The sequence below is a fragment of the Hyperoodon ampullatus genome (genome assembly GCF_949752795.1).
Source record: "Hyperoodon ampullatus genome assembly, chromosome: 8".
Classification (NCBI taxonomy): domain Eukaryota; kingdom Metazoa; phylum Chordata; class Mammalia; order Artiodactyla; family Ziphiidae; genus Hyperoodon; species Hyperoodon ampullatus.
In genome coordinates this window covers 54824778-55978210 of record NC_136921.1, presented here as the reverse complement: position 1 = coordinate 55978210, position 1153433 = coordinate 54824778, and the positions used below count along the sequence as shown (strand labels likewise).

The 1153433-nt window shown below is 38.3% G+C and overlaps 1 protein-coding gene and 2 pseudogenes across 3 annotated transcripts; 1 reads left to right on the top strand and 2 right to left on the bottom strand.

The window, feature by feature from the left end:
- Positions 1-273995: 273995 nt before the first annotated feature.
- On the bottom strand, positions 273996-274953 carry LOC307057506 (large ribosomal subunit protein uL4-like; annotated as a pseudogene). Its single transcript has one exon. The product of its transcript is annotated as a large ribosomal subunit protein uL4-like (transcript).
- Positions 274954-308192: 33239 nt separating this feature from the next.
- Positions 308193-1109503, bottom strand: THSD7B (thrombospondin type 1 domain containing 7B; the record flags this gene model as incomplete). The annotated part of the gene is made up of 27 exons (XM_079709630.1): positions 308193-308274; positions 316678-316765; positions 320056-320248; positions 322472-322554; positions 324963-325058; positions 325159-325332; positions 326456-326615; positions 332015-332160; positions 347488-347605; positions 349939-350054; positions 351457-351598; positions 409533-409683; positions 416962-417095; positions 523027-523202; positions 579323-579586; positions 592957-593151; positions 696505-696608; positions 701132-701261; positions 736514-736629; positions 746152-746386; positions 748231-748422; positions 827115-827312; positions 842258-842413; positions 885297-885466; positions 905717-905965; positions 938617-939427; positions 1109365-1109503. 27 exons carry the CDS (start codon positions 1109501-1109503, stop codon positions 308193-308195), a joined length of 4818 nt encoding a protein of 1605 aa, XP_079565756.1.
- On the top strand, positions 998988-1078900 carry LOC307056943 (ferritin light chain-like; annotated as a pseudogene). The gene is made up of 3 exons: positions 998988-999030; positions 1001102-1001212; positions 1078182-1078900. The product of its transcript is annotated as a ferritin light chain-like (transcript).
- Positions 1109504-1153433: the final 43930 nt, after the last annotated feature.

Sequence of the window (1153433 nt, the reverse complement as noted above, 5' to 3'; positions counted from 1 at the left end):
GCATTTGTCAAGACGTCTAGAACTGTACGCCCAAAATGAGGACATTTTACCATATGTAAATTTAAAAAAAAATAAACAAGCAAACGTTAGCAACTTTGACATTTTTAAAAAGTGTGTCAGTTTAGCTTTCTGTTACATAAGTCCATCAATAGACTTGACATCTTACTGGTACTTCTCCGCCTCCCTAATTACGATTTCAAAGGCACCCTCCCTCCCACCTCTCCTCAGTTTCCCCTCTTCCTCAGGGCTTGCTATGATTTCCTGATTTCTCTTCTTTTGCAAAAAAACCTTTGAGAACCAAGGCATCGAATTAATGATGATGAAAAGAATTCAGACCTGGGATAGAGCATCAGGGGAGAAAATGTGGTGAGGGAAAAGCTTCGCACAGAAAGTTGGTGGGGAGGCGAGGGGTTCCTTTTTCTGCAGGACCTCTGAAAGTGGGGGACTAGGGAAAGAATGACGAGAAGGATAGAATAATCCTACCTTTTTGTAAAGTGTGTTATAGTTTTTGATAATCTTAAACGAGCTCCTATAATATTGCATCTGTCTGCTCGTGTAGGTAGAGTTCATTGCCCTCCCATTTTACAGATGAGAAAACAGGGCTTGTATGTGAAAAAGCTTGTATGTGAGCTAGGAGTCCTGTGCTGAATGAAATGAAAACATACAACATGAGAGTTGTGAGTTTCAGTTTTATTTGGATACTATAGTCCCAGGAGACAATTTCTCAGGTACCTCTGAGGAACTGCTCTGAAGAGGTAGGGGGAGAGACCAAAATATATACGCGATTTTGGCGAAGGGGTATGTGCAATCAAGCAAACATCTTGGTAGAAGATCACTGCTAGTCACATATCTCAGTTAAATGAATTTAGTGCTTCTCTAAGTATGGGAAGATGCAAGAACCTAGGTTCATAAAAAATGTCTCCTGAAGTATTTCTAGCTGTCTAAGGGCTTGTTTTGCTTGTTTTCCCAGAGCACAGACTGCCTCATCCTGATCTTCACCCTGGATTCCTTTCAGGGTATATTGTAGGTCAGTGACTGTAGTGGCTAATGACTTGATTCATGTAGGACTGGATGGCGGACAACATTCTTTGTTTTACATCTGGTTCTAAGCACTGGCTTCAATCTAGAGCCCCATGTAGCCTCTGCCCAAATGCTATGAGTCCAGAGCCACTGACAGGGATGTCACCTCCAGTGAAATCCTTCTGGACAGTGGTCAAAGGGTGTGGGTGGGAATGAGTCCGCAGTCTCCACTTTGGGTACATCTTTTAGTGATGATGTTGCAGCCAATGCTGTGTTGATGGGTTTGCTGTTACTATTTTAATTTGGTCTAGAAAAGCCATAGAAATAGGTAGCTCAGGCTGGGGGACAGTGTTCTCTCAGTCAAAGGCCATCTGCACAACAGGCAGCATCAATTTGAAAATCCAAACCCAGAAAAGAGTGCCTGAGATCTCATCTCCCATGTGGTATAGGAGAGGGATTTGACCAATTGAAAGAGTGTGTCAGGCAGGTTTTCCCTCATGAGGCAGGAAGTAATTAACTAGAGATTAATATCTTTGTTTATGCTGTGCCTTGTTCCACAAACTATTTGAGAAGGCTAGCTAGGAAATCCCAGATCTAGTCCTGTTAAGCAAACAAAGTTCAAGGAAGATGGGCCCCAGCACTTCTTGAGAAATTTCCTCAAGAGGCTTTGGTTTGCCCAAATGTTGTGTGTTTTGCTGTCTGTAATGGATTCAGTATTTCTCAATATATTTCACAGTATAAATAGGAAACCGGTTGAGCAAATGCCTATCTGATTGTCTAATCTCTTTTTAAACAGAGGAAAAGAATTTGCCTTTGACTTAAAAACTTGGAAGAGAGTTGGTGGCTCTATTTCAAAGCTGATCTGGCCACATTAACTCACACCTGAAAGTCATTTCATCAGAGGGACAATCCCTGACCCCCCCACCCCCCTTTCCAATCCCCTTCCTGGCCTCCTCCAACCTGTTATTCTCCAATATAACTTAGATCTTTCCCTTCAAAGGAAAAGCTCGAAGATCCCTTAGATCTTCATTAGGCTGAAATACCAGAAGGGCCAGGAACTGTGTGTTTGAGCCATAGGTGGATCTCTGTGTATTCCTAGTGCCTCTCACAGTCCTTGGCACATGAGGTAGGTTAGATTAATAAACGGAGCACACTGCTTTGGAGTGCCTATAACTATGGGCCAGAAAAGCTGGGCTGCCTTCCCTTTATAAGCAGAGGAAGACTTTTCCTCCCTCCCTTTCATTCCTCCCTTTACATGGTGGGAAAAATGTGTCTCATGTCAGACGATTCTGGATACATGGGCAGCCCCCCAGGGGTGCATGCAACCGTGGGAGAATATAAGACCACTCTTCTACCTTCAAGGTCTCTTCTTGTGAAGGTTGGACAGGCTAGAAGGCAAAAATTAGGATGATTATTGCTGGGGTTTGCTCCATTTTGGTGTGAGAAACTCAGTTCCTTAAAATGTAAAATGTGCAAAAACTTGTGGAACGAGCACTGGACTTGCTGTATTGAAATCCTAAAAATAGAGCTGGAACTACTTTAGAAACCATCATGGCTGTTGGTTTTCAACCCTCACTGTGTGTTAGAATTGTTACCGAAAGCTTGGCCTCTCTGTACACAGGTGCCGAATCAAATCCTAGAGACAGAGTTTTGGGTGAAGTAGAAAAGGATAGCTTTATTGCTTTGCCAGGCAAACGGGGACACACTGGGCTTCTGCCTCGAGAAACTATGTGTCCCAACCCCAGAGGATTTGATGATGGGTTCATAACAGTGGTTCAGGGTAGGGTCTCTGACAAGATTAGGGTCTATGTAGGGCTTACACTCTCTTTATCTCATCTTGATGAGCTTCTCTGGTCCCTTTAATCTTGCCTCAGGTGGTCGTTGGCTGTTCTTCCCCTGATTAGCAACTGTTTGATAATCTGCCCTTTGGAACTCAGGGAAGGTCATGGAGGCTGGAGTCTTGCCTACAAGAAATGGTGGACAGAAGTGCTTCCGTGCCTGGGAGCCACACAGGGCCCCACTTGGTTTCAGAATCCCCAGTAGAGACAGAAATAAATGTATGGATGCCTGGGCCCCATGTTTAGGGATTCAGATTCATTTGGTCTCCTTGGTATTTTGTCATTTAATTTGTCCTCAAAGCCCTCCCCACCCCCCTCCCCTCCCACCAGGTGATTGGCTGTGCAGCCAGGTTTGAGAATGATGCCTGTGAACCAAAGATTTGAGATACTCTGGTCACCTGCTTTGGCTGCCCAGTAGCACCTGATCCCGGGCTCTGTGTTCGGGGAATTCCCCACCTCCTGAGTTGTGGTGGTGGCAGCACCTTTTCCCAGGTCCCCAGCCTCCCTTGCAGCTAGAAGGTCATGAGGGCCTGAGAGTGAAACTCTTTCAATCAGACACACCAGCCTTGGATTTTGGGAATGGGAATTGGAGATCCCAGGACTCTAAGGTCACAGCAGGTCTCTCTGCTGGCAGTGGCTGTGACATCAAGAATGAATTTCTTGTGCAACAGTGGAAGCAGGTCCATCCCAGCATCAGTTGCTGCATCAGCAGTATCCTTATCGCATCAATTCTGGCTTGTTTCTGGCAAGCAGCCCTCAGATCCACTTCTCTAGGCCTCCCTGTGAGAGAATCAAAACCCTTCAGAATATTCAAGTAAATAAATGCCTTTTCTGCCCAGATCAGCTAGACTCAGGTTCTGTTGCTTGTAAAGCGGGATCTTGAATACTGCAAATGCTTTTTTTTTTTTTTTTCCTGACTATATTTCTTGGAATCTTGTGGTTCTGTGTGTACCCCAGGAACAATGTGGAGAAGACAAAGTAAGCCAAGCCTGCATTTCTCTGGGTTCACTGTCCCCTTCAACCAGAGCAGTTCCATTTAATATTTTCTTATGAAAAAGGGTTTCTACTGCCAAGAAAAAAGTTTGGAACCCACATTTGGGTAGCAGGGAAGACGTTCTTTAGTCTCTACCAAATTCCATTAATTTTTCTGGACTTTCCCTGAATACCAAGACAGAGCTGTTCTTCCAGACTTGGGTGAAATATTCTAGTGGTGAAGTAAGCCAAAGTGGCCACCTGTTCCTTTTCCAACTTCAAAGTTTGTCCAGCTTATACTTTAACTGGCGGTCTGGAGACCCAGTGGAGATCATATTTCTTAGCCATGTCACCATGGAAAAATACCTTATTTCCACTAAAATTACATTCCCCTTTTGGTAAAATAGAACAACTAATACTCTTCTGTCAACTTCATATGAGACCTGTATGGCTCAAATGATATAATAACTTCAAATAATATAATAAGTAAAGATATCTTATGCACTTATAAACTATTCTATGCATGCAAGATGAAATTATTATTACCATTACTGTCAGCATGAAATCTTAAATCAGTTGGTGAGTTTATTTCCTGGATGTGAGTGAACTAAACTAGTTAACCCAAATGGAAGAAAAAGCTGGTTCATGTCACAGAAAGATGTATAGTGTTCTACTGTGGGTCTGTGGTTAAATTCTGAGGTGACACTGACATTTACAATATACGATCTTTATACTTAAAGGGCCTATAGGCTCTGAATGACTTATTTGCTTTTGGTATATTACTTGCAGAGAGAGCTAGCAGTAATACAAATGGTTGAAAGACAGTATCCCTTATATTTTCATTTATATAAATTTGTATATTTATAATTATATACAAATGTCAATCAAAGAACAAATTTTATTAAGCACCTTCAAAGTATAGCACAGTGTGATTCTATGTTTATATAAAGGCAAGGTTAGGAACGAAATTGGGTCATTTGTAGAGACATGGATGAATCTAGAGACTGTCACACAGAGTGAAGTAAGTCAGAAAGAGAAAACCAAATATCGTATATCAACGCATATATGTGGAACCTAGAAAATGGTACAGATGAACCGGTTTGCAGGGCAGAAACTGAGACACAGATGTAGAGAACAAATGTATAGATACCAGGGGGGGAAAGTGGCGGGGGTTGGTGGTGGTGTGATGAACTGGGCAATTGGGATTGGCATGTATACACCGATGTGTATAAAATGGATAACTAATAAGAAACTGCTGTATAAAAAAATAAATAAAATAAAATTCAAAAAAGAAATAAAGGCAAGGTTATATAAAGGCAAGGGTTGTTAGAACTCTGGTTATTAGTCTGAAGTGCTTGGATTCTGCTCAGTAGTTAAGAAGCCATTGGAAGTATGTGAGAAGATTCAGACGACAACAGCACCATTTTAGTAAGAATAAAGATTAATTGGATAATGATTAAGGCCTTAGAAGGGTGAAATATAATTCAGATTTCCTAACTTGAGAAATTGAGAGCATGGCATCGCCCCTAAAAAAGAAATATCTGGCTTGGTGTTTTAGATGAACCTTTAGAATGTGTAAAAGTCTTTAAATATGGCCAGAATGAAAAGAAGAACAATGAGTGCAGAGTATTCTTGGTTTGCATCCACCTTGAACAACCACTGCCACCTGGTGGCTTGTGACCCTGTTTCCACCGAAAGAAGAAATCTTGTTGATTCTTGATCCTGTGGACCTAAGCAGGGTTGGCGCAGAATAGAAAGAACACTGAGCTGGTATACCAGAGATCTAAGTTTTTGGAGCACTAGGATTAAGAGCCATGTCACCTTGTGCAACATTATAACATGTCTAGTCTGTAAAGGTTCTCCAGCCATAAATATCTATACTTTAATGATTTCTTATGAAACTCACAGGCAGAGCTGGAATCCAGCAAGGTTTCTGATAGCAGTAGATGTGAATTAAAACTGCAAATCCCATCACATATGTTCGAATTACTCCCTTCTGTTTCCTTTTGATTCAGTAAGCCTCAGATCTCTCTTAAATTACTGAGTAATAGAAGACATAAGAACCACAGTAGTTTAGGAAAGAAGTAACACGTGGACAAAGTCACAGTGAGAAAGACAGTGAAAATGAGCAGCCATTTCAAGGAATAAGTTAACAATTGAACTTTACTGAAGTAATATCATAGTATAGGTGCATAGCTGCTGATAATCTTGATTTCTGAGAGTGAATATTTACTCTCAGGGCCAACATTCCATCACCCGTAACTCCTTATCATTTTCCAAAAATAACCGGGCATTTTAAGATTTCTTGGCACCTTTCTTAATGCCTCCTGCTGCTTGGAAATTCCACCCTACTGTCTACACATTTCTTTCAGAAACTTCTTGTTCAAAGGCTTTCCTCATCCTGGAAAGCCTTCTAAAACCTTTCCCAAGCAGAGACAACACTTCTTCCCTCTGTGACATCACTGATTGCATTTTGTTTTCATCTTTTTTTTTTTTTTTTTTTTTTTTTTTTTTTTTTTGCGGTATGTGGGCCTCTCACTGTTGTGGCCTCTCCCATTGCGGAGCACAGGTTCCGGACGCACAGGCCCAGCGGCCATGGCTCACGGGCCCAGCCGCTCCGCGGCATGTGGGATCTTCCCAGACCGGGGCACGAACCCGTTTCCCCTGCATCGGCAGGCGGACTCTCAACCACTGCGCCACCAGGGAAGCCCTTGTTTTCATCTTAATATGTTCTTATCAACTCCTCATTATACTTCTATCAAAGCAATGTATATTAGATCAGTTTAAATGCATATCAGTGTCACCATACTTTGACCTTCTTCAGATCAGACACTTTGTCTTTCAGTTCTATATTCCACATACTCTTTTGGTTGACAGCTGCTAGAATAGATAACACCCCTCTCACATCCCAGGAGGATAATTCTGGGGAGAAATTTGATAAGCCTATGATAGACCTGGATACCACTTTCTATGAGGGTTAGGGAATGAAGACAGTTTATGTAAACACCTACATGCTTGCACCCAAGGACCTGAGCTTCTAAATACTTTTTTAAGGGCTCACTCAGGATGCATATAGGGAGATTTTGCCAGCAAGTAGATTTTATCATGGAGGTTTACCAAATTTTGGCTTTTTTTTTTTTTTTAAACCAAAGATCCTTTTACTGACAATATGTAGACATAGTTTCTGGGGCTCTTCCATTTCTCTAGAGAGGACCTCTCTGCCTTTGCCCAGGGGTATAGCTCCTGACTGCCAGTCAGTGCTCTGGAAGCAAGACAAGAGAGAATGTCCAGGAAACCTAAGGTTAAATATGCAGAACATGGAGGAAACAGAGATCATCAGAGAGAAGAAACAAGATTAAAAAGCAAAATAATGCTATCGTTAACAATCTCAGATAAGAGAAGCTAATATATCCATAAGGCTAAGGTGCTATAAAAAATGAAATTAAATATACAATGGCCAAGATAAATGCAATAGAAAGGTTAGAAGATAAAATTAAGGCTAACTCCTCAAAGATAGAGCAAAAAGGGAAAAAGAAGTAGAAGAAGGAGGCAGAAGAGGTAGAACCAGAGAAATGACATCATGAGAAAGATTTGATGGGAGGGGGCCATGAGCCAAGGAATGCAGGCAGCCTCCAGAAGCTGGAAAAGGCAAGAAGATGGACTCTCCCCTAGGTCCTCCAGAAAGCAAGGCAGCCTGGTCAACACCTTGATTTTAGCCCAGTGAGATGCATTTTGGACTTCTGGCCTCCAAAGCTAGGAGATAAAAAAATCCATGTTGGGGCTTCCCTGGTGGCGCAGTGGTTGAGAGTCCGCCTGCCGATGCAGGGGACCACGGGTTCGTGCCCCGATCCAGGAAGATCCCACATGCCGCGGAGCGGCTGGGCCCGTGAGCCATGGCTGCTGAGCCTGGGCATCCGGAGCCTGTGCTCCGCAATGGGAGAGGCCACAGCAGTGAGAGGCCTGCATACCGAAAAAAAAAAAAAAAATCCATGTTGTTTTAAACCCCTAAGTTTGTAGTAATTTGTTATAGCAGCAATAGAAAACTAAAAAAGACCATATTGCATTTGTTATTTATTCCTTTCCTTGGTTGCTTTACGACACTGACCCCAGTCCTGCTGTCCTTGTCCATAATCCTTGATACCCAGAAGTCCATCCTTCCCACAGGATATGGTCTCTGCTTTGCTAGAACACCCAGCAACCTGTACTCACTGCACTTGGACCAGTCCTAACTCCTCGTTGGCTTTGAAACCCAGTACTGCAGAGTGTCACTGAGTTAGCTCAGACTCTGGCTGTCCTCACTCACGCCCACCCTAAGCCCCTAATGAAAAGAGCATCGACAAGGATAACAAACCCCCTGGGATTCTTTGGCATCATCACATGGACAAAGAGGGTTCCATCCTGTGTCTTCTTTTCCCCTCTCAGGGCTCAAATGCACTTATATGACTGCTTTCAACACATGGATGAGTCTTAGTTGTCTTGACTGAACTCTCCATGCATGGTTTTTAAGCAAAAATGCCTTTAATTACCCAGCTCATCTCTGACTGAATCCTTCATGTCAGTCAGAAAAACTATCCTACTGGGATCTAGCTCTTGGCAATCCACAAATAATCATTAAGTTGAGTGTTTCTTTTAGAGTTGCAAAGGATTGCAAAGACTGCTGAAAACTGGGATCCTTAGCCAGAGATCTAAGGGGAAAAGAGTCAGTGAGCCTATCAAGAGCATAAATAATGACTGAGAGATCCCAAAGAGGACTGCTTAGTGAAAAGGGCCATTAGTAGTGGGGGAGCCACCAGGAATGGCAGGAGAGATCCCACAGAAGCAGAAATCTTCAAGAGAGGCCGAGCTCATTTGAGTTCGGAACCTAAGTCATACGCCAAGTGCCTGGCTTGATAACATTTTGCCCCAATTACCCTTTTCCTTCTGACCTCAGACTAAAATCTAATTATAGTCGGCACGAAAGAGGTCTGGTGGGAGTTGAGTACCCACAACCTCTCTCCCGTCTCTTTTATAGAGGGCTAAGAGGGGGCCTGCAAATGTGAACAGAACTAGCAGCCAGGATCTCGCATCAGGCTAGCAGAACCTCATTGTAAGAGACAACCAAAGTGTCAGGGATAGAGAACAGATTCTCCTGTCGTCTGTGATTCTCCAAGGTTGTTTTTATTAAAATGGAAATATCCAAGGCTTTATGCGGGGCTGACATGTCGATGAAAGAGCTGCCTCACCAGCAGCTGAGCTATAATTGTCTTCTCTTATTCCTGAACTCAGCACTTGGCTGTTCATTCATGAACAGCACACTCATGAGCATAGCATTTCCAAACCGTTGGTTGCTAAGCAGTTTCTCAGCAAACACCGTGTTGCCTGCATTAGTATCGCCGCTCCTTGACGTCATGGACTTCTAATTATAATTTTATTCCTTTTTCATTTCGCACATTAGTGTTGAACTTCTAGTGTAATAAGCCACTTTATGAGCTGTTGTGGAGGATATAGAGATAAATAAGACGGAATCAATGCCTCCAGGTACTGAAAGCTGGCAGCTGGGCTGACCCCCAGAAGAAACATAGAGCGGGTGGCCACCACCTTGGAGTTAGAATACAAAGCCCAGATTACATCCCTGTACCCTAAGCCTTCTATTTTTACTATCAACAATTTTTTCTTAATGATTTTAGTTGTAAAATAGATTTAAGAAAAGTTGGGGCGCTGTATATTTTAAATATGTGCACCTTATCGTCAATTATATCTCAATAAATCTGCAAAAAGTGAAAAGAAGAGAAACGTTTAGGCGCTGAGATTAGATTCTATTGGATGCTCATAATCACCTTACTGAGGAAAATGATATACTTTCCCATTATATGTAAGCTGCATTCCCCAAGTTTCTATGAAACTGGCACAGATGAGGTCAAATCATTGGCTGTAACCTAAGTTTTACTTGATTTTGCCAACATTCGTCAATGAAGGACTTCCAGGAACATGTGTGTTTTGAGTCAAACAAAGCATCGTTCATGCAAAATGAACTCAAGCCTGTCCACTCCTGGTCGGCTCACACCACTGGCCTAGCAAAGCCTACACTGCTTTGGGGATCCCTGCTCTGCAAAGATGAGGAAATTTGGGCTCTGAGTCAGTGAGTTGTGTGAGGGCACACGCTTGTAAAAGACAGACCCGGACGGACCGTACTTTGCGCTCGAACTCCAAGTGCAGTATCTTCTCTCTGCGTTAGAGCTGATCAATCTCTTGTCAAAAGGCGGAGCCCTCACATATGATCCCAGTCTTGTCTATTACTACAGACTTTCACAATCGCACAGATTAGTTTCCTTTGGCAGATAAACTGGAATTGCAGTAATTGCCAGGCTACGAATGTAGGTTGCGGCCGAGGAGTCACGTCCTGAAAGAGACCTCATGAAACTAAAGGGCAGGTGTCCCTGAGGACAGTGAACCACAGGGACTCCATGTGCAGACCTGAGGAAGCGTCAGTGCCAAGTCCAGGCCTCGCTCTTCGTCTAGGCTGAGCATAGTTTAGATGATACCATGTACCTAACATCTAGTACGATCTAGCAGCTAGACTGCACACTTTATCACTAAGCAGAAATCCCTATAAGCATTCACCTATTGCCCATTCTATGCCAAATGTATACACCATGGTTTGCTGACTTTCATCTATTTATACAATCTTCTCAAAAGTCCTGACGGTCCTTTGGGACAGAGAATGCCTCTCGCTTCTTGTACTCCCTTACTACCCTGCTAGCAATGCACGAGTAATAGATTTTGTTGTTTCAAATGCCAAAGGGAGTGGAAATTCAACCAGTGTTACCCAAATTAATCTTCCTTGAACGGGGCCAGTGCCCTTCCTTGGGATGCAAATCCCATGTACCCCTGCAAATCCTGTGAACAACTCTGCAGTCATTGATGTGGTCATTTCTGGCTTCCCTCCCCCTTTTTGAACATCAGTGGCTGCATTTGCTTTTTCTTTTATTTTTGCAAGATTAAGGAAGCCAAACCCTCAGCTTCTTGGAGAAAGTGCTCATCTAGTGCAGCTCACATATCTCTTCTTGAAAGGCCAGGTCCTCAGAAAGGTGAGCACTTGACTTTTCCTAAAGCAGTGAACATTTTGTCTCCCTTCCTTTAGACAAGCACTGAGTCATGTATTATTGCTGCTTGAGGCCCCAGCCTGTTCACTCTTAGCTCCTTCATCCTCTCTCACCTTCAGGCTTGAGCTCCAGACTATTCAGGGATTCTAACTGCATCACCCCTCTTCCTCTTGACATTTCTCTGAGCTTCAAGTACTCAGGGAAGATTCTGTTTCTCTGTGTTTACCAACTGCATTGGTGTGGACAGAAGGGTACATCCCACACACCATTTGCAGCAACTGTTTCTTAGGATCAGTCATTTTAAAGCAATACACCTCCTCAGTCTCTTAAATATGTCACGGCAGGAACTGCTGCGCCCTTTCCCCATCTTCTCCATCATGCATATGTCAGACATGCCTTAGGTCTGCTGGGCATCTGCTCTTCACCAGTGGACCCCTCTCCACCCCCAGGCCCTTGGTAAAGTCCTCTGAGGAGTGACTTATGGAAAACACAGAAGCCTACAGGGAATATAATCCAAAATGTTTTAGTTCCCAGCTTGGCAAAAAATAGGTAGGGAATTAACTGAAGGTTTGCCTACTGCAGGCTCTGTTCATAAGCATAATATTTATTTATTTATTTATTTATTTATATTCAAACAGAAAGTCACAAAAATTATAATCATCCTCATCAGTTCACTCAGTCCCACGTAATTAATTTTTTTTTCATCTTGATCTTTTGTTAGCACTTTTATGAATTCAGCAGTTTTCCATTAGAGTTCTGAAAATGCTTATTCATTCAGTTCAGCAGTAGTCAGTTACCAGAAACCTGTACTTCTCAGTCTTTTCCATGAATTCTTTGAAGATGAAACGCTTTTATAGGAACATTTTTGCAAAAGCATCAGAGTACACCCAGAACTGTCTGTAAATGACAAAAGAGTTAAAAATGACCATGGTTAAGGTTTGATGAAAGTTCATAATAATGCAATTGACAAGGAAATTTAGTTATTTCTGAGATATACATTTTAAAGTAATAACTAGAATTATGACTTATAACATTATATCAGAACATATAAGATTTTTAGAAATTTCATGTAATGTCTGAAACATTTATATTAACATATTTCCATACAAATAACCCAAAGAAAGTTTAGTATTAGTGTTTTTTGTTTGTTTGCTTTTTTATACAGCAGGTTCTTATTAGTCATCAATTTTTTACACATCACTGTATACATGTCAATACCAATCTCCCAATTCATCCCACCACCATCCCCACCCCACCGCCACTTCCCCCCCTTGGTGTCCATACGTTTGTTCTCTACATCTGCGTCTCTATTTCTGCCCTGCAAACCAGCTCATCTGTACCATTTTTCTAGGTTCCACATACATGCATTAATATACGATATTTGTTTTTCTCTTTCTGACTTACTTCACTCTGTATGACAGTCTCTAGACCCATCCACGTCTCAACAAAATAAGCATAATATTTAAAAGTTAAAAATAAATAACCCCTTCTGCTTCTCTGTTTTCTAAAGTGCTCTGGGTAGCTCAAAATGGTGATATTGTACGTTTCATTTCACCAGTCAGTTTTTGGAGAGAGAACTGTAGACTGGGCATTTTATATAATTCTCGTAATACTTTGATGAGTAAGGCATGGGCAAGACCATAGACTTATGGGGGGAGACAAACACCTAACGAAGTCATTAGAGCAGACTGTGGTTAGAACAATGGCAATGCTGTTTACTGGTAGGAATGCAGAGGAAGGTCACTTAATGTAACCTAATAGAGGGCAGAAAAGGAAGACTGAGAAATTCTCTGGAGGGAAGAGGCATCTACATGGAGAGTTAAAGACTGAAGAGTTAGAAAGGGAGGAGATTGGTAGAAAGGAGGGAAAAAAAGAATTCTTAATTCTGTTGTTCCCTAACTTGTGTGTATTATTAGCACACCCTGGGAAATCTATAGCTACTGCTTCTTCAGAATTCTTTACACCTGGTGAATTCCATGGCCCTCTGCCCCCATGTAATTTCTGTGCATTTGCTTAAATAAGACACTGTGATAGACTGGGTAGACATTTCCTGGCAATTAATAATCAGCTGGAGAAGTTTAAGTCTTGAAGCAAAGCTGTGAAAATATGCATGTATATTTGTATAAAAAGTAGTCAAATTATTACCTTTTCATGTCTTGATCAGCCAAAAGTTGAAAAGGCACATTGTTGTGGTCGACAAGCTGCATGTATGGTTGGTTCTTTTCCTAATCTCTAAAAGCCAAATAAACAGGAAGAGAGAAGCACACACTCTTTTGCATTAGGTGTTTGGAATCCAAGTTACCATGGAGAACTTTCCTAAAAGTAGCTGCTAATTAATACTGGGATTAATTACTTAGGTTTGTGGTACAGCCATCATAAAGTCAGTTGTAAATGTCTTTTTTTAATCAAGGTAGGTTTGACAGAGTTCTGCCTAGAGATGGTGGAGTGGGCAAAATGAATCTGGTGATTGGCTTATAAAATGTATAAAATGTTTCGGGTTGATAAATTCAAAGTGTAATACTTGAATTATGCACAGAAATGACATATAGTATGGGTTATTTCTGTTTCTATGAATTCATAGAAAATTGGGCAATTCAGTGCAACAGACATTTATTAAGCTCATACTATATACATGGCACAATGTGAGAATAAGATGATGCATGGACCATAACAGGGTACTCCAGGATATTCTACAAGCCAGTGCACTGAAACTGATGTTTTCCCTCTGTTTTTAAAGCAGCTTCTTTCTTGTTCTAATCTTTGTAAAACTAAAGGCAAAATCTGCACCTGTGCAAAGGAGATATGGCAGAGAGCTCTCAGGAAGGACTGAGCCACTTAATAAATTTGCAGCTTCTCTTCACCTTGTCACAATCTTGCTCTCCTTCCTCACAGTATCTGTGGCCTCTATCACATATTATGCTGCTTTTACTTTCTTTATACTCTTATCCCGTTCAGCTTTGTTTGTCAGCTCTTATACAACCTACACAAGTGGAATTCTCCTTGGACTCTTCTGTCTCAAACATGAATTGAAATACAGCAATTTTGGCAATGGCCCTTTGGACACATTTCAGTGCACTCATATCTCAATGAACTGAAGTCAAAGAGGCTGACTTGTTTTTACTGACAACCTAAGGACAAAAGCATTTCAGGGTGATGAAAAAGGCTTACTTTTTGAAAGTACAGTAAAGAGTATTGTATGAGGAAAAAAAATGGATGGCAATGAAATTTTACTGTTTTCAGGAAACAAAACATGAAAAATTTAGACTATTATACCCAGATTGCTGGGGGAAAAAATTGGGTCTTCATTTGTACCCTTTAAAGAATAGCAAAAAAAAATTAAAAATTTGAAAAAAATTAAAAAACAAACAAAAACAAAACAACAAAAAAAGAATAGCAAAAAATACTGAGTTTGATTTTCCTAGGAGAATTAACTGGAAGGGGAAGTGTGTTCTGAGGAATTTCTCACAAAGGAACGAATGGCACACCCAGCCCCCGCTGCCAGCTGGACCAGCCTGCTTCCTCGGCTGGGAGACCAGGATCATCACCTCATCTCTGTGGCACTAGGAGATCCCCTACATGCTCAGCCCAACCAATAGCTTATGCTGAGCGTGGTGCCCTGAAAGGGCCCCAGTGGCATTGGGGAAGGTCTTGGGCTTTGATACTGGGGAGATAAACATGTCTAAGCCAGGGCTTTGCAGTGTGCTTAAGGTTTACATGGGATTTCTTGGAAAGATAGTAGAAGGGATGACAGAGGTATCTGTGCTCTGCTGCTGCCTCTTTTTCTAGGGTCTTATGCTAGCTCTCTCCTACCGCTTCCCACCATGACAGAAAACATGGAGTGCACCCAGGGGCTTGCTTCTCTTTTCTTGTGTACACAGAGATACTGTACACGAATCTGGTGTCTCTGCATGTGCAATGTGAGGGCTTCAAGACTTCTCAGATTGAAAGTGGATGAAACACAACAAAGTCCTACTGTATAACACAGGGAACTATATTCAATATCCTATGCTAAACCATAATGGAAAAGAATATTAAAAAAAGAGTGTGTATATATGTATAACTGAATCACTTTGTACAGCAGAAATTAACACAACATTGTAAATCAACTATACTTCAATAAAAAAAGAAAAAAAAGGGAAGTGGACGAAGCTCTTCACTACAATTGCACATACATCCGCAGACTGACATCTTTTGTCATTCTCTAGATCTAAAACATAAGCTGTATGTGGTATTACACTCCCTTTTCCCTGCATGAACACCTTGCCCATGCAATTCCTGAGTCACATAGCTCTGTAGACAAAAGCAGGTGGAAAATTTGGGGAAAAGAACTTGAAAGTAACATGAGCTAGAGAACACTCTGGGAGAGCTAATAAAAAGTACACTTTTTCCTTTCTTCTCTTTTCTTTTTCACCATGTCTAGGAGTACCAAGGGCTGGAGTAGAGATTTCTTTTACCCTAGGCACACACTAGACAACATTTCTCAATCTCCCTTGCAGTTAGGTGACATATGACTGCACCTGGCCAGTGGGATGCAGGCAAAAGTGATGACTACTCTTAGCCCGTTACCCTCCTGTGCTCAGTCCTTTCTCTTCACTAGTTACTTTTGGATATTGACGCTCAGGGAGACCTTGGAAGCTCTGCACTGAAGATGTTGGATTCTCTTTCAGCCTGAATCTCTGAGAGACTGTGTACACCACTGTTATGGACTGAATTGTGGCCTCTCCCCTCAAAAAGATATTTTATATTTTGAAAGCTTAACTCTTAGTGTGACTTTATTTGGACGTAGGTCCTTTAAGGAGGTAATTAAGGTTAAATGAAGTCACATGGGTAGGGCTCTAATTCAGTAGGACTGGTCCTCATAAGAAGAGGGACACCAGAGCTCGTTCTTTCTCTTTTTGTGAACACACAGAGAAAAGGCCATGTGAGGACAGAGCCAGAAGGCGGCCATCTGCAAACCAAAGAGAGAGGTCACACCAGAAACCAACCCTGTGGACACGTTGATCTTGTACTTCCAGCCTCCAGAACTATGAGACAATGAATTTCTGTTGTTTAAGCCACTCAGTCTATGGTGTTTGGTTATGGTGGCCTGAGCTGATAAATCTAACATAGATCCCACTCCCATCCCCACCCCTGTTGCATATTGGATTTTACATGATGAAAAATAAACCTCTTTTTCTTTTGTTAATCCACTGAGATTTCAGGCTTTATCTCTGAAAACAGCTGGTGTTTTTTTTTTTTCTAATGCAAAGACCAAGCAGAGCTAATCAAGTTTGTGATATCCCTTTTCTCAAAATGTATAGGTTGGAATTTATGCAAACTTTACCTCAGTGCAAAAGGTTCCTTGGTGTCAACTCCACAGATTATTTTTTAAACAAAGAAAGAAAAGCTAACACCTCTTTATTTAGTTTTGCTTTGTTTACAGTGTACAACATGATGATTTAATATACATACACATTGTGAAACAATTACCACAGTCAAGTTAATTAACACATCTGTTATGTCACAGTTACCTTTTTTGTTGTTGTTTTGTTGGTGATGGGAGAGATCCCAAGAAACTTCCATCTTATGAATGAAAATGTGTACCATTTTGTCAACATCTCCCCATTTTCCCACCACCTGACAACCATCATTCTACTCTCTAGTTCTATGGGTTTGACTTTTTTAGATTCCACATATAAGTAAGATCATACAGTACTTGTTTTTCTATGTCTGGCTTATTTCACTTAGTATAATGCCCTCCAGGTTTATCCATTTTGTCACAAATGGCAGGATTTCCTTTGTTTTCAGGTTGAATAACTTTGTGTGTGTGTGTGTGTGTACATACATATACCACATTTTCTTTATCCATTTAGTTGTTGATAGAAACTCAAGTCGTTTCCATATCTTAGCTATTGTGAATAATGCTGCAATGAACATGGTAGGACAGATATTTCTTTGAGAAATTGATTTCACTTCCTTTGGATATACACCCAGAGGTGGGATTGGTAGATAATGTGGTAGTTCTATTTTTAATTTTGTGAGGAACATCTATACTATTTTCCACAATGACTATACCAATTACAGTCCCCCAACAGTGCACAAGGGTTCCCTTTTCTCCACACCCTTGCCAGTACTTGTGATCTCTTCCTTTTTTTTGTTAATAGCCATTCTAACAAGTGTGAGATGGTGATATTGTGGTTTTGACTTGTATTTCCCTGGTGAATAATGATGCTGAGTGCCTTTTGATATACTTGTTGGCTATTTGTAAGTCTTCTTTGGAAAAGGGTCTATTCAAGTCCTTTGCCTAATCTTTAATCGGGTTTTTTTTCTATTGAGTTGTATGAGTTTCTTATATACTTTTGGGTATTAACACCTTATCAAATACATGGTTTGCAGGTATTTTCTCCCATTCCATAGGTTGCCGTTTCACTGTGTTGATTGTTTCCTTTACTATATATAAGCTTTGATATAGCTTCTTTGCTATAGTCCAATGTAGTTCCACTTGTTTATTTTTGCTTTTATTGCCTGTGCTGTTGGTGTCATATCCAAAATCATCATTGCCAAGGTCAATGTCAAGGAGGTTTTCTCTATTTATTTTAATAGGAGTTTTACCATTCCAGTTCTTCATTTAAGTCTTTAATCCATTTTGAGCTTTTGTGTGTGTGTGTGTGTGTGTATAGTGTAAGATAAAGGTCCAGTTTCTTTTCCTTTTTTTTTGTATGTGGCTATCCAGTTGTCCCAATACCATTTGTTGAAGATATTACCCTGTCTGCATTGTGTATTCCTTGTGCCCTTGCCAAATATTAGTTGGCCATATATGTGAGGGTTTATTTCTGGGCTTTCTATTCTGTTCCATTGGTCTATGTGTCTGTTTTTATGCCAGTATTCATACTGTTTTCACTACTATAGTTTTGTAATATAATATGAAATCAGGAAGTCAGGAGACAAAGAAAGTCACTGCATAATGATAAAGGGGTCCGTTCATCAAGAGGATGTAAAAATAGTAAATATATATGCACTCGACATCAGAGCACCTAAATATAAAAAGCAAATATTAATAGAACTGTAGGGAGACACAGATAGCAGTAAAATAATAGTAAAGGGCTTTGGTACCACACTTTCAACAATGGGTAGATCATCCAGACAAAAAACCAATATGGAAATATTGGTATTGAATAACAATATATACCAAATAGCCCTAACAGACATATATAGAGATTCCATTCAATGGTAGCAAAATACACATTTTTCTCAAGTGCACATGGAACAGGACAGATCATCTGATAGGTCACAAAACAAGTCTTATCAAATCTAAGAAGATTGAAATCATATCAAGTATCTTTTACCACCATAATGGTATAAAAGTAGAAATCAATAGCAGGAAGAAAATTGGAAAATTTAAAAATATGTGGAAATTAAACAACACACTTCTGAACAACTGTTTTAAAGGCCTAATGTTAGCTTGACTTACTCTGAAGAGGCTTCCAGCACAGGCCTGGATTAGGGACAGATGTAAATGAAGAACCAAAAGGTGGAGCTAAGGTATTTAAAAAGTTCACACATGTTTGTAACATTCTTCAAAGGTTGTCTGTACAAGTTGGAGCCTCACCTCAACATTTATAAATAAAAAGCACGTTTTAAGTGTCACCAAAGAACTTTGTAATTAAAATGCTACCATTCTTTTTTTTTTTTTTTTTTTTGGCCATGCTACATGGACTGTGGGATCTTCGTTCCCCGACCAGGGATCGAACCTGCACCTGCTGCAGTGGAAGTACAGAGTCTTAACCACTGGACTTCCAGGGAAGTCCCAAAATGATACCATTCTTTTTTTTTTTTTAATTTTTAATTAATTAATTTATTTATTTTTGCTGTGTTGGGTCTTCGTTTCTGTGCGAGGGCTTTCTCTAGTTGTGGCAAGCAGGGGCTACTCTTCATCGCGGGATACCATTCTTAACTCATGTTTTGAGGGTAATGGAGGAAGGATCAGGGTAGAATATATAAATTTGAAAATAAATCTATTTTTCAACCACAGAAAAATAAAAGCTCAGTCTGACTAGTGTACACAGAAAATAAGCCATCTTCTAAGTATACCACAGACTGTAAAAGAGCTGAAGTATGGGGGAAGGGAGAGGAGCTATCTATAATAAACTCCATGCAACTTCACAAAACTTTTATGTTTATCCGAAGGGAGTATTAATTTTAAAAACCTGAGAAACAAGAGCTTAAGGTATTCTGTTAAGCTCTTCATTAATGCTAAAGGCATTAATGAGCTGTGTAGGCTTGGATGAGTCCTGTAACCCACCTGAGCTTCAGTTTGCTCATCTGTTAAGTGAAGATATTTTGAAATAATTATGTGTAAGATATGTGTATGTGTGTTTATGAGCAAGAACATATATTTGCAAATGTCAGGGTTTCTCAGTTGTGGTATAAATGTGATAAAACAAAGAAAATAAAATATTTTGTTTTCGTGACAACTAGCCCATCTCATCAGGTAATTCAGGTCTTAGGACAATTTTGTCTCCAGTTTCCAAAGCCTAGATCTTATGTCTCAAAAATAAGAGTACTTAACTAGAAACACTTTTTGTATTCACCTTGTAATTAAAAAAAAAAGAAAGAATCAGCTCATAAGATTAACTATAGTTGACAGCCATGTCCCTTGAAAGGCCACATTTTCTGAACATTAATTTTATCTCCTGGAGGAGTAAGACACAACCCATGTATCTAGTCCTCCCAACCTAAAGCTTCCACCACCACAGTGAAATCAAATCATACCTAAGAAGGGCAGTCATTCTAAAGTTATTACAATTCAATAGGAGCAAAGGGAAGACTTAATCAGAAAATTTGATTCCTGAGACATAATAAAGTGGGTTAATTTAGGAATGAGAAGTGACACTGTGAGGGACATTTAGCATCATCACCCTCGAGAAGCATGTCAGAAAAATCCAGAACATTATTCTCTGGGTGGTACAGATTTGGAAGGGGGCATCTACTTCAGCTCTCCTTTCCCTCCCTGGGACACTGATACTACCTAGCATATAACTCAATTCAAAACAGGAACAAAGTCTGGAATTTCATCTAACACTTCTAAAGGATTGAAAAGTCTGAATAAAAATGAAATATTGGTGGCAGTAGAGGAGGGTGATGGGGCATTTCTTGGGCAGGAAGTATTTATGTAGACATAAACCAAGCAGTCACACTTTCTCAACTCCTGTCTCGCCTCTGTCTTCACATGGCCTTCTCTCTTATGTCTGTGTGCCCTTCCCTTGCTTTTTAAGGACACCTGTCTTGGATTTAGGATTAAAATCCAGGTAACCTCGCCTCCAACGGAAGCTCACGCGTCCTCAGAAACGACCCTGGCCAGTGTCACCGCAGAGCAGAGGCGGTGTCATCAGGGCTAATGTGAAATCTCTTCCCGTGGCGCCAATCCCCTGGCTCGGCAGCACCAGCTCGGACAGACTTGAGGTCCCTGTGGCTTTGGTGACGCTGCTTAAGCATTCCCACCGTGTCCCAGCTCTGCTGTCAGCCTGTCGCCCACTGCAACCCCTCTCACCTGACCTCGGGGCTTGAGGAGGGGGCCAGTGGCCCGGAGGCCAGGGGCTTTTGCTCAGGAGAGAGGTCAGGCTTCTTGGGGGCTTTGAGCCCTACCAGGGTTCAGCTGACCTGGGACCAGGTGTCGGCCAGAGTTGCGCCTCATCCTGTGCCTCAGGAAGGGCTAGGGAACAATTTTGTTATTGTACTAACTTTACTCACTTAACTCACTTGAGAAAATAAGCAATTTTTATTTTCTGTTTAGAATGATGTATGTGTAGGAGAGTGAGCCGTCATGTTCCCAAAGTGCCTTGTTTTCTCTGATATGAATATATTTGTAAGGTCCAGGTCCAGTGGATTCTTGGGTGTGTTTGCCACATGAAGACTTTAGGGACTGGGCTTGTTGTGTAGCGGGGTTACAGTCTGAAAATGAGTCTCCTCCCCCTGAAGATGGAAGAGGAGCTTGAGGTGGAGCTCTGAGCAGTGGACTTAAGCCAAACCCCTGAAATGCCCTTTCCTCTTCACCCTACTCCTCTCAGGTCCTTAGAAGCACATCCAGTTTTTCAAAGCCCCGTGACTCCAAGCCTGGTCTCACTTGAGTCCCTGCCAGGCTCATGTATGTACCACATTAGCACCCCAGTGACCTGAAGATTCTATGTAATTGTTTTATGTATACATGCGAATACATAAATGCCAACATTTGAAATAGTTTGATAAAGTCTTTGTACACACACACACACACACACACACACACACACACACACACCCGGGCCGATTTCATCTCAAGATTCTTTTTTACTTCCTAATTACATCTACAAGGATTCTTTTTTTTTTTTTTACAACTTTATTGGAGTATAATTGCTTCACAGTGGTGTATTAGTTTCTGCTTTATAACAAAGTGAGTCAATTATACATATACATCTGTTCCCATATCTCCTCCCTCTTGCGTCTCCCTCCCTCCCACCCTCCCTATCCCACCCCTCCAGGCGGTCACAAAGCACCTAGCTGATCTCCCTGTGCTATGTGGCTGCTTCCCACTAGCTATCTACCTTACATTTGGTAGTGTATATATGTCCATGCCTCTAAATAAGGTCACATTCTGATGTTCAGGGTGCACATACATTTTGGGAGGACACTTTATTCTACTACACTGCCCTCCTTTTTATAATTTATATTTGATTAATGATAAGCAAGGTTTATTTAGTGACAAGAACATCTATGGTTAATTGCTGAGTTTCTGATTAGAAAAGAAAGTATGGTCCTCAGTAGCCAACAGAAAATGCGGGCCATAGAAATTCTACCTCATTCTCCATGTTAAAGAGAAAAAAAAATCAAGATATGGAGACATGAAATATGCTTTGTGGGTCTATGTTTTTCTGTAACTTCTATATATTTTAATCTTTTACTTTGAGCTTTCTTTTTTTTAATTTTAGCATAAATGAATGTTTTATTGCCTTTGATTTACCATTATTATTAATTTTTTTTTTTTTTTTTTACAAAAACTGTGTGTGTGTGTGTGTATAAGTCTTCTTCCTAAGGAGGAAAAATATTGACATTTAAAAATTAGGTTATAGGGCTTCCCTGGTGGCGCAGTGGTTGAGAGTCCGCCTGCCGATGCAGGGGATACGGGTTCATGCCCCGGTCCAGGAAGATCCCACATGCCGCGGAGCGGCTGGGCCCGTGAGCCATGGCCACTGAGCCTGCATGTCCGGAGTCTGTGCTCCACAACGGGAGAGGCCACAACAGTGAGAGGCCCGCGTACCGCCAAAAAAATAAAAAATAATAAAATAAAAAATAAAATAAAATAAAAATTAGGTCATAATTAGGGGCATAAATTAGGAATAAGGAATTTGGGATTAACAGATACACACTCCTATATATTAAATAGGTAAACAAGTACCTACTGTATAGCACAGAGAACTATATTCAATATCTTGTAATAACCTATAATGAAAAAGAATCTGAAAAAGAATAGATATATATGCATATGTATAACTGAATACTTTGCTGTACATCAGAGACATTGTAAACCAACTATATTTCAATTTAAAAAAAGGAATAAGAGAGAGAGAGAAAAATTAGGTCAACAGAACTGACTTTATTAAATGCCTATTGTGTGTCCAGGTACAAAGCTAAGGAATAAACAATGATGAGTAAAGGCTGTCCCTGCTCTCGGGGTGCTCATAGGCTACAAAGGAGCCTGCAACCTTGCAGCAAAACAAATAAACACAAACCTTCAGAGGTCTTCCATCTTCACCACCTGTGAAGGCTCTGGGAGGTGACTGGAATTTTGTAGGAGAAAATGCAAGATCATTGCTGCTGCATCTGTGGGTCACCATGACTTCCCAGCACCCTGAGAGACAAGGGTCCCCTCTCAAAGCAGACTCTGACCACAAAGAGCCTCTGTCCATCCTTCTCTGCTCTAAACTTTCCTCAAAATAAACTTGTCTCCTTTGTGAATTTGCACTTTTGGAAAGTCTCCCCAACTTGGGGGCATGTCTATTTGTAAGAAATAAGATTTTTATAATTTTGTGTATATTCTTTCCTTTTTGTTACCCTGTGATTAAACAAAGCTTCTGTCTTCCTTGGCCGTTCCAAGTCAGTGTTTAGCCTGCATGCAAATGCTTTGTTGTGTTAGATTCTTCCCACAAACCACACTGCTCATTTGTCCTGCATATCGGATCTTCTGTGATTCTTCACATCAATGGACAATGCAGAACTGAAAGCAGCTCTCTCTCTCAGCAGGACTTGGCTGGCCCAATTTTCCTTCTTGCTTTGCTGAGCTGAATCCCAGTGTGTCAAATCTCAGATGCATTTTTCTTTCCTGTCTATGCCTTTAATTGCAGTTTACTCCTGCTATGATTTTCCATTTAATTTCTTAAGCTTCTTAATTTCATAATGCATTTTTGTGCATCATTTGGGTAAGGAGATATCATGGAAAGGAAGTGAGAAGGGAATGAACTTTAGCACCCTGGATCAGGTGTGTTTGTTTACCCTTACACATTTGTTTTTGTGCCTTCCAAACACTGTATGTCTGGAAGCCCTGGACAACAGGCCAGGGCTTGGGCACTTATATTGCTGAATTATACTTCCATGAATCTGGTGCTGGAGCAAGTTTTATGGTAAAGAATTAAAAGTAATCACATAACTTAAAAAAAAACTGTTTACATTTATAGCTGAGGATCACTGAGGGTGCCTGTCATGACTCCTGTACCCGTTGCTGACCTTCCTCAAAGGACTAAGGTTTATTGAGACCAAGTTTCCAATGGACCCCTATTTTCCTCCACGCAAAACTACATATTTCCCCAAAAATAAGACTGAGAATTTTACTCTTTCATGAGTTAATTTTCAGTTTACTCTCAGAAATGTATAAGGAGGGGGGGGAATTATAACTGCAAAACTTACTCTTTGTACAGACTTACAAAGGTCCCAGATCTCCACAGACGATGAGAACTTGAGCATGTGTACAACCAAAATACAAAAGCCAAACTGGGTTCATCAACCATCTTGAGTGGTAGGTGGGATGATATTCTCCATTGTATTCCCTTTTGCCCTTTAACATATGAGCCATTTTGGCTGTAGGAGCCAAAAGCTCTGTCTGCCAGGTCCATCATATTTGTATAGTCAGAACAGGTAAATGACAATGAGGTATGTGCTCTAGGGTTTATGTATCTCTCAAAAGGAGAGAAATCGTTATTTTAGAATCCAGACTTTGAAGGTAGACAAAGTCTACCGGGATTAAAACTGGAGTTTCGGTTTTAATCCTGGCCACTCCTATCTGTGTGATCTTCAGCAAGTTCCTGAAAATATTGAAGCTTTGGATTCCTCAGCTATGATGTAGGAATAATAATTTCACCAGCAAGTACCAAATCCCTGCTGGGGGCAGTTGGCCTGCTAGAAAGAGTAACTGCTTAAAATTCATCAGTAAGAAAACAACACATGGGCCAAAGACCCTAACAGATACCTCACCAAAGAAGATAAACAGATAACATATAAACATATGAAAAGATGTTCTACCTCATATGTTATCAGGGAAATGCAAATTAAAACAATAAGAAGATATGACTACACACGTATTAGACACTGGAACCTTGACAACACCAAATGCTGGTGAGAAAGTGGAGTGACAGAACTCTCATTCATTGCCAGTGGGAATGAAAAATGGTACAGCGACTTTGGAAGACAGTTTGGCAGTTTCTTACGAAACTAAACATATTCTTACCCTATGATCCAGCAATTGCATCTCTTGGTATTAACTCAGTGGAGCTGAAAATGCGTGTCCACACAAAAACCTGCAAACGGACTTTTATAGCAGCTTATTCATAATTGCCCAAACTTGGAGGCAACCAAGATGTCCTTCAGTAGGTGAATGGATAAACAGACTATGGTATATCTCAACAAAGGAATGCTATTCAGTGCTGAAAAGAAATGAGCTGTCAAGCTGCGAAAAGACATGGAAGAAACTTCCATGCATGTTGGTAAGTGAAAGAAATCAATATGAATAGACTACACATGGTATGATTCTGAATCTATGGCCCTCTGGAAAAGGCAAACTATTTAGATAGTAGAAAGATCAGCTGTTTCCAGGGGTGAGGGTTGGTTAGAAGGATGAATAGGCAGGGCCCAGAGGATTTTAGGGCAGTGAAGATAGTCTGTATGATAATGCAATTGTAGATACCTGTTATTATATATTTGTCCAAACCCATAGAATGTACAACACCAAGAGTGAACCCTAATGTACACTGTGGACTTTGGGTGATGATGATGTGTCAATGCAGGTTCATCACCTGTAACAAATGTACTACTCTGGGGTGATGTTGATAATAGGGGGGGTGTCTATGCATGTGTGAGGACAGGGGGTATATGAGAAGTCTCTGTACCTCCCTCTTTATTTTGCTGTGAATATAAAACTGCTCTTTAAAAAAATCTTTTTTTTTTTTTAAAGAGTAATTGAAGGGAGTTCAAAGAAGAGGCCAGTTAGTGTGTGGACAGAGTTAAGGGAACCCACCAGGAGTAGTGAGGCACCCAGAGACTAACAGTGGTAAAAGCCATTACCACCCTAATGAAGGCAGGACAGTGGCAGCTCTTGGGAGAACACTGTAGAACATGTGAGTAGGAGAGACTGCCCAATAAAGAGCTGTTATAGTGTGGGATGTGGCCACCTGCAGATCACTGCCTGGCAGGGTGGGGTGAAATATACACCCTGAAGGCTCTTTCCTTTTGCTTTCCCATCACCTGGCAATATGCTCCGTTGGCAGCACTTAACAAAAAGCCAGAGGACAAAGGAGGACAGGGGATAGAGGTCAAAGAGATCAGGTTCCTGGACATAAATTTGGGTCAGAAAGGATGAAGAATGGATATGGAAGGGCAAATGGAGAACATTCAGCATCCCCCAACATTAGGTGCTTGTTGTTTGTCTAGAATGCCTTCTTTTTTTTCCTCCAAAAAACAGCTTTATTGAGATATAATACACATACCATGAAATTCACCCATTTAAAGTGTACAGTTCAGTAGTTTTTAGTATGTTCACAGAGTTATGCAACCACCACCACAGTCAATTTTAGAATATTTCATTCAACCCAAAAAGAAACCCTGTATTCGTTAGTATTCATTCACCATTTCCTCCCAACCCCACACCCCAACCACAGACAATTACTAGTCTGCTTTCTGTTTCTATAAGTTTGCCTATTCTGGACCTTTTCATATAAATGGAATCCTGTAATATGTGGCCCTTCGTGTCTGGCTTCTTTCACTTAGCAAAATGTTTTCAAGAGTTTCATCCATGCTATAGCCTGAGAGGCCCATGTACCGCAAAAAAAAAAAAAAATAGAATGCCTTCTTTTGAGTTACCAGTACTCCTCATTCAGTGAACCTCTGATGAGGCTGGAATAGCAACCCTCTACACCCCATGACCAAGACCAATCAGAGAATTGAACTCTGTTGAACTCCAGTAAATCAGTCAGACTCAATCTTGACATTTAATACAGAGTTTTTGGAAAAGGGAGTCTCTTTTTCGTTTGGATTATGAGCTTCAAGGGTGTAGACTTAGGCCAACCAATAATCAGCTTTCTGACTGTGTAGAAAGACCTAGCCTGATGGTGAAGACAGTGCAAAGAGAGCACAGCAGGGTCCAGTGATGGGGAGAAAGAGACAGATCCATGATGACTTTGTTGGAAGCCCTGTTTCTAATTATATCTCAAGACAGTTTCAGTTTTAAATATTCCAGCGATGTGGATCTTTCATTTCCTGTGCTGGAAGAGTTGAAAGGGCAAAACAAGGAACTGTGAAGCCTCCAGAGATTAGCATCATCGGGGAGTCTGTTTTGTGCCAGAATCGGGGCGCAAAGGAAGGCTTTCGTACTACCAGATTCCGAGAGCTAGGGGTGCCCAGCAGGACCTGGGACCGTAGAGAAGGAGCTGCCTGGAAAGTGCTGAGTCTGCCAGGTTCGAACTGGAACCATGGCAGAGATGGCACAAGAGCTGAAACCAAAGGGGAGATGTGACCCCTATGGAGCTACTGCCTTAAGCACAGAGTGATAGGAAATTTCCTGACTTTTCTTCTCCTTCCACCCTTTGACGCGAGTGCCCTCTCCTGCCCCCATTAACTGAACCTAACTGGTAACCATTTAATAAAGGGAGCCTGGGGCATCTGTGGAGGTAAGACTCTGCAATTCACAGCAGAGCAGGAGAGGGGGAGGGGGTGACTTTGAGAGCCAACAAACAAATGACCAGTGGTTGGGGTACATCAGTTCTCTGTTCCTCTTTCCTTTCAGGATGCGTTGTAAACTTCGATAAATCATGCACAACTTGTGTTTGTTCTCCAAGCCCAGGGTATGGTGATCAAGTTATTTGCGGCTTAGAGACTTCAGTGAGTTATTGTGTAAGACAAGCCTATTTGGTCTGATACTTAAGTTCCTTTAAAATATGGTCATAATTTATGGGCATGAAATAACATGACAGGAAAATGTGAAGGTAGATGATAATCCAGTCACATTAGGTGACTTGCTCTTCTTCATCACTGTGTACTTTCCCATCCTTGCTAAGGATAATCCCTCTGCCAGGCTCACCAACCTCTTCCCCATCTCTCTTTGATGAAAACTTAGCTTCACATCACAAGTTAAGTGCCATTCTTTGAAGGAAACTTCATTTTATCTTTCCCTTCTTAAACCTTTATATCACTCTCATGGTACTTAACAAAATGAATCGTGTATTTTAGATATTGAAATTTCTATCTTATTCTTTGATAATGGACTATGAGTTCCCCAAGGGCAAAGAGTGTTTTCCCCAAGTTTGTATCCTTCAGAGAAGGTTTGAATGACTCTTATACCTGCTAAGTGCTTGATAAATATATGTTGTAGTAGATGGACACCTGGAACACTTGTTGGATGGATCAGTATCCCTCCAGGTTGATACTGGAACCGTACCAGAAACCTAGGTTCCATTGTTTGCTATGTTACATTAGGGTGACCTGCAGAATAACACTGCTCAGCTTTCTTATCTGCACAGTGAGATCAGATGACATGAATTCAGAGGTCCCTCCTGGCCCTTCCGTAATCCCCTCATTTCAATCAGAAGGTAGATAATTAAATTTGTAAGCAGCAATTTTATAATTCTGTTCTAGAATTTTTACTTGAGGAAAGCTAACATTCCATGATCTTACTCCTTCTGGATTCTTTCTGAAGAGTTTCCATGGGGCTAAAATCTACCCACACTTTAAAAGTAAGTGGAAGTACCCCATGATCCTCACTCGACTTTCTCTTCTCTTACGCCTCTACCCTGGTGATTGCCCATTTTGCACCAAAAAAGCACCTCATTTTATAAACACTTTGTAAAGCATAACAAGAAATAAAGCAATAAAAGATTATAAAATGTTACATTCTATAAAGGGATACTACTCCTAATGCATCCACAAAGAACCAAGTTTATAAATGCTAGTATGTCAATTATGATGGTAAAATATGTATCTGTATAATACATGTGATAAGATGGATGGTATTGGAGTGGCTTTGGCATATTTATTAAAATGTATTTTTTATGGAATTGATAAAAACCCAAAATGTCCACTGTAAGCAGCCACATGAAAATGGATAAATACAAAAGCGAGTGTAAGAGTATTCGGCAGAGAATTTTGAGCCTGAACAATCAAGTTTCAGGCAAATCGTATGTGGTTCATAATTTTAGCCCTTTATTATGCAAAGCTGCCGATTCAATTTTACAGTGCAAAGAAATGTTTGGCATGATTATCAAGTTATATTTACTGTTCTGTGGTTCTACTGAAAGATGCACTATCTTGAAAGAGTCTGTTCAAATTACCTCTGAACACACTTTCAGATGCTCAGTGGCAAGCAGAAGTTGGCAGAGTAAAATGTATTAGTCTTAACTAGCATCAGCATGTGAGACTTTTAAAAAAACTGGTAAATGATGATTCAGTTGCAGAGCCAGACAAATTATTTCCAAATCAACAAATTCAGAGAAAAAGTTGCTGATCCTAGTTGAATTGCCGCATGTTGCGGCTTCCTGTTCCTTGTGTCTTGCTGGAAAAAATCTCTTGTAGAACTTTTCTCACCCATCAGAATAAAGTGTTTGTTATTTCGAATCCCTACCTGCTGAAAACTCAGGATCTCAGAGGACCTGTTGGAAAACCCAGACTCGAGAGGTTGGGAAGTTTGAGAAACTGGGCGAGGACTAAACTCTGTGCTCTATTCCCCTTCTGGATTCTCCTGTCCCTCTTCCTTGAAACAGTTGTCTATACTTGCTAAATTCAATTCCCCTTCTCCTTCTTCTCTCTCTGATCAATGTGTACTCTGTTCACGCTTTTGTTCCCATCTCTCCACCAAAACTGTTTTTAGTCAGTGTCATCAATGACCCCCACGCTCTGGATGCCAGTGTTCCAGTCTCAATCCTTATCTAACCTGATACAGCAACATGAAACACGATTGGTTATTCCCTACTCCTTGAAGCGTTTGCTTCACTTGTCTCCCAGGACTCTGCACTCCTAGTTTTCCTTCTCTCACTGGCTCCTCTTTTTCTAGACCCTTTGCTGGGTGTCTCCAACAAATTAAAGTATTTCCTAGCTCACTCCTTGAACCTCTTATCTGTCTATCTATACTCACTGCCTTCCTGAATTCATCTAGTCTTGTGTTACCACCCTGATGTATAACTTTCGTCTAGACCTCTCCCATGAGATATAGAATCAGTGATCCCGCTGACCACTTGCTACCTCTGCTTGAATGTTCAGGAGCCATCTTGAAGTCAACATGTCTAGAACCAGACTTCTCTTCACTGCACTCTCACCAAACCTGCTTCTGCACAGCCTACCCCAACTCAGTTCATGGTGACACCATTCTTCCGGTCAGGACTGGGACCAAGGTGAAGCAAGTGAGTTGCTTAGGCACGAAATTTAAGACAGAGTATTATGCAGGTGCCAACACCGCTTTTGCATGATCCTGAAAATGGGCCTCCTGAAATTTTATGTTCTCAATACCTCACTCGCCTCATCCTAGTCCCACCCTGCTTTCGCCTGCTCAAGCCAAAAAGCTCAGCATCATCCTTTATGCTCTGTTTCTCTGACATCCGTGTCCCATCTGTGAGGAAATCCTGTTGGCTCTACCATCAGAAAGAGAGAGTAATGCCCTAAGTCTACACTTCAAGGGAAAGGCTTGAGGAACAGACAGCGATGATCTCTGGGGGTGAATGTTAGACAGCTCTCAACTGTTGGAAGGAATAGCTGGCCCCAAGGTGTGCAATGGAACAGTGTGTCTGGTTTGCTGTGGCCTTGGACCTTGGCAGACGTAGGATTAGTGCCCCAGGTTTCCACACTAGAAGACTGTGTGCTGCCTCTAGGCCCTTTGGGGTCCTGAAAGGCTATAGATTTGCCATTCACACATGTGCAGTTCTCTCCCCTGTTCTGGCATCGGGGCGGTAGGCAGTCTCTCCCCTGCACAGCCTTTGGGCCAGAGCCTCCACCCTCCCTCCGCCTGGAGCCCTTTGAGGCAAGTGGGGGTGAAGGTGAGGTATCCACAAGTACTGGGGTTTGCATGATAGGTGGTATGAGCCAGATTCCTTACCCACGAGTTTGAAATGAGGGGCTCCAGCACCAAGGCAACCCAGGTCCATTCCAGGACTCCCCTGCGAGTCCTGAGATCCCTAGAAACTGAGCTTCCTCTGGGAAGAGTGGTCGTGGCTGCAGCTCCTCGGGACTGATTCCACCATTCTCTGAACTCCTGCCCCCACCATATTCAGTATATCCCATCCCATCCTCTTCCTGCCCCTCCGTCAGGACCTGCACTTACTCTGCCACACGCCCAAAGTCACACAGCACACACTGTGGGCTCCCCCTGTGCCTTTTGCCTTCCTGACAAACCCCACACTCTATCCAGCTGGACCAGACCCTGGCCACAGCCCATGAGCATCCCCACCCCCTCAAAATCTATTTCTGACCCACTTCCCTCCAGGCATTTGTAAGATTTGCTTCTCCTTACCCTTGAAATTAGGCATGGTTATGTGACTCATTCTAGGCAATGGATTACAGCTGGATATGATGTGTGCCATTTCTGGCCCACATTTGTCAGTTGAGATGTTCTAGAACCTTCTTCCCCTACTGCCACAATTGGAGATGCTCCAGATGGTAGAACTTCCATTAGCCTGAGCCCTAGAATAAGGATAATACAGAGCAAAGCCCCCAGACACACAATTTCCATATAGTATGATCTAGAAATAACCCTTGGTGCTTTAAAGCCACTGAGATTTGAGGATTTGTTACCATAGCATAGCATAACCTGTCCAGATTAGTATAACCAGGTTACCTCTTGCTTGAAGTCAATCTGATTAAGTAACAAATTATATAAAATAGAATCAATAATAAAAAAAAGCTTTCTAAACTTCTTGTGAAATATCCAAAGTTTGAGAAACAAGCTTTCAGTTCCTTAGAGGGAAACACACACATGCACACACACTCCTGATAGGCCTCAGAAGCTTCATTCTAGATGTAGCAAATAGTGTTTTTGCCTAGACAATTCCAATGATGTCTGTAGTTACACACCTACCTGTATGAGCCTCATCGTGCTTGTTCCTTCCTGGCAGCAGGATCAGTACCTATCTCTTCGCCAAGTATTGACCTTTGAGGATAAGCCAGAGTGAAGGGTAGTGTGTATAAAATGGGTGTATCCAAGCATTTGGTCTAATTTATGAAGAAATCATTACAGATGTCAAAAATAATGGAGTAAAATTTTTTTTATATATTTAAAGATTATGCTTCTCCTAAAGAGAGGAAATCAAAATTCTGAGATTATTTTTATAAAGGCAGAGAACTAATAGAAGCTAGATGCATTGTTTCTTTTTAAAAAATTTATTTTATTGAAGTATAGTAGATTTACATTGTGTTAATTTCTGCTATACAACAAAGTGATTCAGTTTTATATATATACATATTTATTATATATATATAATATATATATATATTTATTATATATTTATATACTTATTATATATATACATTCTTTTCCATATTCTTTTCCATTATGGTTTATTAGAGGATAGTGAATATAGTTCCCTGTGCTATATAGTAGCACCTTGTTGTTTATCCATCCTATATATACTAGTTTGCATCTGCTAACCCCAAACTCCCAATCCATCCCTCCCTTCCACCCCCTCCCACCTTGGCAACCACGTCTGTTCTCTATGTCTGTGAGTCCATTTCTGTTTTGTAGATAAGTTCATTTGTGTCATATTTTAGATTCCACATATAAGTGATATCATATGGTATTTGTCTTTCTCCTTCTGACTTACTTCACTTAATATGATAATCTCTGGGTCCATCCATGTTGCTGCAAATGGCATTACTTCCTTCTTTCTTATTCCATTGTTTCAGGGGCATTTTCTTCCCCTCAGCCAGCAGTGACATATTTAGGTACAAGTGAAAACCACTTTATTACAACTTTATTACTACTGTCTCTTTTAAGCAGGATAGACACTGAGGGCAGAACGACATCACCTGCCCTCCAGGTTGCAGCCTGTGTTTGATGCAGTCAGAACCCAGGGCCCATCTGTCCATGTGCCCCAATAACCTTCTCCCACACTCAAAAGGAATGACCTTCCAGACATATCATAAGCACTGTCTCCTCTGTAGAGCTGTCTTGATTTCTCCTAGCAAAATTAGTTGCTCAGTTTTCTTTATCCTGCTAATGATATTAGATACATAATTACAGCACTCATCAGGCTGTCTAATTCTTTATTTACATGTCTGTCTCCCTGACTAAACTGTGGTGTTTTCAAGGGCAAGAGCTCCATCTTAGTCATCTTCAAGACCTATAGTTGTCATTTGGTTGGTACACATTTGATAATGTAGGAAAAATTTGGGGGTTGAACAGGGGTGGAAGGAAAGAGGAATGAATAAGTGGAAAATAAGGAAAGCAGAAAAGAAGGAAGCAAATGATCAAGGCTGCAAGGAAGGAAGGAAGGAAGGGAAGGAGTTTGCACCTGTGTGCCTTTTACACATGTCTCCATGGACTGGTACAGGCTTAGGCACCAGAGCAACAGGAAGATGACTGAGCAGGTATCTCTGAGTCAGGACTAGCACAATCCTCAAACCCAACAATGTAGCCACAGAGCTGATTGATTCTGGGCTATCCTACTTCTTCCCACCATTTGCCCTGGTTTAACAAGTGAGACTATTGCCTGTTATTTCACTGACTTCACAGAGTCATAAAAGCTAAGGATTCATAAATTTTACAGTTACATGGAACAGCTTAGTTTGATAGGTTATTGAAGTTTTATATATAAAGAAACCCAGCCATCATTGAAGTCTTTGTGGACTTAAAGAATCAAAACTCTTAAGTTTAAAACAAATATTATTAAGGGAAAAAGTTGAAGTTTATGAGTTATTAAATTGAAGATTCCAAATTGTTCCTATACCTGAGAATATTAATTATGGTCTGAATATTCATGTCCTTGGATCTAACAATACCATTTCCAAAAATTTATCCTACAGAAACACTGAAACGTGCACAAAGTTATAGCAAAAAAATCATGCGTGGCAAAATTATTTTCAGTCATGCAAAATCTGAAACAGTGCAAATGGTTTTAATGGAGGATTAGATAACTGTATTTAATGGAGAGTATATAGTAGGTTAAAAAAAAGGATTATTTTGAATAACTAAAAAATAAAGATTCTAAGACACATATTCCTTGAAAAAAGTTTAGGACCACATGAATACTATCATTCCATCTTTGCAAAACGAAACAAAAAAATAAAAACAAAGGCCTTATATAGGACCACATGTATACTCTCATTCCATCTTTGCCAAACATACAAAAAAGAATAAAAACAAAAGCTTTATGCATATATACATATGCAAGCGCACACACACACATCAGGACACTTTCCACTTTTGTGAACTAAAGGGGGAACTGTTAATATTTATATCTGAACCTGATATAATGATACAGGAGTATCTAGAAGAGACAGGGTATATAACCACCTTAATTTAAGGAACTTTATTTTCTTGATTATACATTTTTGTAAGTTTATTTAAATAGTAAACACACACTAGTAATCCTGATAAAATTAATTTTTCCATATTTAAAAAGTATCTGTGAGAAGAACATTGAGTTAATCAACTTGGATCTCAAGTCCGGTACCTCCAGTTCACTCAGAACTACCTCCCTTTGTTTCCATGCCCATAGGTTGATCTGTCTTCTTCAGAATGCTCCACAGTATTTCAAGTTCATGTATCACCAGGACATTCTTTTCTCCTGTTCTCTTATTGTCAGAATACACTGTTAATTCTTCCTGATAGTCTGACCATTGCAAAGCTCCCAGCCTTGTCAATTTTATCTTTTATCATTCAAGTATCCAGAGCAGCAGACTTATGGTAGCGTATAGTCTTTATTTTTGTCCTTTGGATTTTTCTGAAGATAAAGTATCTATTTAAATGGATGATGAGTGATCACCCATTTTGCTGGTTCCTGTTGCTAGTGAAGCCAAAGGGCCTTTGCTGAATTCCCACATCAGCTTGGTTGATCAGTACTGTATTTGGTATAAGTTGCAAGCCACACTCACATCATGCAGATGGTGCTATTGATCACACAAAGACTGAAAAATAAACTGTAGTGATAGGGATCAATACAAACTATTCCTCTAGCAAAACACAACAACTCAAGGCATATGCACAATGAATACTGGATCAGAGGTATTATCTTCATATTCAAAGGCTAGCATATAATTATTAAGAACAGACATGTAAAGAACATGAACAACTTGATGATAGAATTGGTTCACATTTATTATTAGAAATCTTATTTGAAATCTGGAGAACAACTGAGTGTATAAAAACATGTCAGAGAGTAGGTGACAAAGAATATGAGAAAATTATAGAATTTTTTCCCCACTAAATTTAATAATGTTTTGTCCCAGATCCCTCACTTGCTTGGCTGAGTACTTTGGCTCTGCAAGGATATGGACTCAGGGAGATATTCTTTCTGCTATTATTTCAGTCTGTGATGCAGCTGGTCTGGGATTTGAGTGCTGTACTGGTCAGCGTGACTCCAGAAATGCTCATCAGAACACAGGCACATATTCTCTCTTTCAACAAATACCAGTTGAACATGAAATCAGACTTCTCCTGGTAGTGAGGGTACAATTCAGAATAAGTCAAAGATTATGAACTTTGCTTTTAAGTTTATAAAAAGGAAAAGCTTTTGTGTGTAAAAATTGCCATGCTGATTATCAAACACATGAGATAATGTCATTGTGAAACCTGATTCAAAATCATCAGCTTCCTCAGTGTTGTCCTGTGCCTCAGTTGGAACATGTTTAAAAGCTAATGAAGCAGAAGATGGCAGAATGAGAAACACCAGGAATCTGTCTCCCTACCTAGACAGCATTTGTGCTGGCAGAATCTGTCTGATGTAACTATTTTGGAACTCTGGAGTCTATTGAAGACAACTTCCAGGAGAATACCTGGATAGTCAATTGCAGTTAATTACAGTTATCAGCACTTAGGACAGTAGCACCTACCCATCCCCACCACAGCCACGTGGCAGGCAATGGTGCACAGTACCTTGTACACAGCTGGTTGGAGGCAAGGTAGACAAAGAGGAGCCTGTCTTCCAAATATCAAAGATCTGTACTCAGATCACTGATTGCTGCTTCTGATCCTGCAGTGTATACAAAGGGGTGAGCAGCCATTGATTTTGCACCTACTCCTTAGTTTCAAGCCCCTCCCTCTCTGTTGAAGTTACTTCCAAGGTATTTAAAGGGCTAATGCCATTTTATGCTTCCCTTCGTTTTTCCTCCACCCCCCTCACCCCCATTTTGGGAGCCAGACATTAAAGAAAAGGACATTCAAAAACAACTGCCCAGGGCTTCCCTGGTGGCGCAGTGGTTGAGAGTCCGCCTGCCGATGCAGGGGACACGGGTTCGTGCCCCGGTCTGGGAAGATCCCACATGCCGCGGAGCGGTTGGGCCCGTGAGCCATGGCCGTTGAGCCTGCGCGTCCGGAGCCTGTGCTCCGCAATGGGAGAGGCCACAACAGTGAGAGGCCCACGTACAGCAAAAAAAAAAAAAAAAAAAAAAAAAAAAACAACTGCCCATACTGGGAAAATTAGAAAGTGACCACACATGCCCAAGAAAAGGCTCAGAAAAGACTTTAAGTTCATACCTGATCCTCAGCACAGAGACTACCTAAATAATCAAAAAATAAAAACAATAAACAAAAACATAAAACAACAGACCCTGGAAGGGGGAGAATCTGATTTCCAGAGTTACCATGTTGTTAGAGTCAAATGGTCAGTTTTCAGCAAAAACATCACAAGGCATACAAAGAAACAGGAAAATATGTCCCTTTCAATGAAAAAATAAACAGAAACTGTTGCTGAGAAAGACCTTATGACAGATATACTAGACAAGGACTTTAAAATAACTGTCTTTAAAACACTCTAAGAACTAAAGGCAGATGTGGAGAAAGTAAAAACAAAAGAAACAAACAAAAAGCAAACAGACAAATGAAAAACAATGTGTGAGATAAATATGCATCCTCCCGGCAGAAAAGTATGAAAGTCATGTAGCAGTCATGGTTACAGTCATTAAACAAAGAAACACATTCTTTGCTTTATGGCCCATTCTGTACAGTTGATGTAACAACTCTGCCCAGTGGTAAGATACCTTGTAATATTACCAGTCGTGATACTGTTATTGTGGTTAAATGGAAAGTTATAAAGGGGGTAAAAAAAATAAAAGTATGAGTAAAATGGGAATATCAAAGAAGAGATAGAAAATCTAAAATAAAACAAAAAGAAATTCTGGAACTGAAAAGCACGCTGACTGAAATGAAAAATATACTAGAGAGATTCAAAGGTAGATTTGAGCAGGCAGAAGAAAGAATCAATGAATTTGAAGCTAGGACAATGAAAATTATTAAGTCTGAGGAACAGGAAAAAAAAGATTGAAGAAAGGTAAACAGAGCCTAATATATGCATTGTGGGAGTTCCAGAGGAGAGGAGAGAGAAAAAGGAAAACAGAGAATGTGTGAAGAAGTAATGCCTAAAAACTTCCCAAATTTGATGAAAACATGAATATAAACATACAGGAAGATCAATGAACTCTAAGTAAGATGAACTCAGAGAGACCCATATGGAGACACATTATAATCAAACTTTTGAAAGACCAAGACAAAGAGCAAATCTTGAAAGCAGGAAGAGAGAAGCAAATCATCACATGCATGGGATCCTCAATAAGATTATCAGCAGATTTCTCATCAGAAATTTTGGAGACCAGAAGGCAGTGAGCCAATATAAAAGGAAAAAACCCTGTCAACCAAGACAGGTTTTTTTAAACTGTCTATACCCAGCTAAACTGTCCTTCAAAAGCAAGGAAGAAATTAAGACACAGGTAAACAGAAGTTGAAGGAGTTCCTTACCACTTGACATGCCCTGCAAGAAATGCTCAAGGGAGCACTGCAAGGTGACATGAAAGGACACTAGACAGAAACTCAAAGCTGCATTGAGAAATAAAGATCTCAACAATAGTAAATATGTGGGTGATTATAAAAGCTTTATCATATAATTATATTATATATGTAATATAATAATATTATAAAAACACATTTTATAATAAAAATTTTATTATTGTAACATTGGTTTGTAACTGCACTGTTTGTTTTCTACATGATTTAAGAGATCTATACACTGAAAAAAAGTATTAGTCTGAAAGCTAGTATTATTGTAATTTTGCTTTGTAACTCTAATTTTGTTTCCTAATAATTTGAGACTAATGCATTTTAAAGAATTATTAGTTTATGTTTATGGACACACAATAAATAAAGATATAATTTGGGGGACATCAACACCTGAAAGGAGTGGAGACAGAGCTGTAAAGAAACAGAGTGTATGTTACTGAAATTAAACTGGTATAAATTCGCATTATAGTGTTATAAGTTTAAGTGCTAAATGTAATCTCCATGGTAATCCCAAGGAAAATACCTATAGAATACACATAAAAGAAAATGACAAAGGAACTTAAAAATATCACTATAAAAAATCAACTAAACATGAAAAAAGACAGTAATGCAGGAAATGAGGGCTTAAAAAGTAATAAGGTATATAGAAAACAAATAGCAAAATGACAAAAGTAAGTCCATCCTTATTAGTAAATACTTTAAATGTAAATGAATTAAACTTTCCAATCAAAAGATAGAGATTTGCAAAGTGGATAAAAACACATGATCCAACTATATGCTGTATACAAAAGACTCATTTTAGATCCAAAGACATAAACAGATTGAAAGTAAAAGGATAGAAAAAGATATTCCATGCAAACAGTAGCCAAAAGAGAGTGGGTGTGGCTATACTAATATCAGACAAAATAGACTTTAAGTCAAAAAAGATAATAAGAGACAAGTACATTACATATTATTAAAGGGTTCAATAGAGCAAGAGGGTATAACAATTATAAAAATATACACACTAATGACAGACCATCAAAATATATAATGTAAAAACTGACAGAATTGAAAGGAGAAATAGTTCTATAATAATACCCCATTCAAACTGATGGACACTTCACTACCACACTCACAATAATGGATAGGACAATCAAACAGAGGGTAAATAAGGAATTAGAGGATTTTAACAATAAATAAACCAACTACATCTAACAGACATATACAAGATACTCTATTCAACATAGCACACATTCTTCTCAGATACACATGGGACTTATTCCAGGATAGACTATATGTTAGGCCACAAGTTAAGTCTCAGTTGATTTTAAAAGATTGCTGTCATACAAAATATCTTCTCTAACCACAATGGAATGGAGTTATAAAATTTTTTTAAAGTTAAAAGAAAAGCTGGAATTTTCACAAAATTGTAGAAATTAAACAACACCCTCTTAACCAATGGATCAAAGCAGAAACCACAAGGAATACCATGAAATATAGATAATAAAAATGAATACACAACATACCAAAACTTAGAGGATGCAGCAAAAGCAGAGCTAAAGGAAAAATTTATAGCAGTAAATGCTTACATTAAAAAACAAGATCTCAAATCAACAACCTAAATTTACAACTTAAGGAGCTAGAAGAAGCATAAATGAAACCCAAACTTGCAGAATGAAGGAAATAATAAAGTTTAGAGCAGAGATAAATGAAATAGAGAACAATAAAATAGTAGTGAAAACCGATAAAACCTAAAGTTCATTCTTTAAAGCAATCAATAAAATTGACAAATATTTATCTAGATGGACTAAGAAAAAAAGAGAGAAGATTCAAATGACTAATATCAGAAATGAAAGTGGGGACATTACTCTCGATTCTACAGAAATAAAAAAGATTATAAGAGAGTACTATGAATAACTGTACACTAACAAATTGGATAACCTAGATGAAATGGACAAATTCCTAGAAACACAAAATCTACAAAGACTAAATCATGAAGAAACAGGCCATCATCAACAAATGTACAAACAATAATTGCTGGAGAGGGTGTGGAGAAAAGGGAACCCTCCTACACTGTTGGTGGGAATGTACATTGGTACAACCATTATGGAGAACAGTATGGAGGTTCATTAAAAAACTAAATATAGAACTACCCTATGATCCAGCAGTCTCACACCTGGGCATATATCCAGAGAAAACCTTAATTCGAAAAGATACATGCACCCCAATGTTCATCGCAGCACTATTTACAATAGTCAAGACATGGAAGCAACCTAAATGTCCATCAACAAAGGAGTGGAAGAAGAAGATGTGGTACATATACACAATGGAATATTACTCAGCCATAAAAAAGAATGAAATAATGCCAATTGTAGCAACATGGATGGACCTAGAGATTGTCATACTGAGTGAAGTAAGTCAAACAGAGAAAGACAAATATCATATGATATCACTTATATGTGGAATCTAAAAAAAATTGGTACAAATGAACTTATTTACAGAACAGAAATAGTCACAGATGTAGAAAACAAACTTATGGTTACCAGGGGAATGTGGGGGGAGAGATAAATTAGGAGATTGGGATTGAGATATACATACTGCTATATATAAAATAGATAACTAATAAGAACCTACTATATAGTACAGGGAACTCTGCTCAATACTCTGTAATGACCTATATGGGAAAAGAATCTAAAAAAAAGAGTAGATATATGTATATGTATAACTGATTCACTTTGCTGTACACCTGAAACTAACACAACATTGTAAATCAGCTACTCCAATAAAAATTATTTTAAAAAATACAAATAAAATAAAAAAATCTGTATAGACCTAAAACTAGTAAGGAAATTGAATCAGTAATCAAAAACCTCCCAATAAAGAAAAGCCCTGTACCCAATGACTTTGCTGGTAAAATCTACCAGTTAAAGAAGAACTAATACCAAGCCTTCTCAAACTTTTCCCAAAAATTAGGTTGGAGGAAACACTTCCTAACTCATCCTATGAGGCAAGTATTACCCTGATACCAAAGCCAAGACACTAGAAGAAAGGAAAACTATAGATCAATATGCTTTATGAACATTGATGCAAAAATCCTCAACAAAATACTAGCAAACCAAATTCAGCAGCATTTTAAAAGGATTATTACCTCATGACCAAGTCAGATGATCCCTGAATACAAGGGTGGTTCAACATATGGATATCAATCAATGTAATACACTACATTAACAGAATAAAGGAAAAACACCACATGATCATCTCAATTGATGCAGAAAAATCATTTAACAAAATTCAATACCCTTTCATGATAAAAACACGAATAAGCTAGGAATAGAAGAAAATTACCTCAATATAATAAAAGCCATATGTGGAAAACCCACAGTGAACATCATACTCTGGTGAAAGACTGAAAGAAAACTTTTCCTATAGGAAGAGGAACAAGGCTAGAATGATCTCTTCTTTTTGACACAGTACTGGAAGTTCTAGCCAGGCATGAAAAAGAAATAAAAGGCATCCAACTTGGAAAGTAAGAAGTAAAATTATCTCTGTTTACAGATGATATGATTGTATACATATGGGGCTGGCCAAAAAGTTCATTTGGGTTCTTTGTAAGATGTTACGGAAGACCCGAACGAACCTTTTGGCCAACCCAATAGAAAACCCTAAAAATCTCACCAAAAAACTATTAGAGCTAATAAATGAATTCAGTAAAGTAGCAGGATACAGTCAACACATAAAAATCAGTTGTATTTTTATATACTAACAATGAACAATCTGAAAAAGAAATTATAAACACAATTTCATTTATGATAGCATCAAAAAATAAAATACTTAGGAATCAGCATAAGGAAATGAAAGATTCATATAATAAAAACTATAAAACATTGTTGAATGAAATTAAAGAAGACATAAATAAATGGAAGCACATCCAATGTTCATCAACTAGCAGACTTAATATTGTTAAAATGTCAGTACTATCCAAAGCAACCTACAGAATCATTGTAAACCCTTTCAAAATCCAAATGACGGTTTTTTTGCAGAAATAGAAAAAATGATCCTAAAATTAATATGGAATATTAGTGGAGCTTGAATAGCCAAAACAGTTTTGAACAGAACAAAACAAAACTGGAAGACTCACACTTCCTGATTTCAACAATTAGTACAAAGCTACAGTAATCAAAAGAGTGTAGTACTGGCACAAAGGCAGACATGTAGACCGATGAGATAGAACAGAGAGCCAGCCCAGAAATAAACCCTCACATATATGGTCAAATAATTTGTGACAAGGGTGTGAAGACCTTGAGGTCCCCATTCAGTGAGGAAGGACAGTGTTTTCAACAAATAGTGCTGGAAAAGCTGAATATCCCCATGCAAAAGAATGAAGTTTGATCTTTACCTAACATTATATACAAAAATTAGGTCAAAATAGATTAAAAACAAAAATGTAAAATCTAAAACAATAAAATTCTTTGAAGAAAACATAGGAGAAAAGATTTATAACATTTGGTTTGGCAATTTCTTGGATATGACACCAAAGGCAAATAAGAAAAGAATATATAGACAAATTGGACTCCGTGAAAATTTAAAAATTTTGTGCATCAGAGTACGCTATTAACAGAGTAAAAATACAAACCCTAGAAAGGGAGAAAATATTTGCAAATCATATATCTGATAGGGGGTTAGTATCCAATACATAGAGAACTCCTAAAACTCAACAACAAAAACTGAACAACCCAATTCAAAAATGGGCGAAGGATTTGAATAGACATTTCTCCAAAGAAGATATCCACATGACCAATAAGCACATGACTCTCAAGAAAAGATGCTCAACATCACTAATCATTAGGGAAATGCAAATCAAAACTATAATGAGATACTACCACACACCTATTAGGATGGCTACTATCAAAAAATCAGATAACAACAAGCATTAGTAAGGATGTAGAGAAATAGGAACGCTTGTACATTATTGGTAGAAATGTAAAATTGTACAGCCATTGTGGAAAACAGTATGGCAGTTCCTCAAATAATTAAAAATAGAATTACCTTGTGATCCAGCTATTCTACTTCTAGATATATAACCCCCAAATTAAAAGCAAGGTCTCTAGGACATATCTGTACACCCATGTTCATAGCAGCCTTTTTCACAACAGGTAAAATGGAAAGTAAAATAAGGATTTGCTGATGAATGAATGAATAAGCAAAATGTTTACATATATAATGGAATATTATTCAGCCTTAAAAAGGAAGGAAATTCTTCAATATGCTATGCAGTGGATGAACATAAAGGACATTATGTTAAGTGAAATAATCTGTTCACAGAAAGGCACATATTGTATGATTCTACTTACAGTATTCAAAATCATGGAGACAGAAAGTAGAATGGTGGTTGCCAGGGGCAGAGTTTAAGTTTTATGAGATGGAAAAGTATGGAGATAATATGGTGGTGATGGTTGCACAACATTATGAATATGTCTAATAACACTGAACTATGTGCTTAAGAATGCTTAAGAAAGTAAATTTTATGTTATATATATTTACCACAATAATTTAAAAAAATAATGCACATTATGGGTTTTTTTACAACTTTATTGGAATATAATTGCTTCACAATTGTGTTAGTTTCTGCTTTATAACAAAGTGAATCAGTTATACATATACATCTGTTCCCATATCCCTTCCCTCTTGCATCTCCCTCCCTCCCACCCTCCCTATCCCACCCCTTTAGGTGGTCACAAAGCACCGAGCTGATCTCCCTGTGCTATGCGGCTGCTTCCCACTAGCGATCTACCTTACATTTGGTAGTGTATATATGTCCATGCCTCTCTCTCGCTTTGTCACATCTTACCCTTCCCCCTCCCCATATCCTCAAGTCCATTCTCAAGTAGGTCTGTGTCTTTATTCCTGTTTTACCCCTAGGTTCTTCATGACATTTTTTCCCTTAAATTCCATATATATGTGTTAGCATACAGTATTTGTCTTTCTCTTTCTGACTTACTTCACTCTGTATGACAGACTCTAGGTCTATCCACCTCATTACAAATAGCTCAGTTTCATTTCTTTTTATGGCTGAGTAATATTCCATTGTATATATGTGCCACATCTTCTTTATCCATTCATCTGATGATGGACACTTAGGTTGTTTCCATCTCCTGGCTATTGTAAATAGAGCTGCAATGAACATTTTGGTACATGGCTCCTTTTGAATTATGGTTTTCTCAGGGTATATGCCCAGTAGTGGGATTGCTGGGTCATATGGTAGTTCTATTTGTAGTTTTTTAAGGAACCTCTGTACTGTTCTCCATAGTGGCTGTATCAATTCACATTCCCACCAGCAGTGCAAGAGTGTTCCCTTTTCTCCACACCCTCTCCAGCATTTATTGTTTCTAGATTTTTTGGTGATGGCCATTCTGACTGGTGTAAGATGATATCTCATTGTACTTTTGATTTGCATTTCTCTAATGATTAATGATGTTGAGCATTCTTTCATGTGTTTGTTGGCAGTCTGTATATCTTCTTTGGAGAAATGTCTGTTTAGGTCTTCTGCCCATTTTTGCATTGGGTTGTTTGTTTTTTTGGTATTGAGCTGCATGAGCTGCTTATAAATTTTGGAGATTAATCCTTTGTCAGTTGCTTCATTTGCAAATATTTTCTCCCATTCTGAGGCTTGACTTTTGGTCTTGTTTTTGGTTTCCTTTGCTGTGCAAAAGATTTAAAGTTTAATTAGGTCCCATTTGTTTATTTTTTTTTTATTTCCATTTCTCTAGGAGGTGGGTCAAAAAGGATCTTGCTGTGATTTATGTCATAGAGTGTTCTGCCTATGTTTTCCTCTAGGACTTTGATAGTTTCTGGCCTTACATTTAGGTCTTTAATCCATTTTGAGCTTATTTTTGTGTATGGTGTTAGGGAGTGATCTAATCTCATTCTTTTACATGTCCCTGTCCAGTTTTCTCAGCCCCACATATTGAAGAGGCTGTCCTTTCTCCACTGTACATTCCTGCCTCCTTTATCAAAGATAAGGTGACCATATGTGCATGGGCTTATCTCTGGGCTTTCTATCCTGTTCCATTGATCTATCTTTCTGTTTTTGTTCCAGTACCATTCTGTCTTGATGACTGTAGCTTTGTAGTATAGTCTGAAGTCAGGGAGCCTGATTCCTCCAGCTCCGTTTTTCGTTCTCAAGATTTCTTTGGCTATTTGGAGTCTTTTGTGTTTCCATACCAATGGTGAAATTTTTTGTTCTAGTTCTGTGAAAAATGCCAGTGGTAGTTTGATAGGGATTGCATTGAATCTGTAGATTGCTTTGGGTAGTACAATCATTTTCACAATGTTGATTCTTCCTATCCAAGAACATGGTATGTCTCTCCATCTGTTTGTATCATCTTTAATTTCTTTCATCAGTGTCTTATAATTTCTGCATACAGGTCTTTTGTCTCCTTAGGTAGGTTTATTCCTAGATATTTTATTCTTTTTGTTGCAATGGTAAATGGGAGTGTTTTCTTGATTTCACTTTCAGATTTTTCATCATTAGTGTATAGGAATGCCAGAGATTTCTGTGCATTAATTTTGTATCCTGCTACTTTACCAAATTCATTGATTAGCTCTAGTAGTTTTCTGGTAGCATCTTTAGGATTCTCTATGTATAGTATCATGTATTCTGCAAACAGTGACAGCTTTACTTCTTCTTTTCCGACTTGGATACCTATTATTTCCTTTTCTTCTCTGATTGCTGTGGCTAAAACTTCCAAAACTAGGTTGAATAAGAGTGGTGAGAGTGGGCAACCTTGTCTTGTTCCTGATCTTAGTGGAAATGCTTTCAGTTTTTCACCATTGAGGCCAATGTTGGCTGTGGGTTTGTCATATATGGCCTTTATTATGTTGAGGAAAGTTCCCTCTGTGCCTACTTTCTGCAGGGTTTTTATCATAAATGGGTGTGGAATTTTGTCGAAAGCTCTTTCTGCATCTATTGAGATGATCATATGGTTTTTCTCTTTCAATTTGTTAATATGGTGTATCACGCTGATTGATTTGTGAATATTGAAGAATCCTTGCATTCCTGGAATAAACCCCACTTGATCATGGTGTATGATCCTTTTAATGTGCTATTGGATTCTGTTTGCTAGTATTTTGCTGAGTATTTTTGCATCTATGTTCATCAGTGATATTGGCCTGTAGTTTTCTTTCTTTGTGACATCCTTTTCTGGTTTTGGTATCAAGGTAATGGTGGCCTCGTAGCATGAGTTTGGGAGTGTTCCTCCCTCTGCTATATTTTGGAAGAGTTTGAGAAGGATAGGTGTTAGCTCTTCTCTAAATGTTTGATAGAATTCGCCTGTGAAGCCATCTGGTCCTGGGCTTTTTTTTGTTGTTGGAAGATTTTTAATCACAGTTTCAATTTCAGTGCTTGTGATTGGTCTCTCATATTTTCTGTTTCTTCCTGATTCAGTCTTGGCCGGTTGTGCATTTCTAAGAATTTATCCATTTCTTCCAGGTTGTCCATTTTATTGGCATAGAGTTGCTTGTAGTAATCTCTCATGATCTTTTGTATTTCTGCAGTGTCAGTTGTTACTTCTCCTTTTTCATTTCTAATTCTATTGATTTGAGTCTTCTCCCTTTTGTTCTTGATGAGTCTGGCTAATGGGTTATCAATTTTGTTTATCTTCTCAAAGAACCAGCTTTTAGTTTTATTGATCTTTGCTATCATTTCCTTCATTTCTTTTTCATTTATTTGTGACCTGATTTTATGATTTCTTTCCCTCTGCTAACTTTGGGGGGGTTTTGTTCTTCTTTCTCTAATTGCTTTAGGTGCAAGATCAGTTTGTTTATTCGAGATGTTTCCTGTTTCTTAAGGTGGGATTGTATTGCTATAAACTTCCCTCTTAGAACTGCTTTTGCTGCATCCCATAGGTTTTGGGTCGTCGTGTCTCCATTGTCATTTGTTTCTAGGTATTTTTTAAATTTCCTCTTTGATTTCTTCAGTGATCACTTCGTTATTAAATAGTGTATTGTTTAGCCTCCATGTGTTTGTATTTTTTACAGATCTTTTCCTGTAATTGATGTCTAGTCTCATAGCATTGTGGTCGGAAAAGATACTTGATACGATTTCAATTTTCTTAAATTTACCAAGGCTTGATTTGTGACCCGAGATATGATCTATCCTGGAGAATGTTCCATGAGCACTTGAGGAAAATGTGTATTCTGTTGTTTTTGGATGGAATGTCCTATAAATATCAATTAAGTCCATCTTGTTTAATGTATCATTTAAAGCTTGTGTTTCCTTATTTATTTTCATTTTGGATGATCTCTCCATTGGTGAAAGTGAGGTGTTAAAGTCCCCTACTATGACTGTGTTACTGTCGATTTCCCCTTTTATGGCTGTTAGTATTTGCCTTATGTATTGAGGTGCTCCTATGTTGGGTGCATAAATGTTTACAATTGTTATATCTTCTTCTTGGATCGATCCCTGGATCATTATGTAGTGTCCTTCTTTGTCTCTTGTAATAGTCTTTATTTTAAAGTCTATTTTGTCTGATATGAGAATTGCTACTCCAGCTTTCTTTTGGTTTCCATTTGCATGGAATATCTTTTTCCATCCCCTTACTTTCAGTCTGTATGTGTCTCTAGGACTGAAGTGGGTCTCTTGTAGACAGCATATATATGGGTCTTGTTTTTATATCCATTCAGCCAATCTGTGTCTTTTGGTGGGAGCATTTAGTCCATTTACATTTAAGGTAATTATCGATATGTATGTTCCTATTTCCATTTTCTTAATTGTTTTGCATTCGTTATTGTAGGTCTTTTCTTTCTGTTGTGTTTCTTGCCTAGAGAAGTTCCTTTAGCATTTGTTGTAAAGCTGGTTTGGTGGTGCTGAACTCTCTCAGCTTTTGCTTGTCTGTGAAGGTTTTAATTTCTCCATCAAATCTGAATGAGTTCCTTGCTGGGTAGAGTAATCTTGGTTGCAGGTTTTTCTCCTTCATCACTTTCAATATGTCCTGCCAGTCCCTGCTGGCTTGCAGAGTTTCTGCTGAGAGATCAGCTGTTAACCTTATGGGGATTCCCTTGTGTGTTATTTGTTGTTTTTCCCTTGCTGCTGTTAATATGTTTTCTTTTTATTTAATTTTTGACAGTTTGATTAATATGTGTCTTGGCATATTTCTCCTTGGATTTATTCTTTACGGGACTCTGTGCCTCCTGGACTTGATTAACTATTTCCTTTCCCATGTTAGGGAAGTTTTCATCTATAATCTCTTCAAATATTTTCTCAGTCCCTTTCTTTTTCTCTTCTTCTTGTGGAACCCCTATAATTCGAATGTTGGTGCATTTAATGTTGTCCCAGAGGTCTCTGAGACTGTCCTCAGTTCTTTTCATTCTTTTTTCTTTATTCTGCTCTGCAGTAGTTATTTCCACTATTTTATCTTCCACGTCACTATTCCATTCTTCTGCCTCAGTTATTCTGCTATTGATCCCATCTAGAGTATTTTTAATTTCATTTATTGTGTTGTTCATCATTGTTTGTTTCATCTTTAGTTCTTCTAGGTCCATGTTAAATGTTTCTTGCATGTTGTGTATTCTATTTCCAAGATTTTAGATCATCTTTAATATCATTATTGTGAATTCTTTTTCAGGTAGACTGCCTATTTCCTCTTCATTTATTAGGTCTGGTGGGTTTTTGTCTTGCTCCTTCACCTATTGTGTGTTTTTCTGTCTTCTCATTTTGCTTATCATACTGTGTTTGGGGTCTCCTTTTCACAGGCTGCAGGTTCGGAGTTCCCGTTGTTTTTCGTGTCTGTCCCCAGGCTAAGGTTGGTTCAGTGGTTTGTGTAGGTTTCCTGGTGGAGGGGACTAATGCCTGTGTTCTGGTGGATGAGGCTGGATCTTGTCTTTCTGTTGGGCAGGTCCACGTCTGGTGGTGTGTTTTGGGGTGACTGTGGACTTATTATGATTTTAGGCAGCCTCTCTGCTAATGGGTTGGGTTGTGTTCCTGTCTTGCTAGTTGTTTGGCATAGTGTGTCCAGCACTGTTGCTTGCTGGTCATTGAGTGAAGCTGGATGCTGGTGTTGAGATGGAGTTCTCTGGGAGATTTTCGCCATTTGATATTATGTGGAGCTGGGAGGTCTCTTGTGGACCTGTGTGCTGAAGTTGGCTCTCCCACCTCAGAGGCACAGCACTGACTCCTATCTGCAGCACCAAGAGCCTTTCATTCACACAGCTCAGAATAAAAGGGAGAAAAATAGAAAGAAAGAATTAGTAGAAGTAGAAAGAAAGAAAGAAAGAAAGAAAGGAGGGAGGAAGGAGGGAAGGAAGGAGGGAAGGAAGGAAAAAAGAAAGAAAGAAGATAAAGTAAAATAAAGTATGATAAAATATAATAAAGTTATTAAAATAAACAGTATTTATTTTTTTTAAAATGGACGGATAGAACCCTGGGACAAATGATGGAAGCAAAGCTATACAGACAAAATCTCACACAGAAGCATACACATACACACTCACAAAAAGAGGAAAAGGGGAAAAAATCATAAGTCTTGCTCTCAAAGTCCACCTCCTCAATTTGGGATGATTCGTTGTCTATTCATGTATTCCACAGATGCAGGGTACATCAAGTTGATTGTGGAGCTTTAATCCGCTGCTTCTGAGGCTGCTGGGAGAAATTTCCCTTTCTCTTCTTTGTTCTCACAGCTCCCGGGTCTCAGCTTTGGATTTGGCCCCGCCTCTGCGTGTAGGTCGCGGAGGGCATCTGTTCTTTGCTCAGACAGGACAGGGTTAAAGGAGCAGCTGCTTCGGGGACCCTGGCTCATTCAGGCTGGGGGGAGGGAGGGGCACGGAGTGCGGGGCGAGCCTGCGGCGGCAGAGGCTGGCATGACGTTGCACCAGCCCGAGGCGCGCCGTGCGCTCTCCCGGGGAAGCCGTCCCTGGATCCCGGGACCCCAGCAGTGGCGGGCTGCACAGGCTTCCCGGAAGGTAAGTGTGGATAGTGACCTGTGCTCGCACACAGGCCTCTTGGCGGTGGCAGCAGCAGCCCCAGCGTCCCACGCCCGTCTCTGGAGCTCCTTTAAGCCGCGCTCTTAATCCCCTCTCCTGACGCACCGGGAAACAAAGAGGGAAGAAAGTCTCTTGCCTCTTCGGCAGGTCCAGACTTTTTCCCGGACTCCCTGCAGGCTAGCCGTGGCACACTAACCCCCTGCAGGCTGTGTTCACGCCGCCAACCCCAGTCCTCTCCCTGCGCTCTGACCAAAGCACAAGCCTCAGCTCCCAGCCCTGCCCGCCCCAGCGGGTGAGCAGACAAGCCTCTTGGGCTGGTGAGTGCTGGTCGGCACCGATCCTCTGTGCGGGAATCTCTCTGCTTTGCCCTCCGCACCCCGGTGGCTGGGCTCTCCTCCGCGGCTCCGAAGCTTTCCCCCTCCGCCACCTGCAGTCTCCGCCCGCGAAGGGGCTTCCTAGTGTGTGGAAACCTTTCCTCCTTCACAGCTCCCTCCCACTGGTGCAGGTCCCGTCCCTATTCTTTTGGCTGTTTTTTCTTTTGCCCTACCCAGGTACGTGGGGAGTTTCTTGCCTTTTGGGAGGTCTGAGGTCTTGTGCCAGCATTCAGTAGGTGTTCTGTAGGAGTTGTTCCACGTGTAGATGTATTTCTGATGTATCTGTGGGGAGGAAGGTGATCTCCGTGTCTTAATCTTCCCCGGAAGTCCTTGCACATTATGTTTTAAAGAGGACAAATAGAATAATATGACACGTTTCTAGCAACTTCAGATATTCAAAGGAGTAAATATTTCATATATATCTCAGTTTGCTTTATTATTTTTGAAACATTTATTATTTTCACTTTGATGAAAATATCTCCAAAGTGCCTTAATAATTTATTCTTTTATCAGAGGAATTTGGATGTAATGAATGTGAGTTAATCCTCTATTTGTGACTAAGGATCATCACTGGCAATCATCAGTTTTGTGGGTGATGCTCGTGTTTTTTTTTTTTTTTTCTTGTTGTATTTTTTAAAATCTTTATTGGAGTATAATTGCTTTACAATGTTGTGTTAGTTTCTGCTGTATAACAAAGTGAATCACCTATATGTATACATATATCTCCATATCTCCTCCCTCTTGCGTCTCCCTCCCTCCCACCTTCCCTATCCCACCCCTCTAGGTGGTCACAAAGCACCGAGCTGATCTCCCTGTGCTAAGCGGCTGCTTCCCACTAGCTGTTTTACATTTGGTAGTGTATATATGTCAATGCTACTCTTCATCAGAACTTTTTTTTTTTTAGATTCCATATATATGTGTTAGCATACGGTATTTGTTTTTCTCTTTCTGACTTACTTCACTCTGTATGACAGACTCTGGGTCCATCCATCTCACTGCAAATAACTCAATTTCGTTTCTTTTTATGGCTAATGTTCCATTGTATATATGTGCCACATCTTCAGGTATAATGCCTGCCTACCCCTGAACTTAAGTATTGTCTCCTTCTTCACTCCCATTTTGTATTTCAATGTATCAAATTCTAAATGTTTTTGTTGCCAACTGAAAGATCAAAAGTTACCAAGATACGGGCTTCCCTGGTGGCACAGTGGTTGAGAGTCCACCTGCCGATGCAGGGGACATGGGTTCGTGCCCTGGTCCGGGAAGATCCCACATGCCGCGGAGCGGCTGGTCCCGTGAGCCATGGCCGCTGGGCCTCTGCGTCCGGAGCCTGTGCTCCGCAGCGGGAGAGGCCACAACAGTGAGAGGCCCGCATACCGCAAAAACAAACAAACAAACAAAGTTACCAAGATACGTATAAAGAGTAAATACAGTGATATGTTTTTGCCAGAGCATGGATGGATAAACTTGCTGTATAGAAGCAGCTTTCAACCTGGAACATACCTCAGAATCATCTGGAGGGCTTGTTAAAATACAGGTTGCTGCGCCCCACCCCAAATTTTCTGATGCAGTAGGTCCAGAGTGGGACCTGGGAATTTGCGTTTCCAATAATTTTCCAGCCGATTCTGCTGCTCTGGGAACCATACATCGAGAACTACTACTGCAGAGCAAAGCGGGTTGGGGACAGTTTGAAATATCAGTAAGAATTTGGGGTTTTAGGAAATAGTGGAAATGTCTAGAAGTCTAAAAGTAGAAAAAGGGGAATGAAACTTGAATCACAAAGGAGGAAAATAGAAATAAAAATAAAATTCAGGTGTTTGCATAAAATGGTAGATTAGAGTTACAGGTTGGTTCACAAAGAGATTTTAGGAAGATACATTAAATACTTCCATCATTATGAATGGATACTGCACCAGAGAGCCTTGATCTCCAAAAAACATCTTATGGTGCCTCTGTAATAGGCTGGCCTGGATGGACCATTGGTTTGACCACGTGCAGCATTCCTAAGGTCTCTCTATATTCTAATTCATTGAATGCTACTAAAGTACATTTGTCAACAGAATTTATTCTCAGATACTGCACAGCACTGAAAAGAAAATCACTTTGCGAATCCAGTGATTTCATGGGCCACTAGGCTCTGTGCATTCTCTATTACCCAGTTTATCTTTTGTTCATTTAATGCATACCAACAACACTGAATTCGTTTGTTGGACAATTAGGTAAGATATTAAACTAAAGATGTACATATAAATATGTCAAGTAATCATTTTAAGAATACATATGTAAGGAGTAGCTGGAGAAGGCACTTGGTGAAGACATTTCCTCCTGCTTTCTCTATCAGAGAAAGCCTCAACTTTGTGTAAGTAATACACCTTTTTCTAAAGTGTGCACAGTGAAATAACTTTCTATAATTAATGTTTAAAAATCACTTCCAAGGAAATTAGGTTTTGTAAACATCCTGGAAAATCAGGAAATTAAATTGGTGTCTGTTAGAACAAACATCGCAAATCAAATCCATTATTGCAAATGTTGGCTCAGGCCTGGTTTCTATTCTCTCTAAGACTCATCCTTCCTGACCTGTGGTTGCATAAAGCCCTCCTGCAGTTTTACCACTGCCTAGACTTCCAACACTAATCCTGAAATGTTGCTGGGGAGATTTACATGGCTGCATATCTGGAAGCTGTGTTTTGATCCTGTTTCCTTTGCCTCTGCTCTAAAGTCATAACTTAGTTTTGCTAAATGGATCTCAGTCTCATACTAAGTCTTATTTGCCTATTCTCTAGACGTTTAAGTTTGGTGACTAAGCTTCAGCTAAATCCCTGTTCCCAAGCTCTCTTTTGTTATCTGCTATCACCCATCTCAGGAAGGGGTAATGCAGTCCTAGATCCTGGACCTTTGGCTTGGACCCTTCTCTGTAATGACAGATGCCCCTCTTTCCGATTTGCTTGTACTTCCTGTGAGAATGAATTGTCTCATAAGCCACTCATCTGTTTGGATAGGCCAACATTTCATTTGTAACCCTTTGTTGATATTTACTTACCAGGCTTATTACCTGCTATCATGCTATTCTATTGGACATGCTGCTTTGGTCTCTGTTTACATCTGTTATGGGATCCATTCACCCAGATCCAATGTAGTGATTGAGTCTTTTTCCAAATCCTGGCCCTTCCTCACCTGAGCTATAAGACACTGAGTAAGTAGATTTACCTGGTTTGTTCATTTTGAAAACACTGAGTGCTTATTGGATGCCTGGAACAATATTGGCCACTGGGAGGTGGACCTGAGCAAGACCTAGTTTCCTTTTTGAAGAGCTCATTCTGGATGACGGAATAAATAAGCAAACAATTGAAATATGTTTTAACAGTAAGTTCTAAGAACCTTTCTCAACAAGGTATCATAGGTGAGACAGTTGTCCTTCCATAAACATTCATTCTACTAATATTTGCTAAAAACCTATGCTATGCCAGTATTTTGTTAACACATTGGGACTGGAGCCAGAGGTCCCTTCTGAGAATTGTGAGTCAAACCTAGACACTCACCCTGGCCTGGAGTGCCCAGACCTTTCACCTCCCAGAGACAAATACTATCCATCTTCTGGCCCTAAGAAGTCGATAGGAGCCCTTTATAACAGATAATCTGTGAACCTGACTCCTGCCCCCTCAATCTGCAGGTGATCTACCTTGAACCTGATGACTACAGGATGGGGAATTGTAAATTCAGTCACTCTGTTGACAAACCTACTTTCTTCCCTCAAACCTCCGAATCAAGTGCCACCTTGTTTCGTTTCACCCTTCTGGATTAGCTGGAGCTTGATATCTTGAAGGGATGAAAGTTTTCCGATCTGATTGCAGTGCTTGTTGGAACAGGTAGAAGGAGGCCCTGGTGATAAACCTACTGTAACTTTCAAAAGTCAGCGTTAACCTCTGAGTAGCAGGGGGCTGATGTTGTGTTTCCAATGGAAATGCCAGCCAGGATGTCACTACTACCTCCTAACTTCCTGAGGAAACAACTGAGAAATCCCTGGAACTCCCTGACTGCCCAAGGGCTTCTAAAATATTCCTTACTCCGAGTGGTTAAGAATGGCTGTGGCCTTTGGCTGATGGAATGATATTTGGGCCTGAGATGGATATATCAGGGATTTTAGGACATCCTAGGGAAAGGTGAGATTGCCCCGGTGCCTCTAACCCAAACTCTGGAACTGATATTCACTCTCCCATGCCCTTTTGCTCCTCTCCCCCAATTCTAAAGCAGCCCTAGCCCACTGCAGGATAATTATGAAACAAGCCTCGAAATAACTTCCCTACCTATCAATGTCCTGAAGTTTCCTGAGGATGCTGAAGAGAGGAGACAGGTGTTTGGTATAGAGAAGGTAGGAAGGCCAAGGTGAGGAGAGGGCTTAGGGGTGGTGTGATCAGTGTTGGGTACCCTGGAGACTTGCAGCAAATAGGACTAAAGCAATGAATGGCCCCAGACACAAAGGACAATCCAACGTAGTTACTTCAGCTGTGGAAATACAAGATCAGTTATTTAACTCCTTTCACATCAGTTTACTCATCTGTAAAACATATATCTTCTACCTCACAACATTCTTCACATAATCTAATCAGAAAAAGCATGTTAAACAACAGGTTCCTGGGACTTGCATGGAGTCCAGTGGTTAAGACTCCACACTTCCAATGCAGGGGGCGCAGTTCGATCCCTGGTCGGGGAACTAAGATCCCACACGCCACGGAGGCGTGGCCAAAAAATAAAACAAAACAAAACAGGATCCTACTGTATAGCGCAGGGAACTATATTCAGTATCCTGTGACAGATCATAATGGAAAAGAATATGAAAAAGAATATATATATGTATAACTGATTCACTTTGCTGTGCAGTAGAAATTAACACAACATTGTAAATCAACTTATTATACTTCAATAAAATTAAAAAAAAAAGCATGTTAAAGTGCTGGAAATATTAGAAGGGGTTATGTAAATATAATATACTATAGGGTAGATTATAAATTATAATTCTGTCATTTCTCTCTTTCCTATCTGCATAGTCCCTGAACTATGAACTTTTTTTTATGAACTTTCAGTTAATTATTTTTCCTCCCCCACTTATGCATGAGCATGCATGTCTTAAATTTAAGTTTTGAAGTTAGTAAGGTGTTTCAAAAATCTAGCCATGTCCTTTATTTGCTTACAATATTTTGTCTGGAAAAGTTATTCTTAAAAAAAAATCAAAGGTTCATAAAATTGTGATGTGATCAAAGCCAACTCTAAACAAATGCTCACAAGCTAACAGAACAAGTAGGTCATGCAATGTGGGTGACTTTCCCAGCGTACCATAATAGTTCCTTAAAGCTGTTATGAATTATTCCAGAAACCCATCTTAGAGACTTTTAAAAATGCAGATTATTGGCCTGAGAAACCATTTTGTCTCCAAAGGAACATTTGCAGGCTGTTCTGCAAATCTGTATTTGAGCTACTTTCACATTATGATCTTAGTGCATTCTTGACCAGATGGACTTGAACAGCTGCCACCCATGCCCGGTAAGTCCCTTTGTTTGCGAAAACAAAATAGCTCATTTGTTCGCAGTTCCTTCCCGAAAGCACACAAGGACAGTTTTCTACATTGGGAATTACTTCCATGAGAGCATCATTTTCCCTGAAAGACCATAGCTCCTTATGCTATTTAGAAGCAAACAAAAAATATGCACAAACACTTTTTTCAGGAGTCTCGTAATGTGCACCCAGAAGCGACAAGTTCCTTTTCAGATGAAGTTTTTTAAAGACGCAGACGTAGAGAATGGACTTGAGGACATGGGGAGGGGGAAGGGTAAGCTGAGACGACGTGAGAGAGTGGCATGGACATATATACACTACCAAATGTAAGATAGATAGCTAGTGGGAAGCAGCCGCATAGCACAGGGAGGTCATCTTGGTGCTTTGTGACCACCTAAAGGGGTGGGATAGGGAGGGTGGGAGGGAGGGAGATGCAAGAGGGAGGGGATATGGGAACAGATGTATATGTATAGCTGTTTCACTTTGTTATACAGCAGAAACTAACACACCATTGTAAAGCAATAAAGATGTTTTAAAAAAAGGAAATAAAATAAAAATGTTCCTTAGTTTGCCATTATGTTCAAGCTGACATGGAAGGTTATAAGTGAGAGAACCCCCTTGGAAATAATAATGCCTTCCATTTGTATAACAGTTTATACTTTTCAAAGTACTTTCAGACACATTATCTCATTTGATCCTCAAAGCAGCACAGAGAGGCAGGGAAAGTGGCTGTTTGTTACTTTGTTACTTTGTAGATAAATCTATTCACTCCACAAATACTATCTGAATATCTACTAACTCCATTGTATTGTAGTAAGTATTATAGAGGATAAAATAACATGTATTCCTAAAAGAGGAATCTATTTTGTAGATAGGACATAGAAACACAAAACTGAATAATATAAAAATGTACAATATGTTTCAAAAGATGACAAAAAGTAATATATGGTGAAAATATGAGAAGTATTTATGGTGAGCAAACTGTATTCTGGAGGATATGGGGAGACTTTTTAAAGCAGGTGGCCCCTAGAATTATATATGCCTGGAAGGAGGCTTAGAATTTGTGGAACCTCCAAGAATGTTTACTCTTTGGCATCACAATTATATACTCATATAACCTTCAAAAATGTAAAGATTTTGGCATCTAGATTCTCCTGATAGACCATGCTGGAACTGTTTCTATAGCACCCTGGGCAAAAGTGTTGGAACAGCTATAGTTTTTAGAAAAGTCTAGCTCAAATGAAGTTGCAGTCTCTATCTCTATAATTCCACCCCTTGCTGACTGAAGCAACATAACACAAATCTATTTTCTCTTCTGTGGAAAGCCTTGAATACATTTGTAGACTGCTATCGGATCTGTCTTTAGTCTTTTCTTCTTTCCATTAAATCTTTTAACTTCTTTAGGTACCACAATCATTATTATACTGCTGGACCCCTGTCTTATTTGTCCACATTATCTGTGACTTTTTCCACCTAAAATTGATATGCTATTATAGGTATGCAGAGTTAAATAAGATTCTTACTTCCTGGCTCTAAACACTAGAGGGTTAAGTGTTTAGATTCTGTAGTTACCTTTCCAATACCCTTTCAGTATGTAAGTTAATATTGTTAGCTACAATCATTTCTCACACATAAGGGTAACTATCATGTGAAGGGTACTTAATGAATATGCCTGGAATGAGTTATGAACATTTTCCTAAAGACCAAAGGCCACTTTCGTTGCATGGCTTTTCCCCTGCCCCTTTTTTCTTTTTCTTCTTGTTCTTAAGCCATTCATGATCTATGCATATCCACCTATACGATGCTTGCTTAAGGGATGTTTTAAAAGTACCAAAGTTCCAATATAATAATGGTCCTTAGTATTTTGTTTCTTATTGTTATTAACAGAAAATAAAAATTAATAGCTCATGTAAATTAATAAGCCAATACTGACCTCTGGTGTGTAGTGAAGAAATTGCTTACTGGATGAACAAGTGGACACTTGGGAAAAGCTTTATGTTTTAATGTTTCTTCATCTTTGTCCAAGCAAAGAAGTTTGTTGAGTTATAATTACAAATGTGGAAACTGGGGAATGTAAAACGAACTAACTGAATGGAGAGAATTTCTGTGTGTTAGCCCCCTGTGGTAGGTAAGTAAAAAGAGAAAGAGAGAATTACTAACACTAGAACAGCCCCATTAGATGATGTTTTTTCCTGATTCAGTCAGTTTTTAAGCAACTGTAAACACAGTGAATTGAGAAATGATCTACTCGCCCTCACTTGACTCCATATAAACTGGAATTTATTTTTAAGACCTGTCGTGAATTTGTCTAGGTTCATCCTCAGATGGTAGATGTGTATTCATTGCCTGCTGTGCCCCAAAATACGTCCCCACTTGTTTCAGACACAAGGTCCCAAAGTCATCCTTTTCTAGTCTTATTTGCTCTTGTTCATTCTGTAATTTTCCAAAGCTATACCATATACCTGGGGTACACCATGCAAGTTCAGGCTTCAATCGCCACCAGCAATTCTATTGCTGCCTTACTTTCTTCTGTAGGAATGCTCACAGGATCTTAGAAACTCACTTATTGGAGGAGTATAACTGGACTTGTAGCCAACGGACCAGATTCTAATTTAATACTGGCACTGCCACTGACTTGGTATGAGACCTTCTACAACTCAGTTCAACTCTTAGACTGCTAGACTTCTATTTCCTAATCTGTAACAGGGGGTGATTAGATAGGATCACTAACATCCCTTGTGGTGCTCTAATTCTATAGTTCTATAAATCTGGACTCAGGAAACCAGCTTATAACCTTGGGTTCTTCACTGCCTGCAGTGCTTCCTCACCCCTCTCTCCTCCCACCCTCTAGTTTGTTTAGATGTTTCTGCTGTATACTTCCTATGTTTACTAAACCATTGTACTGATTACACTATCTTGTAACTTGCTTTTTTTCTTTTTTTACTTATTTGTTTGGCCGTGCCGGGTCTTAGTTTCGGCATGCAGGATCTTCGTTGCTACGTGCGGGATCTTTAGTTGCAGCAAGCAGAATCTTTTAGTTGCGGTATGCGGGATCTTTTAGTTGCGGCATGCAGGCTCTTAGTTGCAGCATGTGGAATCTAGTTCCCTGACCAGGGATGGAACCTCAGCCCCCTGCATCGGGAGTGCAAAGTCTTAACCGCTGGACCAACAGGGAAGTCCCCACTATCTTGTAACTTCTGTCTTTTTTCCTTCATTGGCTTAACATATGGCAGGCTGTCACTACCTATTGAGTGAATGAAAAAATAATAAAGATATGATCTTCATCCTGCAAGTCTGTATCTGTCATGTATTCTCAGAAGCTTCTGGACCCTGGAAGCTGTGGAGTCAGATCAACCTTTTGTCCTGATTCTACAGACCAGATAATATGCAAGAATGTTGCCTCTTGAAAACTCTCAAAGGTGATAAACAGCTATAGTCCGCACCAGAGGAAAATGGGAGGACACCAGATCGTTATTGGGAGCTAATTCACAGTGCATAATAGAATGAGAAGTTTCAGTTCCTGGAGTCAGGGAGACTAGGAAGGAGTGGGTAAGAAAAAGCAATTAAGTCAAGGGGAAAGTGGAGTTAGTGAAATGGTTTGAAGTTGGAGATAATAATATGGGCTGAAGACCCAGTGAATGTTTCTTGCTCTTGGGCTCTTGGGGCGGCCGCAGGAAATTTTTAAAACTAGGGATGAAATTTGATTTGACTGAATTTGTTTGCCTGTTCAACTCCCAATTTCCAACTTTCAGTAAACTCTTTGAAGCTCACAAATGCCTTGCCTGGACAGCTTTTTGTGGAAAACAATGAGGGGGATGAGTAGTACATCTGGGCCTTTGTTTCTCAACCTTTAGAATCACTTAGGGAGCTTTGAAACTCTGGAGGCTGACGTCATACTCCGGAACAATTACAGCAGAATCTCTGGGGGTGGGGCCCAGCAATCAGCATTTCTTCAGAGATGCCTGGGTGAATCTAATGTGCAGTCAGTAATCAACCATGGGCCAAGGTGTATAGGAGAGAGCTGGAAAGCATTAGAACACAGCCTGCTTTGGAGTGAGTTGTTACACAAGAATAGATTATGGCGAGTTATTAATGTAAACTCATTCAAAAAACTACTCAGCAACCATGCATGCTCTGTTTTTTTTTTTTTTTTTTTTGCGGTATGTGGGCCTCTCACTGTTGTGGCCTCTCCCGTTGCGGAGCACAGGCTCCGGACACGCAGGCTCAATGGCCATGGCTCATGGGCCAAGCCGCTCCGCGGCATGTGGGATCCTCCCAGACCGGGGCACGAACCCGTGTCCCCTGCATCGGCAGGCGGACTCTCAACCACTGCGCCACCAGGGAAGCCCGCATGCTCTGTTTTTTAATCAACTCTATTTTCCATTATTTTCAATAACTATTTTAATTTTGTAAACCTCACTCCTACCAATTCTATTGTTACTTTCCATAAATGACGTATCTTCCACTTTTTAGAGATATTTGGTGCCTCAGATGAAAAATTCCTCCATTTTTTGCCACCAAAGCTGTAAGTCTGTATTTTTTTCTGTATTTTTCTTTTACTAGTGCCTTTCCACCAATGTTTAACAATCCAAAGTCATCCCTGTCTTTAAGGCAAAGATTCAGAAACACAGGGCTGTGTGTGTGTGTGTGTGTGTGTGTGTGTATGTGTGTGTGTGTTGAGGGAAGTAAAATAATCCTGCCAACAAAAGACCCCTCTGAACCGTTATAGAAGAGTGGACAGTTTATTACTAAGTAAGCATTATCAGATTTACATGAATGTAAGGTAGCAGAAAAAGTGACTAAAAAGTCTGGACAGATTTTCACATAATTTATTTAGCAAAGTAGAAGCAAGAATAACTTATTTAATTTCCTCAAAAGACAAAGGGCTACACCTGGTGATAGTCTCCTTGTGAAAGTCTCCTGAGTTAATTTTGGAGGTGTGTATTTATAGTTCCAAGATGAGAATGTCCCCAAACTTGCACTGTAAAATTTAGACATCTTATTGGGCATATTAAGATTTCAAGGAGCAGAGTGTGAAGAGATAGCCAACTCCTCCTCAGAGTTTCATCATTTTAGCCTTATAGTATGTGCTGGGAAGTATATACATTGATGTTTCCTACCTTTGTCCAGTGAGAGAGCCTAAGAGCAATGACACTCAAGTGGAACATCTAGCACTAGACCTCAGTGTCTAAACACTATTTTTCAATAAAAGGTGTCAGTGCTCATTTGAAAAATGATGATTCCTGGACTGGGTAGGGAAAATACAAGATGAGCCTGGAACATCTCGTGGTCCCAGAAAATAAGGGAGTGCTAAAAATAATTAAATAAAAAATAAAAGAAAAAGATAGGTACTTGTTGAAAGAACACAGTGGACACCCCAAAGGGGCTCCTAAAGGCCAAAGCTCAAGCAGTTTGAGCAACAGAATAAATAGTGATATTATTGGATTTTGTTCCATAGCATAGAATATTTGTGAGTCTATACCCATATAAATAATTGAATAAATAAATAAATGGAGGGGGGTAAGAGAGCTCTTGCTTAAGAAAAATTCTGAATAATAAATGTAGATAGAAAGGAGATGGATAATCCCCATTAGGCAGTCCCTACAATAATAGTCATTAGTGACAAGATCCACCAACGGATGCTCAAGTTAGCGGACAAAAGTTGGAGGTAGGGCTTCCCTGGTGGCGCAGTGGTTGAGAGTCCGCCTGCCGATGCAGGGGACACGGGTTCGTGCCCCGGTCCGGGAAGATCCCGCATGCCGCGGAGCGGCTGGGCCCGTGAGCCATGGCCGCTGAGCCTGCGCGTCCAGAGCCTGTGCTCCGCAGCGGGAGAGGCCACAACAGTGAGAGGCCCGCGTACCGCAAAAAAAAAAAAAAAAAAAAAGTTGGAGGTAAAAGGACATTTGCACTGTCTCGAAATATCTCAAGAGATTTATTAGCTACAGTGGGAAAGATAGTACCTTTAAACAGTCAGCAAATCTAGCAGACACAACCTTAACCAAGTGATCAGGGTAAATGACATCAATAATAAGCCATACCATCACCATCATAATCCCTGCTATGATGTACTGAGAACGGGACATCACTTTTGATTATTCTTGCGCGAAATGCATATCCTCAATCCAATCGTGAGGAAACATCAGACAAACCCAAACTGAGGGACCGCCTACAAAATAACTAATACTCTTCAAAGGTGGCAAGGTTCTAAAAGACAAAGAAAGATTCAGGAAATGTCATAGATTAGAGGAGACTAAGGAGACATGACAACTAAATGAAAGGTGGGATCCTGAATAGAATCCTGGAACATGGAAAGGATGTTAGTAGAGAAACAGATGAAATTTGAGTAAGGTCTGCAGCTTAGTTAACAGTATTTTACCAATGCTGGTTTCCTAGTTTGGATGATTGTACTATGGTTATGTAAGATAAAAACATTCAGGAAAGCTTGGTGTGGGGCATACAGAAACTCTGGGGTATATAGAAAATTCCACAACTTTTCTATAAGTCTAAACTTAGTTCAGAATTAAAGTTCAATTCCTCCTCCCCTCATGAAAAGCTCCAGGGGTAAAGATAGTATGGTATTGGACAATAGGAAAATAGCCAAAGGAACAGAACTAAGCAGAGATCAATGCATATATGGATATGTAATTTATAACCAAGTGGACACTGTAGAGCAGTGGAAAATGAAGGTATTTTATTTAAAAAATAGTTTTGGGCGAAATAACTTAATCGTATGTGGAGAAAAAAAGAAAATTGACTGGTATCTCACATCATATGCAACAATTAATTTGAGGTGAATTCTAGATCTAAATATGAAAGGGAAATAGTATTTTAGAATGTAATATATGAGAATGTCTTTGTGATTTTTATATAAATAAGATATCTAAAGCCAAGCAAACAAACAAAAACAACAAAGAAAACACTGACCACAAAGGCAAAGATATAATTTGGACTATATTAAAATTAAGAAGGAGGAGATATGGGGATATATGTATATGTATAGCTAATTCACTTTGTTATAAAGCAGAAACTAACACACCATTGTAAAGCAATTATACTCCAATAAAGATGTTAATAAAATGAAGAGCCTCTTTTAAAAAAATATATGATTAGGTACCTGAAAATTCAAGCTACATGTAGGAAGAAGATATATGCAATACATATAACTGTAAAAGTCTCATATCCAGAATATATAAAGAATTCCTACAGATCAATCAAACATTTTTGACAGTTGGGCGAAAGATTTTTAATAGGCACTGCACTGAAACAGGTACCAAGTGGTCAATAAACTCAGGACATGTGCTTGACCTAATGAGTAATCAGGAAATTGCAAATTAAAACCAAAATGAGCTTTTTCTCTTCCTCTTCCCCTTCCCCATGCCTTCTGTTTCCTTCTTTTTCTTTCCCTTCCCTTTTTTTCCCTTCCCTTCGTGCACAATTCAGTCCTAAAATCATTAGGTGGGCCAGAATAAGGAATGCATGGTATCCACATATGAAGGATATCTAGTGTGGGTTGAAGCTGGAGCTAGGTGAGGGCCTCAGTGCCTGTAGGTGACCCCATATGGGGTGTCAGAATCCAAACAGGGGAGGAGACCATCCAGATAGAAGTATTTTCTAGCATTTGTTTCTAAGTCCCAGGGGCTAGTGGGAGAAGAGCCCCATTCAGGGCAGTGGCACAGAGTGGAGCTTCAGAAAGAGAAACGGGAATAAAAAAGGTGTCCCTGTGGAAGAAGTTCAATGTGGGGTTTCAGGGTCCAAGCAGGGTGAGGGGGGCATCGGTATTGGAGGGCTGTACATAGTGCAGGCCACTGAAGCCAAGGAAAGGGAGAAGGAAGGGGTCCATGTAGAAGTGGAGGCAGGCCAGCGAGGGATGCCAGAGCCAAAGCAAGATGAAAAGGGTACTGCCACCACAGTGTGACATGCTGTGGAGTGTCAAAGCTGGAGCAGGATGGAACAGGCCCCCACATGAGTTTAGCTCAGGAAGGACGAGAGGAGTATTACAACACAACACTGCACGAGGTAGTGACTGACAGAGCAGATCAGAGCCTGGGTAGGACAGTCAAGCGGTGTTGGAGTCACAGTAGTGTAAGAAGGGTGAGTGTATACAGGGGCAGCTTAGTGTAGAATGCCAGGGCCTTGAATGGGGTCTGAGGGTTAGATAGTAGTGGGGTATTAATGACAATACAACCTATGCTGTTTGTTGTGGATATGTAGGAGAACTCTTTTTTTTTTTTGGTAAGAAGTATACCCCAAAGTATTTAGGGGCTATTGGGCTTCAGGTCAGCAACTTACTCTCAAATGGCTGAAGAAAAGATTTCTTTATATTTTACTTTCCACTTACTTTTGTCTAAGTTTGAAATTATTTCTGAATTAAAAAATTTGAAGAGCTACCACTGGATAATGAAAAAGAGAGAGACACACACACACAGAGACTATACCAAGTAATGACAAGAATGCAGAGAAATTGGAACATTAACACATTGTTGATAGGGTAAATTAGCACAACATTTGGAAACCTATGCTATATCTTCTAAAACTCGATATATGTGTACATTATGAACCAGTAAATTCATTCCTAAATATATACATAGGGAGGTATATACATTGCAAAGTTTCCCAAAGTTCGGATACTTGAAAGGAACCATCACATTCCACAGAACCTACTTATATAAGGTGTTCATTTAAATGCAGCGGATATAGTGTAGCAAGTGAAAGATAGTGCAGGCAAGCACTGAGGGTCTGAAAGACATCCCACAGGCAAGCTTTCCAGGGCCGTCTTTATTCACACACACAGACTGTACTCTATCACCAGCTTGAACCACCAAGATCTGAGCTAGGAATCCTGCTTTCTGGGGAACTCAAAGGAGAAACACTCAGCAAGCCGTTTATATGACCTTGTAATCAAGCTATGTTGTTAAACCAATTAGACCAGTTATAAACCATCAGTAAAACCAAAACCAAAACCAAATAAACAAAAATACCTGACCCTGCAGGTCACCAGAGGATGCTTATTGACTTTAAATTGCACATTATGAATCTCATTGCTGTTATCTTGGCTAAGAGTTGAAAATCCAGATATCCAGTTTCCTCCAGAGATAAAGACAGAGGTTTTCTGGTTCAGCTGTAAATCCGTTCATATTTTCACATAAAAATAAAGGATTAGAATATTTAAAGCATCATATTCATAATAACCCAAAATTGAAACCAATACAAATATCCACTAGAAAGAAAAACAATAAACTGTTGGTTTGCACATGAAATACTATAGAACAATGAGTAAATATGCATTACTGCTATGTAAAACAGCATAGATGGATATCAAAAATAATGTACTAAGTGAAGATATCTGAAAGAAAAAAATATATGTAGATAGATAGATAATTCCATTTATATAAAGTTCAGTACCCAGGCAAAATGAATCTTTTGTGTGAGAAATCAGGCTAATAGTTGCCTTTGGGAAAGAGAGGACTAATAATTGATAGTGAACATGAAACATGAAATAGCGTAAGAGTTGCCAGTTAGGTGTTATTTCCTGACTTGACAGATAGTTAAATGGCTGTGTTCACTTTGTAAAAATTATCAAGCTTAAAATTTGTCCTTATATGTACATATGTGATATTTCAATAAAAGTAATTTTTAAAATATTATATGTACACACACACATACATGTGCACACACATATACTCCAAAGCTATACCTGTTTTTAGGGTCATTTTACTTAGTACTGAGTTTGTAGTGACTCATTGTTTCTTTATTGTTATAGGATGTATTTCTTTATTATTCTACCTTTTAAAGTTTTCCTCTATTACTTCTTTGAGTGTTTCTTTTCATTTTCCGTGTTCTATCCCTTGGTGACTCCTTTAGGTGGGTATATAATTTATGGATTTAATTTCCATGTCATTTAACTGTTCTTTAATTTTTTTTATCTTTTTATATATTTTAAATTTTATTTTGGAATAATAGGTCACTGAGGTTGATCTTTTAGATTACTAATTCCATACAGAGGCATAGTATACTCATGCATAGAATACTAGGTAGCTGCTTTTTAAAAATTAAACAGGTGTTGCTCTTACAGTATATAGGTGCTATAGTATAGGAATATCCTTTTACACTTTTAAATGAAAAATAGTACAATTTATATAGTATGTTACTTTAATAAAAATGTCCGTGTGTATGTGATCTGTGTTTCTTGGCATATTGTTAGAAATGTATAGTATTAGTTGAGTGATTTGGTTGCATGTAACAGAAGAGGTACTAATTCTGGCTTAAGAAATTAAGTCTTTCAATTTTTCTATATAACAAGACTCCTGGAAATGGCACATTTTCTGCAGCATTTCAACAATGTTATCAAACACTTAGCTTTTCTTTGTCTTTCTGCTTTGCTATCCTTAGCACGTTTGCTTTTCATCCTATGTAATTTTTCATAGCTCTAAAATTGCTACCACAACTCCAATGATCATGTCCTTAAACAATAAACCAAATAAACATTTTAAAGGTTTTTTTTTTTTTTTTTACCATTTGCTTTTATTTTCATCAGAGGTCAAAATCCTACTCATAAGCTCCCTCCCACAGCTACTTCATAACACATCTGATTAGTTAGAACAGGGTCAAATGTTCATCTCTAAACCAATTGTAAAAAAAGGAGGAATTAAATCAACATTTATATTAGTCAGTCTTTGCTGCAATAATGCAGCTAAAGGAACACACTAATGTGTCAAGAAACATATATTTGTTGTTTCTTGCTCTTGAGTTTGTGGATTAGTTGCAGCAGTTCTACATCAGACCATGGGTGAGGTTCAGGTGTGGTTCACGAGTCCTTCATTCTGGACCCACATTGATGTACAGAGACTACCTGGGACATACGATTTTTATAATTCAGTGCAGGAGTGCAAGAGGAAAAGCAGAAACATATGATGCATCTTAAAAGTTCTGCTTAAAATAAGTACTCTCTCACTTCTACCTGCATTTCATTGGGTAAAGCAATCATATAACCAAGCTGAAGTCAATGAGACAAGGAAGTGTTCTTTTCCCTCATCAAAGCATGGCCAGTGTGGGGAGGGAACAACTAATCATAAACCAACAAGACAATCTACCACAGCAGTCATGGCTTAGACCAATCATGGTTCATCCCTTCAGATTGGGAGAGGAATCCAAGTTCTGTAAACTTGTTGCAACATGCACAAAATACAGTTATTATAAACTATGGGAATAAGGGATTGTAGTTATTGAGCAGACAATCAACATTATCTGACATAGTTCACATCAACATCATGATGGGTATGTCCTGGGTAGAGAAGAGAGTGGGATGGGCAGAGACCAGTGTGAGGCAAGAATGAAACAGTTCCACGTTGACTTCTCACTACTTATACAACCAGAAGTCTCTTTGAATTGGGAAAAGGCACCAAGATGGAAAAGCAACTCAAATATTCGTGAAAAGATCAGTGGTTTATTTATTGATTAAGCATTTTCATTCAACAATTTTGAAAGAGACTCTCTGTCTTCCAGAAGCCATTCTGCCTTATTTCAAAAGGGCTGAAATCTATATTTTGAGTCTTAATTTCACATTATATCCAACAACTCTCTGACACCTTGGGCGAGAAACTCCCAACTGGTCTTACCTTCAGGACAGCAATATTTTTACCATTTTCATTCTGGCCCAGCCACTGGTACAGGCTGTTCATTTATGTTACTGTCATGAGCAAGCGATGCAGGAAGAGAAACATTGCTGATCTGTGAAATTAGACAGTTCATTAAATCTGTCTTGGTATTTAAGCCACAGTAAGTACCATGTTTAATTAGGTTTATGAAACGACATCTTGTTCAGGTCAAGGATCAGTATAGTAGAGAAGCTATAATGGATGCAAAATTAAATGCCTAAGTTGAAGCTAAACTGTTACATGCACAAGTCAGTAATTTCAGAACTATGCCTCCCAAGTGAATCACAAACTGACCTCTTTGAGCATGCCGTAGGACATAGTTTGTGTAACATTATATGGCATTAATTTTAAAAGCCCAATCTGACTTCTTTCCAATTATATCCCCAAAAAACATAACTGGGAATGCTTTCTTTTTCTGCATTTCCTGACATTTCTTCCATAGTACTAAGTTAATGGATGGCTTTAAAGCTAAAATCATGGGAAATGCAAGAGCCTACCCAATTGTTAATATCTGAATCTTAGGATTTATCAACTGTAGCATATCTAAAGATACAAAACCCACCTTTTCTGGTTTTCTGGAACCTCTTAGATGTGGAAATAAAGACCTCATTGCATGTGGAAGTGCGCTATGAGGCACAATTTTCATAAAGGGAATTTAAATGACTGCTTTAATTTGTAGACCAGACTGTGTGTGCCTGAAGTCTAAGATTAATGAGACACTTTTTCAGAGAATTGTCTCTTCTAAATAAACAAGTCTTTTGTGCTGACCCAGGAATCTGAGTTGTAGCTGAAAGACTAATTATACCAATATTATAATGGGCACATCTACAACAGTAAAAGGAATAGTCTCTCCATCTTCAAAGTTAGATGCTCATTCGAATGAAATCCAGTTTATCTGGATTGTCTTTCATGTTTCCCTTTGCACCTATAAAGAAACTGAAAAACTTTTCCTTTTAAGAAGCATTTTGAAAATTCATTATTTTTACTTTTTTTCAATATATATAAAAACTCCTCTATAAATGAATTCCCAGACTAAATTTTTCTCTTAGTAATTTGATTTAAAAGAAAATTAGAACAAGTCATTATGAGCAGAATGCTTTCAATTAAGACATAATTAATTTAAATGTGCAAATGCAGAATACATTTTGATGTGCAATTAGATGACTGATTACACTGGAAATCTAATTTCATACTTAAATTGCCAGCCACACCCCCATCTTGAGCTATTGACCCACCACAGTTGACCACAAGGTTGGCTCTTACCCCCGGAGGAAGTGACCTCAGTGAATAGTGTTTTTGCAGTGATTCTATAATCATCTGTTAGTATCTGTCTTTAGACAGTACTTAGAGACAACACGCATGAAGGAGCTTCCTTCTTACCATTCTCCATATTTTTCAACAAGCATCTTGTTTTATTTTAAATAATTGATGTGTAACTCGGCAAATTGTGAAAGCCCTCTTTTATGCCATTGTACTTAGTAGCCCTTTTCTATTCAGGTACTCTTTAAAAGTAAGCTGATAATCAAAATGTTAAACATGTATGAAAAGTTACTGAGCTTTGAATTTTTTACTTCGAAATTATTTAGTATGGCATTGCAAATTGTTTGTTATAGATACAAATGTGTGGAAGCTATACTTTGGTGTTGGCACTTGTGGGTTTGGAATGTCCTCAAACTAATCAAGACAATGAATTTTAGTGCCATAAGAAGTAGAGGGGGTGATTTAGCAAGGTTTGGACCTGATATGTTTCAATGTTGCTCTAGAAATTGAAGAGATTCCCCAATCATATGAAAAACTATTTATAATTCCAGAAATTAGCCAAAGTCAATATTTGTCCTCTAAATCAGACATTGTTTTAAATTCCCTGAATAGTTGAAAAATTTGTAAAATGTTTTCAAGGATTCTAAAAAATCATAATTGGGAAAGGAGGAAAACGTTTATGAAAGTGAGGACATTTGTTGAATGTCTACTCTGTTCCAGGACGTGAGCTAGATATTCTCTTGTATCATGTCTGTACATGTCAGTTATTAATGTATCATCTCTCAGCTCCAAGCCCTTACTTTATATCTTTTCCTGAGATGCTGGGCCTGGAAATCTGCAACCTATCTTTCCCAGAGCCAACACACAGAGCATCGTGGGAATATCTCTTGGATCAAAGAAGTCTCCCTAGCCTGAATCATAGACATTAGCATTTCAGCTCACTGAGTTAGATGTTTTCCTCTTCAGATAACTTTTGAAAATGCAAATGTCCATCAAAGAGAACAGTAGTCCCCTTTTGGGTCACTGAAGCTTCAATATTAGCAGGTCGTCCCATAGTTTTCTTCAACAGTAGTGGATACTTTGTCACAAAGGCAGAGTGGGGATCCTGGGTAGATAGGACCAAAAAAACAGGTGTAAACAAAGGGAGATAGCATCAGAGCTTATTGATTTTGTAATTGTGTCTTGTTTTGGTCCTAGAGCTATTGACAGGTGACTCAGTTTCCCTTTTTTGTGTGGTTCTTGATCCAGCTGTGGTCTGACCTTTGGGAGCTGACTGTAAGAAGAAGAACATTGAGAAATAGGCAAAAATACCCGATAGTTAACAATCCTTAACTAGGAAATCCAAAACAGTGGTTCTCAACCTTAGCTATTCATTGGTACCACCTGGGAAATTTAAGAGTCACTGATACCTGGACACCATGCCCAGAGATTAAAAAAAAAAATCTCCCAATGATTCTGGCATCCTAGTCCAGGTGAAGATTCACTGCTCCAAAGAGCTGATTTATCATGTGCCCACAGGATTTATGATTTAGGAAGGCCTAGCACAAAGAAAAGATTAGAAAAATTCAGTATTCTCCTACTTTGACAATCAGCATCCAATTCAAAATCCATACTTTTCCTTACTTCCAACTCCCATTCCCCATTCCCCAGTAACTTATACCTCCTGCTGCTGCAAGGAGCTGGCAGTTAAGGGACTGTTCCACTGGATGGATAAAGACTATGGTAGTAATAGAAATGTGAGATATCAGAAAGCCCCACCTTTAGTGAAGAGGTGCAAAGAGAAGTAGATTTTGCTGGAGAACTCTGTGAATGATACAAGATTCCCTGTAAGTTATGCTTATAGTTGGTTTTCTGTGGAGAGATAAACTGAAATACGAATAAAGGATGGAAAGTTAAAGATGATTTTTTTTTTTTAGGACCTGTATGTAACCTTGCAAAGGCAACCAGGAGAGTCAGAGAGGTATGTGGAATCACATAGCCTGGATGAGACAAGGTAGGAAAACAAACTTGAGATAAGAAATAGGTATGTTATATACAACATAATGATTCAATATTTGTATATGTTGCAAAATGATCACCACAATCCGTCTGATTATCATCTCTCGCCATACAAAGTTAGAGAATTTTTTTCTTGGGATGAGAACTTTTAAGATCTATATGTTCGTAGTTTTAATAGCATTGTCAAGTGTTTCTTTTTGAAGACTCAGCTCCCTCTCTGAGCCTAAAGTTCTGACTGCATTCTTTGTGTCTTTTTCCCATTTTTTGCCTAGAATTGTGGGGTTCCCTTAATTTTTTTTTTTAGCTACGTTGGGTCTTCGTTGCTGCATGTGGGCTTTCTCTAGTTGCAGTGAGCGGGGGCTACTCTTCGTTGTGGTTCATGGGCTTCTCATCGCGGTGGCTTCTCTTGTTGCAGAGTACGGGCTCTAGACACGTGGGCTTCAGTAGTTGTGGTACACAGGCCCAGTAGTTGTGCCTCACTGGCTCTAGAGCACAGGCTCAGTAGTTGTGGCACACGGGCTTAGTTGCTCCCCGGTATGTGGGATCTTCCCAGACCAGGGCTTGAACCTGTGTCCCCTGCATTGGCAGGTGGATTCTTAACCACTGTGCCACCAGGGAAGTCCCTGTTCCCTTAATTTTAACTTTAGCTCAAGAAGAAGGATTGGAAGGGTCAACCTTACAGACATTTACTGAGATACTACCCCCGGGCAATACCCCAGGTAACTGGTTGTCAAATTTGAGTACGTGGTCAGAAACACCTGGAGGGCTTGTTTAAACAGACTTCTGGGCACCACCCCCAGAGTTTCTGATCCAGCAGGTCTGAGCTGGGGCTTGAGAATGTGCATTTCTAACAAATTCCCAGGTGGTGCTCCTGCTGCAAGGTGTATGAGGGTCACTCAAAGCCCCTAGTTGTTAATCAGCTTCAGCTGATTAGGACCCGTTGTAATGAAACATGACACTTGATTTTGTTATCTCTTAGGCAAGTGCCACTGCAAGTGAAAACAATTCATTTTATAGAAAAGAATACCTGGAGGGGTCATCCAGAGTCAGGTCTCAGAAGCAATGCTGGACAGGGATTGACAGAGTGTTGAGGAGGGTCATTTGGCCCCAGGATTATTTGTGACATACAAAGTACCCTGAAGTTGGAGATATCAAGACCCTTGGAGAATTGCTGAGCAGATTGGGTTGGCTTCAGTGAAGGGACCATATGGGTCTAAAAGAACAAAGATATTTATGTGTCTGTGCAGCATTAAAAGGTGTGACCATAAGGTAGCAAGTGTAATCCCTCCAAAATGACAGTTGTCACCCAAGTGAGTGGTGAGCTTCAATGTACTTACCTAGAAACATTAAATATTTAGAATTATGTTGAAAATAAATTTGAGACACCTAAGAAACCTGAACTTATTACTTTGTTACAGGTACATGTGGATGCACACAGAGTATTATTCAGGGAGTTTCCCCAACTCTATTCTATATAACTATATATACTTTTCCCATCTTAGCCTATATATGACTGTGCAAGTATTACTCTGTATGAGTTTGGCTGTTTTCAGATTGCACATTTAGCTTCAAAGTTTCACTTAAGAGATTTAAAGAATCTTTGACAGGATCTAAGGAAAATTCTGAGAAAAGAGCAACAAACCTATTATTAGTAAAAAACAATGGCAATGTCATGGGATACTTTGGAAAGGCAGCACTTATTTGAGTATATAAATTCTGGTGTGTTTCATAAATTCCTTAATAACATAATTCTGAGCATCTACATTTATGCCATTGTAAAATGTTTATAAGTGTTTAAGTATGAGAAGAAATTAGACCCAAAGCATGCATGGGTATCCAATATGGATGCACTGTGTAATCAAGGTCAGTATAATTTCCCACAGGCTGTTCTGCTGGGTTAGCCAATATACTGAAGGCAATTTACCATAGGGATTTCCTAATTTAGCCAAATTAATTTCTCGAGCAACTAAACAGCTTAAGATAGCAAATGCTTTTCTTTCAATTGAAAAGTCAAAGAGAAAATCTATTTCTAGAAGTAGGAAAAATGAAAGGCAAAGTAACCCTTTTTCTTCTAGTCGCGATGAAGCTAGTCATGTGATAAATTTTAGACTCAAAGTGGTCTTCACGCCCTGATGCTTCAGTGTGTGGGGAGGGTATCTGGAAAGGTGCTGTATATGAATGACCATTCTAGGCTCTATTTACCTTTTACTGTGTACATAAAGTCTCTGGTAGAAGAGCAGATGGAAATGGTAAGAATTTCTAAATAATTGAATGGAGCAGGATGCTGTTGGAGATACAGGTTTGTGTGCCTGAAAAGGATAAAGGAGAAGGGGAAAAATTGAGATAATTGCTAGAGAAAAATAGAGAAGGGAAGCCGTCCTGGTTAAGAAGGTCCCACCATCCCTATTTTTAACATGAAGTCCCCTAGAGAGTCTACATATGTATGTATGTATGTATACATTTATTAATTATTTTATTGCACATTTAAAATGATAAATAATTTTGGGTTTACTGGTAAACATTAAAAGATGGAGGACTTTTCCAGGTGTACATCTAGTTGTATCAGTACTATTTATTAAATAAGCCATCATTAACTCATGTAATTGAACTACCACATAGATCTTCTGATACTTCTCTTACGTATTGGATACCATTTCTGGATTCTCTGTTCTGTGCCACTGATCTGTTTGTCCTGTCTTATACAAATAACAATCATGAATTAATTATTCATAGTATTTTCTAATAACTGGTAAAATCATCATGGTCTTTTTCTTGGCTCTTCCTTGGTAATGGTTATCATCTTTAATGTAAACATTAAATTTAAAAGAGTTGTTGAGTTTCTGATTGGAGTTTCATTAAATTTATATATTAATTCAGGAGAATGAACAATGCCATGAACTTAAGCTTTCTTATCAAAAAGATTGTGTGCTCCTTTCAGACTTTGCCTGATATCTTTTAATACAGTTTTACAGTTTTCTTCATGTAGACCAGTGACTCTTGAACTCAATAGCACACTGGAATTCCTTACAAACTTTAAAAAATTTCAATGCTTGGGATTCACACCTAGAAACGATGATTTGTTTTGTCTGAGAACATCAGATATTGCTAGAGAAAAATAGAGAAGGGAAGCCGTCCTGGTTAAGAAGGTCCCACCATCCCTACTTTTAACATGAAGTCCCCTAGAAAGTCTACATATGTATGTATGTATGTATACATTTATTAATTATTTTATTGCACATTTAAAATGATAAATAATTTTGGGTTTACTGGTTAACATTAAAAGATGGAGGACTTTTCCAGGTGTACATCTAATCATGTGATAAATTTTATCAGATATATCAGATATTTTAAAGCTCCCCAAGGTAATTTTATGTAAAGCCAAGGTTGAGAATCATAAATATAGATCTTGTGCCATTAATGTCAAATTTATTCCTAAATATTTTGTATTTCTTGGAGCCTTTTCCAATAATATATCTTTAATAAACTTTAACTCTCTTCTTTTGGGTTTGGTCCACCCAAGTCTCCCGCTTAATTTGGTAATGGATACTTTGTTAGGAATTCATTAATCTACTCTAGGTTTTCAAATATATTCCTGTAGAGTTCCATATTCTCTTTTTGTAGTTTTTTGGTGTTGCACTTGAATCTCCTTATATACTTTTTCGTTATAGGTTTCCTTCTTTTCCTCTAGCAGTTTTATTTTATTGGGTGTATATTAAAATTGCTCTGCCTGATCTTCCTCTCTCTTGCTTTTTGCCCTACTTTTCTTTATCATCTCATAGGGACCCGTTTCTGATTATTGGAAAAATACAGATGATGCAAGAAAGGGACTTTGTCCCTGTAGGCCTGCTCTTGCCGGTTTCTTCCAAGGTACCTGGAGAAAGGCTCTTGGCTCTTTATACTCCAAATATTCTTTACTACAAATGCACAAAATCCTCCAATTACCACTTGGCTTCTATACTTTTGGGGGATCAGGAAATCTAGCACCTTGTAGGAGACCCATGTTGCCATTCTCCTAGATGTGCCCTCAGATCTTTGAAAGCCAAGCTCTTCCCTGGATAGGCCACTTTCTTGTCAGTCTTCGTACCTAGGCTCTGATGCTCCTCTCTTGCCCTTTGGTCCCTTGCCTACCCATGAGGGAGAAATCTCCACATCAGTGTTTTCTGTTGAAGCCTGACCAGAGGCTCAGGTGAGCCTGATCCCTTCCTGCTGGGGTGAAGAGAAATCTAGTTGTATGTAGGATGCCACATGCCCTTTAGTGGTAGGATAACATATCACTTACACTTCACATGATTTCACTGAATCTTTCAACTTGCCTGTCTTTGGCAAACATTCAACTTCACCCTCCCCTGAACTATGTTGTCCAAACTCATATCACAAAGATATTCTTCTCAAATTTATGGGTATCTCTAGTTGGCTTCTCACATTTATTTACCTAGTGTTGTGTAAGGTGAGAAATTTTAAAAACTCAGGCATGTGAGTACATATTAGGGAAACACAATGCTTAATGGGCATCTAAAATCTTCTGTATATTAACTATAAATACACTGCATAAAATTTGATCCTTAAAAAACTTTATTTTAGTGTGGATGACAAACCAATGTCCTATGTTAGGGGGGTGTTTTATAGTTATAAACATCAAAGGAGCATCATGAGGTTAATTGGGGAGCCTTATATAAACAGCCATTTACTGTACTGAACTTATTTTGGTAGTGAATGATTTATAATAGATGGTGGAACAGTTATTTGTAAATTACTGTGGTTGCATAAATGTCTGAGCTGGTATTGGATTTCTTGATGGAACTTGAACACCCTAGGTCAGCTACCAACAAAAAAACATGAAAAATGGGGATGGGGATGGAAATGTAATATTACTTTTCTTCTCCTAATATTTCTGCTTTGCCTTACAGACAAGTGGATTTTTGTTTCTCTTCCAATTCAGGAAGTGTGAAGAGAACTATTTTTGTCTCTTTTTATCTCCACACTGAATAGTTACCTATTTTGTGAGGCTGGTGTTTGTACACCTGAAAAATACTCTGTCATATTGTTTGTAGAAAAGGTAACTAGGCCAAAAATAAAATAACTTCTCCCAGGTTTTTAAATCTAGTTTCTTTCCTTTTGCTCTGTCTGGACTCAGACATAGCAGGTCATAGCAGAAGTTTAATAAACTTCTGGTCCCATATTGCAAGCCACTGGGGGGGAAGCTACAACATTTTGCAACTTTTCTCCCTGAGTTTTGATGGGTAAGTCATATCAGCTCTGCCTCCTAGGATCATCTCTCCTTATTCTTATGTCTCATTTTGATCAGAAGTGTTTCCAATTAAGCAGTAACAGAGAAGCCTATCCAGTGGGATAGCCAGTCTTGCTTGGCTCTCTCTTCCCTACCCTTCTTCCTCCATCCCTTTCCTGATTTCCTCTGAAATCACTTTCTTAATAAATCACTTCCACCTGAATCCTCATCTCAAGGTCATCTTGAGGAGAATCTGCCCTAAGAAACATTGTAACAAAGAGCTTTATAATAAAATAACAATAACCAGAATATGATCAGCGTTCTTCATGGAACAGAGTACTGTATACAGATTTCATCTTAAACCAACAGCCATGCAATACTCATTAGGGATCCCTCAGAAATATTTGGGTAAGATTAGAGAGGAAATGAGTGCTTCACACTGAATAGGTAACATGAGACCAGTCCAACAGGTGAAGGAAATTGGCAACCTATTTTATATCTAAATTTGTAATGCAACACCAGAAATCTGTTTTATATGTATATTTGGAACATAATGCCTGAAGGTGTCTCCTTTAGGGGTTTTTCACAGAACTTGAAATATAATTGTAGGTATTTATTGAATTTAAGATACAGTTTTGTTCATGAGAACTGAAGCAATGGAGCATGGGGAAGATAGATCTGGAAAAGGTCAAAGATGGCAGAAGGCTTCTGGAAGCTAGAAAACAAGTGTTAAAAGTGATTGCATTAGTAAGGAAAGAAATGGAGATAAAATTTGTTTATAATTTGCTATAATTTTCTTTATTTTCCATGTTTTCCACAATTACATGTATTAATTTTATAATCTAAAAAAGAAAATTAAATTTTGATTACTGCATAACTTTATAGTTATAAGATACCTAAAAATAAAATTCCCATTATTAAGGAATTGTTAGTAATTGTGAACATTCATAAAGGGAAGATTTTATAATCAATAAAAATGTTTATAAAGTGTTTTGAATGACATTGAAAAGTATTATGAAATAATATCAAATAACAAAGGCAGGATTCAAAATTTTATATACTATTTGATATCCTCTGTGTTAACATATATGAAAAATATACTAAAAAGAGTTATCCTGTACCATGAGTTAATTTTTACTAGAATATGAGTTATGCATTTTTCTTACCATTTACACTTTATAATTTTTCTGTATTGAATTTTTATAATCAGACAAGAGTAAACTTAGTAAAATTTGGAAGTGTGTGCTTAGATACTGCTAGGTCTGAAATGCTATCATCCTGAGTTAGAACTCCTTACTTAACAGGCCTAGGAATAATTAGTTCTATCTAAAACATTTGAAGTAATTTATGCTTTTAAATTGATCACATTCTTCTCTGTTACACTTCCCCATTTTCCTCTCAGCATCTATCTTCCTTTGAATGCCTGCCACTTCTTTGTCTCTGGAAAGCTTAAATTTATTTCTAGCAGTTTCCCTCACATTCACATGAAAAATACACATCTGCTTGTGTGAGTGTGTGTTTTCTTTTTTTTTGTGCATATCTCACTGAGAATATGCTAGCATTTTTCTGATGATTTATGGAAAAGTAAATATAGTTTTCCAGTGCTATTCACCCCATGTAAATGTCTAATGATCCCAAATGTGAGGGTGTGTATGACAATGATGCCTTGGTAAAAAGCCAGCTGCTCTTTTCATTTGAGCAATAGTTTGATATTATTCAACTCACTAAGTGAGCTTGTTTGTTTCAACAGCTGTTGACTTCATCTCCCTCTCAATGGATGAAAAGAAAAAGACAAAAGGAAAAGTTTCCCTCCATATTCTTTGCCTGACTACCTTTCAGCAGGGCTCTTTACTAGGTGGTAGACATCTTACTCATTATTAGAGTCAGGGACATTTGGAGCTAGAAAGAATCTAATAGATTATAACTGTCAAGCTTCCTCTTTGTGAAGTAATTCTACATGCATACATTGTGGTGTCATTAACCACTTTCCATCAGATAAGAAAATTGAGGCTCAAATCCTTTAAGTAGCTTGCCTATGGTCACAAATTTGTGGAGTGAGAATTTGAGTCACTCTCTTCTTTCTCACATAGATGGAACTGCAAGGTCTAATAAACTTATTAGACTTAGTGTCTAATAAAGGATTACAAGCCAATTTCATTACTGGTAATTGATCTATTCATATTTTCTATTTCTTCCTGATTCGTTGTTGGGAGATTGTATGTTTCTAGGAATTTATCCATTTTTTCTAGGTTGTCCATTTTATTGGAATATAATTGTTTGTAGTAATCACTTATGATCCTTTGTATTTCTTATGATCCTTTGTATTTCTGTGTTGTTTGTTGTAAGTTTTCCTCTTTCATTTCTGATTTTATTTATTTGGCCCTCTCTTTTTCCTTAAGGAGTCTGGCTAAAGGTGTATCAAATTTTTTCTTCTTTTTAAAGAACCAGCTCTTAGTTCCTTTGATTTGTTTTTCAGTCCCTATTTCATTTATTTCTGCTCTTTATTATCTTTATGATCTTTCTGCTCTTTATGATTGTTATTATCTCTTCACGTCTACCAACATTGGGTTGTGTTTGTTCTTCTTTTCTAGCTCCTTTAGCTGTAAAGTTAGATTGTTTATTTGAGATTTTTCTTGTTTCCTGAGGGAGGTTTGTATTGCTATAAATTTCCCCCTTAGAACTGTTTTTCTGTACCCCACAGACATTGGATCATTGTGTTTCCATTTCATTTGTCTCCAGGTACTTTTTTATTTCCTCTTAGATTTCTTCAGTGACCCATTGGTTATTTAGTAGCATATTGTTTAGCCTCCACATGTTTGTGGTTTTTGCAGATTTTTTTCCTTATAGTTGATTTCTAGTCTCATAGCATTGTAGTCGGAAAAGATGCTTGATGATTACAGTCTTCTTAAGTTTATTGAGATTTGTGGCATAGCATATGCTCTATCCTGAAGAATGTTCCATGTACATTTGAAAAGAATGTGTATTATGCTGCTTTTGGATGGAATGTCATAGATATATGTATTAAGTCCATTTGATATACTGTGCCATTTAAGGCCAGTGTTTCCTCATTGATTGTCTGCATGATCTGTCCATTGATATAAGAGGGATGTTAAAGTGCCCTACTATTATTGTGTTGCTGTCAATTTCTCCCCTTATGTTTGTTAATATTTGCTTTATATATTTAGGTACTCCTATGTTGGGTGCATATATATTTACAATTGTTATCTCTTCTAGTTGGATTAATTCCTTTATTATTATGAAATGTCCTTCTTTGTCTTTTGTAATAGTCTTTATTTTAAAGTCTATTTTGTCTGATATGAGAATTGCTACTCCAGCTTTCTTTTTATTTACATTTGCATGGAATACCTTTTTCCATCCCCTCACTTTCAGTCTGTGTGTGTCTTTAGATCTGAAGTGAGTCTCTTGTAGGCAGCATATTTATGGGTCTTGTTTCTGTATTCATTCAGACACACTGTGTCTTTTGATTGGAGCATTTAGTCCATTTACATTTAAAGTAATTATTGATAGGTATGTACTTATGGCCATTTTGTTAATTGTTTTGGGATTGTTTTTGCAGTTTTTTGTTTTTTACCTTTCTTTTGCTCTCTTCCCTTGTGATTTGATGATTATATTTAGTGTCATGTTTGTATTCCTTCCTCTTTCTTGTGTGTATCTGTAATAGATTTTTGGTGTCTTATTACCATAAAGTCATATAAAATGACATCTATAATCATATATATATATATATAGTTATTTTAAGTTGATGATCTCTTAAGTTTGAAAAAATTCTAACAACCCTGCATTTTTACTCCCCCCCACACACATTTAATGTTTTTGACATCATATTTTACATCTTTTATGTATCCCTCCACTACTTATTATGGATAGTAGTTGCCTTTACCAGTAGTTTGCCTTTACCAATGAGATTTTTTTCTTTGGATTTCTAGTTGTGGACTTTTCCACTTAAGAGAAGTTCCATTAACATTTCTTGTGAAGCCAGTTTAGTGATGCTGAACTCTTTTGGCTTTTGCTTGTCTGTAAAAATCTTTATCTTTCCTGCAAGTCTGAATAATACCCTTGTTGGATAGAGTTTTCTTGTTTTTTTTTTTTTCTTTCATCACTTTGAATATGTTGTGCCACCCCTTTCTGGACTGCAGGAAAGTCTGCTGAAAAGTCAGCTGATAGGCTCATGGGAGTTCCTTTGTACCTAACTAGTTGCTTTTCTCTTGTTGCTTTTAAGAGTCTCTCTTTATCTTTAATTTTTTCCATTTTAACTATAATATGTCTTGGGGTGGACCTCTTTGAGTTGATCCTGTTTGAGACTCTCTGTGCTTCCTATACCTGAATGTCTGTTTCCTTCCCAGCTTAGGGAAGTTTTCAGATATTATTTCTTCAAATCAGGTTAGTGAACTTTTCAGCTATTATTTCTTCAAATAAGTTCTTTGCTTTTTTCTCTCTTTTCTCTCTCTCTTGACCTTCTGGGACTCCTATAATGTGAGTGGTAGTATGTTTGATATTTTCCCAGGGGTCTATTAAACTATCCTCATTTTTTAATTCTTTTTTTTTTCTATTCAGCTTGGGTCATTTCCACTATTCTATCTTTTAGGTTGTTTATCTGTTCCTCTTTATTATCTAATCCATTGTTGATTCCTTCTAGTGTACTTTTTATTTCAGTTATTATATTCTTCATCTCTGTTTGGTTCTTCTTTATATTTTCTAACCCTTTGTTAAATTTCTCACTGTGTTCATCCATTCTTCTCCCATTTGTTGAGCATCCTTATGATTATTACCTTGAACTCTTTATTAGGTAGATTGCTTATCTCCACTTCACTTAGTTCTTCTGGGATTTTGTCTTATTCCTTTATTGGAACGTATTCCTTTGTCTCCTCATTTTGCCTAATTCTCTGTGTTTATTTCTATGTATTAGGTAGGTTGGTTATATTCCACAGTCTTGGAGAGATGGCCTTATATAGGAGTTGTCCTTGGGGCCCAGTCTTTCTGGCCTGGGGCTTGATGACAGGTGTCCAAGGTCTGCCTCTTTAATCTTTTGGATATGTAGGGAGAAAAAAAAGTTTTCCTCTACCCTCCTAAATTCAGTGTTTGGGGCCGTACAAACAAAACTGACAAGACACAGATTAGCAGGAGAAAAGAAGACAGAGTTTATTTACATGTGTAATGTGCACACCCACGAGAGAAGCTCAGTGATGAGTAACTTAAAGGGATGGTGAGAGCTTGGGGTTTATATACCTAGTTAGTAGATGATGGGGCAGGGAGAAAGGGCACTTATGGGAAAACAAATGAAAGATAAATGCATTTTCAGAAGAACAAAACAGAAAATTAGAAAGTTTGTGATAATGTTTGTCTATACAGGTCTACAGGTCAGAGTGATCTTTCTGTCTCCTTTGAGGCCATAAAATTCTGGTAGGTTTATTTGTGTTTTCCCTTCTTGGAGTAGATCTGCCCTGAAGAGGAATTTGTGGTATCCCTATTTCCCAGACGTGGCTGCTTTTTGTCAGGTAGTGGAAGCCCTTAGAAGACTGGTTGGTGTTTTTGTTTGGGGGTGGTTTTTTTGGCATCTGTTGACTCTCAGATATCTTCAACTTAAAATAATCTTTATACCAAAGTGACATGTTTGGGGTGGGGGGCATATTCGGAACCCTTTCTGGTGCTACTGTCTGTTCTTTGGGGAGGGCCCACTTCAGCGGGCACGCCCCCCCCCCACCCACCCATGGTGCCATTGGTTTGCAGGATCAGTGCATCCCCTGGCAGACTCTGAGTCACTTCATCCCGGCAGGCCCCCTTCTGGCACTGGGGTCCTTTAAGATGACTACAGTTCTGCCACCTCCCAAGAAATGAACTTTTCCCACCTGAAAATCTCACTTTTCTTATCTTTCTATATTCTAGAACTACAGAATTTAGTAGAATTTATGTTGTTTTCTCCTCCCTCCACAACGCAAGACACTTTGGCCAGCTTCTCACAGAGAGGTTTTCTGGAAAGAGTCAAGCAATGGTTGCTATCCTTTCAGACTCCAGGGGTTCCTCCCTTTAAAGTGGTCTTTGGGGGCAGCCTTCACGTTTCTTGAGGCGGTAGGGGAGGGGTTTGAGGGAAAGCCTCACCAATCTCTTCTCCCCAATTTTCTGGCCTCTCTTTACACATACTCTTGTCTAGAGGTGTGTGATGGGCTGAAGACTGCAGAGCCAGCTTGGGGACTGCCCAACAGAGAAGTCCCGTAGATGACCTGTCCTCTTCATCCAGCACCCATCGTTCTTACTGCTGAATCTCAGGAAAATATCCGAGGCCTTTGGGGAAAATGCAGTTAATATCCTGTTATACAATATATTTTTGATTTACTAATTTGTGCACAGAACTACTCCTCAACCCCAACACACACACACATACACACACACACACGTACAATCACACATGCATTACCCACACATTGAGAACAGAGATGGAATGTATTTCTTTGTATCCAAAGTGCCTAACTCAAACTTGACATGGCTTGATACTTAAACAGGTTTACGTGGGAGTTGTGTTTGTTTAGGAACAACACACCAGTCTCACATTTATTACAATTTAAACATTTATAAAAGTGCCATCTCAGTACCTTTGCATCTGTCAGAACAAGCTGGATTATGCTACAAGAGTAAATAAAACAAAAGTCTCAGTGACTTAGACATAAAAATTTTATTTCTCACTCATGCTACATATCCACTGCAGATTTGCAAGGGGGGTTTTCACATCGTAGTGGCTCAGGGCCCCAGGATGATGGGGGCTCCATCTCCTCATGTTTTCCTGATCAGAGATATAGGGGAAAGGGGAAAAAATGTGAATCACATACTAGTTTTTCAAGATTTTGCTCAGAAGACTCATGTTAATTTCCCTCTCATTTCGTGGACCAAAGCAAATTGCAAGGTGAAGATACATGTCAACGAGATGGAGGAGTCCAATTCTTTCCTAGAGAAGGGCAATGAGTATTTGTGAACAATAATTCAAGCTAGCATAAGTCATGTTTCACAAACTAGGATTAACCATTATTCATATTTACTATATTTGCCTTCAGTGCTTTTTCTTCTGTTTGTAACATGATGATGATATTTCATATCTATGGACTGCTATATTGCCTTCACTATTCTAAACATTTAAATATATAAATTAATACTCACAATAAACCTATGAGGTTAGTATTAATATCATCAGAGTTTTAAAATGAGGAAATAGTTTAGAGCAGTAAGGTCCCTTGCTCAGAACCACACAACTAAAAAAAGAAGGATTCAAACTCAACAAGTTTGGTGCAGAGACAATAACCTTAATCATATCTATCTACCTCTCTATATCTACCTGAAATGTACTAGATAATTACTACATTAATTCTATATAGTATATACCAGAACACACATATGTATTGATATACCTACATGTATGATATATGCCCCTTTTAAATTTAGAATATTATAAAATGTTGTAACCTTTTATAATGTTATAAACATTTTCTATATTTCTGTCTTCATTGGGATTCCATCTTGTCTGAGTATTATGAACTTGGTGCATGTGCTTACAGTCTTGTTCTGCATACTTCCATAGTAAAGTTATCCATAAAAAATAAAATATTGTTTTGTGCTTCATGAATGATAAATATTTTTGCCGCTTGTTTTTTTTACTCAAATATATACATATTTATGTGTATATATGTGTGTGTGTGTGTGTGTGTGTGTGTGTGTGTGTGTGTGTATTTATCAATACCTCCCCCATTTTCCCCTTTGGTAACCATAAGTTAGTTTTCAATGTCTGTGAGTCTATTTCTGTTTTGTAAATAAGTTCATTTATATCATTTTTTTTAGACTCCACATTTAAATGACATCATATATTTGTCTTTCTCTGTCACTTAGTATGATAATCTCTAGGTCCATCCATAATGCTGCAAATGGCATTATTTCATTTTTATGGCTGAGTAATATTCCATTATATACCTGTGTGTGTGTGTGTGTATCACATCTTTATCCATTCATCTGTCAGTGGACATTTAGGTTGCTTCCATGTCTTGGCTATTGTAAATAGTGCTTCAGTGAACATTGGGGTGCATGTATCTTTCTGAATTAGAGTTTTCGTCTTTTCTGGATACACACCCAGGAGTGGAATTGCAGGATCATAAGGTAATTCTGTTTTCTGTTTTTTAAGGAACCTCCATCCTGTTATCTATAGTGGCTGCACCAATTTACATTCCAACAGTGTGGGAGGGTTTCCTTTCCTCCACACCCTCTCCAGCATTTATTATTTGTAGACATTTTGATGATGGCCATTCTGACCAGTGTGAGGTGATACCTCATTGTAGTTTTGATCTGCATTTCTCTAATTAGCGATGTTGAGCATCTTTTCATATGCCTGTTGGCCATCTGTGTATCTTCTTTGGAAAAATGTCTATTTAGGTCTTCTGCCCATTTTTTGATTGGGTTGGTTGTTTTTTTAGTATTGAGTTATATGAGCTGTTTATATATTTTGGAAATTAAGCCCTGTCAGTTGTATCATTTGCAAATATTTTCTCCCATTCTGTCAGTTGCCTTTTTGTTTTATTTATGGTTTCCTTTGCTGTGCAAAAGCTTTTAAGTTTAATTAGGTTCCATTTATTTATTTTTGCTTTTGTTTCCATTACTCTAGGACACAGATAGAAAAAAATATTGCTGCAACTTATGTCAAAGACTATCCTACCTATGTTTTCCTCTAGGAGTTTTATAGTATCTGATCTTACATTTAAGTCTTTCATGCATTTTGAGTTTATTTTTGTATATGATATTAGAGAATGTTCTAATTTCTTTTTTTTTTTTACATGTAGCTGCCCAGTTTTCCCAGCACCACTGGTTGAAGAGACTGTCTTTTCTCCATTGTATATTATTGCCTCCTTTGTCATATAATAATTGACCATAAGTACATAGGTGTATTTCTGGGGTTTCTATCCTGTTACGTTGATCTATGTGTCTGTTTTTGGGAAGTACCATACTGTTTGATTACTGTAGCTTTGTAGTATAGTCTGAAGTCAGGAAGCATGATTCTTCCAGTGCTGTTCTTCTTTCTCAAGATTGCTTTGGCTATTTGGGGCCTTTTGTGTTTCCATACAAATTTTAAAATTATTTGTTCTAGTTTTGTGAAAAGTGCCATTGGTAATTTGATAGGGATTGCATTGAATCTGTAGATTGCCTTCGGTAATATGGTCATTTTAACAAGGTCCTGGAGCTACACCCACTGTGTGCAGCACATGGCGGTCAGGATATGGCAGCAGTCTTCACTCACAACATTATATCAATATTTTTGAGCTGTATCCTTCATTGATACATACAGACCTTATTCATTTCTTTCAAGTTCAGTTAATTCAGTATTTTCCAGTCACACTTCATAGTCACTTGATCCTATACGTGATTTCTCAAGAGTGAAAGGTTTGGGGTTTGGTTGTATTTTTGTTTGTTTGTTTATGTTGCTTTTTTGGGGAGTTTTTTTTTTACTTTAAGATTTCTTTTTTTAAAAAAAAATTAGGCTCAACAAATACCAAGGAAAATAGGTTCTGTGTCTTCTTTCAGTTTTGTCAGTGGGGTCATAAGGAGGGCTTAGCCTGAGAAAAAAGATCAAAAGCTCCACATACCACAACAAATCCAGCAATTTGGAAAATACTCCATATCATGACATGTCCAAACATGTCCCAATATATGACATCACAAAGACTAAAAACCTGTTTATTTGTCAGTTATCAGGTTATCTTCTGGATGGTATATATGATATAAATAGCTGATATCAATTCTATAGACAAGAATTTCAAGGGTTCAGAGCTATGGTTTTTATTTTTTTCAACAAAAGTTTAAATCAAAAATAGTCATGGATCTCTGATACAAAATATCCCTGTTAGAAAATACATGGTCAAATGACATTTCAAAGGCACAGGTAAAAATATGATTTTATACATCATAGAATAAAAGTTTGAGAGAAGGATGGTAAATATTTTAAGATTTATGTTTTCTTTTAACATTGGAGATAAAATTTTTCTCCCTTAAGCAGAAACATTTGGTTTCTTGAAACATGTTTCGATTTGACACCTTTACTTTTCCTGTTTTATGACCTAATTTTAATTTGCTCAACTATGTCACAAATGTTGGATAATATATTTTATAATTAAGTCAAAACCTGACAGATTTCTCATTCAGTTTCCAATGATTGGACAGGGGCTGTAGAATGCTGTAACTCACTCTTATAGGTAGATTAGTGATTATCCATCTTGCAACAGGTATTAATAAAATAATCAGTTTGATTATTACAAACTTATGCATTTCTTGGGAATATTTATTTTTTAGCTTAAAATGTTGGTAAAGGACCTCTTCTCTTGTTAAGAAGAAAAGTTATGGAAGGAAATTTCACCTTCAGTAATTTCTACCTCCTCAGGCCACTTTTATATTTGAATGCAGAAGGAGGTTCAGAAATTATACACACACACACACACACACACACACACACATACACACATACATTCTGGAGGTATTTCTTTTGCAAATGGTTATAAACTTATCTTTCTGTGATTAATTGAAAAAAGCATTGTATTCATGGACAAGATTTTAACAAGTTATAAATAGTATGTTATCAAATCTAAGATACTGTCAAATATACTACTCTTCCTTCTCTTCCTCCTATGCCTTCTTATTTCTTCTCCCAGAAAAGTAAGAGCAGATATATGAAAGCCTCTTCTTTTTCTCCAATGTGTGCAATATTGGCTGGTTTGAGTCATGCATCCTTTGCTATTTTAGGGAAATATTCTATTTATTAAAAAGGTTTATTTTTGTGTTATTTCATATCAAGAATGGATTTAAATTTAAACACTTTTTGTGGGGCCTCTGACTTACTGATATGATGAAAAATATGACAATATTGAATTATTCTTATAGTTCTAGAGTAAACTGCTTGATCCTTCATATTTCTTTTGGCATCATACTCAATTGCTAATAGTTATGTACAATTTTGGGGTTTGTTTTTCAGCGATGTTTTATTTTTTAATTTTCCTTTTTGTTAATCTGAGCTTCTCAGAAAGAATTTGTTAGCTTTTAATTTATTTTTTAATATATACACTGGAAATGTTTAAATAGCGTAGAATTTGTTCTCTAGTTTAAATCCCCTTGGTAAAGCATTCTGGGTCTTGTGCAAATCAGGGGAATAAAGTTTTAGATCTTTCTTCAAAGAACAGAGTCATTTAAAGTTATAGAATATTATTCTGAGTTTAATTTGGCTGTTCACAAGTTTTGATAAGAATAATTTTGTTACTGTTTTTATTTTCAAAGTAGTGTGCCATTGTAGTTTTTATTTCTTATTTGATATGACTTATTTGAGATTTTAAATTTTCCAGTAAGATACTTTGGGGAACTTACTCTCCATTTGTTATTATTTCTCAATTTATTGTAATGTGTCCAGAGGATATTGGCACTGAAATTTCATGAGTAGGTTTTTCTCTATAGCCTAAGTATGTTCAATTTGTGTAAAAGTGCCGTGGATATTAGAAAAGAATATCTGTACATTTTTTGTGAAGTTTCATATAAGATATGTATTATTGATTATATTGGGTTGGCCAAAAAGTTCGTTTGGTTTTAAGTAAAAATAAAAGACATTTTTCATTTTCACAAAGAACTTTATTGAACAATGTATTCACTAACCGAAGGAAATTTTTGGTCAGCCCAATATAATCACATATGCTATATCTGTATTTTCTTTTTGTTTAACTTGCAAATGACTGAAGGATGTGTGTTAATGACATTTCCTAGTTTGTCTTTTTGCTTTACATATTGCAATGCTATGTTATTATATGCATGTTTATAAACAATACGATAATCTATAAGAAACCTTTTTATCCTATTTATTTTGGCTTTAAGTCTTCTTTATCATACAGAAATACTGATGCTTATTCATTCTTTACTGATGCATGTTTGTAAGTATGACGCTCATCTCTTTCTCCTCACACCAGCCCATAAAATCAGAAAGCCGTATTACAGCTTTGTAACCAAATGTAAAACTAAACACTTGTATGGATGTGAGTGGGCTACTTTTTTTCACTACAAGCAAAGCTACAGTTATGATGAGAGGTTTGATTGTGAGTGTGGAGTCAAGTAAGGGGAATTAATTAGGTGACCAGATACCTAACTGATCATCTAATTATTCTAGTTAATAATAGTTAATAACTGGTCATTTAGTATTCTATTAAGAGAAGCAGTATATCCATCTTTATATTTAATGACTCTGAAAAAGGGAGAATCTTTAAAATTATAGGCTGAAGTTTCCTTTTCTTACCCCTTTGTATTTAATTTTCTCTTTTTATCATTTTAAAAGTTTGAGTCTTAAAAATAACGTACTATAAGTTTCTGACTCAATACAAAATAGATTCTCGTGGGGTAGACTGTAGACTCTTGCTCCCTGTGTCCTGAGGATTGACCACCTGAATTACAAGACTGGGTTCCAATTTCCACTGGCCATAAAATATAACAGACCTCAATGCATGTTCCAACTGGGGACATTCACATTCTTTTTCTTGAAATATTGACTTTTAAAATTTTACTTTAATAATTATTATTCTGTAATTATTCCAAAATAGGTGATAGCTACACAGAGTGTAAGTTTCTTACTCTGAATGTTACAGTATCTTCATGTTCATGGTTATGACATGGTTTCTGTCAGGTTGTTCTGGATATCTGTTCAAACACTTGGGTCCCAAGAAGTAAGAGAATGGAAACATTTGGATTATAGTATTATGATGTCAGATGACAAATCCATTTTTTAATTATCAGTAAAGAATGAGACTTGGTCAGAGGAAGCGTTGTGGCACTGTGCTGAAGTTGCCCTGTCCATGTCAGTTGTTACAAACCAAATTAGCTGGAGTACTGCTTTTCTACTACAAGACCATGGATGACAGTGGCTAGCCCCCAACTCCAGCTGATTATACACACCCTCATGTTCACAGAGAGCCCTGCACCCCACAGTAAAGGCAAGCTAGAAGTGAGTACTTTGGCTGACATTGTGTGTACCAGTTCTGAAATGCTCCTCTCAGAAGAACTGGAAAGATTAATGTTTACTTCTCATCTACTGCCTTTGCCCTAGCACTTAGCTTTGAATTTGGTGGCATTTGGTTCTGCTGGCCTCGACTTTGACTTTACCCATTGTGTCTTAACTGTTGGTCAGCCTTCCCTTGTTCTGTTCTCACCTGTACTATATCTTGCAAAGATTCCACAAAATTTCTGGCATGTGGCTGGCACCCTTCCTCTACTTCCAATGTGGTATAAATATTTCTCTATGGATTGGGGAGTTAGAAAGGTAGCAGGGAAAGCAGTTAAATGTGCAAGGCCAGTTTGCCATGTTATACTGAAATATGTCATTTAGTTAATTTAGACTGTTTAATTAACTGTATCAATATTTTAATGAATTTCTATGTAATAGTTGCAGGTGTATTGGCCTGAGATTAAGGGCAAATAGGCCTGTTAATAACTTACTACATGACCTTAGGCAAGCCACTTAATCAATCTGGGCTTTAGGTTTCTTACCTGAAATACAAAACAAAAAGGTTGATCTCTAAAATTCCTCTCACCTGTCTTATTTTTATGACTCTCATGTTTTTCACAGTGCATTTAACTAAAGCATTCCACCAGGACTATAATTCACTGCAGTTTGATTGTTATGAGGTAACCCTCACATGTATATAAAAGCCTATTCCTTCATAAAAAGGAGTGTCATTTTGTTTAAATTTTGAGCAGATCACAGTAATAACAACCTGTGTGCTCACACTTGGCTTATCTGTCACATAGTAATTGTTCATTTACAATACTTGATACTGTAGATATTTTAAGGACCATTTCTCCTGGATGTTCTTGATGAAACATGTTATGCTCCGTTACTCAGCGTTTAGAACTAATGACTGTTACTCTCAGCTTGTTGTCAGTCAGCTCCCACTTTTCTCTCCAGAACACTTATGATGGCAAAGGGCATATTCTGAGATCTTTTGAAAGATTTTAAGGTCCAGAAAGCTCATGCTCATGAAGTCCTTGGTCCCTATCAATTCTTCAAGAAAATATTTAGTCACGTGTCAGCTGATAGGAAGGCAAATGCCTATTGGGAACTCCATTTCAATAAGGAAATAGCAAGCAAAACTATTGCCTGTAAAAGGGATGTAGCACTTACGCTTTCCTAACAGTGTAGTTAAATTCATTGCTTTATGCCATGGTAAGTTATGCAGAAATGTCAGGTGCAGAAAATGTTCTTTTGAATTGGAATACAAGATGACAGAATCAATTATATTAACTAAATTGGCCAGATAATTTTTTCAAACATCTTAATTATCCATTATCCAAAGAGGTTTCTAAAAATTGTGGTTTGAAATACATTTGACTATTAGAAGGATCATAGATGTCACCTTGAACACCCTCCCAGCCAGTGCAATGAGTCCTTTTAATATTGCCGTCGCTGTGGTGGGGGCCATCTAACCTTTGTTGAACATGTCTCATTCCGAAGAAATTTCTATTATGAATATAGATATTTTTACATTTTTAATTGAAGTATAGTTGATTTACAATGTTGTGTTAATTTCTGTTATACAGAAAAGGGATTCATTTACACACATATATATATTCTTTTTAAAATATTTTTTCCATTATGGTTTATCATAGATATTTCTATTTTTGAACAAGTTTTTAAAAATTCAGGTTTACTAATTTTCTCTTAGCTCTACCAGTTGGTCCTAATTTTTTACCTACACCCTTAACCCCAACCTTTTCCTCCACCCCTATATCTGCATAGAGAAAGGAAAGATTTTCCTCTTTCATTCATACATGTAGTCATCTGACAAGTCAACTACTGTGTATATAAGGTGTGTGTTTGTGTATTTAGTGCCTACTACATATTAGGCACCATGCCAGATACTAGAATAAAACAATGATTAAGGTAAAAAGTGCAGCAGCCCTCAGAGAATTTACTGGCTAGGAGTAACATGGACAAATGAACTGTCCATTTCAATATATGGTCAGTAGTTCAAATCTTTGCATACAAGTTTTGGGAAATAACTTTGTATTGAATAAGCTTATCTGTGTTTGAACCTTCCCACTTTTCAAATTATTAATATTAACAATATATTATATTTGTACAGTGCTTAAGATATAATATTGCTTACACCTGTACTGTACTTAATAGAATAATAATTACTGTTTATAATAATTGAGAGTGCCGTTTCAATAGTAGTTTAATGTGTATTGTTACCCTGACTTCATTAAGTATGAGGAGACTGAGATTCATCCAAAGGACTTATTCAAAGTCATAGAATTAGTGAGTAGAAGAAAGAGATTCAGTATTCACTTCTCCAACTCTTAGACCTCTGCTGAATATCAGCTATGGAGAAAGAACCTTTGCTTTTGCATGGGGAAGGGGGATTCTCCACTTTTGAAACAATCCTATAAAGTGATAGTAAACAGTACAAATGGAAAGCAGCTCCAGCAGTGAAATGGACATTTAAAAAGGACTTCTTATACATGTGTATTTAAAATAGGAATCTTTATAAAAATGGTTTTAATTGATGCTCAAATAATAATGATATGGTGATTAGAAATACAGCACTGCAATTTTAGAACTGAATAATTTTAAATATGTTTATAAGAAACAAAGACACTTCTTTAAGCAGCCCTGGGAAAAAGTATTGAGGTTATCTCCATTTACTATTCCAGTGGACTTCAGGATTCACCCAGTCAATTAAACCTACTGTAAATAAGCTACAAAAATAGTTATAAATACCAAGGAGCATCACAGAACATTTGGACTTCACAACTCTCAGTATGTTATCTTGAGTAATCTTGAGAGTGATGTCTCGTAAATACACATTGTCCTGAAATGTTAAGGACAGAAGAGGCAGAGTAACTAGTTATCCCTGGGACATTTTTCGGACATTACCCCAAATTTAATGTAAAATATTAATTTTGCTCACTTCCCACCCCCGCCTATGATAAGCACCAATCTGTATCTATGAGTTTAGTAGGTTTCTTAATTTTTAGATCGTTAAAGTTTTAATCATTTAAGTTTAGATCATTAGTTCATTAGTTTAGATCATTAAGTTTTAATGATGATTTTGGTAGAAAAAATTTTGCCCTCCATCCCCATATTCTTGAATTTCTATTTAACATCTGTCTCATTAACAACAGCTCTATTATCATGTCAAGATGCTCTATTGGCTCTGGCAGCTCAATCATGCTTTTCATGCTCTTAGTTGGCCACAACATGTAGACTGACAACCTTGCTGAATAAATAGTTGAAGAATGATTTTTTTAGTAAAACTTAAGAGGACATATTATTTTTTTGATACTGGTAGTTCCAAAATACATTCATTTGGTACTTTGCTTAAACATGATTCACTTTAATACTAACAGAACAACTACTCCCATACAACCAAATTTCTCTAATCATAAAGTATAGACACCAATAAATCATTGTTAGTTGAGACCCCTGAATGGAAAATGCTGTAAAGGGGACTAGAAAATACATGTATCATGTATTTCAGATGTCTCTGCTTTGAGATTTAACTGCAGTCACAAAAGCAGTTATTTATTTCCTAATGGATAATGTTGATGGAACATATTACTTTGCTTGCATGCTGTAGCCAAGGCATTGAATATAATCATGTTATTATTCCTGAAAAGAAGTGAGGTTGGTATTCTAACCCCTCTTACTGTCTTCTCTAGGAGTAACTGCAGAACAATGGGTATATAACAATTTTTTATTGTTTGGGATATATCTGTAGGTAACACTTCATATATAGATATGTATATATAATATACCTACACCAAAAAAATCCACCAAATAAGATTTTAAACAAAAGGATCAGTAAGTCATGTGTTCTTCCTTAGCACACATTTGCAAGAGACACAGAAAATTTCAAAATATCTTGTGTTGAAAACAATGAAGCAATAGTTTCTTAGACCCATACCCTTCCCATGAGAAGGGAAAAGGTCATAGTAGACACCAGACCCCATTTGAGTTTTCCCTGAGAGTTTCTAAAGACATGCCAAAATTAACAGCTCTTGCTTCATATATATGCTGCCATTGAGGGTACTGTTGAGAAAAAAAATATGGAAGCAGAAAATAAGAATGTTCTATGGAAGCCCATCTATAGTCTATTTCTTTGTAAAAATTTTCTTTCATTGGTTACATCTCAAGTAGCTTGAATTAAGAAAAAATCAGAGCATGTGGAAAAGAGGGCCTCTGGAGTGTGGAGTTCCAGAGTTTGGAGAGACAGGACCTTCAAGATGGCGGAGGGGTAACAGGTGGAGATCACCTTCCTCCCCACAAATACATCAAAAATACAACTACACGTGGAACAACTTCTACAGAACACCTACTGAACGCTGGCAGAAGACCTCAGACTTCCCAAAAGGCAAGAAACTCCTCATATACCTGGCCGTGCGGCTGGCAAGGTCTTGGTACTCTGGCCGGCTGTCAGGCCTGTGCCTCTGAGGTAGGAGAGCCGAGTTCAGGACATTGGTCCACCAGAGACCTTCCGGCTCCATGTAATATCAAATGGCAAAAGCTCTCCCAGAGATCTCCATCTCAATGCTAAGACTCAGCTCCACACAATGACCAGCAAGCAACAGTGCTGGACACCCTATGACAAACAACTAGCAAGACAGGAACACAACCCCACCCATCAGCAGAGAGGCTGCCTAAAATCATAATAAGGTCACAGACACCCCAAATCACACCACCAGATGTGGTCCTGCCCACCAGAAAGACAGGATCCAGCGTCATCCACCAGAACACAGGCACCAGTCCCCTCCACCAGGAAGCCTACACAACCCACTGAACCAACCTGAGACACTGGGGGCAGACACCAAAAACAATGGGAACTACAAACCTGCGGCCTGCAAAAAGGAGACCCCAAGCACAATAAGTGAAGGAAAATGAGAAGACAGAGAAACACACAGCAGATGAGGAGCAAGGTGAAAACCCATCAGACCTAACAAATGAAGAGGAAATAGGCAGTCTACCTGAGAAAGAATTCAGAGTAATGATAGTAAAGATGATCCAAAATCTTGGAAATAGAATAGAGAAAATAGAAGAAATGTTTAACAAGGACCTAGAAGAACTGAAGAGCAAACAAACAATGATGAACAACACAATAAATGAAATTTAAAATTCTCTAGAAGGAATCAATAGCAGAATAACTGAGGCAGAAGAACAGATAAGTGACCTGGAAGATAAAATAGTGGAAATAACTACCGCAGAGCAGAAGAACGAAAAAAGAATGAAAAGAATTGAGGACAGTCTCAGACACTTCTGGGACAACATTAAACACACCAACATTTGAATTATGGGGGTCCCAGAAGAAAAACAGAAAAAGATAGGGACTGAGAAAATATTTGAAGAGATTATAGTTGAAAACTTCCCTAATATGGGAAAGGAAATACTTAATCAAGTCCAGGAAGCACAGAGAGTCCCATACAGGATAAATCCAAGGAGAAACATGCCAAGACACATATTAATCAAACTATCAGAAATTAAATACAAGAAAAAGTATCAAAAGCAGCAAGGGAAAAACAACAAATAACATACAAGGGAATCCCCATAAGGTTAACAGCTGATCTTTCAGCAGAAACTCTGCAAGCCAGAAGGGAGTGGCAGGACATATTTAAAGTGATGAAAGGGAAAAACCTACAGCCAAAATTACTGTACCCAGCAAGGATCTCATTCAATTCTGATGGAGTAATTAAAACCTTCACAGACAAGCAAAAGCTAAGAGAATTCAGCACCACCAAACCAGCTTAACAACAAGTGCTAAAGGATCTTCTCTAGGCAGTAAACACAAGAGAAGGAAAAGACCTACAATAACAAACCCAAAACAATTAAGAAAATGGTAATAAGAACATACATATTGATAATTAGCTTAAATATAAATGGATTAAATGCTCTCACCAAAAGACACAGACTGGCTGAATGGATACAAAAACAAGACCTGTATATATGCTGTTTACAAGAGACCCCCTTCAGACCTAGGGACACGTACAGACTGAAGGTGAGGAGGTGAGCGGTTGGAAAAAGATATTCCATGGAAATGGAAATCAAAAGAAAGCTAGAGTAGCAATTCTCGTATCAGACAACATAGATTTTAAAATAAAGACAATTATAAGAGACAAAGAAAGACACTACATAATGATCAAGGGATCAATCCAAGATGAAGATATAACAATTGTAAATATTTATGCACCCAACATAGGAGCACCTCAATACATAAGGCAAATGCTAACAGCCATAAAAGGGGAAATTGACAGCAACACAATCATAGTAGGGGACTTTAACACCCCACTTTCACTAATGAACAGATCATCCAAAATGAAAATAAATAAGTAAACATAAGCTTTAAATGATACATTAAACAAGATGGACTTAATTGATATTTATAGGACATTCCATCCAAAAACAACAGAATACACTTTCTTCTCAAGTGCTCATGGAACATTCTCCAGGATCATATCTTGGGTCAGAAATCAAGCCTTGGTAAATGTAAGAAAATTGAAATTGTATCAAGTATCTTTTCCAACCACAATGCTATGAGACTAGATAACAAATACAGGAGAAAATCTGTAAAAAATACAAAGACATGAAGGCTAAACAATGCACTACTAAATAACCAAGAGATCTCTGAAGAAATCCAAGAGGAAATCAAAAAAATACCTAGAAACAAATGACAATGAATACATGACGACCCAAAACCTATGGGATGCAGCAAAAGCAGTTCTAAGAGGGAAGTTTATAGCAATACAATCCTACCTCAAGAAACAAGAAGCATCTCCAATAAATATCCTAACCTTACACCTAAAGCAATTAGATAAAGAAGAAAAAAACCCCCCAAAGTTAGCAGAAGGAAAGAAATCATAAAGATCAGATCAGGAATAAATTAAAAAGAAATGAAGGAAGCAATAGCAAAGATCAGTAAAACTAAAAGCTGGTTCTTTGAGCAGATAAACAAAATTGATAAACCATTAGCCAGCCTCATCAAGAAGAAAAGGGAGAAGACTCAAATCAACAGAATTAGCAATGAAAAGGGAGAAGTAACAACTGACACTGCAGAAAGACAAACGATCATTAGAGACTACTACAAGCAAATATATGCCAATAAAATGGACAATCTGGAAGAAATGGACAAATTCTTTGAAAAGCACAACCTTCCAAGGATGAACAAGGAAGAAATAGAAAATATAAACAGACAAATCACAAGTAATGAAATGTGATTAAAACTGTGATTAAAAATCTTCCAACAAACAAAAGCCCAGGACCAGATGGCTTCACAGGCGAATTCTATCAAACATTTAGAGAAGAGCTAACCCCTATCCTTCTCAAACTCTTCCAAAATACAGCAGAGGGAGGAATACTCCCAAACTTATTCTACGAGGCCACCATCACCCTGATACCAAAATTAGAAATGGCAGTAAGGGACACCCTTGTCATGTTCCTGATCTCAGAGGAAAGCTTTCAGTCTTTCACCATTAAACATAATGCTGGCTGTGGTTTTTCATAGATGCCCTCTGTCAGATTGAAGTAGTCCCCTTTTATCTCTAGGTTGTTGAGTTTTTTACTAGGGGGTTAATATACATTGATTTTTCATAGCTCTGAATAAATTTTGCATATTTGGAACAAATCCCACTTGGACATGGTATACATCATTTTCTTTGTGTATTGCTGGATTCATTTGCTAGTATTTGTAGAGGATTTTTGTATCTACTTTCATAAAAGACATTAGTCTTCAGTGTTTATTTTCTTGTGATGTCTTTGGCTGGTCATGGCATCAGGGTAATACTGACCTCATAAAATAAATTATACTTTCCTCCTATTTTTGGAAATGTTTTAAAGTATTGTTGTTAATTCTTTAAATATTAGAATTCACAAGTGAAGTCATCTGGTCCTTTTCTTGTGGGAAGTTTTTGATTGGTAATTTAATTTCTTGTTTTAGGTCTATTCAGGTTTTCCATTTTTTTTTCTTGAGTCAGTTTCAGTAGTTTGCATCTTTCTAGGAATTTGTCCCTTTAATCTAGGTAATCTAATTTGTTTTCATACAAGTGTTCATAGTATTTCCTTATAATCTTTTTTTCTCTGTATGATTGGAAATAATGTTTCCTCTCTATTCCTGACTTTAGTAATTTGAACTTTCTTTTTTCCCCCTTTGTCAGTCTAATTAAGGTTTGTAAAACTTTGTTGATGTTTGTGAAGAACTAACATTTGGTTTTGTTGATTTTCTATATTGTTTTTAGTTCTCTATTTTTCTCACACACTAATATTTATTACATCCTTCTATTTGCTTTGAGTTCAATTTGCTCTTTGTTTTTACTTTTTTAAATAAAAATTTCTTTGAAACTTTCTACTTTTTTAATAAAGGTGTTTACTGATATAAATTTTCCTTTAGGTACTGCTTTCATCACATCTCATAAATTTGGTATATTGTGTCTTCATTCTCATTCATCTCAAAATATTTTCTAATTTTCCTTGTGATTTCTTCTTTGATGCATTGGTTATTTAGCAGTATGTTGTTAATTTCCACATATTTGTGAATTTCCCAAATTTCCTTCTTTTATCGAATTCTAATTTTATTTCACTTTGGTCTGAAAGCATACTTTGTATGATTTCAATCCTGTCAACAGTTTATTGACACTTGTTTTATCTTTAAACATATATTGTGAAGAATGGTTTATGTGCACTTGAGTAGAATGTATAACATGTATTGTTGGTGGAGTGTTCTATAGATGTCTGTTAGTTCTAGCTAGATAACAGTTTTGTTTAAATCTTCTATTTCCTTTTGATTTGATCTTCTGCCTGGTTGTTCTTTTTTCTTTCTTTCAGCATTCATCTAAGTGCTTTATTTGATGCTCACCAAAACTCTGTTGGGTAGACAGGACAGCACCAGCATTCAAAGCTAAGGTACCAGAACTCAGAAAGTAAGGTAGATGAGATCACATAAACGTTTAATAAATTGAGGAGTTTCCTTATAGCTACACTAAGTCTTTTTTTTTCCTATGCTTTTTTCAAATTCTTTTCCCACTTAAGTTATTACAGAATATTGAGCAGACTTCCTAGTGCTATACAGTAGGTCCTTGTTGCTTATCCGTTTTAAATATAGCAGTGTGTACATGTCAATCCCAAGCCCCCAGTCTGTCCTGGTTGTTCTATCCATTATGAAAAGTGGGACATTGAAGTCTCAAACTATTGTTGAACTATTTCTCCCTTCAAGTCGGACAATTTTGCTTCATAAATATTAGGGCTCATTTATTAGGTGCATATATATTTATAATTGTTATATCTTCTTAATGGATTTGCCCTTTTAGCATTATAAAATATCCTTCTTTGTGTCTAATAATAATTTTGACTTACACTGTATTTTGTCTGATATTAGTACAGCCCTCCAGATCTCTTTTGTTTACTCTTTATGTGGTATATCTTTTCCCATGCTTTTTCTTTCAAACTGCTTCTGTCTTTAAATCTAAAGTGTATCTCATGTAGGTAGCTTATAGTTGGATCATATTTTTTGTCCATTATATTAATATCTGTCTTTTAATTTAAGTATTTAATTTAAGTATTATATAATTAATAAGGTAAGGTTTACATTTGTTGGTTGGTTTTCTGTATCACTGATGTCTTTCTTTTTCTCTATTACTTCCTTCTTCTGTGTTAAATAGACATGATCTAGTGTACCATTATAATTCCCTTTTTATTTGTTTTGATATATATATGTGTGTGTGTGTGTGTACACACACACACACACACACACACATGTTTTAATTTTCTTAACAGTGACCCTGGGGATTATAATTGACATTTTAATGTCTAATCATCTATTTTGGGTTAGTATCCACTTAATTTCAATAGTATATAAAAATTTTGCTTCTATATTAGTTCCTTTCCCTCCCCATCTTTATGCCATTACTGTCATACAGTTTTTACATCTTTATATATTGTATGCCAATTAACACAGATTTATAATAAGCACTTTATGCAGTTGCCTTTTAAATAGGAGGAAAAAAGATTACAAATAAAAAATACATCTCTTTTCTCTTTTATACTTAACTTATGTAGTTAAGTTTACTGGTACTCTTTATTTTCAAAGAGGTTCAGTTACTGTCTAGTGCCCTTTGATGTCAGCCTGAAGAACTTCCTTTTGTATTTATTATATGCCAGGGTTTGCTAGTGATAAGTTCTCTAAGATTTTTCTTATCTGGGAAAGTCTTAATTTCTACTCCATTATGAGGTATAGTTTTACTCGATTTATAATTCTTGATTGACAGTCTTTTTCAGCACTTTGAATATGTTATCCCACTGTCTTCTATCTTCCATTAGTTTCTGATGAGAAATTAGATGCTTATGTTATTGAGGATCCCTCGTACAAGATGAGTTGCTTCTTTACTGCTGCTTTTTAACATTCTCTGTTGTTAGCTTTTGATAATTTGATTATGATGTGTCTAGATGTGGGTATCCTTAGGTTTATCCTATTTGGTGTTTGTTAAGCTTCTTAGATGTCTAAATTTATCTTTTTCATCAAATCTGGGACATGTTTGGATGTTAGCTCATCAAATATTCTGTCTACCTCTTTTTCTCTCCATTCCTTTCTGGAGTCCCACTATGCATATGTTGGTATGCTTGATTGTGTCCCAAGGTTTCTGAGGCTCTGTTCATTTGACTCCACTCATTTTTCATTCCTGTCTTCAGACTGAATCATCTCAATTGATCTATTTTCAATTTCATGCATTTTTTTTCTTCTGCCTGCTTAAATCTGCTGTTGAGTTCCTGTAGTGAATTTTCCATTTTATTTGTTATACTTTCCAACTCCAGAATTTCTATTTGGTTCTTTTTCATAATTTCTACATATTGCTATTCTCTATTTAGTGAGACATTATTTTCACTTTCTTTAATTCTTTTTTTTTTTTTTTTTTCTTTCTTTCTTCTTTCTTTTTTTTTTTTTCTTTAATTCTTTAGACATGGTTTCTTTTAGTTCTTTGAACATATTTAAACTGATTGATTTAAAATCTTTGTTAAATCCCATGTCTGGCTTCTTCAGAGATAGTTTTATTTCTTTTTTTTTTTTTTTTTCCCTGTGTATGGGTAATACTTTCTTGTTTCTTTGCATATCATAATTTTTTGTTGAAAACTGGACATGTCAAATAATATAATATGGCAACTCTGGAAATCAGATTCTCTCCTATCCCCCAGGCTTACTCTAGTTGCTTTTTGTTGTTATTTGTTTAGTGATTTTTTTTCTAAACTAATTTTGTAATGTATGCACTCTTTGTTTTGTATGGCCACTCAAGTCTCTGCTCAGTTAGCTTAGTGGTCAGCTAATGATTGGATAGAAATTTTCTTAAATGCCTGGAACCAGTATGTCTCCCTGTCTTTGTCAAGGGGTTCTGTGTGTGTGTTCAGGTATGCCTTCAACACCAAACCAGGTAGGTGACAACTCTACCTTAGCATTCACTTCCTGCTTTTACAGAGCCTCAAGTTCAGCCAGAAGTGAGAGGCTGGACACAGGCATGTCCTGTTACATTCCAAGGAAAATGTCATGTCTTTTCAAAGTCCCTAAGGACATCTTATTCCCCCACTTTTCCTTTGTAGCTTTTTGGTTAGCCTCTTGTTTGTACCTCTGTTATCTACCACCTCATGCAGTTTGAAATTAAGTAATTGTCTCTAAATATTTTCATCACCTGTGGGAGAAAGGCTGTTCATATTGTGTGAGCTCTGAGTCAGGTAAAATAAAGACAGCCTGTGTGTGGGGTCTTCCAGGGAACCACCAGATGAATAAAATAATGACAATTCTCTGAGAAAAGTAATTTCAAGGAGCTTTAACCCATTATGCCCTTTACAGTGGCTACCAGGCTGCTGTTTTTCACTGAGATTGCAGGCTGTTTTGAAAGCCATAGCAAATTTGGAGGGGTGGAATCGGAATAGAGCAGGTAAAAGAGTCACAAAACTAAATGTTTTTATTGATGTTCTGCCATTTCTTTGCATAGCTGCAAACCTTATTTAATTTTCAGAGTTCTGAAAACATTGATTTTGATAATCTTTGCCAGTTTTCTCATTGCTTTTATAGAAATGGGAAGTTTTGAAGGTCCTTACTCTGCTGTTTTTATTGCCACCACCCCTGAAAAAAATCTTCCGAATGTAATTGATAATGGTGTGTCTGTTATAATGAAAAGTATTTTATAATAATAAACTACATATGCTTTGCACAATGAAGGTTACATTTTTAGTATGAATTATGAGAAATGTTTTAATAATATATGTCCAACGATTTTGGATTTTTTTAAGCAAAATCCATCACAAAGGTAATGAATTTCTGAGGCAAGCAAGAGTGCATCAGCCTATCCTGGATTCAGCTGTAGGTAATCTCATGGCACAGACAATAGCAATCAACCAAACAGTTTATGTACCCCAAACAAAAAGAGGGTGCCCATTTTAAGCAAAGTCTCCAGAGCATGTCCAGGACAAACAAGAAGTAGGTTATAAAAATAGCAGAGGCTATGTTTGCCAATAGAAAACCATCCCTAGATGAAAAAGCTTCAGTCATACACTGAAGCTCTTAGACACATCTGTGAGCACAGCTGTGTCAGTTTGAAAAGTCACATTAAAATAAGAAGGCCAAACATCAACTATTACAGGAGGATTCTAATAGCCAAATATTCTGAGGGGCTGTTCTTGTGTTTGAGATTTCAGGTAACATTTTTGGAATTGTCTTTTATAGACTTATGAAATACACAAGGTTGCTCAAAAGGATAATCCTATATTGTAAGCATTTTTCAGTTTTCATATTTGAGAATGCCATTTGGAACTAAACTATGCATTCTACCACTGCAGTATTTAGCTATCTAGTCATTTTTCTAATTTGGATTTAATATGAGTGTGACCTAACAGTGATTAGTATGCTTTGTTGTTTGAAAAAGTTCCAAAATAATTCAGTTAGATCAATATTTAATAGAAGCTTCCCTGAAAATCAATCTAGTTTACCAGTGGAAAAATGTTGAATAAATCATTTTACTTTGTTTCAGTGTGAAATATATGTATAGGAATGTGTATACAATTATATGACTTATATGTAAAGTCTAAAAAATATTTATGTAATATCTTACAATCAAATATAATTATTACAATCATGGAAATGCTGCTGCTGGATGCCCAAATTATACAAAACTGATGAGTGGGAATCCTTCAGGGTATCTCCTATATCCTTTTAAGATGTCCAATTCATTTTTTTAAACACAACTTAAGATATCCAGACTCACCTTATATTTTCCCTGCCTCAAGCATGGAATTAGCCAGTAGCTCTGATTGTTTTTAGTGAAAAGTGATATATAGAAACCAAATAAGGGTGCCAGTTATACCCATTGCCACTAGCCTGAGATTGCTCCCTGAAATATTCAGTGAACTCAGCTAGAAGTATACTTATACACACATACATATTTAAATATCATAAGTTAGTTCTGATATTTTCAATTCAATTTTAATATGATGTTTGTGTTTATATTTTTATTCACTGAATAATACTATTTCTAACAGCATTAACAAATTTACTCATATACTTTATCCTTCCTACAACACAGGATTTTCAAATATTAAAAATGGTTTCAAAATTATAGTATCATTATTTCTGTTAGCAATAACAACACTAAATGAAATTTCAAATATCTTTGCACTTTTTTATAATTAGACAGTTTTTGGTCCTTTTAATTTGTTTAATTTGTTTTCACTATGTAAAAATTACATGATTCAGAAGCCAAAATTAATATAAAATGAGAGACTCCATATTCTCCCTTCAACCCCCATACTGTGAACTCCCCACTCTCACTTTTTTAAAATAAAATTTTAATATTAAAACAGTTTTAGATTTATGAAATAAAGCCCAAAGATAGTAGAGAGTTCCCATGTGTCCTAAACCTAATATCCCTTACTGTAACACCTTACATAAGTATGACACATTTATTTCAATTAATTATTTCAATTAACTACTAACTAAAGACCATAGTTTTTTCAGATGTTCTTTGATTTTTATCTAATTTTCTTTTTCCTGTCCCAGGATCCTGTCCAGGATCTACATTATATTTAGATATTATATATCGTTTGGCTCCTCTTGACTGAGAAAGTCCTTCAGACTTTGCTTGCTTTTGATGACCTTGACAGTTTTGAGGAATACTGTTCAGATGTATTATATAATGTGTCCTGCAATTTGGATTTGTCTCTAATCCATTTTGAGTTTATTTTTGTATATGGTGTGAGAAAATGTTCTAATTTCATTCCTTTACATGTAGATATCCAGTTTTCCCAATACCATTTATTGGAGAGACTGTCTTTTCCCCATTGTGTATGTTCTTGCCTCCTTTGTCATGGATTAGTTGACCATATAAGTGTGTGTTCATTTTGGGGCTTTTGTGTCAGTACCATACTTCTTTGATTACTGTAGCTTTGTAGTATAGTTTGAAATCAGGGAGCATGATACCTGAAGTTTTGTTCTTTATCAAGATTGTTTTGGGTATTTGGGGTCTTTTTAGTTTCCATACAAATTTTTAAATTATTTGTTCTAGTTCTGTGAAAAATGCCATTAATATTTTGTTAGGGGTTGTATCGAATCTGTAGATTGCTTTGGGTACTATTGTCATTTTAACAATATTAATTCTTCCAGTCCATGTTCCCAGAATATCTTTTGATCTGTTTGTGTCATCTTCATTTTCTTTCATTGGTGTCTTACAGTTTTCGGAGTGTAAGTTTTTACCTTCTTAGGTAGGTTTATTTTAAGTATTTTATTCTTGATGTGATTGTAAATGGGATTATTTTCTTAATTTCTCTTTTTGTTAGTTAATTGTTAGTCCATAGAAATGCAATAGATTTATGTATATTAATTTTGTATCCTGCAACTTTACTGAATTCATTGATGGGTTCTAGTAATTTTTTGGTGGTGTCTCTCAGATTTTCTTTGTAGAGAATCATGTCATCTGCAAACAGTGACAGTTTTACTTCTTCCTTTCCTATTTGGATTCCTTTTATTTCTTTTTCTTGTCTGATTACTGTGGCTTTGACTTCCAATACTATGTTGAATAAAAGTGGTGAGATTTTGCGTCCTTGTCATGTTCCTAATCTTAGAGGAAATGCTTTCAGCTTTTCATCATTGAGCATGATATTAGCAGTGGAATTATTATATATTGGCCTTTACTATGTTGAGGTATGTTTCCTTTATACACATTTTGTGGGGAGTTTTTATCATAAATGAATGTCGAATTCTGTCAAAACCTTTCTCTGCATCTATTGAGATGATCATATAATTTTTATTTAATTTGGTTATCACATTGATTGGTTTGCAGATATTGAACTGAACTTGCATCCTTGAGATAAATCCCATTTGATCTTGGTGTATTAACCTTTTCATGTATTGTTGAATTAGGTTTGCTAATATTTTGTTGAGGATTTTTGAATCTGTGTTCATCAGTGACATTGGTCTGTAATTTTACTTTTTTGTGATCTTTGTCTGATTTTGGACTTTTTGTTTTCTGGGAGATGTTTTTTCTTAACTAATGCAATTTCGTTACTGGCAATTGGTCTGTTCATATTTTTTATTTCTTCCTCACTCAGTCTTGGGAAATTGTACGTTTCTAGGAACTTGTTCATTTCTTGTCAGTTGCTCATTTTATTGGATTATCATTGTTCATAGTAATCTCTTACAATCTTTTGTATTTCTGTGGTGTCAGTTGTAACTTCTACTTTTTCTTTTATTGATTTGTGCCCTCACTCTTTTTTTCCTTGAGGAGTATGGCTACAGGTTTATCTGTTCTGTTTATCTTTTCCAAAAACTATCTTTTAGTTTCATTGATCTTTTCTAGTCTCTATTTTATTTATTTTTGCTCTGATTTTTATGATCTCTTTACTTCTACTAACATTAGGTTTTGTTTGTTCTGCTTTTTCTAGTTCCTGGTTGGTGAGTCTGGATCATGGGCCCTCTGGTGGGGTGGGGCCATGTGCCAGGGCTCCTAGGGGCTCAGTGGGTATTAATGCAGCAGCCTGCTGCTGGACAGGTGGGTCCAGTCCCAGCACTAATAAGCTTTGGAGGGTTCCAAAATAGCATTTACCAACACTAGTGTCCTCATGGCAGAATGAGCTCCCAAAAATGGCTCCTGCCAGTGTCTTATCCTCAGGGTGAGCTTCAGTTGCCTACTGCTTCTCTGAGAGGCTCTCCAAGATCAGCAGGTGGGTCTCACCCAGGTTCCTTTCAAATTACTGCTTCTGCTTTGGGTCTTAGAGTGTGTGAAATTTTGTGTGCACCCTTGAAGAAGAGAATCTATTTCCTACAGCTCTCTGGCTCTCTTGAAAGTAAGCCCCACTGGCCCTCAGAATCAAACGTTCTGAGGGCTTATCTTCCCAGTACATGACCTCCAGGTTGGGGAGCCCAATGTGGAGCTCAGATTCCTTGAGACTCGGGGAGAACCTGTGCAATTGTAACAGTCCTCCAATTTGTGGATTACTCACCTGTGGGTGTGAGTCTTGACGATCTTCTATCTCTGCCCCTCCTACCCATCTTGTCGTACTTTCTTCTTTATATCCTTAGTTGTAGAAGATCTTTTCTGCTAGTCTTCAAGTCTTCCTCATCAATAGTTGCTCTGCAAATAGTTGTAATTTTGGAGTACCCATGGGAGGAGGGTGAGCTCAGTGTCTTCCTATTCTGCCATTATGGTCACTCCTGTACATTACAGTATTTCTTTACATTGCACTTTGTGCACATTACAATACACTTACATGTTTATTTAGAGTCCTATAGGATGATATTTGGATTTACAATGGAATGGGTGCTTTTTTGATTAATCAGTAAAATGCATTACTGTTCAAATTTTTACTTTACTCATATTCAAAGGAAATTACATGTATATAGTATCTTCCTAACTAATATTTAGGATTCCTAAAGAGCAGTTATTGGTTTATTCTAGAGACATCATTTGAATTCAAATCTACCACTGTCTTTCTGTAAAAAACAAAGCAAAACAAAAAAGCCCAAACAACAACAACAACAACAAAAACCTTGCAAAATATAACCATGGCTTACATATTGTCTTCTTTACGATGAGGAATAATGGGACAGCTGAAAATTGTCTCAGCCTCATGACAAAGATGGGAGATTACTTTATGGTTTCTAATTATACTAGCTAGAACAAACATGTGAATTGTCCCTGTAATATTCTAACTTTTGCAGAGCCTATGCTTGCATCTTTTAAACACATTTCCATTGTTGTTGAGTAATTAAGTGCCCTTCATTTTGCATTTTTATTCCTGTGATATTTACATGACAATGGCAAAGTAAGATAGGACCAGAATAGCACAGTGATGTCCCAATATCAGTTCATTTTAAAAGAACAAGTACCTTATACTTAAAGTAGGCAATAGCACTGGTTATTAACCCCCTTTCAATCCTTTTCATCCTGTTCCTGTGTCATTTGCCCTTTGGATATGACTAAAGAGGGCATTGGCAGATGGTCAGAGGGCAGGAGGAGAAAAAGTTCTATATTCCTCAGATTGCCTGTCCCCAGTTAACAGTAGTTGTGCTGCTCCATCTACACCCAAGGCTCCTGTTGGGCAACCCCTCTGTTACAGCTGTAGCTCTCACAGGTTCTGGCAACCACTTACCCTCTTTGCTTCAGGCCTTGCAGCGGTAATGGCTTTATACTGTTGTATTCCTTTATGCTTCATGTTTTCTTGTTGGTTCCCTTAACCTGGCCTCCTGCTTTCTAAATAGTCCCCTCATTAAACTCTTTCAATAGCCATGCTCTCTACACCATTTGTTTCCTGTCCAGGTCCATGATTCATACAGTCATCTATTATGTACTGCATCCTACAAAAATGGTAAGGATGAGAATAAGTTATAGTTTTCCAACTGGCAAGTCTTTTTAAAATCATAAAAATGAGAATCAATTAATCTAGCCTCTCTTTCTAGTAGATTTGACACGTTCTTTTTTTTTTTTTTTTTTTTTGCGGTATGCAGGCCTCTCACTGTTGTGGCCTCTCCCATTGTGGAGCACAGGCTCCAGATGCACAGGCTCAGTGGCCATGGCTCACGGGCCTAGCCACTCCGCGGCATGTGGGATCTTCCCAGACCGGAGCACGAACCCGTGTCCCCTGCATCAGCAGGCAGACTCTCAACCACTGCGCCACCAGGGAAGCCCTGACACATTCTTTTGACAACTGGGTTGACTTTAGTTTTCTAATCCTCTTCTTCAGTCTAGGTCCCAAATACTTTGACTCCCCAAACCTGTTGGGACCTGATGTCTATTGAGGGAAACCAGGTGGTTTACCTGATTACTTGGATTTTTTTAGTATATTGGGATAATTTATTCACTTAAAAGAATCCTTTTGTGTAGGAAAAAGATTTTTGCTGTGGTTATTTAAAAATATTAGTCCTTCTTTCTAATGAAATGAATAGTACACGAATATATTATAATATGAAAGTGGTATTTCAAATATCAATATAAAGCATACAGAGTAACATAAAAAGCCCTCTTGGTTACCTCCCAATCTTCAGTCCCCAGACATAACTGCTCTTTGACAGTCAGTTAAGCCTCCTTTCAGTCTGTGTCTATGTACTGATGTGCATAACTTATTTTTGTCCTTAACATCAGTGGAATCATATTATATGTATAATTATGTGGCATATGCATTATATATATATGATATATCTTATATACGACATATGTATGTTGTATAAATGCATATCTTATATATTGCTATGTGCCATGTACATATTATCATATAAAAGGCATATCTCTACATCTCAATCTGTATAGTCTATCTATATATGGCTTTGGTCTCTTTCCAAGTCTGTACATATTATTAAAATTTGTAAATGCTGCATAATATTCCACAGAATTAATATATTTTCTCACTGTTGCAAACAATGTGTTAATGAACAGTTTTCTCATAACATGTTTAATTGCTCACTTTCTTTGTACACTTTAGATCTCTGAAAGTAGATTGACTCAAAAATTAAGTTCTGTAAAATTTTTGATAGATACTCTCAAATTGCCATACCCATTAGCAGCCACTCCCCATTCTCCCTCAGCTCTGGACAACCACTAATCTACTCTCTGTCTCTGTAGATTTGCCTATTCTGGATGTTTCATATGAATGGAATCATACACATAGCCTAATGTTTTTAAGGTTCATCGTATAGTGTGTGTCAGTATTTCATTCCTTTTTTTTTTTTTACCAAATAATATTTCATTATATAGATATACTATATTTTTATTTATTCATCATTTGGTAGAAATGTAGGTAGTTTCTGCTTTTTGACTATTATGAATAATGCTGCTATGGCCATCCATGTACAAGTTTTTGTGTAGACATATGTTTATACTTCTCTTGGTTATATAAGACTGGACATGCTGGGTCATATGGTAACTCTAACGTTTAACATTTTAAGGAACTTTGCTAAGAATATTCAACAATACATTTGGTTGTAATTCTGTTGGTGACATTTGCAATAGCATCACTGTGTCTATAAGATAAAGTTTTATGAAGATCATAAATATTTTGTCTGTATAATTAATCAAGAGGTATTATAATTTTGCTCAAAATTAGATTTGCTATTCCAAAAATACTCATAGAAACTATAAAGAGAACACTCAAAAAAATTCTGTTTTGAACCAATTCAATTTATTTTTTTGGAAAAACACCTATTTATTTATTTATTTTTTTAACATTTTTTTATTAGTTTCTGCTTTATAACACAGTGAATCAGTCATACATATACATCTGTTCCCACATCCCTTCCCTCATGCATCTCCCTCCCTCCCACCCTCCCGATCCCACCCCTCCAGGCGGTCACAAAGCACCGAGCTGATCTCTCTGTGCTCTGCGGCTGCTTCCCACTATCTATCTACCTTACGTTTGGTAGTGTATATATGTCCATGCCTCTCTTTCGCTTTGTCACAGCTTACCCTTCCCCCTCCCCATATCCTCAAGTCCATTCTCAAGTTGGTCTGTGTCTTTATTCCCGTTTTACCCCTAGGTTCTTCATGACATTTTTTTTTTAATTCCATATATATGTGTTAGCATACGGTATTTGTCTTTCTCTTTCTGACTTACTTCACTCTGTATGACAGACTCTAGGTCTGTCCACCTCATTACAAATACCTCACTTTCGTTTCTTTTTATGGCTGAGTAATATTCCATTGTATGTATGTGCCACATCTTCTTTATCCATTCATCCGATGATGGACACTTAGGTTGTTTCCATCTCCGGGCTATTGTGAATAGAGCTGCAATGAACATTTTGGTACATGTCTCTTTTTGAATTATGGTTTTCTCAGGGTGTATGCCTAGTAGTCGGATTGCTGGATCATATATGGTAGTTCTATTTTTAGTTTTTTAAGGAACCTCCATACTGTTCTCCATAGTGGCTGTACCAATTCACATTCCCACCAGCAGTGCAAGAGTGTTCCCTTTTCTCCACACCCTCTCCAGCATTTATTGTTTCTAGATTTCTTGATGATGGCCATTCTGACTGGTGTGAGATGATATCTCATTGTAGTTTTGATTTGCATTTCTCTAATGATTAATGATGTTGAGCATTCTTTCATGTGTTTGTTGGCAGTCTATATATCTTCTTTGGAGAAATGCCTATTTAAGTCTTCTGCCCATTTTTGGATTGGGTTGTTTGTTTTTTTGCTATTGAGCTGCATGAGCTGTTTATAAATTTTGGAGATTAATCCTTTGTCAGCTGCTTCGTTTGCAAATATTTTCTCCCATTCTGAGGGTTGGCTTTTCATCTTGTTTATGGTTTCCTTTGCTGTGGAAAAGCTTTGAAGTTTCATTAGGTCCCATTTGTTTATCTTTGTTTTTGTTTTCATTTTTCTAGGAGGTGGGTCCAAAAGGATCTTGCTGTGATTTATGTCATAGAGTGTTCTGCCTATGTTTTCCTCTAAGAGTTTGATAGTTTCTGGCCTTACATTTAGGTCTTTAATCCATTTTGAGCTTATTTTTGTGTATGGTGTTAGGGAATGATCTAATCTCATACTTTTACATGTCCTTGTCCAGTTTTCCCAGCACCACTTATTGAAGAGGCTGTCCTTTCTCCACTGTACATTCCTGCCTCCTTTATCAAAGATAAGTTGACCATATGTGCGTGGGTTTATCTCTGGGCTTTCTATCCTGTTCCATTCATCTATCTTTCTGTTTTTGTCCCAGTAGCACACTGTCTTGATTATGTAGCTTTGTAGTATAGTCTGAAGTCAGGGAGCCTGATTCCTCCGGCTCCGTTTTTCGTTCTCAAGATTGCTTTGGCTATTCGGGGCCTTTTGTTTTTCCAAACAAATTTTCAAATTTTTTGTTCTAGTTCTGTGAAAAATGCCAGTGGTAGTTTGATAGGGATTGCATTGAATCTGTAGATTGCTTTGGGTAGTAGACTCATTTTCACAATATTGATTCTTCTAATCCAGGAGCATGGTATATCTCTCCATCTATTTGTATCATCTTTAATTTCCTTCATCAGTGTCTTATAATTTTCTGCATACAGGTCTTTTGTCTCCTTAGGTAGGTTTATTCCTAGATATTTTATTCTTTTTGTTGCAATGGAAAATGGGAGTGTTTTCTTGATTTCATTTTCAGATTTTTCATCATTAGTGTACAGGAATGCCAGAGATTTCTGTGCATTAATTTTGTATCCTGCTACTTTACCAAATTCATTGATTAGCTCTAGCAGTTTTCTGGTAGCATCTTTAGGATTCTCTATGTATAGTATCATGTCATCTGCAAACAGTGACAGCTTTACTTCTTCTTTTCCAATTTGGATTCCTTTTATTTCCTTTTCTTCTCTGATTGCTGTGGCTAAAACTTCCAAAACTATGTTGAATAAGAGTGGTGAGAGTGGGCAGCCTTGTCTTGTTCCTGATCTTAGTGGAAATGGTTTCAGTTTTTCACCATTGAGGACAATGTTGGCTGTGGGTTTGTCATATATGGCCTTTATTATGTTGAGGAAAGTTCCCTCTATGCCTACTTTCTGCAGGGTTTTTATCATAAATGGGTGTTGAATTTTGTCGAAAGCTTTCTCTGCATCTATTGAGATGATCATATGGTTTTTCTCCTTCAGCTTGTTAATATGGTGTATCACATTGATTGATTTGCATATATTGAAGAATCCTTGCATTCCTGGGATAAACCCCACTTGATCATGGTGTATGATCGTTTTAATGTGCTGTTGGATTCTGTTTGCTAGTATTTTGTTGAGGATTTTTGCATCTATGTTCATCAGTGATATTGGCCTGTAGTTTTCTTTCTTTGTGACATCCTTGCCTGGTTTTGGTATCAAGGTGATGGTGGCCTCATAGAATGAGTTTGGGAGCGTTCCTTCCTCTGAAATTGTTTGGAAGAGTTTGAGAAGGATGGGTGTTAGCTCTTCTCTAAATGTTTGATAGAATTCGCCTGTGATGCCATCTGGTCCTGGGCTTTTGTTTGTTGGAAGATTTTTAATCACAGTTTCAATTTCAGTGCTTGTGATTGGTCTATTCATATTTTCTATTTCTTCCTGATTCAGTCTTGGCAGGTTGTGCATTTCTAAGAATTTGTCCATTTCTTCCAGGTTGTCCATTTTATTGGCATAGAGTTGCTTGTAGTAATCTCTCATGATCTTTTATATTTCTGCAGTGTGAGTTGTTACTTCTCCTTTTTCATATCTAATTCTATTGATTTGAGTCTTCTCCCTTCTTTTCTTGATGAGTCTGGCTAGTGGTTTGTCTATTTTGTTTATCTTCTCAGAGAACCAGCTTTTAGTTTTATTGATCTTTGCTATCGTTTCCTTCATTTCTTTTTCATTTATTTCTGATCTGATCTTTATGATTTCTTTCCTTCTGCTAGCTTTGGGGGTTTTTTGTTCTTCTTTCTCTAATTGCTTTAGGTGCAGGGTCAGGTTGTTTGCTCGAGATGTTTCCTGTTTCTTAAGGTGGGATTATATTGCTATAAACTTCCCTCTTAGAACTGCTTTTGCTGCGTCCCATAGGTTTTGGGTCGTCGTGTCTCCATTGTCATTTGTTTCTAGGGATTTTTTAATTTCCTCTTTGATTTCTTCAGTGATCACTCCGTTATTGAGTAGTGTATTGTTTAGCCTCCATGTGTTTGTATTTTTTACAGATCTTTTCCTGTAATTGATGTCTAGTCTCATAGCATTGTGGTCAGAAAAGATACTTGATACAATTTCAATTTTCTTACATTTACCAAGGCTTGATTTCTGACCCAAGATATGATCCTGGAGAATGTTCCATGAGCACTTGAGAAGAAAGTGTATTCTGTTGTTTTTGGATGGAATGTCCTATAAATATCAATTAAGTCCATCTTGTTTAATGTATCATTTAAAGCTTGTGTTTCCTTATTTATTTTCATTTTGGATGATCTGTCCATTGGTGAAAGTGGGGTGTTAAAGTCCCCTACTATGATTGTGTTACTGTCGATTTCCCCTTTTATGGCTGTTAGTATTTGCCTTATGTGTTGAGGTGCTCCTATTTTGGGTGCATAAATATTTACAATTGTTATACCTTCTTCTTGGATCGATCCCTTTATCATTATGTAGTGGCCTTCTTTGTCTCTTGTAGTAGTCTTTATTTTAAAGTCTATTTTGTCTGATATAAGAATTGCTACTCCAGCTTTCTTTTGATTTCCATTTGCATGGAGTATCTTTTTCCATCACCTTACTTTCAATCTGTATGTGTCTCTAGGTCTGAAGTGGGTCTCTTGTAGACAGCATATATATGTGTCTTGTTTTTGTATCCATTCAGCCACTCTGTGTCTTTTGGTGGGAGCATTTAGTCCATTTACATTTAAGGTAATTATTGATATGTATGTTCCTATTCCCATTTCCTTAATTGCTTTGGGTTCATTATTGTAGGTATATTCCTTGTGTTGTGTTTCTTGCCTAGAGAAGTTCCTTTAGCATTTGTTGTAAAGCTGGTTTTGTGGTGCTGAACTCTCTCAGCTTTTGCTTGTCTGTAAAGGTTTTAATTTCTCCATCAAATCTGAATGAGATCCTTGCTGTGTAGAGTAATCTTGGTTGCAGTTTTCTCTCCTTCATCACTTTAATTATGTCCTGCCACTCCCTTCTGGCTTGTAGAGTTTCTGCTGAGAGATCAGCTGTTAACCTGATGGGGATTGCCTTGTGTGTTATTTGTTTTTTTTCCCTTGCTGCTTTTAATATGATTTCTTTGTGTTTAATTTTTGACAGTTTGATTAATATGTGTCTTGGCGTATTTCTCCTTGGATTTATTCTGTATGGGACTCTCTGTGCCTCCTGGACTTGATTAACTATTTCCTTTCCCATATTAGGGAAGTTTTCAACTATAATCTCTTCAAATATTTTCTCAGTCCTTTTCTTTTTCTCTTCTTCTTCTGGAACCCCTATAATTCGAATGTTGGTGCGTTTAATGTTGTCCCAGAGGTCTCTGAGACTGTCCTCTGTTCCTTTCATTCTTTTTTCTTTATTTTGCTCTGCATCAGTTATTTCCACTATTTTATCTTCCACCTCACCTATCCATTCTTCTGCCTCAGTTATTCTGCTATTGATCCCATCTAGAGTATTTTTCATTTCATTTATTGTGTTTTTAATTGATGCTTGATTCATCTTTAGTTCTTCTAGGTCCTTGTTAACTGTTTCTTGCATTTTGTCTATTCTATTTCCAAGATTTTGGATCTTGCAAATAGAATCTTGGATCAGCTTTACTATCATTATTCTGAATTCTTTTTCAGGTAGACTGCCTATTACCTCTTCATTTGTTAGGTCTGGTAGGTTTTTATTTTGCTCCTTCACGTGCTGTGTGTTTTTCTGTCTTCTCATTTTGGTTATGTTACTGTGTTTGGGGTCTCCTTTTTCCAGGCTGCAGATTCGTAGTTCCCGTTGTTTTTGGTGTCTGTCCCCCGTGGCTAAGGTTGTTTCAGTAGGTTGTGTAGGCTTCCTGGTGTGGGGGACTAGAGCCTGTGTTCTGGTGGTTGAGGCTCGATCTTGTCTTTCTGGTGGACAGGTCCACGTCTGGTGGTGTGTTTTGGGGTGCCTGTGGCCTTATTATGTTTTTAGGCAGCCTCTCTGTTAATGGGTGGGGTTGTGTTCCTGCCTTGCTAGTTGCTTGGCATAGGGTGACCAGCACTGTAGTTTGCTGGTCGTTGGCTGAAGCTGGGTGCTGGTGTTGAGATGGAGATCTCTGGGAGATTTTCGCTGCTTGATATTATGTGGAGCTGGGAGGTCTCTTGTGGACCCGTGTCCTGAAGTTGGCTCTCCCACTTCAGAGGCACAGCACTGACTCCTGGCTGCAGCACCAAGAGCCTTTCATCTACCCAGCTCAGAATAAAAGGGAGAAAAAGTAGAAAGAAAGAATTAGTAGAAGAAAGAAAGAGAGAGAGAAAGAAAGGAAGAAGGAAAGAAAGGAAGGAAGGAAGAAAGAAAGAAAGGAGGGAGGGAGGAAGGATGGAAAGAAAGAAAGGAGGGAGGGAGGAATGAAAGAAAAAGGAAGAGTGAATGGAAGAAGGGACGGAGGGAGGAAGGAAAGAAAGAAAGAAAAAGAAAGACAGGAGGGAGGGAGGGAGGAAGGAAAGAAAAAGAAAGTGAAAGGAAGAGGGGTGGGAGGGAGGGAGGAAGGAAAGAAAGACAGGAGGGAGGGAGGGAGGTAGGGAGGAAGGAAAGAAAAAGAAAGAGTGAAAGGAAGAAGGGAGGGAGGGAGGGAGGAAGGAAAGAAAGAGAGAAAGAAGGAAAGGAGGGGCGGAGGGAGGGAGGGAGGAAGGGAAGGTAGGAAAAAAAGAAAGCGCAGGTAAAGTAAAATAGAATAAAGTATGAAATATAGTAGCTTTATTAAAATTAAAAAGTAATTATTGAAAAAGAAAGTACAGATAGAACCCTGGGATATATGGTGGAAGCAAAGCTATACAGAGAGAATCTTACACAGGAGAATACACATACACATTCACAAAAAGAGAGCAGGGGGAAAAATCAAAAATCTTGCTCTCCAAGTCCACCTCCTCAATTTGGGATACTTCGTTGTAAAAAGAGGAAAAGGGCGAGAAGTCTGAAATCTTGCTAAGTCCACCTCCTTAATTTGGGATAATTCGTTGTAAAAAGAGGAGAAGGGGGGAAAGTCTTAAATCTTGTCCTCAAAGTCCACTTCCTCAATTTGGGATGATTCGCTGTCCATTCATGCACTCCACAGACGCAGGGCACATCAAGTGGACCGTGGAGCTTTAATCCGCTGCCTCCGAGGCTGCACAGAGAGATTTCCCTGTCTCTTCTCTTCTCTCACAGCTCCCGGGTCTCAGCCTTGGACCTGGCCCCGCCTCTGCGCGTAGGTCGCCGGAGGGCGTCCGTTCTTCGCTCAGACAGGACGGGTTTAAAGGAGCTGCTGATGCGGGGGCTCTGGCTCACTCAGGCAGAGTGGGGGGAGGGAGGGGCGCGCAGTGTGGGGCGGGCCTGCGGCGGCAGAGGCCGGCGTGACGTTGCAGCAGCCCGAGGCGCTCCGTGCGCTTTCCCGGGAAAGCCGTCCCCGGGTTCCGGGACCCCGGCAGTGGCGGGGTGCACAGGCCCCCCGGAAGGCGGGGCGGACAGTGACCCGCGCTCGCACACAGGCCCCGCGGCGGCGGCAGCAGCAGCAGCAGCCCCAGCGTCCCACGCCCGTCTCCGGGGTCCGCGCCTTTAGCCGCGGCTCGCGCCCGTCTCCGGCGCTTCCCAAAGCAGCCCTCTTAATGCCCTCTCCTCGCGCACCAGGAAGCAAAAGGGAAGAAAAAGCCTCTTGCCTCTTCGGCAGCTCCAGACCCTTTCCCCGGACTCCCTCCGGGCTAGCCGTGGTGCCCTAACCCCTTCAGGCTCTCTTCCTGCCGCCAGCCCCAGTCCTCTCCCTGCGCTCCGACTGAAAGCCGATACCCGAGCCTCAGCTCCCAGCCCCGCCCGCCCCGGCGGCCGAGCAGACAACCCTCTCGGGCTGGTGTGTGCCTGAGGGCACCGATCCTCTGTGTCGGAATCTCTCCGCTTTGCCCTCCACAACCCTGTTGCTGTGCTCTCCTCCGCTACTCCGAAGCTTTCCCCCTCCGCCACCTGCAGTCTCTGCCCGCGATGGGGCTTGTAGTGTGTGGAAACCTTTCCTCCTTCACGGCTCCCTCCCACTGGTGCAGGTCCCGTCCCTATCCTTTTGTCTCTGTTTATTCTTTTTTCTTTTGCCCTATCCAGGTATGTGGGGAGTTTCTTGCCTTTTGGGGGGTCTGAGGTCTTCTGTCAATGTTCAGTAGGTGTTCTGTAGGAGTTGTTCCACGTGTAGATGAATTTCTGATGTATCTGTGGGGAGGAAGGTGATCTCCGCGTCTTACTCTTCCGCCATCTTCCCAGGGTCCCCCGAACCAATTCAATTTAGATTATGGTCTAGGTTGAATGATTATTAGAAATGTTTAGAGTTTGAATTCCAGAGCATTATAGATCTTAGAAGTCATTATTTCAGATTTTTAAATTTTACATTAGAGGAAAAGGTAATTATTGTTCACATATGACAGAATTGGGGATGAAACTTGGGTTTTACATTATTAAAACCCCATTTTTTATTGTGAGGGTCATATGATATTATGTTGTATATTTGTTTTTGTTTGTTTAGGGGTTGTTTGCTCAGAATTAATATCCGTCTCTCTCTAGACGGTTTGGAGTAGACAGAGATTTTTCAATAAAGCCTGACTTGTTTGGTGTTAGATAAAATGCTGTATGTACATAGTGGATGACTTCTTGACAATGATAAAGGTTAAAAATCATTATATATAATTTTATGTGGAAATTTTAGTTTATGTCTATGTAAAAAGGGTATGTTCAATATAATAGTTTCTATATGCTAATCACCATGATAAGTACTTTTAAATATTTAATTAATTTTTTAGCAAGTTATGCTACAAAGATATTATTGTGTTCATGTTTTAGGTAGAAACCAAATACTGAGAGTGGTAATTGATTTTTTAAAAGTCAAATGGTAAGCAGCTGTAATTTTAATCCCCTTCTCCTAATTCCGTATGTAGATTTTTATATCACAGCTACAAAGATTTGAAGATATAAAGGAAATTCACTTTCTGGATTAATTACCCATGACAGGTGACTCTCAGTGAACTGTGAATGCTTCAGGAGAATATTATTTAAACCTTATTATACTGCTACAGGTTGCCTAGGAAGAACTTTGGTGAGATGTGGTGTTTCTAAGAGATACCTGCTAGGATCATGGAATATATTTTAGGCCTTCTCAAAGGGTTCATAGGGGTAACTTTACTTTCATTGCAACCTTAGTTGAAGGATATGTAATTTGTGATAAAGAAAAATGCTTTAAATCAAAACTGTCTTGCATTGTTGTGTCACAGCTATAGTTATTCAATGATATTTTCTAAAAAGGTACTGACAATACTGACATTTTCATGTCAAAAGCTCTCAGGCCTGGAGGATTCATCCAAACATTTTTCTTTTTCTTTTTTTTTTTTTTTTGTGGTACGCAGGTCTCTCACTGTTGTGGCCTCTCCCGTTGCGGAGCACAGGCTCTGGACGCGCAGGCTCAGTGGCCACAGCTCACGGGCCCAGCCACTCCGCAGCATGTGGGATCTTCCCAGACGGAGGCACAAACCCGCGTCCCCTGCATTGGCAGGCGGACTCTCAACCACTGCGCCACCAGGGAAGCCCACATTTTTCTTTTTAACAAACAATATCAACAAAAGACACTAGAAGTGATGACTTCTAAGGTGTATAATGCTGCTTTTATAAATTCAATATATTCTGGACTCTCTGTAGGTAGTAATCAATATTATTTTTTCTTAATTATTATTTTATTTCCTAGTCTTGGAATTAACTACTTTCTCTGTTCACCCTTTTGACCTTCCTTCCTTTGTATTTTTTTTTTTGTATTCATATTGTCGACTTTTCTTGTATAGATTCTTGGGTTTCTATTCATATTTAAGAGCAAGGCAGTTGAAAATTTGATGGAGGCTTTGGTTTACACGAATGGGCATTGTTAATTGGCAGGAATAACTAAGGGAGAAGTAGATAAACTATCCCATTAGTTGGGGAAATTTTAAATGATTGAAGCCAGGTATCTTTGAGTCAGGGCACCAATCCGCACAGTAGTTGAACTACTTCATCAAACGGTATGTTTAGTTATTGCTGTGTATTCTTATCTTAGGAAGAAGAGAAGATAAGCACTATGCTCAAGCCACCATCTAGGAACAATTTATATAACACCTATTAACATTATTTTAGGAATTGATAGGCTCAAAGGATATAATTCTAAAACTTGGATTTGGCCTAAAATGAGCCCATACTGTTTTCTTGTTGTTAAACCAAAACTTATTTTCTTACTGGAAACCAGCTTGTTCTCTAGTTTTTATAATACTATTTCCATTAGTGGCCCTACTGTATCCCATATTCAAACACTTGAAGTTGTCCTTGGATCCTCATCTCTCTTCTAGAATTCAATTTAGTGATTTAACTTGCATCCGTTCCTCATCTCTATTTCTCCTGGAGCCACCCTTTGCCTGGACTTCTATAAAGTTCTTTTTTTTTTTTTTTTTTTCTTTGCGGTACGCAGGCCTCTCCCTGCTGTGGCCTCTCCCGTTGCGGAGCACAGGCTCCGGACGCGCAGGCTCAGCAGTCATGGCTCACGGGCCCAGCTGCTCCGCGGCATGTGGGATCTTCCCGGACCAGGGCACGAACCCGTGTCCCCTGCATCGGCAGGCGGACTCCCAACCACTGCGCCACCAGGGAAGCCCTATAAAGTTCTTTTAATAAATAAATTATACTTATCATGAATGTGTCCACACTTGAAGGAAGATAGTGTATATACTCTAGAGCCAGGTAGAACTGGGTTCAAATACTGGTTTTGTCACTCATTATCTGCATGAAATGAGGAACTTATCCTCTGTAAACTGCTATTTCCTCTTTTATGAAGTTGAGATAATCATAATTCCTACCATAAAAGGTTTTGGGCAAGATTAAACAAGATAACATAAAATACTTCATTCAGTGCCTGACACATAACCACTAAAAATGTTATGTATGGTTATTTTTAATATCTGTCAAAATTTAAATATTATATTTAATCCAACATTCTTTTTTTTTTTTTTTTTTTTTTGTGGTATGCGGGCCTCTCACTGTTGTGGCCTCTCCCGTTGCGGAGCACAGGCTCCGGCTGCGCAGGCTCAGCAGCCATGGCTCACGGGCCCAGCCGCTCCGCGGCATATGGGATCCTCCCAGACCGGGGCACGAACCCGTATCCCCTGCATCGGCAGGCGGACTCTCAACCACTGCGCCACCAGGGAGGCCCTAATCCAACATTCTTAACACATAAAAGAAGAACTATAGTTATTTCTTTCAAGTACTTTCTCTTTTCTATAGCAAACCCCTTCTAGATTCTTAATGACAAATCAATGACTTCTGGCATTTTGCTTTTTTAAACCACTTACAATCTATACCCTACTTGCAATCTAAAAATCACAGATGCCTATAATGACTTGTTGCATGTCCACCTCATACTGAAAATCTTGACTTTCTTCAAATTGCCTGGATAATAAAGCTAAGATGTCTTAGCTAATATTCAAGGTGCTTTCCTATCTGGTCTCTACCTACTTTTGATACCCTGTTATTTCTGTATAGGAATGAACCATTCATTCCAGCAAAATTCATTTGTTTATTGTATGCAAGTATACTGTTATATATTCCTATCTTTTTTTCTGATGAAATGATCTAAATTATTCCTTGAATTCACAATTCCAGATTCAGTTCCTACTTTAAGTCTGAAATTTTGGTCCTTAGTTTCTGCATCATAGTTTTTTCACATTTTTGACATGCTATGTAGTACTTATATTAATCTTTTTTATAAATATGAAAAATCTCTAAACATAAAGTCAGGCACCAGATATAGTTCACTATTATCAGTTAGTAGATGGTAAATAAGGAGAGGAAGGCTATTTGTAATAGAGTGTTTAAAAAGTATACCCCTTGGGCTCACCTGTTGGCGCAGTGCTTGAGAGTCCGCCTGCCGATGCAGGGGACACAGGTTCATGCCCCGGTCCGGGAAGATCCTACATGCTGTGGAGCGGCTGGGCCCGTGAGCCATGGCTGCTGACCCTGTGCGTCCGGAGCCTGTGCTCCGCAACGGGAGAGGCCAGAACAGTGAGAGGCCCGCGTACCGCAAAAAAAAAAAAAAAAAAAAAAAAAGTATACCCCTTAAATGCAGCCAATCCAGTTGGCAAAATCTAGAATGAAGAATAACCCAAAATGCAGAAACAGTGTTATGCATACAGATGTTCAGGATGAGTTTGTTTACAATTGCAAAAATTTCAAAATAACCTAAATGTCTAACTATAAGTAGGCCATTAAAAACATCCCAGTGCATTCATTTGGTGAAGAAATATTAATATATATTGTTAAAAATTAAGTAGCAATCTGTCTGAAAAACAGGGAAATATTTCTCATATTCTTTACCACTTATTGAATACTTACCCTATGTCAGAGTTGGGTTAAGAGGTTATACATCCATTAATTTCATTCCCCCTATATCACCTGATGAGGTTGGTATTACTACTCTTTTGCTATTTACCTATTTACAGCACTGTAGCCACTACATTTGCAAATACTCTGGAAAGCTTGCTGACAGTATTCATAATAATCACAGGACCTGTCTATCAAACAAAATATGGAAAAGTAGAGCTCTACCACCATTTTGCACTTTGATCATTTTCGGAGGGTCTTGTCTTCATGGGTTTAGGCTGTTATAGTCATAGATAGAAGTAAGGTTGAGCTTCCATATCATTGCCAAGATAGGTGGCCTGGAGTCATTATCTTGTTATGGGTTCTAGCTTCCTCTAAGGGTAGTCATCCATCTGCAGAACAGATGATCTTCATAATGTTTACAAACTAAAACATCATGGACATTGACCAATCAGAACAATGCCACAGCCAATGAGAAGGTATATCTGCACAAGTAAGCAGTAAGACTATACCTGTGCATACCGGGTGAATATCTGCCCTGTTGATAAGAAATTAGAGAGTTACTTATGCTATCCTGTGCCCTTTCAGTCACACTTCACCAGCAAACCCAAAACCATTAGACTCATAGGAATCAACTTGTGCTTCCACAGACGGCTGAGCAAAGTTTTAATGAGACGCTTCTCTAACACATTGAAAGCAGTTTCCTCATGAAATGGCAATAACCAAGATACGTAGGGTTTCCAAAAAGTTATACTGGGAAATCTGTACAGAGTTCTTAATGATGTGGCAAAGATAATTACAGACTTCTAATTAACTACTTAATTGCTATGAATTAGTAAATCTCCCAGGTTGGATCACTTTTACTCAGTTTTGTAGTTGAAAAAATACATTCTCTTCGACGTTCTTCTTCTTATTCTTTCAGTGTAATTAACTATTTCCTTGAACCACTGACCTTTCTAAGAGACACTTAATTATTGTTAATCCATAGCTCTTATTTTTAATCATCCAAAAAATTAATGGCTTTAACAGCAGTAAAGCACCTTAGCTTAGAACTGGGTCTATGTAAATTATAGAACATTGAGTCACATGACTTTGGGACTAATAAGCCTATTTCTTAAATAGATAAGAAGCTATCCCAAACATCAATTACCAGGAAAAGGAAAGCATTAGCTAATATTTTATGATACATTCTGGGCCTTATTATGTGTTAATGCATTTCTATTCATCATCACTTTTTCATTATAAGATAAAGAAGTGCATTGTAATGAGACAGTTGAGTTTCACCTTTCATTCAGGCCGATGAAGGGGAAACGTTAAGTATCTACTTCAAAACAATCCTTTTCACTTACTGTACTTATTCACAGAAGCTTGACACAAATACCTATTGACCCTTTCTGCTGATTGTAGAAATAAAGAATCATAGAGCAGAAATGAAATTTTAATTCAATGTGCTGATAGAGGAAACCAAGAAATTTTGTCATATTTAATATATACCATGTAATGTATCTTATCACATAACTGTCCTTCCTTCATCTTGTAGATGGGATAAAACATTCTATTGACTTCCACTTTCTCCCACTGGTTACTCTTATTAATTATTGTACCAATCTGCTCATCTATTCTTATATGATTTTATTTGTTTAAAAATTATTTTTATTATTAATTTTTTAAATTTTAAAGTAAATAATTTAAAATAATTAAGATATATTGATTTATTATTTTTATTATTTATTTATTTTATTTAATAATCCTGTTATCGCCTGGATTATCATTTGTCCAAAGGCAAAATGATAGTTCCTAACCCATTATGAATGCTCTCAATGAAAATCCATCCCATAAACAATCCAAATGAGATAGACCCCTCTCGGACTCACTTTAATATGATGTAGCAAGGAGGGTATAGAGGCGACCAAAGTTGAAGAGGGGTCAAAGATAAATTGTGTCTGGGAAGACCAATCAGTTAAATAAAAATTAGGAAAGTCAATTAAATATGTTTAAGACTGATTAGTTTGTCGGTTTATATATCTATATATATATCTATATATATATCTATATATAGATATATATATATAGATATATATTAGCTGCTATGTTCTTAGGCAACATAGAGGAAATCAAAGGGGTTAAAGATGTGAGGGAAGTATTAACATTCATCTTTACTCTCAGTGTGAACTTGGGAAAACCATTTGACTTCTTTAGACCTCAGTTTCATCAGTGATTAATTCTGCCCACCTAATAGTGTGGGTAATAAATAATGCATATATGTATGTATGTTTTTTTTTTTTTTTTTTTTTTTTTTTTGTGGTATGTGGGCCTCTCACTGTTGTGGCCTTTCCCGTTGCGGAGCACAGGCTCCGGACGCGCAGGCTCAGCGGCCATAGCTCACGGGCCCAGCCGCTCCGCGGCACGTGGGATCCTCCCAGACCGGGGCACGAACCCGCATCCCCTGCATCGGCAGGCGGACTCTCAACCTCTGCGCCACCAGGGAAGCCCTATATATAGATATATATATATAGATATATATTAGCTGCTATGTTCTTAGGCAACATAGAGGAAATCAAAGGGGTTAAAGATGTGAGGGAAGTATTAACATTCATCTTTACTCTCAGTGTGAACTTGGGAAAACCATTTGACTTCTTTAGACCTCAGTTTCATCAGTGATTAATTCTGCCCACCTAATAGTGTGGGTAATAAATAATGCATATATGTATGTATGTTTAGTAGAGTGCTCACCATCTATAAGGAACTAAATAGATATTATCGGCCAGTCTGATCTAAGTTCTGAATTGAACTAGCTGCTTCTTTCTAAAAGCTACACTCCACACAACTTCAGGGTTCAAAAAATTCCCAGTGAGGCAGAGAGGAACAAAATACGTTGGATTTTTGGGTGAACCCTTTCCATCATGCCTCTAACAGAGCTCACCAACTCCCAGGTCTGCTGCAATGTGGCCTTAGCTACTACCTACTGGACTGAGCTGGCAGTCTTGCCCCACTGAATTAGTGTGCTGCCTGGCATTTACATTGAGCTGAGGGTTGGAGACTTCTCAAATATAAAGCTCCGTGACTTTCTCTGAGGGAGAAAGGTGCTTGGCATAGTCACAGCAGTGCCATAGGATGTTCTTTCCAAGGTACAGCTGCCTACATACTCTGCAGTAGCCTCGTTACCCAAGCCATGACCACCTCCCCCTCAAGTCAGCCTCAGCCTCAGCCGTGTAAAGTCAAGATAGAGGTCTGGTTTGTCAAGCCGCATGCGATATCCTCATGCTGAAGTCCCTGGGATTTAACAAACGTTAAGCTTATGCAAACCTGAGAAATATGATCTTGTTGTAGGTTCTAGGTTTTCCAGTTGCCTTGTAGTCCTCCATCTCCTGAGGTTTAGAGATGCCATCAGGAGTAGAACTGTAGCCACATCCAAAATACAGAGACCCTTCTCAATGCTGCCACCTAAGTGAGAGGGTTGACAGAAAGTCAGGACTGGTCATGGCCAAATTCTCCCTTTTTGTTCCAGGAAGCTCTAATAGGCCTGGAGGGAAGTGTTCTGTTTTCTGATCCTCTTGGGGGAATCAAAAAGGCCATAGGGATAAAAGAAAATCTTAAAGTTTTGCTGTCCTTTTTTATATTTCTAATGTGCAAAATAACTTTTAACTCCATAAGTTTCTATATTCAAAAAATTCATACACTATAGGCATGAAAGAATTATATAAAATCCTAGAATAAAATATGCATTAAATACAGTGTACGCTACAAATTCAGAAATTTTTACAATAGTTGCAGAAATTAGCTTCTCGAATGAACATGTTCCTAAATAAGCTTATTATTGAAATAGCATTATAGAAAACACATAGACTTAGCCTATGTAAAAGCATAATTTTTTTCATAAGTTGAATACACTGTATATGGATGGCTTATAACCAATGAACTTTTCCATTCATTATTCAGAACTTCCACTTGAAAATAAATTTTAGTATCCTAAGACATTTTTTGTTTTTGTTTTTTAACATTTTAACTTCATTGCCCAAACTTTCTTATTAGGGTTAAAAGAGATTTTGGTATAATTTGATGGCATATATATGTCTATGGTAGCTATAAACATACATACATATATATGATGTTGCTGCCCTCAGTTAGCTTTAGGGAACAAGTCAGGATGACCATCTTTCTGTGTGTACCCTTATGCAATATATAAATAGTCACTGAAGTGTTGACATAGGTATGCATGTTCTAGAAAATGAAGACTAGGCAAGAATGAAGGAAACGTGTTTCTCTTCTATGACGTCTTCAAATGCACCCACGTAAAGGTGTCTGACTGGGCAAATGCTATATACCTACACATAAGGTACAACAGAAGCCTTCATTTACTCATTTCAGAAGAAGAACCTCACGGTACCACAAGTTTTGGTCTCCAGTTTCACATATGAAATCTCATCCCATCCACTGGAAGTTAACTCAGTGAGGATAGGCACTGTCCTTTCCTTGTTCCCCAAGCATCCAATGCAGTGGTTAGTTAGGTGTTTAGTTAACCTCCCTTTGAAGATTGAATGGAAAAATCCTCATTCTCAGAAATTGTTCCTTAGGACAATCTGAGATCATCACATAGTGCCATGTACTCTGCTAAGTGCTCTTTGGAGGTTCTTTTATTTAAGCCTTACAATGATACTATGAGGAAGATATAATGCCCATTTTAAGGATGAAGAAACTGAGCTTAGAAATGCTAAGTGAAACACTAAGTAATGTATTCAAGCTTTCACGTGTGGGGATGAATCTTAAACTTAAGTCGATCTGAATCTATGCTCTTATCTACTATTAAAGGCGACTTGGAAAAAGTGAAGGTAGAATTTTAGGGTGGATATGTCCTCATGCATGCCTGCAAGGCTCCTTGAAGTTTGTGAAAGTGGGGAGGGGGTGGGAGGGGAAAGAAAGGACTCTGGATGGTGATTGGCTCTCCCAATGCCACCATGACCCAGTATGAAACATTCCAGTCAAGATTTCTCTTCTCTTGGATGTTGGAGGGGAAGAATCCCCCCACTGCCACCCCCTGCCAATGCCAAAGATGTCCATACCTTAATTCCTGGAACCTGAGAATATATTACATTATATGGCAAAGGAGAATTAAGTAGCAGGTGGAATTAAGGTTGCTAATCAGTTGCCCTTGAAATGGGGATATTGGCTATTATCCTGGATTATTGTAGTGGGTCCAATGTAATCATAGAGTCCTTTAAGGTGGAAGAAGGAGACGAAGCAGTGAGAACCAGGGAGGTGGAAGTGTGAGTAGGTCTGGGACCCACGTTGCTGATTTTACAGACAGAAGAGACCCAATCCTGCAGGTAGTCTGTAGAGGCTGTAATAGGGTGGGGATCGGATTCTCTCTTGGAGCCTGCAGAAGGAATACAGACCTGCTGACATCTTGATTTTAGCCCATTGATACCCATTTCAGTTTGTTGACCTCCTGAACCATAAAATAATAAACATGTATGGTTTTGAGCTAGTAAGTTTGTGGTAGTTTGTTACAGCAGCAGCAGGAGACTAATGCTAATACTAAAAGATGTCTTAGGGGCCTTAGAATGTATATTTTATAGTGGGGTGATCAGAGCTGAACCTTCCTGTTCTACGTTTACACAGAGGCATTCATCATTGCATTACCTATGTTGAGGAGGAAGAAATTCTCCTCTACCCTTCTTGGTTCTTCTGGCTGGTCTAAGAATTAAATTGACGTGAGACAGATTAACAGGAGAAAATCAAACCAAAGTCTAATAACATGTATACATGGGAGAGACTCAGAAAAACTGAGTAACTCCCCGAAATGGCTGAAACCCTCACCTTAAATATCATCTTCAGCTAAAGACAAAAGAGGATGTTGGGAGTAGTGGTTTGGGACTTCAAATGGGGAAGAAGGTAACTCACATGGAGATGGAAAAGCAAATGTTTGGTAAATAAATGTTTGCTGGGTTGGGCAGAGACAAAGGGACAGAGAGGAATTTTAACAGACTTTGCTAGGTTTCTCCCTGCCTACTTACTTAGTTCGTACCATAATTATATATGGTGATAGCTCCCTTCCTGGAATAGGTCCTCTATCTATTGACAGGTTCATATAAGCAGTTAGGGGGAAGGTCAAAGTTTTCTTCCTGAGTCTTTTGGGCCTTGATTGTTTTCAGCTCGAAATAATCAGCGTGCCAAAGAGACACTTCGAGGTGGCAGGATTTTGTTCCCCTTCAGCTAAAGGTTGTCTGACTCCAGGGGCCAACTCACATCCATGTGTCCTGAGCACTATTAGTACCAGAATCAGCTCTGCCATTGGCTTAGCATAGAAGCTATTTTTGATGGACAGAAATTGTGTTTTCAGGTATGAAAAATGATTAAAAGCAAATCTGTTAGTCATTTTTGTCTGAACTCCTCCCTAAAATTGTTGTCAGATTAGTGTCAGAGGGTCACAATTTAGTTAATGAGACGTCAGGAGAGCATAGGTTTTTTGCTTGTGATTTTAACTATTGCACAACTGCAGTCGTAGTCTGAGTGTTGAAGGTGAGCCTAATTCTTTCTCTCTCTGTTACAGGTGGGGTACATTTATGTGAGACTGGTGTACAGAAAAAGTGTGCGTGTATGTGTAGAGGCAGGGGCAGGAATTTGATGTGGATTTTGATTGGGTCACAATTTCAAGAGCAAAATTTAAATACAAATGAATTACCAATACCAAAAAACGAAGATGCCAGAAATGGCCTATTCCGCCATTCATTATTTTCCCACTAGATGGCAGTGTAGTGTAAGCAAAAAGAAAACCAGGCTCCTTACCCTTGGCTTCTCTTGTTACTGGTAGCGATGCTTAATTGCTGTTTCAGGAGAAGAGGAAAATCAGCCAGGTCAAGACAATCAACATAGAAGTGTAGGGCTAATCTAGACTGATTCCAGGGCAGTGGAGTCCTAGAAAGAGCATGGACTTTGTGTGTCTCAGCACCTGTAATTCCTAGCTGTAGGATCCCGGCAGATTACTTAACATCTCATGGCCTCAGTTTCCACATTTGTACAATGGGTGTGAATATTAATATCTTCCTTGTAGGGCTATTATAAAGAGAAAATGAAGTAATATAGTTAAAAATCTTAGGACATAATAGGCAGTCAATTACTAATTGTTCTTTCTCTCCCCTGCTTAGGGGAAAAAATGCATTTAAATTTTGGATCTTAAGCTCATACAATCTCCAGGTATGGTTGTGAGAAGATGAAGGGTCTTGTAAAATAAGGAGAGAGGATTTATTCTTTACTCTGCTTCAGTTTGGCGAAAACTTTCCAAAAATCAATGCCATAACCTTTTCTTCATGCTCTCAAGTGCTGTAGCTCTATCTCATCTCTCCGTTACAGTTGAGGTTCATCTCCTGTGATAAGGTCTGTCAACTTTCCCTGAGGTCTACAAGGCTGGACTAACATTTCCTTCTTCCTGTGCCTGCAGCAGGTTGGCCTTTAATGTGTGGGGCTGCAAGAATGGTGTCCATATAAGCAGAATTGGATGGTGTAGTGAGTTGAATGGTGACTCCCAAAAGATACGTCTACCTGAAACCTGGGAATGTGACCTTAATTAGAAACAGGATCTTTGCAGATGTAATCAAGTTAAGGATCCTGAGATGGATCATCCTGGATTATCCAGGTGGGCCCTAAATCCAATGATAAGTGCCTTCAAAAAGGCAGAGGGAGATGTATGAGAGAGAGAGAGAGAAGAAGGCCGTGTGAGATTTTACCGAACTAATGTTGGTCCGCTCGGGTTTCAGGAAAGCATTTTTAAAGGCCAGGGGAGGAAGGGGAGTCGCGGCGTATGTGATCTGCTCGTGCGCAATTCTCTGATGGTTGATGATGAAGTAATAGGGTGGTGTCAGTCGTTAACATTATCAATTAACATTATCAATCCTGGGGGAGGGAGTTAACATTAGCATTCCTCAGGCTCTAGTAGGTCTGGGGGCTACTTGCTCATGGTCATCAAGTAGTTAATGTCTTCCATTTGGTGGGGGTTTTAGCATCTGTAAAACAACTCAGGAAACGTGCATCAGTTACTGTTATCTCTAATTCAGGGAGGAACTAAAGATTCTGTGACTGCCATATGGCTAATTTACTGCGTAAATTGTTGCCAGTTCTTCTGGCCCAACTGCCATTTTTGTCACTACATGTTCACAACCTTTTTTTTTTTTTTTACACATCTTTATTGGAGTATAATTGCTTTACAATGGTGTGTTAGTTTCTGCTTTATAACAAAGTGAATCAGTTATACATATGTTCCCATATCTCTTCACTCTTGCATCTCCCTCCCTCCCACCCTCCCTATCCCACCCCTCTAGGTGGTCACAAACCACTGAGCTGAACTCTCTGTGCTATGCAGCTGCTTCCCACTAGCTATCTATTTTACTTTTGGTAGTGTATATATATCCATGCCACTCCCTCACTTTGTCACAGCTTACCCTTCCCCCTCCCCATATTCTCAAGTCCATTCTCTAGTAGGTCAGTGTCTTTATTCCATTTTACCCCCAGGTTCTTCATGACATTTTTTTCCCTTAAATTCCATATATATGTGTTAGCATATGGTATTTGTTTTTCTCTTTCTGACTTACTTCACTCTGTATGACAGACTCTAGGTCCATCCACCTCACTAATAACTCAATTTCGTTTCTTTTTATGGCTGAGTAATATTCCGTTGTATATATGTGCCACATCTTCTTTATCCATTCATCTGTTGATGGACACTTAGGTTGCTTCCATGTCCTGGCTATTGTAAATAGAGCTGCAATGAACATTTTGGTACATGACTCTTTTTGAATTATGGTTTTCTCAGGGTATATGCCCAGTAGTGGGATTGCTGGGTCGTATGCTAATTCTATTTGTAGTTTTTTAAGGAACCTCCATACTGTTCTCCATAGTGGCTGTATCAATTTGCATTCCCACCAACAGTGCAAGAATGTTCCCTTTTCTCCACACCCTCTCTAGCATTTATTGTTTCTATATTTTTTGATGATGGCCATTCTGACTGGTGTGAGATGGTATCTCATTGTAGTTTTGATTTACATTTCTCTAATGATTAATGATGTTGAGCATTCTTTCATGTGTTTGTTGGTAATTTGTATATCTTCTTTGGAAAAATGTCTATTTAGGTCTTCTGCCCGTTTTTGGATTGGGTTTGTCTTTTTGTTATTGAGCTGCATGAGCTGCTTGTAAATTTTGGAAATTAATCCTTTGTCATTTGCTTCATTTGCAAATATTTTCTCCCATTCTGAGGGTTGCCTTTTGGTCTTGTTTATGGTTTCCTTTGCTTTGCAAAAGCTTTGCAGTTTCATTAGGTCCCATTTGTTTATTTTTCTTTTTATTTCCATTTCTCTAGGAGGTGGGTCAAAAAGGATCTTGCGGTGATTTATGTCATAGAGTGTTCTGCCTATGTTTTCCTCTAAGAGTTTGATAGTGTCTGGCTTTACATTTAGGTTTTTAATCCATTTTGAGTTTATTTTTGTGTATGGTGTTAGGGAGTGTTCCAATTTCATTCTTTTCCATGTAGCTGTCCAGTTTTCCCAGCACCACTTATTGAAGAGGCTGTCCTTTCTCCACTGTATATTCTTGCCTTCTTTATCAAAGATAAGGTGACCATACGTGCATGGGTTTATCTCTGGGCTTTCTATCCTGTTCCATTGATCTATCTTTCTGTTTTTGTGCCAGTACCATACTGTATTGATTACTGTAACTTTGTAGTATAGTCTGAAGTCAGGGAGCCTGATTCCTCCAGCTCCATTTTTCGTTCTCAAGATTGCTTTGGCTATTTGGGGTCTTTTGTGTTTCCATACAAATTGTGAAATTTTTTGTTCTAGTTCTGTAAAAATGCCAGTGGTAGTTTGATAGGGATTGCATTGAATCTGTAGATTGCTTTGGGTAGTAGAGTCATTTTCACAATGTTGATTCTTCCAATCCAGGAACATGGTATATCTCTCCATCTGTTTGTATCACTTTTAATTTCTTCCATCAATGTCTTATAATTTTCTGCATACAGATCTTTTGTCTCCTTAGGTAGGTTTATTCCTAGATATTTTATTCTTTTTGTTGCAGTGGTAAATGGGAGTGTTTTCTTAATTTCATTTTCAGATTTTTCGTCATTAGTGTATAGGAATGCCAGAGATTTCTGTGCATTAATTTTGTATCCTGCTACTTTACCAAATTCATTGATTAGCTATAACAGTTTTCTGGTAGCATCTTTAGGATTCTCTATGTATAGTATCATGTCATCTGCAAACAGTGACAGCTTTACTTCTTCTTTTCCAATTTGGATTCCTTTTATTTCCTTTTCTTCTCTGATTGCTGTGGCTAAAACTTCCAAAACTATGTTGAATAAGAGTGGTGAGAGTGGGCAGCCTTGTCTTGTTCCTGATCTTAGTGGAAATGTTTTAAGTTTTCCACCATTGAGGACGATGTTGGCTGTGGGTTTGTCATATATGGCCTGTATTATGTTGAGGAAAGTTCCCTCTGTGCCTACTTTCTGCAGGGTTTTTATCATAAATGGGTGTGGAATTTTGTCAAAAGCTCTTTCTGCATCTATTGAGATGACCATATGGTTTTTCTCCTTCAATTTGTCAATATGGTGTATCACGTTTATTGATTTGCATATATTGAAGAATCCTTGCATTCCTGGAATAAACCCCACTTGATCATGGTGTATGATCCTTTTAATGTGCTGTTGGATTCTGTTTTCTAGTATTTTGTTGAGGATTTTTGCATCTATGTTCATCAGTGATATTGGCATGTAGTTTTCTTTCTTTGTGACATCTTTGTCTGGTTTTGGTATCAGGGTGATGATGGCCTCGTAGACTGGGTTTGGGAGTGTTCTTCCATCTGCTATATTTGGAAGAGTTTGAGAAAGATAGGTGTTAGCTCTTCTCTAAATGTTTGACAGAATTCGCCTGTGAAGCCATCTGGTCCTGGGCTTTTTTTTGTTGGAAAATTTTTAATCACAGTTTCAATGCTTGTGATTTGTCTGTTCATATTTTCTATTTCTGTTGGTTCAGTCTTGGCAGCTTGTGCTCTTCTAAGAATTTGTGCATTTCTTCCAGGTTGTCCATTTTATTGGCATAGAGTTGCTTGTAGTAATCTCTCAGGATCCTTTGTATTTCTGCAGTGTCAGTTGTTACTTCTCCTTTTCATTTCTAATTCTATTGATTTGAGTCTTCTCCCTTTTTTTTTTTTTTTTGATGAGTCTGGCTAATGGTTTATCAATTTTGTTTATCTTCTCAAAGAACCAACTTTTAGTTTTATTGGTCTTTGCTATCGTTTCCTTCATTTCTTTTTCATTTATTTCTGATCTGAACTTTATGAGTTCTTTCCTTCTGCTAACTTTGGTGTTTTTTTGTTCTTCTTTCTCTAATTGCTTTAGATGCAAGGTTAGGTTGTTTATTTGAGATGTTTTCTGTTTCTTAAGGTAGGACTGTATTGCTATAAACTTCCCTCTTAGAACTGCTTTTGCTGCATCCCATAGGTTTTGGGTCATCGTGTTTTCATTGTCATTTGTTTCTAGGTATTTTTTGATTTTCTCTTTGATTTCTTCAGTGATCTCTTGGTTATTAAGTAGTGTATTGTTTAGCCTTCATGTGTTTTATTTTTTACAGAAATTTTCCAGTAATTGATATCTAGTCTCATAGCATTGTGGTCAGAAAAGATACTTGATACGATTTCCATTTTCTTAAATTTACCAAGGCTTGATTTGTGACCGAAGATATGATCTATCCTGGAGAATGTTCCATGAGCACTTGAGAAAAATATGTATTCTGTTGTTTTTGGATGGAATGTCCTATAAATTTCAATTAAGTCCATCTTGTTTAATGTATCATTTAAAGCTTGTGTCTCCTTTTCATTTTGGATGATCTGTCCATTGGTGAAAGTGGGGTGTTAAAGTCCCCTACTATGATTGTGTTACTGTTGTTTTCCCTTTTTATGGCTGTTAGTATTTGCCTTATGTATTGACGTGCTCCTATGTTGGGTGCGTAAATATTTACAATTGTTATATCTTCTTCTTGGATCAATCCCTTGATCATTATGTAGTGTTCTTCTTTGTCTCTTGTAATAGTTTTTATTTTAAAGTCTATTTTGTCTGATATGAGAATTCCTACTCCAGCTTTCTTTTGATTTCCATTTGCATTTGCATGGAATATCTTTTTCCATCCCCTCACTTTCAGTCTGTATGTGTCCCTAGGTCTGAAGTGGGTCTCTTGTAGACAGCCTATATATGGGTCTTGCTTTTGTATCCATTCAGCCAATCTGTGTCTTTTGGTTGGAGCATTTAATCTATTTACATTTAGGTAATTATCGATATGTATGTTCCTATTCCCATTTTCTTAATTGTTTTGGGTTTCTGATTGTAGGTCTTTTCCTTCTCTTGTGTTTCTTGCCTAGAGAAGTTCCTTTAGCATTTGTTGTAAAGCTGGTTTGGTGGTGCTGAACTCTCTCAGCTTTTGCTTGTCTGTAAACGTTTTAAATTCTCCATCAAATCTGAATGAGATCCTTGCTGGGTAGAGTAATCTTGGTTGCAGGTTTTTCTCCTTCATCACTTTAAATATGTCCTGCCAGTCCCTTCTGGCTTGCAATGTTTCTGCTGAAAGATCAGCTGTTAACCTTATGGGGATTCCCTTGTGTGTTATTTTTCCCTTGCTGTTTTTAATATGTTTTCTTTGTATTTAATTTTTGATAGTTTGATTAATATGTGTCTTGGCATGTTTGTCCTTGGATTTATCCTGTATGAGACTCTCTGTGCTTCCTGGACTTGATTAACTATTTCCTTTCCCATATTAGGGAAGTTTTCAACTATAATCTCTTCAAATATTTTCTCAGTCTCTTTCTTTTTCTCTTCTTCTTCTGAGACCCCTATAATTCGAATGTTGGTGCATTTAATGTTGTCCCAGAGGTCTCTGAGACTGTCCTCAGTTCTTTTCATTCTTTTTTCTTTATTCTGCTCTGCAGTAGTTATTTCCACTATTTTGTCTTCCAGGTCACTTATCCATTCTTCTGCCTCAGTTATTCTGCTATTGATCCCATCTAGAGTATTTTTAATTTCATTTATTGTGTTGTTCATCATTGCTTGTTTCCTCTTTAGTTCTTCTAGGTCCTTGTTAAATGTTTCTTGCATTTTGTCTATTCTATTTCCAAGATTTTGGATCATGTTTACTGTCATTACTCTGAATTCTTTTTCAGGTAGACCGCCTATTTCCTCTTCATTTGTTAGGTCTGGTGGGTTTTTATCTTGCTCCTTCATCTGCTGTGTGCTTTTCTGTCTTCTCATTTTGCTTATCTAACTGTGTTTGGGGTCTCCTTTTTGCAGGCTGCAAGTTCGTAGTTCCCATTGTTTTTGGTGCCTGTCCCCAGTGGCTAAAGTTGTTGGTTCAGTGGGTTGTGTAGTCTTCCTGTTGGACAGGCCTAGTGCCTGTGTTCTGGTGGATGAGGCTGGATATTGTCTTTCTGGTGGGCAGGTCCACATCTGGTGGTGTGCTTTGGGGTGTCTGTGGCCTTATTATGATTTCAGGCAGCCTTTCTGCTAATGGATGGGGCTGTGTTCCTGTCTTGGTAGTTGTTTGGCATAGGGTGTCCAGCACTGTTGCTTGCTGGTCATTGAGTGAAGCTGGGTGTTGGTGTTGAGATGGAGCTCTCTGGGAGATTTTCGCTGTTTGGTATTACATGGAGCTGGGAGATCTCTTGTGGACCAGTGTCCTGAAGTTGGCTCTCCCACCTCAGTGGCAGAGCATTGACTCCTGGCTGGAGCACCAAGAGCCTTTCATCCACATGGCTCAGAATACAAGGGAGAAAAAATAGAAAGAAAGAACAAGGATAAAATTAAGTTATTAAAATACAAAATAATTATTATGAAAAAAAATTTTTTAAGTAAGAAAAAAAAGGACAGACAGAATCCTAGGACAAATGGTGAAAGCAAAGCTATACAGACAAAATCTCACACAGAAGCAGACACATACACACTCACAAAAAGAGGAAAAGGGGAAAAAATAATCTATCTTGCTCCCAAAGTCCACCTCCTCAATTTGGGATGATTTGTTGTCTATTCAGGTACTTCACAGATGCAGGTACATCAAATTGATTGTGGATCTTTAATCCGCTGCTTCTGAGACTGTGGGAGAGATTTCCCTTTCTCTTCTTTGTTCACACAGCTCCCGGGGTTCACCTTTGGATTTGGCCCCGCCTCTGTATGTAGGTCGCCTGAGGGCATCTGTTCTTCTCACAGACAGGATGGGGTTATAGGAGCCGCTGATGTGGGGGCTCCGGCTCACTCAGGCCAGGGAGACGGAGGGGTACGGAGTGCGGGGCGAGCCTGCGGAGGCAGAGGCCGGCGTGACGTTACACCAGCCAGAAGCGCGCCATGCGTTCTCCCAGGGAAGTTGTCCCTGGATCATGGGACCCTGGCAGTGGCGGGCTGCACACACTCCCGGGAGGGTCGGTGTGGACAGTGACCTGTGCTTGCACACAGGCTTCTTGGTGGCGGCAGCAGCAGCCTTAGCCTCTCATGCCCAACTCCGGGGTCTGTGCTGATGGCCACGGCTCGCGCCCTTCTCTGGAGCTCCTTTAAGCAGCACTCTTAATCCCCTCTCCTTGCGCACCAGGAAACAAAGAGGGAAGAAAAAGTCTCGCCTCTTCGGCAGGTCCAGACTTTTCCCCGGACTCCCTTCTAGCCAGCCGTGGTGCACTAACCCCCTGCAGGCTGTGTTCACTCAGCCAACCCCAGTCCTCTCCCTGCGCTCCGACCGAAGCCCGAGCCTCAGCTCCCAGCCCCTCCCACCCCGGCGGCCAATCAGACAACCCTCTCGGGCTGGTGAGTGCCGGTCGCACAGATCCTCTGCGTGGGAATCTCTCCGCTTTGCCCTCCACACCCCTGTTGCTGCGCTCTCTTCCGCGGCTCCAAAGCTTCCCCCCTCCGCCACCCACAGTCTCCGCCCGCGAAGGGGCTTCCTAGTGTGTGGAAACCTTTCTTCCTTCACGGCTCCCTCCCACTGGTGCAGGTCCCGTCCCTATTCTTTGGTCTCTGTTTATTCTTTTTTCTTTTGCCCTACCCAGGGACGTGGGGAGTTTCTTGCCTTTTGGGAGGTCTGAGGTCTTCTGCCAGCGTTCAGTGGGTGTTCTACAGGAGCAGTTCCACGTGTAGATGTATTTCTGATGTATCTGTGGGGCGGAAGGTGATCTCTGCGTCTTACTCTTCTGCCATCTTCCTAGAGCTCCTCCTCACGTCCTTTCAGTCATTAATTCTTGAGCCAAACTTTTGTGACTCAAGGGAGGCCTGGGAAACTACAGCTTTTCGCCAAACAAGAGGCAGGCAGAGGACATGGAGGGAGGGATCTGTCCCAGGAAGGCCCCATAGGGTCCTTCTCAGTTACAAGATGGAGGCAGAGATTGGGGTGATGCAGCCACAAACCAAGGAACAGCTGGAGTCGCCAGAGGCTGGACAAGGCAGGAAAGGAACCTTCCCTAGACTCTTCAGAGGAAGCACGGCTCTGCTGACACCTTGATTTCAGACTTCTGGTCTCCACAACAGTGAGCAAATTAATTTCTGTCATTGGAAGCCACCAAGTTTGTGCTAATTCATTATGGCAACCCTAGGAAATGAACACAGATTTATAGCAAGAAAATTCCTGTCTACAAATACATTTCTGCTGTTGTTAAAAAAATCTATTAGCAAATTTATTCCTTTGGTTTAAATAGCAGCCTCTTTTAAAACAAAATTCATAAGGTCCCTTAGGAAAAGTAACATATTTCAGAGAATGAATTTTCACATTATGTCCTCCGTGAATGGAAAGCTTGGCTCTGCAGAAAAGCCGTGAGTACTTGGAAGGAAGTGATTCTAAAGAGGTGAAGGGAATTGGCTTTAAAAGACCTGCTTGGCTTGCAAAGCCACTTCTCTGGCATTTGGCCCAGTGATTCCTCATTATTTCAATGGTTCTGAATGAGAGAAGCCAGGATTTGGAAAAATCTCAAGCAATATTACCATGTAAGAAGATCCCACTCTGTACTAATTGCAGTGTGCCCTTTGCCGCAAGATAAGGCCTCTGTGAGGCCAGTGCAACATGCCCTCAGAATGGGCACCTGCCACTCCCAGACCATCATCCAGGTGCTCAGAATCTCAGAATTCATTGCCCAAATGGCCCCGAAGCCCTTTTCCAAGGCCCACACAGCCTTCTTCTCTAGGTCTGCTCTCCCTAGGGTGGATCACACCACAGTCCTAGGCCCAGGGTGGTGAAAATGAGAGGCCCTTCTCAACACAGAATGGAGCCAGAAGTGGAGAAGAGGCTTACTGGGGCCCAGGGCCTGTGTCTTTTTTTTTTTTTTTTTTTTTTTTTTTTGCGGTATGCGGGCCTCTCACTGTTGTGGCCTCTCCCGTTGCGGAGCACAGGCTCCGGACGCACAGGCCCAGTGGCCATGGCTCATGGGCCCAGCCACTCTGCGGCATGTGGGATCCTCCCGGACCGGGGCACGAACCCACGTCCCCTGCATCGGCAGGCGGACTCTCAACCACTGCGCCACCAGGGAAGCCCAAGGACCTGTCTCTTTTGGCATCACCACATTATCAAGGAACCTGATCATTCTAAACTCAAACGTAGCCTTCCTGGTTATTGTAAAGGTATGCTTGTCAAGGTAGAAGGACTGAGCATGTTTTATTAAACAGTTTGTTATCTTGGTCTATGAATTAAATATTTCAACACGTGGAATGTGGGCCTGCATTGATACTCTTTCCCGTGCCAGCAGAAGCCAGGGTTGGCCCTGACTCTGAGATGGGCAGGCTTTAAGAGCACTCTGGGAAGGCAGAGTAGGCAGCTAGCAGCAGTCCATAAAAGGCAGGGCATTCAAAACAGAATCATGGTGCTGGAAGTGCCACAAGGAAAAACAAAACAAAACAAAAAAGGAAAGGAATTGCTAGTAAAACCTAAGAATTGTACCAGGCATGCAAATAACTGCATGGTAGGAAGCAGATACAGTCTCCTCTGTCTCTCAGGTATTTGACTTTATAAAAGATTCTTAAAGGCTTTGAACTGTAGTTTCTTCAAATATAAAATTGAGATGATTAGACCTATGCCAGAAAGTATCTATGAGAATTCAGAAAAGAATAAACAAAAGCCATTGCTTTAATTGAGGACACATACTGAGTGCCATATAAATTGTAACTATCCTTATGATATTGATGATTTCTCTCATGATATCACTGGGGCTTGGTAGGATGAGACTTGGCATGCGACGCAGAGCTAGAATGGACACCCTGCTCCAAACATCATATATGAGGCAAACTCTGCTATCCACAATTGAGTTTTCTATGGACATCAACCTATGTATGGTGAAAGTCAGCTGCATAAGACAACATTGCAAAAGGGATTGCTTATCTGCTGTGCTCGCTGTAAGCCCCAGAGTCATAAGTGTGAGTCTTAAATGTGATTTTCAGTTTGGGTTAGCACAGATCAGATCTCTCTCTGACATAAGACAGGGAGAGTAATCATTGTTAATTTTTAATAATAGGGTACTTTATGAGAAAATAGATGGGCTCTTGAGAAATGAAAACTATATGTAGGTTATTAAGAAGTAACTTGAGAATAGTTACATATAGTAAACTAAAAATTATAAATGGCACACTCTTACATTTCATTCTCTCTTTAGTCATATCTGGTGAATCTTTGGTCAGCTGGGAATGCTGATGGGCATGGCTTCTGGCTTGGTTTAGCTCAGAGTTCCTTACTTCTCTGAGCAGAACTTAATTTCCTTTGTGGGTTGCATCCCTCTGGGTCCCAGGCTGCTAGGATGATGGCATCCTTGTATCACAATGTTTATTGTAATTTCCGAGATATTTCCCCTCTATAGCTACAACCAGTGAAAGATTTTAAGTAACAAAGCCTTCACCAGGTGTTTCTAAGGGGCACTCTTTCTCCACTAGAGTCTGCAAAAAGCCAGCCTGCCTGCTGTGGGTTATTCAATGGCCAGGAGTGAATGGCCTCTTTTTCTGCTTTCTTGGGTCAGTGTCCTCATTCTCTCTCGGCCTCATGTATTTGCTCTGTGTTCTGCCCAGTTGACTACATGTTGTTCTTAAAGCTGTGGCAGTGGGTAGGCTTTTAAGATCCATGAAACGTTGTTTTCTTTTGGTATGCAAGAGGAACTTTCCAATGAGATCATTACTAAATATTGATTCTCCACTCAGCAGAAACATAAATACCACTTTATTTCCTTTGTTAACACCATTAAATGTCCTCCCTGGCTATAGTCGTCCAAATTTTATGATGTTTATTATTTATTACCCAGTGGCCATTTAGCTGCTGAAGCACCCAGGATAGTGAAGAGTGAGAAAAAGAAGAGACTGGCCAATGTTCTATCACTAGGCATGAATACTGTAGCTTAGTGGTGATCGATGATTTCAATTCTAATTTTTAGGCACGATCCAGTAAGAACTTTCTTAGGAGCTTGTCAATAGCTTGATTAAAGATATTGTTAAATGTGGCAAGCTGGAAAAGGTAGCTAATACACAAAAAGTCAGAATCAGGAGACAAAAATATCTTGATGTTGGAATGATGAGGGGAAACCAAGAATGTCAAATGCAGGATGGATACGTGTAAATTCCTGCACTGAAGTTAGAAAACCTGCCATCCAGGTGCAGGATGGGGAGATGTGTCTTCACAGCTGGGCATTTACTAGAATTTCAGTCTCCCCGTCAGCATTAGAAGGTGGTGTGGTCTTTAAAGCACTATACACTCTGATCTTTACCTTCCCGTCAGCCTCATATCTAATGACCTTTTCTCCCAATCCCACTCCCTTCACACAGGTAATGGGGAGGTAGATTTTAGCTCAATATAAGGAAGAATTTTCTAAGAGCAGAGCTGTCCAAAAATAGAATGAACTTTCTCCAGAAGCAGCCAATCCCCCCGGCAGTAACAGGGGTTCCAGCTGAGGCTTAATAACCTTTTGTAAGGTAATTGGAAATGGGATTGAAACAGTGTAATTAAGAAAATAGACTTTGGAATAAAAAAGTTCAAAGGCTCTCTCTAAATAGATGAGTTATTTGGGGCAGAGTGGTGGTTTCTAGAGCTTGTTGGCCTCTTTTCAATACAGGTCTGCCACTTACTAGCTGTGTGACCTTGGCAGGTCATTAGAACTCTCCTGGTCTCAGTTATCTCATCTATAAAATGTAGACAAGAGTACCTCCTTTCCAAGGACTGTGCTCAGTGTTGTGTGAGGACTAAGAAGTCAACATAATGTAAAACTCTTGGAATATCATCTGGCATATAATAAGCACTTAAGAAATGTTAATAATGATTATTATTATTTAACTACTTAAACCTATGTTTTCTCATTGGTAAAAATAAAGATAATATTTATCTCATAGATTTCTTTTGAAAAAGAAGTGATGTATGATTAACATAATTCTTAACACACTGAACAGCTATGGTTATTAGTTTGATGAAATATTTTGCAGTATATAATATCTAACATTTCTTATAAACCTGAGATTCTGTGATTAAATAACTCACCAATGGCCAGATAACAGGAATTTTCCCGGCATACTCTGTGGAGGCAGATGCCTGTAACTTGCGTATAGAAACAAAACAGTCCATCATTCCATCCAATACATGAATGATGAAAGAGGAAGAGTGGGAGAGAGAGAGAATATGAATGAATGAGGGAGAGGAAGAAAGAAAGAAAATGAAAACTCGAAGATTATAATCCTTATTCCCAATATTCCATGAAACAATATATGGACAAATTGGTACCAAAAGAGAGATTTAAAAAACTGCACTGGTATCATAATCTTTCTGATATGCAAGGTATTTATTTTTCCTCATTATCATTGTATTTTTATTGGGTTTGCAAAATATGCATTTTTTAGGCTGAAGGATGGAAACTGATTTTAAAATTCCAACATAATTTTTCAATTATATTCTAAAAACTATGAATTCCTTCTCAGTTTAATCACTTATACTGAACTGTCAGTATCAAGACACATGTGAATTGTGCTTCTCTCTGAAAAAATATTTTTAGTATATAGTTTTTGTCATTGTGGATTTAAAGTTATTTCTATCTTTTAACTTAGCTCTTCTATTCTGGCATTAAAAAGTTAGAATAGAAACACCCATTTTCATGGGTTGCAAGCTCCTATGAATTACAATTGAGCTCTTCCTCCAGCTGCTTTCAGTTGACAAAGGGAGTGTAAGATCTCATCCCAGATTCTAGTTTAATATACTCCAGCTGGGGTGGAGCAAGGGGGAGGAAATAAGAAGTGTGTCTACAAAATAGTTAAGTAACAGCACAAGCAGTTGGCTGTTTACAAGGTCGGCACTGTCAGTACCTTGGGGTTCAGAGATATCGCTGGGCAGATGTGGGGAGGAGTTATCATTTTTAAGAGGTGCTTCTGCAGGGCAAGAGAAAATGCTGGCTCCTGACATCTGTGCTCTGTGTTAGTGGGCAAGATAACCTCCCAAAGCTTCTGCTGCTTCATCTACGGAATGTGCATAATGATGTCTCCCTCTTCTGTGGTGTAAGAACTAAAGATAATATACATATACAGTACACACACATACACACACACACACACACACACAGGAATACTACTCAGCCATAAAAAAAGAATGAAATAATGCCACTTGCAGCAACACGGATGGACCTAGAGATTATCATACTAAGTGAAGTAAGCCAGATAGAGAAAGACAAATCCATATGCTATCACTTATATGTGGAATCTAAAATATGACACAAATGAACTTATTTATGAAACAGAAACAGGCTCACAGACATACAGAACAAACTTACGGTTACCAAAGGGGGAAAGGGGGTGGTGGAGGGATAAGTTAGGAGAATGGGATTAGCAGATACAAATTACTATGTATAAAATAGGTAAACAACAAGGTCCTACTGTATAGCACAGGAAACTGTATTCAATATTTTGTAATAAACCATAATGGAAAAGAATATGAAAAAGAACATATATATAATTGTATATGTGATACACATATACATTTGAATCACTTTGCTGTACACCAGAAACTAACACAACATTGTAAATCAACTATACTTCAATTAAAAAAAAGGAACTAAAGACAATGTATGGATGATGCCTATCACATGAAAATAACCAATAACTATGAGTTTGGTATTTTTATCTTTGACATGCAGTGTGGCTAGGGTGCCAAAGGATAGGTAGAATTCAGACACATACCCAGAGGTTTGAGGGGAAAAGGAGTAAACAACAGGAGTAGAAGGTCCATGCTGACAGTCATGGGGTTGGGGAAATTTGGGACAAATATGCGCATCCCAGAAGAGAGGGCATTGAATCCCAAACTAGTTGTATTTAAAAAATATACATAATATAAGCAGGAGTGGATGTTTTTTTTTTTTAATCTTGAAGCTTATATAATTGGGTACCCTCATAAGAATTTTCATACAAAATTAGGTACGAAGTGAATGTGTATTTCAAGTGGGGATATAAATCACAACATATAACAAATTTTTAAAGGCTGACAGATTTCAAAAACATTACAAAATTTAGGAAAATTACACAATGTGATTGTGAACCAAAAAGGATATATAGCAGTAAATTGGACTGAAGTGTATTCTCTAACTAAAATTCCTGTTATACAGATCCAAAATTGTCCCACTACTCCATCACCTCCTGACAGAAGGGGATGTGTCAACAGGGGAAGCCAAAGCAGAAAGACATGGTGGTCTAAATGGATTTGGATTAAAATATCTTACTTTTGCTAATTTTACAATAGCATATGACCACATGAACATGGTGCTGGATTCCCTGCCAGGGAGTACCCTCGGCGTTACACCTCATTAACTTTGTGGCACATTCACCTCTGCCTAAGGAAAATGGGAAAACCACTGAAGTGAGTCATCAGGATTATCATTTAAGGAAGATGAATCTAGTGTTGTCATAGCTAGAAAATCAACTGAGTATGGAGAGAGCAACACTTAGAAGTCAAAAAGTGAGAGACATCAGGGAGAATATCAACACTTACTAGATGTCTGACAAGATACAGACGGTGACAGAGAAGGAGGTACCCAAAGTGACAGGAAGGTTGAGCTCCCATGACCGAGAGAATATACACTAGAGGGTTTAGCAAGGAAGCAGCTATTGCTTGTAAGAAAGTCTGTCCACTTCATATTGGCCATGGACCTCAGGAGGTAAGAACATCCAGTGGTTGAAGAAGAAGAAAAAAATGCCTTTTCTGGCCTGAATGACCACATCAAACATGGAAATAACATGACTAGTCATTCCAGTTCTTACTGTGGTTAGCAATCAGGAAAAGTATGCCATTCTCCTATGGCAGTACTATTTCCAGAGTCTAGGGCTACCCAGCGTAACCGAGACCAGGTTTTTAGAAGATCGCAAAGGAAAATACTTATAGCAAATAGAAGGTACAGTATTCTTGGCTACTGTGGGTATTCTTTGCCAGTCACTGAAAGAGAACTGTAGAAACTGGGATCCACCATGTGCAGAACTCCTTTTGCTCAGGTTAGAAGCCTTCTCCTTAAGTCTGTTCCTGAATCCCAATCCCAGCCATGATGGGGGTGGAAGCTGATAGACAGCAAGAGAAAAAGTGTTTGCCCCTAGTGCCTCTGCTGAGCTAGCCCGTGCAGGAGCCTGGGTACTAGCCCCACCTGGCTTCCAGGTGAGATGAGGAGTGAGCATCCAAATTAAGAGGGGGTAGCTGGCCAAATCCAGGTAAGATGACCACTCCAGCCATGGAAAGGAGAAGCAAGAAGGGGACCACATCCATGTGTTGTCTCTAGTGGGTGGCTGGACTCAATTTGCCATCTTCCTGGACAATGACTAACCTAGAGAATGATTCCAACTCCTTGGCAGCAAGTTTATTTTTTCATTTAATCCTCACATTCACTAACAGGCAAGCACTGTTATTCTACTTCACAGATGACCTAACAGGCTCCAAGGTCAGCTATTTTATCCAAGACTATGTAGCTACAAAGACAGCACCAAGCTAATCATAATTGTAAGTAGTTATGCTGTGTTAGCTCGGTTAATCATCACCACAGCCTTCTGAGGTGATGCTGTTATTACTAGCACCTTTCCACAGGTGAGGCAGCTGAGGCATAGTGATGTCAGGTAGCTTGTCTGAGGTCACCAGCTTATGAGAGGTGAGGCTGGGATTTGAATAAATGCTTTAGGTTCCAGAACATACGATATTCACCATGTGCTATTCTGCCTCTCCAAGATTTCAAACTGTGACTTCTGATTCCACAGCCATTCTTCTTCAGCTCATTCCATCACCCTGTCCTTCATTCACCTAAAGACAGAGAGGATAAATCTGTCCCAAGAATCAATAGGAGTGGTAGGAAGAGGAAGAAGCACTTGGAGGGAAGGTGATCCATCCATTTTTGGAAATGTAAAATGGAGATGGGTGAATGTCCCCAAGGAAAAGGGGCCTGTAGGGATTTGTCCTAGAAATGCAGATTTGAGAGTCAGCAGCAGGAGGTAGTAGTCAGAGCCTTGAGATAGAATCTGCTCATGTATAATTATGTAATTAAAATAATGATACCTTAGAGTCATTTAGTATTTGATAATTTTCAAAACACTTCTCTATATATCATTACATTTAATCACCTGCAATGTTTTAAAATGTGATTCGGAACCTGCTGCATATTACAAAAATGTTTGAATATGTTTCTATTCCAGAGATAAAAGAACAGAATGATACAGGAGGGTGAGGAAAGCAGCATGTGTGGAACTCATGCTGTGTGCCAGGAAATGGGCAAAGTGTTTATGCCATTATCTTACTTAATCCAACAACAGATTAATGAGAGCAAATCATGTCCTCACTTTGCAGACAAGGAAACAAAGGCTCAGAACATTTAGGTCACTTGCCCAACATCACACAACTAGCAAGTGCTGGGCCAGGCTCTTTCAGGACTGTCATCTAGCAGATGACACTGCCCAAATATATATTCCTGCTTTTGGTGCTTCATAGTGTTCATTTATGAAGTTCTCTTTGTTCTGGACACATATCATTCACACATTCATACAAAATAAATAGAATGAAGATTAGAAAATCTGTGTCAATACATCCCCCACCCATGACCACTAAAGTCCCTGCTTCAAGCCCAGTTCATCTGCTTGAAATTGTCTTCCACATGGACAGCCTTGTCTCTGGAATCAAGCAGTATCCCCATCGTTGCTATTTCTCATGTACCAAGACTTGCTGAATTAACACATTTTTATTTTCCTCTTCCTTTCCTCCCATATTCTTTACTGTCTGTTTCCCAGGATTTCTGTTGACCTTTAGAAGTCATCAGTTTTGACCCTGACACCTGCTGTGTCTCCTGTAAGCTCAGTCCCCAGTTGACCAAGCCAGATTGTTGACCACTGTTGCTAAGAGATTTAGGGGTCAGGAAGATCACTCAAACAACATAACATCATAGTAGATCCAGATAGAAAAAGACCATCATGCCAACTTTAATAAATGTGTTTGTTGGACCCAGTCTTCCCTGGGCCAAACCCTTTTCTGGGCAGTCTCTAGGCTACATGTTCAAAGCTACTTGTCAAGCACCTAGAGCAAGGAGTTCTGGGTAGGGGCAGTATGATAGTGGTTAAGACTAACAGCTTTGGGGTGAATCTTGTGTTCAGATCCTGCCCCCATTCTTTACCTACCTTGTAAGTTTGAATCATGTTTTTTAAGATATTTGAGACTCAGATTCCCCATTCATAAAATTGAGGAATAATATCTACCTCAGGGTTGTTACATGAATGAATGAATGTGAAACACTTGTTGCCTATGAAGCACTCCGTGAGGCTGCAACCGCTACTATTACTTTTATCACTGAGAGTTACAGGCATAAAATTTTTGAAAATTTATGGCCTGTTCGTAATGTTACTATAGCTGCCTAAGGAGCTAAGTGTGACGTAGACCAGTGGTCCCCAAACTTGGCTGCATATTAGAATCACCTGGGGAACTTTTCAAAATTCAGATGCCCATGTCACCCTGGTTTAATCAGAATGTCTGGATAAGGGAACTAGGCATCCACAGTTTTCAAACATGCACAGGTGATTCCAATGTGCAGTAAAGTTTGGGAACCACTGATGTAGACAGAGTTGCTTTCAGTTCTTCCAACACCAATTTCAAGGACCAGTGTCTCTCCATGCTCACCTCCACGGCCCAGCAAGAAAGGGCAGTGACCCCGGCTCCACTGCTCTGGTCTGCCTTCTTTCCCTCCGTACATGTCCTCCATCAATGGAACCATTGCTGAGCCTTCTTCAGTAAAATGGTGATGGCAGAAGAATGTGACATATTAAACAAAAAGCAGGTGGGGAGGTGTGGAGGCCACAAGTTCAGCAAAATCACAGATGAGGAATTTAGGGCTTTGGGGCTCCAAGATGATAAGCAGTTATTTAAATCCTAGTCTGTCCCTCTCTGGAGCCAGAGCCCTTTCAGTGCCCCCAGGATAATTTCAGTCCCACTTTTGCTCTTGCTAATGCGCTAAAATGGAAAAATGCAGAGGAACTAATGAATAGGGAAATTAAAGGCTTTAGAGAGGATATTTCTGTGGAGATTGTCAAAGAGAAAGCCAGACACTTGTTAGAAGTGTAGGGATAGCTTTTAATCTGTAGTAACTGTTGCAAAAGCAGAGTCCAGCATGAACTGAACCCAACTTCTGACTTGTGACTGGGTGTTTGAAGGGGAGGATGAAGGATTAGCAGGGGGTGAGGCGGGGCTCAGTAGAGTCAGTGGAAAATGACAACAAGCTAGAAGGGGCTGGTCCACATGAAACCCAACTGGGTTTGCTAACTGGAGCTTCTTGAAGTTGGATTCCTGCAGTCCCACAGAGCCCAGGAGGCAGGGGCCAAATCTTCAGGTGTTGGCTGGAACAAACAGTAAATTCTTTTAGCAGCCCCGAGTTTTCTTAGGCAGGCACTTTAATGGGAGCTAAGGTCACACTAGGGATGTGGCCTTGAGCTATTACAACCATGTTAGTGCTTGTTCATGTCTTTATAGGCCAAGGTTGAGGTCTCGTGGAGAAGACAGCTCAGAGGAGCCTAGCTGGCGTTTGGTCAAGGAGGGTCTTTGGCAAGACAGAGGATTGGTGAGTGTTGTTTCTTTCCTTTGGTGCCTTTCTGCCATTCTGCACAAGTAAGGTTCAACACGTATGTAGCATGAGCTATATAACCCAAGCAAAACAAGGAGCAAGGGCCTGACACCTAATGAAAGAGGTTTGATGTCGGGACCTCCTCTTGTTCAGCACTGACTCAGACCCCTTGTTCTTCTCCAGTGTCTTCTCTGCTGCTTCTTATCAAACATATGGTTCCACTTGGCTTCTCTGCTCTTTTGGGGAGAATATGCCAAAAGGAAAGTGGCAAATAGTCAAAGAAACCCTCACAGTAGTGATGGTCCTGGCCTTTGAGGTCTCAGCCCATTTGTCAAGATCCAGCAGCCCCAGGGCCACAGAAGCTGCATGTTGCCATGGCAACACAAGTACACTGACCTTTCCTGGACTCCTGGAAGTATTTTTTTAGGATTGGAAAGGAAAAAATGCAGAAAAAGAAGAATGCAAGCCAGGTTATTCCGTAAACTACCACTACATATCCAGATGGGAAAAGCTATCACTTACTTAACCATTTGTTTTAAACATGCTATAGTCTGGTCAGCGCAAGTGCCATTCTCCTGAAACTGTGGCATGATGGAGAAGGATGTACGTGCTTGTACCAGACTCTGTGGGTGGCATTGCAGCTCCGCCACTTACTAGTTGGCTGACTTTGGTGATTGCTTCTCTCTGCATCACCTTTCGATCTGTAAAATGGGGTAATAAGCTTGTGATTATTATACAATTAATATGTATAAAGTAGTTAAAACAGTTCCTGACATATAATAAGCACCTTTAAGTATTTGTCATTGTTACCCCAAGGTTTCCAATACCCTTCCACTTGTGTTTCTCCCTGGCAAGAATTTACACTGTGAATTATGGATTTTTCTTGAAATTTATTTCTGTGACTCAGACCCACTTCTGTCTTCTGGTTTCCTCTCCTTCTCCATGTTCTTACTCTTTCCTCCTTCCCACTATCCACCCAAATTCGACTATCTCAACATTTTGTTCATGGCCATCTTTCTCTTGATTGCTATATGTTCCCTTCAAACAATTTCAGTTTCTCCCTGTAGCTTCTCTCATGATAGGGTAGGCAGGGTTTCTCTCTGTCTGTGCCTTCAGATGGAGCTTGAGATCTGGCCTTTTGCTTGGAACTTGTGTATTTATTTATTTAGTGGTTGATTAGCTTTGGCATCAGAAAGACTTTGTTGTTGTTGTTTGGGCTTTGATAGATGAACGGTATAATTAACAAATCACTTAATTTCTCTAAGTCTTCATTTTTCTCCCAATAAAACAGGAGGTAATAATAATAGTTTCCAGTGCATAGAATAATTGTAAGCACTAAATGGATATTTTATAGCAATTGCTTGGCAGAGTGCCTGGTGTACAGAACATGTTCTAGGTATTCTGGTTGACTCCTCAAATCTCATGTGTCTAAAACCCAGATTATTGCCCACTTCTCACAAAACCAGCTCTTCTTCTAAATTTCTTAATACTCTTAATGATACTGTCATGTTCTTAGTCACCTGTTTTCATAAGTTGAGTCATCCTTGACTCTTCCCTGTTTTTCACTCCTCTGATGGGTCAGCAAATTCTGTTGACCTTCGCTATTCAGGTTCGTGCTAATATCTACACTCCCTCCCCCATTTTCATTGTCACTGTCCTATATCTTGTTTGGTGTAATTCAGTAGTCTCCTCAATTATCTCTTTGATTTCAGAGCCCCACTACCTATATTAGTATCAGCAATTGCTACTGGCAAAATCAGGACACGGAGTGTTAAAGGCCTGAACAGGATGAATGTGTGTGTGTGTGTGTGTGTGTGTGCACGCGCACACGCACGTGCGTGTGCATGCGCATGTGTGTGTTTACAGTTTTAACACTGAATGTTCTTTCTCTTTCCATTATGTCACAAACCCCACTACTTCCTTTACTCTTTTATTCTGTTTGGCGCTTGAAGATTTTTGGACTTGTAACATCTGTTAACCCACTTAATTCCAATCCTTTGATGATATAATAAGCAGAATTGCCCCAAAGTAACCCTGGCAGCTAGCTGGGACTTACGACCTCCATTGAAACTCAGCCTCCCATATGGTTTCCTCTTCCCACAGAGGATACCACAACACCTCATAGGTCCCAAGGGCTCCAAATCCTGGCTATCTGCCTTCCCCAGACGCCTCCCATAAATAGCTGGCACCACAAATTCAGACTCAATGTGACTAGGCAATCTGAGCATTTACCCACTGTGATGCTTAATTTTATGTGTCAGCTTGACTGGGCCATGAGGTACCCAGATTAAAATTATTTCTGGGTGTGTCTATGAGGGTGCTTCCGACTGAGAAGAACATTTGAATCAGTGGACTCAGTAAAGCAAATGGCCCTCCCCAGTATGGAGGCGTCACCCATTCTGTCAAGGGCCTGGAGAGAACAAAAAGGCAGAGAAAGTAGGAATCCATCCTTTTTGCTTCCTGCCTGATTGCTTGAGCTGGAGACATCAGTCTTCTCCTGCCCTTGGACCAGGATCACACCACTGATTTTCCTGGGTCTCCAGCTTGCAGATGGCAGATAATGGGACTTCTCAGCCTCCATAATCACGAGTCAATTCTTCATACTGAATCTTTATATATATCCTATGGATTCTGTTTCTCTGGAGAACCTGACTAATACATCCACTGATGAGCTAGTTTCCCATACTTATCCTGTAAGAAGTGAGAATAACAGGAAAGTAATCTGATGACTGGTGCATAGAAACTGGGCAAGTTCAGCAGTGCCTTGACCCCAATACAATTCTCTGAAGCATGAAAGGAGTACCAGGGACTCCCTGGCTTCTTTTCCCTTGCTTACCTTTGGCTTATTGAAGCTTCCCAGTGACTCCTGTTCCTTAATCCATACCACGTGAAGCTGTGAACTTGGTCCTGAACCCGGATGTATTAGAGGAGAGAATGCAGAGGTGACCTAGCTTGCCACAGCTACCTTTTAGTCTATCATGTAGAGTTCATTATAACCCTGTGACCAGCTTTTCTCTCCAGATGTTTCCACCATTAGTCCTTCTGGTTGACCTTCTATGTACACTGAGGGACTTACCCTTTTAAATCACCACCTTATGGCTCGCTGCCTCTACCCTTAGTAAGTTCCCACCCCACTCCTAACTCCTCCTACAGAAATCCTGCCCACGTTTCACCATCTGATTTAAAGGCTACCTTCTCTACGAAAGCTTCTCTTAGAGACTAGTTCAGGTAATCTGTCTTCCCTTATACATTCTTTTTCAGACCATCCTTGCGGGATATAACCCACACTGCCTTGGGTTGTAAATATTTGGACATACTTTTTTTTTTTTGCGGTACGCGGGCCTCTCACTGTTGTGGCCTCTCCCGTTGCGGAGCACAGGCTCCGGACGCGCAGGCTCAGTGGCCATGGCTCACGGGCCCAGCCACTCCGCGACATGTGGGATCTTCCCGGACCGGGGCACGAACCCGTGTCCCCTGTATCGACAGGCTCAACCACTGTGCCACCAGGGAAGCCCTGGACATACTTTTTAAAATCTCCTTATCCATCAGATATAGGACTGCTGGTGCTCCTCATTATACATCCCATAATCAGCACACACTGCTTTGCTTGAAGTATTCAGTAAATGTATGGTAAAACAGGACTTCTGTGTCATAGCATATATGAAGAAAAAGATGGGCCTTTGAAATGTTGGGGGCTTTCGAAACTAACACAGAGGTTTTCTTGAATTGTAAAGGCTGCACAAGCCACTGCTTTACTGAATGCAAACTACAACTACAGCCTTTCCCTGCTATTCTGACTCACTGGAGATATGTCTTCCAGGTCTGAATGCCTGATAAGTACTCTGAAATTAGTTTTTATTTGCTGTCTTTCTTAGCTGTACACAGTGAATAGCCCTGATATTTTTATTTGATTGTGTTTGGCCTTTAAATTACTCTCAAGCAACTTGGCTGGATGTGGGACCTCATTTCCTAACCAGCCTGCTTATCAATAAGCTAGCTGTTTTCTGTATATAGACCACCACACCTATTTTACTGTGTGACTGTCTTTTTTATTCAAATGTATTTCAAGTATGAGTGAATACTTGAGAGGAAATCTGCATGATAAAATACCTTTCATCTTATTTAAGTAAGGCTTTATCCAAAGGGTGTAAAACTTCTGGGTGTAATGTCAAAAGAATATAGGTGCTTGACATAAGCCCTACATCCTCTAAGTATTGGCTTTTTTCTCCCACAAGATGTTCAGGATCCTTTAAAATAAATTTTTTAAATTTGTGATCTTTGGACTGATTTATTGTGGCCTAAAATAGGGATGAGTGGAAAGCAAAGCTATCTATACTTATGTTCTGACCAACAGCTAGTTTTTGACCAAAACCAAGTGGACATAACTAAAAATTGCAGAGGAACAACTTCCACTCCCAATCAAGAGTAGCAAGATTGAATTTCTCTCTATATGGACTGAATGTATGTGTTTCACTAAAATTCATATGTTTAAGCCCTAACCCTCAATGTGATGGTATTAGGAGGTGGGACCTTTTTAAATGAGGTCATAAGAATAGAGACCCCCTGATGGGATTAATGTCTGTTGTAGGGCAGAGATATTGAATAATATTCTCCAAACTGAGAAGGAACTTTAAGACTGAAAAAACGAAGTAGGCAACTCTGTAAAATGCAATTCTGAAGTTTATTGTGGGTAACTCACATACAGGCAGGATCAGTTGGACTGCAATCTAGAAGCATTTACAGCTGTATTCTACACAACCAAAAGGGGTACAAGGGGATTTAAAAGGGCCAAAGCTAAAGACAGGATCTGACTACTAAGGGAGAATCATATTCACACCAGTGGGAACCAGGGGTTTTTCCTCCCCCAAGGTAGCCATCTGCATCAGCAAAAGGCATTCTTCCAGCTTTCATTTCAACTGAAGGCTCATTCCTTGTGAGTAGCTCAGTCATGCAGAAAGGGCAGGGGATAGGGCTGTGGGACCTAAGATGGAGCTGACAAAATGGAGTCAGTGAGGTTCAGCCACACAGTGTCCTTATAGAAAAAGGAAGAAGGACCAGAGCTTGCTTACTCTCTCTATCCCCACTATGTGAGAACAAAGCAAGGAGGCAGCTGTCTGCAAGCCAGGAAGAGAGTCCTCACCAAGAACTAAATACAGGGAATTCCCTGGCAGTCCAGTGGTTAGGACTTGGTGCTGTCACTGCTGGGGTTCCATCCCTGGTCAGGGAACTAAGATCCTGCAAGTCGTGTGGCACAGCCAAAAGAAAAACAAAAAAAACCAAAAAAACGAAACCTCTTGGCATCTTGATGTTAAACTATCCATCCTCCAGAGCTGTGAGAAATAAATGTCTCTTTTTGAAGCCATCCAATTTATGGTACAGAGCTAAGACACTCTCCTGTCTTAAACAACTAAAAAAGACAAAATATGTGAAGTGATACTTTTCAGATGTTGAACAATAGAGAGTGCAGACCACAAAAGACCCTGAATAGCCAAAGCGATCTTGAGAAAGAAAAATGGAGCTAGTGGAATCAGGTGCCCTGACTTCAGACTATACTACAAAGCTACAGTCATCAAATCAGTATGGCACTGGCACAAAAACAGACACATAGATCAATGGAACAGGATAGAAAGCCCAGAAATAAACTCATACACCTGTGGTCAATTAATCTGTGACAAAGAAGGCAAGAATATACAATGTAGAAAAGACAGTCTCTTAAATAAGTGGTGCTGAGAAAACTGGACAGCTACGTGTAAAAGAATGAAATTAGAACATTCTCTAAAACCATACACAAAAATAAACTCAAAATGGATTAAAGACCTAAATGTAAGACCAGACACTGTAAAACTTCTAGAGGAAAACATAGGAAGAACACTCTTTGACATAAATTGCAGCAGTAGCTTTTTGGATCTTTCTCCAAAGCAAAGGAAATAAAAGCAAAAATAAATGAATGGGGGACTTCCCTGGTGGTGCAGTGGTTAAGAATCTGCCTGTCAACACAGGGGACGTGGGTTCGATCCCACATGCCACAGAGCAACTAAGCCCATGCTCCACAACTATTGAGCCTGCACTCTAGAGCCCGCGAGCCACACTTAACTGACCCCACGTGCCCAGAACCCATGCTCCACAACAAGAGAAACCACCACAGTAAGAAGCCCACACACTGCAATGAAGAGTAGCCCACACTCGTCACAACTAGAGAAAGCCCACACGCAGCAACAAAGACCCAACGCAGCCATAAATAATTTATAAATAAATAAATAAATAAACTAATGGGACCTAATTAAACTTAAAGGCTTTTGCACTGCAAAGGAAACTAAACAAAATGTAAATACAACCTACAGAATGGGAGAAAATATTTGCAAACAATGGGACTGACAAGGGATTAAGCTCCAAAATATACAAGCAGCTCATACAGCTTAATAAAAAACAAACAACCCAATCAAAAAATGGGCAGAAGATCTAAATAGACATTTCTCCAAAGAATACATACAGATGGACAATAGGCACATGAAAAGATGCTCAACATTTCTAATTATTAGAGAAATGCAAATCAAAACTACAATGAGGTATCACCTCACACCAGTCAGAATGGCCATCATCAGAAAGTCTACAAATAATAAATTCTGAAAAGGATGTGGAGAAAAGGGAACTCTCCTCCACTGTTGGTGGGAATGTAAATTGGTACAGCCACTACGGAGAACAGTATGGAAGTTCCTTAAAAAGCTAAAAATAGAGCTACCACATGATTCTGCAATCTCACTCCTGGGCATATATCTGAAGAAGACCATAATTTGAAAAGATACATGCACCCCAGTGTTCATTGCAGCACTATTTACCATAGCCAAGACATGGAAGCAACCTAAATAAAGATAAAGTATAAAGATGTGTTACATATACACAATGGAATATTACTCAGCCACAAAAAGAATGAAATAATGCCATTTGCAGCAACATGGATGGACCTAGAGATTATCATACCAAGAGAGTGCAGAACAATGATCCTTCAGAGAAAAGGTACCAACAAATATGAGTCCTATGATTGTCCCAGCCCACAGACTGGAGAGAATTTTCAGGCAATGATGTAGGGAGGGGAACCAAAATGGAGCCTGGCAGTCTTTCTGAGTTGAGGCAAACACATTTGAATTTCAGGTAGTCCAAGACAACTAGAATTTATGGGGCAGAATACTAGAGACAAAATAGCTTCAGAGAGAGTTAGTTCTAAAGTTCTTCAGAGGCTTTTCCTTAGGTCTTTACCTAAGTACCGATTAGTACATGTGAAGGAACTAACAATACCAAGCAAAGAATTATAAAAAAGCAGCAGGAAGTATAATACTCAGAGCACATACAAGTCCAGAAATAGTTTGTTTCCAAGCAGCCAAAGTGGAAATATCTCCTAATATATGTGCCTCAAGAGGGGTCTTCAAAAGCCCCCAATTAAAGGCTATTTTATCCCCAACTAACACATTTAAAAGCAAGTCTCAAAAAGATAAAACAAGTGATTTGACTGCATCCCAGAACAAAGCTCCAAAATACTTAAAGAAATTGGAAAAAAAAATCAGACCCACCAACATAAAATTCACAATGTCTGGCATGCACTGATAATATCATGTATACCCTAACTCACTGGGGAAGGAAGAAACATACTGCTTTTTGACTGAATGAAGAAAATGGCACTTGAGCTATCCTTTGCTAATATTTGATTGGTGAAGAGGATATGGTTTAACCTCCTTTACTTTCTGTCTCATAGTTTGTGGGAACCAATGCACAGCATGTGTTGTTTTAGCCTTGATTTGACATTGAACAATGCTAATATTTGCATGTTTGTCACTATCTCTGAATAATCTACAGAGAGGAAAAGAATATATAATTGCTTGGATTTCAGTGAACAACAGGGAAACAGTATACCCACTATTTATGCCGCTGATAAAATGCATTTTAAAAACGTCTCCTTTATATAGAATTTCTGAGTTTGGAAATTGCAAATAAATAAGATCTATTTATTGTGTTATTCTCTTATTTTGAGAAACAACAAGATACAAACAAACTACAATGTTACAGCATTCAGTCTAAACCATTTAAAATCATTCAGCATGCTGTGAAGGAACTAGCAGATGATTTGAAGCCAGACACATCCAGAGTTGGTTCTACAACTTATTAGTCCTATGACATGGACAATTTATTTAAACTCCCTGAGCTCCAATATATACCTTTATAAATTGGAGATAGTGACACCTAACAGAGTTATTGTGCAGGTTAAATGAAGTTATGCAAATAAAGAATCTCTCTCACTCAGTTCTTGGCACTCAGTAGGTGATCAACAAATGTTAGTCCTCTTTCCTTCCCTTCTTATATCATCCTTGCCTAAATATCTTAGTATAATTAAACATTTTCATCTAGTAATGAACAGATTCATAGTTTTATTCAATATTCAGAAAAACTAATTTGGTAACTTCCTAAGCAAGAGAGCAGCCTGAGATATATGGACACAGCAATCAGAAAAGAAAAAGAAATTAAAAGGAATCAAAAACAGAAAGGAAGAAGTAAAAGTGTCATTGTTTGCAGATGACATGTTACTATACACAGACAATCCTAAAGATGCCACCAGAAAACTACTCGAGCTCATCAACAAATTTGGTAAAGTTGCAGGATACAAAATTAATATAGAGAAATCTGTTGCAATTCTATACACCAACAACAAACTATCAGAAAGAGAAATTCAGGAAACAATCCCATTTGCTATCACAGTAAGATACCTAGGAATAAATCTACCTAAGGAGGTAAAAGGCCTGTACTCAGAAAACTGTAAGACATGGATGAAAGAAATTGAAGACAACACAAACAGATGGAAAGATATACCATGTTCTTGGATTGGAAGAATTACCATTGTTAAAGTTTTTTCACAGAACTAGAACAAATAATTGTAAAATTTGTATGGAAACACAAAAGACACTGAATAGCCAAAACAATGTTGAGAAAGAAGAATGGAGCTGGAGTATCACACTCCCTGACTTCAGAATACACTACAAAGCTACAGTAATCAAAACAGTATGGTACTGGCACAAAAAGAGATACATAGATCAATGGAACAGAACAGAGAGCAGAAATAAACCCACACACCTATGGTCAATTAATCTATGACAAATGAGTCAAGAATATACAGTGGATAAAAGACAGTCTCTTCAATAAGTGGTGCTGGGAAAACTGGACAGCTACATGTAAAAGAATGAAAATAGAATATTCTCTAACACCATGTACAAAAATAGACTCAAAATGAATTAAAGATCTAAGTGTAAGACCACATACTATAAAAATCCTAGAGAAGAACATAGGTAGAACACTCTTTAACATAAATTGCAGCAGTATCTTTTTGGATCTATCTCCTAAAGCAAAGGAAATAAAAGCAAAAATGAATTAATGGGACCTAATTAAACTTAAAAGTTTTTGCACAGCAAAGAAAACCTTCAACAAACAAAAAGACAACCTACAGAATGGGAGAAAATATTTGTAAATGACTTGACCGATAAGGGATTAATATCCAACAAATATAAACAGTTCATACAACTCTACATCAAAAAAAATTTGATTTAAAAAAATGGGCAGGGGCTTCCCTGGTGGCGCAGTGGTTGAGAGTCCGCCTGCCGATGCAGGGGACACGGGTTCGTGCCCCGGTCTGGGAAGATCCCACATGCCGCGGAGCGGCTGGGTCCGTGCGCCATGGCCGCTGAGCCTGCGCGTCCGGAGGCTGTGCTCCGCAATGGGAGAGGCCACAGCAGTGAGAAGCCCGCGTACCGCAAATAAATAAATAAATAAATAAAAAAATGGGCAGAAGACTTGAATAGACATTTTTCCAAAATGGACATGCAGATGGCCAACAGGCACATGAAAGGATGCTCAACATCACTAATCATCAGGGAAATGCAAGTCAAAACCACAATGAGCTATCACTGCACACCTATCAGAATGGCCGTCATCAAAAAGAACACAAACAACATGTTGGCAAGGATGTGGAGAAAAGGGAACCCTCATATACTGTTGGTGGGAATGTAAATTGGTGCAGCCACTGTGGAAAACAGCATGGAGGCATCTCAAAAAACTACAAATTGAACTACTGTATGATCCAGAAATTCCACTCCTGGGTATATATCTGAAAAAAACAAAAACACTGATTCAAAAAGATACATACACCTCAATCTTCAGAGCAACATTATTTATAACTGCCAGTATATGGAAGCAACCTAAGTGTCCATCAACAGATGAATGGATAAAGAAGATGTGTGTGTACACACACACACACACACACAAACACACACACACACACACACACTGGAATACTATTCAGCCATAAAAAAGAAATTTTGCCATTTGCAACAACATGGATGGACTTGGATGGTATTATACCAACTAAAATAAGTCAGACAGAGAAAGACAAATACTGTCTGATATCACTTATATGTGGAATCTAAAAACATAAACCACTGAATATAACACAAAAGAAACAGACTCACAGATACAGAGAACAAACTAGTGGTTACCAGTGGGGAGAAGGAAGAGGGGAGGGACAATATAGAGGTATAGGATTAAGAGGTACAAGCTGTTTTGTATAAAATAACGTACAAGGATATATTGTACAACACAGGGAATACAGCCAATGTTTTATAATAGCTATACATGGAATATGACTTTTAAAATTGTGAATCACTATATTGTATACGTGTAACTTACATGATTTTGTACATGAGTTACACTTCTATTTAAAAAAGAAAAAAAAGAAAGAAGGGAAATTAAGGAGGAAAATTAATGAAGAAGGAGGAAGATAAGAAAATTTATTGGAACTAGAGGGAATCAGAAATGTTTAATTGAAGTATGAATGAAACAAGGTTGATACCTAGACACATCCTTGTGAAAGTTCCAAACACCAAAGATAAAGACAAGGTCTTAAATTTTCTTGAGAAAATATCTCAATAGCAAATAAATGGTAGTTAAATTGGTATCAAACCTTTCCTTAAAAGTATTAGATGCTGGAATAGTAATTCAAAATTACTTTAAAAAAACTTAGCCATGCATATCAAGCCCATATCAGTCAGAATAGGCTACATAATGGTGAGATAACAAATGATGCCACATGCTTAAGTTACAGGTTAAAGAGCTATGACTGTTCCACAATGTCTTCACCCCAGGATCCAGGTCTTTTTCTGGGTTATGGCTGTTCTGGGGAGAGGAAAAGCCAGCACAAAGAAGACTGACTAAAAGATGGAAGTGGCCTTATTCATCAAATATTACTACTTAAAAGTTGGAAGATTTCAGTGATGCTATAAAGAAAACATGATTTCTTTTAATCAAGAGAAGAGACATGGGACTTTTCCCTGGTGGTCCAGTGGTAAAGAATCCACCTTACAATGCAGGGGATGTGCGTTTGATCCCTGGTCAGGGAACGAACATCCCACATGCCACAGGGCAATTAAGCCCGCGTGCCACAACTACTGAGCACATGTGCCAAAACTAGTGAGCTCGCATGCCTCAACTGGAGAGCCCGCGTGCCGCAAACTACAGAGCCCACGCGCTCTGGAGCCTGCGTGCCAGAACTAGAGAAGAGAAAACCCGCCCGCCACAACTAGAGGGAAGCTCATGCACCACAAGAAAAGGTCCTGCATGCCTCAACAAAGATCGTGTGTACCGCAACTAAGACCTGACGCAGCCAAAAATAACATGAATAAAATAAAAGATAAATCTTAAAAAAAAGAGAAGAGGCATGATTGCAAACCATCAGACAAACAGAGATCTGTACAAGAAGGTCATGCTTGAAATATACAGCAAAGCAAAATGTGGCATGCTTTGAACAATTGATAGAAAATTGTAAAAGATAATTATTTCGATTAATGAGAGGCACATTCTCTTTTCATCAACATATTCTACATGACGTTGAATTATATTTCTTTCTGTGGGTTCAAGCACACTACTTGGTTCTAAAAGGAGTAGTATTTAGTCAAAATATTAATACTGTTTATTGGCATTCTGATTTTTAGAATCTCAAACTGTGAGATATCTGAATTTTGGTTTCATACTATAAAGTAAATTTCATAAGTCTTGAAACTCCAATAATGGTACAGGAGGAAAGAGGGTGTGGAGAGAGTAGAGTAGATTGGTGTATGAATTTTCTTCTCTTTTTTAGGTTTAAAGTTGATGGAACAAAAATACTGGCCCAGGTATTTTATTTATACTTTAAGGAAATGTGTAGAAGAACTAAAATAATCTCTCTCAAAACTTAGAATAAAGGGAAAGACTTGGTGGGTGGTGAACTGAATTTTTAGTCTTCAATAGCTGAATAAAAGATCACTATCCTAAGATGGTAAATCAAGCAATGGACTCATATCCATATTATTAAAATATGGTTAACCGCTAGAAATCTAAAAATGCAAATAGTTACAAGTGTGAGGTTAGCTGTGAGGTAAGTGAGAATAACAGTCATGTCATGGCTTTTTTCACTGCATTTTATACCATTATGTGTACGTATTGTTTTATAATGAAAATATTGATCAAATTCGACCAAATATGATAGAATTTAGACAATTTTAAAGTAGAAAGTGCCTGTAACCAATCATAATACTTACACGGCAAAGTTATATGAGGAGTAAATGGGTTACTGAATTCAGGAATGATTAGCACATAGTACCTACACATCCAAAAATTTATGTTGTATATCGTTTTTTCACAATTTATATGTGTCATCCTAGTTTTTCCATAGAACCTAGTTTTATTTATTTATTATAATCACTTTTTTTTTTTTTGTGGTACGCGTACCTCTCACTGTTGTGGCCTCTTCCGTTGCAGAGCACAGGCTCCGGACGCGCAGGCTCAGTGGCCATGGCTCACGGGCCCAGCTGCTCCGTGGCATGTGGGATCTTCCTGGACCGGGGCACGAACCCGTGTCCCCTGCATCGGCAGGCAGACTCTCAACCACTGTGCCACCAGCGAAGCCCTATTATAATCACATTTATCTCCTCACAGGCCCTAAAAGAAACCATACTGCTTTTGACTATCATGTCTTTGGTTCACTTTTCTGAAACGATTGACAAGTTGATGTCCCATTTAACTAGACTATTCTTCTTATCATTCAACCATGTGATAATTTTTTGGAGTACCCTTGAGGTGCCAGGCATCATTCTAGGGGCTGGTGATGGAGCCCATTTATATACAAAGGATATGCTGCCTTTGATGAGCTTACAGACCATCAAGGAGAAGGCAATTTCAGGACATTGTGGTAACTTCTAGGACAGAGGTAAAGGAATATATCTTAACAACACACAAAAGGGGTTTCCTGATCCAGCTAAGTGGAGCCTGAGAAGCATCCCAGAATAAATGATGTTTGAGTTGCTTTCGAACGGCTAGAAATTTGCGGTCAGTATAGGGTGAAGAGTTGGGTACAGCTTTCTAGGCAGAAGGAGGAGCAAGTGCAAATCATGGAGGCATCAAACCAAATGGGGTTTGGGGGTAACATTAAGTAGTCTGTAGCCTAATCCAGAAGTTTCATATGAGGGAATGGATGAGGATTAAGCCAGAGATGGCAATGGCTCAATCATGGCAGAGTTTATTCTGGAGCATTATTCTGGAGCCTCTGCTTCCTGGAATAATAACTGGATCTTACAGGCCAGAGTAATCACTCCCTACTCAAGCCTTTCTCTGCCACTTATTCAGGCTTTTATTCAGCTTGTCTTGCACTCATCAAAAATTTCATGCATTTCACTTTTCCTCTGCACGATTATATTCCAGGAGGCATAGACCATGCTTCATTTGTATCTTCTATTGATGTTAGTATTGTTCTTGGTATACAGTGGCCCTAACTATATAGTTGTTGCATTAAAATGTTTAGGAACATATTTATTAAATACAGTGTGATCGATCTGTGACAGTCTGCTTCTTAGGATGTCAGCTAAACAGATAAACACAGTGTCATTGTAGATGTTTTCATTTCTTCCACATGAATTTTGGCACATCTGATTTTAGAATATTTCTCTTTTTTGGGTTGCTGAGATTGAATGAGAAATACAAATGAGATGCTACACTATTTTCTCAATTTATTTCTACACTCAAGACTTTCCTTAAGTTTAAAATGGAAATGCTCTCATCAGAATATGTCTACATATTCAAGAATAACATCACCATAAAATGAATGTTAAAAATAGCTTTTTGTTCTCTTGTCAGTCCAGACTGCCATAGTATTGTGGCATTTTTAGCAAAGTCTAGATCCTCATTTTCAAATGAGAGCTTGATTTTGTCATCTAAATTCTGGGCAGTGTATCAGCCAGACACCTCATTAAAGCCCAGCTTTACTAAAATAGAGGAAATAGCAACTCCTAGCATTGCTTCTATAATGTGCACTATCTATAACAAGCCCAACAAATAAAACTTGAATGGCTGTAGAGTAAGGAAATAACTGATTAGTGAGATGCATTATAATGAACTATGAGAAGTTAGAATATACCACCTGAATAATATAAAGCCAGAATGTTTTGTATATAATCACAAGGGAACCCTAGGAAAATATCATACTATTTCCAAATAATGTAAAACATTATTATTATTATTATTATTATCCCTATGGGAGAGCAGATAATCAAAGCTATCCCTTTTACTTTTTTTTTTTTTTTTGCGGTACGCGGGCCTCTCACTGTTGTGGCCTCTCCCGTTGCGCAGCACAGGCTCCGGACGCGCAGGCTCAGCGACCATGGCTCACGGGCCCAGCTGCTCCGCGGCATGTGGGATCTTCCTGGACCGGGGCATGAACCCGTGTCCCCTTCATCGGCAGGCGGACTCTCAACCACTGCACCACCAGGGAAGCCCTCCCTTTTACTTTTGATTTAATTATCTCTTTTTATGCCATGGTAAATGACACTATTGGTTTTTTTTTAATTTAATTTTATTTTTTATACATAAATGAAACTATTGTTTATTTTATAATACAAAATAATCTTTCTCTACGACCGTATCTCTACTATCCAGACCATAGAAGAATATTCTAGTTAAATGGGACATCAACTTGTCAATCATTTCAGAAAAGGGAACAAAAGACATGATAGTCAAAAGCAGTATGGTTTCCTTTAGGGCCTGTGAGGAGATAAATGTGATTATAATAAAGAGATAAAACTAGGTTATATAACAAGTGCTTGGTAAATGTTGTTTGGTCCGAATTGAACTCCCAGATCCCCCATCTTCTTCTATGTATTTAAAAAAAGTTTTACTGAAGTATAGTTGATTTACAATGCTGTATTAATTGCTGCTGTACAGCAAAGTGATTCAGTTATACATATGTATTCTTTTTCATATTCCTTTCCATCATGGGTTATCACAGGATATTGAATATAGTTCCCTGTGCTATACAGTAGGACCTCGTTGTTTATGCATCCTATATATGATAGTTTGCATCTGCTAGTCCCAAACTCCCAATCCAACCCTCCCTCCACCACCTTTTTCTGAGATGAAAGACAAGAAAGCCAAGTCAGAATAAATCCTCTTTTAAATTTTTTAAAAGATTTACCTCCCTGCTTCCCACCTTAACCTTTTCAGAGCTGCTTTGGGTCCACATCTATTAACTTTTCTAAGTGCCACATCATCTTCATACAGTTTCCTAAGTGGAATTGTAGCCTATACCCACTACAAACCTCTTCCTTCTCAATTTTCTCTGAAGAAGTCCTCCAACTAGGCATTCACTGCAGTTATAAATTTGTGGTCACCAACCTTAATCAGACTGTCACTTCTACTGTGTTTCTGTACTCAACTCTGTCCCATTTTCTTTAATCTTCCAGCACTTACCTCTGTGGGACTCACAGCAGAAAATCTAGTCTTCTATTTCTTTGAGTAAACAAATGCTAACAGAAGCAAACTATTTCAACTTCTTATGAAAACCTCAAATCTCCCTGCCCCTAAACCCACCTGTTCTGCCTTGCCTTGTGTCAAAATGAAAGCAAAGTCCCTCCTCCAGTCTAAGGCCAGTCTTCCCTCTGGTACACTGATGCCTCCTCAGAACTGTCATTCATTTGATTATCTTCTTTCTTTTTGGTACCTTTAACCTCTCCTTCTCTACCAACTTGTACATACTATGTTTGCAATATGCTCCAGACTTCCTTGCTTAAAACAAACACACTTACCCAACTTTCACTCCTAGCTACTACGCTCTCTGTGCTCCCCTTCACAACCAAATCTTTTTTTTTTTTTTTTTTTGCAGTATGCAGGCCTCTCACTGTTGTGGCCTCTCCCGTTGTGGAGCACAGGCTCCAGACGTGCTGGCTCAGCAGCCATGGCTCATGGGCCCAGCCGCTCCGTGGCATGCGGGATCTTCCCAGACCGGGGCACGAACCCGTGTCTCCTGCATCGGCAGGCGGACTCTCAACCACTGTGCCACCAGGGAAGCCCCACAACCAAATCTTTTTGAAAGAGTTTTCTACACTGACTATTTTCAATTATTTAACCCTTGCTTATGCCTCAACCCATGGCAAACTAGCTTACCCTACCCTATGCAGAGACCACTTTACATCACCAGTAAGAGCCTTGTCACATTATTTAATCAAGCTCTTAGCTCCCTCTAGCTTTAACCCTCATAAACAACATCTTACCCTTTGACGCTGTGCAGAAAAGAGTTAACAAAACAGGTCTGACTGCTTATCCTTAGGAAGGCCTGTTTGCAAGGTTGGCCTTTGGGAAGCATCTGGGGAACTTGCATTTCAGGAGGGTTCCTACCACTCCCAGAACTAATACGAGTGGCTCCCTATACCTAAGCTGTCTGTGCAGACAACTGGATTTACGCTGAACACCTGCTTTCCTGCAGGGACCCTGGCATTTTGATATGCACCATGCAGAGGGTGCCTACCTGACCAGCCTCCAATAAAACCTCTGGCCGTGGAGTCTCTAATGAGCTACCCTGGTTGGCCGCATTTCACTAATGTGGTCACAACTTCTGGGGGAATTAGGCATGTCCTGTGTGACTGCTCGCAGGAGAGAACACTGGGAAGCTTGTGCCTAGTTTCCTTTGAATTTCATTCACGTGCCTTTTCCCTTTGCTGATTTTGTTTCGTGTCCTTTCATTGTAATAAGTCATGGTCATGAGTACAGCTATATGCTGAGTCCTGTGAGTCCTTCTAGAGAATTATTAAACCTGGGGATGGTCTTGGGTGCTCCAACACAGATACATACCCCTTTTAAAAACTCTCTCCACCTCTGGAAACACACTTTTCTGGTTTTATTCCTGCCTCTCTGTCTCTTTCTTAATTCACTTTTTAGATGCCCCTTTCTCTCCCAATCCATTAAATGTTACTATGCAGTGGGCTTTCTCTTTTGGAGATACTTCATTCACTACAGCACCATCAGTGACAGTTTTTAGGCCAATGATTCCCAAACTTGTATCTTCTCTCCAAGTCTCTCTTCTGAGTTCCAGTCTTTATATCTAACTGTCAAACATCTCCACTTTAGTGGCTCACAGATTTCTCAAATATGCCGATTCCAACACTGTACACTTGCTTTCCTCTTCCAAGTCTTTCCTCTCCTTGGCTTTCCCACCTTAGCAGTGGCATCACCTCCCATATCCAAACCATTTACAAGTTCTCATGTTTCTACCTCTAAGCATTTCTTGAGTTCATCTACTTTTCTCTTAACACGCTAGCATTAATTGCTCCAAGGCACAGTCATGCTCCTAGCATACTTGTGTCTTTCCATTTCTGTTCTTGATCTCTAATCTTGTTATGGGCTGAATTGTATCCCCAAAATTCATATGTTGGAGTCCCAACCCCCAACATGACTATATTTGGACATGAGGCCTTTAAGGAGATAATTAAAGTTAAATGAGGTCATAAGGCTGAGGTCCTAATCCAACAAGACTAGTGTTGTTATAAGAAGGGGAAGAGATACCAAATTTCTCCCTCTCTGCACATGCAGAAGGAAAGAAATGAGAGGACACAGCAAGAAGGTGGTATCTAGCTTGTAGATACAAGCTAGAAAGAGAAGCCTCACCAGAACCCAACCCTTCTGACACCTTGGTCTTGGACTTCCAGCCTCCAGAACTGTGAGAAAATAAATGTCTGTTGTTTAAGCCCCCCAGTCTGTGGTATCTTGTTATAGCAGCCTGAGCTGTCTGTTGGAAGTCAATTCCCCATACAGCAGTTAGAATAATCTTTACAAACCTAAAGCATAAAGGTAATATAGCAGGTCATGTAACTTTCTGTTTAAACTTTCAATAGCTTCTCATTGCTCTTCAAATGAAATCTAAAGCCTTAATGTTGCCTGAAAGTCATCTATGACCTGGTAAGCCTTCAACTTCACCTCCAGTCACTCTCCCTTCCTTTTACACTCCAACCACAGTGGCTGTCTTTCATTTCCTCATATTTCCCAACATATTTCTCTCCTCTGGCCTGTACATATATTGTTCCTTTACCTAGAATCTTCTTCATCCCACCCTTCATGTAGCTGCCTTCCTTCGTATCCTTCACTTATTAGCGTAAGTTATAATTCCTCAGAGAAATCTCCTACACCACCTTATCTAGGTGGGTTACCTGTTATTAATCACTACCACTATAAGAAGGTTTGTTTCTTCATTATACTGATAGCTGCGTTACATATTTGTTTCTTTACTTATTTATTGTCCATTTCTCAACCTTCTTTGTAAATTTCACAAAGACAGGAAGTGTGTCTCTTCTCTCATACAAAGCTGGTTCCTGCTACAGTGCCTGCCACATAATAGACACTTAATAGGTATTTGTTAAAAAAGTGTATATATATATATATATATATATATATATATATATATGCTTGTTTAAGCATATATAGGATAGATGAATGGGTGGAGAGCTATCTTAAATTTCAAACACAAAATCTAAATTCTTTAAAATAATTTATAAGACTCTCCACAACCTGGCTCCTAGTAACTAGTCAGTGAGTGGCTGAACAAGAAAGCCTTGGTGTATGAATTGGACTCTGCTGAGAGGACACTGATCTGATCCATGGATATATTCACTGATAGATATTTTTTGAATAATTGTTTATGCTAGTTACTATGCTAGCTCCATCTCTCCCCCGTCTCCCTTTACCCTACTCTTATGTGCAAGTCATAATGAACTCATTGTATTTCCACCAGGGTCAGTGCTCCCTTTCTCTTGCTTATCCTTCACACATACTATTCTTGCTGCCTAACACGCTTTCTACAGCCACTTTCACTTGGATCATCCTATTCATCCTTGTGGTTTTGGCTTTGATAAAAGAAAATTTCACATATTGAGATATAGGGAAGTCATTCTGGCTTATACATGAGTTAACTTGAATTTTATGCTACTAAAACAGCCTGTTTGTGGCCTATCACACATACATTGTACATCTGCTTTAATTATTATAGAAAAGCGCACACCAGAAGTAAAGAATGTCCATGTTAAAAATAAAGATGAGGGCCTCCCTGGTGACGCAGTGGTTGAGAGTCCGCCTGCCGATGCAGGGGACACGGGTTCGTGCCCCAGTCCGGGAGGATCCCACATGCCACGGAGCGGCTGGGCCCATGAGCCATGGCCACTGAGCCCGCATGTCCAGAGCCTGTGCTCCACAACGGGAGAGGCCACAACAGTGAGAGGCCCGCGTACCGCAAAAAAAAAAAAAAAGATGAAATGCCCCTCTTCTTGGGACACCAATGCTGGTCCTCCTTCAATGATAAGACTCCCTTTCCAGATGCCAAGGTTGTACTGACTTAGTGCATATGTGCTGATCTGTTTTTGTTTTTTTTTTTGAAATCTTCAAGGAATGTATCCCTGACTTGTTTGATATTCTTTGTTCTGAAAATATATAAAACTGTGCTGAAAACTCTGCTTCTCTGGAGCAGTTTCTAAGAGTTATCTGGAAAGCAGGTTTCCAGGCTAGTCCTCAGTTTGGCTCAACTAAAACTCTTTTCTATTCTTATTATTGATTATTAATTATTTTCATCAACAGCTTAAACATCAATTTTGAAAGGAAGGCTTGCTATGCTCCTAGATTAGTCAGGCCTCCTGCTGTAACTTTCCCCAGCCCCTTGAACTTTTCCATGCTGTAACTTTCCCCAGCCCCTTGACCTTTTCCATAACTCTCTTCTCACAGTGTCATTATTACTTGTCTTAACTGTCTGCCCTCCCCTTAGACCAACAGCTCTATGACATAATGGACTAGGACACACACTTGTGCCCTGCCAACCTCTAGGAGGTAGCACAGTGACTAGCAAAAACTGCCTGTGGGATTAGCTTGGTGTTCTCTAAGTTAGCAAAATTAGATTCCAACTCTAGGCTTTCTGGATCAACCATCCATCAACTGGTGGTTGTTAATATGAAGACCCTACTTACCAAATTAACTTCAGAACTAACAGGTTATAAAACTCTGCCGTTAAACAACGTGTCACAATGTTTTGTGACGGGGCAGGCTTTGTACCAAGGTACTTGACTCTCTACCCTTCATTCAGTCCTTCTTAAGTCAATGGTTCTGAAACCATGGGTAATGAGTCAAACCCATTTCACCCGCCTTTAATAATCAAGGTCGTTTTAATTGTTGCCACAAAAGATTTGCATGTCTTCTGACCACTCAGAGCCTAAACAATAAGACGTTGCCTGAGTTGTTTTCCAGGAACTTGGAGTCAGCTGTGTCTAGTTCAAGCTGAGCTCGTTAAGACTGGATAGGACCAGTGACCCTTTAACTGGGCATGGTTGGTGTCTGCTGGGTGACCTTTTGAATGTGCAGAGGCCTGTAGCTTAGTTACACCTGCGCAGAACGATGATTATCACACGTTTTTCCAATCACATTTCCCCATGCTCCCCACGCCTCAGACCACCCTGCTCCTTTATTCTTTATCCCATAAATACCCCAATCCCCTTGCCTTTGGGGAGGTAGATCTGAGGCTTGCTCTTTTGTCTCCTCACTTGGCTGCCTTGCAAATAAATCCTCTCTGCTGCCAACCTCAGTGTCTCAGCATTTTGGCTTGCTGTGCGTCAGGCAAAACGAACCTGGTTCGGTAACAGTTCTACTTCAGAGGCAGTGATCCTTCAGCAACCAAGAGATTTTGTGAATGCTTAAATGAGCACAAAATGGAATAATCCCCATTTTTCTCTGTTTTAATTTCTTGGCTCCTTAAATAGGATTTAAATAAGCCCAGTGCTTCCCAGTGAAAGCAGGCTTCTGCTGGCTCTGGATTTTCACATATGATTGCAGTGTTAAAGAAGACTGGTTGGTACCCTTGTCCAAAGACAGACATTTTACTAGCAAACCAAGCATTGCATTGGTTCACTGAGGCTGGTTGGTGGAGACCAACATGCAGGAGTATAAGATCAAGAGGTAGAGACCTTGGTTACTGGGAACGTGTGGACTAGTACAACCTGCAAAGACATCCACTGATTCACTGGATGCATTGGGTGAGTGGACCAAGCTGTGTGCCTTAGACTATTTCTTGACCTGTGACCTGTCCTCAAATCGTTGTTGCTGACACACGTCTCATGTTCCATACCAGCCTTATCTTCCTCTGCTCCGTTTCCTCTACCCACACGTCCTTCAGGCTCTCTTCTTTGACACAGAACCTTGATTACACTGTAGCAATACTGCTTTCTTCATCTCCTAGCTAATTCCACTCTTTTAGTCCCTGTTTTTTATTTTAAGTTTTGTACAATTTTAAAGGTTACTTTCCATTTACAGTTATTACAAAATATTGTCTATATTTGTACAGGATGTTTTGAGCCTCTCTCACACCCAATAGTTTGTACCTCCCACACCCCGACCCCTATATTGCCCCTCTCCCTGACACTGGTAACCACTAGTTCTCTATATCTGTGAGTCTGCTTATTTTAGGTTATATTCAACAGTTTGTTTTATTCTTTAGATTCCACATATAAGCAATATCATACAGTATTTATCTTACTCTGTCTGACTTATTTCACTTAGCTTAATGCCCTCCAAGTCCATCCATGTTGCTGCAAATGCAAACTTTAATTCCTTTTATGGCTGAGTAGTATTTCACTGTGTGTGTGTGTGTGTGGGTGTGTATGTATATATATATATGTATGTATATATATATCTCACATCTTTTTTTTAACATCTTTATTGGAGTATAATTGCTTGACAATGTTGTCTTAGTTTCTGCTGTATAACAAAGTGAGTCAGCTATATGCATACGTATATCCCCATATCCCCTCCCTCTTGCATCTCCCTCCTACCCTCCCTATCCCACCGCTCTAGGTGGTCACAAAGCACCGAGCTGATCTCCCTGTGCGATGCGGCTGCTTCCCACTAGCTAGCTATTTTGTTTGTTTGTTTTTTTTTTTTTTTTTTTTTTTTTTTTTTTGTGGTACGCGGGCCTCTCACTGTTGTGGCCTCTCCCGTTGCGGAGCACAGGCTCCGGATGCGCAGGCTCAGCGGCCATGGCTCACGGGCCCAGACGCTCCGTGGCATGTGGGATCTTCCCAGACCGGGGCACGAACCCGTGTCCCCTGCATCGGCAGGCAGACTCTCAACCACTGCGCCACCAGGGAAGCCCCAGCTAGCTATTTTACGTTTGGTAGTATCACATCTTCTTTATCCATTCCTCTGTTGATGGACACTTGGGTTGTTTTCACATCTTGGAAACTGTAAATAATGCTGCTATGAACATTAGGGTGCATGTATCTTTTCGAATTAGTGGTTTTGTTTTTTTCAGGTATATACCCAGGAGTGGAATTCCTGAGTCATATGGTAGTTCTAATTTTAGTTTTTTGAGAAACCTCCATACTGTTTTCCACAGTGGCTGCACCAACTTACATTCCCACCAACAGTGTAGGAAGGTTCCCTTTTCTCCAGATCCTCACTAACATTTGTTATGTGTGTTCTTTTTTTTTTAATTAATTAATTAATTTATTTTTGGCTGCATTGGGTCTTCGTTGCTACGCGCCAGCTTTCTCTTGTTGTGGAGAATGGGGGTTACTCTTCATTGCGGTGCACAGGCTTCTCATTGAGGTGGCTTCTTTTTCAGAGCACGGGCTCTAGGCATGCAGGCTTCAGTAGTTGTGGCATGCAGGCTCAGTAGTTGTGGTGCCCAGGCTTAGTTGCTCCGCAGCATGTGGTATCTTCCCAGACCAGGGCTCGACCCCGTGTCCCCTGCATTGGCAGGTAGATTCTTAACCACTGTGCCACCAGGGAAGCCCCATGTGTGTTCTTTTTGATGATAGCCATGCTGACAGGCATGAGGTGACATTTCATTGTGGTTTTGATTTGCATTTCCCTGATGATTAGCTATGTTGAGCATCTTTTCATGTGCCTGTTGACCATCTGCATTTCCTCTTTGGAAAAATGTCTTTTCAGTTTTTCTGCCCATTTTTTTTAATTGGGTTGTTTTTTTGATGCTGAGTTGTATGAGCTGTTTACATATGTTAGATATTAATGCCTTATCGGTCTTAACATTTGCAAATATTTTCTCCCATTCAGTAGGTTGTCTTTTCATTTTGTCGATGGTTTCCTTTGCTGTGCAAAAGCTTTTAAGTCTAAATAGGTCCCATTTGTTTATTTTTCCTTTTATTTCCTTTTGTACTCTGAGTAAAAGATGATTTATCATTTTACCTTATTATATTTTAATACATCAAATATTGCAAGGGAGAGCAACACAATCTGAAGCAGCTTAAACAAACTAATAAAACAGAAGGCATTTATTGGCTTAGGAAGCTAGAAAGGATACCAAGATTTGAGGAAGAGCTGGAAGAACCAAGGCCTCACCCCACAGAATAACCCTGGGATTCAAATCCCATTTCTGGTTTTTGTTTTTAACCTTCACTTTGAAAATATCCCTCTAAGTGGATGGAAGACACCTTACAACAGCTGCAGATTCATACCACCAGTTTATTAATTCCTGTGCAAGGATGGCTTCATTTTCTCAGCATCTGCATATGCAAAAAAAACCACAAAAAACAAAAGCTAAACGTCAAAAAACAAAAAAGGAATGTCTATCTCTTGGACCAAATACTTGTTCAGTTAGAAGGTATATAAAAATCAGCCAGACTTAGAACATGTGCCCATTCCTATATCCTAAGAAAAGTAGATTAAGGAAGTGTGGTTCTCTAGAAGGAGTGGGAGAGACCTACATTGGGCACATCTGCTGATGTGCTGTAAGAATCCTGTGATAGTAAAGAGCTCATGGACTGACTCAGCCAATAACTAGCTGAGTGGCTCACCTTCCCTGTGTCTCAGTGTTCTCTTTTTCCATCCCGCCCAGTAGATTTATTGCATTATGAGTGCAAGGACATAACAAACTATTTGAAAACTTTTTAGAATGCTGTACGTAATTAGGGGGTTGACATCTTCCAAATTTTGTGTGATAACTTTTAGCTTTTGATGGTTGTCATTTTTTTTTTCCTCTTTACCATGGCAAATCCTGGCTTAGATGAATTCTGGGGTCATTTCGCATCTGACCAATTTGAGTTTCAAAATAGGACAATTTCTGCTATGTTGTTGTAACAAAGTTGTATCATAGATGCATTAAGCCCCAAGTAGGCCTGGAGGATTGTCACTCTCTGCGTGTCCCAGGAGAGGGCTGCAGATGTGTTCACCTGCCCTGGCTAGATAGTCTGCTGCCCGGTGGCTGTCTTGTAAGTTACTCTATCTTAAATCTGAGAGGTGCCCTGCATCCTGGAGGCTAGAGCATATCCTCAAATCAGACTAGGGATAGCAGTCATTATTCCACAAAGCAAGTGCACTGAGACACCTACAGATACAAGATGACACAAACTGAAAGTTCAGGGTCACATCACTCAGGTGTCAAACCAGACAGCCAAGGAGGTTGAGAGAATATATTTCAGAACATGATCTTCCTGTTCCTGTTCCTCACTTGTTCTGACACAATGATATCTCGCTTTGAACTCAATCCATTTATCCACATCTCTATCTGAATTTCTTTGTTTTTTTTTTTTAAGGTTGCAAGCAGGAGGTGTAAACATGTTTCATTTGGCAACACAGCTCTTTCAAAGATACAGAGATATGAAGGGCAGCAAAGAACTTCAGTACTTCATCCAGATAATTTTTCAGGCTTCCAGCATTTCTAAGACCGGGAGGTAGGCAGGTCCTATGGCAAACTACAGAAATGTCTCAGAATTCTTCAGGGACCACACCATAGGCATATGTATTGCCTCATCTTTGCACCTATGATTTTATTTCCACAAGAGTGGAACTGATAGGCTCTTTGGCTACCATACAAAATAGCAACCCTACTGGGTAGAATTTTGCCCCAATATATTGTACAGGCTGCCTTTCCTTCAAGCGCTAATCCATGACCTAATGAGTTAAGACTAAGAGAAAAAGTTTGCGATTATACAATACATGAACCACAGTTATTCCTGCAACTTCTTTTCTGCAAAAGTAGCTGGGCTTATGGCAGGAACGTGAGGCTTCATTGTCTGGTGAACATCCTTTCCCTAATCTAGAAATTCAGACCTAATTTCCAAAGGGAATAGACCCAAGAATTTATGCATGAAATTCACTCCTTCTTTCACTCACAGAATGAACATCACTTAAACATTGCAGGTGCTGTTACACTCTGGAAATTGAAAGATAAATAAACCAATGTCCTTAGATCTGGAGGAGCTTACAATCAAGTGAAAGAGACAGATATGTAAATTGTCATTGTAATTTAATATCCTAAGTTCTGTGAAAGATATACAAATAGAATGTTGTGGAAACACAGAAAGATGAGTTGAAAACCCTGGAGTCACTTCTAGAGTGACTAGAATACTCCAGTTATCCATCTCCTAGAAGATTGCAAGAAGAGGAAGTGAAGGACTATTTGGAACTGTTGACTCCAAACTAAATCTTGAAATAAAGGTAATATTTTTTGCAGTTGAGTCCAACAATGATACATCCTGATATATAATGGCAAGGATGACTATCTATCAGCTATCTATCTATCCACCCATAAGCTGAGAAACCTGAGACAACGAAGGCTCTTTTCAAAATTGCCCAAGGACAGCAAGCATGTCTCAGGGTTTCTTCCACCAGATGCAGAATTGGAGACAAGTATTTGAAAATAAGCCACTTATTTGGGAGGTTCCAGGGAGCAGCAGTGGGACATGGAGGAACTAAGACAAGGACAGGAAGGAGGACAGTAATAGATACACATCAAGCCAATTACCATTATAGTCATCAGGGGCCCAATCCCTCTGAGAAGCTCTAAAAAATCACTTTAGAATATACCTTCGAGTTATCCCCCAAGGTAAAAAGTGTTTATTCTTCATCCTCCATCTTTCATTGTCTGAGGTTCAGTCTCAGAAGCATAAACAACTATACACTCTGGCCCGCCTCTATTTTGAGCCAAGAGAAAGCCCTTACAGAGGAGAGTCCCAGGTGTCTACACTGGGACACCTTAGACATGGACTTGAATGTGACGCCAAGGTGTTATAGGTGAAAACCAATAGCATCTTCTATGTTAACTGAGATTGTCCCAGGCAAACTGGGACATATGGTCTCCCTACTGCTGGCCTCATATATTAGGAATATGTTTGTCTTTCCCTCCTTGAGCTGAATATGAACCTGAAGAGTTCAAAACAATTAAATTTGGGAGAGATAAATAAAAACTTCCATTATTAGATTTCCACTAAGATCCTCTCCTGATATCTTGCTCATACAATCCACAACTATATAAAAACTCAGTGGCTTGCATTGCTGTGTTTCTTCATTCAATTACGTTTGCTCCATCTGTACTTGCTTGTGGAAATTCTCTAATTATCAAGCACACATTTAATTAAGCACCTTTTTAGTCACTTAGCATGAAGTTGTGGAAGTTGAAAAAGTGAGAGTCATATGAGGCGAATAGCAAAAAGCATAATAGACCCACCTGTTCAAATTGGTGGGATAAAATGAGTGTGTAGAGTATTAAATATTCTGAGGAGCAACTTCCACTTTATTGTTTTGCAAAATGGCTTTTGAATCATCATTAATGTTCTTAGTAATTAATGAACACCAGATGGAATATGCACGACAGGACCACATCCATCAGGAGGTGTTTTCTCAGAGTTAAATGAGGCAGATCTTGGAAAGTTTTCTCCTCCCTTAGTCTTGGGTCAAGAAAGGTCCTTAGATACATTTTTACATACTTTGGAGGAAACCTAAATGCATGCCTTGGCCTCTCTGATACCCAGATATGAGACACTGCACTTTCCTGCCACCCATCTACTTCTAATACAGAATTCTGCGATCTGACTCCAAATGTCTTTAAGTAATTTTCCTTCTTTCCCACTAGGTAGAAAGAACAGTTTTGAGAAACTGCAAATGGGTGAAAAGAGAAATAAAGCAAACCATATCATTCCATGTGGCTAGATCATGAAATTGAATGAGCCAGTTTTTACTCCATGACTTAGGAAAGCAGGTGTACATCCACAGCTAAAGCATATTAGTATTAGTACTTCCAAATAGCAATAGAAAAACAAGTTTTGAGGTTCTCTATGGTCCTGAAGGACAGGGTATCAGGGGCATCATCTAAGGAACTTCAACGTGCAGAGGACTGATTGAAGATGAGACATTGTGGGATTAGGTAGTAAATCAAGATGCAGTGACTATGCACCATAGTACAAGAATGAGAAGGTGATCTGTTCTTTAGACTTTTCTACAGTTTTTCTTTTACCTGAAACTTGGAGAAGTCTCAGAGAATGGAATGAACTCTTTAGTTCTAAAAATAAAAATTATTAGAAGAGTTTCTGAGGAATCTAGGTGGAAAAGAATCAGAGATGAAGCAAGGGAGGATGAGCTATAATGTAGGGAAGTTCTCCTAAGAAGTGAATAACACACAAATGTATATGGATAGCTTTGTTGATTATACTCCAGGTCCTGAGTGTGCTTCTTATCCAAACCAGTTAGAAAGTTGGAAATAGGTGTTATGTAAGTTGGAAATAGGGGTTAAAAATGAACAAATTTCTACCTTTCGAGAAGAATGATATATTGAGCTGTTTCTTTGTTTGACCTTACCATGCTCACTCTCAAATCTGGGCTCCTGGTCATGTAGTCCCCATAAACTGAATTACTGTTACCCATTATCTTTGCCCTTCCATCTATCTATATGATGGAACTACCTACCTTAAAGGCCCAACAAAAGTCTAACCCTCTCTAGGAAGATTTTCTTTATCCTACGAGTCCACCCTGATCTCTCCCTCTTCTGAAATATTTTGACACTCATGATCTGTTCCACCCAATTCATGGCTAAAATATAGTCTGTTCTATAATGCTTGCTATTACTTTATGTGAATAGCCTTATATCTCCAAGTAGACTGTAGGTTCCTTGAGTCATGACTGTGATTTATACTTCTTCTGTATACCCATAGCACTGAACGTAGAACAACATGGATTCATGGACTGTTTGAGCTGAAATAGATTTAAGTTAAAGTCCTGTATTTAAGGATAAGGCAACTGAGACCCATAGAAGGAAAAATACTTTTCCAATGTCTTTTAAAGAGTAAGAGTGTCAAAACTTGGGTATAAAATTCTGACCCAAGTCTAATGCTTTTTCTTTTATACCAGATAGCCTCCAACATCTGATATGTATTGGGACAAATTTAATTACTTTAAAGACCTGGAAATGCTTAGGGGCATTCTCCAAAATACAGGGATCAGAATCCACCACTTCTTTTGTGGGGGGAGCATTTTTCAAAGTTGGCAAACTGAAGAGTTTCCATTGAAAGAACATTTAATCCATTTTGGTTGGAGCAGAGAGCTTTGGCTTTTCTCACCACTGTCTCTGCTTTTTGGTTCTATCTAATAATCAGCAAGAAGGAGAGTTAATATCATTTAAAGTAAATCATCTGCATGACTATGAGAGTTTCTTTCTGTCTTCTCTAGCAGTTAGGAAGTCTGAATTTGGTGCCAAGTGACAAGTGGAAAAGGTCTAGCTCGAACTTAAGACTTCATCAGAACCCCGCCTGTCCCTTCCAGCTATAGGTCACTCAGCATTTTCCCAGCAGCATATGAACTTTCTTCCAAACAAAAAGGAACAAACATGCAGTAAGAGAAGGAAGGAAGAGGGCAGACAAAAAGCAAAAGTGACAGAAAACACCAGACAGGTCTCTCTCTTGCAGAGATTATACGACCTGACCCCCGTCCCAAACCTTAGCCACAGACAAGTATGTGGCAGCTGCCAGCCTGCAGACACAGGTGTGAGCTGCCAAAAAATGTACACTAGTTGGGTTTCTGAAAAGCTGAAAGCAAAGATTAGCCTGATGGAGTTTTATAGGGACAGTGCACATTGAGCATAAGGACACAAGCTGCTTGAAAGTAGCAACGATGGGGATTTACAGAGCGCTCTGTGAAACTAATGATCAGTATACATTTCCCTTGAATCCTGAGCAAAATAGCTGAGCCTTAATCTTAGGGGAAAATGTTGGCCAAATAATTAGTCCTAGGCTTGGAAACTTGAAGTGTTGCTAATCAACTTCTTGATTTTTAAATTTAGTTTGGACTAATATTTTTTTTTCTCTCTGCTTGGCTAGGAAGCTATCAGAGCTGCCTTAAAATCCTCTCTCACATTTCATTCTCTTTTCAAATGCGTTCACAAAGCTGTATTACTCAAATGTGCCAATTTATAAAAATTAATTCACACAGGAGAGAAAACACCAGGTATCTTTTATGTTCTGAATATTTCAGAAAAATAATTGAGGCTGTACTGGACAAATGAAGCAAGTTAGAAAACATTTTATGCTTATGCCTCTTTGAAAACCACTCCTTCACCATACCTATGATTTTCTTTCTATTGTACTGAACCACAGTGGTTCCTGGAACCAAAGATAATAAAGGCATGTCCTACATGGTGTTGATTAATTATAAAATAGTTAGTTACTGAACTATATTTGTGTATGGTGTACACAGTTTATCACTGACTTATAGTACAGTTTACTACAAGTTAAAGCTGATATTTTTTCCAAGTTTCAAATGCTATTATACGTTTATAGCCAAATGTGATGATACTGTCGCAGTTCAGGGCCAGGACTAGGGAGAAATTCAGGAGACACTCTCAGAGCTGACACTGTATTTACACGACTCTCTGAGTGAGCACCTTCTTAAATTTTGCACCCTAGGAGTTTCACTGGCCTCACCTTGGTTCCAGCCCTAGTTGCAAATTGTGTTCTTCACTCTTTGCTAATCAATGATCTGCCGTATTATCTTGAACTGAGTATTGCAGTGTTGTCTTCCCTGATAGTCTCTCTTCTTATCACCTCTTTGTGTTCTAGTAAAGAATTTAGGCCTATAAGTGTCTGCTTAAATGTGTACAAGGGCCTGCCGATGCAGGGGACACGGGTTCGTGCCCCGGTCCGGGAAGATCCCACGTGCCGCGGAGCGGCTGGGCCCATGAGCCATGGCCGCTGAGCCTGCGCGTCCAGAGCCTGTGCTCCGCAACGGGAGAAGCCACAGCAGTGAGAGGCCTGCGTACCGCAAAAAAAAAAAAAAAAAAAAAAAAAAAATGTGTACAAGGGATAGGCATAGATCAAAGGCCCAAAAGAGAATATCGCACTAGAAGCTAAAATGCCAACTTCATGGTGAGTGAAAGAAATGGAGGAAACCGTGGTAAAACTCCAGAAAGTAATTGGGATGGGGGAAGAGATTCGGAATTATTATTTTTTTGTAGACTTTTTTTTTAATCTTTGAGATGTGCTGTGCTTTATTAATTGTGTTACTGAAATCCCCTTGCACTTTATGTTTTCCTAGGTTGAATTTTGGAATTATAAGGAGCATTATAAATTTCTCCATCTGGGATTATTTACCAACAGTTATTTCAAGTGTAGCTAGAAGAAGCTGTGGGTGGGAACATGTTCAGACATCAGGGGATTTGAAGGGAACAGAAGAAAAATTGCCAGTTTATGGATCTGGCAACCATCTCCTCAGAGACTAACCTATAGAAGCTCAGCATAGCCATGATTCAGCTATCTCTGGAGCTCACCATTTTGTGAGCATTATTGACCTTGTTCCAGATATTTTGCTAGATATCCATCACAGATTATCTCTAATTTTCACAGCAACCTGTTTTACAGATGATATTACTAAGTATCAGAGTGATTGGAGTAATTGTTTGCACCCATAAAGCTAACAAGTGTCCGAACCTACATTTTAAGCCGAGTTCATCAAACTCCAAAGCCTTCAGTATAAACCACTGTTTGTGTTGCATGATTGTAAAATGTAAACAATCAAACACTACCATAATTAAAGAAGCCAGGATGATGTTATAATCCATTAGAATATATTGTGATTAGGCTTATGACTTGGGCAATATTTAAGCATCTCATCCTGAAACTGTTGCTGACACTTTGGCCTCTGTTCACTGGTGCTGAATAGAAATGCAGAGGCAGAGTTTTGGGTGAAGTAGAAAAGAATAGCTTTATTGCTTTGCCAGGCAAAGGGAGCCACAGTGGGCTAATGCCCTCAAAACTGTGTGTCCCACCCTGGAGGGGGTAATGAGGAGACTTAGAGTGTTCCAGGAGCAGGGCGTGATCAGCTCGTGAGCATTCTTCTGATTGGTTGGAGGTGAAGTAATTGGGAGTCAGCATCATCAACCCTCTGGTTCCAACCGGTCTGGGGTCTGCGTGCTTGTGGGCAGCACACATTAACTTCTCCCACCTGCTGGGGATTTCAGTAGCTGCAAAACAGCTCAAAGGATGTGGCTCAGAATATTATCTATAGCCCTTAAGGAGGAACTAAAGGTCCTTGGCTTTGTTTAATGGCTAAAGTATTATTATTTTGTCTTGCTTGACTGTTTTCCTTTCTTTCTGCATTTTCTCATTTCTCTGATGAAATTTATTCTTTGACTAAAGTTTTTCTACAGACAGAAGGCAGGCAGAGGACATGGGTGGGGATCTATTCTGGGAAGGCCTCCTAGGGTCCTGCTCGGTTACAAAACCAGATCACTAGACTCTCTTTATTGGATGTATTCTCACTGGGTTTCCCAGTAGAAACACTGAACTACACTGGAGCACAGACTCAAACAGAAACATGTTTTTCTCATCTCAGTACGCAGAATTAAAGATCATCTTGCTTCCTCAGTGCTTTCTGGGTTAGTATAACCTTGCAAATAATCAGCTTCCCTATAAACTTTTAGCAAAGCAAATATCTCAGCCAACTGGCAATCACAGCAATGTTGCATGGGTTCAAGAAGATTAAAGTTCCTCATATTTTAGCATTATGAGCCTTATTTATCAGTAGGAAAATTTTCATTTGCATTTGCTTTTCATGTATTTGAAGAGGAGATGCTATATCTAGCGTTTACAGAGAGTGAAAGAAATAACGCTCTCCTTTACAAAGAACACATATGCCTGACTCCATAGTTATTAAGATATATTTTTCTAAGTTGTTCCTTTCTGATTTGGAGGATACATTTGAATAACTCCATCTATTCTCATACATGTATCACTGTTTGTGTTAGAACAGGAAGTGTGTATGGGGGAGGGTGGGAATCTGTTAAACATCTTACATGTGACCTCCTGTTTAGCTCTTTACCTTGTTTTTCATTTCACAGTCACAAAATTTGATGATGCTCTATATTTTTCAGAACTTACAAGTGACAGAAATACAACTCAACATGGCTTAAGCAAAAAAAATGGTTTATAAAACAGGCTTATATAACCACAAATTCAGGGGCAGCCTGGCTGCAGTCACAGGTGAATCCAGGGGCTCATATAATATCATCCAAATGCACTAATACTCTCCAACTCTTAAGTCTAAACAGTGTCATCTTGGTTCAGTTGTCCAGCAATCTCAAATCATATTAGCAAAATGGCTGCCAGCAGCTGCTGGCTTTTATCTGTATCTCATCAGCCCCAAGAGAAACCAAATTCATCTTTCAGAGTTACTTCATTGTGTCCCAGGATTGAGTCCACCTGGACCTCTTTGGGTCACATGACCAGCTCTGAGCAAGAAACAGTGACAAGGAGACTTTAGTGCCTGATTAGCCAGACCTGTGTTCTATTGCCTGTTTAGTGCTGAGGCAAGAAACTCTCTACCAGAAACACATGGGCTTACTTTGAGGGTTGGGTAGTTTCCCAGGGAAAATCAGGAATTCTCAGAGAATAGGGGGATGGGCGAAGCATAGGGTTGCTGGATAAAATGACAGGATTCTCATTTAAATTTGAATTTCAGACAAACAACGAATGTTTTTAGTATAGGTATATCCCAAATGTTGCCTAAGTTTTAGTATAAATAAGTCCCATGCAATATTTGAGACATTCTTACACTAAGAAATTATTCATGTTTCCTTGAAATTCAAATTTAAATGGATGTCCTCTACTTTTAGTTGGTAAGTCTGGCAACCCTAAATAAGCAGAAACAGCAGAGGTCCACTACAGAGATCCTATTACTTACATTTTTCACATGAAAATATTTTAGCCCAGAGAAATTTCATAACAAGCCCCCAAATCATACACACATCACAGATCTTGACAAGATATTATCTCATGGCTACCTGGTTATAAAGCCCCTGTTTATTCTACTCCCAACCTTATTTATCCCAAACCCCTTAAAATAAGACATACCAGGCATTCCCTGGAACTAAGGAACTAATCTTGACATTGAGCTTAATAGTGCTTACCTGGGGTTCATTGAGATTAGCTCCTGACTCATCAACCCTAACTTCAGGAGGATCAGCAAACATTTGCAGCTTCACTTTTTTCTAAGAATTCAAATTAGCCAATGTTGTATAAAATGTGCCTTTTCCCACTGGGTCCCTTGAAGAGAAAGATAATCTGGGAAGAAGCACAGAGATTACACAGAAACTGACCTCCATCACACACAGCTTACTGATAAAGCCATAAAAAAGGGGTTTTTGTAGTGTTGGAGCCAGAGGGTTCCTCGTGACAAGAAGAGCTGACAACTTGGATTTTACAGAAGATCAGGAAGGTAAAAACCTAATAGAGGGCTTAAAAAGAAGAAAAATCTTGTGTCATTGGCTTTAAGTACATAAAGTAAACACCTAATTTTAGACTTAGTTTTATCACACCAGTGTTACCTGCTTTGCTGTCATTTCAGGAAGAAAAATGCAACTGGTTCCATTTCGTTTCCTGATACAGTAGATCCCTAGTTTTCTTTAACCACCTCACACAAATTGTATATTAAGGTTAAATGAACCTCTATTTTAACTACCGATCTTCTCACTGTGCTTACAAACGTCCCTCTGAAGACAAAGTACAAAGCATTGAGAATGTAGACAGGGAAAGAGCCAAGAGAATGCCTGCTTAAATGGATTTATTAGCTCATTCGGGTGAAGATTAGCCCCTGTCACTTACGGACACTCCGTCTAGATGAAACCAAAACAAGAGGTCACTTCAGACAAAATAGTAAGGAAGGTGTAGTAATGAAATCAGTAATTGGATTCGGTTAAGGAATAATAATTGGAGTCAGTTAATGAAGACTGAACAGGTCATCCTGTTCAGTCCATCCATGTTTCAAGAATTGAGATAGGCTGGTACCTGGAACCCTTTCCCAGAGTGCTTGCACTTGCACCTGGACAGATGTCTCCTCCAGCAACAGAATACAAAGAAACTAGAAGGGACTAAAAGTAACTACACAAATATTATAACTACAGGCATGGGCCAGGGGTGGGGGAGCAATTATGAGCAATAAGATACAAAAAGGGCACAAACTAACCGCCGCTTCTGAAGTCCTGGGAGCAAAAGCAGGGTACTCTGCACACATAGCACCCCCAAGGGGGTGGGCAGACCACCTAAGCCACTCTCCAGCCCGACCCACCAGCCCACCTACCCTCACCCCATTTAAGGACCAGGGTACCCGTTTCTTGTTTTTGCTCCCTCCTGCTGCCACACAAGCCCCAATAAAGCCTTGCCTGAATTCCTCCTGTCGTCTCCTATCAATTTCTATTGATTAAAGAGTCCAAGGACCCTAGTTGGTAACAGAACGATCCAGCACCACCACGTTGACATAATACTCAGGAAGAAAACAATCATAACCATGACAACAACACCACTTTCAGTGATGTAGGCTCTAAGTACTTGTATTAGCTTATTTAACATTTGTAACAATTACATGAGGTAGGTTTTATTTTCACATTTTACAGATTAGGAGCCTGGGGTTGCAGGATTTATAATGAAACTTGCTCAGTGGCAGAGCTGGGGTTTTAACACCACATCTCTTCAGTTTCAAAATCCATGCCGTTTACCACTGCACCATACTGCATCTCTAGGTTGCAAAATAAATATGAAAGCAAGGTCAGAAAAAGCTTAAAAAAATCTTTTAACAATGTTCGAAAGCATCTTTATTCGCACACTGGCTACTCATCAAAATAATGTAAGTAGATGACCTCTAAGATTCTCTTCAGGAAAATAATCAGGGAATCTGTCTTAACTGTGGGCCGCAGAGCTTTTACCTGTGCTCTGATGCTCAGGACTCTCATCTCAGGACCTGACCTAGCACTTCCTTCCCTGTTTGGCACCTGAAGGTCCCAGCAGAATTCCCCCACCTGGAATGGGCACTGCGGCTCTTATTATTTGGAGAATCTTGGGTGGCTTTTTGTGGCTAACACCCGAAGCAGAAGGGGATGAGACACCCTCATCAAACAGCACATCCTGGGTCCTGTATTCTCAGCCCTGCTGCTCCTCTCTGTACCCCCCTTTTTTTTTTGCGGTACGCGGGCCTCCCGCTGTTGTGGCCTCTCCTGTTGTGGAGCACAGGCTCCGGACGCGCAGGCTCAGCGGCCATGGCTTACGGGCCCAGCCGCTCCGTGGCATGTGGGACCCTCCCGGACCAGGGCACGAACCCATGTCCCCTGCATCGGCAGGCGGACTCTCAACCACTGCGCCACCAAGGAAGCCCCTGTACCCCATTTTATTTCCAGTCCAGGATGATCCACCAACTAGTTAATTTTAAAACTACTATTCTTCAGGATACAATTAAAGAATCATCCAGACATATATTTTGGAGGTAAAACTCATATAGGGTCTGGTATTCATTTTTCCTAATGCCCCCAAATTCCCAACCTGACCCCCCCACCATTTACTCAGCTGTTCAGACCACTGATCCTGATGGATTAGTCAGATAACTAATCACCTACGGCTGTGGGGTTGATAGGGTGCGTGTTAGGGTGAAAAATAAACCACAGCCATCTGGCTGAGGACTCACAACTTGTTTAACTCTCTGATCAGTTTTGTGCATGGTGTTACCTCTCAGATTAACTGTGCACTATTTAACAAGGACAATATGGAGTGACCTTAAAACCAGGAGAGTGAGTCCCCAATCCCAAGTGATGAGTACAGAAAATTATATAAGGAGAACTGTTATTTTTTTCATACCTCATGTCATACTTTCACATGTGGATGCCATTTCATGTTTATCCAAAGCCAACCTTAGCAAGGTTGAAGGAAAGAGCCTGTACTGGGAACTGAATCCAGAGACCCCTGTTATTATATTGGCTGCCACTAAAAAGGGGGGGATTTGGGGGAAAAACTTTTTAATCCCTTTAAGACTGATTACAGAATTGTAGAAGTTCTCTAGAACTTTGTCCAGATTGCTATGCTTTTATGATTCTATATAATCTAGTAAGAGGAATCTTTTTACCTAGAAACATCTGAGTACTTGACTCAGTTCAGGCTGCTGTAACAGAATGCTGTGTTGGGATTGGGTGAGACCGTGTCTCTGGTTTGCAGATGGCTGTGTTCTTGTTAGGACCTCATGGAGGCTGTGCAGAGCGGGTAGGTCTAGTGTCTCTTCTTTTTATGAAGGCATCACTCCCATCATAAAGGCCCCATTCTCATGGCCTCATCTAACCCTAATTATCCCCTAAAATCCTCATTTCCAGATACCTTCACACTGGCATCAGGGCTTCAACATATAAATTTTGGGGGGACACACATTTAGTCCATAACAATACTTTCTGTCGAAACATTATTATCATTATACTCATTAAAAAGTATTTAAGTGGGCTTCCCTGGTGGCACAGTGGTTGAGAGTCCGCCTGCCGATGCAGGGGACACGGGTTCGTGCCCCGGTCCGGGAGGATCCCACATGCTGCGGAGCGGCTGGGCCCGTGAGCCATGGCCGCTGAGCCTGCGCATCTGGAGCCTGTGCTCTGCAACGGGAGGCCACAACAGTGAGAGGCCCGTGTACCGCAAAAAAAAAAAAAAAAAAAGTATTTAAGTGTCTGCTAATGTTTCTGTGCCCACAAGAATTCCACAGACAGGGAACTTTCCTGGGTAATTCTTAAATAGTGCTTATTAAGCACTTGCTATGCTCCAAAAACTGTGCTAATACATGTTCTAATCTTTAAAATAACTCTTCAGGGTAAGCATTATTACTCCCTCTTTGCAGGTAAGAAGACTAAAGCTCAGTGAAGTTTGTAACTTACCTAAGGTTAAAAAAAGCTAGTTGGTAGATGCAGTAAGATTTAACTCTAAAGATCCAGATTCTGCTTCTCAGCATAGGTATGAACAGAAAATTAGTATCCTTTCTGTATTACTGTGTTGATGAAAGTAATAAACAATCTAAAATAGGAATAGAAAAGATGTTTATTTGAGCCAAACTGAGGACTATAGCCCAGAAACTAGCTTCCCAGATTACTCTGAGAAACTGATGCAAAGAAGCATGGTTTTCAGCACAGTTTTATGTCTTGTCAGAACAAAGAACAACATCAAACGAGTCAGGGATATATTCCTTCAAGGTTTCAAAAAAAACCAAAAACAAACAACAGGTCAGCATGTGCACAGCGAGTCAGTATAGTCTTGGCACCTGGGAAGGGAGTCTTATCATTGAAGGAGGAGCAGCATTGGCGTCCCAGGAAGGGAGGCATTTAATCTTTATTTTTAACACGATATTCTTTACTTCTGGTCCGTGTGTCCTTTAATAATTAAAGCAGATCTACAATGTTCGATAGACCACAAACAGGCTGTTTTCATTAGCATAAAATTCAAGTTAACTCATGTATAAGCCGGAATGATTTCCCCATACCTCAATATGTGAAAATTTCTTTTATCAACTGCTAAGTGGAGTAAACTGGACAGAAAATGCAAGTGATGAAGGAATATCATGTCATTCCTCTGATGAAGTATAGCAGAGTCATTAAGGGATTGATAGTTCTGTAGCCAGGGTTCAAATTCTGCTTCTGTGTTATTAGGTTTGTGATCTTGAGTGTTACCATGTGTTTCTGATGTTCTGACATCTGAGACCCCTGAAGAGGCTGCCTCTCCCAGGCTTAGCCTATTTTTAGAAATATTAAAGGACTCACCTGGAAGTTCACCTTTTCCCTGCAAACCGACCAATCCAGAGCCTGTATCCTCAACAGCCTCCATTATGGGACTCCTACACACCAGGCCACTCTCCGCCTGCCTTAATCACCCCTACCGGACAGCTAAGGGCAGCCCTTACACCCTAGAGCCAGCTGAAATTGTTCAAACTAGCCAACCAATCCTAAGCCTGTTTACCCTGCCTCGCCCATTCCTTGTCCCAGAAGGAGAATAAAGGCTCTGCCCACGTCTTCCTCCTGCTACTTCTGCCTCCCGACCAACCCTGGTGCTTCTCTGTGTGGCCTTCCGTGGCGTGGCGTCGCGTCATCAGTGTGGTGTATCTCCTCCTCTCGGCAACCGTAAGAAGCTCTTTTTTTAATTACAGTCGTTTCCTGATCTGTTGGCTTTTCCATACCTGAAAGTTAATGAAATCTATGTTTTGAAACACCTTGGGAAATTCATTTAGCCTCTTTGAGCCTCAATGTTTTTCTTTTTCTGTGAAATTGTTGCTCCCAGGTTTCTATATGAAAATGTGCATGAAAGGCTCAGTACAGAGCCAGGCTTGTGGGAAGAATTCAACTGGTAGTATTGATATTATTCTTAATCAGATTATTAGTATTGTTACATAGTACGCCTCTGGAAAGCAGGGGCCAAATCTGGTTCACCTCTGCATGCATCTCTAGTAGCTGACAGAGAGAAAACACTCAAAAAAAGTTTGTTGAATTTTAAGTTAAGGCGTTTATTCTTCTCAGAGGTCCCTGTGACTGAAATTAAAGACCTAATTAAGCAACCTGCCTTTACGAGCAGAGTGCTATGAATTAGCAGCACCTTTGCAGGATGGCTGAGCAAAACCATTCGTTCTTGGGTATATGTATTTTAATTTATTTTCTAGGTAAACCCATGAACATAGCTAAACACACAAAAACAATAAAGTGACAGGACAGTTCTTACACTTTTCTCAATCCTGCAGTATACACTATTAAGAGTTTGGAATTCGGGATCTATCCTTTGAGGAAAAGAATTTTTTAAAACGCAATAAATAATAAATGTTCTTCCCTCAGAGCATGGTGTCTGCCGGGGACGAATGATTGCCACCTTAAGTGGAAACAGCATGCATCCTTTATTAACAGGGCTCTTCTAAAATTGCTGCATCTTCCTTGTTTTATTCTGATTGTGAATTCCAGAGGCATAGCTTATCAGGGAGTCCTGGTAAGTGAAGCGGAGCCACTCTCAGGAAGGCTTTGGACTCAAATGACAATTAGCGAGGAATGAGATGGTCTGAATTTCTGTCCCATATGTGCAGGCTCTGATCTGCCTCCAACATGGATTTCTTTGCTGTGCTGTGTAAACGTTATCCAGTGCGCCGAGCAGGAAGTGTTAAGAGCAGATACTGTTGTGTCTGGGCAATCATTTCTTGGAACCTAAAATTCTCTATAATAATTTCAGAACTTATGGTGGCTATGGGGGAACAGGATATGAGAGAGAAAAAATGTGGTGCTGTGGGAAACTCCCAAATACCATCAGCGCTGATGCTGACTGACAAGGTGATTAAGCGGTAATAGCTCCAGAATGGCGCACGGATCCCCTTCTCTCCTTAATCTTGCCTCTCAGGTTGCCCTCTCTGTGGGCTGATGCGGATTGGTTTAAAAAGGAACATAGGGGGCTTCCCTGGTGGCGCAGTGGTTGAGAGTCTGCCTGCCGATGCAGGGGACACGGGTTCGTGCCCCGGTCCGGGAGGATCCCACATGCTGCGGAGCGGCTGGGCCTGTGAGCCATGGCCTCTGAGCCTGCGCGTTCGGAGCCTGTGCTCTAAAATGGGAGAGGCCACAACAGTTAGAGGCCCGCAAAAAAAAAAAAAAAAAAAAGGAACATAGGTTCTCTTTTGCCAGGTCATAGAGTCTCCCTTCTTTTCTTGCTGTTTGTCTTTTCACTTGTGTTGCAACATTTAGCCCTTATTTCAATATATATTAGGGCAATAGACAAGTTTGGACCCATATCAAGAACACATACCTTCTTGAGAATTTATGATTTTTTTAAGTACTTCTAAACACTGATTTTACATGACCGAAATTGCTTTCTTTTTCAACAATGGCTAACTATTAGGGTTGGCCTGAAAAAATAATCTATAAATAATATTAAAATCATTACTTACTGTGTGCTAGACACTGTGCCAAGTTTATTGCATTTATTACCTTTTATCATTACAAAAGTTCTCCAGGTTATACATACCCATGTTACAAACGAGGAAACTGAGACTCAGGTTCAGGTGGGCAGCAAAAGTCACTCAGGTATAAGTTGTGGCTTATAAACCCTACAACTTAGATATTTTTCTGTCTGCTCCATTTTGTGCTTCAAATCACTATCATTTTCAGTGAATTCCTAAAGTATGAAAAAAGCATTTATTTGGTTATTTAACATAGGCATTCACATTATTTGTGTCCTTGGGTAGATTAAGAAACAAGAGGGCTTCCCTGGTGGCGCAGTGGTTGAGAGTCCGCCTGCCGATGCAGGGGACACGGGTACGTGCCCCGGTCCGGGAAGATCCCACATGCCGCGGAGCGGTTGGGCCTGTGAGCCATGGCTACTGGGCCTGCGTGTCCGGAGCCTGTGCTCCGCCACGGGAGAGGCCACAACAGTGAGAGGCCCGTGTACCACAAAAAAAAAAAAAAAAAAAGAAAAAAAAAAAAGAAACAAGAAAAAAGGATAGATTTTCTGGTTGATTCAGATATGTCTAAGTCCATAACATTTCTGAGGAAAGCTGATCTTTTCAGTCTTGTCTAGACTCCAAATTGTGTGTCTAACTGGATGCTTTTTGATTTCCTGTGGAAACTTTCTCAATTGTGAGGAGTCCCAGGAACGCACCAGGTCCCCTCCTGATGTCACAGTCCCCAAAGCTGAGCTAGGATGGCAGACATTACAGGATTTCATGAAGACCTGAGATTAGGTTGGCCTTTTGATGAGGCATTTAATTTGGAGTTTAGCTTTAGCACTCTTTCACACAGCAATTACTGCTGAGTGGTGGGTAATGCCTGGGGCCTAGGCCTTTAATCACCGGATGTTTGTTCTGTCTTGCTAGAGTGATTTCTTCAGTTTAGCATAGAAAACAATACAAATTATCAAACAAAGCTGCTAGAATGCCAGCGAACAAGCACTAAGATATAAGCTATGTCTGAAAAGTTTAATAAAAGTCGCCCACAAAAGGCTCATCCTAGGGATAAACAGTGAAATACAGAGGAAGGAGAGGGCCGAGTTTCTCCCCTCCCCCTACCCAGGACCCAGGGAACCAAAGGGCAGCCAGCTTTCTGGTTTGTTCCCTCTGTTAGCACCCACGTGAACCGAAGGCCATTGTGGCTGTGGTTTTTATTTTCCCCCATCTCTTTTTCTTTCCTTTGTTTTTGCTCCTCAAGTGTTCAGGGCTTAAAGCAGAGGGGGCTTGCTTGTTTTTTTCCCCCAACCTTATCAAAAAGTGTTAATGCTGAGAAACTGGAAACCTCTCAGGACTCATGCCCCTCTGTGGCTTCAGCTGTTCAGTGGTGACAATCCAAAAAGGCTACATACTGTACAATTCCAACTATATCGCATTCTAGAAAAGGCAAAAATACGGAGACAGTAAAATGATCAGTGGTTGCCAGGGCATGAGGGAAGAGAAGAGTATATAGGTGGAGCACAGAGGATTTTTAGGGCAGTAAAACTATCTGTCTGATACTATAATGGTGGATATATGTCATTAAATACGTGTCAATTCTCATAGAATATACAACTCCAAGAGTAAACCCTATTGTAACTATGGATTTGAGGTGATAATGATGGGGCAATGAAAGTTCATCAGCTGTAACAAATGTGCCACTCTGGTGTGGAATGGTGATAGCAGGGGAGCTTCGTGTGTGCGGAGAGGGGGACAGGGCGGATGGGGCATATATGAGAACTCTCCCTCTAGTTTCCACTCCATTACGCTGTGAATCTAGAACTGCTCTAAAATATTAAAAATACACACAAAGATGAAGTGTTAACAAAAATGTGAGAAGTTTTTTAAATCAACAGTTGGATGTTATTTTCTAGATATCAAGATAGATGAATGATTTATAAATAGATGGATAAGATAAATAGATATAAGTACCTGTATAAAATTATAAAGTACATGCTATTTTAATAACAAGGTATTGACTATTCTGGGTCTTTTGCCTCTCCATATATACTTTAGAACCAGTTTGAGATAGCTATAAAATAACACGCTGTTAATTTGACTGGAGTTGCATTGAATCTATAGCTCAAGCTGGGAAGAACTGACATCTTGACAATATTAAGTCTTCCTCTTCATGAACATGGAATCTCTCTCTCTTTTTTAGTTCTTTGATTTTGTTCATTAGAATATTATAGTTTTCTTCATATAGATCTTGTATGTGTTTGGTTTAATTTATATCTAAGTATTTCATTTTGAGGGGAGGTACTAATGTAAATGGTACTGTGTTTTTAATTTCAAATTCAACTTGTTCATTGCTAGGAAAGCAGTTGACTTCTGTACTCAAGCTTTGTATCCTGCAACCTTGGTATAATCACTTATTAGTTCCAGAAGATTTTTGGTCAGTTCTTTCAGGTTTTCTGCCTAGATGATCATGATATCCATAAATAAAGACAACTTTTTCTTCCTTCCTAATCTGTATCTCTTTTATTTCCCTTTCTTGTCTTATTGTATTGACTATGACTTCCAGTATGATACTGAAAAGGAGTGGTGAATGGGGACATCCTTGTCTTCTTCCTGATCTTAGTGGGAAAACATCTAGTTTCTCACCACTAAGTATGATGTTAACTATAGGGTTTTTGAAGATGTTCTTTATCAAATTGAGGAAGCTCCTATCTATTCCAAGTTTGTTAAGAGTTTTTATTATGAATGAGTGGATTTTGTCAAAGGCTTTTTTCTGCATCTGTCGATATGATCATGTAATGTTATTGATTTCCATATATTATATATTTTTTGGAATTGATACATTTACAGTCAATTTCTCTCTGACTGATTTAATCTTCACCCCACCCCTCCCAAAGATTGACTTTGCTTCTGTTATGAGGTTAGGCTAGGGCAGATTAATCCAGTCAGGAACTGAGCTAATTTGAAATTGGGTTTCTGTCTTTGAAAACTTCCTATTTCCATTTTACCTTTATTTCTAGTGTGTGGCCCTCCTATTGTGTGGTCCTTTAAGTTTGGTTACAACTGGAAATCTGGAATACTTAACAAGGCTCTTTCTCCCTAGTGGTTCCTGAGCTCTAAGTTTTGTTGTTCATTCCTGTGAAATAGCCCAAATCCCTGCTCAGATTCTCAGTTTCTCTACCCTCTGCTCACATTCTCAAACTCTGTGCCACAACTTGGAACTAGCAAAGTTTAAAGTGAAAAAGTGGCACAAATATGGGCTTCACCTCTCTGGGATTCCCCTCACTCTATGCTTTTAGCCCTGGACTAACTTTTTGCTTTGTTTTTTTTTAATCTCCAGTAGTGAATTTAAAAATATTTAATAATATATTCATGTTTTTATTTACTGAAGGAGAATTGGTCTGAATTGTTTGTCCATCAGTGCCAGAAATGGGATTTTTGTTCTTTGTTTTTGAAAGATATTTTAGCTAGGCAAAATTTTTTTGACTGTCTTTTTTCTCAGAACTTTGAAGTCATTGCTGTTGTCTCTGACACTGAGTAATGCTGGGAGAAATCTCAATCTCACCTTGACAATGGATTTGAGTTTTCTGCTTAGGTACCTAGCCTAGGTATCTAAAAATAACTTTTCTGTTCCTGACCTTTTACAGATTGCCTAGTGTATGTCTTTGTAAAAAGCTTTTAGGATACATTTTTCTTAAAAATGAAATAGAAATTTTTTGATATACAAATTTTTGTCTTTAGAAATTAAAGTATTCTTGCATTATATTTTTCCTATTTCTTGTAGTATTCTCTACCAGTTAACATTGTGGTATACTGTTGTCTGTTGAATTTCTTTAACTTATTTTTACTATCTTTGTCTTTTTTATTTTCTGTGTTTATATTGTTTTACATCTATGTCAGTAATTTGAATAACAAATATTCTGTTACTTTCTAATTTATTTAAATGCATAATGTTTTTGGTTTTCTTTCTCGTAACAATGGTTTTTGTACTAGTTCCCTTTTTATGCATCATTTTGTTTTAATATGTTGTCTTTTGAGTTCTTTTTGCATTAAGATTTTATAATTTGAAACAATGAGAGACATTTACTTCTAATCTTTGAATTATATTTTCATCTATCATGGATTTGTTTTCTATTATTTGCTTACACAGTGCATTTGTTAAGGTAATGCTAGCTGCCATAACAAAGAAATAAAAAATATCTAAAATGTTTCATATGCAATATAAGTTTATCTCTTATATGGGCATTCCTGGGAGTAGACAGCTCTGACAGGTTTCCTCCCAAGAACCCAAACTCTTTCTCTGTTGTGGCTTTACCATTTTCAACACATAATTTTCAGAGTCAACATATTTGTCTGTATCAAGCTGGTAAAATGCAAACAACCATATTGTATCTAATGTGGAATTTTTGAATGGGCCAGTTCTTTCTTCCTTCTTCCTTTCACCCTCCCTTCTCTTTCTTTCTTCTTCTTTCATCCTTTCTTTTCCTTTTATTTTTTCTTTAGGCTAACCTAGTAGCCAAGGTTGCTTTATTTTCTATTTTGCTCCTTTTTGGGAGTCTGTATCTACACATTCTATTTCTTCTGATAAATTGTGGTTAACTTTTAGACATGCCCCATAGAAGTATATCTTTGCTTTATTATTTTATTTTTATTTTTCATCATGAGCTATAGTGAGAGCTGAATATGTCGTATTATTTCCATTTTTCTGCAGCCTGAGGAAATGGCGAAGAAATGGGTAAAACTTAGCTGAGGTGGTGTGTATTCTTAGTTGGAATAGCTTTAATCTGTTCTCTCTCCTGAGACTTTCATAATGGAAATAATGAAGTAGTAACATTTATTACTGTGGCTAGGGTGAACTGGTTACACCATTCTGATGGGAATAGACCAGAGAGATTGGTTTTCCAGAATTCATTGCACTTAATCTAGGTGGGGGAGGGAGGGATGCACTATTTCCTTGGCAACATACCTTTATATAGCCCTCAGGCCTTTCCATCTCTACAAGAAGGTTAGTTCCCTACTTCACTTTTTTCAGTTACCTATTATAGGGATTTACAGTCTTCTTTCCAGTATTCTTGCCATTATAATCCAGAATTTCCAAAGTGTTCTCAAGTATGCAAGTTGTTCAGTTCCTCTGGATCCTTAGAAGCTAGAGTAAATATCCATTACCGTACAGTCACACGAAGCAAAATAAACGTCACTTCATGTCCCCTGACTATAAACAGGGCAACAAATAATTCCTGATAGATAAGAAGCCACCTTACTGTAAAAATAAATGTTCTACCTACATCTCTAATAAAGGAAAAGTGATTCCTACATCTTATTCCCTCTAATTAGGCTTTTAAATTATTTCCTTTTGCCAAAGCCACACAGAAAACTTAGGGCTCCCCTAAAGAAAAGATTGCCTTGGATAAATTGGATCTAGCCTGGCATTAAGTGAGGGTTTCTACCTCAAAACTCCTTTTGGCCACACAAATAATATATTTAAGGGTAAGACAGTTATAGTCAATTTAGATTTATTAATGAAAAAAAAAAAGAAACAACTTTTATGTTCCCAAATAGAGAAACAATTATGTAAACAATTGTAGTTCTCAATCATGGAAGGATTGTGATGCCTAAAAATGCTTAAATAGTTGTAAATGACATAGCAAAAACTGTGATAAAATGTCATACCAAGTTGTCAGCTCTGCAAAGTCAGATACATTGTCTGCTCTTCACCATTTTATCCCTATGCCTATTACAGTGTCTGGCTGTATAAATGGACTGGAGGAGCAAATAAATGAAAGGTCAGATCTGACTATAGTTGACCCTTGAACACGTGGGGGTGGTGGCACTGACCCCCGCACAGTTAAAAATCTGCATATAACTTTAGAGTCAGCCCTCCATATCAAAGTTTCCACATCTGCAGATTCAACCACCCACAGACCCACAGATCATGTAGCACTACAGTACGTTTTTTTGTTTTGGATTTGCTTTTGTGTATTGTGTTAACTTTTTCTGTGTAACACATTTCCCTAGAACTTCGTGGTAAAATTTATTATCACACACTTTCTGTGGGTCAGGAACCTGGGCATAGGTTAGCATGTGCCTCTGACTCAAGGTCTCTTAAGGGGTTGCAGACACACTGTCAGCTGGGCTGGAGGTCTTATCTAAAGACTTCACTGGTGAAAGATTCATTTCCAAGCTCACTCATGTTCTTGGTAGGATTCAGTTCCTTCCCGGTTGTTGTTGAACTGAGGGCCTCAGTTCCTCACTGGCTATTGGCCAGAGATGCCTTTAATTCCTTGACACATGGGCTCCTCCATTGGGTACAGTACGTATTTATTGAAAAAATCCACATATAAGCAGATCCATGTAGTTCAAACCCATGTTCAAGGTCAACTGTACTTTCCTGCAAGAAAAGGCAGATCAGGTGATAGGTGCTCAATGTAATCAATTCCAAGACACCACTTCCAAATAGAGGTACATATCTAAAGGACACTACCTAAGATACTACACAAATTAACTTTTTTTTTCTCCAAATGGAATTTGAAGTTTTTGAGTCTTCTTAATGAATTCAGTCCATTTAAAAATCTCAAAAGAAATATACATCACATTGAAATTCTACCAAGTTCTAAGCAGCCACATTCTTTTTTTCTTAGCTCAGCTCCTAATTACTATAAAATTTTAACAAGTAGTTCACACATTCAACATTATGTGCTCTGCTCTTCAGATACCCCACATCCTTTAATCATCTCAGCACTGCCAGCTGTGTCAGCACAGAACCAGGGAGGAGTACCATAGCCAATGAGGAGTGGAGTGGCCCAGGGCTTCCTTCTTCAAGCCTAGAGTAGCAGACAGGATGCAAAGTAAAGCACAGTCACAAAGCTTGGGTGTGTTTTTCAAAGACCAACTGAATATTTTATGAAAGGGGAAAGTTTTCATTAAGCTGAAGAATCAGAGAAACCAAAAAAGTCTGAGACATTTCTCTTTTAGAAGAGTCAGGAATAGCAACTTTGAAATCAAAGAATGTTTAGCGTTTTTAATACATGGTCAGGTATTTTTAAAATACCGACTCTTCAAAGTTACCTGTAAGCGTACAAAGAAGGAGAACAGTATGACAGTTTTCATTTCTCAGCACTTCAAAGTTTATTCATCTGATCATCACAATTTTGTGAATTATTTGACTTATACTCAATGAGCTAATAATTTATAAAAGAGATATGTTATCCATTCATTCATTTATTTATTCATTCAGCAGATCAGTGTAGAGTTGCTTTCTAAGCACAGGAGAAAAATACACATCCAGACCATGTTGTGCACAGACAGACAAATGAACAGATAAGTAAGTGCAGTCAAATTCTGGCTGGCTATCAAGAAAAGACACATAGTTTGATCCCTACCTCATTCTGTGAAGTAAAGTAAATCCAAAATATTCGTGTGGCATTGCTTAAAATGCATACAGAAAGACTCAGCTTAAATGTTTATGCCTCACCTTTTGAATGGTGGGAACAGATAAAAATAGTTAAGCAGGAAACATGCTATTATATGTAAAGACTTCAGGTTCTTCCAGCTTTTCTAGGGGCCAGCCAGCAGAGGGAGAAGAGTGTGATTACCTTTGTTTGCATCCCAGCTCTGCTTCTTTCCAGCTGGGCGAACTTGGCTAAATTATTTAATTCCACATACCTCATCCTGAAATTTGAACAGTAATAGCACTTAGAGGGTTTGTGTGGGAATTACATCAAGTTAAGATACCTAAAGAACTTAGACTGTTTCCTGGCCCATAAAAAGTGGTATATAAGTAAAAGCTATTATTACTCGAGATAACGTCATTTCATAAATGAAACACACAGTCTGAGCACAATAATGTAAAAACTATATATATTCATATATATAAGTAAATGCACATATAAAACCATTTCTGAAGCATATAAATTCAACTGTTAACAATAATTAGCTTTTGAGTGAAGACTAGGAGTGTGAGGAATTTTTTTTTGACAATGAGAATCTTTCCAATTGTCCCAGCAACATGTATTGAAAAGACTTATTTCCCCCACTGAATGTTCACGGCACTCTTGCTGAAAATAAGTTGACCACAGACACATGGGTTTATTTCTGGATTCTTGCTTCTAATCCACTGATCTTTATGTCCTTATGTCAGTATCACACTGTCTTGATTACTCCAGCTTTGTAGTAAGTTTTGAAATGGGGAAGAGTGAGTCTTCCGATTTTGTTCTTTTTAAAGATTATTTTGGCTGCTCTGAATCACTTCCAATTCCATATGAATATTAAAATCAACTTGACAGTTTCTTCAAGAAATCATCTAAGATTCTAATAAGGATTACCTTGAATTTCTAGATCAATTTGAGGAATATTGTCGCCTTAATAATATTAAGTCTTCCAATCCATGAAATTGAGATGTTTTTTCCTTTTTATTTAGATCTTTAATTTCTATCAACATTATTTTGTATATATTGTGAGTATATATTGTGCACTTCTTTTGTTAAACTTATACCTGAGTATTCTTTGTAATGCTATTGTAAATGGAATTATTTTATTTGATTGTTCATTGCAAGTATATAAAAATCCAATGGCTTTTTTGTATATTGATCTTGTATCCTGCAATCTAGTCAAACTCACTTATTAGTTCTAATAGTTTTCAAGTGGATTCCTTAAGAATTTCTGTGTATATAGTCATGTCATCTACAAGTAGATACAACTTTACTTCTTCCTTTCCAATTTAGATGCCATTTATTTCATGCCTAATTTTCCTGGCTTGAACCTCCATCACAGTGGAGGCAAGAGTGGACATCCTTGTCTAGTTCCTGGTCTTAGGAGGAAGAAACCAGTCTTTCACCATTTCGTATGATGACAGCTATATATTTTTCATAGATGCAGTGGATCAGGTTGAAGTTCCCTTCTATTCCTACTTTTCTGAATGTTTCTTTAATCATGAAAGAGGGTTGGGTTTTGTCAAATTCTTCTTCTGTATTGATTGAGATGATCATGTGGGTTTTTTTGTTTGTTTATGCTTTTTTATTGATAATAGTGTGTTAATTTTCAAATGATAAATCAACCTTGCATTTCTGGGACAAATCCCACTTACTCATGGTGTATAATTCTTTTCATATGTTTCAATTTGGTTTGCTTGTATTTTGTTGAGGATTTTGATGTCCATATTCATGAGAAATTTATTTGTAATATTCTTTATCTGTTTTTGGAATCAGGGTAATATCAACCACATAAAACAAATTGAAGAGTGTTCCTTTCTATATTTTGGTATACTTCATGAAGAATTGGTATTAATTCTTTAAATGTTTGGTAAAATTCAGCCATGAAGCTATCTGTTCCTGGGCTTTAATTTGTTGATAATTTTTCAATTACTAATTGAATCTATTTAATTACTGTAGATTTACTTAGATTGTCTCTTTTTTCTTGCATCAGTTTTAGGAGTTTGTGGCTTTTTAGGAAATGTGTTCATTTCATCTTAATTATTTAAAAATAACTACAACTTTTCATAGTATTTAATTTTTTTGTGTTTCTGTAAGATCAGTCATAATATTCCCTCTTTCATTTCTAATACTAGTAATTTGAGTCTTCTGGGGTTTTTTCCTTAGTTAATTTAGCTAAACGTTTGTGAATTCTGTTGATCTTTTCAAAGAATCTGCTGTTGGTTTCATCATTTTTTTTTATATTTTGCTATTTTCTACTTCATTAACACCTACTCTAATCTTTAGTATTTACTTCTTTCAGCTTGGTTTAGATTTCTCTCTCTTTTTTTTTTTTGTTTTGATCAGTTGCTAAAGTGAAGGGTTATGCTATTAGGCTGAGATGTTTCTTATTTTTTAAAATAGAATTTCCCCTAAAGATTGCTTTAGCTGCATCCCATAAGTGTTGGTATGTTGTGTCTTCACTTTCATTAATCTCAAAGTATCTTCTAACCTCTTTGTATTCCTGCGACCCTCTGGTTGTTTAGGAGTGTGTTTTTAAATTTCCACATATTTTTGATTGATCCAGTTTCCTTTCTGTTATTTCTAAATTATGCATATTTTACCACAAAACCAATAGACAAGATGGGATGAAATACTGAAAATATCCTATTAACTAAAAGACAACAGTAGTCAAATAGTGACATGTTAGACTTACACCCAATCATAGCAATAATTACATTAAATATAAATCAACAAAACACTTCAATTAAAAAGCAGAGATTATCAGATTAGATAAAAAGCAAGATACAACTTTATGATGTTAGGTACTATAAATATAGATACTATAGGTATCATTGAATATAAAGACATTAAAAGTAAAGAACAAAAAATATATATTATGCAAATATCAAGCATAATACAGCCAGTATGACTGCACTAATATCAGACAAACTAAACTTCAAGACAAGGAATATAACCATGGAAAAATAAGGCAGTGTTGTAACTATAAAAGGGAAAATCCTTTATATAAACATGTATGCATTTAATAGAATTTCAAAATATGTAAAGCCAAAAAAATAAAAGTTAGAACTAAAAAGAAAATAAGCAAGTCCACAAATACCTTTGGATATTTTAACACTTCTTGCTAATTGATAGCAAAATCCAATAAATTATTAAGTGTACAGAAGATCTGAGTAACACTTGGATTTTTCTAAGGTTAGGTTTCCTGAGAAACAGACTCAGACAGATGTTAGTGCACAAAAATGTAATGAAGACTACTTTTGTAAACAACTTTAAAAAAGTGAAGCAGAATTGAACAGAGAACTAAACTGCTACAATATAAAATCAGGTATGGTCTTGGTGTAAGGATAGAGAAATATTACAGTCAGAAATGACCAATGCATATACAGTTCAATAGGTAGCTGATGATGCCAGGATAACTCAATGAGAAAAGGATGGTCTTGCTGTCAAATGTGACTTGAAAATCTGTTTATCCATATAGAAGAAAATGAGCATAGATAAATATAGCATATTTTTATATCTGACAAAGGACTTTAGCATATCAAAACTATTATGAATCAATTTTAAGAAAATAAATTTAAAATGATAAAAGTCTTGAACAGGCACTTTTCAAAACATAAGAATGGCTTATAGGCACATATTGTTCAACTTTATTAGTTGTCAGGAAAATGCACACTGAAATCATAATGAAAAATGGAATCAAAATCAAAAAGAAATTTAATACATTACTTTTTAATTCTTGAAAAAGAAAATGAAAGATGAAATCTCAAATCAGAAATTGAAGCTAAGACACCATGGATGAAGTTATGGTTTAAAAAAAATTGAATTTTTAAAAATATAGAATTAAAATTAAATGATTGTAGAAATTATGGTCATGGTATAGAACATAAATTTTTATGTTTGATCATGAAAATATCATGCACATATTAGGATCAGAAGTGGGAAGAGAACATTAAACACTTTAATTTCATCAGCTTTTATATAAATGACGTTCTAGCTATTGTAGGTAAATTTTTGCTACAGATGTCAACTAGATGCTTATAGATATACAAGTAAAATACTTTCTGGTCAAAATTTTCAAAATAATAATTTTTCTATACATATATGAAATAACTGTAAATGTGATGAGGTAGCCTAAGGATGCATTTATGTTGAAGTACCATGCTCAAAATCATCATCAGGCTCAGTGATGAAAGGTGTGCCTTAGAGTCTGCAGAGGTTTCTCATGTACCTACATACGAACAAGTTCTGTCAACGAGAGAGCGTTTGTAAGTCCAATTTGTTCGTTAAGTCCAACAAAATTAGCCTAGGTACCCAACTAACAAAATCAGCTATACAGTACTGTACTGTAATAGGTTCATAATACTTTTCACACAAATAATACATAAAAAACAAACAAAAAATAAAGAAAACATTTTAAATCTTACAGTACAGTACCTTGAAAAGTACAGTAGTACAGTACAACAGCTGGCATACAGGGGCTGGCATCGAGTGAACAGGCAAGAAGAGTTACTGACTGGAGGAGGGAGAGGAGATGGGAGATGGTAGAGCTGAAGGATCGTCAGCAATAGGAGATGGAGGGCAGGCTGGAATTTCACTCATGCCTGACGTTGACAGTAAAGCACGTTCACATCTTTGAAAGTGTGGAACTTGAAGGTTCGTATGTAGGGGACTTACTGTATACGAAAAATGAATATTTAAATAAAGTAGTGAAACAAAGGTAGGAAAAAAATCCCCAGAAAGCTGAGATACCAACAACAAGGTTACAGGAGTATGTCATGTGTTTGAAATAAGCTTGGAACTGGCAGAAACTAAAGAATTTCTGCTAAACTCAGCAACATAAGTGTATGTGAATATTCTAAGAGTTTTGCCATCATCAGTATAGCTCGGCTCCAAATTCCCAATCGCTATGTGCTTCTATTACAAGTTACATATTCCCTGAAGGAAAATGCTAATGGGCCCATCTTGGATCAGGATATTTGGCTGTGGACAAGAGGAGAGGGTGATATTAAGCAGACCTGGGCTAGTAGCACCCTCTCCAGTACTCTCAGAGAAGAGGAAATAGTTTTGAGCTAGGAAGACACACCAAGATATGCATACTACATCAGATGTCCAGTTTTCTTTTATTATTTTCCATCTTTTATTCCCAATTTAGAACATTTGTTATTTCTTTTGTTGAAATTACCTTCTTGCATGTATCTCAGAAAAAGCCAGACAGGATTTTTTTTTTTTTTTTTTGCGGTATGCGGGCCTCTCACTGCTGTGGCCTCTCCCATTGCGGAGCGCAGGCTCCAGACCTGCAGGCTCAGCGGCCATGGTTCACGGGCCCAGCTGCTCCACAGCATGTGGGATCCTCCCGGACCGGGGCACGAACCCGTGTCTCCTGCATCAGCAGGTGGACTCTCAACCACTGAGCCACCAGGGAAGCCCAGCCAGACAGGATTTATCTAGTTCCATGCAACTCATGTTTCTCCAGTTGTTCTAATGGTGATAACAGTTTTCTTAAAACATTTATTTGAAGAATCATCTAGATCAATTAAATAAAAAACTAAAAATGAGACTTTTCACATTGTTTCTCTATGAGTCTTATATCATTAAATTAAAAAGCAGTTCTAGGCTTACATTGAGTAAGCCCAGTTTAGCTCTCAAATAATTACTAGGTAGGTCATGTGAAATTAATTTTTTAAAAGTTACATTATGAGGCAATTAATTTTATTTCAGTTACCTAGATTTGTCCGAAGAAATTCTTGAACCTTAATTATTTGCCACATACTGTCAAATTCAACAATTCTATAACATTAAATCAAGAAAGTAAACAACTTTAAAGATATACATATTAGGAGTAAAAATATTAATTGCAATTTATCAGTTTCTCATTGTTAATATTTCATTGCTGGCTTCATGAGGAAATTAGATTTAATAATCCATATAGTTTTCTCATGCTACCATTTATAAAAATGGTACAGTAGAAGGATCATTGGCTTTAGGACTAGACAAACTGAATTCACATCTTAATTCTGCTCTTTTAGCAGACATATAATTGTCTTCAATTTCCTTAACCACGGTGATCTGATTTGAGTCATATATAATAGAAAAATGATGTATAACATGATTTGTTATGAAATAAATTGATAATGAAAACATTAAGGCAGCACCTCACACATAGTGGTTGTTTCATAAATGGTTACACTTATAAGTTTTTCTTATAAGATATTAGAAGGATTGAACAGAGAAATGCTGACACATGGCTGAACATAAAGGATAGTGAATGAATCCTTGCTTAAGAAGGGGGAGGGAAGAGAATGAGAATGAATAGAGAGAATTTTATGATTAATATCAGGAGACATCAACAAAGGTATGGAATAGACAATCTTAAAAACAGCAAATGGAAAACAAGAAGAAAAGCTAATAGTTTTCTATTTCCAGAAGCTGTATTCTTCTTCAAATATACAGAATCTGTGGTGCTTTAGAAATAACAAAATGCTCTTTGATGATTTTATCTACGTTCTGTGGTGATAAATAACCTTTCTTACTGCCCCTATGTCAGATAACTTAGACTAAGTATCAAATAACTCCCTAAATCTCAGTGACGTCAACAGAAGTTTCATTTTTGCTCAAGCTATATGTTCATTTGGGGTTAAATTTAACTCCTTTTCTTCATTCTGGGACACAGGATGAAGGAATGGCCCCCATTTGGGACATTTCCAATCTCATGGCAGAGGAAGAAGGGAACAGTGACAGAAGGACATGGTAGTTCCAAAAGCTTCTACTCATCAATAATACCCATCACTTCTGCTCACATTTATTGGGAAAAACAAGTTATGGATAAGACCGAAGTTAATAATTTGGGATATTTAGTCTTCCCACAGGAAAAGTAGAGAATATGTTGTGTAGTAATATGATAATCTAAAAGAGCCTCCATCCCTTTCTTCTCTTCCAAAAGATAAAACTTATGGATTAGATAAGTACTTAAATACTGCTATGGACGTAATTTGATACTTTGATTTTCGTTAGCAGTAGAATGCAGTATCCTTTCACTCTATGTCAGGTATATCCTAAACAAACAAGAATTCTCTCACATGTCTGGTGATGATCTCAAGATATATAAAGGGTTGAACACTGGCCTTTATCATGCTATCAAAATATTATCTTTAGCTGACATGAATTGTTATACTACCAAAATATTTGGAGAACTATTGAAACCCAATTCTAAGGAAAATTTCTGAAGTCTAAAACATGTAAGAGTTAGGAAAAAAAAAAACTTTAGAAAGAAATAGAGAAAACTAGCCTTGTTAGTTCAGCAAGTTCATCGCTGACATCTACTGGATAGAAAATTAAGCAAAAAATTGAGTCAGCTTAGGAGAACTGTTGTTCTGATTGGCATGTGTTGCATGAAAAAGAATTCTAGAATTGGCTATTAATTTTGGGGGGACCCATCCAATTACACTTGGAAGTCACTCTTTTATGGTATTATGATAGTAGCTATGGCCAAACGCCCCCCCCCATTTCACAGTAATAGTTTATCGAAAAATTTGACCAATCACTCTGTCAGTATACATTAAGCTTTCCTGTGTGCTATACATTGTGATATGCATGGGAGTGATCTCTAACAGCTTCCAGTATTAAGGTTACTCACTGTATTAGAAACTTGATTAGCTACCTATGTATAATGTTTCACCTTGCCTTATTGTCATGAATTCTGAAGGTTCTGAGATTTTACTCTTCTTGCAGACTAGCAAGTTAACCTGCCACAGTTTTATGGATGCTGGTAGATTACAGAGACTCCTGGTTCAGAAAAGGACTGTTTATTACTCATAGTAATAGTGATAGCTAGAGTAGTTCCCTTTTTTTTTTCTTTTTGCATTGTGAGTCCAAATCCCAATTCCTATGTGGTTATGTGAAAAGGAACAGAAAACACTTGTACATGTTTTACAGGAGAGAAACTGTGATTAGAACCCTAATATTTTGTAATAGAAACTAAGCATGCCTGTCCTTTGCTCCAGTGGGAAATGTTACTGTCATTATATTTGAGAGTAAGCATGTTTTCTCTTAGCTCTGGTGTGTGTGTGGTGGGGGGGACACTGTATTTTCAATGCTGTTCTCTCTACAAACATCTTTAAAAGGATCAGAATAAATGACTGTAAATTCCTCCTTTTATAAGACATGCAAAAATATGAGAGGTCCCTGGAGAATTCTTTCCCAACAGTATCTGCTGCTCATTGGTACTTGTCTTCTGGTGAATTTCCCCATGAGTACGCCACTGTTTTTCATGCTTATTGATCTGAACAATGTAGGCTGGGACCAAGTCCATTGACTTGCTTTATATGCCTTAGCTATTTACTGTAGTTACAGTTGATTTTACGTTTTTTTGTCTTTTAACCTTCATACTAGCTTTTTAAGTGGTCCATCTCCTGTGCTTACCATATATTTGCCTTTAGTAGTAAGATTTTTTTCTTTCATATATTTTCTTGTTTCTAGTTATGGCCGTTTTTTGCTTAAAGAAGCCCTTTTAATATTTCTTGTAAGGCTGGTTTAGTGGTGATGAACTTCTTTAGGGTTTGCTTGTCCTGGAATTCTCTCTCTCCAATTCTGAATGATAACCTGACCAGGCTGAGTATCCTAGATTGTAGCTTTTTTCCTTTCAGCACTTTAAATGTTATCATACTGAATGAAGGAGGTGGGAGAGCTGGGTGAAATAGGTCAAGAGGATTAGGAGGTACAAACTACCAGTTATAAAATTATAAAATAAGTCACAGAGATGTAATGTACAGCTCTGGGAAAATAGTCAATAATATTATAATAGCTTTGTATGGTGTGTAATATATAAAAATATCACTATGTTGTACATCTGAAATTATTTGTTGTAAGTCAACTATACTTCAATAAAATAAAAGAAAAAGAATGCATCACCAGGACTCCAACTAGCAGGAGGCAGCCAATCTGCAATATTGACCATTCCCCACGGCTGGCCTCAGCCAGCTGAATGAATTCCGTAAATCTTCAGGGTCTATTATAGAAATACAAGTGATTTTCTTAAAAATATGCATTGACCTTTCTACTTGGTCCAAAATCGTAATCCAGGTACAATAAAGGGCATCAGTGATTTCAAGTTTCATCTTGTCCCACAAAGAGGAAGTCTATGGCAATTCTATCCCATATCACAGTTCTGGCCATTGAGTTGTTGCTTACCTGAATGAATTTTAGAGCTGAGATGGTATTATTGATCATGTCAGCCAAGTTAAGGGCCAATTTCATACAATCTTTCCTAACTGTATATCTCCCATTATAAGAATAACTGCTCACAGGGTGTGTATAAATAATGAGCCATTTATCTCTCAAGAAATCTCCTGAGTAAGTAAGGGTGACCAAATTTGGGGGAGATTTCCACAGTCATCTGAAGGTTATATGGTCTACTGATAGTGTTTTCTTAAATACTTGAAGGTCTTCTGAGGTCAAGTCATCGTGCTTTCAGGAGGGAGTCAAGTTAAAGCCTGACTTACACACAAGAAGCAAATGGACATGGTACCCTTGGGAATAAAGTGATATTTACAGTTGTTGATGCCCCCAAAGTAAAACCTCCATTGGTCAGGGTCACAGGTTAATAGGGCATCCAACATGGTCATTTGTTTAGTCGATAGATCTTAGGATCCCCAGCTCAGTTAAATGAGGACTTGTCTCAGTTATATTTGGAGGAACTGCTTGAGGGAAACCTGTCCCGTTTGTCTGTGCTACCAGTTGGGAGGAATTAACCTCATGGGACTGAGAAAGGGCTTTAAGAATGGAGGTGGGAAAAAGATCCAGATGTGTTGACAGATGTACCAAATGGGAGATATAGGAGATGCTTTTTCCAATAGACTTCTCTGTGAGGTTAAGAAAGATGGTGATCAAATCATGGTCACAGATACCTGGTGGGGGATGGAGGATGGTACCTCAAGTGGTCAGTTCAAGTTAAAGCTCTTACAGCATTTTTGGAGGACAAAATCAGGAAATTTTCCTTTGTGAAAAGGCTCTAGAGGTAGTTCTTAAAAACAAAGATTGTTAACATTCCTCCCTTCTGGTGTCTGAGCCGTTTCTCGCTCTGCTCCCAGGATGTTGTTCTCTCTCCACTGCCGCAAAATCAGTGTGCCCCATTTCATTATCAGTAACTTCACTTTTTTTTTTTATGATCATCCCCTACTCATAGCTAGACTTCTCATTGAGAAAGGCCATGTATGAGAAAAAAGGGCAGTTTTACAAAATTACAGAAACCTATTATGTTCCCCAGTTTGACCTGGATGGGCCACTACAGGGGGACTCAGTGAGCAATGTAGTCAACCGTTACCCTGATAAAGGACAATGTCAGTCCAACAAGAGAACTCAAGTGGTTGAACCAGAATTAAGCTTATGTCCTTTATGCCCCCTTTTGGCTGGGCTGCCATCCAAAGAGTAAACCAACCAAGCTGGCCTGGGCTTTCCCTTAGGGGAAGGTAAAAAGCTTCATGCCCAGGAATGGTAAGGGAGGAATCCTGAATTTTTAAAATAGGTTTGTATAACCTTCTACCCCATTGATTTTGATCATTACCCAAGAAACAGCTGAAAGGAGATGATACTTTTCTGGGGATAGTTGCATTCAGTGTCCAAACTGCCTTACTCTAAGGTAGGTTGCAGCAGGAAGAAATGAGAAAGGTAGAAATAAAAGCTGACAAACAATTTCAGGGAATGATTTCTCAATACACAATATCAGATATATGTGGATGGAAGGAAACATTGAAATTTCATCAAATATCTTGATAATCAACTCATTAAGTGATTTTTTTGTGATAAAAAAACACTTATTAGACTGCAAATAACTTGGAAGGCCAAATACATGACAAGGATTGGTTTCAAAGGACACAACTGTGGCCAGATACAGCTGATCATACAGGAACATCATAACAAAAAGTGTAAAGAGTAGTGAAACACCACTGTTAGCCTTCAGAAGGAGTCAAAGCTTTGATCTAGTCAAGCTATATGAGTGGGTAAGAGCTTTGCCTTGTCCAGTGTGGTTTCCCGTGCTACAAGACAAATGGGTCAACTTTTGTCATGAGTAACAAATCTGGCAACTGGTGGTAACAGAAATGGTACATGGGACTTCCCTTGTGGCACAGTGGTTAAGAATCCACCTGCCAATGCAAGGGACACAGGTTCGAGCCCTGGTCCGGGGAGATCCCACATGCTGCGGAGCAACTAAGCCCATGTGCCACAACTACTGAGCCTGCACTCTAGAGCCTGTGAAGCACAACTACTGAGCCCACGTGCCACAACTACTGAAGCCCACGTGCCTGGAGACTGTGCTCCGCAACGAGAGAAGCCACTGCAATGAGAAGCCCACACACTGCAATGAAGAGTAGCCCCCGCTCGCCGCAACTAGAGAAAGCCCGTGCACAGCAACAAAGACACAACGCAGCCAAAAATAAATAAATTAATAAATAAATTTATATATTAAAAAAGTGGTACATAAAAAATGGAGTCCTTGAAATTGTGCCCAGCCTATGGTGGTGGCTGTGTTGCCCTATCTGGTATGATGCTGAATTCAGGCAGCAGTGATGGCAATCTGAATAGCACAAGCTCTAGCAGTCAGTCTTATCAAAGAATGGATCCTGACCGTGGTCATCTACATGAGTAACCAAGATGGCCCCATTAATAGCCATGATTTGTTTTCACAGTTCGTGGCCCCAAAGAGGGTTTACTTTAGTCTACCGGTATGTAATGTACCAAGTGGTAAACCAAACAGCTAGGCCATTGGCAAGAGCCCAATGGCCAGTAAAAAATAAAAAGGTTCACCAAGGCAAGTATTACCCGCCAAAGAGAGCGATCGCATCCATTTTGGTTCTTCATAGCTGGTGCTGAGGTTGAACAGCACCATTGGGTTTCAGCTTAGGTGTGCCATCACACCAAAGACACACAGCCCAGGCAGTGTATTGAGAGCACAACTGCACCAGTTGTGCTCTCAGTACACTGCCTGGGCTGTGTGTCTTTGGCGTGATGGTTGCTTCAGACAGTGGAGTTGCTGAAGCAACTTCAGACCAACGTTGCTTCAGACAGTGGAGTAAAGGATAAAGATTCCCCCAAAATGATAGTTGTCAGGTTAATGTAATGCCAAGTTGCTGCCCGGGACAGGCTTACCGATTCCATTTGGCAAGTGAGACTTGATGGGCCCTTTCACAACCTGTTAGCCATTGAGTCTAAACTGACCCATGCCAAGATGGGACTTTTGGGCTGGAGAGTCATTAAAGAGTCTAAACTGACCCATGCCAAAATGGGACTATCAGGCTGGAGAGTCATTAAAGCCACCATAGGGCCAACATCAGTATCAGCAAGAACCCAATAGCAAGCCAGTAGCTGCTTTTCCTTAAGAATGTTCCTGGTAGCCATGGGAAGAAGTGGCAAGTCCACAACCCAAAGGAATGCCTGCAGATGGAGACTGTCTCTCTTTGCAAGGGGATCCAATCGACAGAATCATCAGTTACAGAGATTTGTAGCTTAAAGGGTCATTAGAGAAATCCAAGCAAGATGAATATAATGAAAGCTATACCCAGGCACAAACATAGCCAACCTGCTGAAATCTAGGGATTAAAAAGAAATTCTTTAAAGAAGTAAGAGAAAAAGTGATACATTACATAAAGAATAATAACCGTAATAGCCAACTTCTTGTCAGAAAAAGGTCAGCAGAAAATGGAAGGGCATCTTTAAATTGCTGAAAGAAAAAAAAATTCTTTATCTAGAAAAACTGTCCTTCAAACCAGAGGGCAAAATAAAAACATTTTTAGATTTAAAAAAAAGTAGAGAATTCATCTCAAGCACATTGTGTTGTAAGAAATGCTAGAAAAAATCCTTCAGTCTAAAGGAAAATGATACCAGATGATAACTTGAATCTCCAGAAACAAAAATCATGGGAGATGGTAAATACAGATTACTATATGTATATATATCAATTTCTTCTCTTAATTAAAAACAACCATATATTTAAAACAAAAATTTAACACTGTATATGTTAATATATATGGATATGAATATATGATAGCACAAAAGGCAGGGTGTTAAATGAAAAAATTGTTACAAAGTTCTTATACTTTACACAAAATATATATTAATTTGAAGTAGATTGTGATAATGATTCACACTGTAACCCCTAGAGCAACAACTAAAAAAAGCAATGCAAGGAAGTATAGCAAAAAAGCCGAAAGATGACTCCAAATGGAATACTAAAAGTATATTTGTTTAACCTAAAACTGGAAAGGAAAGAAGGAACAGAGTGACAAACTGATAATCCAAATAGAAAAATATTAAATGGCAGATTTAACACATGCATATTAATATATAGGTGGGCATCAGCTCGGTGCTTTATGACCACCTAGAGGGGTGGGATAGGGAGGGCGGGAGGGACATGCAAGAGGGAGGAGATATGGGGATACATGTATACATATAGCTGATTCACTTTGTTATACAGCAGAAACTAAGACAACATTGTAAAGCAATTATACTCCAATAAAGATGTTAAAAAATAAATTTTTTTTTAAAATGTGAAAGAACTTAAAGCAGAAATCAGACTGGATAAAAAGCAAGATGCAACTATTCTCACAGAGATGCATTTTAAATATAGAGTAATTTGTACTTGATATTCTCATTGACAATAGTCACACTATCTTAGCTAAACTTAAGTCTACAGTTTGCAAATATATAGGTAAAAAGTGTAGAGATTGAGAGAGTCAGACTGGAATTTATTATTGTTATTATCACAAGAGAGCAGTCCTAAGTCCTACAGAGAAAAACATGAAAATCTGAAAGACAAAAGAAGAAAAAACTGGAATGGGGGACAAATTGGATACAAAATGGGATGAAAGTGTGAGAAATGACTTAGGACTTACTACAGAGGCATTTTGAAATTAACATTGAGCAGCGTTTTTTTGCCCAGTGATTTTAGTGGTTAGCATAAAGAGAGTAAATATAGTTTTGTGCATTTGATTTCTTCTCCCTTTCCCCCCCTTTTGACCTCAATTAGTGACATATGTTCCAGAATGGGGAGAAGCTACTGTCTAAAGCCTTAAATTGTAAGAAATGGCAGAATTCAAGCAATTCCTGACAGAAGAGAAATTAAGTTTCTACCAATTTTGTTCATAAAGGTGTTTTTTTTCCCTCCTATTCCTCAGTTAAATTTCCCCTTCTAGTACTGTCAAAATGCTCAGCTATCTTTTTCTCCTTACTAATTCTTACATATGATCTTACATGTAATGGAAAAGCTTATCTTCCCCAGGAAGTAAAACTCCAGGTACATAATTTAGTCATAGTACAAACAATCCATAGCATGTTCGCCATCTCAACTCAGTATAGAGACATGCACGTTATCACATTATGAGAATCCGAAGTGAATTCCACACATACAAACCTATTCAATTTCAGTATCTCTACCTTTTGAATAAATGATACCTAAAATCAAATCTGCTTTGGTTTTTCCATGAAGCAAAAATAGGATTCATCCTATAAATTCATCCTATAGGATGAATCTTATTTTTGATCCTATTATAGGATTCATCCTGTAATCATTCTAGGAACCCGCCTGGAGGGTTGAACTGATTGGAGAGAATGTTGTGTTCATTACCCTTTATATTTGTTATTTTTTGTCCAAGTCTCATGGAGATGTTTTCTGAACAGATTTTTTGATTTTTTTTTTAGTGTCAGTGGTGCCCCTATGTTCAGATTAGTTTTATAAGCTCACAGCAGGATAAAAAATAGCCTCATGGGGAGAATATCCCTGAAAAAGAGACATTAATAATCCAAATAAACCCACTGTCCTGAAGAGATAAGACATGAAGAAATGAGTAGAAGGCTGAATGTAGATTGAACAAGAGACATCAGGTACACAAAAGACTATTCTAGGAAGGAAACTACCTAGTATTCTCCATTTGAATACACACAGTGTTAGACACTGATGTAGTGATTTACTAGAGCAAGCATTGCAAGGCTGATAAAGTTCCTGTATCTTCCAAAAGCACATACCCTAAGTCTTAAAACATATTGCATTACAAAGTCCGTTGAGAGAGCACCATATAAAGTAATTCTACAGTTTTCTTCCCTTCCCAGTCCTGCTGAGATGTCATCAGCTAAAGCAAGGAGACTTTGCATTCAATGGTAAATAGAAAATATTTTGGAATGTAAATCTGTTTCCATAGTGTTAAAAAGTACAGTCTTGGATAAAATATATATTTTTGGAATAGTTATTGATTTTGTGTCTTGGGCTATATTATTCATTTGTGTGGAGTGTACAGGACAGAAGCCTTATTAGGACTGTGTTCTATACACACAACTGCTTACCTGTTCCATCCACTCAGGGCACCAGAGTTTTGACTCTAATTTTATAAGATGGTTTCCATTCAATCCCGTATCAAAACAGGGAGGGCTCTTTAATTTGGTAGTGTATGAGAGGACAAAAAAGGACAATAAGAACTACATAACATTTCATGTGCCTACATATAATGAACTCTAAAGTAATTCAATGGCTTTTGGTGTTTATTTGCTGTTCTAATTACCAGGGAGCTGATAATAATTTCTAACCATGTAATAGGGTCTAGTTCTGCTCTTCTCTGTGTTCTCTTTTTGGCTATGCTCAAAAAGAGAAGTCTGCTTCTTTCTTTAGGTTCTAATGCCTTATTTTGTTTTCACTTCTGCTCATGGGACAACCTTTAGCAGTTGATTTCCATAGAAGCTGTATTTTACTCCCGTGCGTTCTGCTCAGTGCTAGCTTCCAATTTTTCATATTATCAAAAATAGCTGTGGGCTCTTGCAAGCTCCTCCCCTCTCCCTGAGGCCTGTGGCTGTGCTCTCTGTCATCTGTGTCCTCTCTGTGAGGTCAGTATTATCCTGGGTGCTGTTGAGATGGGAGGGGCATTTCAAAACCTCTTCAGTGGAGAAAGTCATTTTCTGCCCAGAGACTATAGAAAAGGCACTGCACTCTAGTTTAAGCCAATGTAATATGATGTTTCAAAATTGTGAGACTCTCTCTTGGTTGATACTGGGAAGTCTCCAGTACCTTGGAGGTGGTTGAGAGCTATAGGTATTTCCCTTACAGACTCACTGTGAGGTAGTAGGTTACAGTGAAAACAGATTCTGTTATGCATATCAGGATTTGTTAGCAAGCGTGCACAAAAATAATCATGGAACATGTTCGGTAATATTGACGTGGTCCCAGGTCTCTGTCCATTTCACTGTTCCAACATCACCATATGTGATGACTAAAGGCAGATGTGACATCATTCTAGAGGCAGCACTGACTTAATGTTATAGTTGGGGCAGATGTCAAATTCTCTGATAGGTGATTATGATGGTTAATTTTGTATGTCAATTTGACTGGGCCATGGGGTGCCCAGATATTTGGTCAAACATTATTCTGAGTGTCTCTGTGAGGGTGTTTTTGGATGTGTTTAACACTTAAGTCAATAGACTGAGTAAAGCAGATTGCTCTCCCTAATGTGGGTGGGCCTCAGCCAATCAGTTGAAGGCCTGATGGAACAAAACAGCTGAAGTTCCCCCAAATAAGAGGGGAATTCCTTCTGCCTGAATGCCTCTGAGCTGAGACATGGGTTTTATCTTGACTTCTGACTCAGACTGAAACATCAGCTCTTCCTGGGTCTCAGACCTGCCTGCCTTCAAACTGGAGCTTTCACCATCAGCTCTCCTACGTCCAGCTTGCCTCCTGCAAATCTTGGATCTTGTCAATCTCTGTAATTGCTTTAGCCTGTTCCTTATAACAACATAATCTCCTATTGGTTCTGTCTCTCTGGAGAACGCTAATATAGTGATAAAATACAGGTCTCATTACAGAATTCTAAACCTAAGACAACATTCTGTAGGACTGGGTTTGCTGTCTCTTACTCTCTGTTCTTACAAAGGTGCTGGAGTGGGCCCTGCTGCCATGAGCAATAACTCTCCTCCACACTCATATTAAATGCCACTCAGTTCACTGATGAAAACACATTGTATCACCCAGTATGTTAACTTTGAAGGGCCCTGATGATAATTGGAGATAAAGACAGCTAAAGCCTCTGGACAGGAGAATACAGCATTATAGGCTGGTGTATTCCCAGTCAAGGTACTTTAAATGTTCACTCAGTGCCCCATAGTTATAGTAAAAATAACACACACACATATATTGTCTGTACTGAGGTATTTTAAAAGTACGTACAGACAGTATAACAAAACAGGTTTCTTATTGCCGGTACATGGGCAGCAGAACCCTTTCTACATAAGCTAGTAATTTCCTCTCAGCAGCATAACTTGAGCCCTTCCTGTTTAATTCTACATCCTGTATTATGGGGCTTTGTGAGAAATATGGCATTTCATATTTTGTACAAGACCAAATCTTCAGATTCAGTTCTCTTATCAACTTTTAAGAGCATTTAGAGACAGGTGTCTTAATGTGACACATTCTCACAGACTTGTATTCAGAATCTTAGCACACAGGTTTTTCTGAAGATAGGACATTTCATTGCCCAAGTATAAATGCATCTTGCAGCATTTCACGGAAGCAAATTGCATGGCTTCTGGGTTCTTTTGAATACGTGAATTCACAGACACAAAACAGGTATTCACTCCATATTATCCCAGCCTCTCAGTTGGATAGCTCTTTCTTTAAAATGATTCCAGTTCCTACACACTTTCCTTCATATTCATATTCATTTCCTTGGAATAAGAAAATAATATACACTTCCCTATCTTTTTACAATGTTTTAAAAAAGAATACCTTAGAACATGGGGCTGGTGCTCACTACCCCCCTGTGAAACCCTGGCATATATGTGGGATTATCCGGGGACTAAAACCTCTTCTCTTTCGATAATAACCTTTGTACTTTAACATAGCCATTGCTGGTCACCTTCCAGTGTTGACTCAGCTTAGCAATGCCACCAACACACTGATTATCGATAACCACTAGCTAACCCTGCTAACTGTGCTGGTTTTCAGCCTCAAATGCAGTGACCAATTTAAATTCCACATATATGAAAACTATGTGGAAATATCAAGCCAAAGGCGATATCAAATAAAATGTCTCTCCCATCAATTTGGTACTCAACACAAGAGAGCAATACATTGAGGGAACTTCTGCATCTAACCTGAGTGCTTCTGAGGAAACAGTTGGTTCCTTTCTCCTGGATCCTTCTCGAGTCTCATCAGGCCATCAGGAAAGCTTCAGCTCCATTTTGGGTTTTTCGGTGTAACAACAACATACCCCTTAATTGAGCTCACAGCTTATAATTGGGGTAAAATATAGGCTGTTTCACTTGGATACAATCTGAAATGGAGGCATCGGGCCTGGTCCCCAGGTTCAGCCAACTAATGTGCAAAAATAGTTTTCACGATTCCTTAATAACAGGCCAATTAGCTAAAAGCAATAGGCCAGTGAGTTATTTGGCTGAGTTACCCTGTTAATTGATTGAATTTAGCAGCCTGTTTAGTTAAAATAAGTAACCTGGAAATATCAAGTTAATTAAGCGGGGTCCCTTCTAGTATGTTAGAAACTACTAGCAATCTCTATGGCCTGATTGGATGGATTGTTATAGCACTTTCTAAATTCGATGAGGCAACCAGTGGGAGAGGAAACAGTGATTTCATGATTAATTTTGCTCTTGCATCCTCCTTCCCATCTCCAGAGTGATTTTGGAAGCTCCTGTGAAGTCCAGAGAAGCTGCTAGAGGCTGCGAATGTCAGATAGTTTTATTTTGGCAAGTTTTAGTTTTACTCCATGGACCTGAGTGCCTGGAGGGTATGGGAGGGTACAGGGCTGCAGCTTCAGACTGCCTTTGGGTCTCAGGTAGAAAAAGTATCTTGAAGCAAGATTTCAAGGGAAGAAAAAGAAGAGCATAGTGGAAGCTTATGTGGGTGAGAGGGAAGAAGTACAGTGAAGAAGGCAAAGAATGTAATGACTGGGGTATCACCCCAGTCACCCCAAAAAGTGACACAGCTGAATTGGTTGGGAGGAATTAGAGCACCTGCATGGGCTGGGGCAGTAGAGTGAAGTGCCTATTTAATAATCAGACCAGGGGCTTCCCTGGTGGCGCAGTGGTTGAGGGTCCACCTGCCGATGCAGGGGACACGGGTTTGTGCCCCGGTCTGGGAAGATCCCACATGCCGCGGAGCGGCTGGGCCCGTGAGCCATGGCCGCTGAGCCTGTGCGTCCGGAGCCTGTGCTCCGCAACGGGAGAGGCCACAACAGTGAGAGGCCCGCGTACCGGGAAAAAAAAAAATCAGATCAGTAGCTGCCTGTGCACTGCGATAAGGAAATGCAAATGTGACAGGGTTCAAGTAGGGGGGATAATATACCATGTCTTCAACTGACAAGTTCTAATTGTCCTGTAAGGCTGGGAAAGGCTCAGCCTTCTAAGGAATGCACTTCTAAAAATACCAGGCAGAAACCTCAGGCCTTTCAGGCTGCTTAGAAATCTGCGTGCCCTTTCAGTATCTCTCATTTAAGGGAGCACTCAGCCTTGCAGCGTTCGGCAGGTGGTAAAGCCACCGAAGGGGAGGAGCTGAACAAATGGGCGTACAGCAGGCTGAATTTCCAGGGCAGCATTTTGGAAGCCAGGGTTAAGACTGTTTTTGTTTTGTTTTGTTTTTCCTTAAAGCAGTATTGGTAACTGTTCAGAAGAAGAGTTCTGGAGTCATATGGATTCACATTCTAAGAGCTCTGCCACCTGCTCTGCAACCCTGAGTCGCTTATTTAATTTCTCTGCCTTGGTTTACTCAACCTGTAAAATGAGACTTATGTTGTTGGGAGGATAAAAGGGACGATGGGTATGGAGGGCTTCGAGGTACTTGGCACAAAAGGATTGATCAACCAATGTTCGCTGTGATTTCTCTTGGAGCCCACATCCTGTATGTGCCTCGGCTGAAAGAAAGCCTTTAGAATTCTATGCCTATCTATGAAACAGAAAGAGAATCATGGACACAGAGAACAGACTGGTGGTTGCCAAGGGGGAGAGGGTTGGGGGAGGGATGGAGGGGGAGGCTGGGGTTAGCAGATGGATGCTTTTCTATATAGAATGGATAAACAAGGTCCTACTGTATAGCACAGGGAACTATATTCAATATCCTATGATAAACCATCATGGAAAAAAAATAGAATTCCATGCTTTCTCTTGACAATGAGAATGTGCATGGTGGCGTGGTCCCTTTCTGTGTGCCTTTTTAAGGGAGGGATTTGGGTGGTGATTAAAGGAAGGAAGCTGACAAAGAGACCTCCAGGGAATGGGGTCTCCCTCAGAAGTCTGCTCAGAGGAGAGTGCCAGGCTCTCACACACAGACAGGATTGGGGGATTATTGCTGTTTTTGTTTTCTTTTCTTTCCACATTTAACTGAAGCAACAAAGCTTCTTCATGTCCATTCTCGGCATTTTCATCACATGCCTTTAGCTGGTCCCCGGTTTCACACTGGGATGGGTTGGTGGTACTAAGCTATTTCCAAAAATCTGTTGGAAAACAGCTTTTGAAAGAAAAAGGCCAAGCACCTTACCCAGCTAAACTACATCACATACTGTGAGGAACCAAAACCTTTTGCTCAGTTAATGAAATAACAGTCTTTCACCTACGGCTTACATCGCCTTGTCAGTTCAATTTACCTTCTTGCCCATTTTCCCTTCAGAATGCAAGGCTTTCGGAACTGAGCTTCATTTCTTTTTGTGGAGGCACTTTTTATATTCATTTAGTTACTGTGTGGCATTTTTCTGTCAGGAAGACCACATTTGCTGTCATGAAATGACCCTAACGTAATAAACCATGAATTATCTTTAAAACCTGGTAAAGGATTTTGAAGTTATAAACAAGTAATAAAATAATTTGCAGGCACTGTTATTTCCCCACCAGATTTCCCTAAAGAGGCTATTTTGTGGGCAAGATCGATTTATTATACAAATCATTGTAACGCTGGTTAATGGCTATTCCGATTTTCATTTACTTTACTTTCAAATTGAGAGAGAGATGCGGGTGGAAGGTGTGAGGGAAAGTTCCAGTATCAGGTTCACTGAAGAATTAGAGAAATAATTTTAAAGTGAGTAAGCACTTTTAAGGTCTCACATCATGTTTAATGTAAGCATAAGAAATGGGGGAAGTTGCTTTGAATCTGGTATGGAATAAAATTTTAAATGTTCTTGTATATGCATACACATTGACATTTTATGACAGCAAGTGGTATGTCATGCTGTGAAAATTGCTAGGATCAAAGATGTACCAAGAGGACTTATATTTTTCTTCTTTTTGCCAGTAATATGTGTTATCATTTTATAACAAAAGCTCTCTCCAAAGAACACTGACCAAGTGTGTGTGTAACACACACATGTGTGTGTGTGTAGCTAGTTCACTGACACTGTTAGTCATTGTGTTTGCCTGCTAAACTATCTCCTCTTTTTATTTTCCAAAATTTCAGTACCAGAGGCATTTGGGACGGTGAGAGAGAGAGAGAGAGAGAATCAAATATTAACTGATTTTTCATAGTTGTCTATTTTAAAATGCATAAAATGGAAAAATAGATTAAAGAAGAAATGAAATGGAGGTGAGCAAGAAAAGATAAGAGAAAAAAGGCAAAGGAGAAAGGTAGAACAAGAGGGAAAGTAATGGGATATTGAAGAAAAAGAACTGGAAATCAGGGAAAGGAAGTGAAAAAGAAAGAACGAGGAGACACAAGTCTCTCAATTATCCACAAGTAAGAGGCTCAGAAATAGTTCCTTGAGGGAAGAACATCTTTATTAAAGAATGGGAGAAAAAGACAAGAAGGAAATGACTACTGCCTGTCTCATGATTGAAGAGATAATGGGAAAAGGAAATCTTGCCAACCGTTTACTAAAAGGACAGAAAGCAGACCTGAAAACAGTTTTGAAAAATCATCATCTCTTATACTCCACCTCCTCAAGTACACATAATTTGCTCCCTTTTTATTTATTTTTCCCTGAGCCCTGTAACTATTAGGGGTTGAATTTGTTTGCCTGGCTTCCTGTCATCTAAACAAATTGGGGATTTATAGTCCACTCACACAAGAAGTCTGAAGCAAGGTACTTGCAGACATTGGTCCTGCTGCTAAAAGGTATCCACACCAGGTTTCTGTATCTCTCTTGGCTTTTCATGAATAGTTTTAAGATGACTATTGCAGCACCAGCTCTCATTCTAGCACCAGGCAGGAGGGAAGGTGATGGCAAAGGGTAAAAGGGTGTGAATCCATTGCGACTATGCCCTTTAAAGAAACTTTTAAGGAAGATCTGTTAATTACTTGTACTTAGATCTAGTTGGTCAGAATTGCTCACTTGGCCATCACTGTTTGAGAGAGGGACAAGCTAAAGCAGGGGTTTTGGTTGTCTGTTTAAGCTTAGCCCTTTGTTGCTGCCCTTAAAATTGGGATGCCAGTAAAGAAGGAAGGAATGAAAGCTAAATAGACAGCTCTTTTCAAGCTACATACATTAAATATACTGATGTTAAAATAATAGATGGGACTGGCCTTACCATTTTGTTGCTGATGATATAAAAGTATTGTATATTTCAGTGACTACTTATGTCTTAGAAAAAATGATTCATCCTAAAACAGAACTAAATGTTTACCAGTGGCTGCATTTTCTTTCCTTTTTAATATACTCCAGATAATTGCTGGGTAAAGTTGAAAAATTGACTTAAATAAATGTAAAGGAATGAACTATCTACATGAATGAAATCAATAGGAATAAAAAATATGAAAGTACTTGTGTCCATGACATGGATGTCCACAAATCTTTGGAAACACTTGGGAATCGTTTGTAAGCAAGATTCCTTATTTTAAAAATAATAACAAGCATGTTTGGCAGTTTCTAATGGAGTTTTATGATAAAATAAGTTAGGATTAGTTTGGCTGCATGAAATAAAAAAATAACAATGAGATAAAAACACGTAAAAGGAAGCTAATCCAGTCTCATCTGATGATTTCATGAATGACTCAGCCACCTCCTAGTTTTCTGCTCAAATATCTTCACTACAGGGCTTCTATTTTCAACTTTGCTTCATGGACAAAGATGACTTCTAGGGTTAAGTCATCTTTATCTTCAATACAGACAATACACAAGTAGAAGGAAGGACAGAGAGGCTGTGGAGCTGAGTCAACTCCCCCCTAAGTAACTTTTGTGGATGTCCCATACCGCACCCCTGTATATGTCTTACGGGCTTTAATGTAGTCTCATGCCCACACCTTGTGGAAAAGAAGGCTGGAAAAAGTAGTAGAAGGTTGATTATACTGTCACTCTAAATAAAAATTGAGTTGTGTTTTTATGGAAGAAGTAGAGAATGGATATTGGGTGACAGTTATCAGCATCTCTACTTCCAGCAGCTAGCAGGGTTCTTGACACCCTGTGTACCTCAGTAAATAGGGCAGTGGCCACCCAGCCCAATGCATGCTTAGAAATAGCAACTTCATGGCATACATAATGCAACAATTACAGCAAAGCCAAAAGGTTTTGGTTGCTAACTGTAACATGTGTACCTCTGCAGCCTCTGCCCTGCTTGTGCTCATGTTCAGGCTAGTCTTAGCTTTTAGATAGTCGAACCCCCAAATCCCAAATATCCAACCTTGAAAGCTTTGCTAAATAATAAAGATATCAAGGAAGCTTTGTGTGGGGAAAGAGATGTTGATCACTGCACATCATGCAGGAAATGTCCCTGGATGACACTTTAAACCACTTGGTCTTCCTTCATGGGTGTTTCCCTCTGGTAACATCTCCCCTCTCTTCCAATCCTTTCTTCAGAAGTTTCTCCTGCCTTCTGTTCAGGCCAAACTCTTACTCAAATTCCCAAAGCCTTCATATCTCATTTATGGTAACACCAACAGCCCGGAAGTCCTTCAAACAAGGACCAGTGTCCCTTATTTAATCTTATTACTTATTAAATAGTTAGCTAATAGATATGACAAGGTTCTGGATTCTTAGCAGAGTACAAATGTGTATAAAGCATGGTCACAGGGCTCCAGAAGTTTGAACTTTGGTATAATGTAGAATGTAAATTCCATGAGGACAAAGACTTGCTCTGCTTGGTTACCAGTCAGTGCTATGAGCATCAGTGAGAAAAATCGTGAACAAGGCTTTATTTCTAATGGGGCCCAACATACCTTTTCTGTAGCTAAGTATTCTCTCCTTGATGGCTTCTTTCAACGAACGTTATTCTGGAGTCATTTTTGCTCACGTTTTTCTGGTTGCTTTTGTAATTAACATTAGAGAAATTTGATTTATTTGTAACAGTAGAAGAAGGTGTGCTCCCCACAGGGCTAATAAACATAGCTATATTTATTACACTTTAATGTGTGCCAAGCACAGTGCTAGGTACCTTACAGACATAATTTCATTTCATCCTCTAAACAGTACATTGAGCTAAGTATTTTAAGCAGAGCATAACTAAAATACTTGAAGGAGACAGGGGTCTTGACTAAAATTTGGTAGTGTTTTCACCAATACAGAAAAAAACTATAAATTGTGTTTCATAATTTATACGGATGTTGTTTTCTACTTTTGACGGTTTTATTATAATCTCAATGATTAAGATATTTCCTACCCAGCAATCCCTGACCTGCATTTTGGAGGTTGAGAGCAAGGTACCTGTCTCTGTTCTCTGTACCTGGACCACATATACCTTACCTAAGATAATTAACATATCTGTGAAGCATAGGTGAAGAAGCTGAAGCCTAGAGACATTAAATAACTTGCCCAAGGTTATGTAACTAGTAGCAGGACAGGGGTTTAAAGCAAGAAGTGATCAACCAGCAAGTTCATTCTCTTAATCATTATGCTATTCAGTTTTTTAGGTTCTTAATATTAGGGGGAGGCTTTCCCATAAACAAAGAATTAAACTTCTGGGGGTCAAACCTTGAATGACCAGATTACTCATTAAAAAGAGTATTCTGGTAAATGTTTAATGACTGGCTGTCAAAGAAAGAAAATGAGCCCCGATTTTTAGCATTTGCCAATTCTGTGCCATAAATACCCCTCTCCTGGCTGATTTCAAGCAACCAAGGTGACAACATCCAAAGATGAGCTGGGAAAAGATGTACACAAGAGGCTCTTGTTAGCCAGTGTGAGCCCACATGTCACTGATCTATGATCATTAGTAACAATATCTGTGCTCTGCATTAACAATTAATTAGATCATTGACCAATCTGTGAACTAACAAAGGTAGTATGTTGTGTGGCAAAGGCTTAAACGGTTTAGCCAAGTCAGTCAGAATTGAATCCTGGCCACACTACCAAATAGCTACGTGCCCATGTGATTGTGGGCAATTTACTCAACCTCTTGGAGCTTCAATTGCTTTATCTCTTACATGGAGGTAACACCACCTACCTCAGGAGATTTGGTGAGTTTTTAATGTAATAACATATGGAAATTGCCTGATACTGGGTGAGTGTCAAGTATATTTAGTTGCCTATATACTAACACTTATTTCTCTTCACTTATTTCATTGACAAGCACTAATTGATTACTAAAAATAAAAGAATAATATTTACTGGCTTTATGAAATATTTTTGTTTTCTTAATCATATGAAATCTTATTTTACCTTTTATTTTCCAACTTTTCAAAGAGATGCTAATGTAAGAAGTATTTTACTTTCCTCTAATGCTACTATTAAACAACAAACAAAACAACACACAAAACTAGCACAGGTTAAATAGTGACTATTACCTTGGGCTCAGTAGGGAGTAGTGGGGTTTGCTCCATCTAAATAAAGCAGCAAATACTCAGATCCTGCCAATTATTCAATACTATGAGACAGGGGCTTCCCTGGTGGCACAGTCGTTGAGAATCCGCCTGCCAATGAAGGGGACACAGGTTCAAGCCCTGGTCCAGGAAGATCCCACATGCCGCAGAGCAACTAAGCCTGTGTGCCACAACTACTGAGCCTGCACTCTAGAGCCCACGAGCCACAACTACTGAGCCCTCATGCTGCAGCTGCTGAAGCCCACACGCCTAGAGTCCGTGCTCCACAACAAGAGAAGCCACTGCAATGAGAAGCCCGTGCACCGCAATGAAGAGTAGCCCCCCGCTCACGGCAGCTAGAGAAAGCCCACGCACAGCAACAAAGACCCAACACAGCCAAAAATAAAATAAACACATTTAAAGAAACTACTATGAGACAACGTGCAGGCTCAGTGTTGCCAGATCTTTCCATTTTGCTGAAGAACCAGGAATCAATCTTTTGGTGAAACCTCCTAATTTTTAAACATCTTCTTTTAAGACACTATAAAACCAGTACTCTGTAAGCCAGCTCTGACAGATCAGCTACCAGTTTGCAGCTTCTGAATTAATGGATAAGGAGGGCTTGGGTAGTAGAAAAAGTGGAGAGAGAAGCCTGAACCAGGCAGAGAGACAGGAATGATGAAGGGAGGGGCATACTCCAGGCAGAGTAGGGAGCCTGCCATGCTGGAGAGAAGCACTCTTGCGTAGATAAGCTTGGACCAGTACCTTTGGGAGAAATTGAGCCTAGTCTATCTAGTAGTCCAAGAAATAGGATTTTTCTTCCTTAAAAAAAATGGAGAGGGCTTCCCTGGTGGCGCAGTGGTTGAGAGTCCGCCTGCCGATGCAGGGGACACGGGTTCGTGCCTCGGTCCGGGAGGATCCCACGTGCCACAGAGCAGCTGGGCCCGTGCAGAGCCTGTGTTCCGCAACGGGAGAGGCCACAACAGTGAGAAGCCCGCATACCGCAAAAAAAAAAAAAAAAAAAAAGTTTTTTTTTTGTCATGGAAAGTGATATAATTAAGCTGATAGTAGTTGGAGATGAATTCAAGAATGGGAAGCAGAACGTGTGTTTTCAGAGCCTCATCCTTGGTGCCAAACTTGGTGCCAAGTTTATATCTGGCTTAGCACTTTATACTTCTGCTACAAATGGGGAAGATATTTTATCCCTCTGGGTCTCACAGTAATAAGACTGTTGTGAAGATTAAATGAATTACTGATTCTGAAGTGTTGAGGCAGTGCCTAACACATAGGAAGCCTTCAAAACAAACTAAGCTCTTATTGTCAGTGTTCAAATAAAGGGAATGAGCAGTGCGAACATTAGTTAAGAGGTTGCTATAAATTGCAGGTGTAAATGGTTCGATGAAAGAAAGTCCTTTATGGCCATAGATAGAGAAAGAAATGAAAGTGTACAAGTAAAGACAGTGTTTTTACATTTTTAAAAACATGGCTAGGGCTTCCCTGGTGGCACAGTGGTTGAGAGTCCGCCTGCCGATGCAGGGGACACGGGTTCGTGCCCCGGTCTGGGAAGATCCCACATGCCACAGAGCGGCTGGGCCCGTGAGCCATGGCTGCTGAGCCTGCGCATCCGGAGCCTGTGATCCACAACGGGAGAGGCCACAACAGTGAGAGGCCTGCGTACTGCAAAAAACAAAAAACAAAAAACAAAAAAAAAACATGGCTAATAAGAAAAATGTCCTACCTTGACAAATATAAGGACTTGTAAAGGAGGAATCTTATGATCATGGGAAGATGAGTTGAACTTGAGATGTGAGTAGAATTTGAGATAAAATATATATAATGTGCTATCAGCAGTTGTGTAGAGCAAGATAGATTGCACTTTAGATACGACACATTTACTGAAAAGGGAATGCTGTGCAGCACCTTGTGTTCAGTGCTTTAGAAGAAAACCACATATGTGAAATGCAATCTAAGCCCTTCATCAAACGATATGCATTTTATTTAACATGGCAAATTAGACAAGGACACACAGGGCCATTCCACCAGTAAACGCTGAACAAATGGCGGCCACAAGTGCTCTGAGTGTTCACAGGAGAGAAGGATAAAGTAAGTTGGAGATGGAGGAGCATGGGGGACTAAGTCTTCCTATGGGATGTGTGACAACGTGGTGCAGAATCTGGAGGGAAGAAAGTAAGCTTGAGAAAAGATACACTGGGGAATATATAGGTACATTGGTTGGGGATCAAGAATCAGGTTAGTTTGGCTGGAATGTGGAGTTTTTTGGGTGTGTGTACACATTGTTGAAGCAGGAAAGATTGGTTAGAGGCCTATTAAAGAGGGTTCTACTGTCAGGATGAGGACTTACCCTCTATAAGGTGAGGAGTTTGCACTGTGCATTTTGGCAATGCAGTAATACAAGGAATCTCTGCTTTTGAAACATGGCCGTTTGTCTATGGGACTGAGTCGACAGATGAGGCAAGTACATGAGGTACAATCTGCATGATTTTGTACTATCTGAGGGTACTTGGAGGAGGAGATTAGATATGCCTTTAAGAAAAGCAGCAAAATTCTGCAAAGCAGCTGGTGCCCAGGAAAACATCTGTAATTCAGGAAAGAGAATGGGATTTAAATTGCAAATTTAATAATCACCTAGAAAGCATTGTTGAAAGCAGGAAGTAAACGAGATTTTCAAAGGAGCGTATTCAGAAAAAAAGAGATTCTGTGTTAGAGCCTTGGGTGATACCCACTTGGAAGGAATGGGAAGAAGAAGAAAACTTAGTGAAAAGGACAGAGAAAAAGGGTCACTGAGGTGGAGGAAAAGCTGAGACAGGGCCCTGTTATGGAAAACAAAGATGCCAGACTGCTGGGCAGCAGACAGCCGAAATCATGCTTGGAGGTGAGTTCCTGGGGCACCTCCACTCTTTTCCCTCAAAGAAAAAAGGACCTGTGGAAAAAGGATAAGGGACCCCTGAGCTCAGCCAACTCTGCAGAAGTCCGTAGTATTCCAAATTATAACTACAACTGCAATTGGATTTATTGGAAATTCATCTATGTGATATATGCCTATATAAATTAAACTTATTTAGATTTTATAAAGTTGCTTACTTTTAATGGAAATGTCTGGTTCTATGTAGACATATCTTGATAATGAAACTCCATAGAACTAAGGTAATAATTCCATAGTTCAAGATCTATCAAACTTGGCACTAGTGACATTTTGGACTGGATATTTTGTGGTGTAGGACTGTCCTGGGACTTGTAGGATGTTTAGCAGTATCCCTAGCCTCTGCCCACTAGATGCTAGAAGCACCTCTCAACAGTTGTGACAACCCAAAATTTCTTCAGTAGCCAAATACCCTTTGGAGGGCAAGATTGCCCTCTTCCCCCTGCATTGGGAAGCACTGCTGTGGTGTAACTGTAGCCAAGGAAAGTTTTTTCTTTTCTTTCTTTCCTTCTGCAAGGGCAGAGAAAACATACGTAGGCAATGAAGTTCTTGGAGTAGTAAAATTATAGTTACCATATTTGTGACATCAAGATCTTTATGTATATGACATAGACATAGACATAGACATAGACATATATTTGCAAAGAGAAAGTTATACTTTCGACCATGGAGAGGAAGAGGCTGAAGTTATAAAACCACAAAATAAATTATTATATCTAAATAGATATGCTAGAGGGTAGTATTTTCATTTAGTGGCAAATACAGTTACACAGACATTCAGTTTGAAGCAAATAAAATCCTCCACGTATCTGGTGGCATCTTTATACTGATATAAGTTGCAGTGAGAAGCAATTTGTATAAATCACTATTATTCCAGAGAGAGATATATAGACCAAGTAAATCTAATGTGACAGATATTATAAATGTCATCATTATGGTTTCTCATTTCAATTCAAACAGTTCATAGACTTCTGATGGTATTAAATAGGGGATCGGAGCTTCTACTGTCAAAAAAGACAGTAGGCTTGTCACATAGCAACTTTGTTCAGGTTGAGCATTTTTACCTTTTTGTGGATAAAATGGGCTCCATTATATGGTCTTCAAAGCAAATATCTTAGATTCTCAGCCTATTCCTGATCCATCTGAAATAACAGATTAAGACAGAACAAGAAAGAAAATAATTCTAGTCAGTATGTAAACAATTTTTGATATCTATGTAAAACAATAGTGGATTTTATATTTTTCATATCAAAAAATATTAAAATGCACGATACAAGGCCATATCAGTAGTTCACAGAGGTCTCAATTCTTATATTCAGAGAACATAAAACTGTCTTGTGCAGAAGTTGGCAGTTTCTTTTTACTCCCTCAAATGCAGTGGATGATGTAGAGCAGAATTTATGTGTCTATAAATGTAGGTTTGTAAGGCTATTTCATGAGAAATATTATTTCCCCTGAAGATCTTTCCTAAAACAGCAATATATGGCTATCTACTGGCTAGAGAGTCCATCTTCCATATTTGTGCATTTCTCATCTGCTGATTCAACCAACGGCAGATCCAAACGTGGTTAATTGAACTTGCAGATGCAAAACCAGTGGATACAGAGGGCTGAGGGTCAAGTGTATTCTTTGCACTATACCATTTTATGTAAGGGACTTGAGCATCAGGAGATTTTGGTATCCAGAGGGACTCCTGGAACCAATCCTCTGTGGATACAGAGGGAGGACTGTATATTCTTTTTTTTTTTTGGCGGGGGGGAAGTTTAAGGAGTTTATTTTAGGATAATACAATTTAAAATATGTGACAGCATGATTTACTATTCTTTTTAAAAATTAACTGTAGTTGACTTACAATATTAGTTTCAGGTGTACAACATAGCGATTTGATATTTTTATACATTACAAAATAATCACTAGTGATTTAGTTACTCTGAGTCCAGTCACCACCTAGCAGCAAAGTTATTACATTAGTATTGACTACATTGCCTATGCTGTACATTATGTCACAGTGACTTATTTATTTTGTAACTGGAGGTTTGTATCTCTTAATCTCCTTAACCTATTTCACTTATCCCTCTGCGCCTCTCCCCTTTAGCAACCCCTAGTTTCTTCTCTGTACTTATGAGTCTGTTTGTTTTATTATGTTTGTTCAGTTGTTTTGTGGATTCCACATATAAGTGATATCATACAGTATTTGTCTTTCTCTGTCTGACTTATTTCATTAGCATAATGCCCTATAAGTCCATCCATCCCTTATTGGAAATATCATGTGCAAATATCTTCTTCCATTCAGTAGGTGGCCTTTTCATTTTGTTGATGGTTTCCTTTGCTGTGTAAAAGCTTTTAGTTGAATGTGGTTCCATTTGTTTATTTTTGCTTTTGTTGCCCTTGTCTGAGGAGACAGATCCACAAAGTACTGCTAAGACTGATGTCAAAGAGCATACTGCTTATGTTTTCTTCTAGGAGTTAATGGTTTCAGATCTTACATTTGAGTCTTTAATCCATTTTGAGTTTATTTTTGTATACAGTGTAAGAAAGTGGTCTAGTGGCCATTTTTTTACATGTCCAGTTTTCCCATAAACATTTATAAAAGACTGTCTTTTCCCCATAGTATATTCCTGCCACCTTTGCCATAGATTAATTGACCATATAAACATGGGTTTCTTTCTGGGCTGTCTATTCTGTTTCATTGATCTATGTGTCTGTTTTTCTGCCAGTACCATCCTGCTTTGATTACTGTATCTTGGTAGTATAGTTTGAAATTAGGAAGCATGATACCTCTAGTTGTGTTCTTCTTTCTCAAGATTGTGTTGACTTTTCAGGGTCTTTCATAGTTCAGTACAAATTTTAAGTCTATTTGTTTTCATTCTGTGAAAAATCCCATGGGTATTTTGATAGGAGTTGCACTGAAACTGTACTTTGCTTTGGATAGTATGGACATTTTAACAATATTAATTCTTCTAATCCATGAACACATTACATCTTTCCATTTATTTGTGTCATCTTTAGTTTCTTTAACATCTTGTAGTTTTCAGAATACATGTCTTTCACCTACCTGGTTAAATTTATTCTTATGTATTTTATTCTTTTTGATGCAATTGTAAATGGGATTGTTTTCTCAATTTCTTATTCTGAGAGTTCATTATTAGTCTATAGAAATGAAACAGATTTCTTCACATTTATTTTGTATCCTGCAACTTCACTGAACTCATTTATTCTAATAGTTTTGGGGTGGAGTCTTTAGGGTGTTCTAGATATAGTATCATGTCATCTGAAAATGGTTGACAGTTTTACTTCTTCCCTTCCAAATTAAATGCCTTTTATTTCTTTTTCTTGTCTGTTTGCTATGACTGGACTTCTAATACTATTGTACATTGAATAAAAGTGATAAGAGTGGGCATCCTTGTCTTGTTCCTGATCTTAGAGGTAAAACGTTCAGTTTTTACTGCTGAGTATGATGTTAACTGTTGGCTTGTCATATATGGCCTTTATTATATTGAGGTATGTTCCCTCTATACCCACTTTGTTGAGAGGTTTTTTTTTTAAACCATAAATCGATGTTGAATTTTGTCAAATGCTTTTTTTGCGTCTATTGAGATTACTGATCATATGATTTTTATCCTTCATTTTGTTAATGTGGTATATCATATTGATTGATTTGTGGATATTGAACCATCCATGTATCCCTGGAATAAATCCCACATGATCATGGTTTATGTTCCTTTTAATGTATTGCTGCATTCAGTTTGCTAATACTTTGTTGAGAAGTTTTGCATCCATGTTCATTAAATATATTGGACTGTAATTTTCTTCTTTTGTAGTGTCTTTGTCTGGTTTTGGTATTAGGTTAAGGCAGGTCTTGTAGAATAAGTTCAGAAGCTTTCCTTCCTCTTCAATTTTTTGGAATAATTTGAGAAAAACAGATACTAACTTTTCTTTAAATGTTTGGTAGAATTCACCAGTGAAACTTTCTGGTCATGGGCTTTTATTTTGGGGGTAGTTTTTTGATTACTGAATCAATTTTACTGATAATTGGTCTGTTCAGATTTTTAAATTTCTTCCCGATTCAGTCTTGGAAGATTGTATGTTTCTAGGAATTTATTCATTTCTTCTACAAGGGCTATCCAATATTTTGATGTATAATTTGTATTTGTATTTTTGTGGTATTGATTGTAAATTCTTTCATTTCTGATTTTATTTATTTGAGCCCTCTCTTTTTTTCTTGATGAGTCAGACTAAAGGTTTGTCAATTTTGTCTTTACAGAGAATCAGCCCTTAGTTTCATTGATCTTTTCAATTTTTTTTAGACTTTATTTCATTTTTTCCTGCTCTAATTTGTTTTCTTTCTTTTACTAATTTTAAGCTTTGTTTTTTTCATCTTTTTTTTAGTACATTTAGATATAAAGTTAGGTTGTTTATTTGAGATTTTGAGATTTTTCTTGTTTCTTGAGGTAGGCCTGCATTTCTATAAACTTCCCTCTTAGAACTGCTGTTCCTGCATCCCACTGATTTTGGAACATTATGTTTCCATTTTCACTTGTTTCCAGGTATTTTTGGATTTTCTCTTTGATTTATTTGTTGACACATTGGTTTTCAGTCACATGTTGTTTAGTCTCCACATGCTTATATTTTTTCCAGTTTCTTCCTATAATTCATTTCTAGCATACTGTTGTAGCCAGAAAAGATGATTAATATGACTTCAATCTTCTTAAATTTACTAAGACTTGTTTTGTGGCCTAGCACATGATCTATCCTGCAGAATGTTCTATGTGCATTTGATAAAAATGTGTATTCACAATTTTGGGGTAGAATGTTTTGTAGATATCTATTAGGTCATCTAGTTTAATGGTGTCATTTAAGGCCAGTGTTTCCTTATTGATTTTCTGTCTGGATGATCTATCTATTCATGTAAATGGAGTATTAAAACCCCCTATGATCATTGTATTGGTGTCTGTTTCTCTCTTTAAGTCTATTAATATTTGCTTTATATATTTAGGTGCTTCTATGTTGAGTGTATATATACTTACAAATATTATGTCATCTCCTCCGATTGGCTCTTTTATCATTATGTAATGCTGTTTGTTCTTTGTTCTAGTCTTTGTTTTAAAGTCTATTTTGTCTGATATGCGTATTGCTACCCTGGTTTTTTTTTTTTAACATCTTTATTGGAGTATAATTGCTTTACAATGGTGTGTTAGTTTCTGCTTTATAACAAAGTGAATCAGTTATACATATACATATATTCCCATCTCTCTTCCCTCTTGCGTCTCCCTCCCTCCCACCCTCCCTATCCCACCCCTCTAGGTGGTCACAAACAACCGAGCTGATCTCCCTGTGCTATGCGGCTGCTTCCCACTAGCCATCTATTTTACGTTTGGTAGTGTATATATGTCCATGCCACTCTCTCACTTTGTCACAGCTTACCCTTCCCCCTCCCCATATCCTCAAGTCCATTCTCTAGTAGGTCTTTGTCTTTATTCCCGTCTTACCCCTAGGTTCTTCATGACCTTTTTTTTTTCTTAGATTCCATATATATATGTGTTAGCATACGGTATTTGTTTTTCTCTTTCTGACTTACTTCACTCTGTATGACAGACTCTGGGTTCATCCACCTCACTACAAATATCTCAATTTCGTTTCTTTTTTTGGCACTACCCCAGTTTTTTTGTTGTTTTGTTTTGTTTCCATTTGCATGAAACATCTTTTCCCATCCTTTCACTTTTAGTCTTGGTGTGTTTTTAGATCAGAAGTGAGTCTCTTGTAGGAGGCCTATACAAGGGTCTCATTTTTAAAATCCATTCAGCTACCATATGTGTATGTATATATGTGTGTGTGTGTGTATATATTTTTTAATTGAAGTACAGTTGATTTATAATGTGTTAACTTCTGCTCTACAGCAAAGTGATTCAGTTATACATATACATACATTCTTTTTTATATTCTTTTCTATTGTGGTTTATCTCAGGATATTGAATATAGTTCCCTGTTCTACACAGTAGGACCTTGTTGTTTATTCTATGTGTAATAGTTTGCATCTGCTAATCCCAAACTCCCAGTCCATCCCACCCCCACCCCCCACTTGGCAACCACAAGTCTGTTCTCTATGTCTGGAGCTCTGTTTCTGTTTTGTAGATAGATTCATTTTTGTCATATTTTAGGTTTCACATATAAGTGATATCATATTTGGCTTTCTCTTTCTGACTGACTTCACTTAGTATGATAATCTCTAGTTGCATCCATGTTGCTGCATATGGCATTATTTCGTTCTTTTTTATGGCTGAGTAGTATTCCATTGTATATATGTACCACATCTTCTTTATCCATTCATCTGTTGATGGACATTTAGGTTGTTTCCATGTCTTGGCTATTGTGAATAGTGCTGCTGTGAACATATGGGTGCATGTATCTTTTTGAATTTTAGTTTTGTCCAGGAGTGGGATTGTTGGATCATATGATAATTCTATTTTTAGTTTTCTGAGGAACCACCATACTGTTTTCCACAGTGGCTGTACCAACTTACATTCCCACCAACAGTATAGGAGGGTTCCCATTTCTCCACACCCTCTCCAGCATTTGTTATTTGTAAGCTTTTTTTTTTTTTTTTTTTGTGGTACGCGGGCCTCTCACTGTTGTGGCCTCTCCCGTTGCAGAGCACAGGCTCCGGACGCGCAGGCTCAGTGGCCATGGCTCACGGGCCTAGCCGCTCCGCGGCATGTGGGATCTTCCCGGACCGGGTCACGAACCAGTGTCCCCTGCATCGGCAGGCGGACTCTCAACCACTGTGCCACCAGGGAAGCCCCGTAAGCTTTTTAATAGTGGCCATTCTGACTGGTATGAGGTGGTACCTCATAGTTCTTTTGATTTCTCTAATAATTAGTGATGTTGAGCATCTTATCATATGCCTATTGGCCATCTGTATTTCTTCTCTGGATAAGTGTATATATAGGTCTTCTGTTCATTTTTGAATTGGGTTGTTTTTTTGTTTCCAGCTTTCTAATTGCTGCCTCTGCACTTGGACTTGGAGTGAGTTTGTTCATGAGCCCTTTAAGAGCAGAGTCTCAATTTACTACAGCCCTCTGGCTCTCCCAGACTGAAGCCCCATTGGATTTCAAAGCCAGTTATGGGAACTTATCTTCCGTGTGCCTATCCTCAGACCTGAGGTGTTTGATGTGGGGCTTCAAACCACTTGCTCCTTGGGGAGGACCTCCATGGTTGTGTTGTCCCCTCCTGTTTGTAGGTCACCACACTGGGGTTTGGGTCCTGACTAGATGGTGTCTCTGCTCCCTTTATCCATCTCAATGTGTTTTGTTCCTTTATATCCTTAATTGTAGAGGAGACGTTTGGCTACTCTTTAGGTTGTTCTCAGAGTGAGTTGCTCTATATATTGTGGCTTTTGTGTGTTTGTGGCAGGAGGTGAGCTTAGGATCTTCCTACTTAACCATCTTTTTTTTTAATTTAATTTTTATTTTTTATTGGAGTATAGCTGATTTACAATATTGTATTAGTTTCAAGTGTACAGAAGTGATTCAGTTATACCTATACATATATCAATTCTTTTTCAGATTCTTTTCCCATATATAGAATACTGAGTAGAGTTCCCTGTGCTATACAGTAAGTCCTTGTTGAATATTTATTTTATATATAGTAGTGTGTATATGTTAATTCCAAACTCCTGTTTTATCCCCTGCCTCAACATTTCCCCTTTGGTAACCATAAGTTTGTTTTTGAAGTCTGTGAGTCTGTTTCTGTTTTGTAAATAAGTTCATTTGTATCATTTTTTTAGATTCCACATATATGATATCATATGATATTTGTCTTTCTCTGTGTAACTCACTTCACTTAGTATGATAATCTCTAGATCCATTCATGTTGCTGCAAATGGCATTATTTCACTTTCTTTATGGCTGAGTAATATTATTGGGTTGACAAAAAAATTCATTTAGTTTTAAGTAATAATAAAAGACACATTTTTCATTTTCACAAAGAACTTTAATTGAACAGTGTATTCACTAACCGAACAAACTTTTTGGCCAACCAAAGACATTGTACATATGTACCACATCTTTATCCATTCCTCTGTTGATGGGCATTTAGGTTGCTTCTATGTCTTGGCTCTTGGGAATAGTGCTGGGATGAGCATAGAGGTGCATGTATCTTTTTGAATTATAGTTTTCTCTGGATATATGCCCAGGAGTAGGATTGCTGGGTTGCACTGATAGTTCTATTTTTGGTTTTTTAAGAAACCTCCATACTTTTCTCCATAGTGGTGGTGCCAGTTTACATTCTAACCAACATTCTAGGAGGGTTCCCTTTTATCCACACCCTCTCCAGCATTTATTGTTTATAGACATTTTGATGATGGCCATTCTGACCAGTGTGAGGTGATACCTCATTGTAGTTTTGATTTGCCTTTTTCTAATAATTAGCAATGTTGAACATCTTTTCATGCTATCTCACTGTCTTGATCCCATCTCTTAACGATGTAAGCTTAACAGCAAAATGCAGACTTTATTTTGAGAATATTTTCAGAATTGTAAGTGTAATACTCATTATATGCATAAATATGTATTATATAAGAGTCTTTATATGATTTATTTTATATCAAAATGCAGCAACATTAAAGATTATTCCTTTGACAGGGCAAGATACCCATGATATCCAAGAATCCTGAGTTTTATTAGATCTTATAGGCTGGATTGTGTCCCTCCCAAATTCATGTATGGAAGAAGCCCTAACCCCCCACTGTGACTCTATTTGGATATAGGGCCTATAAGGAATTAATTAAGGTTAAATGATGTCCTAAGGGTGATGCCCTAATTCAATATAATTAGTGTCCTTATAAGAGGAAGAGACATCAGGGTTGCACATGCTCAGAGAAATGGCCATGTGTGCACACAGTGAGAAGTTGCCATCTGGAAGCTGGGAAGAGGGCCCTCAGGAGAAACTTAATCTTTTGACACCTTGACCTTGGACTTCCAGCCTCCAGAAATGTGAGAAAAGTAAATTTTTGTTGTTGAAGACACTCAGTTTGTGATTGTGGTATTTTGTTATGGCAGTCGTAGCAGACAAATACACCAAAGAAGGTCACCTTTGCCTGAATTTCCCAAAAGTCCTATGCTCACTGCTACCATCTCTTAGACTTACAGGAACATACAGACTTTGAAAGATTCTGCCTCTTCAAACATCTCCAAAATTCCCTAGGAATGCATATGTTTATATCCACAACTGAGAATTTAGTGAGACTTGCTATTCTTTCCCAGTAGAATAACAATGCATGTGTGCCTGTCAAGAGAGGATTCTACAAACCTTTGATTTAATGATGTTACCCAGGAAAATTTGGACTACTACCATCTTGTCCATTGCTCCACAAAGATAATCATATAAAATCTGACATAAATGCTGCTGTTCTTAACGGATTATCCTGGAAATTTCATTGCTGCCATGATATTCTAGATGTCAATTCTACAGAAGTGAATGGGGCTACTGCTACCACCTCTGTGGTATTTTTTGGACACAGATTTAAGAGCAGCAGGGGCAAAGCCCCTAGTCACATGAAGCTTGTAATATTGTGAGAGAAGCAGCAATTAAGTTATCTTGTAATTAAAATGAGAGAATTTTCATGTAACTGAAGTACCTAATCTTGGAAGTTGGGGAAGTTTTCTCTGAAGAAGCACCTTTAAGGCTGAGGCCAGAATGATGAATAGGGGTCAGCTACTTGAAGAGTTAACCAATGAAAAGAATTAATGAAGACTTGAGGAAGCACAGAGCTGGGGGAACCCAGGCAACAGAATACCCATATGCTAGACCATAGTGAGCATGCTCAGTGGGGCTGGGTTGGCAGTGGGAGAAAAGACTGGTAATAATACACACTAGAGGAGGATGAGGAGAGCCCATGTGACATGATATCTTGGAAACCACTTTTTGTGTCTGGAAAAAAGTGAAATCTACTTTGTAATACTTCCAGGTGATTAATTTTACTACGCCAAGTAATCATAAAAGAAATTACCTTGAAGTGATGATTTAACATGTGTATTGGCAGTAACTGAGTGGTCAAGTGAGATTAATTCAATTAATTTCATTATGTGAGAGTATTTCTTTGGAGCTGGTGCAGAGACTACCTGTGTTGGATCTGTTGCTTGACATATATTTCTGTGGGAAGCATTTAAGGTGTTGGAGACAGAGCTAGAGAGTGTGTTCACAGTATGTAAAAACTCTGACTCTTGATAAGAGTCTCCACTTGCCCAAAAATGAATGGGGTTGTCTCTTAGTTTGTGGCAGCCCCAGAAGTCAGCTGCCTGAAGACCTCTGAGACTAATTGTTTGCCAAACCAGAGAGTTGCCCAGACTCTGAGAATTGATATTGCTAGGGCCAGAACTCCACCTTTCTGCCATATGCTGTGTCTCCAGCAGGAAGGCAGAAGTGTGGGTTCCTTCTGCTGCGTTAAATGCCTCAGTTAGTCTTAGATACGAGAACATTATCTTTTATGACAGGTCAACAGAGCTAGTAAGTTTATCCTCAGTTCACATTGTTAGTAGAGAAATACTCCTGCTTGCTTTAGAAATCATTTCTAAGTCAAAGTAGCTTTTGAAAGTCTTAAACAGCAGGTGCCTCAGCCACAATCTGTTATAACGCAGCCTGATAATTTCAGCAAATGAGTCTTAAATGCAAATGGCTCAACAATGCCTTTAGCTTATAATTTATTTCTAAGACACTTACTGTTGTCTACCCCAGAGCTGTTGAAATTGTTTAAGATAGAAAAATAGGGATGCCTTTAAAAATGAAAACTAAGTAATTAGGGATGGCCCTCACAATATCCCCTGGGTAATCACTGGATCCATAAAGCAAAGATAATTGGTGAAATAAGACTTTAAGTGTATGTCATTGTGGAACTAGTTGGTAGTCTCTAGAGTAAAGATTGGGACATTGTAGGTAAAAGAAATCTTGGTTTGCCCAAACTTTATTTTCACCTATTTCTCACTCAACCATGCACTGAATTCTTTTTTTTTTTTAATCAATTGCTCCTGGGTCACATGCATGGCACAACCTAGCAACTTATTACTGAGCACTGGCTGTACATCAGACATGTACTAGGGGCTGCCTGGGTATGATGGGGAAGATAAAGATAAATAAAAGCAACACTCTTTTTCCTTAGGAGAATAACACTTAATGGAAGACAGAGAAAGATACATTAATAAATATAATACTGTGAAATGACAGGTACTAAAAGTGAAGAATGAAACGTGCCATCAGACCAGGGCTTTGGTGCCAGTTGATCATGAAATAAGGAAAATGTATAGAAATTTTTCATAAAGTTAAATATTTAATTGAAAGGACTTAATTCTAATGTAAATGTCCTTCCTGATTTTTTTGAGGTGAACATGATTATTTTATGAAAAGATGGTGGTATAGATGGTAACATGGGAAATTCTGTGATGGACTCAGTCTCTTTCCTTTAATGGATAAAACAACTAAATATCTGAGATCCACTGTTTCGAGAGCTGAAGAGGAACCATTCTGTGCCTGTATGTTTTTTTTTTTTTTTTGGTGGTACGCGGGCCTCTCACTGTTGTGGCCTCTCCCGTTGCGGAGCACAGGCTCCGGACGCACAGGCTCAGTGGCCATGGCTCACGGGCCTAGCCGCTCCACGGCATGTGGGATCTTCCCGGGCCGGGGCACGAACCTGTGTCCCCTGCATCGGCAGGCAGACTCTCAACCACTGCGCCACCAGGGAAGCCCTCTGTGCCTGTATTTAAGGATGTCTTCGGAAGGAGGTAGCTTTGAGTTGGGTCTGCCTTGAATGAACTACTTAGCATTCTATCTGATTTTGTTCTCTGCTGCCCACAATTCAAAACTAAAATGTTGATAGAAGAAAAAATGTTGAACAGATCAATCTAGTCACCTTAGCATTCTGAAAATAGTGAAAATGTTCTTTACAATCAAGAGATGTAACTCATACATATTGTATTAGTAAAGTCTCTTTCATTGAAAGAAAAAGAAATCAGGTCAAGGAAAAATGTAAACACTAAATATAAAAACCCATAAGTATTCCCTAAAACTCAAAGTCAAGAGATAACTACAGCTGGGCCTCAACAACAACAGCAAAATTAAGCATAGCCACAACCACAACTACCAAGTTCACTTGTTCCAATTCAAATTATGAACAGACACTAACCTGTTCTCTCAGTATAAATTCTATATTCCCAGGAGATCATCTGCTTAACTCAGCATGAAACAGTCAAATTAATTCCATTCTGGGATGAAGATGGGGAAATGGACACATGGGTTTCTGTAAAGTAATAATCATATGTCAGATACTCTCTTAAAAACAGTACTTGTATCAATATTATTTAGTTACATTGAGGATCAATATTGTATTTATTATTTAGTCCACCCAGCAATTCAGTGAGGAAATATTATAATTATCCTCAATTTGGAGAAAGGTAACTAAGGCCCAGTAAGGTTAAGATCTTTGTTCAAGATCATATAACACTTAAGTAGAAGAGCTGGTATAAAAACTTATGTAACTTGGCTGTGGAGCCAGAGATTTTGTGACATAACTCCTAGGCTCTCATGCCTGTGGATGAGAAAGCAATTCCCTCAAAAATGGGGATCATTGTGAGCTGGAGAGTAAATATATGAGAGCTATTCTAACTGCAGTCACTGAAGGATTCAATCATCCAAATGGCAGGAAGAGCTTTATTTTTTAAGACAACTACAAAGGAAAGTTAATTTTTAGAATGTGCAGTTAGGATATGACCACAGATATAGCATATTATTATTATTATTATTATTTTTAAATTTATTATTTATTTTTGCTGTGTTGGGTCTTCGTTTCTGTGCAAGGGCTTTCTCTAGTTGTGGCAAGCGGGGGCCACTCTTCATCGCGGTGTGTGGGCCTCTCACTATTGTGGTCTCTCTTGTTGCGGACCACAGGCTCCAGACGCGCAGGCTCAGTAGTTGTGGCTCACGGGCCTAGTTGCTCCGTGGCATGTGGGATCCTCCCAGACCAGGGCTCGAACCCGTGTTCCCTGCATTAGCAGGCAGATTCTCAACCACAGCGCCACCTGGGAAGCCCCATAAGTTTGTTTTCAAAGTCTGTGAGTCTATTTCTATTTTGTAAATAAGTTCATTTGTATCATTTTTTTAAGATACTGCATATAAGCAGTATCATATGATATTTGTCTTTCTCTGTCTGACTTACTTCACTTAGTATGATATTCTCCAGGTCCATCCATGTTGCTACAGATGGCATTATTTCATTCTTTTTTAATGGCTGAGTAATAGTCTATCATATGTATGTATCATATCTGCTTTATTCATTCATCTGTTGATGGACATTTAGGTTGCTTCTCTGTCTTGGCTGTTGTAAACAGTGCTGCAATGAACACTGGGTGCATGTACCTTTTGAACCATGGTTTTCTCCAGATATATGCCCAAGAGTTGGATTGCAGGGTCGTATGGTAGTTCTACTTTTAGTTTCTTAAGGAACCTCCACACTGTTCTCCATAGTATCTGTACCAATGTACATTCCCACCAACAGTGTAGGAGGGTTCCCTTCTCTCCACACTCTTATCAGCATTTATTGTTTGTAGACTTTTATGATGGCCATTCTGACTGGTGTGAAGTGATATCTCATTGAACTTTTGATTTGCATTTCTCTAATAATTAGTGATGTTAAGCATTTTTCCATGTGCTCTTGGCCGTCTGTATGTCTTCTTTGAAGAAATGTCTATTTAGGTCTTCTGTGCATTTTTTTTTTTCCAGTACTCGGGCCTCTCACTGTTGTGGCCTCTCCCATTGCGGAGCACAGGCTCCGGATGCGCAGGCTCAGCGGCCATGGCTCACAGGCCTAGCCTCTCCGAGGCATGTGGGATCTTCCTGGACCAGGGCACGAACCCGTGTCCCCTGCATCGGCAGGCGGACTCTCAACCACTGCACCACCAGGGAAGCCCTTCTGTGCATTTTTTGATTGGGTTGTTTTTTGATATTGAGCTGCATGGGCTGTTTGTAGATTTTGGAGATTAATCTTTTGTCGGTCACACCGTTTGCAAATATTTCCTCCCATTCTGTGGGTTTTCTTTTCATTTTGTTTATGGTTTCCTTTGGTGTGCAAAAGTTTTTGAGTTTAATTAGGTCCCATTTGTTTATTTTTGTTTTTATATTCATTACTCCAGGAAGTGGATCAAAAAAGATATTGCTGCAATTTATGTCAGAGTGTTTCCTGTAAGAGTTTTATAATATCCAGTCTTACATTTAGCTCTTGAACCCAGTTAGAGTTTATTTTTGTGTATGGTGTTTAAAAATGTTCTACTTTCATTCTTTTACATGTAGCTGTCCAGTTTTCCCAGCACTACTTATTGAAGACACTGTCTTTTCTCCATTGTATAGTCTTGCTTCCTTTGTCATAGATGAGTTGACCACAGGTGTGTGGATGTGTTTCTGAGCTTTCTTTCTTATTCCATGATCTATATTTCTGTTTTTGTTCCAGTACTATGTTGTTTTGTTGACTGTAACTTTTTAGTATAGTCTGAAGTCAGGGAGTCTGATTCCTCCAGATCCGTTTTTCTTGCTCAAGATCGCTTTGGCTACTGGGGGTCTTTTGTGTCTCCATACAAATTTTAAGATTTTTTTTTCTGGTTCTGTAAAAAATGCCATTGGTAATTTGATAGGGATGGCATCGAATCTGTAGATTTCCTTGGGTAGTATAGTCATTTTGACAATATTGATTCTTCCAATCCAAGAACATCTTATAACTTTCCATCTGTTTGTGTCATCTTTGACTTCTTTCATCAGTGTCTTACAGTTTTCTGGGTACAGGTCTTTTGCCTCCTTAGGTAGGTTTATTCCTAGGTATTTTATTCTTTTTGATGAAGTGGTAAATTGAATTGTTTCCTTAATTTCTCTTTCTGATCTTTCATTTTTAGTGTATAGAAACGCAAGTGATTTCTGTGTATTAATTTTGTGTCCTGCAACTTTACCACATTCATTGATGAGCTCTAGTAGCTTTCTGGTAGCATCTGTAGGGTTTTCTATGTAAACAGTGACGGTTTTACTTCTTGTTTTCCAATTTGGATTCCTTTTATTTCTTTTTCTTCTCTGATTGCCATGACTAGGACTTACAAACTTATGCTGCATAAAAGTGATGAGAATGGAAATCCTTGTCTTATTCCTGATCTTAGAGGAAATGCTTTCAGTTTTTCACCCTTGAGTATGATGTTAGCTGTAGGTTTCTCATATATGGCCTTTATTATGTTGAGATGGGTTCCCTCTATGCTCACTTTCTGGAGGGTTTTTTTTTTTATCATAAATGGGTATTGACTTTTTTCAAAAGCATTTTCTGCATCTATTGAGATGATCATATGGTTTTCATTTTTCAATTTGTTGATGTGGTGTATCACACTGATTGATTTGCAGATATTGAAAAATCTTTGCATCCCTAGGATAAATCCTTATCTAGTCATGACATATCTTTTTAAAGTAAATGTTTGGATTTGGTATGCTAATATTTTTTAAAAGATTTTTGCATCTATGGTCAAAGTTGGCCTGTAATTTTCATTTTACTTATTTTTGGTCTTTTGTACTTTCTTTTAAGGCTTTAATACTTACATTTTCTATTGTTTATCTTGTATTTACACTACTGTTTATTAACTGTAAATGTGGTCATATTATTAGGGTTGTATTTTTCTTTTTAAATGTGCCTAATTCTGTTGTTCTCATCTTTCCTCGTGTATCAATTCTAACCTTCTATCTAAGAATGTAAGCACTATTGAGAATTTCTCCAAGATCTCACAATAATATATAAATAGGAATATGAATATAAAATACATATTAATATGCATTCAAACATATAGAAGCTTTGGATGATTTTATAAAAATTGAATACCCTACACCATTTTCTTACATTTCAGCACTTTGCTTTATTCACTTGAACTTCACAGAAATATTGCCAAGTTAAATGATAACTCTAATTTCTTCTAATGGCTGCATAATATCCACTATGTGTACATATCATTACTTATTAAACAGTCCTTACTAAAGGCCATTTACCTCTATTTTTTTACTATGAAAAATGCTGCAATTAACATTATTGTATACATGTTGTTATGCACTGGTGGTCTAATTTCATGATTTCCTAGGAAATAGATTCCTGGAAACATGTAAATGTATATTTGATTCTTTCTCAATAAACTTTTAATAACATACACCATATGTACTGAATGGTGCACAAATCATAAATGCACAGCACATAGTTTAAGATACAGAAGATTAGTAGTACTCTATAGTTGAACATTACATAGACTCAGTATACACTCTCTTTTTTATTTCCTCTGGGTATTTGGGTTTTTTTCTTTTTTGTTTTTAATTTAATTTTTTTGCCTATCTTTAATATTTATTTTAACAAACATTTAAATGTATACATTTATTTGCAAATCCTTTCATGTGGAGCCAAGGCCTTTCCTTTGAGTAGGATCCAGTGATGGAGCTTCTCACTGTCTTTTAGGCATAAATAACACCCATGATACAATGTCAAAGATTCCCAGGTTTGTTTTCTTTAGCAAAGAGTGAAAATTTAAAGACACTTGTGAAGCAATATGAAAACAGAATCTGGAAGCTGCCCATATTTTATGATGTTCCCTAATCTTTTATAATTGACTCATCTTTATCCATCTGATAGTAATTTGTCTTTATGGAGTCTTTCCAAAGGTTTTCACGGAAATGATGGCTTTCTCTATTTTAGCACACACATTTCACCAGTTTTCATTCCATTTAATTAAATTATGCCAATCATAGTAACGAGAATACCACACATAAACAGATTTGGGAACAAAGTGCCTCTTGGTAAGCACTTAACTCAGTGATTGGACATCTTCCCCTTTATTTAATTTTTATACAACAGGTTCTTATTAGTTATCTATTTTATACATATTAGAGTATACATGTCAATCCCATTCTCCCAATTCATCACACCACCTCCAACCCCTGCCCCTTTACCCCCTTGGTGTCCATACATTTGTTCTCTACATCTGGGTCTCTATTTCTGCCCTGCAAACCAGTTCATCTGTACCATTCTTCTAGGTTCCACATATGTGCGTTAATTTATGATATTTGTTTTTCTCTTTCTGACTTACTTCACTCTGTATGACAGTCTCTACATTCATCCACGTCTCTACAAATGACCCAATTTTGTTCCTTTTTATAGCTGAGTAATATTCCATTGTGTATATTTACCACATCTTCTTTATCCATTCATCTGTCGAAGGGGATTTAGGTTGCTTCCATGACCTGGCTGTTGTAAACAGTCCTGCAATGAACATTGGGGTGCATGTGTCTTTTTGAACTATGGTTTTCTCTGGGTATATGCCCAGTAGTGGGATTGCTGGGTTGTATGGTAGTTCTATTTTTAGTTTTTTAAGGAACCTCCATACCATTCTCCATAGTGGCTGTATCAATTTACATTCCCACCAATAGTGCAAGACGGTTCCCTTTTCTCCACACCCTCTCCAGCATTTGTTGTTTGTAGATTTTCTGATGATGCCCATTCTAACTGGTGTGAGGTGATACCTCATGGTAGTTTTGATTTGCATTTCTCTAATAATTAGTGACGTTGAGCAGCTTTTCATGTGCCTCTTGGCCATCTGTATGTCTTCTTTGGATAAATGTCTATTTAGATCTTCTGCCCATTTTTTGATTGGGTTGTTTGTTTTTTTAATATTGAGCTGCATGAGCTGTTTATATATTTTGGAGATCAATCCTTTGTCCTTTGATTCATTTGCAGATAGTTTCTCCCATTCTGAGGGTTGTCCTTTTGTTTAGTTTATGGTTTCCTTTGCTGTGCAAAAGTTTTTAGGCTTCATTAGGTCCCATTTGTTTATTTTTGTTTTTATTTCCATTACTCCAGGAGGTGGATCAAAAAAGATCTTGCTGTGATTTATGTCAAAGAGTGTTCTTCCTATGTTTTCCTCTAAGAGTTTTATAGTGCCCGGTCTTACATTTAGGTCTCTAATCCATTTTGAGTTTATTTTTGTGTATGGTGTTAGGGAGTGTTCTACTTTCATTCTTTTACATGTAGCTGTCCAGTTTTCCCTGCACCACTTACTGAAGAGACTGTCTTTTCTCCATTGTATATCCTTGCCTCCTCTGTCATAGATTAGTTGACCATAGGTATGTGGATTTATCTCTGGGCTTTCTATCCTGTTCCATTGATCTATATTTCTGTTTTTGTGCCATTACCGTATTGTGTTGATTACTGTAGCTTTGTAGTTTAGTCTGAAGTCAGAGAGTCTGATTCCTCCAGCTCTGTATTTTCCTTCAAGGTTTCTTTGGCTATATGGGCTCTTTTGTGTCTCCATACGAATTTCAAGATTTTTTTGTTTTAGTTCTGTGAAAAATGCCATTGGTAATTTGATAGGGATTGCATTGAATCTGTAGATTCCCTTGGGTAGTATAGTCATTTTCACAATATTGATTCTTCTAATCCAAGAACATGGTATATCTCTCCATCTGTTTGTGTCATCTTTGATTTCTTTCATCAGTGTCTTATAGTTTTCTGCATACAGGTATTTTGTCTCCCTAGATAGGTTTATTCCTAGGTATTTTATTCTTTTGTGGCAGTGGTGAATGGGAGTGTTTCCTTAATTTCTTTTTCTGATCTTTCATTGTTAGTGTATAGGAATGCAAAAGATTCCTGAGCATTAATTTTATATCCTGCAACTTTACCAAATTCATTGATTACCTCTAGTAATTTTCTGGTGGCATCTTTAGGATTCTCTCTATATATTATCATGTCATCTGCAAACAGTGACAGTTTTACTTCTTTCCAATTTGTATTCCTTTTATTTCTTTTTCATCTCTAATTGTCATGGCTAATACTTCCAAAACTGTGGTGAGAGTGAACATCCTTGTCTTATTCCTGATCTTAGAGTAAATGCTTTCAGTTTTTCACCCTTGAGAATGATGTTTGCTGTGGGTTTTTCATATATGGCCTTTATTATGTTGAGGTAGGTTCCCGCTATGACCACTTTCTGGAGAGTTTTTATCATAAATGCATTTTGAATTTTGTCAAATGCTTTTTCTGCATCTATTGAGATGATCATATGGTTTTTATTCTTCAATTTGTTAATATGGTATATCACACTAATTGATTTGCATATTTTGAAGAGTGTTGAAAAATCCTTGCATCCCTGGGATAAATCCCACTTGATCATGGTGTATGATCCTTTTAATGTGTTGCTGGATTCTGTTTGGTAGTATTTTGTTGAGGATTTTTGTACCTATAATCATCAGTGATATTGTTCTGTAATTTTCCTTTTTTGTAGTATCTTTGTCTGGTTTTGTTATCAGGGTGATGGTGGCCTCATAGAATGAGTTTGGGAGTGTTCCTTCCTCTGCAATTTTTTGGAAGAGTTTGAGAAGGATGGGTGTTAGCTCTTCTCTAAATGTTTGATGGAAATCACCTGTGAAGCCATCTTGTCCTGGACTTTTGTTTGTTGGAAGATTGTTAAGCACAGTTTCAATTTCATTACTTATGATTGATCAGTTCGTATTTTATATTTCTTCCTGGTTCAGTCTTGGAAGGTTATATCCTTCTAAGTGTTTGTCAGTTTCTTCCAGGTTGTCCATTTTATTGGCATAGAGTCTCTTAGGATGCTTTGTATTTCTGCAGTGTCTGTTTTAAGTTCTCCTTTTTCATTTCTATTTTTATTGATTTGAGTCCTCTCCCTCTTTTTCTTGTTGAGTCGGGCTGAATGTTTATGAATTTTGTCTTCTCACAGAACCAGCTGTTAATTTTACTGATCTTTGCTATTGTTTTCTTTGTTTCTAATTCATTTATTTTTGCTCTGACCTTTATGATTTCTTTCATTCTAACTTTGGGTTTTGTTTGTTCTTTTTTTCTGGTTCCTTTAGGTATAAGTTTAGATTGTTTATTTGAGATTTTTCTTGTTTCTTGAGGTAGGATTGTATTCCTCTAAACTTCCCTCTTAGAATCGCTTCTACTGCATACCATAGCTTTTGGATCATCGTGTATTTGTTGTCATTTGTCTCTAGGTATTTTTTGATTTCTTCTTTGATTTCTTCAGTGATGTCTTGCTTATTTAGTAACATATTGGCTAGCCTCTATGTGTCTCTGTTTTTTACGTTTTTTCCCATATAACTCATTTCTAATCTCATAGTATTGTGGTCAGCAAAGATATTTGGATATGAGTTCAGTTTTCTTAAATTTACTGAGGCTTGATTCGTGACCCGATATGGGATCTATCCTGGAAACTGTTCTATGTACACTTGAGAAGAATGTGTAATCTGCTGTTTTTGGATGGAATGTCCCATAAATATCAATTAGATCTCTCTGGTCTATTATGTTGTTTAAAGCTTGTGTTTCCATATTAATTTTCTGCCTGGTTGATTTGTCCATTGGTGTAAGTAAGCTGTTAAAGTCCCCCACTATTATTGTGTTACTGTTAATTTCCTCTTTTAGAGCTGTTAGCATTTGCCTTATGTATTGAGGCACTCCTATGTTGGGATGATAAATATTTATAAAATTGTTATATCTTTTTCTTAGATTGATCCCTTGATCATTATGTAGTGTCCTTCCTTGTCTCTTGTAACATTCTTCATTTTAAAGTCTATTTTATCTGATATGAGTATTGCTACTCCAGCTTTCTTTTGATTTTCATTTGCATGGAATATCTTTTTCCATCCCCTCACTTTCAGTCTGTATTTGTCCCTAGATCTGAAGTGGGTCTCTTGTAGACAGTATATGTATGGGTCTTGGTTTTGTATCCATTCAGCAAGCCCATGTCTTTTGGTTGGAGCATTTAATCCATTCACGTTTAAGGTAATTATCGATATGTATGTTCCTATGACCATTTTCCTAATTGTTTTGGGTTTGTGTTTGTAGGTCCTTTTCTTCTCTTCTGTTCCCACTTAGAGAAGTTCCTTCAACATTTGCTGTAGAGCTGGTTTGGTGGTACTGAATTATCTTAGCTTTTGCTTGACTGTAAAGCTTTTGATTTCTCCATCGAATCTGAATGAGATCCATGCCGGGTAGAATAATCTTGGTTGTAGGTTCTTTATCTCTTTAAATATATCGTGCCACTCCTATCTGGCTTGTAGAGTTTCTGCTGAGAAATCAGCTGTTAACCTTATGGGAGTTCCCTTGTATGTTATTTGTCATGTTTCCCTTGTTGCTTTTAATAATTTTTCTTTGTCTTTAATTTTTGTCAGTTTGATTACCACGTGTCTCAGCATGTTTCTCCTTGGGTTTATCCTGCCTGGTACTCTCTACCCTTCCTGGACTTGGGTATCTATTTCCTCCCCTATGTTAGGGAAGTTTTCAATTATAATTCTTCAAATATTTTCTCAGGTCCTTTCTGTCTCTCTTCTCCTTCTGGGACCCCTATAATGCGAATGTTGTTCCATTTAATGTTGTCCCAGAGGTCTCTTAAGCTGTCTTCATTTCATTTCATCCTTTTTTCTTTATTCTGTTCTGCAGCAGTGAAGTCCACTATTCTGTCTTCCAGGTCACTTATCTGTTTTTCTGCATCAGTTATTCTACTGATTCCTTCTAGTGTATTTTTCATTTCAGTTATTATATTGTTCATCTCTGTTTGTTCTTTAATTGTTCTAGGTCTCTATTATATTTCTTGCATCTTCTCGATCCTTGCCTCCATTCTTTTTCTGAGGTCCTGGATCATCTTCACAGTCATTATTCTGAATTCTTTTTCTGGAAGGTTGCTTATCTCCACTTCATTTAATTGTTTTTCTGGGGTTTTATCTTGTTCCTTCATCTGATACATAGTCCTCTGCATTTTCATTTTGTCTATCTTTTTGTGAATGTGCTTTCCGTTCCACAGGCTGCAGGATTGTAGCTCTTCTTGCTTCTGCTGTGTGCCCTCTGGTGGATGAAGCTATCTAATTGGCTTGTGCAAGCTGCCTGATGGGAGGGACTGGTGTTGGGTAGAGCTGGGTGTTGCTCTGTGGGGCAGAGCCCAGTAAAACCTTAATCTGCTTGTCTACTGATAGGTGGGGCTAAGTTCCTTCCCTGTTGGTTGTTGGGTCTGAGGCAACCCAGTACTGGAGCCCATAGGCTCTTTGGTGGGGCTAATGGTGGACTCCAGCAGGACTCATGCCAAGGAGTACTTCCCAGAACTTCTGCTGCCAGTGTCCTTGTCCCTGCGGTGAGCCACAGCTGCCCCCCGCCTCTCCAGGAGACCTTCCAACAGTAGAAGGGAGGTCTGGTTCACTCTCCTGTGGGGTCGCTGCTCCTTCCCCCTGAGTCCTGATGCACACATTGCTTTGTGTGTGGTCTCCAAGAGTGGAGTCTCTGTTTCCTCCAGTCCTGTCGAAGTCCTGTAATCAAATCCCACTAACCTTCAAAGTCTGATTCTCTGGGTATTCCTCCTCCCATTGCCAGACCCCCAGGTTGGGAAGCCTGATGTGGGGCTCAGAACCTTCACTCTAGTTGGTGGACTTCTGTGGTATAACTTTTCTACAGTTTGTGTGTCACCCACCCAGTGGTTATGGGGTTTGATTTTATTGTGATTGTGCCCCTCCTACTGTCTCGTTGTGGCTTCTCCTTTGTCTTTGGATGTGGGGTATATTTTTTGGTGAGGTCCAGTGTCTTCCTGTCAGTGACTGTTCAGCAGTTAGTTGTGATTCCAGTGCTCTCACAAGAGGGAGTGAGCTCATGTCCTTCTACTCTGCCATCTTGAACCAGTCTCTACACTCTTGTGTGTATAACTGCTTTTGCTTAATCTGTGTGTGAAATTAATCATTGTTGCAAGTAAAAATGTTTGCATCCTTCTCATTGTATGGTATTGATTGTGTTACCACATTTTATCCACTTCACAGTTTAACATTTGAGTTGTTTCTAGTTTAGGGTTATTAATAACAGTGAGGTTATACATTCCTCTACATATCTTTTGGTGCACATTGGTCCACACATACATATAAATGGAATCAATGCATCACAGGATGTGCCTTTATTCCACTTTGTAGAAGTTTATCCAAACTTGCTGTACCAGTGTTCACTCCCAATTGTATTAATAGTATATGAGGGATTTTATTATGCTACATTTTTACCAACATCTGGTACTATCTTTTTTTAATTTTAATTTTTATTTTAGCCATTTGGCAAATGTGTAGTGATATCTATTTGTGGTTTTAATTTCAATGTGTTGAGGACTAATGAAATTTAGCACTTTTCCATTAATTGGCCATTTAGATATTCTCTTCTATAAATTGTTTTTCAGGTCTTATTTTCCTGTTGTGTTGTCTTCCTTTTATGGACTCATAATAGTTCTTCATATATTCTGGATACATATATATCTTCTTCTTGTTTTATATTTTCTCTCTCTGTAATGGTGCCTTTTGATGAATAGATATTTTAAATTTTTATGTAGTTCATCTACCAATCTTTCATTTCATGGTTTATATTTTTATGTTCAGTTTAAGAAATCTTTCCTAATCCCAAGCTTATTAAGATATTCTAACATATCTTCTTCCAGAAGTTTTATTGCTTTATCTATTACATTTTATAGCCCCTCTGGAATTGATTTTTGCATATGATGTGAGGTACGTGTCAAAATTAAATATTTTTCTATATGTATATCCAGTCGACTGAGCATCAATTATTGAAAAGACAGTTCTTTCCACACTGTATTACAGAGTCAATATTTAATCACTTGATATAAATCAAGTGATTATATATATAATATATATATTAAATATATAATTTTTTATTTTTTATTTTATTCCTTTGATTTATTAGTCTGTCTTGCACCAACACCACATAGCCTTAATTGGGGGTAGCTTTATAATATGTTTTGATATCTGGTAATAAAATTCCTCCAACTTTGTTTTTCTCCTACAGATTTGTCTTGTTTATTCTTGGCCCGTTGCATTCTCACATATGTTTAAGAACCAGCTCATGATTCTCCACACACACACACACACACACACATATTCTGAGATTTCACTTAATTTATGGATCAATTTGGAGAGAATTGGTATCTTTACATCTCAAGATTGCAATTAGTAAAGCTCCATTTACTTAGACAGGTCACCTTTAATTTAAGCATAGTGGAGAAAGGTGAAGGTTAAATCTTCAGGGACATAAGGTAAACATGCATCTGTTTTCTTCATCAGAATTAACTCTTCTCTTTTGTCCCCATAAAGTCCCAACAGATAGCAATTCAGTCATACTTCTTTCTGAAATCTAAAACACTGCTCTTTGTTCTTTTTTGTGTGACTATCTATGACTTCATTGAGATAGCAAGAAAAATATACATTGCAGTTTTAATATCAGTTAAGTCATAGATAGTCGCAAAATCAATTGATCACCCAGTAACATTAAGAAAAAACAGATGGACTTTAAAAATATATACTTTTTATGCTACAGTAATGGACAGTATGGTACTGGCACAAAAACAGAAATATAGATCAATGATACAGGTTAGAAAGCCCAGAGATAAACCCATGCACATATGGTCTCCTTATCATTGATAAAGGAGGCAAGAATATACAGTGGAGAAAAGACAGCCTCTTCAATAAGTGGTGCTGGGAAAACTGGACAGCTACGTGGAAAAGAATGAAATTAGAACACTCCCTAACACCATACACAAAAATAAACTCAAAATGGAGTAAAGACCTAATGTAAGGTCAGACACTATAAAACTCTTAGAGGAAAACATAGGCAGAACACTCTATGACATAAATCACAGCAAGAGCCTTTTTGACCCACCTCCTAGAGAAATGGAAATGAAAACAAAAATAAACAAATGGGACCTAATGAAACTTAAAAGCTATTGCACAGCAAAGGAAACCATAAAAAAGATGGAAAGACAACCCTCAGAATGGGAGAAAATATTTGCAAATGAAGCAACTGACAAAGGATTAATCTCCAAAATATACATGCAGCTCAATATCAAAAAAACAACCCAATCCAAAAATGGGCAGAAGACCTAAATAGATGTTTCTCCAAAGAAGATATACAGATTGCCAACAAACACATGAAAGGATGCTCAACATCACTAATCATTAGAGAAATGCAAATCAGAACTACAATGAGGTATCACCTCACACCAGTCAGAATGGCCATCATCAAAAAATCTAGAAACAATAAATGCTGGAGAGGGTGTGGAGAAAGGGCACCCGCTTGCACTGTTGGTGGGAATGTAAATTGATACAGCCACTATGGAGAACAGTATGGAGGTTCCTTAAAAAACTGAAAATAGAACTATCATACAACCCAGCGATCTCACTGCTGGGCATATACCCAGAGAATACCATAATTCTAAAAGAGTTATGTACCACAGTGTTCATTGCAGCTCTATTTACAATAGCCAGGACATGGAAGCAACCTAAGTGCCCATCAACAGATGAATGGATAAAGAAGATGTTGCACATATATACATTGGAATATTACTCAGCCATAAAAAGAAACGAAATTGAGTTATTTGTAGTGTAGTGAGGTAGATGGACATAGAGTCATACAGAGTGAAGTAAGTCCGAAAGAGAAAAATAAATACCGTACACTAACACATATATATGCATTTTAAAAATAAAAAAGTTCTAAAAATCCTAGGGTCAGGACAAAAATAAAGATGCAGATGTAGAGACTGGACTTGAGGACATGGGGAGGGGGAAGGGTAAGCTGGGATGAACTGAGAGAGTGGCATGGACATATATACACTACCAAATGTAAAACAGATAGCTAGTGGGAAGCAGCCACATAGCACAGGGAGATCAGCTCGGTGTTTTGTGACCATTTAGAGGGCTGAGATAGGGAGGGTGGGAGGGAGACGCAAGAGGGAGGAGATATGGGGATATATGTATATGTATAGCTGTTTCACTTTGTTATAAAGCAGAAAGTAACACACCAGTGTAAAGCAATTATACTCCAATACAGTTTATATATATATATATATATATATATATATATATATATATATATAAACACACACACTTTTTAAAGTCATCAGAGAGCTATGGGCACAAAGAAATCTAAATAAAATAATTTATAAAGATGGTAGCCCTTCAGAAATGAGCAAAGTCCAGCAGCATTCTTTATTTCCCAGTGCTGTTGCCGAGTGTATATAAACAACTGGATGGGAAAATAAGACTGTTCTATAATAGTCTTACGTTAAAGAGAAGAGATTCGCTGAGATTTTACCACTAGAAAATGGCTTACATGGCTGCTTACCGATTCTCCACATAAAGAATTTCTAGTGTTCCTAGAAAATTACAGGCTGGTTGGAAAATAAAGAGAAGTTGCTTAATTTCTCTTTGATTAAATTTCAAAGCCCTGCTGGAAGCCAGGGCTTGATCTCACTATGGAGAACCAGAACACGAATCACATAAACTACTAATTAAATTGAAGTTATAAGCACCTAGCTGCATAACAAAGGAACAAAGCAAGTCCTTTCTGGAAGAATTTATTATCCACGTGAGTCTCTACTGCTATTTTATACCCTAAGTACATTGTATACACAAAAAAATCTAGAAGACATGAAAAGTAGCAGAACAGTGTGACTCAGAATAAAAAGTCAAAAGAAGCAGACCATAGATGACACAAATGCAGGAAGTAGTAGGCTAAACAATAAGAAAAAGATGGATGAAATGGTGTAAAGATGAAGAATTTCAGCAGAAAAAAAAGAAAACTAAAAAATTGTAAATTCTAGAACTGAAAAATGTTATATTTGAAATGAGTAATTCATTTGATTGGCTTAAAAGTAGGCTGGACACAAGAAAAAAAGGATTAACTTCAAAGAAGGTCATTTGGAATTATCTGAAGTGAACCACAGAAAAAGAAATAATAATTTATAAACAGATTAGAAGCTCTTTAAGAGACTGTAAAATGTTCTTAGTTTATTGACAAATAATTAAAAAGTACAATTGTAAAGTGATATAATTTCAGCTCTCCAAAACATAAAATACTTAATAATTTTAAAGACCTATGTATAAGACCTATACATTGAAAATTGTTAAAAGAAATTAAAGATCTAAATAAATAGGTATACTATGGTCATAGATTACAAGTCTGAGTATTAAGATGCCATTTCTCCTGAAGTTGATCTATAGATTCATATTTATCCCATCCCATTCCTATTCAAATTCTTTTTCAGAACTGGAAAGTTTATTTTTAATAAAAGAATTATAAAATTATCATATATAATTATACATTAATATATAATTAATGTAATAATTGTATAATATGTTATACATTATATAATTATAAAACATAATACATATGTAAGTTTATAATGTATACATAAATACAGAGAAAGAAGAACCAAGGCAATCTTGAAAAAGAAAAATAAAGATGGAGGACTGACTTACCATATTTCAAGACTTAGAATAAAACTACGTTAATTGAGCCAATGAGATATTAGTAGAGACAGACAAACAGATCAAAGAAACCAAAAAGAAGGTCTATAAATAAACCTGTATATACAATTACTTGCTTTTGACAAAGGCATCAGTGTGATTCAATAGCTTAAGGAAGGGTTATTTAATTTAAAAAATTATTAGGGTTCTTCAGAGTAGTAGAACCAATAGGAGAGATGATAGCTAGCTAGCTAGATAGGAAGATAGGAAGAAAGAATTATGATAGGAATTTTCACACAGTTATGGAGGCTGTGTCCCATAATCTGCTCCATCTGCAAGCTGGAGGACCAGGAAAGCCAGTGGTATAATTCAGTCTGAGACTGGGGCCTGGGGCTGTGCAGGACTTGTGTACATCCCTGGGTCCAAAAGCCCCAGAACCAGGAGCTCCAAGATCTGAGGACAGGAAAAGCTGGATGTCCAAGCTTTAGGAGGGGGGGGGGGAATCCACTCTTCCTTCACTCTTTTGTTCTATTCTGGCCCTCAGTGGGTTGGATGATGCCCGCCCTCTTTGGTGAGGGTTGATGTCTTTACTCAATCTACTGAAACAAACGCTAATCTCTTCCAGAAACATGCTCATAGATACACCCAGAAATAGTGTTTTATCAGCTATCTGGGTCTCTCTAAACCCAGTCAAATTGATACATTAGGTTAATCATCACCACAAATATTGCTGGATATCCAAATGGCAGAGTGTTTACAAAATCAGTTACAGTTGACCCCCCCATTCTTACTCCTTACACTAAAATTAATTTAAAAATGGATCATAAACCTAAATGTCAAAGCTAACATTTGAAAGCTTCTTGAAGGAAACATAGACAAATCTCCTGGTCTAGGCAGATATCAGTATTTCTTAATTAGAATGAAAAAGGCACTACCCATAAGATTTTTTAAAAATCGGGCTTAAAATTGAAATCTTCTGAACACCAAAGATAAAGAAAAGGAAGTAAAGAGACAAACCACAGACTCGGAAAGTATATTCATAAAACATATATTTGGCAAAGGGTTCATATCCACAACAGATAAATCCTACAAATGAATAATAAAACGACAAGCAACTCTATTTCTTCAAATGAGCAAAAGATTTGGATGAACACTTCAGAAAATGAGATACTGAATGACCACGAAGCATATGAAAAGGTTCTCAATGCCATGGCTAATGCAAATCACACTCACAGTGAGATTTTAGAATTAAAAACAAGCAAAAACAAAAACTACACCTATCAGATCAGCTAACCTTAGAAAGACTGAAAACTCCAAGGATTTCTGAGAATGTAGAGCAACTTAAACTCTTGTGTTGAGAGTCTAACATTGTACAACCACTTTGGAAAGCTATCTGCTAGTCTTTCATAAAGATTACCAAACTTTGATCGTATAACAAGCATTTCTGCTCTAAGACCGACTTGCACAAGGAAGTTCATTAAAATTCAATTTATGAAAGCTCATAACTAGAAACAACCCAAATTTTAAGCAATAATAGATTGGCTAAATAAATTGAGGGCTCCAAGACCTTCAAACACGTTAAATCCCCAGCTGCTATGAATAAGGAGGCAAAATTTCTTTGTTGGATGATTTGGTGGAATCCTAAGAGGAATCACTCCTACCCTGCAATGGACTGAATATGTGCCCCACTCCCAAATTCATATGTTGAAGCCTAATCCCCAGTGTGATGGTCTCTGGGAGGTGATTAGGTCATGAGAGTGGAGCCCTCAGGAATGGGATTAGTGCCCTTATAAGAAACACCTCAGAGAGCTCCCTATTCCGATCGAGGTGAAAGCAAAAAGACTGATGTCTAGGAAGTGGGCTCTCACCATACATTGAGTCTGCTAGTGTCTTTATCTTGGAATTCCTAGAACTATAAGTTCTTATACTTCCAAACTGTAAGAAATAAATTTCTGTTATGAGCCATGCAGTCTATGATATTATGTTACAGAAGCCCAAATGAGCTAACACACATCCCCCATTTTGATTTTACAACCTGGTCATGGGAGAGACCATTGCTGGTGTAAGACAACTTAAAGGGACTTACTGTATCCACAGTCTCCTAATTGTTATCATCTATAAGCAATTTCACCATTTGAGCCCGCTTCTTATGGTTTATGGAAGCATGTGGTAAGACTACTGAATTTAGTGAGCCTATTGTCACACCCCATGTGTCATAAAATGAGTTCCACAGTTCAAGGTGATATTTTGTGGAACATTGGCAAATAAGAGTACATTCTGTAAGTCCTTTAATGGAGGTGCTGAAAGAGGAAAGGGATACTAAATCTGACCCCAGAATGTATTTTAATCTCTGTAAGATCAACTCTTTGTTCCCGTTCTTTTTTTTTTAATTTTATTTTTTAATTTTTTTGTACAGCAGGTTCTTATTAGTTATCCATTTTATACATATAAGTGTATATATATATATGTCAATCCCAATCTCCCAATTCATTCCACCACCCCCATCCCCCAATGCCACTTCCCCCCTTGTTGTCCATATGTTTGTTCTTACATCTGTGTCTCTATTTCTGCCCTGCAAACCAGTTCATCTGTACCATTTTCCTAGGTTCCTCATATATACGTTAATATACGATATTTGTTTTTCTCTTTCTGACTGACTTCACTCTGTATGACAGTCTCTAGATCCACCCACGTCTCTGCAAATGACCCAATTTCATTCCTTTTTATGGCTGAGTAATATTCCATTGTATGTATGTACCACAACTTCTTTATCCATTCGTATGTCCATGGGCATCTAGGTTGCTTCCACGACCTGGCTATTGTAAATAGTGCTGCAATGAACATTGGGGTGCATGTGTCTTTTTGAATTATGGTTTTCTCTGGATATATGCCCAGTAGTGGGATTGCTGAGTCATATGGTAATTCTATTTTTAGTTTTTTAAGGAACCTCCATACCATTCTCCATAGTGGCTGTATCAATTTACATTCCCACCAACACTACAAGAGGGTTCCCTGTTCTCCACACCCTCTCCAGCATTTGTTGTTTGTAGATTTTCTGATGATGCCCATTCTAACTGGTGTGAGGTGATACCTCATGGTAGTTTTGATTTGCATTTCTCTAATAATTAGTGATGTTGAGCAGCTTTTCATGTGCCTCTTGGCCATCTGTATGTCTTCTTTGGGGATGTCTATTTAGGTCTTCTGCCCATTTTTTGATTGGGTTGTTTCTTTTCTTAATATTGAGCTGCATGAGCTCTTTATATATTTTGGAGATTATTTGTCCGTTGATTCATTTGCAAATATTTTCTCCCATTCTGAGGGTTGACTTTTTCTCTTGTTTATGGTTTCCTTTGCTGTGCAAAAGCTTACAGGTTTCACTAGCTCCCATTTGTTTATTTTTGTTATTTCAATTACTCTATAGGTCGATCAAAAAAGATCTTGCTGTGATTTATGTCAAAGAGTGTTCTTCCTATGTTTTCCTCTAAGAGTTTTATAGTGCCCGGTCTTACATTTAGGTCTCTAATCCACTTTGAGTTTATTTTTGTGTATGATGTTAGGGAGTGTTCTACTTTCATTCTTTTACATGTAGCTGTCCAGTTTTCCCTGCACCACTTACTGAAGAGACTGTCTTTTCTCCATTGTATATCCTTGCCTCCTCTGTCATAGATTAGTTGACCATAGGTGTGTGGATTTAACTCTGGGCTTTCTATCCTGTTTCATTGATGTATATTTCTGTTTTTGTGCCAGTACCATATTGTCTTGATTACTGTAGCTTTGAGGTATAGTCTGAAGTCAGGGAGTCTGATTCCTCCAGCTCCATTTTTTTTCCCTCAAGACTGCTTTGCTATTCGGGGTCTTTTGTGTCTCTATACAAATTTTAAGATTTTTTTGCTTTAGTTCTGTAAAAAATGCCATTGGTAATTTGATAGGGATTGCATTGAATCTGTAGATTGCTTTGTGTAGTATAGTCATTTTCACAATATTGATTCATCCAATCCAGGAACATTGTATATCTCTCCATCTGTTTGTATCGTCTTTAATTTCTTTCATCAGTGTCTTATAGTTTTCTGCATACAGGTATTTTGTCTCCCTAGATAGGTTTATTACTAGGTATTTTATTCTTTTTATTGCATGATAAGTGGGAGTGTTTCCTTAAATTCTGTTTCAGATTTTTCATCATTAGTGTATAGGAATGCAAGAGATTTCTGTGCAATAACTTTGTATCCTGCAACTTTACCAAATTCATTGATTAGCTGTAGTAGTTTTCTGGTGGCATCTTTAGGATTCTCTATGTATAGTATCATGTCATCTGCAAACAGTGACAGTTTTACTTTTTCTTTTCCAATTTCTATTCCTTTTATTTCTTCTTCTTTGATTGTCATGGCTAGGACTTCCAAAACTATGTTGAATAATAGTGGTGAGAGTGGCCATCCATGTCTTGTTCCTGATCTTAGAGGAAATGCTTTCAGTTTTTGACTTTTGAGAATGATGTTTGCTGTGGGTTTGTTGTATATGGTCTTTATTATGTTGAGGTAGGTTCCCCCTATGCCCACTTCCTGGAGAGTTTTTATCATAAACGCATTTTGAATTTTGTCAAAGGCTTTTTCTGCATCTATTGAGATGATCATATGGGTTTTTTTCTTCTATTTGTTAATATGGTGTATCACATTGATTGATTTGTGTATATTGAAGAATCCTTGCATCCCTGGGATAAATCCCACTTGATCATGGTGTATGATCCTTTTAATGTGTTGCTGGATTCTGTTTGGTAGTATTTTGCTGAGGATTTTTGCATCTATTTTTATCAGTGATATTGTTCTGTAATTTTCTTTTTTTGTAGTATCTTTGTCTGGTTTTGTTATCAGGGTGATGGTGGCCTCATAGAATGAGTTTGGGAGTGTTCCTTCCTCTGCAATTTTTTGGAAGAGTTTGAGAAGGATAGGTGTTTGCTCTTCTCTAAATGTTTGATGGAATTCACCTGTGAAGCCATCTTGTCCTGGTCTTTTGTTTGTTGGAAGATTTTTAAACACAGTTTCAATTTCATTACTTATGATTGATCAGTTCGTATTTTATATTTCTTCCTGGTTCAGTCTTGGAAGGTTATATCCTTCTAAAGTGTTTGTCAGTTTCTTCCAGGTGGTCAATTTTATTGGCATAGAGTTGCTTGTAGTAGTCCCTTAGGAGGCTTTGTATTTCTGCAGTGTCTGTTATAACTCCTTTTTCATTTCTAATTTTATTGATTTGAGTCCTCTCCCTCTTTTTCTTGTTGAGTTGGGGTAAATGTTTATCAATTTTATCTTCTCAAAGAACCAGCTGTTAGTTTTACTGATCTTTGCTATTGTTTTCTTTGTTTCTATTTCATTTATTTCTGCTCTGATATTTATGAATTCTTTCCTTCTACTAACTTTGGGTTTTGTTTGTTCTTCTTTCTCTAATTCCTTTAGGTGTAAGGTTAGATTGTTTATTTGAGATTTTTCTTGTTTCAAGAGATAGGCTTTTATTGCTATAAACTTCCCTCTTAGAACTGCCTTTGCTGCATCCCATAGGTTTTGGATCGTCGTGTTCTCATTGTCATTTATGTCTAGGTATTTTTTGATTTCCTCTTTGATTTCTTCAGTGATCTCTTGGTTATTTAGTAATGTATTGTTTTGTCTCCATGTGTTTGTGTTTTTTATGTTGTTTTCCCTGTAATTTATCTCTAATATCATAGCATTGTAGTCAGAAAAGATGCTTGATATGATTTCAATTTTCTTATATTTACTGAGGCTTGGTTTGTGCCCCAAGATGTGATCTATCCTGGAGAATGTTCCATGTGTACTTGAGAAGAAAGTGTTATCTGCTGTTTTTGGATGGAATGTCCAATAAATATCAATTAAATCTATCTGGTCTATTGTGTCATTTAAATCTTGTGTTTCCTTATTAATTTTCTGTTTGGTTGATCTGTCCATTGGTGTAAGTGAGGTGTTAAAGTCCCCCACTATTATTGTGTTACTGTCGATTTCCTCTTTTAGAGCTGTTAGCAGTTGCCTTATGTATTGAGGTGTTCCTATGTTGGGTGCATATATATTTGTAATTGTTATATCTTCTTCTTGGATTGATCCCTTGATCATTACGAGTGTCCTTCCTTGTCTCTTGTAACATTCTTTATTTTAAAGTCTATTTTATCTGATATGAGTATTGCTAGTCCAGCTTTCTTTTGATTTCCATTTGCATGGAATATCTTTTTCCATCCCCTCACTTTCAGTCTGTATGTGTCCCTAGGTGTGAAGTGGGTCTCTTGTAGACAGTATTCAAATGGGTCTTGGTTTTGTATCCATTCAGTGAGGCTGTGTCTTTTGGTTGGAGCATTTAATCCATTCACGTTTAAGGTAATTATTGATATGCATGTTCCTATGACCATTTTCTTAATTGTTTTGGGTTTGTGTTTCTAGGTCCTTTTCTTCTCTTGTGTTTCCCACTTAGAGAAGTTCCCTTAGCATTTGCTGTGGAGCTGGTTTGGTGGTGCTGAATTCTCTTAGCTTTTGCTTGACTGTAAAGCTTTTGATTTCTCCATCAAAATCAATGAGATCCTTGCTGGGTAGAGTGATCTTGGTTGTAGGTTCTTCCCTTTCATCACTTTAAGTATATCATGCCACTCCCTTCTGGCTTGTAGAGTTTCTTCTGAGAAATCAGCTGTTAACCTTATGGGAGTTCCCTGTATGTTATTTGTCATTTTTCCCTTGCTGCTTTCAATAAATTTTCTTTGTCTTTACGTTTTGTCAATTTGATTACTATGTGTCTCTGCGTATTTCTCCTTGGATTTATCCTGCCTAGGAGTCTCTATGCTTCCTGGACTGGGCAGCTGTTTCCTTTCCCATGTTAAGGAAATTTTTGACTATTATCTCTTCAAATATTTTCTCGGGTACTTTCTCTCTCTCTCCTCCTTCTGGGATCCCTATAATGCGAACGTTGTTGCATTTAATGTTGTCCCAGAGGTCTCTTAGGCTGTCTTCATTTCTCTTCATTCTTTTTTCTTTATTCTGTTCCATGGCAGTGAATTCCACCATTCTGTCTTCCAGGTCACTTATCCGTTCTTCTGCCTTAGTTATTCTGCTACTGATTCCTTCTAGTTTATTCTTTTTTTCAGTTATTGTATTGTTCATCTCTGTTTGCTTGTTCTTTAATTGTTCTAGGTCTTTGTTAAACATTTCTTGCATCTTCTCGATATTTGCCTCCATTCTCTTTCTGCGGTCCTGGATCATCTTCCCTATCATTATTCTGAATTCTTTTTCTGTAAGGTTGCCTATCTCCACTTTATTTAGTTGTCTTTCTGGGGTTTTATCTTGTTCCTTCATCGGGTACATAGCCCTTTGCCTTTTCATCTTGTCTATCTTTCTTGAATGTGGTTTTCGTTCCCAGGCTGCAGGATTGTAATTCTTCTTCCTTCTGCTATCTGCCCTCTGGGGGATGAGGCTATCTAAGAGGCTTGTGCAAGCTTCCTGCTGGGAGGGACTGGTGATAGTTAGAGCTGGGTTTTGCTCTGGTGGCCCGAGCTCAGTAAAACTTTAATCCACTTGTCTGCTGATGGGTGTGGCTGGGTTTCCTCCCTGTTGTTTGTTTGGCCTGAGGAGACCCAACACTGGAGCCTACCTTGTCTCTTTGGTGGGGCTAATGGCGGACTCTAGGAGGGCTTATGCCAAGGAGTACTTCCCAGAGCTTCTGCTGCCAGTTTCCTTGTCCTCATGGTGAGCCACAGCCACCCCCCCTCCCGCCTCTGCAGGAGACCCTCCAACACTAGCAGGTAGGTCTGGTTCAGTCTCCTATGGTGTGACTGCTCCTTCCCCTGGGCCCTGATGAACACACTAGTTTGTGTGTGCCCTCCAAGAGTGGAGTCTCTGTTTCCTCCTGTCCTGTCGAAGTCCTGTAATCAAATCCCACTAGCCTTCAAAGTCTGATCCTCTGGGTATTCCTCCTCCCATTGCCAGACCCCCAGGTTGGGAAGCCTGACATGGGGCTCAGAACCTTCACTCCAGTGGGTAGACTTCTGTGGTATAAGTGTTCTCCATTTTGTGAGTCATCCACCCAGTAGTTATGGGATTTGATTTTACTGTGATTGTGCCCCTCCTTCCATCTCATTGTGGTGTCTCCTTTGTATTTGGATGTAGGATATCTTTTCTGGTGAGTTCCAGTGTCTTCCAGCTGATGCCTGTTCAGCAGTTAGTTCTTTGTTCCCCTTCTGATGAGAGGTCTGTTAGAAGCAATCAGCCATCTAGTGCCTAGCTGGTTTCCTTGGAAATGGTGCCATTTGGATCTCAGTGTTGGTCTCTGTTATTAACAGGTTTTGCACACAATGAGTTTGAGCTTTGGTGAGAGAAATTTCAGGCTGCTGAGCTCTATATAGCCTCTACCCCCTCTATCAGGGGCTCATTGCACATGAGCTCATTGAGCAAACATCAGAGTGCCTGGAGAGAGAGGCTGACTTCAGAGAATGAATGTTGTGCATCTAATTATTGAGAGTGTCTGATGTGGATAACCTCTGGTGGGTATTTATGTAGAATATTTTTATACTCTGTGCCAAGATATACATCAACTTACTTCACTCTCAGACCTCATTGTCAACTTTTTTCAAGTCTGTAATTTATCAGCGAGCATATAGTGTCACCTAGGAATTGGTGTTAGTCTTTACCATGAGCCATCTCCATCTTATGTAAAGTGGAAAACCAACCCACTGGGAAGATACGCCATCACCACTCTCTTCCTCTTTTTTCCATTTCCACCTAGGACAGAACACTGTGTATGTACAATTAATAATGCAGATCTTTCCTTTTTTCCTTTTCCATTAACGGGTCTTACAGTATTTTCCGTGAGGCTGTAAGTTGGATGAGGAAGAGACAGTGAAACAGAAGGAGTAGGCACTGAAATCTGAAACACTTTGTGCATTTTACCCACACACTCTGGATTGCTAGTGTTGGATTGTGTGCAATTTCCCCTTTACAATGCAATGACTGCTGAAAATGTCCCAATTTTATGATTCGTAAATGTACAACACCAAGTACATAATAAGTGATTTAGATTGCATATATACTTGGTACCCTGTAGTCATGTATTCAGTTTTTCCTAGTGCCCAGTCAGCAAAGCAGAGGCTGCTTTCCAACTGGAGTATAGTTGTCAGATAAAGAAGGCCAGCAGGACATAACCCAGCTCCAGACTGCTCAGGGTCTGCACTGTGGTTCTTCTATGGGAGTTTGCTAGATGTTTTATTCAGCATCTCTCTAGCACAGATATTCCCAAAACAGTATGTCTACAAGTCACAAGTCCCAAATGACAGGGCAGCATGCACTGCATTCTGTACTTGCTGCAGAGCCTTTTTGCTTCAAGGCCTCACTCAAAATCAGGAGGCTTTCAGTTAACACAGTAAACACCTTGAAACAGTGTGCTGGAATAAATGATAGTTATCCCCAAATTTAGAGTACCACTACCATTGGGTCTCTTTCTTCATTGGTGAGCCAGCAAAATACAGTCAGCCATCCTATCCACGGGCTCTGCTCTCACAGAATCCTCTGTGAGAAACCATGCGGAACCCATGGATACGGAGGGCTGACTGCACTACACCATTTTATATAAGGGACTTGAGCATCCACAGATCTCGGTATCTGTGGGGATCCTGGAACCAATCTCCCGCCCATACCGATAGATGACTGTGTAGCAGGGTTTTTTTGGTGGTGGTGGTGGTTGGATTTTTGTTGCTATTGTTTTGTGGTGTTGTTTTTATATTTTATAGAAGATTCTCCAGAGTGTTACAGATCAGTGGGTCCAGAAGCCTCAATGTGGCAGGTCTCTAAATGTTCATGGGTATTTGGTGCCCACCTCTGGCACACATTTGTTAGTTCTTACTCATTAGGTTCAAAGAGGAAAATGTTATCAATATAAGGAGCCAGAATAATATTTTTTTGGCTATCAGGAAAATCAAGCTCCCTTTGGAATATATTATGGACAGAGAATAGGAGGGTTAGTATAGTTCAGTGACAAGATAATATTAGCATATTGTTGTCCAAAAGATGTGAGGACAAACAGCTTCTAACTAACTTTGCACATAGTAATAAGGGAAGAAATCATCAAGTTAATATCTGTATACTAGGTGCCAAGGAATGTGTTGTTTTGTTCCTGAAAACTGCCACATTCACGAAGACCACTGTAATTGACATCATTGCCTCATTAAGTTTGTGCTGATGTATATTAGAAAACATGATGGCTTTTGCACTGTTCAGACAAGATAAAAGGGAATGAATGGCTCTCATTATGAGGGTCAGAAGATCATTTTTTGAGGACTGCTGACTTAGAACACCAGTTGGTTACCTGAACCAAAGAACAAGGGCTATTATGATAGGTAGGGTTCTCAAAATATGATGCCCAGACTAGAAGCATTGCTATCACTTAGAAACTTAGACATGCAGATTGATGGGCTCCATCAAAGCCCTACTGAGGCAGAGACTTTGGAGGTGGTACCCAGCAATCTGTGTTTTAACAAATCCTCCAGGTGACTCTGGTGTATGATAAGATTTGAAAACTACTGTTCTCTACTTCTTAAATCTATACCAAGTCTTAATTCTTGGACAGCGTAAATCATCACAGGATGTCTTTGAGCTTTTGAGATGGATTGGAGTCATCAGTCTACCTATCACCTGACCTCTGTAAGTCCCCTCTGTGATTTGTGAAACATATTAATATTTTCAGTACCTAGGGATTAGCATTAGTGACTAGCCAGTACCTAATTATATCCAGAAGGTCTGTGCATTTCTACTTGTGTAATGCACAGAAATAGTGGGAAATGGCCACAGGCATCTCTGGGTCAGGCTTGATCTATGATTTTTAGTATACTGCTCTGGTTACATTGTAAGGTCTGCTTTTCTATCAAGGGATTCTAGGTCCCTTAAATTAGTTGAAGTCTGGGCATTTTATAAGAGGCCACATTTCTCTACTGTACTTAGTCAGATCTGTGCCACCAGACATAGACTCTTTCTCCCTATATATGTAAAGCACTGCCTTAATAAACTTTAATCTATTTTTTAATTGAAGTATAGTTGATTTACAATATTTGTTAGTTCCAGGTATACAGCAGAGTGATTCAGTATTTTTACAGAATATATTCCATTATAGGTTATTACAAGATATTGGGTATAATCCCCTGTGCTATACAGTAAGTCCTTGCTGCTAATCTACTTTATGTATAGTAGTTTGTATCTGTTACTCCGATAGCCATACTTTGTCCACCCCACCCTTTGGTAACCACAAGTTTGTTTTCTGTGTCTGTGAGTCTGTTTGATTTGTATATACATTCATTTGTATTGTTTCTTTAGTTTCCACACATAAATTATATCATATAGTATTTATCTTTATCTGACTTATTTCACTAAGCATAATATTCTCTAGATCCATACACATTGCTGAAATTGGCAATATTTCATTCTTTTTTATGACTGAGTAATAATTTATGGAGATTATATATATATATATATATATATAATCTCCACATCTTCTTAAGCCAATAACTTGTTGATGGGCACTTGAGTTGCTTCTGTGTCTTGGCTATTGTAAATAGTGCTGCTATGAACATTGAAGTGCATGTATCTTTTTGGATTAGTGTTTTCATTTTTCCAGGATATACACCCAGGAGTGGAATTGCTGGATCATATGGTAATTCTATTTTTAGTTTTTTTGAAGAAACTCCATACTCTTTTCCACAGTGGCTGCACCAATTTACATTCCCACCAACAATGTATGAGGTTCACTTTTCTCCACATCCTCTCCAACATTTGTTATTTGTAGACTTTGATTCTGACAGGTGTAAGGTGATATCTCATTGTGGTTTTGATTTGCATTTCTCTAATAAATAGCAACATTGAACATTTTTTTGTGTGTGCCTGTTAGTCATCTGCTTGTCTTCTCTGGAGAGATGTCTATTCAGGTCTTCTGCCCATTTTCTGATTGGGTTATTTTTTTGATACTGTGTTGTATGTATATGTTGGTTGCATTGTTTGCAAGTATTTTCTTTCATTCTGTAGGTTGTCTTTTTATTTTGTTGATGGTTTCCTTTGCTGTACAAAAGCTTTTAAGTTTAATTAGTTCTCATTAGTTTATTTTTGCTTTTATTTCTTTTGTCTTAGGAGACTGATCCAAGAAAATATTACTATGATTTATGTCAAAGAGTGTTCCACCTGTGTTCTCTTCTAGGAGTTTTATGGTTTCAGGTCTTACATTTAGGTCTTTAATCCAGTTTGAGTTTATTTTTGTATATGGTGGGAGGGAATATTCTAATCTCATTGGTTTACAAGTGGCTGTCTAGCTTTCCCAGAACCACTTGTTGAAGGGACTGTCTTTTCTCCATTGTATAATCTTGCTTCCTTTGTCATAAATTAATTGACCTTAGGTGCACACGTATATTTCTGGGCTCTCTTCTGTTCCATTGACCTGTGTGTCTGCTTTTAGCCAATATCATACTGTTTTGATTACTGTAGCTTTGTAATATAGTCTGAAGTCTGGGAGGGTTAAACCTCCAGCTTTTTTCTTTTTTCTCAGATTACTTTGGCAATCCAGGATCTTTCATGGGTCCATATACATTTCAGGATTATTTGTTCTAATTCTGTGAAAAATGTCCTGGGTATTTTGATAGGGATTACACTAAATCTGTAGATTGTTTTGGGTAGGTTGACCATTTTATTGATAATAATATTGATTTTTCCAATCTAAGAGCATGGGGTATCTTTCCATTTCTTTGAATCATCTTCATTTTCCTTCATCAGTATTTTATAGTTTTCAGAGTATAGGTCTTTCACCACCCTAGTTAAGTTTATTCCTAGGCTTTTTTATTCTTTTTGATGTAATTTTAAACAGGATTTTTAAAAACTTTCTCTTTCCTATAGTTCATTATTAGTGTATAGAAATGTAACAGATTTTTGCATGTTAATCTTTTTTTTTTTTTTTTTTTTTGGTACGCGGGCCTCTCACTGTTGTGGCCTCTCCCATTGTGGAGCACAGACTCTGGACGTGAAGGCTCAGCGGCCATGGCTCACGGGCCTAGCCTCTCCGCGGCATGTGGGATTTTCCCAGACCAAGGCATGAACACGTGTCCCCTGCATCAGCAGGCGGACTCTCAACCACTGCGCCACCAGGGAAGCCCTGTATGTTAATCTTATATGCTGTAACTTTGCTGAATTCATTTATTAATTCTAATAGTTTTTAGGTGGAGATTTTAGTGTTCTCTATACACAGTATCATGTCGTCTGCAAAGAGTGACTGTTTTACCTCTTCCTTTTCAATTTGGATACAGTATTTCTTTTTCTTGCCTGATTGCTGGGGCTAGGACTTCCAAAAATATGTTAAATAGAAGCAGCAGGAATGGGTATCCTTGTTCCTGGTTTGGAGTGCTAAAGCCTGTGCAGGGCTTAAGGCAGCCCTGAGGGCTTAAGGAAGCCTTGAGGGTCAAGTTTGAGCAGGCTCTGTTCCCTTAGAGTGAATGTTTTTCCCCAAAGGAGGGGAGTGCTGAAATAAGTGAGGGTTGTGCACTCACTAAGGTTCAGCATGCTGCCTGTGCAGCTGTTCACTGCTCTGCTTTGATGAAGGCCAAGGTTGTGTCCCTTGCCCTGTTGTGGTTGTCCCAGATCTAGTACCAGACTGTGGCATAGGGTAGGTGAGGCTGACACATTTGCTAGGCTGGGGCTGGGGTTCGGGCCATCGTGGCTGCAGGAATTGAAGGGGTGGCACTGCTATCAGAAATTTGTGTTGCTTCTGTGGTGCTGATAGGGTATCAACACTGGCTGCTGCTGGCCCTCCTGGACCACACCCCAGGCCCCTGAGCCTCCTCTGCATCCCTGGATCAAGTCTTCTCCCAGGACCTGTCTGCCCCAGATCCCTCACCAAGCAGTGGTGTGGAGTGAGTAGAGCAGGGCTGTTCACCCAGCTTGGACTGGGGAGTGCAGCAAGGTGACAGCTGCCGGTGAAGAACTCTTTCTGCCCTGTCTACTTGCTAGATGGCACCCACACACTCCTTGCAAGTGGAATCTAGGCTTCTCCACCCCTTTTATCTACCCTAGTGGTTTTCCCAGCAACCAAGGGGGCTTGTCTCCTCTGCAGGGGACCCCAGGACTGGGACTCCCAGTTTGAGGCTCAACCTGCTGACTCCCCAGGGTGAGGATCTGCCCTTGCTGCCCTTCTTTTCCTTTCATATTCCTCCCAGGGTCACTGGTCCCAACGTGATACCCCTTTTGTATCTACCTGGTTATGTGGAAATCTCTTGATTATATAGGAGTGCTGCTGGTTTCCAGTTAGTTTTCTGTAAGAATTGTTCTACATGTAGATGTATTTTTGATGAGTTTATGGGGAAAGGTGTGCTCCATGACCTCCCACTCCACCATCTTGGTCCGACTTCTCAATCTATTTTATTTCTAGGGAACTTGTGATCAATTAACAATCACCACAGACCCCTATGGGTCAGAATATTCTGATTATCACACTGTTCCTGTGAATTTTGGTGAATATTGTGCCAAAGTTTTGTTGCTGACTTTTCAGTATAACAACCTGCCCCTTCCCATGTAGAGTCTTATTATATTCTCTTTAAAAACAGAGATCTCAATTCCATTGCAGCATCCTCCAGCATTATCTCTGACCTGCAGAAGTTAGCTACCAGAGAACTTGTTCTGGAAGCTGGTGCTCTTTTGTCAATGTATTTCTTTTTAAATTTTTCTTTCAGTGTTTTTGAGATATAATTGACATAGAACACTGTACAAGGTTAAGGTGTACAGTAAATGACTTGACTTACATATATTGTGAAATGATTACCACAATAAGTTTAGTTAACAGCCAGCTGGGGGAGCCAGATGTCCACCCCGGGTTCTCTTTATCCCACCAGAGGAACTACCTGTAGGCTCAGGGGAGTCCTCTAGGTTTGGTGCTGTGCCAGCCTGGGCGAAGGGCGAGGTGGTCAGTGTGTAGCCATTATTGTTACCCTTCTAATGCTGTCCATCTCTGTCTCTGAGGTGCAGGATGTGCTTCAGCCACACCCCCATGTGCTAGGATTTTCAGTGTCCATAAATAGTTCTTAGTTGTACTTGGAAGGGGAAGTGAGGTCAGGAACAACCTCTGACACCATCTTTGTGACATCACTCTCCCAATTTGCCAATGTATTTCTTAATGCATTTCTGAGCCTTCCATGAAGATAAACTTAGTGGGTGGCTGAGCAGCTTCAAAGTAGTTCCATTCAGACATCTCCATCTCCTTGAGCTTTTGTTCTCTTCTTCTAGAGCAGGTTTAATCCACCATTGAATCCAGGCTTAAATTAGCCAACCTAGATGTCTATTAATATGACTCCTAGATGCTCAAGGTAACACATTAAATCATGAATTCTAGGTGACAATATAAACTCAGGTTAATAAAATCTTATATTGTTTTGCATTTTTGGTCTAACATCCCTAGAATCTACTCACATGAATGCTCCTCAGATTCCTGCCTAAACAAATTTGATGAATATTTTCATTTTTCTCACCAGGTCTATACTTGATATTGTGATCTAATTCTCCTATGAGCCTCTAGGAAGTAAGTAGTGATGGTAATTGGTCCTGAGAAGAGTTGGCATCTTCTTCGATAACAACTTTCAAATGTTTCTATGGAGGGAGAAAGCTAGTTCCATTAAAAAAAAAAAAAAAAAGATGTGGAGAGGAGGTGTCTGTTTGGTAAAGGAGTCCTAGGGGTATTTGATGGTTTAAAGCAGCGGTCCCCAACCTTTTTGGCACCAGGGACCAGTTTCATGGAAGACAGTTTTTCCATGGATTGGGGGGATCAGGTGGTAATGTGAGCAATGGGGAGCGGCAGAGGAAGCTTCGCTCGCTTCCCCGCTACTCACCTCCTGCTGTGTGGCGGGGGTTGGGGACTCCTGGTTTAAAGTTCACAAGATTATTTTTGTCTGCTTAAATGCCCTGCCCCCATATCTCAGAGTCCCATGCTTATAATCAAGACTTGGGCTTATGTCTCAGCCATAATTGTCCGGATTCACCAGCTGGCATATAGGTGTTCTAATTTTTCACCTAAGTTCTAAGTTGGCATTCAGGGCCTTTGATTTCTTTCTTTTCCTTGTTTGCACTCTCCTGCATCTTTTTAATCACTTTTGTCATCATAACAATGAAGAGTCATACATGATCTCTCAATGTGTTACACTTTATTTTCATTCCATGACACTTTACCACAAGTGTTAATCTGGGTATTTGTGAATCCATTACATTGTCATCAATTACTAGAGCAAGAAAGTAATTTGTGTTCTTCTTAAACATATGAGCAATGCAATACTAGAGTCCCGTTTCCTAGGGTCACTTGTACAAATTACTTGATCCCTCAGAATTTAAGCAGAAAAGAAGTATCTTACTCAGTTGATTAATTTGAGTTTAATAAAAATATTTTAAAGTAAGTGAGCAGGATTAAGGGAAACCAACAGTCACGAGCAAGTATCTCTCTTATGTCTGAAGGGGCAAAGGACAAGAGACAGAGGGAGTGGGAACCAGAACCAGGAGGGGGAATCTCTAGTCTTACGAGAGAGTCACTTGACAGAAGCTGTAGCCTTCACTAGAAGGATGTAATCAATCCATTGCAATCCAGCAGGGAGGTGGTTGGATGAATAAATACTCTCTATTTGCTCTCTGATCTCCTGCAGTTACCTCTTATTGGCTGATGTCTAAGAATCCAGAGTTCAAGGGAGCCCATTATGTAGTCCATAAATTCAGTCTTCCAGAATTGGAGAAGAATTGAGAGTAGGTCTGGAGAAGTCATGGAAAACATCTAAGACTCCCATTTATTTGAGTTTTCTTTATTGCCTCTAAATAAACTATTATCCTACAGAAAGGTCTTATATATCCTTTGTTGAATTTATTCCTAGGGATTTTGGAGGGGCTTACTCTTTAAAATGGCATTTTAAAAATTGCATTTCTAACTATATTTTTGTTGGTATAAGGAACTGCAGTGGACGTCGATATATTTTTGGTTTCAGGTGTACAACATAATGATTCGATATTTGTACGTATTACAAGATAATCACCACAATAAGTCTACTTGACATCTGCCACCATACATAGTTACAAATTTTTTTCTTATGATGGGAACATTTAAGATTTACTCTATTAGTAACTTTTAATTATACACTAATGTATTATTAACTATAGTCACCATGCTGTACATTACATCCCCAGGTCTTATTTATTTTATAACTCTAAGTTTTTACCTTTTGACCTCCTTCATGCATTTTACACACCCCCAAAACCCTACCTCTGACAACCACCAAACTATTTTCAGAAGCTATGAGCTTGTTTGTTTTACTTTGTTTTTAAGATTCCATATATAAGAGAGATCATTGGTATTTGTCCTCTGTCTGACTTATTTCACTTAGCATAATGCCCTCAAGGTCCACCCATGTTATTGCAAATGGCAAGATTTTATTCTTTTCTATGACCAAATAATATTCCATTACATAGTATACCATAATTTCTTTACCCATTCATTCATGGATGGACATCTAGGTTGTCTCCATTTCTTGGCTATTATAAATAATGCTACAATGAACATGGGGGTGCAGAGATGTTTTCAACTTAGTGTTTTCCTTTTCTTTGAATAAATGCCCAGTAGTGGATTGCTGGAATATGGTAGTTTTATTTTAAATTTTTTGAGGAACCTCCATACTGTTTTCCATAGTGGCTGCATCAATTTACATTCCCACTGACAGTGCACAAGTGTTCCCTTTTATCCATGTCCTTGCAAACACTTGTTATTATTGTTTTATTGAAAATGGTTATTCTAGTGGGTATGTGATATCTCCTGGTTTTGATTTGCATTTCCTAGATGATTAGTGATGTTGAGTATCTTTTCACATACCTGTTGGCCATCTGTAAGTGATCTTTGGGAAAAAAGATCTATTCAGATGTTCTGCCTAATTTTTAATTGGATTTTGTTTTTTGTTTGTTATTCAGTTAAATCTATTCTTTATGTATTTGGATTAGCTCATTATCAGTTATATGATTTGCAAATATTTTGCCCCATTTGGTAGGTTGTCTTTACACTTTATTGATGGCTTCCTTTGTTGTTCAGAAGCTTTTTAGTTTGATGTGGTCCCCCTTGTTTATTTTTGCTTCTATTTCTTTTGCTTTGATAAGAGATCCAAAAAAAAATCATCAGCAAGACCAATGTCAAGGAGCTTACTGCCTATATTTTCTTCTAGGAGTTTCATGGTTTTAGAGTTCCATGGCTACATTCAAGTCTTTAATCCATTTTGAGTTGATTTTTATGTAAGGTGTAAGATAGGGATCCAGTTTCATCATTTTGCATGTAGCTATCTGGTTTTCCCAACCCACTTATTGAAGAGACTTTCCCCATTGTATATTCTTGGCTCCTTTGTCATAAATTAATTTGCCATATAAGCATGGGTTTATTTCTGGTCCCATTGATCTATGTGTATGTTTTTATGCCAATATCATACTGTTGTGATTACTAACTTGGTAATATAGTTTGAAATCAGGGAGCATGATGCCTCCAGCTTTGTTCTTCTTTATCAAGATCGCTTTGGTTTTTAGGGCCTTTTTTGGTTCCATACAAATTTTGAGATTGTTCTGTTTCTGTGGGTAATGCCATTGGAATTTTGATATGTATTGCATTGAATCTGTAGATTGCTTTGAGTAGTATGGGCAATTTAACAGTACTAATTTTTCCCATCTATGAGCACAGAATATCTTTCCACTTGTTTGTGTCTTCTTCAGTTTCTTTCATTAATGTTTTATAGATTTCAGTATACAGGTCTTTTACCTCCTTAATTCAGTTTATTCCTAGGTTTGTGTGTGTGTGTGTGTGTGATTGATTTGTGGGACATATGTTTGGCCATAATTTTTTTTAACATCTTTATTGGAGTATAATTGCTTTACAATGTTGTGTTAGTTTCTGCTGTATAACAAAGTGAATCAGCTATACATATACATATATCCCCATATCCCCTCCCTCTTGCATCTCCCTCCCACCCTCCCTATTCCACCCCTCTAGGTGGTCACAAAGCACTGAGCTGATCTCCCTGTGCTACATGGCTGCTTCCCACTAGCTATTCCTAGGTATTTTATTCTTTTTGATGCAGTTGTAAATGGGATTCTTTTCTTAATTTGTCTTTCTGATTATTACTTGTTAGTGTATTGAAATGCAGCTAATTTTTGTATATTGATTTTGTGTCCTGTAACTTTACTGAATTATTTTGTTAGTTCTAACAGTTATTTTGATGGAGAGTTTAGGGCTTTTATATATATAATATGTCATCCACAAATAATGAAAGTTTTAATTCTCTTTCCAATTTAGATGACTTTTATTTCTTTTTCTTGTCTAATTATTTTGGATAGAAATTCCAATATTATTTTGAATAAAACTGATGAGAGTGGGCATCCTTGTCTTGTTCCTGATCTTAAAGGAAAAGCTTTCAGCTTTTCACTGCTGATAATGAAATCATGCTAGCTGTAGCTTTGTTATATATGGCCTTTATTATGTTGAGTTATGTTCCCTCAATACCCAGTTTGTTGAGAGTTTTTGCATAAATGGATATTGAATTTTGACAAATGCTTTTCCTCCCTCTATTGAGATGATATAATTTTTTTATCCTTCATTTTGCTAATGTGGTGCATTACATTTATTGATTTTGTAGATGTTGAATCATCCTTGCATCTCTGGAATAAATCCCACTTGATCATACTGTGAATTTGGGTTGCTAATATTTTGTTGAGGATTTTTGTATCTATGTTAATCAGGGATATTGGACAGTAATTTTTTTTCTTTTGAATTCCTTGTCTGATTTGATATGAGGGTAATGCTGGCCTTATAAAATGAGTTAGGAAGTGTTCCCTTCTCTTCTAATTTTTTGGAGACTTTGAGAAGAGGTGGTATTAATTCTTTGAATGCTTGGTAAAATTCACCAGTGAAGCCATCTTGTCCTGGACTTTTCTTTGTTGGGAGGTATTTGTTTACTGATTTACTCTCCTTACTAGTAATAAGTCTGTTCAAATTTTCTATTTCTTCGTGAATCAGTCTTGGTGGGTTGTATATGTTACTAGAAACTGATCCATTTCTTCTAGATGGTTGAATTTATTGACGTATAATTGTTCATAGTAGTCTCTTATCCTTTATATTTCTGTGGCATCAGTGATAACATCTGTTTCATTTCTGATTTTATTTATTTGGGCCCTCTTTTTTTCTCCATGAGTCTGGACAAAGGTTTGTTGATTTTGCTTATCTTTTCAAAGAACCAGCTCTTAGTTTCATTGATCTTTTCTATGTTTTTAATCTCAATTTTATTTATTTCTGCTCTGATCTTTATTATTTTCTTTCTTCTACAAACTTTGGTCTTTGTTCTTCTGTTTCCCTGAGGTGATTATTTGAGGTTTTTCATGTTTACTGATGTAATCATGTTTTCCTATAAACTTCCCTCTTAGAACTGCTTTTGATGCATTCCCAGTTTTGGTATGTTGTATTTCCATTATCATTTCTCTCAAGGTATTTTTTTAATTTCTCTTTTGATTTCTACTTTGACCCATTGGTTGTTTAGTAGCATGTTATTTAATCTTCACAATTTGTGAATTTTTTCAGTTTGCTTCTTGTAATTGATCTCTAGTTTCTTGCCATTGTGGTTGGAACAGATGTTTTATATGATTTCAGTCTCCTTAAATTCATTAAGACTTCTCTTGTGGCCTAATATATGATCTATCCTGGAGAATGCTCCATGTGCACTTGAAAAGAATGTGCTTTTGATGGAATGTTCTGTATACGTCAAGTTCATCTGGTCTAACCTGTCATTTAAGGCCAATGTTTCCTTATTGATTTTCTGTTTGGATGATCTAGCCATTGATGTAAGTGGCACATTAAAGTCCTTTACTATTATTGTATTGCTGTCTGTTTCTCTCTTTAGGTCTGGTAAATTTTGCTTTATATATTTAGGTGCTCCTGTGCTGGGTGAATAAATATTGACAAATGTTATACAGTTGATCCTTGAACAATGCAGGGGTTAGTGGTGTTGACATCCCATGAAATCAGAAATTTGCATATAACTTTATAGTCAGCCACTTGTATAGATGGTTCCACATCTGTGAATTCAACCATGGATTGTGGAGTACTATAGTATTTTTTTAAAAAATCAACATAAAAATGGACCTTTGCAGCTCTCTCTCTCTCTCTCTCTCTCTCTCTCTCTCTCCTTCTCTGTCTCTCCCCCTTTCTCTCTCTCTCTCCCACCACCCCTCCCTCCCTCCCTCCCTCTCTCCTTTTGGGATCCCTATAATGTGAATGTTAGTCTGCTTGATATTTTCTCATTAGTCTCTTAAGCTATCTTTACTTTTATTTTTAATCTTTTTTATTTTTTCTGCTCTGATTGGATGAGTTCAAATGCCATGTCTTCAAGTTCACTGATTCTTCTGCTTCATCTACTCTGTTGTTGAACCCCTTTGGTGTAATTTTAGTTTGGTAGTTATATCCGTCAGCTCTGTGACTTCTATTTGACTTTCTTATATTTTCTGTCTCTTTGTTGAAGTTCTCACCATATTTATCTATTCTTCTCCTGAGTTCAGTGAGCATCCTTATGACCATTACTTTTAACCCTTTATCAGGTAAATTACTTATCTATGTTTCATTACATTTTTTTCTTTTGTTTCTTTCTGAGTTTTATCTTGTTATTTTGTTTGGAACATTTCCTTTGTTTCTTCATTTTACTTGACTCTTTGTGGTAGTTTCTATGTATTACATGAAACAGGTAACTCTCCCAGCCTTGAGGAAGTGGTCTTGTGTAGGAGATTAACCTTATTGTTCAACCCTTCCCTAGCTCTTGGTTATCTTTCAAACCTTTATGATTGTCCCAGCAGCCTATTTCATTTCTAATAGCTTCCAGTAGTTGAGTATTTGCCAGGACCTGTCAGTATCCCACAGGGGAGGATCTCAGTCAGCACCTAGATTCAGGCTGATGCAAGCCAGATCCTAAGGCAGCAGCTTTTAAAATGATCAAATATATATAGTCCTGTGGGACCACAAGTGTATGACTTACTGGTCACCAGAGCCAGGCCATCTGGAGTCATCACCTGGGTGTCAGTTGCAAAAATCCATGCTCCAGGCAGGTGTATAAACTCCTATCTGGGTGATACTGGGGAACTATAGCAAGGCAGAGGGAGAGTGCAAACATAGCATCCATTGGCCTACATTCCCTGAGAGCACCTCCACAGGCCTCTCAGTGTGTGCCCAAACCTGAAGCCTGGCCCTCAGGCTGAAACTCCAGAACAAGCAAATAGGCTGCTTTCATAGAAAGACTTGGGGTGTGTTTCAGTCTGCTATCTGTGCAGTGCCCTGGGGGTGTAGCCTGCCAAGAACTGCAGGGGTGTTGCAGTCCCTGGGACCCAGTAATGCAAGCCACTTGACCACCAGAGCCAGGGGCTCAAGGGGTGTCCCCTGGGTGGCAGTCATAGAAACTGGGGTGCCAGATGTGTGTCAGAGCTCCCTTCTGAGAGACACTGGCGCTCAAGAGCACTGCAGAGGGAGAGCACACATATAATGCTGACTCTTCAAGGTTTCTGGAAAGCGTTATACTCAGCCCTTAGATATGTGTTTAATTAGAATTCTGCTCCTCAGGCTGAAGCTATGATGAGAAACTAATAGGCCTCTTTCACAGAAAGATTGAGCTCCTGGGTCTATTGCCTTTTGCTGAGCCCTAGGAGTGGTCGCTCTTTAAGAATTATTTGTCGGTTGCTTATAGTCCTATGGGACCTGTGAGCATAAACCCACTGGCCACCAGGGCCAGGTGATGTAGAGCTGTCCCCTGGTAGCAGCCACTAAAACTGGGGCACCAGACAAGGGTATAAATTCCTTTCTAGGGAATACTGGCAAGCTGGAGTAAGGCAGAGGGAGAGTGCAAAGACTGTCTCTACTGTCCTTTGTTTTCTGATAGCCCCTATGCATGCCCCTAGATGTGTACCAAACCAGAAGCCTGACCCTCAGACCAAAGCTCCAGGATAAGCAAATAGGCCTCTTTCTCAGAAAGATTGGAAGTGTGTTTCATTCTGCTGTCTGTGCAGTGCCCTGGGGGTGGTAAACTGCCAAGAGCCATCCGTCCGATTGTTACAGTCCCACAGGACTGTCCCCCTGACCTCCAGAGCCAGGTGATCAAGGCACATGCCCAGGGTGGCCCCCACAAAAACCAGAGAACCACAGAAGAAACCAAGAGCACCAGACACATGTAAAACTTCCCCTCTGAGAGATACCGGCACACTGGAGTGTGGCAGAGGGAGAGTGTGCAGGTGGTAACTGCTGGCTGGAGTGAGGCAGAGGGGGAGCATAAGGATAGTGCCGCTGGAAAGAAAAAGAAAAGAGTGGTGTTTTATGGCTGGAGACAGGAAGAGGGAGAGGCGAGCATAAAGATGGCACCCTCCAGGGAGTGAGGGGGAAAGCCTAGGTAGGGTTTTAGAAAAGAAAAAAAGATGGTAAGTGAAGATGGTGCCCACCAGCCCCTGACCCCAGAGATGATCCCAGCAGACTTCTAGGTATATGGTCATTTAGATGCCCGCCCCTCAGGCTGATGCTTTAAGAGTAGCAAATGAGCTTCTTTCATATAAAGTCTGGGCAAGATCAGCTGTTTCCCTGGGGCAAGGGAGTACGAGTGTGTGAGCCCTTTAAAAGCCATTTCTCAGATTGCTATTGCCTTGTGGGTCTCATGGTCATGACCCCCAGTGGTTTTCAAAGCTAGATGTTTGGAGGCTCATATCTCAGGTGCAGGTCTTAAAAGTTGGGGTGCCCAATGTGGAGCTCAAACCCTTCACTCTACAGGGAGAAGCTCCTGATGGAGGTCATTCATTACTCCAGGGGTGGGCTTTATGGCAAGATTGTGTCTCAGCTTCTCCTACCCACTTTATTGTGGGTTTTTTGTAGTTCACTTGATGTGTAGTCATTGTTTAGCTAGTTTTTAGGTTTTTCTCAGAGGAAATTGTTCCATATGTAGCTGTAGATCCAGTGTGTCTGTGAGAGGAGGTGAGTTCAGGATCTTTCTATGTTGCCATCTTGAACCAATGACATCAATATTTTGATTTCCTCTCTGTCTAACTTACTAAATTCTCTTACTTACAATTTTAAGTGTGTTTGTATATTCCTTTGCATTATCTATTGAGACAGCTGTTTATCTGTAAATAATTCTTTTTTCTGATTTCACAATCTTTGTAACTTTTCCTCCCGTCTTTTTTGGTTTGTTTCTCACTGCCTCTTTGATCAGATCTTTATTCAAAATGAGCTGTCCAAAATGATTTGACCTTTATGGAATAAATAAATTTAAGTTTATGCAGCAGCCTTCTTCTGTGGATTTCTTTTCTGCTGGCTTTTCAGCTGGTGGTTTCTTGGTAGCAACAGCCTTTTTTTCTTTCCCTCCAAAGCTTTTAAACACCAACAGTCTTCTTTTCTTTCTACACTACCACTGGCTTCTTGCCTGGAACCCCCTTCTCATCTGATTTGGCTTCTAGTGCTGCCTTGTCTACCTGGACTTTGTGATTCTTGGCCTGTTGAGGAATGATGTTCCAGTGCATGGTTTTTGCATATGGGTTTAGCTTCAACATGATTCTCAGGTTTTTAAGTGGATTCTTCTGTAGGAGTCTGTGATGAATCTTGCGTGGTTCTTGGAAGGATCTTTGGATCTCTGGGCTTTTCAAGATTCTGTTAAGGTCTCTATTGAGCATTTTATGCATGGGAAGGTTGCAGTCATTCTTGAGGGAGGCAGCTTCGCACCAAGTGCCATGCACGTCACATCCTTTTGTGGAAAGTACTTTCAGTCCAAATGCAGAAACGTCCCACATGCCCACCAGGAGCAAGTTTCAACATGTTCACTTTGCTTATTTTAAGCAGAGTGATTGTAGGAATATTTCTGAAGTCCTTGATAATGCAGGGCCCCCTGTGCTGGATACAATTATAGCTTCTCATTTTGCTTTGCCAGCTCTCATTTGCTGAGAGGCATAGACCTTTTTGGTATCATTCCAGGCCCTAAGCTTCTTAAGAAGCAAGATAACCTCCTTGGTCTTCTGGTAGCCTTCAGCTTGATCTTCAGCCACCAAAGGAAGTTCAGAAACTTCCTCAGTATGATGACCTTTAGACAGGACCAGCACTGGCAAGGCTGAGACAGGGCACAGCAAATGGCACATCACTCCTGTGTTGTGTTCATTCTGTGGGTGCCAGTTGTGCCAGTGTTTTTGGTTGATGCCAACATGCAGCCCACAATACATATTTCCAAAAGCACCCTGGCCATAATCATGGGCTAAATACTACCTCATAAATAAAACTGTAGGTCACTTTGAAACTTTGTGGCATCCCTTCTGTTTTCTTTCTAAGACACACACACTTATTGGACATCTCACTCTTCAAAGCAAGGAATGGACTTACTGGGTGTGGATTGTGGAGGTACCAGCAGCAAGGTCATGCTAGTCTAAAGAAGAGTGAATTTGTTGGCAATTCCAACCCAGAATTCTTGATGGCTATCTGGGGGACAGGTACCAACACTAGAACAAAAACAAACATTTCTCAAAATTTGGGAACTGGACCAATGACCAGATGAAAAGCAAGCTGGATGTGCACGTGTTCTGGGATGGCTGCCTGAAGCCCAGAGGATTTCTGATGCATTGTCTTTACAGACAGGCATTGCTTGCTATGTGTATTGAGCTGGCATGAAAGTATAGCAACAACTGGGACACACTGGCTTTTGTCTCTTAATCTGCAAGCCCATGGTTTTCTTCTAGTGGGCAGAATGGTGACAGTGTGATGATGATTTTCAGCTCATATGAAAAAGCTAATTCTTTATGGTAACATAAATCCATTAACCATGAGCTGAGCATAGCTGTGAAGAAAATTTGTCAGGTTAAGCAATTATAGCACCTTGGTGACACAGTATTTGACAGAAACCACATTTCTGTTACATTAAGGCATCCAAGTTGATTTTTAAAGCATGACTTTCTCTTATTTTTTAAACTGTATTATTATAACATGTCACTTTTGAGCAACTAGCAATATACCATCCTGCCCTATTGCTCTTGAATTTGATATGAGTGATTGTCTGCCTTAACATGCTCACAGTAACACGTTCTTTGCTCCCCAGCCCCCAGGGAACAATATGTTTTAATTAACATATACATTATACAAATATCTGCTCATCTTGGCTTTCTGCATGAAAGGGATTGAAACTTATTCCACCAAAGAAGCAAAATCAACACACTCAAAGGCTGGGTACAGGTATATTAGCATTTCAGAGGCTCAAGTGTCATAACTGGTTTAACTAAACAAAACCATAATGTACATTTCAGAAAACTGCCAGGAAGGAAGATCAATTCTGTATTTGAATTGAATTCAAATAAATCCAGCACCATGTATCTGCACTCAGCATATCCCTACTAGGGTTTCTACAAATTATTTGCAATCAAAATCTTAAACTTGTTTGAAAAGAGACAAAACTGAAAGGTTTGTCCTTACAGAGTTATGGAAATATTTTGTGTCCTTAAGAGTGGTTAATGGTGACATGCTATTTTTCAATTTCTACCTTGGTATAATTATTAAAATTTTAAACTTTAATTATAAATATATTCATTTTGTTTGGGAGATGGACTAAATGAATAGATGGTATATAATGCCTAGAGTCAGATTGATCAATGGTAGTGAAGAAAGCATACCAAATATTAAGTCATGTGTACATTTATATGTTTCTGCAAATTGATAGGAAATTGGTCTTTTAAAGGAAATCTAGGAAGCTAAGGAATTGGGATTACTATTTAGTACTTAAAAATAATTTTTCATCTATTCTGAATCTTAGGATGAGGCAAGATGCTGGTGTAGTGTTATGATATTTCAAAGATACAATGCAGATGAAAAGCTGACAAATTTAAGATCTGTTTAAAGAATAAAATCAACAAAACACAGTTTTTCAGGTTAAAAATAAATTTATAGGATTTCTTTTTTCCTTTTACTTAAGGTCTCTGTTTACTTGGTGCTCTAGTTTGTGTGAAACATTGTATCTTATTCTTCAGTTAAAATCTAAAATATGATAAGTTTCTTTTAGAAATACTAAAATTAGAGGCAATTATTCCACATGATGAAGACCACCAGAGCTGCAGCGTTGCACAACTGCAGTTGGAATTGTTCATATAGAAAACGGCAGCCCCACTGTGCAACTACTTGTGAATGGAGCTTGCCGGTGCTGAGCAATGCCCTGCAGCCTCCATGAGGGCTGTGAATGTTTCTCATCTTTTGTATCAAGTACATAAAGAGGAGGACTTGAAACTCTTCACTAGTTTTCCACTCTCTGTCTCTCCCCCACTACTGACAGCTCTTTAAATTACCTGAGTATCTTCTCCATTCCCCTGGAGGTGATTAGCCTCATTGGCTTGTCCTGTTATTGTGTCCAAGGGAGATGCAATACAGAGCCCTTAAGAGAAGGGCTTCTTTTTCTGTTAAAGATAAAAGAATGGGAACAATAAACCAGGATTCTTCAGTGACCCTATGTAGAGCACAGCCGCACATTCTTGCTTGACATCACAGACAAATCTGTATGAAGAGATTTTAGTTTGCAACGTGATACCCAGCCATTCTTAACATTGGTTAGGTTAGGAGATTGCAGATCATAGCCTGTCTTGGTTAAAAGATTAATACCCTAAGTACTTGCAGGCCTATTCTAGTGGATTCATTACAACTTATTGATGAAATCATGTTTCAAAGTACTTACCTCATCTGTAAAATGAGGATAATTCTTTCTTGGCTAATGTAGTGACTCTACAGTGTATTAATATATTAACTCTTTTTTCCCCCCTCGGAACGATCCTGGTTTATTGAATATTGACTAACAGAAGGAATTTATTCAGTATCATACTTTAGTCATTCTTAGTCACCGTTACACTTTACTTATATTTTCAGTTTAAATAAAATGTGTAGACATTCATGAGGCATTAAATTGAGTGCTTTGTGTATGTCACACTGTACTGCATTAACATTCAGTTAACAGATCCCATTTCTCCCATTAATCCATTCTCCCTCCCTCCTTTCCTTTTTTCCCTTTTCTTCTTTACTCCCATACATTTTTAAATATCTATAGTGTTTTATTCAAAGTTGAGCAGACATCCCCTTGTCTCCAAGGAGTGCACAGTTGAGTAGGGCAGCTGATAATCTTCCCTTTGAAAATCTAATCTATTTTATTTTACCCTTCCCCCTCCCCATATCCTCAAGTCCATTCTCTAGTAGGTCTGTGTCTTTATTCCTGTCTTACCCCTATGTTCTTCATGACATTTTTTTCCTTAAATTCCATATATATGTGTCAGCATACAGTATTTGTCTTTCTCTTTCTGACTTACTTCACTCTGTATGACAGACTCTAGGTCCATCCACCTCATTACAAATAGCTCAATTTCATTTCTTTTTATGGCTGAGTAATATTCCATTGTATATATGTGCCACATCTTCTTTATCCATTCATCCAATGATGGACACTTAGGTTGTTTCCATCTCCGCGCTATTGTAAATAGGAATGCTATGAACATTTTGGTACATGACTCTTTTTGAATTATGGTTTTCTCAGGGTATATGCCCAGTAGTGGGATTGCTGGGTCATATGGTAGTTCTATTTGTAGTTTTTTAAGGAACCTCCATACCGTTCTCCATAGTGGCTGTACCAATTCACATTCCCACCAGCAGTGCAAGAGTGTTCCCTTTTTTCCACACCCTCTCCAGCATTTATTGTTTCTAGATTTCTTGATGATGGCCATTCTGACTGGTGTGAGATGATATCTCATTGTAGTTTTGATTTGCATTTCTCTAACGAGTAAAGATGTTGAGCATCCATTCATGTGTTTGTTGGCAGTCTGTATATCTTCTTTGGAGAAATGTCTATTTAGGTCTTCTGCCCATTTTTGGATTAGGTTGTTTGTTTTTTTGTTATTGAGCTGCATGAGCTGTTTATAAATTTTGGAGATTAATCCTTTGTCAGTTGCTTCATTTGCAAATATTTTCTCCCATTCTGAGGGTTGTCTTTTGGTCTTGTTCATGGTTTCCTTTGCTGTGCAAAAGCTTTGAAGTTTCATTAGGTCCCATGTGTTTATTTTTGTCTTTATTTCCATTTCTCTAGGAGGTGGGTCAAAAAGGATCTTGCTGTGATTTATGTCATAGAGGGTTCTGCCTATGTTTTCCTCTAAGAGTTTGATAGTGTCTGGCCTTACATTTAGGTCTTTAATCCATTTTGAGCTTATTTTTGTGTATGGTGTTAGGGAGTGATCTAGCCTCATACTTTTACATGTCCCTGTCCAGTTTTCCCAGCACCACTTATTGAAGAGACTGTCCTTTCTCCACTGTACATTCCTGCCTCCTTTATCAAAGATAAGGTGACCATATGTGCGTGGGTTTATCTCTGAGCTTTCTATCCTGTTCCATTGATCTATCTTTCTGTTTTTGTGCCAGTACCATACTGTCTTGATTACTGTAGCTTTGTAGTGTAGTCTGAAGTCAGGGAGCCTGATTCCTCCAGCTCCATTTTTCGTTCTCAAGATTGTTTGGCTATTCGGGGTCTTTTGTGTTTCCATACAAATTGTGAAATTTTTTGTTCTAATTCTGTGAAAAATGCCAGTGGTACTTTGATAGGGATTGCATTGAATCTGTAGATTGCTTTGTGTAGTAGAGTCATTTTCACAATGTTGATTCTTCCAATCCAAGAACATGGTACATTTCTCCATCTATTTGTATCATCTTTAATTTCTTTCATCAGTGTCTTATAATTTTCTGCATACAGGTCTTTTGTCTCCTTAGGTAGGTTTATTCCTAGGTATTTTATTCTTTTTGTTGCAATGGAAAATGGGAGTGTTTCCTTGATTTCACTTTCAGATTTTTCATCATTAGTATATAGGAATGCCAGAGATTTCTGTGCATTAACTTTGTATCCTGCTACTTTACCAAATTCATTGATTAGCTCTAGTAGTTTTATGGTAGCATCTTTAGGATTCTCTATGTATAGTATCATGTCATCTGCAAACAGTGACAGCTTTACTTCTTCTTTTCCGATTTGGATTCCTTTTATTTCCTTTTCTTCTCTGATTGCTGTGGCTAAAACTTCCAAAACTATGTTAAATAAGAGTAGTGAGAGTGGGCAACCTTGTCTTGTTCCTGATCTTGGTGGAAATGGTTTCAGTTTTTCACCATTGAGGACGATGCTGGCTGTGGGTTTGTCATATATGGCCTTTATTATGTTGAGGAAAGTTCCCTCTATGCCTACTTTCTGCAGGGATTTTATCATAAATGGGTGTTGAATTTTGTCGAAAGCTTTCTCTGCATCTATTGAGATTATCATATGGTTTTTCTCCTTCAATTTGTTAATATGGTGTATCACGTTGATTGATTTGCATATATTGAAGAATCCTTGCATTCCTGGAATAAACCCCACTTGATCATGGGGTATGATCCTTTTAATGTGCTGTTGGATTCTGTTTGCTAGTATTTTGTTGAGGATTTTTGCATCTATGTTCATCAGTGATATTGGCCTGTAGTTTTCTTTCTTTGTGACATCCTTGTCTGGTTTTGGTATCAAGGTGATGGTGGCCTCGTAGAATGAGTTTGGGAGTGTTCCTCCCTCTGCTATATTTTGGAAGAGTTTGAGAAGGATAGGTGTTAGCTCTTCTCTAAATGCTTGATAGAATTCGCCTGTGAAGCCATCTGGTCCTGGGCTTTTGTTTGTTGGAAGATTTTTTATCACAGTTTCAATTTCAGTGCTTGTGATTGGTCTGTTCATATTTTCTATTTCTTCCTGATTCAGTCTTGGCAGGTTGTGCATTTCTAAGAATTTGTCCATTTCTTCCAGGTTGTCCATTTTATTGGCATAGAGTTGCTTGTAGTAATCTCTCATGATCTTTTGTATTTCTGCAATGTCAGTTGTTACTTCTCCTTTTTCATTTCTAATTCTATTGATTTGAGTCTTCTCCCTTTTTTTCTTGATGAGTCTGGCTAATGGTTTATCAATTTTGTTTATCTTCTCAAAGAACCAGCTTTTACTTTTATTGATCTTTGCTATCATTTCCTTCATTTCTTTTTCATTTATTTCTGATCTGATTTTATGATTTCTTTCCTTCTAACTTTGGGATGTTTATGTTATTCTTTCTCTAATTGCTTTAGGTGCAAGGTTAGGTTGTTTATTCGAGATGTTTCCTGTTTCTTAAGGTAGGATTGTATTGCTATAAACTTCCCTCTTAGAACTGCTTTTGCTGAATCCCATAGGTTTTGGGTCGTCGTGTCTCCATTGTCATTTGTTTCTCGGTATTTTTTAATTTCCTCTGATTTCTTCAGTGATCACTTCGTTATTAAGTAGTGTATTGTTTAGCCTCCATGTGTTTTTATTTTTTACATATCTTTTCCTGTAATTGATATCTAGTCTCATAGCATTGTGGTCGGAAAAGATACTTGATACGATTTCAATTTTCTTAAATTTACCAAGGCTTGATTTGTGACCCAAGATATGATCTATCCTGGAGAATGTTCCATGAGCACTTGAGAAAAATGTGTATTCTGTTGTTTTTGGATGGAATGTCCTATAAATATCAATTAAGTCCATCTTGTTTAATGTATCATTTAAAGCTTGTGTTTCCTTATTTATTTTCTTTTTGGATGATCTGTCCATTGGTGAAAGTGGGGCGTTAAAGTCCCCTACTATGATTGTGTTACTGTCCATTTCTCCTTTTATGGCTGTTAGTATTTGCCTTATGTATTGAGGTGCTCCTATGTTGGGCGCATAAATATTTACAATTGTTATATCTTCTTCTTGGATCGATCCCTTGATCATTATGTAGTGTCCTTCTTTGTCTCTTCTAGTAGTCTTTATTTTAAAGTCTATTTTGTCTGATATGAGAATTGCTACTCCAGCTTTCTTTTGGTTTCCATTTGCATGGAATATCTTTTTCCATCCCCTTACTTTCAGTCTGTATGTGTCTCTAGGTCTGAAGTGGGTCTCTCATAGACAGCATATATATGGGTCTTGTTTTTGTATCCATTCAGCCAATCTGTGTCTTTTGGTGGGAGCATTTAGTCCATTTACATTTAAGGTAATTATTGATATGTATGTTCCTATTCCCATTTTCTTAATTGTTTTGGGTTCATTATTGTAGGTCTTTTCCTTCTGCTGTGTTTCTTGCCTAGAGAAGTTCCTTTAGCATTTGTTGTAAAGCTGGTTTGGTGGTACTGAACTCTCTCAGCTTTTGCTTGTCTGTAAACGTTTTAATTTCTCCATCAAATCTGAATGAGATCCTTGCTGGGTAGAGTAATCTTGGTTGCAGGTTTCTCTCCTTCATCACTTTAATTATGTCCTGCCACTCCCTTCTGGCTTGTAGAGTTTCTGCTGAGAGATCAGCTGTTAACCTGATGGGGATTGCCTTGTGTGTTATTTGTTGTTTTTCCCTTGCTGCTTTTAATATGATTTCTTTGTGTTTAATTTTTGACAGTTTGATTAATATGTGTCTTGGCGTATTTCTCCTTGGATTTATTCTGTATGGGACTCTCTGTGCCTCCTGGACTTGATTAACTATTTCCTTTCCCATATTAGGGAAGTTTTCAACTATAATCTCTTCAAATATTTTCTCAGTCCCTTTCTTTTTCTCTTCTTCTTCTGGAACCCCTATAGTTCGAATGTTGGTGCGTTTAATGTTGTCCCAGAGGTCTCTGAGACTGTCCTCTGTTCTTTTCATTCTTTTTTCTTTATTTTGCTCTGCATCAGTTATTTCCACTATTTTATCTTCCACCTCACTTATCCGTTCTTCTGCCTCAGTTATTCTGCTATTGATCCCATCTAGAGTATTTTTCATTTCATTTATTGTGTTTTTAATCGATGCTTGATTCATCTTTAGTTCTTCTAGGTCCTTGTTAACTGTTTCTTGCATTTTGTCTATTCTATTTCCAAGATTTTGGTTCTTGGAAATAGAATCTTGGATCATCTTTACTATCATTATTCTGAATTCTTTTTCAGATAGACTGCCTAGTACCTCTTCATTTGTTAGGTCTGGTGGGTTTTTTTTTTTTTTTTTTTTTTTTTTGCGTTATGTGGGCCTCTCACTGTTGTGGCCTCTCCCGTTGCGGAGCACAGGCTCCGGACGCACAGGCCCAGCGGCCATGGCTCACGGGCCCAGCCGCTCCACGGCATGTGGGATCTTCCCAGACCGGGGCACGAACCCGTGTCCCCTGCATCGGCAGGCGGACTCTCAACCACTGCGCCACCAGGGAAGCCCGGTCTGGTGGGTTTTTATCTTGCTCCTTCTCCTGCTGTGTGTTTTTCTGTCTTCTCATTTTGCTTATGTTACTGTGTTTGGGGTCTCCTTTTTGCAGGCTGCACGTTCGTAGTTCCCGTTGTTTTTGGTGTCTGTCCCCAGTGGCTAAGGTTGGTTTAGTGGGTTGTGTAGGGTTCCTGGTGGAGGGGACTAGTGCCTGTGTTCTGGTGGATGAGGCTGGATCTTGTCTTTCTGGTGGACAGGTCCACGTCTGGTGGTGTGTTTTGGGGTGTCTGCGGACTTTTTATGATTTTAGGCAGCCTCTCTGCTAATGGGTGGCGTTGTGTTCCTGTCTTGCTAGTTGTTTGGCATAGGGTGTCCAGCACTGTAGCTTGCTGGTCGTTGAGTGAAGCTGGGTGCTGGTGTTGAGATGGGAGATCTCTGGAAGATTTTTGCCGTTTGATATTATGTGGAGCTGGGAGGTCTCTTGTGGACCAGTGTCCTGAAGTTGGCTCTCCCCCCTCAGAGGCAGAGCACTGACTCCTGGCTCCTCAGTTTGGGATGATTTGTTGTCTATTCATGTATTCCACAGATGCAGGGTACATCAAGTTGATTGTGGAGCTTTAATCCGCTGCTTCTGAGGCTGCTGGGAGAGATTTCCCTTTCTCTTTTTTGTTCTCACAGCTCCTGGGTCTCAGCTTTGGATTTGGCCCCGCCTCTGCGTTTAGGTCGCCGGAGGGCGTCTGTTCTTCGCTCAGACAGGACAGGGTTAAAGGAGCAGCCGCTTCGGGGACTCTGGCTCACTCAGGCCGGAGGGGAGGGAGGGGCACGAGTGCGGGGCGAGCCTGCAGCGGCAGAGGCCGGCGTGACGTTGCACCAGCCCGAGGCGCGCCGTGCGTTCTCCCAGGGAGACCTTCCCTGGATCCCGGGACCCTGGCAATGACGGGCTGCACAGGCTCCCGGAAGGGCGGCGTGGACAGTGACCTGCGCTCGCACACAGGCCTCTTGCGGTGGCAGCAGCAGCCCCAGCGTCCCACGCCCGTCTCTGGGGTCCGCACTTTTAGCCCCGCTCGCGCCCGTCTGTGGAGCCCCTTTAAGCAGCGCTCTTAATCCCCTCTCCTCGCGCACCAGGAAACCAAGAGGGAAGAAAAAGTCTCTTGCCTCTTCGGCAGCTCCAGAGTTTTCCCGGATTCCCTCCCGGCTAGCTGTGGCGCATTAGCCCCCTTCAGGCTGAGTTCTCGCCGCCAGCCCCAGTCCTCTCCCTGCGCTCTGACCGAAGCCTGAGCCTCAGCTTCCAGCGCCGCCCGCCCCAGCAGGCGAGCAGACAAGCCTCTCGGGCTGGGGAGTGCCGGTCGGCACCGATCCTCTGTGCGGGAATCTCTCCGCTTTGCCCTACCCAGGTACGTGGGGAGTTTCTTGCCTTTTGGGGGTCTGAGGTCTTCTGTCAGTGTTCAGTAGGTGTTCTGTAGGAGTTGTTCCACGTGTAGCTGTATTTCTGGTGTATCTGTGGGGAGGAAGGTGATCTTCGCGTCTTACTCTTCCGCCATCTTCCCCAGAAGTCTAATATATTAACTCTTGAATGGTCTCAGATCTCCTCTTGTTGGTCTTAAATTTGGTTCCCCCGAGGAAATGCGTACACACCTATGTATATGTGTGTGTGTGTATGTATATACATACATGTGTATCTATGTATACACATCTCTATATGTATTCTCAGACAATTTTAGTTATGAGCAAACTTTCATAAGTTGTTTCTTGTGGCAATGGCTTTGGATCCTTTCAATTTATGATGTAATATTTAGTGATTGAAGATTTCTGTACATTTTTACCTCTTTTTTTTCAATATCTCTGCCACTTTTTGCTATCTCCTACCTGTGTTCCAATTACATGTTTCGTGATTTTGTTATATATAAGTATGATGATGTTAGCTAGGTATTAATCAGAGATGTTTGGGTAAAGGGTCTGATAATAGAAAATTTTGGGGAAAGTGCATATTACTCCATTTTAAAGACACCTTCTATAAAAATAATGTCTGTACTGAACATATTTACTAGGGTTGAGTGATTACACACAAAAAGTCCTTTGACTGCTCCCCTTGTGCTTTTAAATATGCAGCAAATCAATAGTGTTTGATAGAAAGATATTTGGGAGATTTGAGAAATAAATTGAAGCTGTATTTTTAGTATCCAAAACAACAACAAAAAAATGAGGCTCAAGTGGTTATTTATCCCTGAAATGAAAAACAAGCCCATGGAAAATAAACATGCATATCTAAAACCCTAATGTATTCATGGCCCTTCAGAAACACAATTCTGATTGGCTGTGTATCAAAATCTCTTTGGGATTACATTCTCCAGATATTAAATTTATAAGGAAAACACTGCAAAACACAGCATCTGTCAGATATGATGTGAACTACTAGCTTAAGGCAGTTAATATTTCTACATTAGTTTGCACTCCATTTCTTTCGATGATGTCATATCTTTAAGAAGCTGGGTTTTCATTGATCTGACAAAAAATAAATACTGAACAAAAATCAACATGGAATGGGAAGGAGGGTGGCAGCATCCAATCTGATGCCTTGATCTGATAAGTTCCAAGAGCTGGGGACTTCCCTGGTGGTGCCGTGGTTAAGAATCTGCCTGCCGGTGCAAGGAACATGTGTTTGATCCCTGGTCTGGGAAGATCCCACATGCCGTGGAGCAAATAAGCCTGTGTACCACAACTACTGAGCCTGTGCTTTAGAGCCTGTGAGCCACAACTACTGAGTCCACATGCCACACTACTGAAGACCACATGCCTAGAGCCCGTACTCTGCAACAAAGAGAAGCCACTGCAATGAGAAGCCCGCGCACCGCAACGAAGAGTAGCCCGCACTCGCCACAACTAGAGAAGAGCCTGCGTGCAGCAATGAAAACCCAATGCAGCCAAAAATAAATAAATAAATTTATTTATTAAATTTAAAAAAAGTTACAGGAGCACAAATCCATTCAGTGTGTAACTGTGGCTATTTACAAATGAAACATATTTTTTTAATTTATATGTATTGTTTATTCAAAAGTTACTAAGTTGTTAAGACATAAATTTTTAAGTTGTCTGAACCTAACTACTTCATAAACAGAATGATTAGGTGTTGCTTTTGGCCTATCAAACGTCAAGGAAATATTACTGAGACACTAAGTGTCCTGTAAACCAAGGGAATCTGGGAGCCTCTGAATTACACAGTTTTGTTATTTGACACTTGAAAACTTTGGATCTGTTGTTTTTCTTTGAAAATAATCAACAAAGGCCAAGTGATACTCCAGGAAGTTTTTTTCTGGGGGGGTGTGCGTATGATTTCTATGGCTAAATATTCCCCAGATCACCAGTCTCTAACTTCCAATGAATTGAAGTGGTGTTTTCTTATTTAGATAGTTCAGTAGCCTGTTCTACTTTCCATAACCCTCACTTCTGGTGTGAGACCGATGAGGCTGCTCTACGGTAGACATAGAAGTTCTTTACTAGGGGGACTTCTAGTGATTTGGTTCTGAGAAGCTCAACCATAAGGAGGTGTAAATGGAAAACCATTTCACACTGCTTGATGAAGGAATTGTTATATCCAGGTTTGGGATTCATTCTTGGACCAACCTGAGAAAGTGAAAATTATTCTCACCTTGGTCCTCATTCCAAAGGATGTGAAATTATCTTAACTCTCCAGGGCAGCAATACGGAGCCAATTAGCAGCCACCTTTCCTCTGCCTCATCAAAAAGTCTTCACTCTTCAGTGTTTAGCTCAAATTCCATTTTCTTCTTGAGCCTCGCCTTAATCCCCCAAATGAAGTTAGTCCAAGGCTTCCTTGGGTACTCATTTATATCCGTGTTCCTTATTGTTTATTTGTGTTTCCCCTAGTTTGGAAATTCATGAAAAATAGAAATATACTTAGGAAATCTTTGTCCAGTTGTCCTAATGAGCTTCATAATCTCAGCAGTAGCCACAGACTCAGTGACTTTTTTTGTCTTTTGGAAAACAAGTATCATTAACAAATTATTATTGTCCATTGCAAGACTTCTTAACCTTCTGACACTCATATAAAATGATAATAATTCTATAACATATCAGAATAAATGGATAAGGGCATGACTGACTGAGGGGGAAGGCTCTGGTCACCCCCACTGTTGTGAGGCATTGATATCTCAGCACACCTGTAACCCATGGGTGGCACACCAGTGCACTCTGATATATTGATTGGTAAGCTGGGTTTTATTGTACTTTGGTTACAATAACATCTTTGTGTATTCTCAGAAGACAACTTATAAACATTATAACAAGTGTAATGTGTAAAACTTACAAAACTCCCATAAAAACTCTCTGTTCCAAAATCATTGAGCTTGCTATTTAACGTTGTTATTGAAGTACTGTGCAGAGCTTGCCAGTAGACCCATCTTTCCCTGGGGCTTTTGCCCACAGAGGGATGTTCTGGGGTAGAGTCATTAAACACTAGTCTTTTGAGATTCCATTACTGTAAACATTTCTCATTCATGGAGTATTTGCTGGACTAAGATCTGGAGTGTAAGTCAGGGAAGTAACACAGATGAATAGACCTGAGTCAGTGCAGGGTAAGGAATGTAAAAAGTCATAAGACCATAGTAGTCTGGATCCATCATGTAACTCCACTGTTTAAAACCTTCCAGTGACTGTCCCAAAATTTAGAATATAATCCAAATTCTTCACTATGATTTCCATGGTTGTATGCTGTACACTGCTTATTTCTCTAGCCTTTCAATCATTCTACAAATAGTCATAGAGTACCTACCATATTCCAATCACGTGGGATATGTATGTAAACAAAATTAAGATCTTTGCCCTCATGGTGTTAACATCTGAATGTAAAGAAAAAATAGACAATAAGCCATAAAATAAACATGTAAATAGAATTTTAGAGGTGATAGGGCTATGAGAAAAATAGCTGGGGAAGTTATAGGGGATTGAGAGTACCAACAGGAATGGGGTCAGCAATTTTTTGTGTGTGTAAAGGGCCAGATAATATTTTAGACTTTGCAGACTGTAGGGTCTCTGCTTATAACACAAAGACAGCTACAGATAATATGTCAATGAATGGGCATGGCTAAGCTCCAATAAAGCTTTACAAAAATAAGCAGTTGGCATGATTAAACTGATGGGCTGTAATTTGAAGACTCCTAGATTACAGTATTAAATCACCACTCAGGAATGCATCATTGAGAAGGTACGATTTGGGCAAAGTTACTTTCTGTCCCATTGTCCTATACACTTTTAATCAGAACATTTATCATCACGTTAACATGTTTTACTAGGATGTTTGTTGGCAAGCTTTGTTTCTGTCTCTCCTAATGAGTATGTAAGTGCCATGAGAGCAGTGAGCTGATTTCCTTTTTGCTTAGCACGTAGAAGAGTGATGGCACATAGTAGATAGTCAACAAATATTTGTTAAGTGAATGAGTGCTGAATGAATGTCATTCTAAAGAGAGCAGCCTATATTTAGTTCCAGCAAATTATAATCATGATAGATTGAGGTGTTTGTTACTAGATCTTCTGAGTTTGCAAGAGATGCTAGAGATCCAAATTTATATGTAAAATCTCTCAATTTCAAATGACTGCAACTTATAGAAAATATAAAAACATTTGCATGTCAAACTAAATATTTATGCAAATATTTATCCAGGACTTCTTCTGTATTCATTTATGGGGTGAATCAGTTGGTGTTTTTACTTGAGTATCTTTTCTACACTGTGTGGTATGAAAGGTGATTTAAGTGTCTTGTGTAGGTCAATGGGTAGTTAGTAGCAGTATAAATTGCCCTCACTTCTTATGACTTCCTACCAAATATATTCTCTGCCGGTAAGAACTGCACATGTTAAAATCCCATAGATTTTGGTTTGTTGTGTATTCCTTGTCATTTGTCTCTAGGTATTTTTTAATTTCCTGTTTGATTTCTTCACTGATCCATTGGTTGTTTAGTAACATATTGTTTAATCTCCACATTTGTGTTTTGACAGTTTTATTTTTTCCTGTAATTTATTTCTAATCTCATAGCATTGTGGTTGGAAAAGATGCTTGATATAATTTCAATTTTCTTAAATTTATTGAGGCTTGATTTGTGGCCCAATATCTATCCTGGAGAATATTCCATGTGCACTTGTGAAGAAAGTGTATGCTGCTGCTTTCAGATGGAATTCCCTGTAACTATCAGTTAAGTCCATCTGGTCTAATCTGTCATTTAAGGCCTGTGTTTCCTTATTGATTTTCTGTCTGGATGATCTGTCCATTGGTGTGAGTGGGGTGTTAAAATCTCCCACCAGTATTGTGTTACCGTCATTTTCCCCTTTTATAGCTGTTAGTATTTGGCTTATATGTTGAGGTGCTCCTATGTGGGGTGCATATATATTTACAATTGTTATATCTTCTTGGATTGATCCCTAGATCATTATGAAGTGTCCTTCTTGTCTCTTGTGACAGTCTCTATTTTAAAGTCTTTTTTTCTGGTATGAGTATTGCTACTCCAGCTTTCTTTTGATTTCCGTTTGCATGGAATATCTTTTTCCATCCCCTCACTTTCAGTCTGTATGTGTCCCTAGGTCTCAAGTGGGTCTTTTGTAGGCAGCATATATATGGGTCTTGTTTTTGTATCCATTCAGCCAGTCTATGTCTTTTGGTTAGAGCATTTAATCCATGTACATTTAAGGTAATTATTGATATGTATGTTCCTACTGACATTTTCTTAACTGTTTTGGGTTCGTTTTTGTAGGTCTTTTTTCTTCCCTTCCTCTTTTGTTATCTTCTCCTGTGATTTGCTGACTATCTTTGGTGTTGTGTTTGGGTTGCTGTTTCTTTTTTGTGTGTGTATCTCTTGTAGATTTTTGGTTTGCTATTCCCTTGAAGTTTTGATATAGCAGTCTATATATGTACAAGGTTGTTTTAAGCTGCTAGTCACTTTCCCACCTAGAGAAGTTCCTTTAGCATTTGTTGCAAAGCTGGCTTAGTGGTGCTGAACTCTCTTAGCTTTTGCTTGTCTGTAAAGCTTTTAATTTCTTGGTTGAATCTGAATGAGAGCCTTGCTGGGTAGAGTATTCTTGGTTGTAGGTTTTTCCCTTTCATCATTTTAAATATATCATGCCACTCCCTTCTGACCTGCAGAGTTTCTGCTGAAAAAATCAACTGACAACGTTATGGGGATTCCCTTGTACATTATTTGTTGCTTTTAATATTTTTTCTTTGTCTTTAATATTTGTCAGTTAAATTAATATGTGTCTTTGTATGTTCCTCCTTGGGTTCATCCTGTATGGGACTCTGTGCTTCCTGGATTTGAGTGAGTGTTTCCTTTCCCACGTTAGGGAAGTTTTTGGCTGTAATATCTTCAAATATTTTCTCAGGCCCTTTCTCTTTCTCTTCTCCTTCTGGGACCCCTATAATGTGGATGTTGGTGCACTTAATATTGTCTCAGAGGTCTCTGAGATTGTCCTCATTTCTTTTCATTATTTTTTCTGTTTTCTGTTCTGTGGCAGTGATTTGCACCACTCCATCTTCCAGATCACTTATTCATTCTTCTGCCTCAGTTATTCTGCTATTGATTCCTTCTAGTGTATTTTTCATTTCAGTTATTGTATTGTTCATCTCTGTTTGTTCTTTAAATCTTCTAGCTCCTTGTTAAACATTTCTTGTATCTTTTTGATCTGCGTCTCCATTCTTTTTCTGAGATTTTGGATCACGTTTACCATCATTACTCTGAATTCTTTTTCAGGTATATTGCCTATCTCCTCTTCATTTAGTTGTTCTTATGGGGTTTTATCTTGTTCCTTCATTTGCAGCATATTTCTCTGTCATCTCATTTTGTCTAACTTTCTGTGTTTGTGTTCTCCTTTCCACAGGCTGCAGGATCATAGTTCTTCTTGCTTCTGGTGTCTGCCCCCTGGTGGGTGAGGTTGGTCCAGGGGCTTGTGCAGGCTTCCTAGTGGGAGGGACTGGCACCTGTCCTCTCGTGGGTGGAGCTGTGTCTTGCCCCTCTGATGGGTGGGCCTCTTTCAAGGGTGTTTTTTGAGGTAGCTGTGAGCTCAGTATGACTTTAAGCAGTCTGTCTGCTGATAGGTGGGGCTGTGTTCCTGTCTTGCTGGCCTGGGCGTTCCAGCTCTGGAGCTTGTAGGCTGTTGTGTGGGGCCTGGTCTTGGTTCAAAATGGGGACCTCCAGGAGAGTTCACGCTGATCAATATTCTCTGGGGCCTCTGCCACCAGTGTCCTTGCCCCCACAGTGAGTTATGGCCAACTCCTGCCTCCCCAGCAGACCCTCCCAGACTCCTAGTCAGGTCTAGTGCCGGTTCATATGGACGTCTTGCTTTGTGCTGGGTCCCAGTGCACGTGAAGTCTTGTGTGCACACTCTATGGGTGGAGTCTCTGTTTCTCCCTGAGTGTGGAGCTCCTGCACTCAGGCCTCACTGGCCTTCAAAGCCAAATGCTCTGGGGGTTCTTCCTCCTGATGCCTGACCCTCAGACTGTCTTGGAGGGCTATTTTAATGTGGAAACATCACTGTATAGTCTCTGCATGTTTAATATTCTTTGATGCAAGGACTGTTTTTATTTATTTATTTATTTATTTAAAAAATTTACTTATTTTACTTATTTTTGGCTTCACTGGGTTTTCGCTGCTGCACGCAGGCCTTCTCTAATTGCGGTGAGCGGGGGCTACTCTTCGTTGCGGTGAGTGGGCTTCTCGCTGCGGTGACTTCTCTTGTTGTGGAGCACAGGCTCTAGGCATGCAGGCTTCAGCAGCTGTGGTGCACGGGCTCAGTTGCTCTGCGGCACATGGGATCCTCCCAGACTAGGGCGCGAACCCATGTCCCCTGCACTGGCAGGCGGATTCTCAACCACTGGGCCACCAGGGAAGCCCAACAAGGGCTGTTTTTAGAATGGATGTCTGCTACCTCTTTCCTCAGTGTATGCTGGCCATTATCCCCTTGATAGGAGGTGTGACAGTTGTTGTGGTGACCTAAGCCTGCAGTGGATATTAAGCGGGGCCTCCCCTTTGCTCAGTGGCTGTTACTGCTCTGTCAGGGGCGGGGTCTACTCCCTAGTTGGTGGAGTAGAAGCCCCAGATCTGTTTCTGAGCTGTGTTTCTGATCTGTGGTGTGAGCTAGGTGGGATTGGAGTGCTCCCACTGGGAGAGAAGCCACTGAGTTTTCCCCCTCTGGAGGTGTTCACCTGTGATTATACTCTGTTGTGTCACTTTTCACTCATTGTGCTGGCTCACAAATTACACTGTTGTTGGAACTGCTCTCAGCCCCACCTTAATCATGGGTATGAATTGATGAATTGGCCCTGGTGTCTCTCAGGCATTGTTTTCACCAGGTCACCAGCACAGATCCACCAAAGTCAGGTCCCAGAACTGCAGGAATTGTGTACGTGGACCTGGTGTGGGAGCTAGGGAGGCAACTCAGATTCTGGCCTGGTCCAATCCCTGCATGTACATGCCCACAAAGCCCACAGCTGCTAAAGCTAGACCCATCTCAGCTGCGGGAGCACTCATCCATTCAGATACTCTACAAGCACTGAGTTTACAAAGCAGCATCAGGGGTGTATATTGGTGGTTTCTGCAGCCACAAGGAGAGATTTCAGCTCTTCTTCATTACATAGCCCCTGGTTTTCAGCTGTGGTTTCAGCCCCACCTCTGCCTGTGTTCCTCCCATGAGCATCTGCTTCTCTAGAGTATCTGCTTCCCTAGAGCATCTGCTTCTCTAGGCTGCCGTAGAGCACACACAGCTGCCCGGGCAGGTGGGGGCGGCGGCAGTGACGGGTGGGGGTGGAGGTGATGATGGGCAAGGCACATGAGCCCACTGGGCCTGGCGGGTCTGGAGGAGGCATTGGTGGGCAGGGCAGGTGAACCTGCTCAGGCACATGTCCCTCCTAGTGCCCACGGAGGCAGGAGCTGGTGCATGGGGAAGGGGGCTGCAATGGTGGCCCCGCCTCTTATGCACCACTCAACAATGACACCCTGCTTCTATGGTGGCCTGGGCTTCTTCCACTAACATTCCCAGTTGTGGAGCTCCTTACTCCCATCCCTTCACTATGTCTCTTCACAGCCAACAGCTATCCCCTTCCTGGGTCCACTCTCCAAACCCCATGTTCCAGCACCCAGCCCCACTTTGCACCAGCAGACACATGACTCAGGCTGGGGCATGCAGGGTTGCAGCATGTACCATCTGTGTAGGTCTTATTCTGTCCTGCATGCCACAGAACAGATGCTGTGCTCTCCTTTGAGCCCCCAAAGCTTCCTCTCTGTCCCAGTTCATCTCCCTGCCACTGAGGGGGCTTCCCTGAGAGGGGGAACCTCTCCTCTCCTTCAGCTCCCCGCAACAGGGGTGCAGGTCCTGTCCCATTTCCTTTTTTCTTCTTTTCTTCCTTTCATCCTAGCAGGTTGTGTGGGGATTTTTCTTGTCCTTTTAGGTGTCCAAGGTCCTCTGCTAGTGTTCAGCAGGTGCTCTGTGAGAACTGTTCAATTTTTACATGTATTCTTGATGTAACTGTAGGGAGAGGCGAACTCCACGTCCTCCTATTCCACCATCTTGACTTTGCCCCCTAAAATCACATTATTAATCTTATACTTACTAAATGGTAACAGAACTATTAGTACATACTGGTAATGTTAGTTTTTCCCACATTTTTCTTTTTTTTTCTTAATTGAGATAAAATTCACAGATAACATTAGGTTAACTTCAGGTATACAACATAATGATTCAATATATGTATATATTGTAAAGTGATCACTGCAATAAGTTTAGTTATTATCCTCTACCATATATAGTTACAAGTAATTTTCTTGTGATGAGAACTTTTTTTTTATACTGCAGGTTCTTATTAGTCATCATTTTTATACACATCAGTGTATACATGTCAATCCCAATCGCCCAATTCGTCACACCACCACCCCCATCCCCCCGTGGCTTTCACTCCTTGGTGTCCATACGTATGTTCTCTACATCTGTGTCTCAATTTCTGCCCTGCAAACTGGTTCATCTGTAACATTTTTCTGGGTTCCACATATATGCGTTAATATACGATATTTGTTTTTCTCTTTCTGACTTACTTCACTCTGTGTAACAGTCTCTAGATCCATCCATGTCTCAACAAATGATCCAATTTTGTTCCTTTTTATGGCTGGGTAATATTCCATTGTATATATGTACCACATCTTCTTTATCCATTCAACTGTCGATGGGCATTTAGGTTGCTTCTATGGCGTGGCTATTGTAAATAGTGCTGCAGTGAACATTGGGTTACATGTGTCTTTTTGAATTGTGGTTTTCTCTTGGTATATGCCCAGTAGTGGGAATGCTGGATCATATGGTAATTCTATTTTTAGTTTTTTAAGGAACTTCCATACTGTTCTCCATAGTGACTGTAACAGTTTACATTCCCACCAACAGTGCAAGAGGGTTCCCTTTTCTCTACACCCTCTCCAGCATTTGTTCGTTGTAGATTTTCTGATGAAGCCCATTCTAACTGGTGTGAGGTGATACCTCATTGTAGTTTTGATTTGCATTTCTCTAATAATTAGTGATGTTGAGCATCTTTTCATGTGCCTCTTGGCCATCTGTATGTCTTCTTTGGAGAAACGACTATTTAGGTCTTCTGCCCATTTTTGGATTGGGTTGTTTGTTTTTTTTGATATTGAGCTGCGTGAGCTATTTATATATTTTGGAGATTAATCCTTTGTCTGTTGATTCGTTTGCAAATATTTTCTCCCATTCTGAGGGTTGGCTTTTCATCTTGTTTATGGTTTCCTTTGCTGTGCAAAAGCTTTGAAGTTTCATTAGGTCCCATTTGTTTATCTTTGTTTTTATTTCCATTTCTCTAGGAGGTGGGTCCAAAAGGATCTTGCTGTGATTTATGTCATAGAGTGTTCTGCCTATGTTTTCCTCTAAGAGTTTGATAGTTTCTGGCTTTACATTTAGGTCTTTAAAACATTTTGAGCTTATTTTTGTGTATGGTGTTAGGGAATGATCTAATCTCATACTTTTACATGTCCCTGTCCAGTTTTCCCAGCACCACTTATTGAAGAGACTGTCCTTTCTCCACTGTACATTCCTGCCTCCTTTATCAGAGATAAGTTGACCATATGTGCGTGGGTTTATCTCTGGGCTTTCTATCCTGTTCCATTGATCTATCTTTCTGTTTTTGTGCCAGTACCACACTGTCTTGATTACTGTAGCTTCGTAGTATAGTCTGAAGTCAGGGAGCCTGATTCCTCCAGCTCCGTTTTTCGTTCTCAAGATTGCTTTGGCTATTCAGGGTCTTTTGTTTTTCCAAACAAATTTTGAAATTTTTTGTTCTAGTTCTGTGAAAAATGCCAGTGATAGTTTGATAGGGATTGCATTGAATCTGTAGATTGCTTTCGGTAGTACAGTCATTTTCACAATATTGATTCTTCCAATCCAGGAGCATGGTATATCTCTCCATCTATTTGTATCATCTTTAATTTCTTTCATCAGTGTCTTATAATTTTCTGCATACAGGTCTTTTGTCTCCTTAGGTAGGTTTATTCCTAGATATTTTATTCTTTTTGTTGCAATGGTAAATGGGAGTGTTTTCTTGATTTCACTTTTAGGTTTTTCATCATTAGTGTACAGGAATGCCAGAGATTTCTGTGCATTAATTTTGTATCCTGCTACTTTACCAAATACATTGATTAGCTCTAGTAGTTTTCTGGTAGCATTGTTGGTATCATCTTTAACTTTTTTCATTAGTGTCTTACAGTTTTCTGCATACAGATCTTTAGTCTCCCTAGGTAGGTTTATTCCTAGGTATTTTATTCTTTTTGTTGCAATGGTAAATGGGAGTGTTTCCTTAATTTCTCTTTCAGATTTTTCATCATTAGTGTATAGGACTGCAAGAGATTTCTGTGCATTAATTTTGTACCCTGCAACTTTACCAAATTCATTGATTATCTCTAGTAGTTTTCTGGTGGCATTTTTAGGATTCTCTATGTATAGTATCATGTCATCTGCAAACAGTGACAGTTTTCCTTCCTCTTTTCCAATTTGTATTCCTTTATTTCTTTTTCTTCTTTGATTGCTATGGCTAGGACTTCCAAAACTATGTTGAATAATAGCAGTGACAGTGGACATCCTTGTCTTGTTCCTGATTGTAGAGGAAATGCTTTCAGTTTTTCACCATTGAGAATGATGTTTGCTGTGTGTTTGTCGTATATGGCCTTTATTATGTTGAGGTAGGTTCCCTCTATGCCCACTTTCTGGACAGTTTTTATCATAAATAAAATGCTGAATTTTGTCAAAAGCTTTTTCTGCATCTATTGAGATGATCATATGGTTTTTATTCTTCAATTTGTTAATACGGTGTATCACATTGATTGACTTGTATATAATGAAGACTCCTTGCATCCCTGGGATAAATCCCACTTGATCATGGTGTATGATCCTTTTAATGTGTTGCTGGATTCTGTTTGCTAGTATTTTGTTGAGGATTTTTGCATTTATATTCATCTGTGATATTGGTCTGTAATTTTCTTTTTTTGTAGTATCTTTGTCTGGTTTTGGTATCAGGGTGATTGTGGCCTCATAGAATGAGGTTGGGAGTGTTCCTTCCTCTGCAATTTTTTGGAAGAGTTTGAGAAAGATGGGTGTTAACTCTTCTCTAAATGTTTAATAGAATTCACCTGTGTAGCCATCTGGTCCTGGACTTTTGTTTGTTGGAAGATTTTTAATCACAGTTTCAATTTCATTACTTGTGATTGGTCTGTTCATATTTTCTATTTCTTCCTGGTTCAGTCTTGGAAGGTTATACCTTTCTAAGAATTTTTCTGTTTCTTCCAGGTTGTCCATTTATTGGCATAGAGTTGCTTGTTGTAGTCTCCTAGGATGCTTTGTATTTCTGAGATGTCTGCTGTAACTTCTCCTTTTTCATTTCTAATTTTATTGATTTGAGTCCTCTCCCTCTTTTTCCTGATGAGTCTGGCTAATGGTTTATCAATTTTGTTTATCTTCTCAGAGAACCACCTGTTAGTTTTACTGATCTTTGCTATTGTTTTCTTTGTTTCTATTTCATTGATTTCTGCTCTGATCTTTATGATTTCTTTCCTTCTGCTAACTTTGGGTTATGTTTGTTCTCCTTTCTCTAGTTCCTTTAGGTGTTAAGGTTAGATTATTTATTTGAGATTTTTCTTGTTTCTTTTTTGTAATTTTTTTTTAATTTTTGGCCGTGTTGGGTCTTCGTTTCTGTGCGAGGGCTTTCTCTAGTTGCGGCAAGCGGGGGCCACTCTTCATCGCGGTGCGTGGGCCTCTCACCGTCGCGGCCTCTCTTGTTGCGGAGCACAGGCTCCAGACGCGCGGACTCAGTAGCTGTGGCTCATGGGCTTAGCTGCTCCGTGGCATGTGGGATCTTCCCAGACCAGGGCTCGAACCCGTGTCATCTGCATTGGCAGGCAGATTCTCAACCACTGCGCCACCAGGGAAGCCCTTTTCTTGTTTCTTGAGGTAGGCTTGTATAGCTATTAACTTTCTTCTTAGAACTGCTTTTGCCGCATCCCATAGGTTTCATTTGTCTCTAGCTATTTTTTGATTTCTTCTTTGATTTCTTCAGTGATCTCTTGGTTATTTAGTAACTATTGTTTAGCCTCTGTGTGTGTGTTTTTTACCTTTTTTCCGTCTGTAATTCATTTCTAATCTCACAGTGTTGTGGTCAGAAAAGATGCTCGATATGATTTCAATTTTCTTAAATTTACTGAGGCTTGATTTGTGACCTAAAATGTGATCTATCCTGGAGAATGTTCTGTGCACACTTGAGAAGAAAGTGTAATCTGCTGTTTTTGGATGGAATGTCCTATAAATATCAATTAAATCTATCTAGTCTATTATGTCATTTAAAGCTTCTGTTTCCTTATTTATTTTCATTTTGGATGATCTGTGCATTGGTGTAAGTGAGGTGTTAAAGTCCCCCACTATTATTGTGTTACTGTCAATTTCCTCTTTTAGAGCTCTTAGCAGTTGCCTTATGTATTGAGGTGCTCCTATGTTGGGTGCATATATATTTATAATTGTTATATCTTCTTCTTGGATTGATCCCTTGATCATTACGTAGTGTCCTTCCTTGTCTCTTGTAACATTCTTTATTTTAAAGTCTATTTTATCTGATATGAGTATTGCTACCCCAGCTTTCTTTTGATTTCCATTTGCATGGAATATCTTTTTCCATCCCCTTACTTTCAATCTGTATGTGTCTCTAGGTCTGAAGTGGGTCTCTTGTAGACAGCATATATATGGGTCTTGTTTTTGTATCCATTCAGCAAGCCTGTGTCTTTTTGTTGGAGCATTTAATCCATTCACATTTAAGGTACTTATTGATATGTATGTTCCTATGACGATTTTCTTAATTGTTTGGGGTTTGTTTTTGTAGGTCCTTTTCTCCTCTTGTGTTTCCCACTTAGAGAAGTTTCTTTAGCATTTGTTGTAGAGCTGTTTTGGTGGTGCTGAATTCTCTTAGCTTTTGCTTGTCTGTAATACTTTTGATTTCTCCATCGAATCTGAATGGGATCCTTGCTGGTTAGAGTAATCTTGGTTGTAGGTTATTCCATTTCATCACTTTAAGTATATCAGGCCACTCCCTTCTGGCTTGTGGAGTTTCTGCTGAGAAATCAGCTGTTAACCTTATGGGAGTTCCCTTGTATGTTATTTGTTGTTTTTCCCTTGCTGCTTTCAGTAATTTTTCTTTGTCTTTAATTTGTCCCAAGTTTATTACTATGTGTCTCAGCGTGTTTCTCCTTGGGTTTATCCTGTATGAGACTCTCTGCCCTTCCTGGACTTGGGTGGCTATTGCATTTCCCATGGTAAGGAAGTTTTCGACTATAATCTCTTCCAGTATTTTTCTCAGGTCCTTTCTCTCTCCTCCTTCTGGGACCCCTATAATGCAAATGTTGCATTTAATGTTGTCCCACAGGTCTCTTAGGCTGTCTTCATTTCTCTTCATTCTTTTTTCTTTATTCTGTTCCGCAGCAGTGAATTCCACCATTCTGTCTTCCAGATCACTTATCCGTTTTTCTGCCTCAGTTATTCTGCTATTGATTCTTTCTAGTGTAGTTTTCATTTCAGTTATTGTATTTGTTCATCTCTGTTTGTTCTTTAATTCTTCTAGGTCTTTGTTAAACATTTCTTGCATCTTCTCCATCTTTGCCTCTATTCTTTTCCCGAGGTCCTGGATCATCTTCACTATCATTATTCTGAATTCTTTTTCTGGAAGGTTGCCTATCTCCACTTCATTTAGTTGTTTTTCTGGGGTTTTATCTTGTTCCTTCATCTGGTACATAGCTCTCTGCCTTTTCATCTTGTCTCTTTCTGTGAATGTCATTTTTGTTCCACAGGCTGCAGGATTGTAGTTCTTCTTGCTTCTGCTGTCTGTCCTCTTGTGATGAGAACTTTTAATAATTTACTCTCTTAACAAATTTTAAGTATATAATACTATATTATTATTATTATTATTTTTTGCTGTACGCGGGCCTCTCACTGCTGTGGCCTCTCCCGTTGCGGAGCACAGGCTCTGGACACGCAGGCCCAGCGGCCACGGCTCACGGGCCCAGCCGCTCCACTGCATGTGGGATCTTCCCGGACCGGGGCACAAACCCATGTCCCCTGCATCGGCAGGCGGACTCCCAACCACTGCGCCACCAGGGAAGCCCTATAATACTATATTATTAACTATGGTTACCATGGTCTGGATTACATCTCTAGGACTTATTTATTTTCTAACTGGAAGTTTGTAACTTTTGATGTTTTTACCCATTTTACTGACCCCTACAATCCCTACCTCCCAACTCTGGCAAACACCAAGCTGTTCTATGATATTTTTAAAGATTACACATATGAGATCATATGGCATTTGTCCTTCTCTGATTTATTTCACTTAGCAAAATGCCCTCAAGGTCTTCCCATGCTCTCATAAATAGCAGAATTTCCTTCTATTTTATGGCAGAATAATATTCCATTTTGTAGATATCACATTTTCTTGATCCATTGATCTGTTGATGGAGGGAACAACTTAGGTTGTTTCCATGTCTTGTCTGTTATAAATAGTACTGCAGTAAAAATGGGGTGCAGATAGCTTTTTGAGTTAGTGTCTCATTTCCTTCAGATAAATACCCAGCAATTGAATTTCTGGATCATATGGTAGTTCTATTTTTAATTTCTTGAAGAACCTCATACTCTTTTCCATAGTGGCTGCACCAGTTTACATTCCCACCAATAGTGCAGAAGGGTTCCCTTTTTTTCCACATCCTTACTAACACTTGCTCTTTCTTGTCTTTTTAATAAAAGCCATTCTAATAGGTGTGAGATGATATGTCATTGTGGTTTTGATTTGCATTTCCCTGTTGATTAGTGATATTGAGCATTTTTCATGTACCTGTATGTCTTCTTTGGAAAAAAAATTTTCAGATCCTCTCCACATTTTTTAATAGAATTGTTTGGATTTTTGCCATTGGGTTGTATGAATTCCTTAAATATTTTAGATATTAATTCCTTATCAGTTATGATTTGCAAATATTTTCTCCTATTTGGGAGATTGCTTTTTCATTTTGTTGATGGTTTCCTTTGATGTGCAGAAGCTTTGTAATTTGATACAGTTCCACTTGTTTTCTTTTGCTTTTGTTGCCTTTGCTTTTGATATGAGATCCAAAAATATCACCAAGAGCAATGTCAAGAAGTTTATCACCTTTGTTTTCTCCTAGGAGTCTTATAGTTTCAGGTCTGTGTCCAAGTCTTTAATCCAATTTGAGTTAATTTTTGTGTATGATATAAAATTGGGGTTCAATTTTAAATCTTTTGTATGTGGCTGTCCAGTTTTCCCAGCACCATTTATTGAAGAGACTATCCTTTTCCCCATTGTATATTTTTGGCTTCTTCATAATCAATTAATTGCCCATATGTGTGTGGGTTATTTCTGCGTTCTCTATTTGCTTCCATTGATGTATATGTCTATTCCATACCAATACCATACTTTTTTGATTACTAAAGCTTTGTAATATAGTTTGATATCAGCAAGTATGATGTCATCAGCTTCATTGTCCTTTCTCAAGATTCCTGTGGCTATTTGAGGTCTTTTGTCATTGCATAAAAGTTTTAGGATTGTTGTTCTATTTCTGTGAAAAATGCCATTGGAATTTTGATGGGAATTGCACTGAGTCTGTATATTTCTGCAGGTAGTATGCACAATCTAACAATATTTATTCTTCCAATCCATGAGCATGGAATATTTTTGCATTTATTTTTCTTCAATTTCTTTCATCAATGTCCTACATTATTCAGTGTAAATGTCTTTCACTTCCTTGTTTAAATTTATTACTAGGTATTTTATTTTTTTTGCAATTGTAAATTGGATTATTTTCTTAATGTCTCATAGTTTGTTATTAGGGTATGGAAACACAACCAATTTAAAAAATATATTCATACTGCATTCTCTAAATTAACTTAATTTATTAATTCTAACAGTTTTTTGGTGTACTCTTTATGGTTTTCTATATATAATGTCATGTCATCTGTAAATAGTGAATTTTTATTTCTTCCTTTCCAATTTGGATGCCTTTTTTTTTCCCCCCCTTTTTTTCCCTAATTTCTCTGGCTAGGACTTCCAATACTATGTTGAATAAAAGTGGCCGGAGTAGACATCCTTGTCTGTTCCTGATCATAGAGGGGAAGCTTTCAGTTTTTAATATTAAGTAAGATGTTAGCTGTGGCCTTCTCAAATATGTCTGTATAATGTTGAGGTACAATCCCTCTATACCCAGTTTTTTGAGAGTTTTTATCATAAATGGAGGTTGAATTTTGCCAAATGCTTTTTCTGCTTTTATTGAGATGATCATATGTATTTTTATCCTTTGTTTTGATAATGGGGTATATCACATTGATTGATTTATGGATGTTGAACCAAACTTGCATCCCTTGGATAAATCCACTTGATCATGGTGTATTATCCATTTTAATGTATTTGAAAATTCAGCTTGCTAATATTTTGTTGAGGATTTTTGCATTGCCATTAATCAGTGATATCTACCTGTAATTTTCTTTTCTTGTAGTGTTCTTGGTTTAGTACCAGGGTAATCCTGCCTCATTAAGTGAGTTGGAAGTTTCTTCTCCTTTTCTATTTTTTGGAAGAGTTTGAGAAGGATTGGCATCAGTTCTTTAAATTTTTGATAGAATTCCCCAGATGAAGCCATTTGGTCCTGGACTTCAGTGTGTTGGGAGGATTTTGATTACTGATTCAATCTCCTTACTAGTAATTGGTCTGTTCAGATTTTCTGTTAACTGTTGTCTTTTAAGACTCCATTTCATTTATTTCCATTCTGACCTTTGTTATTTCCTTCCGTCTACTAACTTTGAGCTTTATTTGATCCTCTTTTCTGTTTCCTTGAGGTGTAAATTTAGGTTGTTTGAGCTCTTTCTTGTTTACTAATCTGGGTGTTTTTGCTATGAACTTCCCTCTTAGAACTGCTTTTGCTGAATCCCATAAGTTGGATATGTTGTATTTCCATTTTCATTTGTCTCAAGATACCTGGGTTTTTTTGTTGTTTTTTTTTGCGGTACGCGGGCCTCTCACTGTCGCGGCCTCTCCTGTTGCGGAGCACAGGCTCTGGATGCGCAGGCTCAGAGGCCATGGCCCAGCCGCTCCGTGGCATGTGGGATCCTCCCAGACCGGGGCACGAACCCACGTCCCCTGCATTGGCAGGGGACCCTTGGTTGTTGACCCTTTGGTTGTTGACCCTTTGGTTGTTCAGTATCATGTTGTTTAATTTCCACATATTTATGACTTTTCCAGTTTTCTCTATAATTGGTTTCTGTCAAAGAAACCTGATATGATTTCAATCTATTTAAATTTATTAAGATTTATTTTGTGGCCTAATATCTGATTTATCCAGGAGAATGTTCCTTGTGTGCTTGAGAAGAATGTATATTCTGTTGCTTTTGGATGGAACGTTCTTTATATGCCTGTGATGTTCATCTGCTGTCATGCGTCATATAAGGCCAATGCTTCTGTATTGGTTTTCTATTTGGATGACGTATATATTGATGTAAGTGGTGTATTAAAGTCCCTCTACTATTATTGTATTCTTCTTGATTTCTTACTTTGGGTCTTTAATATTTGCTTTATATATTTAGGTGCTCCTATGGTGGGTGCATAAATATTTACAAATGTATCCTCTTGTTGAATTGACATCATTATTATTGGACAATGACCTTATTTGTCTCTTATTAGAGTTTTTTGCTTAAAGTCTATTTTGTCTAATATAACTAAAGCTACCCTAGATCTCCTTTGGTTTTCATTTCTATGGAATATCTTTTCACTTTTAGTCTGTGTGTCCTAACATTTGAAGTGAGTCTCTTATAGGCAGCATATAGACAGGTTTTTTTTAAAAAAAAAATCCATATAGCCACTCTGTCTTTTGACTGGAGAATTTAGTCCATAGACATTAATGTAATTATTGATAGATACAGACTTATTGCCAATTTGTTAATTGTTTTCTGGCTGTTTTCTAATTCATTTGTTTCTTCTACTCTTGCTCTATTTCCTTGTGATTGGATGATTTCTCTAGTGGTATGCTGAAATTTCTTTCTCTGTAGTATATCTGCTGTTGGTTTTTGCTCTGTGGTTAGCATGAGGCTTACATATAACAACCTATATTTATAACAGTCTATTTTAGTTCATATATCATCAATTTGAACACATTCTAGAGCTCTACATATTTACTCCTCCTCCCACATCTTATGTTTTTGAATTCACAATTTACATCCTTTTTATCTTGCATATCCATTAACAAACTGTTATATTTTTACTACTCTTGTCTTTTAACCTTCATACTACCTTTTTAAGTGATTAACTCACCAAATTTACCACATTAGATTATTAGATTATTCTCACTTTTACTATGTATTTGCCTCTACCAGTAAGATTTACATTTGCATACATTTTCCTGTTACTAATTAATGTTCTTTTCTTTCAGCTTAAGAAATTTCCTTAACATTTCTTGTAAGGCCTGTCTCGTGGCTTTTTGCTTCCAGACAGCTTTTGCTTGTCTGGAAATCCTTTATCTTTCTTTTAATTCTGAAGAACAACTTTGCTGGGTAGAGTATTCTTTCTTGGCAGTTTTTTTCTTTCAGTACTTTGAATATATCATGCCGCTCCCTTCTGGCCTGCAAAGTTTCTGCTGAAAATTGCTGATATTCTTATGGGGTTCCTGTATGTAATGAACTGTTTTTCTTGTGTTGCTTTTAAGATTCTTCCTTGTCTTTAACTTTTGAAAATTTAAATACAATGTGTCCTGGTTTGGGTCTCTCTGTGTTCATCTTATTTGGAACACTCTGGACTTCCTGAATCTACACATCTGTTTCCTTCCTCAGGTTAGGGAAGTTTTCAGCCATTATTTATTTAAATAAGTTTTCTGCCCTTTTCTCCATCTCTTCTTTTGGAAATCCTATAATGAAAATATTGCTCCACTTAATTTTGTCCTGTAAGTCCCTTAGGCTGTCTTCACTCTTTTTCATTATTTTTCTTTTTGCTGCTCTGATTGAATAAATTTGTCTTTCTTGTTTTCAAGTTTGCTGATCTATTCTTCCACTTCATCTTATCCATTGTTGAACTCCTTTAGTCTATTTTCTAGTGCAGTTATTGTATTCATCAGCTCTGTGACTTCTGTTTATATGGTCTTATATTTTCTGTCTCTTGTTGGAACTCTCATTTTGTTCATGCATTCTCTTGACCTTGATAAGCATCTTTATGATGATTATTTTGAACTCTTTATCAGGTAAATAATTTATCTCCCATTTCATTAAGGTCTTTTCTGAGGGGTTTTCTTGTTCTTTCATTTGGAACACATTGATCTGTTTTTTCATTTTCTTTGACTCTCTTTGCTGGTTTCTATGGAGTAGATAAAACAGCCATCTCTCCCAGTCTTGAAAAAGTGGCTTTTTGTAGGACATGAACCTTTGCATTCAACCCTGACCTTTCTTGGTTCTCTCTCAAACCTCTTTGATTGTCCAATTAACCTACTTTGTTCTTAGTGGCTACCAGTAGTTGAGGGTTTGCCAAGACTCGTCAGGGTTCCAAATGAGAGGATTTCTGGTAACAACACCTAGATTCAGGCTGAATGGATGCTGGGTCCTCAGGCAGCCACTTTTAAACTCTGCAGATACACTTTTTTCCAGAAAAAGACTGGGAGATGGACATTTCTGTCTGTCCCTTCTGCACCTAGCCCTGGGTTAACAGACAGCTAAGAACTGTCTCTTTGTTTGCTATCATCATGTTGAGCCCATGAACGCAGGCTGCACTGGCCAGAGCCAGGCTCAAAGGATGTGTCCTCTAGGCAACAGCCACAAAAGCTGGGGTGCCAGACATGTGCACAAGCTCCTTTTTGGAGATACCAGTGACCTGGGGTGAGGTAGAGAGACAGCCCAAAGATAGCACTCACCAGCCTTTCTGGTTTCCAGAGAGGATTGCAGTTGGCTCCTAAATGTATGCCTGTGCCTCAGACGACAGCTATAAAGAAAAGCTAATAGTCCCCTTTCATGGAATGACTGGGCATTTCCGTCTGATGCCACCTTGCTGTCCCCTGGTTGGGGGGAAAGCTGGTTAAGAAATGTTTCTCTTATAGCCCTGAGGGACTAATAATGTATGGACTAATGTAAGCCCCACTGGCTACCAGAGTTAGATGTTCAGGATGCCCAGATGCCTGGGTGGCAGCTGTAAAAACTAGGGCACTAGATGTGTGAACAAGCTCCTTTCCAGGAGATGCTGGGGACCTGGGGTAAGACAGAAGGAGAGCTCCAAGATGGTTCCCACCAGCCTCCATGGCCTTTGAAGAGTATTTCAGTTAGCCCCTAGATGTGGATTAAATTAGATGCCTTCCCTTCAGGCCAAAGCTTTAAGATATGCAAAGAGGCCTCTTTCACAGAAATTCTGGACACTTTTCAGTTGGGTGCCTCTGTGTTGGGCCCTGGAAGGTGCCCACAATGAGTCCATGCAAGCTTTTTAAGAAGTTTCTTTGTTCACTGTGGCCTTGTGGGTCTTGTGGTCACAAGCCCAGTTGGTTTTCAAAGCTAGATGTTTTGAACGCCTGTCTCTCAGGTGCAGGTCTTAAAAACTGGGGTGCCAAATGTAGGGTTCAAACATTTTACTTCTCAGAGAGAAGCTGGGGATTGTGTCTCCTGATGGAGGGTCACTGCACCAGGGGTGGGGCTTACAGAGAGAATGTGTCTCAGCCTCTCCTACCCATTTTGATGTGGGTTTTTTCTTGTGTGCCTGATGTGTAGGAGTCACTTGGCTAGTTTCTGGATTTCTTTTGGAGGACTGTTCCGTAGGTAGCTGTAGATTTGGCATGTCTGTGGGAGGAGGTGAGTTCAGAATTCTTCTGTGTTGCCATCTTGAACCAGACCCCCCTTTTACATTTATTGTTAATGTCTACCTTAGGAGGAAAATGATTTCATTATCTCACTCTGGGAGTCAAACAACTGAGGCAGAGACAATTTATCATCCTTGCATAGGTTCATACAGGCAGTAAAGGGCACAGCTAGGATTCGATCTCTGAAGCAGGATCTCTTGAACTACCATGAAGACTACTGAAGCTTTAGCTAAAGGGAACTAATAAAAGGACAATTCTAGGAGCTGTTTCCTCAACCACAGTATTGACATAAGCTATTTTCATGTACTTTTTTCACTTAAAACCATGGTGCCATTGAAGAAAATCAATTAGTGTTAAAATGGTCAACACAAGTCCTAGTATAAGTAAAAACATCCTCTATCTTGCTCATCATATCACATTTCTAACAAACAGTTCTATTTTCTCGGGCCTCTCAGTTCATTTATGTGTCAGTGTTGGCATTATTATTACAGTGGTTTGTTCTAATGTTAGCTAAGCTTTAAATATTCCTTCAAAGCTACTCTGTAATCATGCTTGGCTCCATTTCATAGTATAACCATTAGTGCTGAGAATGTGGGGTAAGAGTCCTTTTCTCTGTCAGTGATTTCAGCTGTCAACCTCTAAAACAGTGACACAGGGAATCTGTTATTAAAGCTGTTTTCGTCAAAGCATGGGCTCTTCAGTAGGGAATAAGAAGTCTACAACAGTTAACATTTTAGTCTCTTGAGCACTTTATTTGTTATAAATACAAGTCAATACCACAAGATGGCACCGTCTTACTTTTCAACATCTACAATTACAAACATTGATCTTCATAAAATGGTTTCAGCTTTTTCATGTGTTGTTTTAGATATTATTGAAACCTTATAAAAAGCAAGACTTGCTACAAACAGGATCAGCGTTCGATATATATTAAATGAGGTCAGATAATTAAATTCAAAAAAAGAATTTATAAATATTCAATAAGAAAATTGAAATTACAAAAGCAGCGTTTTTCATCATTAAACTGAATTACAACTGTGTGTGGTTAATGCTATATGTACATGGCTAAGTTTTTGTTAAAATACACAGTTTTAGTAATGAAATAATTTACCTCTTTCTCCAATATAACCACCTATTACTTCATTTGTACACCCTAACATTCAATACACATTTCATTCAAAACCACCTAGCTTTCATCTAGTCCAGCAATTACACACATTCCATTTGTTTTCAATAGATGCAACCCATGAAGTACCATCATCCCCCTGGCTACAAAACAAAATACAATTTGTAAAGGTAAAAACTCAGAGAATTGCTGAAATGGTAACCCATTCTCTCTATGTTCATGAAAATAGGCAATCCAATTTGTAAGTCTTTGAACCGATGTAAGCTCTAGAAAACTCAGTGTTGAAGTATGGGAAGAATAAGGATTTGCACTAACATAGTGCATAACAATGCAGTGTCAGGCGACTCATCATTTACAGTAAATGCCTTGACTGGACTTTCCTCCAGATTGTCGTCATGCTGCTAAGGATAAAGTTTATACTCGAGTCTGTGGGAATTCCATCATGTTTTCTTCTTCCCATTTCCAAGTAGGAAGAGAAGGGTTTTCAGGTTCCTTGGGAAAATCAAAGAATTAAACACTCACACCCACAAACAACTTGAAAGCAAAATGGCAGACAAAATAAGCCTTGACTCCATGTCCAAAGGAAGTTGAGTCAATATTACTTTCACAATATTTGTATCCTGCCTCGTATAACGCATCATGAGATTCCTCAAAAAACTGAGAATTCTGAGAGCTACAAGAGAGAAAGCAGTTAAGGCAGTTGATGTCTACATTTGGATTTCCTTTTCAGGTTACATGTCTAAGTCTCCATCGTAGGCTAAGGTCAGAGGCTTCTGTTGGGGAGGTGTGCTTTGATGTGGTTTTGGCTTCTTGCTGTAAAGGGAAAAGAATTCCTGAGATAAAGTTCACAGAGCTGTTTCACCTGCCAAACACAGTTGTGAGGTACAGAAATTCAAGTGGTTAGACAAAAGATTGATTTCTCTGGACTGGTGGGTTCCTTTTTGGAATATTGGTGTACTTTGACCCTTAAACCAGGAGAAGCCTTTGTTTTCTTTTTTCAAAATCTTAAAAATGGTTTAGTGGAAACAATGAATTTGGTAAAGGCTACTTTCCTTTGTTTATATGCAGTAATGCGAACATCTGTTGCTCACTAATTCCTGAACTACTATGACCTCCACAGCACAGATGTTTAACATCATAAGTAGCTAGAACAGCCAGACTCCCACGCCTTACTCTGCCCTTGTTTTCAAGTAAACACGCTTCTGCTCTGGCCTGAATCCTGACATCTAGCTGCCAAGTCACCAGAGCCTGTCAGGAAAATTTCACTGGTTCTGCACCAGGCAAAGCTATTCTCCCTGGTCTCTGTTCTCCTTGAGGTCAACAACGTTGCCAGATCAGGGAGGGCCGCCATTCCTTCTCACAGAGAGAGAAGCTGAACTTGAGTTACATTCCCAAATCACACAGTGATGCCCCAGATCTGGGCAAAACATGCTGCATTACGCTCTTTGATTCTCAGTATGCGTGAATCTCAGCTGATGAGTATTTATAGTTTGAATTCTACCACACAGTGCCCCACCTCCCACCGTTCTGTCTCCCTTCCCTCCTCAGTGCCTTGGCTTTGCTGTGACTTCAGAGCCCAGCTCTCTTCGGGTTGTCCTCACCAGCAGGGGAGCCATCAAGTGCCAAGCGCTGTGCTGAGGATTTACAGAAGGTATCTCAATAAGTCCCAGGACAGCACTGAGAGGGAGGCATTAGGATTACTGCTACTTGAAGGAGAAGGACTAGAGAGGTTAGTTACCTTCCCTTACGTCACTGAGTGAGTAGCACAGCCTGGAATCTAAGTGCATCTAAAACACACAGGACAAATGCTTTTAACCCTTCAGTGCATCCTCCCTCTATCCAATTCATTAATTAGGCACTTGGTGGAAACAACTTTTTTGTCTGTATGTATTAATTTTTATACTTCGAGTGAATGTAAATTAAAAACAAACATTTCAGTGTGTACAACTGGCTGGCATTTCGAACACTGTGTTACAGTGTTGCATAACCATCACCCTAAAGGGAAACTGGTCCCACTACTCAGTCTCTCCCCGTTCTCTACTCTGTCCCTGGCAACCGCATATCAACTTTCTGCCTCTGTAAATTTGCCTATTCTGGGTATTTCATATGGAATCATACTATATGTGTGGCCTTTTGGGTCTGGCATCTTTCACTTAATGGTTAAATTAGAGAATTGTTTGATATGTGAATTTTACCACAAAAAAAAAAAAGATGTTTGATAACATGGCTATAGGGAGAATCTCCTAGGTTAAAATACTCCGGTTCTAATTCAGGAGAAAAATTTTTTTGATGTTTGAAGCGATTTATAGATGCTAAAGAGGTAAATTACAACTACAAGGAACCAGAGATCCTACTGTGTCCCTACCCGGCACCCAGCATGTAGCAGGTGCTCAGTGTATGACTTGCTGAGTGCTGGGCACTGGCTTCAGGCAAACACCTGCCTCTCAGCAGAGGGGAGGAAGAAATATGCTTTAAATTCTCTGCAGAGGCGTCCTCGGCCTATGATTTCCCATTTCCCAGGTCCCTTCCGCTTCTCAAGAGCAGTTACTGCATAATTATCTGAGTAACATTCAACTTTATCTATATTAACATATATGTATATTCCAGTGTCTCTAGTCATATTGCCAGGCCCAGGCTCCTTATCAGTTATCTACTTTATATATAGGAGTGTGTATATGCCAATCCCAATCTCCCAATTTATCCCCCTCTCTTTCCCCCCGGTAGCCATAAGCTTGTTTTCTATATTTGTGACTATTTCTGTTTTGTAAATAAGTTCATTTGTACCATTTTTTAGATTCCTCATATGAGCAATATCATATGATATTTGTCTTTCTCTGTCATACTGAGCAAAGTAAATCAGACAATCTCTAGGTCCATCCATTTGCTGCAAATGGCATTATTTTGTTCTATTTGGCATTTGCTAAGGGCTGTTTGGCAGAGAAATGGGAAAGCTGAGTCCTGGGGCGTGGGGAGGAGGGATAGAGATGGCTGGATCTTTACAGAGACAATAATATTTGGTTACCAAAGGGGATGAGAGATAAATTAGGAGTTTACACACTACCCTATATGAAATAGGTAAACAACGAGGACCTACTGCATAGCACAGGTAACTCTCCTCGGTATCTTGTAATAACCTATAATGGAAAAGAATCTGAAAAAGAACTGGTGTGTGTGTGTGTGTATAACTGAATCACTTTGCTGTACACTTGAAACTAATACAACATTGTAAACTAAGTACACTTCAATAAAAAAATAAAATTCCAAAAGAAGAGACAATAATAAAGTTGACCAGCCTCTAGGACTGTGCCTGGAAAATTCTGCTCAAATATGAGACAGATTTTTATAGCAGTTTCTAGGTATGGAATTATTATGAACACTGTGTTCACCTCTAGGGAAAAAAAAAAAGAAAGGGGGCTCCCAGTATCTAGGTCTTGGATTTTTGTGGCTTGTGGTGTGTGTTGGGATGGTTGTGATGAAGGCTTCATTTCATATGCCTCTTTTCATACTGTGTAAGCTCTCAATAGACAGATACTAAAGTCACATCTAGGAATGTGTGAGATCTGAGAACTTTTAGAGAGTTTAAAAGTTAGCAACCACTGAATAAGGTGGTGATTTTGCTGGGGAGCTGTGGCTTTACAAAGCTTCCTGCCTAGTTAACAGCCCTAAGAGGAAGAGCTGAGTGGGAGGCTGCCCTCTGCACAGGCAGCAAATAGAAGACTTGTCCTTCGAAGTCCCTGCTGCCTTTCCTTTCTCCCTACCTGGTACTTTTAGGAAATTCATTTAGGAATCATTTTTTAAGTCACTTTCTCTCCTCAACTCTGGTATCGGGGAAGGTGTGACCACCTCACTCATACTAAAATCAGGAGCCACCAATGCCTGGCCCATGGGCCGCCTGTACCCACGGTGGACGTCTCCCATCCATCACATTATTGTTTACTGCTGAGCCCAGGAATAGCCTCATAACTCTTCCTAACGGAGCACTCTTGACAGCCACCATCACTTTCAGAGTTGGCCCAAGGGAGAAAACCAGTATGCAACCCCGGCTGTAAGAGATCATTGATGGACACGTTTTAAAATCACCTCTTCCATGACCATTTGCGTTTTAGCAAAGGATAAACCCATTAAACCAGAAAAGTGAGCTCATTGTAAACGGGCAGGCAAGTGCTGGCACTTCTCAGCACTCTTGAAGTCAAGCCACAAGGACCCATCCCCAGACCAGAAGACATTAACAGGCAGCTACTCAGGAGGGCCGAGCCTCGGAAGTGGCGACACCACCTTCAAACTTTCAAATTTGAGAGCCCCTTTCCTGCGTTGTGCTGAGCAAGGTAGAATAGCTTCAGTTCTCTGAGTAATTTCCAGGCACTATGTCTAGATTACCTACAAGCTCACCCAGTGGTCGTCCCCACTAAATTACCTCATGAGTCTTTATTGCCAGGGGAGCTGGGCATCAGTAATATTATTTCAAAAACTCCAAATGCTAATGGCAGACGTGCAAACGGTCATATCTGAATGAAGCAGTCCTTGAGAAGACTATTTTTCTCTATTTTCTCAAAAACATGACCAAGTGTTATCATAAATTTGCCTTCATCTAAAGTGTACACCTAACAACTGGCATATTTATTAGAGCAGCTCTCTTGTCCTAAGCTTTTTATTTTGGGGGAGAAAATATAAAATCTCCAAAACTGTCATCCTCTAACTCTTCTGTAAGCTATTGAATAGAAATAGATGGTGTGAAAATACCTATTTGGATTCTTTGGGCAGCTCCTATATAACAGTAAATGTTTTGATATCAATAGGTCTTTATCCAGGTCTGTAGCTTACTTGGGAAATGAAGAGCCCCTAAAAAAGGTGAAAGGTGTAGACACTACCTCGAGTCTAAAGAGTTTTTAGAATTACTCAAGGGAAAGAAACTACAGAGATTGAAAGTCCAGTGGAAAGAGTATATACATTTGGGGGTTAAGACAAACCTGGAGTTGATTTCACCAGGCTGATGGCCTTATGTAAGTTATTCAACTTTTCTGAGGATTACTTACTCCCCCCCTTTAAAATGAAGGTGATATTAGCAACACCTCATTGGATTATTATGAAGACTGAATAAGGCAATCTATGAAAAGCACTTTGTTTGATGTATGAATATTAGATTTTTTTTTTTCCTGGCGGCCCAGGTGTGATCCCTGGTCAGGGAGCTCGATCCTACATGCAGCAACTAAAAAATCCCGCATGCCACAACTAAGACCCGGCACAGCTAAATAAATAAATAGGCCTATCAACACACCAGGGTATAGGGAAACAGTAGAGAATGCAGTTGAAAGAGTTCTTTGGGCTCAAATAGTGGGAGACTTTAATTGACTGGTAAGGCAGCCAGAACATGACTTTCATTTTGCTGTCAATGGGTGTCTGTCTGAGGAGGAAAGGGGCTGATCACTTAGCTACGTTTTAGGAAGATTAATCTGGCTACAGACTGCTGAAGGGAGCATTTGTAAAGAATCCAAATATAGCAGTAACTGTGCTACTTCCAACAGGGGATTATTAAGACTGGGCATTGAGGATGAAAAAAATAGGTATGAGAAATACTGTACATAAATAGTTATATAATTTGGCCACAAAAAAGTAAGGGGCAATTCCATTGATCTTTTATAATAAAAATTTTCCAGAAAATTATGTTTGTCATCAGAACTCAGTGAGGTACCTAATTAATCCCCAGCACCTAGGATTATACAGAAAGGGCTGCAAGAAATATTTATTGTTGAAGGAATGGATTAAGGGTAACACAATTTTAAGTTGAAGGAAATGGAGAAATGTAAAAGGGTGAAATTTATGACTTACTAAATTTTAATTTTTAATCTTTTAGATATTCTAGGGAAGAAGGAACCATAGAATCTAGAATTGGGGATGTGGCTATGAAGTAGAACACATCCAAGCTTTCACAGACTAATAGACTAGCTGATTATCTTACACTGTATTGGGCCATTGCTTTGAGAGCACTGTCTCATCTGTCAACCCTTTATGTTCTTTGTTGCAATTTAAGACCTTTTCCTTCTTCTAATCTTTTTTAGTGGTGAATGCTTCCTATCACTCTCAACCTCATATAGGGCTTTCCACTTCACATTTGTTCACTAAGACAGGACCTAGACAATACTCACAAAACTTACCAATTCAAACATAATTGGTCAAATCATTTGATTTTAGGGTAAATGACTAACTGAAGGTGTTCCTTTTTGCTACAACACTGTGGAAATATTAGTTAGATAGAAATCCAACTTCTAGAAATTCAATTTCAGTCACTATATGTGGCAGAAAAAATGAAAATCACTTTATTTTCTTCACTGACCAAGAGCAAAAATTTAAAAACCTGTGTAACCTTGGAAGTACAAGCTAGAAATACAAAGACAGGATTTGAATTGCAATTAAAACTTGGGTGAAAATTCTCAAGGAACTAGTTTGAGACAGATGATGAATATAAATATCTTGATTTAGAGAAAAAAAGGAACACTTTGATCTCATGAAAATTAAAATCCTTTGAAAATTCTTCTTAGGAAGCTAATAAAATATTCTCAACACACTTGCAAACATTCAAATGTATTTACTTCTGTCTGGTTTCAAGACCAGCTCATCAAATAAAATATAGTCTATACAATAAGCTAATCATCATTTTCTGAGAATAACATATTTTTAGAAACTGGTCACTTACAAATTGGGGTTCTTGGAATGGACAGTCAGTTAAATTTTCTCTCATGGCTGATCAATGTAGATAAATAGCTGGCTCTACTATTCAAAATGTACTAATAGGTTGTTTGAACCAACAAGTCAATTTAACATAACTGGTCAAAACTGGTCAGTTTGAGAAGAAAATTTAAGAACTAGAATTATCTAGAGTGATGGTTCTCAGCCTTGCCTGGATATTAGAATTACCTGGGGGCACTTTTAATTATTCCTGCATGTGGTCAAGTTGTTCGGATGCTTAAATCAGACTCCCTGGGGCTAGAAATATCAGAAAGGGAATGTAAAAATACAATACCTTTTAAAATCACACCCCCAAAATAAAATACTTAGGAATAAACCTGATCAAGGAGGTGAAAGACTTATATGCTGAGAACTATAAAACACTAATAAAGGAAACTGAGGATGATTCAAAGAAATGGAAAGATATCCCATGCTCTTGGGTGGGAAGAATTAATACTGTTAAAATGGCCATACTACCTAAAGCAATATACAGATTTAATGTGATCCCTATCAAATTACCCATGACATTTTTCACAGAACTAGAATAATCCTAAAATTCATATGGAACCATAGAAGACCCAGAATTGCCAAAGTAATCCTGAAGAAAAGGAACAAAGCAGGAGGCATAACCCTCCCAGACTTTGGACAATACTAAAAAGCTACAGTAATCAAAACAGCATGGTATTGGCACAAAAACAGACATATGGATCAATGGAACAGAACAGAGAGCCCAGAAATAAAACCACACACCTACGGTCAATTAATCTTCAACAAAGAAGGCAAGAATATACAATAGGAAAAAGACAGTCTCTTCAGCAAGTGGTGTTGGGAAAGTTGAACAGCTGCATATAAATCAATGAAGTTAGTTAGAACATGCTCTCTCACCATACACAAAAATAAACTCAAAATGGCTTAAGACTTAACCATAAGACATGACACCATAAAACTACTAGAAGAGAGCATATGCAAAACGTTCTCTGACATAAATCGTACCAATGTTTTCTTAGGACAGCCTCCCAATGCAATAGAAATAAAAACAAAAACAAATGGGATCTAATTGAACTTACAAGCTTTTGCACAGCAAAGGAAACCATAAACAAAAGGAAAAGATAACCTATGGAATGGGAGAAAATATTTGCAAATGATGCAACCAACAAGGGCTTAATTTCCAAAGTATACAAATAGCTCATATAGCTCAACAACAACAAAAAACCCAATCAAAAAATGGGCAGAAGACCTAAATAGACATTTCTCTAAAGAAGATGTACAGATGGCCAATAGGCACATGAAAATATGCTCAACATTGCTAACTATTGGAGAAATGCAAATTGAAACTACAATGAGGTACTACCTCACACCGGTCAGGATTGCCATCATTAAAAACTCTACAAATAACAAATGTTGGAGAGAGTGTGGGGAAAAGGGAGCCCTCTTACACTGTTGGTGCAGCCACTATGGAAAACAGTACGGAAAGCTCTTTCTCAGAAAACTAAAAATAGAATTACCATACAATACAGCAATCCCACTCCTGGGCATATATCCAGACAAAATTCTAATTCAGAAAGATACATGCACCCCTATGTTCACAGCAGCACTATTCATAGTAGCCAAGACAGGGAAACAACCTAAATGTCCATCGACAGAGGACTGGATAAAGAAGATGTGGTACACATATACAGTGGAATACTACTCAGTCACAAAAGAGAATGAAATAATGCCATTTGCAGCAACATAGATGGATCTAGATATTATCATACTAAGTGAAGTAAGTCAAAGAGAAAGACAAATACCATATGCTATCTCTTATATGTGGAATCTAAAATATGATGCAAATTAACCTATCTATGAAACAGAAACAGACTCATGGACATATAGAACAGCCTTGTGGTTGCCAAGGGGGTTGGGGGAGGGATGGAGTGGGAGGTTGGGGTGAGCTTTTATATACAGAATGGATAAACAACAAGGTCCTACTGTATAGCACAGAGAACTATATTCAACATCCTGTGATAAACCATAATGGAAAAGAATATAAAAAAGAATATATGTATGTGTAACTGAATCAGTTTTCTGTACAGCAAAATTAACACAACACTAAATCAACTATACTTCAATAAGCAAAATTAAAAAAAAAAAAAGAATCTCTGGGACTAGGATTCAAATATCAGTCCCCAAGAGGTGCCAGGAAATGCCAGTGTGCCATCAAAGCTAAAAAGTACTGATCTAAATCAAAATTCTAAAATGGGAAAGCCCTGACTAATGACTTGCCTCTTATACCTTCTGATAGTATTTGAAAACCAAATAAAGAATGTTATTTCAAACAAGGACAATAAAGATAATGATTTCCCATTTCAACTATTCACCAATTCTACTGTTGATGATTATTTGTGAGTTCAAGGGTCATGTTATAATGGCCAATGATCTTAAGTTTTCTTTTAGTATAACATGCCACCCATGAAAATATGGAATATTAACTTTTTACTAGTTAGTACTTACCAAACAAGGTAGGAAGTAAATACTAGGAAAATCATGATAAGAAAACCACCACCTGAAACGCCATAAACCCAGATTTTCACTCGGCCATCTGTTTAAAATAGAAAATAACAAGCTTATTAACAGAAGCTTTACTTCTTATCTAAATTAGTGTATTATTTATTTCTTAGCTGAATTCTGAGATTTGCGTAAGTCAGAAGCATAGGTGGAAATACCCACATGTGACAGCTATAAATGTCAAAAAAAAAAGGTGAAAATATAAAATGTAAGATAGTCTATCATTTCTTCACAATACCAAACAAAGACCAGAAATCAGTACTTCATAAAATCTAACAACTGGCAGGATATTTTGAATTTATTTTCATTTATATATACTTCTAATACAAAAGTATTGCAAAACATATACATATGTGTACAAGTATATATTATTTTGCACTTATTATCTGCTGGAGTTAAAAAAATAGAACCAGTCTGATCTATTTTGTGATTTTTACTGTGTGAGGTATACCCTGACTGTATGTATGGTGTGCGTGTGTGTGTATAAATTTGAGTTGTTTCTGGAAATCTCATGGTTTTTGCTCTGTTTTACATGAGCACATAGTTAACTAAACTTAGAATTGCACTGATAGTAGCAATGCCTTAGCATCTCAAAGGAACTATGTTCCTTTCTGAAAGATATACACACAAAAGGTTCATTATACTACATGAAAGTAATTAACTGTGGGTCCAAAGAACGTATCAACATCTTATGCTAAAGACTTTTGTGAGATGAAAATCAAAATCTATTGTAAACAACACTTGTTTGGAAGAAAATCACAATTACTTTCAATTGTATTATGACTACCTATTACAATTTTTGCTTACAAGACACTTTCAAGCCTCAATCAGGTTTTAGAATGAGGTGTCAATGTAGTAATGATATATTTCTATGGTCATAAAACTTTTAACAAAGCTTTGATTCTTATCTCTTTGAAACACTAATGATGAAATCCCCTATTCTGAATTTTTTACATTGGCAATAAGAAAAAATAGTCTTTCCTGAGTGAGAATGCATCTGTCATCTTATTACCCCTAAACCTCACAGAGCTGAAGTATTGGAAGATACAGTGTTTTTCATCCCTAGTACAGAGGTATGTGGTCCATGACCTTTAAGCCATGTTACTTAAGAAGAATCAATATAGCTTTTTATAACAGCATAATGGATAGGTTCAACATTCAAACTATTAAAAAAAGATAATGTAGTGAAAAGTCAGTCTTCCTGCCACTCTCTCTGAGCTCCCTACCCAGCCACTACCACTGTAACCAGTTTGCTTGCAAACCATCTTATAGTTTTCTCTGCACATACAAGCAAATGAGTACAAACACAAGATACCTGCACTTTTTAAAAAAGACAGAAATGGTGCATATCACTCACTTTGGTACTTCTTTTCTACGTCACAATATATATTGGAAATATTTCCATGCTAGTTCATAAAGACGGGTCTATCTCATTCTTTTTGATACCTCTATGAGACACATTGCACAGTTGTATCTATTTTTGTTTTTCTGTTATTCTACTTATAGACATTTAGGCTATTTCCACTCATCTGCTATGTAATAAGCAGTCATATAATGAATATCATTTATATACTTCTCTTAGTATATGTGTGTATATTTGTATGATGAATTCCTAGGAGGAAAATTTTAGGTCAAAATGTATGATAGATTTTTGCCCCATTGCCCTCCAGAGAGGCTGCTCAAGTTTACAATCTCATCATGAGAACCTAATGAAAGTTATTAACTCTCCCCAGACTAAATATATATTTTACATATATACTTACATACTATGTATACAATAGTGTATATATGAATATACATATGTGTATTTATGTGTGTGTGTGTATCCGTATATATATACACACACACACATATGCCCATACATGTATACTCACATACGTGCTATTGATGCTTTAGTGAGACCTCCAAAGGTTAAGGACCTCAAGTGTGGATTTGAACACTCATTTCCCTGGAACTTCACCCTAATTCTCTTCCTGAAATAGGGTCTACGAGCAGTGGGTGAACCTTGCTACATTTCATATCACGCTTCCCTCAAATTTAAGTCTATTGCTATAAATTAGCTAAATGTCCCTAAACGTCACAAAATGAATAAGATATTTTTGAATACCTATGGCATGCCCAGACATACACAGGAATCAAAACTTGAGTAAGATATTGTGGTCATCCTTAAAAGTTAGTTAAGGAGTGTACATCTTGTTTCTTCCTCTAGATGTAGGGTCCTTTGTGCCTGGGCTCTGGTTTTGCTTCATTTAAGCATGTCATCAAGGCACTTTGGTATGGCCAACACCTAGGGTCTGGGAGGAAAGCTCCCAAGGTATATTTTGGCTGAGCTTTGTGTGTCTCTTCCCTCTCAGTGCTCCCTTCCCTCAGTCATTCACAGCATTTTGTTTTCTAGAAGAGGTACGTACAGTAGGCACAGAGAATTTTGCTTTCATTTTCTGCCCACTTCACAGAGTGGGAAGTAGAGACCAGTGCTTTGTAAAGACCTTATTGGCCTGCCTTTCAAACCTTCCTGTCACTTACTGGTGGTGTGTCCTTGGTCAAATTAGTTTGCCAATTTCAGCATCCTAATCACTAAAATGGGGATAATGGCATCTCATTATGTGCAAGAACGTAATGAGTCATGCACCACAACCAGCATGGAACCACAGGGTACACAGAAAGCATCTAAAAAATGTTCATTCTTGTCCTTAATACCCACTAATTTTTGAGTCCTGCAGGCCTGACAGTGTGCTAATACTCATGACAATCGTGCAGGGCAGGTGCCTCTAGATTGATTCGTAGATGAGGAAACAGTTCCGGAGAGGTGAAGATACTACAGTCAGTCACAAAATCAGTACCTTCTGAGCTATGATGCCAGTAAGGTCTGTTGGCCTCTGAAGTTGATGCTCTTTACTATTTCACTGGTGTTTCTCAAACCAGATAGGGTCCCTGGACATTCCCCTAGGTACCTGCATGTTCCTGAGAATCTATTCCAATTTTTGCTTTTAATTTCAATTATATACACAAATTCACAGTTATAAAAATAAAGTCTTTGGCAGAAATAATTTACAATTCAAATATTTTTAAAGATAAATATTTTGGTTCCTTAACTCAGTGTCTCTTAAACTAGGATTGACAGACTTACCTTCAACCACCCCATGAGAACATTTTACACCACACAACACTCAAATTTGAGAAACCTTGAACTAGACCATGTTGCTTTTTTCCTTCTCTCCTCTTTTCCTTCTTCCCTCCATTCTTTCCATCATGAGCAGTGGTCACAATATGAGCCCCAATCCCCCATGAGAGAATTTAAGTTTCTGACTTATAACCAATATGTACCTGGATCAAGGGGTTGAAGAGACCATCCTTTAAAAATATCATGTATTTTTGAATTCACAGGTCTGTTTTTCCCAGCGAGATTTTTCACATCAGCTTTTTTGTCCTCTGAGCCAGGTACTTTCATGCAGTAATCCAGGAAACCATTGGATCTCATGATCTCTGTATAGCCCTTCTCACAGCCGCAGACTCCACCCTATAGCAGAAAAGAATGTTTACGGTTACACAGTGAGTTGTGTAGGTGAAAAAAGAACGCTTTAACTGCTGGAGGCACTTAACATTCGCATGGTATGTCATGGCAATTTAGGGTTTTCCAGCACCAGACTTGCCAAAGAGGTGAAAATTTGATAAACAGTTCACCTTTTTGAATTCCAAAGTCAACCCTTAAATAAATCATCAGTTCTTTCTAGTGGTTTATAGTTCTTATACCTTCCAAATATGAAATCACAATTCTTTGTCAATAGTGGGCATTAACTACCACCTTTTCTCTCTTACAGAGATGTTTAAAGCATCTAATTAAAAATTAGCCTCAACTCTTCCCCCAGCTGTTTCAGATTCCTGCCCACTCACTCCAACCTGCCCTTGACACTGAGAAGCAAAGCAACAGGAATTATGTACATATCTTCTTTGAGTTTTGTGCTCTTTGAGGTCGATTTCTGCCTCTATCACTTTCTGCTATTGATCACTAACTAGTCTGAACTGCCTCTCCACTCAAAGGCTTAGTTCTTCACTCAGAGGAAACAGCCCAAGACTGTGGAGAAAAAAAGACTTCGCCAAAGGCACATGTCCAAGAGAGGGAGGAGAGAGAGAGAGAGAGAGATTGATATCTTGTAGTAATCTGAGTGTCACATCACATCATCACATTCCTAGTTGGCATCATGACAATATGACCTTCATATTTGTGGATTCCTGGTAATTTTCATGTACAATAAACCTCTCCAAGAAACTGATTATGATAAAGTATAACAGACAAGGATTTCTATCTGTCTCTGGAAGTGAAACTGAAAATAACTGCTCTTCCTTCCTTCAGCAAACATAAAAGCAATAGAAAAGAATAGAAAATAAGCATAAGATTATGAATCTCTATAACTCTGCTATTAGGGCTCCTCACATAAAACTATTTCTGGAATTTTCTGAACAGCCTTACATAGCCACTCACGTCAGTCCTTATGCATCAGCCAGATTTACTTAGGTCATCAACTGTTGAACACATGATTTTGAGGAGCAACAGATACTAACACTAAAAATAGGGTACCACAATCTTCCACAAGAAGTAAAAGTCAGAGACTTCCCTGGTGGCGCAGTGGTTGAGAATCCGCCTGCCAATGCAGGGGACACGGGTTCGAGCCCTGGTCCAGGAAGATCCCACATGCCACGGAGCAACTAAGCCAGTGTGCCACAAGTACTGAGCCCATGCACTGCAACTACTGAAGCCCACGCGCCTAGAGCCCGTGCTCCGCAACCCGAGAAGACACCGTAATGAGAAGCCCACGCACTGCAACGAAGAGTAGCCCCCACTCACCGCAACTAGAGAAAGCCCGCGTGCAGCAACGAAGACCCAACACAGCCATACATACATACATAAATTTATTTTTAAAGTAAAGGTCGGAAAAGCATATAATTAATAAATGCCTACAGTTTAGGGAGCACTCATATTATTATAGTATTTCCAGTGGTTTTAATTGAAGACATTATTCAGTGTTTAATGGGGAGAACTAATTACGAAAAATTGGTATATGCTCAGCTATGAAAGCCATCTTTTCAAGATGCATCTCTGTTTACTCTGAGTGAAAAGTTGTAATGGTAATTTTTTTTTTTTTTTTTTTTTTTTTGCGGTACACGGGCCTCTCACTGTTGTGGCCTCTCCCGCTGCAGAGCACAGGCTCTGGACGCGCAGGCTCAGCGGCCGTGGCTCACGGGCCCAGCAGCTCCACGGCATGTGGGATCTTCCCGGACCCGGGCACGAACCCGCGTTCCCCGCGTCTGCAGGTGGACTCTCAACCACTGCGCCACCAGGGAAGCCCGGAAATGGTAATTTATGTTTTATTAAAGAGGGTATCCACAGAGTTGGGGGAAAGCCACACCTTCTATTTAGCAACAGCCTTAGCCCATGAAGTTGCTGCTGATCTCTATTTTTCCAAACGGGAAGCTTAATCACTCACTCGTTTTTCTGTGGTAAAGAATTAACCTAGGGCTTAGAGATTTAGAGAATGGATTTAGAGAAAAAAAGACTGCTTTCTTGAACACATGCCCTGGAAAGAAATTCTTAATAGCTGTGATTACTCCTGCAAATGCCTCTCTGTGGTATCGTGGGCCCATGGAATTGCTACTTGGGCTGGAGGAGACTGGAAAACATCAGACAGCATACATATAACACAGCGATTACAATACTTGTCCAAGCCTCCAGCACATGACTCACCTGTGTACAGTAGGAGAAAGGTTTTCTGCAGGCCGGGTTACACTGCCGAATAGCAGCAGGGCGTGCCTGAGGGGAACAGCCTCCTACAAAGGAAATCCCACCATCATTTACAGATTTTTCTATGATGAATACTCATTTCTTTTCATCTCTGGCACTGGCTACCTTGTAACAGGATTATCTTTAAAAAATCTGTTTGCTGACAGTGTGGCACAGTTTTATATGATTGATCACAGTACTCCAGGAAGGGCTGTTTGAGATGGGAAACTCTGCTACAGTAGAGAAGCTGTTTACAGTAGAGATTTTATACCTGCGCATTGGCAATGTGATTCTATCATGTGGCCATGCTTGAGGGCAAAGCCTGTGCGTGTCAGGATCAGTAAAAGAACTGATGAAATCTCAAGTGAAGCTCAGGAGCAGAAAATATATATGCGTGAAGATCTTTCTACATATTTTTTTTCCATCTCCCGCATACCCCAACTAGGCACTAGACCAATTCCCAATAAACAAACTGATGAAATCTCAAGTGAAGCTCAGGAGCAGAAAATATATATGCGTGAAGATCTTTCTACATATTTTTTTTCCATCTCCCGCATACCCCAACTAGGCACTAGACCAATTCCCAATAACCAAACAGTAAAAGAATGCCACTAATCAATTCATGGGACCACAATATCAAACATTTTGGTAACATTTTAAATGTATTTCAACCAGAATACACACACACAGTCACATACATACTCCCACACCTATTTTTAACAGCAAATGTATACACTCCAGGAGGGATAATCATAGATCTGACATAGTACTTGCAGGTCCTTATGAAATATTTGAGTAAATGGATGGAATAGTGTCTCTATAATCTGAAAATCACTTAATATTAGTCATGCCTTCCTGGATTCAAGGTACTAAGCAAAGGAGTCGGCATATTACTCAAGGGCAATATTTAAACTATATTTATATCCTACTGGTTGCATTTATAGATTCTAGCCTCTGCATTACTATAATTGTCAAACAATTATAGTTTACGATTTTATAACTAGCGAAAAGCTTTGGGCTTAAAGCTGTGTAGGGAATAGATCTACATTTACCCTAAGAATGAAACAGCTAAACTCTCACTGTTACTTGAAAAAATAAAACAAATAATCCTCACAGGAAAAACAAAACAAAACACCACCAGGATCCGGAATGAGCAGGTAGGTGTGAAATTGATCACATGGGTGTTAGTGCTGCCAACACAGCCCCGTTGCTGGCACCAGAGTCTGGAGGGGATGTTTTGCACTCAAACCAGGGATCGCCACCATGCAGTGTGTGAACCCCATGGGGAGAGGATCTCCTGGGAGTCGGGAAGAACATGTTAGAATTGTACAGTTTATCTAACATTTTAAATTTTAAGAATGAAATTAAGCTCAAATAATACTTAGCAGGTGACACTGGTAGCCTGAACTCATTCATCAGATGGCCCCGTGATGTACACTGGGCACAAGGTACTCCATACAGAGAATTTTATAGTGGAACCCTTACCAGTCCGTTAACTCTCAGCATATTGCAGCGTGTGATGCTTTCTGTGTTCCTGGTTAGGTAGATTTACAGTATATTAAGTTTTAACAGTAACTTACAAAATGGACGAGCAGCTTAAAATAAATTATTGTATGGAAATGCTGTGGATTAAAGGGACAACCACTAATGCAAAAACAGGTAAACTAGAAAAAGGTGAAGCTAACAATCTTTCTACTCCAATAGAAAAATCAAAATTCTCCTATTCTGATAAGCTCTTAGTCAGCCACAGTACTAAGTAAAAAGAATGACAATTTAATTTTCTTTGATAAGAAGGCATCAAAAAAAACGCCCTTTAAAATGATTGAGAAGACCATTTGTAGAATCAAATTGCATTCACTGTCATAAATGAAGACACCTTCCCTCAACCTATAGTCAGATATTAAATAACAATCATGACTAAAACATTCTTAAAAAGTGAAGCTTTCAGTACATGAACATAAGCATCTATAATTTACAGCAAAATGGTTTTTTACATCATTAATATATTTTAATTTTTATTATATCCTTATCAACCCTTTTAATTTCACTTTCTGTACATGTTTCATATCATGATACATTAGCACAGCAGTGAAGGATTTTAGAATATGTTGAGATCTGTTCTCAAATACTTTTTACTGAAAAGGTACATCTCTAAACATTTTAGAGACCATTGTTTTAAACTAACATCTGTCTCTTTCAGTCTTTGTCTCTCAGATCATGATATTTAAGGAAATTTTATTGTGTTTCAGCTTATTTTTTTAAGTTGTCTGATATATGGGACTTCAAATAGAAGTGTTTGCTTTCTAAGATGCAAAGGTCTAACGGCAACTTGCCGTGAAGCTCATCTAAGGCCACTGCCCAGTCTTCCCTTGCTTATAATTTGTACGCTAATTCTTCTCACCACCAGCAACACTCAGAGATCTTTCTGAAGTGCCCACATGAATCTTAGGAATACCTGTGACGTTAATGCCATCTGAACGTTGGCACCATACAGTTCGTTCATTATTGTTCCAAAGACTTGCTTTCCATGTGTAGTGATAACATTTACCTCCTGCAAGTAAATATGATAACAGCGGTTCTATTATATGTCACATCAAAGCAGAATAAGCATTGATCAATCAACGCTAAGAGTTGAAAAGTGCTCTTGGTACCTGTACAAGGGCGTGTTTCTACAACCTGCTGGGGGCAACTGTCTTGGTTCTCAAAAGACTGAATTATAAATGTCCTTGACCTAGACTGACGACCCATAGTCTCGAAGCTTCTTCCATCGATGCAGGTCAGTTCACACGTGCTCCACTCTGACCATTCTGTTAAATGGCAGTCTCCTGGAGGATTGCGCAGCACAGAGCAGAGGAAAGAACGTGAAAACTGGCCCTTAACACCATTTACATGCACAGGTTCACAGTGAGATTTGTGTGGTGGTGCAGTGATGGGGTGGGTTCCAGAAACTATGCATTCCACACTGATACATTTTCTAATTAGAAAATACTAAGAATGAGGAAGTAATTTATGGTTTAATCTAGTTGAGCAAAAGAGCACCAAACACTAGACTGCCATTGTTTTGCTTCCAATCACGGCAGTTTTATCTACAGAACACTGTGACTACTAGTGATAGTAAATTTTTTAAAAGAAAGTGTAAAGATTACATCAATTCAGTTTTTAAAGAGCAGCATAACATCATAAAATAGATGTTCACAGAAATCATATAAAGGGAGTAAGCCAGTTACTGAAGTGGAATATCTTTGAACTTAAAGAATGTTTAATTTAATAATCTAAACATACACACATTTATGTGTATACATTTATGTCTATATGTAGGTATGTGTTTTTACACACATATAACATGCCATGTTATAAGGATATATAAGGATATATTAAGCCACCTTAAACTCATGTCATATAAGCTAAGCTGTGTTATTAGGATTAAAATAAACTCATAAATCTTCTGTAACTAATAATAACATTCACGATTACATAGAACTTGCCTGTTTAACAGAGTGTTTCTGTGCACTTATAGCCTTACTTGTCCCCACCCATGTCATCACCCAGGGGTTCATCCACTCATGGATTCCGTCAGTATTTTTTGAGCGCTGGCCAATGTGCTAGGTGCTGTCAGGTCAGGTATTATTAACACATTTTCTAGATGGAGCACCATTGCTCAAAGGGACCAGACTGTTTGTCCCAGGTAAAACACCAGTGAAGTGATACTGACAAGATTCTAACTTAGCTCTTAAATTTCCAAGTCCAGTGCTTCCCCCCACCTCCCCGGCCTACTTTGCCTCTGCTGAAGCTGTGAGGTATATTCCAAAGTGATAACCACAATGACAAATGAATCAAAGTTAATTAAAAACTTCAACTTGGACAAGAGAGAACTCAGGAAATTAATAGAAAAGAAATAAATAAAAAGGTCACCATGGAAGGCATTCCCGATCATTTAAAATTGCCTACCTGGGCAAGGCACAGAACATGGCTGCTTCAGGATGCTGTCTTGAAAGGGCATCTCTCCACACAGTGCATTGTCTACAGGTACAGTCCAGTGAGACATTGAACCATTGTGGACCACACAGGAGAGGCTGCGGATCTGGACTCCTTCCCCACAGTCTCCACCCTGTCAGAGGAAAGGATGCTGTCAGCATTACCCAAATCATGATCATCTCAAAGTTTTGGCTCCTGCCATCTCTTGCTCAAAAAAACCCTAGTTGCATATTTCGGCAGCTTCCTCCTCTTGAGAGTTATCTTTCAATTGTTGACAATAAGGCATCCCTGAGCAATTCTCCTAGAGCTGATAGAGCAACTAAAGTACAAATGCAAATCTATGCCTTGGAATTTATGCACTCAGCATATGACAATTCATTTTGGAACTCAGCCAGGATTGACTGAAAAAGAAAAACAATACCTAATTTGTCTAGGTGTATGTGATAAAATGGCCTAATCCATAATCACTCCCCCAAGAGAGCATGTACAGCCACAGAGCGTACATTTCTCTTTTGTTTTTCTTTTGTAGGGAATTCAGTACTTTCTCACATGGATTAGGTTTGGGTTTCCAATAAAACGCTGATTTTTCTCTATTGCTACGAGAAGTTGTTTTCCCAGAATGCCTTCTGTGCTGAATACTATTCTTTGAAGATATTTCATACAAGTCCCACTTATATTATTCTTGGTGATTAGAAAAAAAATTGTGCAGTGTCTCACAGAAACAGAAGCTTAGAATTGGAAGGCACTTAGTGGTTATCTAGTGCAACCATCTGCCTGATGAAAGATTTCCTACTGTAACATTTTTAGCAGATACTCATGAGATGAGTATTATCTCCTCAGTTTTAGTCAGGTGCTCATACGTCAAAAAAAAAGTCCACTGGCTATTTGGATAACTGTAGAGGGGTAGCTCTGTTCTTGCATAAATGCCTTAGAAAACAGAGCCTAAGACAAAGCTTCTATACTAAGGAGGTGAAATCCCAGGATAGCAAGAGTGAGGGTGAAAGAGCCATCGCAGGTACGGAGGAAAAGGAAATATAAGGTAGTGTGTTGTCAACTGGCCTAAACTTCCGAGCAAACACAGCTGGTTTCTTGGTCAATCACAACATCTTCTAGACAGGCTGTAGGGCCATCCATGAGGTGGGGAGGGAGGAAAAGGGAGAGGCATTACATGCCAGCTCCTCCTTGGATTCAGTCCTCATTGATCAACCTTCACCCCATGGAGTATTAACTCCTCTGTACTTCCAAGGTATGTTACTCAGCTCCCACTAAGTCCAGAAATTGGTGGAAGAGCTGGAGCTTTCATGACTACTACTGGTATGGATGGAAAGAGAGAGAGAGAAGGAGAGAGAGGATGACCCTCTGCATGGGCTCCGTTGCTGCAGATAAGGATGCTCCATGTTACAAGTCATTATTAGGTGACAGACAACCGGGCTCTGTACTGGGAAACTGAGTTTCAGCTCCTTCTTATTTCCCACCCCCCTCCCACCCCAACAGAACCCAGAAACTGCATTGCTATGCCTGGGAGCTTCTGTGGCCGTGGCAGCAGCAGGAGTGAAGAGGGACAGGGTGGGCAGCGAAAGCAGCCCTGACAGTGCTTCTGGGCATGCAGCAGGTGAGCCGGGGCTGATGGGCCTGCTGAGCACCAGCCAGGTCAAGGCACTGCGGCAGCGGCTGCTGAGCATCAAGGGCAGGTTGTGGATGGACTGCCGGATGTGCAGGATGGTACAGAGTGGCTGCTGAGAAAAATTCTTTACAGAAGGAAGTTCGGATTCAAAGCCACACTGGCAGAAAGGAAAAGGTGAGACTTGGAGGAGACATTTCCTCTCCTCCTCCTGAGTTGTAGCAATGTAGGGCCTGATGAAACTGAGTAGACACACATATAGGAACCACCACCTCCTTTTCTAGAGCTGTCTTAACAAGAATTATGATTTGTTTATCTAACAATGGCAAGCCCCACACTGGATATATCAATACCTCATAACTGCTCTAATCATCTCTACAGTCATTGTGAAATTGTTTAAAACATGCACCCTAATTTTGAACCTAAGTGTACTTTTTTTTGGAGAAGTAGAAGTTCAACACCAATTCACAGTATATTCATTCACACCAAATGTTCTGGTAAACGTTCACTCCCTGAAGTGGAAAATACCTAGTGTAAGTTAAATTTCTGTTTGGGGGAGGACTCTCTCTATCACTTATTATTCCAGATGATGGATCCATGGCAGAATTGTCTAAGGTGTATGTTTCGCTATAGAGTATCAGAGTTCGTGAACTTGGAGTCTGAAGATACTGCAGCGTGTCTGAAATTTGAAGTTACTGCTCTCTGGAACCTCAGGCAACAGGAGATGCAGTTGATTAGAGCTCTGTTTGACATTCCAGGAGATGGGGTGTGCAGAAATGACAGGAAACAAGTCTACATCAGGGATCACTTTAAAAACCAACACAAACAATAATACGCTCCTAGTATGTATCCATGATCAACCTTAATCTCATACCTTGACAACAACAGCTACTGTATGAAGAGAAATCAGCATCAGCATGATAGCTTCATTCATAAAGCAAGCATTCATTCAGTCTCACTCACGAGACTTCACACACTAGGGCTTGAAAACAGAGCCAGGTTTCTTAGAGCCAGATGGTCAACAGCAAGGATTCTGTCACTGACTCTCTCCTGTCCAGATCATTAAGGGACTTTCTGTATACTCTGAATCGGCATCACCAGATGTGGATCAGCAGATGGTGCTAATAATCATAATCAGAGCTGTAATCAAACCTGTAACAACAACCTCAATTTATAGAGCTCTGAATTTATGTCAGATACTATGCTAAATATGAATTTGTCTATCCCTACCAAAACCCCCTAGCAAAACAGCTACTCTTGCTACCCTCCCCCATGATATACATAAGAAAACAGAGGTTTGGAGAGTTTGAAAACTTGACAAAAAGTGCAGAGCGAGAAACTGGAAAAAATCTTGACCAAAATGAGGCCTGCTGCGCTCCAGAGTCTGAGCTCCTAAACAGGTTTTGCAGCATACGTGTGGATGCGTGTTATCAGCTGGGGAACTTGGAAAGAGTTAGGAAACCCTGAAAAAAAGTGAAGCCTGAGGATAAACATTTCCATTTGCAAATCTCTTTCCACATAAGATGGAGGCAGAATTGGCATATCCACTGAGCCCTGTGCAAGGTCCTCTTATTAGGGTTTGGTACATTTGATGGCAATCAGCCACTTCAACATCTCTACCACCTCCAGTGAATGAGCTTTCAACCTGCATTTGGCAGGTCAGGATATAGTACAGGACAAGGAGAAGCAGGACAGCTGTGAGAGAAGTGCGCTTCCTTTGTGTGTGGAGGCCCACGTGTATTTTAGTCAGTAATTCCCCAAACTCAGCTTACATAAATGTTTAAGAAAAGGCAACTCACTGAAAAGATATTGTGTTAATTTATCTCACAAAGCATTCACAAGTAGGCTTTGAAGAGCGGGAGTACAGTTCAAACTCAGGAAAAACTCAACTCAAATGTCATCAAGATTCACTTTCTCTTTTGCCTCTGCTTTTTTGTGTCACCTTCTTTGTTCTTCTTGCTTCTAAGTGACTAACTTTACCTACAAGGTGGGAAAATGTGGCAGCTAAGAGTTCCTGAATATAGTATCTTTGAACAGCTTCAATTCCATTCCAAATTCTTGGGGAAGAACGCTGATTGGCCTCCTTTGGGTAAGGTGCCCACACAGGAATAATTACTACAGACTTGTTTTTTGAGAGCTTTGCCTGGATTGAGTCTAACAGTTGCCTCCCGACTGGAAGTGTCAGTGAGGGAATAACCTCATCTAGAAATCTGAGACACTTCTCAAATTTCTAGATACACCTGCTCTCGTGGTCTCCAGGGCCTCCGTGCCCGGGTATCTCCAATAGATGCCACAACACCCCCGTCTATCCCCACCAGCACTGCTACAGAGAATGTTCACAACCCACCACTCTGGCCCCTGTGGTTCTGGCTAAAGCTCAATACGTGACAGCAAAATGAAACATTACATTTGACATTTCCCCTTAATGTTCCTATGGGACAAATTGGCAGACATGTCTATTAAAAAAAAAAAAAGGCTCTGATACCTGAGAAGGTAAAAGGGAAAGTACAAAAGAACATGTGAGGTATAGTAGCAGTTGTATGGCTGGTAAGACATGGAGTGTGGAGTTTGTCTCCCATCCTTCCCCTCTTCTTCCTGTGTTTTCTCTCCCTTCCCCTGCAATGGGTTCCTGAATTCTTTGAATTTATTTTCTCTACTTTCTCAACAATTATCAGGAGAAATCTTCCTTCCATTTTCTTAATTGTAATTCTAAGCAGCACTTAAAAAATTGCTGAAGGGGCTTCCCTGGTGGTGCAGCGGTTGAGAGTCCGCCTGCCAATGCAATGGGTTCGTGCCCCGGTCCGAGAAGATCCCACATGCCGCGGAGCGGCTGGGCCCGTGAGCCATGGCCGCTGGGCCTGCGCGTCCGGAGCCTGTGCTCCGCAACGGGAGAGGCCACAACAGTGAGAGGCCCGCGTACCGCCAAAAAAAAAAAAAAAAAAAAAAATTGCTGAAGGCTTAGGAAAGAGGGTTGTAGACACAGTATTCATATTTAAAGCTATTAGGTTACTATTTAATTAATTAGCATGGTTACCTTATTTTCTGTAAAAAGGAGATTGAACAAATGTACCACACATCTTTGTTCCTCTGGGACTTATTAAAATACATGGGCATTTAACTTCTGCAAGATAATAACGCTGCATGACAATGTCATCCTGACAGGAACACTAAACATCTCCATGAGAATACTCTGCAGATTTCTTAATGCATAATCAAAATTATTGTTACCTAATTAAAATCTGCTTTGGAATATGAACTGAAGGATAAACCAGTAAAATAAGAAAATAGAGAAAATCAACGTGCTTTTTCTTATACAAGAAGCCAGAGAGAAAAATGCTGTAGAGGATCTTTGCTGACCCAGCAAAAGTTCTGGGTATGTGATATATTATGATGTTACTAGGCATTTATATTTCAGGTCAATAAAAAGCAATCATTGAGGAAAATGTAGTAACCTTGGTTCGTGTAATAATGTTAAAATATAACTTACATACACTTTTGGTTTTCTGCCCACATGCAAGATTTTGTCTAAGCCTAAAAGTGTTTTTTTAGGAAATACAGTCTACAGCAAGCTGTGCATTTCCATAGCATCAGGGTTTTGCCTAATTGCATAATGCTTTGATATTTCCAACAAGCCAAGGAGATAGAGAATTTTTGAGGATGCCAAAGAGATTGGAAGTCCCCTGACCCAGCTTATTATAAATAGTGCCCAATGAACAGCTATTTATTTTCCTAGCAATATAACTCTGTGTGAGGTTAAGTCATTTGGTTCTTTTTTCCATGTTCTCCATTGCATAAAAATACACCTTGCCAGGCCCCTGGTAGCGTGAAATTTGTTCCATCAGCATATAGGTTTGACTAGACAAGTACTTTGGATATACTGAGAAGCATTTCTCTGTCATTCCATGACCTACCTCCAATTTACATGCAGACCAGTTGCTGAGGACCCAGCTGTAGCAGGGGGTCACTGGGCAGGTTTTCTGCTGGGTAAGCTCTGTGGGGCATGGCCGTCCTTCTCCTTGGGTTGGCATAATGATAAATCGAGTCCGGCTCATTCGACCTAAAATGATAAGGAAGATGTCAGCTTTTTCCCTTAGAGTTTGGCTTGGAAAGGGAATTAAAGGACAGAATGTTGACTTACATACAAAAGCCTTCATTAAAACACACTGAACTTTGTCGTGTTCAGGTTTCAGTTTTTCTGCCATTTTAATTTAGGTCTCTATGGAGACACAAGTTATCTAACGTCTGCATAATGCTTAAGGATCTGAAATTCTGTCTGTCTTCTACTTTAGCCGGCTTAAGTCCAAACTCTGTATTGTTGCCAGATAGACTGATCCCCATAAACACTGGCTGAACGTTAATTCAGTTAACAAATATTTATTTATTAAGCTTTAAATAATCCAAGCATCCTGCCTTGTGCTAGGGATATAGTGATGAAAACACCAGATGTACCTTCTACCTTCACAGACCTTATATTCCTTGCTAGGATTACAAATATTAAACAAAAATAGAGTTGTATCTTGTTAGTTTCTAAATCAGAAAATAAGGTAAAAATTGCATATAATCCAAATTACCCTGGAAAATTCCCTAGGAAGGTGCCACCCTGAGGTTCCAATAGTGTCTCTCCATTAACTCAACATGGCCAATTTTCCTAGATTTTAGGACCAATTTCTTTTTTCACTGAGTACAAGATAAAATTGTTGACTTGTGTGAAGAAGCCATGTTGTTTGAAACACACATGTTCAAATGCTGGTACTCCATTTCCTAATGAAAGGAAATTGGTTAATAAGAATAACTCAAGAAAGAGTAGGGCTCCCATGTCATCTTATACCCACTCCTAGGCATCAGGTCATAAGCTCATTAAGTGGAAGAGTGGATGGAATTTAAGTGTCTTTGTTTCTCTCTTGCTCTCCCTCCAACTCCCTCTTGTCCTTACTCCTTTTTTACTGATGAGGTATGATGTGCATATAGTTTCATTACTATTAGCTATCTGTGAATTATCTGTGAATCCATGCCCTTCCATTGGTGTTATAAAGTTAATTATGTAATTGTATCTGTGATAAATGTTAAAGGAAAAACAGAAGGTTCCATGAGAGCATGTTATGGGGAGGCTGCCCAGTCTGGGAAGGAATCAGTTGAGCAGTTGAGCTTTAAGCAGAAATCTGAAGGAGCAGAACAGGTTTGAGGACCTGACAGGCCAGTGTGGCTGGACAGAAAGAGCTAGGAAGAGAATAGGTTGAGGGAATACTGTTAAAGCTATTAAAAGTGGGGTCTTTTAGTTGATGTCAAAGATTCTACATTTACCTCTTAAGAGAAATGGAAAGAGAGTAATGACTTCACTTCTGCATAGAATTCACTTGAAAACCTTGGCTAAGAATTCCCAGATGCCCTCAAGTTCAGGGAGAAGTAAGGGTAACTCACACCTTCAGTGAACTAGACCTCTTAGTGGCCACCAGAATATTATCATAGATTTGGTGGTAAACTAATTCTCTCTGAGAAGAACCTTGAGGAAAACTAGGAAGTTCTAATCATTGGATTCTAAATTCCTTGAGGCCTGGGATTCTGTCCCTAACATGGTACTCCATATATATTAAGCACTAATGAATATTTATTTAATTCATAAGTTGTCTATATGATATTATCTGGTATCTGAAAATGTGTGATGATATATCACCGTAATTATTTGGCAGATACCATGTGCTAAGAAATTTTCTAAATACTTTAAATGTACTGACTCACTGAATAATCGTAACAACCCCGGAGGAGAATTCTATTATTTTTCCATATTATAGATAACATAGGCTTTGCAAATAACAGAATCTACCCATTCTGCCTCCTTGGGCCCTGGGAAGAACATGCTTTGGACAGATGTTCCTTCCCAGCATCACTCAAATCAAATCATACAGGTTGGACATCACCTTATTCATATGAAACATTGTCCCTGCTTTATGAACACATTTGGCTCAAGATTTCACATCAATTCTTGTTTAAATACTCTTCAGTTTTATGATAATCTTTGTTTATTCTCTTGAACTAAGTATCTATTACCCTAATGTCATTATCATTGCACTCTGTTCTCTGTCCATCTATGTAAGAACAATGACAATGTAGTATCACCTTTATCACAGCTAAAGAGGTTCTATTTCATTAAAACCAAATAACTTCAAGCTTGTTCTTAAATTGATGGCATACATCATGGCCATTACTTTAGGACTATTTTATTTATTTCCATTAAAGTGACAGATACTTTCTGCTGGACATCAAGGTGGGGGGAACCTAATGAAGTCAATGGAAAAAAAATGATGCTGTTACTTTTTGAAATAATGAAGTCTTACACCCACTCATTGAAAGCACATCCATACAATTTCTCTGCCTTTTGCTATCCAAACACCAAGATACAATTTTCAAACAATACCAACTTCTATCAAGAAGCATATAATACATGACTCTTTTTGAATTATGGTTTTCTCAGGGTATATGCCCAGTAATGGGATTGTTGGGTTATATGGTAGTTCTATTTGTAGTTTTTTAAGGAACCTCCATACTGTTCTCCATAGTGGCTGTATCAATTTACATTCCCACCAACAGTGCAAGAGGGTTCCCTTTTCTCCACACACTCTCCAGCATTTATTGTTTGTAGATTTTTTGATAATGGCCATTCTGACCGGTGTGAGGTGATACCTCATTGTAGTTTTGATTTGCATTTCTCTAATGATCAGTGATGTTGAGCATTCTTTCATGTGTTTGTTGGCAGTCTCTAGAGGGGTGGGATAGGGAGGGTGGGAGGGAGGGAGATGCAAGAGGGAAGAGATATGGGAACATATGTACATGTATAACTGATTCACTTTGTTATAAAGCAGAAACTAACACACCATTGTAAAGCAATTATACTCCAATAAAGATGTAAAAAATAATAAAAAAAGAAGCATATAATAATTCTACATTTTGAAGTATATTATCATGTTTAATTGGCTAATATTAAAGTTCATAAGAAAAGTATTGCTAATGAAGGCATGAGGGTATAAAAGGTACCTACTGCACCTCAAGTTTCTTTGGGGTACTTGATATCTTTTAATAAGTTCCTTTTTCTAAGTCAGGGGTATTTGGTTGTATAAATTAAATAATCAGAGAAAGTATCCCTTAAATTAGGCACTTTCCCCACAATTCCTGAAGTTGTAAATATAAAATCTAGCTACATGGAATACAGATGGTATAGACAAGGAGGCCCACCATTTCCAATGGTCCCTGGAATTCTAAACATCACACTGCATGTAATATTCAACCTTGCACCTATCTCTCAGCAGTAATTATTCTATTATAAAAGGGACCTCTAACAGCAGGAGACTTAAGGAATTGTTTTGTGATAGTGATTTTTCATGAGAGAGGGAAAGCAGGGGAGGATGTGGCCAAATGAAAGATATTTAAAATTATGATCTGATATAGAATATGAGAAAAAGAAAATTTTAAAATAGCTGATGAATGGCGCAAAGAAACCTGGACTTGGCATCAAAATTCTCTAGTTGGAAACAGTTCTCTCAAATTAACAGCTTGTAAATGATGTGACTGTATGAAAGTACTTTAACTCCTCTGAGCATAAATTTCCTCTCCTGTAAAATAAAATTAAGTATACAGAGAGTCATTATCTGAGGATAATTCATGCTGGGGAAAATGCCACTTAACAATGAATGTATTTCAAATAGGAATTAAATTATTTTTAATAAATAATGAAAAATGTCTAAATGGGACTTTTTCTGCAACTAAAAAGTATGCAAGTGGGTTTATTTTATCTAATATCAACTACCATGCAGGTAATTGCAACTAGGCAGTTATTATTAGGACAAAGAATAAATCAACCATTGATATTTTTTACATAATTTTATGATGACCCTATGAAAGTTTTATTCTATTGTGACTGGCTTTTGCAGTTTGATCATATAATCTTTGTTATTTGAGTCACTTTTCATCAATTTTCTCAAGAGCTCCGCTTAATCTTTGGTGTACAGATTGCTCCATTTTGTGCCCCTTTTTTTTGTGGGTAAACATTCCATTTGCAGCTAGAGATGGACCAACAAATACGTTGATGCAATGACAGGGCATGTGTTAATCCAGGGGACTCGTTGACTGGGGGACGGCTTTATAAGTGGTCAGTTCAACAGCGAATATTTTGGTAGTATCAGGGGTTCTGCTTCCTATAGATCTCACAGTTATGCTGATTCAGGTGAAGAATACTGAGATGATGAGGACCCCTTGGACTAATCTCATGTTGTATATGAATTTAAAAATACCATATATGAACTACCTTAACAACATAACTAAAATAGAGTAGGTGCTGCCTAAATCTTAATATTTTTAATCATTTATTTTGACAACTACTATTTCATGTATCAATTCCTAGACCTGGCCCTGGAACAAACCTGTAATGGGTATATAAAGCATGCTACTTGTATTCTATTGGGCTTTTTAACATTAAATGCACACAGCTACGAAGTCCATAATGATTTAGCCTGGTCCCACCCAACCTCTTACACCTTAGCCTACGCTCCTTCTGCCCTCAGAGTAAGAGTGAAGGTGGCTGCCATCCACATCCTCATGCTTCCAATTTAAGAATAAGAGAAATTTCTTGGACACTCTCCAGACAACTCTTGTTTGGTTTATGAATCTATTTGAAACCTGAATTCAATAGTTGATACAGACAATATGTTTAATGGGTAATACCAATGAGATATAGAAACTGATTCTCTTATTCATCTGCACTTCAGGCTATAAAAGAGAGAAAAGCACTAGCTCCAAAATGTTTCCCCTTGAATAAAGACCCAGATTACAGTAGGTTAAGTTTGCTAGCAATTCTCTCTGAAACGTTTCCTCCCCTCCCTTTAGGAATATTGGGAGCTCATTATAAGCAACAGTGATACTAGGCCTACTGTTAAATTAGCAATAATTTCTGGCATTGAAGGAAAAAGGATTGCATGGTAAGACTTCCAGAAGAAAATAGATAGTGGGGCACACTAGTTGTAACACACACACACACACACCCAAAGAAAGGCCAATACTGGTATCTGCATACAGGTTTAAAGCATATTGGACCAGATCACACTCCCATTGAACTCAGCAGCAGTCAGGCTTCACTGAGGCTCCACTGACAAAGGGGATGTGGGAAATTTTAAGCAGTAAAAAAAACCCCTGAAAACTCATTACATAGGGCTTCCCTGGTGGTGCAGTGGTTGGGAGTCCACCTGCCGATGCAGAGGACGCAGGTTCGTGCCCCGGTCCGGGAAGATCCCACATGCCACGGAGCGGCTGGGCCTGTGAGCCATGGCCACTGAGCCTGCACGTCCAGAGCCTGTGCTCCGCGGTGGGAGAGGCCACAACAGTGAGAGGCCCGCGTACCGCAAAAAACAAACAAACAAACAAAACCCAACTCGTTATATATTTGTCAATGTATACATTCATAAAAAAGAGATGGAGTCAAACACAATGGTTCTCTGTTCTGACCATACTTTCAGATCCAGGGAGCCAACCACCAACACTGTTACAGTGATAGGCTCTACACAATGGTTCTTCTGTGGCCCTGACAGATGCTCATTGAATTAACTGAAAATCATGGTTTTGATAGCTCTGGACAATTTGAATACGACCCAGGCACACAATGCAAAGTACGTTTGAATGGGAAATTGGAAAAGGAAATATAAGAATAGAGCAATGAAGAACATACCTGTTTAATCTTAAATAGTTCATTAAATATCTGAGCAATTTATATGAACATACCTATAAACTCCAACGTACCGTAGCCATGTAAATACGAAGACAGTAGTATATGAAGTCACTTTGAGCTTATAGAATGTTATTTGAATATTACTATTACTGGTTTGCTTTCCACCTGGGAACTATTTTTTTTTAACATGAGTTATATTTTCAAGGCATGTGCACAACCGTTGGCAGGGAATGGTCTTCCTGAGCTGACATCTGTAAGGGTTGGCCAACCTACACCACAAAGGATGATGTTCAGTGTCACTAACCTCAAAGTGATGATGGTCCTTCCTGATATGCACCAAAAAGTTAGGTTACTGAATAAAATGTTTCCACTTTTAAGTATTTGCTACTTTGAATTTATTCTTAAGCTTTTGGTGGCTGCTACCTAGTATGAGTCAGTTGAAAATACTAGCAGATTACAAAATAAATGAAAAAAGAAGCAAAGGGATACTAACAACCACCTTGTTAATAGCTGGTCAGGTCAATCTATTAATCAGTTTTAATCACATATGTCTCTGTGGTTAAGGCAATTTATTGTATAATACCTTTTGTCATTATAAAAGTATTCCTCATTATGGAGGGAGGGTGAATACAGTGTTCTAGGATATAGAGACGATATAGCATATTCTTGCTTAGTTCTGTTCCCTTCCTTATCCTGCTTTCTTTGCTTTTTTTCCCCTGAGAGCACCTGTTCTCCCCACCTGCCTCATATCTATCACTTCAACAAGAATCCCAGTCTCATTTCCTATGTGATAAACTGAAGCCCAGAGAAATTAAATAATTTGTGCAAAGTCACACAGCTAGAAGGATGGGAACAAAAATTGGTTTTACTCCAAAAGCATCTGCTTTCCAACAAATCTCACCTGGTCCAAGTCAGGTATCAGATGCTATGCTGAGGTCATTAGGCCACTTGAACAAGTTTGAGAAGTACACTTAGGTCTCCCCTCTGCAATAAATGGGTTACCTGTATTCATACGTTTCATATTTTCCTTTAGAAGACACTACTTACAACTAGGGTATTAACACCATACTCTGTGATAACTCTTTATTTGCTTTTGGGTACTTGTCAAGAGTAAATTTCTGAAAGCAGAAGGAAGTTAGATTGTCTATAAAATGCTCAGTTAATTTCATGCAGTTCTTTATGCTGGACATCTATTTTTTACTTGTTTTAACACACATCATCTGGAATTTTTATCCAAGTTTATTTTTTAAGTGCCAAGTTTGTTGTAAATATACAACCTGGATTGACATGGATTGGGGATCAAGGTTATTTTCTAATATAACGGAGTGGAGAAAAACTACGATCTGGATCTGCAGCCTAAAGATAGATCTTCAGCATATGTTTGACATTGCTGAAGAAGGAAGGTGCAGAAATGATTCTGCCTTCAGAGCTACAGTCCATGGGTTTCCCCTATAGAGGGACTCCTTGGTTGTCTAAAAATGGCTTCAGGCATCCAGACACATTTCATCCTAGAGAACACTCAAGTTAGGCAAGGCAAAGAGTCCGTAAGTTTTTCAGAGTAAAATAGATGAGCCCCAGCCATGACCATCTATTTGGGGGTGGGGTTAGCAAAGTAAGGAAGTAACAAGACCACAGGTTTAGAGGTCAAGATAGACCATGGTATCACGGGAGTGAGATAGGTCTTTTAAAGGCACAAGATTAGGCACTGTTGCCTTTGCTTGGAGATAGAGCTCCAGATTTCTCTGTGACAGTGCGTAAGCATTCTAGCTGCTTATTTTCAGTTCTATTCCCAACAATCACATTTCAGACCCATTAAGAGGTATCAAAACTTGACAGACCACTGTAAGTATACAGCAGAAATACCCCCAATGAGGCTTTCTCCGTGGGATGCAAGATGACAAAGTCACAGAGAGTGATTTTAGCAATCCTGGAGCTATCCTATCAGTCTCACACATTCCCTATCTGGAAGACTGGCTCCCTGCAGCTATATTCCAATTAGATGGAAGAGATAATAATATGCAACACTGCTAATTATGAGACAAGTATACATTTAGGAGGCTTAAAATTCAGAGAGACTTAAAGCCCTCACTGCACTTTGTGTTCCAATCTGAGATCCATTTCCTCTGCTTATTCTTAAATACACCTAAAAATTATGAGAATTTTTATAAAGTGACATAGCACCCAACCCAGGACCAAGTACATAACATGAACATTTACATATACAGTGTCAGATGTAAAGGGGCACAGTGGAGAAAATGGGGCTTAGAAGACACCTGAACTTGGGTTCAAATCTTTCCTCTACAACTGACAAGCTGTGTGACCTTGAGCAGGTTACTTAATTGCCTGTCACCATACCTGTAAAGTTATGCCTATAATTTCATACTACTCTTGTAAAGAGCTAAAATACTCCTGGTACCAATAATTGTGCCTTTGACCAATAGATATTAAAAAGTAATTATTCTAATATTTCATCTTTTTACTGATAAAAAATAGTGGAAGTGAATTCTGCAAAGGCTGGCTCAGTCTTACAACTGGCCATTGGAAAAGCCAGCTTTAAAACTGGATATTCTTCTCTAGTCTTTCTTTTTTCCCATTCTATAATTTAGCTGCTTGTTCTCTGTCATAGGAACTAATTACTTGATATAGTCAATAAGTTTGAGCTGTTATAACTATTGGACTGTGTGTGATCAAGGATATGACACTGATCATGTTTTATTCAGACATAAACTGAAGGTTACTGGCTTGCCTTTTTAAATCTTTAAACAAAAAGGAAAAGAAAAAAGCTGGAAAGCACAAACTTGTGGTGCTTTGGAGTTAATACAAAATTATTTTTTTCATTATGGACTAGAGTGGACAGAAAAATCATATGCCATCTGTGAAACACAAGAGGCAGGCTGGATTACATAGTATAGAAAAATATTATAAACTCATACACCCTGAATTAAAAAATATGAAAGGGGAACAAATCATAATCTGGGATTAACAACCTTTTTGGAATGTTATCGCTTAAATAATAATTATGAATAATTCATGATATGCTAAATTTAGGGAGTTCTACATTCCACTGAACTGATGAAAATTCAACAGACAAAGATCATGACTAATCCAAATATTAAGCTCTTCTATTACATGCTTTGATCTTTGAAATCTATCTAAAAAGATCCCTTAGTGGAAGTCTAGAATCAGTCTCTCTTTAAGGTGAAATAAATTGGATTCAAGCTGTTCTAACCTTGAAATCTTTAACACAATTAGAAAGTATATGCCAAGCATCAGGTGTACATTAAAGAGACAACCCAGATGCTTGGAAATAAAAAAGAGCTCACTTCAAAGTTTCCCCTCAGATCAATGTAGTTCTGTGGGTTTGATGGGGAAGTGTGGCTATGGGGGGAAGCATCCAGGGCACCCAGCTTGCCAGGATTTGCCTGACAGCCCGGTGACTTCCTAAACGGAGACAATGGTGTGCATTTTGCTCTTGATAAAGAAGTCAGTGGAGAGCCGCAGGTGCTGAAGTCAGACTCCCGTGCAAATTGCTTGCGCACTTTCGTGTGACTAAATAAACTCTGTCTCCTCTTGTGGTTCCTGCCCATTGCCATCACCACTTGGAAAAAAGAAAGCGGCTAGTACAAACGACAGCTGCAGGCCGCATAGCACAGGGAGATCAACTTGGTGCTCTGTGACCACCTAGAGGGGTGGGATAGGGAGGGTGGGAGGGAGACGCAGAGGGAAGAGATATGGGGATGTGTGTGTGTGTGTATAGCTGATTCACTTTGTTGTAAAGTGGAGGCTAATACACCACTGTAAAGCAATTATACTCCAATAAAGATGTTTAAAAAAAGAATAATAGGGCTTCCCCGGTGGCGCAGTGGTTGAGAGTCCGCCTGCCGATGCAGGGGACACGGGTCCGTGCCCCGGTCCGGGAAGATCCCACATGCCGCACGGAGCGGCTAGGCCCGTGAGCCATGGCTGCTGAGCCTGCGCGTCCAGAGCCTGTGCTCTGCGATGAGAGAGGCCACAGCAGTGAGAGGCCCGCATACCGCAAAAAAAAAAAAAAAAAAAAAAAAAAGAATAATAAAAGGTGGCAAACTTATATTAAAATAAACCGACTATGGAATGGCCCTAAATAAATATATTCTGAATTGGAAAAATAAAATAAAATAAAGTGATTATTGAAAAAAAAAAGACAGCTGCGGGCACACCGTTTTAGAAGAGACAAGGCGCAGATGTTTTTCAATGGTAGTTTTCAACCTTTTCAGCACCAGAGTTTGGTCTCTTTTAAGAAACAAGTTCATCTGTGCCATATATTGCTGCATTTGATTATTTGCTGTTTGTTTTTCACTTTTAGCTTGTGCTGCATGAGGATTAAGGCATGATTTAAATGCAGAGTTGTTTCATTTTGGAAACAGTACTATCTGCCAGGGGGCTGGTGATCAGAAAAGAGTGGTGCTGGAAGATTGGAGCTGGAAGGCTGGAATATGGAAGGTATTGATAGTTTGAGGGAGGATAGAATAGGATAGGATAGGGTAGGGTAGGGTAGGGTAGGGTAGGGTAGGATAGGGTAGGATAGGGTAGGGTAGGGTAGGATAGGATAGGATAGGATAGGATAGGATAGGACCACAAAGGCTGTCTCAGCAGTGTCCTGACGGTAGCTGCCTAAAAATTCAAGGGCTGTGGGTCCTATTCTTTGTACTGTTCATTTTATTTATTTTTTTAAAGATTAAGATTGGGCACAAATATAATTTCAAAACATTCCTTTTTATATTTTGTTTGTAGTTCCTGATATAGAGCCTTGAATGCAACAGGTAGTCAAAAAATGCCTGTGAGATTGAACCCTGAGAAGCTTAGTAAAGAAAACACCAGTTACAAGAACTATGGCACCTTGTCATTCAATTCTGACATAAATATCACCTCCTCAGTGGCCTCTCTTCCCGCATCCCTCACTCCCTGTAAGACACTTGTTATTCTCCATCACATAACTTGTTTTTTGTTTCAACACAGCACTCATCAGTGTCTGTTACTTTTGTGTATATTCACTTGTCTATTTGCCATCTCCCTGTCTTGTCATCACCATCTAGTTTCCTACTAGAATGTTAGTTTTATGAAGTCAGGGGACTTTGTTTCCCTCAGATCTTATCCTTTCTATACATGGTGTATCCTCAGCTCCTGGGAGAATGCCTGGCTTCGGGAAACTTCCAGTGAGTATTTGTGAAATATATGAGTAGACGTCTCTAACAGCCCTGACTTCAAGAATAGAAGTCAAAATAGCAGGATCACCATATAATTTATTTTCTGCACTGCCACTTTTGACAATGAAAGAGTACACCAGTAGGTGTCAGGATAAAGATAATAGATGTAAACTTTATAAATCCTGGTTCAATAAATAAAGGAAAAATGGAATACATACACATTTAGATTCCTGGAAGGTTTGCCAAATATCAGGATTATGGAATATTTTTAAAAAGGCATTATTACATCTTAATTCAGGAGATCAAGGCATCTAAAGGTCAAGAAAGGATTCTCAAGAACTTATCCTAGCAGACCCTTAGAAGCTAGCTAGAGGTGATTTATAAGTAGTGCTATATTTATGTGCCAATGGAAACTATCAAATGACTTCCAAGTGCTTTACACAATTCGATTCCTCTATGTAGTTAACATCCCTTCCTTAGTCCTCTGTGCCTTAGGTCACACAATGACTTTCCTTAGGAAATTTTCGATCGTTTGTCTTGTTTATTATTCTAAGGATTAGAAAAGGTGAATTTAAGTTCAAACTCTAATTGCCTAGAAATCTCTAATAGTGGGATTCAGATTTGGAAAGTATTTTTCCTTGTTTGTTTTTGTTTTTCAAGTAGACTAACAAGGTCTCATGAGTCCACAGCACTAACAGAACTGCTTGAAAAATTAAAGTCATATTTTATAATACTAAACTTACAATTGGGGGTCCTAGTTTCAAAGGTAGTATATTAGCATAACATGGAGATCTGTTACATTTCACTGACTTTGTACAGTGGCAGAATTAGGATATTTGGGGCAAAGATAATGATAAACAGATCTTCTGTCTCCTTGCATTGAACACATTCTTGAGTAATGATACTCAAGACTTGTGAGTTTAATTAGAGAGAGAGGAAAATAGCCACTGGCAGGGGTTGGCTGCCTTTGGGCTTACGATCCAGTCTGCAAGCTTCTCCCCTTCAAACTTTCCCCTATAGTCCAGAACCACCTGGGCAGTGACAAACGTTAACTGAGATTCCCCCCATGTGCCAGGTACTGTGCTTCAGGGGAACTAGAGGGATTCACCTGTGACGAACCCAAACAAGGTCACTGACTCCTTAGACAGACATATTAAAATTGATTCAGGGACTTCCCTGGTGGTCCAGTGGGTAAGACTCCACATTCCCAATCCCTGGTTGGGGAACTAGATACCGCATGCATGCCGCAACAAAGATCCCGTGTGCCGTAAATATGACCTGGTGCAGACTAAATAAATAAATATTTTTAAAAAAATGCCATTTGAAACATTGTAAATGTTCATTGTAATAATCTATATTGACATGATGACAAAATAAAAATTATTTAAAAATTGTTTCAATTTATACATAATTAAAGTATTAGAAGGTGATAGTGGGGGTGATGGTGAGATATTCCATGGGAGGCAAGGAACCAAGGTGGAAGGAAGCATACACTCAAGATCGTGACTGAAATATACTATATCACAGCAGAGAGATCCAACATGATAGTGGAGGGTGATGGGGATAGAGAGGCAGGCATGGGGGAGATCCTGCAGGTCCTCGTGGACCATGCTCACAATACAGGACTTCAGCCCTTCTCTACTTTTCCACGCTACCCTTTACGGCTGTTCTCATAGCTGTAGGAGAGTCACACCTCCTAGCAGAGGCCCACAAGGACAAGACTGCAGTGCTTCTGGCTGTGGGATAACCAGAGTAGCTCACGCTGGACAGGAAAGCAACCAGTTATTCACATCACTAATGCAAATAACACCTCTAGTTTAATGAACTCATCTACATGTAATATTACCTATTTGTTTACTGTGTGTTGTCCCTCAACTAGATTGTAAGTGCCATGAGAAGAGGGAAATTGTCTTTTCCCCCCCACCTCACTGCTTCATGTCCAACACATTGTACTATGACTGGCACATTAGTATTTGTTTAATGGATAAATGACTCTTAAGTCAATAGGAAAACAACTGTTTGGATTTGCATTTTCAAAATATTACTTAGACTGTGATTTTAATGTATGGACTTTGAGTGGGGCAAAAGGATGAGATGTGAGAGTGGACAATGAGAAGAACTGAGCCTATGGGATAATCTTTAAAAGATCCTAGGGAGTCTCTGATAACACTCTTTACTGCTGGTGCGTAGGAAGGTGGAGATGGAAATTAACACATAATAAACACCCATGCTGTGTCAGGTACTGTGCTAGATGCCTACATATACTTCATAGCATTTAATTCTCAAACCCCAAACAAAGCCTCTAACATGTGCATGAATTCCATTTTAGAGATGAAGATGCTGAGACTCAGATAGGGTAAGTCATTTGCCTAAAGAGCTGCAATTTGAAACTCGATTTACCCAACTATAAAGTTGATGCCCAGCTGGAAACTATACATGCTGCCAATCAGAATATTTGAGAAACTAATATAGGTCAATCAGTCACTGAAATCTTGGTCGTAAGATTTGCCATTTGGTTTCCTGAGGTGCTTTGAAGGCTCTCAATTGTGCAGGAAATGGCATGCTGTTATTTCTGGACATTGTGATTCCCAGATTTTCATTTTGAGTGATGCTCTTTGTGGAAATAAATTTCAATTTCCTTAGCTATGTTTTTCTAAGGCATATACTGAGTACTGTTGTCAGCTCTGCCCTCTCCAGGATCTTAGAGTTGAGTTCACAGGTGAGCCCCTTTGCCTGCTACATCCTGCGTCTGCTCCTCAGACAATCCCAACTAAGGCAGAGAATTATCAATAGCCCCAGTATGCTCGTTTGTGAATAGCTTAGAAATGAGCCCATATCCTAGTTCCAGTGGTCCAGTCACAGAGCTTCTAAAAACCTTCCAAATATCTTTGTTTGGTGATCAGATCCAGGTCTTTTAACCCCTTTCCCCATCAGATTCCATTATTCCTCCAACATGCAATTCTTCTTCCCTTTTCCTCCCCTACTTAGTGACTAACCATATAGCAGGATTTTCCCTAGGTCCCTATTCCAAATTTCTGACATTTACCTTGTGATAAGCTGTAACTCTTTTTCAGGATGAGAACCCTATCCTAAACCACAGCTCTGTGCTTTCCTGTTAAGCTCTCCTTGTTCTCTTTACATGGACACAAGTTTTGGTCCCTACTTTAGCCTGATGGCTGGAGTGCCATCTATTGCTGCCATTTGCCTAGCTCCCGAGTAGCAGCTGCCTCCTGAATTCCTCGCCATTGTTCATTATTTACCCAGGAACTTATAGTATTAATAGCTATCTGTTCAGCAAAGATTTATACTCCCTTTCCTCCACAGGAACTGTTTCCTCCATGACACTGTTGCTAAGAAGCGACTGGCCATCCAGAAACTACATTTCCTACTCTGCTATCTTGCACTGAGCTGGAGAAGTGGAACCAAATTTCATCCGGTGGAATATAGATAGTAGAGATATACACAACTTCCACTCTGGTCCATAAAAACCTCCACAGGATGAGCTGGATATCACCCTCCCGAGAAAACTGATTATGTTTAAGCAGTAGGGCCTCCATCAAGCTGTGTCCTTGGTTGACTTCGTGAAGCAGAAACTACCCCTTCCTTTATGTGAGTGAAAAATTAGTCTCTAACCTATGATATGAAGCCACTGTGACTGGGGGGGTTTACCTGATACAGGAACTAATTTTACTTATAGGATACATCTTCTTCTAAAAGCCACAGAGGCCAACATTTTTTGAATTGGTTGAACTTAGGACCTTTAAAATAAACACCGTCCCACGGGGTCAGCAGCCCCTCTGGGGTCTGCCACTGTTACTAGGCCAGTTCTTCACCCTCTGCCTCATTATAAAGGACTGATACTACTCAGCCATAAAAAAGAACGAAATAATGCCATTTGCAGCAACGTGGATGCAACTAGAGATTATCATGCTAAGTGAAGTAAGTCAGACAGAGAAAGACAAATACCATCTGGAATCTAAAATATGGCACAAATGAACCTATCTATGAAACAGAAACAGACCTACAGACATAGAGAAAAGACTTGTAGGTGGTTGCCAAGGGGGAGGGGTGTGAGGGAGGGAAGGTCTGGGAGTTTGGGATGAGCAGATGTAAACTAATATATAGGATGGATAAACAACAAGGTCCTACTGTGTAGCATGGGGAACTACAGTCAATATCCTGTGATAAACCATAATGGAAAAGAATATTAAAAAAAAAGAACGCCTCATATGTGTATAACTGAGTCACTTTGCTAACAGCAGAGATTGGCACGGTATTATAAGTCTACTGTACTTCAACAACAAAAAAGAAACATTAAAAAATAAAAAAGGACTGATAGGAGACCAGGCTCGTTCCCTCTGCTCCCCTGGGTCAGCCTCATGTGATGTCCAGCTGGCCAACATGCCTTATCCCATGTGTCAAGCTATGGCATATGGAGAGATACTTAAAAACTAAATTGTCTTGTGGGAACCAACACAGGGAAGCCACATACCTCCATGGCCACAAGTCTGTGAGCACTCTGTCCAAGCCGTCCACCCCGAGAGCTGACAGTTGACCACGCATTCCACCAGGCAGTGAAGGCTCATCCTCTGGGGCTTCTCCAAGTTACGCTGCAGATGGGAAGGAAATATGATTGTACCGGAGAATTCACAGCAACATCAAATCAAATCACTATCCTTTTATGGGGTAATAATCTTGATTCTATGAGAATAATCTTTCTACATTTTTGTGGGGAAAAATATCCTGGCTTGTAGAAACTGATGGCAAGCCTAGAAAATGATGGCCCTTAATTCATGAAATAGAAACTTGTCAGCCCAAATTTTTTTTGATAAAATCCTCAACTTTAGAAGTAGATTGGAAGTTAAGGTACCAGGAAAGCAGGCAGTTATATGACACAGAGATCTGTCCTGTCACTGAGCCAGCAAGGAACAAGGAGGATGCCTCACTGTTAAATTTAGGCTCCCTGTCCTCTGGATGGGCCAATAGGACATAGCTCAAACTAATAGCTACCTAGGCTAAAAAAATAAACAGAAAAAGAATAAAACTCAAATCTACAAACCATCTAAAGTTTGTAAAAAAGACCAATTAGACTAAAAACAATTATGGTCTTAATCAAGGGAAAAGTTGATGATACTGTTTCTTTTCCTCTTATCCTCTCTGAAATACACATCGAGGCAAAATTACAGATTTTCTAATGGCCAAGGTAGAAGAGGTCTTAGTGAAAGAATAAATCATCCAAGAAACACAGAAAGAATAACAAAAAATTCTGTTTTAGGAATCACACATTGTGTGATTGGGGAAAATGCTAACACTCAATACAAGTTAAATATTAGCAATGTCCACAATGAGGTAAAATTAATGATTATAGAATGATTACTTGCTAAGTGGGCAAAATAGAAATGACCACATGGGATCTATGATCCATTTGAGATATATAGGTATTCTAGGTAGGTTAATTTGGGACTTTAACATTCTTTAAATATTTGCTGGATATACGGGAATTTAGAAAGCAGAGAAACTGATTTTTCTATTAATGAATAGTTTATATTGCTCTTTGTATCAAAGGGAAAGATTTATTATGTACACTAAATGTAAGATTTTCACTTATTTGGAGTTGTTGTAGATTGGTGATTTATTTGTCTTGAAGCAGACAACATCTTGAGAGGGAGATGAAATTAAACAAAATGTTAAAATAAATCACTGACACTTGGTAGACAGAACTCTGCCCTGTGTTAGCCAGTCTCAGCATTTCATTAAATGGGATGTTCAATTTCAGATGGTCTAGTCTCAGGGGTGGTGTTGGTCCATGGTGATACTGTTGGTTTAAAGAGATGTTATGGCAATACTTAACAAAGTTAAATCAGGATCGGTGAGGAGGGTTTTGTTCTGATTTTAATTTCCACTTGTGGACTCTTCTTACTTAAGGAGAAATGGGACAACTTTTATTTTGCCAGTTTCCGTGGAAACCTGAGCTAACTGGCCCCACCTATTTACAATTATTCCAAAGATTGTTTTAGTGATTTTTTTTTTTTTTTTTTTTTTTTTTTGCAGTACGCGGGCCTCTCACTGTTGTGGCCTCTCCCGTTGCGGAGCACAGGCTCCGGACGCGCAGGCTCAGCGGCCAAGGCTCACGGGCCTCCGCGGCATGTGGGATCCCCCCGGACCGGGGCAGGAACCCGCGTCCCCTGCATCGGCAGGCGGACTCTCAACCACTGCACCACCAGGGAAGCCCTGTTTTAGTGATTCTTATAATGGGACAGCATATGGTCATCTTTATTTCTATTAAACTGCCCCCATCGTGCATTTCACTTATACGTTGGGAAGGAAACGCCAACTTTTTGGAACAGGTTTGATTACAGTTTTTGTCCAAACTCCACAGATTTTGTCATAGGGAAAAAAAGGGAGCAATAAAATTACAAAAATTCAAAAGCCACTAATTTGAAACTTGGTAGGCAGGCATTTTGACTTACCTTGAGAAGAAAAATGCAACTGTGCGAATTACCTAGCAAACATTTGCTAAGCAAATTAGCAAAGTATTCTAATAGCAAGTGTTAGTATTCATCTTATATGCAAGGGACAGTGTTTCCTATTTAGGCAAATGAATCACATGCCTGATACAAAGAGTCATATTTAAATATTAGAGTCACCTGATGTCAATAGTTTGTTGGCAAATAAGTTCTTTAAAATAATGGAAAAAACTATATTTTTAACGAATCCATTTCCCCAATGCAAAATGGCCTTTCCTGGTCATTTTAACTAAGTTCAAACTAGTGAGACATAACTGTATGATACTAGTACCTCTACTCTAACTGAACCTAAGCTGTGATGAGAAGAAATCAGACTGTCATTTATATCAAGCATTGTGGAGGTTGCAGACCAATATTAAAAAAAAAACAACAACAAACAAAGCCATGGTTGTGGGATACAAATATACACAACTCACCTGCTCGCATTGGTCCACACTAACAGGCTTGCCATCACTGCGCACACAGCTCAGAAGGCGGGTCCTGATGCCTTGCCCACAGGTTGCATTTTCACTCAGCTGGCACGTGCTCCACTCTACAGGCACAGGGTCACCACACTGAGTTTCAAAGTTATGACCATGTGAGCAAAGTACAACACACCTTTGATTCTCTGCATTGGTGGAGAAGGAGAGTGTGCACAGAATCCTAAAACCACTTTCAAGTGGCTTCTAAAAGCATCCTGCGATTCTTTTATTGAAAAACAATCAATCAGATCACCAAATAACAAAGTGAGCTACCTTCCCAAGTTTGGTTTCTTGAGGTCAAAAGCCAAATAATTTTTAGAAACCATCTCATAGTTGGCTGAGGTAGGAAAAGAGAAACACTAAGCACAAGAGCAAAGGAAAACCAGTTCGGAATCATCTACTTGCTGGGGATAATTGAGAGAGGAAAAAAACCCAACAACAACCAGAAATGATGCTAGTCTTTGATGTAAACTTGAAGATGTTTTCAAGGAATAAATATAATTTTCTAAATCATTTGGTATATTTGGTACAGTGGAGCCAAGAGAGGTACCCCAGAAGGGAAAGAGGGCAAGATATATGGACTATTTCAGGAACTCCATTTTAAGAAAATTATTCTCTCATGAGAGAAGTTTTTGTCAATTTGGCTAATTGTATTACAAACTGGATACCAGGAGTTAGAATAAACCATCCCATAACTAATTCTTTTTAAAAAATCTTATTTTGTTGTTGTGGGTAGAAAAAAAAAGATCCTAGATCATATACAGTAAGAACCTATCTAAGGAGATTTTTCATATTTGGTAGATGATCTAAGAGCTTAATAGGAAGAGCAGAGCCATGTATAGTAAAATCAGCATTTTAAAGACATGCTCTTCCAGTAAAGGAAATTTTACTGTATTTCTTAAAAAATTATTATGAAAACTAATGATCTGAAGGACCTTTAACTAAAGAAAAAGGGAAAATACACCAGGTCAATGTTCACCTATAAAGACAATCAGACAGCCCCACAGAATTCCCTAGGAGGTTCTCTACACGAGAAATCTTGGTAGTGTCGCTGTGTCCTCAGTGGGGAGTTAGTTTCAGGAAAAGGCTATTGTTTTGCCTCTGCAGGCATGTGGCCATTTGGTCATCAGTACTGAACTCGATGCTGAGACAACCGGTTCCACATTTCATGGCATTCTGTGTGTCTGCCGCTGCAGGGAATGGCAGGGAGCAGATCAATGTGACTACACAGTCCTTTGGTATCACACCGAGCCTGGTGGTGCCCAGGAGAAACCTGAGCTGTGTCTGAATGAGGAGGCTGTGGTGATTTTCAGTGCCTCTAAAACATCCCTATCCAGTCACCCCCACATTCATCCTTCGTGAGCCCCATAGAGCAAGTACATCACAAGCTTGAATTTCTTGAAATAACAAAACCCACGGACCAGCTCCATTCTATGACAGCTTGGTTCCTTGCTTTGTGGTTTTCAACCGTACCTGTTAGATTGTACTGGAACTGGAAGCAATTTTCATTGAGGAGGCAGGGCCGCACCTGTGAGTCTTCAGCGCACGTCCTTGAGCTCAGCGAGGGCCTCAGCAGATGGCGGGTTCTTCTCTGCATTGTGTGTGGATCACACGACTATGAAAATCAAAGAGCAGGCAGAGTTAGAAAGGACCCCGTGTTTGTTGATAAATTCTATGTGCGTATCTGTATACACGGAGACACACATACAAACAGCCACAGGGTAGAGACTGTTGAGAGTATGAAACAGAATATTTAGAAAATAAAACCGTTATGGGATTCAATGTAAATAGTTTTTGGGGTTTTCACTTGACAGCTCTTTCTTGTTCTACATTACGATGAAGCCTACATTTCTATCTCCCATGTATAGTTAGGCACATGAGACTATTTTCATCCATTAAACACTCTCTATTCTAAAATTCGTCTGCCATGTAGCAAGAGATGAATGCATTTTGATGTTTCAATGAATGAAAAAAAGGAAGGTAATGTCCCTTGTGCCCTCAGATAGTCTAGCCCAATAGAAATAATCACACAGAACATTTTAATGAGAAAATCATTTAAAAAAAACAGAGAGAGGGAATTATGAAATCAATATTGCCGATATACCAAAACTTTCCTCTTATTTGGGAGGCCCTCTGATCCACAGAAGATGAGCCACTGCATGCTGTTGCCCTTTCAGCAAAATAAATGTACAAATATGAACTTCAAAGATGATCTGCAAAAATCAAAATCTACCCAGGGGTCTCACATGTCCTCTTATAGCCTCAACTTATATGACATTCTCGAGCCAGGTAAAGCTACCTTCTACCTGTCATCCATCTGCTCTACTTACAGAGGGCCTTCAGAAGTTCCCCCCTACTGGAATAATCTCCTTTCAGGTGTCCTAAATCCTATACTATTTCTTCTTTAGAACACTAACCAAGGCTTCATCGTTGACAGTCTTTCTCTTAAGAATGACAGATCCTTCTCTTCCTTCCTAAGCAACCCATGCTGAAGAGCACAGGCTTTGATTCTAAACATATACATATATGTTCCACCTGCCCTTATATGATCATTCTTTGTTTCTTTATTACTCCATCTCCTTTTCTTTATAAACTCTTTGAAGGCATGATGGATCATGATTTCTACTTCCCATATCACTCCCTGAAAATCTTGGTATACATTTTACCCACAGTGGTTGTTCAATAAACACCATTAAATATGGTCACAACATAATTCCAGACCCAGAAACCTTGGGCACATAGATGTTTAAGCCACAGGAAAAAGAAAGGTCTCTGAAGTGATGTCATCAAATCATTTCCATATTTGGGATGCTTTGTTTATTTTTTTATTCCTTTACCTTTTCAGATATTGCAGCAAGAACAACCTGTAAACTTAATCTTGGCTGTTAATCAAAATGATAATGTTGGATGGCACTGAAATATGCAGAAAAATGCCACGAAAGTCTCTTCTAATTTTAAATGTTTAGAGCCATTGAAACACATTTACTATCCATGTGGCTTTATAGTTGAATCATCTGTCAATACTTTTAAAGTCATTTTATGTTTTAATTGTATCAAATTGTCTCTAGATGATCAAGAAGAGCCATTGAAATCAGGTAATTATTCTGAATTATCTGAAAAGGAATCCCATGCTAAATGCTTACAAATAATTTCTTATTAGTTCACCAATTTGCTTGTTCTCATGGGAAGGAATAATAATTTAAATGATTTACCAATGAAAGAAAATGAAAGTATCTTAAAAGATACTCCTGATTAGTGTTCTACTACTTTTCTACCTTATAAAAGTCAATTAATGTTTGAACCAAAGGAGCACGTGTAATGATTATGAACCTGCTTAGTCTAAATGATCAAATAAAGCAAAAGAGAAAAGAACATACACACACACAAACATGAACACACAATTGAGATTACTATGTAACCTTGAACAATTCGCTTATATATTCTGTGTCTTAGTTCTTCATCTAGACCTGGGTGAGAAAGGAGTTTGAAGAAGACAGAGGCATAATTTGATAGTCTTGAAGAACACCTTCCCTCAGACCTCATAGCTTTTCAGTCTCTAAGTCTGCTGAATATGTTTTTAAGATGATACCCTCTCTCTGCCTGTCATTCATAGCCATGTAGACTTTAATTATCACTTTCTAGAAATTAATATACTGAATACCAACACTGCAGCTGTCTTACTAATGCTATCCATAGAAACAGGCAAAGAAGAGGCGCAGATGACTGAAATCCACAAACACAATCCAACCTAATCTCAGGTGATATTTGTACATTCCACTTTTTAAAATTGCCCTAGTGCTGCTAACAAGTCATAGATTGACTTATTGTGTCTCCTCACTCCTTTCTCTTCATTAGCTATTTATTGGAAGTTCATAAGATAATGAATAGGTCACTAGGGAGATGAGGGTGGGCTAAGAAAAAAAGAATGACAGAGGAGGCTTACACCCAGATGATTTCTTTATTGGATCAAGACTCTTCAAATATAAACTGGGATCTTTTCTCCCCTAGAGTATTTATACAAAGACATACTGTCAACTTCCTGAATAGAGAAGTGAGAAACTAATGTGCTGATAACTAACCGAAAGTCAACTTTGGACCAGTCTCATTATAAAGGACAAAGTTATATAGCTAAAGTTTATTTGCTAGGGAAGGAGATGACCAATAAGAACCAGTAGAATCTGGTACATAAGCCCCTTTATGAGACTAGATTTTTGAACTCAGAAAACCAGCACTTACCTTAAAGTTCAATCCTTCATTACGACACTGTGCCTTCACACCTTTTGTTCTCTCTAGCAACAAGGCCTTTACCCCTGGGCCTGACCTAAATATTTGTATTCATCTGTCAAAATTAAATCAGATATTCCCTCTGAGAGCCTCCACTGACTTCCTTGTACTCTTATAAATGGAATCACCACGTGTAGTAAACATGTCCACTGCACTAGTATTGATATGTGTGTATTCCTTCCAATGGGCTATTTGGAGAGCATGTGTCTTAATTTTCTTGGACATTGAGAGCCTTGTTCTGTGTCCGACATACAGTATGTAAATAAAAAATATTTGGTGGTGTAGGATAATTTGGTTCTTTCTGGGCAATAAGATTGGATTTTTGTAAGCTGCCATTAGCAGACAAAAGGTCAACCCTCGGGCTTCCCTGGTGGCGCAGTGGTTGGGAGTCCGCCTGCCGAGGCAGGGGACGCGGGTTCGTGCCCCGGTCCGGGAGGATCCCACATGCCGCGAGGCGGCTGGGCCCGTGGGCCATGGCCGCTGGGCCTGCGCGTCCGGAGCCTGTGCTCTGCAGCGGGAGAGGCCGCAGCAGTGAGAGGCCCGCGTACCGCAAAAAAAAAAAAAAAAAAAAAAAACAGGTCAACCCTCGACTATGATCACACTGTCTAAATGTAAGGGTTCCCCATAGGTCTGTATCTCTGATAAAATGAGAATATAATATTTTCTCTCCTTCCCATACTTTTTCTATAAAATCCAAATGGTATTTCCCAGAATAATAGTCTATCATTAAATTAATAAATTATACCAGCAAATGAGTTTTTAATTTACCCATATAAAATAACAGACAATTTAGATGATTTATCTTCAATAAATCCAGCTAAGAATGTATAATTTGATATTTTTCTCACAACACTGAACTATTAACAATGACAGTTTAATAAAACTTGGCATAAATCCAGGTACCTGTGAATTGAAGTCACTCTGTAAATTTCTTGTCTTGAGATAAGCATGACTCCCCAAGGCCTGGCCTTGTCAGCACCCATCAGATATTGAAACCCAAGGCCTTTACTCTGTTACAGGGTATCTATGATAATTCTGAGAGTGTCTCTCCCTCATTTAGCCAATTAGCCCCATTGTCAGTCAGTAGTTCTGCTTTCTCTCTTTCATGAGGCAAAAAAAACAAAACAACAACAAAAAAAACCATTGCAATGCTTTGTAAGGAAATTTTTGAATGAAACTAAACCCTGATTCTCAAAGGTTGATAAGAGAAAACCTCTAGGATAGAAAAATTGCCTGAAGAATGTTACTCATGCCTCTCTTGTTTAAAATATTTCTCAGAGATTCTGAGAAACTCATTACAGGCATAAAAAATAAACGTTCTTTGTATATCATAACGCAACAAAGGAGCAAAGTCAAAACCATACAGACTATATGCTCAGTAAAATTAAGTGACAAGTTGTCTCCACAAACCTCAAACTATGAACAGGTGGGGACCAATGACCGAAGTTATGGAATCTGTGTGATATCAGCATCCAGCAGGAGAAAGAAGAAGGTAAAAATGGGACATCTGACATACCCAAGAATACCAAACTGGAAGACTAAACCTGGGAGTAGGAGATTTTTACATTCTCCAAAAGCAGGTGAATATAAGGAATCCGTGGAGAGATCAGTAGGTGATTATCAGTTTGGGCAGTTTCTCCTTACAGTAGTACTTCCACAAGTAAATGAGAAAGGATGAAAGAATTGGAAGGTTGCCATTTAGCATTTCCTAAATGATAAAGAGTTTAGGCTTTGACCATCAATGATAGCCCAGCACATAAAAAGGGATAACCACACCCTGCACGCCTCCTGAAAAAGAGCACATCTTCTATGAAGGAGTCTTGCCAAAGACCCGAATCTGATTAACTCTCTGCATCCAACTTCCAATTTACGGGAAATTCCAGGACAGAGGAACATATTAAACTTCACCACGGGGATGCAATATAAGAGACAGACTGGGAAATTCAATAGGAAAGGTGACCTGTTTCCTTACCAATAAATTGCTGGAAGAAAAAAAAGAAAGCAATGGAAGAAGCTAGATTAAAAGAGATTTAAAGACATACATAAAAACAAGCTTGAACTTAATGGCTAGCCCACACAGATTACAGATCTAAAGAAAAAGTAAGAAAAAAGATTATCATAGAAGTCTGTGCAGAGTTGCCTTTTGAGGGAAGTGAGGAGGTTATAACCTGTGAAGCTTTTTGTATGTCACTGGCAAGTTTCTATCTCCTAACCTGGGTGGCTACTTCAAGAGTGTTTACCTGATCGTTAAACTGTACAATTTGTTTTACATGCTTTTCTGTATTTGTGTTAAAATTAGTATTTTAAAACATTTTAAAAAGTTATCTATCCTATCATCCTTGGAAAATTTAGGTTTCTTTTCATTATGGGATTTGATAGTCTCCTGATAGCAGTCTTTCCCGAAGTATGTCATTTTCTACAGTGTGTTGTTAATAGGCGCCGAGAGAGAAGAGTTTCATAGTCAAATGCATTTAGGAAATATTGAGCTAAATAGTGCTAAACAAGGATCTTTGTAATAGATCTTTACTATGCTTTTACAGAGTCTTCTATTAAGGCATCAAAATCTATTCTCTCCTTTCTTCCAGGGCACAGGAGTAGACCATATATCCCAGCCTTCCTTGCAGGTGGGTGTGACCAGGTAACTGAGTTCTGACAAATGAAAGATAAGTAGGAGGCTATGTGTGACACTCCACCTCTCACCCTAAAACCTCCCACATGCTTTCCTCCATGCTCTTCACCCTCTCCAGGGATCTGGAACAGTGATAACTGGAATGGCTTTGAAAGCCAAGCTTGAAGATGGCAGACACTCCATTAGCCTGGATCCCAGGATGACTGTGTGGGGCAGAGTGTCCTATCCCTACCAGGAAATCTCACTTAGGACTGTTTGCTGGGAGATAAATAAAATTTTATTCCATTTCAACAGTTAGAATTTGGGGTTGTTTTTGCAAATAATCTATTATTATACTATACATTGTGATTCTCTCAGAGTCTCAAACTTTTATGTATCCATTTAGCATTCCACATAACACATTTTGGGAAGCATGGACTTGCAGATTTGAAGATATAAATGAACAGGAAATTCTTCATAAATTACAAATTTATTAATTTATTATCTATATGAATCAATTGCTCTCCTTAAGAACTCTTCTAGTAAGGTTTCCTTTCACTATTTTTTTTTTTGGCCATGCCATGCAGCTGTGGGATCTTAGTTCCCTGACCAGGATAGAAGCCGGGCCCTCGGCAGTGAAAGTGCAGAGTCCTAACCACTGGACTGCCAGGGAATTCCCTCCATTTACTTTAAACAAATAGTTTTTGAGAAAACATTAAATGCAAGGCACTGTACCAATGAATAAAACATCATCTCAGGGAGGATTTTTCTTTTATGCTTTGGATTTCCAAGAGATCATGCCTTGTCTCCCCCATAGATTTACATTTTAAAAGAACATTTTAAGGTTTTAGAAGGAAATATAAAACAAAGGTGTTTACTAAATTTGCCTCTGAGGAAGTTAAGTTTAATTTACTAATTTGTGTCTGTTGTAAGGTAAGGTAGCAGGTGAGACCGATCTAGGTCATCTGAAGAGGTGGTTTTGCAAACTTCAAGTTATGACATATTAGTGGGTTGTGAACACACTATTAATAACTAATAATTTTATAGTGCTTACTATGTGCCGGTCACTGTTCTAAGTTCTCTAACTCATTTCATCCTCATAACAGCCTTGTAAGGTAGATATATTATTTTCCCCATTTTACTGATAGCACAGAATAGTTTAGTAATTTCATCAATATCACACAGCTAGAAAAGGGAAAAGCCAAGATTTCAACCCCATCAGTCCAATACTACAGTCCATGTGGACTATGTTCTCAGTTTAGTGGGTAAAAATCAGCACTTTTAAAACCGATAGAGCATAGCATGGAATATGTCTGTCATATACTCAGGGTGAGAATTATTTCATGAAACTGTTATTTCTGAGATATATATATATATATATATATATATATATATATATATACATGTGTATATATATATATGTATATGTATACACACACACACATACATATATATATATATATATATCCAGAAGTAAGTGATGATGTATGTGATCATTTGTGATATAAAATGTATTTCTTACAGTGTGTCATGGTCGAAAATGTTTAAAAGCCACCAATCTAATAAAAAATGCTTATTAAAAGAACTTTTCAATTAAATAGACTGTCATGATCATTATTGCAAAACTGCTTTTTCCATTATGTAGGTATGTGGTTTTTATTTTGCAAGTATAAACTATTACTCTTTTTAAGAGGTGGATGTTCATCCTATTTTTCATTCTACAGTATTTCTATCAAAAAAACCTCTTTTATTCTTTAAATACCAGGATTAATTTCAGGATAGAACAATTATTAAGTTTGTATCCATAAAACCCACATTTATTTTCAATTACATGGGATCAAAAGCACAAATGTGATTCTTAAATGTAAACCTGTAAGAAAAATGAATTTATTAAACATATCCTTTCCCATAGAAAATGGGTATGGGGGTAGGTTGATGCCTGTGCTCCATCTAGATAAATTGGACCTAACCAGAGGGAGAGCAAAGGGGATGCCTGAGCCAACTCTTCATGTATTAGAAGAGCACTTCCATTCAGATTTATTCCCTTTCACAGGATTGTGACAGAATAAAAAGTGGAGTCAAAACTCAGAAAAAAACAAAAATCAAACAAACAAAACTCAGAAACCACTGTTCCCCATTTAGGCATGGGCTAATACACAGTGATCTTAGCCCTAAGGGTGTTCTCCCACAGTAAGGCACAAAGAACATTCCAGCACCTGAGATTTCACTCCTCTCATCTAACGATCTGGGCATTCTCTTAACCTTAGCCAACCTCTTCTGCAGATACACCCAGTACTAGAGTAGTGGTTCTCCAAATGTAGTCCCAGTACTGTACCAGCTGCATCAACATCACCTGGGCACTTGTTATAAAGACAAATTATGGATCCCATCCCAGACTCAATGAATCAAAAACTCTGGGTGGGGGAACCCCCAGCAACACCAGGGGTGGGGTTCAGCAACGTGTGTTTTAAGAAGCCCTCCAGGTGATTCTGATATACTCTGTAGTTTGAAAGCCACTGTCTTTGAACCACTGTTTGAACTTCCTATGTATAACAAACTCCTAATTTTCCATACCCCAGCATCTTCCTCTAGTCTTTCCTATCTTTCTCAATGGCAACTCCAGCCATCCAGAGGCTCAGGTCAAAAACTCTGGAGTCAGCTTTGATTCTTATTTACCTTACACCTTATAACTATAGCCTGAGTAGATCCTTTCAGCTCTAACTTCAAAGTAAAATCCATGATCCAGCTGCTTCTCATCCTCTGCACCAATCCTACCCTGGTCAAAGTCACCATCACCTTTTACTTCGATTATAACAATAAGCTCCTATCTGATTCTGCCCTTCCCATTCGATGACTATGTTGAACTACGGCACCAGAATGATCCTTTTAAAATAATGCAAGTTAGATCATGTAACTCCTCTGTGCCACACTCTTCAGTGATTTCCCAACTTAGCCTGAAAACCAAGTCCTTTTCTCGGGCCTACAAAGTCCTGCCCAGTCTGGTGCAGCACTGCGTGTGAATGCTCATGGCCTTCTATGCTCCTTGTACATGGCTTCATAAACCACTTCCTAGTTGTTCCTGGACAGCTCCAAGCACTCTTTGTCTCAGGGCTTTTGTTCTTGCTGTTCCCTCTGCCTGCAATGCTCTTCCTCCCACACCTGCATGATTTGCCCCCTTACTTCCTTCAGGCCCCTGCACAAATGCTCCGCTACTTGAGAGGCTTTCTTTGACCAGGCTATATAAAAACATCAGCAACTCTTCCATATCACTCTTTGTTTCCCTATAGATTTTTTCTTCTCCATATCACTTACCACTACCTGATATGCTATATACTAACTTGGTGTTTTTTGATGTGTTTTGTTTGTTTTTAATTATCTCTCTCCCCTGTATTAGAACGTAAGCTCTGTGAGGCCTGGAACTCCTAGAGGAAAACATAGGCAGAACACTCTTTGACATAAATTGCAGTAATATTTTTTGGATCCATATCCTTAAATAAAGGAAATAAAAATGAAAATAAACAAATGGGACCTGATGAAACTTAAAAGCTTTTGCACAGCAGAGGAAACTATTGACAAAATGAAAAGACAACCTACTGAATGGGAGAAAATATTTGCAAATGATATGACTAATAAGGCATTAATATTCAACATATGTAAACAGCTCATACAATTTAACATCAAAAAAACAAAAAAAAACCCAATTAAAAAATGGGCAGAAGAACTGAATAGACATTTTGCCACAGAGGAAATGCAGATGGCCAACAGGCCTATGAAAAGATGCTCAACATCACTAATCATCATGGAAATGCAAATCAAAACCACAAGATATTCTCACTGATTACTGATATTTCCAGTACCTGGAATATGCCCAAGCCCATAAAAAATACTCAATAAAAAGATTTCCACAAACAGTGTATGAGTGAGTGACAACCCACACCTTGCAAGGGCACTGTGGCCTTCTCATTGTCTCAAACAGAAAAAAACATTGACCACTTAGTCTCTCCAGGACTTTGGGATATTTAATGAGTCAAATGAAATTAATGAATGTAAGCATTCTGAGTTCTGGAAATTTTGGATTTTGCAAGTGCAGCGTACTCTTATTATTACTGTATTTTGCACAGGTCAAAAGCATACAACAAAGGAATATTTACTATGACATCATAGCAAACATGATCAGAAATTAAAATACTGTAAACTAAAATTACCGGTCAATCAGAAGGGCCACAGGTTGAATTCCTGGGTCCTACAATGATTGGCTCTGTTTCTTCTGATACTTTACCCTAGATTTGAGGTGTCCAAAGAGATATGCAAACCTATGTATAGCAGAATAGCCTCTTATAGCTTCTGCTTGTCTTTCGAGAGATTAAATGGATAGTAACAATAGAGACTGAGACTATATTCTGGATGTGGCCCTATCCCCCAAATAATAGCAAAAGGCAACACTTATAGTATGAAGACACACCTAGCATTGTGGTGAACATTCCGTGAGATTATCTCCTTAAAGCCCTTCAACCTCCCAATGATCTAGGTGTATTTTGAATATCCTTGTTTTTACAGATGATAACATTGAAGGTCAAAGAATAAAACAACTTTATAGTAGGTGCTCAAATCAGGATTTACATCTGGCAGGGCCCTTTGCCCCTCAGTATCTTCAACTGTTCTGCTTGAGAAGTAGCAGTATTTGTGGACCATGTTGAGGTGGGGACAGTGGGTAAAACAATGCATCACAGTTTCACTGTGATTACTGTGGTTATACGATATGTGGTTGTTGTGACTTCTATTTATTTTAACCTGGAAAACATTTAGTATGGACAATGGTAATGAGAGATGGAAAGGAGAGAGAGAACAGACACAAGGAACTATGGCTTATAAACCAACCAAAAAGCCAGGCAAATCACAGACTAAAGAATGGGAGAGTCAAGCTAAGGTTAGGACAATAAATAAGTCTTCCTGCCTGCCTTTGAGGAGCCTCTGGTTCATGAAAGATGTTCCCAGTCTAGAGGCTGGCTTGTCAGATTTAGGGAGTTAATTGGAAGGAGTGCCAGACACGTGTCTTAGTATAATGGGACTGACAAGAGCAGGGGCAGGAGCTACGATATCATCAAGATGATATAATGTTCCTGGTAAGGCTTTGCCGGACAATTGCAAAGAGGAAGTTAGGATGACACATAAATATCAGGAGATCTTTGCTTAGCTAAGATGTTTGGGTAAAAATTTTATAATGGTCAGGGACAACCCCACATAGTTCTTTCGGCTGGTATTTTATGACACCAAGGAGTTGTGAAGGTACATATTTATAATCCAATCAGAGGCCTTGGAACAGATGAGTGATGTATGGCATATCCAATCAGAGAATCCTACTGTCACCTATTTATATTATTGTTGGGGCTTGGGAATGAAGAAAAGAGAATGGCCTAAACACAAGCCAAAATACTTTCAAAGTCATGAAAGAGAAAGAAAGATGGAAGAAACTTAAAGAGATATGCTTAGTGAATGCAGTATGGTTTGGAGCCTGTAATGAAAGGAATGTAAATACTATAGAGAGCATTATTTTGACCATTGAGAACATGGGAATATGGCCTACAGATTAGCTGTAAGTATTGTGTCAATGTTCTATTTCCTGAATTCCTTGACTATTCTGTGATTATGTTAGAAAATATCCTTGTACTTAGGAAATGCATACTGAATTAACAATATTATGGGGTAAAGGGGCATGATGCCTTCCTCAAATGCTTAAATGGTTCAGAAATAATAATAGGTTGGTTATGTATGTACACATATACCATTATGTTTTCATGTGTGTGTGTTTGGGGAGCAGAGAGAGTTAATAAAGCTTAGGTGGCTAACTTAAAGATTGAGGTTATGAATTTTTTGTAAATTTGAAATATTTCTAAATAATTTTTGTTCAGTAAGAGAGAACTATAAATGGCACTGGCACACCAATGTTCAGGAGACACTAATGAATGTCATAAATGAAGCTCAATTCATAGCCATCTCTATGGCACCCAGAGGATCCTAGGTGGCAACTCCTATTTGAATTGAGGGCAGATAAACTCCTAATCTCAATCTCAATCACTCTCCCTCTCCTTGCTTTCCTTATCTCCTTCTCCTTCTTCCTTTTTAAAAAATTTTCCATGTGATGCTTACCTCTTTCTTTACTCTAAACCCCAACCATTCAAGGACCAAATAAAAAGACAAGCCAGACTAAGCAATAAACTGCACTGGGGCTCCTGGCCTATAATGGGCCCCAGGATGCCATCTGGAATGAGAATCCCAAGATAAAAGTTTTGGTCTCTGTCACCAGTGTAGGAGTGCCAGACCCCTCTTTCGACCCCAGAAAGACTGAATGAAAGTCAATTCTGTGATATTTTTGTGCCCCATTCCATTTCCAGTCCCCACCATAAACCAAAGAAAAGGGGTCCATCACTGCATCAATAGAACGTGTCAGGGATCTCATTCTCCACTTTTGCCTTTCCTCTCCCACAGAAGAGTACTGGGCCCCTTTCCTTTCAGACGAATCTTATCCTCTGGTAGCCAAAGTCATTTGATCTGCTAGAGGAAGAAGTGTTATTAAGTTCTGTACATGGGGCTGACAACATAGAGGGCGCCCGCACGGCACTCTGATCTGGGTTCATTCTTTCTAGTCATACCATTGCTCTAGGCTCTCACACACACTGAATCTTTTCTTGCTTTTTTCCCCTCCTTCCCCATCACTCCTCTCTTCTCCTTTGCCTAACTAAACCTTACCCATCTCTGAGGTTTCCTAAGAATGTTCTCTCCCTGGAAAACTTCCCTGATCCTCCCAGAGGTTAGAAAATGTGCCAACATATGCTCTCATTAGACCCTTTGCTTTTTCCCTATTAACAGCTTCTACTCTGTTGAAATGAATTAGGAATTTTCTGCATTCCTCATTAGACTGGAGGCTCCCTGAGGACAAGGAATCTTCACTGCCACAGCCCCAATGCTTAACATAGCATTTATCACAGAGGAGGCACTTAATATTGGTATTCACATAATACTTACAATTTATTTTTGTACTTATATGCTAGACACTGTGCTAAATGAGTTACACATAGCAGTCACCACTCTAACTTCTGAGATGTGCATGCACTACTTTCCAACTATTTAACTTCCTGAGGTTAAATAACTTGCCTGAAGTGCCAGTACTAAGAAGGGAAACAAGGAGGAAAGAAAACACAGTGCATTGGGGATGTTTCTAAATCTCAGACTTATTTCCCACAATTGTTATTCAGCATTGCTATGTACCTAATGCTTGCCTTTCAACATGGAAATGAGGATCTCAAAAATAAGACATGCAACCAAATTGCATTTTATCTGGGCACCTCCTGGAATGGGGGAAAAATCTGTGGGAGGAGACTATGGTCTCCATAAAATCTGTAATTATAAACTAATTTTCAGGTTAAAAACACACATAGTATTTCTACCTGCAAGTACTATTATTTTTCTCTATTACTACCATGTAGTGAATATAGTATTTTAAAACTTAAAAAAAACCCTGCAAATATGAAAACCTAAGGAATACTAATAGGATATGATGAATCTAATATAGTCAAACACATTACATCCTTCTTTAAGGAACCATAGTTCACTTGAAATTATTCATAGGGATTTTTCAAGGTAATATGTATATTGTAACCAAAATGGAAAGGAAGTTAAGAAAGACTTGGAGAGGAACACATAAATTTTAAAAAGCTGAAGTGTGTACAAAAATCAGCAAGAGACCTCTCTGTCCATTAAGATCCATCAGACATACCATTTTACGGAGAGGTTCCCTGGCAATCAATGCTGTAGTGCACCATAGGAGACATTATTTTTTCACATTTTTTTCCCCATGTAACCAACCTGGGGGATTGAAACGATGCAAAGGAGGACTTGTAGGATAACCCTCTGGTTCTATAAACACATGTTTAAAATTCAAAGTGAAAACCTGGCCTTTTCTTCTTGGACATGAAACATACATTTGGGATGGAATAGAAATCACAAGTAAAATGGAATACAGATCACCAACCTGAGTTCAAAACCATTAATACATAGTAGTTTCATAGGAAAGTTAATAAGCCATCATAATAATGAAATATCATTGACAGTGAAGACAGATGTCACATAGATCAAAGAGGAATTGAGTCATTTCAGAAAATTAAATTTTATATTTCACTACTTTAAAAAGTTGAAATAGTTGCTCTTTTCATACTTTTTGAAGAAAACTTTGTACCTACTTTCAGAAAGCTATGAGCAATTACAAATATTTATTATAAGTGAATTTGGGCTCTGCCTCTGATGTTTTTAAACATTACTAATGCTTTTAAATATTACTAATTTTTGGTGTACTTGTAATGCCAATAAAATCATATTTGATACTCCAGAAAGCAGTTATTATACACACTTTTACAGACTAGTAAACAGAGCTTCAAAGAGTGTCAGCAGCCTGTCAAAGTGACACAACAGTAAAAGCAGAACAGAAATCATAATCTCAATATCCCCTCTTTGCTATCTTCCTGAATGTCAAGAACTGCATCAAGTACGTTTTTTTTTAATTTGCTAACACCAACATATTCATTTATTACACAAATTATTTTCATCAAGTACTATCTTTATATGCCTGCTTTATGAACAATGTTTTACCAATATTCATTCAATACCAAGAAGACTAATATTCTTATTCTAACAGTGGCTAATTAGTCTTCATTTCCCCATTTTAAATTATATGGGTGACTAAAATCCTCCAAGTATACTTCAATTATCTGGATGCTCCTATATCAAAACTATCCTATAAAGAAAGAGATTTTTCAGAACCTATGTTAGCACATGGTGATTATGAAGCAGGCACTGGAAGAAGTCAATTTCCTTAAAAACCTGAAGTCATTGCCTCCATAAATAAATAAATGTCATTTTCCTGTGTCTTTGTTTCTTCACTCATTGATTTACCCTATGTGTAATTCACAATGAAGTCAAGACAGTGAAATGAGATAAGATTGAGAGCACTTTGAAGAACAAAAAGCATTCTACAAATACAAAGTAGTGCTGTCTGCACTGCAACTGGGGGGCACTCGAGGGGGGAGCTCATTCTGGGTTGTGCAGAGAGAGAGCAGTTCAGCAAAGCATCATCTAAATGAAAACCAAGAGCTAGCAAGTTCCAACTCATCACCAATTACCTGAAGGTTGGAGCCACTCAATCAAGTGCCAACAGAAACAAATTGAAAATTGGTGGAGCACAAAACAGATGACAGTCAGACAGACCCTGGAATGTGAGTTAGTGAGCATGAGAAGGGCTGATGTCCACTGAAGCAGTGTCTTTGGGGAGGGTAGACGCACACGTGTGGTGTGGCACTAACAGACCCATTGCAAGGAATCTCTCTACTCCCTATTGCCAAAGACTCAGAAATAAGCAATATTTTTTTCACATCTTTATTGGAGTATAATTGCTTTACAATGGTGTGTTAGTTTCTGCTTTATAACAAAGTGAATCAGTTATACATATACATATGTTCCCATATCTCTTCCCTCTTGCGTCTCCCTCCCTCCCAACCTCCCTATCCCACCCCTCTAGGTGGTCACAAACCACCTAGCTGATCTCCCTGTGCTATGGAGCTGCTTCTCACTAGCTATCTATTTTACTTTTGGTAGTGTATATATGTCCATGCCACTCTCTCACTTTGTCCCAGCTTACCCTTCCCCCTCCCCATATCCTCAAGTCCACGCTCTAGTAGGTCTGTGTCTTTATTCCTGTCTTACCCCTAGGTTCTTCATGACCTTTTTTTTTTTTTCTTAGATTCCATATATATGTGTTAGCATATGGTAACTGAAACCATTTCCACTAAGATCAGGAACAAGACAAGGTTGCCCACTCTCACCACTATTATTCAACATAGTTTTGGAAGTTTGAGCCACAGCAATCAGAGAAGAAAAAGAAATAAAAGGAATCCAAATCGGAAAAGAAGTAAAGCTGTCACTGTTTGCAGATGACATGATACTATATATAGTAAATCCTAAAGATGCTACCAGAAAACTACTAGAGCTAATCAATGAATTTGGTAAAGTAGCAGGATACAGAATTAATGCACAGAAATCTCTGGCATCCTTATACACTAGTGATGAAAAATCTGAAAGTGAAATTAAGAAAACACTCCCATTTACCACTGCAACAAAAAGAACAAAATATCTAGGAATAAACCTACCTGAGACAAAAGACCTGTATGCAGAAAATTATAAGACACTGATGAAAGAAATTAAAGATGATACAAATAGATGGAGAGATATACCATGTTCTTGGATTGGAAGAATCAACATTGTGAAAATGACTCTACTACCCAAAGCAATTTACAGATTCAATGCAATCCCTATCAAACTACCACTGGCATTTTTCACAGAACTAGAACAAAAAATTTCACAATTTGTATGGAAACACAAATGACCCCGAATAGCCAAAGCAATCTTGAGAACGGAAAATGGAGCTGGAGGAATCAGGCTCCCTGACTTCAGACTATACTACAAAGCTACAGTAATCAAGACAGTATGGTACTGGCACAAAAACAGAAATACAGATCAGTAAAACAGGATAGAAAGCCCAGAGATAAACCCATGCACATATGGTCACCTTATCTTTGATAAAGGAGGCAAGAATATACAGTGGAGAAAAGACAGCCTCTTCAATAAGTGGTGCTGGGAAAACTGGACAGCTACATGTAAAAGTATGAAATTAGAACACTCCCTAACACCATACACAAAAACAGACCCACCTCCTAGAGAAATAGAAATAAAAACAGAAAGAAATAAGCAATACTTTTAAAGGATAATTTGCAGTGTATTCTGTCAAGAAGCCTGGTGTGTCTCTTAGCCGGGAGGCCCAATGCAACCAGAAAGAGGCAAAGGAAAGCAACAGAGGTAAACATGGGAGGGAGCGGATCACTGCAAGTTTGGAAACCCAAGCACGTTAACAGAGGCACAGTTTCAGAGCATTCTACTGAATAGACATTATGAATTTTCATAAGAGTAGAAGAGCTTGCCATAGTTATGAACAAATAGGTCAAGTTGAAAGAACACAGATGCTGGCTTTTGAATTAGGCTCAATTTCAAATTCAGACTCTGCAACCTCAGGTATTATGAGTACAATTAGTTATTCTACTTCTGTATCTTTCACTTTCCTCCCTAATAAAAGGAGGCTATATTATGAGTATTAAATGATATAATGCATACCAAATGCCTAGCACATGAAACACTTTTTATTCGCCCTTATTTACAAGAGTGATTCCAAGGATATAACTGAAATCAGTGGTCTATATTGTTTCCAAAGCTGAATGCCCATTTTACTTCTGATGTGTCCTAAATTCTAACAAAATTGATGGTGTTCAGAGGAGACAAAATGTGTCTGCATTGGTTCCTATAGGATAATGTGTGTGGAGGGGGAGGGAGGGGGAAAAAGGAGGAGGAGGGAGGAGAAGAAAGGGGAGAAGAGAGAGCATAAAGGAAGCTTAAAGGCATCGGAAAATGGTTACCCCCTGTGACTACAAGCCTGCAGGGAATTCCCGAGTCTTCCAAGAAGGATGGCTTCGTAGGGAAAGGGCAAAAGGACACCTGAGTGATTGACCCAGTTGTGAACAGTGAGTCACTCCATATGCTTCTGGGGGATTCTTTCCTGTTATATATTAAACCCTCTAGCTTCTATTAAAAAGTAAAGCTTTATAAAAGCATTCAAAATGAATTTCTTTGAGCTAGATGTTTGTCGATATCATATGAGAAGGGAGAATATAAAAAACAAGAGAAAAGTCTCTAAGGTTTTCTTTGGAGGGTTGCAAATCATTGAATTATGAGTTACACAGATATTTACAAGCTTGGCCTAGGTAGAGTAGAGTAATCTATAAATGCTGTGCAAGTGATTTATGGCACAACTGTTCTAACACATTAACAATAGCAGGAAATATATTTAATTTGTTCTCAGGGAGGCACATTTACATTATTCACAACAAGCCATTTACAGGGAAATGTGCAACCCTTAAACTAAGGTGAATGCATCTCTAGTGGGTTTTGAACAGTTATAATTGTCTAATAAATGCTTGTAACTTAACTTACTGTACAGCCAATGTAAATGTTCACTAGCTATCCTGTAAGCACTTTATTCTCTGAATTAGCAAACAGCTGTGGGACGCATGGCAGAATCTGTAATCTGATGAAGTTCTCTGAGTACTGAATGATAAAGAACCTACTTTCCCTGCTGAGATTTTGCTAAAGTGTGCAAAAGAAAACCATCTTTTATTCCTGATCCTATATTCTAGATTTGTCAGATGTAGCAGAATGATATATTTCAAGATTCTGAAGATCTCTAAGCATATTTGGCAACTGTCTGAAAATGTACCACCTGGCAGACTACTATGGCATTGTACTGATTTGCATTCTACTGCACCAAGACAAAAAAGCATTAGGGGGCTTCCCTGGTGGCGCAGTAGTTGAGAGTCCGCCTGCCGATGCAGGGGACACGGGTTTGTGCCCCGGTCCGGGAAGATCCCACATGCCGCAGAGCAGCTGGGCCCGTGAGCCATGGCTGCTGAGCCTGTGCGTCCGGAGCCTGTGCTCCGCAACGGGAGAGGCCACAACAGTGAGAGGCCTGCGTAACGCAAAAAAAAAAAAAAAAAAGCATTAGGCTTTTCTGGGTTCTTCATAAAAAACTATCCACATGTACAAAGCTTGGAGACTTAGGTGAAGAAGAAAGAGAGAAAAGAAGAAAGAGTGGGTGAAGAAGAGACAGGGACAGGGATGAGACAGAGTGAGGCAGTGAGAGACTTGGGAAAAGGAAGCCCCGTGCTAAATCACCAGGGACTTTCATATGTCCTATCATTTTTTTCTCTCAGGAACGCCTCGAGGTATAGTTACCTAAATAACTATGTTATAGATGTAAAAAGTGAGGACTGTATCGCTATAGATACTTTAATTACGATTTGAATAGTCAGTGTCTCACCAATAAACAGTATAGCCCTGATTTAAAGTAATTAACCTGTAACTGCCCAAACTGTGTACCCTTCTTAAGTTTCAACTGCAAATACTCAATGAAAAGAATGTTGCTCTTTTATAAATTTAGACAGCTAAGTTTTACAAAATGGAATTATATTGTGTGTTTGGAACATAATACATTTCACTGACTTTGTGTCTTGATGATGCTTGCAGTTTCTTTAACTATGTATTTTCTGTCTCTCGGCCACTGGTCACGTCATTCCTTGTCAACTATGCAAACGATTAAGTGAACTAGAAGCCAACTCTTCCTATGAGTCTGAGATAAATTTTATTTTATTATTATTATTTTTAAATTTACTTATTTATTTTTGGCTGCATTGGGTCTTCGTTGCTGCGTGTGAGCTTTCTCTAGTTGCGGCGAGCGGGGGCTACTCTTCGTTGAGGTGCGTGTGCTTCTCATTGCAGTGGCTTCTCTTGTTGCAGAGCACAGGCTCTAGGTGCATGGGCTTCAGTAGTTGTGGCACGAGGGCTCAGTAATTGTGGCTCGCAGGCTCTAGAGCTCAGGCTCAGTAGCTGTGGTGCACGGGCTTAGTTGCTCTGCAGCATGTGGGATCTTCCCAGACCAGGGATAGAACCCGTGTCCCCTGCACTGGCAGGCGGATTCTTAACCACTGTGCCACCAGGGAAGTCCAGATTCCCAGATAAATTTTATTGCAGCCATAAGATACCCACAAACAAGCACCATCTTTTATAAGACAATAGCTGTTTTCCCCTTCTTTTGCACACTGGACTTTCTTGGATTAGTAAATGACTTGAATAGCTCATACAGCTAATACTTTTCAAATACAAAGACACCTGTGTTCAAGCCCTAAAAGACCACGCCCTGAGGCCTGATGGACATCTGAGAGTTCCATGGTCTAAGATTGTTTTAAGATCAGAGAATTATAACTCAATTTTATATGTGTTTGATAATACAGGCAGAATTCCAGTATTCTAAATGCCATTATGACAAAGATTGTATCCAACAATCTATTTCCCTGTACCATTCAACTGTCTACAGCAACAGTAATTTGTTGTGTTAATTACAACAATGCTCTATTGCAAAAAGTTGCCCAACTAAAATTTCAGCCCATTTCTTTCAAACCAGGGGTCATTCACAATGAGAATAAAGTGTAAGAAAATATATTAACTAAGTAATTCTCATTACTACCTCTCTGGAAAAGTAAAAGTCTGAGTTAGGGAAGAGCAGAGAAAAGGGCTAAGACTTCTTTATTTATTAATGAAAATGAAAGTGCTATATTGTATTTTATTAAAAATCTGCCTCAAAGTCTTTCACTAACCTCTTAATAGAAGAAAGAATCAGAATAAGTTAGTTTTGAAAATTGACTAGACCATAATTAGCTGTTGTACTCTGGCAATAACTACTTAGCCTTGTGTCCTCATATACGACATGGGCATGATCATATCTGTCCTAAGTTCCCCATAGTACGATCATATAAGTAAAGGTATGCAATTATAATAAATATATCACTGTGGTTTCCTCAGCACTCATCGACACATTCGGAAGAACTAGTTTTATTGTCTTGATATTTTTCTTTGGTGACTGTGTGTGTGTGTGTACGCATGTAGAATAATCAGAGGGAAAATACATATATATTATTGTGTCATAACATTTATCCTGTTTTTATAGCTCCCATATATCTTACTTTTTCAAAGTTGTGCTGAGATTTACTCTTAAACTACTCCTAACGTTAGGTACTTCCAATATACTAATCTCCATTCTACCAAATTTCAAAACCACACAACACATTACCTCATACTCATGATTTTGGAACGTGGACTACCAGAAATACTAGTTTCAAAGTTTTTTTAACTTTTTTTGTGTGCGAAATACCATATAACAGCTTAAATATTTATGAAAGCAACAAACAAATGTTATATTCTTATATTCTATTGTTTTTATGGCAATGCACGTTCTGTAGCATCTCTGAAATTTATACATGCTCATCTTGCTTTTATGATTATTACCTCACTTCAAATCTTTATAAACAATGTCAAATATATAGTAATGGGGGAGTAAATGTACTGATCAAAACACTGTTACTGGACCATAGAAAATACCACACAGTGCTACCAATTGTGAAGAGAAATAAAGAAGAAGGTTCTTTAAGAAACTAAAAATAGAAGTATCATATGATCCAGCAATCCCACTCCTGGGCATATATCCAGAGAAAACCATAGTTCAAAAAGATACATGCACCCCTATGTTCATAGCAGCATTATTCACAATAGCCAAGACATGGAAGCACCCTAATTTTCCACTGACAGATGAATGGATAAAGAAGATGTGGTACATATATACAATGGAATATTACTTAGCCATAAAAAAGGATGAAATAATGCCATTTGCAGCAACATGGATGGACCTAGAGATTATCATACTAAGTAAGAGAAGTGAGTCAGGCAGAGAAAGACATATATCATAGGATATCACTCATATGTGAAATCTAATTTAAAAAAAGATACAAATAAACTTATTTACAGAACAGAAACAGACTTACAGATATTGAAAACAAACTTATGGTTACCAAAGGTGAAACATGGGTGGGGAGGGATGAATCAGGAGCTTTGGATTAACACACACACAACATTGTATACAAGATAGATAACCAACAAGGACCTACTATATAACACAGGGAACTGTACTCATTATTCTGTGATAACCTATATGAGAAAAGAATCTGAAAAAAAACGAACGTATCTTTATGTATAACTGAATCATTTTGCTGTACACCTGAAACTAACACAACGTTGGAAATCAACTATACTCCAATAACATTTAAAAAGAAAAAAAGAAAGAGGAAGAAGAATAATATGAGGAGGAAAAGGAAAGGAAGGAAGAGAAGGGGAAAGAAGAAGGGGGGAGGGGAGAAGTCAGAAGAGGAGGAACAAGAGGAAAAGGGGGATGGGAAGGGAAGGAGAGAGAACAAAGAGAGAAGGAAGAAAAGAAGAAAAATAAAAGAAACTATACATGTTAGAAACTCATAGCACAATTCTAACATTAACTCAATTTGCATGCACTTTGATTAATGTGATTGAAGTCAGTTAATTTTATTTCAATGTAAGATAAGTACAAGTTGAGATACAGCTAGGAACTGTTTGATGCCTGATCAGAGTCTGTTTAACTATGAGGATAAGATTTTGGTTTCAGGAGCATTACCTGCTCATCTGAGCAATCAGAAAATGATGTCGGAACACAGCTAAATGAAGTGCCATTAAAGGAATATTTTTAATGGAAGTCTTTAAGAAGTGTGCAGTTTTCAAAACACATACTAATTCTATATGCTGGTAATTTAAAAATAATTCCTTAATTTGCCATGCAAAACCTTTGTTCTCTGTTCCCATTTAGATGAATCCCTGCAGTTTGTTAATAGCTACACCGTACTTGAGGTAAGACACATTCTGCCCTGTCCATGGAGGATGCTATATCATACAGTATGTATTCTTGCTTTTTGCCTGTATTTGATGACTTTATCATCTTTCTCAGCTTCTTGGGTTTACAATGATCTCATGACCCCACAATAAGATTTAAAGGCTGAAATATATTTGACTATTTTGTATTGTTCTCTGTTTTTGCCACTTGTACCATTATTCAATACTTAATAATTTGAATTTAAATATTAAATAGACATCTAATATAACCTTCCCCTAAAGGAGTTTGTAATAAATTACATTATTTTAAGAAGTTTTGTGTGACTAATACATCATTCACGATGGATCTATACCTATGTTCATTACCGTATGTGTAAATGTGTGTGTGTATGTGTATTTTTTGAATCAGATTCCTCATAAAGGACAATCAGCAAAAAGGGATATTAGCTTATATATAAAAGATCGTTCATTCTGATCAAAGTGAAAGTTGAGTTCTCCGAAACCAAGCCAATATAGTAAATATTTACTTAAATTGTTCTGGATCAATATTTGAAAAAGTTTTAAGCTAAACTGATTTGGAAATATACAAACAAGACAACAAAAGTGTTAGGAATCAGAAAGCATTTTTATGTATTACATCACTCTCAGCCTTTTGAGCATGTGTGTGTCTCTTGGTTTTTAGGATGTGTCTCCTTTAGGGCTGCTTAGTTGGCCATATGCTATATATATGATATAAAGCATGCCAAGACTTATGAAATGCACCACAACAATCTTCTCATACTACTTTCCATGAGAAGATATGAACAGACTGACAAATAAAAGGAGCAGGTGTGACATTTTCATATCTTTTCATATCTCCTTTTAATTAAATATTGTCATTTGGAATAGATAAAGCAGTATAGGAAATGCATCAAAGAGGAGGATTTAGGTTTTGGAGACCCATGATATATACTATGGTGATGAAATATAAGGAAAGGAGTCCATCTCATGAAGACTGGTAAGACTGTGTTTTCTACAGAAAAAACAGTGCTTTTAGCACTAGTGATTCTAGCATAGTAATGACATATAAGGTCAATTTTTGAAAATTAATGAACATCAATCAGCAATCAACAATGGGAAAGTGAAAATAGCAATTTCATTTATAGTACTGAATAACAAAAAAAATACAAAAACAGAAGCAATAAGTTAACATATGCAAGACGTCTATATTGAAAACTATAAAACATTGCTGAAAGGAACTAAAGAAGACCTTAAAATGGAGAGATATACCAGGTTCATGGATTGGAAGACTATTTTTAAGATATTAATCCTCTCCAAATTGATCTACAGATTCCATGCAATATCAATCAAAAGCACAGCAGCGTTGCTGGAAGAAATTGTTGATTCAATTTTAAAATTTATATGGAAATGCAAAAGACACAATAGGTATGACACACTTGAAAATTTTAAAAATGGAAGATTTTAATTACCAGATTTTAATTCTTACTTTAAATCTATAGTAATTAAGACTGTGATATTGGTGTGTGGATACATAGATCAATGAAACAGAATAGATAGTCTAGAAATAGAAACATACATAACTGTCCACTTGATGGTATACAAAGAGAGGAAAAGAAGATCTCTTCAACAACTGATGCTGGAGAAATGAGCTATCTGTATGGACGAGGGGAGCATTCATTCTACAGTATATACTCTTAGTGCACTATTTAGATTACTTCGCATATTTTTAATAGTTCTGAGTACTCTTTGTCTCTGTTTCTGCATGCTTTGCTGCTAAGGACTTATAACCGAGACTCTCAGATGACTGCACTTGGACACTTATCCTACCTTTCTGAAACTTTAAGGAGAATCAAAAGTGCCTATAAGACTTAATACTCAACCCAAAAAGGCATCTTATAGTGGATGAATGACTAGTAGCAGGATATATGAACCTAGTTCTTTTGCCTCAAGAAGGGACAACTCTGTAGTGTAATTATGCTCCAGATCTGCTTTCAAAATCAGGCTGAATCGTGGACTTCATTTGAAATGGCACCCTTGCTTGGCCTCTTTACCTTTTCAATTTTGCTTTGCCACTACCGTATTGGTTTCTCCTTGGAATATTTCCTTAATAAATCATTTGTACTGAATTATTGGCTTAGGATCCAACTTTGGAAGAACCCAACCTGATACACACCTAAACCATGCTACACACATACAAAAAATTTTGAGGTGGGCCATAGATCTAAGTGTGAAAAGGAAACCTATAAACTTCTTAGAAAAAAATATAGGAGAATGCTTTTATGGCCCTGGGTTAGGCAACGATTTCTTAGGACAAAATAGATATGAAACATAAAACAATAAATTGGATGACATCAAACTAAAATCCTCTGCTAAAACAAAACAAAAACCCTATGGTAATGAAGGTAAAAAAGATAAACTAGAGATTGGGAGAAAATATAACATATCTATCTGACAAAGGATTTATATCCAGAATATATAAAGAACTTCTTTAAATCAATAATAAAAATAGGAGAGTGATGTCTGCAAGATGGTGAAACAGGTGGTTCCCAACTTCAATCCCCCCTCATAGAAAGGCCGAATAGCAGCTATCCATGGACAAGATGCCTTTGTAAAAATCCCAGAACCTGGAACTAAGACTGAAGCAACCCCTTGGACTACAAAAACTGAGAAAAACAAACTACATTAGAAGGTAAGAAAAATGATTTCACTTTGACTGCAATGCCCCAGCCCCATCTAAGCTGGCACACTGCTGCCTCCAGAGGGTCCCCCTGGGCCTACAGTTTCTCCAGTGGGAAAAAGAGAGCTCAAGGTGGGCATCTAGCTTCCCCAGTGTTGCAGGACACTTCCCAGAAGGCCCACTTAGGTCTTGCCTCATGGGGATCACTAGGAGAATAGGCAAGCTAGACCACTGTGGGTAACCTGGAGATAGAAAAGTGGGAGGGGGCTCACAGCAACCAGCACATAGATCTTGGCTGACTATGTTTCTGTTGCTGGTGGCACCCAATATACTCTGCCCATGTGCATAGCTGAGATGGTCGCTTTCTGTGGCCAGAGATCTCGATCAGCAGATCTGTCTGATTTGGGTCCCCAGCAAATGGGCCATCCTGGCCATGGACACCACTTTATAGCCCAATCTGGACAATGAAGCACATCAGCAGCCCTGCTCAACTACTAAGCATAGCCTCTAGTCCCACCTAACCAGGAAGCTTTGCCAGAGACCTCAGTCAGCCATGGAGTTCATCCAATGGCCAGCCTTAGCAGGGGACCAAGCCAGCAGCCCTAACAACTGTTAGGGAGAGCTTCCAGTCATGCCTGACCAGGGAGTCCAGCCAAAGACCCTGGGCAACCATGGAGGTTATCCTACAGCCCTGCTTAGGCAGAGAGCCAAGCCAGCAGCTTGGCCCAAATGCAAAGCATAACCTCCAGCCCTGCCTAAGCAGGGAGCCTGACAGTGATTATGGGCAGGCTTGTGGCCCAGCCTACAGTACCATCCCACTTTGCAGCTCAGCATACCACCCCACCAAGAGAAAGAACCTGTCCTGTGGTCCTTCTCAATTGCTGAGCACAGCTTGTGGCCTCACCCAGGCAGGGAACACTGCCAGCAACACTGCCCAATTATGGAGTCTACCACGTGGCATTGCCCTATCATAGAACACCACCTATGATCCTGTCCAACCAATGGTGATTGCTGAGCCCAGGTAGTGGCTCCATCTGATGCCAGAGCCCAACCAGCTTCCCAGCTTCACCAGTGAGCCCAGCCAGTGGTCCCACTTGAATGTGGAGCCTAGCCAGCACTCCCATGAGCTCAGAGCCTGGGCAATGGCCTGACCCAACTAGAGATCACAACAGCAAGTCTCATCTGTCTGCATACGTTACCAGATAACCCATCCAAAACACCAAACTGAGCTGACTGGTGAGGTCTTTCCTTGCTGAAGGGAAACTATAAAGCCTGGAAGAAGAGGCTGCTTCCTCAGATGCACAGATAACAATGCAAGGACATGAAGATCACAAAAATATAAGGTAAACATGACTATATATATATATATATATATATATATATATATATATATATATATATATATATATATATAAAAGATCCAATAACTGATTGTAAATAAATGAAGATCTATGTACTGTCTGTGAAGAGTACAGAATGGTCTTCTTAAAATTTCAGTGAACATACAGACAGCTAAACAAATTTAGCAAACATTGCATGAACAAAATGAGAAGTTCAACAAAGATATAGAAACCATCAAAAGAACAAGCAGACAAACAAACCAAGAGCTGAAATATACAATGACTGCACCAAAAAAATTCAACAGAGTTTTAACAGCAGACTTGACAAAGCAGAAGGAAAAATTAGTGAACTCAAAGACAAGTCATTTGACATTAACCAGATAAGAGCAAAAAGAAAAAAAAAAAAGAATGAAAGAGTGAAAAAAGCCTTTGGTGCTTATGAGACAACATCAAACAAAACAATATATATGTTATGGGAATCCCAGAAGAAAAGGGAGAGAAAGGGATAGAAAGTCTATTTAAAAAATAATGGTAGGGCTTCCCTGGTGGCGCAGTGGTTGAGAGTCTGCCTGCTGATGCAGGGGACACGAGTTCATGCCCCGGTCTGGGAAGATCCCACATGCCGTGGAGCAGCTGGGCCCGTAAGCCGTGGCCGCTGGGCCTGCGCGTCTGGAGCCTGTGCTCTGCAACAGGAGAGGCCACAGCAGTGAGAGGCCCGTGTACCGCAAAATAAATAAATAAATAAATAATAATGGTAGAGGGCTTCCCTGGTGGCGCAGTGGTTGAGAGTCCGCCTGCCGACGCAGGGGACGCGGGTTCATGCCCTGGTCCGGGAGGATCTCACATGCCGCAGAGCGGCTGGGCCCGTGAGCCGTGGCCGCTGAGCCTGTGCGTCCAGAGCCTGTTCTCTGCAATGGGAGAGGCCACAACAGTGAGAGGCCTGCATACAGCAAAAAGAAAAAAAATAATAATAATGATAGAAAATTTTCCAAATGTGGGGAGAAAAATGAACATCCAGATTCATGAAGCCCCAAACCCCCAACAGGTTGAAACTAAAAAGAGTTAGAGCAAGACACATAAATAAATTGTCAAAAGTCAAATACAAAGAGAGAATTCTGCAATCACAACACAAAATATACATAAAAACATATGAATGTATAAAAATCACAAGTAAATATATAGTCAAGGTCAGATTCTCTAGTATGTATTGATGGTGCATAAACTGAAATGGAGCAGGGCCCTATGGTCCTTCCCCCACCACGTCCTCTGCCTGCCTTTTGCCTGTGGAAAAACTTTAGCCAAAGAATAAGTTTAATCAGAGAAGTAAGAAGATGCTGAAGCAAAGGAAAGCAGTCAAACAAGACAAAATAATAATAGTTTAGTCATTAAGCAAAGTCAAGGACCTTTAGTTCCTCCTCAAGGGCTATAGATAGTATTCTGAGCCATATCCTGTGAGCTGTGTTATAGACACTGAAAGCCCCACCAGGTGGCAGGAGTTAACTACAGGATGACCAGGCTGTAGCCATAACATAAGCTGCCACCATTCCGAGAACTGGCCTCAAAAAATGGGAACAAACTGACCCTGGAACTGAAGATTAACTGTACCTAAAACAATCAAGATGACACTGATCAGACCACCAGATGACCAATTTCAAGAAGACTGTCAGAGCTCACTGTGCTGTTTCTGTATGTAGCCCCCTCCCTCGTCTATAAAAGCTCTTGCTCACAGATTGTCATTGTGGGGGAGTTGGCCTTTTGACAGGAGTCTGCCCTCCCCGCCCCCCACCCAGGTTGCCAGCATCCAAAATAAATCAAACTTTCCTTTCCACCAACCTTGCCTCTTTATTGGATTCAGAGCAGTGAGAAGCCAGATCCCCACTTTTGGTAATAAAATCACTTTCAACTCTAGTTTAAAAGGTAAAATAAAAGGTATTAAAAGTAACTATAATTACAAAAATTTGTTATTGTATATACAATATTAAAAAAGATGCCAATTGTGACAGCAATAGCCTAAAATGTGAGGTGGGGGAAGAAAAAGTATAGACTTTCTCTATACTATCAAAGTTAAGTTATCAGCTTAAAATAAGATATTACCACTATAAGGTATTTTATGCAAGTCCCATAGTAACCACAAAGGAAAACTCTGTAGCAGATACACAAAGGATTAAGATAAAGGAATTAAAGCATATCACCACAAAAACTTATCAAGCCACAAAAGAGGACAAGCAAGAGAGGAGGAAACTATGGAACTACCAAACAGAACACAATGAACAAAATGGCAATAAGACAACATATTGATAATTACTTGAAACATAAGTGGATTAAATTCTCTAATCAAAAAACAGAATGGTTTAATGGATTTTAAAAAAATCCAACAATATGCTGCCTACAAGAGACTCATTTTAGCTTTAAGGACACACAGAAGTTGAAAGTGAAAGGAGGGAAAAAGATTCCAAGCAAATGGAAATCAAAAGAGAGCAGTAGTGGCTATACTTATGGCAGGCAAAACAGACTTTAAGTTAAAAATAGTCACAAGAGACAAAGAAGGTCATTATATAAAGATAAATGGGTCAATTCATCAAGAAGATGTAACAATTGTTAAGTATGCACCCAACATTGGAGTGCCTGAATATATAAAGCAAATACCTACAGAACTAAAAAGAAAAATAAATAGCAAATAACAATAGTAGGGGACTTTAATACCCTATTATCAACAGTGGATAGATCATCCAGACAGATAATCAAAACATAAACAGTGGATTTGAACAATGCCATAGACAAAATGGACCTAACAGACATTTATGAACATTTCATTTAACAGCAGTAGAATACACATTATTATCGAGAGTACACAGAAAATTCTTTAGGAGAGATCATATGTTAGGCCGTAAAACAAGTCTTAACAAATTCAAGAAAATTCAAATTACATCAAGTGTCTTTTCCTACCACAATAGTATGAAACTAAAAATCAATAACAGGAGAAAAGTTGGAAAATTCACACATATGTGGAAATGAAACAACACACTCCTGAATAACCAATCGGTCAAAGAAGAAATCAAAAGGAAAATACAAAAATATTTTGAGACAAGTAAAAATGGAAACACAACCTACCAAAATTTATGGGATTCAACAAAAGCAGTTCTAAGAGGGAGGTTTATAACTATAAAAGGCTACATTAAGAGAAAAAAAGAAAAATCTCAAATAAATAACCCAACATTACACTCAAAGAACTACAGAAAGAATAGACTAAGCTCAAAGTTAGCAAAAGGAAGGAAAATAAAGATGAGAGCAGAACTAAATGAAATAGAGAATATGAAAACAATAGAAAATATCAGCAAAGTTAAGACTTGGTTATTTTAAAAGATTTTAAAAATTACAAACATTTAGCTAGAATCACCAAGGAAAAAAGATAGAGGACTCAAATAAAATTTAAAATGAAAAAGAAGACATTACAACTAATACCAAAGAAATACAAAGGATCATAAAGGCCTACTATGAACAATTACATGTCAACAAATTAGACAACTTAGAAGAAATGGATAAATTCCTAGAAACATACAACCTACCGAGACTGAATAAGGAAGAAACAGAAACTCTGAACAGACCAAAAATCAGTAAAGAGATGGAATCAATAATCAGAAACCTCCCAATGCAGAAAACCCCAGGACTAGATGGCATCATCAGCAAATCCTATCAAATGTTTAAAGAAGAATTAATTCCAATCCTTCTCAAACTCTTCCAAAAAATAAAAGAGGAGGGAATACGTCCAAACTCATTTTACAAGGCCAGCATTACCCTGATACCAAAACAGAGCACAAAAAAAGAAACAATTAACAAAATATAAAGGCAACATATAGAATAGAATAAAATATTTGCAAACCATACACGTGATAAGTTTATTTGAAGAAAAACTCATACAACTCAATAGCAAAAATCAAATAATCCAATTAAAAAGGGCAAAGGACCCAACTAGACATTTTTCCAAAGATGACATACAGATGGCCAACAGGTACAGGAAAAGATGCTCAACATCTGTAGAGATGTTGCATCAGGAAAGTGCAAATCAAGATCACAATGAAATATCACTTCTTAACTGCTAGAATGGTTACCATCCAAAATACAAGAGATAACAACTGTTGGCAAGGATGTGGAGAAAACCACTGTGCACTGTCATTGTGAATGTAAACTGGTACAGCTATCATGGAAAATAGTATAGAGGTATCTCAAACAATTAAAAATAGTACTACTGGGCTTCCCTGGTGGCACAGTGGTTGAGAGTCCGCCTGCCGATGCAGGGGACACGGGTTCATGCTCCAGTCCGGGAAGATCCCACATGCTGCGGAGCGGCTAGGCCTGTGAGCCATGGCCGCTGAGCCTGCGCATCTGGAGCCTGTGCTCCGCAATGGGAGAGGCCACAACAGTGAGAGACCCGTGTAGCGCAAAAAAAATAAAAATAAAAATAAAAATATAGTACTACCATAATATTCAGCAATCCCATATCTAGGTATATATCCCAAGGAAGTGAAAGTACTATCTTGAAGAGGTATCTGCACCTCAATTTTCATTGTAGCATTACTCATAACAGCCAAGACACAGAAACAGCCAAAGTGTCAGTCAACAAATGAATGGATAAAGAAAATGTGGCATATATATATGTACATATATAGACACACATATATAAATGTAATATTATTCAGCCTTTAAAAAGAAAATCCTGCCATTTGCCAACATGGATGAACCTTGAGGGCATTATGCTAAGTGAAATAAGTCATACAGAGAAAGAAAAATACTGTATGATCTCACTTATATGTGGAATCAAACATGTCAAATTCATAAAAACAGAGTTGAATAGTGGTTGCCGTGGACTAGGGAGTACGGAAAACGGTGAAATGTTGGTCACTTACAAGATGAATAAGTTCCGGGGATCTAACATATAGCATGATAACTATAGTTAACAATACTGTACTGTATACTTGAAATTTGCTAAGAGAGTAGATGTTAAATGTTCTCACAACAAAACTTTTACAAAAGGCATTTATGTGAGTTGATGGATGTGTTAACTGACCTTATTGTGGAAATCATTTCACAATACATATGCGTATCAAAATATTACATTATATACCTTTAAACTTACACAATGATATGTGTTAATTATTTCTCAATAAATATGGGGGGGAGAAGAAAGCCACCTCCCCTCCCTGCAAAATAAATCGATGCATTTAAAAAACAAACAGGTAAATGATTTGAACAGGCATTTTACAAATAAGATACCTAAATGGCCATAAGCCTATGAAAAGTTATTCAATATTATTAGTCATCAGGAAAATGCAAATTAAAATAACAATGAGATATTACTACAAACCCAATGGAATGTCTAAAATTTAAGAAGGAAAAGAAAAAGAGAAAAAACCCAAAACTCCAAACACAGGTGAGGTTGTATTAGAACTAAAACTTTCATATATTGCTGAAAGTAGTGTAAAACAGTTCTGTAACTTTGAAAATTGCCTGAACGTTTCTAATAATAAATATACTCCTATTTTATGACCTAGCTCTTTCACTCTTAAATATGCACTGAAGAGAAATGAGTGAATATATCCACAAAGTGACTCAGAATGTTCACAGTAGCTATATACATAATAGCCCTAAACTGAAAATGACCCAAATGCTCCCTAACAAGAGAATACGTAAATAAATGATGCCTACAATGAAATACTATTTAGCAACAAAAAAGGACAGACTACTGACCTTCTCAACAACACTCATAAATCTCAAAAACATTATACTGAGCAAAATAAGCTAGACACACAAAAACATACTGTGTGATTCCATTTATATAATGTAAAAGACAAAATATTAAGCTAATGATTTCAGACATAAAAGAGTACATATTGCATTATTCCAACTATGTGAAGTTCAAGGCAGGCAAAAGGAATAGGTGTGAAAGAAGTACAGAGAGTGACTAACTTGGGGCAGGGAACTATGCATATAAACTGAAAAGCAGCATTAAGGCACCTATAGGGTACTGAAATTAGCTATATTTTGATGTGTTTGGTGCTTAATCAGATGTATAAAATGTAAAAACGCATCAAGTGGTAACCTTAAGATTTGTGCATTTTAATGTATTACATTTATACCTCATCAGAAGATTATTAAAAATTTCCTAGAATTGGAAAGGAAAAATGCAGATATAAAGACCTAAACCATACAACAGTGGACCATAGAATAATGTAACACAGATAAAGAAGCATCTAGTAATAGGTGAAAATGAGAGGTAGTGTAGGAAAAATGGTTATAGGCTTAGAATACACTAAAACACTTGAACTTGAAATTTTGTTAAAATGAAGTAAAGAGAAACATGAGGTTTCATTTCAACTTACTTGAGGTGATATAATTAAAACACAACAATTAAAGAGTAATGTGCTCTTAAAAGCAAAAATGGTCTAATAGGAAAAGAGAAAAAGATGAACATTTCCTATGTCGAAATCTACAAATAATATGTGATTATGTAAGATACAGAAACTGACAAAAAAATCATCTACCTATAATATCAGATTATATTGACAAAGATAGGAAGTTTTGGGAAGAAATAAAACAAGCTAAATATCTTTGATATACAGGGTTCATAATTTAATATTTTTCATAAGTTTAAAACAGAGATATATATTCAATATTGTTTATAAAAATGAAAGAAAGTAGTAATGTTAAATTATGCAAGTGCATAGAAAAATGAAAGCAAATGGAAACAGTCAAAACTTCAAGGATCCTTCTTTTAAAACATAAAACACAACAGATGCCAGTTTAAAAAATTAGAATAAATTTTAAACGGTCCTATGAAAAGCCAAAGAAAATGAATGTATACTTGTAATAGAAGTCTTTTTCAAAAGAAAATAGCATAGAAAAAATTGAGTGAAGATAACACAAATAAAAAGAAAGTAAAGTAGAAGGAAGACAAAATAGAATAAAAAGGCAAAGTTTTGATGAAAAAAGATCCATTGAAGCAAACATTTATGAAGTTGATTGTGCTAAATACCATGGTATCAAACTATAGAAATGAAACACAATTATAAAAGCAAGGAGAATCTGACAGAAATACAATCATAATAGCATGCTCTAGTAGACCACTGTCAGTCTATAACTTTTCAAATAGCTAATGACAAATATGGACACAAGAATATTGAAAACTACAATAAATAGAGCTGAATTTTTCCATATATGTGCATGCATCCTAAGAAAGGCAATAACTCATTTTTTTTCAAGCATAGCATATTCTTGAAAAAAGCATATGTCAATATTTGTTGACATCAACAAATACTGATCACACACAAGTCTCCTAAGCAAACCACATTTTTTTAAACATCTTTATTGGAGTATAATTGCTTTACAATGTTAGTTTCTACTTTATAACAAAGTGGAATCAGCTATACATATACACATATCCCCATATCTCCTCCCTCTTGTGTCTCCCTCCCACCCTCCCTATCCCACCCCTCTAGGTGGTCACAAAGCACTGAGCTGATCTCCCTGTGCTATGTGCCTGCTTCCCACTAGCTATCTATTTTACATTTGCAAACCACTTTTTTTTAATGGAAATAGAAATAAATAAAAAAAGATTAAATAAGTAGGAAAGCTTTTGAAATTTAAAAACGTAAACAATTGTTTTACAAAGTATATGTAAGACACAGAACATTTGTATTTTGATGAGCTTTTTAGATAACATTGAAAATGAAAATACTTCATATCAAACTTAAGGTCAGAGCCAAACTCTTAATATTCCAGCTGGTCTCACCCTGCCCAATTCTATTATAAATAAATCCTATAATATCCTTGATATTAACATCCTTGAATGTTTTCATTACTACAAAATGCAGTATTAACACACATTAACAAGTGCTTTATTCTAGTTGGAAAAATATGCACCTTAAAACCCCCCCAAAATAGATTAAGTACAAGAAACAAAAATAAACTAGAAAATATAAAGACTAGAATTGAGAAAAAAAAATCAAAACTAAAATAGACAAACCTCTGCCATATCTAACCAAAATAAATGAAGAGGAAAAAAATAAATGAAATGAAAATGAAAGGAGATACAATAACAGATACAGAAAGCCTCCTCCCCAAGGGAAATTTTAAAACTTATTGAAATATATGTATATGTATATTCTCACAATTAACTCAAGGGATAATATGGAGTGGAGACAAGCCCCCTTGGCTGGTTGGAGGACGACTGGGAATAAAAGAAGGGCTGTAAGAAGCCTGGACTCTGCTCATGAGGAATGTGTGGGGGCTGGCTAGCCCCCAAGGCAGGGTGGAGAGGGGTCTGCTTTAGCAGCTGCTGGTTTCCCTGGGCTGCCTTGACACATGCCCAGCTTGAGCCAAATGGACACTCCAGCTCCACTCACTCCATGCTGTGACACTGGATTTGGGGTGGCCACAACCAGGGAAAGGACTTGACCATAGGACGCAGAGGCGACCCGATCCCAGGGAGAAGCCTGGGTGGGAGGCGGTGGCCATTGTTGGTGTTTACACAAGCAGTGCCTCAGCAGGAGCCCAGATCTCTGATGGCAGCTGTTCCACCACAGCTCACCTCCTGATATAAGCCAAGAGTCTACAGGGGCCCTGCCTACCCTGTGGAGCAGTTCCACAAAAGGGTAGGGGCAACAGAGGCTGGGGACAGTGATAAGCTCTGAGGGACAAAGTGGAGCCATGAGCACCTGTACAGGCAGTATATCTAACCTCTATCTGCTGCTGACATGAGCCAAGAGCCTGCATGGGGCCCTCTTGCTTCAACACTCTGCACCTCTGAGGTAAGGGTCCTGGTACAGGGAGAGGGAAAAACATACACTTAAAGGGAAGAGAACCAGCTTGGGGCTGACCCTCAGAGCTTCTGCTCTAGAAACTTGGGATCAGACCCCACCCTTGACAGTGCAGTGATGACCACTGAGCAGAGGGGAAGTCCTGCCCAACATCTGGCACAAGCTCTAGCACCTACCCCCTACCAGGCAAAAGCTGCCAGCAGCCCTGAGGAAAGATGTGACTCGCATCCACATCAAATCCAGCTCTTCTACCAGTGATACTGGGCACATGCAGTCTGTATAGGGGTGCTCCGACATAAGGACACCTTTCAAGGCTGCTATATTCATTAAAGGCAGAGAAAGCTAAGCAAAATGAAAAGGCAGAGGAACTAGTCTCAACTGAAAGAGCAAGAGAAAACCCCTGAAAAAATACATAATGATACAGAAATAAACATTTTACCAGATAAATAATTCAAGGCATTGGTAATAAAAATGTTAACTGAATTAAGGAAAAGAACTGATGTACACAGTGAATATGTTAATAAGGAAGGAAATAGAAAATGTAAAAAAGACAAAATCATAAATGAAGAATTCAATAGCTGAAATAAAAAACACACAGGAAGGAATGAATAGCAGACTAAGCAATAAAGAAGAAGTCATAAAGTGACCTGGAAGCAGAATAATGGAAATCATCCAATCAGAACAACAAAAATAAAACAAATTAAAAAAATAAAAACAGGACTTTCCTGGTAGTGCACTGGTTAAGAATCTGCCTGCCAATGCAGGGGACACAGGGTCGATCCCTGGTCCAGAAATATCCCGCATGCAGCGGAGCAACTAGCCCGTGTGCCACAAATACTGAGCCTGCACTCTAGAGCCCGCGAGCCACAACTACTGAGCCCGCATGCCACAACTACTGAAGCTGCATGCCTAGAGCCCGTACTCTGCAACAAAGAGAAGCTACTGCCATGAGAAGCCCGCATACCACAGTGAAGAGTAGCCCCCACTCCCTGCAACTAGAGAAAGCCCACACACAGCAATGAAGACCCAACACAGCCAAAAATAAATAAATAAATTTATTAAAGGAAAATAAATTAAAAAAACAATTTAAGCGATCTATGAGATAACATTAAACATATCAAAATTCACATTATAGGGGTCCAGGAGGAGAAGAGAGAGAGAAGGGGATCAAAAATGTATTTGAGGAAATTATGGCTGAGAACTTCCCAAAACTGAAGAAAATAGATATCTGGGTACAGGGAGCACAGATGGTCCCCAACAAGATGAACCAAAACAGACCCACACAGAGACATATCATAATTAAAATGGCAAAAGTTAAAGATAAAGAGAGAATTCTAAAGGTAGCAAGAAGAAAAACAAAGTGTCATATACAAGGGTATCCCCATAAAGTTATCAGCTGATTTCTCTACAGAAACTTTGGAGGCCAGAAAGGAGTGGGATGATATATTCAAAGTGCTGAAAGGGAAAATCCTGCACCTAGGGTACCCTACTCAGCAAGATGATCAGTTAGAATAGAAAGAGAGATAAAGAATATCTCAGACAAATAAAAACTAAGAGTTCATCGATCCTAACCTAGCCTAAAAGAAATGTTAGAAGGTCTTCCCTAAGTAGGAAAAAAGTAAGAATCTATAGGAAAGGGGAAATTCCACTAGGAAAGGCAAATTTATAGTAATTATTGAGGATCAACAACATAAATAAGCCATTATGAAGATTAAAAGACAAAAAAAGTTGTAAAAGCAACTATAACTACAAGAGACAGTTAAGGGATAAGCATGAAGATGTAAAACATGGCATCAAAACCACAAAATGTGGGGGAGGGGAGTAAAAAATGTAGACCTTTTAGAATCTGTTTGAACTTAAATGATTATCAATTTGAAACAAGTAGATATAGTTAGAGGTCAATGTATATGAACTCCATGGTAACCACAACTCAAAACCTACAACAGTTAAACAAAAACTAAAAACAAAGGAACACAAACATATCGCTAAAGAAAATTATCAATCCACAAGGGAAGAAACAAAAAGAAGACATGAACAGGAAGAGCTACAAAAACAACCAGAAAACAAGTAATGAAATGGCAAAAGTACATACCTATCAACAATTACTTTAAATGTCAATGGACTATATCTTCCAATCAAAAGACATAGGGTGGCTGATTGGATAAATAAAAAGGACCATTCAATATGCTGCCTACAAGAGACTCACTTTAGAGCTAAAGAAACAGACAGACTGAAAGTGAGGGGATAAAAAATGAAAAGAAAAGAAAGCAGGGGTAGCAATACTCACATCAGACAAAACAGACTTTAAAACAAAGGCTATTACAAAAGACAAAGAAGGGCATTATATAATGATAAAGGGACAAATACATGAAGAGGGTATTATACTCATTAAAATATATGCACCAATTATGGGAGTACCTAAATATATAAAGCAAATAATAATAGTCATAAAAGGAGAAATTGACAATAATACAAAAAATAGAAAAATATTCGGGAATTTTAACACCACACTTACATGAATGGAGAGATCATCCAGACCGAAAAAAAACCCAAATAAAACAAACAAAAAAAAACAGCAATAGGACAACAGTGGTCTTAAATGACACATTAGACCATAGGACTTAATGGACATCTACAAGACATTACACCCAAAAACAACAGAATACACATTCTTTTCAAGTGCACATGGGATACTCTACAGAACACATGCTAAACCACAAAACATATCTCAACAAATTTAAGAGGATAGAAATTATATCAAGCCTTTTTCTGACAACAAAGTTATGAAACTAGAAATCAATTAGAGGAAGAAAAATGGGAAAATAACAAAAACATGGTGTCCAAACAACATGCTACTAAAGAACCAATGCGTTAATGAAAAAAACCAAAGAAGAAATCAGAAAATACCTCAAGACAAATGAAAATGGAAATACAATACTCCAAAATCTATGGGATGCAGCATAAGCAGTTCTAAGAAGGAAGTTTATAGCAATGCAGGCCTTCCTCAAGAAACAAGAAAAATCCCAAATAAACAACCTAACTTACACCTAAAAGGACTAGAAAAAGAACAAACAAATCCCAAAGTCAGCAGAAGGAAAAAATAATAAAGATAAGAGAAGAAATAGAAAAGATCAGTGAAACCAAGAGCTGTTTTTTTTTTTTAAAGATAAACAGTATTGATAAGCCTTTTGCCAGGCTCACCAAGAAGAAAAGAGAGGGGGACAAATAAACAAAATAAGAAATGAAAGAGAAGGAATGAAAAGTGATACCACAGAAATATAAAAAATCATAAGACAATACTACAAACAGTTATTATGTCAACAAATTGGACAACCTAGAAGAAATGGACAAATTTCAAGAAAGCTACAACCTGACAAAATTGAATCAAGAAGAAACAGATAATTTGAAGAGACTGATCACTAGTAATGAAAGCGAATACAAAAATTCCTAGCAAACAAAAGTCCAGGACTGACCAGAAGGCTCCACAGGGGGATTGTACTAAACATACAAAGAAGAAATAATACTTATCCTTCTCAAACTATTTCAAAAAAATTGAAGAGGCTGGAACATTCCGAAATTCATTCTACAAGGCTGTCCTTGCCATGATACCAAAACCAGACAAAGACACTACACACACAAAAAAAATTACAGGCCAATTATTCTGATGAATATAGATGCAAAAAATCCTCAACAAAATATTAGCAAAGCAAATCCAACAATACGTAAAAAGGATCAAGTGGGATTTATTTCAGAGTTATAAGGATGGATCAAGATTCACAAATCAACTAATGTGATACACTACATTAACAAAAGGAAGGATAAATATCACAAGATCATCTCAATAGATGCAGGAAAAGCATTTGACAAAATTCAGTATTTATTCATGATAAAAACTCTCATCAAAGTTGGTATAGAGGGAATTTATCTCAACATAATAAAAGCCATTTATGACAAACACACGGCTAACATCATACTCAGCAGTGAAAAACTGAAAGCCTTTCCTCTAAATTCAGGAATAAGACAAAGATACCCACTCTCACCTCTCCCCACCTCACCATTTAACATAGTATTGGAAATCCTAGACACAGCAACCATACAAGAAAAAAAAAAAAAAAGGCATTCAAATTGGAAAAGAAGAAGTAAAACTGTCACTATTAGCAGATGACATGATACTTTATACAGAAAACTCTAAAATATCTACCCCAAAACTATTAAAATTAATAAATGAATTCAGCAAGGTTGCAGGATTCAATATTAATATACAGAAATTTGTTGCTTTTCTATATGCTAATAATGAACTATCAGAATGAGAAAGTAAAAAAAAAATCCCATTTAAAATCACATCAAAAAGAATATAATACCTATGAATAAACTTAACCAGGAGATGAAAGTCCTATACTCTGAAAACTATAAAACATTGATAAAGGAAGTTGAAGATGATATTAAGAAATGGAAAGATATCCTCTTGCTCTTGGATTGGAAGAATTAATATTATTAAGGTGGCTATACTACCCAAAGCAATCTACAGATTAAATGCAATGCCAATCAAAGTACCCATGACATTTTTTTACAGAACTAGAACAAATAATCCTAAAATTCATATGGAATCACAAAAGACCTCTCATTGCCAAAATAATCTTGAGAAAGAAGAACAAAGCTGGAGGCATCACCCTCCCTGACTTCAGATTGTACTGCAAAGTTACAGGAATAAAAACATCATGGTGCTGGCACAAAAACATAGATCAATGGAATAAAATAGAGAGCCCAGAAATGAACCCATGCACCTACAGTCAATTAATCTACAGCAAAGGAGGCCAGAATATACAAGAGAGAAAAGACAATCTCTTCAATAAGTGGTGCTGGGAAAACTGGACAGCTACATATAAAACATGAGATTGGAACATTACCTCACACCACATACAAAAATAAACTCAAAATGGATTAAAGATCTAAATGTAAGACCTGAAACCATAAAACTCATAGAAGTGAACATAGGCAAGAACACTCTTTGACATAAATCATAGCAATATTTTTTTGGATGTATCTCCTAAAGCAAAAGAAATGAAAGCAAAAATAAACAAATGGGACAAACTGAAAAGTTTTTACATAACAGTGGAAACCATTGACAAAATAAAAAGACAACCTGTAGAATGGGAGAAAATACATGTAAATGATATGACCAACAAGGGGTTAATATCCAAAATATAAAAACAGTTCATAGAACACAATATCAACAAAACAAACCACCCAATCAAAAAAATGGGCAAAAGAACTGAATAGACATTTTTCCGAAGAAGACATACAGATGGCTAAGAGGCACATGAAAAGATTCTCAATGTCACTATTAGAGAAACGTGAATCAAAACCACAATGAGATATCACTTCACACCTGTCAGCATGGCTATCATCAAAATGTCTACAAATAACAAATGTTGGCAAGGATATGGAGAAAAGGAAACCCTTGTACACAGTTGGTGGGAACGTAAATTAGTGCAGCCACTATCAAAAACAGTACGCAGGTTCCTCAAAAAACTAAAAATAGAACTACCATACAAACCAGCAATTCTACTCCTGGTTATATATCCAGAAAAAAAAACAAAACCAACTAAAACAGTAATTCAAAAAGATGCATGCACCCCAATGTTCATATCAACACTATTTACAATATCCAAGATAAAGAAGCAACCCAAGTGTCCATCAACAGAGGAATGGATAAAGAAGATGTATTTTATATATACAATGAAATATTACTCAGCCATAAAAAAGAATGAAATTCTGCCATTTGTAGCAATGTGGATGAACCTAGAGAATATTATGCTTAAATAAGTCAGAGAAAGACAAATAATGTAAGATATCACTTACATATGGAATCTAAAAAATGATGCAAATGAATATACTTAGCAAAAGAAAAAAGACTCACAAATACAGAAGACAAACTAGTGGTTACCAATGGAGAGAGGGAAGTAGAGAGGGGCACGTTAGGGGTATGAGATTAAGAGATACAAACTACTATGTATAAAATAGATAAGTAATAAGGATATATGGTATAGTACAGGGAATTATAGCCATTATCTTACAATAACTTTCAATGGAGTATAATCTAGAAAAATACTGAATCACTATGCTGTACATCTGAAACTAATATAATGTGGTAAATCAACTAAACTTCTCTTTAAAAGAATGGCTCAAGCATCACATTATGATTGAAACCAGTAAAAAACTGAAATAATTTTTATTTGATTTTTAGCATTATTTAGAAAGTTCCTTCTAATAAAATATGTCCAGAAAAAAATGATGTAAATATCAAAAAGCTAGATAAAAATAGTTATTTGCAGATTATATGATTATATATAGGTTGTATGATTATATGATGAGGAAAACCTAAATACATGAACCAATAAAGAAAGCTACCAGAATTAATAAGAAAATTTAGAAAACATGCTGAATGCGATATATATATATATATATATATATATATATATATATATATATAAACATCCAATAGTTTAATTAGACATCAGATCAGAGCTCAAGAAACAAAATATTATCAGCAGTGCCTAAGCCCAGATCATGCTTTCTTCTAGTCACAAATCACTCTTAGACCTTGTGAATGTTACACTGTTCAATTTTTATTTTTTTTAATTAAAAAGAAATTTTTGTCTTCCATTTAAGTGTGTTGAAGTTTGTTCTGGCAGCCAGTAAAGTTACTGGTGGATCTCCTTGATCCTTCTAAGGTTTGTCTAAATTTCATTAGGGTAACTGTAGAGTAGACTTTACACTAGGGCTAATTTAGCCCTTCTTCTAGGGCATAACCCTTGTCAGGTCATTGTCAAATGGTCTGAGGGCTTGAAGAGGTATCTCTGAACTGGCTCGGTAGAATTGAAATATCTCCCAGACTTATGTGACCTTCGGAATGTGTACACCTTGCAGCTTCCCAGGAGTCATTCTTTGTCTGAACTCATGGAGCTTCACTCCATGCATGTGCAAATTAGTTTTAACCAAGGACTTAAAGGGACCCCTATATGGATATCTAGATTTCTTTCTTTGCCTAGCTCTACTCTCTTCAATATTTTGCTCTTCAAATTTCAGCCTCCTCTACCTCTCAGACCTCTGATTTCTGCCGCTTCACTATATTCTTGTTGGGGTATCGTTCCTGGCACCATAATCCAGAAAATTCTCTATCTAGAAAGCCATGGTGATTGTAAGGCTCACCTCATTTGGTTTTCTTCCCTTAGGATCATGGTTCCACGCTACCTATTGGCCAATGTCTAAAAACTGTTGTTTTATATATGTTGCTCTTCTTTTAGTTGTTTACAGTGGGAGCATAAATTCAATCTAATCCAAATAAAACAACTGATATTCCTTCCATCCTTGCTAGTTCTCTGTCCTCTCCAATTCTCCTTGAACCTTACAATCATGCTGCTTTAATCATAAATGAGTTAATTAGTTTTTGACACTTTGTATGAGAGTCATGTTTTTAATTTTTTGAAAATCATCCTCCTACAAGGTGTAAAAAATACTGTGGTTTTTCTGTTGTCATTGTAATTAGTCTTATTTCTTAGGAAGATATATAAAAGTATTTATGGATGAAATGATACAAAGTGTGGGATATACTTTAAAGTCATTTATAGGAGAAGGGATAAGAACTGGGGAAGAAGAAATGAGTAAAATTGTCATATGTAGATAACTACTGAATCTGGGCAATCAATATTGAAGTTGGGTGATTAATTTATGGGGCTTATTACATAATTTTTTCTGAGAATTTATATTATAAAGTAGAGATAAAGACAGGTAGAGAGAGAGGGAGAGAGAAAGACAAGTATAGACAGAGACATTGAGAGCAATGGAACCCTTATTTTGTATTTCAAATTGGTGTTAGTCAGAGTCAGAAATTGCACTGCATAAAGAAGAATGATAACAAACATATTAAATTTTAAAAACTGGAGCACCTCAAAGACTGCTTTTATAGGACTGTCATTTGCTGTTAACCTGCATGAAATGAGATACCTTCTGTTATAGGACCTAATGTGGTTGTGGAAATAAGAATGGTTCTGAGTGATATGAAAGCTCACTGCACACAGGGGTGAAATACTCCACAAGTCCCTGAGTAATGAATTACTGGCTTCTGACAAGAGCCAGTATCAATTTAACAGAAGCAACCAGAATTTGCAATCCAGAATATAGAAAGTTATCATCTTTCTCCTCTGGCTTTCAGTTGTGAGTCAAAGGAAAGCACTGGGCAGCCTGAGGGTCGTGATCATTAGACATGCCCTCCAGAGACAAATAGAGGTTGTCATGTGCATGTTACAGACTGTGAGGAAAGGCTGATGAAGCACTTGGAGCTGAGGACTAGTCGTAAACATTGGGGTAAACTGCTTTCCTGGAAACATAACTTTCAGAGGTAATGCCAAGGTGCTGAAAGTGCTGAGTCATCAGCAATAGAATGTCCCTGTTGATAGCCCTTACCAAAAATAACACAGGAGCACCATGAAAAAAAAAAAAGGTATTTTTCTTAACTTCAAACGCTTAATTCTGGAGCACTTATCAGAAAACTGGCATGCATTTCTCCTTCTCTTTTAAAGCAGTGTCTGTGTCTTTGCCTGCAGGAGTAATGGCAGTGTGTACATGCTGGTATATATCTGCACTGGCTTTCCTTAGTGTATGCTGCATAGATAAAGAATTAGAGAAAAGAGTAAAAGTATAGAAAAAATATGTATTTTGGAAGTACACTAAGACTATGATAGAATCTAGATTTGATGACACTTAAGCCCTATATAGTTTCTTTGCAAAGTTTCCCTTTGTGATCTTTCTCCAGAGGTTGTTCTGGTGATAACGCAAAGGTTTGAATCACTGTTTGATCGTGAGGTTGCATTCGGACCACTGTTTAATGAGTCTCCTATTTCCACAGTGTGAGAGGATGCCCAGCTGCAGTTCTAGCCAGCCTTTGATGCATTCAGCTGGGAGTGAAAAACTGAAGCTCAAATACGTTTGCTAAACTTAAGTCATCTTTCTGGAGAGGGTTTGTGAAGGCTTCCTTCTGGAAAGTATACAGCAGCTTGGAAATTCATCTCCAAGACCCTCCTTGCTGCTTCTTATCAATACAATTGTTTAAGAAATTTCTTTGTCAAGCCTCCAAGGAGAATCATAAATAGGAACTCTTTAATACTCAATGGAGATTTTCTGTTGGGGTTGGTATCATAAATAAAGACAACCATGTATTCCTTCAGATGTGTCAGGGGCTGAGCAGTTTGTGAATTCAGAAATTTATAAACCTTTCCTGAAGATTCTGTGAATACTCATCAGCATAATTTTGAAGTATGAAGGATAAGGAATAAAAACTGGAAAAACATTAGGTAGATTAAAGAGGAATATTGGGTAATAAACAATGAACTATTAAATATATACATATATGTACTTATACATATATGTATATACATACACATGTGTACTTATACACGCATGCCTGTAGAGAGTGAACATTATTTCAAAAGATTTTATATGTATAATTCCAGAAGCTTCCTTTCACATTAAAGCATTCTACAGAAGTGAGCATATTGGAGTCAAAAAATATACATATATATTGATGTGTGTGTGTGTGTGTGCGTGTGTGTGTGTGTGTGTGTGTATCTTATGGGAACAAGAAAAAAACCAGAACATGAAAATAAGTGAAACACATAGTTTTCCATTTTCTTCAAATTCTGCTTTGAATTGTGTTTGTTTCTGCTTGATCCATTTATTTATTTATTTATTTATTTATTTATTTTTTTATTGTATTATAGTATAGTTTTATTGTATCATTCAGACTGATGCTTTCCTGATTCTTCCTCCCAAAATCCCAGAAAAGTGATTACTTCATCTCTGCATGACTTCAATATTGGGAAGCATCAGAAGCCCATGCTTCTTTGAAACATTTCTAATTATTAGATATTTTCTTATTAAAATGAGAGCAAGTCTGCTGTCTTTGTTCTAACTCTACTTTCTGGAAACTAAATACTTTTAAACCCTCATTGACTGGTGTAGGTCATTATCCTGTCTCTAGGCCTTCACTTGACAAGCTTCACTTGACAAAAGTTGCAAGCTTCTTATTTAAGGTTAAACAACCAAGGAGCATCATAGAAGCTTGATGTGGCCTAAAAGCCTTACCTCAGTACCTAGCACCGATACTTTCCCTGGATTCTGTGGTGTTTTAATCAGTCAGACTTTGCCAGGGAAGTTTTCAGTAACAATCTCCAAATTTTAACATCCTAACACAATGAAGGCTTACTTTTCCTCACGTTGTGCTTCAGCTGGGCATCTGTAGTAGGTCTTTTTTTTTTTTTTTTATTAGTTTCTGCTTTATAACAAAGTGAATCAGTCATACATATACATCTGTTCCCACATCCCCTCCCTCATGCATCTCCCTCCCTCCCACCCTCCCCATCCCACCCCTCCAGGCGGTCACAAAGCACCGAGCTGATCTCCCTGTGCTCTGCGGCTGCTTCCCACTATCTATCTACCTTACGTTTGGTAGTGTATATATGTCCATGCCTCTCTTTCCCTTTGTCACAGCTTCCCCTTCCCCTTCCCCATATCCTCAAGTCCATTCTCAAGTAGGTCTGTGTCTTTATTCCCGTTTTACCCCTAGGTTCTTCATGACATTTTTTTTTTTTTAAATTCCATATATGTGTGTTAGCATATGGTATTTGTCTTTCTCTTTCTGACTTACTTCACTCTGTATGACAGACTCTAGGTCTATCCACCTCATTACAAATAGCTCAGTTTCGTTTCTTTTTATGGCTGAGTAATATTCCATTGTATATATGTGCCACATCTTCTTTATCCATTCATCCGATGATGGACACTTAGGTTGTTTCCAGCTCCGGGCTATTGTGAATAGAGCTGCAATGAACATTTTGGTACATGTCTCTTTTTGAATTATGGTTTTCTCAGGGTATATGCCTAGTAGTGGGATTGCTGGGTCATATGGTAGTTCTATTTTTAGTTTTTTAAGGAACCTCCATACTGTTCTCCATAGTGGCTGTACCAATTCACATTCCCACCAGCAGTGCAAGAGTGTTCCCTTTTCTCCACACCCTCTCCAGCATTTATTGTTTCTAGATTTCTTGATGATGGCCATTCTGACTGGTGTGAGATGATATCTCATTGTAGTTTTGATTTGCATTTCTCTAATGATTAATGATGTTGAGCATTCTTTCATGTGTTTGTTGGCAGTCTGTATATCTTCTTTGGAGAAATGCCTATTTAAGTCTTCTGCCCATTTTTGGATTGGGTTGTTTGTTTTTTTGCTATTGAGCTGCCTGAGCTGTTTATAAATTTTAGAGATTAATCCTTTGTCAGTTGCTTCATTTGCAAATATTTTCTCCCATTCTGAGGGTTGTCTTTTGGTCTTGTTTATGGTTTCCTTTGCTGTGCAAAAGCTTTGAAGTTTCATTAGGTCCCATTTGTTTATCTTTGTTTTTATTTCCATTTCTCTAGGAGGTGGGTCCAAAAGGATCTTGCTGTGATTTATGTCATAGAGTGTTCTACCTATGTTTTCCTCTAAGAGTTTGATAGTTTCTGGCCTTACATTTAGGTCTTTAATCCATTTTGAGCTTATTTTTGTGTATGGTGTTAGGGAATGATCTAATCTCATACTTTTACATGTCCCTGTCCAGTTTTCCCAGCACCACTTATTGAAGAGGCTGTCCTTTCTCCACTGTACATTCCTGCCTCCTTTATCAAAGATAAGTTGGCCATATGTGCGTGGGTTTATCTCTGGGCTTTCTATCCTGATCCACTGATCTATCTTTCTGTTTTTATGCCAGTACCACACTGTCTTAATTACTGTAGCTTTGTAGTATAGTCTGAAGTCAGGCAGCCTGATTCCTCCAGCTCCGTTTTTCGTTCTCAAGATTGCTTTGGCTATTCGGGGTCTTTTGTTTTTCCAAACAAATTTTGAAATTTTTTGTTCTACTTCTGTGAAAAATGCCAGTGGTAGTTTGATAGGGATTGCATTGAATCTGTAGATTGCTTTGGGTAGTAGAGTCATTTTCACAATATTGATTCTTCCAATCCAGGAGCATGGTATATCTCTCCATCTATTTATATCATCTTTAATTTCTTTCATCAGTGTCTTATAATTTTCTGCATACAGGTCTTTTGTCTCCTTAGGTAGGTTTATTCCTAGATATTTTATTCTTTTTGTTGCAATGGTAAATGGGAGTGTTTTCTTGATTTCATTTTCAGATTTTTCATCATTAGTGTACAGGAATGCCAGAGATTTCTGTGCATTAATTTTGTATCCTGCTACTTTACCAAATTCATTGATTAGCTCTAGTAGTTTTTCGGTAGCATCTTTAGGATTCTCTATGTATAGTATCATGTCATCCGCAAACAGTGACAGCTTTACTTCTTCTTTTCCAATTTGGATTCCTTTTATTTCCTTTTCTTCTCTGATTGCTGTGGCTAAAACTTCCAAAACTATGTTGAATAAGAGTGGTGAGAGTGGGCAGCCTTGTCTTGTTCCTGATCTTAGTGGAAATGGTTTCAGTTTTTCACCATTGAGGACGATGCTTGCTGTGGGTTTGTCATATATGGCCTTTATTATGTTGAGGAAAGTTCCCTCTATGCCTACTTTCTGCAGGGTTTTTATCATAAATGGGTGTTGAATTTTGTCGAAAGCTTTCTCTGCATCTATTGAGATGATCATATGGTTTTTCTACTTCAACTTGTTAATATGGTGTATCACATTGATTGATTTGCGTATATTGAAGAATCCTTGCATTCCTGGAATAAACCCCACTTGATCATGGTGTATGATCCTTTTAATGTGCTGTTGGATTCTGTTTGCTAGTATTTTGTTGAGGATTTTTGCATCTATGTTCATCAGTGATATTGGCCTGTAGTTTTCTTTCTTTGTGACATCCTTGCCTGGTTTTGGTATCAAGGTGATGGTGGCCTCGTAGAATGAGTTTGGGAGTGTTCCTTCCTCTGATATTGTTTGGAAGAGTTTGAGAAGGATGGGTGTTAGCTCTTCTCTAAATGTTTGATAGAATTTGCCTGTGAAGCCATCTGGTCCTGGGCTTTTGTTTGATGGAAGATTTTTAATCACAGTTTCAATTTCAGTGCTTGTGATTGGTCTATTCATATTTTCTATTTCTTCCTGAGTCAGTCTTGGTAGGTTGTGCATTTCTAAGAATTTGTCCATTTCTTCCAGGTTGTCCATTTTATTGGCATAGAGTTGCTTATAGTAATCTCTCATGATCTTTTGTATTTCTGCAGTGTCAGTTGTTACTTCTCCTTTTTCATTTCTAATTCTACTGATTTGAGTCTTCTCCCTTCTTTTCTTGATGAGTCTGGCTAATGGTTTGTCAATTTTGTTTATCTTCTCAAAGAACCAGCTTTTAGTTTGGTTGATCTTTGCTATCGTTTCCTTCATTTCTTTTTCATTTATTTCTGATCTGATCTTTATGATTTCTTTCCTTCTGCTAACTTTGGGGGTTTTTTGTTCTTCTTTCTCTAATTGCTTTAGGTGCAGGGTCAGGTTGTTTACTCGAAATGTTTCCTGTTTCTTAAGGTGGGATTGTATTGCTATAAACTTCCCCCTTAGAACTGCTTTTGCTGCGTCCCATAGGTTTTGGGTCGTCGTGTCTCCATTGTCATTTGTTTCTAAGTATTTCTTAATTTCCTCTTTGATTTCTTCAGTGATCACTTCATTATTGAGTAGTGTATTGTTTAGCCTCCATGTGTTTGTATTTTTTACAGATCTTTTCCTGTAATTGATGTCTAGTCTCATAGCATTGTGGTCGGAAAAGATACTTGATACAATTTCAATTTTCTTAAATTTACCAAGGCTTGATTTGTGACCCAAGATATGATCTATCCTGGAGAATGTTCCATGAGCACTTGAGAAAAATGTGTATTCTGTTGTTTTTGGGTGGAATGTCCTATAAATATCAATTAAGTCCATCTTGTTTAATGTATCATTTAAAGCTTGTGTTTCCTTATTTATTTTCATTTTGGATGATCTGTCCATTGGTGAAAGTGGGGTGTTAAAGTCCCCTACTATGAGTGTGTTACTGTCGATTTCCCCTTTTATGGCTGTTAGTATTTGCCTTATGTATTGAGGTGCTCCTATGTTGGGTGCATAAATATTTACAATTGTTATATCTTCTTCTTGGATCGATCCCTTTATCGTTATGTAGTGTCCTTCTTTGTCTCTTCTAATAGTCTTTATTTTAAAGTCTATTTTGTCTGATATAAGAATTGCTACTCCAGCTTTCTTTTGATTTCCATTTGCATGGAATATTTTTCCATCCCCTTACTTTCAATCTGTATGTGTCTCTAGGTCTGAAGTGGGTCTCTTGTAGACAGCATATATATGGGTCTTGTTTTTGTATCCATTCAGCCACTCTGTGTCTTTTGGTGGGAGCATTTAGTCCATTTACATTTAAGGTAATTATTGATATGTATGTTCCTATTCCCATTTCCTTAATGGCTTTGGGTTCGTTATTGTAGGTATAGTCCTTCTGTTGTGTTTCTTGCCTAGAGAAGTTCCTTTAGCATTTGTTGTAAAGCTGGTTTGGTGGTGCTGAACTCACTCAGCTTTTGCTTGTCTGTAAACGTTTTAATTTCTCCATCAAATCTGAATGAGATCCTTGCTGGGTAGAGTAACCTTGGTTGCAGGTTTCTCTCCTTCATCACTTTAATTATGTCCTGCCACTCCCTTCTGGCTTGTAGAGTTTCTGCTGAGAGATCAGCTGTTAACCTGATGGGGATTCCCTTGTGTGTTATTTGTTGTTTTTCCCTTGCTGCTTTTAATATGATTTCTTTGTGTTTAATTTTTGACAGTTTGATTAATATGTGTCTTGGCGTATTTCTTCTTGGATTTATTCTGTATGGGACTCTCTGTGCCTCCTGGACTTGATTAACTATTTCCTTTCCCATATTAGGGAAGTTTTCAACTATAATCTCTTCAAATATTTTCTCAGTCCCTTTCTTTTTCTCTTCTTCTTCTGGAACCCCTATAATTCGAATGTTGGTGCGTTTAATGTTGTCCCAGAGGTCTCTGAGACTGTCCTCTGTTCTTTTCATTCTTTTTTCTTTATTTTTCTCTGCATCAGTTATTTCCACTATTTTATCTTCCACCTCACTTATCCGTTCTTCTGCCTCAGTTATTCTGCTATTGATCCCATCTAGAGTATTTTTCATTTCATTTATTGTGTTTTTAATCGATGCTTGATTCATCTTTAGTTCTTCTAGGTCCTTGTTAACTGTTTCTTGCATATTGTCTATTCTATTTCCAAGATTTTGGATCTGGGAAATAGAATCTTGGATCAGCTTTACTATCATTATTCTGAATTCTTTTTCAGGTAGACTGCCTATTACCTCTTCATTTGTTAGGTCTGGTACGTTTTTATCTTGCTCCTTCACCTGCTGTGTGTTTTTCTGCTTTCTCATTTTGCTTATGTTACTGTGTTTGGGGTCTCCTTTTTGCAGGCTGCAGATTCGTAGTTCCCGTTGTTTTTGGTGTCTGTCCCCCGTGGCTAAGGTTGTTTCAGTAGGTTGTGTAGGCTTCCTGGTGGGGGGGACTAATGCCTGTGTTCTGGTGGTTGAAGCTCGATCTTGTCTTTCTGGTGGACAGGTCCACGTCTGGTGGTGTGTTTTGGGGTGCCTGTGGCCTTATTATGTTTTTAGGTATCCTCTCTGCTAATGGGTGGGGTTGTGTTCCTGCCTTGCTAGTTGCTTGGCATAGGGTGACCAGCACTGTAGCTTGCTGGTCGTTGACTGAAGCTGGGTGCTGGTGTTGAGATGGAGATTCCTGGGAGATTTTCGCTGCTTGATATTATGTGGAGCTGGGAGGTCTCTTGTGGACCCGTGTCCTGAAGTTGGCTCTCCCACTTCAGAGGCACAGTACTGACTCCTGGCTGCAGCACCAAGAGCCTTTCATCCACCCGGCTCAGAATAACAGTGAGAAAAAGTAGAAAGAAAGAATTAGTAGAAGAAAGAAAGAGAGGGGGGAAGAAAGGAAGAAGGGAAGTAAGGAAGGAAGGAAGGAAGAAAGAAAGAAAGGAGGGAGGGAGGAAGGATGGAAAGAAAGGAAAGAAAGGAGGGAGGGAGGGAGGAATGAAAGCAAAAGGAAGAGTGAATGGAAGAAGAGAGGGAGGGAGGGAGGAAGGAAAGAAAGAAAGAAAGACAGGAGGGAGGGAGGGAGGAAGGAAAGAAAAAGAAGGTGGAAAGAAGAAGGGTGGGAGGGAGGGAGGGATGGAGGAAAGAAAAAGAAAGAAGGAAAGGAGGAGCGGAGGGAGGGAGGGAGGAAGGGAAGGGAGGAAAAAAAGAAAGAGCAGGTAAAGTACAATAGAATAAAGTATGAAATATAGTAGCGTTATTAAAATTAAAAAGTAATTATTGAAAAAAAACACGGACCGAAAGAACCCTGGGACATATGGTGGAAGCAAAGCTATACAGAGAGAATCTTACACAGAAGATTACACATACACATTCACAAAAAGAGAGCAGGGGGAAAAATCAAAAATCTTGCTCTCCAAGTCCACCTCCTCGATTTGGGATAATTCGTTGTAAAAAGAGGAAAAGGGCGAAAAGTCTGAAATCTTGCTAAGTCCACCTCCTTAATTTGAGATAATTCGTTGTAAAAAGAGGAAAAAAAAAGGGGGGAAAGTCTTAAATCTTGTCCTCAAGGTCCACTTCCTCAATTTGGGATGATTCGCTGTCCATTCATGCACTCCACAGACGCAGGGCACATCAAATGGACCGTGGAGCTTTAATCCGCTGCCTCGGAGGCTGCACAGAGAGATTTCCCTGTCTCTGCTCTCACAGCTCCCGGGTCTCAGCCTTGGACCTGGCCCCGCCTCTGCGCGTAGGTCGCCGGAGGGCGTCCGTTCTTCGCTCAGACAGGACGGGTTTAAAGGAGCCGCTGATTCGGGGGCTCTGGCTCACTCAGGCAGAGGGGAGGGAGGGGAATGCCCTCTCCTCGCGCACCAGGCAACAAAAGGGAAAAAAGTCTCTTGCCTCTTCGGTAGCTCCAGACCCTTTCCCCGGAATCCCTCCGGGCTAGCACTAACCCCTTCAGGGTCTCTTCCTGCCGCCAGCCCCAGACCTCTCCCTGCGCTCCGACTGAAAGCCGATACCCGAGCCTCAGCTCCCAGCCCCGCCCGCCCTGGCGGCCGAGCAGACAAGTCTCTCGGGCTGGTGTGTGCCTGAGGGCACCGATCCTCTGTGCCAAAATCTCTCTGCTTTGCCCTCCACACCCCTGTTGCTGTGCTCTCCTCCGCTACTCCGAATCTTTCCCCCTCCGCCACCTGCAGTCTCCGCCCTCGAAGGGGCTTGTAGTGTGTAGAAACCTTCCCTCCTTCACGGCTCCCTCCCACTGGTGCAGGTCCCGTCCATATCCTATTGTCTCTGTTTATTCTTTTTTTCTTTTGACCTACCCAGGTATGTGGGGAGTTTCTTGCCTTTTGGGGGGTCTGAGGTCTTCTGTCAGCGTTCAGTAGGTGTTCTGTTGGAGTTGTTCCACGTGTAGATGAATTTCTGATGTATCTGTGGGGAGGAAGGTGATCTCCGCGTCTTACTCTTCCGCCATCTTCCTCCGGCTCCTGCTTGATCCATTTATAGTCTCCAGTTCTTCCCAGGACAGTTAAAATGGTCCCATTATAATTTTTAATGCCTCTGTCTTATTTCCTCTTCGTTATAGTTGGTGGTTGGCAGTTACTGTACGTGCAGCAACCCATCCATTCAGAGTTGTCATTCGGATGCCTTGCTTTTGGGGACCACTATTAAATTAGGCATAAGTTATTTTTCAGCAAAGAAGGTGACATTTTATTTCTGTAAGACCAAGTGTTAACTCATTTTGTGTGGGGGAAGGGATATTTCCCGTATGCCTTAGAAAATGTACAGCTGTCTTCTGTTTCCTGACATTATAAACAATGTAAGGGGGAACTGTGATTTGCTTCTTCTTCTTCTTCCTCCTTCTCCTCCCACCTCCTCTTTTTTTTTTTTAAACAAACCTGTATTAGGTAATACCCTGTGCTATTCATTTTATAGATATTATCTCTAATCCTTAAGCAATCTGGAAAAACAGCTGTAATTATCCTTATTTTTCTGATAAGGAACCTACAACTCAGAAGTATAAGTAACTTGGCCACAATCACATAGCCAGCAGGTATTTCAGGGCATTAGCTCACACCCTCTGTCATGACTCCCTTCCTTTCCTTCTTTGGCAAACTATTCAAATGAAGTAGACTGTTCAATTTAGAAATATCTTCCTTCACAAATATAATAACCAAGTAAACCAGAAAAGGAGACTACAAGTTTACAGGAAGTGTGGCTTCTATTTCTTTTGCAGTGGGTAGGAGGGTATATGGTCTCCTGTGCTTATCTAGTCACTGTGCGTCTTCCTGCTCTTTAAAAGCAAGAGGTTACTAATTTCTCTGAGACTCAGTTTCCTCATCTATACATTGTGGGGATAATAGTATCTATTTCATACTCACATTATGCAGATTAAGTGAAATAATAAAGTGCTAAGTACATTGTCTGGCAGGTGGAAAGCATCTATAAACATAAGCTAAGTTTCCACATAATGCTAGGTGCTTATTCAGTATTCAACAAAGCATGTTGTGTGACAGGAACTTACAGAGTGTTGTAGGTCAATTATACTTCAAAAACAAACAAACTCATAGAGAAAGAGATCAGCTTTGTGGTTAGCAGAGGCGGGGGTGGGGGGAGAGGGAACTGGAGGAAGACAGTCAAGAGGTACAAACTTCCAGTTATAAGGTAAGTATGTACTAGGGATGTAATGTACAACATGATGCGTGTAATTAATATGGCTGTCTGTTACATATGAAAGTTGTTAAGAGAGTAATCCTAAGAGTTCTCATCACAAGAGGAAATTTTTTTCTATTTCTTTAATTTTCTATGTATATGAGATGATGGATGTTCACTAAACATACTGCGGTAATCATTTCATGATGTATATAAGTCAAATCATTATGCTGTATACCCTAAACTTATACAGTGTTGTATGTCCATTATACCTCAATAAACGTGGAAGAAAATAAATTTTAAAAATGCCAGTTCCCCCAAAAATGAACAAATAAGTAGAATTATGCAAAAAATTGTAACTCAAATGAGATTGAGAAAGAACATGACTTAGAGGTAATGACCAAGAGCCTTGTGAGTGGAAAGGTGTCTCCAGAATAGCAGAATCAGCATCACCTGGAAAGTTGTTAGACATGGAAATTCATGGGAACCACCCCAGGCATACTGACTCAGAATTTCCGGGCTGGGGCAGAGGATCTGTGTGAAAATCATTGACCCAGAGGTTAGAAAAGTCTATTTTTAATTATTTTATACAGTGCCTACCATCTTATTAGGGAACACTTATTCAGTGTGACTACTGAATCCTTTGCTGCACCTATACAGTACGTATTTATAAAAGATACTGAGAGCTGTAAACTCCTCGATGTACTGATAGTCTGGTAGACATGTTTGGCCTCAGACGGTAGGACACATACAGGAATTCAAGAAATAGTTTTAATTAGTTAGTTGGTTTTGCTGAGTTTCTTTTCATTAACTGCCAAATCTATTTACTTAACCATGTTTAAAAACATTATTAAGCTTATTTCACAATAAATAACGTTTTTATAGCTAAATCAAAATATAAATTTCAGAGCATTTTGTGGATATATAACAGAAACATATTTTTGTCTCAGAAATATTGGTGGGTTTTTTTGGAACTTATTTTTTTGTTTGTTTATGCGTTTGGCTCTAAAGAACTGTCCTGGGAAGAAAAAGAAGAAGAAAAAATAACAGTGAATTGGCTTCATTAACATATGTCACACTGCAGACTATCAAGGAGAACTTGGTAAAATAATGGCCAATATTTAGAATCCATGAATCCGCACAATTATACAATAATTGTTTCCTTTTTTCTCAGGAAACGCACATTGAAGTGCTAATTAAACTTCAGGCATGCAGATCCAGCTTGCTAACTTTGCTATAATCATGACCATGATCACCATCAAGCACCACTTAAGTACCCATGATGTTGGGGCATTATGCCAAGATGCTGCAATTTATTAAAATGATGCAACATATCTGGAGATAGAGAAAACAATCAGGCATGAGTCCTGATTACTTTTGTCTTCCCCATTCTAAAGTCTTTATTTACACTTGAGAGCAGTGTGCATCTGAGAAAGAATGAGGCCATTGTGGTCAGATAGACCTGAGTGACCATAGATAAGTGTTCTGACATCTTAGCAAAGTGTAGTTATGAAACTTCAGCACGGTGTCAGTTACATAACATGTGCTCAATGATGGTATTGTTGTTGTTCTCAGAGCTATTATTATTACTATGTAACGAAGAAGGAATATAAGCAGTTTAAAAAACAACCTTCTCACTTCATGCTGACAGGCAAGTAACTGTCTGTGTCATCTTCCAGACACATGAAAGGAAGTTAAAATATTTTCTCTAGCTGCAATTTCTAAACACTCCAAAAATAAAGTGATTATGTTTAGAGAAGCAGACCTTAAAGAAAATTGCCTCCAAGAAACCTGAAGAAGCAAGCACAGAATGCCAGGACCATCACAACGTTGTATAAAATGCTCCCAAGACAAACATGTTAGCTCGGTGGCCAGATACCTTGACTTAAGGGGGCAATGCTTTCATGGCAAAGTGATTACAGCTTGATGGAGTCTTCTGTGAGCAAATTAGAAAAAAAGAAGTGAGGAAGATAAAGACCTCTGCAATTAATTAAACTTCTTCAGGTTGCTAATTCTTGTGCAAGTTAATTAATAAAGAGTATATGCTGCCACACTTTCTAAAGTGTGAATGTATGTCCTCACTCATGGAATAATCATACAGACAGCTCAAACAACTAGCTTTGTTCTTAAAATAAATGTTGCAACTTAAAGAGAAGTAATGAGTCTAAACCTACCTTAATTCTTCTAAGATAAGTGAGCCAAGAATGTGAGATCAAAGGCACTGGTTCCATCAGACAGAATACAGCTCATCCCCAGCTCCGTCACTTAGTAAATGTGAAACTTTGTGAAAGCTACTTAGCCTTTCTGAGAATCAGTTTCTTCAGCTGTCCAATGGGACTTGTAACAGTATGTACTTAGTAGGATTATTGCAAGAGCTAAAGGGAATCACTCTTACACATGCCTTGCACAAAATAAGTGCTCATGAAATGTGAACTTCCATTATATTCAAGTTATACACAAAATAAGTGACTTAGTAGGACGAGCATTCCACTCCTACAAATTATCCTTTATTGGTGCCTCTTTATCTTAATACTGTATTGTCCTATCCCCAAAGAACAAGGAAAATCTCTTTCAGGAATAGAATTATAGAAACATCAAAGAAAAATTTGCAATAATTAATAAGGAATCAACAATTAAAAACTGCAAATATAAGGTATTAACTAATTTCAAAAATATTTTCCAGGCAAAACATTCTCTGATGTAAATCATGCCGAAGTTTTATTAGGTTACTCTCCCAAGGCAATAGAAATTAAAACAAAAATAAACAAATGGGACCCAATCAAACTTACAAGCTTTTGCACAGCAAAGGTAACCATAAACAAAGTGAAAAGACAACCTACAGAATGTGGAATGGGAGACAATATTTGCAAACAATGCAGCTGACAAGGGCTTAATTTCCAAAATATACTAATGGCTCATACAACTCAACAACAACAAAACAAACAACCTAATCAAAAAAATGGGCAGAAGACCTAGACATTTCTCCAAAGAAGACATACAGGCGGCAAATAGGCACATGAAAAGATGCTCAACACCACTAATTATTACAGAAATGAACATCAAAACTACAATGAGTTACCACCTCACACCGGTCAGAATGGCCAGCATTAAAAAGTCTACAAATAACAAATGCTGGAGAGGGTGTGGAGGAAAGGGAACCCACCTACGCTGTTGGTGGGAATGTAAATTGGTGCAGCTACTATGGAAAACAGTATGGAGGTTCCTCAAAAAACTAAAAATACAGAGTTGCCATATGATCCAAAAATCCCATTCCTGGGCATATACCCAGATAAAACTATAATTTGAAAAGATACATGCACCCCTATGTTCATAGCAGCACTATTTACAATAGCCAAGACATGGAAACAATCTACATGTCCATCAACAGAAGAATGGATAAAGAAGATATGGTATATATATACAATAGAATATTACTCAGCCATCAAAAAGAATGAAATAATGCCATTTGTAGCAACATGGATGGACCTAGAGATGATCATACTAAGCAAAGGAAGTCAGAAAGAGAAAGACAAATACCATATGTTCACTTATATGTGGAATCTAAAATATGATACAAATCAACATATCTGTGAAACAAAAACAGATTCACAGATATAGAGAATAGACCTGTAGTTGCCAAGGGGGAGGGGGATAGGGGAGGGATTGATTGGGAGTTTGGGATTAGCAAAGGCAAACTGTTACATATAGGATGCATAAACCACAAGGTTCTACCGTATAGCATAGGGAAATATATTCAATATCCCGTGACAAACTATATGAAAAGAATATGAAAAAAATATATATATGTGTAACTGAGTCACTTTTCTGTACAGAATAAATTAACACAACATTGGAAATCAACTACACTTCAATAAAATTAAAAAAATATTTTCCATTTTCATACAAAGATTTTCCACAATCTTCCCATAAATTGTCAGTATCACCACTGAAATCAAAGTATCCTAATTCTTTCCTTCCCAACATTTGGAGCCATATAATATGTTCCTCATCCTCATTTTCTTTTTTAGCTTTTTAGGCAGAAAGGTTAAGTCTAAAATATCCAACGTTATCTTCTGAGATTATTAAGTTGAACCACGCTACTTGAAGAATATTTTGCCATACTCCTGTTATGCTTCCATTTTTTTTTTTTGAAAAAAAAAAGAGGAAAAAGGCAAGTGCTTTAGACTTAAAAAAAAGTGTTTTTTTTTTTGGTCAGCTTTGGAAGAAGAACATGGCAAAAGAACACCTCATTTTGGGAAAACAGCACAAGGCAAAAACAGATCATCACTAACGAAAGCTAAATCACACAGTGGAGTTAGGCTACTAAGATATATTGATTCTGCAAGGGTAAAAATGGATTAGAACCAACAGATTATAATGAGGATCATTTTGGTACCAAAGAAGCCCCTTTAACAATGGGCGTGCGTTCGAATCCTAGTGTGATCATTACAGGCTCATTTTCCTTGTTCGTGTTCCCAGGATAAAGGCCTTAAAAGAAGCACTGGCATTTTAAATTGCTCAGTTTCACTTGCTGAAATTTTTTTTTCTTTCTTAGGCAAAATTATTTTCCCATGTTATGAGAAGAATGCTTTGGAGAGCAGCACTGTGAAAGTGCAGAGAACAAAAGTGATGGCAGCCCTGGAGGATTAGGCAATTGACAAGGGAAAAGAAATTACCTGTGGGCATTTGCTCCAAGGTCCCCACTCAGACATGACACATTCACTGGGACACAGAAGAGAGCAAGACTGGGTTTCTGAGGGAATTTCATCCTGGTTGCAAAGGCTGTTATCCACTGCTCCCCCTTCACCATCGGCAGCATTTACGCATCTGCAAAGCAAGATCACAAGATAGCTTGATCGCTTAAAACAGTGGGGAGTAAATTTAAAATAGCTGTGATGTATCATAATTACTTACCCCTCAGAGATAGTTAAACATAAAATAAGACCAGCAGAGAAACCAGGAAAAAAAATCCTTTCTCAGCCAGTCCAGCTTTATTGAGTGATAACTCAGGGCAGAACCCTTTATTCGGCAAAGCAGAAGACAAGGGACAATTGTCATCTTTGAAGAACTCTCCATCTAAATAGAACTATCTACAACATACTTACTCAGGTCCCAGTACAGAAAGAATTATTTTTTTTAATTGTAACAAATCTTGAAGACTCTCCTCTGAATAAATCCATCACTTTGATGGACCTTTCACAGTTCCCGTGACTCTCTTAGACCTTTCCTAGACTTCTCTTTCACAGCATCTAAGCTTCCTTAGTTTTTGTTTAGTACAATTAAGGTCATAGCAAAGCAATGCAAAAAATAATTGAACATATTTTTCTTTCAGGTATTTTCTGCATTTCAGTAAGGAATTTTCGTATCATAAACCAAAGGGCAATTAGCAAGCATTTTCATGCAGCAATTGAGCACATGCTATATAGATGCACATATTATAATTGCTCTGAGATAAGTGCTGATTAAGATGAGATAAATAATCATGCTATTGATTTAATCAAATTAAAACCAACGTGTTATACTACTATATACCCACCAGAATGGCTTAAATCAAAAACATGGAAAATATCAAGGGCTGGCAAGAATGTGGAGCAATTGTAGCTCTTCTCACTCTGCTGGCTGGAGCATAAATGCTTTGGCAAACTAGTTGGCAGTATCTGCTAAAACTAAACATATATATACTATGTAACCCAACAATTTCACTTCTATTTATATACACAAGAGAAATGTGTACAAATGTGGACCATCCCCCCCCAAAAAAACCTGCCTGAAAATGTCCATAGCACCACTATTTATAATCAACCAAACTAGAATCAACAGTAGAATATCTACAATATTTATTCAGCCACAGTAAAATAGAGAAATATATTGTGATAAACTCATTGAATCAAATGCTATAAAGTAATGAGAATTCATAAACTACTGTTGCATGAAAGAGCATGAATGGAGCTCACAACCATAATGTTGAACCAAAGAAGCTGGACACAAAAGAGTATAGTCTGCACGGTTCCATTCATAGAAAGTTAAGAAATAGGCAGTACTCATCTATGGTGTCAGAAGACAGAATAGCAGTTATGCTTGGTGGACTGGTTGATACATAGGGGCTTAGGTAGTCCTGGTAATACTTTGTGTATTGGCCTCTGGGTTGGTTACACAGGTGAGTTTATATTGTGAAAATTCATGGAGCTGCACCCTATGCTGTGGGCATTTCTCTGCATTTATATTATATCCCAATTAGAAGTTCATATTTAAATTATTTTCTCAAAAATGTTTAATAAAGACTTGCTATATATAAGCCTCTTTTGCTAGGTGTTGGGATACAAAGATATTTATTAATAATGATTCATTTCATAAATATTTTGAGCGGCTTACTCTGCACCATGCCCTTACTTGGGTGCTGGGGTACAGAACTGAAAACAAACAAATTGGGACAAGATCCCTTCTTCTTCCAGTGATAATTAATGATCAAAGTAAAGGTGAAAATGACAATGATGATGAGCTAAATGGTGCCATTTACTGATCTGGTAATTTCCGACACAAAGCCACAGCCAAGGAATAAGCATTTTAAGAGGGCTGCACTGGAGAGCTTTTGGTGCTCCCCAAATCATGCTATGCTGGAATGAATTATCCTATACATTCCGAGTTTCTTTTATACAAACAATATTTTTTTTTTATTCAGGAAAACTGCAAAGTAGTGTATCAGCTGGTGCAAAATAAAATAAACTTTATGAGGTGCTAAGTAATAAAACTTTAGATATTGTATAAAGCAGGTTAACAGAGAATGGTAAAAGGAGAGAAAATGTCATGCCTTCTAATATAGGGAGGCAAAGTACAGAGTCATCTACGGACTTGAATTTCTTTTGTGGTAATAGTCAATAGTGGAAGGAGGGACCATGAAATGGCTTTAATGTCTTTCCCTGGGCAAACTTAAAAGCTGAAAATTGCTTGCCTTCTTGCCTGCACACTCTCAGCTGATGTTCTTTTATGATTTCACTGAAAAAGAAGAAGTAATACTTCTGGACAATGGTGTCCAGTTGAACATATGCATTAGTCTTTGTTCACTCCCAATAAGCCACAAAGACAATAGTAAAGGAATTTATTACAAAAAGACTAACAAAACAAAACAAAGGAGGGAGGGTAAGGCAGTATCCTACAAGGACAAAGAACATGGGAGAGGACAAAGGCAACAACGGAAAACAGATGGGCTAGTGGTAACTGACGTAGTACACCAAGAAAGCTGATTATTAAGCCTTCAAAGGAAAAGAAAGAAAGTAACTCCATTTACACATCAGAACACATGGAAAATTCAGGAATTCACCTTTGGAAATGTGAATGAAGGTGAGGTAGAAAAACTGGAGGATTTATTGAAAGTGTGTTTAAGAAGTACCTAAGCTCTCAAATCCCAATTCCCCAATTCCCAGAGCTAGGTGATGGCCCCAGCCCTGCCCCTGCAGGTAATTGAAGGTTTATTATCTGGAGAGGTTCACAAAACAGGTCTTTGGATTAGAGAACACATGGCCCAATTAAGGATGGGAACATCATATTGAAAACAGGGTTTAAGGAAAAGTTAACATATTGAAAAAAATGACTACTACCTTAGTGACTTAAACAATGCACATTTATTATTTTTCAGTTTTGTAGTATAGGAATCCAACCTGGAACTCACTAGGCTAACGTCAGTGCTCTGGCAGAGCTGCATTCCTTTCTGGAGGCTCTAGAGGAGAATCATCTCCTTACCTCTTTCATGTTCTGGAAGCCACCCACATGCCTTGGGGCCATGGCCCCTTTCTCTGTTTTCAAAGTCAGCAGCCTTGTATCTCCCTGGGTCTTGCTTCTTTAGTCACATTTTCTGTTTTTCCTTTCCCATCTCCTCATCCACTTTTAAGGACACTGGTGAATAAAATGTTCCCATCCAGAGGATCCAGGACAATCTAATCTTTCCATCTCAAGATCTTTAACTTAATCACATCTGTGAAGAATCTTTTGCTATTTAAGGTAATATATTCACAGATTTCAGGGGTTAGAATGTGGATATCTTTGGGAGCCATCATTCTGTCTACCACATCAGCCTTTTTTCATTGGGTTTCCCAAATACTGATTGCTAGGATTATCTATTTCACATGTGATTTAAGAAGAGAGTCTTCTAGGGGTCCTGACAAGCAGAAGAGTAAAGACTTAAAAGACTGAAATTGAAGGTGTTCCCAAATGAAAATGCCCCTGTAGTTACATATCCTGCATCATCAATTTCCTTGCCATATCTCCCTTTGATCATCACCTTCATTTGCACTCAGGCTCATTACAAAACTGCTTTAAAGCATGTGTATATTTTCTATCTCCACGCCCTCTCTCCTCTTCCTCCATTATTACCTCTTGGACTTACTTTAATCACACTTTTACTATCATTCCAGAGAAAACTCATATCAAGATCATCAACAGAGTCCCCTTTGCCAAACTCAATAGCCAATTCTTATCTTAGTAAACCTCTCAGAACCATTTGAAACAACTGATTACTCTTTCTTTTTTGAAAAACTCTCATCTTCCCATTTTCTTGGTTTTCCTTCTAGTTGACTGGCTCTTTCCCAGTCTCATTTGTAAGATCTTTCCCTTTGCTCTAATCTATGAATATCTGTGTTCCCCAGGGTGCAATTTCTTTCTTTCTTATCAATATATATCAGATTTATAGCTGACGCCTAATTTATACCCCCTTTACTCTCTGAACTCCAATCTGTCACTCCAAGCCTTCTCAGTTGGAAAGCTAATATCTCAAATTTACTGTGTTCAAAAGCTAGCTTTTGATTTTCTCTCTCAAATTTGCTTCTAATATTTCTCATCTCAACAAATGGCACGACCATTCTCATGATTGCTCAGGCCCTAAACCCTAGCAATCATCTTTGATACTTCTCTTTCTTCCACATTCTACAATCACTTTACAAGCAAATCCTTTCATCTGTACCTTCCAGATACAGTCCAAATGTGACCACCTCACCACCTTCACTTGTACAAAACCTGTCTAACCATCAGTCTCTCTCACCTGGAATTCTGGGATGTCATTCAAACCTTCATCCCTGCTGCTGCTTACATACCCCAAAATTCCTTCTCCATACTCCATCTAGCAAGGTCCTTTTCAAATGTAAATAAGAGCATGTCATTCACTCTGTCACAAACCTCCCATAGCTTCATGATGCTGTTAGAAAAATATACTTTAACCTTATTTTAGAAGACTATACAATTTGAGTACTGGCACCAGCCATATGGGACGTGGTGTAATCCATCTTGTTATAACAAGCCAAGAAGTTTCCTGCTTTGGAACTCTTTCCCCTTGGAATTCTCTTAATATAGATCTTTACATTCATTCAAGTCTCTCACATTTTTCAGGTCTCTGCTTAAATATTTTGCTGACCAGCCTCTCCAAAACAGAAGGCTCCATCACACCAATCCAATTTTACTTTTCTTCTTGGCATTTCATAGCAAAGACATTCCATTATATAGTATTTTATGCATTTATTTTTTTCTCTGCTGCTCTAAGTTCTTTGAGGACAGTAACTTGTTTTGTTCACTTTTGTATCCCCAGTGCCTGATACATAGAAGGCAAATATTCATAGATACTTTTTGAATTCATAAATGATTGCTGTCATGTATGAACCATGAAGATGTCCTCTAGTTTGGAGGTTTCACGAAAGATAAACGGATAAACTGTTTCATTCATTATAACACCATTTTATTAAGGCCAAAAATGGTTTGGAATGCAAGATGTCTGGAAAACCTGCTTCAGATATATATAAAGTGTGTAACACAGTGAGTTTGCATTAGTTAGCTAGGGCTGCCATAACAAAATATCACAGACTGGGTGGCTTAAACAACATGCATGTAAGGCTTGAGGCTGAAAGTCTGAGATCAATGTGTTGGCAGGGTTGGTTTCTTCTGAGGGCTCTCTCCTTTGACTTGTAGATAGCCACCTTCTACCTGTATTTTCACATGGTTTTTTCCTCTGTGTGTGTCTATGTCCTAATCTCCTCTTCTTATAAGGACATCAGTCAGATTGGATTAGAGCCTGCCCCAATGATCTCATTTAACATTAATTACATCTTTAAAGACCCTGTCTCCAAATACAGCCACATTTTGAGGTACTGCGGGTTAGGACTTCAATACATAGATTTGGGTCGGGGAGGGGGGACACAATTCAGCCCATAACACATATCTAGTAGTTGTGTTATTTTTATTATATAAGGCTTCATCCATTTGAGCTGAGAGGTATGGCTTAAAGGCCCTCTTGTTCAAGTGTGTTTTTCCTCAATCAACCTGCCACAATTCTGCCACTAGCAATTTGTTCTCTTAAAGCTTTCCTTTCTCTCCTGAGACTTTGCTTTAATACTGCTAAGAGGCCTGGCTGGGATGAGAGTGAGAAGTGCCACAGCTCATTTATACATATTACTTGATAAGCTAGCCTGGTCAATCATTTCTCAAAGCCATGAGAAAATAGGACGTAAGAGACACAGATTTACCATATGCTAACACATGTATATGGAATCTAAGAAAAAAAAAAATGTCATGAAGAACCTAGGGGTAAGACGGGAATAAAGACACAGACCTACTAGAGAATGGACTTGAGGATATGGGGAGGGGGAAGGGTAAGCTGTGACAAAGTGAGAGAGTGGCATGGACATATATACACTACCAAACGTAAAATAGATAGCTAGTGGGAAGCAGCTGCATAGAACAGGGAGATCAGCTCGGTGGTTTGTGACCACCTAGAGGGGTGGGATAGGGAGGGTGGGAGAGAGGGAGATGCAAGAGGGAAGAGATATGGGGATATATGTATATGTATAACTGATTCACTTTGTTATAGCAGAAACTAACACACCACTGTAACGTAATTATATTACAACAAAGATGTCAAAAAAAAAAAAAAAAGACACAGATTTTGAAGAAAAAGAGGTAGATGCCCAAGTTTGGCAGCCTGAGCAACTAGCCCCCAGGGGAACAGGCAGTGAACAAAGGGAAGGAAAGACGATTTGTCTATTAGCCCTTTGCCTGGGTTGGTGATCAGGAGCACCTCTACAATTGTGCTAGCAGCTATTTATTCCAACATGCTTACCAGTGATTTTGCAACATTGGGACTAGGTTAAGACTCAGAATTGGTGGGTATTGAATTACTGAATCAAGTAAGTTCACTGGTGTTGAATAACAATAAACACATAGAAGTAAGCTCTGCCTTGGCAACTGACTTCATAGATAACTTGATAGGGAGTTACCTGCTTTGGGCACCGTGTGCCCACTTGAAATGGAACTTCCTAAATCTAGCAAAATGATACACTATGCTCATGCAACTGAATAGTTGACCACACTGGGTTTTCTTCTTGATTTTACATACTAAATCATTGTTTACGATTAATATTTTGGCTTTTGCTTATTCATTCTCTAACATTTATTGCCATTTTCCTCAGTTGGTAATAAAATTATCCTTCTTTCTTCCCAAATCATTTCTAAATAGACTTTTTCGATGAACTCGGGCCAGCTGTTTCCTTTGCACCACTGCTATATTTACCAAACAAATATGTTAAACAGACTCCCTCAGTAAATAACTGAGCATTCACTAAATTCTTTCAGAGCTGTGTTCTTTTTATATTAAAATATATCATTACTGTTCATAGGTATTCTCATATTAGTTTCCAAGGCTAATAGTGGAGATTATTAAAGGCCTTAAATTGACCTTTCAATGTACTGACATCCAAAATTAAGATAATGCCCATCAATTTTACTAACACAGAGCAAAAGAGAGACATGGCATCACAGTCAGAATCACCTAATTTGTTAGCAGTGATGGCCATGTATCACTGCAGGGATGTGGGCGTGCTCCATGCAGTTGGTTTTTCCACTGATATCATTTGCAGGAAATGTTAAGGATTGTGGCTGCAATGCAGATGTAATCCCACAATATACATGGAAGCTCAAGGCACATATACTTCCAGGGATACTTAAAGATGACCAAAAGCCAGAGGATACTGTGTGAAAATCAGAGTGTACTTGGATAAGCAACACTGTTGTTTGTATAAAAATATATAAATTCCACTGCCACATTTCCCCAGTGTCTCCATTTCTACACACCTGATTTTCCTAGATTGCATTCCTCCTCCACAGCGCAGGGACCTCAGCTCATTGTGGATTTTGCATGGAGACCAGTGTTCTACAACCCAGGAATACTGATTGCACTCACTGTAACACGGGACTGCCTCATGTACCTGTCAAGAACAGGAAAGGAAAAGAAAATTATGTGGCACTATCCAAGTTATGGAAAAATAGCCTATCTTTTAGTAAAGTCGGCTGAACAGAACCCAAGAACTATACTCTGGCCCCAATAGCCAAATTGCGTTCCTCAAAAGCAAGATATATTTGGCTTCTCTGAAATTACTGACTTACCTAAAGAAACATACAGGGGAAATCAACTAGAATATGATGGCATGCCTTTGCAGAAGAGAACAAAGGACAGTTGTTACCTACTGCCAAGAACCAGAATTCCATTACCTTTTCATTTCCTCAAAGAGCTCACACAGCATCTATTATGATGGTCCAGCTCTCAATTATATGGTATACTGTATTCTCAGATGTACTTTACAATGTCAATTGACACAAATAGAGGTAAGGCAAATTTACTCTTGAATATAAGGTTCTTAGAATGCAAAAGGAAAGTGGTATTATTTGTGCCAGAAATTTCTTTTTATGTCCTCAAATGATCAATGCTAATAGGCAATCATTTAGCCTTCTGGGCATTGTGGCTTATATGAATTTAGCAATGTGTAGGATGTTTTCAGAGCATAGCTAAAACACACAGACACACACACACACAAGACAAACGCACACGTTAGAGGCTGTGCATGATTACTGACTGTGAATATATATAGATTTATAGTAGAAACAATAAATACAGTCAATGAATTCTTAGGTTACTTCCTATGCATTTATTTGTGATGATTTTCTCCTGAAATTTTATACCATTGGGTGGTCAATTGAGTTTGCCTCTTCAAGACTGAATTTAAAAGGCATTACTCCTCCATAGTGAACACAGATTTCTCCCTTGGTAAGAAAAAAAATTGTTTTGTCATATGATATGTTACTCTAGATCACAAAGATGGCTCTAGTGTAGCATGCTGATGAGTAGTGATTCAACCTATTACCAAAATAGTTAATTAGTGCTTTTTGTTTTAAACAAGAACTTAAGCCCCATGCCTTTCCTCCCCTTGCCTTTCCAATTCCATAAAATTGTAAATGATGACTAGGCTGTGCTATCCAAACAGAACCATTACTTGCAAGTTTCCACTAAATGCAAGGGAAAGCACTACGTAACGGGATAACCAGAAAACAAGACTGGAGCACTGTCAGCATGTGAGATGGAAATCAGATGAGAAAAGGTTATTGGCGAGACTACATCTTAGGAATCACAAATAATGTCAGAAACTATTTTTAACTGTGGGGTTCGATTTGGCTCTCACATGTAGAGCATACAACAATAAGGGAAACTGCAAAGTGAAAAATATGTGAGGGCAAAATGAAAGGAGATGGGAAAATAGAAGTGGAAATGGGTGTGAGGAAAGGAAGGAATTAAGTAATAAAAGAATCACATTTCATGCTGTGAATGCTGACAAGAATGGAATGAAAGGGTCAGAAGCAGTGCCTACATTAGAATAAGGAAGTAATAACTTGGAAAGGAAAAAAGTCTGCCCCCTAAAACTCATAGAGGTAAGAGAAAAAAATCTATAAAAATGAAAAGACGCGACCCAAATCTAAGAGACACCAGGGAACTAAGCTGATGACAGTTGAGGATTTAGCTGACCCAGCTTCACCATGGAAATTAAGCTGTCACTGAATTTACACGTTTGTTCTATAAACTCTTCAATATGTATCAAACAATTTAAAGAAAGTTTTTTGGCTTTCCTATGAGATATAAGAAAGTCTGCTAAAGCACTTTGCACAAATGGGGGAGATGAAGAAATTAATTAAAAAAGTAATTTTTCCCACAGCTCATGCATGAATCTGAGAGCAAGTGGATAGGATAGACTCTGAGATGGACCTATTTTTCTAAAGCTCTCAAAATACTAAGCAGAGCTTACACTTTCCCCCTCCCTCCCGTATAAAGCCCCAAGGTCAGATGGAAAATGAAAAACTGTTTAGTTGCATGTACCTTTGATATACACACTTGAACACCTGGTCATGTATTGGTTTACTGTTTTTATTCTCTATGCTCCAGTGATCTACATCTGTAGCAGAGTCACTAACCTCATCTCCAAGCTATTGGAAGGCAGGGGGCAGGTCTGTGTAGGGAGATGTTGACCCACCTTCTTGAATAATGGTGTAAAAACGGGACCTCTTGAAGAAGATTCTCCATCACATGGATTTACCTGATTTTTTCCCCAATGTGTCTGCCATTTTAATATTGCTTATACTGTCACTTCTGGCTGACAAATCCCTACCTTCATTCAAAGTCCAAGGGAATCCCACCACTTCCACAAGGCCTTTCCCATGACTCCAGTTGGCATGCCTTTGGTACTCAGTGAGACTTTCAGTTTTAAGCAGCTTTGTAGCCAGATGATAATGTCAGGTGCCATGTGCAAGGCTGGGCCAGTGGTGGCCATTAGGGCCACATTGTGTGGAGCTTGGGGAGGAAACACATTCAATGAAGTCATCACCTTGACTCCTCTCTATATGTCTCCTATTCTCTCATCTACTTGAGCTTTTTTGCTAACTTTAGTCTTAATGTCTCCTTTGTACTGTAAATGATACTTAAAGAATATGCCAAGAGAAACACAATTTGAACCCTCTACTCATAAATACGCTTCTGGTTTTAACCAAAGTCAGACCCGGACTCTCAGTGTTTGTTTATATGACTACCTGAACAAAACTTGTGAGTCTTAGGAAGGCAAGGACTATGCTTCTACGATGTCTGCATTTTGTAAAACATTCGGAGGAGGGGGTGATGCCCAATCAGTATTTGTTGAATTGAAAAATATTTTTGAAGGGGCACAGATTGCTAAATGACCCTCACTTAATTTTCTAGAGAACATAGGCTCATAAATGGAATGTATAAGGGGTGTTTTACAAAGCTCAAATGACAATAAGAAGGAACAAAAATGAAACCCTTCTCTTTCCATTATGGGGCTTTGGTGAAGAATAGCCATCATTACATTAGCAAAAGGTGCTGCCTGACGATTTTTGTTATGGGAAAGAAAGGCTGTCCCTAAAGAATTGTGAGAGTTGTTTGTTTAGAGACCTTGTTCATCAGGCAAGGAATCTTACCTAGAGGATCAAAAACACCCACAAGAGGCAAAAAGGCAGCAGGCCGTCAAGAATAAAAATTTACTATCCAGATGCCCAATTTCTTCTCATGTCAGTCCTCTATGTTCCGGCTATTTCATATTGGTATTTGGTTGGTGCTTATTATACTTCCATAACGGAAATGTGTTAAAGCATGGACTTTATCAGGGAATCATGCGGAAATGTTCTGAAGGAGAAAAATGAGCCATGGGAAAGTTAAATGAAAATCATTTCTAAATGGAACAAATTAGGAAGAAAATAACAGGGTTTAACAGGGCCACCGATGCTAAGAAATGCCACTGAAAAATCTAAATCCTCTGAGAGAAGTAACATTTCATTCTCCTGGTAATGAGTCCTATCTAATACTTCTTTATTGGGGAATTGTGGTTTTTGTTTTTTGTTTTTTAACATCTTTATTGGAGTAAAATTGCTTTACAATGCTGTGTTAGTTTCTGCTTTACAACAAAGTGAATCAGCTATACATATACATATATCCCCATATCTCCTCCCTCTTGCGTCTCCTTCCCACCTGTCTAGGTGGTCACAAAGCACTGAGCTCATCTCCCTGTGCTATGCGACTGCTTCCCACTAGCTATGTATTTATCTATTTTACACTTGGTAGTATATATAAGTCCATGCCACTCTCTCACTTCGTCCCAGCTTACCTTTCCCCCTCCCTGTGTCCTCAAGTCCATTCTCTATATCTGCGTCTTTATTCCTGTCTTGTTCCTAGGTTCTTCAGAACCATTTTTTTTTTTAGATTCCACATATATGTGTTAGCATATAGTATTTGTTTTTCTCTTTCTGACTTACTTCACTCTGTATGATAGACTCTAGGTCCATCCACCTCACCACAAATAACTCAATTTCGTTTCTTTTTATGGCTGAGTAATATTCCATTGTATATATGTGCCACATCTTCTTTATCCATTCATCTGTTGATGGACACTTAGGTTGCTTCCATGTCCTGGCTATTGTAAATAGAGCTGCAATGAGCATTGTGGTACATGACTCTTTTTGAATTATGGTTTTCTCAGGGCATATGCCCAGTAGTGGGATTGCTGGGTTGTATGGTAGTTCTCTTTTTCGTTTTTTAAGGAACCTCCATACTGTTCTCCATAGTGGCTGTATCAATTTACATTCCCACCAACAGTGCAAGAGGGTTCCCTTTTCTCTACACCCTCTCTAGCGTTTATTGTTTGAAGATTTTGTGATGATGGACATTCTGACTGGTGTGAGGTGATACCTCATTGTAGTTTTGATTTGCATTTCTCTAATGATTAGTGATGTTGAGCATTCTTTCATGTGTTTGTTGGCAATCTGTATATCTTCTTTTGAGAAATGTCTATTTAGGTCTTCTGCCCATTTTTGCATTGGGTTGTTTATTTGTTTTTTTTTTTTTTTGATATTGAGCTGCACGAGCTGCTTGTAAATTTTGGAGATTAATCTTTTGTCAGTTTCTTCATTTGCAAATATTCTCTCCCATTCTGAGGGTTGTCTTTTTGTCTTGTTTATGTTTTCCTTTGATGTGCAAAAGCTTTTAAGTTTCATTAGGTCCCAATTGTTTATTTTTCCATTTCTCTAGGAGGTGGGTCAAAAAGGATCTTGCTGTGATTTATGTCATAGAGTGTTCTACCTATGTTTTCCTCTAAGAGTTTTATAATGTCTGGCTTTACATTTAGTTCTTTAATCCATTTTGAGTTTATTTTTGTGTATGGTGTTAGGGAGTGTTCTAATTTCATTCTTCATGCCTGTGCCCATGGCAGACATTACTAGTCACGTATAGTGTTCTTTTTCAGCATTTTTTCCTACACTGAAGGCCAGGCAGCCACTACCAATGGATTGCAGTACATGTGTGCAATCCTGATCAATGTATATTAGAGAGAGTGGGCAGCTGGACCAGTAAGACATCCCTATGACTCCAGATGGGGGAAGGGGTGTATTGCTACAGACCCAAGGAAATAAAATTTTATAACATCAAGTTAGGTTTCCACACCTTCCAAGAGAAATCAAGGAAACACTCCCATTTACCAATGCAACAAAAACAATAAAATACCTAGGAATAAATCTACCTAAGGAGACAAAAGACCTGTATGCAGAAAACTATAAGACACTGATGAAAGAAATTAAAGATGATACAAACAGATGGAGAGCTATACCATGTTCTTGGATTGGAAGAAACAACATTGTGAAAATGACTGTACTACCCAAAGCAATCTACAGATTCAATGCAATCCCTATCAAACTACCAATGGCATTCTTCACAGAACTAGAACAAAAAATTTCACAATTTGTATGGAAACACAAAAGACCCCAAATAGCCAAAGCAATCTTGAGAAAGAAAAACAGAGCTGGAGGAATCAGGCTCCCTGACTTCAGATTATACTACAAAGCTCCAGTAATCAAGACAGTATGGTACTGGCACAAAGACAGAAATATAGATCAATGGAACAGGATAGAGAGCCCAGAGATAAACCCACACACATATGGTCACCTTATTTTTGATAAAGGAGGGAACTGTGTTTTTATAATTCTGTAGTTCCAGAGTCATATCATAAACTCATTCATTTAGTCAGTCTTTTAATATTTGTTAAATAAGCCTTTGCTCACTGTAACTGATCAACTTAATTAAGGACTGTTTTCTGAAATTACTCTCCACCTATGGACTGGTATAAACTTGGAAGTAGGGTCTCATTAGGGTTCAGCAGGTATCATTATTGTACATCAGAGTCTTAGGGTTCAAGGGCTCAAATAAAGCAAATAATCCAACAACCAAAATTAAAAAAAAAAAAGGAAAGAAAGAAAGGAAAAGTCATGGCCCCCAATTTTCTACAGAATAAATTTTTGCTCCAGTGAAGCTGCCAGTCAAGACCCAGGTAGGAAACTTCAGGCTTGAGACCTCCATGCTGGGCACTGTGCTACTTGGAACTTGAACATGAGTTCAAAGGTCCAACTGGGGGCTTCCCTGGTGGCACAGTGGTTGAGAGTCCGCCTGCCGATGCAGGGGACGTGGGTTTGTGCCCCAGTCTGGGAGGATCCCACATGCCACGGAGCGGCTAGGCCCGCGAGCCATGGCCTCTGAGCCTGCGCATCCGGAGCCTGTGCTCTGCATTTGGAGACGCCACAACAGTGAGAGGCCCGCATACAGCAAAAAAAAAAAAAAAAAAAAAAAAAAGGTCCAATTGGGACTAGAGATTCCTGCAAGTCAGAGCCAGGGTCTGTCCCATTGGAATGTGAGAGGAAATGGTCTCTAGGAGTGGTAAGATTGTTAAAGCACTACGGGCTTCCTTCTCCCACAAAAGGTTGTGAGTTCTCAGCCAAAAGTGCACAAATTTGCCTCTGATTAGGTCTACGATTCTCATCCCTTAATTCAAAGAACTTCCCTGCTAGTCCTTTTCTGCTGGTCTATACTTTCTTTCTTCCTCCAGAGCTTACACTTTCCTTCCAGAAGGGTCCTCTAGGCTACACCTTCCTTCAACTTACCAAATTCTGTCCCTTTTCTTATTCAATCAGCCGTGAAGTTATGCTCTCTTCCATTACGACTTGTCTGACTGGCTGGAAATTATCACATTTATACAAATAATCTTTTGGTTCCATTTTTGTTCATCATGCATTTATAATTTGTTTGTGTACAATGTAGTGTGTACATGCAATGTTAAAATGTTCAGTCCTAATTCAACTGCAGCCGCATGCTTTACAATGAGCCCATCCATCACTAGTCCTTGGTCATCAGTGGTTACACAATAACACTCTGTGGATCTTTATGGCTTATACAAGACACTCCATGTCTTAGGTCTTGATCATCACAATCATTTGAGTTAGAAAATGTTGGTGTGATCCCTATTTACAGGTAAAAATGACTGAAATTTGAAGAAGCTAAGTTAGTCATTTATGGCTTATAAATGACGAAGCTGGTGCTTAAACTGAGATTATTTGAGAATCCAACCCTGGTGATGCCAAGAGTTCACAGGCTCTGCCTGTTTAGCTTGTACAAGCACATCACCATGCTTCAAGAGCCAGTCAATATCTTTTCAATGATGAAGATAATGCTAACATTTATAAATTCCTGAAAAAAAGAAAACCAAGAGCTGAATATTCAAAGATGTCTATACAGTAAATGATGCATATTACTTTATGTAGAAAATAATATTACCTAAGCAATTCATTCCTAGTCTTTAGGTATGGAATCTCTTTTCACAATTTCAAAAATCCAAAAAATGTCTCAGAAAACTTGCAAATTTAAAGCAAGATTAGGCCTGTGTCTTTTGAATGGTTGCAACTCTTTGTGTGAAGATGATGGGTTAAAACAATATTCCACGAATGGTTTTAAATTGGTATCTGTGGGAAAATCATTAGGCCTGTCATTTTGTGCTATGAGTTGCTCAGAAGGGCAGCACTTGGAGTCAGGATTTTCTGGAGATCTGGAGTCTGGTGATCCATAATATAGGGTGTGGGTAACTGTCAGTTTTAGCCCAGACGTTCAAGTCTGAGGCCCTGGCTAACCTCCTCTTCCCAGATGTTTTCCCACACTACCTCCTTAGCTTCCTGAGAATTCTCTGAGCTTACCATCATCCCTGGTATGTAAGATTCACCATTGGTTTGTTTTATTTATTTATTTATTTATTTATTTTATTCTTTTGGCTGCATTGGGCCTTCGTTGCAGCAAGCAGGGGCTTCTCATTGTGGTGACTTCTCTTGTGGCAGAGCACGGGCTCTAGGCACATGGGCTTTAGTAGTTGTGGCACATAGGCTCAGTAGTTGTGGTGCACGGGCTTAGTTGCTCCACGGCATGCAGGATCTTCCCGGACCAGGGCTCGAACCCGTGTTCCCTGCATTGGCAGGCGGATTCTTAACCACTTCGCCACCTGGGAAGCCCTCACCATTGGTTTTAAACATGCATTATATATTTTCTTTTCAATTTTGATGTTAAAAAAATCTGAAAATGAACTTAATAATGCTGAATGAGTTTTATTTGCAAGACTTATTGACAAAGTGTTGAACTTTAAAGCCAATGGGAAGTTTATTACAATAATGACCATGGTAGTTTCATTCCCTATCTCCTAAGAATAGTGGTTTCCAAGCTTGCAGACCTGGAGAACTGCTGCATTGTTGCAAGGGGCCCGTGAACGCATTCTCGTTCCAAACTTTTTCTGTAGTCTCAATGAATAATATAATCTCATAAATGTTAGTCCCATCACTTGTCAAATGAAGGCAGGGAATGTGATTTAAAAGTTTTAATTTCATTTGAAGGAACTGCTGAATTTGAAATCACTCATTAGGAATTTTCTCAACCCAGGCTAACTAAGAGCACAAAGTCCTCGTATCACTCAGGGAACCACTGCCTTTACATGTAAACAAGAGAATAAATAAACTGAAAAGGAGGCTATGCCCTACATTGTTTATATTTTGATAAGATGTTATACAGAGCAGCCCTCTTTCTAAAAGTGAATATTGAAATAAAATTTTCCTGAGAAGTTCTAACCTCCAGATTCTTTACTTTTTATTTTCCAGTGGTCTATAATACTTAACCCCTTCCCTCTGGTCTGAATATCACTGCTGACCTTTTAAGCACAGGGTCCTCATTATCAAGACCAACACCCATGCACAGCTAAACTGTCTCTACCATCCACATAGTCTTATTTTCCTCCCCCCATGGCAGGGGGTGGAGGGATGGGAGATGGGAGAGCTGGGTACTGAGACTGAGCAAATGTGGCCTCAAGCCATGCATGTACTTCTTCCCCTTCCCCATGCTTCCTTCCCATTCAAGATGTCACACACGGGCCACCCATTACAGAGGGTATTTAAAAGAGGAGAACCACAAAGCCCTCATCCAGAAGGCCATGGTTAAGCTCAGTAATCTGTGCTGAGGTAATGTAGATCATTCATAATGGTGAATAAGCAGAAATGCCTTAGTTTTTTTTACTGCATAGCATTATATTTCTCCTTTGGCAGATTTACATTTCATATTTGTGACATTTAAGCAACTATAAAAATAAACCATGGTCTTAAAGTGGACTACGTGGTAAGGGACATCAGCAACAAAAGTTGTCATTGTGCAGATCCCATAAAGCACAGGATATTCTAAAGCGTGTGTGCGCACACACACAAGCACTAAGCAGAATCCCTCTGTGCCTGGTATGTGATACAGAACTGGCGGAGCATACTGACACAGGCAACTTGGGGCAAGTTGAACTATAAAGCCCACTCTCTGTACCACAGCAGTGTAAACAATCATAACCAATAGAATGAGAGAGGGAAACTCACTCCAGAGTCTGGATTGCCTTCTCCAGTCCCCTGGGAGATGCTGCCCACTGCCATGCTGTGATATGAGAGCAGATGGAATTTTGTAGATTGCTCACAGTATACCAGGGACTACTGTCACAGTGGCCCTTTGGATTTTCATAGAACAGATTGCATTTATCAGTCAAGCTCAAGTGGGAAAAACCAAAAAAACAAAAAAAACCCAAAAGCAATCCCATACCATCTGTGATCGATACTTCCAGAAAACTTTGGAAGAGCCGAACACGTAACCCTTCAGAAAAGAGGTTATGGATGAATCTTGAGGATATTATGTAAAATAAGCCAATCGCATATGGATAAATACTGTATGAATATACATATATGAGGTATATCAGATAGTCAAACTCACTGAGGCAAAGAATAAGATGGTGGTTGTCAGGGGCCGCAGGGAGGAAAAAACAGGGAATTGCTAATCAATGGGCATAAAATTTCACATGAAAAGTTCTGGAGATCTGCTGTACAGTACTGCCTATGGATAACAATACTGTATTATCCTCTTAAAATCTGTTAAGAGGGTAGGGCTATCTTATGTTAAGTGTTCTTACCACCATAAAATTAAAAAGAGTTACATGTCTCAGAGGGGGTTTTGGATTGTACCATGGAAACGTGACCAGTGAAAGAACCTTTCTGCTCTTAGCATCTATAAGATGCTGTCTAGGGGTCTAGTGTACAGATTAGGTAGATAGATAGAGAGACAGATACAGACAAAGTAAGTCTGGGTCCAGAATATGACCACCAGAAATCAGGTAAGAAAGGAAAACTTTCTTACTCTGTTGCAATACAAAAGAGAGTCTGAAACAGAGACTACTTTGGCTTCTGGCAGGTAACAAAAGTTTTACGAGTTATAGGTGTAAGGCAGTGCTAAAGCAGAGATTAGCGGATCTCAGTTCTCACAAACAGATGCCCAAAGGATAAGTCAGAAAGGTATATGGTATTGTTTGAGGTTTATCAAGAAAGGGAGGAGAAGGGATTTAAGCCCGAGACTTGCAACTCATTATGTAAGTGTCCAACACAAGTGAAGGCTTTGGGGAAAACCGTTACCTTCCTTTGCTGGGATAGGATCTTGTATAACTCTCACTCATTCTCAGCAGTTGAGAGCATCATGCTATCCTTACTCTAGGATACAGGCAACTGTCTCTGCACTCGAATGTAAGAAGCCTATAGGAGCATGCCTAGGAAATCAATGTAATTTGAGTTATAAAAAATGTACTTGTGTAAAGAAGCAGTATGATCTAAGTTGCACATTCCTTGGGCAAAGAAATCCTATGTTTGTGTGGCTGAACTATCAGATACAAATGGACAAGGATGGGTAGCCCTAGTTGGGATTAATCTATTATGACCTACTTCAGATGAGAGATTTGTCAATTACGCAAACAAACAAACCAAAATCTAAATCTAATTCTCACAAACTATACACAAGGCCATGATACATACAGGATGAAGCTTGAAGACTGCAGCCACCTGGGGTAAGAAAATGGGAAATTTGATGAGGTAGAATTTAATTGGTAGATAATGGGCACGTGCCACTAAAACTTCTGAGATTTATATCAAGAGAGATATTCCAAATGAAGTTTAGGACATGTAAGTCATCTTAAATGTGAGGAAGATAAGATGGGAATGTGTGAGAGCACTGAGAAAGGTGAAGTGGTCCCAATATGAGGTTACGGTTATGAAAAAATAATCATTATATCTACTATTTTCACAAAGCTTCCAACATAACAAGGAAGAAGAGATACCAAGATTTGGTGGTGAAAATGAAAGAGACAAGTAAAACCTTAATGATACTTTTTGAACTCATTTAAGATTAGCATATTCTAGAACCTAGTGATGCATTAAAGTTTCCTCTTTTTTACCAACAGAATTGGAAGAAAGAAGACAAGGCATCAGCTTCCCCAGTGCCCTGAATTCCAGGGGGTATTGCTAATGAGCAGAGCGGCAGAAACTTGGATGTTTGCCAAGAAAACTTCTTCATAATGCTTTTACCATCTTATTTCATCTTATTTGGCTTAGTTGGGCTAAATCTGAGACCATGTGTGACCTGAAAAGCAATCTAGCCTTTGGGAGGTTTGCTCAGAACTTCCCAATATTCACAGTAGGCAAGCATAAAACTGGTTTCTAGGACCAAGTCCAAAAGGAAAGCCCCAAATTGGCAAGAAACGACTTTTCACATGTTTCCTATCATGCAGTGAGAACTCTGGGCCCACCATGTTACCGTCTCTTAATCATTGCAACAAACAAATCTTTCCTACTCTAAAATGCATTGGTTCTCATCTATCACTTGCTCCAAAGTCTATCAAGGAGTTAGAGAGAACAGAACAAAAGAAGGAGCCATCAAAAATGGCCTTTATTCTGCCTAGTAGAAGGAAAAAGATAAGAATTGCAGTCTGCAAACTTCATTCCTAATTTGGCTAATTTCTAAATGCTCCTGCTATCACAAAAGGCAGGAGAGGAGAACAGTGTATTTTTCACCCAAGAAAAAAACAGATAATTATTATTTTCATATAGTTTGGGGCAAAAAAGAAAAAAAATATTATAAAGAGACTTTTTGCACAAAGATATTATGTGTCACACACACACACAAAGTTTTTTTCTTCTGCAGATAAATGCATGAGGAAGCAGTTCTAAGGCTGTATTGTGCCCTAACAGTTCTCCCAGTTAAAATACAACGCCAGGCACAGCACAAAATGGCTTTTTAAAATATGAACTCTTAGCATGAGTCCTTCCATAACAAACCTGAGGTGTCTAAGACAAAGTTAAAGTGAAACAGAGCCACAAGTGATGTTTTATAACCAAGGATGGCACAGCCTGACCTTTGCAGAAATGAGAGGCAAGATTGATTGGCTAATGGAATCCCTGCCATTCACTTACATGGTGATAAATTGCAATCCTGGCTCTGATTTCCACCCTAATTTCATCAGTTGGAGACTCTTATTAGGGACTAATTGAAAGCTGCTTCTTTACAGAATAAAGAGTATTTTGTTGGAAACAGGCTTCCCTTGAGGCAGAAAGTGAAGAAGAGACAAAGACTGATACAGACCTTTTAGGCCCTGCACAAGATAAAACCAGAAGATGACTGCTTAAGGAAAATGCTAGTTTAAGGCAGACCTGTTCCTGACCTCCATTTTAGTAAATTTTGTTTTGACCAAAGGAAAGACACCTGATGGTAAAGCAGAAGTCATGTCTAACAAGCAAGTATCACTATATACAACATAAATGATGAGCCTATTCCTGGGTACTTGCAAAACACAGTATGTATTTGAAAAACTTGACAAAGAAGTTCTTAAAATGTGTTACAGGATGATCAATTAACCCATTTACATAAAGTGGGCAATTTTCTACAAGCCTGGACTCAATAAAAAACTAAAACATGAATACATAGCATGTGTGCAACCAGTGACAGCTTTTCTGAGACATTTACTGAGAACTAAGATTTCCAGATACCATATTTTCTATAAACAATCCTTCCTCCACCTCCACCCCCCAAATAAGAGAACTTATACACTGTGTCCCTGGGTTATACTCTGTGCTCAATAGATATATATTGATATAAATATGAACAAATGACTACAGAAATATTCTAAGCATGTTCCTAAAAAATGTACATAGACCAAACCATGATGCTGGTATGACCTGGAGTTAAAAGTTGTGCCCTCTTTGTAATTAACTTTACAGGAACATTAGTATTATGTATCAATTATTCAAATCTAATTGCTTGTAACTGTACTCTGGTCCCAACATTTCAAAGCAGATATCCAAATGAATTCAGAGATTTCTATTTCTTAGATTTTATTACTTCAAAATTCTCCATCTCTGATTTCATTTTTGATTTCTCTGAATATACATGATAGTAATTGGACAGTGTAACCCCACTTCCCCATCCCAATCATGGATGCCTTGAATTAATTATGAAAAATACAAGCTTCTAAAAGGACTTTTTCTTTCCCTGAAGGCAGGTAATATTCGAGGCGTCCAGGACTCAACATGTCTGCTAACTAAAAGCAGACCCTGCTGGTATGAGGGAACCAGCTCACAGCGACCACTGGATCTCTCTGAAGGCAGGGACCATCTCTTGCACATCTCTTATGTTGCACTTAGCATCTGACGTGTGCAGGGCCCATAATAGGCTCACGATAAATGCATGTTGAACTGAATGCTAGGAAGTATAGGGCTTATGGTCCTAGATCTGAGCTGGCATCTCACTTGGCGTGTGTGTGTAGGTCTGTTAAAATAGTCTTCCTGGGGCTTCCCTGGTGGCGCAGTGGTTGAGAGTCCGCCTGCCAGTGCAGGGGACACGGGTTCGTGCCCCGGTCCGGGAAGATCCCACATGCCGTGGAGCGGCTGGGCCCGTGAGCCATGGCCGCTGAGCCTGCGCGTCCGGAGCCTGTGCTACGCAACGGGAGAGGCCACAGCAGTGAGAGGCCCGCGTACCGCCAAAAAAAAAAAAAAAAAAAAATAGTCTTCCTTAGCAGGAACCACACTGCTTTGGATTGATGACATGGTATCCGCAGAGCAGTTTAGGAGATGGGCAGCATCAAGTACTTTACTTGGATTGGATTCCTGTCCTCCATTATTGGATTCCTTGGTTGGATCCTATTAAGTTGATAATGAGTTCCTCTGTGGGGGTGGCTTCATTTCAGTGACGGGTGACGTGATCCTTTATACTGTGTTAAAGATTATCTGTGGTCAAGTGAGCAGAGGAGTATGAAGAGAGCCATGAGAAAGGGGTTATGATTCAGGTTCCACCATTGATTCCTGGCAGCTCACTTAAGGGTCTCTTGGGGTCTAGCTTTTCTCTTCATAACCTGACATTAATACTTATTCTCAAGACAAGTACAGTAATGGTATATGAGCTTTAGAAAGTTTGAGAGAGTTCACTGTAAGAAGTAATGTTTGTTTTGAGTAAGATTAGCACCGAGGCATGGAGTTGAAGAAATTTTGGAGCTGGAAGTAAACTGTATGATCATCTATTCCAACTGCATTATTTTCTTCATCAAAAATACACCTGCACTCTCATCTACATTAACCTAATTAACTTTGAATAGTTATTAACACTGCACCCTCAAAACTTGGGAGATGTGACATATTGAAAGAGACAAATGTCTTGGATTTTTATCCTTCCTCATCCTCCACATCACCTAATACATTAAAGAGAAAAAGAGATGCCCAATCAGTAACAGCTAAGCCAGCAAAACAACCTGGATCATTCTAGACATATTATTATTTCTGATAAAGATACAAAAGACTATTTACAATTCCATAGTCACATCAATTTTTGACATTTCTCTTGAGCACGAAATGATTCCTTCTAAAAAGGAAAAGTCTTTAATTTTATAGCTGAGACATAAAACGTGCCCTATGCTGAAAGTTTTAATTTAAAACTATTAACAATTTAGGGATCAGTTACTACATACAAGGTAGAGATTAAGGTATTGATTAGGAATAGAAAGAAAAGAGTATGAATATCATGAAAATTATTCTTCACTAAAGATAAATGTCATGTTATAACAACAGTTAAGGATCTTTTAACAGTTGGAGCTTTTAACAGTTGCAAGCAGACCTCGTGTACTTACTTTTTGCTAATGCTTTAATTCACCAGGGTTTTACTGATTTTCTACTGTGTAAAACCCAGAATCTCCTTAGACACTGGACAAAGAGCACACAAATTCTTTTCTCTTGTGTTGGTGTTGGAAAATTATGTCCATGGGTCAAATTTGGCTTACCACCTACTACTTTCCTTCTTTATTAAAAAAATGATATATAATTTATATCCCATAAAATTCACTGTTTTAAAGTATACAATTCTGTCACAAAGTTGTGCAACCATCGTCATTATCTCTAATTTTATAATATTTTATTCACCTCAGAAAGAAACCCTTTATCTGTTAGCAGTCACTCACTACCCATTCTCTCCTTCCCCGTCCCCCTGGCAACCAACCACTCATCTGCTTTTTGCCTCTATATGGATTGGCCTATTTGGACATTTCATATAAATGAAATCATAATACATGGCCTTTTGTGTCTTTTTACTTTGACTTAGCATAATTTTTTCAAAGTTCATCCATGTTATAGCATGAATAAGTATTTCATTATTGTTTATGAATGAATAACATTCAATTTTATGGATATACCAGATTTGTTTATCCATTCTTCAAGTTGATTAACATTTGTGTTGTTTCCATCTTTTGGCTCTTATGAATAATGCTGCTATGGACATTTGTGTACAAGTATCTGTGTGGATATATATTTTCAGTTCTCTTGGTTATTTACCTAAGAGTGGAACTGTTGTGTCATGTGGAAACTATGTTTGCCTTTCTGAGGAACTGTCCATGAGTTTTCCAAAATAGCTACAACATTTTACATTTCCACCAACAATGCATGAGGGTTACAATTACTCTCTCTACATTCTTATCAACACTTATTATTGTCAGTTTTTTGTTTTGTTTTGTTTTGTTTTGTAAGGCCAGACACTATAAAACTCTTAGGGGGAAACATAGGCAGAACACTCTATGACATAAATCACAGCAAGATCTTTTTTGACCCACCTCCTAGAGTAATGGAAGTAAAATAAAAAATTAAAAAATGGGACCTAATGAAACTTAAAAGCTTTTGCACAGCAAAGGAAACCATAAACAAGATGAAAAGACAACCCTCAGAGTGGGAGAAAATATTATCAGTTTTTTGATTATAGGCATCTTAGTGGGTATGAAGTGACATCTCATTGCGGTTGCATTTTGTACTTCCCTAATGAATACTGATGTTCAGCATTGAGCATCTTTTCATGTGCTTACTGGTCACTTGTATATCTTCTTTGGAGAAATGTCTATTCAAGTCCTGTGCCCATCGATTAATTAGGTTGTTTGTCTTCTTAATTTTGAGTCATAAGATTTCTTTATATATCCTGGATACTAAATCCTTATAAAATACATGATTTCCAAATATTTTCTCCCTCTCTGTGGGTTGTGTTTGCACTTTCTCGATTACGTCCTTTGAATTGCACAAGTTTTTTATTTTTTTGAAATCCAAATTACCTTTTTTTCCCTTTGGTTACTTGAACTTCAGGTATCCCCTGCCTGATCTAAGATTACAAAGATTTATAATGGTGTTTTCTTTTAAGAGTTTTACAGTTTTAGCTCTTACATTTGGTCTTTGATCTATTTTTAGTTAATTTTTGTATATGCTGTGAGAGTAGTACAGATTCATTCTCTGCATGTGGATATCCAGCTGTCGAAGCACCATTTGTTGAAAAGACTATTTTCTTTTCATTAAATTGCACTGATATCGGTGTTACGCTGAACAATAGCTTCACCATGTCCAAGTCCCTGAGGCTAGTGAAAGTTACTTTGTATAGCAAAAGGAACTCTGCAGATGTGGTTAAGTATCTTGTGATAGAGAGATAATCCTGGATTATGAGGTGGTCAAGATGTAATTAAAAGGTCCTTATAAGAGAATCACAGAATGGTCCAATACAGTGGGTGATATGAAAATGAAGCAGAGGCTAGACTGACGTAGCCATGAATACCAGCAGCCTCTAGAAACTGGAAGAGGAAAGAAACAGAATATCCCTTGGAGCTTCCAGTAGGAACTAGTCCTGCTGACACCTGTGAGAGTTATTTTGGACTTTTCACCTCCTGCACTGTAAGACAATTTATGTTGCTTTAAATTTTATCACTAACTTTGTGGTAATTTCTTATAGCAGCAATAGGACACTAATGCAACATCTTCATCAAAAATCAACTATCATATCATGGTACATGTTTAGTATACAATATGATTATTTTAAAAGATGTAACAGATCCATATTTTCTGGCATAAAAAATGTCCAAGGTATACTGTTGAATGAAAAAATAGTCACAGAAAACTATATTATATAACATCCATGTTAAAAAATATATACACACTTAAATATGTCCTGAATATAAATATCAGTAACTGTGATAAAACATTCTGAAGTGATAGCTGTAAAACTTTAGGGACTCCTCCCCCCACCAAAAAAAATCAACTATCATAAATGTATGGTTTATTTCCAGATTCTTGGTTCTATTCCATTGATCTATAGGCCTGTCCTTATGTATAATACAATATACTGTTAATTACTGTAGCTTTGCAGTAAGTTTTGAAAATGTGAAGAGTTCTCAAACTTTGTTCTAAGATCGTTTTGGCTATTCTGATCCCCTTGCACACTTTGTATGATTTCAAGACACTTAAATTTACTGAGATTGTTATATGCCCTAACATAAGCCTATCCTGAAGAATGTTCCATGTGTAATTGAGAAAAACATATATTCCAATATTATTGGCTACAGTGTTTTGTACTTATATGGTTTTCCTTTACCTTTACCAGTACTCTTTATTTCTTCATGTAGATTTGAATTACTGTCTAGTGTCCTTTCATTGTGACATGAAGTACTCCCTTTAGCATTTTGTGTAGGGCCAGTCTGTTAGCAATGAATTCTTTCTGCTTTAGTTTATTTGGGAGTTTTTAAAGTTTTCCTTCATTTTTGAAGAATGATTTTACTGGATATAGAATTCCTGGTTGAATCTTTTCTTCCCCTCCAAAATGTTGAATATGTCTTCCCACTGCCTTCTGGCCTTAATGGTATCTGATGAGAACTTAGAGGTTAATCCTGATATTGATGATCATGTGAATATGATGAGTCACTTCTCTCTTGTTGTTTCAAGATTCTCTTTGTGTTTGACAGTTTTTATTATGATGTATCTATGTGTAGATCTCTTTGACTTTATCTTACCTGGAGTTTGTTGAGTTTTTGAATGTGTAGATTAATGTTTTTATCACCAAGTTTAGGAAGTTTTGACCCTTATTTCTTTAAAAATTCTTTGTGTTTCATCTTTCCTCTTTCCCTGGGACTCCCACCATGCATATGTCTGTATGCTTGTCAATGTCTCACAGATTTCTGAGGCTCTATACATTTCCCTTCATTATTTTATTTTTCTTTTCTTCAGACTGGATAATCTCAATTGACATATCTTCCAATTAAATGATTCTTTTTTTCCACCTGCCCAGATATACTGTTTGGTCCCTCTAGTTAATTGTTTAATTTCAGTTTTTGTACTTTTAACCTTCAGATTATCTATTTGATTCTTCCTTATAATTTCTATTTTGTTATTGATATTCTCTATTTAGTTTGACATCATGCTTGTACCTTCCTTTAGTTCCTTAAATATATTTAATTAAAATAACCAATTCAAAATCTTTGTCTAATAAGACCAACTTCTCAGCCTCCTCAGAAACAATTTCTATTGCCTGCTTGCTATGTATGGACCATACTTTTTCCTTTTCATGTCTCATAGTTTTTGCTGAAAACTGAACACTTAAAATAACATAATATGGCAACTCTGGAGACCAGATTTCCCCCTCTCTCTAGTGTTTGTTGCTATTTATTATTGCTACTGTTTGTTTAGCAGCTTTTTTGAAGTAATTATGAGAAGTCTGTGCTGTTTGTCATGTCTAATGATGTTTCTGTCTGACAGAGATTCCCTTTAATGGCTGGCACCAATAAATCTTCTAGTCTTTGCTGAGGGGCTCTATGTGTTGGGGCACACATTCAACACTCAGCTAGGCTATTTACAGCTTCACCTTTGTCCTCACTTTCTGCTTGCACAGAGACTCAAGGTTAGCCTGAGGAAAGAGGGTCTTGCCAGGGCTTTCCTAAATATGTGCACTGCCCCATGCTTGTGCATGGCCTTTTGCTTTCCAGGAATATATCGGAGTTTTTCAAAACCCCTAAGGACATCTCATCCCCTACCCTTTCCTTCTGATCATTTTTTAAAAATTGAAGTATAACTAGCATATAGTATTATACTAGTTTCAGGTGTACAACACAATGATTCAATGTCTATATATATTTCTAAATAACCACAGCAATAAGTCTAGTTACCATCAGTCACCATACAAAGTTAATACAATATTATTGACTATATTCCCCATGGTTTATATTATATCCCCATGACATTTGAGCATTTAGATGAAGCTTAGCCACAACAGGAGTTATGACATCATAAAAGTTTTTGGATTTGCTACCTAGCCCCCAGTCAACAAAAGACTGGGTAGGTCTAGACTTGCACATTTTATACCCTCCCCAGTAAATGGAATCCAAACTACTTAGCCATTTTATTTTTCCTTAGTCCTTGTAAAACTTTGCACATGAAAAAAATCTGGATTCTCCTGTGACTGACAAACTCACTTTAGCTGCACTTAGCTCCTGGTCCCTAAGGCATCATAAACATTACTTTAGTCTACTACACAGGTAGCCTCTGAAAATATTACTGATGTTTTTGTTTTTTTTTGTTTTTTTATTATTGATGTTTTTGTTCATTATATGACCAACAATATTTCAAATAAAATTGTGGTGGACAGAAATAGCATGTGGATTTATTAAAACTATAAAAGTAAAGAACCTGAGATTTATATGAGATATTGATGTAATCTTGAAAACAGATTAACACCTTTAAAAAACAAGAAGAGACAGAGATTGAGAGAGAGAAAGCTACTGATATTCTGAAGACTATTTGTTAAGAATTTGGTGAGCCTAGAATCAGCATCTGATAGGAGGCTACGTATGGAATTCTCAATACTAAGTCTGGAGCTACAGAGATCATGCACAATGCTATCTAATATTACTCTGAAAGTAGAAGGTTAATATCAGAAACCTTTTCAGTCTGGTATATTCTGCTGATTCTAAAATCTCAGAGCACTGTTTTCTTTATATCATAAAATAAGCCAGGCATGGCCAATTCAAGAAGATATAAATCCGTTTTCTGGATTTCTGAAATAGTCACTTTGCTGATGTAAAGGAATTCATTCAACAGCAACATATACGTAACTAACTCTCCTATGGGAGGATTTTTTTCTTCCATGTGTGAACAATGTTTTGATCAGGATTTACAAAGAGAAAAAAAGCTGATTTGTGAAAGAAAACATCAAAGCTTCTTTTCACTAAATGAAAACAGTAAAGATCAAAACAGATTGCAACACCAACCTGAGCCTTTGTAGAAATCCATGTTGGCAGTGCATGACAAGCAAAAGGGAAAGAAAATTATATATGCATTAGTTGAGCTGCTATTATAATGCAAATTAGAAAAAAAGTAGAAATTCTTTCCCTTGGTTATTCAAAATTAACGGCTTACACTTTAGCTTGAATGTGAATGCTTCCCTCCCATTTTTCAAGCAAAATACCCCCTCTAAGTGGAAATCAAACATATGATTGTGTGGAAAAATAAAGAACACGTGGATCTGAGAAGGTTGGGCAGATTTCTTCCAGCTGTCCTCTGGTTATGATAGCTGATTCCTAAGACCAAGGCTTAAGGAAATACAATAAAGCTCTGAAGCTTATCCCAAACTCCCTAAGAAGTAGCACAAGTATCACAGTCACAGCTTATTAATCATGGCAAAGAAAGTAAAGAAAAGAAAAAAATACATAAGACTTATTATTTTTGAAGGTTATAGCACACACAGACCAGACTAAATCTCAGAATATGGATTCCATGACACTTGGTTCTACTGCCCACTCACCCCCACCATGTATTTTTACTCCTCAATCTTACCACAATTACAATTTTTAATTTACTTAAGTGGTTATCTAATTACTATCGTCTCTACAAATAGACTGGATGCTCCCTGAGGGCAGGGCTAGTATCATTTTATTGTTGTTGTTCATCAGTGTATTCTCAATATTTATCCAGTGCTTGGCATTGAGTAGATACTTCCAAAATATTTGGGGGGGGGGTTTCCCTGGTGGCGCAGTGGTTGAGAGTCCGCCTGCCGATGCAGGGGACACAGGTTCGTGCCCCAGTTCGGGAAGATCCCACATGCCACGGAGTGGCTGGGCCCGTGAGCCATGGCCACTGAGCCTGAGCATCCAGAGCCTGTGCTCTGCAACTGGAGAGGCCACAACAGTGAGAGGCCCGCATACCGCAAAAAAAAAGATTTTTTTTGGAAAGGTGAATGAATGAATGTAGTCCCAAGGCAATATAAATTATAAATATTTAGATTTATCTAAAAATTATAAACCGAATCAAAAACTCATGTTCAATTTGAATTCAAGTTTTACTCTTTTATGTAATAGATTGGAAATCTTAATTTACAGAATATTTCCACAGGAACTAGGTAGGGTAAATTGATCAAACATCCATTTACCTGCATCTTGGGAATTCTAATCACATTTAAATCAACCCACCATCATCACAATGTATAACTAATGACTGTTTACACCTAGAAGTCACTGAACCCAAAGGGCTTAACAAACTTAGCAGGAGGCCAGACTTAACTATCACTACTTCAAAAATATTATTAAAATTGATACATTTGCCAGCTATAAATTATATAGGTTAATCAAAAGAAGAATATCTTTGGCTTTAGGTAGAGATGTTAAAAGGCTTAAAAGTCCTTAAAGATAAGAAGCTCAGGAAAATCTCTGAATTGAGAAAATGTCTGTTTTCACGATAATAGCTAGATATAATTAACTCAGAGTTAAGTGCTCAATGAACAATGTTCACAGGATTATTTTACTGCACATTAGTATCACATCTTATGGAAATGATTTATGGGCTCTTTTAATATAACTGTCAAATCTTGATGACTATTGCCCATGGATGGATTTAAATCAATGAACCAGGAAACTTGGGTGTATTGCCTCTTTCACTCCTGTTTTTGTGTAGACCTCCTACACATTTTGGACTGTCCAGAACTTAGAGTTCTAGGTATACAGCTCCATGGTTCAGGGATTGCTAAAACTATTTAATTTCAGTTCACTGCACTTCTACAGCAAATATGTACAAATATGTGTAAAAAAACCAAACATATTACTAACATTAAAGGCCAAGAATTCTCTCCATGAATAATAGTAGGTAATTTCCGTGATACAGATGGTTAAATTTCTACAAGGCAATAAATAAAGGCAATCAAAAGTATCTCTTTTGTTATTCCCCAGGATACATACTGAAGAAGCTTTCCAAAGCACTGGTAAACATGTTGGATATGGGAATCTGACTGTACTTTGAAGAACTAAGCTCTCCAGAAATTACATTTATTACTTTTCCTTTTTCTGCCTTTTAAAAAATCTTGGTGCCATAATTATTTAATTTCTGGTTAAAATATATAAATTTTGGATAAAGATTAATCCTCTATCCTCCTGGCTCAAAAGTCTTTGAGATATTTCAACCCCTTTACTTCTATATGCAGCTTCCATTTTTCTCTTTGGCTTTAGTCAAACTGCTTTTTGGCTATTTCTACTTTAAATACTACTATCATATAAATATAGGTGCTTAAATAGACCCTGCTTAACGTTTCCTACTGGGCCTCCATTTCCACATGTCTAAATACTATTCTTTCTTTAAGATCAATTCAGGTCTTAATTTCTCTTATGTTTAATTTTCTCAAACCTGGGCTTCCATACTCCCCTAATTTCCTGAGGCTCAACAGATAGTTCCACAGATGTGGTTTTTTATACATATGTTCTATCTCCCTAGATGAAGTCCAGGTGTGTTTTGAGACTGGGATCTATAGCATATCCATTAGACAAGTTCAGACCAATTCACTTGACTACTCAAAACACTGCAGGGCTCCTATCACACTTAGAAACATATTTGTGGTTCTCTTCCTCATGGCCCACTGAACTTTAAGTGATCCCACCCTGCCATTTACCTAAAAGTATCTCCAACTTTTTCCCTCTAGCTCATTTTCTCCAGCCACACCACCCTTCATGCACATAAAATTTCCCCAGAAGTTATGCATTTGGTATTTAGTGGATGGTGGTAAGAATGAATTAGGTATTATATACATTTTCCAATTAAAGATAGAAAAGTTGAACAACAGACACAGCTCCAACATGCTTCCTCTTTCCTTAGAGCACCTGTTTTTTGCTGTCTCCTCAAAGACGAAATGAGAAAAAAAAAAGCATTGTCCCGGAATCTCATCAATGTTATTTTTCAAAGAGTACAACTGCTAGTTAGTCATAATATGCCATTCTATGCCCACAATCACGTAAAAGGGATTGCTACACACTATTTAATAGCCTACAATGACTTCTAAAAAATAGATGTACTGCTGCTAGAACCCTGGTTCTCATTAATCCTTTGAAATCCTCCAAAAATAGGTAGGAAGGCAGAATAAGAAATGACTATTTCTATTTGATGGTACAGAAACTAAAAACGGAGGAATAAACCTGGATCAAAGGCAAAAGGGGAAATGGAAGGATTAGGAAAATAATCAGTGTTTCAAACTCTGTGGAAAATCAAAGTTGGAACAAAACAAGCTCCTTTGCTAACACCGTTAACTGTGTGTGTGTGTGTATGCATGCACACGCATGCCCATGGGCACATGTGCGAACATGTGTGCCTGGCAGAGTTATTTAACATACACTTAAAAAATAAATTTATTTATTCATTATTTATTTATGGCTGTGTTGGGTCTTTGTTGCTGTGCATGGGCTTTCTCTACTTGCTACTCTTTGTGGCGGTGCGCAGGCTTCTCATTGAGGCGGCTTCTCTTGTTGCGGAGCACCGGCTCTAGGCACTCGGGCTTCAGCAGTTGTGGCTCGTGGGCTCTAGAGAGCAGGCTCAGTAGTTGTGGTGCACGGGCTTCGCTGCTCCGCCACATGTGGGATCTTCCTGGCTCAGGGCTCGAACCCGTGTCCCCTGTATTGGCAGGCGGATTCTTAACCACTGTGCCACCAGGGAAGCCCTAACGTACACTTTTAAAATATTTGAATAAACAAGAGTGATATTGGAGAGAGAAAGCTCCTAAGATTGGAGCTGATAAATCAAGTGTTTAGTCAAAGTTTTCATTGTGATTCCATCTAATAAGAGAACCAGTCAGGCAGTCAAACAAACAACATTATCGGAGGCAAATTGCTGGATCTAAGAGTCTTTTAATCAGATGCAACTTGCTGAAATCTCAATAACCTAGAAAGCCCAGTGGCAGCCAAGGCTAAGGGCATGCATGCTATGACTACATTAAGATAAATATATTAATCTATCTAGGGAATCATTACTTTCTTCTTTTGCAGAGAGCTATTTACATAACATTTGAAATATGCTGCTTTGCATATCACTGGACTAAGTTACTAAACAAAGCCTTTGTTGGAATGGGCGATCCAAAACAAACAAGGCAAAATCCAAAACAATAACAACAACAACTAATGCTCCCACAGCTTTGCTTAACTTCTTGCTATCTATCAGAATAGCAAGAATCTTTTTCTTAAAGTAGGGAGTTGAGATGAAGGATGGGTAATAGAGTTACTGGATTAAGGTAAGTCTGATAGCTATAAAGTAACATGACAGAGGAGTTTTTATTCATGTGCGTATAGAGAGGAGAGGTAGGTTTAACCAGTGTAGGAATAACAGGTTTTACTCTGTATTTTACTTATTTTCTATGAGACAAAATTCTGGACAGTCATGTTATAGGGAATTGGAACATTCCCAATACTAAAGGAATGAGTTAGGAATAATGCATTCTGAAGAAACTAAATTAGCAATAGGGAGTCATTTATACACAAAGCAATTTCGTGAATTAAAATAAAACAAATATATTTTGCCTTCTCCATCTAATATTTCTAAGCTACATTGTTAAAATTATGCTATTTCACTATGCATTTCTGTATCACTATGTATTTATATATACATATTATGTATTGTGTCTATTACATAAGATATATTCAGTATTACATAGATATGTATATATACATAGATATATACCACAGATATACCAAATATCTATACCATATACCTATATCTATCTTATCTGAGCAAACAATGTGTGGGTCAGATACTCACTGCCCCATTTTTCTAACCCAAATATTTTAAGATGTATGAATTAAATTTTTAATATCAAAACCATGGCTTATCCACTATTTTGATTCATTATTTGTCATAAAACTTATTTGTCCTAATGACTGTGATTTTATTCCTACAGTCACTAACAAGTTTATGGATTTGTTTTCATCATGATCAGTTATTATAAAATTTCTAGGGCTTCCCTGGTGGCGCAGTGGTTGAGAGTCCGCCTGCCGATGCAGGGGACATGGGTTCGTGACCTGGTCCGGGAAGATCCCACATGCCGCGGAGCGGCTGGGCCCGTGAGCCATGGCCACTGAGCCTGCGCATCCGGAGCCTGTGCTCCGCAACGGGAGAGGCCACAACAGTGAGAGGCCCGCGTACCGCAAAAAAAAAAAAAAAAATTCCTAAATCACTCATCATTAAAAAAGAAACCAGAAGTGAGATCATAAAACCCTGCAGATAAGAGCAGAGTCAGAATAAGAAACAGAAACGAGGATACAAGGAAAAAGCCAGCCATACTCTGTATCTGGAGACAAACTCTGAGGGATATGAAAAATGTATTTAGTCTAAATTCCATAACCAAGCAGTTCAATTGTTTATAGCAAAGCATTTAATTTCTTGCACTCTCTAATAAGAAAATCTTACCTCTGAGATGTTAATTTTTCCCCAAAGGCTGTGATCTCATCAAATTAAATCTAAATTAAATGTGTTTTATATAGGAATTCAGTAAGTTGTAAAACAAATAGAATCAGAATAATCTAGAAAAATTCTATTTTTTCCTTAATCTAAAAGTTTTGCCTTTTCTATAATTAGATTATCTCTAGTTTCTTCAGTGATTAGTAATAGCAAAGATCTAAGAATTTCTCTGTTAGACGCTAAGTCAGTAATAGCTTCACCTGTTTAGAAAAACATCTTTTACTGGCATTTGATATGCAGAGAAACTAGCAAAGTACATTTGATCAAGATGGTTCTAATGATACCCCAAGATGCAGATTCAAAATGGTCCTAAAGTAATTGCATTCACCAAACATTTATTGACACCTACTGTGTTCTCAATATTGCTAAACAATTACCTTGGTAAATCAGAGCTTCTAAACTCACTTCTTGAAGATTCAACTCCAAAAATACAATTAAAATGAGTTCTTCCTTTCAAGTACAACTTGCTCTGTCAAATACACTCCCTCTGTTTATTTTATAGAAGTTAATCATCTCTATTTGGCTCTGAGCCCTAGATTAGGGCTCTTTTCTTTGCCCTAGATGAGGGCTCAAGAAAGCACTGCTTCACATTCTGTGAGCAAAATACCACAACCCACCCAAAGTCTCCATGTCACTCCAGGAAGACATTTTACCTACTGAGAATTTAAAATAATGCTAAATTAAGCATAAGAGCCTAGGTAGTGGCAGAAAGCACAAAGCACTGAGGGGAAATAGTCACACAGGCTTCTTTTTCTTACATGCACCTTTAGCCCTTACACGTAACTGCAGGGGTACAAAACTGCATGCAGATAAAACTGCACCTGAAATTAGCTGACTGCAGGTGTTAACTGGTCAGTTGTACCCTCCCAAGTGAGTCTTTGGTTAATTATGCCAACTATTAGCTAATTATAGGTATAATTATATGAAGTTCCATGTAATTTTATTGCTTAAAAAACTCTACTGCAGAAACTCAGATATGAACATAAGCTTTCATAAAGTTTTTCATTAAGTGAGAGCGCTTCTGGGTTTGAAGTGCTTAAGAACTGAATTTCCCACTAACAGTTCTTAGTCTGGGGGCCTGCCTGTGTAGGCAATCATTGTTTACTTGAATCATACCCACAGGTTTGCCAGCAAAGTGATATGGCAAGGGCATCCGTGACAGGAGATTTTCTTGGGCTCAGTGCCTAATGGGCTCTTGCCTAAGTGCCAACATTCATTGTAGAAAACATTAAACTCTGATAAGACTGCTTTACTGATCTTCAGAACCCAAGCAATGTAAATACTGTACAGTCCAGTGCTGTTGTCAGAAGAAAGCAGGGTATGTACCTCACCAGGTCAGGCCTTACTGCTGTGAGATAGAATGCCTATACTCCCCTAGTAAACTGGGCTTGCTCATTGTGATTTTATTTTCTGGCAGTGGAAACAATGAGGTTGCAGTCTTTAAACCCACCTTTTAAGAATAAGATCCAGGCTACAAAAATGCTCAGTACTGGGACTCCCCTGGTGGCGCAGTGGTTGAGAATCTGCCCACCAATGCAGGGGACACAGGTTCGATCCCTGGTCCGGGAAGATCCCACATGCCTTGGAGCAACTAAGCCCTCGAGCCACAACTACTGAGCCCGCGTGCTGAAACCACTGAAGCTGGGGCGCCTAGAGCCTGTGCTCTGCAACGAGAGAAGCCACCGCAATGAGAAGCCTGCATACCGCAACAAAGAGTAGCCCCTGCTCGCCGCAACTAGAGAAAGCCCGTACGCAGCAACGAAGACCCAATGCAGCCAAAAATAAATAAAGTTAAAATGAAAAAAAAAATGCTCAGTACTGATAGAAAATCTAACCCAAATCTAACCCGGTTTGAGAATGGATAAATCTAGCTGGTTATACAGCAAAATTCAAAGACCAATGGTGCCTCTCCTCCTGTGTATTCTAATTCCAGCTACTAAGCTCTTGCCATATTTCTTGTGGGACCATACCCTATCACTTATCACAATTCTAATCATAAGTCCTATTCTTGTTCCTATATGCTTTAGTCTACTCTGTGCTTTACAGAACCCTGTTTGCTCTTTGCAGGCCTCCTGGAGTCCTGCTTCTGCATCCTGACCCCCAAAATCAGACCTATAATATCAATCACCAGGACTCTCCTTAATGCTGCCTCTTTGGACCTTCCAATTTTGCCCGCAGCGGTGTAACTCATCTTCCTGTGTGAGTAAATGAAAGAGCCTAGTGCTAAAACAGCATCATTAACCAACCAAGGCCAGCGATCAAGCTGACTTGAAGCTCTATCTTGTCATCATTGTAGGGATCATCTGACAAGTCCAAGAAACACCACTTCTATTACAGTTCAGTCCCATTTCAGTTGTGCTCCAACAACACCGTTTGCAGGGACGACAATATAAATAGTGCACTTTGTCACTGAGAAACACGGTGAGTCCTGGCAGGTCTTTTAGCCACGTGCAGCAACATCCCCACGCAAATCTCACAAATGGCTTCACAGATCGGACTGTAGCATCTTTGTGGTCAAAGAAAAAGCTGTACATCTGTGAAACATTCACAATCTCTGAAAAGGTATGCAGTCAAAAATATTTGTGAGACATTGCATTATATATGTATGTCACCTTTCTTTCATAATGTACATTTATATATCAGAAGTTCTGAGACTACCAGAGAGAAGCAGTTTTAAATTTGTTAAAATTCATGTTTTTCAAACTTATTTTAATACAGAATCCTTTTGGGAGCAGAATATCTGATAATAGCCTTTATCACATCCCTGGGACATGCTCTGAAAAACATTGTTCAAAAGTTCCTTTTGTAAACATGGCTCACTCATTGTGGATCCCTAGAGTTTCTTTACTCACAATTTAGTCAACAACTGACTACTGCAAAGGGTAGAAGAGATAGATGCATCTCTATACTAATTGCAAGAGCAAAGGTAGGATGCTAATTTTTTCCTACAGATTCGCACAACTTTTTCTTTTTTTTGCGGTACGCAGGCCTCTACTGTTGTGGCCTCTCCCGTTGCGGAGCTCAGGCTCCGGACACGCAGGATCAGCGGCCACAGCTCACGGGCCCAGCCGCTCCACGCGGCATGTGGGATCCTCCCGGACCGGGGCACGAACCTGTGTCCCCTGCATCGGCAGGCGGACTCTCAGCCACTGCACCACCAGGAAAACCCTCGCACAACTTTTAAGTTCTAATCCTTCCAGGTGCTCTACAGAACACACTGCATTACTAACAGTAACTTTTTCAGTTAACAGTCAATATTTAGAGAGAGTAGTAAAAAAACTTTAAAAGGCTCCTTTCCGCTTAATTTTCCCATGCACTACTTAAAAGGCACTTTCTTCCCTTTTAATGTTAATTGACTGATCATCCACTTGTCACTCAAATTTCAGTTGCATGCAGGACACTTCTCTAAGGGCTGCCATGTAGTTATACGGCCACACTCTAAACCCACATGTCTCTATTCTCACCTCTCCTCTCAATCACAGCAAGAAAAGTGTGATATCTAAAGGACAGTGTCATTCTCCTGAGGGTTAAAAACATCCCTCGCTAAAAGCTTCAACTTTCAATTTGAATTTCTGAAGTCTCCTATGGCTTCTCTCAGCACAGATGCTCTGAAGATGACAACAGACTTGTGGTTGCCAAGGGAGGGGGGAGGGAGAGGGATGCACAGGGAGTTTGGGGTTAGTAGATGCAAATTATTACATTTAGAATGGATAAACAGTAAGGTCCTACCGTATAGCACAGGGAACTATATCCAGTCTCCTGGGATAAACCCTACCAGAAAAGAATATAAAAAGTGAATGTATATATGTGCATAAATGAGTCACTTTGCTGTACAGCAGAAATTAGCACATCACTGTAAATCAACTATACTTCAGTAAAAGAAAATTGGGGGAAGGATTCTAAATTCCTTAAAAAAATTTTTTTTAAAAATTTTTGTCTGCATTGGGTCTTTGTTGCTGTGCACGGGCTTTCTCTAGTTGCGGCGAGCGTGGGCTACTGTTCGTTGTGGTGCGTGGGCCTCTCATTGCAGTGGCTTCCTTTGTTGCAGAGCATGGGCTCTAGGCGTGAGGGCTGCAGTAGCTGTGGCTCGCGGGCTCTAGAGTGCAGGGCTTAGTTGCTCTGCAGCATGTGGGATCTTCCCAGACCAGGGATCGAACCTGTGTCCCCTGCATTGGCAGCCGTATTCTTAACCACTGCACCACCAGGGGAGTCCCTATATTCCTTAAAATATCCAGACTCCTTGGATATTCTACATTACACTTGCCTGTTTTTACTGCTTGTTTATTCTTCTCCTTCAAGGCTCTTCACCTTCTTTATGAGGCCTCCCTAAGCACAGTGAAATTATTTAGCCTTTATCTTTCAAACAATAGTTAGTCCCTTAGCACGTGCAGGCCTTATCTTGTTAGATAAACCTTAGGTGAAAGAGCTAATTCCCCAATTGCACTGAAAATCCTCACTTTGCCTGTATGTCATTGTATTTCTAATGCCTGCTACAATGAATCATTCATTCTGTCTTTCATTCATTTATTCAACACACATCTATAGAGGACCTCATTATATAATAGTGATCATATCTCAATTACTCATAGTCCAGTGGAGAAAATAAGGGAGGGGAGGTGACAGTCATGTGAAAACAAATAATTCATAAAAGTGAAAAGGGTCTTAGAAAGAAAAAGGACTATCTCTGTCAAAGTGGGGGAATCCTGGGCTTCCCTGGTGGCGCAGTGGTTGAGAGTCTGCCTGCCGATGCAGGGGACACGGGTTTGTGCCCCGGTCCGGGAAGATCCCACATGCCACAGAGTGGCTGGGCCCGTGAGCCGTGGCCGCTGAGCCTGCGCGTCTGGAGCCTGTGCTCTGCAATGGGAGAGGCCACAACAGTGAGAGGCCCGCGTATCGCAAAAAAAAAAAAAAACAAAAAAAACAAACAAAAAAAAAAAAAAAAAAAAAAAGTGGGGGAATCCTGAAAGATTTCACTTAACCTCTCTCACTAGAGATAAGTGGGAATTTGCTAAAGAGTGAAGGGAAAGATTTTTCAGGTGAAAATGATCCAAGTATGAAAATTTAATGACTAAAGATAATTGTATGCTCAAGGAATGCCAAGAATTTTTGGTGTGGCTGGAATGTAGAGGTTGGAGGAAGAACTAAGTGGTAGAAAGATGAGTCTGCAACGTGCCAGACAGCTGAGAGCTTTGTGTGCCATCCCAAGCAATGTGACCTTTACCCTGTGGGCCAGTAGGTCTTGAACTTTGGCATGTACTTCAGAAACTCCTAGGGATTCTAATGAAGGAGGTCTCCAGTGGAGTCGAGGAATATGTATTTGTAACATCTCTGGTGATCCTGATACTAGTTGTCCACAGATGACACCTTGAGAAAGGCCATGTGTGTGCAATAGGAAACCTAAGGGGGTTATGATACAGGCAATGTGGAGGCCAGATTACACTGGGGAGTTTAATTCTCCATTACTTCGAGGCTTTGGCATTAGCAGGCAAGAGGTGTCAATTTTAATGATATTGATTATAAACAGATTTATTTAGTTAACTCCTTGCTACTATTCTTGCATAAAACAAGATTGTACATGAATGATCTACAAGTAAAGGCACTGAAATATCTTTTGTTTGATTCACAATATTCCAGCATCTATCACTCTTCTCTTGTTATACAATGTGCTATCCCACTGAAGTCTCATAAAAACCCTACGAGGTAGTCATTGCTGTGTCTGACAGATGAGAAAACAAGGGCTCAGGGAGTTGAAATGACACGCTCAGTGTTACACAATACATACATAATAGGAATGTGAATTAAAATCTATGACTATCTGACTCCTTTTCCTAGCCATGTTGCCTTCCCAAATAACTGCAAAGTAACTTCCAAAGTATGCCATGAAATGCAACAGACATCAATTTTGTGCACGACAAAACTGCACATGAATTTGATATTACTAAAGGTTAAAAATGTAGGTATCCAGGGAATTCCCGGGTGGTCCAGCGGTTAGGACTCAGCACTTTCAACTGACGGGGCCTGCGTGTGATCCCTGGCCAGGGAACTAAGATCCCACAAGCTGCACAGCACGGCCGAAAAAAAAAAAAAAAAGAACAGGAAAGAAAAAATATAGGTATCCAATTAGCTTGTAACAGGATTGTCCTTATGGCAAATGGCAAAAACTTAAGCCCAAAGGGTTTAAGCAAAATGGGAATGCATTGATCCTTAGGTCTGAAAAGCCCATGGTAGACTCTAGGTATTACTTGATTCAGGAAACCAAAAAAATGACTCTAGAAAGCAGTTTCTCCCTCTGCATCTCTTGACTGCTTTTTCTGTTATCTCTGTGTCCAGTTCCACTGATCCTGGCAAGATGGCTTCCTCCAGAGCTCCAGCCTCAAATCCTCCAAAGTTCAAGTCTAATGGAATAGAGTGCATTTTTTCCCCAGTAATCTCTGTCAAAGGTCAATTGCAGTTCTTATTGGGTCACATGTCCACCCCCCAGTCAACCCCACACCCAGGGCCACTCAGTGCTCTGATTCTCCATGTGGGAGTCTCCCGTTTACCTGTGGATCCAGCATAGAGTCAGTACCACCCAAACATCACAGACTACATGTGGGGGAAAATGGTTCTTCAAAGTAAAGTTGGGGTTTCAACCTGGGGACGGCAACACTAGCAAATATCCACCGCATTCAGCTAAAGAGAAGAGCAAGATAACTGACCACGGTTTTATATTTTTATGACAGAATCAATTAAACTCATTGATGAATTAGATAATACTTCCCTAGATTGGCCTATTTCCTTAGTATAACACACCACCAAAATAAATAAAACTTTATTTTAACAAAGAATATGTTTTTTTGTTTGTTTTTTGTTTTTTTTCACACACACTGTATTTTATTTTTACAAGAGAAAAATCAACTGACACCAAGCAGTGTAAATGGATGACCACAACAAAAGCAACAATGATTGCAATTACCAAACACGAAACACACTCACACTATGTCATAATATTGACATTCAGTCCAGGAATCCTCCACTGTAACAGCTCCTTTATATCAAAGAATATGTTTTAGATGGTCTCTACGCACACACACACACACACACACACACACACACACACACACAGATTTCTTCAAGACTCCACTGTTGATATGAATTGAATCCATAAATAAGATTACTCTGTAAACAACTGACTGAATTCTGTCATTTCGTTTTCAAAATAACCCACTGATCAATCAAATTCAAGCACTTAAAAAAAAACACTTTAATTTGTGTGCACACAGAGCTAACAACATTCCTCAGTCAAAATACATTGGTTCTTTTAATCCTTTAATCAATACTTCCTTCCAGCAATTCATATTTCTTTACTCCCTTTCCAAAACCATTCATTTCTCTAAAGAAAGTAGAAGGTTTTTACTGATCCATCTCTTTGGTGGTTTGTTTCAGATTGGAGAAGCAGTACAAAATTCCTGGCCGTTTTCCTGTTTGGTGATATTTTATGTACCTTTGAGTGTATGTGTTAATTTTCAACCTGCTAATTCTTCAAACCACAGTTCAAGCCTCTAAGACACCACTCCTCTATACTGATAGCCCCTTATTTCAAACATTTAGCACAGTGGGTCCCCATTATTAAGTATTCATACCATCATAATAAAATTAATTACACAAATAAAAGTAATTTAATTAAACTAAAAAAAATCAGTTTATTCCTGCATCAACTGAAAGCTCATTGAGGTCACAGCCCTGATTTTTCAGCCTCCAGTGTGGTGTCTTGTAAATAATAATGGTTGGTTGAATGAATGAAGATATTATATGCAGTTATATGGTAACTGAGTATTTTGTATTTTCAAAAAGCTGATTTTGCTCCATCCTCCTGGATGAAAAGGTTAGAAATGGAATATACCCAGGAGCCAGGAATTCTATTCTTGCAAGGCAGAGGCTGGTAGGGGACATAGGTCTATCCCTCCCTCTCTCTAGGCAGTAAGTGTATTGACACTGGGGAAAGGAGAGAGAAGTGAGTCAGAGAAAACAGGTCAAATAGCTTCCAGATTGGGAGGAATTGGCTCCGTGCAAATATCTGGAGCTGAAATGTCAGACGGAGCTGGCAAGCAAAGACCCAGGGGCAAGAGAGGAGATACTTACAGACTAAGGAGGAAAGGGGCTGGCTGGCACTCTGTGACAGGTTGGGTGAAGCTGGCTCTTATGTGATCCCTAAATCGGGATGTGTGACTATATTATGAGATAGAAACAGAGGGAGTCATTTGGTTACAGACACTTATCCAGCCCCCTCTGACTCATAACATACTTATAAATGTGTGAACTCACCAGCAGTGCTTTACTCTTCAGCTTTGCTTGCCATTAGTTGCTCTTTTCCGACTGTAAGATTTCCATTTGTAAGCATGGCACATCATGAAATATTGGTATTAATGATATTTAAACAAGTTAAATTGCACTATTATTTTTGCCAAGTGTGGCCCACATCGATCAACACAATAAATTACAAATGTGAAACACTACTTAGGCTGCATAATGACAGCATATTTTAAAATCTGTCCCTGAGTAGCAGAGAGGAGTTTCAGGAGAAGAGAGAAGAACTGTAACATGGCTGGGAAATGGATAAATAAGTAACCTCTTCTTGCAAAAGGGTTTGCCTCATGCAATGTGTGCTCCAAAAGCATACCAGTAAGCTGCCTGCAAAGTGAGGAGACATTTGCTGCTATCAGAGAAATGAAAGTTCCCACCCCAGCCATCATCTGGGGCGGTGGTTCTCTTTTGCAATGTTAAGTATTAGAACAAACTGAGATGTCTGGGGCCAGTCAGAGAGAGTGCTAGAAATTGTGCATGGTATGTATTTTATTGTCTTTAGCAGTTCATGCTCTGGAACTATAGACTGGAGAAAAACGCACAACCTAAAAATTGCCAGTTAGGGGAGCTTACAGAGGACTAGAGCCTGGGAGACAGCCTCTCAGATGCTCTGAGTAACTGCTCCAAAGAGGTAAGGGAAGAGTCAGGATACATGGGAGTTCTGGGCTGGAAAAAACCAAAACAAAACATGTAGTCGAACATCAAAAGATTACTGCTAATCACGAAAACAGACATCTCAAGTTAATGATTTTAGCACTTTTCTATGTATGGGAAAATGCAAGAATCTGAGCTCAATGAAATTATTCCTTAGATATGCAACTTAACTTTCTAGGGCCAGTATCCAAAGCGCATAATAGGTCCAGTTTTCCTCTATCCTGAATTCCCCTAGGGCACACCATGAAGGGGGGTAGCTGATCGCTCGATCCTTTACTGGAATGGCAGGCAACATTGCTTGTCCACAAAGCCATCCGTTGTAACAGTATTGCTCGAGTGAACAGAACAGGCATGAATGATCCCACTGCTCTTGGTACTTTGAACCTCCTAACCAAACAATAAATATTTATTTCATACTAAGTACCAAGGATGTGCCAAGCATATGGGAAATATAAATCAAACTCAATCCAAGGAACAAACAAAAAGTCATACCAACAACAAATCCACAAAACATGCAGTGCAAACTCCTCTTTGTCTTCAATCCTGGTTGTTGTCACTCATGAAAAAGAGGAAGCAGCAAAACACCAAAAAATACTATCAATAATTCAAGTGAATAAAAGTTCTAGAGCAGTAATGATATTCAAAATACTTCAAGCTGTTTGGCTGTGTGACATAAGAAGAAATATATATTTAGTCTGTCCCCTGTCCCTGACCCAGAGCTCCTAAATCCTAAATCCCTTGGAGTTTCCTGGGTGATAAGAGCATCCTTTGTTCTAATGAGGCAACTCCTGATGGTCTCCCAGATAGCTTCAAGATGTGGACTGGTCACCAGGGAGACCAAGCCATGATTAGGAGCCTGGATTTTTCAGTCCCAACCTTTGACTTTCAAGGTGGAGAGAGGGGCTAGAGATTGAGTTAATCAACAATGACTTATGATTCAACCAACCATGCTTATGTAATGGAACGTCCATAAACTCTAAACAAAGGGGATGAGAGCTTCTGGGTTGGGGAACACATCCATGTGCCAAAGGATGACACATCCCACCTCCAAGAAGAAGTTCCTTCATACGGGACCCTTCAGGACCACATGCTAAGTACCTCTTCAACTGGCTGTTCATCTGTATCCTTTATAGTAATACCCTTCATTGTAAATCAGTGAATGTAATAAACAAATAAATGTTTCCCTGAGTTTTGTGAGGTGTTCTAGCAAATTATCAAACCTGAGTGGGGGAGGATTGTGGGAACCCTTGACTTTATAGTCAAGTCAGACAGAGATGTGTGGTACCTTGGGGGCCCAATAGTTGTGACTGGCATCTGAAGTGAGGATAGTGAACCCTTAAGCCTGTGGGATCTGAAACTAACTCTGAGTAGTTAGTATCAGAACTGAATTTAGTTATAGGATATCCAGTTGGTGTCCAGAGAACATGTCTGTTCTAAGAGGATGGGCTGCCCCACTTAGGAACGACCTAAGATTGGAAGCTCACCTCAAACTACTGCACATGGACTTCACGACCTTATGAATGCATATTCTTTTTCTGCACACTCAATGCCTAAAAAGCAGAATCTAAGCTCTTTGTGAACTGGCACTGTTTCTTATTCAACATTTAATGTATGGCGCTTGACTCTCTAACATTGCTTTGGCAAACAGAAACAAGGAAACTGGAGGCACCTATTAAAACTGTAGATACTTCTGTTCTGGATTGTGTGGGAAGCTGAGGAGGCACATTGTGCTCCAGAATACCCTGGACCCAAAAATGGTAGTGAGCAGGAAAGAAAGCAAAATCTACCGTGAGCTCTAACAAGCATGGGTCCCGTCGTGCTGCCCACCAAGCAGCAAATTCCAGTAGCCAATGGCAGGGATGGGGAGGAGGGGGTTCCACACAACAAACTCCTTCATGAGTTGGAAAATGTCTCTTAGGCGAACTGCACAGCCTCCCCAAGCAGGGCTGGGATTTTCCAGTGGCTTACCGTACCTCAAGGCATTCTTTTAAAATGAGCTTTTGATGTCAAATCTTTTTATATTTTGACAGGCTACAAAACTCAAAGCAGCAGGAATTTCCGTTTGTTGCTGTTGTTTGGGTTTCAAGGCAGTAAACACACATACAGTTTCACCCAGTAGACTGTAAACAGAGCTGGATGAAATCCAGACATTGATTAGTAGACTATTTTAATGGGGGAAGAAATCCATAAAGAAACTACCTTGATATAAAATTAAATCCCCTCAATGTATTTTTTAACTAAGAGGAACATGTTGAGAATGTATTTGTTCAAATGTGCTACAGCAGTGGTTTTCCACCATGGCTTCACATTTAGAATATAAAGTAATCCTTAAAAAATGATGGTACCCTATGTCAAACAACTAGCAAGACAGGAACACAAACTACCCATTGTCAGAGAGGCTGCCTAAAATCATAATAAGTTCACAGACACCCAAAACACACCACTGGACATGGTCCTGCCCACCAGAAAGACAAGAACCAGCCTCATCCACCAGAACACAGGCACCAGTCCCCTCCACCAGGAAGCCTACACAACTCACAGAACCAACATTACCCACTGGGGCAGATACCAAAAACAACAGGAACTATGAACCTGCAGCCTGTGAAAAGGAGATCCCAAACACAGTAAGTTAAGCAAAATGAGAAGACAGAGAAATACACAGCAGATGAAGGAGGAAGGTAAAAACCCACCAGAACAAACAAATGAAGAGGAAACAGGAAGTCCACCTGAAAAAGCATTCAGAGTACTGACAGTAAAGGTGATCCCAAATCCTGGAAATAGAATGGAGAAAATACAAGAAACATTTAACAAGGACCTAGAAAAACTAAAGTGCAAACAAACAATGATGAACAACACAATAAATGAAATTTAAAATTCTCTAGAAGGAATCAATAGCAGAATAACTGAGGCAGAAGAATGGGTAAGTGACCTGGAAAATAAAATAGTGGAAATAACTACCACAGGGCAGAATAAACAAAAAAGAATGAAAAGAATTGAGGACAGTCTCAGACCTCTGGGATAAAATTAAATGCACCAACAGTCGACTTATAGAAGAAGAAGAGAAAAGGAAAGGGACTGAGAAAATATTTGGAGAGATTATAGTTGAAAACTTCCCTAATATGGGAAAGGAAATAGTCAATCAAGTCCAGGAAGCACAGAGAGAACCATACAGGATAAATCCAAGGAGAAACATACCAAGACACATATTAAGCAAACTATCAAAAATTAAATACAAAGAAAAATATTAAAAGCAACAAATAACATACAAGGGAATCCTCATAAGGTTAACAGCTGATCTTTCAGCAGAAACTCTGAAAGCCAGAAGGGATTGGCAGGGCATATTTAAAGTGATGAAAGGGAAAAATCTACAACCAAGACTACTCTACCCAGCAAGGATCTCATTCAGATTCAACAGAGAAATTAAGACCTTTACAGAGAAGCAAAAGCTAAGAGAATTCAGCACCACCAAACCAGATTTACAACAAATTCTAAAGGAACTTCTCTAGGCAGGGAACGAAAGAGAAGGATAAGACCTACAATAACGAACCCAAAACAATTAAGAAAATGGTAATAGGAACATACATATCAATAACTACCTTAAACGTAAATGGATTAAATGCTCCAACCAAAAGACATAGACTGGTTGAATGGATACAAAAACAAAACCTGTATATATGCTGTCTACAAGAGACCCACTTCAGACCTAGGGACACACACAGACTGAAAGTGAGGGGATGGAAAAAGATATTCCATGCAAATGGAAATCAAAAGAAAGCTGGAGTAGCAATTCTCATATCAGACAAAATAGACTTTAAAATAAAGACTATTACAAGAGAGAAAGAAGGACATTAAAATAATGATCAAGGGGTCAATCCAAAACTAAGATATAACAATTGTAAATGTTTATGCACCCAATAGGAGCACTTCAATACATAAGGCAAATGCTAACAGCCATAAAAGGGGAAGTTGACACTCACACAATCATAGTAGGAGACATTAACTCCTCACTTTCACCAATGGACAGATCATCCAAAATAAAAATAAATAAGGGAACACAACCTATAAATGATACATTGAACAAAGTGGACTTAATTGATATTTATAGGACATTACATCCAAAAACAACAGAATACACTTTCTTCTCAAGTGCTCATGGAACATTCTCCAGGATACATCATACCTTGGGTCACAAATGAAACCTTGGTAAATTTAAGAAAATTGAAATCATATCAAGTATCCTTTCCGACCACAGCACTATGGGAATAGATATCAATTACAGGAAAAAAACTGTAAAAAATACAAACACATGGAGACTAAATAATACACTACTAAATAACCAAGAGATCACTGAAGAAATCAAAGAGGGATCAAAAAATACCTAGAAGCAAATGACAATGAAAACACGATGACCGAAAACCTATGGGATGCAGCAAAAGCAGTTCTAAGAGGGAAGTTTATACCAATACAATCCTACCTTAAGCAACAAGAAAAATCTCAAATAAACAACCTAACCTTACACCTAAAGCAATTAGAGAAAGAAGAACAAAAAAAAACCCAAAGTTAGTAGAAGGAAAGAACTCATAAAGATCAGATCAGAAATAAATGAAAAAGAAATGAAGGAAACAATAGCAAAGATCAATAAAACTAAAAGCTGGTTCTTTGAGAAGATAAACACGATTGATAAACCATTAGCCAGACTCATGAAGAAAAAAAGGGAGAAGACTCAAATCAAATTACTTCAAGGAGAAGTAATAACTGACACTGCAGAAATACAAAGGACCATGAGAGATTATTACAAGCAACTATATGCCAATAAAATGGACAACCTGGAAGAAATGGACAAATTCTTAGAAAAGCACAACATTCTGAGACTGAACCAGGAAGAAACAGAAAATATAACAGACCAATCACAAGCACTGAAATTGAAACTGTGATTAAAAATCTTCCAACAAACAAAAGCTCAGGACCAGATGGCTTCACAGGTGAATTCTATCAAACATTTAGAGAAGAGCTAACACCTATCCTTCTTAAACTCTCAAAATATAGCAGAGGGAGGAACACTCCCAAACTCATTCTACGAGGCCACCACCACTCTGATACCAAAAGACAAAGATGTCACAAAAAAAGAAAACTACAGGTCAAAATCACTGATGAATATAGATGCAAAAATCCTCAACAAAATAGTAGCAAATAGAATCCAACAGCACATTAAAAGGATCATACACCATGATCAAGTGGGGTTAATCTCAGGAATGCAAGGGTTCTTCAATATACTCAAATCAATCAATGTGATAAACCATATTAATAAATTGAAAGAGAAAAACCATATGATCATCTCAATAGATGCAGAAAAAGCTTTCGAAAAAATTCAACACCCATTTATGATAAAAACCCTCCACAAAGTAGGCAGTGAGGGAACTTACCTCAACATAATAAAGGCCATATATGACAAACCCACAGCCAACATCATTCTCAATGGTGAAAAACTGAAACCATTTCCACTAAGATCAGGAACAAGATAAGGTTGCTCACTCTCACCACTATTATTCAACCTAGTTTTGGAAGTTTTAGACACAGCAACCCGAGAAGAAAAAGAAATAGAAGGAATACAAACTGGAAAAGAAGAAGTAAAACTGTCATTGTTTGCAGATGACATGATACTATACAAAGAGAATCCTAAAGATGTTACCTGAGAACTACTAGAGGTAATCAATGAATTTGGTAAAGTAGCAGGATACAATATTAATACACAGAAATCTTTTGCATTCCTATACAGTAATGATGAAAAATCTGAAAGAGAAATTAAGGAAACACTCCCATTTACCACTGCAACAAAAAGAATAAAATACCTAGGAATAAACCTACCTAGGGAGACAAGATACCTGTATGTAGACAACTATAAGACACTGATGAAAGAAATTAAAGGTGATACAAACAGATGGAGAGATATACCATGTTCTTGGATTGGAAGAACCAACCTTGTGAAAATGACTCTACTACCCAATGCAATCTACAGATTCAATGCAATCCCTATCAAACTACCACTGGCATTCTTCACAGAACTAGAACAAAAAACTTTACAATTTGTATGTAAACACAAATGACCCTGAATAGCCAAAGCAACCTTGAGAAAGAAAAATGGAGTTGGAGGAATCAGGCTCCCTGAGCTCAGACTATACTACCAAGTTACAGTAATCAAGACAGTACAGTACTGGCACAAAAACAAAAATATCGATCAATGGAACAGGATAGAAAGCCCAGAGCTAAACCCATGCACGTATGGTCACCTTATCTTTGATAAAGAAGGCAATAATATACAATGGAGAAAAGACAGCCTCTTCAATAAGTGGTGCTGGGAAAACTGAACAGCTACATGGAAAAGAATGAAATTGGAACACTCCCTAACACCATACACAAAAATAAACTCAAAATGGGTTAAAGACCTAAATGTAAGGCCAGACACTATAAAACTCTTAGGGGAAACATAGGCAGAACACTCTATGACATAAATCACAGCAAGATCTTTTTTGACCCACCTCCTTAGCAAACTGGAAATAAAAACAAAACTAAACAAATGGGACCTAATGAAACTTAAAAGCTTTTGCACAACAAAGGAAACTATAAACAAGACGAAAAGACAACCCTCGGAATGGGAGAGAATATTTGCAAATGAAGCAACTGACAAACGATTAATCTACAAAATACACAACCAGCTCATGCAGCTCAATATAAAAAAAAACAAACAACCCAATCCAAAAATGGGCAGAACACCTAAATAGACATTTCTCCAAAGAAGATATACAGATTGCCAACAAACACATGAAAGAATGCTCAACATCATAAATCATTAGAGAAATGCAAATCAAAACTACAATGAGGTATCATCTCACAACAGTCAGAATGGCCATCATCAAAAAAATCTATGAACGATAAATACTGGAAAGGGTATGGAGAGAAGGGAACCCTCTTGCTCTGTTGGTGAATGTAAATTGATACAGCCACTATGGAGAACAGTATGGAGGGTCCTTAAAAAACTAAAAATAGAACTACCATACGACCCAGCAATCCCACTACTGGGCATATGCCCTGAGAAAACCATAATTCAAAAAGAGTCATGTACCACAATGTTCATTGCAGCTCTATTTACAAGAGCCAGGACATGGAAGCAACCTAAGTGTCCATTGACTGATGAATGGATAAAGAAGATGTGGCTCATATATACAAAGGAATATTACTCAGCCATAAAAAGAAATGAAATTGAGTTATTTGTAGGGAGGTGGATGGACCCAGAGACTGTCATACAGAGTGAAGTTCGTCAGAAAGAGAAAAACAGTACTGTATGCTAACACACATATATATGGAATCTAAAAAAAAACAAAATGTTTCTGAAGAACCTAGGGGCAAGACAGGAATAAGGATGCAGACGTAGAGAATGGACTTGAGGACGCGGGGAGGGGGAAGGGTAAGCTGGGACGAAGTGAGAGAGTGGCATGGACATATACACACTACCAAATGTAAAATAGATAGCTAGTTGGAAGCAGCCACATAGCACAGGGAGATCCGCTCAGTGTTTTGTGACCACCTAGAGGGGTGGGATATGGAGGGTGGGAGGGAGACGCAAGAGGGAGGAGATATGGGGCTATATGTATATGTACAGCTGATTCACTTTGTAATACAGCAGAAACTAGCACACTTTTGTAAAGCAATTATACTCCAATAGAGATGTTAATAAAAAAAAGAAAAAAATGATGATGCCTGAGTCCCACCCTTGAGCTTACAAAGAGATCTATAAGTAGAGATTGTAAGAACTGGGTCATGGGCTGACTCTAGCAGCATCATGGAATAACCATGGCTTGCTTAGACCATCTTGATAAACTCATTGGAGCTGAATGTACAACTGACTGAACACATTTGGGTTCTATAAGCATGAAGAAAGGAATGGAAAGAAGAACGGCTATTGGCAGTTAATCGTTGGGTGGGCAACCGACTGTGTCTGTCATATAATCTAAGTATCTCAAATGGTTCTTCGAAATTTTCATAGTGAGATGAGAAACTTACCAGAGTATAGTTTGAAAATAAAGTAGTTATCATATCAATTCTTCTAGTACCCTTCCTGTTCTGTGTGAGGGCACAAAGTAATTGACAGTGGCTCAGGAAACTATGGATTGGATTCAATAATTTCTAAGCTTCTTGTTACCTCTAAAAGCCCATGATTCAAGACACTATGGGAAATTCCAAATGTGAGAAGAGCCAGGGCTTTCTGGCATTGAAAATATGATGATCTCTTATGGAGATGTAACATGGACACATGGAAAATATTTGAAGACTATCCTGACAAATGAAATTAATGTAGCAAAACTTGAACTCTGAATTAATGAAAGAAAAAGCGATTAAAATAACAAACACAACCTATAATAAGAGCACTGACTATCCTCACAGTCCATTTCTGTATCCGTGAGTCTGAAATGATATTTATAGCATTACATTGGCCTAAAGAAAGTACATCACTCCTTGCAGATTTTTAGATTGTGGCATTTACAATGTCAAACACTAATCCTCCAGCGTATTCACTCAAAACACATGTCTGTTTAGTAACTGCTATGTGGACCATCCTCCACCATGTGCTAGGGATATTTAAAGATGAGTAAGATGTGATCCTTGCCATCAGACAGATAAACAACTAGTTTGAATACAATCACCCAGCACAAATGGTAGTAACTGGCAGTCTTAAATGCAGAAATGATCTATCTGGAGTAAATATATATTGTATCACAACGAATAACTCTAAGTGTTCCATTCTGCTCTGCTGAGAGATTTCTAATCAAAATCTGCTTTGTTCTCATTCAAGCAGCAGGTGGGTTTACTACAAAACTTTGCCGTCATGAAGCTGGGTTTATAACGTCAATGAAATAACACAAAGGAATAGAAAGTGCAGAGCCAGAGGAGTTGCAACTAAGGTTTCTAACTGCTACGGAATTTCACTGTTACCCCATCCTTATTCTTTCCTCATTTATTAAAAAAAAAGCCACTTGGAATTGCTTCCTTTCCCTCTCCTGAAAATCATCCAACAAACATTCATCAAGTCATTCCTACATGGCCAGAAATATGCTAACCACAGAGAAGAAAACTAAGCATGAAAGGCAGTCACAACACTGTGGAATTTCTGGGTTGTTATCATTCTGCTTTTGAGGTGAAGAAACTGAGACACAAACTGACCTATGTTACAAAAGAAACACACACAAACTTAGGAATTAAGCTTAGGTATTTTACACCTAGATGCTATTTATTCAGAGCATCCATGGGGATGCTGTGGTTATTGCACCAAGAGAGGGTTATCTGAGCTGGTCCAAACCTCAGAAGAAGATGGCCCAGCCTATACAGTCCTCAGGCTGAGTTCAGAAGAAAGGCACATTTATCTCCTTCTAGGAGGCTGTACAGGTTTACGGAGGGCAGGGCCAAGGAGGACTGGGACTGTGCTTTATAACCTCCCCAGGGTTGGGGGGTGAGGTGGGATTCAAGCACATGCTCAAAAGTAACACAGGACATGGGCTGAGGTTACTTAACAGACCAGGGATACCTGCCAGGGATACATGCCTGCTCAGCCGTGTGGATGTCCTATAACTGACAGGCCCTCCAATGCTCTGCCGTTTGACACGGTGGCCACATGCTACGGAGCACTTCCTGCTGTACGGGAAGCCAAATTGTCAGAGAAGTCTCAACAGCCAGGCCGATGCCAGCCTGGCATCCCTCTACTGTCCCTGATCTTCCAACAACAGCCTTGCCAGCTGGCATCTCCGCCCCCTCCAACCATGCTCTGATCACAGACAACAAACAAGGCTGAGACACTAACAGCTCTATTCCCCTGTATCAGGACAGCCCTACCAGTGAGGGATGAATGCATGGGCCAGGGAAGGGGTCCAAAGAGAGGGCAGAGAGGCAAGGGGTGAGTCTGACTGTGCCTTCCTCTGGGCTTCTTTTCCTTAGACAAGCCTGCATTGCACTTTGCATGACCCATTCTAATTTATCTCTTGAGTAGTCCCCCCTACCCATCAGAGTCCCAGCTTCTTGGTGACAGGGATGGTCTCACGGTGCTCAGTGGTCACAGCTCCTACCTCGCATGATGGCTGGGACAGAGTGAAAGTTCAATAAATATGTTTTGGGTTTTTTTGGTCAAGAATGATGCTGTGGTGATGAATTGAGATAGATTTCCTTCCAAACAAGGACTGTGACATTTCCATAAGGTGGGACCCTGAGAGCCCAGGAACAGCTCCTCTCACCCAGAAATCCATACAAATTACATGTCATTCCACACACTATGCCCAAATGCCTAATTGCCTCTAGAGCAATTTCACCCCTGTGCCAGCTATACTGCCAGGCAGCAGAAACAACCAACACCACCACAACCCCACTCCAGGTCAGAGAAATGACTGGAAATCAGGGGTGCTAATATTTTACTTCTGTCTGACCACAGAGTTCACCCACAACAGTTCACTAGACATAACTTTCAAACAATTTGGAGATGTGTTCAAAGTCCAAGTGCTGATGATTTTTATGCACTAATCATGACTCATCGAGCATATTAAATTATCAAATGTAATTCTGTAGAAATTATATCACCCTCAAGCATTATGAAAGCAATAATATATAATTGCAATTTAATGTGAAGCATCGCCCTATTTACTGGTTTCCTAACATCAATACATATAGTGTGCTGAAGTATAAAGACACAAAGATGCTGAAGATAAAGTATCTTATACCAAAGAACAGCACATGACTGGACTGGTAAAAAGGAATCAAGCATTAAATGACCTTACCATTCTTCCAGGTGTTCCTGCTGTAACAGTGCCTACCTAGGAGCCTTCAGATGTAAAACACATCTAGTATTTACAGGCATCTTTCTCCTACACATTCAATGCTTTTACCAGAGAGTTGAAAATTAGTTTCAGTTCTGGATTCAGCTGTCTTCACATAAGCAGGGTAACTAGTTCACTTCCTTATACCAAATTTGCTCCTCTGTTAAATAGGGGTGCTTCAAATATATTAATTAGGATGATTATTTTATGTACAGAGTGTATAGTCTAGTGTCTGGCATATGGTTAGCTAGAATTCATAACAATTAGATTCTATTAGTTATAGAGTTTGTCCTCCTCCTCATCATCTTTGATGAAACAGAACAAAAAAGCTGGACAAGACCTTAAGAGATTTAATTAATCCAAGCTCTCTTTTTTTCTCCAGAGAAGAGAAAGCACACTGTGTTAAACAATATCGTACACCAAAATCATCCAACAAAGCAGGGAGAAAAATGAAAATAGGAATGCAGCCTAACTCCAAGTCTAGAGCTTTTTCATACAACTGTTAAGTGACATGTTTTTAGGTTACTAAGGGCGTTGGAACAGGAGGTCTCTATCTGTTAGCATATCTTTTGCCAAGTTCCTGTGACAATGCTTCTCATACCTCAGGGCTCTCTGTCAGAAAGGAAATGGCAACAGGTATTGAAAACTTTTTATAGTTTTTTGCTAACATTCACTCATTCTTTGACGTGTGTTTCCTTTTAAACGTCTCAGTGACCAAGTAAAGTTATTGTTTCTACATTTTAAGTATTATAAACTGTTTCTAAGAAACCATTTTTAAAGAAGACTTGAAAGACATTATAAAAAGGTGTAAATGTATAAAAATAGGACCACTAAAACTCCTACCTTATGACAGATGCTTTAGTTTTTGTTTCCTTTTAATCTGTGAGACATTTACCTATTACTTTTCAGCCCCAAACTTGTGCTTCTAGCTTGACCTTAAACCTGCTAGGGCTAGAAGCCTGCAAACTGCAATTTGCAGGGTTCCTTGCTAGCAAGTTTCTGGTTATATTCTGTCACTTAGAATTACTCCTGCCGAAATGGAAATCAGTAAGAAGTCAGACATTCTGTTTCTGGCGGACAATCTCAGAAGTGGTAGCAACAGCAGCAGGATCAGCAGCCCAAGTTCCACTAATGAAGCATTTGAGAAGCAGGAGCTCCATCAAATGAAGAGACAACGGCTCCCGCTCACAGCTACCTGCTGCGGTTTCAGCAGCACCAAACGTGGCAGTTCTAACAATTTTGGGGTCAAGAATGCTCTTATGGGTATGGGCCTGCAGATGGTAGTGTCTACGTGACATCTGGGTAAGGTCTTCTCCTTTTACTTCTCCAGCTCTTCGGACTCTTTCATAAGCTTTTCTATTAAAAAAATCCTTCTCTGGCTTAAATATCAGATTGGTGTTGATTTCCTAACTGGACAATGATACTGGATTAAGATACACTTAATGTTTACAATGACTTTTACAAATTTAGAATGACTCTTCAAGTCCATATTTCTATCTCCACTTTACAGATGAAAAAATAATTCTTAGAAAATTTAAGTGATGTGCCCAGGGTGGGCTGGCTAACAAGTAAAAGAATTAGAATTGGAACTATAGTTTTACTGGGCTCAGACACCCTCATTATTCAATGTTAAGTACTACCTATTTAAGCAGGTTATGAACACTTTAAGTGTATTTTATTCTAATTTTCAAACAGTCCATGGTAAATTTTAAAAACTTGGAGTAAAGAAGAAATAAACATTGCCTTTTAAGTCTCCAAATGAATTGAGCAGCTCTCTGATCATTTCCCACGGACCTTTAATTGATGTGATATACAGTATAGTATATTTCATATACCTGTCATATATATCAGCAGTAAGGGAGGGTACAAGGTCAATTTTAAGGCATTTCATCAATTTTCAGTTGCTGTCCAGTGAGAAAACACTATCAATAATGAAAAGAGACCATCACCAGAGAAAGGGGGAGAAAAAGAGAAATACAGTGAGGTATAGAGGTTGAAAACAACTGAATTACTACTTTGAGACACATAAAAATTATATTTAACAAAGGTAAATGGAATGGTATAGTCAAGCTCTGTGTCTGACACAATTCATGTACCCTCTCAAAGCCTCTGGATATGACGTGTCTCCTAGTACTCGGGCTTTGTCCATAAAGACTCCCACCTTCCACCACTGCCCCATCTGCAAACTCTACTTGTCTCCTGGACAACCCCTAATTAAGCATTTGGTTCCAGAACACCCCTCACCATTCTTCCTCTAGATGTGTGCCAGTCTCTGTTTCCTAGGGTACCTTGAATAAGACAGAAGGCAAAGAAAATCATTCTTAATGAAAAATTTACCTATTTGAGTTAAATTACAATATTTTTGGTCAAATTCATACTACAAGATTCTTATTGGGTTTAGTATGTGACTATATACATTATAAGTTATTAAAAGTTTGAAGTTATCAATGCACACAATGTATTTGTGCCTACCTGCAATATTTGGATCATAGTTTTCTGACTATAAATTAAAGAATTTTATTTTCGCTTTTCTGCTCTATCGATCAAGTCTAGATTTTTACGTGAAGCTGAATCCTATACTCTCCATTTCCTCCCTCTCCAATTAAAACATCAATGCTATAGAGATGTCATGAATTTTTCAACAATTCTCTTTATTATGCCCTTTCAGATACATGTTGCAGCAAAACCTCCTATCTTCCCCAAATTCTTGACCTCAAAAAATTCATGCAGAATGGCAATGCAACCTACTGAATATTATTATTTCACTGGTTGACAGTACTAAGTATGGGGTGTTAGAGAAATAAACACCATTGTTAAAATTATGATGAATATGTCCCAATGGCTTAAAGAACCTTGAATTTTTCTATGTGGGAAAGCTTTAGGGAAATATCAGAAATCTATACTTTCACCCTTCTGAGGTTTTCAGTGGTGTTGCTTGGACATTTTCAGCTTTTTTTTTTTTTTTTTTTTTTTTTTTTTTTGGTTAATTCAACCAATGTCAAAAGGTGAATAACAGTCTTTGAGAACTTCTGATATTATGTCAGGTTTGTTTCTCTAATATTATGAAAGAAGAGATTGTGTACGATGGTGATTATTCCAGAATGCCTGAATTTGAACTCTCTCTGTCATTTAGTAGCTGGGTGGTCTTAGGCAAGTCATTTATCCTGTTTGTGCTTAGTTTACTCATTGAAAATAAGGATAATAATAATACTCCCTCATAGGAGTGCTGTGAAGATAAAATGAATTATTATAGGTAATGAATTTAGAATTGTGCCTGAATTAAGTTAATCTTTAGGAAGATTGGGATTGACATATATATACTAATATGTATAAAATAGATAACTAATGACAAACTGCTGTATAGCACAGGGAAATCCACTTCGCTGTACAGTAGAAACTAATACAACACTGTAAAAGAACTATACCCCAATAAAAATAAATAAATAAATAAATAAATAATAATAAATTTAACCTTTAAATACATGACATCTTTTATCATAGGCTTTTCAAGGACCTTTAAAAGTCTCTAATGCTCTTTGAAAAGAAAATAAAACTTATATACATAGAGATTCTATGAATGATTTAAATAATCTATGGAAACATTTAATATAAAGTTAAAAAAATTTAAAGTCAAAATTATTAAAAATAATCATTTCAGGACATTGAAATATGACCAAAGGTAAGCAACTTAAGAATTGTTTATTTGTGAAACACTGCTAACTCATTCATAAGACTAGTAATTTTGTGGCCATAGTGCTGGACACATTTCCTTTCCCTCACCTCAGGTGGCACAATCCTGTAGCTTTACCAACTGGTGTTTGCAGACTCAGTTCAGGGCAGGTGGCAAAGCAATGAGAAATTTCAGTGAGGAACTTTGGAAGTGAGGAAGATATAGAAAGCCTGGAAAAATAAACTCTCCACACATCCCTGGCTTATTCTTAAACTATACATGCAAGTAGGACACACCAGGGATCCAAGTACAAACTGAACATCTGGGGAGAATTGAGCATTTGTCATGCCTTTGAGACCATTTGTCAAGCAACACATAGTTCAGGTGACAGAGGATGGAAATCTTACTGGAGCATAACATCTGCATATATCACTGGTTGACCATGAACTCTACAAGGGATCCAAGCTATCAAACACTGAGCAAACACATTAGAACTGTACACTGTAGGGCATACAGATATTGCAGCTTAAATCCAGGAAATCTAACTGCCTGTTAAAACAGCACAACAACCCTCAGAATAAAAGGACACTGACATAAAAGGAATGAAAACATACCATCTACATGGTTCAGTTTCTCACAAAGTAAATTACTAGACATGTAAAGAAACAGGAAAGTTACCAATGCCCAGGGAAAAAAGACAGTCAATAGAAATTGACTTGAAGTGAATTTAGCAGACAAAGACTTCAAATTAGGTATTCTAAATCTGCTCAAACTTAAGGAAAATATATACAAAGAACTAGTGGAAAATACATTCAAAGCATTTGAAAATATGGAAATAATAATCGAAGAAATAAATCTGAGGACAGATCAATACATCATTAAACAAACAGAGAGAAAAAGTGCTTAAGAGAAATGAACTAGAGTCTCAGAAATCTGTAATACAGTATCAAGCATTCCAACACTCATATAATTGGAGCCCCAGAAGATGGTGAAAGCAGGAAAGGGTTATTTTAGCACTGATGGCCAAAAAATTCCCAAATTGGTAAAAAATATTAACTTATGCACCCAGGAAACTCAATAAAACTCCAAGAGATTGCACCGACGTACATGATAGTCTACTGCTGATATAGACTATCATAAAATAAAGAGACTATCTTAAAAGTAGCAAGAGAAAAATGACAAATCACATACAAAGGAAAAACTATACAATTGATGGCAGAATTTTCTTCAGAAACAGTGGAAGCTAGAGACATTGGGATGCTGTTCAAAGAGCTAAAAGAAATCAGAAAAAAAATCAATGAAGAATTCTATATCCAGCAAAATCATTCTTAACTTCTTTAAGACTTAGACTTGTATAAAGCAGAATTTATATTATACTTGGGGGCTTATAATAATACAGATGTAGCATACTTAACAGTGCAAGGATGGGGGAAATGGAGCTACACCTGTGCAAAGTTTCTATAATTTATCAGAAGTCAGTGTTATTTTATGTTAGATTATAATAAGCTAAAGATGGTATTATAATCCCTAGAGCAATCACTTTAAAAAGTAAAGGAATACAGCTAAAAAGTCAATAGAGGGTGAAATTATTAATGTATATAAATGAGGATAGAAAGGAAAAAATAGAGGAATGAAAAATAAATGAAAGAAATAGAAAACAACTAGCCAACTACCATATGTAAATCCACCCATATCAATTATTATATTAAATGTGAATTTACTAAACATATAAAATGGCAGAGATTTTTAGACTGGATAAAAACCAAACTCCAACTATATAATGTCTCTAGGAAACATGCTTTAAATTCTAAGACATAAATAGGATAAAGGGTTAGAAAAAGTTAAACTAAATAAATAATAAATAGGAAAGAGATGGGATTGCTATACTAATACCAGACAAAACAGACTTCAAGAGAAGAAATATTAGAGAAAGTATTAGAGAAATACTAGAGAAAGGAATTTCATATTTAATGATAAAAGGAATAATAAATCATAAGCCTATAACAGTTACAAAAGTAGAAGTATCTAACCAGAGGAGTAATTGCAAAAGGGCAAGAGGGAAATTTAAGGGATAATGGAAATGTTCTAAAACTTGATTCTGGTAGTGGCCAAAACTCTTCTCACAGTATAGTTAGAATGGCTGGATTTTATTGTACATAAAGAAAGCTAAAGAAAATAAAGAAAAAATGGAAGACACACACACACACACACACACACAGAGGAAGGTGACCTTAGACTACATAGGGCTGTCATAGGGGTTGCAAGTCTCTGGGCAATTATTTTTGATGGCACTCCTGTCTCCATAAATGAGTCCTCCAAAATCAATGTCAGCACTCTTCTGGAAGCCTGATCTCATATGATGCTGAAAAAGAAATATTGCTCTGGTTGGCAAGAATAATTCCCTTGCCAGGTTTTCCTTTAAGAACCAGAACTTGGCCATCATACACTAAGACAGTGGTGAGTCTTGGGAAAGCTTGGTTAACCCTGCACAGAACAGAGAGTCAAAGATTTCTCTGAGGCAGAAAACAAAACAAAACCCCAAGTAGGTCAGGTCTAGTTCTGGCTCAGGACCCCACCCAGACAGCACTGCTGATCCTGGATGATTCTAGGCTCAGGATATTTTCTATCAAGGAAGGCATTCCAAAAACTCAAAGTCCTTGACAAGGTACAGAGGCCCTGCTTTCCCAGGTGTAAGGGTAGCACTGAGACTACACTTATGCACATAAATTCACTGAAACTAATTCACTTTCAAAATTATTTCTTTCAAACCACTGAAATCTAAACTCAGGTCAACTCAGCTTGTCACTTTTCAAATAATACTTTAGGCATCTTTTAATTTAACAAATACAGTGATTATCATATGCCAGTCAATATTTTAATTGTTTTGCAAATATTAACTTATGGTATTATAACAATCTCGTGAAGTAGATACTATTTTTTTCCCACTTTAAAGATGACAAAACTGATGCACAGAGAAGTTGAGTAACTTGTCCATATTTACACAGCCAGTTAGTGGGAACAGGATTTAATCCCAAGGAGCCTGGTTCCATAATACCTGCTCTTAATTACTATGGTATGTTAATTAAAGCCTATATATGCAGAAAACCTATTGTTTAGGGTAATGCTTTCAGCCCAAACCATCTTTCTAAAAAAATCTATTTCATGCAATATTTTTTTTTTTTTAAAGGAGGGAAAGAAGGAAGGGAGGAGAAAAGAAAAGAAAATGGATCTGAACGTAGCAAGAAGCATTCAGGTTTGAAATTAATCTACTATTTGAAGAGAAATTATAACTTTTCAAGGAGCTTGGTTTCCATTTATTACCTATTTCAGGCCTTTATTAAAGTCAAGAGGGAGGAAGTGGGGATTTATGACTTCATGGAGGTTAAGCCACCTGCCCAAAGTGGCAAAATAGCTAGTAACAGAGCAGATCTGATTCTGACCCTACCAAGTTTATTCCATCAAACGGCACTCCAGAATTTTTAAATCACAAAACTCCGAAGTCAGGGGAATTTGTTGCTGAGGACTTTCTGGTATGATTTATATTCTGAAAATCCCAAATTTACAATGCGTAATTGCTGTTTGACCTCCCCTGGGGCTGGCAATTCTTGGACTTCGTGTTGAGGTGGCCCTATTTCAGCGGTTTGAAGAGACGCCTGAAGGTAGGAACGTTACCTGCTGGCACTGGAGTGAGACCCATTTGTAACTTCCCTCCTACTGCTGTCACTGTAAGATGATGGTTGAGAAACAGGCCAGATTTTGGATGAATGAGAATACTCCATTCCTGGAGGGATTATCTATTTTCTTTACAAGGATATAATTATGCACTGTGCTGCACTCCCAAATACCTTCAAGCACCTCAAGTTTGCCAGCTGAGCTTCTACTGTTATTCTAAAGTAAACGCTACTTTCTTCAGAGAACACCAATTATGATTACGTGATTGTTATGTTTTGCAAGCCTCTGGGAATGAGGGTGTTTGCTTAGTTTAAGGTTGCCAACTCACCTTTCTTTAAATGTGCTGTGCAGGACTCCTTTCTGATGCAGAGATTTTTACTATTTGCTGCCTCCTGAGCCCAAGAGTCCAGGCAACTCGCCACAGCTTCCAGGACATTCCCAGACAACAAAGGCTTCAAGTGCATTACCACTCACTGAATTGGGTTTTCCTCAGGAGGTCATCACAAAACTTGAAAGGACATTGTAAAAGAGATAGTTCTGGAGAGAAAGATGCCACTCTGAAGCTTTATTTGGTGGTAAATGCTAATGTATGAGTCTCCCTGTGAGCCTTCCTGACCCTCCCTCTTGAGTGTTTACTTTCCACTTCCCCTTTGTTCTCCACAAAGCAATGTTTGAAACTCAGAACTACTGGAAGTCAAAGGAAGGTAGATTCAGCCTTCTTAGAGAAATAAAAGGGTTATTTTAATTGACATTAACTGATATTTGTACAGAAGGAAGGATTCGCTTAAGTTTTCATCCAGGAGTATTAAAGAAATCAAGAGGGGGGTAGAAAATGCTCATTCTGACTAGAAAGTAGTTCTCCCAAGGGCTAACAAACCTCTAGAGCAAATCTCCCCTTGGGTATAAGTGAAAATGCTTAGGATGAAGAGGCATCTCATCTAAGGGCTTTTTCTGCCCACAAGTCACTTCTGAAACAAAGCCCCTGGCTGTATTAACCACAGTTCTAGCTTCTGTAAATTTGATACTTCAACATCTAACCTACATGCATATGCTGGACATCTCTAGTTCTGGACAATCTGACAATATTCCAGAGCCACCTTGCCATGGCCTCTTGACTCCCTCATCCAGCCCCACCACTCCTCAGGAGGAATCCTTTTTCCTGGGGATGCCCTTTTCAAACACAAACCAATCAATCCAGAGCCCACATTCAACCATCTCCGTTATTGGGCTCTCACACTCTGGGCTACTATACAACTGCCCTCATCACCCTAGGGCCAGATATCAGACAGCTAGAGACAGTGTCTATGTCCAAGAGCCTGCTGGAATCATTCAAGCCAGTCCATCCTAAGCATGCTTACCCTGCCTTGCCTGTTGCTCCCTGTGGAAACGACAATAAAGACCCTTGCCCACCGTCCCCCCACCCCTTCCCTCTACCTCCTGCCAACCCTCGTGCTATCCAGTGTGGTTCCCCATGGCGTGATGTGCCCCCTCCTTTCGGGATCAGTGAAACCATCTTTCCCAAAGCAGTCATTTTCCTGATCTATAGGCCTTCTAGACATCCAATTTTCTATTCATTCACTGAGTGCTCTCTACCACTGCAACCCAACGGTGGGCCTTGAACCAGTGGGTTAAGCAGTTCCTGGGGGCTACTAAGAGCTGCAGAATCTCAGTTGCCTCCAAAGACCTCCTAAAACAGAACCTGCACTGTAATGGAAATCCCTAACTGGTTTGTATGCTCATTAAAGTTTGAAAAGGACCACGTGTGGTAGTCATGAGAATGAGTCTCAGTACCCCAAGCTGCTGAACTCTGAAATCCTTCACTGTGTTTGCACGGAGGCCAAGCTTCCCATGGGCTGCTCCCGATCTATGACTTAACAGGAATACTATGCAGGCCCGTTCTTGGGAAATGTGGGCCTCCCCTGACAGGTAAATTTGGCTCAAGGACTCTGATGGCCTTGGTAAATTTTCCTTAGAATGGCATTCTAAGATGTTGGCCCCATCCTTCCTTCCTTCCCTCTATCCTTCACCCAGGGTCAGACCTGCATGGTGGTCCAATGGCTCTCTCAACACACTGCCATTCCTTCTCACTGCCATTGCCCCCAGTAAATTGCTTAAGACTTTAATTCTGTCTTGGAGTCTGCCTTTGGGATTAACACACAGGTCTATACCATTTCAAGTGGTAGCTTTCCAGACCTTCAGAGGTTACAAAACTGACATAAAGAAAGAAACTGGTTGGAGTTGCAGTTACATGATTAAGGCGATATATATATATCCCTAATGATGCCTCACTAACTATGCAACCATCTTATATATCCCTCCCTGAGTTTATGATCCAAGATTGAATATTGGATAGATGTTGGACCCAAGATGACTATGCAGAAATGAGCAAAACACCTTGTTGGACCCAAGATGACTATGCAGAAATGAGCAAAAAATGAGCAAGATGACCATGCAGAAATGAGCAAAATATGTAGTAAGACTCCTACATATGAACAAGTTCCATTCCAAAAGTGTGTTCATAGGTCCAATTTCTTTGTAAGTCCAACAAAGTTAGCCTAGGTACCCAACTAACACAATCGGCTATACAGAACTGTACTGTAATAGGTTTATAATATTTTTCACACAAATAATACAAAATAAAATAAAATACAAAATAAAAAACAAACACAAAAAACAAAGAAAATATTTTTAATTTGACAGTACTGTACCTTGAAAAGTACAGTAGTACAGTACAACAGCTGGCATACAGGGGCTGGCATCAAGTGAACAGGTAAGAAGAGTTACTGACTGGAGGAAGGAGAGGAGGTGGGAGATGGTAGAGCTGAAGGATCATTAGTAATAGGAGACAGAGGACGAGCTGCAATTTCACTCAAGCCTGATGTTGATGGAACGCACGTTCGCATCTTTGAAAATCTGCAACTTGAAGGTTCGTATGTAGGGGACTTACTGTACCAAATCTGCAATGAGGATCTAATTTTTGTTTGACTCAAATGTATTTGTATTACATCAATAGCCATTTTAAGTAAAGAGAGTAATAAGTATCCTTGTTTAAAGAATAGGTGTACCATGGAGAACAGTATAGAGGTTCTTTAAAAAGTAAAAAAAAGAGCTACCATATGATCTGGCAATCCCAGGCCTAGACATATATCTGGAGAAAACCATAATTCAAAAATGTACTTCAATATTCATTGCAGCACTATTTACAATAGCCAAGACATAGAGGCTACCTAAGTGTCCATCAACAGATGAATAGTTAAAGAAGATGTGGTATATTTATACAATGAAATATTATTCAGCCATAAAAAAGAATGAAATAATGCCATTTGCAGTCATATGGATGGACCTAGAGATTATCATACTAAGTGAAGTAAATCAGACAGAGAAAGACAAATATCATATGATATCATTTATATGTGGAATCTAAAAAAATGATACAAAGGAACTTATATACAAAACATAAATAGACTCACAGACATAGAAAACAAACTTATGGTTACCAAAGGGGAAGGGGGTGTTAAATTAGGAGTTTGGGATTAACATATGCACACTACTACATATAAAATAGATAACCAACAAGGACCTACTGTATAGCACAGGGAACTCTACTCAATAGTTTGTAATAACCTATAATGGAAAAGGATCTGAAAAAAAATAGATATATGTATATGCATAACTGAATCACTTTGGTATACATCTGAAATTAACACAACATTGTAAATCAACTATACTTCAATAAAATAAATAAATAATTAATTAAAGGACAGGTGTTGGAGTTGCTGCTGTTATTTTGGGTTAGCTCATAAAGAAAAAAATATAGTCAGTCTATGTGGATTAGATGAGAGGGAAATAATCCAACACCAACCTTAGACCCTGAGCTCTCAGCAGCACAATAGGAGTTAAGGGAGAATGGCTAGGACATACTTAGATTAGACAGATGTAAGAAAGACTATCATCTTCTTAAAAACACACAGGGAAAGGCTTTTTCCTATTACACTGTATTCCATGTATGAACATATCTACTTCCCATGAATTTCTAAAGTATTCTAAGAATGCTATAAATTCAATTCATCATCCTGAACATAAACATTACAAACCATAACCCACGGAGTTAGAGATACTGTCCAGGGTTAAGACAGACCAGAAGTGGTCTTCAGAGTAAAAGTAATTTGAGGATAAGGTATGGCTTAGCAGCTTAAAGGTGACAATCACTGCACTGGGTGAATCATCCATGGGATCTCATTTACTCTTTTGTATTCTCTATAAGTAGATGTCATCTCCATTTAACAGGAGAGGAAACTAGGCTTCACAGAGGTTATGTAACTTGAATAAGAATGATGCATCAAGCAAGTAAGTAATCTGGAATTTGAAAGCACTGAAGCCCAGTACTGTTTTTATTACTCTCCATCTGCATTGGTTAATATTCTTCCCATGAGAAAGGTATAAACATAAAATTAAAAAACTGTAGTGTCTACATGTACAACTTTGAAAATACTTTCATATGTCTCTGTCCCCTAACACATAGCATGTTTATTAGTACTGAATATGAAGACAAGCTTAAAATGGGGAATATCTCTGATTTTTAACCATACCATAGAAACTGAAGCAAGAGTGATGGTAACTGAAAAAAGGGCATGAGGAAACCTTTTTGGGGAGGAATGTTCTATATATGGATTGGGGTGGTAGAAGTATTTTGCATTTCAACTGGGGTGGCAGTTACACAAGTGTATACATCGGTCACAACTCATTGAGCTGTACTGTACACTTAGGAATGAATTTCATTATATATAAATTAAATCTCTAAAGTTGATAATATGAGTAAAAAAAAGTCCCAGGGTTACAATAATGGTATGCTTACAGATTATATGTTCTTTTTGGATACATGATTCTCTGCAAATAGCAATGACAGAATGAAAGTTTTACTTAAAAATATGCATTTTCCCCTGCTACTACTTTGAAAAGATTACTTACTGTTTATAGCCTGCTATTATGGAAAATATATAATATATAATAATGACTATCGTCTTCTAAAAATGACACAGGGAAAAATTTTTTTCCAATTGCCTTGTATTCTATGAACATATACAATTTGCATGATTTTCTTCAGTACTCTAAGAACATAAATTCTTCAGCCTGAAAATAAGCATTCCAAACCATGACCAATGTACTCAGAGACATCATACAGGGCTGAGATTCACTAGAAGTAGTCTTCAAAGTAAGGGTAATTTGAGGACAAGGTGTGTCAGTGAAACCGAGCAGGACCCTGTGGAGCTCCTGGTACAAATCCTTTCTGTCCCCCATTTCCTGTTTGTAGGAAATGGGCTTCAGTCAGCCTCTGTGACCTTCCCTGAGTTCCAAAGGGCAGGTTCAAACAGCTGCTAATCAGGGAAGGGAGGGAATGCAGAGACAAGGGAGGAGCAGTCAAGAAACAATAGTGTGGGGCCTCCCTGGTGGCGCAGTGGTTGAGAGTCCGCCTGCCGATGCAGGGGATACGGGTTCGTGCCCCGGTCTGGGAGGATCCCATATGCCGCGGAGCGGCTGGGCCCGTGAGCCATGGCCGCTGAGCCTGCGCATCCGGAGCCTGTGCTCCGCAACGGGAGAGGCCACAACAGTGAGAGGCCCGCGTACCGCAAAAAAAAAAAAAAAAAAAAAAAAAAAAAGAAACAATAGTGTGGCCTTGGGGCAGCGTCCTGGTTCCTCCTCAAGGGATGTATAGAAGAGTATCTTTGAGCTCTTCTGCAGAACTCAGGCCCCAACCCAGGTGGAGGATGGCAACTTCAGGCTGAGCACAAGATTCCTGGAGCACCGCCTTGCTACCTCACCACCAGCCAATGAGAAGAAAGTCACACACCCTGCAGCCCTCACCCCAGATATTGCCTATGAAAACTTTTCCCCATAAACCACTGGGGAGTTCAGGGTTTTTGAGCATAAGCCACCCATTCTCCTTGGCCCTTGGAATAACCCCTTCTCTGCTCCAGACGCCTACGTTTCGGTTTGTTCGGCCTCACGGTGCACACGGTACACCAATTTCATTTGGCAGCATCAGCTCTGGATTAAATACAGTGGAGTTGTCCCAAGGTGTAAAAAATCCCAATTCATTTACATTTATCCAGCTAATATTTATTGCAGCCATGATGAAAATTTTAGCTTGGCAGTCAGCTGGTTTCACCACATTTTAGTCTTAATCCACATGAAAGGTAGTGCTTTGGAAGTGTTTACTTAGTGCCAAGGATCAAGTTTAGCAAGAAGCTAGATTGTATTAGTTTGCCCTTGAAGGTTTATTAACAGAATCAGTGCACTCCCTTTCAAATGTCAGAGTTGTTTCCTCTCTTTCTCTGGGTCTCTGTCTCTCTTTCTCTAGATGTATTTACATATGTACACTAATACATATACACAAATACATGTATGTATGTATGTATGTATCTAGTTCTCTATCATTAGGATTTATGTTGCATAGTGAACTGCTAATCTGATTTATTCTCTGACTTAGTAAAAGAACTGCTAAAGTGCAAAATCATTATGATGAAAGAACATTAATGTTGGAAGAATAATAAATACAAGGATCCTATCCTTAATGCACAGAACCTGACTTCATCATTATTGGTTTTATTAGCTAACATAGTTTCAGATTACACTAAAACGTTTCACTATGCATCATTCATTGGTTTATGAGTTTCTTGTATTTAGGATTAGGATAAGCACTGAGAGCTGACAAATCAACACTTTTAGCTTATGCATTGATCATCAGTGCCCATTTAATCCTTTCCTGTTTAAAATTACTCAATTCATTAGCCAAACCACAGTCACCAAGACACTTCCACTTGCATTCGGGGGAAACTCAATGTTCTTTATTGAGAGAGAGCCCAGTTTAGATTTCTATAACAATTTCCCTTACAATTAGCTGCTGATTTTAACTTATCTCTGCTCTTCTGTGGTTTCAGAGATGTTCATTTCCTTACTAACTCGCATTTAGAGGAGTAAAGCATAGGCAATTTTCTTGAAGAAATCTTGAGTGAAATGCAAATTACTTGAGTGATTCCCATAAGTTCAATCAAATTGTTAATGCCCTGATGACCCTTTGAGTGTGTTTGGAGGGGGCAGTTAGGGTGCGGAGGATAGGGACCGTATGTCTCTTTTATTCTACTTTAAGGAAAGTTTCCTATCTCTGAAGCAACTAAAGAGGCATCAACCAATATGAGTAAAGCAAAATAAACGGAGGAATGGATTAATTTTCACAATGTCATAGAGTAAAACCCAATCAAAAACTTTTTTTGAGATTAAGTATTTTGACCTCTGATAAAATACCTTTATCAAATGTATTTTCTTTTAAAAGATAGATGCAGAAGACCTCCATGTAATACTGACGTGATCCTAACATTAGGAATAAATTCATTCAGCAGCCCACACATATTGGGCTAGCATTTTATTAGATACTTTGTGGGGAGAGATATACCCACATATTCTATTGTAGGTGAACAAAATTCTGCCACCTCAAAGTGTCTCTTTGGCATGCTGATTATTTTCAGCTGAAAACAATCAAGGACAAAAAGACTCAGGAAGAAACTTTGACCTTCTCTCTAACTGCCTAAAGAATGTAGATAGAGGACCTGTTCCAGGAAGGGAGCTATCACCATAGATAAGATAGTATGAACTAGGAGTATAGACAGGGAGGAACCTAGGAAAGTCTGTCAAAATTCCTCTCTGTGTCCCATTATCTCTTCACGCCCCAGCAAACATTTGTTTATGAAACATTTGCTTTTCCATCTCTATGTGAATTGCCTTCTTCCCCTTTGAAGCCCCAAATCACTACCCCCGACATCCTCTTTTGTCTTTAGCTGAAGATGGTATTTAAGGTGAAGGTTTCAGCCATTTTGGCAAGTTACTCAGTTTTCCTGGGTCTCTCCCATGTATATATGTTATTAAACTTTTGCTTGATTTTCTCCTGTTAATCTGTCTCATGTCAACTTAATTCCTAGACCAGCCAGAAGAACTTAGAAGGGTAAAGGAAATTTCTTCCTTTCCCTGACACTATTCTATCAAGAGAGGTATTTCTATTAGGAGAGGTAATCCATCCCCCACCCCTTTGCTAGATTGTGGAATCTCTTCTTTTCAGTATATGAATACCCTTCAATGTTGATTCCTGTTGCCGACTAAAAATTGTCACTTGCCATCTGGTTCTACAAGAATGAAGTCACTAGCCACTGTGGTTACTGACCTTCAGCACACCCTGAAAGGAGTTCAGGGCAGAGATCAGGAATGAGGCACTCTGTGCTCTGGGAAAAACTGGCAGAACAGGCCTTCAGATAGTTAGATATTTTCAGAAGAAGATTTTATGAGCCAAATTTTTTGCATCTTCTCATATCTAGAAAAGCACTAAAATCATTAATGGAGACATCTGCTCCTCGTGACTGGCAGCCACCTTCTTGAGACTAGCAGCCAGCCTCTGCCAAAATGTGTACTTGACTGCATGTACCCCCTTCACCCAAATCACGTATATACTGACCTCCTCCCTTGCTTCTTTGGATCAGTTCCTCAAGAGCTCTCTGAGATACCATTACCTGGGCTATAGTCCTAATTTTACCCCAAATAAAACTTAACTCACAACTCTCATGACTTGCATTTTTTTTTCAGTTGACACTGTTTCCCTATATCAATGGTATCTAATTCCAAAAGGAAGGAGGTCTTAGTTCTATGACTTTAGAAAAGGGTGCTAGGTAAAGCCCTACAAGAACTGCCCTTTTAAAGTAAATGTCACAATTCAGGCAGTTGATTTTACTCTTGTGTGAGGCACTAGAATGTTTAATCTTACAAATCTAACAAAATTGGAAGATGTTCCTGTTTTTCTTTACTTTTTTTTTCCTTCATAACATAGGAAACCACAAAATCTATAAGGTCTGAAGGTTAAAGTCACAATGCTCATTTTCAGCAATTCTTTCTTGTGTAACTGCCATGATCTAGGCTGCAGGTAAGGCTGCAACAAGGCACCAAGTGATAGACTTAGTGGATATATAGCATCCACTCTACGTGTGCTACAGTACTTAGAAATGCTCCAAATGTTTTATGAATGTTTGTATAAACAAAATGTTACACATTACTGAATGCTTGCTGAATGGCAGATTCCATGTTACAAAATGTACAAACATCATTTTGCCTAATCCTCATGGAAAACCTCGGAAATACATGACATGTATGCCTATTTTACAGATTTAAAGAATAGCTTCAGAAAGTGTAAGTGACTCTCAGGGTTGCACTGTTAGTAAGTGATTGAGCTGTAAAGCAAACAAAATTGAGCCTGACTTAAAACTTAGATCTTTCTCATTTGCTTCCTTTGCTTTGTTGGTGAGTCAACTCTATAGGCCCAGGAAACTTGACAGAACTGTGGCACATATTGAGCTGAAATGAGAACGGAGCCATCAGCCTAAATACGCACACCTACAAAATCTAGATCTTTGCTATTGAGTCAAAAAGATGTGTCTCTCAATTATCCACATAATTGCTTTAATGTATAATTCCTATGGGAGATCTAAACATAGAGCCAACGTTTATACTTTTGTTAGGTTGTTATCTTATGCACTCACCTAAGTTTTGTCATTCAGCATTCAATTCTTTATCCTGAGATTTCAAAATGAATATCTTAATTAGGTCAGGATTTCGCTAGTGAGTGATGAAAGAATGGGTTTTTCAAAGAATAGGGAGATTTTAATTGCAATTGAGAGTTTTTGTCTCAACTCTATGCTAAAACAGTGGGTATCTTGAAATCTACATGCTTTGTTAATTTTTCTCTATATTATCAGGGATTAGACACCATTACAATTTTTTATTATCCTAATTTTCTTCATAAGCTGCCTTTTTTCTTTTCTTAGAAGATTTTACCCTCATATTTTCCCCTAGGATTTGTATAGTTTCAGTATCCTCCTCATTGATTCTAGATCATACTGTATTGCCTGATCTTTTGCAATGTACTCCTTCTCTGAGAATATCTGACAGTCTTCAAGGTGTGGAGCTACATCTAGCCACTTTCTTTTCATTCAGCTACAATCACCACATGGTATTTCCAGTCAGTCAGTCCTCTCCTGGCCCAGCTCATGTTCCCCATTGCTGCTGTGCTCTGTTCATGAGGCCACTTGAAGGAGCTTCAATTGTCATGGCTCATGGTGCAGCTGGAGAGAACACTATTATCCATTGATGGACATTGGTAAGAACTTAAGCAATTTAATACTTGTCATATATAAATAATATTTGGAACATATGAAAACCCTTTGGTGCTGTTGGCTGGTAATCATTGCTACAAAATGTTGAAAGAACATAAGAAGATGAGATGGATCCTCCAATGCAAAATTGGGAATGAGTGCAAAATTAGAGAATTTGTGAGAAGATGATGAATGTTGCAATGAGGAAATTTTTTTGTTACTTATGCAAGCATTCATTAGAATATACTTGCACCTTTGCCAGGCTGAAAATATCCATATGCTTTTTTTCCCCAAGATATATTCAAAATTTCTCAAAATTCTGCAGGTTGGACAGGTCCCTGCAATCTCTATTTTACCTTATGTTTACAATAAACAATTGAGTCTAAAAGAGAAATTGGATCCTGGAATAGAATAGTTTGAAGCAGTAAATACTCTCTGGATCCTACTATTACATACATATAATTGGTCCCATTACACTCATTATTGAGATTTCCTGATCTTGCCTCATTTGCTCCCAACATACCTCCACATTTACCCCTCTCCTAGAAGAGGTTCCCCAACTACCCCCAAGTTTCCTATAGTTCTGAACAGGAGTCTACAGATGCTTGTGAGTCAGACTCTCAATCACGATCATATGCAAGAGCTCCAGAACCTCCTTGCCCATATTCTCTGCCCAGGAAGCCACCAGAGGTAGGCTCAGTACTGCCCCTACTGGTGGTCATGGTCATGCTCACATCCATGTCAAATGTTCACTCTGTCTTGATCCCTCAGAGGTAGAACACCACTGTATTCTCGGCAGAACTGGGGAGTATATCCCTTTCTCCAACATAGCACAGCTCACTCTCATTTGGGCCCTGGGATAGTTTTGCTCTCTCCTAGAGTTTCACAAAGGCTACCATGAAGATCATTTTCTTCAGGTTATAATACTCATCTCTCTATCTTCTTACTCACATCTAATCCAGGTGGCCAATTTCTACCCTTTCCCTTTGTGTCTCCCTTTGTCTCTGAATGATTTCTATAGGTGACTACAAAATATCCAACAAACCATTAAAAGCCTCCTTCTTCCACCTTTGACTTCTCTCCTCAAAAATAAAATATCCCCATAGAATATATCCAATGAAGGTCACTGGCCAGTAAACTTTATAAACTCTGAGCTTTGAGATTGGTAGGACATCTGTTCTAGATTATTCAACTTGAGAAGATACATATGATCACCTGGTCTGATGCTTTCATTTAAGGATAAGAGACTGAGACCTCAGAGGCATACCCAATGTCTTAGAGCTACTTGGTGATGAACTCAATTAAAATAATCCAAATCATGATAATAAACTCTGCACATAAACCAAGATTTCACTCTCCCTTTACAGAGATGTGATATACTAAACTCAATAGTCTTAATTTTTTTTTTGAAGTGGACCACTTTTAAAGTCTTTATTGAATTTCTTACAATATTGCTTCTATTTTGTGTTTTGGTTTTTTGGCCACAAGCGATGTGGGATCTTAGCTCCCTGACCAGGGATCAAACCTGCACCCCCTGCATTGGAAGGTGAAGTCTTAACCATTGGACCGCCAGGGAGGTCCCTTAAATTATCTTTTTATTCCCTGTGCCTAACAAAATACCTTGGCATACAAGGAGTGGGATGGCTCAAAAAATACCAGTGGGGGGGTGCAATATAGGGGTGGGGGAGTGGGAGGTTCAAACTATTGGGTTTAAGATAGGATACAAGGATGTATTGTACAACACGGGGAATACAGCCAATATTTTGTAATAACTGTAAATGGAGTGTAACCTTTAAAATTGTATTAAAATACATTAAAAAAGAAAGAAATCACAATAAAAACTATGTTCTCAATGAAGTCAGAGAAGGTAGTATAATCTCTAAATTAATTTCATTTCATATTTACCTGAAAATATTTAACAAATCACAAGAAACATTAGCTATCATACTACCATTTTATATCTGGCTAAGTTCTTTATGCCTTAGATATTCAAATTGCAGCGGTAGTGAAGCCAGTATTCTATGGTACAGTGAGTTCTCCTATGGTGCTTAGCATCCAGGATTACAAGAAAAATAAATGACCATCGAATCTATACTCTCGACAGGAAGGTTACATTTTGTCTCATCTTGGTAGAAAATATTCCCTTGAGATTTCTGATCCTTAAAATGAAACCAGCTTTCCATGAAAACTAATATTAGTTTACTCTCTTAAAGTTGAACATGTGTGACTTTAAAAATGGGAGCCACTGAAGGAGTCACGAAATCTTCCTGCTATTTAATAATGCCTTTATTTCATAAGGGTAATTTTAGTCAGCAGCCTCTGGCAGTTGGAATTAAGTTATACTGCTGTTAGAGATTTTTTAAAGGAGTCAACAATTTTTCCTCATATTTCCAGGGGAAATTCTTCATTCAGGTAATTTTTTTTTTTTTTTGCTATATTCTATCACAGAAAGATTATATGCAATTGGCACATTTGGAAATGAATCTAGTCTCAAAACAAGGCTAAAATAACCATGGTTAATACTATGTTGATCATGGGTATTGATACAGTTTACCAAAAAGTTGAAAAAACTTTTTTCAACTCAGGATCTCAGATTCTTTTGCCAGGAAGTTGAAAGAGAAACTAATTATATTAAAAGTAATTGTATCATCAATGTTAATAAACAGACCTTTAGGCAAGGGTTGGCTTGAATTAGTATTTCTTAACCTTTTTTTTTTTTAAATGAATCTTTGAAGAACCAAATGAAAATTATGGCTACTTTCTGCATGAAAAAAAAAGAATAAACAATCACATAGAATTTTTCCTACAATTTCAGGTGGTTCACTGATCCCAGAAGAACAGATAATTGGAACCTCTCAAGGGCAACCACTGAGTGTATTAATTTTTAAATCCTTAAGGTCAGGTACATTGTAGACACTCAAAAATTGTGACTAGATTAAAAAATTATCTTTATGAAAAAAATTAATGAGAAGTCACAACTCTATGTCTATAAATTATATCCAATTTTTAAAACTGTCCCTACTCAGAGTATTTACAACATAATAATAAGTAATTCTAATCATTTAGAATTCTTCCAATTATAAGAGTTTATCTTATAAATAAGTGGATCAGAGATTTATGCTGCCAGAAATATCAAATACTGCCCATGGTTGTTTAAAAGTACAGTTGAAAGAGAGAAGTTATTGATGTAACGGTAATTATAACTAGTAATAACTTAAAAGAGCTGGCTGCATGAATGAAATCTGTATATAATAAAAGCTGGCCATATTTTTGGGACTGAAAAAAATTGTAAAACAAAGAGGACTGAAAGAGGTAAGAAATGGGCCTATGGGTGGGAGGGGACAAAATTTTGATAGGGAGCCTGATTAATACACCTAGACTGAAGTTTATCTTTAAAATGTAAGAGGAGACAGACCTAGATTAGCCAGGGTGCAAAGTGTACTGATTTGGTTGTCAGGAGACCAACAAATCAGTTACTCTTTGGCTACAGAAGGAGACCTCAAGAAAGTCACCTAAGAGCGTTGGGTCTGGAATCTATCCATTACTACTTGTAAAATTACCTGAGCTTGAAAGTCTTTGGTAGTTTTAAAAATTAACTTTCCTTTTTTTTTTTTTTTTTTGGCCATGCTGTGCAGCTTGCGGGATCTTAGGGATCTTAGTTTCCCAACCAGGGATGGAACCTGGGTCCCCTGCAGTGGGAGCGCAGAATCCTAACCACTGGACTGCCAGGGAATTCCCCCAAATTAACTTTCTTTGACACCTCTTTACTTACAGAATTTCAAAGGATGGCTTAAACTACAACTCACCAATTTCTTTTGTACAAAAATTATTTAGAAAGCAAAATATATCTTAAGAAAAAAGTAGATACAAGGTAGGAAAAATATGCAGGAAGAGTAAAAAGGGTAGTGAGGAGGGATGGTCAAGTGCTGTTTAATAAATGCATATGCCTCCTAAGGAAGATGAGATTTCTATTTTGCTTTTATCTGCTAAACTAGATCCTTAAAAAGGGCAGGAAAATAAGTAGACAGATTGCATTCCCTGTCCAAATATCACATGATCATTTCTGGTTAGGGTACAGAATGAAACCAGGATGTATAGGATCTCAACTAAATACTATCCTCATTTTTTTTTTTTTTCTGTACTTAACTTCCAGAAATAAAGACATATGAAGAAAAATTAGCAATAAGTACCAATTGATATTTTTAACAGAGTAAATTACAAGGAATATTTTATAGTTGATACAACTTACTTGCCTATATCTTATGAATTATCATCTACTGTACTCTTAGGTACAAAATGATGATATTAAGGAAATATAGGGGTACAATTATCAGAGAATATTCTATTCATTATATCCAGCATACATCAGAGAATATTCTATTCATTACATCCAGCATAGTATTTAATAAGGCTATGAATAAGGCTATGAAGTAGAATAATAATTTTTAAGCTATTCAACAGTAGAGATTAAATTAGTACCTTTCTGTTAACCGCAGCTTTAAAATATAATAATAAATGTCCTCTCCTCATGCATCTTGGTTAATCAAGAGGCAGGAAGATTGATTTCTCTCGGGAAAATGATATGCTATTCTTCAATTTACTTACTAGTAAAAATGTATAGTCAAAAACATCATGCATCAAATTTAACTACTAAGCAGATCATTCCATATAAAAAAGCGTAAAGTAATATGAAGTGTGAAGATTTAAGTTGAACTTTTAACACTATCATTTTCCAAAATGATGCAGAGAGTATAACATCCAATGGTAGGTAGATCTTCCTGAGTATTTGTATCACTCTTCTTAAAATACATCCTGATCAAAATGAAAAATTAAAAAAAACTAAAGTAGGAGCAGGGGATAACACTTCCATTATGTTACTATTCTTTGCCTTTTAGAAAATTTCAGGTTTTAAAGGTTGTCAGTATATTGCCTTACATTTGTGAGGCTTTGTTCCTCTATGATCCAGAAACCAAAGGTAAAATTGGACTGATGAGCTGACCTTTACCACCAGCCATTCTATTATTTGAAGATGATAATGGATTTTCTTTATGGTGGAAGTTGTGAGCCAAGAGTGCCCTCACTTAACTTACTGATCAGGCGTGTGAAGTGGTGACAGCAGTGGGGAGCAAGAGGAAGCAGCTCTTAGGACAACAGAAGCCAGGCATAGCTGCATCATGGTTTATTAGCCTCAGAATGTTCTCTGATTACATATAATAAAGTTAATCTCTTGCTGACATTTAACCTGCATCTTTGTGGCCAAAATAATAAGACCCATTCTACAAGCTGTTAGAGAAAGCAATTGTTAAAATTATAAAGGAAAGGCCTCTGTGAATTTGGCTCCTAGCTTCCTATAAATCTCTATCCAGAAAAACAAGAAAGATTCAAAGAATACTATGGATATAACATTAAGAAGAAGAAAAAAAAAAAGAACTGCTGTCCAAAAATATCTTCCTTAGTTTATTGCCACAGTACTTAAAATTGCACCATTTCTAAGTGCTAATTTTTGTATTATTTATTAACTGCAAATTTATATCAGACACTATGTTTGGTACTTCAGATACATCATCTAATTTAATCATAGCAAGATTCCTGAAAAGTAGCCATTGTTAAACCTTTTTACAAAGGAAACTGAGGAATAAATGTGGCTGGAATGACTACTCAAGTGTTCTGGACTCCAAATCTCAAACTCTTTCCATTAAGCCCTTCTACCACCTCTTTACTTAGCTTGAATTGGGAATTTTTCTTTTGCAAGGCAAATTATACTGGGAAGATGACAATACTATGCCTATCAGCCACTTACTCAGTTATACTACAGTGTGACTTGTTTTATGTTAGATGATTTCCCCCCTAGAGTTGGTTTAGTTGATGTAAGAGTGGGAGCAGGGAGGTACTGAAATAGAGAGAGATGATAAGAGGCTCCTAGCAGGCACAGGGACGCAATGGATATTTGGTAGATAGGAACACTGAATCCTGGAAAATAGCTGTAAGATGGAATGAAAAGGAAGTTTTAAAAATTAATCATTTTGGTGTTAGCCAGCCCTACTTAACTAGGGTTAAAATCTGTTCTGAAAATTGGAAGATAAAGTCTTGTAGATAAGAAGAACAAAGAGTGTCACTCATCATCCTGTTATATAAAGGGTTGTTACAACCCACTGAATTTGTCCAATGACAGTGCACCCTGAGGGGAATTTGGGAGGGGAAAAACAGGATGATGGCTATATGGGCCCCTATATAATGAAGATACATATCTAAGGAAGAATTTCAATGATCCCAGATTCTTACATCTTCCCATACATAGAAAAGCAGTAAAATCATTAACTTGAGTTATTTTTTCCTTTAGTAGCAATCTTTCACCAAGGTGTATCCTTGACAACATGTATTTCCCAGGGAAAAAATTCATATATATATGTACTGGCTCCTCCCCTACCTCTTTGGAGCTACTGAGAGGCTGTTCCCAGTGCTATAGTCCTTAGTAAAGTCCCTGAATAAAACTTAACTCATAACTTTTACATGGTGCATTTTGCTTTCATTCAACAGTTTTGGCAACCATGAAGGGACCCAAAGCAGACTTTTCTCCCTCACTTGAACTCCACAAGGATCTGGAGCTTTGTTACCAGCAAGGGCCCCTTGAGCCCATTCACTATCTTGGTGAATATGTCGTAGGCTGGCCTGACATTTTTCCTTGAATTGACTACTCTAACAATAAATAAAAGTGAAATACCATATGAAAGCTCTCAGCTCCAAAGGTGAGGGATACAGCTCCTCCTGGCTGGTTATGGCTTTCTCAGGCAACTGTGAAAATTACAGCAGTGGCAGAGGCAAGCCCTCACACTATGCAACAGTCCCATAGAGAAATCCACTCATTAATTTAAAGAAACTTGCTCATCCAGAAGCACATACATAAGGATTGACCATCCAGTGTTCCAAGTGTCCGTGGTGGTTTTAGACTGCTAGAGGGGGAAACCAAGACATGTCAAAGAGCTGAAATGACTCTAGGGTGCCACCTAGAGGAGTGAAGCCCACAAACAGCACACCAGCCCACCACACAGTCTTCAACAGTAATTTTATCCTGACAAACTGACCCTGCAATGGAAAACAAAGCTTTCAAAACAGAAGAAAGAGGGATGCTAGAAAACTAACCTCCAACTAACACCCTGGCCTGGTTTATGTACATATAGAACTTATACTTGCAAGTACTTATTTAACTGGGGACTAAGAAAATCTTGCCCTTGAAATGGCCAAATGGGGCACTTTTGACATTCCCAAACTGGAGAGAACAAAAGTCCTTCTAGGAGGATCTTGCATTTCTCTCCCTGTGCCTTTGAGATGTAAATATTCTACCAGGTCAGGGAACACTTATCTAGATCATCTCCAATTCCAGAGATTAAGGGAAAAAAGGGAAAAGAGGCCTTTTTAAACTCAAGCAAGGAAACTTAACTTATTCCAACTGTTACTTATAAACTATTGAGTTTTATATTGTAATACCTGATTCCTAGTAAGTTTTAACATAAAGCTATGAGGTCTGTGGTTATGATTGCTCTGCTTTTATATCTGTGTGTACATTATAGATATGTTATATCTCTACCTTCAGATGGTATTATCTACACTAATTTGTAAAAGAGCTCTATTTAATTAACTTAAAAGTTCTTATAGGGCTTCCCTGGTGGTGCAGTGGTTGAGAGTCCGCCTGCCGATGCAGGGGACACGGCGTCGTGCCCCCGTCCGGGAAGATCCCACATGCCGTGGAGCGGCTGGGCCCGTGAGCCATGGCCGCTGAGCCTGTGCGTCCGGAGCCTGTGCTCCGCAACGGGAGAGGCCACAACAGTGAGAGGCCCGCGTACCGCAAGAAAAAAAAAAAAGTTCTTATAAATTAATTATTTCTAATTATAGTAGAAACTAACCCAAATGAACTTCAAGTTCACATGGTCTGGGAACTGTTCAGTATTAAATTAACATGTGATATTAAAGTTTGTTGGTTTAATTAGTATAGATATGTTTTACTTCTATTGCACAGAGGTTTACTAAAAGTCAAATAAGATCATATTATCTCTGTTACAAAATATATCAGCAAGAAAAATAGCTTGGGCTGATAGCTGACTTGGTCTAATGTCTCATGAAGTTTTCATGGGTAATCTAAACATAATTATTGGAAACAAGTGAAGTAAATAAATACAAATGGGGTAAGAGCTTTGAAGTGAATTTTTTAAGAATAATCATGCTTTATGATATTCTACTTCAAAATAGTTTCTTCAGATTTTTGGTAACTTGAAACTTTAGAGTTTTGCTAAATTAAGTTAAATGATAAAAAATTATTGACTATGTCATTTCCAAATAAGATAAAATACTGAACCATTATGAAACAGGCTTCCTTTTACAGAGAAACTAAAGATATTAGTAAGTATGTTTGGTGCCACACTAAGAGATTTTCTATAAGAAAGCACATGTTTTTAGAAACTATAAACAGTATTTATAAGTTTGCCAATATATTGGGCTGGCCAAAAAGTTTGTTCAGGTTTTTCCGGAACATCTCCTGAACGAACTTTTTGGCCAACCCAAAGGCAATACAAATGTTAATGTAAAAGAGAGTTCATAATTGCTTACTTCATAGTTTTCACTAGAAAATAAGGTTTTTAAAGGTTAAGGCGTCTAATTAAAATATAATTAAAACCACTAAAATTAATAAGGAAAACATCTTTGTATTCACACAGGAAAAGAAGGTATAAGGAATTGAAATGTATTTTGCTAAGGGAAAAGAAAGTACCTTTGTCCAAGAGAGAGGTTAAGAGAGAGAGAGGGAGGAAGGGAGGGAGGGAAGGAAGGAGGACGGGGAGGGGGAGGGAGGGGGAGAGAGAGAAGAAAGTCATAGGACAAAATCTGAAGTTAAGGACTTTATAGAAGGTTATGGAAAAGAAATCCTGGGGAAAGAGTTTAATGGGTGGTCAGGACTGGCTAAAAGTAGAGTAAATTTAATTGAGTAGATAAATTTTTAATATTAAAGGTAAGGTAATACAAAATAGAATTAGGTTTTCTTTCTCTGTTAAGAAGACAAACTTTTCTTGAAATATTGATGTGCTTCTGATAACAGATTGTAAAGTTTCTTTACCTTTTAAGCAATCTTGTTATAAATATTTGCTTTTAAAATATTTTACTGTCACTTTGGTTAAGTGAATAAGTATTGTTTCACAGTGACCTATGATCCTATTTGACAAAGTGTTTTAAAACCTTTCGACAGCTTTGAAAAACTTCCTCAAATCACATTCTAAATGAAGTTCTTTTGATCTCTAGCTAACTTTGGGATGCTTCAGAGGGCCCATGAAACATCTCAAAGAGAGATATTAAACTAATTAGGCTTATTTGGTATGTTGAATTACATGGTAAACATTGTCAAATGAGTGATGATAAACCTTCTCAAGTTATACTGTACAGCTAAATGTTATTATAAAAATTATTAAAATTTGGATATTACTAACATATGTCCTGGTATGTTATCAGTCATATTTCTAGTTATTATCTTAAAATGTTGTATGTCACAGAAATAACCAAAATTCCTTGTCAATTATATTGTAATCAGATCTTTAACCATGCCATTTAAAGCCTTTTGTCATTTCTAGACAGGTATTATTTTACTCTAATACTTTAATAAAAATGGTTCATCTTCAAGAAGTTTCATAGAAAGGACTTTTTGACATGTATATATTTCCAGAAACATTCAGGTCACACCTCTGAACTGGGTAAGAAATTAGAGAATTCTAATGGAAAACCTGATGGCTTCATAAAACTGTTAACAGAAGATCAAGATTCACAAAAATTAGTTACATAGGGCTGAATGATAATTTTTATGGCTTTTTGTCTGAAATATTCCTGGCTTTAGATCTTTGTTTTCAAGATACGAGAAAAAACTTTCTCTCTTGGGCTAAGTATAACTTACAGCAATTAGGTAGATTATACCTTTGTAAACAGAACTGAAACATTTACCTTTGCTCGCTACCTGATCCCTCCAGAATTTGGAGACTTTTAGTGAATATTCTTATTTTCATGTCAATACAGTTATTTGCATAAGTTCAGTAAGAATCTGTTCTCCTTATAACAGGACATAGTTGTTATATTACCATGGCTCTGACTAGAATGTCATATTTGAGACTATGCATAGAATCAGATATGACCAGACAGCTTCAAAGAACTAAGATAGACTTTATGAAGCAGTAAAGTCCCTTGGAAAAACAACCTAGTACTTTGCTTAAAGGTCTCCTAAGCAGCCTTATCAAGTGAATAAGGAAGGCTACTTCCTGGCAGGTGCAGAAATGTCAAGATATATTGGGGACCTCAAGAAGAGAGGAATCCACCCAAATCTGTATGTATTACAGGCAGAATGTGATGACAAGTCCTTGGCATGGCTTTCCTGGTCTTGAGAGGCCTTTTATAGTTCAATCTGAGATACCTTATGAAAAGGTCCACCAAAGTTAATTTAAAAGAGCTTATCTGATCAATTACAACTATGTAAATAATCAAGCCAAGTTTATTGAAGCCAGACTTATTTTGCAAACACATTAGTCTTAATTTGCCTATATTTGGTAAAAATGAGGGTAATTTTAGAGAGAAAAATTATGTTTCAGTGGATATTAAGTTCTAGTATTGTTAACTGTATTTGAGGTTTGGTGTTTACTACCTAAGACTCACTTCCTAGATGGTTCCTTGTTACTATTTTGCATTATTGTAAGGTTTAATTGAATTATTAAAAGAACATCCTAAGCTTGTTTCTGGAGCTTATCACTGTAATCTATCTTTGGATGAAGATCAGATGTCCTACAACCAGGAGATTATGTATACTGGAAAAGACATTGTTTAAAGGACTCTCTCCAACCTAGATGGAAGGATGCTTATCAGGTACTCAACCAGCTCAAGTGCAGCAAAACTGAAAGAATTGACTCTTGGACTCACATTTCACACTTAAAAATACCAGAGTCACTTACAGAGAGGACTGTTGACCACAAACTCACCTTAAAACAATGCTCTAACAGAGAAGAAATGACACCTATGCCAAGACAAGAAGACAGCATCACAAGTAGACAACTATCTTAAAAGGCTAGACCGTACCCGTATGATTATTCATAGTGTTTTCGTGAATTCTTGAACTTTTGCACAGGAATGAAATGTTTTACTGTCATAAGCACAATCTTAATGCAGATTTTATAAATCAGTCCAATTGTTGTGTTTATGGTCAATTACCTACATCTAGTACTTCTGGTTTACCCTGGTGGATTTCTCTTCTCCAAGGCTCTGATGGGATGGCCCTTAGAAAATTTATTTTAGAAGAAAAAAGTGGTAGTTCTTTTCAGGCCACTACTGACATAACCCAATGGGATCCCCTCACTTTGCCAATCGATCATATTTGCTCTGACCCTGGCCCTAAATATGAATTTTCTTTCAAAGTTACTCAAGCTCAATGAGATCAGTGAACTGAACTTCAGTCAAAGAATATAAATTCCTGATTATTAAGAGGGACCTTTCCTCAGTTACAGGGTAGATTTTTATGATTAACACCAGGTTATTGTCATTTAAGTTTAAAGTCCCCCTCTATGTTGGGAACAATTAAATTATACTAAAGATAATCAGCCTAATAGCACTTGGAAATTAGGCTGGGTGCCTCACGAAAAATGTCAACGTCTAATTTCCCTTAAAGAGAGCAATTGGTATGAAACAGACAGGATTAGGCAATCAGGAATTTACTGGGTCCTAATGGAACTCAGTAGGTTTGCAGCACCAATCTGTGGCCCTGGCTTCTATCAGAATGGATAAGAAGATGGTCCCTAGGATTATCTTGAGTCAAGATCACATGTATACCAGTTTGGATATGACTCCAGCAAATTTATCATCAGTACAAGCCCAATGGATCAAGAGATCTGTATTTCACTGGTATAATCATTTAGCAGCCATTTTTGTGCCCTTGGTAGGACTGGAAGATGTAATCGCCCACATGGAGGCCTTAACAAAATTCACCTAACGGGCCTTAAAAGATAGAATCAGGCTTTTAGCTTACTGAATTCTGAGGCTTCTATGATGATAAAAGAGGTATTACAAAAATCACATGACCCTCAATATCCTTACAGAATCTCAAGGAAGTGCCTGCAACATAATTCAAAATGAATGCTGTCTTTTTATACCAGACGAATCCTCTAATATAAGACATTTTAAAATGAAAAATCAGATTTCTGCCTTAAGTGATCCACTTTCTAGTCTTGGTTATCTTTTAAAGAGCCAGTTTGATTCTGGAAACTCATGGTTTAAATCCATGTTTATGATCTTATTACTGTTACTAGCTATATTACCTATATCCTGTCTATTTTATAAGATTGTTGTTTCTTGCATTACCCAATGTGTAACCAGATCTCCAACAAAATTAATGATTGTTAAACATCCTGAAGCAGTTTATCACATATATAGCTCTATATAAAGTTAAATGGAATAGTGCAACTCTAGATATGGGAAGAAGCAACAAGGGAATACATTTCCTGGATCATAATAGACTAGTAAAACAGATAACCCAGCGAATTTTGAGGTTATTAACAGGGCCTAATCCAAATATAGCACATGAAAGGCCTATCATTGAAATCCTGACTTGACCTAGGCATGAGCCTTCCTAGCACCGTGGGAAAACTGGTCATGAAATGCCTCCCAAACCTTTGTCAAATTTATGTCTAAAAGGGAGAAGCTCTAAACAAACAAAACAAACAAAACAAAGAATGTCACTCATCATCCCGTTATACAAAGGGTTAAGTCACAGTCCACTGCAGTGGCCCACAAATAGTGCACCCTGAGGGGAATTCAGGAGGAGCAAAACAGGATGAAGCGTTCTGTGCTTTGGATATATGGGCCCCTAGAGAGTTAAGATGCACATCTAAGGACAAATTTCAATGACCCTAATTCTTGCAGCTTCCCATAAATAGAAAAACACTAAAATCATTAACTTGAGATATCTGTTCTTTGTGATTACCAGTAATCTTTTCCCATGATGTATGCTTGACAACATGTATTTCCCAGCCAATACATATATATATATATGAATATATAAAAAATATTTTAAAAATATATGTGTATGAGTGTGTGTGTGTATGGCTCCTCCCTTGTCTCTTTGGACAGTCTCCTTAGAGCTACTGAGAGGCTGTTTCCTGGGCTATAGTCCTCAGAAAGTCCTCAACAACACAACTCACAACTTTTATATTGTTCATTTTTATTTCAGTTGATAGTCTCATTTCCCTTCCATTGCAATACTGGGTATGTACTTGTATCCCAAAGTAGCAGAAAAGGAATTCAGGGTTAAATGTAAAACTAAAAAGGATGGATACATTTGAAAATAGAGCTAATCAAGAAATTGCCCTTGTCTTCCTTATTGAAATGCAAAGATTAGCTCAGACCAAGACCAGATTAGAAGTAGTACTCTTAAAAAAAAAGAAAAAGAACAGCTTTAGATTTTGAAAAGATCAAACAGCACTGATTGCTTAATAAAATCAGGTAATAATCACAGCACATAGAATACCGGAAACAATCTGGAAATTAATAGAGTTGTACACTAATCATCTAGGAATAACGTAATTCATTTCCTTCAAAGAATTTTCCCCCAACTTGTAACTTTTAAATAGTTTAGCTTTCTTTCAATTGACACTGAAATTAGGAAAGGCAAAATCTTTCAAAAAGGAACTGGAATATAATTTCAACCAGTGTAGCATGAAACAGGTTTCAGCTCAAAGTTGTGCTGGCTTCCAGCAGGCTGGGGTGAATGAAGCTTGTCAACAGCTAAACCTATTGGCAGTCCTGCATCCAAACTTGTACTCATCTGACAGTAAAAAAAAAATAGTCCATCTAGACAAAAATATTGAGGATAGGGGAATAAAAGTCAGCAATCAATAGATTGCTTGGTATTATGTAAATAGAACTGAGCAGTTCACTTGACTTTATACATTTTCTTTGGTTCCCAGCTGTTACTTAAGCCCAGATTAATGGACAAAGTCAGAAATATTGATAGTGCAATGAAAAAAGTTGGTCACACCTATAATTCCTGATAGTCTTTTTCAGTAGTTAATTCAGAAAAAAAAAAAAAAAGATGAATGTGTTTTCTCTCTCTCTTCACCCTTCTCTCTTCTCTTTTCACTTTAAATCTGGTTAAGGGTGAAAAAAAATCACTATTTCTGGTGTGTGTGTATGGGCTGCATGTGTGTTTCCTTCAATGATCAACTGAAAAGTTAATCTTTGTTTTGAGAGTTCCTAGCTTTATTACACAGTGGGGTTTTTTTGCACATAGTAAGTACTCAAATTGAAAACAGCCTATCTTCTGGAGAATACATCCTTGTAATAATCTGGAACAATGTGTCTCTAACTTAAAAATACAGGGACACACAGAAAAACTCTGATCCTATGTTGACTGCAGCATTATTTACAATAGCCAAGATGTAGAAATAAGCTAAATGCCCATTGACAGATGAATGGATAAAGAAAATGCAGTATATACATACAATGGAATATTATTCAGCTTTAAAAAAGAAAGAAATCCTGCCATATGTGACAACATGGATGAACCTTAAGGACATTATGCTAAGTGAAATAATCCAGTCACAGAAAGACAAATATGGTATGATTCCACTTGTATGAGGTCTTTAAAATAGTAAAACTCATAGAAGCAGAGATTAGAATGGTCATTGCCAGCAACTGGAGGGAGGGGGAAATGGAGAGGTGCTATTCAACAAGCATAAAGTTTCAGCTATACAAGATGAATAAGTTCTAGAGATCTGCTCTATTACATTTTACATTGTGCCTTTAGCTAACAATACTGTCTTGTACACTGAAAAATTTGCTAAGGGGGTAGATCTCATGCTACGTGTTCTTACCACAATAAAACAAACAAAAAAAGAGAGTCAGCTGTCACTGTCACTAGTCTGTGGATCTCAAATTAAGATTTAAGGTGAACCATTTAATTAATTACTTGTTATTAGTGTGACTATAAACAGAAATGTGAAAAAGGTTCAACTAATCATATCACTTGTTTGCATATAAAGCATTTATTTGGATAATCCAGAATAAGTAATACCTAAATTTATTCTTTTCACAAGAATTATCTTTGTAATTAAAACAATCATAAATACATGCATGCACAGTTCTCACCAACAATTTATGGGCTGTCTAGACTATGTCCATTTTCCTCTGGGGAAACTAGGACCCCAAAGGGATAAACTTTCATATAGAAGATTAGCATATTCATCACTTTCTCAACAACAGTGCTTCTGTTAGAATCTTGTGAGGGACCACAAAATTTTTTTTTTAATTTAAAAAGCTCTAGCATCCTATTAAAATCTTTAACTTACTTTAATTTCTAACATCATTAGGAATGAATTTTTTAAAATATGGTCTTGTGTATTTAAACTGTGAATTATCAACATGAAACAATTAAAATTTACACTTTGAATTCTATAACATCTAGCAAAAATAAATTTCTGAAAAGTCACTGTCCTATCAGTTACCAACTGCACTTAGTTGGTACTTAATGAGTATCTTTTGAATGTTCATAAACAAATGCTAATTAATGGTGAGGAAATATACACATTTCAGCTGTATTCACTTTACCACTCTTGATAACATCATCATCCATGCTAGCTTGGTGATTACTCTGATTTTATGTTCTGTTCTGTGGTGAAACTCAAATTACCATGGTTTCTTTGATGGGTTTTTCTAATGAATATCTATTGTTCTTGAGTTGCTCGTTTTTTCTACATGATAACCACACAGAAAAAAAAAAAAATGCCCTTCCATGGACTTCACAATCAGTGGTGTTCGTGTAGCAACTGGGGAAGGAGACAATGAAGGAAGGAGAGGTTTTCTCTTCAAACTCTGAGTGGTTTGAGATATGATCAGTGATTTTAGGATGGCAACACACAAAAACATTCTATATTGAGGATGTATTTAGGAGATGTGTGTGTGTGTGTATGTGTGCGTGTACCTGTGTATACATCAGGAATAATACTGGGTTCCAATTCAGGATTTCCTTTTTATTTTTTTTTCATTTAAAAAAATTATTTAGTGATTGAAGTATAGTTGATTTACAATATTTCAGATGTACAGCAAAGTGATTCAGTTATATATATATTCCTTTTCAGATTCTTTTCCATTATAGGTTATTACAAGATATTGAATATAATAGTTCCCTGTACTATACAGTAGGTTCTTGTTGTTTATCTATTTTACATACAGTAGTGTGTATTTGTTAATCCCATATTCCTAATTTATCCCTCCTCTCTCCTTTCCCCTTTGGTAACCATAAGTTTGTTTTCTATGTGAGTCTATTTCTGTTTTGTAAATAAGTTCATTTATATCATTTTTTTTAGATTCCACCTATAAGTGATATCATATAATATTTGTCTTTCTCTGTCTCACTTATTTCACTTGTATGAAAATCTCTAGGTCCGTCCATATTACTGCAAATGGCATTACTTCATTCTTTTTTTTACAGCTGAGTAATATTCTATTGTGTGTGTGTGTGTGTGTGTGTGTGTGTATACATATGCACCACATCTTCTTTACAGGATTTTCTTTTTTTTTTAACAGCTTTATTGAGGTATAACTGATACAGAGTAAAAGTTGTGCATGTTTGATATACACAATTTGGTAAGTTTGGCATGTGCATGTTATGAGCTTGACATGTGCATTAACAACCCATGATATCATAAGCACAATCAAGGGAATAAACATATATATCATCTCCAAAAGCTTCCTTGTGTCCCTTTCTTTATAAGAACCCTTAAGATGAGATCTACTCTTAAATTCTTAAGCGCACAACACTCTATTGTTAACTATAGGCCCTATGTCAGGATTTCCTATTTTTAACCATTCAAATCATGATTAATCTGGATCATATCATCTACAGAGTGACTCAACCATGATTTTTAAAGCTATGGTAAAATTTTTCAAATATACGTTTGATTTTAAATCAATGAATGCACTTCTTAAAACAAAAACAAAGCAACTTATGGTCACTAAGACTAAATTGGTAAACACTATTAAGAAAAAAAACCTAATTATATCTATTCTAGCTGTTATGGGATTGAATGGGTTAATATTTTCTTGAGAAGAGGTGATATATAAGACCAAATCATCAGTTGCTATGTCTTTTCTCTTTGTTAGCATTATAATTATACCCATTGTAAATTACAAGTAGGTCCAGTCCAAAACAGTCACACCCCCAAATCTACTTCTTGATAAATGTTTTGAAACTCAAAGTGCTTTTTCTCATAGAAGTTCATATATATGGTATATAATATATATAGGTACAAATGCATTATAATATGTATGTGTATACATACATAGGTGAGAATACCTTACCTAGTTATTAAATATTATTTCATAACATTCTTTAAGTATAAGAAGTTACTTCTGATTTTATTATAGAACTTACTCTCAGTTGAAATATTTCACCCTTTTAGTTGCACCTCAGTGTGTCCCGTATTATTTTCCTACACTTCAAATCTAAATATCCATCTATTGATTGGAAATCCGCACCTAACTACCTTAAGGAACCTCAAGCTAAGCATGTCTGGAAGTAATCACATCACATCCAGCCCTCAAGGTGTTCTCTGTCTATTAATATTGTTAGCATCTCACCATCCATCCAAGCTTGAAAGATGATTCTTCCTTAGCCCTCTCTGCCTCAAGTTCCAATCTATCAACATGTCTTATAAATTCTGTCTCTGAAATGATGCCATGAGCTATAACCAGTTGTACCTGACATCTCACTGTTCCCCGCCTACACCAGGGGCTGTGGGCATTTGTGTTTTCTCCTGCTCAGAAGGACTTCCTTCTGCTTTCTGTTTGTTAAAATCCTCCTACAGACTCAGCTCCAAGTCACTTCTATGGAACCTTCCCTAACTTCATTAACTAGAATTAATTGTTCCTCCCTCAGTGCTTCTGAAAATCCATCTATAAAAAAATAAAAGCAAATACACAGTAACTAGTGAAGCAATGCCGTGGGTAAGTACCTTCAGGGCAAATGGTGGATCATATTCACTTCTGAGTGTCCTGCTTCTGACGCAGTGCCCAGCACATTCAGTGATCATTAAAGGCTTCAGCTGGGATTAGGGGCGTCTGCTCCCTTATGCACTGGGTCATTAGAGACAGGCATTAGCTAGGACTCTGGAGACAAGTTCCCCGGGCTTTCAGTCCTAGATCTACGACTTACTAGCTATGCAACTTCGGGCAGTAACTTAAACCTTTTTCCTCAGCTATAAAAACAGCATGATAGTAGTACCTTCTCCTCAGGGGATTAATCCAACAACTAAAACAGATGATAGAGGTAAAACATTCTGCTTATTAGTTAGAATTCTTACTTTTATAATTCCGTGGAGCAGGAGAGCCACTAAAACACCAGAAAAAAATGACGGCTGGTGCAGAAGAGGGTAAAGGGATGAGGAGTGGTAGGTTCCAAGGCATCTTGTTGGGGACACTTCTCAGTTCCACGTAGGACAAAACATACTCTCATAGCTTTTATGCATGGCTTCTGTCACTTGATAACTCCCTATTCTTTCCCCCTCATTAAACTGTTTGTTAGAACCAGAGCACTCTGCATGTTTATATATCCAGAGGTCTGAAGTATATTTTATCTCTATTTCAGAGAACCTAGGCTGTTTCAGGCATAAGGATATACGCCAGCCTTATTTTTTTTCTCCCCACCCTTGTCAGTTCTTCCTGTTCTGGAGCAAGGGGAGAGTTTGGAACACAAAGTGGAAAAGGTGGTCTGAGAGTACAAGCTGAGGAGAGACAGCCCTAAATGGAGGCTGATGAGATACCCAAGTCAGGACTACCTAGACTAGCATTTCTCAAACTATGTTCCATGAATCTCCCATGATTACTTCATGGGGGTTCTATGATTAAATGAGATTGGGAAACATATCATCTCCACACTGTCACTCGGAGATTTACAGTGTATCACAGTATATTAAGTTTTATAAATAAAAACTGTAAATAAACACATTTGATTTTGTTCAATTCCATGTTTCTGAAAATTATTTGGACATGAGAATTTATGTAATCATCTCTACCCTTATTATTAATTTCTTAGTGAACATGCAGATTATAGATGAAAAGCTGCCCTATATTAATAACTAAAGTAGCCAACAATTTTATATGCAAAAATGAACCTTTGGGGGCTTCCCTGGTGGCACAGTGGTTGAGAGTCCGCCTGCCGATGCAGGGGACACGGGTTCGTGCCCCGGTCCGGGAAGATCCCACATGCCGCGGAGCGGCTGGGCCCGCGAGCCATGGCCGCTGAGCCTGTGCGTCCGGAGCCTGTGCTCCGCAACGGGAGAGGCCACAACAGTGAGAGGCCCATGTACCGCAAAAAAAAAAAAAAGAACCTTTGGCTAAGCATTTATAGAATGCAGTTTCCACTAGCCCAAAGGAACCACAGCATCTAATTTTACAGGCACTGTGCCTGAGAGTCCTTGGATGTGTGAAGGCGCTCTGCTATTTATGTAATTTCTGATTTTTAATATCGTTGCTAACTCCAGATATTCTGAAAAACTCTTCATTTATAGGGTTGAGGGTTGGTAAACTACAGTCCACAGGCCCAATCCAGTCCACTGCCTGTTTGTGTAAAATTTTTTGTGGAATCCGGATATGTTCACTTGTCTACGTATTATTTATGGCTGCCTTTGCCATACATCAGCAGAGCTGAGTGGTCCTGGCAGAGATAACATGGCCTGCAAAGCCTAAAATATGCCTAAAATATTTACTAACTGGTCCTTTATAGAAGAAGGTTGCTGACACTGATTTCTCAGATTATTTTTGATTTAGAATTAGACATCTTTCTAAAAATAATCTTACAGAATTTGTTGTCCACATTATTTCAATCTGGAAAATGTCTAGTTAATAATCTCCTCTAGTGCCAGGACAAAACCTTACAAGTGTCATAGAGGTAAAACTAAAATATCAAAAACTGGTATTTCTATATGAGCTGCAAAAGTCATGGCATGAAGAAAGTCTCAGAGTTTTGAGAGGTAACTAACAGTTGGACATACAGTACTTCTGGGAGAATTTTTTTTCCCAAAATTCTGACTTCATTTTAAAAAAAAATAAATTTATTTATTTATTTTTGGCTGCATTGGGTCTTTATTGCTGCATGCAGGCGTTCCTCTAGTTGCAGCGAGTGGGGGCTACTTTTCGTTGCAGTGCACGGGGTTCTTATTGCAGTGGTTTCTCTTGTTGTGGAGCATGGGCTATAGGCGTGCGGGCTTCAGTAGTTGTGGCATGTGGGCTCAGCAGTTGTGGCTCGTGGGCTCTAGAGCACAGGCTCAGCAGTTGTGGTGCACGGGCTTAGTTGCTCCGCGGCATGTGGGATCTTCCCGGACCAGGGCTCAAACCCATGTCCCCTGCACTGGCAGGCTGATTCTTAACCACTGAGCCACCAGGGAAGTCCTGACTTCATTTTTAAAACTTTATAAAGTTGTCTTTTTAAAAATCTAGATGCTTCCCACAGTCCTTCACATGGTTAAAATTTTAATACTGTTAATTCATTAATGCATGCACTTAAATGTAGCCTCTTCTGAACACTAATGGACATCTCTATTTGAATTATAATTAATTAGAAAGTTCTTGAAACATGCAATTTAGGTTAATCAAAAGTGAAAATTCTCATATTTTCTCAATAAAGAGAGAACTCCAGAGTAATTGCTCAGTATGTAGAACACTCTACATGTGAAGTTAATAAAATAATCCAATACTTAGAGCTAGTTTTTTGTTGAATTGCAGAATTTGATGAGAACTACGTGAGTATTATGATAAATATCTTGTGTTGGTATTTTAAATTCGTGTAATATACTATAAATCAAAATGAGTTTCTGAAAACTCTATAAGATAGCATGGGCACAGACTTTTTGTAAACATGGAGATGATAGCTATGATTTTAAACTGTAGATGAAAGAATATCCTGAGCTTATTCTTTTTAGAATTGCAAATGGTAGTCTAATCCTATATTCTTATCCCAAATGTTAAAGAACATTCCAGAAGTACTTCAAAAGTGATAAAGTCCAACGACCTTAACATCCGTTAAGGTTAAATACTTAAGAACAAAGACTCCAACATGATGGATAGAAATACGTGTATAAAAGTAAATGACATCACTCAAGCACATTGAGGACACTGGCCTTTCTGAAAAGAGTTTCTTTCTTTCTTAGAGTCCCTAAAAAAAGAATACCCAGTCCTGGTGAGGCTTACACTTGGACAGAATTACATAGAACTAAGAGAAAAAGTGAGTAGAAATGGGAGATAAGCTTTTAGAATGACTTATTAACATTAGCAATGACAGCTATCATTTATTGAGGATTAATATAGCCACAGACTGTGGCATCTTTATATTATTTTTATGTGCTAATAATGTAAATACTATTATCACCATTTATAATCAGGACACTGGGATCCTGAGAATTTAATCTTGCTGGAGATCAAACAATAAATAAATGACTACAAATTTTAAGACATGTTTACCAGACTCCAATGCCCAGGCCCTTCTAACTGTGTCCTAAGACACTAAAGAGAGGTTCTCTAATTAGAGCAGATCAAAAGATGGGCCAAGAAAATACAGCTAACACTTTAAAAAATCTTAATTGTCTAAGGTGTCTGTCTTTTGATCACAGTTTTGAACTAACGCCAAGCTTACAGGGGTATATAAAGGATACTTCAAGACTTCCCTGGTGGCGCCATGGTTAAGAATCTGCCTGCCAGTGCAGGGGACACAGGTTCGAGCCCTGGTCCGGGAAGATCCCACATGCCGCAGAGCAACTAAGCCTGTGCACCACAACTACTGAGCCTGCACTCTAGAGCCTGTGAGCTACAACTACTGAGCCCACACGCCGCAACTACTGAAGCCCGTGTGCTCTAGGGTCTGTGTGCTGCAACTACTGAAGCCCATGTGCCTAGAGCCCATGCTCCACAACAAGAGAAGCCACCACAATGAGAAGCCTGCACACCACAACAAAGAGGAGCCCCTGCTCGCCACAAGTAGAGAAAGCCCATGTGCAGCAATGAAGACCCAACACAGCCAAAAAAAAAAAAAAGAAGTGTACTTCTTGAGAAATATCTGGCAGTCCCATACATCTTGGTCAAGTTCAGTTGACTTTGTAGTCTCTATCTTGGGAGGCTAGAGAAAGAAAGTGCCACCAGTAAAGCTAGAAAAAAAAAAAAAAAAAAAAAGAGAAAAGCCTGACTTTGACAAGTAAACCTGAAGCCATTCCATTTCCTCCTTCCAGGTCTGATGACTTAAATGAGACCTGGAATAAGAAGAAAAGAATCCAAGGGGAAAGACTGATTGATGACTTACAAAAGTTTTTAAAAAGCTGAAAGTTACCAAAAACAAAAAAACAGAAGATCGAGGAGCAACTTAAGAGCAGTATTTACAGAGAGGAATTATAAATGACGCAGGAAGACTTTGTACTAACACAATGAAAACTTCAGTAGGAAGGATTTTGGTCATCAGTGAAAATAGCTTTCTGAAAGTGAGCAGCATAAGAACTGCAATGTCTGGGAAGAAGAGGTTAGGCAGCATTCTTAAAAAGAAAACCCTCAAGCTGTTTTATAATGGATTTAATATGACTAAGTGGGAAATCTAAGAGGAAAATGCAGTTTTCTCCTCCCTTATCTTTCAGAAGGTTCTACACTCATCCTTCTACTTTTAAGGTAGTAGTTTTCAAAGTGTGGTTTGTGGATACCTAGGGAGTGCTTGAGACACTTCCAGAGAGTCTATAGGTCAAAATTATTTTCATAATAACACAGATGTCATGCTTTAAAACTCTTAAGACATTTTTAACAATCCAAAAGCAATGGTGGGTAAAAATGAACCAAGGAGTGGCACAAAACTGTACTAGTTGTCACTGTATTCCTCACCACTACACACTGATTACACATCTTTATAATATTCTGCCTAATTTTAAACGCATGAAGCACTTCTACTGCATACTGAAGTCTGCTGGTTCTGTTGAGAAACACACTTGTGAGACTGAGGCACAGGCTGAACTAGTTCCTTTGACCATAGAATAACACTTTTACTTAAAAGAATGTTTTGCAGACAAACTCTGGTTATATAGAGAGACTTAAATATTTAGCAGACAATTTCTCAAAAAATGGAGTCTGTCATTTTAAGTAAAACAGCTAAGCGTTATTTGTTTGCAATGATAAAATTCAAGCTGTTAAGTGAAAATTAAAATTTTGGAAAACTTGATTCTGTCACCATAAGCTTGGGAGCTTCCCAATACTTAAAGACTTTTCTGATAAGTGGTGATACTAATAAATATGAATTTTTGATACTATGTAGTGAAATAGGTCAACATTTCAGAATAACTCAATAGACAAATAAATTCCAAATGACCCATGAATGATGTTACAAAATCATGCATGGATTAAAGATTTATTCAAAGTGCCAGGTAGCCCAATGGATTTTAATGTAACAGAGTAGAAAAAGTGGATTGTTATGATTTCAGATTTCACACTGCTAAACTAAACTTCGAAAAAAACTACCACCTGTCAAGTTTGTGTATATTATCAAACACTATCCAAAGTTACCTTAAAAAGGTCTACTAAAATACTTTTCCTTTTTCTATCTGCATATCTGCGTAAGTCTGGAATTTCTTCATATACTTCACTAAAGCAACCTATTAGAAAAGGCTGAATGCAGAAGCAGATTGAGAATTCAGCTAAATTCTGTGATGCCAGATATCAAAGAAATTTGCAAAAATCTAAAACAGTGCCTATTTTTACAACTATTTGCTTTGAAATATATAGTTTTAATAAATGTATTATTAATGTTAGCATGTAAGGGATTCATTTTAATTACTTCTAAATAAAGTAATACTTTTTCAGTATCTTACTTTAGAGAACAGTAAACATAAGAAGACACAACCCATATAAACAAAAGCTCTTTGAGACCCTCATTCCTCTTTGAGAGTCTAAAGCTTACTAAAACCAGAAAAGCTGAGAATCACTGGTTTAAGGGCACTTTCCTAAAAGGCATTTTAGATGAACCTCTCCTAATTTCTTTCTTATTTCAACTGAAATAATTTAATAAGGGTTCCACAAATCTCACACTCTGGCATTGTAACAAGCAATTAATAATCGTTAGCAGCCACTATGTATCATAAGCAAGACACTACAGTCTAGGTAGGAAGAAGATTACTAAACCAAGGGCCTCAAACTCAAACACCTGCAGGCAAATACAAGGCATATGATATGAGTAATCTCCATTTGAAAACTAAGCCCTTTCCATTTTCTTGAAACTCTCTAAGTTATTTTTCTATCATTTATGTTGTTTTATGATAGAGACTTGAATTCCAAAATTAGCATTGTCATTTTAAAGGTATCCTAAGAAAGCAGTAGTTCAAGTCTCATGATAAATGGTCACTGACGGTACTGCCTTCTGGCTTTCCCCTCAGCACAGAGAAAGCTTCTCTGCCCTCCTCCAGCTGTACCCCTTCCGATGGGTGAAGAACCTGCGGAGACAGGCCCCTGGCAGCCTGCTCCCTGCCTCCTTCTAGTCTGTTAGATCACATTCCACAAACCCTGGACCCCAGAATTCTCTGCCAAATGAGTCTGAGCTGCCTTCATGCCCCAGATCTGTCCTCCTGAGGAGTGGGGCTGCATCCCCACGTGAGTATCCCTAGGCCTGGGCATGGGCTGTCTATCTGCAGCTTGTCCGAGGAACTAGGGTGTCTGAACAGAGTCGAGGCTGCCAGACCAGAAGCACAAACCACAGGCTGAAAATTGGATCTCCCAATGGTATCACATTCCACCTCAGAATTTTGAGAATCTCAAATTTGAACTTAGCCTTCTGGGCTGTGATGAAGGTATATCTGGTAAGGTAGGATGATAAAACATGTTTTATAGAACAGTTTTCTGCCTTGGTTTGTAACTTAATTATGGAAACAGAGGAAATGTGGGTGTCTTTTTGTGTCCTCTCCCCAGCTCACAGATATTTAGAGATGAACCTGGCTACTGATGCTTGGCCTAAGTGTAGGGGAGCACTGTGGGGAGAGAGAAGGAAGGTAGTCATTATACTGATAGAGTCTGTTTAAAGAGGACAGGCATCCTCAGGTTCACCTGAAATTGGCTAGATATTCTGATTTTAAAAAAGATTTTAGAAATCCAAATTTCAATGCAAATTTTTCTATTTTAAAAGTCTTGACAACTAATCAAAAATATTAACACCTGGTAGCAAACACTGAACAGTCCAAATAACACTCTGGCATCTAGAGCTTACCAACAGACCACCAGATTATAAAGTCTGGGCTTGAAGAAAGTTTGTAATATGGTGGAGTTTCCAAAGACTTTCTCTCAGAATCCTCACCAGACTCATGATTAATAATTATGTGACTAATAATAGCTACTACTTAGAGAATGCCCAGTACAAAGCCAGGCATTATATTAGGACCACTGAACACATTATCCCAACAGCATTCATACTTTCGAATGTTTTTTCATCTACGAAAAAATGTTTTGGAGTTCAGCCATCAATTTTCACCTAGCCAGTCTCCTTTATAATAAGTCTTATCAAGAAATCTGCTTATGCTTTTGCATGGTGACTTGACTGTAGCAAGGATAAAGTATGTTCATATAGGTTAGAACAATTTACTTGGTCTGTGGAGGGATTAAACTTTGGCACAAATTGTAATTAAGTGGATTAACCTGCTTCCCATATCGATTCCAAGCCTGTCATTCAGTAACAGATTCTGGGCAAGTGAAACCTGAACCCTTCTGAGCAAAAACTCTTCTGCTTTTATGCCAATAAACTGTCATCTCTTGATTATGACTTCGTTTACAGCCTTTCCACAACTCCTTCAAATGGTATTCTGGATGGGCTATAAAGTAGTTAGTCAGAATAAATTAAAATTTGTACTTAGCACTAAAATGTAAATTAATTGTATGTTTTCTCCCAAATCTAACCATTTTAAACATCTGGTATATATATTTTAGTGATTCATTCACTCTAATGGTGATAATTTTAGCAAGTTGTTAAAACTGCTTTTCACTTCCCCATCATAGCAATCCAAGGGATGCAGCTAATGTGTCAGCACTGAAGCATCTCTTACAAACTCATTAGAAAAACAACTGGTCCACTTTGGTTCATCATAAAGTAAAATAGAGCAGAACGTTATCATCTGCCCACTGCCAACCACACAATGAAACCACTGGACTTACTGTGAAGAAAGCTTAAAGTTTTCACAAATCAAGGGCATTGAGCACAGAAAATTAATCTTTCCACTGTCATGTTTTATACTTTTGAATATCAATTTTCACCAGCTGTGATAGCTTCTTTTGTAGCATCTGCTAGAAAGTAGAAAAAATGTACAGCGATTGTACTTAAGCACAGCAATAGTTTTTTTGATGATTAAGGCCAACAGATTTATGGGAAATTCATGACTTGCAAAAGATACAAATTATATAAAGATTGAAAATGCTCATAACTTACTTTTAATTAAGTAATAAGCCAGAACAGATTTTTCTATAGTTTTGATGAATGTGCATTTCAAATGACAGGCAATAATTCATGCAAAGACTATCATATATTGAGTTCAAGATGTCCATATTTCACTTTTACATTCCAAAGCTGTTTCAGTTCCTCTCTCTTAGTTCTTTCTATTCCTATTTAGCATTAAATAGCTAACTTGACCAATTGTTTCCCCAGAATTATTCATCATTTTAACTCAATTATTCTTCTGGTTTGATTTCCTAGATATAGAGGGCTTTAATGCCAATGCTTATAATTCCAAGGAGCAAAAAAACAGAATGCAGATAGGTCTATATTCAGGTCACCAAATATTCCATTTTCATGGATTCTTTTCCCTTGACTTTACTGAATTTGTCATTTGTTTCAGCTTCATATAGACATGGCTTCAGTGATTACACGTAGAAAAATCACCATTTTTTAAAAAGTGGACACAGCAATTCAGATTTTAACAAAAAGCTGCAATCTCTTTTAACCAAAAAGAGGAGAATGAACCATTCTGATATAGCAAAATGACTAAATTAAACTTTGCTTCTTACTCTAGATCCCAGGGCTTGATTCTGCTTGCCTAATTGCTAGTTCTGAGTGATAAATTCAAACACCATAATGAGTCCATAAGGGCAGTAAATAATAAGGCTAAAAATGGAATATGAACATAAAGCATCTAAATAGTTTAGTTAGGGCAGCTATAACAGAAATACCATAGACTGGGCGGCTTATAAACAACAGAGACTTATGTCTCACAGTTTTGGGGGCTGGGAAGTCCAAGATCAAGGTGGTGGCAAGTTCAGTGTCTGGTGAGAGCCTACTTCCTGGTCCACAGACAGCCATCTCTTCTGTTTCCTCACTTGGAGAAAGGGTTTAGGGAGCTCTCTGGGGTGTCTTTTATAAGGGCACTAATTCCATTCATGAGAGTTCCACCCTCATGATCTAATCACCTTCCAAAGGCCCCATCTCCAAATGCTATCACACTGGGAATTAGATTTCAAAATATGTATGCTGGGTAGAAACAAGCATTAAGACTACAGCACTCGGCCTATTCTCCAATGACTCATAATTTACTCAGAGCAAAGAATATTACACTTTCACCATATCAGAAATTCTACACACATATAAAAAATCCATTTGCCTCTAAAGTATTTTTCTTTCCTTCTTTTTTTAATTGTTAGGGGAGCACATGGAATTTACTGACATGGTTGTGAGTGCTCAGTCCTCGGAAGAATTATGATGGCAGTAGAAAACAAGATGTTTACCTTCTAGCAGCCTAAAAGTCTCAGGAAGAACCAGGACAGACACACAAATAAGAGGAACATTGCAGATAACTACATGGGTATGTACATATGAAACCATGCTCTAAGTGTCTGATGTCTCATTGTTTTGTATTTTCTAAGATCCCACCTGTACCTATTCTGAACGTATCATCCCTCAGGGTCTGTTAAAATGTTTTCAAGCAGCTATATATCTAAATCTAAATATATAAATCTCTTTAAATGAACAATTTCACTGAGATTTCTTTTCCATAAATATGAGCTCTTATTTCACCTTCATACAAAGTGATATTCAGCTCTACTTATTCCTGCCATCTGCTATTGTTACCCGCAAAACCAAACAGCATTGCAACACTGAATAGTCTATAGAAGGTTTACTTGGATCGAAACACTCTGGAGAAATCCAAAGGAGTTATTAGACTTGGCTTCCTTCATTAGTGTTGTTGAGCCCTCCCCAGTACATGCATAATTCCAATATGACTTAAATTATTGATAAATAACCCAAGAAAATGTTGCATGGGCTACATAGAGTAGAGAAAAGAGGAGAGACACATGGTGTATGCATGTATTACTTATCTGATATTTAAGTCTGCTGGTTTATCATTTAGAGTGAGGCACTGGTAGGTTGGTTATGCTAAATAACTTGCAAAATGGAGCGATGTCCTTATCAAAAAAAAAAAGTGTCACGGAAGAGCCCTAGTTGAGGCAATTCATATCCTCATAGGGAAAGAATTAGGTCATATTTCTTAACACAGTAGACTTTCAGGTATTCAATTAAAAACACTACTTAGTTTTTCCACCTTGATATAAGGCTGAAAATGTTACTTAAAACTAATTATACTCATCAAATTGAATGCCAAAAAGAGTTAAAATTAAGAGTATATAGTGGACATTTAGGTTTCTTCCATTAGGAAAATATGTATGTATGTGCATAGATTATAAAGAAATAATTAGAAAGAAATAAGAATTGAGACTCTTGATATTCATTTCCATATATTTACTGTAACTATTTGAAGAGCATGAGGTTATCAATGCATTTTTTATATACATAAAATTAATAAATTTTCCAAAATTAAAAAAAAAAGAGTATATAGTGGATATTTTCGTTCACTCTTCAACATGCATTCTACCCCAGGTGATGTCTAGGAGAGAGCTCCCAGCTGGTACATGTTAGCATCTCAAGGAATAATCTGCATACCAGCAACTTTGCCACCACCTGGAAGCTTGTTAAAATTACAGTCTCTTTGTCTGTCCCCACAGACCTACTGAATCAGAGTCTGCATTTTAGCAAGCTGTTATGTAATTCATATGCACATGAAAGTTCGAGAAGCAGGGTCCTACCATACCAGGGTCTCATATGTGGATTTCAGGGGAGCCTGAGACATTGCTAGCACCATCCCATGGAGACTAGGGTCGCAGACCATTCACTCCTGACGTAAGTAGCTTTGAATATATTTTCCACTTTGCCAGATGAATATTATAGTTTTATATGTGTCATGAAGTTTAGAAAAGTTTTGGTTGGAGAATACTTGTTTGAGCTAACAAGTTTATCCCATGACTCCTTCCAGAGATTAGTATAGGAATGGACACAAAATCCAACTTCAGTCATTGAGGTGTGAGGTGAAGTCCTTCCCGGGAGTGGGAGACGTTCTGGGAAAACCTTACTGTTCCTAAGATTCCCAAAACAGAGACACTCTCTTATTCTTTTGGTCATTGCTGCACCAGGAGGCTATGCCTGACACTGCTGATTGTGCTAACATCCTGAGGTTCATCCTTCATTTTTCAGTTGGCTTCATGCCAACACTGATGATGGCAAAGCAGAGACTGAAAAAAACTATGTCCTTGATGACATTGCTGAGCCACAGAACCAACCAACCCTGGAGCCCACATGATCACTGTGTTTCTTGTTATATGAGGTAATGTATTTCCTTATTGTTTCAGCCAGTCTGGGTTGAGGTTTTGGTTAGCTGCAAATCATCCTGATAAAGAGGAGAAGCAGGTAATTTTGCTGATTGAGACCAAACTGGTTTCATGTATTTTAAAAAAAGGCAAAGCATTTGTGATACTATGAGCATCTAGGGTCTGACCATTTATACTTTCAACCTACCCAATACCTCACTCAAGTTTCCAGGAATGCCAGTTCCCAATGGAAACTCTCGGAGGAGTGGCATTGAAATGAGCTTCAGTAACTCCTCCTGGCACATCATTCATTCTTAGAAGTGTTTGCTGAATGAATGAATAATGGCACAGATGCAGAGAATTAAAGTTGTCTTCCAAAACATTTACAATTACCCTAAATTCAATTTTGTTTTTACCTCTTCTCTTTTTGAAAGCTACCAAAGCTCATTAATAAATTACTGTTGCTTAGAAGTCCCTGTGCACATCATACACTTACATAATTGTACCTGCCACATTAAATTTTTATATGTATCCCCCAAATGTCCCTAATTATACAGCATGAGGACATACATGTGAGATTTGTTGAATAACACAAAGAAAAATACATCCACTACCATATCATACCACTCCAAACCATGGATCCATGCAGTATATTTTTCCACCTTTTCAGGGGTATTTGCACAGCCACCAGGTAAGTTCCCTCATACAGGAAAAGGAAGTTGTTGGAGGCCTTATGATCAGTTAAATCATCTCCCAAAAGAGGTCACTTGCTCATGGTAAAGGCCATTTGCCTTTAGTGGGCAGAGAGGTGAGGGGGGAGGATGTTGCAGGATGAGGTCAGAGGGCCCCCTACTTGTTTTCCTAAGTGAATAACACAGGGATAGAGCGCATTCACATCACTGACATTTCTTATTGCACTTGTGTTCATTCGGATGGAAGAGGTGTTCAAATAGGAAAGGAATGACAGACAGGCAGGGTCCCTGTTCTAGGTGGTAATTAGGTGTCAAGTCACCTCCCTGAGCTCCAGTTACCTCATTTGCAAGATGTTGCATTCAACAGTTCTCAGCCCTAGCTGCACATTAGAATTACCTGAGGATTTTTAAAAAGATTGTTGGATACCACCAGCAAAAATTCTGATTTAGTTGGTCTGGGTGGGGAGGTAGGGAATGTAACACTTCTCTCTAGTAAATCAAATGGGCAGCCATGACTGAGAACTGGGAGACTAGATACTTTTAGGTTTCTTCCTAACCTGAACTATGATTATCCTGGAACTCCTTAGTTGTGTTCAGTCAGATACTCTTTTCTCATGCATGGAGAATGCTGCCTAAGAGTCTCACATGCCAGTCCCAGCCTGCTGTGCCTCCTCTTATATCTATTTTCAGGCCAACAAAACAGTATTTGGTAGTAGCCAGAGAGAAAGGGATATAATATGCTGTACAGCATCTAAAGGAAAAAAGGAGGATATATGTAGGGTGATTCTGAACCCCCTAAATTATCTTATTTCCAGCTCAGGAATCGGGACATGGTTTGGTCTCCATACCCAGATTTCCTCTTTCCCATCGCCTTGGTCCAGTATCCACAAAGGGCATGGGACCAGTTGCAAGGGAGAACAGATGAGACTGCACAGCCAGATAATGATAAATCTATTTTTACCCCAAATGCAAACTACTCAAAATACACATTCTACCGGCCACTGGGCTGTAGTAAAGTACACTTTTATTGGAAAAAAGTCGACTTCTGGTTATGACATGGATTATACAGACTACATATAACCCCAGTTAAAAAAACAAAAAATACTAACCAAGCAACTTCAATGCATCTTGGTACTGTAAATCACAGAGGGATGACACTAGTAGCAACCTTTCACTGTGCCCTGGCTAAATTCCAACTGCCAGTATCTGGATCTCTGTGCCTATGAGCTTTTTCCAAAATAGAAGACTGCCTATGTTTAGCCCAAAGTGCATAGACTGAACATTCTTCTCAACGAGGGACTCTCAGAAACTTCCATACAAATAATCCAGTTTCCTGGCTCTTCGGGTCTGATCAAACCGTGTGTTTTGCACAGTTTCCCAGAGTTTAGGCTTCCACAAGCTTAGGCTTCAGTGGCCACTATGGTACTTGGCTTCGTAACACAGGTACCATATTGTTTCTTCCCTTCCCTGTGACACTTCTTATTCTACCCTAATGGTGTGCCCTGCACTTGATAAACACAATTCTTGCTCTTAAATCCTATCTCAGGCTCTGCTTCTGGAAGAATCCAACCTAAGACAACACTATTGTCAGCTTTCAAGGTGCTCAACGAGAACTGGGCAGTATATCTGTTTTGGGGGTGGTGTGGAGAGACAGCCAAAAAATAAGAGCAAGAATAAATGAGGAAATCATATAGTAGGAAAAGTAGAGCTAAGTAAGGGTAAATGGAAGGAGTGAGGGTGGTGAGGGAGACAGAATGCAGTACAGATGGTCCCTGACTTTCGATTTTTTTGACTTTATAATGGTGCAAAAGCAATATGCATTCAGTGGAAACCACAGGTCGAATTTGGAATTTTAACCTTTTCCTGGGCTAGCGATATATGGTTCATACTCTCTCGTGGTGCTGTACAGCGGCAGAGGGCAGCAGCCCCCAGTCAGCCAAGCGATCACGAGGGTAAACAACCAATACACTTAAAACCATTCTGTTTTCTCCCTTTCGCTACAGAATTCAGCAAATTACATAAGATATTCAACACTTCATTATAAAATAAGCTTTGTGTTAGATGATTTTCCTCAACTGTAGGCTAATGTAAGTGTTCCAAGCACTTTTAAGGTAGTCGAGGCTAAGCTATGATGTTTGCTAAGGTAAATGTGTTGAATGTGTTTTCAACTTAAGATACTTTCAACTTATGATGGGTTTATTTGGACATAACCCCATCCTAAGTCGAAACAGGTGCTCAGGTAGGTCATATTTGGAAGCTAAATTTGAGCAAAGATTTAAAAGTTCAAAAATACACTTATGCTAGTATCAAGTGTCCTTTCAAATAAACAAACTATAAAATTTTGTACCAACAATGACTTCCATATACTTGTGTTCCCTTGCTCCACAAACAGAGAAAAGAAAAAAGCAATTTTCACTGTGTTGTTGCCATTCTAGTTTATGACACGTGGTCCCTGCTGGCTCCCTTCTGACCAGTGCACTGGAGAGTCAGCTCAATTGACACTTCTTTCCTAAGATTGCTGTTCAAGCTAATTTGCCTTCATTTCTAAGGGTGACAAGATCGGTGCCTATTAGCGTGGAAGCTGGCTGTGGACAATACTTCTGCTGTCTAGGGACACCCTGTGGAGGTAGACACTGCAATTGGTTCCATACTTGCTTTCAGCACAGATATCCCTTACCTTGTCCTCTAAGAGAAAGACTTTTGTTCAGGGAAGAAAGCAACAACTCCAATCTGCCTTGGGCAGTCTATATTTAAATGGTAAATGGGTCTGATTTTAATCCAGTGAAGAGGGAATTTGATGAGTAGCTTCTAGAGAAAGGGTGATAAAGTCAATCCAAGTATCTAATTTCATTAAAGAAGGGTGATTTGTAATTGAAAGGCAGTTTCTGTTAAAAGATATCATATTAGATATCAATCAGCTGATTTATAGGATCATCCTGAGAATGTGAAATTCTCACTCTTTATGAGAAAGGCTGTATGAGGGCTGATGAGGGGATAGAAAGACAGAAGTGACCCTTTTCTTTTGACTCATCAGCAGCTTCCCTGGCCTCAGGGCCCTGCTGATTTGACCATGACTCTGAGCTCACAGAATGTGATTGGGACCAGATCATGAAATGTCTTATAAACTATATCATGTAGCTTGTGCTTTATGCTGAGGTAACAAGAAAGAGGCAGAGGAAGTATGATGGGTATGAGGGTTGTTTAGGAGAGACGTGAGAAGAGTCCAGCAAGAAGGTGATGCTCATACATTTGTTCTCATTGGGAGGAGAGATATATGTGGGAGGAGACAGCAGTCACTGATGTGCTGTGATATGGGATGTGCTGAGATAAACATTTAATGCATCCCTATGGCTTTCACACCTCTTTTCATGCTGTCAGACAGGTCACATTTCAAGTCATTATCTAGAATTATGTACTAGCTATGTTTAGAAAGATCTGTGATAGTTTACAAGTTAAAATGAAATGCCAATTATCTACTGAAGTTGAATATATGCATAGCCTATGACCTAGGAATTCAACTCTTAGGTCTGTATGCAACAGAAATGCACACATGTGAGCACCAAAGACACGTACAAGAATGGTTGCAGCAGGGTTATTTGTAATAACCCCAAATTGGAAACAACCCAAATGTCCATCCATTAATGAGAACAGATAAAATGTTGTATATATAATCTAATAATGTGATATATACAACGACACAACATAAAGCAATGGAAATGAACAAAATATTGCTATACATCGCAACATGGATAAATCTCACAAACATCATGCAGAGGAGAAAAAGGCAGACACAAAAGAGTATAGTGCAGAATCCATTTATGTAAAGTTTTTTTAAATGATAAAATGAATTTATCCTGTTAGAAGTCTGAAGAGTAGTTCTACTTGGTGAGAGGAAGGTGGTAGAGAAGGAGCTGGAGCTCAAAAGGAGGCACATGAGATACTGATAAAGTATTATTTCTTGATGTGGGTAGTAACTGAATGGGAAAATTCGATTTGTGAGAAGTCATACAGCTCTACCCATAATGATTTGTGTATCTTTCTGTTACACACCTTAATAAAAACATCTATATCCAAAGAATCACAAGTTGATAGAAAATTAGTTATAAACATGTAAAAAGCTACATCTCTTTTTGCCACCAGGAAAAAAAAATGCAATGCCAAATAAGATATTTAGAAATAAAATAAAGCACATTTCCCATACAGGAAGCAGTGACAGTAGCTTTTCCTATGCATATAAGCTGAGTGATTACAGCTAAAATATTTGACTTCAAATATTCCAGTAGCTAAATATGAAAAGAAAAGCAATATGTATAACTTAGGTCTAAAAGGTAATATAGATGAAAACAAACTGAACTGGAAACAGAAATTATGTGTTAGAGACCAAGGAAACAATCCTAACATTTATCAAGTACTTAACTATTTGCCAAACAACACTATTTTCATTTTATATTAATTAATACAATAATCTTATAAGGTAGTTGTTATCGTTATACCCATTTGACAGAACATGAAACTGAGACTCAATAAGGTTAAATAATTTTCTCATGTTCTCACAGCTAAAAGATGGCAGGGTAGCATTTGACCTCAGACCTGAATGACTCTTAACCCATTATATACATAAGTGGGTAAAGTTGGTCAAGTAATTACACCCCTCTAAGCCTTAGTCTCCTCCTCTATAAAATGGGAGGTTCCTCCCAGATTTGCTTTGAGTAGCAAAGAACTAGTGGTTGTATTCACTGTTGGTGTTAGAAAGGGCAGGTTAAGTCAACTGCAGAGAAATTCTTTTCCAGAGCTGACTTCAGCAAAAATGGTAGCCTCAGTGACAAGACTCTCAAATCAGCAGTGTTCCTCAATTTGCCTGATCAGAAAAAGGAGCAAAGACAAACCTTTGTTAACAAATACACTTTCCTGAACTTACTCTGTGCTGACCACAGTTTCCAGAGCAGGGGCCTGGGAAACTGTTTTTATACCAATCTTTCCCCCACCCATATGGTGATTTTTCTACTCTTACAATCAGTAAAGGTTATGAAGCAATACTCTATATTCCAAAAGATTTAGATAAGCTTCTCAGGGAGACTATTTTTATATGGACTCTTAAGTCATACAGAAAAATTAAATCATGATTCAACACGTGCTTTTCTGCAGGGATCTATCACAGGACCTAGTCAGGACCTAGGTAACTTGCTTTCTGGTAATTTAATAGTGGGATAAAGCTTGAAAAATCTAAAGGGTATAAACTTGCAATTAGTAGATAAATAAGTCCTGGAGATCTAACACACAGCACAGTGATTATAGTCAGCAATATTGTATTATAAATTTCCAAGCAGCTAAGAGACTAGGTCTTAATTATTCTCACCACAAAAAGGAAATGATGATTATGTGATGTGAGAGGTGTTTTAACTAATGCTATGGTGGTACTCATATTACAATATATAAATGTATAAAAATCCACACATTGTACATCTTAAACATACACAGTGTTATATGGCAATTATATCTCAATAAAAAAAGATCTAGAGAATGAACATGCCATTTAGAACCTTTCTTTTAAAGGAGTCTTAAGCAAGTTATTTTTAGAAGGTGCTACACTCCCATCAATCCATGGTTTAACTTTCTAAATGCTTGTGGTTAAAGTCAGAGCCCTGTTTTTTTAACGCATGAGAGGAGGAAGGAAGATTCCATTTTGCATTTAAAGGTTAAAAGACAGGATTATTCAGGAAAGATCTGAAAAGTAGGTTCTGTCAATATTTTTTTCTAGAAAAGTACATAAACACTTCTACTTGAAATCCCTGGTTAAGAAGATAGTTTTGCAAAATTTCCAATACAGATGATGTGATTTCCTGCTGAGGCTGATGTTATCTAATATATTTCAGAACTTCAGGAGTTCAGAGGCTAGGGATAATATGAGGTATGACAGCACATTGAAAGGGTTCCAAAGACAAAATTTGACAAAATTTGCCTGTTTCACAATTTTATAGCTGTCTCCTGCCAATCCTGGAAACCCTGCCTCGGGACAGCATGAGGGAAATTTGCCAAGCCAGCTTAGTAGAGAACATTCTAGAGGTACATAGGAACCTCCTGCGTAACAACTAAACATGAGTTTGAATATGTGCAGAGTAGCAACACCCAGTATAAAAAAACACAGTAAAAGACAAGAGAGAGTGGACAACAGGTAGAGGAAGATTGGTTCTCATGAGTGATTCTGGCAGTTCTCAAGAAAAATGATCAAAGTTGCAAAAGATTTCAACAAGCATGAGGGGTAGTCCTATGATCAAGAATAGGGTATATGTAGACACAAGTGTGGCGGAGAAGAATCTCTTGAGAAGAAAACATAATTTTTTTGCTTGGAAATGGTGACAGGGCAGGAACAAAAAAGAAAAACTGCCTCTCTTGAAGGCTCTACGCAGCTCAGCTAGTGCAATGTCACAACTTGAGAGCACAGTGTTTGGGTTGGCAGACAGGCATAAAGGGTATGAATGGATGAACACCAGCCTTTAGAAGTCATTTCACTCTGCCTCTGAGATGGGGTGTGGTGTATAATAATTTGCTATCATAATTAGTATGTTGGCGAGAAGTAAAACATTTTAGGAGTATCTGCCTTTATTAAATCCTCCCAAGTAACCCTGAAGAATAAATCACTCTGCATCTCTTAATTTTATGACATATGATATTTCATAATTAAAACAAGTTCTTCTCAAAGGTGCAGTCACCAACCCCTACTTCCCGACACAAGAACGGTACACCTGAATGTACTTCATCATGGATAACTGTGGGCTTTCCGTATTAACGCTCAAGATGATGATTTCTTGCTCCATTACAGTCTGGAGCTCCTGCTAAAGTGCTGAGTCCAAAGTGAGCAGGACTCTGCCAGGAATGATTTGGACTAGGTTAGGATGAGTGGAAGTTGGGCAGGTCCAAAAGAAGAAAGAGGTTAAAATTGGTTAAATCAAATTAAACTTTAAGTGAGCCATATTGTCCTGGGTAAACAAACATTCAGTTTGAATGACAGTTATCCTCTTACCACATCCTAAAATGCTATTAATAATTAATGAAGCAGTATCAAAATGAGCATAAGATACTTCTCTATAGAAAATTTTCTCATCCAAAGCCACCTTATAAGGGAGAAATGATCTTGCAAAAATATACCTGTTTATCTTTGGAAAGAAAGTATTCTTTAAAATAGTATTACCCTTTCCTTCTGCTAACTTTGGCAGCTCATGCAGCTCAATAACAAAAAAAAACAAACAACCTAATCCAAAAATGGGCAGAAGACCTAAATAGACATTTCTCCAAAGAAGATATACAGACTGCCAACAAACACATGAAAGAATGCTCAACATCATTAATCATTAGAGAAATGCAAATCAAAACTACAATGAGATATCATCTCACACCAGTCAGAATGGCCATCATCAAGAAATCTAGAAACAATAAATGCTGGAGAGGGTGTGGAGAAAAAGGAACACTCTTGCACTGCTGGTGGGAATATGAATTGGTACAGCCACTATGGAGAACAGTATGGAGGTTCCTTAAAAAACTACAAATAGAACTACCATATGACCCAGCAATCCCACTACTGGGCATATACCCTGAGAAAACCATAATTCAAAAAGAGTCATGTAACAAAATGTTCGTTGCAACTCTATTCACAATAGCCCGGAGATGGAAACAACCTAAGTGTCCATCATCGGATGAATGGATAAAGAAGATGTGGCACATAAATACAATGGAATATTACTCAGCCATAAAAAGAAACGAAATTGAGCTATTTGTAGTGAGGTGGATGGACCTAGAGTCTGTCATACAGAGTGAAGTAAGTCAGAAAGAGAAAGACAAATACCGTATGCTAACACATATATATGGAATTTAAGAAAAAAAATGTCATGAAGGACCTAGGGGTAAGACAGGAATAAAGACACAGACCTACTAGAGAATGGACTTGAGGATATGGGGAGGGGGAAGGGTAAGCTGTGACAAAGCGAGAGAGAGGCATGGACATATATACACTACCAAACGTAAGGTAGATAGCTAGTGGGAAGCAGCCGCATAGCACAGGGAGATCAGCTCGGTGCTTTGTGACCGCCTGGAGGGGTGGGATAGGGAGGGTGGGAGGGAGGGAGACGCAAGAAGGAAGAGATATGGGAACATATGTATATGTATGACTGATTCACTTTGTTATAAAGCAGAAACTAACACACCATTGTAAAGCAATTATACTCCAATAAAGATGTAAAAATTAAAAAAAAATAGTATTACCCTGCTATGGAAAAGAAAAAGAGTTATACTCATTATTTCCAAACTCAGGCCACTTCTCTTTGTGGAGAAGACACACCTTTAAAATAGCAGGTGTTTCTAGAAAACCCATATATTTAATTTATATCCACTCGTTCAGTTGCAAGCACAATCAAAACTCTTTCAAAATTGTATTTAAATAGATGCATTTAAAAAAGTACAGAGAATGGATCTCACTGTCAGATTTTTATTCCAGCACATGGGACACACATATGTGCAACATATAAGCAACACAGAATTTCCTGGCACTCCTTTGCCTTCAATTGTGTAAAGAACTCATAAAGGGAAATGTAAGTCCAATGGAGCTTTAATGTCCCTATATTTAATCTTCTATTAAGCAGAACTCCACAAGAAAAAAGATAGCAAAAAGATACAGTACAAGTGCACTTAAATCCACTCACCACATTACAGACTATAAAAAATTAAAATATTTGTTTATCAAGTATTTGATTATGCACAGCATAGTCAAGGATATCAGTCAACTGACCTGATAATTCAATAAACTATTTAGCAGTTTTCCAACTAAATAAAAGCTTTGGGTCAGCTGCATGCTCGAGCTATTTATCATCATAAATCTACTTAGCAGAAAGCCACCAAAGCACTGCTGTCACTTTGGCACTTCTGGAGAAAGAGCTATCATGTTGATAGGTTTTAGTTTAAAAGGGAGGTTTTTTTATGAGAGATTATAAATATTGATTTCACAAACAGATTCAGAGCAGTTTATGAGCTTGTGTAGATAATACCAACCTTTTCATTTATATCACTGAGTTAGATTTTAGTGGGGATACAAACACCCAGGATTTTTCAGGCAAATCATGAAAAACTCTTTGAGCAGTAATAATGTGGAGGTTCTTTTTTCTTTCTTCTAGAAGAGCTCATGTTTTTTGACAATTCGAATGACAAATCGCAGCTTAAGAGACAAGAGTTCTAAAATATTTTTTCTTTCTATGGAGCTAGCCACACACTCATCCAGAGAGAAGGTTTCTTTTCAGCTAAAGCATCCAATGAATATAATTTGACAATGCACAGGATGGTGTACCAGGGGCTAGAATGAGTTACAAAAGTAGAAAGACAGCCTTTGCCCTCAGAAAGACCTCATGTTCTAAAGACAAGCAAAGGAGGAGAATGATTAAGTACATGCAGGTATACTAACATTTACATAGCATATGCATAATATATATATATACACATAAGAAAGTTCTTTTTTTTTTTTACAAACAGTATGTTAGACTCAATATGCCATATACTTAATTTTCCTCATGCACAGGTATTAAAGATATGTACCTCTCTTAGTGCTATAATTTGGTTACATTTTCTGAAAGCTCTTACTTATGGGTGAATGGATGAGAGAGGATTAATCTGGTTCCAAAAATAGAAAAATAAATCTAGACCTAAAAACCAATTGGAAAGGAGACCAATAACCTAAGGCCAGTAGTAAAACTGAACTTTAAAAAACAGCCTCAGTGGGTGTACCTCTCACTAGGTCATATTTCCAGCTTAGGGAAACAAATAGCGAGCTCTTCTAAAGAAGAATTGCCATAAATAATAGAAGCTGAGGAATATTTCCTAAATCATGAAGACTCCCGACAACCCAATTTATATTCAGATGAATTAAGAAAATATGGATAACTTCAACAATTTCAATATATAACACACACACACAAAGGGGATTCTACCATGTATAAGAGCAAATATATAATGAAGTCCACAGATAGCTTTCCACAAATATACTTACAGGTAAAAGTGTGCTTTCTTTAGAAAAGGAAGGGCTCTGGGGACAATTTCCTTTAAATTTAGGATTTTTTACAATAGCATTTTTCCTTGACATTCACAAACTTACAAGTGAGACGGAGGGCTTATGATTTACTGTCTTGATCAATTAACTTATGTTAAAATATAAAGTATGGATTGGGGTGAAGTTTTCCAATTCTAGATACCTGAAACCTCTTTACATCAGAATATATGCTACACTAAATTTGATTTCTGATAATTAAATCCCAGGATTCACTTCTGAGCATCACAACAAATGTCTTTGGAACGTTACAATTTCCTTCCCGAACTCAAAAGCTAGAAACAGCTCCTGCAGACAAACCCACCCTCGCTTAGTTTTCACAGATGGGATTTATCTAAATTACTCTTGAACTTGGGCTTAATTTTCAGCATGTACTACTTCTTAAGGTTACAAGTTTTATATGTCAATTAAGTGTTTAGAACAAGTTTTCTTTAAGTCATAACAGGCTTACAAGTACCCTTATCTTATGCATACTCTCAAATTTGATAGACACATTTCCATATATTTGCCTATACACACTGAGAATACAGTTTTAGTGTCTGTGCTCCAATGAAGTCCTTTTACTCACTTGATAATTTCCTGGTTCATAAAACTAGCATATTAAAATTAGTGTTTAACGCTAGTGCTATAAAGACTTAGGTTTCATTGGTGTTGAGGAGAGAGAAGAATTTTCATACATTATTTATAACTATAAATGCTTAGTAGTCATTTCCCTTTTTAAATGCCTGGAAAATCCCCTAGGGAAGGTCAAATAGCCTTCATACCTTCATATGAGTATTCATTTGAAAGTTCTTCTCCTGACCATCAACCTGTATTAGTCCTTTCTTCATACTGAAGAGGCTTCTCTCCTCAGACTCTCTCTGCTCTGATTATTTCCCTCCTGTTTTCATTAATCATATCTCACTTTTCCTTTCCCCAAACCACTGTACTTGTGAAGGTTTTTTTGGCAACCTTTATGTTGATTTTACAATCCTCTGCATCATTTTTTCCCCGATATGCTTTATATCTGCTTTGAAGGAAGAAACCAGGGTCATCACTTTATCCCATGTAACCTTAAAAAACAAGACTCGCCTAATACTATGCCCTGTCTTGGAACATAAATATTTTTTGCCAGTATGATAGTTTTTCATTTTCAGTGAGTTATGTGTCTTTTATCAAAATTTAGGAAAAAAACAGCTAGAGATGTCAGTCTTGAAATGACAAATGGTATCTACATACAAGCAGTACTAGATATGCTATTCAAATTAATTAACAACAGATGCGTGGATTTCCCTTCCATTAAACAACCTGTATAGAAAGTCTAATCAAAATGGAGTTAAGAGGGCAGAAATGAATACAATAGAATTAGGAATAGAAGCCTGTGTAGCTATTTTCTTAAACGTTTCGGAGTCACAAAGAATCTACAGACCCATATAAGACATAATTCACCTCTCTAAGAATAAAGAATTTTTAACAATCATCATCTTGTACTCCACCTATCGAATTGATTAAAATGTATATATCAGTCCTAATATAATAACAGTATGCAATCATGGGAGAAACTTTAGTTCTTTATTATAATTCTTAATTAAACCTTAGACTCCATTATGTAGGTAAGGCCAACTGAAATACTCTAATCAACTTTGATTGCTTAAGATGGCAATTTTATTAGATATCTACATGGAAGAGTATCCTTTAGGGTTCCATTTATGAAAACAGCTTTGATCTTGGGGGAAAAGGTAGAGAAATAGCTCTGAAGAGACATGAAGAGCTGTGGAAACATTGATAAGATTAGGAACAAAGAAAATTAGTATGAAGAGTTAGGTGCAGGAAAATTAGAACACCATTTTTGGAGTATGTGGATGAGACCACTAATTGTATCTATAACCATAAAGTAATTGACATTCTCCCAACATTATCACACACACACACACACACACACACACACACCGCTTTCATAATATCATGATTAATCAAATGACATTTCAAGGTAATTTAAAAATCAATTGGATTTAACTTTTGTAAACATTATTATTTCTAATATTACCAAGTCATTCTTGGCATTGCCTAGAAGTGGGCAAGGCTTCTCTTCCTAATTCTATTATATTAATTTCTACCCTCTTATCCACTCTTCTGAACTTGTAATAACTTTTTGCGAGCTACTTCTAACAAGATGATGACTTCAATTTCAACAGGAAATAATAAAGGAGATACTTTTTCAGCTTTGTATTTTTTGCTTCATGCACTTTACCTGATTCTTGAGATCCAATTTGGGACATGGGCGACCTCCATTGTATGGTTTTTCTTTCAGCCATTTGGATCGAATTCTCACTCCAACACAAGATGAACTGCAAGACCCCCAACTAGTCCAATCACTTAACTTGCAATCAAATGGACAGGGGATGACACATTCTTCTTGAATATAACCTGAAAGAAAAAGATTTAAAAGAATGGAGGAAAGTCTGATCAAAATATACTAACCAAGCTTACTTTCTGTTTCTATTATCACAGACCAGACTGCCTAACAATACTGCTGCAGAGGTTTCAATAAACAGACAAAAGATTTCAGAGACAGATACATATGATTATTTCTGCATTCCAAATGTGTGCCATCTTTTTCCTTCATAGACAATTCTGGGATTGAGGAAGCAGGGAAAAGTGCACAGTAAGTCCTGCTTTCTGATAAAAAGAAATGAAGAAAGAAGAAATGAAGCAGCTCAGGGCTAATGGTGATACCATCTCCCTCCACTGGACCTACAATTCCCTGTCTGGGAATAGAGAGCATAATAGAGCCAATCTTAGTGCCTGTGATTTGCAAGGCTTTCACAAAGATTCCTTTTTTTAAAATAAAGCAAGCTTATTATTTTTTTAATTGAAGTATAGTTGATTTACAATGTTGTACAGCCAAGTAACTGAGTTATACATATATGTGTGTATATATATATATATATATATATATATATATATATATATATATACATTCTTTTTTTATATTCTTTTCCATTATGGTTTATCTCAGGAGATTGGATACAGTTTCCTGTGCTATACAGTAGGACCTTGCTGTTTATCCATTCTGAATGTAATAGTTTGCATCTACCAACTGTAAATTCCCTGTACATCCCTCTCCCCCTACCCCTTGGCAACCACAGGTCTGATCTCTATGTCTGTGAGTCTGTTTCTGTATTGTAGATAGGCTAATTTGTGCCATATATTAGAGTCCACATATAAGTAATACCATATGGTATTTGTCTTTCTCTGTCTGAGTTACTTCACTTAGTATGAAAATCTCTAGTTGAGACCCCGGAGGAAGATGGCGGAAGAATAAGACGCGGAGATCACCTTCCTCCCCACAGATACATCAGAAATTCATCTACACGTGGAACAACTCCAACAGAACACCTACTGAACGCTGACAGAAGACCTCAGACCCCCCAAAAGGCAAGAAACTCCCCACATACCTGGGTAGGGCAAAAGAAAAAAAGAATAAACAGAGACAACAGGATAGGGACGGGACCTGCACCAGTGGGAGGGAGCCGTGAAGGAGGAAAGGTTTCCACACACTACAAGCCCCTTCGCGGGCGGAGACTGCAGGTGGCAGAGGGGGAAAGCTTCGGAGTAGCGGAGGAGAGCACAGCAACAGGGGTGTGGAGGGCAAAGCTGAGAGATTCCAAACAGAGGATCGGTGCCCTCAGGCACACACACCAGCCCGAGAGGCTTGTCTGCTTGGCTGCAGGGGTGGGCGGGGCTGGGAGCTGAGGCTCGGGTATCGGCTTTCAGTCGGAGCGCAGGGAGAGGACTGGGGCTGGCGGCAGGAAGAGAGCCTGAAGGGGTTAGTGCACCACGGCTAGCCCGGAGGGAGTCCAGGGAAAGGGTCTGAAGCTGCCGAAGAGGCAAGAGACTTTTTTCCCTTTTGTTTCCTGGTGCGCGAGGAGAGGGCATTAAGAGGGCCGCTTGGGGAAGCGCCGGAGGCAGGCGCAGACCTCGGAGACGGGCGTGGGACGCTGGGGCTGCTGCTGCCGCCGCCGCCGCGAGGCCTGTGTGCGAGCGCGGGTCACTGTCCGCCCCGCCTTCCGGGGGGCCTGTGCATCCCGCCACTGCCAGGGTCCCGGGACCCGGGGACGGCTTTCCCGCGAAAGCGCACAGAGCGCCTCGGGCTGCTGCAACGTCACGCCGGCCTCTGCCGCCGCAGGCCCGCCCCACACTGCGCGCCCCTCCCTCCCCTCTGCCTGAGTGAGCCAGAGCCCCCCAATCAGCGGCTCCTTTAAACCCGTCCTGTCTGAACGAAGAACTGACACCCTCCAGCGACCTACGCGCAGAGGCGGGGCCAGGTCCAAGGCTGAGACCCGGGAGCTGTGAGAGCAGAGAAGAGACAGGGAAATCTCTCTGTGCAGCCTCGGAGGCAGTGGGTTAAAGCTCCACGGCCCATTTGATGTGCCCTGCGTCTGTGGAGTGCATAAATGGACAGCGAATCATCCCAAATTGAGGAAGTGGACTTTGAGGACAAGATTTAAGACTTTCCCCCCTTCTCCTCTTTTTACAACGAATTATCCCAAATTAAGGAGGTGGACTTAGAGAGCAAGATTTCAGACTTCTCGCCCTTTTCCTCTTTTTACAACGAATTATCCCAAATTGAGGAGGTGGACTTGGAGAGCAAGATTTTTGATTTTTCCCCCTGCTCTCTTTTTGTGAATGTGTATGTGTAATCTTCTGTGTAAGATTCTCTCTGTATAGCTTTGCTTCCACCATATGTCCCAGGGTTCTATCTGTCCGTTTTTTTTTTTCAATAATTACTTTTTAATTTTAATAACGCTACTATATTTCATACTTTATTCTATTTTACTTTAGCTACTGTTTCTTTTTTTCCTACCTTCCCTTCCTCCCTCCCTCCACTCCTCCTTTCCTTCTTTCTTTTTCTTTCCTTCCTCCCTCCCTCCCACCCTTCTTCTTTCCACTTTCTTTTCCTTTCCTTCCTCCCTCCCTCCCTCCTGTCTTTCTTTCTTTCTTTCCTTCCTCCCTCCCTGCCTTCTTCGATTCACTCTTCCTTTTGCTTTCATTCCTCCCTCCCTCCCTCCTTTCTTTCTTTCCATCCTTCCTCCCTCCCTCCTTTCTTTCTTTCTTCCTTCCTTTCTTCCCTTCTTCCTTTCTTTCCCTCTCTCTTTCTTTCTTCTACTAATTCTTTCTTTCTACTTTTTATCCCTGTTATTCTGAGCCGGGTGGATGAAAGGCTCTTGGTGCTGCAGCCAGGAGTCAGTGCTGTGCCTCTGAAGTGGGAGAGCCAACTTCAGGACACGGGTCCACAAGAGACCTCCCAGCTCCACATAATATCAAGCAGCGAAAATCTCCCAGAGATCTCCATCTCAACACCAGCACCCAGCTTCAGTCAACGACCAGCAAGCTACAGTGCTGGTCACCCTATGCCAAGCAACTAGCAAGGCAGGAACACAACCCCATCCATTAGCAGAGAGGCTACCTAAAAACATAATAAGGCCACAGGCACCCCAAAACACACCACCAGACGTGGACCTGTCCACCAGAAAGACAAGATCGAGCCTCAACCACCAGAACACAGGCATTAGTCCCCCCCACCAGGAAGCCCACACAACCTACTGAAACAACCTTAGCCACGGGGGACAGACACCAAAAACAACGGGAACTACGAATCTGCAGCCTGCAAAAAGGAGACCTCAAACACAGTAACATAAGCAAAATGAGAAGGCAGAAAAAAACACAGCAGGTGAAGGAGCAAAATAAAAACCTACCAGACCTAACAAATGAAGAGGTACTAGGCAGTCTATCTGAAAAAGAATTCAGAATAATGATAGTAAAGCTGATCCAAGATTCTATTTCCAAGATCCAAAATCTTGGAACTAGAATAGACAAAATGCAAGAAACAGTTAACAAGGACCTAGAAGAACTAAAGATGAATCAAGCATTGATTAAAAACACAATAAATGAAATGAAAAATACTCTAGATGGGATCAATAGCAGAATAACTGAGGCAGAAAAACGGATAAGTGACCTGGAAGAGAAAATAGTGGAAATAACTACTGCAGAGCAAAATAAAGAAAAAAGAATGAAAAGAACAGAGGACAGTCTCAGAGACCTCTGGGACAACATTAAATGCACCAACATTCGAATTATAGGGGTTCCAGAAGAAGAAGAGAAAAAGAAAGGGACTGAGAAAATATTTGAAGAGATTATAGTGGAAAACTTCCCTAATATGGGAAAGGAAATAGTTAATCAAGTCCAGGAGGCACAGAGAGTCCCATACAGAATAAATCCAAGGAGAAATACGCCAAGACATATTAATCAAACTGTCAAAAATTAAACACAAAGAAATCATATTAAAAGCAGCAAGGGAAAAACAACAAATAACACACAAGGGAATACCCATCAGGTTAACAGCTGATCTCTCAGCAGAAACTCTACAAGCCAGAAGGGAGTGGCAGGACATAATTAAAGTGATGAAGGAGAAAAACCTGCAACCAAGATTACTCTACCCAGCAAGGATCTCATTCAGATTTGATGGAGAAATTAAAACGTTTACAGACAAGCAAAAGCTGAGAGAGTTCAGCACCACCAAACCAGCTTTACAACAAATGCTAAAGGAACTTCTCTAGGCAAGAAACACAGCAGAAGGAATATACCTACAATAATGAACCCAAAGCAATTAAAGAAATGGGAATAGGAACATACATATCAATAATTACCTTAAATGTAAATGGACTAAATGCTCCCACCAAAAGACACAGAGTGGCTGAATGGATACAAAAACAAGACCCATATATGTGCTGTCTACAAGAGACCCACTTCAGACCTAGAGACACATACAGATTGAAAGTAAGGGGATGGAAAAAGATATTCCATGCAAATGGAAATCAAAAGAAAGCTGGAGTAGCAATTCTTATATCAGACAAAATAGACTTTAAAATAAAGACTATTAGAAGAGACAAAGAAGGACACTACATAATGATCAAGGGATCGATCCAAGAAGAAGATATAACAATTGTAAATATTTATGCACCCAACATAGGAGCACCTCAATACATAAGGCAAATACTAACAGCCATAAAAGGGGAAATCGACAGTAACACAATCATAGTAGGGGACTTTAACACCTCACTTTCACCAATGGACAGATCATCCAAAATGAAAATAAATAAGGAAACACAAGCTTTAAATGATACATTAAACAAGATGGACTTAGTTGATATTTATAGGACATTCCATCCAAAAACAACAGAATACACATTTTTCTCAAGTGCTCATGGAACATTCTCCAGGATAGATCATATCTTGGGTCACAAATCAACCCTTGGTAAATTTAAGAAAATTGAAATTGTATCAAGTATGTTTTCCGACCACAATGCTATGAGACTAGACATCAATTACAGGAAAAGATCTGTAAAATATACAAACACATGGACGCTAAACAATACACGACTCAATAACGAAGTGATCACTGAAGAAATCAAAGAGGAAATTAAAAAATACCTAGAAACAAATGACAATGGAGACACGACGACCCAAAACCTATGGGACGCAGCAAAAGCAGTTCTAAGGGGGAAGTTTATAGCAATACAATCCCACCTTAAGAAACAGGAAACATTTCGAGTAAACAACCTGACCCTGCACCTAAAGCAATTAGAGAAAGAAGAACAAAAAACCCCCAAAGTTAGCAGAAGGAAAGAAATCATAAAGATCAGATCAGAAATAAATGAAAAAGAAATGAAGGAAACGATAGCAAAGATCAACCAAACTAAAAGCTGGTTCTTTGAGAAGGTAAACAAAATGGACAAACCATTAGCCAGACTCATCAAGAAAAGAAGGGAGAAGACTCAAATCAATAGAATTAGAAATGAAAAAGGAGAAGTAACAACTGACACTGCAGAAATACAAAAGATCATGAGAGATTACTACAAGCAACTCTATGCCAATAAAATGGACAACCTGGAAGAAATGGACAAATTCTTAGAAATGCACAACCTGTCAAAACTGACTCAGGAAGAAATAGAAACTATGAATAGACCAATCACAAGCACTGAAATTGAAACTGTGATTAAAAATCTTCCAACAAACAAAAGCCCAGGACCAGATGGCTTCACAGGCGAATTCTATCAAACATTTAGAGAAGAGCTAACACCCATCCTTCTCAAACTCTTCCAAACAATATCAGAGGAAGGAACACTCCCAAACTCATTCTACGAGGCCACCATCACCTTGATACCAAAACCAGGCAAGGATGTCACAAAGAAAGAAAACTACAGGCCAATATCACTGATGAACATAGATGCAAAAATCCTCAACAAAATACTAGCAAACAGAATCCAACAGCACATTAAAAGGATCATACACCATGATCAAGTGGGGTTTATTCCAGGAATGCAAGGATTCTTCAATATACGCAAATCAATCAATGTGATACACCATATTAACAAGTTGAAGGAGAAAAACCATATGATCATCTCAATAGATGCAGAGAAAGCTTTCGACAAAATTCAACACCAATTTATGATAAAAACCCTGCAGGAAGTAGGCATAGAGGGAACTTTCCTCAACATAATAAAGGCCATATATGACAAACCCACAGCCAACATTGTCCTCAATGGTGAAAAACTGAAACCATTTCCAATAAGATCAGGAACAAGACAAGGCTGCCCACTCTCACCACTCTTATTCAACTTAGTTTTGGAAGTTCTAGCCACAGCAATCAGAGAAGAAAAGGAAATAAAAGGAATCCAAATTGGAAAAGAAGAAGTAAAGCTGTCACTGTTTGCAGGTGACATGATACTATACATAGAGAATCCTAAAGATGCTACCAGAAAACTACTAGAGCTAATCAATGAATTTGGTAAAGTAGCAGGATACAAAATTAATGCACAGAAATCTCTGGCATTCCTGTACACTAATGATGAAAAATCTGAAAATGAAATCAAAAAAACACTCCCATTTACCATTGCAAACAAAAGAATAAAATATCTAGGAATAAACCTACCTAAGGAGACAAAAGACCTGTATGCAGAAAATTATAAGACACTTATGAAAGAAATTAAAGATGATACAAATAGATGGAGAGATATACCATGCTCCTGGATTGGAAGAATCAATATTGTGAAAATGACTCTACTACCCAAAGCAATCTACAGATTCAATGCAATCCCTATCAAACTACCACTGGCATTTTTCACAGAACTAGAACAAAAAATTTCACAATTTGTATGGAAAAACAAAAGACCCCGAATAGCCAAAGCAATCTTGAGAACGAAAAACGGAGCTGGAGGAATCAGGCTCCCTGACTTCAGACTATACTACAAAGCTACAGTAATCAAGACAGTGTGGTACTGGCATAAAAACAGAAAGATAGATCAATGGAACAGGATAGAAAGCCCAGAGATAAACCCACGCACATATGGTCAACTTATCTTTGATAAAGGAGGCAGGAATGTACAGTGGAGAAAGGACAGTCTCTTCAATAAGTGGTGCTGGGAAAACTGGACAGGGACATGTAAAAGTATGAGATTAGATCATTCCCTAACACCATACACAAAAATAAGCTCAAAGTGGATTAAAGACCTAAATGTAAGGCCAGAAACTATCAAACTCTTAGAGGAAAACATAGGCAGAACACTCTATGACATAAATCACAGCAAGATCCTTTTGGACCCACCTCCTAGTGAAATGGAAATAAAAACAAAGATAAACAAATGGGACCTAATGAAACTTCAAAGCTTTTGCACAGCAAAGGAAACCATAAACAAGACCAAAAGAGAACCCTCAGAATGGGAGAAAATATTTGCAAATGAAGCAACTGACAAAGGATTAATCTCCAAAATTTATAAACAGCTCATGCAGCTCAATAGCAAAAAAACAAACACCCCAATCCAAAAATGGGCAGAAGACCTAAATAGACATTTCTCCAAAGAAGATATACAGACTGCCAACAAACACATGAAAGAATGCTCAACATCATTAATCATTAGAGAAATGCAAATCAAAACTACAATGAGATATCATCTCACACCAGTCAGAATGGCCATCATCAAGAAATCTAGAAACAATAAATGCTGGAGAGGGTGTGGAGAAAAGGGAACACTCTTGCACTGCTGGTGGGAATATGAATTGGTACAGCCACTATGGAGAACAGTATGGAGGTTCCTTAAAAAACTAAAAATAGAACTACCATATGACCTAGCAATCCCACTACTAGGCATATACCCTGAGAAAACCATAATTCAAAAAGAGACATGTACCAAAATGTTCATTGCAGCTCTATTCACAATAGCCCGGAGCTGGAAACAACCTAAATGTCCATCATTGGATGAATGGATAAAGAAGATGTGGCACATATATACAATGGAATATTACTCAGCCATAAAAAGAAACGAAACTGAGCTATTTGTAATTAGGTGGATAGACCTAGAGTCTGTCATACAGAGTGAAGTAAGTCATAAAGAGAAAGACAAATACCGTATGCTAACACATATATCTGGAATTAAAAAAAAAATGTCATGAAGAACCTAGGGGTAAAACGGGAATAAAGACACAGACCTACTTGAGAATGGACTTGAGGATATGGGGAGGGGGAAGTGTAAGCTGTGACAAAGCGAAAGAGAGGCATGGACATGTATACACTACCAAACGTGAGGTAGATAGATAGTGGGAAGCAGCGGCAGAGCATGGGGAGATCAGCTCGGTGCTTTGTGACCGCCTGGAGGGGTGGGATGGGGAGGGTGGGAGGGAGGGAGATGCATGAGGGAAGGGATGTTGGAACGGATGTATATGTATGACTGATTCACTTTGCTATAAAGCAGAAACTAATAAAAAAAAAATTAAAAAAAAATCTCTAGTTGCATCCATGTTGCTGCAAGTGGCATTATTTCATTCTTTTATATGGCTGAGTTGTATTCTATTGTATATATATACCACATCTTCTTTATCCATTCATCTGTTGATGGACATTTAGGTTGTTTCCATGTCTTGGCTATTGTAAATAGTGCAGCAATGAACATTGGGGTGCACGTATCTTTTCAAAGTATGGATTTCTCCATATATAAGCCCAGGAGTAGGATTGCTGGATCATACGGTAGTTCTATTTTTAGCTTTCTGAGGAACCTCCATACTGTTTTCCATACTGACTGCACCAACTTACATTCCCACCAACAGTGTAGGAGGTTTCCCTTTCCTCCACACCCTTTCTAGCATTTGTTACTTGTAGACTTTTTAATGATGGTCATTCTGACCAGTGTGAAGTGGTACCTTATTATAGTTTTGATTTGCATTTCTCTAATCATTAGTGAGGTTGAGCATATTTTTATGTGTCTACTGGCCATCTGTATGGCTTCTTTGGATATCAAAAAGAAAGATCTTGATTCTCACTTCTGTGTAGTGTGACTTAGAGGTGGGAGGAGGACAAAGAGTGGACCACAGACTAGGAAGAGCAGGATATTATCAAAAGAAGAGGAATAGTGAAAGATTGTATATGAGATATTGGACTGGAATCAAGAGGTGTGGGTTGGGGCTTCCCTGGTGGCACAGTGGTTGGGAGTCCGCCTGCCAATGCAGGGGACACGGGTTCGTGCCCTGGTCTGGGAAGATCCCACATGCCACGGAGTGGCTGGGCCCGTGAGCCATGGCCGCTGAGCCTGTGCGTCCGGAGCCTGTGCTCCACAACGGGACAGGCCACAACAGTGAGAGGCCTGCGTACCGCAAAAAAAAAAAAAAAAAAAAAAAGAGGTGTGGGTTGAAATACAGATGCAGATGTTCTGGCTTTACTAGGTCTTGCTCCTGTCCTCAGCCCACTTCTTGCTACAGTCTTCCTCTGGATGATTAACTGTCACCTCCACCGATCACTACCAAACATGTATTTCCAATTCCCATCTCTTTACTAATTTCTATGCCACCTACTGATCCACTCTAATTGGGTGCCTAAATACCCCCAAATTCAACATATCTAAAACTGAGGCCACCAGTTTCCTCCTAAACCATTCTAATTCTCTTATATTCCTCACCTTAATTAACTGCAACATAGCTGACTCGTGTACGCTTGTGTATATGTGTGTATAATCTCTTCCCTTTGAGTTTGGGCAAGACCTGTGAATATGATAGGAAGTCAGCCCCATGATTAGGTTACGGTATGTGGCAAAGGGGAAGGGAATGCACAGATACTATTAACATGCCAAATCACTGATTGTGAGTTAATCAAAAGGGAGATGACCCTGGCTGGGCCTGAATTAATCAGGTAAAAACCCTTAAAAGAGTGACTGGGCCCTTTTTGTGGAGAAATAAACTCTCCTGCTGGCCTTGAAGAAGCAAACAGCCATGCCATAAAATGCCTATGGTGTGGCCACAGGGTAGGGGACTGCAAGCAGCCTCTAGGGCATGAGGGCAGCCCTTGGCTGTTAGCTAGTAAGAAAACAGGGGTCTCAGCCTTATACGTGCATGAAGAGGAATTCTGCCAACAATTTCAAGGGAGATTGGAAGAGGAGCTTTCCCCAGTCACACCTCTGCTGAGACTTGACTCTTGGTTCATATCTTGGTTATAGCCTGGTGAGACTCTTAAGCAGAGAATTTAGAGAGGCCATGTCTGTACTCTTGACTCATGGAAACAGTGAGATAATAAATGTTTTGAATGACTAGGTTGACATAATTTGTTATGCAGCAATTTAAAACTAGCAAATTATCCAAAATAAAAAAATCTCAGTTATCTTAGACCAGCCTTCATCATTTTACACATATATTAATAGGTGTAATAGGCTCTAATGCTGAAGCATCACAACTATGTCCCCTACTCTATAATTCTTTTGTTTGTCCCTGGTTCAAGATCATACTCTTTCTGGCCCAGAATACTGAAATATTCTCTCCACTAGTCTCCCTTTCTCCTAATCATTCTCTTTTGGTATCGGTTAGTCACTCTGAGGACGAAGTTACTTTTCTAAAATAAATAATAATTTACACTATCCCTTTTAAACCCTTTGCTGATTTTCCATTGCCTTGAAAATAAAGTGACAACCACTTTGCAAAAACTGTAAGGTTCTTTATAAGAGGCTCTAAACAAGGGTTTTCAACTTTGGCTGTAAAATATGTTCCCATTGCCCAGGATATACTATGGACTAATTCAACCAAATCTCAGAGGATGGGACCTAGGCAATGGTAGTTTTCAAAGATCCCCAGAGAATTATAATGTGTAATCAAGTCCAAGAACCACCTCCCTAACTTGTTTTCCTCCTTCCCTTCCCCCTCCTATATCTTGAAACCTTTGCACATAGACTACTTCATCTTCTGCAATAATACTTATGCCTTTCCTCATGAAAAACTCTGCCCTTTCTCTATCCAGTTTAGCCTTCATTACTACAATTACTCTCTTGCCAGTAAAGTGGACCATCTGGCCCCACTGCTCCTTCTGCCATGCCGGTCTGGCAAAACTTCAGATCTAGATTGGTCCAGCTGTTTCCCTACTCTGTTCTGAATGCTGGACATCAAGTGCAGACTAAGGCACTGGTAATGCCACACACTGCCTGGTGATTCTTCTGAGCTTTCTTCTCACTCCCATTCCACATCACAGCTTTTTCAAACCTTCTCTACCTATCTTCAAACTTTTGAGATCTCACCTCTTCTTTCCCAGAAAAAAATAGAAAGAAATGAATAAGAAGAACTCCTTCAATTTCCTATGAATATATCTGTATGAATTTCCATATTCTTCCTCTATCTTCATATCGCGATGGAAAAGGCACTCATTTTCTTATATAAGGCCCATTTTCACCACTTGCTATCTCTCCAAGCTCTCTCACTCTCTCTCATTTTATAGTTATATTTCTCTTACATTAATAGTAGAATGACTTTACAGTATCTAAATAATACTCATTGACAAGAGAGAGTACATCAAACACCTAAGTCATCAGGAAGGATCTTTCTAAGGTTGAAAAAAAAAAAAGGTCTATTTGAGATTGTTAAAATTCTCTATTGTTTACCATAGTTACAATTCTACAGTCTTTTCTAAGGAGGTTTGACAGTTAATTCAGTATTAGGTATATAATAAATGCTAACTATAGGATTAAATACAGGCCACAGGCATTAGTTTTACAGAGAAACTGAGTCACAAAATAATTCCATTTGCTACTGAATAAAAACAGCAGGACTGGTAATTAAGCAGAATTAACTCTCATGGTGTAAATGCTTCAAATATGAAATTTCAGAAGACTTCATATAAATAACTTGTAAATATCTGAGTGCCTATTTAGATCCTATTTCAAAGCAGATTTTGAATCAGATGGCCTTTTAATTTAAAGAGATTTTAAATCATTTTCATATATACTTGCATACCAATGGATTTTAATTAGAGAGCCTCTTAGCAATACTGTTTTCTTTTTATTCCCTATGATAAGACATAAACCCAGAGGATCTCTATGAAAGTCAAGGTCATAAATTCAGTGAGTATAAAATAATTCTGAAATTCAACAGGTCTAAGCAACAGTGACATTTATTTTTCAGAAAAGTTATTTCCATGCTAGAGTATACCCCAAAGGAAAGCCCATAGTGAGAACCATTAATAACTGCATATTCTTATACCTATCTCATAATGGAAAGGATCAGTTCTACTCACATACTTAATACTTACAACGGTTGGAAGCAGAGTATGACCAAATGTGACTACCTACAAGGTTAACCTCCCATAAGAGAATTCCAATTCCTGACTATGGAAACTTCACTAATGTTTTAAAAGCTCATTTACATAAAATGTACCACAGACTAGCTGAACTGGCAACATTCAGAAATCTAAATCTAGTTGCAATGAAAGAAGCAATTTTCCTACTGAAAATATTTGATGCTATAATTTATATGCAGAATACACTGCTTGGACCATCATATTACTTAGCCTGGGGATGCTTTCATGTTCTATTTTAGTTATCTGTATGCATATGAAATTCAGCAGGAAGTAGTCATTACAGAATTATCAATAAAGAATGCATCCAACATAGTGATTCTGTAAGCCATATACATTGTACATAGTAGGTGTTCAAAAAGGATCTGTCGATATTATAGATGAAGATGAACTAAATAGAATCCATTAATAGAGTCTCTATGTTATAACTGGAGGAATTTATTGAATGACTTACACCCAATAGGGCTGAAGCCCAGGAACCTGGCTTCAGTCTATATAACTAACCCCCAAATATTGCTCTTTAGGTCGGTCCCATAGACGTAGATGAAAACACTGCTCTTTTAACACACTGGTCTCATTGATAAAACCACTTCCCAGGATAGTACCTGCTGTGCATTTTTTTCTCTGGCATTCAAGTACTAACATCTCCCCTGCTCCTCCCCCTGCCCCCGTAAGATCTTGTTTTGGAAGATGTGAAAGGAAATATTGATGACATTAAGCCTGAGGAAATAACCTAGGTTAATTTACTTATATTTTCCTACTGTGTAAAGTAATGGCAAACATCCTCCTAGACAGTGAATGTTCTATTTACTGATGCTTTGCTGAAATAATGAAAACATACTACCAAAAATAAAATCAGGAAAAGATAAAGAAAATGCTGATCATCTCCTTCCCTAGTTCAAAGTGAAGATCTGGGAGAACTTTGTGAGTTAAAATGAGATCATGTCTTCATTTGTCAATATTTAAAGGTTTATTATTTTAACTTATACATTTCAGTTCTACTATTTATCTAGTAACATGTACTATACTTAAAAGTATCTGATGTCTTAAGTCAGAGTGGTTTAAAGTAGATATCCTTTAGGAGAGGTGGGGAAAGTATGGGGGCAGATTTTTTTTCTTTTTTTCGGTACGCGGGCCTCTCACTGCTGTGGCCGCTCCCATCGCGGAGCACAGGCTCCAGACGCGCAGGCCCAGCAGCCATGGCCCACGGGCCCAGCCGCTCCGCAGCACGCGGGATCCTCCCGGACCGGGGCACGAACCCGCGCCCCCTGCATCGGCAGGCGGACTCTCAACCACTGCACCACCAGGGAAGCCCGGGGCAGATGTTTTGATACTGTCACAACAAAGAATTGGAGAAATTAGACCAATACTTTGCCACTGTTCTCAAGGGAAACACTAAATGTTAAACATTTATTTAAAATCTCAATCCATTAGTGTGTGGCTATGTAGTGCAAACTCAATAAGGTTGCCAGCTTGCTTTGGTGATTTTATATTTTGGCCTGGGAATACCCGTTATGAACAGCAGTTACATTCTTTCAAAGATACAGTCTTTCAAAGATGGGTCCAACCTTGTTTAGACTTCTGTGGGGCCTGAGAGGGGAGAGCTAGAAAGCACCTTAGTTATCATTATCTCTTCCTTTAAAATTTTGAGTTATTAAAAGAATATTTTTGAAAATACTCCCTACTCGTAGAAAAATACCATTACTACATATATAAGAATACATCAGCAAAGACTCTCTAAAATTAACCATTATAAAATGATGGTTATGGTATTGCAGATAACAAAATACCTTATTTGGGACCCACAACCTAATCAGATACCTGAATATAGCTGAATGAGAAGTTACACAAGTTCAAATAGTCACATTAAGGAGAAAGTTTTCCTGGATTCCTTAAAACTCAAATATTTCACAGCATAATTATGTATTAAAGTTTATTACATCTACCAGAAAAAATCATCTAAGAGTCAACCGGTTTTCTTAATTAACAATATAATTTACTGGTGAACTTTTAGATGATGAGTTATTCAAAGTCATCAAGGCCAAAAGCTTCATTTTATAGACTGGTCAGAATTAGAAAGGGATCTTGAATCCAGACTTGACAGAAATACACAGCTCACTATCAAGTAGAAAATAATCATTATTATGACCTCAGAATGTTCTCTTTAGTGCTGGAGTGACAAAGTAGGTAATCAATCCTGGCCTTAAAGAAATTCATATTTTGCTAGAGAGCAGTCTTATAAATAAGAAAAAAAACATGGTATATAATAAATGACTTAAATTAAATGATACAAATAATATATACAAATTACACAACAATCTGAGGTAACAAATGGATTCTGGCTTCAATTTTCTAAGTATTTCATGTGAAAATATTTATTGGCAAATTTTTGCAGTAGACACAGGCTTTTGACTAATTGCTCAACCTGGTTCACTTGCTCTAACTAAATGTATCAGAGTCAATTTAATCAATCAACCAAATCATATAAAGAACTGATCTTTTAAATTGAATTGTCCAGGCAATTTAATCAAGAAGGTATCTGCAGCTGTTCATATAGACAGAGTTTCAGCATTTACAGCCTCGTATCTGGTTCCTCCAGGCAGACAAAAGAGATATTTTGCTCTTAGAAGATATTAAGGATGTAGGGACAAATGGGATGCTAGACACAGAATCATTTGAACCGTTCAATTAGGACTGTATGTATCAGTTTTTAGCATTACTGCAAATAAATGCTGTTAAAATTAAAGTGACTGAACGCTTTAACCACATAATAAACTTGGCATTTGAAACACTACAAAGATACAGATTGTTGACAACACAATATTACTGGGTAATTTGTAGAACTGTGGCTGCAAGAGCCTGTATTAAGTTCTCTCATGATATCTCCTTGCCCTGAGAAAATCTTGACTTAAATTACACCAGACATTTTATACTTTATATTTTCTTCCAAAGTTCTGAAAGCTGATCTCAGAGCATGTCTGAATCAGTGCTATTCTCCTCACATTGTCAGTGCTGTTCTCCAAATATTTTAGGTTTTGCTTCTGAACACGTGGTATGACTACATTTCCCTGCCCCTGGAAATTAGGTGTGATCTTCTTACTTGCTTTAGCCAGTGAAATGTGAGCAGAAGTGAAGTGTGTCACTTCTAGGTGGCAGCTTGAAGAGCCCGAGTGTAATTTGCTCCCCCTCTTTCTTTCTCTGTACCACAGGTTCCAAAAATGTTGCAGATAGTGGCTGCCCCATCCTGGAGTGAAGAAGAAACCCAGCCAACGCAGGATGGACATGGATACTGAATGATCTTGGTGGCTTTCAACAGCTGAGATTTTGAAGTTCTTTGTTTCATTTGTTCCCATAATACAACCTATCTTATGCTAATGCATCAACCTTGGTGTAGGAAAGTGTATCTTCAGAAGACAAAGTAAAAAGCCACATGGAACAAATATTTAGAGTACTTTGAGAATCTATATATAATGTCTTGAGAAAACAAGATTAAGCTATATAAGCAGTTAGCACAGTCTGAATGGCAGCACTATCCAATGAGAATGTGACTGCAAAAGTTAAACCTATAGATATATATTTCAGGAAAATGTATACTTTATTATTTTAAAAAAAACTAGCGATATGAATTATAAATCAGGGTCTGACTTTATGTGATCTGAAATAAAATATTAAACCTCAATTGTTCAGTTTACTCATGTGAAAATAAAAATGTATAATACGTGTACTTTTTAACTCCCTTTAATACTGTAAGGTCAAAAATTATAAGAAGTAAGAGTCTGTGGAAAAATTAACATACAATATAAGTGGCATACTATATTTTACCACTACTAAAAGCTATATAGCAAGGTAAAAATGCTTTTTCTTAGTCTGTTTTTCATGCTACTGATTGATAGAAAATATAATTCTGTAAAGATGCTTAAGCAGAAAAATTATAGGGTAATAATTTTCAAATTTGGGTGCCATTTCTCATTCCAGATTATTTCCATGATAATTAAAGGCTAGGATAACATTGACAAAATGAGTGATTCTGTATTGGATCAGTAAATCAGTTGTGTTTTGAGTCCATCTCTCTCTTTCCAATTCTGCTGCCACCAGCCAAGGGCAGATGCTCATTATCTTTCACCTGGACTATTATAATGGCTCCTTAACTGGACTCCAGGTGTCCAGTCTCTTCTAATCCATTACATGTCCGATCAGCTGCCATATTAATGGTCCAAAAGTACAACTCTAAATAGATCATGGCCTAACTTAAAATAAATAATCTCTAAAGCATGGCAGAATTATGATAAAATGAAAGACATGCATAAGGCAATCTAGGCAGGGGGGATCCTACCAATTAAATTAAGAAGATGAGCATGGACCCCAAATGTTCACAAGTCAACAGAGGAACCTTCTGTACAGGAATTGAGGTTGGGAAGAAGTAAAAAAATTGGCTGTCGGGTGGAGCCACATTGGGAGGTCATGCTGAAGGGCTCAGAAAGTTAAGAATTCTGATCATTAATTCAGATGTGCTATTGGATTGAAGAAAAGACAGCATGAGAACAGGGCACCTTCTCAAGAGATGACTGGAAAATTCACATGTAAAGTAACAAATGGCTAAGCCTTAGGCTAAAAGACCACTAAGTGTAATTCTATATATATATATATATAATTTATAAATATATATAAATATAAAATATATAAATATTATATATAAATAGAGAGAAAGCCCACACACAGAAATGAAGACCCAGAGAGAGGGGGAAGATGGCGGAAGAGTAAGACGCGGAGATCACCTTCCTCCCCACAGATACATCAGAAATTCATCTACACGTGGAACAACTCCTACAGAACACCTACTCAACGCTGGCAGAAGGCCTCAGACCTCCCAAAAGGCAAGAAACTCCCCACGTAACTGGGTAGGGCAAAAGAAAAAAGAATAAACAGAGACAAAAGGATAGGGACGGGACCTGCACCAGTGGGAGTGAGATGTGAAGGAGGAAAGGTTTCCACACACTAGAAGCCCCTTCGCGGGTGGAGACTGCGGGTGGCGGAGGGGGGAGCTTCGGAGCTGCGGAGGAGAGCACAGCAACAGGGGTGCAGAAGGTAAAGCGGAGAGATTCCGGCACAGAGGATCGGTGCCGACCAGCACTCACCAGCCCGAGAGGCTTCTCTGCTCACCAGCCGGGGCGGGCGGGGGGCTGGGAGCTGAGGCTTGGGCTTCGGTCGGAGCGCAGGGAGAGGACTGGGGTTGGCTGCGTGAACACAGCCTGCAGGGGTTTAGTGTGCCACAGCTAGCCAGGAGGGAGTCCGGGAAAAAGTCTGGAGCTGCCGAAGAGTCAAGAGACTTTTTCTTCCCTCTTTGTTTCCTGGTGAGCGAGGAGAAGGGATTAAGAGCGCCGCTTAAAGGAGCTCCAGAGACGGGCGCGAGCCGCGGCTAACAGCGCGGACCACAGAGACGGGCATGAGACGCTAAGGCCGCTGCTGCCACCACCAAGAAGCCTGTGTGCGAGTACAGGACACTCTCCACACCTCCCTTCCGGGGAGCCTGTGCAGCCCGCCACTGCCAGGGTCCCGGGATCCAGGGACAACTTCCCCAGGAGAACGCACGGCGCACCTCAGGCTGGTGCAGCGTCACGCTGGCCTCTGCCGCTGCAGGCTTGCCCCGCACTCCGTACCCTTCCCTCCCCCCCGCCCTGAGTGAGCCGGAGCCCCCGAATCAGCGGCTCCTTTAACCCCGTCCTGTCTGAACGAAGAACAGACGCCCTCCGGCGACCTACACACAGAGGTGGGGCCAAATCCAAAGCTGAGCCCCGGGAGCTGTGCAAACAAAGAACAGAAAGGGAAATCTCTCCCAGCAGCCTCAGGAGCAGCAGGTTAAATCTCCACAATCAACATGATGTACCCTGCATCTGTGGAATACGTGAATAGACAATGAATCATCCAAATTGAGGAGATGGACTTCAAGAGCAAGATTTATTTTTTCCCCTTTTCCTCTTTTTGTGAGTGTGTATGTGTATGCTTCTGTGTGAGATTTTGTCTGTATAGCTTTGCTTTCACCATTTGTCCTAGGGTTCTCTCCGTCTTTTTTTTTTTTTTTTTTTTTTACTTAAAATTTTTTTTCTTATTTTTTTTATTTTAATAACTTTATTTTATTTTACCTTACTCTATTTTATTTTCTTTTATCTTCTCTTTCTTTCTTTCTCTTTCTTTCTTTTTTCTTCCTTTCTTTCTACTTTTTCTTCCTTTTATTCTGAGCTGTGTGGATGAAAGGCTCTTGGTGCTGCAGCCAGGAGTCAGTGCTGTGCCTCTGAAGTGGGAGAGCCAACTTCAGGACACTGGTCCACAAGAGACTTCCAGGCTCCATGTAATATCAAACGGCGAAAATCTCCCAGAGATCTCCATCTCAACACCAACACCCAGCTTCACTCAACGACCAGCAAGCTACAGTGCTGGACACCCTATGCCAAACAACTAGCAAGACAGGAATACAACCCCACCCATTAGCAGAGAGGCTGCCTAAAATCATAATAAGGCCACAGATACCCCAAAACACACTACCAGACGTGGACCTGCCCACCAGAAAGACAAGATCCAGCCTCATCCACCAGAACACAGGCACTAGTCCCCTCCACCAGGAACCCTACACAACCCACTGAAACAACTTTAGCCACTGGGGACAGACACCAAAAACAACAGGAACTACGAATCTGCAGCCTTCAAAAACGAGACCCCAAACACAGTAAGATAAGCAAAATGAGAAGACAGAAAAACACACCGCAGATGAGGAAGCAAGATAAAAACCCACCAGACCTAACAAATGAAGAGGAAATGGGCAGTCTACCTGAAAAAGAATTCAGAACAATGATACTAAAGATGATCCAAAATCTTGGAAATAGAATAGACAAAATGCAAGAAACATTTAACAAGGACCTAGAAGAACTAAAGATGAAACAAGCAACAATGAACAACACAATAAATGAATTTAAAAATACTCTAGAAGGGATCAATAGCAGAATAAATGAGGCAGAAAAACGGATAAGTGACCTGGAAGATAAAATAGTGGAAATAACTACTGCAGAGCAGAATAAAGAAAAAACAATGAAAAGAACTGAGGACAGTCTCAGAGACCTCTGGGACAATATTAAATGCACCAACGTCCGAATTATAGGGGTTCCAGAAGAAAAAGAGAAAAAAAGAGGGACTGAGAAAATATTTGAAGAGATTATAGTTGAAAACTTCCCTAATATGGGAAAGAAAATAGTTAATCAAGTCCAGGAAGAACAGAGAGTCCCATACAGGAAAAATCCAAGGAGAAACACGCCAAGACACATACTAATCAAACTGTCAAAAATTAAACACAAAGAAAACATATTAAAAGCAGCAAGGGAAAAACAACAAATAACACACAAGGGAATCCCCATAAGGTTAACAGCTGATCTTTCAGCAGAAACTCTGAAAGCCAGAAGGGACTGGCAGGACATATATAAAGTGATGAAGGAGAAAAACCTACAACCAAGATTACTCTACCCAGCAAGGATCTCATTCAGATTTGATGGAAAATTAAAACCTTTACAAACAAGCAAAAGCTGAGAGAGTTCAGCACCACCAAACCAGCTTCACAACATATGCTAAAGGAACTTCTCTAGGCAAGAAACACAACAGAAGGAAAATACCTACAACAACGAACCCAAAACAATTAAGGAAATGGGAATAGGAACATACATATCGATAATTACCTTAAATGTAGATGGATTAAATGCTCCCACCAAAAGACACAGACTGGATGAATGGATACAAAAACAAGACCCATATATATGCTGTCTACAAGAGACCCACTTCAGACCTTGAGACACATACAGATTGGAAGTAAGGGGATGGAAAAAGATATTCCATGCAAATGGAAACCAAAAGAAACATGGAGTAGCAATTCTCATATCAGACAAAATAGACTTTAAAATAAAGACTATTAGAAGAGACAAAGAAGGACACTACATAATGATCAAGGGATCGATCCAAGAAGAAGATATAACAATTGTAAATATTTATGCACCCAACATAGGAGCACCTCAATACATAAGGCAAATACTAACAGCCATAAAAGGGGAAATCAACAGTAACACATTCATAGTAGGGGACTTTATTTTTTATTTTTATTTTTTTTTGCGGTACACGGGCCTCTTACTGTTGTGGCCTCTCCCGTTGCGGGAGCACAGCCTCCAGACACGCAGGCTCAGCGGCCATGGCTCACGGGCCCAGCCGCTCCACGGCATGTGGGATCTTCCCGGTCCAGGGCACGAACCCACGTCCCCTGCATCGGCAGGTGGACTCTCAACCACTGCGCCACCAGGGAAGCCCCATAGTAGGGGACTTTAACACACCACTTCCACCAATGGACAGATCATCCAAAATGAAAATAAATAAGGAAACACAAGCTTTACATGATACATTAAACAAGATGGACTTAATTGATATTTATAGGACATTCCATGCAAAAACAACAGAATACACATTTTTCTCAAGTGCTCATGGAACATTCTCCAGGATAGACCATATCTTGGGTCACAAATCAAGCCTTGGTAAATTTAAGAAAACTGAAATCATATCGAGTATCTTTGCCGACCACAACGCTATGAGACTAGATATCAATTACAGGAAAAGCTTTTTAAAAAATACAAACACATGGAGGCTAAACAATACATTACTTAATAATGAAGTGATCACTGAAGAAATCAAAGAAGAAATAAAAAATACCTAGAAACAAATGATAATGGAGACATGATAACCCAAAACCTATGGGATGCAGAAAAAGCAGTTCTAAGAGGGAAGTTTATAGCAATACAATCCTACCTTAAGAAGCAGGAAACATCTCGAATAAACAACCTAACCTTGCACCTAAAGCAATTAGAGAAAGAAGAACAGAAAAAGCCCAAAGTTTGCAGAAGGAAAGAACTCATAAAGATCAGATCAGAAATAAATGAAAAAGAAATGAAGGAAACAATAGCAAAGATCAATAAAACTAAAAGCTGGTTCTTTGAGAAGATAAACAAAATTGATAAGCCATTAGCCAGACTCATCAAGAAAAAAGGGAGAAGATTCAAATCAACAGAATTAGAAATGAAAAAGGAGAACAACTGACACTGCACAAATACATGAGAGGTTACTACAAGCAACTCTATGCCAATAAAATGGACAACCTGGAAGAAATGGACAAATTCTTAGAAATGCACAACCTGCCAAGACTGAATCAGGAAGAAATCGAAACTATGAACAGACCAATCACAAGCACTGAAATTGCAACTGTGATTAAAAATCTTGCAACAAACAAAAGCCCAGGACCAGATGGCTTCACAGGCGATTTCTATCAAACACTCAGAGAAGAGCTAACACCCATCCTTCTCAAACTCTTCCAAAATATAGCAGAGGGAGGAATACTCCCAAACTCATTCTACGAGGCCACCATCACCCTGATAACAAAACCAGAAAAGGATGTCACAAAGAAAGAAAACTGCAGGCCAATATCACTGATGAACATAGATGCAAAAATCCTCAACAAAATACTAGCAAACAGAATCCAACAGCACATTAAAAGGATCATACACCATGATCAAGTGGGGTTTATTCAAGAAATGAAGGATTCTTCAATATATGCAAATCAATCAATGTGATACACCATATTAACAAATTGAAGGAGAAAAACAATATGGTCATCTCAATAGATGCAGAGAAATCTTTCGACAAAATTCAACACCCGTTTATGATAAAAATCCTACAGAAAGTAGGCATAGAGGGAACATTCCTCAACGTAATAAAGGCCATATATGACAAACCCACAGCCAACATCGTTCTCAGTAGTGAAAAATTGAAAGCATTTCTACTAAGATCAGGAACAAGACAAAGTTGCCCACTTTTACCACTATTATTTAACATAGTTTTGGAAGTTTTAGCCACAGCAATCAGAGAAGAAAAGGAAATAAAAGGAATCCAAATCGGAAAAGAAGTTAAGCTGTCACTGTTTGCAGATGACATACTATACATAGAGAATCCTAAAGATGCTACCAGAAAACTACTAGAGCTAATCAATGAATTTGGTAAAGTAGCAGGATACAAAATTAATGCACAGAAGTCTCTTGCATTCCTATACACTAATGATGAAAAATCTGAAAGTGAAATTAAGCAAACACTCCCATTTACCGTTGCAACAAAAAGAATAAAATATCTAGGAATAAACCTACCTAAGGAGACAAAAGACCTGTATGCAGAAAATTATAAGACACTGATGAAAGAAATTAAAGATGATACAAATAGATGGAGAGATATACCATGCTCCTGGATTGGAAGAATCAATATTGTGAAAATGACTCTACTACCCAAAGCAATCTACAGATTCAATGCAATCCCTATCAAACTACCACTGGCATTTTTCACAGAACTAGAACAAAAATTTCACAATTTGTATGGAAACACAAAAGACCCCAAATAGCCAAAGCAATATTGAGAACGAAAAACGGAGCTGGAGCAATCAGGCTCCCTGACTTCAGACTATATTACAAAGCTACAGTCATCAAGACAGTATGGTACTGGCACAAAAACAGAAAGATAGATCAATGGAACAGGATAGAAAGCCCAGAGATAAACCCAAGCATATATGGTCACCTTATCTTTGATAAAGGAGGCAGGAACGTACAGTGAATAAAGGACAGCCACTTCAATAAGTGGTGCTGGGAAAACTGGATAGGTATATGTAAAAGTATGAGATTAGATCACTCCCTAACACCATACACAAAAATAAGCTCAAAATGGGTTAAAGACCTAAATGTAAGGCCAGAAACTATCAAACTCTTAGAGGAAAACATAGGCAGAACACTCTGTGACATAAATCACAGCAAGATCCTTTCTGACCCACCTCCTAGAGAAATGGAAATAAAAACAAACTAAACAAATGGGACCTAATGAAACCTCAAAGCTTTTTCACAGCAAAGGAAACAATAAACAAGAGCAAAAGACAACCCTCAGAATGGGAGAAAATATTTGCAAATGAAGCAACTGACAAAGGATTCATCTCCAAAATTTACACGCAGTTCACGCAGCTCAATAACAAAAAAACAAACAACCCAATCCAAAAATGGGCAGAACACCTAAATAGACATTTCTCCAAAGAAGATATACAGACTGCCAGCAAACACATGAAAGAATGCTCAACATCATTAATCATTAGAAAAATGCAAATCAAAACTAAAATGATTGTCATCTCACACCAGTCAGAATGGCCATCATCAAAAAATCTACAAACAATAAATGCTGGAGAGGGTGTGGAGAAAAGGGAACACTCTTGCACTGCTGGTGGGAATGTGAATTGGTACAGCCACTATGGAGAACAGTATGGAGGTTCCTTAAAAAACTACAAATAAAACTATCATATGACCCAGGAATCCCACTACTGGGCATATACCCTGAGAAAACCATAATTCAAAAAGAGTCATGTACCAAAATGTTCATAGCAGCTCTATTTACAATAGCTAGGAGATGGAAACAACCTCATTGCAACTCTATTTACAATAGCCAGGAGATGGAAACAACCTAAGTGTCCATCATTGGATGAATGGATAAAGAAGATCTGGCACACATATATAATGGAATATTACTCAGCCATAAAACAAAACGAAATTGAGCTATTTGTAATGAGGTGGATGGACCTAGAATCTGTCATACAGAGTGAAGTAAGTCAGAAAGAGAAAGACAAATACCATATGCTAACACATATATAAGGAATTTAAGGAAAAAAAATGTCATGAAGAACCTAGGGGTAAGACAGGAATAAATATACGGACCTACTAGAGAATGGACTTGAGGATATGGGGAGGGGGAAGGGTAAGCTGTGACAAAGTGAGAGAGTGGCATGGACATACAAACACTACCAAACATAAAATAGATAGTGGGAAGCAGCCGCATAACACAGGGAGATCAGCTTGGTGCTTTGTGACCACCTAGAGGGCTGGGATATGGAGGGTGGGAGGGAGGGAGATGCAAGAGGGAAGAGATATGGGAACATATGTATATGTATAACTGATTCACTTTGTTATAAAGCAGAAACTAACACACCATTGTAAAGCAATTATACTCCAATAAAGATGTAAAGAAAAAATATATAAATATATATTAAATGTAATATATATTATTGTTAAAGCACATAATGAAACATGATATAATATTACTTATAATAACTAGCTCTGACATGTACGCATGGCTAATATACTGTCTAAATAAAATGGACTATTCAAAATGACCAATGAACCAGCTCTTTAAATAGCAGCTTCATTTCCTCTTAAGACAAGTTTAATATAACTAATTCTAACAACCAGCATTGGCCAGTTTATGAGTAGATAGATACTTCTAAGTATCCCATGGGATTCAGAAATATATGCACTTAGAAGAAACGTGTTTGTCCTTTTGCTCTGTCTCAAAGGTCCCTAGAGGAAGCTCTGACCTGAATCCTGACGTTATATATTGGAATAAAATGGATTTATTATCTACCTGCTTATTTACTTTCTTGTTTTTATATTTATTTTGAGATTAAAATTTCAAAATTGGGGGATTTCATATGAAAATAAAGATTTCTGGCTTCTCTTGAAAAGTGGAGGATCTGTGGACACTGGGTCCTCATTCTAGCCTGTCAACCATTTTCTAGAACCAAGAAGTCAGGTCTCTTCAGATAAAATATGCCTTTGCCATCCACTGCAGTCTCTTAGATGATCACTTAAATTTCTAAACTAAGTATTTCTCCCCCAACTAAAGCAAAGCAAAAACCCAATTCATAATTCCAATATAAAGCGAGGCCTCTTGTATTGTAGGAAAAGGTGGAAGATACAGAGACCTGCCAGTCAGGGTTCCCCCTATTCATCACATGAAGGGAGCCAGGAGGAGTCTATCTAGAAAGCTCCACCTTAGAAGATGCCCATGCAAGAGACAGGTCCTGAAGTTTAAGCTTCATTGTGTGGATTGAGTTCTATTGCCATCAGTACCCTGAATATTATGAACACCAGCATTTAAACATAATTCCTAAAGGTGGCAACAAGAGATCAAAAATACCTATAACAGCAAGAATACCTAGAAAGAGGTAGATGAAGGCATCCTCCATTCAGAGACAACCTCCTCCTCCTCCAACCTCCTCCTCAGAGACAACAAGCCCTGGAGCACAGAACAAAGCTCATCAAGTGACAAGGTGTGCATGGAACAAACTGCAGGATGAAACTCCAATTATTTTTTTTGAAATATTAAATCTTGTCTTCTTGGTCAGTACATTAGTCCTTATACCTTACATTTTTATGTAGAAGCCATATTCTTTTTTTAAAACTTTTTATTTTATATTGGAGTATAGTTGATTAACAATGTTGTGTTAGCTTCAGGTGTACAGCAAAGTGATTCAGTTTTATTTATTTATTTATATTTTATTTTTTTGGCCACACCATGCATCATGCGGGATCTTAGTTCCCCAACCAGGGATCGAACCCATGCCCCCTGCATTGGGAGCACAGAGTCTTAACCACTGAACCACCAGAGAAGTCCCGAAACTCCAATTATTTTTTATTTGCTGGAATGTTGGGTCATCAGACAATAATTTGTATTCGTGAACAACGAAATAAGTTGTTACTATAAATTCTGAATTATGGATTACATGACCAAGCAAATTTACCTCCAAAAGTTTGCTTTTACCAAAGAACTGCATCTTTCACTGAGCTAATGCACAAATCAATGTACTGGAATGAATTCACAGCACATTAACTCCTTGCAAGTTACTGTAAAAACCTTTGAAATATCGCCAAGGTGTAAAATTAAATAGGACTCCCAGCCTAGATTTATACTGCATGCTGCTGATAACGGTGAATTTGTTTCACTTACCAATAAATTTGTTTCCTAATGGATTGTGCATCAGCCAATCCAGAGATTTACATTTAGGCTTCTCTTGTCTTCTGTAGACAAACGGATAACTTATGATTTTATTTAATTATATTTAATGATATAACTGCTAAATGAACAAAAGAAGAGGGGAAGGGGAGATGTTTAATTTTAATTAATTTTAATTAATTTTCTGAAATTGAAATAGTCAACAATCTTCTAGCTAAAGTAATCATGTCAAGGAACTGTGGATAATTCCAATTCACAAAGAGAGAGGGCTTTTTAAATCAGGAGAAAGTCTCAAGAGCGACCAGAAGTATCTCTCGGACGAGAGAACAAAAAGCGACAGAAGAAGAGAGTTTATTCATTTCCTGGGGCTGTCATAACAAATTGTCACAAACTTGGTGGCTTAAAACAGCAAAAAGTATTCCCTCATAGTTCTGGAGGTTGGAAGTATGCAATTAAGGTATTGGTAGGGTTGTGTTCCCTTCGAAGTCTATGGGAGAAAATCCTTCCTTGTCCTTCCAGTTTCTGGTGGCTCCTGACGTTCCTTGGCTTGTAGGAGCACACCTCCATCTGCTGTCTTCTCTTCACAAGGTTGTCTTCCCTGTGTGCCTCTGTGTCTCAAATCTCCCTCTCCTTTCTCTTAAAAGGACACTGGTCATTGGATTTAGAGCCCACCCTAAATCCAGGACGATTTCATGCTAAGTTCCCTAACTTAATTATATCTGCAAACACCTTATTCGAAAATAAGGTCACATTCACAGGTACTGGAGGACTTTAACACATATTTTGGGGATAAAATTCAACCTACTAGAGAGAGGGATGAAGACTATGATAAGGAAGATGATATAACATATGGATGAGAATTTGGCCTTTGATATCATGTCTTCCTAAGCTCATACCCCATTTTAACAAGAGCTACCTAAATCCTCTAAGCTTCACTTTTATCATCTATAACAAAGATTGGCCAACTGTGGCTTTCAGGTCAAATCCAAATTGCCTCTTTTTGTAAATACAGTTTTGTTGGAATAAAGTCACAGTCATTTGTTTAAGCGTTGTCTATGGCGACTTTTCCACTGAAACAGCAGAGGTCGCTAGCTGTGACAGAGATAGTATGACCCACAAAGTTGAAAACATTTATCATCCGGACCTTCCTAAAAATGTTTGCAACCTCTGATTTATAAAATGGTAATAGTAATAGTACCCGCTGCATAAGATTATTATGAGGATCAAATGAGAGCACCAAACAGTGCTGACCACACAGTGAGCACTCAGTTTCTATAAGATAGGAACAGTGCCATGGTGGATAACACCATGGGCTTAAAAAATGAGGAAGAATTAATTTCAAAATCAACCAGGACACTTACTATTAGTGGCTTTAATTTGCAGCTGTCACTGAACCCCTTCAAGCCTCAACTTTTCCATCTGCAAAATGGTGGTAATTATTACACCTACTTCAGAGAATTGCTTTGTGCATTAGAAGGTCTGGAACAAGGGGTTAACCATTGCTGCTGCTATTCTTATTTGCAAAGAAAAGGCGTAACATCATCTTCAGTGCATCAAATGGGGATGGGCGGTAGGAAGATAGTCCCAGCTTGAGAAATCCCCTATAGGAGAAGATCCAACATCTTGAGTCTTCGCAAGAATGCTGCTTTCACATCAAGACCCAGACCTCTATTGCATAGAGGGATGGAGAGAGTGCGCATGTGAATTTTTGTCTATTTGTTGATCAAATAAATAGAACAGGTAATGATTATCTTTGGTACATGTCAATAGTCCCATGCTAATTATAATAGGCATATTTAAAATACTGAACAAACAGAGCTTGAAGGCCACTAGAGACTGAGGCAACGTTAACAAGACTTTAAGGAAAAACACATTGAACTCATTATCATCTCCTAACCAATCATGTTCCTCCTTCTGAGTTCCCTATCCTATCCCTCCTATATTAAAGTCCTATCTCTTGAAATGACTTAGAGGGACTTCCATAAACTGTTGCTTCCATGTCTCTCCATTATGAAACTCTGTACATTTACAATGTTCAATATATGGTAGTAATTTCAAAAAGTAGAGATATAATTCAGGAAACACGGAAAACAGCTTCTTTGTTTTATTTCATGCTCTACACAACCATCTTAGCTTTATATGGATGTCTTTACAACCATCATCATATAAACAGAGACTATGGTTGTGTATATTTAGAATATAACTCTGGTCCAGGAAAGTGCTGAATTATTCCATCTGGAGTTAAAATGCACTGCACTCATCCTTCTAATGCCCCGAAAGATGATTCAGAAAAAGAGATAAGATAAAATCCTCAAGTCTTATCATTTAAGAGAATTGAGATCGTACCAGCTAAGGTATTTTAAGGTGTGAAGTTTTGTTTTGGAGCTGTTGGAAATAATCAGGTGAAACCAGCCCATACCTAGATTAAGCAAAACTTCAGGGACACAATATACAGACCACACACCTTACAATTTGGCTCTAGCTCTGATTTCATATACGAGACTCAAAATCTGAGGGTTGTCAACAGTACAATTCTAAATGTAGAGATACAGAAATGGAAAGCAAAGAGAAGAAAGAGTTGGAGGAAGGAAACATTTTTAGATTTCAAACGCTCTCAATTATTATCATTTTGGTATATTTCTCCTTATTTTGTTAACTTTCTCATTTTGTTTTTCTGGTAAATTATACTTATACTGTCTTACTAGCTACCTAATGATCATACTGTAGTGCAGGTGCCATAATAGGGCTGTTCACATCATTAGTTGATTGGCTAAGACTGGAATGAAGCATGGATAATTTATCATTATTGGAAAAGAAATATAAAATGATAAATATGTGTAAAAGATAGAATACTATGCAGTGCCTGCAAAAGAATAAATCTACATACAGAAGAATGAACAGAGGTACTGAATATACTAATTGAGAGACACACTCTGGAACCATATTGCCTGGATGAGGAAACAAGCTCTGACATTCCTAGTTGAGCAAGCTTATAGAAGCTCCTTTACCTCTCTACTCCTTGATTTCCTTATCTGTAACATAGGAATAAAACTAATATCTAACTTAGACTGTTGATATAAGAATAAAAAGAGTTAATAGAGAACATTTAGAGACAGGTACAGCCTGCTGCAAATGTTCAATAAATGTTACCTATAATTATTTATCAGGGAAAAACCAAAGAAATAAAATAGCACTACACTGTGATTCAGCAATCCCACTACCAGGTATATATTCAAAGAAATTAAATCAGTGTCTCAAAGAGCTATCTATACTCCCATGTTCACTGCCGCATTATTCACAGTAGCTGAGATACGGAAACAATCTGTCTGTCCATGGATGAATAGATAAAGAAAATGTGGTATATACATACAATGAAACATCACTCAGCCTTATGAAGGAAATCCTGCCATTTGCGATAACATGGATGAACTTGGAAGACATTATGCTAACTGAAATAAGCCAGACACAGAAAGAAAAATACTGCATGATTTCACTTATATGGGGAATCTACAATAGTTGAACTCATAAAACCACAGAGTAGAACGGTGGTTGCCAGAGGTTGGGGGGTGTGGGAGCAATGGGGAGATGCTGAACAAAGGGTACAAAGTTTCATTTGTACAAGATGAATAAGTTCTGGAGATCTAACATACAGCATGGTAGTTAATAATACTGCATTATATACTTGAAATTTGCTAAGCGGGTAGACCTCAATTGCTCTTACCATACACACCAGAAATGGTAACTATGTAAGGTGAAGTACATGTTAACTCTCTCGATTATGGGGATTATTTCACAATGTAGATCAAAACATCAAGTAGTATACCTTAACTATATATGACTTTTATTTGTCAATTATATTCCAATAAAGGTGAAAAAAGAAGATGGATATATACTCTGAATATAATTTAAAACACAAGCTAAATAATTATGTTTATACTTCAGGAATACAAAGGCTTTAATATAAGCAGATGCAGAGAGGATTGGAAGGTTATAAATTAAATATGAGGGAAGCTAATAGGATTGGAGATATAGAGTAATAGGGGAAATTATGAAACCAAATTAAAAATAAAAGAAGGATGTGCACGGACTGAAGATGAGAGCATGCAGCAGCTCAGTCTAGGCTGTGAAGAAAGACTCAGGAGACCAAAGGCACAGTCACAAGAATGAGAGAGTCATACTGTGGGGAGCAGAAGCAAAGAGCAGAACCAGGAACCACCGTGTTCCCTCCCGAGACGGAGAAGGTTCTTTTTGCTCCCTTAGCTCCCCATGTACCCAGCAACGGGCCCTAATACATGAGATTACTTCAGTCTGTCCTCATACTTTGAAATTAAAAATAGCTTAATACTACATCTGTTTGATGGGGCACTCCACAGAGAAAATTTCCCTAGGACATACACGATAAAGTGCTTTAGTTCAACTTGAGACATAAAATACAAGGACATAGAAAACTATTACAGTGACCTTCAAGATAACTGCTGTTATTTTTGTCCTGCTCAAACCCCAGCAGGGGACATGTTGTGGGACAGCAATGGGAAAAAACAGTGTACTTAAGATCCCTGTGCATGGTGACCCATTGTCCCACTCCTTTGTATCATGTCAAGAGTTTGAATAGATTTTAAATATTTTAGTTTCTTCCAATGAGATACCATATTGAGAGTGAGCTGTGTGGGCCTTGAGATTTTATTGCTGTTAAACAGATGTTATAAAAAAGAAAAGAAAAGCCCCTGGCAGAGTGCCTGACACACAGCATACATTCAAAAAAGATAAGATTTTAACCCTAACCTTCCCCAACTATGGCTCCAATATCCAAGAAAGACCTGTCAAGCTTGTAAAATTAATTGATTGCAACTTACATAGATGATATAAGTGGAAAGGAATATGACTACTGATGAGAAATATGGAATGAAGTTCCTGGGACTTAATAGTCTTAGATATGAGGATAAGGAACTTTGTGGGGAGGGGTAGACACAGCTGGTATTAATAGTTTTTTTTTCCTAGAAGAAGCCTTTGAGAAAGAAGAGGAAGAAGGACATAGAAAGTAAAGTGCTTGTAGTATAGATAATACTGAAGAGCATAATTAAGTATTTCAGGCTAAGGAATAAAATGGATCTCTTGGCAAACAAGTACCAAGAGGGGAATCAAAAAATGTTTTGCAACTGACATGAACCATAGGGATTTAAGCCAAATTTGAAGGACAGGAAAAACAAATGGACAGGAAAAATTATAAAACTGAGAACAAGACTACAGTCAAGAGTAGGGGAGGTCCAAGTTCTTGTAAAGAAAATAACAGAGTAGGAACTGAAGAATAATAATTGTAGCCACTGCTATCTTTAGACCAATGCACAGAATATGGAAAATAAATACAGGAAAACCAAGACTGGGGTTAAATCAAGGTAAGAAATATATTCTGCAGTTATATCCCTACATTTCTTGCCTGCCTACTGAATAGCATCACTACCTGAAAGGAACTATGAACTATTAAGAGACCCATACTCAGAGGAAGCAGCAACTTGGCCAGGGCTTCAAGCCACTAAGGCATTACCTTGGCCCAGGGGGGCTAGGCCTAGCCCAAGGGGATAGGACTATAGGTGGTTAACATAAAGCTATGGCAGTGCCCAAATCTGACAAAAGTCCATAAATCTACTATTAAAGAGCCTGTTAATACTTCAATATAGAAGTAGTGGGCATTGGACATCAAAATGAGCTCACTGAGGTCAATTCAGAGAAAGTGATCTAATTTTTTATTATTACTTTTGATCTAATTTATTTTTGATGGATTTAGGCTTCTCTAGACTAGTAAAGAAGAAGAAGAAGATGCTATAGGTAAAAGTAACATACCAAAATAAAATCTCTCCTGACACCCTCATAAACAATTTTAAGGAGCTTGATGAATTTCTGTAGTTACCCAGTGCTGATTAACAGATCAGGGCCATCAGGAGGGATGGCTCCCTGTAGCTGGATGCTGAGAGGGAAATGCTTTGTTCTTTTTTGGTTAATATTTTGATAAACAATTTAGATAAAGACACAGATGGCATCCTTATCAAATTTGGGGATGATATAAAGCTGAGAGTTATAGTTAATACGTTGGATGTCAGAATCAAGGTTTAGAGAGCTTAATAAGTGGGAATAATGAGCCACAACTATGACTATGAATGGCAACATAGGGAAAAGCACGGTTTTGCATTGTGGTATCCAACAGACAACTGAACACATATACTCAGAATGGGGGTTCAAAACTTTATAGTTGTTCCTGAAAGACAGACTTCAGGATTTTTTTTTAAATGCAAACTGAAAATACATCAATAGTCAATAAATTAAAAATTTAATTAAATTTTAATGTAAATTTCATCTACCAAGTATTTGAGATGGTTTACAAAACAAAACCTGACAAAAGTACTATTAAAATGGTCCAAAGAATGTGGAAAAATACAATACAATATTGGGAAAATTGCACTTTTATTTATTCAAAAGACATTATTTGAGCATGTACTCTGGCTGAAAGAGTGTTCTTTGCCTATTATACACTCATTCTTCACATTTTAGATCCTATTTTCTTCCCTAGAGTGGCCTTCTCTGATTCCCCAATTTAGATGATGCTCCCTTTTACTATTCTATCACAGTACCTCAATCAAGTTTGTCATAGCACTTAGGACAAATTGAACTTAATATTCTGTGTCTATATTTTCTTAATCTTTCTCTCTCAAACACTAGACTGCAAGCTCATTGAAGGCAATGACCACATATTTAGTTTAACACTATGTAACCAAGGTGCAGCACAGTACTTGTTTGGAAGGTAAGACGTGTAAAGACATGTAAAGAGGTAAAGTCTAATATAAATCATGTTCTACATGAAAGTATGACTATATTTCTGTGAAAATACAGAATTGGTCTAGCAAAGTTAGGGAAGAGGCTCTTTGAAGAAATCAACTTGATTTCTGGCTCAAAAGATGAGCAGGAGTTCACTGTGAAAAGAAAAAGACACCTGACAAAGGAAGGAACATGGGCAAAGGAATGAAGTCACACAGGGACAGAAGGTGTGTGGGGAACAATGGGAGGAAGTCCAGTATGGATGCAGCATATGGTACATGAAACATGGGGTTGAAACTGACACTGGGACATCTTGTTCCCTTAACTATCATTTAAGGTTTTATTGCCAAATGGAAACATACTGGAGAAAAATAAGCACAATAATGAAGGAACTAGAAATTGTACATGAGTCAGAGTACAAAGCACTCTGGATATTTAATCTGGAAAATAAAACATTTATATATTTATTAATATAAGTCATTACATATATTTTCAGATTTGGGGAATGTTCTTTGGTAGATAATATTTCAGATCTATTTTTAATTGAATAAAGTTAATTTGGAACCAATGAGTGACGGAAGTTGCATTTCGATTTAAAAAATAAAGATCTTTCACATTTTAGAGCTGTTCAGTTGACTGTTATAGTAATAAACTTCTAGTCAGTGAGAAGGTTTAATTCGAAGGAAGATGACTCTTCTACTACCATCTCAAAGAAAAATATTTCTTAGAGTTCTGTCTGGGGTCATCTCTTCCAACTGTCAACATCATTTGTATCATCTACCTTGCCACCTATAAGCTATTCTAAAATCTCTATTCCAAATCTGTAATTACAGAAGTTTCTCTCTTGACTTCAAATATTCTCAATTGTGTGGCGTTTTTTTTTTTACATCTCTAATAATTGTTCTGCTCAGTTCTCAAATTGTCCAAAACTGAGTTTTCTATTTTCTACTCTTGACTTTGTACCTTACCCTTGTTAATGTCACCATCCATCACTGACCCAGTTTTCAAAAGTTTTCCCAATTCTGCCCTGTTTCTCTAACTTTAATAAGTGTTACCCCTCCTGACTTTCAAATACTTTCTTCTCTCCCCACCCCCATGGACTCTGTCTTGTTTCATTCTCACAGGGGTCACTGCAACCCTCTTCTGATGATTTCTCTACCTTTCTCTTTTATCTAATCCAACTTCAACCCTGAAGCCAGAAATACCTTGCTAAAATAAACACAGAATCCTATCACAGCCCTGTTTAACAGCCTTACTTTCTAAAGCAGCAATGTCTTGACAGTTTGGGATTTGAAGAATCAGTGGGGGAGAGAAAGGTAGTTAGGACAAGGACTTCTGGGTTTCTCATACCCTCAGGCAGTCTTATCTATGAGGCAGCCTGTAGGGACTGTCCACTTCCAATAAGTATGTCCTAGGTATCGATACTTCATTCTTCTAATTGTCAAGATAATTTGCATTATATATGCTACATTTTATTTATCCACTTATCAGTAGATGAAAATATGGGATGTTTCCACATTTCGGCTTCCATGAGTAATGCTGTGAAATATTTGTGGGTTTTATGTGAATACATGCTTTCACTTCTCTTGGGTGTATATTTCATTACTGTTGGGTCATATGGCAACTCTATGTTTATCTTTTTAAGGAACTGCCAAACTTTTTCAAAGCAGTTCCATCATTTTACATTCCAACCAGCATGTGTGAGGATTCCAATTTTTTCACATCTTCACCAACACATTGTCTTTTTGACTGTAGCCATCCAAGTGGATATGAAATGATATATCATTATAGTTCTGATTTCCATTTCCCTAATGACTAATGATATTGAGCATCTTTTCAGGTGCTTATAAGTCATTTGTAGCTCTTCTGTGGAGAAATGTCTATTTAAATCCTTTGATCATTTTTCAACTAGGTTGTCTTTCTTTTTGTTGACTTATAAGATTTTATTCTGGATACAAGTCTCTTCTTATCAGATATATCATTTGCAAATATTTTCTTCCATTCTGTGAGTCTTTATACATTCTTGATGGTGTCTTTTGCAGTACATAAATTTTTAATTTGGTGGAAGTCCAACTTATCTATATTTTCTTTTGTCACTAGTGCTTTTGGTGTTGTATCTAAGACAACTTTGCCTAGCCCAAATCACAAAGATTTATTGCTGTTTTTCTTCTAAGAGTTTTATACTTTTAGTTACCACATTTAGGTCTATCAACCACTTTGTGTCAAATTTTTGTGCATGGTATAAGGGAGTGGCCAAACTTTGTTCATTTACATGTGGATATTTAGTTGTTCAAATATCATTTGTTGAAGAGAATATTCTTTCCCCATTGAATAGTCTTGGCAGACTTCTTAAAAATCAGTTGAGCATAAATGTAAGGGGTTTATTCATGGACTTTCAATTCTGTTCCAATGATCTATATGTGTATCCTTATGTCACTGTCTTGATATACACAGCTTTGTAGTAAGTTTTGAAATTGGAAAGTTAGTCCTCCAACTTTTTTCTTTCAAGATGTTTAATTATTCTTGGTCTCTTGCATTTTCATATGAATTTTAATATCAGTTTGTCAATTTCTATTAAAAAGCCAGCTGGGATTTTGATAGGGATTGTGTTGAATTTGAGAAGTAGTGGCATTTTAACAATATTAAGTCTTCTGGCCCATGAATATGGTATATCTTTCCATTTATTTCTTCAATTTCTTTTAACAATGTTTTATAGTTTTTAGAGTACATACTTTTTACTTATCTTGTTGAAGTTATTCTTAATTATTTTTCTCCTTTTGTGCTATTATAAATGAAATTGTTTTAATTTCATTTTCTTATTATTTATTGCCAGTGTATAGAACTACAACTGGTTTGATATATTGATCTTTTACTTTTTCCAGCTTTGAGATATAAGTGATGGTATATTGATTTTGTACCCTGAAGATCTGATGAATATCTTTATAAGCTCTAATGGCTTTATAGGAAAATTCTTCAGGATTTTCTATTTACAAGGTCATGTTATCTATTAACAGATACAGTTTTACTTCTCTCTTTTTAATCTCGATGCTTTTTAATTTGTTTTTCTTGCTTAATTGCCCTCACTAGAACCTCCATTAGAGTGCTGATGAGAAGTTAAAAGTGGACATCCTTGTTTAATTCCTGATTTTAGGGAGTTTTTTTCTCTTTTTTTTTTTTTAAGGCAATGTAGGCAGAGAATTACTTTGCACTTCATAAGATATCTAGTTGTTTGCCTCAAATGAAAAAAGAATAATAGATATTGATTTCTTGGAGAAAAACAGTTTAGACGTCCTGGTTATTTCTGATGTAGAATAAGCTATGCTACTTTTTATCTCAATTAGGTTAAAAGAACATTGCACAAGGATTTCATCATGGGCCCACAGTTTCTCCAGAGGAAGATTACAACACACACTGCATTTTCTAGAAAGGTATTCCAATCAAATCCACAGATACTAGGCTATAAGGCCCTAGTCAAATCTTCTCTCATTGTCTACCTCTAGTCACCCAGAGAGAAACCTTTATTCCATATCTGGACATAATTCTGGATAAGAAATATAAGGTACATGAAACTGTTTGACTGGTTGATGTACTGAAATTTTTGTTTCATTTTAATTCCAAAAACTAAAGTATGCTCTGACTCAGAGACGGAAGACAATCTCAAATTTGGAAATCCCTAAAACAGTCCTGCATTAGACTATAGGTATCTCCAATGAGTATTACTTACTTATCTTTATACACTGTTATGTAGAAAAGAACATGATGAAAACCAGATGTTCCTTTGATGTTAAAAAGAATAAATGAATATATAAACAAATGAACCACTGTTTCCAATGTATCCTTTCATTAGGTGAGTTCTTGAAACATTTTCAGTAACAGAACCAACCCTCTCTTCAAATGAGATCTTATCACTAAATATCTCTAGTAATTATTAAATAGGTCAAAATTAAAACACAATATGTAAGAAACAAATAAGGTAAAGTTAATATATGACCTGGAGACAAGGGTGTAGCCCATACCCTATTAAAAAAAAAAAGTGAAAAGAAATAGTGATTCCATATATTGTTCAAGGAAATAACCAAAAGCTGCGTTTGTTTTCTTCACATTTTAGCTATTATGATATTTTGCCTAATAATTTTCCAGATGATGGTATCAACTGTTCACATATATCCCCTTGTGTAGACACTACACACATGAAGAAAAAAAGAAGATAACACTACGTGAGTGTTTCTAACACTTGAAAGAAGTTTCCAATTCTTTTTCATTTGCACATCTTTATTTTTTTAAATTTATTTATTTTTTTTTGCGGTACGCAGGCCTCTCACTGTTGTGGCCTCTCCCATTGTGGAGCACAGGCTCTGTACGTGCAGGTTCAGCAGCCATGGCTCACGGGCCCAGCCGCTCCGCGGCATGTGGGATCTTCCCGGACCGGGGCATGAACCCGTGTCCCCTGCATCGGCAGGCAGACTCTCAACCACTGCACCACCAGGGAAGCCCTGCACATCTTTAAAAGGCTTAGCTTCAAAAATACAATAGCCTTAACATATTGTGGTATGCTAAATAATGGCTCCCCAAAATATCTGGGTTCTAATCTCTGGAACCTCTGAATGTTACCTTATATGTAAAAAGAGATTTTGCAATTGTGATTAAGTTAAGGATATTGAGATAGGAAGATTATCCTGGAATATCAGTGCAGGACAGGCAATCCTAAGTGTCCTTATAAGAGGGGGGGAGATTTGGCACAGAATTGACACCAAAGAAGGTAATAAGACACTGAAGCAAGATGTTATGCCACTGGCTCATGGAAGAGGCCATGAGCCAAGGAATGCAGCTCTAGAATCTGGACAAAGGCCAGGAAACAGATTACCCTCTAGAGCTTTTGAAGGGAGTGAGACTGACTACACCTTGATTTTGACCCAATGAAACTGATTTTGGACTTCTGACCTTTAGAAGTGTGAAAGAGTAAACAAGTTATTTTAAGCCATCAAGTTTGTGGTTTTGTTATAGCAGTCATAAAAAAATAAAAACTAATACATATATATATGTACATGAAAATTCCTTACACAGAGCAAAGATTTATATTCTGTTTTGTTAACAGTTATTGAGTATGTATGATGTGCTGACACTTTGCCAGATGTTTGTGATGACACAGTGATGAGCAGGACAGACTAGCTGTATAGTAGGTAAAATACAAGAAGCACTAGGATTGGGGACTTGCATCTAGGGGTTGGGGAAGAGCTGACTGGCAAGATTGCCTGGTGTTTCCCAGAAAAGGTGAAACCTAAGTTTCTAACCTAAGTCCTGAAAGGTTATTAGGAGTCTACTAGAGAATTAGGCTGTAAGGAGGAAAAATTAAAGTCATAGCAGAATTAATGTGTGTAAGTAGAGAAGGCAAACGTCCCATGAGAGAGAATGGTATGGATTGAGATATGCGAGATTCCAAGATGGCTGAGGCTCAGCATGGGAAAGAAGAAGGATGAGGTTTCAGGGTTAACAAAGGGTAGAATCATGAAGAGACTTGTACGCCATACTAAGGGGCCTGGGCAGTTGGTCGACAGTGAGAGTGATCATCATATTGGCCTGTGGGAAAGATTCTTCTCATTGAAATGGGACAAAAGGGTGGTGGAAGGAAGGACTGAGTCCCCACTGCAGTGGATCTAATGGAAAGGTGAGAGAAGTCTAAGCAAGTAAGGGAGAGCCAGGGCTTCCCTGGTGGCGCAGTGATTGACAGTCCGCCTGCCGATGCAGGGGACACGGGTTCGTGCCCCGGTCTGGGAAGATCCCACATGCCACAGAGCGGCTGGGCCCGTGAGCCATGGCTGCTGAACCTGCGCGTACGGAGCCTGTGCTCCGCAATGGGAAAGGCCACAACAGTGAGAGGCCCGCGTACCGAAAAAAAAAAAAAAGTAAGGGAGAGCCAGTGAGATGGAGAAACATGGATAGAGGAGAAAAGCATCTCTAAAGTAGTGATTTCATATGAATTTTTATAGCAACATTCACATGAAAAACAAAAAAGCAAAGGAAGCAAAAATCTCAACATGAAAAACACAGAAACATATTCATCTTCTCAAACCTAAATTTCTTTGCCCCAGAGTAGGCACTATTATTCTTCAAGTGGTGATTTCAAGAGCTTTTCAACATCTCAAAAAACATACAGGTGTAGAAGATTTAGGAAACAGGTTACTTGGCAAAAATTGTGGATGACTAAAGAGTTTCTATTTCTTTCTGCAAGAAACATAATTATTCAGTCCCTCTGCCTGATAGATTCAAAAAGGAGAGCTCACAATAGTTTTAAAAGTTTGCCCTATTGTTGATACAAACAAGTCTTTGCCAGGACAGTTTATAAAAAGCTCTTTTAGCCAACTCAGTTAATAAAGATGTAAATTTCAGTCTCCTATCTTGGCCAAAATAAACTTGTCCATATGTAGTTGTGATAAATCTTTCAATAATACAAATTCAATAAATACACAGAAACTAAACTTTCTAAAGATATTAAGATTACATTCAAATTTTTGCCAGTAACTGCGAATACATGAAATATTATTCTTTAAATCACAAAGATTTTTTAGATTATTTTGCTTTGTCTGCTATCCATACCTCCTTATATATGACAGCAAATTACTGAAATTGCTGTACTAGAGTTAACCTGAAAATGCCAAGTTATTTCTGGATGAAATATTAATGATAATTAATTGCCTATCAAAATCAATCATAATTTACCTAGAATCAGATATGAAATAGATTACATTTTCACTTTATAATCAGATGAGTTAAAGTTTTTTGTTTTTCTTTTTTTTTTTTTGCGGTACATGGGACTCTCATTGTTGTGGCCTCTCCCGTCATGGAGCACAGGCTCCGGACATGCAGGCTCAGCGGCCATGGCTCACAGGCGCAGCCGCTCCGTGGCATGTGGGATCTTCCCGGACCGGGGCATGAACCCGTGTCCCCTGCATCGGCAGGTAGACTCTCAAACACTGCGCCACCAGGGAAGCCCAAGTTAAAGTTTTATTCACATAGTTATCACTGGATCCCTAGGAAAATTGTTTTTCTGCATTTTTTCATTCTTTCAAAAACATTCCTTGTCCACTGGTTGCAGAGCAATTTCATTTCTTCTAATCCCAAACTGTATATAAAGGGCAAAATAGAACCAAATAATCTAGTGTTTGTCTGACCACTTCTCTATGGCTCTGTGTTTATTATACATAGCTATTCTACCCAAACATCTCTTAACACACACACACACACACACACACACACACACACACACACAATGCAGAACTTTTATCTGGGCATGTGTGTTTGAGGCAGGAGGCAGATGGGCTCCAGGTTAGAATTTACAACCGGCATGTTGTTTACACTTCCAGATAGAAATAACAACAGGAGAAGATTGGTTCAAGATGGCGGAGTAGAAGAACATGCTCTCACTCCCCCTTTCGAGAACACCAGAATCACAACTAACTGCTGAACAATCATTGACAGGAAGACACTGGAAATCACCAAAAAAGATACCCCACATGCAAAGACAAAGGAGAAGCCACAATGAGATGGTAGGAGGGGTGCTATCACAATAAAATCCAATCCCATAACTGCTGGGTGGGTGACTCATAAACTGGAGAACACTTATACCACAGAAGTCCACCCACTGGAGTGAACGTTCGGAGCCACATGTCACGCTTCCCAACCGGGGGGCCGGGCAATGGGAGGAGGAATTCCTAGAGAATGAGACTTGGAAGGGTAATGGGATATGATTGCAGGACTTTGGCAGGACTCGGGGAAACAGAGACTCCATTCTTGGAGGGCACACACAAAGTAGTGTGTTCATCGGGACCCAGGGGAAGGAGCAGTGACCCTATAGGAGACTAAACCAGACCTACCTGCTAGTGTTGGAGGGTCTCCTGTAGAGGCGGGGGCAGCTGTGGCTCACCAAGGGACAAGGACACTGCAGCAGAAGTTCTCAGAAGTAATCCTTGGTGTGAGCCTTCCCAGAGTCTGCCATTACCCCATGAAAAAGCCCTGGTAGGCTCCAGTGTTGGGTCACATCAGGCCAAACAACCAACAGGGAGGAAACCCAGCCCCACCTATTACCATACAAGCAGATTTAAGTTTTACTGAGCTCCGCCCACCAGAGCAACAGCCAGCTCTACCCACCACCAGTCCCTCCCATCAGGAAACTTCCACAAGCCTCTTAGATAGCCTCATCCACCAGAGGGCAGACAGCAGAAGCAAGAAGAAATACAATCCTGCAGCCTGTGGAACAAAAACTACATTCACAGAAAGATAGACAAGATGAAAAGGCAGAGGGCTATGTACCAGGTGAAGGATAAAACCCCAGAAAAACAACTAAATGAAGTGGAGATAGGCAACCTTCCAGAAAAAGAATTCAGAATAATGATAGTGAAGATGATGCAGGACCTTGGAAAAAGAATGGAGGCAAAGATCGAGAAGCTGCAAGAAATGTTTAACAAAGATCTAAAAGAATTAAAGAAAAAACAAACAGAGACGAACAATAAAAAAAACTGAAATAAAAAATACACTAGAAGGAATCAATAGCAGAATAACTGAGGCAGAAGAACGGATAAGTCACCTGGAAGAAAGAATGGTGGAATTCACCGTCGCCAAAAAGAATAAAGAAAAAAGAATGAAAAGAAATGAAGACAGCATAAGAGACCTCTGGGACAACATTAAACGCAACAACATTCGCATTATAGGGGTCGCAGAAGAGGAGAGAGAGAGAAAGGACTGAAGAAAATATTTGAAGACATTATAGTCAAAAACTTCCCTAACGTGGGAAAGGAAATAGCCACCCAAGTCCAGGAAGCACAGCAAGTCCCATACAGGATAAATGCAACGAGAAACACGCTGAGGCACAGTGTAATCAAATTGGCAAAAATTAAAGACAAAGAAAAATTATTGAAAGCAACATGGGAAAAATGACAAATAACATACAAGGGAACTCCCATAAGGTTAACAGCTGATTTCTCAGCAGAAACTCTACAGGCCAGAAAGGAGTGGCATGATATACTTAATGTGATGAAAGGGAAGAACATACAACCAAGATTACTCTACCCAGCAAGGATCTCATTCAGATTTGATGGAGAAATCAAAAGCTTTACAGACAAGCAAAAGCTAAGAGAATTCAGCATCACCAAACCAGCTCTACAACAACTAACAAAGGAACTTCTCTAAGTGGGAAACACAAGAGAAGAAAAGGACCTACAAAAACAACCCAAAACAATTAAGAAAATGGTCATAGGAACATACATATCGATAATTACCTTAAACATGAATGGATTAAATGCTCCAACCAGAAGACACAGGCTCACTGAATGTATACAAAAACAAGACCCATATATATGCTGTCTACAAGAGACCCACTTCAGACCTAGGGACACATACAGACTGAAAGTGAGGGGATGGAAAAAGATATTCCATGCAAACGGAAATCAAAAGAAAGCTTGGGTAGCAATACTCATATCAGATAAAATAGACTTTAAAATAAAGAATGTTACAAGAGACAAGGATACTACATAATGATCAAGCGATCAATCCAAGAAGAAGATATAACAATTATAAATATATATGCACTCAACATAGGAGAATCTCAATACATAAGGCAACTGTTAACAGCTCTAAAACAGGAAATCGAAAGTAACACAATAATAGTGAGGGACTTTAACACCTCACTTACTCCAATGGACAGATTGTCCAAACAGAAAATTAATACAGAAACACAAGCTTTAAATGACACAATAGACCAGATAGATTTAATTGATATTTATCAGACATTCTATCCAAAAACAGTAGATTACACTTTCTTCTCAAGTGCACACAGAACATTCTCCAGGATAGATCACATCTTGGGTCACAAATCAAGCCTCAGTAAAATTAAGAAAATTGAAATCATATCAAGCATCTTTTCTGACCACAATGCTATGAGATTAGAAATGAATTACAGGGAAAAAATGTAAAACACACAAAGACATGGAGGCTAAACAATATGTTGCTAAATAACCAAGAGATCACTGAAGAAATCAAAGAGGAAGTCAAAGAATATCTAGAGACAAATGACAATGAAAACACGATGATCAGAAACCTATGGGATGAAGCAAAAGCAGTTCTAAGAGGGAAGTTTATAGTTAAACAAGCCTACCTCAAGAAACAAGAAAAATCTCAAACAATCTAACGTTACACCTAAAGGAACTAAAGAAAGAACAAACAAAACCCAATGTTAGCAGAAGGAAAGAAATCATAAAGATCAGAGCAGAAATAAATGAAATACCAACACAGAAAACAATAGCAAAGATCAATACAACTAAAAGCTGGTTCCTTGAGAAGATAAACAAAATTGATAAACCATTAGCCAGACTCATCAACAAAAACAGGGACCGGACTCAAATCAGTAAAATTTGAAATGAAAAAGGAGAAGTTACAGCAGACACCACAGAAATACAAAGCATCCTAAAAGACTACCTCAAGCAACTCTATGCCAAAAGAATGGACAACCTGGAAGAAATGGACAAATTCTTAGAAAGGTATAATCTTCCAAGACTGACCCAGGAAGAAATAAAAAATATGAACAGACCAATCATAAGTAAAGAAATTGAAACTGTGATTAAAAATGTTCCAACAAACAAAAGTCCAGGACCAGAGGCTTCACAGGTGAATTCTATCAAACATTTAGAGAAGAGCTAACACCCATCCTTCTCAAACTCTTCCACAAATTGCAGAGGAAGGAACACTCCCAAACTCATTCTATGAGGCCACCATCAGCCTGATACCAAAACCAGACAAAGCTACTACAAAAAAGGAAAATTACAGACCAATATCACTGATGAATACAGATGCAAAAATCCTCAACAAAATACTAGCAAACAGAATCCAACAACACATTAAAAGTATCAGACACCATGATCAACTGGGATTTATCCCAGTGATGCAAGGATTCTTCAATATATGCAAATCAATCAATGTGATACACCATATTAACAAATTGAACAATAAAAACCATATGATCATCTCAATAGATGCAGAAAAAGCTTTTGACAAAATTCAGCATTTTATTTGTGATAAAAACTGTCCAGAAAGTAGGCATAGAGGGAACCTACCTCAACAAAATAAAGGGCATATATGACAAACCCACAGCAAACATCATTCTCAATGGTGAAAAACTGAAAGTATTTCCTCTAAGATCAGGAACAAGACAAGGATGTCCACTCTCACCACTATTATTCAACATAGATTTGGAAGTCCTAGACACAGCAATCAGAGAAGAAAAAGAAATAAAATGAATACAAATTGGAAAAGAAGAAGTAAAACTGTCACTGTTTGCAGATGACATGATACTATACATAGAGAATCCTAAAGATGTCACCACAAAACTAGTAGAGTTAATCAATGAATTTGGTAAAGTTTCAGGATACAAAATTAATGTACAGAAATCTCTTGCATTCCTATACACTAATGATGAAAAATCTGAAAGAGAAATTAAGGAAACACTCCCATTTACCACTGCAACAAAAAGAATAAAATATCTAGGAATAAAACTACCTAAGGAGAAAAAGACCCGTATGCAGAAAACTATAAGACACTGATGAAAGAAATTAAAGATGATACCAACAGATGGAGAGATATACCATGTTCTTGGATTGGGAGAACCAATATTGTGAAAATGACTACACTACCCAAAGCAATCTACAGATTGAATGTAATGCCTATGAAATTACCAACGGCATTTTTTACAGAACAAAAAATCTTAAAATTTGTATGGAGACATAAAAGACCCCGAATAGAAAAGCAGTCTTGAGGGAAAAAAAATGGAGCTGGAGGAATCAGACTCCCTGAGTTCAGACTATACCTCAAAGCTACAGTAATCAAGACAATATGGTACTGGCACAAAAACAGAAATATAGATAAATGGAGCAGGACAGAAAGCCCAGAGATAAACACATGCACCTATGGTCAACTAATCTATGACAGAGGAGGCAAGGATACACAATGGAGAAAAGACAATTTCTTCAATGAGTGGTGCCGGGAGAACTGGACAGCTACATGTAAAAGAATGAAATTAGAACACTCCCTAACACCATACACAAAAATAAACTCAAAATGGATTAGAGACCTAAATCTAAGACTGGACACTATAAAACTCTTAGAGGAAAACATCGAAAGAACACTTTTTGACGTAAATCACAGCAAGATCTTTTTTGATCCACCTCCTAGAGTAATGGAAATAAAAACAAAAATAAACAAATGGGATCTAATGAAACTTAAAAGCTTTTGCACAGCAATTAAACCATAAACAAGACAAAAAGACAACCCTCAGAATGGGAGAAAATATTTGCAAATGAATCATCAGACAAAGGATTAATCTCCAAAATATATAAACAGCTCATGTAGCTCAATATTAAAAAAACAAACAACCCAATCCAAAAATGGGCAGAAGACCTAAATAGACATTTATCCAAAGAAGACATACAGATGGCCAAGAAGCACATGAAAAGCTGCTCAACATCACTAATTATTAGAGAAATGCAAATCAAAACTACAGTGAGGTATCACCTCACACCAGTTAGAATAGGCATCATCAGAAAATCTACCACCAGCAAATGCTGGAGAGGGTGTGGAGAAAAGAGAACCCTCTTGCACTGTTGGTGGGAATGTAAATTGATACAGCCACTATGGAGGATAATATGGAGCTTCCTTAAAGAACTAAAAATAGAATTACCATATGACCCAGCAATCCCACTACTGGGCATATACCCTGAGAAAACCATAATTCAAAAAGACACATGCACCCAATGTTCATTGCAGCACTATTTACAATAGCCAGGTCATGGAAACAACCTAAATGCCCATTGACAGACGAATGGATAAAGAAGTTGTGGTAAATATATACAATGGAATATTACTCAGCCTTAACAAGGAACGAAAGGGTCATTTGTAGAGATGTGGACGCATCTAGAGACTGTCATACAGAGTGAAGTAAGTCAGAAAGAGAAAAACAAGTATCGTATATTAACGCATATATGTGGAACCTGGAAAATGGTACAGATGAACCAGTTTGCAGGGCAGAAACTGAGATACAGATGTAGAGAAGAAATGTATGGACACCAAGGGGGGAAAGCCGTGGGGGTGGTGGTGGTGTGATGAATTGGGAGATTGGGATTGACATGTATACACTGATGTGTATAAAATGGATGACTAATAAGAAAAAAATTAAATTAAAAAAAAAAGAAAGAAGAACAGGAACAGGGTAAATAGCTGGACTTTGCCTCTAGTGAACACTTCAAGATAATAGTAATGGCAGGGGCAGAGAGGAGGTGAGTGTTGCCCAGACAAAAGATAAAGAGACCACAAATTTCTCATTCTTAAGGTCAAAGAGACCTCCCCAACTACACATGTGCAGAAAGGCTCTTGGGGATCAAAAAGGAGAGGGCACCACCCCATAATAGGTAATGCCAACCCTCCCATAGGCCTGTGGGCTAGACTCTATCTTGGAAAAAAGTTGTGCACACATGTTGGGGAGGATCCTAGGGCAGGGCAGGTGTGGAAAAAGAAACAAGATAATTGGCCAAAGGTAAACAGAGACCCGGAAGAAGTGCCCTACATAAATGACTTAACTGCCTCTTTATGGCACTCCTCCTCATTAGGGGGGATGCCCACACCCTTTTCTCTCCGGGTGTGTATCTCTGCCTTGCTTCTGTCTTAAATAAACTGTTTCTCTGTGTGCTCTCCCACTTCTTGTTCTGTGTTTCTAATAATAAACTTTGTTCCTGTTTTTACAGTTTTTGCCTCCTTGAGAAAGGCATTTTTCAGTGGGGGCAAAAGCCAGGGGAACTTTGCTTCTCGCCTCTAGCCTCTGGTGGTCTAGTGACTAGGATTCCTGGTTTTCATCCAGACTACCCAGGTCCAATTCCTGGGCAGAGAACTAAGATCTCGATTCAAGCCACCACTTGAATCTGAGGTCATGTTGACTCTTGTCATATGTAAACTCATCTTTTCATTCATTCAGCCAATGTATACTCAGAGCCTGTGATGGGCCAGACCCTGTGTTAGGCACCGGGAATGGAGAAATGAACCCGCTTCAGTACACCTGAACTGAAATGAGCCTGATTCAATAAACAATCAGGTTAGTAACAGAAATAGAAATATACATGGGGATTTAAAAATATAAAACTAAATATATTGAGAACGAAAAGAACATGACTCATGGGAATCCTCAAGGATGATCCTCTGACACACCCTGGGATAGGAAGTAGGAAAAATGCTTCCTGGACTAGGCATCACTTGGTCTTATCCCAAAGAAGGAGGAATCTCACGAAAGGAGGATAAAGAGCATGCCAGGCAGACTACATAGTCATGGAATTCCTTTGATGTTCTGTCAAGGAGCTGGTATGTGAAGAAGAGACTGGGAGAAACTGACAGCAGAGCACTGGCATGGCCACATTTGCCTTTTCCTGTGATGGCTGATGGCTCTTGGCATAATAAATATCAGTTGTTAAAACAAGATTGTAACATCTGCCACTGGGTGTAGTAGATCGCAAGAGAAAAGGAAAAATTTGAGAAACGCTTAGGAGGCACAATTATTAAGACCTGATGGTACAGTCATGTAGTCAAAAATACATTTTAAATACCTACTAACTTTCAGGTACCATTCTAGGTGCCATGGATACAGTTGGAAAAAAAAAACCTAAAAAGCAGTTCTTTCTTTCTCGGAATTTTACCATCCAATCATAGGAGAGAGACAGTATTTTTAAAATGTAAATGCATAATATTTTAGTTGGTGATTAAGTACTATGAAGAAAGATGAAAACTGGTAAGGGGAATAGGAAGTGATAAGGTAGATTGATTTATTAGAAGAGTTAGGCAAAGACTTGCTATGAGCAGAGACCACAGTGAAGGGAGGGATGAAGGCAGGGAAAGGGAGAGAGAAGAATGAAGTGTGTTGAGGTGTGGGGTGCTTTTATGTACTATTCTTTGTCCAAAAAAATCACTGGGATAAAAGACATAGTTGGAAGTAATTCACCTCAAGTATCTTTATTTTGGCACATGCTATTCTGTTGACTGAATTAGGTAATGAGTCAACATCTGCCCTGTTGTCACACACAGTTGAGAACTACATGCAACACTTTAACATTAGACAGTGATGGAACGCAGTAGGAGTAAACAATTGCTGACAGGATATAGATACAAATTCTACTCTGAAGTTCTTTTGTTTGTTTTTTTAATGAAGCATAATTTTACTACTGGTCTCCTCAGTGATATTCCTAAAGACAAAGAGACCTGGCTAGTAGTATCTGTGGTTTGAACCTTCCATGAATTCCATCAGCATAGATAATTCAGAATTTAGTGACTGTGTTGCCCACAGCTATATGTACCAGCAGGGGCCACCTAGGACACCTCAGCATGAGGAATAATTATCCTCATGAGGAAACTTCTCTGATATTATCTTGGGGAATCCCATTTGTGTCTTCCAAATGCAGATGGAAGACAAACCTATGTTGGAGCTTAAAAGGGCAAAGCATTTACTGTTCTTATTAGGAAAGCCAGATTGAAGTCACTGCTCTCTGCTTCAGTTTGTCTGGGATGAAAATAGAATTCTTAATAGTGAGTTAGAGTACTCATGGATATTAAAAAAAACGTCTATTAGTGACCATTAAACGTTTTCTTTTCCCTTGATAGATGGATATGTCTCTTATCCTTAGAAGTGACCCATTGGGAGTATTTTTATTTACTGTTCTTAGAAATCTTTTTTTTTGAAAAATGTAATGTAAAAATATCTTAACACAAATATCATAAAAGTTACAAGTCTCTGGTAAATCTTGATCAATGCGCTGTTTTCATTCAGCGAAAATCTTTTAGATTCTCTAACAGCTTTTGCTATTGCTCTGTAAATTGGTTCCATTTTCCATGCCTCCTCTTCCGTGAGGATATGTTCTTTTCTAACCTGAAATGATTATTTATAAATTAAACACCACATGCACACATATAAACCCTTGAAAAATTAGAGATGAATGATAGATAATATATTGTTTAAAAGATGACTGGCATTTGGAATAATCTTAATTCTATCTTTGAATTTTATCTTAACACTATATTTGCTCTATTACTGCCATCTTAAGTCTTACCTAAAATCATGTCTTACATTGACTATTGCAATAGTCTCCCAATGGCATCCTTTCTTCATTGAAGCCAATCTATACACACTAGTCAAAAGTAATTTTTTTAAACACCTAACTTGGATTACATCATCTACCACTCTTCCCACCTGATGACTTCACTTGAATTATATCCAGACTCCTTGCTTTATTCCACAAGATTCTGCCTACTTCTTCCACAGCATTTCAAAACAGCTCTCCTCATTCCTGAGGGCTTCCTTTGTGTTTTTTTGCCAGTACTTGTTTTCTGCCTTATATGCTCTGGACATGCTTATCCCACTAACTGAAATTAACTTGTATGTACTTTTCACATGGTTGTCATCTCACTCTTCACATCTCAAATGTATGTCACTTTAGTGAGGACTTCCCTAAAGTCTCAAGATTTTCTGTTCAGCATCATAAGGGCTAATCAAGACTTGAAATTCCTTTATTAATTTGTTTTTTTTCTATCCTCCACCAGACAATAAGCTGCACAAGTCCCTGATTTCCCCATAATTGTATACCCAAATCATAGAAGAAGACTAGGTACATAGCAGGTGACCAGTATACAGGTTTTGATCAAATGACTAATAAACCAATATGTAGGTGACATCAGCATCATGGTGGTGTCTCTCTTCTCTCTTCTCTTTCCTCTTTGTAACAACTAATTAGACATCTATTACCAAACAAAAGTGCTTCTGCATATTTCACAAAGGGATGTGGAGGTTTCTAGTCCACCTGTGCATCCAAAAATAAACAAGGGGGATCTCAGTGAGGGTTGCTGATACAAGGGAGTTGGCAAACTGGCCCCAGTCCCACTCACTGAGATTAGAAAAGAAAGAACCTGGAGAGTGCAAAACTGGGCAGATAACCATGGAGAAGAGAATGACTGGAAGTCCAGCCTGCCTAAAGGGAGATTCCAGAATTCCACTGGAGTGAGAAAGAGAAGAGTTTGGAAGCAGAGGAGAGGTAGAAAATTTCCAAGGTGGCCTCCCCTCCCCACGGATGAACAACAAGGGGCTGGGCTTTTGGAAGCAGCACTGGCTACCTCTCTGGCAGAAGAGGTAGACAGTGGTGACCTCTTTCATAGAGGAGGTGATAACCACAAAGCAAAAATCTAGATTAGATTCACAAAACATAAAAAGGGGGAGACAGAGCATACCACTATAGAAAACCACTGCTTTGCAAAGGTAGGGAGAAACAGGGGGAAGAAATAATGAACATACAAAACAACCAGAAGGCAGATAATAAGATGGCAGTAGTAAGCCCTTACATATCAATAATCACTATAAATGTAAATGGACTGAAGTCACCAATCAAAAGGCAAAGGGTGGCTGGGCGGATAAAAAACAACAGCAATGAAAACATACAGAAAACAAACAAAAAACAACCAAAACAGAAAAACAAGATCCAACTATATGCTGCCTACAAGAAACTTCTTTCAGTTCTAAAAACACACAGAGGCTCAAAGTGAAGAGACAGCAGATATTCCATGCAAGTGGAAACCAAAAGTAAGTGGGCATAGCCATACTTATCAAACAAAATAGACTTCAAGCCAAAAACTGTAACAAGACACAAAGAAGGTCATTTTATAATGATAAAGGGGTCAATATACATAGAAGATATAACAATCATGAATATATATACACACCCAACATTGGAGCACCTAAATATATTAAGCAAATAATAACAGATATGAAGGGAGAAATATACAAAAATACAGTAATAGTAGGAGACTTCAATACCTCAGTGTCAGCAGTGGATAGATCATCCAGACAGAAAATCAGCACGGAAATGTGGGAATTGAACCATACTTTAGACCAAATGGACTTAATAGACATATATAGAACATTCCAACCAACAGAAGCATACATTCTTCTCACGTGCATACAGGATATTAGATCATGATAGGACCAAGATAAATCTTAGCTAATTTGAGGAGACTGAAATACTATCTTTTCTGACTACAATGGTATAAAACTAGAAATCAACAAGAAGAAAGCTGGAAAATCTACAAATATGTGGAAACCAAACAATACACTTCTGAAAACCAATGGATCAAAGAATCAAAAAGGAAAGAAAAATATCTTGAAGCAAATGAAAATGGAGAGAAAACATATCAAATCCTAGGGGATGCTGCAAAAAGCAGTTCTGAGAGGAAAGTTTATAGTGATAAATGGATGTATTAAGAAATTAGAAAGATCTCAAGTAAATAACTTTACACCTCCAGTACCTAAAATGACAAATTAAGCCCAAAGTTAGCAGAAGAAAGGAAATACAGATTGGGAGAAAACAAATGAAATAGAGACTAGAAAAACAATAGAATCAATGAAATTAAGAGCTGGATTTTCAAAAAGATAAAGTTGACAAACCTTTAGCTAGACTAAGAAGACAACAGGAGACTCAAAATTAGAAATAAAAGAGAAGACACTACAACTGATACTACAGAAATAAGAGAGTACTATGACCTGCTATATGCCAAAAAATTAGATAACCTAGAAGAAATAGATAAATTTCTAGAAACTTATAACCTACCAAGACTGAATCTGGAGGAACAGAAAATCTGAACAGACCAATAATGAGGAAGGAGACTGAAACAGTAACCAAAAATCTCCCAATACAGAAAACCATAGGACTAGACGGTTTCACATGTGAATTCTACCAAACATTTAAAGAATAATTAATGCCAATCCTTCCCAAACTCTTCTAAAAAATTGAAGAGGAGGGAACACTTCTTAACTCATTCTACAAGGCCAGTATTACCCTAATACTAAAGCCAGATATAGCCACTATAAGAAAACTATAGACCAATATTACTAATGAATATAGATGCAAAATTTTTCAACAAAATATTAGCAAACTGAATTGAGCACACTAAAAGGATTATACACCATGAGCCTGGGATGCAAAGATGGTTCAAAATGATAAATGTATTACATCACATTAATAGAAAAAGAAAATAATCACATGATCATCACAATAGATACAGAAAAGGATTTGACAAAATACGATATCCTTCCATGATAAAAACCTTAAAAGAGGTACTTCCCTGGTGATGCAGTGGTTAAGAATCCACCTGCCAGTGCAGGGGACACAGGTTCGAGCCCTGGTCCGTGAAGATCCCTCCCACATGCCGCAGAGCAGCTAAGCCCATGCGCCACAACTACTAAGTCTGCACTCTAGAGCCGGTGAGCCACAACTACTGAGCCTGTGTGCCACAACTACTGAAGCCCGTGTGCACAGAGCTCATGCTCCACAACAAGAGAAGCAACTGCAATGAGAAGCCTGTGCACCGCAACGAAGAGTAGCCCCCGCTTGCCACAACCAGAGAAAGCCTGCGTGCAGCAGCGAAGACCCAACATGGCCAAAAATAAACAAATAAATAAATTTATTTAAAAAATAAACTCAAAAGATTGTGTATAGAAGGAAAATACCTCAACAAAACAAAAGCCATCTATGACAAACCCAGAGCTAACGTTTTACTCAGTAAAAAAAAAATTGAAAGCTTTTCCTCTAAGATTAGGAACAAGACATGGTTGCCTACTCTTACCATTCTTATTCAATATAGTATCAGAAGTCTAGCTAGAGCAATTAGGCAAAACAAAAAAAATAAAAGATACCCAAATCAGAATGGAAGAAGTACAGCTGTCACTATTTGCAGATGATATTATTTTGTATACAGATAATTGCAAAGATTCAACTAAAAACTGTTGGAACTAATCAATGATTTCAGTAAAGTTGGAGGACATAAAAATCAAAATAATCAGTGTTGTTTCTATTTGCTAATAATGAAACATCTGAAAAATAAAGAAAATTATCCCATTCACAATAGCATCAAAAACAATAAAATATCTAGGAATAAATGTAACTGAGGAAGTGAAAGATCTGTACAATGAACATTATAACTTCATTGAAAGAAACTGAAGAAGGCATAAGACATGGAAAGATATCCTTTACTCATGGATAAGAATATTGTTAAAATGTCCATACTACCCAAAATCATATATAGATTCAACACAATCTCTATCAAAGTTCCAGTGGCATTCTTCACAGAAATAGAAAAAAAAATCCTAAAATTTTTAAGGAATCACAAAGAACCCAAAATAGCCAAATAAATCCTGAGGAAGAACAAAACTGGAGGTATCACACTTCCTGATTTTAAACTATATTACAAAGCTACAGTAATTAAAACAATATGATACAAGCATAAAAATAGACACAGACAAATGGAATAGATTAGAGAGCCCAGAAGTAAACCCCCACATATTCAGTTAACTAATATTTGGTAAGGGAGCCAGGACCACCTGATGGAGAAGTGATCATCTCTTCAAAAATTGGTGCTGGGCACATAGCACAGGGAGATCAGCTTGGTGCTTTGTGACCACCTAGAAGGGCGGGATAGGGAGGGTGGGAGGGAGAGAGATGCAAGAGGGAAGAAATATGGGGACATATGTATATGTATAACTGATTCACTTTGTTATAAAGCAGAAACTGACACACCATTGTAAAGCAATTATACTCTAATAAAGATGTTAAAAAATAAAATGGTGCTGGGAAATCTGGATAAACACATGTAGAACAATGAAATTGGACCCTTATCTTACACAACTCACAAATATTAACTTGAAATGGATAAAAGACTTAAACATAAGACCTGATACCATAAAACTCCCAGAAGAAAACGTAGAAAAGAAGCTCCTCGATAGTGGTCTTGGCAATGATTTTCTGGATATGACACCAAAAGCATAAACAATAAAAGTAAAAGTCAACAAATAGAATCACAACAAACTTAAAAGATTTTGCACAGAAACAGAAACAACTAACATAATGAAAAGGCAACCTACAGAATGGGAGGAAATTTGCAAACCATATATTGGATAAGAGGTTAATATCCAAAAATATATAAAGAATTTTACACAACTTAATAACAAAAAACAAACAACCCAGTTAAACACTAGGCAGAGAACCTAAATAGACTTTGTCCAAAGAAAACAACCAAATGGCCAAGAGGTACATGAAAAGATGCTCAACATCACTAATCATCAGGTAAATGCAAATCAAAACCATATGTGCTATCTCTTGACACCTTTTAGAATAGCAACAAGAAAACAAGAGATAATACTTGTTAATGAGGATGTAGAGAAAGGGAATACTTGCACACTGTTGATGAAAATGTAAATTGGTGCAGCTACTATGTAAAACAATATAGAGGTTCCTTAAAAAATTAATAGAACTACCATATGATCCAACAATTTCACTTCTGGGTATATATTCACAGGAAATAAAAACAGAATATCAAAGAGATGTATGCAGTCCCACGTATATTACAGCACTATCCACAATAGCCGAGATTTAGAAACAATCTATGCACCCATAAACAGATGAATGAATTAAGAATTTGTAGTGTATATACATAATGGACTATTATTCAGCCATGAGAAAAACATCTTCCATTTGTGACAATCTGAATGGACCTTGAGGATATTACACTAAGTGAGATGAGTCAGACAGAGAAAGAAAAATACCATGTTATATCACTTATACATGGAATCTAAAAAAGCCAAACTCACAAAAGCAGAGTAAAATGGTAGTTTCCAGGGGATGGGAACAGAGGGATAGAAAGGAATAGAATAGTTTGTTTAATGGTACAAACTTGGAATGAGTAGTAGATAAGTCCTAGAGATCTAATGCACAATACAGTGAATACGGACAACAATATTGTGTTATAATCAAACTTGCTGAGACTAGATTATTCCAACCATTAAAAATAAATGATAATTATATAATGTTATAGGTATTAATTATCACTACAATTACAATCATATTACAACCTATAAATGTCTTGAATTAATATGTTATAGCACTGCATAAATTCAAGGTGTATATGTCAAATATATTTCAAGAAAAAAATTTAAAAATAAATCATTATGTATATTAAGGTGAAAAATAAAGACCAGAGCAAACCAACTTTGGCCTCTGTAAAATGGGTCCATTACTTGCTTGTGATGTGTTTAATGTTTCTGAAAGTAAAATCACTGAATGCAATTCTGTAGACTAACCTAGGAAGCACAGCAATGATGACACTAATTAAAAATCGTTAAACCTTAAATTGCGTTCCTATAATGATCCAGGTATATCCTAACTAAAACGAGCTGATACATCAGAAATAAAGAATAAGGATGAACTATGATTTACTTGTGTGTTAAAAGTGAATTCAATTTGCCATTTCTGGTATTATTAGGAAGCTTATTAGGATATAAGACCTTGATGATGGAGACAAAAATCTTTCATCTTTTTTCAGAGTTTGCCATTCCAATATAAATTCTCTCTATCCATACCTTCTGTAAAATCCCTAACTTCAGTTTCTTAAGGTAATTAAAAACCAAAAAATACAGCAGGAAATTCGTAAGTTCCATTGTAATCATTAGTCTCAGCCTCTTCCATCAATGTTTACCCCAGGTGCATTTAATCATCATTCCTTTCTCTGTTCCCCATATCTTTTAAATTATCCCAATGTTCAAAAATAAATAAATAAAAATACAGTCTTCTCCTTAGTTAACAACTCAAAAATTGTGCCAGATTGCCTAATTCCTTTTCTACAGTTTAGTCTATAAATTTGGGTATACTTACACACTGTACCATAAAACATTTAAAATTAACTTTTTCATTGGTATTTTGTCAACATCCTTATAAGAAATTCAAGGACTGATGCCTTCTAGATATATGATCAGAGTACCAATAAACACTGTAAAATATATTCATTTGCATTGGGCTTCGGCTTTCTTAGAGGAAGAGCAACTGAGCTCACCGCCAGGAAACAAGCGGCAATAGGTGAAGTATAGAATGAGGTGAGTCAAAGATCCCAAACGATCACATTCCAGATAATCAGTGTGATATGGATATGTGCATTTCGTACGTCTATATTTTATGAGAGGTGGTGTGCTTTTGACAAAGAAGAACTGAAGTAATTACTAAGGAACGAGGCTACCAATTCTAGACCTGGGATGGCCCTCCTAGGCTGTATGTCAATGTTCTCATCTGTTACTCCCCACCCATCTCCTTACCAGAGCTGTTGCAGTGGGTGGGGTCAACAGGTCTTCCATTTTTATCAGAGCAGGCTATTGCTCGAAAACGCATGCCTTCTCCACATTCTTTGCTGTCTCCTTGTACCCGCAATCCTCTCTGAGGCTCCCTTCTGCCTTCAGGAAGAATGCAATCTGACCAATTTCCATAAGGATGAGATGTAAACACATCACAAGGACATGGTTCTGTTTCCACTAGAGGGTACAGGTCAGCATCCTGGCATTTCTCCTTCTTCCTGCTTTTCCCTGTTCCAATGAGAGACATTGATTTATTAATTTCACATCTGCTGTTTTGTTAAAACTCGCTCACATTTTATTTAAAAGCTCTTAGACTATTAAGTCTTAAATAAAATAAAGCCTTTCTTTTTTACATTTTTTTTTTAAACACAGAAGGAAATCCTAGGACAATGAAAGCAATTCCCACAACAACTGTGAAATTTAAGTTAATTTGAAAAAAAGAGGTCTCATGTTGGAGAGAGGCAAAAAATACTTAGAAGATGTTTGCTACAGTGGCTCAACAGATAGAAAAGTCCTTGATGTATTTAATATTGATTTCCCTATAATTTGTTCATAAAAAACAGATAGATTACCTTGTCTCCATTTTCCATGAAATTAATGGTTACCAGGGAAATGAACAAAATGGTTTAAGTATTAAGTCCTTCCCTTTTTTTCAAGTAATTTTTTAAAAGCAGTTTATTTATTCAAGGAACAAAATGATATCCTCCCAGACAATGGCCCTGGAGTGAGCCTGGGTGTCACTTGGTGTGTGGTGGACAAACTGGAACTTATTTTGGTTCCTGTTATCAGGCAGCTCACAAATGTTGACAGAAATAATAGATTGAAATAAATGCTCAATTCATTTTGGATAATTTAATCTGAGAAAACGGTATGACTTGTACTTTGAGAGACCTTTTTAGGTTATGTATTTTATAATACGACCTTACCTTACCAATTGACTTTGACAGACCTTTTAGGTGTAATCCCAACTTTGAGTAATGACAAGGCAGAGTCATTTTTCAAAGCTGTGAGTACTTGATCATCATGTTTAATGGATCCCAAGATGGCCTGTAACTTGACTCAACTTTGCTACTAACACACTTCTCTAGATTTTTAAAAGTTCTCCTAGATCTAATAATTCCACTTTGTTTCCTTATTAATGGGTCATTAGTGAGAGTCTTGGCTGCTTATATATATAAAAAAAAATAGGCAACTTTATTAGTTTATCTCCAGTCCTTATGGCTGTTTTGGAAATGCTTGCAATAAGCTGAGGCACAGACTACTTTCTTATTGTCAGTTAGTTTACTTTACACACAGCGATTCTACAGTTGTCACCTGGACGATTGGCTTTATGCCTTCTGTGATGCTTCTGGCCACAATAAATAAGGATTCCTGCAGGACCTGAAATGATCTTGTAGAAGCTTCGGCCATACCACTGTCCCTCTGGGAGGAAGTATTCACTTGCCTCTACCACTAGGCGCACTTCCTGAGAATAAGTTTGAGGAGCAGAGCATCTATCACCACTGTGAGAATTCACTGCATGAGAGATACATCAACGGATGAGGAGGATTGGCGCCTTCTTCCCAGCATGTAACATGTAACCCAAGTCTTGGGTGCTTTTCAAATGTCCACAAAGGACCGTTGTCTCCATCTCTTATATTTCCATTCTATTCTCAACACACTTAACCCTAGATTTTGAGTCTACCGATTCCTTAAAGTACTTACTCTTGCCAAAGTAATAAAGTCATGAACTATCTTTTACGTCTTATCTTTCAGACCTGATCATTCAACAATAGTTCTGAGTGTTGACTATGCCATGATTCTTGAAATATCTTTCCCAAGTTTCATCACACCTTACCTTTATGTCCCTCACCCCTACTCCACACCCTCACCATCTCTCTGGGCACACCTTTTTTGTTAGTTTGTTGAATTCTTCTCCCTCTGTACCTCTCTTAACTGATAGGTTTCCTCAGGGCACTGCCCTAGATGCTCTTTTCTGATCCTACACCTTCACCAGCCAAAGAGTTTAAATAATCATCTCTAACCTTTAAATCCCTAATTATTATCTTCAGCCCAGATTTCTTATTCAAGCTTCTGAGCCATAGACTGGAAATCTACACCTAAAGAACCAGTCAAACTCAATGGGGCAAAAGCTACACTCACCTTCTGACCAGCAAAACCATTCTTTCTCCTGCATTTCCCAGTTCTACCAATATGCCTGAGTCAAAAACTGGAGTGTCACATTTGAATCATTCTGTTGCGCTACCTGTATCTGTTTAACGACAAAGATCTATCATTTCAAATACCTAAATATCTCTTGAATCAGTCCGCTGTATCCATTCTGACTGATACCACCCATATTTAGCCCTCCTCCAAATCTCCAGCTTAAATCACTATAATGGCACCTTCCAAGGTTTTATTGCCACCATAACTCACTTCCTTCAATCTATTCCCTGCACTGCAGCCAGGACCAACTTACAAACCTGGAAATCTGATCACATGACTCATCTATTTAAAACTCTCTAGTGACTTACCACAGCTCATGGAATGAAGTCTAGACTCCTCATCTTGGTCATCAAGGTTCCATAGGATCTGGGTCTATTAGTGTTTGCCTCCGACTGCATCACTCTGCCTCTAGCATGTTATAAGTAATACTGAGCACTTTTTAGTTCCTAGAAGCTACTCATTTAACTGCTGGCCTTTGCATGTTCTACTCCAGAAATTGTCACCAGTTCTACCTTCCCTCCATCTCCTAGCTAATGACTATTTGTCCTTTAGGTCCAAACTGATAGATCACTCCCTCCAGAAAGTCATCCTTGAATACACTCTTCATCTCAGTTCTAGAAGAGGTGTTCTTATGTACTTGTGTAGCACGTGGTAGGCAGAATGATGGCTCTGCAAGGATTTTTTACATCCTAATCCCTGGAACATGTGAACACGCTACTTTAGATGGCAAAATGAACTTTGTAGATGTGACTAAGCTTGTGGATCTTGGGATAAGGAGATTATCTTACTGGGTTCAACATAATCACATGATCTTAAATTCAGAGAACCTTTCCTGGCTGAGTAAAGAATCAGAGGCAAAATAACTATGAAAGAATGATCAAACAGATGTAATGTTTCTGAATTTCAAGACTTTGGAGGAAGGGAGCCATGAGCCAAGGAATATAAGCAGCGCCTAGAAGCTGGAAAAGAAAACATTTTCCCCTAAATCTTCCAGAAAAAAAATGCTACCCTGCCAACATCTTGCTTATAGCCCCGTAAAATCTATGTCTGACTTCAGACCTATAGAACTGTAAGAGAATAAATTTGTTGTTTTAAGCTATCAAATTTGTGGCAATTTGTTAAAGAAGCAATAATAAAAAACTAATACAGCACCCTATATAACAGCTATTGTAGCAGGTACTATACTGTGTTGTAACTGTCTGTAGCAAAACTCTATCTCTCATTAGACTGGAAGCTCTTAAATTAGGGTCATGTCTGTCTATTCCCTTACAGTGTTCCCAAGGCCTAGCACACATAAATGGTAAACAAGAATTATTCCTTGAATAATTGAGCAAAGTTTTTTTTTAAAAAGGAAGGAAGAAATGAGAGAGAGAGAGAGAGAGAGAGAGAGAGAGAGAGAGAGAGAGAGAAAAGGAATAAATAATAAAATGTTTGTGTACAAAGTAACCAAAAGTTACTGGCAGAACAAATATTTTGTAGAAATATATGCTATCTCTATATTTGTGATATCCTTCTTAATTACATGGCATCACTGTTTGAAGAAGGCTTTGAGCAAGTTAGTTAATGTAGAGATGGTTTTCACCACAAGAAACCAATTACCAGTGGTGCTTAACTTTGATTACATTCTCGTCATAATCAGTATTAAACCTTGGATTCAGAACCAGCCAGTACTTTAAAAAATATTTTAAAAATCAATCTCAGGGCTTCCTTGGTGGCATAGTGCTTGAGAGTCAGCCTGCCGATGCAGGGGACACGGGTTCATGCCCTGGTCTGGGAGGATCCCACATGCCATGGAGCGGCTGGACCCGTGAGCCATGGCCGCGGGACCTGCGTGTCCGGAACCTGTGCTCTGCAATGGGAGAGGCCACAAAAGTGAGAGGCCCGCGTACCGCAAAAAAAAAAAAAAATCAATCTCTACTACAACTCTAAAGACATTTTTTCCTCTTAAGTCAGAGGGAAATTTGTAACTGATTCCACAAAAACACAAAACTACAATATTTAATAGGTATTAGTTACCCAGTTATTTTGAATATATACATATGAATAACCTAAATAGATTATACTATTTGAAGGATTATTTACAGCATTGTGTAAACAACTGCTTTAATTATCACTAAATCTGAAACCTGTGATTATCTAGTTTGCATACAACACAAAAAACACCCAGATATTAAGGTTTCTGCTTAAAAAATGGAAAAAGAAAAATAAATACCGTAGATGGTCCCCTATACAATGAAGATGCTTGTACTTGTGTCTGTACGCTCTTCTGTGTGTCTGTGTTAGAGAATCATATTGCTTTACAGTCTGAGCCCATCCCTTTTTACTATCATTCATGTTAGAAATTGATTATTAAGTTTAATACTAAATTACAGGGGGAAAACAAAAACACACGCATTAGTACACAATAAAAATAAGCTTGAGAAGTGCAGATTTTTCACTCCTTATTTTTCTACCAATGATACTGCAAACAAAAGAAGAGTGAAGAGTATTTTGCTCTCCATCTATGTCTACAAAGATTAAGCCATTGAAGTTGCTGACTGACAGTGATCTCAGTGTTTCACACAGAGGAAATTAAAGACAATAACAGGATGCTCTGTGCTTGGACAGACAGACCCTTAGATAGTTAGATGCATTTCAGGAAGAATTTAAATAAACCCCACTTCTTGTATCTTCCCACACACAGAAAAGCATTATGCTCATTACCTTGAGATTGCTGTTCTTTGTGACTACCTGTAAGTGTCTACCAAGATGTATGCTGACTGCATGTACTCCCTAACAGCAACAAAATCACATATAAACTAGCCTTCCCTCCCTACCTCTCTGGAGTACTTCCTCAGAGCTATCTGAGAGGCTGTCTCCTGTGCTAGAGTCCTCAGTAAGACCCTGGATAAACCTTAAGTCACAACTCTCATGTTGTGCATTTTTCTTTCAGTTGAATGTTTTGGTGACCACAAAGGGACCAAGAGCTGACTTCTCTCCTTTGCCTGAACTCTACAAGTATCCGGAGCCTTGGTCCCAACATGGGCCCCTTGTGCTTGTCTACTTCCTCGGGGAGTCCAGACAACTGGGTATGTCTCTCCTGGGTCTTGGATCTCACATACTGATTGATGATTCTGAGTTTTATTTGGTGGTTGTTAGACTCCTTGCCATGAAGAGTAGGTTTTCCTTGAACTTAGGTTCAAGTAGAGGTAGCTGGGTTACCAAGTCGAAAGACACTGGGAAAAGTTTGCTCAGTTGAAAGATACTGAGTGGGTTACCCCCGCTGAGAGACAGTGGGAGCTTGCTCAGTTGAAAGACACCAAGTGGTCTGGACTAGGTGATTAGGTAGGGGGCTAGCCTGGTATCTTTCTTGAATACCTTAACAGAGTTTGTCTGAATAAAAGTGAAGATACCATGTGAGAGCTTTCAGCTCCGAAGATTAGGGACACAGCTTCTCCCAACCAGTTGCAGTTTTCTCAGTCAACTGGGAAATTTATGGGAGTGGCAGAGGCAAGCCCTCACACCATTCAGTGTGAGTAACCCACTCATTAATTTAAAGAAATTTGCTCTTGGGACGCACACATAACATTGGCCAACCCGTGCTCCAGTCTCCATGGAGATTTTATACAGCCAGGGGGAGAAACTGAGACCCGTGAAAGCCCTGAGGTGACTCTAGGGTGCCACCCAGAGGAGTGAAGCTCACAAACAGCACAATCAGCCCACTAGTCTTCAATAGTAATTTTATCCTGACAAACGAACACTAAAATGGGAAACAAAGCCTTCAAATCAGAAGTGGTGCCAGATAAACCTGGCAGGGTATGAGTCAGACGTTTATGTTTATAAGGAGCTTATACATGCAAGTAGTTAATTGGGAAATGAAGGAAATGTCATCCTGAAAAAGGTCAAGATGGGACGCTCTTGACATTCCAAAACTGGCTTTTACATACGCAGTCAGAGGAAGCTGGTTTTATAAAACATCTTTTCAAAATTCTGACCCAAAGGGAACAGAAGTCCTTCTAGGAGGAGCTTACAATTATCTCCCTGAGCCTTTGAGATGTAAATGTTTTACCAGGTCCTCTCAGGAAACTCTTATCTAGACTAACTCCAATTTCTGAGATGGAAAAAAATAAAGGGGTGTTGGGGGGGGAAGAAGCCTTTTAAAACCCAAGTGAGTTAACTTATTCCAACTGTTATTATAAACTAGCAGGTTTTATATTGTAATACCTGATTCATGACTTAAGTTTTAAAATGAGGCTATGCGATCTCTGGTTGTACCTATTTATATGTCTGTGTGTACATTATAGATATATGTTTCTACCTTTGGTGATGGTATTATCAAAATTAAACTGTAAAAAAGAACTACTTAATTGGCTTAAAGAAAATTAAATGCTTGTATACATTCTCAGAAATACAATACAAATTAACCCAAATGGTTTTTGTAAGATCATGATTGCCAACTGAAAAAAAAAAAAAGCACAACCTGAGAGTTGTGAGTGGAGTTTTATTTTGGGCAAAATGAGGACTATAGCTTGGGAGACAGCATTTCAGATAGCTCTGAGAAACTGCTCCAAAGAGGTAATGGGGAAGGTCAGTGTATATATGATTTTGGTGAAGGGGGCTACTTGCAATCAAGTGCACATTTTTTTGCAGAAGGTTTCTGCTAGTCTCATGAAGGTCACTGCTAGTCACAAGGAGCAGATGTCACCATGAAGGATTTTAGTGCTTTTCTAGATATGAGGAGATACAAGGATTGGGTTCATAAAATCATCTCCTGAAAATATCTAACTATCTGAAGACCTGTTTTTCACAGAGCACACAATACCTCATTCCTAATCTCCACCCTGAACACATTTCAGCGGGTGTTGAATGTCAGCAGCTACAGCAGCTCCTGATTTAATCCTTGTAGAGGTAGATGGCAAGTGCCAGTTTGTAGTTGACATGATCCACGATTAATCTTTACCCAATAAAAACAAATTTGTTGGTTTAACTAAAAGAGTCCTATCTTTAGAGTTAAGAACATTATATGTAAAACTGTTATTGTATCTGTTTACTAAATGTCAAATAAGATCATGTTATCTCTAACAAAATTTGTCAGCAAGAAAACTAATGATATTTTCGTAAAGAAATTTAGATCCAAATGGACTAAGACTTTTTTAGGTGAATGCTTTAAGAACAACTATGTCTTATTGTATGTCTACTTAAAAATAGTTTCTCCAGATCTTTCAGTAACTTGAAATTTTAGAGTTTTACTAAGTTAAATTAAATGATGGGAATTCATTGAATGTCTAGATCATTTCCAAATAATAGAAAATACTGGGAAATTAACTGCTAAGCAAGTCTAAATTTATCTACTTTTGTCTTCCTATTTTAAAAAAAAACCTAAAGATGTTTGGTTTATTGGTCACATGTCTTATACCACACTGAGGAAAAATTACACTGTGAAAAAATGTGTTTCTAGAGGTAATGGAATATGTTCATAGGTTTGCCAATCAGGCATGCTCATGTGACAAACAGTTCATAACTGCTGACTTCTTGGTTTTTGCTAGAGATTGGGGGTTTTAAGGGTTGAGAATTCTGATTAATATGTGTAATTAGAACCACTAAAATAAATAAAACATCTTTGTATGCAAGAAAACTTCTTAAAAGGGTAAACAAAATGGAAATGCATTCTGTTAAGGGAAAACAAAGTAATTTTGTCCTAAAGAGAGGTTAAGAGAAAAAGAAAAAAAGAGCAAGGGAAAACATAGGATACAATCTGGAAGAAAAAAGGCAAATTACAGGGTTATGAAAAGAAACCCTGAGAAAGAATTTGATGTATGACCAGGGCTGGCAAAGATTAAAATGAACTTAATTGGCTGAAAGAATTCTAATATTAAAAATAAGCTGGTGCAAAAGTAGAATTTGAATTTCTCTCTGTTATGACCTCTAGCTAATGTTGGCATGTCTCCGACAGACCCTGAAACATCTCAAAGAAAGATATTAAACTAATTAGGTTTATTTGGTATATTAAATTACATGATTAACATTGTTAAATAAATGATGATAAACCTTAGGTAATATTGTATGAGTAAATGTTATCAATATAAATATTCTAGAAGTTCTAGGAAATTCCTAAAATTCAGATGTCCTACTATAATGTTATCATAGTCCAATTATCTTAAAATGTGTGTAACAGAAATAACCAAATTTCTTTGTCAGTTGTAATCGTATCTTTAACCATGCCATTTTAAGTCTTTTGTCATGTATAGTTATTATTTTACTCTGTTGCTTTTATTAAAATTTTTCATCTTCAAGAAGAGTCACGGAGGACTTTTTTTTTTTTTTTTGTGACAATTACAGGTTTCTGGTAGCTTTCAGATTATATTGCTGAACTGGGTATGAAATTAAAGAATTCTAGTGAAAAATCTGATGACTTCATAAAATTGTTAACAGGAGATCAAGATCAACAAAACTTAATTGCATATGACTGAATGAACTGATGAATATGGTTATAATTTTTATGACCTTTTGTCTAAAATTACTGTTTATCTTTGTTTTCTTGATATAAGGAAATCTTTCCTCTTATACTATGACTAACACCAATTTAATAAATTATACCTTTGTAAGCAGAATTGAAACATTTACCTTTTTCCCTCTTCCTGATCCCTCTAGAAGTGGAAACTCCTTATTCTTATTTTCACGGAAATATAGTTATTTGTAAAAGTTCAATAAAAATCTCTTCTCCGTTTGACAGGGCACAATGGCAACCCTGGTTATATTAACATAGCTTTGACTGGAATGCCTTATTTGAGAATATGCATAGAATCGGATATAACAAGTCAGCTTTAAAGAACTAAGGTGGACTTTATGGAGCCATAAAGCCCCTTAGAGAAACAGCCTAGTGCCTTATTTGCAGGGTTCCCAGCATCCTTATCAGGTGAATAAGGACCCTCAAGATATTTTGGGGACCTTGAGAAGGGAGGAATTCACCCAAACCTATACAGGTAAATCTGATGGCAAGTCCTAGGCATAATTTTCGTGGCCTTGAGAAGCCTTAATAAAGTTCAGTCAGGGACTGTTTATGACAAGCTTCAAAAAAACAAATTTAAAAGAGCCTATATAATCAACTGCTATCCTTGGTACACTTATGTAAATAATCAGGCCGAGTTTATTGAAACCAGACTTATTTTGTAAACAAGTTAGTCTTAGTTTGGCTATATTTGGTGGAAATGAGGATGACTTTAGAGAAAAAAATATGTTTCAGTAATATACGTTTATAGACATCAAGTTCTTGTGCTATTAATTATCTATAAGGTTTTGGTATTTACTGCCTGAAACTCACTTCCTAGATGGCTCCTGTTGCTATGTTCCATTATCACAAAAGTTTAAGTCACTTGTTAAAAGAACATTTTTAGCTTGTTTCTGAAGTTTATCACAGTAATCTATGTTTGGATAAAGATCGGATACCCTATGACTACAACCAGAAGAATATATACTGGAAAAGACATCATTTAAAGGACTCTCTTCAGCTTAGATGGAAAGGCCCTTATCAGGTACTCTTAACTAGCTCATGCACAATAAGACTAAAGGGAATTGACTCTTAGATTCATACTTCCCATTTAAAAAGGGCCCGGCACTGGACTGGTCTATAGAGAGGATTGCTAACTTCAAACTCACCTTGACACAATACTCAAACAGAAAAGAAACCATATGCACAGCAGGAAGAGATGAGGGCATCAGAAGCAGATAGCTATTCCAAGATGCCAGACTGGATCTTGATTTCTTGGATTTTTACATGTGAACCAAATGTTTTTGTATCATGGGCACAATCCTATGCAAATTTTTAAAAATCTATCTCATTTTTTGGTTTATGGTCAATTACCTACACCCAGTACTTCTGGTTCACCTTCGTGGATTTCTCTTCTCCAAGGATGTGATTGGATGGTACCTTAGAAAAGTTATTTTAACATAAATATGAATTTTCTATCAAAGTTACTCAAGCTCAATCAGAACAATGAGCTAAATTTAATTCAAAAAACATAACCTCCCACTTATCAGGAGGGACTCTTCCTCAGTTATGGAATGGATTTATACGGGTAACACCAGGCAACAGTCATTTAAGTCTAATGACTCTGTTGGGCTTGTAATAGAACATATTTAATGACTCACATAAAAACAATCAGATTTCTGCCTTAAACAATCTGCTCCCTAGTCTTGGTGATCTCAAGAACTGGTTTGATGCTGGAAGTTCATGGCATAAATCCTCACTATGACCTTATTAATACTTCTAGCTATAGAACTTGTATTCTGCTGATAAGATAGCTATAGATTTGGTAATGCAAGAATAAACAGCATCCCCAACAAAAGCAGTAATGACTAAGAGATTTGAAATGTTTGATCGAATATATAGTTCTATATAGAATTAAAATGATTATAATAGTGTAATTCTAGATATGGGAAGAAACAATCAGGGAGAATCATTTCCTGGACCGTAACAGACTAGTAAGACAGGTGGTCCAGAGACCTTTATGGTTACCATTAGAAGGGCCCAATTCAGTCATAGCACACTGAGTGGCCTATCAACGAAATCCCATGAAATCCTTGACGTAGGGCCCTAGGACAAATTGGTCATGAAACGGCTCTCACACTTTGGTTGCATTTATTACCAAAATGGGGGAACTTCCAACAAAAGAAGAGCAAAGAGTATGTCATTCTCCATCCAAGTCTACAAGGATTAACCCATTGCAGTCACTGACTGACCGTACACTCAGTGCTTCTAACAGAGGAAATTAAAGACAATAAAAGGATACTCTGTGCTTTGAACAAACAGACCCTTAGATAGTCAGACGCACTTCAGGAAGAATTTTAATAAACTTCACTTCTTGCGTCTTCCCATACATAGAAAGCGCTATGATCAATACCTTGAGATTGCTGTTCTTTGTGACTAGCAGTAAGTTTCTACGAAGATGTATGCTGACTGCATATATTCCTTAACAACAACAAAATCACATATAAACTAGCCTTCTCCCCTACCTCTTGGGAGCAGTCCCTCAGAGCTATCTGAGAGGCTGTCTCCGGGTCAACTGTCCTCAGTAAGCCCCTGGATAAACCTTAACTCACAACTCTCACGCTGTGCATTTTTCTTTCAGTTGACACTACTATATAATTCATTTGATTGATTTTAACAACTCATGTATTTCATGAAATTAGCCAGTTGTTTAGGTGTCATCTAGATACTGAAACATACAAAGATCAATCAGCTAGGCAAAAGCATAGCAGTTAATAATTTAGAAAAGAAATTCTAAATATTAATGTAATTCTTAGGATAGAGTTTGCAAGGAAAAATATAACAGTTCTTCAGTATTTACCTTAAAAGTATATGTTAAATAAAAGTCAAATTCATCAAAGTTTTGACAATTGATAACACAAACTGTACTGGTTGCAAAATGAATAAGTATCCTAGGATTTTCAATTATTTCATTCTCAGTTTACAGATACAAAACATCATTAGCAAACCTTCAAGACAAAGAAAAAAATTGGCCATTAATTAAAAACTTTCTTTCCCTCTCAAGGAAATTCTCTCTCATCTCAAAGATATAGACAGAGTTGCTAGGATAATGGCTTCTGAAGGATTATGTAGGAACATGCAAACCAAGTTCCATTAAATTGCCCCTGAACTCGGAATTATTCCTGTCATATACATTCTATCCCATTATATTGTTAGAGAATAAGAAATTTGTTTTATCTTAGAAACATAAGCCATGTTGCATAAAATTATATATGAACAAATTTTTATAGCAGAAATATCAAAGTATAACATTTAATTTGATGTTTCTATTTGTGAGTATACATTTCACCTGTACTTACAAATGGGCTCCTGATTTGTGCACAGAAATCCTGTTAAGCGCTCTCATGGATTTTGTCAATCCATTAGAGTGAGTTAAATGTAAAACAATCTGGTATGCAATGCTTTCAAACAAAGATTTGAAACTGAGAGAATTAGCACTTGAATTGCTCATGAGGAAAAATGGTCATCTGTGCTTAATTCTTCAATGTCAACACCTATTAATCCAATTATCATTTTGGCATTTTCCTTTGATTCTTCATTCCCTGAATTAAGTTTTCTGCAAATATGAAAAAACATTCAATGAAGAGACGTTCTGCCATATTTATCTAGATAAGAAGTAGGATAGGGGCTTTCCTGGTGGCGCAATGGTTGAGAGTCCACCTGCCGACGCAGGGGACATGGGTTCGTGCCCTGGTCTGGGAAGATCCCACATGCCGTGGAGCGGCTGGGCCCGTGAGCCATGGCCGCTGAGCCTGTGCGTCTGGAGCCTGTGCTCCGCAACGGGAGAGGCCACAACAGTGAGAGGCCCACATACCGCAAAAAAAAAAAAAAAAAAAAAAAGATAAAGAAGTAGGATATATATTACTACATCAATTATTTGTATATTATAGGCAAAAATTGCTCTAAGACCTTGATTAAACTACTCATTACTTTAATTTCCATTAAATTTCAAGGATGTAAATAGAACCAATAATTAGCATATACCACAAAAGCAGAATCTATGTATGTAATTTGATTTGTTTTTTCTTTTTTTGGCTGCACTGGGTCTTCCTTGCTGCACACGGGCTTTCTCTATTGAGGTGAGCAGGGGCTACTCTTAGCTGCCATGCGCAGGCTTCTCATTCTGGTGGCTTCTCTTCTTGCAGAGCATGGGCTCTAGGTGCAAGGGCTTCAGTAGTTGCAGCACGTGGGCTCTAGGGCATGTGGGCTTCAGTAGTTGTGGCGTGCGGCTCTATAGTTGTGGCTTGCGGGCTCTAGAGTGCAGGCTCAGTAGTTGCGGCATGCAGGCTTAGATGCTCCGTGGCACATGGGATCTTCCCAGACCAGGGATTGAACCTGTGTCCCCTGCACTGGCAGGCAGATTCTTAACCACTGCACCATCAGGGAAGTCCCTGTAATTCAATTTTTGCCTTCCACCACTAAAATTTTAAAATATCAAGTTACTTATAAGGTAATGGCAAAAGCTAATGACATAGGTGAGATCTGCCTTTGATGTTCTTTACAAATCAGAGACTGCTTTCAAGCTTGCTGAGATCCTGGCATGAAAAACACCAGAAACTCTGCCATTAACTACTCCAGGAAGTTGGTGGATATATTGCCGTTTATGATTACAAAGATTATAAGCTGTATAGAGAAGAACTTCATAGCTTTGGAATGGTTCACATCTTTCATTTGTTTCACAAGTATTAATTGAGTATCTATTACGTGCCAAGCATTGGCACCGAGGATGCATAATGGCAGGGAGGGGAGGGGAGGGGAGGGGAGAGACCTGATACAATTTCCCATCCTTCTGGAACTTATATTCTCCTTGATCGGTTTCAGGAGAGCATCACTTGCATGAAGCTAAAGAATGAAAAGCACACCCTACCTGTGAGCTGTCGCCGTCTACTTCGAGTTGTTTCACAATTCGTGGAGCAGGGCGTAAACTTGGACCAAGCAGTCAAGGTGCAGTCATCATGACAGGGTACTGTACATTCTTGCACAAGGGGGGGCATGCCATTTGTCTGCTTGAGGCATTCCGTCATTTCTGCCGACTGGTTATTACCAGAGATGCATGAGACAGCTAAAAAAAAACATGGATTCTTTTGTTATTATTTTAATTAAATCAAGCTGCTGCTGGTTCTTGGACGAAATAGCAGAATTCCCCAATGTTTGGAAAGTTTAGTTACCACTGTGATTGCAAAAGGTGTTCAACATAGCTAACCTTATTTCTTTCTGGAAATTAAACATTTATTGTTGTCAGTGGAGGTATTTGAGAATTTAATTGGTTTCATTATTAATCCAAACCCAGCATTGACAGCAAGCAAAATAACATTCAGTAATTTTCTGTATGTCCTGCCTGTGAACATTTGATCTCTAGAGATGATAGAAAACTAGAAAAGAGAATCTGTAAAAGGATAATAATAGGAGGTCCACCCACATCTCTACAAATGACCCAATTTCATTCCTGGATGGACCTAGAGTCTGTCATACAGAGTGAAGTAAGCCAGAAAGAGAAAAACAAATATCGTATATTAATGCATATATGTGGAATCTAGAAAAATGGTACAGATGAACCGATTTGCAGGGCAGGAATAGAGAAGTAGACATAGAGAACGGACATGTGGACACAGGAGGGGAAGGGGAGGGTGGGACGAATTGGGAGATTAGGATTGACATATATACACTACCATGCATAAAATAAACAGCTAGCAGGAACATCCTATAAAGCACAGGAAGCTCGGCTCGGTGCTATGTGATGGACCCACCTAGATGGGCAGGATGGTGGGGAGGGGTGGTGGGAAAGAAGTCCTAGAGGGAGGGGATATAGCTGATTCACTTTACTGTATAGCAGAAACTAACACAACGTTGTAAAGCAATTACACTCCAAAAAAAAAAAAAATCAACAACTAGAAAAAAAAAGAGTAATAGGAGGACGAAAAAGGACAAAACCACCAAAAAATCATCTGAACTTTTCCTAGATTTGATTTTTGTTTACTTGTTTAAATGGCACTTATGTAAATGGCCCTATTTTTCACTTCAGTCAGTATTTTAAAAGGAATTTCTGCTTTCTACAAGTAAACTTTTTTTCCCTTGCTAACATTTCAGGATCAGTTAAAATTTTTAATTTTTTAAAAAAATACAGGCATAATCTATCCAGATAATCCCCAATACAAATATCCTACCAGTTGCAGATGTTTCTCACATACTTTTTTATCTGGAATGTCTCCAGTCATACCATGAACTGATAATCTCAAGATAAAACATTTTTGAGATTTTGCTTAATTTTTTGAGTCTTTGGACTAATGCCATTTATTTTATTAAGAATGAATGATATTTTTGTGCATCTTTTATTCACCTTAATTATGGACTCTAAGGATATATCTTTATTTTCTAGACCAGCACCTTGTCTCAACCTTGGCACCACTGACGATTTAGATTGGATAATTTCATTTTGTGGGTACACAAGTGTGTCCTGTGCATTGTAAGATACTTAGCAGCATTCCTGGCCTCAACCCATTAGATGCCAATAGCACACACACCCTCCCAGTTTTGAAACCAAAAATGACTTCACACATTGCCAGATGTCACCCCCTGTTGAAAACGACACTTCTCAACTGATACCTAATCACGGATGTCTTTGAGAACATAGAGATCTGATGGCATAACTTCAGACCTACTAAATCAGCATCTCCGGGGGAGAAGTCCAGGAATATTTTTGTCTTTAAGTGTCCCAAGTGGTTCTGATCTAGCCTGTCCACTGACCACCCACTTTTAGCATGATGCCTTTGGACATGGTATTTGTTAATGGATATTTGCTGTGTTCATCATCCTAAAGAAACTATGGTTTAGGATCATTTTTATTACAGCTCTTTAAAATCTACCAAGTCACAAGGAATAAAGAGACCACAGCCTAGGAACAATGTTGTTAAGAACTCTTTATATACACTTCTTTAACACAGGTTAAGTATACACAGGGGCTTTCAGTTGCCCATTTCTCTTATATTCTGAATTTGTTTCTTTATTCTGAGCACAGCAGAGAATGAGTCAATCTGAACACCATTTATCCAACTATCTATCTATCTATGTACTATGTACTGGTGAAAGCCAAACCTAGCTAATGCTTTAGGACAAAGGAATGAGCTAAGATGACAATGGATACACACAATACTTCCCAGTTTGTACATCTGCTCCATAGCAGGTGGGGCTATTCATTAATTTTGAATAGTTTTTGTTCCTGTTTTTATCCACATCCTAGGAACAAAATCCATTGCACATCAAACCAACATCACCTGCATTTTCTTTGTTGGGACTATTATAGCCATTAATGATGAATAAAATAAGATACTTTCTTAAGTAGTATACAAGCAAATGTTACTTGAATTTCATGTTTAGATAACTAATTTGGAGTTAATTTAGGGGATTTTTATCATGCCAAGTTAATTTTTCTTTTCCAAGATGACAATGCACTGAATAATATGAAGAGGAATTTTAAATACTTTCAAAAAGTACTGCTATTTGAAAATTAAACCTCTATGAATATACAAATGAAGAGTTTTTCCAATAATAATACATTATTTTAAAATATTCACTTTCTAGGACTTCCCTCATGGTGCAGTGGTTAAGAATCCGTCTGCCAATGCAGGGGACACGGGTTTGATACCTGGTCCAGGAAGATTCCACATGCCGAGAAGCAACTAAGCCCATGTGCCACAGCTACTGAGCCTGCACTCTAGAGCCCCCGAGCCACAACTACTGAGCCCACGCACTGCAACTACTGAAGCCCGTGCACCTAGAGCCCGTGCTCCACAGCAAGAGAAGCCACCACAATGAGAAGCCCGTGCCCCACAATGAAGAGTAGTCCCTGTTCACCGCAACTAGAGAAAGCCCATGCACAGCAACAAAGACCCAACACAGCCTAAAATAAATAAATTTATAAAATATTGACTTTCTATATTTCATTTCAATAAGTTTAAAATTTGAAAGCTATGATAAACACTCAATGATATTTTTAAGTTCTACAAACTGTCTAAATTAGAATACACTGGATTTATGAATGTCTATATTGAACTTTTTGCACAAGAAACTAAGAAAAATAGCTTTAGCATATGACAGAATTCACAGACACTGTTGTTAAGTGCCATGAATGCAAATTCCATCCCCAAACACCTGGGTGTTATGTGAACTGAGATGAGTTATTTAAATTGTTTATGCTTTGGTCTCCTCATCTTTAAAATGAGTATTATAAGAGCACATAAACAAAGGGCTGTGAGAATTCTCAAAGCAGTGTCTCACACCCACCAAGAGCCAAATAAAGGCTATTATTATTATCCTTTACATTTGTTTTAAATCAAGCAGGCTGATAGTTCTAGCAAGGATACATGCACACACTCTCGCTCAACACACCTCATTTCTTCCTTGGCCATCCTCAGATTAAGGTGAAGAGAAAACTGGGTGAATCTTCACCTGATTCTGTACTACACTTACAATCACCATTAGTCAACCGGTATACTAGATATGCCCTTAACACATTCAATGCATTAACAGAACTACGTAGCATAAATCAGACCCATCACTACTGCACAAAGTGACCCAGTAGTCTAATGGAGGCTTTGGAGGATTCTAAGGGCCACAGAATGCATTCAGAGTTATAGTATGAACTTGACCCACATTAGACTGAAGACCATTGCTCTAGGTTATCACTGATGATCAGCTCAGGGGTGAGTGGCAATCGAGATGCTACATAGCATGCAATCATCAGTTTAGGCCAGGCATTATGGTTCTCAGATTTCTTCAAGTTCAAGATCCTAATTTACTTTCAAGTGTGAAAAGAACCACTAGAAATAAAAACATGAACAAGTTGAATAAAACAATTTACTTCTTGGGAATGTTCTAGTATAAAAGGAATCATTTAGTAAACATTTATCAAATGACTGGGCATTGAATGATACTAGAGGGTAGGCAAAAAGTGAAGAAATAGCAGGCGAGAAGTAGGCAGGACTGGAAACCCAACAAAGAAAAGATGACAGATACATACAAAGGGTATGAAAAGGAAAGACATTTAGAGTAAGTGGGGATAACTAGTAGCTAGAGGTACAACCCAATTCAGGGGCCCCTTCCACTGGGCAACTCATGGGCAAAGGATATTTTTAAAAAATTTTCTTATATTGGAGCATAGTTGATTAACAATGTTGTGTTAGTTTCAAGTGTACAGCAAAGTGATTCAGTTATACATACATATGTATCTATTTAAAGGATATTTTTAAACTATGTTATTTTTAACCTACAATATAGCTCTGTGGGCAATATTAAGTGTGTATAGACTCCTTAAGTCAAATAATTTCTTTGAGGACTAAATCAGAGGTGGTAAGTAGAGTGTACTTATCAAATTGTGGGCCTTGGTGTTTAACAGAACTAAAGAGACTTTCTTTTTTTTTTTTTTTTTTTTTTTTTTTTACTGTTACCTTGGGCAAATTATGTAAATTCCACTAAAACAATTAACTCATCCATACAATGGGAATGATAACACCTACATCTTATGATAAATTGATGCAGATGAAGTGTTTAGCACAGAACTAAGCACTTGGTACATCTGCCTGGAGAGTTTCTATTATTATGAGGAAGGCTATTGGAAATGAAATGCAAGACATGGCTGCAAAGAAGATTCCACCATCTCTTGCCTTGGCTCAGGAAGAATTTTCCAAATCCTACCAAACCCTCTTGACCCCTAAGAAATGTGACTGGAGTCTCCCTTAAATTATAATGTTGAAGTCAGTAGGCCCTTCCAAGGACTGCATGGCCCTCCCAAGGATATTGTGTTATATTTCCAAGTGATGCTCTTGCATTATGCTTAGTGTCTATAAAAATGGGGCTACAGTAAAAGCTACCACAACTCCAGCAAGTCAGAAACTGGAATCAGGTCTGCTGGGAATTCTTTCCAGAAGCACCAAGATCAAAATCCCTAGTACTTAAAGAGTCTAATGAGAAAAGCGTGAGTATTTGCACAAAAGAGTGCTGGCCATATTTTCACCTCACTTACTGAGGTGGTCATATCCAACAAAAACAGGTGCCATGCCCCTCTGTGCTAATGCTGAATTCATGAGAATTTTAATATCTACGTAATACTTAGGGGCATATATTGTAGCAATGCTTTTCAGACCATTAGGAGCATTTGAGCTTCATTACTGATCACAAGAAGAATAAACATAAGGCAGAAAAAATAGCTTATGCCCTGGGATCAGGAATAAACCTTCTTAAGGTCACTTTCTCTGCCCCCATGGCAGACTAGACACTAGGCTGCTTATACACCTGGATCTTTATTACCTATGCCTTCTTCCCTAATAGACCTTACTGAAATTGACCCATTTATTCATCCATCCATCCAATCACTTGGTCACAAAATATAAGGAACTATGAATATTTATAAAAGTATTTTCTGTGTGTGTATGCAGATATACATGTACATATAAATAATCTAGCTTTGGGGAGGCTATAGTAGTGGCGGTGACAGGCAGGTAGACAGATAATAGGAGCACAGTAATGTAGTTTCCCTAATGGCAATAACCAATGGGGAAATCCTGGTAAACAAGAGAAAAGTAGGTACTTCAGTCTTGAATGGAAAGGATGTGTTCAGGGCAGGCATGAAAAAATAGGCCATTACAGAGAATGGACCTGTCAGACACCTGCTATTTAGTTGAACTCTGAGTTCTGGGACTTTTGGATCACAGCACATCACTTGCAGGTCACAATCTAGAGAAAAGATGTCTCTTTTGATGTTTTTAAGTATTTAAAATACTGTACTATACTAGTGGGAAAGGTCTTTCCATCAGGCAAGGAAGAGGTATTCACTAGTGACCATTCCTGTCATATATTTCTACCTGGAATGAATCATTTAAGCAGAGTGGCAATTTGATGCTTAATTATATTTTATTTATTAAACTTGAAATACTGCTGTCTTTACTGGAGGAAAATTGTACTCCCAGGTAAAATTAGCTCAAATAGCTGCAGAACAATCACATTGTGCTCTGTTTGAAGTTTAGCTATCTTAAGCTTTGGGCAGAAAGCTCTCAGAGTAGCTGCCTGGAACAGATGGGTATTCTCATTAAGGAATGATGGAGAAACAGGTGGTTGAGCTAAGCTATTGAGACAAGAGCTCTTAGATAAGAACAGTCACCTGGTAAGTGGATATGGTCGGGTGACCTGGAACCCTCCAAACATCTCTGTGATGCCTGAGGTCACATTTTCCTATTTACAGTGTCTAGCAATGTACATAACACATAGAATTGAGTTCAGCTTGATCTTTCTCTTAATCACCACACAGCCTGAGCCTTAGGAGAAAAAAATCACCAAACAGGGGAAAAAAGTTACTAATTGCTTTCCGCTGTTACCTGATTATTTTCAATTCTAGCAACATGAAAAGGAATGGCTTGGCAGGAAATGTAAAATTAGCAGAGAATTTAGCTAAAGAAATAAAGCAAGGACCTGTATGAATTCTCAGTGTGTCTCGTAGTTAATTTTTTGAAGACACTGGCTGTCAATGTGGGACAGTTGGGCAGCCTTCTTAGGCTTTAATGGTGACTGAAATCAGCAGATTATTAACTACTACTAAATGGCTAGGCTTTCTGCCCCCTAACGCCTCTAAACTCTGATACTCAGACATGGATAAGTTTGTCTTCTTTTCAATTATGGTCTGAAGAGGGCAGGGGTTGCTGGCCTTATAATAGGAAATGATAACGTTCTACCTGGAAAGACTAAGTAAGCGATGGAATTTGCTACTTCAGATCTATTCACATTCATCATCTTCACCAAGGACACCCACATTACTTCCCCAAAATTGCTCCTGACCAGAGTTCAACTCTAACAGTTGACAAGGAAGAGTAGGAAGAATTTGTTTCAAGAAGCCATGATTTCCAGGAAATGAGGGCGACATGCTAGAAAAACAGAAGAGCTGTCAGCTTGCTGTCCTGCAATCGTGAACTGCTTCAACCAGGTACAGAACCCAGTTTACATGCACATCAAGGAGAGGAGGGGAGGGGGCGGGCAGCCGCTGCTCAGCTAACACGACATTCGAACAACGTGTTCTATAGGGCAGACCCTGTACTGGTGGCCTGGGATACACAGATGAAAGAAACATGGAAATGAAAGTTCACTATGCTCAGGGTCCTGCAAGAGTATAGCTCTGGGGCCTCAGGCACTGCGCAGTCAGGAGCCTTCCTGGATGGAGGGGACGCATGGAGGATGAGTAGGATGCACCCAGTGAAGACAGGAGCCTGGCACACCTTATGCCTGTGCAGAGGAACAAGCAATATAACAGGCCAGCTTCCCACCCTTGCTATGCACGTTCTAACACCCTTGACCTCTCCTTTGATAAGGCTCGTAACATTTGTAATGACATGTTCCATGTCTGTGTAGCAAGGTCCCTAATTTAATGATGCAATGCCAGGATGCCCCTAACACATGTGGGGACCAGCGTTGGAATACAAGAGGAGGTCACAAACCACAAGACTAAAGAGTTAGAAGTTATCTTTGAAATTTACAAACCTGTAATAGATCAGTTCTGTTCTCCTACTTAACATGTATGTCTTCATGACTTGGAACATGAGGGTTCAATAAAAATCCTGGAATGACTTGGAGTTTCAGGCTGGAATGTGGCAGCACAGGGACTGTGGGCCCAGCCCTGGGTGTCTGGCCAGCCCTCTTCTCCTTTCACTCCCAGCTGCAGTCTACCCACAGAGGGACCATCTCACACTTGTGAGTGGGCACTACAGTCAATCCCCAAAAGCTCAATTCACAAATCAGCCACCCCTGTCCACCCATCAGATCTGGGCTGTACAGTCAGACTCAGAGGAGAGGCCCCATAAGTTCTTGAAGCTGGTTCAGGGCCATTAGGGCAGGGAATTCCAAGCTCCTGACAGCTGAGCAGGGTTTAGATAAGGGGATGGATGGGGAAGCATGGGCTCCAGTAAGGCTCCTTGCCTGTGGGAAGGAACAGGCTAGAAGAAGGTCAGAGAAGGGCCCTCTAAGGCACGGAGGCCAGGGCAGGCCAGCTCTTGCCGAGTCTAAGGACAGAAATGCACTCCACTCCAATGATTTCATTATAGACTGATACAATCTTTCTTAAGAACTCCCTTCCTAGCAGGTAATCAGGAAAGGTACAAATGCCAATTTGGCCAATTTAATTAGCCTCCTTCCTATTTGAAATAATTATTTTCAGGTAAATGTATGGTTTTTCTTCCAGCCATTTTTCTTTCCCCCCTCCAGGATGGGATCTGGGTGCCTGGCGGCCAGCAAGGGTCTCAGGTCTGCATGAAGAAGGGCCCTGCCAGCATCTGCAATAAGAGTGGCCCTCGTCCACCGGCTTGCTGCTCACCCTAGTGACATCCACCAGGAAAGTCTCACTTCAGGGTGAAAATCTCACAAACCATTCCCTCTCGGCCTGATGAAGGGCTGTTGTCATCTAAGCTGATGAGAGCTCAGCCCACCTGGCTACCTCCTGGTGTGGCATATCCGGCTGGGGCCCCGTGATCAGTGCTCTGGGAGAGTCAGAGCAGGTTCTCCTGTGAAGCCTGACGGCACCAGCAGCTATCCCACCCTTCCCCGGGCATGAAGGCATTTCTGCAGACTCTCTGTAGCATGGGAAACCCAGGGAGCTTCTGGGGCAGCAACAAGGCCCTACTCCTGGAGTGGCGCCCCGTAGGGCATCTCTTCCCAGAGTTCTTTTTTTGTTACTGTTTTTTTTTTATTGTGGTAAAAGTCATATAATATGAAACATACTATTTTAACCATATTTAACTGACAGTTCAGTGGAACAAAGTACATTCACATTGTTGCGCAACTCTCACCATCATCCAACTCCTGAGTTTTTCACCTTCCTAAACTGAAACTCTGTCTCCATTAAACACTAACTCCCCATTCCCCCTCCCCACCCCTCACCCCTGGCATCCACGGGTGTACACTCTGACTCTATGAATTTGACTATTCTAGGTACCTTGTATAAGTGGAATCCAACAGTATTTGTCTGCACCTAATGCGTACTGGAATGCATTTTTAAGGTTAACTCAATAAATGTCCTGCAAACAAATTGTACCTTTTTCCTTCCTGTGCTATACAGTAGGCATTCACCAGCCATCTACTTCATACATAGTAGTGTACATACATCAATCCCAGCCTCCCAATCCATCCCAGAGTTCTTCCCAGAGTTCTAAACAAGACACGTTGCAGAAAACCTACAGCTTTCTTCTGTTTCCTTAGCCAAACTCTCACCTCTAAAACATCGGCCCTGAGTCAGGGAAAACCACGACACACGTTTCTTCTGCTCGGCTTCCCTGCCCTGCAAGCCCCCCTTCTCTTTTACTACCAATCACCCACCTTGGCAAGAAGGAGGGCTTTTCCTTCTCCCTGTTTGAGAGACACATCCGCCTCCCATCTGAGGTGGCCTTTATCCTGTCCCCTTCCCTGAAGCCGTAATGGCAGACAGGAGGCAGAGACAGAAATCTAATTGGATTAAGGACACACATTTAAAAGCATTTTAAAAATATTGATGTGAAGCCTGCTATACACATGCTTCACCACCAGATGCTGAGGCCCTGGAGAGCTGAGCCTGAACTAACATGCCTCCTGAAAAGGGAGCACACACATTAAGGCGCCCCTAAATACAGCAGACAGATTCTCTGAAGCCCCACCATGAGGTAGGAGGCAGGGGTCATTGGGCAAGCCGCCTCTGGAGAGCTAGGTGTCGGTGCTGAGGACTTAGATGCTCTCCTGCACAGCTCAATTGGTCCTTTACTTTCAGGAAAGATTTTTGTTTGTTTGTTTGTTTTGCAGTATGCAGGCCTCTCACTGTTGTGGCCTCTCCCGTTGCGGAGCACAGGCTCCGGACGCGCAGGCTCAGCGGCCATGGCTCACGGGCCCAGCCGCTCCACGGCATGTGGGATCTTCCCGGACCGGGGCACGAACGCACGTCCCCTGCATCGGCAGGCGGACTCTCAACCACTGCACCACCAGGGAAGCCCCGGAAAGATGTTTTTTAATGTTAATTTGTTTCCAGAGTATTACTGTTTTCTGTTGCCACTGTAACAAATTACCAAAACTTTAGCCACTTAAAAGAACAGAAAATATTTTTCTTACAGTTCTAGGAGTCAGAAGCCCAAAATCAGTTTCCTCAAGCTAAAGTCAAGATGTCAGCAGGACTGGTTCCTCCTTGAGGCTCTGCGGAGAAACAGGCACCTTGCCCTTTTCAGCTTCAGTGGCTGCCTACATCCTTCACTCCTACCCCCTTCCTCAAACTTCAAAGCCAAGAGTATGGCATGAGCACGGTCGCTTTTTCTCTGTCTCTTTGCTTCCGTCATCATACTGCTTCCTGCCTCCCTCTTATAGGGTCTTTTGTGATTGCATTGGACCCACCTGAGTAATCCAGCCTGTTCTCCCAACAAGATCGTTAACTTAATCAGTCACATCTGCAAGGTCCTCTTTGCCATGTAAGGTAAGATATTCACAGGTTCTGGGGATTAGGGCCTGGTCATTTTGGGGGCTGTTAGCCAGCCTACAACATAGGGCAAAGGTATTTCCTCCTAGCTCTGAGGCACTGCATCATCCACTAGAGTAAGAACCAAGCCTACCTCATCGACTTCCAAAAATAAGAAGAAAAACAGAGTTGACACAATTGGGTTTATCATGCCTTCCCCAGTCATTGTTTTCACAACAGGTTGGTTTTGTCTTGTTTTAATTCTCTGGATTTTCAATCACCCTGCCCGGCTTCCCTCAGCCACTCAGGCTACCTTTAGAATTACTCTCCCCACCCTCTGTTGGGTATCCTCAGGGAAAAGAAACAGGCAGACTTATTTCTTATTCAAGACGAAGCATAAGTAAGAATGTACATCTATATCAAACAAAAGTGCATTCCAATGTCAAATACCAGGATTTGGGTGAGTCTGAGCCACGTGAAATGCAAAGCCACTTTCTCCCATCCAACTATAACGCTTCGATTGTTGGCTTCATGAGTGAATGAAGGGACAATCTCTGCAGAGAAGTATTGAAACTGAGAAGGGAGTGAGAACAGCTAGAAAGAATAGGAATAGGAAGTTCTAGGTCCTGGAAAAGAAGGCTACGTCTGTCTAAGCTCTCATTCACAGCAAGCGTGTCTTGTTGACCCTGCTCTGAACTGTCCACTGTGAATGATACAGTCCACCCCATGCTTGAGAGCCAAGAGCTGGCCAGGGTTGGGATGGACATCAATACGGGCTTTCAGATGCTGTGTGGAATCGTCTTCCCAGCTTGCCTGTGCCTAGTTTACTCTGGCCTCAGGGAGAGGGAAGGGCTGCTCTAATCCTTCCCCTAGGTGGCCAGCACTGGTGTGGGGCACGGCCAGGAGCCCTGGTAGCATAAGTGGGAACTGACAAGGAGGCCCCCTAGCATTGCATCTTCCAGGACAGAGACGGGGGTCACCCTGGCCTGACCAAGCCAACTTCACTCAAGAACCAGACCCAGGCCCTTCTCCTTCAGACGTCAGTCACCTGAGCTCAATCTACCGGCCATTCCACTTATTGTAATTCTCCCAGTGGATGTCCTAGCAATTCCATTTCTGTGCCAACTGTATGCAGTAGAGAAGACATTTTCACTTGTTGTTATCCAAATGAGGCAATTTGGAATTAAAAGCCAGTTCTTGCCATATTCCAAGGGTTTTCATTTTCCCCTTGTATTTTTTCTCTGTGCAGAGCACAGTGGGTAAAAGCACAGTATTTGGAGATCCCATTCTTCAAAAACTACATTTGAATAAAATGTGTGCTTATTATTACATGCTACATGACATAACATGCAACTTTTGAGTGGAACAGTGTGAGCTGTGGAAATTGAATTAAACAGTAAACCCTTAATTGCTTGTTAGGGTGCTTTAATTGACTCATGAGTACCATATGGGAAGCTGTGTGCCTGCAGGAGCCCAATTATAAGCTTGCTTATGGAAAGATACAACTCACTTTGCATGTTGGAAACATATTCCCCAGTTATTGTTGCCCTCTCAGGAAAAAAGAAAAGAATTTTCAAATAAATAAGAAATGCTTAATAAGCTAATAATGTAAACAGTCCCTTGGTAACCTTGAAGCATTGTATTCAGGTTCTAATACAAGGTCAGGAAATGAACAGTTAAAAATGCCCATTCATTTTATTTTAAGGGATTTTTAAGTCCTGAGTCTCTCTGTGTTCACAGCTAACCAAGGAAATATACACAGGTAGGGCTCTTGGCTTCAAGGGATTTGTCCCCTAATTGAAAAACACTGGCAAGAATTAAACACTTCAGGAAAAAAGTGAACAAAATAAAATTACAAGTGTTTCATAAATTATATCAAAAACAAACAAACAAAAGAACAAACAAAAAGGATAGCTAATACAGGTGAGAGTAACAAAGGAGGAAGGGAGATCTTAAACTCTGACAGCTAATCTGCTGTGGCAGATTCCAGAAGGAAACGCTAGGACTTGTGGTCAAATTACCCAGCCATGGTTGGAAGCAAAGTGATCAGGATCATCTGTGGGCCTTGGGGAGTGGGAAACACAAGTCCAAGTTGACTACCAAGTAAAATCAGGAAATCAGAGTTTCCAGACAAGCCGGGTGAGCACCTTCAAAAACTCGAGTTGAGAAAGAGTAGTCATTAAGAATCCTAAATCCAAGGAAAAAAAGCATGAAAAAGTCCTTCTCTAGGACACAGGGTAGCCTGACAACTATGTCTGCATGCACACAAGTGGTCCTGGGGTACCTTTAGACCTCCAACGATCTCCATTAGCCACAATGAAACCATCCAAAATAAATATTTAAGTACAGAGAGCAGCTTGCTTGTTGATGAAGCTGCAAGGCTCTTAATTAATCTCCAACCACTCCCTCCCCTAAGCCAGACCAAAAAAATATTACTCAGAATAGACAGGACAGGTTATGCAAACTCAGCTTTAAAAGTTCTCAGCCTCTCCTTCCATTTAAACTGCCTCTCTGAGTCCTTCCTCCTATGGAGAAATATTAAAACCTGTCTGGAAGAAAGCCATTTATAAATGCATATAAATCACCACATTCAGTAAGACAGTTGGCAGCCATCACTCTAAATTAAATCATGACAGTGAACAGGAAGGAGCCATCACCACAACCAAGCTTTTTATATACATCAGTGACTCTCCCCCTGATTTTGCAACACCCTAGAGTAGCTCCATTTATCTCAGTTGACTTTCTTTCATTAAAAATAATTCAATGGGGAATGACTGCTCATGGTAGAGTGCTTCTTTTGGGGGGTGATGAAAATGTGCTGGAATTAGATTGTGGTGATGCTTGCACAACTTTGTAGATACACTAAAAACTACCAAATTGTACACTTTAAAGAGTGAATTTTCTCTCAATGAAGCTACTAGAAAAACCTCACATTTAAATATTCTGAATCTCAAATAAATCAATATAATTTTAGAAAAAGAGCTCGGAAGTCATATCACAAAATTGTCAATTAGATGCTGCATTTCCAGAAATCCTGGGAATTAGAACTTTTTACCAGCCAGCCAAGAAATTATTCTCACAAAACTTATGCTCAACACCATTTATATTAACTTTCATAAACAATTAGTAATAAAGTTAAGATTTAATTATTAATGCAGTTCTTTTCTCATGTTTCTAACCTGCTAGGTTTTATTTTTAACTTTTTTCCTTCATTAAGAAAAAAAGACATTTGCCTGGACTTTCTGTGGTGCCATATTTACCAAGTTAGAATCCTGCCGAACTCTATTTGGAGGATATAATGTAACAGTTTAATAGAAGACAGAATTTCTGCCCTATGAGGGCTCATAATAAGCAACAGAATACTCAGCTTCCAGCAGGTGAGGAGAAAAGGCTCACTAAATATATCAATATATATGAATCACCTGCATTTAAATGTGTTTAGAATACACGACCATTGCATGGTGGTTAATTTCTCACCATGTGATAAAAATCTGTCAGGTAAGAAATCACCTCACTCCCCTTATAAACATGTGTTCTTTTTCTTTCCTTCCTTCTATATCATGGGCTCATTAGAGGTGTAAACTAATGATGAGATGCTTTCTAGTGTTTCCAAGTCATTTTTCTCACAGCCACTAAAAAGACATCAGATGAGATTCCTTCAGAAATATCTTCCACGTCTAAATTCTGTGTTCTTCTGTCGAATGAAGCCCTCAAGTCAAACTGTATGAAAGTTTTTTGAAATTTCTTTCATATGTCTGGAAAAAATTCATACACACTTTGTTCTACAGAATATTGTCTATAAGTATGCAACATGCTAGAAGCTTTATGCTTCTCCGGTCCCTATTTTATGTACACGTATAAGGGAAATGTATATTTGGCAGGTGTGAAAGAATGAATATGCTAATTCACACACTGCATGTGGAAAGTGGTTTATTCCATTTTTAAAGGAATATGGCAGTATTTACATAAGATTCACCTGTATCTCTGCAAACAGCTGTTGTGCAACCAACGACTAAATCAGGAGGAAAAATGGGCTGGGTATTTTTTAACAGTTGCTGTGGGTTTGACAGATGGATGGTGCTTCAGTTACCTGCTGCACTTCACAGAAAGGCACAGGGAAGAGTTGGGCCAAATCACTGCAGCAAATAATTATAGATTTTAAAAAAATGTACTTCCTCTTGGAGCATAAGAGATAAGATTCTTCAAAGCCTTTGTAAAACAGAAATTTTAACTATATCTGCCACGAAATAAGCTATCTTGATAATGAGTGCTGTATTATTACTCAGAAAGCTAAACTTCATGTCATATAATCATTCCAGTACCAGTAACTAAGTAACCAATGAGATGTGAAACTCGAATTTAGATATAATTTGGTGTTCTCTATTGAAAAGCAACTTCAAACACCCAGGATATTAATTGTTGCATTGCTACAGAGAAACAATAAATCAGCCCCATACCCACATTTAAGAAACAATAAATCAGCCCCATACCCACATTTAAGAAACAATAAATCAGCCCCATATCCACATTTATCTCCCCCCCTTACTAAAGCATACTACATTTTCTTGTGGATCTGTTTACTTAAAACATCTAAGGAACTCTCCTTTTTCTACAAATGATTTCCTCTTTGTAGATCACTATGGGTACTCACGCTTTACATGGAACCATAATCACTGCCATTATAATAAATTGTCTGTCATGTACAAAGCTGATGTCATGTCAAGAAGACATTTGTTTTCATTTTCTTGTCTCCTTCTCCATAGACTCTGCCAAGATGCTTCTGAAATTATGTTTATCCATTCCCATTTCCTCTTTGGTCCTCTGGAGACCATGCATTTGCTACATCCTTTATGATAAGCAAATTTGTTACACTTTTTAATTCTGTTCTAGAATCTCAAACTTAATAAAACCTGATAATAAAAGTCTGAATAATGGCGTATTCAGAGGATCACATGCACTATATATATTCACTGGTCATACAATTTCGTTTCTCTCTCAAAACTTTTTAATGAAGAACAATTCACTTCTCCAAATATGTAGATGGATTCCTGAAAAGTTGTATGCAAGAAATATGAGGGAAATGAATCTATTTTAATGCAACAGGGAAGCCTGCTATGGAAAGGCTTTCTATCCAGAATAATGGTATTTAACCTCAAAGGTGCATTTTTCAATGTAAACAGCCAATATTGTGCTTACTGTGTGAAATTGAATTTGTTTAAAGTGATGTATATCTCAAAATCAAATGCCTCCAATTTCTTTTTCTTTTTTCTAGATTTTTTATTTTTGATGTGGACCCTTTTCAAAGTCTTCATTGAATTTGTTACAACATTGCTTCTGTTCTATGTCTTGGTCCTTTGGCCGTGAGGCATGTGGGATCCCAGCTCCCCGACCAGGGATCGAACCTGCACCCCCCATATCTGAAGGCTTAGCCCCAACCACTGGACTGCCAGGGAAGTCCCTCCACTTTCTTATGTGTAATTTTTTACCAGCTAAAATTAGCTGAGTTAAGGTTAAAACCATCTTCCAATGCCTTACCAGTTATGAGTGAAGCTGGGAACTTGATCTAATTTTACTTTTAAGCACTGAGAAATAATGAATCTTAATGTGACTAACAATATTCAATTCATACATTTAACTACTTTGAGGAAGTACTGGCCACCTGCGTGATTGTAATCAGATCTTCTCCTAATAACACATTTGTTTCAAATATTCACAGCACCCAAGTGAAACTTGCTTTACAGCCAGAGTTCATGTCAACAACCCAGACCCAAGAACAATCTGAAGAGGCAACATGACCAGTCAGGAGAATGAGTCTGGCTCTGGCTTTTCTTATAATAGCTGCATGACCCACTGGGCTAGGCTCATTGAGACTTAAGTGTATTTATATGCAAAATGAAGGAGATGGACCAGGATGAGCTGGGTCTCTTCCAGCTCTAATACTCCTTGATTATATCATGAGTACATGCATGTACAAAGCATTTTGTTGTGTATTGTTACCGTCCATGGTTCTACTGAGAACGTGCAAAATTAGCACAGCCAGCTGGTACTAAAGAATTTATGCATAATTGTTTTTATTTCACTTAGTGACATATTGTTAAGTACACACAGCATGCTAACATATGATAGAAAACATTCTACAATTTTGGTAAAAACAAATTCCATACTTCTTTTAAGAAGGCATTTTAGATAACAAATATAAATTAATTAGACTTCCAGGTAAAGATGGCAGAGTGGGAACTTGCATACACTTCTGATTCCTGCTTAAACTTCATTAAAATTTTGTGAGTCCTTAACACACTAAAAGAATGGGACAGAACAGAATGGTGTCATGGTTCTGGAAGCTGTAAATCAGGGGACAAGAGGTAAAGGATTAAACAGACTGAAGAAAATATTAAATTCTAAAGTGTAAACTGCAAAAGCCAAAGATTAAGCTGTCTTACATCACAGAATCTCTAGAAGTGGGGTTGAATAGGGGGAAACAGGGGTGTTTAAAAGAGCAGAAATTGCCCAGAGTGTTTATAAAGCAGTCAGATGCCCAGCTCACTCCTCATGACACACTGCAAGAATACTGACTCCCCTCCACCCAGCCCCTTTGCAAAAGACTGGAGGTTAAAATGACCATATCATAGGCTCACTGAACTGGAAGCAGCCAAAGACCTAGTTGAGAAGATTTAAGATTACTTGATCTTGGTCATACTACACACTTAAACCTCTGACCTTCTTCCCTAACTCAGCTCCCAGAAACTGACAACTAAGTCTTCCCCCTCAAGGCACCCAACGTGGAAGTCTTCTTTAGGAAATACAAAGTACAAGAGGAAAGACCTAACTCTGTTGACATGAAAAGTTTCCCAACTGAACAGCCCAGCTGGATCATGCTATTCTTAAGCTAGCAGGGGCAGCCAAGTTCACGTAACTCGACTTTGCAACTTGTAAAGAGAAGCAGAAAAACAAGGATTATCAGGTATCTGAGGAAAATGTCAACATAAAAGACAGAGTAACCAATACAGACCATGAGATAAAAAGTTGAAACACATTGAAATCTTGTAAGGGGAAGAAAATTGAGAACAAAAGGACTAACACTAAAACTATATATATATATAATATATATATATAATATTTCAACCATGACTCTGGAACTGAATAATCTGAAAGAGGAATGTTGAGCAAATAAAGATCCTTTAGAAATTAAAACAAAGTAGCAGAAACTAAAAAAGAAACTCAACAGAGTGTAGGATTAAGTTGAGAAAATCTTTTTCAAAGGCAGAGTGAAAAGACAAACAGATGGAAACTAGGAGAGAAAAAGATTTAGAAATTCTACCCAGGAGGTCTAACATCTGGATTTTAGGAGTTCCAGAGCTAGAGAACAAAAAAAGTTTATGGGGAGAAATCATTAAAAAAATAGTTCATGAGAATGTAAAGGGTATATATTTCCAAATTAAAAGGTAGTTCTGAATGCTTAATAAACACAATATAGATCTATTGAGGGTACATCTTAGTGAAATTTTCAAATAATGTAGACAAAGATCTCAAATGCTTCTAATGTCTCACCCCTACTAAAATCCAGAAGGAAAATATCTACAAAATTCTGTGTTTCTAGCTTAAAATTTTATACCTCATCTAATTATCATTCAAGTGTGAGAACAGAATGAAGGTGTTTTCAGACATTCATGGTTATGAAAACTTTACCTCCAAATCCTTTCTCAGGAAACTACAGAAGGATGAATTTCACTAAAAGAAGAGAGTAAATCAACAAAGAGCAGAAGACAGAATGAGAAGAGAGGATGATGTTGGAGAGAGGTCCCAGAATGGCAGATATGAATATAGCAATTGAGCTGAGATTGAATAGGTCAGAAAGATCCATGAGAGTTTTTCTGAAATATGAAACTGATGGATCTGATCATCTTGAGAAGACATTTACTCAATCAGCAGAGTTTGCAGTTTTTTTCAGTGCTGAGAAGATGAAAAACAAAGTAAAGAAAAAAATCTAGAAAATGATTAACTCCAGGCATAATAAAATGTTACATGAAAAGAATGATTATCATAGTTTACTTACACATGTTAAGGCTTTCAAAAACACTGATACAGTTATGCTAATATAAACATTGAATATATTGATCTAATAAAATTACATAATTACTGTACGGGATAATGAGAATTGTGCCTGCCTAGTTAGGGCAGGGTGAGACAAGAGAGCTACATCCTTATAATTCATAGTGGGAAGGCAATAGTTAATGCTTAAATTTGAAAATAGAAGAAGCCACAAACCAAACACAGTTTTTGGAGACATGATTCAAAAAACAACTTAATTAGCTAGAATAAATGACAGTAGTTGACTCTGGGGAGGGGCAAATGGAGGCAAACATCATAGATTATTTAAATTTTTTAGTGTTGTAGAACTATTTGACCCTTCAAATTAGGGACATGTATACATCTGATAAAAATAAAAATTAAAATGAATGAGGGAGTGATTAAAACAGACTAAATCTAACATTTAAAAATATTCTCACAAGTATATATAATAGTATATTGAATCAAATGTATAATATATTGGAATATGTATCATAAATACATACAAAGCCTTTCAATTTTCCTCCTTTGGCCAATATAATACAAGGGAGCATAATTCTATATTTTGGTACTCTAATATTCCACCTATTTATTTCTTATCTTTCTCAACAAAACCAACAGAACAAAAAGTGGCAGGTTTCTTTTTTCTTCTGTCTTTGTGAAAAGAGCAGAAACAGCTAGTCCTGCATTTCATTTATTAATGGCTTACTATGTGCCAGTTATTCTATTTAGCATTATGAAGTAAAAACACAAAAAAAGAAGTCTAGTCCTTGGCTTTTGACAGCTTATGTGGTTGGTTGAAAAGGAGGTTGGTTAGATGGGTGATGTAATTTATTTTCAACCTCCAAAGGAGAAACTACTAGAACAGGATGCAGAGAAAACTGCTGATAACAGAAGTCAAACTGATAAAGATGAAATGCAATGGTTATCAGCTCATAATGAGACAGGAACTAACAGGAACACCAGGGCTTCCAAGAGAGAATAGTTATTACTGATCTGTGAGGAAAGGTAAAGGTAGCTGTTTACTTATAAGTTTTTGGTTCACTTCCTTATTTAGAACTATTCTGCCTTTTTCAGGACATTAAACCCCCAGTGGCTACTGGCTTAAAAATCACATAATCTCAGGTTTTTTTTTTCCATGTTTCTATTTCTCCATTTCTAAGAAAGTAGCTTTAAGTTCTGTATCTCTTTGATTTCACAAGTCACAAAGAAATAGTCCAGTGCAAATCCAAGACACTGGACATGAATTCTATTATTGAGGGCATGTCTACTCCTCCAACCTGCTGCTTGCTAAAGCAAATAATGCCAGAAATCAATGTGAGAGACTGCTGACCACAGTTAACAAAACCAAGTCGAAATAACCTGATTTTATTCTCAGCCAAGACAAACCCATTAGTGACTGTGAGGGATCTGCTTCTGTCCAAACTGTGCAACCTTTTGGTGAAAAGAGATGCAAATGTACATTATCTGAAGTTGTTTCAAAATAACACAAAACAAAACCCAGGAAGGATAGTGGGCAAGTGCAACCCAAAACATCCAAGAAAATGGTTGGTGGTCTGGGTGCAAAAATGATAAAAATATTCTTGAAGTACTTGGCTTTAACACGTTTAGGTACTGCTAACATTCAAGTTTCCCAGTAGCTTGTTTTCTCAGAAAAGTTGAACCAATGTAAAAGAAACCAAGAAGACTCAGTAATCTATATCAAAGTGAGAATGAGTGTGAAAAATTCTAAGCAGAGTTAAAAGACTGCTATTTAAATATGATTGAAGATTCCAAATGTCATATTTCTCTTTCTCTCTCTGACTTACTTCATTTAATACAATAATCTCTAGTCCCTCCATGTTGCTGCAAATGGCATTATTTCGTTCATTTGGGATTGACATATACACAGTACTATATATAAAATGAATAACCAACAAGGACCTACTGTATAGCACAGGGAACTATACTGAACATTTTGTAATAACCTATAAGGGAAAAGAGTCTGAAAAAATAGATACATATGTATGTATAACTGAATCACTGTGCTGTACATCTGAAACTAACACATTGTAAATCAACTATACTTCAATAATAAACAAATAAAAAAATAAATACAATTGAAGATTCTGAAAATTACATGATGGGAGTTTTTTGTGGTCAGGATTTCAAACACAAATAACATAATGAACCCATTTTCTGGGTAAGTAAGAATTAGGAATTAATGAACCAGGATAGAGCTAAACACACAGTTTTCAATCTAATGGGTTGTTATGAAAATTTAGTTTCCTTTTAAGTTACTTTCCGAATGGGAAACTTTCATTACATCTGTTTTTTAACTGTGAAATGCTCTTGGCTCTATAATGTTCAGTTCTGATTGTCTAAATTAGCACAGTAAAAGTATGTCTCGAATGAAACCCACACATTTGAATAGGACATCATTGACAAAATGAGTTTGTGCTAAAATCAACTGGATTTGTATGTTACCATTTTACAAGCAATTGGATGGAAGCTAGCAGAAGAATCCAGTATTAATTTACCTAATACCCTCTTTACTTATAACTTAATTTTCATATGGCTAGGAGAAACCCAAAGGGTTAAATAAATTCCTAAATATACTGATCCACACTTTTTTTTTTATTATTTTAAGAGAAAAAAATGAGGGAGAAAAGAGGAGAAAAAATAGCTTAGTCTTTTGGTAAGGAATCTTAGCATAAAGTTTTCTAACTTTTTTGTAATCTGGAGATTTGGTTAACTTTCAGATAATTTTTATTTTATATATCCTAAATTCATCCCTCTTTAATTTTGGGAGATAGTTCCTTTTTCTTTCATTAACAGAGAAAGAAAACAATGAGCTCACATTCTCTGCATAATCTTCAGACACAGGAAAGCTTTTCTTCCTTCTCAATCATCCACCATCAAAGGAAAACGGCCTTGAGTCCTTTAGAACCTTTAACTACATAACCAACCCTTTCCAATATTTTCAGGCAGACACACTAAAAGGGTTATGTTATGGACTGAATATTTGTGTTCCCTAAAATTCAACATGAAGACCTAACCCCCAATATGATGGTATTTGGTGATGAGGTCTTTGGGGGATAACTGGGTTTAGATTAGGTCATAAGGATGCACCCTCATGATAGAATTAACGGCCTTAAAAGAAAAGGAAGAAAGAGAGAGATATCTCTCTACATGTCCACAACCAGGAAAGACCATGTGAGGACACAGGTAGAAGGCAGCCATCTGCACTCCAGAAAGAGACTTCTCATCAGACCCTGATCCTACTGGCATCCTGATCTTGTACTTCCAGTCTCCAGAACTGTGAGAAGATAAATTTCTGTTGTTTAAGCCACCCAGTCTGTGGCATTTTGTTATGACATCCTGAGTTGACTAATACAGGTTATAAATATTACAGAATTTTAAAGCTGGAATGGTATTCAGAGATGACTCATACCAAGGATTAAAAATTGGTGGCCTTTTAAATTAGCCTATAGATTTGCTTTGTAGGTGCCCACAGAATTAAAAAATACCTAAAAACATACCTTAGGGGTGATAACTCTGTAATTTTACACAAGCCCCGTCATTGTCAATTGCATTGTCCCGCCCTAATAACACATTTGTGTTAACTTGATTTACGCTTGCGACTCCGGTTACTGCTGATCTTCTCCTTTTATACATGGGGAAAATAAAGTTCAGAGACGTAAGGTGACTGCCCAAGCTGAGACAAGTAATTAAAATGAAAAATGGGTCTAGGATCCAGATCTCTTGATAACCTATCTGTTTTTTTCTACAGAGCCTGCCTAAGGGATATATCAGTTAACCATAGCACAAGGATATGAGGCTAGCAAATAATCTGATTACCTGAAGCATGGATACCAGGGAAAAATATCAAACAAAAAGGAAAAATAAAAAGGTCATTTTTATAAAATTTTATCTATTCATACATCCAGATGGATTAATTCTGAAATAGTACACGGTAACTTTGTAGATGAAATATCATCACTTTGGTAGCAAAGAGGCAAAACCAAAATTCTCATAGTCTATTCGTACTTTGAGTTCTGTTACTATTGACTTCAGAAAGAATTTAAAGTTCTTTTGGTAGGAAAATATCATAGAGATTATATCAAAGGAAATAACATAAAAAGTAAAAATAATTATGGAAATTCTATATTCCATTATTGTAATAGAGTAAGTGAATCTATTAAAATGTCTGCTTTTTAGTCTAATTACATTATGTAATTCCCCATGAAATACTAAAGAATTATTATAATTAGTAGTGAAAAACTTTCCCTTTCCAACACAACCTGTGTGCTACATCCCCTTATGATATTTCTTCCCTTCAAAATGTCCTACTGATATACAATCAGCAAGATAAAACTAGGCATTGATAGGACTTTCTTTCAAATCTTGCAAAGACCTGAAAAAGGCAAAAAATCAAAGACTCATTCCTAGCTAACAGGCCCTTGAACTCCTCTCACTGTAAATGTGCATATCAGTAAAAGTGAAATGTAACATTTGTATGATGTGATAGTTTACTAAGAAATGTCCATAGGTATTATTTTATTTGATCCCTCCCCAAATTCTGGGAGACAGATAAGGCAGGGAATTATCTCCATTCAGAGAAGAGGAAAATGAGGCTCAGAAATGCTAGACCTCATGTCCAACAGAGTCAGCCACAGATCCACATTTTCTGCAGCCTTACAATTCCACATTTCACATGTTAGGAGGTAATGTTTCTGAGGACATTGCTATTTCATGTGAACTTCAAAAAAGTTAACAGAATTCAACATGTCCTTGTTGGGCAGGGTAACTTTTAGCATTATCTAAGCCTAAAAAATTTGCAGTTACTCACTTCACGTAGCCCTGCTAGACATATTTTAAGCCTGCTTTTATACTTCCTACTGGACTTCATGTTAAGAGTCCTATATTACAAGTGAATCACCTATTCATTAATTTATTCATTATTTCAATAAAATAGTTTGAATGCCAACTGTCTTGGGGGCTTGTATGTGTTTGTGATTGTGGAGTCCGAGGGTTGTGGGGAGGATAGAAAGATAAATATAGAACAAACCCCAGAGTCTACACAGGACCTTACAGTAGAGCAGGAGAGACATATCACACATATAACTCAAAAGAGTACCTGGCATATGGCTTGTTTTCCTAGAAGTTCATGGATCCCCAGAGGGGACTGAATGTTCTTCCAAGTGTCCAAGGTTACAACAGCCCATAGGTTATCATTCCTCTTTAAATGGTAGGTCTGGAATAAATCCAGACCAGATAAAGGCCAGAGGCCTGTTGTAGCATCATGCACCTCTGTCCTACTGCCCACCTTCAATGAGAACCTATCTTGAAAGCACCCACCCGCCTCTTGGTGGCCTTCCTTGGTTGTGACAGAGTTTAAACGTCCACGTAATCCCTCTAGCTTTCACCTCTTTTTCCTCTGCTATGATGCCTTGACATTGACTCCCCTTTGCTTTCATTTAACTCGCGTGCCATTTTTACGTAAAGCAGTTATTTTCTTTATCCTGGTGCTAAGCCCCATCAGGTCTCTCTTTTAAATACAACCTGTCAAAGTCCCAGTCCATCCCCCTTTGGACAGAGTTGTGGCTGAAATGCCTGGAGGGATCCCCTTCTGAGGACCAGGAAGGATGCATACAATTCTGCCTGATGACATGGGGAAGAGAGAGATCCTACAGTGAAGGAATGGCATGGCTAAGTAGCCCTCCTCTGATTAAAACCTTAAGTTTCTGTAGGAAATAAGACTATAAAAGTAAGTACATGCAAAATTGTGGAAGGCCCTGGATGCCCTATTAAGGGCTTTGGTCCCTACAGGTAATGGGAATCTGTGGAATTTATTTTGTCTACTTTCAGCAAAGGAATGTGTGTTTTAGGATATGAGATAAATGTCCGTAAGTAAAAACCTTCTTTGAAAATAGCTGCAGGCACCCAGAGAACCCACAAATCCATGAATTTACAACCAAAGACACTGATATAAATGGTTTACGAAAGCTGATCGTGTTAAGATGTCTGAAAAAAGTTACCAAAAACCCGTTGAAATAGTCACCCTCTGAATAAGTATTTACTAAGCACCTTCTAAATTCGAGATACTGCATTTGGTACCGAAGGTATCCGAAGTATAACATATGGCTTCTGCTCTCAATGGGTCTACAAGCAACTCCCGATAGCTCTCACTTCCCTCAAAGCTCTATGTGGTGACAAGTGACACCACAAGCAGAATGCTGAAAGTCACTAAAGCTGCCAGCAGGGCTGCACATCAGAGAGCTGTTCTCCAGAACATATTCCCTTTGTTTCCTGGGATGTTATCTTTCATAAACCAATAACATGTTTGGCACTGTTTAAGATATTTTTCAAATTAATTTAGCATAGTTATATCCACTCTTAAATAAACATTTTTTTGTAGTTGTAGTAAGTTTACATCAAAATCATTTACTGACTGCAAATTAAATCAGACCTTAATTGTGACCAAAAATACTATCGCAGATGCTATTACATGAGATTGAAAGGTTAGGTCTATTTGAACCATTTCATAAAATAAGAGAAAGAGAAATAAGGTTCTCATTAGAATCTTGGCTAGCAATTTAAAAGATGTGTCTTTTCAGGAAACATGTCCTTGAGGAAATTTCAGTAGGAATCTCAGAATTCCTTTTAGGTTAAAAAAAAAAAAAAAAAACTGACTAAAGAGATTTCTACCCTGCACAAGAATCTTGCTTTACTTGTTCTCTGATATTTGAAATAGGCAGCATCTCAGGACTGGTGCCCGAGGGCACAAATGCTCACTTATGCCAGGAAAACAAACATACAAAGAAAAAAACATTAAGAAAAAGAAAGTATCAGGGCAAAGGCACAAGAGAATAAATGGAGAAATACTTTGCTCTGAAATGTGAAAAAGTGGTAAGATTAAAATGCACACTTAGAAGGGAAGTATTTGAAGCACAGGCTAAAACCTCACTATCTGAAATATTCTAACAGGTGAATAGAGTGAGCTGCAGAGTGAATTATCATTATAGCTCTTCCAACAGTTACTACAGGGGCTACTGCACTTTCGTAACTATTATCTGTCTCATCCTACAGCACTGTTGATCAATGTCTTGACATATGGAGATGAAAGATTAGAGAGTGGGGTAGCAGCATTGGAGCTGCACTAGTGCTCAAAAGAGGGACAAATTAGAATATCAATTTTCTCCAAATATAGTTTTCAAACAGGAATTATTTCCAGTGGTTTCATTTAAAATATGTCCAGATGTCCTCAACACTAGCAAATGGAAATAGGAAGAAGAAAGAACTTACTAAACAACTACTAAGACATTGAAGGCCCAGTATTTTTTTTTTTGAGGATATACAGTATTAAATAAGTTTCAGGTGTACAACATAGTGATTCATAATTTTTAAAGTTTATACTCTATTCATGGTTATCAAATATTGGCTATATTCTCTGTACTGTACTGTATGTCCTTATAGCTTATTATTTTTTTACATAGTAGTTTGTCTGTCTTAATCCTTTTGTCCTTCCCTCATTCCCTCTCCTGACTGGAAACCGCTAGTTTGTTCTCTATATCTGTGAGTCTGTTTCTTTTTTTTTCTAAACATCTTTATTGGAGTATAATTGCTTTACAATGGTGTACCAGTTTCTGCTGTATAACAAAGTGAATAAGTTATACATATACATATATCCCCATATCCCCTCCCTCTTACGTCTCCCTCCCAACCTCCCTATCCCACCCCTCAAGGTGGTCACAAAGCACCGAGCTGATCTCCCTGTGCTATGCAGCTGCTTCCCACTAGCTATCTATTTTACATTTGGTAGTGTGTATATGTCAGTGCTACTCTCTGTTTCTTTTTTCTTATATTCACTAGTGTTTTTTATTTTTTTTAGATTCCACATATAAGTGCTGTTATACAGTATTTTTTTCTAACCTATTTTACTTAGCATAATAAGTCCAAGTCCATCAAAGTTGCTGCAAATGCAAAATTTCATTCTTTGTAATGACTGAGTAGTATTCCATTGTGTGTGTGTGTGTGTGTGTGTGTGTACAAGTGGAAGAGGTAATATACATACACATACCACATATATATACACCACTTCTTCTTTATCCATTCATCTATTGATGAACACTGGTTGCTTCCATATCTTGGAAATTGTAAGTAATGCTGCTATGAATATTGGGGTGCAAGTATCTTTTTGAATTAATGTTTTCGAGGTTTTTTGTTTTTTGGGTTCTCTTTTTTTTTTGATAAATACCCAGTAGTGGAATTGCTGAGTCATATGGTAGTTATATTTTCAGTTTTTTGAGAAACTTCCATACTGTTTTCAATAGTGGCTGCACCAATTTACCTTCCCACCAACAGTGTCAAGGGTTCCCTTTTCTCTACATCCTCGCCAACATTTGTTATTTGTGGTCCTTTTAATGACAGCCATTCTGACAGGTGTGAGGTGATAGCTCACTGTGGTTATGATTTGCATTTCTTTGATGATTAATGAGGCTGAGCATCTTTTCATGTGCCTGTTGGCCATCTGTATATCTTCTTTGGAAAAATGTCTATTACAGTCTTCTGCCCATTTTTCAATCATGTTATTTGTTTTTTTGATGTTGAGTTCTATAAGCTGTTTGTATATTTTGGATATTAATCCTATTGATCATATCATTTGCAGATATTTTTTACCATTCAGTATGTTGTCTTTTTGTTTTGTCAATGGTTTCCTTTGCTGTGTAAAAGCTTTTAAGTTTAATTAGGTCCCATTTATTTATTTTTGCTTCTATTTCCTTTGCTTCAGGAGGCATATATCCAAAAAAAAAATATTGCTACAATTATGTCAAAGAGTGTTCTGCCTACGTTTTCTTCTAGGAGTTTTATGGTTTCTGGTTTTACCTTTAGATCTTTAATCCATTTTGAGTTTAGTTTTGTATATGGTGTTAGAGAATGTTCTAATTCATTATTTTACATGTAGCTGTCCAGTTTTCCCAGTACCACTTACGGAAGGGGCTGTCTTGTTTCCATTGTATATTCTTGCCTCCTTTGTTTGGATTAATTGACTATGTGTGTGGGTTTATTTCTGGTCTCTGTATTCTGTTCCATTGATAGATGTGTCTGTTTTTGTGCCAGTACCATACTGTTTTGATTACTGTAACTTTGTAGTATAGTCTGAAGTCAGGGAGCATGATTCCCCCAGCTCTGTTCTTCATTCTGAAGATTCTGTTGGCTATTTGGGGTCTTTTGTGTATCCATACAAATTCTAAAATTATCTTTTCTAGTTCTGTGAAAAATGCCCTGGGTATTTTGATAGGGATTGCACTGAATCTGGGGATTGCTTGGGTAGTATGGTCATTTTAACAATATTAATTCTTCCAATCCATGAACACACTATATCTTTCCATTTGTGTTGTCTTCAATTCCTTTCATCAATGTCCTATAGTTTTTGGATTTATAGGTCTTTTACCTCCTTCGGTGGGTTTATTCCTAGGTCTTTTATTTTGATTGTAAATGGGAATATTTCCTTAATTTCTCTTTCTGATAGTTTGCTGTTAGTGTATAGAAATGCATCAGATTTCTGTATATTAATTTTGTATCCTGCAAGTTTACCAAATTAATTGATGGGCTGCAGTAGTTTTCTGGTGGTGTCTTCAGGATTTTCTATGTATAGTATCATGTCATTTGCAAACAGTGACAGTTTTACTTCTTCTTTCCCAATTTAGATTGTTTTTGTTTCTTTTTCTTCTCTGATTGCTGTGGCTAGGATTTCCAACACCACTTTATTTTTATTTTTATTTTAAATTTATTTATTCATTTCTGGCTGCTTTGGGTCTTCATTGCTGCATGCGGGCTTTCTCTAGTTGCGGTGAGTGGGGGCTACTCTTCGTTGTGGTGCGTGGGCTTCTCATTGCGGTGGCTTCTCTTGTTGAGGAGCACGGGCTCTAGGCGCGCGGGCTTCAGTAGTTGCAACACACAGGCTCAGTAGTTGTGGCTAGCAGGCTCTAGAGCACAGGCTCAGTAGTTGTGGTGCATGGGCTTAGTTGCTCCACAGCATGTGGGATCTTCCCGGACCAGGAATCAAACCCGTGTTCCCTGCATTGGCAGGCAGATTCTTAACCACTATGCCACCAGGGAAGCCCTCCAACACCACTTTAAATAAAAGTGGCAAGCGTGGGCATTCTTGTCTTGTTCCTGAGCTTAGAGGAAACACTTTCAGCTTTTCACTGTTGAGTATGATGTTAACTGTGGGTTGTTATATATGGCCTTTCTTATGTTGAAGTATGTTCCCTCTATGCCCAATTTCTGGAGAATTTTTATCACAGATGGATGTTGAACTGCATCAAAGCTTTTTCTTCATCTACTAAGATGATCATATGGTTTTTAATCCTTCAGTTTGTTAATGTGGTGTATCACATTGATTGATTTACAGACTTTGAAAAATTCTTGTATTCCTGGGATAAATCCCACTTGATCATACTGTATGAGTCTTTTGAGGTATTGTTTAATTTGGCTTGCTAATATTCTGTTGAGGATTTTTGCATCTATGCTAATCAATGATATTGGCCTCTAATTTTTTCTGTGTGTGTGATATCTTTTTCTGGTTTTGGTATCAGGGTGACACTGGCCTTGTAAAATGAGTTTGGAACCATTCCTTCCTTTCCAAGTTTTTGGGAATAGTTTGAGGATAGGTGTTAACTCATCTCTCTATATTTGGAAGGATTCACCTGTGAAGTCATCTGGTCTTGGACTTTTGTTTGCTGGGAGTTTCTTTTTTAATTACTGATTCAATGTCATTACCAGTAATTGGTCTGTTCATATTTTCTATTTCTTCCTGGCTCAGTTTTGGGAGATTGTACATTTCTAAGAACTTTATATTTTTTCTAGGTTGTCCATTTATTTTGGCATATAATTGTTTGTAGCAGACAAGGGCTCAACATTTTGCTACATGCCTTAGGAAATTGCTGTCTAGTACTTGCAACAATCCTTTAGATAATATAGTGTTTGGTTTGTAGGCAAACAAACTAAAGCTCAGAAAAGTCTATTATTGTTCCCCAAATCAAAACCTAGTAAATGGAACTTCCAAGATGTATACCTATGGCCACCAAGCTTCACAGCATGTGGTCATTTGTTTCTAAATGGGGAAATAGATATTTTTGAAGTATAAGCACACTAAACAAAGTTTAATTGTCAATTTTTAAATATCATTTGTTTTCACATTTTTTTAAGGGTTACTTTTCTTAATACCCAGTAAAATCTTTTCCTGGACATTTACTAAATCTTACATTTAGTGAATCATGTACATATAATGTCAATAATATGTTTTGACAGTATAATTAAAAAACACATTTCGTAAAAACACATAATGTATTTGCAAGACAATTTTAACAATGTCTTCTGCTCCAGAATAAAAGTGTGCGTGTTTGAAAGAGAAGTATTTGAAAGTACTGTAGCTTGAATAGTAGGCATTGACACTGTATCCATTACCTATTTCTACATACAAACTACCCGAAAACAATGGCTCACAACTATGGGTTGCATGGGAATTCTCCTGGTTTTGCCTGGGCTCACTCATGGGACTGCTTTCAGCTGGACGGTCAGCTAGAGGCTGAGCTGAGCTGTCACAAATGGGAGAGCTGGGCTTCTTTTCCATGTGATTTTGCACCCTGAAGGAATACAAGACTTCCTCAAGTGATGATGGTAGCTATCTAAGAGGGCAAGTCCAAATGGGCAAGCTCTTACAAAATCTATGCTTCTGTCATCTTTACAGATATCCTATTAGCCACAGCAAGTCACATGCATAAGCACAGAATCAATGTTGGAGGGGACTATACCAAGGACATAGATTATTAGGCTATAAGACTCACTAGGAGCTATTAATGTAATACTCTACTACTGATACCTTTTTGGACTTGAAAATAGCTTTCCTTTGGCAGGGAAGCCTTGTTGTTCAGGATCATAAAGAAATGTCATCAGATGATTGCTGTTTGATGATTTAGGAGGAAAGGTGTCTAACCTCTAACGTTGATTCCTATAGAGATAAGAGGGGAAGTTTTAACCCATAAATTGCTGGATCACGTACTCAGTCCTGAATGGACACCGTAGCCCTGGTATAGCCCTCAGATGCGGATATGTGTGAGAAATAAAAGTATTGGGCATAAAGATATGCAAAACTGGTAACCCACTACAGTGCTCCCTTGGGTCAGAGTTCACCCTAGGGACTGCAGAACTGTCTTCACACTAAGAACCCCGGTGGCCCAGTGATACTCAGTGAGGATTCACATGACAGGATCACCACAGTAGACTAGCCTTCAACAGCAAGTCCCTGCATCACTGAGAAGCCATGCCTGCAGTGCTCTTCACAGATGCCCATTCTTTCCCTGTTTGGATGTGCATGACAGACTACCACCTCTATAATTTTCAGAAAAGAATAAGATAAAACAGATGGGCAAAGAGCATGCTGTTAACTTTACAGAGTGCTTACCATGTGCCAGGTACTATTCTAAACACTACAGTTGGATTCTATTATCATTTCCATTTTACAGAGAAGAAAATAGAGGCAACAAAAAAGTTATTTAACTTTCCAAGGTATTGTTATGGGGCAGAGCTAGGACTCAAAGCCTGGAAGTCTGACTCCAGAGCCTGGGCTCTGAACCACTGGTCATTCTGCCTTTGTAGGGGACCAATTAATTAAAAAATTAATCGTGTGACTATATTTGCAACTCTTTGGAAAGTCCATGCTGATTTTAAAAAGCATTCATGAATTGGGAATTGTCTATTAGTATGTTTTAACCTTAACTCCCTTCCCAGATACCTGTGTCTGAGCAAACATATATTTATTTTTCTTGATAGTGAACTGATATTTCTTACACTTTTCATCTTGTCTTGAGAAGATTTTACTTTTAGAAGAATATATTGGTGTTAAAATATATCCTTACAAAAGAAATCCTTTATTCTTATGTAAATCTTCCTGCTTATAAATGTGTCATTCAGTTCATGTAAAATAAATATCAATCATACAATATTACTTTTTTTGTAACACAACTTTCATGGACCATTCTGATCTTTGGGTCTTGCAGTATTTAAATGACCATCCACGTTTCAATGTTAGAGCTGATGGCAACTGGTTTATTTTTATTGCTTTGGCTCCAGCAAAAATAAAACCTACCCTAAGAACATGAGGCACTTAAAAAGCTTTAAAATTTGTGGCTCTTCTTAAAAAAACATAAATATTTGAGGTCTGAAATTCATTCATGATTACTCCTTCCACAAACCATCAAAAACTCGAATCATTCCAAATAAATCTATTAAAGATACTTACAGTGAGTGCTTACTAAATTTTTTTTTGGTCGTTTACTTTGCCATTTCCTTGCTAGACTGCAGTAGTCCCTTTTTATTCTTTTTATTTAACAGTTATTTCCAGTCTCTCATAACATCTGCTTGAAGCCTCACTGTTAATTTCAGGCAAAATGAAAATGCATTTAGAATATTCCCTTTTGATTAGATGATCAAGACACAGAAAAAATGACTGCTCAGATACCCAGAGGGACCTGAAATTCAAACATCAATCAAAATAGGACTGAGTTTATGAGCTGCTTTTTGAACAAAAACAGTCCCACCTTGATTCTAAATTTCACAGCTACCAAAAATATGCAAGATTACCATAGATTTCATAATAGAATATATAACCATAAAGGCAACTGCCAAACAACTCAGTCACAAGCAATGATAAAACCTGATGCAAAACTGTTAACTTGAGGCTATTTCCTATCTGCCAGATGTACCCTATGTTATTTAAAAGGAGAAAAGTATAAAACTAATTAATTATAGTAAAATCTATAACAGAAAGAATCTAAATGTAACAATACGTGATTTTTATATTGCTGAGCAGAGGATTTGAATATATAAGTATTAAAGAAAAATCCATCCATTTGGTCAAACTATGAATATGATTATAAGTTATTCGTTCTTCCCAACAGTCTACCTATAGGGTATTTAATCAATTTCCTTTTCCTCTTAAAAGAGAGACTTTTCAAAGGTAACGTGCCATGCATTACACAGTTATCAGAATTAAGATATCCAGAGTAAGGAGTTCTTTTCTGACTGTATTAATTATATTCATGCATTCAACATCCAAGATCTATGAAGCTGTGGGAATGGCAAAGCCAAGTAAGACACTACACCAGCCCTTAAGAAGCTCATCATCTCATGGGAAAGATAAATATATAAACAAATAACTATAATAACAACGTAACGAAATATTTCAGTGGAGAGATGCACATAGTTGTCTGGAAGCGGAAGGGAAAGAAATACTAGCTTTGCCTTTAGGACCAGCCATGTAGTTACAAACACAATTAGTCTGAGACAGAGAAGAAAGATCAGACATCAGACCCAGTTGGGGGGCTGGAAAAGCAGACCATATGGCTGGAAGATTGCCCTTCTCTAATAAAAAGTGACACAGAAATTGATTTAAATGTGTTGTATTTTATTTCTTGTAGCTACAGCCTACTAATTCTTCCAAAATATACTCTACCTCTTTTGCAACCATATGTGGAATCTCCTTCAGTATGTAAAATAAGGATTCTGAAAAGTTTGAAGGAAGGCTTCTATGTGGCTGAAGCCTCTATTTCATTTGGCAGAAGTAAGTACATAAGATCCTTTCTATTCATATGTATTTTTTTCATATTTTTAGTTTCACATGATTCTTTTAAAAAATTTTTATTTTATATTATAGTTGTGAATGGATATATGTATATGTATTCATATGTATTTACTTACAAGCCTTTATCTAGAAAAATGAAGAGGACGAATCCAGATGGATTCTCGCTGGTAAAGAGTGCCAGGCCTGAAGACAAACTACCTCATCTACAATGGGCTCTAGGAAGTCTGGAAGAATAGACTCGTCACTCCTGTGATTCTTTGGGGGAAATCCAGGCCCTTGTCCAGGATACAATACAGAGTCACCTCCTGCTCTGGACACACTCCAGCTTTCTAGGAAAAGGAGCCTGGTTGGTTAGGGCAGTGAAGGATACACAGGGAAGCCGGGATGCATAGACCACTCACTGTTCATAGCCAAACACTTGGCCTTGTGGAGAATTAGGACAAAGCTTCACCACCAACCAGATGCCAACAGCAACAGGAACCATCTAACAGTAACTCTGGTAACTGACAAACTGCTAAACTCTCAGATGAGGTTGTTTGTGTCTCCCTAAGTTAGCATTCCACCGTTATCACTCAGTTTTTTCTGACCATTCTTCTAACTATCGGCATCTCCAGATACTCCTGACTTCCTTCCAACTCTGCATCTCTGTCTTTCCAAAAATGAGAGTCTGACATTAGTCACTGACTAACACAGAACATCTAAATTGAACAGAATTCCAGACCTAGGCCAATTAATAGGTACCTAGTCCTTTTTATGGATAACTCAACATTTCTATTATATTGCAGGGGACAATGATTCTAGGAGATGTTAATCAGAGTTTATTCTGCCTTCAAAAGAGCTAGAGAAAATTCACACCAAATCTACCTGTTGGAAACTCACAATACAGACTTATATATTGAGGGCTCTAAAATGTTACAGTATAAAAAAAAACCTGTTTAACTCTATTGAATTGTTTAAGGAATCTCTTTTAAAGACAAGACCTTATTTTTGCCTTGAACACTTTTTATTGCTCTGAACATTTTAAGGCATTGCCACAAAGAGCTTAACCTTTAGTCTAGTTTGAGAAGCACTGCTTTAGTTGGCTTCAACTAGGATGCCGAGATCTGCTTCCATGAGTTGTGGGCAGAGGGTCAGAGACACGTGACACATACTCAGCAGTTTACATGTCAGGACCCACTGGTGGACATTTGCCTCAAACGAGGCCTGCAGTCATGGCAGGAATTTTGAATCCTGTCAATCCCACTCTACGTAAACCCCATAAACCATGAGACAATGACTTTAAAAACAAGACTGGTTAAAAGAGTCTCTAAGCCTGAGAGGATTTTAAGTTAGTCAACACATGAGCCAGCTCAGGTTCCTGAAGTCCCAACAAAACCAAACTGTTTTTGAGTGGGAAGGGAAACAAGTTTTTGTCCCTCTTTAAAAAGAGACACATTCAAACATGTAGACTTTCAGAAGCAACTATGGTTCATCTCATATGATTCATCTGTCCATTAACTTCATTTGGATCAGGCAGGCAGATGAGAAAAGAGAGCAGGGGCTCTGTTTTGTCCTGACTAGCATTCAGAATGCACCTTTCCCTTATAATTATATAAAAGGCTTTTTTCCCCCTCTCTTTTCCTTTCCCTTTTTAGGTAAAGTGCTGCTTTGAAGATAGAATAAATAATGCAACTCTTTGGTGCTTTGTGGTTTTTAGGGAGGATTAAAAGAAAACTATCAGTATTATTAAAGGGCCATCCTTCAAATAAACTTGCAGTTGGCAACATTTATCTCCATGCTTTCCCATCTCCTAGTTGTCTTAGCTACATCTGGGTCTTCCCTCTACCTCCCTTGTGTTCAGTGTCCTTATGCTGCAAGTCACCTAGAGTCCCATGCTGTTAATCTTCTACATTTTGTCTATTTCCTAACCTCTATCAAGACTCACTCATCTGATGCCTCATTCTATCAGAACTGTTTTCTATTTAGCTGGAAATCATCCCTAGTAAAAATGTCTGCTAAAGTGATAATCTACTCTGCTTAAGCACAGTTGGGTAGCCTTTAATTTTACCAACAAATAAACTGAAGCTTTAGAGGCCATGACTTGCCTGAAGTCTCAGAAATATTGTATGTGTCCTGCTGAAAATACAGTACTTCACTGGATGGCGGTTAAAATATATATATCACGAAAACAAACTTATGGTTACCAAAGGGGAAAGGGGCGGATAAAGTAAGAGTTTGGTATTAACATATATACATTACTATATATAAACTAGATAAGCAACAAGGACCTACTGTATAGCACAAGGAACTCTACTCAATATTGTGTAATAACCTATATAAGGGAAAATAATCTGAAAAATATACGTAACTGAATCACTGTGCTGTACACCTGAAACTAACACAATATTGTAAATCAACTATACTTCAATACAGAAAAGGAAAAAAAACAAAAAAATACCAAATATATGACTTTGATGTTCAATGTTAAGCATACCTTTCTAGTTAAGTTATTAAGTGGCACCTAAACTCATACGATGTTCTGTCACTTGCCCTTTAAATGCTGGAGTTCCTCAGGGCTTGGTCTTGAGCTTTCATCTCTTCTCACTTAATATACTCTCTCTCTCTCTCTTTCTCTCTCTCTCTCTCTCTCTCTCTTTTAGACTAGCAGATCGCATCCAATCCCAAGGATTCAATTACCAATAGTGACACCACTGACTACCAGGTTTGAATCTGCAGCTCAGACCTTTCCATTTAGCCCTAGCTATCTACCAGGCATCTCCTCTGCGGTATTTTTTCAGGCTATGCAAACACAACATGTTCATAGTTCTATTAATGATCTTCTCTGCATCTTGCTCCACTCTAAAGGTTAACTTACTAGTGGCCATCACCATCAATGCTGTCCTTGCTCAAGCTGGAAACCTGAGTGTTGTCCTGAATACTTCTCTCCTTTTTACTCCCCTATTCAATTAATCTTGGGTATTCTACTTTTTTGTGTGTGCGGTACGCAGGCCTCTCACTGTTGTGGCCTCTCCCGTTGTGGAGCACAGGCTCCGGACGCGCAGGCTCAGCGGCCATGGCTCACGGGCCCAGCCGCTCTGCGGCATGTGGGATCTTCCTGGACCGGGGCACAAACCCGTGTCCCCTGCATCGATAGGTGGACTCTCAACCACTGCGCCACCAGGGAAGCCCGGGTATTCTACCTTTTAAATCTCTTCAGCACATCCTTTTCTCTCCATCTCCCTGGCATCTTGATTATCAAAGCCACTCTCCTGTCTTTACTGGATTATGAAAGTAGCTTCTTACCTGGCCTCTCTCCCTCTAGCCTTCCTTCCTCCCAACTCATTCTCCACATTGCTGCCAGAGTAGTCTTTTTAAAACAGAAATCTAATCATGCCACTCGAGCCCAATGCTCTACATTGGTTTCATTGCTTTCATCACAAAGCCTAAGTACATTACTGTGGCTTACGTGCTTCTGTATGATCCTCCTTCCCTTCCCACTGATGTAGCTTTACTTCAAACACTCTAACTCTATTTCCATCTATAGTCACCATAGTTCTATTTCAATTATTCCAAATGAACTGAACAACGTCCTTACATACAAATTAACACATAACATTCCCTTTGTTGGAAATATCCTGTCTCCTCGACCAGCCAAGTTCCCTTTATCCAGGCTCAACATTATTAAACTCACTCATTTTACTCTGAATGTTTCATTTACAACACAGAATAATAATTGCTAAAAATATATTTGTTAGAGGGAGATCAGCTCGGTGCTTTGTGACCACCTAGAGGGGTGGGATAGTGAGGGTGGGAGGGAGATGCAAGAGGGAGGGGATATGGGGATATATGTATATGTATAGCTGATTTACTTTGTTATACAGCAGAAACTAACACCATAAAAGCAATTATACTCCAATAAAGATGTTAAAAAATAAATTAATTAATTAAAAAAAGGAAAAAATATACATATATATTTGTTTAATACGTAATCACATCATTAAAAGACCCAGAAGGGTAACATTGCATGTGTCCTGTTCTCCATTCTATCCCTGGTACCTTGGTACATAGCAGGCTATCAAATAGTACTTCTTTTTGTAAATAATTAATAAGAAACACCTAATATTTAAGGGACCTTTTTAGTGACATTTGATAGCAATATCACTCTTTCCAGCCTCTAACTGTGTGTGCCATAGTACAAGCATGAGAAACTTAGTCTAGTAAAATTGATTAACAATTGCCACACCTTATGATTTATCTCAGAGTTAGCAGAGAAGATAGATACTTTTGAAAAGACATTTCTCCCTCCTAATCTCTGGTGGGTTTTTTGATGTTATACCTTTAGCATATTTTAATTCTTGTTGGCTGATCAGTGAGCAAGATTTTGAAAAAGCATGGGCTCATTTTTAAAATGAGAGAATAGAAATTTGAAATAACTATCACAAGTAACTACCTGTGTATTCAAGAGTCAAAGAAAAATGGTCTCAATAAAATGTTGAACACAGCAGGCAATGGCAATAGCCTACTTTGAAACTGTAACTGGAAACAGAGTTTGCAATAACTATAAGTGGGTCAGACAATGTTGCCCCCATGGCATAAGTTTCTAAGGCAATTGAAAGATTCATGAATTAAAGATAGACCTCTCTAAAATATTACAAATCTACTGTTATCACCTGGCACATTACTTAACAAACTGCTAAGGATTTTCATGAACTCTGCACACGCCAGACATGATTCTTACAAACAGCATTGGGGTACTGTGTCCCAGCTGGCTTTAATCAGCTGAAATGGAATGCAATCAGCATCACAAATTAATAATATTCCTTTTCATGGTTATTTTGTTCCATAAAGAATTGATAAATGGGTAAAAACGCTGTTAGAAAAAGTCACAAAATAATGTCTCCATAGGAAACATAAGTTAGTTTGATTTGAAGATTCCCATGATTGTTCATACATGATTTCCCAAAGCAATAGACTTGAATGGCTACTTCTGAAGCCATTTTCCATTTTGATCATAGAGTCAAATAGAGGGCTTTGCCACAGGACAAAATGTATCACCAGCCTTATCTAAATGTATAATAGACTGTGGAAATAGTTACACACACGCAATATAGTTACAAAAACACACAGGCAAACATATTCATATTCAGGAAATCACCATTTTAGATGGCCAGAAAACTATTATTTCATAATTATTTTATACTGTTATTGATTTTTCAAAACTTTTAGATTTATTATCACTTTTTAAAACCTCAAGAAAAGTAAAGAACAATATTTTGTAGCCAGGGATATTCTATTTACATGCACAAATTTCTAAACTTTCAAGACAAAAGGAATGAAAAACACAGCATTTAGATTCCAGTGCCTTGACTTTGACCTTAAGTTAAACTTTTGTGCTCCACCACTCCCTAAATAAAACTGGAAAGGTAAAAAGGAAAAAAAAAGAAAAAAAAGGCGTTCTTAGAGATAGGATAACAAACTATTCTACCCAGCTCATGAAATACGATCATTGTTTCAGATAGACACTTTGATTTAATGTGCATTGGCAGACAACTCAGAAATTATGACTGGGTTCTTATGTAACAAACGTACTCGCTGCAAAGCTTGAATTACTCATTTGTTTATCTCATAAAGCATAGGCTGGTGCAATATAAGGGGATTTCTAGCATACTCCATGGAGACATAATCTGTAACTGTTTAAAATGATAAAAGGCTAACAAAACAGATTGAACATGGTGTATCGAGGGCATATGATTAATAGCACTCAGGAAATCAAAAACTAGAGAAAATGTCAAGAAAAAGCATGAGTCTGAACATCTGGCCTTGCAGTTATGGATACTGTCACTAGGCATTCAGTGGCAAACAACTGCTTTTTAGTTTCTAAATCATGCTTGGCTTTTGACACCACTTTGTATAACCTGAAACCAGATCGTCTACAGCAACTGGATACAGCAATTGGATATCCATGAAATGTTGCACTTGTTTTTTTCACAGTATCTTTCTTCACATGACAGCCTTTAAGATGGATCAAATGCCTCCATCTAGACTTTTCCACAATGCTGAATTAACACAAACAAAATGATTAATGGTCCAGTTTAAGTGCAGCTACTGTGAAACTGTGGTCTAGATTCTCCAAGTAATGCCACTTTTTTTTCTTTTAAATGAATCTCCTACAACTCAACAACAAAAAGAACAAATCACTTGATTAAAAATGGGCAAAGGACTTGAAGAACCATTTCTCTAAAGAAGATGTAAAAATGGCCAACAAGAATATCAAAAGATGTTCAACATCACTAGTGATCAGGGAAATGTACATAAAAAACCACAATGAGATTCGCCTCACACCCATTAGGATGGCCACTATCAGAAAAACAAAACAAAGTGAAAACAAGGTTGGTGAGGTTGTAGAGAAACCAGAACCCTTGTGTACTCTTGGTAGGGATGTAAAATGGTATAGCCACTGTGGAAAACAGTAAGACGATTCCTCAGAAAGTTAAAAATAGAATTACCATATGATCTAGCAATCCCAAAGAATTGAAAATATATATCCAAAAGAATTGAAAGTAGGATCTTGAAGAGATTTTTTCATACCTACTTTCACTGTAGAATTATTCACAATAGCCACGCTGTAGAAACAACCTAAATGTTCACTGGCAGATGAATAAAGAAAATGTGGTATGTACACACAATATTATTCAGCCTTAAAAAAAGAAGGAAATCCTGTCACATGCTGTAACATGAATGAACTTTGAGGACATTATGCTAAGAGAAATAAGTCCGTCACAAAAAGACAAACGTTACGTGATTCCACTTCAGTGAGATTTCTAAAGTAGTCAAATATGGGAACAGAAAGTAGAATGGTGGTTGCCAGGGGCTGACGGGAGCGGATGGGAGGAGTTGTTTTTGAATTTTGAATGGTATAACGTTTCAGATTGGCAGGAAAAAAAAGTTCTAGAGATCAGCCGTACGACAATATACATATAGTTAATGCTTCTATACTGTGCACTTAAAAATGGTTAAGGTGCAAATTTTATGTTATGTGTTTTTTTACCACAGTAAAAAAAGAGGCCCTCAAAACAAAGGTAAAGGGTAATGGAAGGTACACGAGGCCGAGAAGCAGCTAACTGGACCTCAGCCTTACACAGAAACAAAGGGGTAAGTTCTCTGCCCCATTCTCCCCACCACACTAAGCATCCCAGACACTTCATCAAAGGGGGGTGGGGCACAGGTGTTCACTAAATTAAAAAAAAAAAAGAATATATCTTTTTTAGGTTTCTTATACTGTTTCTTACTTTTTCCTTTTATCATTTATTTATTTATTTTGCATCAGCTGAATTGCTTACATCCCAGATTTAGTTCCTAATCTCACAGGCTATCAAGTCCATGATATATGCATGTCCCCATCTTCCTCCTGCTCGAATCTAGGTTAACTGCTCTCTAGGCCTGATTCACTGCTGCATTCCCTTGTCTTTGTTTAACTGATCTTCTTGGTCACCGTCACTACTTCTTGGACCCCATATTCATTCATTCATTCATTCATTTATTCATATTCTCTCTCTCTCTTTCCCCCCTTTAAATTTTTATCTCTAATCTTGATTACACATATCCTTAAGTATCTAAGTAGCATTGATTCTTATATTTCATTATTTTCCTAAATTATTTTTCTTATTTCTGAGACCCATCTTTACTTTTCCTCAGAGAGGTCTGTGTCTAAAAAGTCTAATTTTTTAAAAGTTTTATTTTCTCTTCTCACATGAATAGAACAGTGGGGCTTGGCGTGATATTCTAGGTGGCAAGTTGTTTTCCCTTAGTTCTCTAAGATATTGTTCCATTATCTTTGTGTAGCCAGAATGCTGAACCAAAAAAACCAATAATCACAATCTGCTTTATTCTACATGTGCTTCCTCAATCAACTTTTTTTTTGTAGGAGATTCTTCCATTCATTCAGTTTTCTTCCTTGCTTTGGTGATGGTGTCTTTCCTTAAATGTTTGAAGACTAATAGCTATTTGGATTAGTTTATAGTTTTCTATAAGACAACTGGATGTATCAGTACATACAGCCTATCTGAGGGTGGAGGTTAGGAAAGGCAAGAAATGGCTTCTTTGGTTTGTATTCACATTTGTTTTCAGAAGGAGGGAGTAGGGGGCTGAATATGTAGTCAAAGAAGACCCTGGGGTCAGTCTCTGCATGGGATACTCCCTATTCCACTTGGATATCACCAACTTGTCTTTCCCATATAAGCCACCATGTATCAGGCTCCATCTTATAACAAGTCTCCCCACCACTGCTGTTCGACCCAGGCTGGAGTAGGGAGATATGCAAGGGTCCAGCCGTTTCTCTTCTGTTAATGATATAACTACCCATTCTTTCATTTGCCCTTGGACCACCCCCATGCTCTTTATATCCACTCATTCCAGGCATGGTGCCCTCTTGCCTTTGAAACAGTTAATTCTTATGTAATCATTAGAGAAAAATGATTCTTCCCAACTTGTGATCTTTCCTCCACATGAAGGAAGCTTCGCTAGCTCTAACACTCCTGGTCTGTCCCACACTTTTCAATATCCCTCTCCTAGAGGGGAGGAAATTGACTGAGGTATTCAGAATAATGTGGGCAAACCAAACCCAGTGCCTTCCTTTTTCTTCTCACCCCAAAATGGCTCTGCCTGTGGAAATCATGGGGTCCTCTCTGCTCAGCCATACTATGGATGCTATGAAGGCATCAACCACATTTTTCAATGTAGGAAGGTCTGCCCCAGTCCGGTGTTGCCACAACTGGCTGGTTAGTCTGTTTCATTCTCATATTCAGAAACTCATTTGTCCCTAAGCCACATCCTCCAATATCAGTTTAACAAGTGAAATATTTAATTTCGAGTCTTAGCCCATTGACTTTTTTGTCAATTGATTCAGAACTCAAGGAGCAAAGAGGACCACTATTTATTAGGCACCTCAAAGCTGAACATGTGTATCTGAGACCATTGCTTTCATCATCTATCGAATCTTCCATTTTAGCAATTTCTGGTCCACCAAGGAGTCAATGTATTGCAAGAGAAAGAAGTTATGCATTAGTTAAATTACTTTTTCTATCATTTCTAAGGACTAAGTGTGGGAGTTGTGCACTATAGTATGTGCTCAGCCTAATATCTGGAAATATATCCCTTCTTATGAAAGAAATAAATATCTAGTCTAGTCCAGAGGTTTTCAACTGGGGGTTAACAGTGCTCCTTTAGGTAGAATTTAAAACTGAGGAGCATTGTGGCTGTCACAATAACGAGGTGGCATTTGGTATCTAGGGACAGAGAGGCTAAACATTTTGCATGTTCCATGTCAAAAGAATCCTATGACATAATCACTAAATCACCACCCTAGAGAAAAGAAAACTAGGGTATCAGAAGATTCAGCGACTTGCCAAATATCACCTGGTTGGTAAGTAAAGAAACTGGGATAGTCTCAGGTCTATCTGATATAGAAAAAAGCCCCATTATTTTCCTAAACTATTTCTCTTCTTTCTGAGGCACATCTTTCCATATTTTCAGAGCGGCCTGTGCCTAGAAAACATTACATGCTGCTTCCTCCACATGGTGGCCCCTTCTGCTAGAGTCGCATCACAATAATCACTTGGCTCAAAGCACTTGCCTTTATTCCTCTCACTGAGAGATCAATTTATTAACAATAACTGCCTAATAAATTTCCCCCAAACCTCAAACCACAAGTGGAGAGTCTTTCTTTCTTTTTATAATTCAATTTAGAAATGAGGGCATCCACTTTAATAACCCCAGTTCCCAATCCCTCCCTTCACAGCCCTGTGCTTTCCCTCTGCTTTATCCCTTCGCATATTCACAAGTACGGCAAGAAAGACTTTCTCTGGCTATTTTTATTTTTCCTTCTTTCCCAGCACTCACTAGAGCATTAAGGAATTTGTGCTCATTTGCTCTTCTCTAGTTATTTTTGCATCTACCACAATCACACCTGCTCCAGTGATTTCTGGATGCACTGGACGCCTGCCATCTGACAGGAACAGTTGTGCTTATTTGTTTGAGCAGAAGGACTGCATTGTTAATGGCACAGGACTCTGACTGATGACACCTTTCTTGGAGGACAAGGACCAGAGGTCAGTCCTTAATTTGTCTTAAAAAATTTTTATTCAAAAAAAAAAAAAGTTTGTCCTTTGTCAGATTTTAAGAGAAAGTTCAGGCTGGTACTTCCTTATGTTACAGAGAAATAGTTTGTAAGTTCCTTGACAGTGGAGACCTGTATTTATTATATATGCTACCTGTGACTACATACAACTAGTCAGTTACAGAATCACAAAAAGAATAAATTCCTGATGCTAAGGGACCTTAATAAAATCTCTAAAGAATAATTCGCATCCACAGACATGAGCTTTACTATGTTTTCTGTCCTCGACCCCATCCATCTGCCTCCATCAGTAAATGATTTCATGATGTGCAGTATACCTAGAGGCTTTGTAATTAACTAAACGATGAGGTTTTTGTGTGTCAGATTTAAAACCTCCTTCTCTGCAGCACTCAGGATCACATCCTAAGCAGAAGTTTGGTTTCAGTGAGGCAACATCAACTGTCATGTTAAATTACATCAACTATCATGTTAAATTAATATTGTTAATCAAAAATACATGGGAATTTTTTCTTGCATTTAACTTGTGTTACTTTACAATTCATAAGCCCTGTAAGCATAAAGAATATTTCTTAGTTTTATGTATTTAAACATAAAAATGATGCTAAAATTAAACTAATTTAAATCAAAACTAGGTATGTATAGTGGTTAGTCTCTAAGATGTCATCAACAATTTCTTCTCTCCATTTTGTGCAGGCCATTCCCCCATTGAGAGGAGGAGGCCAGGCCCCCAACTTCCCATACTTGAATCCACTGGCCTCTAACTGCTCTCATCAACAGAATACAGCAGAAGTAATGATGTATGACTTCTGAGGCTAGGTTTTCCAGAGCCTTGTAGCTTCCACTTGAATCCCTTGGGACATTTGCCCTGGCAGAAACTACCTACCATGTAAGATGTCCACCTATTTTGAGACTGCCATAATATGAGGAAGCCTAACTAGCCATGTGAAGGAACGACATGGAGAAAGAAGTACCTGATGAGCCCCCATGTTTTCCAAATTCTTGGCCAGGCTTTAAACATGTAAGGACAGAGGTCTTCAGCAGTCTTAGCAGCTGTTTGACTGCAGCTATATGAGGGGTTCCAAGTGAAAAACACCTAACTCAGTCTATCCCCAGAAGCACAAAAAACAATAATATAATGTCACTTTGAGCCACTGAGTTTTGGGTTTGTTACATAGCATTAAATAAGCAGAATGGTGTCCATATTTTTCTTCCTCTTTAGAAAAATGTTAATATGCGGAGCCAACTTGAATGAGCTCCCAATGGCCAAATTTGGAACAATTTGAACAACAAAATAATGATAGTAATGGATTATAACTCACTGACTAAAATAACTATCCCTGAGTCCATACTGTTATAAACAATTGAATAATTAAATTGATGGGGAAGAAGAGACAATTTTCCTGCCAGTGGTATTCAAATGAATAAATATAGTTAGAATGATGGAAAATCACCACTTGACAAATATTACATTTATAATTTTTGCTGATAAGAATCATTGATGGCTGCTAAAATCCACAGGCAAAAGAATGATGACAAACAGGATATTTGTATAGCCTCAAAGTAACTTTCCACAAAAACACTATCACAGAGAAAAATAGCTACTTTACAGTGGAGAAACTTGCCAGATATTATATTAGCAAACTGCTCAAAATGAATCTATAATAAGACATGCTGATATCATGTAACTTTCATGCTATTCTTGCCAAAAACGTATAACCTCAATCTAGGCATGAGAAAAAAAATCAGACAAACCCAATCTGGGAAACACACTGTAAAAATAAATGATGATCTTCACAATTGTCAGTGTCACCAAAAAGACTGGCGAACTATCAGATGGTGGGAAATGAAAGATGCATGAAAACGAAATGCAATGTGGAATCCGGGATTGACTCTTAAACCAGAAAAACAAAAACAAACCAAAAAAAAGAAAGTCATGGGATAAGTGGTAAAATATGAGTAAGGTCTGAAGATTTCTAATAGTATTACATCTATACTACTTTCCTGTTTTAGATAACTATATTACTACTGTTATCATGTAAGATGTTAACAGCAGGGAAAGTTGGCAGACAAAAAAATCCATGTGTTACTTTGCAACCTTTTTGTAAGTCAAAATTATATTAAATGGAAAGTAAATATCAATACATCACAGGATTACATTGGAGGAAGATTGGGTGTGACCTCAAAGTTGCTTAATTTTATCCTTGAAGATGAGACATTTAAATGGTTATTTTAAAAGACATTAAAAAAAATAATGGAGAACTTTAGTGTATGTAATGTTGTAATAAACAATTCAAAAAAAGTTGGTCTGTTACTCAAGGTTGACAGATACAATTGTGTGGACTTCTGTCCAAAAACACAGTTTCATAACTTAATTACCTGTTCTGTGGTCTCATTGCTGCATTTCAGGTTCCCAGCACAGAGAACAAGACCATGATGAGAGCTGCCATCTCGCAACTGTAATTGATCTGCTGATAGTTTTACATGTCTTGATTTTGGTTTGATATGCAACCCATTCTGGAGGTGGACATGGAAGGGAAGGAGGTGTGGGCTCTCTAACACCATCTTTGTAAAGAATTTTCCGATGCACAGGGTAGATCCTTGGCTGGCAACTGAATACGGCAAAACCCTGCCCCACTGGCCATAGCAGGTTGAACCAAGAGTTGAAAGTTGAAAACAAAACTTTTGTGGGTTGAAGTGGAGTCAGACAGAGGCTATCATCCAGTTCCAGAAGAGCTTCCACAGATTATAAAAGTAGAGGGTGGGAAGGAGGCAGATCACTTACTAGCTTTTCCTGCTTCAGCTCTTTATACTTCAGACTTGGCAGGCAGTTAGTTTTCTTAACATCAGACATAAATATTAAACTATTAATAGTCCCCAAATATTGAAAGTCATCTTGAATATTTTGGATGATCTAATCCTCGTGATTAACTGCTCCCCTGACACATTAGTATTGATAATTGAGAACTTTCTTTTACTGTCTCAAGAAAGCAACACTTAACTTTTAATGACCAACAAACCTTAATACTTTATACTTTTTTTATACTCCTCTAATTAGTAAGAATCTGTGTTCTTTGAAAATTAAGGCTATTAAATAATACTCATTAACAGTTCACTAGTGGAATACCTTACCACCAGAATGAAGTCCCAAGTAGATCAAGAAAATATATAAATAAAAATAAAGCAGCAGAAAGAAACAAACTACTAAAAAGTTAAAAAGAAAAGAAAAACAATATGGGAACATATGTATATGTATAACTGATTCACTTTGTTATAAAGCAGAAACTAACACATCATTGTAAAGCAATTATACTCCAATAAAGATGTTAAAAAAAAGAAAACAAACAAACAAACCAAAAAACACTTCATTTCAAGCTTGACAGGGCAATATTCTTCACTTAAAACCCAAGAGGGCTTCCCTGGTGGCGCAGTGGTTGAGAATCTGCCTGCTAAAGCAGGGGACACGGGTTCGAGCCCTGGTCTGGGAAGATCTCACATGCCATGGAGCAACTAGGCCCGTGAGCCACAACTACTGAGCCTGCGCCTCTGGAGCCTGTGCTCCGCAACAAGAGGCAGCGATAGTGAGAGGCCCGTGCAACGCGATGAAGAGCGGCCTCCGCTTGCCACAACTAGAGAAAGCCCTTGCACAGAAATGAAGATGCAACACAGCAAAATATAATTAATTAATTAATTAACTCCTACCCCCAACATCTTCTTTAAAAAAAAAAAAAAACAAAAAACCCCAAGAAAGTTTCCTCTGAAGGTGTTACAGTTGAATCCTAATCACCATTCTCTGTGAAGGTAAAATCACCTAAAATCAATATTCTGGCCTTTCTTAGGCTTTTGTTATCTTCAAAAGCAGCATTTGGCCTATTTACACAAAGTGCACTGAAGGGCAATAACTACTCAGAATCACTTTACTACCCCCACTGTCCTTAATCTGGTTCTAATCTGTCCAACTAGTGTAATACATGTCAAGCATTATTTCTCTTCCAAAACTAATATTATCACCAAATGTTGCCAATTTATTTAGAGGTTGTGAGGATGGGTTACTCCCTTTGGCAGGAAAATTCAATGTGGATGAGAGAAAACTCTTTCCAAGAGGGGAGGATAAAAGAAAGGTTAAAATAAAACTCCTTCCAAGAGGAGAGAAAGAAAACAAGCAAGAATTGATGTATCAGCTGCTAATCTGTTCTGTGTTGTTCTATGAACACTTTACGGAAACAGCAGAAGGATGAAGATCAGAGACTGCTTCCAGAACCTATGGAGAGCACTCCCCCCTTGGCCATCTATGGCTCACAGCCAGTTCTCTGGTTACCTTATCTGTGAGCACTCAAAAAACCCCAACACTAAGCAGTTCTTGGCTTAAATAGGATGAAGAGGTAGTTTCTAATTTATGAATGGTTGTATTCTAAAGGTTCAAATGTTATGATTAACTCAATTTGAATCTCCAAAAAACTACTGTATTTGCCTATATAAAGAAAAATTTCCTGGGATACATTATAGAGATCTAGTTAACCCAATTCTAAGCATATTCAACTGTCTTCTATAACATAATCTATATGGGAAAAACACACTCAGAAGTACATGTCTTTGGAAGGCCAGGGGTACATGTCCTTGGCAGATGTACTGCTGGGTCAGTCACTGGCACTGACCTGCTGGGGCAGAGGTCACAGGAGAGGGGGCCCGGGGGGATGAGGGGATGGAAGCGTTTGTGGGAGGCATGATGAGGAGTTAATACTGGGCTGAAGGGTCAGGAAGAATTTGGCACAAGACGTGGGGTATGACAGAAGGGCTTGGGTGTGGAATCAGGGTGTGGAGAAAAAGACAGGCAGGGTTTATCCTCCCCCTTCCATCACCTCCCTTCTCTCTCCCCATCCACATCCTAGCTCGAGTGGAGCTGATGCTAGGCTGGATAAGCTGAGCAGGGAAGGAAAGATGGTGGAATAAAATGTATCAAATGTTCTTCTGGCTTTCTCTCCTCCTTCTTTGGCCACTAGCATTGAGGTAGAAAAGGGATGGTGTAGAATAAACTATGAATCAGATTTGGACTGCTGCCTGTTTGTAAATAAACAAAAAGGTCCTACTATATAGCACAGGGAACTATATTCAATATCTTGTAATAAACTATAATGGAAAAAATATGAAAAAGTATATATATACATATAACTGAATCACTTTGCTGGAAAGCAGAAATTAACAAAACACTGTAAATTAACTAACCTTCAATAAAATTTTTTTAAAAAGAAGAAATAAAGTTTGACTGGATTGCAGCCACACCCATATGTCCATGTATCATCTATGGTTGTTTCTTTGTTTAATAGCAAAGTTGAGTAGTTATGAGAGACATCATATGGTCCACAAAACCAAAAATATCTACCCTCTGGAGCTTCACAGAAAAAGTTTGCTGACTCCTAGTTCAGATCCATATTGAACAATGGGTTGAGGTATGGATTAAGAAAAATCGTATTGGGGCTTCCCTGGTGGCGCAATGGTTGAGAGTCCGCCTGCCGATGGAGGGGACACGGGTTCGTGCCCCGGTCCGGGAAGATCCCACATGCCGCGGAGCGGCTGGGCCCGTTGAGCCATGGCCGCTGAGCCTGCACGTCCGGAGCCTGTGCTCCGCAACGGGAGAGGCCACAGCAGTGAGGGGCCTGCGTACCGCAAAAAAAAAAAAAAAAAAAGAAAAATCGTATTGAGAGAGAGCTTTTCCATCCTACCCTCTCTTCGCTGCCTCACGCCATAATCACTAGGCATGTCCTGATACAGGCTACTGTGACACTGGAATCATGCAAAAGAAGGAGATCAGGGATGATACGGAAGGAAACCAGGGAGACTAGGGGATCAGGGATAATAAAGGATGATAAGTGGTCCAAAGTGCAGAATTAAGGAGAGGAAGTATAGAGAAAGTACCTGGGAAATCAGAAGGAAATGAAGTATCTTTAGCTATCTGAGGAAAGCCACCTTTCTTACCAAAGGTTAAAAGGAGATTCCTTGGGATTCTCTTTTATCTAGTTGTCTATGCTATAAAATTTTGGATTTCATCTTCTTTCTGGCTCTCTTTTTAATCCACATGCAGATCTTATTTTCCCAACTAGGCAATATCTTCTTTATGTGCAAGAGCTATATGTCTTTTATGTCTTCCACGGTGTCTGGCACAGTCCAGGTACAGGCTGAGTAACATAATCAAGAGTGACTGATTGATGGGTTAGGTACAGAAGCTATTTAGTCATGTAGAACTGCTCAGAAACAAGAAAATACAAGATTTACTTTAGTCAGGTGAGCATCCCTGAAAATTCTCAGAATGTACTGATTAAAGTACTACTATTTTTACATATCTTCCTTTAATTTTCCTGAATTTCAAAAGTTGCAACTGGAAAATAAATGTATTTGTATTAAAGATTTTTGTTTCTTATCCATTTTAGGAAATTGCATTCTGAAAAGGTTGTCATTTTATCATTATTATTTTTTTCTTTCAATATTGGCTCTCCATTGCATGCTTGTTATGCCAACATTCATGAGACTCTGAGTGGTTACATGCTGAAGAAAGACACTACAGAGATATTCCAATGATGAAAGAAAGCCAGTTAAAAGAGATCCAGATGTTAACAAAATCCAAAATTTTATAGCACAACTAGAAAAAAGTAGACAAAATCCATAACCCAGAATTTTTATAGCATAGACAACTAAAGAAAAGAGATCCAGAAATAATGTTCAATTCCTAATGTCTGATGGCTCAAAAGAACTTCAAAGAAATACCAATAAAAGACTGCATTTTTAGCATCATACTAACCATGCAGTTTGGCTAGCTTGCTATAAATTGCCCTTAAGGGAAAATAGAATGTTGATTAATGCAATATTAACATAGAGCTAAATAAAATAGCAATGCATAATAGTAATGGCATAACATTCCTGGCAATAATTTTATTGAGACATTATCTAATTTAATCTTTACAATCACCATGTGTCACATTATTAGCCCTGTTGGAAACTGAGTCTATGAATGATTATGTAAGTTGACCAAAGTAAGTGCTCTGTAGTAAGTGCTAGAAGACATGAGGCATCACAGAAAGATGTTAGCAGTCTAGGGGACAGAGAAGTTTTCACCAGCTGAGGAGAGGATCTCAGGAAGAAGGGAGAGGTCTGCAAAGGACTGGAAGTGGAAGAGAGCAATATCTGTTCTAGGATCTGAGAGGGGACTGGTGTGGCTAGAGCATGGAGTCTGAGGGAGGAAAGGGTTTTCAGGCCTGGAAAAGGGCACTGACATTCAGGCCTTTGTTAACCAGGTTAAGGATTGTGCCTTTGTCCTAAGAGTAAAGGAAAAAATCACTGAAAGGTTTTAGGCAAGCAAATGGTATCATTTAAGACACCACCTGGGCAGCAGAGGAGAGCATGGATTGAAATGCTCCTCTGAACTAGGGTAGTGGTGGTGGAGACAGGGAGCTCTTAGAAGGTAGATGTGTGAGAACTTGGTGCCGGGCTGGAGGTGAAGGGGGAGAGATGTCCAGGATGACCTCTAAACTGTCAGCATGGGCTACCTTCTTCTCCACTTGTATAACTGTTTCCTCAACCGCACAGACCCTCCCAATATTTCTCTGGGCAACTTATGGTGAATTGATGCCCTTGGTTTCTTTAGTCCTCGGATACATATGTGAACACCTAACTCATTCTATGGCTCACTAAACCTTTCTGTGTGAAGAGGATTTGGGAAGGTATGTTGGAGAACAGGAAAACTACTCAGGCATCCCTGGACAGTAACTTTCTAACGCCTCCTTTCAAAGGAAGAAATATAATCACTACTAGTATATATTCTGCTACTGTGTTTTCTTTCTTTTTTCTTATTGAAGTATAGTTGATTTACAATGTTGTGTTTGTTTCAGGTATACAGCACAGTGATTCAGTTATATATATGTATGTTCTTTTTTACATTCCTTTCCCTTATAGGTTATTATAAAATATTGAGTATAGTTCCCTGTGCTATACAGTAGGTCCTTATTGTTATTTATTTTATATATAGTAGTGTGTATATGTTAATCCCCAATTCCTAATTTATCCCTTCCCCGCTTTCCCCTTTGGTAAGCAAAAGTTTGTTTTCTATGTCTGTGGGTCTATTTCTGTTTTGTAAATAAGTTCATTTGTATGTTTTCTGTTTTCTTGATTCACATTTTAGATTGATAATAAAACAGATTTTGGTTTTGTTTGTCATAGTAAAATAAAAATAATGGGATAATTTTTTAAAATGGGATAATTAACAGTGTCCTGTTTAACATTTAATTGTTTTTTATGAAATTTCAGAAGTGTTCTCCATGAAATTCAATACAGTCAAGCCTTAGAGTAAAAGGACAACCTGTTGCTACTGGAAACGGCCTACTGTATTTGTTCATGAACATTTTTCTGTATAATTTTTAGTAGAGAAACTCTTATGGGGTAAAATAAATTCAGTGAAAAAAATTAGATATTTTTTCAAATGTATTTTCTAAAATTATGTGTTTTCTTTATCTAATTGATTAGATCCATACATGTTTTTCTAAGAATAAGATGTCAAATCTTATAGAAACATGTCCCACTTATAAAGAGGAAGCAGTGAAAAATGCCAATTATTTCTAAATAGCTAACTAGAAAGCAAGAATCCCCATATGAATACGGGAAAGACATTGCAAGAACTTTGTAATTTTTTGCCTTACTGTTGTCTTGAAAATTCATCCAGCTGAGAAAAAATGTCAACTTGGACTATGTGCTTTTCAAAATGTCAGCCTACCTTTCACAAAAAGGTCCCTGAAGAATAATTGGGGAAACTCCGAAGGCCACATCTGTAAAATCTGACAGCTTTTATTTAAAAGAGATAATGCCATTTAGCTATTGTGCTAGAAAGAAATACATGTTTAGGACTAGAAATTCGAATTATTTTCAATCAAACAATTCTGAAACTGTTGCTGGAAAACATCTTTTTACTATATTGAGCTCTACATATTTCAAAGTCAGAGCTCACTTAAAATTACACGCTATAAATCATGGTCTCACTCATGTTTATTGATCTATCTACAATAAGCTTGCAATAAATATTTAATGAGGGAGAAAGGTAGAGGAGAAGGGAAGGATATGGAGGGAGGAAGTACAAAGGGAGTAAAGAAACGTAAGAAGAGAAGAGGGTAGGTAGAAGGGAAGGAGAAATGGAGGAGGCTAGAGGTTGTGAAGAAGAAGAGAAAATGAAGAAGGAGGAGAGAGAGGCAATAGAAAGAAGAGGAGAAAGGCGTTATTGGAAAAGCATCAGCCAGAGGTCAGATTAACTAATCAGTAAGACAATGTGAGTTTCCTCTCCTTGGTATCATATGGTAAGTTAAAAAGAAAAGAAAAACACTATAATGAAGTACTTCTAATATTAACAAATCAAAACTAACCAGTTAAATCCTGAATCCACTGGTTAGTTGGTAGGGACCAACACTCTTGGGCAAGATCAATATGGAGGTCCCACTTGGATACACAGCAAGGTCCTGCTGTGTAGCACAGGGAACTATATTCAATATCCTGTGATAAACCATACTGGAAAAGAGTATGAAAAAGTATGTATAACTGAATCACTTTGCTGTACAGCAGAAATTAACACAACACTGTAAAGCAACTATACTTCTATAAAATTAATTTTAAAAAAATAAGGTCCACAATATTCAGCATGTGTCACTGAATGTCTCAGGCTTGGCAGTGGCCTGGCCTGGCCAGACCCTTGCCTGGCCAGATTGCCCAGCTCTCTCTAATGCTTGCCTGCTCTTTAAAACAGGGACCTCAGACTTCCCTGGTGGTCCAGTGGTTAAGACTCTGCACTCCCAATGCAGGGGGCACAGGTTCAATCCCTGGTCAGGGAACTAAGATCCCACATGTCACCTGGTGCGGCCAAAAATATAAAGAAAGAAAGGTAAAGTAAGAGCAAACATTAAAATACATACATACATACATACATAAAATGAAACAGGAACCTCAGTAGGAGACAGGCAAATCCTGCAAAAAGTACACTCAGCTTTCATTTGGAAATGACAAATAACTTACTAGCCACTAAAGGAAGGAAGGATGACTTAGTCAAGTAGAAATAAAACCACTAAATGTGTGGATAAATGTGTTTTCCAGGAAAGAATCAACAACTTAAGTGTTCTAGCGTTGACGCACAGAGAGATTTTATGCACTTGTTATATTCATATGTGAACATTTATCACAAAACACATTTCAGCATACCTGCTGTGTGTAGGAAACTGCTCTCCAGCTTACACTCTCAGAAAGTCTAGTGTTTACAAAGAAAAAGGACACATACAGACATACAAGTTAACAGGTTGTCAAACAGCCTTTGAAACTACTATTTTTCAACTGCATATATCAAGGGTGGGGTGTGCATTCTTGTGACATCCTTATATTGATTTGTGCTGGTTTACTTGCTATTTTGTGAAGACTCAAGTTATTTTCACCTGTGTACATCTAGTTTCATCAAGTATTTTGTTTCCAAAGAAAGTTCATTCCAGTGTCTTCTATTTATTTTTTTATTATTTTTTTATTTTTTTTTTTTTTTGTGGTATGCGGGCCTCTCACTGTTGTGGCCTCTCCCGTTGCGGAGCACAGGCTCCGGATGCGCAGGCTCAGCAGCCATGGCTCACGGGCCCAGCCGCTCCGCGGCATATGGGATCCTCCCAGACCGGGGCACGAACCCGTATCCCCTGCATCGGCAGGCGGACTCTCAACCACTGCGCCACCAGGGAGGCCCTCTTCTATTTATTTTGATATCTCCAAACAGCTCTGCATTTGATAGGCCTGAAATCAAAGCCTTGGACTGACAACTTTTCTTACTAAGAAGGGCAGTATGGGAGAACCTGCAGGCATGATTTTGGGTGGATATTGTGATTTAAAAAAAATAATAGAGTACTGCCTACCACTTTTAGGAATCTAAGTGGCCTTGTATAATCTGCTATGGAGTTTCACTGGTTAAGTGTACACTGAGCAACTACCTGCCTGGCAAAGATGAGGCATGTTCACATATTGTTGAAATGCTGTTTTGATGTTTATGCATTACATATTCACTCTTCCCCTTCTCTTCCTGATGGAACCCTCATTTTCCCTTGAGTATCTACTCCCCACCACTATGATCATGTGCCTCAATAGAAGTTAAGGCCCTCACCAGTGCCAAAGCTAGGCTTGAAGACTCTAAAGCTAATACTTCTGGAACTATTGATTGGATCAAGAACTCAAGCAAATCCGTTCTTGATATTCCCTTATTAATAAGATTGGTTCTGGAATGGGCTTGCAACCCAAATCAAGTCAGTGATATATGAGGAAATTTCCAAGGGCTTCTAGGGAAAATGCTCCCTCTCACTAAGAGAGGACACTGGAAAGATATGTTTCCTCTCCTTTGGATGTTGTGGCAACATATGGATGTTAATTCTAGAATTGTATAGCATGTAGAAGCTACTAAGAAGGCTGCAGTGAACAGAGTCAACACAATCAGAAAAAAAATGAAGCAGACACAAATCTTGACATCTGGGTAGTAGTAGAATTTGAAGAGAGTTGGCAGCCAAAAACAGCCTTCCAAATACAGTTATTGCATCTCACTCTATCAAACATAAGAAATAGGTATTATTCCCATTTTACAGATATTAAGTTTAGCTAACATGTGTTCAGTGCCAGACACTGCACTACATTTTTTTGCAGATAATCTCATTAAGCTCTGAAGCAATCATTTGAAATTGTGTCTCCTCATTTTAAATATCATGAAACTGATGAAGGATATGTAATTCCACCATCATCAGGCAACTAATGCATGAAAAAACTAGTGCAGGTCCGGTAAACCCCATCAACAGGTTTCCTTCTGAAAAATCATTTTGTCGGACACAGGGATTTTCAACCTGATTTCACTCCTGCCCTTGCTTTTTTCCAAAAAAAAAAAAAAAAAAAAAGAGAGGAAAAAAAAAAAAGCCATGAATGAAAAGCAAGCCAAAGTACAGGTTACCTGCTTGCTTTCTCTTCGGTTTAGAGATTTCCTTCTCCCTGCTCCAGATGTGGACTTCCTGTCTAAGACCAGCATTTTTTTAAAAAAAGAGGAGGTGGGGAAGACAGCTAGAAATCAGAGATGATTTCTCATTAACCTGCAACATCTTGTCTAGTGACTACTTCTTTCTACAGCAACAAAATCCCTAACAGACCTCCCCACTTAATGCCAAAACCTATGGCAAAATTGCAGACTGGATTAGAAATAAAAACTACTGAATTTGAGTAAATATGTCATATCATATAATAAAAACCAAACAACCAAGTTGATGCAGTTAACTATGAAATGGAGTTGGCTGACCTCTCTTCATAAGGAAGAAGCCTGCATTGATCAAGTTGACTCAGGTCTGAGGCTTTCTTCCTCCTGGGAGAAAGCTCCTCAGAAAAGGGTCAGTCATATGGAGTTTTGATTTTGCTCTGACTCCATTTTAATTTGTCTTCTTGGTTCTTTCTTTGAACTAATCCCCTTCTGTTTTTATACTGTTGATTTTATTAGTATTTCCCTTGGTTTATACAAAACAGTAATTTTTGAATTTTTATTTTTCTACAGGAATACACATTTGTTTTCTTAAATTGTCCACTCTTAACAAAGGGAGATAAACTTTGCTTTAAGAATCAATGAGTAAGTAGCAATCCCTCCAAAAAGTATGTCTGTTAGAAATCATGTCATTTAGTTCCTTATTAACTATAACCATTTTGAGGGTAGGATGTATAGGGGTGATTTTCTTTTTTGTTATTTCAAAAGGTGTCTAGTAAAATTCAAAGCAATGAATGAGTGGGTTCTAAAATATTTAGTAATTTCTCATTGAATGGAATAAACATGATAGATTTCATTAATTATTGGCTGACTACATTTTTCTCCACAGGAATTTTTTTTTTTTTTTTTTTTTTTTGCGGTACACAGGCCTCTCACTGTTGTGGCCTCTCCCGTTGCGGAGCACAGGCTCCAGACGCGCAGGCTCAGCGGCCATGGCTCACGGGCCCAGCCGCTCCGCGGCATGTGGGATCTTCCCAGACCGGGGCACGAACCCGTGTCCCCTGAATCGGCAGGTGGACTCTCAACCACTGCGCCACCAAGGAAGCCCCTCTCCATAGGAATATTAATTCTAGCATTATAAATACAACCATGCACACATAACTCATTAAGGATGAGATATAACATCATTAGTTTATATTTTTGTCCATTAAATGTACAAACATTTATTGAACACAAATTGTGTGTCCAACTACTCAAGGCTTCAGGGTTATAGATGTTAAAGGGTTTGATCTCTGCCTTAGGGTGTTTAGGACACAAAGAAGTAATTACAAATTGCAAAACAGTGTGACAAGTAAAAGAAAAATAGCACTATGTGTCAACTTCCCAGTGTAACCTCTTACTGTTACTTCTGAAACACATTATATCCCTAAGAGTTTTGACAACAGGGGAAAAGATAACCTAAGTCTAAAATGATGATATCTCTTTGGGTCACTCATTGCTGTGAGTCTGAAAGAGTGATGTATTTTCCCATTTAAAATTCACTTGCAAAATGATTATGACCTAGGGAAAACATGGAAATAAATGAAAGGCATTACTGCTGACAATACTGCAGCATTTTGCTTTGCCAGGACTGGACCCTTTATTCTTGTCAAAAAGAATCTCATTCATCTTCCTAAATTTTCTTATGTCAAATGATGAATATTCATCTGTGAAATTTATGGAATTAATATCTTTAAAAATTACCAATTCACTGCAGTTTGTTTCCAATGTGGCTTGGAGACCAATTTGTCATCAAGTTTCCAGTCAAATTCATTCATATTAAGCAAGAGATGAAACACTCAGTCACTTAGTCACTACTACGTCACCAAAACAGCATTCTTCACTCCCTCAATAGCTAATAAGTGTCAGAGAAGAGATTCCAGCCCAGAGCTCTGTGCAGCCAAAATTCTTTCCTTAATTTCACACACTACCTTCCAGCATAGTCAGTAAAGAAAAGACGCTTTCATTGTTTTGATTGAAAATGAGAGGTACTTAAAATATTTCAGTGGAGAGTGGGAGAGTGCTGGCAGGTTATTCCGTTAGGCAAGAAAAGAGGAAGACTTCATGGGAATACAAGCGGACACTTTGAACACCAAGCTCCCAGTGTGAGAAAGACACTAGGGTCCACAGCAACTAGAAGGTTAAGCTACTTGTTCCCTTGCTCATGGGCTGGATGGTGTTTCTATTACGCCATCTCTACCTCTACGTTAATATTTGTTCCACTCTGCTCTCTCTGTCAGCTCTGCTCTGTTTCATTGATTGATTGATTGATTTGCTCTTCTATTTTGTAGATTATTTTTAATCCCATGGTTTCTGCTCACACAGTTTTTCCCATTCAAAATTTCATATTGAACATGAGCCATCATGGCCTTTTCGGCTTCTTTATCATCACATTCCTTGAGATTCCACTAAACTATGTGTATAATTATGCGTTAACTGGCTTAGGTCAATGAGCTTTATCCAGGAGCTGGGAACGTGAAGCCAAATTGTAACAACAGTGGTTGGGTAAGGGCTGCCCTTTCAGCAGGAGCTTTGGAATGACTCTCCTCTACAGAAGTTGAGTGTCAGCCAATACTACTGATGTGTTTGTGATAGAGGTAACAAAACATCCTCTTCTCCGTGTCCAACCCCCACACCAGCTACGACTAGGTTTCTGTACCTTCAAGACAACAAGGTGAAGTGCTGTGACATACAGAGATGTTCCAAGTCTGGAAATCAGAATGGATCAGAGGCTATTCTTGGAAATTTCTTATATCCATCTAAATTTATCACAACCATTCCTAAGACTATGGGTAATGTCTGATGACAACTCAACTCAAGGTCTAAGTGATTTTTTTTTTATCAGCTTTAGTCAAAGATTTACCAGCTAACACTCATGAAGTGAAAAAGAGCACAGTTCAGGATGCCAGCTCTGGAGTAAAACCGCACAAGATTGAATCCCGCTTCCACACTTTCTTAAGGAATGAGCCTGGCAAAGTTAACTTCTCTGAGATTTAGTTTCCTCAAATATAAAGTGGATACAAAAATAGTACCCACCTAATAGGATTTCCTGAGCACTAAATACAACAATCCATATAGTTAGAACTGAAAAGTCACTTTAATTAGTTAATACTACATGCCAGGCTCCCTGCTACATGCTCTCCTCCTATAATTGCATATTAATCATCGTAACATCTCTACTGGGAAAGTGTTATCACCTGTCTTTGACAAGAGAAGGTGGTTGATCTGGTACTGGAATTAACGTTTTCACAGGAACTTCCAGTCCAGTGATTTGCAACTTTATAAAAGCATCTACTCAAAATCAAGATTAGGGTTGAAGTTATGATGCCACACCAGGGAGGAAAAGGGAACTGAGTTTTGGAATGAGCAAATGACTTTTTAAAGTTTCAAAATTATATTTCCACTGTGGTATTAACACTTGACAACTTTAATGCTCTACAACCTCAAAACCCTGCTTACTTCAACATATGAGGAGTAATGGCAACTCATAGGCAGCCACAATGCAGAAGCTTGGAGTGCAGAAAAAGCATCTGCTTCTCCATAATGTCTCAATGAATCATTATGACAAACAGAAATAAAGCCAATGCATCTCACTCTATAGCTGATCCTGCTTTTCTGCTCAAAAGGCACAGGAGTTCATTATTATGAACAGATGTGTTTAGATTGGACAAGAATTTATACTCCATGAAATTCAGTCTGGACTATGTGGTTGGTATATTTGTACTTCTTGGTGGTTGCTGAGAGTGAAGTTCACCATCCCTGAGTGTAGATTTGAATGCCCTTGTGGGCTGGATTTTCCTATTGCCAACCACTTCACATACACTTCACTCCAGAAGAATCCACTTTATGCATTGCCATACTGCTTCACTCTTAAGGTGTCTGTAATTGGTTGGCTCAGTTGCCGATGTGCCAGACTGAAGAAGCTAGGACTATGGGTATCTTTCCCTCTGGGGTGTCAATTTTATTCAGTATCTCACCCCTTTCCCACACCTTATGATCAGATAAGAATACATGGATTCAGTAGCACAAACAAAATACTACTATAATAGCTCAGAGCGCATATGCGTATCTTTATATACAAAGTACAAAGCACACAAACTCAATTATTAATTAATCCGTTCATTCAAAAGATACTTGTTCTAGATTTATCCTCTTCAATAAATGTGTTACCATTTAGGTAGAGGCTACTCAAGGACGAATAAGAAACTTTTCCTTTCCTACGCTGTACAGAATTTAGCCTCTAAGAGACACAGTACTCTAAAACAATGGCCTAAATATATAGAGATAAACTCAAAATGAAGGACAAATTCTTCATCTAGTGTTTTTTCCTTAATCAAAGATTGATAAACATTACTGAAGTTATGTGATTTCAAAATAGTTATACTTTCCAATAAACTTGGATGATTCTTGTTGGAGAAAAAGGGCACATTTTTTCCTACTGTAAGTATTCTACAGTAAGCTAAAAATATTTAACAGCACTGTACTATGTAACAAAATACACCGATACCTATAGAAAAATATATGATATCAGAATATATGATGGGCTACAATGTAACATAATTATGATATATTTAGACTTGTATGCGATCATATGCATATGACAAGAACAAACAAAAAGGGAAAGTCTGTATGGGAGTCTATCAGTCAGGAATTATATTCAGCTGCAAATAACAGAAATCCAGCTATCGTGATTTGAACATATTAAATTCTCTTCCAATTTTATTCTCTCGTATAAAACAAATCCAGTGATAAGTGGTCCAAGATTGCTAGAGCACCTCCCCTAGGCTCTTTCTGTCTTTGTGCTCTATAATCCTTGGTGCATGCCTACCATCCTCAAGGGCACAAGATGGCAGCTGGAGCTCCAACGGTCTCATCCACAAGCCAGGCCAGAACAAGCTGAGTGGCAAGCTGAGTCAGCCCCATTTAAGAATATTTCCCAGAAGCCCTACCCAGTAATTTCTGCTTATCATTGACTTGCTAACTCTAGCTTTGAAGCTTCCTTGAGGAAGCCTGGGAAGCGATGCTTTTTTTTAAAGCTGGGAACCACTAAAAACATCAAAATATGTTATTGGGGAAAAGGAGAGAATTAAAACTGTGTAGACAACTAGAAGTCTCCACCATAGTGTCTGATGAAAAATCCAAACTGTTAAATAAGTTGAAAAAATAGCAGTAAGAGTAATGATGACATCTTTGTAGTGCTTTACACTTTATAAAGTGCTTTTGCAGTCCACACAATATTGAACATGAAGCGATTAAACAGCAATGACCCAGATTAAGCAGACTTGAGCATGCAGATACTAAGATACAGAAAGTGTCACTGGGGAATTCCTAATGAGAAGTAATTCTTTCAGTCAAGAGCATTCTAAAGCACTCCTCTGTGGCCATCACAAAGTGGCAGGTGAACATAGATACATCGTCCTCAGGTGAGAATTATAGCTGTAGGTAGCAACATGCAGCCGTGTTCATTATCACATGGAAAAGGAAGTCAGCAGCAGGCAGAGAACACTGGAGGCAAGAAAAATCGTCCAGGGAAATGAACAGATGAGCACTCATTCCCTAAGCTTTGAACGAGTGCACAGTGAATAAGTACTCTGTATATGAGAAAAACAAGACTAGCACCCCTCTGAAGAGAGCAGTAAGAACCTTGAAGCTAGAGGCGGACATCACGAAAACAGGTCATTTGCAATATAATGAAGGAGACCTAACAGCACTCCCAAAGACATGGAAGAAGAGTACAGAAAGGAACGTCTCCAAAATCCAACGTGAGACACGTTACGCTCAGCACCTTAGTGAGGATGAGCTGGCTCTCAGGACACACTACAAGTGCTTCACAGAAATATACACATACACAACTAGTAAGAACCAGCTGTATAAAAAAATAAAATAATATTCAAAAAAAAAGAAATATACACATACAGAATAGTCACTTTAACAAAGCGATTTTTGTTTGTTTGGTTGGTTGTTTTTTTTGCTTCAAAAAGCCCCAAGTTTAAGAACACTCTGTTCTTCATGTGATTATAGAGTAGAGAGAGATACCTTGTAGGAGGTATTATACTCTAACAGAGTAAAGGTTTTAGGGTCAGAAAGAGTAAGACAGATAGGCAACCTCCATTCCAAAATCCTGCTTAATGAGTCTTATTCCTAGGTTTGCTGAACATGACACCTTTCCAAATTTGATGCAATTCAATATTCATAATATCCTTTGAGAGAAACTCTTCCATTTTAGAGATGGGCAAACTGAGAGACGGGAGGTTAGAAGGTTAAAATCAAGGTTACACAGCTACTAACTGTAGAGACAAAATTCAAATTCACATAATTAGATTCCAAACTCTATCCTGCTTCCACCAGAAAGGGATAGAGAAATGATGTAGGACCGTGGCTTTCCAAAGTTACTGTCACCCAGCGTACACTCCCCTCCATCCTATTCTGTCAGCAGCCTGCTTTTTCCTTGGAGGGGGACTAGCTTTTAGTAAATGTGTTTGTGATACTCAACCCCATCTCACACCTCCTGGGGTGGGTGCCAGTCTTAGGGCTGGCAAAGGAAAGTAATGGTGATTGGTTTGAAGACATGACCCCAAATCAGGGCATTAAGCCTCAATTTGCTGCATTCTTTGGAAAGGCAAAGTTCTCACTGTCCTATGGTTATTAAGTCTGAACCAGAGAGGTACTTCCTCATGGCTTGGGGCAGACAGAGAATGTAAGAGAAAACTCAAGTCCTGATGACATCATTTGATTCCTCAAATTCACTCATGCTTGACGCAAGATCTAGATTCTAGTTTTCAACTATGTGAGACAATAAATTCCTTTTTTATAATTAGTGTAGTTTGCTATATTTTCTGTTATAGTAAGTAAAACAATCTCAACTAATGAAGTTTATAAAATATAAAAACTATGATGTAACTATAGGATGTAATTAATATTGATTATTTAGAACTTAATCAGGAAATACTACATGTAACCTAGGATCAACACTTTTTATTTTTATTTATTTTTTAAGCATTTCTGGCCCATCCTGACATAGACAGACAGAAAGACATATACACATATATATTTGTATATACATAAACACATGCTTATTATATACACATGATTTATTTTATATGTAAATTTATTACATATGCATTTATGAAATTTAATTACAGGCAGGCATAACTCATTTTATTGCATTTCACTTTATTGTGCTCCAGAGATACTATATTTTTTTAAAAATTTACTTTATTTTTTTATACAGCAGGTTTTTATTAGTCATCCATTTTATACACATCAGTGGATATATGTCAATCCCAATCGCCCAATTCATCACACCCCCAGCCGCACCCCCACCCCGCAGCTTTCCCCAGTTGGTGTCCATACGTTTGTGCTCTACATCTGTGTCTCTATTTCTGCCCTGCAAACTGGTTCATCTTTACCACTTTTCTAGGATCCACATATATGCATTAATATACGATATTTGTTGTTCTCTTTCTGACTTACTTCACTCTGTACTACAGTCTCTAGATCCATCCACATCTCTACAAATGACCCAATTTCGTTCCTTTTTAAGGCTGAGTAATATTCCATTGTATATGTGTACCACATCTTCTTTATCCATTCATCTTTCAATGGGCATTTAGGTTGCTTCTGTGACCTGGCTATTTTAAATAATGCTGCAGTGGTCACTGTGGTACATGCCTTTTGGAATTATGGTTTTCTCTGGGTATATGCCCAGTAGAGGGATTGCTGAGTCATATGGTATTTCTATTTTTAGTTATTTAAGGAACCTCCATACTATCCTCCATAGTGGCTGTATCAATTTACATTCCCACCATCAGGGCAACAGGGTTCCCTTTTCTCCACAACCTCTCCAGCATTTATTGTTTGTAGATTTTCTGATGATGCCCATTCTAACAGGTGTGAGGTGATACCTCATTGTAGTTTTGATTTGCATTTCTCTAATAATAAGTCATGTTGAGCAGCTTTCATGTGCTTCTTGGCCATCTGTATGCCTTCTTTGGAGAAATGTCTATTTAGGACTTCTGCCCATATTTGGATTGGGTTGTTTGTTTTTTTAATATTGAGCTGCATGAGCTGTTTATATATTTTGGAGATTAATCCTTTGTCCGATGATTGGTTTGCAAATATTTTCTCCCATTCTGAGGGTTGTCTTTTTGTGTCGTTTATGGTTTAATTGCTGTGCAAAAGCTTTTACATTTCATTAGGTCCCATTTGTTTATTTTTGGTTTTATTTTCATTACTCTAGGAGATGGATCAAAAAAGATCTTGCTGTGATTTATGTCAAAGAGTATTCATCCTAAGTTTTCCTCTAAGACTTTTATAGTGTCCGGTCTCACATTTAGGTCTCTAATCCATTTGGAGTTCATTTTTGTGTACGGTGTTAGGGAGTGTTCTAATTTCATTCTTTTACATGTAGCTGTCCAGTTTTCCCAGCACCACTTGAAGAGACTGTCCTTTCTCCATTGTATATCCTTGCCTCCTTTATCATAGATTAGTTCACCATAGGTGCGTGGGTTTATCTCTGGGCTTTCTATCCTTTTTCATTGATCTATATTTCTGTTTTTGTGCCAGTACCATATTGTCTTGATTACTGTAGCTTTGTAGTATAGTCTGAAGTCAGGGAGTCTGATTCCTCAAGACTGCTTTGGCTATTCAGGGTCTTTTGTGTCTCCATACAAATTTTAAGATTTTTTGTTCTAGTTCTGTAAAAAATGCCATTGGTAATTTGATAGGGATTGCCTCCAATCTGTAGAATGCTTAGGGTAGTATAGTCATTTTCATAATACTGAGCCTTCCAATACAAGAACATGGTATATTTCTCCATCTGTTGGTATCATCTTTAATTTCTTTCATCAGTATCTTATAGTTTTCTGCATACAGGTCTTTTCTCTCCCTAGGTAGGTTTATTCTTAGGTATTTTACTCTTTTTCTTGCAGTGGTAAATGGGAGTGTTTCCTTAATTCCTCTTTCAAATTTTTCATCATTAGTGTATAGGAATGCAAGAGATTTCTGTGCATTAATTTTGTATCCTGCAACTTTACCAAATTCATTGATTAGCTCCAGTAGTTTGCTGGTTTAGGATTCTCTATGTATAGTGTCATGTCATCTGCAAACAGTGACAGTTTTACTTCTTCTTTTCCAGTTTGTATTCCTTTTATTTCTTTTTCTTCTCTGATTGCCATGGCTAGGACTTGCAAAACTATGTTGAATAATAGTGGCGAGAGTTGATATCCTTGTCTTCTTCCTGAGCTTAGAGGAAATGCTTTCAGTTTTTCACTGTTGAGAGTGATGTTTGCTGTAGGGTTTGTCATATATGGCCTTTATTATGTCGAGGGAGGTTCCCTCTATGCCCACTTTCTGGAGAGTTTTTATCATAAATGGATGTTGAATTTTGTCAAAAGCTTTTTTGCATCTACTGAGATGATCATACGGTTTTTATTCCTCAATTTGTTAATATGGTGTATCACATTGATTGATTTGCATATATTGAAGTATCCGTTCATCCCTGGGATAAATCCCACTTGATCATGGTATATGACCCTTTTAATGTGTTGTTGGATTCTGTTTGCTATTATTTTGTTGAGGATTTTTGCATCTATATTCATCAGTAATATTCGTCTGTAATTTTCTTTTTTGTAGTATTTTTGTGTGGTTTTGGTATCAGGGTGATGGTGGCCTCATAGAATGAGTTTGGGAGTGTTCCCTCCTCTGCAATTTTTTGCAAGAGTTTGAAAAGGATGGGAGTTAGCTCTTCTCTAAATGTTTGATAGAATTCACCTGTGAAGCCATCTGGTCTAGAACTTTTGTTTGTTGGAAGATTTTTAATCACAGTTTCAATTTCAGTGCTTGTGATTGGTCTATTCATATTTTCTATTTCTTCCTGGTTCAGTCTTGGAAGGTTATACCTTTCTAAGAATTTGTCCATTTCTTCCAGGTTGTCCATTCTTTTGGCATAGAGTTACTCATCATAGTCTCTTAGGATGCTCTGTATTTCTGCGGTGTCTGTTGTAACTTCTCCTTTTTCATTTCTAATTTTACAGATTTGAGTCCTCTTCCTCTTTTTCTTGATGAGTCTGGCTAATGGGTTATCAATTTTGTTTATCTTCTCAAAGAACCAGCTTTTAGTTTTACTGATCTTTGCTATTGTTTCCTTTGTTTCTGTTTCATTTATTTCTGCTCTGATCTTTATGATTCCTTTCCTTCTACTAACTTTGGGTTTTGTTTGTTCTTCTTTCTCTAGTTCCTTTAGGTGTAAGGTTAGATTGTTTATTTGAGAAGTTTCCTTGTTTCTTGAGGTAGGATTGTATTGCTATAAATTTCCCTCTTAGAACTGCTTTTGCTTCATCCCATAGGTTTTAGGTCATTGTGTTTTCATTGTCATTTGTCTCTAGGTATTTTTTGATTTCCTCTTTGATTTCTTCAGTGATCTCTTGGTTATTTAGTAATGTATTGTTTTGCCTCCATGTGTTTGTGGTTTTTACACTTTTTCCCCTGTAATTGATTTCTAATCTCATAGCGTTGTGGTCAGAAAAGATGCTTGATATGATTTCATTTTTCTTAAATTTACTGAGGCTTGATTTGTGACCCAAGATGTGATCTATCCTGGAGAATGTTCTGTGTGCACTTGAGAAGAAAGTGTAATCTGCTGTTTTTGGATGGAATGTCCGATAAATATCAATTAAATATATCTGGTCTATTGTGTCATTTAAAGTTCTGTTTCCTTATTAATTTTCTGTTTGGATAGTCTGTCCATTTGTGTAAGTGAGGTGTTAAAGTCCCCCACTATTATTGTGTTACTTTCGATTTCCTCTTTTAGAGCTGTTAGCAGTTGCCTTATGTATTGAGATGCTCCTATGTTGAGTGCATATATATTTGTATTTGTTATATCTTCTTCTTGGATTGATCGCTTGATCATTATGTAGTATCCTTCCTTGTCTCTTGTAATATTCTTTATTTTAAAGTCTATTTTATCTGATATGAGTATTGCTACTGCAGCTTTCTTTTGATTTCTATTTGCATGGAATATCTTTTTCCATCCCCTCATTTTCAGTCTGTATGTGTCCCTAGGTCTAAAGTGGGTCTCTTGTAGACAGCATATATATGGGTCTTGTTTTTGTATCCATTCAGCGAGCCTGTGTCTTTTGGTTGGAGCAATTAATCCATTCACGTTTAAGGTAATTATCAATATGTATGTTCCTATGACCATTTTCTTAATTGTTTTGGGTTGTTTTTGTAGGTCCTTTTCTTCTCTTGTGTTTCCCACTTAGAGCAGTTCCTTTAGCATTTGTTGTAGAGCTGGTTTGGTGGTGCTGAACTCTCTTAGCTTTTGCTTGTCTGTAAAGCTTTTGCTTTCTCTGTTGAATCTGAATGAGATCCTTGCCGGGTAGAGTAATCTTGGTTGTAGGTTCTTCCCTTGCATCACTTTAAATGTATCATGCCACCCCCTTCTGGTTTGTAGAGTTTCTGCTGAGAAATCAGATGTTAACCTTATGGGAGTCCCTTGTATGTTATTTGTCATTTTTCTCTTGTTGCTTTCAATAATTTTTCTTTGTCTTTAATTTTTGTCAGTTTGATTACTATGTGTCTCAGTGTGTTTCTCCTTGGGTTTATCCTGCCTGGGAGTCTCTCCGCTTCGTGGACTTGGGTGGCTATTTCCTTTCCCATGTTAGGGAAGTTTTCAACTATAATCTTTCATAGCTATCTGAGAGGCTGCCTCCTGGGATAGAGTCCTCAGAAAATCCGCCAAATAAAACATAATTCTCAACCTTTGGGTTTTGCATTTTTTCAGTTGACATAGGGAAAGACAAAAGGCTAGTATAAAAATAGACAAAAACATTTGAGAGGCAGTGTTTACAAAGGAATATAATTGACTAGGAAATACTAGCAATCAAAGAAATAAAGTAGAAAAACAAGTTATCACTTATCCGTTTTGATTGACAAATACAAAAATCTTGACTAGACCTAGCATTAGCTAAAGGAGTGAAGAACAGGCACAGTCCTATATTCTATGTTGAGAGAATAAAATGATACAACATTTCTAGAAGCCAATTTGGAAATATTTAGTGAAATTTTAAAGATACATATTCTCTCACTCAGCACTTCTAGAGGTAAATTCTAAAGTTAAAAGTGGACAAAGTTGTCGTGAGTTCTATTTCTAATAAACAACTTCACATTTGTCAGTCATAGGTTGGTTACCACAAAGTTGAACATTCATGTAATCAGTAGCTTTGTATCAATAATAAAGGGACTCTTAGAAAGGTCTATTTGTATTAGGAAGTATTAAGAAGGAAAAAAGCAGGTATGTTTCCACATATATATGTATAAAAAGCTGTTTGGAATGTTGCTAACTAAAATGTAAATAGTGGTTTCCTCAGGCTGGTGAGATTTCTGGTGATTTTTATGATATTATTTTCCTACAGAATTCTGTGAAACAAGGGGAGTTTTTTTCAAATATATATAACATTTTTCAAATATATATAACATTTTTATCATGATAAAGTAAATTTTATTTTGGAAACTAAGAAAATTATATAACTACATAAAACAAGCCAAAAAAAAAAAAAAAAAAAAGAAGTGGCTTGTCTGAAACCTGTACCTCGACAACTATGTTTTAATGTGTGGTAATGGACAATTTAAGGCTAGGATACATCAAATACGTGTAATGATTCTGAATGAAATCTAAAATAGGTCTTCTGAAATGTGGCATGTGATATCTAATGGTACTGCATCACTTAGCCTGTACATAACTTCAAAGTAGAAAATTGGTTTTGCTGGTTCTCTATTCACAGATGAAAGAAGCTTAAAGAGAAAATAACCTGCTCTGGAACCTGGTCAGGAAACTGAGAGCCATTAAAATGAATCATCACACACTGTTTGAAAAGGCTCGGTCTTTTCCTCCTGGTGATCTTTTCTGCTTGAAGCTCAAATAGAGCAGGGCCATCTTCACCACAACTGGAGCTGTGGCTTGAGTTTGTGTGAGTGTGACGTGTGCAACGTTGTAGGGGTAAGTGGAAGAAACAAGAAGGTGTTAATTGAACACCTGGATGAAAGGATAATGGGGAGCCTCCATATTTTCCCCTATGGTGCATCACAAATGCTTATCAGATGAGACAGCAGGGACAGAATCATAAAGAGCTTGTATGACAGGAAATATTACCCTACTTGCATCCCTACCTCCCAGAAGAATTCTTACCTCCTGTTGGCAGGTGATAGCTGCTTCTGTGCATGAGCTCTAAGACTTCCTCTGTCAACAGAAAAAGTCCCCAGAGAGGGATATCCCTGCTGGTCAGATTTTGGAGTCCTCTGACTAACAAAGGCACCAAAGCCAAGAATGAGAAATCCTACAATACATGCTAATCCTACAGTTCATTCTGAGAAGAATTTAATTGATGTTTGTGCAACATATATCCAGTGGATGCCTAACAGTGTCCAAACTGCACACAGAATAGTAATTTTCAGTGGTATATGACCATTGTTTTTTACCTTTCATGAAGATATCTGGATGGTCTCCTAGGAATGGAAGGCTGGTAGGATTTTTAGGGACATGCTTCACATTTGGCATTTGAGCTTCCCACGTGCACACTTGGATAAATAACACTGCTGTTTATCCAGAGCATTCTCATGATTTTTCTAACATTATGTCATCAGGAGGTAAGTGAACACCACCTTTGAATTCAGGATGAAGTAGAAATTGCTGCTGACTCAGAGCTTCCTCTTATTCCTGACTTGTCATCACACTTTCCCAGAAAGTTTAGTGTCTCTTTTGTTCTTTACATGCCTATGGCCACCTCATGCTCCCTGTCATAGTGGGGTTCTGGAATTTACCTTGACTGAAGGTGGTCTCTGCTAGGAGGGCTAAAAAAGGAGCCTCTCCCAGGTCTGCTGGGAGCACCAGCACCAAAGGTTATTAGTAGCAAAAAGTCAACTTGACCTCTTCTTCCATTAAAAAACTGCATGTGTTGTTAAACATGAAAGAAGGGCTAATCCCCAAATAATCCTTCTCTTCCAAGGGAATATGCCAATTTGTAAAGCTGCTGCAGAAGACCATGTTTCAAACTAGTCCTTCAAAGCAAATATAAATGAACAACGAAGAATCCCAAGACATATGAGGAAATCCAAGGCTTAAAGGCCAAGATGAAGAGATAATGCAGATTACAGAAGAGAATTTAAAACAATCCTCTTCTCAAAGATTTAAAAGGACCTTGCATCATTTATTTTAAAAGGCTGTTACTTGAAAATATTATTGTTCTATGTATCATTTATCTATCTATCTATCTATCTATCTAATCTATCTAGCTACGTCTTTCTTATACTTTTTGAAAAAAGAAGCAAGCAGAAAATAAGAAAAAAATGAATTAAAAAAATGTGATTGATATTTACAAACAATAATGTTAATAATGTTAAAAATAGAATAGACATGGCTGAAAACCATACCAGAAATCTGGACGATATATATATATTTTTAATTCCAGGGGAAAAAGAAAGAGATAGACAATAAGAGAAAAATTAAGCTATAGAAGATAGAGATAGAAGTTATTCATCAGTCTAAAGATATGGAAAAAAGAATAGAAATTATTGACACCATAAAATAGAATTCTTTACTACAGAGATGTAAATCTTCAAATTTTGCCTACTAACTATAGAGAAAGACTACAATAACAGTATCTTATTATAACAATAAATAATATAGATGAGGATGAGAATAAAGATAATGGTGATGACAAACACACTGGCAAGTTCTGGTAAAGTTTTAGAAGTCCAGGGTAAAAAAAAAAAAAAAAAAAAAAAAAAGTTTGAAAAAAAAAAGAATAAAAGGACACAAAAACAGGCTACCTAAAAAGGCCTGTGATAGTTTTGAATCATGTCAACTTGGCTAGTTTCCCAGAAACTTGGCTCCTTTTCACAGAAAACCCTTACTGGTATATTTCAGGTTATACTGACCCATAAGGAAGATTTTTAGGGATTTGGAAGGAGAAAAAGAAGCTGTAGCCATTTTGTAGCTCTTATGCATTGTTGCTGATCTGCTGACTCGCTTCCTTGGCATGAAGCAGTAGCTAATCCTACAACTGTTCTACTTTCTGGGTCCTCTTTTAGCTTCTCCCACTCCTGGGCTAGGTTGTGTGTTTAACTCTGACAACAAACAAACAAACAAAAAACCCCAAAAAAACCTAGCTTCTGCAGGATACCCTCATGACTAAGGTCAGAGACAGACCAGAGTTTTAGTTCATCCTCCAAACAGTGCTGATGAGTTTAGGCTACTCATGATTTCCTCTTCCTGAGTGCGTAGCCTGTAGACTTCAAGCTTCAGTATCAGATTCTACAGAGACTTGCTTAACTAGTTTCCACAATTCTGTAAACCAAGTCCCTTAATAAATCCACATCCCCTACTGGTTCTGCTTTTCTGGTTGATCCCAGACTGATACTGTGAATGTGTGATTGGCATAAGATTTCTGACCTGCAACATGGGAAAAACTATTTCAAAGCCAGAAATCTTGTACTCAGTCAAACTGTCACTTCAGTTTGAGGGGAAAATAAAATCATTTTTGAACACATAGGATCTCAGAAAATTTACCACCTCAGGACTCCCAAAAAGTAAGCCAAGCAAAATTAAATATAAATCCAAGAGAAAAGGGACTTCCCCAGTGGAACAGTGGTTAAGAATCCGCCTGCCAATGCAGGGGACATGGGTTCGATCCCTGGTCCAGGAAGACCCCACATGCCGCAGAGCAACTAAGCCCGTGCGCTGCAACTACTGAGCCTGCGCTCTAGAGCCCGTGAGCCACAACTACTGAGCCTACACGCCATAACTACTGAAGCCCACGTGCCTAGAGCCCATGCTCCGCAACAAGAGAAGCCACTGCAATGACAAGCCCGCACACCTCAACAAAGAGTAGCCCCCGCTCACCGCAACTAGAGAAAGCCCGCTCACAGCAATGAAGACCCAATGCAGCCAAAGATAAATAAATAAAATAAATAAATTTTTTAAAAATCCAAGAAAAAAGAAGTAGAACTAAATCTAAGTTCAAGCCTTAGTTTTATAATCATGTAATAGGTCCAGAAAGTTCCACGGATATGTGCTCAAGAAGACGGTATTCACCATTAAGTAGACTGTATAATCAAAATCTGGAAAGTACAGTTATGATACACAGTTGCTAAGAAAAATGCATAACATCTTTTTTTAAACATGTAAACAAACAAAAAGGGAAATTTTAGGGGAAAGATGTCCTAAGGAGAGCCATGGTTCAGAGACAAAATAAGCTAAATGTGGTGTGACTTGAAGCAATTAACAGCACATACCAGAATTTTCTAGAAAAAACATCATACACATATCAGTGAAGAAACTGCAGAGATTTGGGGGCCTACTGAGAATATGAAGTTATGTGATTTATCATTTTATATAATTTATAAGTATTATTATAATAATTGTCTAACGATGTACTACTTCTTTCTCTTTAAAAATCTTGTATCACTTATACGAACTTTGCCTTTAAGTTAACTTTTCCTTATTAGTATTTCTAAAAATAGATTTATATCTGAAAATGTATTCTTGTTTTTAAAATAAATGTAAGATTCAGAGGCAAGGTTTCTACCTGCATTGAAATTTTCTAAAATAATGCCTAGCACAGAGTACTTGATAGATATTTTCTGAATTAGTTAATTAATTTTTAAAATTTAGGAAGATATAGTTTGCTGCTTAGACATCAGTGGCACATTCTAATTTTTAGGATACAATTGACTAAGTATTATTACTGAAAATAAACATAAGACCACTAAGAAACACACACGTAAGATTACAATAACTCCAACTTACTAATGTTTCTCAATTAAATAAAATTGCAAAGGTTGTTATACAGTATGAACTTGTATTTTTAAAGTGCCTCTCTGAGTGTGTGGCTATTTGCTCATACATTTCTGGAGAGATACACACCAATAATTACTTTTGAGTTTATTTGAGAGGTAAAATTGTGGATGGAGGAATGAAGGGTAAGGATTACATTTATAATATATTGTTTTTCTTTTCTTTTTTAATGGTTATAACTTCACTTTTTAATACATAAAAGAATAAAAAAGTAAAACTCATCCCTTCTTGCCTTTATTTAAGGACATCCTTCCAGCAAGTCTCTTCTCTTTGTCCTTCCTGAGTTTCTCTCTCCACTGAATCATTCCCTTCATCTATTATGTTTCCAATATTAGAAACAAAATCAATGAACAAAGCCCCTTCTTTATTTCCAGCACATCAGAAGTTGTTACAAGGTTTTCATTTTACTTTATTTTCCAGGTCACTGTCTCTAGCTATCTCTTGACCCCCTGTAATCATGGTCTTGCTGTCCTCTCCACACCTCTGTGTAACTTTTCCTGTTAAGATCAACAAGGACCTCCACATTGCTACATTTTATGGACAATTCTCCAACCCACCTTACTTGTTCTTTCAGCAACATTTAGCCAGTCAATCCTTCCTCCTCCTAAATATTTCCTTCTCTTCGTGCTCAAGACTCCACACTCTCCTGATTTTCTCCTATACCCCTTGTCTCGTTTCCTGTCTCCTTTACTGGTTACTCCTCATTTCCCTAATCTCTTAGCCTTGGTTCAGTCCTTGGACTCTTCCCCAGCTACATGGAATCCCCGGGTGATCTCATCTAGTCCCACGGTTTAAATAACAACTATGTGCTCATGACTCTCAAAACTGTATCTCTTGTCATCCTTGGATAACCTTTCTCTCATAACATTTATCCAATCCTTTTTACAAACCCCCAACAACCCTGCTTGCAAAACATATTCAAAATCTGACCATTTTACCATTTCATACCTCTAATCATTGTGTCTTGGTCAAAATCATCACCCCCATTCCTCATATCATTCTAGTAGCCTTCTAATTGGATTCTTGCTTGGATCCTTCCACTTATAGTTTACTATCCACTCAACAGACATGTAAGTCAGATCATATCAGTCTTCTGCACGATGCCTTCAATGGCTGCCCATTTCATGCAGAATAAAAATCAAAAGTCCTTATAAAGCTGTTCACAATTTTTTCCCTCTCCTTCAACTTTCTGGCCTCCTCACTCCCTTTTCTCCTCCTAGGTTTTCTGCTCAACCTTCACTGTCTTTAGCTGTTCCTTGAATGCAACAGGTTCTTTACTATCTCTGGACTTTTGTATTTCCCTGATATAAGCATCATTCACTCCGTCCCCTCCTCCAAATCTTTGCTCAAATACCACTTTCTTAGCAAAAGCTTCCCTGATCAACATATTTAAAATTATATCATTTTTCTTCTGCGTTCATTATCCCTCTTTCCTGATTCATATTTCTCCAGCACTTATCATCATGCAACACACATAACATTCCTTTATTTTGCTGACAATCGATTTCTCTTCATGATAAATAAGTACCAGGAGGTAAGAGATTTTTATTTTGCTTATTATTATAATCCACAATCTAGAACTGGTACTCATGATACAGTAGGTGTAAATATTTATTAATAAATAAAAAAATAAATAAGTGAATGAATTAATAAACAATAATGTCTGAAAGAGTCACAAGTAAGTATTGACAACTGGGGTCCACAGTCAGTTACTTGAGAGTCAGGAAGGGAAAAGCAAGAGCAGCAGTTCCAAAGGAAGCTGAGGGCAGTTGGGTTAATGCCCATAATAAACATTAATGCGCCAGCTGTGATGCAATGCTGGGTGTAGTAATTTCTGTAAAGAGCCAGTGTGAGGGAGGCTTTTATATTGTTTTATGAATTATAAGAAAGGTTATAAATTACAATGATAAAAAGACTTTAATTCTTTTGTCAGTGATGAGAATTGCAATAAAACACTTCATATCTAGCACCGCTACCTATACTGTATTCTCCACACTCCCTCCAGTGTGGTTTGTAGAGCTTCAATGCTTTTTTCCCAGATATTCTCTGCTGTCTCTGTCCTCACTGGCCTGGTTGTCTTCTACTCTCCTTAGTCACTGCAAAAGCCTTTTCAATTTTTCTTCCCATACACGTTTGTTCCATCATCTCTTACTTTTGCCATATTCCAGTATCAAATCAACCATCATCATAAGTATGAATGTTTCTTCTTGACTGATTTCACTTTTCCTTTTTCCAGATTGTGCCTTCAATTACTGTTATCCTCTCATGAATTCTTATAAATTTCCCATCTCTAGATTTTCAGGCAGTATATATTACATGTTGAGGACAACTTATTCCTTCTGTTCCACATAGAATTGTTAATAAATTTTGAAATTTCATTTTCTACATGGAAATGTCCTAATGAACAGCAGTTGGATAGGCACACGCACGTACGCACACATACACACACACACACACAAACTTATCCTATAATTCTGGACCAAGTTGTGCCAATAAGATAGAAGAAATGCAGATGACATAAAATACCATTATTATTCAAAGAAAGGAAGGAGAGAAGGCAAGCTTCTAAATTTTCCTAACCTTGTATAATTACACAATAACTTACCCAGGTTAAGTTGGTCATTATAGCCTTTAAATGATATTGCAATAATAATTATGGGTATTTTGGCTGGAATAGTTTTTTTTTTCTTTTGGTTTGGAAACATGAAGAAGGCAGGGGTGGGTAAGAAAAAGAAGCAATAAAAATAGAATTAAATTTGTAAATACTAAGTATGAGATTCATATGTGATTTCTCTTAGAACATAAAATGTAGAGGAACAATTTCATCCATGAAACAGACTTCTGAGAAATCATAATCAACCTTCATCTATTCCTATTCATTCCATAAAGTAGATAAAATATCTTTCATCAAGCACATAACAGAGAGAAATAGCAATGCTCCCGTAAGGAACATTGTTTAATACTTTATTGCCCAGTTGAGAGAACAGATGTAAAAGACCACATATAATATCATGTTTTATGGTAAAGACAATTTCTCAACAATATAACAAATCTATAGAGAAAGTTTAAAGATCATATCTATCATTCACTGCTGGCAAATCAATTTCCTATACTGAATAGAGAAAAACCCATGATATAATAGCAACAATTCAAAGTTAAAAATATCTAAAATGTTTGTTTAATAGCCAGTTAAGCACAGAAGTTTAGATTTTTTTTTTTTTTTTTTTGCGGTATGCGGGCCTCTCACTGCTGTGGCCTCTCCCGTTGCGGAGCACAGGCTCCAGACGCGCAGGCCCAGCGGCCATGGCTCACGGGCCCAGCCGCGGTCCTCCCGGACTGGTGCACGAACCCGTATCCCCTGCATCGGCAGGCGGACTCTCAACCACTGCGCCACCAGGGAGGCCCCTAGAAGTTTAGATATTTTTAAAAGTGTATTGAGAATGTAATGTTGTTTTTTAATCAAAGATGTTTCCCAAAATCTTTCTATATCTTAATAAAGTGTCTGATAGTTGCACTAAAATTTTGCTGTTTTGTAACCTTGCCTTCTGACATTTCTTGATCTGAAAAATCTAAATGCAACATTTCAATAGCACAAAATAAAATCAATAGCTCTTGTAGCTCATCATATATTTATACATGTTTAAATAAAGACTACTACAAATTAGTTTAGTAAAATTGCACTAGAATATTGTCTGTGCTACAGAAGTTAGGCACTTTGGATTCAGTCCAAGAGTAGGAGAGGAGAAAATGATGTACATTACCAACTTCAAGGTTATGTAATGAGTCATGATGGAACTTGGCTTTAAATATTTAAATTGCCATACTTATGGAAACACCTTTTGGTGATAAATTTATTCCCTTTTAAATATCTGAGTATTTCTGGAATTTGTCGCTTTAAAAGAATTTCAAATATGACCAAGTTGAACTCAGTATGTTTACCTATAAAATATGTGGAAAGGCTTGGGGAAGGATGGTACAACAGTGGGGTCACCCTACCAGCTATTTTCTGAGATCCCCTCCAATGCTCACATCTATAATTCTTTGGAAAAGACAACAAATCTAAACAAAAGTGCACAAATCTCAGCATTAAAATAATAATAATTCACTGGAGACAAAAACAGAAAAGGCAAAGCAGTACATGAGCCAAGTAATATGCTTGCCAATTATAGGGAAGTAGATTTGAAGAAGATAGGTTGTTTTTTTTATTTTTGTGTGTATGTGTGGTTTTTTTTGCGGGGGGAGCGGGTGTGGGCAGGAGCAGCTGAGTGCATTAGAGTGGCCCAAGAAACAAGCAAGGAAGTCACAACATCCACGAATTCCTAGTCACTGTGAAAGCAGCTCTTTTGCCCCTTGCCTGTTTGCCTATTTCTGTCCCCCTCTAACCTTGAAAGAACCTAATTAACCTGTTGATTCCCTAAATAAAATGAAGAATGAAGAATTAAGCAGCTGAAGAACGACTAGCTCTCTACTCCCAACAGCCCCCTTGGTAATCCTGCAGACAGATCACGCGGCAAGATAACATCTGAAGAGAGAGTCAGCCAGCCTGCATGCAATGGAGACTGATGCAGAACCCAACCTTCTGCCTCAGTGATTCACTGAGATTCTTCCCCCTTTTTCCCCTTTAAAAACTGTCATGGCTAAGAAGAATTTTCAGAGTTGGTCTCAGGACATGAGTCCACCTTCTCCCCAGATTGCCAGCTTTTTTGATTAAAGCACATTTCCTTTCTATTGACACTTGCCTCTCGAATTATTGGCTTTTGAGCGGTGAGCAACCAAACTTAATTTTGGCAGTAACAGGAGCTTGCCCCTAAGGACCAACTACTGGTGAAGATTAATTTTGTGTGTCAACTTGACTGGGCCTCAGGTGCCCCGATATTTGGTCAAACATTACTCTGGGTGTGTATGTGAAGGTGTTTCTGGATGAGACTGACATTTGTACTGGTAGACTGAGTAAAGCAGATTGCCCTCCCTGGTGTGAATACCTTTCATCCAATCAGTTGAAAGCCTGAATAAAACAAAAAGACTGAGTAAGTGGGAATTTCTCCTACCTGATTGTTTGAGCTAGAACATTGTTTCTTTCTGGTTCTTCCTGGGTCTCAAGCTGCTGACATTCTCATGCAAATTTACACCATGGGTTCTTCTGGGTCTCCAGGTTGCCCACTGCAGATCACGGCTTTTCAGCCTCCATAATTATGTGAGTTAATTCCTTATAACCAATCATTCTTTCTCTCTCTCTTTTTCTTTCTCATTCTCTCTATTTTTCTCTCTGTCTCTGTTTCTGCCTATCTATAGGGTTTTGTTTCCCCAGAGAAGTTTTTGGTTTGGTAAGCAAACCAAATGGAGGCCCAGAGGATAAGAGCTTTATTCTGCACCTGACAGGTCCTGCTTCTATGCATTTATTGCCAACGATCATGATGGTTAGGGAATTAGGGAGGTCCTTCAAAATATCTTCAATTTATCTGTCCGTGTATGTGCAAAGTATTTGCTTGTCAAAACTGTCATTTAGCATTCAATTGTAGTATTGGTGTTAATCATTGCTAAGTATGAGCTACACAAAATGATTTTAAATCCTCTCTGGCATCATAGGTTTAGAGTCTATGGCAGCTACATTACTCCCAATCACAAAATCTGAAAGGGACAAGGAATCCCTTCTACAGCATTCCTAAGAGATAATTATCTAGCATCAACAGCTCCATGAATGCTGCCGTATTAACTCACATATTAGAGCCTCATATTGTGGAATATCTCTATTTCATAGAAAGTTCTGTGTTAGCTGGGTAGCAGACTGAGTCACTGCAACCAAGAAAGTAACACCAGATAATTTTTAAGAAATAGGTGAAAGAAAGAAAGATAATCTTTAAGTGTAATAAGGGTAAAACTGAAGAAAATCAGTAAAAAATTCTAGTTAAACATAATATAAATGACAATAAATTTGCAAATAATATGGCATGAATTCCCTTCATAAGTCTAGGAGCTCATGGGTCAATAGAGAATGTTTGGAAGAAATTTGTTATAAGGAGTATATGAAGAAAAAAGTCATTTTCAACCGAAATGGATTTTCCCCCAAAGAATCCTGATCCACTTACAACAGGAGGATAATGGTATTTGATTTTTGATGTTCTGGGTTAACATGCTATACCGTGGCTTACTCGTAGTCATAAAACATGTATCACCAAACAAAAACAAAAAAGAATCAAAGGAAGAACTCAATCCTTAGTGAGTGAAAGAGGTCAGGTCACGAAGGACATGGATTTACATAGCTTAATCTCGCTTGGCCAACAGAAGATAACGTGTTTTGGGACTCCAGATATAATGGAAACAAATCAGTCACCAAGAACCTGACCATTTAAAGATGCACAAGCCTGGAAATTCTACAAACTAAAAGGACATTTTCATTTCACTACGGTAAGATGTTCTATTTAATACTGATAACGTTTTTCTTTGTCTGTTTGGCATTTGTGCTCTGTTTGAGGGGTGGGAACATGATATATAGCAAAGTTCAAAATCCCCAAGGGAATCATATAAAGGGAATAGATACAGAGGGTAAAAAAAAGACAGGTGTACTGTATGTGTATATTAAATATATTTTAGAGAAAATGGCAAAGAATCTGTCATTCCAATACAGTATTATAAACTAGATAAAACAGAAACATAAATATTTATTCAATTCACAGTTTGTGTCATTTATTCATATTATTTCTTTAGCATTTGTTGTTATGATATTGCTGGCTGTGCTAGTATTTTAATTGGTACAGATTTGTTGTTTTTCTTTAGTGACTCCGATGAGAAAATGTGCAGAAAATGGAGATAATTACAAGGTCACCTAAGAAATTACAACTGAGAGGAGTGAGCAAATATCCCCAGTGATGCTAGGAGAAGAAGAGGCAGGGAAAAGGAAACTTGAAAGTAGTATATTAATAATTAGTTAATATGGGTATGAGTTGTAGTTTTGAAAAACTTTTTCCATAACAAAAAGTAAAATGTCAGTATTAGTTAGAATTCCATGACAGTAAGAAAAGATAAGCAACAAATTATCCATTTTCTAGATATTTATTGGATACCTAGAATGTGCCAGACACAATGTACAGGGGATACAGAGATGAATAAAGCACAATTTGGCCCACTGCTAGGAGACAGATAAGTAAACCAACAATTACAACTAGCACTAAATGAACCTAAAAGAAGGATGCTATGGAAGAAGAGAATCTCCCATCCTGAAGATCACAGTAAAGAGTTTGAGCAAACAAAAGAGAATGGACAAACAATCCAGGGAAAATTCTGTGTTAAAATAACAAACAACCCAAGCAAAACAATGGGTGGAAGACCTAAACAGACATTTCTTCAAAGAAGACATACAGATGGCCAAGAAGCACATGAAAAGTTGCTCAACATCACTAATTATTAGAGAAATGCAAATCAAAACTACCATGAGGTACCACCTCACACCGGTCAGAATGGCCATCATCAAAAAATCTATAAACAGCAAATGCTGGAGAGGGTGTGGAGAAAAGGGAACCCTCTTGCACTGTTGGTGGGAATGTAAATTGATACGGCCACTATGGAGAACACTACGGAGGTTCCTTAAAAAACTACAAATAGAATTACCATATGACCCAGCAATCCCACTACTGGGCATATGTCCAGAGAAAACCATAATTCAAAAAGACACATGCACCCCAATGTTCATTGCAGTACTATTTATAATAGCCAGGTCATGGAAGCAACCTAAATGCCCATCGACAGATGAATGGTTAAAGAAGATGTGGTACATATATATAATGGAATATTACTCAGCCATAAAAAGGAATGAAATTGGGTCATTTGCAGAGATGTGGATGGATCTAGAGACTGTCGTACAGAGTGAAGTAAGTCAGAAAGAGAACAAATATCGTATATTAACACATATATGTGGAACCTAGAAAAATGGTACAGATGAACCGGTTTGCAGGGCAGAAATAGAGACACAGATGTAGAGAACAAACGTATGGACACCAAGGGGGGAAAGTGGTGGGGGCTGATGGTGGGATGAATTGGGAGATTGGGATTGACATGTATACACTCATGTGAATAAAATGGATAACTAATAAGAAACTGCTGTATAGAAAAATAAATTAAAAATTAAAAAAAAAGAATTTAGCACTACTCCAGCTTCAAATGCATTTGTAATGAATTTACAGATATGCATGCAATTAATCAATTATTAACAATGAGCTCAAGTTGTAAGAAATATTATTTATATGTGAAGCATTCTGATTAGTCTTTTAAATGAAAGGTATTTTTAAATTAGATTTTTTTTTTTTTTTTTGCAGTACGGGGGGCCCCTCACTGTTGTGGCCTCTCCCGTTGCGGAGCACAGGCTCCGGATGCGCAGGCCCAACGGCCACAGCTCACGGGCCCAGCCACTCTGCGGCACATGGGATCCTCCCAGACCGGGGCACAAACCCGCGTCCCCTGCATCGGCAGGCGGACTCCCAACCACTGCGCCACCAGGGAAGCCCCAAATTAGATGTGTTTAATCATGAGGAAGTGAAGCTAACACTACACTTCTGGTGCTAGAAGCAGGATTTCTTGACCTCAGCACTACTGGTATGCCAGAGCTACATACATCAGTTGTACCTCATGCTCCCCAGTCATGACCATGAAAAATGTCTCCAGATGTTGGCAAATGTCCCACAGGGAGAAGATTCACCGATGGTGGAAAACAACTATTTTGTAGAAAGTGAGGCAACATCTTTTGTCCACTCTGCTATAGGTAAGGGACAAAATCCTCCCACTTTCACATGCATTCATGGAAAGACACCTACCTGATAACTATACAAGTTCAGTTCATGAACCTGACATCAGAGAATTAGCTTGTATAGTATTTTATCATCACCTTGGAATATTTCACTAGAAATATACTTTTGAAGGAATTTGTAAAATACACACACTGTAGAGTAAAGCTGATACAGCCTCTACTCTCTAGGAGGCTAAACTCTCATAAGTTCCTTTTTCCATTACTTGATCTAAGCATAGATAAAATATTTTATAATAGTAATTTTAATGTCATAATTTCTGTTTCTCCCTTTACAGAATAAAACTATACATGCATTACAGGTACCTTTATGCATCATATTTGGTCAAAGTTCTGAACTTCCTATTCTAGTACACAGAGTAATAATTATTGAGCAAACATGTATTGAGCTACTACAATGTATATAGTATGGGGATATTTGGGAGCATCGGTGATATGAAGGTGAATACGGTACATTCTCTGCATTTTGGAAGTTAAAAGATATAATAAGGGGGACATTCAGGGTATGATATAATTACAAAACATAAAGTATGGGTAAGTAGGGAGTGTACACTGAGAAGTGCTTACTTGTAACTGGAAGAACGGAATTATTTGGAGAAGCAGCTAATATCTGAGATGGGACCAGGAGGAAGTACAGGATCTCAACAAGTGGAGGAAGGGGAATTTGAAATTGATGAGTGCCTTGTGGATCATGGTGGTACCTAGGCAATGGTTATGTGGTGGGGACTCTGAGAGACAACAGTGCGAGAAATGAAACAGAACAGGTTAGGAGGATGTTTAGGTGAGTGTTAAGATCAGATGAGTTACTGTACACAGGTGGCCTTGGCTTTGGAACTTGAGAATGCATTTGTAAGAAATGTGCCTGGAAGCAACGAGAACACATGGGAGGTTACTACGATACCCAAGAAGACATTAACAGTGGTCTAGAAAAAAGAGAAAAGACTATACAGGCCTAATGAAGATGGAACTGATGGGATTTGATGGCTGACACTCTGTTAGTGAATGGGTGAAGATGCAACTAATTGAGACTGAAAAACCAGGAAGAAAAATCCAGTTTCTGTAGGTAGAAAGTAGATTCATTTTTGGAAACAATGTTTCCAAAATATTTCTATAGCAGTAGACTGTCTATATGGTGATGAATGCTGAGCAGGTGAAAATTCTCATCTCGTTAAGAGAGATATTTTCCTTGAAATAAACATGTAGTGATCATCTCAAGAGCTTAAATCCTGGGAAGAGTTTGGGTTATCGGGGAGACATTATGGATGGAGATGATAAAAGCAAGAGGAGAACTATGAAGAATGTGCCATGTAAAGTTTGGGTGAAGGAAGAGAAGCCAAGCTTGAAGACTGGGTTATAAGTACTCAAGAGAGGTGGAGATGCTCCAGGAGAAAAATGGGACATGAGAGATGAGGAGTCTCGTAAAGAAAGGTAGAGCCTTTGTGCTTTAAGGAAAAGATTACTGGATTTAAAATTAAAAGATTATCTGTGACTACTGGGAAAGGGGTTTCTGTGGACATTGAGCTGTTTATAAAAGCTCTTTCATCTTTCCTCTTCACTGTCCCTGCATCTGTGCTCTGATATTTTCCTTTAGAGTCTAGAAGAAAGGAAAAAGGACTTTGTTCTTTCCACTCCTAAATTTACCTCTGCATTCAGATACATCCCCCGCTGTTTCTAGAATCTTGCTCACTCTAGTACTTTCTCCTTCTCTTAACAGCTTCAATATATTTCCCCCACTACCTACTTCTATCTGTTCTTCATATTTTTACAAGGTGGGCTTATCTTCATTCTTTGAACCCTGAGCTATAATGTTACTTCTTTCCTTCCTTTCTTTGGCAAATATTCTGTAAAGTCATCTACTCAGTGTCTGTTTTCTTTCAGTCCTTGGTCTCGAAACTGATTTTTTTAATCTATAATTACTTGGCTAAGACTGGACTCTGAATATTCAGCTATAACCCCTTAACTGGTGAATCATTTCTTTCATCTTTATTTACACAACTATTTCTAAAACATTTGGCAACACCACATACATATTTTTTGAAAATTTCCATTCTGTGATTTTTATGATAATATACCCACATTTCTCAATAGCATTAAGGTGTTAGTTGGTACTTTGTGAAAAATAGACTCTGCGGACAAATGGGTTTGGGAAAACTATGTGCTTAAAGAAAAAAGTAATAGATCTCTTCACTGCAGTCCTTTGAAGAGCCTTCAGTATGTTAATTCTACACTGAGAATTTCCAAGAGGAAGATCATTTGATCAGTCACAGAACTCTTTTTTAATGTAATCAATGGCTCTCTCTACTCATTTCCACCTATTTACTTTAATGAACCCTATTTTGCAATATTTACATTCTACCTGGTTTCTAAATATTCCTATACTCCAAGCTTTGCAAAAGGAAAGGAGATTAACACATCCTCAGCAACTATAAACATTGGTAAAAACAGCAAGAAATTTAAATCGTTATTCCCATTGTAGATGGGAAAAATTGAGGCTCAGATGGGTTAAGCAGTTTGACCAAACCCATACAAATACTGAGTGGCATAACCATGATTTGAGTCAGGGTCCTTCACATTCCAAAGTGAAGGAACATTGTTTTCATGACACCAGATTGCCTCTAGGTCTTAGGTCTCTACTCTTTCTCTGTGCTTTCTCCCAGGAAAAACTGGCATCAACTACAACTTTTAAGCAGATGATTTCAAAATATATGTTACTTTTCTAGAAATGATTATTCTTGTATATTGAAGAAAAACCACATGCCCAAAATGGCATCACTTATGCTAAAGCCCATGAGACCACACCTAGATTTAATAGTTAACTTAGATGCAGTTTCAATCTTCCCCAGAAATGTAATCTTAGTCAACTAGTCTGGAATTTTCTAGTCAGCACCCATGAGGTAATCTGTCCTGTGGGCCCTCTCCACTGCTTTGTGGAAGAAGAGGCAATCTACATGATGAAACCTTTGCCATTCCCTTCCCCCCAAAAAGAAGATGGCCTGGCATAAAAATAATTATTTTCTTTGTGTATAGCTCCCTTGTCTCACCTTTCTTCCCACATAAACCTTCCATTTTGCACAACCCCTCAGAGTGTCCTCCTAATTGCTAGATGGGATGTCACCCGATTCAAGAATCATCTAAGAAAGCTAATTAAATATTCAAATTTACTCAGTTGAGTTTTGTTTTTTAACCAATTGGTGGCAGCAAAGGGATCTGAAATGAACTTTTGATGGCATTTGGGGACAAGGAGAAACATAGGCGTGGTGCCCTGTGATCCTTTTGAGTTCACTGTCTTTCTCGCCATTTCCAAGGGCTGTTGGTGAGTTCCTCTTGGTTGAACTCCACATTTTTGCTTTCAAGTTCCTGATTTAATTGGCTTTTCAGAATATAATTCCCTGGGTGGAAAACCCTAGGCCTTAGCTCTGCCTCTGGATGCCACATTGTGGATGGCTGATAGTTTAGTCAGCAATTCTCTGCTTGAAATCCTTCCCCAGATTCCGTGCTGGGAACTGTTGGTGGCAGCTGCAGTTCTCCATTTGGGTGGAATCAGTCCATGGTCCCCATTCTTTGAGATCTGCCGGGTTTTCCTCAGTCCAAAGTTCCATGGGAACTGGTGATGGTTACCTTGGAGTTAGACTGAGCCTAATTTAAGAAGAGGACTGTGTCTGGGATCAGACTAGGTCTGACTTAAGAAACAGACTGGGTCTGACATTAGCTGGACTAAGTCCAGTGGGAAGCCTCAGGTAGATTTGGGTTTTTTTAAAATAAATTTATTTATTTATTTAATTTAGTTTTGGCTGTGTTGGGTCTTCGTTGCTGTGCACAGGCTTTCTCTAGTTGTGGCATGTGGGGGCTACTCTTCATTGCAGTGCATGGGCTTCTCATTGCATTGGCTTCTCTCGCTGTGGAGCATAGGCTCTAGGCGCAGGCTTCGGTAGTTGTGGCACATGGGCTCGGTAGTTGTGGCACATGGGCTCAGTAGTTGTGGCCCATGGGTTCTGGAGCACAGGCTCAGTAGTTGTGGTGCCCAGGCTTAGTTGCTTCACAGCATGTGGGATCTTCCCAGATCAGGGCTCGAACCTGTGCCCTCTGCATTGGCAGGTGGATTTTTAACCACTGCGCCACCAGGAGCCAACAGGGAAGTCCTCAGGTAGATATTACATAAAGGATAATTACTAATGAGAATATTGGAAGTAACTGGAAGCTGATTAGTGTGGCTCTGAGAAACCCAAAGGCTCTGAGAAACCTAAAAGAAATAGGATCTTTTTTACCCAAAGGGGGGAGCATGTCATTTTCCAACACACCTGCTTATTTTATGTTTAAGAACTACAGTCCTGGGACTTTCCTGGCGGTCCAGTTGTTAAGACTCCGTACTTCCGCTGCAGGGGGCATGGGTTTGAGCAATCCCTGGTCTGGGAACTGGGGAACTAAGATCACACATGCTGTGTGGTGTGGCAAAAAGCAAAACAAAACAAAACAACAACAACAAAAACCCCCTACAATCCCAGGAGCTGCATATATTTTACAAAATGGCAAAGTTTTACTAAAAACCACCTAGAACATCATAAAGCAACTATACTCCAATAAAAATTAATTTTAAAAAATAAAGAAAGAAAGAAAAGAATACACAGCTAAAAAAATTAAAATAAAATAAAAAACACCTAGAATTAAAATGGCCATTATGGGGGAACATTCCAAATAGATAAAATCATTTAAAAAGTGTACTTAAAAGCAAGGATTATGGGGAGAAAAAAAAAACAAGGATTATGCAGAAGCCTCCAAAAGTTTTCAAAATTCCAAAATAGCTTCACTGAAAGATTAACTGCAAAAGGCTAATGAAAAATAAGAAATAAAAGGTGCCTAAAACAAAAGATGGTAAGACTGACATATAAGACTGACATCATTTCATTGGTTCCCCTCTATCCTCCTTTATTTGGGTATTATGCATTTTAAAATAAGACCACCTGAGACTACAGGAGGTCCTATTTCAATATATTTTACTCTTAGATCAAAGGCTAATCTAAGGGTCATAGTTAATTTCTTAAACCCAGCAAGGATCCTCAAAAGTTTTTGTAAATGGATTACTTCCTAAAATTCATGAATAAATAAAAAGATGAAAAATAAAATGGGAGGCCACCAGTCTGACTGAACTTTGATCATGGCTGATTAACAGTGCCTGCCAAGAATTTTTTTTTTTTTTTGGCCTTCTTCTAAGGTAGATGTACCCAGATGGAAAGAAATATTCCAATAATACATGAATTGAGTGTGTCAGTCTTTTTGCCGATTCCAAAACCTCCCCTATTTATCTCCAGATACTTGTAGATATTGGGACCTTAGAAACAGAAATGTCCTACAAATATGGCCTCCAAAACTCCATGTTGGAGGAATCTTGAATACCTTCTCTGTGCCTTTGTGATATAGATTTTCTACCTCCATCTTCTCTAGGATTTAAGAACCATTCTTTGAAATGCAAATGTTTCTCACCAGAAGGGAAAAAAGGAAGCATTTGGAAATTGGGCCAAAGAGAAGTCTCACAAATCTTCTCAACAGATATTAGAAACTATAAGGTCTCTGGGTCTTTGTGTCTGTCTGTATGTCCATATATATGTATGTTGCAGATAGGTGGTATTTTTCTACCTCTAGATGGTATTACCAAAATTAATTTGTAATGAAGTTCTATTTAACCAGGTTGAAAGTCAAGCATTTGTAAGGACTATTTTAAAACTCTCATCAGAAATATAGAAACTAACCCAAATGATTATTTCAACTTCATGTGATCTAAGATCATCCTTAGTAAATAAAAGCCAGTTTACCTTTGTTGGTTTACTAAAACAGACATGTCTTTAGAGTTATCAGCATTAAATATAATAATTTTATTCTACCTAGGCTTACAAATTTGTCAGCAAGAAAAATAACTCAGTATGATGAAGTTTTTGTAGGTAATCTAAACCTAATTTGGGGGATCAAATGACTCAGATAGATGTAATTGGGATAAGAGATATTAGAAAACTTTTTAGTAATAATTACATTTTACAGTATATGTACTTAAAAAACAGCTCCCAAAATGCTTTTTGTTAACTTAGAGTTTTGCTAGTTAAATGATGAGAATTCCTTGAGTATCTAGGGTATTTCCAAATAAGAAAAAAATAGTGAAACATTAATGAACACAGGTTTATCCACTTTGGGATTCTTATACAGAAATACTAAAGATAAATTTGGTTCTATTAGTAAACACATTTAGTGCCATGCTAAGAAATTTAGATGTCTCTAGAGATTATAAAAACCATTTATTATTTTGTTAATATAAAAAGTGGTAGTTTAAGAGAAAGTCCATGATTCTTTACTTCCTAAATTCTCACTCTAAGGGTTAAGAATTCTAATGTAATTAAAGCTACTAAAAACAAAAGAAGGAAACATCTCCTCATGCAAGAAAAGTAGGGTGTGTTTTTAACTAAGGAAAAGGATGAGAAATAAAGATGCATTTGGGTTTTGGGAAATGAGAGTAATTTTGTTTAAACTAGAACTTCTGCACATAAAGGACAAACTAAAAGTATATAAAAGGTTGAAGAGAGAAAGAGAATTTTTCCTTGTGTAATCAGGCAAAAATTAAATTGTTATTATAAGAGGCTTTTAATTAAGCTTTAATATCAACAGTGTACTTATGCAAAACAACAGTGTACTTAATGCAAAAAGCTTTAATATCAACAGTGTACTTATGCAAAACTAGAACTTAATATTCTTTCAACTGCTAAATAGGTAACTATTGTTTCATATCTATCTGTAATCCTGTTTAGTCAAATGTCCAAAACTTTTGATATCTTTGACAAACTTCCCCAAAGCAAATTCTAAAAATAAAGTCTTTATGACCCGGAAGAAACTTTGGGATTTTTCCAGAGAACCCCTGGAACATTCCAAAAGATTTGTTAAGCTAATTAGGCTACTTGATATGTTAAAGTACATGGGAAACATTGTCAAATGAGAAGTTGTGATGTTGTGTCTGTTTAGGAATAGGTGAAATTATGTGAAATTCCTGGAAATCTGATATGTCCTGGCATAAACTGTTGTCAGTCATCAAAATTGATGCTCACACTAAGAGGACTGAACCTGAGAATCAGGGAAGTACCCTAGCTAACTTTCAAATAAAGGCAGCAACAACAGAATCCATAAAGATTGTGGCACATGTGGATAAAGTCCATTCTACTTCTGCAAAAAATAACCTCTCATTGCCAGACTTTTGCCGTCCTGATGTCCTTGTGACATGGCAACAGTCTGCTCCTGAATCAGAGAGATTAAGATGGGTAAACAACGGCTGTAAATGAGACAGACAGCTGGGACCACGGGAAGAAAACCCAAGACAGCTGCTTGGTTATTCCTGGCTCTCTGGCAAACTCCAATTTAGGGCTTTGCATTTCTTCACCCATCATAGTGCATTTACGCAAAACTATTTTCATCCTTAGAGGCCTTAGACCTCCTCCCTCTGGACCCTTTGAACACATACAGTGGGACTTTTTTCAACTGCCACTTAGTATGAGTTGTCAGTATGTATTTATTGTATGTATGTTTTCCAGAAGGGTTGAAGCCATCCCCTCTCATAAGGCTGGGGCCCTCACAGTGGCAAAAAATACTGTTAGAAAATGCTTCCCACTTGAGGTACACCTTCCACAATCTTCAGTGATCAAGACACCCCTTCACTGGGCAAATCATACCACTCTTAATGAAAACCTTGCAAACTTCTTGGAATTATCACTGTCCTTATCACCCTCAATCACCAGGCAAGATTGAGAGAACAAATGGAAAAACTGGATTCAAGCAGAACAAGTATTATTTACATGGAACTACATAAACTGAGGAGGATGCTCTAATGTTTTGTTTTTCCAGATTTAAGGAGACCTTTTCTCTTAAGCTACCTATGACATACAGCAACTTGGTAAAGTATACCTTTGTGAACAAAGATGAAACATTTTCTTTTTCTCCTTACCTGATCCCTCCAGAATTCAGAAACGCTCAGTGAATATTCTTATTTTCATGACAATATATTTGTCTGCATAAGTTCAGTAAGAATCTATTCTCCTAGTAACAGGACGCAATTGGAAACAGTGGCTATATCACCATGGCTTTGACTGCAGTGTCATATTTGAGAGAGATGATCATAGACTCAGATATGACCAGCCAGCTTCAAGTAATTGCTTGGAAAAAATGAACCTGGTACCTTGCTTACAAGGTTTCAGCAAAGGTGTCTTAAAAAATAATTTATACGGTCAATCATTATTCTTGCTTCACTTACATAAATAACTAGGCCAAGTCATATATAAACAAATGAATTTTACTGTGATTATATTTGGTGAAAAATGGGGGTAATTGTAGAGAGAAAAATTATGTTTGCAGCTTTGTAGATATTAGATTCTAGTCCTGTTAACTATCTGTGAGGTTTTGTTAGATACCTGCAAACTTGGATATTGAATTCTTTTAGTTGCCTCAAATATCTGGCTATGACTCACCAAACTAATGTTTCCAATTTTCTCCTACACTTCTGATCTGGAATCACTAAGAACAAAGGCAGACATAGAGCCCCACCAAGTACCTTGAAGGAAAGGACCTCACCAAGTACTCCTGACCACTGACATTGCTGCAAAACTAGAAAGTATTGATACACATCTCACAGTTCAGGAAGACTCCACCTGACACCTGGTCCTATACAAATGCTGGAGACCACTGAATCAAACTGAGGAGTAGAGAAGTAGCTGACATGAATGTAGGTAGATTGCTTCTGCTCAAGATGCTAGATCAAGACCTCCTCCTTTAGCTAAACATGAAACGCTTTCTTCTTTTCTTTCTTTCCTTCATTCTGTCTTTGTCCTGGGAAGATAATGCTGTCATTTCTATCTTCCAGGCATTGCTAAGGGGGTGGGGGGGTAACCTCTAGAATTTAGGATGCCTCTTTATTGCAGGCTAGGATACTGTCTTTTCATATGTGCTAAAAACCTTACTGATCCCTGGCTTGAATGGGTAAACAAAGCAGTCCCTGTGAATGAATCCATTCATCGTACCTCCTAACAGGAATGGGTTGTGCCCTGACAGGTCTTGTGTTTGTCTATGGTGGTTATCATTCTCCTTGGGCCTATGAATGCCTAGATGGCTGGCTCCAAGCTGGGCTATGCCTCTTAGGCTATCTAACTGTGTCCCTAATGGTTCCAGAAAGGGCCTACCAGGAGGCATTCATGCTTCAAGAACTGCTTCCTTTGGCAGGGCCCCACTTCCCTGGTTAGGAGTTAATACAAATGAGAGTATGATCAGGAACATTTCCTTAACGCTTGGAGACATTGCAGATTCCTTTACAAAGATACTAGCTGTTCAGCAAAAACCCTTGGACTCTCACACCAAGCTTGTTTATGATAATAGGATAGCTCTTGATTATCTTCTGGTTGAGCAAGGAGGTGTCTGTGCTGCACTGTACTTGCTGTACCTGGATTGACACTTCTGGGGAAGTTGAAACTCAGTTATGTAAAATCAATGACTAAACCACTTGGCTTAAAAGGGTGTCTCCTTCAGCAGGGTCTTTCTTTGATTGATTTAGATCTTGGGGACCATGGCTCTGAAGTGCACTCTGAACACTGGCAACTATCCTGCTTATAATTATCATAGTAGTCTCCCTGGTGCATTGTATGCTCTCAAAAGTTTCAGATGCTGGTTTGCAGCCACTGACCAGTAGGAAAATGATCTCCCGAAGATGAGAACATGAGAAAAGAAGCAACAAGAATGACCAACTTAAAAATTGTGGATCTGAATAAAAACCATATGATCATCTCAATAGATGCAGAAAAAACTTTGGACAAAATTCAGCACCCATTTATGATAAAAACTCTCCAGAAAGTGGGCATAGAGGGAACCTACCTCAACATAATGAAGGCCATATACAACAAACCCACAGCAAACATCATTCTCAATGGTGAAAAACTGAAAGCATTTCCTCTGAGATCAGGAACAAGACAAGATGTTCGCTCTCACCACTATTATTCAACATAGTTTTGGAAGTCCTAGCCATGGCAATCAGAATACAAATTGGAAAAGAAGAAGTAAAACTGTCACTGTTTGCAGATGACATGATACTATACATAGAGAATCTTAAAGATGCCATCAGAAAACTACTAGAGCTAATCACTGAATTTGGTAAAGTTGCAGGATACAAAATTAATGGACAGAAATCTCTTGCATTCCTATACATTAAAAATGAAAGATCAAAAAGAGAAATTAAGGAAACAATCCCATTCACCACTGCAACAGAAAGAAGAAAATACGTAGGAATAAACCTACATAAGGAGGTAAAAGACCTGTACTCAGAAAACTATAAGACACTGATGAAAGAAATCAAAGACGACACAAACAGATGGAGAGAAATACAATATTCTTGGATTGGAAGAATCAATATTGTGAAAATGACTATACTACCCAAAGCAATCTACAGATTCAATGCAATCTCTATCAAATTACCAATGGCATTTTTTATAGAACTAGAACAAAAAATCTTAAAATTTGTATGGAGACACAGAAGAACCCGAATAGCCAAAGCAGTCTTGAGGGAATAAAATGGAGCTGGAGGAATCAGACTCCCTGACTTCAGACTATACTACAAGGCTACAGTCATGAAGACTATATGGTACTGGCACAAAAACAGAAATATAGATCAATGGAACAGGATAGAAAGCCCAGAGGTAAACCCACGCACCTATGGTCAACTAATAAAGGAGGCAAGGATATATAATGGAGAAACGACAGTCTCTTCAATGAGTGGTGCTGGGAAAACTGGACAGCTACATATAAAAGAATGAAATTAGAACACTCCCTAACACCATACACAAAAATAAACTCAAAATGGATTAAAGACCCAAATGTAAGACCAGCCACTATAAAACTCAGAGGAAAATATATGAAGAACACTCTTTAACATAAATCACAGCAAGTTCTTTTTTGACCCACCTCCTAGAGTAATGGAAGTAAAACCAAAAATAAACAAATGGGACTTAAAGAAACTTAAAAGCTTTTGCACAGCAAAGGAAACTACAAACAGACAACCCTCAGAATGGGAGAAAATATTTGCAAACGAATCAATGGACAAAGGATTAATCTCTAAAATATATAAACAGCTCATGCAGCTCAATATTAAAAAAACAAACAACCCAATCACAAAATGAGCAGAAGACCTAAATAGACATTTCTCCAAACAGGACATACAGACGGGCAAGAGGCACATGAAAAGCTGCTCAACATCACTAATTATTAGAGAAATGCAAATCAAAACTACAATGAGGTATCACCTCACACCAGTTAGAATGGGCATCATCAGAAAATCTACAAACAATAAATGCTGGAGAGGGTGTGGAGAAAAGGGAACCCTCTTGCACTGTTGGTGGAAATGTAAATTGATACAATCACTATGGAAAACAGTATGGAGATTCCTTAAGAAACTAAAAATAGAATTACCATATGACTTAGCAATCCCACTACTGGGCATATGCCCAGAGAAAACCATAATTCAAAAAGAGTCATGTACCACAATGATCATTGCAGCACTATTTACAATAGCCAGGAAATGGAAGCAACCTAAGTGTCGATCGACAGATGAATGGATAAAGAGGATGTGGCACATATATACAATGGAATATTACTCAGCCATAAAAAGGAATGAAATTGAGTTATTTGTAGTGAGGTGGATGGACCTAGAGTCTGTCATACAGAGTGAAGTAAGAAAGAGAAAAATAAACATCGTATATTAATGCATATATGTGGAATCTAGAAAAATCGTACAGATGAACCGGTTTGCAAGGCAGAAATAGAGTCACAGATGTAGAAAACAAATATATGCACACCAAGGGGGGAAAGCAGGAGGGGGCTGTAGTGGTGTGAATTGGGAGATTTGGATTGACATATATACACTAATATGTATAAAATACATAACTAATAAAAAAAACAAGGTCCTACTGTATAGCACAGGGAACTATATTCAATATTCTGTGATAAACCGTAATGGAAAAGAATATGAAAAAGAATGTATATATATGTATAACTGAATTGCTGTGCTGTACAACAGAAATTAACACAAAATTGTAAATCAATTATACTTTGATTAAAAAAAAGACTGAATGCAAAAAAAAAAAGAAGAAAGAAAATATATACACACCCCAATGTTCATAGCAGCATTATTTACAATAGCCCAGGTATGGAAACAATCTAAGTGTCCATCAACAGATGAATGGATAAAGAAGATGTGGTACAAAAGGGGAAACATGGCAGGGAGGGATAAATTAGGAGCTCGGGATTAATATACACACACTACCACATATAAAAGAGATAACCAACAAGGACCCACTATATAGCACAGGGAACTATACTCAATATTTTCTAATAACCTATATGGAAAATGAATCTGAAAAAGAATGAATATATGTGTATGTATAACTGAAGCACTATGCTGTACACCTGAAACTAACACAACATTGTAAATTAACTATACTCCAATAAAATTTTTAAAAAAAGAAAAAAAAATTGTGGATCTGAAGTTTTGGCCTGTGAATATCACCAGGGTTTAGCAAAAACATCATGACCTATTATTATCCCACCAAAGACTGGCAAAGCTGCAAAGCAATAGCTGAGAGTAATGCTAATGCCTTAAATTTTAATCATATTTCTCAGTTAGGCTGATAGTCCGATCAAAAGGGGGTAATTGTTAAAGAGAAAAAACGCAGTCCCAAAATGGTGTTACATGTGCAAACTTGGTAGCAAACACAGATTTAATACCTAACCTAACTGCAGTTCAACCTTCTCCAGAAATGTACCAGTCTAGAATTTGCTGGTCTGCACCAGTGAGGTACTTTGCCATACAGGCCCTTTGCAACCCCTGAGGAAGAAGGGAAAATATGCATGATCAACCCCAACATCACCTCCCTTCCGACAAAAAAGTAAGTCCTGGCTTCAAAATCCTTTCTTTTGTTAATAGCTCCCTTACCCCATCCTTCTTCCTATATAAACCTTCCATTTTGTACAACCCCTTGGAGCATCCTTCTAGTTGCTAGATGGGATGCTGCCCGATTCATGAATCACCTAACAAAGCCAATTAGATTCTCAAATTTACTAGGCTGAATTTTTTAACAATACTCAAATATTGTATCTCTCTCTCTCTCTTCCCATTTTTATGTTGGTTATTTATGTCAATTATATCATTTTTTTTGTGACAATACTGTCCATTTTCATTGACCTAAAACCACTGAATCTTTCAAATTCTTCACTATCCTTTACTCTGTATATACATGCAGCTAAACATTCTGATTTTTCCATAAAATGCCTTTTATGTATATTCCTTGTAATCCATTCCCAAAGTTGCTACTGTGGTACAGGCTTTCAAAACCCTTTGCAGTATAATTATAAAGTCTTAATGACTCCCACCCCAGTCTTCCTACTTTCAGTTCCTACTTTCAATATCTTATTAAGAGGTTAATCATCTTATAAATGTACTGAGTTTAATTGACTATAATAGATTTTTAATTCTCATTCTTCATGTGTCTGTGTTAAAAGATTGCTTTGTGTCCCACTATGTGAATCCTTCAACACACGGTTGGCCTAAAAAAATCACCTGTTTTGCAACTTCTGAATCTACAGTCAGCCCTTGGTGTATGAAAGCCTTTGGTTCCAGGACCCTCATTCGGATACCAAAGTCCATGGATGCTCAAGTCCCTTATATAAAATGGCATAGTACAATCGGCCCTCTATATCCACTGGTTAAACCAATGCCTAATCTGTGGATTCAAACAACCATGGATTGAAATTTGATCCACAGTTGGTTGAATCCTTGGATATAAAACTCATAGAAATGGAGGGCCACCTGCATACTTACTGAAAAATATGGAGGGCATATAAGTGGCCCCATGCAGTTCAAACCCATGTTGTTCAAGGGTCAGCTATATTCAAATCCAGAGCAAAGGTCTGTCTGAATTTTGATGCTCCTCTGTTAATTTTTAGGGCTTCTCTAAAGTGGGGGGCTCCTTCACGTCTTGCTGCTACTAGAAGAATGTTGAAGTTTCTGTTTTCTTTAGAAATGCAAATTAAAATGTAAAAACATAACTTCCTTTTGACACAATCTTAACATTGCCCCTGGGCCAAACAGAAATGAATACCTTGACCTTAGTAACCTGAGAGCTAAGGGAAGCCAGGAGATTCACATCTATCTGAAGATACTGAATTCTCATTCTGAACAAGAGAAGGTTAATCCTATTACATTTACACAGTTTGCAGTAGACTTTGAAATTCATATTAACATTCCTGAAGGAGAAGATAGTTTTGTAACTAAGAGCCATGCAGTCAGAAGAGAAAATTATTGCTCCTAGTTTAGCAAATAACTGCATTCCTCAAATGAAAAAAAAAAATACCCCCTTCCCATCCCCACTCCTCATTTCATCAGGGAAATACCTGCTGGTGATGTGGGTAGCGGGGAAGCAGACAGAGGAGTTACTCTGTGCTTTGCGTTATAACTTACTATGTTAAAAACAGAGAGGCTGGCATGAGACAACATCTCTGAATCTTAGTTCACATTATGTTACTAAAGCATCATGCCTTAGGTCACTCACTTCCTTTAATATTTATTTCTAATTTATTGCCAATTTTTGAAAAATGTACAGATTTTACCTGCAGCAACCATGAAAGCCACGAAGCTAATCCTACCCTAAAACATGAAAAGGAGATGAAAAATAACTCTCAGAATCATTATTCACTTATTAAAATGCAATCTGTGCTATAAGTCCCACACTTCACTCTCTAAACCAATGCCTATGGTATTATAAAACATATTCTTTTGTTAAAATCTGAGGATATTTTCACTTAGAGAGTTGCCCTACATTGTTAATTTAATTTCTATACTCTAACCTGATCTTTCTTTTATTTTCACACTTTAAAAAATTATATTTAGAAGAGATTTTTTAAAGTTCCTTAGAATATTTATAATGAATCATTTTGGTATCAGGGACTGATTAATAAGATAAATTAGCAAAGAACATTATGTCCTCCAATTGGTTTTTCTAATGTTGAAGTCAGAACTGGTTAGAGATCCCTCCAAGAATGATACTTGATACAAAGAATAATGGGGTCTGATCTTTTTTCCTATGAGATGAGCACTCAGTTATCAAAAATGAAAACATGAAAGTTATTGAAAATAGTGTTTCTCACTGCCTAGATTGTAAACCCTAGTACATTGATTTGGGGTCACAAGTGGTGTCATGCACTCCCTTCTTGAAATAGACTGGAAAGGTATCACCAAATATATTCGCTCATTTAAGAAACAGTTACAGGGCTTCCCTGGTGGCAGAGTGGGTAAGAATCCGCCCGCCAAGGCGGCATACATGGGTTCGAGCCCTGGTCCAGGAAGATCCCACATGCGCAGAGCAACTAAGCCCGTGTGCCATAACTACTAGGCCTGTGCTCTAGAGCCTGTAAGGCACAACTACTGAGCTCGCGGGCCACAACTACTGAAGCCTGCATGCCTAGAACCCATGCTCCGCAACAAGAGAAGCCACCGCAGTGAGGAGCCCTTGCACCGCAATGAAGAGTAGCCCCTGCGTGCTGCAACTAGAGAAAGCCTGCGGCCTGCAACGAAGACCCAATGCAGCCATAAATAAATAAATAATTAAAAAAAAAGAAAGAAACAGTTACATCTATGGATGGAGTTCTGGAGGTAGCTAGAGTTACTCCTGAGTCTCCTGGAAATGCCCACAGTTCATAGCTATGTAGCTCATTTTTGTTCAAATCTTGAAGCAAATGGAAGAAGTTACCTTTCCCGTCTCCCTCCCTCACCAAATATGGAGATGACAGTGGCTGTCTTTGTCTTAGACTATTTTTCAGTCATAGTTGAATCCTGTATGTTTGTTTTTCTCTCTGAATCCACTGAAACGACTTCTTGCTGGAACTATGTAGATGAATATGACAGAAAATAAACCTGTGCAACTTCTAAGGTTAAATGACTATGACTGCCTCCATGTGGAGAATAAAAAGTCCAATCATCCAGACTCTCAAAATGCAAGGATACTTGTAAACTTAACTTCTTCCTATTTCTAACTCCCTGCCTTTTAAAAATAGAAGTAATCCAGAACTTATTCTGAAAGTGGATGACTTTGCCCAATTTTTTTTTTTTCTGGAAGAGCACCTTTTAAAGAGATCCCTTGATTAAGAGGTACAGACTGCCAGCTATAAAATAAATAAGTCATGGGGATGTAATGTACACATAGGGAATATAGTCAATAATATTGTAACAACTTTTTATGGTGATGGATGATAACTGGTCTTATTGCTGTGATCATTTCATAGTGAATAAAAATATCAAATCACTATGTTGTACACCTGAGACATACAATACTGTATATTAATTATAACTCAACTTAAAAAATAAAGCGATCCTTTGAATGAAAAGAAACACACAGATTCCATCAAAACTACTGTGGAAGAAGCCTATGCCTCTCACAGTAACAAAAACCAATTTAAGGAAGAACAAAAAGATTTGACAGAAGATTCGAGATCTTCTTACTTTGGTCCACATAAACATTGTTCAGTGAGAACAAACCAAAAAAAGAATGCAGGTACTTCATGGAAGTCAAGGATATCTAAGGCAGCACAATTTTGATCTCCAGCACCTACTCTGTATCCATTACAGTGTCATAGATGTCAAGTCTCTCTGCTGTGATAGAGTATACGCATAAACTTTTGAATGAGAGGAAAGCACTATCCTAAAGAAAAATACTGGCAAGTCCATTAAGCCAGTTTTAAAGTAGTCACTGTGAGTAGCAAAACAAGAATCAGATCATATCCATAGACAAATTCACTCCCCCAGCATCCTCACTTTTTCTTGTTTTAGTACTGATATTCTACCCTATGAAGGACAGATACATCAAAGTATGTTGCAATATTTAAGTTTCTTCCTCTTATATTTTCATTTGCCATAGAAGCTGAGCTATCGTCCCTTCTTAATTCACATAAAGCACAAGAAGCTGTGCAGAGAGAATACCCAGCTCTCCCTGAAGGACTGGACAGCTAGGACAATGGAACCCAAATTCCCATTTCCTTGAAGATGGTATAAATGCTTAGTGACAGCTGTAATTCTATCTGCCCTTCTGTGTTCTTTTCTTTTTCTTCTTTTTTGATTAGAAAAGTATTAAAGTATTATATAAATGTATTCTTACTGTAAGTCAATTAACCGGGTCAGCAATATAAACACAATGAGATAAAACAAGGAGCACTTCTGTTTGGGGCAGTTTAATGGCTTAGAAATCATAAAAGGCCCTTTCTAATGAAAAAGAAAAAAAAAACACTGGATCAAATATATATCTTCTAAATGGATTGCTGGGCTGGCCCAGAGGAAAGGAACCCATAAAGCACAAAACAAAGTAAAAACTTGGGATGCAAGGTAAGCAAGAGAGACAACCTTTATCCTCAGGGTTTCTATTAAATTTTGGAGAACCAAGTTTCCACTTTCATGACTTCAAGAACTGTTATGCAGAACCTCATAAAATACCCCATACTAGAAGTGATGACCACAAAGGCTGGCCCTCAGTATAAGGGTAGACTGGAAATAGACATGCCAAGTAACATGTCTTGGCAAGACCATTTACATGTCTACCATTTAACATTGGGTAGTGAGAGGACCAAAATCTCTTGTGAGAATTTATAATCCCAAACTGGCCTGAATTCATGCCTCCCTCTCTGATTTAAAAAATCCTGAAATAGAAATTTAAATGGAAAGTGTTTCCAGCTTGGTCGGGCTTCCATGGGACTGAAGGGTGTAAAAGCTGCCTGACCAGAATGCCCAAGCCGGGGAGGAAGGGACTGAGGGTCTCCTAATTCCTTCTTCAGACTTTCCTTTGATCCTTCTGACTTCAGTATAGCCCCTTGCCTCCACCCTCCTCTGCCTGCTGTCCTAAGTCCACAACCTCTCTGGTTCTAACATCCACAGAGAATAAACCTCCAGGCTCCCACAAAAATAGCGATAGGTCGGAGCCTGACTCTGCAAGGTGAAGGGCTGGGTGTGGAGAGTGTTCACTGCTCTTTAGTCAGGCTCTCAAAAGCTCCTGATTTTTCTCCCATCCCCTACACACACGCTCACACGTGCACACACACACAGCCTTGCCCACTTCCTTTTGCAGAGGTGGTGCCTTTCCAGAGTTGTCCAGGCCAAATCATCGTTTTTCTTCAGCCTCCACACCTTCAACTGCGCCAACACTTAGGTATAATCCTGCTCTGCAAAGTACTTTCCCTATATCTCCATCCACTTTCTACATCATACAGTATGATTGAGGTTACAGATGGCCCTAACTTACTTGAAGGTGAGCTTATTGCACTTCTTATTTTTAGGAGCAATTTTATAAAGGGGATCTCACTGAAGGTTACTTTTTTGTTACTCTTTCATGTTTTCCTTGCTGGTTTTGAAGTAATTTTAGAGAAAAGATGGGAGTAGAAATATCTTGGCTCCACTGTCTTAAAATTGGAGACCTATTCTACTGCTTTAAAAGTGTAAATTTCTCAACAAGTAAACACAAGGAATTCTCTAATGGTGGAGTCTAACTTGGGAAAAACTCAGGTATTTACTTTGCCTACTTTAAAGGACGATCTGGCCTCCAGCCAGAATCCATTTAAAATACTTCTAAGACAGAATAATTTACCGTTATAGGATAAGATTCCACATAGTTTAGGAGCAATGTCTCTGCAGAATGTACTAAATGGCTTTGAAGTGAAAACAAACCCTAATGATACTCCAGTATCACAGAGCATCAAAGTCCAGGTCACCATATAGAGTTAAGTTGTGCCCTGCACAAAGGTACCATTTTTAAAAGACTATTTATGTAGACTTTGCTGATCTAGATATTTTATAGCAACTTTGCAGCAGAAAGCAAGCACAAGTCTTATAATAACAAGATTATATTATTATAATTTTCTGACATATGGAAGTAAAATGTTTTCAGGAAGTGCTCCCTTCTTGTAAATTACAGAATCACTGTATAGCCTCCTAGCAGCCCTGAATCAAACTACCTTGCAAATCAAATTTACATTTGCAAATGTTCCCACAGGGACATCATTTCCAAGGTGTAACTATTATGGACTGAATTCTAACCCCTAAAATTCATATGCTGGAGCCCTGACCCCAAATATTAATGTACTTGGAGAAAATAAAGACGGCCAGAAGCAGTCTGCTCTAATCTGGCAAGGCCAGCAATATACTCTCACTGTCCTTCCTCGGGGGCCTATCAACTTCTAGCCCTATTTCATATATTAGTTTGCACGGATCTGATCACTTTTCCTTCAACAACATATCACATTGGCCTTTACATTGGTGACTATCTTGATGGGACCTAGTGAGCAAGAAGAAACAACTACTCTGGACTCATTGGTAAGACATCTTCATGTCAGAGAGTGGGAAATAAAAAAATTGAGAAAATTCAGTAGCCTTCGACCCCAGTGAAGTGTCTAAAGGTCCAGTGGTGTGAGGCATGTTGAGATATCCCTTCTAAGGAGAAGACAGGTTGCTACATCTGGCTCCTCCTACAACCAAAATAAAGACACAACATCTATCGTGCCTCTTCGGATTCCAGGCAACATAGTCCTCATTTGGGTGTGTATTTACTCTAGCCCATTTGCCAGGCGATCTGAAAAGCTGCTAGTTTTGAGTGGGATCCAGAAAAGAAAAGGCTCTGTAACAGCTCCAGACTGCTCTGTCACTTGGGCCACTGAATCCAGTAGATTCAATGGTGCTTGAAGTGACAGTGGCAGACAGGGATGCTGCCTGGAGCCCTTGGCAGGTTCCTATAGGTGAATTGCAGTTTAGGTCCTTAGGATTGTGGAGCAAAGCCGTGCCATCCTCTGCAGGTAGCTTTACTCCATTTGAGGGACAGCTACAGCCTTAGTAGGGGCTGAATGCTTAACCATGGGCTACCAGAGTTACCATGCAAACTGGATATTATCTGACCCATCAAGCCACAAGGTAGGGTATACACGGCAGAACTCCATCATCAAATGGAAGTGGTATATGTGTGACTGAACCCGAGTAGGCCCTGAAGGCACAATAAGTTACATGAAGAAGTAGCCCAACTGCCCATGGTCCCCACTCCTGCTAAACTACCTTCTCTCTCCCAGCCTGCATGTATGTCCTCTTACGGAGTCTCCCACAATCAGCTGACAGAGGAAAAGAAGACTTGGGCCTGGTTTATGGATGATTCTGCATGATATGTGGGCACAACCCCTAAATGGACAGCTGCAATACTATAGCCCTTTTCTGAGATACCCCTGAAATACAGAGGGGAAGGGAAGCCTTCCCAGTGAATAGAACTTGAAGCAGTAAACCTGGTTGTTCACTTTGCTTAGGAGAAATGGCCAGATGTGGGATTATGTACAGATCCACAGGCTGCGGCCAATGATTTTGCTGGATGGTCAAGGACTTGGAACCTGATTGGAAAATTGGTGACAAGGAAATTTAGGGAAGTGGTACGTGGAAAGACTTTTCTGAATGGCCAAAAATGTGAACATATTTGGGTCCCATGTGAATGCTCCCTAAAATGTGACCTGGATTGAGGAGGATTTTAATAATCAAGTAGATAGGATGACCCATTCTGTGGATACCAGTCAGCCTCTGTCCTCAGCTACCCCTGCCATTGTCCAATGAGGTCATGCACAAAGTGGCCATGGTGGTAGGAAGGAAGGTTATGCACGGGCTCAGCATCGTGGACTTCCATTTACCACGGGTGACCTGGCTACACCCACATCTGAGTGTCCAATCTGCCAGCAGCAGGGGCCAATGCTGAGTCCCCAGTATGGCGCCATTCCTCGTGGTGATCAGCCAGCTACACGGTGTCAGGTTGATTACATTGGACTATTTCCATCATGAAGGTGTAGTGTTCTGTTCTTACCAGAATAGGTTCTTACTCAAATAGGATAAGGATTTGCCTTTCCTGCACATGATGCTTCTAGCAAAATTACCTACCATCCATGGACTTACATAATGCCTTGTCCATAGTCATGGTATTCCACACAGCACTGCTTCCGATAAAGGAACTCACTTCACAGCAAGTGATGTGTGGCAATGGACCCATGCTCATTGAATTCATGGTCTTACCATGTTCCCCACCATCCTGAAGCAGCTGGCTTGATAAAATGGTGAAAAGGTCTTTTGAAGACTCATTTATAGTACCAATTAGGTGGCAATACCTAGCAGGGTGGGAAAAAGTTTTCCAGAAGCATCCAATATATGGTGCTTTCCCTCCCATAGCCAGGATTCACAGGCCCAGGAGTCAAGGGTGGGAATGAGAATGGCACAACCTATTATTACCCATAGTGATCCACTAGTAAAATTTTTGCTTTCTTTTCCTCTGCAATCTTATGCTCTGCTACCCTATAAGCGCTTATTTCCAAAGGGAGGAATGCTTCCACTAAAAACACAGCAATGATTCCACTGAACTAGAAATTAAAACTGCCACCCACCCACACTGGGCTTCTTATGCCTGTGAATCAACAAAGAAGGAAGTTACTGTGCTAGCTGGGATGACTGGTCCTGATTAATACAATAACCTATCCAACAGGAAGAAAAACAATTCTCAATATGCCTTTTAGTTGAATTATGAGACCAGCGATATGCAGTTGGTCCTACAAGGTCTGATTTTGCTACGTACATCCCTTTAGTAACAGAGTGGTCAGATTTTTAAGAATAAAGCATTTCTTCTCATTCTGCACTTTGGTCTGAGTGCTCCCTGGTTGCAAACTGTCTTTTTGGTGTGTGCACAATAAACTTTTACTAATTAAAAAAAAGAATAAATATAATGAAAAAAAAGAATAAAGTACTTTTTATCAAACCTCATATCATTGGCATCTAGATTATGAATGAAACAAAACAGTGAGCAATCTGATGAGTTTCTGAGTGGTTTTCAGAGATTTCAAAATGCCACACCTTCTAGACATTGATGATAAAAGGCACTTTTACTCAGATCCAGAAGCCTATTCACAGCATCTTCCAGAAATCTTAATGGTTCCTTTCTATGTATATTACATGTAAAACATACTCTAAGTATGTGTATAACGACCAGGTTTAAGTCATGATTATTATGATTAGTTAATTCATTCAACAAATATTTAATGAGCACCTAAAAAGTACAATATGTACTATTGGGTCCAATCTTGACACATCCTTCATTCCTTGACTAATATCCAACATGCATTTGGACCATCAGCACTGGTGTAGGCTAACGGCTGAGAACAGATATTTGCTTACATTGCATTAGTCCTTAGGTGCACTAGTTAGTTATGGTTAAACTATCAGCATTAACTAATGCCAAACTTAAACTCAAACAGTAATAAATATAAATAATCCAATCCAATAAGATCACAACTTATTCAAATATAAAACTGGGCAACAGTTTATAAGAGCAACATAATTTTGAATTACATTTGAATAGAAAAACTTTTAAAATTCCCTTACCTCTTGTTTGCACCCCCTTTCCGCAGGTTTCACTGTTGCCCATTATTCCCTGCCTGACAGACTCTGGCACTAAGATACAGGGGCTCCATTTCTGTGGCCTCCACCTGTGATGACAAAGAATAGCAGACTAGAAATTTCACCATGACAAACATACAGAAGAAATATTTGAAATAGGTGAATTTGAAATCCAAAAACATAAAGGTAGTAATTCAATAAAAATGGATTTGAAACCAACGTCATAAAAGGGAGCTCTGGCACACACTAGGGATGGTAACAGTCCCTCTGCCCCAGATCCATGGTTAATGCAATAATTCCACTTTTTAAAATGTGGACATTTTGCACACAAAGTGGCCATAAAAAGCATTAGAAGCATAGAACAAATCTAGAAGGCTTAGCTCTTTACGAACTAAAAATTGTTTAAAGAAAAACAGTAAAAGAAAATAAAAGAGAGAAAATCCCTTTGTCCCATTGGAGCATTAGAGAATCAAGGTTTGAACACGTGAAAATTTTGGGTGCAAGCTTTCACACTTGATCTTCTGCTTCAAATTTTTCACAAGGTGTTTCCTAGGACTTTGGCATAGCTCAAATGTCTCAATAGGTTATAGAGTAAAAGGGAGGTGGGGGGCCATGGGGACTTATCTTATGTGATAGTTCCTCTCAGGGAAGAGGAATGGATCTGTCTCTGAGGAATTACCAATATTTCTTCTCCACAGAGGAAACAGTATCTAAGGAATCCTTCTGGCTTTCCAGTGTGTGTTTCTTGTAAGGTGAACAAAACTCTACTTTTATGACCCACAGGACAGACTATGATTTAAGCCCTTAAACCTGTGTCTTCAGAATATTCCAAAAAACCCAAACTCTAAATGTAACCACAGATTCTCCTCTTTCACTAGGTATATTTTTACCCTTTTTCACATGTGCCAATACCTCTGATAAGAGATGTTACTTCAAAAAATGAAACAGAAACATGAAGCAAAAATATTACTGACCAGTTTTGCAAGATGAAACAATTCAGAGATCTGTTGCACATCAACGTGCATGCAATTAACGCTACTACATTGTATACTTAAAAATGTTTAAGATGGCAATCTCTGCTGTACAGCAAAGTGACTCAGTTTTACACATATACACATTCTTTTTTTTAATATTCTTTTCCATTATGGATTAGCAAAACATTGTAAATCAACTATACTTCAATTAAAAAAAAGTGAATTTAGCAAAAAAAAAAAGTTTCAGATGGTAAGTTTTATGTTATGTGATTTTACCACAATAAAAAAGAAGTCTCAGCAAAAGAAAAAAATAACATATATCAGAACATGGAGCAAACTTTCTTTGCTCAGGAAAAGTCACTTCAAAGGATTCTCTTACTCATGTGAACATAGATTCATACAGCGCGTGGAGATCACTTAACATAGCCCGGCTTTAATCTCTGCACTCACCACCACCTCTCCCCCATCTAGACTAGGTGAGTCTCAGGTGTCTTGAACAATTGGAGGTAAGTGAGGCAGTGGTGGTGTTAAGGGATAGATAACAGACCATCTTTCAGAATCAAGCAAAGTACATTAAAATATAAAAGTAAAAAATACATATCATTGAACTCATTCAAGTGGCCTCCATAATGAGAATAACCGAAGCGCTAGGGAGAAATCAGGAAACAGGTAAATAGAAAAACCTGTCACATTTAAAGAAATCACCTATTACTTTTAAGTAGTAGAAATTTACTTTGTAGATGCATAGACGCATTAAGCATAGTTCCAAAACACAGAAACTGAAATGGTAGGGGGTTTAATTTAGCTTTTCAACTAGGACATGTCATTCACTCAGATCCCTCAAGTTTACAAAAGACTTTCTAAAGTGAGACCAAGGAATACAATCTAGCTTAAGCATGCTAAATAAAAGGAAGACATGTCCAGGACTCTCTTGCTAGACTCTTAGTTTTAGAAGGATAAGCCTGGGCTCAGAGATGTTAAGTGACATGTCTGAGATCGCACTCGTCAGGGCAGGCCAGCTGTCAGTCCTAAAGCCCTCAATGCTCAGCCACAGACTCCTGGGGACACCCTACTGCCAATTCTATACAGGGGCACATCGCCCATGCTGTCTTCCCTTTTGCTTATATCAGCCACTCCAAAATGTGCCTCAATTGCATAGATTATTTTGAATTCAAGTTACTTTAAAAATGGTTAATGTAAGAAGGACACTCTGACCTGCCCTTCCATCTCCCTGAAAGCAGGAAATAGATCTCTCCTGTGAAAGGTGCCCTCCCTACATCTGAAGGTAGAAGGACGCCCTTATCCCAGAGATAGGGTATTCGGGGCTATATAAACAAACCTTGTTACTATTTAAACTTACTACCCCAAGCCCAAACTCTTTCATGTCAAGATTGAGCACCCAAAACCTACGTTTCTTCATCCTGTCAATTCTTCACAGATTTATTGTTGCTCTGTCTAAAAAGTATAAAAGTTGCCTGCTTTGGCCACTTCTAAGGTACAATTTCTATGGGACCTCCATGCATATGAATTAAAATTTGTTTCATTTTCTCCTGCTAATCTGTCTCATGTCAATTGTATTATTAGGCCAGCCACAAGAACTCAAGAAGCGTAGAGGGGGAAATTTCCCCTCTCCAACACTTACTAACTTAACATGGTGGGAAATGCTCAAACTTACAGAAAAATTTTTATAGGCATTTTGATTCTGTTTTAATTTGGTAAACATGAGAATGTCTCACCTTAATGGAATTAGAAAAAGAAGAATCAGAAGAAAATGATAAAGGTCTACATTAACTTGCCTCCCTAACAAACCAATGAGGGGAAAGCAAAATCTAAATTGGAAACATATTATGCAAAATTCAAGGATGTTTGACTAAGGGCATAGACTCACGCTGGTAACTTGGACACATGTTAAACGACGCATCAGGAGACATGATACAATCATCCCATCCATGTACAGTGGAACTGATTTCTGGGGAAAATGGCAGGAGGTCACTGATGGAAACTAGTTCAAATATGAGTGACTAAATTGAAGTGCAACACGAGAGTAAAGAGAGTGGACAATAGGAAGGAGAGCCCACTAACAGTTTCCAGGATTTTCTCTGATTATAATAGCACTGGGTTCATAAAATGTCTAAAAATATTTGATTTGGCTAATTTTTTCAATTGGCTACCTTCCCTGAGAGCTCTTCTTGCTGAGCTCAGAAGTCTCCATATTTATACGTGGTACAAAAGGAGGGATATTGACAGTGTTCCCACAATGGCCCTGTGGATAATGAGCAAAAACTGGTAGTCTGGGCTTGTTCCAGTGTTTATTCACATCCTCCCCAAACTGGTCATCGGATAGAAACAATGGGAGGAAAGGATGATGCAGTTGATCATAATTTGGACTTCTTCAATGACACTCTAAGCTTTAACGAGCGGGAGGTCTTCTTAAAAAACGAAACAAGGGGAATTCCCTGGTGGTCCAGTGGTTAGGACTCTGCAGTCTCACTGCCGAGGGCCCAGGTTCAATCCCTGGTCTGGGAACTGGGATCCCGCAAGCCGCATGGCCAAAACAAAAACAAAACCTATTTTTCTGAGTAGATTAGCCCTTGAATCCCATAGCTTTAAGATACAGTTTCTTGAATAATCAAGAGAAACACTAGACATTTTTGCTAAAGGCATTTTTTTTTTTTGCAGTACGCGGGCCTCTCACTGTTGTGGTCTCTCCTGTTGCGGAGCACAGGCTCCGGACGCGCAGGCTCAGCGGCCATGGCTCACGGGCCCAGTCGCTCCGCTGCATGTGGGGTCTTCCCGGACCAGGGCACGAACCGGTGTCCCCTGCATCGGCAGGTGGACTCTCAACCACTGCACCACCAGGGAAGCCCGCTAAAGGCATTTTTAAGTGTGCTGATAACAGCGCAATTTTTAAGACCATGGTCTTGTTTTCACAAATAAGTAAAACTCAACAGTGATTGAATTTAATCCAGAAGTACTTTAAAGCAGTGTTTCAATCCAATGTTAAAAGAATGGAAGGTTATGACTAAACACACAAACCTCAGGTATTGTTTTTATAAATAGTAATCACCAACTTGCCAAAGGGGCACATATAGGTAATATATCATTTTCTTCTTCTAAAAACAAAAATATCTCCATAGGTTAAACTTTTTTCTAAGATTTCTTAAAATGTGTATATGACAAAAATTGCAAACCACAACCATTTTTGAACTAAAATACACAATTATTATAGAAGTATACATTTGTTCTTAGTTCTTGATTAAAGGCTTTAGGATGAGAACAATAGAATGAGGTAAGTTGTGAGTGTGTGTGTGTTTGCAAGTAAGGACCTCCTGAATCTCTCCGGATCCGGATCCTGAAAATTGACTGCCTGGGTGGCGGAGCTCCAGCAGCTCAGCTACAATCAAAACATGATTGTTTCTTTTTTTCCCCTGTTAATTAGACTTTCATATTCTTTACTCTTTCAAAATCTATTCCAGATAAGAGGGGAAAACAGTGAGATATCTGAAGATAAACAATGCTACTACCTCTTTGTATTTCTGACTACAAGTATTTCATATAATAATCATATATTATATGAAAGGAAATAGGTCATGACTTATTCTAAGGTCTAATGATTATTTAAAAGGGTAATTAATTACCGATATATGGGGCACAATGACACATCTTCACACTCTCGCTCTTCAAATAAGGTATCTGGGCATTCGTGGCCTCCGTTGGCTGCTTCTTGGATGATAATCCTGTATCGAGACTGTTTTATTGTGGCATTTCCTGAAGTAAAGAAAAAATAAAATTATAGTGCCCTTTTATGTGGATGCAGAAAAAAGTCCAGGGTTAGGGAGCAATTGAAAAAAGAAAAAAAAAAAAAAAGAGAAGAAATAAGAACCTGTGGAAAGACTACTTGGGAAATGAGAATAACAAGCAAAGACCAGGGATTAATACACAATCTTACTTCTATGAGGAAGACACGTCACACTTAATAATTGTAATTTCAAATCTATATGTTCTAATATGTGAAGACTGTTTCCCACTGTCTTAATATATTTTAAATTAATCAGAATCTATATTACGTTTGGCATAAAAGTTCTATGGCATAATCTGAGAAACTCCAGAAATGCTCTTTAATCTCAAAACAACAGCTCAGGGGGCTAATATTTTACTATTAGCAATTCACTCCCTCAGGGGGGACACTTCCTTCTTTAGGCTACTTTTTACTCTGCAAATACCCTTATTAAAATTAATACATTAGTAGCATATTTATTTATAGGTATTAGTTTATTTGATTTCTTATTCCTCATAACCTGAGATAATATGGGTATAACTGGAATTTAGAGAAGAGGCACTAAAATTATGACAGAATGAAACATAGACATATGTCTTGCTGGTGATTCTGCTGAGCTGCAGAAGTGGTAACAGGCGCCTCGATAAAAAGACAGCTGATGTTCACTTTAACATGGGAGGGCATTCATTTCATAATCTTTAGATGCCTTCTAGTCAACAGCAACTACCAAAATCAATGATGCTGTTTAGCAGCTATTTTAATTACCATGTGTAAGATATTGCACTTGATACGCAGATACAAATTCTTGAACTTACAATTAAACAGAAAGAAGAGGGGGGCAGATAGATACGCAACTAGTTATGAGACGCTGTAGAGTAAAAAGCTTCAGACAGTGGTACAGTGTCAGGACAGTATAGAAGAAAATGTAATCATTTTTAACTCTGGAAATCTAAGGCAGCTCCTTGGAGAAGGCAGATTTTATTCTGGCACTTGAGGGCTAAGTAGAAAAAAATTTTTTTTTCAGAAAGAGAAAGACAAATACCGAATGATATCACTTTATGTGGAATATAAAATATGACACAAATGAACTTTTATGAAACAGAAACAGACTCACAGACATAGAGAAGAGATTCGTGGTTACTAAAGGGGGACTGGGGGGAGGGAAGGATTGGGAGTTTGGGATTAACAGATGTAAGCTCTTGTATACAGAATGGATAAACAAGGCCCTACTGTATAGCATAGGGAACTATATTCAACATTCTGTGATAAACCATAATGGAAAAGAATATATTAAAAAAAAAGAATGTATATATATGTACAACCAAATCACTTTGCTGTACAGCAGAAATTAACACAACCATATTTCAATTAAAAAAAGAAAAAAAAATTTTAAAGCCTGAAGCCATTTCAGGTCAAGGGAACAGTTTGAGAAAAGGCACTAAGATATAAGGGTGCATGGACTTTACAGAGAAGGACACATAATTGCATTCAGGAGGAAGATGTGTGTGTGTGTGTGTGTGTGTGTGTGTGTGTAAGGCTTGTGGGCCAGTGCTTCTAGGGGCTGGGGGAGAAGCACAGAGAGGGTTATAAAGAATGGAGAGAAGGGGAAGCATAGGAGAAAACTGAAAAAAATTTTAGGTTTAAGACAGATAATGGGGACTTCCCTGGTGGCACAGTGGTTAAGAATCCACCTAGGGGACACAGGTTCAATCCCTGGTCTGGGAAGATCCCACATGCCAAGCAGCAACTAAACCCGCGAGCCACAACTACTGAAGCCCGTGTGCCTAGAGCCTGTGCTCCACAACAAGAGAAGCCACCGCAATGAGAAGCCCACGCACCACAATGAAGAGTAGCCCCTGCTCGCCACAGATAGAGAAAGCCCGCACACAGCAACAAAGACCCAACGCAGCCAAAAATAAATTAAAATAAATTAATTTTAAAAAGAACCTAGGAGACTTATACCAAAAAAAAAAAAAAAAGACAGATAATGGACATAACCATATAAAGAAGAAAATTTCTAGAAAGCCAGTACACTAAGTGGAGCAAAACAAAAGGACAAAAAAGGAGCTTTTATTAATATTATATATTCACATGGTTTCTAAAAAATTGTAGCACAAAAAGACTTACTATAGTGAGAAGCAACTGACCTATAACCCATTCCCTGTCCTCCTCCTCCCAGAACACTCTGAACTCTTTCTGTATTTAGTTCTTCTGTGGTTACCTCCAAATCTATAAATAATATGTTCATGTCATCGCTTCTCATTTTATTAACTTTAGACATCTATTGATTTTCTGCTATAACTGATGAGTATTTACTCTGCACCATCTTTCAATTTTTTATAATTGTATCGCTATTTTTATGCCTCTCCCAGTTATTTAAAGGCTTTAAATAACCTGTATTTTTTTCCATCCCACTCCTCATTCCCGTCCTCCATCAGATCAGTCAGCAGGGTTCTAAAGAGTCTTCCTGGGTAGACGAGCTTCCTCGTCTATTGCCACCCACTTCCTGCTAAGTTAGGTCCTGGCTTCCCGTGCTGCATCGCCAGTTTCTCTGCTCTTCAGTCTTTGTCCACTGAATCTTTCATAAATGAGTTTAGATCTCTCACCCACTGGTGGTCCTCTCCTTTTGTTTTTGACAAGGAACTGGGGCTTTTAAAATTCATTTCTACCACTTTAAGAGATTATGAAAAGGGGAGACCAACACACTTGTATATTTCATGATCCTGAACTGAGTTAAGGAGATGCATGGGGTCTTTTCCATTTACTTCAGTTTTTTGGCTCTTCTTTAACTTGTTTTGTACCGAGAGATCTGACTATAGAAGGTATGTATTAGTGGCCACCTTGTGCATTGGCTTCTGGTTGGCTTTGGCCCTAAGTGATTTGGGGCACATAGTGGAAGGAAAAAAAGTTGATAAAAGGAGGGAGAAGGAGAAAGAGAGAGAGACAGAGACAGAGACAGAGAGAAAGAGAGAGAGAGAGAGAGAGACAAAGAGAGAGATATCAGGGTATTTATTCCTCCAGATCTCATCCTCTGAATCAACTCACAAAGCCACAGTTCCTATGGAGTGGTGCTCTCCTGCAGCTACTTTCTCTGAGTTCTTCTAACTGCTCCTACCTGTATCAACTTTCAGGCTCCCAACTTTCCCTAGCAAGGTACTGTCAGTTTACATTAACCCCATCCACTCCTTTGTAAACAGTTCCTTCATTGAATTTTCCCCAGTTACCCCATATGAGTGGGACACCGATTTCCTGCCAAGACATGCTTATAAAGTCAAAGGAGAGTTGCTACTATTTGACAGAGAGGAATGGTATAAGTGGCCCCTTTTAAATGTAGTTAAAGCCCAGTGAGGACTATGGAAAAAGAAGCTTAAGAAGAAAGAAAAAGTGTAATTAAAACAGTTCTGTATAATAATATATTAATACAATCTATCTTAATTTGGGTGGGGACAATCCAGATAAATAATTGTGCCTTTAGGAAAAAGAAAAAGTCTCTTCCACCACTGTCAAATAATTCCAATTACACTGTACTTACTCTGAAAATTATTGTTTACCCTCAGTTGTATACATGAATATGTGTGTGTGTGTGTGTTTTGTCCAAGTGTTATCTTAGGAGACCGGAAATAAAGATTGAAGACAATAGGAAAAATTAAAGGGTTGACTTTACGCCACATTGAGAGAGAGCATGGATCAATGCCTCTCCCTTCACAGGGCATGCACAAGCGTGCACACACACACACACCACACACAGTGAACACTCACACATAGAGGTATTCTATTTATGGTGTAATCCCAGATCAAATAATTCACAGTTTGGGAAAAATAGCTGCATTGATTATCATGCCCTGTAGATGTTCAGGTGAAGGCTGAGAAGGGTGGGTTCTATGGGCAAAACAAACTTTTAGAAATGAGCTCAGGTTTTTTAAAGAGAAAACTGATTGGCACTGTACAGCAATTAAGAAATATTTACGTGTCTTTGAAGAGAGAGAGAAACAAGGGAGGATCCTGATGAAGGGAAACGCCAACAGGATCTGGGAGACACCTGTTAAGAGTTTCTAAGTGAACGTGTGTCTGTTTCCTTTGCCTTGAACATTGGAATGGTCATATTCAGCATTCAGGTTTTTGCTTTGTTTTGTTTTGTTTTTTTAACATCTTTATTGGAGTATAATTGCTTTACAATGGTGTGTTAGTTTCTGCTTTATAACAAACTGAATCAGTTACACATATACATATGTCCCCATATCCCCTCCCTCTTGCATCTCCCTCCCTCCCACCCTCCCTATCCCACCCCTCTAGGTGGTCAAAAAACACCAAGCTGATCTCCCTGTGCTATGCGGCTGCTTCCCACTAGCTATCTATTTTACGTTTGGTAGTGTATATATGTCCATGCCACTCTCTCACTTTGTCACAGCTTACCTTCCACCTCCCCATATCCTCAAGTCCATTCTCTAGTAGGTCTGTGTCTTTATTCCTGTCTTACCCCTAGGTTCTTCATGACAATTTTTTTCTTAGGTTCCATATATATGTGTTAGCATACTGTATTTGTTTTTCTCTTTCTGACTTACTTCACTCTGTATAACAGACTCTAGGTCCATCCACCTCACTACAAATAACTCAATTTCGTTTCTTTTTATGGCTGAGTAATATTCCATTGTATATATGTGCCACATCTTCTTTATCCATTCATCCGATGATGGACACTTAGGTTGCTTCCATCTCCTGGCTATTGAAAATAGAGCTGCAATGAACATTTTGGTACATGACTTTTTTAATTATGGTTTTCTCAGGGTATACGCCCAGTAGTGGGATTGCTGGGACGTATGGTAGTTCTATGTGTAGTTTTTTAAGGAACCTCCATACTGTTCTCCATAGTGGCTGTATCAATTTACATTCCCACCAACAGCGCAAGAGTGTTCCCTTTTCTCCACACCCTCTCCAGCATTTACTATTTCTAGATTTTTTGATGATGGCCATTCTGACTGGTGTGAGATGATATCTCATTGTAGTTTTGATTTGCATTTCTCTAATGATTAATGACATTGAGCATTCTTTCATGTCTTTGCTGGCAATCTGTATATCTTCTTTGGAGAAATGTCTATTTAGGTCTTCTGCCCATTTTTGGATTGGGTTGTTCGATTTTTTGCTATTGAGCTGCATGAGCTGCTTGTAAATTTTGGAGATTAATCCTTTGTCAGTTGCTTCATTTGCAAATATTTTCTCCCATTCTGAGGGTTGTCTTTTGGTCTTCTTTATGGTTTCCTTTGCTGTGCAAAAGCTCTTAAATTTCATTAGGTCCCATTTGTTTAGTTTTGTTTTTATTTCTATTTCTCTAGGAGGTGGGTCAAAAAGGATCTTGGTGTGATTTATGTCATAGAGTGTTCTGCCTATGTTTTCCTCTAAGAGTTTGATAGTGTCTGGTCTTAATTTAGGTCTTTAATCCATTTTGAGTTTATTTTTGCGTATGGGGTCAGGGAGTGTTCCAATTTCATACTTTTACATGTACCTGTCCAGCTTTCCCAGCGCCACTTATTGAAGAGGCTCTCTTTTCTCCACTGTATATTCTTGCCTCCTTTATCAAAGATAAGGTGACCATATGTGCGTGGGTTTATCTCTGGGCTTTCTATCCTGTTCCATTGATCTATATTTCTGTTTTAGTGCCAGTACCATACTGTCTTGATTACTGTAGCACTGTAGTATAGTCTGACGTCAGGGAGCCTGATTCCTCCAGCTCCATTTTTTGTTCTCAAGATTGCTTTGGCTATTCGGGGTCTTTTGTGTTTCCATACAAATTGTGAAATTTTTTGTTCTAGTTCTGTGAAAAATGCCAGTGGTACTTTGATAGGGATTGCATTGAATCTGTAGATTGCTTTGGATAGTAGAGTCATTTTCACAATGTTGATTCTTCCAATCCAAGAACATGGTATATCTCTCCATCTATTTGTATCATCTTTAATTTCTTTCATCAGTGTCTTATAATTTTCTGCATACAGGTCTTTTGTCTCCTTAGGTAGGTTTATTCCTAGATATTTTATTCTTTTTGTTGCAATGGTAAATGGGAGTGTTTCCTTAATTTCACTTTCAGATTTTTCATTAGTGTATAGGAATGCCAGAGATTTCTGTGCATTAATGTTGTATCCTGGTACTTTACCAAATTCATTGATTAGCTCTAGTAGTTTTCTGGTAGCATCTTTAGGATTCTCTATGTATAGTATCATGTCATCTGCAAACAGTGACAGTTTTACTTCTTTTCTGATTTGGATTCCATTTATTTCTTTTTCTTCTCTGATTGCTGTGGATAAAACTTTCAAAACTATGTTGAATAATAATGGTGAGAGTGGGCAATGTTGTCTTGTTCCTGATCTTAGTGGAAATGGTTTCAATTTTTCACCATTGAGGATGATGTTGGCTGTGGGTTTGTCATATATGGCCTTTATTACGTTGAGGAAAGTTCCCTCTATGCATAATTTCTGCAGGGTTTTTATCATGAATGCGTGTTGAATTTTGTCGAAAGCTTTCCCTGCATCTATTGAGATGATCATATGGTTTTTCTCCTTCAGCTTGTTAATATGGTGTATCACATTTATTGATTTGCACATATTGAAGAATCCTTGCATTCCTGGAATAAACCCCACTTGATCATGGAGTATGATCCTTTTTATGTGCTGTTGGATTCTATTTGCTAGTATTTTGTTGAGGATTTTTGCATCTATATTCATCAGTGATATTGGCCTGTAGTTTTCTTTCTTTGTGACATCGTTGTCTGGTTTTGGTATCAGGGTGATGGTAGCCTCATAGAATGAGTCTGGCAGTATTCCTCCCTCTGCTATATTTTGGAAGAGTTTGAGAAGGATAGGTGTTAGCTCTTCTCTAAATGTTTGATAGAATTCGCCTGTGAAGCCATCTGGTCCTGGGCTTTTGTTTGTTGGTAGATTTTTTTTTTTTTTTTTTGCGGTACGCGGGCCTCTCACTGTTGTGGCCTCTCCCGTTGCGGAGCACAGCCTCCGGACGCGCAGGCTCAGCGGCCATGGCACACGGGCCCAGCCGCTCAGCGGCATGTGGGATCCTCCCAGACCGGGGCACGAACCCGCGTCCCCTGCATCGGCAGGCGGACTCTCAACCACTGCGCCACCAGGGAAGCCCCTGTTGGTAGATTTTTAATCACAGTTTCAATTTCAGTGCTTGTGACTGGTCTGTTCATATTTTCTATTTCTTCCTGGCTCGGTTTCGGCAGGTTGTGTATTTCTAACAATTTGTCCATTTCTTCCAGGTTGTCCATTTTATTAGCATAGAGTTGCTGGTAGTAATCTCTCATGATCCTTTGTATTTTTGCAGTGTCAGTTGTTACTTCTCCTTTTTCATTTCTAATTCTATTGATTTGAGTCTTCTCCCATTTTCCTTCATGAGTCTGGCTAATGGTTTATCAATTTTGTTTATCTTCTCAAATAACCAGCTTTTTGTTTTATTGATCTTAGCTATCATTTCCTTCATTTCTTTTTTCATTTATTTCTGATCTGATTTGTATGATTTCTTTCCTTCTGCTAACTTTGGGGGTTTTTTGTTCTTCTTTCTCTGATTGCTGTACGTGCAAGGTTAGGTTTATTTGAGATGTTTCCTGTTTCTTGATTTAGGATTATATTGGTATAAACTTCCCTCTTAGAACAGCTTTTGCTGCATCCCATAGGTTTTGGGTCATCGTGTCTTCACTGTCATTTGTTTCTAGGTATTTTTTGATTTCCTCTTTGATTTGTTCAGTGATCACTTCATTATTAAGTAGTGTATTGTTTAGCCTTCATGTGTTTGTATTTTTTACAGATCTTTTCCTGTAATTGATATCTAGTCTCATAGCATTGTGGTCGGAAAAGATACTTGATACGATTTCAATTTTCTTAAATTTACCAAGGCTTGATTTGTGACCCAAGATATGATCTATCCTGGAGAACGTTCCATGAGCACTTGAGAAAAATAGGTATTCTGTTGTTTTTGGATGGAATGTCCTATAAATATCAATTAAGCCCCTCTTGTTTAATGTATCATTTAAAGCTTGTGTTTCCTTTTTTATTTTCATTTTGGATGATCTGTCCATTGGTGAAAGTGGGGTGTTAAAGTCCCCTACTATGAGTGTGTTACTGTCAATTTCCACTTTTATGGCTGTTAGTATTTGCCTTATGTATTGAGGTGCTCTTATGCTGGGTGTGCAAATATTTACAATTGTTATATCTTCTTCTTGGATCGATCCCTTGATCATTATGTAGTGTCCTTCTTTGTCTCTTCTAATAGTCTTTATTTTAAAGTCTATTTTGTCTGATATGAGAATTGCTACTCCAGCTTTCTTTTGATTTCCATTTGCATGGAATATCTTTTTCCATCCCCTCACTTTCAGTCTGTATGCGTCCCTAGGCCTGAAGTGGGTCTCTTGTAGACAGCATATGTATGGGTCTTGTTTTTGTATCCACTCAGCCAGTCTGTGTCTTTTGGTGGGAGCATTTAATCCATTTACATTTAAGGTAATTATCGATATGTATGGTCCTATTCCCATTTTCTTAATTGTTTTGGGTTTGTTATTGTAGGTCTTTTCCTCCTCTTGTGTTTCTTGCCTAGAGAAGTTCCTTTAGTATTTGTTGTAAAGCTGGTTTGGTGGTGCTGAACTCTCTCAGCTTTTACTTGTCTGTAGAGGTTTTAATTTCTCCATCAAATCTCAATGAGATCCTTGCTGGGTAGAGTAATCTTGTTTGTAGGTTTTTCTCCTTCATCATTTTAAATATGTCCTGCCACTCCCTTCTGGCTTGCAGAGTTTCTGCTGAAAGATCAGCATTAATGTTATGGGGATTCCTTTGTGTGTTACTTGTTGTTTTTCCCTTGCTGCTTTTAATATGTTTTCTTTGTATGTAATTTTTGATACTTTGATTAATATGTGTCTTGGCATGTTTCTCCTTGGATTTATCCTGTATGGGACTCTCTGTGCTTCCTGGACTTGGTTAACTCTTTCCTTTCCCATATTAGGGAAGCTTTCAACTATAATCTCTTCAAATATTTTCTCAGTCCCTTTCTTTTTCTCCTTTTTCTGGGAACCCTATAATTCAAATGTTGGTGTGTTTAATGTTGTCCCAGAGGTCTCTGAGACTGTCCTCAGTTCTTCTCATTCTTTTTTCTTTATTCTGCTCTGCAGTAATTATTTCCACTATTTTATCTTCCAGGTCACTTATGCGTTTTTCTGACTCAGTTATTCTGCTATTGACCCCTTCTAGAGTATTTTTAATTTCATTTATTGTGCTGTTCATCATTGCTTGTTTTCCTCTTTAGTACTTCTAGGTCCTTGTTAAATGCTTCTTGAATTTTGTCTATTCTATTTCCACAGTTTTGGCTCATCTTTACTATCATTATTCTGAATGCTTTTTCAGGTAGACTACCTATTTCCCCTTCATTTGTTAGGTCTGGTGGGTTTTTACCTTGCTCCTTCATCTGCTGTGTGTTTTTCTGTCTTCTATTTTGCTTATCTTACTGTGTTTGGTGTCTCCTTTTTGCAGGCTGCAGGTTCGTAGTTCCCATTGTTTTTGGTGTCCGTCCCCAGTGGCTAAGGTTGGTTCAGTGGGTTGTGTAGGCTTCCTGGTGGACGAGACTAGTGCCTGTGTTCTGGTGGATAAGGTTGGATTCTGTCTTTCTGGTGGGCAGGCCCACATCTGGTGGTGTGTTTTGAGGTGTCTGTGGCCTTAGTATGATTTTAGGCAGCCTCTTTGCTAATGGGTGGGGTTGTGTTCCTGTCTTGCTAGTTGTTTGGCACAGGGTGTCCAGCACTGTAGCTTGCTGGTCATTGAATGAAGCTGGGTCTTGGTGTTGAGATGGAGATCTCTGGGAGATTTTCACCGTTTGATATTACGTGGAGCCGGGAGGTCTCTTGTGGACCCATGTCCTGAATTTGGCTCTCCCACCTCAGAGGCACAGCACTGACTCCTGGCTGGAGCACCAAGAGCCTTTCATCCACATGACTCAGAATAAAAGGGAAAAAAAGGAAAGAAAGAAAGAGCATAAAATAAAATAAAATACAGTAAAATAAAATAAAGTTATTAAAATAAAAAAATATTAAGAAAACAATTTTAAAAAGTAAAAAAAAAAAAGGACAGACAGATCCCTAGGACAAATGGTGGAAGCAAAGCTATACAGACAAAATCACACAGCGAAGCATACACACACACACTCACAAAAAGAGAAAAAGGGGAAAAAATAATATATCTTTGCTCCCAAAGCCCACCTCCTCAATTTGGGATGATTCGTTGTCTATTCAGGTATTCCACAGATGCAGCGTACATCAAGGTGATTATGGAGCTTTAATCCGCTGATTCTGAGGCTGCTGGGAGAGACTTCCCTTTCTCTTCTTTGTTCGCACAGCTCCCGGGGTTCAGCTTTGGATTTGGACCCGCCTCTGCGTGTAGGTCCCCTGAGGGCATCTGTTCTTCGCTCAGACAGGACGGGGTTAAAGGAGCCGCTGATTCCGGGGCTCTGGTTCACTCAGGCCACCGGGAGGGAGGAGCACGGAGTGCGGGACGAGCCTGCGGCGGCAGAGGCCACCGTGACGTTGCAGCAGCGTGAGGCGCGCCATGTGTTCTCCCGGGGAAGTTGTCCCTGGATCACGGGACCCTGGCAGTGGCGGGCTGCACAGGCTCCCCGGAAGGGAGGTGTGGAGAGTGACCTGTGCTCGCACACAGGCTTCTTGGTGGCGGCAGCAGCAACCTTAGCGTCCCACGCCCGTCTCTGGGGTCCGCGCTGTTAGCCGCGGCTCGTGCCCATCTGTGGAGGTTCTTTAAAAGGCGTTCTTAGTTCCCTCTCCTCGCGCACCAAGAAACAAAGAGGCAAGAAAAATCTCTTGCCTCTTCGGCAGCTCCAGACTTTTCCCCGGACTCCCTCCCTGCACTCCGACCGAAGCCCGAGCCTCAGCTCCCAGCCCCGCCCGCCTCAGCGGGTGAGCAGACAAGCCTCTCGGGCTGGTGAGTGCCGGTCGGCACGGATCCTCTGTGCGGGAATCTCTCCGCTTTGCCCTCCGCACCCCTGTTGCTGCGCTCTCCTCCGTGGCCCTGAAGTTTTCCCCCTCCGCCACCTGCAGTCTCCGCCCGCGAAGGGGCTTCCTAGTGTGTGGAAACCTTTCCTCCTTCACGGCTCCCTCCCACTGGTGCAGGTCCCGTCCCTATCCTTTTGTCTCTGTTTATTTTTTCTTTTGCCCTACCCAGGTACGTGGGGGGGGGGGGGGGCGGGGGGCGGTTCTTGCCTTTTGGAAGGTCTGAGGTCTTCTGCCAGCGTTCAGTAGGTGTTCTGTAGGAGTTGTTCCACGTATAGATGTATTTCTGATATATCTGTGGGGAGGAAGGTGATCTCCGCGTCTTATTCTTCCGCCATCTTCTCAAATCTCCCAGCATTCAGTTTTAAAGGGATTTTCCCCCTTGCTATGATGTAAAGTGCCTCAAATTATGACCAAACCTATAGCAGAGTTGGTTTCACACAACAGACATGGTTTAGCAGGTGTCATAGGAAACTCAAGGGCACGCAGCCTCTACACTTGGGATGAAGTAGCTAATACAGTCTTCTCACATCTGTTTTGTTGTTTTAATTTTTTGGCTGCACTGCATGGCATGTGGCATCATAGTTCCCCGACCAGGGATCGAACCCATGCCCCCCGAATTGGAAGTGTGGATTCTTAACCACTAGGGAAGTCCTTTCTCACACCTGTATTTTGAAACCAGCATGAGGGCAGCAGGTTTGTATCAAAGTAGGACAATCATTCCAGAAATCTGAGAATTAATTAGCAAGAAAGGAAGTGGATGCGCATGATAGCACCCAACATCATGGTTTGAAGCAGACAAGAGAGGATGAGCAAAAGGCCAAGTAAAAGCTCTCAGGAAGCGATGTCAATGTCTCCCTTTCCTTTGAATACACAAGAGGGAAATGATTTCTGGGAAGTAATACAGAGAGGCAAAGACCGTGGCTTTGCAGGTGGAAAACATTTGTATTACATATGTATCTAAAAAGTATTAGAAATTTCCTGGAATTATCATCTTAATCTATATCAGATCCACTTCTAGGCATTTTGCATATACTCTCTCATTTTATTATTACAACACTTTATGAGGTTGGTATTATTACTATTGTTGTTTTTATTATTATCATTATTATTGTCACGATACCCATTTTGCAGGTACGACAATAGAGAGTAGAAGAGGTAAATAATTTCCACAAAATCACCTACCTAGGATTAAAATCTCATTAAATAGACATCAAAACCCATGATTTTTCTATAAAAGAGACTTTATAGTAAGATGAAGAGAAAGAAAGGGGCATTCCAAGTAGAAGTTCACATCGCAGGTTCTTTGTTATTCCCAAGGGATACCTTTTCTTTTCTAATCGATTCTTCAACAGTACCCTGTTGGCAGAAGGCTTCAAGTATCAATAAAAGCAGTGTTTGCAGGGCTTTGTGAGTGATGCTTTCAACCTCATTATGAAAAGTAACAATAAATTGAAGTGCCTGTTCGCAAACATAAACAGCCGCTCAAGCATGATTACGTCTAATAAACAAGTAGTCTACATTCAATTTTAATTTATGCATATTTATCATTAATAAGTCATCAGGCATAATTAAACTTAAGTTATTAATTATAGTCAAACGAAGTTAACATTTAGAAAAGATGGCAACTTAAAGATCAAGAGCCATATTTCATAAAGGAAATATATAAGTGGGCTACAAACATTGAGGGATATTTATAGATTCTCTGTGAAGTCTTTCCCAGAAAGATGGTAGCCAAGGTGGAGGAAACGGTGCATAAAGAGTACCTCTGGGTGTTCACAGCCAGGTAAGCTGGAACACATTACACTGAATAGAAGAGTCATGGGTGTTGAGCCCTGATACCAGGGTTATTCAGTCAATGATTTGAAGTAAAGAACTGAACCTCTAAATTTCCAATTGATTTGAAATGTGAGAGGAGGGAGCAAGTAGAGCCTGGCAGAGCTCAGTGAGTATAAGCACTGGCTGATAGGAAGGCACAGTTGGAGATTCTCCTAAAGGCAAGAGGGTGTGCAAAGTAGATACAGGATGGATAGTTAACAGCAATGCACAGAAGTTATTCCAACACCAATCTGCAGAATTCTGATGGTACATTTATAAAAAATGACCTCTCTGGCTTTCCCTTGTTTCTCAATTGTCTCAATTACTAATAGGTCTAATTACAATTGTCTCTAATTACTAATAGGATTTCAGTAACCCATTCTGCTTCTAGGCACCAATATCCTTCCAGGCTTATCGCCTTGTAACTCTTGATTTCCACCTGACACCCTTTTCTCCTCCCCACTTACACCTCCTGTTCAGCATTAAACAAACAAAACCAAAATTCTATTGATCATTCCTCTCTAATCAATCGATCTTGAAGCAAAAGGATGGCACCAGTATTTTAAGATCCATATAATGTAAACAACCACACATTAAATACTTCCTGGGGTGGAGTTACAACTCTAGTGCCTATTAGATTTCAGACAATTCCTTTAAACACACTAAGCCTCAGCTTCCTTGGCTATAAAACAGGCCAAATATGTTTTTATTTCATATGATTTCTTTGAGGATTAAATGAGATACTGCATGTAAAGCATGTCCATGCTGTGTGGTACAGGGAGCCTTTTCCAGCATTGTAAAAGTTCATGAGAGAAGGTGAGAAGAAAGGTTTTGAAAAATAGTAGGAGAAAAGCTTCAATAGTTGAGGCTCTTTCTAATTAAAAGAAACATGTGAAAAAATTGTCTTCTATTCAGTTCTGGGTCGCATTCATGTTCTGAGCATCTAAAGGTAGACCATGAGTGGCTTGAAATCCATCCACGTTTCTGGTAAATTAAACTCCAACTGCAAGGCAGTTAGCACCAGCCACCTTCTGATACCATTGGAGAGGGATGGGTAGGGTGATCAAACATCCTGGCTGCTCAGGGTAGTCCTAGTTAATGCCTGTTAACCTGACTTAAATATTAATAGCTCATCTACTCACTGTCAGAAAGGCCTCGTTTTGTATAAAAAATTACATGATCTCTCAGAAAAAGACCATCACTCCCATGTGAATGCAAGGAACAAGCACATTTTGCTTCTCACTGCACCAAAGGGTGGCATTTCAAATGTGTGGAAAAAGCTGACTGCACTGCTGTTCTTAAAATTATCGATTCAGTCTGATCACTGGACCTTATTGCTTCTTGCCACAGAATTCTGCTTGAGATAGCAGTTTATGCAGCCCAAGAAAACTGTTTTGTGCCCCAAACACACTTGCTTATGAATCATTAAATTAAAAATTAAAGGGAAAGTAGAGTATAAAGCTTACCTCAAAAATCATCGACTAGAGCTACGATATGTGTTGTTATGATAGAAGCATCACACATAGATGCTATGTAACTAAAGAGAACTGGCATTGAATCAAACTGTGCAAGAATATGAGGAGAAAACAAGTTTCACTTGGCAAAAATTCCAAATGGTCATTAAGAAGTCTGTTACCAAGTCGATTCTACAGACAAACAGAGATTAAAGTAGGATGTTAGGCAGCCCGAGTTTCTTGAACATCAAATTCTCTAAAAAGTAGATTCTATCTACTGATTCATTATACACAAGAGAATACCCCTTTCTAGCTTATTCACAACCATTTTTGAGATTCAGAGCTGATTTCCTTTTTAGAAAAAGTACCAAACCAGGATTCACCAACCCAACTCTCTCCCACTTACATTTGGAGAAATACTGTGACTTCTGAGTTCTCAGAAACACTTACCACATACAGTGTTGTCATCACTGATTAATATTTATCAGGTATCTGCTATATATGGAGGAGACACATGTCGGTGCTGTGTGTTATACTGAAGTATACATACATGCATTATTAAATCTCCCCAGGGGAAGCCTCCTGCACTGTTGGTGGGAATGTAAACTTATACAGCCACTATGGAGAACAGTATGGAGGTTCCTTTAAAAACTAAAAATAGAACTACCATACGACCCAGCAATCCCACTACTGGGCATATACCCAGAGAAAACCATAATTCAAAAAGTCATGTACCACAATGATCACTGCAGCATTATTTACAATAGCCAGGACATGGAAGCAACCTAAGTGTCCATCTACAGATGAATGGATAAAGAAGATGTGGCACATATATACAATGGAATATTACTCAGCCATAAAAAGGGATGAACTTGCGTTATTTGTAGTGAGGTGGATGGACCTGGAGTCTGTCATACAGAGTGAAGTAAGTCAGAAAGAGAAAAACAAATACCGTATGCTAACGCACATATATGGAAACTAAAAAAGAGGTACTGATGAACCTAGTGGCAGGGTAGGAATAAAGTCACAGATGTAGAGAACCAACTTGAGGACACAGGGGGTAAGTGGAAGCTGGATGACGTGAGAGAGTAGCACTGACATACATACACTACCAAATGTAAAATCGATGGCTAGTGGGAAGCGGCCGCATAGCACAGGGAGATCAACTTGACGCTTTGTGACAACCTAGAAGGATGGGATAGGGAGGGTGGGAGGGAGGTTCAAGAGGGAGGGGCTATGGGGATATAGGTATACATATAGCTGATTCACTTTATTGTACAGCAGAAACTAACACAATATTATAAAGCAATTATACTCCAATAGAGATGTGGAAAAAAAAAATCTCCCCCGTGCAGCAGAAGTGAAACATGATGGATGGATAATAATGTAGAAGTTCTCTATAATTTTATAAACATTCAGAAATGATAGTATAAACGCTGTATTTACTATCCAAAGGCCATCAATCTGGTATGTTCTCTCTTTGCTCAAGGAGGAATGGAGGGCTGAAGTGGTGAAAATGCAATGCCCTAGAAGAACTATGAATAGGAAGTTTTCATCTACGTCCTTCCTATCCATCTTGGTCTTCTATATATAGAGCAAATACATCAAGAGCAGACTCATCCCCCAGAACTCCCTCCCAGCTAAGACCTCCAAGTACTTCAAAATGAACACTGAGCTGTCTATATATGGATGAAATTAAACAAAATTGCAAAGCTTTTCTGTTAAACTTCCCAGGAATGTTAAAAAAAAAACAAAGGTTCCAGGATACTCATATACATCTTTCATTTTGAAATGTTGCCTGAAAAAATGTATTCTATATTCTTAAATTTTCATAATCATCATTCACTTTGCAACAGAGGCCAAATTCAATGGCTCTGGAAATAGACAAGTCCTCCAAGGCTCTGATTTCTAAGCCCAGCTCATTACCAAATTGCTGTATGACCTTGGGCACTGCACTTAACCTTTTAGAGCTTCAATTTTCTTGCTTGTCCTATGTGGGTAATACTGTTGAACCAACTCACAGGATAGTTGTTAGGAATGCCTAATTGAGTGAGATTTAAAGCATTTTGTAAATTATACACACACACACACACACACACACACACACATATGGCCACTAAGCTTAATGCAAGCCTTTAACACAGATTTCAAAAGGAGCAACTCATGTTTATATCTGCATAAACTATCAGGATGACAGTCAAGGCAAGTAAACATTTTCCATCTATGGCAGGCACTCTCGGAAGCCTAGGCAATAGTTCTAATTTCTAGGGACTACCTCCAGTGTCCTCTACTTCCTATCCTCAATCACCAATGCACTTAAAACACCTCCAATTTGGAGCGCTAACCTTACAAATAGTGACTGGCCCTTCCTCTCTCTAAATATCGAAACTAACTCTTACACAGTTAATCTAGCTGTCAACTTAGTCCATGTGGTTCTTAACCCTGGCTGCATATTAGAATCTGAAAGGGTGCTTTTATAGACTCCTAATGCCCCTCAATCCAAACCACTTAAATCAGAATATCTCATGGGTGGAGCCCAAGCAACCATCTATTTAAAAAATCTCCAGGGCAGAGGACCATTGATTTAGCTCTTGGAGAGCTAGCATCTCATATTCGTCCAATATGTAAAACAGGAAAGATAATGCAGCATGCTTAACCAAGCAATAGAAAACAAATGAGCACCAGCTAAAGCATTACTGCTCTCAGCACATTTAAAAAAATGCAAACTGCCCTCTAGCTAAGTATGTCATAATGGGTATAATTGGACATGTGTGCTATAAAGGAGGAGGACTAACAACACTATAATGACGTGTTGCACTTGTCTTTTCTTTTTGCCAGTGTGTGAGGGAATGACAGAGATTTATTTCCCCCCCAACCTGACCCCTTTTCATTTTAGCAGATGAAATGTCTAGAGGCTGCCTGCCACAGGGCTACCTAATGTGTTCCATTCCGTCAGCATTAAGACTAGACTACACTGCAATGCCATATTGCACTGTATACAGGCAGGCTTTTGGGGGGCACAGATGTCATCTAAGATACAAGCTCAAGATGATGCCATCGTTATTAGGCATGGATCCAGATTTATATATTAGAAAAATACTTTTAGATAAATACATGCTGCCCTATCCTGTTAATGCTTTACGCTTTCATGGGCATGAAAGGATGATATTCACGCCCAGTATTGTGCTGACAGCTAAAGGATAGAAGGGTTTCCAGGTCAAGCTCATGTTTCATAGCATAGTAAAAACACAACTCAGGGGCACAAGCTTCAGAGGCTTCAGAGATAGAAACTTCAGCTAGAAACTTCAGAACCTCAGATCCTCCAAACTTTTTACAAGAGTGAAATGTATCACTTGGCCATTTGCTGTATGGATGGAGTCTGCTATGTTGTAAATGCACCATCGCTCATGATGGCTCAACCATATAAATCCTGGTTTCTGCAACTTTTTGCAACACCCTTTCCAGGATGTGTCTACATGTAAAAATTAATTTACCTGAAATGTAACCTGTGGGGAGTCAATCACACATTAATATCAGTTATGATATTAAACTTTTTGGTTTGGGAATTGTGGTAGAACTAGTTAAAGAAAAATAAGTGTGAAGGCAAACCGACTGGAATAAAGCTTTTCATTCAACTATAAATATTAACACTAATTATCCCTTTTACGCATGAGGTACATGCTATCACCCATCTTGCTGTTTTGTTTTGCAGTGTCAACCTAAAGTCACTAGGTTTCGAAATTCCTTTTTTGGCTTAGTGTTGATGGAATAACAACACTAACTTTAGAATCAGGGAATCTAGAATCTCAGGTTTGTGAACTTGGGAAAATTACTTATCTCCTGGTGTCTCAAAGGGAAATAATTAGAATACCTTATTTGGGACTTTGAAGGAGAAGAATTAGATAAAGGGATGGATGTAAAGTTGTTAGTTCAGTGTTTGGCATCCGGTAAGTACATAAAATTGTTAATTGGTAGACAGGTTAGTGTGGAGGATAGGGTAAGTGCATTTCCTCTCCCTCTTCATCCATATAACCCCTCAGCTTCCTTTGAGACCCAACAGAGGATCATCTCTTTCAAGTCTTTCCCACCCAACCCTCAGCCAAGGGGCCCTCCCGCCATGCTTCCTTCCCTGCTTCTACAAAATCCTCATTGCATCCTATTGTCTTCTTGTCTCTTTCTGCCTCCAAACAGCAAGCCTCCTCAGGTCTTGCTGTAGCATGTAAAACCTGGTAGACAACTAATGAATGATTGCTGAATAAATAAAAGGATGAATGAGTGACGGTCATGTCTGAATGAACATATAAACATCGACCAAATATTTATTTTCTTAAAAGGGAAGTTGGAGATATTAGTTTCTACCCACGAGGCAGAGAACATGTCTGGAGAAACTCTGCTGGCATAGAAAAAAATAGATTGCTGAAGAAGTTTGTTTTTTAATTCATTTGAAAATGTTTATCTTTTTAAATTTTGGAAATTTTCAAACATATTAAATTCACCCAATGTATCCATCCATCAGCTGCAATAATTACATGCCAAGCTTGTTTCATCTATACCCCTACCCACTCATTCACACCCAAATTATTTCAAAGAACATTCTGACATCATATAATGTCATCTGTAAATATTTCAGGATAGATTTATAAAAGATAAGGGCTCTTTTTTAAACAAAACCATAGGAACACTATCATACATAGAAATATTAATACCAATTACCCTAAAATACTTATAAACACCCAACTGTCATTGAGCTGCAATTTGGGTCCAGTTGTTAACTGGGTTACAATTGGCTGATATGTCCTATAGGAGCCTCCTCCTTTTCTTTTTGTTTCCTTTGCAATTCTCTTTGAAATGATTTTAAAATATTTTATGAAAGCATTGTTTAAAAATTGGACATTAAGGAAAAATTTTGGAGTACTGGCTTTTGGGAAAATTTCTCCATTGCTGATGGTAAGAGCCTGGCTTTTAATGGATGTCATAAATCAGGGAACAAGAGACAAAGCCTGTGGCCAGACTATTCTCTCCTACACACACACACACACACACACACACATGCATACAAAGCCTGAATCCCTTAGTGTGTGGACTAGGAAATCACCTGTTTTGACAGAGAGAAAAGTGGGGTGCTTGTCTGTCTTGGCCTTGATTCTAGAAGGAATAGAAAAAAAAGAAGTCACCCAGAGATTTGCTAATCAGATGCCTACAATTAATATACGTGTGGAGCTGGAATCTTCACTATTCTATCTGGAAGAATACATAAGACATAATTGTTCATAAGGTGTTCTGGATTATTCTGGAAGTGGAATACTGAAATCCTCTAGGGAGGAGATACTGTTCTAGAAATTGAGAATACAGAAAAAGAAAAACATTATTCCTGTACTCATAGACTTTATATTCTAGTGGAGGGAGACAAATAAAAAATAAGTGTCAAATATTTAGTGTTTCATATAGCAATTAAATGATGTGCGAAAAACCAAAAACAAAACAGAACAAAGCAAAATGTAGAAGGGAGTGCTAGGGAATGTGTGTGTGTGTGTTGGGGGTAATTTTAAACTTAAAAGCCTCAATGAAAAGGGAATATTTGAGCTGGAATATGAAGGAGGTTGGGGGGGCGGGTCATCTGTATATTATGTAAGGAAAGAGAAGTCTAGGCAGAGTGAATAATATTTGCAAAGGCCCAGAGTCAAATTCCAGAAAGAGCAAGGGAGGCAAGAGTGGCTAGATCACTGGGTATACTGGGGTGTAAAGGGAAGATAGAAAAGGTCAGTGCCTCCACATCATACATAAAATGAATTATTAAAGACATATGTAAAATTTTCCAAAGGTAAAGATAGGGAAAAACTTTATGTCTTTGGGATAGGAAAAAATATCTTAAAACACAAAAATGAAAATCATAAAGTAAATGATTGGTAAATTTACCTACGTTGAAATTAAGTATTTCTGCTCACTGAATGACAAACCGTACCCTGAATGGTAATATTTGCATTACACGGAACCAAGTAAGCTTCACTCTCCAGAATACAATCTCCAAAATAGTAAGAAAAAAGACTCAAGCACTTACCATGTTTCATTCACTTGCCAAGTGTTTTACATGAATCAACTTAATCCTCATAACAATCCTAAACCACAGTTACTCTCATCATTCCCATTTTTCAGGTCAGAGAATGGAGGCACCGAGAGGTTTGGTACCTTGTCCAAGGTGCCAGTAAAGTGATAGAGAAGATGTGAAACCCAAGTAGTCTGGGTCCTGAGCCTGTGTTCTTACCTGCTTTGCTTTGCTGTCACCCTCCCCCACTTTGTTCCAAATCCCTCTGCCCCTTAAACATTCTCAGCCACCTGCAAGAATTGCAATCCAATACAACAGTAATCCAATAATCTGGGTTAATGTCATAGTCACGGGATATGACAACTGTTCCCAGGAATCAAAACTCCAAGTCAGTCAGGATCCTTGGCCCCTAGAGGAAGCCGATGAGGACCAGGACCAGCATCATGAGCATATGATCCGTGCGGGTTCACACAGGCTCAGTGGGGCTCTTGGTTTAATGCTTTCCTGCAGCTAAAAAGTTTTAGTAATTTTTGAGCAAGGCACCCACGTTTTCATTTGGCATTGGGCCCTGCAAATTATATTGCTGGTCCCTGATAAGAACAGATGATGGTAATGTGGTGAATTAGTGAGAATCTCTTTGTCTTTGGGCTCATTTTACTCCTTGGAAGTATATAGTCAGAGAGGTGACTAGGAAGGGTTTGCTCCATCCTGGAGTTGACAGTTGCTTACTGTGTGCTTCCTCTCTTAGCACTGAAATATCTTGAGCCAGAAAGGATTTACATAATAATCCAGTTACGTGAACTCCACAGGATGGGCGAAGAACTCAGTACACACCGGGTCATGAAGACATGCTATTAAACAGTGTTGAGTTATGGAAATTTATAGGCTTACCTACACATTTTATTTTTCTTCAAGAAAACAGATTCTCCTCATTTCTTGGCCAGATAATTGAATAGCCTCATACTTTTCCCAATGGTTTCCAATGCTGTTTAACTTCGTTATTTTCTGTACTATTTTTTTCCCTAAAACACAACTCTGATTTTATCACACCCATGCTTAAAATTTAACTTGTCTATCAGAATTCCAGGTAATGTCCATACTTCCTAGAAAGGCACAAATCTCGTCATGAGCTGGCTCCTGCATGTCTCTGTAGCCCTATTTCTTATCACTCTCCCATATGAACTATGCAACTCAAGCATCACACGCTACCTGTAACTCATTTAATTAAAATGGAATTTTGTGCTGCCATGTCTCTTCACACACATCCCCTCTTCTTTTTTTTTTTTTGCGGTATGCGGGCCTCTCACTGTTGTGACCTCTCCCGTTGCGGAGCACAGGCTCCGGACGCGCAGGCTCAGCGGCCATAGCTCACGGGCCCAGCCGCTCCGCGGCATGTGAGATCTTCCCAGACCGGGGCATGAACCCGTATCCCCTGCATCGGCAGGCGGATTCTCAACCACTGTGCCACCAGGGAAGCCCCCCTCTTCTATCTTTAAGATACTTGTAGTCCATGTTTACCTGGAAACTCCTGATCTACCAAATCTTGTCTCCTCTAACCACTTAGCTAAAGCAAGACACCCTCCTCCTGGCTACTTAATACCCTGTGCTCATTCTTGTTATAAAAGAATATGTTTACATACTTGAATCCCCTAATAAAAAGCCCCCCGATTAAAGTAACCTCATTTTATTCATCTTAATGCCACTAGCAGTTGGCACAAAACTTGGTATAGTCAGCCCTATGCAAAGCTTCCCTGAATGAATGATACCTTCATCCACTATCATTCATTCAGTAACCCTTTAGGCACTTACTTTGTGGCAGCGTTTCAGTGTTTCTAAACAGTGAACAAGACAAAGAGCTTACGTGTTCCTAAACAGTGAACAAGACATAGAGCTTATGTTCTAGCTGGGAGACTGGGCAGTGCAGTGAGGAAACTAACACGGGGTGATGAACAAGAAAGAGAAAGGGAAGAAGGTGATTTCTAAGGTAGTCAGACAAAGACTCTCTGAGATACGGCATTTGAACTGAAAACAAAGCATTGATCAAAAGGCACCCATGCTAAAGGCTGGGAGAAGAACAATTTAGGGAGAAGGAATAGCAAATGAAAGTCTGAGCAAGATAGAGCAAGCTTGGTCAGAAAGGAGGCCAGGGAATTCCCTGGTGGTCCAGTGGTTAGGATTCCATGCTTTCACTTCTGAGGGTCCGGGTTCAATCCTTAGTTGAGGAACTAAGATCCAACAAGCTGCACGGCACGGCCAAAAAAAATTTTTTTTTTTAAAGAAAGGAGGCGAGCATAACCACAGGAATTTAAACAGTGGAAGGTAGGGCCTGAGTTCACAAAGTCGCTTATTAGAAAGAGACGGTGAGGGTGGAGCCTCCTGATGATTTCGACCATGTGAGGGGAGATCCACTTCTACAGCCCTCATTGTCCCTGGACCATCTCTACCTCCCATACTTATGTCTCCTTTGGGAAGGATAAGTGGCCCCTAAATCATGACTTTGGGAGAAAGAAGTGTACAGACATGGCTCTTCTTTCTCTCGCCTTCTCTTTCTTTGGGATACATCTGCTCGGAGGACGCACATATTCTGATCTGTTTTTAGCCAGGCTCATTCAAGTTTTTAGGTGTCCAACAGGGGCTGTGATCTGGTAGTTAAGTCTGTCTAATTCTAGGGTTGAGAATGAGCTAACATTTTGATCTCCCTCTGCTTTGACGAACTCAATTGTTACTGAATTTGGGAGGGGGAAAATAGGTGAGAAAAGATAGACCCCCCCTCAAAGTCTAAAACCCCATGTGAGCTTGTTGGTCATGTAAAATGTTATTTCATGTTCCATGCAATGTAATATAATATATATTTACTAAACTCTATTATTGTCCTGCTAGAAGAAAGTGTGTCTCTCTCTTTCTCCCTCTCTCTCTCATTTTCTCCTCACACACATGTGCACAAACACACACACACATACACACCACTAAGTATCTTCTGTTTATAAAATTAACAATTTTTATGGCTTGAGCTCGAGTACTCATAAATCCTACAACTTACCCAAGGGAGGCAAAGTATGAATCACAGGACAACATGGGTATTCTCAACTGAGCAACTATTGCTGAGGTAGTCTCTTCACATAGGATAAGAAAACCCTAGGAAGCAAGCTGACTTATAAAATCTGTAGTTCCAAGTTGACATATTAAGATCACAACATTTAACTCTACCTCTAACTCTAGGCTTTGTTTTAGTAATACAAATTAAATCATTCATAAATCTACCACCATGAGTCAAAAACCAATGAGTCAAAACCTCCTGAAACCACACTTTCATTGAAAGTCATATTAAAATTGGACCAAAGCCAAGGAAGTGAAAAATAATTAATTCATTCTTTTTAATTGTAGAAAACTATTTAATAAACTGAAAGTAACACTCCAGCTAAAGCAAAACTAATTTATTCTATTTCTTTGTAGAAAGTACACTGAAAGTCTAAAAATAAGCTTCTAATTAGAATGGGTACCTTGATTTCTGAAAGGCAACTCATACACCTCTATAGGGAAATAAGGATTACATTGTGTTGCATTGTATTGTCTGAAGAGAATTCTAGAGATATGAGAAAGAAACCAGCCGGAAGTAAAGACATTTTGACAACAAAGAGCATTCACATTCAAGGAAACACAGACTTTTGCTAACAATAAATCATTATGAACATCCATGTGAGCCACAGGATTTATTTATGGTAATGTAGCTTGACTGTTGAATGAAGAGAAATAGTGTTTGAAAGCGACTTTTAGATGCAGACTAGAAGGCATAACAGTGGATTCCAGGTGTAAAAGACAGAACCTCATGCATCAAATCTGCATTCGATTCTTTTGTTTGCTTTTTTATTGATTTGATTTTGTTTGGTATGTTAGCTTTTTTTTAAAAGACAGCCAAGACAATACTGTTTACGATAGACAATGGATAGGAACAATAGCATACGTATTTTGATATGAATTCAAGTACACGGAGACTCCATATTTTGTTTCTTTGAAGTTAAATTTCTGGCTCAGATCACGCCCAGGGTGAGTGCCTTCTCCCTCCTCCCAGTTTCTGTTCTACATGAAGCTGTCATTCGACTGCATTTATAACCCCTGGAGCTTCATTTTCCTTTTCTAGATTTCTACTTAACTTACGACAGCTCTCTTCCTGAGCTGAAGCTCTGAAGTGAAAAGAGGATGATGTTTGTGGTGGAAGCAGGCGGGCAGGTTCTGCCACTCCTCTGCCTATAGTTCAGCACTGAAAAGAATGGACACAAACCTAAGGAAGTGAAGGGAGTCAGGTTCTGAGTTCTCTCCCAAAGGGCTGAGCATGGGTGTCCTGGAGAGGCTGGTCTCAGCGGTGAACAATCAGTGTCCCTATCGGTTCCTGCTGCCTTCCAGCACCACTGTCCCCTTCCCCTTCCAGATGCCTCCTGACCTGAAGGGGGCTGATGAATCCACGGGCTGCTGTGTGATGGAAGGACCAATCTGATACAAACTGGGCCATCAGACTCTCTTACTTGGTAAGCTGAATAAAGACCCTGAAGGGAAGGAAGCTTCTATGGGTGCTGGGTTCTTGACTTCCCTGGTGTTTTGTAGAGTAAGGACTAGAGAGCCATTCTTGGGCTCTATAACTGCTACTTATGAGAGTAGAGATTCAAAGGAAGCCTGTTAGAAGGGGCAGGACAGCAGGTGTACACAGAGAAGCAGAGATGGAAGAATCACACTGATTCTGACAGTTGAAGAGAGAACCCTCAGCTCCTGTTTGCATTTCTAGTTCTTATATGTCCATAAATTTTCTTTTTCTTATTTTTGGACATCTGTGAGATTTTCTGTTCTAACTTCCCAATAAGCCTCTTTTTACTTACTGTAGTTTTGAAAGCTTCATAGAAAAACCTTTGATTCTTGAAAACCAAAATAGACTTGATTAGAACAATATTGTAGAGGGAAGTTCCACCTTTTTTAAAGAGTCCGTTGGCTCATAGTTAAATTAAATGTTTCTACAGGTCAGTGGTCCTCAAAGGTTAATGTTTCTTAAAATGACTAAGGCAGTTTGTTTAAAAATGCAGATTTGGAGGCCCCAATCCTGACTTCAAAATCAGAATCTCTTAGGGTTTTAACAAGCATTCCAGGTAATTCTGAGCTAGAATTCCATGGGCCACACTATTAGAAACCTGTTCAAACTATTCTAAGTTTTACCCCTTAAACAATCTAGGCCACTGAAAGACTGCACATGACCATAATTCTGCATTTTAACATTATACCCTTCAGTCATATATTAAAAAGGCTCTATGACTTTAATGCACTTCCTATAGACATATTGCCTCAGTTGATGACCTCAGTTAAAATGTGGAGTTCCAGTAGGAAATTACTTTTAGGCATTAGCAATCAAATAGCCTTTGCTTCCCTTAAGATACTCATATGACTTCACTGAAATATTAATAACCAAAAGAACAGACTGACTGCACAAAAGAATGACTGAATGAATGAATGAATACAAGGAATGGAATGTGTTTCCACTTTAACCACATTTGCAAGGAAACCAGAGACAGATTTGATTCCCGAAATCCCACATCTTCTATTGCCGCCATCATCACATGTTACAAAAGATATTCAGTTGTAAAGGCAGATCACCTTTCCTTTTAGCAGTCTGTTAGGTTTGCTTAAGCACGTAAGTTCTAACTAGCATCCATTTATTTGACACAGATATACTGAATTCTATTCTGTTTTAAGTTTATTATGAGGCATTTTGGGAACGAAAACTGAAAAGGGTTTAGCTCTCAAGGACTTTGTGTCTCTTCAGAGGGACCCAAAACACGTTTACCAAGAGTGAGAATGCAAGCCATTCAGACAGCATTATGAGACTCAGGAGTGAGAAGTGGTTATTTCCAGCAGAAGGATCAGGACAAGTTCTCTGGAGAAAGTAGGGCTTTACATCTGGTAAGACGGGCAATGAGTAGAGATGAGGAGAAAGATACTCTAGGCAGAGTGGAATTCTGATTTTCCTTACTACCTTTTCTCATAGCTCCTTGAATCTCTACAGAGCGCATACTATATTTTGTAACTGCATATTCATTTAGGCAATTATATGTTCAATGCCTCCATCTTCCGTCACTAGACAGCCCTCACCACAGCAGAGGGCTGTGTGTGTTTTCCTCACCACTTTACACCTATACTTACAGTACTTATCACAGCATCTAGAACACAGTGATTGTTCAGCAAATATCTGCTACCAAATGAGTGGTTAAGAGCCTAGGATTCCTCGTGTTTTTGCCATTTATGCATTTTGCAACCATGGGACCCACAGCTAAGCCTCTATGTCCTCCTATGTAAGATGGGGTCATAATAGTCCTTTCCATATAGAGATGAGGTAACAAATAGGACAATGTATGTCAATAAATTATAGCTATTATCACTTTGATAGGAAGAGGCAGTGATATGAAGCAAAGTAGAAGTTCCAGGCTTTTAGCAATAAGAGTTTGAACTTGCCTGGCTTTTTTTCCCTGTAACTTTACAGGCTCATGAGGCAAAGCAGTGTAGCAAGTTTAATTTAAACTGAGTATTTGGACCTGGTCTTTGCTCCTGTGGGACGAGGTGGCCAGGAGTGCTTCCCTTGAAGATCGCGTTGCTTCTTTTATGGAATAGGACTAACAGAACGGCTGTTCCTTTATCATGAAACTGCCCTGATGTTCAATGAGAGAGCACACGTGAAAGCTCCGTGTGACAGATCTGTGCTGTACAGAGCCTGTGCCTCAGGTTTGAGAGTACCTGGTTCTGAATCCTTGAATTCCTAGTAAACAAGCAAGATGAGCTGTGCCTCTGTGAAAACAGGGCTTGTTGTGGCATGAAAACAGGCAGTCCCTCAGGTCAGAGAAATCTGGATTCCATCCCTGGCTCTAGATCTACTGCCTGGGGCCATTGGAGGAAGCAAAGAAAAATCTCAGCTGGCGATACTGTGAACTCCAGGTCCCTGTAAATACACATCAATCTCTGGTCCAGAAAGAAGGGGGACTAAGGGGTAGGAGGAAGAGTGTGGACTGAGAAGGCGACCCGGTCAGCTATTAAGCGGACTAATGTTCGCTCTGAGGGGTGTAGGTAACGCCCATTAATAGCCCCACCCTCTGAGCAAAAGCTCCCCTCCTAACCCAGTGGTGTTCTTCCATGTCCGGGTGGTCATAGGGCTCTAAATAAACTGTTCTGAAAATGTTTCTTTTTTGCCAAATCTGATTTTTTTGCCAAATCGAATCCACTGCATACTGTGGGGTTTTGGTTTTGTTTCCTTTTACTTTATTTTTTTTTTTTTTGGCCTCGCAATGCGGCGTGGCATGAGGGATCTTAGCCACCCAACCAGGAATCAAACATGAGGCCCCCTGCAGTGGAAGCCCGGAGTCTTATTAACCACTGGACCGCCAGGGAAGTCCCTGGGTTTTAAAAGAGATAGGCAGAAAGTGTCACATTTTAAGGGGAAATAAAACAAAAACAAACAAACCAAAAAAATGGGAGGAAAAAAATTAAAAGAAATTAAGAGAATTTAATCTCTCTTTTTCCTATGTGTGAATGGAGGGAAAGTGTCTTTATACATTTTATCAGCAGAACTCCTTGGTTGAGAACTGTAATTTCTACAAGCCCAAGTGTTTGTCATTTCTCTTACTAAATGTTCAGGGATATTTATTGAGTACTGGGGCTATGTAGTTATCTCTAGGCTTTAAATTATAGACTAAAGGGGGCACATCCTCCCCAATGGAGCCTATAAAAACAAAGGCACCTATACTCTGTGTATTGGGGTTGTGGCTTGGGATGTATATGTAAGATACACATCTTATTTTATTTAGTTTTTCAAAAACACTTGGGAATAGAAAACATCCAAAATTTATAGAGGTTGTAACTTGGGAATAGAAAACATCCAAAATTTATTAGATGTAAATTTAAATCTAGGTTTAAATTTAAATCTTAGATTTAAATTAAGTCACTTTCTCAAGGAAAGTCATTAGATGATTATATTGCCTTCAACACTACTTTGGGGGCTGGTGTTCCAGGCCCCAAATCTTCATTACTCAAACACAATAGACTCTTCATTCTTTTTTTTTTTTTTAAACAATTCCTAGGATTTTAAATAATTAATTAATTTATTTATTTTTGGCTGAGTTGGGTCTTCGTTGCTGCACACGGGCTTTCTCTAGTTGTGGCGAGCGGGGGCTACTCTTAGTTGTGGTGCACGGGCTTCTCATTACGGTGGCTTCTCTTGTTGCAGAGCACAGGCTCTAGGTGGGCAGGCTTCAGTAGTTGTGGTGTGTGGGCTCAGTAGTTGTGGCTCGCGGGCTCTAGAGTGCAGGCTCAGTAGTTGCGGTGCAGAGGCTTAGTTGCTCCGCAGTATGTGGGATCTTCCTGGACCAGGGCTCAAACCCGTGTCCCTGCACTGGCAGGCAGATTCTTAACCACTGCACCACCAGGGAAGTCCCAACTCTTCATTCTTTGGGTGTAAATTAGTACTCCATCCTCTATTTCCCAGGGGGAGAAAAGTATAGATGATGCGCCTTAGGTGGGAAGGAAGGGACCATATGCACTTGAAGGAGTAAGTAAAGAGAGAGAGGCTGATGCTAGTATGCCTTTGAGTGGGAGAAAGGTGATTTTTGACCTATTTGACATTCTGAATGACCAATACCTTTTCCTCTAATTGGCCTGGACACACTGAACACTCTGTTAATGCTTTGATTTCATCTAAATGGAAGCAAAATCTTTTTTTTTTTTTAATTTATTTTTTTATTAGTTTCTGCTTTATAACAAAGTGAATCAGTCATACATATACATCTGTTCCCACATCCCTTCCCTCATGCATCTCCCTCCCTCCCACCCTCCCCTTCTGTGACAAAGCGAAAGAGAGGCATGGACATATATACACTACCAAACGTAAGGTAGATAGATAGAGGGAAGCAGCCGCAGAGCACAGGGAGATCAGCTCGAAGCAAAATCTTTAGGAATTAGAACTGGTAGTAGGAAAGATATGGAGTTCATTTAGTCATTCATTCAATAACAATTACTAAACACCCATCATGTGCCTTCTAGATTTTATAATCTAAGAAAAATACAGACATGGGAACAAGTGCATTATACCAGCACATGGACGACTAGATAATGCAGGATAGCAACAAAATAAAAGACAAGTTCCCCAATCTTAAGGAACTTACATCATCATCATCATCATCATCAAAATTTCTGCCATGTGTCCTATTCTCATTTAATCCTATGAATTGGGTGCCAATATTATCTCATTTTAGAAAGGAGAAAACTGAAACACAACAAAGTTTAAAGTGTATCTAATGTGACTTGTACAGCAAAGATCAGATTTGAACCAAGGAAGTCTAACTTGAGGTGCCATGTTCTTAACCACCAAATAGTACACCACCTGGACATTAAAAAAACATTACTGTCTTTGACACTGGAAACTCAAGACATAACTCCAGGAGGTTTGATGCAGGAGCAAAGGATTCCACCAAATAAAGTTGCCTAGCAATTCCCAGCAGTAGTTTGCCTTTGGCCTTCCTATTACCATGACACTGCTCGCCAGCATGCCCCTTAGAGATGAAAGTTAAAGGAGCTCCCTCAGCCTTAAATTATTAAGACTGACAAATAATTAATCATTAGCTCCATGGTTTCTAGGAATTTACAGAAAGACCTATTTTGAATATGCCACATTTTATCTACTGAAGTGTCTAATAACTTTACCTCTTACATATTTTTCCCTTCCATGGAAGTGATATACACATCTGGGAATCATTACAAAATTAGCCACTGGCAGTAAAAAGGGGGATAAGAGTAAAACAAGCAAAACAAGGGTGGCCATGAGCTGATGGTAATTTTTACTTGGTGATGGCTGCATAAGAGTGCATTCTATTAATCAGCAATATTTTATATTAGCATTATATTAATTTATGTAGATGTCTGAAATTTGTATTATTAAATGTTGAAAATATAAAGTGAGCTCCTTTAAAGGTAGCTTGAGAGAAATCTTGGAAAATCAGTACTGATTTGTGACTTTAAAGTAAAAACATTAAATGTGATAGTGATGAGATCAGTGGCCAAGATAATTAATTTCCAATACTACCCAGGCAAACAATTATCAATGATAATTGATAAATGTATTTGAAGATACCCTGAAAGGATAAAGCATTAAATGAGCGTGTCTCATCCCTGCCCACGTATAAGAGTCACTTATGGTGAGTTTTAATACTGCAAAGGTCCCTTCAACGTGAAGAGATTCTAACATGGGATGAGGTGAGGCATCTGTGTATTGAAAAAACTCCATGGGGCTACCTCTACAATGAACAAACTGTAGCTATTATTAGGCAAACGGTATTGAGTAGTTATGCAGGTATTTGCGTTATAGGCTGAAGGAAGAATAGAGAAATTAGTAAGAACATCACCAAAGAATGGTTCTTGATCATTTGGCTAATTTTTTACTGGGACTTAAAAATTTGGAGAGTCCACAAGAGCGCCACAGCTTGAGAGTTATTTGATTTGCTTCGAAGAATGTGGGATTACCATTAATCCTTTAAGGAGAGACTCAGATGAACAGGAATATGAAGACAGGAAGCAAGGCTAGCTACTAGCCAGAGATTGTTCATGGCTTGAGAATACTTTTAAGTTGTAAGGATTTTTAGATCATGAACACAGCCAGAACCAAATAAAACCTCATAGAACTCACCCATTACTAACACACAAATCACTCCTGGTACACTCTGCCCCTGGGAAAACACCTTGGCTTTCTGAGAGGTTTAGAATGGATTTGGTTTTGGATTCACATAATCAAGTGATTCCCTGGTCATACCAAAAACCTATTAAATCATAGTATCTTGGAGTAGGACCCATGCATTGGGATATTTAAGAAATCTCTAGGTGATTCCATTGTGCAGCCAAATTTAGGGACTAGGTTCTCAACTTTGATGACTCAACCTGAAACCACAGGTGCAAAAGAGTTCCCCCAGCCTCATTAGTGGAGGTTGCCACCTACTCAGGCCCGTCCTTCTCTTGGTCTCTCAGTTTAGGTTACGCCACTTCACTCCACCCCACACCCCAATCTACCTGTGTCCCCACCTGTTGGTCTGTTCCTAGTCCACTCTTTTCACTTTATAACTTTGACCATGTCATTGCCTTGCTCAAAAATGTCTAACCCCACCTCTACCTGGAGCTTTGTAATCAACATACAGGTTATCACCTTGGAGCTTGTAGAAAGGTCTAATTCCAGGTCCTGTCCAGGTCTACTGAACTAGAACTTACATTTTAATTAGATCCCCCAGGGACTTGTAAAAGCATTTAATTTTGACAAGTACTGCTTTAAAATACTATTTCCCAAAGTATCTTTTGAAGGATGTTCTTGAGAACAGAGAATCTACTGCCTGGATTCAAAACCACACTCTTCTCTCTCTTCACAGGACATCTGTCCATTCAAAAAATATTAATTGAGTGACAACTATACCCTTTATTATGCTGGGTTTAGAGGATCTAGTGGTGAAGATGACAGAAGTGGTCCCTGCACTTGTGGACGTACACTCTAGCAAAGGCAACATTAACAAGGAAGGATAAGTATGCAAGTGCCATGAAGGGGATGTGGAGGATGATGCGGGATGACCTAGTTAGTGAGGTGTATGGGGAGGGTCTACTGTAGTCTAGGAGATGAACACAACGTTCCTGGGGAAAGGCTGCTATAGCAGGTCCCTGCTGATCTAGAGGTAGGAGGACCAAGAAGGAAGCATAGCTGAACACAGCTCCAGCACCACACAGCGCAGGTGCAAAGGCTTGGAACGATGATAGAATTGCCTGCCCCATACCTACCCCACACAAGGCACTGAGGGCTCTAAGTACTTTGCTTATATGTAGGTGTGGTTATTAACCCTGTTTTACAGATGAGGAAACTGAGGCACAGAGAGATTAAGTAATGCAGCTACTGTCACAGAGCTAACCTTGGGACTCAAAATCCTGGCCATCTGGCTCCAGCACCTCTGTTCTTAGCCATCATACTCTACCATGCTTGAACTGGGAAGAATATGATGCATTCAAGAAGCTGAAAAACAGGCTGTATGCCCAGAGTTCAAGTAGCACTTGTTTATGGATCTATGATCCTTTTTTATCTTAAGGGAGGAAATACATCACCATTCAGTGGCAGCTTCTTACAACACAAATTTTGGGAAACATCTCATAGTTATTGAGTCAGAATATCTAGTCATGGAGCTGAAAATCTGCATTTTAATAATGCTTCCAGGTGCTTCAGAATCAATAAAGTTTGAGAACCATAGATTTAGTGGTACCATTCCCTCCTATAATCTCCTCCCTATCATCATCTCCCCTAATTAACCCATAGTTATTTAAAAAAAATATTGGTCCCAAAGTATAAACTAAACACGAGGGTAAACAGTATTGAAGTGGAAAGTTGGAAGAAATCTGAAAACTGAATCAATGCTCCTCCAGGTCTGCTGGCTGCCAGGCGGTGAAAAGAATTATCTAGGCTTAAACAATTGGAGGTAAAAAGAGACCACAGAGGCTTAAAACTATTTTCATTACAATGCCAACCATTTAAATAACTAGTTGAATCCCTGGAAGTTGTAGTAAAATCTAAAATTGCTGGAAGAGCAATTATTTCACATGCCCTATGATTCCTCCATCCTTAGGCAGCAGTAGGAGAAGATGCTCATGCAGCAGAGAGAATTTTCTCGAATATAGAATGCATGCAATAGCAGTAGCTGAAGTAATCTCTGGCCACTGGGGCATATGGGCTCAACAGAACTAATATGCCTCCTTAAGTGTCAGGGGACCCTGATAGCTCTAACACCAATATCTGGCTGCCAGTAGGGTATTCTTTTTAATTCAGCCTTTTCCTTTCTTAAAACCATTTAACAGAAGAATTATGCTAATCTCTTTTTTTTTTTTTTTTTTTTTTTTTTTTTTTTTTTTTTTTTTGGCATTACGTGGGCTTCTCACTGCTGTGGCCTCTCCCGTTGTGGAGCACAGGCTCTGGACGCGCAGGCCCAGCAGCCATGGCTCACGGGCCTAGCCGCTCCGCGGCATGTGGGATCTTCCCGGACCGGGGCACGAACCCGTGTCCCCTGCATCGGCAGGCGGACTCTCAACCACTGCGCCACCAGGGAAGCCCTATGCTAATCTCTTATGAGGACGAAACTAAAAGAAGTAGCTGAACTTCAATAAACCTCCATCATCATAGATTATTTTATCTTCTTGCATTTTCCCAATGTTTATCTTCAAGAGCTTGAATGTTTTGCAGGTACATTACTATTAAAATTTCAAAAGCCAAACTGCTAGATGCTACCTTTCAAATGGTTCAGAATAGAGATCACAGCTTTTCTGTCCTACTCTGTCTGGAAGTGACATTCCCCTGGCTACTCTACAAACCCTGTTTATCCAGATCAATTACTTTGAATTTACATTTAAGAAAATAAGTTTTGAAGCTCCTCTGGAAGAGATTGCTATCTCCACCCCTCAAAAGATCAGATAAATATTCCACTGTATTTTCAAAGCTCTTTGTATTCAACACATTTAGTTCTGATTCTATCCATGAGCAAAGTTTACTGGATGCTACTCGGTTAACACTGACAAAGGACAGTTGAAATGGCACAGTTAGAAAACCTTATGCAGGTGCCCCATCCCTGAAATATAAGATACCGATGATGATGATCTCCAAGAGCTGTTACATCCCCTTGCCAATCACTGAGAGGCGGTTTGAAGTGGCAGGCAGATCTGTGTCAATACTGGCTATATTGTCATGTCACCGCCACGAAGATGTGTGAGTCAAAGAGCAACTAGGGGATCTTAGATGCACAGGGCTGGAATTTTCCGAGGAAAAGTGTTAGTAATCTCAATCTTTGTGGCAGGTTGTCTCTTCCCAGAACTGCATGCTTCCTTCTCGCTTCTTGCAGGAGGCTAGTGCAGAGATACAGTGAGAGCCAGGCCCTGCTTGAGAGGATGTGACAGCCAAGGCAAGGCCAGGGAAGTGTGGATGAGACCCATTTTACTTTGAGCACTAGGGTCAATATTCTTCCATCCTTCCTTTTCCTGGATGTGCATTTTCTTGCTATGGCAGCGGTATGATCCATAGGACCAAGGCTAGGGTGTCAGACTAGGGGAAATGGACCAAGTTATTAAGTTTAGGTCTTAGGCCAGAACGGAGCTTTGGGACTAGGAGTTTTTGGATCTCCACATGGACTAGCTCCATCATGGGACTGAAATAAGTGTAGGGGAAAAGACCTGTTCTAAGAAAGGCAGTCATTTTACAAAGGTTCTCCTGTGTGTTTATTAGTACTTAGCTATTAAGTATCCTGGATCACAGTACTCCAAATACACCCAGATGTATAAAGCATCACCGTTAAGAGTAAAGAAATAGAAATCATATATTGCCAATGTCTGTACCTGTTCAACACTTTTTAATGTATTGGCCCCTCTTCTTCCATAGGCTTATATTTATCAGTGATGTACGTAGAGTGTTTAAGGCCCTACATTCTAATGAAGATGCCTGGAGTCAGGCTTAAGCACACAGGAGCCACAAAGGAACTGTGATGGTATTCATGCTTTATAAGGAACCACGTCTGAATGGCTGTTCAAAATGCCACAATAGGGTTAATAGAAGATGAGGACCCCTACAACGCACACCTGTAAAATAATGGCATGTAATAGTTGAATATGTTTTCCCTACCAAATTTAATGGATCTGGAAATCCAAGACTTCATTTACAAATGTTACAAACTTTGCTCCCAGGGTGACCTGCAAATGGAAAAGAAGGGAGCCCCCGTACCACCATCTCTTGCTTATTTAGCAGTGGGAGAGGCATTCAGGAGATCAGAAAGGAAAGAAAACACTAAGAAAATAGCATCCACCTACCTGGTTGGCACAGCCTCGGGCAGGGCGTCCACTCACTGAAGGCGGTCACAAGACAGTCTTTTTTGCATGGGAGCAGGCAAGGGCGTACTGTTTCCGGCCGAGTAGATTCCGGACATCTGCCAATGTGAAGAGACCAGATCAATATTTCCTGGAGAAGGTAAGTGGTTTAGCCTAGAACCATAGGATTTCAGAACTGAAAACACTGAAACCCTGTTGTTCCTTTGATAGACGTGGAAAGAAAGACCCAGGAGGAGAAGCTACTTGCCCAAGGGCTCAGAGCCAGAGGCAGAGCACGAAACAGACTTATCTCTCTTGATCCAGAGACCAAAATATTTTTCACTAGACCAGGAAAGGAATAACAATTGCTGAAACCAATGAAAGACAAATGCTAAGTGAGTTTCTCCCCATTGCATGAATTCAAATAGCATTTGATTTTTTTTAGAGTGGACAAATCTGATATATTTTTTAAAAAGTGTTTTATCCAGGGTAATACATCAATTCAGTGATATTGTACAAGGCAACATATGGATATACTGGGAAACAAAAAACAGTGAAAACCATTGAAAATACTATACATATTTGATAATTAACATGATTTTAGAATATTGAAGTAATTGGCAATTGTCTTTTTAGAACATGTAAATTGATGAGTTAGAATAAGCAAAACATGAGAATAGTATGTTTGTTTGCAAATAACAAACACACTAACAAGCATTAACAAGAGAAACATTTCAATTCTGCTATTTTGCTGATAATGTAATGTTCAGACTTGGGAGGAATGTAGTCAGTGGATTCATAATCACTCGGAAGAACTAAAGTCTCAGAAAATGGCACGCAAGTTTTTGTTTCTATTTGCATGCTTATTTGCTTATTTTTATGAGTACAGGGGGCTAAAATCTACATTTATTATCTTATAAAACAGTGATATGCTAAGAGGAAAAACAGGAAAGCACTCTGCAACTTATATTTGCATTTTAAAATTCTGTTTCCTATAAATTTCTTATAAAGCACAGAGATGCAGTGTGTATAAAGCCTGATAGCATGAACTTTGGTATAGGATAGTCAGTGGTGAGTGAAGTGCTTTGCCCACATTCTTTCATTTATTCCTAAGGACCACAGTGAAAGGCATTATAATCTTCATTTTCAGATGATAAACTGAGGTGCTGAAAGAATAAGTAATGGATCCAAAGTCACATGGATTAAATAAATTAAATTATTAGTAATTTAATAAAGTATTGATTATCAATATATTAATTATTAGTGGCATTATTAATCATCCTTAATGCACACAAAAAACTGTCTATCAAATAGATCAATTCAATGAATCTAAAAATAGAAAGAAAAAAGAGTGTCTTTAGAGGAAATAGCATTATTTAAAAAAGATATTCTGGTAAGGAAAATTTATGTCATACTTTAGTAGAACTAGCAAAAAACATTAAACTCATTCCCAGGTCCTTTATTCGTACCCTGAAAGCTCCTAAAATTAAATTGAACTGCTATTTATTCTATCCCCTCTCCAATCTCTCCTAGTATCTAGCTGGAAATGAAAGTACAACGTGAGGAATGTCATTTTCCTCTGTGCTCAGCGGGGCAGCAGGGCTTGGGGGTGCAGGGACCCAGCCAGGACACACTCACTCAGACATCCACAAATAGCTCAGAAATGCTTGCGGTGCTGGTTTGGCTTCAGGCTTTCGGGGAGGGTGGCTTATTCTGCAGGGACTTTGTTCACTTCAATTAGCAGTAGGTGTTAATCTCTCTTTTTTTTTTTAATGTTTTAGATATACCTTTATTGAGGTATAATTAATACAGAAAGAACTGCACCTATTTAATGTGCATAATTTGATGAGTTTGGACATATGCAAACACCTGTGATACAATCTCCACAATCAAGGTAATAGACATATCCAACACCTCCCAAAGTGTTCTTGTGTCTCTTGGTTTCTGTTTTTATTTTTGTGTGTGTGTGGTGTTAATCTCTTTTGGGGAACTGATATTGCCTACTTTTTAATTTATACTTTATTAACAGCACTCAAAATAAATATTCACTGGGCATAATGTCAACTCTTCGTGACATGGTGCCCTTTCTCTATCTGTGTTCTTCTTCTAGGTCCACAAGTGAGAAACAGTATCATACCCTCAGTGGGAAAGGTCAAGCTCAGGTTACACTGCTTTTATAGAGGCCATGAACTGAGGGCTTTCCTGAAATGTGATTCCTGGTCTGATAGGTGCCAAATACACTCTTAGGAGTGAAACTGTCTTTTTGTTCATTTCTTTTCCCAATAATGTTGACCTTTTCCTTAGAGGTTCAACTTCCTCCTCCCTTCTATTTACATGCTCTCTACCTCTCCCAGGATCATCACATTTTTTTTTCTTTTTTGTTTTTTTTTATGATACAATTAAAATATATTTGCCTGCAATCTCTCAAAATTACATTTCTTTTTTGTATATAGTCCTATCTATACTCTTGAGATAATGTACATATCAATAAAAGATAAATTTAAAAATGAGAATCAGAACTGTAGGGTTAAAATTGGTTTGAAAAGTCATTTACCCCAACCTCTCATCTGAGTTTTCTTTTTTTTTAATTTTTGAATTTATTTTTTTATACAGCAGGTTCTTATTAGTCATCAATTTTATACACATCAGTGTATACATGTCAATCCCAATCACCCAATTCATCACACCACCATCCCCACCCCATTGCGGTTATCCCCCCTTGGTGTCCATACATTTGTTCTCCACATCTGTGTCTCAACTTCTGCCCTGCAAACCAGTTCATCTGTACCATTTTTCTAGGTTCCACATACATGAGTTAATATACAATATTTGTTTTTCTCTTTCTGACTTACTTCACTTTGTATGAGAGTCTCTAGATCCATCCATGTCTCAACAAATGACCCAATTTCGTTCCTTTTAATGGCTGAGTAATATTCCATTGTATATATGTACCACAACTTCTCTATCCATTTGTCTGTCAATGGGCATTTAGGTTGCTTCCATGACCTGGCTATTGTAAATAGTGTTGCAATGAACATTGGGGTGCATGTGTCTTTTTGAATTATGGTTTTCTTTGGGTATATGCCCAGTAGTGGGATTGCTGGATCATATGGTAATTCTATTTTTAGTTTTTTAAGGAACCTCCATACTGTTCTCCATAGTGGCTGTATCAATTTACATTCCCACCAACAGTGCAAGAGGGTTCCCTTTTCTCCACACCCTCTCCAGCATTTGCTGTGTGTAGATTTTCTGATGATGCCCATTCTAACGGGTGTGAGGTGATACCTCATTGTTGTCCCAGAGGTCTCTTATGCTGTCTTCATTTCTTTTCATTCTTTTTTCTTTATTCTGTTCTGCAGCACTGAATTCCACCATTCTGTCTTCCAGGTCACTTATCTGTTCTTCTGCCTCAGCTATTCTGCCATTGATTCCTTTTAGTGTAGTTTTCATTTCAGTTATTGTATTGTATTGTTCATCTCTGTTTGTTTGTTCTTTAATTCTTCTAGGTCTTTGTTAAACATTTCTTGCATCTTCTTGATCTTTGCCTCCATTGTTTTTCCGAGGTCCTGGATCATCTTCACTATCATTATTCTGAACTCTTTTTCTGGAAGGTTGCCTATTTCCACTTCATTTAATTGTTTTTCTGGGGTTTTATCTTGTTCCTTCATCTGGTGCATAGCCCTCTGCCTTTTCATCTTGTCTATCTTTCTGTGAATGTGGTTTTTGTTCCACAGGCTGCAGGATTGTAGTTCTTCTTGCTTCTGCTGCCTGCCCTCTGGTGGATGAGGCTATCTAAGAGGCTTGTGGGTTTCCTGATGGGAGGGACTGGTGGTGGGTAGAGCTGACTGTTCCTCTGGTGGGCAGAGCTCAGTAAAACTTTAATTCCTTTGACTGCTGATGGGTGGGGCTGGGCTCCCTCCTTGTTGGTTGTTTGGCCTGAGGCGACCCAACACTGGAGCCTACCTGGGCTCTTTGGTGGGGCTAATGGCAGACTCTGGGAGGGCTCACGCCAAGGAGTACTTCCCAGAACTTCTGCTGCTAGTGTCCTTGTCCTCGCAGTGAACCACAGTCACCCCTTGCCTCTGCAGTAGACCCTCCAACACTAGCAGGTATGTCTGGTTCAGTCTCCTATGGGGTCACTGATCCTTCCCCTGGGTCCCGATGTGCACACTACTTTGTGTGTGCCCTCCAAGAGTGGAGTCTCTGTTTCCCCCAGTCCTGTCGAAGTCCTGCAATCAAATCCCACTAGGCTTCGAAGTCTCATTCTCTAGGAATTCCTCTTCCCATTGCCGGACCCCCAGGTTGGGAAGCCTGACGTGGGGCTCAGAACCTTCACTCCAGTGGGTGGACTCCTGTGGTATAAGTGTTCTGCAGTTTGTGAGTCACCCACCCAGCAGTTATGGGATTTGATTTTACTGTGATTGCACCCCTCCTACAGTCTCATTGTGGCTTCTCCTTTGTCTTTGGATGTGGGGTATCTTTTTTGGTGAGTTCCAGTGTCTTCCTGTTGATGATTGTCCAGCAGCTAGTTGTGATTCTGGTGCTCTCGCAAGAGGGAGTGAGAACACGTCCTTCTACTCCACCATCTTGGTTCGGATCATCACATTTCTAATTTTCATAAATTTACTCTTAATCTTCAAAAATACTCTCCTTGATTATTAGCAACTTATGTGTCCTCCACTTCTAACCATTATAATGTTTAGTTTCTGTATTGTTTATTGTCACTGACTAAAAAAAAAAAAAAGCTTTTGATATCTTCTGCGTTGCTGGTTTTCTGTGTGTGTGTGTGTGTGTGTTTGTGCGTGTGTGCATGCACATGGGCGTGCATTATACATACACTACCTTTGAATGCCTTGATGGTAGAATTCCATCTCATACCATATCTTAAAAATACCAGATCTTAATGCTGTGTAAGTATTTAGTAACAGTAAGTGAATGATTGACAAGTATTCTATGCTGGTGGAGCCTGAATACAAATCTCTGGGAATATTAGGCAAATTTATTCAGCCATTTTCAAAACAAAATTGAAGCTTTAAAAACCAGGGTAACATATGGATTCATGTTTTAGTGAGTAAACACAGTATGGCTTCTTGCCTTTTGTCATAATTTATACTTCCTGCTCTCGTGCAACACTCTGATTCTAGATTGGCAATACTCTTGTTAAAGGGTGAATACACTTCATTTCAACAGATATATTTTCCTGGACTTGCACTGGAGTATTTCATAATGACTGCCTCTTGTCACGCTGTAGGTTTTAGTTCCTGTGCTGAAATGCATCAAACTGAGCTACAAAGATCTGCCATTTCTCAGTTATGTGTCCATAATCATGAGGCAGACACTGTGCTCCATCTCCAGGAGCAGTCCTCCAACCCAGGGACTGAGGGACCATTTCAACCTGCCAACTTTTTAAACATTAAATGTGTAAATGGAGCTTGCCATGACTATATCTCACCAAATGCCCAGCGTTTTCCCATGAAAGGCAGAAAGTGTTTTACAGGACCTTTGGGCGGCTTTGAGCTGTGTGATTTAAATTTTTATTATTATTTTTTTTGCACACTGCAACTGAAAAAATAAACATTGGATAGTGAAACAAAACCAAACAAAATCCCCCAAATATCCCAACAAGCTCTCACTACTGTTTGAGTTGTGCCCTAGCTAGTCCTCATTTTCTGATATGATCAGTTCTATTACTCATGCTATGGTAACATTCTCACCTATACAATTATGTGGAAACCAGAACACCAACCCTGGGAAGCAAGAACTTGCAAAGAATTCTGTGCATCCCCGTGCAGTGGGTTTAGAGATAAAACATATTATGATAGCCCATCCAATCCATGGAGACATGCTTCTTTTTTCTACTGTGAAGGCCGCTCTTTCTTTAGGATATTTTCTTTTTCTTTCCTCTTTCTATTGCCATTACCCTCACCCCAAGGATTTCACAAATGGCAGGGAAATTTTTTCCACTGCAATAGCTTTCACATAAAAAAGAGCAAAAGCATATTATTCTGAATGGGCCAGGCAAAGGATACTTTCTCTTGCTGATAATCTCACTATTTCACTATGTGCTTCACTGGACACTAGGTATTATTTTCTTAGCTCAATTAATCTCATTAAGCTCAAGAATTTTAATTAACTTTACTTAAGTCAATGCAGGCTCCTCTTGTTTAGCAGGATCCTTTGGAGACATACAGTAAGAATTAAAACTAGGTTGTTAAGTCTCCAGCCTCATTAAAAGTGCAAAAAGTAATCAGCAATGTCTTTTTGTGTGTGTGTGTGTGTGTGTGTGTTAGGGAAAACATCTGTACAATTCATTTTTCTATGTTGGAAAACCAAGTAAAACTGTAGGTTATTCACTGTAATAATATTTTAGTCTTACTTATGTAGATTATCAAATAAAAGCATATGCATTTGTGCTTCCCTGGTGGCACAGTGGTTGAGAGTCCACCTGCCGATGCAGGGGACACGGGTTCGTGCCCCGGTCCGGGAAGATCCCACATGCCACGGAGCGGCTGGGCCCGTGAGCCATGGCCACTGAGCCTGCGCGTCCGAAGCCTGTGCTCTGCAACGGGAGAGGCCACAACAGTGAGAGGCCCACGTACCGAAAAAAAAAAAATCATATGCATTTGTGAATTATGCTTTAAACTATAAACTTTTGGCCCTGTGGTTTTTCTGGTCACAAAATATCATTAAGTTAACATCTGTATAAGCTGATGGGCTCAGAGACTTTAATAAAAAATTGTCATTCAATATAATCATGAGGCTAGACGAGGAGGTAGAGGGCTATTTGAACACATAACCCATCCCCTCATGTCCAAATAGCCTTTAAAGTGTGATGATAATGTATTTGGTAGTTGTCAGTCTCAATTCTAATGCTTCTTTACTAAGAAAAAAAAATTACATTCATATCAAGTGGATTTTTCCTGTTGTAGTTCAGAGGTAAAAGTTTTGTGGAAGGGAGAAGATCAAACTTCAGGAATGCTAAATTTTTTCATCACTCTAAAGAATAATAACTTGCTGCGTTTCACATAACATTTATTCCTATATCTAAGCTATATTTATTTCTATTTGTATATTCAAGCTAATATTTCATGCATCTTTTTTAAGCAGTTGAAAATTTACATCATAAAAATGAACATTATCAGGGCTGCCGTCCTTCTCAAGATAAAAGGAGTTCTCTTATCTGCATAATATCTGGAGCCTACCTGGGCTCTTTGGTGGGGCTAATGGCAGACTCTGGGAGGGCTCACGCCAAGGAGTACTTCCCAGAACTTCTGCTGCTAGTGTCCTTGTCCTCGCAGTGAACCACAGTCATCCCTTGCCTCTGCAGTAGACCCTCCAACACTAGCAGGTAGGTCTGGTTCAGTCTCCCATGGGGTCACTGATCCTTCCCCTGGGTCCCGATGTGCACACTACTTTGTGTGTTTTTAGGATTGTACCATAACCCCATGAATTAGATTGTCACCTGATCCAAGTGATATGCAAACATTATTGTCCATGTTTGGCTATATCGGTCCATTGACCCAGTCAGTCCACATGGTATTACGGATACCAGGTAAGTTGAAACACACAAGTGATATAAATTGATGCTCCAAAAATATCACAAGCAATTTAGAGTTGGATGCTAAAGCAGAAATAACGTTTATGAGTTAATAAGAGCAGAAGGTCATACGTATGATCTGTTCATTACTCTTCAAGGCAATCCCCTTTGCCAAACTTTATCATGGTAGATAAAATATTTTTTCTTAAAGCAAAGGATAAACATCACCTTCTTAAACTTCTGCAATTCATATCCATTCCCCGTCAAACCCTTTTACTTTCCTACACACAGGTCTAATTAATTCATGACTTCTTAAAATGTTTATGGACAATAGCTACATGCCAGATACTGTTCTAAAATCTGCAGTGGCAACAATGAAGACTATCCATCCCCAGCCCTCTGGAAGCCACATTTAGGAGGAGAAAAAGAGGAAGTCTTACTGACTGTGCTTCACTTCAAGTCATAGTCATCTTCCCTTGCATTTTCATAGCCACCTGCTCATCAAATGCTCCAAAACCAGCAGTATCTGGCCAGTCTGCCCTATATCTGCCGTTGGCAGTTCGTTTCCTTAACTGAGCTTCTATGACTTTCCTTACACACAGCTGAAGTGGCTTCCATGGCAATGTGGATAAGGCCCAGAGCCCATCATCATGGGGCCCCCAAGATGAAATTAATCAGGTGTTTGAGTTGCCCATGACAGCAACACAAATTGGACTTAATTAGGCAGAAGAGCAAATGTAGTTGCCTATGTTGCCAGGAAAGGCAGGAGTGCACTTAGGGGGGCTGGGACAAGGGCTTGATGCTGCCAGGATTTGTTCTGCTTCAGTTCCTGCCTCTTTCTGAGCATCAGCTTTACTCTCTCCTCCTGCTTTTTCCACCAGGCATGACCGTGGCTATGGCAACTCTCCATCCATATACTTAGAACATCATGAAGAGAAAGAAGAGAAGGTTTCATTTTCCCAACTTAGAGATTCCTGGGAAACAGCTCTAAGTTGCCTAGTTTGTGACACTAGACCAAAGCTTGCACCAACCCATCCTGGTGACCCACAACTACTGTGGCTGGAGTAGGGGTCTTTCATCACTTGAAGGGAACTAGTTCAAACATGGCCACTTGGAAATCTCTATGGACAGGCCAGTTACCCAGTCTCTGTATATAACTTAGGTGCCTTACATTTTCTTTTCCATGAGCCTTCCTGCATGGACTTGAGGAAGTGTTATGTCTTCTCATTTGGTCTACGTGGGAGAAGAAACTCCCACAGCTGCGTTCTCCAGGAAAATTACTCTTTTTCCTCTGTCTCTTGCAATTGTTCCTGACCCTTTTTGACATCTATATCCTAGTCCTCATGTCCAAATTCTCCTACAGTTTTTTTTAAAAATTTACATCTCCATGTGCAGAGTATAGCAGGTATGAGATTGTAAACCTACTTGAGGGCATGGATTAGTCTATTCAAAATGTCTATATGGATTTATTGCTCACTGCAGACAAGGTCAATGAGATCTAAAGAACAGTACAACACAGCCCCATATTTTCAAAGTGCATGACCTACCTTCTTGTGGACCTAGTCTTTATGTGATTGAAAAAGAGCCCAAAATATTGATATCAGCTCTAGAAAGTTTGATTACTCAAGCAGATTCAATATTTGTGGGCATATATTTACTGTTCTCCATTAATTAATGCATAAGTAACAAATAAGGTCTACCTTTGGTTGAGGCACATTTTTTAGTCTTTTTTTTTTTTTTTTTTTTTTTTTTTTGCGGTACGCGGGCCTCCCACCGCCGCGGCCACCCCCGCTGCAGAGCACAGGCTCCGGACGCGCAGGCTCAGCGGCCATGGCTCACGGGCCCAGCCGCTCCGCGGCACGCGGGATCCTCCCAGACCGGGGCACGAACCCGTATCCCCTGCATCGGCAGGCGGACTCTCAACCACTGCGCCACCAGGGAAGCCCCATTTTTTAGTCTTTAAGAGTCAAATAAAACAAAACAAAACAAAAATCTCTTACTCTAGCACAGACTGAGACATATTCAGTGCATGAAAAATGTTTCTGACTAAAAATACTCAACTATGCAATAGTCCTATGCCCTTTCAATTAATTATTGATAATACCTTTTTGTCATCACTTGTCCCACATGACTCTTGACACAGAAGACCCTCCGCATCTGAATGCCCACACCACACGTAGCTTCTCCATTCCAGCCAATGGTTGCATTAAGGGCAGTTACCAATGTGTCTTCAGAACAGGGGCCCCAAGCTGACGTCTCCCAGTAGAGTTGCATACAGGAATGGTCATTGCACAAACGATATTCTTGGAGGGCCTGACTATGGGGGCATGGTTTTCCACCTGCAAAAATCAAAATAAAAAAAATACAGAATTGTTGCTGTTATTACCATGTTGCTGTTGCTGTTGTTACTGCCATTCTTATTTTTTGTTGTTTTTACTGTTTTAATGGTCTAGAAAGACAGCATTTTGATACAATCTTCCAAAGGCCTGGGCCACCGCGCCCCATTTCTTTCTTTTTTTTTTTTTTTTTTTGTGGTACACGGGCTTCTCACTGCTGTGGCCTCTCCCGTTGCGGAGCACAGGCTCCGGACGCGCAGGCTCAGCGGCCATGGCTCACGGGCCCAGCCGCTCCGCGGCATGTGGGATCCTCCCAGACCGGGGCACGAGCCTGCGTCCCCTGCATCGGCAGGCGGACTCGCAACCACTGCGCCACCAGGGAAGCCCCACCGCGCCCCATTTCTGACGCTATGGTCATGGTTCTTTTATCCTGAGGACAATACGTTGCACCTTTCTCTCCTCAATAACAGGCAACGGTATGCCAATTAGATTTTTAAAATCAATTGATTCTACTCTCACCTCTGTGTCATGTATCTGAGATAAACTCCAAAGAAATCTGCTTTTATCTTAATATGATTATGCGTACATAAATTAGTCAGTTAGATATAATAGCCCATGACCTTGAAGTGATATAAGATCAAACACAAACACTCACACACACACATTACCTACATATGGTCTCTCTTTCCTAAGACAGTATTATTTTTCTCAGAGAACCACTTTAAGACATCCATCCTCCCTCAAGCAGTGCATTTTACTGCAGTTTGAGAAATCCAGAAATCTCTCTTAAAGTTTGGCAGGAGAGAGCCCATCCTTAAACTCTGAAATAATATCTGACAATGTGTTATACACTGGCAGGGAAACCAGACAAATGTGCAGCCTTATACTCTTGGGTGAGTCAGACAATCAGATTTCATTACTATCTTTTCTTTCACAATTTTATATCCATGTCAAAACTGGTATTTATCTAAAGTATTGATGTTTTTCCTACTCTCCCACACTACAATGTTTTATTCAGTGGGCCAAATGCTCAGGAAGATTTGTGACCTTAGTTTTGTTATTCTTGTTATTTTGTTCCCCATTATATTGACTTTTTTCTCCTGCCAGAAATATAACAGACAAGAAGGGGAGGCCACTGCACTTTAAGAATATGAAAATTTTCATTCCTCTTGACCCTGGCCCCATTTCTTAGGACCACAGACAGAATCTTGTCTAAAAAGAAGTCCCTCAAAGCCAGTGGCCATATTGCTCTGCTGTCCCAGCTGAGCTGTCGGCAGACGAAGCCAAGGGAGGGCCTGAAAGAAATGAAATGACGTATGTGTCTGGGGACAGAGACCATTGCTTTAAATGACAGGAACAGCTGCTCCTCTAATTTGTTCTGAAGTCACCCATTTATATCCCCACAGCACACTTTAGCTTCTTGAAAGCCGTTTTCACAGGCTTCATCTTTTTCCCTCTCACCACATGCCAGCCTGACAGAGCAGGAAATGAGGACATACAGATCAGGTAGTCTGCCATGTTAGTGGCAGCTCCCAGTCAAGAAGCCATGTCTCTTGGTTCCTAATTTAGAACTCGTTTTACCAGACATATTCCAATTATGTTCCCAACGGCATGAGCAATCTGAAGCTGGATGTGTATCAACCAAGCCTTGTTTCCTTCCCTAAAAAAGTATAATGAAAACTGACATCCACCTGATTGCCATGGCCTGTACATAGTATGGGCTAAAACAAGTCATATACATATGGGAACCCAGCAGAGATAAACTAGAGGATTAGGGAGAAAAGGCATGCATGGAAAGCAAACTGTTCATTTGGATTTAGGGAACAGAAACCCTTCCTATTACTCACCTTCTCCAGCCAACGCCAGGATAGTCCTTGACCTGGTCTGTTTCCCATCGGAGTTTTTATTTGAGCAAGACTGGGAGCAAGATGACCACTCTGTCCACTCGCTTACCACACAATCCATCCGGCAGGGAATTTCACACACCATCTGTTCAGGAGGAGGTGATGCTGGGCAGAGAGTCCCTGATACATCTTCTCCTGTAGTCAACCAGAGCAAGACAGATGTCCATTACTGTAAAATCAAGGCCAGTCCCAGGAACATTTAGGTTCATTGCTTCCTCTACTACTTCAGTTTAGCTTAGAAGACTTCACCTGGTGTCTCTAAAACAATAACGTGCAAAAAACTGGTTTTTTTTCAGCCATTCATAATATTTATTTCAAGAAAAACTGTCAGGAGATAATTTGGCATTTAGAAAGGTAGATACAGCATCAAAACCTCCATTTGTCATCCTTCCCAGGGACGAGTGGGCTTCCTTCAGGAACAATTTAGCCATGGATGGCTGGAGACAGACAGGATTGACATGCTATGGACACCACGTGTAACAGTTACATGTATTTCTGCAAAATGGGAGCCAGAGGAGCCTTTTGGCCTGAAAACCACAATTTATGTTGAGCAATCTATTCAGCAGCCCCCCACAAATTATCAGTCTAATTTTTTATTGGGTGCTTTCACCTCCAAGTATGTAACCTTAAGCGAGATTATCACACAGTGATACTTTTATTCTGTTTGTGCACAGTGGTAAATGTGCACAATGGAAATGAATTTGTGGCTAAAATTATATAATGCGTTGAGATAAAAGTTGAAAGCAAGTCCAAAATTTTCCCTAATCTACTCCCTCTTTGAATGATGTGATGAATTAGTCCAACCAAAATACACACACACACACACACACGTATATATGATAATGGGGGATGGAGTTTTACAGTTATCAACAACAGACAAGACTAAGGGGATCATTCCTACATTGCTTTTCCATATCTCAAATGATTACAATGAATTTTTTCTAAGCTCTCCTTTAGGTTACTTATTCACCATTTTTAGAATTCAAATATTCTTCTTTATAGATAACAATTCAACTCTTACTATGCTCCCCCCCATTCACAGTCACCTCATAAATACAGAAGACATGAAAAATAGTAAAACCATTTATGGTTTGAAGCAACAACATGAAATGTGGAATGGCAACTCTAGGAGAGAGGTAGTTTTGTCTTTGTGACTTTATGCCCATGGAATTCTTCTGTCATAATCTGTCTGACACAAAAAATAACTAATATTTATGCAGTATCTCACTTGTGCCAGGCACTGTCCTTATAAGATGCTCTTATAGACAGGGTTGACCCGTCTTCTTTTATAGATGAGGAGTCAGTGGCTCTGGAAGGAAAACTTGCTCAGGGTCACACAGGCCTGAGTTGGGAAGCAAATGAAAACTTTCTGACTCCAAAAATTCTGGTTTCCCCATTAGACATATTGTATCTAATTCCAAGAGATGGATATTCCTTTTCAGAGGAAGTAAATAAAACAAGCTGACAGTGAGCAAGACTGCCTGGAGGAGAAGCTAGTGCCCTCCTAAGATCTGCATTCATATTTGTAAATGAGGCCAGGCTCATTGCCCTTGAGGTACAAATAAAACTTTTCAAGCATATTATGAGAAGTAATGGAGATTCTAGCAGATAATCGAGCTGAAAGACCAGTTCCAATCACTCTCTTTTCAGTCTCAATCTATTTTCAGGTTGAGTCCACACTGTATAGTACATGCAAACATGCACACGGACGTACATGGATGCACGCGTGCGTGCACACACACACACATACACACACCCAATACAGCTTAGGGGGAGTGCTTTCCCAAGTACAGAAGTAGGCAGGTCAAACTAAACATACAAACTACATCTAATCAAAATTCAATTTCCACATCTGTGAATATTATGAGGATAATTTTTTATAGAAAAACACTTTAAAGCAGTGTCTTGCAAAGAACATTTTGATGAATAAGAGATATTTGAAGAGTTCTTACTTTAAACAGTGGGGGGAAAGCTGAGACGTCCTAGACTAAAATAGCAAAATTGGTCTCACCACTGGAGAGTAGTGTGTGTTGAAAATGCCAATTGCCATGTAAACTTCCTTCGATGGAAATGGTATGTAGTATTTTTCAGCCTTATTTGACCAAAGGCCATCCTTTTTTAGGGAGCACCTCTCCCAGAAATGGTATTTTTATTAACATCTTTTGAGAAAACCCTGCCTTCAAGAGTTACAAAATTATCAACTACTATTTGATGAGCATATACCATGTCCAAGGCATATAATGGGATAAATATAAGTGAAGATACTACAATTTATCCCCCTAGAACTCATGATTCATAACAGAGATGAGCTATAAATACATAAAGATAAAACTTAGTCCAAGAGTAAATGTCAAGTTGCAAATGTGTGTTTTAAATAAAGAAGTGCTGTAGTGATTTAGGGAAGAGATGGACCTCTGGGGAACTAGTCTGAGAACAGAAGGCTTTCAACAAGGAGAAAGAGACAGGGTGACAACTGGTGGCAATCAGGGAGGGCATGCCAGTCAATGCAACTGTCAACAAAGGTATAATGATGGGAAAATACAAGGTATGTGGAAGACAGTTAATCCTGAATCTGCCTGAGGAGAAGAGGAAGCCCATGTTAGAAGAGTTGTTTGACATCAAATTCTGAATAACTTAGACTGACACACCAATTTTGTTCTATTTCTGGCTTACTTCAATTCCCAAATGCTCAGGTTTCCCATGACCTAAATTTAACTTCCTCCCCAGTCATCCATCATTCAGCACCCTTAGTATTCACTTCTGGTGCTGGGATGCTTTTTAAAACCTAAGCTTTCCCATAAACTGATATATCCATTTTCACGGTGCAGTGAAATGTCAATACTCCCACCAACACTTTGATAGCTTGTCGATATGGACTAATTTGGAAATGTGAGCAATCAGATAAGTTATTCTTTAGCGAAGCCAAGTTAATAGTCATGGGCAGGCACTTCAATTCTTGTGTGAGCTATTTTATAAGAAATCTTGCCAAAGAAAAGCTGCACGATGGGATCCTAGTCACAGGTGACCTAGCCAGACACAGTTAAGTATCTGAAGGTGGGAGAGGTCAGGAAGATGGCCGAAGAGTAAGACACAGAGATCACCTTCCTCCCCACAGATACATCAGAAATTCGTCTACACGTGGAACAACTCCTACAGAACACCCACTGAAAGCTGGCACAAGACCTCAGACCCCCCAAAAGGCAAGAAACTCCCCACATACCTGGGTAGGGCAAAAGAAAAAAGAATAAACAGAGACAAAAGGATAGGGACGGGACCTGCACCAGTGGGAGGGAGCCGTGAAGAAGGAAAGGTTTCCACACACTAGGAAGCCGCTTCGCGGGCGGAGATTGCGGGTGGCGGAAGGGGAAACCTTCTGAGTCACAGAGGAGAGCGCAGCAACACGGGTGCGGAGGGCAAAGCGGAGATGTTCCCGCACAGAGGATCGGTGCCGACCAGCACTCACCAGCCCAAGAGGCTTGTCTGCTCGGCCGCCGGGGCGGGCGGGGCTGGGAGCTGAGGCTCAGGTTTCGGGTTTCAGTCGGAGCGCGGGGAGAGGACTGGGGTCGGTGGCAGGAAGAGAGCCGGAAGGGGTTAGTGCGCCGCGGCTAGCCGGGACGGAGTCCGGGGAAAAGTCTGGACCTGCCAAAGAGGCAAGAGACTCTTTCTTGCCTCTTTGTTTCTTGGTGCGCGAGGAGACGGGATTAAGAGCGCTGCTTAAAGGAGCTCCAGAGATGGGCGCGAGCAGCGGCTAAAAGCGCGGACCCCAGAGACGGGCGTGGGACGCTGGGGCTGCTGCTGCCGCCGCCAAGAGGCCTGTGTGCGAGCGCAGGTCACTGTCCACGCCACCCTTCCGGGGAGCCTGTGCAGCCCGCCACTGCCAGGGTCCCGAGATCCAGGGACAACCCCGGGAGAGCGCACGGCGCGCCTCGGGCTGGTGCAACGTCACGCTGGCCCCTGCTGCCGCAGGCTCGCCCCACACTCTGTACACCTCCCTCCCCCCGGCCTGAGTGAGCCAGAGCCCCTGAAGCAGCTGCTGCTTTAACCTCGTCCTGTCGGAGCAAAGAACAGACGCCCTCCGGCGACCTACACGCAGAGGCGGGGCCAAATCCAAAACTGAGACCTGAGAGCTGTGAGAATAAAGAAGAGAGGGAAATCTCTCCCAGCAGCCTCAGAAGCAGCGGATTAAAGCTCCACAATCAACTTGATGTACCCTGCATCTGTGGAATACATGAATAGACAACGAATCATCCCAAATTGAGGAGGTGGACTTTGAGAACAAGATTTACAATTTTTCCCCCCTTGTTCTCTTTTTGTGAAAGTGTATGTGTATGCTTCTGTGTGAGATTTTGTCTATATAGATTTGTTTCCACCATTTGTCCCAGGGTTCTATCCGTCCGTTTTTTTTTTTGGTTGTTTTGTTTTTAATTTTTAATTTTTTTAATAATTACTTTTTTATTTTAATAACACTATTATATTTTATAATACTTTATTCTATTTCACTTATCTTCTTTCTCTTTTTCCTACCTTCCCTCCTTCCTCCCTCCCTCCTTTCTTTCTTTCTCTTTCTTTCTTTCTTTCTATCTTCTACTAATTCTTTCTTTCTAATTTTTCTCCCTTTTATTCTGAGCTGGGTGGATGAAAGGCTCTTGGTGCTGCAGCCAGGAGTCAGTGCTGTGCCTCTGAGGTGGGAGAGCCAACTTCAGGACACTGGTCCACAAGAGACCTCCCAGCTCCACATAATATCAAACGGCGATAATCTCCCAGAGATCGTCATCTCAACACCAGCACCCAGCTTCAGTCAACGACCAGCAAGCTACAGTGCTGGTCACCCTATGCCAAGCAACTAGCAAGACAGGAACACAACCCCACCCATTAGCAGACAGGCTGCCTAAAAACATACGAAGGCCACAGACACCCCAAAACACACCACCAGATGTGGACCTGTCCACCAGAAAGACAAGATCGAGCCTCATCCACCAGAACACAGGAACTAGTCCCCTCCACCAGGAAGCCTACACAACCCACTGAAACAACCTTAGGCACTGGGGACAGACACCAAAAACAACGGGAACTACGAACCTGCAGCCTGCAAAAAGGAGACCCCAAACACAGTAAGATAAGCAAAATGAGAAGACAGAAAAACACACAGCAGGTGAAGGAGCAAGATAAAAACCCACCAGACCTAACAAATGAAGAGGAAATAGGCAGTCTACCTGAAAAAGAATTCAGAATAATGATAGTAAAGATGATCCAAAATCTTGGAAATAGAATAGACAAAATGCAAGAAACAGTTAACAAGGACCTAGAAGAACTAAAGATGAATCAAGCAACAATTAAAAACACAATCAATGAAATGAAAAATACTCTAGATGGGATCAATAGCAGAATAACTGAGGCAAAAAAACGGATAAGTGACGTGGAAGATAAAATAGTGGAAATAACTGCTCCAGAGCAGAATAAAGAAAAAAGAATGAAAAGAACTGAGGAAAGTCTCAGAGACCTCTGGGACAACATTAAATGCACCAACATTCGAATTATAGGGGTTCCAGAAGAAGAAGAGAAAAAGAAAGGGACTGAGAAAATATTTGAAGAGATTATAGTTGAAAACTTCCCTAATATGGGAAAGTAAACAGTTAATCAAGTCCAGGAGGCACAGAGAGTCCCATACAGAATAAATCCAAGGAGAAATACACCAAGACACATATTAATCAAAATGTCAAAAATTAAACACAAAGAAAACATATTAAAAGCAGCAAGGGAAAAACAACAAATAACACACAAGGGAACCCCCATCAGGTTAACAGCGATCTCTCAGCAGAAACTCTACAAGCCAGAAGGGAGTGGCAGGACATATTTAAAGTGATGAAGGAGAAAAACCTGCAACCAAGATTACTCTACCCAGCAAGGATCTCATTAAGATTTGATGGAGAAATTAAAACCTTTACAGACAAGCAAAAGCTGAGAGAGTTCAGCACCATCAAACCAGCTTTACAACAAACACTAAAGGAACTTCTCTAGGCAAGAAACACAACAGAAGGAAAATACCTACAACAACGAACCCAAAACAATTAAGGAAATGGGAATAGGAACATACATATCGGTAATTACCTTAAATGCAAATGGACTAAATGCTCCCACCAAAAGACACAGATAGGCTAAATGGATACAAAAACAAGACCCATATATATGCTGTCTACAAGAGACCCACTTCAGTCCTAGAGACACATACAGATTGAAAGGAAGGGGATGGAAAAAGATATTGCATCAAATGGAAATCAAAAGAAAGCTGGAGTAGCAATTCTTATATCAAACAAAACAGACTTTAAAATACAGATTATTAGAAGAGACAAAGAAGGACACTACATAATGATCAAGGGAACGATCCAAGAAGAAGATATAACAATTGTAAATATTTATGCACCCAACATAGGAGCACCTCAATACATAAGGCAAATAGTAACAGCCATAAAAGGGGAAATCGACAGTAACACACTCATAGTAGGGGACTTCAACAACCCACTTTCACCAATGGGCAGATCATCCAAAATGAAAATAAATAAGGAAACACAAGCTTTAAATGATACATTAAACAAGATGGACTTAATTGATATTTATAGGACATTCCATCCAAAAACAACAGAATACACATTTTTCTCAAGTGCTCATGGAACATTCTCCAGGATAGATCATATCTTGGGTCACAAATCAAGCCTTGGTAAATTTAAGAAAATTGAAATTGTATCAAGTATCTTTTCCGACCACAATGCTATGAGACTAGACATCAATTACAGGAAAAAATCTGTAAAAAATACAAATACATGGAGGCTAAACAATACATTACTTAATAACGAAGTGATCACTGAAGAAATCAAAGAGAAAATAAAAAAATACCTAGAAACAAATGACAATGGAGACACGACGACCCAAAACCTATGGGACGCAGCAAAAGCAGTTCTAAGAGGGAAGTTTATAGCAATACAATCCTACCTTAAGAAACAGGAAACATCTCGAATAAACAACCTAACCTTGCACCTAAAGCAATTAGAGAAAGAAGAACAGAAAAAGCCCAAAGTTTGCAGAAGGAAAGAACTCATAAAGATCAGATCAGAAATAAATGAAAAAGAAATGAAGGAAACAATAGCTAAGATCAATAAAAGTAAAAGCTGGTTCTTCGAGAAGATAAACAAAATTGATAAACCATTAGCCAGACTCATCAAGAAAAAAAGGGAGAAGACTCAAATCAATAGAATTAGAAATGAAAAAGGAGAAGTAACAACTGACACTGCAGAAATACAAAAGATCATGAGAGATTACTACAAGTGACTCTATGCCAATAAAATGGACAACCTGGAAGAAATGGACAAATTCTTAGAAATGCACAATGTGCCAAGACTGAATCAAGAAGAAATAGAAAATATGAATAGACCAATCACAAGCACTGAAATTGAAACTGTGATTAAAAATCTTCCAACAAACAAAAGCCCAGGACCAGATGGCTTCACAGGCGAATTCTATCAAACATTTAGAGAAGACCTAACACCTCTCCTTCTCAAACTCTTCCAAAATATAGCAGAGGGAGGAACACTCCCAAACTCATTCTACGAGGCCAGCATCACCTTGATACCAAAACCAGGCAAGGATGTCACAAAGAAAGAAAACTACAGGCCAATATCACTGATGAACATAGATGCAAAAATCCTCAACAAAATACTAGCAAACAGAATCCAACAGCACATTAAAATGATCATACACCATGATCAAGTGGGGTTTATTCCAGGAATGCAAGGATTCTTCAATATATGCAAATCAATCAACATGATACACGGTATTAACAAATTGAAGGAGAAAAACCATATGATCATCTCAATAGATGCAGAGAAAGCTTTCGACAAAATTCAACACCCATTTATGATTAAAAACCCTGCAGAAAGTAGGCATAGAGGGAACTTTCCTCAACATAATAAAGGCCATATATGACAAACCCACAGCCAACATTGTCCTCAATGGTGAAAAACTGAAACCATTTCCACTAAGATCAGGAACAAGACAAGGCTGCCCACTCTCACCACTCTTATTCAACATACTTTTGGAAGATTTAGCCACAGCAATCAGAGAAGAAAAGGAAATAAAAGGAATCCAACTTGGAAAAGAAGTAAAGCTGTCCATGTTTGCAGATGACATGGTATATACATAGAGAATCCTAAAGATGCTACCAGAAAACTACTAAGGCTAATCAATGAATTTGGTAAAGTAGCAGGATACAAAATTAATGCACAGAAATCTCTGGCATTCCTGTACACTAATGATGAAAAATCTGAAAGTGAAATCAAGAAAACACTCCCATTTTCCATTGCAACAAAAAGAATAAAATATCTAGGAATAAACCTACCTAAGGAGACAAAAGACCTGTATGCAGAAAATTATAAGATACTGATGAAAGAAATTAAAGATGATACAAATAGATGGAGAGATATGCCATGTTCCTGGATTGGAAGAATCAATATTGTGAAAATGACTCTAATACCCAAAGCAATCTACAGATTCAATGCAATCCCTATCAAACTACCACTGGCATTTTTCACAGAACTAGAACAAAGAATTTCAAAATTTGTTTGGAAAAACAAAAGACCCCGAGTAGCGAAAGCAATCTTGAGAACGAAAAACGGAGCTGGAGGAATCAGGCTCCCTGACTTCAGACTATACTACAAAGCTACAGTAATCAAGACAGTGTGGTACTGGCACAAAAACAGAAAGATAGATCAATGGAACAGGATAGAAAGCCCAGAGATAAACCCATGCACATATGGTCAACTTATCTTTGAAAAAGGAGGCAGGAATGTACAGTGGAGAAAGGACAGCCTCTTCAATAAGTGGTGCTGGGAAAACTGGACAAGGACATGTAAAAGTATGAGATTAAATCACTCCCTAACACCATACACAAAAATAAGCTCAAAATGGATTAAAGACCTAAATGTAAGGCCAGAAACTATCAAACTCTTAGAGGAAAACATAGGCAGAACACTCTATGACATAAATCACACCAAGATCCTTTTGGACCCACCTCCTAGTGAAATGGAAATAAAAATAAAACTAAACAAATGGGACCTAATGAAACTTCTAAGCTTTTGCACAGCAAAGGAAACTATAAACAAGACCAAAAGACAACCCTCAGAATGGGAGAAAATATTTGCAAATGAAGCAACTGACAAAGGATTAATCTCCAAAATTTATAAGCAGCTCATGCAGCTCAATAGCAAAAAAACAAACACCCCAATCCAAAAATGGGCAGAAGACCTAAATAGACATTTCTCCAAAGAAGATATACAGACTGCCAACAAACACATGAAAGAATGCTCAACATCATTAATCATTAGAGAAATGCAAATCAAAACTACAATGAGATATCATCTCACACCAGTCAGAATGGCCATCATCAAAAAATCTAGAAACAATAAATTCTGGAGAGGGTGTGGAGAAAAGGGAACACTCTTGCACTGCTGGTGGGAATGTGAATTGGTACAGCCACTATGGAGAACAGTATGGAGGTTCCTTTAAAAACTAAAAATAGAACTACCATATGACCCAGCAATCCCACTACTAAGCATATACCCTGAGAAAACCATAATTCAAAAAGAGACATGTACCAAAATGTTCATTGCAGCTCTATTCACAATAGCCCGGAGCTGGAAACAACCTAAGTGTCCATCATCGGATGAATGGATAAAGAAGATGTGGCACATATATACAATGGAATATTACTCAGCCATAAAAAGAAACAAAACTGAGCTATTTGTAATGAGGTGGATAGACCTAGAGTCTGTCATACAGAGTGAAGTAAGTCAGAAAGAGAAAGACAAATACCGTATGCTAACACATATATATGGAATTAAAAAAAAATGTCACGAAAAACCTAGGGGTAAAACGGGAATAAAGACACAGACCTACTTGAGAATGGACTTGAGGATATGGGGAGGGGCAAGGGTAAGCTGTGACAAAGCAAAAGTGAGGCATGGACATATATACACTACCAAACGTAAGGTAGATAGATAGTGGGAAGCAGCCGCAGAGCACAGGGAGATCAGCTCGGTGCTTTGTTACCGCCTGGAGGGGTGGGATCGGGAGGGTGGGAGGGAGGGAGATGCATGAGGGAAGGGATGTGGGAACAGATGTATATGTATGACTGATTCACTTTGTTATAAAGCAGAAACTAATTTAAAAAATAAAATTAAAAAAAATAAATAAATAAAAGCTGGATTAAGATGTAAAAAAAAAAAAAGAGAGACATGTACCAAAATGTTCATTGCAGCTCTATTCACAATAGCCCAGAGATGGAAACAACCTAAGTGTCCATCATCGGATGAATGGATAAAGAAGATGTGGCACATATATATAATGGAATATTACTCAGCCATAAAAGGAAACGAAATTGAGCTATTTGTAATGAGGTGGATAGACCTAGAGTCTTTCATACAGAGTGAAGTAAGTGAGAAAGAGAAAGACAAATACAGTATGCTAACACATATATATGGAATTTAAGAAAAAAAAATGTCATGAAGAACCTAGGGGTAAAACAGGAATAAAGACACAGACCTACTTGAGGATATGGGAAGGGGGAAGGGTAAGCTGTGGCAAAGCCAGAGAGAGGCATGGACATATATACACTACCAAACATAAGGTAGATAGATAGTGGGAAGCAGCCGCAGAGCACAGGGAGATCAGCTCGGTGCTTTGTTACCGCCTGGAGGGGTGGGATCGGGAGGGTGGGAGGGAGGGAGATGCATGAGGGAAGGGATGTGGGAACAGATGTATATGTATGACTGATTCACTTTGTTATAAAGCAGAAACTAATAAAAAAAATAAAATTAAAAAAAATAAATAAATAAAAGCTGGATTAAGATGTAAAAAAAAAAAGAGAGACATGTACCAAAATGTTCATTGCAGCTCTATTCACAATAGCCCAGAGATGGAAACAACCTAAGTGTCCATCATCGGATGAATGGATAAAGAAGATGTGGCACATATATATAATGGAATATTACTCAGCCATAAAAGGAAACGAAATTGAGCTATTTGTAATGAGGTGGATAGACCTAGAGTCTTTCATACAGAGTGAAGTAAGTGAGAAAGAGAAAGACAAATACAGTATGCTAACACATATATATGGAATTTAAGAAAAAAAAATGTCATGAAGAACCTAGGGGTAAAACAGGAATAAAGACACAGACCTACTTGAGGATATGGGAAGGGGGAAGGGTAAGCTGTGGCAAAGCCAGAGAGAGGCATGGACATATATACACTACCAAACATAAGGTAGATAGATAGTGGGAAGCAGCCGCATAGCACAGGGAGATCAGCTCGGTGCTTTGTGACCGCCTGGAGGGGTGGGATAGGGAGGGTGGGAGGGAGGGAGACCCAAGAGGGAAGAGATATGGGAACAGATGTATATGTATGACTGATTCATTTTGTTATACAGCAGAAACTAATAAAGAAAAAAAAAAAGAAAAAAAAAGTATCTGAAGGTGAAGCCCAGCACCACTTATCCTCTTGAGCATATCACTTAACTTCTTTGAATCTCAGTTATCTCATCTGCAATTATGAAATAATAACACTTTTCAAAGATAGTCTAAGGTTTAGAAATCACTTATACAACAAACACAGCAGGGTGTCCAACAACAGAGGGAGGATCAATATAGAGGAACCTTTAAAACCTTTTTAAAAATGCTGTTTGGGGCTTCCCTGGTGGTGCAGTGGTTAAGAATCCACCTGCCAATGCAGGGGACACTGGTTCGGGCCCTGGTCCGGGAAGATCCCACATGCTGCGGAGCAACTAAGCCCATGTGCCACAACTACTGAGCCTGCGTGCTGCAACTACTGAAGCCTTCGCGCCTAGAGCCCGTGCTCCACAACAAGAGAAGCCACTGCAATGAGAAGCCTGTGCACCGCAACGAAGAGTAGCCCCTGCTCAATGCAACTAGAGAAAGCCCACGTGCAGCAACGAAGACCCAACACAGAGAAAGAAAGGAAGGAAGGAAGAAAGGAAGGAAGGAAGGAAAAAAAGAAAGAAAGAAAGAAAATGTTGTTTGCAAAGATGTACACCACCAAAACCCAATGGCATTCTTGATCTAAAAAACCTAGATACTTATGCCATAACCATGGAAAGCACTTGCTTTACTGTGCATATATGGGTACAGATAACCACCAATAACTTCACAGATGAGTTCACATAATATATAAAGACTGCTTATAATTATCCAGATCATTTTATTTATATGTGGCTCATCTAAGCCATTTAAGAGCCAAAAATAAAGCACTTGAGCTTGAATAACCTCATGTGCCCATCTACATTGGTAATAATGATCTTCTTATTGCACAGAGAGAACTCATTTCAAAAGAAGAGCATTTATACTTCCTTGTTTTCATTTTCATGGATGGATCAATGAGACCAACTGAAATCTCAGGCAAGTGTGGAAAATAAAGCAGCATGTGGGACAGAAACTTAGTCATTAAAAGTGATTTTCACAAGCTCTTAAAATCTAATATTACAAAAAATTGAGTATATTTAAGAGGGAAATTGAATTCATCTTTCAAGACTCTAAAATTACTCCCAGTTCTCATCACACTCCCTGGATCAATAATGACAAACTCCACATTCTCTCCTCATAGAGTAGACTTATTTAAACCAGTTGTGATTCTGAAAATATGGGATATGGTGCTGCTCCAACCTTGTCACTCACGATTTTTTAATAATTTAATATGGTGAAGTCCACATTACATAAAACTAAACATTTTATTTTTATTATTATTATGTTTTGGCAGCGAGGCATATGGGATCTTAGTTCCCTGGCCAGATATCGAACCCGTGCCCCCTGCAGTGGAAGTGCGGAGTCCTAACCACTGGACCGTCAGGGAAGTCCAAAGTTAACCATTTTAGAGTAAACATTTCAGCGGCATTTAGTAAATCACAATGTTTTGGCAACTACCACGTCTATCTAGTTTCAAAACGTTTCATTACTCCAAAGTAAAACCCTTTACCCATTAAGCAGTTTCTCCCCATTACTTCCTCCCTCAGACCCTGGCAGCCACCAATTACTGTTCTATCTCTACAGATTTATCTATTCTGAATAGTTTATGTCAGTGGAATCATATAAGTTGTGATTTTTTGCATCTGGGCTCTTTCACTTAGCATAATATTCTGGAGGCTCATGCATGTTGTAGTATATATCACTACTTCATTCCATTTTATGATGGAATAATGTTCCATTGTATATATATACCAAGATTTGTTTATCCATTCATCCAAACTCATACTTGTTTGAGGCCCTGAGTTCAATTATTTTCAGTATATACCTAGGGATGGAATTCCAGAGTCATATTTATCACTTAGTTTTGTCTCAGTTTGTCAGTTGTTTGTCTGTGATTCTGGAGACCTTGGCATCGATGACCAGACTAGGGCCTGGCCCTAGTTCATACTACTGTCTCATGCTTGCCAATTCCTGGCTAAAAACAACAGCGCTTAGATGAGAGAAAGAAAGATTCTTTTCTTTTTTAAAAAAGTATAGTTTATTTACAATGTTGTGGAAGTTTAGGTACAGCAAAGTGATTCAATTATATATATATATATATATATATATATATATATATATATATATATATATACACACACACACATATATTCTTTTACGGATTCTCTTCCATTATAAGTTATTACAAGATATTGAATATAGCTCCCTGTGCTATACAGTAGGTCCTTGTTATCTATTTTATATATAGTAGTGTGTATCTGTTAATACCCAACTCCTAATTTATCCCTCCCCCTGCCTTTTCCCTTTTGGTAACCATAAGTGTGTTTTCTATGTCTGTGAGCCTATTTCTGTTTTGTAAATAAGTTCATTTGTATCATTTTTTTTTAGATTCCAAATATAACTGATATCATATGACATCTCTCTTTCTTTGTCTGACTTACTTCACTTAGTATGATCATCTCTAGGTCCACCTGAGAGAAACCTTCTTGAACATATGAATAAACTCAGGATTCCTTAAAAAATGCTTCTTTTTCTGGTTCAAATGTATACGGTACTTAAAGTATAAATAGCTCATGACAGACTCTCTTTGGCTACTGGTCAAGCAACCATGTAAATTTAACACTAATGTAGCTTTCAGATTGTGGGCTTTCCACATCAACTAATGTTTAAACCATACCTATGCTATATACTATATCCTGTGGCTTTCTTTGTTTTATAATCCTAAGGAACTAGAATTTAATATTATGAGCTTCCATCTCTCTTTTGTAGTGATAGAACAAACAGCTATAATTCTTAGTTTTCTAACCTATACTGTAAGTGTCCAAAATTAGAAAAGTTATAGACAAAATAGAAAGAGAAACCCAGATATCCACAAATCTACAGTCATATTTTTAAAGTAGACCAGCATTTTATCATTATACACACTTCAAACTACCTTATCTTCCAAAAATAATGCAGTTTGGGTACTTTGTCGATATTTCTCTTGTGTGTTATTACACTCTATATGGAAAATAATGAAGCAGTTATCAGAAATATATGTCATAAAATTTTATGTCCTATTTAAACCCCAGGAAAGAATGCCAATAAACGTTGATTAAACACCTGCCAACAGCTGAGTAAGATGTCAACGGATGGTACATAGCAAATTTACTGGAATTCATATGCACTTAATTCCATTTTTTAAATTTAAATATCTCCCTAAATGCAAGTAACTTCTGGCCACTTCTGGACTGGGACCCTAATCAGCTAAGGAAATGTTTATATTTCAAACCAATAAAATATGAAAGAAAGCTAAGGGCTAAACAGAAGCCATGTGCAACTATGCAATGCCAGCAATTCAATTAATGTTTCTGGTTGCTGATTTTACCATTTGAAGTGTATTTGTCTATCTAGTTTGCACATACAGGAAGGCAAATTTTTAAAATCTGATGTTACATATTATCATATTTATAATAACAGAAACAACAACTGCAATAACAAAATGGCATCAGCATGTGATGTTTGGGAAAGCAGAGAGTGGGGCTATACTCTGAGCAAACCATATTGTCTACTGAATATCCATATTGACATCATTAGTTAGGTACTATGGTCACACCTGAAGTACAGAGAGGTTAAAAATACTTGCTCAAGAGTCACATGGGCTTCCCTGGTGGCACAGTGGTTGAGAGTCCGCCTGCCTATGCAGGGGACACGGGTTTGTGCCCTGGGCCAGGAAGATCCCACATGCCGCGGAGCGTTTGGGCCCGTGAGCCATGCCCGCTGAGCCTGCGCGTCCGGAGCCTGTGCTCCGCAACGGGAGAGGCCACAACAGTGAGAGGCCCGCGTACTGAAAAAAAAAAAAAAAAAGAGTCACATGGCTTGTACGTGTCTGAGCTAGAACTAGAAAACATACCTGTTAGACATTACAAGCTATATTCTTAACTGTTTTGCTGTATTGCATCCTGGTTCATATCTCACATATGTCTTTCTCATTACATTACTTTTAGCTGATGCCAAACCACAAAGAAGGTATTCTATACAATTCACTGGCAGCTAGCCAGTAAATTTAGTATTGGAAAAAATAAGCCAAAAGGAGTGAGCAGTCCCTTGATTATCTAGGAACTGCATCATAAGATGAGGCAGAATAGGGCAATACTTTTCAAAAATAGAAAAGATAAGCAGATGAAGATGAGTTCAGAATGGAGAGATGGAAGATTAAGATAGAATGCCAGACCAAATAGGAACAGGTATGGACTTTCAGCAAAAACAGTACAATGTATGAGTAGATAAATGACACAAACACAAGAAAAAATATAATAATTATGTAAGGATGCTCACAAAGTGAAAAACAACAAAACTCTAAGAGTTGATAAAAGGAAAAAAAAAGAGAGAACATAAGTGCAAAGGCTAAAATAAACATAGTGGAAAATTCAAATAAATGTTAAAAGGAAAATACTTTAGGAAAGCAATAACAGCTAAAAATAAGAAAACAATATTTCCAAGTGAAAGATGTTTACAAAAGCCAGAAGTTAGCTGAAATTGCACCTAATGGCAGATGAGTTGTTTGTTCAGAAGCCTAACTGACCAGCTATATGAAGTTCCTCAGCATGCAGGAATATAATAGCAGCTCACACTTGGATCACTTAGAATGTATCCAGCATAATGTTACATTTTACACCTATTTATTAACTCATTTAAATATCAACAGTAGTAAACAAAAAAGCATCAATAATAGTAAACATGCATATTGTACATAATAGATGTTAGTGATTAAGTGAATTACATATATCAACTCATTTAGACGTCACAACAAAACTATGAGGTAAGAATTACCACTATGTTCATTATCTAGATGAGAATATTGAGTCTTAGATAAATTAAAATTACCTGCCCAAAGCCAAACACAAGTAAAATGCTGGAGCTTGAATTTGGACCTGGGCAACGTGGCTCTAGAGTCCATTTCTTAAATACAATGCTTTATTGACATGCATTGCTTTTACTCACTGTCAGGACAATATATGTACCCGGCTACACAAAACCCGATCTAGCAGAGAATCAGTCAAGTGTAAAGCATCCCAACACCTTAGCTCACGAATCCTGTGTGTTACTCAGGGTGAGAGAAGATGCAAAACAGCAGAAACAGTATATGATTTAGGAGCAAACTACAATTGCTCAAAAAAAAAAAAATCCAGGTAAAATCTAATAAAATGTCTCGGTGGGGACATGTCACATTTTCTTGGTCTCAGTCACACATTCCAGGGGGAAGTAACCACTATTTTTATGTGTGTGGGAAAGGTCTGAAAATTACGCACTTAGGTTTACAAAAAAATAACTATGTAGTTCTGTTTTTGACACCTAGCAAAATGGGACCTTGAAAAAAAATTCTTTTTTTCTAACAATGACATCAAGTTGCTCACAAGCCCTAATTTCTGGTTGGTAGTCAGGGCCAGATGGGAGTTGGGGAAGGAGGTGGGGAACAGAAATATACCCATTTAAAGTAACTTAGCACCTCATGATCAAACTAAATCTTTTCAAAGTTAACTCAGTCTAAGTTTCTCAACATTTCTCCCTCTCCTTTTGTCCCTTCTCTTTGGGTGGCAGCTGAGTGTAAGAGGAATGTCTGTTTCAAAGTTGCACATTCTCCTTTGAATTCAGCTGGTTCCCTACTGAGTTATTTCCATCGACTTGGTCTTTGCGTATCATTACCTAGTCTTTGAAGGTGCATCTGCATCCTCTGCTAATTTCTAGGGTCCCTGTCACAGCTTCTGATTTTCTAATCCACACACTTTATACTCACCTAGACCTGACTCCAAGCTAGTCTCAGTTTCCTGGGGCAGTCAACACCTCCACTTCCTATGGTGGGGCATGATTTCAGGATCGCCCCCAGGTTATAAATAAACTGGGGAGACCAGGTTGGGAGGGTGATGAGCAGCTGGCTTACACCCACTCTGTGCCTCAACACACCACATCACTGTTTCACTACAGCAACACCATCACTTTATGTTGGGATGCAAGGAACCCTGTGTGCAGAGGCTCTTCCTATAGTCTCAAACCTGGGAACGAGGCACCGGCCCCTCTGCTTTTGCTTTCCCTTTAACCTATCTGAAATGTCCATAGTTTTCATTTCCTCAGCCCAACATTTCATGTGCAGAATGAGATGGGGCCAAGGACCCTCATGTCCATGTACCTCTTCTCAACATCCTCCCTATATTCCTCCTTTCTGATCCAGAAAACTGGCCAATGCAGGATTCAGGCTTATGCTAAATCTGTATTCTGAGTCTTCTGGCCTCTCTTTTGATATCTGGAGGGAGCTCTTTGGAATTTACAAAACACTTTTCTTTCATATGCCTGGCTCTTGCATACAAAAGCCTGGTTTTCAGGATTATTGTCTTCGAAAAGAGATTCAAGATTTCATTTTGGGGCACTGACTTGTTCTGTCTGTTTGCATTTGAGATATAATAATCCTAACTTTTTTGGACACAGTAGGTAGCTCAGAAATTTGGTGAGGTTGCACCGGGGTGGGGTGGTGATAGGGTGGGGAGGTCCTGTCCGAGAAGGCACAGAAGCAGACACCAAAAGAAAAGCACACTGATATATCTCAGAACAAAATTTGAGGACATCTGCTTAGTGTGGAAAGCCTGCTTCTCATGAGAATTTTATAGAGACTCTGTATAATTTTTTTTTTATTTATTATTATTATTATTATTATGTTTTGTGGTACGCGGGCCTCTCACTGTTGTGGCCTCTCCCGTTGCAGAGCACAGGCTCCAGACGTGCAGACTCAGCGACCATGGCTCACGGGCCCAGCCGCTCCGCGGCATGTGGGATCTTCCCAGACCGGGGCACGAACTCGTGTCCCCTGCAACGGCAGGCGGACTCTCAACCACTGCGCCACCAGGGAAGCCCTCTGTATCATTTTTTAAAAGATGAATGCAGGGCTTCCCTGGTGGCGCAGTGGTTGAGAGTCCGCCTGCCGATGCAGGGGACACGGGTTCGTGCCCCGGTCTGGGAAGATCCCACATGCCGCGGAGCGGCTGGGCCCGTGAGCCATGGCCACTGAGCCTGTGGTCCGGAGCCTGTGGTCCGCAAGGGGAGAGGCCACAACAGTGAGAGGCCTGCCTACCGCAAAAAACAAACAAACAAACAAACAACAACAAAAAAAAAAGATGAATGCAGAATGACAATAATGGAATAAATGCCCTTAGTAACGCAAGACATGCTTCTTCAAAAGGGAAAATCTTGGAGTAAATAAACAGCACGTTATAAAGGGCAGAATATTTGATGAGGAGTTGCGACATCTGGATTTCAGTTCTGCCTTGAATACTTACCAAAATGTGACCCTAGAAAATGATTAAGCATTTTTAGGCTTCAGATGCCTTGTGTAAGTAGGAGGTGGGGCACTGCTATCATCCTTGATTATATTATTAGGTCTGATGATAGATCAAAGAGGCTAATGTAAAATAATACTTTGGAAATTGCAAAGCACCATTTATATATAATGTAGCTTTTAATTACTGGTGAAAATGGGGCTAAAGGACATTCCAAGTAGGAAAATGATTTGAGTCAAAGATACTATCTTTCTTCTCCATCCCAATTTTGTCTTAGCTAGAGAAATAGGAGGAACTGAAATGATTATAAAGGCAGAAATAATATTACTCATTTCATCCATCCACTTGTCTAGCTATATATCTAGCTATTAAGAAAAAGGATTTGGACCAGCTTGAATATGTGGTATACCTTTAGAAAGCACTTCAAGTTGTCTAAAAGTTTTCAAATGTTTGAAAATCAATATTTTTAAGTTAAACTGGGGAAGTCAACAGAGTAAACTGACATATCAGTAAAGCATGATCATTTCTCTCTGTAATTAACCTAAAGGAACATAAGTTTAATGCCTATAAGTGGGAAATATATTATGATTTATTTAACTACTTCACTTTAATTGCACAATTAAGATGTTTTCAATTTCTCTGTGATAAGTAATACTGCAAAGAACATTCTTCACTGTATCATTGACTGCTTTCCTAAGAATAAGTTTCTAGAAATGGAAAAACAAAGTCCAGGAATGTGAACTTCATTAATGTCCATGCATGAAAAATACTGCCAGTTTGCTTTTTTTCCACTATTTATCATCACCCTTCGTTTTTAAATTTATATACAATAAAATTCACTCTTTGTGCTATACAGTGTTATAGGTTTTGACAAAATGCATAGAACCTTTCCTCCACTACCAAAACCAAGAGACAAAATTCTATCACCACAAAAATTTCCTTGTGATGCCCCTTTGGTGTCAACCCCTGCCCCCAATCTTAATGCCCAGGAAACGCTGATCTGTTCTCTGTCCCTATAGTTTTGCTTTTGTCCCCAGAATGTCATAAAAATGGAATTACACAGCATGTAGCTTTTGTAGCAAAGTACATTTGAGATGGATGCATCCACATTGCTGCATGTATGAAGAATAATTCACTCTTTTTTGTTGCTAAGTAGTATTCCACTGCATGGAGAAACGTTTTGTTTATCTATTCTGCTGAAGGACATGTGGGTTGTTTCCACAGTTTGGTGATTATGAATAAAGCTGATATACAGGGTCTTGTGTAAATACAAATTTCCATTTCTTTGGGGTAAATGATTAGGAGGATAATTGTCGGGTCATATGTAAGTGTAGATTTTATAAGACACTGTCAAACTGTTTTCCAAAGTGGCCATACCATTCTTCATTTGATCAACAATGTATGGACTTCCTGGTTGCTCTGCCTCCTTATCAGCACTTGACATGACAACTTCTTTGTTGCCTGTTTAATTTTCATCATTCTTACAGCAGTAGAGTGGTAATGCACTGTAAATTTGGTTTGCATTTTCCACATCACTAATGACGTTGAACATCCATTTATGTCCTTATATGCCATTTCTACATCTTCATTGGTAAAGTGTCTATTCAAATCTTTGACTCATTTTTTAAATTGGATTGGGTTACGGATTGAATGTTTGTATCACTCCAAAATTCATATATTGAAGTTCCAACCCCCAATGTGATGGTATTTGGAGGTGGGGCCTTTGGGAGGTGATTAGTTTTTGATGAGGTCATGAGAGTGGGACTCTCAAGAGATTAGTATCCTTATGAGAAAATGAAGAAACTGCACACAGCAAGAAAGTGGCTGTCTACAAGCCAAGAAGCAGGCCCTCACCAGACATCAATCTGTCTGACATCAACCTTGATTTTGGACTTCAAGGACCGTTCAAAATAAATGTCAGTTTTTAAGTCACCCAGTCTATGGTATTTTGTTACAGAAGCCAGAGCTAAGACAGGTTGTTGGTTCTCATATTATTGTTTTGAGAGTTCTGTATATATTCTGGATACAAGTTCTTCATCAGACTTGCGATATGCAATTATATGCTCACTGTCTGTGGTTCTTCTTTTCATTTTCTTAAGAGTATCTCTTGCAAAGCAAAGTTTTTCATTTTTAACTAAACTTTTAGCTTAAGTCCCATTTGTCAACTTTTTCTTTATGGGCTGTGCTTTGATGCCATATCCAGTTTGCTTTTTAAAAGACAAATTTTCAGGAAGGAACAGAAAGTGGATCGTCTGCTGCAAACAATGAGTTGAAACTTACATATTAGGACCTAAAAGTTCATAATTTTGTATATAGTGACCTAACTAGTGTATCCTAGTATCTAATGTTAACGTAAGTTTTTCAAATATGGTGTGAAAGCCTAGTTTTTCCATGGAAATTATTTACTGATGTAACAGCTGGGAGTCCAGCATTATAACATACTGACAATATGTGTGATGCAATGATAATTAGCTTCTGGGTAAAACCCTTGTGTAGTATCCAAGCAGTATAATGCACAATCTATGAAGATGGGACTTTGTCTTTTATAAAACTGCATCAAACATCTGGCACAATGTCTGGTACATAATAGACCTCAACAAATTTTGGCTGAAGGAATGAATGAGAAGGGAAAGATATTTAGTCTATTTAAGGTATGAGCTGTAGCTTATGCTTTTGTAGCATGCATCCCAAACCCAGTGGAGTATGCACTGAGATACCTGTGATGAATCCATATGGGGATGTCAGGCACGAACTGGGAAATAGGTCAGATTTCTAACCCCAACATTAACTGAGAGATAGTACAGCATAACGGATTCTGGAGTCAGACTGCCTGGGTTCCAATCCTACCTCTGACACTTATTTCCTAATACTTAACTGCTCTGTGCCTCAGTGTCCTCATCTGTACAATGAGGAGTTCTATTTCATAGGGGACTGTGCTGAAAAGAGTACCTTTTTCCTAGCACTCCTATTCTCCTAGGTTATTGTAAAGATACAATCAGTTGTATATGTAAAGTCCTAAGATGGGAGTCTGCAACATAGTAGTTAATATTATAGTTATATAATTGTGGTAGTAAGGTACTGAAAGTTACAGACCATGACAAACTATTTTCATCCCAACAATTTTTTTTTTTTTTTTTTTTTTTTTTGCGGTACATGGGCCTCTCACCATTGTGGCCTCTCCCGTTGTGGAGTACAGGCTCCGGACATGCAGGCTCAGTGGCCATGGCTCACGGGCCCAGCTGCTCCGCGGCACGTGGGACCTCCCGAACCGGGGCACGAACCCGTGTCCCCTGCATCGGCAGGTGGACTCTCAACCACTGCGCCACCAGGGAAGCCCCCCAACAATTTTTTAAGCTCAAGCCTCTAGGAAGCTTGTCTTTGAACAAAGCACAAGAAAATAAGCTTGCCTTTTTCTTGAGTTGGTACATCCTCTTCATTTCTGTCTAAATCACATGCCTGCAACTGTGGGAACTATAATATTGCCAGTTCTTCCCTTCAGACTCTGCACCATTTGAGATCCAAGAAGAATATGTAGAGTTCACCAGCATCTCCTAAGGACTTTTGTGCTGGGGAAGAATTCTACAAAAGCATAACTTTTTAAAGCAATCAAATAACCCCGATTGTGTTATTCTCAGGGGACAACCATACTATTTCCTTTTAAAAGTGTTGTTGATGCCTTTTTTCTATGCCTGATCCCCTGGCTATTAAACTGTTCCTACGCAATTTTGCAGAACATGGCAGGGGTCTAATGATTACTTTTTGTACCACGTTAAAGAAGTATAATAAAAACACCAAACCACAAATCTACATTGAAGGTTTGCAGTGTTGAACTAGTGGAGAATCATGCTTGAATATCATTTTCTTATTGAAATGTTGCAAACTAATTAAGACTCTAAAATCATGATTGGATACTACTTTTACAATTTGTTTCACAAACTTATTTCAGATACAGGATTACAGTACCACAGACCAGAGAACACATGAACTGATTCTCAGAATATGTTTCATCATCCAGCAGAATTTGAGATCAAAACAGAAAACAAATAGCTTTTAAAAACTTAGTTTGGTCTTTTATAAACCAGACAGATGAAAAAAATAAAATCTCCAAATGAAAATTAGGTAGGCAATAATTAGAAAAATTATTGGTGAAAGATATAATGGTGAAAGAATGAACATTGAAGGTTTATTAAAGTTCTTATTCAAGTCAAGCTGATGTCAGGTGGAAATCTGTATGCATAATAAGTAAAAATGTTTTCACCTAAATTAATTATATGGTTGGTATGAGGTCCAAGAATATATCGATTTCCACTATAATAATTTTTACCTACTATACCTCACTAGTATTGTCTTAAGACTGATATTGATGTCTTCCAGCAAATGAATGAATTCTAAAGTAGAATAAACCCTATCTCTATTTGTCTATCTTCCCCAAACTGATCTACAATTATGATAATTCAATTGGCACTGCCGTTTTTCCAGCCAATCTCAAGTAGCCTCAAAAAATCAATAAATAAACTTAAGTAAAGTTTAAAAGATTAAAATAAAATGTATGCTGAGAGACTTCAAACTACAAGGTGCAAAGTCAAGCAAATATTTCAAACCTCACTTTATACCATTGCCAAGTTTGCCTCGATACTTCATCAGAGTAATTGTAACGTTTGATTCAAGCTGTACGCTCAGAGTAATAAAAGATAAATACAGACATTTGAAATCTGTGTACTCCTTTTTCTTCTGCACTGAGCCTAAGAAGAAATATGTTCTTATTTCATGAAATAAGTATTATTTTATTGGATGTCTGCTTTACTTAAGAGGTCAAATCCTTAATTACATCATTAATAATTATGTTGACATTTACTGCCTGCAAGGCATGGTTTCTTTGGAAGCAATTTAAGAACACTAGATATTTCAGATCATTTATCTTATTCTAACTGGCCCACTGGTTAGAAGAATAATTTTCTAATCCTTCCAGGCAGTTAACATAGCACTTGGTAGGTTATTTGTAAATAGGCACTTTTTCCTGAGACGTAATAAATGGAAAGAAACGTCTGCTTAATAAATTTAAGGTTGCATAATGTCTTAAGTATTTAGCCCATTACACTGATTGCTTGGCCAGAGAAAACGATGTGTCTTATATATTTCTGAATGCCCAGTGCTTAGAACAGTACCTCGTTCATAATAAATATTCAATAAATGCTAACTGAACTAAAGTGTAATTGAGCTGAACAGATCTTTTAGAGTCTGAGACATTTCTGGCACCCATAGGGGTAACACAAACTGAGGAAATTTTTAAATGCCTAGGAATGTACCAACACAAATATACCTGATCAAGGTCCTACTGCTATGAGTAAAAACATTGATTTAGAAGCAGAAAGGCCTGGGTTTCAATTCTAGCCTGTCCTTAATAGTTGGGCGTCACTGGGTAAGTTATTTCAATTCTCTATATTGGCTTCCTTATCTAAATACACGAAAAACGATTCCTACCAATACATCACAGAGTTATGTGATAATTAAATGAGTTACGATTAAAGTAACAGGTGCACAATAAGTGTTCAGCATGTCTTGGTGGTGACGGTGATGATCATGACAATGACAATGATGATGACATATGTCTACAAACTTTTATTAATGCCTTTAGATTTTGCATAAATTCACTGTAGATACAAGCAAATGTGTGAAAGGCTATTCTAGCACAGGGGAGGAGTTAGGAAGGATGTCGAAAATAATAAATACACCAAAAGGCATTTATGCAAAGATATGCAAGGCACCGCCTGATCTGTCAGTTTGCTTGCTTAGGCAGTGGGTTTACCTATCCATGGTTTTTATTTTGTTTGGGGTAATATTCCATTAGCATACATTTCCTCAGGGGGAGATGCTGAGAAACAATGCTGACTGGCAAGAGGAACGTGTCAAAAGGAAAAGTGTGCAACAGGAGTTACATTTAGATAATCAAAAATAACTGAAAGTGCCAAGGGGGAAGATAGCAGAATATTCAAAAAAGAGTCAAATTCCCATTATATACACCTCTCAGAAGATACAGGAGCAAACTTGCTCCGAGGCAATCAGGGGAGTGCTACTGAGCATCCTTAAAATAGGAACACTGGCATTGGCCGCCTGAGCATCTGATCCGTTACTCTGCTTACCTGGCGTCCTGTGATTTTCCAATCTAGTTTGCGCAGATCAGCCAAAGCTCAGGAAACCACATTTTCTTTCCCGGTGAAATTTCACAAATTGTGAAAGCTTAATCACCAGTCTGTTTTATACAGCAAGCAAAAGCCTGGCTGACTTACGAGATCTGCACTAGGCATATCAAACCCATCCTTGGACATCTGGGTACCACGGGGCACTTGTGTTCAACTCAGAAGTAATTATACATTGTTTACCATCAGGCTTGACAGAGGTTCCAGTAATGTCATACATATGGAATTTCAGCAACATAGAAAGGAAAATCTATTCTATTTCCCTCATTAATTGCTTTACCTGAAATCTCAAGTCTGTAGGGAATAATTTTGACCCACTCTTCCAAACTGAGATGTGTAAATGGAAGAGGAATATGTGTGATAATTTGCCTCAAAATCCCCAAAGTTAGAGAAAGAAATATTGTTTCTCTAACTTAGAAAATGCTCTTGGGCTTCCCTGGTGGCGCAGTGGTTGAGAGTCCGCCTGCCGATGCAGGGGACACGGGTTCGTGCCCCGGTCTGGGAAGATCCCACATGCCGCAGAGCGGCTAGGCCCGTGAGCCATGGCTGCTGGGCCTGCATGTCCAGAGCCTGTGCTCCGCAATGGGAGAGGCCACAGCAGTGAGAAGCCCACGTAATGCAAAAAAAAAAAAAAAAAAAAAAAAAAAAAAAAAAAAAAAAAAAAAAGAAAATGCTCTTCAATTCTCTTCATTATTCAGTTATTATAATGGAAGAGGATATCCTGACAACTGATTTTGGCAGAAATTGTTATACTTATGTGTGCAAAGGAATAAGTATGTAAATGGAGAAAAATATAAAACTTTCAATGTTAATCTATATTTTAATACCCAAGCATATCTTGACAAACTTTCAAATACAGAATGCATGAAATCCATAAAATATATATGAACAAGACTGCATTACTGTTTCTAATTTATTTTCCCCCTCAACAAAATTCGGCCTTCGAATTCTTATTTATTATGTCTTTTATTCAACTGAGTACCCAGGCAAAAAATACAATAAAGCTTTGCTAACTTCATAAAATACTGAAACTGCAAATAGAATTTCACTATCTTTATGTACTCCTGGGCCTATCTCACAGCTTAATCTAAAAACCTAGTTAAGGAAGGCATGATTTCTTAAACCCTTATCCTGATAAATTACTTTCAGCACCTCAGAGAAGAAATTTTCAAACAAAACTCAGAAATAACATTTCCACTTGTTCAAAAGAAGTCAAAGAGCTAATTCACAAAGATCAAGAGATTTAAAAAGACAACAAATGTGGCCAATGTCTTGACACAATTCTTCCAAAGCAAGTATGTCTCCTACCCTCTTGCAAGGTCTAGAACTGAATCAAAATCTTGCAAGAAAGTGAAAACTACTTCTAGGTGGTTATCTTTATTAGGTCAACATTTTAAAACTTACTGTACTGCCCTAATTTCCTAATCTATATACCTCCTTCTGCTGAAGGCATATGGCACTCTCCAGGCCACCATTCTCCTCCGTACATTACAGAAAACAAAAGCTTTATTCCAAATGACTCCTCTCTCTATAAGGACTTTGACTATCAGTTTTAAGAATTTGTATAACCTTCCTCGGAATCTGCGGTGCCTGTAGAAGAAGTTGAGAGCAGTCTCTGTTAAAATGCTTACATCTCTCTTTACCTTCTACCAAAGGCATGACTTTTTTTTTTTTTTTTTTTTTTTTTTTTGGCAGTACGTGGGCCTCTCACTGCTGTGGCTTCTCCCGTTGCGGAGCACAGGCTCCGGACGCGCAGGCTCAGTGGCCATGGCTCATGGGCCCAGCCGCTCCGTGGCATGTGGGATCTTCCCGGACCGGGGCACGAACCTGCGTCCCCTGAATCGGCAGGTGGACTCTCAATCACTGAGCCACAGGGAAGCCCAGGCATGACTTTTAAAACTTGAATATTCATTATAAACCATGCTAGAGATTCTTATTAGAGTTCATATTCTTATTTTAATAGGTCCATTTCCATTTGTTCCCTAGTCCTTAATGTCAGCAACCTTATATGCTAAACACAGGAAAGATGGTAAACAGAAGGAAAATCCAGATTAAAAGTATATAAATAGACATAGTAACAATGTTAAGTGTTTCTTATTTCCCAAAAAGAAAAATGGCTTATATGGGAAAAGCACATATACTACCATTAATACATAAAGTCTATGGGATAGGTTATCATCTAGAATCAGAGCTTTCAACTTACTAGTTTATTTCTTTTTCTCCCACTTGAGACATACTGGCATGTAAATTCTCATAATAAAGTTCAACATTATTACCATTATTCTTATTCTTATTCTTACATGAGACTCTGAATTTTACTACAAAGGAAACATTTTTAAAAGTCTTCTAGTTTTCATTGTTAGATTATTGTCAGTATTCTTTCCTCTTTCTCAATTATGTTAACTTGATTCTCTATATATTCTAGGAAGTAAAATATAATCATCCTATTAAAAACAAAGGTTTATGTCATAATCTAAAGGACATGTGTATTATAATATATAATATACAGGTGTTTCCTTACGTGTGTATCTTACACATCCACATTTACGTCAATCATAATAACTGTGCACAATGAGAATAACTTTTTTTAAAGCTATGTTTGTATATCATTTGTTTAATTGAGACACTATACTTTGATGGCAAGTGTGAGCAAATAAAACTGGCTGAGGTCTTTGGTTTAACTCTGGTCTTTAACTTTTCCTTCTTTATTTGAAAAGAAGATGAGACTTTTGTGCATACTTTTAGAGGTTAAAAAGGCAATCTTATTTCATTTTAAACAGTGCAGAATTTAATTTTATACACATTAAAATATAAACAGAACTTGAATTCATGACTTCAGTATATTAAAACTCCACCCTAATGCAATAAAAATTTTAATTGCATAAAATATAGAATTGCATTTTTGTGAGGTTAAAGGAATGCCTGGGATGAGCCTGAGTAGTCAGCTGGGTGTTCCTGGATCTGACTGTGATCCAGTCCCACCTGCCATTTGTCACCACCTGGTGGCTGGTGGTTTAAATGAGAACGGGAACAATTCCAGGTCCTAAGACTGGCTGAGATTTCCAGGATCAAGATCAAGATTACAAAATGAGTTTGTCGGTATTGGTTTTATCAGCTCAATTTGGCTAAGGAGAATACTGGGGATGAAGGGGGCAACTCTCTGCTTGTCCACTTGAATTTTGTTTCAGCATTAGTAGATAATGATATATGTTATGTATAATAATTAATAGTATGATATGGCATATATAATGGCAGATAATCACACAGATAATCAATAGATCTGTTACCATATATGCCATACCATGCTATTATATGTGATCATCTGCTATCATATATGCCATATCATACTATTAATTGCATTATGGTATAATATAATTATATTATATACTATATATAAGCTAATATTAACTTAAGGTTATAACCTAAAAATATTGTATCATATATTATCTTTATATTATATAGATTAGACAAATAGTATCAACTAAGATCAAAGGTATTATATATTATATGTACCATATATTATATATTATACTCTATGTTATAATTATATATATATAATTATCTGCTAATTTAGTAAAAAAATTTGAGTGGAGAGAGTTGGTGTTATGTAATACCAGATATACTTAAGATGTGTCAGATATATACAGTATCTGATAACTGATATCTATCTATCTGCATCTATATATATCATTGGAATATAAATTTTAAAAGTAGTCACAGAAAATTTTGACAGAGATTATGTGCTCTGTCAAAGAAAAACCAGAGATGGACAGTAGTCAGAGCAGTAAAAACGATTCTATTCAGGAATCCTGCAACTGGGGAAAAGAGACCTCAGTATAGAACTGGGCTCAATTCTGAACACAATAAGGAAAAGGGGGGCTTTATAGCCAATGAGCAGAGCAGTGAGTTGGTGGATGGAAAATTACTAAGAGGGTGGTATAATCCTTGCTAAAATGACCTAAGAGGATTCTTGCTGAAGCCTGGCCAGGATGATCAGATATCACCTGGGGGTGATAAAGGATGAGGAATTTGGTCAGGTATTGAGGGTGATCAGATATCAAGGTTGGGGCTTCTCTCTAACCTGACTTAGCAGGATTCTTCTAAAACTGGACACTACAAGGACAGAGATGAAAGCCCAAGGTGTGGCCTAGTTGAGGAGAGGGTTCAGAGGAGTTTGACTAAAGTTTGGTCAAGGAGAGAATCTTTGTCAGCGCCAAGTATGCTAATATTTCTCAGTGTATTTTGAAATAACTCACAGCCTTCTTCAAATCCAAGTTTTCAAAGATACTACACATCTGATAAGGTTTCCCTGTAACTTTTTTTTTAGCATAGAGATACTAGCTTATAGAATTTAGGACAATTTCTGTTTAGGCAGATTCAATAAATCTGGGCATGAGTTGAACTACACTCCTGTCCTTGAAACTCTATTCAGGTACCAACAATCAAGAAAAGTATTCTAGTTATTATTTTGATTCCTAAGCCATAATTTTATATAATTTGCTCTTCTTTCCCAGGCCTTCTCTTCCTAGCATTTTAGTTTTGTCCCTGGAGCTGTCCTCAAGACTTAGTGCATCATTTTACGTATTAACCATACTCAGAACTCAGCGTATAAATGCTTTATGTTCATGACTGACTAGAGATTGCCTTCAGCTACATAGTTTCTGAACTAAAAGTCACAGGACAAAAATGACACTCTTTGTGTAGTAAAGAAAATGCCAACTTTACGATGGGGCCTGCCTTAAAGCACTTGGTATTACCGTATCAGCTCTCAATACCGTCCACTTTCAAAGCCACTGGCCTCAATTCAGACCATGTTTTAATTTGCCTTAAAATTATACTACATACTATTTCTCTTGGGCACATTTTCAATTACCCAGTTTGACGAAATTTCTTGACAAATCAAATTAGCTCTGAATAATTTTCAAGCATTCTCAAATCTTTCCAAATATGGGTAAAGAGTTTCCTTGTGAAGGCTTTTTATACTTCTCACATGAATAGCTGATTCCGTACCATTTCAATGGCTCTGAAATGCTAGTGGAGACACAGCCTTTGAAAATAAAACCAAAAGTTCATTCATGACAAATGAATCCAGGAAAAGACATCTACAAAACTATGGTAGCTGCCAAAAACAAACAAAAGGTAAAAACTGACCAGAATCAAAGGGTAGTAAATTCAAAATCCAAAAGTGATGTAGTTTTATACAAAATATAGCTTTTAAAGATATGTAATGAAAGAAATATTTAACAAAACTGTTGACTTTTCAAGCACATATTAGAAAGCATCATTACAAATACTATTGTGGTTTTACATTTGTGTGATTTTTTTAAAATGCTTGGATTAATGTTAGAATGCCCCTTTCCTTTATTAAGCTCCAAGATGAGTCTATTCCTATTTTTCTCAGCATGGTATCCTCACTCCCATCATTGAACCTAGCACAGAATATGAACTTAATAAATACATCTTCAACGAATGAATGTAGGCCTAACAGGAAAGACTGATTTATTTTCCCCCCACCTTTATTGAGGTATAATCGAGATAAACATTGTGTTAGTTTAAGGTGTACAATGGGATGATTTGATACACATGTATACTACAAAGCGATCACCACAATATGGTTAGTTAACACATCCTTCAGCTTATATAATCACCATTTTTTTCTGTTTGGTGGTGGTAAGAACATGTAAGACTTACTATCATAAACACTACGATACACAGAAGATAACTGACAAGAGCTTGCTGTATAGCACAGGAAGGCCTATTTGGTGCTCCGTAATGACCTCTATGGGAATGGAGTCTAGAAGAGAGGGGATATATGCATATCTACAGCTGAGTCACTGTGCTGCACAGCAGAAACGGACACAGCATGGTCAATCAACTCTACTCCAATAAAAATAATTAACAAAATAAAGACTGACTCTCTTAGCAACTTGAAAATATACAATAGAGTGTTGTTAACTGTAGCCACCATGCTGCACATTAAGTCACCAGAACTTATTCATGTTATAACTGAAAATTTGTACCCTTTGACCAACATCTCCTCACTTCTCCCACCCTCCAGCCCCTGTCAACCACCATTCTACTCTATGCTACTATGCGCTTGGTTTTTCTAGAATCCACATATAAGTGAAATCATACTGTATTTGTCTTTCTCTTATTTCACTTAGCATAATAACCTCAAAATCAGTGTTGTCACAGATGGCAGGATTTCCTTCCTTTTGTGGTTAAAATAATATTTCATTGTATGAATATACCACATTTTCTTTCTCTGTCAATAGACAGGTTGTTTCCATGTTTCGACTATTGTGAGTAATGCTGCAATGAACATGGGAGTGCAGATATCTCTTTGAGATAGTAGCTTAATTTCTTTTGGATATATACCCAGAAGAGGGATCTTATGGTAGTTCTACTTCGAATTTTTTGAGAAGTCTTCATACTGCTTGTCAATATTGGCTGTACCAATGTACATTCCCACCAACAGTGGATAGGGTTCCCATTTCTCCACATCCTCACTGATACTTGTTATCTCTTGTCTTTTAGATGTTAGCCATTTTATCAGGTGTGGGGTGATATGTCCTTGTGGTTTTAATTTACATTTTCCTGATAATTAGTGAAGTTGAGCATCTTTTCATGTATCTGTTGGCCATTTGTATGTCTTCTTTAGAAAAATGTCTATTTAAGTTCTTTATCCATTTTTCAGTTGGGCTATTTGATTTTTGTTTGTTTGTTTTTGTTATTGAGTTGTGTGAATTTCTAATATATCTTGGATATTAACCTCATGTCAGATATAAGGTTTGCAAATATTTTATCCCATTCCATATGTTGCCTTTTCATTTTGTTGATTGTTTCTTTTGCTGGGCAGCAACGTTTTAGTTTCATGTAGTCTCTCACTTGTTGATTTTTGCTTTTGTTGCTTGTGCTTTTTTTGTGATATTCAAAAAAATCACTGCTAAGACCCACGTCAGAGAGCTTCTTCCCTATGTTTTCTTCTAGTTTTATAGTTTCAGGTCTTACTTTTAAGTCCTTAATCCACGTTGAGTAACTTTTTGTAAGTGGTATAAGGTAAGAATCCTGTTTCCTTCTGTCATGTGTGAATATCCAGTTTTCCCAACACCATTTATTGAAAAGACTCTTTTCCTCATTGAGTCTACTTGGGTTTCTTGTCAAATACTAGTTGACCATATATGGGCTTATTTCTTGGCTCTCAATTCTGTTCCCTTGTTCTACGTGTCTGTTTTCATGCTAGTATCATACTGTTTTGATTATTAGAGCTTTGTAATATAGTTTGAAATCAGGAAGTGTGATGCCTTCATCATTGTTGTTTCTCAAGATTGTTTTGGCTACTTGAGGTCTTGTTTGGTTCCCTACAAATTTTAGGATCATTTTTCCAATGAAATTTTGCTAGGTATTACATTAAATCTATAGGTGGCTTTGGGTAGTATGGACATTTTAATAATATTAACTCTTCTGATCCACAAACACAGGATATCTTTTCATTTTTTTCATCAATGTCTTAATAAATATTTCATTTTTGTTTGTTTGTTTTTTTGTTTTTTTTAATTTTCATTTTATTTTTGGCTGCATTGGATCTTCATTGGCTGTGCATGGGCTTTCTCTAGTTGCAGCAAGGGGGGGCTACTCTTCGTTGCAGTGCAGGGGCTTCTCATTGCGGTAGCTTCTCTTGTTGTGGAGCACGGGCCCTACAGCGTGTGGGCTTTAGTAGTTGCGGCATGCGGGTTTAGCTGCTCTGAGGCATGTGGGATCTTCCCAGACCAGGGAGCAAACCTGTGCCCCCTGCATTGGCAGGAGGATTCTTAACCACCACGCCACCAGGGAAGTCCCCATCAATGTCTTATAGTTTCAGTGTATGGATCTTTCTCCTCCTTGGTTAAATTTATTCCTAAGTATTTTATTGTTTTTGATGTTGTTTAAACAAAATTTTTTTTCTTTAGTTCTTTTTCAGATAGTTCATTGTTAGTGTACAGGAATAGAACTGACTTTTGTATGTTGATTTTGTATCCTGAAACTCCACTGATTTTGTGCGTTATTCCTAAGAATTTTTTTTTTTTGGTGGAGTTTTCACGATTTTCTACCTATAAGAGCATGTCATCTGCAGAAAGAGACAGTTTTACTTTTTCTTTTCCAATTTGGACGCCTTAAGGCTGCTTTTCAATCCTCGATTTTCTTTTTGTTATCTGATAATAGGCAGGTACTCATGTAAATTCCATGAAAAACTCTTTGAAATAATAACCATTATTTCAATGACAAAAATAACAACAACAACAAATAACTTCATGGAGCATTTAACTGTCTGTTAGTTAACTTCCCACATTGTGAGTTATATAATCATCACCATAGGTATTAGTAGAAATCTTAGCACTAGTCATATTTTCACAAGGAATCTGAGGTAAAAGAGGATTAACTGGGTTGCACCAAGTCAGCTAACGCATGGTAGAGCCATATCTCAAACGTCTTTCTACTAATATTGTTTATAAATTCTATGCTAAAAGTTCATCTAAATAATTAAGATAAGTAATTATAATATTAAAATACACGGTTTGAAATAAAAATTACATAATGTACATATACTTCCCAAGTAATTTAGTGTTTTGCATTATTTTTTATATAAAATGCTGGCTTTATTGAGAAAATCTTGAGTTGGAGATACTAAGACCACAGTTATGACATAAACTTGTATGCGTGTATGTGTCTCTGTGTGTGTTGTGAATGTAGGATGGGTAGAGTCTGGGTGAAGTCACAGACAGGCAAGATGGGTTAATAGTTTTATATGGGCTATGTCCCATTGTTCACTGTCAAATTTTATGAACAAAAATATCAAACAGTTGGACCATAAAATACACTTTCTCATGGCCAGTATCTATTTCTGTTTATGCAAATCTCACCTCCTGAGCGAATGTGAAGGATATTTGAGATCACTTGCTACCTTTGAAACATTAAATGCCTGGGAAGTACCTTGCCATATAATAGGTTCTCAATGAATGTTCACCTTCACAAGCTGCTAAACTCCAGACAAAAAAAGAAAAAAAATAAGCCAAAAAATACAGCTAAGAAAGAATAGCTAATATTCCTGCAATCAACAGGATCAAAGTTTGAAAGAAACAACTATAATATGAATAAATTCTCTTTTCTCTCCCAAATGAATTATTCTAAAAACACTTCAAAATAAATGAAAGATAGATAAAGAGTTCAAAAGCTGTATGACCTCCCAAAGCCTGATGTACCTAAAAGGCTAAGTTCTATCTTCTGAAATAACTATTTTAAAACTCTAACTAGAACATAAGCTCATTAAATGACATAATACAAAAGTGAACATAAAAACTGTACAAGAGAAACATTAAACCCTTTTCAGAAGAAGTTGATGTTTATTACCATAGTCTTTGATATACCTCTCATCTCTAGGTTAAATGCTGTGTAAATGTAGTGCTGTGCACCAAACTAAGTCAGCCTAGTAATTTCTTATAAAATTCCCCCACTCATAGTTTATAAAGTTTGGTAATGACTTATAGGTATTTTAGAAAGAGATTTATCCTTGAATGTTTTCAATGTTTAAACTTGAAAAGAACAGAGGTTCCTACCCGACTATAACAGCAAATACTTGAATCCGCTTCAGTAGGTAATTTAAAATAAATGCATATATTTAAACATCACTTTACAGAGTGCTTCATTTCCTCATATATCTCTGCAACAATTATGCAAATATCTTCCAACTACATGTGGCAGAACTTGTTAATATTGTATGTCTACATGCTTAGGCATGAGCTACTTATGCTTATTGATTACTTAGTGGTAACAGCTACTTAAATGTCAAAAAGTGGAAGCTTGATCTACTATGAGGAACTTAGATGACGCAGCATCACTGAGTAAAAATACACAACATGCTGTCTTAGTTTGCTCGGGCTGCCATAACAAAATAGCACAGCCTGGGTGGCTTTAAACAACAGAAATGCATTTTCTCACAGTTCTGGAGGCTGGAAGTCCAAGTCAAGGTGTCAGCAGTTTGAGTTTCTTCCGAGGCCTCTCTCCTCATCTGGAGAATGGCAGCCTCCTCGCTGTGTCCTCACATGGTTTTTTCTCTGTGTATGCACCTCCCCAGTGTCACTCTGTGCACCTGAATTTCCTCTTCGTATATGGATTCTGGTCACGTTAGATTAGGGCCCTAACTCTAACTGCCTCATTTTAACTTAATCACTTCTTTGAAGGTCCTGGCTCCAAACAGAATCACATTCTGAGGTCCTGAGGGTTTGGACTTCAACATATGAGTTTTGAGGGGACACAATTCAGACCATAACACACGCCAAGTAACTGTAACTCTCAGGTTTCTTAAATTCAGATAATATTTGGTAACTTGCTCTCTACCTCCATGTACTTAGAATTGCCAGTACATTAAATAATTATTTGGGCATTATTGTAGGGATTTAATCATTTGCAGAATCCAGCAGTACCTAGTTCCTGTTCTTACATTTAAATGTGAAACAAGTAAGTTTCCAGATATGACCAGATTTTTAAAACAGGTAAAAGGTATAGCAGTAATTACATTACTTCCAGGAAAGTAATGTAGTCACAATTGCACTAGAAATAATTTAATTACTGCTGTACCTCATAACTGTGTCTGACCACAAATCAGGCACAATGTGGGAACTAGTAATAGTCACTAGTGAAGAGATTAAACTCAGTCCATTCACTCACACATGTATTTTTTCTTATCCATTTATTTTTTATGAAAGAAAATTTCCTGTGCCAGAGTTACAGACTCAAGAAGAATTAAAGCCTAATTCAGACTCCAGTGGAGTCAGCCATGTAGGTAAAGACCTATTTGATCAGTGTTATAGGTATTTGAGAACAGCAAGGATGGCACACAGGAGGTCATGATCGATCACATGTGCCGAGGTCAGAGAAGGCTTCACCGAAGTGGTGGCAAAGGGACTGAGGCTTGAATGAACAGGAAGTCACTGAACTCCAGGAGGAAAGCACGTAGCCCAGGTTTCTGTCTTTGTGTGCTTGTCCCATCCCCGACTTCTTGAGTCCCCACCCACCACTGTGTATAAAATATTCAATTCAATGCCATCTCATAACATCTAAAGCCATAATGGCTGCCCATCCTACTGCTCACTTCATTTGTCCTTTTTTCTCTTTCCACCTGTTTTCATGTTGCATGATTTGTTGATGTTTTTCTTCTTGTAAATGATTTGCCTCCTGCTCTGGTGGCCAAAAGGTGAAGAGCCAAACACTATGTAGAAATTTGTCATCACCTGCTGCTTCATATGCATTAATTCAATAGATCCTGATTAACTGAGGGTTCTTTATAATATGTATCCATTCTAGGGCAGTGGGGTTTGGTAGAAAAGTGATGTAGTAAAATGAGCCAAGCTTTGGACCAGAAAGACCTAGATTTGAGCAATAACATCATCCATTTCTAATCTTCTGGGCTTGAGCAAATAATTTCAATTTGCTGAGCTCAACTTTCTCATTTGTAGTAAAAAAAAAAAAAAAAATGTTGATTATAAACTCTACTTGGTTTAGTTGTTAACATATGAAAGCACCAAAACACAGTAGGTACCCCACTAGTAGATGCATTACCATCATCTTCCTCCTCTTTTACACCTTGCTTTATCTCTTCATTCCTTCTGACACTGTCCTAAATTACCTATTTAAATATCTCTTTCTTTCTAATATCAGCATCCTCTTTCCCTCTAAACTTTCCTTTCTAGAAAAAGTGATAACTTTCCTCAAGCATCACCTGATCCACTCCCACCCCTTCTGTGAACAGTAGACACTTCTGTTCTAATTAGATCAAATCCTTGTTTATCTAATTGCTTTTATTTCTCTCAATATATTAATTTGTATTCACAGCTCCAACCATGAAATTGCATCTATTACTCTTCTCCCATTCAACTTCAAGTACTGGGTCTCTGAAAACAATGTGCCCATGAATAGTGACTGCCTAATAAAGTTAAACAAAATGTATCCCTGCCCTTACTCTGATACATTACCACAAAACATACCTCTTCCTCCTACCCAGAATGCCTCCTGCACAGAACTCTCCAAGAGTTTATTTTGTTCCAAACATGAGCCCTCTTCAATTCTTCAATAGAGAACAGTGATTCTCAGCCCTGTTTGCATATTAGAATCACCTGGGAATTTTTAAAATATATATTGATGCTAGGGTTCAAACCAAATTCAATTAAATCAGTGTGTTCGAGGATGCAGCGCACTGATATTTTTTTAAAAGCTCAGCAGGTAATTCAAGTGTGCAAACAGGGATGAGAACCTCTGAGTGGCAACTGGCTACATAGGACTGTATCTTTGGGGCTTTGAATACTTTCATTTATGCTTATCCTATCTCCTTCACCAATTTTATTGTTGAATGCAAAGACCATTTCCCTGTTAATTTTGCCCAGGTACTAGATGCATGTCCTTAGGCAAGTCATCTAACCTCCGATAACCACAGTGTCCTGATTCTCAGAACTTAATGGGGCCTCCTACTGCCAGGGAGTGTCAAGAATTAAATGAAAGTGCAGTTGTAAGGTAAATATAGAGTATTCAACACCTGCTTAAGAATCACCCACTAAAAATAAAATGCCCTGCCTCCAAAATCACCCTCCCCAATCCGCCCCCTTTAAAAAAAAAAGGAAATATGAAAGACATGCAGATGGAAAAAAAGCAAAAGGATACTCTTTGCTGAAAATATAAACTACTTTCTTTGTCAGAATAGGCACAGATTTGGGACCTCCCTGGTGGTCCAGTGGTTAAGACTTCACCTTCCAATGCAGAGGGTGCTGATTCAATCCCTGGTCAGGGAGCTAAGATCCCAGATGGCTCGCAGCCAAAAAACCAAAACATAAAACAGAAGCAATATTATAACAAATTCAATAAAAACTTTAAAAATGGTCCACATCAAAAACATCTTAAAAAAAAAAAGAAGAGGTGCAGATTTGTATTGTAAATGAAGTTCAGTAATATAAGAAAATAAGTTAGTAAATGCTATTAATGTGGACAAATGTGCTGACAACAATCTGCTGCTGACATTATTCTTAACACAAGGATAAATAATGTATTAGAAGAGCAAATAGGGTCTGAATTAATGCAAACTACTATAAAATAAATGTACAGCTGTTGCTGAATCACTTCCCTGGGATTTAAGATGCACATAATGTTAAAAGTTAAAATATTTAAATTCAAAAGTAGCGCTCTCCAGGACCCTAGAACCTGAAAATATGGAACCATTTCTATCCGTCTGCATTTTTGCAAAAAGGAACAAATTTGGAACTTCCAGAGTTGAGAGTGATGGTCAAAGTCATCCAAAACCATAATGCTGTAGAGGTCTCATATCTACTGAACTCAGAGATAACAGTGAGAAACAGCATTTGCCTCTATTGTACTATAACCAAACAAACAAGAACTAAAAATTACATAATTAAAAAACAGAATAAGTATCAAAGGACCGGGTTTAACTATCCAATTTCTTTAATTTCCTGAGAAAGTTTTCAGTAAGTGGTCCATCATTACTTGAATTTTTCCAGTGGCAATAAACTTAAAATCTTCCTGATATTGACTGAAAAGATTTCTTACAAATTCCATTCATTTGTGGTAGAGGAATCTTTGTGATTCTCTGGAGTCCCATCAAGACCAAATAGAACAAGTTTAACACATGTTCTACATGGCAGACTTTTAGATGCCTGATGACAACTTTTACAAATCCCAGGAATCTTCTCTCAAAAACTTATGGTTTTCCACTGTCAACACTCTATTCAGCAATAAAACTGGCATTAGAAAAATGGTACCCTGTGGCATCCTGCCATCTTCCTTCCATTGGGATTTGGACCATAGGGGGATCTGAACCTGGTTTACGCAGAGACAACAAAGAAACTGATGACAGTAGTAGATCAAAGACCCTATTTTAGGTCATCCACTTGTGGTGTACCCTGACCTTCTCACTTCTTATAGAGTAATTGGGCATTATATTCAGATCCAGTATTCCGTGATGATGATGATTTTTGTCATGCATTAGTGATGACCCTTGACTCCAGTTTTTGTTAATCATTTCACAGTCTTACAAATGCCAATGTTTTAGTGGTTTTTTCTTTTTAGTAAATCCGCTAAAATTCTCTATAAAATCACTACGTCATGAACTATGAAAACTGCTACATATCATAACTCACACTTTTCAAGTATAACTTCTTAAGATTTTCAGTTGATTCTTGATTTCCTGATATACCTCATGTAGGTAATATGCCTGAACAAAGCCACATTTATACTAAATAAATATATGTGTATGCAAATAAAAATTGTATATGTATTTCTAAAAGAAAGTCTCATTTTTGAAATGGTTTCCTTTGAAAAAAACATCAACTGTAGAATGTCAATTATAATTTCTCTTTTACCTCAGATCTCAATCACACATAGACAACTGAACACTAGAGCTGCTGACATGCAAAAGGTTGCTAATAAAAATTCACAGCTGACATTGCAGCACAAAAAATATGGAAATCTGAAGAACACAGCACCAAGGGAAAATAAGATGCACCATGGGCCTCCTGACCATTATCAGGCATTTTCTACTGGAAGTCAAGTAAAAAAGCTGGAGAGCCAATGTCTCTCTTTGTCTCTTCATTAGAATTTGGGTGTATTCATATCTTAAGTTTATTTAGGGAAAGAGTAAAGCAACTTTTTAAAAATGGACTTTTCTTTGAAAAAAAAGTTGCAACTTTAACAGATTGGAATGTTATTTTCATGCTGCCCATCCCAGGTGCCATGTAACAGACTGTCTTTTACTTAGAAACCTCAGAGGACTCAACAGCACACCTCTTATCTGTCATTCTATTCCAATTATCATCACATCAATACTCAGAAAAAACATTTGATGTTAATTCCCTTGCTCTAAATTGTTCCTTTTCCCTTGAAATTGTCTATGTTAATCTTTCTTTTACACACTTCTATTTCTCATTTAACGGCCTCCATGCTCCCACCGGACTCTATTTTCTGAAGTTCGAAGACCTTACTTTTTAAAACACACACACACACACACACACACACACACACACACACACTTACTCCTTGTTGATATGATTTAAAGTTCCCAGTGTCAAGAAGGCAAACAGATGACCAAGAAGCACTCGAAAAGATGCTCAACATCACTAATTATTAGAGAAATGCAAATCAAAACTACAATGAGGTATCATCTCACACCAGTTAGAATGGCTATCATCAAAACAAATCTACAAAAGTGAGAGAGAGAGTGTGGCATGGACATATATGCACTACCAAAGACAAAATAGATAGCTAGTGGGAAGCAGCCACATAGCACAGGGAGATCAGCTAGGTGGTTTGTGACCACCTAGAGGGGTGGGATAGGGAGGATGGGAGGGAGGGAGACGTAAGAGGGAAGAGATATGGGAACATATGTATATGTATAACTGATTCACTTTGTTATAAAGCAGAAACTAACACACCATTGTAAAGCAATTATACTCCAATAAAGATGTTTAAAAAAATCTACAAACAATAAATGCTGGAGAGGGTGTGGAGAAAAGGGAACCCTCCTACACTGTTGGTGGGAATGTAAATTAGTACAGCCATTATGGAGAACAGAATGGAGATTCCTTAAAAAACTAAAAATAGAACTACCATATGACCCAGCAATCCCACTACTGGGTATATACCCTGAGAAAACCATAATTCGAAAGGATACATGCACCCCAATATTCACTGAAGCGCTATTTACAATAGCCAGGGTGAGGAAGCAACCTAAATGCCCATCAACAGAGGAATGGATAAAGAAGATGTGGTACATATATACAACGGAATATTACACAGCCACAAAAAAGAATGAAATAATGTCATTTTCAGTGATATGGATGGACCTAGAGATTGTCATACTGACTGAAGTAAGTCAGACAGAAAAACACAAATATCATATGATATCACTTATATGTGGAATCTAAAAAATGTTACAAATGAACCTATTTATAAAACAGAAGTTGAGTCACAGATGTAGAAAACAAACTTGTGGTTACCAAGCGGGAAAGGCGAGGGGAGGGATAAACTGGGAGATTGGGATTGACATATACACACTACTATATATAGAATAGATAACTAATAAGACCTACTGAATAGCACAGGGAACTCTACTCAGTTCTCTATAATGACCTATATGGGAATAGAACCTAAAAGAGAGTAGATATATGTGTATGTATAACTGACTCACTTTGCTGTAGAGCAGAAACTAACACTGTAAATCAAATATACTTCAGTTAAAAAAAAATTAAAGTTCCCAGTGCTATTATCAGATATATCAGTTCTTAAATGTCTTAAGCAATCTGTATACCTACTAATAAATTACACTTTTAATTACTAACAAATTAATTAAAAATTTTTTAGTTCTTCCCTCATCTCATCTCTCAGTGCAAAAGAAAGATGGAGTATTGGGCTATAACGGGAAGCATGACCAAGGTCCAGTACACTTGTAAAGTAATTAAATTATTTATTAACAAAATTAGATACTATTTATTTTCCATTCCACTACTGAGAACCAGAGAAATGTACCTTATTAAAATTTGAATGATCTGTCTTTACTCCCTTACACTCATACCACTGTCAGAAAATTGAATGTAATTATTATTTTCCTATCCAAGCAAGAAGAAATCAGGAAACAGCTTTATTTCAGGCATTTAAAATATTAATACCAATAAGGAAGACAGGAGTTCTTGTTCTATTCACTGCTTGTTACCTTAGATCAGGGAATACCTTATTCAAGAATTAGGAACAGTTATTTTTCTTTCTAGAGAACAAAGTTAATTCAGGAAAAAAGTGGGAAGAGTTCCAATTTTTAAAAAAGTTTACATAAGGGCTTCCCTGGTGGCACAGTGGTTGAGAGTCCGCCTGCCTATGCAGGGGACACGGGTTCGTGCCCCGGTCCGGGAAGATCCCACATGCCACGGAGTGGCTGGGCCCGTGAGCCATGGCCACTGAGCCTGTGCGTCCGGAGCCTGTGCTCCACAATGGGAGAGGCCACAACAGTGAGAGGTCCGCGTACGGCAAAAAAAAAAAAAAAAAAGTTTACATAAGACTTCTGTTTTGGGCTATGATGGAATAGCTCAATATACACCAACAATCACACAGAGAACAAAGTAGAAAAGTCAAATAAAATACTGTTTGTCTATCTGTCTACCAATCCATTGAGTGACTGCCATAGAACTGCTGAGTCATAGAGAAATCTGCAGGTCAGGATTTCAAAAAGATGGAAGCACAGGGACTAGACTAGAATCTGCAATCTCTGCCCTTAGCACATTTGACAATTCTTGGAGTGAACCTGGGCTAAATTCATGCAGTCATAAACATAAGAAGCCCTGTGAAGCCTGTATTAGTTTCCTAGGGCTGCTGTAACAAGTGACTATAAACTTGGTGCTTAAGAAAACAGAGATCTAGTCTCTCATGGTTCTGAAGGCTGGAAGTCCAAAATCAAGGTATCAGTGGTGCTGATCTCTCTACAGAAGCTGTAGGGGAGAATTTGCTCCTTTATTTTTCTAGCGACTGGCAGCTTTTGCCAGTCCCTGGCTTACAGTCACAAAAGAACCTGCTTCTGTCTTTTTACTTCACCTTTTCTCTGTGTTTTCTCCAGTGTCTTCTCTTCTGTCTTATAAGGATACTTGGAATGACATTTGGGGCTCACCTGAGATAATCCAGGATTATCTCTTCATCTAAAGATCCTAAAACTTAATCATATTTGAAAACATCTTTTTTTCCAAATAAAGTAACATCCATAGGTTCCAGGGATTTGATGCAGGTATCCTTCTGGGAGGCACTGTTTGGCCTACCATAAACCCAAGGAAGAAAATAAAAAGAAAATCATACATGAGCTCATTGGGAAAAGCAGAATCATTAAAAGAAAATTGTAATAAATTTGTTATATGGAAACAAAAAACTTCTCTTCAGAAGACACTGTGACGAATGTGAAATTGCACAGTACACAGTGGAGGAAATGATTGTGTGAAACAAAGAACCCATAATCAGAATATGTTGATAACCAAGTATTCTTAGAGATTAACAAGAAAAAGGCAGAGTGACCACCAGGAAAATGGACAAAGACCTGAAAAGGGATTTCACAGAATAGGTATACAAGTGGCTGACAAAGATATGAAAAGTCATCTTTTGCATTTAATACAAATTAAACCACACATGAGACACAGCTACTCTCCCACCTAAGTGGCTAAAAGGAAAAAACCAATGGCACCAAAAGTGACACAGGTGTGTAGAACCTAGCATTCTCCACTGACGCTGGGGTCCCAAGTGGTACAGCCACATTGGAAAACTGTCAGGCAGCTTTGACTAAAAGTGAATATATATGAACACCATATGACATAACAATTCTGCACTGATCTTTTAATGCAACAAAGTCACTCATAGAAATGACTGTCGACATAGAATGGATAAATAAATCTATCATAGCCAAAGGATGGAATGCTTTTTAGTAATGAAAGACAATAAACTATGTGTATATTTGTCAGTAATATTCAACATGGATGAATCTTACAAACACAATGTGGACTGAAAATACGTTATTTCTGCATAAAGTTCAAAAACAGGCAAAACTAGAGAATGATGTTAAAGTCAAAATATTAGTCCTTGGAGAGTGTATATAACTGAGATGGGCATAAAGAGGTATTCTGGGGCCTTAGGAATGTTCTATTTCTTAACATGAGTACTGTGTAGATATGGGATTATATTTTAAGACTTCATACAGGGAACAGCAATTTATGCTGATTTCCATATATATATTATAGTTTATAAAAATTTACTTTAAAAATAAATAGGATAAACTCATTTAAAAAAATCAGTTCCTAATAAACCAAGAAAGAATAAAACTGTGAAGAGAAGTCTAAACCAACTTGAACACTCAATTTAAAGTTTCTACATAAATTTTATGTATATTATGCCACAATAGCATAGGTTCAAATGGAAATTTCAATTAAAACTGATGATTTAGTTCCCTAATTCTTCAAGCACATATACATGTCATACCCAAATTAGTGCGGGACTGAGTAAAATATACAGGAATATACAAGATGAAAAAGGCACTTCCATGATCTTGAATATTTTATAGCCATCACAGAGAAAAGATATATATGTCTGAAATATCTAAGGGAGAATGCAGTGGTATAGATGTAACAATTTGAGTGAAAGGAAAATCATTAGATTTAAAAATATTCAAGTTTCCAATGTTCCTTGTAGGAGTAAAAGAGGGTAATTATGTGAAGATTCTGCAACAGTCAGGTCAGATTCTGAGACTATTTCTTCCCAAATATCAGTTATGTCTCTAGAAATATTTGGCCACCAGCATTGTTTTCTCATTAATCACTCTAGACACCTGGCCATTGGAAAATATTTTACACTAGCTTCATATTTCTCATTTTCTGTATAAAACCTATTTCCAAGTAAAGTTCAAAAGTGTAATGCAAGATTCTCATATTTGCATATTTCCTTTAGTTAAGCAGAACATAAAGAGGAATTTTCAAAAATCTGAGATAGGGAAACAAATTACCCTCACTTATCAAAAGGAAAGATGCAATGTGGTATGTTTATTTTCAAAATTCTTTTAGGGATATTCATCACAGAATGATTTTTTTTCCTTCACTGCATGAAATGAGGACTAGAATTAGCTTTCACAATCCTTTTGGGATGCTCACCACTGAAACCAAATATTTAGGACTCTCAGAGATCAACTAAAAGGAATTAGCCAATAAGTCTGCATTTTAATCCATGACAAATATAAACATATATTTATAGGTATGTATGTGGAAATATTTTTTAAAAACATTAAGTTAATATGCCAAATCTTATCAATCACTGGGGCTAGAGGGAGGGGGTGACTGGGGAAGGGGCTTTGATAAGGGCAACATGCGTTTTCAATGTTATATACAGTCTTATTTTTAAAGTATTTATAATGTGCATAAATCTGTATATTGCATATTCTTAAAGTTTTAAAAGATTAGGCACATCATATTCTCTTTCAATATATTTTCTAGGGCAGAAAGAGAAATGAAAATGAAAGCCTGAGAAAAGCATTGTTCTTAAAGCATGTTCACCATTGCCAGTGAAGAGCTAGACATAGAAGGTTCTGGAATATAACTCACTTGCAGAATGGCAGAGTACAGCTGTTACTCATCCAATCACACTGCAGGTCAAACAAGACTCTGCTGGGGATGATGCATAACTCACCTCTGCCCCCAGTTGGAATGGTGAGGGACCTTAGAATCATCCATTCTTCCCACTGTTCATTTCAAATAAATGCAAACCTAGGACATTCAAACTCCCCTACTCAAAATTCTTAAGTGAAACCATAGATATCTCCTCCAGAGGTATCCTAATATTCAAATAATAAGGGTAAAAAAATAACAGTAAAGTAATTTAAATTCTTCATCTAGAAAACAAAAATGCCTTCCAAAAGATTTTTCATGTATAACTGCTCAGTTACCAATCTATCTCAGAGTAAAAGTTTGTTTTGAGAGATATAACCATTTAATGAGAGTCCATGGAAATCAGGAGTTAATCAAGATATGTGTTCCCATTATATGTATAAAGCCCCTCCCTTCAGCCTTTTTCTATATACATTTTTACCACTCAAAGAGCACATACACAGTGGAGGGGAAGGGGGAGCACTGTCCCTCAGATGTTGCAGGCTAGCGGAGGAGACCCTGAGTCTCTTTTCCTCAGAAGGTTAAGTGGTAGCAGTAGTAGCAACGGCAGCAGAATGGTCTTGTAAGTGTAGCTTCTAAAAGCTTGGGAGGAACTGCAGAGGAAAAGTAAATTTTTCCCTATACTCTCAGTGAGCAGATTTTAATTAAATAGAAGTCATCCCTCTCCAAGTGTCCAAGCCTCCCTTCAGAGGTTTAGGGATGTTGATACAGGTTACACCACTGAAAGATTACAAGGAGAAAATACCACTTCTCATATTCTCCTTTCAGAATCAGGGGAGAGGGACAGGCAGCAGAGAGAGGAATCCCAGAAGGAGAAAAACAAATGAGGATGAGAGAAATCCACTCATCCCGTTGATTTCTGTACCCATAATGCCTCTGAAGAATTTCTGATAAATGACCACGTAGACTCATTAGTATTTCTGCTTCACTTTTTCCCCTTTGGTAAAGAAGGAAAAGTAGGAACTAAATAATTGAAGAGCAGGCAAGCAGAAAGATGGAATATAAACAGAGGCACGAAGGATGTACGTGGTAGTCCTTGGACATAAACCTGAACTTGCCCACTGCCCGACCCCTCCTCCCTCACACCCACCCCATGCATGTGTCTACACGCGTGCCTCAGTGTGTGTTGCAAAGGAAATGTCCCAGGTCATTTGATTTGATACAGGACTCAGTGGACTATCAATGACCCTGCAGATATGATCTTACTCTCATTAATATAATGGGAACCTCCTACACTGAAGGGAATCATGCATTCTCAGCTTTTACAAACAGTGTGTACTAAACTCTCTGAAAAAATGTCAATGCCCTAAGATTATGGCAAGGTAATGCTGAGGCTGTTCAGGGATGTTCCTATGTACCCTTTAGCCGAGAACAAAGATTCCTCCTGCCCCTCCTAACTAGAGCATTTCTGAGCTGCCAACTGTGCTCTATGCATCCCCAATTCATCTTCATAAAAGGACTTACTCGGACGTCACCTTCAAGGGCTCCCCTTTCCATAATGTCCAAATTTCTCTCTATATATAGTCTGGTATCTCTGTTTACCCTGCCAAATGCTTTTTAACTGACACATATTTTGGTCAATTAATCTTTTTTATTTTTTAATTGGGGTATAGTTGTTTTACAATGTTATGTTAGTTTCCACTGTACAGCAAAGTGGAGTTCCCTGTGCTATACAGCAAGTTCTCATTAGTTAGTATATGTATGTCAATACCAATCTCCCAGTTCATCCCACTCCCTCTTTCCCCCGCTGGTGTCCATATGTTTGTTCTCTACCTCTGTGTCTCTATTTCTGCCTTGCAAACAGGTTCATCTGTACCATTTTTCTAGATTCCATATATATGTGTTAGTACACGATATTTGTTTTTCTCTTTCTGACTTACTTCACTCTGTATGACAGTCCCTAGGTCCATTCACGTCTCTACAAATGACCCTATTTCATTCCATTTTATGGGTGAGTAATATTTCATTATATGTATGTACCACATCTTCTTTATCCATTTGTCTGTCAGTGGGCATTTAGGTTGCTTCCATGACCTGGCTACTGTAAATAGTACTGCAATGAACATTGGGGTGCATGTGTCTTTTTGAGTTCATTTAATCTTTTATTTTTAAATTTTTACATGATTTCATACTACTACAGACTGTGCCCCCAAACTCATGTGCTAAAGCCCAATCCCCAATGTGATGGTATCTGAAGGTGGGGCTTTGGGGAGGTGGTTAGGTCATGAGGGTGGAACCCTTATGAATAGGATTAGCACTCTTATGAAAGAGCTCCCTGGCCCCTTCTTGTATGTCATAGACAGCGAGAAAATGGCTGTTTATGAACTAGGAAGCCAGCCCTCAGCAGACCCCCAGTCTGCTGGCGCCTTGATCTTGGACTTCCCAGTCTGTCTGTAGTATTCTGTTATAGCAGCCTGAATGGACTAAGACACAGACTTACATAAAAGTTACAAGAATAAACCAAAGTATTCCTGCCAACCATTCAACAAGGCTGCCTGAAGGTTATATTTTACTATACACTAAACTGGATTATTTTTCTCTCTCTCCCTGCATTTCCAACCTCTTCCTTCCTCCCTCTCTCTCTTCTGCATTTCATAAACAATGTAACTTAACATTGAAAATAATATCCTCATCTAATTTCCAGGCCTTTTTGAGATTTTGTTACCTATACTAATAATGCAAATCCAAATTCATACCATATTTTGCATTCAGTTATTATGACTCTTTTTCTCCTTTAATCTGAAAGAATTCCTCAGTCTTTTTCTGTATTTCATTACTGACCTTTCTGAGGTTATTTGCAGAATGCTTTAAATTTATGTTTGTCCCAAGTTTCTTCTTGATTCCATTAGATAATCCCTCAGGATTAGATTCAGGGTACACAGCTTTGGCAAGCAGGGATACCATAGAAGTGATGCTGAGTTCTTCCCAGGATATCATAACAGGAGGGGCACGCTGTCCATTAGCCTCATTACTGCTGATATTTGACTGTTTAAAGTGATATCTGCCAGTTCTTTTCATGTGTAAGGTTACCATTTTACCCTTTGTAATTAAAATGTATTTTGTGGGCATAGACCTTCAGATTATGTAAATATCCCTTGCCTCCTCAAATATTCATCCACTAGTCTCAAAATCCATCGATATTCTTGCCTGACTAAATTATTATTATGATGGTTTCAAATGTGATTTTCAAATTCCATCATTCATCGTATACTTATTTGTTAGCTCTTTTCTGCAAGGAAGAGTTTTCCCTTCTCCTCATTCATTCATTCATTCATTCAATCAATCAAAGCAGATTTATACTTTATCCAGTAGATTCTAATACTTAACTATAATTTATTTGAAGTTCCAATCATCCAAGATTTGTCTAGTAGAAACCACTTCAAAATGGCCCCTGCATTCTTTTGCAGTAACCTTACCATTCTTTGAGTATTTTCTTCCTTTTGGCACAAAAAGATGTTCCAGTCTCATCTTGTCCTTTTCCTAACCCAATCCCAGAATCAGCTGCTTTTCCAAGGAGCCCAGGGTCATTTTAGTGGAGAATGACATTTAGAAACCAAAATCTTGGATCTAGGAGTATTCATTGCTACTGAGGTATCACTGCTTCTAGACCCTCTTCAGCAAAAGTTGAAAAATCAATGTATGTTTACATACAGACACATACATATACACATGCACACATATACATATATGCATGCATTCCTTTATATACAGTGCTTTTTCTAGTTTTTAAATAAACACTTTATATTTATAGAAAAGTTGTGAATATATTTAGTACAAAGAGTTCCCATACATTCCACATCCCACTTCCCATATTATTTACATCTTACATTGGTATATTTATCACAACTTAATGAACAAATATTGATACCTTACTATTTAGTAAATTCCATACTTTTCCAGACTTCTTTATTTTTTTATCTAATGACTTTTTGTTATCCAGAATCCCATCCAAGGTACCACATTACATTTAGTCATTATGTCTCCTTTAGTGCCTGTTGGCTATGACAGTTTTTCACCTTTTCTGTCTTTTTGATAACCTTGACAGTTCTGATGAGTATCAGTCAGGTATGTTATAGAATATTTTCAGTTGGGGATTTTCTGATTTATTTTCATGGTTGGACAGAGGTTATGGATCTTGGTGGAGAAGACAGAGATAAAGTTCATTCTGATTACCTCGTACCAAGGGCATATACTGTCAAGATGATTTAACACTGTTGTTAACCATGGGCTCTTGGTGGAAGAACTGAAGTCATGTTGGTCTGGCTTCTCCACTGAGAAGTTATTATTTTCCCCCCATACTACAATCTGGAAGAAAATCCACATGTGCAGCCACACATAAAGGTTGGGAAGTTATACTATACACACTTGAGGGTGGAGTATCTAGATAAATTATTTGGAATTATTCTACATGTGAAATTTGTTTCTTCTTCCCTGTCTATCGATCGATCTAGTCAATCCTTTATTTATATCAGTATAGACTAACGGATATTTATTTTATATTTTGGGTTATAATGCATACTACTTTATGTTCTTGTTCAAATTGTTGCAGCTTTGGCCACTGGGAGCCATTTCAGGTACGTCTGTGTCCCTTTGACATACCCACGTCATTGTGTGTGTATATGTGCATGTGTGCATGTGTGTAAAAAATGTTTAGCACTTCCTCATTTTTTTTTTTTGCATTACAAGATACTGCAGGCTCATTACACCTCAATCTTAGGTCTTATTATTCTTCTTTTCTCCAAGAATCGTTGGTTCCTTTTATTGGAGAATGGTATTAGAAACCAGTGTCTGGATTCTAGGTGTGCTTATTGCTACTGTGATGTCATTGCTTCTAAGCCCTTTCAGCTGACAGAGTAAGGAAATGTATGTTTATATAGAGCAACCCATGTAGACAGACATATCTATATATATTTCTGTACATATCCATCTGTAGCTACATTAAGCAAAACTGAATTCATCCTGATGTCTCAAACCTATTACCACCTGGATCATTCTAACCTTTTTCTCTTCTTTATCTGCAACCTTCCATTCCAACAGTGAGAAACCTGGCTCCCATCATCCACCATCTATTTATTTAATTCTTCAGTTCCAGTACACATGTATAATGGTTTCAGAGTTGTTAACGTACACCCCTCCATGTGGGAAACAATCTCATCACCTGGAGTTGCTTACGTATAGTTCCTTTTGCCCTTACTCTTATACTTTCCAGTCATTTCCAAAGTTACTTAGGTAACTGCCCACACTCTTCAGTGAAGTAATTTCATACAGTTCAACACAGATGGATTATTTTGTCACAGTATGAATTCCATCCTAGGATCCTAAATTATTTTAAAAAATAATTTTCCTTATGGCTTTCCTGAAGATTTTCTCTTTATCTTTGGTTTTCTAAAGTTTCAATAACATATACCTAGGTGTTTTTGATGCTGTTTTTGGTATTTATCCTATTCTTGAGCTTCCTAAACTGCTCCATTTTCCCCTTCTTTTCCATCTGTCAATTACATCATGTTATACCTTTTGAAACTGTCCCATGGATCTCTCATGTTCTATTCTATCTTTTTCATTCTATTTTCATTTCATTTTGGGACCTTTCTATTGATCTGTATTCCAGTTAACTGATTCTTTCTTCACTGTGTCCAGTCTATGGATGGAACCATCAAAGGGCTCATTCTTTCTGTTACAGTAATTTTTATTTCCAGCACATCCTTTGATTGTTTCTTACATTACTCATCTATTTTTGCATGTTGCTACTTTTTCCACTAGAGCCCTTAACATTTCAATTATTATTTTAAATTCCCTCTCGATAATTCCAACATCTATGTCACATGTGAGTCTGGTTCTAATGATTGTATTTTCTTTTCAGAGTGTGTTTTTTTTCTTGCTTTTGGCATGCCTTGTGATTTTTTGTTGAAAGTTGGACATACTGTACCAGGTGGTAAGAACTGAGGTAAACAGAACTTTATTGTGTGGATTTATGCTAATCTGAATAAAAGGTGTGCTGTGTTTAATTTTGCTTCTAAGTATAAATATCAAAGGCTTCCAAATTCTTTAGTGACCTTGTTTTTGTCTTCCCTCTTGACTTTGGCTTGCTTATATATTCCTGCTTGGAGAGGGTCTGTGCTTTGCAGCATTTTCAGCTGTAATCTACTGTTATTATAATGGAGCCCTGGTGGTGGGTACTGATGTCCAAGAAAGGAGGAGCATTCTACAATCTCACGATTAAACCTCAGTCTTCTAGTGGTCTTCTGTCTTGGGACTGTGACTTTAACAGTATTTCTATGATACTATACCTTTTTCTGTCCCCTATTCTGATCTCTGGCTGCCGCATTCTTAATGAATTCTCTCTGTTGACTTAATCCCACCCCTCCTTAAATGAGAGGAGGGCTGGAGGAGGGAAGAATTCCCTTTTCCTGGCTAGGATAAAGCTTTAGTCTTGAGCTCTGGTAAAGTACTTTCTCAGGAAGAGTAGGCGTTTGTGATGGAGGAAACTTGGCATATTCCACAATTGTTACTCCTCCTCTCCCCCTGCCAGTGCCAGAAGGGGATTCTCTGATATCTTCAACATAAGAACCTGATGGGGTTCCTGAAGGGAGAGCCCATAAAAGTGTGGGCCCAGCCCTGAAGACTGAAGCTCCAAGGAGTTGCTCATTAGCCCACATTCCACCTCTAATAATTAGTCAAAATTACTATTTATGTGTTCCTATTTGTTTACAGTTCCAGCTGTTTCTGCTCAATATACACAGATCTCAGGTGCTGTATTTCTGTGGATGCACCTGTCTCTCCAGATGTTAGAATGACATTTCGCTGAAACCTTAGTTCTCTAATGGTTCCAAAAAACTAGTTGATTTTCAGTTTTTCCAGCTTGTCCTTGTTTTAAATATGGAAGCAAAGACTTTCAAGATCTTTACATGTTAGACTTGAAGCTGAAAGTCTCTATCGCATTTTTATCTATCTATACCTATCTATGTATCTATGTATCCACCTATCTATCTATTTGTCTATCTATCATTTATCACATAGTGAAGGCCATAATTTCATAGTGATATTGTCAATTCTAAACCAAAACCAGGGTTTATTCCATGATTTCCCAGGTTTGAAACTCATTTCTCCAACAGTGCAAAACCTGGCTCACAGAATGAATAAAAAGTAGTTTCGGAATTGCTAAACCATACCTCTGCAAAGAAAACTTTTAACTAGACAATTAGAGTTCAATATGTCTTTATAGTTATTTAGTTTTCTGTTTTGTTTTGTTTGTTTTTTGTCTTTTGATCAAAAGCATATGATCCAAATACTCTGTTTGAAAGTTACTTGAGTTAGTTCTTCTCCCCCCTGCCCCCACTCCACTTCATTGTAACTATGTTTATTCATTTTAAACAGAGTTCAGTTCATTCATTTCAATTTGTTTTTGCTTTAACTCCACCTCCCCCTTAGTCTTATGAACTTTATTTCTTTTTTATTATTTTTCTATTTTTAATATGTGAAACATTGACATGGTTCTAAAAATCAGGTCTGTAAAAAAGATGTATTCACAAACGTGTCATTCTGTATCTACCACCACCACCCCCAATTCCTTCTACCCTTTCCACTCAATTCCTACTCACACACTGTAGGTAAACAACCTTAATCTCTGGGTTTCTTTTCTATGTTTCTTACACAAAAGGTAGCATAGTACAGTAATTTTTTTGTACTCTGTGTCTTTAATTTAACAATATGTCCTAGAAATTAGTCTATATCAGTTCATGAAACCTTCCTCATTCTTTGTTTACAGCTGCATATGACTTCAGTATGTGGATATATCTTAGTTTATTGACCATTGTCCATTCAACACCTCTCCTATGTACGGGCATTTTGATTTTTCCAGAATTTTTCAATCACAAGCAATGCCACAATGAATAACCTTGTGATGTATTTTTTTTTTTTTGTACTGTGGGAGGTGCATTTTCTAGGTAAATACCTGTAAGTGGGAATGCCAAACCAAAGTATAAAAGCATATATAATTTCAATAGGTATTTCCAAATTTCACTTCATAAGGGTCAATACTAATTTTTATTCTAAACAGCAATATGTAGAAATGCCTGTTTCCCCACAGTTTCCCCAACAGACTGTGTTATAATTTTTTTTAACACATGACAATCTGATAAGTGAGATATCACATCTCAGTGTAGTTTTCAGTTGCACCTTCATGAGTGAAGGTGTATTTTTATAGGTATAAAGGTCATTGATATATGTGTTTTTTGTGAATTGTCTATCATGCTTTTTCAAAATTTTATATTGATGTTCTTACCTTTTCCCCTCATTTTTAGAAGAATTCATTATATAGAAGGAGTGTTGACCTTTTAGCTATGATATACAAAGTAAGCAATGACAAGGAAAAAATAACTTCAATCAGAAGAGATTTAAAAAACACCACAAGAAACTACTTCAGTTAACTTTCATGAAAATAAATTTGAAAATCAAATGAAATGCATAATTTCCTAGAGAAACACCATTTACCAATATTCACTTCATTAAATATAGAAAGCTGAAACAGATAAATTTTCCTAGAATAAACAGAGAATGTGATCATAGAACCACACCACACGAGGCCCACATAGTTTCACAAAGGAATTCTTTCAACCTTCAAAAACCACAGTCCTCATGCTCTATACTGTACACTGTTAAAGAAAAGAGCATTGATAACTTAACCTAATAAAGACTATTTAAAATGATACAGAATATAAAAATATGCCTAAATATGCCTAAATGTTAATGTAAATATTCTAAATAAAATATTAGTGAACACAATTATAATAATATGATTATTATTAATAATATCATACCAAGAAAATAATATACCATGGCCAAGTGGGACTTATCCAAGGAAAGCAAGGTTGGTTCAACATTATTCCTAATTTATATAACACACCATTTGACAAAATTCCACATGCATTCCCAATTAAAAAATATATAAGAAAATAGAAACTGATGGATACATTCTTAAAATATATTTACTGTAGTCCTAAAGCCAGCATCTTTCTTAATTGGGAGAAATATATCTCTAAATATATCTCTACTAAGATTAAGTAAGAGCAAAATTTCTCACTGTCTCTATCACTATTCATCATGTATTAATCAATGAATTTAGACAACAGAAATTAATCACTTGGATAAAACCTGAACTAAAGTAAAATAATATTTTTGTACAGATATAGTTATGTATTTGGAAAACCCTGGAGAATCAGTGGTAAAATTAACCCAAATAGCAAAAGAATTTAATAAATAGCAAGCTATAAAATTAACATAAATCAATAGTCTTCAGTTACACAAATAATACTTAATTAGAAGACACAAAGAGAGGAAAATACACCATTTACAATAGCAACAAAAGGATGAAATATTTAGGAATCACTTTAATATGAAATTTAAAAAACCTAGGTAAGGAAAATATTAAAACAGTCCTGAAAAACACAAAGGTTGAATAGGTAAAGACACCCTCGCCCTCTGACAGGAAGAATCAACATTAAAGATGGAACTTCTCCCTAGGTTAATTTATAAAGTTAATGCAATCCAAATAAAAATACGAACATACTTCTTTCTCCCTGAGGAATATTATCTTTCCAGGACCACCTGGTCAGATCAGGCATGCACTTTTAAGTCTCTTCCCAAAAGTGAGAGCTCTGAACTGGAGTGCATTATTTTAATATTTTCATATGTAGGGTGATTTTTTTCTTTCTCGTGGTGACTTTAGGTCAATTTTAGGTCTGCTGTTGGCTCGCCTGTTCTCTCTTTCCTACAGTGCACCCCTCTCTCCCCAACCTCAGATACCCTTGTACTCCCTGAAGGCAGGGGTGCTGGAGACAGCCCAATGGATTTGGTGGTAATTCTTCTACTTGATGTAATTGTAAGTTTGGTTCTTCTCTGTCTTCTAGTTATACTTACGTTGTGAATTGGGTGTAGTTTTATTTGTTACTCTCACTATTCCCTACTGTTTTCAGAGGAGAGGTTGGGAATATCGATTTTACATGGCCTGCATTGACTTGGCTAGTACCTCATTTAATCTTTACAGGAATACTGTGAGATTAGACTGTCAACTCAATTTCCAGATAAGAAAGCTGAAACTGAAAATTCACACTCTCATCCAGTGTCAAAGAGCTAAAGAGATAAGGAGCTAAAAAGTATAGAGTCTGGAGTATTATTTAGGATGCACAAGTTTATTTCTATGATTTGCCATCTACGTCTAAGAGAAGACTGATGCTTCAAGACATGCAGGTCAGAAGTTTTGTGTGCATCCCCTATCCTAGGGCTTCTGGCTTTCATAACCCAGTTTATATAACTAGCATCCCTTAAAAAACAAATTCTTAATTTTATAAGATTCTGCTCTTTCTGTTTACAGAAAGTCCAATGGCATGCTTATTATTGGGGGTATCAACAAGGTAGGACCCACTACTGCCAAAAGCAACTGTAGCATTCTTTCCCTTCAAAATCTGGGTCTACTGCTTCGAGAGGCTTTCTTATCAATCAGATTTGTCCTGTCACTTCTTGTTTCCATCTTCACAGTCCTCTCCAAAATAAGCTAACATACAGTCACATACAACCCAGCTTATACATATACATTAACACTCAGGGGTGTGCATGTACGCAGGCACACACACACACACACACACATACACACACAACTACTGGTGTGGCATGGTACTCACCAGGTTGCTGGACTGTGGAGAAGTCTGGTAAGTCTTTGGAAAAGGGCTGGGCTATGGAGGGGTATAGTACCCCATCCACCTAGGAGTAGGTGGATGAGCAACCATTTACCAAGGGTGCTAAACTACTTTAATATTTCCAGAACTAGTACATACCCTCTGAATATCAGCCAAGCAAATGCATACAAACACACATACACTCACATACATACACACACACTGACAAGCTTTCCTTTGTAGGTTATGGAAAAACACATCAAGATCAGACTTCAAGATAACATGTCCAATAACTTAGCTTAATATAAAAACCTCATTAAGCATTTTCTATGGCTCCCCTTCCTTTGTCCCAGGTTTTCCAAAGGTTAATAAAGTGAACAAGGTTAAGGTTTCCTTTTAAGGAGAAATAGTTTTCTTTTTTATACAGTTATTTAATTAACAAGCCTTTTTAATTTCAAAATATATATGACACGAATAAAGCATGCAGTTATAGCAAGAAGCATAAAGGTGGTGTGCAACTGACAGGAGTTTAGAAAATAAGCACGGATTTTTCTTATTCATATGACAATTGGAAACTCTCACTATTCTGGAAAAATGCCAAATGATTTTCTGCTTCCAAGCTTTGCTTTCACAATTCTTTCTACTTAGAATTTTCTGTCCATCTCCCAATTCTCTCCTCCAGTATATCACACCAATGCTCTGAGTCTCATTTCAAATGCCACCTTATCCAGAAAGCTCCTCTAACCCCAATCACTGTGGTCATAAAAGATATCTGTGATTGATACCAACAGCACTTTCACTACTCTTCCCTTATGAGTTTTTCCCTGCTTATACCATTTCTGAATGCATCTTGTTCACCTCCTTTACTATAAAATGCTTAGTGACTATTTTACACATCTTCCCAAATCCTAGAACTCATATACATGCCCTCACCCTGTTCTGTTGAATAAACACATGCTGTATAATAGCATATTCTTTGTGATATGCCTGTGATCAAACTGGAATAAACTTACACAGTCACAGGACTCTGTGTAAGAAGGAGGACCCCACCTCCTTCTTTTCTCCCACTCTGAGGTTAACTCTCCAATCCCAATAACAACACAGGAGATAAAAACTCACAAAACACAAGTGGTAACAGCAGTAATTCTTCCTCTAACAACTCATCCTAAGGAAAGCACATTCAGTTATACACATATTCATCTCAGCATTGTTTATAATAACCCCAAAATGGAAACATCCCAAATATCTAACAATAGGTGAGTCTTAGATAAATCATGGTACATTTATCCTGTGATATACAATGAAGCTATCAAAAAATGATGTAGAAAACCATATAAATGATACATAAAGTGCTCATAACACAGTGGCAGGACGTTATTCAGTATAAACACTATAATCTATATCTGCAGAACTAGGGCTGTAAGACTGCACCCACGCTGCAATGGGAGGAATAAATGGGGGTCCCCAGCCAAATGGGGGACCAGAGACAGCATCTCACAGGAGACAACACCTAAACTGAGATGACGGATTGAGAGACGATGGGAGGGCAGTGATGGGGGAGTGGTATAGAACAAACTCCAGGAAGATGCAATGGTGTGAATAAAATCCCAGAGGCAAGAAGAAGCCTAAGTTTGGAGAACCCCATGTAGTTTACTAAACATGCATAGACACCTGGTAAAAAAAAACAGCAGAAGTATGATAAGTACAAGGTTCCCTACTTCTGTGCTAGGCTGGATGAAAGCAGAGGCAAGTCCTCATCCCAACCTAAGCCGCAGACTTAGTTCCCAGCTGAGCCTTGAGGCTGCAACAAAGGAACAATGAAAAAACAAGTGATAATGAGAGAAATCATGTAAATATTTGAAAATTAATTATATCTGGACTATAAAAAACCACAATGATATTTTGTAATAACAAACTAATGTGGAGAGGATGAAGTTGAGAAGGAAATCGTAAATCCTGCCTCTAATGGACAATGTCTTTTATTGAATAAATACTTGCCAGGCCAGTAGTGAAGGGCACTAGGGCGGCAAAATACATGCTTTTAAACCTGCTTCCCATTCTCGAGAAGACTGATTTCAACTGCCAAGGTTATCACCAGCATCTCTGCAGGCTGAGCAAACCCTCATTAAAAGAGTAGCCCCTCCTGGTCCCCAAGACCTTCTGTAAGGTCAATAGCACACTGCAGTGGGCACCTTGGCTTGCATGATCCCCTCTCAGCAGCGGAGTGGCTGTGAAATGCAGCAGCTCTCAACCCTGGCTTAGCCCCTCGATAAGCAGTCTGCCCCGAGGAGCTGGAGCAATTCGCTGCCAGCTAACAGCAGGCAGCCGTCTCCCAGAGGACCAGTGACAGCAGATGGGACATGTGCCCATTGACTCTCCATGGGAGGGAAAAGGTGCAATCCCTTAAAATCCCTGAAAAAGGGCTTCCCTAGTGGCGCAGTGGTTAAGAGTCCGTCTGCCGATGCAGAGGACACGGGTTCGTGCCCCGGTCCGGGAAGATCCCACATGCCGCGGAGCGGCTGGGCCCGTGAGCCATGGCCGCTGAGCCTGTGCGTCCGGAGCCTGTGCTCCGCAACGGGAGGCCACAACAGTGAGAGGCCCGCATACCAAAAAAAAAAAAAAAAAAAAAATCCCTGAAAAAAAGTCGACCATTTTCAGAAATGTGATTTCCTTTCAGTGTGAACGGCAACTCTTTTCCTCTATGAATTCAAGTGGTAGATATGCACATGTGCTTTAACCGGCCCTGGGGAGCCTTGTCCAGTATTTAGTGCTGAAGTTGTCACTCTGACTCATGAAAGCCCAGGAAAGGATAACCAGAAAAGCCATGCAGTACAAAAATCAAATCGGGGCCACAAACACCCAAGGAGACTTTTGCCAAGTGTCGTCAAAGTCAATGGGTTCAGAAAAAGAGCAAGCTCCCTTGCTGCAGGAGGGTCTGGCAGAATCTTTGTCACCATGGCAACCCCACACTCCTCACCCTCCTTGGAGATGGCTGGGAGCAGATGTTCCAATGTTGATGCCTCATCATATGCTGCCCCAACTCAGGCAACTTGCTCCAGTTCTTTAAGCAATTTAAACACAGAAGAATTAGAAACTGGTAATATAACAATTGATATGAACTGTAATATATTAAATGCCTGATATGTCCCAGATTCTGAATAACATATGACATGGACACTGTCTCACGTAACCCTCACCTCGAGCCTTCAGATTTCATGAAACCACTCCATGCTATTGATGACGGGAAATACTGAAGACACAAAAAGGGCAAATTCCCTAGTCGGTCAAAGCTAGAGCAAGGCTTCAACCATCCAGACCTTCACAGTCTTAATTGCAGGCTACTCCCCTCTTATGAATCAACAAATTTTCCTGGCAACCTGGATTGACCTTCCACACATAGGTGACCTCATGCAAGTTGCTGGAAATGTTTAAGAGCTGAATGAGATGATGTCTAAAACACCTTCTATAGTTGAAACTCCCTGATTCATTTGAGCCTTACCATATGCGAGGCAAGGCAGGCAATTTAGAATCATTAAGACAGTCTCTATTTTCGAGAAGTATGTATTATAGGAAAGAAGCTCAAATTAAAATGTACAGTTGAGCAATTAAATGTAAAGCTGTGTAGTAATAACTACACAGAAATAGGAGAAGTAGGGGAAGAAATAAGGAAGTAGTCCATTAAGGTAACGTAGTCAGAGCAGGCTCCACCTGCAATGCAGAGAAAGGTACCATGACCAGTAGAGAAAGGGAGTCGATTGACCCAGAAGACCCAAGTGAAAAATCAGGAGGTTCCTGTGGATGGAGCAGACTTGAACCTGCAAGCGCCATGAGAAAGGGCAGGGCCTACAGTGGACACCATGATGGGTATGGACAGCACAGGACCTCAGCTGGAGACTATGTTACATGGCCCATTTATGTACAGTCGTCTTGTTGGTTTTAATTTTCTGATTATTTCCCTTAAAGGTTCTTAGCAACAAACATGAAAATTCTTAGGTGGGGAGAAACCAGATTCCATGTCAAGAATTTTGAGAACCTCCCTTCTGGTGAAAAGAGCTGGCCCCCAGATTTCACAAAGCTAGCAGGTGACTCTGCATAATACAGTAGCAATAGAGGAAGCAGCAAGAACTGAACATGTTGTGGAGGAAGGTCAAAGAGGAAGATGAGATGGGAACTAGCTGCCAAAGGAGAGAATGAGTTGAAGAGAAATGGTGACTAATGTGGTGGGGCTGAGCTTGGGAAGATTACTATGTGTCCAAACCAGGACACTTCGGAGACTGAAAAGGGGTGAGATGTGTGATTATGGAAGGACGATGGAATAAACTGGGTTTACTGAGCAAATCAGGGTGGACGGTCACTCTACGCAAAACCCTTCTTCTGTCCTCCCTACTCCCAAATGCTTGGGTGTGACTAGTATCTTTCAGGGAAAACAATTCAGTTCTGCCTTCAGATTATCACACTGCAAAAAACAGCAGAACAGAAAACAGGCTGCTCCCAAGGACTGCAAAGCACTGGGTAACTTGGTCAGCCCTGGAAGTTAGATGCCAGCAATCCCCAAAATATCCCTGGGAACACCGTTCTACAAAGTGTCAGTATGCACACAACAAATAAAGTGTTCAATGCTCCAACAATTTTAGGAAACTCCCAAGGAAACACAATTAAGTAGGTTTCTTCAAAGGTGTTCTTCTTGGTACCCTTTCTATGGCAATGTGCATTATGAGTTTCCATAAGAGAGATAATGTGTGCAGCATTTTCCACTTTTATTTAATCAGAAAATTAATTTTTCCAGCTTGCTCATTGGAAAACCCTAAAACTAATGTCCCATGGTACATAATTTGGAAAATACTCTGTATAAGGGATAAGTTAGATTTCCAGATATAATATCTACCCACAATGTCCCAACTCATAAAATCAGGAACATCAAAGTAGCTCTGCTTTGAGAAATGGAATATCCATTTGTTGATAAATGGAGTGGGAGAAAGAAGACTTGGCAGGCTGCTAGGTGACTGGATTCCAATCTCAACTCTACCACCTCTTTGAAAAATCAAGCTTTTTTGGATCTCAATATAATGGCAGGATTGAATTCAACGTCTAAGAGTATTTCAGTTCATAAATCTTATGATCTCTATGTGCCAATCTAGCATTCCTTTAACTCGTCAAACAAATCCTGAGTGCCTAACATGTGTCAGGTACTGTACTAAGTTTTTAAAGCTACAGGATGAGCAATGAGACCTACTTTGCAGTGTCTGGAGCTGGTATCTTTATGCCGTGGTGATTCCCCACGGAAAGCAAACAAATTGCTTTTTTAAATTGGGCATAAAAACCATAGATCTTAAATAAATTCACTGTTAGGAAAGGGTGTGGATGGAGGGTACCATTGAAAGAAAATTAAATATAGTTAAAATCAATTACCCAAATTGAAAAACATTGAACCATATATAGAAACATACATCAAAGGAAATGCCGGTTGAACATTCTACTCTAATCAGCACAAGATATTATTTCATGCAAAATAAATACTAATATACTTCTCAGCTCAGACCCCTCTCTCAGGATTCTCATGCTTGGTCTGGGGTGGCAGCAGTGCTGGTTGTTACTCTGGCACTTATTTCAGGCCTCCCAAATCATATCTCCAAATCTTGGACTTCTAGCCTCTCAAAAACTGAGGGATCAGGACTATGCCTGCTAAGCTGTGCACTGGCCTGTCACATTTATTCAAGATTATTAACACCCTTTCATTTAAAAAAATTATTTTATTGATGTAGAGTTGATTTTACTGTACAGGAAAGTGATTCACATATATATGCTCTTTTTTCATATTATTTTCCATTATGGTTTATTACAGGGTAATGAATATAGTTCCCTGTGCTATACGGTAGGACCTTGCTGTTTATCTGTCCTATATATAATGGTTTGCATAATACCCTTTCAGAGCAGAACTTCAGACAAATTCAAGTAATCTAGATTCCAAAACACTCCCTGCCCTCTAAACTATAAAAAGGTAGTGCTGTTCTTCTTGGGCTTTGTGTAAAACTGGCACACATGGTCTGTTTGGTGGGTCACTGTGTACAGTGCACAAATCTCCTGAGCAACAGACACTTCATCCCTTCCTGACATGCATCCACACTCTGGTTGGTTCACACACCCACCGTCCATCTTAATCCTTGAGAAGACAACCCGCCATTCCCTGATGCCTGCCTCTCTCTTCACAAAGCAGTTTGGAAGAGCAGTAGCTACTCAGTATGAAAGATTAGGCAATGGACTACATTTTCACAGACACAAAAATGCCTTCAAATGTCATCCATTAGTGAAAGAATCAGATTACGGCATAGGATAAAGAGAGTGTGGGCTGGGCTTCCCTATCTCTTAAACCACTTGGTTTTTCTGAGCAAAGGTTTTATAAAGCACCAGGGATAAAACTTCACAGCTAGTTCTGTGGCTAGAAAGTCCCCACAGATTTTCTTCCTTAACAAGCGTTGGTTTCATTTCATTTTTAATATGTTGATTGTATTATGGGGAGTTTATTCTTTTCCGAGTTGGCATTTGCCATTCCTGGGGTTTTTTTGGGGGGATATTCTAACATTTGATCAAGCAGGTCCTTTTTGTTCTCTAGAATGTAATTCTACACTATTTGTTGTAGTACATTAGTCACTGGGGAAATGATGAAATAAAACAGAAAGCTAAAAGGTGGTCATCTGTGATTATAAATAAGTACATATAATTAAAGAGAGAGTACAGAACTCTTCCCAATAATTTCACTTGGGGTGAGTGAAATGAAGCCTCATATCCCAAAAAACCTATCATCACCTCCAACCATATTTCTTTTGGCACATCTATGCCTTATGAATAGATTTCTAGAACAGTGGACACTATTATTTTTCCTTACCTGTGGCTCCCTAATTCTTTTCCCTTCTCTTCCCAAAAATATGGTCTAGGGAATCAGGATTTTAGATGTAGCTAGGTATAGATATAGATTTATAGATATAGGTATAGACATAGGTGATATAGACATAGATGGATATAGAGATGTGGATTTTTAAACATTTCCCCTATATTACATAAGGGATATAAATATTAGTCAATGTCTCATGTATATTTCATTATTTAGTAATAGTTGTCTCAACTCTGTTTTCCTATATAGAATCCCAGGATTCAGTAGCCAGACCTTGGAAACATACCAGTTCAGGAGTAAGAAGGCAGCACAAGCATTATGCCTGTGACCTCAGACAAGTTACTTAACCTCTCCTGTCTTCAATCTCCGCTGTTGTAAAATAAGGGTAAGCCACAAATTACTGACTACCACACAGGGCTGTCCTGAAGGGTGAAATGAAATAACGTTAGTGAAAGAAAGGGTTTTGTAAAGTGCAAAGTACTCTATAAATGGAAGGTACCGTTATCTTTCATCAAAACTGCGGGAAAACATATGCATTTTTCATCCTTATTGCATACCATAAACAAATTTGAACTCTAAAAATGAAATCAGCCCAAAGTAAACTGTTAGAAATGACAATGAGTCATTTTTCAACAAGAAAGAAATTGATTTTCCATAGATGCTCTTTCCTGTTGCATGTAAAGTTCCAGATCCATCAATGCCTAGGTCCCCTGTTTTGACCTGAGTATAATTATGGCTGATCACATCGTCACTTGGCTCCGTTTACTATCAGAGCTTGAGGCCACTAAGTTTCCTCCCTATTACCACAGGAATATGACAGGATTTATGGTGAACTGTGCTGTTACCAAGGCATTTACTTTAATTAATTTAAAAAACAAAAATAATTCTTTTCAAGAATACGATCTAAGCCTGAAGCTTCAGCTAAGCATATACCTTCCAGTTTAAAAGTTCTATATCTTTTACGATCGTCCTTTTTTTTTTTTTTTTTGCGGTACACGGGCCTCTCACTGTTGTGGCCTCTCCCATTGCGGGGCACAGGCTCTGGACGCGCAGGCTCAGCGGCCATGGCTCACGGGCCCAGCTGCTCCGTGGCATGTGGCATCTTCCCGGACCGGGGCACGAACCCGTGTCCCCTGCATCGGCAGGCAGACTCTCAACCACTGCGCCACGTGGGAAGCCCCACAATTGTCCTTTTTAAGTTATGCTTTCAAACATCTAAATTGAAGATTACCAGACACCCTACTTTTGCAGACAAGATCCACTTCTAGAAAAATCAAAATAGCTGCCAGATCCTCCATTAAGCCTTTTTATTATTTTATTTAGTCCCCCAAACCAGCTATACTGTACCAGTTTATTATTGGTTTTTAATAATAGAACTATGGTCATGTGAGATGTTAACAATGGGGGAAATGGGTGACAGATATAAGGGAACTCTTTGTACTGTTTTTGCAACTCCTCAATTTTTCTGTAAGTCTAAAATTGGTTCAAAATAACAGGCAAAAAATAAAATAAAAAATCTCACAAAATAGCATCCTATTCCCATGAGTATGGATACTAGGCCTCAGAGAGTAATCATTTGCCTAAAGTCAATTATCATTTCCATTACCTTATGCTACCAATTCATTCTATAAAGTATTTAAGGCAGTTTGCTTACACAAAATACAAGTTAATAATTGTAATAAAAAAGATAGCTAACATTTTTGTAGCAGTAACCACATGCCAGAAACTGTTTTGGAACTTGACATAGATCAAATCAATACCTATATCAACCCTATGATGTAGGTCCCATTCTAATTTCTACTGCACACGAGAAAATGGAGATGCCAAGGAGATTGGTAACTTGCTCAAGATCACATATCTAGCAAGTGGGGAAATGAGGATGATATCCAGGATACAGGACGACATTCAAATGGCAGGGAAGAAAGGCAGAAACTAAGAGAGCAAACATGAAGTGAATCAGGAGGGAGGCAATATGGGTGCTGGGTCAACAGTACAGTTTTCTGAGTACATTCAACAAAAGCCGACCATATGATCAGGTGGTATCTAGGACCAGCCAGCATTCTTCTAGGGATCCTCATACGGGATGCTGATACATATAATTTAAAGGACCTAACTCTCATAGCTTTTGAGGAAATGACAATGAGTTTTGTGGGAAAGAGTCTTATAACCTGACACACTACAGGCAAATGATGTCAGAGATTCTGTAAAAACAATTTGTAGGCTGTCAATATTATATGCTCCAGGCACATAGCTCTCCTCTTCCCTGACTTAATTCAGGGAAAGATTTCAGAATATCTGGACTAATATTGTTTCTCTCGGCTGCATTTGTGAGAAGTATTGGATGGAAGTGATTCTGAGATTGTGCTCCTAAAGTTCAGGGTTCTACTTCTTTCAATAAACACACTCCCACTTGCCTTACTATTCTTCTAAACAGGAAGACACACTTCCCCTCACATCATTCTCCCACCCTCCCAGAACATCCTATAACATGAGGAACCTTATTTACATATCAGGAAACTGGCCCTTCTAGATAAGTAAAATTCTTATTTACCTGAAATCTAAAATTTTAACTTGCAGCATGATCTTATTTTAGCAGGTGCTTTGAATTGCAATTCATTCAAAATATGTTGCAACATTCCTTAATTTTTATTAAGTATTTAAAGTCGATGAATTAATTAAAATTCATTATTTAATTAAGCATAACCTTTTCCTGGTGACTTTGGAAGGCCTCTGGGCATCTCCCTGTCCGTAGTCTTCCATCAGGAGAAATTCTCCTGGGGGCGACTGGAAATATGTGAGGCCTGATATGGGCTGACACAGTGGTTAGAGAACACAACTGGCATTTTATGGGGAGAAATGGAGATGCTATTTATCCTCAAGTACAGGAAAATTAAGAATAATACAGAACTCTCCTGTCCAAAATAGTAATGAAAGATCGACAGAGCAACCCTCTCTTGCAGAATAGTGAGGAGATTCCCACCACAGTAACCCTGAGAGGAGGTCTCCAGCCTCTGTATAAATGTCTTCAGTAACAGTGAACCTGTTATTCTAATCACCATTGCTAGATACCTGTGGGACGCGTATTCAGCTGTTTAGCCAAAATTTGTCATCTTTTCATTTCTACCTATTTCTTTTTGGAATAATGTGTCATCGAGAAATTATATGCTCTTCTCAATGAATCACGATTAAAGTATATTTTAATAAATGCTGATGTAACCTGAAAAACCACTCTTTTTCAGTGTGTAGAAATTGTTTACTTTTTACCAAACTCCCTAAAACTTCATGACACCATGTTATTAGTGGTTCTGTTACTGCCTCTCTGTGTAATTCCTCTACTATGAAGCAGTGAAAAGCTGGTTGTCCCTGAAGAGCTGTCTTCTACTTTCTCCTTTATAGTTTCGCATATCTCCTTTTTCAGAGAATCTGCTTCTCTCTGTACTCTCAGTCTAGTCTGATGAATAAATTCTACTCTGCTTAGCTGTCTGAATACAATCAGGATTAGAATTAAAGTTACCAGGGAAAACCAGATAACTAAGTCCTATATGTCAAACTCCAAGACAATTTGTGCCAGATGAAAACAGGAAACGTGTGTCGGCTTTATGTTTTCATTGTATCCAGTGATCTCTCTCTTGCTGTTAGCTCACACCAGGGGAGAGAGTCAATATGCTTAGTGTGCATATAGAAATGGGTTTCATGTTGTGGACCTACACCAGTCAGCCGGCAGTGGTTGCCTTTACTGCTGCCTTGAGAATGAATTTCAGCCCAAGCCTCACTTAACAAAAAATAACATCTTAACCAATGAAAATTACTGGGTGGGTCTGAGACGTGGCAACATCAGTGTTGTTGGTACATGTGATATGTATTTGCTGACACTGAAACGGTAGAACAACTACTGGTTAGGAATCCTAGGTCTGGAATTCAAAATTCTGGTGTTAGAACTGACTGGTTGAGTAACACTGGGCTATCAACATCTCTGGGCTAAAACATCCTCATCAATAAAATTGAAATAATAATTATAATTCCCAATTGGGCTGCTGTGCAAATCAACTGAAGTAACTAAGTTCTATAAATATTTATTGAGTACATTCTACTATGCCAGACACTCTGGCATCATGCCAAGAATAACACAAGGAACGAGTCAAGGTCTCTGTACTTGAGAAGTTAAGAAGCAAATGGGAAAAACCGATAAGTAAGCAGATAATTTCTTTTTTTATTTATTTTTTATTTATTTTATTTTTTTTTATTTTGGGCTGCATTGTGTCTTTGTTGCTGTGTGCAGGCTTTCTCTAGTTGTGGCGAGCAGGGGCTACTCTTGGTTGTGGTGCGTGGGCTTCTCATTGCAGTGGCTTCTCTTGTTGCGGAGCACGGGCTCTAGGAGCACAGGCTTCAGTAGTTGTGGCTCGCGGGCTCTAGAGCGCAGGCTCAGTAGTTGTGGCGCATGGGCTTAGCTGCTCCGCGGCATGTGGGATCTTCCCAGACCAGGGCTTGAACCCATGTCCCCTACATTAGCAGGCAGATTCTTAACCACTGTGCCACCAAGGAAGCCCAGATAATTTCAATATAATGTAGTAAAGACATTGATAACTGAATCACAAAGTGTTAACGAGAACACAGAAGACAGTCACCCCATCAAGTAGGATGATTTCTGCAACAGCTGATACAAACTCTGATAGAAACTGGCTTTATAATAAGGAAATCTATTGACTAACATTACAGCCAGGGCTCAGACTGTTGATTCAGCAGCTGAACAATGTCTTCCAGGACTCAGAGTATCTTTACATCTCTACCCTACTGTACGCAGCAGTGCCTTCATCCTGAAGCCAGACCATACAATGGATCGTGGCAGCAAGTGAAATACCTTGCCTTAGTCATGTCCCTCTTCTCACATCTCATTGGTCCAAACAGATTTAAATTGACACATTTCTGAACCAATCATCTATAAAGGAAATGGAATTATCATAATTGACTGTGACAAGAATCTGAGGTAGATGGTACTATAATATTCACTTGAGGTTCTAGACCAGCCTAAAGAGGTGTAGTGGGAGTGGAGAGATGGTTTCCTGTAAGACATCAGTTGAAGTTGTTAAAGGATGAGTAAGAATTAGCCAAAGGAAGAAGAAGTGGATGAGCATCTCAGACAGGGGGATAACATGATCATGACTGTGGAGGCAAATTACCATGGAGGTAACAGATAGAGGCAGCACTTATGGTGAGCTATGGATTTCCTAGATGCTTGTTGTTGACTGAAATCTACCAATGCAGTAAGAGAACTATCATGGTCTTAAGATATTCCTAAATTAACTTTCAAACTACTTTTTTCTTTAGTTTATGTTTCTTTGATACAAAATGTATGATTTCTCTAAACATTTTTTTATTTCTACTTCTTAGATATCTCTCCACGGAAAATTATGTCATTGTTTGGGCATAGCACACAACTCACTAAGTGCATACAACTCACTAAGTATGGAATGAACAACACAGCACAAAGGGTTATACACTATGAATTCTTAATTTTGAATCATCAATCAGTTAAAGTATATGTATAAGTTATTTTAATTTAGAAATGCAAAACGTTCTTAAGTAAAATGTTCTTCTAATTGGTTTTGTGTGGGATGGATTAGCCTATCCAGGAAAGTTTTGCTTCATTATGTTTTCCTGAAAACACTCAAATGGGTACAGACAGCACAGGTTATCCTCTGATTGCATTTACTAATTGAGTCATATTGGCTATCTTACCAGTGGAAATTACTCCATCATACTAGAAGTGTGTTTTAATCCATGTTCTTTACTTTTCCTATGTCTACATAGAGGAGAAAGTAGAAAGATGGTATGTCAGGAGTAACCAGTCAAAGGCCATTTGAAACAGCCATATACCACTTTAAAATGCATTTCAGAATGACAAAGCAAAATTATATCTCTGTGACTAATGTTATAACTAATCCCTGTTAGTAAAACTAGTGGAATACACAATGCAATAGGGAAACTCAGAGCATGTCCAGAAAGTTGAAAGTAATGGGAAGGGTGACAGTCTCACATTAATTCCCACTGAAAGGTCGGGATGACCATTTAATCATGTGAACTACATTTTGAAGTATCAGTACAATTTAAGATTTATTTTCCTTTTTGAATCATAAGGAATGGGAACAGAAAGTAGACTGCCTAGTGAGAATTTCAGAAGAGAGAGAAAAAGGAGACAGTCTTTCTATGAGAGACTTAGGCACACTCAGGAAGCAATTTACTCTAAGCTATTTCTAAGTATTATAAATCTGGAGAAATCAGACTGTATTTAGTCTGATTATAGAATACTGCTGGGTAGTGATGTGAATACAGTCATTTCTTTAGGCATCTCAGCAAAAGAGAAAAGAGACAAAAGCTATCTTGCCATGTCTAGGTAGGTAGGTAACAGAGTGGAAAGAGGATATAATTTAAAATACAATACCTGTTTATCGACATACAACATACAGTAAACATATTTAAAACTACATTGCGGTTCCTCTCTCTTTAGCATTTAAATTGATTCACCAGCTTACATCTACTCCCCACCTTCCCGTCAAACAGGGATGGGAAAAGTCTGATGAGAATGAGTCTATTTTTCTCTTTTGGATCCCCTCATTGCCAAACATTATTAAAGTTTCACCTTTAATTTCACTGCAAGACATCTAAATGAAAGGGAATGACGAACTTGGCTACAGGAACTCTCAAATTTACTCTCCTTTAGAGTCTGATTCCTGTAGTGTGAATAGCAGCCTGATCTTATTGGCACTTTCAACTGCAATGTCAGGTTCATCAAAATTTAATACAACATATTTGTCATCACCACACTTCCTTCGGTAAGGACACTGACACCAAACTGCTATCAGTTGGTGGTTGGAGAAAGATAGCTTGCTGAAAATGAAAATTCTCTCCTCTAAGCCTAAATAACTCATCTCACATATTATTTGTCTTCTGTTTCTGCAAGAGTACACTATTGCTTTCCACTATTTGATCTTCTAGTAATCCATCTAGGTAACAATAAAGAAATAAAAGAATATTTACTCACTGCTTCCTTCTGGAAAGACAGTAATCTGTTTCATGGATTTCAAGAATAATTTCCCCGGCAGGAAAGAAGAAATGACAGATTAGAATCAATACCACTGCTGATTATGATGAAGTGTAAGATATGCCTTTCACTGTTCTAGCCTACCTCCATTACGTACTAATGTGATGAGGCTGCCCACAGGCCCCCTTCTGCCTGGAACAGTGTTTCACAAATTATGGTCCCTGGACCAGCATCGTCAGCATCCCTTGGGAACTTGTTAGAAATATCAGTTCTTGAGCCCCATCTCAGAGGTACTGAGTCAGAAACTCTGGAGTGCGGGGTGGGTGGCAGACTTTTGTGCTTTTATAACCTCTCTGAGTGATTCTGATATATACCATCATTTTAGAACCACTGCTCTAGAAGAGAGGAGATAAAGCCACATGTCCCCCCAACACCAATAAGTCTGTTAACATCCGAAAAAGTCTGATGGTCTCGTTGTTATTCAGAAACATTCCAATACCCTCTGGAATCACTACAAAATGAAAATATGAATAACCTAGTCCTCCCCTGAGAGTCATAAAATGACTCGACTGTTGGAAAACAAGACTCAGGAGGATGGTATAAGTTACTAGCATTGCCTAACTGGGAAAGAAATAGGATTCAACAGTGTTGTTTTGTTTTTTGTTTTTTTTATGTTTCAAAGGGAGGAAAGAAGCAGTATATTGAAGCCCTTCAGATATTACCCAGCAATTGATAAATAGTCAGAGTTTCTCAAAATATTGAATGAAATCTCATAAGAGACTGTATCATTTCTTCCTTGTAAGGTGATTTTTAAATGTCATCATCACTATGGTATGATTTGAATTGAACCCTGTATCTCCTACAATAGTGGATCCACTAAGTATCTTTCCAAGCATCCTTGTCTTAGTTTGAGATGTACCATAACCAAACTCTGTGATAAAGATTTATGGGCACGTATTTATTGTATTTATTGGGGAATAATGCCAGGGAACCAGTGCAAGAGTAGGGGAGTGAGACAGGAAAGGGAAGGAGGCTGATAAAGTGTGTACAATTTAAAAAATCAGACCATCAGTAAGTGGCGTTTCATCTCACTGGGAACTCTATGACACAGCACAGAATATATACTTCAAGGTTATTCCATCTGAGGGACAAGGCAGTTGGTATTTATACATCAACTCTCAATCACTGCTTGAAGGTTGATCCCTGGCATTGTTAACTCCCTGGCACTTCTAACTGCATAAATGGGCAAAGAAGGCTGCAGTGGCTGAAGAAATTCCTTAGGCAAAGAGATGCAGGTGGTGTCAGTTGAATTTCTGGCTGGCGTGCACAGAAATGGTAAATTGCCAATAGGAGATGGGCAGGACACAGTAGTACTTGCTAAGTCTGAGTACTCTAAAAAGCCATTTCTCTGAATTTACATTGCTAATATAAAATGCATGTCCATATTTATTCCCCTCTCTTGTGAATTCCTCTGAACACCTGGCAGCATAGGGCAAAGATTCCCAAACCTTAGGCAAAGGTTAAGTGTTTTGTTGTGTTTTTTTAAAAACTAAAAATAGAAACAAAAAATTAAGAGATTAAGAAGAAAATGATAGTTACTTTTTAAAAAATAAAATCCCAATTACTATTATTGTTTCCAAAATGCATATCTTAATAAACTGTATACTTATTTGAACGAAGCTGCCATTGTTCAAAACATTTAGAAGACGCATATTTGAAATTTAATTTAGAGGCACTGTATTCTCTATCATGGCTCTCATTGTGTGGTGTCTCTTAAATAGGTTGATTTATTGCAGGAATATACTTGAATGGCAAATACATCAAATACCTGATGAATAACCTATCCCTTGTTCTTCCTAAAATACAAGAAAATAAATACTGTGCTGAAACAGTAGTTAGAAAGTCTTGTTAAAAAAAGAAAAATATATACAGAGAAGTAAAGCAGTACTTATTGACCAATATGAGATACAACATGATCAAAAGGTTTAAAAAATAATGAGTTGAAAACACAACAGGGGTTCTATTTATTGTTCTGGTGAATCACAAAATATTCCAATCAACAATTTCCCATATGAATGGAGTCTGACCTTATTCTCACAGGTCAGCCCAAGAACATTTCTTGAGATTTAAAGATAAAAATAAACAAAACAAAACTTCCAACTCAATCACAGACTTAAAAACATGTTTAAACATTTTAATCCAACTCAGGTAAATGATTATTCTAGCATGCTTTCCACCAATTAGATTCAGCCCAGAAAAGGCACTTATGGTTGTTAAGGATTGCAAACAAATGCCATTTTAGCTAAGATTAAAGATCACATTTTTGGATTGTTCATGGTTAATGATACAAGGCAAGAACTCAAAAAAAAAATGCCTCTAAAAGGAAAAGCCAAGTCCCCCTTAATGATGGAAAATCATTCCTCATGCTTTCTGTGCAAATATATATACCACTTAAGGAAAATATTTGCATGGAGAAGGTCAGTGGAACTGTGAAAATAATAAACCTTGCATGCAAGGGAGTGGTGAAGAGGTACCAGAAAACTCTTAACTCCTTGTACCTGTCAGTGTGTGAACCTTGTTCTTCCTGATGTATTACACTCTTCTCCAGCATGGGTATTAGTTTTCTACAAGTGCAGAATGTACACTGTATTATCTCTGAATAAAGATGCTTGATGAAATATACAGACACTTTTTAAAGACAGCTTATTTGGTAACTTATGGAGCAAAATATGTGGCGAGTACTCAGGGTTCGACCACACCAGTGGGCAGTCTGGTGTTTATGCAATGACTCTGCGGTGTCTACCCACTTTGCATCCTGGAGACATGAACAATGATAAATAGTGGTCACCTGCCAGCCACTGGGAATGCTGTCCACTGCCCTGGCATTATGGGGATCTTCCCAACCTGCTCTGGGAAGATGTCATCTGATGCTAAACCTTCATCTATTGCCAGTGAAACCTAGCAACAATAAACCAGTTACATGTCAGAGAAACAGAAAGAAAGTTGAAAACAGTGAATTAACTTGAAAATCTAAGGGAAAAATATGTCAGCATGCAGTTTGGATCACACTCCATTTACTTTCAAATGCCCGCCTTTTTACTGAAGTATAATTGATTTAATATGTTGTGTTAGTTTCCAGTGTACAGCAAAGTGATTCAGTTACACATATATATGTATGTATGTAACTGAATGTGCTATACAGTAGGACCTTGTTGTTTATCTATTTTACATATAGTAGTGTTATCTGTTAATCCCAAACTCCTAATTTATCCTTCCCTCCCTCCCCCCTCCCTCCCCTTTCCCCTTTAGTAACCATAAATTTGTTTTCTCTGTCTGTGAGTCTATTTCTGTTTCATTAGTAAGTTCTTTTCTATAATTTTTTTTAGATTTCACATATAAGTGATATCATATGATATTTGTCTTTCTTTGTTTGACTTACTTCATTTAGTATGATAATCTCTAGGATTGGAAGAATCAATATTGCTAAAATGACCATACCACCCAAGACAATCTAAAGATTCAATGCAATCTCTATCAAATTACCAATGGCAGTTTTTGCAGAACTAGAACAAAATATTTTTAAACTTCTGTAGAGCTGGAGAGGGTGTGGAGAAAAGGGAACACTCTTGCACTGTTGGTGGGAATGTAAATTGATACAGACACTATGGAGAATGGTATGAAGGTTCCTTAAAGAACTAAAAATAGAACTACCATATGACCCAGCAATTCCACTACTGGGCATATACCCTGAGAAAATCATAATTCAAAAAGAGTCATGTACCACAATGTTCATTGCAGCACTATTTACAATAGCCAGGACATGGAAGCAACCTAAGTGTTCATCATCGGATGAATGGATAAAGAAGATGTGGCACATATATACAATGGAATATTACTCAGCCATGAAAAGAAACAAAATTGAGTTATTTGTAGTGTGGTGGATGGACCTAGAGTCTGTCATACAGAGCGAAGTAAGTCAGAAAGAGGAAAACAAATACCGTATGCTAACACATATATATGAAATAAAAAAATGGTTATGAAGAACCTGGGGCAGGACAGGAATAAAGATGCAGATGTACAGAATGGACTTGAGGACACAGGGAGAGGGAAGGGTAAGCTGCGACAAAGTAAGAGAGTGGCATGGACATATATATACTACCAAATGTAAAATAAATAGCTAGTGGGAAGCAGCCGCATAGCACAGGGAGATCAGCTCGGTGCTTTGTGACCACCTAGAGGGGTGGGATAGGGAGGGTGGGAAGGAGACACAAGAGGGAGGGGATATGGGGATATATGTATACATATAGGTGATTCACTTTCTTATACAGCAGAAACTAACATACCATTGTAAAGCAATTATACTCCAATAAAGATGTTTTAAAAAATTAAAAAATAAAGTTTTTTTCCTCAAAAAAAAATTTCTATAGAAACTCAAACGCCCCCTTTGAAATGTAGGAAACCTACTTGTCAATGAGACAAGAAAAACCTATAGGTACTCTATACTTAGTAAACTCCTTTTGACCCATACTAATGATTAGACATGCAGAGGAGAGAAATCAAAGCTAATTCACCAATCAAAGTACTGGAAATCAGATTCCAAACCAGAATACTCATTCATGTAATCTGTAATACAATTTTCTTAATGAAAATAAACATTACTAACAGATTATTTGCTACAATTACAGGCTGGGTGAGAAATAGCAACTTTAGTGAGACTGATTGAAGAGTATCACTAATAAATCAAATAGAGAATGGGTCAAAATACTATATATTTACAGAGATAGCTGTAGAAATTCATAGATGACTACTTGAATTTTAAGTAGTCTGAAGTAGATCACATTCTTAAACTAACTCACAAGATTTACGTATATCAAAACTGCTATTTCCAGTTACTTCCTAGCTTCAATGTGGCATAGATTGTGTAATTTTAAGTTCCCAAGCTAGTGGTATAAAGGAGCTTCTGAGGAAGAGAAACATGTCTTTCCAGTGGCAGGAGTTACGCTCCACAAGGCACTGTCAAGAGTCCTACAGAATCTTGGGACTTCCCCAGTGGTCCAGTGGTAAAAGAATCCACCTTGCAATTCAGGGGACGCAGGCTTGATCCCTGGTCAGGGAACCAAGATCCCACATGCTGTGGGGCAACTAAGCCCACATGCCACAACTACTGAGCTCACGCACCTCAACTAGAGAGCCTACATGCTGCAAACTACAGAGACCACGTGCTCTGGAGCCCACGTGCCACAACTACAGAGCCCATGTGCATTGGAGCCCACATGCTACAACTAGAGAGAGAAAACCCGCACGCCACAACTAGGGAGAAGCCCATGAGCCACAATGAAAGATCCCGCATGCTGCAACTAAGACCTGACGCAGCCAAAAAAATAAAGAAAATTAAAAAAAAAATTTTTTTTAAGAGTCATACAGAATCTTGATCATGGCTATGAGAGAACCTCTTGGATCTGCTATCTGAATGGGTTGTAGACATTTTGCAAGGATACTGAATGTTCCTTTTGGCATAAGGGATACCTGGAGTGAGTCAATATGGACAAGCCTTTAAATAAAGGACAGAGCAAGTAACCTTGGAAATTATAGCAAGGCTCAAGTCCAATGAGATCTAATATGAGTTTGTTTGATTTTTTAATAAAAAAAATTTATTTCTTTTGGTCTCATCCATTTACGGATGAATAAACTCTGAAATAAAAGGCCTATGAAACAATTAATAAACTCAGAGTGATGAAAAGGAAAGTATCAAAAGTTACAAGAAAAAATCACAGGAGATTCATTAAATAGATCTCAGTCCTTTTTTTCTCACCAAGCATTTAAATGTGTCAACAGTTCTGTCAATTCCTATAACTAAGGAAATGCTATGATGATATGTAGAGGGTCAAACGGGAGCATTTCTCTGGCAAACTTTGATCATCAATCATCCACACCCTCATAGAAGCTGAACTTCAAAAAGTGCAACCAGATCACATTTTCAATTTTACACTGGACAAAAGACTGCTTCAGTCATCAGGAGGCCAGTATGTTCTTGTAACCACAGCTGTGGCTGTTACCCCACAAAACCCACAAAGACTTCATGAAACTGATCTGAACCAGTAGTAATTCCTACTTATGCCATAAAAATTGAGAGGGTAGGTCAATGCTGAAAATTAGTTATTTCACACGAATAGCAATAAAACTGTAGAATTTCTATAAAATGGTAGAGTTGACAGCTCTGTAAAAAAGTGTTCTACGTTCAATCACAATGTGTGCGTATGTTGGGGGGGGTTATTTCCCCACCTTACACTAAGCGAATTCTCCAATATCAGCTGGTTATCCTACTATTCAACTCAATTCTGACACTACCTATCTGGAGGTAGCATCCTATTCCACAGGTAAAGGGCTCAGTCCCATAAGGCCGCCCTCCGCTTAAGACACCGATCTCAAGCCCCGGTTACCTGTGCTTCTGACCAACTGGCTACAAATTGGGGGTTCCAATGACCTCCTCCAACTCACGATGCCAGTCACAAGTCCAAGTTGTTCCCTGTAGTTCTGACCAACTGGCTATAAATCAGAAGTTCCCATGACCCCCTTCTTGAGTTTCATTAATTTGCTAGAGAGGCTCACAGAACTCAGGAAATCCACTTTGCTTACTAGATAACCAGTTTGTTATAATAGGATAAAACTTGGGAACAATCCGATGGAAGACATGCACAGGGCAAGGTATGGGAAAGGGCAAGGAGCCTCCTTGTGCTGCTCTTCCTAAATCTCCACGCATTCACCAACACAGAAGCTCTCTGAACAATGTCCTTTGGGTTTTTATGGAGGCTTCATTACGTAGGCATGATTGATTAACTCACGAGCCATTAGTGGTTGATTCGGCCTCCCGTCCCTCCCCTCCCCCCATATCAGGGGGTAGGATTGAAAGTTCCTGCCCTCTATTCACAGTTGGTTCCTGTGCAACCAGCCCCACCTTTAGGTACTTTCCAAAAGTCATCTCATTCATATAAACCCAGTTGTGGTAGAAAGGGGCTTGATGTGAATAACAAGACACCAATTTCACCTTCATGGAAGTCATTTCAGGGACAGAGGGCCAGAGACCAAACATTATAACAAAACCTACTCCCACTGTTCTTACTCCTCAGGAAATCCCAGTGGTTTTAGAAGCTGTGTGCCAGAACACGGCCCAAATATATATTTCTAACTATAAATCAGAATCTCACACTCTGCAATACTGTAGAAGGGACAGTACACATTGTGAAAGAAGTTCCTGGCCCTGTGGCCATAGTATGACAGCCTTGTAAATTCTCCAGTTCCTGCTATGGGATGACAAAGCCTTACAGTCATTTGTCATTGGGTCTCAACCAAACAAATGATTTTGTTTCCACAGCTGGAGGTTGGGAAAACGAACTAATATGGTTATTCTAATCCTCATTATTATTTTCATTTCATTTATTTCATTTTTTAAAAGAATGCTCTTTGCACAAATCCCCCAGGACAGAGAACGTAATAAATGTGCATTACAACTAAATAAGCTCATAGCTTATTTTGAATGGTTATGTGCCAGACACTTCACTAATCACTTTTATGTAAGTAATTTAATTCTCACAAGTTGAGAATTTTTTTACAGCTGAAGGAAAGGATGCCTCCACAGTTAAATAATTTTCCTGATATTATCTAGCAGAAGAGTAGCAGACTGGAAATTCCAACCTGCCTGACACTAGAGCCCAGGTTTTAAACATCTATACTACTTTTCTTGAATTCAAAAAAGTGATCTTATGAGCTGCTGGTAATAAATTTCACCCATGTCACCACAATTCAAAAATTATTCAGTAATATTAGAAGCCACTGTGTTAACTATTTTAGTCAAAAAGGACTGTAGCTAATATAATCTGGTGTGGCCCTACTTAATTAAACAACTACCTGGCTTCATGAGGTAATCAATTACATCACCTGATAAAACATATATTTGTCTAAGTAAGGTAATGATTTAAAAAAATGAAGGAAGAATGGATGGAGGGAGAGAGGGAGGGATAAAAAGAAGAGGGAAGAAGGAAAGAAAGAAAGAAGTGTTGGAGGGTGGGGAAGGAGAGAGAGAGAAGGGGAGAGATGAAGGAAGGGAACAGGAAATGCATTGCTGAATGTTAACCCTGTGTGGATGGTAATATCCATTCTGAATCCACTTTGAAATTTCCTTCTGTTCTATAGATTTCTTTACTCCATAAGTCAAAACATTTCACTCCACACACCAAGAGCATTATAAATTATGACTTCTCATGGCAGAACTGATTAATAGACATACTCGATACTCTTCCAAAAGACCGAATTTTTTTTAACTCTATTTAAATGTCACTTTTCTCATCTCCATGTGACTTACATATTTTCTAAATCACCCTTCATTTCACACAACCATCACACCAGAAGCTTGGTGATGAAGGAAAGACACCACTGTTAATAGTTTTGTAAATCTTGACAACTTATATTTTAAAACGGTTCTTTAGAAATGTAAGGATTATGTCTAGAACTGATTCTAATCTAATGTTATAGAATTGAAAAGATACAGCTTAGCACTTTTTATTTTCTTTCTTTTACTCGGAGGGAGCTGTAGCCCTGGAATCTTTACAAGGCAGTATTTGTTAATAATATATAAAAGCATGTTACATATCAACATCAATAAAGGCAAATCAAACTTGTTTTGTACTGATAAGTTGAAGACTCTCCAGCCAATTTCTGTATTCTGTTTGTCTTAATGAATTAAAAACTCCAGAGAATGCTCTGGGTTCACTGTATTATATTTAGGTATAATCAGACAGTGTTCTTTTGTCATGGAATACTTGGCCCTGTATTAAGTCAAAGCAGCTTACTTTGCAGCAATAGGTCACTTGACTTAAACGTGAATATTCAAGAATAGGAAAGACTGTGTTTCTCTCCCTGGGGAAGATGGCCTGAGAGTGGTGACGTGTTATTTGGCAGATATTACTTAACAATCCTCATGTTTCTTTGAGTCATACCTTGCTCATTCTGGCAGACAGCCTTCAGGATGCGATGTCCGGGGCCACACTTGCCACGATCAGGGATACAGATCCCTTCAGATGTCAGCCACTGATAACACACTGGATCCTCACAAGGAACAGATTCTACCAGGTGAGGGCAGTGCCCTGCAGGCCCTGTGGACTCCATGAGGACGTGACGCTGTCTCATTCTAAATCCTAAAATGAGAAAGAATAAAAGGTTCATGGGATTCCATCCTGATCCAGCAAAGGAAAAGAAGCAGCAGCTAGGAAACTGATGAAACTTTTATTTGTGTACCTACAGCTAACTCTAAAGCATGTATTATTATTTTTGTTTGTTTGTTTTTTGTTTGTTTGCGGTACGCGGGCCTCTCACTGTTGTGGCCTCTCCCGTTGCGGAGCACAGGCTCTAGACGTCCAGGCCCAGTGGCCGTGGCTCACGGGCCCAGCCGTTCCGCGGCATGTGGAATCTTCCCGGACCGGGGCATGAACCCGTGTCCCCTGCATCAGCAGGCAGACTCTCAACCACTGTGCCACCAGGGAAGCCCCATGTATTATTTTTATGTGTTTTATTTTATGGGAAATGGGGAGATGAGAAGAGGAAAGGAAAGACAAAAGGGAAAAGAAATGGAACAGAAAATCTGTCTTCTAAGAGTTTACAATTTAGGAGTTAGAGTGGCCAGGCATAATCAAATGGAGTAATAAATAGCATATGTCCAATGGTAACAGTAAACCAGAACAAATAAATGAAGACTCACAGAAATAGCCTAAACATAGATAAATCCCCATTTTCTTTTTGTTGTTGTTTTTGACATTCTTGTTACTCTGTACTAAGCTGAAATACATCTATGCTTTGACATATCCCAGGTCACTGTTTCAGGCACTGAGATCTCCCTGTTTCATTCCTCTGAGATTTCCAGGTCAGGCTGCCCTGTGAAGACAGGATATCTTTGGGCTGCACTCGCCACCCTGGCTAGACATGGGTCCCTGGACAATTACTCAGTTTTTAAAAATGTACTGTGGGACTAGGCCCAAAGTTATACCATAATAAGGACGTGAATGGGTCTTACATGCTACAAGCCTACAGAGTCACAAACTCAATGTCACAGGAGTCAAGCAGGTACAAATTGAAGGATATGGGTCGACCACAAGACTGTATGGAGTGGTGCAGTCTGTGGTAAAACGGAAGATGTGTGCTTGCTTTAAAGTGTTTGACTATTATTCAGTTTCCATTGACTGTTACCACAAGGAAATGTGAACCCTATGTTGTCAAATCTTCCAATTTTGACTAAGAAGCCAGAAATGCAAGTTATGTTTGTTTTTTATATGACATCTCTCTATTTTTAAATGATGGGAATTAATTTACATTTTAAAAAGCCACGTAAGCTTTAAAAAGTGACTGAGAATGAGATGCAACCCTTTTGTTTGTGAGTTTTCCATCTCTGGCCCTCAGATATCACTTCTAAAAACTAGGCCTACTTTCCATGGATCTCATATTTTACCGTCCATCCTTTAATTCTCCAAATTCAGTCAACGGATTTAATTCCTTTAATTCTTTTTTTTTTTAAACAAAACCAATCTCATTACATAATAGCATCTTAAGAAATGACCATTTATTCCTTGGGACAGGTAAAAATAAATAAATAAATAAGAGACTTTTAGGAAGATAGCATGAGACCACTGAATTCACAGCAGAAGACTGTGGTACCCCACCACTCTTCCCGCAAGAGGAGGGGAGAGAGATAAGTTTGGGAGCATGAGAGTAACAAAGCCAGGTGTACCCCTCTCAGTTTGCCAGGGACATGCCTATTTCCCAACAAATAGTAGTGAGACAAAAAGAATACAAGGCTCAAGGTGTAGTTGGCAAAAGACTGGCTCCTCTTAAGTGGCCAAGGATGGAACAAGTGGACACGTGGTTTTAGGCCACAAGATGGAGCCGAGCTCCCTTAGAATATTGCAGGGCTGGGCAAGTATTTTAGATACAAAGTTGTAAGGGATTTATGGGTTTTTTTTTTTTTTGGTTCAGGGTTAACCCATGAGCTCGTTTTAAAAGACAGACTCTTACTTTATGGATTGACCACCTGTGGAAAGGCATCATTCGGCCAGTCAGAGAACATATCCTCATGGCATTGAAAATATTAAGGTCAGAAGCAATTAAAACAATAGATGGCTTCTGCTGCGCTTCATACCTCCAAGTTTATGTCATTAATTAGTCAAAATAAAACCTTCAGGAAAATTCAGCTCCTTTCCCGGGCCACCTTGAGAAGAGCGGCAGGAAACACACAGAGCTCTAAACTACACTCGATGGCCATCAAACTACAATGACCTCTGAGCCCTCACTGCCACACAGCATGGATGACCTCTATTCTTACATGTAATGTCCATATGCTGCTTATTTATTGTCTTATGCTTGTGCTTGTTTAGTTTATATCTTTGAGCAAGACACGGCACGGGTCTCCATGATTTACAATGTTTGACAACTGGCTCAGAAACTTAGCAGTCTTTACGGAGGGATGCTGGGTGTCCTATTACCTAGAGCTTAACACCAGTGAGGGGCAGGTGCAGTTTTCCTCTATAAATCAAGTTGCATCTATCTCGCCATAAATCTGTAGATTACATCTCCTCAGTCAATAAATTCTTTCAGTCACTCATTTGTGCTGCCCTTGTCCTGACTCTAACTAGGATCACATCAAAGCACAAGCTCAGCATAAACAAAAACCTTGGATTCTGTTGTTAGCACTTAACTTTAATCACACACTGGTGTTCATGGCTGCAATAGACATCAGGCTTCCTCTGGGTACTTCTGTTCTGAGAGATACGCAACTGCCAAGTCCACAGTGGCTGGGCCCAGCCAACCATTTACCTTCATTCACTGAATTCCATACTAATCAGATAGTACCATTCAGTAAACATTAACTGCCACATGTAGATCACTATAATATACTGTGGGAAGCCACAGGAGGAACAGAAAACATAAATCTATTCTTCACAGAGCATACAGTCCAACAAGTCAAAAAGCACATATGTTAACTAAGCATCCAACCTATACCAAGACTGTGATAGCCACTTTACTTCTATTACCCCAAATTAATAAATCCCCTAAACAATTTCATAAGTTACTGTTCTCATTTTACATACATGAAAACTAAGACTAGATGATAACTTATTACTTCTCCTAAGTCACATAACTGATTAAATGGATATGTATGAGGGATAAATTAGGAGGTTGGTATTAACGTATACACACTACTATATATAAAATAGATAACCAGCAAGGACCTACTGTATAGAACAGGGAACTATTCTCAATATTTTGTAATACCTATAAGGGAACAGAATCTGAAGAATACACACACACACACACACACACACACACACACATATATGCATATATGTACATATGTGTACATATATGCATACATACACATACATATATATAACTGCATATATACATATATACGTATAACTGTGCTGTACAACTGAAACAAAGTATTGTAAATCAACTATACTTCAATTACAAAAATGGATATGTATGAAATTCAGCTGAGGTCTTCCTGAGTTGTTACCTCTTCACAAGAAAGAATTCAATTCAGCTCTTGTGTATGACGTGTTCTAGCCCCACTTAGAACAGTGAAGCTGACAGGTACAATGGATCATTTCCTTAAAATAAAGCTGTGCAGATTACATATCAGAACTTTAGGTACTGAGTAGCAAGAAGGAGTTCTAATAATCACTTCCTGACCACAGATTCAGTTCAACTTTAGTGAAACTATATTTGCACAGTTTTTCTCTATGAACCCAAGGATTTAGTATATATTCTACTATTTTAGTGCATATGCTACTGAGGATAATTAAAAAAGAATGATTCGTGGGTTGGGGAAAGAAAAAAATAAGTGCCAGTGGCAGAAGAGAGGTCAATGTTTTTTAATTGAAGCCATAGAAAACTTAAAGGAGGCTCAGGAGGGTCAATCCAGGTCTAAGGACCTATATCTTCACATGAATGATAGTGGCCCAAAAGTGTCCACGTGAGCTTCTACAAAGCCACCAATGCCAACACTTGTCTCTACACTAACTCTGTTGGGACAGGCTTGAAGAAACATCCAGCAGGTTGACCAAGGATAACAGAAGCTTATTCTCTCTTAGAGCATTCCAGTTGCCCCTCACCTCTGCAGCCTTCGACGCTGGTTAACAACTCTGAGTCAAAGAACCTGAGCAGATGGAATCTTTGATTCTAGCTCTTTAGAAATCAACAACCATTCCTGCAAGGGTAACATCTTATAGTATTGTTCTAAGTTGACACCTTCTTATGAATACAGAAAATAAGAAGCAGAAGATCATGAGCATGAGAACCCTCAATGCTCAGGATGAGGAAGAGGCATAGCCCAACACCAGCCCCAGCACACACAGGCATGGAACAAAGAAAAAAGAAAAAAACCAAACTGCCCTACAGGGCTTCCCCGGTGGCGCAGTGGTTGAGAGTCCACCTGCCGATGCAGGGGACACGGGTTCGTGCCCCGGTCCGGGAAGATGCCACATGCCGCGGAGTGGCTGGGCCCGTGAGCCATGGCCGCTGAGCCTGCGCGTCCGGAGCCTGTGCTCCACAATGGGAGAGGCCACAACAGTGAGAGGCCCGTGTACCACAAAAAAAAACAACCCCCCCCACACACAAAACAACTGTCTTACATGTGATCTGTGACAAAGCAAAATTATTTCATAGACTTCTCATTAATGGTGGATCTTTCTAGCAGGCATGGATGAAAATGGAAATTTTCCCCATCATTGTTATATAAGATCTAAAACATGTCAGTATTTTCCTAGTTTAGGGTGTCATCTAAATTGATTTGTTTCAGAGCATAAAAGACTATGTTCATAGATGGTCATGGCTTCTCAGTTTCACAATGTCTTTTCCTATGGGGATATTTAGACCTTTAGGTGCTATAATGGGGGTAGGGGCAAGGGATACTATACTGAGGGAGGGTAGGATTCCCTGAAGTCCTAACACACAAGCAGTTACCTATTGTAACGCCATATCGTGAAGCCTCCATCAAATTTCTCTTAAGAACAACTTCTGTAGGCAAGGTTGCCTTTCTAGAATATATCTGAAAAGGGACAAGGATGCCATATAAATATATGTCTATGTATCAAAAAGAATTTTTATAAATGCACTATACCTATGGGTAGAGTTCGTCCATCAGCAAGTTTTTCAGGTTATTTCTCTTTCATGTATCTCTAATTATAACTCTCTGGGAGAGTATCAAAGATAAAGCAACGAATGATAAAAACTGATCCAATTTAAATTCCTCTGAAAGGTGTCCTAGCTTCACTTGACAAGTACCGACCTGCCGAACACCCATCCCCTTGTCTGCCTGTCACAGACCTGACGGAAGGAGCAAAGGCTGTGTACATGGCAGATTTTCTAATGTACTTTGAATGGCTGACGGCCACAAACCTCAGATGATTCCTGTTTGAAGGGTGGCTGCCTAAAAATAACAGCCACATGAAGATAATTTCTATAGTAACTAATTTCTTCTATTAGATAATAAAACATTTCATGCTTTCCCATCCTCTTCTACTATATATTTTTAAATGTGAACAAAAGGGACCATACCAAAGCAATAACACGTGACTGGGAAAAAGACGAGTGAGGAGAAAAAGTCATTACCTCCAACTTTACACATTTATTTCTTGCCATGGTGGTTTGCCTGTTTTTCCTCCTCAAATCCTCCACCATCCATACATAAAGAGGAGTATAAAGTATCCAGGAAAATATGACTATCCTAGATTCCTGCTAGGAGGTTCACTGCATTTCTTTAGGGTAGGCAATTCAAATATGAAACTAAATAATTCAGTTATATCCCAGAGTTGTGTGATGTTTAATGTATTAACCAGTGTACTCCAGCCTCCGTGGAATTCTCAACTACATTTAGTTTGTGCCAGTCAGAGACTCTGGCAGAACCCACGGTAGGACCATGGGACAGACCTAGATTGAGAGGATCCTGGACCTCATGCTCACGAGTCAATGGAAATAACAAGATGACTTAGCCTCATCATAACACGCCTGGGGAAATAACAAGATGACTTAGCCTCATCATAACACGCTTGGACTCCTTGTAGGCACAGAATCATTTCCCTGGAGGGAGAAATCTATTTTTTATTCTTCCCAAGAGGGATGACAGGCAGGTGGTCCTGGCAGGTTTTAGTAGGACCTTACAAATAAAAATTCTTTCTACTCTAGGGAGACATTTATAAAACTACAAACTCCCAGACCTGAATAACAATCACTGCAGCTTATACTCTCTCCCGTCTGTGATTACTTAGTTCCTAGGGCAGGTCACTTAGCCTCAGTAATTCTCACCAATCCCAACATGTCCCTAAACTCTGCAGGTGGCTGGTAAAACTACCACCTTCAGATAAAGAAGTTCTACTGTCTCTACCCTTTCCTTCATGCCCCAAAGGCTAAGCCTTTCTTTGAAAAATTTATTGTTGAAGGCAAAAAACACACTTCCCAGATACCTGGTGCACTCAAGCTGTTCTTGGAATACCCTCCCCTTCTCATACAACTGCAATCTACTTTTGCTCTCTCTCCAAAGGTGATGCACTGGAGCTAAGGTGAATCCCATGCCTCACGCCATATCTCCTACATCAGGCTCAGTGATTCGCTCTCATGGATAATGGTTCCCACTGGCCTATGGGCAGAGGGCTTCTCTGCTAACCTCAGTGTTGGACTTGTGCCTTGATCCAAACTTCTTTAGACTTATGGAGGAAATCATTAAGGAAGCCAGTGTTAGAAGGAACGGTGGACTAAGAAGACAGGAACGCAAGTTCTTAGTGCTGGCCTGGCCATTATTAAATCACTATGGGATTTAGCATAATTTCTTTACTTCTCCACACTTTAGTTTTGACATTTTAGGAAGTGTTGGATCCTTGCTGAAACTAAATGCTGATACAAAGTTGGGCAGTATATTAGTTTCCTTGGGTGGCCAAAACAAAGTACCACAAACTGAGTAACATAAAACAACAGAAATCTGCCTCATAATTCTGGAGGCTAGAAGTCCCAAATCAAGGTGTCAGTAGAGCCATGCTCCCTCTGAATGCTCTAGGGAAGGACTGTTTTCCTGCCTCTCTCCTAGCTTCTAGTAGTTATTGGCCTATAGAAGCCTCACTCTAATGTCTGCCTCTGTCTTCACATGGCCTTCTCCTTGCCTTCTGTGTCTTTGTATCTTCATAAGGCACTCTCCTCTGTGTGTAGCCCTGTGTGCAGATTTTCCTCTTTGTATAAGGATATCAGTCATTACAATAGGGCCTAGCCCAATCCAATACAACCTCATCTCAACCTGATTACATTTGCAATAACTCTATTTCCAAATAAGGGCATATTCACATGTCCAAGGGGTTAGTATTGAACATATCTTTTTGGAGGACACAATTTAACCCACAACAGGTGAAGTCTAATGAACGATGTACCAGGGTTCCTTTGTCAGAGTTGACTTATGCAAGAGGGGGAGAGAAGCCAATGATGAAGTAGTTTGGCATAAAAGCATCTTGGGAAAATGGGGTGAATGAAAGCGTCAGAACATTGTGAGTTTCCCAGATGAGTTCCATGGACCTGTTCTGAGTTACGTGCAAGAGGAAGACAGAAATAAAGTTGAAAGTGCAGTTTTTCACAAAGGGTTTTGTGAAAAGTTGGCTCAAGTGACCAAAACTGCAACACAGAATTGGGAAAAAGGAGCATTTTCTGAATTGTTACAGAGACTCTATGGGCCAGAACAAAGAGGACAAAGCATTTAATAAACATCTATTACGTTTGACCCCTGCATTGCTTCTATCTTCTTGCAGGATCAGGACCTCATATTTCCTTAAGGGAGTTGCTCCTGCCCCACTCTCAGCTTGTGAGGCTTGGATGGAGTTGTCCCTCCAGTGGTGGCCACATGCCTAGGACCTGGCTGGTTCAGCCCCACATCCCACAATCAGAGCGTTTGGGTCAGAGAGGAACACATGACACAAAGCAGCCAGTGAGATTCAATTCCAGGACTCTTCCTGAAATTATTAAGGAAGACACTTCTTGCTACTTCGTTTACCATCGAAAATAAAAATTACCTTATGTGTGTATGCGTGGTGAGAACTTTTAAGATTTAATCTCTTAGCAACTTTTAAGTATAAATACAGTATTGTTAACCATGCTATACATTAGATGCTGTACATTAGATCCTAAGAACTTATTCATCTTGCAACTGGAAGTTTGTACACTTTGATCAACATCTCCCCGTTTTTCCCACCACCTAGCCCCTGGCAACCACCATTCTACTCTCTATTACTATGAGTTTGGGTTTTTTAGAATCTACATAAAAGTGAGATTATACAGTATTTGTCTCTCTCTGTCTGACTTATTCCACTTTGTATAATGCCCTCAAGCTTCCTCAATATTGTCACAAATGGCAGGATTTCCTTCTTTTTTATGGCCGAAAAATATTCATATATATATATATATATATACGTTCTATATATATGATATAAATATGATATATATGTGAGATATATACATACATATATATATATATATAAAACATTTTCTTTATCCATCAATCTGTCTTTGGTCATTTTGTCTGGTTCCATATGTTGACTATTGTGAGTAATGTGTCAATGAACACAAGGGTACAGAGAGAGAAAAATATTAAAAGTCCTTACCACAAAAAAAGGTAACTCTGTGAGGTGATGGATATGTTACCTAACCTCACTGCAGTAATCATATATATATATATGATTATATATCAAATCATCATATATATATCAAATCATCATATATATATCAAATCATCATGTTGTGTACCTTAAAATTACACAATGTTATATGTCAGTTATATCTCAATACAGATGATAAAAATTAATTAACCATAAAAATAAGATATCATCCTTTATAAGATGTTATGTTGATTTTATTACAATGTTCTAGAGAAAAAAAAACCCTCCACATAAAATGTGCTTATTGATTTTGTGACACAATTAGATCTAGAAACCAAAACGTGTGAAAAGAATGGATCTAAGAATCAAGGAAACAAACTTTTTATCTTCATTCTCTAATTTGTGATCTGCAGACCATGTTGACGTTAACTGACCTCTGAAAGTTTCTATGAAATTGAAAGACTTTTAAAATCTGCCCCAGTAAAATCATAAATGGATTTTAAGCATTGAGCTTAGATAATTAGGATGATATAGGGCTAATTTTTTGTTTTGTTTTAAATCAAACATCAACTGCATAAAATAAGGTTCGAATGTAATATTGCCTCTTAAGCAATAAAAGACAATTATTTATATCACTGAAGGGATTTAGAACAACATCTAATACTTGAATTTTTGTTAACAAATTCTAAGAAATAGATGTTTCAAATCAGAGTGTCTCAAATAGTTACAGAATTTTGTTGATGCCTTGTTATCCACCTGTCAAGGACACAAATAATCACTAAAAGACATATGTTAACCAAAACTAAATCTACCAACAAGAAGGATATATAATAAAAGTTTAGTGGTTGAAAAAAAGAAGAGAAAGAAAATTAATGCCTGGTCTTTGCTCCATGGAGAGGACCTGCCTTAAACTGAACCTAATAAAGGGAAAAGTAGAAGCAAGAGATGGAGAAATAGATTATAAATAGAAAGAGAAAAGAATAGAAAATTGTAGAAACAGGAGATTATAAAGATGAAGATAAAGAATGAAACTGTGCTCTGTTGACCTCCTGATACTATGGGGTGCCACCCTACCTTCCCTTCTATTTTTAGCTAGATGAGCTAATAAGTTCCCTTATTTTGGCTTATACCAGTTGGAATTGGGCTTCTGTCACTTATAACCAAAAGTGTCCCAATGAATATAGGGCCCACTTGGCCTGGTGTGGGTTCTCCAGCTTTGAAAGCAAAGGAAGACAACACTCAATGCAGTAACTTTGTGCCAGCAGGGACAGCCATGGCCACAGTGGCTGCGGGAGCCTAAGTCCAGCCTCAAATGATGTTCTAGACAGAGACCTCAAAACAGAGACACACACATCAAACATAAGAGGACTGGTCTAATAACAGGTAAGTCACCCTGGGGAGCCTCACATACAACTACAAGAGACTTGCATAGTCCAGTTATACACGTGTGGACCACAAGACAAAAAAATCGTGAGTGTTAGAATTAACGGGAAATTATTTGTACCTATAAGCTAAAGAGGCTTGGGGGGCATTCTGGTTACATGTCTAATACAGGAGTAGCATGAGCTTTCCAATAGACCCCCATATTCTATTGAGATTCAGATTTCTATTGTTTGACAAAAGACTTAAATTTAGTCTTTCTGTCATAGAGGCAATACACATACTCCTCTTCTACCTTAGAACAAAAGAGACAGAATAAAGAGAAAAGCCAAGGGACATGGGTATGTGGACCTAGGCATGCCCATGTGTGCCTGTGAGCCCTCTGGGAAGTGCTGAAATGTGAGTTTTCAAATGGAGGTAGAATTAAGCTGAGAGCATCAGTATTGTAGCATCAAGCACTTGGCCATGTGCTCTTCTTTTGCGTGGGATAACTGGAAGGATTAGTGCTTAGCAAACACAACCTAACTTGTGGAATGTGCTTGGATCTCATTTCTCTAAGTAAAATGAATATTTCCTTTTAGCACTGCCACTGAGGAACACAGTATCAATAAAAACTGAAGGATCAATAAAAGAGAAGTCAAGATGCCACTAAAAATGTAAATTTGAAGATGCAGATGTGTATATAACAGCAAACCAAAGAAAACAGGACTGCTCAGACCTACAAATTTTTTTTTAACATCTTTTCTGGAGCGTGTATATATATGTATATATATATTTTTCACTACAGCTCCCATCAAGGGCTTCTTTTCTTTTCTTTTTTTTAAAAATGGGTTTTTTTTTGATTATTTAAATTTCTTTATTTTATCCATTGTATCTGTCTCTTGGCCACTGAAGAGTTTTGTGGGGTTTTTTTTTAACATCTTTAGTGGAGTATAATTACTTTACAATGTTGTGTTAGTTTCTGTGGTATAACAAAGTGAATCAACTATACATATACCTATATCCCCACATCTCCCTCCCACCCTCCCTAACCCACCCCTCTAGGTGTACACAAAGCACCGAGCTGACCTCCCTGTGCTCTGCGGCTGCTTCCCACTATCTATCTACCTTACGTTTGGTAGTGTATATATGTCAATGCCACTCTCTCACTTCGTCCCAGCTTACCCTTCCCCCTCCCCATGTCCTCAAGTCCATTCTCTACTTCTGCTTCTTTATTCCTGTCCTACCCCGTAGGTTCTTCAGAACCTTTTTTTTTTTTTAGATTCCATATATACGTGTTAGCATACGGTATTTGTTTTTCTCTTTCTGACTTACTTCACTCTGTATGACCTCACTACAAATAACTCAATTTGTTTCTTTTTCTGGCTGAGTAATATTCCATTGTATATATGTGCCACATCTTCTTTATCCATTCATCTGTTGATGAACACTTAGGTTGCTTCCATGTCTTGGCTATTGTAAATAGTGCTGCAATGAACATTGTGGTACATGACTCTTTTTGAATTATGGTTTCCTCAGGGTATATGCCCAGTAGTGGGATTGCTGGGTAGTATGGTAGCTGTGTTTTTAGCTTTTTAAGGAAACTCCATACTGTTCTCCATAGTGGCTGTATCAATTTACATTCCCACCAACAGTGCAAGAGGATTCCCTTTTCTCCACACCCTCTCCAGCATTTATTGTTTCTAGATTTTTTGATGATGGCCATTCTGAGTGGTGTAAGGTGATACCTCACTGTAGATTTGATTTGCATTTCTCTAATGATTAGTGATGTTGAACATCCTTTCATGTGTTTGTTGGCAATCTATATATCTTCTTTGGAGAAATGTCTATTTAGGTCTTCTGCCCATTTTTGGATTGGGTTGTTTCTTTTTTTGATATTGAGCTCCATGATCGGCTTGTATATTTTGGAGATTAATCCTTTGTCAGTTGCTTCGTTTGCAAATATTTTCTCCCATTCTGAGGGTTGTCTTTTTGTCTTGTTTATGGTTTCCTTTGCTGTGCAAAAGCTTTTAAGTTTCATTAGGTCCCATTTGTTTATTTTTGTTTTTATTTCCATTTCTCTAGGAGGTGGGTCAAAAAGAATCTTGCTGTAATTTATGTCATAGAGTGTTCTGCTTATATTTTCCTCTAAGGGTTTTATAATGTCTGGCCTTACACCTAGGTCTTTAATGTATTTTGAGGAGTTTTTTGTGTATGGTGTTAGGGAGTGTTCTAATTTCATTCTTTTACATGTAGCTGTCCAGTTTTCCCAGCACCACTTATTGAAGAGGCTGTCTTTTCTCCCTTGTATATTCTTGCCTCCTTTATCAAGGATAAGAGGACCTTATGTGCGTGGGTTTATCACTGGGTTTTCTATCCCGTTCCATTGATCTATCTTTCTGTTTTGTGCCACTACCAAACTGTCTTGATTACTGTAGCTTGGTAGTATAGTCTGAAGTCAGGGAGCATGATTCCTCCAGCTCCGTTTTTCTTTCTCAAGATCGCTTTGGTTATTCGGGATCTTTTGTGTTTCCATACAAATTGTGAAATGTTTTGTTCCAGTTCTATGAAAAATGCAATTGCTAGTTTGATAGGGATTGCATTGAATCTGTAGGTTGCTTTGGGTAGTATAAGCAGTTTCACAATGTTGATTCTTCCAATCCAAGAACATGGTATATATCTCCATCTGTTTGTATCATCTTTAATTTCTTTCATCAGTGTCTCACAGTTTTCTGCATACAGGTCTTTTGTTTCCTTAGGTAGGTTTATTCCTAGGTATTTTATTCTTTTTGTTGCAGTGGTAAATGGGAATGTTTCCTTAATTTCTCTTTCAGAATTTTCATCACTAGTGTATAGGAATGCAAGTGATTTCTGTGCATTAATTTTGTATCCTGCAACTTTACCAAATTCATTGATTAGCTCTAGTAGTTTTCTGGGAGCATCTTTAGGGTTCTCTATGTATAGTATCACGTCATCTGCAAACAGTGACAGTATTACTTCTTCTTTTCCGATTTGGATTCCTTTTGTTTCTTTTTCTTCTCTAATTGTGTGGCTAAAACTTCCAAAACTATGTTGAATAATAGTGGTGAGAGTGGACAACCTTGTCTTGTTCCTGATCTTAGAGGAAATGGTTTCAGTTTTTCACCACTGAGAACGATGTTGGATGTGGGTTTGTCATATATGGCCTTTATTATGTTGAGGTAAGCTCCCTCAATGCCTACTTTCTGGAGGGTTTTTATCATAAATGGGTGTTGGATTTTGTTGAAAGCTTTTTCTGCATCTTTTGATGTTATCATATGGTTTTTATTCTTCAGTTTGTTAATATGGTGTATCACATTGATTGATTTGCATATATCGAAGAATCCTTGCATTCCTGGGATAAACCCCACCTGAACAGGTTGTATGATCCTTTTAATGTGCTGTTGGATTCTGTTCGCTAGTATTTTGTTGAGGATTTTTGCATCTATGTTCATCAGAGATTTTGGCCTGTAATTTTCTTTTTTTGTGACATCTTTGTGTGGTTTTAGTATCAGGGTGATGGCAGCCTTGTAGAATGAGTTGGGGAGTGTTGCTCCCTCTGCTATATTCTGGAAGAGTTTGAGAAGGATAGGTGTTAGTTCTTCTCTAAATGTTTGATAGAGTTCGCCTGTGAAGCCATCTGGTCCTGGGCTTTTATTTGTTGAAAGATTTTTAATCACAGTTTCAATTTCAGTTCTTGTGATTGGTCTGTTTATATTTTCTATTTGTTCCTGGTTCAGTCTCAAAAGGTTGTGCTTTTCTAAGAATTTGTCCATTTCTTCCAGGTTGTCCATTTTATTGGCATAGAGTTGCTTATAGTAATCTCTCATGATCCTTTGTATTTCTGTAGTGTCAGTTGTTACTTCTCCTTTTTCATTTCTAATTCTATTGATATGAGTCTTCTCCCTTTTCTTCTTGATGAGTCTGGCTAATGGTTTATCAATTTTGTTTATCTTCTCAAAAACCAGCTTTTAGTTTTATTGATCTTAGCTATGGTTTCTTTCATTTCTTTTTCATTTATTTCTGATCTGATTTGTATGATTTCTTTCCTTCTGCTAACTTTGGGGTTTTTTTTTTTTTTGGTTCTTCTTTCTCTAATTGCTTTAGGTGTAAGGTTAAGTTGTTTATTTGAGATTTTTCTTCTTTCTTAAGGTAGCATTGTATTGCTATAAACTTCCCTCTTAGAACTGCTTTTGCTGCATCCCATAGGTTTTGGGTTGTCATGTTTTCATTGTCATTTGTTTCTAGGTATTTTTTGATTTCTCTTTGATTTCTTCAGTGATCTCTTGGTTATTTAGTAGTGTATTGGTTAGCCTCCATGTGTTTGTATTTTTTACAGTTTTATTCCTGTAATTGATATCTAGTCTCATAGCGTTACAAATATAAACAAGCACACAAAGGTTGAAGATTTCACTTTAAGCCTGAGGACAACATCAAAAGAAAACAACACACATAAATGCCCCTCATGAAAATTTGAAGTATATCATCAAATTCAGCATGTGATTCAGCCTTTGGGAATCTGAAAATAATAAAGAGATATGCAAAACTGTTGTTTCTTGATATGATTACAGAAATCATATCTAATTTCTACAGTATAACCATTACTTGTAAAAAAATCATTAATTTATGGTTAGGTTATATTTGATCCGGTCCAAAACATCCATAAGACATTTGGTGCATGGCAAAAGCTACTTGAAATTTGGTCTTAATCAAATCATGTGGCATGGGATAAATATGCTCATGGATATTTTGGACAGGACCAAATATGAAGGACGTTTTGGTGTGGAACAAATGTCTTATGGACATTTTGGTCAGGACCAAATATCTTGTGGGGTTAAATTATACCATTTTTCAGTAATAGTCACTCACCAGCTACGAGCTTAATTGGAAGGTCAACCAAGGTAGGATTCTGTGTCAACAGAAATGTCTCCAATGTTTCCTTAATAACTGAATGCTGTCAGACTTGAGCTGGTTATCTACATTTTACAAACAAATATTGTCCTAAGCAGACTTAAGGGGCTATTTAGTGACCACAATAAATAGCGTGCACTGGAAGGAAGTGAAGCACACACAGACAAGGCACTCACCTTTTCTTCCCTGAGGATCGTGGCAGTTTTCATGGACGCACAAGCCCCAGGCTGACCAGGAAGATACTATACAGTCTGTAGAGCAAGGGATATTGCAGAGCTGAGAAGCTGAAGGGGCAGGTCCCAAACATAATGTCTTTTCCACGGGTCTAGAGACTGAATGGATGGAAAAAAAAAAAAATGGCCTGAGTCACATCCTCTGAACATCCCTAGAATTTTTCCCATCTTTATTTGTGTGCCTGCCTTGCTCACATCAGCTTTATGGTTAAACAGACTATATGCAAACAAAATATCAACATTCTTCCAATATGTACTACTTAGCTCCACATTATTAGCATTTGGGGTGAGGAAAGGCAAGAAAAGACAGTGACAAAGGGCATGCATTTGAGTTTCCTGTTTGACAGAGTATTCCCTGGGAATCCAAGAGAGGACTGGAAACCTAGATAAAAATTATCTAGAGTTATGAAGTTTAAGAAAATTAAGTGGCTTTGTGAAGTTCCAAGATGAGTCTATCTCGACTATACAAATGACTGGGTTGTTGTGAAAAATTCAAAATTGAACCCCGAGGTGGGGTGTTTAGCATAACCAATCTGCTGCTATTACTCCCCTGAGGGGTGGACCTCTCAAAGACATGGAGGAAAAATGGATTTTAGAAGAAGAAGAAAAATCAGGATCTGCACTGGCAGAATTAGCCCCTGGAAGTCAGTTTCATTAGGTGGAAGTCAGTTTCATTAGGTGTATGAACAACCTAACATTACACCTAAAAAAACTTGTGCCCAGAGGCACAAGGAGTGTCTGTGGAGCCACAGGAAATGCCAACTAGGACCTTCCAGCTCTTCCTGGTATGCATCTGCGCCCAGAGAATGCCCAGAACTGGGTCAAGGTAGGAGGCAGTAATCATCTGTCCAACAGTGGTGCTCATCAAGTGTCCTCCCTATGCAGACCCATGCTGAGAATCATGAAAATACACAGATGAAGAAGATGGGCTCCTGATTCTCATGGAGATTATAACATAATAGGAGCTAGGATAGCAATACCCCAAAATGACCCAATAAAAGAACAGCCAAATGCCTGACTACACTTGCATAGAGTGATCCCACACTAAGTGGGTTTCGGAGCAATTCAGAGTTTGTGAGCCAATGGTTTAAGACCAGATGGTTTTATCTTATGGGTTGCCTTGCACTATGATTGAAATATTTCCTATACGTCACTTCCATCCATTAAGCAGATCAGAAGTGCTTCAAAGATGGAGACTGGTATGAGACAATAGGGAAGTAAATCACCCCATCTACTTTGCTTCCTCACTCTTTACATAAGATGTGAATTGAATCAGATACAGATCGAACTAAATCACAGCTGTGACCAGCAGAACTTTGAATGTAAACCAAAGCAAGAGCAAAATCACAAAAATACTGTCATGAAGATGTTTTAACCATCAGGGAAAGAAGTGGAGCGGCTTGAGGTGTTCATGAGGGTGAATGGGAAAAACAAAAGGTTGCAAAGGAAAATGATAATAACGGTTTGTTTGCAACTAATTCTTTTACAGTTTACCAAAAGGATTTGACCTGACTTAAAATAAAAGACAGGAACAAAGCAAGATTGCTAACGTAAATGTCAAAGATTGCAAGCCATGTGGAAGAGACAGGCAAGGGAAGACAGAGCAGATATTGGAGGAAAGTAAAGGGGTTTCCTGGGAAGGCTGAGGAGAGGTGATGATCAGAGATTGTGCTGAAGATAACAACAGCTGGGTGGGGAGGTTGGAGTGACCAGGACTGTGCATGTACATATGACACTGATGGACCAGGGGTAAAGAAGAACCTGTGAGATGGGGGAGGGGTTTGCAATTCCTTCCCCAGGAGTGAGTAAAAGACCAACAAGCAGCTATTCACTGAGTACATCATGCATTCATTCCAAAACCACTGAGTACCCGTTTAAATCAGGCCGTATTGGATGGTGTCTGCTTTCAAGGAACTCTCAGTCGAGAAGGGTAAGTCAAGTAGCATTTTAACAAGATTGATGGAAAGAGATGTTTTAGAGTATTGTATAAATAGAAAGCTGCACAGCCAGAGGTCTTAAGGCAGAAGTGTGTTTCAGTCCAGCCCCATGCTTGGTAAGCATGTGTTCTCACAAACTCAAACTTTAGTTCCAAAAACAAAACCTAAGTAATGATGGAAAAGGAAGTGGGGGCATGTAAACTGATTACTCTAGCTGTTTAATAAACATTTATAGTGCATGCCAGGCACTGTTTATAAACATCAATTAATTTATCCTGCATAACTTTGAGATATATACTATTATTTTTCCTACTTTAAAATGGGGAAACTGAGACACTTACTCACTTGCTTACTCACTTGCTCACATTCCCAATTAGCAAGCAGTGGAGCCAGGATTTGGAACAAGGTGGTCTGGTTCCAGAATCTGTGCTGTGAACCACTGCTCTATGTGGCATCATTGGTCATTCAACCTACATTGCTAAGTACTTACCATGAGTTAACACTGTGTTAGGTGCTGAAGCTAGATTAGTAGTGAAACAGACAAGGTCACTTGTCCTCATGTAGCCTCTTTTTCAGTGTGAGTTGGTACTAAGCATTCATGAGTCCATGAGCCTCAACAATAAGACTAGAAAGCCATTATTGCTGCTTCTCTTTCCTTTGCCATGGCTGTCTCCCTGTAACACCAGACAGAACTTAAGTGTCTGATGATCAATGCTGAGAAGGTACGCCAAACGTCTCAGCTCCAAGACCCAGCAGACACTTGCTGCCACAATCTCTGAACTTGAGGTTGGACCCTGCAGTTGAAACTGGTCAATCCACCAGCGTAATACCTAGGCTCACAGCAGGTCTGAACTAAATCTCATTAGAAGCGCCAGAATGGCTTAACTGTCCAGAAGGCAGTTAAGCCTTAGGGTTGGTATTTCAATTGGAAAGAGACTGGGGAACTTCACATGAAGCTGCATTTGTCAAGGACAACGTTTTTACAGATATTATGTTTATTTGGCTTATTTTTGGAGGGCTGCTGATGATTATTGGGAAGTGAGGGGGTAAGTCCCCTAAGGTCCCCTTTGATAAATACTTAACTGTCAGTCAATTGACTGTTGGACATTAGGGCTAATGGTACTAAGATATGAAATTAGGGAGAGACATGGTATGCTGGTGAGGAATGGGGGGATTTCCCTGGAGGCTACTAAGTGACATAATTGGAGGCCCAGGGGTGGGAGTGAGGCCATTTGTCAGAGCACTCATGCCTCTTCAGCACCTGCTGCTTTGAAAGACAGTAGATCTTAATCCATGTCAATAAATTCTTCCAGTCTCAGGGACATGTCTAAGATGCTTCATTTAGGCATTGAATCAATGGGCTTGGGTGAACTTTTCTCTATTTCAGCCCCCTGGGATACATTTGTTCTAGAAATAAATCATGAGTAAGTCACGAAGCACTTACCAGCTTCAGATCACTTAGGTAGTCAATTCCCCAAGAAAAGTGAACACAGGATATCACTATGCCTATTGACTCTTAGAGTTAGAAGGGGAGCTTTAGAGCTAATTTAGTTTAATTCAGCAATTTTACTGAAAAACTGAATTCCAAAGACCTTATGTGGTTTCCCCAAGTTCACTCAGCCAGTCCAAGGCAGAGCAAGACCTGAGCCTTGTCCCTGGTGGCTGACTCACCTCCACCTGTTCCTCTTGGTTTTCCTTCCATGGAATGAAGGCATCAGACAGAACAGATGAGGTCATTTGTACCAAGCATATTTTGTTTATGAATCACAGTGACTACAATGGAGGCAACCAGTGACACGACAGATCCAAGATATTCATGAAGGTTCCAGGCTGTTTAACCTCTAAACAAAATCCAAATTCCTCTCCTACTTTATTGCCACTTCAATACTCCTTCAAGCTCCATCCCACACCTCCCTGACGAAGCAGAAGGTAGTGAGACCAAAATGTGCTCCACGTCAAACAACTGTTCTTTTATTTGTAGCTGTTCATGATGTAATAAAATTATCCTGGGAGGTGGGTGGGGTCGGGGGGCATACCTGAACCACCTCAAATTGGATGGTCTGGGTAGTTTACTCTCTACTGAGCTCTCAATTCTTCTTGACCAAACTCCAGCCATGATGTCTGTGGGAAGAGGAGCTGCTTTTCTAGTCACCTGAAATCCTTTCTCTAGATATACTGACTGAAACAACTTTATTTCTATTTGCTAATAATTGTCTGCTCTAATGCAATGGATCCCTGCTGCAATCAGTGTACCTATTCAGTGAAGGTTTATGCTGGCCCAACTTTCTCCAGCTGCCTTAGACCATGTCACCTTGATACCTTCTGCCATTCCTGTGTTGACCAATTGCCTGACTAGGTAAGCAATTACCCAAGGTTTTATAGGCTATTTAGGTTTTGTAGGCTGCAATGTTAGTCCCTATAAAGACCTCTCATGGCCACAAAGTGTTAAAGAGACAAAGTAACTTTTAACTCAGATCAATTGATATCACTACATAGCAGTAGCTTTCTAAAGCTAGGGAATATTTTACAGTCTGATAAGTGATTGTACATATGCAGTAGTCATTAATGCTTTGAATATTTCAGTGCCTAACCTGGAATTTTTCATTTGCAATAAGAAATTATTAAATTGACCTGCCTTACAAGAAATGTGCAAGTCTGCTACTAATGATTGCAAAGTCACCTTAAATAATGAATTACTCCATGAACAGAATGCTAATTAACAAAGGGGGTGGGAATATGCTGGAGTTGATATATTTAATGTTAAAGAAAAAACTGTTCTTAATTCTAGAAATGTGCATAGTTCATGATTTTCCTTAAGGACAAAGTGATTTTAGATGAACGTACAAATTCAATTGAAATGATTTGTAATTAAGAAGAAAAATGCCTGTTGTTATCATTAGCATGTGACCACCACTGTAAAGAAAAACGAGTGCCTTCACATTTCCTTCTTTGAAACTAAAGCTCTGATCCAAACTAATTTGAATCAACACAGAAATAAGTTGACAAAGATTCAGTAAGAGTATATTACCCCCCCACCCCTACTGCTGGCCATTTTGTAAGATCTAAATTTCAATGCTATTTAATGACTCAAAAAGAAATTAAATGGAAATTGCATCATCATCATAATTAGTTAATTATAATTAATAACTAGGTACCCTCTGTATTTTATTTTAAAAATGAGTAATGTTTGCTTAGAGTAAAAAATGTTATCACAGGAGCCAATGGCATTTTCTTGTTTTTTAATATGTCTATTATCAGATGAAACATCAAATGAGTCTTTAAAAATTTAGCAAGTGTTTCAGGCAATTCTGCCATGGCATAATGGAACTCAGTTTTCCCTCAGAACAGAAAGAAAGATCTTGATCATGGGCAAGAAATTAGTCAAACATATTGATTTTTTTCCAGTACTTTCAGGGAGGTAGAGATGAAAAGAAAGTAAAGGTGATGCTACTTCCTGGGAACTCTTAAAACCTGGATGATTTTGCCTGCTTTCTATCTTAGGGGTACCTGAGTACCCCTGCATTCTATCTTCAGTTGATTTTACATAAGATATTTGATTTGCAGAAAGACATCAGCCTTCACAAAGAACTTAGACCAAAAAGTTATATTCACTTCAATTTTCCAAATCAAATGCAGGCCCTGTCAATCCCAAAGGGAATTCTCACTCAAAACTCAGAACCCCCTTATTCCACAGGGTGTCCAGGAAATCATAATATAAACAACAATTGCTCAGAGTTAATTCAAAAATAATGAAAGAGCCTACTTATGTAAAAATGCTGCTTTCTAAACGGTTTTTGAGAAACAGTATTGCCTCTGGCATATTCACTTAGGGAGCATACTGACTTGGCAGAAATTCAATCCACCTAACTGCTAAAATAAATAGGCTTCTACAAACTGAAGGAGTCAAATGGTTGAAGGGGAAAGATAAATAATATTACAGTTTTAACCAGAAAGCTATTTTCCTTAAAGAAGCTTCATGTATTATTTCAATTGCCTTTTGCCACTGGGATTTGCAAAATAATGCATCATTCTTTTAACTCAGTGGTTAGAATAAAAGCAAATATGTCTTCTAGCACTTATAGGCAGCTTAAAGAATTAAATCACATCTCATCCTATTATATCTAATAAAGCTTAATTTTAGCCATATTGTGACTCTCTTGGCAAAGTACTGTGCAATACAGTTTGGCAGGAGGATGTATGTACCATAAATATAATATCTAAAAATAATTATTTCTAATTGGAGGAATTATGTGAAATTTGGCCACCTGTCAAAAATTTTTCCAAATTTCATTCATTTCACATAGTGAATTAGAAAACACCTACCAACTAGTGATTTTCTTAATGCTACAGAGTAACAACATGATAAGTAAAGATGGAAAACAATATTCAGAATAAAAATGGACAAAATAAATGAAGTATGTATTCCATTTTAGAAAGTAATTAGATCAATATCCAACAATTACAAAATTAGGGAAGAAATACAGTAGCCTTCAGACCTATATTCATATATTTCTTTATGATATATTCTCTCCTCTGTACCTCTTTTTTTAATTAATTTTATTGGAGTATATTTAATTTAGAATGTCATGTTAGTTTCTGCTGTACAGCAAAGTGAATCAGTTAAACACACACACATATATATCTTCACTCTTCTGTAGATTCTTTTCCAATGTAATCATTACAGAGTACTGAGTAGAGCTCCCTGTGCTATACAGTAGGTTCTTATTAGTTATCTATTTTATATATAGTAGTGTGTATATGTCAATCCCAATCTCCCAGTTTAATCCCTCCCCCCCACCTCCTTTGCCCCTTGGTAACCATAAGTTTGCTTTCTACAGCTGTGATTCTGTTTCTGTTTTGTAAATAAGTTCGTTTGTACAATTTTTTTAGATTCCACATATAAGTGATATCATATGATATTTGTCTTTCTCTGACTTACTTCACTCAGTATGACAATCACTAGATCCATCCATGTCACTCCAAATGGCATTATTTTATTCTTTTTTATGGCTAATATTCCATTGTATATACGTACCACATCTTCTTTTGAGGATTTCTTTCTGATCGTTTCTCAGACTAGTAATAATTAATTAGGAAAATGAATAAGTGAACACTATGTCCCCTTCTAAAAAATTCTTAAAGATAAATAAAATGAAAAAAAATAGGTTTAAAAATATCAGTATTGAAGGCCAAACCTCAGGAAAGGTAGGTGTTTTAGAGGAAAATGAGGAGCAAGGTGGGTGTTTTTGATGTGATTCTGAAACGTACTTAAAATTATTACTAAAGGTTTGATGGAGAGGATGAAACTAAATTATAATGACTATTTTCATCTTAAAATTTAAGATTAAAGGGACTTCCCTGGTGGCGCAGTGGTTAAGAATCCGCCTGCCAATGCAGGGGACACGGGTTCGAGCCCTGGTCCGGGAATATCCCAGAGCAACAATATGCCGGGGAGCAACTAAGCCCATGCGCCACAACTACTGAGCCTGTCTTCTAGAGCCCGCGAGCCACAACTGCTGAGCCCACGTGCCACAACTACTGAAGCCCATGCACCTAGAGCCCGTGCTCTGCAACAAGAGAAGCCACAGCAAAGAGAAGCTTGTCCACCACAACAAAGAGTAGCCCCCGCTCACTGCAACTAGAGAAAGCCTGTGTGCAGCAACGAAGATGCAATGCAGCCAAAAATAAAATAAAAATAAATAAATACATTTATAAAAAATAAAATCTAAGATTAAAGTCATTCCTAAGTTATTACAATGAGTTCACAATAAGCAGCCCACCCCTAGATTTTCTTAAAGAGCAAAGGATGACCAAAGAAGCCATTAAGGCAGCTTGGAACTTGGAGAAGGAGGGCTGTAAAGCTCACCCTCCACTGGGTACACATAGCATCACTAGCCCAATTCTTTTTCCTTATCAACCATATCCAACCCATCAACTGAGGAAAAACAGAGGTGACCGTAAAACATCCCTAAGTCCATTGGGCAAGAATTGGAAAGAAAAAGGATATTTTAAAAATACAAAAAAACAAAACAAAACAAAAAAAAAACGTGGTTGAGATAGAAATGTGTCAGAGAGCAGGGACAGGGAAAGGGACACGGAAAAGTAAGATCTGGTAAGAAAGGTCAGAAGGTGGCAAAAGAAAGCAGACCTAAGTCTCCCAGACTTCAGTACTGGTCACAGGATGCCCTGTTACTCCATCAGCAAGAAGGGCCTTCATCTGATTTAGAAGGTCTGATTTAGGTGGATATAGAAGGTGGATGTTTCAACCCGGGAATAATTCAATGGAAATTTTAAATAATGGTAATGAGAAGGGGAAATCCATGTTCTCTGAGGTGACACGGTCCTCCAAGAACATCACAAACTCCAAAGCTTAAAGCCATTCCTAAGGGGCCACAAAAGGGGAAATATGTGGTGATTATCTTAGAGATCCAAGAAAGAACTATTGCTCTCTAAAACAAATATGCGCACCATCCTGTTTTTAAAGGAAGGGAAAGAAAAGGGCCCACTATACCTGATAGCCTTGTTAGCATACACTGCTTTAAATTTGCAAATTGTTTTAGACTGAACAAGTTAATTTGACTTCAAAGGAAGGCTCATGGGATTCAGCAGGTTCCTAAGTAGTGAGAGGAATGAGACACCGCCTAAAACATTTATAAATGCAGAATAGTTCATTCTTTTGTACGAGAAATTGCATTATACATTTTTAGAAGTAACACAAAAATTACAAACCAAAACCCCTGCATTGCAAAACTGGTTGAAAGTTCTTTTCCTCCCAGGCCTATTCATACATTACAAGTCCTACTTTCTATAGCTCTTCACTATGTCAAGGCCAATATTATAAAGTAGTAGCTTCCCACTTGGATAAACCAGTGGGTTCTAAGGTAGATCCAACTCAGAAGAACTGGGTCAGGATTGGAAAGGGGGTAGCAGAGAGTACAGTAAGGACTTAATATCTTCGAAAATCTTTATGATTAGCAGGTCAGGGAGTCAATGTTCTGAATAATTTATTGAGTATGATTTTGAAAAGCCAATTGGCCAAATATCAATACTACCATTAAAATCCATTAAACTGAAAGTCTACCACTACCTGTGTAAATTGGGCAAATTGTTTAGCAATTGATCTTCTGTAAAATAAAGAGACTATCTAATGTTTCTCACCTTTGTCATGTTATCTCCTCCCCAAGGAGCATTTGTAAACATTTTTTCCCTTATTTTCCCTTTTTCCTCTATAACATTTTCACACCACAAATATACTGTGTGTAAGTAAGTTTTATATACATACACTTTATATGTAAAAAGTGTAAGATTTTTTTTTCACCCCAAGAACCTTTTATTGTCCCCTTGGGGGCAATATCATCCCCTTTGGGAATGCATGGACTAGACCACATATTGACCTTAAGTTTGTAGACTAAGCAGTCTACAAGTATATTCTGGTTCAATTAGCAAAATATTCTATGAGACAAGTACTACTAGTATCTCCAGTTTCCAGTGAGACAATTTAAATTTTAAAATTCTGCCCCAGCTTCTATAATTAGCAAAAGCAGAGGCAGGACCTGAACCCAGCCAGTGTGATTCTGGTTTTTCCTTTTCTTCACCGTGTTAGACTCTTCCAGCTCAAGGCTCTGAAATTCTTGAATTCAGTGCACATTTTCATGGCTGTTGGTTGCAATCTATCTTTTTAATTTGACTACAGTGCTTCTCAATACCTGTGTTTTGCTTGAAGTTGGAATCTACATGCTGATTTTTTTTTTGTAATAATCAGGAGATAATACATTAACTAATACGATATGCTATTCTCTGGCAGAATTCTGATGCATACAGAGAATACAGACATTTAAAACAGCTGAAATGCTGTAGAATTTTACAAATTTTGTCTTTTGTTTAGACAGTAGTCAAGTTATTAAAAAGCTGTCTTGAGAAGTTGCATACTCCATTTTTTTGTACATTTAAATATATCATCAGAGCAAAACAGGTTATAATATCAAAAAGACAGTGATTTATGTTTTAAAATATTATAGTTGCTTTCTATGAAGTCTTAATTTGAGAGAAAAAGCAATAAAAATAATGAGATAACAATTATTTAATTTAAAAACACAATTAGATGATTTTATATTAAAAGCAGTGTGGATGTACTCATAGCTTATTTAAATACAAATAAACATTAATTCTGAAAGTGTTCCTATGTATTTTTAAAAGGGAGGGTGAACTGAATTTTCCAAAGTAATATAGATTTTTTTATATCATAAAATGAGATACAGCTGCACGCAACAATTTTTTTTTAATGTTTGTATATCTTAATTGAGGCTCTCTAACAAATACTGTTTTCTTCAATCTGGTGAAGTTCAAAGGTAAGACATGTTTATGATGACTATTTTTCTGGTGGGGGGGACCCTGAAAGAACAGTAAGCATGATTGCTCAGAAAAGTTTCAGACCTTTGGCAGCTAGAGATCTTTAAAGTAGAATAGGCAACTTGACGTGAAAGTCAGCCTTCAGGAGCTTCCTATGCAGCATTACAGAGAATAATGAGTCACCTCACCTGAGGACAAAAGTGTTACTCATCCAGAACAATCTTGCATCCATTCTGGCCAAACAGAATCCAAACAGGACACAGACTCCTAACACTACCATTCCTGCTCTCCAACATATTTCTTATCGTGAGAACAAAGACAGGACTACATCTTCCAGGCCACCAGATAATAACCAACTTTGTCCTCTCTACTTAACACTGACTGCCAACTGCAACAACAGATTCCACAAGAACAGCCATTCTATCTGACCTGCTCACCACTGTAATTCCAGCCCCTCCAACACTGACAAGCAGATAGTTGGCATGCAACAAATTTTGAATAAATATACCAATGAATTAATGTGGTTATATGAATTTCAGTTCTAACCCAGATATTAAATAAAAAGGAATTAGTAGCAAATATTTGATGAACATCTGAAAGAGTATGAAGGTACCCAAAGAATCCTGATATGCAGGGTTCTATATAGGGTTATACAGGTTGAGTCAACCAAGGGGTCAAGTAGGAGCTGAAATCCAGCCTGTGTTCCTCCTGCCAAACTACACTCTGTGGTTTATGCCCAGACGGTATCTCTTTCTAATACTTCTACCCAGAGGGGGAGACTTTTTCTGATTCACACAATAATGCAGTTTCACACAATAATGCCTATGACCCTGCTTATGTATCAACTTAAAGAATAAGAAGTTATCTGTAGAATCAGTTTGGTTTAAAAGTTCCCCCTGCAAATTAGAAGGAAGCCTTATGGTCATAAATTACAATGAGTTGTTTTGTAATCGAAAACTTTGAAAAAAATAGAAAATCATCAGAGATATTAAAAAAAAAACCTAAAACACACGTAGCTTAAAAAAATAAATTCAGGTGACTGATCAAGAAAAGAAATATGCGATGAGTCCACACCAGTGAAAACACAGGAGATGGAAGAACTAATCAGTAACAGATTCTTAGGGTCTGAGATTAGCCAGTGTAGATTTTAGAAAAAAGATACTAAGACACGGAGTGAAACATGGCTAGTGGAACAAAGAATGAGGTTAATACAGGCATGCATCAAAAGTCAGAATGTTACATTTATTTGTTAATGACTCCAAAGTCCAAAAATTTAAATAGAAGCAGTGTGCAAGTGTCCACATTAGGCCACTCACCTTTTGTAAACTCTTAGCAATAAGCAGTGTCATGTTAAAAGGAGACTATATTCATCACAAAAGGAAATATTCTGGAAGTAGAAAGTACCTACTTAACACAAATCACTGTCAAATAAGACAGGCCAACTGAGCTGAAATTGCAATAAAATGGAGAACCACTAAATCCCCCTTCCCATCTCCCACCCTGATTCTTCAAGGCAAAACAGTTATTAACACCCACCCCTTTTTCTAGGCATTGCTACAAAGTGCCAGAGAAGAGACCGCAAAATCCCGTACCTTGTTAACCTTATAGTTTGAGCAGATGAACTAGATTTACACATAAAAACTAGGGACTATTACAAAACAGGTATGTAATTAGGCATCCATGTGCCTAGTACCAGTTGTACATAAGGTAGGTATTCCCAGAAGAAAAAAGATCAGGGACAGAATGAGAAATTCTGAAAAAGGTGCAATAACCTGAGCACAATTGTCAAGTTGGTCTGCCAGGCCCTCTCATTTTTTTTCTTTTTTTCTCCTGGTGTCTCATTTTTTAAGGTTCCAAGTATGTAGGACCCTCTTGCTTCCTTTTGGCCAATTATACACATCTTGGTGGGATGCAAGCCTGGGCTTCTCAACACTCTGAAGTTACTCTCTACACTCCATATGAAATTTCCACTCTCACCATATAACTGGTCCCATTTTGCATGTTGTAACCTGATGCTAGAGGACATCAGAGGGAAACAAAAGTCTTATAAAATGAAATTGTACTTACAAATGAATATGCAAAAATCCAAATGATAATCATCCCCAAATATTCTTTTTTCTACTATGTCCATGGTACTGTGAATCTTACCCAGAAATGCATTAAAATATTAAAAGAAGCTGCAAATTTAATTCAGCAGCACATTAAAATATTAAAAGAATTTGAGGGCTTCCCTGGTGGTACAGTGGTTGAGAGTCTGCTTGGCGATGCAGGGGACACGGGTTCGTGCCCCGGTCCGGGAAGATCCCACATGCCGCGGAGCGGCTGGGCCCATGAGCCATGGCCGCTGAGCCTGCGCGTCTGGAGCCTGTGCTCCGCAATGGGAGAGGCCACAACAGTGAGAGGCCCGTGTACCGCAAAAAAAAAACATTAAAAGAATTTGAAAATTAAGAGTGAATGTTTTTCCCTAAAAATGCAAAGATGGTTCAACATTTGTATATCTGTTAATTTAACTTACTACATGAACACTTCAGGGAGGAAACTCAAAAACTCATTTCAGTAAATATATATGTATATATATATATGTGTATGTATAATGATATAATACATGGTATAATATGGTATAATATATATGATATAATAAATTATTTATATATAAATTTATTTATTTATATATAAATTTATTTATATATAAATTCCATAGCCATGAATAATCAAATATACAAATCCCCCCAAAAAATAAACAAACTCCCTTACTTAATAAATGCCATCTAATATAAATCATATTTAGAAGTGAAAAACTCTAGATATTTAAGTCAGAAACAAGGCAGGGATACCAGCTAACATGTAATGACATACCACTGTACAAGATTTCCTAACCAATTCAATAAAATTTTAAAAGACACAAGTGTTATAAATATTAAATGAAAAGAGATAAACATTATCATTTATATATGATTACTGCCTAGATAATTTAAGAACATCAAATAAAAATCTCTAAGAATTTATAAGACTGCATAACAAAGTTTTACATACTATCTTTAATTTCTTAGTCTTCCATTATGTTTATTTTTTAAAGCTACTTAGTACATTTTGTAACAATTCTCTCCCTGCTAATAAAAAATATTGATAGCATATTGTTTTTTTTTTTTTTTTTTTTTTGGTGGTACGCGGGCCTCTCACTGTTGTGGCCTCTCCCGTTGTGGAGCATAGGCTCCAGACGCGCAGGCTCAGCAGCCATGGCTCACGGGCCCAGCCGCTCCGCAGCATGTGGGATCTTCCCGGACGAGAGCACGAACCCGTGTCCCCTGCATCGACAGGCGGACTCTCAACCATTGCGCCACCAGGGAAGCCCGATAGCATATTGTTTATCAAAGTATGAAGCGTCATATGTAAAACAACTATATGATAGAAAGTTTATAATAGTTTAAATAAACCTCTAGCTATATCTATATCTTGAATTATATTAAAACCTAAGTTCACTGTATCCACTACCCAAGCTCTTAGCAGACAAAGGTTTAAACAAAGAACATTAAACATAAGTTATAGGCTGTAAACAGTGAGCACCAATAGTTGGTGGGGGGGAGTAGCCTGCCCCATGGGAAGAGTATTTTATCACTCATATGGTTAAGAATCATAGGTTCATGGTTATACATATTTTTTACTTTTAATTTTGAAGTAATTATAGATTCACAGGAAGTTAACAGATAATAATAATAAATTAAACGTGCATGGACGTCCTGTATACCTGTCACCAAGTTTCCTCCATGGTAACTTCTTGCATAATTGGAATAAAATATCAAAACCAGGAAATGGACATTGGTACAATCTACAGTTTTATGTACACTCAGTTTGTGTGTGGGTGTGTGTATGTGTGTAGTTTTTTGTAATTTTATCACCTGTGTAGATTCACATAACCTGCACCACAATCAAGACACAGAATGGCTCCATCACCACAAGGATCTCTGTGTGATCCCTTTATAGCCACACCCACCCCCGCCTATCACTAACTCACCTGGCATCTATTAATCTGTTCTCTGTGTTTTCTGACTGGGTTTATCATTGCTTATAAGTTCTCTACAGAAGATGCATACTTTATTTATTGCCTGCTGCAGGCTTACCACGCACCAGTGGGCTGCAATACCACTCAGAGAAACCTGGCATCTCATCTCATGTGACTAAATCCCAGACACTTGTCTTGGCTTGTCTCTGCATCATCTGGCCCTGGGCCCAGACTCACCTCCTGCCTGTCTCCCCTGATTCACACTCCTCTGTGTGAGAGGCTCTTTGCTACATCAGGGAACATTCCAAGTACATGGCTACCGTAGAGCTTTGCACTTTTTTCTTCTGCCTGGAACACTTTTTCGTGAGAGCTAGTCTCACTCCCTTCTTTTACTTAAGTCTCTGCTCAAATATCACCTCTTGAGAAAGAATTTTTCTGACATCCCTATTTAAAGAAATACATAGTCTTACCCATATATTCATCATTTTCTTTTTTCTTAGTCTGCTTTATTTTTCTTCATAGCGTCTAGCATCTTTCACCCTCTGATATGTATTTTTTTGCCAAATTATCCATTATCTCTCTCTTCCCATCAGAATATAAATATCACAAAAAGGACTTTGACTACCTGTTTACAGCTCTATTCCAAGTGTCTAAAACAGTTCCTACATATAGTGGATAATTAATAAATATTTGTTAAATAAATACTCTCTAATGATCACGGAGATGAACTTTAAATGGCAAGACTGCAATTCTCTCTTATCCAGTTCGCAAAAATTAAAAACAAATGAAAACGTTTAGTACTGGCAAGAATATGAAGAAACTGGCATGCTTGGACATTGTTAACGAATTTAAAATGGCACAACAGTTTTAGAAGGAAGTTTGGCAGGATTTATCAAATTTGAAATCCCCAAATCCAACAACTCCTCCTCTAGGAATCTTATTAAAATATTGACATTTCACATTTCAACAAAGCTAGATGTATGGCTAGATGTTTTTCTAAACACTATTTGTTATCTCAAGAAAAGGTTTAAATGCCCTCCTAATGGAAAATGGTTAAATTAACTAAGATTGCACCATGAATATTATGCAATTGTTACTAGGAGGAATCTCTATATATTTACTATCATGGCAAAATCAAGTGACAAAAGCCAAGTTGTAGAGAATTATGCCAGGTATAATTCTTCTATGTGATAAGGAAAAAATAGATCTGAATGCACATTTAGATATACCTGTGTTTGCGTGTGTTTGTGTGTGTGTGTTCTATACATACAAAATTAGACCAGGAAGTATTTGTGCCAATTCATTTACAATAACCATCATTGAGATTACTGGAGCAGGCTTGAGGGAAATGTTTTAACTTTTTGTGCTATATATTTCCTATACACATTTTTGTATTAACGCATTTATTTTATAAATAAAATCTGATGAGAACAAGTAAAAATTAAATGGAATGTCATCTCATTAAGCTACTTCAGATTAAAGTACGCTTGACAAATAATGTCATATGGTGTTTGACACAATGTGTTAGCCTTTCAATGAAGAGACTTGTTTAAACACAGTTCATAAGCCAAAGGAATAAATTGCTAATGGCAGAATTTCAGCAAGAATATTTCTACTACAGAGGGCTTCCTAGAGCATCCCCCAAGGGATCATGAAGGCAAACGCAATACCTGCATCAATCAAAGGATAGTAGGGAGGAATGTCTAACTCTCCTTTTATTCACCACCCCAAATCATGGCTTATTGTCTGGCAAACTACTCCAGGGCTTGGCATGGAGCCTTCAGGATTCCATAACTGGAATGTAAATGCCTGCAAATAGATAGTTCCTTAACCTTCTTAATACTAGGTGCCTACTGTGATTGGGCCATCTCCTGGCTCTGCTGGTGGTCCCATTGCAGCACTGTTCCATGGGTGGATTCATCTCTGTATCACACAGGTTCAATACTATATCCAAATTGCCTCAAAAATGTGTTCCCTTAGATCTAGAATAGCAGATCCTCTCATTACTTAGCTTTTCCAACACAAAAATTAGCAGAATTTCTCAGATGATCTGCTAGGAGACTAACTGCAGTCTAGTTAACATTGCTTGAAAATAATTCTACACACATACCCTACCCTCAAACAGCAACATGTCCATATGGTGGGCGCTGAATATTAACACAGTGGTTGACTCTCCATGAATAATTATAGGGTATGCTTCAAGCTGAAAATGAAAGGAAAGAAAGAAAAAGAACAATATAAAGCTGTAAAGTGGAATAGATGGAGGACGGAAGATAGATAGGATAGAAAAAAGCAGCAGTGGAAGATATGCTCAGTAATACACAGGAGTAAATACCTCAGAAGAGTTTAAAAGAATACAGTAATACCACCCTACAGAATGAACTAGAATTATAACAAGATGAGGTAAATAGGGTACGGTAAGTAACACCATGACTTGCTAGGTTAGAGCATTCAACTAGAGAATCACACACAATTATCTCCAAAAAACCCCTAATTTTATATTAAAAAGGAGGTAGGAAAATAATTCAAATTTGTAAAACTGACAGAATATAGTGGTTTCACATGCATTTTCTCACTAAATGTCACAGCTATGCTCACCTGGTGGAAATCAATGAATCTAAACATATGGCATGTAGCTCAGGGGAGGCACAAAAAAGAGATGAAGAAAGAAAAGTAACCTTTGGAGAGGATGGGGAACCTAGCTAGTCTGCTAAAGGACACGGACATTGTTATTCTAGACAGAAAATCCATCACAACCCTTCCCCAACTGGTAAAAGATTCCAACTTACAAAAGAAGATATACAATGAGAACATGAAAAATCAGTCAACATCATTAGTCACCAGGAAATGCAAATTAAAACCAGAGGGAGATACCCACCTACCAAAACAGTCAAAAGTAAAAAGACTAAAAACATCAAATGTTGGTAAAGATATAAAGCAATCAGAACCTCATATTTACACACAGCTGAAAGGTGTGTAAAATAGTATAATCTATTTGGAAAAAAAAAAACGATTTGGAGAGTTTTTTTTTAATAAAATTATACCTACCCTATTGCCCAGCAAGTCCATCTCTGGGTATTTACCCAAGAAAAATGAAAGAATTTGTTCACCAAAAAGCCTTGGACAAGAATCTTTATGGTGGCTTTATAAACAATGGTGAAAAACAATCCTGATGCCAATCAACAGGAGGACGGATAAACTGTGCTATATTCATTCAATGGAATATTACACTGCAGTATGAGGATAACATGGATGAGATTCAAAAATATCATGAGGAGTGAACAACAACACAAAAAGGTACATGATATATGATTCCATTTATATGAAAGCCTAGCACTGTATAAACTAAATGCAAGTTATAGACAGATGAATGTTGCTTCTGGAGGTGGTTGGGCTTGGAAGTGAAACGGGACTGATGGTATGAACTAAAATGCCACCTGCCGTATCGAGCCACCACATTACAGCCGGCCCAACGGTGAGCCCTGAGGGAACTCAGGATAGAAACAGGAGGCCCCCCATCTAGCAGTCAACTGCTGCAGCCACCCCTATGGTACACCCTGAGGAGACTCAGGATGAGAAGGCACAGGATACTGACTCCATATATCTAAGGTGCATACCAAAGGAATGAGTTCAGTGAGCCCGGACTCTTGTATCTTCTCATACATGGAAAAGCGATAAATTCCTTAACATGAGATATCTGGTTTTCTTTTATTAACAGTAATCTTTTGATGTTCTGGCTACCTAGTCTTTTGTTGCAAAAACTCCTACGTATCCTGGCTTGCCTCTTCAGAACAGTTTCTCAGTGTTATCTGAGATGCTGTGACCCGGGCTTGAAGTTCTCAGAATGTCTGTGGAATAAAACATAACTCTCAACTTTTAGGTTGTGCATTTTTTTTTTCAGTTGACACTGGGAAGGGGCAGAAGGGAACTTTCCAGGGTAATGGAAATGCTGGTACCTAGAAATGCATTCATTAAAACATACACTTATGATGTGAACACTTTACTGTATGTAAAATGTATGCATGGAAAATAAAACAACTAAAAATCACAGAGGTATATTAAAGTAAAATGAGCCCCTATGGTAAAATGAGAATTTTAACTGTGCAAAAATTTTATGAAAATCTCATTCAACCAAAAGCAGAACTTCTAGAAAAATCTATGGACAGTACATTCATAGTGGAAGTTGTAAAGAAAGTAGGGAAAGGAGCTGCTATTCCAGAACAAAGTCTGACCAATGAGAGGCTATCTTTGGCAGTGTAGACATGACAAGAGCACTGGCAGAAAGCAATCTGAATGGGATTAACTGAGATTCCGTCCCCTACAGTCCTATTTAGTGGCAGTATATAGACACTATTTTTCTAACCCTCAAACTTTGATTCGCTAAACATAGTATGGTTAACATAAAAAGGAGTGAATTGTCCTAAAGAAGGAGAAGAAGGAGAAGGAGGAGGAGGGTCTGAGTTTAAAGAAGAAGAAAGATAAAGAAGCCACCAGAGGGGCTTCCCTGGTGGCGCAGTGGTCGAGAGTGTGCCTGCTGATGCAGGGGACACTGGTCCGTGTCCCGGTCCAGGAAGATCCCACATGCCGCGGAGTGGCTAGGCCCGTGAGCCATGGCCACTGAGCCTGCGCGTCCAGAGCCTGTGCTCCGCAACGGGAGAGGCCACAACAGTGAGAGGCCCGTGTACCGCAAAAAAAAAAAAAAAAAAAAGAAGCCACCAGAGAATAAGAATTTGGAGGATAAAATTGAGGCAGAACACTGTGCCTAATGGCCCAATGAGAAATGCTACTGAGTTGAAGAGTATGATGTAGGATATGTCTCTTCATTTTTTTCTTCCTTCAAATCTTCAGGAAAACATCCATTTCTCATTAAATCATTGTTTCATTGGAGCTCTATTTGGAGACTGCGTTCAGAGACTAAGCCTTGTTCCAAGACGGAGATGGGTCAATTGGGAACCAGCCATGGATGGTCCTGCTGCACCCTGGTTTCCCTTCAAGTTCCTTAAGAGTTTGTGACAGACGCAGGAGCTGAGCTAGACTTGCACCCAGAATTCAGAAATGAAAGTTCCAAAAGCCGTGGGCTAAATCTCATAAGATGGAATACATTTTATGGTGTAGGCTCACCCTGAAAGGAATTCTGACCCCCCCAAATTACAAGAACACCATAGAGGATTTGACAGAATAAAGCTCCAAGGGGGCTTGTGGGGCTGCATAGGAACTCTCCGATGAGCACACATTGTAAAGACTTGCACAAATTTAAAAAGAAGGAAACACAGCCAAGACCATATGTTAGTGACTTGAGCATGGCATTATAATAATGTTATAAGGGCTAAAGCCTGGAATAAATTGGGCCTGTAAAAATGCTAAAGAATGCAAAAGAGGGCAAGGGGCACTTTAAAAGTTTTATGGTAAAAAAAAAAATGACTGGATGACTTTTCAGCTTGGCAAATAGAATAATGAGACATAAGGGGAAGAATAGCAATGACAGTTTAATAGTTAACATTTACTTTTCTCAGTGCCAGGTACAGAGCTAATAAGCATTTTATGTTTACTGTTTTATACGATGCTTATAACAGCCCTGCGTAACCAGAGCTATTATTAATTGGTCTTATTTTAGGCTTGGAGAAAACAGGTTCTTAGAGGGTAATAAGTGACTTTGTCTAGGTCACACAGCTTGCAGGGGACATGGACTGAGTCTGAACACAACATTCAGAGTCCAGAGCCTGCCCTTTTAGGCACCATGCAGTAGTGCACCTTTCAAATTAGCATTATTGCTGTTATTACTGAAATCCTTGTCTCCAGGTGAAAAAGGTAGAAACATCTTGGTTAAGAAGGGATCAAAAATCTACAGTAGACAAAGAGATCCTGTAGCCTCTCAAAATAAAATTAACCTCCTGCTCCAGGTAAATTACAGCCCGGAATAGATGGAACTTATATAACCAATGTCTCAACTACTGCTGAGATGGGAGAGAAGGGCCCACAGGTTTGCTGTTTCCCTTTGGTTTGCAAACCAAATCATCCAAGTCCTCACCCCACACAGCTGTGGAAGGCCTGGACCTGGGAATGGGTCTGAGGATTCCCCCAGAGTGCAAGATCACTTCCTGGGGCAGATCCCATTTCCCCTCTGGACCGCTGGGCCAGTTGACCCAGGTGCCTCTGTGGCCTTGGTTCCACCACTGCAGGTGTAGGTCCAAAATCCTCCCTACTTCCCCAGCAACCTTAATCCCCACAGGCATGGTCAACAGGCAGCCTCTGTTACTAACCTGTAAGTTAATCAACACCACCAAAGGCTTAAGGATACCATAGGGAAACTACATCCATCCATAAAAAGCAATTTTCACCTCAGTGTCAGAGTTTAGTGGCCACAACCCATCACAGGGAACCATCTTGCCTGGCCTTTCCTTCCCAAACGCCAGGCCCACTGCTCCCATTCCTTGAGGACTTGCTTACCTCAGAGGGCCCCCTGCCCTGGAGCAGTGGTTAAGAACACAAGCTCCAGAGTCAGACTCTAGATCAAATCTTGGCCCTGCCATTGTGACTTTAGGCTAGTTACTGCCAGCGTAGAGCCTTCTTTCTTATGGGTATAATGGGGAATAATAATGACTCATCTAAAGCATTGATATAGCACTTATGTCTCATAGCAGTGTCATGTACAAAGCAAGCATCAACAAATACTAGTTATTTGTATTATTCCCAGGTTCTGAGATATCCAACTCTCTATACCTTGAGCTGTACGATCCAATATGGTACCCAGAAGCCACATAGCCACATGTAGTTAATGAGCACTTGAAATGTGGCTAATCCAAGAGATGTGCTGTAAGTACAAAATACATACAACATTTAATACAAAAAATAATTTAATAATAATTAATTTAATAATAATTTTAAAATATCTCAGTTATTGTTATACTGATTGCATGTTGAAATAATAATGTTTTAGATATGTTAAGCTAGATAAAGTATACTACTAAAATTAATTTCACCTATTTCTTTTGACTTTTTTTCTTTTTTAATGTGACTCCTAGAAAAATTACTGTGTGACTCATATTTGTGACTCACATTAGATTTCTACTGGATAGCGCTGTTCTAAGTGTGGTCCATGGAGCAAAAGCATAGGCATCTCCTGGGAGCTTAGAAACGCAGGATCCCAATCCCAGCCCAGACCTACTGACTCATGATCTGCATTTTAAAAGATCGCCAGGTAATTTGCACATTCATTAACATCTGAGAAGCACTATTCCAGAGGGAAAACCAGTTAGCCTTCTATATTGTCTGCATGGCAGGGAGGGGAATCCCTTTTTACTCTGTTAGAGAAAGAAACTGGGGCCCCATCTGCCCAACTTCTTTTTTCAGACTCCACATAACTAGATGACCCATTAAAATTCCTATACTCCCCACTTTCAGCCAGGGAACTCTGTCCCTTTAGGCTGCTTTAAGATAAATTATTTAGGGCCTTACTACATAAGAAATTTTAGACATGGAAGTGGAGGGAGAAAACAAACCAATTCTGAACAGGGAAAGAGGGTAGATTCCACAGGGTATTCAGTGTGATATAATCCCAGGCCAAATTCAAAGGTTTATTTTTAAAGAGACAAGTAACCACACAGAAAGGAAATCATACTTCATTATGAAATGATTAGAGTTCATTAAGCATCCTTTATGATGAAAGAATATGAAAATATGACCCTTGAAGATAAAGTTGAAGACGGGAATGTTTGGTATAGAGAGAAAAAATGTAGGGAGTTTAGTGTGGCTAGCTTTAAATTATGAAGGGGTTTCATATACAAAATAGATCAATTTTAGGTAGCTCCTAAGCACAGAGCTGGGAGAAATGGATGGAAATTAACAAGAAGCAATTCAACATAAGAGAAGTCTATGCAATAATTGGAACTTTATTTAGTGATAAATTAGTTATCACTAGCATGCAATCTCAAACTAAACTGAGGGAGGCTTCAAAAGGAAATCACCATGTCAGAGAAAGGTGTGCACCAGACAATCAATCCAGCCCCTTTCAAACTGCAAACACTATGATTCCACTAGCTCAGTAAAGATAACAGGAATGGTCACTACCACACTGCTAAGGTTATACTTCGACTTCTAGCCTTCACCTACATAAAGAGAGAAGGGGGCTTCCCTGGTGGCGCAGTGGTTGAGAGTCCGCCTGCCGATGCAGGGGACACGGGTTCGTGCCCCGGTCAGGGAAGATCCCACATGCCGTGGAGCGGCTGGGCCCGTGCGCCATGGCTGCTGAGCCGGCGCATCCGGAGCCTGTGCTCTGCAACGGGAGAGGCCACAACAGTGAGAGGCCCGCGTACGGCAAAAAAAAAAAAAAAAAAAAGTGAGAGAGAGAAGGGTTAGTCTAGAGCTGAGAGACAGTCACTTAATATTAGGCAGTTAATAAATGTATTGCTACTATGTTACATGAACACAAGTAATAAAGTTTCCTGGTCTATTCCAATACTCTCCAATTAAAAGGAAACATTTCCAAGGACAGATGTGTACATGGCTTCTCTGAAAACGGAGGTGGGTTTGAGGTAGGAGTGGGGAGACCAGTAATTATGGAGATCATAAATGATGATACAGGGCAACCCTCTGAGCAAGTAGGGTAAGGCTACATATACTGTTAAAATATGTGAAGGAATTAGCCGTGCAACGTGTCTTTTCAGTGACTGTCTCATCCAGGTGCTTGAAACCAACCTCACTTGCCCATATCCACAATTAGTTATGGGTCTCACCCACCTGTCAGTTCCATCCCCCAGCCCCTTGCTCTCTCCTCTAGCTCTCCAATGCTACCCCCTCCCAAGGTGGCTCTTACTTGAGTTATGAAGGACCTTCTTTTCTCCCCCGCCCCGCCCCCGCCCCGGCCTCAACAATCCTCTGGGAAAACATCAAAACATATTCTGGTATGTCCTCTAACATCAAATATCAAGTACACTTGAATAAAAATTTCTTTCAAGTCCTACATTTTCCCCAAAATGCTCACCCATATTCTCATTTGGAAATGATCATGAGGCACTCAGAAACAGATCTATTTCATAACTTCCCCACCCCATGATAAAAATGGTCAACAGATAGGTAAAAAAATGCTTGTAATTATAAATGGAATGAGGAAACTGCCGTGGAAAGCTGAGTTTAAAAGTATTATATAATGTTCAAAATAGGACGGGAAGAAAAAGAGAATAAAGCTCCTTTAAGAAGCCTTCTTTCTTACATAAAAAGAAGAACAAAACACATTTACTGTGACAACAGGGTCTAAATTATACTGTATAAGGTTTCCCCCCCTACAAAGAATAAAAGAGAAAGCCAGAGAAAGTCTTACTAAATTAAGATTCATAGACTGATGCCTGTTATATAGCCACCATGTCTTTTAAGCTTTAAGTCTACCTCGAGCCATTTGGAAACTGAGTACAAAGATAATCATCTTCATCTTTATAACAGGTTACAGATTTTCAAGGATTTTTGACACAGTATTATCACAATAGAAGTTTTCTGCAGGGTCATAAAGAAAAGCCACGTAGCTTCTATAAGATGTAAGAATAACCAGGAAACAGAAACCCATAAAATCCTAGCTAAAAAACAATTAGAGTTAGCAAATCATTCAAAGCTTTGATGCTAAAGCTGCAAACTCCACACTGAGCCTCGACATCTAAAGTTATCATTGGAACAAGTTCTTACAGGAGCTCTGTAATTCCTGGGGCTGCTTTCCAGACCCCAGAACTTGAATAGTTGCCAAATTTAGCTGGAAAGAAAGTATTAGACTAGTGAGTGTGAAGAAAAAAATCAGTGTAAGTTAGTATAGATGGTGCATATTTTGTAAGCACATTAACTTTTAGGCCAGGGTAATAGGTGAAAAAAGTGGGCAATGAATAGAAGTCTAAGACACTGGGCTTACCCTTAGGTCTACAACGAACCAATGCTGAGGATGAGGCAAGTTCAACTACTGCAGGTCTCAATTTGCATATTTAGGATAAAAATATTAAATTGTGTCAATGTTCCCTAACCTTCCTCTTGTATAAGAATCACCTGTTTGGGCTTCCCTGGTGGCACAGTGGTTGAGAGTCCGCCTGCCGATGCAGGGGGCACGGGTTTGTGCCCCGGTCCGGGAAGATCCCACATGCCGCGGAGCAGCTGGGCCCGTGAGCCATGGCCGCTGAGCCTGCGCGCCCGGAGCCTGTGCTCCGCAACGGGAGAGGCCACAACAGCGAGAGGCCCGCGTACCGCAAAAAAAAAAAAAAAAAAAAAAAAAAAAAAGAATCACCTGTTTTATCACTTTAAAAATTTACAAATTTCTAGACCCACTGAAGCAGAATGTCAGGGGAGGAGCTGAGAAACATATACATTTGACAAGTACCATAGGCCATTCATATCACCAGGTTTGTTGATAATTACTGCTTAAATGTTACCTAATTTTCCTCTCAATTAGTTCCAAGATTCCATTTCTTTAACTCTTGCTTCAAATAATAGTTTCTCATAGCCTAAACATATAAATGTGGAAAAGTACTCTTAAATCAACAACTAACTACATAGTTTATTTAAATGAAGTTATCAGTCTTAAAAATGATAGATGTGGTTTTCAAGCTTTATCTGGTCTAAAGAATACGAAATGAGTCTCACCAATTTCATAGTATATCCTAACTAGAAAAAAGAAAATTGCAGGTGTAGAATTTTGGGGAAATGATGTAACTGTAGTGTCTCCAATCAATTCTATTTCAGGGAAAGGAGACTATACAGGTAACTAGAAAAAGATAATTACATATAAACAAATTTTCTTCAGAATGTAACTAATTTTTTTCATTTGTATTTCCCACTAGTATTTAATATACCTATGAGGTGAGAATGAATACATTCTATCATCTTTAATTTATAAAAGGATAAATTGAAGCCAGAATTGAGTAACCCATCTGCCTAAGGCTAAGTATCATCATCAGTGGTACAGATGGGATTAGAATTCTATTTACTTCATTCTCAGTTCAGTATTTCTTTCCACATGATTCCATTTTATCGAAGTGTAATAACTATTATTTCAATTTCATGTACATCTGAAAATGCCCACAATAAAATCTTTTATTTTTTTTGAAGTTTGCTACCTTGAGATTAATAGGTGGCAAGTTATACGTACAAACCTTTCGTTGTCTGGAGTAGAATTTCCAAAATATTAGCTCTACCAACCAACAATTTGGCAGAATCATTTAAAATTTCACATCTCAAAAACTTCTGCAGGAGAAGCCAATCTGTTACATATTTGTTTCTCTACCCTTAATAAATTCTTCTTAGAGCTTGCTGGATAAAGGTGCACATCAATAGCCCAATACTTTTACAGTTTCTGTTTGATTCAGGGAAATAGAACACATTTCCCAGAAGTCTGGATGCTGTAATTTTCAAAATAGAGAGGACATTTTCTAAATGGAAGTATCTGTTGATTGTGTGTGTTTTTTACTGTAATAATTGCCTTTTATGAACTAACACGACAAGATAGAATACTGTAAAATGAGGTTGCTTTTAGCCAATCAAAGATTTTGGAGACATGGGGCATTCTATGGTTTCATATAGTGAAGATACTAGGTCTTGATTATATTCGGAAAACCAGCAGATCACTCACTATATACAATTTGTTACATTTTTCGTTTTAAGGGATATATTAACCAATGTGTATGCATGTGTGTTGTTGTTTTGTAGGGAGAGTTTCTCCATGGATCTGTCATATTTCTGCATATCTTATGATCAGAGATAATGACAGATTTTCTTCCAGACTATATTTTAAAGCATGTTTATAGAGAGAACAGCCTTGGAAGAGAAGGATAAAGTCACACTCTAGGGCAAAGGTTGTACAGGTTTGCTTCCAGCTCATTATGAAGGACTGGGATCTCTAAGGCTCAATGTCTCTCTCCCCTTACACAACTCACTATGCATGCAGGCATCACAGGCCCCTGTGTGTTGTACTATGGGAACTGGGGCTCCAGAAACCAGTACCAATTATGACATTCTGGCAACTGACATGGCTGTGAGTAACAAATGCCCTTTGTCTCTGACCAAGGGGTCTAATGTCTTCTGTCAGTATCTATGAAAAGATTGCAGGCAAACTTGTTTTCTGGCAAGTAGAATAATATCTGAGACCCTTTACTCTTCTTGAGATGTGTGTCAGCTATTCACGTTTGAGTTTACTAATAGCTCTTGCTACAATGACTTTGCACAATTTCTTTAGAACTGTTTGTCTTTCAATTCCCTGTTTACATAATAAGAAATCCTGGAGAGTCATTTTATGACTGGTCATTTCAATTAAGTAACTGAACAGCCCTGGGGAACATTTTGAAAAAGTCAAAACTTTTGTTATATGTTCTATTTATTATACCATTCCAAAATTCGCACATCTACTGATTTTTCTGTGCCAAACTGTTGCAACAGAATGCTTAAGTCATGGTCTGTGGACTTCATCCATTAAAGTCAACTGGGATTCTTTGAATGGGATGTTTACATACCCAACTCCCAATTTCTAGGGAAGTACGAAATCTGTTAGCGGTCGATTCTGAAGGCACTCGTAGAGAACTCACAGATTAGTGCCATGTTATTGGTGACTGACTAATCTCAAGAAGATATTAACTGACACGGAGCTTCAGGAGTGACCTTTCCTATCCACATCATACCAGATGCAGGGCAGTGAAGTATCAGATGCAGGGCAGTGAAGTATCTGGCCAGTGCCTGAGTCACGCCCTTTCCAGAGAGAACTGATCACATAATCTTATTAGCGAAAGAAACTTTGCTGTTGGATCATGTTCTAATTTCCTCATTCTACAGATGAAAAAGCTGAACTATTTGCATTTTAATAGAAACTTTAAAAGACTTACTCCTTTCCTCTTCTGGGTTGCTTGCTTTTTAATTTTGCATTTGAAAAATACTTTTTACACACCTGGAATATAATATTCTTTATATTATACCTACATAATTCTTTTTTTTTTTTTTTTTTTTTTTTGCGGTACGCGGGCTTTTCACTGCTGTGGCCTCTCCGGTTGCGTGGAGCACAGGCTCCGGACGCGCAGGCTTAGCGGCCATGGCTCACGGGCCCAGCCGCTCCGCGGCACGCGGGATCCTCCTGGACCGGGGCACGAACCCGTGTCCCCTGAATCGGCAGGCGGACTCTCAACCACTGCGCCACCAGGGAGGCCGCATAATTCATTTTTATGTTTCTCCAAATTGGCTTTGACCTCCTGATAGTCAAGGTTGATTTGTGCATCCCTCCATCTCTAATATTTGATACACTGTGTCACCAACGGCAGGGCCCCGATAAATGTGCGAATACACAAGAAAGCAAAGCTTTTACTGTCTGAAAAAGAACAAATAACACTTTGTACTCATTGAGTGCTCAGTATATATCAGGTACTGGGCTATGATTTTTTTCTCCTTTAAATATGGATCATCTCATTTTCTCCTGACAACTCCACTGTCATCTCCATTTTATTTTATTTTTATTCATGTATTTATTTTTAGCTGCGCCGCACGGCACGTGGGGTCTTGGTTTCCTGACCAGGGATCGAACCCTCACCCCCTGCACTGGAAGCACAGAGTCTTAACCACCGGACCACCAGGGAAGTCCTGTGTTATCTCCATCTTACAGAGGAGAAGACTGAAGGCTTAGAGAGGCTATGTGACCCGTCCAACATTATATCAGTAGGAAACAGGGGAGCTGGTGCTCAAACATGGCAATCCCAACTTCAGCACCTAAATTCTTAATTATAAGCTAATTGGACCTCTGTCCCCCCTAACATCATACTACATACCCATATATTCACAAGGACCACCCTCTCGTTTAATTTTAGTAAACCACAAGTATTTCTCAGTAGAGAAAGGGTTTGAGTAGGCAGAATAATGTCTAAATCTTACTCCCTACGACCTGTGATACATTATGTTACATGGCAAAGGGGAATTAAGTTGGTGTAGAATTGAGATTCCTCATCAACTGACTTTGAGATGGAGAGATTATTCTAGATTATCCAGGTGGGACCAATGTGATCACAAGAATCCTTATAAGTGGATGAGGGAGGAATAAGGGTCATAGAAAGACATCTGAAGATGTTGCCAGGTAGCTCTGAAGACAGAGGAAGGAGTCATGAGCCAAGAAATAAGGGGGTCATCCTGAAGCTGGGAAAAGTGAGGTATGGATTGTCCCTTAGAGTCTCCAGAAGGAAGACAGCTCTGCTCACATCTTGATTTTAGCCCAGTGAGACCCATTTCACACTTCCGACCTCTAGAACTGTTAGATCATCAATTTGTGTTGTCTTAAGTCATTAAGTTTATTACAGCATCAATAGGAAATTAATACAGGGGTAATTAATTAATAGAAAAGAATACCTGTGGCAGAGACAGCGAGCTGCCCCTCAAAGATCTGTGTTTCTCTTCCAAAGTGTACAGCCATTGCTAGGAAATGGCTGCTTAGCCAGGGGCTTCCCCCTTCCCTCACTCTTCTTCATTGAAACAGGGACACAATGACTAGTCTCTTAAATGTACTGTGCAAGAGTATCAGCTCTGAATCAAGATGTTTAAGATCTGGGTCCATGATTCTCCTGTTCTTTGCTGCCTAGGTGACCACGTGATGCTAGCCTCTAGCCGCAAGATGGAAACTCAAGCACAGAAAGGTCAACTAACTTGCTCAATGCCACACCATGTGGCTGCAAAAGAAGGAGTGGAAGGGAGGGTGTTGAGGCTGGAGAGGTTTGCCAGGGCCAGATCATACATCGCTATGTGAGAGATGTTATGAAGTTTTAATTCAGAGGGGGTCACTGAAGTCATTTTGCATGGGAGCAATAGACTCAGATAAGCTTTCTTGTAAAGTTGCTTCAGCTGGAGTGTGGAAAAGGAAAATAATAATAGCTCATAGTTATTCAGTGCTTATTGTATAAGGCTCTGTTCTAAGTGATGTGTAAGGGTGTGTGTTCATTTAGTTTTCAAGGTACTCTATGAGCTAGGAATGATCATCATCCCCACACAGCTTGTAAGTGACAGAGTGAGAATGTGGACAGAGGTAGTGTTTCTGCAGAGACCATGTGCTAAACCACATTAAATATGCCCCACTCTATTTATATGGGGGTAAGAGTAGAAGGAGGGAAATAAGTCAGGAAACTATTACAGTAGTTCAAATGAGAAATAATGCTAGAAGGGAGATAGAAATAAATAGAATAAACAACAACAACAAAAAAATAGTAGAGTTGTAACCACGCAGGACCCTGTGGGGCTTCCCAGAACAGTCCTGTCCCCGTTATCCTCTGCTTTAGCTCCTCTGTGGAGTACCTAGATAACAGTATCTGATGCATGTTTCCTGAGCTGCTTTACAGATGCTAAAACCCCACCGAATGGAAGAAATTAACTACTTGATGACCATGAGCACATAGTCCCCAGACCTACTGGCACCTGAGGATTGATACCATTAACCCCTGTGTCACTGCCCTGTTACCTCGCCATCAACCAATTGGAGAATTATGCACAAGCTGATCACATGCCCTGGGACTCCCCTCACTCACCTTGTCTTTAAAAATGCTTTGCTGAAAGCGAGAGAGAGAGGCATGGACATATATACACTACCAAACGTAAAACAGATAGCTAGTGGGAAGCAGTCACATAGCACAGGGAGATCAGCTCGGTGGTTTGTGACCACCTAGAGGGGCGGGATAGGGAGGGTGGGAGGGAGGGAGACGCAAGAGGGAAGAGATACGGGAACTTATGTCTATGTATAAATGATTCACTTTGTTATAAAGCAGAAACTAACACACCATTGTGAAGCAATTATACTCCAATAAAGATGTAAAAAAAAAAAAAAATGCTTTGCTGAAAGCCATAGAGGAGTTCAGACTTTTTTGAGCGCTAGCTGTCCCAGATACCCTGTACAGTGCCTTATAATAAATGCTGCACTTTCCTTCACCACAACCCAGCATCAGTAGATTGGCTTTACCACATGTGGGCGAGTGGATCCAAGTTTTGGTTCGATAACAGAACTAACAAAATTTGGCGACAGACTGAGTGTGGGCAAAGAGGTGAATGACAGTGAAATGCCAAGGCTATTGCCCAGGTTTTTAGCATGAACATTTGGCAGCAGGAGAGACAATATCCTGAAGTTTGGAACCCTGGGAAAGAATCTGATATGGGGTTGGGCAGGACAATAAAAAGTACAATGTGGGAACACTGCATTTAAACTGCTATAGCTTATTCAAAAAGAAATATCTGGGTTCAGTACTGAGCTTCGAGCCTAAAAGAACTGGGACAACTCAGGTACATTTCATCAACAGTTTGAAATAAAATCAAAGTCTTAGAAAAGCAGACCTTGAAAGAATAAAATGAACTACAATTATATTCCGCATGGAGACATAGAGAATCTTAAAATTAGAAGGGGTATCACAATTCAGCTGTTTTTTCAGCTTTTCTCTTGACATGGGAATTTTTTTTTTTAAAGCAAAGGGTCTTTTATTTATTTATTTATCTATCTATCTGTCTATCTATCTATTTATTTATGGCTGCGTTGGGTCTTCGTTGCTGCGCACAGGCTCTCTCTAGTTGCGGCGAGCAGGGCCTACTCTTTGTTGCGGTGCACAGGCTTCTCATTGCACTGGCTTCTCTTGTTGTGGAGCACGACTCCAGGCATGCGGGCTTCCGTAGTTGTGGCTTGAGGGCTCAGTAGTTGTGGTGTCTGGGCTTAGTTGCTCCGCGGCATGTAGGATCTTCCCAGACCAGGGATTGAATCCGTGTCCCCTGCACTGGCAGGCAAATTCTTAACTACTGCTCCACCAGGGAATTTCCTTGACATGGAAGTTGATTCTTCTCTCCATTATTGAGAAAATGGCCAGAAAACACAAAGAGTAATTTAACCATTCTTAGACACACAGAGATCTTACTAAGTGACTCTTCCCTCTTGAGGAGAGAACCTGGTGTGAAGTTCAAACTAGAGCATGGAAAAATGCTAATGACTAAAATAAATTGGTGAGAAAGTTGTGAAACTTTCCTGCAGGAAGAGCTGGACAGTAAGTGGATATTTCTTCTATGTCCTACTTGCATTCACATATTCAACAAGGCTGGACAAATAGATTCGGAAGGGATAACTTTGTTTCAGAAATTGCACTGCCAAGAGGAACCTAATTATCTCTTGGCCTGGTGTTCGAGAAAAATCTAATCCAGCTGACAAAATGAAGTTTAGTGAGGCACCCAACTAAAGATTGTAAATGCACTAGTCTCAGCAGATTTTTTCCAAATGCAATCTTCGACTCTGAAAAGAACTTAACTGTTCATTAATGAAGTGCAGGTATATGTGAACGATCGCAAAGAAGAGAAGAGCTGTTCCAATGTGAAAAGAAAAGCCTGAAACTGAATGGTAAGACTAGATGCAGGGGTTTGTTTTCATTTGTTCAAGAAATACCTACTGAGGGCTTCCCTGGTGGCACAGTGGTTGAGAGTCCTCCTGCCGATGCAGGGGACACAGGCTCGTGCCCCAGTCCAGGAAGATCCCACATACCACGGAGCAGCTGGGCCCGTGAGCCATGGCTTTATGCCAGATGAAAAGAAGAGGGAAAGGATGAGGAACAGGAAGAAATGAAAAAAGAAAATTGGATGATACATAAAAGAAGAGGAAGGAAAATGAGGGTGAGAGAGGAAAAAAAGAGAAGGAAAATGAAAGAGAAAAAAGAAGAGCTTTTACAGCTGCCACCATCTTTCAGGCTCATACTATGTCTCATCTAGATTATTATAATAAATCCTTAAAAAGAGCATCTCTCATTCTTTCTTTCAATACATACTCATTGAGTTTTGTGTCGCTGAGCCCTCTAGAAAGTAGAGCTTATGATGAGAATTAAGGTGTTAATATTTTATCTGGGAACTTCCTGGCAGTCCAGTGGATAGGACTAGGTGCTTCCACTGCAGGGTGCATGGGTTCAATCCCTGGTCAGGGAACTAAGACTCCACATGCCACAGGGCACAGCCCAAAAAACCCCACTTTCTTTGTAAGTTGCAAAGCAAGGAGGCAGTGACAGGGGAAAAAACACCAGGAGTAAAGCAAGGAAAATATGAAGCAATGCTATGCAATGTGTTTTGCTGGCTACCATTTTATTGGGTTGGCCAAAAAGTTCATTCGGGCTTTTCCATAAGATGGTATGAAAAACCTGAACGAACTTTTTGGCCAACCCAATACAATAAAACACAAAGGTATATAGGCCAGATTTGTGTATTTGGAAAACCGGATTTCTCTGGAAGGATTAAAAAGAAGATATTGGAATAATATACAGGTGCACTGGGAATAGCCTGGCTCCCTCCTAAATCACATTTCCCTTGAGTGACATTTCACTCCTCAAGGAGCTAAGTCTCCTACCCTTTCAGGTTGTATCTCCCAGGTTGAACTACCGGCCCCTCAGCTGCTACTCAGGAAGCCAGATCCCAGGCACTACAATATGCTGTTTTATCCAAGTCTGAAAATGGACTGAGAACCACGTCCTTGTAGAGCATTGGCCAAGAGAAAGAAAGACAAAGGTGGTAAAAGAAACATGAGAAGGGGCAAAGCTTGAATTCAGTTCAAGCATCTTTTATTTACCAGATACTGTGCTAAATGCTGGGAAAATAACAGTGAACAACACAGATGAAGTCCCCAACGTCACAGACCTTGCACAGTAGCCTGGTTAACAGTGCACACAAGCAGTGCAATTACAATGCAGTGAAATAACGTGACTGGGGAGCAGAAAGCCTATGTCATCTCAAAGGATTCCCAGAGGAAACAATTTCTAAGAAGTAGAGGTTATCCAGGTGATAGGTCAGAGCTATGGAGAAGTTCATGAGGGTGAAGGGGAATGAGGGAAACCTTAGGATCATGGTCAGTGGTCAGACAGAGACTAGCTCCAAAGGTCTAGAATGTTAAAAAAAAAAAAAAAAGTTTAGTATTGTTGGAGCTCAGAGTGTCGCACAGGGATAGAGAGGGTAATACTTCAAGTTCTAGCATCTCATGACCATTATAAGGCCAAAGACCACAGCCTAGAGTTCTGTCTCTACCCTAAAGCCATGGCCCTTACCTTCATCCATTCCATATCCATGTCCAACTTGATTACTGGTTTTACTCTAAATATGTTCTATGACTTTCCACTTCTGTGTCTTTACTCACATGGTTTGCTTAACCTGGGATTCTGTCCCCTTCATATGAACCCCTGTCTAAAGCATGCCCTTCTGCTAAGGCCCATGCAAAAGCTTTCTTCTTAACAAACATACCCTATCGCCCTCACATCTCACTGGTTTAGCCTCCCCTTCCTTAAAATTCTTATTTTCTCTTAAGGCACTTATTTCTGTAGTTATTTGTTTGTCTCATCTCCCCTCCTAGACTGTTAAAGATCAAAAACTGATAGACATAAATAATTTGAAATCATTTGTGGTTTCCATGACCTCTTTTCTCTGGGGAACAACAAAGGGGGCAATATTTAACTCTAAAAATTATTCAAAAATCAACTACCTAGTGTATTGAGCCAAGACCACTGGGTAAAGCCACAGTTTCAGTCCAAGCTGGCCCAGTGACTGTCTTTGTTTTCCCTCCTTTACCTTCCTCCTCAATCTTTCTGCAAGTGATGGACCATTTCCATCACTTCATGACCCTCATATCTTCTATTTAATATGATTTCATTCCAGGGCGTCTGGACCACCTGGCCTTGGCATGGAATGCTGATCTCCACATAGGAGATCATTTTGGTTTTGTCAACAGTAAAACAATTTCTTCCTCTGTTACCCAAAAAGCAAATAAATAAAAATAACAAAACTCAGTATTTCACTCTCACTTGAAGAGCTTTCCATTTTGAATTCCATAGCATTAAAAATTTGCCCTTTACATGATAGATGCTGGCACTTGAAAATATAAAGAAGGACCCCAGCATGTCTTTCAAGGGCTTTACAGCTTAATGAGTAACAAAGACAATCAGAATGGCCAGATATCAGGTAAAAGTGATGTGCTGTTACAGGAGTATGGTCTTAGTGCAATTTTAAGATTAGAAAAGCTAAACTATTACTGGTAAAACCACTGGAAAAATCCAAACTCACATCTAGTTCTAGGTTCTTGACGATCTGCCTCCTCTGTGATGCCACATACTCTGGTTTCAGTAGTACACTGTACTGAATTATCAATTCAGTTGTGCTAATTCTGAATAAATATATAACATATTAAACAAAAAAGAACATGTGTTCTTCCTTTTTAGATCAAATTAAGCAGGGCTCACATGTTGTAAAAAAGACCCATTTTCCCACAAGTTTATTCTTCCCCCCAAGGAGTAACTTCTATTCAATGGTAGACTTTCTCCTCAAATATCCTGCATCTATCATTTGTCAAGGGAAGTTCTCTCCCGCTCTTATTTCAATCATGTGAATTAAACCCTGAGATAAATTTAAAAAAATTTTTAATGTCAAGAACAGGCTGATAATCTATCATTAGATGCTTAAAGTAGGCACTCTTCAATATTTTCACTAAGTACAGTAATTCAGTAAACATTTGCTATATCATACTAAGATAAGACTGTTACACTTGATTTAAAAAATCACTAAACTAAGATACAAATGCAATAAAACAGAACCACTAGAAACTAATCTCAATTTAGATACCAGGTGACCTAATTCCCTCTAAGTATTTAATGTTCCTTTCCTTTTAAACTTTTATCAGCTTTCACACTTTGGGAGAGAATATTTGAATTATATTCGTATATACTCTATATATTCCTAATAATTGAGTATGTTTCCAAGGTAGAAATATTACAGGCCAATAGTCTTCTATCTCTTGGTCTCATGTGAACTGCCATCCAATATCCTGCTATTAATTAGCAAAGATTACTTCATCCAGTTATCTGTGATTCTCTGTTACTATAAAACAAGAGAAAATGCTGTAACCCCATTGAAGCAGTCTCATTTCTCCTCTAAGGGTTGACGCTAAGGGAATTTCTAAGCATATTATTTTCCTGACACTATTCTCACACCCAAGTGAGCTTATTGACTTTTAAACCAATTTCTAAAGACAGGTAAAGGACATTTCTAGACCCTCAAATGATGGTGGAATACCTCCTTCAATAGCCCCTTAAGAAATCTGTTCATCTGTTCATAAGGTAAATTAGTTTATTTTATATCTCAAAAAGTTCTTGCATATGTTTTTGCAAAATAAGTTTGCAAATAGGACATGACCATTCACGAGAATTCTCTTAGCACGCTGACATTTGTACTTTTTAATCCTTTACCCCTATATTGCCCCTCCCCCTTACTCTCTCCCCACTGTTAAACACTAGTTTGTTCTCTGTATCTGTGAGTCTGTTTATGTTTTGTTATATTCATCCATTTGTTTTATAGTTTACATTCCACATATAACATCATGCAGTATTTGTCTTTCTCTGTCTGACTTATTTCACTAAGCATAATACCCTCCAAATCCATCCATGTTGTTGCAAATAGAAAAATTTTGTTCTTTTTTATGGCTGAATAGTATTCCATTGTATATATGTATATACCACATCTTCTTTATCCACTCATGTAATTGATGGATGTTTTGGTTGCTTCCATACATTGACTATTATAAATAATGCACTATGAACACTGGAGCACATGTATGTTTTCGAATTAGTGTTTTTGTTTTCTTCAGATACATACCCAGAAGTGAAACTGCTGGATCATATGGTAGTTCTATTTTTATTTTTTTGAGAAACCTCAATACTGTTTTCCACGGAGGTTGCACCAATTTACATTCCCACCAAGAGTGTACGAGGGTCCCCTTTTCTCTACATTCTAGTCAATATTTGTTATTTGTGGTCTTTTTGACTATGTTCATTCTGACAGGTACGAGGTGATATCTCATTGTGGTTTTGATTTGCATTTCTCTGATGATTAATGATGTTGAGCATCTTTCCATGTGCCTGTTGGCCATCTGTATGTCTTCTTTGAAAAAAGTCTATTCAGATCTTCTGCCTTTTCAACTGGGTTGTTTGTTTTTTTGATACTGTGTTTTATGAGCTGTTTGTATATTTTGGGTATTAACCCCTTACTGGTCACATCATTTGCAGATATTTTCTCCCATTCAGTACACTGTCTTTTTATTTCATTGATGGTTTCCTTTGCTGTGCAAAAGCTTTTAAGTTTAATTAGATCCCATTTGTTTGTTTTTTTTAATTTTTTGCCTTAGAAGACAGACCCCCAAAAAATATTGCTATGATTTATGTCAAAGAGTGTTCTGCCTATATTTTTTTCTAAGAGTTTTATGGTTTCCAGTCTTTCATTTAGGTCTTTAATTCCTTTTGAGTTTATTTTTGAATATGGTGTTAGAGAATGTTCTAATTTCATTCTTTTATATATAGCTGTCCAGTTTTCCCAGCACCACTTATTGAAGATATTGACCTTTCTCCAATGTATATTCTTGCCTCCTTTGTTGTAGATTAATTTACCATAAGTGTGTGGGTTTACTTCTGGACTCTCAATTCTGTTCCATTGATCTATGTGTCTGTTTCTGTGCCAATACTACGTTTTGATGACTGTATCTTTGTAGTCTGAATTCAGGGACTGTGATATCTCCAGTTCTGTTTTTCTTTCTTAAGATTATTTGGCTATTCTTTTGTGCTTCCATATAAAATTTTAAATTATTTGTTCTACCTCTGTGAAAAATGCCACTAGTATTTTAATAGGGATTGCACTGAGTAGTATGGTCATTTTAACAATATTAATTATTCCAATCTATGAGCACAGAGCATCTTTCCATATGTTTGTGTTGTCTTCAGTTTCTTTTATTAGTGTCTTATAATTTTGCAAGTACAGTTCTTTTACCTCCTTAGTTAGGTTTATTCCTAGGTATTTTATTATTTTTGATGTGATCGTAAATGGGGTTATTTGGTTAATTTCTCTTTCCAATAGTTTGTTGTTAGGGTATAGAAATGCAACAGATTTCTGTATATTAATTTTGAATACTACAAATTTACTGAACTCATTGATGAACTCCAGAGATTTTTTTTAAGTTATCCTTAGGATTTTCTATGTATAATATCACATCAACTGCAAACAGTTATAGGTTTACTTCTTCCTTTCCAATTTGGATTCCTTTTATTTCTTTTTCTTATCTGATTGCTGTGGCTAGGACTTCAAATATTATGTTGAATAAAACTGTTGAGAGTGGGCATCTTTGTCTTGTTCCTGATCTTAGATGAAATGCTTTCATACCACTGAGCATGATGTTAGCTGTGGGCTTATCATATATAGCTGTTATTATGTTCCTTCTGTATATACTTTGTGGAGAATTTTTATCATAAATGGATGCTGAATTTTTTCAAAAGCTTCTTCTGCATCTATTGAGATAATCATGATTTTTATTCTTTGAACTATTAATGTAGTTTATCATATTAATTGACTTGTGGATATTGAACCACAAATGTGGTTAATGTATTGTTGAATTCGAACTGCTAAAATTTTGTTGAGGATATGTGCATCTATGTTCATCAGTATACTGGCCCATAATTTTTTTTTTTGTAATGTCTTTGGTTTTGGCATCAGGGTGATGTTGGTCTCACAGAATGAGTTCAGAAGCATTACTTCCTTCTGAATTTTTTAGAGTATTTTGAGAAGGATGAGTGTTAACTCTTCTCTAATTATTTGGCAGAATATACCTGTGAAGCCATCTGGTCCTGGACTTTTGTTTGTAGGGATTTTTTAAAATTACTGATTCAATTTCATTACTGGTAATTGATCTGTTCATATTTTCTATTTCTTCCTGGTTCAGTCTTGGGGCACTGTACATTTCTAGGGATTTGCCCACTTCTTCTAGGTTGTCTATTTTATTGACATAGTTGTTCAGAGTAATCACTTATGATCTTTTGTATTCCTGTGGTGTCAGTCTCATTTTTTGCTTTTTCCTTTTTGATTTATTGATTTGGGTCATCTCCTTTTTTGACTTGATGAAGCTGTATAAGGGTTTATCAATTTTGTTTATCTTTTCAAAGAACCAGCTCTTAGTTTCATTTGTCTTTATATTGGTTTTTTTTTAAGCCTTTATTTCATTTATTTCTGTTCTGATATTTATAATTTCTTTCCTGCTACTAACTTTGGGTTTTGTTTTTCCTTCTTTTTCTAGTTCTTTTAGGTATAAGGTTAGGTTGTTCATTTGAGATTTTTATTTCCCAAGGTAGGCTTGTATTGCCACAATTTCCCTCTAAGAACTGCTTTTGCTGTGTCCCATAGATTTTGGGTCACTGGGTTTTTGTTTGTTTATTTTCATTTGTTTCCAGGTATTTTTTATTTCTTCTTTTATTTCTTCAGTGGCTGTTTAGTAGCATATTGTTTAGCTTCCATGTGTTTATGTTTTTTTGAATTTTTTTTTCTTGTAGGTGATTTATAGAGTCATAGCTTTGCAGTCAGGAAAGATGCTTGATATGCTTTCAGTGTTCTTTAATTTAATGAGACGTGTTTTATAGCCTAGCAGGTGATCTATCCTGGAAAGTGCTCCATGTGCACTTGAAAAGAATGTTTATTCTGCTGCTTTTGGATTGCATGCTGTATATATCTATTAATAACTATTAAGTCCATTGGTCTAATGTGTTATTTAAGGCCTGTGTTTCCTTACTGATTTTCTGTCTGGATGATCTGTCCATTGATGTAATTGGGATGTTACAGTCCCTTACTATTATTGTGTTACTGTCAATTTCTCCCTTTATGTCTGTTAATGTTTGCTTTATGTATTCAGGTGGTCCTATGTTGCCTGCATATACATTTATAATTGTTACATATTCTTCTTGGATTGATCCTTTAATCATTATGTAACATCCTTCTTAGAGATTAGCTTTTAAATGTTATTTAACTTCCTTATTTCCTGTGCTCCTCTCATACCACTTCACATGCCACCACTGAATACAAACATCTCCGTTTATTTCCATATGTTCTCCCTGTCTCCACTTAGAACATGATTTCATGTTGATCCTCCAAACTCTCTTGAAGCATTATATCCATTATGAAGATTACTCTCAGGCATAATTAAATGGTTTTAACTATGTCATATATATATATGGCCTATATATTACAAACATATGTATATATATAAAATGTAACACACTACTGAAGACACATTACCTAAGACATTATAGCATAATTGTTAGTACAATTGTTGTCACAATTAAAAGCCTGTATTAATGAGGCATCTTTACAATTCCAGTGTCTAGGACAGACCCTAAAATATAGCTAGCACATAACAAATTATTTTTGAAAAAAAAAAGTTATGTGTGATGGTCATCCACTTTTTACTCACCAAACCAACATATTTAAAACTAGGACATGTTCCCTTATCTTATCATGTACTGTCTTAATGCCAACTCTGGGCCCAGCATTATAGAGACATAGGACTTTCAAGAACTATCTTACTGGTGCGGAGTGGTTAACTTACACAATTAACAATTCAAAGCTAAATGGTGTGCATTCTAAAGTAGCTGTGCCCATTTAATGCCAAATACTGAATTTAAAACATGGTGCTTAACTGCACCAATATCTTTTCCCAATTTTTATTTAGTTTTTAGGTTTTTGTTTTGTTTTGTTTTCATCACCATATAAATACACTGCATCTCTAAGCCATTTCATCCCACATTTGTTAATATGCCAATCTCTAGGCCACACTGTCATGAATGGAATAAAATTTTCCCTGTCTTTATTAGATTTTTGAAAGTGCATCCCTTCTTTCAATGTTTTACCATCTGAGAAATATCCATTGAATGCAGGCTGAGTGGTTTTAATTTCACCTGACAAAAGGGCAAGAAGAAAATGGTCTCACCAAATCCAAGCTTTTAGATTTATAGGTAAGCATCATTCTTGCTGGTGCTTCTGAACCATAAAAGAGAAATACAATTCTCTCTACAACAATAACTGGTAAACAAAATCATAAATACTCTGCTACATTTTCATTCACAATCTATTGGCCTGTCTACTATTACTAGTAACACTTCTCATATTGATTATTATAGCATTATTTTGGCTGCAGTTAAAACACCACATGGACAGTGAACAGCAGAACCAGGTAAATATGCCATAGATGTTATTATACTATTCTGACAAACACCCTGAACTGAGGTCAAATGGAGAATTGGCTATCAACAAGAATAAGTTGGCAACAGAACTGCACGGAAGTCCCATTCAGCCTCAGCATCCAGCAGGAGACTCTGAGGCCCTTGGGAGAGAATTAGCACTCTTTTCTGGGTTTTGTTGTTGTTGTTGTTGTTGTTGTTTTTACTCTGGTATCTAGATATTCTATTACATTTTATTTCATGAGAGATCCATGGAAATTAACCTTATTTTTTCCCTAAGATTGTGGGTTCCTCTAAGATCAGGTTCTTGGAATGCAGAGTAATTAATTCACAGTGGATGGTGGGATTTTCAAGGAAGAAAAGTCAAGCAATTCCACTTCAGAGAGTGAACAGAGTATCCTGGAGCCAAAGGAAAACTTAACCTTGTGGAAAAGTCAATTATGACTGAGAAAAGAGTTTCCAAAATCAATGCTATTAAAATCCCCTCTCCCTTCCAAATCTAACAATAATTTAAAAATCCCAAAACAAAAAAGCGGATCTTTATAAAAACTGAAATGCAAAAAGTGTCATCAATTTTGGCCTTTGTTACTGCATTAGCAGAAAGGTTAGAAATATTTAAACTCTGCCTCTTTAATTGGGCAAACACTCTTTGGTCCCTTATAACTGCAATTCAATTGTTCTCTTGAACAATTTGACTTGAGCCAGGAAGAAATTTTCATGTTGCCAGATTTGTCAAGGTATATCCATAAATAATAACAGCGGGAAATTAAAGCATTTATAAGAAAGGAAAGTAATGGCTAAATAACCTTTCTGGTTCACTTCCAAACAAGAGCAAAAATCAAACCTTTGTAATGATTACAAAGATAAGTAGTAATCTTTACCATGCCTTTAATGCCATGTGGCTGTTCTGTATTTTCCAATGCAGCAATAGTTTGACTACTGTATTCAAATTTCTACAAGAGTACATTGTTGCGTTATATACATCCATGTGTATGTATCTTGTCCCCACATCTAAGTGCCCCCTGAGAACTGGGTTACCAGGCTTCGGCTTTCTAAGGGCTTTCTGTTTCCATGTGTACCAAAGTATTAATTTGGAAGTATGCCTGGCCTAAGATTTTTTCCTCTTTTATAGATGCTTGAAGCACACTGTACCAGGGCTTAATAGGCTGCTAAATCTGCACTTAACACCCCTCCTCTATTTAACATCCCCCAACATGTAGCATACGACTTCCAATGCTAGAACACCATCCTTCCACTTCCCTCCTAATTGCAAATTTCCTGCCCAGCATGTTTCCATTAAGAAAGCTGGAAAGATTAAGGTTGAAGAAACTTTAGAAATAGGTGATCGATAAGAAAGCTATTTTTACTAAAGAAACTTTAGGAAGATGAAGATGTCAATAGAAGATTAAATGTTGAAGCTGAAAATTGATCATAATATATTAGTTCTACAAAATTCTTATATATGTGTTGACCCCTGAAGATCCTAGTACTGTAGACAACAGTAAAAGGGAAGAAGGAGAAAGTAGAATAGAAAGATCACCAAGGTCTGAAAGAATAATCTGAAGCTTTTTATCTAAATTTGTTCTTCCAAATTCAGAGGAGTAAGCACAGTCATGTTCTATGCTGGAAGAGAAAGTGTGTAAATTGTCACTTTCCAAAGGTGACATTAGAGAAGGAATAAAATTTAACTACTAATTTTTAAATAACTCTAGCCCTATAAATTTGATACTGTAACTTCAATTGTTGAAGCAAATGCTAAGGTATCTGTAAAGATGATCCTTCTATGAGTCATGAGCTGAATCATCCAAGGCTATGGTCATGGCCTCTGAAATGATGAGAGGCCATGTCACAAAAAAAAAAAAAAAAGCTTTACAGGATGAAATGGATGTATTTCTACAATAAGAAATCTCACATCTTCTCTATCTAACCAAGTCCTACAGCAGAGAATGTACATGCACACTCAAGGAAACATTCTCACCTCGACCACTTCTATAGAGGGCACTGTTGGGTTCCCCAATGCGCCTGGAACAGGCCATATATTTTTCTAGAGTGGAAGCATTACTGCACACTCTTAGCTTTTCAATCCATTGACTTAAATAAATCTGGGCCAGTTTTTCAGTCCTTGTATGTTATCACTATCCTAAACTCTGAAACAAATGGATTGTATTATACATGCCTAATAGAGAGGATACCATGGAGAAAGTTGTTTTTCCTCCTCCTTTTCCTTCTTCTTAGTTTCATATTATCTAAAACCTGGCAATAAATGACTGGATCCTTGATATCTGAAAGTGATATGTCTGTAGAACTTCCCACACTCACAAATTCACAAAAAATTTCTCGTATAGAAAAAAAAAAAGAATGCTACTAACTCTTCACCAACTGACTCACTCCAGCGTACCAGCCCCTTAGCCTGTAGCAGTCATTTCTACTAGAGATCTTAGGTATATTTTCTCATTTAATTTTCACAAAGATCCTTTGAGACTGATATTATTAGCAGTACTATTTTGACTATTCCAAACTACTTCAAGTAACAGAACTTACGGATGGCTTGTAAAGAGTCAACAAAACATTAAATTTGTGAATGTTGATGGTCCATTATATCAAGGAGAATATGAGAAGATGGTGTTGGTGTTGATTTCCCTTCCAATCAGCAGCAGAATCTGTCCCCAGAACTGGCTGCCTACCTTCCTTGGCCCTCTGTGCCGTGGATGCTGGTGTGCTCTGGGCACAGTACACCTCCCGGGTCTGGATCCCACCTCCACAAATGGGTCCCGTCACATGCCAGTGGGGGTCTTCCTGCTCGAGGAGGAGAGAGACTTGGCATTCTTTCCATTCAGAGGTCCTCCAGGAATACCTGTTTGGTTTGATTTGTTTAAAAGAAGAAGAAGAAGTAAGGAAAATACAAAATTCTACAGGAAACTTAAGTCATCGACATCAAATGTACGTAATCATCTCTCTTTCTAGTACCAAATCTTTGCCTATGGATAAAGATGTTTACCAGCTTTGAATACTAAATCCCTTTTATTTCCTATAGCAAAATCACAGCAGCCTATCATGCTTATAGCACAGGCCCAGAGGAGCAAAGGAAGGAAATATGGATAGACAATAGATATGTCTCAGCCTTAAAGCTCTAAGAGAGTACAGAATCAAGGGAAGGAGCTGGAAACCAATTGAGCCTAATTCATAGCAGGTAAACTTGTCATGGGGTTTCATTTTACAAACTTCTAGATGACTGTGTGAAAGTTGGCCTTTCTTTTTTAATTAGTAGGCCAGTGTATGAATGTCTGAACATATTAGTTTAAATGGACAGAGATTACCTCCAATTTTTCAACCTTCTTGATATAGGTATTTCTATCAGTTTGACTCCACTAAGATAAGGGTATACATATTAAAAATGAGTTCACAATGTGCCAGTATATTTAATTGACAAGTACTTTTTTTTTTTTACATATACAGATATGCCATGGTTATACTGATTTAGAATATGTCTTCCAGGTTTACAACTGGTTAAGATACACACTGATAGACACACACATGCACACACACAAATAAAAGGAAAAAACACAGTGAAGTTTGTACATAACTTACAGAAAACACAACAACCATAACAACACTACACTCATACCTGGAGAATGATTTCAAACAGAATTTCCTTTTGTGGCTTATTATAGCATTCCTCAAGCCCACAGCATTAACATAACCCTACAGCATTCCCATAAATAGCAGAAGACTCATTAGCTTCTGAACAGTAAACCAAACCTAAGAACATTCTCATATCCGCTGTCCCATTTCAGATTTAAGGAAAGTTTTCTCAGTTATGTGATTGCTTAAAAGAAAAAGTAGCAATAAAAATAAACATGTGTCACCAAGGCCCTGGCCTTACAGAAACCAGAGTAAAAATGAAATCAAGTAACAGACATCAAAATCAGGAAGCAAATCTCTAAGAAACCTAAGAGTGAGCAAAGCCTCTCACAATGAGTGTCATCATTCTAAAAAGCTTGAAAGCTGAGGATCATCAGTCTTGTGAAAAGCCCATTGTAGAAAAAGGATTTGGACAATCCTGTGGGGTTTGTTGTAATAATTCTTCTACCTCTGCCTCACTATTTGATCTTCACAGGGTTTTCCAAGTGAAACTCAGTCACCGGGCTGGGCAAGAGTCTGAAATGTAGAGTTCAGGTCCTGTTTATTACTAGGGGAATATAGACAATAATATGTTTCTAATTCCTGGGCATGAGATCGAGAAAAGTCCAGGTCTTCCCAGAGATGGTCCTTCTCCAGAGGTGATGCTCCAAAGCACTTTCTCCTCACTAGACAGAGTTGTCACCCTTGGCTTCGTGGTGACCCAGGCAGAAGGCTTGTCTCTTGTGTCCCTGAGTCTCAGGGTACAGGTAGCTCGCTTGCCTCTGGACTCCAGGGCAAGGCACAGTGAGGTAGGGGTGGGTTATTGGATGGTTATCACATTCTCATTTCAAACCCTCTTCCTCCAATGATTCCCTAAAAGGAGAGCTCTCTGTCTATTAAGGAGGTCAGATATAGCCCTGACTCCAAGACTCCTATGATATAGTGAGCACATAGGTAGGCAAAAAGGGGCAGTGCGGTATAGACAGCAAGCATGCTTTCGAGTCAAACCGACGTGGTTTGAATCTGAGCCTTGCCACTTACTAGTCATGTGACTTTCACTGAGTTCTATTTTGTAAAATAGGGATAATAATACCAAATGTGAATCAAGGAGTATAATAAATGTTCAATAAATGTTAATTCCCTTTTTTCTTGTGTCCTTCTACACCTGCCTTTTGTCCCCTGCTGACACAGAAAACACACACACACACACACCAACACTGTACTTATAAGAACTTAATTGATTTCATCCAAAGTCCTACTATTAAGGATCCAGGAATGCCATGGTCTAACTTCTAAGAACCAAAGTTCAGCAAAGAGCATAAAAGAAACTTAGAGAGTTTAGAATTATAGCAAGTCACAGTAATTTGTTCACTTGTTTGAAAGGAATGGGCCATGCTGTATAAATTGCTTTTTCAATTAATTTATCATGACACTATAAGAATTAGAAATGGAGGAATTTTGGAAGTCATTATGGACAAAAATGAAACGGAAAATTTAATGACTATATATATATATATGTATATATATAGTCTTATATATAATGTAACAAAAACCCTGTTGGTAGCTCATTAACCAAAAACACCCAAATTTTATTCATTGGCAAACAACGAATTGTCTAAAGATATAGAAGACATTTATCACTACTGCTATTGTTTACTACCTCAGAGAAAATACCAACCCAGAAAGAGGCAAAGGAAAAAACACACCAGTGAAGGGCTTCTAAATTCCTGTTTAAAATGCAGGTCCTTCATAGTCTGTCGTTTTTTTTTCATTTTTTTCAAATGCACTATCTATGTTTAATCACAAATCACCCAGAAGCCATGAAAACTGAACAGTCTGAATTCCACCAACCTGGGAAAGTGTCTCTATGATCTGACAGAATAAGAAATCAAAGGAGACCGCTCAGCTAAACGTTGCTTGTTATCTCCTTTAGTAGGGATAGTCCTCCAGGCTCCGGACAACTTGGCTTTCTGACTGCCAGGGGCATTCTCTTTAATGGCTAAGTCCACGTCAAAGATCAGGCCTTTCCACCCTCTCTCTCCCAACTCTGATGCCTTTCAACCCAGCCTCACTTTGTCCTTCTGCTTAGGAGGGAAAGAGGGGGTATTTCAAAGGCCAGCGTCCTGCCTTTTGTGGGTGAGCAGCATTTTGAAACCAAGTGTAGAAATGCCTCAAGTAAACGGCCATGACATGAAAACAATTAGTTGATCCTCATAGCCCCTTACGAACATGACCTAGGATCCCTTTGTCTTGTCACACACCCCAGCTGAACAGGATAGACAAAGCGTTCATTTCTTCAGGCTTCTAGGGTATCATGACAAATCCCCCAAGTAATAATAACATCCAAAATGTTCTGCATGCTTACTCAGTACCAGGCACTGCACTAACAAATCTAGGTGCATGACTTCATATAATCCTCCCAACAAGCCTATGAAAAAAATATCATTTCTTCTTTTACAGATGGGAGAATTGGCATAAAGAATAAGACATTTTCCAAGGTCACCTAATTAAGTAAGTGAAAGAGCAGGATGCAAAGACAAGTATATCTGATTCTAAAGCACATCTTCTTAATGAAATGATTCTCTGGTAGATTAAAACGGTGAATGGTAAACTCATGAAACTTGGTCTGCGGATATAAAAAGCAAGTCTGTAGATGACAGGTAGCTACCTGCCCAGCCATGATGAAGACAAATAAATGTTGGTCTTGGTCTGAGGAACTGCTTTCTGGGATGAAGCAAAAAAAAATATCATCAGTTGATGACAATGATACTGTCACTGACAACTGACCAGTAATATTTTACAGTGCCAGTATAATATTCCTTCCAGTCTCAAACACAAAGACAGTTTGAGAATATCATACAGCCACTCACTTTATAATTCAAACGCTGTGGTCACATAGGGTCAGATTTTAGCACTTTCAGGAGATAAGTACAAGTTAAAAAGAGAAACAAAATATAAGCCAAATAAAAGAATCTCTAATTGTAAAAATGCAAATTTCCGGGCTTCCCTGGTGGCACAGTGGTTGAGAGTGTGCCTGCCGATGCAGGGGACACGGGTTCGTGCCCCGGTCCGGGAAGATCTCATATGCCGTGGAGCGGCTGGGCCCGTGAGCTGTGGCCGCTGAGCCTGCGCGTCCAGAGCCTGTGCTCCGCAATGGGAGAGGCCACAACAGTGAGAGGCCCACGTACCGCAAAAAAAAAAAAAAAAAAAAAAGCAAATTTCCACCAAATGGTGCAATGACACTTTTTTTTTTTAGTTACTTTTTTTTTTTTTTTTTGCGTTACGCGGGCCTCTCACTGCTGTGGCCCCTCCCGCCGCGGAGCACAGGCTCCAGACGCACAGGCTCAGCGGCCATGGCTCACGGGCCCAGCCGCTCCGCGGCATGTGGGATCCTCCCGGACCGGGGCACGAACCCGCGTCCCCTGCATCGGCAGGCGGACTCCCAACCACTGTGCCACCAGGGAAGCCCAATGACACTTTTTTTGAAGAGTAATGCTTTTTCAAGGCCCTGAAGTCAAATTCTCCATTTTGCTCCCTGGTCACTGTGAATGTTAGGTAAACCTGCCATCATCTGTTCATGTAAAAATGACTCCAATGTCCCCACTATTAGTGAGAGAGAACACTGTCAGCCACTCATATACTGAATACACAGGGGAAACAACTTGTGAAAGAAAATCTCAGTTAATGTAAAGGTATGTATGAGAGATGGATGGCAGAAGGAACCCGAAAGCAGGACTCCCTAACTCCGTAGGAACAAAAATAAGCCTGCCCAAGAGTAAGCAAAAATCATTTACTCAACCATGTGTTCATTCCTCCTTTCTTTCAAGAACTAATTCTTGAGCTCCAACTGTGTGCCAAGTATGATTTCTGACAATAGAAATGCATAGCAGTGAGCAGGACAAAGTCCCTGACCTTGGGAAGATGACCTTCTAGTGGGGCAGATAGACAGAAATGAACCAATACATAACACGGCGTCAGTAACATGTCCATCAGAGAGAAATGGAGGAGGAGAGCTATTTCAGTGCCATGACCAGGAAAGTCTTCAGAATCCGGAATAAAATGAAACAGTGGGCAAAAGAAAGGGTGGACAAGGAGAATTCTAGACAGAAAGAAGAGCATGTTCAAAGGTCCCAGGGAAGGACAGTGCTTGGCACTTTCAAGGAAAGCACAGAGGCCAGTGTGGTTGGGATAGGCAGCTCAAGGCAGGAGGGAGAGGGAGTGAGAGACGGTCAGGGGCCAGGCTACAGAGAGCCTGGTGGGCTGAGGAAGGGCTGTGAGTGTTACTCCAAATGTGCTAGGAAACCACTGCCAAGTGTTGAGGAAGGCAATCATATCACGATGAGGTTTAAATTTTTAAGAATCATCCTGGCCACTGATTAAAGAATAGACTATAGGGGAGTGGGAGAAGGGAGATGAATTTGGAGGCCTTTGCCAGTCCAGGAGACATGATGGTAGGGCTTTAATTGGGGCAGTCACAGTGAATGTGATGAGAAGTGATCAGATTCTGGATACAATGTGAAGGTGGAGACAGCCTTCTAATGGATTAGATGTGGATAGGAGATAAAGAGAGAAGTGAAGAATGATTCCAGGGGCAGGAGGGGAAGATGGCGGAAGAGTAAGACACGGAGATCACCTTCCTCCCCACAAACACACCAGAAATACATCTACACGTGAAACAACTCCTACAGAACACCTACTGAACGCTGGCAGAAGACCTCAGACCTCCCAAAAGGCAAGGAACTCCCCCCGTACCTGGGTAGGGCAAAAGAAAAAAGAATAAACAGAGACAAAAGAATAGGGACAGGATCTGCACCAGTGGGAGGGAGCCGTGAAGGAGGAAAGGTTTCCACACACTAGGAAGCCCCTTCGCGGGTGGAGATGTGGGTGGCGGAGGGGGAAAGCTTCGGAGTCGCGGAGGAGAGCAGCCACAGGGGTGCGGAGGGCAAAGCGGCGAGATTCCCGCACAGAGGATCGGTGCCGACCGGCACTTACCAGCCCGAGAGGCTTGTCTGCTCGGCCGCCAGGGCGGGCGGGGCTGGGAGCTGAGGCTCGGGTTTCGGGTTTCGGTCGGAGCGCAGGGAGAGGACTGGGGCTGGCAGCGTGAACACAGCCTGAAGGGGCTAATGCGCCACAGCTAGCCGGGAGGGAGTCCGGGAAAAAGTCTGGACCTGCCGAAGAGGCAAGAGACTTTTTCTTCCCTCTTTGTTTCCTGCTGCGTGAGGAGAAGGGATTAAGAGTGCCGCTTAAAGGAGCTCCAGAGAGGGGCGCGAGCCGCGGCTAAAAGCGCGGACACCAGAGACGGGCGTGGGACGCTGAGGCTGCTGCTGCCGCCGCCAAGAAGCCTGTGTGCGAGCACAGGTCACTGTCCACACCGCCACTCCCAGGAGCCTGTGCAGCCCGCCACTGCCAGGGTACCGGGATCCAGGGACAACTTACCCGGGAGAACGCAGCACAGCGCGCCTCAGGCTGGTGGAACGTCACGCCGGCCTCTGCCGCTGCGCGCTCGCCCCGCCCTCCGTGCCCCTCCCTCCCCCACCCCACCCCCGCCCTGAGTGAGCCAGAGCCCCCGAATCAGTGGCTCCTTTAACCCCGTCCTGTCTGAGTGACGAACAGACGCCCTCCAGCGACCTACATGCACAGGCGGGGCCAAATCCAAAGCTGAGACCCGGGAGCTGTGAGAACAAAGAAGAGAAAGGGAAATCTTTCCCAGCAGCCTCAGAAGCAGCGGATTAAAGCTCCACAATCAACTTGATGTACCCTGCATCTGTGGAATACATGAATAGACAACGAATCATCCCAAATTGAGGAGATGGACTTTGAAAGCCAGATTTATGATTTTTTCCCCTTTTCCTCTTTCTGTGAGTGTATATGTGTATGCTTCTGTGTGAGATTTTGTCTGTATAGCTTTGCTTTCACCATTTGTCCCAGGGTTTTATCTGTCCGTTTTTTGTTTTTTCCTTAATACTTATTTTTTATTTTAATAACTTTATTATATTTTATCATACTTCCTTTTATCTTACCCTATCTTCTTTCTTTCTTTTTTTCCTTCCTTCCCTCCTTCCTTCCCTCATTCCTCCCTCCCTCCCTCCCTCTCTCCTTTCTTTCTTTCTTTCCTTCCTTTTCTTTCTTTCTTTCTTTCTACTTCTACTAATTCTTTCTTTCTACTTTTTCTCCTTTTTATTCTGAGCCAAGTGGATGAAAGACTCTTGGTGCTGCAGCCAGGAGTCAGTGCTGTGCCTCTGAGGTGGGAGAGCCAACTTCAGGACACTGGTCCACAAGAGACCTCCCAGCGCCACATAATATCAAACGGTGAAAATCTCCCAGAGATCTCCATCTCAACACCAGCACCCAGCTTCACTCAACGACCAGCTAGCTACAATGCTGGACACCCTATGCCAAACAACTAGCAAGACAGGAACACAACCCCACCCATTAGCAGAGAGGCTGCCTAAAATCATAATAAGTCCACAGACAGCCCAAAACACACCACCAGACGTGGACCTGCCCACCAGAAATACAAGATCCACCCTCATCCACCAGAACACAGGCACTAGTCCCCTCCACCAGGAAGCCTACGCAACGCACTGAACCAACCTTAACCACTGGGGACAGACACCAAAAACAACGGGAAGTATGAACCTGCAGCCTGCAAAAAGGAGACCCCAAACACAGTAAGACAAGCAAAATGAGAAGACAGAAAAACACACAGCAGGCGAAGGAGCAAGATAAAAACCCACCAGACCTAACAAATGAAGAGGAAATAGGCAGTCTACCTGAAAAAGAATTCAGAATAATGATAGTAAAGATGATCCAAAATCTTGGAAATAGAATAGACAAAATGCAAGAAACATTTAACAAGGACCTAGAAGAACTAAAAATGAAACAAGCAATGATGAACAACACAATAAATGAAATTAAAAATGCTCTAGATGGGATCAATAGCAGAATAACTGAGGCAGAAGAACGGGTAAGTGACCTGGAAGATAAAATAGTGGAAATAACTGCTCCAGAGCAGAATAAAGAAAAAAGAATGAAAAGAACTGAGGACAGTCTCAGAGACCTCTGGGAAACATTAAATGCACCAACATTCGAATTATAGGGGTTCCAGAAGAAGAAGAGAAAAAGAAAGGGACTGAGAAAATATTTGAAGAGATTATAGTTGAAAACTTCCCTAATATGGGAAAGGAAATAATCAAGTCCAGGAAGCACAGAGAGTCCCATACAGGATAAATCCAAGGAGAATTCCTCCAATACACATATTAATCAAACTGTCAAAAATTAAATACAAAGAAAACATATTAAAAGCAGCAAGGGAAAAACAACAAAAACACACAAGGGAATCCCCATAAGGTTAACAGCTGATCTTTCAGCAGAAACTCTGCAAGCCAGAAGGGAGTGGCAGGACATATTTAAAGTGATGAAGGAGAAAAACCTGCAACCAAGATTACTATACCCAGCAAGGATCTCATTCAGATTTGATGGAGAAATTAAAACCTTTACAGACAAGCAAAAGCTGAGAGAGTTCAGCACCACCAAACCAGCTTTACAACAAATGCTAAAGGAACTTCTCTAGGCAAGAAACACAAGAGAAGGAAAAGACCTACAATAACAAACCCAAAACAATTAAGAAAATGGGAATAGGAACATACATATCGATAATTACCTTAAATGTAAATGAATTAAATGCTCCCACCAAAAGACACAGATTGGCGAAATGGATACAAAAACAAGACCCATATATATGCTGTCTACACGAGACCCACTTCAGACCTAGAGACATATACAGAGTGAAAGTAAGGGGATGGAAAAAGATATTCCATGCAAATGGAAACCAAAAGAAACATGGAGTAGCAATTCTCATATCAGACCAAATAGACTTTAAAATAAAGACTATTAGAAGAGACAAAGTGGGACACTACATAATGGTCAAGGGATCGATCCAAGAAGAAGATATAACAATTGTAAATATTTACACCCCCAACATAGAGGATCTCAGTACATAAGGCAAATACTAACAGCCATAAAAGGGGAAATCGACAGTAACATATTCATAGTAGGGGACTTTAACACCCCAGTTTCACCAATGGACAGATCATCCAAAATGAAAATAAATAAGGAAACACAAGCTTTACATGATACATTAAACAAGATGGACTTAACTGATATTTATAGGACATTCCATCCAAAAACAACAGAATACAATTTCTTCTCAAGTGCTCATGGAACATTCTCCAGGATAGATCATATCTTGGGTCACAAATCAAGCCTTGGTAAATTTAAGAAAATTGAAATTATATCAAGTATCTTTTCCGACCACAATGCTATGAGACTAGATATCAATTACAGGAAAAGATCTGTAAAAAATACAAATACATGGAGGCTAAACAATACATGACTTAGTAACGAAGTGATCACTGAAGAAATCAAAAAGTAAATCAAAAAATACCAAGAAACAAAATGACAATGGAGACACAACGACCCAAAACCTATGGGATGCAGCAAAAGCAGGTCTAAGAGGGAAGTTTATAGCAATACAATCCTACCTTAAGTAAGAGGAAACATCTTGAATAAACAACCTAACCTTGTACCTAAAGCAATTAGAGAAAGAAGAACAACAAAACCCCAAAGTTAGCAGAAGGAAAGAAATCATAAAAATCAGATCAAAAATAAATGAAAAAGAAATGAAGGAAACGATAGCAAAGATCAATAAAACTAAAAGCTGGTTCTTTGAGAAGATAAACAAAATTGATAAACCATTAGCCAGACTCATCAAGAAAAAAAGGGAGAAGGCTCAAACCAATAGAAATAGAAATGAAAAAGGAGCAGTAACAACTGACACTGCAGAAATACAAAGGATCATGAGAGATTACTACAAGCAACTCTATGCTAATAAAATGGACAACCTGCAAGAAATGGACAAATTCTTAGAAATGCACAACCTGCCAAGACTGAATCAGGAAGAAATAGAAAAGATGAACAGACCAATCACAAGCACTGAAATTGAAACTGTGATTTAAAATCTTGCAACAAACAAAAGCCCAGGACCAGATGGCTTCACAGGCGAATTCTATCAAATATTTAGAGAAGAGCTAACACCTATCCTTCTCAAACTCTTCCAAAATATAGCAGAGGGAGGAACACTCATAAATTCATTCTACGAGGCCACCATTACCTTGATACCAAAACCAGACAAGGATGTCACAAAGAAAGAAAACTACAGGCCAATATCACTGATGAACATAGAGGTAAATATCCTCAACAAAATACTAGCAAACAGAATCCAACAACACATTAAGAGGATCATACACCATCATCAAGTGGGGTTTATTCCAGGACTACAAGGATTCTTCAATATATGCAAATCAATCAACATGATACACCATATTAACAAATTGAAGGAGAAAAACCATATGATCATCTCAATAGATGCAAAGAAAGCTTTCGACAAAATTCAACACCCATTTATGATAAAAACCCTGCAGAAAGTAGGCATAGAGGGAACTTTCCTCAATATAATAAAGGCCATATATGACAAACCCACAGCCAACATCGTCCTCAATGGTGAAAAACTGAAAGCATTTCCACTAAGAACAGGAACAAGACAAGGTTGACCACTCTCACCACTCTTATTCAACATAGTTTTAGAAGTTTTAGCCACAGCAATCAGAGAAGAAAAGGAAATAAAAGGAATCCAAATCAGAAAAGAAGAAGTAAAACTGTCACTGTTTGCAGATGACATGATACTATACATAGAGAATCCTAAAGATGCTACCAGAAAACTACTAGAGCTAATCAATGAATTTGGTAAAGTAGCAGGATACAAAATCAATGCACAGAAATCTCTGGCATTCTTATACACTAATGATGAAAAATCTGAAAGTGAAATTAAGGAAACACTCCCATTTACCACTGCAAGAAAAAGAATAAAATATCTAGGAATAAAACTGCCTAAGGAGACAAAAGACCTGTACGCAGAAAATTATAAGACACCGATGAAAGAAATTAGAGACGTTACAAATAAATGGAGAGATATACCATGTTCTTGGATTGGAAGAATCAACATTGTGAAAATGACTCTACTACCCAAAGCAATCTGCAGATTCAATGCAATCCCTATTAAACTACCACTGGCATTTTTCACAGAAATAGAACAAAAATTTCACAATTTGTATGGACACACAGAAGACCCCGAATATCCAAAGCAATCTTGTGAAAGAAAAACGGAGCTGGAGGAATCAGACTCCCTGACTTCAGACTATACTACCAAGCTACAGTAATCAAGACAGTATGGTACTAGCAAAAAACAGAAAGATAGATCAATGGAACAGGATAGAAAGGCCAGAGATAAACCCACGCACATATGGTCACCTTATCTTTGATAAAGGAGGCAGGAATGTACAGTGGAGAAAGGACAGTCTCTTCAATAAGTGGTGCTGGGAAAACTGGACAGGGACATGTAAAAGTATGAAATTAGATCACTCCCTAACACCATACACAAAAATAAGCTCAAAATGGATTAAAGACCTAAATGTAAGGCCAGAAACCATCAAACTCTTAGAGGAAAACATAGGCAGAACACTGTATGACATAAATCACAGCAAGATCCTTTTTGACCCACCTCCCAGAGAAATGATAATAAAAACAAAAATAAGCACATGGGACCTAATGAAACTTCAAAGCTTTTGCATAGCAAAGGAAACCATAAATAAGACAAAAAGACAACCCTCAGAATGGGAGAAAATATTTGCAAATGAAGCAACTGACAAAGGATTTATCTCCAAAATTTACAAGCAGCTCATGCAGCTCAATAACAAAAAACCAAACAACCCAATCCAAAAATGGGCAGAACACCTAAATAGACATTTCTCCAAAGAAGATATACAGACTGCCAACAAACACATGAAAGAATGCTCAACATCATTAATCATTAGAGAAATGCAAATCAAAACTACAATGAGATATCATCTCACACCAGTCAGAATGGCCATCATCAAAAAATCTAGAAACAATAAATGCTGGAGAGGGTGTGGAGAAAAGGGAACACTCTTGCACTGCTGGTGGGAATGTGAATTGGTACAGCCACTATGGAGAACAGTATGGAAGTTCCTTAAAAAACTACAGATAGAACTACCATATGACCCAGCAATCCCACTACTAGGCATATACCCTGAGAAAACCATAATTCAAAAAGAGTCATGTACCAAAATGTTCATAGCAGCCCTATTTACAATAGCCTGGAGATGGAAACAACCTAAGTGTCCATCATCGGATGAATGGATAAAGAAGATGTGGCACATATATACAATGGAATATTACTCAGCCATAAAAAGAAACAAAACTGAGCTATTTGTAATGAGGTGGATAGACCTAGAGTCTGTCATACAGAATGAATTAAGTCAGAAAGAGAAAGACAAATACCGTATGCTAACACATATATATGGAATTTAAGGGAAAAAATGTCATGAAGAACCTAGGTGTAAAACAGCAATAAAGACACAGACCTACTTGAGAATGGACTTGAGGATATGGGAATGGGGAAGGGTATGCTATGACAAAGCGAGAGAGAGGCATGGACATATATACAATACCAAACGTAAGGTAGGTAGCTAGTGGGAGGCAGCCGCAGAGCACAGGGAGATCAGCTTGGTGCTTTGTGACCACCTGGAGGGGTGGGATATGGAGGGTGGGAGGGAGGGAGATGCAAGAGGGAAGGGATGTGGGAACAGATGTATATGTATAACTGATTCACTTTGTTATAAATCAGAAACTAACACACCATTGTAAAGCAATTATACTCCAATAAAGTTGTAAAAACAAACAAAAAAAAGAATGATTCTAAATTGCTTTTGTCCCAAGTACTAGCAGCACAATTGCTTGGCACTGAATTCTTACCTGAGACAGCCCAGGAAAGGGGACAAGATCTCAGACACCAGGGCGACCATGTATTATAACTGTGAAATTCAGTTTTTCTTCATTTACCTTCTAGAGTCTGCTTTCTGAAGCTTTCTCCCACACCTGGAACTCACTGTCTGATTTCTTCATATGTACCCCATAATTTAAGTCTATTCTTAGGAAATGATGAATAAATGTATTCACAAGATACATATTCAAAGTTAATATTAAACATTTTATCATTCTAAAAAGGTATACGCAGTTTAAAAGAAGAAACCAAGATTAAACCAAAGAAAGAAATTTCTAATGGTGGGAATACATATTCCCATGAAGAGATAGAGGAGACAAATTCTGAATTAGGAAAAGCTACTCGAGGGCCAGAAATTCAATCGCCCAGATAGCCAGCTTGTCTTCCTGAGAGTGATGTTGTCTAACCCAAGGAATCCTGTATTCAAACCTCTCCAAATTGATGGGGGGAGGGCAGAAGGAATAAGGAATGAATGCATTGTTCTGAAGCAAGGAATAGATATATCCTAAATTAGCAAAGCCAAAATTAGAAAAGTAGGCACATTTAGTGACTATTTTTAAAAGACTTCCATCCTACTAAGGTGACATAAAGTAATTCTAATAGCAGTAGGATGGCAGGACCATCAGAGTTTTATAGCAACCCCTGCGCCCTTTAGAATGCATGCTTTGTCACTTTCAGAATACTTAGAATTGCTTACAAAATGTGAATTTCTTTTCTCCTTCTTCTAAAGGCTTAGATTTAAAGGAAAGCAACATGGAATAGAATCTTAAGTGATTTAATGATGACAGACTGAAAGAATAATTGCATTAGTGAATGGTCCTGTTTTGACTAAGCACATATAGATTTGCAAACACTCTTGGAATTGAAACCCTAGTGCAAGGTATTCAAATTAAATGTGTGTATATTAAAAATCAGTGTACTGCAGCAAGACTAATTTATGATAATATCTGTTGTCCTTTTAAAGTTGTAAATTCATTTAGAAAAGAATTAACTTGTCATTTTTTGCTGAACAGACGACCAAAATAAAGGGAGCCAATCAAGCTTTATACATCTTACGCTCTAGTAATCTTTTATTGAACAGAGTGGGACTATTGATTATGGAAAGCTACTCTGAAGTGCAAAGCTCTTTGGCAGATGGCTTTGCTAGCCAAACTCCACATATGTATTATTAATAGATTTCTATCACTACGCACAGCACTTAGTAGTACGTTAACTTTCTTACACTAACAGGGGAACAGATCTTCCATCCAGGAGAGCTGAAAGTGGCACAATGGGAACTCATGGAACAATATGCACCAGTAAAAGCTGGACTCAGTAAAAAGGCATCAGTCTCCTTCTGCTGAAACAATTTACAGATTCTTTGAAACTGTCGTTTCTTTCCTGAAACAGATTCTCCTGAGGGTTCCAGGTCATGACTCCTTTACTCCTCAAGTCCTGCAAAGAGCTGCTTAATTAAAACAATTTTTAAAAAAAGCTTCCTTAAAGAACCCATTAATTCATTTAACAACCATTTATTGAGCTTCTATTATGTGAAGGGTGTTAGGTGCTGTGGTAGACGATCAATTGAAAAGATACATTAGAGATGGTAGGTGATGTGTGTGCCATTCTTTTCCGGAAGGCAAACTTACATATTCAGATTGTGATCTCATTACTCATCCTTCTCGAAGCTACTCTTATAACCAATGAAGACAGAAACTTCTTATCTGGAAAACCAGACACACTTAGCAAAAGCAAGTCAGCCATTGGGGACCAAGTCACATCAAGCTCTGTGTGTTTATTCCTTCCCTGGGTAGGCATCATTATGTAATCTCCTTGATGATGCCAATTTTAGATGCTCTTTATAAGAAATGACTTTGAATCCTTCACACACATAATATAATAAGTATCAGCCTGGAATAAAGTACCCTGTGCATAATATTGCTCTGGATCTGCCCCACATTTAATGATTCATCCATTGTCTGCTGAGCATTTACTCTGAGCCAGGCCCTTTTATAGGTGCTACCCGCTCTCAAGTAGGGGATAAAAATGCATTAACAAAAAATCCAGATACATATGTTTGGAATGATGTGCGGGAACATTACTAACTATGAAACACTCTTAAAGAACATGGGTATCAGTTCAAGATGCTCTAGTTTTTGTTTATGTTTTTGTTTTTTGCAGTACGTGGGCCTCTCACTGTTGTGGCCTCTCCCGTTGCGGAGCACAGGCTCTGGACGCACAGGCTCAGTGGCCATGGCTCACGGGCCCAGCCACTCCACGGCACGTGGGATCTTCCCGGACTGGGGCACGAACCCGTGTCCCCTGCATTGGCAGGCGGACTCTCAACCACTGCGCCACCAGGGAAGCCCAAGATGCTCTAGTTTTTAATGAGTATATTACACAGGATTCCGAAGATGAATAAACTAAGTGAACACAGACTAAAATCTCCTGAATTCTCCAGCAATTAGCACAGTGACAGTCTGAAGCAGGTGTTGAACAAACATCTCTTCAAGACATGTTAACCCTGTTCCAGCACTCACTTCATTCCAATGGGCAGAGGAAGCCAACTACCAAGCCAAGTTTTACTCACCATCCCTTCTGCTGGCACCATTCCTGGCTTCAACACTCATCTAAAAAATCCATCAACTAATCCCCAGAGTTTTCTCAAGGAAAACTTGAGAAAATTTTAGATTTTAGAAAATCTAAAATCGGGTTCAGTGCCTTAAAGAGACGGTAGGAAAAAACAGGCTGGTCACAGGGGGTTGTTTTAGAAGCACATCAAAGTGGGATGCAGGAGACCCAGATAGACCTCTCAGTATGAGTCTGCACAGACAGACCTTTTGCGAAGAAGCTCTAGTTCACCCATAGTAAACTCATACATACCAGAGATAAGGAGGGACAAATTATGAGACCCCATCTATTCAGTGCCAGACTGGAGTGTTGAAGCAATGTTTAGGAAATTGGCTTTTCTGTGCAGTAATATCACACAGTCTATGTAATACAATCAGCCATGCAGCTTCTGCCTTGAGATCATCTTTAAAGTTTTACTCTATGTTGGTCTTTATAACAGCACTGTCTTATATTCAATTTTAAACTCTAAATGATCATTTAAGAAGTAGAACAGCCATTTTGGTGTGAAAGCCTCCTGGTGAGGTGGTGGAAGTTGCTGGTAGGTCATCTGAGGTGACCAAGAAAGATGTTGACATTTTTCAGTATTCTTGTGTGTTACAGTGTCTTCAGCCAAAACAGGCTCTCGGCTTAAGCACGAAGGATCTGGAGTCATAGCTGTTCCAGCATCAAGTCATGTCTCAGCTACCTGTGTCCGCTGCCTTTCCTTATGCTATCCAGTAAACAGGGCCACCTTATCACTTATGGTCTTAGAATGCTTTTCACCTTCCTCTTAGTTGAGATGTAGGATCTAATACTTTAGATGTTAATTGGGACAAAAGAAAGAACCCAAGTGCCAAGGCATCTTATAAAGCACATATCTTTCAGTGTTTTGAGGCAGAGAGTAACATAATGCCTAAAGCCATGATGACAATGATAAGAGGTAAACACACCAATAGAAAAGGTAGCCAGTGACAAGCAGATTCGTCCCATCTCTCTCATTTCTATCCCAACACCATAATGTACAGCATGAGTTCTTAGTGTTATGTTGGAGGGAGGGAGCACAAAATTTCAAGTAGACTGTATAATACTGAAGAAAGGGGTTTCATGGAGTCTACATATATCTTGGTCAAAAATAGCATACTTTTGAGACGAGCTTAAGGCTACACAATGCTAACTCCCTTATACAGTTGACCCTTGAACAATGTGGGGTTAGGGGTGATAATCCTCCATGCAGTCAGAAAATCTGCTATAACTGATAGTCACCCTTTGCATCCATGGTTCTGCGTCTATGGATTCAACCAACCTCAGATCATGCAGTGTGTAGCATTTACTATTCAAAACTATCCACCTCTAAGAGTACCTGTGCAGTTCAAACCCCTGCTGTTCAAGGACCAACTGTAGTTCTAAAATTTCCCAAGTTAGCTTAACATAGGCTGGTCTCTGTCTCCTTTCAGGTTAACTTATGCTAGCTGCCCTGAGGCGCTTCCAAAGTGTTCAGTCTCAGGGAGCTCTTCGAGAAGGGGTTCCTCATGGTCACACTTCCTTTCATGGAATCATGCCTTAGGGATTGGCACACATAGTGTTCATAGTGAAAATGCTGATCAGTGGAGTCCAGCTGGTGAGATGAGTAGCCCCCAAGCTATGCAGCTAAAAACCGTTGTGAGCACTATGAACATGTAGGAACCAGAGCACATCTCTAGCTTATCTCTTTTTGGAATATTCTTCCTCTAATTACCTGAAAGGCTAATTTCCTCACTTCCTTCAAGTCCTCCCCCCAGATCCTGCTAGTTCAAATGAGGCTTCTCTAAGGACACTCTCTTTAATTCTGTAACCTGAGCTGATCCCCCATCACAGCACCCCAGAAGCCTCTATCTTTACCCTGCTCCAATGCTTCATTTTTTCCATATCTTGTACACAAAGTATATAGTTTATTTTATTTATTTTATTTATTTGGTATATCTTCACTAAAATTTAGGTCCCACAAGGGGGAGGGAACTTTGTCTAATGTGTTCTCTGAGGTATTGGAAACAATTAACGTACTGCTTGGTACATAGGAAGAGCTCAGAGTATATTTATTGAGAAAAGGAACACATCTCCTATAGCAGATATGGTGGAAGGGTAAAAGCCAAACAGCATTCTAAGAGAGGACATTTGCCTGCTGGGGAGAAGGATGGTGAATTAAATTGCTTGATGCATATGAAGTGCTCATGAATTCTGGGAAAGGAAAAATGGACATTTTTGTTCCCTCAGAGATTTTTGTTTCCATTTCCCTTGTTCACAATGAATTTTAATCACTGGTGTCCAAGTAGAAACAAAAGTTAGCACACGGCCTTTATGCTTTCCTGGGGTAGAGGCCAAAGCTCGGATTTCAGACAAATAAGAATGTCAGCCAATGTTAATTTTGTTGCTATTATTTATACATGCTCTTTTCCACCACAAAGTGGGATCATTAGTTAACACATCAGTTTCCCTGGGAAACACTGGTTGGTATTCAGTGAATTTTCGAAGACTCCTATTTCCTACAAATTCACTATTTGAGAAGGTTTTTAGAAAATGTCATACTCAGTAACATTTCCAAACAGCAGAACTAGAGGCCCAGGTTCATCTCCAATGAACTTTGTCAGGCCCTGTTTTCAGATGTTAAGGTTCAGTCAAATGAAAAATACAGAAATTAATCTTGGGTACATCTTGAAGTATTACCATTCCATGGTATATTGTTGGAAAAAAATGATACATATGAATACATGTATATGTGTGTCTATACCCTTATCTGGGTGTGTGTCTTCACTATGATTATCATTAGGGTCAGTGTGATGTATTGGAAAGAGCACTGACCTTGAAGTCAAATGGACTTCAGTTTGAATCCAAACAGTACCGATATACATCCCTCTTACTCTCAAAAATGTTCTATTTGGATAATACATTCTATGTTATTCTAAATAATCTTTATAAAATCTCTGATATAGTTATTGGCCAACAAAAGATGCTCAATAAAAGGTAGTCGTTCTTTAACAAAAGGTTATCCAACTCAACTTTCTCAGCATCATCAAGGAGGCACCACTCTGATGATTCCAAGAGAATCGTAATAGTTATTAATAAAGAAAAGAGAAGAAAAAATAGGGGGATGTCTATAAATCAAAAAACTGTTAAAAATATCAGGAAGAGGTCATGCCATTCCATGAAAGGAATGAAGAAAACAGGCGCCAAGGTCAAGGTCATCATTAAACCCAGATACTATTCCTAGCAGCCTAACATTGAGAACCCTCCTAAATAAGGCCTCCACGGGGGAAAAAATGTCTCCAAATCACCCAGAAGAAATAACTGTCTACTCCATTAAATTACTACTGTATGCCTTCCAAGGAAAGGAGGGATTCTCTTACTGGAGGAAATGAAACCAAAACCCACCTGCAAAGAGCAACAATAAGAGTCAGTATTCGTGTAGTGCCTCATGTGCTGAGCACTGGGACGGACAGTGCTAGTCTGTAGCTGTTCAACCTTCAACACAGGCAGTATAATTAGACACTTTTATTGAAGAGGAAAATGTCTTAGAGAAGTTGTATAGCTTGTCCAAGGACACACACTTTAAGTGTGATGGCGATGCAATTCTAACCCAAAGCCTATCCAAGTTCAAAAGGGACAGAGACCTCAGGTTTTCTTTCCAATCCCATGTTTTGCCCCAAATTAGTGTCTTGAAAGATTGGACACAAACTCAATACAATTAGGGAGGATTCTGTGACAACAGGTTAATCTGTCAAGGATTGTGAACTACATCTGCTTTCTCTGCTTTTCAGGCAAGAAATGATGTAAATCTAAGGAGTCATTTTAGTAAAAAATGAACAATCAATATGTAAGGGGTATGTTGAATCGACCCTGATTTCAATGGTGAGGTGGAGGAAGTGAATGGCTATGAATGTGTAAACAGGAACTTGCTCCTCTATACCCACCCCCAACCTCAACCTTTGCCCCGCCCATACATGGTTTATTTCAGGTTTAAGGAATAACCAGGCCCATCAACAACACCAGCTGAGTTTGTAACCCACTTACCCTTCACATATCCCCAGATGATTAATTTCTACAAGAAGTTATTTTTTGCCTCATTTTATTTTTCACCGAGGGAGTGATCTGAAATCTCAGAGACTATAGAAAAGTTCCATCTAAAATAGCTATTTAAATCTAAAATACAGATTTCAGATATAGTTCAGGGCAGCTGTCCAGCAGGAATTATTACAAATTCATCCCCAACAGACTTCTAAACAGCCAGCCCCAGTGATTTCTGTCATTATCAGACTGATCCCACTGTAAGCCAACAACCAGAGGAAAACGCACTGGAGGTCTTCACCAAGGGCTACACAATCAGGCAAAATATAACCAATATCAAGATATTAAATTTAGCTACTAATTTATGTCAACCTTTCTCAGCATTCTCTGGTTCCCTAGGGACTCTGAAATAGAAACAATGCCCAGAGCAGCAGTGACTTTCAGAGAAAGAGCATCCTTAGAATCAGGCGGCTATCACTCATTAACTATGTAACCTCAGAAGTTATTTAATCTCTCTGAGCATCAATAGCCTTATTTGCAAAATGAAGATGCTTATGAATGGCATCTTAGGTTGTAATAAAAATTAGGTGTGACATGTCAGGTAATGATAACTAATGGTTATTAAGCATTTATGATATGCCAGGTGCTGGATGAAGTAAGTACTGCTAGTAGAAAAGTAAACTGAGGCACTAGATTTAAGTCACTTGCCAAAATTCACATAAATTAGAAAGTCATAACAATCACATAATTAGAAATAGGATTGGAGCCCAGGCAATCAACATGACCCATGTTCTTACCCCCCTAGGCTTTACTGCCTAATATGAAACTCTGCACTGAGTCATAAGTCACAGCTACAGTTGTTGTTAACCTCTCTATACCACATAAAATGAGATTATATAGAACAACTGAACACTCATGCCAAAGAATACACAATACCTGGGACATGAATGCAAAAGTTCTCCTTCAACAATGCAGGCCTCTTTCTCGAGAAGTTCAGGGCAGTCCTCTCCGCCTCCAACAGCAACGTGCTTCACGTTCCGGCTCCTGCTTCTAAATCCTGGCGAGAGGCTCCCTGAACGGCACGTCTTGGAGCAGGGGCTCCAGGAGGACCACTCGGTGGTTTCGCAGTCTTTTGGCATGATGCAGGACTGGATGGTCACAGGCAAGGAATCTTGCATGCAAAGGCTGAAGGAAAAGAAACAGAAAACTGTAGGCCATAGACTAAATGGGTACAACCAACATTATGAAGTGCCTATTCTGGATGAAAAGAAAAAACCTGAAATCTGGGATAGCGTTCAAGTAGGAGAATTTTTTTTTAATATTAGAGGCATTATGATAAAATATTGAAGGACATACATTTTAAGAATGAACGCTCTGTTTCATCTGAAACTGTGAAGTTATTTCACTCTCGCAAGTCACATGTGTAAGGTGAGTCCACATTGTACCTTGTCCAAAGCATCATCAGAAATAACGGAGGTTCTTCTCATGCACTTTCACCTCTGATACAGCCTAGAGTTACCCATCGTTCAGTGGTTCCTAGGTGTCACACACTGTACTGTACTTCACAGGCACTTTCTTACAACAGTCTCTTGAGTATACATAATTATTATGTCCATTTGTAGATGACAATACTTAAGGTCAGGAGGGCTAAATCATTTGTCTAAGGTCAAAGAAAGGTAAATGTAAGCTTTCGAGTATTATTCTGTCCATTCTTTTAAATACTAAGCAATTAAAAAAATACATAAATGTGGTATTATGTTTCCCCATACTGTTAGGCTCTGTGCATCAATTTCCTCATCTGCAAAACTGAAGTGCTTTCAAATACTAACAATGTAATTGGAAAACAGATAAATAAAAAGGTAACATGATAATGTGACGAACTCAACATAAAAGCACTTACAATGATGAGGAGAAAAACTGATGAGGCAGTGATAGACCACCTGGGAAAGCTGGGGGCAGGGGTTAGGCAGGTTCTAAGACAGAAGGACACCTGGGCTGCATTTTAAAAGATTAATGGGAACTTCTCAGGCACGGAATGAAGACTATTTTAACTCAAGGAAGTAGCATATTTGAAGCCCTGAGATAAAATTTGTGGGTATACGAACCAGTGGTATGCTAGAGCTGGATTTACTGTTTAACAAGGACCAACTGTAAAAATTTCAGGAATTTTGCAAGCCCGTTGATTTCATGTAAGTAGCTTAAAATTAGCCATGGTGGAAGTATTTACACTATAGAAACCAGCAAACGTCATAAATCAAGTCCCTTTACCCTACCCTGACCCCTTCAACCCCCAAAACTGGTGGTCAAATATTCACAAGCACACCAATGGGGGAAAGTAAAAGCCAACTTGTCAATTGTCATAAATGTGTCCATTTATGACACATAAAGTTCAAAGAGGAATGTGGATAAATATTAGGTATGTAGTTCTTCAAAAGGAATTTCTGGAAAGGCTAAGGAATTTGGATTTAATTGAGCATTAAATAATTTTAAAGGGAGAAAATCAGACTCATGTAGGGAGACAACATTTTGAGTATTATTGGCATTTTTTTCTTTTTTTCGCTTTGTTGTTGTTAGTATTTCCTTTATTCAGTCAAAGGCATCCATTACTTTGGGGAAGAAAAGGATAATTTTGACAGGAATGTAAATCAAAGAAAGGGTCAATGTTCAAACACTGACTTCCAAAATTGAGCCTATGAAACTTGGTGGAATAAAACACAGGGTTTGGCAATAGTTCCTTTGTATGTGTTTAAAAAGAGAGAAGTATTAAAATGTTTCCAAGTTTCTGACTTGGGAAAGTATGTAGATTAAGGGAGCCACCAACAGAAATGGATTATAGTAGAGAGTGTGCAGGGGAGAATGAAATATGTTCATATTTGGCCACAGTGATGAGTAAAATATAGTGAGATTTCCATACTGATATTCATCATGAAGCCATAGAGGATTAGTATGGCTTTCAAATTTCACAATGATATAAGATAAACCTTTGGTCCAATATTTTTTAAAAGTCTATTCAGATCATATTATCCTCTTCAAAATGAAAAAAAAGCAATGTATACCTCATTACCATCACTCACTCCAATTAGATATTTGGGGGGCCTGGGATCAAGACAAAGAAGGAAGAACCTCGCTTGAAAATGCCCCACATAAATCATAATGTATCATCACTGTACAATGTGGAGGAAAGAGGGAAGGCCCACCTATTTTTTGGTTTATGATATAACAGAAAGCTGTTAATCAACAAGTTTCGAGGTTTTGACATTTCAGAAATTATTATTGGCTGAGTTATGCCCCTCTCAAATTCATATGTCAAAGTCCTAACCTCCAGTGCTTCAGAATGTATCTGTACGTGAAGATAGTCTTTTAAATGTGGTCACTAGGGGTGGCTCCTAATCCAGTATGACTGGTGTCCTTATAAGAAGAGATTAGGACACAGACACACACAGAGCAAGAGTATGAGAAGGCTTGGAGAGAAGACAATGATCTACAAGCCAAAGAGAGGCCTTAGAAGAAACCAACCCTGCTGACACTTGATCCAGCCTCCAGAACTGTGACAAAGTTAATTTCTGTTAAGTTACAGTCGTGGTACTTTGTTAAGGTAGCCCTGGCAAACAAAAACAGAACTTTAATAAAGTTTTTAATTTGTGTATGTTTTTAGATAAGGAGTTTTAATTTCTCAGAAGGATTTTCTTCTTCCTTTCCTAAAGAAGATCCCATACTATACAGTTCTCTGTCTACAGAAGTAGTAGCTTGGTTCCTACCATTTCCTAGCTGTCACTCTCATCTTTCCTGAACTGACTTTTCCTATTGGACCAGAAGAAGGGGTAGGATTCCAACAGTACAAGTACTTGCATGGAGTTGCAGGGATTAATCAAGGCTTTTGTAATTTTGAAAAGGGCTCCTAATTCTTGGAATTAGGAAGGGCATATGTTGCACTGATTACATATTTACTTATTTTTAAAGTTATTTTTATTAACTTGCCTCCTTGGTTAAAAAAATAATAATAATAAAAGGTATGACATAGGGCCCTGGTCTAATGTGATCACTGAGATTTCTTTTTACCGAAATAGTGGAATAAGCACTAAATGGTGAATCCGAAATATGTGTCCTGAAATTTGCATCACAATGCACTAGCAGGACCTTAGTCTCATGGCTACTTAGTTTCATTATTTGCAGGAAAAAAAAAAAAAGAAGAAGAAAATGTGATCTGCTTAGCTCCCCAGAGTTACCGTACCCTTCAGTTCAAGTAGAATCACCTTATAAACTAAAGTCCAAAACAAACATTCCTGCCTATACACAGAATTGGGACTCAATCTTTCCACAGAAGGTAGTATGCCTTTTTAATAAAACAGATATATAGTGTTGATTTATCTTAAAAAAAAAAGAGAAGCTATGGTAATTAAACCTCCTTGAGATTTATAGAGTACGTTATCATTTGTAAATTACTTCACAAGTATTCAACTGTAAAGGAAATCTTTGAAACCAAAAATAACTCTAGCTATTGTTACCTCCTCTGGAAATGTAAGGAAATCTCTTTACATACAAAATAAGGACAGAGCTCTTAAAAGATAAAAATCAACAGAAAAATACCCTCATTTCATTAACACTTCAACTACCACTTTAAAATAGTATTAAATATCTCAAACATTCAGAAAAGTAGAGTAATGTAATAAACACTCCCATACTTTACTAGTAAAGGCTAACATTTACTTCAGATTTCATTAAATAAATAAAAAATTATAAATTCAGGTGAATTCCCTGTGTCTTTTGCAATCCCAGTTCCATCTCTCTTTCCCAGACACAGACCCTATCCTGGAATCGATTTTTATTATGCTCCACCACATTTTTATACTTTAACTAAATATGTACATCTTCATAAATAGCATTCATTGTCTTGCATGTTTTTACAAGTTTTACTTAAATATTATTTTGTTATACATATTACTGTGGACATTGTTTTCCTCACTTAATATTATGACTTCTAGATCTATCCACGTTGATAAATGCAGATAATGTACATTCATTTTTATTAGTGAGTAATATCCCCATGTGAATACAGGGCAATTTATGTATTCATTTTACCATTAGTACACCTTTTGGTTGTGCTTAATTCCTTATGATTCCACAGGATTATGTATTAAACCTTCTTTTACATGTCTCTATGTTGTTACACATGTGTGAGAGATTTCCTGTGTATTTTTGCCTGGAGTTAGACCATAAATAGTCATGTAAACAAATATAATAGGTATTGGGGTATTTTTCCTTTCCTACATGTTCAAAATTCTTGGTTTTAACAGACTTATTTTTCCAAAATATTGAGAAAGTGCACTTCCTTTTCCAGGTAACCACTGAGCTTTATTCATATTTTTCTCAGATAATTAGTGATTACTCAGATTTCCTATCTGATGAATTAATCATTCACATTGTTTGTCCATTATGGTAGGTGGACTAATGGTGCCCCAAAAATATCCACATCCTAATCCCTGAAAGCTGTGAATATGTTACCTTACGTGCCAACATAAACTTTGCAGATGTGACTGTTAAGGATTTTGAGAGGAAGAGATGATCCTGGATTATTCAGGTGGGCCCAATGTAATTATAAGGGTCTAAGAGGGAGGCAAAGGGGCCACAGACAGAGAAGTAGATATGATAACAGAATCAGAGGCTGGGATAATACATGACCCAAGGAATGTGGGCAGCCTCTAGAAACTGAAAAATGCAAGAAAACAGATTCCCCCCTAGAACCTCCAGGAAAAGAAAAAAAACAAAAAAAACCCCACAGAATAATGTCTTCAAGATTTCTTAACTTTTAGGCTTCTGACCTCCAAAACTATAAGCTAATACATTTGCATTATTTTAAGCCTCTTAGTTTGCTGTAATTTGTTACAGAACCTGTAGGAAACTAATACGTCTATCTTTCCATTCGGCTGCCTTTTTCTTATTGAATTTCATAAGTACACACAAACAGATGATGATGACAGTAAACAGATATATGGAGAGAAATACAGATTCTTTATAGTAACCTGTCGTTTTCTCTATATGCTACAAATAACTTTTCCCATAATTTTACTTTTAATTTTGTTTATAGTATCTTTTGTGGTACATAGCATTTTAGTTTGTTTTTCAGTCTTTCCCTTTATAGTTTGTGCTTTTTGACCACAAACAAGATTTTTTCCCCATCCCAATGCCATAAGTTGTGCTCTCATATTTTTTCTTCTAGAAAAGTTTTATATTTCCAATTTGATATTTAGCTCATCAGTCAATTTGATATATATTTTCATGTACTGCATTTTATATGAAGGACCTCCTATTTTGGAAACATCAACATTAAACACATTTGTCCTTCTTGTTTAACCTATATAATTCTGATTTTTTCCCCTATTTTCAGTATTCTTTTCTTTCAAAGAGATTTCCTCAAAATTATCTTCAAACTTTTTATTAATTATTTTGCAAACATATTTTGCAAATTTTTAATGTCCAATATGTCTTTCTTATTTCCTACTTATTTATTTTTAATATTACCCTGCTTTTATTACATGAATGAATATTTAATATCTTTGACAATATTAAATGTAACCTTTTTTTTACTTTCATGATCCTTTGCTCTTATGGATTAGAATGAATGAAGTATCACAAGCACAGATTGGAAGCTCTTTGATCACAGGTGGGTCTCATCAAATGGTAAACATTTCTGTTGGCTGATTATGTGGAACTCAGACCATTTTATTGGAGACCCTCAAATGCTGGTCTCCATCAGTCTTTATTCTTTAGTTCACCTTTTTCCCAAGATAAGAATTCTACTATCTCTTGCACTATGTGTATAGAGCTGGCTGTCAGCTTTATGAAAACTGATTGGAGAAAGAGATGTCAGGACACTCTCACAAACTATGGATGGATTTTCACTTAACCTGCATGTTCACAGGATGATGTTTCACATACTATGTTCTGCAGGTAAGGGAGTAATTTTTAGGCACACTGAACACATTTTTCATCAGAGCTGCTTACTACTAACTATAAGTCTTAAACCTTCCAAGAAGCTTGTACTAGAACAGAATACCCTATGCTGTGGTAACAAATAAACCTTGAAATCTCAATGGTTTAACAAAATAAGTGTTCATTTTCCCTTCACAAAGACTTTGATGCAGGTTATTCAGCCCTCTTAGAAGGCTCTTTTCTACATGAAGACTTAAGGACCCAGTTTGTATCCATCTTAAAAATTCACCAGCTAGAATACATGGCTTCCAAGTTCACCATTAGGTAGAAAGGTAGAGAGAGCAGGAGAATGGGCCAAAGTGATTTATGATTTTACCCTAGATATGGCTTATGTTACTTCTGTCCACATTGCATCGGTCAGATCTCAGGCAAATGGCTCCAATATAAGTGCAAAGAGGACAGTGAAATATCTTTATATGTGCTGTGAAAGAGGCAAAAATGTGATAGGCAAATGGGTTTGTGTCCGGTACAGCTGTGTCATGTAAACTGATTTGCTTCTTGCAGGTCTTCCAACAGAAGGGGAACATTCAGCTTTTTCTACTCTGCTAGGTAAACTACCACTCATTCATCTACTTTCCAGCTCCCAAAATTCATTGACATTTCTTTTTAGCTATTATATCCTTTCCTATTATATTTGTCCTTGAGAGTTCATGCCTTTTTTATTCCTTTACTGTTATTTAAGTGGGGTTCCAGAATACAGCAGTAATAAATGATTATGTTCAGTTGCCACCTTTAACCAGAAACCTAAAAAGTTCTTTGACAAAAAGCTTTGTGAAAGCACATAATGATCTAATCCATAAATAAACAAATTCCTACAGAGCTGAATCTGCCCTAGGCATGGAAAAAAATACTGGTTAGAAGTAATTAAAAATGGATGAGTAAAGTTTTAAATTGTGAAAGAATTTTCATTTCCATTATACTTGTTCTAAATTATTATAATATTTGTTTATAGAATTTAGTACTTGCAAAATGTGCTTTACAGTTAAAAAGTTATTTTTATAGAAGTAAAATTGCAACTAAGAAAGTACTTTAGCAACCTTTATAAAACTGTGGGTCATTCAAAAGTACAGTTATTCCAACTATTTAGCAAAAATACTGCTATCCACATGGTAGCAGCTTACCCAAATTATAGCATAATAACAAGGGAACAGTTGCCTCTAGAGCTTACGTATTCTAACTTAGAGAATGATTGCAAGATCACACCATGAAAATAACACCAGGGAATAAAATGTGAATGGTGAAATGAAGAGAAAAGAACCAGAACCTAGATAGGCTTAAAAGAGAATACATTTAGGGCCTCCCTGGTGGCGCAGTGGTTGAGAGTCCGCCTGCCGATGCAGGGGATACGGGTTCGTGCCCTGGTCTGGGAGGATCCCATATGCCGCGGAGCGGCTGGGCCCGTGAGCCATGGCTGCTGAGCCTGCGCATCCGGAGCCTGTGCTCCGCAGCGGGAGAGGCCACAGCGGTGAGAGGCCCGCGTACCACAAAAAAAAAAAAAAAAAAAAGAGAATACATTTGGGAAATCAGATATAATATATGCTATTTATTTAAACGATTTTGACTGCAAAGTGGTAGCATTTTTCTGCCGTAAGTCAACCTAATAGGAATATCTGAGAAAAACAAGAATAATAACTTGAAGAAGGAAAACATGCACATACCAAGGTTTACGTGAAATCCCTGGCTGCTTTAGAAACTAGACTAAAAGTAAGCTGCCTACTATATATATGATTCAGCAAGTGAAGACATTTGAAAAAAAGGAAAAAAGGTGAGTTTTGAAATTTTTTTCTGGAAGACAATTTTGAAAATTTAAGAAATAATTTCAAATTACCAAGAAAAATATTAAGGATTACTGAGAAATTTTAGCTGGAGGATTATGAGTTTCCTTTTCTAAACTCCCTTCGTTGACAAAGTAGCCTGAGGTAATTTATGTATTATTTGACAAAAAATATTTATATTACGTTAGAATTTATAACTAATGGGGGCCTCTGATTGAGATATACAAACTTTTTCCTTCTATTTCTCAATAAAATAAAACTGAGCTATTAAAATACCCCTTGGGACTTCCCTGGTGGTCCAATAGTATATCCGCCTTCTAATGCAGCAGATGCAGGTTCAATCCCTGGTCATGGCACTAGGATCCCACATGCTGCAGGGCAACTAAGCCCGCATGCCACAACTACTGAGCCTGTGCACCTCATCTAGAGAGCCCACGTGCCACAAACTATAGAGCCCATGCGTTCTGGAGCCCGCACGCCACAACTAGAGAGAAGCCCAAGTGCTGCAACAAAGAGACCGTGCACTGCAATGAAAGATCCCACATGCCACAACTAAGACCCGACACAGACAAAAAAATAAAGAAAATAAATAAATATTAAAAAAAAATAAAATGCCTCTTAATGTCTTATTTTTATTTATACCATTTAAAATTGTTCAAGAGGTAATAAACCTAAAATCATGCACTAAAGCTAAAATAGCAATATGAAATTATACTTCAAATATGCTATTCAGTTGCTTCTGTAGGATAGAGAGATTTTTCTATGGATAAAGAGATAAGAGCACAGATATACTGACATATTACATTCTTGAGAAGAAATATCCTTGAGAGTGATATTATATCAAAATGGAATTCTTTTAGTATTGTGCTCATTTCCTGTTACCAGAAAACATTGTTGAACAGAGATTTAAAATGCAGTATAAGTCTCAGAATAAAAGGGATTCTATCTTCTCCACATTTCTTAGAGTACTAAGAATGATATGTTGATACATATTTGTGAATGCTTAGAGATGAAAGCAATATCAGCAATCATTTGAAGGTCTTAGCTGCTACCTTCAATTTATAGAGAAGTACACTGATGCCCAAAAATGTTATGTGACTTTCTAATGGGCACACAGCAAAAAAAAAAAAAAAAAAAAAAAATACAGAATGGCCAAGACTAAAATTAAATTTCTCTGTCTTTTAGGCCAAAATTATGTTTACAGTTAATCCATGTGAGAGCTCTTCTTGTTAGAGACTCAAATTTACAAAACCTGAAAGTTGCATTAAAAAAAAAAAAAGCCTATCTTGACTTTCAGGTTTGGAGAACATTGGCAGTTGCCTGACTCTGAATTTCTCCTACCACCATTACCTCCCCAAAAATAATAAGAGTAAAACAAACCACACATTACCCTTGTGTTCACCATTACTGGATAAAGAGAACACACACACACACATACACACACACATACACCTCTTCAGATCACAAGTAGGTAGAAAAACATTCTAACAGAGTACTCACTGACCTCCTTCAGATGCAATTTACTGGGTGTGGAAAGTAGAGGAGAGGCATCCTAAGAGTCTTATAAAAATTACTGCAGAAATTATCATACTAAGTGAAGTAAGCCAGACAGAGAAAGACAAATATCATATGATATTGCTTATATGTGGAATCTAAATAAAAAGGATACAAATGAGCTTATATACAATACAGAAATACACCCACAGACATAGAAAAAAACTTATAGCTACCAAAGTGGAAAGGGGCGGGGAGGGATAAATTAGGAGTTTGGGATTAACAGATACACACTACTATATATAAAATAGATAAACAACAAGGATATAGCACAGGGAACTATACTCAATATTTTGTAATAAACTATAAAGGAAAAGAATCTGAAATATATATATATATACATATGTATAACTGAATCACTTTTCCATACACCTAAAACTAACACAACATTGTAAATTAACTATACTTCAATTAAAAAAAAAAAAAAAGACTACAGAGGAGTTAAACACTTAGATGAACCACAGACGAATCTTTTCCAGAAAAAGTAAGTTAACCAAACTTCAAAACACACAATACAGGTCAGAAATTAGTAGTCCTAGCACACATACAGAGGAAGGCCTTGAAAGTGTGCAGGACTGGAAGTGGCAGTCTTGGAGAAGCATACCTTTGGAGGGTAATCATATATAGAGAGGATGGCTGGTAGTCCATAGAGATGACACAGTGAAGGAAAGGAAGGAAATAGTGGAGGAAATTAAGAATCCTATACAAACAAAGGTGAAATAAGACACACCTGGGACTTCCCTGGTGGTCCAGTAGTTAAGACGTCTCCTTCCAATGCAGCGGGTGCACATTTGATCCCTGGTCAGGGAGCTAAGATCCCACATGCCTTGTGGCCAAAAAACCAATACATAAAACAAGCAATATTGTAACAAATTCAATAAAGACTTTAAAAAAATGGTCCACCTTAAAAAAGGCACACCAATCTTTCCCCACCACCACTACAAGCAATAATGTCCATAAATGGCACATCACAAAACATGGCAGTACTCACAGAAGAGGACGATTTTGAAATAGGAACTGTGTTCAAGAAATGAATGAAAACAGAAATAAAGCAGATTACATCCATTCAAACTTACAACAAAATTCAGAAAGTGTGAAAGATTTTCTGCTGGTAAGAAATTTCCTCTAAACAACCAGAAACAAAGTACTGATAGAAAAATACTGTCTTTCAACAGGCGAAACTGCAGTAAATATCCTCAAATAAACATTGACAGATATTAAAAAAAAAAAACTAACTTGAATCAGAAATACAAAAACTAAGACCATAATGGATTTAAAACAAGACATAAAATGAGAATTCACTGAACTCAGGAAGAACACAGAAGGAAAAAAATCATTTAAAAATGAATACCGAAAAAAAAAAGAATACCGAATTACAAGATGCCCAAGAAAGAACAAATTCAAATGAAAACATAATATAGGGTACTGAAGGAAAGTAGGGGGGAAAAAACAAAGAGAAATAAGATGAAATAAAGAAGTAAAATGGGTCAGAGAAAGTAGGAACATAGGCAGAGATGTCCAACACACATATTAGATATATTTGGGAAAAAAGAAGTCAATACACCAGAAAAAGCTAATGTTTACAAATATAGCCCCCCAATAAACCTTCCCAAAAATAAAAGAAGATTGGAATCAATACATTTAAAGGACCCATCAGGTACCCTGGAAATCTGACCCAGAACAATCAACTCCAAGACACATACTAGTAAAACCATTAAACTTTAAAGATAAACAATCAGGTTTTCAGGCAAAAAGATGAAATAACTTACAACTACCAAAAAATTAACTGGCAACAGACTTCTCAAAAACAACATGTAAATCAAGGCTACACTGGAGTAGCAATTGTCAAGAAAAGTCAAGAGAAAATGTGAACTAAGAATATTATATCCTGCTAAGCAGTTCTTCAAATAGTTTTTAATCTACCAAATTCAGGAAATACTGTACACTGTGACCTTACATAGGAATCTACTGGATGTTGAGCTTCAATCAACCAAAGACAACTTGTAAAGCTGTGGCAAAAGAACTGACCTTAAGCATTTCATATATATAACTGTAAAGCTAAGACTACAATGAGAGTGGGATCATGGGTAGAATAATATATAAACACTACATGTTCTGACAAGTAGAAAGAATTCACCTAAAAGATGAAAGGATAAGAGAGAGAAAAAAATGGGAAGATAAAATAAAATTAAAGGTCTTAGCTGGGAGTCATTTAAAACTGATATAACACATAATAATAAATTAGATTAGAAAAATGGGAGTGAAGAGCACTATAAAAAGTTTTAACACAAAGATAAACCCTAAAATTAGAATGCACCAAAAAAGATTTAAAAGTAAAAGCTATACACCAAACAAAAATACAGTAAATATGATATTATATATACCACAACTCAATCTAAGATAATATGACAAAATGTGATGAAACATAAGTCAAGTCCACAAATGTGAATAAACTTAATTCATTTATTATAAGAAATTTAATGTTTACATTGACTCAGGAAGCAAAACCCAACTCCACACTGAGGCTGAATATGAGACATACCTAAAGTGTGATGATTAAAAAGGCTAAATATAAAGGGATAGAAAAATATTTTTCAGGAAATTGAAAACAGTAAGAATGCACATGTTGTAGTACTAATATCAGGCAAAGTAAAATTAGTCAAAAAGATTAGAAGAAACAAATAAGGATACTTTATAATGCTAAAAAGCTACATTCCACAATAAAGATATAGCACCAAATTATACCAACAGCCATGTATAGAAAAAATATAGAAGATACAGGAGAAAAAGAAACACACTAATAATAGGAGAAGTTAACAACCATTTTCAATATAAGTCAGGCTTGGCAGACAAAATATCAGGAAAGATATAAAAAACCTACAAGGTATAATCAATAAGTACAAATACATCAAACAATTCACACCAGTAACAGAGAATATACCTTGTTCTTAAGTGAACATAGAGCATTCATAAAGACTGATAACAGATTATAACACAAAGAAAACATCAGTAGGTTCTATAATGTAGAAGTATTATAAACAGCAATCTGCTTACAATGCAAATAACTAGGAATTAAAAATAAACAAAAAGCCCTTCCTATCTGGAAATTAAAATATCTTGCATCAAACACATCTTGGGTGAAAGAGGGAAAACAAAGAGAATCTATAAAAATTTTTTAATAAAATGATGATAAATAAAAACACTATATGTTCAGAATCTATGGGATCCATTTAAAGCAGATATCAGAGGAAAATTGATAACCCTAAACATGCATGTCAATATGAATAAAGATAAATTAATTAAACACCCTATCTAAAAACCTAGAAAAAGAACTAAAATAAACACAAAGTAAACATAAAGAAGTAAATAATGTAGATAACATAAAAACAATAAAGTAAAATCCTGTTTTTTGTGGGGTTTTTTCTGGTAAACCAAATAAACAAACCATTATTTTAAACAAAACTGAAGAGAGAAAGCACACATATATAAAAATTAAAAATGACACAGGATAAATAACTCTTTGTACAGGATATAAACCAACCGATATAAATAAATTTGAACATCTGAAGGAATAAGTCATTTCTCTTAAGAATATAGTCTATCAAAATTATTCCTAGTATGAACAGATTAGCCTCCATAGAAAAAAATAGAGAAAGTTTTCAAAGAAATACCTCACAACAAAGCATCAGGTCCAGCTGGATTCACAAAGAAATTCTACCAAACTTTTAGTGACCAAATGGTCCAAAAGCTATATTAATTGTTTAGAACATAAAAAATAAAGGAAAACTTCCACATCATTTTTATAAAGCAAGTATTATAATATCGCAATGAGATAAAAAGAGCAAAGAAAGAAAGAAAATGACAAACTGGAGTATATATTACAAATGAAAAAATGGTTCAGTATTCAAAAATATATTGATGTAATTCACCATACCAATAGGTTCAAAGAAAAATATCATATGATCATCTGCAATGACACTCAAAAAGCCTTTGACAGAATTCAATATTAATTCCTAACACAAACTCTTAACAAAAACAGAAATGGATGGATACAGCCTGAATATGATTAATTACACACACACACACACACACACACTTGTGACAGGGAGAATACCACTCCCCCAAAAGGTCCATACTTTAATTCTCAGAACCTAAAGGTATTTTGCATATGTGATTAATTAAGAATCTTCAAACGGGAAAATGACCCTGGATTATCTTGGTGGCCCCAGTGTAATCTCTAGGTTCCTTATAAGTGAAAAAGCTGTGCAAGAGAGTGTGTGTGGGTCAGGGAAATCCTTCAGACAAGATCTGAAGAAACTACACTGCCAGCCAGAGAACACAAGCAGTCTTTAGAAGCTGGAAAAGGCAAGCAACCAGATTCTCCACTAGAGCCTCCAGAATAAAGCAGCCTGCTGAGAACTTAATTTTATTCCAGTGAGACCCATTCCAGACTTCTGACCTCCAGAACTGTGAAATAATAAAGGTGTTGTTTTAAGCCACTAAGTTTGTGATAATTTGTTATAGCAGTAATAAAAACTAACAGATACCTCAATCTTAAAACCAGAATCTTACTTAATGGGGAAATTCTGGGGGCATTCTCAATGAGATTTGAAAAAGGGAAGAATGCTCACTGTCTTCACTACTATTTAATATTTTTCTGAATTCAATACACTAGACTAGAGAAAACAATGAGAGTCATGATATTAGAACAGAAGATCTAAAACTCTCTGATAACGTGTTTACTGATAACATGATATATTTGAAACTGACTAAAAAATAAATGATAAAAAAGACTCAAATAAAAGAATTCAGCAAGCTACAAACTATAAAATTAGTATATATAAATCAATAGCATTTTCTGTTAACTACTTAGTGAATACAACAGATGACAAAACATCTACAGTAGCAACAAAAATATAAAATACTTAAAAAAAAACTTAAGAGTTGTTCAAAATCCTTATAAACAAAACTATAAAACACTAATAGACACAAAAATAGATTTGAGGGACTTCCCTGGTGGTCCAGTGGTAAAGAATCTGCCTTCCAATAGAGGGGATGTGGATTTGATCCCTGGTCAGGGAACTAAGATCCCACATGCCACAGGGCAACTAAGCCTGCGTGCCATAGCTACTGAGCTCACACACCTCAACTAGAGAGCCTACGTGCTGCAAACTACAGAGTCCACATGCTCTGGAACTCGCGCCACAACTAGAGAAGACAAAACCCACACGCCACAACTAGAAAGAAGCCCGTGCGCCACAACAAAAGATCCCGCATGCCTCAATGAAGATCCCTCATGCCGCAACTAAGACCCGATGCAGCCAAAAAATAAAATTAAAATAAATAAATAAATAAATAAATCTTTAAAAAATTGATTTGATACAAATGAAAAGACATCCCTTGCTTTTAATTACAATCTTTCAACATCAAATGTTAGTTCTTTGTACTATCAAAAATTAAATTAACAAAGCAAATCCCATTTACAATTGTATAAACAAGAATAAAATACCTAGGAAAAATTTTAACCAAGGAGGTGAAAGACCTGTATAATGTACTGTTAGACATTAATAAAAGAAATTGAAGAAGACATAAATAAATGAAAAGATAGTCCATGCTCATGGATTGGAAGAATTAATATTATTAAAAAGTCCATACCACCCAAAACAATCTATAGATTCAATTCAATCTCTATCAAAATTCCAACAGTATTTTTCACAGAAATAGAACAAACTATCCTAAAATTTATATGAAACCACAGAGGACTCCAAATAGCCAAAGCAATACTGAGAAAGAAGAACAAAGTTGGAGGCATCATGTTTCCTGATTTTTAACTATATTACACAAATATTGTAAGCAAAACAGTATGGTACTTGCAGAAAAACCGATGCACGGATCAATGGAACAGAATGGAGAGCCCAGAAATAAACCTCCACCTATATTATAAAAAGGGAGAGCCCAGAAATAAAATTACATCTATATGGTCAATTAATTTACAACAAAGGAGCCAAGAATATACAGTGGGGGAAGGACAGTCTCTTCAATAAATGGTGGTGGGAAAACTGGACAGCACCTTGCAAAAGAGTGAAACTGGACCACTTTCTTACACCATATACAAAAATCAACTCAAAATGAATTAAAGATTTGAATGTAAAACTTGAAACCATAAAACTCCTAGGGGAAAAAAAAAAACATAGGAGTTGACACAAGTCTTGACCATGACTTTTGAATTTGACACCAAAAACAAAAATAAACATGTTGGACTACATCAAACTAAAAAGCTTCTGCACAGAAAAGTAAACCATCAACAAAATGAAAATACAGGGCTTCCCTGGTGGCGCAGTGGTTGAGAATCTGCCTGCCAATGCAAGGGACACAGGTTCGAGCCTTGGTCTGGGAAGATCCCGCATGCCGCGGAGCAACTAGCCCCGTGAGCCACAATTACTGAGCCTGCGCGTCTGGAGCCTGTGCTCCGCAACAAGAGAGGCCGCGATAGTGAGAGGCCCGCGCACCGCGATGAGGAGTGGCCCCCGCTTGCCGCAACTACAGAAAGCCCTGGCACAGAAACGAAGAGCCAACACAGCCATAAATAAATAAATAAATAAATAAATAAAAATTTAAAAAAAAAAAAAATGAAAATACAACCTACTGAATGGGAAACAATATTTACAAACCATATATTTAATAAGGGGTTAATAGCCAAAATATATAAAGAACACATGCAACTCAATAGCAAAAAAACAAGCAATCCAAATAAAAAATAGGCAGAAAATCTGAATGGATATTTTTCCAAAGGAGGCATACAGATGGCCAACAGGTACATGCCAACAGGTACATGAAAAGCCACTCAACATCAGTAATCATTAGAGAAATGCAAATCAAAACCACAATAAGATATCACCTCACACCTGTCAGAATGGCTGTCATCAAAAAGACAGAAAAACAAATGTTGTCAGGGATGTGGAGAAAAGTGAACTTTTGTGCACTGTTGGTGGGAATGTAAATTTGGTGCAGTCACTATGGAAAGCAGTATGGAGGTTTCTCAAAAAATTAAAAGTAGGACTATCATATAATCCAGCAATTCTACTTCTGTGTATCTATCTATCTATATTTTATATTTTATGTATAATATAATATGCTACATATATATAATGGAATATTATTCAGTCATAAAAAGAATGAAATCTTGCCATTTGTAACAATATGGGTGGTCCTTGAAGGCAATATGCTAAGTAAAATAAGTCAGAGAAAGACAAATACCATATGATCTCACGTATATGTGGAATCTAAAGCAAAACAAAACAAAAAACCAAACTCATAGATACAGAGAACAGATTGGTGGTTACCAGAGGTGGAAAGTGAGGGGAGAAATGGGTGAAGGAAGGTATAAACATCCAGTTTTAAAATAAATAAGAATGGGGATATAATGTACAACATGGTGACTATAGTTAATAATAATACTGTACTGAGTATTTGAAAGTTGCTAAGAGAGATCTTAAAACTTCCCATCACAAGAAAAAATATTTCTGTAACAATGTACAGTGATGGATGTTAACAAAACTTATTGTGATTATTTTTTAATATACACAGATATTGAATCATTATATTGTATACCTGAAACTAATATAATGTTATATGTCAAATATATTTTAGTATTTAAAAATAAAGGGACATATATTATTAAAAAATGTTAGTTCTTCCTATGTTAATTTATAAATGTAATATAATCACAAGAAAAATTCCAATGAGCTAGTTTTATTGAGCTAGACAAACTGATCATAAATTTTATAAGGAATGATTATCTTTCAAGTAAGCTAGGAAATACAGAAAAAGAATAGTTATAAGGAAGGACTACCCAATCAGGTATTAAATTATGTTAGCAAAGCCCCTCTAATTACAATAGGGAGGGACTGGCTCATAAATAGACAAACAGAATAGAAGTCCAGTAAGAGACCCAACTATATATAGATATCTAATACACGATAAAGATGGTATCTCAATTACAGGGTCAAAGAGAGAGCCTTTTTTTATAAATGGCACTGGAACACTGGAAAGACTTTTGGGAAAAGATAAAATTAGATCCATTCCCCACACTATATATAAGAACACAGTGTAAATTGATCAAACATTCAAATATAAAAACAAAATTAGGCACACACTAGGAGAAACCATGTTATATTTAAACTGGATGTGTAAAAGAACATGACTAAATTTCCAAATGCAATAAATTAAATAGAGAGACCAATATGACTATTAAGAAAAATTTTTTAAACTTTTGCATAATAAATATTACCATAAGCAATGTCAAAATCCAAATTGCCAACTAAGAGACAATGTGAGAACACATATCCCAGATACAAGGCTAATATCCCTAACTACAAAGACTGGGAAATGAGAGCTGAGACAAAACTTCCTATAGAAATATAGGCAAACAACACAAATAGGCAATTAGCAAAATGATCCAGAAATATGGTCCCTGAATACATGGGCAAATGTTCAAATTCACATATATTAAGAGAAATGCAATTATGATACCATTTCTCATATTTCAGATGGTAAAAAATTTCAAAAGCTTGACAATACACTCTTTTTATAAATATGTTGATGGAAATGTAAGATGGCATCACTCCCACGAAGGAGAATCTGGCAATATCTAACAAAACTTGTATTTATTTATCCTTTTACCCAGCAATCACACTTCTAGGAATTTATCCTGAAGATACACCTGCAACAATATCAAAATATATGATCCAGAGTTTATTTACTGAAGAATCATTTGTAATTGAAAAATACTGGAAACTACCAAGATGGCCAAGCACAGGAGTTTGGTCAAATAAGCTATGGTGTACAGTCAGCAAAGTACTATGCAAATGTAAAAAAAAAAAAATGAAGAAGACCTTTAATAACTGATGTGGAGCAATTTCCAGGAAATAATATTAAGTTTAAAAAAATGCCAAAGAGATTAGATAGTATGCTCTCCTTTGTGTAAGAAAGAAGAGAAAGTATAAAGAAACACAAGGAAGATAAACTAGAAAACAAGAAAGTGCATTATCTACAAGAGGTAGAAGACATAGGATGACAGTATTGAGGATGGAGTAACACTTCTCTGAATTTAACTTTATGTATACATTTGGCTTTAGAAACATGCTAAAATTAAATATATTTTTAATTAAAATATATATTAAATATATTTTTTAATTAAATCAATAAAGATGAGGAGGGAAAAAAATCTAAAACTTAAGGAAAACTGGAAAAAAGAACAAAAAGTCCTCTATTCCCATTCCCACCAACACAACAAAAGCAACAAAATATTCTCTACTGTTTTCAAAGAACAACGTATGAAAATAACGTTTTTGTTTGGGGTCTGCATGTGTTTGTGTCTGGGGAGTTATAAGAATAGAAAATTTCTTTCCAAATCTACTACGGTGGTAGAGATAAAAAGCAAACAAAGTAATAATGATATTTGAGCTTTAGGAATGATGCTTCTTTTATGGTTTTAAAATTTACTATCTTTCAGGATTTCCTTTCAGGGGAAATCATAGAGTATTCAACTATAGTGGTCTGAGAATTTAAGGTATGTTTAACATGTACCAAATGATCACAGTGCTTAAAAGATTGTCCATGTTCCCCTATATTAAAAGTAAAATCCATTCGTCTGAATTTTATTCAGCCAAACAATAAATAGGAATCATTTTCCTACTCATATAAACAGATTGCCTAGTCTACAGCTAAGAATTCCTAACTCAGATGTCCTCCTCTTTAAATAAATAAATAAATAAACAGTGAAACAAAACAAAAAACTGAATAGAGAAGACTACTTCATTTCATTAAGTTAAGGCGTGGTAAAAGTTCAATAACAGAATCACTCATTATCTGAGAAAAAGAATGGCTGTAGGACAGCTATTTTAAAATGTAATAATGGAACCTCAGAGAAAGTCCTGTCAAAATAAAAGAAAAAATAGGATATGCAATGAGACAATTAATAGATCTTTAAACCCAAGAGGCAAATCAATGATGAGGGAGCAGAGTGGCACCAAGAGTAATACAAACTGCCTACCACATTGCAAATAGAACTGTGAAGGGAAAATTGCTGGAGGTGATTATCAAAAGTTACAGTAATCAATGAGAGAGCTCCTATAGGGCATCAATTAAAGCTCTGTGGTGTCCTAGATGAAGAAAGTGACTTTCTAGCAAGGCACAAGCAGGAGCTTGCATTATGGAAGTAAAGACGAGGTCCTCCTATTCTAAATGCTAGGACAACCAGCCATCGCCATAATCAAAACAGAGGAAGCAAAATGACATTTGTCCCTACAGTATCACAGAGTCTACCAAAAGGAAAGCAATCTAAAGGTGCATACAAGTACAGAGTAAAAGGAATCTGTACTTGAGGATAATTTTTACCTATTAAGGGAAACAAAGTTCATCCTAGAAGTCAACAGTTATACAAAAATGACAATGTTTTCTTGAATGAATGAGACCAACAAAAAGAAAAATATATACTTTTTAGAGTTGGATTTGAGCCTTTTAAGCAAAATCCTGTGGACTGTTCACATAGTTCATCAGGTTTGATAGAAATAAGACAATATTGTCAACAACTCAACCACACAGTTGTCAAGGATAATGTTTCTGTTTATTGCAGTGGAAGGTCGAGGAACAGAAATGTCCCCACTGAACACCATATTTTCCTAGTAACTCTAGTAACACCATATTTCCCTAGTTTGTGAGTCATTTTATCATTCTTTGATGGCTGAATGGAATGAATAGTATAGATTTCATGGGATAATGGTCTTAAAAAGTTGCTTCAGCTCGACATGCTGCCTAGTACTCAAAAGAGAACAGGGTGACTTCTGGCTCCCATTTCAGCATGTAAGCAGCTTAGAAGGTATCACTTCAGTCCTCACAACAAGACTGGACAAACTGAAAATCAACAACGTTTCTTAGATCTATCAGAGAATTGTAGTCATAGGGCAGATAACTGCTCCAGAAATTGGAGAGACAAAGGTAGATAAAGAGTATCACAAATTACTATTGGAGGAGCAGCCCAGGAGCAGAAACTGCCACTGGAGCCAGTGGCAGGGTAGGAAAACTTGAACTGAAATTGACAAATTACTGGTGGTTCAGTATGGACAAGTTTTTAGTTAAAATCTCCGGGGGATGGGGGGCAGTCCTGTTAAAGACTCCCCATTTTCACGAGTTTCACCTCCAGAAGTCCTACCAGGTTATCACAGTGAAGACAAACACCTCTTCATGCTTCCAGCAGGGGAAGGGAAACCTAGCCATTTTGAAATACACCCAGAGAATTCTTAAAAAGGTCTGCCCTCAAAGGAAACTAGTTTACCAAAGCCTAACCAACTGGGATTTTACCAGAGCCTAATGGACCTGGGGGGAGGAAAATACTCAACTCCAGCCCCCGTAGCCTTCCTGTTTTATCTAAGTGGGGAGGACGAACTGAGAAGTATTTGTGAAGACCTTATCGCAGGGGCACATGTTCAATAAAAGATTGAGACCTAGTCACAGGACTATAGAACACTTCCCCTCTCCTCAAAATTTGACATATCATCAGTAAGTCTCTTGCATAATAAAAGGAGATTAAAACAGAAATAACTGTATGTCCCAGACTTTATTTAGGAATAATTCTCTAAGTAATCCCCCCCAAAAAAGGAAGGAAAAGGAAAATAAAAACAAGGACACCAGAAGAAAATTTTAGCCTTTAACACCAATAGCAGTAGCAAACATAGCCTAACTCCTAGCTAGATAAATACAAAACCTCACACTAAAAGCCTATTTATCTCCATTCCTTATACCCAATACATCATATCCAGCTTTCAACAAAAGATTACAAGGCATACTAAAAGACAAAACACAGAGTTTGAAAAGATGTAGGAAGCATCCAATTCAGAATCAGATATAGCACAAATTTTGGCATTATCATGCTGGGAATTTAAGACAACTATGATTAATATGCTGAAGGCTCTCTAATGTAAAAAACAGACAATATGCAACCAAAGATGGGTATTATGAGCATAGAGAGCAAAATTCTATGAAAGAATCAAAAGGAAATGATAGAAATCAAAAACACTGGAACAAAAATGAAGAATGTCCCTCAATAGACTGGACAGAGCCAAAGAATCACTGAGCTTGAAAAAACATCAAAAGAAACCTCTAAAACTAATATAAGGAAAAAAGAAGAATGAAAAAGTTATAACAGAATATCCAAGAACTAAAGGACAATTACAAATGGTTTCACATGCATGTAATGGGAATACCAGAAGGAAAAAAAAAGAAGAGAGAAAGGAACAGAAGAATTGCTTGAAGTAATCATGAGTGAAACTTTTCCAAAATTAATGACAAACAACCAAATCACACATCCAGGATACTCAGGGAACACCATGCATAGGATAAAGATATTTTTTAAAAAAATCAACACTGGGTATACTATATTCAAACTGCAGGAAATTAAACACAAAGAAAAATCTTGAAAGAAGCTGGAGGTGAGGATGGAAGGTGGAGAAATTACCTAGAGAGAAACAAGGATAAAATTACATCAGATTTTTTTAACATCTTTATTGGAGTATAATTGCTCTACAATGTTGTGTTATCATCAGATTCTTTTTTCAGAAACCATTCCAGCAAAATGAGTGGAGTATTGAAAGAAAAAAATACTGCCTACCTAAATTTGATATCTAGTGGAATTCTCTTTCAAAAGTTGAGAAATAAAGACTTTCTGGAACAAAAACTGAGGGAATTTGTCACCAAGAGACCTGCCTTACAAGAAACGTTAAAAGAAGTTCTTCAGAGAAAAGAAAATAATACAGCTCATGATGACATATTTAAGACCATTTAAAAATAAAAATGTAGTAACTATGGTTCAGGCATCCAAAATGGAGCCAGGGGGCTATTACGGATATGGTTTCAGACATGTTTCTGCATCACTGAGAACCTGAATCTTCTGAAGTGTATCAAACTCAAGGACACCACCAACCATTTTCAAAACAACATCTGCTAGAAACTGCCAGCTGCAACCTTATGGTCTCAAGGTCTCCCCTTGTAAAATATGCAACCATTTTAGGACCCCAAATAACCCTTGCTTATCAAGCACCCTTAGTTCTTGACAGCTCCAATCCTAATTTTGACAAACAATTATGTAACTTTGTGGTTTTACCTCCATTTTGTAGTCCGGTGGAACATATTTCAAGTACTTCTTGAATATGTGCCTCCCGGGCTATAGTCCTCAGCTTGGCTTGAATAAAACTCTCTTCTGTTCCTTACTATAGATTGTTTACTGATTATTTGTGTTGACACTCAGAAACTTGGATCTACATAAAGAAGGACGGTTTGAAAAGGAATACATGAAGGTAAAATAAAATATTTTATTTTTCTTATTCATAATTAATAGATAATTGGTTCAAAATTATAATAACAATGTATTTGGTGGTTATACGTTATGGGTAAGTGAAATTAATGACAACAGTGTCTTAAGGGATGGGAAAAAGGGATGGGGAATACTCTATAAGGTATTTGCACAATGTGTGACGTGGTATAGTGTTATCTGAAAGTTACTTGGATTAGTTGTAAATTTACATTGCAGACTCTAGGGCAACCACTGAGAATGGTAAAAAAAAAAACACATAACTGATATTCTAAAAGAGGAAACAAATGGCATAATGTGAAATGATCAATTAAAATTAGAGAAATGGAAAAACAGGAAATAAAAAAGTGGAACAAAGAACAAGGGCAGTGAACAAAAAAATAATAAATATGGTAGATATTAATCCAAATATAGCAATAATCATTTTAAATGTCAATGATATAAATATAGCAATTAAAGGACTGAGACTGTCAGACTGTCAGGGTGGATAAATAAACACAATCCAACTGTTATCTATAAGAAACTTACTTTAAGTATAAATATGCACACAGATTAAATGTAAAGGCATAGAGAAAAATACATCATATTATCAGTAATCAAAGGACCCTGGAATAGTTATATTAATTCCAGACAAAGCATATGTAAGAGCAAGGAAAATTATCAGGAATAAAGAGAGGCATTACATAACCATAAAGGGGTCAATTTTCCAGGAAGATATAGCAATCCTTGATATGCATGCACCTATCAATACAGCATCAAAATATGTGAGGCAAAAACTGATAGAACTGCAAAAAAAGAATAGATGAATCTGCTATTATAGTTGGAGACTTCAACACCCCTCTATCAGTAATGGACAGATACAGTAGGCAGAAAGTTAGTAAGAACATAGTTGAACTGAACAGCACCACCAATCAACTGAATATCATTGACATTTATAGAATACTTCATCCAACAATAGCAGAATACACATTCTTCTCAAGATAATACAGAACATTCACCAAGACAGACCACATTTCTGGGTTGTAAAACGCACCTTAACAAACCTAAAAGAATAGAAATTATACAAAATATGCTCTCAAGACACAACGGAATTAAACTACAAATCAAAAACAGAAAGATGGCTGGGGAACCCCCAAATACTAGAGGATTAAATAGAACATTTCTAAATAATACATAGGCAAAGAAAAAATCTCAAGAGAAATTAAACACTTTGAATTAAATCAGAATGAAAATGTAACTTATTAAAATTTATGGGATGCGGTAAAAGCAGTGCTTAGAGGGAAATTTACAGCACTGAATTCACATATTCGAAAAGAAGAATTATCTAAAATCAGTAACCTAAACTTCCACCATAGAATACTAGAAGAAGATCAAATTAAATTCAAAGTAAGCCCAATGAAAATTAGACTTGAAAGCAATAAAATTAGAAACAGAAAATCAATAGAGAAAATAACTGAAACCAAAAGCTGGTTCTTTGAAAAGTTCAATAAAATCGATAAACCTTTAGACAGGTTAACTAAGGAAAAGGAGGGATGGGGGAGAGGGAGGAGAGAGAGAGAGAGTGGGAGAGAGAAAAAGATATATATATATAGATATAGGTATAGATATAGATATATATATAGAGAGAGAGAGGGAGAGAGGGAGAGAGGGAGAAAACACAAAGCACTAATATCAGTAATGAAAGAGAGGTCATCACTACCACTAATAATCCCCATGGACCCCAAGGATAATAAAATAATATTATGAACAAGTCTATACCCACAAATTTGTTAACTTAGATGAATGGACCAATTCCCTAAAAGAAACAATCTCCTAAAACTCACCCAAGAAGAAATCTATAATCTGAATAGATCTATTATCTATTAAAGAAATTTAATCAATAATTAATAACCTACTGAAGCAGAAAACATCAGGCCCAGATGGTTTTAATTCTACCAAAAATTCAAGGAAAAAATAATATTAATTCTTGACAATCTATTTCTAAAGATCAAAGCAGAGAAAATATTTCCCAACTCATTATATGAGGCCAGCATTATCCTAACACTAAACCTAGACAAAGACCTTATGAAAAAAGACTAAGTCCAATATCTCTCATGAACATGTATGCAAAAATTCTCAAGAAACTATTAGCAAATAATGTCCAACAATGTATAAAAAAATTAGCAAATAATATCTAACAGTATACTTGGCTATACATATCATATAGCCAAGTATAATTTATTCCAGGTATGCAAAGAGGGTTCAACATTTGACAATCAATTAATGTAATCTATCCTATTAACAGACTAAGAAAAAATATATATATAATCATACCTATATATGCAGAAAAAGCACTTGACAAAAACCAACACCTATGATGATAATTCTCAGCAAACTGGGAATAGAGGAGGACTTCTCCAACTTGATAAAGAATATCTACAAAAACCTACAGTTAGCATCATACTTAATGGTGAGAAACCAGATGCTGTCCTGCTAAGATCAGGAGTAAGGCAAGAATGTTCCTTCTCACTACTCCTACTGGACAGCATACTGGAAGTCCTAGATAATGCAATAAGGCAAGAAAAGGAAATAAAAGGTGTACTTACTGGAAAGGAAGATATAAAACTGTCTTTTTTGCAAATTATATGCTTGTCTACATAGATAATTCCAAAGAATCAACAAGAGCAATAATAACCAAAAAGAAAAAAAAAAAAACCCTCCTGGAACAAATAAGAAATTATAACAAGGTTGTAGGATACAAGGTTAATATACAAAACTCAACTGCTTTCTTGTATAACAACAATGAATAATTAGAATTTGAAAATAAAAACACAATACATTTATGTTAGCACCAATAATATGTAAAATCCTTAAGTGTCAGCCTAGCAAAATATATACAAGACCTATATGAGAAAAAGTACAAAACTCTGATGAAAGAAATCAAAGAAGTTTTAAATATATGGAGAAATATTCCATGTACCTGAATAGAAAGACTCAATATCATCAAGATGTTAGTTCTTCCCAAATTGTTTATACATTATAAGCATTTCCAGTCAAAATCCTGGCAAATTATTCTGTAAATATCCACAAACTGATTCTAAAGTTTATATAGAAAGGCAAAGGCTCCAGAACACTCAAGACAATATTAAATACAAAGAAATTCAGAGGACTGACGCTACTCAACTTCAAGACTTACTATAAAGCTTCAGTATTTAAGACAGTGTGTTATTGGCAAAGAATAGATAAATAGAAGAATGGAATAAAGATACAGGGCCCAGAAGTAGATCCACACAAATATAGTCAACTGATGTTCAACAAAGAAGCAAAGGCGATTCGATGAAGAAAAGATAGTCTTTTTAAGAAATGGTGCTAGAACAACTTGACATTCACATGTAGAAAAATGAATCCAGACACAGACCACAAGATTTTCACAAAAGTTAACTCAAAATGGATCACAGGCCTAAATGTAAAATGCAAAACTAAAACTTCTGGAGGATAACATAGGAGAAAATCTGGTTGACACTGGGTTTGGTAATGTTTTTTCCGATATAACACCAAAGAATGATCCATGGAAGAAATATTGACAAATTGGAATTCATTAAGATAAAAAACTACATCTTTTTTTAAACATCTATATTAGAGTATAATTGCTTTACAATGGTGTGTTAGGTTCCGCATTATAACAAAGTAAATCAATTATACATATACATATGTCCCCATATCTCTTACCTCTTGCATCTCCCTCCCTCCCACCCGCCCTATCCCACCCCTGTAGGTGGTCACAAAGCACCGAGCTGAACTCCCTGTGCTATGCAGCTTCTTCCCACTAGCTATCTATTCTACATTTGGTAGTGTATATATGTCCATGACACTCTCTCACTTTGTCCCAGCTTACCCTTCCCCTTCCCCGTATCCTCAAGTCCATTCTCTAGTAGGACTGCATCTTTATTCCTGTCTTGCCCCTAGGTTCTTCTGAACATTTTTTTCTCTTTTTTTAGATTCCATATATATGTGTTAGCATATGGTATTTGTTTATCTCTTTCCGACTTACTTCGCTCTGCATGACAGTCTCTAGGTCCATCCACCTCACTACAAATAACTCAGTCTCGTTCCTTTTTATGGCTGAGTAATATTCCACTGTATATATGTGCCACATCTTCTTCATCCATTCATCTGATGATGGACACTTAGGTTGCTTCCATGTCCTGGCTATTGTAAATAGAGCTGCAATGAACATTTTGGTACATGACTCTTTTTGAATTATGGTTTTCTCAGGGTATATGCCTAGTAGTGGGATTGCTGGGTCGTATGGTAGTTCTATTTGTAGTTTTTTAAGGAACCTCCATACTATTCTCCATAGTGGCTGTATCAATTTACATTCCCACCAACAGTACAAGAGGGTTCCCTTTTCTCCACAGCCTCTCCAGCATTTATTGTTTGTAGATTTTTTGATGATGGCCATTCTGACTGGTGTGAGATGATATCTCATTGTAGCTTTGATTTGCATTTCTCTAATGATTAATGATGTTGAGCATTCTTTCATGAGTTTGTTGGCAATCTGTATATCTTCTTTGGAGAAATGTCTATTTAGGTCTTCTGCCCATTTTTGGATTGGGTTGTTTGTTTTTTTGATACTGGGCTGCATGAGTTGCCTGTATGTTTTGGAGATTAATCCTTTGTCAGTTGCTTCATTTGCAAATATTTTCTCCCATTCTGAGGGTTGTCTTTTTGTCTTGTTTATGGTTTCCTTTGCTGTGCAAAAGCTTTGAAGTTTCATTAGGTCCCATTTGTTTATTTTTGTTTTTATTTCCATTTCTCTAGGAGGTGGGTCCAAAAGGATCTTGCTGTGATTTATGTCATACAGTGCTCTGCCTATGTTTCCCTCTAAGAGTTTGATAGTTTCTGGCCTTACATTTAGGTCTTTAATCCATTTTTAGTTTATTTTTGTGTATGGTGTTAGGGAGTGTTCTAATTTCATTCTTTTACATGTCCCTGTCCAGTTTTCCCAGCACCACTTATTGAAAAGGCTGTCTTTTCCACACTGTATATTCTTGCCTCCTTTATCAAATATAAGGTGACCATATGTGCGTGGGTTTATCTCTGGGCTTTCTATCCTGTTCCATTGATCTATATTTCTGTTTTTGTGCCAGTACCACACTGTCTTGATTACTGTAGCTTTGTAGTATAGTCTGAAGTCAGGGAGCCTGATTCCTCCAGCTCTGTTTTTTGTTCTCAAGATTGCTTTGGCTATTTGGGGTCTTTTGTGTTTCCATACAAATTGTGAAATTTTTTGTTCTAGTCTGTGAAAAATGCCAGTGGTAGTTTGATAGGGATTGCATTGAATCTGTAGATTGCTTTGGGTAGTAGAGTCATTTTCACAATGTTGATTCTTCCAAGCCAAGAACATGGTATATCTCTCCATCTATTTGTATCATCTTTAATTACTTTCATCAGTGTCTTATAATTTTCTGAATACAGGTCTTTTGTCTCCTTAGGTAGGTTTATTCCTAGATATTTTATTCTTTTTGTTGCAATGGTAAATGGGAGTGTTTTCTTAATTTCACTTTAAGATTTTTCATCATTAGTGTATAAGAATGCAAGAGATTTCTGTGCATTAATTTTGTATACTGCTACCTTACCAAATTCATTGATTAGCTCTATTAGTTAAAAACTTACTTCTCTGTGAAAGACACTGTTAAGATAATGAAAAGACAGGTCAAAGACTAGAAGAAAATATTTTTGAAATACATATCTGATTAAGGACTGGTATCCAAAATATATAAAGAACTCTAAATTCAATAATAAATAAATAAAAATACACAAAAGATCTGAACAGACACCTCACCAAGGAAGAGAAAGATGGAAAATAAGCATATGAAAAGATGCTAAACATCATATGTTATTAAGGAACTGCAAATTAAAACAAGGTACTACTACACACCTATTAAAATAGCTAAAATCCAAAACACTGATAACATCAAATGTTGGCCAGGGGGGTGAAGCAAAAGGAATTCCCATGATACAGCCACTTTTCAAGAGACTTTGGAATTTCTTACAAAACTGAACATAAATTTATCATAATAGCCAGGAATAGTGCCCACTGGTATTTAGGCAAATCAGTTGAAAATTACATTCACATAAAAATCTGCACCTGAATGTTTACAGCAGCTTTATTTATAATTGCTGAAACTTGGAAGTGACAGTAAAATGCTCATTGGTTTCCAGGGGTTTGGGGAGAGGAAAGGTGGGATAAGTAGAAGCAGCACAGGAGATTCTTAGGGCAGTGAAACTATTGTGTATGATATAGTACAGGTGGATACATGCCATTATACATTTGTCCAAATCCACTGAATGTACAACACAAAACATGAAGTCTAATGTAAACTATGGGCTACAGTAATGTATCAGTATTGGCTCATCCATTGTATCAAATGTATTACACAACTTGTACTAATGCAAGATGTGTGTATGAAACTGTGTATGTGTGGAGAGGGAGTGATGAGGAGATACATGGGAGCTCTAGATCTGCTGTTCAATTTTTCTGTAAACCTAAAATCACTCTAAAAAATAAAGTCTTTTAATTTATTGATAAAAAATAGAACATGGTAAAAAAAAAAGTAAACTATAGACTGAAAACATTCTGTGTAATATCCAATATAGGATATTAAGAAACAATGTTTGTACAGAATCACACATACGTATTCAAACAATAACACCCAAATCATCTGCTTAATCTTTTTGGCTTCACAGAGGCAGTCAATGAAAGGCAGAAAATCACTCTTCAATGGACTTGCCAACTTACATCATATAAATCAGAAAGAAGCAAAAAAGATAAAATATGCTCATTTCTGGAGTCGAATAGGCAAAAAAAACCCCAAAACAATCATCACATTACTTTGTTCTGAAATAGCAGAGGTAGTCCTTTGAGCCAGCTGTGGATCCTAGGAAAACAGTAACTGATGTTAATGATTAATTCTAGCAATGAGTATTTCATTGTTTGGTAATTACAGTACTACTGAAAGGCATCTTAATTTGGAAGAAATTTGGTAATATATCAGTGAATTCATTTAAGACCTTCCAGGAGAAAAGTAAACAGATACTACTTTTAACATATTTCTATGATTTACATCAAGATATGACCATGTAAAGTAAATCAATAACAAATAATTTTGAAGCCTAAACTATTGTGTTTTTTTTTTTTTTTTTTTTTTATGGTACGCGGGCCTCTCACTGTTGTGGCCTCTCCTGCTGCGGAGCACAGGCTCCAGATGCACAGGCTCAGTGGCCATGGCTCACGGGCCCAGCTGCTCCGCAGCATGTGGGATCTTCCCAGACTGGGGCACGAACCCGTGTCCCCTGCATCGGCAGGTGGACTCTCAACCACTACACCAGCAGGGAAGCCCTAATCTATTGTTTTTAAAACTTTTAGTCCATTCCCTCTATAGGTTTATAATTCTAATTATTGCTGTGCAAGTTAATATTTTTAATCAAATCAATGCCAAGGCAAACACTCTTGGATTAACTTATTGGTATTATCACTACTATAAAATATCTACAATTCAGATGTAAAAGAACCTGCTTAATCATCAAAAAAAAGTAAACAAACCAAAAAAAATTTTTTTAATGTAAACATGAAGAACAATAAATATTTACATAATTTATATCCCAAATTTGAGAGTGAACTTGAATTTTTATCATTATAATAAATGGTTTAGTCTTTTATTACTGTAGTAACGAAAGACCAATTTTTGTATTTTTCACAGAACTAGAACAAAAAATTTCACAATTTGTATGGAAACACAAAAGACCTCAAATAGCCAAAGCAATCTTGAGAACAAAAAATGGAGCTGGAGGAATCAGGCTCCCTGACTTCAGACTATACTACAAAGCTACAGTAATCAAGACAGTATGGTACTGGCACAAAAACAGAAAGATAGATCAATGGAACAGGACAGAAATCCCAGAGATAAACCCAAGCACATATGGCCACCTTATCTTTGATAAGGGAGGCAGGAATGTACAGTGGAGAAAGGACAGCCTCTTCAATAACTGGTGCTGGGAAAACTGGACAGGGACATGTAAAAGTATGAAATTAGATCACTCCCTAACACCATTCACAAAAATAAGCTCAAAATGGATTAAAGACCTAAGTGTAAGGCCAGAAACCGTCAAACTCTTAGAGGAAAACATAGGCAGAACACTCTATGACATAAATCACAGCAAGATCCTTTTGGACCCACCTCCTAGAGAAATGGAAATAAAAACAAAAATAAACAAATGGGACCTAATGAAACTTCAAAGCTTTTGCACAGCAAAGGAAACCATAAACAAGACCAAAAGACAACCCTCAGAATGGGAGAAAATATTTGCATGAAGCAACTGACAAAGGATTTATCTCCAAAACTTATAAGCAGCTCAATAACAAAAAAACAAACAACCCAATCCAAAAATGGGCAGAAGACCTAAATAGACATTTCTCCAAAGAAGATATACAGATTGCCAACAAACACATGAAAGAATGCTCAACATCATTAATCATTAGAGAAATGCAAATCAAAGCTACAATGAGATATCATCTCACACCAGTCAGAATGGCCATCATCAAAAAATCTACAAACAATAAATGCTGGAGAGGCTGTGGAGAAAAGGGAACACTCTTACACTGCTGGTGGGAATATGAATTGGTACAGCCACTATGGAGAACAGTATGGAGGTTCCTTAAAAAACTACAAATAGAACTACCATATGACCCAGCAATCCCACTACTGGAGATATACCCAGAGAAAACCATAATTCAAAAAGAGTCATGTACCACAATGTTCATTGCAACTCTATTTACAATAGCCCCGAGATGGAAACAACCTAAGTGTCCATCATCAGATGAATGGATAAAGAAGATGTGGCACATATATACAATGGAATATTACTCAGCCATAAAAAGAAACGAAATTGAGCTAGTTGTAATGAGGTGGATGGACCTAGAGTCTGTCATACAGAGTGAAGTAAGTCAGAAAGAGAAAGACAAATACCGTATGCTAACACATATATATGGAATTTAAGAAAAAAAATGTCATGAAGAACCTAGGGGTAAGACAGGAATAAAGACACAGACCTACTAGAGAATTGACTTGAGGATATGGGGTGGGGGAAGAGTTAGCTGTGACAAAGCAAGAGAGTGGCATGGACACATATACACTACCAAACGTATAGTGGATTGCTGGTGGGAAGAAGCCGCATAACACAGGGAGATGGGCTCGGTGCTTTTTGGCTGCCTGGAGGGGTGGGATGGGGAGGGTGGGAGGGAGGGAGATGCAAGAGGGAAGAGATATCGGAATGTATGTATATGTATAGCTGATTCACTTTGTTATAGAGCAGAAACTGGCACACCATTGTAAAGCAATTATAGTCCAATAAATATGTAAAAAAATAAAAATTAAAAGTCCTTTCTATGAAAAAAAGACCAATTTTTTATGGAAGGAAAGATTCTTTCAATTCTATAGCGCTTTACAATTTTCAAAAATTTTACACATATGATTTCATATAATCCCATAATAACCCCGTTTTTCCCCTACCCCTCTATTGCCCCTACCCCTTCCTTCTCCCCCACTGGTAACCACTAGTTTGCCTTCCATATGTATGTGTCTGCTTATTTTTGTTTTATTCACTAGTTTGTTGTATATTTTACATCCCACATATAAGTGGTACCATATGGTATTTATTTTTGTCTGACTTTTCTCATTTAGCATAATGCCCTCTGAATCCATCCACGTTGCTACAAATGGCAGAATTTCATTCTTTTTTATGGCTGAGCTATATTCCATTATATATATACATACCACACCTTTGTTATCAATTCATTTGTTGATGGATAGTTACGGCACAAGATCTATTTTTTTAACTGACATATTGATAAAATAGATATGTGAAAATAGATGACTTATCCTATATGGTTGCACTACTACACTAATTACACCAGAGTTCAGAGCACTGGTGGCCTAGACTCTAAAATACTTATACTTGAAATTGAAAATTTCTCAAATGAAACTTGAAAAAAATCAAATCGCAAACCTGATTACAATTTTCCTGTTGTAGAAAATCATAAAGAAATCTTGTAAAATTACACTGTAAAATATTTAAGTGAATCAAAGATATAAACACTGAAGTCCTCCTACCTTAACGTAGCATTTTTTCCGTCACTTCTTGTACACCAAACCTGGCGGGTTTGATAACCTATCTCCATGTCGCAGGACTTGGAATGGTGATGTGCCTTGTAACTTTGATGTCTAAAGGTGACCAGCTCCTTCGAATCAGAGCTAAAATCCAGAACAGTTCTTCCACTTAGGTTAAGTTCTTTGAGAAGAGGCAGTCGACATTTACTCCATGGTCCAACTTTAAGGCTAAACATATATTCCTCTGCCCCAAGAGGACAGGAAATGGGAGCATCACAGGCTCTTGACTCAGTCAGGTTGGGACACTGCAACCCTCCATAGAGAGGGGGGGCAATGGCTGAGCGAGTTCTATGCTGTAACTGCTTCCCACATCCCTTGCTACACCTGGACCACTGTGAGAACTCAGAGACCACGCAATCCCGTGGGCAAGGGATAAGACAAGCTTGTTCCGTGGGGGGCTGAGGGGCAAAGTGTTCACATATCTCATTCACAGCCACGGTTCTGTTCAGCTTCTGAACACAATGCACCGTCCGGTGCTGAAGCCCATGCTGGGCTGTCACGCACTCTGTAGCCCGAGGTCTGGCTTGCCCCAGGGCGGGAGGAACAAGCACACAGTGGTGCCAATCAGAAACCTCCCACTGGAAGAGGTCTCTGTGCCAGTCACAGACGCGGAAGCAGCTTCTTTCCTTCGGAGGCCTATTGTTCTCATCACAGTTAGACAGGTGACTCGTCCACCCGTCAAAATGGAAACACCAAAGAGCACGACTCTGGATCCCTCCTGGCCCACAGTCTCCTGTACACCTTCCCCAGGGGCCTGTAGGCAGAAAGACAAGGGTATCAGTTACTCCAAGATTCCACACCACCATCCACACAAAAATGGGTCAATCTGCACACCTCCTGATACAACCAGTGTGAAATTATGAATTATGATGAAAAATATAATTGAGTGGCTAAAAATGTGGATTCTAACTCAGTTGGCCCTTCTTGAAATCCCCAATCCGTCTCTTACAGCAGTATCAACTTGGATGAATTACTTCAACTTTCTAAGCCTTAGTTTCCTACATAAGGGAGATGATAATAAAAGCACTGACTTGTAAAGATGTTCTGAGGATCAGTGACATAATGTGATGGGAAGTAGACAATACACATTTAATAAATGATTTGTCTCATTATAATTATTATGTTCCAAAGCCTATATACCTAACTCAATATTAATACTTTCTCGTTAGGCAGAGTTTCATCTAAAAGAAAAGCCCTAAATCCAGGATTTTAATAAACTAGGATTTTACATGTTTCCAATCCTTCAGCTCACACCTTAAGTAGCTCAGAAGAGAAATACATTTTTAAAAATAGCTTGCAAATCATCTTAAATATATTTTCATGTTCTAAATAGCTCTCCTCAGTTCTGGTTTTTGCTTGCAGAGTGAACTGCGTGAAAAAGAAAAATCTGATATGGGGGGGCGGGGTGTGGGGAGAAGGTAAGTTAATAAAAGAAGCAGCAGTACTGAATTGTCTCTGGAAATTCTTCCCCGACAATTCTTGAAATATACCTGTTGGGTAAAGCTTCCAATGTTAGCTTGTAATATGCCAAATCTTTTCATTAATGAATTAGTTTTGTGAGAGAGGGTTCAAAAAATGGACAGATGAAAGAGCTACCCACTGATTTTTTTTTTTTTTTTTTTTTGCATCTAATCTATAGACATACCAGCTGGCCTCATCCAGAAGGCTGATCATCTATCTTTCCACGAGGACAGCAAGTAATCACATTTTGTGTCAATGGAAAAAAAAAAAAGTTTCCTCCCTTTTGCTTTACTTAAAAATGTAATATGAGCCTGAAAAAAGTGTATCAGCTTAACCATGTTACCTTTAACCCTTTACTAGGTTTGTGATCATCATAAAGGCATTTCACACCCTGAGAAACATTTTAACTTACATAGGTGAGAGAAAGAAGGTGCAGTCTTTCTTTCCTTCCCCAAATCTGATCAAACCCCAAATGCCACTTAATTACTTCCTGGACTGTATTTTCATGCACATTCAGTACATTTCTAGGAGCAATAAATGTGTACACAGGCACGTGCATTTAGGAAGAGACGTGCCTCCCCAGAGAAGCAGATATTTGCACTTGGGGCCACATGCTGCAGTGAGGATCTCTCACTTTAGCAGGACAACAGTTTTGGGGTTCTAATGTACACAGTCCTCCTGGTTCTTCCTCCCAGCCCTGTTCTGGGTGTGCAAACCTGCTGTTCTAGGCAATGCCATGTTAGGTACAGTGCTGATGATTTCTGTCTCCTTTCAGTGACCCCACGCTACAGTCTCCTCTTGATGAAATGGACAGAGCAGTTTTACTGGATTAAGTCAGCCTATAGCCACCAAAATGCCCTTGGGTTTGCCCACACTCTTCCCTAGGTGAGTTATCCCAGCACTGCCCGCTCAGGGTGCAGTAAGTGCACATGGAAAGTGCAGCTTTCAGCACAGGATGATTCAATCAACCATCCTTAAGTCTGATGATTTCCTCTTCAATCACCCACAGTTTAGTACTCTGCAAAATGAGAAGTTCATTGTTACATGACAGCTATTTGCAGGCTCCACATGTCTAGATGTTCTGGAGCAGTTTCAGGTCCAGTATGCCATTCTTTATCCAAATCTCAGACCATGCATGCAAATGTTTATTATTACCAAAAACAAAACCAGGTTATTCAGTAAAGGACTATTTCAAAAAATACATGGCTGCAGCAAACTTTAAAAATCTAAAATCAGTCTTGACTTATCTAGGAGTTTGGGATTAATATATATACACTACTATATATAAAATAGATAACCAATAAGGACCGACTGTACAGCACGGGGCACTGTGGTCAATATTTTATAATAATCTATAAGGGAAAAGAATCTGAGAAAGAATATGTATATAAATAATATATATTCAGTATATATATATATATATATATATATATATATATATATATGTATATAACTGAACCACTTTGCTGTATACCTGGAACTAACACACTGTAAATCAACTATACTTCAATTAAAAAAAATAAAATAAAACCAGTCTTGAATGATACAAAACAGTTATTGGTTAAAATGAAAACAAAGCTTTTTTGTAAAGCACTAGGTTTTAAAATATAGGCTGTCAGTTTCTCTCTGTTTAGGTACCAAATACACACAACTCTCTACTTAGGATTTGTTCACATAAATTAAATAATATAAGACCAAGAACGTGGAGCCCCTTCTAACCAATCTTGAAAAACTAACATTAAATTTAATCAATCTAGAACATCTTACAAAGTGATCCTATTCTTACTTTTAAAACATCTGATTAGCACATTTTCTTATTATTAATATTCTGTTTTCTTCTTCTAAGTTTTTGCCTACTTTCAAAATAGTTAAGGTAGCTCTTTTTTATTTGAAATCATTATTATTTTAAACTGTATAAATTACTATTCTTCTCTCAGCTTTCATATCTCCATCTGTACAGAATTTCACCAAACAGCCAATTTTTTTTCTAGATCAATGGAAGACAAAATATAACTATTAAGAAATAATTACTACCATTTGTTAAAGGCTAGCAGTGGTGTGCTGGGCTTGGCTGCTACCAGGGGACTGTTAAATATTCAGGAACTTTACCAGGTGGTTGTTAAATCATTCATGATTTAAAATCAGCCATGGTGGGAGTATTTACACCACATTACAAATCAAGTCACATCAAGGCTTTTTTTTTTTTTAAACAGAGAGACAGCTGGTTTATAGTACACCAATGGTGATTTCACAGGTGCCTCCCTCCCTTCCTTCCTTCTTTCCTTATAACAATCCCATGAGGTGGGGCTAGTTTGCTCATTTTATCAGTTGTGGAAAATGAAACTCAGAAGTTACAATGCACACCCAAGGTTACACAGCTAGTGCATGCTAGGCTAGAATGGGACTCCAGATCTGTGGGACCCCAAGCATGGGCTCTTGGCCTGCATTTGAAAAGCATCTTTTCTAGGGTGTGCATTGGTATGTGTGATCCTACAATCACAAGGCAGATCCATCTGTTCGCTTAGCTATGATCTCTCCTATTTGTTTGTTAATATTCCTTTGGATATGAGTAGAACAAGTCATCAAGGTGGTGTGTGAGCCGTGATTTCCCCCTCTTGACCCTAGAAATTTAGGGCAGCAGCTCTTGCATAGTAAGACACATGTGTGTTTATAAATATTAGTCAGTGCATTTAGGAAGGCACAGTCAAGGGAGAATAGTTTTTCTGCGTGTTAAAGCGAATCCTGCAGACAACTGAAAAACGTGAATAACAGGCAAACGTAAAGTGAATTGGGTATGCTTGGAATGAATGAAAGACAAATTGCAAACAAGACGTCCAAGATACAGAAAAGACCTCTCAGCAATTGACCTATAACAATTTGCATTTCTCAGGCATGGAGAGAAAATGTGTTCCAGGATTTATTCAGTTGTGTTTGGATATGAACTTTAAACACACACACACACACACACACACACACACACACACACACACGTGAAAATCACACAGCCCTGAGGGATTTTGCCATTTCAAAAAACATGCATATTGAAGTAATAAAATGTGACCTGCAGTTTGAAAAATTTTAAATCCCTTGTCCAAGTTCAGAAATAGAAGAGCCAATTAAAATTTTGAGCAGTTGCATGGAGAGAAAGAATATCACTTTTAAGCTTGACATATATATAAAACATATGGTTATATTCAGAATATATATCTGAGATAAATAACCTAAAGAGACAAATAAGAAGCCTATGTGTAAACAGCAATCACTTTATACTTCTTAATTGGAAATAAGCCTCAAGTAATACAAATAAAACAAAATTTTCATTTCTCTAGGAGATGGACCCTAAAAGATATTGCTGTGTTTTATGTTAAAAAGTGTTCTGCTTATGTTTTCCTCTAAGAGTTTTATAGTATCCGGTCTTACATTTAGGCCTTTAATCCATCTTGAGTTTGAAGTTTCCTTAAAAAACTAAAAACAGAGCTACCATATATGATCCAGCAATCCCATTGCTGGGCATATATATGGAGAAATCCATACTTCGAAAAGATACATGCACCCCAATGTTCACTGCAGCACTGTTTACAATAGCCAAGACATGGAAACAGCCTAAATGTCCATCAACAGATGAATGGATAAAGAAAATGTGGTACATATATGCAATGGAATACTACTCAGCCATAAGAAAGAATGAAATAATGCCATTTGCAGCAACACAGATGGACCTAGAGATGATCATACTAAGTGAAGTAAGTCAGACAGAGAAAGACAAATATCATATGATATCAATTATATGTGGAATCTAAAAGATGATACAAATGAACTTATTTACAAAACAGAAACAGACTCACAGACTTAGAAAACAAACTTATGGTTACCAAAGGGGTAAGGTGGGTAGGGGGAGGAATAAATTAGGAGGTTGGGATTAACATATACAACTATATGTAAAATACATAAACAACAAGGACTACTGTATAGCACAGGGAACTCTACTCAATACTCTGTAATAACCTATATGGGAAAAGAATCTGAAAAAGAATAGATATATGTATATGTATAACTGAATCCCTTTGCTGTACACCTGAAACTAACACAACATTGTAAATCAACTATACTCCAATATAAAATAAAAATTTAAAGCAAAAAAAAGAAAAAATTTAGAACAATTAAAGGATTAAAAGTTTAATTATATACGTAATGGGGCTTTAAATTAACACTTGAAAACATTTCAATGGTATAATAGGAATAGTAATTTTAAACTTGTTTATGTGCACAAAGATTATGTAAAAACACCATCCACCTGCAACTCACTATCCTTTCTATGAGATAAGCACAGCTACTCTGGAATGAACTGTGCAGTATATTAAGTCACATCAGTTTTAATTAATATGTTAAGATTCTGGTTTAATAAATATTTTGGACACAGAAGGGTAGCATCGGTGAATTCTCAGGTTATATTCACCTTTAAAACTGTGCGGTTCCTCTTTATTGCCTGTGTTTTGAAGAAAGTGCAAATCTGTGAATGCTCTAATGTAATATTCCTCTAGAAGCAGAAAAGTGCTGGCAAACTGTATTCTCTTAATTAAGTTATCCTTAAGTGGAGTAGTTTAGATGAATGTATCACCCAAACTAAATCATCACAGGTAAGGCAGCCCGCTGGATGCCTGCATTTTAGGTATAGTAATCAGTAAGAAGCCTGCCACAAAGAAAAAAGAGTAATCCAGAGAACGGGGAATAAACATATTCCCAGGAGTTTTCACACAGTACTTGCCACTGTTTGAGGCAGCAACCCTGATTTAATACCATTCATGCAATAGGAAGAGATGTTTGTTTTATTGTTAATTTTTTTCAACCACAGCTTTTATTACCCTGACATTGCTTTATATTTAACTTGGGCAAGAGTACTGAGGAATGACATGAATGACAAAACCGAGCATTAGAGCCCTAAACAAATTACTGGTGGATAATTACTATGCCAAAGCACTCAGAAGCCTCAGCATTATAAAATGTGACATAAAACAGCGCTGATCTACTTGTAAGATGACTCACCTCCGAGAAATGGCTTGAAATTTCTGTCATAATTTTCACATCTCAAAAAGCTTTCACCCTGATCATGCAGGAATTAAAGTAATATCTCCATTACATAGTGGACAATTATCTAGGAAATCACACTTTCTAAAATACATCAAAGAACCCAAGGGATGAAAACAAAAGTGGCCAGCAAGCATTCATTCAGTGAAACAACCATTATTCTTTACCTGCTAGTTGATAAGCAGTGTGCTAGACTCTGGGAATATAAAAATGAATGAGATATTAAACACGTGTCACGAGAACTGTGCACTAAATATAATGCCAACATGCTCATGAAGAGGACATCTGGCCGCTCCCTCAGGCCTAGCTACACTTAGTTTGTTCACATTATTAACAACCTTAATTTGGTTTCCCAGAGCTCATTAGATAGAAAGCAGCAAACCAGAAGTTGAGAGGGACCACTGGAGGCAGGTACACTGGTGAAAGACAGAAGAGATGATAGTTCCTGAGTCTACATTTCAAAATCTATCATGATAATTAATAACGTCCACTAGAAGGGGATGTATAAAGCCACCCAACACTTTCTAACCTCTCAGAGCAAACCCGCTTATTAGATATACCCATTTGTGAGTTATGCCTCTGATAGAAACAGACACACAACATAAAAAATGGAGAAACAAAAAAATATTTAATGGGAAGGAATTTAAACCCTAATACATTTCATTTATTTCTTTTTTATTTTATTTTTTTAAATATTTTATTGGCGTATGGTTGATTTATAATGTTGTGTTAGTTTCAGGTGTACAGCAAAGTGAATCAGTTATACAAATACATATATCCACTCTTTTTTAGATTCTTTTCCCATGTAGGCTATTACAGAGTATTGAGTAGAGTCACCTGTGCTATACGGTAGGTCCTTATTAGTTATGTATTTTATATGTAATAGTGTGTATATGTCAATCTCAATCTTCTAATTTATCCCTCTTCCCCCCTTACCTCTGGTAAGTTTATCTCTGTTTTGCAGATAAATTCATTTGTACCCCTTTTCTAGATTCCACATATAAGCAATATCATATGATATTTGTCTTTCTCTGTCTGAGATACTTCACTCAGTATAACAATCTCTAGGTCCATCCATGTTGCTACAAATGGCATTATTTCATTCTTTTTTATGGCTGAGTAATATTCCATTGTATATATGTACCACATCGTCTTTAATTCCTCTGTTGTAAAAACAACAAACACATGAAGGTTTAACAATATGTTACTAAGTAACCAACGGATCATTGAAGAAATCAAAGAGGAAATCAAAAAATACCTAGAGACAAATGACAACAAAAACACAACGATCCGAAACCTATGGGAAAAAGCAGTTCTAAGAGGGAAGTTTAAGCAATACAATCTTACCTCAAGAAACAAGAAAAATCTCAAACAACCTAACCTTATACCTAAAGCAACTAGAGAATGAAGAACAAACAAAACCCAAAGTTAGTAGAAGGAAAGAAATCATAAAGATAAGAGCAGAAATAAATGAAATAGAGACAAAGAAAACAATAGCAAAGATCAATGAAACTAAAAGCTGGTTCTCTTAGAGAAGATACAATTGATAATCCTGTAGCCAGACTCATCAAGAAAAACAGGCAGAGGACTCAAATCAATAAAATTAGAATTGAAAAAGACGTTACAGTGTACACCACAGAAATACAAAGGATCATAAGAGACTACTACAGGCAACTATATGTCAATAAAATGGACAACCTAGAAGAAATGGACAAATTCTTAGAAAGGTACAACCTTCCAAGACTGAACCAGGAAGAAATGGAAAATATGAACAGACCAATCACAAGCACTGAAATTAAAACTGTGATTAAAAATCTTCCAACAAACAAAAGTCCAGGACCAGATGGCTTCACAGGCGAATTCTATCAAATATTTAGAGAAGAGTTAACACCTGCTTATCTGAAATTCTTCCAAAACATTGCAGAGGAAGGAACACTCCCAACCTCATTCTATGAGGCCACCATCACCCTGATACCAAAACCAGACAAAAATATCACAAAAAAAAGAAAATCACAGGCCAATGTCACTGATGAACATAGATGCAAAAATCCCCAACAAAAAACTAGCAAACTGAATCCAACAACACATTAAAAGGATCATACACCATGATCAAGTGGGATTTATCCCAGGGATGCAAGGATTTTTCAACATCCACAAATCAACCAATGTGATACACCATATTAACAAACTGAAGGACAAAATCCACATGATCATCTCAGTAGATGCAGAAAAAGCTTTTGACAAAATTCAACACCCATTTATGATGAAAACTCTCCAGAAAGTGGGCATAGAGGGAACCTACCTCAACATAATAAAGGCCATATACGACAAACCCACAGCAAACATCATTCTCAATGGTGAAAAACTGAAAGTGTTTCCTCTAAGATGAGGAACAAGACAAGCATGTCTGCTCTTGCCACTATTATTCAACATAGTTTTGGAAGTCCTAGCCACGGCAATCAGAGAAGAAAAAGAAATAAAAGGAATCCAAATTGGAAAAGAAGAAGTAAAACTGCCACTGTTTGCAGATGACATATAATACTATACATAGAAAACCCTAAAGACGCTACCAGAAAACTACTAGAGCTCATCAATGAATTTGGTAAAGTTGCAGAATACAAAATTAATAAACAGAAATCTCTTGCATTCCTATACACTAACAATGAAAGATCAGAAAGAGAAATCAAAGAAACTGTCCCATTTACTATTGCATCAAAAAGAATATCATTTAAGAAATTCCACTGCACTTTTTACAGTAATAAAAAAAATCCCTTATTAATACTAAAACTATTTTCAAGATACATATTTGTGGCCCGAAAAATAAGTGTGCTAAAGAGTTCTAACAATTATCTTTAGAAAAATTTAACAGCAACAGTTAAGAGCTACCAAACATTATTTTCGTAAGTATAAAGATACACTTTTGATGACAATTCATGATTCCAAGTTCAAGACCACCACAGAGTATCTGGACTGAATATTTATACTTCCAGTAAGCATACATACTGCTGCTAACATCCCAAGCTCTTTTTGCATGATTGTGTTTTGTTTAACACCTAACAGCATGTTCTAAGTCTATTTCATCACTGTGGGCAGATACCTCTGTCACTTATCATTTATGATTATAAATTATTAGTTGCCAGTGGCTAGAACATCCATTAAAAGAACCCTGACAGCAGAGCAGATTAGAAATACATCTGAATGGCTAATCAGCTAATGCAAACACCACAGAGACAGAAAACCACCTTTTAAAAACTATTTATCAATATTTCTGGTTTCTAAAAATTCTGAATCCTAAAAGGGCATCTCAAACCTCATATACTTCATTGCACCTTGACACAGAGTGGGTCTTTTCAGATTACTCAAATCTACAGCCTCCTAACCAGCTAGATTTTGGGAATGGGAAGGAAATCTTATAGCCCACAGTTTTTGGAGGAGGAAAATGAAGTCCCGACAAATTCAAGGACTTGCTCAAGGTCACACAGTCATTTGGAGCAGAAATGGAGCTGACAATTGCCTTCCAGAGGCCCAATCCAGTGATCTTTCCAGTATATCACACTGGCTTCCACTATAACACTCTACAAATGTAAGGGAAGAAAAAGCGCTCCATCAGTGGTTGTAATCCAAGGTGTAGGGGAGGGGAGGGAGGAAAAAGAGAACAAACAAATGGAAATTACATAAAAACACACATTGCACGAGCAACGAACTGTCCGTGAATGCTGAGGGAATTTAGTCTCCTAGATTAGCACCTAGGAGCAGACAGCTGTTCCCAGGGGCCCTTCACAATTGATTATGTGAAATGGGATCCTTCCTGCCTCTGCATGCTTGAGAACACAGACAAAGCTACTGTTCAGGTACATCCAGCAAGGCTCAGGGGTTCAGCACACAAAGAAAGCTTCAGGCACCAATAAGAATGGTGTGTCCCTAGAATAAATATAGCAATAATAGTAACAGCTGTCATTTTTGAAATACCTACTATCTTCCCAAAACCATATGCATATTATTGATATTGTTGTGCTTTGCTAGATGAAATCATGAAAGCCTGGGGTCAAAGAGCTTTCTCAAGGTAAACTGCTCAGGTACCCTGACACTGAACTCTCCACTTCTATCGAATCCAAATCTTTCCCACAGTAATTGCAATTTAGAAGCCATATCTCTTGAGCCAATGAAGCCTTGCAATGCCCATTGGGTAAAATATATTTAGGAGGGGATCTGTCCTGAGTGCAGCTGGTGTGAGGGGCTCGGGGTCCTGTCCTTCCTTACCTGCCTAAAGCCCCTCAGCCCTGCCTCAGTCCCAGCTCAATGGCCTGGCTCCCTGATGGCCCCAGAACTCCTGGGGCTCTGATACCTTTCAAGGGATATCGATGGGGTGTTCTCATCCTATAAATATGGCTCCACTCAACTTTGACTTTACTTACAACAAATGCTCCAGCTAAGCCCTCTCGATTCCCTGGAGAAGCAGAAGAAAATCATTTAGTCAGCTGTTTTTTATTGGTTCAGCAGGAAAGGCAGTGAAGAGTAAGCCAGACACGGAGTGAATCTCACCCACTGTTTGTCTGAAGGACTTTCTCCCTTTCCTTGTTGACCACTAGGCAGTGATGACCCTTCATGGGGGACCAGAAATCTGTTTGCTTTATACCACAAAGACAGCAAAGTGGAGCAGGTGCTTGGGATGCTGAAATTTTTAGGCTGTGTCTCTGCCCAAAAGACAAGAATCAAGTATTATTTCCACAGTGAATAATCAATATGTGTTGGGCTTGACGAAGGAGGCCTTGCTTACTGTTGTCTATTAGAGGTTCACAGGAAAGGCAGCAGTGTTGGCACTATACACACAGGCTTTAAAAATACATAAAGCAAAAGGGCTGGATGGCATCCAAACATTTTATTTACCATTAAGCAACTCAAGAGTTAATTTTGCCTAGGATGAAAATTACACCAGAGCACACTTGAGATAATATTCTTTCTCAGTAACTTCAATGTTCTAATGGTTCCATGGAGTCTATCTGCTTCTTAACATATAATCTCTCTTTCTAGAAGCAGATCTTCATCTGGCTGATGAGTGAGAAAGAACAAAACGTAAGCTGCATTTGGGTGGACAGAACATCTAGTGAATCTAATTTTTTTCAAAGGAATAACTACTTCTGTTTTGAACCAGTAATTTTAAGACTATTCGAGCTCTACTCTTGTCATCTGGAAAATAATTCCCAAGTAACTGCATTTGAAAAAATATTTCAGAAACTGCAGTACCATGGCATAATCACAGTATTTTTTTCTATCTAGAAATGACTGGAAACATCTCTTTATGCTGTATAGTCTAATAATTATACTGAAGATTCTACAAAGGCTTTACAAAGATCAAACCCAATCAATTACTCAGCAGCTTTATCTCTTCAACATCAATCCAATCTGTCCATGCTTCTTCATCCCTACTGTTACCACCCTCGGCAAAGTTATCATCTTTTCTTACATGCATAAGAGGAGTAGCCTCCTGTCTGGCCTTCAGAATCCACTACCTCACCTCACTCCCTGCCGCCAATACTTTCTCCTTATTACAGATATATATCTTTTAATAATTCAAATCTGTACCACTTTTGGTGCAGTGTGTTGTCTATATATCATTTCCATGCTCAAAGCCCACTGGCAGCTCCCTATTCCTCTCGGAATAAATAAAACCAAATTCTTAATATGGCATACAAGTGCCTGCCTGATTGGGGCCCATCCTTTCCCCTTAGTACCCAATCACCTGAGTCACCCACATTCACTCACTGCTCTCCCATGATGTTGGCCCTCTTCCAATTCCTCCTATGCTCCAAGCTCCCTCCCAAACCTGGGCAACCACATGTACTGTCTTTTTTTTTTTTTTTGCGGTACGCGGGCCTCTCACTGTCGCAGCCTCTCCCGCTGCAGAGCACAGGCTCTGGACGCGCAGGCTCAGCGGCCACGGCTCACGGGCCCAGCCACTCCACAGCATGTGGGATCCTCCCGGACCGGGGCACGAACCCGCGTCCCCTGCATCGGCAGGCGGACTCTCAACCACTGCGCCACCAGGGAAGCCCCACATGTACTGTCTTTTAAGTCAAATCCCATGCTCCACTCCCTACAGCCCAACTCAATTTCTACTCACTCTTCACTTTCTTAGGGAACTCTTTCCTATTCTCTGACTGTACCTTACTCTTATACATAGCATTCATCACTCTTGCAATTGCAAATCCAACGGTATGGTTCATTGTTTAATACTTGTCTCTTTCACTTGATTCTAAACTCCATGATGGCAGAAATGTGCCAGACCTGTTCACCACTCTATTCCCAGCACTAACCCAGAGCTTGGCACATGGTAAGCGTCCCATCAATACCACACATTATTGAAGCTAGAACAAACAGCATAGTAGGAAGCAGAATCATGTCTTCGTATAATTAGCAGTATTGTCACCACTGAAAACTCATCACACCAGTGGGTTGATGGTTTTACCCAAATGAGGAAAAAGTTAAACAGTCTTCTCTGTGTTTCCTTAGCTTATGCTTAAAAGAAGAAACTTCCAACATAATGCCCAATGGAATTCTTAAATACTGTTTTTTACAAAACTCCACTTGTGATATCCATTACTCTTTGTTGCAACTCTCTGGACTCCTTATTGTCAGGCTCCATAAAGGCCATGAACTCAGGGATGGAGTGTCCAATCTTCTTATGGTGGTTAGCATGTTAAATGTACTGAAATACACATGTCTACAGAAATACCTTTGATCTTAGTCATAGCTCTAATCAGAATATACTAATTGTTTCAGGAACATCACTGAACAAGATGCTATTGTCTTTTTTTTCTTAGAGGATTCAAATAAATAAGAATTACATATCAGATCTTATCATCCCAGCCTACGACTCACATCCTAAAAAGTGGCAGGAGGCAGAATTATCACGGTGGTCACAGACTTGTTAAAATAACAGCAATAGCACTGTGGCAGACGCTATGCCCGACACTTTATAACAATCATGTCACACAGTCCTCAAAGCAGCCTTGCAAAATAGGCTAATTTAAGAAAAACTTCTGGATGCCCTAAGTTCCCTGGTTATTTTCAGGAAAATCAGTAGAAGGAATAAAAAGAGAGCGAATATGATCTTTTCAGAGTTTGTTGACATGATAACATTCTCATGCACCCAGGAAAACACCTAAGAAGGGAAGGGTCTGGAAGGCCCACGTTAAGACTGTTAACTTGGACCACTCCTCAGCCTGAAGAGGAAGCCACAGAAGCAAAGAGAAACCTGAGAATCTGGCCAGGATTAGGTTCCCAGCTGGAACCTTGAAGATTCTGTGGAAATATCTTCATGTTCACATCCTAGTGGGGCTTTGAGTGGTACCATTACTCTGAAGGGTAAAGTTTAGGTCAGAGACCCAGTACCCACATTTGTATGGGGTTGAGGGATGGGAGAACCATGTTTAAAGGGTATGTTTCATTGACGGAAACACAGAGATTTATTAGAAGGAAAATATTTTTGAAAATGAACGTAGCCCAACTAGCGTCTGGCTTTTGTGTTGCCAGAAGTCTAGTCCATTACGGTTCTGTTGGACGTTCCTGAAGAAAGGTTTCCCTTCCCCTGCCACGTGCCTCCTGGCTCAAAAATAAAAGCTTCCCCTGACCCTTCTCCTGTCTGGAAAATAACTGATAAGAATGGAGATACTGATGTTAGTGAGAGAGAGATAGAGAGAGCCTGTATTTTGCTTCCCCAGAAAGGAAATGGCAGCCGTGGGTGTCCAGGCAGAGCAGGTCAAGGCCACTGGTAACCTCCTAGAGATCCAGGGCTCAGCACAGTGGGGAAGCAACACAAAGGACCAGGTGCAGCACAGAAGTTCTAGAGAGAGTTCCCAGCCCACCTATCAGGAATAAGGGCCTTCTAAGTGGTGACCAGTATGAAGTGATGGCTGAGGAATAGGTGGATCTCTCAGACAAAAGAGAAAGGACCCTGGTGGTAGAAGGGTTCAAAACAATCAAACTAAGATAAAGATGAACGAAAAATAGTATATTTCTTGCACACCTAAATTTTGGGGGGGTGTTTCACTAATTTATTCTGGAGAAATCTTGAAAGAAAGTAGAAATATAATGCCATAAAAATGCATATAGTCAATAAGGCAGAAGCAGGAGGGTAGAGAGGTAAAGCGTAATGCCCACCAGGACTGGCCACTGGTGGTGTCCAACTGGAGACACCCCCCCACCCGCCATTACCCATTCTAAGGCCAATGCTTAATTCTAGGCAAAATGAGATTGAGGAACAAAATGAGAATAAATCACCAAAGAGCAGATAAAGCTGATTCATTTCTGAGCTGGTATAAAATCAGTACAAAGAACTTGAAGACTTGGCTGCATAAATATTAAACAAGAAATTCTGGAATAGACATTGTCCTCCTTGGAAGAAGGTGGGATCTCAAGAAAACCTCCCTTTGAGGAGAAGGTTGCTGCTGGCAAAACTGGCAGCCTGAGTTTTCAAGAGATAGGGCGCATCAGACATTCTTATAAGTGGCCATGGATCGGCATGAACTGAAGAAGGCCTACCTGGGTTCATGATCTACTCGGTCCACATAGTGGTGCACCTAAAGTTTTTAGCTGAGATGGGTACCCAGTATAATAATCACCACCACATATAATAATTAAAGGGAATCAGAGAAGTAATAATAAATACATCCCCTACCAGCGCAAGGGCTGACAGCCCCACAGGACATTCAAGCCCTTCGCTCAATAGCGCACTGAGAAAATCCATCCTCATGACCCTTTTCTAACTGGGTGAGCACAGGGCAGTGGCTTGCAGCCTGTGTCAACTCCTTTTAGCCCCTCCACCTCTCCACTCACGCATGATTGGAATGTCCCAGTGTGCTTTGTGGGAATTCAACTTACACTGAAAGTGAACTGAAGAAATGTCATTTGAGATATAGGGGTAGTTTACATTCACATAATGAAAATAATAATTATTATAAGGTAATAATCACTTGATAGACGTAGTATTTACACAGATGATTGAGAAGAAGAAAAAAAATCACTGGATTTTAACTGTTCCTGGGGACAAGTAAGTACTGTGCTGCCTCCCTGCATTTCCTGTATCATCAGATTCCCACTCAAGATCACACATCATCATTCAGGGATTCCTAAAATGTTTTCAGTGGAACAACGGCATCCTCTGAGATAAGTAGGCAGGGACAGGCTCTGTTATTAAATAAATTTGGGAACAATGCAGAGTTAAACCAAACTTAAGGTTTTCTTTTTTGTAGGACTCCTCCAGTGTATGTAAGAGCTTTTAATATACATGGTGAATCCCCAAGAATTTATCCCTAGTGTGTAATGTTCACAAATTTCTTTGCCTACCTCACTCTTTTCTGAGACAAACAAAAAGAAAATATTTTGTATGTGTGATGTTTTGCTCTTGTTAGATGAGGTAGTTGATCATATTTTATAACCTTAACAAGTTGAGATAACATGAAATAAAAACACTTTTATAATTTTAATTTCAGGATCCATATCCTACATCAAGGTTGAAATGCAACTTCCTATTCAAAGACTAGCACTTACATCCCTCCCAGGATAAGAACACACAAAACCACATAGCAAAGAACACATAAGAGGTCTAAGATCTGCCACCTGTCTACAAAGAAGGAGACAGATGTAAATCACACAGCAGAGACTGCAGATTTGTTAGGCATTAGTTGAGTGATTTAAAAAGTCTAAGACACAAGACCAAAGCACATGGAATAGTGACAAGGCTTAATGCTGGATAGGCACAAACCAATTCAGAGCAATCATTGAACATGTCACTAATTTACAGCCCAATAAAAGGATCTAGCATACAGTACCCACCATCTAGGTTTAGATTTTCTATATCATTTCAGACATAGCTTGTGTTATGCTGGGTTTTACTTCAGGATATGACAAGGTGTACTTTATAGGCTATGCATTAGTGAATTATAGCAATGTAATCATCGATTCCAAGTTTAGAACACAACTTACTGACTCTGTATGCCATGCTAGGAGTATTACATGAATCCAATATTCTGCAATAATACACAATAAGCAGGACTGGTTTATACATATTTATATAATTATATTAGCATTTTATTATATTAAATATATAGTACATATGATATTAATATTGTTAATACATTATATACATTTTAGCCAATTCAATTTCTTATGCATGCTATATTTTATATATTTCATTACATATATTATGTACTATACAAAATATATAAATATAACATGTTATATAATCATAGATATAGTATGTATGAGTTTGTGTGTATGTGTAAATATATATATACATACACACACATGCTCATATGTATATTGCCCACTTAATCTGTTAAGCTCTTAGTATATTTCATTAGTACATCTCAATACCCACCCCTAATATGTATCACCTCAATTAGAGACAGTCCTGCTTATCTGCAACTCCCAAGCCCATCCCACCACCAATAACCTCAAGAAGTCTTTTTCTGCTTCTCTCCTTCTACACAAACAAATGGGTAACTATCCCCCTTAGTTAAAATTCTGTGCTTATGAATACAAACATCAGAGTACTGATATTCAACATGTGAGAAACTTTAGTTCTCTCTCCATACAGAGACCACACAGAAAGTGATGAAACATAGGTATTTCTGAATCATGCCCAAAATGATTAAATTACATTCACTGTCATTTTAGAGTGAACTATACTCTGTTATATCCTTGTTCTCCAAAAATCAATACATAATTCATGGTCTAGATGGGGCAATTTAATGTGAACCATACAATTCTACTCCCTGGGCACTGGCTTACTGTAACACACTATTAGAACTCTTTATCCCCCTTGTGATTTCAGAGAATGAGTCTGAGCACCTCGTAATTCCTATCCTGATGAAACACATTATCAAAAGCCTATACCACTTGGAAGTAATTGAAGTCCACACTTCCTAATCCACATTAAGATTTATTTGAGGTTTTTTTTTTTTTTCTTACTCTGTTCAAGACAGATGTAGTCTCAGCATGAATCCCTGTCTTTTACCTTTTTCCAGCTGGACAACATAAACCATGGGATATGTTGAGCAAGGGATCTACTAGGTCCCAGAAAGGGATCACATGACCTCTTTGTTCACCTAGGGGAAGGGAAGAATCAAAATTAGCTTTCATACTTAGTCTAGGGTCGGGGACGCTGGTGACCCAATAGCTCCTGTATGCCTTTCTACTGGAACACATTTTCAGCACTGTCCAACCTTTGGAATTCTCATTGAACAGTCCCTTTGGGAGTGAAACACCCCGACTCCTCTTTGACATGCTTCTTTCTTGTGACAATCACAAAAAACAATGAAGGTAGAGCATCACTCACAATGTGGCCAAATCTTTTGCTCTACTACAGGGGTGACTGCAGATGTGAACATTTTGTCTGTGGTCTGGAAGCCTGGCCAGGAAATCAGCACCTTCCTTTACCGCCTGGGCCTGCTAGAAGGACAGAAACACAGTAGAGTAGGTGGGGCTCTGTTCACAGCACCCCAACAAACTAGCCTTAAATGCTTACATTAATTTATTCTTCTAATAATCTCAAGTGAGGAGTCAAGGACCTCAACTACTTTAAACTAGGAAGAAACAGGTTTGTGGGAAGTGCTTCGTAGCTATACAGACTTTAGTCCAAATCTTGATTTTGCTGTTCAGCACTCTGTGACCTTGAGCAGTGCTTTTACCCTCAACCTTCAATTATTGCAACCTGTAGGCGTGTGAGAACAGAGACAAAGTACGTAAAGCTCCTAATGCAGTGCCTGGCACAAAGTGAGCCCTGAATGAACAACAGGTCCCTTCAGGAGGTGCTGTCTGTTACCAGGCACTTGTCCTACACAAGTGTTGATCCCAAGTTTGCCATTTGACACTTGGGGTCAGATAATTCTTTGTTGTGGAGGGTTGTCCTGTGCATTGTAAGATGGTTAGAAGCATCCTTGGCCTCCACGCATTAAGTGGTGCTAGCACCCCTCCACCCCCAGTTGTGACAGTCACAAATGTCCCCAAACGTTGCCAAACGTACCCTTGGGAGAAAAACTGCCCCGACTGAAAATTGCTGATCTACACTATCATTCATTCCTAATAAAAATCCTGGGAAGTGGGTGACTCGTCCATTCTACAAAGAAGCTATATTACCTGTGTGGGACCCGGGCAGTACTAAGGGGGCAATCCAGGAGAGTAAGCCAAGAGCCTGAACTCCACCCCTGTGTTCCACATCTATAAAATGGGTATTTTTAAAGAAGAAGAATAGAAGTGCCACTGATGTGTATTCAGCATTCTACATTCAACTTCTGGCTGCCCAAAGCCAGAATGTTTATATGATTGCACGTTTCATCTCTCCTCCACTTTTATTAACTTTCAATAAGCAAATTTTCAGAGCCACCCTCCCCATATACTTCAGTGCTACTTTATTAAGGTCCATTTTACCCTCCTCCTCCTCTGCTCTAGAAAACAACCCGGACTTGGGAATCAAACAGACTGGATCTGAACAGCAGCTCCTCCACTTTCTAGCTATGTGACTGAGGGCAGGTAACTTAATTTCACCTTTGTATCCTACATAAAAAGCACACCAGATTTTGCAGACTTTCCAGTTGAGTGCACAGCCAGCTCTCCAGGGCGGCCTGCTATGCAGAGCATGGGTAAAAGGTACAAAATTGCAGTTGTGGAGCAAAACCCTGCCCTCAACCCTCTTCTGCAGGGCCCTCACCACAGGTGGTGTGATTCTTTCCCCCTCATTAAATGTACTCCGCCTACCCACAAGCTCTAAAAGATTAATTGTATCTTCCCCAGAGACACACAAATTAAAAATAATCCAACTTCCTCAACAAATTGAATACTAGTCAAACGTAACCCAACTGCCCCGTTTACTCTATGACGAAGAGACTGTGGAAATGGACCTGGCAATAGTGCCTGTTAGCGGCCAAAGGCAGTGGTGGCTCTTTTCCAAGGAAAGGGGCCAGGGTCATCAGCAGTGGGAACTGTCCATGAGCGGGGAGTCAAGACCTGCTGCCCAGCACAGAGGAATGATTCCTTTTCATCAGGTGCGCTTGAACTTGACCCTTTAGCTTTCAACCCTTCCCTGTAGTGATTTTCAATGAGGAGGTTTTAATATGATGCTTAAAAATCTCAAAGAGAAAATGTCAAATATTTCAATCATCTTCCACTCCTAGAACTTCAAAACTCATGAAACATTCTTAGAAAGGACATTTTTAAAGACACACAGCCCCTTAAATTCCAGACTGGGTGATAACTATATGAACATTTTGAGCCCCAAATGTAGAGTGAAATGAAAAACTATGGGTCAGAGTTCCATCTTGTGTTAAAATTTTACAAGGTTAAAAAAAAAAAATCCTGAGTGATTCTCCAAAGGAAGAGACCAACAAAACATTTTTATTTTTCTTAAGCATTAAATAAGATGAAAATCTTAACACAAAAATAAGAACATTTGTGATTATCCTTCTCATAGGTGATATGACCAATGCGGATTCTGCTTTATACATTATTACTGATTTAAAACATCCACCTTAACATCCCTAAAGTTATTTTTAATGTTCTCTGAATACCCTTTTCCATACTTTAAGAATGCAGCTAATACAAATTGCACTGTTTATACTACCTTGTCACACAATTGGAAACATGTGAGCATGAAGGAAAAAGCAATCCTTAGATACAACTTGTTAGTGCAGAAATTACTTCAGCCAGATAAACCCATATTTATCTTCTTAAGAGATGAAGAGAGGAGGGAAAAAAGCAAAATCGTGATTTCAGGCCCCCCAGGTCAAGATTTGTTGGGAAATAAAAACAAGACTTTCTCTCAGACACAGAATGTGAAAAATGGAAACAGCAGACTATAGTTACATGGAAAAACAAACTAGATTCATAAAGGTCCATTCCTTTAGCACAAAAGTACAATATTCATAGTATATATATATAATATATATATACAACTGTCCCTCGCTATCCACAGGGGATGGGTTCCAGATTCCCTATGGATACCAAAATCTATGGATGCTCAAGTCCCTTATATAAAATGGTGTAATATTTGCATATAACCTATGCACATCCTCTTGTATACTTTAAATCATCTCTAGATTATTTATAACACCTAATACAATGTAAATGCTATGTAAATGGTTGCCAGCATGTGGAAAAATCAAGTTTTGCTTTTTGGAACTTTCTGGAACTTTTTTCAAATATTTTCAGTCCAAGTTTGGTTGAATCTACAGATGTAGAACCTCAGATAAAGAGGGCCAACTGTATGTGTGTGTGTGTGTGTGTGTGTGTGTGTATTCAGTTCAAAATACATGCACTCCATTTTTATATGGCCCTTCATAGTCCAAGTAAAAGAATCTAGTGTCCATTTATATTTAGATTATTTTACTATATATGCATAAAATATTTTAAGAGTTGAAACAGTACCCACCTATATAAAATATTCAATTCAGTATTATGTGCTATAAATAGTATTATGTTAGTATTTAAGTAGTATAAATAGCACTGTAATACTAGTTACTACTGTAGTATTACAGTACTATTCATAGTACTCACATATACAAACTTAATTCAATTCAGTATTAAGAAAATGCTATGCAGAAAACATAGGTAACAAAATTATACCAGAAATATCAAAAATTGGTACATAAGAGGTCATTTCTGCCCTAAGATTGCTTAGAATTCCACAGAGAAAGAAAACTTAGCTCCAACCAATGTACAAAGACTTTAGAAACCTTGAATCAGAAAATTATTTTACTCAGAAAACGGGATGTCTCATGCACAGTTGAGTGTGATAATTACACTTTCTTCTCAAAGATGGATGTGAAAAATGGGAATGATGTGGGCACTTCATTCTAAAGGGTCTTGATATTTTCAATCAAATGGAGAGAAGCAGAGAGAAAAGTTCAGTCCAGCCACTGTGAGACAGATGAGGAATCCAATAGGGATGAGTAATTGTCCCTCTAAACCTGCTGGCTGGTATTACACTACACAAATAGTTAAAGGTATTGCATCCGTGATAGAGATACCCTTTCAATGATATTCCAGTCCTTTGCTAAGTCCCTCTGGGAATGAAATGCATACACCATTCTGATTTAATACTTACAGAATGATGTTCTTCTACAGACACTATTCAGCAGTTGGAGGTATTTCAAAATAACCTTATTTAAGCAAAAGTCTACCGTGACAGGTATGTCTTCTTATGTTTGTGAAAACCATAGTCAGAGAGTTGTAATAGTTCCTTCAAGTACAATGAAGTGAATAAGCACTCTTTGGCAACATTGGTAATGATAATACATTTCCATCATTCACAGTCCCTCATAAGTTGGATAGTATAACTGAGAAGGAGAAATGAGTATTTCTCTGAAAAAATTGCAAATATAATATTTACCATGTTGGTGACATAAAACAAAGGTGTAACCAAAAGGTGATGTGTGCTGTGTGCTGACACTTCATTAAAAACTCTGTGGACATTTGTATACAGCTATTAAGCAGGAACATCAGGAAATAAAGATCACCTTTTTCAAAAAAGAAATCATAAGGTAGTTCTATCAAACATTTTTAAGTGAATAGTGAGTATTTCATATGAATTGGTGAAAATAACTAAAAATTGCAGCATTCTTGATAGACTTAAAAATACTTAAATTCCACATGAAAAAATCCTCTGAATCATTTAACTTTTTTTTTCTGAAGGTAGCTAGTCATTTGTTTTAAGTGTTTGTACATTTTGAGTATATGGAAGCATATTTTATGTACTTCAGAGTACTGCTGATGTAGTAAGTAGTATATCATCAAACCACTGCTGCAGCAATTCTAAGGTCAAAGCTATTGCTTTTGGATTTGATACATTTTGTGTGTGATTTATGGACTAATTTTAAGGAAAATATGTAGGCTATATGTCCCAAAAAGCACTTGATGGTATTATAACAATAAAACATTATAGTTATGGGATGCCCTTCATCTAGGCATATCAAAGGCCTTTCCTGACATTAGTTAATCCTTGCAATACCCTCAGAGGCAAGGAAGTACACCTGCATCACCTTTTTTTAGAACATAAAGAGCACTGGGGATTTTCACAAATCTACCTAGGTTTAGAAATACTCTTAATCATTCATGCCTCTATTCATTCATTCTAATACAATGAACTTCAGACAATGTGCTACGACCTGGGGATAGAATGGTGTGGAAAAACTAGGAGCACCATCCTTGTGCTCCATCTTGGAACTTACTGTGAAATATGTGAAGTGCTTTCATTTATGGGAAACAAAACAACATAGTACCTTTTCTCTTATCTAGGATTTTACCCTTACAATCTGAAAACACACCTCTCAACAATATCTTCTAGCAGCAAAGAACTAAGCTTCCAAGTTGTGAAAATGTATTACAAACAGGAGTGCTCCTCCTACCACAAATCTTTCTGAGAATTCACTTTACATGTATCCCTTACCCACATTGGTCAATGGGATTATAAGCAAGAGAGTCAAAGCTAAATTAAGCTAAATGAGTTTCAGATTCACATGAACTGGGAAATATTCAGTATTAAATTAATACCTGGTATTAATATTTGTTTGCTGATCTAATTAACATAGACATGTCTTTAGAGTCATCAACATTAACTATAACACTTTCACTGCACCTAAGTTTGATAGAAGTTAAATGAAATCTTGTTATATCTGTTGCAAATTTGTCAGCATGAAAAATAACTTAATATGATGAAATTTTAAAGTATATGTAAACGAGATAAGAGCAAGAGAGACCTTCAAGATGGCGGAGGAGTAAGACGTGGAGATCACCTTCCTCCCCACAAATACATCAAAAATACATCTACATGTGGAACAACTCCTGAATGCTGGCAGAATACCTCAGACTTCCCAGAAGGCAAGAAAATCCCAATGTACCTGGGTAGGGCAAAAGAAAAAAGAAAAAACAAAGACAAAAGAATAGGGATGGGACCTGAACCTCTGAAAGGGAGCTGTGAAGGAGGAAAAGTTTCCATATACTAGGGAGCCCCTTCACTGGCAGGGACAGGAGGTAGGTTGCGGGGAGCCCTTTACTGGTGGGGATGGGAAGTAGGTAGGGGGGAAGCTTCAGATCCATGGAGGACAGTGCAGCAACAGGCATGCAGAGGGCAAAGCAGTGAGATTCCCACACAGAGGATCAGTGCCAACCAGCACTCACCAACCTGAGATGCTTGTCTGCTCACCCGCCAGGGTGGGTGTGGGCTGGGAGCTGAGGCTAGGGCTTCAGAAGTCAGACCCCAGGGAGAGGACTGCAGTTGGCTGAGTGAAGACAGCCTGAAGGGGGCTAGTGCACCATAGCTAGCCAGGAGGGAGTCCAGGAAAAAGTCTGGACTTGACAGAGAGGCAAGAGACCATTGTTTTGGGGTGCACAAGGAGAGGGGATTCCTGCTCCATGTGCCCACAGAAGGCAGAGCACTGCCTAAGAGAGCTCCAGAGATGGGCACGAGGTGCAGCTATCAAGTCGGACCCCAGAGACGGGTATGAACCACTAATGCTGCAATCGTTGCCACCAAGAATCATGTGTGCAAGTGCAGGTCACTACCCATAGCCCCCCAGGAGCCTGTGGAGCACACTACTGTCAGGGTCCCGTGTTCCAATGACAAATTTCCCGGGAGAACACATGGCATGCCTGAGGATGTTGCAATGTCAGGCCAGCCTCTGCTGCCAGAGGCTCAACCTGCATTCCAATTATGACGTCCATACTCCCCCCCTCCTTGGTCTGAGTGAGCAAGAGAGCATTAATCAGTTGCTGCTTTAACCCCCTCCTATCTTGGCGGGGAACAGATGCGTGAGGGCAGCCTACATGCAGAGGCAGGGCCAAATCCAAAGCTGAACACCAGGTGTTGTGTAAACCAAGAAGAGAAAGGGAAATTTATCCATGCAGCAATAGATTAAAACCCCAGAATCAACTTCATAAACCCTGCATCTTGGGAATACCTGAAGAGACAATAAATGTTCCCAAAGTTGAGGCGGTAGACTTTGGGAGCAACTGTAAATTTGGGGTTTGCTTTCTGTGTCTGATTCGTTTTTGGTTTTATGTTTATCTTAGTTTAGTTTTTAGTGCTTGTCATCACTGGTGGATTTGTTTATTGGTTTTGTTGCTCTCTTCCTTTATTTTATTTTATATTTTATTTTATTTTTTTCCTTTTTTCTCTTTTTGTGTGTTTGTATGTATACATTTCTTTATGTGATATTGTCTGTTTAGTTTGGCTTTTATCATTTCTCCTAGGGTTCAGTCTGTTCAGTTTTTTGTTGTTTTCTTTTTTCCGTTTTTATTAGTCTCTAGGTGTATGCTTCATTCTGTGATTTTCTCTGTTTAGTTTTGCTTTCACCATTGGGTTTGGGATTCTAATTGTTCATTCTTTTTTTCTTCCTTTTCTTCATAGCTGTGTGGCTGGCAGGTTCTTTGTGCTCTGGCTGGGTATTGGGCCTGGGCCTCTGAGGTGGGAGAGCCGAGTCCAGGAATTGGACATCAAGAAACCTCTCGGCCACACATAATGTCAATCAGCAAGAGATACCACAGAGATCTCTGTCTCAACACTAAGACCCAGCATCACCCAATGGCCAGCAAGTCTCAGAGAAGGAAACCTTATGCCAAACAACTAGCAAGACAGGAACACTACCCCATCCATTGGCAGAGAGGCTCTCTAAAGTCATACTAAGTTCACAGACACCCCAAAACACACCACCAGAAGCAGCCCTGCCCAAGAGAAGGACAAGATCCACCCCAACAACCACAACACAGGCACCAGTCCCCTCCACCAGGAAGCCTAAGCAAGCCAATGAACCAACCTCAACCACTCGGGTAAGACACCAAAAATAAAGGGAACTATGAATGTGCAGCCTGTGAAAAGCAGACCCCAAACACAGTAAGTAAAACAAAATGAGAAGACAGAGAAATATGCAGCAGAAGAAGGAGCAAGGTAAAAACCCACCAGACCTAACAAATGAAGAGGAAATATGCAGTCTGCCTGAAAAAGAATTCAGAGTAATGATAGTAAAGATGACCCAAAATCTTGGAAACAAAATGGAGAATATGCAAGAAACGTTTAACAAAGACATAGAAGAATTAAAGACCAAACAGACAATGATAAAACACACAATAAACTAAATTAAAAATACTCTACAAGGAATCAGTAGCAGAATAACTGAGGCAAAAGAATGCATAAGTGACCTGGAAGATAAAGTAATGGAAATAACTGCTGCAGAGCAGAATAAAGAAAAAAGAATGAAAAGAATTGAGGACAGTCGCAGAGGCCTCTGGGATGACATTAAATGAACCAACATTCGAATTATACGTGTCCCAGAACAAGAAGAGAAAAAAAAAAGTGACTGAGAAAATATTTGAAGAGATTATAGTTGAAAACTTCCCTAATATGGGAAAGGAAATAGTCAATCAAGTAGAGGAAGCACAGACAGTATCATACAGGATAAATCCCAGAAGAAACATGCCAAGACACATATTAATCAAATTTTCAAAAATTAAATACAAAGAAAAAATATTAAAAGCAGCAAGGGAAAAGCAACAAATAACACACAAGGGAATCCCCATAAGGCTAATGGCTGATCTTTCAGCAGAAACTCTGAAAGCCAGAATGGAGTGGCAGGACATATTTAAAGTGATGAAAGGGAAAAACCTACAACCAAGATTACTCTAACCCAGCAAGGATCTCATTCATATTCGATGGAGAAATTAAAATCTTTACAGACAAGCAAAAGCTAAGAGAATTCAGCACCACCAAACGAGCTTTACAACAAATGCTAAAGGAACTTCTCTAGGCAGGAAACAGAAGAGAAGGGAAAAACCTACAAAAATAAACCCAAAACAATTAAGAAAATGGTAATAGGAACATACATATCAATAATTACCTTAAATGTAAATGGATTAAATGCTCCAACCAAAAGCCACAGACTGGCTGAATGGATACAAAAACAAGACCCATATATATGCGGTCTACAAGAGATCCACTTCAGACCTAGGGACTCATACAGACTGAAAGTGAGGGGATGGAAAAAGATATTCCATGCAAATGGAAATCAAAAGAAAGCTGGAGTAGCAATTCTCATATCAAACAAAATAGACTTTAAAATAAAGACTATGACAACTGACGAAGAAGGACACTACATAATGATCAAGGGATCAATCCAAGAAGAAGATATAACAATTGTAAATATTTACGCACCCAACAAATGAGCACCTCAATACATAAGGTAAATGCTAACAGCCATAAAAGGGGAAATCAACAGTAACACAATAATAGTAGGGGACTTTAACACCCCACTTTCACCAATGGACAGATCATTCAAAATGAAAATAAATACGGAAACACAAGCTTTAAATGACACATTAGACCGAATGGACTTAATTGATATATATAGGACATTCCATCCCCAAACAACAAAATACACTTTCTTCTCAAGTGCTCATGGAATAGTCTCCAGTATAAATCATATCTCAGGTCACAAATCAAGCCTCAGTAAATTTAAAAAAACTGAAATCGTACCAAGTATCTTTTCTGACCACAACGCTATGAGACTAGATACTGATTACAGGAAAAAAAGTGTAAAAAAAGACAAACACATGGAGTCTAAACAATATGCCACTACATAACCAAGAGATCACTGAAGAAATCAAAGAGGAAATCAGAAAATACCTAGAAACAAATGACAATGAAAACATGGTGACCCAAAACCTATGGGATGCAGCAAAAGCAGGTCTAAGAGGAAAGTTTATAGCAAAACAATCCTACCTCAAGAAACAAGAAAACTCAACTAAACAACCTAACCTTACAGTTAAAGCAATTAGAGAAAGAAGAACAAAAAAATCCCCAAAGTTAGCAGAAGGAAAGCAATCATAAAGATCAGGTCAGAAATAAATGAAAAAGAAATGAAGGAAACAATAACAAAGATCAATAAAACTAAAAGCTGGTTCTTTGAGACGAAAGACAAAATTGATAAACCATTACCCAGACTCATCAAGAAAAAGGGAGAGAAGACTCAAATCAACAGAATAACAAATGAAAAAGGAGAAGTAACAACCGACACTGCAGAAATACAAAAGATCATGAGAGACTACTACAAGCAACTCTATGCCAATAAAATGGACAACCTGGAAGAAATGGACAAATTCCTAGAAAGTACAACCTTCCAAGACTGAACAAGGAAGAAATAGAAAATATAAACAGACCAATCACAAGCACTGAAATTGAATCTGTGATTAAAAATCTTTCAACAAACAAAAGCCCAGGACAAGATGGCTTCACAGGAGAATTCTGTAAAACACTTACAGAGAGCTAACACCTATCCTTCTCAAACTCTTCCAAAATATAGCAGAGAGAGGAACACTCCCAGACTCATTCTACGAGGCTGCCATCACCCTGATACTAAAACCAGATAAAGATGTAACAAAAAAAGAAAACTACAGGCCAAAATCTCTGATGAACATGGATGCAAAAATCTTCAACAAAATACTAGCAAACAAAATCCAACAACACATTAAAAGAGTCAGACACCATGATCAAGTGGGATTTATCCCAAGGATGCAAGGATTCTTCAATACATGCAAATCAATCAATGTGATACACCACATTAACAAACTGAAGGATAAAAACCATATGATAATCTCAAAAGATGCAGAAAAAGCTTTCAACAAAATTCAACACCCACTTATGATAAAAACCCTCCAGAAAGTAGGCATTGAGGGAGCCTACCTCAACATAATAAAGGCCATATATGACAAACACACATCCAACATCGTTCTCAATGGTGAAAAACTGAAACCATTTCCTCTAAGATCAGGGAAAAGACAAGGTTGCCCACTCTCACCACTATTATTCAACATAGTTTTGGAAGTTTTAGCCACAACAATCAGAGAACAAAAAGAAACAAAAGGAATCCAAATCGGAAAAGAAGAAGTAAAACTGTCACTGTTTGCAGATGACATGATACTATACACAGAGAATCCTAAAGATGCTCCCAGACAACTGCTAGAGCTAATCAATGAATTTGGGAAAGTAGTAGGATACAAAATTAATGCACAGAAATCTCTTGCATTCCTATACACTAATGATGAAAATTCTGAAACAGAAATTAAGGGAACACTCCCATTTACAACACTCCCAATTGCAACAAAAAGAATAAAATACCTAGGAAAAAACACACCTAAGGAGATAAAAGACCTGTATGCAGAAACGATATGACACTGATGAAAGAAATTAAAGGTGATACAAACAGATGGAGAGATATACCATGTTTTTGGACTCAAAAAATCAGCATTGTAAAGACGACTATATTATGCAAAGCAATCTACAGATTCAATGCAATCCCTATCAAACTACCACTGGCATTTTTCACAGAACTAGGACAAAAAATTATACAATTTGTATGGAAACACAAAAGACCCCGAATAGCCAAAGCAATTTTGAGAAAGAGAAACAGAGCTGGAGGAATCAGGCTCCCTGACCTCAGAGTATACTACCAAGCAACAGTAATCAAGACAGTATAGTACTGGCACAAAAACAGAAATATAGATCAATGGAAAAAGACAGAAAGCCCAGAAATAAACCTACACACATATGGTCATCTTATCTTTGATAAAGGAGGCAAGAATATATAATGGGGAAGACAGCCTCTTCAATAAGTGGTGCTGGGAAAACTGGACAGCTACATGTAAAAGAATGAAATTAGAACACTCCCTAACACCATACACAAAAATAAATTCAAAATGGATTAAAGACCTAAATGTAAGGCCAGACACTATAAAAGTCTTAGAGGCAAAAAAGCAGAACATTCTATGACATAAATCACAGCAAGATCCTTTTTGACCCACCTCCTAGAGAAATGGAAATAAAAACAAAAATAAACAAATGGGACCTAATGAAACTTCAAAGCTTTTGCACAGCAAAGGAAACCAAAACAAGACCAAAAGACAACCCTCAGAATGGGAGAAAATATTTGCAAATGAAGCAACTGACAATGGATTAATCTCCAAAATATGCAAGTAGCGCATGCAACTCAATATCAAAAAAACAAACAACTCAATCCAAAAATGTGCAGAAGACATAAATAGACATTTCTCCAAAGAAGGTATACAGACTGCCAACAAACACATGAAAGGATGCTCAACATCACTAATCATTAGAGAAATGCAAATCAAAATCACAATGAGATATCACCTCACACTATTCAGAATGGCCATGATCAAAAAATCTACAAACAACAAATGCTGGAGAGGGTGTGGAGAAAAGGGAACCCTCTTGCACTGTTGGTGGGAATGTAATTTGATACAGCCACTGTAGAGAACAGTATGGAGGTTCCTTAAAAAACTAAAACTAGAACTACCATATGACCCAGCAATCCCACTACTGGGAATATACCCTGAGAAAACCATAATTCAAAAAGAGTCATGTACCACAATATTCATTGCAGCTCTATTTATAATAGGCAGGACATGGGAATAACCTAAGTGTCCATCAACAGATGAATGGATAAAGATGATGTGGCACATATATACAATGGAATATTACTCAGCAATAAAACGAAACAAAATTGAGTTATCTGTCGTGAGGTGGATGGACCTGGAGTCTGTCATACAGAGTGAAGTAAGTCAGAAAGAGAAAAACAAACACTGTATGCTAACACATATATATGGAATGTTAAAAAAATGAAAAAGTTCTGAAGAATCTAGTGGCAGGACAGGAATAAAGAAGCAGTCGTAGAGAATGGACTTGATGACACGGGGAGGGGGAAGGGTAAGCTGGGACAAAGTGAGAGAGTGGCATGGACATATATACATGACCAAATGTAAAACAGATAGCTACTGCAAAGCAGCCGCATAGCACAGAGAGATCAGCTCGGTGCTCTGTGTCTACCTAGAATGGTGGGATAGGGAGGGTGGGCAGGAGATGCAAGAGGGAGGAGATATGGGGATATATGTATATTTATAGCTGATTCACTTTGTTATAAAGTGGAAGTTATCGCACCGTTTTAAAGCAGTTATACTCCAATAAAGATGTTTAAATAAAAAATTGATTAAAGACCTAAATGTGGGCTTCCCTGGTGACGCAGTGGTTGAGAGTCCGCCTGCTGATGCAGGGGACACGGGTTTGTGCCCCGGTCTGGGAAGATCCCACATGCCGCGGAGTGGCTGGGCCCGTGAGCCATGGCCGCTGAGCCTGCGCGTCCGGAGCCTGTGCTCCGCAATAGGAGAGGCCACAACAGTGAGAGGCCCGTGTACCGAAAAAAAAAAAAAAATTTAAAGAAGGGTAATAGAAAGATGGGAAAAGGGTGAAATATCTTTAGAAAAAAAAGACCTAAATGTAAGGCCAGACACTATAAGACTCTTAGAGGAAAACATAGGCAGAACACTCTATGACATAAATCACAGCAAGATCCTTTTTGACCCACCTCCTAGAGAAATGGAAATAAAAATAAACAAATGGGACCTAATGAAGCTTCAAAGCTTTTGCACAGCAAAGGAAACCATAAACAAGACAAAAAGACAACCCTCAGCATGGGGGAAAATATTTGCAAATGAAGCAACTGACAGAGGATTAATCTCCAAAATATACAAGCAGCTCATGCAGCTCAATAGCAAAAAAACAAACAACCCAATCCAAATTGTGCAGAAGACATAAATAGACATTTTTGCAAAGAAGATATGCAGATTGCCAACAAACACATGAAAGGATGCTCAACACCAGTAATCATTAGAGAAATGCAAATTAGAACCACAATGAGATATCACCTCACACTGGTCAGAATGGCCATCATCCAAAAATCTACAAACAACAAATGCTGGAGAGGGTGTGGAGAAAAGGGAACACTCTTGCACTGTTGGTGGGAATGTAAATTGATACAGCCACTATGGAGAACAGTATGGAGGTTCTTTAAAAAACTAAAAATACAACTACCATATGACCCAGCAATCCCACTACTGGGAATATACCCTGAGGAAATCATAATTCAAAAAGAGTCATGTACCACAATGTTCATTGCAGCTCTATTTACAATAGGCAGGACTTGGAAGCACCCTAAGTGTCCACTGACAGATGAATGGATAAAGATGATGTGGCACATATATACAATGGAATATTACTCAGCCATAAAAAGAAATGAAATTGAGATATTTGTAGTGAGGTGGATGGACCTAGAGTCTGTCATACAGAGTGATGTAAGTCAGAAAGAGAAAAATAAACACTGTATGCTGACACATATATATGGAACCTAAAAAAAAAAATGGTTCTGATGAACCTAGTGGTAGGACAGGAATAAAGATCTAGAGAATGGACTTGAGGACACTGGGAGGGGGAAGTGTAAGCTTGGATGAAGTGAGAGAGTAGCATGGACATATATACACTACCAAATATAAAATAGATGGCTAGTGGGAAGCAGCTGCATAGCACAGGGAGATCATCTTGGTGCTTTGTGACCACCTAGAGGGGTGGGATACAGAGAGAGGTAGGGAGACCCAAGAGGGAGGAGATATGGGGACATATGTATGCATATAGCTGATTCACTTTGTTATACAGCAGAAACTAACACAAGAGTATAACTCAATTATACTCCGATAAAGATGTTTAAAAAAAAAACAAAACAAGATAAGAGCTTTTAGGTAAAAACAGGCAAATATCGTATATTAACACATATGTGGAATCTGAAAAAACAGTATAGACGATCTTATTTACAAAGCAGAAATAGAGTCACAGATGTAGAGAACAAATTATGGATACCCAGGCGGGGGGGATGAATTGGGAGATTGGGATTGACATATATACACTATTGATACTATGTATAAAATAGGTAACTAAGCAGAACCTACTGTATAGTAGAGGCAACTCTACTCAGTGCTCTCTGGTGACCTAAATGGGAAGGAAATCCAAAAAAGAGGGGATATATGAATATGTGTAGCTGATTCACCTTGCTGTACAGTAGAAACTAACACAAGATTGTAAAGCAACTATACTGCAATAAAAATTTTTTAAAATAAATAAATCTAGCTTTGATTTTTTTTTAAAAAAAGTAAAATTAGAAAAGAGAGGGATATAGTTAAATGGCTTTTAGAAGCAGGCACATCAACAGAAAAGATAACACAGACAGCCTAATGATAAGAAAAGAGACCCACGTACTCCCCAAAAAAAGCCAATAATAGAGCTCAAAGTTCACACTGTTCTGAGGCCAATTAGCATCAGGAGCTGAAGTCTTTGAGTTCATGCTTTCTTGATGATGCTATAGTAGGTTGTTTGCAAGAAAGCCCCCCACATTTTCAACCCTCCCTATATCTATACCTTATGCAATATGACTCTGCAGCAATTCCATCAAGATGTGGCATTTACTTCTTCACCCCCTGAAACTGAGCTAACCTCGTGACTTACTTTGGTCAAAAGAATGCAGTGGCAGTGATTCTGTCAGTTCTGACAGAGGTCTCAAGAGGCCTTGTGGACCCCTGCTTCCTGAGCACTCCTGCCACTGTCATGTGAACAAGCGTGGACTGGCCTGCTGGTGGATGAGACACCACATGGAGCAGAAATGAATCATACCAGTTATGACTATCTTAGGTCAGCCAGCTTCCAGCAGACCCTCCCGGTGACTAGAGATGCAAGAGCAAGTCCAGTCCAGATCAGCTGGGTCCAGCTCAGATAAGAAGAACCACCTAGCTGATCTGCGGATACAAATAATAAAATTATTGCTTTAGGCCACTGGATTTTGGGGTGTTTGTTACCAAGTAATAACTAACTAATGTAACTGAATTTCAGCAAATATTATCTGTTCCATAATGATGAACTTGAACCACTAGAAAAAATATTAAATTCTACCCTGATCCTCTGTTGAATAAGGCAAAGACACATGAACACATTTTAGAGATATTTCCATCTGAAATGGCTGTGAAAAAAACATAAAGGGAAAAAATCCAAAACCTCTTAATAACTCCAATTATCCAGTGTAGTTTATTCATGAGGTACCATATAATCTCAATTTTGCTAGACATGAAAATCAGAATTATAAAAATGACAAACTAGAGGGTACTAGACATATTATATGATATTTTCATGCTTTGTAAATGATCTGTTACATGGCTCCAATATGCATTTAAACTCTAATCTAACTTTTTGAAAAATCTACCTTTCAAGCAAATTTTCAGAAACACATCATATGATACAAAGAACACTTTATTTTCTGGACTCCATGCCAACCAGGGCCTGCCTGGAGGAACTTTTGTGCCAAATTTGTGAAAAGCTAATTTGACTAAGTATCCTAATATATTCTAGGGGAGTCATGAGGCTATTCTAAGAGAAGTGGGGCATTGGCGAGCATCTGCTGGAGATGCCTTTTTCTTTGGGGGAAGACCTGGGATAGACAGAAAATATTATGAGTTAAGTCACCAGCTGGGAACTACTCAATCATTATGTAATAGGGAAGAGCAAATCTGACTCCATGTTGGATCTGTTTCTTTTTCTTTAACCTTTCTGCTCTGCGGCCTGTGCTTAGTCATGCTGGCTCTGCACCTTTTGTAAAAGAATGTTGCCTGTAGCCTGAAATATACAAGATAACCTTTTCTCAGGGCTCTGACCTTTAAGAGTCCATTCATACAGAGATAAAAAATGGCAGAACAGAGAATAACATTTGTCTTGTTGGAGGTTTAGAGCAACATGGTGACCTGACATACACGGACAGCTACAAGAACAAAGGATTTCGGCACCAAGAAGTTTGCAAGAACCAACCACCCTCCTCCCCTTTTTTAGTACAAAAGAAGCCTGACTTCTGACTGGGTTAAGACAGTTTTGGGGGGCACTAGTCTGCCATCTTCTCGGTCTGCTGGCTTTCTGAACGAAGTCATTATTCCTTGTCCCAACAACTCATCTCCCAATTTATTAGCCTGTCGTGTAGCAAGCAGAATGAGTTTGGACTCGGCAACACTTATAGACTCAAAAAGTACTTCCTGAGCACCTATTATGTATCTGGTACAGTGTTAGACACTAATATATACAGGGATGACTAAGACAGCTCCTGTCCTTGAGGAAATGTGATGTCTTTAAAGAGACCAACAAGTCTGAGTCAGGGATCTAAGTGTCAAACAAAAGACCTGCAGTCAAATACCAACACACAATAAAAGATACTTTTTAACCTCATGCCTCAACTCATCAGTGTGCTCTTGGAATGCTGTGTTAAGAAGGTTTCTGAGATCCTATCCCAGCTCATTAAAAAACATGCAACGGTTGGTCAATAATGTAATATACGGGTAAGAGAATGTGATGTGGCGACACAGGTAATTTTAAAGCAAATATAATTAACAAATATATTGTATTATTCTCCTTTGTGAATACATTAAATGAGGTACTACTATGAGCTAGGTGTTGTGCTAGTCACTGGGAATATGCTGGTGAATAAAACTTACATGTCCCTGCCTTCACGGAGATTACAGTCTAGTGTCATCCTTGTCATACTGCCTCTAGGGCAAGGTGTGGCAAAATGCAAGGGCTTCAGTAAAAATAAGAGACTACTCAGACCACTTTCCATAGAGAATTGGTAATGGTATGTAAATATTTTTTGCTGCTTTAAAATTTCATGCTAGTTTTTTATGGTATGCCAGTAGTAGGGGCATGAATATTTAAAATTAATACAATAATAGTAATGACAAGAACTATAACCTAGTGTTTATGGAAAACTTACTTTGTGTCAAGTGCTTAAAATATGTTATCACTAAATGTTCACAACACACCAATCATCCCCATGTGGGAAGCTGGGACCTAGCAAGGTTAAAGTATCTCTTCAAGCTCACCCAGCTCCTGAATTGCAGAGATCAGATTTACATGCACAACTTTCTGATTCACAGCCCAGACTCTTAATCAGTAGGCCATGCTATCTTGAATGACATATTCTTGACATATGCTGGTTAAACCTAATATAATATTTCATATCTAATCTAATACTAATGATGAAGAGTTCCAAAGGAATGACCCCAACACCCACATGCATATTAAAATATGTTTTCCTAAGCTCTTCAGCAAGCTGTGAGATCTCCTTTCTCTAAGAATCCTGCATGCCCCTCTCCTGGAGTATTTATTGTGGTTTGTATACAATACAGATAGTTGTGTATTTGTGTTTATACCACCAACCCTTCTCTACATGCATACACTCATGCCGCCCTGCACACACACACACACGTACATGCACACATACACAGTTATCTTGATACACTAAACCCTTAAGGGCAGGATCTGCTTCTCATATGCTAACATATGCCCCATGGGGGTGTAGCACAGTCTTACACAGAGCACAAATATTTGACCAATATGAGTTGAATTAAGGCACAACCCTTTCCACCTTAGCTAATATCATCTTTCAGCCAGCAACAGGCTGCCTAAAAGTTGTAATAAATCAGTCTCTACAAGTCTGTGCTCCATGGCACACTAGCCTTATGAGGAGTTCTACATAAACAGGATACCATGATCAAATATCTTTGGGAATCTCAACATAGTGATACACCGCCTCTCTTGGAGATTAGCAATGCAGGTTAGCATATTAAGGGCACCAAGAAATCCCACAATAAACTGTTTTATACTAAGTAACATTTTGATGGACCTCTTGGTTCACATAACACAGAGGAACAGAACATGATAATGACTCTAGAAGGATGATCGAGAGATCAAAAATATCAGAAGATTCTGTTTTGCCGTCGGGTAACTAGGGAAAATTCATTCTTCCTCAATTTTACTTTTTGAGCTATCCTCAGGAGATGTAGATTTTGCCATATTATGACAAGTTTTACAGACCTTCTAGACTAGGTTTAGAGACCTCTTTAGCTCATCACTGTAAGCCCAATGTCAAGCACAGTGATTGGATGTAGATGTTAAGTGTTAAACATTTACTGAATAATTGAAAGTTTGGCTGTTTTCTCATTTCCTGAATATGTTGCAGAAAGTGTGGCAAAGATAATATAATATCAGTATCCTGGAACCAAAATGATCACTTCCCCCTTTACACGGTATCTTTTCTTAAGGCAGCTGATTTGTGGGGTAACTTGTCAATAATTTAAATTTCCCATGAAATTTTATCTACAAGCCATTTCCTCCATACCCAGTTAAAGGATAACGGGGATACCTGCCATTTGTTATATAATTCTATCAGCATGACTACCTAAATACTATAGAGTGACACATGCATGGGTGCCATTGGTTATATAATTTTATCAGTGTGACAGTTTAAGTACTGTACAGTTAATATATGCTCCTGTTGAAGGCTCTCAATTTGCTTCAGATTAGAATACAATACTCGAAATTTTTGAATCCAAAACAGTGAACTGTTTTAACATCAAACTCCTGCTTAGGTCCAAAAACAACCATTTTAGTAATGGACTCTGTTTTAATTCTACTTAATACTTAATTCTATTTAATTCTAGTGAAATGCTGTCCAGTTATCCTCAAATTTTCATGAGATGGTACTTGGGATAGATGTATACATATATAATAACAGAAATAATAATAATATTACCTAATATTACCAAATGCTTACTATGTGCTGGGAATGATGCTGAGTGATATATATACCTTATCTAGTTTGACCCTCACTTTATGAGGTAGACAGTATGATTTTACTCTTTGATGATGGGAAAATTGAAGCAACTATCTTGAGTTTACAATAAATGCCAGAGTCAGGATTATGAACCCCAGAGTCCAATTTGTAAATCACAGTCATTCCTTCTACAAATATTTATTGAGTACCTACTCTAATCAAGACATTGCTCTGTATCCTGGGAATAAACAATAAACCAATAAACAAACAGAAAGTCCCTGGGCTTCTAGAGCTTACACTTTAATCAAGATAGACAGAAACTTAAGCATAGGCATGTATGTGGCAAAGATGGCTGAAAGTCCACCAAAACATTTATTGTCTCTTTCACAGAACGGGTTTGTCACTGGGAAGCAGTTGTTCAGCCAGGATTAAAATCTGAGCTCCTCCTGCATATAGATATGGCCATGTGACTATTTCTTGCCAACTGAATGTGAGCTAAAGAGACTTGTGTTCCTTTTCAACAAAGGCTTCAAGGAATCAGGTATGGGGTGCAATCCCCACTTCTCTTTTTTGTTCTGTGATCTGAATGAAGACAATAATAATAATGAAGTCCCGAGAAATAAAGGAGCTTTCACAGGGAATCTGCTTGAGTTTCTAAACCACTACTTGGAGGAAAGATGCTTGCCAACCAGGAAGACATAACCTGGACTGCTCTGTGAGTGATAATAGCCATCTATGGGCTAAGGCATTACAATGTGAGGTCTGTTTGTTAAAGCAGCTAGCACCATCCTAAAGAATATAGAACGTGGTGCTTTGATTTAGGTGCTGCCATGAAAATAAACTAAATATGTGGCATTGATTTAATGGTCAAGCACTGAGTGGCATGGAACAGATATCATAGGCTAGAAATATGAAGATCCACAATACACAGTTACAAAATACTTGAGAACACTGTTGCCTACAACAGCTGGGAAGGCTGACCAAGCATCTACTTAGCCTACAGCTCCAAGGAGCATTACTTCTGAGTATTAGTTTGTATTGGGTTATAGTTACTGCTTTTTCCAATGTACTATAAAAAACTAATAAGCTCAGGGGAAAGGTGTCTGCTTAGTAAACAGAAACTAAAGGACTTGCTGGGATGGAGACACAAATGATCAATGACCATAAATATGAGAAGATGAAAATAAAAAACAAGGACAAATGCTTATTAAAAATTCTAATTTAAACAAATAGACTCCACTAGAAACAAAAATATGATTATGAGTATTGCTTTCCAACATATACATATTGTTTCAGGAGGCTGCCATAAGGCCAAGGGTGAGAGGCATGGGTTTGAGGAAGCAAAGAACCAAAGCAGTTTTAAAAAGCATATATAGGAAAAAACCATGGATAGGGAAACAGACACACAACGCTGATCAAAAGCAAATAGATTTAAAGGCTAATAAGTTTTGAGGGAACTTTATTGCCAAAGAAACCATGAGTCTGGTCTTTAAAAAGCCTTGGATTCTCAAATCCTTAAAGCAATCCTTGGTCTCCCAAAGGTCTCCCATGAGCAAGAAGCAAGTTGCAAAACTTGCACCGACTCTAAGGAAGACCAACTCCCAAAGCTCACTGCAGATGTGACCAGGGAAGAAACTGAGCAAGGAAGAGCTTCTGAGAAGGCAAAGCAAAGAACCACAGAGAACAATGGAGAAGGGAGTTCCTCCTAAATGCAATCTAGGTTCTAACCAGGTAACTTGCTTCACTGGAAAAGCAGAGTCTTCAAAATCCCTGTCCCAAAGATTCTGTCATTGTTCTGGACTATTGACTCTGTGTGCTTCTCAATCTTCCCTTTACTGAATGGGACTTGTGGTGTGCATATATTGTCCCTGTTCTACCATTTATTTAGGGATGGGAGAATAATAGCTCATCTTTCAATTAAGTCATCAGAACATGAGGAACCATATCAGGACCTGATGGAAAGAACTGAGCATGACTCAGAGATTCTGGATGTTGAGATGGATGTAGTATCTGAAAGGGGTCTTTGGGTTGTCTGGCTTGGAGAGGACATGAGTTATGCTCTAGGTGGAAAGAAAAAAACCAAAAAGGCCAAGCAAAGAAGTTTATGTTCAGAGGAGCAGATGTGGCAGACATGTCAAATTGCCAACAAAATCTGCTTCTCTCCTTCCGTAGTATATTTTTTGGTGGTGAGCAGCTTGCCAGTTAGGAACTCAATGTCATCACCTCCACCGCCTTGCAAGTAGGTAAGGCCATGTGACTAGTTATCACCAAAATAATCTGAACAGAAGTGATATGGGCCAGTTCTGGGCCAACCATTTTAGGAAGTGAGCATGCTTCCCACACACTCATTTTCTCCTTCTGCTGACTTCAGGCTCGGGAGAATTAGCAGAGCTACAAGATGAGAGGCATCTGAGTCCCTGAAGCCTCACAGGAAGGAGAATGGTCAGCCAAACAGGAACACTTACCTTCAACTATTACATGAGAAATAAATTAACTTCTGTAGTGTTAGAACTAGGATATTATTGGGGGATCTCTTTGTTACTACCACTTAGCCTACCCTAAATAATTTACCATCCACACATAAGATTCCAAAGAGTGAAGTTCTAGGAACAAAACAAAACAAAACAGGGTGATGGATAGAACTATATCCCAATTAGTTGGGGCGACTTACTGAAACACAAAGATTAGAGAAGGTCTCTCTGAAGAAGTTACATTTTAGTTGAAAAAGGAATAGTCTGGCAATATCTATGGGACAAGCATTTGGGGCAAAAATTATACCACATAAAACTTTTAAGGTAAAAACTAATTTTATGGTTTTAAGGAGGAACAAAAAGGCCAGTGTGGAAGACACATAGAGAGAAAAGGAAGCGAGACAGGGCTAGCTGGTATTTGGGTCTTACTGGCTTGGTGAGAAGATTAGATAGATTTTAAGTCTAACAGGAAACTTTTGGAAGGTTTTAAGCTAAAGGATGACATAAATGATGTAGTTCATCCTTTTGGCTGCATGGAGAATGGCTTTAGGGAGGCAAGAGGGAAGGATGAGATCAGACAGGAGGCTACTGCAGGACTAGGCCTGGGGGGATGGTGGCTTCTGAAAGGGTGGTGGTGTTGATGGTGCTATGTAGCAGGTCGGGCTATATCTTGAAGCTAGAGCTGAAATAGCTTGAATATGGATATTGTGGGTGAAGAAAATATCCATAGATTTGATATTATGGATGAAGAAAAAATGAAAAGCCAATGATACTTATATTTTTGACCTGAAAAGCTAAGTGGATGGTGGTGTTCTTTACTGAGATGTGAAACATTGAGGGAATATTCAGTTGATTAGGTATGAGAAAAGTAGAAATTGTGTGTGTATTTTTATCAGAGTGCCTGACACAGGTTATGTATTAAATATCAACTTTGAATACAAATATGCTAATACATGCTTTTTTTTGCTTTCAGGTCACCCTATTATAATAAGAGAGGGCTGCTTACTTTTGGAGGTTTTAAATAAATATATCACATCTCCCTTCTCCTCCTAAATTTGAAATCAACTGAGAAAAAAATCCAGGGAACAACTGTATGGAGATCTAAATATCACTTGTATAAAGGATGATGCTGATTAGAGAATACAAATTTAGACCCTCAACTAAGTACCCTTACTAATTCTAAGCCCCACTTCCTTCCCTGTCACAGGCAGCTCTGAACAAAAGCATGCTAACACTGTAGGGAAGTCCATAAACACAGAACCTGGAACACACTGTCAATGCATGCTTTCTGAGAAACAAGCCCAGAAGGGCCTGAGCCACACATACTTAGATTATTCCCCCAAATCCACCTCCAGTCAGTAAAGTCTGTCCTGAGAAGAGAGTGAGGCAATAGATCAGGAGTTCAGGAATGCTACCTACACAGAAATACAGAGAGAAGGGAAAGGAGTTTCTCTCTTAAAACAAAGACAAATAAGTGAATGTTATTGATGTCTGGAAAACATCCATACAGGATACAATGGGGACAAAAGAAGGGAATTTTCAATAGATGGATGTCATTTCAAAGATGAATGAACATGTCCTCAATGGCCTTTGCCTTTACACTTTCAAACCCAGTTCTTGGAACTCAGGAACAGATTGAAGCAAAATTGAGATTTTACCTTATTTCAGGTAGTAAAAGAAGAAGAAAAAAAAAAAACTGGAAGAGAGAAAAAAAAGAAAATTGTCTTGTCCATTAGTTGGATTTGGAGTGAAATTCTGTTTTCCTATTTTCCAATCTCATATTACATGGGTGGCTCCTACCCAGAGGGAAAAATTGCCTCCAGCTTAAAAAATGCCAGCTCATGTTCCATCACTGCCATCACATCTCCCATGCTCCTGATGATTTACTGACAAAACTGATAATTCCATCTGAAGACTTTGTTCCTGGGCCTTTTATCTTATTCTTTCTTGACTAACCATCTTCCCTGAGGGATTAAAGAGTAAAACTACTAAAAAACAGTGCACGCAGAGGAAGGAAATATGCTGCACAAAATGCTGTTCTTGGCCACCAGGCTAGCTCAAAGCTCCTTACTTCCCTTTAAATTTAGGTTTAATCTGCGGACTGAAAAGGCATTGCTCTGAGGTGCCTTCCCCACACTTCCCAGGCTCTGTTGTGTGTTGGGGGGTACCACGTTTCACAGATTCCCTTCCCGATGTAGGACCACCCACTGTAAGGCACCTGTAGAAGACTAGAGATGCAGAAGGAAGGGGGAAACTCTGGCAGCTACTGGACTTCTTCCAGAGTTTGGTCCCACGGGACAGCTGTTCTCTCTGTAGTCCCAACCCTGAATGGCAGCTCCCAATATGGCACTGGTTCCCACCAGGTGGTCTCTGAGAACATAAAGCTTATGTAACTTCATGACACACAGTGTCTAAAATATTTACCTGCTGGCCTTTCGCAGAACATGTCTGCTGACTCCTGCAGTAAATAAAACAAGGCCCTCTGTCGAGAGGCCCAGGTAGGCTCTGTGATCCAATTAGTCTAGACCAGCATTGTCCAGTAAAAACATGGTGTAAGCCACCTTGTAATTTTACATTTTCTAGTAGCCACATTCCAAAAAAGAAACAGGTTAAATCAATTACAAAAATACACCTTATCTAAGCCGATGTATCCTATAATTGTTTCAACATGTTATTAATATAAAAAACTGTTGAGATATTTTACATTATTTTTAGTAGTGAGTCTACAAAATTCAGGGTGGATTGTATACTTAAGCACATTTCATTTTGGATGCTCAATTTTCCCGACAAATACTTGATCTCTATGGAGATTTCATAAAATTTACAGTTGAAAAAGTAGATTCACACTACACACCTAGCAGAATGGATAAAACAAAAAATAGTGACAACACTAAATGCTGGCCAAGATGCAGAGAAACTGGCTCACTCATACAATGCTGGTAGAAATGCAAAATTGTTCGGTGACCCTGAAAACAATTTGGCAATTTCTTATAAAACTAACATGCACCTATACCATGATATGGCCTTGCACTCCTGGGTATTTATCCCAGTTAAATAAAAACATGTTCACACAAAAACCAGTATGCAAATGTTTGTGATAGCTTTAGTCATAACAGCCTGAAACTGGAAAAACTGCAGATGTCTTTCAGCAGGTCAATGCAAACAGTGATGCAATCAAACCATGAACTATTACTTATCAATGAAAAGGAGCTAACTATTGAAACATGGAACAATATGGGTAACTCTCAAATGAATTAAGTGAAAGAACCCAGGCTTGAAAAGATGCTTAGTATATGACTCCATTTCTCCAGGGTCAGGGCTGGGGGAGGTGTGGAGAGATGTGGGTGCGACTAGAAAAGTATAAAAGGGCACATGAGGGACCCCTGTGGTGATGGAAGTGCTCTGAATCTACATCACTGTCAACATCCTGCTTATGGATCTGGTGCTACAATTTTGCAAGATGTTATCATTGGAGAAACTGGGTAAAGGAGATGGGATTTCTCTGCCCTATTTCTTAGACTTGCATGTAAATCTACAAAATAAAAAGTTTAATTTTAATAAAAGTAGATGACATAACCGAGGCTCTGCAATAACTGAAAATCTTTCAATAATTCAAATATCACTCTTTACATTTTAAAAATTAATTAAACTTAAAAAACTTTTAAAAATTCAATCTTTAGTCACTCTAGCCACATTAGCCACAATAGCCACACATGTAGCTGGTGGCCAAAGTATTACACAGAGTGACTCCAGATCCTCTTTTTGGGCTAGAATGGCTAAAAACAGAGCCAAATTTGAGGCATTAGAGAGGAAAATGGCCACACAATACTACTCCCAGAAAGCACGCTTCCTACAAAGAAACAACACATTTCTGCTCTAAATACTCTGCAATTCCAAAAGAGGTAATGAAACCTCCATGGTATTAAAAAAACTAACCAGTGTGACAAACTGCTTATAGAGAGGCATTGTTCTCTAGACAGTTCCTCAGCCAACTAACAGGATGTTCTCTCCTAGACAAGATGTGCCTTTCCTCCTTAAACTCACATGTTTGAAAAAAATGAATAAGATAAATAAAAGTGAATTATTTTAGATTACAGCTTTCCCCAGCAACCCCTATTTCTGCATCAACAATGGAGTTTAGCATGATGAGCGCTGATGACACATGTTTACAAGAAGCTGGCACTCAGCTCAGAAGTTCCCTGTCTTTGACAAGCTGACAGATGACATTGGAAGATGAAATGTAATTGTGACTCCTCCAAGCACTGGCTGCCCACCACGCAGAAGGACCATGGGAAATAGGGGGGGATGGTCTCTGTTAATGGACCGCTAGAGAGGGATGTGCAGGGTTCAGGGGCTCTGCTCTCCTTGGTGACCACTGTGGTTAGATTCTCCAGGAAATAATGGGGAGCCTGGCACAGCTTCATGTGCTGTTCTGCTTATGTGTGTTCCCAATGGTGGGGCCTTGGGTGACGTACGTGCCTTTTAAATGGACAGTAACAGATAACACTGAGAGAAAAGCACCAGGAACAATGGTCTAAAGGGACTGCAGCAGGTGATCAGTTCTGGAAAGAAGTCAACAGACCCTCATTCTATTGAGCAAGATCCCCCACCATCTGGACCTTTCTGCCTGCTGGCTTTATGTGCCTCCACCCTCCACTCATGTTGGTTTACTTGCTTCCTTCCTTCAGAATCCTGCCTGGTTGACTCCTGTAGCTTTGCTCAGGCTGTCCCTCTGCGTACACCAGTTCCCTTTATTTAAAAAAAAATTTTTTTTTGTCTTTATTTTTTTTAAATTGAAGTATAGCTGATTTACGATTTACAATGTTGTGTTAGTTTCAGATATACAGCAAAGTATTCCTATATATATATATATATATATATACACACACATATGTATAAATCTATTCTTTGTCAGATGCTTTTCCCTTATAGGTTATTACAAAATACTGAGTGGAGTTCCCTGTGCTATATAGTAGGTCCTTGTTGGTTATCTATTTTATATACAGTAGTGTGTATATGTTAACCCCAAACTCCTATTTTATCCCTCCCCGCCCTTTCCCCTTTGGTAACCATAAGTTTGTTTTTTGTGTCTGTGAGTCTACTGCTATTTTGTAAATGAGTTCAGTTGTATCTTTGCTTAGATTCCACATGTAAGTGATACATGATATTTGCCTTTCTCTGTCTGACTTACTTAGTATCATAATCTCTAGTTCCATCCATGTTGCTGCAAATGGCATTATTTCATTCTTTTCTATGGCTGAGTAATATTCCATTGTATAAATATACCATACTGTTATTCATTCATCCATCGATGGACACTTGCTTCCATGTCTTGGTCATTGTGAAGAGTGCTGTTATGACCAGCACTATTACCAGGTGGAAAGGGCCTGGCCAAACGCATGGCATGGGGGTGGGAAGATGCAGGGAGATATAGTCTACCCCGAGAAAATGCATGTGCAAAGGCAAAGAATTAGAAAAGTCCACAGAGGGTTGCAAAATAATTCAGCAGCATGCTAGAAACACTGTCAAGGACAGGTTATAAGGGCTTGCCTTGTCACACACAGGAACTGCAAGGTATTCTGTGGGTAACAAAGCCACAAAAAAGGATTTTTCAGCAGAAGCCGATCAGAACACATAGGCATCCCTTTCATTTATTCATCAAGTATATATCGAGTACCAAGTATTGTGCTGAAATTGGAGACATAAAGAAGAATTTTCAGTTCAGTGGTGGAAAGAATCAAATAAATCAACAATTAGAGAAAAACAGGGTAACTCCTGGACAGACGTGTGGGCAAGATGATACGCAGCACAGAGGACTGGGCACTGGTTAGAATGGCAGGAGGTAACAAGTGTCGGGAATGGCTCCCTGGAGAAGATGTCACACTGGGGGTGGCTGGAGGATGGACTGGAAGGTGTTAGATGGGGGATACAATGAGGGAATTGAAACTGTAATGAGAATATATTTGAGAGCTATTTCATAAAAATTATTAAAATATTTAGTGGTTTTCTGGAGGGGGGCAGGGACAGGGCAGAAATAGAGAGAAGAATAGAGCTTGTGACTAAAATCTTTAGTCCACTGAGGCTATGGGAAGGCAAAGTATTGGGAACAGAAAAAGCAGTAAGTTTGCAGAGAAAAGAGTCTGCATTCAGTATTGTACACAATAAGAGAAAACTGTCAATAATTCACAAACAGGACAAACAAAAAGAGAATCGAATAGAAAAAAATATTGGAAAGAATAAATGGAAAGTCAGATAACAATAACGTCATACTTATGTTAATTTATGTTATGCTAATTTTTAATACTAATTATTGCATTATTTAGCAATAATGGAAAATATTGAGCCATCTCACTTACCCAAATAGTACATGTTTGAGCTTACTAAAATAATAAATACTATTTTATTTGCTTTCTTGCTCTATAGGCTAAGTCTCTTGCACAGTGCAACATGAATTCCCTGCAACTTTGTAACCTGAACTTTTAAGTATAAAATGGAGTCTCCTAGAAGCTATATTTGTTTGATGACAGCATCACCCTGAGAGTATAAATGAGTGCTTATGCATCCTTGTGTGTTTCCAAAATTTTTCAATGTTTAGATTATAGCTATATACATTTCCAGAGACGAACTCAGCTTGTTTTCAGTACTACTGCTGTGCTCTTATGACGTTTCTTTGGTTCTACCTGCTATCATCTTTGTAACCTCATTACCTACCAATAAATCATTGTTTTGAAATCTTAAAAATGTTCTTCTGCCTACATGGAAACACAATAAGAGGTAAGTATACTGTGTTGCCTTATTTTACAATATTTTTAAATATTTTTTGAAATTTTTCCAAAGCTTAAAATTTTGTGTGCTATAATTTGAATTTAATAATATTTTATTCTAAAGTGAAATAAAATGCATTTATAATGCATTTTCCTTACATTTTAAGGACAGATGGCTGTTTTTTTAAAAAAAAGAGAACTCTGAAGACTCACTTTCTCAATGCACAGCAACAGAGATCTACATCTAAAGATGTTGAAAAAGATCAGAGTTCTTGACTGAAGAAAGGGGAGAATCTACTCCAAAGAAAGTTAGGATGAAAATAAGACAGAAAATCTCTTCGGCCTCATAGATGTTAATAATTTCTCTTGTTGAGTCTCACACACCAGAAACTTTGGAAATATATTTATAATGGTGCAAGCTAAAATGCAGCATTAATTTTTAATCCACTTCTCAGGATTTAAAGAAAAAGGAATTGGATATACCTTTCTGATGAGATATTTAGAAGTTAAACATGGTTTTCTGCAGCTTTTCAAACTAGAAGTGAAAAAGCCACAGAAGCATCTTACGGGGTAAGACGTCGTATCGCATCGAGTGGAGAAGGGCCCACGACACCCGAGGGACTAATAAGGCCTGTACAATTGACAGAACATAAGGGATGCCCTGAAGTCAAAAGTTTAAGAACCAGAAAACTACACTTCAGCTGCCTCCTCTGCTTTGCTCTTCCACTTGACAGTCTGATTCACACATCAGCATCTGCCCCTTCCAGCCCAAAGGTTGCCCCTCTAACACTGAGATAACAGCAGGCCCCTGTGATAACGGAGGACGAGGGTACCAGAGCTGACCTCCATGTCCTGCCTTGGTTCACATCATACAAGCCAGCCGTTTGCCCACACTCTCCCCCTCCTGCATAAGAGTTGGCCATCCTGGTCCTCCTGTTCTCTTAAAGGTATGTGTCTCTCTTCTAAGCTCTTCCCCAAATTGGTTCCATCCCTGCTAATAATTAAATTTTTCTTACAAAAAGAGACAGACAGAAAACACACAGAGCCTTCTCTTTCAACTCCAGTTTTGCCTCAAGTTACTATTACATGTTTTTGGTTTTCTCTCGGTTAATAACAGTGGATACATACTACAAGTCCACAATCTCTCATCCACATGCTAACAGTACAGAAAGCTGTGAAAATAAATGATTTTGCAACTCATTTGAGGGCCACACCTGATCTTCGAATTTGGCAGTAAAATCTGATAGAAAGTGCCACCTGAAGTGAACAGTCATATCCTGCTGTGGAAACATCGCTCTGGTTGGTTGATACAGTGCACTGGGTGAGGGGACTGTAACATAAAGTGTACATGCGCTCTGTTACATTTTCACAACATCTGTATTTTGAAAAACATCTGGCCCCAAGCATCTTGGGGAAAGGATTGTAAGCATGCACTGTCTTTCATATCAATCTCAAGATTTAGGAGCAATTGCAAAAGTATTTACACTCTGTCTTTGATTAATGCAGAGGCTGGTATGAAACACCAGTGGTTTCTGATTTAAGAAGCCCGTCTATAGGACTGTGGTCTAATTCACATGGCAGGATGACATGAAGGTACATTAACATGTCTAGACACTCTTCACATACCACTTAATATTCTCAGAGGATGTCTCCTTGTGCAAGTACAGACAGTTGTCTTAATGAAATAAACCTTGGTGATTCCCATGAGAATCCACAGATATAAAGAGAGAAATAACTATGGCCATTCTCCCTGCCAGGAGCCTTGCAGATCAGTTTTCCCAGAAAGGTGGGTGGAGTAGTGACAGCGTTTCACACTCAGATGTCAATGTTTGTCCAACTTAGCATGGAGGTGAGTAAGAGTATATGCACCATCATTCCAAACAGAGGTCAAAATTGAAGCTCTCTAAAAGATGTAGTTTGAGAGAGATGGTGACATTTGTCAAAAATGTCTCCCAAAGTCTACTGGATACTATATTCTTCTATACCCTGAAACTCTCATATTTGTTGTTATTCTTTTACTTTAGAAAATAAAGTTAGGGCTACCTGCTTGCAAAAAGCTGCTGGTAAAAATTCATTCTTATTATTAGGTGGTTAGGAAAGCTCTCAAGGGTCTCTTTTATCTAATTCTTCATTCAACAAATCTTTATCAGTCTTTGGAAGGGAAACAGCAGCAGAGGTAATACTGCAGGCTCTGAGGTGTGTCTGGCTGAGCAGGAATCCTCTTCAGTGACTTTAGGACATGACTTAACCTTTCTGAGCCTGTATCCTCACATATGAGATTATTACCTACCTCAAAGTGTTCTTGTGAGGATGACATGTGATTTTCTACGTAAAGCATTTAGCAGAGTGTCTGACACATAGTAAGCATTCAACAAACGCTACAGTAGCAGAATATGAACACTTGGGCTCCTTTATTATGCAGATTTAATTCCTTTGTTTTACCATTCACTGCTGTGCTAGAAGAAAGGAACACAAATATTTCCACTTCTCTTCATTTGCCAGGAGGTTTTGATGATTAAGCCCTCCCTGATCTCAAGGGAAGGGGAACTGATTGTTGTGCTACTAGTTTCGATTCTGAACTTTATAGGACACTGAAGTCTACTTTGGAAAGAAAAAAGAGAGTGGCTGGTGTTAGGGAAGAGATAAAGAGTCAGAGAAGCAGGAGGCACAGAGAGGTTTCCTGAAATTAGAAAGAAACTTTAAAGTACAGGTAATGGTACAGAGAGGTCTTGGATTCTAGAATAATAAGGGCTCAGCTCTTATGACACTGACTGTACCCAGGGAGGCAAAAATTACCTTCAAGGAATGAAATACGGCATGACAAAGGAAGAATGAAGTTCATATGGAATTTCATATGAAATATGGTATGTCAAGGGAGGTGGCTGGGAAGGCCTTGAGGTATCCATCCTCACCAATGATTTCCAGTGCCATTCATGACACTAAAGCACCAGAAAGCTGCAGAAACAATGGCTGTCTCAGCAGTAACCTCTGTGGACACATGAGAGATAAGGGAGAACTAGAAAATTTCCAATATTATGGCACAACCAAGTCTAACCAAGTTGAATTTCCTAATAGTCCACCAGAGTAACTCAGAGTTAAAAAATATGTTGACTCATAGCAATAAATAAAGGCCACATTTCTTGGATACCTGGTTCTTAGAATGAGACTGACATCCTCTACTTCAGTTATCATCATTATGACGCTGTACTCCTATCTGTGATAGATGCTGGGTATACAAGAGTGAGCAAGAGATATGGTCACTGCCCGCGGGAGTTCACAGTTTAATAAGGGAAACAGATACTTTAAAAGTAATTTTAATAAGCAGTGGTGATATGACAGACGAAGTAGGAGATAAAAGTGGATTCAAGGGAACAGAATCAAGCCCAGGAGTAAGAAAAGGCCTCTCTGAGGGAGTGCAGATAAAACTGAGCCTGGAAATGTGAGGAGTTAGGCAGGTGAAGTGCTCCAGGCTGAGAGAACGGTGTGGTCAAAGCTCCAGAGACAAGAAGTAAGAGCATGATGTAGGTAAGGAAATAGAAGATATCTAGTTAGACTACAGCACAGAAAGCAAGAAGAAAATGGCTTGAGATGAGGTCTGAGGGAGGCAGAGGTCTGATCATGGGGGACCAACCTCTCTGAATGACTGTGATGAACTGACCAGGGCAGTTCCCGGTTGGGTCAGGGCAGCCCTTGTTGTCAGGACCATGAAAATCAGGTAAAGCCCTGAGGGAGCAGATGAGGGAGAGGCAGATGCTAAGCAGCCTGGATGGGGAGCAGTAAAGGGGGACCAGAGAAGCCTGGGCAAAGCATCAAAGAGCTGGATGTGGTGGCAGTGTCTAAGTATTTGTGTGGTATGTTTTCCTGTAAATTAATGAGGGCGTTAAATGGAAATTAATTAGGGAATATACTCTCCCTTACTGGATAGAGAACATTTCCAGTCCAGGGTACTGATATGAACTGAATGTTTTTGACCTCCCTAAAATTCCTATGTTGAAACCCTAATCCTCAATGTGATAATATTAGGAAGAGGGATTTGGGGAGGGAATTAGGGTTAGATGAGGTCATAAGGATGGGGACTTCATGATGGGATTAGTGCCCTTATAGGAAGAGACCAGTAAGCATTCTCTCTCTCCCTCTCCCTCTCTCTGGCTCTGTCTCTCTCACCCTTTCCCCACACCCCCCATCCCCCCTTGCCATGTGAGGATATAGCCAGAAGGCAGCCATTCGCCAGCCAGGAAGCTGGCCCTCACCAGAACTCAAACACACTGGCTCCTTGATCTCAGACTTCCCGGCCTCCAGAGCTGTAAGGAATAAAGCCCTGTTGTTTAAGCCACTCCATCTATGGGTATTTTGTTATAGCAGCCTGAGCAGACTAAGACAGGCATTTACATTTTCATGGACCAAATAAAAGTACTCCAGGGCTGAAAATCCTTGAAAACCCTAAGCTGAGGGAATGACTGGCTTTAAGTAAGCAGGCATGGCTCTAAGCTGTTGTGGAAAAACAACAAAGAGAGCTGTGAATCCTGGCCTGCAGAAGTGGAGACATATCCTAAGCAAAGGGTCCAGCTGGACGCAGGCACAGCAGCACCACAGTAAGGACCACCATCACTCAACTGTCTGATCCCAAGACCACTCACAGCACATCTATCCTGCAAAATTATTTGCAGCCACACTAACCTGTGCTGATGGAAACCAGGACCACAAAAGTAGTTGCAGTGACACGTGAATATTGAGCACAGGGCTTGAATCCTGACTCAGCCACATCCGAGCTGCATGGCTCTGGGTGAGTTACTAGGTTCTTTGAGCTTCACTTTTCTCATTAGGAAAACAGAGGAAATAATTTCTTTCAAGGCTCTGTGGCTGGCAGAAACCCAGTCAACCAGCCCAAGCAAAAGAAGATGACTGTTTTCAGAATGAGTATGATGGCATGGAACCTGCTGGCAGGACATGCAGTCAGGTCTCCCCAGGGAAGGGAAGCAGAAACCAGAAAGCTGGTGGAAAGCAATTACTCTTTCAAAGGCTCTGATTCCTGACCACTGCTTTACTTTCTCCTCTACATCCTCTGCTTCCCCAACAGGAAACTGATGAACTATGGCTCTCCATGACCCCCGGGTTAACATTTAGTTACTAGAAGAGGCTGACTAGTTTCTGTGAATCGTAATTTCTAATTCCCAGGAGAGCACCTGAGTGCCCAGCTCTGTCCTAGGGGCAGCAAGTCACACACACAACAGCCTGGCCCCCAGAGCCCTCTCAGAGGGAGACGGAGAGTCGGGCTGGGGAAAGATCTTAAAGAAGGTTCTGTGAAATGACAAGTACCCCAAAGGGGGATCCTCTAAATGGAAACCTCACAAAAGGTTGTGGTTAGGATTTATTTAATTGTTCCATGTGGATCAGCTAGCACATAAAATAATCCGTAGGTTATAACCTAGCCCCTTACTGTACCTTCACAATGAATTTAGTAAATATTTGTTTTATACAGAAGGATCCTGAATGGCTAAAATGAATCTGAGTGGGTATGGCCTTCTTTACCATGTGGGCATTTCACAGGTAAGTCTAGACCACAGACAGTTTATATCCAGTTGTTATATTTGGAAATAATACGATTCACTTGACAATTTAAAAGAATTTATTTATGAGAAGTCTGAGATAGGGCTGTGTCTCAGAAATCCCTACACAGTCTGTGAAATGTACACCTGAAAGCAGAGGGATGGCTATCAATCACGACATAAGTGGAAGAAACACATCAGGAGACATGAAGTGCTAGCAGGTGATGTCAGAAAGCCGTGGTTGTCCTACACTTCTAAAATGGCATTACAAAGACCTTGAATTTGGTTTGCCAATGTTCAATAATTACCTGAATGCCACATGAGTACTGAACTTACTGAACAAACTGATACACTCTGAATAACAAGTTGTTTTCAGACAGAGAAAGAATGTACAGGCTTTACTTCCAGTGACATCTATGTACCTTCCCTTCAAAAGTTAATCCAAACCATCAACTTCTGGAAAGACACATGCGTGATTTACCTGAATGGATGACCCTTTCCATATATTCCCCTCAAAGGACCTTATTACCTTGTTACCAATAATGATCTACTTCAGGGTCCTAAATGGTTACATAACCATCTTTTGCATAAAGAGCTAAATTAGGTGGAGCCTTGCTGCTGAGGTGGAAGACCATTACTTACAGTGTCTGACTCTCCAAACTCTAGATCACCCTGGGTTAACATCTTCCTTCAGAACAAGTAGTTCTATAAGCTCACTCCCTCCAATATCAGTTACTGAGCCTCCACTGGCATTAGAAGTTAGTTTTACAAAAAATAATTTTCCAAAATGCTTGATTGTTATAAAGACAATACCAGTGATGTTATCTATCACTTCTCCAGGTTAAAGACGGGGTTGTTGGTGGAGGTTTTTTCTAGATGCTCATGAAGATGCACAGGTGACTAAGGCACGGTCCTTTCAAAGAATTCATAATCTAGTTGAGATTAAAAGATGTAAACCTTTCAATAAACAACAGTGGGCTCAGCTAATGGATGAAGATGGGAATGATCAAATAGACAAGCTTCAGAACAGGAATTCGGAAGTAGAAGAGGGGGAACAGGCTACAGTGCATAGAGGAGGCTTTACGCAGGAGGTCAAGTTCTAGCTGAGTCTTAAAGGATGGGCAGGATTCAAATGACGGGAGAAGAGAAAGGAGCCTGTGGTGCTGCACAAGCAAACAGGAGTGGGGCAGCAAAAGCCCTTGTATACAGTGCCTCCAGCTACTGTATATAGGAGGCACTATATACAACAGTTGGAAAGACTGAGAACATCCCTAAAAGGGAGCCGTTTTCAGGTGAGGCTGACTCTGGTCCTCAGGGGACATTTGGCAATGTCTGCAGACATTTTCGATGGTTACAACTAGAGAGAGGGCTCTAGTGGGTACAGGTCAGAGATACTGCTGAACAACCTAGAATATACCAAACAGCCATCCACAGCAAAGAATTATCTGGCTCCAAACGTCAAGAGTGCCAAGGTTGAGAAACCTTGCTAGAAGAAGAGATTAAAAAGGATTGGAACTGGCTCACTGAAGTTGCCTTCTTTATACTAACAGAGAGAAAAATAATGGGGGAGGGCCCGGTGGTTAGGAAACAAATAGTATATAAATTTACTTCTAAATTTAGAGGTAAAGCTTCCTTATAGAGGGCCTCCTAGGCAGACTGGCTGATTAAGGCCATAAGTTTGATTCACTCTGTGCTCAAAATCTCCATTTCAAACTGGTAAGATCTACCCCCAACCCCATTTCCTACTGTTGGTCTCAAGGGGAACCAGGTGAGAGAACAGGAATATTTCAGCATCACTATTAGGAAGATGCATCAAAGTACAAGTTCTCCTAATGAAAGGCTAATAGCATCACCCTGATGATAATATTAATTATGATAATGATAAAAATTACAATGTTAATTACTTCCTGAGAAGCCTTCCCTTGCCACTCTCTATAAAACAGTTCCCTCCATTGCTCTCATCTCATCTTGCTATATTTTTTTCATAGCACTTACCCATTTACAACTATCAGAAGTTAGGGAGATGGGTAAGCAGTTAGGTAGGTAAGTAGAGAGATGATTAACAGAGGTTTCATTTCTTATTGACTGCATGACCCACTAGAATGCAAGCTCCATGAAGGTAGGCACTTTCATCTATTCCCTGCTATATGTATTTCTGGATCTAGAGAGTGCCCGAACTTAGCTTTGAAAAGCAGGTGCTCATTAAACATCTATTGAATGAATAAATGACCATTACTAACATTTTTACAGCATATGCTATTACAAAGCACTTTCATGCCTTTATTTCAGGAAAAACATGCACTGGCATTGTGACCCAAACTCTGGTGAATGAGAGAGATCTGAGCCCGCCCCTTACACACCTTACAGCCCAGCAAGAGTGCAAGCAAAGGAAAAAATAATTATAACCAAGTGATGAGTATTCCAATACGGAATGCTGAGAGTAAGAGGGAAACGCATAGCAGAGACCCGAACCAGGGCGAGAGGAGGTAGATCCCACTGTTCTTTTAATTTTATCAGTGAGAAAACAGCAGGTCAGAGAACTTAGCAGAATTATCCCAAGTCATGTAGTTGAAAGGTGAAGATGAGATTCTTATAACTATATACTGACCCCTTAGATATGAAGATTCATACAGTGTTACTACAACTGAAGTAGGAGCGTTATCTTTGCTCTGCCAATATCTAGTTTCTTCCACCTCTGCTGGCTGTGAGGGTGTGTATGCATGGCTCTGTATCTGATTGTAATGTGTTCCACCACTTCTCAAGTCAAAATGAGCTGCAGATGTCTACACAGGGACACTGTCTGGCTCACTGTCAGCAGTCTGCCGGCATTGCACAGCTACAAGTCCTCAAGCAGAGGCTTGAGGGAATGGGAGGGCAGTGGGGGCCAATAGGGAAAGTCACCCACATTTACTGAGAGTTAGAGAACAGAATTGGCTGGAAAACTGGAGCTGCCTTTCCACTCTGACATGACTAAATAATATTTTCAGAGCCATTCAAACCCAGAACGAACTTCTGCATTCACCGGTAGAGGTGTTATCGTTTCATGATGTGTCAATAATTGCACTTATTGCTTCAGAAAATATTTACTAAATGTCAACCATGTGCCAGCTCATGTGCCATGAGCTGGTCCTCATCTGGAGACATTTTTGATTGTCGTGACTGGTAGGCGGGCTGTGCTGGCACCTAGTCAATAGAGGCCAGATATGGCGCTAAACAATCTACAATGCATGAAACAGCCCTGCATCAAAGAATGATCTGGATCAAAGTGTCAACAGCATCAAGCTTGAGAAACCCTGATGTAGACCTTAAAGATCAAAAGAAAGAATCCCCACACTCAAGGACTCAAGGCATGCAAATAATGCCAACCCAACACGCTAAGCCCTATAACAGACAATACCTAAGATGCCTGAGAAGCACTAGAGAAGCAGCACCTATATCCACGGTCCTGAGAGTCACAAGAGGAAATCGTGGTTCTCTACCCTTGCTCTCAGATACTCAACATTGTTCCTATGTCATAATTAATCTGGGTCTTAAATTCTGGTGCCAGATATCACATCAAATCTTAAGGAAGTTACTCCCAATGATTTTTAACTTATTCTGATCCTTCACTGTCTGCAGAAGAAAAAAGCCCCATGTGACATTTCAGGTTTAGAGACTGTCGGAAGCATTTTAATGTCAACCTTTAAGAACAGACCACACTGATGTTTCAAATAACAGAAATTACACTGTAGTTTGCATGTGAATGTGGAACAAAGGACTTAGTTCAAAAATGAATGAATGAAAGGAGACCACTTTAAGGTCACTTATATCTCCAGTGGTTAAAAACAGGTGTAAGGTATGAACTACCACTATTACCTTCACAAACAACAATATCTTTACTATGGCACTCTTCATTTAAGTGAAACAAAATGTTCTACAAATTGTATAAGATAAGCTTTTGTAGAAAATTTGAGTTCTATCTATCTTTTTACTTTGGACACACACACACACACACACACAGAGAGAAAGCAACCACATCAAACAAAAGAGTATACTCAAATCTAATCTTATGCCAAGAGGCCATACTTCATCTGATGAACTAAAGCAATACACCAAGCATTTTTGATTCTCCAATAGGTCATAAATTCAGTTTTATTAACAGCTAACAGAGACATTTTACAAATTGACATCTAAAGATGCAACGTGCCCTAAGGGCTGAGTAATTTGTTCCATAGTTTTCCCTTAAAGTTGATTTCCATCTTACTTTTTATTTAACTATTTTTTTCCAAAATGGGTTTCTTAAAATAATGTGTTTCTACATGTTCAACTCACTGTCAAAAGGACATTCTCATTAAGACGCGTTTCCACCCACTCCTCTATCATGACATCATTTAACAGTGCCCTGCAAAGGGTAGAGAATTTAGAAAGGACTTTCCACTCTGGGTTGCAAATAGAAATTTTGGCCAAAGGGTATTTTCCTGATCCAGTCCAATCTAGGATACAGTCTTTTCCTGATAATACAATACTTATTCATGCCTTTGGTAATAGAATGGATTAAAGAGGAAACCATTAAGCCTCATAGACTTGACATCATATAAAACTTACCTGGATAGCTGAATCCTCTAAGTAATTACTGCTGAAACCAAGCCAACTAACATCAGTTATGCTCAGAAAAGTAGTCCACATATCACTCCATATTTTACAATGGATATTTGTTTCATAGATATTTAGAGAACTAGTGATAACATCAATTGACCTGGATTTAAAGTGCTATTTAGGTGATTAATAGTTAAATAAAAAGACTCCTGGTCTCATGAATTCAACATATAGAGTTCTTTGTCCAACTTTTTCACTGGCAATATGATCCCTATAGAAACATTATTGCAGTGTTTGCCTTAATTTCTGCTTTTTTATGTTACCACCAAAATGGCACAAGAGTGTCTTTGTAATTCTTATCTAACTAGGTTGTACCTCTGCAACAATTAATGGTCTGAGTTTAGAATTCAAGGTCTGACCGGGCTACAGATTTCATTTCTCTCTCACTGATGCAAATTTTACAAGCCATCTTCCATCACCTTGTATTTTTTTCATGAGTTGTTTATTCTCTGATATAGAAACATATTAAATGAGGCACCTCTAATCTTTGCTAGAGAGCCACTGCTTCCACTTCTCCATCAGGCGGGCATCTGTCTTTTTTGGATGTTACTGTGATTCAAATCCACAGGAAACTTAATTGCTAAAATGCTTCATAGTGTAATTTAAACATTCCTGTGATAATTAGTATACCTTTTAGTGGTCTAAGTTTTCTCAAACCTAATTTACGCTGCCCACAAAGTGACTTTCCCTCAATGTGACATATGTCTGACAACTACAGCTTCTTTCACTACTGCCCCTTTTTATAACAGGAATTTTTACCATCTTAGAACTGAGACAGCCTACACATTCACACTCAGGAATGTCTGTCTGCGTGCCAATTTTCACTATCAGTCATATGCAATGATGTGACACAGAAAAAAAATTTTAAGCTACCCTAATAGATTTAAGTGTAATACCTTCAAAACTAAGAGGACACTAAGATTAATTTGCTTCTCATCTACACAGCTAGGAAGAAAATGTTTTGTACAATATGGATTTGAGTAATATGGGTTTGTAAATATGTACAATATGGATTTGAGTAAAATTTACATTTTTATCATGGAAAATTTTCTTTAAATTATCTACATTATAGTCTTTGACATCACAGTTTCATAGCGGCTGTGAGTGCAGGTTCAAAAATATTCAAATCTATTATGAGAAATATTTGATAACTATAGAACTATAGAGAACACTAAGACTAGATGACTTGGAATTTGAAAAATGTAAAATGGTCAATAAATATGAAATGAGACACATGATATTTAATTAATTCATATCTGTTACAGGGTTAACCTGGGCTGAGATAAATATTTCATTGTTTAGTTACGTCCTGCTGATGTCTAAAAGGACTTGAGAGACTTGGTTACATTTTCTCTTTCAGTATTAGCGGCAGAGGGTGGACAGGAAGTATAGCAGGGATGTGTCAAACAAACCAGTAGGATGAAGATGACAAGAAGCATTCTTTAACTTTCATTACACAAATTCCAGGCCATGTCACAGTCAAATGCGTATGCTTCACACAAACAGCCCATACTTATCCCTTAGAACAACTCAGATGGCACATTTTTTGAGACAGTTCTCATTGCTTTTGTATTTAAAGGTGTGAAAATGGTTCTCTATTCAATGTTGTTATTAGCTCAGGTCTTTCTTCTTAACAATTTGAAAAAGATGTAAATTCTATGATTTATTTTAAATGTGTACACACACACACACACACACACACACACACATAAAATCTCAAATGAGTTCTCTCCCCAATCTGGTAACACCTAAAATTATATAATCAACACTTTATTTGATTTAGTGTAATTCTAAGGCAGAGACAAAAAAAATCTTTTAAAGGTGAAACAAGCTTCAGTTAACAATATAACACAACTGTGCTATTTGAAACATATACAAAAGAATCTAGAAAAATAAGCTTTTTCTTCCTCTTTGTATAACGAAAAGCTTAGATTGTGGGTTCATTTTTCTCTATACTAGAAGCCAAATTAATTGGCTAACTTGAAATTCATGAAACTTGGCAACTGCAGAAGTCATTATGACACAGAGTTGCCAACAGTACAGGTGTACAATTACTTCTGCTCAGATATCTCAATTTCTTCCTACAATCATGCCAGCACAAGCAGCCTGGTCTCCAAGCATTCTAACATCTCACAGCTCAACTGATGTGAAAAGTCACAAGGTGACTACAAAGTAAAGGATGGGCAGCTTCACTGATGGCCAAGCAGAGCTACTGCCCTGGGGAGAGAAGATAGCGGATGATATTTTCTGGCTCATACCCTACTTTTCTTTTCCTTGGGGAATTCAAACATAAAACAACCGACATGCCTTGGCAGGCTTCAGAACCTTTCAACTCCACCAGCTGACTTGTTCATAAACATTTGCTGGCTCAAGAGGAAAATGGTAAAATAAGTTGGCCAAGTACTAAAATCATATTTTCATTTAAAAAGGCTGAAAACATTCCAGCTCTCCTGGTCTGTATCAAATAGTGCTTTAAGGGATTGGCAAAAGAGTTTCTTCTGATATATAATATACATATTTCAGAGGATTTTCTGAGCAGTAACATGTATTTGTTTAGTAAGACTGTTTATTTTGTAAAAGTATTTTATAAAAGTTAAGAAGAGTTATAAAATGTACTCACGCATGAGGAAATGGTACTTTTATATTATATCCAACCTCAATAAAAGAATAGGATGATTTAATTATTTACAGATATTTAGAAGTGATCTAAGGAAGTTGGAATACATTTTACAAAAAAATTCAGTGAATTCATGAATATATTTCAAATCATTTTAAAAACCTAACAAAATGAAGACTGTGTACTCTTGAGAGTAAGTATTCACAAGGAAATAGGAAATTTTACGCAAATAGTTGGCTTCAATAAAATGGCCATGTAGCTAGCTGATTATTTTAAACAGAATTTGAAATTGTATCAACATCATCACAATACTTCTCCAAAAGAAGGCTGTTAGGATTTTAAAAGCAGATTTCTTCATAGTTTGGTACAGAGCCATAATCTTCCAGAAAGACAAATTATCTGAGTCAGACATGCAATTTTCCCCTTCATGGGGGAAATTCCTTTGTATTTCACTGTCTTTTTTTTTTAATCCATCATAGGTGGCACTTTGAAAGACTTTAGTAACCTCCACGAACCCATCAGTAAACAATCGTTCCCTTAAGAATAATGTGATTTACAGAATAAAGAGCTATAGTCACGTGACCTTATAGCGATTCTTCTACAATGATGAGTATATGTGCGTGTGTGTGTGGGGTGTGTGTGTGTGTGTGTGTGTGTATCGGATCAGGGGAAGGAGGATAAAGGTGGATGAAGGTCAGCAGTCCAATCTATGAACGTGTAAACGTGCACACTTCTAATTTTACACAAAGCCGTCTTTGAACCCTCAACATAAGGACATGTTTTCTTTTGACTGATGGAAAAATAATTCCCTCCATAATTATTAATTAATGTTGAGTTTTCAGAGACTTCCTATTTTTTCACAACCAAGACATGAAGGCAGAGTTGTAACTGCACCAAATGCACCATTACATTAAGGAGGCACTAGTGAGGGTGGGGAGGGGAAGGGTGTGTTTTTAGGCATCAGTGGAAAAGAACAGACCAGGTAGGGTTTTGTGACTAGAGTTCATAAAACCTATACGATATGTTTAACACCAAGAAGTAATGTAGCCTGGAAAAACAATTTAATGCTGTAAAGTCAGATAAATGTCAGAGTTGAATCTTAGTTTTACCACAAGTATTGGTCAACTATGGACATACTGTTTGACTCTTTGTGACTCTTTTCCCTTGTCTGTAACATGGAACTGATAACACTCCACCCAGAATTAGCCGTGATGACTGATGAACTGATAAATGCAAAGGAAGGCCTAAGACAGAGTAGGTACAGATTAAACAGGGGATTATAAGGAGTCTTTCTATGTGAAGAAGGTCGTCCAGAGAAGGTACCGGGTTGGCCAGAAAGTTCTTTTGGGTTTTTCCATAAGATCTTACAGAAAAACCCGAACAAACTTTTTGGCTAACCCAATATACTTTATATGAAAGTCAGAGCCTTTCCAGTCCTTCAAAGGAAAAGACACTTTCATTTAACGAGTTTGCATCCCAACAGTTGCCATGTCTTGCCTTATATTTCCTTTTGATACCAAATAGGAGATGTTGGGTCACTGGCTTCAAGAATTTGAGCAACTCTTCTACTCTTAGACCCTATTTTCTCTTTAATCCACTCTTTGATTTCTGTTAAAGGCAGGAAAACACAGTAACCTGCTCCCTCTCTCCCATCCAAAGCAGTAAATCACGCCTTTTCTCATTCCTGGAATGGTCTTCCCACTTTCCTTAGCAAAACTTTCAACCTTCCTTTTTCAATATTGTTTTAAAAGAGCAGGACTCTAAGACAATCAAATTATATCTTTGAGTTTTGTATGTTATGCATTTATAAGAAGTAATGTCTGGATGCTTCCAGTTCATCAACACAGAAAATCAGCATCTAGTTCAACTCTTTCCATTAGGCACAATACCATATAGTTGTTAACTGATTTACAAACGAGTAAATAGATTTCCCAGTGAAAAATGTCAAACACTTCAAAAGGTCATGAAGCAAGTGCAGTCAGCTAGATAAAAGACTTGAGTTAGACATGGAGGGTTAATTTATTCAGACTCTGTATAAATAAATAAAGCTTAATGATGTCAACCATACTCGACATGCTGCTATTGGTTTTTGCTGCCCACCTGCTAAAAAAGGAGCCATTAACTACCTACCTTTTATCTTCTAACTGAAATCTAGTTATGATATAAGAAATATAAGAAAAGATATCTGAGCACAAAATGGAAAGTTAGTATGAATCAGATAACTATAATTTTAAAAGTAATGAGAATGTGGGAGGGGGAAAGGAACTGAGGCCAAAAAAAAAAAAGAGGGAAAAAAATGAAAAGAAATGGGAACAAGGATATGGAATCAAATATATGGAAATTAAGGCAGAAAACAGAAAATAAATAAAACTGGTAGAGTGAGCCAGACAACATTTAGGAATATTTACCAACATTTAGTGAACGCTTCTAGAGAATTCAATTTGGGTTAGATATTATGGAGGATGATGGAAGACAAAAAGCACAGAGGTATAGTTCCTGATTTCCAAGAGTTTACAAAATAACTGAGAGGGGGAAAAGGCACATGCATGACGGGTCTGTGTGTGCTGAGATAGAGCAGGTGCAAGGAAAGGGCATGGAATTTTAGAGATACCCAGGTCCTGTTCTGACACTGATGGTTCTCATGATCTGGGACAGCCCAAGTCAGCCACTCTAGACCACAGTTTTCTCACCTATAACATGAGAAGATTTGACTGCATGATCTCAAAGATACTTAGAATAGTCTATGATTCCAGTTCACTGAGGAGGCATACCCCATAATCGAGATGTAAAAAATTCTTGAAAGAACGCAATTCTGAGAAGAAACTTAAAGAAGGCAGTGGGGGGACTGGATTATTGATAAAGTGCCAAAGAGGAAATTGCAAAGGAAAAGTTATGTACAAAACCCCAAAGCTAGAAATGAGAATCATACGTGAAAGGCAAAACGCATACCTGGTTGGCTGCCATGTGGACTCAGTCAGAAATAACAGTAATGAGATGGGGGAAAAAGGGAGGGTCTTAGAGACCAGAAGCTTGAGTGAAGACAGGGCAACCTCAGAAAATACATAGGTATAAAATAATGAAGAGAGTATCTGACGAATGAGAAAAATATTTTTAAAGGCAAAAATAAATGTTTGAACAAAGGGAGCAAAGAAATTGAGGTGCAATTAGAAGTCAGAAAAGTAGAAAAATAGCTGTTGGATTGATAAATAGAAGAGAAAAGTAAGTAGGTGTGAGAAAATGAATGAGCAGGTAGTTTAGTGAAAGTGGATTCAAGTTAGAAGGTAGATAAATGGTCAAAGATTTGAGCATTATTTCTGAATTGCAGCCTTTAGTGCTGCATCAAAATGGGCATTTCAGGGTCGTCGAAGCAGCCAAGAGAGTTTGGCTTCTGCAAACATTTTAACTGCCAAACTCGAAGCATCTCCAAGCAGCACAAGTGTGGAAGAGGGAGTGAAATTGTTGGAGAATTCTGATGAAATACTTTCTTCCTCCTGAGCTCAAAAGCAATTCATTGGTCTAAAATTGGACTTCTAGAAATAGCAAATGCAATGCAATCCAAACAATAATTATTATCTTAGCTAACATTTATTGAACCCTTCCATGAACCAGGAACCATGCTGTGTTTTAAAGGCATCATCTCATTCAGTGCTTCCCATAGAAGGAGAGAAAAAGACGTAGGTGGCCAGAAATTGTGATTCTAGCCTGCTTACCCTATCCTCATTTACATATGAAATTCAACACTCCTAGTAAGCAAGACTATTAAAAAGTCAGGTGCTGCGGGCAAAACTGTACTCTTCATCAGTTGTCACCACACCAGGGAAGAACAGGTAGAAGTATCATTACCACCTCACACAGGAGGGTCCAAACGAAACCACGGCATTAGAAAGAAGTCAGGGAAATATCAAACGTGAAAAGGACTGCAGTGCATGAAAGTTAAATGAGGCAATCTAATAGAACACATGCTCTTAAAACCTCCAGCCTCCCATTTTCATTCTGTAATGTAAACATAATATTACTACCTGGAGGGTGGATGAGAAACAGCTGAGGCCACAACAGTGAGAGGCCCACAACAGTGAGAGGCCCGCAAATATATATAAATATATATATGCTACCTCTCAGTGAGATTAAGCATTAAAAGACTTTCTGAGACACTGCAGGTTCTATGATGTCAACACAGCTCCCAAGCTAAATTCTGAGAGATAGGAGTTCCACAATTTCTAGATCACATAACAAAATTCAATTACAGTCTCCGTAAGTTTTGAAAAGTTCAGCGGAAAAAGTAAAGGTGATGGAACCTTAGTAAACATTTCTGCTTTGCAAGCTTCGGGAGCATAAGCAGCAACTGTATTCCCCTTGTCCATTACATCCTAACTCTGTAAGACTCTGTTTTCAGCCTCATGAAATGGTTTAAAACCCCTCTAGAGAGAAAAAAATATCTGCAGTGAGACATTCCTGTTGCAATTTCTGAAAAGACAGTCAATAGAATCTGTCTTAACATAGAACTCTCTAATGAAATTTCTCCAATGGAATTGGAATCCACCCTAAAAAGTCTGGAATATTTCACACAATTCGAGTTGGAACTCCAACTGTTCTCCGACCGTTCCCCAAAAGTGCCAAAGTGAGCATGTTAGCTCACGATGGATCCTCTTGACTGAGCCTTGAAGCAAAACTTGAAAAATACAAATTGGCATACAACTTCCACTGAACCAAAATTACTTCCCAGCTGGGCTTTAGTCAGACATTAAGGGGGAGGTGCAATATTTGAAATATGTAATCTAAACAGTATGCTCATATTTCTTAAATATTGTGAGTTTCCCCTCACAACACTGTAGATTCATAGCAGCTTGCTAGTGAGGCAGATGCCAAAATCATATGCTAGGAGGGGAGGGGAACAGACTTTTAGACTTGGAGAATTAACTGATCCCTTACCTGCTGTCATAATTTGTCAGTATTTCTAGGGTATGTTCAGCCAAGTTCATATTGATGTGCCAAAAGGATAAAACAAAACCACCACGATTCAACAGGTAACAAAATCTCTGACTTCATCTATCATCCTCCACACTTTCAGCCAGAACCTTCGTAGTGTTCCAGAACCTTCTTAGTTCTCCTTTTTTTTTAGTCAACACACAAGTTCATCACACTCAGCCTTTTATTAAACACGACTTAATAGAGCTGATTAAAAGGGTTCACCAGGAATTTCTAAAAGATTGTATCCATTTATTTGGGATAGTCATGTGGCTTTAGCTTTAGTTACCAAGATCTAGTTAATCTCCTTTGTGCCCAGAAGGGTAGGCTGATATCGTAAGACATGGGTGCTGTCTTTATGGGGCTTATAATCTTTCCTGAGGAAACAGTAAACTCTCATAATACTATTGACAATTCTGGAGGCAAAATATAACGAGTCCCTAAATAAAAAATGCAGAAAACAGATACTGAAAAGAAGGAAGGGATGGGATGTGTGCCTAAGACCTCAACAGGAAGGAGAGTCTTGAACCAAATCTTCCCCCACGCTTAAGCTTTGGATGAAAGGAAAGCAGGTATGTATATGCTTGCGTAATGGGAATTATTTCAAGGAACATAAAACAGATGATGATGAGAAGGAATGTCACTAATTCCTTTTCTACCCACCAACAAGTGTGCTTTTAAGCTTCTCAAAGTTATCACGTATGTTTTTGCTTCTTGCAACAACTTTAGACTCAGAACTTGAGAACCTGAAACCCAAACGTCCCATCCTCCTGAAAGGAACCACAAAGTGTCCTATGTAGTAAATGAAAGCAGGTTTGTACATGGATGCCAGGAGGCCATTCTCTACTCTAGCCAGCAAAGACTATCTCACTCTCAAAAGGGTGTTCATGTAATCCAACACTCCACATAACTTGCTACATAAAAAAGCTTTATGTTTAAAGTCAAATTCCTCAACACACTTTACAAAGATCTTCCAGCCTCTGCCATTAGGAGTGCTTCTCCCTTTCCTCCTACAGATGGGATGTAGAGAAAAGATTCTTAGATACTTCACTGGGAGTTATGGGTTGAAATTTATACATGTCACACTCAGATGTTACAGGAAAACACATTCCTACTCCATTAAAAGCAAGGAGAAAAAAAAAACTTGAATTTTCTAATAAAGGTGTCATCATCTTTTCTTTCCTTTTTCTGCCTTGTTTTATATTTTTTTATGAGATGATCAGTCAGGTGCGGCCATAAGAGGAGATAGAGAAGAGGCTCAGGGAAAAACAAAGCCTACTATATTCACAGGTCCCAGAGAGACAGTCACATCAGGCCATGAGGGGAGCACCTGGGGGGAGCACCAGGGTGGTGGGCAGCAGAGAGCGTGAGGAACTGTGAGCAAGTGACTTGATCAGGAGTCAGGGGGGTCCACGCTGGCGTGTTTGAATGTCACTCCATCAAAGTCAGAGGAGGGTAGGAAGAAGAACTTGTGGCAAGGGGCCACCTTATCACACTGGGGCACCTGATCACTGGGCTGGGGTGCTCACAGTCTGTTTGCGGGGATGTTAACGCAGCAGGAAAATACGACTTTTTTTTTTTTGGCCGTGTCACGAGGCATGCAGGATCTTAGTTCCCTGACCAGGGATCGAACCCCTGCCCCCTGCAGTGGAAGAGCAGAGTCTTAACCACCGGACCACCAGGGAGTCCCAATATCACGTTTTAAAGGCAACCATGTAGGTCTTTTAGTCTCTTTCTGTTGATAAGATTATTTTAGGTGGTGAACTCTGTCTTTTATGGATAAATCACAGGGCTTTAGAGTTTCTAATGCATCCTCTTCCCAAAATGGCATCTTAAGGGAAGCAGGAAGCTTAGGTGATGCCATGGTGATTAAATGAGGTACTTGAGTTTTGCGTGGGTCTTTGGTCAGTGTCTTCACCTAGGCTACGCCATCCTGAGTACTTGCAAAGTTGTCTGCTAAGATGTGACTGCTGAATTCCTGGCTTTTTTTCTTAGTTCAGTCCAGGACACTTCTCCACCCACTTTACCCCTTGCTCTTGCAAGGGATCCCTTTATGTCTAAGCATGTCCTGCAGCTCAACTGTTGGCTTAAGCTATGTATCCTGCAGCCTGGGGGGGTACGTACCAGGCTTTGAGCTCAGCCTCCTCCCCCAACCCCAAAAGGTCACCAGGGAACATCCAAATTACTTCTAGGAAATAAAGCAACCACGTTAGGCAAGGAGTCACTAACTCAGACCCTCTCTGTGACTAAGCATTTTTATTTTGCTGTGACTGGAGGGGGGAAACTAGGACACAGTATCAGATCACTTGTTTCTACTACTACTTCTCCTCTGGTCTTCTACTCTCATAGATTCAAGGGCTTCATCACATCCTCTGCCACCTGCTTCCTATTTTCCAAAGTGGCTGGAGCAGAAAACCAATGGATGGAGGCAATAAAAAAACTACATTGGTTTTATATTTTCAGAATATTATCCCCATTGAGTCTAGGATATGACAACGTGCACTCAACATCAAGCCCATAACTTGTATATTTTATACTTTGAGCCCCAATTAAACAAATTGCTCAAGCATGGGGATTTTGTCTTATATTTGTACTCTAGCTTTACAAGAATAAAGGAAATGTCAATAAAACAATTTTGTAAGTAGGATTTTTACTAAAGAAGAGGAGAAAAAGTGGGATAAGGAAGAGATAAAAGAGAAGAGATGGGGAGGAAGAAAAGAGAAGCAGACTCCCACACCAGGAAGATTCTCAGCTTATTACAGATTCAGCACAGTCCATTTTACTCCTCAACTTTATAATAAGCCCTGATGCTTATTAGGACTCATTGGTGGTACTGGAAGAAGATACTGAATCCAGAGTTACCGACTACATTACTAGGCTATTTTTCTCAGGCTGAAGAATAGAATACTATTATAGATTTTCAACAATAATTATTTAAGAAAAAATAATTTCCATTACTACTTAGAAAATGCATTCAACAAAGATAACCCACTCCCCTATCACTCTAGTCTGTGAAAGTTTAATCATAAATGTTTCCAATTCAGTCCAACATCAGAGAGAGTACAGTATATCATTAGTAAAGTTAAAAGACAGCTCTCTCAATCATTTATTTACACTTCTATACATCTGTTAGATGTATTTGTTTTGGCATCTAACACACTCTTTCCAAAGGTGGCCCATGAATACTGACTGATTAATGATGAAATTATGTTACTAAAAGAACCAATCTGTGGTCTTAGTGTGTTTCTAAATCACATGTTAAAAACACAGGCTGATTCATTTGTTACTAAGTAAAATAGTCTCAGTGTCATTTCCAATTACCTATTGAATGGTGAAGTAACTGTTTCCTGTCTGCTAACCTTGTGCACAGACAGATCAGGGAAAATAGATGCTCTAGCAGCATCTCTGCAGAGGTGTTTCATACATTAAAAATTTTAATACATTAAAAATTAGTGTAACTTAAAATAACACTATCACATTTTAAAATTTTATGTTGCTGTTCAAAGATACAAAATGTTATATGAAATGGAGAAAACAAACAAAGCTGATTCCTTAAAACCTTTAGGAGAAAAATCAGTTGGTAGATCTAAAATGAGGGCTCAAAAAAAAAGTTGACGCAATATGGCATGTAGAATTTTACCTTCAACCAGTTTTTTTTCCCTTCAATTTCCTCACTAAAATGAGAAGGACAAAAGCAGGTAACAACCACCTTTCTTTCTTAGTGAGATGCTTGAGATTTGGGGTCCTTAAGATGATGAAGTCAGGACAAGTCATTATTTGCCAATCATCTTCTTTTCCCAAGTATGGGGAAAACGATGGCTTCCATATTGATTCACATCACACTTCCCCAAAAAATGCCCCTTTAAATGGGGTCATTCAATTTCAAGAAACAGAAACATACTCAAGACTAGTATGAATTAAAAATAGGTGTTTACTGGAAGAATTAGGAAATAGAACAGAAATATAGGCAAGACGAAGAGCTTGATCTCAGAGGAGCAAGAGATGAGGAAGCACTGTTACTCTCTCCATTCTCAGGGATGCTGGTTCCTGCTTCTCTCTGTGATTTTGGCTTTACTACTTACAATCTATCCGTCTCCCCTTCTCCACCTCCAACTCCCTCCCAGCTTTTGCTGCTTTGGTGACACATCACATTCAAGAGCCACTGGCAAACATCCATTTCCCACCTCTGGTCACAGTCCCCACCACAGTTTGCTCTGAGACAGCCATCCTCAGACATGAAGTCCTGGGTTAGGGAGAACCGACCCTCCCCCTCTACTCCAGGGCCAAGTTTTGAAATGCTTGAGGTGTCTGTTGATGGCTTAACACATTGCTCTGAAAAATCTACCTAACCCATTGGAAAGACTCCAAGAGGCAAACGGGTCATGGGAGTAATGCAGTCAGGTTAGGTCAGGCACCATGAAAAGTACAAGCTCTACCGACAGTCCCCAAATCGAGCAACATTTATCAACCTATATTCCAAACAGGAATATCACACATAAATACAAATTAATGCCTAGTTCCCTACTTTCTGGAAAATGTAAACAATTTTGGCTGCTTAGAAAATCATATGTATAGGGTTGCATGCATACTTTAAGGAGTATGAACTGTATATGAGCCTTGGTGCTTAATGTGTATTATTTCTATAATCTGGAGCAAGTTGTTTAAATTCTAGGTCTTTGTGTACAGCTATAAATAGAGGGGTGTATTTTCCCTTTTCCAAAATGGTTCCTTAACACCATACAAGATGGTTGTTGGAACCAAGTGAGATAACAAAGGGAAAATATCTATCTCAGGACTCAGCACCCAGGAACTCTCAATATATGCTGTTTCTATTCTCAAGCTACGATCCAAAGTCCTTACAAGCCTCTCCATGTCTTCCTCTCTCTCACAAAATGAGCAGTGTAAACCTCTTACCTTATGCCAGACCTATCGAGTTATGGATTTCCCTCCAAATCTGCCTACACACCAAGAAACCCCTCTTGCAAAAATCTTTTCTGATAAAGGCAAGGAGTCAGTGATGTGGCAATGGCAGAGTTGGCCTTGAAGTGGAAACATGATTGAAATGGCAGGAGTATATGGAAAATAGTTATCTTTATATCCTTCCTACTCATCCTCTCAGAAAATATACTTAGTTCATTGTTTTAAATAATATGTATGCATATATTTATACACATATAGAAATATATATATATATATATATATATATATATATTCATCGTGAGCACAAAGATGATTCTCTCTCCCTTCCCTCCCGCCCTCCCTCCCTCTCTCTGTCTGTCTTATACAAACATACACACACACCTCTTCTACATTCAGCAGTGGAAGTCATCTAGTATTCATACTTCTCTCTGCATCAGAGGTCTCCAGCTAAATTTGGCCTGCATGTTGAATTTGGTCAGAAAATGTGTTTTATCTGAGCTTCATAGTGTTTTCAATGTTTATGAATTACCTACTCATTTAAAACTGTCAACAATGTCACATGAGCATCCATACACCTACTATGGAAAGTTCAGTTGATCCAAAACCACTGGGACCACATCTCCACAGGGCAACCTGTCCGCTTTAGACAGAGTGCAAGTTCTTCATTTTACAAAAGATGCCACCACTCACATTATATTCTTGACCATGAGGATAAGTGTTACCTACTATCTGTCATATTACGCCTGGCTCGCTTTCTCACTCACTTTACCTTCATGGTCATTAGGGGCGCTTGCTTTTGTGCACCCTGGACTATGCTTTTATATCCATTTCAGGATACAAGTGTCTTATTCAGATTTTAGACTCCAGGGGGAAAGGAGCACATTGGTTTGACTTGCTTTTTATATTGCCTAAAAGTGTCATATTCAAATGGAGATGCCTACTACATGTGTGACATTATGACAGTGACACAAGCTCTAGTTGATTTGTTCTTATATTCAGCTGAAATATCTAAAGCATCCTCTTAGTTACAAAGGCCTATTCTGACAACCCTTGATTATGCATGGTCTGCTTCTCCAGTTTATGAATCATTCAAGTAGCTTTGTTTCTTCTCATTTTGCCCACTGCCTGATTGTCCCAGAGTATTTCTTCCAGGGAGAGAGCATAAATAGAAAGATGAAGGAATTCAAATCTCTTGATTAGACTATAGATAAGGGGAAAAGACAGAAGTAATGGCTTAAAAAGAGAGCCAAGATTTTAGGAGTTAACTCTGTGCTACTCAGTTTTTCAGATAATCTAAAATTGGACCAACCAGGTGTAGTAGGGGCTGTCAATGGCCCCTGCGTTTTCCTGGGGCCATTCTGTGTGCTGGGAGTAGGCTGACTGCCAATTGCCAGTGGCTGACCTTTGTTTCTGGAATGATGGAAAGGTGGGTTGCCCAGATGTGCTACTGCATGGCAGGCCAGAAGTGCTAAGGAGTTAATACTCCCGGGGCAGGGCCGTCTTCAATCAATGTCTTGAGATTCGATGTACTGTATGTTTTGCATCGTTTTCCAGACACCCATTGCAATGTTGGTTTAATAGCTCACCTTTATTGGCTGCCTTCCTTTTCCTGCATCACTTCCTCTCTCCCCATAGGCTTTTCCTGCACTTCCCAAGTAAATTACATTTCCTCAATCCTGATCTCTGGATCTGCTGATGGAAGAACCCATAATAGAACATGTACATCAGAAATAGCTAAACTACCAAGAAACAAACAAGTAAATCAGTTCCCATGATTTCCACAGAATCAAAATGACACTTTAAGATGGAAATGCCTTCAGATCCGTTACAGCCTTCCGTCAGTGAAAGTTTTGCTAGGGAACAAATTTTATGTGCCATACTTTAGTCATTTAAGTAAGGTCTTGGTAACTTGAGAAGGAAGATTATTGTGAAACAGACACTTGAGTCAAGGTTTTTATCTCGGTTGATCTAAAATGACTTTTTATTGCTGTATCAATCAACTAAATGATCTTTTCTAAGTCTGAAATAAAATTATATATTGGTGTGTTGGGCAAGAGAGACAATGAGGATAAAATTCTAATTTGTAGGGCTTCCCTGGTGGCGCAGTGGTTGAGAGTCTGCCTGCCAATGCAGGGGACTGGGGTTCGTGTCCCGGTCCGGGAAGATCCCACATGCCGCAGAGCGACTGGGCCCGTGAGCCATGGCCACTGAGCCTGCACATCCGGAGCCTGTGCTCCACAACGAGAGAGGTCACAACGGTGAGAGACCCACGTACAGCAAAAAAAAAAAAAAAAAAAAAGTTTTAATTTGTTTGCCTCACCAGAACCCAACACCACACTTGGGCCATTAGAACTGCTCACAAAAAAAATTTAGCATTTGAGTTAAAATGCTAAATTATATATCTAGTACTTTCTGATGAGGTAAAAATTATAGCCTTTCTATTGAATCTCATAATTGTTCAGACTCATTATATTTAACAGATAACCATCTTTCTTTTTTATTTTTTTTGGTATCCAACTGTGCCAACAGAGATGCTGTGACAGTTTTGGTGTCTTTTCCATGTCTGAATCTCCTGTTTTACCTGCCAATTTGTGTTACAAAAATCACCTCATCTGTCGGGTTATGCATTGTTTCACTTCTGAGTATTTTACCTTTAACGGAATTTTAATTTGTGAAAATGTGCAATCCTCAAAAGAAATGTCATCAGCTGGGCACTGTGGCAGGCCTTAAACGGTATCTCTCCATCTCAAACAGGGAATGAGAGGGGGAAAGGCAAACTGCAAATACCTCCCTGTTCCTCAATCGAGTGCATTTAACATAAAAAGCTGTTGTGAACTTGTCCACAGTTACAGGAAATGCCCTAGGAAATAAGACCATTCCCCCCATGTTTTGCAAAGACCTCCATCACGAGTAATTAGTGTCAATGACAGTGCCTCGTGCCCCACGCTCCGACGCAGCCCATCTGCTGACTGTCCTGTAAAGCCCTCAGACAGGCTCAGGTTCATCTGCTCCCTGCCTGGCGTTTGCCCCTGACTGTTCTGTCCATCTGCTGTCTTCATCATCACTCTGACCTTTTAAAGTCCTGTCGATTTGCTGACTCTCCGCCAACCTTGCTCAGGCATTTTGATCACCTTGGGCTGGCACAATGATCGACTCTGCCAGCTTGTCCTATTAGCTCAGGCCTCTTTTTTCCACTGACCCATCCATCTGACCCTCACATCACAGAATACTAAAATGAGTATATTTTTTGAGCATAGAAACCAGGCTAGACCTTAGGGGAAGGAGCAATCAATGACACACCTGGAGTCCTGAGTTCTACTCTTGGCTCCATCATTATTTAGATGTATAAACTCAGACAAGTCACTGATTTTCCTCTTGACCTCAGCTGCCTCAATTCCAGAATAAGGAGCTTGCACTATATTATCTCTAAGAACATTTCTGATCAATGATTCAAAGTCATCCTCACTGTAATTTAGCCAATTCCATGAAGACTATTTAAGAAAAAAAAAAAAAAGGAAATAAAGCAGAAGGTGTGTCACTAACGGATGCACAAAGAATGAAGAGAGGATGCATCATGTAAAGAATCAACATGTGAAACTACCAGAAGGCATTATGATCCTAATAAAAGTCACTGCCATTATCACTTCCAAATGGATCTCCCAGCTTCCTCATGAGACAGATTCCATTTTACACCCAGCCCTTAGTGTAATCTGGATTAAGTGTTATTAATCAGATCACATCACTACCCCTCTTCCCTCTGCCCCATGGCTTCCTATTTAACTTAGAATAAATTCCAAATGCCATGGGTCCCAGCCTCTCGGATCTCATTTTGGATCACTCTCTCCCTTCTCAAGTTGCAGCCACACCAATCTTGCTTTGGTCTTTCAAACACAACACGCTCATGCCCTGCTACTTCTGGCAATCACTATGCTCTCTGCTTGGAATGCCCATCTAGCAAATCTTCTCTTGGCTGGCTCCCTGTGTGACTCCAGTCTAACCTAAAATGTCCATTTCCTCGTAGAAGTTTCTCCTGATCCCCTATTTATATTAGCTCCGCCATCTTGCATCACCAATCATGCCTCCTCTAACACCCTGCTTTGATTACTTTCTATCATCGACCTCTGTCTGAATTTACCTTATTTATTTGTTTATTATTTCTCTCCCCTTACTAAAACATAAACTTTTGGAGAACAACTTTTGGGAAACTTCTGGGAAAAGTTTTTTTCTTATTCTTATTCTGTCTATCATCCAGAATAGAACAATGCTCACAATGACAAATTCTTGTTCAACGGATGAATAAGAGAAGGGAGAGTTACTGGGATATTAAAGTCTTCTTGGAGATTTGGCAGGCTTGATTTTGACTATAGCAGGAGTGGAACAGACTTTGAATGGAAAATAAAGAATAGGGCATCCTTGCTTCCAAATCTGCCAGAGAGAGTTGAGAAGCTTCTGTAAAAAGTAGTTTGAGATGTTTGGTCCTTTCTCTGGCCAGAGTGTGACCTCAGGTGATTTTGGGGAAGATTGGCGTCCACTGACATGGAGTAACCTGGCTCAGTGTGTGGGAAGCTTCCAGCAAAGAATGTCCTTGGTGTGGCTACAGGTGAGAGAACTCTGAAAATACTTCCATTTTCCAGGGAAACTTGTCTATAACCTTGAGAAACCTCTCACGGATTTCCACATTTGAGCTTGTGAATTTTTCCTCACAAATTCATATTAAGTATTGTTTTCTTCCACTGCCCAAGGCCATTTCTTGTACAACAGGTAAAAATCAAAAGACTTACAAAATTCAGACTGCAATACCTGAGCTCATAACTAGCATCCCTACCTCACCTCTGAGGCCAGAGACACCAAAATCCAACCTAAAATCTTCCTGGTCTATCTTGTTCTCCTTAAAGTAAAGCCTTTGTCAAATCTATAGAAATCTAAAGTACATTAGTGGTTGCCTATAGCTGAATGGAAAAGGGGATTAACTAAAAAAGGGCACCAGGGATCTTATTGGAGTGGTGCATGTGTTCTAAAACTGGATTTTCATGACAGCTGGGCAACGCAGTACATTTGCCAAAAATTATTAAACTGAATGCTTAAAAATGGGTGAATTTTATGGAATGTAAATTAGATCTCAATAAAGTTTTGTTGCTGTTGTTTTTTAATTAAAGCTTTGGTCTTAATCAGCTGAGTTCCCCTGGCTTTCAGTTTCAAGGGGGACAATATTTCTACTCCATGTAAAAATGATTTTTTTTCTCGTTTATTCTCTCATCTGAATCTAAGGACCACTTAGATTAGTCACTTGATAAGATTGCCAGAAGAGGTAGTTTCTGCTCCAAAAATAATGTGTTATTTCTACTTTAACACTTTTTGGCAAACAGAAAGTAAAATCTTGCACACATTCATGATCAAATCCAAAAGGACATAATTACTAGATTATGTGAAATGCTTAGGGAACAATCCAAACCGAGTTAAAATGACACCAGTCTGGAGCTAAAGTCAGAAGCCTGTGTTGTGCGATGAAAGGCTGGTGGAAACGATGAGCTTCCACACCTTTCTTGCTATCCCCTTCCCAACTTGATGTTTCCAGTCTCCACGGCTGCCTCATCCCTCTCTCCATGTAGTGAAGATGAGGTCATCATTTCTCATTTAAAGCCATCCTCACATGTTCATTTCTTGTTTCCCAATCCATTTATAGCTACCCTTTAATTCAGTTTTCACTCTATATTTTTTACATTTTTAAAAGTAGCCCTGGGCTTCCCTGGTGGCACAGTGGTTGGGAATCTGCCTGCCAATGCAGGGGACATGGGTTCGAGCCCTGCTCTGGGAAGATCCCACATGCGGCGGAGCAACTAAGCCCGTGAGCCACAACTACTGAGCCTGCACTCCGTAACGGGAGAGGCCGTGACAGTGAGAGGCCTGCGCACCGCGATGAAGAGTGGCTCCCGCTCGCTGCAACTGGAGAAAGCCCTCGCACAGAAACGAAGACCCAACAGAGCCAAAAATAAAAAAAAATAAAAAATAAAAAAGTAGCCCTTTCATCAGGTAATAAATAAATGAATAGTTCTGGTGGTTCCCACCAGCTTACTGTCCCAAAATGGACACACCAATCTTTGATTCTGTAGCAATCATAGCCACCTGCCCTGGCTAAATGACTTTGCAAAATCAAAAGAAGGGCTCTCTTTTAATTGCTCTCTAGCATATATTCTGAATGCCAGATGGGACAGATCTATAGATACGGTTCATACTGAAATGTGACTTGAACCACTGTGAATCTAAATGTTCTCATTGGAGAAATGGAGGTATTGGTAACTACCTTTCTGTATTGATGACAGGTAGTAAGACAACACCATGATGCTGTCACAAGTAGGTGGTGAATTCGGCAGGGGGCAGGGTACTAACTGAGTCAACACTTTTGCCGTCACCAATACCTCTGGACTCTGGGGTGGCACCAAGTTACTCCCCAAACCCACTAGACAAATCTTTAGTTTGTCAAAACAGCATTAGATCTATTTCCAAAACTATAAGCAGTCTTCAGAATCATACTTTCTTACCAGTGGAAGCTGACAAAGTGACAGAAATAAACTTTCTGGGATGATGGTTTACAAAGGTACTCTTGCTGCGTTGGCAGGAATGGTTACCTACCCTGTGATTCATGTTCTCAGATAACATACACTGAACTGACTCTGAACAACACCAGTGCTGCTGACATCTCCTTAGGAAACCCAGGAGAAGCATTCCAACTACCCCTACATTTAGAAGCCCGTGTTTTTTGTGTCTACATACCTGCTCATTCCACATCTTTTTCAGCTAGATCATTCTGTAGGATGTGATGGGCAGATAATACCTATTGAAGTGGAAGAATATGGACCTCATACATCACACTTATTGTCCAGCTGATACTTCACCAAAGACCTCCCTGTTAGTGCTTATGGAGTCTTTTCTTTAAAAAAAAAGCTTACTTTCAAGGCTTTCATATCCTATTTTCCTGTCTGAAGATAACTACCTTAAGGGCAGAAACTATGCTTACACTCTGCACCTTGCAAAACACATCAGCTTGCACACTGAGTGCCCAATGAATCTTCATTGATGTGAGGTGTTTGGACTGTCCAGAGACTTTCCATTCCACTTGGCTGCACTACGTACTAAGCACATTCATGAAGTCCAGGTTAGCAAACAGCAGGTTCCTGAAAGGAGGGACTTATCACATTATATTTACCATATCATGTGTATCATGCTATTTCTTCCATCTAACACAGGACATATATTTGCCATAGCTTTCGTTTTTTTTTAATCGAAGTATAGTTGATTTACAATGTTTCAGGTGTACAGCAAAGTGATTCATATATATACATATACTTTTTTTCTTTTTCAGATTCTTTTCCATTATAGGTTATTACATGATACTGAATATAGCTCCCTGTGTATACAGTAGGTCCTTGTTGGTTATCTATTTTATATACAGTAGTGTGTATCTATTAATCCCTCTCCCATTCCCCCTTTGGTAACCATAAATTTGTTTTCTATGTCTGTGAGTCTATTTCTGTTTTGTAAATAAGTTCCTTTGTATCATTTTTTTAACATCTTTATTGGAGTATAATTGCTTTACAATGGTGTATCAGTTTCTGCTGTATAACAAAGTGAATCAGCTATATGTATACATATATTTCCACATCCCCTCCCTCTTGTGTCTCCCTCCCACCCTCCCTATCCCACCCCTCTCGGTGGTCACAGAGCACCGAGCTGATCTCCCTGTGCTATGCGGCTGCTTCCCACTAGCTAGCTATTTTACATTTAGTAGTGTATATATGTCCATGCCACTCCCTCACTTCGTCCCAGCTTACCCTTCCCCCTCCCCGTGTCCTCAAGTCCATTCTCTGCCTCTGCATCTTTATTCCTGTCCTGCCCCTAGATTCTTCAGAATCATTTTTTTTCTTTTTTAGATTCCATATATATGTGTTAGCATACAGTATTTGTCTTTCTCTTTCTGACTTACTTCACTCTGTATGACAGACTCTAGGTCCATCCACCTCACTACAAATAACTCAATTTCATTTCTTTTTATGGCTGAGTAATATTCCATTGTATATATGTGCCACATCTTCTTTATCCATTCATCTGTTGATGGGCACTTAGGTTGCTTCCATGTCCTGGCAATTGTAAATAGAGCTGCAGTGAACATTGTGGTACCTGACTCTTTCTGAATTATGGTTTCCTCAGGGTATATGCCCAGTAGTGGGATTGCTGGGTCGTACAGTAGTTCTATTTTTAGTTTTTTAAGAAACCTCCATACTGTTCTCCATAGTGGCTGTATCAATTTACATTCCCAACAACAGTGCAAGATGGTTCCCCTTTCTCCATACCCTCTCCAGCATTTATTGTTTGTAGATTTTTTGATGATGGCCATTCTGACCGGTGTGAGGTGATACCTCATTGTAGTTTTGTATCATTTTTTTTTAGATTCCACATATAAGTGAAATCTTTTAGACAAACAGTTCACACTATGTGATACTCAGTGGTTGGTGTGTCTATCCCCTAACTAGGTCGTGATCTCCTTGAGAACACAATGGAGTCACACTCATCTTGGTATCCCAAAAACCTCACCCAGTGCCCCCAGCATAACAGCTCTTGAGAGCTCCATCAGAGCCAGGCATTGTGATAGGCACCAACAACAAATGAGTAAAACAAAGTCTTCAATGTCATGGAGCTCACTGACCAATAAGAAAGAGAGTTAGTGAACAAATGATCACAAGATGCCACGTGAGGCTCAGGTGGCCTGCAAACTTGAGTGGGCAAAGATCAGAGGAGTCAGGTAAGATTTTCCAGCTAAGCTGACAAAGAAGAGGAGATGTGTTGCACAAAAAGAAAAAAACTCACGTAGATGATTTAAATTATAAATGCCATATCTAAGGTGTAAGGTGTATCCTCACCACTAAGTAAGTACACACGGCGGGACCCATATCGACAGAAAGCACTGCCTTCTTCTTGCCCAGTACTCAGCTCTTTCTCTTCTTCTCAGCATCCTGTGCTGGGTGGGTAAAACTAGAACCCTCAGCTCCTGCACCTGTCACCATGTTTAAGTTTAAGGTCACCAGTAGAGCAACTTCTTGGCCTGTGTGGTTTTAGCACTTGTTTGCAGACAAATACCTTGCTCTCATTTCTGTTTAGAGCGGGCGTGCACTGGTGTCTTTGAACAACACTACAAAACACCTGGCAGTCCTCCCACAGGAAGAAATTTTACCCAGACCCTTGATCAAGTCTCTAGAAGTCATTTCATAAGATGCACTACAGAGAAGGTTATTTAAAAATCACAATTTGGATTTATGTTAAAGAGACTTCTTTGTTATAACAGATATGGCAAATAAAATCTGCTAAGTTTATTTTTCAGTTTAGTATTAATTTTTTCCATATACAAAATCTCCTTTGGGGGGTTATAAGAAGAAAATTGATATTTTAAGGTTTAATATAAAAATTATTTTGGAAGCTCATTCTATGGATTTCATCCAAAAAGAGGTCTAATATACCATGATTTTTCCTCTAAATAGACACTTTAACATTCTAAGTATGTATGTATTCCCAGTAGGAAGACAATTTTTAAAGAAAAATATATTTAATCACATCCCCTTCATGTCTAATAAGACTAAAATTCATTTCTTCATTCTCTCCTTGTTTTGAGTATACCAAGTTTAAAAGTACACAGCTACCTTTCATGGAACTAACTATGAAGACAAAGGAGCACATACTAGCTGAGGTAACTGCCCATCTTAGACAAGTTTGGGAAACATTTTAAAAACATACACAATTGGGCTTCCCTGGTGGTGCAGTGGTTGAGAGTCCGCCTGCCGATGCAGGGGACATGGGTTCGTGACCCGGTCCGGGAAGATCTCACATGCCGCGGAGCGGCTGGGCCCGTGAGCCATGGCCGCTGAGCCTGCGTGTCCAGAGCCTGTGCTCCGCAACGGAAGAGGCTGCAACAGTGAGAGGCCCGCGTACCGCAAAAACAAAACATCTGGCAATAGTAGCCAATTCTTAAGCAATTCGATCACTGTCTGTGCCATTTTGCTTGACTACCAAGCTGTATAAATTCAGTTATTTTGATCATCCTGACAAGTCATACACATCGTGCAACAATCTGATCAACTGCTCAGTAATTAACATTTTTAATGTCAAGACTAAATAAAGTGATAAGCTGTCTACTCAGGGATAACCTGGAAATATGGTCTTTTAAACCCCAGAATATAAGTTCCATTTATTTACCAATTTTCTCTACCCAAGCCCGCATCTTCTGTGCTCTGCTTTGTGATCCTGGGGCTGGAAGTCTCAGACCTACATACATTTCTCAGATTCCCTTGACAGCTGCCTTCTGGTTAGCTTCTGTCACTAGGAGACTCTGATGGAAGATGAGAAAGATGGGAAGGAGAAAAGGAGAGCTAAGGCTTTGTTTCCAATTCCTATCAGTACTCTTCCAGCAGCAGTGTATAGCTCTAACTTTCCCTTCCTTTGGCATCTAAGGAGCAGCCCCACAGCACACCTGAAGGACGAAGACCAGCCTTGCAGAACTCTCCCAAAGGTCTTAGCCTGCTGGATGGTGCTTCTCAGAGTTACCAGTCCTGGCTCCATGGTGGCCGCTCCTTGAGCTATTTAGGTTCTCATAGCATTGCCTCTTCCCTTTGTTATCCCAGACAAAGAAGTGATAGCTATTCCTACAATTACAGTTACCAGTTTCTGGGTTATCGCTTTGTCTGCTTGATACACTCTCAGTTTCCCAATACCTATACTAAAGTCATTCTGTTTTAAATGCCTATAGTATTTTCTATTTCTTGAATGGAACCTGATTGACATACTATATAATGAATTTTGAAAGAACAAACGTTTAATGTATAAGACCAAATGAGGCACACAACTTGTTTCAAACTTAACGTCTGCCACAAGACCTGTGTGGATTTGGAAAAATTCCATAACCTCTAAGCCTCTGTTCACTCATATAAATTAAATATAATAGCAATACCTATTTAAGAGGTTATTATTTGTTTTGGTGAGGTTAAAAGAAATGATGATGAAGGTTCATCCTTCACAGTTTCTGGCATGTGAAAAACATCCAATAGATGTTTATATTATTATTATCATTATTACTATTCACCAAATGAAACATTTTACCCAGTGTTGCCAGGTGATTGTGCATATTTGCAAAACATACCTAGGAAAAAAAAACCCATAAAATTGATTTCTAAGAAACCATAATTCTAAAACTATGATATTCTGTACCACCCCTTATACAAAGCATCACAGGAGAATGGTCTCCCTTAATTCTTTTAAGATCAACAATGAAATCTTTATTCGAAATAAACTTCAGTATCTCTAGTTCCTTAACCACTAAATTTTACCTAAGAAAGTTAAATTCACCCTTTTACATATATTTCAATATAAAATGTAAAGTATAAAACTTTTTATAAAAGTAAAATGGTACGTTTTGACACAAACCATATAAAAGCATTTTTGAATCCTAAGAATACCAAAATATTACAGAAATAGAAATACACAATGCAAGGAGCAAATAATTTTCAATAGCAGGATAAAAATAAATGTCATAAGTTCAGATGAACATTCATTAAACTCTTACATAAACCATAACGAGAAAAAGAGCATAATCTGAATCATTACTTAAGCACTTCCATTTCATCTACCTTTCATTAAAGATAAAATCCTTTTGAAATTGGTCTCTATACAGAGCAGTATCTCACAATACTTTAATTTTAAAATACTGTTTCCCTAACCAGTACAAGTCATTAAGGAATAAAATATCTGCTTTCATCAAAACCCCACATACTAACTTTTACCCCCAGAATGCCAGAGTTCAAAAATATTACCCTAAATATTAAAACTCAAGGGTGTTACTCTAATGAACCTAATTATGGAAAATACCAGATGCAATAATGTGCTAAAAAAAACAGCAATTTGAAACAATTACAACAGCTTGCTACAGATGGTATAGCAGTGCACTCACTGTATTCGTCAAGTTTGGTTTTGATCAGAAAAGTAAACTGAAAACACGTTTCTACTGGTACAATAATAGAATGAATATGTTGAAGACTTGGAAATCTGTTTTCACAAATAATTTTTGAAAATGATGAATTGTGCTTGTTCTGTAATGACAAATACTGATTTTTAAAAACGCCATTATAAAGAAGCGTTTATAAAGAAGAATAAATAAAAACAAAGCTATTTAATCTTTAAATTCAATCTATTTGCCAAAATAGGATGTAAAAGTAGAAACTAAGTATTCCACCTGGAAATGAAAGACCCATTCATACTGAAAGAAAACAAATGTGAGGGGTATAAAAATGGACAAGACATTAATCCCACATTTGAAAGGAGAGTTAGGTCGCTTAAGGAAGCACATAGAATTCTGAATGGCCAGTACAGACAAGACATCGTCTGCGCCTCTAGAAAAATGAGAAGACTGGTTACAATATAAAGGAAAGAAGAAAGAAGCCATATCCCCCTGTTATAACTTTTGCACTTCCTAAGATTCCTTGCCTTGAGGCATGGTGTTCAGACTGTGAGTGACAGGGAAGGCAAGACTGGAGATGAGAGAAGATATGAAGAGGAAAGTAATGGGTGTAAGAAATTACATAATTTATAATCTTGATTAAATTTACACCAATGACATATTAAATGTTTTTAAATCATGATTTTTTTGGAGGGGGAGGGTAATGATCTCCCTGAATTCAGTGATTTTCACACTTGCATATTAACTATATCACTGGAAGAATTTTCAAAATAAAACCATGTCTATGAAGCTGCCTCACCCCAAAAAGAAGTTCTGATGCAGCTGTTTTGGGGTGCAGCCCAAGTAGTGAGATATTATAAAATCTCTGCAGGTGATTCAAATGTGCTGCAGCACTTGAGACCCACAGTTTTAACCCTTTAGGACTTCCTCCCTAGTAATAACTTGCCTCAAACCTAGGTTTACTTAATGTCTATAAGTATGTCTAAAGTATTTTAAATGAACTAAGTCTCATGCTTCATGATCCCTTCATGATTTGCAATAGCAAAAGTTTTCAACAACCTAAATACTTTTCAATAGCGGGCTGATTAAACGTTATGGGGAACTAAGTAATGGAAGGTTATGCTGTTACTTAAAATTATGGTATTAGGTCTTTATTATTTTACTTTTTAAAATAGCATTTTATCAAATGCATGTGCATTGTTTAAACACCAAATAACACTGAAAGACATAATGAAGTATTAAAAAAAAAAACCCAAAACCCTGTTGCTACTCTCTCTGCCTGTTTTCCACAGTAACTACTTTAAAATTATTTTTACTGCTGATACTGATCACCGGATTTCTAAATAATATACTTATACTTCTATATCTTAATTCATCAAATTGGACATCATGTACTAACTTCCACAGTAGATAAGAACATGGCTCTCACTACTTCTGAATACTTCCTATCCCAGCCAAGTTCAGCATTATGCTGGTTACCTATCCAACATTTACCCTTGGTCTAAGACTCTAAGCCCGTCATGGTGGTCCATTCTCCTTGACAGTGATAGGGTTTTAGGTGCAGACATACAACTAATCCTGTCATAGTGACTTGATGGGAAGGTCCTGGGGAGTTACTGGGAAAGGTTTCCTAGATTCTAAGAAAGAGATTTCAGCAGGGATGATCCTCTTTCTGTTTCTGGACTGTTGTGTACAGTGATAAACAATGATTACATTTGCTTTTCTATGCAATAATTTTCTTGGAATTTAAAATATGTCACATTTTTTCATTTGCTTAGTTTTGTGCCTATAGCTTTTTCTTGTTACACCATACATAAGTCATTCAAGATAATTTCTCCCATGAAAGAACATGTCTGGTGTGACCATGTAATTTAATTTCCTACCTGGGACACTTCTGAGGGTGAAAGTATGAATTATCAATGATTATGCCAGAACAATAAGTATAAATCAGGATTGTACTGAGAAAAGCAAGACAGTCTCCATAAATATACCTAATAATCTATCAATGCATTTTTAATTAAGGAGCTCCCTCCTTGTGTTCTCCTTTCTCCAGCTACAAACTAAACCAGCTACTTTTTAGGCCTGAGAGCCATAGTTCTGTAACTTCCCATCACAGACTTACTGGAAATTCCCTCTGTCTTACTCCTTCTTGTTTTAGATATTCTGTACATGGTTCTTGAGTTTTTCTCTTCATTTAGGTAGAGAATATTCCAGTAGCTTCTGCTTCCGTGGATTACTCCACTGTTTTGTTGGAACGCATCATTAAGTAGCTTCCTGAAAAAAGTTAATTTTTGAAATATGGAAGTATGAAAGTCTCTTTATTCTATATTTAAGTATAATTATCTGGCTAGAATTTTAAAAGCTTTAATATATTACATTATAGCTTCCAATCTTACTAGCCTGAAACCCAAAGTAATTTTATTCTCAGTTCTCAGTACATAAGCTTTTTTTCATTCTTTTTCTCCAAAAAATTTTAGGATGTTTTATTTCTGATATTGTTTTTCGTTATTTGTACTTTGGAGTAGGTTTGCTTCATTTAACTTACTGAGCTGGACCTTGATAGGACCTTTCAATCTAGTTACTGATATAATTTGATTCTGGGAAATTTCTTGTGTTATATCATTATTTTATCACTTATTTTTTAAGTTCTGTATTTCTGAAATTATTATGTGTCAAGTGTTAGACCTCTAAAGTTGAATTTCTAATGGTTTTATATTTTCCTTTTGTTTTAGCTCTTTCTTACACTTTTCCTTTTCTTTCTTTTTGTGTTGTTTTGTTTATTTGGTGCCGAACATTCTTCAACTTTATCTTCTAAGATTTTATTTGATTTTTTTGTTTGTTTTTGTTTTTTCCAGTTTTAGTGAGAAATAACTGACATACATCACTGTATAAGTTTAAGGCATACAGGATGATGAGTTGCTTTACATATATTGTGAAATGATTACCACGATAGGTTCAGCTAACATCTATCATCTCATATACAATAAAAAGAAAAGAAAGAAGAAAGAAAAAAATTTTCTCCTTGTGATTAGGACTCTTGGAATTACTCTCTTAACAATTTTCCAATATATCATTCAGCCGTGTTAACTATAATCATCATGCTGTACATTACATCCCTAGTACTTATTTATCTTATAACTGGACCTTTTGACTGCCTTCCTCTAATTTCCCCTCCCTCCCCTCCACCTCTGGTAACAAGAAGTCTGATCTCTTTTTCTGTGTTTTGGTTCTTGGTATTTTTTTTTTGGATTTCACATATAAGAGAGATCATAGGGTATTTGTATTTCTCTGTCTAATTTCAGTTAGCATAATGCCTTTAAGGTCCTTCCATGTTGTTGCAAATGGTAGGATTTCCTCATTTTATATAGCTGAATAATATTCATATATATATGCACACATACATACACCACAAATTCTTCATTCATTCATCCATGGAAAGATACTTTGCTTGTTTTCATGTCTTGGCTATTGTAAGTAATGCTGCTCTCTATGTACATGGGGGTGCAGATAAATCTGAGTTAGCATTTCCATTTCCTTTGGATATATATCCAGAATTAGAATTGCTGGATCATATGATAGTTCTATTTTTAACTTATTGAAGATCCTCTATACTGCTTTTCTATAGTGGTTGTATCACTATGGAAATCCCACTAAGAGTGTACAAGGGTTCCATCTTCTCACATCCATACCAGCATTTGTTATCCCGTCTTTTTCATGATGGTCATTCTAACAAGAGTAAGGTGATAGATCATTGTGGTTTTAATTTGCATTTCCCTAATGAGCAGTGATGCTGAGCATCTTTTCACCTACCTGTTGGCCTTTCGTATATCTTCTTTGGGAAAATGTTTATTCAGGTCCTTGCCCATTTTTTAAATCAGATTATTTGCTGTTGTTATTGCTATTGAGTTCCATAAGTTCTTATTATTTTTTGAATATTAACCCCTTATCAGATATAAGGTTTGAAAATATTTTTCCCATTCCATAGGTTGTCTTTTCACTTTGTTGATGGTTTCCCTTTGCTGTACGGAAGCTTTTTAGTTTGATGTAGTCCCCCTTGTTTATTTTTTATTTTATTGCTTGTATCATATCTAAAAAATCATTACCAAGACTCAACAAGGAGTTTTTCCCTATGCTTTCTTCTAGGAGTTTTATGGTTTCAAGTCTTACATTAAGTCTTTAATCCATTTTGAGTTAATTTTTGTGAGTGGCATAAGATATGGGTCTAATTTCATTCTTTTACATGTGAATATCCAATTATTCCAGCACCATTTATTGAAGAGACTGTCTTTTCTCCATTGAGTATTCTTGGCTCCCTTGTCAAATATTCGTTAACTGTATATACTTAGGTTTATTTCTGGGCTCTTGATTTTGTTCCATTGGTCTTCCTGTCAGTTTTTAAGTAGAACCATACTGTTTTAATGACTATAGCTTTATAGTATAGCTTGAGATCAGAAAGTGTGATACCTTCTGCTTTGTTCTTTCTCAGGACTTCTTTGGCTACTCAAGGTCTTTTGTGGTTCCATATAAATTTTAGGACTGCTTTTTTTTTTTACTTCTGTAAAAAAGTGCCATTGGAATCTTGATAAGGATTGCATTAAGTCCACAGACAGTTTTTGGAAGTATTGCCATTTTAACAGTATCAATTCTTTTAATCCATGAACGTAGGACATATTTCCATTTATTTGCATCTTCTTCAATTTTTTGCATCAGAGTGTTATTGTTTTTAAAATAGAGATCTTTCACCTCCTTGTTTAAATTTATCTCTAAGTATTTTATTGTTCTTGATGCTATTGTAAATGGGATTAATTCCTTTATTTCTTTTTCATAAAATTTGTTGTGAGTAAATAGAAATGCTACTGATTTTACATGTTAATTTTGTATCCTTCAACTTTATTGAATTCAGTGATAGATTTTAAAAGTTTTTTGGTTGGGCTTCCCTGGTGGCTCAGTGGTTAAGAATCTGCCTGCCAATGCAGGGGACACGGGTTCAAGCCCTGGTCCAGGAAGATCCCACATACCATGGAGCAACTAAGCCTGTGTGCCACAACTACAGAGCCTGCGCTCTAGAGCCTGTGAGCCACAACTACCGAGCCCGCAAGCCACAACTACTGAAGCCTGCATGCCTAGAACCCATGCTACAAAACAAGAGAAGCCACCGCAATGAGAAGCCCGTGTACCACAACAAAGAGTAGCCCCCACTCACCACAACCAGAGAAAGCTCATGCACAGCAGCAAAGACCCAACACAGCCAAAAATAATAAAATAAATAAATTTTAAAAAAACAATGTAACACTGAAGTCAAGAGATTTATTTTAAGAAAAACAGTTTTTTTGTTGAGTCTTTAGAATTTTCTATATATAAAATCATGTAATCTGCAAATAGAGACAATTTTACTTGTTCCTTTCAAATTATGATACTTTTATTTCTTTTTTATCCCTGATGGCTCTAACTAGGACTTCCAGTACAATGTTGAATAGGAGTGGTCAGAGTGGGCACCTCTGTCTTGTTCCTGATCTTAGAAGAAAACCTTTCAACCTTTCACCATTGAGTATGACATTAGCTAACAGCTTGTCATATAAGGGCTTTCTTATGTTGAGATATGTTCCTCTATGTCTAATTTGTTAACAGTTTTTATCATGAATGGATGTTAAATTTTGTCAAGTGCTTTTTCTCTGTCTCCTGAGATAACATGATTCTTTTCTTTCATTCTATTAGCGTGATGTATCACACTGATTAATTTGGGTATGTTTGAACGATTGTTTGCATCCCACTTTATCATGGTGAACAATCCTTTCAATGTGTTGCTGAATTTGGTTTGCTAGTATTTTACTGAGAACTTTTGCTTCTATATTCATCAGGGAAAGTGGCTTGTAGTTTCCTTTTCTAGTAGTATCATTTTCTGGTTTTGGTATCAGGATAATGTCAACCTTGTAAAATGAGTTTGGGATTGTTCCCTCCTCTTGATTTTTTTTTTTGCTGCAGTACATGGGCCTCTCACTGTTGTGGCCTCTCCCATTGTGGGGCACAGGCTCCGGATGTGCAGGCTCAGCGGCCACGGCTCACGGGCCCAGCTGCTCCGCGGCATGTGGGATCTTCCCAGACCGGGGCACGAACTCGTGTCCCCTGCATCGGCAGGTGGACTCTCAACCACTGCGCCACCAGGGAAGCCCCCTCCTCTTGATTTTTTGAAAGAGTTTGAGAAGGATTAGTGTTAATTCTTTAAATATTTGGTAAAATTCACTAGTTAAGCAATCTAGTCCTGGGCTTTTCTTTTTTTTTTTTTTTTTTTTTTTCGGTACACGGGCCTCTTACTGTTGCGGCCTCTCCCGTTACGGAGCACAGGCTCCAGACGTGCAGGCTTAGCTACCATGGCTCATGGGCCTAGCTGCTCCATGGCATATGGGATCTTCCCTGACCGGGGCACGAACCCAAGTCCCCTACATTGGCAGGTGGACTCTCAACCACTGGGCCATCAGGGAAGCCCCTGGGCTTTTCTTTGTTGGGAGATTTTTGATTACGAATTCACTCTCCTTACTAGTAATCGGTCTATTCAGATTTCCTATTTCTTCCTTCCTGATTCATTCTTGTTAAGTTGTATGTTTCTAAGAATTTTTCCATTTCTACTAGGCTGTCCAGTTTATTGGCATGTAGTTGTTCATAGTAGCCTCTTGGGATCCTTTGTATTTCTATGGTATCAGTTATAATGTCTCCTTTTTTGTTTACAATTTTGTTAATTGGGTTACTCTCCTTTTTGCCTTGGATAGTCTAGCTAGGATGTTTTCAATTTTGTTTATCTTATCAAAGAACCAACTCTTAGTTTGATTAATCTTTTGTTTTTCTGTTCTCTTTGTGCTTCCATTTTCATTTGTCTCAAGAAACTTTTTAATTTTCCATTTAATTTCTTCTTTGATCCATTCATTGTTGAGGAGAGTATTGTTTAATTTCCATGTATTTGTGAAGTTTTCCAGTTTTCCTCCTGTTATTGATCTTTAGTTTTACATCACTGTGGTCAGAGAAGATACTTGGAATGATTTCAATCTTCTTGAATTTGCTAAGACTTCTTTTGTGGCCTAACATATGATCTATCTTAGAAGATCACTTCTAAGATAGATAACTTAGAGAAGAGTGTGTATTCCCCTATTATTAAATAGAATGTTCTGCACATGTCAGTCAGGTCCATTCTGTTTATATTATTGTTCAAATATGCTGTTTCCTTATTAATTCTCAGTCTGGATAATCTATCCATTGTTGAGAGTGGAGTATCAAAGTCCTCAACTGTTATTGTGTTACTGTTTATTTCTCTTTTTATCTCTTCATATTTGCTTTATATATTTAGGTACTCCAATGCTGGGCACATAAATATGTAAAACTGTTTTAACTCCTTGATAGATTTGTCATTATGTAATGACCTTCATTCTCTCTTTTTACCATTTTTAGTTTAAAATCTATTTTCTCTGATATAAATATAGCTACCTCTGCTTATTTGGGGTTACCATTTACTTGAAATAACTTACTCCATCCCTTCAATCTAAGTCTATGTGTGTCTTTAAGGCTGAAGTGAGTCTCTTGTAGGCAACATATCATTTGGTATTAGTTTTTATAATCCATTCAGCCATTCTATGTCTTTTGATTAGATAATTTAATCGATTTACAATTAAACTATTGATAATTATTGATAGGTAAAGACTTACTCTTGCCCTTTTGTTAATTGTTTTCTGGTTGTTTGGTAGATCTATTGTTCCCTGTTTCTTATCCTGCTCTCTTTTTTGTATGTTTTGGTATCAGCATGCTTTGACTTCTTTATAATTTTCTTTTGTGTAATTGTTACAGGTTTTTCCCTTGAGGTTACCATCAAACTTAGATAAAATATGTTAAAATTATAACACTGTATTTTAAGCTGGTGACAGTTTAATTTCAACAGAACTCCTAAACGTCACACTTTTACTTCTCCACCCCATCACAATTTAGATTACTGCCATTATAATTTACATATTTTGATATTGTGTAACTAATAACAGATTATTGTGGCTATGGTTCCTTTTAACTTTTTAAATACAACTTTTAAAGGTTACACTCTATTTAGAGTTATTACAAAATATTTGCTACATTCCTCATGTTTTACAATACATCCTTGTAGCCTATCTTATACCCAATGGTTTGTGCCTCCCACTCTCTGACCCCTATATTGCCCTTCCCCCCCAATTGGTAACCACTAGTTCATTCTCTATATCTCTGAATCTGCTTTTTTGTTATATTCACTAGTTTGTTGTATTTTTTTTAGATTCCACCTATAAGCAGTATCATACAGCATTTTTCTTTCTCTGACTTATTTCACTTAGCATAAAGCCCTCCAACTCCATTCATGTTGCTGCAAATGGCAAAATTTTATTCTTTTTTATGGCTGAGTAGTATTCCATTGTGCGTGTGTGTGTGTGTGTGTGTGTGTGTGTATGTGTGTATACACATACACACCACATCTTCTTTATCCATTCATCTGTTGATGAACAAATATTGGCAATTGTAAATTGGTTGCTTCCATATCTTGGCAATTGTAAATAGTGCTGTTATAAACACCGAAGTACGCGTATCTTTTCAAATTAGTGTTTTTGTTTTTGTTTTTTTTAAAATATATACCCAGGCATAGAATTGCTTGGTCACATGGTAGTTCTATTTTTAGTTCTTTGAGAAACATCTATTCTGTTTTTCCCAGTGGCTGTACCAATTGACGTTCCCACCAATAGGGTAAGAGGGTTCCCTTTTCTCCACATCCTGCTGACATTTGTTATTGGTAGACTTTTTGATAATAGTCATTCTGACAGTCATGAGGTGGTATCTCATTGTGGTTTTGATTTGCATTTCCCTGATGATCAGTGATGTTGAATGTTATTTCACCTGTCTGTTGGCCATCTACATTTCATCTTTGGAAAAATGTCTCTTCAGTTCTCCTGCCTATTTTTTAATTAGATTGTTTGTTTTTTTGATGTTGAGTTATATGAGATATTTATATATGTTGGATATTAATCCCTTATTGGCCATATTATTTGTAAATATTTTTTTGCCTTTTAAACTACAGTTGTAAGTGAATTATGCACCACAATTATCAAATCACAGAATCTAATTTTGACTATGTATTTACCATTAGCAGTGAGTTTTAGGCTATCTTTTTATGTTTTTATGATGTTAATTAGTATCCATTTACTTCCATTCAAATAACTCCCTTTAGCATTTCTTGTAAGGCTAGTGGTAATGAGCTCCCTCAGCTTTTATTTGTTTGGGAGTCTTTATTCCTCCTATTTCTGAAGGACAGCTTTGCCATGTATAGTATTTTTGGCTGACAGTAGCTGTCTTTCAATATCTTGAATATGTCATCCCGTTCTCTCCTAGATTGAAATGTTTCCATTGAGAAATTCACTGATAGTCTCATGGGGATTCCTTTGTATGCAACTTCTCTCTTTTCTCTTTCTGCTTTTAAAATTCTTTCTTTGTCCTTGACTTTTGACAATTTAATTTTATATTTCTCAGTGGAGCTCTATGCAAGTTCAATCTGTTTGAGGTCTTTAAGGCCTCACAGATCTGTATGTTCACTTTTCTCCCCAGGTTTAGGAAGTTCTCAGCCATTACTGCCTTAAATATACTATCTATCACTTTCTCTTCTCTTTCTGGAATTCCAAAAACGTGAATATTATTTCTTTTCATTGCGTCCCATAGGTGTCATAAGATTTCTTCACTTTCTCATTCTTTTCTTCTTTTTGCTCTTTTACTGGAAAATTTCTCATATCCTTTCCTCTGGGTCACTGATTCTTTCTACTGTATGGTGAAGTCTTCTTTTGAAACTCTTATTGCATTATTCTGTTCCATTATTTTCAACTCTAGGACTTCTGCATTTTTTTTTTATGGTTTCTATTGCTTTGTTGAACTTGTTTGTTCATGCATTGCTTTCCTAATTTTGTTTAGTTGTCTCAGTCTTCTTGTAGTTCACTAAACTTCAAGAGAATTATTCTGAATCCCTTGTATGAACATGGGTAGGTTGCTTTTTCTTTAAGAACAGTTATTAGGGTTTTATTAGTTTCCTTTGGTGGTATCATATTAACCTGTTTTTTTGTGTTCCTTTATTCCTTACATTGGTATCTGTGCATTTGTGTAATTAGGTTCCTCTTCCAAACTTTGCAGGTTTGTTTTGGCAAAGACAGATCTTCACCAGTTAGCTCAGTTGGGTTTCTGGGTGTGTCTACTGGTAACGTCCATGGGCAGATGGGGCCTGCTACTGTGATCTATTTTGGGGTGAGGCAACTGTTCAATCTCTGTGGTCAGGGATGGGGGGTGTGCCACTGGTTAAGAATAGTTGGATAGGACTGCTGGCCTGGTTCCCTACCAAAGTGAGGATGGGATTCACAGTTGCCAGAATTCTCTGGTCAAACTTATTAGATGGTCAGGACTGGGTACTATATTCAGTAGTAGATGGGGCTATGAATTAGCTTCCCTCCCTGTCAGGGCAACAGGATAGGACCCAGGTCCTACATGGTTCCTTGTTTGGGGATCTTATTCAGGCAAAAATGTGCACTGAATTCCCTGGTCAGGTGAGTCCATCACTTTTCCTCTCCAGACACACAAAGCCACAAGCTGTGCTTTCTGTTCAAGTGTCACTGTAAGCAGGGCTATTAGATGGGCTACATAGCTTCCCATGTGCTCTGATTAGGTCCCCTTGTCAGGCAGACTGGAGACTGTATTCAGCAATGAGCAGGGCTATGGATTAGTTTTCTTGTCTGGGCACAGTGAGACAAGCAGCACCAAAGCTGGTAAAGCCCTTTGTTTGTGCCTTACATCAAGTCAACCTGCACCCCAAGTTCCCTGGCTGAACAGGACCATTGGCTTTGCTCTGCAAACTATCAGTTCTGCCTGCCCTTCTCTCAGCTCAAGCAACACTGATCACAGAGATTCCAGATATTCTTGCCAGCCCTTCTGGTCACATGGGCGGGGGGCAGGAGCCACACTGAGTGGGGCCATATCTCAGCTCCCCTGCCTGGGTGAGAAGGGGAAGACCCACTCCAGGTAACTCTCAATTTCCCAACAGGTTCTGCTGTTGGAAGGGGCCAGGAGCTACCCTCAGCTGTGGCTATGAATCAATCCCTGCTTATGCGTAGCAGGGCAACTCTCTGCCCAGTACTACCTTTGATCTGGGGGCAATCAGCTCTACCTGCTCACTTCTCGGATCAAGGATTAGTGGGCTACACAGCTTTCAGGTGTTTCCACCAGGCCCTCTGGTTAGATGTGGTCAGGAGACATTCCCCACAGCAGATGGGGCTGTAACTCAGCTCCTTGCTCCTTGCCTGGGCATGGACAAACCAGGCCTAGGGCCACCAAAATAACTCATTTGAGGATCCAAATAAGGCAAATCTGCACCCCATCAAGATCCCTGGTCAGAGTGCACCACCCACTTGGTTCTGCAGATGAGCCAACCACAGGTTGGGATGACTACTTGGGTACTGCAGGGATAAACTCATTTGCCAAGATCCATGTGCTGATTGTTGCAAGCTCTTCCTTCCTTCTCCATCATCATCAGATTCTCAGTAGTTGACTTCCTCAGGTTTCCCTGAGGGGCGAGATCAGAGTAGGGGCTCCCACAAAGCAACCTACAATGCTGGGAGTCTCTGGTTGTCTTTTTTGGGTTCTCCTTTCCCACTGGAGGAAGCAGAAACTCAGGGGAGACCTCTCCAGGTAGTGCTGTGCTGGCCTGGGGGAGGGGTAATGGGTCAACGTGTAGCTGCTTCCCTTACTCTTCTAATGCAGCCTCTCTTGGTCCCTGTGGTACAGTTGCACGTAGAATATGGTACCTCCATATACTAGGATTCTCCCAGTGGGATCTTCCTCTTAAATAGCTGTTAGTTGTAATTCTTATGAGGGGAACAAAGTCAGGAACGCCATACTGGTGACATCACTATCTGATTTTTTTTCTTTACTGTATTTTCTTTTTAATTTTCTAAAGCAAACTGATATTCTGAGTTTTTTTTTTAGTGTCCTGATCTTGTGTCATGGATTCAATATGTTCTCTTATTTCTCTCAAGTTATTAATTTTAAAAAATATTTTGTGTCCTGCATTGCCTCTACTTCCTTCCAGTTCCTATTGTGGATGTGTGATTGTCTTCTTGTTCTAGATTATGACTTTCACATTGCAGGTTTCCCTCACATGTATGGTGATCCTTGGATATTCAATAATATTGCACATGAAATACTGAAAAGCTGATCGGAAGCTTATCAACCAGTGGGCTTCACTTAAGGTGATTAGGTGGTAGCTTTTTGTTAGGGGGTACTTGGTTCCCCAAATATTGGTATTTCTGGGACTTTCCTCTAAGTTTATCCAGTTTTTTATAAAGAAAAATTCTCTATGTCCTGCCTGATGTGTTCTGGGAGCAACAGAACAGCAAATGAGGGCTGGAAGTCTCCGTTTATTCCTTCCTTTATACTTTCACTATTTTCAAAAAATATTTTTGCAAAAAGTTACTCATAATTATATAATTTTTATAAACTCATGTTAAGAAAGAAAAAGAAAAAGCATGAATTGATGATGAAAGAAATTTAAAAAATATTTTTGAGATTCTACAATATGTAAAGCATAATGTTTCATGTGCTCTGAAATTCAAAAATTATTAAGATTTAAACATTTGCTCCAAAACAGTTTGCAACCTACTGGAGAGAGACACTAGCATAACTAACTAACTAACTAACTAACTTACTTACTTACTTAATTTATTTATTTATTTTAACATCTTTACTGGAGTATAATTGCATCAGCTATACATACACATATATCCCCATATCTCTTCCCTCTTGCATCTCCCTCCCTCCCACCCTCCCTATCCCACCCCTCTAGGTGGTCACAAAGCACTGAGCTGATCTCCCTGTGCTATACAGCTGCTTCCCACTAGCTATCTATTTTACATTTGGTAGTGTATATATGTCCATGCCACTCTCTCACTTTGGCCCAGCTTACCCTTCCCCCTCCCCGTGTCATCAAATCCATTCTCTAGTAGGTCTGCGTCTTTATTGCAGTCCTTCTCCTAGTTTCTTCATGACCATTTACTTTTTTTTTTTTTTTAGATTCCATATATATGTGTTAGCATACAGTATTTCTTTTTCTCCTTCTGACTTACATCACTCTGTATGACAGACTCTAGGTCCATCCACCTCACTACAAATATCTCAATTTCATTTCTTTTTATGGCTGAGTAATATTCCATCCTATATATGTGCCACATCTTCTTTATCCATTCATCTGTCGATGGACACTTAGATTGCTTCCATGTCCTGGCTATTGTAAATAGAGCTGCAATGAACACTGTGGTACCTGAATTACGGTTTTCTCAGGGTATATGCCCAGTAGTGGGATTGCTGGGTTATATGGTAGTTGTATTTTTAGTTCTTTAAGGAACCTCCATTCTGTTCTCCATAGTGGCTGTATCAATTTACATTCCCACCAACAGTGCAAGAGGGTTCCCTTTTCTCCAAACCCTCTCCAGCATTTATTGTTTGTAGATTTTTTTATCATGGCCATTCTGAGTGGTGTGAGGTGATAGCTCATTGTAGTTTTGATTTGCACTTCTCTAATGATTAGTGATGTTGAGCATCCTTTCATGTGTTTGTTGGCAATCTGTATATCTTCTTTGGAGAAATGTCTATTTAGGTCTTCTGCCCATTTTTCGATTGGTTTTTTGTTTTTTGTTTTTTTTGATATTGAGCTGCTTGAGCTGCTTGTAAATTTTGGACATTAATCCTTTGCCAGCTGCTTCATTTGCAAATATTTTCTCCCATGCTGAGGGTTGTCTTTTCATCTTGTTTATAGTTTCCTTTGCTGTGCAAGAGCTTTTAAGTTTCATTAGGTCCCATTTGTTTAGTTTTGTTTTTATTTCCATTTCTCTAGGAGGTGGGTCAAAAAGGATCTTGCTGTGATTTATGTCATAGAGTGTTCTGCCTATGTTTTCCTCTAAGAGTTTTATAGTGTCTGGCCTTACATTTAGGTCTTTAATCCATTTTGAGTTTATTTTTGTGTATGTTGTTAGGGAGTTCTAATTTCTTTCTTTTACATGTAGCTGTCCAGTTTTCCCAGCACCACTTATTAAAGAGGTTGTCTTTTCTCCATTGTATATTTTTGTCTCCTTTATCAAAGATAAGGTGACCATATGTGCGTGGGTTTATCTCTGGGCTTTCTATCCTGTTCCATTGACCTATATTTCTGTTTTTGTGCCAGTACTATACTGTCTTGGTTACTGTATCTTGGTAGTATAGCCTGAAGTCCAGGAGCCTGATTCCTCCAGTTCCGTTTTTCGTTCTCAAGATTGCTTTGGCTATTCAGGGTCTTTTGTGTTTCCATACAAATTGTGAAATTTTTTGTTCTAATTCTGTGAAAAATGCCATTGGTAGTTTCATAGGGATTGCATTGAATCTGTAGATTGCTTTGGGTAGTGTAGTCATTTTCACAATGTTGATTCTTCCAATCCAAGAACATGATATATCTCTCCATCTGTTTGTATCACCTTTAATTTCTTTCATCAGTGTCTTATAGTTTTCTGCATACAGGTCTTTTGTCTCCTTAGGTAGGTTTCTTCCTAGGTATTTTATTCTTTTTGTTGCAATGGTAATTGGGAGTGTTTCCTTAATTTCTCTTTCAGATTTTTCATCTTTAGTGTATAGGAATGCAAGAGATTTCTGTGCATTAATTTTGTATCCTGCTACTTTACTAAATTCATTGATTAGCTCTAGTAGTTTTCTGGTGGCATATTTAGGATTCTCTATGTATAGTGTCATGTCATCTGCAAACAGTGACAGCTTTACTTCTTCTTTTCCAATTTGGATTCCTTTTATTTCTTTTTATTCTCTGATTGCTGTGGCTAAAACTTCCAAAACTATGTTGAATAATAGTGGTGAGAGTGGACAACCTTGTCTTGTTCCTGATCTTAGAGGAAATGGTTTCAGTTTTTCACCATTGAGAATGATGTTGGCTGTGGGTTTGTCATATATGGTCTTTATTATGTTGAGGTAACTTCCCTCTATGCCTACTTTCTGGAGGGTTTTTATCATAAATGGTTGTTGAATGTTTTGAAAGCTTTTTCTGCATCTATTGAGATGATCATACAGTTTTTCCCCTTCAGCTTGTTAATATGGTGAATCACATTGATTGATTTGCATATATTGAAGAATCCTTGCATTCCTGGGATAAACCTCACTTGATCATGGTGTATGATCTTTTTAATGTGCTGTTGGATTTTGTTTGCTAGTATTTTGTTGAGGATTTTTGCATCTATGTTCATCAGTGATATTGGCCTGTAGTCTTCTTTCTTTGTGACATCTTTGTCTGGTTTTGGTATTAGGGTGATGGTGGCCTCGTAGAATGAGTTTGGGAGTGTTCCGCCCTCTGCTATATTTTGAAAGACTTTGAGAAGCATAAGTAACTTTAAAACAAGATCTGTTTTGTGGTATTCCAAAGAGGTAAATCCAGCAATAGAGGTGGTCCCTAACCAGTGCTGAGAGATAAAATGAAGCAGTGGAAGAGTAGAGCAGACATATCTCATTCAAAGGACCTGGAAAGGTTTTGAGAATGAGCTAGACTTTTGAATTAATTCTCATGTGTGCAGAGTAACATGTCATGTACTTTTCATATTTAAACCATACAAGCTATTGTTTTAGAAACCATAAGTCTGGTTACAAAATGTGAGATAGATGAGAGTAGAAAGAAACTAGAGGGCAAACCATAAGAGAAGAGGTTATTTCCTTCAACTTAACAGCTTAAAGACGAACCAAAGATGGAATAAAGAACTGAATATTAAAAGTTTTCAGAAAATAATATGGGAAATATCTGCATAAGCTCAATATAGGAAAGGATTTCTTAAACAAGATTCTAAACGTGCTAACTATAAATGACTGATAACTTTGTCTACATTAAATTTAAGAACTTCTGTTTGTAAAAGACAACACAGAGAAATTAAAATATATAGCAGGAAAACACATTTGCATTATCTATAACCAACAGAGGGCATAACCCAGGGACATAAGGAATCCCTTACAAATCAGTAAGAAATCAAGAGAAAACAAAATAGATAAGTGGGCAAAAAGACTTGAATAGGTATTTAACAAAAAGAAAATCCAAATGGACAATAAACATGAAAAGATCCTCAACTTTACCAGTAATCACAAAAATGTAAATTAAAACTACAAAGAGAAGACTTTAAACACATATACATTCACACACATACATACACACAAATAAAAACAAAAAAATTTTAAAGCCTGATTATACCACATATAATTAGGGTATGGAATAATACAGATACCCATGTGATGCTAAAACAAATGTAAACTGATTTCCCTACTTTGTAAAAAAGCTTGTCATTAATAGTAGATTAAAGATATACATGCCTATATATCCAACAAAAACTCTAATTCAAAAAGATACATGCAGCCCAATGTTCAGAGCAGCACTATTTACAATAGCCAACACATGGAAGCAACCTAAATGTTCATTAACAGATGAATGGAAAAAGAAGAAGTATACACACACACACACACACACACACACATACACACACACACACAATGGAATATTCCTCCACCATAAGAAAGAATGAAATAATGCCATTTGCAGCAACATGGATGGACATAGAGATTATCATACTAAGTAAAGTAAGTCAGAGAAAGACAAATATCATATGATATTACTTATATGTGGAATCTAAAAGAGGATACAAATAAACTTATTTAAAAAACAGAAACAGACTCACAGATATGGAAAACAAACTTATGGTGACTAGAGGGCAAAGGGGGTGGGGGATGTTATTAGGAGTTGGAGATTAGCAGATGCAAACTACTATGTATAAAATCGATAAACAACAAGATCCAACTGTATCACACTGGGAACTATATTCAATACTTGTAATAAGCCATAATGGAAAAGAAAAAAAAAAAGATATACATGCCCAGCAAATCCACCCCAAATGCAAATTCCACAGAAACTCATGCACATCCGTATTATGACATGTTTATAAAATGTTCCGAGCAGCATTATTTGCAATGGTAAAAAATGGAAACAACCCAAATGCTCATTAATAATAGAATGAAAAAACAAATTGTAGAATATTCATTCAATAGAATGATATAGCAATAAAAACATGCAGCGGTATGGCACTATGTGGATGAATCTCAGAGAGGAATGAAAGAAGCAAATCACAGAAGATCCACATACAATATAATCTAATTTACATAAAGTTTACATAAAGTTGAAAACTGAGTTATTTTCTTTAGGGAAGCATTCATCCATCAGTGGTAACTCTAAAGAAAAGAAATGGAAACATTATTACAAACATCAGGGAAAATGCTTCCCTCTGGCTGATGAGGATGAGCACATGGGGGTACAGGAAATATACTACTTCTTGGCCTGGGTTGCTGCATCATGGCTCATTTCACAATTATTCTATGAACTTATATTTACATGTATTTTCTCTAAGAATATCAACCAACAAAAAATAAAATAAATTCATAAAGCTTCTGAATACATGAATAAGGCAAAAGACTTGGAGAAAGAAAAAATCAAACATAGAGAGATAGGTTATTGTAACAACTCAGGAGAAGACCTGAGGTCTTGAACAATGACAGAAGAGGGGGAAGGAATGGGTCTGAGAGTTATCACAATAGAGACAGAAGTAATAGGATTTGGTGAATGATTAGATACAATAACAAGGAGAAATAGAAGAAATGAAGATATCTTCAAGATGTTATTCAGGTGACTAGTAGGATAAATACACCATTTAGTACAGAAAGGCAATAAAGTAAGGTGAGAAAGTACATTCAACAGGAGAAAGGTGGTGAAGATGACAGGAACTGCTTGGGCAGTTTTTTAAAAATAAATTCATTCATTCATTCATTCATTTATTTTTGGCTGCATTGGGTCTTCGTTGTTGCATGCGGGCTTTCTCTAGTTGTGGTAAGCAGGGGCTACTCTTCATCATGGTATGTGGGTTTCTCATTGTGGTGGTTTCTCTTGTTGGGGGAGCATGGGCTCTAGGCATGCAAGCTTCAGTAGTTGTGGCACGTGGGCTCAATAGTTGTGGCTCATGGGCTTTGGAGTGCAGGCTCAGCAGTTGTAGCACACGGGCTTAGTTGCTCCGCGGCATGTGGTATACTCCCAGACCAGGGCTTGAACCCGTGTCCCCTGCACTGGCAGGCGGATTCTTAACCACTGTACCACCAGGCAAGTCCCTGCTTGGCCATTTTGAGTTTAACCCCCTCTCTGTGACAATGTAGAGATACCCAATAGGCTTGAAATACTCGTTTAGAATATAATTCTATTGCAATCATTTCTTTCAAGCCAGCCAGGAAATGTTTTTTTGAGTAACTCCCATTTACAAGGTACCATGCTGAGAACTGTTAAGGACAAATAAAACATAAGCACCATTTTCTTCCCCAGGAGGCTTATACATTAGCCAAGGACATGGGACATGTATAATGGGAATGGCAGCTAAATAAAAGGCAAGGATAAATGAGTTACAGAGATGATGAGTGACAGAGACTTTAGTAGTGGAGGAGGAAGTATGGATGTTTGGGTAGATAGATAGATAGATAGATACATACATACATACATAGGAGAGAGAAAGGAAATCATTTACAACTAGTTTTTTGTTTTTTTTTTTTTTTTGATCTGTGTCTTGGAAGATGAATAGAGCTTAGAAAGAAGAAAAAAGTCTTTCCAGACAGAGATGCGCTAAATAATATATTCAGAGGACGCTAAACAGACCAGTCTGGGAAGAATTAGAGGAATGGCAAAGACAACATGAGAATGGTAGAATGGAGCCAGATTTTTTTCATTAGCTGAAGAGGAGATAAGAAAACAAACAGGAGATAAAGAACACAGGTCAGAGATCATGGTACTGCAGCAGTCAAGACAAAAAGATATAAAGACCGGAGCTAAAAATGAAAGTGAAGGAACTGTCTCGAGAAATGTTGTTTAGGAAGAATTAATATAAAATTGATGGAGGGGGGAGACAAAAGCTAAAGCCACCTCTGAGGTTTGAAGTCTAGACAGCAAGATCCTTGAGACCACTGTGAAAAAGAAGGTAGGCAGGATGGGGAGACTCTGGAGAGGGACAAGAGCTCAATTTTAAGCACTGGGAAGATAATGAGACAGAAGCTGATTAATCAAGCAAAAAAAGCCCAATATGGTCTCGGAAAATTAAAGCATCTACTCAGGAAAAAAAGCTAGCTCAGCAGAATCAAGATGTATGCACAGAAAAATGAAAGCTGAATCTAGAGAAGTAAAAAGATCTCTAATGAACTTATTGAAAAATCATGTATTAAGTACCAACCACATGTGGTATATCATAAAAGGAACTTTGAGTTAAGAAGGCAGAAAAAGCATTATAGGAAGAAAGTAAAAGAAATTCGCAAATTTAACAAGTGAGAAGAAAAAAACATTTAAAAATTACCATGATTAGCAACTCCCCACTCCTCCAGCCCTAGCCCCCAGCAACCACAGGTATAAAGTTTTAATTATGCAAGCTAAACAGTTTCTAGAGACCTGTTGTACAACACTGTGCCTACAGTTAACAGTACTATATTTACACTTAAAAACCCATTAAGGGGGACTTCCCTGGTGGTCCAGTGGTAAAGAAACCAACTTACAATGCAGGGGATGTGGGATCGATCCCTGGTTGGGGAATTAAGATCTCACATGCCACGGGGCAGCTAAGCCCACGCTCCATAACTATGGAGCTCGTGCGTCTCAAGTAGAGCCCACATGCTGCAAACTACAGAGCCTACATGCCCAGGAGACTGCACACCACAACTAGAGAAGAGAAAACCCGCACACCACAACTAGAGAGAAGCCCACACACCAAAACGAATGATCCCACATGCCTCAATGAAGATCCCACGTGCCACAACTAAGACCTGACGCAGCCAAAAATAAATAAAATAAATAATAAATAAATCTTTAAAAAAGAAAGAAACCCATTAAGGGAGTAGATTTCATGTTAAGTGTTCTTATCACAGTAAAAATTTTTTAAGATATGTCCCAAGAAAATAAAAGTCAAAAGCGAAAAAAACAAAAAACAAAAAACAGCTTATCTCAGCTGGACAGGAAAATAAGTGATTGAAGGAAGACTAATACAGCCAAATACAACAGAGATGTCAAGGAGGAATGGATAGAGAAGGGACCTTTAAAATGCCACCGACAATCAGAAAGTCATTGGTGAACTTCAGGAAAGCAGTTTCATTGACGTGAAGTGGATAGAAGCCATACTGAGAAGGGAGAGTTCTGCACTGGTCCCCGCTACCCAGAGCACTTTCCCCATGGCTGCTCCTTCATCTGCCTCAGATCTTTGCCCAAATGCCATCTTCTGAGTGAAACCTTCCCTAATCCTCCTATTTGAAACTGTATCCCTTCAGCACTCCTTTTCCATCCCCATGCTCTGTTTTCATCACAGCACTTATCACCATGCATGTTATTACTTATATTTGTTTATTTCCATCTCATCTGATATCAACTCCATGAGAGCAGGGATTCATGTCTAGTGTTTATTACTCCCGGGCCTAGAACAGTGCCTGTACAGAGGATGTCCTGAAAACTAATTTGAGAAAGTGTATCAAGACAAAGGTGTAGTAACTGTGTTACATGAAAAGCCAGGTAACACGAGGACAGAGAATGGACGCTAGGATTTTGGAAGATGACCTAAAGAAGGGCAATTTCAAATGAGCAGTGTAAAAAAATACCAGGCTGCAATGGGTAAAATTATTAATGGATGGGGGGAAGTAAACACAGGAAGTATAAACAACCCTCCTAAGGAGGTCTGCTATATAGAGAAGAGAAAGGAGATGATAGCTAGAGAGATGTTTTTGTTTTTGTTTTGTTTGGAGATGGGCGATGTTATAGAATATTTGTATAAGGATGAGAATGTTCAAGTAAAGAAGAAAAAGTTTAATAATGTAAAAGAAAAGAGATAGTTAATAAAGTGATACCCTTGCAAAGTCAAGAGAGGGCAGATTCTGGTGCACACAGTTGGGAACGGCACCCTAGCCAGAAGGAGAAACAATTACCCCATTGGGAAAGGCAGCAAGGTCTAGCCTGGATGCAAGTTGACCAAAGATGAGGATATTCTCTTCTGATTCTTTTCTTAGTAAAAGGAGAATTGAGTCTGCTGAAGATTTAAGAAGATATGAAAAAAAAGAAGATATGAAACAGTTGTCTTGAGCATGAGAAAGTGAATCTACTAAGGAGATGTATAGAATTCTTAGGTATTATTGAATGCCAATGGGAATTTTGGGGTATGGAATTTTAAGTGAGAACACTGAGCAACAAAATTGTGGATTCTTTCCCAGCTATGTTCAGTTGCACAGGTATAACTGTAGAGCGGATAAAGGGTTGGGTTTAACCACCGTGACTAGCAATGTTTTCTACCAAATGATAACATAGTGATGCATACAGTTGTAACCTAAATAAAGAGCAGAGCTCCCTGTAGCCTAGTCTCACCATTTTAGTACATTAACCCACACATACATAAAGTCTAGTAATCAAAAGGAATTATTTATTCAGACCTCTCAAAGAACACTTGAGAAGATCCAATTCATAACATACAAACACCATGTCCTAATTCTGTTCACTAACTGTCTCACCCAGGGATACCCTTGATACTTTCCACCACGATTTATTCACAACTCTCCCAACCAAAACTTCTGTGACACTCGGTTGGCACCAGCTCTTCTCTTTCATCTTAATTTCCTTTTTCTGTTGTCTTCATTCCTTTCTACTTCTCTCAAGCAAATCCTGAGCCTTTCCAACAAATTGTCTACCTTTCCTTCTCTTATTCTTCCCTACTAATTATTGTGATAGACAAAATAAATGGAGGGGTGGGTGGGAAAGATGTAAGAGAGCATGCAGGCCATAGAGGCCAATCCAAACTTTTCCATGAAGAGTAGGGACAGGAAAGCAATGGTAAAAATTCATACATTCATCCCTGTTACACAGCTTTAATTATGTAATTCTTGTGCCAAAGAGCATTGTTTTGAACTCTTGTCTCCATTTCTGGAATATCATAGTCAAAAGCAGTAACATAATCTCTGTTTGCCATTCCATCAGAACTTCTACTTTGACCCTTTGTTGAAACAAACAACAAATAAGCACAACAACAACAAAAAACTGGGCTTCAAAATAAACATTTTATGATCAAAATTGAAGTATTCATTCTTAAGTTCCTTTGTTCAAACTGTATGTATGTTTTTTAGTTTGACTGAAGTAGAGTTGATTTACAATGTTTTGTTAATTTCTGTTAATTCAGTTCGATATATATATTTTCTCATGTATGTATGTTTCACAAATGGCAAAAAATACCCCCACAAACTTATTTCCATAAGAAAAGTAATAGATCATTTCTCTTTATTAAATTTCTCAGCAAAAATATATAGTCCTGTAACATCATTTTACTGAAAAATTTTCCTCAAATGTCTTGTGAGTATTTCTACAGTGAAGTCTTAGGAAAGTTTCTCTAGCCCAGAGCAACCCCTATCTCCTCCCTTTCTTCTATTCAACCATCCCCAGAGACCCTCTTTGCTGTGTCTTCAGGGGCTGACATGACGGGCACTACTTTAGAGGTGCTGCCCTTGTCCTTTCATACAAGACTCACTGTGGAGTAGGGTAGAGCCATCCCAGCTCTCCACAAATCTGCTGCTTCTAAAGGCAAGGGCTTATTCAACTTTTAGGATTTTGATTGCCATCTACTGTGAAGAAACACACAATAGGTTTTAACAATATAGACGGTGTATTTGTTTCCTATTGCTGCTGTAACAAATTATCACAACTTGGTGGCTTAAGATAACGCAAATTTATTATCTTACAATCCTGGAGGCCAGAAGTCTAAAATGGGTCTCACTGGGCTAACAATCAAGGTGTCCTCGGGGCGATGCTCCTTCTGGAGGCTCTAGAGAAGAATCCATGTCCTTGCCTTTTGCAACTTCTAGAGGCTGCCTGTGTTCTTTGGTCACAGCCTTCTTCCATCTTCAAAGCCAGCAGTGGCCAGTCTAGCCTTTCTCATGGGGCATCACTCTGATACTCACTCTTCTGTTTCTCTTTCACACATAAAGACCCTGGTGATTACATCAGGCCCATCCAGAAAATCCAGGATAATCTCCCCATCTCAAGTTCAACTGATTAGGAACCTTAGTTCCATCTACAACTTTAATTCCATTTGCTACGTAACGTAACATGTGCCAGGTTCTAGGTGGGCCAAGAGGCCATTATTCTGCCTACCACAGATACAAAGATTACAAAATCTAAGAAATCTTTTTAAGTTCTCAAATTCATTTCCTTTAGTTCTCAATTCCCTTGCTGACATAGTAAGTAACTGGAAGTCATCTAAGGCTTCTATGCTCTTCCATTATTATAGAAAATGGAGCTTACCACAATGCCCTGTTCATGAATAGCCCACATGGACTTCCCTCCTCTGTGATCATTTATCTTTCTTAAATATAAAGCTAAAGAATCAATAAATCCACAATAATAAATGCCTCCTGGTTTCAGCTGGACATACATATGCTGGAAGGCCTCCATAGTAAATGGTACAAATCCTGCCAGGAACGATCCATTCTGGGCATTCCCTCTTAGTTTAAATATTAACATTGAAAAATATATGCCTAAATACCAATAACACCTATAAGTCAATATGACAGCTTTCCATCAGAAGCAGAAATCTTAATTTGTACCTGGGAATTTTCCAGAACTATTGGACTCATATTTTCAAGCAAGTCATTGCCCCCCACTGCCCAGGAAGCCCACTCACCCTCCATTCTTTTATTTGTTGGACTGTAAGTAACAGTGGCAGCTCCAAAATTTCTCCATACAAACAAGATAGGAGATGTGTTGGCTAGGGAAGCCCTGGCGTTAGGGGCTGTGCACTAAAGCTGCTCTTTGAAGGCGATTATCAGAAAGGACAGTGAAATATCCATTTCTAAGAATGGAGAGAAGCTGAAGAAGCTCATGGGAAGACTAAAGGCATTTGCATCCCAAAGCCTTCCTTTTGTTACCAGCAAGGATGGACAATCCATGGAAACTTACATTTGAAAGAGACCTTAGAGACCATTCCAGTCTGGGTCCCAATCCCCTGAACTCCCTCCTCTGAGCCTCTGAGACATGGGTCATCCATCTGCTGCAGTATCACCGCAAACACCACCTAGAACTCACTAGCTCAGAATGGTGAGCATTTCAGCTCTGAGTTCTAAATCTGGGCGATTTAAATTCTGAATCAGGTAATCCTTACTCCAGTCCGGTGTCCTAGCCCTTTCCAGAAATTTGATTTCTGATTCCTGTCTCTGAAGTCTCCCTCCAGAGTTTCTATTCCTTGTCAGTCCTCAACTCCAGTTGGAGATAAATGTCAGAATTATTTCAAGCACAGAAGCATCCCTAACTATCTCTGCAATATATATATATATGGGAGGATTCATAGAAGCAGGAACACCTCCCTCTTTTTATATGTGTGTTCTATTTCTGGCCACCCAGATTTCAGGTCGGAAAACATTTGGCCGAGGAGCAGTAATGGCTTTAAGTGACTTGAAGTTCAGCCCACCCAGCTGAAACACCAACAAGGAAACTCAAGATGATTCCTCTGATCAGATAAAAGGTGTTATTTGAAAAAGTGCATGAAATGAGTGTTCTGACAACCAGGGAATTTCAAGAGAATGTGGGAAGTAGTGGGTTTCTCCAAAACCTGTGTTTAGGGGCAAAGTGATGCAGTAAATTCAGAGAATGAGAAGTTCCATAACAAGAAGAGACAGGGCATCACAATGCAGTTCAGTAATTCACTTCGACAAATGCTGTGAATTGGACTGAAAAGTGCTGAGCTGCTGTTCCAAGGAGAGAGTAGGAGCTTACCTGTCTCAATTTCTGCTTTCCTGAGCAACCTCAACTATTAGTCTGGGAAGAAAGCTGGACCATCAGACAAAGCAGCGGGAAATGATGACATCATCATGACTGAAGCAAATGAGTTGAAACTGTCTCGTATCAAAGTAGCTCTTGACTCTCAGACGTGCTAAGGATGCCGAGACAGTGTCTAATCTCTTAGGTTTCCTTGCACCTCTGCCCCTGATACCACTTGAAACCAATTCCACTTCTGACAGAATGTACCACAATCCCAGGATGGAGGGAATCCTAAAAGTCAGCTGCACTGTCCCTCCCCACCACCTCCTCGCCACCTTGAGGCTCGTCTGTCTGAAACCCACTCTGGAGTGAAATTCAGCCCACTTTGGGGCAGTTCGGACTAGGAGACTGCTAAGAAACCTACCTCTAAGATATTAGGCCCAGCTTTGCTCTCCAATGCTTGCCCAGAATATACTGACTCACCTTCCCATATAAATGCCATTAGAATATTTAATGACAATTATGTCACCTGAGTCTTCATTCCTCTAAGGCAAACATCTCCAATTTCCTCAGAATACTGACAGATCCTCTCTCCTTTGTTCTCCCTTTCCTCTGAGCCCTACACTTTCGTCAATCTCCGTCAAGCACAAAGCCAAAAACAACCACCTGATTCCTCAGATGTGGGATAACAATCCCAGAATGAAAGGTGACCATTACCTCCCTACTGAGTGAAACCAATATATATATCTGAATCAAGGTGTCCAAATTAACTATTTTGGCCAGTACACCAAACTGTTAAATCATATTGTTCTTGCAATCAACTAAAACCACTGAATTATTTTCATAGTGCTGCTGATAAACCAAACATTTTTTTTTTTTTTTTTTTTTTTTTTTGCGGTACGCGGGCCTCTCACTGTTGTGGCCTCTCCCGCTGCGGAGCACAGGCTCCGGACGCACAGGCTCAGCGGCCATGGCTCACAGGCCTAGCTGCTCTGCGGCATGTGGGATCTTCCCAGACCGGGGCACGAACCCGTGTCCCCTGCATCGGCAGGCAGATTCTCAACCACTGCGCCACCAGGGAAGCCCAAACCAAACATCTTTATCCTATGCTCATGCAGTCTGCAGCTTATTTGAAGGACATAACTCTAGATCTTTACCTAAAGAAATTCTTAGAGCTACTTTTGCTTTTAGTTTTTAAAAGATGGAGCTTCCAGTATTTGCATTTTGATAAACTCGAAAATATCTTTCTTCCATCTCCTCATTCATTACTTCTGCATTTGAACTTGTTTCCACAAAGTAAATTAATTCAGATGGAAAGAAATATTAATTTGTTTTGGTAAATGCATTAAAAATGCTGTAATTAATAAGAAAAACAAGCGTGACAAATCTTACTACTGTGTACCATTGTAAAAAATTAGAACTCTGTTAAATTTCACCTTGTTACACAAAATAATTATTCTACTTATTGGAGACCTTTGCATATTCTGATTTAGGTATGCAAAATATTAATCATCACTTTCAGCTTTGTGTCCAACTCATAAATATTTCCATTAATGGCTAATTTCAAGATGCTGAGAGAAATATTGACCAGATTTAAACTATTAACAGCCCTAAGGCACACTGTTAGCAACTAGTATTGGTTAATATGGCAGCTTTAATTCTCACAATTTGAGTACAACCTTTCAATTTGTCAAGAGTCCCTCTAGCTTTGGACTATCATTCAGCTTAAGTTTTTCACACTTTACCCACAGGTGATGAGCTATGGCATCATGTGAAATACTGAAATGTACATGACCACATTCACTCAGATGTAGAGTGTTTTCATCCAAATACAAAACACAAAACTCAGGAGGCTCTTTGCAATATAACAATAAAGAAAATGAAATGCTTTGGTCAGACCCATGAAACTATTTATCAGGACTCTGCTAAAGTTTCTGGAAGAAAATATTAATAATAATGATAACTGAACCAGTCAAGGTAAAATAGATTGTATTGGCTCATATAACTGAAAAGTCTACAATAGCCACAGCAAGATTCTGGGTTCATAGGGTACCATAAGGACCTAGTTCCTCTCCATCTCTCAGCTCTGCTCTCCTCCATGCTGGCTTCACAAGACCTCTCGGAATCAATTCCTGGTTGAAAAAGCATGTCTCTTTGTGGCAACACCAGCCCAAGGTCTGGGAATAACTAAATGAACCAACATAGGAACTAAATGACACTGATTGGCCAGACCAACTCACATGCTCCCCTCTGGATTCAGGAGGGAAGCCCTTCCTGAATACAACCTGAGGGAGGCAGTGGGAATTTGAACTACTGTAACCAGAGGAAGGGGCAATGGATGTTGGATGGGCCTAAACTTCAAATGACTACTACGTTAAGTCTAATTAAAATCTTACAGTACACTCACCACAGGAGAACACTTTGCCAGATAAAACAGAGAGGTGGACTGCTATCAGTGAGACCAATAGGCAAAGTTGCAATGTTTCCAGGCGCAAAGAGCTGAGAGATCTCTTTCAGATTTGCAAACCATATAACCACATTTTCCATTTTAGCCAGCATAAGTTCCATTCTCACTCAGGGCCAAACTGGCAGTGTATGATGCCAAAGGATTGATTTTGCTGACATGCAGTTAAAAACCAGTCATATCTGCTTTGCAAAGTACCTTTGAGATCAAAGGTTTACCTCAGAATTCATGCGGCTGGCTCCCTTACGTATAAAAAATTTAGGGTGAATTTAATCTTACTCCATGCCTGATTTTTTTAAATTAAATTTCTACTGCCTGAGAGTAAGAACCTTAACTTTTTTATGTGCAAGAAAACATGTAGTTTTTATAATCCTCTTTTCTACAGACGAAATGCCCTCACTTTTGTCCTTCTTTTATATTCACATCCTTCATATACAACACTCTAAGAAATTTCTGTAGATTTTAAAATCTAAAAAAATTTGATTAAAAAACCCCTCACATCCTAAAACTAATTGATACCAAAAAAAAAAAAAAAAAAGTCAGGCAACTACAGCTTTATAGGAACTCTGAAGACTGATTCCGTGAGTGGATTTCCGGAGGTGGCATATCTATTTCTCTGAGAGCTTCCTTTTTAAGGAGCATGGGAAGCTATCATTAACACATAGGAAGAATCTATACAGAGTAGATTATGTTAGTCATATCAAATCCAATTCTCTTCTGGAGTGAGACTAATTTAGCTAGGTGATTTTCTAAATTAAGTTACAGTTGGCTGTTATAGGCTAAAACTTACTCAGTTAAAGATCAGAGCAAACAATAGTTCTCGAAATTTCCTTTTATACATCAGCTCTATCAAGGTGACCCAATATATTCTAGCTGTTTGAAATTCACCTTAAATTGCACACAATTCTATCACTAAGTCTTTGGTTACAAAAAAGGTCATAGTTACCCAATTTGGGACTCAGGTTCACCAGTGGGCTGCCCTCATTTCCACACCATTAGGTTGACTGGTCCTCCCTTCACTCTCCAAAATAGTCTTCCAGGGTCCCTCTGCTAAAAATCAATATGAATCTGTGGACTTGAAGGATAATAACAACTAAGAAAGCAAGATTACAATCTATTGATAAAAAACAAAATGGTTTAACTCTAGAACCTATTCAAACACAAAAAGAAATTACTACAGACAACCATATGCAAATGCTCAATGAAAAACAAAAAATCTGGATACTGTAGGCTAAAGGCTGAGAACCCAGAAATGCATTCCTTTACAGTCTAGTAGAAGAGGCAAGAGAAAAAACTATAAGACAAAGAATAGGAAAGCTTTTATGTGATGTCTTAAAAACAAGGCAGAGACACTAACTGGTCAATAGTTCAAATGAAGAGGAAAATCACTACGAGACGAGAAGATCAAGGAAGATTGCAAAACATATTACCTTTTTTCACCTGGCTACCCTTTGATGGATTTCTTTAAATCTCAGTTGAAATATGACCTCTTCAGGGAACTTTCCTGACTCCCAGGGCAGATTCGTCTCCCACACCCATTAAACTCTTTCAGTGGCCCATTTTTCTCTTTTGGAGCACATTTCACAATCAAGGCTTCATAATGAATGGAGTAATGCTTTCTTAAAAATATCTGATTACTCTATTGCAAACTCAGTGACTGCAGGGATCATGCTTATTTTCCCAGCACTTACTTGGCTGTGTCAATAAATAATCCACTAGGCAATTTTTGAGTGAATAACTGAATGAACCATCTAACTCTCTCATTCCCTAGAATACAATTCTAGAATAAAATACTGAAATGTATCACTATTTAGATGACTGGGTGAGGCTGTATTTCTGACACATCTGTCACTAAGCAAATATCTTACATCTCTTCCATTCCAGCTCTCGCAACGTGGACAATTTTGACAACTCTCAGTCCCTTAGAAAACAGTGAGCATAGTAAACAAGATAACTTCCATGAAATTCTCAGAGGAGAATAAAAAAGCTATTTAAGGATTAGGAATTATTGGTGCTTTCACGATAGATGCTTATTTGTGCTTTAGGATTGAGGAGATTAATTTATGAGGAAAGTGATGTTTGGCTGATGCAAGAAAATGGTGAAGTGGCTCTGGGGGTCATTTCTCTTCCACTATGATGCTCCATTTAAACCTGACCCATGTGATCCCTCACTAATGAATTGCATACATTTGTGCCTAAGTGGCATAATAACAAAATAACTCTAGAAATAATCTCTACATGTACCAGAAAAGCTTAAGTATAAGGACATACAATTCTTTCTTACTGCTTCTCTGCTTGAGTCCCTTATTACTTGGGTAGTAAATACTGTAACCTAATATGGAGAGAAGTTCCCAAAACTGAAAATAGTTGTTCTTTAAAATAGCTTAATGTGTTCTTTGAAACCAGTAATCGGATTAAGCAGCAGAGTTTTAAAGGAGTTATTTAGCCTGTAGGTCTAATAAAGAAGTTTGTCTTTCCTACAAAATTAATCTAAGAGTGAATTTTCCTCCTTACAAAGGGCCTTCGACTATCCATTCCTTTTTTCTCAAAGTACAAGTTAAAAACTGTTAAGTGAAAGATTTTAACCATGTTTATATTACTGTTTTTTCTCTATATACTTCTCCTTTATTTTTGTAATGTTCTGCCACTTTTTATTGGATGAGTAATAAATAAAGTCTCTTGCCATGTTACCAACACAATATCACATATTAATTTATTTACCTTGGTCTTTATTTTTTTCCTAAGGAATGTATACCTTTAGCCAAATGACATGATTTATCTAATATGGTTTGGTTAAAGTTATAAATTACCATAAACATTTGCTTTGGAAGAATCCATATGAAACTGTAATTCTAAGCGGTTTATGAATTTTTTATTCCCACTAATAGCAAATTTCAGATATACACAAAGGAAAAGGTAACCCACTATCTTAACATTCTACACGGGTATCTCTAGAGAGTCAAACTTCATAGGATGTCCAAGGTCAAAGGTGAAATGGGCTCAAAGTCTTCACAGTATTTGATTCGAGAGAATATGATCAAGACAACAAAAGAATAACACCTTTTTGTTATCTATATTCAACATAAATATATTCATGAAGAATTTTAGATTCTTCGAAGAACCTCTTTAGAGGTGCCAGTAAACCATGCATTTGACAAAGTAATTCACAAAGAGGAAAAATATTAAAACGGATTTGGGTCTCTTAGATGATTTACTGTCTTACTCAGATGCAAAACACCCCAAAGATTAATCCTTTGCCACTGAACAAGACTGAACTTAAATCATCTCAGAGATTTCTAGGAAAGGAGAGTCAATAACTAACAAGGAAACAATACCCTCAACTAAGAAAGTCTTCTGCCCGGACCATGTCTCTCAGTGCATATGTTATGTATTTTATGGAAACTGAGAAATGGAAGCTACAGTACATTACTCATATTCAAGTGCAGGAAAACCTCATTAAAATAATTAATCTGAAGAAGAACAATTTAAATCCCCAAATTATTTCCATATCATGATCCACTGAAATATATTTAGTTAATGGGATTTAAATGAGTTCATTATAAGTGCTATTTTTTCCTGGCCTCTCTTTATTTAAAATGTATTAGATATGTATTTTTTTAAATCTTGATGATAAGTTACCTGCATTGCAATGGCAGAGAGAAGCTGATTTATGATTTAGGTTGAAATTGTGATAGTTTTTTTTTCTGACCATCAAGGAACAATGATAATACTGGCAACTACCCTATCTGAAATATTTGAATTCAAAAACCCACCAACACTATCAAACCATCCTCTCTAGTAAAACACTATCATGTAGCTCTGGAAGTTACTGCCTGTGCTCTCGTAGATTCTACTACAATGCTGATAAGACTTAGTTTACAAGGAAAAGGAAGATGTTCATATCAACAGAGAGCTGATGGTGTCATCATTCACAAAGGCAGGACTCTCAGGTGTGGGGCAGAGGTGACAAGAGCCCATTTGGGATACATCAGTGTGACGTGCCTGCAGGACATCCCCATGCAAGTTGGAACATGGCAGTAGAGACATATTTGTGAATGGTCTAAACTGGGGTGCCCAGTTTCCAAGACAGAAATAAATGACAGAGCAAACTGCATCAATTATTACATGCAAAGTCACAATCATGTAAAAAGTGATCTATAGAAATCCCTCATGATTTACGCAAATTAACAGATTACAGAAGTTCAGTCTGATACATATGAATATGCACCTTAGAATCAATGATGAAAGTAGGATGTCCCTTCTTTTGTTCCTTCATCTAATGGGAGATGACCAGGGACAAGACAAACAGAAGAGAAAGAGAAAAACCAAAATAATCTGCAAATTGGATAATCTCTGATCAGGGTGGGCTGTTATCACAAATCCTTAGATTTAACCTGTCTCTCCTTCAGGAAGTCATACTTATAACAGAGTAACTTAAATGGAAACAACCCCTGATGGGCATTTGATGTATTTTTCTTTGTTATAAAAGGTAGCATTGTTTATGAAGGCATTCCAACAAATTTGAAAAATCATTTGAAATATGATTCCCTTACCCATGTGCTTAAGGGATTTTTTTTAAAGGTGAAAGAATTATTTAATATATCAGAGACTACATATCATGAGAAGAAAAATAATCTCAATAATTCTTCAAAAATCTCAATTAACCAAATATTTCTAACTACCCATCACATCTGTGCCATTTCTCACCTCTCCAATTTTGCCTTTCAATGTGGTAATAGCTGAAAATACAACAATAAATAGAAAACAAAAAAGCTTCCAATATTTTCCCTGGTTGAAGAAAGACTTTCTCTCAGCTGTATATGATCACAGATATTAAGATTATATAAAAAAAGACCTATTTGAGGGTTAGCTTTTCAGACCCCATTTATTATACACAAGGAAGGATTTCCGGGCTAGGATAGTAGTTATACACATTACTATATGCAATCCCTTTTTGCAGAAAAACAAAAGCTCTGGGTCACCAGTGAGTACTCTGGGGTGAGATGGCAGTGGCAGTCAGTGCGGGTAGTGGGGAGGGAGTACTATATAATTTAAATTCTCTTGTCTGGAGATCCCTTTAATAAATGCTGCCCCTTCACAAGAGGGCTGAACAGAGTTAGGGGTGTAATTTGTGTCTGTGAAACAAAATGAAGGGGAACAAACGGTCCAGATGTGAGACGGTGAGAGGCATCTATATTATATTAATGTTATAATAGAGAGATAATATGCTATGATGGTTCCGTAAAGAAAAAGATCATTGCTGTTGGTCAGAGAGAAAGGAAGCTTTCATGGAAGAGACAGAGATGAGCTAAGGCTCAAGAAATAGCTGGTGATAAGGAAAGTGTACACCACATTCATGGTAATAGGAAAGATACAACTTGGCAAGAATGGTACTAGAAAATCACAGGGCAAAAGGTAATAAAGTCGTAAAGGCCAGCATGCCAGGTGAAAGTGAAGGGGATGCTTAACTATAGGTAATGGGGGTGGGGGGGAGATAGTTAAAAATCCCAGTAGCATGATAACATATGAGCAACTGTGTCTGGGGAAGATGAATATTTTCCATGCTAGAACTGATTGATAAAGAACATATACACACAACGGAGAAAAATCTGGAGGCTGCTGCTAGGGTGGCAGCAATAGGAATGCAAAGGTAATCTGGAGAAATTTTTAAACTAACATGGAAATGAATTGCACTTGGGAGACAAATGAGGGAACTGAGTCAAGGCAACTTGCAGTTAAAGGAATGCAAGCTCAGATAACCAGACAAATTATGAAGCCAATGAAAGGGATAAGAAATTCATTTTTATTGGAACCTGCTGAAAGGAAGCAACTCAGGAAAGATGCCAGGGAATCTAGTTTTGCAAGGCCAGGTGGATGAGTGGCCGGTAGTGAATCAAGGAATAGCTAAGAAGTCATGTAAGATCCTTTTCATTGCTATGGTCAAGGCACATAGATGTATCTTGATTTCTATAGCACCGTGGGTTGTATTATTTTCCTTTTCCCCCCATTAATTCTCTAGTGATTAGAGTCTGCATGAGAACAAAATTTCTATTTTGGCAACCACCTCTGTTATGCCACACAAAGTCAGATTGGTTTATTCATCAAATTACTCTATTACAGACATGGACACAATGAGGGCTTCATCAATTTGGGTCTTCATTTCATTTTTTCTTTTCAAAAGCTCTGTGCACTCATTGCAGCATCAAATAACAACCCTCCCAGTGATGCGCCGTAGAACAGAAAGGGAAAATGTGTTTCAATACAGTCTAATCCCTGCTGTAACAAAAGCAGAGAACATTATCTGTGACTCCAAACTAAAGGAAAAGAACATATATTTCAGATCCTATGCACTACAAGTGCTTGAATAAAAGCCAAACACATGAAGAATATGTATGCGTGTGGGTATAATATACATATGGAATAAATTAAAATATTGTATGTGAGGGGAAATGGGGTAAGGCCAGTACAAATATTAAGGTTTAAGTGGGGTTTTTCTTTGGTTTGTTTCAAGTTGAACAGAAAGAAAAGGTATTGTTTTCTTTTTAATTAATTTTTATTGGAGTATAGTTGCTTTACAATGTTGTGTTAGTTTCTACTGTAAAGCAAAGGTAAGTGAATGTATACACATATCCCCTCTTTTTTGGATTTCCTTCCCATTTAGGTAAGTGTTTTAAATGAACGAAAAGAAGACATTTCTGACTGCCTTTCGCCACTGAAGCATAAACTTGAACTGAACTATGCCTTTATCTTCCTTCAGCTCCTCAGCTCTGGGTTCAGCATATTTCCCTTCCTTCTCCAACCCTGCCTTAGCATTCTTGGTTATTCAGTGACTCAGGCTTATTTTCCTTCTTTTCAAGACCTGCTCCTCTTAAAATCCCACATGCAGCTGTTTAGAAAGGATGGGTGTTTCATTCTCTCCTAGCACTGTCTCTCCGGTTATCCCCAGACCATGCATCCTCATCAGCATCCCTTCAGTGTAGGCAAAATGCAGATTCCAAAGCACAGCTCAAGTCTAATGGAGTTGGACTTCTCACCCCTTCCTGTACCTCATACTTTTAGGTGAACTTCTTTCCCCTCTCGAAATTCCCTTGTATTTTTCCTTTACCCCAACTCAAACTGCATCAAGTTGGGTAGGAGTGGAGTATTTCTTGATACAAACCCTACCCATATGGGATGCACCTACCTAAGGCCATCTCTTAACTATGGCAAGTATTTTATTTACTCAATCACAAAATCAAGCGAGCACTCGACTCAACTATTTCTTTAATAGTTAAACTCAAGATCTCTTCAATTGCTAGTGAGGTCATAGCTTTTTCCAGACAAGAAGTATCCACCATGGGTCCAAGAAGCAGATCTCTTTCATCATAACAAAATGTAGATGACTTAAAGACTAATTTGGGCAACTGTGTCAAGCAGATGAGTGAACAGAGATGACAGTTAACATTAATTTGTGCTTTGAGATAAAAATCAACAAACATTTACTGAATATCAATTCCATACAAGGAACCATTAAATACTCTGTAGGATACTTATAGATCAAGCATCCAGTAACTAATTTGGGAAAATAATGCCAATATACAAACGATTAAATAAGATTTCAGTTTAAAACTGCAGAAGGTTTGGCACAAAACTGTATAAAATATGCCTGCCAACTGGAGCAATCCAAGCTCAGAGAAGACATAATTTAATTCACCCTGAGCTGTCAGCAAAGGTTTTACAGAGTAGATGAGATGTGAACTAGGATTAATTGGGTCTACACAGGTAGAAAAGAGAGGGACAGGGTTTAGCAAGGTGGGGGAACGAGATGATGGGACAAAAAGACAGAAATAGCAAAGCAAAAACCATTTACTGGCAAAATGGAGTAAACCAGAGGGGCTGGAGTAGAAATTCTAATCAGAGAAAATGCAAGAGAAAGGCTCAAAACTGAGGAAAGAAAGGAAATAGATTAGTGGTTGCCTACAACAGGCTGGGTAGTATAGGGAATGGCTGCTAATAGATATGGAGCTTCTTTAGGGGAGTGACAAAAACTTTAAAACTAGAATACAATTTTATAACAAATATTATAAATGGTCAAGTATTATGGTACAAGAATGCTATCTCAATAAAGCTGTTTTAAAAAAAAAGGGAGGGAAGATGGTCTTGACAATCATTATCATTAAAGGATCTTCAAAGTTATCTCTTATATAATTATTCCAAAATCTAACAAATATCTCTGCATATACCAAAAAATGTGTGACCGTCAGTGTTCCTTAACTCTACTCCCTGGCAATCTTCACAGAGTATAACCTTCCTTCTCTTCCCCATGTTCTTATTTATTCCAAAGTATAGACTTGGCTAGCATTCACCACAGCTTTGGGAAGAGCAAATTATATTAGTTACATCTGATTTTCTCATATTGCAGAAATGACACTGAGTTCACAGTGTATCTCAATAGTCTGCTTTTAGCCCATGGGATTTTTCCATCAAGTTACAAACATGTGTCCCTAAATTCATTCATTCTTTTGCTATACAAACAGCTTAAAGTGGCTAGTGATTGGTGGATCCTAGGATATATTCAATATATTTCATCTAGCTCTATCCCCTACATTAAAAAGAACAAAAGTGACACAATAAAAATAGCTTAACTACATTGTTATTAGTATGTGCTAAACACTTTCTATAGATTCTCCTCATCAGATCCTCACCACAATGCCATGATACAGGTTTAAGGACCCCCATCATGTAGATGAAAAAATTGAGGCTCAGAAAAGTATGGTAATTTTCCCAACCACTAGGAGGTAGTTCAAGAAGGTCCATCTGACACAAAGCCTATGAAGAAAAGTTCCAAAGGGAGAAAGAGTAGAGTTGTGCATGAGTACAAACATTAGCTGAAGTTAGAACATAGACAAGAAGGTAGTTTTACATCTGAATCACTGCTCAAAAATCTTTGGATGATTTAAGTCTGAAAATGAACCCCTAATTGTCTTTTGACATATGAGCCTATTATCACAATCATAGTCTGCATAAATACTGCAATTTTATCTTGAAAGAATATAAACATCTTCTACATTCATCTTAATTTTAAGTTTCTTGAAAGTTCTAGAAATAATGAATTGTAAGTGAGTATTAGCCTGTCTATTCACTAGCTAAAATTATCATGTGCTTTAAGAATAAAAATCAAAATACATATGATTTAGCATTTTTATAGAATGGACTGGTAGAAATTTTGAGCTAGGCTAAAATGATTATAATTTAACATGCACCCAGAAAAAAAAAAAGGGAAATTACATGTTAAAATACTAAAATGGCTTAGGTATGCCTAATTTCTTTTTGCTATACTATATTTTCTAAAGTTAATGCTGACCAATAATCTCTTTTTATTAAAAATGAATTTTCCCTGGTACATATACAACTGTTGTCTGTCTTCATCTACAGAAGATGCTAAGATCCCTGCATCTTGCTGGACAAATAAAAATTCTGTGGGTGTACAAATTCATTTGGCAATAATTTGTTTATGCGAAGATAAAGCAGTGAAGTTATCCATGTTTAAGTGTAAAACAATGAAAGATATAAATGTATTTTTACTGGAAATGAGAGAGTGTTCCAGAGTTCTGCACAATCCATTAACTACTATACCTAAACAAAGTCTTTATAAATGTTATGTTTCTCATTTTATGATTTTATAGCTAATGTGTTTTCAGCCAAGAATAATGTGGTGATTAGAAGACAGTTCAATACAGATATGTGGCAATGCAGTAAGTATAGAGGTTAATGAATTTCTCAGTGACTAGAAAACAATTATTGATCACCAATTTTTGGAAAGCTTTAAATCGAAATTTTTACTACAAAAAGATACTAAAAAAAATTCAAAGGAGCTAGATAAAAGGTTTTGAAACTAATAAGATATTGATTTTTCTAACTTTGTATTCAAATTTGTGGATTTAATAGCCCCTAATTTAATTAGACTAATGTCTTTTGCATGGATTGGCTTGTAGAGAAAGGCTACCTGACAAACTGTCTGAATCTGTGAACTGATGCATCTCCAAAGAGGGGAAAATTAATACACCTCTAGTTTGGGAACCTCAATTAACAGCATAACCTAAGTAGCTATGGATTTGGAAGATCCATGTAGTTTTATACCTGTTTCTTATTTACTTGCCACTTGAGATCAGTAGAAAAGATTAGGAATTGGTTTAAAATTTGATCAATTAGGTCCACTACCAATTAGGTTAATATAATTCAGCATTAGAATATGAAAGAAGGGTGGACAGTCCATTTCTATGATAATGCTAAATGACTGGGGGTGGGTATGGATAGGGGAAGCAGAGAAAAAAGGGGAGAGACAGAGAGAAAGATATTGATTATAGAAATGAGACTCATGTAATTAACATCTATCAATAATAAAAAATCCAGGAGTCTCTTCACAAATGAAGAATTTTTTTACGACGGCTACTAGGTAGCAGTCACAGTAGATCTGAATTTAGCTTTTTTGTTTTCTGAGTCTAACCTATTTAAGAATGTATAAAATGGGGGGAGGGATAAATTAGGAGTTTGGGATTAACATATACACAACTATTATACATAAAATAGATAACCAACAAGGACTTACCGTATAGCACAGGGAACTATACTCAATATTTTGTAGTAATCTATAAGGGAAAAAAATCTGAAAAAGAATATATATACATATATATATATATATATATATATATATATATATATGATTCACTGTGCTAACATAACATTGTATGTCAACTATACTTCAATTAGAAAAAACAAGGCATGGGAAAAAAAATAAAGTCTATCTTTGTGAAAAAAAAATGTATTAAAGAAACAATAAAGTAGTTGAGTGCTAAATAGAAATAAAATAGGCAAGCTATAAGTGAAGTAATTACCCCCAGAATAAAGTCTGCTATTAAGATACTACCTGAGTGACAGAAACCAGATTCACAAATATTACTTTTCCCTTCTTTTAATCATTCACAGCGCCACCAACGCTTTATCTACACCCCAGTCAGCCCTACTGCCTGTGGTGTCCTCCAAGCTTCTCTGGGACATTACCACCCCCTGGTGGCCAGAAAGGGGAACTACTAATCCCTCTTGCTCACTTACCACCGTGTTTCTCCCCCAACTCTAAGTATTCACATTGTACCTTCACTGTTTCTATATCTTCCAAGAAATTCCACCTCAAGGAATCAATGTTCAGATTCACTCATATATCCAAGTATCCATTTCTTCAACTTCTATATCTCTTCCAACTTTTAGTAAATTCTTTGGGAAAATAACTTTCTACCTTTCTCCTTACCCTTCTATCTTACTCTTTGATCTCCATAATGAGCTAAAAATGGATCAATGAGTTTAGGGTTCAGGTAAATCATCACTAATAAGTGTATTACTTCTGGTGGTAGGGGTTTAGAAAATTATAACAAAGAGACATAAATGGGATATAACTATATCAAGAAAAAAGTTACAAATGTAACTGAAATAAACATCAGAATTAGTACTCTCTACATCAAATGTAATCTTTAAAAATCTTAGAGCCAGTAAATCTACATTAAGTGTAATTGAAAAAAAAAGCAGAATTATTACTGTCATTAAATAATTTGAAAAGTGTCTAAAATGTCATTTGAAAACTCCACTACTGTTTCCCGCACCTAGTAAAACCTTTTAACTAAATATACCTATATACTATAAGTGTTATACATTAAAAGCTAGTCCTATTTTAATTTTGCTGCTTTTTGTTTTGGGCAACAACACACTCTGCTTTTTTTATTATTAACATGGAATATTTTATACACTATGAAATGAATAATATAGACTTTTATTGGCTAGTGTTTGACTCAAGACTCTGTGACACTTTTTCTAGACATAAAAGCTTTCCATGTTTCATACCACCGAGAGTCACATGGAGGTGGAGAAGAAAATATCACCTTCCTACAGCACAGAGCAGAACTACAATGACTGTGTTTGGTGTGAATACACCCTAGAATCATAAAAGAAAGACCAGGAAAGTGCAATTAATTAGTATTTAGTTCGAACAGACTCTCCACCACCATGACGATAGGCAGTCTCATAAAGAAAAAGGTATGATGGTTTGGAACTAAACTTAGGCTTCAATTCTCAATCTATCATGTAAGTAGCTATTTAACCTTGACCAAATGGCTAGGTTTTCTGAACAATGATTTCCTCATCTGCAAAACGTGGCTGTAAGCACCTGAAACTAACACAACATTGTAAATCAACTATACTTCAACTTTTTAAAAAATGTGGCTTGTAAGGCTTATATTCCTAAGGCTGTACTAATGTTTGCATGTGCATGTGCACACATACTTATACACATGCATACATGCAAACACAGACACACACACGTATTTCCCTCCAACCCCTTAATTATTGATCTTCTCACTACATCTTTCTGCATTGGCTTCACTTTCTCAGATTTGCTCTCCCATGAAGCTGTAACAATACTGGCAGACAGATCTGGTCTTATATCTTTATGGCTTCATGGCCAGAGAGAAACAGGACTTTTCCTAACTAGAATAACCTGAAAAAAATCTGGGAAAGCACTCTTATTGGCCCACAATGGGTTAAATATTCATGGCTAGACAAATTACCCTACCCCAGGGAATGCACTCATATATTGAACCAGCTTGAGCAGGACTTAAGGGGCACTAGGTCTCAGCCCACAGAGGCTGGGCGGGCCTCCTGTGCAGATATAGATGCTGGTCTATACGAAGACCATGTTGGCATCTTGATTCCTCATTTTCTAGTATTAATATACTCTTTCATTTTTAAACTAATTACTCACTATTCACTCCTCAAATAATTCTATCCGTCTGAATGACTGCAGTAGTTTTCTAGCTGGTTACCACTTCTAGATTCATCTTCCCACCACTGTCCTTTCAGATAACTTTCAAGTTCAAGAACCAACAATGGTTTTGTGTGGCCTGTCATAAAAGATCAAACCTCTGCCATATAGCCTTAAAGCCCCTTCAATGTCTGGCTGTCCCTTATCCAGCCATCCTTATCTGCCATCCTTATTCATTAAGAGGAACTGTTCTTCTCAAACACTTTATATTCCCTGTCATGTCACAATCATTCTCCCCCAGGCCTCTGATTATGCTAATCTCATTAGCTAAACTCTTCTACTCTTGCAGTTCCAAATCCCCCTCATCTATTACAAACAAATGTTCCAATTTTGTCCTGTTTTTATATGCAACTCATACTGATCCTGCCCGCCCTTGAATTCTTACAGCATCCAAATGGATTCAATTATATAACAATTTATTACTTCCTATTTGTTTTGCCATCTCTCCGTTTAGGTTATAGGTGCTTAGAGAGGACAGACATATCTCAGAGTTACCTTCCTCTAAGATATCTTCCTTACAGACACTGTCCTCACAGTGCCAGGCATAATGGGCACCACCAACAAATACGTGATTTTCATGCCCTTTGCAAACAAAAGAACTTCAATACCCTAAATAGTTAACCCTAGGATAAAAACAAACAGAATTGCCCTGTGATTAAACTCATCTGTCTCATTTCTCTGTAGCTGTCATGAAAATGCTATGTTTCTAATTCAACATTTAAGTCCAATTCTGCTGCTAGATAAAGGTCATCTTCATATAGGTCATATGATATCGGGGGAGTCAGAAACTGGAAATTTGTGCATGTTTACAACTGTTTCATCACATGCAACTCTCCCACAGGGGAGACCCAGTACTCTGGTACACAAATAGGTCAGTAGTCTGCCATGTGGACATCAGCAACCATCTCATAAATACATCTGAAAAGTTTATCTCCTGAATCTTAAGTAGCCAATTCATCCTTGCATCAAGCTGATAAGAAAAACACCAGTTCTTCATGTCTTAACTGCTGTCAGTGGTTCCTATTTTCTGAAGGAGTGATGAAAACTTTCCAACTGAGTTGCTTCTTACACTGCCATTTCTCTTTTTTTTAAACATATGAATTCACAGAACGTAAAATTTACTAGAAATTAGATACAAACACCTGACATCCTGAAGCAAAGAGATCAGACCAACGACCTTGTAGAAAAACAAGATGTACGTACTGATTTATTTAACTAGAAAGCCACAGAAATGGGGAGTCAAGTTGGGAAGGGATCAGGAAAGTAAGCAACTGCTGATTTACAGTGATAAGTATTTCAAACCCAAATTGAATAAACTAAAGCAACCATCTGTTTTATAAACAGAAATTATTAATTTTTAGTAAATCTTCTGATGGGGCACTATTTTTGGCAGAGCATTAATTTATAAGAAACAGAACAACAGGCAGTCCAGCACATTTCATAAAGGATAACTACATTTCCCAGTTATCCATCTGGGTCTTCTTCATTTCAGCAGTTTAATTAAAACTCAATGGTATTACCAATCTGTTACATTTTTCATGTTGATGGTTATTACATTTACAGTGCAGCAGGAGTACAAATTAAAGTGAGAAGATGATAAATCTCATCTCCAAATTTCATTTCTGTTTTTCTAGTAACTAATACTCTGGTAATATTTTTTAGCTCACTCATGTTTATAGAACAATTCCCATTATTTTTTATGATCAAAATAAAGGGAAAAAAAGAGATGCGTGATTTTTTCCACAGCTTTTTTCTTTTTGTATACATTATATTTTCTCACTCTTCTATCAACCCACTCTGCAGATCTATTTGAGCTGGGCGCCTCGAAAACTGTAATAAACTTGTTTTATGACTTTCTTTTTAAAAACATTTGGGTTTTTTCATGAATGAATCTTTTAATATTAGACTTACTCAAATTGAAATAAGAAGCATACCATTCAATTATGAATTCTGGGGATGTAAATTCTTATGTAAAATATGGTTATTTTCTGTTTAAATCCTTAACATAAACAAATGATTACCTTTTCATATCAAGAATGCCTCTTCAAACCTATATACCATTAAATATATATTCTTTGAGTTATACCAGAGATATAATCATACACTCTTGTTTATAGATGATTGGAAATTGGTTTAAGATAATGCCAAACATAGGATGCAGTGGGTTATACTGAAAAAAAAAGTGCTATACAAATGCTTTCAAAATATTAAAATCTATACAACTATATGCAAAGTTGTAAAAAATCAGATTGAGGCTGACTTTCAGAAGCATATACACAAAATACCTCTCCCACCTCCCTCCCTCCTGATCTCCAGACCTGGAGAGGATGCACATGATAAGAATGGATATAATCCAATGTGTCTTGATAGACAATCAAAAGGGCTTTAACTCGGTGACCACCCATTAAGAAACAATTGTTTTGAAATAACTGGTGTCAAAAACTGATCTGGAAAATCTCCACTCCTGTCAACATTCTTGCATTCCTAAGCATTGGTTGTTCACTGTCAATGTCTGCCATCAGTCAGTCTTGAATACCTACAGTCTCCTAGTTTGGACCAAGGTGGATTTCATTCCCTGGAAGCAAAATTTACTTGATTCAGTCAACCTTTCCCAGAAGGAAACACCCACTCCTCAGAAATGCTAATGAAATGCCCTGCAGTTTGACAAACATAAGCCCTTTGAGGCTTACACAGATAAAGGTAGCTTTATCTGCTCTGCAGTTTGAACAAGGGCTCCATCCCTGAAGCCAGTTATTTAATAGGGATCCCATAACTTTATCTAAATGTCAAAACATGTATGTTCTAGTACAGTGACAGGAGAAGAAAATCTGCTTGTTAGTATTCCAGATGTCAATTTGCCTGAAACTCCAACCATCTTAGGCAACATAAAAATAAAAAGACAACTCCCCTGGAAGTCAGCATACCTGGGTGCCCCACTATGGTAGGCCTATTCTCACCAAGTGTGAATGTGTGTGAGGTGGGTGATCAGGGTAGAGCTCACACGGCAGGTAATGTTTTGGCTGGTCTTAAAGATTAAAACAAGTTAATTATGTAGTGATAAGACAATCAGAAAATGAAGTCAAAACAGAAGTCAGAAATTGGAATGAAGGAGAAGGGTGGGAGGGAATAGGAGGTGGAAGAGAAAAGAAAGAGAGGGCGAGAGGGAGGGTCAAAGAAAACATGACAAAGAAGAGAACTGTATTTTCCTGGAAGGAGAAGAAGCTCCATACTGCTCAAAATCGTATGTGATGAAAGACAGAATATAAAACTGAGGCAGAAGGCACATTATAAGGAGTATAATACTGTACATATTGTTGTAGAAAAGAATTCAGGTTTTATCCTAAAACTGGTAGAGAATTACTAAAGGATTTTAAACAGGGAATTGTTAGAAACAGGTTTTCATTTTATGAAGATAACCTTGAACGAATTCAAAAGTTAGAGACAAGGAGGCCATTTAAGAATGATAGGATAGCAATACATTTGAGAAACAAGGAGAAATAATGGGAATATTTAAGGCACAGAGAAGGGTAAGGGACTTAGTGAGTGGTGGGCTGAGATGAGTAACTGTCTATTAATACCGCCAGCATGACTGAGAAGATCTCACAGAAATTCATAGAAATGGCAAGTGGAAGGGACAGAAGAGGCCCTTAGAGTTGCTGAGAACAGGTGCCGATGAACAACAGTTTGGACCAGCTGAGTAAGAGATGACTGCAGCACCCAGGGAGATCTGCAGGCCACAAACATGTCTGGATTTCAGAAGAAATTTGGAAATGTGTGTATGTATCTCCCATGTATATACTCTGTATCCCAAATGAGTATTAAAAATGTAGATGTGCTTTTGAGTGCAAGAGCTCAAGTAGAGTGAGCACAGATAAAAGAGAGGTGAAGGCAAATCCCTGAGGAACAAAGACACTAAAGGGCAAGTAAAGGAAATGAGCCTATCAAGAAGAAAAAAGGAAGGGTTAGGGTTGTAGGAAGAAAACAAGTAAAATGTTTTCAAGAGAGGAAACAATTTCCAGGAAGAAGATACTCCAACAGTGTCAAATGCATTAAGAGATTTCAAGGAAGGTTGACCAACATGTCTGTTTGATGGTCTTTACAATCCCAACTTTATAGGGAGGTATTATCATTATTGTTGGTATCCTTCCTTTAAATGAAGAAAATAAAGGCCCTAAAGGTTTATGTAACTTGTCCAATATCACAAAACAAGTGACTGTTAGAGAATTTTGAATCCACACTGTTCTTGTTGTATCCAAGCTCACAACCTTTCACAGCCTTTCACAATTTGACTGTAGAAATTCCAGGAGTAAATAGAGATAAATTAAGGTAAATTGAGAGGAGCAATTTTTAAGAGATGAAGAGAAAGCCAGACAGAGAGACAGAGCCGATATAGAGTAGGACTACTTATTGGTGCAAGTTAATGGAAAGAGACCATCAGGATAAAGAATCCAGGGGAAGGGATGAAACCAGAGTAGTAGAGGGATCTACCTGCCTCAGATGAGGGAGAAAGGGGGGAATAACATACACATAAGCAAATGCAGTGCCAAGAAGACTGTAAAAGTGGACAGATAATTGGTCTAAACTTTTTTCTTATTGTTTGTTTGTTTTCTTGGTGAAGTTGATCAAGAAGCTATTTGCAGAGGGGAAGGTGACTGAGACTATTAAAAGAAACTTAACATTCTGTCTACTATCCCTAAATTACTTTACTCTTTTAAAGGAGTATTGTCATATTCCTTTCCTTCTCTAATAATGGCAACAAATACATGTGTTGTGTGTTTTGGAGGGAGGAGAAATCAAGAAAATTGTGTCATCCAATTTTTAAAAAATGTGTAAATAGTAAAGAGATTGAAATAGTAATCAAAAACTCCCAGTAAAGAAAAATCCCAGGATAAGATGGCTTCCCTAGAAAATTCAACTAAACATTTAAAGAAGAATTAACACCAATCCTCCTCAAATTCTTCCAAATAATTGAAGAAGAGAGAACATTTCCAAACTCATTCTATGAGGCCAGTTACTCTGATATCAACACTAGCCAAAGACACAATAGGAAAAGAAAACACACATCAATATCCTTGATGAATATTAATGCAAAAGTCCTCAATAAAATACTAGCAAAGCTAACTCAAAAGCAATTAAAGGACTAAACACCATATCAAGTGGGATTTATACATGGAATACAAGGAGAGTTCAACATACAAAAATCAATCAGTATTTGGCAAAATGAGGCACAAAAACCAATCGATTATCTCAAATGATGTGGAAAAAGTATTTCACAAAATTCAACATCCCTTTATTATAAAAACACTCAACAAACTAGGAATAGAAGGAAACTATTTCAACATAACAAATCCATATATAAAAAGCCCACAACTAACATCAAACTTGATGGTGAAAGACTGAAAACTTTTCTTCTTAAATCAGGAACAAGGCCAGGATGCTCACTCTCACCACTATTATTCAACATAATACTAGCAGTTCTAGCCAGAGCAATTAGATAAGAAAATAAATAAATAAAAGGCATCCAAAGTGAGAAAGCAGTGAGATTATCTCGTTCACAGACAATATGATCCATATGTAGAAAACTCAAAAGATTCCACCAGAAAAATAAAGCTGTTACAACTATGAAACAATTTCAGCAAAGTTATAGGATACAAATCAACACACAAAATTTAGTTGTGTTTCTATATGCTAACAAAGACCAATCTGAAAAGGAAATTAAGAAAACAATCCTATTTGCTATAGGACATCATAAAGGATAAAATACTTAGGAATACCCCTAAACAAGGAGGTGAGAGATGTGTACACTGAAAACTACAAAACATTGTTCAAAGCACTCAAGGATGGTACAAATTAATGGAAAGATATCCCATGCCCATGGATTGGAAGACTTAATATTGTTAAAATGTCCATACTACCCAAAGCAATCTATAGATTCAATGCAATCCCTATGAAAATCCTAATGACTTATTTTATAGAAATATAAAAAACAACCTAAAATCCATATGGAATCTCAAGGGACCCAAAATAGCAAAACAATCTTAAAGAAAACAACAAAGTTGGAGGCCCCACACTTCCTGATTTCAAAACATAGCACACAAAGCAGCAGTAATTAAGACAGTATAAGACTGCCAAAAGACAGATATTTGGACAAATGGAACAGAATAGAGAGCCTAGAAATAAACTCCTGCATATATGTCCAGATGACTTTCCACAATCCAAGACTACACAATGGGGAAAGGACAGTCTGTTCAAAAAATGGTGCTGGGAAAACTGGATATCCACATGCAAAAAATTAAGTTGGACCCTTACCATATAACCATATACAAAACTTAACTCAAAATGGATCGAAGAACTAAATGCAAGCACTAAAACTGTAAAACTCCTAGAAGAAAACATAGGAGGAAAGCCTCAGGACATTAGATTTGACAGTGATTTCTTGGATATTACATCAAAAGCACAGTCAACAAAAGCAAAAATAGACAAATGGGACTATGTCAAACTGAAAAACTTCTGTGCATCAAAGGAAACAATAGAGTGAAAAGGCAACCAACCTACAGAATAGCAAAAATATTTACAAATTATATCTCTGATAAAAGGTTAATATCCAAAGTATATAAGGAACTTCTACAACTCAACAACAACAAAACAAATTTGATTTGATTTAAAAATGGGCAAAGGGCTTGAATAGATAATTCTAAAAAAAATTATGTATGAATGGCCAACAAACATATGAAACGATGCTCAACATCGCTAATCATAAGAGAAATGCAAATCAAAACTACAATGAGATATCAGCTCACATCCATCAGTATGGCTACTATCGGAAGAACAAAAAATAGCAAGTGTTGGCTAGGATGTGGAGAAATTGGAACCCTTGTGCACTGTTGGTGGGAATGTAAAATGGAGCAGCCATCATGGAAAAGAGTATGGGGGTTCCTCAAAAAATTAAAAATAGAATTACTATATGATCCAGCAATCCCACTCCTTGATATATATCCAAAGGAATTCAAAGCAGGAACTTGAAGAGATATCTGCATATTTGTGTTTATCACAGAATTATTCACAATAGCCAAGAGTTGGAAGCAACCCAAATGTCTATCAGCAGATGAACAGATAAAGAACATGTGCTATATACACACAATGGAATAGTATGCAGCCTTATATAAGAAGGAAATCTTGTCATATGCTGCAACATGGATAAACTTCACAGACATTTTACTAAGCAAAATAAACCAGTCACAAAAGATAAATACTGTATGATTCCACTCATACAAAATAACTAAAGTAGTGAAAACCATAGAAACAGACAATAGAAAGGTGGCAGGTTGCCAGGGGCTGAAGGGAAGAGATTGGGGAATTACTGTTTATTGGGTTGCAAATGAAAAGGTTCTGGAGATCTGTTGTACAACAACGTGAATATACTCAACTCCACTCAACTGGACACTTAAAACTGGTTAAGATGGTAAATATTATAGTATGTGTTTTTTACTCCAATAAAAAAAAATAGAAAACAAAACAACCATGGGTCCATGCGAACATATAGAGGAATGGCAATTAGGGTGAAAGAAGGGTTATAGGGCAGCAATGTTCTCTGATGTGCAAATAAGGGGGTTAAAAGTTTGGCTTTGGTGTCCTACTGGAAGGGTGGGCTATGGCTAGCTTGATAAAAACAGAAACTAGTCATGGAAAATAGGGTAGTACATGGTTTTATTTTAGAAAAATATATAATTCTGTCAAGGTTATCTACTTTAAAAGTTAAATATAGCAAACAACAGTTCATCAATCAAGTACAGCAAACAGAATGTATATCTCATCTCTATATTTCCAGCTCACTGGAGAAATTGAAAATGGAAACATATAGAGATAAGGAAGCTTATTACATTTTTTAGGTATAATTTCTGGTTGATAGGCTGAAAAGATTATCAACTGGAAATTACATCATGGTCAAATAAGTGGATATTTGCCTCCAAAATAATGTAGCTTGTTAGATACACCTTCCTTCCCCTTTCCACTACCTTCAGAGAGCTGGAATTGGCGAGATTCTTAGCCTAGAGAAATTGACTAAGGGGAGGAGAGAGTAGGAAGGGCATGGTCCCCATAGAATCTGGTGGGGAAAGAAGGGCTGAACTTACGATATATAATTATATAACATATTATAATACTGTATGCCATCTATCCCGTCTGGTCTGCGAATTGCTGTAGTAGCCATCCACTCTGAGTTCACACAGTGGACCAGGCAGCCAAGTGGGAATTAAGGAAAAGTGGATGCCAGACACAGTCACCTTGGACTTGGCTGCTCAGGTCCATCAGAGGCGGGGGGCAGGTACCTGAGAACCAAGAGGACAGGCAGTGAAGGAGAAATTAAAGAATATTGCAGAAAACAACCAGGTCCTACTGTATAGCACAGAGAACTACATTCAGTATCCTATGATGGGATTCCCTGGTGGCGCAGTGGTTGAGAATCCACCTGCCAGTGCAGGGGACACGGGTTCGAGCCCTGGTCCAGGAAGATCCCACACGCTGCAGAGCAACTAAGCCCGTGTGCTGAGCCTGCTCTCTAGAGCCCGCGAGCCACAACTACTGAGCCTTCGAGCCACAGCTAGTGAGCCCATGTGCCTAGAGCCCGTGCTCCACAAGAGAAGCCACTGCAATGAGAAGCCCGTGCACCACAACGAAGAGTAGCCCCCGCTCGCTGCAAGTAAAGAAAGCCTACGCGCAGCAACGAAGACCCAACGCAGCCAAAAATAAAATAAATAAATTTATTTTAAAAAATCCTATGATAAACCAAAATGGAAAAGAATATAAAAAAGGAATGTGTATATATGTATAACTGAATCACTTTGCTGTACAGCAGAAATTAACACATTGTAAATCAACTATACTTCAACTAAAAAAAAGAAGAAGATTGCAGAGAACACTGGGGCCTTTTGTTCTTTTGCTAAGGTGTATGAAAGCATACCTGAGATTAGGTAATAAAAATAAAAAGAAACAAATTCTAAAAAGCACAAAAGCAAACCCAGGCTCCAATTCCTCCAGCCTATGTTTACAGCTTGAGAAGCTTCTAAGTATAGTAGCCCTTTCCCTGCAAAGTGACAGCCAATCAGAAAGATAAGGGACATCTGAGTTCTCCCAGAGTAGGGACAGGGTGCAAATTGGCCCAAAGGCTCTATTGACTAAAACCACAGTGCTCTGTTTGGTAAATAATGGTTTGCAAAAACAGAAGCTTTATGCATTCCATTATCTAATGATTTTCCATTAATTAATTCTATAATTAAGAAAACATGAAGAACCTTAAAAGCCTAGAAAATCAAGGAAATGCTGAACTGAAATTGCCATCCAGTCCTTAAGACAGTACTGACAATAGTTAGTAACATCTGGAACAAATTCCAAGCATTTTACCTTCATTATCAAACAGTGCTTTCCACCTTCCTTAGCTTAGTACTCTTACCTGGCCTATTGTCTGACCTTACAAGAGAAATAAAATCCAGTTCATGCTATACATAAAAGTAGCCTTGCACGTAAGTAGAGTAAGATGCCAGCGGATATGGTGTTCTTTGTGGGCCTGCAGAATGAAATGTTCCCTGAACTTCAATGTGGACAAGTCTGCCGGCCACAGGTGTAGATGGAGTCCTCTGAGTTAAGATGCACATTTAGAATAAACCTATTGGGAGGGAAGCATTCTTATGAGAAAGAAATGATATGATAAACAATCATTAACATAATTTGATCTGGGTCATCAGAATGAAGCAAGCCAGGCTCCTAAAAAAAGCACACTGCTGAAGGTTAAAAGAAGTGTCGACAAGAAAGGGAGGGGGAACCATGCAAGGGAAATTGCCTCCTTTGGTCCTCAGGAGGCTAGTCCTAATTATCTGGAAATAACCAAGAATCCATATTGGCAGAAGGAACAAGATACACCACGGTATTACTATTTTAAGCAACTATTCCTTTTGTGGTGGTTTTACGTGACTGCCATCTTTAGTCAAGGGTTTCAAGAGAGTAAAAAGGACTGAAGCTATCGAATTTCCAATTATTTACTACTGCTGTCCTAAACCGCATGCATTTTTAAGGAATTCATCATTTGGGAAATTGTTTTGCTCTGGGGCTTAGGAAGCACTACTTCGAAGGACTAGAACTAAAGCTACTTTTTAAAGGAGTTCTACATTGAGTGCTTAACGAGGAAGACCCAAGGTAGAAAAGCCTCAGTGAGGAGAATGTCAAGTCCTGCCAGCACTACACTCACGGTACTCATTCCCCAGGCCTCCAGGTGTTAAAAGGAGCTGTGTACTTTATTCGCCCAGGCCAGAGGACCAGTACAGTACATGTACTAAGAAAGGGAAGAGATCAATTTGAAGAAACTAACGTCCCTTTAAACTCCATTGGCTGAGTCTAGATAATTTTCTTAAATGGGGCAGCCAATTGAACATTGCACTTCTGGAAATTCACTAAAGAAGCCAGGTTCCCCATCTGGTCCCAGCCGCTCGAATTCAGAATCCATCACAGAGGAGAGAAACAAAGCTCTGTTGTTATCCTTTTCACTGCAAGGAGTGTGAGTCATAAACCCTTTAGCAGTGGGTCTACAACTATGAGATATGTAACTTCAGGGATGCTGTCACATGCCACAGTCTACCCCAATGTCTTCATTACACGCAATCAGGAAAAAATAAGGACAGGCTCAAGGAACAGGTCTTATGCAGACAAGGATAAGAATAGATAGAAGGTAGCAACTATATTTAGCAAGTAATTCAACAAGAGGAAAGGGGAGATGGATTTAGTTCCCTTTTACTTTTCTATTTCCAACTTGCTGAAACCAGAGTGGGGAAATGAACATGAGAGAGACCTGGGCTTTGGTTCTTTGCTAAAGTAGGATTATGTGAGTATCAAAGATGATGTACTAGAAATCAGATGACTTTGGTTGTGGTGTGACCTTCAACAAGTGGATTTTGTTTCTAGACTCAGAGTTCTTCACCTACAAATTAAAGGAATTATAGAAGAAAAACCTCTGTGCTCTGTTTCATTTTCCAAACAATCCATGACTAAATACATTTATAATCAAACTAAACTTGCAAGTGAAAAAAAAAAAAAAGAACTTTTCAGAGTCTATGAAAATGAATGGAGTTTACAGATTCAAGTTTCTTCAGACTACAACTAGTAATACTGTTTTGGAACTGCAATTAGTGTTCCAGAAATTTCTTCCATCCAAGCCTAAACCACTGTATTTCAGTGAAAGGATGCTAAGCTTTTGGATATTGTACTTGAGTCTTTATGCCAAAGTAATCGCTCAAGGCACATTTGAATTTTTATGACTCTAATGATGTCAGTTCACAAGATGGACTATTTCCCTTGGAAAACAGAGAGTCCTCCAGGTGACAGAACAGACGGAGGGCCAACTTTTACTTATGGCTCAGGTTACACAGACGCTTCACCTTAAATAATTTATACGATGTGATCATACTTGGGCCTCATCTGTGGGAACAGACTGAACTGAAACCAAATATGCCTCAATCTGTATAGTAATCACTGCTCAATAGCAGAGACACAGTGGAAAGTCCATTAGGCTAGCCAGAGTCTGGAGGCTCATGCTACTTAAGTACTGAGCAGATGATCGATTCTGGTTAAAATGCCTAGTTCCACCCCACTCCCAGCTGAGAGCTCAGTAAAGCTGACTGGCTGCCTCAATTAAACAAGAGCTGGCTTTGGGAAGCCATAGATAAAACCAAGCAGCCGTCAGCCTCTGACATTCCCCCATGAAAGAACCCAATAAGGTATGCTATTTCAATAAGCTAAATAATATCTATAGACACCGTGGCAACGTGAATCTACTTCCATTTACTACGGGGAACTAGGAGAATAGGAATAAAGTGGGGAATGGTAATACTACCATTCCAAACTGAAGAGTTCATATAAATTCAAAAGTTGTGCTCCAAAGTTTGAGAATGGGTACTTTCATCGTTTGGAAAAAACCAAAGCATGGTTGAAAATGTTCCTCATGAAAGTAATTGATGGTTTATCCAAATTGCCTCCTGTATGAGACTGCTACCAGTGTTAATTTGAGTGCTATTTTTCTAGGTATTTCTACAAATTTTCTTTTTAGAGCCTCATAATAATGCTGACTGTAACAGAGGCTGGATAACTCTAAGTATCCATTTTATCATTAGGAGCCCCGAGGTTTAATTCCAAGAAGTGCAATGCCATGACTGGAGAATGAAACCATTGATTCATGACCAGCAGCATCAGGATTCAGGTCCTTTTCCACTATAAAGTGCTAAGTGCGGGCTTCCCTGGTGGCGCAGTGGTTGAGAGTCTGCCTGCCAATGCAGGGGACACGGGTTCGTGCCCTGGTCTGGGAAGATCTCACATGCCGCAGAGCGGCTGGGCCCGTGAGCCATGGCCGCTGAGCCTGTGCGTCCGGAGCCTGTGCTCCACAACAGGAGAGGCCATAACAGTGAGAGGCCTGCGTACCGCAAAAAAAAAAAAAAAAAAAAAAAAAAAGTGCTAAGTGCTATCTGCCTTCTGCATCCCTACCAATGAGTGTGCAGCATGGCCAGATGCAGCCTCCACATAGACGAACTCTGGATCAAAAAGGAGGCAAGGGGAGGTGAGAGACTGCAGAAAAACCACATCTGCTGGAAGCTGCACTTCATGCCCAGTGAGAAGCAATGGGGACCAAGCATTTTCTAGATCACATGCTTGGACTACTGTAAGAGGCACTATGGGATGGTGGGAAGTAGGCAGGAGTTGCAGAGATCCAAGTTCAAAGCTGAGTTCTGTTGCTCATGAGCTGTGTGACTTGGAGCAAATTTCTGAACTTCTTGATGCCTGGCTCTTCTCACCTATAATACAGGATATCTAGTCTACCTGGCATGGTAGGTCTTCCATAAATAGCACCTTTCTTACCACACCTGCTGCTTGCAGCCACCAAGTCCTTTCAAGGCCACGAAGTTCAGTCTGAACCAACAGACCTGTTATTCTCCTTGCCCATCATGAGTAGAGGCTAGTACATGCTCTTCCCATCCAATTCCCTACAGGCCACTGACAATCAAAACAACCCTACATCTAACAAGCACACTGAAATCTGCTCTCCAGCACTTTTCTTTTGGCAGCTAGTAGATTTTTTAAAAAATAAAATAAAAAGCCTGCCATGTCTGGTCTCCTTCTTCCCTTTAGCAAAGATTAGACCAAAAAGAAAGCAATTTAACAATCATTAGGCAAAGTAGGAGTGGCTCTTTATCTCTTTTTATACCAGAAGAGAAAGAGATGGTTGGTTATTTCTGCAATCATTATAAAATGTGCTTCAAGTACACACACTTGACACAAACCTGGAAATGAAGGGTCATGTTGAGCAGAAATTTCTTTTTTTTGCTATATTTAACTGTAGCTATTATTATAACCATTCACAAATATTAAGCACTTATTATATAAGGCATTAGTTTAGGACTCAGGCTCTGGAATCGAAGTGGGTTTGAAACCTGGCACCACCACTGACTTGCTGTGTGACCTTGGGCTGAGTAGTTAACCTCTCTGTACTTCGGTCTCCAGCTCAACAAAATCAAAATACTACTACACCAACCACAACCTCCGTGAGGCAAAAGAATATAAAAATCCATGCAAAGCAATTGGAAGAGTGCCTGAATGTTAAGAAAAAGTAGTAAATGTTAGCAATTATGCTTAGTTATTACTGAGTGAACCTCATAGGTCTTGAGAGAAATGTGATAAATAAAGACTGGTTGGGCTAGTTAAACTCCTGAGAGCTTGACATAGCATTTTATAATAAAGTCAATGAAAAACTCTCCCATACTCATGTTGCCTGCTGCTACCACAGGAGAGACAACATCCTATCACCACCTGATACAGGACACACAGCAATTTATGAGAAAGCCTTCTCTCTGGCTCTGGACCGAGTGCCCTGATTATTTCTACACTGTGCAAAACTAACCATTGCACTTTGCTTCGAAAAAGATTTCTTTAAGTCTCGTAACTCAGTTCCGAGCACAGTTTGACCCCCCTGTGAATGTTTCCTCAATGCTGAAATGTCTTGAAAAAGACTGGTACCTCACCCTATTGCATGGATGTGGTTTCCCTACACCTCTCTGAGATCCCACCCTACAGATAAAACCCTCTTCTGCTGGGGGCATTTTACTGTACAAACAGTCCAACTCCCATCTAAGATAACCCAGAAAACATATTTGTGTTCCTTCTGGCTAAAATGCAATTATTTTTATCTTGAATTGTTCTAGCACAAAATGGCATCTTAAAAATTTCATTGTATTTACCTTATCTACCTCCTTATCTTTGTTTCAATAATGTTACTAATAATATAGCTCAAATTATATAACTATAAGGTAACTGTCATCAGATAGACACTGATCACAACAACTCACATAACTCATTTTCATCTGCATAATAATGTCATAAGGTCATAATAATAGTTATATAATATTAACTATAATATAATATATTGTATTATAGTTGTATGATATTATATATTGTGTAATATCATATAACTATTCTTATGACCTTTTCAAAGGTGATAAAACTCAGACAGAGAGAATGTAAGTGGCTCAGGATCATAGAGACAGAAAGCAGAGAGCCAGAAGCACACATACCACTATATTAAAGTTGAATTCCTCCCTTCCTTTCTGCCTTGCACCATCCATCCGCCCTTTTATCTATCTGCCCATCTCCTCCTCCGGCTATCAACCAATCAGTAGAGGGGAAAGAAGGAATTAAAGCATTTTCTTAGAAAGGAATTTGGAATTTAACTAATTCAAATATATCAGTAGGATTTGGTGGTTATAAAGTGCTCACTTGCAGTAGGCTCAGCATGGCATGCATTATTAAAGAAACTGCTTTAAATGAGTGTCAATTTTTCGAAACGTAAAGACTGCCTCTATTCAAGAAACCCAGCAGACTTGAAGGGATGCATACAATATAACTATACAGCGGCCACATTACTAAGCTATGAACATTATATCTGAAAGGAAAGAGATAATCAACAATTATTCTTTTCTTTCAGTAAGAAGAAAGCTAGGTAGGAGTATGTCTAAACTATCTTTCCTTCCTTAATGAAACTGTTATTGATTTTTCATCCTACTGAATCACTGCCTTGAAGCAATTTCTTTTACCTGCAGGTTCTCACATTTAATTTGGATGTATGCTTAAGGGAGAGTTTATCAATAAAAGCTCCAGAGGAATGCCAAAAGGTTTGTATTAGGAAGAAACAGTGAAAGCAATTCTATGAATTTTGTTAAACACAAAGATGATCAAAGAATTACTAATGAATGGCATTTAAAGAGCAATTTCAATGTGAATCTGGGTCATATCAACATAGTCATCACTCTGAATGTTCTCAGTGGGTATAAACATTAAAAATTTCCATGCACAAAACATAAATTTGATACTGTTAGAGGAAAGGGCAAATATATTTGTTCACCAACAGCTGGGCTTCAAGTTGACTTTGCTGATCAAATTAATATCTCCCCACGTTCTTTCAGCATCATCCCTTATTATGTACCTGTTACTGAACAAAGCATGATCTATGTATTATCTCATTTGATCTTATAATTCAGGTACCATCAACCACAATATTATACACAAAGATACTAAGGCACAGAGAATTTAAGAAATTTGCCCCAAATTATATAATTACCAAATGGCAGAGCCAGCATTCAACCTCATGTTTGTGTGTTTCCAGAACCCACATTCATAACTCCAGGAACAGTTTGTATACACAAAGTACTTTGATTCTCTACCATGTACCAAAAAACCTCTGAATAAATAAATATTTTCATAACATTCATCAATGCTTCAGGACCATGAATTTTTTTAGACTTAATGAAGCTATATTTGCACAATGTGACCAACCACAAAACCCATGTGCAATGTTAGAAAATGCTCTTGGGGTTCAACCTACTTTAGATCCTCAAACATATGCTGGAACCATCAAATCCCACACGGAGATGACTAAGTCCCTCTCAGAACACTGCCCCTTATCCCTAAAAGTGTGCCACCTTCTAGAACGACCCCACAACAGAAAGGACTAGTTGCAGGACCACCTGCATGGTGACTTTTCTCCGCCCCTCCTCTCTGAACTCTCCCCTCGTTCTCTCCTGCTTCCTCTCCTGCCCCGCACCTCTTGCTAAACTATACTCAGTTCTAAATGTTTATAGGTCAAGTTGTTTTCTCCCTCCTGGATTAATTTCTCCAGAGACAGATGACACACTATTTGAGTTCTCTTTCCCTGGGAAGCTGTTCCAGGAGTCCCCAAACCAGCCCTAATCTTGAAAGGAGCTCAAACCAAGGAAGATACCTCCCCAAAGACCCCAGAGGGGCCCTAGCAGTCAATATGAATCTGAGAACATGACTGTCTTCTCTGCCTGCCAACAACTCCTTCCTATGCCATTCTACTCTCAAGGTTCACAGCAAGTCACTCCATTATGCCAGTAATTTGTGCTCCCCCCCAAGGAAATCATGCAGGAAAATGAAAGTGACAATAGCCAAGACCAAAACAAAACAATCAGTAACAACAGAGAAGGACTTAAGTTGTTTGCCGTATTACAAATACTGAAGTATCACATACAATACATTCAGATTTATTCATTTTGAACGTTGATGGAGCATGTTCTCGAAACCTCCATTAACAATGCCATCCACCTTTCCCCTTTATTTCCTATATGGTTTTTGACTATATGTTAGACACAACCTGACTAGTATTCAGGGTTTCATAGATCAATAGAAGCTCAAACTGGATTTTCCAAAGTCTCGTATGTATTTTGTCATGCATTCATTCTTCTATTCACTACACATTCATTAAGCTAAAAACTGAACAATAACACTGGGGTGCATGTATCTTTTCGAATTATGGTTTTCTCCAGATATACGCCCAGGAGTGGGGTTGCAGGATCATGTAGCAGCTCTAGTTTAAGTTTTTTAAGGAACCTCCATACTGTTCTCCGTAGTGGCTGTATCAATTTACATTCCTACCAACAGTGTGGGAGTGTTCCCTTCTCTCCACACCCTCTCCAGCATTTATTGTTTGTAGATTTTTGGTGCAAACGAACTTATTTACAAAACAGAAATAGAGTCACAGAAGTAGAAAAAAAAATTATGGTTACCAAGGGGGGTGTAGGGATAAATTGGGAGATTGGAATTGACATATTCACACTACTATATATAAAATAGATAACTAGTAAGGACCTACTGTATAGCACAGGGAACTCTACCCAATACTCTGTAATGACCTATATGGGAAAAGAATCTAAAAAGGAGTGGATATATGTACATGTATAACTGATTCACTTTCCTGTACACCTGAAACTAACACATTGTAAATCAACTATACTCCAATACAAATTTAAAAAAAAAAGAATATTCTACTTCAAATTCCAACTCTACTACTCATCTATTTCCTCAGATATCATACGGAGATAATAATCTCATAGGATATTTGTGAGGATTCAATGAGATAAAGCATGTAAGAGCAACCAGGGATGTAATAACTGGTCAATCAATATAAATAGTATCACTGCTATTACTTCTAGCACATTTTGTGGGAATTTTTATAAGATTTTTCTTATATGTGATTAATTTTGTGCACGACACAGTATCTTGTGTAGCTCTAGAGATTTTTAAATGAGCCTAGGAAGCAAATTTTGGCAGCTCTACTCAACATTTCTCTGCAAAAAAAAAAATTAAAACTATTAAAAAAACATGAAGTGTTTTAAGTCAAAGCTGTCTCATAAATTCTCTGAAAAGATTAAATGAAAACTGAATCACTCAATTTTTGAGAACTTTAAGATACAAAATTTTCAGGCAAATATAAAAACTTCAGAAAAATGTTTTTTCATCAGATATAGCTGCCTATGTCAAATTTCCTCTACTATTAGTGTCACACCTATCACCTAAAATACTGCACCAAAGGAGAAGTGCCACTGCTTAATGCTGGTGACATTTATTCTTCAGCTTGAGAAGGCAAAACAAAAACCTCCAAACTGAAATATCTGTAGGCCAGTGAAATACAGCAGTTGTCTTTTCAAAAGAAAGAGAAAAAAGACAATGTTTCATTATTTGAGACCGTAATTATTACTTCAGCTTCTCTTAAACAAAAGTTCTCAGATTTTAAGGAGTTGATTTTCACTACTATAGCAAATTGACAAAACAGTTCATGAAAGTAAACTGTCAATTACTTCTAGGTGAACAAAGTATTAAGATAATAACAGCTTTTATTACTTAAAAATTAAAATTATCCCATGGCCCTTGTTTATCATATTTTCATTTTATCATTTTCTTGTTTTGTTTTGTATTTTCTCTCTTGGTTATCAAATATTGCTTTGAGGCAGTGCGCACAGCGGTCCCCCGGATCTGTCTCTTGCTTCAACGGTGTTTGGACGGAACAGACCCAGGGACGCCCTTTGCTCCAGCCTCCGACCACCCTCCAACTTTTTTTCCAGTTGCAACCTTCGGAGTCAGACCCTCAGCTATCCTCAGGACCAGCCAACACCATTTTTTGAGCTTAACTCCTTATCAACCGTGAGCTCCCAGATTCGTCAGAATTATTCCACCGAGGTGGAGGCCGCCGTCACCCGTCTGGTCAACATACATCTGTGGGCCTCCTACACCTCCCTCTCTCTGGGCTTCTATTTAGACACGCGCCGATGTGGCTCTGGAAGGCGTGGGCCACACATTCCGCGAATGGACTGAAGAGAAGCACGAGGGCGCCGAGTGTCTCTTGAAAATGCAAAACCAGGGCAGTGGCCGCGCCCTCTTCCAGGACATGCAGAAGCCATCTCCCGATGAGTGGGGTAAAACCCAGGACGCTATGGAAGCCACCATTAACATGGAGAAGAACCTGAACCAGGACCTTCTGGATCTGCGTGCCCTGGGTTCTGCCTGCACAGAACCCCACCTCTGCGACTTCCTGGAGAGCCACCTCCTAGATGAGGAGGTGAAACTCATCAAGAAGATGGGTGACCACCTGACCAACCTCCACAGGCTGGTCCCCAGGCTGGGCTGGGCGAGTGTCTCTTTGAAAGGCTCACCCTCAAGTATGACTAGGAACTTTTGGAGCCCAGCGGCCGTTGAGGAGCCCCTCTAGCATCAGGGCTTCTGCCTGAAGCCCGTCTCTGCAGCCACTGGGCAGCTTTCTAACCACCCTGGACCCCTCTCCCAAGCCTTGGACCAAATGGAAACAATAAAGCTTTTTGCAGAAAAAAAAAAAATTCTGATACAATGTAGGTGAGCAAGTGTATTGAAATGTACCAGCCTGTACAGATTTGAAAATAAAAAAATTAAGTTTTCATTTAAAATTTTAAAAACAGTATTTCCTATCTTTGTAGCTGATTCAGTGAATAAAATCTGAAGACTACTTAATTCTACATCAATGCTTCCATTTTTGTCCATTTTTAATCAAAGATATAATGAAACCTTTTTCACATTTCTTACCTTGAAAATTTCTTCATGTGTTTAATTTTGCATATAAATGAAATCATCACAGTATTTGTCTTTGTCTGACTTATTTCACTTGGCATAATTCCCTCAAGGTCCATCCATGTTGTCTCAAATGGCAGGATTTCCTTTTTTATGGCTGAGTAGTATTCCTGTGTGTGTGTGTGTGTGTGTGTGTGTGTGTGTGTGTGTGTGTGTGTGTGTGTAAAACACATTTTCCTTATTCATTCCACTGTCAATAGAAACTTAGGTTGTTTCTATGTCTTGACTATTGTAAATAATACTGTATAATACTGCAGTGAACATGGGGGCTCAGATATCTCTCAGGACAGTGATTTCATTTCCTTTGGCTATATACCCAGAAGTAGAATAGCTGGATCATATGGTAGTTCTATTTTTAATTTTTTGTGAAACCTCCATGCTGTTTTCCATCATGGCTGTATGATGACTCCCAAAATTTCAGGTTTATTTTATGTGACATCACCCCCACCTCCAATAAATCCTCCTTTTCTAGTACGAAACACACTGCAAGTACAAGAAAATCAAGGTGTGCACTTTCCCCACCCACACAGCTTCCTCAACCCTTTCCCTGCCTCTCCTTCCCTCTCCCCCTCTCTCTTTCTTTCTCTCTCTATACACACACATATATACATGTATAAGTATATATACACAATATATATAAATACACATACACATTCTTTTTCTTTCTACCCAATGTTCAGAACACACTTTGGAATACTAGAAATTTTTAACTTAGGAGGCTCTCATAGGGTATCTGCCTGCAACTGAACACAAAGAGTTCATCCCTAACCTCAGATTCCCCTGAAAATCCATCCCAAACAAGGGAAATAAGATGAGCAAGGGAATAAAGAGTATTTTAAAGACCTCTATTAAGAAATGGAGAGGAAATGAGAAAAGGGATCACAAAAAGCAGAGCAGAGGAAGTGGGGGAGACCAATAAATGAGCTAGAAAGCTGAGACTGGGTTCTCCCACCAGTGACTGAGAACCTCAGTTTATACTCGCAGGAAAATGCCACAGCTTGACTCTGCTGGTGGCTGGGAGTGTCTCCCACTGGTATGCAACATTCAGAGCCGCCTGCATGCCTCCCTACCCTCCCTGATGTAAAGAGGTTTTTCACGCCAGCCCCAAATGTCCTCTTCTATCAGACTCTCACTGTTTTTCTGTCTTTGCAAGAGACTACATGCTCCCTCAATTTTAGATAATCCATAATAATAATCTGTCTCAATGTATAATGAGGAATTTGCCTCAAATTGGTTATCATTGGTATATCTACCTACAACAAAAAGTGATACATTATTCCTGATATATGCTTTTTCATTACATACCAGAACATTCTATGGAAACTTGGGGAAAAGAATAGGTACCATCAGGATTAGGAAGGATGACTATAAACCTAGATATTAATTTAGGGCCAATGAAATGGTCTTTCCAATACATATAATAATTTGTGCAAAGCACTTAGCATACTGCCTAGTATACAGATGATGACAGCTCTTTTCTACTGTTCAAAGAAATATTTCTCATACAATCTTTGTATTCTCATAATGCTTTTGACATATCTCTATTGGCTTTTCTTTCTGCAATTGTCTGCTTATGTGCTATGCCACCAACTAGATGGTAAACTCCCTGAGAGTGAAGAAAAGGAAATCATCATTGTATCCTCAGGGCCTAGTATATGGTAAGCACCATGGCAACTGCCTCATAAATATCTGACAGCCAACTGAAGGAATGAAGGTAGAGTTCTGCAAACTTCACTACCAATTAAGTAGGATGATAATAAGAGCACCCAACCACTTATCTGAAAAGCTGGATTTTGATTCCTTCTCTACCAATGATTTCCTGCAATGTCCTAAGCAATCCACATGGAATTGGAGACAAAGACTTACCTACACATTCCCTAGGGTTGCTATGAGGATCACATTAGATAAATACGAAGAGGAAGGCCAAGGAGTCCATCACAAAGTCACCTCCCCTCCCACAGATTCAGTTTTCTTAGTTGAAAAAAATAGAAGGCGGTACCAGCTCCAGCATTGTATGAGTCTCAGGAATCCCTCGACCAACTACACTAAAGAAGTCCTCAGATGAATGAAAACAAAAGAATTAAATCAAATGAAACACACATTTGCTGGAAGCAAGAATTTTTTTTCTTTTCTCTCAGCTTGTGCTAATTCCTTTGTCCAAATTATTTCATTTGTTCCAAAATTACCTCCCAGTGAGATCCAAGGGCCAATAATTGAAGGTTCTTGGAGGTCTCCAGACCCCTCACTGCTTCTTCCCAACTGGGATGCACCATCATTGCCTCAGCACCAGCTGCCCCACCCCTGGGAGGCCATAGATGGCCCCGGCCAAAGAGCAGGAAGCCTCAGCCAGGTGCCACCATGGTTTTCCCATGACAACAGTTCAACTCTAGCTCAATTTTACCTCCTAATTTGTGCTAAATGTTTTAGTACATTATCCAATTTCATGTTTTAAAACAGCTTTCTGGGGTACATATGAATAACCTAGTTTGACAGAATACGGTAGAGGCCATAATAAATGCTACGTAAGTGTTCATCAAGTGAATGAGGGAAGGAATACAGAGCTAAGTAGAAGACTGAGGCTAGGGGAGGGGGAGGATGCTCAAGTAGGCTAAACTCACACACTAGTAAGAACAAAGCTCTGACACAAACCAGTTTCATCCAACCTCCAAATGCCTTTGTGCTGGCCTAAACTGTAATGTCGGCCATTCTTGGCACTGATTTTAAGACGAAGTTTCCATTTATTTATAAAACAGAAATAGACTCACAGGCAGAAAATAAACTTATGGTTACCAAAGGGGACAGCAGTGGAGGGTGTGGGGCGTAGAGGTGGGGAGATAAATTATAGAGTCTGGGATTAACAGACACACACTACTATAAATAAAATAGATAAACAACAAGGACCTAATGTATAGCACAGGGAGCTATACTCAATATCTTCTAATAACCTATAATGGAAAAGAATCTGAAAAAGAACACATATATAGATAGATAGATAGATATAGATATAACTGAATCACTTTGCTGTATACTTGAAACTAACACAACATTGTAAACTTTTTCTCCTTTTTTCTTTTTTTAAATTTTTATTGGAATATAGTTGATTTACAATGTTGTGTTAGTTTCAGGTGTACAGCAAAGCCACTATAAATTAACTATGCTTCCATTTAAAAAAAAGAAACCAAAAAAATAAAATGAAGTTTCTCCCACATAAATATTGTGAAGTAGCTGCTCTCTTCATCCAGTTCCAGAGCTGCCAACTCTGGTCCAGATTCTCAGGTGCTCCTCCTCTGTCTAATGATGGGAGAGGACTCCTGACCTTCTGACAAGCCATTCTGAACATCTCTGCTATATTTTTTCATCTGTCTTTTCTCCTGAGAACTCCCAGCTGAATTCATTGATTTTTAGCTTCCACTTTTAATGACCTCCTACTATTTAGACTATAGAATGTCGCATGGGTACCACTAAAGTCCACCATCTGCCCCCTTATAGGCAGGCTCTGATCTTTCCATCATTGGCTTATGTGGAAGAGGGAAGTGAACTGTACCTGAAATGGGGCGCGGAGGATGGACTGAGAGGCCCCATGTCCCATTCTGTCCCTGTTGCTCCAAGCTGTCTTCCTGGCCCTCAGCTTGCTCACCTGTTATTGAGAAGGCCAGGTCTGATGATCTCAAGGTCCCTTCCAGCTCTAAAATTCTATGAAAGTATTTGCTTAAATATATGTTTCATAATGATCCAAATAATCACAGTAACCTTTGAAACTATTAAAAACTAAATTGTACATTAGCTGACCTCTGGTGTCAGTACTGACATCGGTGTTCAGGCTGCTAATTTAATCATCCTACAATGTGGTCCCTAATCATCGAATAAATTAAGTATATCCTGCATTTGTCCTTTCCTCCATTTTTTAAGCTCTAGATTCTTTATCAGTGCCCCAATTTCCATTATAAGACAAGTGAACTCATCCCAGGTTAAAAGGCACCAATAAATTCAAAAAAAAAGCACCACTTTTAGGTCAACATGAGGGTATCAGATATCAATGACATATACTCCACATCTGTTCACTAATTCATCCTGAACACTGTTTCAACATACCATCAAATCTGATTTTGGTTCTTGGGTTCTGTAATAATTAAATCATTCTCCTGCTCTAAAAGCTGGCTCATCTATTTCAAAATCAATCAAGGACAAATCAGAGAGTCCAACAAAGATGGAATAAGAGATGGCAAATCCTACCTTTGAATGCATCCGTGGCTTTAATATTGAACACAAAATGATTTTCAAAAAAACTTTAAAAAAAGTATCCTTGATTTGTGAAACTCCTGTTAAGGATGTTCATTTTTCTTGAGTATTACAAATGAAACTCCCTGGGGAGAATCTCTCCTTGTCAAAGTTCACCCTAATGGAAATGTCTTCAAAATATCAAAAGGACTTAAAGAGCTAAAGCGACTTCCTCAATAAATTTTAAAAATTTAACCTAAGTGCTGAGGAGTGTTTAAATATCTGTGAAATTCTTCTCAAACATTCCCTTTCCAGTCGTCTTGTTACCATCCTTTCCTGACCTCATTGTCTGTTTCAGAATGCAGTGATTAAGAAGAACTTGTGTATTCTCAGAAAAAAGTCCTAGAGCTTTAAAAGAAAAAACGTGAGAAGCACCTAGTAAGGGATATATTCTTAAAACATCCAAAGTTTTGCATCAATATAACTTAGAAGGAAATTCTTGGTGTTCTTTCAGGATGGGTCTTCGAGGGCCATGGTCTATTTGCTCCATGTTGCAATCAGTCAATGGCAGCCCCTCCTACTAAAAACAGGAGCTTGTCTTGCTCCACTCTTTAACTTTCACAGCATAGCACTTGGCATAGAGTAACGCCCAAGAACTATCTGCTGCATGAATAAAACCTTAGCATTCAAGCATAAAGGCAGGAAAAAGAACCTAAGACATTTCAGATAAAAACTTCTTTATTAAAACAATCAGCAAATCCAAGGAATGAGAACACTTTCCTGATTTACAGAAGCACTGAGTAAAAGTTCTTATGATGGTCTTCAAAGTATCACAAATTTATACAATCCTCTCAACTCCATGCCTTATGAGAGAGACTTGTATATAAGAGACACTTTCCAAAAGAAGTATGCATGTGTTTTATTTATTCAGGGATGCACACCCACTCATTTACAGACTCAGAAACAAAACTCATTAAGATTAAGCTCCATGCTAAAATCACAGCTGTGAATTTTTATCTTTATTTCATCAAAATTTGAACCCACCAGTTTTGATGGATGTTTTATTTTTCTCTTAAAAATTAAGTTTTCAGTCACTTCTAAATTGTCGTAAAATATTTATTTTAAAAATTACAGGGCTTCCCTGGTGGCGCAGTGGTTGAGAGTCCGCCTGCCGATGCAGGGGACACGGGTTCGTGCCCCGGTCCAGGAAGATCCCACATGCCGCGGAGCAGCTGGGCCCGTGAGCCATGGCCGCTGAGCCTGTGCGTCCAGAGCTGTGCTCCGCAACGGGAGAGGCCACAACAGTGAGAGGCCCGTGTACCGCAAAAAAAAAAAAAAAAAAAAAAAAAAAATTACAGAGTGCATGAAAATGAAAGGAAGTGGTATGTAAAAGATATATTTAAGATGAAAAGTGTTCCTTGAAAATATGAAGTATCAAATAGATGTAAACTGATAAAGTATTAGATAAATAGACCCTTTTTTTGTTTGTTTTTTATAAAATGTAATAAAAGGTTTTTCTCAGTGGTCACACTGCTGTAATATTGAAGATGTTTTCCACACTAAAATATAGAAAGGTTGTGTTGTGCAGTGGTGTGTGTGTGCCTGTGTGTGTTCTAAATTAAGCCATGGTTCTGAAGCAACCCTGATGCTACTGATCAATAACAACATGCAACTCAAAGGCATCCCTAGGGTCAAGGAGCCAAAGGAAACTTTCCAACTGTCACAAATAGCTTGTTACAAAGACAGAGAATGGTAGCAAGAACAGATACGCTCACATAGGTGTGCACTAGGTTATGAGCAAGACTCAATACTTTATAGACCCAGTGGATAAGTATCATTGGTTTAGAAATCCTATTCTCAGCACTGGTGGGACACCATGTAAGGGTACAACTCTCCACTGCAGAGATGTCAGATCTTCATTCATGGCGTTCCGATTGGATTCTCTTTGAACATATGCCCTTTCAAGTGAAATTAATCAATCTCTTTATCACTCTCACTGCATCTGGAGCCATAATCATTACCCAACTGCTGAGAAAGAAATGAAACAACTAATTGCACAGGGAGTAGAGCTTAGTGTTCAGACCGGGAAAGTTTTTATTAAGTTCTAATTCGAAAAGTAATTTTTCATGACCAGCCATAGCAGACATGCTATGTGCAGGAGACTGCACCACCAAAGCAGCCAGCTAAGTATCCACAAGCATGTTATCGACATGTTAACAATTATAGAACTTATACTTTGTTTAAAGTATTCCACGACTGAATCTTAAATATCTTACAACACTTTACATGTGGTATTCTGGGTAGGAATATGAGAATCCGTCTGACTCTCTGAACTTAACATAAATGCTGGTAAGCATCAAACACATGAATATCTAGTTATTGGTAATCCTCAAATTTCCCCACCAGCAATTTTAGGAACCCCGCCTACAACTTTAACATAAACCCAATGAAAGGCAACGAACAAGATTCTCACCTACTTGCTACTTTTTGAACTTTTTAAAACCTCCCACTATTTCAGGATACTAAATATAGCTGTGATTCACTGGAAACTATAGGCGTCTTCTGAACAAAACCAGTCTATGTTAACCGAAATACACTGTCCAATTGATTTACCTTATAAAACTGGACATGTGTTCCCAGAAGAAAAGTTACAGTGTCAGAATACAGTTTTTAAATCACATTTAAGAAGGCAATAAACATCTTTGCACCATGCAGTTGAAATGATAAATAGTAGTTACTTGAAGCATATAATAGTACACAATGGAGATAAACATTAAAACAAAAAGAAGACACTTAACTCCCAAGAGGCTAGAATTATAGTGTACCAGGCATAGACTGCAGGGTTGATCTTTAAACAGAGTTTTAAGAAACAGAAAAACAATACATCTTTTCCATTCAAACCAAGTACTCTCAAAAATATAAGCTAAAAGATACTGGCCAAGTTCTCCTATGTCTTAATAGTCTCTTCATTTAACTAAGGGTATTTTTCGTGACATCGTCCATTGGTACTTTAAAGGATGTTTTCTCTATTCATTTGTTTGCAGGAAAAAAGACTCTTGCCATGATAAGGTGCTAGGAGAGGCCTTCTGGACAAGAGAGGTAGCAGAGATCATTAAAAGGCTCAGTTCCCCCCTATTATACCCTAACACTACAAGCTTCTGTTAGGCAGGAAGTACTGCAAATAAATTTTACTCTTACATTTAATATCCAGGAAGTCCAAAAAATTCTACATAGCTCTCTAGTATCATCAACTTTAAATCAGGGAGTAGCTTAATCATCAAATAATAAGCTTAACAACCAATCACGGCACATACAAGATCTATATTAAAAATACTGTATAGCACAGGGAACTCTGCTTGATATTCTGTAATAACCTAAATGGGAAAAGAATTTGAGAAAGAATAGATACATGTATATGTACAACTGAATCACTTAGTTATACACCTGAAACTAACACAACATTGTTAATCAACTATGCTCCAATATAAAATAAAATTCTTTAAAAATATAAATAAATTGTATTTCTTTGTACTACCAGTGAATAATCTTAGAATAAAATTAAAAGAACAACTTCATTCAAGATGAATAAAATGCTTAAGAATAAATTTAACAATAGAAGTATAAGGTTTATCCACTAAAAATTACAAAATATTACTAGGGGAAATCAAAGAAATGGAGTGACATTCCATGTTCATAAACCGAAGACACAATATTGCTAAGATAGCAATTCTTTCTAAACTTAACTATAGATTTGGCATAATCCCTATCAAAAGTCCATCGGGCTTTTATGCAGAAGTTGACAAACTGATCCTAAAATGGAAACAGAAATGCAAAAGACTCAAAATAGCAAAAGGAATTTTTAAATGAAACAAAGTTGGAGAACTTCCCAGTTACAAAATGTATTATAAAGTTATCAAGATAAGCTACAGTTAGCAAGACTGTGTAGTAATGGCATGAAGATAGACATTTAGATCAATGGAACAGAGCTCAAGGTCCAGAAATAAACCCTTATATTTATGGTCAATTGATTTTCACAAAGATGCCAAGGCAATTCAATGAGGAAAGTATAGTCTTCTCAATAAACAATGCTGATACAATTGGATATCCATATCCAAAACAACAAAAAAAAGAACTTAAACCCTTACCCACACCATACAAAAAAGAATTTCAAAATGTATCACAGACCTAAATGTAACAGTTAAAACTACAAAAATTTTAGAAGACAGAGGAGAAAATTCTTTGACAACCTGAATAAGGCAAAGATTTCTTAGCCTTAAGACCAAAAGAACAATCCATAAATGAAAAAAATATTGATAAATTGGACTTTAAAATTCAAAACGTTTGCACTTCAAAGACACCACTAAAAACTGAAAAGGCAAGCCACAGACTGGAAGAAAATATTTGCAAACCCCATATCCAATAAAGGGCTTGTATCTAGAACATAAAAAGAGCTCTTGAAACTCAATAACAAGAAGATAACCAATGCAATTTAAAAATGCAAGAAGGATTGGAGTAGACATTTCACCAAAGAAAATATACAAATAGCTAATAAATACATGAAAAGATACCATAATTAGTCATTAATGAAATGCCAATCAAAACTACAATGAGATACTATTTCATACTCACTAAAACAAATTTAATTGAAAACACAGACAAAACACATGTTAGCAAGAAATATGGCAAAACAGGAACCCTCTTATATTGCTGGTGGGAATATAAAAGCTATGGCCACTCTGGAAAGCAGTTTGCAATTTCTTTAAAAATTAAGCAGCTATTTGCTATATAACTCAGCAATTCCACTCCCAAGAAAAATGAAAATGTCCACACCAAGACTTGCACACATATATTCACATCAGCATTATCCATCACAGCCAAAAAAATGGAAACAAGCCAAATGTCCATCGACTTGTGAATGGATTAAAAAAATGCTATATCAATATGATAGAATATGATACTATTCAGCAATATAAAGGAATGAAATATCGATATATGCTATAATACAGTATATGTCAATGAAGTTCAAAAACATTATCCTAAGTGAAAGAAGCCAGTCACAAAAGACAACTTCCTGTATGATTCCATTTATAGGCAATATCCAGAAAAGGCAAATTCATAGAGAAAGAAACTAGATCAGTGGTTGCCTAGGGCTGGGGGTGGGAATGGGGATTAACTGTAAATAGGTGGTCGTGATGGTTGTATATTGGTAAATGTAGTAAAAATAATTAAAATATACACTTTAAATGGGTAAATTTGGGTATATAAATTATACTTCAATAAAGTTGTTAAAAAGAATCATTCTTTCATGGTAATAATTACTGTATTATAACAGCATAGAATGCTGTAAAGAGAAGCCACCACTTGGCATAAAACATTTGTTTATCTGGATCATCAACCACCAAAATGATAACCAATTAACATGAAATCTAAGGAAACATAAAAAGTGGTATTTTTTTTGGCTCACAATCCCCTCTGTTGAGAATGGCAACACCATTAGCAGTTCTAAGTTCAAAGTTTCAAACAAGGAAAACCAAAGACCTTTGCATAATGAAAATTTCACTAAAATTTGAAAGGGCACTGGGCTAGTGTTGGTTCTATCACTTAACATCTATGCTATTCAAACTTGGTTTCTTCCCGACCATTCCCAAAACATCTCAGGCTATTGTCAGGATGAGGTAAGATAAAAGAGAAGGTATTATAATATAATAATTTTTGACCTTATCATCAAATATAAAGGTGTTGCTCACATTCTTGATTTTTCTCATTCCAAATTTGAAGATGGAGGAAGTCAATCATATGGACCCATCTAAGTTCAATCGCAGGTTTGGTCAAACGGGCTACACATTCTTGGCTTTTAAGTAAGCTTTGAGACTGCATTCTGCCTGGTAATTGTATTCGATAGAATCTCCAGCTCTTGCTTTGAAAACAATAAAAGCATTCTATAAATGGAAACGTCAGGGGACAATATTATTGGAGATCCAATATTTGAAGCAGCTAAGGAAGGCCAATAGAAATAAGCAATAAAATGGAAATTTTAAAAACACTTATTTTAGAAGATAAACTTTAAAGTGAAGTAAAAGAATATCAGATGACCTTTTGAGAGAAATAATATTCCTTGTACTTGCATGTCTATATATCTAAACTAAATTGTGTTCTACATGTCAGGCGGTGGGAGGGACAGGAAATAATCTCTTACAGTAGCATCCATTAAATAGCAATAAAAAGGTAGCATTAATTGAGTACTTAATATGACTTTGATCATGTAATACTTTGAGTATAGAAAATGTACTTTGAGTATGTAATACAGAATATGAACTATGCTTTACATAGACTTTCTCATTTATTCCCATTTTAGTGATGAGAAAGCAAAGGCGTAATGTTGAGGTCACACACCTTGGCTTAGTACCCAGACAGTCTGACTTTGGTACCTGTGATCTGAACCACCCCAGCACCCTACCTAATGTGTGCTGTCAGCATCTCTATTGTTTACAGGTTCTCTACAAATACAGCTAAGTAATTAAGACTCAAAACGGTAGTCTAAAAAGATTTAAAAGGAAGCCATTCCTTTTCAACATAGTGAGTATACTTAGCAATAAAAATCCTTGAACAGCTGCATTCAATTTAAAAAAATTATTAACCCCGAGGAAAAATCCACACAAAAAAACATACCGATATGTTATTCTTACCAGTTTCATTCATGAAGTGCATCCATGAATGAAATTCATCGTTGGGTGATAAAACTACTTCTTTCCACAGTAGCTTATTGTTTTCCTCATTTGGGGGAAAAATGATCAAGGTAAGAGGGTAGTAATATCACAGATTGCCTACAGGAACCACAGTCTGGCTACCATAGTAATTCCAAAGAATAAAAGAAACAAAAGGATGAGATGGTTAATTCATATGCATATATTTGCTATGAAAATAAGCTTTAACAGTACATAGTATTAAAGAGAGTAGTAAATATGAATGGTGTTAAACATACATTTTGAAAATATTTCTCTGAGTAAGTCTCAGATATTACCTGTGGCACTAATGTCTGTAGCACAGATGTCACCTGTGGCTGTAAAGTTGGGGGAACTTTGTTGATATATCAAAATAACTGCACGAATTGAGTAAATCCATAACCAACCCACAAGAAGCTAGGCTTTTTCTCCTTTTTTAGTTCCAATCAACACTGCCTGTGATTCATGGTAATAAGATGATGGCCATGAAGATGTTCATAAAATAAGCTTTTAAGGTTGATTTATGAATTTGTAATACTGTCTTTTGGTCTTTAATTCATATTTCAATCCCACTTTGATAGGTCTGACTAGTTTTCATCTTTGACTTTCATACTTCTTTGCATAGAATCCTCTGTTTTCTTAGTTATGAAAAAATGAAACATCTTAAATATCAAAATTTCACCATGAAAGAAAAAGTTGAAGGAAGATAATTTCCAGGTGGCCATAAAGGAATTGTTCCATTGATAATCTGACCTCCAAGGAGAAATCTTCTCCCTATAAATCCCCAATCCAACAGCTCAGTCTGACATCAATCATACAGAGCCAATGAACATTTAGATTAAATTAAAACCAATTTTTAACCTGGGAAAAGTTTGGTTGGCCAGTGAATTTTATTATAAAACAGATTTTGTAGTACATACTCAAAGAGAATAACTGAGTCAATCACCACAAAAATGAACATGCAACATCCTTTCTATTCCACAATAAATAGCCTAAAACAGAAGTGACAGAAAGGTTAGAAGACTTCCCATTAACTTGGGGGACATGATACTTGTATGTATTTTCACTCCTTCCTAATACTCCCTTGAAATGACAGCAAAGGTATTAAAAGAAAGAAGTCAATAAGGGCCAAAAATATAGAACTAGAGGCGGAGAATAGACAGCAATGAATTTTGGAACATGGGGAACAGGTAGAGGAGCAGGAAGCAACTTGAAAGTGTAAAGGAAGCTGAAGATTCTGCCTACAGAAGAATATGGTAACAACAACAGAAAAACTAATTTATACTTGCAGAACTCTGAGAAAGTTTGTGTCCTAAAGGCCCTAGAAAAAAGTAATACGGCTTATGGCTTGAAATGGGGGATAATTAAAAGCCTATAAATGGAATCAATTAGCCCCTCAGATCCCTTCCTCTGTCCCTTCTTCAATATTTGCAGGAAAACAGGCAACAAAATTCAACTCCTCAGGAAGATTTTTTTTTTTTTTTTTTTTGCGGTACGCGGGCCTCTCAGTGTTGTGGCCTCTCCCGTTGCGGAGCACAGGCTCCGGACGCGCAGGCTCAGCGGCCATGGCTCACGGGCCCAGCCGCTCTGTGGCATGTGGGATCTTCCCGGACCGGGGCACAAACCCGTGTCCCCTGCATCGGCAGGCGGACTCTCAACCACTGTGCCACCAGGGAAGCCCTCTCAGGAAGATATTTTTGAGGAGAGCACACAAAGTGAAAGACAGTGATGAGGTATCATATTCAAAAGAGAGGAATTAAGTGAAATGCTGAGGACTAAATGTTAAGCCACTTCTGCTAAGATTCTGCCTTTATTCTTTTATCAGTAACCCAGTGTAGGCAGGGTTCACTTCAGGAAACACTATGATAGTAAATTTCACGTGTCAACTTGACTGGACTAGAGAGTGCCTGGATGTTTGGCTAAACATTATTATGGGTGTATCTGTGAGGGTCCTTCCAGATGAGATTAGCATTTCAATCAGTAGACCGAGTAAAGCAGATGGCCCTCCCCAGTGTGGGTGGGGATCATCCAATCTGTTTGAGGTCTCAATAGGATAAAAAGACAGAGGAAAAAATAACTCACTCTCTGCCTGACTGTTTGAACTGAAACATTGCTCCTCTCCTGCACTGGGACTAGGACTTACATTATCAGTTTCCCTGGTTCTCAGGCCTTTGGGCTTAGACTGGAACTACACCAATGGCTTTCCTGGGACTCTAGACTTCTCAGCCTCCATAATTGCATGAGCCAATTCCTTATAATAAATCTCTCTCTCTCTCAATTCCTGACTAATCCAAACACTGAATAGTCCCTGTTATGAAGACTGCTAATCATGACTGAACCTATTTTCCCTTCTTACATGGCTGTCCAAGTACAAACTACATTTCCCATCATCCCTTGTGGCTAGCAGTGACCATGTGACTACATTCTCACCAATGGAGTGTGACCAGAAATGATGGGTCATGGCAAATTTAAAACATATATCTGCAAATTCTTTGCTACTCCTCCAATCAAAAGATGAAATCTAGGCCCCCTCCTTAGAGGCACCCTTGCAACCAATAGAATGCAGCAGAAGTGACCATGCATGGCTCCTATGCTACATTAGAAAAAGACATGCAGCTCCTTCCTGTTTCTCTTTGGAAGCTTGTTCTGAGAGTCTTCAGATATCACGTAAGAATTCCCACCAAGCTGAGGTCTCCATATAGAGAAAGCATGTGGACACAACCACACACAGAGAGAGAAAGAGATATCTCAAGAGTCCCAGTCATTCCATCCTCAGCTGTTTGAGTCTTCCCAGTCCAGGTACCAGATATGTGGATGAAGAAGCATTCCAGATGAGCCAGCCTCTGCCCCCATCTGAACACCATGGTATAAGAGACCCCAAGGAAGAACACCCAGCTGGGTCCATCCACTCCCAGATGTGAAAGCCAAAATGAAGACTGTTATTGCTTGAAGCCATTTTTGGAGTGGACTGTTACACAGCTACAGAGAATTGGAACATATATGGAACTTCTATGTCACTTGTTGAAATATCTTTTTTGAGATTTTAGCTCTGTGCTCTTTTCATCACTAAAATATGGAAATGCCTGTGATCCAGCCTGGGTGGGCAAAGAAGGATAATGTCCTTCCATAAGAAGGAAGAAAACTTTGTGGCTGAATGACCACATGGAGCAGAATCACTGGACAATCTGGACCACCATGAGACCTTCTCATGAGTGAGATAGGAGCTGCTATTATTTTTAAACCATGTACTTGGGTACATCTTTTTTATAGCAGCTTAGCCCTCACCTTAAATAATATCCATAATAAGCCCTGGATAAAAGACCTTCAGGTACTGAAGGATATAGATTTTTTGAGAAACCCATCCTCCAATAAAAAAAGCCAGTTCACCACTCAGTAGAGCCTGAAAGAGAAGCCCAAACAGCTGAGTCACGTACATAGAATGTCAATCAGCTTTTAAGGTCTCACCCCCAATAATCAGAAACACTAAAGAAATAGTCAATGATCAGCAGACATTAGAAGAAAACTCCCCATATCACAGGACATGATCAAACAAATAAATGAATAAAAGAGTAACAGATTTAGAGGAAGCATAAATGGTACAGAGAATGAAAAGGAAAAGGTTAAATTATTATTAACATCCTCTCAATGAAAACATGCTGCATCTGTAAAACAAGATGCAATTTTAAAAATTATAGGGTGGAGTTAAGATGGCAGACTAGGAGGGCGTGGAATTCGCATCTCTGCACAACTAGGGCACCTACCAGGCACCAGTGGGGGACCACGTCCACCTAAGGGGATGGAAGGAACCCCCAGTGACTGGGTAGGACATGGGGTGTGGGGGGAGTGAGGGGGGAGGAGAAGTGGAGGCAGGATGGGACCAGCCACTGAGGGGCGGCTGGTGGGGGGGAAGGGATCCCACTCCCAAAGGGGGAAATTGGGGGGCCACTGGGAGGGAAGAAGATTAAAAGTGAATGTGGCCAGGTTTCCCCTGCCCACTTGGGCTCCTGGGAGCCTGCTGAGACACCAGGCCTGATCCTCTGCCCACTGAGGCCCACTCCAGCCATTCGGCTCCTGAGGGAATGGAAGTGGGGGGAAGGGGGAGCGAAAGTAAAGGCCAGACCTACAGGACTGGCAAGCCTGAGGGGCAGCTGGGGGAGGGGAGGAGTTCCTACATCCAGTGGGACCCACCCACTGTTAGGGGTCCAGCGGCAATGGGGGAGACCCTGGGGGAGACAGGGGTTGGGTGGGAGTGGAGGAACAGAAGGGAATGCAGCCAGTGCTTTCCCTGTCCACTTAGGCACTGGGGAGGCTCTTGGGCTCCTGGACCTAATCCTCTGCCCTCAGAGCCTCCCTCCTGCCATGCAGAGCCCAAGCCCCGCACCTACACCCCCAACCAGGGCCCCACCTCTACACTTAGAGACCCCCTCTGAGACCCCCTCCAACTGCGCTGGGCCTAAACCCCACCCACACACCCTCATCCAGGGCCTTACCACCAAACTCCCGAACACCACACTCCAGAGGCTTCTCTTTGGACATGCTGCTTTTCCCCTTCTGCGCAGGTTCTAAGCAGAGGTGCTGCCCCACGCGTAAACGTGGCCCTGTCTAGGCCCCACCCTCAAGGTCTTTTCTGGCTGTGCCTAGGCACCCCCCATGCTCAAGTGTCACCCCCCAGGCCTAGGCACCACCCCACCCTAAAGCTTGCCCCTGCCTAAGTTCCACCCCGAGCCAAACTCCACATCCCATAGCCAAGGCTTTCTTTTATTTTTTTCTTTTTTCTTCTTTTAGGATGGGGTTCTGTCTTACCTTGTTGTTGTTGATTCATTTATATTTTTATTTTTTCTAATAAATCTTTTATTTTTCTAATTTTATTTTCTTCTTTCTACTTTGTTATTATTCTGCTCCTTTGGCTTGTTCCCCCCTCCCTTTTTTTTTCTTTTTTCAGTTGTGGTTTTGTTTTACATTGTTGCAGATTTTTCAATTACATTTTTATTTTTCCTAATATATTTTTTATCTATCCAATTTTATTTTATTTTTTATTCTTTATAATTGTACTGCTCCTTTTTTTCTTTTTTTTTTTTTTCTGCCATGCCACACAGCTTGCAGGATCTCGGTTCCCAGCTGGAGGTTGAGCCCAAGCTCCAGTGGTGGGAGCACTGAGTCCAAACCGCTGGACTAAGAGAGAACCTCAGACCCCAGGGAATATTAATCAGAGTGAGGCATCCCAGAGGTGTTCACCTTGGCGCCAAGACCCAGCTATACCCAACTGCCTGCAAACTCCAGTGCTGGACGCCTCAGGCCAAACAACTAGAAAGACAGGAATACAGCTCCCCCACTTCAAGAAAAAAAAATGAAATGACAAAAAAAAGTTACAGAAAAAGGAGCAAGGTAAAAACCTACAAGACCAAATAAATGAAGATGAAATAGACAATCTACCTGAAAAAGAATTCAGAGTAATGATAGTAAAGATAATCCAAACTCTTGGAAACAAAATGGAGAAAATACAAGAAAAATTTAACACTGATTGTGAGGAATCAAAGAGCAAACACACAGTGATGAACAACACAAGAACTGAAATTAAAAACACTCTAGAAGGAATCAATAGCAGAATAACTGAGGCAGAAACATGGATAAGTGAGTTGGAAGATAAAATAGTGGAAATAACTGCCAGGGAGCAGAATAAAGAAAAAAGAATGAAAAGAATTGAGGACAGAGTCAGAGACTTCTGGGACAACATTAAATGCACCAATATTAGAATTACAGGGGTCCCAGAAGAAGAAGAGAAAAAGAAAGGGTCTGAGAAAATATTTGAAGAGATTATAGTTGAAAACTTCCCTAACACGGGAACGGAAATAGTCAATCAAGTCCAGGAAGTGCGGAGAGTCCCATATAGGATAAACCAAAAGAGAAACACGCCGAGACACATATTAATCAAACTATCAAAAATTAAATACAAAGAAAAAAATATTAAAAGCAGCAAGGGGAAAACAACAAATAACATACAAGGGAATCCCCATAAGGTTAACAGCTGACCTTTCAGCAGAAACTCTGCGAGCCAGAAGGAAGTGGCAGGACATATTTAAAGTGCTGAAAGGGAAAACCTACAAGCAAGATTATTCTACCCCACAAGGATTTCATTCAGATTTGATGGAGAAATCAAAAGCTTTACAGACAAGCAAAAGCTTTGAGAATTCATCAGCACACGACCAGCTTTACAACATATGCTAAAGGAACTTCTCTAAGCAGGAAACACAAGAGATGAAAAAGACCCACAAAAACAAACCCAAATCAATTAAGAAAATGGTAATACAAACATACATATTGATAATCACCTTGAATGTAAATGGATTAAATGCTCCAACCAAAAGACAAAGACTGGCTGAATGGATACACACACAAGACCCTTATATATGCTATCTACAAGAAACCTACTTCAGACTTAGGGACACATACAGACTGAAAGTGAGGGGGATGGAAAAAGATACTCCATGCAAATGGAAATCACAAGAAAGCTGGAGTAGTAATACTCATATCATTTAAAATAGACTTTAAAATAAAGAATGTTATAAGAGATAAAGAAGGACATTACATAATGATCAAGGGATCAATCCAAGAAGAAAACATAACAATTATAAACATTTATGCACCAAACATAGAAGCACCTCAATACATAAGGCAAAGGCTAACAGCCATAGAAGGGGAGTTCAACAGTAACACAATAATACTAGGGGACTTTAACATCCCACTTACACCAATAGACAGATCATCCACACAGAAAATAAATAAGGAAACACAAGCTTTAAATGACACAAGAGACCAGATAGATTTAATTGATATTTTTAGGACATTCCACCTGAAACGGAAGAATACACCTTCTCCTCAAGTGCGCACGGAATGTTATCCAGAACAGATCACATCCTGGGTCACAAATCAAGCCTTGGAAAGTTTAAGAAAACTGAATTCTTATCAAGTATCTTTTCCAATCACAATGCTATGAGATTAGATAACAATTACAGGAAAAAAACAGTAAACAACACAAATAGATGGAGGCTAAACAGTGTGCTGCTAAACAACCAAGAGATCACTGAAGAAATCAAAAAACTAAAAAAATACCTAGAAACAAATGACAATGAAAACACGATGATCCAAAAACCTATGGGACACAGCAAAAGCACTTCTAAGAGGGAAGTTCATAGCAATTTAAGCTCACCTCAAGAAACAAGAAAAATTTCAAATAAACAATCTAACCTTACACCTAAAGCAACTAGAAAAAGAAGAACAAAGAAAACACAAAGTTAGTAGAAGGAAAGAATCATAAAGATCAGAGCAGAGATAAATGAAATAGAAATGAAGAAAACAAGAGCAAAGATCAATAAAAGTAAAAGTTGGTTCTCTGAAAAGATAAACAAAATTGATAAACCTTTAGCCAGATTCATCAAGAAAAAAGGGAGAGCACTAATCAATAAAAATAGAAGTGAAAAAGGAGAGATTACAACTGACACTGCAGAAATACAGAAGATCATAAGAGACTACTACAAGCAACTCTATACCAATAAAATGGACAATCTGGAAGAAATGGACAAATTCTTAGAAAAGTACAACCTTCCAAGATTGAACAAGGAAGATTTCAAAAATATAAACAGATGAATCACAGGTAATAAAATTGAAACTATAATTAAAAATCTTCCAACAAACAAAAGTCCAAGACCAGATGGCTTCACAGGCAAATTCTATCAAACATTTAGACAAGAGTTAACACCTATACTTCTCAAACTCTTCAGAAAACCTGCAGAGGGAGGAACACTTCCAACCTCATTCTACAAGGCCACTGCCACCCTGATACCAAAACCAGACAAAGATATCACAAAAAAAGAAAATTATAGACCAATATCACTGATGAACATAGACGGAAAAAATACTCAACAAACTACTAGCAAACAGAATCCAACAACACATTAAAAGGATCATACACCATGATCAAGTGGGATTTATCCCAGGGATGCAAGGATTCTTCAATATATGCAAATCAATCAATGTGATACACCATATTAACAAACTGAAGAATAAAAACCATATGATCATCTTTTGACAAAATTCAACATCAGTTTATGATAAAAACTCTCCAGAGGAAACCTCAACATAATAGAAGCCATATACGACAAACCCAAGGCAAACATCATTCTCAATGGTGAAAAACTGAAAGCATTTCCTCTAAGATCAGGAATAAGACAAGGATGTCCACTCTTGCCACTATTATTCAGCATAGTATTGGAAGTCCTAACCACAGCAATCAGAGAAGAAAAAGAAATAAAAGGAATCCAAATTGGAAAAGAAGTAAAACTGTCACTGTTTGCTGATGACATGATACTATACATAGAGAATCCTAAAGATGCCACCAGAAAACTACTAGAACTAATCAATGAATTTGGTAAGGTTGCAGGATACAAAATTAATGCACAGAAATCTCTTACATTCCAATACACTAAAAACGAAAGATCAGAAAGAGAAATTAAGGAAATAATCCCATTTACCATCGCAACAAAAAGAATAAAATACCTAGGAGTAAACCTACCTAAGGAAGCAAGAGATCTGTACTCGGAAAACTATAAAACACTGATGAAAGAAATCAAAAATAACATAAACAGAGAGATATACCATGCTCCTGGATTAGAAGAATCAATATTGTGAAAATGACTATACTACCCAAAGCAATCTACAGGTTCAGTGCAATCCCTATCAAATTACCAATGGCATTTTTCATAGAACTAGAACAAGAAATTTTACAATTTGTATGGAAACACGAAAGACCCCAAAGAGCCAAAGCAATCTTAAGAAAGAGAAATGGAGCTGGAGGAATCAGGCTCCCTGACTTCAGACTATACTACAAAGCTACAGTAATCAAAACAATATGGTACTGGCAGAAAAACAGAAATATAGATCAATGGAACAGGATAGAAAGCCCAGAAATAAACCCACACACATATGGTCACCTTATCTTTGACAAAGGAGGCAAGAATATACAATGGAGAAAAGACAGCCTCTTCAGTAAGCGATGCTGGGAAAAATGGATAGATACATGTAAAAGAATGGAATTAGAACACTCCCTAACACCATACACAAAAATAAACTCAAAATGGATTAAAGACCTAAATGTAAGACCCACACTATAAAAGTCTTAGGGGAAAACACAGGCAGACTACTCTATGACATAAATCACAGCAAGATCCTTTCTGATTCACCTCCTAGAGTAAGGGAAATAAAAACAAAAATAAACAAATGGGACCTAATGAAACTTAAAAGGTTTTGCACAGCAAAGGAAACCATAAACAAGACAAAAAGACAACCCTCAAAATGGGAGACAATATTTGCAAATGAATCAATGGACAAAATGATTAATCTCCAAAATATACAAGCAGATCATGCAGCTCAATATCACAAAAACAAACAAAAATGGGCAGAAGACCTAAATAGACATTTCTCCAAAGCAGGCATACAGATGGCCAACAAATACATGAAAAGATGCTCAACATCACTAAACATTAGAGAAATGCAAATCAAAACCACAATGAGGTATCACCTCACACCGGTCAGAATGGCCATCATCAAAAAATCTACAAACAATAAACGCTGGAGAGGGTGTGGAGAAAAGGGAATCCTCCTGCATTGTTGGTAGGAATATAAATTGATACAGCTACTATGGCGAACAGTATGGCACTTCCTTAAAAAACTACCATATGACCCAGCAATCCCACTACTGGGCATATACCCTGAGAAAACCATAATTCAAAAATAAATGTACCACAATGTTCATTGCAGCACTATTTACAAGAGCCAGGACATGGAAGCAACCTAAATGTCCATCAGCAGATGAATGGATAAAGAAGATGTGGCACGTATATACAATGGAATATTAGTCAGCCATAAAAAGGGATGAAACTGAGTTATTTTAGTGAGGTGGATGGACCGAGAATGTGCCATACAGAGTGAAGTAAGTCAGAAAGAGAAAAACAAATACCGTTTCTAATGCATATATATGGAATGTAAAAAAGCGGTACTGATGAACCTAGTGGCTGGGCAGGAATAAAGACACAGACGTAGAGAACGGACTTGAGGGCATAGGGGGATAGGGAAAGCTGGGATGAAGTGAGAGAGTAGCACTGACATACACCACCAAATGTAAAATGGATGGCTAGTGGGAAACTGCTGCATAGAACAAGGAGATCAACTCGATGCTTTGTGACCACCTAGAGGGGTGGGATAGGGAGGGTGGGAGGGAGGCCCAAGAGGGAGGGGATATGGGGATATATGTGTACATATAGCTGATTCACTTTGTTGTACAGCAGGAACTAACAACATTGTAAAGCATTTATACTCCAATAAAGATGTGAAAAAAATTAAAAAAATTAAAAATTATAGAATAAGATATCTTAGAAATTTAAAATGTGCTGGCTGAAATAAAAAATATTCAATGGAAGGGTTGAAAGATGAAATATAATAAATATTTTAGAAATTAGAATAAAATGCAAACAGAAGAACAAACAGTGGAAATATCTAAAATTTGAAGATCAATTAGAGAGGCAAAACATCTGTCTAAGGAGTTTCAGAAGGAAGAGAGACAACAGAGGTAGAAAATCATATAAAAAATAAATCTCAGAACTGCAGAGCATGAGCATATTGCTAAAATATTCTCCTAATGGCCAGTAAAATAAAGGAGAAAGGACTCAGCCCAAAGTACATAATTATGAAATTTCAGAACTTTGTGGATAAAAAGAAGGTTCAGAAAGAGGAAAAGAAACAAACAGGTAACATACAGAGATGAGATCAGAATGACCAAAACTTCTTAGCAACAATACTGGAGGCTGGAATACATAGAGCAGAGCCTCCAAAATTCTGAGGGAAAAGTGCTTTTTAACCTTGAACTCCACACCCAAGCTATCAGTCAAGTATATGACAAGCAGAGACCCTTTCAGACATGAAAAATGACTTCTATTGTACCCTATTTTATCAGTTTTAGAAAATAAAGCAACAAAGGCAAGGAAGAGAACTGGTACTGGAACTGGGAACAAGGGGTTCAAGATGAGAAACTGTGCAGCAGTCCACACTGAATCAGGAGGGCAGAGGGCTGTGGAAATATCTCCCCCCAAAAAACATAATAGAATGTTTTGAACAGTGCTTAAATGTTTCAAAAAATTAATATCGGGGACTTCCCTGGTGGTCCATTGGTTTAGAATCCGCCTTCCAATGCATGGGACACGAGTTCAATTCCTGGTCGGGGAACTAAGATCCCACATGCCGCGGGGCAACTAAGCCTGTGAGCTGCAACTACAGAGACCACGTGCTCTGGAGCCCATGCCGCCACAACTAGAGAGAAGCCCATGCACCACAACAAAGAGCCCGCACCCTGCATCGAAATATCCCACATACCACAGCGAAGGTCCCATGTGCTGCAACTAAGACCCAATGCAGCCAAAAATAAAATTAAATAAATAAATATTTTAAAAAAGATGCTCCACATCGCTAAAAGAAAAAAAAATTAATATGGGTATGTCAGCTGGAGCATCAGGAGGAAAGCAGCAGTAGACTTGAAGAAGGCAAAGCAAAAGAAAAGATGAGGCAATTTTTAATTTCTGTATAAAACAAAAAGCTGAAAAAAAAGGAGGCGGAAGTATGGTACACTGTTTGACTCAGCAGAGAACAGTATCTATGTAGAAATAATAATACAATCACTGTTCATTGATCTAAGTATTTTGATATAACTACTTTCAAGGGAGGCAATAAGGAGGGAAAGGGGTAGGTAGATTAGAGATAAATCTTCAGCTGACATAGGAGAAAATCAATAGGAAATATTCAACACAAATCAAGAAATATCAATAATGAGTATATTACTTAGAAATATGGAGGTAAACATCAGGATAAACAGTAGAAAGAGTGGAAACTGGCTGCCTCTGAGGAAATTAAATGGAAGACAACATGCAACTGTAATATCTCATCATGAGAATTGAAGTAATAGTTACATTTCTTACTATGTGTACCTATTTCTTTTCATACAAATTGTGTTCAACATCTTTTCCAGAGATGATCAGAAATGGTACTGGAACCAAGGAACAAGAAAATACAGATCATTAATTTTCATATTTACTGATTTATAAGGTTGACTTTGGTTTTCATCATTTCATATCCTCTCTTCAATATATATTGGGTTGGCCAAAAAGTTCATTCAGATTTTTCCGTACCATCTTATGGGAAAATCTGAACGAACTTTTTGACCAACCCAATATTTCAAGTTCTAGAATCACATGTATCATATGTTCTATTTCTTCAACTCTTCACTTCTCAAATCCCCTAAATACACACACACACACACACACACACACACACACACACACAAGACAGTGCCCCGCATTCTATAAGTACTTAACGGGCTGGGGATATTTTATGCAACATTTATTTATGTTCTGGGTACTGGGAATATATCAGTGAATAAAATCAACAACATCTTTCTCCTCAGGGAGCCTCCATTTTAGTAATATTTAGAAAAAAATCGGAGTAATTTATTTCAAATTATTTAGGTAATATAGACCTTTTCTGGCTTATTGGGAACATTACCAAATTAGTACTTGTGGCCTCCAAGGAAAAATGATTAGAAGTTTTAGCAGTGAATCCCATGCTATACATTTCTATGCTTTTTGATATCACAGAAATAATACCATTGAGAATTTATTAAACACATAGCTCTAAGATAAATTAATAGCCATAGATGTAATTTAAATGATTCCAATTTAATAAAATTCTCAGAAGAAATATTTTACGAACTACTAGCACATATTCAAAAAATTAGCTTTATCCTAAGAACACTGTATTGTCTCTAAGATTCCTAAACTTAAATATACATATAAATATATATATAAAATATCATTTTTCCTTAAAGTCCTTTCAACTCTGAAAACGTTATTATTTAAGCTATAATTAAATATTAACCTAAGTAAGATCCTTTTTTCTTATCCAACACCATTTTCATAGTCTCGTTTTTTTCTTTCAAAAAGATTAATTTTAACTTATCTACTTAGTTCTTAGAACATAGGTCATTATTCTCACCCTTTTTATTCAGCAGGAAGGATCTACTGAAATTAAAACTTTCCAAGAGTCTGTCATATAGAAAGTTTTAGAGCTAAAAAGTCAGCGAAATTACCTATGACCATTCACTAATAAAGTATCTATAGCTGTTAAATTGACCTCACCTCTTTTGTGAGTCTAAAGGAAAAAAGTATGCAAAAACTGCATAACATAAAAGCAAGAATATTTCAAACATCAAATAATTATATAATAATGATAAAAATAATAGCTAACATTTATGAGTAGCTACAATACACTAAGTTTTTCAATATATTTGTTTTACTTTGGTTTTCAAACCAGTCCTCTTAAGCTATTTACTGCCCTCATTTCCAATAGATAAATAGGGCTCAGAGAGGTTAAATAACTTTCTCCTTTCTGGATGCTTAGGACTTGAATGTGAGTCCACCTATGTACAAAGTATACAAAGTATGTTTTTTCTAGTATATGGAGTGACCTCTGAGGATGACTTAAGGCTATTAAAAGAACCTCTCACAAAAAGACAAATATGGATTTTTTTTCTTTCAGACCTCATTATTCACAGCAAATTGTTTTCCAGTCTTTTTATAAATACTTGTAAAATGTAATTTGGAATGGTGAAAATGTTCTGGAAGTAGACAATGGTAAAGTTTCCAACACACTGTGCATATACTAAATGTCAATGAATTGTATACTTTAAAATGGTTAAAATGGTAAAGTTTATGTTATGTGTATTTTACCACCATAATTTTTTTAAATGTCATTTGGCCCAAAGGAAGTAAATTAGAAACTTATCCTTTATAAACACAGGATCACAAACTTCAAGGTTGCCTCTTCAATTCTAAGGCTATACATTTAAATTCTACCTCACTGCTAGGGACTTCCAAACTTATATCTGTAGCAGAGACCTGACTCCTGAATTCAGACCCAACTCCCTGGTCAACATCTCCATGTGAATTTCTAACAGACTTAAAAATTGAACATGTCCAATACCAAGTTACTCATATTCCCTCCACGCCAGCTCCTTCCCAGTAGCCCAGGTTAAATGATGGCAACTCCACTCTCCTGGTTGCTCAGGGCAAATCCTCAGTATCGCCTTTGTATCTCTCTCCCTCCCCCTCCCCACACCAGTAAATCATAATGGTTTTACCTCAAAACAATGTCTCTCAATTTGGGAAGTATTGACATTTTGGGCAGGATAATTCTTTATTGTGCGGGCTGTCCTCTACATTTTAGAGTGTTTAGCAGCATCCCTGGCTTCTACTCACAGATGTAGCTAGCACAACCCAGTTGTGACAACCAGTTGTGACAGTCCCAAATGTCCCCTGCTGTGCACAATCTCCTCTGGTAGCAAACCATGGCCTTAAATATATCCGACCTTCAACCCCTTCTCACCACCTCCTCTGCCATGACCTTCATTCAAGCTATTATCATCACTCGTCCTTATTTCTATAGTAGCCTCCCAGCTGGTTTCCCTGTGACCACTTGCTCAACTGACCACCCAAGATAATCCTATTAAAATATTATCTAAAAAAAAAAAAAGATCACGTCACCACTCTCTAAAAACTCCCCCATGTCTTTCTATCTCGCCCAAGAGTAAAAGCCAAAATTGTATTCCAACCTATGAAGACACACCTGATTTGGGCCTGATTACCCCTCTGACCTGACCTCCTATCACTGCCCCCCATGTTCACTCTGCTCCAGCATGGTGGGCTCTTCTCTGGTCCTCAAACATGTCACAGCCACGCCTGCCTCAGGGCCTTTTGCTCTTGTGGTTCCCCCCATCTGGGATATTCCCTGATATCCCCATGGCTGGCTCCCTCACTTCCTTCAGGTCTTTACTCAAATTCCCTCCCTCAGTGAGGCAGCCCATAGCCCACCCACTTCAAATATCAGTCTCTCAGATATCACTTATGTGTGGAATCTTAAAAAATGATACAAATGAACTTATTTACAAAACAAAAACAGACTTACCGAGATAGAAAACAAACTTATGGTTACCAAAGGGGAAATGTGGGCGGGGGGATAAAAGAAGAATTTGGGAGTAATATACACATACCACTATATATAAAATAGATAAACAACAAGGCCCTACTGTATAGCACAGGGAACTATACTCAATATTTTGTAATAACCTATATGGGAAAAGAATCTGAAAAAGAATATATATATAAATGAATCAGTTTGCTGTACAATTGAAACTAATACACTATAAATCAACTATACTTCAATAAAAAATAAATTAAAAAACTACAATGAGAAAAAAAACTCTTAGTCTCTCACCTATCACTGCATATCCTTCCTCCTTGCCTTATCTTTCCTCCTAAGCACTCATCACCATCCAACACACTCTCTATTTAACTTCTTGATCGTGCTTATTAGCCTGTTCATGAGGATCAAGGATTTGTCAGTTTTATTCTCAACTTATCTCATGTATTTGTAATAGTGCCTCGAACACAATAAGGTCTCAACAAGGATCAGAGGAATGAATGAACCTCTTAGGACCAGTATTGAGAAATATTTTAAGAGACCACTAGTTATTGTGGCTTCAGAGGCCATGATCTGCTCATCTCTACAAAGCATGCAGACATGAATAGCTATGTGCTTACTTAAAACAACAAGCAGCATCACTCCTTATCTGATACGCTTGCTGACATGGTCCTTCTTTCTTGGCATGGATGTCCAATTGCCCAACACTAAATATAGATCAACAGATCTCATCACAATGATGACAGGCATTCAACAGCCTTGCCAGATCAATGACCCCACAGCCTACATCTCATCAGACTCTCACGCAGTAGAGAAATCCTTAGCAACATAACGTATCACTCACTTATTATCCATCAATACACTGTTTTTCCAAAGCCAGGACTCACTTAGAAATGCTTCTAATTTGGATGGGGTTGACTAACATCTAACCTATGGATTCAGGGGAAAAACAATAGATACCAGCAAAGAGCTTAAGTGATTGGTGCCACAATCTAAATCCAGAGAATGGTTTCCAGGTTTCTAAAATAAAGTATATCTATCTGGGTCTCCAGAGAAATCTATTCAAATTCCAGATTACACTGGACCTGAGTTGTTGGATTTGATAATATACTACAAAAAAATGCAGTTAATTTCAACTGCAATCGAGCTTTATTTTTAATGCAAATGAGAAATAATAAATCATGCATAAGTAGGTACAGATTCTAAGATGTTGAGGTTGTCTTTGAAGGTGATGACCCAGAATGCTCTGGGGCATATGACTCCTCAAATTGATTTACTGCCTTTAAAATAATGTTGCATTCATGTCAGTACTATTTATAATAGCAAAAAACGAAAAGCCACTGAATGCCAGGCAATAGGGAAAGAAAAGATAAACCAATAGGGCATTGTTTAAATAAATTATTAAACAAAAGTACAAAAGAAAACTATGCAACCATTAAAAGATGAAACTGACCCATGTGCACTACTGTGTAATATTCATCAAGACATCATTATATGATAAAAGCAACCTGGAGAAGATGATTCTGCCAAGTATGATTCTGATTGTTTGAAACAGTGTTTGTGTGAATGTACCAACAGGTATGTAAAAATTAGATATTTTCAGATCCACCATTCCACACCTGGCTTACTGCCCAGGAGGCAGGTCTGTATGGAGGCATCGATGGGTTCCCTTCCCTTGCCTTGTGGCTTCTGGTTGGATTCAGCCAATGAGATCCCTGGCAGGAGATGTAAGGACAAGGGCCATTCATCACCTTGAGCCTCTTCCCAACTTTTCTCTGCACTTTGTTTATATCCCTCTAAAGGCCACAGCATCTCTCAAGCACCCTCTCCATAAAAAAGTTTTCTCTCCAGATTCTGGAAACTACTTCCTTCCTTTGCCCCTGCAGACCCAGTGTCATAAAGACTGATACCTGCTCAGGGGCACTCCACAATTCCTGGTAGCTGATCTTAAACCTTGTTGATACTTTCCTACTTCTGTAAATAGTTCTTTTATTAAACTCTTCTCAATGACCTACTTCGCATGTACCATTTCTTTTTTTGGCAGAACCCTAACTAATAATTATAGTAAAACTTATGTGTGTGTGTGTATTTTGTGTGATTTATATACACAACTATGCATAGAGATGTACTTATATGTGCAAGGAATGTTTCTGAAGGATATATAAGAAAAGGGAGAGTGGAACACATGGCCTAGACTTTGGCTTTTAATTTTATATCTCTGAAATTTTGTCAACTTTTAAAATGTCTGATCACATACAAGTAATAAATTTGTAATTGAGAAATGAAACCATATGGGAAAAAATATATGTTATTACCTTTTTGATGGCACACTAATGAGGGAAAGAAGTAACGAATACCAGAGAAAATGAGAGTGATGACATCGATATTCATTTTGAACAGTGCAAAACATCTGATGGGAAGGATCCTCACTTCTGAAACTTAAGTGTGACAGCTATCAAAGTGTCCATCCCCACTGTAGAGTGGGTCTGTACCAGCTTGTTCCACTGACCTACTTTTAGAAAAGCAGGCCTATTTTAAAAATTTCCTTCAAAATAAGCCCATTTTCTTTTAAATTTATTTACTTTTTAAATTTATTTATTTTTGGCCGCGTTGGGGCTTTGTTGCTGCACGCGGGCTTTCTCTAGTTCCAGAGAGCGGGGGCTACTCTTCATTGCGGAAGCCCATTTTCTTAATGCATCCCATTCACGTTTCAGATTTGCTACTTTCCATCTTAATTGCACTTTTTTGAGAACTTTAGACAGGAGTACAGTCATATAAATGTGCTTATTTAGATCTGATAAAATGTTTACTCTTTTCTGATTAAAATAAAATAGCCTCATTCACATAAATGCAATCTTGACTTTTAGAACTATTTCCAAACTTCCTAAAACTGTGAGGTAAAAAATGAAAATCATTAATGTGGTATTAGAGCTCACAATTAAATTAATTTATAGGGGCTTTAATGCAATTAAATTTCCTCCAGACTGTATCCCTAATGGTGCTGGGGTTTTACTTAACATACTTTAAAGCATAATTCACTTTCATTTTTGCAAAACCATTTAAATATTGCAAATATCACTATTATACATATTTCCATGATGACATAATATGTTTGCAGTCTATTTAATTTATGGATGATGAGACTAAAGTGAAAACTCTCCGAGGACCATAGATCTTCTACAACATCACATTTTCCAGTTCTAAGATATCAGGTGTATAAGTTATCTATATTTGCAAGAATGGACTCTTGAAACAGTAATACATATTTTAAATGATCTGATTGTGAAACTTTAAGAAAATTAAAATCTAGGGCAAAGAAAAACATCAGTGATACAAACAGCCAAGATATTTGGGGTTCATAATTTAAGCTGATAAAGTATTAGCCTTTAAAATTAAACAGATCTTTCCCAAAGCCACATTAAGGAAATATCTAGAAAAGAACATAAGTTATATGCAAGTCTCCAAACCTCAACTCAACTTATTCATATACTTACGTACGAGGTAGCTAAGGATCTCAGAACACATTAAGGCAACTGTAAAATTATAACTAATGGGCAAAGCTGTTAGGATAATTTTTCATGCCCCAAAACTTAGATATACAGAATCTATGCTAGAAAACATTCAATAATAAATAGCTAACTAGTTTGTACCCTAGGAGAAAGAGACATATATTAGTGGCCCAAAGCATTTTTAGCTGAGGATATCAGCTAAATTCAGATGCCATTTTCGCTACAAATGTGCTGCACAGCAGTGATATATTTGACAAAGGAGAAGCAGATGTAACTATGGAAATCATCACTTTAACTGACAACAACATGAAAATTCAGAAGGATAACAAGCATCATGGATGGAGGTGACAATTATGCAGGAATAAGCATCAAATGTATTGTAAAGAAGAATCTAGTTTTTCCCTCTCTGGAGATTTCCCACTACTCCACAAATAAGAAGTACAAGGATGGAAAGAACAGTCTTCTCATTAACGAAAATGGGACAAAGGGAGAGCCAGGACATCCCTACCTGGTTTCCAGATGAACTGATTATCCTTTTTGCCTTCCAAATGAGCTGCATGGGACAGCAAGAAAGAAAGTAATAAAAATAGCTTCCTCATGCCCTTCCATAGCCAGCGAATGACAGCCAGATTACACTTTGGAAACATTCTTCAGATTTTCAGCCTCTTGGCTCGCCTATTCCTAAAAGAAAAAAAGAACATCGCATAAGTTTCTTCTGTAAAGAAATTACAAAAACTCACTTGGACTGCTAGAACCTTTAGCATAATGGCATTACAAATGTACCATAACCATAAAGAAAGTTTACAAAATATTAACATTTTAAGGTCAGACATGAATTAGCCCATGCTTTCAATCCTTACCCATGAAAGGTGTTATCAATTCTAGGGGTTCTACAGTCCCCCAATCAGTTTACTTTTGCTTTTAAGAGCAGGGTTGGCAGATACCTGGTTCATTCCCTCCTACTCAGCCAAACTCCTTGAGGAGCTCACGATTTTTGGAGGAAGATCTGTACATACAGCAAAGTCCAAATAGGGCAATGAACATTCTAACGATGGTATTAAGAGAGTGACAGAGAAAGAATGAGGAAAAGGCAATCAGTTCTTCTGTGGTGAGGAAAAAAACAAGAGGGAAATCTCCACAAGGTAATATTTGAGAGGAGCCAGGGGAAAAGGGCTTGAAGGTGCCAGGAAGGGCATTTCAGGCCAAGAGAACTAGGTGCTGAAATGCATTTTGTGTTTGGGGACCGGGGAGCAGGCAAGTGGCTACAGTGAAGGACACATGGGGGAGGGAGGAATGGACAGAGATGAGACTGAGAACGTAGGTTGGGAAGCAAATTATAAAAAGCCTGGAATGTCATGTGAGAGATTTAGGCTTCATTCTATAAATAATAACAGTAAGAATCACAGGAGAGCAAATGACTTTTAAATAACTAACATCAGTGAACATAATGTTCATAACAAGATGACAGAGAAATTGAGGCCAGTTATGAAACTAGAGAAATAGTCCATGCAAGTACTGATGAATGAGAGAATCAGGAGAAGTTTGAAAGGTAGTGCAGAGGCTGGGTTTAAAGGATTTGGTTAACAACTGAGTGGGATGTATGAGAGAGAGAGAATAGAAAAGACAGATTCCAGACCAATGGGACCCCTCTACCAAAAATGAGAAATGGGAAGAGGGGAAGGTTTAAAAAGGAAGATAAAGAGAATTTTCTTTAGGGAATATTAAGTTTGATGTGCCTACAGGACATCCAGGTAGTTGCCCAAAAGAGAATAGGAAAATTCTACATGGAATTAAAGAGATCTGGGGTAACCTGCCACAATATATGTATTAGAAAAATACATTAAGACAGATAAGTGTAGGGCAATAAAAGGATGGAACAGTAAGAAAGGATGTCAAGGGTAGAAACCTTTCCCCCTAAATGTTTACCAAAGAATTGCTAAAAGTGGGTAGCAAGTCTGACTGTGAACTTCCTAGGGACCAAAAAAAAAAAAAAAAAAAGTGGCTACTATAGCCCTCATATGTGTAGGAGTAAAGTATATATTCTTTTTTTTTTATTATTGTTTTAGGAGAAGCCATTCCCCTGCTTGCAAGCACTGGTGGAATTTTACCCGAAGAGTTCTCATCAACACAGATGCTGTGCTGAGCAATGCACTCAACACATCACCTCATCTATAAAACAGACAACAGCAATGTGTGGTCAGTGGGATCTTGGGCTCTTCTAGAACACTCCAAGGGTACAGTGGCAAAGTACAAATCAGTGAAAATGATTCTACGAGGAATCAACCAATAGAGTTCAAGTACACAGCTCTCTGATGTCCTGCCTTGGTCCAGGGATGAAGATAATATTTGGATAAGCAACCAAATGCTTTTCTTCAAATTTCTGCATTGCATGCCAATATCAAAAAGAGTGGAGGGCTTCCCTGGTGGTGCAGTGGTTGAGAGTCCGCCTGCCGGTGCAGGGGATACGGGTTCGTGCCCCGGTCTGGGAGGATCCCACATGCCGCGGAGCGGCTGGGCCCGTGAGCCATGGCCGCTGAGCCTGCGCGTCCGGAGCCTGTGCTCCACAATGGGAGAGACCACGGCAGTGGGAGGCCCGCGTACCGCAAAAAAAAAAAAAAAAAAAAAAAGAGTGGAATGCTCCAGCTGAAATTAAACAGAGCTCCCCTGTTTGACTGTTTGTCCCTAAGAGTGGCCTGTTAGACTATTCCATGGAACCTTTGGGGCACTACTGGACCCTATTCATAAACCTCTGGACTAGATGCAAACTGTACCCCCTTACATGAGACATCTTTGTGTATACACACACACAAACACAGACCCTAGACGATGGATATTTCACTTTGCTAATGGCTAATCCACATGCTTAGCAAGCAACACAACAGTGAATGGTTTGGGAACTGTATCATGATATTTTAAAGTCTACACACACACACACACGTGAATAGGTGATTAATTCTTCATAAAACAGATTTGCTACAAAACTTTAGTACGGACATTTTTTAGAAGGCACCATTGCCATGAATTCCACTAAGGCACCTGAAAAACATCAAAATACTGCCCCCATAAAACAAGATAACTTCCTAGTGAATCCTACAAATCAAGTGAGTTGAAAAATATACCCCTGGGAAAGCAAGGGAACTGGCCTTCTGTATAAGGATGGATTAAGTCATTGGAATGTTAGAGAACTTTTGATAAAAACGATGATTTGAGTTTTGGGGTAGTTTATCTAAAGCTATTATTATTACTATTAACAAATTAGGTAACCAGCAGGACCAGCTATCTACTGAGGCCACTTTCTTTGTGATGGGAAATGATCAGCGTACGGAAGAAGACTCTGTTCATTCTCATTAGTGGGAGACACAGTTTCGGCATATCTAAAAGCGTATTCATGTCATTACAATGTAAGCCAAAGATATGGAGGACCAGAAGCATGTTTGTTAGACTCTAAATGGCCATAGGTGGGAACCCAAAAAGAGATTTAAAAGGAGTTCCAGTGAGACTGTATGTGAGCTGGATTGATTAGCCAATAATTTATACATAAATATTTTGAATTTTGCATCAATTTTGGGTTTTAATTGCAAGACCTGAACACACGTTGCTGTGAGCCCTGGTCTTCTTTTAGGCTCCCTTCCTGGTACAGAGCCCTGTATTGACTCTGCAAAGGGACCCACTGGCTTTAAGGGTCCTTTTGTGTTCACCAAAGCCAGTGGAAGATCCCTGAGCAGAGTGGCTTGGGGTGCCTACTGGACACCTGTGGTCACCATTATCTCCTGGATATCACTAATTAACAAGGATAGGGACAGTACAGACATAGAGAACAGACTTCTGGTTGCCAAGGGGGAGGCGGGTGGGGGAGGGAAAGATTGGGAGTTTGGGATTAGCAGATGCAAGCTATTATGTATAGAATGGATAAACAACAAGGTCCCACTGTATAGCACAGGGAACTCTACTCAATATCCTGTGATAAACCATAATGGAAAAGAATATGCAAAATAGTATATATATGTATAACTGACTCACTTAGCTGTACAGCAGAAATTAACACATTATAAATCAAGTATACGGCAATAAAATTTTTTAAAAAAACAAGGAGAGTGACAGTAGAAACCTAAGACTAATCCTGACCAAAAAAAAAAAAAAAAAAAATTCTGAAATAGAGCTCTTAGAGAATGCACCAAAACATCTGAGTTCAAGATGCCACAGCAATCTTACTCCTAAAAACACCCACACATTTTTAGTATCTGTATTACCTATAATCCTATACCTCGTTACCTCTCTTTTCCCAAGAAGCATGAGGACAGAAGATGGGAAACTAGATTTGATGAAGCTTCCACCATTCGCCATGCTGCAAGCTTTACATCCACTAGTAAATGGAGAATCTCTGTTGAGTTGATGGAACGTGCAGGATGGAATTTGAACACAGGTATGTCTTACTCCACTAAAGTATGCTGCCTCGCTTCCCTCTAAAGACCTGAAACTCACTAAATTATTCCTCAGAAGACATCGGGAGTCATTCTTGTAACTATTACTTGAATAAGCCACACAAGAGTTCACGATAAACAAAATAAGAGGAAACAAGAAACAATTAGAGCTGCCACTCCTCTGTTAGTAAAACACAAATGGAAAAATGCTGTGACTATGATGAAAAAATATATTATGCAGGAAGCATGTGCTACCCACGATGGCATGAATAATTTATCTCAGGAAGATCGTTGAGTGTCCAAATCAACTTATTTACTCTATATCTTAGCATCCAAAATGTATTTGCAAGGTTAGCTCTAAACTGATGAATATTAAGAGAAATAAAAAAACAGTTTCTCTTTTTAGCCTCAGTTTTCTAATCATTTAAAGGCCATTCAAACTATGAAAAATGTGCCTTACACTTCATATGCATTTCAATTTCCCTTAAATGTAATCTTATTGCTGAAGTCCTTGAATATCTAAAAAGGTACAAAATGTAAAAAGAAAATAAAAACTGTTCCAATTTGCTTGCAGCCTGAAGGAACAGCAATGAGGAGGAGAAAAGCAAACTTGAACGTGCATATCCCGATAGCGCCATCTCATGGCAACTGTGCAGAGACAATGGTTCAATAAAGATGGCCGAGTAACGGGGGCTGGAGAGGAGGACGCCCACTGTTAGGACCGACTCAACTGACCAGGATGGGGACTCCAACCAGTTGCCTAATTCAAGTTAACTAACACTGATGGAGAAATCACAGAAGCATTTGCTTTTTCTCAGCGATTTGCCTAATTTCTGATTGCAATACGGTGCACTGCATTCCATCCCTCATAATCTGTCAATATACAAAATACTGACCTGAGCACTTCACTGAACTCTCACCACAGCCTTATGAATTAGTTATTCACATTATCCCTCACTTTAAAGATGAGGAAACTGAGGCATGGAGGGGTAAGTGACAAGCCCAAGGTCACAAAGGTAGTAAGTTGTTCGCAATCGATCTCAGTGACCCTCCTCTGAAAGGAGAGGGACTTATAATGTGCCCCAATACCAACGCAAGTAATTTTGCATAGCCCTGAAAATGTAGATCCTTTCTAACCCTGTGTAGGGTCTCTGAGCAGCTTGTGCAAGGCAATTTACATCTCATTTCACCGAATCCTCACATAATACTATGAGCAATTATTCTTATTTTTCAGATGTAGAAGAAACTGGTCATTGAGGATGTTAAATAATTATCCCAAGGTCACCTCAGCTATAAAACATCAAAGCTGGATTAAAAACGGCCTGAGCCCACAGCCCTGATCTGCTTACAGCATCACACGTGGTGACCCTGGCTGATCCCCCAGCCTGGGAGCCTCAGGGTCCCACCTACAAAATGAGGAGGGCCATCATCCCATAGCCCTTAGGGGGTAAGGATGCAATCAAATAATGGAGGGAAAGTTCTGAGGTGAGTGCCTGCCAGAGAGAGAGAGCACTCACTGAAGTTTTACTGTTCCTATTGTCGGGATTCATTCACAATTCAGAAAAACCCTGACTCTAGCAACATTTCAGAGAAGTTGGCCCTTTGGCCCTGAGCCAAAGGACTGAGGGATGATTTTTTTCAACCTCCCAATCTTACGACTTCGTGCCATATTTTTGAAGAGCTAAAAGCACTCTGTAGCAAGAGCCCCATTAAGGATTCACACTGACCCTGTGAAGGAGAAAGCAGGTATTATCATCCCTATGTTATGAGAGGGTAACCTCTGGCCTTGCAATGACAAGATGTTTAGTAACTTCCTCAAACCTTTTAACTGCCAGCCTCTTCTTCCATGTACCTCACTGCGGAATCCTAAATTACATCAAATACAGGCATGGGAGGCCTGCAAGCGTACCATAAAATATACAATGAGTTTGGGTTTACGGTATTAATAATTGCCATAGGTTTGTTTCACATAACAAAGCCACAGAAAATTTTGCAAGAAGTCCACACAAATATTTTACCTATCTCTGAACAAACTTTTGCCACAAGACATACTGACAGAAAGAGGGCTTGAAACCAGTTTTCCAAGCCTTCTAAACCAACTTGGCAGCTGTGGCAGACATCACTATATTCTGTCTTCTAGAACTACAATTTTTTTTTAACGTCTTTACTGGAGTATAATTGCTTTACAATGTTGTGTTAGTTTCTGCTGTATAACAAAGTGAATCAGCTATATGCATACACATATCCCCATATCCCCTCCCTCTTGAGCCTCCCTCCCACCCTCCCTATCTCACCCCTCTAGGTGGTCACAAAGCACCGAGCTGATCTCCCTGTGCTATGCGGCTGCTTCCCACTAGCTATCTATTTTACATTTGGTAGTGTATATATGTCCATGCCACTCTCTCACTTCATCCCAGCTTACCCTTCCCCTCTCCCCGTGTCCTCAACTCCATTCTCTAGGTCTCTGTCTTTATTCCTGTCCTGCCCCTAGGTTCATCTTTTGTTTTTTTTCTTTAGATTCCATATATATGTGTTAGCATATGGTATTTGTTTTCCTCTTTCTGACTTACTTCACTCTGTATGACAGACTCTAGGTCCATCCACCTCACTACAAATAACTCAATTTCATCTCTTTTTATGGCTGAGTAATATTCCATTGTATATATGTGCCACATCTTATTTATCCATTCATCTGTTGATGGGCATTTAGGTTGCTTCCATGTCCAGGTTATTGTAAATAGAGCTGCAATGAATATTGTGGTACCTGACTCTTTTTGAATTATGGTTTGTTCAGGGTATATGCTCAGTAGTGGGATTGCTGGGTCATATGGTAGTTCTATTTTTAGTTTTTAAGGAACCTCCATATTGTTCTCCATAGTGGCTGTATCAATTTACATTCCCACCAACAGTGCAAGAGGGTTCCCTTTTCTCCACACCCTCTCCAGCATTTATTGTTTGTAGATTTTTTGATGATGGTCGTTCTGACCAGTGTGAGGTGATAGCTCATTGTAGTTTTGATTTGCACTTCTCTAATGATTAGTGATGTTGAGCATCCTTTCATGTGTTTGTTGGCAATCTGTATATCTTCTTTGGAGAAATATCTATATAGGTCTTCTGCCCATTTTTTGATTGGGTTGTTTTTTTGATACTGAGCTGCATGGGCTGCTTGTATATTTTGGAGATTAATCCTTTGTCAGTTGCTTCATTTGCAAATATTTTCTCCCATTCTCAGGGTTGTTTTTCATCTTGTTTATGGTTTCCTTTGCTGTGCAAAATCTTTTAAGTTTCATTAGGTCCCAACTGTTTATTTTTGTTTTTATTTCCATTTCTCTAGGAGGTGGGTCTAAAAGGATCTTGCTGTGATTTATGACATAGAGTGTTCTGCCTGTGTTTTCCCCTAAGACTTTTATAGTGTCTAGCCTTACATTTAGGTATTTAATCCATTTTGAGTTCATTTTTGTGTATGGTGTTAGGGAGTGTTCTAATTTCATTCTTTTACATGCAGCTGTCCATTTTTCCCAGCACCACTCACTGAAGAGGCTGTCTTTTTTCCATTATATATTCTTGCCTCCTTTATTAAAGATAAGGTGACCATATGTGTGTCGGTTTATCTCTGGGCTTTCTATCCTGTTCCATTGATCTATATTTCTGTTTTTGTACCAGTACTATACTGTCTGGATTACTGTAGCTTGGTAGCATAGTCTGAGGTCAGGGAACCTGATTCCTCCAGCCCTGTTTCTCTTTCTTAAGTTTGCTTTGGCTACTCAGGGTCTTTTGTGTTTCCATACAAATTGTGAAATTTTTTGTTCTAGTTCTGTTGAAAATGCCATTGGTAGTTTGATAGGGATTGCATTGAATCTGTAGATTGCTTTGGGTAGTGTAGTCATTTTCACAATGTTGATTCTTCCAATCCAAGAACATGGTATATCTCTCCACCTTTAATTTCTTTCATCAGTGTCTTACAGTTTTCTGCATACAGACAGGTCTTTTGTCTCCTTAGGTAGGTTTATTCCTCGGTATTTTATTCTTTTTGTTGCAGTGGTAAATGGGACTGGTTCCTTAATTTCTCTTTCAGATTTTTCATCATTAATGTATAGGAATGTAAGAGATTTCTGTGCATTAATTTTGTATCCTGCTACTTTACCAAATTCATTGATTAGTTCTAGTAGAGTAGAGCTCTTAGCTCTTCCGGGTAGAGTCTTTAGGATTCTCTATGTATAGTATCATGTCATATGCACACAGTGACAGTTTTACCTCTTCTTTTCCGATTTGGATTTCTTTTATTTCTTTTTCTTCTCTGATTGCTGTGGGTAAAACTTCCCTTGATCATTATGTAGTATCCTACTTTGTCTCTTGTAATAGTCTTTATTTTAAAGTCTATTTTGTCTGATATGAGAATTGCTACTCCAGCTTTTTTTTTTAATAGATTCATTTTTTAAATTTTCATTTATTTTTGGCTACGTTGAGTCTTTCTTGCTGTGTGCGGGCTTTCTCTAGTTGCAGCAAGCGGGCGCTACTCTTCATTGCAGTGCGTGAGCTTCTCATTGCGGTGGCTTCTCTTGTTGTGGAGCACAGGCTCTAGGTGTGCCGACCTCAGTAGTTGTGGCACGAGGGCTCAGCAGTTGTGGCTCGTGGGCTCCAGAGCACAAGCTCAGTAGTTGTGGTGCACAGGCTTAGTTGCTCCGTGGCATGTGGGATCTTCCCAGACCAGGGCTCAAACCCATGTGCCCTGCATTGGCAGGCAGATTCCCCACCACTGTGCCACCAGGGAAGCCCCTCCAGCTTTCTTTTGATTTCCATTTGCATGGAATATCTTTTCCCATCCTCTCACTTTCAGTCTGTATGTGTCCCTAGGTCTGAAGTGGATCTCTTGTAGGCAGCATATATACTAGTCTTGTTTATGTATCCATTCAGCCAGTCTATGTCTTTTGGTTGGAGCATTTAATCCATTTACATTAAGGTAATTATCGATATGTATGTTCCTATTACCATTTTCTTAATTATTTTGGGTTTGTTTTTGTAGGTCTTTTCCTTCTCTTGTGTTTCCTGCCTAGAGAAGTTCCTTTAGCATTTGTTGTAAAGCTGGTTTGGTGGTGCTGAATTCTCTTAACTTTTGCTTGTCTGTAAAGGTTTTAATTTCTCCATTGAATCTGAATGAGATCCTTGCTGGGTAGAGGAATCTTGGTTGTAGGTTTTTCCCTTTCATCACTTTAAATATGTCCTGCCACTCCCTTCTGGCTTGCAGAGTTTCTGCTGAAAGATCAGCTGTTAACCTTATGGGGATTCCCTTGTATGTTATTTGTTGTTTTTCCCTTGCCGCTTTTAATATTTTTTCTTTGTATTTAATTTTTGATAGTTTGATTAATATGTGTCTTGGCATGTTTCTCCTTGGATTTATCCTGTATGGGACTCTGTGTTTCCTGGACTCGATTGACTATTTCCTTTCCCATGTTAGGGAAGTTTTAAACTATAATCTCTTCAAATATTTTCTCAGACCCTTTCTTTTTCTCTTCTCCTTTGGGACTCCTATAATTCAAATGTTGGTGCATTTAATATTGCCCCAGAGGTCTCTGAGACTGTCCTCAATTCTTTTCATTCTTTTTTCTTTTTTCTGCTCTGCAGTAGTTATTTCCACTATTTTATCTTCCAGGCCACTTATCCATTCTTCTGCCTCAGTTATTCTGCTATTGATTCCTTCTAGAGATTTTTTCATTCCATTTATTGTGTTGTTCATCATTGTTTGTTTGCTCTTTAGCTCTTCTAGGTCCTTGCTAAACATTTCTTGTATTTTCTCCATTCTATTTCCAAGATTTTGGATCATCTTTACTATCATTATTCTGAATTCTTTTTCAGGTAGACTGCCTATTTCTCTTCATTTGTTTGGTCTGGTGGGTTTTTACCTTGCTCCTTCATCTGCTGCATATTTCTCTGTCTTCTCATTTTGCTTAACTTACTGTGTTTGGGGTCTCCTTTTCACAGGCTGCAGGTTCGTAGTGCCTGCTGTTTTTGGTGTCTGCCCCCAGTGAGTAAGGTTGGCTCAGTGGCTTGTGTAGGCTTCCTCGTGGAGGGGACTGGTGCCTGTGTTCTGGTGGATGAGGCTGGATCTTGTCTTTCTGGTGGGCAGGACCGTGCCCAGTTGTGTTTTGTGGTGTTTTTCAACTTATTATGATTTTAGGCAGCCTCTCTGCTAATGGGTGGGGTTATGTTCCTGTCTTGACAGTTGTTTGGCATGGGGTGTCCAGCACTGTAGCTTGCTGGTCATTGAGTGGGGCTGGGTCTTAGCATTGAGACGGAGGTCTCTGGGAGAGATCTTGCTGATTGATATTTCCTGGGGCCGGGAGGTCTCTGGTGGTCCAGTGTCCTGAACTTCGCTCTCCCACCTCACAGGCTCAGGCCTGACACCCATCCGGAGCACCCAGACCCTGTCAGCCACACAGTATGGGAGCATCTATAGACCTCAACCCTCATGCCGATCTTTCCACTTGGATTCCACTCCAGGGGCACAAAGCAAACAAATTGGGCTCTCACAGAGTGCAGTAACTTGTGGTGCATCACACAGTCAACATTCATGTTTCCTGCAAAGGTTCATCTCGGTCATGGCACCACCATGTGAAGATTCCCTCAAGATACTCAGTCTTGGTCAGACAGGCTGGGACCTGGGACCTGGGACCTTTTGCTGCAGTGCTTGCATGTGGACCTAGAAATCCAATTTTTTAAAGAATGTCCACTGGCTATTTTAAGGAAAAAATCATATTTGCAAATTTCCTTGTAGCACAGTGGCCGCATGACACAGTTCTGGCCAATGATTTGCAGATACAAGTGTCAAGAAGAGGATGGAATTGTTCTCCAATAAAAATATAAAACCCCCCAGAAGTATGAAAGTATGGTTCTTTGCCTTTGGCCCTTTTTCCCATGATCCCTGCCTGGAGCACAGATATTAATGCCTGGAGGTGGCAGAGCCATCTGAAGGCCATGGGGTGAATGCCACCCACTAAGAATGATGGAGTGGGAGGCAGATGAAATCTGAGACTCAGACGCCATCATGGAGCTACAGCAACTGTCCTAGATCATCAACTTCTGGACTTTCTGACGTGTGAGAAAAATAAACTCTTTTGTTTTAAGGCACTTTTTTGTGTGTTTTCTGTTACACGAGCTGAAAGCAACTCCAACGCCTATGGTATCCACGTCCCTGGATGCAGAGTGTCTATTTACAGACATACCTATTTGTGTGAGTATGCCTGTCTCTATGACTTCTACAGATTGAAACACAACTTCTCACATGGTTCAAGCAACACAATGAACCTCTCTGGAAACCTGAATGAAGATGTCCCTGTTTCTAAGCAGGTGAGGTTGGTTTATTCCCCAAGTTGGCTTCTTTAGGTAATACGTGCATTATTCAAAGAAAAGTAGCCACATCTATTGTCATGTTTCATAAGTGTCATCACAGTGAAGAAAGGGGCACTTCAGCTATGATGAACTATTTGTAAGAGAGAAAGATAATCATTACTGTGGCAAGTTGCCTCAGATTTTCCAATAACAAATCCACCCATATAGACATAGTCTAAAATAAGAACATATTTCTGGAGCTACCTTCTATGCAGTTGCCAAGCCCTCCCTGGTTCAGAGGGTATTAGGACATGTTGTAATTTTAGAACCAACTCATTATCACCTGACGGAAAAGCATCTTGATACCTCATGGAATCATGTCCTCATGATTGAATCCCTGGTTGTTGCTCAAATCTTCCACGACTCCCTCCTTAATGACTTTTTTCACTTGGGACAGAGCAAACCAAATCTCATTTTTTTACTTCCCAGTGGCCCCTTCTTCTCAGCCTCCTTTTCTAGTATTTCCTCTCATTTTGACCTCTAAATAGACATACCTCTAACTTTGTCCTCAAACTCCTTTTCTTCTCTAACTTTGATCATTCCTCAAGGGATCTCATTTAGTCCCCCCAGCTTTAAATACTGTGCTTAATGATTCCCATTTCTCCATATCCACTCCCATACCTCCAGTCCTGACTTCTTTCCTGAACTCACACACTCAACTTATCAGTGAATATCGCCACTTGGATGTCTGAGAGCAACTCACACAGAACACACATAATGGAGCTCATGATTCTCCTATGTCGTCCACAGCCCATTCTCCCCTCGGTATCCCCATCTCCATTAAGGCATCACACTGCCCTAGACCAGAAGCCCAGGAGTCCTCCTAAAATCCTTCCTTTTTCTCACATTTGAAAACCAATCCATCAGCCAAACTAGTTGGCAACACCTTCCTAATCTATCCAGCATCAAACCACTTCCCATCCTCTTCCTTAGTGCCAAGCTGCCATCATTTCTCACCTGGGCTACTGTACCTGTCTCCTACCTGGTTTTCCTGTCTTCGCTTTTGGTTGCTTCTATGTGTGCTCCAAAGAAAATCCAGGCTAATCTTTAGGAAAGAAAAATATACTTCCCTCCTTAAAATGCTCTCATGGCTTCCATCATAGCATAAAATTTAAAGATTCTGCTGGTTGGACTTTTGCTTCCTCTCCTTCTGACCATTCTCTATTCATTCCTGTAGCCCATAAGCCAGACACATTGGCCCCTTTCTTGTTCCTCAAGGATATACCTTCTCAAGGCCCTTGTACTACTGTTCATTAGGTATCCACCATACAACTTGCATTCTCAGTTCATTAAACTCAAAGGCCTTCCCAAACCAATCTGTTCAGCACAGTTGCAATCACTCTGTCCCCTTGAGGTTTGTTTGTTGTTTGTTTCTTTGTAACACTTAGAAAAGATCAATACTTCACAATCTAGTGTATGTCGGTTTATTTGTTTACTTTCCTCTCCTCTAGTATCATCTAAATAGTTTATCTTGTTCAGTGTTACACACCCAGCACCTAGTATATTGCCTGGAAAACAGTAAATGTTCAATAAATATTTGCTAAACAAGTGAATAGATTATGGAGTCTACACGTGTAAATTTTTTCCTAGTTAAATTTTCTTGATCTCGGACCACAATCCTGATGAAGAGCCTTTTCCATGCAATGGGAGACAGATGGATAGAAAAGCCCATATTTCCACATTGGTTTGAATTTCTGAATTATCTCCCCTGTGCTCAGTAAAGTTAATTTGGGTAATCTGTGAAACCCTAAAACTCATGTGGGCAATGGTAGATAGCTGAAAAATTCTTTCCACTTTACAAATAAATTACAGACATTCCACTGTACCACCCCCAAAAGTTATCAAGAATAGAAAAAGTTCTATACTGTCTAAACTTTTTAAATTCTCAAGTGAAGGGCTTTTTTTTTTAGAGTAGGAAAAAATAAAAGTTAATAGATTGATAGAAATAATATGAAAAAAAATCATAAGGGAGTCACTAAAGAAAAAATAAAATCTATGACATCTCCTGTTTGGAGAAGCTTAGGTTAATAAAAAGAAAATGCATTCAATTTGAAAGCATTACATTCTAGAAGAGTAATAAAATTAGTACAATCACTTCTGTACATAGTTTAGGAAATAAAACAGGCATCTAATGGTATTAGCCTATAGTAGTCCAGCCTTCTTGAAGATGCAGGGAAGAATTTGATAACCTCTTTTTACCAAATTTTACAAGCAGATAAACAAGTGTGTGTGTGTGTGTATATATATGTTTTATATGTATGAGTGCAGACAGAGAGTAATTTTATGTGGGCTTATATTTAACAGTTACTCTAAAGAGTTTTACAAGAATTCAGGAGAATTTGAACGTGTGAACAAGATATAATTCTCTTCTCAAATGCTATTGACCTTTGAAATTAAAAAAATACTTAATTACTCATTAATATTTTCTGCAGTATAAGATCCTAAATATTTAATGTCAGGAGAGTTATCCAGTTAAACTATAAATATAGCTTTGTGTTATCTTGATTAATTATGCATCTACTGTTGCAAAGGAACTTTTTGAAATATGTATCCACAGTTGACATAAAAATAATAACATGTTTATAAGCTTATAAAATTTTCTAGCAGTTTCTTCTATTATCTTTTATAAGTGTTCATTTATTATGGTTGGGCATTGACCATTAACAACTTGCTCATCACATTCAGGAGATTTGACAGAATTTATTTTTCATCCTGTCTCATCTCATTCTTCTCAAAAGAATGGAGTGATAGCTGAAAGAGAACATTCCAAACGAAGTTGAAAAGCAAATGGTGTTTTTAGATTCTTCGTTTATGGCATAAACTAAAAGGAAAGTTGCAAGAACATGCTTGACCAATGGAAAACAGACTATATTCTTTCTACCAGCATCTCCAAAGGTTTTCTACTGTTTCTAGACATTTCAAACAGATCAACAAAGCCTGAAGGCACTTGTTTTGAAATATATTTCATTTACCACTATCATACATTTAAAAAATGCAGTACATACATTTGACCAATATTATCTACCCCCAATTTCACAGAAACAGGCAGAAATTGATGATACTAAGTAAAAAGTACTTCACGAGGGCTTCCCTGGTGGTGCAGTGGTTGAGAGCCTGCCTGCCGATGCAGGGGATGCGGGTTCGTGCCCCGGTCCGGGAAGATCCCACATGCCACGGAGCGGCTGGACCCGTGAGCCATGGCCGCTGAGCCTGCGCGTCCGGAGCCTGTGCTCCGCAACGGGAGAGGCCACAACAGTGAGAGGCCCGCGTACCGCAAAAAAAAAAAAAAAAAAAAAAAGTACTTAACGAACTATATCACACTATTAATGTGTGTGTACGTACACATACACACACACACACACACACTTTTAAAATAGTAAAATGATCAAAAGGCAAAACCAAAATTTTCAAAGAGTGATTTCTCTCAGAGAAAAAAGAAAAGTTCACTGGATACCCTGGCAATTTGCCACTGGAAATTTTACATTCAGAAATTTAATTACAAACTTAGATAAGTGGATTATAATGAAAGATATCTCTAGCAAGGGAGCCCAGACAGAGGCATCATGAATGCATTAAAGAAAACACCAGAGAGAGAACTTTCCATCAGCAGAAAGACTTTAATTAAACAGCAGTAGGATGTATCTCTTCTGTGAAGTGATATTTCTGTTACCTGCAGTTCATTAAAACTATTTACTATATATTTTTTGAAACCATCCACTCTAGAAGGTATGTTTAAACTGTTCACTCTCAGTTATGAGGGCAGAAAACTGTGGGTATGGAGAAGCAAAAAGATCCATTGGTAAAATGTCGGAATGAAAAACCATCTCTTTGCATGTTGTCCTTGGTCAATTGAGCCTGAAGTGGTTCCACACTGCATGGGGACCCATGGGCTTCAGGAGAAGGCAAATGAGCCAGCAGTGACCACCAAAGCATCCAGTGAATGTCAGCAGTGGTTCATTAGGGACAACCAAGAGGATGGCTGAGATCAGTGTTAATAACATCACTTGTCCACACTTTTATTTTTGGCATGAATTCAAGTATTTACTTGGAGTACTAGGTTGTTAAAGACATGCATTTTCTTTTTTTTTTTTAATTTTTCATTGCAAAGAAGGTCATTTCCAGAACGCTGTACATATTATTAACATTTTTTTCCTTTTCCTTTTTGATGTTGGGGGTAGGAGTTTATCAATTAATCAATTCATTTTCTTCGCTGTGTTGGGTCCTTGCGACTGCGCGAGGGCCCTCTCCAGCTGTGGCAAGTGGGGGCCACTCCGCACCGCGGTGCGTGGGCCTCCCGGTGCGCGGGCCTCCCACCATCGCGGCCCCTCCCGCTGCGGAGCACAGGCTCCAGACTCGCAGGCCCAGCAGCCGCGGCCCACGGGCCCAGCCGCCCCACGGCACGTGGGATCCTCCCAGACCAGGGCTCGAACCCGCGTCCCCCGCATCAGCAGGTAGACTCCCAACCACTGCGCCACCAGGGAAGCCCAAAGACATGCATTTTCAAAAGCCTCAACAATATTCCTGTGGCTTCTGCAGTGTCCAACCAAAAGTTTTTTCCTCGAGGTCAGGGGTCATATTTTCTTCATTTTGTATTCCTAGCTTGTAGCCCAATATCTAGACCCAGTAGGTATACAGCAAATGTCAAATAAATGAAAGGATGCATGAAGTGAACAGGTACAACAAGATGCATTCTATTCTAATAAAATTATAATGAACAAAAAAAATTGGGCTCAGAAAGCCAGTAACCTCAAACACAGAAAAAAAAATTATTCTAATTATGCTTTCCCCCAACCAATGCGAAATTCTATTCTTCCTGACTTTCTTAGATATCTAATGTTTACTCTTCACCCTATCAACATTACACCTTTTCTAACACACACTTTCCAGACTGTTGCCAATTCCACAGTTGCAATGAGGTACAATGGTGGAGGATCTCTATGGCCCCAAGGAGGGAAACTTTTCTGAGTGTAATAGTACATGGAAAACAAAATGCCAAGTACATATTTTAATAAAACAAGTAAACATTAATTAAAGAATAGGTAAAGTTCTTAAAATAAAATGATTCATATCTCTTGGACTAGCAGTCTTGTTGAACTGTCAGATGCCTTATAATTTCTAGAAATAATGACTCACTTTTCCAGAGTTAAGAATGAATTTCAGGAAACCTTCAAAGGACCTGGATCTTTAATATACTTTAATATAATATGTTTTAGTACAGTATATTTTATTAAAACTCAAAATATAACTTCCGACACTTCTGCTATGTTTTCTATATCAGAGCATCAGATATTAACAGCAACACAGACATGACCTCTTGTCAGTTAGGGGAGGAGGAATACTGCTTAGAAATCTGAAGGTCCGGAAGAGACGTCTGTGGGAACAAAAGTTACAGTCTGAGAGAGAGAAACCTCTTAAAATCATTCAAACGAAAATGATACAATCTAAATGCATTAATTCAAACACAAGGTGAGCTTATGAAAAACTAGGTAAATGACAAGAATGAGACTAAAACAGGCATTCTCACAAATGTCTAAAAAAGAAATCTCTTTCTGCCCTGTTGGCTACATTACTGGAAAAGTGACACTCACACCCACTCCACAGGTATTTATAATATTTTGGGGGAAGCAGAGGTAAAGTTCATCATCCAAGCTGATCAAATCATATTCAGGTAGAACTGTATATTAATAAGACAAGAAGTAACATAATATGTCACCTGTGGGTCATCTGTATCACTTTGTTCTGCGACCACAGGTGTACTTTAATCCACCACCTACTTTAGAACTTCCCACTGTCACAGGGTGTGGGTGCTGACTAAGCCAAGGGGAGATGATTCACTCCAACAAATCTTTGCCATTGTTTTAAAAAAGTAGACTGATATTTACAGGGATCGATAGTCTTATGAGAAGAACACCGCTTTAAACTGCTGATGTCAGCTTCCAGTGATGATATCAGTTCTCAACTGATGATGTCATAGTCCCTTGACAGTTTCCAATACATGCCACTGGTTTTCTATACACCTGCTCCTCCTCTTCCTCTAGAGAAACTTTTCTTGCATATTCTAGCTCACAAACACAAGAGGAAATGGATGTTGAAGTCAATGCTGAAACATGTAAAAGAATATTGATAGCACTGACACAAACAATTAAAGGGTCAGTGAATTAAAAGGATGCTAGAAGAGATTTCTCTAACTCAAAGTTTCTCAAATATTCTTAGCAGTAATTCGATATTTTCAGTGACAGGGAATTAATTCAATGCCCTACAAAGCAACCCCTTCCATTTTGGGATAGCGCCAATTACTAGGACATGTGCCTCAACCCAGAATAGCTGTTCTCCTTTCTTTATCTAAAGGTTTTGATCTTAACTCTTCCCTTTGCAGTTATAGCTAAAGGATATCTCATCTGTCTTCCACAGGACAAAACTTCAGTTTTCCTCTTTTCTAGGCTAAATATGTCCAGCTCTTTCAACTATTCCCCATTATTCTTGGTTTCCACATCCTTCACCTATATGACCCCTCTCTCCAGACATTCCTCCAAAAGGTGAAGGTCAGTTCTCTGGAGAAGGACAGGGCTGTGAGCCATCAGTGCTCAGAATCACAGTAGCTGGCCAGGTAAAGGGGATTTGGATGGGGCAACAACTGGCCCAGAAATAATCCTAAATACAGGGAGGAAAAAAAAATTGTGCACAGAAGTATTCATATCAGGGATTATTATTAACATTAATTAGAAACATGGTTAATGTTAATTAGGAAGACAGTAACCTAAATGTCTACTCTAAAGAAATGATTAACTTTGCTATATCTACTCAAAGGAGTACTGTGTAGCCATATCATGCCATTACAAAGAGTACAAAAATATGGAAAATGTGTATATGTTAAGTTTTTTTAAACTTCAATATTTATTATATTTGACTAAAATGAGGGAAAAATTTATGCATGACATTTTTTTTTGGAAAAAAATGTATACGAAGAATGTTAGTTGTATTTAAGTGGCAGAAACAGGAAAGATTTTATTCTTCTTTGTCTCCTTACTCAAGCTTAAAAAAATTTAATTAGGATATGCAATTCAGACTACCTTCATTTTACAGGTTTTTGAAAGAAAACCTGGAGAATACTCTGTGCGTACCCAACACCAAATGTGGCACAACTTGGAGCATATATTGAGTGCTTAGTAAGCATCTGGTGCCTGTTGGAAGAAGCCAAGTCAGTCAGGCCATTTTACTGCACTGTGTGGATTTTGGCAATTTGTCAGCGAAACTATGTTTTTCCCAGGAAGAAAAATAATCTGCTGCAAAAGAAACGTTAATGACTATTTTTAAAACAGTGTTGTCTCCCTGCATAGCCATTCTTCTTCAAGTAGCAAAGCGTGGGTGCACTTCTCCCCTCCTCTGTGCTCCACAAAGAGCATCTAAACACAGAGTTACCATCAACTTTTTAATGGAAATGCCTGGAGCAAGACAGGAAGCAGACCCTTGGGTTTTATGGTCCCACAGAAATAATCAAGGCTTGTTGCAGTATAACTTTTATACCTTTTATCATGAAAATTAAAATAAATGTAAACGATTTGCCTCTTTCATGAAGGTAATCTCAGTTTGATTTATTTGTGTCGAAGCTGATCCCAGGCTCAATAATGAAAGCTTAAAATCAAACAGAGATCAAAATGTCTACCTCTTCTGCTTTCCTTTCCCATTCTTCATAGTTGCAGCCAGCCATGGGACCCCCTTCCTAGTCCCCTAAGCCAACCCAAATACATTGTAATATCCTCTTCTCCCAACATTCTCTGCTCCAGTTGGCTGGCCATTCAGAGAACTGAGGCCAAATTCTACCAGTGTTAGTCACTTCCCCCAGCCAGCTACCAGCTGATTTCATTTAATATTATATGAATTCTAGCACAAAAGCATCTGGGTGGTCCCTTGAACGCTGTTAAAATCTGACACACACGTAACTCCGTGATGTTATGTCTCAGCAACACAGTGAACAGAATCCCATGGTTCTACTCCTACTTTAACATGATATTTCATAGCAAATATTGCCATCATAAAATATTTAATAAATACCAGAATGCAGAGACAAAGGAGAGTGCTGGGCTCAGGTGAAACCAAGAAGGGGTGCATATGGCCCCTCCTTCTAGGATGTTCACCAAGGAATTGCAATTACTGGACATATAATAACTAAAAATTTAATTAACTAAACAAAGTAGCTTACGGAAGTAGCAATTTCCCATTACAGACCCTGAGCATTCTAAGTGTCCCTAGAATGACTTCAAGGAGGAGAATTTGACAGATAGGTAGATATTAAACAAGGTTGAAACATGTGACAATACATGGAATTTCAAGCAAGCGAATGGCATGAAGTCAAGTACTGGTACTGGGGATAAAGCTTTAGAAGACTGACCACAAGGTAAACGGTCTGAAATGTGAAAGCTTCTGATTTTACTCAATAGGAAATGGTGAAGTGATCAAGTGTTTCTCCAACAGAAGACAATTTAAAACTGTACTTTAGGATATAACTGACAGCAACATATAGGGCAGATTAAAGAAGACAGACTCAAGTAGAAGACTAGGGCAGTAACTTACACGTGAAGACCTGCTGGAGATATAGAGTGACCCCTGTGGAAACAGAAAAATGGAAAGGCAGCGAGAGATGAGACAAAGAAAGTGCAGACTAGAAGAAAAAAAGAAATAGTCAAAGATAACAATGAGGTCTCAAGATGAGAAACAGAGTTGGAAGGAGAAGTTGGTTAAGGAAAGTGATGACAAGCTTTGCTTTGTCACACGTTTAACATAATGAAGTAACATTCAAGTAACAGTATCTATTGGAGAGCTGGAGAAATGGAATTGAGAGGGGTCAAAGTTAGAGAGATGATTTAGAAAATCAGGCTCATTAAAGTTGGTAGTTAAGTCCATGAAAGTAGAAAATCAGGCCAGCTCTCAAAGTGAGAGAATGCAGTACAGAAAAAGCAGGAAACTAAGGGCTAAGCCTAGTAGTCTGCTCATACTTGGGAGGAAGAAGCAGTTTTTACTCATGTTGTCTCTTCTGGGTAAAATTCTCTTTTCTGCTTGATGGCTTTATGAACTTTTCTGCAGCACAAAGGGCTAGAACAAATGGCACCTCAACTCTGGGATCTTCTCCAGCACATCTGGGCAGAATCACTCACTCCCTAATTTATGATCCCAAAGTATGCTGTACAATAATCCTTTATACATCTCTTTCATCCATTAGACTGTGAACTCCACCATGATATTCTGCCTTATCATGTTTTATATTCCTAGCACAGCGCCTAGCACAGAGAGACAATTAATCAATGCTTAGTAAATGTTCACTGTCTAGCAAAGTTGAGGAAAAATGACCTGACAGGTAGGAGGAGACATAAAGCAGCAAAATTCTGTGGAATAATAGTAATAATACCTGGACCTAATTTAGATGATGGGATTTTGAACATTGAGCTGATTCTGTAAGATGAGACTTTGGGGGACCAAGATAGGGGGTAATGCATTTTGCATGTGGGGACATAGGTAGGACTGTGGAAGCCAGCCTCCAAAATGGTCTCCTACAATTCTCACCTCCTGGTATTCACACCTTGAATAGTCCCCCTCCCACACTAAATAGGAAATTGTGAATGTGAAGGAGGGCAACCTCCTCGGCTAGGCCATAAAAGAGATTGCAGCTTTTGCCTTACTCTCTCTTGATCATTCATCTGGGGAACACCAAGTGCCATGTCATGAGGACATTCCAGAAACCCTACTGAGAGTCCAGGTGGCAAGGAACTGAGTCCTCCTGCCAACAATCAGCACCAATGTACAGTAAGTCCCCTACATACAAATGAGTTCCGTTCTGAGAGCACATACATAAGTCCAATTTGTTTGTAAGTCCAACAAAGTTAGCCTAGGTACCCAACTAACACAATCAGTTATATAGTACTGTACTGTGATAGGTTTATAACACTTTTCACACAAATAATACATAAAAAAGCACAAAATTTATTAAAGAAAACATTTTTAATCTTACAGTACAATAGTACAGTACAGCAGCTGGCATACAGGGGCACGTTTGCATCATTGATAGTTCGCAGCTTGAAGGTTCATATGTAGAGAACTTACTGTACCAGGCATGTGTGTAAGTCCCCTTGGAAGCAAATCATCCATCCCCCTTCAAGCCTTCAGATGACTAAAGTCCCAGCTGATGTCCTGACTGCAACCTCATGAAAGACCCTGGGCCAGATTCCTGAGTTACACAGACTGTGTGAGATAACAAATATTAATAGTTGTTTTAAACTTATTAAATTTTGGAGAAATTTGTTACACAACAATAAATGGTTAATACAGTTAGGTTCTATTTTTCTAGATCTCTCCCCCAAAAGAACGAAGAAAAGGGAAAGTCAACGGCAATGACTTTTATAGAAGAGACACTTTATTATTCTGCTGATGGATCAGACTGCAAAGTAGAGTGAACCTGACTCAAAACTAGAAGTCCTCATTCTGTTACTGGCTTACTCTGTGACTCTGGTCAAGTCCCTTCATCTTTCTGAACCTCCCTTTCCACCTGTCCTGCAAAATGAGAATAATAAAACCTAATGAACAGGTTTATTGTGGAGTTGTCTTCAATGAGATAAAATTCCTTGAGCACCTTTCATCATAAGATCTAACACAAAACAGATGCTCAATAAATGAGTTGAATAAAAATCTAAAGACAATTCAAAGAGAAACCAGATTAACAGGCTGAGAGAAAAGTGGAAAAAAACATTATAGGATATGAACCACAAAATAATGAGGTTCTAAAATTAGACTTCTGTCTCCCACAAAACATTTCTATGCCAAGTCTTGCCTCCTACATGTGTCAGAACAGGTCCATCTCACTTCTCTAGTAAATCCCTCTCATGCTACCCAAATCATTAACCTTTGGGCACATCTCCTAATTCAAAATAATTTCATTCTCTCAAAACATATTTAGCGAGTGTCCACTGTATACAAGTATTGTTCTTGGTGCTAGGGATACAGCAGTAAACAAAATAAACTTAAAGCAGATAAGGTGAGTTATGGGGATATCTGGAAAACAGTGTTCTAGGCAAAAGGAACAGTAAGTGCTGAACTCCTGAGCCATGGAAGCCAGTGAAGTTGGAATGAAGTAAGAAAGAGGAGAAATAGAGGAAATGATGCTAGAAAAGCAACAGAGTGAGTACAGGACCTCAACAGAATACTATAATCAATGTGGCTTTTACTATGAGTGGAGTGGGAATACACTGGAGTGTTTTGAACAGAAGAATGTCACAATGTGACTTACATTTTAGCAGGATCTCTCTAGTGGTTGTGCTGGGAATAGGCTGCAGGAGGGAAAACTAGAGAAAGAGGGGAACTGGATATGAGGCAGTTATGAGCAAAGGTGGTAAGAATTAGCCAAGTTCTAGAAATATCCTGAAGGCGGTACCAACGAGATTTGCTGGTGGATTAGATGTGAGTAATGGAGAAGAATCAAGGATGACTCCAAGATTTTGGACATGAGCAACTGAAAGAATGACTTGTGACTAACAGAGACGGAAGGCTGGGAGGGGAGGGGAGCAGATGTGAGGCAGGAGGGATGTCGGAGTTCAGCTTCAGATGTTAAGATTGAAATGCTTATAGAAATGACAATTAGGAAATCATATCCATGAATCTATGGTTCAGGGGAGAGACCTGAGCTAGTGACATTTGGAAGGCGTTACAAAAAGTGTGAGGTTGGATGACGTCACCAAGGTAACGGGAGTGCGGAGTGGAGAACAGGGATGGCACCAGGTCCACCATCAACAATAACGTACTCCCTCCACTCACACCTCCAACTCTTCTATGTTCTCTCTCATCCTACTTCCCTGGCCTCCCAAGGTCCTGCCCTCCACTCCTCAAATACAGCATGAGGCATCTTCTCCAATCCACTCCAGTATTAAACTGGGCTCCATACTGAACTCCTCCAGTTCCAGTTTCCGGCATGATTTGGTTTCTCTCACTTGTCTCTTCATCCACTGATCAACAATGGGAGAACTGATGGTCAATCCCTGTCGTCATTCCCACCACGGTTCAACTAATGTGCTGGAATTCTCCCTTCCCTTCTTTCCTGACACGTTTAGTTCTGGGCTTCTCTTTTGGGGTCATACCACTCCTTTTAAGAAAACTACCAAACAGTCTGTAAGAAAGCTGTTTCCAAGGAACACTAAAAACCTCCTGTGGCTGCATATACTTGATCACTCAGTCTTCTCTCTCGGATGCCACCCATAGGCAGGTTTGCATTCACAACCACCCCAACCTTCCAATCAGTCCCTTTCTTTCTCATTTTACTTGGTGACTGCCACTCACCCTTCCTTCAAGATCACCTCTAGGGACTTTGTAAATTCTTTTCTCCATGGATATGGTTGCACCTTCCTCTGTTGGTTGCTGTAGTGGCCGTCTATTAGCATATCTATACAGTGTTTGTTAAACTTCGCTGACTTTAGTCCATCTTCTGCACCAAATCCAATAATGTAAATGGAGAATTTTTAATTTGAGTTAAAATGGCTTTTAAAATAGGCCCATGCATAATCCTTATCTCCTGACAAAAATTATACACAAGCATGTGACAGCCTCCTTTCAGACACTTTAAAATAGGTCATGTTTTCTCCTTTTGAAAATGATGAAATCATAGTTCATCAAGATAAAGTGACTTGTCTAAAGCTGTGCTTCATAGTTAGGACTGATGGCTCCTAGTTTAGTAACCTGTTAACACATCACGGTTAAAGAAATAACAAGTTGATTAATAACAGGTGTCAACAGTAAGACACTACTAATTTCAGAGGACATTAGTTTGTTGATATATGTAGCTGAAACTATCTCACATTTCTTCCCATGCATGTGAAAGAAACTGGAATTGTCAGCCCAACCCAAGTTTCCAGGGAGGTCATAAGAATGCAGACTTCAAATTGCATCTCTGCTCCCGTAATTTGTCCTTCCCTGCTGTCACTCCCATTACGGTTCAATTAACAGCAGAAGCTGGGAGCGACTTGATGAACATCTGTCACATCCACCTGGAAATAATTCAATAAGAGCTCACTATGGGACACCCTAAGTTTTGGTTTTTTTCCATTTTCACAGTGGGTGGCAAGAGTAATTCAGATAATGGAAGGGGAAAGGATATTCCATCACCTGGAAATATTAGGTCAATTCCCCAGTGTAGCATTCCAACACATATTGAAAAGGAATATAAAAATAATAACACAAATGGATTGGACTCATGAAGCTACATGATCACGATGGCATCACTGTTTTAGATCATATAAATAAAATATACTGTTAGCAGAAGCTGCTGTCAAAGTATCACTATCTAAAAAGTGTGTACTGTATAAAAGAACATATTTTTGACATATTACCTAAGCATTTCATGGGATCCCCAAGGATGATCTGGAAATGGACAAAAAACCTAAGTACCATTAGCCTTATATTGTGTGGAATAAATAGACAATGACAATAGCAATTTAAGATAAACCTGGAATGCAACACACGTCTGCACGCCTGAAATTCCCAAATTAAACCCAGTTATCATTGGACAGACCTACAGATTCTTTTTTTAATGTTCATTATTTGTTAATTTCTTCAAACTAGATATTTTCAATGCCCCAAAGAAAGTATTCCAAAAACATAGTAAAAATGTGCTGCCCAAGCTTAAAGAGCTATTTATTTAATAATCATCACTTTTAAATTGTTTTTAATTAGCATATCTAAATAACAAATCTCTTTTCACTTAAATTGTTAATTATTTTCCTCAAATGCTGTGCTCAGTTATGTTTTTAAGACATCTGTTTGTAATGCTACCCCCATCCAGAATAAAAAGCTGTGATACCAGGCTTAGGAAAAAAGGTTACAGAAACTACATGTATTTCAGAATAAAAAAAGAAGACAGCCAGTGAATAAATATAATCGCCTTCAAGCAATACAATGGGTAATAGACAAGGGAGGCAAACCAGTATTCTCTACAGATGCTAGAACAGCAAGAAATGGGCTTAAACTGCAGGTGCAGGAGACAGGATTTAGCTTAGACAGAGGAAAGATGATACATTATGTTCAACAATGGAGAACGATTATTATGAAAGATAAAACTCCATTTTTTCCCTCAAATGATTGTAAAACTGTTTGATTATTGTGTGAGGTTTTGACAGTCATATGAATTTAGCAACCATATCTGGTGGACTGCAAATCACTCCTCCAGATATACCATTCTGCCTCCATCTGATAATTTTGCTAACAAATTTCACATAGCTGTAGGAACATTTCACAGACATTGACTAGGAGAGATCCAAGTGCAAAATTAACCCCAGGGAAGAAACACACACAGGATGCCTAGAAGAACTTGAAAAAGGGACATCTGCTTTAACACTTTCAGAGTTAGGGAAAGAGAAGCACAAGTGTCTGCCACTTTCAGGCACGTACTGCTGCATCTAGTGGAAATGGAAGCACGGACTCGCCGTGGGCACGTGAACCCCGTGGGATCAGAGCACTTCCACCCCACAGCCTGAGCCCAGGGAGGACATGCCAAAGGTCTCACGGAGAGCCCGACTCTGACAATTCAAGAACTTGTCGTTTTGTTTGTTGTTAAACATTTAAACTTGGTCACATAATTGTGTGAACTCATATCTCCAAAGTGGTAGCAATTTAAAATCAATATAGCCAGTTTAAATTTTAATTTAATGCTTATACATCAAATGATCTTTCATAGAGGATGAGCCACATTTCTGGTGATGGATGAAATGAATCCGCTCAAAATAGAGTAATATCACATCAAGAAACCAATTTTGGTCTCTATTCTAAAAAAATGAAAATTAAGCATGTGAAAAATGTAGTTTCTGAAATCTTGGGTGCTCTCTCTCTCTCTCTCTCTCTCACGCGCGCGCGCGCGCGCACGCTGAAAGGAAGTATTAAAACGAAGATTTAAGGAAAACAATTCACAGGAATTCTGAACACTACTCAAATCTGAAGCTCATTATAATTGCGTGATCTATCTCTTGAAGAGATAAGTAAATTGACCTAAGCTCAAGAGAGGATTTAACACTGACATTAAAAGTCATTTTACAGAAAATTTGAAAAAGAACCATGACACAGCATGCAATAATAAGAGCCTTTAGGTGAAATGTAACAAGCAAGAGCTGGCCTCAGTCTATAAAAAAGGTAATTGGGGTGGGCTTTGAAAGATCCCATAACCTCCCCTTATATTTAAACCCTCCCAACTCCCTAAATGTCAAGATGTGTCTCATTCCATCTTAGTAATGTGGGAACAACTCATTCTTTCATTCAACAGCTATTTATTACAAGTCTACAACACGCCAGTGACTGTCCTAAGACCACAAGTGCCGGCCCTCCAGTGACATGGAGGAAATTAAGAAGTAAATCAATACTTACACAAACGTCTTTCTGAGAGCGATGCGTGCTATGAAGGAAATAAAACAGGGCGGTATAATACAAAGCAGGAGTATGCAACCCAATCAAAAAATGGGCAGAAGACCTAAATAGACATTTCTCCAAAGAAAACATACAGATGGCCAAGAGGCACGTGAAAAGATGCTCAACATCACTAATTATTAGAGAAATGCAAATCAAAACTACAAAAAGATATCACCTCACGCCACTCAGAATGGCCATCATCAAAAATTCTACAAACAATACATACTGGAGAGGGTGTGGAGAAAACGGAACCCTCCTACACTGTTAGTGGGAATGTAAATTGGTACAGCCACTATGGAGAACAGTATGGAGGTTCCTTGAAAAACTAAAAATAGAGCTACTATATGATCCAGCAATCCCACTCCGGGGCAGATATCTGGAGTAAACCATGGTTCCAAAAGATACATGCACCCCAATGTTCACTGCAGTGCTGTTTACAATAGCCAGGACATGGAAGCAACCTAAATGTCCATTGACAGATAAATGGATAAACAAGATGTGGTACATATATATAATGGAATATTACTCAGCCATTAAAAAGAATGAAATAATGCCATTTGCAGCAATGTGGATGAACCTGGAGATTATCAAACTAAGTGAAGTAAGTCAGACAGAGAAAAACAAATATCATATGATATCACTTACATGCAGAATCTAAAAAAAATTGATACATATGAACTTATTTACAAAAGAGAAACAGACTCACAGACTTAGAAAACAAACTTACAGTGACCAAAGGAGAAAGGTGGGGGAAGAGATAAATTGGGAGTTTGGGATTGACATATACACACTATTATATTAAAAATAGATAACCAACAAGGACCTACTGTATAGCACAGGAAACTCTGCTCAATATTTTGCAATAACTTAAATGGGAAAAGAATTTGAAAAAGAATAGATACATGTATATGTATAACTGAATCCCTTTGCTATACACCTGAAACTAACACAACATTGTTAATCAACTACACTCCAATATAAAATTTTAAAAAAATGTTAAGAAAAAAATAAAGAGGGAGAAAATGAGGAAGGTCTGAGGCAAAGAGAGGGACACTTTAAGTGTATTTCAATGTTTTATCGCTTTTAAAAGAGAGAAATCTGAAAGATATATGACAAAACATATGTATTCATATGAATATGTTCATATTCAGTGGTGGGAACATAATCTCTTTTATTAGTTCCTCTGTTTCTTTTTTTATTTTAATTGTGCTAAAATACACAGAACATAAATTTACCATCTTAATTTAAAAAAAAAAAAAGCAGGAGTATGGACCTGGCTGGTATATAGGAAAAGCTTCCTTGAGAAGGTGCTGTTTGAGCTGAGACTTGAACGGTAAGAAGGAATCAGCCATGTGAAGATCTTGGGAAGGGGCAGGAGTTAATGCAGACGAAGGTAAGAGTTACTGCAAGGCCACACAAAGGGAGTGAGCCTGGAGTATTTGAGGGGAAAGAGGCTGGATTATAATGAATGAGGGAAAGAGTGATAAGAAAGGAAGTAGGGGAAATAAGTAGATGCCAGGTCATCTAGGGCTTTTTAAGTCCTAGTAAACAGTTTGGATTTTTTTTCTAAGATAATAGGGAGCCTTTTAAGATTTTAAGCAGTGGGGACATGGGGTGATATGATCTGATGGAAAAATGTTTTGGAAAATAAGATGCTCAAATTTTAGTCAAGATGTACTCACTCTTCACTCTATACATAGAAATAACATCCAAATAAGAAAAAAATATATACATAAACATACAGAAAGTCAAAGAGATATATCTCTATAGACAAGCAGTGAGTAAACTAAAACCATAAGTGTCCTGCGTTCCATGTTTGGTAGTCACAGAAATAGACAAAAACTCATCTTCTGATACAGAAAGGAAACTAAAAATGCTTTATATAATAAAGGAGACAGAGGTGAAGCTAATTACTTGAAGCCAGTGCCTTGGAAGGGGGTTCTCATATTTGGAAAAGAGATTAAAAGAATAAAAATCCTTTCATTAAAAGAATACAAATCCTTGCTGACCATCATTAGAGATTCTAGCAACCAGGAACTGAACCAACACACCCACCATGGTTGGATCTCCCACATCTCCAATGTCACCAGGAGTCACGAGCACAAAATGCACCTTAAAACCCTGGGCAGAGAGGGGTAAGTAAAGAAAGAAAGGAAAAACTATGGAACTACTTCTCTCTAGCTGCCTCTCCTTTCACTTCCTCACTTCCCAAGTTCCCCTCTCATCTTTCCTTCCTTTTTCCCTTCCAATCTTGGGGAACAGAGCTTTGGTGGAAGCACGGCAATGAGGGAAGGTGAGTGCTGTGCTGAGCCCATAGTGAGGTCCATGGAGAAAACAGAGAAGGTGCATCAACAGAGCCAGGTGGGGTGGTTGGGAAACGGGTTAACTGGGCAAATATGTTCACTGAGCAAAGAAGGAAATATATCAAAGATAATGGGAGCCATTTCTCACTGTCTGAGGACTTACAAATACAGAAAGAGGGAAGACTAAAAACAACCCTGAGGTCTTCGATTAGAATTGGGAGTATTAAAAGATGTGGTATGTATACACACACACACACACACACACACACAATGGAATACTACTCAGCCATAAAAAAGAATGAAATAATGCCATTTACAGCAACATGGATGCAACTAGAGATTATCATACTAAGTGAAGAAAGTCAGAAAGAGAAAGACAAATACCATATGATATCACTTATATGTGGAATCTAAAATATGACACAAATGAACCTAGCTATGAAACAGAAACAGACTCACAGACATAGAGAACAGACTTGTGGTTGGCAAGGGGGGTGGAGGGAGAGGGATGGACTGAAGATGTGTGGTTGGTGGATGCAAACTGTTACATTTAGAATGGATAAACAACAAGGTCTTACTGTTGAGCACAGGGAACTATATCCAATCTCCTGGGATAAACCATAATGAAAAAGGATATAAAAAAAGAATGTATATATGTGTGTAACTGAGTCACTGCTGTACAGCAGAGACTGGTACAACATTGCAAATCAATTATACTTCAATTTTAAAAAGTGAGAAGGAAAAAGAATTGGCAATATTAGTATGAACTCATAGAATTCTTAATAAATAAAGTGTGTATGTATAACTCTACATATATAATTATAGACATAGGTACATGTTTGATTGTAATGTATACATACATATATATTTATTATGTCCATTTTTCCTAGCTCTGTTTCCTAAGAGGAAATGACACTCTTCTTAAGAGCAAATGACACCCAGTCATCCTAAGAGCAATGACATTCCAGTAACAGTGAGTATAGAGAGCTTCCCAATCTCGTCTTGAAATACCACCCTCCAGAAAAAATAGTTGATTCCAGGCTGGGTCAGGAAAAGTACAAAATAACAAGATGAGCCTAGAACATCCTGTTATGCCAGAAAGTAAGGAAGTACTGAAAGAATGAGGGGGATATGTCCAAAGGACATAAACCAGCTTGAAGAGCTATCATAGGACAATCTGGGACAATTTGAGCGAAAAAGAAAAAGAAAAAAAGTTCATGAGAGAATAGGATTATTTATACCTTGTTGAATAAAATAAGAACCCATCCTTGCTCATATAAGTAAAATAAATGAATAGATAAATGGCAGAAAAGGGACAATTCTTTCCTCACAGCAAAAATGCTAATCTGCAAATGTAAAAAGAATGAGAGAACTCGATAATCAGCATTTGGCAATCATGACAGTAGTAGCTCAAGCAGGAGTATCAGTGAATGTCAAGCCTGATCAGTGGAGGTCTGGCATAATATAGCAGTATCTCCCCTAATCAGACAAAAAGGGGAAATGGTGGTTACAGAAGTAATAAACATGACAGCCACCACCTTGACCCTGCAATCAAGTTAGCATCAACAGTGATTTGGTGGGTTTACATTATGTGTCTCCTGATCTTATGCACTGAGAAGAACATGGAATCATTTCTACAGTATAGAATGCATAGCCTGCCAAGAATGCATAGCCTCAGGGTCATCATGGGAAAACACTGTTAAGGATCATCCTCCAGAACTGAGGCATGTACTTTTTAAGACTCTCAAGGAACATACGAGATGGGAAAAGATGGAGGAAGTGTGCTAGACGGAAGGAGCCTACTGAGATCTGACAACCAATGCAATACACGATCCTGGATTGCATCTGGACCACATAGAAAAGAGAGACATTCATGGAACAGATGGTGAAATTTGAGCGAGGTCAGGAGGCTGGATAATAGTGTTATTTACATCAGTGTGTATTTCCTCATTAGGAGGGGTATAAAGTGGTCACATAAGATTATGACTTCATTTCTGGGAGGCATACACAGGGTATTTAGGGATGATGGGCATTATGTCAGAAAAAAGACCACACACACACACACACACACACACACACACACACACACACAGAGATGGTGGGGGGGGATGGGAGAAATACAGCAAAATGTTAACAATTAGGGAAACTTAGTTAAGGGGATACAAGGGTTCCTCTACTGTTCTTTTAACTGTTCTGTTGATTTGAAACAATTTCCAAAATTTTTAATTATCTATAAAATTTTCTAACCAAAATGCCAAAAAACATGAAGAAATTTAATGGTAAGAAGACAAGCCAGTATCTCAACAAACAGAACATGAATTAACTCTAGATAAAATTAATTTTGTGTAGAACTATAAAAATAAAGTTATCCTGGATGCTCTTTTATTTATAAAATAAAAACAACTTTTAGTAAAAAGAGGGAATAAATCATCAAAGACAAGCATAAATTACATTAAAAGATACCAAATAAGAAAGAATACAATTGAAACCATGGATATTTGATTCATTTTATACGGCTGATATAATAAATGACCACACCTTTAGCAGCTTCAAAACAACAACTGTTATCATCTCACCATTTCTTTGGGTCAGAAATCTGGGCACAGTGTGGCTCAACTGGTTCCTTGGTTCCAGGTCTCACAGGACCAAAAGCAAGGTGTCAGCAGGCTGAGTTCCCTTCTGGAAGCTCCAGGGAAGGATCCACCTTAAACTCATTCAGGTTGTTGACAGAACTTAGTTCTTTGCACTAAGACTGTAGGTCACTGTTTCCTTGTCATCTGGCAGCTCAGGTCCACCCTTAGCTCCTATAGGCTTCTCTCTCTTCTGTGTCTATGTCCCCCTACACCGCAGAACCATTCTCAGTCCTGGACTCTCTCTGACCCCTTCTGTTACATCTCTTCAGCCTTCCTCTTCTGTCACAGCACTCTGTTTTAAGCCACAGAAAGTTCCCTGCTTTTAAGGGTTCATGAGATTAGATTGAACCTCTTGGATAATTCAGCATCATCTTCCTATTTTAAGGACTGTAATATTAATTAAATCTACAAAGTTCCATATAATGTATCCACAGGGATTACGGTGTGAGCAACTTTCGGAAGCTATTGTTCTACTATGACAGAAATTTAAAAATATAGTGATTGCACTCTGCATTATTGGTCTCAATTCTTCATCTTTCCGTGTGGTTATACCTTTTGTCATTGACTTTGGAACTCCTCCCATAAAAGCAGAATACATCTCCACCTCCTTTGACTTTGGCCCAGGCAACAAAGATTACTTTGTCCATTACAAAGAGGCAGAAATGATGCAAGACTGAGTCTTAAGAAATTTTGAGTGTTTTCATTTGCCCTCTTGTACCTCTAAAATCATCATGAAAAGAGCATCCCTCTCTGCACCCCTGGTTCAAGGAAGATGACAGACACATGCAAAACAGCCAACCCAGATGAGCCCAGCCAAGATGAGCTGATTTCCAACTGATCCACAGATGTGTAAGCAGTATACAAGATCGTTGTTTCAAGCCACTGAATTGGAAGATGATTTGAAGGAACAATAGCTAACAATATGATGCAATAAATGCTAGCCTACACAGAGTCAAAGAAAAATAATAATCTGAAAGTATTATAAGAATTCACCCAGGGCTTCCCTGGTGGCGCAGTGGTTGAGAGTCCGCCTGCCGATGCAGGGGAAACGGGTTCGTGCCCCGGTCTGGGAAGATCCCACATGCCGCGGAGCGGCTGGGCCCGTGAGCCATGGCCGCTGGGCCTGTGCGTCCGGAGCCTGTGCTCCGCAACGGGGGAGGCCACAACAGTGAGAGGCCCACATACCGCAAAAAAAAAAAAAAAAAAAGAATTCACCCAGAATCCATACAAAGACAAAGAAGAAAATAGCAACAGCAAGGAAGCTAAGAGACATGGAGAGTAAAATGAAGGCCTACCTAACATGCAACTGATATCTGCAGAAGAAAGAATAAAAGACGTGATGGACAAGAATACTTACAGGGATAACAAATGAGAACTTTACATAATTTAGGAAAGACATGAATCTTCAGATCAAAAGAATATGTTTAGTCCAAGCAAGAAAATTAAAGATAAATTTATATCTGGATATATCATAGAAAAACAACAGAATATAACAAATTTTAAAAGACTATAAATTTTCAGAATGAAAAGAAAGATGATCTATAATGGAACAATTACTCTGAACAGCAGAGTTCTCATCAACAATTTTTAGAAATGGAGCAATATCTTTAAATGGTTGAGGAAAAATCAATTTAAATCTCTAACTTTATAACCAGACAAATAATCACTCCTGAGTCAATATAGTTTTAGACATACAAATACAAGAAAAAAATTTTTAACTATTAAAGAATACACTTCTGAAAGAAAAAAAAGTGAAAATAAAGAGGATATGTAGGATATAAATAATAATGAGCACAAAATATTGATGAGAGTGCATTAGTAAATTTAAAATATAATTAAACATTAGCTATAACATAATTCTTTTTTATGCTTCAAAATTGTTAAAACCGTCCTTTACCCATTGCCAAACAAATGAAAGAAATGTTCAACATCACTAATTAGGAAAACGAAAATTAAAACCACATTAACATACCATTTTATATTTCCCAGACTGAAAAGAAATTGTATCTGATATTATAGTCTTATAATAAAGAACTCACATACTGCTAGTGATAGAGTCCACTGGTACAATGTTTTTGGAAAACTAGCATTATCCAGGAAATTCAAAGATGCATCGCCCCTTTATCCCTGCAATTCCACCTCTAGTTATCTTATTTGCCTTACCTTTCTTTAGCATATTAGAGAAACCTTTCAAAGGTACTCAAGGAGAAAAATGTACAACAATCCTCACTGTATCATTGTTTTTAATAGCAAAATATGGAAACAACCTAAATAGCCAGTCAGAGGAGAATGGATAAATGATCTTTAGTGTACTCATACAATACAGCATTAAACAGTTGTGACAATCGATGAATGAAAATGACATTTATCAACATAGATAAATCTCCAAATACGTAAGGTTGAGTGAAAAAGCAAGTTGCTGAATGATAATATAAAGCATGAAAACATTCATGTAAAGTTTAAAAACATCAAACAGTACAATATATTTCTATAAAGGCATATATACGCAGCAATAGTACCAAAATACCTATTGGAATTATAAACACCAAATAAAGGCTAGTACTTAACTCAGCAGAGGGGTGAAAAAGAATGGGTTTGAAACAACATAAGAGGCTTCCAGTGTATAAAAAAAAAATTTTTTTTAAGAATATTAGAAAAACTTCTGACACAAATACAGAAAATTACTAAGATTTGATAAAGCTGGGTGGTATATACACAAATGTTATATTATTTGCTTTACCTTTCTGTATTTCTCTAATATTCTGTAACAAAAAATACCTGAACTTTTTTTTTTCTAAAGACCATTCAGCTTATTTCAGTAGAGAATGAAATGCAATCTGGGAGGGTGTTTTAGTGTATTAGCCCTCACAAGGGAGGACGCATCTGCAGAAGACGACTGGAGAACAAGGCTGCATTTATACTTATGAAACACTAATGGAAAAATAGCAGGCTCTCCAGCCCCAGCATAGTTTACTAGGGAGGCAGGGTGGGGACAGGGCTTCCCTATACTCCACAAATCTCTCCAGCAAGAAGATTTCCTGTTCTGCCCAGGGGTAGGTCTGACCACAGTTAGGTGAGCCAAGCACAACAGTCATCAACTTGAATAAACATTTAAGGGAAGACCATTTCAAGGCTCGGGGAAACACTGTGAATTTAGGAACCAGAAAGACTTGGGTTCAAATACTGTTCCCCAAATTATTTAGGTAGGTCCCTTACTCTTTCTTGAGGCTTCAGAATTCTCATTCTCAAAAGGAGGTTAACATTACTTCATTTACAGGGTATAGTGAGAAATAAATGAACTCACATATATACAATATACAGCATCCAGTAGGTACTCAACATGTCAGAATCTTAAGCTTCATTCAAGCAGTTCTGATTTTAACAAAGACAAAATGCTTCAGAAACCAGAGGTATCATTTGTGGAAAACATGTGTTTTGTAATGAAGAACATGCAAGTCTTTACAACCTAAGATATCAAACTACATATGTCTTTGAATAAAGTCACGTGACCTTTCTTAGTATCAATCTCCTCACCTGGGAAATAGAAATAAAAAAATTTAACTTACAAAAGTATTGGGAGACCCCATACATTAAAGTGCTAGGCATAAAAAGGCACTCAGTCACAGTCACACAATAAACAGTAGTTGCTGTTTAGTAGAAAAATTTCTGAAGCAAATATGAAAAATTTTGCTGTTGTTGTCAAATGTTATCATTCTCTAAAACCAGAGGAGAGAGGAAAAGAGAAGAGGAGAAGAAATTGGGAATTTGTGATCACAGAGTAAGAATTTAATTATGAATTTTGAAACCACTAAAAATCCTGTTCAATCTAATGTATCTCTGAACAAACGTTCAAGAGAATAAGGACATTTCATCCTCAACAAAACTTTGCATAACTAAAATCCCTACAGCTTTCTCCAAATGCCTGGCAGACTTACTCCTTGGCAAAAAATGAATAAAAAAGATCTAATAAATGCTCAGGTCTTAAGTCTTCATTGCTCTCAACAAATACATTCAGAGGAGCATAATAAAATCTAAAATTAAGATTTTTCAAATGAGAAGCATACTTGAAAAAGTTATTAGAATTTATATAGTACACCTAAGTAAGCATCTGTCTTCTTATTACATGTTCTTTTGCTCATTTTCAAGTCTCAGGAACCATCCAAAACTGTAGGTTATATATCTTGGTTCTCAAAGTATGGTCTCTGCACTAGCAGTGCCTGGAAACTTGTTAGAAATGCTAATTCTAGGGCCTCATCCCAGGCCTACTGAATCAAAACCCACAGAGGTTGGTCCAGCAATCTGTGTTTCACAAGCCTTGTAGGTGATGGGGATACAGGCTACAGTTTGAGAAGCCCTGGGTTACGTCATAGGAGATCCCAGGTTCCAGATCTCAAGAATAGCCCAGTGTTAGTTGTAGTGCCCTGACCACACCTGCCAGAGGCATGCTATGTAAGGAATTCATACATTGGCCTGCAGCCTGAATTAGAAGACCTCTGAGAGCCCTTACATCCTTGATGCTTTAAATAATGGTCTCTGTACTTGCAGAAAGTTCTTCAAAGCATAGAGGAGGAGAGTCCACATGATGAACTTTTAGGTCCCTTCCACCCCAAAATTCCATGATAGACGACCCAGGATGTCATGGGAAGAACTTCTGAATGCACACTGCAATCTTAGCAAATGTCTTACTGTAAGAAGAGATGAGTCAGGTGGAAATGGGATCTGTGGTTTAGGATTCCACATGTTTTGCTTCTAAGGTATTCACTCAAACTAAATAAAAGCCTGAAGTGGAGAAAGAACCTGCCAGTATCTGAAGTAAAAATCAAAGCTATAGACAAGAATCTCAAAAGCCAAAGATCTGCTGGCATGCCCTTGGACATGGTTTTGAAGGGTGGGACTTAGGTAGAGCCGTATGTGGGCACTGACAGAGACCCTATCAAGTTCAAGTATTCTGAGCCCCTCTTGAGAATCAGCAGACAATCACATACATACATCTCTTACTCAGGCTTACTATGGAGAAATCTCTTAAAGGAACAATAATACACTGTATATGAAAAACACACAGTTTACCATTTCAAAGTTAACAATAAATCCAGATATAAATTTACCTTTTTCCAAACTGACCACTAAAGACTTTCTCTGAAAGGCATGGTGCCCCTCCCAGGAATACCCATCCCCTTTGCCTAGGAAACAAACATCCCAGACGGCCCAAAATAATCTTTCCCCTCTCAGCCTATAGTCTCACTCAACAGAAGGAGGCTTCTTGACTCTAAGACTGCCTTGCAGAGAGTTATAAATGGAACTAAACTCAAACAATCCTCAATATATATTCATTTCCATCATGGAAGATCCACTCTCAGATTCTACTGGCCAAATTCGACTTTCTTATTCTGGGCTTATTCTTGGTTCTCCATGAGTTTATTAGCATACTGGCACCTTAGCCAGCCCCAGAGTATCTTTTCAATAGGGTAGCAGCCTTCCTTGCCAGAAGGTTTATTCCAAATCAAAATGATTTCATTTATCCACATTAACATGTGTTCATGATACATCTTCATTCCCACCTTAAATTCAGCAATAAAAGTCTTCCGTGGCTGGGAAGGTGGGGAGTGTGGAGCACAGAGGGAAACTGTGTCAGATGAAAACTTTTCAAATGTGTCTCCTGGGGGCAGAACTAAGCTTCACATAAACTCTAAATAACCCATGTGCTTACATATGGATCCAGTAGGATCTATCAAAATTGAAATCTCAACTTTTCGCCATTATTTTTATTACTGATATTTACTGCACGTCAATAGAGTCCTAGGAAAGAGAGTTGCTAGTAAATTCTAATGCTGTGCTAAAGTTAATATGGAAATTTGTGTATCATAAAACCCATACAGTGCTTCAACGCGTGATTTTCTTTTCCGAATACCAAGCTTAGGTCATATTCTCCCTGAATTCTACATCACAGCAGTAAAAAAGTTATATCCTAGTAGGGCAATTTTTAATGTATAATTATAATGATGTCTTTGTTGCTTGTACTCTGGATGAATTACCACGTAAGGTTAAAGTGGAATCACCAAGTGCTGCTTTTTTTTTTTTTTTTTTGTGGTACGCAGGCCTCTCACTGTTGTGGCCTCTCCCGTTGCAGAGCACAGGCTCCGGACGCACAGGCTCAGCGGCCATGGCTCACGGGCCCAGCCACTCTGCGGCATGACCGGGGCACAAACCCGTGTCCCCTGCATCAGCAGGCGGACTCTCAACCACTGCGCCACCAGGGAAGCCCTCACCAAGTGCTTTTTAATAAAACAAGCGCATCTATAAACAATTCTCATGTTGATTATTTAGCCTCAGCTTCATAACTAAAGAAAATCAGGCAGGTACTGGGGTGTTGCTCCTGCTTCTTGCAATACATAAATTTTATTATCAAATCACCGTAGCAGAAAGTGTTTTCATTTCTGTAATGAACAAAATGATTGCCTTCCCTAGTTATGGTTCCTTTCCCACATGACACTAAGCATAAAAGAGAATCCTAAGAGTGGCTTTCAGACATTTGTCTCAGTACCTGGTGTCTCCTTGGTCACCATATTTAGATCCCTATCAGAAGAGGCAATGCCTTGGTAAGGCCACTTCTCCAAGCTCAGATTGCTATGGATGTGGCTAGCCATGGCAACAGGGGCCTCATTTTATCAGGAAGGCTTTCCACTCTCGATTCGACCCCTGGTGGTAAGCATGCATCATGAATAAAAACAGAAAATCTCTAGTTGATCTCAAGAATCTAACGAGTGTTCTCAGGGCCAAGATGAGGGTCAGACATCTGACCACCTCCTGTGTTCACCAGAGTGCCCTCCTCAGGCCACCCACCGCGACCAGTAATGGCAATGGTCCAAACACACCTTCTGTGTATACAACATATCCTAGAGTTTTATAATGTCCCAAGAAATCAGTAGGAACTTTCCATTTAAGCTCCCAAATGTTCGGGAATAACTTTTGATGATACCTCTCTTCCTCAACATAGCTATAAAATATTACTTGCATTTTTAGCATAGTTATCTTCTTTAGCATGATAAATTCATGCTCACAGACCACCTAAATCTACTCTGGAAGAAACAGAAAAAGCACACCTTGTCTCTGTGTACTACCACACAATTCCTTTCCTATACCAAAGTTCATAATAATTCCATTATGTAATGTCTTACCATCGTGCCTTTCTGATTTTCTTTCTAATATGAAATCCCAGAAAATAAAAAGAATTTGTATTTAAACAATGACTTTTTCTACCTGGCTCAATGATGCTTTTGTGATTAAAGGTTTTTATGGGGCAAGAAAAAAAATGAGTCAGTATACAAAATCTTGTAAGACAGCTTATTTAAAATCTGCACGCCTCTTTCTGCCATACTGTGAAATATGTTTCCCCAGAGGCTGCAAAGTGTAAAAGAAAAACCTCTTTCTCTTACTGTGGCTCCACTCCGCCCCTGGAGCAGAATTTAGGACCCAGGACAGGTCCTAAATTCTTGCACTACCTCTTGCACTAAGCATGAGAACTCCCACTATTACACCTTCAACTGAGCTCTTCATGTCTTCCAGAATCCCCCCTTCACAGCCACCCACCTATGCAACCACACACTCCTTTCTTCTCCTCCATGATGATGGGCCCAAGGTCCCAAAGCTCAGAGGACTTGCCCTTTTCTGGTACTTCTCTAACTTGTAAAGAGAACTACGATCTGGTTTCCCCTCCCAGATCTACAACGTGTCCTTTTCTCCCTCTGTCCTGGATCGTGTCTGAGGTTTGAATTGCTAACTATGTCTGTGTCCAAGTTCAAGTTATCTAGAAGCAGATGCCGAAATGGAGTTTGGGATACAAGATAATTATGAGGTATCAACACCTGTGAAAGGAAGAAGAAGGAAGCAGAATTGGGACCAGGGAGAAGTCAAAGTGCCCTTCAGACTCGACAAAGTCTCCAACCCATGTTGGAGTTGTGGAGAGAATATTGCTCTTAGGGTTGTGCCACCTCCAACTCAGATTACTGGGCCCTTACACATTTTCTAACTCAGGCAGCAGATGTGGGCTGCCCAAGTTGGGTGTAACAGCAGGCCAGCTGGCTCTCTGTAGCTGAGACAAACTGAAAGAGCTGACAGTTTAAAACTGTCTACTGACCACCCTTCCTGCAGCTAGCTGTTGCCTAAAGAAGGGCCCACCTTCACGCTGGTCTCAGCGCTCATCACCTGTTTGCACTCAGATTCAATCCTGACCCTTCTCTGACAAACTACCTTTCACAAGTTTCCAACCCCCTTACTAGGTTCCAACAGGAGGTGATTAGAGAGCAGGAGGAAAGGAGAAGCCAGGGTACTTCTTGCCCTGTCTCTCTGTTTGGCCTCTCCTCCCTGGTTCCAGTTCCTGCTGAAAATTCCCACCCTCTGGAGATCCAGCATCCAATAGGCAGGTCAACCACAATCCCAGCCTCTACCAAGTGGGCTCAGCTCCTGGGCTTCAGCAACACCTCTCCCTCCCCATGTTTCTCCAGACTCAGGAATGGCAGTCACTTCCTAGTTGCCACATTGTCCACTGTTTGGCTTCTTTGGCTCTTCCATCACCTATGTTACCAAACCCCTATGTTAAATTCTCTCTGTTGGAAATATCAAGAATGATTTTTGTCTTCCTGACTGGACCCTAATACAACTTTCTCAGAAACAAAACCATATACAGAAGCCCTACATCTTAAAAAAAGATAAAAGTCATGGACCTCTGGCCAAAGGGTGTGGGGAACACTGTGCTCTCTGTTCCAGACAGCCCTTGGGCCTCTCAGAGTACAGTCTTCAATCCATGATGGATGATCCTCAATTACTACTTTACACATTGCCATCATGCAACTGGAGTAAACTAGAACTCAGAAGGACCCCTGTGCTCCTAGGAGAACAAGTATCCCAGAACCATCCAACTACATGACAATACAGCAGATAAGCAGCCACCTCAAAACTGTCAGGGCGCCCTATTTTGGACTCCTCCTCACCTGCCCAGTACAGAAAAATAGGCCTACTGACACATGTGCCTTTTATCTGCAAACCAGGGGATAAGTTACTGCACATGGATCATCTTTAGATATCAAAAATAACAGATACTTGACTCCATTATAGCACTGTGTTTGCCATTGGTTCTTCATACGTCTGTCTCTTCTACTGGAGTACGGCAATAATTCTGTCTTTTCTATCAAAAGTCACCCATGAGGAAGCACATGGCATATTGTCAATTCTCCTTAATTTTCCCTTGAGTGTTAAAATTTTTTATTTAATTTTTTTCCATTTTTATGATTTACCTATGCAGTGAGATGGTTATGATGCAAGAGAAAAGAACAACAGGACATTCATAAATATGATTCCATTATGAGGATAAGCATATTAACATAAGTATCAGAGATAACTTTAGACAAATCTAGGATTCCTCTTGGGAAATGTATGTAAGAAACGTAATATTTAAGCAGACTTGATAAAATTCTAGCTTTCCCCCAACAGGCACCAGTAACTATAACAATGGGACATTGTCTGACTTCAAATGAATGACTACCCTTGACAATAGAGGTATAAACAGTGCTTTAACTCTGTTCAGATATATGAAAGAAAAGAAAGCAATGTCTTAGTAGGAACCAAAGGAAAAAGCAAAAAGAAAGAAACCACTGGTATGAGTGAACAGTTACTTTGCTCAAATTCAAAATTACAATAACATTTTTTTGGAAAGGGAGACCATGCCAACAACTACCTGATTAGAGTTCATTATTCAGGGGGAAAAAGAACACTTACTGAACAATTATAGTACATGAAGAATTGTGTTTGATGCTCTCACATATATTTTCTTGTACAATCCCTAAAATAAGCCTGTGAAATATCACCCCACTTCATGGAGAAAGAAACAGAGACCCGTAAAGATTAAATTACTTGGCCAAAGTCAAGTAGTGAAGTGATGGGATCAAAGCCAAAGCAATCTGATGTCAAATCCCCATATTTCTCCATCCCCACTGTACTGGGATTTGGGTGAAATTATTGCTCCCTTAGTGAAAACATTTTGTTTATTATTCTCAGAAATGTTTTCCCAAAGAGAAGAGAAATCTACTCTGCACTCCACTTTCAAAAGTCAATTTTAGGAATAAAGCTCACCTTTTATTCTCCTGATAATCCAGAGGCAGAAACTGGGGGTTGCATTTATGGCATTTTTTCCCCTGAAATCACCTCACTAAATAATTGTTCTAATTATTGCCTTCTTGCTAAGATAATATCTGTTAAATGCATGCCTATTTATGAACTGGTATTCATCCACTTATTAGAATTAACCTATCTTTGACCCTCATAATGGGGCCAGATTAACATAGTTGAGATTAATGAGTCAATTATTTTTGGACAAGGTACAAAGAATACAAACTGTTTCACACTGACAGTACCTCATGGTATTCTTTACTTCCTGTGTAGCTTTTGACACCCATAAAATAACCCCATGCAGCTTTTTTTTCCCCTGACTTAACAATAATAAACACTGATATTTCCCCCAAAACACAGAAATCATCTGGATGAAAAAGGCACAAGAGTGCAAGCTATTCTTTAAAAGCAATTGTCTTTAAATCCTTTTATTTGACAAATTCATGCTTCCACAGACTACCCTGCCTCAGAGTGTCATTTTTATAATTCAATTAGCCTGCTAGGAGGACTTACGTTCCATTATTGGTGAAGCAGGAGACACTGACAAATTAGCAATAGACTAACATGGGAAAACACTAGAAATCTCCAGATTCGTTGAGAAAAACTGTCTCATGAGATTCCAGATAAATGTGCTTATACAAACTGATCCTGTCATTTCTTCAGGCAAAATCTAAAAATCTTTATTTTCTTCGTAGAGGGTTAGGGTCCATACAGTTGCAAGAGTTAAGAAAGATTTCATTGTGCTTTTTTAAAATTTATTTTCTCCATTTTTAATTTTATTGACAGGTTTCCAAACCTATCAATATCTACTGATGATTTTCAAATATGTTTCTCTGGCTCTGATTACTAGTCTGAGACCTAGACTCATGTATTCAAGCACCTAGAAGATATCCCCAGCTCAAATTCCCCCTCACCCCAATTGAAAGTTCACCAAGAACAAAAAAGCCAAGACTTGGTTTTTTGTGTAGCAAGACCCTGAACGACCATTTTTCCTGTTCCTGTTTTTAGATATTTTCTCATTTATATAATGAATGCTCATTTCCTTTAAAATAGATAATAAATATACAAATTTATAATATTTATTAATATACAAATTCATAATATTTTTAAGCAGATTATGAAGTCAGTAAGACTGGGTTCAAATCTTGGCTCTGACACTTGTAGTTTGTGACTTTGGCCAAGGCATCGAACACTTTGGAGCTCTGGTTCCTGGTATGTAAAATGGGGGATGGTGACGGTTCTTATCTCATAGGGCTATTAAAGACTTAACTAAGTGTAAGGAACACCAAGGGCATGGCACACAGCATGTGCTTAATAAATGCCAGCTGCATGGATGATAGTTTAGAAAGCTCTTCTTGCTGTTTTCCCTGTTCTTTGGTAATACCACCAACTGTCTAATCATACACCAAAAACTGTGGAGTCATTCCATATTTTCCCTCTCATTTTCCACAGCCTGTCCTAACCTCCTGTCCTGTCACTTTACATACTGTATGCCTCTTGTCTCTATCTTTTTCCCTTTTCCCCTGTAGTCTTTTGCCACTTGCTACCTGGATTCCCAGCAGGCTCACTCCCCGAGAGGAAATTCTCCAGGCAACACCCAGAACAAATTCTCTGGAACTCAGTCAAACCAAAGCCTTCCTATGTTTAAAATTCTCCAGTGGCCCCCATTTTTTAGGATAAAGTTCAAACTCCTTTGCAAGACATCCGAGGCCATTGGTGATCTGACCCTACTGACTTTGACCACCTCATTTCTTGCCAGTTTCTCAAAATTCCAATGCCCCAAACATATAAATCTATTTAGAGTCCCTGAAACTGACCATGTTTGCCTCATTGCCTCTGCTTACACAGTTCCCCTTCTGCCTGTCTGCCAAGATTTTCTTCAACCTCCAACTCAGTGGTAAACTCTCCAGAGAGCCTTTCCTGCCCTGCCCTGCAACTACCCAACAGAAGTGGCCTCACCCCTTTCTGTACTCTGTATGTCTTCTTATAGCTGTGCTATCAATCTGACTTGTACTTATTCTTTTATCTGCCTGTTTTCTTTACTAAACTGCATTCTCCTTAAAGCTAAAATCCATGTCATTTCAATTTAATATCCCCAGAATCATAATACAATATCACACATATAGCACTCAATAAATGCTTACTGAATAAAGGTTAACCTATACTAGCTACTGAAGATTTAGTTGCTTCAATTTAAGCAGAATATTGAATATCTTTTAAATACTTTGTAACTAATCCTTGATA